Here is a 1,153,433-nt window from a genome sequence, read left to right as displayed (position 1 = left end):
GCAGGTTGGGACAGAATGGGACAGTGGGAGGACCCGATATGACCTTACAAATAAATAGCTGCTCATTTAGATTTGTTTATTAAAACAATCTGCTTAATGTTTTTTTCCCCTGTCCTGGCTTATGTGCAAAATAAACTCTGATATTCCCCCGGAAAAATGATAAGTAATTTTTATCCTCTCATTTTCTCTCATTTTTGATCTTGTCATAATAAACCCTAATATATTCCCTGAAAAAAATAAAAAAATAAAAAGGTCCCTAAAAATTTCATACATGCATATACATGCTACTTACATGCATGTATGCTGATTATACATGCAGAACGCCCGCATACCTCTTTGAAAATTACCCCCATTAATAATAATATTGCTTATTCATAGTTCAAATGCAAATTTAAGACTATACTGGAACGTCTATACTTATTTGACTCTTTTCTGTCCTTAATGCTGTCTGGTGTTTTAAAATATTCTCATTTATCTCATTGTAGAGTGTAAGAAGAAGAATGCTCTGAACCTTTTATATAACTGTCTGGCTTCCCCTATAAAGTCCTGCTGCTTTGCTGGCATAACGCAAGGTCACACTCTGCTGCTAGTTGTGAGCCGATATTTTTTGTCCTTGTTTGAATTGTCCCACACTAAAGAATGTAAATTATTAATGTAAGGATTTGAATGTGAACGTGACATTCAGCCGTAGAAACTGTATTAGCAGCAGATGAAGCCAGTCAGGCAGATTTGACAGCAAAATAAATATTTACTTTTGGGTTCATCCACTTTTCTTTCTAAAAAGAATACTTGCTGGAGACCTTTATAAATCTATGAGAGAAAGAATAAAAAAAAGCAGAAAGAACAGCCTAGAGGGGAAAACACGAGAAATCTTCCATTCATGCATAAAAAGAATGTATGTAAAGATTCTAAACCTTTACAATGCATGTTCGTTTGTGTGCAGGTTGTGAGATCATTTATCAGATCAATATGAAAATCAGGCAGAGGTCATATATGTGAGCCTTGGAGTCCATAGTGATGATTTTTCGGGGGTTTGTGCATAAGCTTTGTGGGGTGGAAAGAGGTTCCTTTCAGACCTGCATTCCAATTATTGAGGCTAGTTGACATTGAGAAGCTCTGTCAGTTGGCATGGTTAGAATTTAAAAAAGACCAAACAGCTCGTTTCTACCTTTTCAATGTCATCATTGATGCATGACCAATTTATCACATCTTGTGCTTGTTTTTTACACTTCACAATTCCTAAGTGACCCTCATCGATCTTCTGAAGCATGGAAATTTGTAGACTCCTTGGTATCACCACCTTGCAGCCCTTGAAAATCTTCTTGTCTATCACTAAGAATTCCTACCTGCAGTTCCATTACTTTCTTATGTTCCTACCACTATTTTCAGATAGCAAGTGCTCATTATTTTCAAAAATGAAAAAAAAAAGAAAGCCCCCACCCATTAAATGAAATTTGACCAAAAGACAGGCCAAAAATAAATGGAATGAACCCAACCAAAAATATTTTGCCTGCAGATTCCTGAAACTAAAGAAATACCAAATGGAAATCTCAGAAATCTATACCTTCCAATGGATGGTAAATATACATAATTTTGAGATTTCTTCTGTCAACATTAGTTACTAGGGATATACATGTGTTTAAAACAAAAGTGTAAAACACAATCAATGAGGCCATATTTATTTCATTAGTGGTCTCTCAAAATGAATGCAGAGATACCACTAATGAAATGAAAAATATTTTCATTTCATTAGTTTCCCATTCAAATCTATGGCTGTGCTGTGTGTAAATAAGAACATTTATAGCAAACAATGCTTGGCTATGTGACCTCACAGCCTTGTTATAGATGAGACAGGACAAGTTGGAAAGAAAACCACAAAGAGGTCAAATCACAGTGCAACATCTTTTTTAAATAGTCTATAACTGTTATCTGGATTATGTGACACTGACCCACAACCACTGTAAAATCTGAGCATGTGAAAAAAGCAGTCTGCATTTCCTCTCTAGCTGATAGCTGAGAAAGATGTGTTTGTAGAAGCTCTCACATAGTTTAAAAAAGCTTAAAACCTTTTTAATTTGGCATTTGTAAATGGCTGTTTCTGATGATCTTTCTGCTACAGCGATCTCATGGTAGCATAAAGGCAAGCAGAGCACTGCTTCTGATTTTGATTATTCACATCACTGGGGGAGGGTCAGGTTAAGAGGCAATGTGGAGATTGTAGCAGTCCTAATAATATTTTGGTCTCTGGCCCATAATATAAGCACAGCATACTGATAGACTGAAGAGAAGAAGTGTTTTACCAGGTACTCAGCATTTTTGTTTTTGTTTAACTAATAGGACATAGAGGGGTGCAGAAAAATAGCAGGTCATTTCTTTCAAAGCATGAAGGGATGACAGATTCTCTGTGAAAAGCAGGAAAAATTTGAGATGCCTCTCAAGCATCTGATTCAAGATAAGACCTGACTACTAAGTCCCACAAAATATTAAACCTTGGGGACTTCAACTTCCATGCAGTGAAACCTCCCAGTGGCATCACAGCTTTCTTCCAATACAACATGGTTGATCTGGGTCTTAGCCAATTAATCAAGGTGCCCACCCACAAACACAGTCATTCTCTAGACCTAATATATTATTCAGCAAACATTAATATTGACATAACCACTATATAAGTGGTCCCTATCTCATGATCTGACCACTACCTGTTCTGGACTACTTTATCATTCCATACAGTAACTCACCTGCTTCCCCCACTTATGCCTCTCACCCTCTCATCCATCACAAATGAAAACATAATACGACACCTCAACATCCCTGAAACCACATCTCCTCTGGACCCACCTGAGTCCTTGGTCAAATGCTGGAATGACCAATTTGCTATAGTCATCAATAATCTTACTCCATTCAAAACTAACCCCTGAAATACGCCAGGAACTCACCATGGTTCCACAAGGTGATCCTCCCCCTCAAGCAACAATCTCAGCAGCTTGAATGTGCATGGAGACACCAATCTTCAAAACTGCAAGGAGCAGGTAAACATATATACGGTAGAACAGCCATTTGACCAAACAACTGAAGCTATCAATGAACCACCCTGTATGAGCTACGCTAGTTCAGAAGCTCTCTAAACTCACTTCATATGCAATTTCTACCCTCACTGAAGACCTCACTGCTGAAAACTTGGCAAAATTATTCTCCAAAGGAATCTTAGCATTCCACTCAAGCTTTCTTTTCCCTCTTTCCTCCACACCTTCACCAGAGCCTCCTACCCCCAGTCCTGCAGGAAAACTGCAACTCCCTCAAGACAGCTGTACTCTAGCTGCCTTCAGAACCATCACCCCTAAAAAGGTGGAAGACATTCTTCAGTGTATCAGTCAGTGTCCCAGCCCACTTGACCCAAATCCTGCCTAGATTCATCTGCATCTTAAAACATATCCTGGCCTCTTGGCTATCCAGTATAATAAATAGCATCCTATTCCATGGTTCCCTTTTGGAGATGATTAAAGAGGCAGTAATCAAATCTATCATGAAAAAAACCTGGGTCCTGACCCCAATATCTTGCACTACTACAGTCCAGTCTTAAGCCTGCCCTTCTTATCTAAGTTAGTAGAAAAAATAGTTCACCACCAATTCTCAGACTTCCTTGAAGCGGGGAACATCTTTCAGCCCCAACAATATGGACCAAAACAAGCCATCATAAAACCCATCCTCAAAAAACCCTCCCTCGACCCAAACGATCCTGCCAACTTCTGCCCCATCTCCAATCTCCCCTTTCTGTCTAAAATCCTCGAGAAAACTATCAATACTCAACTCACAGAAATCCTAGAGGATAATCACATCCTCTTTCCCTCCCAATTTGGATTATGGAAGCAACAGAGCACCGAATCCTTCCTTCTCTCCCTTTCTGACCACATTCTAAATGCCCTAAACAAAGGACAATCTTATATCCTAGCTTTATTGGATATTTCGGCGGCCTTCGACACTGTTAACCATAACATCCTAATACATTGCCTATAAGAAATCGGCATTTCTGGCATCCCTCTACGCTGGTTCCAATCATGATGTTACTAAACGAATGTCGGTATATAAAGAACCTCAAATAAATAAATAAATTCCTCTATAATAGACAGTACAGAGTAAAAATTGGTAACAGTGAATCTAAACTCTTCAACCTGACACATGGTGTCCCTCAAGGCTCCTCCCTCTCGTCCACTCTGTTCAATATATATCTCTTACCCCTCTGCCACCTCCTATCAGATCTCACTCCCGCATTTTATATATGCCGACGACGTACAGATTTTCATATCTATCACTGACATGCTAGCTAACGCCATGAAAACCTGGAAATCTGCCCTTGACTCAATCAGCTCCCTACTCTCTGACAATTATCTGGCACTTAACTCTGCCAAAATGGAGCTCTTAGTCTTTTTATCCAGCAATACCATTATAAACCCCCCCTTGCCCACCATCACATTCACACCGCACGCTCGGAGCCTTGGTGTCATACTAGACAACCAACTTAACCTTAATAAATGCCACCCTGAAAGACTGTTACTTCAAACTGCATACCCTAAAAAGACTCAAACCCTTGCTGCATCTCAATGAATTCCGCACTATTCTACAAGCTATTATCCTGTCCAAAGTGGACTATTGTATTTCCCTACTACTAGGCCTCCCCAAAAATGCTATCCAACCACTACAGATGCTCCAGAACTCGGCTGCCTGTATTCTCACTAATGCCCATAGGAATGACCACATCATGCCTGTACTCAAGCCACTTGCCCTGGCTACCAATATCTTCCAGAATACTCTAAAAGTCCCTAAATATCATCCACAAATCCCTCCACAACAAAAACTTATCCTGGTTTAATGAGCACGTTCAACTTTGCACTTCCAGCACACCCACCAGAAACCAGCTTCTGGCAACTTTTCACATTCCCTCACACAAAGCTACAAAGCTTAAACGCACCTCTGACCATGCTTTCTCCCTAGCTGGTCCTACTCTTTGGAATAAAATGCCCCCCAATCTCTGCCAGGAACATTGCCCTAAGAAATTCAAGCAGAACCTCAAGACCTGGCTCTTCACATGATCATTTCCTTATACCCCCTGGTCCTTCCCTTTTATGTCCCCCTTAGCCCTCCCCCTTCCCCCACCCCCTCCCCATACATTATTCCATCCCGCTAGCCGTTACCTCCCCATCCCTTCCCCTCGCTACTCCCCCCATCCCACTTACCCTCTTTTCCTCTCTACCTATAACTGTAAATACTTCTCAAGTTTCCACCCCTCTACCCACAACTGTAAATATGTTTCAATGCTGCTGAATCTGTATTAATCCATTAATTATGTTGACTCAATGTTACATGTTTAATGTAAAGCCTGTTGCTGCATTACTTTATCTGTAAACCGATAAGATGTTCAAAACGATTGTCGGTATATAAAAAAACATCAATCAAATAAATAAATAAACAAATAAATAAATAAATGAATAAATGGCTTTAGGAATGTACATGGAAATGAAACCATCCTCCTAGACATCAAAAAAGGAATTCATCTTAATGCTGACCAAGGGGGAGACATAGCATTATCCTACTTGATCTTACTGTAGCTTTTGATACAGTAAACCAAATGTCCTCATCACTTACTAGGAAACATTGGCATTGCATGTTGCGTCAGAGGTGGACCCTTGAGCCGAGTTGGGATTGACGCAACCCATAAGTGAGAAACTACGGGTCTCCACTGTCAGCAGGTGGAGTAGGCTGAAGGTAGAGGCCGCTGGAGCTTCACCTATACCATCCCTCATTCCCTGCGGGTTGAGCCTTTGGGTGCCGGGGCCGGCAGGACAGGTGGGCCATGAGGTTAGTTTGTAAGAGTAGTTGGTTCAGCCCAGAGACAGCAGTCGATAGATGGCATAGTCCTACCCTGGACTGGGTACAGTACTGGAACTCGGGCGCCAATGGAACAGAGAGTAACTAGAGGCGCTTGAGAAAAAATAGGCCGGAGCCTGGTAAGTCCATGTTCTGGGAATAGGTTAGAAGAGGTGTCAAGGACAGGCTTGGATCTGAGCCAGCGGCAAGCAGAGGTTGTGGCAAGCAATGAAGAATTCTGAATATGAAGAACTCTATAGAGTAGTCAATCAAGACGATGGTCTGATCACGGCATAGTCAGGCGTAGCAGAAGTCTGGGTCTGGAGATAAGCAATAGAGTAGTCAGACATAGCAGAGTCTGGGTCTGGAGATAGGCTGTAGAACAGTCAGGCTTAATGGAGGTCTGGGTCTGGAGATAGACAGTAGAGTTGTCAGGTGTAGTGGAGGTCTGGGTCTGGAGATAGGCAGTAGAGTAGTCAGGCATAGTAGGAAGTCTGGGTCTGGAGATAGGCAGTAGAGTAGTCAGGCGTAGCGGAGGTCTGGGTATGGAGATAGGCAATAGAGTAGTCAGTTGTTACAGAGGTCCGGGTCTGGAGATAGGCTGTAGCATACTCCAACAAAGCAAAGTCGATGTCCATAGAGTCAGTCCAAAACATAGACAGAACAGGAACGATGAAGACAGGATCTGGGAACATGAAGATCAGGAACAAGGTATAGAGAGGATTCTCTATCAGCAATGAGTACGAGGAGAATGAGGAGATCTGTTGCAAAGGGAATGCTATGGAGTGAGGCCTGAGCTTAAATACACTGGAGAGAGGAGGACGAGAGACAGAGACTTTGCTCAGGAGATACACAGACTTTCCGAGGGTGAAATTTCCCTGGAAACTTGCTTTGAGTGCCGGTGAGGGGTGAAGCGCTGAGCCCCCCACACGGAAAAGAGGCATGCCTTGTGATGTCAGCACAGTGACTGAGGCAGGCCAAAAAAAGCGGCCCCCAGACAAACCCTTTGAGGAGGACGAGAGACATTGCTCAGGAGCTACATAGACTTTCCGAGGGTGAAATTTGCCTGGAAACTTGCTTTGAGTGCCAGTGAGGGGTGAAGCGCTGAGCCCAGCCCCACCCGAAAAAGAGGCATGCCTTGTGACATCAGCACAGCAACTGAGGCAGCCCAAAAAAAGCGGCCCATGGAGAAACCCTTTGAGGTGGACGAGAGACAGACTGCTCAGGAGTTACACAGACTTTCTGAGGGTGAAATTTGCCTGGAAACTTGCTTTGAGTGCCAGTGAGGGGTGAAGCGCTGAGCCCGGCCCCACCCGGAAAAGAGGTGCGCCTTGTGACAGTCAGCACAGCGACTGAGGCAGTCCAAGCCACACACTCCGAAGGGACATGCAGCTTTGTTTTTGAAATTTTGTCCTAAAGGAATTTATGAACTCGCCTCTTCGTCAGGTAGGATAATTTTCTTTGGACATTGATATGTAATAGTTATTGCGGGGCTCTTATACTCTCCTCCTTCAGAGTTATGGATCCTAATAATCATAGTTAGACTTAGTGAGCGTCCATTATATTTGCCAGTGTTAATTAATTGATGCCGCATTCGGGCCAAAAAAGAAGCACGCGGGAGAGCGGTATGATCGAAACCCCACCTGCGTTATCGATAGTTGGCCCGATGGACGCCCATGTGGTCATTGGGCTTACCCAACTGGGAAGACAATCGCTGGAGGATATCCAGGAAGGCACGAGAACAGCTGATATCCTCCAAGATTCAATTACATCATTATCCCCGGTACTGAGAACACCCCCAGGGAATCTAGCGTTGGTGAGAGGTGACCATCCAGAGAGTTCTCCACTGTGATCTGTAAATCTTGCCATTTCAAGTAGTTTAGGAGAGGAAATTATAAAAGAAAAAGCAGTGGAGATAGAGAAATCTTGTGAAACTGAGGGGATTACAGTGGGAGGAGAGTAGACAGAGGTCGAATCAACAATGGGAAAAATTAGAGATTTACTTGTTACTAAGACAACTCTGATGGTAAGACCGATAAGTTTTACCCATAAAACTATTTGGGAATCATTAGTATTACTTAATGAAAATATTACTAAACAGTTAACCCCATTGATAAACAAAGTTGTGGAAAATGAAGTAAATATAAAGAAAATACAGGAGGAAAATTTAAAGAAAGATCAGGTATTACAAGTAATACAAAATTCTGTAAGGAATCTGAATGATCAATACTTATCTATTATTAAAGAAAATCAATTTTTGGAAAGGAAAGTGGAGAGTTTAGAAAATCAAATGCGTGGAAAGAACTTAAGATTAATACATTTCCCAAAAATTCCAATGGTCCCGGCTAGGGACATGTGGACTAGATATTAGAGATGTGAATCGGAACCGGAATCGGTTCGGATTCCGGTTCCGATTCACATGTGGTTTTTTTTCCATCGGGCCCAATCGTGGTTTATCTGCACCCGAGCAGATAAACAAAAAACCCATCCTGACCCTTTAAAACTAATCCCTTTGCTTCCCCCACCCTCCCGACCCTCAAAAAATCATTTTACAGGTACTTGGTGGTCCAGTGGGGGTCCCGGGAGCAATCTCCCGCTCTCGGGCCATCGGCTGCCACTAATAAAAATGGCGCCGATGGCCTTTGCTCTTACCATGTGACAGGGTATCCGTGCCATTGGCCCACGCCCGCGCCATTTTTAAAGATGGTGCCGGCCATCCAGTGCTCCCTCTATATGACAGGGGCCGGCCAATGGCACGGACACCCTGTCACATGGTAAGGGCAAAGGCCATCGGCGCCATTTTTATTAGTGGCAGTCGACGGCCCAGGAGTGGGAGATCGCTCCCGGAACCCCCACTGGACCATCAGGTACCTGTAAAATGTTTTTGAGGGGGTCGGGAGGGTGGGGGAAGCAAAGGGATTAGTTTTAAAGGGTCGGGTGGGTTTAGGGTTTATTTTTGTGTGCCGTTTTTCCCACCCTCCCCCAAAACGATAAGAGAAACCCCACGATCAATATCGTGGGGTTTTCCTATCATTTCGGGGGAGCCCCCGATTTCTGACGATTTTGAAAATAGCCCGATTCACATCCCTACTAGATATGCAGTAGAGATTCTGAAATTTACACCTAATACTCTTCCACCTTTAACTAAAATCTATTATATACCATCATTGAAGTTAAAAGATTCTGAAAAACAGGATTATCAATCTTTTACACCCTTAAATGTGTCAGAGATTTTGGAAATTTCTGACACAGAAATAGCTCAACCATCTACATTGATTATATCATTTTTGCTACTTTCTGATAAAGGTTTAGTTATGTAAAAGTACTTCCGTACAAAATAATTATTTCTTCGATTGAAAGTTCAGATATTCCATGATGTGGCAAGGGATACTCAAAAGAGAAGGCACCAGTTCTGGTTAATGAGACCTCAGTTATTACAGATGGGAGCAACTTATAAATTGAAATTTCCATGCAAGTGTTGTATCGCCTACAGAGGGGTTAATTATATATTTTTTTGTCTATCACAACTATCAAAGTTTATAACAGATACAATGTCTTCTGTTCCTATCGAAGATAGATCGGAAACTACTACACCTCAGTAATACTGTAATAGTTCTCTAATTTGAATTAGATAAGGTCCTTAACTATGGCTCTTTGAATATTTTGTATTGATTATTGCCTTCATTTGCTTGTTGGATCCATAACTTTTGTAGACTTGATTAATGGCCATTGATAGGGAGGGAGGGAGAGAGAAGAGTAGAGAACCGCAGCGGCGCAGCTTCTTTTTTTTCTATCTTCAGCTGGCCCTGAGGCAGGACTGTTCGTGCCAGCTGGGTTGCCTCGTGACGTCGGCTGCTGAGAGGGGCGGACCTGGAAGCGGCATAAAAACTGCCGCTCTGCTCTCCGGATTGAGGGAGAGAGAGAGGAGAGTAGAGAACTGCAGCGGCGCGGCTTGGCTTCTTTTTTTTCTATCTTCAGCTGGCCCCGAGGCAGGACTGTTCGCGCCAGCTGGGTTGCCTCGTGACATTGGCTGCTGAGAGGGGCGGACCCGGAAGCAGCATAAAAACTGCCGCTCTGCGGCGCGCTGCAGAGCCGGCGCGCCGCTGAAGCCGCGCGCACTTAAGGGGCGCGCGTGCAGTTAGCGGACTTTGCAGGACTTCGCCGGATTCGCCTAAAAGTAAGAACTAATTTAACTCCTACTCCTCTCTCCCGGGGTCAACATATTCCTGTAAAAATTAGCATAAGAGGGAAAGTTGGGGCCTTTCTTGTTTTTATTTTCCTTTTAATTATAGTTATGCCTCCTAAACGTAAAGGCAGGGTAAGAGTGTTTCCTACTCTCCCAATGCCATCTTTGACTCAACAAGAAATAACCAGCTTTATGGCCTCACCTATTCTATTAGATAGAGATGCCAAGGACTTTGATGTACCAAGGGGTCAGGGAGGACCCCTTGTGTCTGCAGAAGAGGCCTCTCTTAGCCCAAACACCAGGCTACCGCCAGTACAAAGGGAGAAGGGAAATGCTCCTGAATTAACTGTAGAGGAAAAAGAAGATCCTGGACTTATTGTGGGAAATTTCCAATCCTGCATTCAATGAAAAAAAAGACACTTCAGCTACCCCTCCACTTGTTGTAGGGGGAAATTAAAGTTTGTCTCTGGCTACTCCTGGAATGGGAGAAAAAGAATCTATGCCAAATATCCAGTTATCAGGAACTTTAACCCGCCCAGCACTGGTGACATTAGAAACTCTGTGGGATATGATGGCAGGCATGACAACTAATATTAAAAATTTGGAAAGGAAAATGGATTTATTAAATGGGAAATATGAACAGGGATATTTAGAGATTCAAAAACAGGTTAAAGAAACCAACGAGAAAGTTAAACACATGGAAGATCAGGGAAAGAAGTCATTAGAGTTTAATGCAGCTGTGGTGAAAGATAGGGAAGTTATAAGTAGGAGAATAGAAATGCTGGAAAATAACACAAAAAGGTTCAACTTAAGATTTTTAAATTTCCCAAAAATAGTTGGGGAAGAACCATTAATTTCTCTAAAAATATTTTTTGTTGAACAGTTAGTGTTTACATTAGAGCGTTCTCCTACTGTTAACAATTGCTATTTCCTCCCCATTAGAAATGAATTACCTAGGTTAGAAATGTTTCAGGGAGATCTCTCCAATTTTTTGGAAGACTCTACAGCTAATGTAATAAGTTGGGGAACTTTATTAGTTACCTTTTACTCTACTGCAGATATTAATGCTATAATGAAAAAATATTTTAGTAAATACCCAATTACTTATTTTGAAAATCCTATAAAAATTTTCCCTGACCTGGCTCCATCTACCCAATTGCGACGTAAGGCCTTTTTGGCATTTCGCCAAGACGTGATCTCGTTAGGCTATTCCTTTGTGCTACGCTATCCGTGTAAGTGTATTCTACAAAGACAAGAAGATACATATATATTTTTTGTTCCAAACCAATTAGAAATGTTTCTGCAACAAACTAGATTGCCTACCTCAACCCCAGTTTCTAGTTAAGACAAAGAAAGAAGTATAGGATATGCTAAAATCTGTTCTTAAAAGGTTTTTCTTTTGTAAAATTCTCCCAAGTGTAGGAATATTAACTCTCCAGGCTGATTGATAAACTAATGTGGTGGTTAATAATTGTGTTTAAATTTCTTTCTAACTGTTAATATATTGCATTAATCATGCATTGTTATTTCAAATTATGCAATGAGTTATGAATATTGTATAGTGGAAACTGACAAATAAAGAATTAAAAAAAAAATGGCCATTGATAGTATAATGATAAATGTTGGATAAATGTATCTTAATAACTTAACAAATTACTTTAATGGTCATTGTAAATTTCCTAGTTAATAAGTATTTGCTTGTTATGATGTATTTAAAAAATTTGCAATAAATAAAAATTTAAAAAAAAATACACTAGAAAGTCTGACGTCAACATTCGGGGCCGCAGCCAAGTTCCCACTGCGGGCCCTTTAAAAGGAATAGTGATGCGTGCGCACGCGCCTAGGGAGGGGCACAGCACAGGTAGTGGCGTCTCTCTGTGGACCTCATGGGGAGGCCCGATGAACAATGGCATCTTGACTGGCAACACTGGGGACCATGGAAGAGCCAGAGGCACCGGGGGCGGCCCGAGGTCGGAGCCGGTGGCTCACCGCCACCAGTGAGGATGAACCAGGAGCTGGAGTCCATGCAAGAATGTGAGGGGGCCATGCAGCGGGTCTGCCATGGATGGCACTCGTAACATTGCAGGTACTGCCCTCAGATGGTTTGAGTCATTCTTGTCTAATAGAACTCAGTCTGTTTTGTGGACCAACATATCCTCAACCCCCATAACTCTCACTTGTGGAATCCCCCAGGGCTCTATCCTTTCTCCAGTTCTCTTCAATACCTATGTTCATTCAATATGTCATCTTATCCATACATTTAACATCACCTGTTCACTGATGATATCCAACTTTGCATTAGCATTAGAGCTGACCAAAATTCTCCAAATCTCAACAATTGCCTCCCAGCAATAGGCCAATGACTCAGCAGGCATAAACTCAGACTCAGTTCCTCCAAATTGGAACTCCTCTGGCTGAGCCAACGGGGTCACTCTCTATACTCCTTATCATCCCTAGCAGGCACCCTTCTCCAGCCAAACAAATCAGTTCAGAGCCTGGGAGTCTAACTTGATCAACTCTATCGATGATGACCCATATTACAAATGTAGTGAGAACCTCCATGAACCTCCACCAGATCAGACAACTACACCACTACCTCAATCGCAGTAACTTAGCTTCAGTCATTCATGCTATAATCATCCGTCATCTAGATTATTGCAATACCCTACTAAATGGTATCTCCAAGACCAACATGGGACATTACAGTTCCTGCAAAACATAGCAGCCAGACACTTGAGCAGACAATCGCATATATTACTTGTTGGGATGTACAATCAAACCACCTTGGAGTAACAAAGGGATTATATAAAAATGGATGAGAGAATTGAAATAACTGAAGAACATGAGGACAGACAGAGCATTGGCTGTGCACATAAGTATATTGAGCAATAAACTGTGTGGGTGTGTTTGGTATTTGCATTGTAGAGGAGGACAGCCATTGTCTTAAATGTGTTAGCATCCATGAGTTTTCTATAAATTTTATAGCTTCAAGGATAGTAGATGAATAATCAAATTGGACAGTGAACTATAAATTAATATCTAAGGTATTCAACCATTCACTAAATATATGAAACAGTTCAACTGGCTTGGACCAGATAAAAAAAAAAATATCGTCTATGAAATATTTCTAGCTGATGATATAGGTCCAGAACCGAGACTTGCATAAGATTTAATGTTCAAAATTATCAACATATAGACATGCCACCGATGGAGCCACAGATGGCCTCATTGCTATGTCTTTTATTTGATAGAAAAATGTTGGCTAGGAATGTGCATTAGTTTGCGACGAAATAGGAAATAGAGATGATATTTCCTATTTCGGCGCATTCTGGGGGGCGATGAACCAATAAGAAAACCCACAAAATTTCATGTGGTTTTCTTATCATTTTTCAGGAGGGGCGAAAGATCACATTAAAAAAAAAAAAAAAAACCCAAACCTACCCCAACCCTTCAAATGTAATTAACTGCAACCCCCCACCCCCCCAAGATTGCCTGACCCCCCCAAGACTTACCAAAAGTCCCTGGTAGTCCAATGAGGTCCCAAGAGTGATCTCCCCCCCCCCCTCTTGGGTCATCGGCTGCCACTAATCAAAATGGCACCGATGGCCCTTTGCCCTTACCATGTGACAGGGGCTATTGGTGCCATTGGTTGGCCCCTGTCACATGATAGGAGCAATGGATGTCCTATGCCAATTTTAAGATAGCACCAGCCATCCATTGCTCCTACCATGGGACAGAGGCTGGCCAATGGCTCCAATAGCCTTGTCACATGGTAAGGGCAAAGGGCCATTGGTGCCATTTTGAAGTGGCAGTCGATGGCCCGAGAGGAAGAGATTGCTCCCGGGACACCACTGGACTACCAGGGACTTTTGATAAGTCTTGGGGGGGGGGGGGTTGGGCAAGTCTTTGGGGGGTTGGGAGGGTGGGGGGTTGCAATTAATTAAATTTGAAGGGTTAGGGTGGGTTTGGGGTTTTTTTGTTTTTTTTTAATCTGAAGGGTTGGGGCGGGGTTCGGGCATCATTTCAGGGGACTGACGAAATAAAATCGGTCCAAACTGTGGAAAAATAAAATTTCTCGCGGCGGGCCGATAATGAAGGCCAAACTGAAAGGTTCTGCCGAATCACATCTCTAATGTTGGCCAAGATAAAAATAGTTATTGGTTAATACCAATGAGGCTAACTAGTGAATAAATGGGATAGTGGTGTAAACAAGCCTTGTTTATATAACACATGTTCAATGATGGAAAGAGATGATGCTTGAGAGATATTGATATACAATGCAGTAACATCTGCTGTCACCAGTATCCAAATGGTTGAAGAACTTCAATCTGTTGCAATAAAGAAATAAATTGGAAGGAATCTTGATCATAAGATTTAATCTAGAGAACTGCAGGTTGAAAATAAGAATCTATAAACTTGGATAATGGTTCAAGTAAATATCACATTCCAGATACCATAGTTCATCCAGGTAGATTGGACAATGATTTCTGAATCTTAGGACCTAATTTAATGAGCCATTCTCAGTTGGACTAGCTGTATGGCTGTGCATAGCTTGATCTTTACATTTTAACAGAATCATATGCTAGTCTACTGGTAGGATCAATTACATTCCTCCAGCTACATCAAGTATCCCTCACTCTGGCTGTCTTCAAACTTCTAGCCAAATTCCCTTCCCTTATAGTATTTATTGTCTCTTGGGATTTCCCTGGCCATCCATGGCTTTGCATGTGTGCTGCACAACTCCTCAGACTGTTCATACAATTTTTACTCCACTTCAACTCTTGAGGTATACCTTGGGGGTTTTGTGGCTACTATTCTTGCTGCCTTGTTCTGCTTCTACTATTTCACTTTTTCATCATCTCCAGTGCCACTACTTCTACCACTGCTCTAAGTCAGTCTTGATACCCTAGGATGCTTCCTCCACTGCTCCAGCTGTCTTATTGATGCCTACCAAATCCCCTTCTCCTATGTTACTTGCCAACTCTTGCTCTTACCTTGACCATCCAATTCTTTACATAGATCGTTTGTAACATCCTTTACATCCTAGCACCTCTGGTATAATGTCCCAAATTGTGCTGCATTCAAGGGTCCTGTCTCGACTTCCCTGTACTCCTGCGCCCTTTTTATATGTCCTGCAGCTGGGACTTTCCATGGCACTGGCTGATGACATCATGTCCTGAGAAGGTATAAAAGAAAACCCTTTTCAATCAACCAGAGCCTCAGCAACAGGTTGTCCAGTATTCTCAGTTGGTGCTACATAGCTACTGTTCTTGCTTTACCCAGCCTTGCCTTCCTGTGTTTCTGTTTTGTCCAACCTTGCCTCACCTTACTTCTCCTCTGCCCTGCCTCACCTTGTCTTTCCATCCTGCCTTGTTCTCTTGCCCTGCTTCACCTTGCCTTGCCTCCCAATCAGCCTTTCCTTGGACTGTTCTTCTGTTGCTGACTCAGACTGCTCCTTGACTCTGCTTGATCTCCATCATCCCTGAGCTTTGCCTGCTCCTCAACTCTGCTTTTTCCATTATTGAACATGTGTTATATAAACAAGGCTTGTTTATACCACTGATCCCATATATTCAACAGTTAGCCTCATTGGTAAGAACATAAGAACATGCCATACTGGGTCAGACCAAAGGTTCATCAAGCCCAGCATCTTGTTTCCAACAGTGGCCAATCCAGGCCATAAGAACCTGGCAAGTACCCAAAAACTAAGTCTATTCCATGCTACTGTTGCTAGTAATAGCAGTGCCTAATTCTAAGTCAACTTAATTAATAGCAGGTAATGGACTTCTCTTCCAAGAATTTATCCAATCCTTTTTTAAACACAGCTATACTAACTGCACTAACCACATCCTCTGGCAACAAATTCCAGAGTTTAATTGTGCATTGAGTGAAAAAGAACTTTCTTCGATTAGTTTTAAATGTGCCACATGATAACTTCAAAGAGTGCCCCCTAGTCTTTCTATTATCTGAAAGAGTAAATAACTGATTCACATTAACCCGTTCTAGACCTCTCATGATTTTAAACACCTCTATCATATCCCCCCTCAGCCGTCTTTTCTCCAAGCTGAAAAGTCCTAACCTCTTTAGTCTTTCCTCATAGGGAAGCTGTTCCATTCCCTTTATCCTTTTGGTTGCCCTTCTCTGTACCTTCTCCATCACAACTATATCTTTTTTGAGATGCAGTGACCAGAATTGCAATGGAGAAGGTACAGAGAAGGGCTAGCAAAAGGATAAAGGGAATGGAACAGCTCCCCTATGAGGAAAGACTAAAGAGGTTAGGACTTTTCAGCTTGGAGAAGAGACGGCTGAGGGGGGATATGATAGAGATGTTTAAAATCATGAGAGGTCTAGAATGGGTAGATGTGAATCAGTTATTTACACTTTCGGATAGTAGAAAGACTAGGGGGCACTCCATGAAGTTAGCATGGGGCACATTTAAAAATAATTGGAGAAAGTTCTTTTTTACTCAACGCACAAATAAACTCTGGAATTTGTTGCCAGAGGATGTGGTTAGTCCAGTTAGTATAGCTGTGTTTAAAAAAGGATTGGATAAGTTCTTGGAGGAGAAGTCCATTACCTGCTATTAAGTTCACTTAGAGAATAGCCACTGCCATTAGCAATGGTAACATGGAATAGACTTAGTTTTTGGGTACTTGCCAGGTTCTTATGGCCTGGATTGACCACTGTTGGAAACAGGATGCTGGGCTTGATGGACCCTTGGTCTGACCCAGTATGGCATTTTCTTATGTTCTTATGTTCTTATTCAAGGTACGGTCTCACCATGGAGTGATACAGAGGCATTATGTCATTTTCCATTTTATTCACCATTCCCTTTCTAATAATTCCCAACATTCTGTTTGATTTTTTGACTGCCACAGCACACTGAACCGATGATTTTGATGTGTTATCCAGTATGATGCCTAGATCTCTTTCTTGGATGGTAGCTCCTAATGTGGAACCTAACATTGTGTAACTATAACATGGGTTATTTTTCCCTATATGCATCACCTTGTACTTATCCACATTAAACTTCATCAGCCATTTGGATGCCCAATTTTCCAGTCTCAGAAGGTCTTCCTGCAATTTATCACAATCTGCTTATGATTTAACTACGCTGAACAATTTCATATCATCTGCAGATTTGATTAACTTACTTGTCATATTTCTTTCCAGATCATTTATAAATATATTGAAAAGTACGGGTCCCAATACAGATCCCTGAGGCACTCCACTGCCCACTCTCTTCCACTGAGAAAATTGTCCATTTAATCCTACTCTTGGTATTAACCAATAACTATTTTTGCCTGTGGGATGTCAGCTGCCACCTACTAAGCCTTAGATATTTTCTTCAAAATCCATTTCCTTATAATTCTTGTAATTATTGGACTCATCTGTTATTTAATCTTTGGTGGATTATACCACATCAAAAGGCAAGTGCTGCAGAAGTATAGCACCAAGAACCACCAGGATCATGCACCTCAGTAATTACTGCTTTTGAGGTAATGGAAACAGTATTTTCAAAAACTGCTTCAGAAGAAGAATCATGTCCTAGATTCCATGTATCACTTGATATTAATCAGCTAGCAACTAAAGAGAATTTGGTGCCTCTAATCAACAGCATCTAAGCCTCAAGTGAAGACCAACTCCAAGCCTGAATAGACAGTTTCTTCGTAAATGAGATTTCTTCAGTCTTTTCCCTATCTAGGGATTTTACCAATTTGTTTGGTGCCTTTTCCCCCTCATATGGAACCCTGAGGTATTCTTGCCACTATGAGTAGCTGTTTCACATCTTTCATGATGATTTGAGGTCCCCATTAGGGATGTGAATTGTTTTTTGACAATTTAAAATATCGTCCAATATTTTTTAAATCGTCAAAAATCGTTACAGAGTTTGATACAATAGAAATTCCCTGATTTATCGTGAAAAATCGTTAATCGGGTTTGTGTCCACTAACGGGAGATATTTGGGGGGAGGGCAGGAAAGCCGGCATACCAAAACAACCCCTAAACCCACCCCGACCCTTTAAAACTAATCCCTTACCTTCCCCCACCCTCCCAAACCCCCCCAAAATGTTTTAAAATCACCTGATGGTCCAGTGGAAGCCCCAGGACCGATCGCCCGCTCTCGGGCCGTCAGCTGCCACTAATAAAAATGGCGCCGATGGCCCAATAAAAAACAAAACCCACCCTGACCCTTTAAAACTGACCCCCTTAGCCTCCCCCACCCTCCTGACCCCCCCAAAAACGTTTTAAAATTACCTGGTGGTCCAGTGGGGGCGCCGGGAGCGATCTCCCCCTCTCGGGCAGTCGGCTGGCACTAATAAAAATGGCGCCATTTTTAAAGATGGCGCCAGCCATCCAGTGCTCTTACCATGTGACAGGGGCCGGCCAATGGCATGGTTACCCTGTCACATGGTAAGGGCAAAGGGCCATCGGCGCCATTTTTATTAGTGGCAGCCGACTGCCCGAGAGCGGGAGATCGCTCCTGGCGCCCCCACTGGACCACCAGCTAATTTTAAAACATTTGGGGGGGGGGAGGCTAAGGGGTCAGTTTTAAAGGGTCAGGGTGGGTTTTTTGTTTATCGGATCGGGCGCAGCCGAGAAACAAAAAAACCAATCAGGCCGGACGATAAAAATTATAAGATTTGAATCTGAATCGGAACCGAACCGATTCCGGTTCCGATTCACATGCTACTCTTTCATTGTTTTTACCCTCTGTTATTGCCTTGGGAGATTTTATGACATTTTGGTGCTGTGATTCCCCTTTATGGTACCTTGAGCAATTCATGAAACACCTAGTGCTGCTTTGTCCCTCTTGTACAGCCTTGAAGGTTCATGTCATAGTTGTTGATGTCCTTTGCCCAACTTATGCAGCCTTGGAGTGATCTGGCCAATCTTGCTGCTGTATTGTTCCTCTGATGGTGCCTTGCACAACTCCTGCCACTGCTGGTACCATGTTTCCCCATTGTGGGTCCTTGGGCTCTTCATGCCATTTTTGGTGCCTGTTCTATGATATAGTCTTAATGCATTGGCATACCTTCTCCTTTCTGGTGATGTCTAAACACCAGTTTCATTAGAAATTATTTAAAAAAAAAAAAATTTTGGAGTCCAAAATTGGCTGCATTTCTTCTCCACATTATAAAAGTAAACAAATGAATTTAAAAAATGAACAAATGTAATTTATTTTTGTTTGAAAGTAATGAAACAAATGGAAGTTCCATACAAAATTAATGAATGAACCAAAATGAATATTTTTATTCTTCACATCCCTATTAGCTGCTAAAATCCCAATAAGGCATCCAAGTTATTAAGAAACATGTATTTGGAAACAGTCATAATTTTCTTTCTTGTCTGGCGGGTTTGTAATGTTCTATTTTAATAGCTTTGTTAAGTTCTCTTGGATCTAAATATATAAGCAATTTTCCCTTGCATTTTTTCCACAGTAACTAAGGAGCTCACCCATTCTCTGGATTCCTGAACTATCTGTATAATTTTTATTGCAATGTGGTCCATAACTTCCCAAATGAAAGAGAGCCACCTATTTAATCTACTCCTGAAATGCACACTCTTGGTTAGAGTTTAATCTAGTGCCTATAATATGACCGTCATGCTAGGCATCATCAGAATAAATGTGTGCAAAACATTTTTGTGTCTTCTGCCTTATTCTTAATCATTGATCATTTTTGTGCATTAGGCAATTTTGTAATTTTTTTTAGAATTTTTCATTGCATTTAAAAGCAAGTGGCAACATTTCTGAATTTAAATGAAATTCAACAAGAGCACTTATCTGAAAAGTCCAATATAGGAATGATGGCTCAGGGACAATTGCACGAATGCCTAGATGTTCCCGACATGGGACCATGTTTCAAATGGTTGTTCTTTGTCAGGGTAGTACTTGGTCAATTAGCATGATGGCAAGGTAACAATGTATACCAGAAATAGCTGCATCCATTTTTTCAATTTGACTTGCACCCCACTGCTAATAGAGCAGTGCTGTAGTGGAAAGAGACTGAGAGATGTGAGTACACAATAAGATTTGCATTCAGAGTCCCAACTAGAAATAGGAGAGCTCCGAGACAGGAAGAGCAGGCTCTCGAGGAGCGAGAACCTGATCCCTTAGAGCAGAGAGACTCTGTAGCGTTGTACTCACTAGCAGTAGCAGAGATTCCACTAGATGAGAGGTCTGGCACCGGAGCAGAGGGCAGGCCCTCGAGGAGCGAGTACCTGATTCCGGCAAAGCAGTACTGTAGAGAGAGATGTTATCTGTACTCACTGATGGTGACTGTAAGTTAGTTCTTCCAAGTAGAAGGGTAGAAGTAGCAGGCAGCGACACAGGGAACATGGTCCCTCAAGGTGCGAGTACCGGTTTCCTGATAGCACCTGAAAGAAGCAGAGAGGCCCCTGAGGAGCGGGTACCCCGTTAGTGACCCCAAAGGGTAGTAAGAGTTCCAGGTAGAGCTGGAGTGCAGAATAGCTTAGGAAGGGAGAGCGAATCTCATCCGTAAAAATCCTGTTGCTAACTCAACGAGCTAGCAAATACTGTATTTATTTATTTATTTAACACTTTTTTATACCGACCTTCATAGTAATAACCATATCGGATCGGTTTACATTTAACAAGGGTAAAACTGTAGCGTAACTAAAGAAAATTAAACAAAAGAAGGGAATAAGGCAAAGTTACATTCAACAAGGAGAAAGAACTTGGAAGCTTATGTAGCTGGAAGGAAGTAAAGGTGGTAATAATTAAGAAATACAATAGAGGATACGGGTTAAAGCTTAAAAGTGCTTTAACCTAGAGGTGCCATAGTTCATCGTTCATGAAGATCAAAGGCCATCGTCCAAGTAAGAGAAGGGCAACTAGTGATTGTCTGGGGGATCCCCGAAAGCTTGGTGAAAGAGCCACGTTTTGAGTTTTTTTCTAAAAGTTAAAAGGCAGGGTTCCAATCTGAGGTCTGAAGGGATATTATTCCATATAGATGGGCCTGCGATCGAAAACGCTCGGTCTTTGGTCGAGGAGAGGCGTGTGGCTTTAGTCGGGGGAAATTTCAGAGTTCCTTTGTGAATATCTCTAGTTGGTCTGTTGGAGGAGTGTAGATTGAAAGGGAATTCAAGATCGAGTTGAAGTTGATGGTGGATGAATTTGTGAATTAGGGTGATTGATTTGTATAATATTCTAAAATTCACTGGTAACCAATGTAGGTTTCTGAGAATGGGAGAGATGTGTTCACCACGGCTGGTGTTGGTCAGCAATCTCGCTGCGGCATTTTGTATCATCCGCAGTGGTTTGGTGGTAGATTTGGGGAGGCCTAGGAAGAGGGCACTGCAGTAGTCGATCTTAGCGAATAGCAACGCTTGGAGGACTGTCCTGAACTCATAGAAAAATAGGAGTGGTTTGAGACGTTTTAGAACCTGTAGTCTGTAGAAGCAGTCTTTGGATGTCGTGTTGACCATTTTCTTTAGGTTTAGTCGATTATCTAGAATTACCCCAAGGTCTCTGACATGAGTATGGGTGATGTGGGCGTTGTGTGGGGATGGAAGGGGGAAGTTTTCTTCGTTTGAAGAGATGAGGAGGAACTCTGTTTTTGAGTCATTGAGGACCAAGTTTAGGCTGTTGAGAAGAATGGTGATAGATAGGAGGCAGTTATTCCAATGAGAGAGAGCTTTTGAGATAGAACCTGTTATAGGGATTAGAATCTGTACGTCGTCTGAATACAGATAATGAATTAGATTGAGATCGGTTAGTAATTGGCAAAGGGGGAGGAGGTAGATGTTAAAGAGGGTTGGGGATAAGGAGGATCCTTGTGGTACACCAAGAGTGGACTTCGTTAAATGTGACTATTATTGATTTTGACTTTAAAGGTTCTATTGCTGAGGAAGGACTTGAACCAACTGTGGGCTGATCCAGAGATACCGATATCTGTTAGGCGATCCAGAAGGATGGAATGGGTGACGGTGTCAAATGCCGCCGAGATGTCTACCAGATATACCCTGGAGTCATGACATCAGAACAGGGGGACGCCCCTGAGGTTCGCGCCAACATGAAGATAAAGCTGAGGGCGGTGTGTGCGTGCGCGCCCTAGAGGTAGCTTGAAGGAGAATGGTGGGAGGCAGCACCAAAGCAGGTCCGGGGACGCCGGAGAGAACGGCAAACTGACACCGCAGTGGCCATCAGTCCAAGGTGAGAGGGAGGAGCCACAAGTAGAGAGAGGTAGGCGGGGCAAAGCCATCGAAGACCGACGGCTTCGCCCCGCCTACCTTTAAGAAGGAATTTTAAGGTAAGCCACATACTTTTGTGTGCTGTTATGTGCACCAGTTACATAGATTTTCATAGCAAGCTTATGGGGTACCCCCCGAAAACCTACCCCAAACCCCCCCTGTGCGCGCCGAGCCTATTTTGCATGGAGTGCGAACAAAAGTACGCGTGTGCGCAGATTTATCAAATCTGCCTCTATGTGTGTAAGTTTGTTTTGAAAATTATCCTGGCAAAATTACACACACACAATTATACCTTCTATTTGGTGTGTATACTTTTCAAAATCAAAAAGTATGTGCAGCATTCCCAATTCCTCCCAGGCTCCACCCACTGGAACGCCTCTCTCATATACATATAAAATTATATGCATATTGGTCACACAGTTTTCTGTAGGGCCATTTCAGTGATTAAATCAGTACTTTACCTGCAGACTTCCTTTGAAAAGTCTCCTCCCTGTGTGCACATTAACAAGGTTGACCCCTTTTTCAGCACTTGCATGATCTGCATATCATTATTTAGTAAACAGAATGCCAACTGTGATTTTAGCATTCATACTTTAAAAAGTACAGTTTGTATGCTAGAAAAAGTTTCCACATGAACTTTAATGAATCTACCCCGTTCATATAGTGATGTTGCTTCATAAATTAATAATAATTGTTATAATAAAAATAACAATTCTGGGGAAGCATAGCCCTGGAAAAGGTTTGCATCAAGTCATTTTCTTATTTATTTTCCACTCAGTGATTCTTCTTGAAGAATCCTTCTCCTACAGAGGTGTGCAAAATGTTGCTGTGACTCATCGGGTTTTCTTGAGCATTCTGAAAATATCTGCAGAACTTCACTGAATTCGTAAAAGCCTTTAAGAGGGCATAATATCTCCCCATGTATTCATATTTAGCTAATTTATCATCAGCTCTGGCAGATCATAACTCAGAGCAGACAAGAACAGGTGCTAAACTGGTTATGCTGGCACAAGTTCCCTCTGCAAAACAAACAAATTGGATGAGAACATGAGAAAAAAAAAAGTAACTGTCACTGTGTTTCCTCCTAAATTCCGCTTTTCTCACCATTTTAACTTGTAGAGTAAGTTTAGCTTTTGTAAAACTTTTCTTCTCAGAATTTAAAGTAATGCAAAAAAAAGAAAGATCATGCTTAAGGTAATATCCGGGTCCAGTGCCAGCATCATACTGACCTCTAGCTTTGTTGCAAAAATCTGGTAGTCGATTAATAATCAAGGCTTAGGTAAATTAGATACATTGGAATCCTTTCCCCTGAGCCCTAATTGAGAAAATGAAATGGCAAAGTCAGTCAGCCATCATGAGATAGGAATAGTATTGGACACACCATTAAAGTGCGATTAACGTCAAATATTGCACAATGATTTGATCTCCTCATCACACCAGGTCAGAAGGTCTCTGGCTTGCTGTTCCTGGAGAAGAGGATCCGAGATTCTCTGACCTAGTGGTTCCAGGTTACAATCTTTCTGGCCTGGGATCCCTGGACAAAGCCTCTCTGCCTCTAGGGTCCTGTAGCAATCTTTGGCTCAGAGTTCCCAGGCCAGAATTTCTCTGGCTTAGGGTCAAGGGGCAGAGGCTCGCTTGTTCAGATCAGAGAGGCTTTGTGGTTTGGAGGCTCAGGCTTCGAGGCTCTCTAGCCCAGAAGTCCTGAATCAGAACTCTCTGGCTTGAGAATCCTGTGTCAGAGATTCTCTGGCTCAGCAGATCCTAGGTCAGTAGTTCTCTGACCTTGCATCCATGGACCTGAGGCTCTAGGGACCCAAGACACTGTTGGAAGAAATTACTTTTGTTTTCCACTATGTCCATTTTTAGTGCATCTTAGATTTTTGGAGTACATTTTTAAATTATCTGGCTCTTTGCATGTAATTAACTTACTGCATCGCTAGTAAAACTAATTATTAGCGTGGTAGTTAAAAAATACCTAGTAAAACCTAACGCACAAATTTTTGCTGCTGGCTTATTCCATTGGTCCCACTGAATAAAGCAATGGCAGCTTTTTCACTTTCCAGTCTTGTATTATTAGCTGTGTAAGTTTGCTTACTTTTGCAAGCACAAAACTTTTGCGATACTCCCTTTCCTTGCAAATATTTGGGCTTTATAACGAATACAGGATGACGAGTGTTATAAGCCTCTTCAGTGATTAGAAAAGGCAATTAGCAGTTGTAAACACATTTCTCCATTGCGTTGCAGATTATTTTAAACTTTACAGTTCCGTTTGTTTATTGAACTTCGATGCCACAGCACTTCTCTAACCGCAGCAGAGTGCCTACCAGAAAAAGCAAATGAACACACTATGAATAATTGAAGATCTGCAGAATACCAACCTTTGTTTCCATAGTTTCTCTCAGGTAATTATGCAGCATAAAAATCACTCCAGTGGGATGTTGTTATTGACAAACCTGGAAGACGTTTTGCACTGGAGCGTGGAAATGAAGGTCAATCAACAAAGCAATAGAAAGCCGTGAATCTTTATAGGACTAAAACAATTTCGGGTTTGATTTTCAAAGTGACTTACATGCTTAAAAGCCTGTTGTATGCGCGGAAGTGACACTTTGAATATCAATCAGGGGCCCATGCACGTAAAAAGGGGGCACATATACTCCAGTTTCACGCATACTTTTACGTTCACTGAAGAGGGAAGTTGTGGGGGGCTGAGTTGCTTCTTACGTGCACACTTTTTGATTTTAACAGTATCTGCATAAGTTACCGCACTCATGTGATGCCTTGCTGGGAGCAGGACCAACTTTCTGTGAGAGGTAATTTGTGCACATACTCGGCCATTAGCCTGAGAATTTTCAAAGCTTATTTATGGTCTTACGTTTGAGAATACTTGGTAAAGTCTGGGTGTACAATGCCTTATTTATTTTATTTATTTATTTAACAGCTTTTAATAGGGATGTGAATCGTTTTTTGACAATTTAAAATATCGTCCGATACATTTTAAATCGTCAAAAATCGTTAGAGGCGATATTTAATAGGAATTCCCCCGATTTATCGTCAAAAATCGTAAATCGGGGGAAGGGGGAGGGGAAGGGAGAGGGCGGGAAAACCGGCACACTAAAACAACCCTAAAACCCACCCCGACCCTTTAAAATAAATCCCCCACCCTCCCGAAACCCCCCCAAATGCCTTAAATTACCTGGGGTCCAGTAGGGGGGGGTCCCGGTCTCCGGGACCCCCCCCTACTGGACCCCAGGTAATTTACCCCAGGTAGCGCCGGCCCCAGGTAATGGCGCCGGCGCTACCTTTGCCCTGTCATATGACAGGGCAAAGGTAGCGCCGGCGCCATTTTGTTTTTTTGTCCCCCGACGTCAGGAGCGTAGGAGATCGCTTCCGGACCCCCGCTGGACTTTTGGCAAGTCTTGTGGGGGTCAGGAGGCCCCCCCAAGCTGGCCAAAAGTCCCTGGGGGTCCAGCAGGGGTCAGGGAGCGATCTCCTATGCTCCTGACTTTGTTTTGCCGTACAAAATGGCGCCGGCCATACACTGTATGGCCGGCGCCATTTTGTATGGCAAAACGATTCGAGTGCAGGAGGTCGCTCCCGGACCCCCGCTGGACTTTTGGCAAGTCTTGTGGGGGTCAGGAGGCCCCCCCAAGCTGGCCAAAAGTCCCTGGGGGTCCAGCGGGGGTCCGGGAGCGATCTCCTACGCTCCTGACGTCGGGGGACAAAAAACAAAATGACGCCGGTGCTACCTTTGCCCTGTCATATGACAGGGCAAAGGTAGCACCGGCGCCATTTCTACAACGCACCGGAGGCCCGAGAATAAAAGATCACACCGGGACCCCCCCTCTGGACCCCAGGTAATTTAAGGAGCACGGAGCAGGAGAGGGACCTTGGGGTGATAGTGTCTAATGATATGAAGTCTGCGAAACAATGCGACAAGGCGATAGCAAAAGCCAGAAGAATGCTGGGCTGCATAGAGAGAGGAATATCGAGTAAGAAAAGGGAAGTGATTATTCCCTTGTACAGGTCCTTGGTGAGGCCTCACCTGGAGTACTGTGTTCAGTTCTGGAGACCGTATCTACAAAAAGACAAAGACAAGATGGAAGCGGTACAGAGAAGGGCGACCAGGAAGGTGGAGGATCTTCATCGGATGACGTACGAGGAGAGATTGAAGAATCTAAATATGTACACCCTGGAGGAAAGGAGGAGCAGAGGTGATATGATACAGACTTTCAGATACTTGAAAGGTTTTAATGATCCAAAGGCAACGACAAACCTTTACCATAAGAAAAAAATCAGCAGAACCAGGGGTCACGATTTGAAGCTCCAGGGAGGAAGATTCAGAACCAATGTCAGGAAGTATTTCTTCACGGAGAGGGTGGTGGATGCCTGGAATGCTCTTCCGGAGGAAGTGGTGAAGACCAGAACTGTGAAGGACTTCAAAGGGGCGTGGGATAAACACTGTGGATCCATAAAGTCAAGAGGCCGCCAATGAAGTGTGGGAGACTCGCCAGAATGATGGCTACTGCCTGGAGACAATACCTTTATTCAAAAAACATACACATGGTTACTGTGACTCCAACATCGCTCTAAGCTTCAACAGCAAGAGGAAATGTGGAAAAAAGGATTTGCACTCACAAAGACGGGAGTAGCTGGCTTGTTACGGCGGTTACTACCCCAAACCAAATAAGCCTGATACTTCACTTTCAATGCATATCCAGCATAGTTCTCTGCTTCAATGGCAGGGGAGAAGAAAAACTGATACTTCACACATCCAGCAGAGCTCTCCGCTTCAACGGCAGGGGAGAAGAAAAAAAAGGGTTCGCACTCACAAAGCGGGGAGTAGCTGGCTTGTTACGGCGGTTACTACCCCAAACCAAATGTGCCTGATACTTCACTTTCGATGCATATCCAGCATAGCTCTCTGCTTCAACGGCAGGGGAGAAGAAAACAACCAATAAGGGCTGTATAACATAGTCTGGGAAAAAACAGATGAGCATGGGTGTAGCTTGCTTATTGCGGCGGTTACTACCCCTACTACCCCTAACTAATCAAGCTAGATATTTCACTTGGATGCAGCTCCATCACTGCTCTCTACATTAATGGTGGGGGAGGAAGGGAAATAGAACCAAGAGCTAAGAGAAATAGATAAGTATGAGAGAAAAAATGTGTGAAGCTTGCTGGGCAGACTGGATGGGCCATTTGGTCTTCTTCTGCCGTCATTTCTATGTTTCTATGTTTCTAAGGCATTTTGGGGGGGTTCGGGAGGGTGGAGGATTTATTTTAAAGGGTCGGGATGGGTTTTAGGGATGTTTTAGTGTGCTGGTTTTCCCGCCCTCCCCCGATTTACGATTTACACGATATTTAAAAAAACAAAACCACGACGATCCGATTCCCTCCCCCCCCAGCCGAAATCGATCGTTAAAACGATCGATCACCCGATTCACATCTCTAGCTGTTAATATACCGGTGTTCGTGCGGGCACATCACGCCGGTTTACAATAAAACTTGAGAAAGGAGGAAAATTACAAAAAACAGCGAGCGGATGAGGGAGCAGGTGAGAATGGGGGGGGGGGGGGGGGCGGGAGTAAGGGGGATAGATAGAGGAGGAAGGGATAGCAACTAACAAAGTAGAGGAGAGTAACTGTAAAGCCTTATAAAGTTGTCCAATCCCTTTATCACATTAAAACAAAATCAGCAGCTCTGAGCAAAAGATGACTGTGCCAGAACATGCAAGCGGATCTCAGATTACATTTCAGTGGTGGAGGTGGGAAGGGAGGTGGAGGTGGAATTGAAAGAGTGCTAAGAAGGTGACAGAGCCGCAGCAAAATTATTCATGGTAGTGAAGACAAAGAATATCTCTCTTCAGTCCTTTTCTGTTGTTTCCGAAGTGCTTGATCATTTTCATTTCAAATGTCTTATCTTCTTGGATAATTCTAAATTTACCTTCAATCACAAGGTCATTTTCTGCAATTGCTTTTGTTTCTCTAAGCAAGCACCCATTTTTACCCCCTAATCATCTAGAGGTCCAACTGAGTCCCTCACAGCATCTTGTGATGTGTGATCTTTTGTCTAAGCAAATGTTTTCTTGTCTTTTTAACTTCTGGTCTGTTTCACCAATCTAGCTTCCCTCTGTAGTGGAGCAAAACTAAAGTAAGAAGATTAATAAATACCTACTCCCCCACCCTTTACCCCCATAGCTTAACTAGTCCAAATTTCCTGATTAAAGTTTAAAGCAATACAACTATTCAACTATTAGGACAAAATATAGTGATTGGTGATCCTATGGGAAGCAATGATAGAAAGAAGCCATTAAAACATTTCTCACATACATAGGAATGACAGCATAAAAGGATCAGATGGCCCATTCAGACTGCCCAGCAAGCCTCTTACGGTAGTATCTGCCACTCCATGCAATTTCTCTCAAGGGCAGTATCTGCCGCTCCATGCAGTTACCCCCAGTCCTTATGATAAGTTGCATTCCTTTTGCAAAGTCTTCAAAAGTTACAATCCCTTTATCACATTAAAATAACATGAGCAGCTCAGGGCAAAAGATGACTTTATTTGAAACAATATTTTGTATAAATCATTTTTAGTACATTTTTAAAGAAAAATATTATGCAAAGCAATCTTCAAGAAATGAATTGATTGCATGGCTTATAATTTGCCTATAAAAATGAACAACAATGCAATTTTATTCACTGAAAAGCACCTATTAATATACTGCTAAAATATATATTTGTGCAGTAAAGTATCGTTTAAAAACATCAAGTTTGTAGTTCCATGGGCTAAACCGAATCGTTTTTCAAGGGTGAAAATGATGCTTTATAGCTCAATGACTGTAGTAAACTGTCTAAATATGCAGAGCTACTTCCCCAAAAAAACTTACCACTAAATTATTGACATCTCCTTAGCAAATACCTCAAAATAGCAAAGCCAGATAATTTTAAAGTGTGGAAAATTAAGGGCAGGCATTAATTTTTGTAATTTATCTGGTTTGTTGATCTAAGTAGGAGCACAGGTTAAATCTATGTGGGCAAATTTTTATCCTTCAACATCAGGACAAAGTTCATGGATACTTTTAACCTGTGTACTTTGCATCAAATTTCAAAGGGAACATAAGAATGGACTTTTGCTCTAAAACTTGCATTAGGTAGCAAGTACCTATGGACACTCGTGCCTATTTTTTGTGCTGGTACTTTTTTTTGTGTAAAATAACTCACATAGATTTGAAAATACAATTTAAACATGCAATTTTCTTCTTCTGACCTAGATACCTCCCACCTATACCAATTTTCCTCTAATGCAGCTGAATGTACACACATTATGGAACAATGCCCCACTTTTAGCTGCATTGAGGGAGGTCGATTTTCAAACAGCTGATTTATGTGTGCAGTTTGCTATTTACCCACATAAATGACTTGAAAAATTGCTCTCTACATAGAAGTGAAAATAAAGTAGCAGAATCTAGTAATAACCCCTGGGCAGATAGTCCTGGATAAAGGCCCCTAAAGGTCCACAACTCAAACAAATTCCCTGGGTCAAATCTTCCTTTGTTAACTTATCTGAGCATCCATAAGACGATAAGATAAGAACATGCCACACTTGGTCAGACCAAGGGTCCATCAAACCCAGCATCCTGTTTCCAACAGAGGCCAATCCAGGCCATAAGAACCTGACAAGTACCCAAAAACTAAGTCTATTCCATGTTACTGTTGCTAGTAATAGCAGTGGCTATTTTCTAAGTCAACTTAATTAATAGCAGGTAATGAACTTCTCCAAGAACTTATACAATCCTTTCTTAAACACAACTACACTAACTGTACTAACCACTACAAATTCCAGAGTTTAATTGTGTGTTGAGTGAAAAAGAACTTTCTCCGATTAATTTTAAATGTGCCACATGCTAATTTCATGGAGAGCCTCCCAGTCTTTCTATTATCTGAAAGAGTAAATAACCGATTCACATCTACCTGTTCTAGACTTCTCATGATTTTAAACACCTCTGTCATATCCCCCAAGCTGAAAAGTCCTAACCTCTTTAGTCTTTCCTCATAGGGGAGCTGTTCCATTCTCCTTATCATTTTGGTTACCCTTCTCTGTACCTTCTCCATCATAACTATATCTTTTTTGAGATGCGGTGACCAGAATTGTACACAGTATTCAAGGTGCGGTCTCACCATGGAGCGATAAAGAGGCATTATGACATTTTCCATTTTATTCACCATTCCTTTTCTAATAATTCCCAACATTCTGTGTGCTTTTTTGACTGCTGCAGCACACTGAACCGACGATTTCAATGTGTTATCCACTATGACACCTAGATCTCTTTCTTGGGTGGTAGCACCTAATATGGAATCTAACATGTGTAACTATAGCATGGATATTTTTCCCTTTATGCATCACCTTGCACTTATCCACATTAAATTTCATCTGCCATTTTGATGCCCAATTTTCCAGTCTCACAAGGTCTTCCTGCAATTTATCACAATCTGCTTGTGATTTAACTACTCTGAATAATTTTGTATCATTTGCAAATTTGATTACCTCACTTGTCATATTTCTTTCCAGATCATTTATAAATATATTGAAAAGTACGGGTCACAATACAGATCCCTGAAGCACTCCACTGCCCACTCCATTCCACTGAGAAAATTGTCCACTTAATCCTACTCTCTGTTTCCTGTCTTTTAGCCAGTTTGCAATCCATGAAAGGACATCGCCACCTATCCCATGACTTTTTACTTTTCCTAGAAGCCTCTCATGAGGAACTTTGTCAAACGCCTTCTGAAAATCCAAGTACACTACATCTACCGGTTCACCTTTATGCACATGTTTATTAACTCCTTCAAAAAAGTTAAGCAGATTTGTGAGGCAAGACTTGCCCTGGGTAAAGCCATGCTGACTTTGTTCCATTAAACCATGTCTTTCTATATGTTCTGTGATTTTCCTGGCACTGAAGTCAGGCTAACCAGTCTGTAGTTTCCTGGATCACCCCTGGAGCCCTTTTTAAATATTGGGGTTACATTAGCTATCCTCCAGTCCTCAGGTACAATGGATGATTTTAATGATAGTTTACAAATTTTTACTAATAGGTCGGAAATTTCATTTTTTTAGTTCCTTCAGAACTCTGGGGTGTATACCATCTGGTCCAGGTGATTTACTACTCTTCAGTTTGTCAATCAGGACTACCACATCTTCTAGATTCAGCGTGATTTGGTTTAGTCCATCTGAATCATTACCCATGAAAACCTTCTCCAGTACGGGTACCTCCCCAACATCCTCTTCAGAAAACACCGAAGCAAAAAAATCATTAAATCTTTCCGCGATGGCCTAATCTTTAAGTGCCCTTTAACCCCTCGATCATCTAACGATTCAACTGATTCCCACAGGCTTTCTGCTTCAAATATATTTTAAAAAGTTTTTACTGTGAGTTTTTGTCTCTACGGCCAACTTCTTTTCAAATTCTCTCTTAGCCTGTCTTATCAATGTCTTACATTTAACTTAACTATAACTTAACTATAAGTTAACTATAGCCGCAAGCACGTAGAACACGATACTAAGATGGCTGACTTGGCGTCTTGAATTTCCATGGTGATAATAGACGTCTGCTGACATCACTACGCTATTTAAGTCTAGGTACGAGTTTAAAGCGGTCTCTAGCCTGGCGTTCTGCAAGTGAACACTGAAGGAGACTCGGTTCCCGATGAAGTAGGTGGCTGCACCGTCTCAAGTTAAGTAAAAACCAATTTTATTACTATAATTAATAGACATTTCATTTCATTTTCTCTTATAGTCTACAATATATTGATGACTCCTGATGAAGCAGCGATACGTCTGCGAAACAGGGCCGCTGTCGGGTCACAAGTTTAAATTATAGATTCACAAACATATCAAATAGATTTACAACAAAATCAATGAAAGAACGTGGTATAGAGGACTATAAGAGTAAATAGTCAACTTACATGTTTGATCGAAACCGCCGGATGGTGGACCTAAAAAACTAATAAAACAACGGATCGCAAGTGATAGATATGACCGGACGGCTTGGTTGCACCGAACACGTCGTCAAGAGGCTTGCTGATGCGATCCCGTTGTTTTATAAAATATTTTCTACAATACATTTCTATATATTGAAGGTGAAAGCCTTTATTTATTTAAAAATTTTTGTGGCGATACCTTTTGTATTTTTACATTTAACTTGCCAATGCTTATGCATTATCCAATTTTCTTCTGTTGGATCCTTCTTCCAATTTTTGAATGAAGATCTTTTGGCTAAAATAGCTTCTTTCACCTCCCCTTTTAACCATGCCGGTAATTGTTTTGCCTTCTTTCCACCTTTCTTAATGTGTGGAATACATCTGGACTGTGCTTCTAGGATGTTATTTTTAAACAATGACCACACTTCTTGCACACTTTTTACCTTTGTAGCTGCTCCTTTCAGTTTTTTTCTATTTTTCTCATTTTATCAAAGTTTCCCTGTTGAAAGTTTAGCACGAGAGCCGTGGATTTGCTTACTGTCCACCTTCCCGTCATCAATTCAAATATGATATTATGACCACTATTGCCAAGCGGCCCCACCACCGTTACCTCTCTCACCAAATAGTGTGCTCCACTGAGAATTAGATCTAAAATTGCTCCCTCTCTTGTCTGTTCCTGAACCAATTGCTCCATAAAAATGTCATTTATTTCATCCAGGAACTTTATATCTCTAGCATGTACCAATGATACATTTACCCAGTCAATATTGGGGTAATTGAAATCTCCCATTATTACCGCACTACCATTTGGTTAGCTTCCCTAATTTCTCTTAGCATATCACTGTCCATCTCACCATCTTGACCAGGTGGATGATAGTATACTCCTATCACTATAGTCTTCCCCAACACACAAGGGATTTCCACCCATAAAGATTCAATTGTGTATTTAGTCTCATGCAGGATGTTTATCCTGTTGGACTCTATGACATCCCAGACATAAAGTGCTACACTGCCTCACAGGTGTTCCTCTCTGTTATTGTGATATAATTTGTACCCTGGTGTTATGGAGTCTCAGTTTAGTGGACCCTTAGGCCGACCTGCAGGAGACTGGGAAAGGTGGTCAATGTCTCTAGTATGTGGCAGGCTGGGAGGCAGATGTTCAAGCAGGACGTAGAGGTGCTCTTCACCCTGGAAGCTGATACTCCCCCGGGAGGAGCCCGTAGGAGCCCAACCGCTGGGACTTAGGTGGCTTCACCCTTGGAGGCTGAAGCCCCACCGGGTGGAGCCCATAGGGGCCCAGCCGCTGGGACTTAGGCGGGTTGTTGATCAGGACTGAGAACTGGAACCAGACTAGGACAGTAGATAAATACTGTAACAGGGCTCGGATTCTGGAACCAGGCAGGAACTGTAGCAGGGCTCAGGTACTGGAACCAGGCAGGAACTGTAGCAAGACTCGGGTACTGGAACCAGGCAGGAACTGTAGCTGGGGTGATCGCAGGAACCAAGCAGATACTGTAGCAGGCAAGCAGGAACCAGGCAGGTACTGTAGCTGGCAAGCAGGAATGGAGCGAGTAGCAAGGCAACTCACTCCGGGGCACGACGCAACAGGGAACCAGGAGGTAAGCCCATTGCAAGGCAAAGACTGAGTGTCCGCGGCCGGCTTATCAAGGCCGCGGCGTCTGATATCAGGAACTGGGCGGAGTCACCACTGGTGGGAAACGGCCTAGAAAAGCGTCCAAGTGGTGTGCCTAGAAGCAGAGCGTCCATGGGAAGCTTCCTGGCGGCGCTGCCCCCATGGGGACGCCACCGAACAGGGCACAATCCAGGCCTCCAGAAGCGGGAGTAGGTCCAGAAGCACGGAGGTAAGGGTCTGGTTGCGGCGCTCGCGGCCAGAACCGCAACACCCCGGTATAGCACTGTCCCATTGGTTGTCCTCCTTCCACCATGTCTCTGAGATGCCAATTAAGTCTATGTCATCATTCATTGCTATACATTCTAATTCTCCCATCTTACTTCTTAGACTCCCTGATTCCATGATTCACTGAAAAGAGGGAAGACGGATCTTCTAGGCCCTTTGCGATGTTCTGCCAACAGCATGAATGATGAGGACCCTAAAATGTACATGGCAGCAATAATTATGCTGGAAGCTATGATGGTTTCCCACCTAATCTTTAGTGAAACTAGATTAAATGACTGCAACTGTCTTTACTTAATCCAGATGTCATATTTTCAGATCCAAATAAATTTGTGACTTCTCTTCTATTGTCAAGTAGGGCTGTGCAGGGTTAAAAAATTAATTTTTGTTTTTTGGTTCATTTTCGGGAGGTTTCTATCCAAACAAATTTCGGTTCATGGAATGTTTGATTCATTTAATTTGTGTAAAAAAAACCCCAAATCAAACATTTAGAAAAAAACATCCCCACCACTCAACTTTCCTACCCAGTAAAATGCTGGGGTCAGAATCCCACACAACCCCCACTTACCCAGTCTAGTGGGAATCTGCCCTTGAGTGGAAATCTGCCCTTGAGTCCAAGGCCCAGAATGAAGCCTCGGCCTTGCTTAGACCGAAGCAGGGATAGGTCAATGCAACCTTGATCTTGACCTAATCCAGGCTGATGTCAAAGTCTGGATCCAGGCCTGAAGCTGTGTCCTGGCCCAGAGGCCAGGTCCTGAAGCCAGAGTCTTGGTCTGGACCAAGGCCCGACACTGGGATCCTTCCCGGAGTCTAGGTCCTAATGCTTGGGCCTCAGCATAGACCAGAGCCCGGGCCCAGGTCCAATGCTACAGCCCCACCTGGAGGCCCGGTCCTGAAACCAGGGCCTCAACCTGGACCCAGGCCTCACCTTGCAGCCCGGCTGGGATGTCAGGTCCTGATGCCTGTGCCTCAGTCCAATGCTGAGGCCTGGACTAGAGGCCAGGTCCCAAAGCTAGAGCCTCAGCCCAGACCCCAGCCTGATGATGGGGTCCAGCCTTGCAGCTCCATCAATGCCATCCTCTTCTTTCTTCTTTAAACTGATGCCATATGCTGGGGTTGCACTGAAGTTAATTAACTCTGGCACATTCACCCCTATGGTTAGCACCATTTAAATGTATGACAATGCCGTAGAATGCCATATATCAAAATGGCACCATCGCTGGGATGAATGCATAGGAGTTAATTTGGGTGCAACCCCATCGCATGGTGCCAGTTTAGAAAAGAAAGAAGAGGACGGCATCAATGGAGTTGGGAGGCTTGAACTCTAGTCCTGGGCCTTACCCTAGGCCGAGGCCCAGGCATTGGAACCTAGACTCTAGGCCCAGCTCCAGTATCGGGACCTGTCTTTCGGCCAGGACACAGGATCGGGCTGGGCCCTGGCCCCACCCTAGGCCAAGGGCCAGGCATCAGGACCTGTCCTCTGGGCCAGGCCCTGACATCAGGCCTGGGTTTGGGACAAGGCTTCAGCACTGGAACCCAATCTCTCGGCTGGGCTGAAATATCAGGCCTGGGCTCAGACTGTGGTCTAGACCAAGGCCAAGGCATTGTAACCCAGCTTCTAGGCTGAACCATGGCATTGAGCCTAGGTCCAGACTCTGGACTAGGCCAAGGTCCAGGTATCAGGATCAACCTGGTCCTCAGATACCCGCTAGATCAGATAAGTGTTGATTGGGGGCTCAGGCAGCAGCCAAAGCCCCAGCATGGACCTGGGATGAGACCCCAGCATCACACTCAAGGTTTAGGCCTTGGCCTGTGCTCTAGTTGAGGCCCTGGCCTTGGGCCTAGGCCTAGGTCCAATGTATCTATTTTAAATGAATACAATGAATAAGTTTCATTTCATTCAGGGGGTCCCTCATTTTGTTTTGGGACCCCCGAATGAAGCAAATTGACCTTATTCATTGCATTTTTTAAATTCATCTAAAATGAATGCAGAATGCAGATCCATATTGTCAAGTTATCCAATCACTTTAGCCAACTGATCAATTCTAAATGTGATTCTTTTTCCTTCCTGCATGGTGTAGAGCAAGACTTAAACTTCCATCCCATGTAGGTGGTATTTTGACGGTATGATTCATTATGATTGTATCCAATGAAAGTCTTTTGACTCGTACTTCAGCAATAGAATTTCTCCCTATCATAGTTCTTGGATAGTACTGAATACCTCCTCCTGTTACCTTCAGCAGATTTATGTGAACCCTACTGGGGATCCATGCAGACTCCTCTATCCTCCTCTCTCCTTCTTCCCCCGTCTAGACAATAGTAAGTTATCCCTCCTTAAGGACACTGATGGACCCTGATCCCTTTGCAGTGCAGAGAACACCTCCTTTGGATGTCAAGGTAAAACAAAAGCCTGAGCGTCTAGTTGATGATGATCTCAGTAAACACAAAGCATACTGATAAAAAAAAACCCCTCAAAAATAGGAGAGAGGGAGTGTGGAGAAAAACTGCCATCTCCAAAACCCAAGGGGCTTCCATAGGTCTTTAACAAAAGGAAGGGTCTCTGATACCATCTTCCCTCCAGGACATACTTCTTGAGACCCCAGAGGCTTTACCCCTTGAAAATAAACCAAAACAGGAGACAGCCTTGGTATGTTGATCTGGGGAAGGGTAACAGAAAAATTCACATGTGAAATGTTAGTCTGGATTTATTTACCAAAGAAATGCATCATTTCCCATCTTTCAAATAGGGGAGCTAGCCACCATTCTGTTCTTCTCCAAAACAAATTTTGGACCAGCCTGAACTGGTAGAGAACCAAGAGGTCTCTACCCTTATGATGGATTTTATATGCTTCGGATATATTTGGAACCATTTTATTCTAAAAAATAATTGTAATATATGGGTAGTTTAAAAAATAATAATTTTGATTTTAAAATATATATATAGTCTGCATATTTCACTTCATCTTTTATCAGGAAAATTGAAAGATATGCTTACTATAACTGGAGATTAGTTTGAGCCACAGAGATAATTCGGAAGTTATGTTTTTGGGAAGATTTTTTTAAATTCATTTTTTGGGGGGAATTGTTGGTTTTTTGGGTTTTTTTTGCCAGAAACAACAAATGTTTCTTGCCAGAAACAACAAATGTTTGAGTTATGTTTTTGGGAAGATTTTTTTAAATTCATTTTTTGGGGGGAATTGTTGGTTTTTTGGGGTTTTTTTTGCCAGAAACAACAAATGTTTGAGTTTTTTAATGTTTTGTGTGATAAGATGTCCCTTAAGTATTAAAGTTTATCTCCTCAGGCATCCCAAGGAACATATAACTCTGCATGCTAAAATATGTTGAAAATCTGGCAACCCTTGGGAATTCCATACACTGTTACTTCAACATTATTTGGCATGTTTATGTTTTGTGTTGTGTAAGGTTTTATTATACTTTACTGTTTATGTTGACTGTAATCCACTCAGATTGTTGAATCAGAAGAATAGAAATTGTGGAAATAAATAACACACAAGCAACCCCATAGAAATCAATGACGCCTTAACAGAAATCCATGACTGACCATGGCAAAGGCATGGAAAGGGAAAGGGTTCTATCCTTAGCAGGACCTATAATATGGAATACCATGCCGTTAGAAATCAGATTGCAAAGAGACATTAAAACATTCAGAAAAGTTTAAAAACATGGCTATTTAAGCAAGTGTATCACAAAGAACATGGAGAGTAGAATCCAGTCAGTAGGACACCCACACATATCACCCTGCTCAATATGTGTATATTTTATTTTATCTTCTTGTTTCAACACCAAAGGTAAGATTTAACTATTAATTTAGTCTATAGCTGATAAAGATAGAAATGGACATGTTTTGTGATAGCTGCTGTGATGTAGGGTTTCATTGCCATGTCTCCTGTAAGTCAGAGCCTTGGAGGGAGGGAGGGAGGGAGGGGGAGGGGGAGGGGGGGGGAGAGAGAGAGAGAGAGAGAGAGAGAGAGAGAGAGAGAGAGAGAGAGCGCACCTGGCCATAATATCATGGCCCATAGGCAGGTATTTGTATCCCTATGGTAGGCCAACCTAGTAACTCGAGGTGGGGATTAGGTAAGAGTGTAGGGGGTTAGGGGCCACTTTGACATTCTACGTGACACCTACGAACAGAACAGTGGTCTCTTGTGAAGATTTGCTGGCCTTCGGAGTGAGGCAACTCACTCCAAGATGAGATTTGGGCAAGGTTCTCTCAACCTAGCTACCTGGGTAACATCAAGCGAGAATGAATGGAAGCTTGCCTGTGTGTGTGTGTGTGAAAATGAATGTGTGCATGCCGGGGGGGGGGGGGGGGGGGGGGAGTGGTGTGAGAATGAATGGAAGCCTGCCTGGGTATGTTTGTGTGTGTGTGTGTGTGTGTGAGGGAGCCAGTGATAATAAGAGTATGTGTGTGTAGGAGAGAATCCAAGGGAGTAAGAGCTTGTGTGTGCGGGGTGGGGGAGAGAGAGGGTCTTAGAGCCTGAGAGCATTTCAGTGTCTGTGAGAGAGAGAGAGAGAGGTTGTGGGTGTGCATAAGAGTACATTTGTGTATGTGACAGAGTACGCGTGAGAGAGAATGGACATGCAAGTATGTGTGAGAGAGAGAGGATAAAGTTTGTGCACCCCCTAACCTCCTAATCCTTGACAATCTCAGGATGACTCGATATCAAGATTTCCCAGGTTTGGACAGCAGGGGCATTTTTTAAATCCTTATTAGTTTTAATTATTGGTTGTTATTTGATATGTGTGCTGACAAATATTTTATGGTGCTTGGAAAATTTTTAAAAAATGTATATGATTTTAATTAATATAAGTTATTCTATTTGTCAGTAGTTTTAAAATATTCTTTTATTAGTATGGTTTTACTATTAGAATTGATTCTTGTTTATATTTCTTTTATGAGGAATTCTGGTTCTGTTTTTCCATTGTTACACACACAGTCTGACTTCTTGGGGGTTTTCATTTCAGTTTTTGTCTGCATATTGCTGGTTCTAATTTGTGATCGTTTATTCTGTATTTGGTGATAGTCTGTCTGTTCTGTGCGTGTGATCAAGGGAAGAGATTCTGCTAGCGTGTAGGGTCTGCGTAGGGATCTATAGAAATTTTGTTTCCCCAGTAGGTGGTGTATTGGTATTCTGGGACCAGTGTAATATTTACCTCTGCTTTTTCACAGGTAGGCTTCTTGTTGTTTGAGTCCTTGGTGATACTACTTTTATGTTATGATAGGTTTGCTGTATAGATTTGTGTTTTGTGCTAGTTTAAGTCAGGCAGTGGAAGGTGTTTATGCTGCTATTACTGTGAGATGACACCAGATTTTGAAAATATTTTTTTGTATGATAAGCTGTAAGGGAAACATCAAGCTCCATTATTGGGAGAATTTCTGTGGATGCACAGAACTGGAAGTACAGGATTTATATTGAAACTCTTTCTCTTCCTATATACATTCCAGACTTAACTTTAATAGCCATATAGAATTAGTTGAATGAAGCTATCAAATAATTTTAATAGTAGTTTTACTAGAAGTGTGAAATTAGCCAGATTTTTTAAATTACTTAGAAGTCCCTTTGGATTTTCTTATTAAGGCTTTTTAATAGACAATTTTAAAGAAGGGGGGCCATGCTATGGAGGTGGGTATGATATGAGGAAATGTCATTTTGGCTTCCCCCCCCCCCCCCCCGCCCAAATTCTTCTGTCTAGAGAAGCCACTGATTTTCTGTGACCTTAAGCATTAGTACAAGAAGAATGGGGAGGCACTGGAGAGGCACACAAATTCAATGGCCCCCCAGGCACTGGAGAACCTTGGTAAACCAATGGGAGGAGCACAGCGGCAGGGGTCAGCGGCATCCAGCCCTGAGAGAAGTTGGTGGCATATTGCCGCAAAGATGAGCGGCATCCTGCCATGAAGAGTGCCGAAGATCTGTCACCGCATTTGGGGACATGGCCGGAAAGGTGAAGGCAGCAGTTTGTGGGGTTAGCCTTTGACCACCAAATGCAACAGTAGCCCCCCTTTTAAGCCCCTCCCTGACGCTCTGGGCGTCCTTCGTTTTCGTTGATGGAAGTCTGTCAGAAGATTGCTGTACAAGATTTTGGAGGCTGGCTCCCAGGAATTTTCTTCTGGACCGTAGTTCTTCCATGAAATGAGGTATTCAATTCTTTTGCCCCTACGATAAGAATCTAAGACCTCTTCAACTTTGTATACCATATCTCCATCAATGGTCATATCCTGTGGTTCGGCTGATGTCCTAGAGATCCATGAAAGTACAAGTGGTTTGAGTAGTGATACATGAAATACACTGTGTATCTTCAATTAGTAATTTTAATTAATACATGATGGGTCTCAGGTGCCAGAGAATGGGGAAAGGTCCAACATAACTTGGAGCCAGACACTTGGAAGGGACCTGCAGGTGTAAGTTCGTGTGTTCAGCCACACTTTCTCTCCAACCTTAAACTGAGGAGCTGGTCTTCTATGGGCATCCGTGATTTTCTTGGCTTTACCAGCAGCTTTCTGAATCAGGTGATTAGTCTGTTCCCATAGTTCATACAATTCCCATTACTGAAGACACTGTCACGGTGTTAGAATCTAGCAGCCTTCACAGACTCCTCAGCAACGGATGTTCATCATGTGGCAGGGAACTGCCATTGCACGCTCTGACGCGAGTGATACTAGGATCTGGCAAAGAGATATTTAGGGTGTGCTAGCTCATGGTGGGAGAGTCGGGTACCCACCCCAATGATGATGTCATATGTTCAAGACTACTTAGGCTGCCTGGACTTGGATTCATTGCTTCAGCAAAAAGGTCTCCTGATTCCTGCTCCTTCTGGTTCCAGTCTCAAGCCCAGCATCCTGTTTCCAACAGAGGCTGTGAAGATGGAACCAGCCCTATAGCCTGGTTCCATCTTCACAGCCTTCAGCTTTGCTTCAATCTTCACCTATGGTTCCACTACAGATTTCAGCTCCACTTCAGCCTCCGACTTGTTTCAAGCCATCGACTTGTCTCAAGTCATAAGCCTTGCCTCAAGTCATCAGCCGTGTTTCAAGCTATCAGTCTTGTTCTTGCCTGGCTTCTGCCACAGCCTGGTCTTTGTAATAACTTTTGGACTCAATCATAGTCTGGCCTATGCCAAGTCTCACTCACCCGCTACTGGTGTGGGTCTTGGAAGCCTACCTACGAGGCTGCATCATGGCAAGAGGGGTTCACGCATACACAGTTCCTTACACAGTTAGTGGCAGATGAGGCAGAGGTTGTTTTCCATAGATCAGTTGGAAGGGGGAAGATCTGGTGGCTGCATTGACATGGATGATATGAGAGAACTCAGCCCAGGGTAAAAGAATGGCTCAGTAGTCCTGGCGCTCATTGACGTATGAGCAGGGGAAGGTCTTAAAAGTACGATTGGTGCACTCTGCTTGTTCATTTCCTTGCGGGTGATGTGGTAGTATAGTCTTGCAGTGAATGATACTCCTCTATCTGACAATATGTGTTTTGGTAGCCATGCAGACAGAAAACATGGAGTGTGAAAAGGCACTCCAATTCTGGTGCTGAAGGAAGATAGACACAGATGAAGCCAAGGCCCAGCTGGAGCTTTGCCTATACTAGCCCTTGTTCCCCTCTGGTTTAGCCTTTGGGTGGCAGGATTCAAGGACATTTCCCACCGCAGGCACTTTGCCTATACTAGCCCTTGTTCCCCTCTGGTTTAGCCTTTGGGTGGCAGGATTCAAGGACATTTCCCACCGCAGGCACTTTAAATGCTGCAGTGTCGGCCGTGCGCACTCCTAAGGAGGAACACTGCAGAAGGGAATCAGTGACATCTGCAAAGAAGAGTGGTGTCCTGCCATGAAGAGTGCTGGACATATGTCATCACATCAGAGGGCCCGGCCAGAGAGGTGAGGGCGGTGGTTCGCGGAGTTAGCCTGCGGACCACCAAATGCAATATTGTGATTCATAAGTGCAAGCACAGAATCAGATGTATCTCAGATATATTTTAATGCAATATTTTTAAGCTTTTGATGTTCCACTTCTTTTTATAGAATTGTGCTATGAGTGCTGAATAGTTGGATGTGAGCATTCTATCAAGTTCCATCTGTAAATGATGATAGAAGCCTCCATTAAATCTGTACCAAATAAAATGACACCTGTGTTGACATGACTCAGATGTTAAAATTGGCTATGTTCACCATGCAATGTGATCCCCAGCATGGATTTAATGATGTACACACAGTATATTGATCATCTGTTCTCACTTTTATAACTAAAAACATTTTTTTTTCCTTTATTTCTTTGCATCATTTAAAAATATATGTTGCTTAGTGACACTAGAATTGCAAAAAGAGTTGCTGAGTAAAATGAAAAAATAAAGAACACTAGGTGATATATTTTGTAAGCTAAAAAATGAAGAATGAGAGACAAATTTGCTGTATTTATTATTTATTACAAAGATTTATTACTCACAGTCGCTCACCTACAGGACTGCTCAGAGCAAGGTACAGGATTACCAAGTAATTACATACATAATACATAATAGATAAACATAATACATAGCATCTAAGCATAGTATTAATTCATTCATAAATAATAGAATTTAAATAAACATAATACATATTTCCTAAAAAAAAAAAAGGAATACAAACGTATTAATCATGAGATAGAAAACTGGAATGGGACTGAAGTGAATGAGGTGAGGGAGGAAGGGATATGAGGTAGAAAGTTTGGTATATTAGGATGGTCATGGTTCTGATAGCAGTGTTGCTGCTTAAGAGGAGAAGGCTGGGTGGAAGAGATAGCTCTTTACCTTACAGTGGAATGTCAATATGTCAGTGCTAGTTTGGCCTCTGTCGGGAGAGGATTCTAGAGTTTGGGGTTGGATATGAAGAAGGCACATTTATGGGGTATGGCCAGTCTTGAGTTTTAATTAGCAGGAAGTTGTAGTAAACTACGATCATAAACTGCAAGAGCGTTTGAAGGGAGACAGGCGATTCATCAGATTGAGCCCTGGTTGTTTAGTGACTTGCGGGCTGTACATTAGGCTTTGAATTGGGCCTGGTAGGGGATAGGTAATCACTTTGTAGGTGTCGGAGGACTGGGCAGTCATATAACATTCCTGCTACAGTTCTGCAATTACAGTGGATCTCTGAGGAGTTTTTGAGGGAAAACTGTGTATAGTGCATTACAATAATCTAGTCAGGATAGGACCAAAGCAAGTTTCAGGGTGGTCAGATTGTTCTTTTCATACATGGCTTCACCTGCAATAATTGCTGAAGTTGGTTGAAATAGTTCTTTAAATCTGAGCTGATTTGAGTTTCTGTGTTTACTCTGGTATTCAGGAAAATGCCCAGGTTTCACACTTCAGACTTCATTGAAAAATGGGTATCATTCACTAGAAGTTTTAACTCTGCAAGGGGTGTGAAAGATGCATTTAGTATTAATATCTCCATTTTGTTGGGATTGAGCTTAAGCAAATAGTTTAATGTTCACACTAAAATGCTACTCAATGAGTGATGCAATAAGATTTAGCATGATCTGGTACAAAAAATGTCAACAATAGTATGTTCACATTATTATCATGCATGGGGACCCAACAAAGTATTAGATAAGGAGGGTGAGCATGTTATTTATGGAGGGGAACTGAACTGAATAATCATGCAAAACTGAGCATACCCGTTTTACTTGTCCATTTAGAAATTCCTGCTTGCTTTGAAAGGATATACAAGTATACCTGGCACATGGGGATTGTTTATCAGTGCAGAAGGAAGATGTGGGAAAGCAACTACACTCCAGGAGAAAATGTGAAAGGAGATAAGAGTTTCTGGAGAACATGAAACTGACATGACTGCATGCTTAGCATCATCTGATCTATAGTTAGATCAGATATAAGGAGGTCCATATTCAAAGGCATTTAACTAGATATTATCCAGCCAAGGAATTTAACCAGAAATTATCCAGCTAAAGATTATTTGGGCACTTATCCACCCAAATGTTATCTGGATATCTTATTATCAGGTTAAAAATGACTGGATAATTTAGGGTGCATAACTGGGAGTAGCAGTGTTAGCTGGCTAAGTTAACCAGCTGACTCCAATATTCAGGTCATCCCATAGACCTGTCCTAAATCTATCTGGCTAAATTTAGGAGATTCAGTAGCATGCCTGCGCCACGGAATATATAGGCTAAGTTAGCCAGATAGGTTTATCCAGCTAACTTGCTACACTACACAGTGGCTGAATATGGACCTCATGGTATTTTATTTTTTATTTTATAGAAACATATAGAAACATAGAAATGACGGCAGAAGAAGACCAATCGGCCCATCCAGTCTGCCCAGCAAGCTTCACACTTCTTTCCTTTCATACTTATCTGTTTCTCTTGGCTCTTAGCAACCCTTGGTTCTATTTCCCTTTCACCCCCACCATTAATGCAGAGAGCAGTGATGGAACTGCATCCAAGTGAAATATCAAGCTTGATTAGTTAGTGGTAGTAACCGCCGCAACAAGCAAGCTACACCCATACTTATTTGTTTGACCAGACTATGTTATTCAGCCCTTATTGGTTGTTTTTCTTCTCCCCTGCCGTTGAAGCAGAGAGCTATGCTGGATATGCGTGAAGTATTAGTTTTTCTTCTCCCCTGCCATTGAAGCAGAGAGCTATTGCTGGATATGTGTGAAGTATTAGTTTTTCTTCTCCCTTGCCTTTGAAGTAGAGAGCTATGCTGGATATACATTGAAAGTGAAGTATTCATTGAAAGCCACATTAACTATAAATAAATATTGAATAAGCCTAATAATTGGTAATACCTACAGCTTATGAACTCTGTTAATTTTACATACTCTTACCCACCCATGTTTTTTTTTAAATTTAATTTGGAGATGGTAGCCCTCCATCCTTCCGCTCCGTGAAGGTGGAACACCAACCACTGGCCACTGGCATCCCGCTCCGTGAATGCCTTTGTGGCTACTGCCACTCCGTGCAGTGTTTTGCTGCCTCCTCTTTATACACGTCCTCTAGACCTGATGGATCCACAATGTTTATCCCACGCCCCTTTGAAGTCCTTCACAGTTTTGGACTTCACCAATTCCTCCGGAAGGGCATTCCAGGCATCCACCACTCTCTCTGTGAAGAAATACTTCCTGACATTGGTTCTTAGTCTTCCACCCTGGAGCCTCAGCTCGTGACCCCTGGTTCTGCTGATTTTTTTCTGGCGGAAAAGGTTTGTCGTTGTCTTTGGATCGTTAAAGTTTTTCAAGTATCTGAAGGTCTGAATCATATCACCCCTGCTCCTCCTTTCCTCCAGGGTGTACATATTCAGATTCTTCAATCTCTCCTCGTATGACATCCGATGAAGACCCTCCACCTTTCTGGTCACCCTTCTCTGTACCGCTTCCATCTTGTCCTTGTCTCTTTGTCTCCAGAACTGAACACAGTACTCCAGGTGAGGCCTCACCAAGGACCTGTACAAGGGGATAATCACTTCCTTTTTCTTACTCGATATTCCTCTCTCTATGCAGCCCAGCATTCTTCTGGCTTTTGCTATCGCCTTGTCGCATTGTTTCGCAAACTTCATATCATTAGACACTATAACCCCTAGGTCTCTCTCCTGCTCTGTGCACATCAGCCTTTCCTGCCCCCCATCGAATACAGTTCATTTGGATTTCCATTCCCCATACGCATTACTTTGCACTTCTTGGCATTGAAACTGCACTCCTCTCCTACACCTCCAACCACTAACACACCCTCAAAGGGGAAGGTGCAGGAAGTGTGCTTTTATACTGGAAACATTATTGGGCAACACGATGATATTTTCGCGGAACGCAATGACGTTTCGCCAAACGCGACAACATTTCGCTAATTGTGAAGTGACTTCGCTGCTGGCGAAGTCACTTCGCACATTGCGATACGTTCCGCGACATGCAAAACTTTTCTTTGCAAAGCAGTACAGGCCTTCATTACCATACATACGCCCATTTTTTTATCGCATGCGTTATTTCTGCGATATTTACTGCTTTTTGATAAATCCAAGCCTTATATGGCTTCAAGCCCTGAAGAACACACCATTTATAAAAAAGCACTTGAGGCAACAACTTTTTCTTGTCCTTTTAGTGACAGAATCAATTCTAGCTGAACCACCAAGCTCCTAACTGACATTGGAGTAAAACAAAATGTATTTAGTGAACACTTATTCAGAATGGGGTAGATTTTAAAAGGTGCGCGCGGGAGTAGATTTGTTCGTGCAACCCAGCGCGAACAAATCTACTCCTGTTTTTATAACATGCAGGTGCTGCTGGGCGCATGTTATAAAATACAGGGTCGGCGTGTGCAAGTCTGCGCAAAATCGGCAACCTGCGCGCGCCGAGCCATGCAGTCATCCTCCTCTCCCTCTGAGGCTGCTGTGAAATCGGTGTGGCCTTGGAGGGAACTTTCCTTCCGGCCACCCCACCTTCCCCTCCTTTCCCCTATCTAACCCACCCCCCAGCCCTAACTAATTCCCCCCACCTTTATTTTACAAGTTATGCCTGCCCGAGGCAGGTGTTACTTGCGAGCGCCGGCCAGCTGCCGGCGCACCATGTTACGGTCCGGGGGCTGGTCCAGAAGCCACGGCCACGACCCCGGAACACCCCAGGCTGGAACCATGCCCAAGGCCCTGCCCCCAGAACGCCCCCGATGATGCACTGGCCGTGACACGCCCCCCCCCCCCCAGGATAGCCCCGGGACATACGCGCATCCTGGGGCTTGCACAGGGGTTGGAAGGGGCAGCTTTTTGGGGGTTACGCGCATATCTTACGGGCGTAACCCTTTGAAAATCTGCCCCTTTAGGTACCTGGCAGAGCACTGCGCTCAGCAGGGAAAAATGTATTGATAGAACCACCATTGCATCCTGCTAAACTGTAGTCCACTCTTGATCGTATGTTTTCCTATGCTGCTCCTGTGCTATGGAACAGTCTACCCATAGATGTATGTGAAGAAAAAGATATCAAAGTTTTTAGAAAAAAAAACTTAACACTTTATTTTTTTAATGAAGCATTTTTATGAAGTTTGCCAATTGAAACTGTTGGATGTTTTTATGTCTGTGATATGTATCTCCTGAATTATGAATGGCTTAAAAATTGTAATCCATTTTGAACAAATATTTGGAGATACGGAATAAAAGCTTGGATAGAAATTAAAATACATAAATAAATACTGATTTCCTCATTACCAAATTGGATGGATCATTGAGGGGAAATCTACTCAAAATTGTCATCTTAGACTTCCCAGTGTTAATAGCCAAGCCATTAGATCTCATTCAATCTTGAACAGCAAGGAGACATCTTCCAACTTGATTCAATGCATCACCAATGTAAGATGTAACAGAAAAAAAAAATGAATATCATCTGCATGCAATCTGTAGCCCATTCCCATGTTTGTGAGACTACAGATTGGATGCAGATATAAATTAAACAGATAAAGCACAGATAATGTTGAGCACTGCAGGAATCCTGCCCAAATATGGTACCAGCTTGAGGCACAATTGTTCACTTGTACTTGTTGCAATCAGCTTAAAAGAAAATATTTGAACAATTTCAATGCATTTCCAGTGATCCCTATATTTTCCAATTGAGCTAAAAAAATGTGATGATTGTTGTGTCAAATGCACTTGAGGCATCCTACAATATTAATACGTAGTTTGTGGACATCTCAAATCCACACCTGAACTGATCTAAACAAGTTAATTGGAGTTTCTGTGCTATAACGTAGGCGGAAACCAAATTGGTAAAGTCCAGTAAATCAAGTTTGTCTAGAAATGATTGAAGCTGCATCAAGACACATTTTTCAATGACTTTAGTGAGGAAGAACAGAAATGAAATGGGACATTTTTAAGAATCCTGACAGTTTAGCTTAGGACAGGGCTTCCTAAACCTGTCCAAGGACCCCACAGACAGTTTTCAGGATATCCACAATGAATATTCATGAGATAAGTTTGCATACAATGGAGACTCAGTATGTACAGGACAGAAGACCTGGCTGTTAGAAAATGTTATTGCTGTTTTGAGTTGTTGGTATTTATGTGAGTAATTTGTGTTTGAATAAGCAATGTGGCCTTTTAGGTTTGGTTTTTGGTGGTGCTGGTTGCTACCTTTAATGATGTCTTATTCTATTTCTGTGGTTGTAGGTAGAAGAAGATATGCAGGGCTAAGGACGATATGATTGGCATCTCTAAACCTCATTCCTTTGTAAAACTGGTATAGATAGGATATCTCAATGCTTGTTCCGTGAGAGACAAGGAGATATATTTTAATGATTTACTTTAGCAGCATTGTCTAATTTGATGTTCGTCACTGAATCCTGGCATCATGATTTGGATGGTATTCGCTTACAGCAGCTGTACCCTCCTGGTTTTAATTACTTCCAGGATGCCCATTTACAGAATCAGGCAGGAAGGGTTTTATTCCGTAAGGAATGGGCTGTACAAATGTTAAACTGGGATTATTTTTCACCTGTTGAATTCCTGATTATAAAATTAGACTCTTGGGGGGGGGGGGGGGGCAGATATTAAAAAAAAAAAAAAGCTGAGCTCCTAAATATAGACCGATAAATTAGGATTCATAAGTTTTCAGCTGAAAATTCTCATAAATTTAGGGGCCTAAAACGTAAGATCATAAATTTAGGATTCCTATTTATTTGCCTAGATTTAGGATTCTTAAATTAAGAACCTAGTTCTGAAAATCAGTGCTAAACTCCTAACTTTGTTTCCCCCGCCCTAATTCTACCCCCATAGCCACCCACTTTTTAGGTTCCTAAATTTAGGGTCCTGATGAAACTAGGAATCTAAATTTAGGCACTCAGTTCTAGTAAATTTTCAAAAGGGATAATTTAGGAGCCTATGCTCCAAACATTAGGATCCTAAACTCTGAAAATTGGCCCCTTAGGATTTTAGCCTTATATTCTGGCCATCTGGAATGGTAATGTCAGATGTATTACATAATGGCTGAATTGATGATTGCTTTACAGCTTGAACATGATAAGTTATTATTTTTAGGGAACTTTAACATACGCATAGTTGATAGTTCTTCTATCTATGCACTAGAACCGTTAGTTGCTATGTCTTCCATTAATGTTGGGCAACTAGTGCAAGGCCCTACTCATAAATATGGGCACTTACTGGATCCTATATTCTGTCATGAAACAGTGTCTACTCATGTTTTCATTAATAAAGCCCTTAAGACGCCATGGTCATATAGTTATTTTATTTTCTTTAAGATGGATATTTCTAATGTTCAAAAAGTATGGAAAGGTAGACTTGAAAAGAAAGTTAGCCAAACCATGAAATTAGATCGTTTTAAGGAGATGGTTCCCTCAGATGAAACAATTTAGTTTAGCCCAAAATAATGATATTAGTTTGGCTGACCTCATCAAGTTGTGGAATTCTACATTAGAATCCACATATTATCTTGCACCTTGTTAGATAAATAACTGTGCTTTGTATTTATAAACAAGCTGTGTGGTTGACCAAAGAGCTGAGCATCAATATTTAGAAAGGTTACATGCATATAAAAAATGTTGCTTAGAAAGAAAGTATGATTATATCATTTCGAAAATTGAAAACTCTTTCTATAAATGATGTGAACTATTTTTGGTGGTTAGAAACTTGATGTGAAAACTGATCTCTTCTGATTTTTTAACTTGCTAAGCATTTTCATAATAAAGTTAAATCCACAGTGTTTATCCCACGCCCTTTTGAAGTGCTTCACAGTTTTGGACTTCACCACTTCCTCCGGAAGGGCATTCCAGGCATCCACCACTCTCTCCGTGAAGAAATACTTCCTGACATTGGTTCTTAGTCTTCCTCCTTGGAGCCTCAGCTCGTGACCTCTGGTTCTGCTGATTTTTTTCTAACGGAAAAGGTTTGTCATTTTCTTTGGATCGTTAAAGTTTTTCAAGTATCTGAAAGTCTGAATCATATCACCCCTGCTCCTCCTTTCCTCCAGGTTGTACATATTTAGATTCTTCAATCTCTCCTCGTATGACATCCGATGAAGACCCTCCACCTTTCTGGTCGCCCTTCTCTGTACCGCTTCAATCTTGTCTCTGTCTCTTTGAAGATATGGTCTCCAGAACTGAACACAGTACTCCAGGTGAGGTCTCACCAAGGTCCTGTACAAGGGGATAATCACTTCCCTTTTCTTACTCGATATGCCTCTCTCTATGCAGCCCAGCATTCTTCTGGCTTTTGCTATCACCTTGTCGCATTGTTTCGCACACTTCATATCATTAGACACCATCACCCCAAGGTCTCTCTCCTGCTCCGTGCAGATCAGCCTTCCCCCCCCCCCCCCCATCGAATACAGTTCATTCGGATTTCCACTCCCCATATGCATGACTTTGCACTTCTTGGCATTGAATCTCAGCTGCCATATCTTCGACCACTCTTCCAGTTTCCTTAAATCCCATCTCATTCTCTCCACTCCTTCCGGCGTGTCCACTCTGTTGCAGATCTTAGTGTCGTCTGCAAAAAGACAAACCTTACCTTCTATCCCGTCTGCAATGTCGCTCACAAAGATATTGAACAGGACCGGTCCCATCACCGATCCTTGCGGTACACCACTTAAAACCGCTCTCTCTTCAGAGAAAGTTCCATTTACCATCACACATTGTCTTCTGTCCGTCAACCAGTTTGCAATCCAGGTCACCAACTTGGCACTCACTCCTAAGCTTCTCATTTTATTCACCAGTCTCCTATGTGGAACCGTATCAAAAGCTTTGCTGAAATCTAAGTAGATGACATCGAGCACTCTTCCTCGATACAATTCCTTGGTTACCCAGTCAAAAAAGTCAATCAGATTTGTCTGACAGGATCTTCCCCTGGTGAATCCATGCTGCCTCTGGTCCATCAGTTCTCCGGACTGTAGATAGTTCACTATTCTCTCTTTCAACAGTGACTCCATTACTTTTCCCACCACCGAAGTGAGGCTAACCTCACTTCGGTGAGGTTACCAGCTTCCTCTCTGTTCCCACTCTTGTGAAGCTGAACCACCACCGCTCTTCTCCAATCACTCAGCACCACTCCCGTTTCTAGGGATCTATTGAACAGGTCACACATCGGACCTGTCAGCACATCTCTGAGCTCCCTCAGTATCCTTGAGTGAATCCCATCAGGCCCCATGGCTTTGTCCACTTTCAGATTCTTTAGCTCTTCCCATACATTTTCTACTGTAAAAGGGTTTTCGCCTGTTCCACTTCCTTCCAGTTTCCTGTTGTGTAGAGATGGTCCTTCTCCAGGGTCTTCTTTAGGGAACACAGAGCTGAAGTATTTGTTTAATATATCTGCCATTTTTTCGTCTTTCTCCACGCAATGATCATTTCCACCTTTCAATTTCACTATACCACTTTGAACTTTTCTCTTTTCACTGATGTATCTGAAAAATGTTTTGTTACCATTCTTTATCTCCTTGGCAATCCTCTCTTCCGCTTGACTTTTTTCCGACTTGATTAATTTCTTTGTCTCCCTCAGTTGAATCAAATATTGTTCTTTGTGCTCCTCCCTTTGGGATCTTTTATAATTCTTGAATGCTATTCTTTTAGCCTTAATTTTGTACTCAAGTTGTTTCTGCAGGTTACCATAAGCATAATTAAATAATAACAAATGCGATATATGAACTGAAATTGTAAGTAAATTAGACTTTCAGCATCCTTTTGTGCATGAATTAAAATGATAATATTTAATGCAAATATAGTGTGTGTTATCCTTAAGCACGAACTGTAAATGTTTTAAATATTTTCAGTTGCTGGAGAATGATATTTCTTTGGCTAGAAAGATTTCTCAGATCCAGAAGTAGGAGATTCTACAGAGCAGTGAATTATATGGAGCAAATGTGAAACGTGGTTAAAATGCTTTTCTGTGCGGGCTCTTTTCTAGCCTTGAAAAGTTCATCTTTGTTGAAATGGCAGGGAAAACTCATAAATAAAACACTCTTTCCAGGAGAAAAGGCTAGCTGAAAAAGGTCACAGAATGCTTCCCTGCAGGAGTGAGAAATCACTGAAAAGCTTAATCTGGTATGATTGGACAACTTGTCAGTTTGAGAGCAGCTGATTCAAACTCATATAAGGAAATAAAAGCCAAAAGTCATAGGTTTTGTTTCCTGTTTTGTACTTTTTAGGGAAAACCTAATCACAGATGTTTAAAACTGCTAAAAGTAAGTTAGACTTGCAAAGAAAGTAAGGGGGACAGTTTTGAATGGGCTGCAGCAGAGAAAAAAAAAACAACTTACATGCACATTAGTGGCCCCCTACCCCTCTCCAAACTTGGGTTGAACCAGATCCTCTAAATATAACATCCAAACAATATAATATAAACTCTTTAACTTACTTTAGTTTATTAAGTTTTCTTGATCGCCTTTCTTGCCAAAAATCAAAGCGATTAGCACTTAAAATGGGTAACTGCTGCCCTGACGAAACCCGCAGTTGAGTGGGCAGGTGCTGTTGATACAGGACAGCAGCAGGTGCAGGCCTCTCGATCCCCCTCTTTTACCTGCGGTGGCACCACAGCTCCCCCCCCCCTCTACATTACATGTGCAACTTGGTGGGGGACTGGTGGGGACTGGTTAGCTTACTGGGTGAGTCCATGCTGGGGGGTAAGGAATGTGAGCAGTGGCACCCAGATGTCTCTTTGGGTGGGGAGGGTGATATAGTTGGGATTGAAGGTAACAGGCTTCCTCCATCTGTTATTGATCATGCCGCCAGGGGGGCGGAGTTAGCAATCTGTTGATCATCACGCCGCCAGGGGGGCGGAGTTAGCAATCTGTTATGGATCACCTCCTCCTCCTTGTTTCATAATCTTTAGCAGTGTGCAGGTCAAAACATGTCATTTAATTTCATTTTGATGGAGGGAGGTTTCCAATCTAATTACATTTCATTGGGGAGCTTTTTAAAATTTGTATTTTTGTCAAATCATGCACACTCTTTGTTAAAATTTAGAAAAATGAAAAAAAATATCTGAGTTTTGGTAGGATTACGGTATATTTTTCATCTCATTCAAAAAGGAAACAAAATAGAACAATGTGTTTCATTGCATTTCCATATTTTTTTTCAAACAAATGAACATTTGGATTTTCAGAAGGTGTTTGACAAAATCCCCATGAGAGGCTTCTAAGAAAATGAAAAAGTCATGGGATAGGAGGCAATGTACTTTTGTGGATTGCAAATTGGTTAAAAGACAGGAAACTGTTGCGCTGGTAGGAAGCCTTGGGCCGAGGTGGGGTTGATGCTACTCGTAGGGCAAGCCCCAAGGGTCCCCATCGTCGGGAGGAGGAGCAGACTAGGAGACAGGGGCCGACTGGAGCTTTGCCATTACCAGCCCCCGTTCCCCGCAGGTTGAGCCCTTGGGTGCCAGGGCTGGCTGGTCTTAGGCGGGCCTCTGTGAGACGACTGCCAGTAGATGGTATAGCAGGTAGCCAGGAAACAGCAGAGGTATCAGATGGACCGTGGCAGGTCCGGACGAGGCAGAAATCCAGAGGCCCGGGTGCTAAAGGAGGGCCAGACACGAGAGCAGGTGACACCCGGACAGCAGAAGGCTGGAGCCTGAGAGGGCCAAGTCCAAAGAGATACCGAAGACATAGCCAAAAACAGGTTGGAGTTGAAAAGAGCAGCAGAGCTAGTCGAGGTGCAGTGGAGCAAGAGCCAAGGACGGAAATCAGTCCTGAGCGTAGTTCCAAAGAAGCGAGGGTCAAAGCCAGTAATCAGTCCTGAGCATGGTCCAAACATAGCAGGGGTCAAAGCCAGAAGTCAGTCCAAGCGTGGTTCAGATGTAGCAGGGGTCAAAGCCAGATGTCAGTCTAAGCAAGACTAGGGAGGAACCAGGAACGGAATCAGGAACTGGGACCAGGAACAAGGTCAGGAATAGGAACCAGGAACTAAGTCAGAAGAGGAACCAGGAACGAAGTCGGGAACTTAGAAAATAGCCACTGCTATTACTAGCAATGGTAACATGAAATAGACTTAGTTTTTAGGTACTTGCCAGGTTCTTATGGCCTGGATTGGCTACTGTTGGAAACAGGATGCTGGGCTTGATGGACCCTTGGTCTGACCAAGTATGGCATGTTCTTATGTTCTTAGGACGAGCAATGAGGACACAACAAGCGTGGAGACCTGTTGCCAAGGCAAGGAACGAGTGGTGGGCCCTGCCTTAAGTAACAGGGCTGCGAGTAGGATTCCCACCGTGGCTCCGTGAAAAGAGGAAGAAGCACACGCGCGTGCGCCTAGGAGGAAGCTGGCTGCTGGATGGTAGTGTCTCACCATGGCACACATTGGGAGACCTGCCGGGAACTAGAGGAGTCTATGGAAGAAGAGGGAGAGCCTGAGGAGCCCACAGAGGTACCGAGGGAGGCCGAAGAGGCAGTGGGGGTGCGTGGAGCACAAGCAGCTAGCCACCACCACCAGGGAGGATGGGTCGGGTCCAGGGGCCAGGTGCCAGAGATGAGTAGGCCTGATTGCAGGCCTGTCACGATGGGGACATGCAACAGAAACAGAGAGAGTAGGATTAAATGGTTAGTTTTCTCACTGGAGAGAGGTAAACAATGGAGTACCTCAGAGATTTGTACTTGGACTGGTGCTTTAGGATGTGCATTTGTGCTGATTAGGGGTGTGCATTCGGTCCCTACGTATTGGCAATCCACAACGGATGTGCCAATATTCGTTGTATTCTTGGAGAAGCGAAACATATCACGATTCCCCACGAATACAACGAATTTTCACCGAATTATTCGGCCGCCAATTTAAACAAACCCCCCCCCCCCCACCCTCCTGACCTCCCCAAGACTTACCAAAACTCCCTGGTGGTCCAGCAGGGGGTCCGGGACCCATCCCCTGCACTCTCACACCCTCAATACCACTTCAAAATGGCACTGGATAGCCTTTGACCTACTATGTCACAAGGGCTACCGGTGCCATTGGTCAGCCCCTGTCACATGGCCATCGGCGCCATCTTGTGCTCATACCATGTGACAGGGGCTGACTAATGGCACCGGTAGCCCCTGTGACATAGTAAGGGCAAGGCTATCGGCGCCATTTTGATTCCTGGCACCCGACGGCATGAGTGCAGGAGATCACTCCCGGACCCCCGCTGGACCCCAAGGGACTTTTGGCCAGCTTGGGGGGGCCTCCTGACCCCCACAAGACTTGCCAAAAGTCCAGCGGGAGTCCGGGAGTGACCTCCTGCATTCAGGAATTTTTGCCAGTATTGAAAATGGTGCCGGCGCTACCTTTGCCCTCACTATGTCACAGGGGCCGACGGCAGCCGCTAGCCTTTGCCCTCACTATGTCATCGACCGTCAGCCCCTGTGACATAGTTCGGAGAAATGTATCCTTGAAGGATACTAATGAAACAGGAGATTTAGGGTATCCCAACAGAGAGGTTCCATTAAAAGCAAACATAGTCCATGTGCCTATATGTAAAAAATCACAGAAGTTAATGATTTCCGAATTATACCTAACAACTGAAAAGCAGGTTGTTAATACAAACAAAAAACACACTTTGAAATGTCTGTATGCCAATGCCAGAAGTCTAAGAAGTAAGATGGGAGAGTTATCGAGTATATAGCAGCAAATGATGAGATTGACATAATTGGCATCACAGAAACTTGGTGGAAGGAGGATAACCAATGGGACAGTGCTATATCAGGGTACAAATTATATGCTTCATGGAGCAATTGATTCAGGAACCAACAAGAGAGGGAGCTATTTTAGATTTAATTCTTAGTGGAACGCTGGATTTGGTGAGAGAGGTAATGGTTGTGGGGCCACTTGGCAACAGTGATCATAACATGATTAAATTTAAACTAATAACTGGAAGGGGGCAATAAGTAAATCTGCAGCTGTACACTAAACTTTTAAAAGGGAAACTTTGATAAAATGAGGAAAATAGAAAAAAACTGAAAGGTGCAGCTGCAAAGGTTAAAAGTGTTCAAAAGGCATGGACATTTTTTAAAAATACAATCCTAGAGGCGCAGTCCATATGTATTCCACACATTAATAAAAGTGGAAGGAAGGCAAAATGATTACCATCATGGTAAAAAGGTGAGGTGAAAGAGGATATTTTAACCAAAAAAAACATCATTCAAAAATTGGAAGAAGGATCCATCTGAAGAAAATAGGATAAAACATAAGCATTGTCAAGTTAAATGTAAAACATTGATAAGACAGACGAAGAGAGAATTTGAAATGAAGTTGGCCATAGAGGCAAAAACTCATAATAAAAACTTTAAAAAATATATCTGAAGCAAGAAACCTGTGAGGGAGTCGGTTGGACCAGCAGATGACCGAGGGGTTAAAGGGACTCTTTGGGAAGATAAGGCCATTGCAGAAAGACTAAATGAATTCTTTGCTTCCGTGTTTACTAATGAGGATATTGGGGAGATATCAGTTCCGGAGATGGTTTTCAAGGGTGATGAGTCAGACGATTTGAAGGAAATCACTGTGAACCTGGAAGATGTAGTAGGCCAGATTGACAAACTAAAGAGTAGCAAATCACCTGGACCAGAAGGTATGCATCCTACGGTACTGAAGGAACTAAAAAATGAAATATCTGATTTATTAGTTAAAATTTGTAACCTATCATTAAAATCATCCATTGTACCTGAAGACTGGAGGGTGGCCAATGTAACCCCAATATTTAAAAAGGGCTCCAGGGGCGATCCAGGTAACTATAGACCAATGAGCCTGATTTCAGTGCTGGGAAAAATAGTGGAAACTATTCTCAAGATCAAAATCGTAGAGCATATAGAAAGACATGATTTAATGGAACACAGTCAATATGGAATTACCCAAGGGAAGTCTTGCCTAACAAATCTGCTTCATTTTTTTGAAGGGGTTAATAAACATATGAATTTAGGGGAACCGGTAGATGTAGCGTATTTGGATTTTCAGAAGGCGTTTGACAAAGTCCCTCATGAGAGGCTTCTAAGAAAACTAGAAAGTCAGGCGATGTCCTTTTGTGGATTACAAACTGGTTAAAAGACAGGAAACAGAGAGTAGGATTAAATGGTTAATTTTCTCAGTGGAAAAGGGTATACAGTGGAGTGCCTCAGGGATTTGTACTTGGACCGGTGCTTTTCAATATATGTATATAAATGATCTGGAAAGGAATATGATGAGTGAGGTTATCAAATTTGCGGATGATAGAAAATTATTCAGAGTAGTTAAATCACATACTGATTGTGATACATTACAGGAGGACGTTGCAAGACTGGAAGATTGAGCATCCAAATGGCAGATGAAATTTAATGTGGGCAAGTGCAAGGTGTTGCATATAGGGAAAAATAACCCTTGCTGTAGTTACATGATGTTAGGTTCCATATTAGGAGCTACCACCCAGGAAATAGATCTAGGCATCATAGTGGATAATACTTTAAAATTGTTGCTCAGTGTGCTGCAGCAGTTAAAAAAGCAAACAGAATGTTAGGAATTATTAGGAAGGGAATGGTTAATAAAACGGAAAATGTCATAATGGCTCTATATCACTCCATGGTGAGACCACACCTTGAATACTGTGTATAATTCTGGTTGCCACATCTCAAAAAAGATATAGTTGCGATAGAGAAGGTACAGAGAACGGCAACCAAATGATAAAAGGGATGGAACAGCTCCCCTATGAGGAAAGGCTGAAGAGGTTAGGGCTGTTCAGCTTGGAGAAGAGATGGCTGAGGGGAGATATGATAGAGGTCTTTAAGATCATGAGAGGTCTTGAATGAGTAGATGTGAATCAGTTATTTACACTTTCGAATAATAGAAGGAATAGGAGGCAATCCATGAAGCTAGCAAGTAGCACATTTAAGACTAATTGGAGAAAATTATTTTTCATTCAACATACAATAAAGCTCTGGAATTTGTTGCCAGAGCATATGGCTAGTGCAGCTCGTGTAGCTAGGTTCAAAAAAGGTTTGGATAAGTTCTCGGAGGATAAGTTCTCGGAGGAGAAGTCCATTAACGGCTATTAATCATGTTTACTTAGGGAACAGCTACTGCTATTAATTGCATCAGTAGAATGGGATCTTCTTGGTGTTTGGGTAATTGCCAGGTTCTTGTGGTCTGGTTTGGCCTCTGTTAGAAACAGGATGCTGGGTTTGATGGACCCTTGTTCTGACCCAGCATGGCAATTTCTTATGCTCTTATGTTCTTATTTGCCATGCACATGTATCCTGGATTTGTCATTGTTGGAAACAGGATTCTGGGCTTGATGATCCCTCGTCAAGCCCAATATGGCAATTTCTTATGGTCTTACCTCTAATAATCATGTGAGTAATCCTTCTGCATTACCTTCTGAGTTCCCAAAGAGGAAACCAATGCTTATTGCTTAACCAATTTCTGTATTGGATCCGAGGGAGTGTCAATTAGTCATGACAGAGTATTGTATTAGCCAACTAACGGTACCCGGCCACGCGTTGCAGTGGCAGAGTCAGGTTCTTTAACCTCCCACCCCCTTCACCTTGCTCATTTACCTCAGTCACTCATCCTCCTCCCCCTTGGTCACTCATCCCCCCCTTCCCTCCCCTGTCCCCACTCCAACCCTCTCCCCTCACACTCACCTCTCCCCTCATTCTCCCTCCCCTGAAATGTATGCTTTCTTAGGTAAGAGGACCCAGACTGTAAGAAGCAGCTAGGATGCCGATTGAGAAAAAAACACCGAAATAGAAACTGGTGGTGGTAAACGTGGTCCGTCAGTGGGAGGTTGTGCATGTTCTGTATCAAAATAGGGGTGTGCCTAACCAAGTTAGCACTCTATTTAGTTAATTGTTTTGTAGAGGGCTAATTTGGTGCCTTTCCGAGATCAGGGATGTTTTGTGTTTGTGTTTGTGTGTGCCCTCCGTCTTTCCACCCCAAAAGAACCCCACCATAAATGCAGTGTTAAATACGCACCCCACAACCCACCCTCCCGCCCCCCGCAAGAGTTGCAGAATGACCGAAACACCCCCTCCCACCCCCTGAACATGCACGCAAGAAAATAACTATGCCCCCCCCCACCGTGCAGCCCCCTGGATACCTGTGCAAACAGTCAGTCGGTGGAGCGGGTGTTCGGTTCGGGATCGAAGTCTTGGGTTTGGGCCATTGGCTGCTAGCTATGAAAATGGCTCCGACGGCCCTTTGACCTGACTATGTCACTGTGGAGGAGTAATGGGAGCGCTAGGTTCCCTGACATAGTAAGGGCAAAGGTCCACTGGCTGCCAGTCCTGAAAATGGCGTCGACGGGCCCTCGCCCTTACTATGTCACATGGGCTACTGCCGCCATTGTTGTCTCCGAGTGGCATAGTAAGGGAAATGGCTGTCAGCGCCATTTTGATTGCTGGCAGCCGACGGCCGTAGTGTACGTGATGTGTCCCGGACCGTTCTTGGCCCCCCACTGGAGCAGCGCCGACCTGTTTCCGTTTTTGTGTGTGTTCGGAGGGTGTGGGCAGTAAGTAGAACAGGCATGTGCATGGGGGGTGTGAGGAGGGTGTTTTTGTGTGAGTTCGGAGGGTGTGGGAATTGCCAACATGTGATATGTGCGTGGCCCCCCCCGGTTTAGCAGCCTGGAATTTGGTACGTTTTGGGAGGGTGTGTGAAGTAAGTCCAATTGTCAAGTGTGTGGGGGGGGGGGTGTGAGGAGTGTGGATTTCTGTGTGTTCGGAGGGTGTGTGAATTAAATACATTTGTCATGTGTGTGGGGTGTGTGAGTGTTTGTGAAAGGTGCAAGAGGTTGCGCTGACGTCCGACGTCCACCAGATGTCGCTGTTTTGTGCTACCAATTTTTAAACCTTTTTTACCTGTCACAGGTGTGACATATATATAATGTAAATACAGAAGAACCTTCCCGTATGCGAAAGGAAGGTTGTGTCCAAATTTGAAAGCAATCGGTGCAGTGGTTTCTGAGATTAGCGATTTTGTACAAACTATTTAACATTTTTATTTATATATATAAAAGAGGTATCACCTTATATCATGGAGGTAATTTTTAAAAGGATTTACATATGTAAATATAACTACTATTGTAGCAATTTTCAAAATATATGGGTAAATCATATGAACAATTCAATGTCATATATTGTAGCAATTTTCAAAAGCCCACTTTCTCGAGTAAAGTGCATTTGCATTTATAAAACCCATTTTTAAGCGTGTAAATGCTTTGAAAATCAGGCCTTATTTGTTTATTTTTTAACCTTAATTTCTGTGACATTTTCATAGAGCTCATGCACCTATTGCATCTTCTCTAACTTGACTAGAGCATGACTCCCTAAAGAGAACAAATATATCCACATATGTCTTATTTAATGCAGAAGTTTAAGATATTTATGGCAATTCATTCTGAGATCTTCCTTCTAAATTATCTTGCCAAATGTAAAATGTATATGCAGGCTGAGAATATATATTTTGTGATGCACAGTGATTAGCAATTTTTCTATCTTTTAAATCACCACAGTAGAGCTCTGAGCAGCAAGCACTGAGTGAAGTTAGTTCCCGCAAAATTGAGGAAGAGTAGTTTGGTGGGAGAATTGAGAATTTTATACTATTTTTATTCTGATATGGAATTGCCCAATTTGTAGCATGGTGCAGTGTATTTGATTTAGAGTGGAATTTGTAAAGTTTTGGTAAATGGGGGCTTACCCATGGAAACATGTATTTTGAAATTGCTCTGTCTTAGCAGATAAAAGTATGCATGCTGTTCACAGCATGTACTTTTAGCTCCCTAAAAAACACATTGAAGATGGGGTGGAGGGAGGTTGGAAAGGAGAGGAATGTGCTTGGCTTTCATTTTGAAAGCCTAAAGCATACTTTCGCTGCATATATTTGTACCAGCAGGAAAGTAGGTGCAAATGTATGCCTTGAATCAGCAGACCTCTTTGACATGTTAAAGTATGGCCGGCACCATTTTTCAAAATTTTGCAAAATGGCGCCGGCCATATGGCCATATTGCCGTACGGCAAAATGGCGCCCGCCATATGGCCGGCGCCATTTTTCATTACAGCAACACGATTCGAGTGCACGAGGTCATTCCCGGACCCCCGCTGGACTTTTGGCAAGTCTTGTGGGGGTCAGGAGGCTTCCCCAAGCTGGCCAAAAGTCCCTGGGGGTCCAGCGGGGGTCCGGGAGCGATCTTCTACGCTCGTGACATCAGGGACAGGAACCAAAATGGCGCCGGCGCCATTTTCTATCAACGCACTCGTGGCCCGAGAGTGGAAGATCACAACGGGACCCCCCCACTGGACCCCAGGTAATTTAAGACATTTTGGGGGGGTTCGGGAGGGTGGGGGATTTATTTTAAAGGGTCAGGGTGGGTTTTAGGGATGTTTTAGTGTGCCGGTTTTCCCACCCTCCCCCTCCCCTCCCCCTTCCCCCGATTTACGATTTTTGATGATAAATCGGGGGAATTCCTATTAAATATCGCCTCTAACGATTTTTGACGATTTAAAATATATCGGACGATATTTTAAATCGTCAAAAAACGATTCACATCCCTAGTAAATAACCGATTTACATCTACTCGTTCAAGACCTGTCATGATTTTAAAGACCTCTATCATATCCCGCCTCAGCCATCTCTTCTCCAAGCTGAACAGCTCTAACCTCTTCAGCCTTTCCTCATAGGGGAGCTGTTCCATCCTGTTCTGTTCTGTCTTAGTTCTGAGTTCCAGTTATTTCTTACCTGCTCACAGCACCAGTGTGTTCCTGAGTTCCAGTTCTCTCTTACCTGCACACAGTTCAAATCTGTTCCTGAGTTCCAGCATTGTCTGCCTTGCTCCAGCCTTACTGGGTTGCCCAAGTCTAGCCCTAGCCTCATCATGCCATCCTGTGCTACTTTGGAGGTAGGGGTGTGCATTCGTTTACTACGTATTGGGAATCCGCAATGTATAGGGCCATATCTGTTGTATTCATGGGGAAGTGAAATGTATCGCGATTCCCCACGAATACAACAAATCTTCGCTGAATTATTCGGCCGTCTAAAGGAGCAAATTTAAACAAATCACCCACCCACCTGACCCCCCCCCCCAAGACTTACCAAAACTCCCTGGTGGTCCAGCGGGGGGTCCAGGAGCCATCTCCTGCACTCACACCCTCGGCTGCCGGTATTCAAAATGGCACCGATAGCCTTTGACCTTACTATGTCACAGGAGCTACCGGTGCCATTGGTCAGCCCCTGTCTCATGGTAGGAGCAATGGATGGCCAGCGATAAGTCTTTGGGGGGGGGGGAGTCAGGAGGGTGGGGGGTTGTACTTAATTCAATTTTAGCCGGGGAACGAATAAGAATTAACGCATGAACGTATCGGGGGCCCCCCTTGCCGAATGCAACGTGTCTGCCCTCCGATGAATACAAATCCCAAATTCAACGTATGGTGTCCCTCTGCACCTCCCTATTTGGAGCTGGTGTCCACCATGCTCCTCCAGCACCAGAGCCACAACACAGTGGCTCTAGGCCGCAATGAAAGTGAAAGTGGCTGTCAGCCGTGATGGTCCGGAAGCTCCCTGGGAAGTACTCTGGCACTTCTCACGCCAATAACTTTATTAAAATTGGAATGGTTGGGAAGCTTCCCAGGGAAGTTTAGATTTGGCCCAGAACAGATGCAGTCTCCTGCTGCCAGCGGCACTGAGCCGCGATCTAAAAGTGAAAGCAGCGGGTGAGCCGCAACAGAAGGTGACCAACCGCATATTGGAGTATCCCATGCTGCAAGCAGCTGATAGGCCATCAGCACTACTCAGGGGATTCCCCTCATGCAACGGTCGGCTGAGAGACTAGCAGGAGGAGCTGCAATAGAAAGGAGGGGCCATGGGAGACTGGGGAGCTCCCAGCAGCCTGAAGAAAGGCAGTGCCTGGGCCGCAGAAGCCTGGGGAGTTCCCGGCGGCCTGAAGGGAGGCCTGAGTGCTGTGATAAGTATTTTTTTTAAACCTAATTAAGTGTTGTTTCACTGTGGCAGGGGCCAGAGTGCAGCGGCAGCACTGGGGCCACTGCTATTACAGTACTTAAGGGGCAGACAGCATCAGGGCTGTAATCAAAGCTCCGGTGCATTACTGGTGCAGGTCCAAGGTCTAATTGACAATGGCAATGACATCAGCGGGAGGCTGCCCGGGAGTGCCTGAAGACAGATTAAAGTTTAATAAATTAAATCAATGAATATAGACCTCCAGGACAAATAAACAGGACAAGTAATGCAGTCATGTAGAAGCAACCTGATGTTGGTTGGCACTGTGGCAGATTAGGTGGACATCTCAGTTCTGAAGGCTTTTATTCATTTTCAGTTGAAATTTGATATTCACCACCTTAAAGCAAGTTTCCAATTGGCTAGAGATTGGGAGTGATTGGGAGATGCTGAACAGACTATCTCTGTATGCCTTCTCTGTGAGTGGATTTGCTGTCATGTGGGGTGGATGGGATTAAATTCCTTATGATAGGGGTCCTAGCTTCTGGTCAACCCATCAGGCAGGCAGTTGTTGATAGCATTACTGTGTGCCATTTTCTCTCAAATGATTGTCTGTGCTGTGTAAATTTGAGTGTGTCCATACTTCTAGGTATCAGTGTATTATTGAGACTAAAAGCCCCTAGCTTGCTCCCATGCCACTCACTGTAAACCCTGGGTTGTTGATGGCTGCTACACTTCATGAGGAATTGTTCCACATCTTCTATTTGTGGTTTGACTGCCAAGGCTCCTGCTGCTCCAAGCCTCTCTGGGTGCCTTTTGACGATGGGTGTTTCTGCTTCTGCTGTTCCCAAAGGTCTTTTCAAGTTATCTTATGGCACTTACCATCAATATTGCCCTGCCGATCTGATTCTCGACACACTTGCTGTACTCTCATGGTCCCCTGCGAGACGTGTACATTTCTTGGTGCATTGGGGTCTTTATACTATTGTTGTTTGTGCCTTTTGCCCCTCTCTTAGAGCCTTAGGGTATTCTTGCTATTCTTGGAGCATCTTTATTTCTCTCAAGGTGCCTTGGGTATTGATGATGCCTCTGTATGGGCTGCTTAGCCCTGTCACGGTGCCTTGGGCTGTCCATGCCACTCTTTGCGCCACTTTGCTCTACTCTTGGTATCTTAGAGTACTCTTCCCTCTGCTGTTGATATCTGCTTGCAAATTTTATTTTACTTGAAACCCCCCCCCCACCCCCCTCTGTTTTGAAGCACAAATTAGGATGCATTAATTTGCTCATTGACTTTAATAAGAAAAGAATCAATGAATGACACAAATATATAAAAATTATTATGGAAGCAAGCAAACTAAATTAATGAATAAAATAGAAATCGTTTTCTGCACGCATCCTTAGACTGTAATTTTTGTGGGTTAAATTATGCACTTGCTTTATAAAATAAAACGGTATGCTCCTAAGGTCCAACTCCCCCGCTAGAATGCCTCTCTGCAGTTTGCGTAAATTCATGCATGTAATTGCATTACACTTGTACTTTTTAAACATATGTCACAGATCTATTTTGTAAGGGCCATTATGCACATAAAGCTGAGTTTTAAGCACATAAATTGCATTGAAAATCAACCCCACAAAATCAAAATTTATGCACATAAAAAATGTGCATGCACAAAGCCCCAAAATGAATGCAACACATGTACATCCCTAGAGGACTGTAAAGATATGCCAGAAGTTCAGTGCAGTGTGGATAAATTGCACTGTGATAATAATCATTTATAACCTTGTGCAGTCCTATCTCTGTAGGAATGGGAGTAACACATGGATGTTTGCTGTAAACATTTTCATTGTTACAAATGTCTTCAGAACTCTTCACTAAAGAGATTGTTCTTCTTTGGCAACCACAAAAATTCAACGTGTTGCAAATGATTTGGATAGAAAAACAGCTAAAATATTAGGTTTGCTGTTTTCAACTTTACAAAAGAGCCTAACAGAGCTTCATTCTTTCTGAACTCCACTACAAAGAACTCTGTATTGTAAATGTTTTCTTATTTTGTGTGATTGATTGAACTGTATGGTTACAAAAATAACAAGAGATTCAGAGTGAATGCAAATGAGTGACTGCAGTGGAAATGGCTATGTATAAGAAAAAAGAAGCAGAAAAATATTTAAGTGTAAATGATGATCCCGTGGCGATCATTAATGGAACTCTGTGGAGAATGTAGAGGTCATTAAAAGTTGAACGTTAAAAAGTTTATACTTGGATTAGAATTCATGAATGAGAAAATTTCACAGAGAAGTCACAGTGAGATATTTAAAATGAAATTAAAACTGCTCATATATGACATGTTGGTTAATAACCAAACTATAGAGATATGGGAAAATATAAACAAGTGCATGATTATTTTTGCAAAAACATTGGAAAGTAAAACACAATTAATTTTATTTCCAATGAGAAAAGAGAGTATGATAAAACTATTCCAGAGAGGCAAGACATTAGTGGGCTGAAAGGCTGGCTAAAGTAAAGCATAAATGGTTATATTTAAAAAGCATCATGTACAATGGAAACATAAGGATGGTAAAATAATTCAGGGACCTGTACTGGGACCCATGCTTTTCAATATATTTATAAATGATCTAGAAAGGAATACGACGAGTGAGATAATCAAATTTGCAGATGATACAAAATTATTCAGAGTAGTTAAATCACAAGTGGATTGTGATAAATTGCAGGAGGACCTTGTGAGACTGGAAAATTGAACATCCAAATGGTAGATGAAATTTAATGTGGATAAATGCAAGGTGATGCATATAGGGAAAAATAACCCCTGCTATAGTTACATAATGTTAGGTTCCATATTAGGAGCTAACACCCAGGAAAGTGATCTAGGTGTCACAGTGGATAACACATTGAAATCGTCAGCTCAGTGTGCTGCGGCAATCAAAAAAAGCAAACAGAATGTTAGGAATTATTAGAAAGGGAATGGTGACTGGTGAATAGAATGGAAAATGTCTCTGTTTCACTCCATGTCAGACCGCACCTTGAATACTGTGACAGGCCCCATTTGACTTGATGGGGACAAGTCAGGAAGAGTCAGGATGGGGTGGTGAGGCCCTCGATTTAGCATCTCGGGGCTGGGTGGCAGCAGCATTGTGAGTTCAGATGTGAGACTCAACTTATGGTGTTGAGGACACAGCAGGACTCAACATTGCATATGTTCTAGCCCTAAAACTGTCACCTCAGGCCTGGAAGAGAGCATCAGTGTGATTACTGATGTGTGACCCAACTGACGGTGTTGCGGACACAGCAGGACACAGCTTTCAGGGTGGCGCGGCCTTTGATCTGGCATCTTGGGCTTGGGAAGCAGCAGCAGTGTGATTTTGGATGTATAGACCAAGTAACAGTGTTGGGGATACAGTTGGACTCAGCATTTGGATGTGCTCCAGCCCTTGGACTGCCACCTTAGGCCTGAAAGACAGCAGCAATGTGATAGCGGATGTGTGACACAACTGACGTTGTTGGGGATGCAGCAGGACTCAGTTTTTGGGGTGGTGCGGTCCTCGATCTGACATCTCAGGCCTGGGTGGTGGCAGCAGCAGTGTGATTGCAGAAGTGTGACTCAACTGACAGTGTTGGGAAACATCAGACAGATTCAGTCACTGGATGTGGAGTTGCTGTTGCGCTGGAGGTGGTCCCTTGGCCTGCTGCAGGATTGGTACGGTCCTCTGGTCGGACCCAGAGAGAGCCTGCCACCAGGAGGTGGAGCACAAGAGGAGATAGAGGCTAGCTGGAGCTTCTCCAATAACAGTCTGGGGTTTCCATAGGTTGAGCCCTTGGGTACCCGGACCGCCTGGACTTAGGTGGGCCTCAGAGGGTCTCCCGGAGAGGTATCAGAGAGGTGTGCCCACCACGAGAAAGGGTGCATGGCTGATGCAGAGAGGATGGACCAGACCCGAACTGGAGACTCCGGAGACCTCAGGGAGGTAACAGTTTGGGCAGGTTCTCTGGGTGGAACAAGCAGCGCTTGTGGGTCTAGTCAGATGAAGGCCGCAGGAAGAGTCCAAGCAGGTTGGTCGGATGGTCACAGAAGCCCAGAAGAGAGTGTCTGAGTGAAGCGCAAGGGACAAAGCCAGAGTATCCGTCCAGATGTGGTCAGCCAAAGCAAGGGTCAGTACCAAGGTTAGTCTGAGCATAGTCAAAGCAAACGAAGGTCAGTTCCAGGCAGCAGTCAATGTGGTCAGGCAGGCAGAGATCAGTTCTAGGCAGGGGTCAAACATGGTCAGGCAAGCAGAGGTCAGTTCCAGGCATCAGTCAAATGTGGTCAGACAAGCAGAGGTCAGGTTCACGCAGCAGTCAAACGTAGTCAGGCAAGCAAGGGTCAGTACCAAAGAATCAATCCGAGAAGGTACTACCAAGGAGGAACATGGAAAAGGAGACAGGACAGATGCTGGGACACTGGAGACCTCAGGAACACAGGAACAACACTGGAACACGGGAACACAGGAGCACTGGATCAAGACAAGAACACTGGAACGCAGGAACACAGGAACAAGCAGGAACACCAGAAAAGACAGGAACAAGGCAGGCAGGAACACAGGAACAGAGGATGGCAACTAGCTACACTGAGGTGTCGACCCATTTGCTAAGGCGAGGTCCTGGGGACAGGGCCCCGCTTTAAGTATGGCTAGGGAGTGACGTCATTGGAATGCATCTGAGCTGAGTTTCCTGCGCTTGGCCCTTTAAAGGTAGCGAAGTCGGCCGCGCGCTCGCCTAGGGGTGTGGCTGAGGAGACCTGACAGGAGCTCCGCTGAGAGGCCTGCAGCATGGAAGAGGCAGAGGATACCTGGAGGGAGTGTCGGGGATGTCGTAAGCTGGCAGCCGCAGCAAGGCTGGAGCTAGTGGAGGGCAGCGCAAGGTGAGCAGGCCCGGTCACGGCACCAATGCAGCCAGGACACGCAACAGTACCCCCTTCTAGGCCTCCCCCTTACTGGTCTGGGTTTTTCAGGGTGCAGACGATGCAACTCCTGGAGTAGGCTCTTGTCAAGGATGTGGTGAGAGGGCTCCCAAGAATTCTCCTCCAGGCCGAAGCCCTCCCACGAAAGGTGGTATTCCCAGTGGCCTCTAAGGCGTCTGACATCCAGGACTTTGTTCACCTGAAGGGTGTTTTCGGGTTCTGCGGAATGCTGTGTTGGTGGGGGAGGTCTTTGGGAAGATCAAATCAAGATCAAGGATTTGAATAGCAACACGTGGAATGAGTTATGAATCCCCATGGAAGCTGGTAGTCTTAGCTGGTAAGTAACTGCTCCTACCCGTCGTAAAATGGGAAATGGGCCCTCATATTTGGGAGCTAGCTGTTGAGAAGGCAACCTTAGCCGGATGTGCTTAGTGCTAAGCCACACTTTTTGTCCCGTAGGAAGGTGCGTGTGGCACAACGATTGGTATCCATGACGCGCTTGGCCCGGTCAGCTGCTTGATGGAGTCAGTCCCTTACTTGGTCCCAGAGCCAGTGACTGGTTTGTGCTGTAGATTAGGCTGCAAGTGAAAGCACACTGAGTGGAACCAGCAATGGTAAGCAAGGTTGACGGCCAAAAACTACCGAGAAAGGGGACACTTCTGTGGCAGAGGTGATATGGGTGTTATGGGACAGGTCTGCCCATGGGAGGAGGTCAGCCCAGTTATCTTGCTGGTTGTTGACATATGATCACAGGAAAGTTTTCAAAGACTGATTAGTTCTCTTGGCCTGGCTATTTGCTTGTGGGTGGTATGCTGACGTTAACGTGATATTGAACTTCTTACAAAGGGACCTCAAATATTTAGCGGCAAATTGAGGGCCACGATCGGAGACTATTTCTTGAGGTAGTCCATGAAGGCAAAATACGTGGGTCAAGAAAAGTCGAGCTAGTTCTGGAGCCGATGGGAGTCCAGGTAAAGGGACAAAGTGGGCCATTTTTGAGGAGGAATAGCCTAGTGGTTAGGGCAGTGGGCTATAAATCGGGAGACCAGGATTCAAGTCCCGCTGTCGCTCCTTGTGACCCCCGGCAAGTCACTTTACCCTCCATTGCCTCATGTACAAACTTAGATTGTAAGCGCTCTGGGGATAGAGAAATACCTACAGTACCTGAATGTCAACCAATGTGATAGGTCAGATCAAAGGTTGGTATATAAAATAAATAAATAAATAAATTATGACCCAGATTACAGTAAGTCATTTTGAAGGAGGCAGATCCACTATGAAGTCTGTGGAAAGACTAGTCCAAGGCTTGGTAGGTGCAGGAAGTGGTTGGAGAAGCCCCCACGGGCAGCCAGTCAGGGGTTTTTGCTGTGTGCAAACCGGACAAGAGTCCACATAATATCAGGAGTCCTTGGTCATACCAGGCCACCAATAGTGCCTTCAGAGCAACTCGAGAGTTCGGACTCGGCCGGGATGACAGGCCAGTTTGGAGTCATGAGCCCAACGAAGTACACATTCACGGAGACGGCAGGGGACCACCGTCTTCCCGGCTGGTACCATGGTGGTGACTGAAATTGAGAAGCAGGCTGGTTCAATAATATGCATGGGGGTCTCAGGTGTGTCTTCTGGCTCGACAGAGCGAGAGAGCGCATCTGCACAAAGATTCATCGCTGCTGGACGATATCGAAGCTCTAAATTGAAGCGTGCAAAGAATCTGGCCCAGCAGGCTTGTCTCGGGTTGAATAACTGGGCATCTCTTAGCTGCTCCAGGTTTTTATGATCGGTATATATCGTGAACCTGTGTTGCACCCCTTCAAGCCAGGAGCGCCATTCCTGGAGAGCGAGTTTCATGGCCAAGAGTTCACGGTCCCCTATGGTATAATTTTGTTCTGTGGGAGAGAATTTATGTGAATAGAAGGAACAAGGAACTCAGGACCGCTCCTGCTCCAATAGCAGATGCATCGACTTCGACTTTGAAGTGGCGGTTTGGATCCAGGTGGCATAGACATGGGCCAGTGCAGACGGCCTCTTTCAAGGCATGGAACGCAGATTGGGCCTTGGGGCTCCACACTCGAAGGTCACATCCTTTCTTGTCATAGCGGTGAGTGGAGCAGCCAGTGTGGGATAATTGGCGATGAAATTTCGATAGTAATTTGTAAACCCAAGGAATCTTTGTAGGACTCAGAGACCCACTAACTGAGGCCAATCTCAAATACTCTAGAGTTTGTCAGGGTCCATGGTGAAACCTTGGTTAGAGATGATGTAGCCCAGGAATAGAAGGCTGGGTTGCTAAAAAAGACACTTCTCCAATTTAGCATAAAGATGATGGCCTCTGAGACACTAGAGGACTGTTTGAACGTGGGAATGGTGAGACTTCAGATCCTTGGAGAAGATTAGTATATCGTCCAGATATACCATGACAAATGAATACAAAAGATCCTGGAAAATCTCATTCATTAACCGCTGAAAGACTGCGGGAGCATTGCATACCTGAAGGGCATTACTATGTACTTGTAGTGTCCATCTCTTGTGTTGAAGGTGGTCTTCCAGATGTCTTCTGGTTGAATCCATACTAGGTTATATGCCCCACATAGGTCTAGTTTAGTAAAGATTTGTGTGCCCTGCAGGAGGTCAAAGAGTTCACTAATAAGTGGCAGTGGGAACTGGTCCTTATGGGTTACTGTGTTCAAACCTCTGTAGTCTATGCATGGTCTCAAACTGCCATCTTTTTTCTTTATGAAGAAGAACCCGGCACTTGCCAGGGAAGTAGAGGGTCTTATGAACCCTTTGGCTAAATTTTCTTTGATGTATGCCGAAATCTCTTGAGTCTCGGGGAGTGACAGAGGGTAGGTTCTGCTCTTGGGAGGTGTGGCATCGGGTAAGAATTCTATAGAGCAGTTCAACTTCTGGAGCAAAGGTAGGATATTGGTGTTCTGTTTGGAGAACATGTCTTTAAATTCTATGTACGGAGCAGGTACGCCAGGAAAGGTTGTAGAACTTAAGACCGATATAGATGGAGATAATCACCATAAGCACTGGGTTTGGCATTGAGGGCCCCACTGGGTAAGTTGCAGGGATTGCCAATGGAAGTGGGGTGCATGTAACTGAAGCCAAGGGAGTCCAAGGACTTTGGGGTGTATTGATCGCTTCAGGATCAGGAGGAAGATCTCCTCGTCATGAAGAGTCCCAATGGTCAAGCAGATGAGTGAGGTACGGTGAGTGATTCGATCAGGGAGAGGTTCTCCCTGAATTGATGCAATGTGTAGTGGTACTTCCAGTGGTTGAACTGGTATCTGAAGGAGTGAGACAATCTCTTCCAGAATGAAATTTCCACTCACCCCAGTGTCCACGAGGATGGTGGTGGTGAATTTACATGTCTCCCTAAGGAGGGAAGCAGGCAGCAACTGTTGAGGGCCAGAAACTGTAGCGCCCAAGCTTGGGACCCCTGCTGGGCTCAGTCTTTAAAGTTTCCCAGGTGCACAGGACAAGTCTGGAGAAGGTGTCCTGAGCCACCACAATAAAGGCAGAGGCCAGATTTTCTGCATTGGAGACATTCTTCCGGAGTCAGGTGGCCACAATTGATTTGCATTGGTTCCTTGGGAGGTTGAGGGGCCACTGGTAAGGCCTTCAACTGGGGACTCATTGAACTGGGTGGCCGTAGGGCAGGAGATTGAGGAATTCTTACCTCCTGGTGCTGCTGCCGAAGACGGTAGTCAATTCTACCGACCAGGGAGATCAGGTCTTCCAGAGATACGGGGATCTCGCGAGTGGCTAGTTCGTCCTTAAGGGCAGGAAATAGTCCCTCAAGGTAGAATGCCCGCAGGCAGTCCTCTTGCCAACCCAACTCAGTTGCGAGAGTTCTAAACTCCACTGTGTATTCAGCGAGCAAGTGCGAATCTTGACGGAGGTGGAGTAGGTGGTGGCCAGCGACCACCTGTCATCTTGGGTCCTCGAAGGTGAGTCGGAAGACAGAGATGAACTGAGGGAGCTGGTGAAGAATTGCGTCAGAACGCTCCCAGAGCAGGAAAGCCCATGCCAGGGCCTTCCCCTCAATACGCGAGAGGATAAACATAATCTTTGTCATTTCATCGGGGAAAGCGAGGATTGCAGTGAAAACTCCATATAACATTGATTTATAAAGCCTCGGCAGAGGCGAGGATCCCCATTGAAATGGAGTGGAGCTGGGAGGGCTAGTGGTGCCTGTGAAGGCAAGGTATGGGCAAGAGTCCCATGGTTGGCCATGGCAGATTCCTCCAATAGCTAGCACATCACTGTCTAGCGCTAGCTGCCTACCTGGCACAGCTGCTAGTTCACTGCAATAAGTCCAAACTTAAATCAATCACTGCACTGCAGCCTTCAACCTCTTCAACCAGCCTTCAACCTCTCCCCCACAGGGGAGAAAAAGCTTGACACACAAACCTTCCTTTTCACTGGCAGTGACGGTGAGATGTTACAGTAAATAAAATAAAAAATCTGTACAGATGAACACACACAGCAGCCAAAAGAATTGGAATGGAATGTTTCTGATATTGAACAAGAGCACACTGTTGATTTAAAACAATGTGGAGTATGGAACAACACAGATCACAAAACATCTAGCAATGCTTCTTCCTCAAGAGAAAGATTCAAATGCACTTTCAGATAGTCTGCATATACTATAAGAAGAATAGAACAGTGATTTTGCTGATTTAAAAAAAAAAATGCTTCACTATGATATATTCCCTTACATTGTCAGTCTGGTTTCCTTGCCAGCAGGTCCCGGTTACTCTATGACATCACATATGAGTCATAGGCACAAAGGCTGATTGCTATGGAAATTCCCACTTGACGTGCCTCAGACAGAATCTATTCTTCACAATGCACTTAAATGCAGCCAGTGCTTTTCTATGGGAAACATAAATGAATGAAATGAGTGACATATGTTTAATTCATGGGAAATGTCCATTCTTGCTCATGGCCTCATAAATGAAACAAATTAGAGTAATTCATCATTCATTTTAAACGAATGCATATCCCTATGAATCATCACCCTTAAAAACTGACTCTGGAATGCATATCTCCCCAATATCTTCATTAGTAAACACCAAATCAAAGAATTCATTTACTCATTCCATGATGGCCTTATCTTCCCTAAGCGCCCCTTTAACCCCTTCATCATCTAATGGTCCAACCAACTCCCCTGCAGATTTCCTGCTTTGGATATATTTTAAAAAGTGTTTATTATGCGTTTTTGCCTCTACGGTGAACTTCTTTTCAAGTTCTCCCTTAGCCTGTCTTATCAGTGTTTTATACTTAACTTGTTAATGTATATGCATTTTTTCCTATTTTCTTCATTTGGATCCTATTCCCAATTTTTGAAAGAAGATTTTTCTTGGCTAAAATAGCCTCTTTCACTTTATCTTTTAACCAAGCCAGCAGGCATTTGCCCTACATTTCACCTTTCTTAATGTGTGGAATACATCTGGACTGCACTTAAAAGATACCATTTTTAAACAATGTCCACTTCCTTTGAACAATCTTAATCTTTGTAGCTGCAGCTTTCTTATTTTTTCTATCTTCCTTATTTAATCAAAATCTCCTTTTTGAAAGTTTAGTGCTAGAGCTGCAGGTTTACTTATTGACCCTTCCAGTCATTAATTCAAATTGGATCATGTTAATGATCATCTTTGCCAAGTGGCCCCACCACTACTACCTGTCTCACCAAATCCTGCATTCCACTAAGAAAGCTCTAAAATAGCTCCCTCTCTCATCAGTTCCTGAACCAATTGCTCCGTGAAGCAATCATTTATTCTATCCAGGAACTTTAAATGCCATGAAAACAAGTTCAGCACATAGCTTTCTCAATTTCTTCTCTGATACAATTCAGAGGATACTATTTAATACATCTTCCTCTTTTAATGAAACACCAACCTTTATTTAAAGATAGCGTGGGATGAACAATTATCTGGCTTTTATGGTTATATAGAAGAAACCTATAGCTCAGGTGTAATAAAATTATTATTATTATTATTTAGTTAGACCACCAAAGTTCATTCATTCAGCCTTTCTTTCACCCAGCTGTTTTATTAAGCTGATAAAATCCTGCAAATAATCTATATTTAATTTTAAGCTGACTAAATATTTTTCTCTTACCTTTAGCAAGTTCTACTGACCAGAAAACATATTCCTTTCTTACACAATTACAGCTCCTAGTATATCCTGTTTTTCACATAAATCAGGCCTCTGTGACAGAAACTAGTGACATAGTTCTCCCCTGTCACCCCAGCGCAGTACTGATAATTCAAAATAAATGTGAAAAAGCCCAATAAAATAAAGCTTAAAAATCCCATTCAAAAGTCTGAGATCAATCCAAATCACTTCATCCTCACCTAGACATCATCCTCAAGTGTCCTGTGTTCTCAATCACCCACAAAAACCAGTACAAACTCCTTTAGGTACACCCATTCTCATGTTTTGAAAATTAAAATAATATAATCCAAACTAATGGTTAAGCGAGGATTCCCATAGTCTCCTCAGATAACATTTTCCTGAGGTGTTTTCAGTCCCAGGGTCCCCCTATAAAAAATGGGTCTAATTTCTCCTAAATTAAACCTTTTTAACCCCAAATTCTGGTGTTGTCCAGGTTATTGAAGGATCACCACCATCAAATTACCGAAATTTGTGGTTTTTTAAACATGTTTTTTTAATTAATTTAGTGCCAGGTCCGCTGATGTTCTTCCAGGGACTTTAAACATAGTGGGGACGGAGCCTCTCTACATGCTTCCCACCTAAATCGCATTGGTTATAACATTTTATCTTAATTTATTTTTGTTTTATTTAATTTTAAAAAGAGCCTTGTGGCTGCCTGCTGACATCAACGCTGACATCAGCGTGGCCCGGGCCTTCACTTATTTGCCATTCTGGGGGCTTACCTAAGGCCCTCAGATCCTTAGCATGCTCACAGTCCTGCAGCAGCAGCTACCCCAAGGTTACTGCTACTCGTCTGGCTTGAGTCCCTCCACTCTGCTAAAAAGAAACCTCACTGCCATTGGCCTAGTCACAGTGGGATTCCTGGAGCGGCAGCGGCAGTGAGACTCACTGCTTGCTCTGGCTCCCGACCCATGTGGCTCTCCTCTTCCCTACATCTGGGAATCCTCTACACCCCCACAGCACTCAAACATCAATGCGGTCGATAGCCACTTTCATTTTTTTCAATGCAGCCACAGCTGTTTTAAAGCAACCACATGCTGCTCCTCTGGGGTCTGCCAAATTAAAAAAAAACAAACAAAAATCTCATGCCGCATGCTCCTCGGGTCTTTGTGTCCAGCCAGTCACTTTCAGGCTACTTGGGACTCCAGGCCCCAGCACAACACTGTACCAGACCCCTGTTAGAACCAACAATCCCCGGGGATTCCTTGGAAGGCATCACACACCAGGACAGGACAAGTATTAAGAACATCAGAAATTGCAATGCTAGGTCAGACCAAAGGCCCGTCAAGCCCAGCATCCTGTTTCCAATAGAGGCCAAACCAAGCCACAAGAACCTGGCAATTACACTGAGCAGAAGATTTCCAGATATTTTCAATAAAGACACAGAGGATCCTTTTCCTGAGTGGTGACTCCTAATGTGGAACCTTGAATTATGTAGCTATAATTTGGGTTACTCTTCCCTAAGTATGTTAATTTGCACTTGTCCACATTAAATTTCATTTGCCATTTGCATGCCCAGTCTTCCAGTTTTACGATGTCCTTTTGCAATTTCTCACAATCCTCTTGTGATTTAACAAGAGAACTGAGTGAAAGGCTGCACAAAACTACTTGTCCAAAGTTGTTGTCTCTTCAGGTCATGTCACCCTGACATAAAGGTGAACTGACAACCAAGTAGCAGCTTTGTAAAATGTCTTAAATAGAAGTGGTCCTTAGATGAGCAACTGAAATCATCATGGTTTTCACTTGATGAGCCTTGACAGAGTCTGCAATCTGTAAAGCCAGCCAGAGTGTAACAGAGCGTGATACAGTCCACTAGCCAGTTAGAGTTCTTTTGGCAACTGCATGTCCAAATAGGATCAAAGGACAAGAACAGCTGAGAAATTTGACAGTAAGGTTGACTCCTTCTGAAAGTAATACCTTAGGGTTCTCTTGCAGTCCAAGGAGTAAAACACCAGTTCTCCTCTGTGTGCATGCAGTCTCAGAAAGAAAGTAAGCAGCACAAATAGTTTGGTTAATGTGGAAAGCAGATACCACCCATGGAAAGAGTGTAGGGTGAATGCATAGAAAATAAATAGCCTGTTGTGAAAGAAGTCCACGTATGGTGAATTTGCAGACTCTTCATGCCAAAGTGACATCAACAAGAAACTTTCCAGGTAAACTTCAAATCAACCAATTTGAGAGGTTCAAAGGGAGGTTTTATGAGTTAAACAAGGACTATGTTGAAATCCCAAGGCAAAACTAATCAGTGGAAGAAGATTGGGGCTCCATCCACCTGCTGGCAGTACACCAAAATGCCACCAAGATGAATTTTAACTGAAGATATGCTAAGGTTGGAGGAGAGGAAAATACAGATGAAGCAAGTCTCCTGAGCCCCAGGAAAAGGGATCCAACTGGCTGGTCCCACACCACATAAAGAACATCTAATTGAAACTATAGGATCAAGGACCATGTGACCCAAGATGGCAGCATAACGAGTCATTTGGACGTCTGGTTTCTTTACCATTTTATTTTATTTATTTTTTAACCTTCTTCACATTATATATTAGTCATCACATAGATCACAGTATGTAAATAGGTGCACATTAACTTTCTAAAATATCCTTGTGTCAGAGTGTTTCTTTCCTCTATCGTCTGCTCTTGACTCATGCGATATATCTCCTGAAATTCCTCCTAACTCAGTTTCTCTTACTCCTCCTCTTTCTCCTCTTCATCTGAATCTTCTTTTCACAGACCTTAGGTAGGTCATAGAGAAGACATTCCTAGATCTGTCAATACAGCAGAAGCATGTTTTGAGAAGGCCCAAATCTCTCACAATTACTGTCCTGGTCTGCCAGTGGGTCCTGTTATAGTGACACTCTGCAGCAGTCTGTAGGTTAACCAGCAGGATAAGGAGCCAAGTTTCCAGTGGATATCCTCTTTCACCTGTAGGGGAGAAGACAGGAAAGAGCAGAGTTATATATGCCTTAGAATTGGCAGCAGGGCAGTACACAGGACACGGTTAGAGTGGTCCTCCTGGCTCAATGCTGACAGTCCACCTAGATATGAGAGAGACAATAATAGAACATAAGAACATGCCATACTGGGTCAGACCAAGGGTCCATCAAGCCCAGCATCCTCTTTCCATCAGTGGATAATCCAGGCTATAAGTACCTGGCAAGTACCCAAAAACTAAGTCTATCCCATGCTTTGAGTCTGCTTTGAGCTTCAAGGAGACACCAGATTCTTGTGAAAAGCTAAGAAAAAAGTTTAATTTATCCTTATTTTAGAGGGCTTCTTGGTTATATTTTTCAGTTTTTTGTGTAGTGCTAGCCTTATAATTTCTATATTTTCCTAGATATTGATATAGCTGCATTAAATTGCTGTCTGTTTAAGAAAAAAAAAAGGGATTGGGCTATTCAGCTTTGGGCAGGTGACTCATAGTGCATTGCAGGGGGCAATCAAGTCTTCAGTCTCCTTTGAACTTCAAGGAGACAGCCATAACTGCAGATTCTTGTGATGAGCTAAGTAAAAAGCTTAACTTAGCTAGCCAATCTGGGGGAGGGTCTGTTCAAAATCAATAGCAGATATAGTGTCCAGTGAACAGCCCTGTCCAAGTGTTAACTGTTTAACTCCCTCCCACCCTGCCTCTCTATCCACCCACTCCTGAGTTTGTTTTTCTGATATATTCTGCCTGAATACATAATTGATGACAAGATAATTTGGAATTTGGTAATTCCTTAGCTGTTATCCATCAAATAAATTTACCAATATGAGAACTATCCAAAGTAACTATTGTGGAGCCTTTATTCTGAGGGAAATCATATGGAAAGTTAGGGCTTGCCCCATTTGTTCAGAACTCTCTCCCCTGAAAAAGGAGCTGACTGAAGTGAAAGCTGAATTAGCTGCAATAAAGAAAGTTTCACCCCCTTTACAGTATTCAGGAATTAATTCCCCATTACCACAGGAAAAAAAAGGAAAAAGGGGTTTACAGATAGGATAAGACCTGTGACCCACAGACACCCAGTCTGTGGGTCACAGGCCCACACGTCTACCCCCCCTCCCCCCCCTCACACACACACACACACACTCACACTGGGCATTAAGGAACGCAAAAAACAATGGGATTACAGTGGGCTGTGGTAGAGTAAGACCTGTGATGCAGAGACTCGCTCTTCCAAGTGACACAAGTACAAAACGCCTTCTCTGCATTATATAATGAAGAAGCCCTTGCTGTAGTTACACGGTTAGGTGCCATATTAGGAGCTACCACCCAGGAAAAAGATCTAGGCATCATAGTGGATAATACTTTAAAATCATCGGCTCAGTGTGCTGCGGCAGTCAAAAAAGCAAACAGAATGTTAGGAATTATTAGGAAGGGAATGGTTAATAAATCATAAAATGTCATAATGCCTCTATATCGCTCCATAGTGAAACCGCACCTTGAATTCTGTGTACAATTCTGGTCGCTGCATCTCAAAAAAGATATAGTTGCGATGGAGAAGATACAGAGAAGGGCAACCAAAATGATAAAGGGGATGGAACAACTCCCCTATGAGGAAAGGCTGAAGATGTTAGGGCTATTCAGCTTGGAGAAGAGATGGCTGATGGGGGATATGATAGAGGTCTTTAAGATCATGAGAGGTCTTGAACGAGTAGATGTGAATCAGTTATTTTCACTTTCAAATAATAGAAGGACTAGGGGGCATTCCATGAAGTTAGCAAGTAGCACATTTAAGACTAATCGGAGAAAATTCTTTTTCACTCAATGCACAATATGTTGTGAAACTGCCCGCGATGAGCGCGAATATGTCCCCTACCTTCACGGCCAATCAGGCCGCTGACACTTCCTCTCGCTGCTCCTCGAATGCGGCAGTCAGAAGCCGTCCTCCGCGGTCCAGAGGCTGCGGCAGTCTCCTGCTCTCCCCGATGTGGCATGGAAGCCGCGTTCTTCTCTTGCCCTGTGCGGCAGGGCTGAGTGCTGGGAGCCGCTCAGCGTGGCTGTGGCCACCACTCCTGGGGTCCTCACCCAGCAGGGAGGCCTTCCCTGCCGGTGCCTGCAGCCTGCCTGCGTTTCCTCTTCGTTCTTTACGGCTGGAGCCACTTCTGCTGCCTACCTTGCTTGTCCTGGGCCCTCCACGTGGCTGGGGATACCACCAACGACGCTGCCTCTTCTCTCCTGAATTCCCCTAGGCACGGGCGTACACCTCTCCTTGACCTTTAAAGGGACAGCGGCAGGAAAAGGTCCCGTGGCCCTCATCTCTGATGACTCCCATCTGATTGGCTTCAGCCCTATATAAGGGCCCTGTTTCAGTCCAGCTTTGCCTTCGCAAGGAGTTAGATGCTCCTGGATGTTCCTGTCCTTTGCTCCTGGAGTCCTCGCTGTTCCATCACTTCTTCAAGGTCCTGTGTTCTTTGTTGGAGCTCCTTGTCTTATCCTGATGTCCATGATCCAGTCCAGATGTTCATCTTCCATTCCTGATGTCCATGATCCAGTCCAGATGTCCTGAACCTCTGGTTCCTTGTCGCCACCTTTCCTGGCATACCATATTTGGTTCACGACAAGCCCCACAGGCGGGCTGAGTAGGGCGCCTCATGGTACAAGGCCTTCATTACAGCTGTAGCGCAAGCCTCCGTGAGACTCTCGCCTGAAGCCTTGTTCCTGGTCTACGGAGTTCCTTGCGTCTGCACCGTCCATGTTTCAGTCTCTGCTTGCACCTGTGCCGCTTCAGCGTGGTCCGCGACCAGCCAGGCGGCTGTGTAGGGCGCACTCCGGTGCAGGCCTCTACAGTTCCTGGGACATGTTTCTCTCACTCGCTCCATTACCTCATCTGGAGTCTGCTTCGAGTCCAGCATGGTCTGTGACCAGCCCCATGGGTGGATGTGTAGGGTACGCTGCGTCGCAGTCTCAATCCAGCACTTTGATCCTGAATCCTCATCTTCAGTGCCTTGCTCCTGTCCAACCCATGCTCAGGCATGCCTCGCCTGCCTCAGCACCTCTTCAGAGTACCTCTGTGGTTGAGCCGTGGTCCAAGAACACACAATCCCCTGGAAAGCAGAACCGCTCTCCTAGTGCTTACTAACAGTTTGCAAAGGCCATGTGTTCGGCGTTCATGTCCTTGTGATGGGCCCATGCTGAGTTCCGAAGTTTCTATTCCAAGAAATGTTTCTTAAAACTTTTTGTTCAAGTTTTCCTCTGAGTATTCTTCGACCTGCTGGAGGCGCCAGCTCATTTTGAATTTTTTGTTTTTTCCCTACACCACTAGAGGCTTATCATCTGCTACCACTGGAAACCTTCTTGAAAGCTCGTATCGCCTGGGTACATTTTTGTACGACTTGCAGGACGCGCCTGCACTTAGGTTCACCAACATCCTCCAAGCTGCAAGCTTCTGGTTCATGTTCTCCGCTTCCATCTTGTCCAGAAATTTTTTTTTCTCTAAGGACATTGTTGTTCTATCAGCAGGAGTCGCCTGCTCCATCGAGCTTATCTTGCTGGAAATCCTGAGCATCTCATCCATCAAGTTCACCATCCTGCAAGAGATGTTTTCAACTAGCTAGCTTTATGGTACTTCTCCCCAGACGACCTGCATTAGACGCCTACACCCCATCTGATGTCATCTTTCGAATGGCGCCTGGATCTTCCTTCATCTCTTTAATGAGTTGAACCAGCAAATTTCCTTGCTCTTCCCACTCAGCTTCATCAGTCTGTTGACTTAGACCTTCAGTTCGAGTAAGTCTAATTAACTATGTGTATCTGCTGTATGGAATCCAATTACCAACAAGAGGACTTCACCCTTCGGATCTAATTCCATTTTGTATCTGCCAGCAGCTGACCTATACAACTACCTGCTACCTTCAATTACTGTATGCTAGGAACTCTCGCTTGCTTCAACAGCCCAGTATACTAGAGACTGCTTAGTCACTCAGTCACAAGAAATCCCTAAGTTCTGGCTCTCAAACCATTGGTTTGTATCCAATACTTAGTGCTCCACCATACTTCGAATCCAAACTTGAACAACTTTGGAATGTCTTCAATCTTCTAGTGATACCAAGACTACTCCTTGATGCAGCCTGAGTTGCTACCTCGACTCCTTGCTTTCAGTTTCTTCCACTTAGAACTACTGGAGTGCTACTCTTCTGGGACCTTCAACTTAGCGTCAACTCTACCCTTTGTTACTTCATCCTCCATAACAGCTTCAGCCTTGAAGAATTAAATAAGGACTTCCGTCTGTATCCAGCTTTTACAAGTCTAGATGGGGCCTAAACCTCTACCACTGTTGATTATAGAACCAAGATGCCATCTTGTGGTTCTGCAACCCCGCACCTTCCTGACCCGTGCCTTCAGCATTCTATGTTCTGTATACGCCTTGTATGGACCTTGACCACTTCTATCCTGTCTTCTTCTCGCTACAATTCCTCGCCAAGAAGTTCCAGCTTCTGCCCTTGGATCCTTGATTGCCCCTGATGGTGTGTAGGATACCTTCTTCTCTCCAAGCTGTTGATAAGAGGCTTGGGGAGGGGGTCTTTGAGGAGGGGGTACTGTTGTGAACCTGCCCATGATGAGTATGGGCAGGTCCTCTACCTTCATGGCCAGTCGGGCCACTGACACTTCCTCTCACTGCTCCTCGAATGCGGCAGTCCGCTACTGTCCTATGCAGTCTAGAGGCTGCGGCAGTCTCCTGCTCTTCCTGACGCGGCACGGAAGCTGCGTTCTTCTCCTGCCCTGCGCATCACGGCTGAGTGCCGGAAGCCTCTCAGCACGGCTGTGGCCGCCGCTCCTGGGGTCCTCACCTGGCAGGGAGGCTGTCCCTGCTGGTGCCTGCAGCCTGTCTGCATTTCCTCTTTGTTCTTCGCAGCTGGAACCGCTTCTGCTGCCTACCTTGCTTGTCCTGGGCCCTCCACGTGCCTGGGGATGCCACCAATGACTCTGCCTCTTCTCTCCTGTATTCCCCTAGGTGCGGGCGCATGCCTCTCCTTGACTTTTAAAGGGCCAGTGGCGGGAAAAGGTCCTGTGGCCCTCATCTCTGACCTTGCTAGAAACAGCCAATCAGGTGGGAACCTGATTGGCTTCAGCCCTATAAAAGGGGCCCTGTTTCTGTCCAGCTTTGCCTTCACAAGGAGTTAAACGTTCCTGGATGTTCCTGTCCTTCGCTCCAGTAGTCCTCACTGTTCCATCGCTTCTTCAAGGTCCTGTGTTCTTCATTGGAGCTCCTTTTCTTGTCCTGATGTCCATGATCCAGTCCAGATGTCCATCTTTCGTTCCTGATGACCATGATCCAGTCCAGATGTTTGTCTTCCGTTCCTGATGTCCGTTATCCAGTCCAGGTGTCCATCTTTCGTTCCTGATGTCTGTGATCCAGTCCAGATGTCCTGAACCCTGGTTCCTCGTCGCCATCTTTCATGGCATGCCATGTCATTGTCCGAAACCAGCTTCAGGGGTGGGCTGAGTAGGGCGCTTCGTGGTAAAAATCCTTCCTCACAGCTGCAGCGCAAGCCTCCGGGAGACTCCCAGGAGACTTCCTGGTCTATGGAGTTCCTTGTGTCTGCTCCGTCCATGTTTCAGTCTCTGTTGAAACTGTGCCGCTCCAGCGTGGTCCATGACCAGCCAGGCGGCTGTGTAAGGCGCGATCCGGTGCAGGCCTCTACAGTTCCTGGGACATGTTCCTCTCACTCACTCCATTACCTCATCTGGAGTCTGCTTTGAGTCCTGCGTGGTCCGAGACCAGCCCTGCGGGCGGGCAGGCTTTGTAGGGCATGCTGCGTTGCAGTCTCAACCCAGCATCCTGAATCCTCATCTTCAGTGCCTTACTTCTGTCCAGCCCATGCTCAGGCATGCCTCGCCTGCCTCTGCATCTCTTCAGAGTTCATCTGGGGTCGAGCCGTGGTCTAAGAACACACAATCCCCTGGAAAGTGGAACCACTCTCCTAGCGCTTCCTAACACAATAAAGCTCTGGAATTTGTTGCCAGAGGATGTGGTTAGTGCAGTTGGTGTAGCTGGGTTCAAAAAAGGTTTGGATAAGTTCTTGGAGGAGAAGTCCATTAACTGCTCTTAATCAAGTTTACTTAGGGAATAGCCACTGCTTTTAATTGCATCAGTAGCATGGGTTCTTCTTAGTGTTTGGGTAATTGCCAGGTTCTTGTGGCCTGGTTTGGATTCTGTTGGAAACAGGATGCTGGGCTTGATGGGCCCTTGGTCTGACCCAGTATAGCAATTTTTTATGTTCTTATGTTCTTACTGAAGTGGTATCTGAAAAGAAAGAAGAAACCCAATGCATACAGAAATTCTATAATACAATACAAATTCTATAATACAATACAAAGGAAAAAGCTCATTGTGCTGGGTGACTCTGTTACCAGAGGCACTAATTTGGGAACTCTTTTTGAGGGAAACACTACAGTTAAATCCTTCCAGGATCATCGGCCAGCAGAAATGCTATTCAGATAGTCAAAGTGAGAAAAGAAGAAAGCAAAGACTCTAAAGTTGATTAATAATCCATCTGGGAACCAACAACCTTGCTAGAAACAGCATCCAAGTGACACAGTCATTGGCAGGTGGACAGGGGTGATGCGGAGACCCTACTAGACCTTCACCACTACCAGCCCTTGTTCCCCACGGGTTGAGCCTTTGGGTGCTGGGACTGACTGGATAGGCACAGGTCTAGGCAAAGGTTCTAGGTGACCACTGGACGAAAGCAGAGTCAGAAAGGCCAGAGTCAGGGCAGGCAGCGAGCAAAGGAATCCAAGAGACTAGCCAAAGTCAGGTCAGGCAGCAGACAGGAGAATCCAGGAGAGAAGCTGAAGTCAAGTCAGGCAGCAGACAGGTGAATCCAGGAGACAAGCCAAAGTCAGGTCAGGTAGCAAACAGGAGAATCCAGGAGACAAGCTGAAGTCAAGCCAGAAGAGCTGTTTGAGGAGCAGAAGGGGAGCAGGAGCAGAAGCTGGATCAAGAACTGAAGCGGGAGCCGAATCAGGAACTGAAGTGGATTGAAGCAGGAACTGAAGCAAAGCCAGGTCAGGAACTGAAGCAGGAGCAACACACTACCCATGCGGAACTGAGCCATTGCTGAGGCGATTCTGGGATGGCTGAGCTGCTTTTATATAGGGCCTTCTGCTGATGTAATCAGATGGGGGCCGTGGGGAGTTTCCCGCCATGGCCCCTTTAAAGGTTGGGGTGAGCCGCGCACGTGTGCCTAAGGGATCCCGTGGCGGAAGGCGCATCAGTGTCGGCATCAGATTGCTGCAGTGGAGGGCAGTGGTGGCAGCCTCCTCAGGCCATGTCCGTGGGGGCGAGGTACACGGCCTTGTTGGGGGGTGAGTAGGGCTGGCCACAGAGCGTGGTGGCCAGGCGACGCAACATTATGATCACTATTGCCAAGCAGTCCCACCACCGTAATCTCTCTCACCAAATCCTGCACTCCACCGAGAATTAGATCTAAAATTGCTCCCTCTCTGTCAGTTCCTGAACCAATTGCTCCATAAAACGGTCATTTATTCCATCCAAGAGCTTTATCTCTCTAGCATGTTCTGATGTTTCATTTACCCAGCCAATATTGGGGTAAATGAAATCTCAAATATATTATCAAGGAAAGTCAACACAGTAACCCACATAGTAAACTGTAGACAATCAGGGAAACCTCACTCATATATTCAAAATAGCCTAAGAGAAGGTGTCAGCAAGCCTGATGTTTTATATTCTAAGGCGAACCCAACTGGTCTTTTAATCATTCACCTTCACTGTCAAAAATGTTTAATTTTTATTAATTAAAAAGCCATGAAAAATGTTTTTGTATCATTTTAGTATTTTTCATAAAAATATATATGATCATTTGTCTTTAACTCCGATCCATCGAGAATATTTAGGCAGCAGTCTCTTTATATGCGATGATGCTTCATCAGGGACATATAAAAATAATATAGCAAGAGTCTTTGCCTAGAAATAATGTCAAAAAGCATACCTTCAGTTGGATATTCTCGATAATGAAAGTAAAAAGTACTTATCTTGACACCAAGGCTACCGTCTCAAAATGGACTCAGCGTCTCTACTGACTTCTTCTCAGGAACAGAGGAAATGAGGCCAACGTAAACATCTCATTAAATACCCAAAGTAGCATGATGTCAGACTGTGATGTCAGTAGAATGCAAATTATATGTAAGCACATTACAAATCAAGCAAACATACTGTGATAGGATAACAAACATAGAGGAAACCATTCATATAAGAAAGAACTTCATCCTAAAAACATATGTAAATCCAGTTCTGTATTGAGACCCTTAGGAATAATAGTACCCAATCTGTATATCCATTGTTGCTCAGATTTTAAAAGCAGTAATTCCCGATCACCGCCGCACTAGTGTTCAGGGATATGGTCAGTTGCACAGAATGAAATATCTTCAAAATGATGTCCCAATAAAATACAGTGTGATACCAGAGGTTTGTCAGCCCAAGAATGTTTGATGTTACATCGGTGCTAATCCAAGTCTTCAAAAGACGCTTGGTCTTTCCAATGTATATAAGATCACAAGAGCAGCGAATCAAATAGATGACCATTGAAGACAGACAAGAGGTTATGTATTTCAAATAAATAGTATAGCCTGTCTTGAGAACAATCTTATCTTTGACTGACATGGAGGCTGTGCATACAGAACAGTTATTATAGGGTTGATGAGATCCACGGACACGGATGTCTTGATCTGAAGAACTGGAAAAATCAGAGTGAACCAAAGCATTTCTCAAATTAGAAGCCCTAGAAAATATGATACGTGGAGGAGTCTGGAAAACCTCTTGCATCTGTAAAACATGCCAATTCTTGAGAATAGATTGACGGATTATATGGGCTTCAGATGAATATGGAAGAATATATGTTTAATGTGATGAATCTTCGGTGGAACGAGGAAGAAACAGCCATTCGCGATGAGCAAATTTTGCTCATACATATGCTTTGCGGACACATGAGCGTGAATATCCACGATGTAAAAAGCACTCAGAAAGACTCTTAGATTGAATCTCAAAATTAGCAAGTGTGGTACATAGGCGTCTTAAGCGAATGAATTGGCTTACAGGAAAGTTAGCCTTAAAGGTCCAAGGATGAGCACTCTCAAAGTGCAATTATGTATTTGAACATACAGATTTCTGAAAAATAGAAATGATGAATCCCACATCAGTCACAGTGATTTGAATATCCAAAAAGGATATCGATTGTACATTGAATCTCAGCTGTGAATTTTAAATTGAAATTGCATGTGTTTAGCCAATCTAGAAACATCTCAAAACTTTCTTTAGTGCCTCTCCACAAGACGAAAACATCATCAATGTAGCAATTCCAGACCATTAGTTGATTTTGAAACGGATGATGGATCAACCATTGTTCCTCAAAGATGCTCATGTACAGGTTTGCCAGGTTGGGGGTGATGGTGGCCCCCATGGCAGAGCCTCGAATCTGTTGAAAGAATTTTTGATTAAACGCAAAAAAGTTTTCTTTCAATGCAATCTATAGTAATTGTAGTAGAAAGTCACTAGGGATGCGATGAGGTCAGGGTCTTCTTTCAAAATACATATTTGCAATTTCAATGGTCTCATCGTGGGGAATCGTAGTACAGAGTGCCTCCACATCCAAGGTGACCAATTTCAAATTGGTGGTATCAATCTTCAGTTATTCTAAAAACATATCCATATCTGAAGAATCTCTGATAAAAGAAGACATCTGCGGAATGAAGGGTGCCAAGAAATGATCAATGAATCGTGACAGAGGTTCTAATAGGGATCCACAGCTAGAAACTATCGGGCAGCCAGGAGGATGCTGTAAATTCTTGTGTATTTTTGGTAATGTGTAAAAAACAGGGACAAGTGGATGGGATTTAACCAAAAACTTAGCTTCTTTGGCAGTCAAAAACCTAACATGGTACCACTATCAACAAGTTTGATGATGGTCTTCTGTAAAATAGTGGTAGGATCCAGGTCAAGCAGTTCATAAAAACAAGTGTCCTCTAATTGACTAATTATTTCCTGTTCATAAATGGCATGGTTCTGTAAGACAATTTTTCACCTTTGTCCACAGGTTTTATTATCAGATTCTTAGCTGAACATAGTTCCTGCAAAGCTGTTTACCTCTAGTATCAACTGTATTTTATTGGGACATCATTTTGAAGATCTTTCATTCTGTGCCATTGACCAATGACCATATCCCTGAACAATAGTGTGGCGGCGATCGGGAATTACTGCTTTTAAAATCTGAGCAACGATGGATATACAGATTGGGTATTGTTATTCCTAAGGGTCTCAATACAGAACTGGATTTACATATGTTTTTAGGATGAAGTTCTTTCTTATATGTACAGTTTTCTCTATGTTTGTTATCCTCTCAGAGTATGTTTGCTTGAATTGTAATGCGCTTACGTATAATTTGCACTCTAGTGACATCACAGTCTGACATCACACTACTTTGGGTATTTAACGAGATGTTTACATTGGCCTCGTTTCCTCTGTTCCTGAGAAGAAGACAGTAGAGATGCTGAGGCCCGGCGGCGCGCTTAAAGCCCCGATGCATGTAAGTCCTGGGCCTTGAAAAAATGGGCGGTCCAGGGGTGGGGCAGGGATGTGGCCAGAGGCCTCTGCAAGGCTGCCTGGCTGGGGGATCGCACACCGGCAGTCAGGTGTAACTTGTGAGATAAAGGTACGGGGGGGGGGGGGGTTCGGGCTGGGGGTGGGACAGGTAGGGGAAGGGAGGGGAAGGTGGGGAGGAGGAAGGAAAATTCCCTTCGAGGGCCGCTCTAATTTTGGAACAGCCTCGGAGGGAATGGGGAAAGCCAGCTGGTCTCCCCGAGGGCTCGGCGCGCACAAGGTGCACTAGTGTGCACCCCCTTGCATGCGCCGACCCCTGATTTTATAACATGCACGTGGCTGCGTGTGCATGTTATAAAATCGGGCGTACATTTGTACGCACTGGGTTGCGCGCACAAATGTACGCCACGTGCGTACCTTTTAAAATCTGCCCCTTAATGTATAACCCATTGAAAAATATCCCCTTAGTAAAAAGAATTTAGTTAAAAGATAAGCAATAGTCTTGATTTATATTTAGATTTTTATTTGTGTAATGGCCTATAATGTAGCAGAAGAGCCAATAACTATTCAAGCTTTTGTGAATTAAGTGAATGGTTAGTTTGCTATATTGCTGGTCAAGTGAAAATAAATGAATGTTTTAAAAAGTTGAGAACTATAAGTATATTTTACTTTTTAAAGTGAGGGGGAGGTTGTCTCCTGGTTCAATATAAATTAATCAAAGGAAAAAGTGAATACAATGAATTCATTAGAAAAAATTGTATCACTCTGTAGAATAATTCAAACCAGAGGGTTGCAATGATTTTCAACAGTAAATCCCTCTTTGTTCCTTAAATATTAAAAGACGATCTTAATCTCCTCCTCTCAGGTCCAAAATTAATTACTCAATCACAAAATATCTCAGATCTTGAAAAGGATGAATACATTGTAAACAATGATCAATAATGACAGCTTCAATTTTTTTTATATTTAAGCAAATTTTGTGCTCAGCCAAACATGTTTTGATCATTCTACTTGTTTTTCCAACATGAAGGAATTGAATTGGACTTCTAATAACATATATTACAATGGTGGATTAAGAGTTGGAAATATGATGCAATTTAATCAGTCACTTAAGGGTACATATTCAAGAGCCATTTAGATGGATAAGTCACAAGTTTTCCATCTAAATTTATTTATTTATTTTTTTAAAAACTTTTCTATACCGTCGTTAAGTTGGCTAACCATCACAACGGTTTACATAAGGGCACAACAATGAACATATGGGTGATATAGATTACAACTTGGTTAAGTGCCATCATTGTACGGTAACAATTCATAATTATAAACTAAGTGTGTATGTTAAGCTTGATTGTTGGGAACATTTAGGCGGTTTGGTTTTACCATTACAATGCATTGTTAGTTTAAAATAACAGCTTCTGACTTTGGTGTGCCTTTATTCCTCATCTGTTTTTCTCCTTCTCTTTGTCTTTATAGAGCGCTTGTTTGAATAGCCAGGTTTTCAGATTTGTTTTGAAAATTTTCAAGTTACTCTGCAGTCTTTTTTCTAGTGGCATGGTGTTCCATAGTACGGGACCAGCCAGTGACAGTGCTCTTTCCCGTACTTGCGTGAGACGTGCTGATTTGACAGAGGAAATGGTTAGAAGAGCCTTATTGGCAGATCTCAGGTTTCTCTGTGGAACATGGATGCGTAGTGCTGTGTTAAGCCAGTCGGCTTTTTCATCTTGGATTAGTTTATGGATTATACATAATGCCTTATATTGTATTCTTTGTTCTATTGGAAGCCAATGAAGTTCAGCAAGTGTTCCTGTAATGTGGTCATTTCTTTTTTTGCCAGTCAAAATTCTAGCAGCAAAATTTTGCAGTATTTGCAGTGGCCGTATTGGAGATTGAGGTAGTCCTAATAGCAGGGAGTTACAGTAATCTGTGCTTGCGAATATCATTGCTTGTAGAACAGTGCAAAAATTGTTTGTCGTTAAAAGAGGTTTTAGTCTCCTCAGGATCATAAGTTTTGCGTATCCTTCCTTTATTTTCTGTGAGATGTGTTGTTTCATGTTTAGTTCAGGGTCAACTATTACTCCTAGGTTTCTTGTTTTTATTGCAAACTCAATGTCTTGAATTTTATTGGTTATGAATGTTATGAGTGTTATGAGTGTTATGAGTGTTTATTGGTTATGAGGCCCAACCCAATCTATTTGAATATGAGTGTTGGTTGTATATGGTGAGTGTTTTTTCGTTCAAGGTGTAAGAACTCGGTTTTGTCGACTAATGCAGTACATTCAGCCACTTATCCAGCTAAATTATAGCTGGATAACTACATATCCAGCTATAATTTAGCTGCATAATAAAGGGGAGTTTCAGAGGTGTTCCATGGAGGGGCTCAGATATCCGGCTAACCTAGCCAAATATCGTGTATATCCAGCTAGGTTAGCCGAATAAATTTAGACCTGCTTGTGTAGCGCTGTCAGAAGCAATCCTCCCAAAATCAAATAATAGGGTAAGTGATCCAATCCTTTCCCTCTCTCCTCCCAAAGGCCCTGTCGGGCCATGCAAATGTCAGCTCCAAACTTACTGAAATTGTTCACAAATTAGCAGGGCCTCCTGTCCTGGTTCTCAAAAACTTACAGCATTGGCTCATCCCCCCCCCCCCCCCACCTCCCTTCCCTCCCATCCACATGTCCATAAAGATGATGTTGTGCCCCCCCCCCCCCTTCTCCCTGTCCCTTCACATCCCCCATGATACCTTATTTTTGCCTCGCTCCTGGACCCTCCAGTGCTGATCTGAAGAGGCAGAACTGGAAGCATAAGCTTAATGTAAACTTCTGCTTCCAGAACTGCTTCTGTCATCCTATACCTTACCTGATGTGGACACATACTTCTTTAGAATTCTGATTATGATTTTTTGTGTCGTCTCTACCTGTCCTGACGATTGTGGGTGATATGTTATGTGGAGCATACTTTTCACCCCCGAACAGTTTCCACATATGCTTAATTATCTGTCCAGTAAAATATGGGCCTTGGTCAGAATCTACTCTCATGCGCAGACCCCAGCGGCTGAAAATATGATGCAAGAGTAGAGTGGTTGTGGTCTCAGCAGTGTTGTTAGGGGCAGGAATGTACTCTAGCCATTTGGTAAACATGCATGTCACAGTGAGCATATGCTTGTTACTGCTAGACGATTGGACAACAGGCCCAACCCAATCTATTTGAATATCAGACCATGGCCTGGTAAATCCTCAGTTCTGCAAAGGTGTTCTGTGTATGGGAGAAGTGGAATGGAACCTGCAGCAAATGAGACAACCTTTTGTATAAGATTTTATATCCTGGTACATATGAGGCCATTTTGCTATTTGTTTCAGCACTTCATAAGTGATCTGGTCATCTCTGTGTCCTGAACAGACTTATCATGTGCATGCTGTAGCATGATCTATTTTATGTATTTATTTATTTCTCATTTCTTATATACTGCACATTAGTTACCAGACCTGTCCAGAGCGGTTCACAATTAAAACACAGGTAAAATACAATCAATGTAAATATACACATAATTAAATAAAAACACAATAAAAAATGACTTGATACCTTGATAACCATGAAGTAAAAGCTGTCAGCCCATTCTGTGTGCCCAGGCTAAGATGGAAAAATCCAAGCCTTTACCTTTTTTCCTAAAATTAAGGTAATTCTGTTCCACCCTCACCTCCAATGGAGCTGAATTCCATAACTCTGGGCCACTAACTGAGAACATCCTTTTCCTGTTTGATACCTTACAAATGATTTGTCTAGATGGAGTCAACAACACCAAGGCAGCTGATTTTGAGTATAGATTATGAATGAGGACATAACTCTTAATCTTTTCTTGTAGATAATCCATGCCCCCTCCATTTAATGTCTTGTACATCAAGATCATTCATTTGAAATTAGCCTGCTCTACAATAGGTAACCAATGAAGGCATCTTAATAAAGGTGTCACACTCACCCTACATGGGAGACCAAAAATCAAATGCGCCGCCATGTTTTGTACAACCTGTAAATGTTGCAAACATTTTTTGGGAGACCAAGTAGTTCTACGTTACAATAGTCTAGTACTAGACAAACTAACGCCTGTACCACCAATCTGAAAACAGGTAACTCTAAAAAAATCTGAGTCTCCTCAGCTGTCTAAGTAGAAACCATACTCTCTGAACCACTGAGGAAATATGAAAATCCATAGACAGGGCAGTTCTAGGGAAATTCCTCACTTTCTGATTTCTCTCAATAGCCTCATCTCCTATCGTTAGATTAACTAATTCCTTAGGGATCCCCCTCTTCCCTGTACACATCCATTCTGCATTGTCAACATTCACTGAAAGCTTTTGAGAATCAAACCACTCCAAAAAAATGTAACCCCCCCTGATTTTGATCAGTGAATCTGACAATTCTCCTATAGGAGGGCAGGACTACCCACTGGTGTAATTTCATTCTTGTCCATCTGTATCAGTAAATCCTTTCTTTCTTTTATTAGATGTAATGATTCTGGAAGAGAGTTCCACAGCTTGGGGCCTGCAATGGAAAACATTTGATCTCTTATTTCTGTTAGGTGTGTGTTTTGTGTTATAGGCACTTTTAGAAGTCCTTTGTTTTGTGATCTTAGGAGTCTCTATGATGTGTATGGATGACGTGTCACTCCAGTTAAGCATGGGTTAATGTTGTTGATGATGATGATATTAAAAATTAGAGTTAATACTTTATAATGAATTCTGTATTGTACAGGAAGCCATTGCAGGGCTATCAGTGGCGGGGTGATATGGTCAAATTTCCTTGTCCCTATTAAGAGTCTGGCGGAGGCATTTTGTAATAATTGTAATGGTTTTAATACTCCTGTGGGTAGGCCTCATAATAATGAGTTCAGTAGTCTAAGTTTGAGAATATTAGTGTTTGTAGAACAGTGCGGATGTCTTGGGTTGATAGTAAAGTTTCCAGCTTGGAGTATCCTGTTTTAATTCATTTGCTTATATGCTTTTTCATTGTTAAGTTCTCATCAAGCTGTATTCCTAGGTCCCATACTTGATCTGAGGGAGTAATGTTAAAGATTCCCAGGTCTAGGGATGGAGATTTGATTATCATTGAATTTCTCTGAAACCACACAATTTCAGGTTTTTTCGGGTTTAGTGTTAATTTAAATTATGAGCGTTTACGTTGTACTTGTTGCGGCCCCGGTTGCAAGACTTGCAACCGGGCCCTTACCCCTTGTCCTCTGGCGACCGCAGCAGGCAGTTCGGGGTGGCTCAGGTCTCCTGGGACCCCACAGCATGAGCCGCGTCTTGCCGGCCCGGTTTGGGCCTTCTCGCGGCGGCGTCTCCACGAGAGAGACGCTGCCGAAGCTCAGAAGCCAGCCCCTCCTCCTCTAGGTGCCCGTGCGTAGGGAAGCCCAATTTAAAGGGCTTTTCCCGCCAGACCGCGGCCCGCCCACTTTAGTGACGTCAGATGCCGGCTGACGTCACTAAAGTGGGCGGGCTGCTTCCTTTCCCTGCCTTGCATCGAGGTTCCTCTTCTGAGTGCTAGTTGCTTTGTGTTCCTGCTCCTGCTCCTGCTTCTGATCCTGATCCTGTTCTGGCTCCTGACGTCCCAGTTCTGCTCCTGCTTCGGATCCTGGTTCTTGGTTCCAGCTCCAGCTCCTGACGTTCCAGTCCTGCTACTGCTTCTGATCCTGACTCTGATCCTGCTCTAGCTCCAGACGTTCCAGTCCTGCTTCGGTTCCCGGTACACCAGCTCCAGCTCCTACCTTCCGTGCCTTCATTCCCCCTGCTTGATTCTCCTGGCTTTGACTCCGGCTTGCTCTTGATTCCGCTTCCACCACCTGCCTCGACCTCAGACTGTATCTTCTTCCTCTGTGTTCTGGTCCTCCTAAGTCCCAGTGGTCCGGGACCTCACGAGCTCCTCTCGGGGGGTCCATGGGCTTCCAGGGCGAAGCTTCTGCATGGGTCCTCCGCTTCTCCTGTCCCAGCGGTCTGGGACCTCACAAGCTCCTCTCGGGGGGTCCGCAGGCTTCCAGGGTGAAGACTTCGGATCTTTGTGTGACCTGACTCCGCCTACCGGTCTTCTCCATCTCCATCTCCGCAGAGTGCTGTCCTCTTCCTCCATTTCACTCTGCCAGGCCGGCACACGGGTCCACTACTCCGCTCACAACAGTACTGCCTTCATGTATGTTGACAGAGTCGACACCATTTTTTTCAAGTGTTTTGTCAAAAGGGATGTAGAATTGAATCTCGTCTGCATATAGGAAGAAGTTGATTCCTAGATTTGCTACGGTAGTAACATACATAGAAATAGCAGATAAATGTTGAATAGAGCAGTTGAGAGTGTTGTGGAACACCAGTATCAATTGTGAAGGTGTCAGAAATATGATTGCCCAATTTGACTTGAAAAGTCCTATTTTCTAGGAAGGAAAAGAACTATTTGTTAACATTTCCATTTTTCTCAGTTGATGGCATAGAAGGGAATGTCAACTGTGTCAAAGGTTGCTGTTAGATCGATTAGTACCAGGATATATAAGGTTCATTGTTGTCAAACCCTTATAGTATATAGTCAGTTAAGGACATGAGTAGGGTTTCTGTTGAGTGATTTTTTTCAGAATACGAATTGGTTTTGATATAGTATATTATTGTCTTCTAGGTGGCTCTCTAATTGTGATAATACTGCTTTTTCTAGGATTTTAGCAATGAAAGGTAGGTTGGATATTGGTGGATAATTGTCCCAATCATCAATTTTGCCTGTTTTATTTTTTATGATTGGTTTAATCACAGCTTATTTAGCTCTGGCGGGGACCCATCCTTCTGCTAGTGAGTGTTTTATTATGGTTGTGGCAGTTGGAGTGATTATGCTATGTACTTATTTCAGGGTACTTGCAGGGTTTGGGTCCAGTGGGTGAATTGCAAGCTTGAGTTTTGTAATGATTTGGTTTATTTCGAGTTTAGCTATGGGGTCAAATGTGTTCCATTTTGCTTGCCCTGATTTTACTTCAGGCTCTTTTGTTTGCAAGCAGATGGAAAATTGTTTTTAATACATTGATTTTATTTAATAGAGCAGTGGCATATTCATTGCAGGACTTCTTTGAAAATTCATTGATATTTGATGTTAAGGATGATAGGTCCTTGATTATGTTTTTAACAGTTTCAAAGAGTAATTTGGAATTAAATATAACACCATGAATCTGTTTTGTGTAGAAGTCATTTTTTGCTTTTCCTCAGGTTCTGTTTAGTGTGTATTAGCTCTTCGCTATACCAAGGTATCTTTTCTTTAGCTGTATTGCCTTCATTCTGGAACACTTTTTTCTGAATTTTGCTTAAAGTATTAGCTATTTCATTGATGATTTTATCCCAGGCATCAAAAGATGAGGAGGCATTATTATGCTCAAAATCAATTATTTTATTTGTAATTGTTTCTTCAAGTAATTTTGGTTCTATACTTTTTTCTATAGGTGAAAGATTGATATTTGAGATTGTTTGCTGTGTGTTGAGGAGGGTTATTTCTGTTTTTATTAGTTGGTGATCAGACCAGGATGATATGTTGTGAGAGGAATTGATAACACAGTTATTCTGATTGATGAAGATTAAGTTAAGGATGTGTCCTGCTTTATGAGTGCGGTGTTTTACAAATTGTGACCAACCTATTGCTTCCATAGTATCTAAAAAGATTTCACATGTTGTGGATTTAGGCATGCCGTCTACATGTAGGTTAAAGTCCCCAACAATTAGGGTTGATTCAAGAGCTGGAAATGCTTTAGTGAAAATTTTGATTAGTGGTGATCAATATTTTTGGACAATATACCAAACCAATATTTGTTTGTGTTGATTTTAGTATTGCCACTTCATGAGGAGGGTTAATTTCAATTTTATAGGGTGTAAGTTTAAGTTCTGTTTTACAGATTATTTTTACACGTATCTCTGGTTCCTCCTCGCTGGCGGTGGTGGGCTGCCAGCTCCGTCCTCAGGCCTCCCCCGGTACCTCCGGCCCTGCCACAGTCCCCTGCCTTCCAGGTACTGATGCCACTGCTCGTCGGGCCTCTCCGCGGAGAGACGCCACCACTCGCACCACACCCCTCCCTAGGCGCGCTCGCATCGCTGATCCTTATGTAGGGACTGCGGCGGGAACCTAGCCATGGCCCCGGATGATGACATCAAATTATTTATAGTATTTAAGCTCAGGCTCCACTTCATAGCGTTGACTTTGCAACAGGTCTCCCTGCTGGTCGAGAACTCGTTGCTACTAAGAGATTCGTCTCTTCCCTGCATTCCTGTTCCTTGTTATTCCTGGTTCCTGTTTCCTTGTTCCTGTCCTGCTTATGCTTCAGATTGACTACACGGATTTTGACTTTGCTTCACCTGACCACGGTTCAGCCTACCTCCAGACCCAGACTTCCGCTTTGCCTGATCACGCTACAACCTATCTCCAGACCCAGCCCTCTGCTTTACCTGACCATGCTACAGCCTATCTCCAGACCCAGACCTCTGCTTTGCCTGACTACGTTCCAGCCTGCTTTGTCTGACTACGATACAGCCTATCTCCATCCCAGACCTTTGCTTGTCCGACTATGCTATTGACTATCTCCGTGATCAGACCTCAGCTTTGCTTGACTATGCTATTGACTATCTCCGTGATCATATTTAAGCAATCGTTCATTCAAGGTTAAAATTAGAACCTGTGAATCAGACCAAGTTGAGTTAACTAATAAAGTCCCTCAGGGATCATCTTTATCGGCTTCACTTTTTAATATCTATATGTTGCCACTGTGTAGATTTTTGGCTGGATTGGGAATAACTCATTAGAGTGTGGACGATGTCCAAATCTTGTTTCCCATTACTAATTCTATTGAGAATACGCTTAAGCTTTGGGAAATATATTTAGGATCCATAGTACAACTTTTGTCTCATATGAGACTATCATTAAACAATTCAAAATCAGAGATTTTACTAGTTTGAAATAAATTGAACTACAGTTTTTTCCGGGAAATTGAATCCGTTAAGCCTAGATAAAATATTATATCAAGTAAGAGATCTTGGAGTCATTTTAGATAGTGAAGTAAGTTGTACAAATTTTATTAATACTATTTAAAAAAAAAATTTAAGGTACATATGTAAAAAAAATTGAAGCCATTACTTCACGCTAATGATTTTAGAATTGTTTTACAGGCCTTGGTTTTATCTAAACTAGATTATTGCAGTGCTCTGTTTTTGGGTCTTCTCGTCCACTACAGTTATTTCAAAATTCTGCAGCTAGGCTATTAACAAATGCGAAAAGATATGATCACATAACACCAATTCTGAAAGATTTGCATTGGTTGCCCGTTTCATTTAGGATAAAATATAAGGTTTTAATGTTAATTCACAAGACAATCTATAATGAGAATATTGAATGGTTTAATGCTGCTTTACGCCTACACACTCGTCAGCGTAATTTACGTTCTGCAGGAAAAGGTCTACTAACAATACCATCACCGAGAACTGCACATTTGAAATTAGTAAAAGATAGAGCGTTATCCCTGGCAGGGCCTGATGTATGGAACAAATTACCATCTGAGTTACGGCTGGAAAAAAATATGCAATTTTTTAAAAAGAACCTTAAAACCTGGTTATTTTTGCAGGCTTTTACTTGATGTTTTAAAGAAGGTTCCAGGCTTTTATTTCATTTTATTTTGTTTTAATTTTATTTGTTATTGATGGAAAAATGTTCTATTGTATTATTGTTTTCTTTTATTTTGGGTATATTTATTAGGAATTTTAGTATTTTTAGAAGTTTTAAGATATGTATTATGTATGTATTTTATTTTTTGCTATTATCTATTGTACACCGGTGTGAAGCTACCACGAACGTCGGTATAGAAAAATTAATAAATAATAAAAATAAGTAAATCAGACCTTAGCCTTGCTTGCCACTGCCTCTGGATTGCCGCCAGCCCTGACTGGAGCCTACCATTGGACGCCTCTTCTGTCTACTCCCTGGATGTGGATTCATCAGGCTCCAGCCTACCTTTGCCCAGCGCCCTCTGCCTTTGTTCCATTGGCACCCGGGTTTCTAGGACATTATCCATGCCAAAGTAGAACTGTACCATCTCTCACCTGATGACTCTGGGCTGAACCAACTTCTCCTGCAACTATACACAGAGACCCACCTAAGTCCTGCCGGCCCCGGCATCCAAAGCCTCAACCCATGGGGAACGAGGGCTGGTACAGGTGAAGCTCCAGCAGCCTCTGCCTTTCAGCCCATTCCACCTGCCGATGGTGGGGACCTGTAGGTCCTTACCTACAGGTTGCATCAATGTGGATAAGTGCAAGGTGATGCATATAGGGAAAAATAACCCATGCTATAGTTACACAATGTTAGGTTTTTTCACTGTCCACGCTGTCTTCAAGGCGTCCACCCCGACCCTTCCTCTTCTGGGGCAGACGCCGCCCTGACTTCGCCCCTTTTTAGCTAACGCACGCAAAAAGGGACTTTTGCGTGTGCTAGCTTTAAAAAATGACCCCCTTAATTTGTTGCAATGCCTCTTCTGGGATATCCCTTTTTATTGCCCGTTTATATCTTTTTCCAGCTCCTGAATTCTTTCTATATATTCTGGTAATTTATAGAGATGTGCAGAGGGACTGCATATGTTTCATTCAGTATTTGTATTCATGGGGGGGGGGGGCAGATACTTTGCATTTGGCAAGGGAGGCCCCCGATCCGTTCATGCTTTTCATTCTTATTTATTTCCTGGCTAATATTTAATTAACTACAACCCCCACCCTCCTGACCCCCCCCCCCCCAAAACTTGCAAAAACTCCCTGGTGGTCCAGCAGGGGTCTGGGAGCCATCTACTGCACACGCTGTCAGCTGCCGGTATTCAAAATGGCGCCAATAGCCTTTGCCCTTACTATGTCACAGGGGTTACCAGTGCTATTGGTCGGCCCCTGTCACATGGTAGGAGCAATGGAAGGCCGTCGCCATCTTGTGCTCCTACCATGTGACAGGGGCCGACCAATAGCACCGGTAGCCCATGTGACATAGTAAGGGCAAAGGTTATCGGCGCCATTTCGAATACCGGCAGCCGACGGCGTGAGTGCAGTAGATGGCTCCCGGACCCCCAGTGGAGCACCAGGGAGTTTTGGCAAGCCTTGGGGGGGGGTCAGGATGGTGGGGGTTTTGTTTAAATTTGCTCCTTTAGATGGCCGAATAATTCGGTGAAGATTCATTGTATTCGTGGGAAATCGTGATACGTTTTGCGACGCAACAAATACAACGAATATGGCCCTATATGTTGCGGATTGCCAATATGTTACAAATGAATGCACACCCCTAGTAATTTATATGTCTCCCTCGGGTGCCCTTCAGAGATCTGCCTTTCCATATCTCTGATTTGCTTTTGAATATCTGAAAACTGTCCTTCTATTCATTTTCATGATCAGATTCAGATTTTCATCCACTAACTGCTTCCTATCTCTCTCCTGATGGATACAAGTGTTACGGTCCCGGGCTGTGCCCCGGGACCTCGACTTACCACACGGCCAGCCCGGCCACAAGGACGCCTTCCCGGTGGCCTCCAAGGCCGAAGACGCGGCCCTCCGCGGCATTCTCCCTGCAGGGGAGATGCCGGCGCTGATTCCTGGCTGGCCCCACCCCCTAGGCGTGTGTGCGCGCATGCTAGGGTTCCCTCTTAAAGGGGCCAGTGCGGGAAAACACAGGAACAGCCCCTGATGATGTCAGACACTGCCGAGCCATTTAAACCCGGCAGCTGCAGCAGTTCAGGGCCTTGCAACAAGGTTCCACAGTCTTCTGTGTCTTTAGTTGCTGTTTGGACTTCGGTTTGCCTCTGCTGACCTTTGACTCCTGGCTTCTGACCCTGCTTCGTCTCCTGACCACGTCTCTGGCTTCCGCTCCTGGTTTGGTTCGTTCTCTGACTTCTGGCTTTGACCCGGCTCCGTCCACGACTCCGTCTTTGGCTGACGTCCCTGGCTTTGTTTTGGATATCGGACGTCTGGCTTCTGACCCGGCTTTGCTCTTGGACTCCGACTTCGGCTTCTTCCATCATCTCAGGTATCTGGTACTTGCTGGCTTAGAGGATTCTCCTGTCCCAGCGGCTCGGGCTCTCACGGGCTCCTCCCGGGGGAGCCGCGGGTTTCTGAGGGTGAAGACTCTTCACTACCTGGGCCCAGCCATCCTTCATCTATCTCTTCGGCTGCTGTCCGGACCCTTGGTCACATAGGGTCCCACCTAAGTCCAAGAGGTCCAGGTCCCTATGGGCTCCTGGGGGGACCGCAGACTTCCAGTGGTGAAGCCTCTTCCAAGTCTCTTCAGTGCCGCCCCCCCGGTTGAGACACTCGCTGTGGGCCTCCGCAGCTTACCATCCACTGTTTCAGCCGGCCCAAGGGTCCACAATCATAACACAAATATTTAGCACACCTTCTACTTTACCTCTCAGTTGGGTAATATCTTTCTACAGTATCCGATTCAGCGATGCTAGGTGTGAATTATCATTTGGTTATAACTCTCTTAACTAATACAAAATTGTGGTATACTCAGCCAGCGTCTTAATAGTTAATTTAGATTCACTAACCAAGAATTTCAGGATAGATGTATAAAAGTTAGCAACTGTCCCTTATTGTAGGTATGTGTTGTATTGCTTTGGTTTTTTTTAATTCTCATGTACCCTAGAGATTTGCTGCTGAACATCCTCTTTCTTGGTGTAAACCTGAGTAATTCTCACTAATGCTTGTCTTCTAATTCTGGTAAATCTGATTACACATCTGATGTCATCTCTGAAAATGGGTGGGGCTTTAATCTGTCATGCTGGAACCTCCAGTTTTGTAAGCAATATAAGGGTGCTCTGTAACCTGAGTGGTACTACCCGCTTCCTGTCCCCCTCACCTGTACGAATGGGTGGTGCTACAAACAGTTACCACTTGTTACCTCCTATGCGTGCAATCTGAGCAGCTGAGAAACAAACACTATTTTCCTCAGAATCAGTTTTATTGATCATAGATGTCAGGCTTACCAGTTAAAATTAGACAGACAACTCATGCTTCTACAGTCCTTAATTCAGCACAGAAAATGTTGCATCAATATTGAACTCAGGGCAACATATCAGATAACTTGACTTTCTTAGGATATGTTAATAAATGTAGCTAGCTATCTCCACCATAATTTTTAGGAGATTACCTTCAGTTTCACTCTGGAGCAGCTCTCTAGAACAGCTTTGTATCTGCTGGAAGGAGCAGGTGTTCTTGGCCCCGGTAGCTTGCTGGGCTAAGGAGGCTTGTCTGAGCCCTGGAGAAGAAGACAGGTTGGGCATGAGCAGCTGGTTAACAGCAGGACTTTCTTATGTGCGGCCTTCCAGGATACCGGAGCTCATCTGCTTCATCATATTGAGGGGTGGGTGTGATGGCTGGGCATTGTTTTCAGTTTTTAAAGGTTCTACTTCCACCATCCATTTCTCAAGCTCTTGCCCCTGCTACTTTTAACAGGCAGGACATGCATCTGCAAGATGGCCCGCGCCATCTTTAAAAATGGTGCGGGCCATCCAGTGCTCCTACCATGTGACAGGGGCCGGCCAATGGCACGGATACCCTGTCACATGGTAAGGGCAAAGGGCCATCGGCGCCATTTTGATTAGTGGCAGCCGACGGCCCAGGAGAGGGAGATCGCTCCCGGGACCCCCACTAGACCACCAAGTACTTGTAAAATGTTTTTTGGGGGGTCGGGAGGGTGGGGGAAGCAAAGGGATTAATTTTAAAGGGTCAGGGTGGGTTTAGGGTTATTTTTGTGTGCCATTTTTCCCACCCTCCCCCAAAACGATAAGAGAACCCTCTCGAACAATATCGTGGGGTTTTCCTATCGTTTTGGGGGAGCCCCCAATTTCAGACGATTTTGAAAATATCGACGATATTTTCAATCGTCCAAAGCCCGATTCACATCCCTATAAGGGAGAAGATTAGACACGTGTAAAATGCCGCCCCTGTGGAATGGGAATCGCTATCATCATCTAGATAGGTGTTGAAAGTGTAGTCATCTGAACAGGGCAGCAAGCTCTCTGATGTTGCCCACAGGAGCGTGCAGTTCAATGCCTTCCTCCCTTCTGGGTCTTCCAAAGGGATTGGGGTATGTATGGATTGGGGTACTACCACCACCCACCCAGTAAATCTCTTGGAGGTAAAGAAGGGAGGCAAGAATAGTAAGAATAATACTTCACTTGATATATGTATAAACTTATTAGATGTTTTATTGTTAAACACATTTGTTTTTTGGTTTTTTTTTAATTCTCTTTCTCAGTTAACACTGTGCACATTGAACTGAAATTGTCCCAATAAACCTTAACATATATATTTCTGTTCTTTCTCTTAAAGAAATTACAACATAAAACTAAACAAGAAATTACAGAAACACTATTTTACTGCTTCATCTTCTGCTACTTATCAGAGAAGTCCTTCTCTTTAGTTTCCCTTTGTCACTATATTGTAGTTAATATTCAATACCTTAAACTATTAAGAATTTATTCTTTGTGTTTTCTTTTCTCTCTTTTTTCTTAGGAACAGGTACTTCTACTTCTTCCCTTGGTGTTCAGGTAAGTAAAGTTGTATTCTTTCAATATAGTCTTTTCTTTCACTGTCTTTCCTTGTATGTTATCTTTAATAACTCAGAGCTGGTGAATGAGAATGCTCAGGCCTGGCTTTAATGTTAAATGTCTTTTTGGTATAAAAACGTATCTGTTTCTTCTTCTGTGGTACTGGCCAGTTATCTTTTCTTTTCTTCTTCTCCTTTTTTCTACTAACTTATTCTTTAACAAAATCAACAAAAGAAAATTCCTCCCTGAAACCACTCCAGGTCTTCCATAAACTAATCAGTGTGTTCCCTCAATGTAAGTGTTGTGATCCTGCCCGCAAGGAGCGTGGGCAGGCTCTTACCTTCACAGCCATGCGGTCTGCTTCTCTGCTACTGTTCCTGCCTTTCCCCGATGTGCTGCTGCGATCCCGGGACCTTTAGCCAGCAGCGAGACCATCTCTCCCAGTGCCTGCTTCAGCCCGGGTCCTTGCCTGGCAGGGAACCGTCCCGGCCGGTGCCCGCAGCTCTCTGTTCTCTCTCACAGTTCCCTGCAGCCAGCACTTCTCTCTTCAGCCTTGCAGCGTGGAGCAGTGCCTGCAGCTTGCTACAGCTTTCCACTCTGCCTGCAGTCTTACCTCTCCTCCTGGGGCTGTCCTCACGGCATGGAGCCGTTCCTGCAGTCAGCCCTTCCCCCGCTTCCTCTGCAGCCAGCCTTGCCTCTCTCTGCTTCTGTCCGTGCAGCTGGGAGCTGCTCCACTGACCTGCCTTTACCCAGATCCAGTCCAGGGTTGCTCCGCGGCTTCCTTGGGTCCTCCACGTGGCTGAGGACGCCATCAGCTTCCAGCTCTTCTCTCCAGCCTCCTAGGGCGCGAGCGCGCGCCTCTCTGCTCCTCTTAAAGGGCCAGCCAGGTGTGGCCCCCTGCTGACCCCTCCCTGGGCGTTGTCCACCTCAGCCCTACTAAAGGGCTCAGCTTTCAGTGTGTCTTTGCCTTCGCAAGGAGTTGGTCACTCCTGAGATCCTTCGCTCACAGGAAGTCGTCCGTGTTCCAGCCTTCTGCAAGGTCCTGTGTTTTTTGTTACCTGTCGGAGCTCCTCGTCCAGTCCTGATGTCTGCCTGCCGTTCCAGTCCCAAGGTCTGTCTCTTGATCCAGTCCTGATGTTCCTGCTGTTCCTGATGTCCATGTTCCAGCCCTGAGGTGTGTCTCCTGTTCCAGTATCTGTGTTCCAGTCCTGATGTTCCTGCTGTTCCTGATGTCCATGTTCCAGCCCTGAGGTGTGTCTCCTGTTCCAGTATCTGTGTTTCAGTCCTGATGTTCCTGCTGTTCCAGATATCCTTGTTCCTGATCCTGATGCCTAACCTGCCTTGTGCTGCCAGGAGAGCAGCGTATTCTTGCCTTGTGCTGCCAGGAGTGCAGCGAACCTTCTTCTTCTTTCCTGTGCTCTCCCGCTCTCTGCGTGGTCCGCGACCAGCCTTCCAGGGCTGAGTAGGGCGCGCATGGGACAGGGTGGTCCGTGACTCAGTCCCGCGGGTGGTCTGAGTAGGGCGCCCTGAGGAACGGTGCCCATGTCTTCCTTCAACCCTCATTCCTGACTCCACCTCTGTGCATCCTGCACCTCGTCCTGAGTCCACGTCTGTGCCTGTCCACGTCTATGCATCCTGCACCTCGTCCTGAGTCCACGTCTGTGCCTGAGTCCACGTCTATGCATCCTACACCTCATTCCTGAGTCCACGTCTTTGCCTGAGTCCACGTCTAAGGATCCTGCATCTATGCCCGAGTCCACGTCTATGGATCCTGCACCTTGTCCCGAGTCCACGTCTATGCCTGAGTCTACGTCGTTCCTGAGTCTCGTCTGAATCCATGTTCCAGTCTTCGCTGCCCTGGCCTCCATCCGGCCTGCCGCTTCGTGCCGTACCCTGCGGCAGGTCCGAAAGGGCTGGGAACGGTCGGAGGACTGTTCACAAGACCAACATTGCGTGGTTGGGTCTTCCGAAGCGTGCAGGTCCAGAGGAGGGCCAGTCTTTCATGTCACTCCAGCCCTGCTTCCGTCCAGCCCATGCTCGGGCATGCCACGCCTCCCGCGGCACCTCTTCAGAGCCCTCTGGGGTCGAGCCGTGGCCCAAGGACACACATCACCCAGGAGTGGGATCGCTCTCCTAGCGCTCCACAACAGTAAGTGTCTGATAGCTTATTGTTCCTGAATATCTAACAATGATACATCAAAAGATAATCGAAATGACCCTATTTACTGTTGCTAATAATAGTTTCTTTGTCATCCGACAGTATGTCTAACCACTTTTCAGCATAGAGTGTCTCTCCCATGTGATCACTTCCTTTAACGAACCACTCTGAATTCTTAATTTTTCAGCGTTCATCAATAATATGGATCATGATCAATCACACTCCAATATTGATTCTTCTAATTGCTGTGCTAATACACAGTACAGCAATAAACTTTATATTTAAACTTACCTTTAGCAGGAACCCACAATCACTATTTCATTCATCCATTCATTCACTCATTCTTCCCTATTAGTGTGAATGTTCTTTCATTGCTTATATGGGTTTATTATACTTTATATAGGCCTTGAAGTCAGAGGACCTTGACCGCATTTCTGCTCAGACTTCAGGCTCACAACTGTTGGCTCTATAAGTGCTTTTTCTTTTTCTGAGCTCAGCAGATCCCTGCTTTTGCTGATGTCATAATATCAAATAGTACTCTGCACTGTCTATTAGTTGTTTCTACTTTGTATTATTGAGAAAATTTCTATCTGGGTTTACTATTTTTAGCTTTAGAAAAAATTTGGTTCATCTTTTATTAATCAGACTGTCTTTTATTTTTCATTTTAATCCTGCACTGCAGCTTAGAATAGTATACCTGCACTCACCTCATCACTGGTCCCTAGAGAAGCCATTGTCAAGGCTCCATGGTTACCAACTCCTTGCATCTTCCGGTTGTCATAGAGATTCTTATTTTTTTTAGATGTTGTGGGATGTACCATCCCAATTAGGGATGTAGGGGACCATACCAATTGACTTTTTAATTAATCTCTTTACCATTTATAGACTTCCAAATCCTTTCTGAATGTATTAAAAATATTTCTTATATTTATTTTTAACCTTTCCTATATTTTTTTCTCATACACTCATACAGTCTACACAATTACCACAAACATGTCTCCCAGTCAAACTACAAACCCCAAACTATTTCTAATAATAAAACTGAAGCCCTAAAACTTTAGTAAACCTTTCCTTGTATTTTTAAACATTATTGTTTTAGTTTTACAGGTTATTTTATCTCTAAATTATCAGAGCTCTCATCAAGACATTTTACATATTTTAAACAAGTTTTTGAGATTGAAGAATTGGTCTCAGTCAGGTAGTCAGGGTCACTTTACTTGACCACCACTGTTGTTTTATTTTAAAATTACTTATTTTCTTTTATTTTACTAAAAATTGATAGCCCCCCCCCCCACACACACACACACACACACACTTGAAATCAGGCTCTCTCTGATGCATTGATGATGTCGGTATAACTGACCGCACCCTATGCATCATCTACATTGGGACATCCCAGTCCTCCGATTCCAACCGCAACATTTTTAATTTTAAATTTCCTTTTATTTTCCATTTACTTTCTCTCTTTCTCCGAGCCAGAACTCACCAGCAGTTCCGGTAGTCTTCCTGATACCACCTCCAAGACGCTATGCACAGAAAAGGAAGGCTGCCGGCAGCGGTCGCAATCTCCAGCTCAGTTGACCATGGCCGTTCAGCTGATTTCTCCCGCACTGGTTTCTCTCCTCTCGCTCTGATGTCGAGGTCTCCTCTCAGCACAGCTTGCTTCCTTGTCGCCAGGCCTCTGGCCGTCCAGCACCGCCCGACGTAACACAGCTCCTCCTGCATCTGCCTCAACCTCCCTCACTTCGCCATCGCTCTCCCGATCACGGCCCACCTCCAAATCATGTCCTCAGCACTAGGGCCGATCCTCAGTGCATTGCCTCCGAATCACGGCGGCACCCCAAGACAGCGGTAGCAAACAACAACAAAAAAAAAAACCTAACAAAGTTGCCAGCACTCACAGCACCCCCTTAACCCAGGTAACATTATTGTTATTACAATTTTTACTTTATTTACACATGCCATAGATTATTGCCTTTTCAGAAGTATTATCTGTTCATGGAAAGGGAAAGGAAAGGTTATACCATAATTTCAATGTCTGGCTCAAAACCTGGTGGAAGTAAAATGGTTTTGGATACATTGGAGGCTGGGACCGTTTATGGAGCAATAAAAGATTATATGGTAAGGATGGCCTACATTTGTCAGTCACAGGAAAGAGGATGCTAAGAGAAGAATTCAGATCATACATTAACAGGCATTTAAACTAGGGAGTGGGGGTGGCAGGAATTGACCAATGAAATTGGAAAGTCACCCCAAGCAAAACAGGAAGTGGGAGATGAAAGTAACAAAATCAATCAGTTCAAAAAAACTGAAAAGGCAATTAGGAAGAACAGCTGGAAAGCTATGACCACAAATGCTCATAGTTTGAGCAATAAAATCCCAGACCTGCAAGCAATAATGACAGGAAGCGGAACTGGACATTTTTGCTGTTACAGAGACAAGTGCAAGGTGTTGCACGATGTTAGGTTCCAAATTAGGAGTTACCACCCAGGAAAAAGATCTAGGCATAATAGTGGATAATATGTTGAAATCATCGGCTCAGTCTGCTACAGCAGTCAAAAAAGCAAACAGAATGGTAAGAATCATTAGGAAGGGAATGGTGAATAAAATGGAAAATATCATAATGTCTCTATATCACTCCATGGTGAGACCGCACTTTGAATACTGTGTACAATTCTGGTCACCACATTTCAAAAACGATATAGTTGCACTGGAGAAGGTACAGAGAAGGGCAACCAAAATGACAAAGGGGATGGAACGGTTCCCCTATGAGGAAAGGCTGAAGAGGTTCAGCTTGGAGAAGAGATGGTTGAGGGGGGATATGATAGATGTCTTTAAAATCATGAGAGGTCTAGAATGGGTAGACGTGAGTTGGTTATGTACTCTTTCGGATAATAGAAAGACTAGGGGGCACTCCATGAAGTTAGCATGTGGCACATTAAAACAAATCTGAGAAAGTTCCTTTTCACTCAACACACAATTAAGCTCTGGTATTTGTTGCCAGAAGATGTGATTAGTGCAGTTAGTGTAGTTGGGTTTAAAAAAGGTTTGGATAAGTTCTTGAAGGAGAAGTCCATTAACTGCTATTACTGATGTGATAGCTATGGCTGCATGTCGGTTTACAAAAATAAGCAAATAAGCAAATAAATAAATAAATAAATAAATAAATAAATAAATAAATAAAGGCTTCAGTAGCATGGGGTCTACTTAGTATTTGGGTACTTGCTAGGTACTTGTAGGCTGGATTGGCCACTTTAGGAAACAGGATGCTGGGCTTATGTTCTTATGACAACATAATTTTAATGTTTTTCCTATAGTAAGTAGTAAAGGGAAAACCTTCCAGTTCAGCCCAGCCAGCCATTTAAGAGATTACCCTCAACCAATGTAATATGAATATCTTTTAGTTGATAAATTTAGTTATTTCTTGGGAACTTAATTTTTTGCAGTGTATTTCCAAAATCTACAGAACACATATTCATCAGGCATAGTGACCTAATTTTTTAAACATATATTTTGCAAAACAAAGTTTGATATTTAAAAGTATAATGGCCAGTTAGGTGATTTTACAGGATTGTTCTGGGAAGGGTTGTAGTGGAAACTTAATTATAATTGAGTTTAATTATAAAAACTCAGAGGGAGCCTATGAACCTGAAATTTAATTAAGGAGGGTGTACAAGGCTGAAAGGGCTAAGGAAGTGGTTCCCAAATCTGTTCTGGTGGACTCCCAACCACTTATGTCATAGCGCTATAGAAATGTTAAGTAGTAGTAGTAGTAGTAGTAGTAGTAGTAGTAGTAGTAGGATTCTGCAATGAATAAGCTTTTGTAGGAGAAATGTAGGGGCTACCTCATGGCTCACTGGCCCTGTGTTGGTTTTAAATTTCTTCACCTATTGCTGCTGCCTCTGCAGAAAGATAGACAGCATTGTGGCCCGAGGAGCATAGGAGGGAGGAGAGACAGAAAAAGGGAGAGGGCAGCCACTTGGCAGGGATAAATAGGAGAGTCAAAAAAGGGACTGGTGCTGTGCAGTAGGGTGGGGGAGGGGAAGAGATGGGGCTGTTGCTATTGGGCAGGGGGTGGCTGAGACAAGTAGTGGGGGAGGGGAAAAGGAGGGAAATCTGGGAGAAGTAGTGGGAGGGGGGAAGAAATAAGAAAACCTAGGACAGGTAGTGGGTGATGTAGTGCAAGGAGTGGGGGAATAAAGAGGGGCATCAGGGCACATAATGGATTAGGGGATGCAGGGCAAGAAGTGGGGTGAAATAGGAGCATTGAAGGCACAGAGTGGAATGGGGGAGAGGGGGATACAGGGGAAGGAGTGGGGAGAGAAAGATTGTTGAACATGAAGGAAGAGAAAGAGGGGGATTCTGGATGGGAGAGGATAGAGAGAGAGAAGTGCTTTGCTGAAGCTGTGAACATTATAAGGACCGCTGTGCTTTTACCGCTAAAGGAGAATGTGCTGTGACCGAGCAGTCACTGGTAAGTGAAAGGGGGGCATAATGCTGTATATCTGCCTCAGGTGCAGAAAAAGCTGGTTCTTGTTCTAATAATGGAGATCTAGTATAGGAAAGAGTGGGCACCTCAGAGAAGAGGCCAAGCAGAAGCAGCATCCTGTCAGATACTACTCCCTCCCCGACCTCAGTACATCAAAGACAAGTTGGCCACAAAGAACCATCTCTCCTGAAATAGGACATAGCTAAAGAAACTGGCAAGATTGACCCTCACCCCACCTTAGTAAAGGAGACTGTAACAGAAATTTCTATGACACACTGTCTCACAGAGCCCATCAAGTATATGGACAAAGATGTGCTGGCATATTAGTTACACATGTCTGCAATCTGGCCAGACCTATCTAAGGTGGCTCAGTATTGTTTTTACTACCCATCAACAAGTGTGTCAATTGAACATGTCTCATCAATCAAGGACATTGTGAACCCTCATCACTCAAGGTTGGTGCCAGAGATGATAGAAAAGCAGGTCTTTTTGAAAATCAATCTGTCTTTACTTGTGTTTTTAGAATTTCCATGCAAGTGGCAAAATGAATGAAAGCACCTTGAAGGCCTTGTTACCTACCATGCTCCAGGCGTTCCACCTTAGGGGTCTTTCTGCTTGGTGCTACTTGACATGTCCCTTGTGTACCATCTTAAGGGTCTTGCTGCTACCACTCTCACCTTAGGGGTCATGCTGGTAATAGGCTTAATTGACATGGCTATTATCACCAGCATGGGAGTTTGGGTTCCTCATTGTTGTTTGCTGTTACAGTCTCAGCCCAGTTCTCACAGTAGGGTTGTTCTGATCCCAGAAAAATATTTGAAAAAAGAAAAAAACATGTTTCTCCTCCCATCCCATCCCACCTCTTTTTTTCTTTGTTTTGTTGTACCCCCTCTACCATTCCAGCCTAGTTCTCCTAACCTGTTTCTTTGTTGTTATACTCAAGTACTTTGTCCCCATAAAAGAAATTTGAAAAAAGAAAAACAAACACAAGTTTCTCCTCCTATCCCATTTCTTTTCTGGTTCTCTACCATATTGTTTAACTGTACATCTCAAGGAACCCAGCCTAGATCTCCCACTATTTTTATTTCTTGATTATACTGGAGTGTGTTGTCCTCAACAACCCTCAGTCAGAATAAAGAAATGCAGCCACAAGAGAAAACATGCACAAGAGAGACCCTTTACATGTTCTGAATTTTGTAGGAAGAGAAAACTAATGCAACACCAGAAACAAAGAGAAGAGCCTGTGTTCAGCTCCATAATATTAGAAAAACTTTATTAAGAAAGCAAACCTCATTAATTTCCAGGAAAACCACACTGAAGAGAGACCATTTACATGTTCTGATTGTGACAAAAATTTCAATCGTAAACAAATTGCATAAGAAACCCAAAATTCCAATCAGTAACAAATTCAATTTCAAATAGGGAATATAATAAAAACTTATTTGGCACGTGATAATGACAGATCATACTCTTTTTACTAAATCTGACAAGTGGCATGGCACTCTATCTGCTTTATCCCTTATCCTACACCGTTTGGATCTTTCTTCTAGTCAGCTTTGCTACCTTACCTAGACTTTGCACCCTGAGGATTTTGCTATCACTCTGCCGCCATGCTATCATACCTCAGACTCTATACCTTATGGTGTTCTTGCCACCATGGGGTACTACCTTGCTTACTTTATGATGCCTTGGTGTGTTGATGCCACTCTTTGTGCTTCTCTGTCATTGTCTTAGGGATTTTACTGCCACCTTTTCTACTTCGTTCCCCCTTCATGGTGCCTTAGAGTGTTCTTGTCACTCTTGGTGCTGCTTTGCCTCTTCTGCTGTATTTGAGGGATGATACCTCTGTTGTTGGTTCCATCTTTTCAAATCTTGGCATGTTCTTCCCACTCTTGCTGCTTCTTTGTTCCTCTGATGGTGCCTTGGAGAACTCTTGCCTTGGCTAATACCGCTTTGCCCTTTTTCAGTGTTTTAGGCTATTCATTTTGCTTTTGCTGTCACATTGACAGTCTTGATTTGTTGATATGTGTTCATCCTTCTGATGATGACTAGCTACCAGGTTTTTTTTAGAAATAATTAGAAAAGCTCAATTTGTAAGCCCAAAATAGACTGTTTCTTCCCTCATCGACCTGAATGGGAAATGGAAAACAATTGTATCTAATAAAATAAATGTTTTTTATGTTTGAAATTAATGAAATGAAACTAGATGCTGTATGAAACAAATGAATAAACCAAACATACATTTTTTTTCTTCCCATCCCTATTACCTTTACCTTTGTCTTCAGGTTTTATGACAAAGGAACAATCTGTAGATAATTTTTCAAGAGCTGTAAGTTGTTATTACCTGTACCTGTTATTAAATGACTTTAGGATGACATTTCTCTAATAATTATGTATGTATTTATTTATGTTTAGTGTAGCCTATAAGGCTACAATGTGATTTACAAAAGAAATAAACAATAATAAAAGCCAGACTTTTACGAACACAGTACAGACTAAATATAATAAATTTAATAAAAATAATCAGTTAAACCCTTCATTGCATCATTTTTGAAAGGCAGCCAGATCTTCAATTATTTTAAGTTATTGAGGCATAGAATTCCATAGAGAGGGCCACAAACAAACAAAAGCTGTTTTTTCTTGTTGTTATTAACTTAACGTTCTCTGGGACTTGTTGAGATTAGCAAAGTGGAGAATATAATGAAATATGATCAGAAAAATAACTAGACGCAGAGTTGTAAAGAATGTGAAATACTAAAAATAATGAGACAACTAATTCTTTAATAGTAGTACAGATAGTATCTAATGACTAGGTGGACAATAATTATATTTCTAGAAAACTCTTGAATGAGGGGACTCATACATAGTATGGGGAAGATCTCCGGGGAGCAGAGACGTCTGTTGGCAGATACGAGGGCTCCCGGGGTCCAGCAGCATCTCAGTTCATCTTAACCGAATGTCCTGGTTTGGTCTAGCCCTGCTCTGAAAAGGAAAACTGGTTTGGTCTAGCCCTGCTCTGAAAAGGAAAACAAAACAAGAAGTGGAAGGAAAGGGAAATTAAACCCGAAGGCTAAACTGGCTTCTGTGCAGTCATTGCATTGCTCAGCCCCATATATAAGGAGGGATAGTCTTGTTCCTCTCCCACTTACAAGGAAGAATTTGTCCAATTCACAAAACACACCACCGAAACACCGGGCAGATCAAAAATACCTGATTCAGGATCACCTTGTGAATTCCCAGCTACTACTACTGGGAAGGTACCCAGAGCAACTCTCTCCCTGCTCTCCCCCATGAGTTTTTATAACCATCCAGAGGCTGTATAACCACTTTTCCTCAATCCTAGTGTAACAAGAAGGAAAATGAAAACAGAATCTTAAACACAAAATGTGCGGATTCATGTCTGGGGTTATATAACAACTTGCCTTGGGATTACTCTAATTTCCCACATAGCCAAGTTTATCAAAGACCAATCTTAGTCAATATCCATCTCATAGCTTTCCTCCGTGTGGGTCTTTACTAGTATCGGGTCGACCTCCATCTCTTCCATAGAGAGCTCAGCCTCCAGCTGAAGGGGTTTATAAGCCTCGGTTTCAGGGAAGGGCTCATCATTGGGCCCTAATTCCCTGCCTGCTGCTGCAGGTGGGTTGCCTAGGTGATTAAGTCCTCTACCCTCAGCTTGCTCCTGACCTAGATACAGCCTCAGTGCCTAAGACTCCACTGGTCTCTTATGTTGGAGCCCCACCCTGGGTTCCCTTTTCTTAAGTCTGGCCCTATATTTCTGAGTGTCTTGCTGTATTATGGGTTTGGAAAGGACCCCCTCATGCCACAAGAGAAAATCATTTTTATTTGTTTATTCATTTAAAAGACTTTTAATTCACTCTATCATAGCTCCAAGGTGGGTTTCATCTTGAGATCCATAAAAACAAAATAAAACAGATTGAAAAAACAATTTCAATTGCAGAAATCAGACGACACAATCCATGTCTAAGTGGCTAACTAATGCTCACCTCTATATGCTGTCCAGTGGAATTGGTGTACAAAGGTTTGGCTAGGTGCAGTAAATATGTCTTCACTCTATTGGGACCAATAGGTTAGGTAGCTATGCAAAGGTCATAGTATAGCTCTTAATAAACCATTGGTTTATAAATGTAAGTTATAAATAAATGAACTGCTTTGTTTTATTTCTTTTTTGAATGGTGTGGCTAACTTAATTTGACCTTATAAAGGTCACTAACCAGTTGCCTCATCCTGCACAACAGACCCAGTGAAGGTCTAGAACTATGGCAATTGAATGCTTGGAAATGTAAGTAACTCTATTTTTTTAATTAAAATATAAAAATAATCAAATGTTGGAGAGCATAAGGTTGCTTCACTAGTTTGTTCCCTGAAGTTTTAATGGCTTATGAGATATTCCCTACAATTTTATTACAACAGATCCTGGATGACTGTCAAATACAGCAATGGTGCTGCATTTTATTCTGACAGCAGTCAGCAAATAAGCATATTAAAAACATTTGCCTTTATACTATATAGTGCATCTCTAATCAAGCCCTCAACAATGCACAGAACTCAGATGTTGCAAAGACTCATGGTTTCTAAAGGTCAGTAGGCATGTAGCTATTTTTCGAGGTTCATTGAACAGGTATCATTTTGGAAAATATGTGCGAGTCACACACTGTATAGTTCAGCAAGAAGAGATAATAAAAAGATGGAGGAATTCCAGCATGGTGCTAAAAGCAAGGCTCAGGGACTAGAATGCACAATGACCATTGCCACAATAGATCAATAAACTATGACAGATTTCATCAAAAGAATACTATTGCAAATAAAAGGAGTTGTGTACTGAATTCAATTCCTATGAAAAGAAACAGAAAGCCGAACTCATTTACCATTAGCTTTTTCTATGCATTAAGGACTAGATTCATCAAATCATGGTAAATATAGCATAAATACGGTGTGTTAGGGTTCCATGATAAAAAGATGGGCATGATAAGAGTAATTAACAACATATTGCACCACGTATCTAAGTACTGCGTCATGCAATGCACTACCGTATTGCATGTCATTTACTGCCTCGCAAGTCATTTTACATCTGGTGTGTTATTTTCTTTTTTTATATATACCGGTTTCCTGCAGAAGAAGAGGAGGTGAGCTGGGGGTTAGTGGTTAGTTGGAGTTTAGGAGCTTTTCCTACTGATTTCCAGAGTGAGTTGACCTGTTTAGTGTTCTAATCTGTTTTCCTTTACTTTTGTCTTTTGTCTTTATCTTTGTGAGGAAGTTTTTGTAAGTTTGCCTTCTTTGTCTGTTTGTTCCTTTGAGTGGAGGAGAGGAGTGGTGTTAAAAGGAATGATGGAAGTGTGGAGAGAATGGTGGAGCTATGGAGAGGATAAGAGTGGTGGAGGAACAGTGTAGAGAGGTGTAGTCAGGAGAGGTGTGGCCAGGAGCAAGAGAGGATAGCACAAGGAAGACATGGTTAGAGAGGAGAGGAGAGGAGGAGGGCATGAGGGAGGAAAGAGGAGGGAGGAGGAGGGCAGGAATGGTAGAAGGCAGAGGAGGAGGGACAGAAGGAGTAGGGATAGGGAGAAGGGAAAGGATAGGAGGAGGCAGGAGGGGGAAGGGGCTAGGCAAGTGAGTTTGGTGGGAGGACAACTGCAGAGTAAGGCTATACAGAGAGGGTGAAGGGGGAGTTGTCAGGGCAGGTGCAGGAGCGAGGAGGAAGGGAGGGAGATGGTAGTGGGAGTGAGAATGAGGATAGTGACACCTCTCCAGAAGCAGACATGGCAACTTGTTCCTCGAGCAGCCAGACAGCAGCTCGGCCACACCTATGCACCTATAAATTCAGCATGGAGGACAATGAGCAGCTCATCACTAGCATCCTTCAGAATGACCATCTTCTGTTTGGCAACCGGGCTATGAAGACCTCCAGGGCTTCCAAGGGCCAGATATGGCAGACCATTGCGCAGGCCATATCGTGATGCAGTGGCATCATGAAAACTGGAGAGCAGGTGGTCCACTGGTACAGGGATGTGAAGTTAAAGAATAAGGTGGCAAGCAGGAATTAATACATGCACTGGACAGGAGGAGGAGCCCTTTGCCCAATCGTCCTGGTGCTGATGAAGGAGCCGCTGATTGAATGGCTGGGACCGGATGTGTTTGAGGGAATAGACGAGGCCCTGGATACGATGCGAGCTGGGGACAATCACATCACCTGTAAATGTCAAATCTGCTGTAGATATCCACATGTTTTTGCAGAGGATGCTCACATTGAATATTGCAAAGGGCACATCTTATGCAAAATAGGTCATGTGCACTTCTTAGCTTCATACTTATATCTTCTTTTTTTTTCCATAGCTCTCGCTCAGGAAACCCCCAGTCCCAGTGTGAAGCCCCAGGTCTTAGCGGCCCATTTCAATTGGATGCGGAGATGCAGTGGAGTAAGGAAGAGGAGGAGGAGGAGGAGCAGCAGCCACAGTAGCAGCAGATGCTACTTCAACCCCTTGGCTTGCCCCTACCCCTTGATGCCAGCCTAAATCTCTCTGGCTTTATGGAGGGAAGTGCCTTGCCATGGGAGGAAGCAGCCCAGTCGGCACCTGCCTCCAGCATGCCATGTGACCAGCAGGATGTAGAAGACAGCCAGCCAGCTCATTCCATGACCCCCATGATGCCAGCATTGGAACCATAGTCAGCACCTCAGCGACCACCAACCTCAATACCTGCAGCACCAGCAGTGGATCTTACAGTACTGGCCGCACTAGACTGCATTGATAGGAGGCATGGGCTGCAACCTCACCATATATGGGCAGAGATGGCTTGCATGAGGAGGGCTCAGGTCACCCACACTCAGAACAGGCAGCAGCAGACAGCAGCCCTTACACCAGGCTTAACCACCGTGCCAACCTTCATTAATAATTTAACAACAGCCATCATTCAACTCATTCAGCGTTTACCAGAGCCTGCACCTGGGCCATCACCATCCTCACAGGAGTCCACTCTGAGAAGCTGTCCCCAGTCCTCAGGGTGGCCTAGGGATAAGCCTCCTAAACAAAGCTCCGAGGAGGAAAAGGCCATGTAGCCGACTGGTGCCAACCAACTCTTACAAATTCAACTGAAAGATGACAGTTCCAACAAACCAGGCTTGTCCTCTGTACAATGTTCCTGTGCTGGCTAGCTGGAAGAAGCCTGCTGGGCCCTTCCCGTCTACAATGTTCCTGTGCCAGCTTGTTGAGGTGGCTGGTTTATTGTCTGCCAGTATTGTCCTCCTGCTTCCTTCTTATGCCGTCTGTGAGGGAGTTCATAAGAAACTCCCAAAAAACCACCTTTGAGGACCAGCTACAGGTATCTGGCCCAGTCCATACCGCAAGGGATTCTGGTCCAGGGGTGTTCCCTTTAGTTAGGTGTTAAGTTGGCAGGCTGACGAGAGTTAGGAGGGCCGAGGCAACAGAGAGAGAGAGAGTTAATTGTTATATGGATGTCCCAAGATTAAGTATCTCTCACCTTACCTGAAGTAAGGCGAGAGATACTGTTTTTGATACCTGAAGTGAAGGCATGCTGTCAGATTGCTAATTCCACTGTAAATAAAATTCACTAAGCAACAGCCAGAGCATATCTGTTTTCTCTGGCTGTTGCCAACCACTTGCCGCTTGAGTTATCACATGTGGTGTCGTGCATGGGATTTTTTTCTCTAAACCGGGTAAAGAGAAAAATCCAAAGCCTCCAGAAGGAAGAAGCCAGATGTTTGAAGCCAAGCAGTGCTGTGGGGTGAACCAGAGCACAGGAGTTTAACGTATAGGCAGAGGCCTGCAAGAAGAAGAGGAAGAAAAAACAACATCTACAGAGTTTCCTTTCCTGGGCCTCAGTTCCAACCCCAACTTTGCACACAGTCCAAGGGGACTATCCCAACCTGTTTAGTCAGTAGTCAAGGAGTGAATAAGACCCAGACAGGTCAGCAGGTTTTTTTTGTTTTCTCCATGCTCTCCTATCCCCAGAGAGATATGGAATTGGAAAACACCTCAGTAAGTAAGGAAGATGGAGCAGGTGATTCAAATCCTTACCGCGGTCAGCAACAGTTGCAAAATGCCCTGCAAGCCCAGATTGACCAGCAGCAGGAACTTCAAGTGCAAATGATGCAGCAAAGCACAGTACTTCTTTAGATAGCAAAGGATGTACAGATTGCTCTGGACAGGATGTTGCAGGCAACCGCAATTCTGCACATCCTGTTTAAAATGAAGGCTGGCGAAGAACCTGAGGGCTTCCTAAAAAACATTGAAAGGATGGCCCAGATGTTAGCTTGGCCCAAAACAATCTGGACAACCTACCTGGCAAACTTGCTCACGGGCTGGAGTCAAGCAGCTTTCCAAGCAGCCAATCTGGATGGGAGGGCCACCTATGCAGAGGTCAAGGCTGCTATCCTGGAGAGAGCTGGGTATAACTCAGAAACATACCAGCAACAGTTCCAGCAGGATGCTCTGCAGCTCAGGAAGAGCCTCTGAAATCTATTTCACTGCCTAAAAGATGCCGGCTTGAAATGCTTGCAGCTGGAAGCAAAGACCGGACTAGAAGTAGCCCAACAGGTGCTTCCGGAGCAGTTCCTGGTTGGGCTTGACCACCCAAGGCAGAACCGGGTCTGCTATCATATAGGTCTCACATTGGAAAGAGTCCTAGAAGTGGTGTAAACCTTCTTTCAGGTGCAATTAATGCCCGATGGTCTAAGGAGGCTAGAAAGGCAACCTGTACAAACCCCCTGGAGAAGCACAGAGAATGAAGATCCCCAGCAGCATTCATCCAAGACAGCAAGTTCTACTTCAGGGCCCAGAATCCAGGCTGCAGCCCCTTTCACATGCTTTAACTGTGGTTGGAGACATCACTTGGCAAGTGACTGTCTTTATGAGGGGAGCAGAGTTAAGGATGTCAGCCTAGTGACTCAGCCGATGGTAGAAGGTGAAATACACATGGAAAAAAGTAAAACTCCTAAACAGGGGTGTTCCTCAAGTCAAAGGAAAAAGGGAATTGTAGAGAGGCTGGAACAACCGGGCTGGGGGTGGGAATGCCTTTGCTTTTTGTGCCCTCTGCATGGAGAATGGACATGTTGAAGAGCATTGCCCATATTGACAGCTTGGAGGGAATGGACAGTGTGGGAGGACAACCTGCCACACTATCTTCCTTGTTTTGTTTGGCAGAGGGCAATAAAGAGGAGGAATGTTCCTGGCATAAAGATATAAAAGGGGAAAGTAATGTAGTGGAGCAACATAAAAGGAAACCAGAGGCAGGGCTAGAGCCCAGAATGAAAATGATGATTGGGCATGGAATGGTACCACACTTTGTCAAAGCTCAAAAGCTGCAACTTTGTGGACACTCCACATTCAAAACTCAAGGACTTTATAATTCAAGTTGAATTGGATGGTGTACCCACCCAAGTGCTGGTCGATTCAGGGTGCAGCAAGATTCTCATTCGTGAGGACTTGCTTCAGGAGGAATGTATCAACCACAAGAAGGATACATGGAAATAAACAGAAATGTCCAAACAGTCAAGTCCTATTAACCTCTTCAGCAGGACAGGCCATGATGGAAGTGGGTGTCTTTCCTGAACTTCCATATCCAATAATCCTGGGATGAGATTGTCCCGTTTTTAACCCTGTGGGATCAGCTCACAGATAATTGGGGTTATCCACCCCGAAGTGGGGTGCCCTACAGACTGAGCCAGGAATTCACCCAAAAAAAGCCAAGCTGAAGGGGAGTATATGTGATGGGGTTCATAAGAATGTCCTCAAACCACCTTAAAGGACAGGCCACAGGTATCTAGCCCGGTCCACCTTATAGGTCAATATTGCAAGGGATTCTGGTCCAGAGGAGTTCCCTTTAGTTAGGAGTTAATTTGGCAGGGCTGGAGAGAGCTGGGAGGGCCCAGGAAGTAGTGAAAGAGAGAGAGCTACCTGTAACAAGGAGGGTGGCCACATATAGGATAAGAACTGTAATATTAGCAATCAGAAAAAAAATATGTCTGCATATTTTTTATGTACCTACATAAAGTAGGTACATAGAGAATGAGTAACCATGAGCTGCACCCTGACGTCTCTATAGTTTCCAGTGACTATTTGTGACATGTCAGGGTTGGTTTAGAGCTTCTAAAATGGCTTTGCCTTGGGTTCAATGAGATAAACCTTTTGTTATGTCACATGTGGGTGCTGCTGTCAACACAAAATAAACTCTGACCTGTCCATTTCAGAAGTAACCTTCTACACCTTGAGAAGGCATAACATATTCCTATTCCCAGGTAGAGAGTCCATCAAGCTAGGTTGAGAGAACATTGCACAAATCTCATCTTTGGGTGAGTTTCTTCACTCCGAAGTTCATCAAATCTTCACAAGAGAGCACTGTTCTGTTTGTATGTCTCACTTTGAAAGTCAAAGTGGCCCCTAACTCCTACACTAATACCTAAACCTCACCACGAGTTTCTAGGTGGGCCTTCCATAGAGATATAAATACCTATCTAGTGTGAGGGCTTTATGGCTAGTCTCTCTCTCTCTCCCTCCTATATAGCTACCAAGAAAGAGTGCACCATAAGGCTACAAGGGATGTTTTAGATAATTTTTTAACTACAGTCACAAATGTGTCTCTCGCTGAAGCCTTTCCACATCTAAACTTGCTAAAGTAAAACCCATTTTGAAGATACTATCCTTAGATGTTATCTTAGTTGATACCTATAGGCCTGTGTCAAATCAACCATTCCTGATAGAGTTGACTGAAAGGGTATAGCTGGCTTGACTTTCAGAGTTTGACTAAGATTAATTTTCTAGATCCAAGTCTGTCTGGTTTCTGCACTGATTATAGTGCAGAAACATAATTATGCTTGTGCTCACAGATGATTTAAGACTGAATATTGATAAAGGGTAATCTTCTATCCATTGGATTTGAAAGCTGCCTTTGACAAAGTTGACCACAAGACATTATTATCGGGGTTGAATTGCATCGGTGTCAAGGGCAGCATGGCACAGTGGTTTCGCTCATTTTTTTTATCCAATTAGGCATAGTGGATTGAATGGAAAGGAAACTTCTCTCAAGTTGACTAGTGGCTTGCCCTTGAAATTCACTCTCTAGTTTGAATTCCTAGGCAATCAGCTAAATCTTGTCTTCTCAACTTCCAAACATCAAAGACTCAGTTCTTAACGCCAAACAGTTCAACACTCACAGTGACTTGAAAGGCAAGAAGAGTAGCCATACAGACAGCAGCCTGGTTAACTATTATGAGCTCTGGAGCTCAGCAATCAGACTTCTACCATTTCAGTTTCTGGTACAAGTTGTAGCTATCAGCAATTAAGGCAGATTAGCAGCGTATGGGAAATAAATGTAGAAGGTAAAAAGTGAAAAGATGAAGGCTTTCTAGCAGCTTGAGGAGGATGAAGGAGAGCTGTTAGCTTGTGAGAGCCTGCAGCTCATTGAAACCTCAGCAGGAAATTAGATAACCCCAGACTGCTTAGAGTCAAGGGACCAATAGGAAGAGGAAAGAGAGCACAGGCATATATAGAGGGCAAAAAAGTACATATCCAATAAGCATTCAGCAACATTCAAAAAATATCCAATAAGGAGAGCTCCACAACATGCAGAGGATCTAAGCTGTACAATTATCATAAGATAATATAGGGTGGCAGCATAATAAATATACCCTGAACAAAATCTTGTTTAAATTTACAGTACAGAACAGCACAAATGCACAAGTCGGCATCTCGTGTATAGAGCTGGATTTCCCACCAAGAGCTGAGTTTATATATTAGGCACAATAGCTCAGCGCACAGTCTGTAAACCGATTAACATCTCAGCTCTATACACTTCCAGACAAATACAGTAGACTTCCTGTTTGCTGAGATGTTAATCGGTTTACAGACTGTGCGCTGAGCTATTGTGCCTAAGCTAATGTCTGTAGCTGCACTACTAGTTACTGTGAAGGAATTAACATTATTTGAATGGTCATCTTTTTCACGTTGCTATTATGTATATATATATATATATATGTATATAGCCTCTGAAGCAGCCCACATTGTATGGGCAAAACTCGGCCCAAGTTGGGCACTGGTTTTTACTTTTAATTAAAGCGTTTCCTGACACTGATCTAATTTTGTTCTGGTTGCATTGCTGCTACATTGGATCAGCTTCCATGTGTTTTCTGAGAGAATAATAAATATATCCATTTTGCGCCTAATTTTAAAAATCATTTACATGCTTAAAACTGTTTTTTTACACATGGAAATGTACTTTATTTATGTAAATGGGATTTGGAAAATTGCTACTGTTACGGGGTCTCAATACATCACTAAGATTTTTCCCTAAAGTGTATTTGCCCTATAGCACTTTTTCCAGTGTAGGGGTAGTAGGAGGAGTTAGAGATTTTTTGGACGACTCCCATGGCTTTAACCCCTACCTTTTTGGGGAAGAAGCTATCCTTGGGAGTTTATAACCCCAGGGAGCATGCTCAGTGATCAGAGGGTTAGGTGCAACTGAAGGAGACCTCCCAGGCTCTCAACAGAGTGGGTAAGTTGGTTGCAGAAGAAAGAAGGAGAGAGATTCCTCTTGAGCGTTAACTATAGAGAAGAATTTGGTTTTGAAGATTTCTGGACTTTTTAGTCTGAAGAGAAGGGTTACCTTCACCCTCTCCGCCCCCTGAGAATTGAGATTTGCACATCTTTTTGCCCGAGTGACCAGTCAAGCGAGGATGGAAGCGTAAGAGTTAAGGACTTTGGACTAGAAGAACACAGACTTTCAACTCTGGACAAGTTGGATTTACAGTTGAAGTTTTGGGGAAATTTGGTAGCCCAATTGAACCTTTTCTTGGACTTGGGGATATATCATATTCATTGCCATCATATTTCTGATGCTTTTTTTGATTTTTGGTATTGTAGCTTGGATCATCCTTTTCTAAGTTACAGTAAAGACTATTTTTATTTGAACACCAAACCTGGACTCCTTTGGATTTCTTTGTTTTCCCTTCCTAAATGTGCAAGGGGTGAATGGACCCTGATGTGATGCAAAGGATTTTGCTTATAGTGTTGATTTTCCCCTTCTGGCACCTTCAAGAGATTTTGAGGCTAGAGTGTGAAGCTGCTGTGGTCGATGGCACCTAGTACACTGGAAGTTAATCTTCCCCCCATCTGGACTTGAACCCAGACCCGTACCAACCTTCGTGAAGAATAAATCACCAAAACGGGGAACTGCTTACACTACAATATATGCCATTGAATTCTCCATAGGATATTCACGTGAAAGTGCACTTTACACGTGTAAATAACTTTCTTAAATTGCTGCGATAGTATGTTATATTTACACGTGTAACTCCTTTTAAAATTCACCTGACACTGTGGAGGCAGAACCACTAGACTTAGGGCATTCAGCTGCTATGCCCCCAAGATCTGGAACAAACTTCTACTACTCATCCACCTGGAGCCAAGCTACCTTACCTTCAAGAAGAAATATAAAAGGAAAGTCGTACAATCAGACTTTCTCTCAGTTTGCTCAAAAGCAAAGAATGAAGTTTCCTTAACCCTAGACTTTTGCCATTAAAATGGCACTTATTGTTAGTTATTGTTTGGTACTGTAATTGCTTATTCATTAAAATTGCTTGAAATCTGGTTTGAGACCACTTGTGGCAAAAAGTGGAAAATCAAATGTTTGTAAATAAATAACTGTAGTATAACAGTGGCTTCACCTTTGTTCCTTTTTACCATCTTGGTTTTCCATGTTATGTGAGGTTTTGCATTTTTTGGGCCTCTCCCTGCTTTGGGTCCACCCTTAATGGGGATGGGCTTTAGCCTTCCTATAAAAAGGGTTGGCAAAACTGCTGCAGAGAGAGAAGGAGATTTTTTTAGGGGTTGGAGGCCAGACTTGGACAAACAGGGCCTGAGTTAGCTGTATTTTGGTAGGCCTCAAGGTCCACCAAAAAGGAGATCATTTTTTAAATCTGCAGGAGTTTTTGGAGTCTGATTGGTCTCAACCTGAAGGATATATTGCAACTTCCAGGAGAGAATGTATTCCAACTTGTTTGATGCTTTATGCTCAGTCAACAGTAGAAAAAGATATATTGGGAACGAGGTTGTTTTTTCTTTCCTCTATTTCTGGTGGCTCATGATAAAGAAAGAGGCAGAGCTGCCCACCCTTCAAAAGGGATGCTCCCAAGGACGCTTATTCAACTGAAAGAAGGAAGGCAAGAAGAAAGACTACTATGGATAAAAATATTTCTGTCCTTTAAGTTGTCAATCTCATGTTCCTTTTCACAATTTTTGCCATTTTGGCCTGGATCTTATTTTTCAAGCTGCAATAAACCGGTTTTAAGGTTAACAACATGCAGAGACTCTGCTAGTACTTTTTCTTGGCCTAATTGGCTTTCTTTACCATCCTTTCACAGTGAGTATTCTGTGAATTATTTGAAAGAGTCGTGGAGAGGGAGATTTTTGTTGGTCTATTCCCTTGTTCTATTGAGGGCCCCAGAAGTTATACCTTCTCCCTGCCAGTGATACCCTGATGCTCAGAGGTTTGTTGGTTCTGCATATTGAAAAGAAGGAAGATAAAAGATAAAGACTTGGGATATTTGTTACAGTGCTAGGAAACATAGTAGCCATTTATTCAATCTCATAAGCAAGAGGGGGTTGCAATAGTAATTTTTTGTTGGTAAGTCTTCCCCAATGTAGTTGTTGTAATCCGCAGATTATCCAGAATGTTGCTGCAAGGCTGATCTCTGGTTGCTTAGTTCAGAAACATATTTCTTTATTATTGTTGAGTCTTTAGTAGGTTTGTGTGTTTTTAGATCCAAATTTAAGATATTTTGCCTCATAGGTCTGGAGCTATGCCCCACAAATATGTGCCACAAATTGAGGTCTGCTAGTGAATATCTATTATCTTTTCCTTGAGGTCTGCTAGTGATTATTTGTTATATATTGCTTCAGTTGGCACAGCAGATAAGATTCAATTTCAAAAAGTGCAGAGACATCCATTTGTGGTGTAGAAATCAATTGGAGTGATATGGAGTAGGTCATGGATGCAGATACGGAGCTGCTCTCTAAATTGGTGGTAGGGTGGAGGAGAATTAGGGCTGGAGGGTACTGGAAGCCAATAGTAACAGGTGGGAGAGAGAAAAAGGGAAAAAAATGGATAAAGTGCGTAGCTTGCTGGGCAGACTTGATGGGCCATTTGGTCTTCTTCTGCCGTCATTTCTATGTTTCTATGTTTCTATTTATTTATTTAACACTTTTCTATACCGACCTTCATGGTTAGATGACCATATCAGATTAGTTTACATCGAACAGGGGAACTGTGACATAAACAGTAAAAAACAGTAAAAAAAAAAAAAAAAATTCATGTGTGTATGGGCTTGCAAAAATCTAGGCGTGAGCAAGATGGCCGCCAAGTAAGATGCCACGGTGGAGCTCTCTCTGCCGGGTTTTTCCTTCTGTTAAACTCTTCAAGGAAATTTCATGCCTCATACCAAAAGGAAGGGGGAATTAAGGAGAGTGAGTGTTGACTGACCCCATTTGGATCCCCTTCAACCCCACATTGAGGGGTTCTTCATGAGTGCCACAACTTCTTCTCCAGAGGGCTTGGTCGCTGGAGGGATGACTCTGGAGTTGCACCATCCCCTTTGACCCTTGACACCATCTTGAGCCCGGAGGCGCCAAGCAGGCCTGCTCACTCCAGTCAGATGGAGGAGCCCTCCATGATGCCGGCAATGGTGGGATCCTCCCTGGGTTTGGTACAGGGTGAGGTGACATTTGAGCAACAGAGGGAGAGCCAGGAGAACATCATGGGATCTTGGGGAGAGCCATAGCTGATTGCTACTACAGATTTGGATACAGGACTGGTCTCTTCAAAGGAGGAACAACAATTAGTGGCATTGATTTCATTACAAGGTATGGGTGTGAGTTCAGGCATGAAAGTGGAAATGGGAGGTGCGCAAATAGAGGTTGGGACTTTGGGGCAAAAATTACTTCAGTCTGAGAAAATGTCTTTACAGGGGATTCGGACAGTTTTAAAATCCATAGAATCTTCTATAATTTCTCTATCACAAACAATTATGGAGACAAAGAATCAGACTGTGGTCAATGCAAATCTGATATCTACTTTTAAAGAGAAGGTGGATAATCTGGAAAATAAGATCTCTAATATGGACAAAATACAATTGAAGCTTGTCCAGTCGCATTTACTAAGTAATAGGAGAATAAAGAATATTGAGAATGCTCTGAGGTCTCACAACTTTAGAGTGCTGAATTTTCCAGTTATTAATATGATCTTCCCTTTGTAATTACTTAAACAATATATTCAGCAAATTTTGAAAATCCCCGAGTCAGCGATGACAGTAATCACTAAGGCCTATTACCTCCAGCAAGCAGAACGGGCGGAAGGAGAAGCTACTAGACAAATATCAGTGTTGGACATTTCACAGAGATGTCACAAGAAATGGAAATAAATCAAAGAAGATCACTTTTGGTTTCATTCGCATTTTTTGTCCAACCTTAATAATGTTTTGAAATTTTCTTTAGAAACTGACAAATCCCCTTTTACAGCCGGCAGATCTGGATGTATCCAGATGTGACTAAATTAACACAAATGCTTAGAAAATGTTTTCTTGCTATGCATGCTGAGGCACTCCAATTAGGAGCTAGATTTATTTTGAGATATCCTTGCAAATGTTGTATAAGATTTTAAAATACTAATTATGTATTTTTTGAGCCCGATCAGCTTAAAGTCTTCCTCACTGCGCATACCCGTATAGATTCCACCAGGGCATCGACATACATAAAAGTTTGGCACTACTCGACGTAACCATTACTATATACTATGTTAATTTTGTCTGTATAATGCTTCTATTTACTGCCCCCTTCATATCTTATAATTTTTGTGCATGTATAATTCATAAGGAATGGTTTTCCTGTTTAGTATAAGTTCTGATAAGCACAACTTTTCTAATGTAAGTGTATTCTTGTGTAAAATATATAAATTTTGGAAAAGAAATCTAGATGTGTATTTGATAACCTGCACATATATGATCTAAAGCACGTAAATGTACCCTGTAACATGTGCATGCATGTAAAAAGAAATATGCAAATACATGCTGCATTTATCCAGACAAATTTCAGTTTATCTAGTTCCTCATGAGAGGCTTCTAGGAAAAGTAAAACGTCATGGGATAGGTGGCAATGTCCTTTCGTGGATTACAAACTGGCTAAAAGACAGGATTAAATGGATAAAATGGATAATTTTCCCAGTGGAAGGAAGTGGGCAGTGGAGTGCATTAGGGACCTGTATTGGGGCTCTTACTTTTCAATATATTTATAAATGATCTGGAAAGAAATACTACGAGTGAGGTAATCAAATTTGCAGATGATACAAAATTGTTCAGAGTAGTTAAATCACAAGCAGACTGTGATAAATTGCAGGAAGACCTTGTGAGACTGGAAAATTGGGCATCAAAATGGCAGATGAAATTTAATGTGGATAAGTGCAAGGTGATGCACATAGGGAAAAATAACCAATGCTATAGTTACACAATGTTAGGTTCCATATTAGGAACTACCACCCAAGAAAGAGATCTAGGTGTCATAGTGGATAACACATTGAAATCATTGGTTCAGTGTGCTGCGGCAGTCAAAAAAAGCAAACTGAATGTTGGGAATTATTAGAAAGGGAATGGTGAATAACACAGAAAATGTAATAATGCCTCTGTATCGCTCCATGGTGAGACCGCACCTTGAATACTGTGTACAATTCTGGTCGCCGCATCTCAAAAAAGATATAATTGCAATTGAGAAGGTACAGAGAAAGGCGACCAAAATGATAAGGGGAATGGAACAGCTCCCCTATGAGGAAAGACTAAAGAGGTTAGGACTTTTCAGCTTGGAGAGGAGATGGCTGAGGGGGGATATGATAGAGGTCTAGAACGGGTAAATGTGAATCGGTTATTTACTGTTTCGGATAAAAGAAAGACTAGGGGCACTCCATGAAGTTAGCATGTGGCACATTTAAAACTAATCAGAGAAAGTTCTTTTTCACTCAACGCACAATTAAACTCTGGAATTTGTTGCCAGAGGATGTGATTAGTAGAGATGTGAATCAGAACCGGAATCGGTTCGGTTCCGGTTCCGATTCAAATCGTGCATTTTTTTTTCGTCCGGCCTGATCGATTTTCTTTTATTGGCTGCGACCGATCCGATAAACAAAAAACCCACCCCAACCGTTTAAAACCACTCCCTTAGCCTCCACCACCCTCCCGACCCACCCAAAAACATTTTAAAATTACCTGGTGGTCCAGCGGGGGTTCTGGGAGCATTCTCTCGCTCGGGCTGTCGGCCGATAAACAAAAAACCCACCCCGATCCTTTAAAACTGCTCCCTTAGCCTCCACCACCCTCCCAACTCCCCCAAAAATGTTTTAAAATTACCTGGTGGTCCAGTGGACCCCGGGAGCGATCTCCCGCTCTCGGGCCATCGACTGCCACTATTAAAAATGGCGCCGATGGCCCTTTGCCCTTACCATGTCACAGGGTAACCGTGCCATTGGCCGGCCCTTGTCACATGGTAGGAGAACTGGACGGCTTGCGCCATATGGCGCCAGCCGTCCCGTTTTTAGGTTGTGTCCTAACTCCTGTTAGTGTGCACTAACCCGATTAACGATTTTTTCATGATAAATTGGTGGAATTTCTATTGTATCGCTCTCTTTAACGATTAATGACGATTTAAAAAATATTAGACGATATTTTAAATCATCAAAAAACGATTCACATCCCTAGTGATTAGTGCAGTTAGTGTAGCTATGTTTAAAAAAGGATTGGATACGTTCATGGAGGAGAAGTCCATTACCTGCTATTAATTAAGTTGATTTAGAAAGTAGCCACAGCTATTACTAGCAACAGTAACATGGAACAGGCTTAGTTTTTGGGTACTTGCCAGGTTCTTGTGGCCTGCATTAGCCACTGTTGGAAACAGGATGCTGGGCTTCATGGACCCTTGGTCTGACTCAGTATGGCATGTTCTTGTGTTCTTATGTATGTAGCGGCATGTTTCCGGGTAAATTTCAATTTATCTGTCTAGAAGCAGTAAAGCTGCTATTTAGCCAGATAGTCTTAAATGTCTACTTATCTGGCTAAGTCAGATAGCCAGATAAGTTTGAAAAGTGCTATTTATCCAGATAAGATAGATGAATATATCTTAAATAGAACTATTTATCAAAGTAAGATAGAAGGATACAACTGCTACATATATAAGTCTATTCAAGATTTATCCATCTATCTTACTTATCTGAATAAGTAGCAGTCAGACTTATCCGGCTATCTGATATAGCCAGATAAGTAAACTTTTAAAACTTATCTGGCTAAATAGCAACTGATAATCCCCCACCAGTCAATATTTTACTTTTAAGATGTTTACTATCACAAACTCCAGAAATAGAGAGGAGCAGTCAGGAGGAGGTGTGGCGCTTTATGTCCGGGATGGCATAGAGTCCAACAGGATAAACATCCTGCATGAGACTAAATACAAAATTGAATCTTTATGGGTAGAAATCCCTTGTGTATCAGGGAAGACTACAGTGATAGGGGTATACTACCGTCCACCTGGTCAAGATGGTGAGATGGACAGTGAAATGCTAAGAGAAATTAGGGAAGCTAACCAAATTGGTAGTGCAGTAATAATGGGAGACTTCAATTACCGCAATATAGACTGGGTAAATGTATCATCGGGTCACGCTAGAGAGATAACGTTCCTGGATGGAATAAATGATAGCTTTATGGAGCAATTGGTTCAGGAACCGACGAGAGAGGGAGCAATTTTAGATCTAATTCTCAGTGGAGCACAGGACTTGGTGAGAGAGGTAACGGTGGTGGGGCCGCTTGGCAATAGTGATCATAATATGATCAAATTTGATTTAATGACTGGAAAAGGAACAGTGCAAATCCAAGGCTCTCGTGCTAAACTTTCAAAAGGGAAACTTTGATAAAATGAGAAAAATTGTTAGAAAAAAACTGAAAGGAGCAGCTACAAAAGTAAAAAATGTCCAAGAGGCGTGGTCATTGTTAAAAAATACCATTCTAGAAGCACGGTCCAGATGTATGCCACACATTAAGAAAGGTGGAAAGAAGGCAAAACGATTACCGGCATGGTTAAAAGGGGAGGTGAAAGAAGCTATTTTAGCCAAAAGATCTTCATTCAAAAATTGGAAGAAGGATCCAACATAAGAAAATAGGATAAAGCATAAACATTGGCAAGTTAAATATAAGACATTGATAAGACAGGCTAAGAGAGAATTTGAAAAGAAGTTGGCTGTAGAAGCAAAAACTCACAGTAAAAACTTTTTAAAATATATCCGAAGCAGAAAGCCTGTGAGGGAGTCAGTTGGACCGTTAGATGATCGAGGGGTTAAAGGGGCACTTAGAGAAGATAAGGCCATCGCGGAAAGATTAAATGATTTCTTTGCTTCGGTGTTTCCTGAAGAGGATGTTGGGGAGGTACCCGTACTGGAGAAGGTTTTCATGGGTAATGATTCAGATGGACTGAATCAAATCACGGTGAACCTAGAAGATGTGGTAGGCCTGATTGACGAACTGAAGAGTAGTAAATCACCTGGACCGGATGGTATACACCCCAGAGTTCTGAAGGAACAAAAAATGAAATTTCAGACCTATTAGTAAAAATTTGTAACTTATCATTAAAATCATCCATTGTACCTGAAGACTGGAGGATAGCAAATGTAACCCCAATATTTAAAAAGGGCTCCAGGGGCGATCCGGGAAACTGCAGACCGGTTAGCCTGACTTCAGTGCCAGGAAAAATAGTGGAAAGTGTTCTAAACATCAAAATCACAGAACATATAGAAAGACATGGTTTAATGGAACAAAGTCAGCATGGCTTTACCCAGGGCAAGTCTTGCCTCACAAATCTGCTTCACTTTTTTGAAGGAGTTAATAAATAGGGGTGTGCATTCGTATTGACCGCATATGTAAAACGCTACGCATATTTTGTTTTTAACTTAAAAAAGTGATGTGACATAAACGATCGGATTTCCCACATATCCAACATAGCTATGTTGGATATGTTGGAAATCGCGATTGTTGAGCCAAAATAAAAATTTAAACCCCCTCACCCTCCTTAATCCCCCCCCCCCAGACTTACCACAACTCCCTGGTGATCGAGCGAGGAGTGAGGACGCCATTTCTGCAATCCTTGGCTAGAAGTCACTCGACGTGGCGCCGACGTCACATGCTTCTAGCCAAGGATTGCAGAAATGGCGTCCTCACTCCTCGCTCGATCACCAGGGAGTTGTGGTAAGTCTGGGGGGGGGGGATTAAGGAGGGTGAGGGGGTTTAAATTTTTTTTTTTTGCACATATGGACATATACCCAACTCATTTAATTTTTTTTATGTCCATATTGACCGCAAATGGGACCCCCTTTGGACATATTGACATATGGACATAAACTTTTGCTCTGCACATCCCTATTAATAAACACGTGGATAAAGGTGAACCGGTAGATATAGTATACTTGGATTTTCAGAAGGCGTTTGACAAAGTTCCTCATGAGAGGCTTCTAGGAAAAGTAAAAAGTCATGGGATAGGTGGCGATGTCCTTTTGTGGATTGCAAACTGGCTAAAAGACAGGAAACAGAGAGTAGGATTAAATATGCAGTTTTCTCAGTGGAAGGAAATGGACAGTGGAGTGCCTCAGGGATCTGTATTGGGACCCTTACTTTTCAATATATTTATAAATGATCTGGAAAGAAATACGACGAGTGAGATAATCAAATTTGCAGATGACACAAAATTGTTTAGAGTAGTTAAATCACAAGCAGATTGTGATAAATTGCAGGAAGACCTTGTGAGTCTGGAAAATTGGGCATCCAAATGGCAGATGAAATTTAATGTGTATAAGTGCAAGATGATGCATATAGGGAAAAATAACCCATGCTATAATTACACGATGTTGGGTTCCATATTAGGTGCTACAACCGAAGAAAGAGATCTAGGTGTCATAGTGGATAACATATTGAAATCGTCAGTTCAGTGTGCTGCGGCAGTCAAAAAAGCAAACAGAATGTTGGGAATTATTAGAAAAGGAATGATGAATAAAACGGAAAATGTCATAATGCCTCTGTATCGCTCCATGGTGAGACCGCACCTTGAATACTGTGTACAATTCTGGTCGCCGCATCTCAAAAAAGATATAATTGCGATGGAGAAGGTACAGAGAAGGGCTACCAAAATGATAAGGGGAATGGAACAACTCCCCTATGAGGAAAGACTAAAGAGGTTAGGACTTTTCAGCTTGGAGAAGAGACGACTGAGGGGGGATATGATAGAGGTGTTTAAAATCATGAGAGGTCTAGAACGGGTAGATGTGAATCGGTTATTTACTCTTTCGGATAGTAGAAAGACTAGGGGACACTTCATGAAGTTAGCATGGGGCACATTTAAAACTAATCGGAGAAAGTTCTTTTTTACTCAACGCACAATTAAACTCTGGAATTTGTTGCCAGAGAATGTGGTTCGTGCAGTTAGTATAGCTGTGTTTAAAAAAGGATTGGATAAGTTCTTGGAGGAGAAGTCCATTACCTGCTATTAAGTTCACTTAGAGAATAGCCACTGCCATTAGCAATGGTTACATGGAATAGACTTAGTTTTTGGGTACTTGCCAGGTTCTTATGGCCTGGATTGGCCACTGTTGGAAACAGGATGCTGGGCTTGATGGACCCTTGGTCTGACCCAGTATGGCATTTTCTTATGTTCTTATGTTCTTAGGTGTAAATATATACAAATGAGCTGCCAAATTTACATGTGAAAATTGCATATAAAATAATTTACATGCATACATGTTCACCCTGCCCGGAATACCCCTGGCCCACCCCTATTTTACACAGGCAAATTTACTCGCATAACTCTTACTTACTCATGTGTTTTGAGATTTTGTATAATATAGTATGTATGTGAGTATATTCTATTTTCATGCATATGTGCTGATTTTTATGTGTGCAACTCTAAAACTTCACCTGCAAGTTTACTTGACACAATCTTGTAATATGAGTTTCCTTATATTTGTCATCTATTTTTTATGTTTCAGTGCCTAGATTGTGTTTTCTTATGGTTTAACTTGTAAATCTTAATAATGTTGAGGAATTAAAAAAATGCCTGCTATGAAGCCAAAGAGGACTCATGGGCTTCAGCACTAAATGACATTGATAGATTCAGTGAAAAATCATACGGCTGTTTCCCTATTCTTCATAGCAATGGAAATTCCTGACACTGAGCATGCAGTGCAATGAACAAAGGATCCATTGTAATTTGTTGAGAGGAAATAGTTGGTGAGAGCTCTGGAGAAATGATGGTTCCCAATAAGTGAAAATAAAATGAATGTAAGAAAAAACATATGATACAATATTCAAGCAGTGCCACAAAATGTCAGGAAGTAAGTACCATCTTGGATTCCCTCTGTGATTTTGCATAATATTTTTAGATAGGCTATTCCACCATTGTCTACATTTGCGTGACCATGAAAATCCCTGCTAAGTTAATTTGTTCTCACATGTATTTGCGCTTTATATTTACAAATGTCATACTTGTGGCTAAGTAATCTTATTAACTCCCGTAAATACTACAGCATTGTACTTGACTGCAAACTTTTGACTGCTAGCAGTTCTCATCAACCTCAATTCTTTGCTGAAGTATTTCCCATTTCAGCATAATACATTTCCAATTTCCTTTCATATTCAAAAAAAGATACTCATTGCGTGAACAACATTAATCAATGAATTAGGTATTGCTAATACTATTTCTATGGCAGTCATATTGCACTTAGATTTTCTTGAAGCAACATAATCTTGAGGTATAATTATGTTTGATATCATGTTAATTGCCTGTTAGCAATCAAATGTGCTATTCATCAAAGAACATCACATAACCATGCTCCATCTTCTTGTAGATAATGACATTTGCATGTCATCCACCCACTTTTTCTCCTACATACAGTATGTCATTATAGGACTAAAATTAGAAGTTATAAAATTGCTACTTGAAGACATATCAAACAGATTCCAGAAATAAACCTTTCTGCAGTCCATGAAATACACATTTGGTTATAATAATAAAAACAAGGAAGGGTTGTGATCAGAGCTAGAGTAATGTAGACTCGTATAGCTGGATGAACTGGGTGAGCTCAACAGTCCTTATCTGCCAGCATCTACTATGTTACTATCAGGGATAAACAACTCCAGTCCTGGTGTGCCACAAACAAGACTGAGGTATATTTGTATACAATGGAAGCAAGGTATGCAAATATACCTTAGGCATATGTTATGGGAGTCTCTGTTTAGTGGACCCTTGGGCCGACCTGCTGGAGACTGGGAAAGGTGGACAATGTCTCTAAAGAATAGCAGGTCGGGAGGCAGATGTTCAGGGAGGATGTAGATGCTCTTCACCCTGGAAGCTGGTACTCCCCCGGGAGGAACCCATAGGAGCCCAACCGCTGGGACTTGGGTGGCTTCACCCTTGGAAGCCGAAGCCCTCCCGGGAGGAGCCCGTAAGGGCCCAGCCGCTGGGACTTAGGCGGGTTGTGGATCAGGACAGGTAACTGGAACCAGACTAGGACAGTAGCAATACTGTAACTGGGCTCGGGTTCTGGAACCAGGCAGGAACTGTAGCAACTCGGGTACTGGAACCAGGCAGGAACTGTAGCAGGATTCGGGTACTGGAACCAGGCAAGAACTGAAGCAGGATGCGGGTACTGGAACCAGGCAGGAATTGTAGCAGGATTCGGGTACTGGAACCAGGCAGGAACTAAGCAGGTACTGTAGCAGGCAGGCAGGAACCAAGCAGGTACTGTAGCAGGCAGGCAGGAACCAGGCAGGTACTGTAGCAGGAACAGAGCAATGAAGCAAGGCGAGTCACTCCGGGGCACAGCGCAACAGGAAACCGGGAGGCTAACCCATTGCAAGGCAAAGACTGGATGGCCGCGGCCGGCTTATGAAGGCCGCGGCGTCTGACGTCAGGAGTTGGGCGGAGTCACCACTGGCGGGAAACGGCCTAGAAAAGCGGCCTAGTGGCACGCGCATGCGCGCCTAGGAGCCAGGTGTCCAAGGGAGACCTCACAGCGGCGCAGTCCCAGCGGGGACGCCACCAAACAGGCCGCAACCCAGGCCTCTGGAAGCGGGGGCAGGCCCGGGAGCCTGGAGGTAAGGGCCTGGCCACGGTGCTCGCGGCCAGAACCGCAACAGGCATATTCAATGTGCAGATCCTGAAAACCAGACCTCTTTTTGACACTCCAGGACCAGATTTATCTACCCCTACTTATATAGAATATTTTTCAGTTGTGTTTACACAGAGAAGTAGAAACAAAACAGTGTTGGTGCATGTATGTATCATGGTTTTCAGTGATAATAAATATGTTGCTGTTTTTTAATAATGGGCCAGATTTTAATATATTTTTTTCTTTGAGTACAACCTTGTTTTGGATAGTCATGCTTTAGATTGAATAAATCAAATAGTCAAAATGATGCTTAATCACTTTAATTAACTTTGCATGTTCAAATTATGTTTTTTTGTTTTGCATATTATCCTATATAGTATGTTAAACCACATATTAGCATTTAATAATACTATTTCTCCATCTCCCCCATTCCCCCTGCACTCTTACCAGTCAATGGTGCTTAAACAGGTCCTTGGAGCAGCAAGTTAGGCTGGTTTTCAAGATATTACTATGGTGTATGTATGAGGTACGCTTTTATACATTGAGTATAAAAGGAAAATGGCATTTGAATTTTTACATACTGTGATCATTAGTCTTTGTAGAGATTGCAAACAGCAGATCTGTATGCTGTTTTTTTAAATTTATTTCTAAGCCTTGAGATCACCCTTCTTACAGTCACTTTCTCTGCTTTTTTTCTAACAGTGCCAGGATATATCGCAGAATGCATCTCTCTCACTGACATTTGAGTTCTTAACTGTTTATCAGTGTTCCTCCCCCCCATAAACCTCTCCTGCCACCATGTCATAATCACTTCTTCCCCATAATTCTGCTCACATAATATTTACCTACTCCTCTTACCCTCAGTTCAATTTTTTCTACCTTCAGCAGCTGTCCCTCAGGGTACCTTCCTTCACCTCTAGCTGTCACTTTTATATCAGGCATCTTGGTACCCCTGATTTCTGATTGTCATTGCAACTGTTATCACACCATGGATGGTGATCTCCAGTTGCTACTTATGAAGTCTTCAGTCACCACTGCCTTCACTTCTCATGCCCTCCCTAGCCAACTGCCACTGCTACTTCAGAAAAAGAGATAAATGTTATTTGCAGTCTTCTTTAGCTGCTGCTACTGCTACCTCAAATCTTTGAAACTATAGGAGCTGACCCATGTTACCTGTCTCATTCCTATTATCGTCCTCTCCTGTTAGAGGTTTCTCTGATGCAGCCTAAATGCAAACATATGCAGAAACTCCCCACAACATTGTTGTACCACTTTTACCAAACAACAAGTCTTGTGGCAAAAAACACAAAGAAACTCTGATGGTAATGCACAGGGAGAAACAGAAAATGGCTTCAAAATCATCTTATTTGACCTGATACTAGCAAATCAAAAATACAAAAAGTGAATAAAGATGGATATCTGCTAACAGAATATTACATTTTTAAAACAAATTTTGATGGCACTTTCCCTTTAAAAAAATAAGGTTATTGTGTGCATATTATTTTGGCATATCCTAAGAAAAAAAGAAATCAGATCAGTTGGGGGGGTCCAGTGACCAGTGTAAGCAACACTGCTTCAAGCTAATCACGTATAGCATAAAGGACCTATTTCATTTTATAAGAATCCACAGTTTATAGTTTGACTTTTATGGTAGTTACTGTAAAGAACCATCTGGGGGCACTCGAGAAGTTTCCTTTGTCTTAATAAATGAATATTCATGTGTTTAAAACATAACATGGTTACTTAGTAAGACTTGCATAAGTATCATTACCAGAAGGTTCTAAATGGTGATACTCTGCCGAGATTGAGGAGTCAAGACATATGTGAGGAAGAAGTGTGAAAAAATGATGTTGCTATATCTGAAAAAAAATCCCACTTCTTTGAAGGAATGCCAGAACAGACATTGAACAGTAGCTGAGCAAAAGAAAAGTCAGTAATCATAACAAAGAACTGAATTTTCAATCTCCAGGAAGTTTGCCTTTAGCAGAGCTTATACAAAGATAATGTATTATTTAGAAATGTATATCCACTCAATCCTTTGCTCTTAGAAAGATACAAATAAAAATTCCAAAAGACGGAGGGCCCTATTAACAAAGCCTTTTTCCTAGGGAGACAAAATAGGGGATCACCAATAAAGGTAGAATCCATGTGAATGAGGTGCGTGGAAACTAGTTGATCTGCACTTTTCAGTAACTTAGTATATGTAAGGAGATAAGAACCATTTTGCCTACATAGTCTGCCTAGTTACCTTGATTACACTACTCTAAGGATATTTCTAAGCTGTCAGCCATACACACGTGACTGCTTACCCTGTTCTAGGACACATCAGCACCCTCCTTTGCCCTTAGCACTCCCCATTATGCTAAGTCATGCAAGCTAAAATGTCTTCTGAAGATCATTCCTTCTCTATTTTTGCCAGTAATTGGAAAGTGTAGCCAAGTTAACCTGCAGTTCATACTATTCAACCTGACACTTAACTCCAATACCTGAGATGTATCAAATTCCTGACACACTTGTGTGCTGGTTAAGAGAGCTCTGTTCCCTTTTTTTGAGTAGTGTGAGACTGGCCAGTTGTTGGTAGGAGTAATAGGGGTTATGTGCAACAGGCTTTATCTTTTTTTTTTTAATCTTTTTAATCTTTTTTTTTAGGTTTATATTTATTTATGTTATTTTCTTGATTTATTTGTCTTATGGAATGGTATTTTTTTTTTATTTTAATTATGTGCATTCCCCCACCCCCTCACAAGATACAGAGGTTTGAACATGCTACCATTTAAGTGAACTGCAGCAGAGAAAAATAGGAGGACATGAGCTACCAGCCCAGGAAACACATGAGCTACCAGCCCAGGAAACACAGAATGAAATTGAAAAGATCATCAGACCACTTAGTATGAAGGTACTTAACTGACCATTGAATACATTAGTCAGATATTTAGGTAGGGGATTTGCATATCACAGCCCTCTGGACTACTGTTGCTAATTTTGCAATAAAATATCACAACAAATCAGAGGATTCAAACTCTTAAATTACAGAACTATGACTGGGAAAGAGATTTATGAGAGAAATGTACTGGAAAACAGTCCTAGGAAGCAAACAGATTTTCATCCTGACTAACAAGGGCATTCAGATACTTGGGCATGAAGTTCCCAGACAATTGTGGGGGATGCCCATGCAGGATAGAGAAGCATGCATATGGTCTCTTTTTGTGGTGTCACCTGGGTCTTGGCTTTCGGCTGAGAGGTAACCCATACAGGGTTAGGAAACAGAAAAAGCAAAAGCCACGTTGGATAACAGTGAATGGATGACTATGAGCTTAGTGGAGCTAAAATCACTGAATGCTGAGACAGAATGCTAAAACAGCTATGAGCCTAGTGGAGCTATAAAACCCAAGCCAGGGAAAACCCTCCTACTAGGGGAAGAGAATTGAAGGACCATGGCAGATCCAGAGATAGGGCAATCTCTCCTTGAGAAAGGGGACCCCAGTGGCAGATCTGGAGGTGAAGCGGTCTCCCCTTGAGCAAGGGGACCACAGTGGCAAATCTGGGAGGTAGAGTCAGGTTCCCTAGGAGGGTGTGGACCACAGCGAAAGTCTAGGAGGAATAGTTGGGTCCCCCAGGAGGCCGTGCACCCCAGAAGCAGTCCAGGAGGTAGTTTTGGGTCTCCTAGGATGGCATGGACCCCAGCAGCATTCCAGGAGGCAGAGTTGGGTCCCCAGGAGAGCATGGACCCCAGAGGCAGTCCAGGAGGTGGAGTCAGGTCCCCAAGGAAGGCATGGACCCCAGTGTTTGTGACATTTTAGTGGAGCAGTGGAGAAGCAGACGGTTTAGATACCTTGGACCCTCCCCCAGGCCAACACTGCCCAACAGCCCAGTTGCATCTTTTTCACGTGGCTGAGACTTGGAAGAAAAAGAATGGTGGAGAACAATAATAATGCTTGAGTAAGGGGGAATGCAAGAGGTCCCTTCTATTCTATATGGTGGTATACTGTTGGAGGCCAACAACCCCAAATTGCCAAATATTAAATGTTCTTACTACCTTGTATATAGTTGTGTATACTGAAACTACTAAACATGAGTAGATAAGTGTGCTGTTTGACATCCTATTAGCTATGTACATTGTCATGTAGACATGTATATGCTTGTATAGTCTAATAAACCTGTATATATTTGTACATACTGCGAGCCTTCTTCACAGTCCATTTGTTTTTCCTGTGGTGAAGCGAGGGAAATCCCACCCACTAACACTTTTTTCCCTTGATGGAGGCACCAGATGCCAAGAACGTGAGGACTGATTGGGTCTGCTCTAGGGGGCTCCTGCCAAGTCAGTCCTTGACCCAGGAATGCCCCACAAGGTTAGTGGTCAAGGAGACATTACATAAATGTTTGGAGGCATACCTTTGGGATCAATTAGATGAATTTTGATTTTTTTTATACTGGGAACAGGACTGGCAGATTGGGGAAAAATGGATGCTAAGGATGTATTGGTGTTGAAAAATTGGTGAAGAGGTTAACTTGTCACAGGCTATATTGGTGAAAGGTATCCCTGAAGACATGGAGTCAGCTGCCATTGATTAGGCCCTAGGAGATCTCCAGGTGTTGGGGTGAGTAAAGGTTAGGGGGAGATTTTATGATCATGCACAAGAGAATGTGAAAGTTTTCTGTTCTTGCTCTATGGATTTAGATCCCAACAAATCATCCCGTACAGTTTTGCTAGGAAAAGGGGTATCTGTTCCCTTAGTCATTATGGGGAGTAAAGTGTCTGTTCCCCTTAGCTCCAGTGGGAAGGTGGATGTTCTATTCCAGCCTCCTTGTAGTTTGCAAGAAAAATTACAGGCCCTATTAAGAAGTTAAGGTAAAACTCTGCAGGATGTAACAGGGATTCTGCCTCAGGCGGGACAGCAAGCCTATTCCCCTGAAACACTGATCAGTATCATGGGGAAGGTGTTAGAGAAGTGCCTGCAGTCCCATTATGATACCAGCCCATACAACAGGTTGAGAGTATTCCCATGAGCTGAGCCCACCCCATCAGGAGAGGAGGAATTTGACCACTGGATAACTTGGCCCTTCAGATGCTACAAGAATGGCAATGCACTGAGTTGGAGAAAAAGAAGAGGGTGGTAGAGAGTTTGCTTGCCCCTGCCCTTGATGCAGTGATGTGTCTGACCCTTTACAAGCCTGATGCTACTGCCCGGGATTGCTTGGACATTTTTGCACAAATGAAAAGTTGCAAAAAAGGGGTGGGGTGTAGGTGTGATCTATGCAGGGCATGGGCATATCTGAATTTCAACTTCAAATTAGCATGTAAATTAGGGATGTGAATCGTTTTCCATATCGTCTTAACGATAGAAATCGTGTGGCAGGGCAAGAAAATCGTCTTAGGCACGATTTTTTAGTTAAAAAATCGTTAAAAATCGTTTTTTCCGATTAGTGCGCACTAACTCGAGTTAGTGCGCACTAACGGGAGTTAGTGCGCACTAACTGGGAGTTAGTGCGCACTAACTGAAAATGATACAATTTGACACTTTTCAGGTCAGTTAAGGTCAGTTTAGGAATGAATATGTATTCCTATTGGCTGCCCTCTTATTTATTCATGTTACCAAGTTTCCTACTGACAGTATATGGGGGATGGGAAATGGAAACAGTTGGTAGCTTGACAAAACAAGTAATGTGATCAGTCAATGTGACTAGAACTTGTGCCCTAACCCTGATACCAGGGGTATTGTGATCTTCCTGCACACAGTGACCTATCCCTATTAATACCAGGAGTGTTGTGATCTTCCTGCACACAGTGCCCTATCCCTAATACCAGGGGTGTTGTGATCTTCCTGCACACAGTGCCCTATTCCTGATACTGGGGGTGTTGTGATCTTCCTGCACACAGTGCCCTATTCCTGATACCGGGGGTGTTGTGATCTTCTTGCACACATCCCGATATCAGGGATAGGGCACTGCATGCAGGAAGATCACAACACTCCTGGTATTAATAGGGATAGGGCACTGCATGCAGGAAGATCACAACACTCCTGGTATTAATAGGGATAGGGCACTGCATGCAGGAAGATCACAACACCCCTGGTATCAGGGATAGGGCACTGTGTGCAGGAAGATCACAATACCCCGGAGGAGTGAGGGTCAGGCAGCTCCCCCCTGTCTGTGAAGCCAGCCTCTCACTAGTAATGCAGGGAGGGAGCTGTCTCAGACTTCACCATCCTCCCCCCCCCCCCTACCCACACACCATTCACTAGCTGGGACATGGGGGAAGTCAGGAGTGAGGGTCAGGCAGCTCCCCCCTGTCTGTGAAGCCAGCCTCTCACTAGTAATGCAGGGAGGGAGCTGTCTCAGACTTAACCATCCACCCCCCCCCCTCACCCACACACCATTCACTAGCTGGGACATGGGGGAAGTCAGGAGTGAGGGACAGGCAGCTCCCCCCTGTCTGTGAAGCCAGCCTCTCACTAGTAATGCAGGGAGGGAGCTGTCTCAGACTTCACCATCCTCCCCCCCCCCCTCACCCACACACCATTCACTAGCTGGGACATGGGGGAAGTCAGGAGTGAGGGTCAGGCAGCTCCCCCCTGTCTGTGAAGCCAGCCTCTCACTAGTAATGCAGGGAGGGAGCTGTCTCAGACTTCACCATCCTCCCCCCCCCCCTCACCCACACACCATTCACTAGCTGGGACATGGGGGAAGTCAGGAGTGAGGGTCAGGCAGCTCCCCCCTGTCTGTGAAGCCAGCCTCTCACTAGTAATGCAGGGAGGGAGCTGTCTCAGACTTCACCATCCTCCCCCCCCCCCCCTCACCCACACACCATTCACTAGCTGGGACATGGGGGAAGTCAGGAGTGAGGGTCAGGCAGCTCCCCCCTGTCTGTGAAGCCAGCCTCTCACTAGTAATGCAGGGAGGGAGCTGTCTCAGACTTCACCATCCTCCCCCCCCCCCTCACCCACACACCATTCACTAGCTGGGACATGGGGTAAGTCAGGAGTGAGGGTCAGGCAGCTCCCCCCTGTCTGCGAAGCCAGCCTCTCACTAGTAATGCAGGGAGGGAGCTGTCTCAGACTTCACCATCCTCCCCCCCCCCCCCTCACCCACACACCATTCACTAGCTGGGACATGGGGGAAGTCAGGAGTGAGGGTCAGGCAGCTCCCCCCTGTCTGTGAAGCCAGCCTCTCACTAGTAATGCAGGGAGGGAGCTGTCTCAGACTTCACCATCCACCCCCCCCCCCCCTCACCCACACACCATTCACTAGCTGGGACATGGGGGAAGTCAGGAGTGAGGGACAGGCAGCTCCCCCCTGTCTGTGAAAGCCAGCCTCTCACTAGTAATGCAGGGAGGGAGCTGTCTCAGACTTCACCATCCTCCCCCCCCCCCCCCCCCCGTCACCCACACACCATTCACTAGCTGGGACATGGGGGAAGTCAGGAGTGAGGGTCAGGCAGCTCCCCCCTGTCTGTGAAGCCAGCCTCTCACTAGTAATGCAGGGAGGGAGCTGTCTCAGACTTCACCATCCTCCCCCCCCCCCCCTCACCCACACACCATTCACTAGCTGGGACATGGGGGAAGTCAGGAGTGAGGGTCAGGCAGCTCCCCCCTGTCTGCGAAGCCAGCCTCTCACTAGTAATGCAGGGAGGGAGCTGTCTCAGACTTCACCATCCTCCCCCCCCCCCTCACCCACACACCATTCACTAGCTGGGACATGGGGGAAGTCAGGAGTGAGGGTCAGGCAGCTCCCCCCTGTCTGTGAAGCCAGCCTCTCACTAGTAATGCAGGGAGGGAGCTGTCTCAGACTTCACCATCCACCCCCCCCCCCCTCACCCACACACCATTCACTAGCTGGGACATGGGGGAAGTCAGGAGTGAGGGACAGGCAGCTCCCCCCTGTCTGTGAAGCCAGCCTCTCACTAGTAATGCAGGGAGGGAGCTGTCTCAGACTTCACCATCCTCCCCCCCCCCCTCACCCACACACCATTCACTAGCTGGGACATGGGGGAAGTCAGGAGTGAGGGACAGGCAGCTCCCCCCTGTCTGTGAAGCCAGCCTCTCACTAGTAATGCAGGGAGGGAGCTGTCTCAGACTTCACCATCCTCCCCCCCCCCTCACCCACACACCATTCACTAGCTGGGACATGGGGGAAGTCAGGAGTGAGGGTCAGGCAGCTCCCCCCTGTCTGTGAAGCCAGCCTCTCACTAGTAATGCAGGGAGGGAGCTGTCTCAGACTTCACCATCCTCCCCCCCCCCCTCACCCACACACCATTCACTAGCTGGGACATGGGGGAAGTCAGGAGTGAGGGTCAGGCAGCTCCCCCCTGTCTGCGAAGCCAGCCTCTCACTAGTAATGCAGGGAGGGAGCTGTCTCAGACTTCACCATCCTCCCCCCCCCCCCTCACCCACACACCATTCACTAGCTGGGACATGGGGGAAGTCAGGAGTGAGGGTCAGGCAGCTCCCCCCTGTCTGTGAAGCCAGCCTCTCACTAGTAATGCAGGGAGGGAGCTGTCTCAGACTTCACCATCCACCCCCCCCCCCCTCACCCACACACCATTCACTAGCTGGGACATGGGGGAAGTCAGGAGTGAGGGTCAGGCAGCTCCCCCCTGTCTGTGAAGCCAGCCTCTCACTAGTAATGCAGGGAGGGAGCTGTCTCAGACTTCACCATCCTCCCCCCCCCCCTCACCCACACACCATTCACTAGCTGGGACATGGGGGAAGTCAGGAGTGAGGGTCAGGCAGCTCCCCCCTGTCTGTGAAGCCAGCCTCTCACTAGTAATGCAGGGAGGGAGCTGTCTCAGACTTCACCATCCTCCCCCCCCCCCCTCACCCACACACCATTCACTAGCTGGGACATGGGGAAGTCAGGAGTGAGGGACAGGCAGCTCCCCCCTGTCTGTGAAGCCAGCCTCTCACTAGTAATGCAGGGAGGGAGCTGTCTCAGACTTCACCATCCTCCCCCCCCCCCCTCACCCACACACCATTCACTAGCTGGGACATGGGGGAAGTCAGGAGTGAGGGTCAGGCAGCTCCCCCCTGTCTGTGAAGCCAGCCTCTCACTAGTAATGCAGGGAGGGAGCTGTCTCAGACTTCACCATCCTCCCCCCCCCCCTCACCCACACACCATTCACTAGCTGGGACATGGGGGAAGTCAGGAGTGAGGGTCAGGCAGCTCCCCCCTGTCTGCGAAGCCAGCCTCTCACTAGTAATGCAGGGAGGGAGCTGTCTCAGACTTCACCATCCTCCCCCCCCCCCCTCACCCACACACCATTCACTAGCTGGGACATGGGGGAAGTCAGGAGTGAGGGTCAGGCAGCTCCCCCCTGTCTGTGAAGCCAGCCTCTCACTAGTAATGCAGGGAGGGAGCTGTCTCAGACTTCACCATCCACCCCCCCCCCCCCTCACCCACACACCATTCACTAGCTGGGACATGGGGGAAGTCAGGAGTGAGGGTCAGGCAGCTCCCCCCTGTCTGTGAAGCCAGCCTCTCACTAGTAATGCAGGGAGGGAGCTGTCTCAGACTTCACCATCCTCCCCCCCCCCCCTCACCCACACACCATTCACTAGCTGGGACATGGGGGAAGTCAGGAGTGAGGGTCAGGCAGCTCCCCCCTGTCTGTGAAGCCAGCCTCTCACTAGTAATGCAGGGAGGGAGCTGTCTCAGACTTCACCATCCTCCCCCCCCCCCCTCACCCACACACCATTCACTAGCTGGGACATGGGGGAAGTCAGGAGTGAGGGTCAGGCAGCTCCCCCCTGTCTGTGAAGCCAGCCTCTCACTAGTAATGCAGGGAGGGAGCTGTCTCAGACTTCACCATCCTCCCCCCCCCCCCCCGCACCCACACACCATTCACTAGCTGGGACATGGGGGAAGTCAGGAGTGAGGGTCAGGCAGCTCCCCCCTGTCTGCAAAGCCAGCCTCTCACTAGTAATGCAGGGAGGGAGCTGTCTCAGACTTCACCATCCTCCCCCCCCCCCTCACCCACACACCATTCACTAGCTGGGACATGGGGGAAGTCAGGAGTGAGGGTCAGGCAGCTCCCCCCTGTCTGTGAAGCCAGCCTCTCACTAGTAATGCAGGGAGGGAGCTGTCTCAGACTTCACCATCCACCCCCCCCCCTCACCCACACACCATTCACTAGCTGGGACATGGGGGAAGTCAGGAGTGAGGGACAGGCAGCTCCCCCCTGTCTGTGAAGCCAGCCTCTCACTAGTAATGCAGGGAGGGAGCTGTCTCAGACTTCACCATCCTCCCCCCCCCCCCTCACCCACACACCATTCACTAGCTGGGACATGGGGGAAGTCAGGAGTGAGGGTCAGGCAGCTCCCCCCTGTCTGTGAAGCCAGCCTCTCACTAGTAATGCAGGGAGGGAGCTGTCTCAGACTTCACCATCCTCCCCCCCCCCCCCCCTCACCCACACACCATTCACTAGCTGGGACATGGGGGAAGTCAGGAGTGAGGGTCAGGCAGCTCCCCCCTGTCTGCGAAGCCAGCCTCTCACTAGTAATGCAGGGAGGGAGCTGTCTCAGACTTCACCATCCTCCCCCCCCCCTCACCCACACACCATTCACTAGCTGGGACATGGGGGAAGTCAGGAGTGAGGGTCAGGCAGCTCCCCCCTGTCTGTGAAGCCAGCCTCTCACTTGTAATGCAGGGAGGGAGCTGTCTCAGACTTCACCATCCCCCCCCCCCTCCTCACCCACACACCATTCACTAGCTGGGACATGGGGGAAGTCAGGAGTGAGGGTCAGGCAGCTCCCCCCTGTCTGTGAAGCCAGCCTCTCACTAGTAATGCAGGGAGGGAGCTGTCTCAGACTTCACCATCCTCCCCCCCCCCCCTCACCCACACACCATTCACTAGCTGGGACATGGGGGAAGTCAGGAGTGAGGGTCAGGCAGCTCCCCCCTGTCTGTGAAGCCAGCCTCTCACTAGTAATGCAGGGAGGGAGCTGTCTCAGACTGGTATCAGGGTTAGGGCACTGTGTGCAGGAAGATCACAACACTCCTGGTATTAATAGGGATAGGGCACTGTAAGAGATGACTGTAGTAGATTGAATAAAGATCTGATGTTTCTGCTCTCCTCACACCAAACAAAAACAACACACAAGCAGAGAAGCCCTTCTTACAAAGCTGAGCTAGTGAGTTAAGTAGGAGGAAAAGTAAACATACTGGTGCCAGTGTGGCTACTTAAAAAATACATTTACCAACAATCAATTACATATATTTGAACTGTGTACAGTTCCAGCCAGGACCACCTTTCTAAAATGCACAGTGATTGGCAAATTCAACATGCACTAGCATTTCAGGTGCCTGCTAACAAAAATAATAAACAAACAAGTTCTAGTCACGTGAGTGCTGATCATTACATTACTTTTTTTGTCAAGCTTCCAACTGTTTCCATTTCACATCCCCCCAACCATATTGGTAACATCAATAGATAAGAGCACAGCCAGCCAATAGGAATACATACATACATATTCATTCCTAAGTGACCTTTACTGACCTGGGAAGTGTGAACACTTTGTTTCATTTTCTGTTGGTGTTCGTTAGTTTCCAGTTCCATTTCCCATCCCCCCAACCATCACCTCAGTGGTAACCTTGGTAATATCAATAGATAAGAGGGCAGCCAGCCAATAGGAACTCATATTCATTCCTAACTGACCTTCAGTGACCTGGAAAGTGTTTATTTGTATCATTTTCAGTTAGTGCGCACTAAATCGAGTTAGTGCGCACTAACACGATTTAACGATTTTTAACGATAAATCGTTAGAATTTCTATTGTATCGTGTTCTATAACGATTTAAGACGATATAAACATTATCGGACGATAATTTTAATCGTTGAAAAACGATTCACATCCCTAATGTAAATAGTTATGCACATAGGTGCATGCTGGGTCCCCTGCCGCATAACTTTACTTCTGCTATGGAGGATGTGTAAGTAATAAAATAAAGATAAATAGTTTGGTGGGGTTTTAAAGGTCGTGGCTAAAAGTGAAGAAGGAAGACTTTTAAACTAGGGTGGTTTGGAAGTGCTGTCCCTTACCTGGGTGAACTGTGAACAAACTGGGAAAACTGGTAATGGCGTTGGTGTGCATGTCTATTAAAATCCCCCAACTTACGTGCACTCATTCAGACTATTTTATAACATGCACGTATATACGTTCATATGTTATAAAATGGCCATATCCCTGGGTGTGGGCTGATAAACGCGCTCACATGTATGCCCACGTACCTGTTTAAAAGTTACCTCATAGAGTATCCAACTATCAACTCTATGGTAGACAGGTAGATTTTTTATGGACAATGGCAGATCTTAAAACACAAGTGGTTTCCATAGCATCATTTTCGAACTTTGCTGGTTGGTTTACTCACTCACAACTATGCACGCACCTTTCAGATTAGGTTCCCTATTAAACATTTTAATTTATCCTACAACATATGATTTTTCCCTGGTTTTCTCCATTTTTAACTCCCTATGAACATATAACTCACCAAGTCTTCATTTTGTTTTCTTAAAAAGAATCAATATAACCTGGTAGTTGTCAGGATCCTCAAATGTTGACAATTTTTTCTTAGAATACATAATTGGAAATGACAGCAATTTTCTTCCAAGGTTTACTGATTTTGGCTTATTCCTCAGAAAGCAGATCTCTTGCATATATACCTTGCAGAAAGCTCTCTAGTACCCCAACTTCCTCTATTTCTAAAATTCATTATGACAAAGGTGCTTTTAAAGGGCCAATGACACTTTTCCTGATTGACAACAGTGTTCACCTTTTGAAAATCAACTTTTGCCTTTCTTAATGAATATTAAAACAATTCCACCAAGGACATCAACATTAATGCATTAAAGCACATTTAATTATTATTGAGGATCAACTGGGCTCAAAGCTTCCATTTGCAATATTACAATTCACATTTCAACAAGAAGTCACCTTGGAGTGATTTTTTAAGTGAAAGCCTTAAGCCCGGTTGATCCTCAAGTGTGAATAAATATGTTTTAATGCCTTAATCTTGGTGTCTTCAGTGTGCCAGACCTGTTAGTATGGGATTATTTCTTTAGAGATGTATTTTGTAGGGAATCTGCACATCATGTTAAAGAAGAGCTCATCATGTTAGCAATAAGAACTGGTATTTTCTTATATTGTCCCAAATTATGGAATTCTCTGACCTTCTCTATCCGTGACATACACGACTTATGTTTTGAAAATTATCTTCATTTATCACTTTTTGTTATTTTATTAGGTTAACCATTTTATTAAAATCAGTTATTTTAAATCAGTTATTTTATATAAAGTGCTATTTGGGTATTTCTTTGTTTTTATTAGGAGAATTTGAGGTTAGTCTGTAGTGAGGCAAGTAATATGGAATGGAATAATATGCTAAAATGCTGTAAACTGTCTATGCTTCTCTATTTTTAATGCTAGCTTAAGGTTAGATGGTTGACCAATTATTTTAATTTTGTTTGCTATAGTTTAGGGTTTTTTTCTGGGGACATGTTTTCCCTGAAAAACCATGCGAGCAGTTATTTTTTTAATATATATAATTTAATCTTTATTTTATTTCCATTTATATAAAATGAAAAAAATAAGGTGTTCATAAATTATTTAACTTGTAATATATCCAGATGTAATAAGGAATAAACAGAAATTTCAATAAGTCATGCACTAGTCCACACAAAAAAAATCCAAAAGAAATTAGGGGGAAGAAAAATAATACAAAGGTAACAACAAAGGAAAAGAAGGAAGAGCTAAAAAAAAATTAGTTGAACTTCATCATTACCACTAAGTCCTGAGAAGACTAAACTACAAACAGTTACTTCAACTACCCTCACTCGTATCTATAATAAATTTCTCTAGATGGAAAGGTTCATAAAAAAGAAACTTTTTTATGAACCATGGTGTACAAAATTGTGTACACCATGTACACAATTTTGAAAATGGAAAACTATGTGCATTATTGCCGAATTTCTCCAACCAAATCCCACTTCTGAGGTCTCCTACTTTATCTACCAGTATAAGGATATGCATTAGAGTGGAGGAGTAGCCTAGTGGTTACTGCAGTGTGCTGAGTATCAGGAAGCCAGGGTTCACATCCCACTGCCATTCCTTGTGACCTTGGACAAGTCACTTCACCCTCCATTGCCTTAGGTATAAACCGTCAGAATCATTTATAGTAATGATGGCAGAAAAAGACCAAAATGGGGCATTTGATCAGCTCCCCAGTCTGTCGATTTCTTTCCTTTGAGAATCATGCCTCATACAAGGAGGAAGGGTAGGGTTCAAATGGAAACCTCTACACTTATTGAACCTATCCCCTCCCAACCTACAATTGAGGGGGTTTCATGCCGACAAGCGTCTCTACCCCAGGAAGGGAGTCCGCGGAGGTGCTGGCTCTAGGACATGGCCTGGCCCTCATGGGTGAACATGCATCATTAAGCCCGGGAGCACACGAGAAGCCCTCACCACCGCACCAAAGCATACCTCAGAACCAGAATCGAGAGCCGTGGCAGCTGTTAGCCAAAAAGGGATCGATGTTGGAGGCTGGCCCTGGAGTATTGGCGGCGGTTGCATCACCTGCACCTGTGAGAGCATTAGCGGGCAGCATGGATGCCGTGACTGCTGGAGAGGCAGGAAAGACCATGCCGGGCTCGAGCGCAGATTTTAACAACCAGGAGAGGAGAGAGGATATGGAAGAAGAGTCTTCACGGATAGAAGAGATCTGCCGGCAGAGTGGGGTAAGACAGAGCCTCACTATGCCAAAATTACTGAGACCAAGTGTGGTCACTCTGGACTCTATTTGGAATGCCCTGGTTGCGCTAGAAAAATCTGTGTCTTCTCTAGTTACTGTGGTGAATAATACACAGAACTCGGTTCAGTTTATGGAACCTTTAATAAAAGAGCAAAATAAAAAGATGAAAGATATGACTGACCAAATTACTATCATTACATCAAGTCAAACATCAATAATACTCAAAGACAACCAGAAAATTGAACTAGCAGAAAAAGTACATAACCTGGGAATAATAATAGACCCTGAAATCAATCTGAAACAACACATATCACTAAAAGTAAAGGAAGGTTATGCAAAACTCATAGTACTCAGAAAACTTAAACCACTGTTAACTCAAAATGACTTCCGAACAATACTACAGGCACTAATCTTCTCCAGCACAGATTACTGCAATGCCCTTATGTTAGGACTACCTAATACAACATTAAGACCACTGCAAATACTTCAGAACACAGCAGCTAGAATACTAACTGGAAAAAGAAGGAGGGATCATATAACTGAAACCCTAGCAGAGTTACATTGGCTACCAATTGAACACCGAATTAAATACAAAACCCTATGGGGCGGATTTTCAGAGCCCTGCTCACCTAAATCCACCCAAAACCGGGCGGATTTAGGTGAGCAGGGCCCTGCGCGCCGGTGAGCCTATTTTACATAGGCCTACCGGCGCGCGCAGAGCCCCGGGACTCACGTAAGTCCCGGGGTTCTCCAAGGGGGGCGTGTCGGGGGCGTGTCGGGGGCGGGCCCGGTCATCCCGGCGTTTCGGGGGCGTGTCGGCAGCGTTTTGGGGGCGGGTACGGGGGCGTGGCTACGGCCCGGGGCGGTCCAGGGGCGTGGCCGCGCCCTCCGTACCCGCCCCCAGGTTGCGGCCCGGCGCGCAGGAGGCCCGCTGGCACGCAGGGATTTACTTCTCCCTCCGGGAGGCGTAAATTCCCGGAGAAAGGTAAGGGGGGGTGTAGATAGGGCCGGGCGGGTGGGTTAGATAGAGGAAGGGAGGGGAAGATGAGGGGAGGGCATTAGAGGATTCCCTCCAAGGCCGCTCCGATTTCGGAGCGGCCTTGGAGGGAATGGGGGTAGGCAGCGCGGCTCGGCGCGCGCCGGCTATACAGAATTCATAGCCTTGCACGCGCCGATCCAGGATTTTAGTGGATACGCGCGGCTCTGCGCGTATCTACTAAAATCCAGCGTACTTTTGCTTGCGCCTGATGCGCCAGCAAAAGTACGCCTATTCGTGTTTTTTGAAAATCTACCCCTAAGTATCATTCACAAACTAATTTATGATGAGAAATCAGACTGGTTGAACACAGCATTACGGGTACACACTCCACACAGGAACCTCCGCTCAGCAAATAAAGTACTCCTAACCATTCCATCAGTTAAAACAGCAAGACTGACACAAGTGAGAAAAAGAGCCCTATCACTAGCAGGACCCATAATCTGGAACACAATGCCTCCAGAGATTAGGCTACAAAGTGATCTCAAGACATTCAAGAAAAACATAAAAACATGGCTTTTTAAACAAGCATTTTACAAAGAGACAGGAGAACAGCGAGAAATATTTCAGGAAAAGACAGAAAGGCAGCGACATACAGTCCTTAGGACTATACAGTAGATTAGTCTATGAACTCTACACCACAATAAAACATAACTATAATACTCTGTGTAATAAAACTACCGGTGTAAGTACCTTGGTACAATTGGTCATGAACTACTTTGCTAAATGACTATGTCTAATGATATATTGTAACTGAACCTTTGACGGCACCTGTTAGAATGTACTATAGTACACTTTTACTTACATTAAATATGTGCCTACATGTAAACCGTTGCGACGGTATTTAACTTAGCAACGGTATAGAAAAGTTTTTAAATAAAAAATAAATCATTAAGGAAGAACAAACAAAATTGATTTAAGGTGAAGATATTGCTTCAAAAAGAATTGAAAACTTGGAGAATAAATCAAGGTACTTGAATTTAAGGATTCTAAATTTTCCCTCTATTAAGTTGGTCCCGATAAAGGACTAATTTAAAAAATACCTAATTGAAATTCTCTCAGTGCCTATAGAGGCGATATCACCAGTCTTTAAAATATTTTTTGCTACTTCACCAAGAAATTCGAGTGAACTACCACCATCAGAGCAACCTCAGGATGTGGGAATCAATTTTACTGCTTTCCTGGAAATTTCTTTGGAAGAGCAAATAGAGTTTTGTGGAATCCTATTGGTCTCTTTTATGTTTCCCACAGACAGAGATACGATATTAAGATTATTTCTATGGAATAGGAACAAGTTATAGTTGGACAAAAAGTCTGGATTTATCCAGACTTGACCAGAGCAACTCAGATTAGGAGAAAAATCTTTTTGGGCATGTGTCAAGAAGTCAGACAAATAGGAGGTCAACTTGATATCAGATATCCATGTAAATGTATATTATAATTAGAAAATAATAAATATATTTTCTTTGAACCAGCACAATTAAATAATTTTTAGATAGTCGCATAGTGGAGGCTGGTTCTACCTAACTCACAGATGCTATAAGAAGGATAGATTGCTTTTCCTCCCTATTTCCTCTTAAAAATCTTTTTTTTTCTTCTTAAGTATTTGTCCTAATAAAATCTTGGATCTCCATATTACCTTATGACATTATCAAATAGAAAAAGTATATAGAATATGGGGTAGATTTTAAAACCCCTACGCGCGTAAATCCTCCTGGATTTACACGCGCAGGGCACTCGCGCGCCGGCGCACCTATTTTGCATAGGCCGCCGGCACGCGCAAAGCCCCGGGGCTTCCTAAAAGGGGCGGGAGGGGCGTGTCCAGGGGGCGTGTCCGGGGGCAGGGTCGGTCCGAGGTGGGTCCGGGGGCATGGCGATGGTTCAGGGGCGGGCCGGGAGGGCGGTCCCGAGTCCCCCAGCACTGTGGCCTGGGGGGCGCGCAAGTTACGCCTGCTTCAAGCAGGCGTAACTTGCCCAACAAAGGTAGGGGGAGGGGATTTAGGTAGGGCTGGGGGTGGGGTATATAGGGGAAGGGAGGGGAAGGTGGGGGGACACGGAAGGAAAGTTCCCTCCAAGGCTGCTCCGATTTCGGAGCGGCCTTGGAGGGAACGGAGGCAGGCTGCGCAGCTCGGCACACGCAGGCTGCCGATTTTGCGCAGCCTTGTGCGCGCCGACCTCGGATTTTATAAGATACGCGTGGCTACGTGCATATCTTATAAAATCTGGTGTACTTTTGTTCGCGCCAGTGGCGCGAACAACAGTACGCGCGCACGTATTTTTTGAAGATCTACCTCTATGTGTATTGTGGTAAAAGATTTTGTAAAAAACTTTTTTTTTTCATTTACTTGGTAATATTTACCTCAATTTAAAAGTGATGTGAGTTAACATGCTTTATGATACTTTCTTGTTTTTTAAAGATTTGGAAAATTCAATAAATAAAGAATAAAAAAAAAAGACCAAAATGGTCCATCCAGCCTGCCCAGCAAGCTTCCCATGGTATAAATGCCATTCTGTTCAGGTTACTCCATGTTTCTGTTAAGGGTAGTAACTGCCACTCCGTACAGGTTACCCCCATGATTCTGTTAAGGGTAGTAACTGCCGCTCTGTGCAGGTTACCCCCATGATTCTGTTAAGGGTAGTAACTGCCACTCCGTGCAGGTTACCCCCCAAGCCTTTTTGTTCATTCCCATTCTCTAGCCTTTAGGGATCTACCGTGGTTAGGACTTGTGGCGTGATAAAAGGAGTCTAACACGCGATCTTTATCACGTTGTATGTTTGCACGCATATAATAATGAGTATGCAAAATTTAGAAAATTATGCAAATGAGGGACTTCTATCACACTTTGCAGAAATGTCAGATTTAACTACACCTTTTTTATGCGGTAGGAGAAAAAACAGTTTATAACACCCAGCTATAATCACGAGTGATAAAACAAGAGCTTTCCTGACACAAATCTATATTGTCATGGGGCCAAAAAAAAAAACCTTTTTTACCTACCCTGTTTTTCTAAATCTTTGATGTTAGGGGAAAGGGAAAATATACGAAGCAGCTGCTTCATTAGCTGACTTACGTGATGGAAGTAGGATTTGCACACACATGTGCATGTCCTTTTCAAATTGGGCCCACATGTATACCCTTTCAGCCAATGTTATACCATGCATGCATGCATATACACGCCTATGTTATAAAGGTCGCAGCCATGTACTACACACTTGTGTATATGTGCGCATGATATACTAGACTGGATGCACGTACTATTTGAAATGAGCATGCTTCCATGACGTAAGTGGGATTATTTTAAGGATGGTATAAGGGTTCATGTGGATGTGTTCCTGGCTGCAAGGGGGGGGAGGGGGGATCTGAGAAGAAATGAGAAGGTGATAATTGCAAATGTTTGATTGTTTTTTTGAATAGCCTTTGGGGTGCATAAAAGACACTGCACTCTGAAGTTTTGTATATGCGGTTACTTTGGTTAATTTAAAGTTTTAAACTAGAAAGGGACATGTGCCAATGCCATTGACAGTTTCACCAGTTTGTCCCAGTTTGCCCAGGTGAGGGACAGGATTTTCTAAGCCATCAGTTTATATTTCTTCCTTTCCCCTTGTTATCCCCAACGTGTAATAGCCTGCTGTCTATCCTAGATTTTTTTCTTTTATGGCTTACATGCCATCCATAGCAGTAGTAAAGTATTGAGACACGGAGTATGCCTGTGCACATATATGCACACATCTATTGGCCTCTGCCCCCTTTTTCTATACTTTCTCACACGTGCGCATAGCGGGAAACATGCGCATACTTGGTGCGTGCCGGCCATAGTTTTTTTGCGCGTATCACCCAGTTTCGACGCGCAATAAGCTGATGCGTTGCGTACTTTGTACTGCAATGCAAGATTTTATAATGGGTTACAAAATTTACCTACACGATGATGTATTTAAGACACTTTCCTAACCACACCCCTTTTTTATTGCAGCTGCTAATGTGCCATATTTCCACGGAATTTATAGCAATTTGATGAATCTAGGCCTCAGATTGAGAGCCCTCTGGGGACAGGGAAAATACATATTGTATCTGGATGTAACTGACCTTGAGCTACAATGAAAGGGTGTGAGGTAAATACACTAAATAAAATAAATAATGGTAATCTCCACATACGCCTTTACCTGTGCACAGGATGGTCAATCTTCAGCCAGACTATTTACCAGGGTCAAAAGGTTTTGAAAGTTATCCTTAACATACACATTGAGCACTCATCTTACTCAATAACTCTGCTAGAAATAAGCATTTTTCCTGTGGAAAGGAAGCGGTTACAAGGCACCAACCCATGTCTTTTCTGTAAAGGGTGGATTTGTGGGGGGTGAAAGTCCATTCCTGAGCAAGGGAAAAGATTTGCTTCTAGGACCTTGGGGTTTATAACCTTGGACTCTGAGAAATCCTCCTTCAGGCTTGAAAGTGGTGTTCCAACAATCCTAAATATATAATTTGCTAGGGTTCTGGTTCCTGTCACTCTGACAGTCACACTTAAAAAAGTTGCCTTTCTCTAACATTTGTGTAGTTTCTGGTGGCTCCTCCCTCCTCCTTGGATTCACCTTACCTTATCCCAGCAATATTTTTTTTTTTTCAGAAAAGTATAGTTTTTACAAAAAAAATCAATCAAAATCATCACTGGCTTTCCACTGAGCAATCAGGCATGCTCCCACGTGCATGAGCATCAGTGGCATCATTCAGTGCCCTAATGCAACCGCTCTCTATGCTGCTCCTCCCTTGCCACGCTTTTGACATCCTTGATCCTGTCTTCCGGCTCTGCCCTGTTGCTGCTGAATGCAAACACGACCGTCGGGCAAGTGACAAGCAGCCGGGATGCACGGCAGGACACTGGCACATGGCAGGGATGCACACATGCCTCACATACAGGAATCAGGAAAGAAGCAGTGGCATACCACCCACGAGTGGCTTTAAAAGCCACGTGTGATTGGGACCAATGCGAAAGCCCTATGAAGATCATCGGAAAAAAGCATTAAAAGGCCATCAGGAAGATTTAAAGCGAGTTGGGACAACTGAGCAGGCACAGGAGGACCACACTGAAGCAACAAGAGAAAGTTGCTCAGGTTTGGCTAGGGAGGTAGGAGGAAGAAAGTGCTGGATTTGAACAGGGAAGGGGAGGAAGTGAGTACTGGGGTAGGACTGAGAAGAGGGGGGGGGATTTTCAAGGTTAGCATCAGGCTGGGTTGACAGTAAGAAAGAGCGCCGAGGTCACACTGGGGAGATGAGGACGTGTGCTGGGGTCAGGCTGCAGGGAAGGGTAGAGAGTGATAGGGTTGGGCTCAGGTTGGGGGGGGGGGGGGGTTATTGCTGGGGGAAGTCTTTTTTACCCATCATTTTTTAACAGGCAATTCCTCTAGTACAAAATTCATTTACATTAAGGTGAATCTGCGTCTTCTGTTTACACGGTCACAAGCCACAATGTCAGGATTCCCTTGCTTTTTCATTTGCAGGCTCACCTTCTGGATAGGCTCTGAGATTCCCTGTACCTTTTGTGATACCCCTTGGTACCTGAAATCCAAAGACAGTGCAGCCCTTAGCAAGATAATATTTCCCGATTCATGAAAGTATGTACAGAGATTCGGAAATGAAAATTCACTGTTTCTTTTACTCCGTGAATTTTTCTAAATAAATAAAGGTGCCCACAATACAAAGGAGTGAAGGGCAAGTTATTTGCAGCAATGCAAACTCCCAACCTTATTTCTACCACTGTCATTGAATGTGACATAAGACAAGGCCCTTTAGAGCCACCCAGTCCACTCCACCTCACTCTCTGAGGAATTCCACAGTCCCCAAGCCAAGCCCTGCCTCTCCGCCACCTGCTTGCCACCTTGCCTACTTATCCCATGTTTTCTTGTGCAGTTCTGGTCTCTCCATCTCAAAAAAAGACATAGCAGACATAGAAAAACTGGAGAGCAAGGTAATAAAAGGATAAAGGGGATAGAAAAGCTCCCTTATGAGGAATGGCTAAACAGATTAGGACTCTTTAGCTTGGAGAAGAGAAGACTGAAATGGGATATGACTGAGATTAATAAAATCATGAGTGGGGTAGAACAGGTAAATAGATAACAGTTATTTACCCATTCTGTCAGTTCTAAGGCTAAAGCATACTCTATAAAACTAGCTATGTGCAGATGTTTTTTTAAACATCTTTATTTAGAAGTATCATTAAATGCAAGCAGAATAATACAATTGCTTTTTTCTCCCATTTGCTCCTGAAACCATTAACAATCATTCTAAATAGCAAAACATAACATTTGAGGTGATGTCCCCAACCTTGAACAGTAGAGCAAACATTTTCCGGGAATGTGGCCGGATACGTTGTTGCATTGCATCAGACCACAACAATCATTAAAGGATTACCAGGCCATCATTACCATTTAAAATGATAATTGACTTCCACATCTTGGTCTAGAGTCTTTACAAAGGGCTCACGGATTCCACAAAATTGTTGCTTAGCTTTCCCTTTCTTAAAGGACTCGGACTTAAAATTTATTTATTTATTTATTTTTAATTTTTATATACCGGAATTCCTGTATACAAAAAATCCATTAGCAGCATCTCTAACATATGCATTCTCCATATTACCAGATCCAGTGGATCTTCATTTAACCATTTAAGCAATATACATCTCTTAGCAATCATGCATGCTTTCATCAAAAAGGATTTGAGCTATTTACTCATAAACATTCCATCTGCCAATAACACAATTAAACAAATCTTAGAGGTCATAAGAATAAGTTTAAGCATCATCCCAGCCACAGCCTTGAAAGGCTGTTCCGAAACCCCAAAATCAAAGGACAATCCCATAAACAATGTATTAACAAGTGAATTTTAAAAAGAGTTAAGGGGCGGATTTTAAGAGCCCTGCTCGCGTAAATCCGCCCGGATTTACGCGAGCAGGGCCTTGCGCACCGGTGCGCCTATTTTACATAGGCCTACCGGCGCGCGCAGAGCCCCGGGACTCGCGTAAGTCCCGGGGTTTTTCGAGGGGGGGCGGGTCAGGGGCGTGTCGGGGGGGGGGGGGCGATCGGCGCGGCGTTTTCGGGGCGGGACGCGGCGTTTCGGGGGCGGGCCCGGGGGCATGGCATGGTCCCATCTCGGCGCGCTAGAGGCCCGCTGGCGCACGGGGATTTACGAAATCGGCAGCCTTGCACGCGCCGATCCAGGATTTTAGCGGATACGCGCGGCTACGCTAAAATCCAGCATACTTTTGTTTGCGCCTGATGCGTATAAATGGCTTTTGAAAATTGCTATGATAGTATGTTACATTTATATGCTTAGGGGTAGATTTTCAAAAAGGGCGCCCTCGCGTACTTTTGTAGGCGCATCAGGCGCAAACAAAAGTACGCTGGATTTTAGCAGATACACGCGTATCTGCTAAAATCCTGGATCGGCGCGCGCAAGGCTGCCGATTTCGTGTAGCCGGCGCGCACCGAGCTGCGCAGCCTGCTGGGTCAATTAAACTATTTTTTTATTTATTTATTTATTCGAGTGTTTTATATCCCTTCATTCCATGTGAGAATCACTAGATCACATGGAATGAAGGGATATAAAACACTCGAATAAATAAATAAATAAATAAATAAATAGTTTAATTGACCCAGCAGGCTTCTTCCATCAGACTGGCAAAGGAAATCTGTAGTCAGGCTGGGCCCAGCAGGCTTCATCCATCTAGCCAGCACAGGAACTCTGTAGTGAGGATGAGCTAAGCAGGCTTCATCCATCTAGTCAGCACAGGAACTCTGTAGTCAGGAATGGCCCAGCAGGCTTCATCCATCTAGCTGGCACAGGAACTATGTACAGAGGCCCGTTCCGGCTTGTTTCCAGAAGTCTTGTTAGCCACAGCATGACTTGCCACTTGGGGGCAGCATCTCTTTGGGGGGGGGGGGGCTACTCCTTGATCAACTCTCGGGCTGTTCTGCTGTGGCATGGAGTCCTAGGATGCTGAGGAAGGCCCAAGTGGAGACTCTGATATTCATTAGAAAATGTGGGTTAAGACAATGTGGTGAGAGCTTGCATGTGGACTGCCATCTGGTCTTGCAGGACCTGGAATTGTCTGCTGACAGCCCTCCTCAGGTGCACTACATCTGCCCGTATGCGGTGGAGGCATACCCCATGCCTCCTTTCTAGTCGGTCCATCTGCTCATGCATCAAGGGCTATGTTGATGTTGGTGCTGGTGCTGTGCTGAGTGAGGTCAGAGCTGCTGTTTGGGCCTCCAAACGTCGCATGATGGGTCTGGTTGGTTGCTCTGGCTCAGTGTCTGCTGCCTCCTGCTGTAATGTGGTATGCTGGAGATGGCTTGTGCTGGATCTACTACCTCTCACTGCAGGTTCAGGTCTTCCATGAAGCCTGATGTTAAGGCTTAAATTGAGCAGGCTTGCTGAGCCAAGGGGTGTTAGCATCTGATATGCTCTGGAGGCTGGTGCTGCTCCTCCTCCTCCTCACTGAACTGAATATGTGCAGTGCTTCTGGTCCCTGGGACTTCATTGCTGGTCCCTGGAGCTTCATAGCTAGGGCTGGTGGAGTCCTGGGTGAGAGCTGTGAAAACAAAGAAGATGACAAAAGTACCAGTGCTAAGAAGTACATATGTACCATTAGGCATCAGATACACACTGCATCAATCAATGTGAGCATCTTATACCAAATTATATGGATAATTGTAGCAGTCTTGCCATTTACAGGTGAGATGAACTTACCAACTCTGGCTCATGTGGTGTTCAGCCGCTCATCCATGTCCTCAAAGACATCCGGTCCCAGCTGTTGGACAAGGCATTCTTCCATTTGTTTCAGTACAATCGGACAAGGGGATCCTCCTCCGGTCTACCGTATCTACTTGTTGCTGTTAGCCACCTTGCTTTTTAGTAGGGCCTTGATGTTGCGATACCTGTGGGTCACCTACTCTGCACTCCATTTCACGCCTCTGTGCCTGGATATAGCCTGGACGATCATGTGCCAGATCTGGCCCTTGGATACCCTCAATGTCTTGGCTGCATTGTTGCCAAAGAGCATTGCTTAGTGCTCAAGGACCCCTGCAATGATCATTTCATTGTCCTCCATGCTGAACTTCAAAGCCCTCAGATAAGCATTCCCTGCTGCCTGGCTGCCAGAACGGAGTGCCACTTCTACTCCCTTTCCTCATGCTTGCTTCCACTCCCTTATCCCCTTCCTTCCTCCCCCCTGCACTGCCCTACTTTCCACTCTCCCTGTTTATACCTAGCCTGCCGTCCTCCTCCCTCCATAATCGCTTGCCTATACCCTTCCCCCTCCCACCTCCTCCTATCCCTTCCCTCCTGCATATCTTCTGTCCCTGTCCCTGTCCTAGTCCCAACTCCTCCACCAAGCACTACTGCCCTCATCCTCCCCTCTCTCCCCACACCTCTCATGCTCCATCCTCTCCACACCTCACTCCTCAACCCCACCACGCCTCACCACGTTTTTGCCACCTCACCACCATGCCTCACCACTCCTCCTCCACCTCACACCACTGATATAAACATAGACAAACTGACAAAACGTTTGTTCACACAAAGACAAAAGACCAAGGGAAAGGGAAACAGATGACCACAGAAGACAAGACAACGCAGTCAGGAAATCGAAATCTAAAAGTTCCTACTCCCACTAATTCACTCTCCAACTCTCCTCTCTCCTACGCCTGACACATCCTCAAAGAGGCAGATGCAGGAAGCCCGTATATATAAACCAAAAAATAAAAACCATGGACTACATCGATCAATGCGTGCCACATGAAACAATGCGCTGACACAATGCACAGTGCGATAACGTACTGCGCTTTGCAAAAATTATCTAAATGATGTGGTAGACAGGAAATTATCCTAACCATGCCCATCTTTTTATCGCGGGTGCTTTTTCTGCTATTTTTATAGCAATTTGATGAATCTAGGTCTAAGTTAGGTGAAACCTAAAGCTGAAAATAGGCCCAGAGATGTTGAAATTTAATGCCACTTTGCTGGATAAGTTCAGAATTATTTGGCTAAGTGATGCTATTTGAATATTCATCTGCATTTTGGCTAATTGGTGGATGGAATGGGGGCTTTCTGTTGTGTTTCCCGGCTGTGGCAGGCCTGCGTCTAGCCCTACTCATCCCCGGCGCCCAGGTCCCAGACCTGGCCCTTCCTCTCTAGCAGCGGTAGGCAGCCGCCTCCGCACCCGCGCTCCTACCTCTTCCCCAGGTTCCTCCAGCTGCTCTACAGCCTCCTCTGGTCCCAGTCGGGTCTCCCCACATGCGCGTGGGAGAGACGCCACCACCTCATAATCCCAGTCATTTTCTTAGGCGCATGCATGTGCCTCTTCTGACTTTAAAGGGGCTGTGGCGGGAAACCTTCCCGCAGCCCCGGATGATAACATCACGGGCCCTGCTATTTAAGGCTGGCCCTGCCACTTGGTCCTTGCCTTGGCAACAGGTCTCCACATTTGTTGAGTGCTTAGTTGCTACTCCTTCATACCTGGTTCCTGGTTCCGGTTTCTGAGTTCCAGTACCAGTTACCTGTTCCTGATTACCTTGGACGGATTCCAGGATTTGACCCTTGCTTCTCCTGACTACACTTTTGGACTGATTCCTGGCTTTGACCATTGCTCGCCCTTGACCACGCTTTGGACGGATTCCCCGGCTCTGACCTATGCTCGTACCTTGACCTTGTCTCCAGCTGCCTGCCCTGAATTCAGCCTGTACTCGACTTCGTCTCCAGCCGCCTGCCATGATTTCAGCCTGTACTTGATTTCATCTCCAGCTGCTTGCCCTGATTTCAGCCTGTACTTGACTTCGTCTCCAGCCGCCTGCCCTGATTTCAGCCTGTACTTGACTTCATCTCCAGCCGCCTGCCCTGACTTCAGCCTGTACTCGACTTCATCTCCAGCCTCCTGCCCTGACTTCAGTCTGCACTTGACTTCTTCTCCAGCTGCCTGTCCTGACTCCAGCCTGAACCTCACTCTGCCTCCAGCTGATTACGTGGACTTGGCCTCTTTTAGGCTTCCGCCTACTTACAAGCCCCGTCTTAACTTGTTCCTGTTCTTTAGCCTGCCTCAGCCTGTCCAGGCTGCTGGATCCAGGCCCTGTCTTGAACTCAGCTCCTTCAGACCCTGTGTCCCTGCTGCTGCCTAGTTCCCTGTTCTGAACACCTTCCTCGCGATCAACCACGCAGGGCTCAACCTGCGGGGAACGAGGGCTGGTACTGGCGAAGCTCCAGTCGGCCTCCGCCTCCCGGTCTGCTCCGCTTCCCAAAGGTGGGGACCCATGGGGGTTTCCCCATGGGTAGCATCAACTCCACCTTGGGCCAAGGGTCCACCTCCGCAACACTTTCTAGGTTGTGGCTACTTATCCAGCCAACGTGACTGGAAAATGGCACTATTTAGACATATCTGTTTAAGGGGGGTCATTTATCAAAGTGCTATATGGCATTTTTGCATGCGAAAAGCACCTTTAACACATGCAAAAACACAATAATGCATGGTGCGATGCAAATTAGGAAAAGGGGAAGCATTTGGGGCAGGATTTATGACCAAGTGGGCTTGCTTTGCGAAGCCATATCACACAGTTTTTACTACACCTTTTTCATTTGCGTTAAGCCATGCAATATGGCTTTTTTGCACTTTGCGATATTTTCACAAATAGCATTTTCAGGAGAGAGAGAGAACATAAGAACATAAGAAGAACATAAGAAAATGCCATACTGGGTCAGACCAAGGGTCCATCAAGCCCAGCATCCTGTTTCCAACAGTGGCCAATCCAGGCCATAAGAACCTGGCAAGTACCCAAAAACTAAGTCTATTCCTTGTAACCATTGCTAATGGCAGTGGCTATTCTCTAAGTGAACTTAATAGAGAGAGACTAGCTATGAGGCCCTCATAGGCGTCCCACCTAGCTACTCAAGGTGAGTTTTAGGTATTAGTGTAGGGGTTAGGGGTCACTTTGACATGCAGAGTGCAACGTAGAAACAGAACAGTGCACTCTTGTGAAGATTTGATGACCTTTGGAGTGAGGAAACTCACCCAAAGATGAGATTTGTGTAATGTTCTCTCAACCTAGCTTGATGCACTTGAAAGCCTGTAGCCTTCGCACCACAGCGGTATGATTTTGGAGGCCGTGGTGCGCCGGCTGCCAGTTTCACACCGAATAACGCCACCATGAAAGGTGGTGCTATTCGGCGCACTACTGCCGACGATAATGTTTGTAACATTATCGCCGGCAGTGAAGCCACTGCTGACTCCTCCCCTCCCTGCCCCAACTCCTCCCCTCTCCCTAATTTGCATGATATCGCATTCGAAAATGGCCGTATCACTTTTGAACAAGAACTGCAGATTGTTCTGCTTAGTATTTTCATTAGATAAATGCCTCCTAAACGAAAAGGGAAGGTGAGGGTTTTCCCCTCACTCCCATTGCCTTCACCGATACAGCAGGAAATCAGCAGATTTTTGTTCTCACCTGCTTTAAAAGAAGTGGAAACCAAGGAATCTGATGTGCCACTCAGTCAGGGAGGACTGCGTGAGCCGGCAGACGAGGCTTCCCTAAGCCCGAACATCAGAGTACCACCTGCTCAAAGACTGGTGGAGATAGGTCCTGAGGGAGCTTCAGCTGGGGTCATCGGATCTAGCCCTAAAGCGGGAAATTCAATATCCCGCAATAACGGCCTAGTTGGAGATGGAGCATCTGATACCATGGGTGTAACTCCAGGTAGTGGAGAAGGGGACCTGGAGTTAATAACTCCCTCTGTTGGGAATAATGACCAACCAACCCATGGTATAAATCCAGGATTACCCACCCGTCCAGCAGTGGTTACACTTGACATATTGTGGGAAATGATGGCGGGAATGTTGTCAAATATCAAGGGGTTAGAAGGGAAAGTAGATGTGTTAACTGCTGGGAATCAACAAGATGTATTACATATTCAGAAACAAATTAAGGACTCAGTAGACAGGATAAAAAATCAGGAATTTCAAGCAGTTGTTGCTAAAGATAGAGAAATAATTACTAGAAGATTGGAATCTCTAGAGAACAGTGCCAAATGCTATAATTTAAGATTTTTAAATTTTCCTAGAGTGATTGGGGAACTACCCTCAACCACTCTAAAAAAATTTCTATTGGATATACTTGGCATTTCCTCCGGGGAATCCTTAATGGTAGTTAACTGCTATTTTTTGCCTAAATCTAGAAATGCAAATAATAGATCAGACCTGATGTTTCAAGGAGACCACACCAATTTTCTAGAGTCTAGTGCTCAGATCATTGATTGGGGAACCTTGTTGGTTAATTTTTCCTCAATTAAAGATATTAATTTAATAATGAAGAACTACTTTCAAAAATATCCTATAAACTACATGGGAAAACCAATTAAGATTTTCCCAGACTTGGCGTTTTCTACACAATTAAGGAGGAAAGCCTTCTTGGCTTTACGCCAAGAAGTAATCACATTGGGTTTTTCCTTTACATTACGATTTCCTTGTAAGTGTATGATAAGAAAACAAAATGATATTTTTATTTTCTTTATACCCGAACAATTAAAGGAGTTTGTAGAACAGAGGAAACTCCCATCCTCATCCCCTATGTCGAGTCAATAAGAATAGTATAGTAGCAGGTTCTATGAGGAATGCCCTTATAAATTTGAAAATTTACGATTTTTATTCCCCTTTGTTTTCCTACTATAGTGTAACACGCTCTCAATTATGTTTAATACTAAATGGTATTGGGTTTTCATCTGCAGATTTCGTGTAGTTGGTTTTCCAAAAAATTTGATTTTCTATGATTTAAAGTTGTATACTAATCCATGTATTTCTAATGCAAACTTGATTCATATGTTTGTATGATTGAAAATGAGAAAGAAAAAAAAAAGAAAATAACCCCGTTAGCTGGTTATGTTTATTTGGCTAACTTTCTCAGAATAGTGGCTGAATATGGACCTCATAAAGCTAAGCAGACTTGCCAAGTTTCCCAGTTCTAGGAGGAAGATTTCAGGTTAGTTCTGGATTTTTGCCAACCCTATCCTGATCCATTATATACATGCAGTGTTGATTTCAATGGGGAGATTCAGGAACTACAAATATCACACTGCATTGGAATGTAAGTTCAAACCAGGACGGGCAAAATAGTCTTCCTTCTGGAATTGGGTTATAGGCAGCTCTGTACTTAGTTAAAATAAGATCCCAAATGTAGGTGTTTAGCAAAGGGTGATTTTAATTTAAGAAGATCTAGGCACATAACTTCTTTGGACAAGTGCTCAGATCTTTTGAATATCAGCCCACAGAACCTTGTGGTTCTGTTAAATACAAAGGTGAGTAGAAAACTATGTACAAAACTACTGGTAAGTCTCTATGGGACCAAAAACAAATATCTTCCAATCTGGCCTGAAAAAAAAGCATATGTTTTGTTTGTTTTGCATCATGAAAAAAATATGCTAAAGGCTAAATCTGGCTAAATGTTTTACGTATATGCAGCTCAGTGATTTTGTAAAATAGAGACCCCCAGGCTCTCAATCCTACTGGAAATCTCATTTTCAACATTCTGCTCTTAAGAATTAATCTAGGGAAATATAAATGGATGCCTTTATACATTCCAGTTAAATGCCTGCACTAATTACAAGTAGAACTATTTCTAAATGTAAACCATTAAATCCTATTGTATGTGTGGTGTGTTAGAGGTGGGTGGAAGATGTGTGTATTTTGCAAGATGCATTCAATTGCAATGCTAAATTATTTACAATGGAATATGGCATTCGGATATTACAGTGGTAGTTTAGCACCCTCAGTTAAGATTAGGATTCATTTTTTATGTGCTTTTGTTTATAATGATTAGTTGCAATATCTATAATTTTCAGAGACAAACTCTCTCTCTCTCTCTCTCTCTCTCTCTTTCTGTCTTTCCTTTACTAGTGCAAAAAAGTATCGTTCAAAAAAAAATCATCTTCCCCATTATGGAGACAAAAGAACAGAATGAAAAAATGTCTTACTTGAATATGGTCCTCATTATTTTAGAAGGGTAATTTGCATCCCCATCACTGGCTTCTTTACTTACTGCAGCTATTGAGGAAGCAGACACTGCAGATAAAGTTAACTTATCTCTGTCATTAGTGGCATTCATGGATTATCCCATCCATACAGCTACAGTTACTGTAGCTCAAGCACTGTGCTACTGAACTCAACACAACGTTAAACAGGTCCTTAAACTTTTTAAAGGTAATCATGTTTAACTGAATGTGAAATGAGTCAGTTTCTCTGAATTATTTTGTTAGACTGTATGTAGCATGGGGAGAATTCATTATAATGCACCGACAAAATTTTATAGATTTTTTTTCTTTAGATAATTACCTATTATTTCCTTGCCAGTCATTAGTCTGATGTGATTGGCAAGTATTATTCTATTTATGTTTCCTTAGCCTCAAAAATCCTGGTCTGTTTGCAGTTTCAGTAGCCATATTCTTACGACTCAGATAAGTGCAAAAAGTGATATTCTAATCTTTTATAGAGTGATAGTAAACATCAAAGAACAGATGTTTTCTTATCCCCAATAGTTTTGTTCCTAAGCTGAATTTTCAACATCTAAGAAATACTGTTCAGTGTGTGAAGATTCCTGAATGATGTATTCAGTTCTTTATGCAGTCAAGATTATATTACAGTTATTGGGTCATATTCCAGCACCATATGATTGGGTCCTATGAAAAAAGGTCCTCTTTCAAATTATTTATTTTACTCTCTGTATCTCTTCAATTCAGTTTTAAATATACAAAAATAATATATTAGGCAGAATAATTATTTTAATCAGTCAAACAAGGGTAAAGCTATCACCCTAAACCTGATTTGAAGCATTGGGCATATCAATCTCTCTTTCCAGTGTCACATATTGGGACCTGATCTGAGTCTCCTAGGAAAAGCAAAATATCCAGTGCAAATAAGTAAATAGATGAGGGATCACTGCAAAAGAATGGGGCCCATTCAACTGGAGCAGGATCTGGAAGGGCACCTGGAACTAGAAGAGTGACTATACTAGGTACTCCACCACTTACTTGGATGCATGTAGTCTTGGAGGTGTGATTTTGTGCTATGTAGAGTGGGTGCTCTTTGGATGACATTGCTGCTGTATCCATCTCATATGCTCAACTCCAGTTTTATGATGAGAAGTTGAACACCAACTGTCAATTTCTATGTCATCCATGTTATGGGCTGAAGGTTGCTTCTTTACTAGACAGTTATATTTTGTGGCACTTTATTTCCTTGTAAACCTAACTCAGAACAGCATGTGAAAATATACTTGATTTTTCTACTGTGCCTACCACCAATTGTTGATGTTACTAGTTAAAACTAATGGCCTTTTATTTATCAGCAGTTGCTAGATATTTTATCTATTCATTCATATATTTATTAGGAAGGCAATTTTCAAAATCAGTTTAACTAATATGGTTTTTAATTAATGAGGGGTACCTTTCTTCTGTTACATTTTAGATTTATTATGAATTATAATGAGTAAAGTATATTTTACTTACAAGTGTATACTATTGTGTATTGATTGTTATGAACATTATTGTATATTTATGCCTTGTTTTATTTATTTTTCTACTTGTTTTATTTATTTTTCTACTTTGTTATAATATAATTTTTTTATGCCTTGTTTTATTTATTTTTCTACTTTGTTATAATATAATTTTTTTTTTTATTTATAGTTTATTAGAGTTTTTCACAAATCATATAAAATGCAAAAAATCAAAGAACAAATAGTGAGTATCATAATTATTTCAGGTAACATTTCAACAGTCTTTAAATATACCACAATTTATAGTCCACCAAATGGGTGTATTTTTAATGTGATTTATTGTAACTTTGCCTTGAGCCTGTATGATGGGTGGATGATGAATCAAACAATTTTTTTATTTATTTATTTGTGCTTTTCTATACCGGCATTCACGGCAGTTCGTATCATGTCGGTTTACATAAAACAAGGGGGTGAGCAATACATTATAACGTACATAGCTAAAACGTAAGAGTATACATTACAAAAGTATAACAAGTGCGTAGAAGAAAAAGTTACAATAAAACAGGGGTTATTCTAACTGGGATTAGAGTTAGAGGAGAGATAAAAAGTTTAACAAGAAGTAAAACATTGTAGTGATTGGTTGGTATTGTCTGTTTCAGTTTAATAGAATCAATCAATACAATACAATCAATCAAAATACAGTAAAATACAGTTTAATAGAATACACATTCTATACACAGAATAGAATACACATTCTATACACAGAATACACAGAATATACAGTAAAATACAGTTTAATAGAATCAATCAATACAATACAATCAATTAATCAAACTATGTAAATGCCTCTATATCTAGCTAAAATAGCTTTCTGAAAACTGACTATCCTGTAGGCGAGTAAAAGCCTGGAGTCCAACAACATGCATAATTTTACCCATAGGAAAACTATGTGGGATCAGGTAGGGCAAGGTGAGTAATGCACATTCATTTTAAAATGATGTGAAAAATGCAACAAAACACTCCTTGTGTCCTTTCAAAATGAAATGAAATGAAAACCCCAGTGAAATGTATTGGGTTTTTCATTTTCTTTCATAAAGGAGCCTGGGCCTTCTTCTGTCTCCCACACTCCATAGATACATCTTACCCCATCCGTGGGTCACAGGAAGTTGGAATGAGGCAGAAAGGATCCATAGTCTCTCCTGCCCTACCACATCCTTTTTTTCAAAATGGCACCAGCCACAGCTGACACTTGCCCCTTTATCTTGTGCAGCAGTATATTGTATGGCCACACAACAAAATAAAGCAGGCCTCAGAGCCTAGAGGTCGGTGCCATTTCTCATCATTCGATACAAAATATAATTGTACAGCAGAACGGTGCCGGCCTCGGGGCTGGCCAGTGCTCTTTTCAGAAAAGGACCCAGCAGGGCCTCATTTTGACGTCTTGTGACCCACAGATGGGGTAAGGTGGGGTATTTGGAAAGGCCCAGGGAGGAGGAATCAGGATTCTTTTTTTTTTTTTTTAAACTTGGTAGCGTGGGCTGCTGGTGCTGGTGGGAATCTTGTTCATGGGAGGAGGAGAAACCAGTCACTTTGTTTCCTTTTTGTTCGTTTCTTTTCCTATTTCTTCACTTTGGTATTTATTATGTTTAAGGTAAATGAACTGAACCAAAACAAATAGCGAATGGAATGAAAAATGATTTGAAATAAAAACAAAACTAATAAACAAAATGACAGTGATTTTTTTCCTTGCACACCCTCAAGTTAGGCTGAGGATGCAAAAATTAGGGGTGTGCATTCGGATTGACCGCATTAGTAAAACGCAACTCATATTTTTTTTTTACTTAAAAAATTGATTCGACATAAACGATCGGATTTCCCACATATCGAACATAGATATGTTCGATATGTGGGAAATCGCGATTGTTGAGCCAAAATAAAATATAAACCCCCTCACCCTCCTTAATCCCCCCCCCCCCGACTTACCACAACTCCCTGGTGATGGAGCGAGGAGTGAGGACGCCATTTCTCTGCAATCCTTGGCGAGAAAGCATGTGACGTCGGCGGCACGTCGAGTGACGCCGGCGTCACGTGATTCCCGGCTCGTTCGCGCCGGACGGCTCGTTCGGCCCAAAAGAACTTTTGGGCCAGCTTGGGGGGGCCTCCTGACCCCCCCAAGCTGGCCAAAAGTTCTTTTTGGGCCGAACGAGCCGTCCGGCGCGAACGAGCCGGGAATCACGTGGCGCCGCGTCACTCAGACGCGACGTCACGTGATTCCCGTCAAGTTCGCGCCGGACGGCTCGTTCGGCGCGAACAAGCCGGGAATCACGTGACGCCGACGTCACGTGATTCCCGGCAAGTTCGCGCCAGACGGCTCGTTCGGCCCAAAAAGAACTTTTGGCCAGCTTGGGGGGGTCAGGAGGCCCCCCCAAGCTGGCCAAAAGTTCTTTTTGGGCCGAACGAGCCGTCCGGCGCGAACGAGCCGGGAATCACGTGGCGCCGCGTCACTCAGACGCGACGTCACGTGATTCCCGGCAAGTTCGCGCCGGACGGCTCGTTCGGCCCAAAAAGAACTTTTGGCCAGCTTGGGGGGGGTCAGGAGGCCCCCCAAGCTGGCCAAAAGTTCTTTTTGGGCCGAACGAGCCGTCCGGCGCGAACGAGCCGGGAATCACGTGACGCCGCGTCACTCGACGTGCCACCGACGTCACATGCTTCTCGCCAAGGATTGCAGAAATGACGTCCTCACTCCTCGCTCGATCACCAGGGAGTTGTGGTAAGTCTGGGGGGGGGATTAAGGAGGGTGAGGGGGTTTAATTTTTTTTTTTGCACATATGTACATATACCCAACTCATTGGATTTTTTTTATGTCCATATTGGCCGCAAGTGGGACCCCCTTTCGGACATAAAAAATATGAACATAAAATTTTGCTCTGCACATCCCTAGCAAAAATGCATGGAATTTTGCATTTTTCAAAACTATGTGCATTTTCTAGGTACATAAATACGTACATATACCTGCACCACATAACTGTGTTTTGCTTTCAGCAATATCTAGTATCTCTTACAGTCCTGGTGCGATCTGTTACCACCCTTAAAGCACCTAGGCTGAGCACTCCTGCACCAAACTTGCTTACAGATAGTTCCATTTTCAATGCCACTCCACACGTTCCTGTGGTTTAATGGTTGCAGGCCCTTGCTGATCCACATGCCTGTCACGACATGTGGGGAATCAGGAAGAGCTGCTGTCCTCTACGCTGTGCCTCATGTGGTGTAAGTCACTTTTACAGTCAGTGGAGAGCAGGGCAGGTGTGCCCCTACACTGTCAATGATTTGATTTGTGTAAAGCATTAAGGCTAGAAAAACTGTTGTCAGCTGATTACTTCATGAGCCTATAAGCTGCCTCCATAGTACACGGCAGAGTGCTGAATGTATAGGCCTACTGCTCCCAGAGGTCTCATGTGGTTGGCATGATGGCCGATGGTCTTTCTGTGTTGTTCTCTTGCCAGACACGCATTTAGTGTCACCTAAGGCCCTGAGGGGTCCATGTTAGTACCTAGGACAAAGTGCATGTCATATATGCCTCTGAAAGATGTGTTTATGTGGCCAGGTATACATAATCATTATTGAGGAAGGACAAGCATACCTGATTAGCAGTTATGGACATACTCCCATACACATCAATTTTATTTGATAACAAACATTCCAGGAACATACACATTGCCCATGTGTAGGTGCACAAAGTGCTGCAGGTAGTCCATGCTAAAAAGATAACTGTGTCAGTGTACAACTCCGTGAGTGATGTGCTGTGTTACCCTCTGGCAATCTCTGTCTCTGGGGGTGCTGTTGCACTAGGAGGTCCCTCCCTAACCACAGCAATCCATACCTCAGAGCAGGCAGTGTGTGTGCATTCATTTTGTACACACTGCTTTGGAACAGCAGAGATCAAGTGCTTCCACTCTTGAAAAGGGGCATCTGAGAGTTTACCATTTGGGCTGCAGTATGCATGGATTCAGGCTTTGTACTCTACAATTTCCCCTAGTTTGCTCACTGTTTATACCAAGCATTGAGAGAGGGGCAGACGTATGAAACTTGACAGTGTCACACATCAAATATACAGTCTTAAAAGTGTGCGTATTAGTTGACATATGCCTGTAATGCACACCGTCCAGCCCACCACCCCGGAGGCTTTTCCACCTAGTACTTGAAGTGGGCCTAATAGTGCAGTTATTTAGTACAAGGCTACCCAGAGCTTAAGATGTCACTGAGGCTTGCCATTTTAGGGAGGGAGGACGTGGATGTTAAGAAGCTGGGATGGCAGGAATGTGGAGTGGCAAGGGCCACCTAATGGCATCAATGTTGACCTGATTCAGATGAATGGTTTGGATGAAGGTTTAGTGGCAGCATGTAGTGAGATACCTGGTGCAGGGGGTTGTGTGTGTGTGGGGAGGTTGGTTTGGTTGGCGGGTGCCTGTGGCCTGGCAGCAGTGCTATTTGAGAGTCTCTTTTTCTAGTCACTGGTCTTCTTAGCCTCCTCTTTGTTGATCATATCATGCACAGTAGACAATGAAGCTGCCACCCCAGGCCACATCATTGGCAGGGTAGGGCTACCTTCTTTCTACCATATGTAGGTCAACAGCTTTCCTGTGCATACATAGAGGTGGTGCGGCCATATCTGCTGTAGAATCAAGGAGACAGGTCTTGCTTAGCACTTTCGGTGCTTCACTTGTACACTAAACAACCTTTCCCATTGACACTGCTGAGTACTTGGTGACTGTTGGAACAGAGTGTTATTTGCTGTGTGATAACTAGGGAGGATGAATGAGGGAGTAGTGTCTTGTTGAGAATGTCCACAAGCGAAGAGCAGAGGGCCTAGAGGGCTCATTCTGCTTGGATCCAGGCAGCCTTCCACAGACTGACCACCATCCCTGTAGTGGGCTACCTTTGGGAACTGAATCCTACCTGTAAGGTCATTCTTAACTTACATGTATTAAACAGATTCCCAAGCCATGCCAGTTCAGGGGTGCTAGCCAGTCTATGGAAGGCTGCCTGGTTCCAAGCAGCATGAGCCCTCTAGGCCCCTGATGTTGGCCAGTGGACATTCTCAACTCGACAATACTCCCTCATTCCTCCTCCTTGGTTGCCTCACAGAGCTGACACTCTGTTCCAACTATCAGCAAGTAAACATCATATTTGGTTTACTATGAAAGGTAAAAATGGTTGGGTAAAGATTGCCTTTGAGACATGGCGCAAGTAAGGGAGCTAAAGATCAAGTATTGTGTGATGATGACTCTAACTTCCCCTTAATACAACACAAGCTCTACATGAACACAGTATGCTGTGATGGCAGCTAGCTACTGTCCATCTTACATACAGGCCCATAAAAGCAGGAGTTAGCTAAGAGAATGCAATGTGAAGAAGGTAACAAGAGGCAATACTGAAGGCCCCCAGTAATAAACTTCTTCTTTAGTTCTTGCAATCTTCCTTTGAAGTATGCAACTGAGTATTCAGTTGTATGGCCTAGCCCATATGATACTGCCTGCTAGATAAGTAGCTACTTGGAATGTACACGGGCATTCTAGCATGCAAGGTCATGTGGGGGGGGGGGGGGGGGGGGACTTTGTACCTAGTGAACCCTTTACACAAAAAAACACGCAATGAAAGGAGCCAGTGACAACTTTATTAGGGAAGACATGTAGGCCACTGCTTGAAATCAAGTCAAAGTCTTAGGTAATCACAATCTGCAAGGACAAATAGCACAAAACATTACAAATTATATGCACAGCACATTCTATGTAGACCTTTACGTACATTGTTTGAAATGGCATCATTACATATATAGGCTTAGCATCTTATCCTTTTGGCACAATCATGAATTCAACAAAGAACATAGAAAGTGGAAGTGGTACTGCCAATATCTACAGTAAGCTCTAATATTGGAGCAGATAGCAGCCTTGTCATGTGATAGCTAGTTGAAAAAGTGGACTCAAGGGGACAGCCTAAGGGTCAAGACAGCAGAGTTCAAGTGAAGGCCCCAGACAGTCCATGTTGAAAAGTGCATTCAAGGGGACAGCCTAAGGGCCAAGACAGCAGAACTCATGTGAAGGCAGCAGGACCAGGACCAAAGAACACAGCATGGAGGCAGCAGGACCAGGAGAGATACAGCAGCATGGAGGCAGTAGGACCAGGAGAAGACACAGCAGTATAGAGGTAGGAGGCCCAGGAGAAGACATAGCAGCATGGAGGCAGCAGAGCATGAACTGAGATGAAATGAGGTACCAGCATCTAAGGAATTAGATGAGAGATGATGAGAAGAGGCAGAAGCTGGACCATGACTGGAGGCCACATCAAGAAGGATGGAATACCAGTAGAGCATCAAGGAGGGCTTTAGAGTTAGGCTGCTTTAGAGTTAGGCTGACAGTAGACCATCCCTTCTGCATGCTGGCACAGGAATTCTGTTGTGAGGACGGGCCCAGTAGATTTCTTCCATCTAGCCAGCACACAAAATCTGTAGTGAGGACGGCCCAGTAGACTTCTTTCCATCTAGCTAGCACAGGAACCTGTAGTGAGGACGGGCCCAGCAGGCTTCTTTCATCTACCTGGCACAGGAACTCTGTAGTGAGGATGGGCCCAGCAGGCTTCTTCTATCTAGCCAGCACAAAAACTTTGTAGAGGGACCCTCCCAGGATTGTTGTACAACTTTTCCTATTTGGCATTTGATGCCACAACCTTTGGTCCTTTATGACTCCCTTGCCATGTCGTGGTTTGCCACTTTGTGGGGGAAGGGACATCTCTTTTGGGGGCCTACCCCTCAGGTGTCTGTCAGCCCAGGAACTGCTGTGTGGGATGGAATCCTGCAATGCCGGAGTCCATACCCATACTACTCGGCACCATTGTAGGATCTGTGTCAGCACGTTCATCATAATATTGACTGCTGTGGCCAATGTCATCACATTCTGCGTGTTTGCGGCAGTCTGATCTCACAGGATCTGGTTCTGCCTGTTGACAACCCTCTTGAGGCACACTAGCTCTGCCTGTATGTGTCAGAGGTGTACCCCATTTCTCCTTTTTCAGCTGGTCCAGCTGTTTGTGCATTGACTCCTCTGTTGGTGGTAGGAATGTTGTTGGTGCAGATGATGGGCCTGGTGCCGGTGCTGGTGCCGGTGCTGTGATGATGGTGTGGAGTGCAGGAATTTGGGCATCCAAATGTGTATGATGGGGCTTCTGTACTGCTTCTGCCTTGGAATTGGTGGTTTAGGCTGACACTGTGGTGTACTGGCTCAAGGTTGTCATGATTCTATAGGCTCCCACTCAAAAGCTCTATTCCTTCATGAAGCCATAGAGGTTGAGGGACACATTAAGTTGGCTGGGTGAACCCAGGCGTTGCAGCATCTGCCATGGCTCCTAAGGTTGTGGCTACTGCTGTTCCTCCTCCTCCTCGCTCATCTTGGTCTGGGCATCCATCAAGAAGGGCCTGTGAAAAAGAGTTACTGCGCTACTGATCCCTGCGGCTTCCTGCCTGGGACCAGCTGCTTTGTGGGTGAGAGCTGTGGAATCAAAACATAAGACATAAGTACCAATGGCAGCAAGTATACATTTTCATTTGGCATCAGATTTGCACTTTGCTTCTTAGCATTGTGAACAGCTTGTGCCATATGATGTGCACACCAGTTGCTGCCTGTCCATTTACAGGTGAGGTGAACTTACTGGCTTTGGCTTGTGTGGTGTCCAGCCACTCAGCTATGCCCTCAAAGACATCTGATCCCAGCCTTTGCATGATGCACTCCTCCATGGGGTGAGGAAGATGGGACAAAAGACTCCTCTGATCCACCATATATATTTATTTCTGGCCGCTGCCTTGGCTTTCAGCTGTGCCTTGATGTCCCAGTACCTGTGAACTTCCTGCTCCCTGCTTCATTGGACTGCGCTGTGCCTTGAGATGCCCTGGGCTATGTTGTGCCAGATCCGGCCTTTGGATGCCTTTGAGGTCTTGGCCGCCCAATTGCCAAACAACATGGCATAATGCTCCAGGACCCCTCCAAAGACTATCTCATTATCCTGGATGCTAAACTTGATAGCCCTGAGAGTAGGATGTCCTGCTGCCTGGCTGCCATAAGGGGGTGCCACTTCTGCTTTCAGAGAAGTGTCCTCTCTTTCCTTACTCTCCCTCCCACTCCCATCTCCCCTCCCTTCCTTTCCCCTCCTGCCTTTGCCCTGCCAATTCCCTTCTCCTCTGCCCTCTCTGTCTATCCCTAGCCTGATGTCCTCAACCCTCTATCCTTGCCTGCCTATCCCCTTCCCCCTACCTCCTACCTACTCCTATTCCTTCCCTTCTGCCTACCTCTACTCCTGTCCCTTTCCCTACTCCTACTCCTCCTTACCCTAGAACTCCTGCCCATGACCTCCTGCATCTTCTCTTCCATCCTCTCCTCCATCCTCCCCTTCTCTCCTCCCACCTCTCCTCTCCTTTCTCCCCATGTCTCACTCCTCCTCATCACAAACACCATTCATCCACCAACACTCCTCCACTCCTCTTCACTCCTCCACAAAACTCCTCTCCTCCTCCACATTCTTCCCCTTCTCTTCACTTCTCCACACTACTCCACCACACTCCTCCACTTCTCACTCCTCCACACTCCTACACCACCTCTCCTCCACTCCTCCACCATTTCTCCATACCAAAAAACAGACAGACAAACTGGACTAACAAACAGAAATGTTCACTCCAACAAAGAAGACAAAAGACCCAGGTAACAATGTGATGAATCTAGGTCAATATTTTAAGATTGGGATTTAAGAAAGGGTTTAGGGATAGCAGAACACATTGGAGATTTTTGTTTGCCCATATTTGATACATTCCTTCTCATGAAGGTAAAAGAGGAAGGAGGCCAGGATATTGGAGAATAACAGCCATGGCAGAAACAAATCAGAAGAGCCCCTTCTATTCAATCCCTCCAACAACCCCCCATCATTCACTTAACTCACATAAAGCAAACTAAAAAAAAACATATCTTATTCTTATAATTAAAAATTCTTACTTTTTTAGTTACTGTAGTTTGTGATTTTTTTGCTTTAATGAAGCTTGTCGTGAGCAGTGTGAAAGTTGCCATGTGATTGATGGCTGTTAAATTATGAGTGTCATAAATAGCATGGATAAAATAGTAATTTACATTGTTCCAGAAAGCTTACTGAGTGCTGTTTATGAGAAAGGCGTGCATTGATATTTTTGGTGTATCATGATTGTTAATTGACAGTAGATGGAGTAGAAAGTCATGGAAAGAAAAATAAAAGCTATAATTCTTCCTATGATAAATCTTGTTTTTATCAATGAGCGACAGATGTCATGGTAATAAGAAGCTTTGTGCACCTAGAAAACACAGTCAGTTAAAATGTAAAGATAAAAGGCATGTGTTAAAAAGCTCAATGACAGCAATTTCTATTTTTAAAGTAAACTAGAGGACATGATGCAAAGGTGGGAAGACAAGACATATACAGGGGCATAAATAATGGAGAAATAATCACAAACCTATTTATTTATTTATTTATTTATTTATTTATTTATTTACGATTTTTATATACCGATGTTCATTTCAAAAAGAGGTATCACATCGGTTTACAATAAAGTACAATAGGTAATTCACTATCCCCTAAAAGGGCTTACAATCTAAAATTTTTGTACCTGAGGCTAAGAGATTACAAAAATAAAATCATCAAAATCAAAGTTCTTAACAATTAAGCAAAAGGTATAACAAGGAGCATATTAAACAAATAACCAAAGGGGTGCACAAAGGGGAGTGCCCCCTTTGTCGCACCCCTTTGGTGCGCGGCACCTGCTGGGTTGGCACCTTTCAAACTGCCCGGATCCGTTTGCGATGATGTCAGGGGAGGGGGCGGGTCTCAGAATCATGGCTTTCCCCACAGAAATCTCTCCTCAGTTTCAAAGGCAGTTTTTTCAATTTTTTTTTGTCTTTTACCTGGATGTAGCTGTTTACAAGGTGATTAGCACTGGTGGGTAGCCCTCCCCATCACAAGCGCCTGCTGGCTTGGCGCCTTTCAAACTGCCCGGATCCATTTGCGATGATGTCAGGGGAGGGGGCGGGTCTCAGATCATGGCTTTCCCACAGAAATCTCTCCTCAGTTTCAAAGGCAAGTTTTTTTCAATTTTTTTTGTCTTTTTACCTTGGATGTTAGCTGTTACAAGGTGATTAGCACTGGTGGGTAGCCTTCCCCATCACAAGCGCCTGCTGGCTTGGCGCCTTTCAAACTCTTTACAGAGGAGGAAGCATTTAAAGTACTTAAACCTATGAGAGGAGCTAAAGCAATGAAACCTGATGAACTGCAACCCAGGATAATATAAAAACTTAACAAAAGTGCTGACTGTAGCCCTCTGAGGTTTGTTTATCTTGTCTTTAGAAACAGGGGAGGTTCTGAAACACTGGAGAAGAACAGATATAGTCCTAATTCATAAAAGAAACAATGGGTCGTATTTACTAAGCACATTTTCCATAGACACAGAATGGGAGAAAAGCTTTAGTAATTTAGGCCCTGTGTCTGACAGATACAAAATTGTGCTTTCTCCCTCTGTGCTCACCATTATTGGAAACACCTATCTGAGATAAGCCAATCTGCAACTGAATATTTAAGATTTAGATCCCTAATGAAAAATGTACTGTTCATTTCAATTTCTAGTCTATAATGTTAATATTTTTTGATTGGAGTTTCTTACCCCTAGCTTCATCAAAATGCTATAACATAGAGATACAAAAACTTGCGCTCATCTTGTGGTCCATTTCCCCCCAATAAACACTCAACACAGTTAACTGGTATTAAATAGGTCGCAGTTTATTAACTCATAAACTAACCAGAACCCTTACAATTTGAACATATTAAACACAACCAACTTTGCCCCTCCTCCATTTCTTCCCTCCCCCTTTTCTACACCACCTTGCCCCCCAGTGGTGAAGATCAAACCCTCCCCCTACTCCACCTACTCTGCCTCAAACCAGCAAGAGCAAGCTCAAACTGGAAACTTTAGCCCCGTAGTTCTCCGGCCCTCCCGTGTAGCATCCCCCCAAACTATACGAGGCTCACCCCCCCCCACCACCAGTAATTCCCCGCAGCATTCCAAAACCACATGGGCTTGGGTTTACTGTCACAAACAAGCCGACCTACGTCAACTTGTTCCCCCACTGCGGCCTAAATACCATTTCATAATTTCACTCTCAAGCCCTTCCTGTAAAGAGTTATTGAACAAGTCCATCCCTATTTTTGACAGGTGGACCCCATCCCCACTGAACAAGCCCGCCTCCACCTCTCATGACCAGGGATGCCTAACCCAAAATCCCCCTTCCCACCCCATCCATTTTCCCATCTGTCTGTTTAATATTTTAACCCCGGAATGCCAAATTATCTCATCCATATTCCGTAATCTGACTATGATATCAGACCAACCTATGTGCATCCTTGGCCATCGGATCATCACTTGGGACAGGTCATTCTTCATACATGTAAGGAGATCCTTGCATGATTTGGATCCAATATCATTACCCCCAAGGTGTATAAGTCGGATGTTGGGCTCACCCCACATGTCCATTTTCCCCCACTGGAAGGGCAAGAGATCATCCCAACCCATACCCCTTTTGCTAAACCATGCCAAACGCCAACCTGAGCGCTCGAGGTCTAGATGTCCCCGTATGGGACGCTTCAGCACTCTTCTCTGTGCCCGATGAATATATGAATGGCCCACGATCCAGGCAACATTCCTTCAAAATGCCATACCCCCCAAAATGCTCTGAAATGCAAAGTAGATAATGTTAGCAGTTACCCTTCCCCCCCCCCCCCCCCCGCTCCCTTGCCATTGCTTCTCAATCTCAATACCTTATGTACGACCTGTATGCATTGGACTTCCAATGCCCGATACCTTTTATCCCCTCTGCCGATATACTGGCTTCTGCTGCAGATGTTGCCACTCCGATATGAAAGGAATGGGAGCTGTAAAACCGCGCATCGCCACCATCTTCACAAATAGTCAGACGCAACACTCTAGCAAACTAAAACTGGGTCAAAGGGGTACCGTCCTCATAAACTAAGAAGGAACCTGCTGCTTCCGGATGCTTCACCACGTAATCCTGTGCCAGCCGGACAGGACACACTAAAACACTCTCGGCCAGCCATAAATTGATATAGTAACCTCTCCCTGTCTGATCCGTTTTAGACTTAGGGATAAACAACTTCACCATCGAATCGTACACTTGAACGCACTGGACTGTTAACCCCAACTCCTGAACACTGCGATGTGATTTATCAACCAATTCACTGATCCTCATGGCTCTGAAGAAAGCCCACGAAAATGCTACCCTGAACAATGCCTCCTCATACTTGGACCAACTCTGCTGCCACTCGCATCAAATCCTCATAAGATAGGCCATCCAAATCCCTTCTTTTGCCTAAACTTCGCTGCCATCCTCCAAGGACCCGACAAACTCGAAAGCTACTCAAGGGATCCCCCCACCCTTGCAGTTTTTGAAAAAAGGCGAACCCAGCCAATTGAGACCAAACTGTGGCCACCGAATAACCTTTAAGCTTTGCCCATGTGATGAATGTGACCAACAAATGCTCCGGCACTGATCCCTCGCTCCAACCATACTGATATAGGAAACCTGATACTGCGTTGTTTCCTTGTACGTAAGCCGTCCAAGTTGCCTGCGCCACCGAACTCTAGATCAGCACTAATTCCTCTTCAGCCCCATGTGCCATGAAGACTCCGGAGTCTACCTCTCCATGCATCTGTCTCCTAAGGTGCTCTGCCGAAGCACCTTTAAAATGGGACAATGTGTCAACCCCTATTTAGGTAACTGGATGAACCCTCTGGCTGACTTCTTGCGGCTATCGGCAAACCTGTTAGGAAACCACATCATGTAAGTCCTTTTTTTTTTTTGCTCCTGCTCACCTTCATCACATATGACTAACGACTACAGTCCGGTACCGCATCTAGCATTGAAATAGAGTCCTCGAATCCCAGACTCTAGTATACTCTCTCTTATCCATCTTTTTTTTTTTTTTTACCTGGATCGCTTCTGTCATACATCTCATGACACGAGGAAAGTATGCCAGTGGAAGCTATGTACCATCCCCCTCCTGACCGGTTCCCCAAGTCTCCAAACCTCACTCTGTGTCTAGCCTTTGGTGGTCATCCCGCCCCCCTGGATGTCCCATCCCACCCCTTGAACACCTATGCCCCTTGTAGGTGGTTCAGAGAAGGGTGACCAAAATGGTGGGTGGTCTCCATCGAATGACTTATGAGTAGAGGTTGAAGAACCTGAATATGTATTAGGGATGTGAATCGTTTTTATACGATTTTAAAAAAATCGTCAGATATTTTTTAAATTGTCAAAAATCATTAGAGTCGCAATACAATACAAATTCTCCCGATTTATTGTCAAAAATCGTTAAATCAGGCACAGGAATTATTTGGGGGGAGGGTGGGAAAACCTGCACACCAAAACAACCCCTAAACCCACCCCGACCCTTTAAAACCAATCCCTTACCCTCCCGAACCCCCCCAAAATGTTACAATACCTGGTGGTCCAGTGGGGAGGGGGGGTTCCCGGCGCGATCTCCCGCTCTCGGGCCATCGGCGCCATTTTGGCTGCCACTAATATAAATGGCGCCGATGGCCCGATAAAAAAAAAACCCACCTGACCCTTTAAACCGACCCCCTTAGCCTCTCCCACCCTCCCGACCTCCCCCCCCCCCAAAACCTTTTAAAATTACCTGGTGGTCAGGGGGGGCACGGGGAAGCGATCTCCCGCTCTCAGGCCATTGGCTGCCACTCATAAAGATGGTGCCGATGGCCCTTACCATGTGACAGGGTATCCGTGCCATTGGCCGGCCCCTGTCACATGGTAGGCGCACCGGATGGATGTATTGTCAATATTCAAAATGGCGCCGGCACTACCTTTGCCCTCACTATGTCATAGGGGCCGACGGTCAGCCGACGGTCAGCCCCTGTGACAGGAGGTCGCTCCCGGACCCCCACTGGATATTTGGCAAGTCTTGTGGGGGTCAGGAGGCCCCCCCAAGCTGGCCAAAAGTCCCTGGGGTCCAGTGGGGGTCCGGGAGCGACCTCCTGCACTCAGGCCATATTGCCAGTAGTGAAAATGGTGCCGGTGCTACTTTGCCCTCACTATGTCATCGGCGCCATTTTGAATACCGGCAGCTAAGGGTGTGAGTTGCAGGAGATGGCTCCCAGACTCCCCACTGGACCACCAGGGAGTCTTGGGGGGGGTCAGGAGAGTGGGGGGTTTGTTTAAATTGGCTCCTTTAGATGGCTGAATAATTCTGCGAAGATTCGTTGTATTCATGGGAATCGCGATACATTTCGCTTCCCCAAGAATACAATGAATATGGCTCTATACGTTGTGGATTACAAATACGTAGGAAACGAATGCACACTCCTATCGTCAACACACCTTTTCTATTGGAAACAATTTAGTAGAACTAGAGGTCACAATTTGAAACTCCAGGGAGGAAGACTTAGAAACAATGTCAGAAAATATTTCTTCACTGAGAGGGTGGTGGATGCCTGGAATGCCCTTCTGGAAGAAGTGGTGAAGACTAAAACTGTTAAGGATTTCAAAGGGGCATGGGATAAACACTGTGGATCCCTAAAAGGCTAGAGGATGGGAATAAATAAAAAAGCTGAACTGGCACGGAGCAGCAGTTACTGCCCTTAAAAGAAACATTGGGTAACCTGCAATATTGACACTAGTCATGGATATAACAAATAATTTGTATATAATATATTGTTCTATGCATGAAACACTGTTGAAATCCTTTTGTTGAAAATGGTACAGAATAATTTACTTGCTCTCCTAGCATCCTTTCATTTAGCAGAAAAACTGTACTTGAATAGCACAATAGGTATTATCCAAATGATATCTATACTCATGTCAAACATTCATATTATAAATATAATTTCTGCTTTTGGCAGAGTCCGTTTGACTATTGATATTGTAATGCAAAATAGAAATATAGCGTCATTTTCAAAAGAAGCCTGTTTTGACACAAAAAGCAAGCAGAAAAAAGTATGAGCTAGTGCTTAAAATTAAGCCTAGATGTAAAAATTCCTTGGTTTCAGATCTTAGCTCATTCACTTAGGGCCAGATCTTAAAAGCTACGCGCGGGCATAGATTTGTTAACCTGATTTTATAACATGCATGCGCTACCGTGCACATGTTCATAAACATGCACGTGCATAAATAACATAAACATAAATGTGCACGTGCACATAAAGCAGCAGCCTTTCGAACGCTGCTGCTGCTTGCTGTTACAGCCTGCGCGATCGGCGCCGAGCCCCACCGGGGGAAGGCTTGGAAAATTACCCTCCTCACCCAGGAGGCCCAGCGCAGACAGCGAGGCAAAAGATAAGTACAAACAGAGACTTTAACATCTCTGCCCTCGCCAAAAATTGCCGCGATCAGAAGCCCCGCCCGCCGAAGCCAGCCTCCAATAGGAGCCAGCCCAGAGGGGCTTTAAATCAGAGGCAGACCGGCGCCGCGCACCGTGCGTCGCGCGACAAAGGGGCCTGCCCCTTTGTCTCGCCCCTTCGTTTCAGCCCCGAGGAGGCCCCGAGCCATACCTGAGGAAGAGTCTTAATCTACAACAAAGGTAGCAGCTAGCAAAGGTACGGAGCTAACCGATTCAGCCGTCTGGAATAAAAGTACCACTCAACCAACCTCATCCATTCCAGTCTCTACAGCGTCCAATCAAGTCTCGTTAACAAACAACTACAATAAGACTCTCCACCCCTTCAGGACGCCAGCCAGGTTGTACACTCGCTGTGCGCTCACGTACAACCTCTCTACCTATGCACCCGGACCTCGATCCATCCCCCCTTCCCACCAGCATTTTTCCAGCACTCATCCAGCCTCACCAGCAAGCTTCCAGCATTCATCCAGCCTCACCTGCAAGCCGCTAGCATTCATCCAGCCTCACCTGCAAGCTTCCAGCATTCATCCAGCCTCACCTGCAAGCCGCTAGCATTCATCCAACCTCACATGCAAGCTAAAAGCACTCATCCAGCCTCACCTGCAAGCTTCCAGCATTCATCCAGCCTCACCTTCAAGCTTCCAGCATTCATCCAGCCTCACCTGCAAGATTCCAGCAGTCATCCAGCCTCACCTGCAAGATTCCAGCAATCATCCATCCTCACCTGCAAGCTCCTAGCACTCTTCATGACCCACCTGCAAGCTTCAAGCACTCATACAGCCTCTCCTGCAAGCCTCTAGCATTCATCAAACCTGCACCTACAAGCCTCCAACATTCACATAGCCCCTCTATCATAATCTTTCTAATCTTGCAACATAGTTCCTACAAATGGCCCCATTTTTCACAATTCCAATTCTCCAACATAATACACCACCTAAAAGAATTTCTTTCCGACATGTCCAACAACACAACCTCAAATCCCTCTCTTCAATTATGATCACTCCTACCACGCAACTTCTAGGCCTCACCCTTTTCTCTTTAAGCCTTTTCAATGCTCAATCTCTAACGAAAAAGTCTGTAATCCTAAACGACTACCTCATCGACGTGAAACCGGAGATATGCGCAATCACTGAAACGTGGTTAAAACCATCAGACACAGCAATAATTAATCAATTACCTACAGAGGCTTACGACTTCTTCTCGCTTCCTCGTCATAAAAAAAAGGGAGGAGGTATTCTTTTAGCAACTAAAAAGGACCTCAGTTTCTCTCTACATCAATCCAATTCCAATTCAAAACTTGAATTCGGCTTTTTCACCTCAGACAAGCTCCAAATCCTTCTCGTATATGCTCCCCCAGGACTCCTGGAATCAGATGCTTCACCCCTGGTCGAATTAGCCTCTTCCCTCATCAACTTTGACTCGCCAGCTATCATTCTAGGTGATTTCAACATGCACGTTGATAACCCTACCCCATCACCCAACTGTGAAACACTACTCACAGCCTTCTCAGCGCTAGGCTTCACTCAATTAGTTAACAAACCTACCCACAAAGCCGGCCACACGTTAGACCTGATCTTCGTTAACGCTGCAATCAAGCCCGTATCTATCCCAAATTGCACAAAGGTCCCGTGGTCAGATCACTACCTCATAACAACTTCATTCTCTATTAAAAGATACGAGTCCGGCTTGCACTCCTTCGCCCTCCTTCACATACAGGAAAACTTGCTCCCCAGTAGACCTCAATAATCACCTATCACCACAACTCCACCATCTGGACCTTACAGATCCGAACTCAGCACTTTGATCATGGAATACAATCACCGAAACTATAGCTAACAAGCTATGCCCTCCAATTACAAAAAAACCACACCAGAATTCCTCCAAAAGACAGCCCTGGTTCTCCTCAGAACTAAGAAAGCTCAAACTCCAACTAAGACAAAATGAGGCTAAATGGCACAAAAACCCAGGAACCAACACCCTTTCAATCTACAAATCATCTCTGCATCAATACAAAGCAAGTACCTTAAGATCCAAGAGGGACTACTACGCCTTGAAGATACACGACCTTGTATTCGATGCCAAAGCCCTCTTCAGCTATGTAGCCAACCTCACACAATTAAACCAATCAGAGATTGCACATGACCAAGCTCAATCGAAAGCGGAAGAATTAGCACTATTCTTCAGCAACAAAATCAACACTCTTCTATCTCAGCTCCCCACTAACCCCACTGTTCCACTAACCACTCCTCAACCCTCAATCAACAACACTCGGTTAGAAGAACTTGACACAACTTCATCCATTGAGATCCAAGGAATTCTAAGGAAAATGAAACCTTCCTCTCACCCTTCAGATCATATCCCAGCTAAACTACTACTATCAATTCCAGATTCTATCTCAAAAACCCTGGCAGACATCATAAATTGCTCCCTCACACAAGGATTCTACCCTGACAACCTCAAACTAGCCTCACTCAAACCCCTTCTCAAAAAACCAAATCTTGACCCAAACGATCCTAACAACTTTAGACCGATAGCTAACTTCCCCTTCATAGCCAAGATAATGGAAAAATTGGTAAACTCACGACTCTCAAACTACATTGAAGACAATAACCTACTATTCCCATCACAATACGGATTCCGTAAAACCTTAAGCACGGAAACCCTCCTCATCTCTATGACTGACCACATCATCCTAGGCTTAGACAAAGGACAAGCCTTCCTTTTGATCCTACTTGACCTTTCGTCTGCATTTGACACGGTCAATCACTCCCTTCTCATCAACCAACTAACAGCCATAGGTATCTCAGGCACTGCCCTATCATGGTTCAGAACCTTCCTCAGCAATAGAGGATATAAGGTTAAGATTCATAATAAAGAATCCTCACTTCACCCCACGTCAGTAGGAGTCCCTCAGGGCTCATCCCTGTCTCCTACCCTGTTTAACATTTATCTGTTACCCTTATGTAAACTTCTCACTGACCTCAATCTCAAACACTTCCTGTACACTGACGATATTCAGGTCCTGATCCCCATCAAGGAGTCGCTCGCGAAAACACTGTCTCACTGGGAAACCTGCCTCCAAAATATCAAACAGCTTCTCACAAGCCTCCACTGGCTGCCCATCCACTTCAGAATAATCTACAAGGCCATTCTCCCCATTTTCAAAAACATCCATCAATTAGCCCCAATTGATCTCCATATCCCCCTCCGATTACACAACTCAACAAGACCGACAAGAGATGCTTACAAAGGATCACTTCAAGTACCTCCAGCCAAAACTACCAGACACATTACACTTAGAGATCGGGCCTTCTCCACAGCCGGTCCAACTTTATGGAACTCCATTCCCCCTGATCTTAGAATGGAACCCAGCATCTCAACATTCAAGAAAAGACTTAAGACGTGGCTGTTCACGCAGGCCTTTCCTAACTCCAACAGTATTTAACTCCCATCAATCAACACACTTCGCTAGTAATAGCATTAATAGCCACCTCTTACAATGTTATTATATATATATAATTATCTGATCTTCATTTTCCTTCTTACTCCAAGTTATTTATTTCCTTGTTACATGTAACTGCTTCTCTGCACTATTGTTCAAATTGTAAAGTTTATTATAATTGCACCCCTGTTTCTTGTGAACCAGCATGATGGGACTACCGTCTTGAATGTTGGTATATAAAAAAACTTAAATAAATAAATAAATAAATAAATAAATAAATGTTATAAAATCCGGGCTCGGAGCATGCAAGAGGGTGCACACATGTGCACCTTGCGTGTGCCGAGCCCGAGGGGAGCCCCAATGGCTTTCCCCATTCCCTCCAAGGCCGCTCCGAAATCGGAGCGGCCTCGGAGGGAACTTTCCTTCTGCCAGCCCCACTTTCCCCTTCCTTCCCCTACCTAACCTGCCCCCCAGCCCTACCTAAACCCTCATCCTGACCTTTGTTGCAGAAGTTACGCCTGCCTCCGGGCAGGTGTAACTTGTGCGTTCCGGCCGGCTGCCAGCGCACCATTCCCCGGCACAGGCGCAACGAAGGAGGCCTCGGTCCCGCCCCGGACCTAGGCCACGCCCCCGGACCCGCCCCCTTCTCGCCCCTTTTTCGAAGCCCCAGGACATACGCGCATCCCGGGGCTTGCGTGCACTGCTGAGCCTATGCAAGATAGGCTCGTCCCGCACAGGGGCAGCTTGGGGCAGCTTTTCGGGGGTTACGCGCGTATGTTACCCACATAACCCTTTGAAAATCTGCCCCATTATATATTACAAAAAGCAATTGCATACAAAATATATTAGCCACTATCATCCTAATACAGAAGTACATAAACATAAGGATCTTTTTTTATATGTATATAATAAAATCAGTTAACGTATGGCAAGACTTGACAATAAATTTCAATGTAATTGTCTACATAGGCTGAAGGGCATATGACAGATATAGGATAATTATGGCTTAAAAAATGCCAAAGCACATTGTTCCAAGTTCCCACTAAATCAAAATTCTAAAAAGTTGTATTTAAATAATTAGATGCCTCAACTGAAAAAAAGTATAGAGTTGAGTATCCTGACAAAAGGCCTTCCAATTTGTCGTTATCCAACTAACTTTAGAACAGGTTAGTTGCATGACCAGAGTTAGCCGTGTAAATTAACCAGCTATCTCCGAATATTGGAGTTAGTTGGTTAACTTATGCGGCTAACTCCACTCCTCCCTGAAACGCCTCTCACCTGCCCCCGGGGAAGATATCAGTTTCTGTTAGCTCATTATTAAAGATATAGGGCTAGATTTTCCTGTCTCAAGGCTCCCTGAATTGCGCGCTAATGGGAGGTGGGAAGGCGAAGTGGGGGGCGGGCCTGCGAAAGCCAGCAGCGATCGCACCTCTGCGGTGCGATCGCTGATGGCTTTCACACCCTATAGCGCCATCATAAAAGGTGGTGCTATTGGGCAAGAAATAGGCAGCCAAAAGGGTTCTTACCTTTTCGCTGTCCGCGATGTCCTCGGGAGGTCCACCCCGGTGCCGCCCCGACTCCTCTTATTCCGGTTTTGACGCCGCCCCCATTTAGTGATCGCTTTGGAAATATCCCCCATAGAAGCCTTCAATGGCATTAAGATCTGTTGATTAAGATGTTCCTTCAATATTCTGCAACTGCCTAGAAGACACTCAGATTACGGCTTTTACTGTCACAGAACATTGGTTATGGAACTCACTCCCTGATGATATTAGAACCACCATAGACAAACAGTCAGACTTTTAGGAAAAAATAAAATCTTTTTTGCTGTTGCCAGACTTAGGGGGCTATGTTCCAAAGCGATCATAAACGAAAAGGGACTTTTCGCGTGTGATCTCTAAATGGGGGCGATGTCAAGACCAGAACAGGAGGAGTCGGGGCGGCACCGGGGCGGACGTCGCGAGGACATCGCGGACAGTGAAAAGGTAAGAACCCTTTTCGCTGCCTATTTCGTGCCCATTAGCACCACCTTTTATGATGGTGCTAATGGGTGCGAAAGCCGGCAGCGATCGCATTGAAAAGGGAAAAACCAGAATTCAGTAATGACATAGAATGATAAATTATAAGAGAAAACAGGAAAATAAACACATCCAATTCAAATCAAGCCTTCAAAGAATAGATCCAATACTAATCATCAAAAGAAATCTTACAAAGAAATAACAAAGCTGTCAGAGAGATCATAGATCTGATACAGAAACAAATTCCCTGCTATATCAAAAAAGAGAGAAAGAACAATTCAAGAAGCAATAGACTCAAGAGAAAGATCATCCTGCGAATGCTTATCAGTAAGAATAAGAAAATGAGTTAGTTGAGAAGGCTGAAAAATGATATGAAACATCTTTATATTTTACAAGGCATTTGTAAGGATATTTTAGTACAACTCTGGGCTGCATAATAAGGAATTGTTTCTTCTTTTTCTATGTTTGCCTTGACACATCTGGAAAGACCTTAACTGTACAGTCTAAGAAGTTCTTGGTGCAATGTTGGAAAAACATCCTCAATACCCTATTTCTATCCGGCTCAAGTTAAAAGTAGATAAAAATGTTTTGGAGTTTGCTAATTCAGAGTCCGATGCCTCAAGAAGTGTGGGAAATATTCAAGTTATTTAAATCAGTAGGTATAGGAGCTTGAGTTCCCATATCCACATGATCATTTTTCTAAAAGCTGATAAATAATATATTTTGGAAACTGGAGGAACAGCTTGCTCAGGTACCTTTAATACCTCTAAAAAGTATCTTTTAAACAGATCCATAGGTGATGTTAATGGCAACATGGGAAAACTAATAAATGTGAGATTCCTCCCCTTCAAAGAGTTCTCAAGTTTTTCCAGTTTATTAGCTAACATCAAATTTTCCTTTATTAAGGATTCCTCTAATGATGTAATATAATCCATCTCTTGCTTCAACTTCACAATCTGTTGGCTCATATTATTTTTTGAAACCTCCAGCATTTGCTTACAGTTTCCAAGTTTAAAGATTTTACAACCATAGGGCCGGATTTTAAGAATTATGCATGGGCGTAGATTTGTGTGCGCAACCCGGCGCACACAAATCTATGCCCGATTTTATAACATACGTGCGCCGAGCCCTAGGGGAGCCCCGAAGGCTTTTCCCGTTCCCTCCGAGGCCGCTCCGAAATCGGAGCGGCCTCGGAGGGAACTTTCTTTCCACCCCCCCCCACCTTCCCCTCCCTTCCCCTATCTAACCCGCCCCCCAGCCCTACCTAAATCCCCCCATCTTTATTTTTTTATTTACGCCTGCCTCTGGGCAGGCGTAGGTTGTGCGCACCGGCCAAGTGCCGGTGCACTATCGCCAGGCACGCGATCCCCCAGCACGGTCACTGTGCCAGAGGCCTCGGTCCCGCCCCACCCTGCCCCCAGACTGCCCCGCCCACTTCCTGCCCCTTTTTTCAAGTCCCGGGACATACGCGCATCTCGGGGCTTGCGCGTATAGCCGGGCCTATGCAAAATAAGTTCGGCACACGCAGGAGAGGGTTCTAAAGGGTTACGCGCGTATATTACCCGCGTAACCCTTTTAAAATCCGCCTCATAGGATTCAACTGTGCTGTAATAGAATGCTCAAGACTTTCTATGGCTTCCCATATGAATTCAAGCGTGAATTGAGCAGGCCTTACCAAGGAGATATGTTCTGAAGTAGTCTCAACTTCAGGCTCTGAGGAAGAAGAAACTTCTGCTGCTGTTCTCTGTTTTTGAGAAGCAGGAACAACCCCGAATCACTAGTGATATTTTCCCGGAGCAGCACAGACACTCCGCATGACCCATTCTTCTCTGCCTGGAAAACTGGTGCATCGGTGTTATCTGTCAGCGACATATCCAGAGGCTGGGTTAGTTCCCAGGCTGTGGCTGCATTAATGGGGAAAGATCTGACAATTGGGGAAATTGATGTTGCTAAGTCTGGGGAGGAGGCGAGCAAGTCTCCTTCTTACACACCTCCCAGCTACTTCTCTCATGATTCTGCAATCCCCTTGGGCGACCATTGGACCAGTAGGTAGAAGCTTGGTAGTATCTGCAAAGATTGCCCTCTCCCTGGCTCTCCTCTTCCAACCAGCATGCGGTATAACAAGGAAAGAAGACAAAAAACAATTTTAAAGAACAGGAAACTGCTTCATGCTGGTGAACAGCTCCGGTGCCATCTTGGATTCTGCTGCCAACTTTTTTATGTGTAGCTGGACATTTGTGCAGGAAGAAGATGGTTCAAAAAATGCCACAAAACAGAATTTTAAACTATTAACATATGGCGTTGGGAAGATGTTAACAACATTTGCAGAAACAATTTTAATGGAGAATTAATTGTGCAAGATATATAAGATCGTGTGAGATCTGTACAATGCCATACCTCATAGTAGCTAATATGGTGTATGCTGTTATCGGGTACATTTTTTGTTTGTATCATTTTATTTTTAAACCACCTAGAAATGTAGACAGTGCTGTCAAGAAATTATTTTAAATAAATAAATAAGATTTAAATAAATAAATAGATAAGATTTATTACCCCAGATGTTGGGATGCACGGCACCAATCTTGCACACAAGGCTATTTTGGTCATATTCCATCTATCTTACAGTATCTGCCTCCCTATTCCTGTGTTTAAAACTGTGGACGACTTCAAAGGGGCGTGGGATAAACACTGTGGATTCATCAAGTCTAGAGGGCGTGAATAAAGTGGAGGCAGCAAAACACTGCACGGAGCGGCAGTAGCCACAGAGGCATTCACGGAGCGGGATGCCAGTGGCCAGTAGTTGGTGTTCCACCTTCACGGAGCGGAAGGATGGAGGGCTGCTATCTCCAAAAAAATAAAATAAAATAAAATAAAACAAACAAAAAAATAAAAACAGGGGTGGGTAAGAGTATGGGGCAAGGGGGTGGCCTGCTTGTTACAGCAGTTGCTACCCCTAATTGAGCTGGATGTCACTTGAATGCAGATACGGAGCTGCTCTCTAAATTGGTGGTAGGGTGGAGGGGAATTAGGGCTGAAGGGTACTGGAAGCCAATAGTAACAGGTGGGAGAGAGAAAACGGGAAAAAAAATGGATAAAGTGCGTAGCTTGCTGGGCAGACTTGATGGGCCGTTTGGTCTTCTTCTGCTGTCATTTCTATGTTTCTATGTTTAAATCATTTTTAAACCACTTTTCAGCTTTTTGCTGATTTTCAGGTTAGATCACATTTTTAGCATGTTTTTTCCCATTTAGCTTGCATTTTTTTTGCTCCTTCTCTATTTGCATCCCATTAGCTAACTGCAGCCCGTGGTAGCATGGGTTTCTACAACAAGAGTAAAGTAAAACCCACACTAAAAATTAAAATGGGTTGTAGCACAGTTTTTATTACATTGGCCCGAAATGGTATTGCAGGAATTAAAATAAACTGGAGACAGGGGATTCCCTATAATACTACTGTGGATTCCACTAACCACAATCCCTTATTTCATTATGTCACCCATTTGAATTACGGAGCATTTGTCAAATCTGACGTCCAATAATTACAAAGTCAAAAAGATCAAACAATTATGATACCATTAAAAAATAACTTAAAAGTAAATTAGGAAAGTAAAAAGTATTAGACAGCTCTGCATCCCAGCATGTCCTGTACAACAGTTTCATTAGCATTAGAATGGAAGAAAAGGAAGTGACCTTCTGGTCAGTGAGAAAATGACTTTAATTAATTTGACAGCCAGGCAAAATCTTGAATTAATGCAGGGTCAGTCTCTGAGGGACCCTTTACTGTACAGGAAGAAACAGTTTGAAGAGTCTAATCATTGTCATATCAGCCTGAGAAAGGCAAATCCAGTATTTATATATATGGTTCGTAGCTTTACTGTACATGTGAAGGAACAGCTCTTGTGGGATTAAAACAGAAAAATAAAAATTTACAGATACAATGGAATTGAACAGTTGGCTGGGAATGCCAAAATCCCTTTGGGCTGGATGGACTATAGATGAATTGAACCTAGGATTTGAGAAGTGTGAAGATGAGAATTATATCTGGACAATGGAGGGACTCAGCCAGGGGTTAATCAACATAAGCAGCCAGCAGGGTAAGACTAACCCAGGGGTAAAATGTACTACTGTAAAAGAAAAGCTTGGAAGCAGGCAAAGAGAGTGTCTGATTGAAGGAGGGAGGGACATTGGGGCAACCAAAATCTCCCACCACCACTGCACTACCAGCTTGGTTAGCGTCTCCAATTTCTCCCAGCATTTTTCTGTTTTAATCCCACAAGAGCTGTTCCATCACATGTACAGTAAAGCTACAGTCCATAAATATAAATACTGGATTTGTCTTTCTCCGGCTGATTTGACTTAATGATTAGACTCTTCAAACTGTTTCTTCCTATACAGTAAAGGGTCCCTCAGAGAGTGACCTTTCATTAATTCAAGATTTTGGCCAGGCAGATGGTAGTACACTCCCAGCACCACATCCTCCACAACACACAAGGGAACTCTACCCACAAAGTCCCAACCACACATTTATTCTCATGCAGGACACTATTATCCGGAAGTGTAAATAACCGATTCACATCCACTCATTCAAGACCTCTCATGATTTTAAAGACCTCTATCATGTCCCCCCTCAGCAGTCTCTTCTCCAAGCTGAACAGCCCTAACCTCTTCAACCTTTCCTCACAGGCTCATTTTGGTTGCCCTTCTCTGTACCTTCTCCATTGCAACTCTATCTTTTTTGAGATGCAGTGACCAGAATTGTCACACAGAATTGTACACAGAATTCAAGGTGTGGTCTCACTAGATGCATGGTTGGGATCCCCTGGTGATGGTTTGATGGGTCACAGCCAACATGGATTTACCCGGGGGAAGTCAAACCTCACAAATCTCCTATATTTTTTTGAAGGGGTGAATGAACATGTGAACTGGGCTGGTCTGGTGGTTGTGGAGTATTTGGATTTTCAGAGGGAGTTTGATGGGAGGCTTCTGGGAAAGCTGGAGAGTAATGGGATAGAAGGCGATATCCTTTTGTGGATTGCAAGCTGGTTAAAAGACAGGAAACAAAGAGTAGGAGATAAACATAGCAAAGAAGACATTTTATGCCAATAAAATTAATCAGGCCAACAAAAACCCTCATATATTATTTAACATTGTTAACCGTCCCCCCCCGAGTTCAGAAGTAACTGAAGTTGATGAGGATACCTGTGAGAAAATAGCTTCATTTTTTCAGTCGAAAACTAAAAATATTATAGATGAATTTAAGAATTTACCTTATCCAACTTACGCAGACCAAACTCCAGTTTACAACTGGAGTTCCTTTGATAAAGCTTCAATTGATATAGTTCAAAAAATTATAAATAAACAAAAGCTATCCAATTCTCCGTTAAATCCGTGTTCTGGTGTCATCTTTAAAGAATTAGGTGACTACTGTCCTGAAGTGATTTGCTCTATCATAAATCAATCATTGGAAACTGGTATTTTTCCACACCAACTGAAGCTAGCCTCTGTTATTCCAATTCAAAAAAATAAATCATCCTCATTATTAGATCTGGCAAATTTTAGACCAATTGCTACCCTTACCTCTTTGTCAAAAACTATTGAATCACTTGTGCTTTTTCAATTGAGAGATTATCTATCAGATCATGACATTTTACATCCAGATCAGCATGGTTTTAGAAAGGGCTATTCTACTGAAACCCTTCTGCTCTCCTCCTTTGATACGTATGTAAGAGGATTCGATTCAAACACTGATTTTCTTTTGATCTTATTGGATATATCAGCCGCGTTTGATACGCTTGATCACAAGATTTTATTATCCAGACTGCAAGCGATCGGTATACAAGCCACGGTATTAAATTGGTTCAGTAGCTATCTCGTTAATCGCCGTTGTTAAATAAACTTTAAAGGCAAATCCTCACGAATTTACACTCAAACCAATGGGGTCCCACAAGGATCTTCTTAGTCACCAGTTTTGTTCAATATTTATCTACTTCCATTGTGTCATATTTTAGCTACATTGAGGGGCGGATTTTCAGAGCCCTGCTCGCCTAAATCTGCCCAAAACCGGGCGGATTTAGGCGAGCAGGGCCCTGCGCGCCGGTAAGCCTATTTTACATAGGCCTACCGGCGCGCGCAGAGCCCCGGGACTCGCGTAAGTCCCGGGGTTTTCGGAGGGGGCGTGTCGGGGGGGCGTGTCGGGGGCGGGCCCGAACCGCGCGGCGTTTTCGGGGCGTGTAGGGAGCGTTCCCGGGGCGGGTCCGGGGCATGGCTACGGCCCGGGGCGGCCCGGGGGCATGGCCGCGCCCTCCGGACCCACCCCCAGGTCGCGTCCCGGCGCGCAGGAGGCCCGCTGACGCGCGGGGATTTACGCCTCCCTCTGGGAGGCGTAAATCCCCCAACAAAGGTAAGGGGGGGGCTTAGACAGGGCCGAGTGGGTGGGTTAGGTAGGGGAAGGGAGGGGAGGGGAAGGTGAGGGGAGGGCAAAAGGAAGTTCCCTCCGAAACCGCTCCGATTTCGGAGCGGCCTCGGAGGGAACGGGGGTAGGCTGCGCGGCTCGGCGCGCGCCGGCTATACAAAATCGATAGCCTTGCGCGCGCCGATCCAGGTTTTTAGCAGATACGCGCAGCTCCACGCGTATCTACTAAAATCCAGCGTACTTTTGTTTGCGCCTGGAGCGCAAACAAAAGTAGGCCTATTCGCGGAGTATGAAAATCCGCCCCCAAATGTCCAATTTAAGATCTATGCGGATGACATTCAAATCTATGTCCCATATAAATCTTCCTGGGTCGAGACTATATCACTGTGCAATCTTTATGTAAGGACTATCGAACAATGGTTAAGCCACAGTCGGCTCAAACTTAATGCAAAAAAAACAGAATTGCTCCTTCTGCGTGTGTTAGACAACCCCACAAACTGTCCACCGCTATCGGTTACATTAGGTAGCGAGGTAATTCAAGTTAAAAAAGTTGCCCGCAACTTAGGAATACAAGTTGATACGAATCTATCCTTAACACAGCATGTTTCCCTTTTAGTAAAGAATTCCTTTTTTAAGTTACATACTTTAAAAAGATTGAAACCATTACTTTTCAAAACTGACTTTCAAACAGTCCTTCAATCACTTCTTTTTGCTGGTTTAGATTATTGTAATAGCTTATTCTTGGGTCTTCCTGAATCCACCTTAAAACCGTTGCAACAGATACAGAATTTGGCCGCCCGATTGTTAACAGATTCGCCCATGAGACATCACATTTCCCCCATTTTGTCCAAGTTACATTGGCTTCCGATTAAATTTCGGGTAAAATATAAAGTTCTTTCACTGATTCATTCTTTAATACATGACCCAGACTCAACTTGGCTCTGTACATCCCTACGATTATACAAACCGACTAGGCATCTTAGATCTGCTAATAAATATCTACTTGATGTTCCTACAGTTAGACTGGCGAGACTGAACATGACCAGAGAAAGAGCCTTTTCAGTGGCAGGACCTTTGTTGTGGAACTCACTTCCCAACTCTTTAAGGCAAATTCCTAGCCATAAAGAGTTTAAGAAGGCAGTAAAATCTTATCTGTTCAAGATAGCTTTTGGAGACCCTGTCAGTTTGAATACCTAACCCTAATAGGTATATACCACCTACTCATATTGAAAGTTTTATTACTTGTTCCTTAGGGTTCCGGTTTCTATGAGACATAGTCCCTAGGATATCTAATTTTTATCTTTTCTGGCTTTCTACTTGTTTTTGTAAAAATAGTATGGTTATGTTTAAAAGAGTAGGGTTTATAAAGATATATTGTATTTTTTTTCCTCCTATTATTTTACTTTATTTGTTATTTTTTGTTTTGTTTTTTTATTTTTATTGTTTCTTAGTTAAAAATAATTTTTAGTTACTTATTTTTTGATGCAATTTTTAATTTAATGTTGTAAACCGTTTTGGTCAAACTTTGATTGAAAAGACGGTATAGAAATATTTTTAAATAAATAAATTAAATAAATAAATGATCGGTTTTCATAGTGGAGGAGGGTAGGCAGTGGAGTGCCTATGGGATCTGTACTTTGACCAATGCTTTTTAATATATTTGTAGGTGATCTGGAGGGGGTGTGGAACGAGTGGCATGGTAGGGTTTTCAGATGACATAGAATTGTGCAGGGTTGTTGGGTCTCAGATGGATTGTGATGAATTGCAGGAGAACCATACAAGATTGGGTGATTGGGCTTCCAAATGGCAGATGGGATTTGACATGGATGGGTGCAGGTTGATGCATATAGGGAAGGATAACCATTGCTGTGGTTACACAGTGTTGGGTTATATCATGGGAGTCGCCACCCAGGAAAGAAATCTAGGTGTCATGGTGGATAATACATTGAAGTCATCAGCTCAGTGTGCTGTGGCATTCAATAAAGCAAACAGAATGTTAGGAATTATTGGGGGAGAGTTGCAAATGGAACAGGGATGTCATGGTGCCTCTGTGTCACTTCATGGTGGGATCATGCCTTGAGTGCTGTTTCCAATTCTGGTCACCACATCTCAAAGAGGATATGGCTGCACTGGAAAAAGTGCAGTGAAGGGTGATCAAAATGATAAGGGGCATGGAGCCCTATGAGGTAAGGCTAAAGAAGTTAGGGCTGTTCAGTTTGGAGAGGAGACAACTGAGAGAGGATGTGATGGATGTCTACGAAATCATGAAGGGACTTTAATAGGTTGGTGTGGATCAGTTGTTTGCTCTCTCAGATAATAGAAGGACCGAGGAGCACTCCATGAAGTTGGCAGGTGACTCGTTTGGAACAGGTTGAGGAAGACTGGTGTGTACTTGGGCTCTGGAATTCATTGCCAGAGGATATCATTACTGCAGTTGGTGTAGCTGGGTTTGGAAAAGGTTTGAATAAGTTCCTAGAGGAAAAATCCATAAACTGCTATTGCGGTAATTAATAAGCTTGTGATTTATCTAATGTTTGGATACTTGCCAGGTACTTGTGACTGGATTGACCACTAGGGATGTGAATCGTTTTAGGATGATTAAAATTATCGTCCGATAATTTTAATATCGTCTTAAACCGTTATGGAACACAATACAATACAGATTCTAACGATTTATCGTTATAAATCGTTAGAATCGTGAGCCGGCACACTAAAACCCCCTAAAACCCACCCCCGACCCTTTAAATTAAATCCCCCACCCTCCCGAACCCCCCCCCCCCCAATAACTTAAATAACCTGCGGGTCCAGCGGCAGTCCGGAACGGCAGCGGTCCGGAACGGGCTCCTGCTCCTGAATCTTGTCGTCTTCAGCCGGCGCCATTTTCCAAAATGGCGCCGAAAAATGGCGGCGGCCATAGACGAAAAAGATTGGACGGCAGGAGGTCCTTCCGGACCCCCGCTGGACTTTTGGCAAGTCTCGTGGGGGTCAGGAGGCCCCCCACAAGCTGGCCAAAAGTTCCTGGAGGTCCAGCGGGGGTCAGGGAGCGATTTCCCGCCGCGAATCGTTTTTCCGTATGGAAAAACCAAAGGTAGCGCCGGCGCCATTTCTACAAGCACCGGAGGTCCGAGAGTAAAAGATCACACTGGGACCCTTCCTCTGGACCCCAGGTAATTTAAGGCATTTTGGGGGGGTTCGGGAGGGTGGGGGATTTATTTTAAAGGGTCGGGGTGGGTTTTAGGGTTGTTTTAGTGTGCAGGTTTTCCCGCCCTCCTCCTTCCCCTCCCCCTTCCCCCGATTTACAATTTTTTGACGATATTTTAAATCGTCAAAAAACAATTCACATCCCTAATCTGGACTATTATTGTCTTTGCTGTCTGCCACTTGCCCTGGCCTATGCTCAGCCTTGGACTACCCTAGGGACCCACCTAAGACCTGCCGGCCACCAGAGCCCAAGGGCTCAACCTGTGGGGCGCATACATTATAAAATCCCATGGCCGCGCACACATGTGCACTGGATTTTATAATCCGTGCGCGCATGTGCGGGTGGTGGCGCAGGGCGGCCCAATTTTATTTATATTTATTTATTTATTTAAGGTTTTTCTATACCGGCATTCATGAAAGCATTCACATCATGCTGGTTTACATGAAACAGGGGTGTGAAGAAACAACCAAGTACATAAATAAACGTGAAGAAGAGATGCAGTTACAGTTAACAGGGGCTGATAACTGGGAGGGGGAAAATAGAAAGAGAAAGAGGAGGTTAATTATATACAATAGTACAGTATATATACACAATCCGAAATATACATTTGATGAGTGGAGTCTTTAATGGTGGGCGTGTTAAGTGGATTTCGGGAAGGCTTGCCTAAACAGCCATGTCTTAAGTCTTTTCCTAAAAGTTAGGAGGCATGGCTCATTTCTGAGATCTGGTGGGATGGTGTTCCATAATTGTGGGCCTGCTGTGGAGAAGGCACGGTGTCTTAAGGTACTGTGGTTAGTGGTTTTGGTAGGTGGAACAATGAGGCATCCTTTGTAAGCTTCTCTGGTCGGTCTTGTGGATATGTGTGAACGTATAGGAATTTGTAGGTCAATTTTCTAAGATTACGCATGGCAACACAATCGGGCATCCCCAAGTTCCCTTCCAGTCTGCTCCAATTAAGGAATGGACTGGGAGGGAACTTCCCTACCACCCTACCCATACTCTCTCCCTCTTCTCCTCTCCTCCCTACCCCCTAAACCCTTTCACCTACCTTTCTTTTTTTTGTTTTATTGCTTTCTGCTCCGTTGGAGTAGAAGCAACTTGCGTGCACCGGCCGACTGCTGTCCACGCTTCCCCGGCATAGCGGCAAATGGCCATTGTACCAGCCGCCTCCAGCCCCATCCCGCCCTGCCCCCCAGACTGCCCCTTTCTCTGGGCCTGGCACTTTTACGCGTAATGGGGGTTATGCACGTGGCTGGGCCCCTTTGAAAATGCACATAATCCCTGTTTTTTATGCACGTGGCTGTTTTAAAATTCGACTTATAGTGGATATATAATAAGTATTAGACAATATCTTGAATTGATATTAATCTCAAATTAATATGACTACATCTGTACTGAAGTTTAAGAATTTGTTGCCAGTCTTTGTAATAGTCTTCTCAGACTATGGGGTAGATTTTAAAAGGGTTACGCGCATAAGTTATGCGCGTAACCCTTTAAACCCCCCCTGCGCACGCCGAGCCTATTTTGCATAGGCTCGGGGGCGCGCGCAACCCCCGGGACGAGCGTAAATCCTGGGACTTTCCAGGGGGCGTGCTGGGGCCAACGCGACATTCGGGGCGTGTTGGGGGCATGTCAGGGGCGTGGTGCCAGCCCGGGGGCATTTCGGGGGAGTGGCCGAGGCCTCTGATGCCTCGGCCACTCCCCCGAAATGCCCCCAAAGGTGCCCCCCCCACAAGATGCCCCCCCCCCACAAGATCCCAGGAAAGCTACGCCTGCTTCTGGCAGGCGTAACTTTCAAAACACAGGTGGAGGGGTTTAGATAGGGCCGGGGGGGGGGGGGTTTAGATAGGAGAAGGGAGGGGAAGGTGCGGAGGCTGGAAGGAAAGTTCCCTCCAAGGCCGCTCCGATTTCGGAGTGGCCTCAGAGGGAGCAGGCAGCGCGCGCAGGGCTCGGCGCACGTAAGTTGCACAAATGTGCACCCCCTTGCGCACACCGACCCCGGATTTTATAAGATACGCGTGGCTATGCGCGTATCTTATAAAATCTGGCGTACTTTTGTTCGCGCCTGGTGCGTGAACAAAAGTACGCGCGGGCGCACTTTTAGAAAATCTACCCCTCTATGTCTTCTCTTATTTTTGGTTTCTTTGACTTTAACAGTCTGATGAAATTCATGGAAACACTGTACTGTTTTACCTGCAGTCATGTTGTTTTATATTTTTGTTACTTTATCTTTTCAATAAAGAGTTGCAAAATTAAAAAACTAAAATCTTAAACAATTACTATATCAGAGAACATCTTTCTAATTCCTCATTTAGACCTACAGGATGTTCTGTTTTTTTAGATGAAAAATCCAATATTGTTCACAAAAATTTAAAAGGGCCTGAAAATTCTCACCTCACGCAAAAGGGACAACTTGTTCTAAAATGGTCCATTTTAAATCCGCAAAAGAATGGCAATATGCAAAGCAATGAAAAACCATGAGAGCCTGAGCATTTTGAGGGTTCAGACAATATTTTTCACTAGACAATCTGTACTGTCACACAAGCAATATTGCTAGTTAGCTACTGGGTGTTTCCATTTAGTTCCCATGAGAGCTTGATGAGGAAAGGAACAGGAATTGCAAATGCAATGACCTGCATATAGCAAAGAATCTATATCGCCAATTTATCATAAACCGACTGAACACACCAACCCCTTGCGAAATGAAAGCTGTCATCCAAGAAAATTGAAAACCTCTCTCTATCTGTTAGCCAGTTTTTGAGATTAGAGTACAGATCTGTTAAATTTTAAGTTGCATGTACAAAACATGGCTGAGGACTTTGTATTTGTATCGTTTACTACTATCTTACCAACCAGATTCTTTGCATCCATCAGTAGTTTGTCTTCTTCAGCAGTCTAACAAATCATCAATAATAGCGCAGCCATTTAGAAATATTGGCATGCCCTGTCACTGCATTCAGTATTTAACCATCCTCTGCATATAGCTTAGGCACATGGATGTAATAACGTCAGAGACATGGTGGTTAAATCGGCATTTCTTTCAAATGATGTTGCATTTGCAGTTTCTGTTCCTTTTATCATCAAGTTATAAGGGAACATCATGGATATAGCCAGTGACCATCCAGCAATGTTGCCTGCATGGCAGCACAGATTGTCTATTGATAAATGTTGTGTACCTAATTATTTGCCTCGTGGGAAAATTTATGTTGGAAGTACTAAAGGTCTAGTAGTTATCTGAACTCTCACAAATCTCAGATCCCCATGGTTTCTCATTGTCTTGCATATCACAGTTCCTCTGTGGATTTAAAATGGACAGTGTTAGAACAAGTTTCCCCATCAGTGAGAGTTTGGGATTTTATGACCTATTTAAATTTTCATGAACAATATTGGATTTTTCATCTAAAAACCAGTACACCTTACAGATCTCAATGAGAAATTAGAATGGTATTCTGTTATAAAAATGTTTTAAGAAATATGATTTTTATTTTTTTTTTAATCTTTTGAATGATGTCAGCTTTAATAGTTACCTGATCATGATTTTTTAAAGTTCATTGGTTGCTTGACATTTAAAATATACATTGTTTTTGTGTCCTTAGAAATATTATCCATAGAAGTAGTGAACTATATGTCCCACTAGCCATTTGTAGAATACTCCCTGATGCAGCTTTCAGTGAAACATGGCCGCATATCAGGTTTGGACTCTTAATTGATCCCTGTACCAGCTAAGTACTTGGATTTTTTATACATAAGTTGACTCATATGTTGACTCTATACATGCAAGTTTAAACCTTATATACATCATTTTATATACTTTACACAAAATATTTAAAGAATCAGCTTCAGTTTGTGATCTGGACTATGATTATATCCTGGACTTTAGTGGCAGCCTAGAAGCTAATACACTAATAAGATAACTTCAAAATGTGCACATACGTACACAAAACTGCTCTGGTATTTTATAATCTGCATATATACAATGAATGCAGGTTATAAAATATGCATAAATGATTCATGGAACATGCATGCACTTGTAAAATATTGCATTAATATATTTTTTGCCCTTATCTGGCTAAGTAGCAGAACTTATCCGATAAATACCAAGTTATCTGGCTAAGTATTTGCAACTTTAGAAGAGTATATTCATAGGATGTTTATTCTGCTGAACATAAGGGTAAGCTTATCTAGCAAACTTTAACTGGATAATTTGTCCATTCGCTGGTTTACAGACTAGGGAGCTCTTGGAGGATGGGAACCACGAGGAAAGCAGGAGTCATAGGGGTTGGCAACTTTGTACAGAGCACTTCCACAATCACCATTTTCAGGGAGGACTGCATACTCAGAAGGATATCAAAGTATCCAAGCCCTTATAGAAAGCATACCCAGCACTTGAATCCATCTGTCACTGTATAGGCTGGTTGACTTGTCACCCTGTTAAACCTCATACAACATGGCAGGACCAATCTTTTAAAGGTTTTTCAACAGCACACTGTACCCTTCTCATAGCCACCACTTTCTTCTCAGTTGTCTCCAAGCCAAACCTCCCTCATACAAGGTATCTTCAGCCTTGGCTCCCCAGACAGAGTAGCATCTTCTTCTTTGCAACAGGCTCATCTGTAGTTCTGGCTGACAATCAAGGATGGCCTGTGAGATATCAGCAGAGGGAGGACAGAGCTTACGGTGGCAGGGGATTGCCGTGACATGTTGATGGCCTGAAGAACGGCAGTGTTGAGATTATTCATGGTGAGTGTGAGATTGTTTAAACCTTGGGAGAGGGCCACAGTCTGTTGTTACATAGCTTGAATGTGGAGGTGCAAGCCACAGGGTATCCAAACTGTCTCCACGTGAACATTCCCCAATTCATGGTGCGGTGTGCTGTTCTGTTCCCATAATTCTTTCTGAAAATAATTCTTATTATTGTTTGCTTTGACCCATCAATTTCCTTTGCTTTTGAGCATCCAGCTTACTCTGGAACCATGAGCCTTTATTTTCTATGTACTTAGTCCAGTCATTATAGTCCTTGGCCAGAAGCCATGTTCCTTTGCAGCCCTGAAATCGTGAGTCTAAATCTGGTCACTAGGTATGCCATTGTATAATGACAATGACCATGACTCCCTCCCTCACCACCCCTACAGTCTATGAATGCTGTCTCTGTAGCCTCCTTATCCCTAAGTGACCCAGGAGTGAAAATTGTAAATGCATATACCTGATCTTTATATTCTACTTTTCGGCACTTCAAAGCAGATTATATTCAGCTACTGTAGATATTTCTCTATAACCAGAGAGCTCATAATCTAAGTTTGTACCTGAGGCAATGGAGAGTAAATAACTTGCCTGAGGTCACAAGGAGCAGCAGTGGAATGTGAACCCTGGCCTCCCTGGTCCATAAAGTGATAATGTAATATTTAAAGTGTTTTAATAAAGTATATCCCTACACAATGAGTGGTATTGGTTTTATGTTAATGTCTACAAATCATTTATCTAGATAATAATTATGGAGTCAGAGAAAGGTTTCATATATCGTGTAGGTGCTCAGCACCACAACTCAGTGGTGTTATAATCATCAACCTTCCTCCTCCTCCTTGTGAACTTTTTTTGGTTTTTGGAGAATTATAACTTTGTGTTGTCCCCAAAAAAACCTGTGGACTCTTCCGTGGCAATGTAGTGTTATTAAATGCGTATTCTGCAGTGAAAATTCTATGAGACTCCAAAATGATGTAAATAAAGAGTAAAAAATCAGACTTCCCCGGTAATAGTTGGTGTGTCCGTCTTTTCAAGAATGGTCCCGACATGAACGTTGCATGTTTCAGACGTTGAAGCCTTTCCTCAGGGGCTTAGGTGACTGCTCAAACCAACCTCACGGAGTCCGAAACTCTTTTGTCAGCAATTCATGCTGTCCTGGTTGTCTCTGCCACGAGGCGATCTTCCTCTCTGGATCGCGATCCAGAGAGGAAGATCGCCTCGTGGCAGAGACAACCAGAGACGAGGAAGATCGCCTCGTGGCAGAGACAACCAGGACAGCATGAATTGCTGACAAAAGAGTTTCGGACTCCGTGAGGTTGGTTTGAGCAGTCACCTAAGCCCCTGAGGAAAGGCTTCAACGTCTGAAACATGCAACGTTCATGTCGGGACCATTCTTGAAAAGACGGACACACCAACTATTACCGGGGAAGTCTGATTTTTTACTCTTTATTTACATCATTTTGGAGTCTCATAGAATTTTCACTACAGAATACGCATTTAATAACACTACATTGCCACGGAAGAGTCCACAGGTTTTTTTGGGGACAACACAAAGTTATAATTCTCCAAAAACCAAAAAAAGTTCACAAGGAGGAGGAGGAAGGTTGATGATTATAACACCACTGAGTTGTGGTGCTGGGCACCTACACGATATATGAAACCTTTCTCTGACTCCATAATTATTATCTAGATAAATGATTTGTAGACATTAACATAAAACCAATACCACTCATTGTGTAGGGATATACTTTATTAAAACACTTTAAATATTACATTATCACTTTATAAGTTTAGTATTGACAGCGACAGAGCATTTTTTGCTCTAGATTGTTTAGGTTGAGTTGGATCAGTTCGCTGTATTGAGTGGTGTGTTTTAGATAGATTTTGGTTTCTCCCTGGTCCATAGCCTGCTGCTCTAACCACTAGGCTACTCCTCCAAAAGCATGGCACCAAGCCACCGGGATGGCCCAATGTTTTTTGTTTATAGCCAATAACAGCTTAAAGTTCTTCCATCCTGGAAATTCATAAATAAAGAATTTAAAAAAAAAAAAAGTTTTTCCATCCATATAACAATGTCTAGGAACATTCTTAGGATATGGAAAACAAGATTTGGGTGGATACAGTGCATTGCATTAGCAGTGGTAGAAAGAGCTAAGAGAACCTCTGTTAGGCAGACTCCAGCATTTCTTGTTATTAATCAGATGACTTCTCTCTGCTGCAATTCAAATTAATCCTCACAGCTTGAGCCTCTCAACTGTGTACTTTGATGACTGAGGACACAAAGGACCTCCGACTATTCAGTGGAAAGTGCCCTATTTAAATTTAAAAACATGTTAACAAAAGTGAAAATATCAAATATTGTAATGACATGAGACTCTCTGGGATTCTGCAATAGCCTGTTTTGTGTTAACCCAAATCTTCTGCAATCCTATGGATTTCAACTAATCTGTGGAACTAACAACATACTTGCCAGCTTTGTAACTTTGAGGCCAATATTCAGTAGGTAATTTAGTGGACAAGTTGTCTGGGTAAAATTAGCCGGATAACTTGCCCTGTATATTCAGCAGGATACACGTCCCGCTGAATATACTTGCTTAAAGTTATCCGGCTACAAGAAGGTTTACCATATCATGGCGCCCCCACCCCTTTCCCCTCCCCGACACCTTAAATGTTTGTAAACCACTTAGATCTTATACTATTGTATAGGCGGTATAGAAATCATTTTAAATAAATAAAATAAAATAAATTAGATTCCTGGGAGCAAGGGACCCTTTGCCCCGCTCCTGGTGCCTCCGCGCTGCTCTAAGAGAAACTGCGCCAAAAGCTAAGTTTATGCTTACAGCACTGGCTCTAGATCCTGATATTTGGCTAGGTTAGCCGGATAACTCAACCCCTCCCTGGAACACCCCTGAAATGCCCCTTCTTTTTATCTGGTTAAATTATAGCTGGATAACTACTTATGTGGCTATAATTTAGCAAGATAAGTGCCATTTAGACAGATAACTTGTGAAAATACATCTAAATGGCTTTTGAATATTGACCTCACCTTGTCCAGTCAGGTGCAATACAGAATAATAAACATGATGCAACCTTTGGTGACTATGGGCATACATTATCACTTCCATAGCACTACTCAATTTAGGCTGCACTGTACAAAAATATATAAGACTTCTTAGTAAAGCTTACAATCTAATTAACATACAGAATAAAGTAAACTTTGGGAATTCCATTTATTAAGAAAATGGTTAAAATCATTAAGGCTGTAAGGGCCTCATTTTCTAAAGTATCGCAGGCCTGCGATACTTTAGAAAATTGCGCTAATGGGGGGCGGGGAGTCGACTAGGGGGGGGCAGTCCTGCGCTAGCCGGCAGCGATCGCACAACCGTGGTGCGATCGCTGCCGGTTTCGCACCAAATAGCGCCACCATAGAAGGTGCAGCTATTGGACGCGAAATAAGACGCAAAAAGGCCCTTACCTTTTCACTGGCGGCGCTGTCTTCGCGGAGTTGGCCCCGGTGACGCCCTGACTCCTCCTCTTCCGGGGTCGGCCCCGCCCCGATTTAGGTAGCGCAGGCGTGCGCTACCTTCGCAGGCTATCGCAGGCTTGTGCTAACAGCACAAGCCTGCGATAGCCTTGGTAAATAAGGCCCTAAATGGGATAATCATGGGTTAAGATTTAAAAGCTTAACCAGTCTAAAACCACCCCCAACCAATCTAAAACCCCAACCCTAAAAAGTTGGGGTTTTAGACTGGTTTTGAATAAGGCAAGAGAGGGAGCATGATGCATCAACTCAGGAAGTCTATTACAAGCATATGGTGCAACCAGGTAGAACGCATAGAGTCAGGAGTTGGCAGCAGAGGAGACGCGCATGGATAGTAGTGACTTGCCTGATAAATGGAGTTCATGAAAAGGGATGTAGGGAGAGATAATAAAAGAGAGGTAGTGAGGAGCTGCAGAGGTGAGTAAGAGGAGGTTGAACTGAATGAGGAAACAGATAGAGAGCCAACGAGGGGCTACATAGGTTATAGGTTATAAGAGGGGTTACACAGGTGTAGTGACTTTGGTGAAAGATAAGTTATACAATTGAATTTTGGATAAATTGTAATATAGCGAGAAGGTTCAATGGGAGACTTGTGAGGAGTAGATTGCAGTGGTCTAAGTTGCAGTAGTCTAAGTGAGAAGTGTTGAGAGAATAGATAAGGATTCTGATAGTGTGTTCAGAAATGAAAGGATAGAGTTTGGTGATGTCATCTACCTTATAAATGGGCTCTGACCAGCCCACAAATACGCAGTAGAGAGCAGCTCTACTGTGCATGCACGGAGCAGAGCTCTGCCCGACATGCCGTGCATGTACGAGCGACAGAGCACGCCAGTCACAGCGGGGACGGGGGAGGAGCAGCGATAGACGCAGCGTTTTGCGGCAGGGAGGAGCAGCGACGGGCAGTATCCGAGTGGCGGGTGGGCCAGCAATGACAGAGACCCCCGGAGAGCATGTCTGGCCGACAACTTGAGCCCGTCCGTCCGTTGCCGGGGAAGGGGGGAGGGAGGGAGGGCCAGCAGTGAAAACGGGCCGACAACTTGAGCCCGTCCCTCCGACGCCAGGGAAGGGGGAGGGAGCTGGGAAGGGGGGAGGGACAGCAGTGAAAAGTTGGGCTGACAACAGCCTGAGCCCGTCCCTCCGCCGCTGCCGTGGAAAGGGTTAGGGAGGACCAGCATGCAAAGGGACAGCAGTGAGAAGCCACAGTACACAGGGAGGTAGGTATGGAGAAAGGGACAACAGCCGGCCCTGTAGAAGAGATCAAGAGGGAGTGGGAGAGGGCTGAGGGAGAGGGAAGGGGTTGAGGATGAGGTGAGAGGGGAATGAAAGGGAAAATGAAGGGATGGAAGGAAAAGGTAAGAGGATACAAGTGCATAAGTGGGAAGGGTAAGAAGTTGTGGAGAAGAGAAAGAGGTAGTGAAGGAGGGCTGAGGGAGAGGGAAGGGGTTGTGGATGAGGTGAGAGGGGAAGGAAAGAGAAGATGAGAGGGGATGGACAGAAAAGGTAAGAGGATATGAGTGCATAAGTGGGAAAGGTAAGACGTTCTGGAGAAGAGAAAAACAGAGTGGAGGAGGGCTGAGGGACAGGATAGGGGTTGTGGATGAGGTGAGAGGGGAAGGAAAAAGAAGATGAGAGGGGATGGATGGAAAAGGGAAGAGGATATCAGTGAGTAAGTGGGGAAGGGTAAGAAGTTTTGGAGAACAGAGCGGCTCTGATGGACCTGCCAGTCTGATTGATGGAATCTCGCCCATTTTAACGGGCTTAACGGCTTGTAGAGATATAAATGAGTGTTTTGGATATATGTAGAGAAGAAGATAGAGGAGTTGAAGATGACCCCTGGTTATGGGCTGAGGGGACTGGGAAGATGACAGTGTTGTCCACAGAAATAGAGAAATGGGAAGGAAGGTAAGTGGGTTTGGGAAGAAAGATAAGGAGTTCTATATTGGTCATGTTGAATTTCCAGTGGTGATAGGACATCCAGGCATCAATGTCACACAAGCAGGCTGAGATTTGGGGCTGGATTGTTGATGAAATCTCTGGTGTAGAGAGGTAAATCTTGATATTATCAGCATAAAGATGAAATTGAAAGCCATGAGAAGAGATCAAAGCACCAAAGGAATTGTTAGGATTTTGTCTTTTTCACAGGCTCATCCTGCCCTGAGTCTGCCTACTTTGATACCTAGTCACCAGCAGAGGTATCCCCTGAGCTCCATTCAATGGCATCCTAACTCAGCCTACGGTGCAGCCTCCATTCCATCAGGAACCCTCAATGAGCTTCTTTTCTAGCCTTGCCAAGCTCCTCCTCTCTGCATGCACCACACCCAAGCTCCACCTCTCTGCATGCACCACACCCAAGCTCCAGCCCCTTATCATGGAATCACTCCTGGTACTATGGCTTGGCTGCTGTTACCCTGTCTTATGCCTTGAGACCTTGGACCTTCTGACTCCTTGCCTTGCCTTGTGGCTTATGGGTCTTCCTGCTCCTTACCTTGTCTTGTAACCTATGGACCTTCTTGCTCCTAGTACCTTGCTCTGTGGCCTATTCAGGCCTTACCTTGCCTTGTAGCCAAACTAGGCTTTACCCTGCTCTTGCTCTGTGGCCTACTCTAGGCCTACTCTTCCCTTGTAGCCTTCGTGCCTTTCCTTTCCTTTTATCTTGCCCTGTGACCTATCCAGACCTCTTTCTGTATCTAGTGGCCTACGAGCCTTTAGCCTTGCTGCCTTCAGGCATCTAAGTTCCTTGTTCTGTGTTGTCTTGTCTTTTCCTTGCCTGGTCCTGTCTTCGCCTGTTGTGTCCAGTGTTGTCACTCCTTGCCTTGTTCCTGTATATCTGCAGCCCCAGTTCTTGTGCTGTGTTCAGATCCAGTGTTCAGTCCAACCATGTAAAACCCACCTCCCAAGGGAGATGGAGGTTAAAGAGCATGCTACCAATTAAATGAACTGCAGCAGAGAAAAAAAAGAGGGCAATGCAGCTATGTAACATGAATCACCAGTCCAGGAAACCCAGAATGAGATTGAAAAGTTTGCCAGACCCCTTACTGTGAAGGTGCTTAAATGACCATTGAAAAGATGAGTCAGAGACTCAGGTAGGGGATTTGCATGTCACAGCCTCCTGGACCACTGTTGGTAACTTGCAGTGAAATATCACTTAAATCAAAGGATCACAAAATCCTTAATTAAAGAATTATGACTAGAAAAGTCATACATTGAAGAAATGAATGAGAGAGGGATTTATGAGAGAAATGTACTGCAAAACAGTCCTAGGAAGCAAACAAATTCTCACCCTGACTAACAAAGGGAGTCAAACCCTTGTGTACCCAGTTCTCAGATTATAGAAAAATAAAAGGCCAAACAGGATGGAAGAGTGTGCACACATTTTCTTTCCATGGTCCTGCCTGGGTCTTGGCCTTTTGCTGAGAAAAGGTGACCCATCCAGGCTGAGTAACAGTGAATTATTGGCCATGAGTGGAGCTAAAATCACTGAAAGCTGAGACTGCAGAGGGTCTGAATTGCTGAATGCTGAACAATCCATGAGCCTAATAGATCTGTAAACCCAAGCCAGAGAAAATCCTTCTACCAAGGGAGAAGAGCTGAAGGACGATGGCAGATTGAGCAGTACTCCAGGAGGAAGGGGACCAAAGTGGCATATCGTGAAGTGACCCTGGGTCCCTCTTAAGGAAGGGGACCCCAGCAGAAGATTGAGTGGTTCCCTAGAAGGGTGTGGACCCCAGCAGCCAATCAAGCAGTCCCCCAGGAGAAAGATTACCCCAGCAGCCAATTGAGCTGTCCTCCAGGAGAATGTGGACCCCAGTGGTAGATTAAGCAATCCCCTGGAGGGTATGGACCCCAGCAGCAAATCAGAAGATAAAAACCTTGGTCCCCCTTAATCAAGGGGACCCCAGCAGCAGATTGATCAAACCTCCTGGAGGGTGTGGACCCCAGAGGAAGATTAAGTGGTCCCCTAGATGGACGTGAATGCCAGAGGCAGATTGAGTGGTCCCCTAGGAGGGTTTGGGGTTCAGACCCTCCCAGGGGACCGCATGTATCTTATAAAATCCCGGGTCGGCGCGTGCAAGGCTGCGCAAAATCAGCAGCCTGCATGCACCGAGCCGCGCAGGCTGCCTCCGTTCCCTCCAAGGCCACTCCAAAATCGTAGCGGCCTCAGAGGGAACTTTCCTTCCGTGTCCCCCCACCTTCCCCTCCCTTCCCCTATCTACCCCACCCCCCAGCCCTACCTAAATCCCCCCCTACCTTTGTTTGGCAAGTTACGCCTGCTTGAAGCAGGCGTAACTTGCGTGCGCCGCCCCGACATCACCCGGCACAGGCCGCAGTGCCAGGGGACTCGGGACCGCCCTCCCGGCCCGCCCCCAAACCGTCACCATGCTCCCGGACCCACCTCGGACCACCCCCTGCCCCCGGACATGCCCCTCGGGCACACCCCCTCCCACCCCTTTTACGAAGCCCTGGGACTTACGCGCGTCCTGGGGCTTTGCGCGCACCGGCGGCCTATGCAAAATAGGCGCGCCGGCGCGCGAATGCCCTGCGCACGTAAATCCATGAGGATTTACGTGTGCAGGGGTTTTAAAATCTACCCCATTGTGCGTATTAAATTTATTGTTAAATCTACTGTAATATATGGTGTGACGATATAAGTTTATGATGATGGGTAATATGTAATATTGCTATATAATTGTGTATTTAAAACATTGTATGTATTTATAGGTTTCCAGTTTTTTCACCACGTTAGGGTCTTCTTTATTTAGAGGTTCAAACAGCATTCTCAAAAATAATGTTGTGATTTTTTTTAGTAAATTTTTAAATTTAGAATAAAAAAGGAGATACTTTTCCCATTTAGACAAAGCCTAAAAAATCACAACATTATTTCTGAGAATGCTGTTTGAACCTCTAAATAAAGAAAACCCTAATACTGTGAAATAACTGGAAACCTATAAAAGTGGTCCCAGTATCCGCAGAGGGTAGTATGATGGTCCGTATAAGGAATGTTTAAGCATTATCTGTAGATTTCCTCTCTGAATATTAATGACTTAAACCACATTGCAGTTATGTTTTTGCTTTAACTATATTGAATATCATCTGTATGTATTAACTGTCTATGGTGTGATCTACAAGTTAAATGTAAAACATTGATAAGACAGGCTAAGACAGAATTTGAAATGAAATTGGCCATAGAGGAAAATCTCACAATAAAAACTTTTAAAAATATATCCAAAGCAGAAAGCCTGTGAGGGAGTTGGTTGGACTGTTAGATGATTGAGGGGTTAAAAGGGCACTTAGGGAAGATAAAGCCATGATACAAAAGATTAAACAATTTCTTTGCTTCGGTGTTTACTGAAGAGTATGTTGGGGAGATACCCGTTCCGGAGATGGTTTTCAAGGGTGATGATTCAGATGAACTGAGCCAAATCACTGTGATGCTGGAAGATGTGGTAGACCAGATTAACAAACTGAAGAATAGTAAATCACCTGGACTGGATGGCATATACTCTAGGGTTCTGAAAGAACTAAAAAATGAAATTTCAGACCTTTTTCAATTAATTTGTAACCTATCATTAAAATCATCTTTTGTACCCGAAGATTGGAAAATGGCCAATGTAACCCCAATATTTAAAGAGGCTCCAGGGGTGATCCAAGAAACTGCAGACCATTAAGCCTGACTTTAGTGCTGGGAAAAATCATGGAAACTTTATAAAGAATAAAATCACACAACATTTGGATAGACATGGTTTAATGGGACACAGCCAGCATGGATTTACCCAAGGGAAGTCTTGCCTCACAAACCTCCTACATTTTCATGAAGGGGTGAATAAACATGTAGACAAAGGTAAACCAACAGATGTGGTGTATTTGGATTTTCAGAAAACATTCGATAAAGTCCTGCAGAAGAAACGTCTAAGAAAACTAAAATGTCATGGGATAGGAGACGATATCCTTTTATGGATTGCAAGCTGGTTAAAAGACAGGAAACAAAGAGTAGGATTAAAAGATCTGAGTGTTTTCACAGTTGGAAAAGGTAACAGTGGAGTGTCTCAGGGATCTTTACTTGGACCAGTGCTTTTTAATATATTTATAAATGATCTGGAAAGGGGTATGACAAGTGATGTAATCAAATTTGCGAAAGACACAAATTTATGCAGATAATTTAAATCTCATGCGGATTATGATAAATTGCAGGAGGACCTTGCAAGACTGGAAGATTAGGTTTCCAAATGGCAGATGAAATTTAATGTGGATAAGTGCAAAGTGATGCATATAGGGAAAAATAACCCTTACTGTAGTTATATAATGTCTAGAAACATAGTAACATAGAAACATGATGGCAGAAGAAGACCGTATGGCCCATTCATCCAATTAGTTTAGCATTATAATTCTCATCACTTCTTTAGAGATTCCTTATATTTACCGCATGCTTTCTTGGATTCAGAAACTGTTTTTGTCTCCACCACTTCCACTGAGAGGCTGTTGTACACATCCCCCAGCCTCTCTGTAAAGAAATATTTTCTAAGATTACTCCTGAATTTATTTCACCCTCATCTCATGACCCCTTGTTCTAAAGCCTCCTTTCCATTGAAAAAGGCTTACCTCCTGTGTATGGAAACCTTTGAGATATTTGAATTCCTCTATGATATCTACCCTATCTCAGTTTTCCTCTAGGGTATACATGTTTAGATCTTTAAGTCTATCTTCATATGCTTTAGTGGTCACCCTCTGGACTGGCTCCATCCTGTTTATATCCTTTTAAAGATGTGGTCTCCAGAGCTGCACACAGTATTCCAAGTGAAGTTTCACCAGGTGCCTATACAGTGGCAATATCACCTTCCTTTTTCTGCTGATCATCCCTCTCCCTATACAGCCAACCATCTTTCTGGCTTTTACTGTTTCTTTATCCACTTCTTTGGCCACCTTACGATCATCAGATACAATTACCCCCAGATCCCACTCTTCCTTTATGCTTAGAATTTCACCTCCAGCCATTACTTTGGATTTTTGCATCCAAATGCATTACTCTGCATTTTTTAGTATTAAATCGTAGCTGCTAGACCTTAGAAGATTCCTCAAGCTTTGCTAGATCTCTTCGCTAGATCTCTTCTCATGTTCTCAATCTCCACTCCTTCCTGGCTGTCCATCCTGTTACAGATTTTGGTATCATCAGTAAAAAGACAAAACCTTTCCCGACAGCCCTTTTGTTATGTCTCTCACAAAAATGTTGAAAAGAACCAGTCCATGGACCGATCTCTGAGGCACACCATTAGTAACAACCTCATTCCTCAGAAAAATCTCCATTTACCTCTACTGTTTTTTGCCTCCTAGTCAGCCAGTTTCTAACCCATTCAGTCACTCTAGAATCTATACCAAGGGTGCACAATTTATTTATAAGTCTTCTGTGTAAAACCGTGTCAAAGGACTTGCTGAAATCCATGTACACTCTGTCTTGCACTCTCCCTTGATCTAACTCTCTGGTCACCCATCAAAGAAATTGATCAGATTCATCTGACAAGATTTACCTCTGGTAAAATCATGCAGCCTCAGGTCTTGCAATCCATTGGATTCCAAAAATTGCACTATCCTCTGTTTTAGCAGCAATTCCATTAGTTTACTAACCACAGATGTCAGACTAACTAGCTTGTAGTTCCCAGTCTCCTCCTTACTTCCATTTTTATGAAGGGAACCACATCTGCCCTTTTCCAGTCCTCCAGAACTATTTCAGATTCTAAGAAAGCATTGAAAAGGTCAGCCAGTGGAGCTGCCAGGATACATCCGAGGGTACAAAAGGATAAATCCCATCTGGCCCCATTGCCTTATCTACTTTCAGTTTAGTGAGTTCCTTATGAACAAACTGTTCTGAAAACCGATTGAGGTTTACATCACTTCCAATCTTATTTGTGTTTATTTTATGTGGTCCTGCTCCAGGTCCTTCCACAGTGAACACTGAACAGAAATATTTGTTAAGCAATTTTGCTTTCTCCTCATCAGACTCTATATATTCCTCCCCTTCATCTTTGAGTCTCACAATGCCACTTTTGCACTTCCTTCTATCAATAACATATCTAAAAAAAAATGTCTTGTCCCCCTGTTTTACTGTATTTGATATTTTTCTTCTATTTGAATTTTCGTATTTTTGAATACTTTCCTAGCTTCTCTTAATTTTTCAGATATTGTCTATGTCTATGGGAGGTATGTGTGTATTTGTGTGTGGGGATGGGGGGGGGGAGTATACATGTGCATAGAGGGAGCAGGGTTTTTTAGGGTAAGAATTTCTCCAAAAGCACCGATCTTGCTACGGGACCGGTCCGTGCCCCGGTCCCTCCACCTACCTCGGGGCCGGCCCGGCCCGCGCGACAGTTCCTTCAACCCCCGGGGCCTAGTTCATAGCCTGCTGCGGCCTCTCCGTGGCGAGAGAGACGCAGCCGACTCCCGTCGCTGGCCCTGCCCCCCAGGCGCACGCGCGGGCTTGACTCTTAAAGAGGCCAGCGTGGGAACCTCAGGACTGCTGGAGGATGATGTCAGACGCCCTCAGGGTATAAGAACCCTGCACCTAGATTACTCCAGTGCCTTGCAATGAGGTTCCTCAGGTTTCCTGATCACTAGTTGCTGCGTTCCCTTGGATTGCTCTCTGTTCTCGACCCGGCTTGACTTCTGACTCGTTCTCCGTCTTCGTCCCTTGGCTCTGGTATCTGCTTCTGACCTTTGGTTCTGACCCGGCTTCGTCCACGACTTCACCTTCAGCTTCCGTCCCTGGCTTGGCTCGCTCTGACCTCTAGCTCCGACCTGGCTTCATCCACGACTTCACCTTCAGCTTCCATCCCTGGCTTGGCTCGCTCTGACCTCTGGCTCCGACCCGGCTCCGTCTTCTGTCTCATCCCTGGCTTGGTTTCTCCTCTGACTCCCGGCTTCCGACTCGGCTTCCTTCCTGGTCCTCGCTGGCCCAGAAGATTCGCCTAAGTCCCAGCGCTGGGCCCCTATGGGCGCCTCCTGGGGGGGCTCCGGCTTCCAGGGTGAATCTCCAAAAGTCCCAGCGGCTGGTCTCCTATGGGCTCCTCCTGGGGGAGTACTGGCTTCCAGGGTGAAGACTCTTCAGTCACCGGGGCCCAACGTCGTCCGTCCTCTCAGCCATTGCTGAGTCCTTGGTCGCATAGGACTCCACCTTGTCCCAGTGCCGAAGCCTTCCCTGAGTCCTCCAAGCCACCTCCCGGTTGGGACGCTTGCCGTGGTCCTCCACAGTGCACCATCTTCTGTCCCAACCGGCCCAAGGGTCCACAACCATAACAGTTTGCAAGGCCATGGATCCGGCAGACCTTGCGGGCTTGAAGGCCATTCCAGGTATAGCCCAGAGGCTACAACAACAGCAAGCGTGCCTCGACACCCTGACGGCAACGGTACAAGCCTTAGCCGACCGCGTCGGTGGAGCCACGGCTGCCAGTTCCACGGCACCCGGAGCTGGGGCTCCTCCTGCAGCTTCAGTTCCTATCCAGATGCCGGCACCTTCGCACTATTCAGGAGACGCGAAGCTCTGCTGAGGATTCCTGAACCAGTGCTATATTCGGTTCGACATTCTCCCACTTCAGTTTTCAACCGACCGGGTCAAGACCAGTTTTATTATTTCCCTACTGGATGGGAAACCTTTGGCCTGGGCCTCCAACCTTTTGGATCACCAGGATCCTTGCCTGAACAACCTGGTCCACTTTGTTTCCACATTTAGGCAGGTCTTTGACGAGGCCGCTCGCAAACGGACCGCTGCCTCCGAGTTGCTCCAATCAACTGGGAGCGAAGCAAAACCAGGAACAGAGAAGACAGGAACTGGAGCAGACCTTTGCCTAAATAGTAATCCGGAAGATGGAGTTCACAGGAAGGAGCCACGACCATTTCCTGTCGCACCCCTTTTAAATGAATAGTCACTGCTGCACACGCGGCTCTAGGGAGATCAGAGGGGGAGGAGTCAGCCCGACAGAGAGAGAGCACCAGCAGCTGGGCCCAGCAGCGACAGTGGACGTGAAGGCATCAGAACAGAGGCCTGCCTGCCTCTGTGGGGTTCCCGGAGGCGGCACGACGCCTCGGGTGAGTCTTTGGCCCCGGTTGCGGACTGCCGCGGCCGGCGGCCATAACAAATAGCTATTGCTCTTATGTCCTGTATCTCATGTGATTTTTTATTCATTGCTTGAACGAATTAGAAGATGGCACCAGTAGGGTCAGTCAGATTCATTGACTGCTGTCCATGGCTGTCCTTCTATCTGCAGCAGGTATTTGGGATTGAGCATTGGGACCAACAGAATATTGCATGGAGGATCATCTGCTTGGGTCTCCTCTTCTCCCAAAATGGTTGTGTCCTTCTTATGCAAAGGTGAATTGTTAATGTGGGATTCTTTAAAGTGCAATAAAATGTACATCAGCATCATATTTTCACTCCACTTATACTACTGTAGCTAAGATTGAAGCATTGGCAACTGACACTTCTATTCGCATGACTCAAAGTTGTGCTAATTCAACTTTCCCATTGTATGCATTGTCATGTGTCCAATATATGCAGATATATTTTTCTTGGAAATACATTTTCAGAAATTCCTCTTACCTTAATCTCTTATGACTTCCTTTTAGCAGACTGCTTTCAGTTTCCTTGGCAGGTCTCCAAATTGAAGAGTCATAAAAAAAAAACCAGCCTTACTAAATTATAGTCCTGCTCTGTGAAGCAATGATTCTGAACAATATATTGTACACTTTGTTTTTAATTAATAGAAATGAAACCCTTTTCATAGTGTAGTTTTATAACCAATATAACATTGTATTAATCCAACCCTGACATTAAGAGGAACTGTTCAGCGACAAAAACTAATATTTTCATGGTTTATCCATCTGCATTTACTTTGTTATCCATATTTTAGTCTTGATAGACTTCTGCTCTCTCTCTCTCTCCATAAGCAGGAGGATTAGAAAATAGGACAATGAATTACTCTTTCTGTATTATTTTTTTAATCCAAAGCAATTTAAAGCTAAAAAGGTATTTTTAAACCTTAACCCAATTTTAGATATTTTTGGAAACAAGGTTAGGATAGTAGTGATTAAACCATCAAAGGCCTCATTCAAAAATGACATTTTCCTATTCTGTGTCTAAGAAAAAAACCAAACCCTTCTATTTAATTATTTATTTAAAACTATTTATTACTTGCCTATCCACAGGTGCTAGGCAAGGTGACAAAAGCAGATAAAAACAAAAAGGCCCCAAGTTTTAATAGTATATAAAGAGGATTCTAGGGAGTTGGTTTATTAAAAGGTCATACCATTTTTGATGTGATTTAAAACTTGCTACAGAAATATCACTGAAATGAATCTCTTATTTTAAATAAGGAAAACCTTGACCCAATTTTTCTATTGAAGAAAAATTGTCACAGTCCTTTATTAAATAATCTCCTAAGTGTTCTGATATTTGCATTTTTCTGTCCTTTCCCTGCATTCTTTTTATGCATCATATTAGATTTTCATGCGATGTGAGTGAGACACACAGCACAGAACTTCTTTCAACTATTTCCATGGCTTGTCCTCACTGACCACTAAGAACAGAATTTGATTTAGCTTTGCTCCAAGAACTTTCAGGACCAGTTTATCAGTATTGCCAACCTGGTCAGCCACATGCCTGAACTCAAAAATTGAAGTCAAGGTTTTTTTGGGTTTTGTTTTGTTTTGGTTTTTTTTTTGGGGGGGGAGGGGTTGCTGCTGGTAAAATTGTTTCCCCTGCAGAGAAAAGGGATGCAGCCAAGTTTGGAGATAGGGCACAATAGGTGAAGTATGTGAAGGGATTTATATTTGGAAATCCCTGAGCATTCTGTACCCAGCCTGTTGCATTGGAGGTGGACCTTTGGGCCAAGGTGGGGTTGACGCAACTAGAGATGTGAATTGTGTCCTCGATCGTCTTAACGATCGATTTTGGCTGGGAGGGGGAGGGAATCGTATTGTTGCCGTTTGGGTGTGTAAACTATCGTGAAAATCGTTAAAATCGTGAGCCGACACACTAAAACCCCCTAAAACCCACCCCCGACCCTTTAAATTAAATCCCCCACCCTCCCGAACCCCCCCCCCCCCCAAATGCTTTAAATAACCTGGGGATCCAGCGGTGGTCCAGAACGGCGGCGGTCCAGAACGGCCCCCTCAATTGAATCCTGTTGTCTTCAGCCGGCGCCATTTTGCAAAATGGCCGCCGCAAAATGGCGGCGGCCATAGACAAAAATGATTCGACGCAGGAGGTCGTTCAGCGGCGGAACCCCCGCTGAACGACCTCCTGCAGTCGATCTCCTGCCGGTGCCATTTTCCGTACGGAAAACGATTCGCGGCAAGAAATCGCTTCCTGAACCCCGCTGGACTCCCAGGAACTTTTGGCCAGCTTGGGGGGGCCTCCTGACCCCCACAAGACTTGCCAAAAGTCCAGCGGGGGTCCGGAACGACCTCCTGCGTCGAATCATTTTTGTCTATGGCCGCCGCCATTTTGCGGCGGCCATTTTGCAAAATGGCGCCGGCTGAAGACAACAGGATTCAATTGAGGGGGCCGTTCCGGACCGCCGCCGTTTTGGACCACCGCTGGATCCCCAGGTAATTTAAAGCATTTGGGGGGGGGGTTCGGGAGGGTGGGGGATTTAATTTAAAGGGTCGGGGGTGGGTTTTAGGGGGTTTTAGTGTGCCGGTTTTCCTGCCCTCCCCCTTCCCGCGATTTACGATTTTTTAACGATAAATCGGGGGAATTGGTATTGTATCGTGGCCCTAACGATTTTTGATGATTTAAAATATATCGGACGATATTTTAAATCGTCAAAAAACGATTCACATCCCTAGACGCAACCCTTAGGTAAGGACCTATGAGTCCCCACTGTCAGCAGGTGGAGTGGGCTGAAGCTTGAGGCTGCTGGAGCTTCACCTATACCAGCCCTCATTCCCCTCGGGTTGAGCCTTTGGGTGCTGGGGCTGGCAGGACTTAGGTGGGCCTCGAGGTTAGTTAGTAACGAGAAGTGGTTCAGCCCAGAGACAGCAGCCAGTAGATGGCATAGTCCTACCCTGGACTAGATTCGGCACAGAAACTCAGGCGCCAAAGGAACAAGTAACTGGAGGCACTCAAGCAATGGAAGGCCTAAGCCTTGTAAGTCCACGTCCAGAGGATAGGCAAGAGGAGGCGTCACTGACAGGCTAGATCAGAGCCGGCGGCAAGTGGGAGTCGTGGCAAGCAGCATAGAATGCTAGACACAGAAAGGTATATAGCGTAGTCGATCAAGGCAGTGGTCAGGGCACAGAGAAGGCAGGCGTAGTCAATCAAGGCAAGGGTCAGGGCACGGAGAAGGCAGATGTAGTCAATCAAGGCAAGGGTCAGGGCATGGAGAAGGCAGGCATAGTCAAGCGTAGCTGAGGTCCGGGGTTGGAGATAGGCTGTAGCAGAGGTCTGGGGCTGGAGATGTGCTGAAGAGTAGTCAAACAGTAGCAGAGGTCCGGGAATGGAGATAGGCTAAAGCAGGGGTCAGGAACCTATGGCTTGGGAGCCAGATATGGCTCTTTTGATGGCTGCATCTGGCTCGCAGACAAATCTTTAATAAAAAAGTAATAATCTAACAAAATCCCCCACCCTCCTGATGCCCCTCAAGACCTCCAAAATTAATTTACTACAACCCCCACCCTCCTGCCCCCCCCCCAAAAGACCTGCCAAAAGTCCCTGGTGGTCCAGCGGGGGTCCAAGAGTGGTCTGGGAGCGATCTCCTGGACTTGGGCTGTCGGCTGCCAGTAGTCAAAATGGCGCCGACGGCCCTTTGCCCTCACTATGTCACTGGGGTTGACCAATGGCAGCGGTAGCCCCTGTAAGGGCAAAGGGCCGTCGGCTGCCAGTAATCAAAATGGCGTCGACGGCCCTTTGCCCTTACTATGTCACATGGGCTACTGCCGCCATTGGTCGACCCCAGTGACATAGTGAGGGCAAAGGGCCGTCGGCGCCATTTTGACTACTGGCAGCCAACAGCCCAAGTCCAGGAGATCGCTCCCGGACCCCTGCTGGACCACCAGGGACTTTTGGCAGGTCTTGGGGGGGGGTGTGGGGGGGTCAGGAGGGTGGGGGGTTGTAGTAAATTAATTTTGGAGGGGGGGGGGCGTCAGGAGGGTGGGGGGTTTTGTTAGATTTTAGTATATTAAAAAGTACTAGTCCAAATAAAGGTCTCTGAGGCACTCCACTATTTAACATTTTCCACTGAGAAAACTGACCATTTAATCCTACATTCTGTTTCCTGTCTTTTAACCAGAATTGTAATCCACAGAAGGACATCGCCTCCTATCCCTTGACTTTTCAGTTTTCTTAGAAGCTTTTCATTAAGGACTTTGTCAAATACCTTCTGAAAATCCAAATACACTATATCTACCAGTTCACATTTACCCATGTGTTTATTAACCCCTTCAAAAATGTTTTGCAGATTTGTGAGGCAAGACATCCCTTAGGTAAATCTATACTGGCTCTGTCCTATTAAATCATGTCTATCTATATGTTCTGTTTTTTTTATCTTTAAAATAATTTCTAGTAATAGGATGAAATTTCATTTTTATAGTTCTTTTAGAACCTTCTGATGTATACCATCTGGTCCAGGTGATTTGCTGCTCTACAGTTTGTCACTATGGCCTACTATATCTTCCAGGTTCACCGTGATTTGATTCTGTTTATCTGAATCATTACCCCTGAAATCCATCTCTGGGACGGGTATTCCCCCCCCCCCCCCCCCCCCAACATCCTCATTAGTAAACACGTAAGCAAAGAATTCATTTAGTCTTTTTGCAATGGTCTTATCTTCCCTAAGAGCCCCTTTAACCTCTCTATCATCTAACATTCTAACTGACTTCCTTGCAGGCTTCTTGCTTTGGATATATTTTTAAAAGTTTTTATTATGGGTTTTTGCCTCTACTGTCAATCTCTTTTTAAATTCTCTCTTAGCCTGTTTTATCAGTGCTTTATATTTAACTTGCCAGTGCTTATGCTTTTTCTTTTTTTCTTCAAATGGATCCTTCTTCCAATTTTTGAAGGAAGTTCTTTTGGCTAAATTAGCTTTTTTCACCTCGCCTTATAACCAAGCTGGCAGTTATGTGGCCTTCCTTACACCTTTCTTAATGCATGGAATACATCTAGACTGTACTTCTAAGATGGTATTTTTAAACAATCCATGCCTGTTGTGTACTCTGTACCTCAATAGTTGCACCTTTCAGTTTTTTCTATTTTACCAGTTTCCCTTTTAAAAGTTTAGTGCTAGAATTATAGGTTTACTTATTGTCACCTTCTAGCCATTAATTTAAATTTGATCATGTTTTGATCACTGTTGCCAAAGTGGCCCCACCATTGTTACCTACCCCACCAAATCCTGCATTCCAGTAAGAATTAGATGTAAAATAGTTCTCTCTCTCTCTCTCTCTCTCTCTCTCGTTTGTTCCTGAACCAGTGTTCCATGAAGCAGTTATTTATTCCATCCAGGAACTTTATCACTTTAGCATGTCCTAAAGTTACATTTACCCAGTCAATATTGGAGTGATTGTAATCTCCCAATATTACTGCACTGCCAAATTGTTTAGCTTCCTTAATTGCTCTTAACATTTCATCATCTGTCTTGTTATTTTGGCCAGGTTACCTGTAATATACTCTTTCCCAACACACATGGAATTTCTACCAATAAATATTCTACAGTGCATTTAGTCTCTTGCAGGATCTTTATCCTATTGTAATCTATGTCATCCCAGGCTTAAAGTGCTACCCCAACCCAGCCTGCCCCCCCCCCTCCCCCGGTGCTCCTCCCTATCATTGCAATATAATTTGTATCCTGTTATTTCTAAACGAATGAGTGCTTTGAAAAGTACACTTAATATAGTGCACCTGTCCTATGCATAGCACAACTATTAATAGATAGATTATGAACCACTACAAAATAAAACCATTCCTGCCACCCCCCAATCCGCTGATCCAACAATAAATCAACTCTCCCACTCATTTGTTACATCAGTAAAGCAACCCCTTCCCTTGATCCCCCCCTTCTCACTCCTATCCAAAATAAAATAATCCCCAGGTCCCTTGGAGTTTAGCATTTGTCTTAATTTGAACATACTTTTTGTATATAGACCCTCATGTTGCTTAAAATCATTAACCCTAAACACAAATTACCTTAAGGCCTTTTTGCCTTAATTTTACTAACCTTGTTACTCTAGCTTGGGGTATTGATATGACCCTGTCACCTTCTATGCCGGGATGAGAAGAGATCTTGGTGATATCATAGTATCTCGGAGAGTTTCCAGAGACCTCCACCTGGAATAACAATGCCTGAGGAATCGAGAAGGAGCTCAGAGAGCCTGAAACCCCCTCCACCCTGTTTTTCCAACAGGACCCTTAAACAGGAACTGTAAATCGGAGGCATCTGAGCATTGGTATACCTAGGGTAACAATATATACATGTATAACTGGCTTCTCCTTGCTGTTTTCCCTTGACAGAGATTCATCCCTTCCACATGCATACATATTCCTGCTACTGGATCTCTCCCTTTCTAGCATACAGTTATTTATTGATTTATTTAAAATTTTTATATACCGTGCAAATAAGGCAGGTATCTGCCCGTCTAGGCGGTTTACAGTATAATACTCATAAAATAGGACAATACAATCACATTAAATACAGTAAATATCTCTGATCCAGTAAATGATTCAGCAGATTGGGTTACTGAATGTTAAATGCTTTAGTGAAGAGATAAGTTTTCATTTTTTTCTTAAATTCATTATGATTAACTGTCAGTCTAATATAATCAGGTAAAGCATTCCACTGGGTTGGACCAGCCACTGAGAAAGCATGCTTTCGAGTTAAAGCGAGGGTTGCTAGTTTGATTGAAGGAATTTCTAAAATGCATTTATCCATCGAACGGAGTTGTCGTGAAGGTTTATAGATACGTAATAGTGAATAAAGCCAGACAGTATTTATATTGCAAATCAGGTTATGGATCATAGTTAAAACCTTATAGGTGATGTGTTGGGTAATCGGAAGCCAGTGTAATTGTTGTAATATTGGTGTTATATGTTTTGATCTCGGTAAATTGAAAATGGTTCTAGCATTTGCGTTCTGAACAAGCTGGAGTGGGTGTAGTTTTGACAGGGGTAGACCTAAGTATAGAGAGTTAGAGTAATCAAGTTTGGTTAAGATAAGTGCTTGTGTTATAGATCGAAAATCAGTTGTCGTTAGTAAAGGTTTAAGTTTTTTAAGCATAAGTAGTTTAAAGAAATATTTTTTGACTGTATCCGATATGTTATTTGCCATGGATAACTTTGAATCTATAATCATACCTAAGTTTTTTTGCGTGGTTGTTTATGGGAATGACCTGATTTTCAAACAGAAAGGATTTCCTCAGTACCAACTGTGTTTTAAAGGGATTTAATTCAAGTCATCTAGAATGAAACAATTACAGGCAATAACAATTTCTTACATAAGAACATGCCATACTGGGTCAGACCAAGGGTCCATCAAGCCCAGCATCCTGTTTCCAGCAGTGGCCAATTCAGGCCATAAGAACCTAGCAAGTAACCAAAAACTAAGTCTATTCCATGCTACCAATGCTAGTAATAGCAGTGGCTATTTTCTAAGTCAACTTAATTAATTGCAGGTAATGGACTTCTCCTCCAAGAACTTATCCAATCCTTTTTAAAACCCATCTACACTAACTGCACTAACCATATCCCCTGGCAACAAATTCCAGAGTTTAATTGTGCATTGAGTGAAAAATAACTTTCTCCGATTAGTTTTAAAAGTACCACATGCTAACTTCATGGAGTGCCCCCTAGACCTTCTATTATCCGAAAGAGTAAATAATCAATTCACATTTACCCATTCTAGACCAATCATGATTTTAAACACCTCTATCATGTCCCCCCTTCAGCTATCTCTTCTTCAAGCTGAACAGTCCTAACCTCTTTCGTCTTTCCTCATAGAGGAGCTATTCCATCCCCTTTATCATTTTGATCACCCTTCTCTGTACATCTCCATCGCAACCATATCTTTTTTGAGATGCAGCAACCAGAATTTAACACCGTATTCAAGGTGTGGTCTCATCATGGAGCGATACAGAGGCATTATGACATTTTTTGTTTTATTCATCATTTCCTTTCTAATAATTCCCAGCATTCTGCTTTTTTGACTGCCGCAGCACACTGAACCGACGATTTCAATGTGTTAACCACTATGACGCCTAGATCTCTTTCTTGGGTAGTAGCTCCTAATATGGAACCTAACATTGTGTAACTATAGCATGGGTTATTTTTCCCTATATGCAATGCCTTGCACTTATCCACATTAAATTTCATCTGCCATTTCGATGCCCATTTTTCCAGTCTCACAAGGTCTTCCTGCAATTCATCACAATCCGCATGCGATTCAACTACTCTGAATAATTTTGAATCATCTGCAAACTTGATTACCTCACTCGTCGTTTTCCTTTCCAGATCATTTATAAATATATTGAAAAGCATGGGTCCCAGTACAGATCCCTGAGGCACTCTACTGCCCACTCCCCTCCACTGAGAAAATTGTCCATTTAATCCTACTCTCTGTTTTCTGTCTTTTAGACAGTTTGTAATCCATGAAAGGACATCACCACCTATCCCATGACTTTTTACTTTTCCTAGAAGCCTCTCATTTATTTTTTTTTATTTAACTTTTTTATATACCAACATTCAAGACGGTGGTCCCATCATGCTGGTTCACAAGAAACAGGGGTGTAATTATAATAAACTTTACCATTTAAACAATAGTGCAGAAAAGCAGTTACAAATAACAAGGAAAACAATAACTTGGAATGAGAAGGGATGAGAGAAATTCCTCTCATGAGGAACTTTGTCACGTGCCTTCTGAAAATCAAAATACACTACATTTACTTGATCACCTTTATCTACATGTTTATTAACCCCTTCAAAAACGTAAAGCAGATTTGTGAGGCAAGACTTGCCCTGGGCAAAGCCATGCAGATTCTATTCCACTAAACCATGTCTTTCCATATGCTCTGTGATTTTGATATTTAGAACACTTTCCACTATTTTTTCTAGCACTAACATCAGGCTAACTGGTCTGCAGTTTACCAGATTGCCCTTGGAGCCCCCTTTAAATATTGGGGCTACATAGCCACCCTCCGTTCTTCAGGTACAATGGATGACTTCAATGATAGGCTACAAATCTTTACCAATAGATCTGAATTTTCATCTTTGAGTTCCCTCAGAACCCTGGTGTGTATTCCATCCAGTCCAGGTGATTTACTATTCTTCAGTCTGTCAATTAGGCCTACCACATATTCAAGGTTCACCGTGATTTGGTTCTGTCCATCTAAATCATTATCCATGAAAACCTTCTCCGGAATGGTTATCTCCCCAACATCCTCTTCAGTAAACACCGAAGCAAAGAAATCATTTAATCTTTCCGCGATGGCCTTATCTTCTCTAAGTGCCCCTTTAACCCCTCGATCATCTAACGGTCCAACTGACTCCCTCACAAGCTTTCTGCTTTGGATATATTTTAAAAGGTTTTTACTGTGAGTTTTTGCCTCTATGGCCAACTTCTTTCTAAATTTTCTCTTGGCCTGTCTTATCAATGTCTTACATTCAACTTGCCAACGCTTATGCTTTATCCTATTTTCTTCTGTTGGATCCTTCTTCCAATTTTTGAATGAAGATCTTTTGGCTAAAATATTCTCTTTCACCTCACCTTTTAACCATGCTGGTAATCTATTTTTCTCATTTTAGCAAAGTTTCCCTTTTGAAAATTTAGCACTAGAGCCATGGATTTCCTTACTGTCCCCCTTCCAGTCATTAATTCAAATTTGATCATATTGTGATCACTATTGCCAAGCGGCCCCACCACCATTACCTCTCTCACCAAATTCTGTGCTCCACTGAGAATTAGATCTAAAATTGCTCCCTCTCTTGTCGGTTCCTGAACCAATTGCTCCATAAAACTGTCATTTATTCCATCCAGGAACATTATCTCTGTATTATGTCCCAATGATACATTAACCCAGTCAATATTGGGGTAATTGAAATCTCCCATTATTACTGCACTACCAATTTGGTTAGTTTCCCTAATTTCTCTTAGCATTTCACTGTCTTTGTCACCATCCTGGCCAGGCGGACAGTAGTATACTCCTATCACTATAGTCTTCCCCAACACACAAGTGATTTCTACCCATAAAGATTCAATTTTGCATTTAGTCTCATGCAGGATGTTTATCCTGTTGGACTCTATGCCATCCCGGACATAAAGCTCCACACCGCCTCCCGGGTGCTCCTCTCTGTCATTTCAATATAATTTGTACCCCAGTATAGCACTGTCCTATTGGTTATCCTCCTTCCACCTTGTTGACTGGGTCTCCTCCTGGCACTCAACAGTATGGACAAAAAAAAAAGGAAGTCCTTTTCTAGTGGTTAATATATTTCTCCTAACATATAATAGAAATCACTTTTCAGTTCAGAGTTCAACATATTAGAACAGATTTAACTTTTATCCAAAATTATGATGATAAAGAAAGCTCTATAGTACCTGGAATTAAACAGTTGCAGAGAATAACAATTTCTTGTTAACCAATGCCCCCTCCTAGCATACAGCAGGCTGGACAAAAAGGAGGAAGTCCCCTGAGCAGAGAGCACGGTGGTGAAATTATCAATTTCACTGTTATATTTCCAGACAATTTCTTGTAGAGATGTGAATCAGAACTGGAATCGGTTCCGATTCTGGTTCCAATTCACATCGTTAATTTTTTTTTGTGCGGCCCAGTTCTTCATTTATCCTCTGTTCCTGGTTTTGTATATTTTATTTTCATGTTATCTGTCAAGCGCCTCCCAAGCTTAGTTTCATGTTTAAATGTAAACCGATGTGATATCCCCAATGAACTTCAGTATATAAAACCGTTAAATAAATACATAATAAATCTATATAAATAAAAATGTAAATGTTCGTTTGTTCAAAATCTTAAATCTCCAAAAGTTCTTCACCGATTGCTTTGAAATTTTGACACAACGTTGCATTCAAATACGCGCATGTTTTTATGCACCTATATTATATAGATGTCACACCTGTGACAGGTAAAAACATGCTTTTTTGGAAAAACAGCGCCATCTGTTAGACGTAAAAGCAACATACGCTATCTACAATATAAATGGTCTCTGAAAAGCGGACCGCAAATGCGCAGTAGAGAGCAGCTCTACCGCGTATGTGCGGACCATAGAGCTCTGCGCTACGTGCTGGGTATCACAGAGGGGAGGAGGAAAGGGCAAATGAGTCGCCACTCCGAGAAATGGCTCAGCCCGTTCCTCCGCTGCTGGGGAAGAGGGGAGGGAGTAGGGACTGCCGGACAGTTACACACAGGAGGAGGAAAGGGTAGAAGAGTCGCCGAGCCAGTCCGTCCACAGGGAGGGAGTTGGGATGGCCAGAGCAGAGCAAATGCGGTAGAAAGCGGCTGTGAAGAGATCACAAGCAGTTGCAGCCTGCAGCAGCCAAAGCGCAAAGAGCTGAACAGAGAACAGCTCGCCCTCCTCCCCCGCCCCCTGAGTCCCGCAGATAAGGAGAAGCCAAGTAAATATCCCACAACTGTGGGGGGGAGGGGGAAGGCAGTGCTATCAAGCCGCCCGAGGGTCTCAGATACCAAGGGAAGAGTTTACATGGGCATCGCTCCACCCAGCAAAGTACCGTCACAAAAGTGAAAGCCAGAGCACTGCTCCCTCCTCCCTTTCAAGCCCTTGATCAGATTTCTTAAAGGCACAGGTCTCCCAGAAAGAGCAAAGTAAACAAGGCAACGTGTCCCAAATCTGTTGCAGTGCCTGTCGCCTGCCCTTTGCGAGGGGGGGGGGATGGAGTGTTTTCCTCACTCTCCCAGACAGAACAGGCGTGGGAACTTTGCAAGCTCTTGCGAGTGCAGAGCAAAGACTTAGGTGGAGAGGGGACAAAAATATCACCCGTTTTAACTGTGTGAGAGAGAAGTGTGTTAATGTGCGCTGAAGGCAAGTATGAGTGCCAGAGAGAGAGGATTGTGTATGTGTGTGAGAGGGATTGGGCGTGCGTGTGTGAGGGACAGAGGGAGAGTGTATGTGCAAGAGAGAGAGAGAGGAAGCCTATGTAGGGGGCTGTATGAGAGAGCGAGTCTCTACCCCCCCCCCCAGCTCTCCACTTATAGGTTACAGTGGAAGGGGTTGAGTGTAGAGGGGAATGGGAGAGCAAAGGAGTTGGGGCCTGTAAGGATAGAGTGAAAGGGGTCTGAACCTGTCCCTCCGCCACCGGGGAAGGGGGGAAGGAGTTGGGTTAGCAGGATCATTATGCCTCACGAGATCCCCCTCGGCCACCGCTGTGGCTCCTACCACCACCGCCGCCTCTGGCCCTTCATGGTGCTGAGGGGGGGAGGAGCAGAGCAGAGCAAAGACGTAGGAGGAGAGGGAACAAAAATCTCGCCCGTTTTAACAGGCTTAACGGCTTGTACTAAATATTTTACGATTCCATTTCAATGTTTCCGATTGCATTGTTAAATTGAATTTTCATAGATTTCGATTTATTTTCATTTTGATTTAATTATTTCATGTGACATTGCGTTGGAATTGAGTTGTGTCATTTACCATACCATTCATTTACTGAGTATAGTTTATTTTTTTTCTTTTTTCATTCTTTTTCATTTCTAGAATTATGCGGTTTACATCTAGACACGGATTGCTTCTCACATGGACAATTATATGTTGTGTGTTCTAGAGTCGGCAAACCAGACAATTTCTATATCTGCACAGACAATGGAACAACAAAAAATATTGTATACCCACAAGCATTGTGAAATTAAACATATTAGAAATGTGTGCATTCTCTTTTCTTTCTTTTCCATTTAACCAGACTGAGCCACAGCAACGCGTGGCCAGGTACAGCTAGTAAATAAATAAATATAATGAAAACTAATACTTCACTCAGTTGATTGGCTATCTGGGTAATAATTGTGATATGACAATGCTGTTGTATTGCAGCAAGTTCAAATGGAGTGGAAGTCAGTCTGAGAAGGGAATTTTTCTTTGCCAGGAGGATTAAACCAAATTCCCTACTGCAACTAACCCCAGTGTCCACATTCCCAAGAAAGGAATCCCCTCCCCTAAACATAAACTCCAAGTGGGGTTTGAAAACTATTAATAAAACCCTGCCTGCCGTGCAGCTTTCTGTCTCTCATTTTTTGTCATCTTTATAACCACATTCAAACATAGGTAATTAACACAGAATTAATTGTATGTCACAAGAAAAAATTCAAATGCAGTTCTAATTGCAGAAACAGGAAAGAAATGTCTCTGTAAAGTCACAAGAATAAAAGTCACTCTGGCACATTTAGAAATGTGCAAACAGGAACGTGAGCATTGCTAGGACATCTGACTCACTGCGAGATTCTCCAGGACAGGCGGCATAGCCGAGTCATCCTGCTGCACTTTTGATCTGAGTCATGTAACCACTATGACCTGCTTCACCTTTCTGTCTTCCCCCTAAGAGATAATCACCTCTTCCATGTGCACATAAGCTCCTGCAAGCGGACCTCTCACTTTCTGCATTTAACAGGCTTCCTCAGTTCTTTTAAAAACTGCCTGAAACAAGGAACGTGTGGAGGAAAAATTTTCATTTTGGTTTATTCATTCATTTCATAAGGCACTTCCATTCAGTTTCTTAGACTCAAACGAAAAAGCAATTGTGTTTATCTTATTTGTTCATTCATTTATCTTTAAAGCCAAGGGGGGAGAGCTGCAGCCTATTTCGTGCTCCAAAATTGGAGTTTTCTCATCAATTCTAACAACATCAATAACACTGGGGAGTATACATCATCAGAAGGATGACGGCATGCTAATGCATCAAGATTATGTCAACGTGGGGGATGCCAGCTGAGGAGAAGAGGAAGTGGCCACTGTGAGAACTGCTGGAGCATTGCCAGTATTGCCTTCCCTTCCTTCTTCTCTTGAGTGCCTGTGATGTCATCAATGGGGACCCTGTAACATCATAAAAGTGGCGGGCCTAGGGTGGAGAGTGAGACGCCAGCTGAGGAGAGGAGGAGATGGCTGCTGTGAGAACTGCTGGAGCATTGCAAGTATTGCCTGCCCTTTGAGTGCCTGTGATGTCATCAAAGGGGGCCCTATAACATCATAAAAGTACAGGCCTGCAGTAGAGAGTGGGACACCAGCTGAGGAGAGGCGAAGGTGGCTTCTGTGAAAACTATTGGTGCATTGCAGGTGTTGCCTGCCCTTACCCCCTCCCTTGTGCCTATGATGTGATCAAAGGGGATCCTGTAACATCGTAAAAGTGGTGGGCCTGTGGTACGCTGCTGCTTGGGCACGCAGCTTAGGAAGTAATTTCCAGGAGATCTTGGTTTGCTGCTCATGGAAGAAAAAGGAAGGGTAAGACTTCAGCTTTCTTAGTTACAGCTAGCAGTCCTATGGATCGCCATGTGGTGCGGCATTCAGTATCAGCCAATTTGGGAGGATAGAGAGAGCTGCATTTCATCAGGAGCCTCTCTTAGCCCAGGCTGTAATTTAGCTACCATACAGTCATCAGTTTTACAAGATGACTTAAACCCCTACCCCCCCCCCCCCAACCCCGGAGCAGAGAGTGGGGTGTGGATCGCTTTTTCTACTCCCAGGGAGGAGCTTCCTGAGTTTTAGCCTTAGATTATAGAGGGTTTGGATATAAATCTCCAGATAATGGATTAATATCAAAGGACCTGCTTAAAGGGGTCCCAGATAGTGGGATGATGCCTGGACCTGGTTGCTTACCCTCCCTAGCCCACATTTATCTGGCTGTATGATGGAGATGCCTGAGCCCAATATATTTCATTGTTGGATATCTGGAAGATAATGATGAAGATGGAAAAAATGCTAGCACAATCAACACTACAGATGAATAGACTGGCTGAAGATACTAAGCCAAAATTTATTAATTATGATATTCAGGTGGGGGTCTGTTCAGAAGGATGTAAATTAAGAACTCAGCTGAACAAGCTTTAAGATCAGCTTATAGCAATGATAGCTTGCTTATGTATAATCGCCTGGAGAATATAAAGAACACTCAACATGGGAAAAATTTACACGTTCAATATTTAACAGCCATTTAGATGGCATATTAAGCCATGTATCTGGATAAATTATAGCCAGATAAGTAGTCATCCGGCTATAAGTTAGCCAGACGAAATAGGGTCATTTCAGGGACATTCTGGGGTGAGGTTGAGTTATCCGGCTAACCTAGCTGAATATTGGGTATATCCGGCTGGGTTAGCTGGATAATCCTTAGAGCTGCTTCTGAGCAAGCCTAAGGTTATCTGGCCTTGTGTGAGCCATCCCTTCCTCCCCTCCAAAATATCTTGTAAAGGCCAAATCAAGCCATGCTCTCTTCATCCACCAAGTCCTTAAAATATTAACAAAACACCACCCTCAATCCCAGTGTCTTGTAAATTATATCAGGCTCCCCCCCCCCCCTCCCTTTCAATCCACCCACTCACCTGCAAGGATTTACACTGGGGTTAGAGCAACGTGAAGGCACCTGGAATGGGGAGAAGGGACCCTTGACCCCAGCAATCTAATTAAGGTATTGGGGGGAGGATCTGGAGGGTTAGGGGAAGAGGGTGGCGGTGCTGTGATATGGTAAACCCTTTTGGGTGGGTGGGTAGGTGGGAGGGAAAGGAGGGGGGTAGCCTTATTTTATAATTGATGATACACTAGGACAGGGGGAGGGGATCTGGGCCTTTATAAGATATTTTTGGAGGGAGGGAGGGGATGGCCTGCTGTATTTATGTAGTTGTTTGTTTGTTTTTTTTGACAGCTCTATTTAGCCAGATATTTTTTAAGTTATCTGGTGAAGTAGCAAGTTATCCGGCCACACGAGGCAGGATAACTTTAGAACCTAACAGTCTATATTCAAATATAGCCGGTTAGTTTTTAAAGTTATCGGGCTACATGTAGCCAGAGAGCTTTAAACAGGTGTATTAAGCAGGACGTTTATCCTGATGAATAAACAAGACAAGTTACCTGGATAACTTGTCCACTAAATGGCTACTGAATATTGGCCTCTATGTTTTTTTAAATTTTCCCATGACCTGTCCATGACCTTATCAAATGCTTAAAAATATTTATGTGATATTTTGGACTTTTCAAGTGATAAAATACCTTTGATGTCTAATAAAATACCTTTGATGTCTAACATATATTATGTTCCAAAAAGTAAGAAAAATGTTTATGTGGTAGAAGGGAATCTGGATCGTTTATCATCTAATGAGCCCAGTCTCTCTTCTTTTCTTGAGTCCTCCCTGGATGATATTCCCCTAAGAGCCATTCTTTTGGTGTCTTTCTGTTTAGAGAGAGATAAAGAGGAGATTTTTGCAAGTATTTTTCTAATAAGGGCTTCCAATCCTGTGAGCAGAAAATATGGGTTTTTCCAGATGTGACTATGCCACTCAATCTTGTAGGAAACAATTTATTTTGATGAAACAGAGAGTAATCTCGTTCAGTGATACCTTTAAAAAAAACCAAAAAAAAACTCCTGTAAATATATGGTCACGTATCAAAAAAAATTTTTTTTTCTGATCCTATGCTTTGGAAGCCTTTTTGAATGATAAAGTAAATAGCTAAAATTTGTGTTAACTGTTGAGATACGGGGTATTGTGTAATAGTAGATTTAATTAAAGGGTTGAGGTATCTGTATTAATTTTCCTGTCATATTACTTATGGATATCTGTCCCCTTTTGTGGGCTAGAAATATGTAAATTCTACTAGTTTAATTTATGTAATTTACCTTAATTTCATGCTGCATTCCCATGCTTGTAACAGTTGCAAAGGCCATGAGCTCTGTGAGCGTGTTCCTGCAATGGACCCAAGTTTCCTGGACTTTTGATATCTTGTTCCTAGCCAGGAATTTTTTCATGTTGTGTCTGAATTTTTTTGACGACCCACAGGAGGCGCCTGCACCTAGTTCTTGTTGGGAAACCTGGCCGCGGACAGCCGGGACCTGGCTCCCCTTCAATTACCCGCAACACCGGGAGCTCGCCGGCGACTTCTCTTTCCCATGCTGGGCCGCAACGGGGCCTCCCTACGGTGTTCTCCCCACAAGGGAGACGCCGCTGAGTTCTGCCTCTGACTCCGCCCCTCTGAGCACGTGCGCGCCGAAGACCGGAATTTAAAGGGGCCGTGGCCCAGTCCCCAATATGATGTCACCAGCACAGGTCTATAAATAGGCCCATTCTAACTCTTACCCTTTGCCTTAGCAACAGGTCTCACTCTTGGTGTACTAGTTGCTGTTCGTGTTCCTAATCCTGCTTGTTTCTGCCATCGTGTTCCTGATCCTGGTCTTGTTTGTTCCTGCCTTGGTGTTCCTGTTCCTGCTCCACTCCAGTCCTTGTCTTCCTGCTCCTGCTTCCTCCTTGGCTTATCTTCCTGGTTTCTGACTTCAACTTGGCTTTTGGTATCTCTTTCCTGCTGCCCGTCCTGATCCTTGGCTTGCCTCTGGTTCCTGCTGGTCTGCTGCCTGCCCCGACTGCTGGTTTGTATCCTCGTCTTGCACTGCTGCACCCTGCCACAACCACTGGACTACTCCCGGTTCTGCTTCACTTCCGCCTGCCTCAACCCGGACCTCTCTTGTTCTTTGCTTCACCAGGAGACCACACCTAAGTCCAAGTGGACTGGGTCCCCAAGGGCTCCTCCCGGGGGGGACCTTGGGCTTCCAGTTGTGAAGTTCCAGTTGGTCTCCTGGTCTTGGTCTACCTCCTGGCTACGGACTCCGCTGTGGGCATTCCCCCAGCGGCTCCTCAACGTCTCTTAGCTGGCCCAAGGGTCCTGCGACCCTTGGGCCAGCGGACCTTGCCAGTCTCCAGGCCGGCGGACCTTGCTGGTATTGCCCAGCTTCTGCAGCAACAGCAACACTGCTTGGATGTCCTAGCAGCAACGGTAAAAATACTGGCAAACTGGTTGGAATCCAATCCTCCGGTAGCGCCTCCCGCTCTGGTCTCGGTTCCAAGTCCTGGCCCGGCGGCTTCTATGCATCTACCAGCTCCGCCCCGGTACTCAGGCGAACCTAAGCAATGCCGTAGGTTCCTTAACCAATGCTATATTTACACTACTGCCGACACAATTCCCATCAGATATGGTGAAGACCAACTACATCGTATTGTTGCTGGATGGGAGGGCCCTGGCTTGGGCTTCCCCACTATGGGAATGCAACGATCCAATTCTGGGAAACCTCCAACAGTTTGTAACCATGTTTAAACAGGTGTTCGATGAGCCAGCTCGAAAATCCACGGTGGCTGCTGAATTGCTACGCTTGATCCAGGGCTCCCGGCCAACTGAGATCAAGGCTCTGCAGTGCTTCCTTGGCTATGTGAACTTTTATCGTCATTTTATACCGCATTACTCTGCTATTGTAGCATCCCTTACTAAGGGAGCTAATGCCAGGGACTGGTCACCAGAGGCTGTCCAAGCCTTTGAAGTGTTGAAACAAGCCTTTCTTCACAATACGTGCCTCCGACATCCCGATCCTTCCCAACCCTTCATAGTGGAAGTAGATGCCTTCAACTTAGCAGTGGGTGCATCCTTAGTCAAAATTCCAATAATGGTACCCTCCTTCCTTGATCCTACTTCTCACGGAAGTTCTCCCCTGCGGAGAGGAACTATGGCATAGGAGATAAGGAGCCCTTAGCCATTAAGATGGCTTTCGAGGAATGGCGACAGTGGCTGGAGGGGGCTCAACACCCCATAGTGGTATATGCCGACCACAAAAATTTGGAATACTTGTGTAAATCTCAACACCTGAATCCTCGACAGGTATGCTGGTCACTGTTTTTCAGCCACTAATTTTACACTCCGATATTGTCCAGTGTCCAAGAACATTAGAGTGGATGACCTCTCTCGGACCACAGAGCTCAAGGATACACCGACAACTCCACAATATATTCTGGACCCAGCTAAGGTCTTGTTGTCCGCTGCCGACCTTGTTCCTGCAGGCAAAACAATTGTTCCTTTTCGCCATCACAGGAAGGTACTCGTTTGGGCACATGACTCACTAACAGCCGGTCATCCAGGGAAAGTCAGATCACTGGAACTCCTTACTCGCCACTACTGGTGGCCCCAAGTGTCGCAGGACGTTCAGGCGTACGTCAGTTCCTGCCCCACGTGTGCCCGGCAGAAACCTTTACCCGGTTGTCCTTGGGGACTTTTTCAGCCCTCGCCAGTCTCAACGGAACCATGGACTCATATTTCTATGGACTTTGTAGTGGACTTGCCTTTATCCGAGGGCAAGCGGGTCATTTGGGTTATCGTGGATAGATTCTCTAAGATGGCACATTCCGTAGCCCTGTCCAAACTTCCTACAGCACCATACCTCGCCAAGCTCTTCACGCAGCATATCTTCCAATTACATGACCTACCTCAGCACATTGCCTCAGACCAAGGCCCACAGTGCACCACAAAGTATTGGAGGGCTCTTTGCAAGAAGTTCAGTGTCCACCTAGACTTCACTTCAGCCTTTCAGCCACAAGGCAACGGCCAAGCTGAACATTCCTTAAAGACGTTCCTCCGTACCTTTGTGAGTGAGAAACAAGATGATTGGGTGGCCTTATTGCTGTGGGACGAATTCTCCTACAACCATTACATCCATTCAGCAACAAAGGCCTCTCCTTTCCAAGTGGTATTTGGTAAACAACCCAAACCACCGTTGTCACTTCCTCTGAAAGTGCCGTCACCTACTGTCCAACTCTCCACCTAACAGCTCCACATGCTCTGGGAATCCATGCAAATCTTAAGCTCTGTCTTTATAAGGATCCTTTATTCCATCAATTGCACATGAGATCTACTTGGGAATCTTCTCAATTAAGAAATAAGATCAGTAATCTTTTTATGATAGTGGAAGAGAATGGGATATTTCCACCAGAAATGCACAAAGAAAACCTTTCTTCCCTATTGAAGAGCCTTGCTTGGCAGATGGGAATTTAAAGCCAATAGAGATTCAGCAAATATATTACTGGTTTAGATTTCCCTTTTCTGCGTTTGGAAAACAATTAGATCTAAGTCCATATGAACATATTTATGAAAGGTAAGAAAGGGACTATATCTACCTTCTATCCACCTACTATCAGGCTTTCAAAGAAAGGCAAAGCCCATTACAGCATGTGGGTCACTATAACATGTGGATTGTCAACCGAAGAATCTAATTTCCATCTCACCCTTTATCAAAACAGGTTATTTTTCATCTATCTATGCTGCTAAGCCTGCTGTTGGTAACCCTAAGTTCCACTCTACTTGTCAATCTCAAGTCCATGCATTTTACCATCAATGGATACCATGATGTTTACTCCAAGATCAGCTTTACCATTATCTGAGTATTGTCCATTGCAGTTCCTAGATACATAGCCTTGTTTCCAGAACCAATGGCTGTCCAAGAGCTAATCTGTTTGTAATCTGTAAGTTCTGGCTACTCATTTTCCTGGTACAGCACTTCCAGCACTAAAAGAATCTAGCAGTGATGCTAGAATTAACTACCTCTGTCATTGCTAATAGCAAGAAGACAACAAAGCTAACGTGTTCCACACTTCTGTTACAATCAAGTGAGAACCTAAAGAATCGGACTAATACTCCAAGTTGTTAACATTCCATCTGTGCCTTCAGTAAATCCGGGCCTTGCCTTTGCCTGGTCTTAATTGTGTTTGTGTCCAGTTTCAGTATGTTCCAAATGTTTCCTTGCTGGTGTCTGGCGTAATCCTCCGGCCACTCGATAGCCCTTTCAGACCTGCTGATTGCATCTTCGCGGCAGGGACGCCACTGATGCAGCCACTCCTGCCTTATTTTGGCCTCCTGCATAGTTACATGTGCACGCCTCTGCTTCAGATTTAAAGGGCCCATGGCGGGAAAAGCCCCATGGACCATATGGATAATGTCATCACCTTGTCTGTGTTCAGCCCTATAAAAGGACTCTCCATCAGTTCCTCGGGGCCGTCGCAAGGAGTTCATGGTCGCCCGTGGTGTATTTTCCTTCAAGGTCTTCCAGGGTCTTCTCCTATTTAGATGGTCTCCATGTTCTTCATTGGATGATCCTTTTTCTTTTATTCCTGTTCCAGTCCTGGTTCCTAGTTTCTTTGTTCCTGTTGGTTCTGTCTTCTGAATCTTCATCTCATCTGAGTCTTCAATCAAGTTCATGATGTTCTGGTCTTCATTCCAAGGTCAGCTTTATGGATTTTCCCTTGTCTTTCCTCCAGGCGTGCCCGCGTCATGGACCATGATCAGCCACGGGCAGCTGTGAAGGGCGCTTCCTGGCATAGGGCCTGTTTCCAAGTCTGTCTTTGCTGGATCAAGTCCTCAGTCCATCCTTGTTTTTAGAGTTCCAAGTTCCAAGTAAAGTCTTGAGTTCCTGTTCATGTTCCAAGTTCCGGGCTCGTGGAGCTTGTCCAGCCAACAGATCTCCATGTTTCTTATTCCAAGCCTCATTTCTGGCTCCAAGTAATGTCCTGACTCCTGTCCTCATCTGAATCTTAGTCCTGAGCCTGTCCCGCTCTCCACATGGTCCACAACCAACCTATGGCAGGTTGTGCAGGGTGCACAGTGGGACAGTGTGGTTCATGACCAGCCCACAGGGGGCTGTGTAGGGCGTGCTGAGGTGCAGTTTCCTGGGAAGCTAGACTCCTCCTGTTCCTGACTCTCTGTCTCTAGTTCCAAGTCTCCAGAGTCTCCGCCTCTAGTTCCAAGCCTCATTCCTCATTTCAAGCCTCATTCCAAATGATGTTATAACTCCTGTCCTCCTCAGAGTCGTAGTCCTGATCCTGTCCTGCCCCCTATGTGGTCTGTGACCAACCTGTGGCAGGTTGTGTAGGGCACACAATGGGACAGCGTGGTCCATGACCAGCTCATGGGGGGCTGTGTAGGGCATGCTGAGGTGCAGTGCCCCAGGAAACTGGACTCCTCCTGTACCTAACTCTCCATCTCAAGTTCCTAGTCTTCCTGAGACTCCGTCTCCTGTGTCTCCCAAGTCTTCGTCCGGGTTCCAACATAAGAACATAAGAAATTGCCATGCTGGGTCAGACCAAGGGTCCATCAAGCCCAGCATCCTGTTTGCAATAGAGGCCAAAACCAGGCCACAAGAACCTGGCAATTACCCAAATACTAAGAAGATCCCATGCTACTGATGCAATTAATAGCAGTGGCTATTCCCTAAGTAAAATTGATTAATAGCCATTAATGAACTTCTCCTCCAAGAACTTATCCAAACCTTTTTTTAACCCAGCTACACTAACAGCACTAACCACATCCTCTGGCAACAAATTCCAGAGCTTTATTGTGCGTTGAGTGAAAAAGAATTTTTTCCGATTAGTCTTAAATGTGTTACTTGCTAACTTCATGAATGCCCCCTAGTCCTTCTATTATTCAAAAGTGTAAATAACCGAGTCACATCTACTCGTTCAAGACTTCTCATGATCTTAAAGACCTCTATCATATCCCCCCTCAGCCATCTCTTCTCCAAGCTGAACAGCCCTAACCTCTTCAGCCTTTCCTCATAGGGGAGCTGTTCCATCCCCTTTATCATTTTGGTTGCCCTTCTCTGTACCTTTTCCATCGCAACTATATCTTTTTTGAGATGCGGCGACCAGAATTGTACACAGTATTCAAGGTGCAGTCTCACCATGGAGCGAATCAGAGGCATTATGACATTTTTGGTTCTTTTAACCATTCCCTTCCTAATAATTCTTAACATTCTATTTGCTTTTTTGACTGCTGCAGCACACTGAGCCGCCGGCTTTAAAGTATTATCCACTATGATGCCTAGATCTTTTTCCTGGGTGGTAGCTCCTAATATGGAACCTAACATTATGTAACTACAGCAAGGGTTATTTTTCCCTATATGCAAGACCTTGCACTTGTCCACATTAAATTTCATCTGCCATTTGGATGCCCAATCTTCCAGTCTTGCAAGGTCCTCCTGTAATGTATCACAGTCTGCTTGTGATTTAACTACTCTGAATAATTTTGTGTCATCCACAAATTTGATAACCTCACTCCTCATATTCCTTTCCAGATCATTTATATATATATATTTAAAAGCACCAGTCCAAGTACAGATCCCTGAGGCACTCCACTGTTTACCCTTTTCCACTGAGAAAATTGACCATTTAATCCTACTCTCTGTTTCCTGTCTTTTAACCAGTTTGTAATCCACAAAAGGACATCGCCTCCTATCCCAAATCATGCCATATCCTGTCTTTGGCCTTTCTCTGTCCTGATGCACAAGTCTTTCACAAGCAGCAGGTCTGAAAGGACTATCGAGTGGCTGGAGGGCTATCCCAAAGACCAGCATTGCATTGTCAGGTCTCACTCTCTGCATACAGGCTCAGCAGAGCTTGTCCAGCCTGCATACAGGCTCAGTTGAGGTCTGAGGGTACTAAGTTCCAAGTTCCAAGCTACTTTTCAACTTCCTAGCTATATTCCAAGTTCCAAGACCAGCCTGTGCCAGATTCACTTGCCCCTCACTGTGCCTTCCTTGGAGACTCGCCTGAGGTTGCACTGAGGTTCAAGAGCTCACTCTTCTCGAGCATTCCCCATGCTCGTAATACAGGGGTTCTCATAAGGCACAGTGAGATGAGCAAATTGGTAAGAATACCCCAAGCCTTCAAAAAGGGGCACCAACAGTGGCATGAGCCCTTGAAGACAGAATAAGAGGCAAAGTGGCACCAAGAGTGGCATCAACGTATTGTACTATAGCACCGTGAAAGGGGAACAAATCAGAAAAGTTGTCAGGAAAAATCTCAAGACACTGAGAAATAGACAAAGCAGCACAAAGAATGGCATCAATACACAAAGGCACCATTATAGATTCAAATCAGCTGCACCCCCCCCCCCCCCCCATAGCAAAAACACTCAAGATGTAGAATCTGTGGTATAACAGCAGGGCAGAGATACTCAAGGTGCAAATTCTGGGTACAGCAGCAATGCTAAGTGGAAGAAAGACCGCTAAGGTGTAGGATAAGGGTATAGCAGCAAGGCAAAGTGGCATGGGAGATGTCTGTCTTACCACTTGTCAGATGTAGTACAAAAGAATGATCTGTCATTAGTATTATTTTGTGACATAAGGTTTTATCACATTCCCTACAGGAAATTAATCTTGCTGTTGAGTGGAATTTTGGGTTTCTTGTGACAATGGTCTCTCAACAGTTTAGCTTTCCTGATAATTTGTGTAGTTTGTTTCATTTACAAAGCTTTTCACAAATTGTGTAGCTGTCTCTTTCCATTGCTGATTTTCTGGTGTTGCATAATTTTTCTTTTCCTACTGAAACCTTTGCCACATTTAGATCTTTTTTGTTGTGCCTGCATTTCTTCCTTCTGACTGAGGGTTTCTGGGGACAATACATCCCAGTATAACCAAGAAAGAGCTGTGTAGCAGGACCCCTAAGGTATTACTCCTGGGGCATGGCAGATAGGGGAATAAGTGGACACAAGACCTTTAAGGTGTTACATCTGGGGCATGGCAGGTAGGCATAGAGGCAGCAAGGCCTCCATGATGCTTTCAGTCATTTTGCCACTTGTATGGAAAATATGGAAACCCAAGCAAAGACAGATTGTTTTTCTAAAAGACCAACTTTTCCATCAACTCTGGCACTAGCTTTGAGCAATTATGGTTTCAGGATGTGCCCTGTCATTGAAAAGACATGTTCACTGGATACATAATTGGTGGGTAGGAAAGATAGTGAGTGTTGAGCCAACTTGGCTAGGTCTGCAGCCTAGTGTGCCCAATATGCCAGTACATATATGTGCATGTCCTCAATGGGTTTTGCAAGATAGCATGTCACAGAAATTGTGCTGGGGTCTCCTTTGACAAACTGAAGCTCAGATCTATCTTGTCAGCTGCTTTGGCTTTGGCCTGTGTCGAGAGAGATGGTTCTTTGTGGGCAACTTGGCTTTGGCATATAGAGGTAGAGAAAGAAGTGGTAGCTGACAGGGTGCTGTGGCTGCTTGCACTAATATCTGAGATGGCCACTCTTTCCTGTGCTACATCACTCAATGCCTCTGCTTCTGGTGCTGCTCTTCATACACCATAGCTACCTATATTTCCTTCATTAGGACTGAAAAGAAAGACTCCTTTTCACCCATGGATCACAAAATGTAGCAAGCTTGTATGTATTGCTTTATGTGAGAGGTTTTAGTCTCTCTTATACCTGCTGTTGCAATGAGCTCAGAAACTGCAACACCTTTACTTCCATTCTATCTTGCTCAAGGAAACATTTTACATTTCCCTACAGAAAAGGGTGATGCTTCTAGAACTCAGATCCTCCATGGCATCCTTGAAATTTCTTCAGGATTTGTACCTGCTGCCTCATTACTACCCAATCTTGATGGTCTGGGGACAATGCATACCTATATCTGTTTCTAGAGACAGATCATGAAGGAGTGTCTGCAGCTTCATTAACCTTTACAATATCATAAGCTGAATTTCAGTAGGTGTCAACATCTTGAATCAGATGCTTTTGAGATCCCAAATTCTTCCTGTTTCTCATGGATAAGTTGACTTATCTTCATGCTTGTATGGAAATACTGTGCTATTTTCCTGTACCTCTCTATAAGGTTCTTCAGGAATCAATTCTTGTCATCCTTGGACCCCAGCCTAAGGTCAAAATTCATTGCAGAGAGGGTGCAATGCAATGAAAACCCTGAAATCTCCCATCTTCTATTGCAATTACCATATTTGTACCACAATCTGTTAAAAAGAAACCTGCCTGAAGACTCCTGCTTCTGGGGTCTAGCTGCCACCCCTCCAACATCTTTTCTATGGCTGATATAGTATTGCATGAGGTATGGTGGTTATTCTTCAACTGGGTGTGCAGCAAAGTCCACGTGTACTCTGATGTTTTATCCCCATTAAAGATGCTGCCAGTCCCTGCCTTAGCCAGATTCTACCAGTGTGCCATCAGGGGGATGTAAGAGTGATTAGCATCTGTGCTGATCCAGATATACTTCCCTCTGCTTTAGCCAGCTGCACTTGCATGTTGGTTGTACAGAGTGGGGATGACTGTATAACTTTATCTGGCTAACTTTAGCACAGATCTTTAGCATGATCAGACTTAGCCAGATAAGTTATCCAGCTAATGTAACTCCTCCCTGAAACATCCCCTCAATGCCCTAAGTCATCAGATAACTTCTTAGTAATTAAGCTAAATGCATCTGAATATAGACCTCTTAGCAACTATACCCCCACTCACAATACCACTCACTGCATGTGACACACACAGACTCAAACTCAGATACATATAGTGTGTACACTAGTGCGGACTCCACAAAAAAAAAAAAAAATTAAACATTAACAGATAAAAAGCATGGCAGCCTAATAAGACTCTTCTCTTCAGTATCTGAGTTTTCACTGCTCATTTCACTGTTGTCCAGACAGAGAGGGACAACAGCAATCTCCACACTGTCTCCCACCCTGATCTTCCCCCAGTGAAGTGAAAAATCAAAATCAATACCATTGCACTGCCTCTCTTTCTGGCACAGTGAATGTGTGAGACCACTGCAGAACAAAGAAGAACAGAAGCAACCCTATACAATTGCCAAATCCCAAAGTGTTTAAGCTTTTTAAAAATTCTATGAGTGTCTAGTAGCATATCCTGCTCCACCATGAGCTAGAGAGGAACTACAGACCTTCTTGAACATGCTCAGATTTTACAATGGGAGTGAATCAGCATCATTTAATCCAGATAACCTCTATAGGCTAGTTAAAAAGATGCTGCACTGTGATTTGTCTTCCTGCCAACTTTACCTGCCTCGACTCTGACAAGGTAGTGAGCTCACATAGGCAAGAGCTGGTTGCTATAGTTAGTTACCAGTTGGGTTTTTTCCAGTTACACAGTCATTGACTTCAGTTGGCCAAAGAAATCAATGGTAAACACAAATGAATAGGGCAAAGATTATTCCTTTCATTCATGGGACCCCTTAATTAAATTTGAGGGCCACAAATGAAATTAATATGGGCACTTTTGTTATGTTTATTTGTTTCAAATGAGCTCACATAGGCAAATGAATTCACATTCCTAATACCAACTCTTTGTTTTTAGAGGCATTTTATTTAAGTCATCTGGAATGAAATAATAATAGGGAATAACAAAGTACTATTGAATGGGCCCCTCCTAATATACAGCAATCAGGATAAAATAAGGGAAGGACTTTTCTAGTGGGTCATATATTTTGAATAACATCACATAATCGAAATACCTTTTCAATTCAGAGTTCAAAACATTAGAACAAAGTTAACTTTTATAGAACATTATGATAAAGAATACTCTACAGCCTGGAATGAAAAAATTACAGGAAATAACAATTTTTTGTTGATTCAGCCCTCTCACATCATACAGCTGTCTGTACAAAAACGAGGAAGGATTTAGGTACCAGTAAAATTAGAAGCTTCACTGAAAGCAGGGTACCCTGATGAAATTACCAAATTTGGAAAAACTGCTTTTAAACATTAAATATTAATTAATATAACATACAAGGACTTTGTTTTAATCATGTTACATTTGCTCTTGCAAGACAAGAGAGGTGGCTCACAAATTTTGGCATGATGGATAGACATTAATTCACTTCTGAGTCTATCTTTGTGGGCTGAGCACAGATGGAGTCTTTTCTGTCCTAAATAAAAAGTTTTCCTTTGTGGCCTTAAAAACTCAATTAGGCACTCCGATTAAGCAGCCAGCACTTTATTTCTAAGGAGATGGGAGACCGAAGACATCTATTTATTCAACTATTTTTCAGCGAAACCGTAACATTTCTTCTTTCAAAATAAAACTGAACTAAATTTCTAGGGCAACAAAAAATGCAGTAGGTCACGTCTGCACGGCAGAAGTGAGTTCCTTATTATAATACAGATTTCATGTCATTTTGACTGATATACTACATTAGCATGATCGTGCAATCTGAAATAAGCTTCACAAGCCTCAACAGCAACTATTCTTTCAAGTCACAAACACTTGGTGGACAGCTTGCTGAATATTCTCCAAGGGGAATGTCAATGGAATTCAAAACAGCACAGAAGGTAATGCAGATTCCTTGCACTGAGTCCTTTAATCACCCTTGGGCAAATTCCATACAGTGTTTTACAGTACATTGATTCAGTCAAGAATACAATGTAATTTAGGATAGCATTCAAAAGTACAGTACCTCCCTCACGGTTCAGTGAACTGACAAGGGGATAAAGGACCTTTTTACATCCAGGTCACTGATTCAAATACAATTCAGTTTGGTAGCAATAGAAAATTTAAGAACATAGATAACATAGAAATTGATCACAAATGATGATTATCAGGCTTTATCTACTCTGCCCATTTCTCCACCTTCTTAAAAACCACAAACTCTACTTAATATTCAGGATTATTCTTGTTTTCCCATCACTAAAAAATCTCCATGTCTATGCCATACATTCTTTAAAATCTTCGTGCAGTTTTAAATCCCCATCGCCTCCATTAGAACATGCTTCAACATCCCCTAGCCTGTAACTGAACAGCCCTTCCCAGTAAGCTGTTAGTGGCGGGATCTTAACGTGTCTTCCTTCCCATACAAGCAACATGACATAAAGGCACAATCTATGCTCTTTATTCTCACTTAAAAGTCCACAATTCATTATGAAATTCAGAGGCTTAACTCAACAGACATGCCAATCAGACAGGTACAAGTATAAACACAAGATAACCTAGTGTTGCACTCATTGCCCGCAGAACCCCCATGCTGGCTCCTTCCACTTGGCTACACCTCCAGGCCATGCCTGGAACATCGACTGCCTCAGCCTGCATCTCCGGTCCCTCTTCGCTCACACCCGCCGAAGCCGGGGCCTCCCCAGCCTCACCAGCACATGAGAAGCAGCACCAGCGGCACCAGTAGCTATTTAAAGGGCCTTCGGTGGGAAACCTGGGACCACCCCGGAGGATGACGTCATCAGCGCAGGACTATTTAAGGCTCCCTCGAGCTATACCCAGACGGCTTGGCAACTGGTCTCCTGCGTTGCTTCTCTCGGGATACTGCACGTCTCCTTGAAGGACTTCTGTTCTAGTACCTAACTCCTATTCCAGGACCTCACCCCTGTTCCATGCCTGTCTCCCACTCCAAGACCTGGCCTTGTGCCCTTCTTCCTGGAGTCTCTTCGGACGGATCTCCTGGCTCTGAACCTTGGACTGGACCTCACTCTGCATGTCTACCACCTGCCTCTGAACTTCGGACAGGACTTCACTCTGCTTGTCAGCTGCCTGCCTCTGGACCATGGACAGGACCTTACTCTACTCATATGCCACCTGCCTCTGAACCCTGGACCAGACCTCATTCTGCTTGTCTACCGCCTACCTCTGAACCTCGGACTAGACTTCACTCTACTCATCTGCCGCCTGTCTCTGAACCTTGGACTGGACCTTACTCTGCTCGTCTGCCACCTGCCTTGGAACCTTGCACCAGACTTCACTTTGCTCGTCTTCCCTGCGGCAGGATCGGGGCTCTTGGCCATCCCTGTCCAGCCTACCCTCTGACTCTAGGCAAGCACCCTCCTCCTTCTCCTGCTGCTGTGTCTGTCTTATATGGATGTGCAGAAGGAAAACATTCATTTCGATTCGGTTTTTGTTTTGCCAGGACCTAAATTTGTTGCATTAGTTTCATAGGGGGGAAAACCAATGGGGTAGATTTTATAAATGTACGCACGGACGTACTTTTGTTTGTGCACCAGGCGCGAACAAAAGTATGCTGGATTTTACAAGATATGTGCATAGCCGCACGTATCTTATAAAATCCGGGGTTGGCGCACGCAAGGGGGTGCACATTTGTGCAACCTGCGAGCGCCGAGCCCAGCGCGCGCTGCCTGTTCCCTCCGAGGCCGCTCTGAAATCAGAGCAGCCTCAGAGGGAACTTTCCTTCCACCTCCCCTCACCTTCCCCTCCCTTCCCCTACCTAACCCACTCCCCCGGCCCTATCTAAACCCCCCCTACCTTTGTTGTCAGATTTATGCCTGCAGAAAGCAGACGTAAATCTGCGCGCACCAGCGGGCTGCTGGCGCGCCATCACCTGACCCGGGGGCTGGTCTGGAGGCCTCGACCATGCCCCCGGGCCGGCGCCATGCCCCCGGGCCCGCCCCCGAAACACTGCATCACTCGCGGCACGCCCCCCGACACGCCCCCGACATGCCCCTCCATGCAAGCCCCGGAACTCCGTGCAAGCCCCAGGACTCCATGCAAGAGCCGTGACCCTCGGGGGCCCTGCCAGTGGAAGGCAAGGACTCCAGGCGTGAGGATAGCCATTCCACCATGGCTGCCAAATTGTCAATGCAGTTCTGGTGCTGTAGCATCTGCAGGGCCATGCCGGAAAGATCCGAGGGAGCGGGTGCATCCACCGAGTCCATGGCCTTGCAATCTGTTGTGGGAGTCTCAGTTTAGTGGCCCCTTGGGCCAACCTGCTGGAGACTAGGAAGAGATGGACAATGTCTCTGATGAACAGCGGGCCGGGAGGCAGATGTACAGGCGGGACGTAGATGCTCTTCACCCTGGAAGCTGGTGCTCCCCCAGGAGGAGCCTGTAGGAGCCCAACCGCTGGGACTTAGGTGGCTTCACCCTTGGAAGCCGAAGCCCCCCCCCCCGGGAGGAGCCCATAGGGGCCCGGCCACTGGGACTTAGGCGGGTAGTGGATCAGGACAGGTAACTGGAACCAGACTAGGACAGTAGCAATACTGTAACTGGGCTCGGGTTCTGGAACCAGGCAGGAACTGTAGCAGGCAGGCAGGAACCAAGCAGGTACTGTAGCAAGCAGCAGGAAAGGAGTGACTTAGCCAAGCGGGTCACTCCGGGGCGCAACGCAACAGGAAACCAGAATGCTAACCCGTTGCAAGGCAAGGGCTGGATGGCCGCGGCCAGCTTATCAAGGCCGCAGCGTGTGACATCATGAATTGGGCAGAGTCTGTACTGGTGGGAAACGGGCTACAAAGGCGCCCAAGTGGCGTGCACGTGCGCCTAGGAACAGGGCATCCACCGGAACCTTCACGGCAGCGCTGCCCCAGCGGGGACGCCACCAAGCAGGCCGCAAGCCAGGACTCCGGAGGCGGGAGCAGGTCCGGGAATCAAGAGGTAAGGGCCTGGCCGCGGTGCTCGCGGCCAGGACCGCAACATGCTGTCCCAATATATGTGAGTCTGCAAAACTGCCCACTGACGCCCAGCGCACTGCCTTCTTGGTTTAAAAGAGCACAGAGACAGTCTGAGTTCAATAAAAAAAATGCAGTTAAAAAAAAAGCCTGGCTTGGCACAGCAGCAAAAACGAAGAAATATCTTTTTAAATGGAAAATTTATTTATTTATTTATTTATTTAAGGGTTTTTGTATACCGGAATATGTTGGGAACATCATCTCGGTTCACAGATAATTAAACATAGCAACAGACTTTATAAGAACGAGTTACAAGGTGAATGTTAATAAAGGTAACCATGATAAACTTGAGCAAGTAAAACAATAGGCTATATAGAGAACTATAATAGGCTATATAGAGAACTAATTACAAAGTGAGCGTTGATATAAGGCAGTAATGCATGATTAGATTAATGACAGTTTAAGTTTTACAGAGAATAAAATTGCGACGTGAGTTAATAGTGGGTAACAATGTATGATAGCGACAAGTAATATAAATGGGGGCTTAAGCAGAGAGAGGGAGGCAAAGTGCACTGGAGTGCACATGGAATAAATGGTGGCTGGTAATAAAGTGTGGGGGTGGGAAGGGCAGGGGGAAGGGGATAGGAGGAGGTGAACTAGCTGGGGCATATTGAATAATGCAATAATATTTCAAAGGAGCGAAGATGAGGTAATAATGAAATTATGCAGGGGGGTTAGGTAAAAGCCTGTTTGAAGAGCCAGGTCTTGAGGTTCTGCTTGAATCTTTTATGACAAGATTCTAAGCAAAGGGTAGGAGGCATTTTGTTCCAGAGGGCGGGTCCGGCTAGGGAGAGGGCACGTGCCCTGGTGGATTTGAGTTTGGACAGCTTAGGAGAGGGAGTGTGCATTGTGGCAAGGTGTTGCGCCCTGGTGGGTCTGTTGTGATTGCAGATTCGGAGGTGATCTTTGAACCAGGACATGTCGTGATTGTAGGTGGTTTTGTGGATGAGTGTAAGTGTTTTGTAAATGATCCTGGAGTTGATAGGCAGCCAATGAAGGTGCTTGAGGACGGGGGTGATGCGGTCTTCTCGGTGGGTATTGGTGAGTATGCGCGCTGCTGAGTTTTGGAGCATCTGCAAGGGCCGGAGGGCGTTTTTTGGGAGGCTGAGGAGGATGGCATTGCAGTAGTCGAGCTTGGCAAGAATGGTGGCTTGCAGGACTGTGCGGAAATCATTGATGTGAAGCAGGGGTTTCAGTTTTTTGAGTGTGTGGAGCTTGAAGAAACCCTCTTTCAAAGTGGAGTTAATTAATTTCTTCAAGTTGTAGTGATTATCAAGGACGACACCAAGGCTTCGCACTTGTTGAGTGAAGGTGGAGGGGGGAAGAGGAGGGTGGAGGGTGGAATATTGGTTGCTGTGGGGGGGGTGAGATGAGGAGGAGCTCCTTTTTGGAGGGATTGAGGGCTAAATAATTGTTGGCGAGCAGGGTGCTGATTGTTGCGAGGGCAGTTTCCCAAGTTTTTAGGGCCATGGGTATGGTATCAGTTACAGGAATCAGGATCTGAACATCATCGGCATATATGAAATGCGGGAGGCCGAAACTTGAAAGCAGTTGGCAGAGGGGTAAGAGGTATATATTGAACAGGGTGGAGGAGAGGGCGGAGCCTTGGGGGACACCTTGTGACAGATTGATAGGTTTCGATTGGCAAGGTCCGCTTTTTACTTGGTATTGCCTGTTGGATAGGTATGATTTGAACCAGGAGAGAGCGGTGTCAGTTATACCTATTTCTCTTAGTCGCTCAATTAGTAGGGTGTGATGGACCATGTCAAAGGCTGCGGAGATATCCAGAAAGTTCATAATAACACTGTCTAGAGAATCACATGGCTTTTTCTATAGCTTCCAGTTGTAACACCCAGAGATCTGCCCTGCATGTTTCTAAAGCCTGAGAGAGGCAATATGAACATGTACATTTATGTGTACATTCTAGATAACCTATTTTCTGCTGCAAAAACTGTTCATGCCGGAGTCTTTCCTTCTTGTGGTGCAAAGTAAAACTGATAATCTGACTCCTCAGCATTGTTTTCAAGGTTTCCCATAACAATACTGAAAAATATTCAGCCAAATTATGAATCTTGAAAAACTCTGCCACTGCCTGTCTAATCATGTTGCAAAAGCACTTATGAAGCAGTAGGGAAGCGTTTAGCCTCCAACCTTTACCCTGAGAAGACCGCAGAATCAGCCGGATTGGCAGCCAAAGGAATCCGAAAGGACCCGAGGTAAGATATTGCCAGAACCACTTTACTCATTAACACTCAAGAACATAGGAAGAAATCTATGCGACTATGTTGAAACTGAGAAGAAAAATTGGTGAAATCTTTGCCAGTCGAGTTTTGCTCCCTCCAAACATCTAACAGCCCTAAGTACCTCACCATTTCTTGCTATGTGTCATCCAGCATCACCCATCTGGTCAACCGATGACCTATCTGCTTTGGGATCAAGGCAAACATTCCAATACCCACCCATCACTATTGGATAAGTCGAAAAGGCTTCTATCACCTTACCCAATTTAGAATAGAACTCCTGTTGTCGGACATTCAGGCCGTAGACATTAGCTATCACAAAATGTTACCCTTGTAAAGAACATTCCATTAGCTGCACATATCTACCCTCCCTGCCTGACTGAACCTTATGCACCCTAAATAGAAAAGATCTGTTTATGAGAATGCAAATACCACAACCCACCCAGTCCCTTACTAATTTAGAGTGCTCCAGATTATTCAAATGTGTCTCTTGAAGAAGGGCCATATGTGCCCCCTTTTCTTTCTTTCTTTCTTTCTTTATTTATTTATTTATTTAATGAGTTTTATAAACCATCATTCGGAAACTTCAAAATAATGCCATCATAACGGTTTTTGTTTTAAATAATCCAGAATATGACTTCTTTCGACTGGTGACCCAATTCCCCAAACATTAAGGGAGACTATATTAAGGGGAAAACTAGCCATGCTCATATATCAAAATTAACAGATTACCCCAAAGCAAAGGTAAGAGAAATCCAATGCCTGTAACCTACATTTTTATTACCCGTACCCGTACCCTAACAAGAAATACCGTAAATCCCCAATCTGCCCACAGTTTACCCCCTCCCCCATCCACAATTCAACCCAACCCCAACAAACTCTATATCCAGGCACCCTCATTGGGAAAACTCCTAGGGACCCAACCAAGAACTGCCTCCATGAATTACCTCCCATCCAACAAATGAGAACCAGGAGAGGTGGGGGATACCCTGAGACCAGTCCTCTTCTCTCCAGGTCACCTCTAAACTTTGCTCTCCCAGCCTCGACCCTTTCACCCATCCCAAACCGTTCAATACAACAGTCTGAGAGTTCAACAATCCCGCATTCAGTCCTGTGAAAAAGGCTTGGATAGTAGAAAAAGCATATTGCTTGAAGGTCTCTACTTCTGGATGTCTGCAACTCTCACAAGTACAGTATTAGCAGGCATATCCTGGTCCAACCTGTCTGATTGAGCAACCACTGTGCTGCACGAGCCCACTGACATCCATGATCCAGAGTTGTAAGTCACTGGAACAGTATGAGTCAGAAAAAAAGACATGAACCACATACCTTTCCAACCCATTTCTCTACCTAGACCCTGTACCATCCCAACAACATTCCTCATTACAACCTAAGCCCTCTTCAATCCACCAGTTCCCTGGCCCCATAGTGTTACAAGATGCAATAGAGAGAAGAAAAAACAGCCAAATCTCTATCTAAAAAAGAAAAGAAAAAAGAGAAGGACTAGTAGGACTGGGGAAGCTATGAATATAAGCTCCCATCCCCAGGAAAGCTCACAGCAGAAAGAAAGAAATAAAAAAATAGAGGAGAGAAAGCAAACTCCATTCCACTCTATTTAGTAAAGGATGTCACATAGCAAACAGCTCTACTTCGCGGCATTAGGGTCATTGTCGTCCGCCTTGTTCAGCTCCTGCAAAAGGGTCTGCGCTGCTTGTACAGATTCACAGATCACTGGTTTGCTGCCTCAAATCACTTTCAGACACTCTGGGTAGAGCATGGCGTACTTCAGGCCCCTGTTCCTTAATTCCCTCTTTAATTCTACAAATGCCTTACTGCATTTTTGCACCACTTCAGAAAAGTCCTGGAATAAGAACATACACTCTCCCTGATAGTGCAATTCTTTCTGATGCCATTCGGCATCCAGAAGCCGGCATTTGTCCATATAGTTGTGTACACGAACAATGATCACCCTGGGCCTCTCATTTGTTTTGGTCATCGGTGCAAGTGCAGATGTGCACAATCCAGCTTAATTCTGTTCCCTTTAAAATCAGCTTTGACCAACGCTGGCAGCCAGTTAGAAACAAAGATTACCGCACCATTCCCTTCCACCTTGTCAAGCACACCTATGATACTGAGATTATTGCGGTGATTCCTGTTTTCCAAATCATCCTGCTTTTCTGCTGTTCTGCCATGTGCATGCTCTAAGGCCTCCAACCGCTGCTGCGTGACCATCAGGATCAATTCCATTTCCTCCCACTCTTTCGGTAATATTGTCTAACCGCGTCATGGCTTCCTCCACTGTTGACACCACCCGCGACATGCGATCGACCACTGATTCAAGTTTGGAATCGAGGCTGGCATGAATCTTGTTGCCAAGCTAATTTATGGCGGTCTTTACCACTTCCACGATGTCCACCGGAAGTCGTACTGACAGCCAGGCTGTCTTCATCAGAAACAGCCAACCTCACTACAGCTCGCTTTTTCCATCGCTGATTTCCTGCACCACCTGGGCCCCCACAACATTGGAAGGGACTTCTTATCTGTTTTCTCTGCCATCGCTGGTTTGGGAAGCCCGCAAAAAATAAGAGATTTGACCAGTTTGAAGAGAACGGGGCCGGGAACTAGAGGAATCAGCATCTGCTCAGCAGCCCTGCATCACTGGAAGTTCATTGATCAAACTTTTTGACACGATCTTCTTCCAATAAAACCATATTGCCTTGGATCCTGCAACCTGTATATTCAAAATTCTTCACTATACTTTCTTTAAATAGTGACTCCATTAATTTAGTTACACTGTGGCCAAACAAACTGACCTAAAGTTACCAATCTCCTCGCTATTACCACTTGTATGAGGAGGTACCAGTCCCCTGGACCCACGTCCGTCTCCAAAGAATGAATGAATGGTCAATGGACTTGCCAGAACCTCTCTACTGTACATCCCTTTAATGGCCTGGAATGTATCTCATCTGGCCCCATAACTTTGTCTTCTTTCAGTTTTCCTAGTGTAGCCCACTATTTTTATATAATGTGTAAATACCCTTTGGGCTTACTAGTCTAAAGAGTGGTATATTGCACTATAACATGTCCACCCCTGTGGGCGTAGAGCAAGTGTGTTCTGCCAACGAGTGAGAATGCAGAGACCCCATATGGAAGTGAGAGAAATTCTTCTTCAGGAGTAAAGAGATGAAGAGAGGGGGAATCCAGAGAGAGGATGTTTGAGCCTTGTCCCTGTAGAAGGCATTCCTAGTTCCACATTTCCCCCTAATAAATAAAAAAAAAAAAAAGCAGTTGGATTTTTCTCCTGTGTAAATTAGATAAAGAAGATGCTGAGAAAAGTTTGTGGAAAGGAAGGTGTCTGATCCTGTCCATTATAAAGGAGGAGAAAGAGATCTGCCCCTATAAAAAGGCGAGACAAATTTCAGTTTAGAACTTATCTCAGTCTGGCATAAGTGAAAGAGAAAAATATTGTGTCACATGACAGAAGAAGTCGGCCTGTAATTTTCTTACATTGTGGGCACCGATTACTATCCAAAGTTGGGAAAAGGTATACAGACGCTAGAGTATTCTTAAAGAAGTCACCCATTGGGCTGGAAGATGCTGGAAAATAACTTCAAGAAAAGAAATTAGCGTTTCCTTCAAGCAATAATGTGTTAGTGTATATCCTACCCTCTAACATGGATGGGCTGTTTTTCTTTTCATAAATAAACAGGTTTTTTTTTCCTTTTGAAAATATGAATCTACCTTTCATCTTAAATATAGAGGAAAAAAAACACCTTTGGGAACCCGAATGTGTGTTATATTGAGCTATTTGTGAACAACCTGAGTTACCACTCAGGTTGTTCACAAATAGCTCAATATAACACACAAATAGCTCAATATAACCCCAAAGGGTCCCATATATTAAATGATTTTAGGGATAATTCCTCCCCCACCCAGTGGGCAAGAACATCTGTGCCCATAGCCTGGCAAACAGTAAGCCAGCACTATGAATTGCACTGCCCAGTACTCCTCATTGTTCATTCGGAATATTGGTGCAATCTATCACCTAGCTCAGAAACTTCTAGTCAAAGAGTGTCTGAGTGTGTTTGTGAAGGAGAAGAGGCAAGATATAACCCAGGAGTAATTCAGGAGAGGGATCTTCATTCCCTCCCCCTCCCAAACAAAACCACACTTCATGTTTTATGACAGGGTTTCCCAACCCTTTCCTGGAGGCACACCTAAGTAGTCAAGTTTTCAGGATACCCGCAATTAATATGTATGAGAGACATTTGCATACAATAAAGACCCAGTCTATGCAAAACTATCTCTTTCACATTTATTGCGATGATCCTGAAAACCTAACTGGATAGGTGTGCATCCAGGCAGGATTGGGAAGCATTGACGTACAGAGTAAGATTTTGGAAGCAAGATAAAGCTGAAAATGAGAATTTCCTTCTAGGCCCAAAATTCCTGGAACACAGTTTATGGGGAGGTAAAAAAGCCGCCAAGAAAAACCCTTTCTGGCATCATCACAGCTTCTGACCATTAAAGCTCCTCAGTACTTGTCTTTTATCTCCCTATACGCTTCCTTATGAACTCTGTTCACTGAGCAAATTGCTCTTATTTTTGCCTTTCTTCCCACCAACTCCCAACTCTGTGCTTTCCCCCTTGCTGTGCCATGTGCCTGGAATAGACTTCCCAAGTCAGTGTGTCATGCTCCCTCTTGGCTGTATTCAAAGCCGGTTTCAAATACTCCACCTTAGGAAGATGCTTTTAAAACCTAACCACTTCTTTACAATAAATGTAGGTCCTATAGACTCATGGGTCATGCATGTTTGTCTTGAGCAGACTGGACCTTCCATGGAACAGGGGCTGTCGCTATGGCTGCGTACGCCTAGCAGTGATTTGGTTTTGGCCCTACATATATTAGTATGGTCCAAGTTCTGCACAATAACTGCTCAGCTAGCTAATGCTAACTTATTCCATTCCACTACAAAGCTGCTCTCTTTAGCTACTACTTTTTAACTTAGCTTTAGACTCACTGGCTATTGCTATATACCCAAAAAACTCAAACATATGGTATCTCCTTTGGTAGTTTTACTGCCAAACTTTCTACTTTTTTTGCTGATAATATTTTGCTGTATTTAACAACTCGCCCCCGCTCTGTTCCATCTTTGTTACATCTTATTGAAAAATGTGCTGGGTTTTCAGCATATAAAATTAAATGGTTATTTAATATCGTTCAGGAATGTCCTTTCAATGGAAACTGAATGGCATAATACCTTTGGATCTGGTTTAAGGGTGATCTTGATACTTTTGTTACTTTACATTCAGATAACCTGGTATCCAATAACAATAATTCATTTCTTCGCTGGTCTGTTTTGGTGGGGCAGGTGAGAGGCTATCAAAATGTCCATTGCTCCCCAGGTATTGCATGTGATAACAAGTTCTCTATGCTTTTTCTCTCAATCTTCTATAATAAAATTGAGTAATTTATGACATGATTTTTATGTGTCTTTTTGATTTTTGAAAAAAAAAATTGTTAACTTTCTTGATCTTTTTCTTTAATAGAAACATAGAAATGACAGTAGAAAAGGACCGATGCTCCATCCAGTCTGTCCAGCAAGCTTCCCATGGTAGTATCTGCTGCACCGTGCAGGTTACCCCCATGTATCAGTCAGTTTTGCTTGACGTGCATTGCTTATGGACTTAGCCGTAAAAGCAGTCCTGTGTTTTTTTCCTTAATGTCTGAGCATCAGAACCTGAGACTGTAAAAAAAATCTCATGGCTTGTGCTGGTTGTCCCTAAATCCAAATTTCTCTTTCCTTTCAGCTCCCCCACCCCTCCTTTGAAGCAAAGAGCAATGTTGCAGTTGCTTAAAAAACATCAAGGCTTATTGGTTAAGGGTAGTAATAATCTACTTCTTCCATTAAGGGGAGTATCCCCATGCTCATGAGTTCCACAGGCTGTAAAAGTCAGGGTCCTTGATGATTGCAGTCTAAATCCAATTCCCCTTTTCCCCTGACGTTGAAGCAGAGAGCAATGTTGGAGTTGCATCAGAAAGTAGGGATGTGAATCGTGTCCTCGATCGTCTTAACGATCGATTTCGGCTGGGAGGGGGAGGGAATCGTATTGTTGCCGTTTGGGGGGGTAAAATATCGTGAAAAATCGTGAAAAATCGTGAAAAATCTAAAAATCGCAAAACCGGCACATTAAAACCCCCTAAAACCCACCCCCGACCCTTTAAATTAAATCCCCCACCCTCCCGAACCCCCCCCCCAAATGAGTTAAATAACCTGCGGGTCCAGCGGCGGTCCGGAACGGCAGCGGTCCGGAACGGGCTCCTGCTCCTGAATCTTGTTGTCTTCAGCCGGCGCCATTTTCCAAAATGGCGCCGAAAAATTGCGGCGGCCATAGACGAACACGATTGGACGGCAGGAGGTCCTTCCGGACCCCCGCTGGACTTTTGGCAAGTCTCGTGGGGGTCAGGAGGCCCCCCACAAGCTGGCCAAAAGTTCCTGGAGGTCCAGCGGGGGTCAGGGAGCGATTTCCCGCCGCGAATCGTTTTCGTACGGAAAATGGCGCCGGCAGGAGATCGACTGCAGGAGGTCGTTCAGCGAGGGTTCCGGCGCCTCGCTGAACAACCTCCTGCAGTCGATCTCCTGCCGGCGCCATTTTCCGTATGGAAAATGGCGCCGGCCATACGCGTATGGCAGGCGCCATTTTCCGTACGAAAACGATTCGCGGCGGGAAATCGCTCCCTGACCCCCACTGGACCTCCAGGAACTTTTGGCCAGCTTGTGGGGGGCCTCCTGACCCCCACGAGACTTGCCAAAAGTCCAGCGGGGGTCCGGAAGGACCTCCTGCCGTCCAATCATGTTCGTCTATGGCCGCCGCCATTTTTCGGTGCCATTTTGGAAAATGGCGCCGGCTGAAGACAACAAGATTCAGGAGCAGGAGCCCATTCCGGACCGCTGCCGTTCCGGACCGCCGCTGGACCCGCAGGTTATTTAACTCATTTGGGGGGGGTTCGGGAGGGTGGGGGATTTAATTTAAAGGGTCGGGGGTGGGTTTTAGGGGGTTTTAGTGTGCCGGCTCATGATTCTAACGATTTATAACGATAAATCATTAGAATCTCTATTGTATTGTGTTCCATAACGGTTTAAGACGATATTAAAATTATCGGACGATAATTTTAATCGTCCTAAAACGATTCACATCCCTATCAGAAAGTATCAAGGTTTATCTGGCTAAGGGAAGTTACCCCCATGCACGCGTTCTTCGTTTCCTTTAGGACTTGGCCATAGAAGCAGTTCTGTGTTTTTTCCCTTATGTCCACGTAACAGTATCCCAGACCATGGAAGTCGGGACCCTCAGTTGTCGTGTGAATCAAATTCTTCTTATCCCCCTGCTGTTTAAGCGGGGAACAATGTTGCAGTTGCATTAAAAGCATCAAAGCTTATTGGGTTAAAAAAAATGTTTCTTCCCCACTTTGCTAAGACCTCGAAGGTTTGGTAAGTCAACTTTTGGATTGGTGATATAATCAGTACCCAAGTCCATCATCCGTGGTCCATTGCTGCTAATACAAGCACAACAACGCAGGAATGAGGAAAGCCAGGATTTCACCAGAGCTGGTCGTGGCAGCCCTGAGCATATCTTTCCCTTTAAAGCTGAACCTATTGTCTACTTCTAGATCTCCAACGGTATGCAATACTGTGCCTCCAGCAAACCTTTCAATGCCTTTTTTGACAAAGGAAAATCTGAGAACTTTATGATTTCATTAATGTTGATCTCAGAGTACCTTTGCACCAGGTGACTGATGTTCTCACTCTCCACTTGCCAATCCGGCTTCTTCTTTTGTTTTTTCTGCCACTTAAACGTCCCTTTCTCCTTGGTATATTCCTTCCTCCACCTATCAAAGCTCTGTACTGGGTTCATGCAGTACTCCGGCAACCCCATACCTACTCCAAGTGCAAATCGCACACCCAGTAGTTGCTCAGCACACCGCAATTTTGTTGAAATTGTCTAATTCATCCCAGACTAATGTACATCTGTAATATATATATCTATATATGCATAGATATAGATATATTTCTCTGTATATATCTATATCAATCTCAATCTCAATCTCTCTCTCTCTCTCTCTCTCTCTCTCTCTCTCTCTCTCTATATATATATATATATATATATATATATATAAGAGAGATATGTATGTCTTGCCTAAGTATACATGAAAGTAGAATATGTTATAGTGGTTTAAACATTTTATTGCACTGAAACAGAAATATGATGGCAGAAAAAGACCATAGGGCCTATCTGCCGTTCCACACAACTGCTCAGTTCTAAAATCCCTACCACTCCCTCAAAGATCCCCTATCCTCGACCCATGCTTTCTTGAATTCAGATACTGTCTTCTCCCTACCACCTCCACTGGGAGTCTGTTGTTCCATGCATCCACCACCATTCTGGAAGAAATACTTTCTTAGGTCAGGGGTGCTCAAAACGGTCCTACGGCTCCACCCCGACACCCCCAGCCAGTCGGGTTTTCAGAATATCTCTAATGAATATGAATGAAATGTATTTGCGTGCACTAGCTCCTGTGGACCCTTCAATTCAGAGTCACCTTTTAAATGAAAGAGACCCACCTCCTGTGCACTGATCCCTCTGATGTATTTAAATGTCTTTATCATATCTCCCCTGTCTTGTCCTTCCTCTACGATATACATGTTTAGGTCTTGTCTTCATATGCTTTACAAAGATCACTGACCATTTTAGTATCCTCACCTCCTTTTCTCTGCCAACCATTCCTGCTGTCCACTGCAAAAAAAAACAACCCAAAAAACCTACAAGCCTCCTTCAGTCGTGGAGGTTGCATATACCTTGGCAGTGAAACAATTAACCTGCTATAGAACCTGAAAGTGCATGGTGACCCTTTGCGTGTGGGAAAGTGGCTTAGATTTCTTTAAAGGAATACCTTCCTTTTAAGTGTTCCTTCAGTCATGATTTGTACAATGTGTCCTTAAGTGAAATATCAATCTAAACACAGCAGAAACTATCAGCTACATTTTCCTCCTGAAAAACAAAAACTGATTATGTCCCATATCACAGAATCTTCTTATCAACAAATCCAAATCTGCTCCTTAATAGCAGCATGTTGCTATGGGAACCTGAAAGATTAACACCTTTTCTTCACATGGGTTTTCAGTGTAATCTTATTTTCCCAGCAAGAACTAAATTAACAATTACTCATCTGACAATACTAAGGAAGGGGACGAAGCAGATAACACTGCATAAATCATTTGAGGTGTCATTGAAATTAGTTCCAAATAATGTTTTGCCTATGGAAAATGGTCCAACTGCAAATATCCAAGAATAAAAGTTTAAGGGGTTATTGAGCAGTTCAAAATGACAAGCGAGCAGTTTACACATGCTTATTTGACTACGATCTTTTAGCACAGGCTTTCGTGGCTTGAAGGTCCTTCAACTTTGTATGAGTTTCCATGATTTCCTCAGTACAAGCCCAGATATATAAAGCTACTCCTGCATTATCTTTTAATATGACTTTGTGCATCAAAGGGACCAAATACTTTGAGGGATATGTACTAAACAGTGGGTTTCAGCATGCAGTATCACAAATTTCATGTGCAAGTTTTCAACCTATGCAAATGAGCCGGTTAGAAAAATTGCATGCAAAATTTTGGAGCATAAAATTTCACAAAAAAGGATAACTACCCCTCATTGAGGTTCAGTTATCTTAATTTTCAAAAACCTTTCCCGCTAAGACCTTTTCAGACACAGGCTTGTGCCATAATCATAGTTAATGGACTACTTTGCTTTCTATTGCAGCAGCTCATGAGTTTGAAAAATATTTTGGGTGCAGTGAACTTGGGAATATGGAAAACTTTGCAAATGGCACTTTGTGTGCTAACAGCTAAAATGGGGGTTAATTATCACTATTAACAGGCACCGTTTCAGGATTCTGCACATGAAACTCTGCAGAGTTTTCTTTCTTTATTTTGTTTTAGCTTATACCCTCTCATTGGCAGCTCAAGGTGAGTTATGTTCAGGTAAAGTAGGCATTTTCCCTGTCTCCAGAGGGCTTACAACCACAACATTTTCCCTAGAGGGGGAAAATACCACAGGATTTACTAAACTGCAGTACAGAGTACTGGTTAGTTTCCCCCAAAAATGCTGCCAACAGCCAATGACCTCCATCTTCCTGAAGGGCCTTACAGCCCAAATAACTCCCCCAATAGAGCCAAAACTCCCAGTGATCTCTCAAGATCCCCTTCCCATCCCCCCACCACCTTATGAGGTGGCCAAAGTATGTAAAAAAAAAAAAAAAAAAAAGCCTTTGGCTCTAGTCCAGCACTTCAATTTGACTGGCTGAGAGAGAGAGAACCTCTTTATACTGCTCTCCTTCCTATAAGTAAACTATTTATACCACTGTAAGAGGGGCAACTAGCAACTTGGAGTGAGGTGTTGGTGGTGGCCTAGGTTTTGAGGGGCAGTTTTACATGCACAACCAGAGGTATGAACAGCCCAGTAGACATTAGAAAGGATTTTATGTGATTTGGAGTGCTAGCAGCTGCTATAAAGCTAGGTTGAGAGTACAATGTGCAAATCTTATCTTTGTGTACCTTTCATCACTCCAAATCACATAAAATCTTCAATGATGTCTATTGTGCTGTTCGTACCTCTTTTGCCTCAGGTACAAACTTATCAAACTCATCAAATTGCAGTTACTATCAAGCTAGGTTGAGAGTACAATGCACAAATCTCATCTTTGTGTACCTTTCATCACTCCAAATCATATAAAAACTTCAATGATGTCTACTGTGCTGTTCATAACCTCTGAACTTTGCATGTAAAACTGCCCCCCAAAACCTAGCTTACCACCAAAACTTCACCCTGAGCTCAGAATGGGCCCCTCTTACAGTGGTATAAAAAGTTGACTAATGTGTGTGCCTCCCCAGCAGTGCTCTCTCTCTCTCTCTCTCTCTCTCTCTCTCTCTCTCTCTCTCTCTCTCTCTCACACCCTCACCCTCACCCTCACCCTCACCCTCACCCTCACCTTCTCTCTCTCTGAAACAGGATTTGTGATATTTATTGTGAATCCTGTTTTGGGCATAACACCAGGAAAACAAGGTGTACTTAAATCCAGAGATAGTGGGCTGGATTTTCAAAGGGTTACGCGTGTAAATCCGGATAAAGCCGGGTAGCGCACACACGTGTACGCCTGCGCATACTTTTGAAAATCTACCCCAGTATGTATTATGCTATCATGTGTAATTTATTTATTTATTTATTTGTTGTGTTTTATATACCATTATTCGGTGAAGCCATCACAACGGTTTACAAGATTCAAAAGATATTCTCTTAACATATGTGAATTAAGGGTATAATCAGATACATATTATAAACGTAAAGTTATTCTTTTTATAGTCCGATATAAAATCATTTTTGAATGAGAAGGGTTTGCTTGGTGCTAGTTGATGACTTGTTTTTGTGTGGTTTCGGTTGGTAATTCTGTTGGGTGTTTGGATGTTGTGATACTTGGTTGTCAATATAGACTTTGTAAAACAGCCACGTTTTTAGATCCTTTTTCAATGTTTTGAGGTTAGGTTGGGTTCTCAAATCTTTTGGGAGGGAGTTCCATATTTTAGAGCAGGCGATGGAAAATGTTCTTTCTCTGGTTGCTGTCAAGTGAGCATCTCTGATGGGGGGGACTGTTAAGCAACCTGTGTTGTTTGAAAGTAAGTTTCTTTGGGGATTCTGGGGGGTTATGTTTAAACCAGTTTGACCTTGATGTTTATTGTGTAGTAATTTGTGTATGATGGTCATGGATTTGTGTTCAATTCAGGAATTAATTGGAAACCAGTGTAGTGAAATCAGTAATGGCATTATGTGGTCATTCCTCTTTGTTCCAGTCAGAATTCTGGCTGCTGAGTTTCGCAGAATCTGGAGAGGCTTGATGTTGGAGAATGGTATTCCAATCAGTAGGGAGTTGCAGTAGTCGATGGTTGAGAATATGAGTAGCTGTAGTACAGTTATGAAGTCATAAGGGTTAAGAAATGGTTGCAGACGTCTTAGGGTTAGTAGTTTGTGATATCCTTCTTTGATTTTGTTTGATATATGGTTCTTGTATGAAAGTTCTTTGTCAATAATTATTCATAGGTTTCTGGTATGGGTGACAGAGTATTGGGTTCATTTGATTGCCAAGTATGAGTTGGAGTGGTGGTGTTGGATTGGGTTTTCTATCCATGAGGATTATTTCAGTTTTGTCGATGTTGATTATGAGTTTCAGGGATGTTAGAAGATATTTAATTGAGACAAGTAGAGCAGATGTTTCTTTGTACGTTTCTTCAATTGAGTTTTGGATGGGAATTAGAAGTTGAATGTGGTCAGCATAGAGGAAGAGGGTGATTCCACTATCTTTTAGTAGTTGGCATATAGGAAGAAGATATATGTTAAATTGAGTGGCTGATAGCACTGAGCCTTGGGGAACTCCAGTGTTGAGGCTAATTTTTTTGGATGGGTAGTTGTTAATTGATACTTGGTAGGTTCTGTCGGATAGATAGGATGAGAACCATTGTAAGGTAGTGTCAGTTAAACCAATTTCAGTCAGCCGTTCTAGGAGTATATTGTGGTTTACTGTGTTGAAGGCAGCTGAGAGGTCAAGGAGTATGAGTAGGTATTTTTTGCCTTTGTCGAATCCTCTTAGTATCGTGTCATTCAATGAGAGTAGGAAAGTTTCAGTGCTTAGGTTCTTTCTGAATTCGTATTGGGTTAGTGATAGGATGTTGTTTGTTTCAGGGTTATCATCAATTGGGAGTGTATGACTTTTTCGATGATCTTGGCTATGAAGGATAGGTTTTAAATAGGGTGGTAGTTAGCTAGGATTTCAGGATCCAAGTTGTTCTTTTTTAGTATCGGTTTTATTACTGCAGATTTGAGGCATTTGGGGTAATTACTTTCAGTCAGGGATAAATTCAGTTAAATAACAGTTCAGTTCTTTGTAAACCGGTGTGATATGTATTCTATACAGGAACACCGGTATATAAAAATTAAACATAAATAAATAAATAAATAAATAAATTGACGATCTTGGTGAGAGTTTTAGATATGGTGGGTTCGATTGCTTTCAGAGTTGTTATGGGGATGCTGTCTAAGGGGTGGTTGGCAGGGTTCATTTTTTTTATGATTGATTGAATTTCAAGAGTGGAGGCGGTGTCAAAATGTTTTTATGTTGAGATTACCTTAATGTTCAATCTGATGTTTTGGCTGTTGTCGATTAGGTTGGTTTGTATTAGGTTTGATATTTTCTTGTTGAAGAATTCTGCAAAATCATTACTTCCGTGTTTGCTGCATGTAGTTTCCTGGGCAGTTTTAGTGAGGTTTTGTACTATGGAGACTAATATTCTGGGGTTGTGATGAAATTTGGTGATTTTGTTGGAGAAGAATTCTTTTTTTGCATTGTTGATGGTGTTTTTATATTGTGCTAGGCAGCTCCGATATGTATTTAGTGTGGCTGCAGTTTTGTTCCTTCTCCATTCTTTTTTTTTTCCAGAGTATACATTTGGCTGCTCTGATGTTATCATTATACCATTGGTAGATGTGTTTTGATTGCTTTATTGTTTTTGTAACAGTGGGGTTGATGCTGTCAGCTATTTTTTTTTGTGATGTTTAGCCATGATGCTGTGCAATAGTCTGAGTTTGATAAATCTATATTAGTTAGTTCTGTTTGAAGAGTTTTCTGTAGAAGTTCAGTGTTGAATGGAGGACAGTATGATATTTTACTTAGTGTGTTTTGAGGTGATTTGAGGTTAAAGTTGATAGTTAAGTTGGCTTGGATTAGGTGGTGATCAGACCAAGGTATATCTGTGGTGTGGATTGTGTTTATTTGCCAATCTTCAGTGTTGATGAGTATGAGGTCAATGGTGTGACCTGCTTTGTGAGTTGGAGTTTCAATTATTTGTTTTAGATGTAGTGTTGATAGGGCATCAATGATGGTTTGGCAGGTTTTTGAGTGGGCGAGTGAGTCAAAGTGTATGTTGATGTCACCTAGGATGTTGAGTGATATATTATTCATGATGTATTCAATTAGGGGGGAGCAATTTTTGTCGAGTGATCCTGGTGGACAGTAGACGAGGCAAACTTGTAGTTTTGGAGAATCAAATAATGCGACTTCAAGGAGTGCAGATATGTTTGTTGGATGAACTGTGAATTGTAGGTTTTTTTTGGAGATTAACATTAGACCGCCTCCTTTTTTTTCTTTCTGGGAATTGAGAAAGTGTTGTATTCTTGGTTGTTTAGTTGATTAATTAGTACAGAATTGGTGTTTTTGAGCCAGGTTTCAGTTATTGCGATGAAATCTGGTTTAGTGTCTATAAGTAGGTCGTTGATTAAAGGTATTTTCTTTATTATTGATCATGCGTTGACTAGTATGAATGAGAGTAGAATATAGTTTGAGTATTGGACGTATGTGTTGTTTGTGATGTTGGTTGCTTTTGTTTGTTTTGAGGTTTAGAGGGTGTGTGCTTCATTTATGCTGAGTGGTTTTTTGAGAGCATGGGTCTTTTGTTTCGAGTTGGGAGTTCATTTGTCATTTTCAAGTCTTCGGTTTGAAGTTCCATTTGTTTGTAAGTCTATTGTGAGCGTTGTTTGTAAGATGAGTTCTAAGAGGGAATTTAGTGGTTGTATGTGTTGTGAAGGTGGTTTGTCAGAGTTAACATAGGTAAGGGGAAAGTGTCAAGTTGAGGAGATTAGAAGCAGCACTGAGTGGGCTGCATGAAGGGGTGCGCAAAGGGGCCTGCTCCTAGTGTATGTGAGCAATGTTAAGTAACTCTCATTTTCATAAACTCCCTCCTTTTGACTAAATTTTTAAAATTTGCATATGCATCTCTCTATGCATTATTTATCGCATGCGTTATGGCCTGCAATAAGGCCCTAATACGATTTGATAAATGACCCCCTAAGTTTGTGCCTGAGGCTAAAGAGGATAAAGTGACTTGCACATGTTTACAAAGAGCATCAGTGGGATTTAAACCTTGGCTTAGCTCATGCGCAACTTGCTGCTCTAAGCACTAGACTACTCCTCTGCACGTTTGTGCATCTCCCTGAATGTATGAAGGATACTGTAGCTGCAGAATTTATTATCCCAAGCCTTTTCTTTGGTAATTCAAGGTGAGTTACATTCAGGTACAGTAAGCATAAATGTATGCAGTTTTTTTATACCGCTTTCCCTGTACACAATGTAAAATTGCTATGACTGATGATAACAATATCCAATTTGCTTTGATATTGCATTAGAATAGTCCAAATTTCCTGCCTGATTTATGTGCGAGAGATCTGTTTCTGAGGAACAAGCTAAAAATCAGTAAACCCAGCAAGTAAAATTGCTATCATTTCCAAATACTTATCCTGTAAGATAACTGTGTTGTGGAAGGCTTTGTTAAAAACAGAATTACTGAACATATGGATAATTATGGCTTAATGGAGAAAAGCCAGCATGGGTATAGCAAAGGGAAGTCATGCCTAACTAATTTATTAGAATCCTTTGATGTTATAAATGAACAAATGAAGAAGGTGAACCCATTGATTTGGAGGTCCATAATCAAAAACCCACTGAACGGGGAAATTTCCTGGACCATTTTACCCAGGGGAAATTTATCCCTGAATATCAATGCTGCCCAATGCCTATAACAAACTTAAAACTTGTTCTTAAAAGGCCCAGTGCTGCCTCATTTTATCCAGGTAAATGTTTGTGCAGGCAAACACTACCTTCCACTCCCTGATAGTAACACAGTGTAAACACATGGAGGACAATTTTCAAACACACAATTAATGGTGTGGATAATCAGGCTGTGCCACGTATGTTACTTTTTTGAATCGATGTTACAAAAGATGTACTAAAGATTAGAATATGATATGCCCTTTTACGCCATACTCCGTCTAAACCGATAGGGTTGTTCCTGCACTTGTTCCTCCTGGGTTGATGCACCCCGGCAAAACACAATCCTGTGTCGGGGGTCTACACACTGCCTGAACTTCTGTGTCAGAGTTTGTCTTCCCTTGAATAAATATTTCAACATTTATACCTGGTATCTTGGAAACAGCTTGGGTTTTCTGGCTACAAACAATTTTCAAAGCCATTTACCCAGATAAATAGCTCCTGGTAAATTGGCTGTCTGAAAATTACCGTCACTCAATCCAGGCTACAGGATTTTATATCGTGTCTGCTGTTAGCCAGATTGATAGGAGATGTTACCAAGAGCCTGTTTTGGGTGGGATCTGGAAAACAGTAGGGATGTGAATCGTTTTTGAACGATTAAAATTATCGTCCGATAATTTTAAAATCGTTCTAAACCGTTAGAGTACACGATACAATACAAATGCCCACGATTTATCGTCAGGAGCATTTATATTGTATCGTTAAATAGGGCACGGGAATTATTTGGGGGAGGGTGGGAAAACCGGCACACCAACACAACCTCTAAACCCACCCCGACCTTTTAAAACAAATTCCTTACACTCCCCCACCCTCCCGAACCCGCCCAAAATGTTAAATTACCTGGTGGTCCAGTGGGGGGGGGGTCCCCGGCGCGATCTCCCGCTCTCGGGCCATCGGCGCCATTTTGGCTACCACTGATAAAAAGGCGCCGATGGCCCGAAAACAAAACCCCACCCCGACCCTTTTCAAACTACCCCTTTGCTTCTCCCACCCTCCCGACCCCCCCAAAAACCTTTTAGATGTACCTGGTGGTCTAGCGGGGGGTCCAGGAGCCATCCCTTCAATCGTGCCGGTGCCGGTGCTGGAGGTTTCAAAATGGCGCCGATCGCCTTTGCCCTTAACTTGTCACAGGGAGCGACCGTCGCTCCCTGTGACAAGGTAAGGGCAAAGGCACCGGCACCGGCACGATTGAAGGGATGGCTCCTGGACCCCCCGCTAGACCACCAGGTACATCTAAAAGGTTTTGGGGGGGGGTCGGGAGGGTGGGAGAAGCAAAGGGGTAATTTGAAAAGGGTCGGGGTGGGTTTTTTTTTTCGGGCCATCGGCGCCTTTTTATCAGTGGTAGCCAAAATGGCGCCGATGGCCCGAGAGCGGGAGATCGCACCGGGGCCCCCCCCCCCCCCCCCCCCCATTGGACCACCAGGTAATTTTAAAAAAAAAAATTTTGGGGGGGGGGGGGTCGGTGGGGTTTTGTTTATCTGCTCAGGCCTCACTAAAAATTTAACAATGTGAATTGGAATCGGAACGATTCCAATTCACATTGTTAGAGATTGTGAATTGGAATCGGAATGATTCCAATTCACAATCTCTAACGATCCGATTTTTCCCTCCCACCATCCGAACCTGATCGTTAAGACGATCGGGCACACGATTCACATCTCTAGAAAACAGCAAGTGCTGATTCTGTTTCCAAGTCTATGCAATTTATTTGCACAAGCTCTAATGCAACCCCTTTTTTCCCCCCTTGCTCTCAGTTGAATGCTTTTCCAGCTGGTCTCTCACTACTCACTGCAAAGATGATGGTCAGCATTCTGGGGCATGCGTCTACCATACTCACTTCCATTTAAAGGCACTGACCACACACTCGTGCAGCGATTTGCTACTGCTGCTCCCACATGCACCCCTTCATGCAGCCACTTTGGGCAGCTACCTCTTGCCCACAACATCCTTTCCAGGAAACATCCAGCTGTACCCTTTTCGTCCCCCCCCCCCAATCCACTCTAGCACTCCTCTCTCCACCAGGCACCTGTAGAAACTCCTCTACATCATCCACCCACCCCCACACTCAAACTCCACCCACCCTCCCAATATGCTAACCTATCCCATTCCCACACTTAACCTTATGCCAAACCATCTCAAAAAACCCTTCCCTTCTCTCCTCCCTCCAACCTCAAATCCCTAGTGCCAATCATGATTTCCCCTGTAACGCAATTTCTCTGCCTTACCTCACTAACAATCATACTCTTCAACTCCCAGTCCCTAACCAAAAAAAACCCCATTCTGAATGACCTCCTGCTAGACAACCAGCCAGATATCTGCGCTATTTCAGAAACATGGCTCAAACAAACAGACTTAGTAATTCTGAACCAACTCCCCACACACCTTTATGATATCTTCTCCCTGCCCAGACACAAAAAAACAGGGGGAGGTCTCTTATTGGCCTCTAAGAAAGATCTTAAATTAACCTCTCAGACAGTTAACACCACCCCCAAGTTTGAAATTGGCTTTTTCAAATCTTCACAATTACAAATCTGCCTGGTTTACACCACCCCTGGCCCCCTCAACCACAACGCCTCCCCACTCATCGATACCATCTCCCTACCCCCTGCCTGCGATGCCCTCCTATCCTCCATCTCAGTCCTGGGCTTTAAACAAATCATCTCCAGCCCTACACACAAAGCTGGACACACCTTGGATTTGATTTTCACAAACTCCCACTTCCCACACACAGTCCCACCCTCATGCACCCCAGTCTCCTGGTCAGACCATTCACTCATAAAAACCAAGCTCTCCCTAAACAAAGCACAGACCCCCAACCAAAATCAAAATAACTCCATACAATACAGAAAACCCTGCACTAAGGAAGAGCTAACCCTTGCCCTCTCTAACAACCTAGACAAACTAGACCTCACCAAGGTGGAGTCTTCTCGTAACTCATGGAATAAGATAACCAATAACATTGCAGACAATATCTGCCCTCTCATCTCTAAAGACCTAAACCCAAATAACACAAAAAAAACCATGGTACATGGCTGAACTAAAGGCCCTCAAGCTAGAATTAAGGACCAAAGAAAAGAAATGGCACAAGGATCCCTCACCCACCCTATTAGCTGCTTATAAACACACTCTCCACTCCTACAGAAACACAATCCTTAAAACCAAAAAAGACTACTACGCCCAAAACATCCACAGCTACCAATTTATTGCAAAAGTCCTTTTCGCTTATGTCTCAGACCTCACTAAAACAACATCACCCCCTATCGTAGAGAACAATGCTAAAACCAGATGTAATGAACTAGCACATTTCTTCCACAACAAAGTGGACAAGCTTATGTCTCGATTCCTCCTTCCACCTCCTTCCACCTCCCTACCCCACCCCACCCAAAATAACATGAGCAACTCATTCAACTCTTTCGAACCTACATCCACCTCAAAGATAGTAGCACTCCTAAAGAAAATGAAACCTTCCACACACCCGGATGATGCCATCCCGACTAAATCTCTTCTCACCATCCCAGACACCATTGCCAAGTGATTATCAGACATCATCAACTGCTCTCTATCTCTTGGACAAGTTCCCACCACCTGGAAACAAGCCACCCTCAAACCCATCTTAAAGAAACCTAACTTAGACCCATCCGACCCTTCAAACTTCCGACCCATCTGTAACCTCCCATTCCTTGCTAAGCTTACAGAAAGGGTGGTCAGTCTACAACTCACTGATCACTTGGAAAAACACAACACTCTATTCACATTACAACTCAGCTTCCATAAATTCTTCAATACGGAAACCCTCCTAAATGCCCTCTCTGACACCCTACTCAGGGGTCTAGACAAAGGCCAGTCCTACATCCTCGCAATGCTATACATCTCTGCCGCATTCGACACGGTCAACCACATCATACTAATTGATCGCCTTGCTGAAATAGGCTTTTCCGGAACTGCCCTCAGCTGGTTTAAATCCTTCCTTAGTAACAGGCTTTATAAGGTAAAAAATGGCTGCCAAGAATCTAACCCCATCAACCTAACCCAGGGGGGTGCCCCAAGGTTCCTCCCTCTCCCCCACTCTCTTTAATGTCTACTTACTAGGGATGTGAATCATTTTTCTGACGATTGAAAATATCGTATGATTGAAAATATCGTATGATATGAAATATCATATGATATGATTGAAAATATTGTATGATATGATTGAAAATATCGTATGATATTTTCAAACTCATCAGAAATCGGGGGCTTCCCGAAACCGATAGAAAACCCCACAAAATTGTTCGTGTGGTTCTCTTATCATTTTGGGGGAGGGCGGGAAAAATGGCACACAAAAACAACCCCTAAACCCATCCCGACCCTTTAAAACATATCCTTTAGCTTCCCCCACCCTCCTGACCCCCCCCCCCAAAATGTTTTAAAAGTACCTGGTGGTCCAGTGGGGGTCCCGGGAGTGATCTCCCACTCTCATGCCGTTGGCTACCACTAATCAAAATGGCGCCGATGGCCCTTTGCCCTTACCATGTGACAGGGTATCCGTGCCATTGGCCGGCCCTTGTCACATGGTAGGAGTAATGGAGTACCACCAGGTACTTTTATAAAGTTTTGGGGGGGGGGGTCGGGAGGGTGGGGGAAGCTAAAGGATGTGTTTTAAAGGGTTGGGGTGGATTTTTTGTTTATCGGCTCAGGCGCAGCCGCTAAAGAAAAAAACCGATCGGATCGCACGAAAAAAATTTCATGATAGTCCCCAAACCCGGAATCGGAATCGATTCCAGTTCCGATTCACATCTCTACTACTTACTACTCCTTTGCCATCTCCTTGCTGACCTCGGTCTAGCACACTATATGTATGCGGATGACGTCCAAATACTCATCCCCATCCCCGAAACCCTTCCAAAAGCCCTCAAGACCTGGGTCAACTGCCTTACCTCCATCAACCGCCTCCTAACTAACCTTAACCTCGCCCTAAACACTACAAAAACAGAGCTACCTCTCATCTCCCCCAGCCACCATAAACCCCTCCCCTCTAATCAACTCTCCCCTTTTCCACAGCACATCAGAGATCTAGGGGTCATTCTTGACAGCCATCTGAACTTAAAAAAAAATATCAATAACACCATCAAGGACTGCTTCTACAAATTGCAGATCCTTAAAAAACTAAGAACCCCCCCCCCCCCCCCATCACTATGATTTCCGGACTGTCCTACAAGCCACCTTATTTAGCAGAATTGACTACTGCAACACACTCCTCTTAGGCCTCCCTGCCATTTCCATCAAACCTCTCCAAATGCTGCAAAATGCAGCCGCTAGAATCCTCACCAATTCTCGCAGAACAGATCACATTATACCAATCCTCAGAGATCTACAATGGCTCCCGATACCCTCCAGAATACTCCACAAAACCCTTTAAACTATCCACAAAACACTACACAATCAGAATAAACATTTACTCAATGACTCCTTGCAGTACCTTACTTCCAACAGACCCACCAGAGCTGCCAATAAAGGATTCCTGTTCACTCCCTCCCACAAACTCACCCACCTCATCTCCACCAAGGAACGTGCCTTTTCCATAGCAGGACCAACTCTATGCCATCCGATCTTTGCCAAGAACACTGTACAAAAACCTTTAAAAAAACCCCTGAAAACCTGGCTATTAAAGTCAGCCTATACATAAATATCGCTCTCACCCCTTGCTTTCCCAGCAGTCCTATTCTCACCCATCCCCCCCCCCCCCACCAAAGATTCTAGAAACCTAAGCTATTTATATTGGTTATACTCAACTGTACATAGTTTTCGTTTACTCCAATCTCTTTCTTAACTGCATTCTTTAACCTCTTCCTAGCTCCTCTTCACATGCTTTTAGGGTTTAGGCCCACTGAATGGGGCTTTTTCTTGTTCTCCTTGGCATGCTTATTTTCACACACATCACAATAGTGGGAAAAGTGGCCATCTCACATGCACCACCAGCATAGGAAAAAGTCAGTCCAATTCCCTTTCATGGACATCATATTAAATGTAAATGCAGAAGTCAGTCAGAAATATTTGAAAAGACAAAAACAGTCCCCAAATTGTTCAGTTTCCACCTAGTCCCTTTTCAAACACCAATGTATGTAACTGTTTGCTCTGGGGCTCAATTCCTAAGAGTTTTTTTTAAAGGAGTGGTTGATCAGATGGTACAGTGCACCGTGGATGAAAGTTCTCCCAAAACAAGAGGTGACTAAATCCTCCCCATGGTGCTCTGATGTATGTTATTAAGTGCCTGAAATGACTTTAGACAAGTCCAATATTTATTTGTATTCCCTTTTTCAGGCACTGTAGGTATTTTCCTGACCTCAGAGGGCTCACAATCTAAATTTCTACCTGAGGCAATGAAGGGTGTGGTGACTTGCCCAAGGCCACAAGGAGCGGAGCAGAATTTGAGCTCTTTGTTTGCAGTTACTGCTCTAACCACTAGGCTGCTCCTCTACTCCAACAGATGTGATTCCGCCAGGTTGGGCTTTTGTTTTAGGCAAAGTGTTTACCAGCTACGTCACAGGCACGATCTGAGTGTGCACGGTTCTTAGACAGATGGGCCATTCCATTTCACAGTTCACAGATTTCAACAAATCCCTCCTCCTTGATATGGGTTTAACATGGAGCTTTGGGATCACATCTTGCTAAAACATAGATATGATACTCAGAATAAAGATCCTGAAAACATGTGGCTTCTAGGGATGTGCAGAGCAAAATTTTATGTTCATATTTTTTATGTCCGAAAGGGGGTCCCACTTGCGGCCAATATGGACATAAAAAAAATCCAATGAGTTGGGTATATGTACATATGTGCAAAAAAAAAAATTAAACCCCCTCACCCTCCTTAATCCCCCCCCCCAGACTTACCACAACTCCCTGGTGATCGAGCGAGGAGTGAGGACGTCATTTCTGCAATCCTTGGCGAGAAGCATGTGACGTCGGTGGCACGTTGAGTGACGCGGCGTCACGTGATTCCCGGCTCGTTCGCGCCGGACGGCTCGTTCGGCCCAAAAAGAACTTTTGGCCAGCTTGGGGGGGCCTCCTGACCCCCCCAAGCTGGCCAAAAGTTCTTTTTGGGCCGAACGAGCCTTCCGGCGCGAACGAGCCGGGAATCACGTGGCGCCGCGTCACTCAGACGCGACGTCACGTGATTCCCGGCAAGTTCGCGCCGGACGGCTCGTTCGGCCCAAAAAGAACTTTTGGCCAGCTTGGGGGGGCCTCCTGACCCCCTCAAGCTGGCCAAAAGTTCTTTTTGGGCCGAACGAGCCGTCCGGCGCGAACTTGCCGGGAATCACGTGACGTCGGCGTCACGTGATTCCCGGCTTGTTCGCGCCGAACGAGCAGTCCGGCGCGAACTTGCCGGGAATCACGTGACGTCGCGTCTGAGTGACGCGGCGCCACGTGATTCCCGGCTCGTTCGCGCCGGACGGCTCGTTCGGCCCAAAAAGAACTTTTGGCCAGCTTGGGGGGGTCAGGAGGCCCCCCCAAGCTGGCCAAAAGTTCTTTTTGGGCCGAACGAGCCGTCCGGCGCGAACGAGCCGGGAATCACGTGACGCCGGCGTCACTCGACGTGCCGCCGACGTCACATGCTTCTCGCCAAGGATTGCAGAAATGGCGTCCTCACTCCTCGCTCCATCACCAGGGAGTTGTGGTAAGTCGGGGGGGGGGGATTAAGGAGGGTGAGGGGGTTTATATTTTTATTTTGGCTCAACAATCGCGATTTCCCACATATCGAACATATCTATGTTCGATATGTGGGAAATCCGATCGTTTATGTCGAATCAATTTTTTAAGTAAAAAAAAAATATGAGTTGCGTTTTACTAATGCGGTCAATCCGAATGCACACCCCTAGTGGCTTCTCCCCAGAATGAGTCAGAAGAAAGGATCTTCTGACTCATTATCTTCTGAATGCTTCCCTTTCTTTGAAGGCAACGCCCCGTGACTCCTGTTTCAGACGAGCCACATTCTCCTTAGAATGAATGTGTGTGCATGTTTACTCTCAAAGGTGGGGTTCCATACTCCTTCCAGGAGCTCAGAGTTTCACTAGATAGAAGATTGATGTTCTCGCTCCAGTTGTTCCTCCTGGAGATCCTCTGTCTTTCAGCACCATCCACTGCAGCTTCTCACGCAGACTACCAGTGCTTATTATCACATCAAAACTCCAGTTTCAAGACACTCCCTCTAGAGCATGTGTAACCCTTGAAGTTCAATTTTCTTTATGACTCCTTGTGTCTGAAACCTGCACTTTGATTCCCAACCCAGTATCAGAAATGAATCCACACGCTCTTTAGTGAGTAACAGTTTTATCTTTACTGGAATGAATGACTGAAATAAATCTGTTCACTTCCTAAGCATCTGCATTTGTCATATAAAAACATGTATATAGTACAAGAGAAAACTCAACTTTGTCATAAACTCATGTTAAGTATTTCAACCAGAATCAGCATGTGATATAGCACCCGACCTTAAGCAGTCTCTGAACAAGCAAAGTCCCAGATTGTACCCTACTGTGTGTCCATTTGAATTTAGAGCTGAAGAGGGCGTCATTACTGCTGCTTCAACTGCCAAATCCACAATACAGCAGCCTCTATCCGAAAGAAGAGCTTCAAATCCTGACAGGGCACAGTTCAACTACTCCCAAGTCGTCCACAGCAGGGTTCCAGAAAAGAGAACCTTAATCAGCACAGATAATATTTATTAGTTCAGAGCAGGGCAGGAACTCTGTTCAAGCTGAGCAGTGATCTGTTCGCACACGCTCAATACAATCAAATTTTTATAAATCTCTTTAGGTAAAGTAAAAAAACAACTTCAATACATCTCAAAACAATGTTAACTAACATAAATACATTACACATGAATACAATTATAGAGGGCTGCTCACCTTAATCAGCACAGATAATATTTATTAGTTCAGAGCAGGGCAGGAACTCTGTTCAAGCTGAGCAGTGATCTGTTCGCACACGCTCAATACAATCAAATTTTGAATCTCCTTTCCCCCCCCTCAGCTCTTAAAGAGACAGCACTCTATTGTCAGTCTTTTCATGTCACAATGATGATTCAACATTTCTCTGCCCTAGTTCCTAGAGGTATGTTACACATGCTCACAAAATCTCTTAGGCACTACCATTAGGGCTCTGAAGTGCTGTACTGTAAACACTCAAAATTTGTCAATCAGGTCCTTTTGCACCCAGTCCACTCAGCCATGGCACCTGTCTACTTTCCCACTTGCACACACCCTTCTCTAGGACTATGGGAAAAAAAATGCACAAATTCTTTCTAGGGGAAAAGAGTCACTACTAGCCCTTTTCCCCATAAAGACTACTCCTCTTAGAGATGAAAAGACACAATTTACATAATTCTGCATGTCTATCTTACATGGGAGATACGGCTGGCATATTTACCAAATTCCACTTTCACCTGAGCAAATGAAGGAAAGAATCCAGAATACATATGGGCTGGGTACATACAGGCTACATTTTACTCTGTACCTGCAACCTGCCAGGAAGACCACCTGCTAGTTTGGTTCTATCATCACAGCAGGATTGTGCAACCTGCCTTCCTGCTTGTTACTCCTGCAAATGGGCCGGGAGGTCTGCATGGGTCAGGAGCTGTTATTATAAACCTCTTAACACTTGCAACCTCAACATTAATAGTGTAATTTGCCCTTGTCAGCTGGATATTAATTGGGTCTTTCCCTGCATTCTGCTGTTAGGTAGATTGCCCACTGGCACTGATATAGAATATTTGTCTTACAGTTATTTTCTGGTGAGTCTTGCCTATGGCTGTGCACCTTTGTACTGCGTATAACATCGGTGTTTTCACAGCTTCATTTAGAGATCAACTGCTTATTGTCTAAGATCTAAGTTTTTTGACATTGTGGCCTCTACAGCACTCCTGTTTTTAGTATCGCAAGCAGTGGTGTCGTCATGAGCAAAATATAAAAACCAAACAAAACTGTTATCTAGATTAGGCAATTTCTGTAATTTTTATGTAGTGTAATTTTTAAGTGTAAAAAATGTAGTACCCCCCCCCCCCCCCTTGGGTTTTAAAATGTAAAGTGCCTCAAGGGTCTGTTTTATATCCTGTTTAATTCAAATTCTGGTAGATTTTTAAAGCCCCACATGTGAAATCGTAGTGATACACACAAATGTATTCCAGGCGCACAGGGACAGTTTTTTATATATTCAGCATTTGTGTATGTATGTAGCCAGGCATGCCCACTCTGCATGCATAAAAAATGTGCATTGGCACAAATGACGTATATTTTAAGAGATGTGCGCCTATGAGGTGGCGCATTTAGGTGCATACACGTACATATATTTGCTACTGTCTATTTATGTGAGGTAGTGCAATGTTCATTTTTGCTCGTGTGCTTTCCTTGGCTGGGCTGGTCTCCCTGGATGAGTGGACACAGAAGCAGCTCAGGGGATGGGAAGGAATGGGTCAGGGACAGACTGGAACCTTCTGAGGGAGACAGAGAGAGGTATATAGGGACATTACACCTGGCTTGCAGGTATTGACTCATGGATTAAAAGGGTAATGCTGATGTTATCAGACATTCTGGTGTAGACTGGGGCTTACAGAAATAGATAGGGACGAGACAAGAACAGGGTGGTTTACAATGGAGGCTAGGAGAATGTTGTACCTACAGCTATTGAGGGGGGATACTCATTCTTGGGAGTCCCTTTCCAAGATAATGATTATAATAGCTGCATGGGTGCTCAGATTAATATGCCTGAGCAGAGAAAGAGAGAGGAGGAGAAGAATGCGCAGGAGGGGGAGGAGCTGCCCCTTACACAGAGCTTACAGGACTCGGACAGAGTTTCTGGATCTCTCCGAGGAGGAAGTCATGTGCAGGTTCAGATTCAAAAGGAAACCATACAGTATCTATGCCACTGTTAGAGCAGGACTTGCATCCCACCACCCAAAGGGGCCATGCCTTGCCAGTAGTGATATAAAGGTCTCTACTGCCCTGGCCTTTGTTGCTACCGGTACCTTTCGGACACCTCTATGGGTCTCATCTGGAATCACTCAGTCTGTCATGTCTAGGTGTATAGAGCAGGTCCTGGCTGCCTTGAGCAGGAAGACTCAACCCTTTATATCCTTCCCTTGCAGAAGACAGGAGCCAGCATGTCCATCTCACCTGGTAGGAAGTTGGGCTTCCTGCTCAATTCTCCACGTTCCTGAGACATGGTGTAAGTAGGATAAAAAATGGCCAAAATCTACTTTTGTAGGTTGGATAATTTGTGCAAGTATTCGCATATTATGCACAAAGATGGGGTCAATGTGAGCAAACAAGTGTTGTGCGCATATGCAATTAAAGTTCATGCAGAACATGTGCGTACATGCTGATTAGTATGTGTATCATGAGAAGCTCACGGGGATTTGTATGCATACAATTTAAAATACTCAAACCTACACGCGGCAATTAGGCAGATGGTTTCTATTAGCGATCCTCCACCCACTCATCAGGACTCACCTAGGACCACTTCCTAATGAGATCCATAGTGATATGCCTGAACATCATTAAGTAATCAAGGGAAGCCTGTTCCTGCTTATGCAGAATCATTGTGGATAACATCAACACCTGACTTGCTTAGAGTGTGGAGGAGTGGGTTGATTATCACAGGTGCATGTGACCTTGCAATCTAGATCCTGTGTTCTTCCTAAGGCTTGCTATGTGAGCAATACCTGGAGTAGACTTGTACATGCAGCTGCTATTGCCCCAGCAAAAGGAAGTTCAGAGAACTAAAATTACAATACAATAATATAAGAGGTCTGAAAGATTAGGCCTAGAGGATTTGTCTATTCTAGCCATCTGTTCATGGGCATAAATATTAGAGATGAGCTTCGTTTTTTTCTACCGGGTCATTTTTTGAGTCGGACACTTCGGGGTAAAGTTCGTTTTTCCTCGGTTCGTTTTTTGGAAAAACGAACAAAAACTAAACGGGGAAAAACGAAACAGGCCCAAAAAACAACGTGGAAAAACGAAGCTCAAAAAAATCCACCCCAAGCATTAAAATGTACTATAATACATTAAATACAAGCCCCCCCCCACCCCACCATCCCGATCCCTCCCCAAGACTTACTAACATCTCTGGTGGTCCAGCGGGGTCCCGCGAGCGATTTCTCCCTCCATGCCGTCGGGCTGTCTGGCCTGCCTCAATCAAAATGGCGCCGATAGCCTTTGACCTACTATGTCACAGGGGCTACTGGTGTCATTGGTCAGCCCCTGTCACATGGTAGGAGCAATGGATAGCCGGCACTGGCTGAAAGTTAGGGATGCTGGCTGAAAGTTAGGGATGTGTAAGAGTCTTGTTTGGATAGCTAGCTATTGCAACTCAATTGTTTGTGTTTTGTGATATCTGAAGTCCATGGGATTGAAATAAATCTTTAATCTTAAACTTTGTACCCTAACATATTCTTCACATTCTGTATATACTGCATGAGCACAGGTACCTAAAGGATTACTGCATACTGGACATGCAGACTCACAGTAGAAAATGTAGAGAGCTGATAGGGACTCTGGGGTTCTCTCCCTACAAACCCCTCTTTTCTTTGCTAAGAGCCAACTCCTTGATTACAATGTGTATACTCTGTTCCCCCTTAATCCTATGTATTACCTCTCTACCCCTGGTAAATCTGGAGTAGTTCCTCTTCCAGCCACATAACTCTGTACATTAGTTTCATTAGAAAGTTTGGGGGAACCAACCCAGAGTTGCTTTCTGGGACCCAAGGAAGTGTAGTTGACCCAGCAGTGAACACTAGTTCTGCCTCTCCCCTAGAAATTAAGCTAAGACGGGGATGGCAATTTGTTCCTACTTTCCTGCACAAACAGAGCAGAACGCTGATCAGTTTTGACTGTCCAGGGAAGGCACAGCAGAGCTGTGTGTGTTGGAGCTGCTTACCTCGAGACAGGATAGCCATCTGAGTCAGACTAGGGTGTTCTGTGTTGTGACAGTTGATAAGGTCATGAAGTGTAATGGCCAAGACTGAAGAAACATAAGCTCATTGGCTTCCCACAATCCCCCCACCACCTCTGGTGACCATACTAAGGTAGGGGGGAAGGTGCAAGAGAGTAAAGGAAGGGATGGTCAGGGCAAGCAGGACCATATAAAAAAAGATTGATGGACATAAGTATAATACTGGGGGGTGGGGGGTAGGGGAGGGATCTTACTCCCAGAGTTGAAAGAGCAGTGGGCCTTTTCCATTTTGTAGTTGCCTTCAGGTACCAGCCTGTGTTGCCTATGCACACATCTGTCCTAGGGGGGAAGTGAATGAAGGTTTCAGAGGGAAGCAAAGTGAGGTTGAGGAGAAGACCAAGAAAGGTATTGTGGTGGGAGGTAGGGGACCTTGCTATGGAGGACTAGGATCACCAGAGCAAAAAGAGAAGGGAGGCTAGAGAGGGGGAGTTTAATTCTATCTACCCTCCTTCTTACCTGGGTGATACTACATCTGCAGCCTCCAGCAACTCGCAGTTTGCCTTTGCCCTCCAGTGCTTATTGCGCTCTGCTAGAATTAAAATGGCTGAGGGTTGAGCACTGCAGGAGGCTGGAGGTAAGCAGAAAAGTGTTTTGGCATCTATGTTGTGTATGAGTATGTGCATTTAGGAGAGACTTCATTCCCTGCCCTTGCCCCAGCTACAAAGTTGCACTTCCTTAGGGGCTACAAAGGCCCACATCTAATTTTCTTCTCTCCTTCCTTAAACATTCAAGTACAGGTCTCCTCATCATGTCACTTCCCTCTGCTTTGGAGAGCAGAAAGTTACTGGTGTGCTTGGTGTTTTCATTGGTCTCCTTGGATATGGACGTGTAACCTGGTAATGTACTGCATGATCTTCTCTTGTCCTCCTTTGGTATGGAATGAAGGCATCTACAGCTAATGTTGTATGAATTCCTCTCTCTCTACCCACCACATCAAATCTCTCAGCTGCCCTCCTTTTTCCCCTTTAAATAGTTAACTGTAAGACTGCCACACTATCCTGGGACTTGGGCACCACCTGCCTGCAGTCCCTGGGCAAAGGTTGGGAACAGAATTTCTATCCCAGGTTATTTGGGGATTCCTGTGATTTCTCATGGTTTGAAGCTTGTAAGACCACTGGGCATTTCTTGGGGAGAGGGCATTGGGGGGGGGGGATCACCAGAGGGAAGTCCTGCCTAGGAAATAGAGGAATGGTGGGGAGCCACTGCAGCATCTTTTTATTTGTCTGATATGTTTTTGGAAAGACAGTTTGGTTAGAAGACCTGGGAGTAAGACTTTGGATGCCCCTTCTTCCTTCCCTGGCAGAGGTACATCAACAGCTGTGTGTTCCAGGGGATCTCAAAGCCAACCTGGGATAAGAGAGAGAGAGATTGCAAGATGTATTGGAAAACTGTCAATAAGATGTACATTTCTTTACCTGCAAGGACCCCCACTTGCAGGCCTATGCAGAAAGACACACTCAGCTGATCATACTTTTCTGCATGCACTTTAACACACATTCTCTGTCAGCCAAAGTTAAGGGCGATGCAGCAAGGATTTTTGCATGCAGAAATTTTCAAACAGCACTACTGTTTAGCACCCTCGCAAGGAAATTCCATGCTAATGAGAACATTAATCGTTACTCCATGATGCAGAGAGACTACAAATTATTTATTTATATATTTATTTATTTATAGGCTTTTTCTATACTGATATTAGTGGGTACATCAAATGGGCAGCAGATTTTATTTTGTGCTTTAAAGTTAACCCCTGGTTACAACTGAAGTTAAGGAAAAACGATTACCGGCATGGTTAAAAGGTGAGGTGAAAGAGACTATTAGTATTTTAGCAAAAATAAATCCTTCAAAAATTGGAAGCAGGATCCATCTGAAGATAATAGGCAAAAGCATAAGCATTGTCAAATTAAGTATAAAACATTAGTAAGACATGCAAAGAGAGAATTTGAAATTATGTTGGCCATAGAGGCAAAAACTCATAAAATCTTTTTTTAGGTATATCTGAAGCATGAAACCTGTGAGGGAGTCGGTTGGACCGTTAGATGACCGAGGAGTTATTGGGGTTCTTAGGGAACATAAGACCATTGCAGAAAGACTAAATGAATTCTTTGCTTCTTTGATTACTAATGAGGATGTTGGAGAGATACCAGATCTGGAGATGATTTTCAAGGGTGATAAGTCAGATGAACTGAACCAAATCACTGTGAACCTGAAAGATGTAGTAGGCCAGATCAACAAACTCAAGAGTAGCAAATCACCTGGACCAGATGGTATGCATCCCAAGGTTCTGAAGAAACTAAAAAACGAAATTTAAGATCTATTAGTTAAAATGTGTAACCTATCATTGAAGACTGGAGGGTGGCCAATGTAACCCCAATATTTAAAAAGGGCTCCAGGGGTGATCCGGGAAACTATAGAACAGTGAGCCTGACTTCAGTGTCGGGAAAAATAGTGGAAACTCTTCTAAAGATCAAAATCATGGAGCATATAGAAAGACATGGTTTAATGGAGCACAGTCAATATGGATTTACCCAAAGGAAGTCTTGCTTCACAAATCCATTTCATTTCATTGAAGGGGTTATTAAACTTGTGGATAAAGGTGAACCAGTAGATGTAGTGTACTTTGATTTTCAGAAGGCATTTGACAAAGTCCCTCATGAGAGGCTTCTAAGAAAAATAAAAAGTCATGGGATAGGAGACGATGTCCTTTCGTGGATTATAAACTGGTTAAAGGACAGGAAACAGGGAGTAGGATTAAAAGGTCAATTTTTTCAGTGGCAAAGGAAAAACATGGGAGTGCCTCAGGGATCTGTACTTGGACCGGTGCTTTTCAATATGTTTATAAATGATCTGGAAAGGAATATGATGAGTGAGATCATCAAATTTGCAGATGATACAAAATTATTCAGAGTAGTTAAATCACAAGCGGGTTGTGATAAATTGCAGGAGGACCTTGTGAGACTGCAAAATTGGGCATCCAAATGGCAGATGAAGTTTAATATGGACAAGTGCAAGGTGTTGTATATAGGGAAAAATAACCCATGCAGTAGTTACACGATGTTAGGTTCCATATTAGGAGCTACCACCCAAGATATAAATCTAGGCATCATAGTGGATAATAGATTGAAATCGTCAGCTCAGTGTGCTGCAGCAGTCAAAAAAGCAAACAGAAAGTTAGGAATTATTAGGAAAGGAATGGTGAATAAAACGGAAAATGGCATGCCTCTGTATCGCCTCTGTGATGAGACCACACCTTGAGCACTGTCTATAGTTCTGGTCACCGCATATCAAAAAAGATATAGTTCACTGGAAAAGGTACAGAGAAGGGTGACTAAAATGATAAAGGGGATGGAAGAGCTTCCCTATGAGAAAGACTAAAGAGGTTAGGACTTTTCAGCTTCGAGAAGAGACAGCTGAGGGAGGATATGATAAATGTCTTTAAAATCTTGATAGGTCTAGAACGGGTAGATGTGAATTGGTTATTTACACTTTCAGATAATAGAAGGATTAGGGGGTATTTCATGAAGTTAGCAAATAGCACATTTAAAACTAATTGGAGAAAATTCTTTTTCACTCAATATGCAGTTAAGCTCTGTAAATTGTTGCCAGAGGATGTGGTTAGTGCAGTTAGTGTAGCTGGGTTTAAAAAAGGTTTGGATACGTTCTTGGAGGAGAAGTCCATTAACTCCTATTACTGGCATCAATAGCCTGGGATCTTCTTAGTATTTGAGTACTTGCCAGGTACTTGTGACTTGGATTGGCCACTGTTGAAAACAGGATGCTGGGTTTGATGGACCCTTGGTCTGACCCAGTATAGAAATTTCTTATGTTCTTAAGTTTGCAGCACTATTCCTATAAGAGTCAAAAAAGTAACAGAAACATGAAAATGTAAGAATGGCCATTGCACCTTTGCCAAACACTCAGAGCTTACCCTAATTAATACTGGCTTTACAAAATGTGCAGTGAAAACCTGTGCTCTTTTTATTAGCGCCAAGATTATTGCATCAGCCTGTTGGGAGACTAGACCCCTGGGAAAGACCAAGGAATTGAGACTCTCAGTGCAGAGGTACTGTTAGCATTGGAAGTGTATTTTTAGAACAAACCAGATAAACCCTGGCAACCTGTGAAACACTATTGTCAAAGGCCTACCAAAGAAAGGAGAGACACATACAGTTGCCAATATAAAACCATTGTTTAAAAAAACTTGTTAAAAACTATTTAAAATATAAAAGAAAAAAAATGAAATAAATAGGATAGGGGTGCGAAAAACTAAGGACCAAAACTTTTTACAAAAATTGAAAAAGGGGCCATGGCAATAGGGAGGCCAGAAACCACACATTTAGAGGCCTCGCCGAAAAAAGCCCATGCAGCAAGCCAAGGCTAGCAGAATCATGGAATGATGCTCCTGGACCTCAGCTTGGTACTGGACTTCTTGGGCGAGACCCCCAAGGGCAATTTCATCATCCTCAGCCGTTCCTCTATCAGCCGCGTGGCCTGAACAAACTGCTTCTGAGAAAAAGGTTCAGTGCCTTAAGTGGGTGCGCCAGGTGCTGAACCTGGTTCTCCAGCCAGGCCAGCATCTGATGGAAGAAGAAGCGGAGAGTGAAGGGGACCTCCCTCGGCCAGCAAAGGATGGTCAGTCTGGATCGATGCATTCCCTGCTACTCCAGTCCAAAAGGGGAGGAGGCCCTATTTGGAGCGGGTGAGGGAGCTGTGGCCCAGGGTGTACCTCTGCGAGGGGTTGGACCACTACTGCTGGCACCTCTCCTGCTGGTGGTTTTGTTGGTGGCAGCTGCATTAGTGGAGATGGGGCTGAGTCGTCTCCGGCGACCTTCTCCTCAACAGCTTCCTATTTCACTTGCTCCTCCTCCTCCAGTGACATTTTGACATCTGTGAAGAGAACAGCAATAGTGTGTCATGTGCTTACAGTCTGTTAGAAGGTATTGCTGTAGTTGGAAAGTTGCAGGGGCAAAGGAAAAGCTAATAGGTAGGAGGCTATGACCTATATGTGGTGCCCAACTGAGAGATACATCTTTGGACATTGAGAATACCTATTTCAGCTGGCTGTTTGACGCTGCCTTGCATGTACAATGGGTTGTGTGTTAGACTTTGTGACAGGGTTTGAATCGATGGGTAGTGGTCTAAATACCAAGGCATCTGGGGCCATCAGGCTATATATACCAGTTGTGTTGGATAGGGCTCATATAATTTGCATGCAATGAAATGTTTGAGTGTTTGTGAAGAACCAGACAGTATTCCAGCTAGTCCAGAGTGTACTTTTCAATGAACACCTCATGATAGCACTGCCTGTGACCCTAAGAGCGTGCGTGCGTGTGTGTGTGTGTGCGTGTGTGTGTGTGTGTGTGTGTGTGTGTGTGTGTATTTTGGGAAGCTGAAAGCAGAGGCAGGGCCATGCAGAGAGTGGGCCCATGTGTGTGTGCTGATAGAAGCAGGACCTATATAGACCATATGAATATAGCTAGAGAGAAACTTACCTCCAGCCCCAGCCAGCAGAGCATGTAGTCAGTCCAACCACCTCCACTTGTGTAGGTGCAGCCACCAAGCCTTCTTCTTCAGATCCTCGATTTATAGGAAGGAATAGGATGAAAAAGATGAGTGTGCACTATAACTGTAACAAGGACTACTGATGTCTGAAGTTGGTAGCATGGTTCTTTGCACTCCATTACTGTACATAGAATGCAATACATATGCAATACATATGAATGCAAATAGTTGTAACTCTGCTTGCTGACTCTCCTCTCCTGTACCTTTGTATATCATCCAGTTAACCCCCCTCCCCCGTTCATTGTAATTTCCTTTCTCAGTTACTTGTAAACCGACATGATGTGTCCTACGAATGCCAGTATAAAAAAGTGTTAAATAAATAAATAAAAATAAATAAGTGATGTAATGGCACCAGCCCAGGCAGCCTGCATGAAGGGTCCTAATGCCCTAGGTTACCATTAAGGTAGCTGTGCAGTGCAGGCAGTGAGCATATCTTTTCCCTTAGAGGGAACATCCTTGTGGCGTACAAAGAACCAAGCAACAGGTCCTAATATACCACCTGAGTAAATATGTTTGCCTATATAATGTAATATATATATATATATATATATATATATATATATATATATATATATATAAATGCTTTTTAACATATGTTACATTTTACTGGAAAACATATATTTACTCAGGTGCTATATTTTAGACAATTCTGACACCATAATACACCCCACATGCACACCCCTACCCACCCCTTGCCCCTACTGGCCTCCCTACATGCACCACCTACCCACCTCCAGCCCCTACTGGCCCACCTCATGCACCACTTCCGCCACATGAGTAGGAAGCTCTTCTATTAAATACAGCTTTCAGGTCTTCCCAGACCTGCCTACTTCTCTGGAGTTTGCACCTCTCACCAGAGCGTGGAAAAGTCTTTTTTCATTGGCTACCACCAGAGACACCAAGCGGGTGATGACCCTGGTCGTAAAATTGGGCTGGCATGCTGGAGGAGCATCTTGTGTCTCAGGAGACCCAGAAAGTACAGGAAGTTCCACCCTCGTGGAAGTGTGCATGCGTGAGCTTGAGCGCATATGCACACAGATGTGCATATACTTGTGTGCGAGGATACATATGTGCACACGTGCGTGAACAATCGACCACGTCCATGTGCGCACCTTTTACAAAGTGTTTGCACACTTGCGCACACATTACAAAATGCCTTCTTTTGTGCATGCACATGCGTTCAACGGAGCAATCATGCATATTTTAAAGTTACCGCCTATATATATTGAGCCTTTAGAGAGTATTATAAGAGGTATGGGCTTTAATTTTCAGTCTCATGCAGATGATTTCCATATTTATGTGGAATTGGGTATGCATCATTCTAACTTATTGAAAGATCTACCAAATTTCTTAGAAACTATTGCTTTATGGATGGACCATAATAAGCTCTTGTTATATTCCCAGAATACAGAGGTACTCTGGGTAAGGAAGTCAACAATGAAATGTGAGTCCCTAAGGTTGTGTTTTCAGGAGTACATCTACCAATTAAATCAGAGATTAAAATACTTGTGGTCATTTTTTATTCTCAGTTGAGTTTTTAGTTATATAACAGGTTGGTTAGACATTGTTTATTACAGTTGCACATTCTTCATAATCTTCAACTCTATCTATGGCAGGAGTATCTTGCTACTGTTGTTCATGCGCTGATAAGCAGGTACCTGTATTATTGGAATTGTTTTGTACATGGTTGCTCATAAAAAGCAATTATGTAAATTAGAGCATGCTCAGAACATAGATTAAGGCTACATAAGTATATTATACCCCCTCCCCCCTTCTTAGAATAGAATTTATTACATTTAAACAGGAAAATAACTTCTCTTGACAGGCAATTAATCTTCACAGCATCATGCAAGTTATACAGTGAAAAATAAAAATTAAAAAGGAAAACCAACTTGTCAGCCAGATAGAAATTCAAGTCGACAAAGTAAGGGAGAAGATTCATTAATAGAAAAAAAAAGAAGTCATAAAGCTGGCAGGCAGACAAAAAATAATTTTACTCAATCTCCCACTAACTGATCTATGTTCTATAAATCTCCAAAGCTGTGTAGTGTCTTAAAAAACATAAGAAGCCCCCTGATACTTGATTAAGCACTTAGCAGGAAATTTCAAAAAGAATTTAGAACCCACCTCATGAATAACTTGTCTAAATCGCAGAGGTTTTATGCTTTTCCTGAGTCTGTTTACTAAGGTCCAGAAAAATGCTGACTTTAGCATCAAAGAAATTAACATCCCCATTCTAGAAGGCAGTCTTCAAGCTTATCCAAGATCAAATTTTGTTCTCTAAATTATTTCCAACTTGGAGTCCTCTTCCTACCAGACAAGAGATAATAGACCTGAGCAACAAGTGGAAAAATCTCTAAAGGGTATTTCAGAACTTCAAAAACAGAAATTACGGCAGACAGAAAAATTTGTAAACGCAAATCCTTCTCATAGCTTGATTTTCCAATGTCTGAAAAGAACATAAGAATTGCCTTGCTGGTTAGACTTAGGTCCATCGAGGCCTGCATCTTGTCTCTGACATTGGCCAATCCAGATCACAAGTACCTGGCAGATCCCATAAAAAATTCTAATTCCTCTTATTCACTCCCGGGGCTAGCAATAGCTATCTTTAGTCTACCTGGCAAATATTAAGTTATGAACTTTTCCTCCAGGAACTTGTCCTAACCTCTTTTAAACGCTGCTTTGCTAGTTAATCACATCCTCCAACTTATTATGCCAAAGCTGGTTATCTTGATTGAATACAGATTTTGTATCCAAAAGAGTTACAACACTCTTCATTTTCACACGTCAAAGGCCTTCACCCTGTTTAAGCAAAAGTCTATCCTGAGAGGAAATTTTTTTTAGAGTTTTCTTCTGTGAACTCACAAAGTTGAGAAACACAACCAGTAAGGGAAGTCTCCATATGAGAAACCATAGCCCAATCCTGCGCTAGGTATCTATCCAAATTCTTGATGCTGTCTGTACTGGAGCATCATCAACGCATGACGATGTTCCTGGAACATCCCCCTTCTCATCCACTGCTGCCACAGTGGATGAGAAGGGGGAGATCCCCATCAGAGCTCAAAGGTGCTTCAGGGGAGGCCAAAACACTCTCCATTTCTTCCAACTACCTTCCAACTGAGGCTGTAGGCTGTTGGCAAAGGCGATGAAGGAATCAATGGAGGCAACCTTTGGAGATGAAGTGTCTGGGTAGGTTCTTTGTTTCCGTATCCTTTTCACCATCTCTGAATATTGCAATCTGGTTTCTCTTGCCTGGAGCTCCTGCTCACAGTTACGTCTGTCTGCCATCTTTACTCCTCCCACAATTACACCCATGTTATATAAATTGCATTAACTTCCAGAGAATGCATGGATCTAATTTGAGGTCCTTTCCTTAGTTTATAAAACGCTTGTTGGACTAGGTCCCAAATATCTTAAGAATAGGCTAACTGATAAGCCATCAAGAGCTTTATATTCTTCATAAGAGGTTCCCTTGTGTGTTCTGGCACTTTCAAGTATCCGTGATGTACTAACTAAACCAACACAATAACAAACACAAATATACAAACAATAACAATATTGCACAGGCTGATTTTCTATCCAGCATATCCTAATATCCAAAGAGGCTGACCTTTTCTATAACAAAGGAAAGCCTCTTTGGATATTAGGATATGCTGGATAGAAAATCAGCCTGTGCACTATTGTTATTGTTTGTATATTTGTGTTTGTTATTGTGTTGGTTTAGTTAGTATAAGATTTTCATTTTTGTGTTATTTTATGCTGCATTTTATATATGTAATTATAATGATAATAATAAAATATATTGTCCCCATTCTGCATCTCCATTTCCTAACCCTTCATCACACCTTACTATCACTCATCCTTCATATCCCCCCTTTCACCTTCTGACTCCTTTTCTCACAACTTTTTTTATTTTCTTTAAAATATTTCTATCTTTTTATTTAAAATATTTCTAGCTCACACCTTTAATCCTAGGTAAGGAGCAAAATAGGCAAATATTGTTTTAAATAATCTACATTAAAACATTTATAAACGACAAAAGCTGCTACCTAGCTCCTCTACTCCACTATAAATGTATGTTCTAGTTAAGTCAAGTCACGGCTTAACCTTCAAAGACCTTTCTAAATACATATCCATTCCTTTATCCTAAATGTCTTTATGCATACTTAAGATCGTAATTCATCCAGTAATGAATTCCAAATTGTTGGACCTGCCACTGCAACATTTATTCTCTTGGTTCACACAAATGCAAGTGCCTGAATGATAGACCTTCCAGGAAATTTTCTCCTTGCAATATTAGAGAATAACTTTCAAAGCTGCATCCGAGTATATGGGTGTGCGTAAATCTCCTACGATTTGCATAGCTGGAGAAATTGGAACTTGTATAGATAAGTCAAATTTAGCTGGATAAGTGAGCACAAATGATATACAACAAATGTATCTTTACTTTCAAATTTAAAGGGATAAGTGAATAGATTATATATGCAGAATTTAGAAATTTACCCCCCACCCAAACACTCACCATAAATTGGTTTTTATACTCGTAGAATAGAGGATTTTCTAGTATGCACATAGGGCCTCATTTTCCAAGCACTTTACCGCGTGCGAATGCAAATTAGTCATTTCGTATTCAGGGGGCGGCGTGGCTAATAACTACAACTCCAACCTCGCGTTATGGGCCTGAAAAGGATTACCGCCGAGAGAGAGAGAGAGAGAGAGAGAGAGAGAGAGAGAGAGAGAGAGAGAGAGAGAGAGAGAGAGAGAGAGAGAGAGAGAGACTTACTATAGTGCCTATGCCCTACATAGGTATTTTAACCCCTATGGGAGGGCCACCTACTAACTCGGGGTGGGGATTAGGTATGAGCGTCGGGGGTTGGGGGCCACTTTCGCATTCCACATGAGACCTACGGACTGAACAGTGGTCTCTAGTGCAGATTTGCTGGCCGTCGGAGTGAGGACGCTCACTCCAAGCGGAGATTTGGCCAACATTCTCTCCACCTAGCATGTTGTTGCCCAGGTAGAGTGTCCATCAAGCTAGGTAGAGAGAACGTTGCCCATACCACTTCTTGGAGTGAGCGTCCTCACTCCGACAGCCAGCAAATCTGCACTAGAGACCACTGTTCTGTCCGTAGGTCTCATGTGGAATGCGAAAGTGGCCCCCAACCCCCGACGCTCATACCTAATCCCCACCCCGAGTTAGTAGGTGGCCCTCCCATAGGGGTTAAAATACCTATGTAGGGCATAGGCACTATAGTAAGGTTCTCTCTTTCTCTCTCTCTCTCTCTCTCTCTCTCTCTCTCTCTCTCTCTCTCTCTCTGCAATAAACAACTGAAAGAATCATTGTGCACTGGGAAAACATCGCTGCACGTGATTTTTCCCCACTGCACGAAAGAAGCCTCATTTGCATTGGTAACGCCCCCTAATGCGTTACCAATGCGATATTGGAAAATAAGGCCCATAGCAATGAAATAACCAGTTTCATCAATTAGTCTACTAGTTTTCCACATCAGCCTGAAGTCTTCTCATTTCACCCAGACCCCCCACTCAGTCATTTATTGAGCAGGAGTAAATATATGCAAAAAAGGTGTCATAAAATAGCAACTTGGCCCCTCCACGGAAGGTCCCTCACTTGTCCCTTTTTTTACATGTGCAAATTTACTCGAGGATCCTGATTTTTGTGTGTATGTTCAGGATTTTAAATTAGCATATACACGCATATATGCTATTTTATATGCATATGTATGATTTTTTATGTGCATGATTTTTAAAAATTCACTTTTTAGTGAGCAAATAGGTATGTATATAAATCTTTTAAACTGTAATAATGCAAAGTGAAAATTTTGCCATGCAACACCATAAAAATGAGCAATAAGAGAGTTCAAGATAAGGGTCACATGCCCCCACCAATATTTGTGTTGCCATATTTTAGGTTTTCTGCAGCACCTGCAATTTGTCCTTTGCATTTGGCAATCCGTGGGCTCTTCCAGTGAACCGCCGCACTCTTCGATCGGGCTCAACCCCCTCAGTGCCTTCCTGATGCCACCTGGCTTCTCTTTCCTCCAGCGAGATTGGACACCACTCTCCGGCATGGCAGGATGCCGCCAATAGTCTTTGCAACGAGACGCAACAAATGCACTTCACAGGCCATGGCTTTGGCAATCCCGTTGCCTCCTCTGCCTGCACTGCCACTACCCTTGCCACCCAGCCACCCTATACCAAATTTTCCAACTCCACCTCAGTATGTGGAGGACCCTGAGTGATGCTTTCGGTTCCTAAACCAGTACTACTTGCACTTCACATTACAGGCACTGTATTCCTGAATTACTTGGCTAAGACTGCATATATTGTCTCCTTTCTGGACAGCAAGGCACTGGCTTGGGTTTCTCCCCTCTAGGTGCATTTAGAATCTTTATGTTGCAGGTGTGGACCCTTGGTCTGGGGTGGAATTGGTGCAACCTGCAGGGAGAAGCCCTGCAGGTCCCCACTGTCTGCTGGCATACCTGACTGTGGCAGAGGACCAACTGGAGTTTAGCCTATACCAGCCCTCATTCCTCTTAAGTTGAGCCCTTGGATGGTGGCAGGACTTAGGTACAGGTCTCTGCAGATGAGGTAAAGATCCATTGAGGAGGTAAAGTCACAGGCCAGAGTCTGGGGCAAGTTGAATATAGGCAGATTCAGAGTCAGGTAGCAGTCAGGGCAGGCGGCATTCAATCAGAGTCAAGAATCAGGCAGAGTTCAATCAGAGTCGAGTCAGGCAGTGATCGGTAGCAGGTGAACTTCAATCAGAGTTGAGAGTGAAGTCAAAATCAAAACCAGAGATCCGTTTGAGGGGACATGGGATGGAGAGACAAGTAAGAAGGCAGGGAAGAGCACAGGCAGGCAAATGAAGACACTGAAGACTGAAAGTTTGAAGATGAGTAACTGAAGACTGACAACTGGATGACGATGAAGAACTGAAGACTGACCACAGGATAAAGTTAAGGAACTGCCAGGACAAAAGACCAGGAGCACAGGACAAAGACCAGGAATGCAGGAACAAAGATCAGGTACATAGGAATGAAGATCAAGAACATGCTGAGGCAACTTGCTCTACCAGGAGGTAGTCAACCTATTACTGAGGCATGGGTTGTAGGGAGCTGGGCCCTTTAAAGGGCTGAAGGCAGTGATGTCAGAAATGGTCGCTGTGGGGTATTTCCCGCTGTGATCCCTTTAATCTCTGTGGTGTATGCCTAGAAGGAGCTTGAGTATGGTTGGTGGCATCCTGCTGCAGGCCAGTCAGACCTGCAGGAGCATGGTGGTCGACCGTGTTGCTATTCAGGGGATCTGTCACTGCATCAGGGCTTGAGGTAAGCATGGCAGTCCTTGGCCTTGCCCCACAGTCCACCAAACGCAACATTTTACTACATGACCTGCAGGAATTTACAGCTATTTTTAAGGTCTTAAAGGAACCAGACTGATTGGCCACCATGAGCTCAGATCTTCTCCACCTCCACTAGGTGCCAGAACATTAGCAGAATATGCTATTGGATTCCAGACCCTGTCAACAGAGCTTAATTGGTGAGAGGTCTGTCTTCTCAACATATTCCTGGAAGGCGTGTGCCCCAGGATTAAAGGCCTGAGACCTTCCTACATCTCTGGAAAGACTTATTGAGCTGATGGGCAAAATTGACTGCTGCCTCCAGCAATGGGAAAGAGAGGCTCGACCATCTCATAAAGCCATTATGCTGGCACCCTGATTCCAGTGTCCACTTTTGCCTGCAGCTCCTCCTCCTCATACCATCGGTTCTTCTGAAGAACCCATGCAGCTGGGATATAGCCATTTGGCCCCTGAGGAGAGTCTCTGCTGTAGGCAGCTAGGTTTGTACCTATATTGTTCAGGTAAGGGCTACCTACTAGTTTAATGTCCATTAAAGCCAGCAAACTTCAGTGCCTAGGGTCCAGTGGGGAGATGACCTTAGGCCTTACCATTCCTGCTCCCCAACGTCTACTCCCTGAAAACTTATAAGTGAGTCTCCTAAGCTTTAACACCCAGGCTTTTGTGGACTCTGGTTCTGGTGGGAACTTCATCATGAAGGAACTTATGGATCAAATACTTATTCCCACATATGAAAGACTTTGCCCCTGATAATTTAATCTATGGAGATGTCCTTCCTGGCCAGGTCACTTTGACAACCACACCTCTGACACTACGTACTGGTCTTCATCAGGAGGAGATTAGTTTCCATGTAATTCTGAATCCATCCATCCTGTTGTCCTGGGTTGCCTGTTTCCAGCGACATTGTTCTCTATTTGATTGGGCCGCCCTACAGCTCACCCATTGGGGAAAAGAGGGTCAGAACACGTGTCTGGAACATGAGGAAATTCCTTTTCCCTTTCAGGACTCCCTTTTACTTGTCATGGCTGAGTGGTTAAAGCGATAGACTAAAACACCCATTGGGGTTTCCCTGCAAAGGTTTGAATCCTGCCCATGAGTGATTCTATTTTTACATTCAATGTGCTGTGACAATCAAAAAAGCAAACAGAATGTTAGGAATTATAAGCTGGGAATGGCAAATAAAACAGTGGATGTCATAATGCCTCTGTATCATTCCATGGTGACACTGTACCTTGAATACTGTGTGCAATTCTGGTCGCCACATCTCAAAAAACATATAGTTGCACTGGAGAAAGTGCAGAGAAGGATGATCAAAATGATAAAGGGCATGGTCAATGTCTCCCTATGAGGAAAGGCAAAGAAGTTAGGGTTGTTCAGTTTGGAGACGAGATGACTGAGAGGGGATATGATAGAGGTCTACAAAATCATAAAAGGACTTCAACAGGTTAATTTAAATCAGTTATTTACTCTCTCAGATAACAGAAGAACTAGGGGGGCACTCCATGAAGTTAGCAAGTAGCTCATTTAAAACAAAACAACGAAAATTCTTTTTCACTCGGTGTATATTTAAGACTCGGAATTCATTGCCAGAGGATGTGGTTAAGGCAGTTATGTAAGTGGGTTTAAAAAAGGTTTGGATAAGTTCCTAGAAGAAAAATTCATAAACTGCTATTAATTAATAAGCAATAGTAACTTGAGATCTATTTAATGTTTGGGGACTGGCCAGGAACTTGTGGCTTGGAATGGCCATTATTGGAAACAGGATGCTAGGCTTGATGGAACCTTGGTCTGACCCACTATGGCATATCTTATGTTCTTATGTTCCTTTCTCAGAATGCCAACTTTGAAGATGTTTTCTCAAAGAAGAAGGCCAAAACCCTACCTCCTCATCAATCATATGACAGAATTAAACGTCTCCTGGATATCAAGCCCCCACAGGGAAGGGTCTATCCTCTTACGCTTGCCACCTGCGGCAGCCCCGCGGTGCGGCCCTCTCACCTCTCTATTCAAGCTTCAGGTTCCAGCTCCTCATCGCTGGCACTGGTGGGCCGCCAGTCTCGACCTCAGACTTCCACCAGCTCTTCTGGCCCTACTTCACTTCCTGGGACCTCCAGCCAGGATGCCTCCATCCGTCGGCCTCTCCGCGGGGTTCGCGGAGAGACACCGCCATCAGCACTGCATACCCAATTCCACATAAATATGGAAATCATCTGCATGAGACTGAAAATTAAAGCCCATTCCTCTTACAATACTCTCTAAAGGCTCAACATATAGGCAGTAACTTTAAAATATGCATGATTGCTCCGTTGAACGCATGCACAAAAGTCATCAGTGCCCCATGATGACCTCACAAAGGAAGGCCTATAAAAGGCCACTGATTCATCTCCTTCTTGTCTCGGCAACAGGTCTCCTACATCTTACAGCATTCCCAGCCTGTGTTCTTTAGTTCCTATGTTCATGTCTTCAGTTTTTGGCCTTCGTTCCTGTCTTCAGTTCCTGGTCTTCATTCCTCTCTTCAGTTACTGGTCTTTAGGGATGTGCAGAGGGATGCCATACGTTGCATTCGTGATTCGGATTCGTCGGGGAGCAGATACGTTGCATTCGGCCGTATGGCGCCCCGATGCGTTAATACGGCGATTTCTATTTGTATCCCAGCTAAAATTAAAATTAACTACAACCCCCCACCCTCCTGACCCCCCCAAGACTTACCAAAACTCCCTGGTGGTCCAGCGGGGAGTCCAGAAACCATCCCCTGCACTCTCACACCCTCGGTACCGGTTTCATCATGGCACCAATAGCCTTTGTCACAGGGGCTACCGGTGCCATTGGTCAGCCACTGTCACATGGTCATCGGCGCCATCTTGTGCTCCTACCATGTGACAGGGGCTGACCAATGGCACCGGTAGCCCCTGTGACATAGTATGGGCAAAGGCTATCGGCGCCATTTTGAATACTGGCATCGGACGGCCGGAATGCAGGAGGTCGCTCCGAAACCCCTGTTGGACCCCCAGGGACTTTTGGCCAGCTTGGGGGGGCCTCCTGACCCCCACAAGACTTGCCAAAAGTCCAGCGGGGGTCCGGGAGCGACCTCCTGCACGCTGTCCGTCCGATGCCAGTACTCAAAATGCCAGTACTCAAAATGGCGCCGATCGCCTTTGCCCTCATATGTCACAGGTACCGACGGTCGGCCCCTGTGACATGGTGAGGGCAAAGGTGATCTGCTGCCAGAGACTAGGTCTCTGTGATGAAATCTGGCCTCAAACCAGCCTTAGGGATGGGCATGCCTTGGTGCAGGCCCTGGTGCAAGCTCTAAGCTTTGGTGATGGGACCAAACTTTAGTCTAGGCCCTGATTCTGGGCCTATGCCTAGACCTCAGTGATGGGACCAGACCTTGAGTCAGGCATCAGCGATAGGATCGGGCCTCAGGCTGGGCCTAGCACAGGTTCTAAGCCTCAGTGATGGGACTAGCCTCATGCCTAGGCCTCAGCGACATGACCAGGCCTTGTGATGGGCTCTGGCACCAGGCCTAGACCTTGGTGATGGAACCAAGCCTCAGCCAAGGCCTAGGACTCAGCAATAAAACTAGGCTGAGACCTGCTCCCACTAGAGGCCCAATTTTATTTTTAAATGTACAAATACAGAATAAACCAAAAATGCCTCATTTGTTGTACTTTATGCATTAACTTTAAACAAATGCACATTCCTATAGTAAATGACATCTCAGTCAATAATGTCATCACAATAGAGCAGCCATATTTGGATTAAAATACTGATCAGCAAAAAAAAAAAAAGTTCTGAACATTTTGTCAGTGCGACAAACCTTTAGTGCTTCAGAGCATTGGTGCTTAAGCAAAGAAAAAATATTCCTTGTTTCTCTTGTCTGTTATTCAGAGTGAAGGCTGAATGATTATTTTGGGGTAATATGTTTTTCGCTCAAATTAAATTTTTTTTGTCTTATTGTTATGTTTTACAGTTTTGATTATATCGTATTGTAATTTGATGTTTTAATCCTGTGCATTGCTCTGGTTGATTTAAAAAAATCTGTAAAGGGATTAATAACAAATATTTTAAAATAAATAAATACTCTTCCTTTTTGGTCTACCTACTCCATGTTCCTCTTTAATTTTATTATCTTCCAATTCCATAGCCATTACAATTCGTTTCTCATCCCTATTGTCCCATGCTTTCTCCTTCTGCTTCACATTTCTAATGCCATGCTCACTGCTATCCATCCCTTTCCACATCCATGTCGCCACCCAACTAGGATTCAGGATGGTAGTGCGAGTGAGTGCACGTCATTGTTTCCTCAGTTGCTGTACTTTCTCCTTTGGACTCAAAGTGGTTTTTCATTATTTCCTTGCACTTCTGCTACTCATTTGTTTCTGCTACTCATTTGTTTCTCTGACATCCTGTGACTTTTGGATGACTTTACAGTTGAGAAGCAAGCAGATCACCTGAGGATGTGCTTTAATACAACCAGAAAATGAGAGATGTCGCTGGGGCTATATGGAATAATTTTCAAACTGAATTTGTAAAATGTCTATGCCTGCTTTTTACCCGTGGACTATGCATCAATTTTCAAAGAGAGAGTATGCACATACTTTTAGTCTGAAAATTACCATGAAAGCAAAGTACCTGCAGACATTTTCACAAACCAGTTTGAATGCATAAATTGCAACTTACCCAGGTAAATAACTTTGAAAAATGTCCTCAAAAATGGTAAATTTCAAACGTGCATGTGGGCACTCTTTGGTGTGTATGTGCCCAGATATGCGGCCATTTTATAACTTGCACATATAAATGCATGCATGTTATAAAATAACCTGACTGCACACACATGGACTTGATATGCGTATTTCTGATATTGTTCAAATTGTTTTTTATTGTTGCACAACTGTTAAGAAAATGTATAACGGTCACATTGTTTTTTCTGTTACACAACTGCTAAGAAAAATGTATATTTTTGTAAACCGTTATGATGGCTCTACCGAATGACGGTATATAAAACTCAACAAATAAATAAACAAATAAACATGTGTGCCCAATTTTATATGAGTGTATGCCTATGCGTGCAATTCCTGCTTCTACTGCATAAGTCAGGGAATTTTAGAAGGGGGTGCGCGTCCATGCCATTGCCAGTTTCACTAGGTCATCCACCAGTTTGCCCATTTAATAGCTAGGTCCTCCAAATTCCCATGGTTTGATAGTCTGCATTCCCACTAGTTACCCCAGACCCTTTAAACTCCGGAGAAATGATTCTATTTTCTTTTTAACTTACACCTTGTCCCTAGAAGAAGTAAATGTATGCACCACTGGACCTGGGCATGCGCCCATATCTTGACCATGCCCCAAAACATCCATGCCCCACCTGGACCACAACCAAACCCTGCCTCTTTTTGAAAGCCTTTGACATGTGCACTCAGAGAGTGGTACACATGTATCTGGGCAGCTTTCAAAATTTCATTGGCACAAGCCAGCCCGACCTGTGCATGCTTCCTCCAATTGATGAGCACGCTGGGCTTTTAAAATTCTTCTCAAACTGAGCTCAGCATGATATTACATAATAACATCAAGTGAGCAGTTGAGCAAACATCCTATGAACTGAAAGAATAGAACAGAGAGTGATTCTGTTTTGCATACAAAAGTGCAAGGAGAGTCACTAAAATGCACAACTTATCAGAATGATGTAATATAATCTAGATCCTTGAGAAATCAGTTAGGATCTGATATTTACAACAAGGCAGAACAGAGGAAAATAAGAAATGCCATGCTGGGTCAGACCAGGATCCATTGAACCCAGCATACTGTTCCCGACAGAATAGGGACCTGGCAGATCCAATAAAGTAGATCTACGTCTTGTCCCTCACTCCCAGGGATAGCAATCATTTTCACTAATTTGCATGGCTAACAATGTCTGGTGGATGTTTCCTACAGGAACCCCTTCAAATGAAGCAGGAATAGAACTGAGGAGTTGCAGACCGAAATCAGGGGGAGAAACAACAAGAACACAAATGAGAAGCCTAGGAGAGGAAACTGTGGGACAGACCAATGTGCAGGCTTGTTTGGCACCCAAGGAAAAGCACATATCGAAAAGAGAGGAATCAAAGGTGCGAAATAAAAGAGTTCAAACATGCCAATGTGAGTAAGAATTTAAAAGGAGATACAATGAAAAGAAAGGAAAGAAATAATAAATCCAATCCTCTATAGTTAGCTTTATGACCCATAAAGTCGGAGATTTCAAAAGGCAGGAGAAATGGCAGATCAAAATGAGAGAAAAATAGAACAAAGTTATGTTTAATTCCATACTGTTATTATCAATAAGATAAAAATAGAATCCAGGTTATGTATTGATTAATGTCCTTGATTACTTAACCATATTATATCTCATTGTCTCTCTGGAAAAGAATAAACATGTATAATAATAATATGAAATGTCTGTTAAAACAGGCCATTTTTTTCCTTCTATGCAAATCAGGACACACCTTTGACTACTGCAGCTATCCTCAGGATTTATTAGTGACATATATACTAGGTTGTAGGTGTTTGTGGTGCGCTAAATCTCTATTTCTAGAGCATAATGTGCATCTCACCCACCAGTTTTGCCACATTGTCCTCCCAACAACAAACATCCTTTATAACAGCTTCATATCTGCCTCTGGCAAAACAGCAGCTTTGCTCCAGAAGTGTGTTCCCACCTCGCCCACATCATGAGACAAGTTCTAAAAGTCTAAAGTTACGCTGTAACGTCACATTATCAAGCTGAGCAAGATAATCAAGTTTTGAGCAAAGTAAGTTTCACTAGCGTCCAAGGCATTGTGAAAATATTGTACAGCAATAAGGTATATTATTACCAGTACTGTAAGCAAGATAGTAAAAAACACCTAAAGTTAATTCAGGTTACCCCTTTTCTTTATATCCAGCAATTAGGGATCTTCTGTGCTTATCCAATGCCCTTTTGAATTCAATTATTCTCCTTGTCCTTACCACTTCTTGGTAGAGAAAACCTAATGAGTATCTACACCTGCATGCTTATATAAACTGATCCAATGCTAAGTTTTATTTAAGCAGTAACCATTGACAAGAGAATTATTCAAAAATGGCCACATTTTTACAACATAATCATATGTCACTAAAACCAAAACAATTCTAAGCACATACAGTGGTGCAATTGTGCTCTCCAACCCCACTATTTTATGCAGGCCCAGTAAAGCGTAAAAATGCAATCTTGGGCCAGTGTTATATTCTCACTGCGCCCGCAGCAGCTAGAAATCCCCCAGTGCTAATCATGCCTTTTGCGTTTGGCTAGTTAGCAGCAGATGAAGGTCCCATCCTGATTGCCCCCGCTCCTCACTGAGGATCATCAGCCATCCCCTGCATTGGGGGAAGCTCCCCTTTCCCAGAGGCACAGCAGCACCCCTCCCCCATCATCCTCTTTTATGTTGCATCCACCACCGCCCTTCCCCCCCACCCCTGGTAACCTCCCCACCATGGAATTCCTAAGAAATCCACTATTGCATAGAATCCTCCCTAGGCATTCTCTCTCCCCCGCAAAGCCCACTCCCACCCATCCTTTCCAGACTCGGGTCTTAACAGTCTGGAGTGGTGGGGTCCTTAAGGGCAGGAGAGATGTCAGAGCCCTTCAACCTGCCCAGCAACTGACAATGAATAACACTTCTAGGAGACAATTCACCATAATCAGTACTTCTAAGAGAGTGTAAAAGAAATGTGATGATTACTATGCAGTGTCGCATCAATTTCTTGTAACTTTTGGTAGGTTATTTTCAATTGCAATTCCTTTGATGTCACATTGGCAGCACATCACTGCTGAAGAAACTGTCCAGGACCTAGAAGCATGATTCCATCCTGAATTGAGGATTATCTATTGTCCAATGTGTTTCTTGTACTCTACTAAGAGCCACAGTGGCTCTGCTGTTATATGTTGCATGGGGAGGCATATTAGATATATTTAATACCAAATAATAAATGTGTAGTAAATGGCCAGAACATAGGCATGACCGGTGTTCAGTTATCCAAGCCTAGGTAAGGGGACATGGACACAGAATTACATAGATCACACCTTTTGTAGTGCAATCAGAAGAGTGCTCCAAGGGATAGAGCTTGCCAGTACTAGGATCAAACTGAGTAATCAATAGTGATAGTGATGAACAAGTGGAACACCATCGGCAGGGGTGAATGCCCACATTGGGAGGGGAAAACATTGAAGAAGGCAGAGGCAATTCAGAGGGGACCATTCTGTTTTCTTTCTCACTGTATATTCTGATTCTTTATCTTGGTACTTTGTTTTGTTCAGAGAATCATAAGTCTTGGAATAGCATGACTGTTTATTCTTTGTTTCTGTATAGATGTTCTCAACTGTATGGGAATTTGTTTCCCGTGGGGCCTTCCCAATGCAGGCTCTATGGTGAAAAATGGCTCATGTCAGGGGACTTTTGGGAGTGGGTTCCAGGAGGGAGCTGGAAAGTTGTTCCAAGTGGGTTACTAGTCCTAGCGTAGTGGACTAAGAAGCTCCTCCAGAAGAAAGTTCCTACCAACAAGGTATATAAGAATCTTGATCCAAGCGGAAGGTATCCAAGGGAAATACAACCTTTCAGAAGCCAAGAAAAGTCTCAGTTTTACTGCTACGCTTTATGCAAAGTGCATGAGGATTTTATTTTGAGCTAGTGGACTGTTTAAAAGCTCTGTTTTTCCTATTTTTTTAATCCGCTACTTTGGGAAAATGCTCCTTCTTGTAGTTTACTTATTTTGTACTGATGAATGATTCTTGTTTTGGAACACAACACTTGGTGTTTGGACTTTCATTTTGGAATGACTGAGTGTGACCCCCTGGGTTTTACAGGTCAGGCTTTTCCCCACAGCAGAATCTAATTTTCCAGAGCTGCACCAATGTTCACAGAAAGTCTTCAAACTAATTTGTTCTGCATCCACTGCAAGTACTTGCACATCAGTGGAAAAGGCCCATGAGTGCAGTGAAAACTAGTACAGTATTTGCTGCTGAATTGTTTCCCCTAGCTTGTAGATATATCATTATACCCAGCAATATTTTTTTCCTCTATAAACTTATCCAATTTACTTTTGAATTGTTGCTGCCACAACTACATCTGCAGGCAAAATGTTCCATATTTTCACCACTAGTTGGGTAAAAAAATCTTTTTTCTTTGAACCTGTTGACATTTTTTATCCCTTAACTTTAGAGGATGCCCTTTTTATTAGTGTATAGCTTCTTTGATGCACACAAAAAAAATCCCTCTCTATAAAATTTCTGTAGGATTCAATGAGCCATTTATTCAGTATTGCCTAGATGTGCAGGGGAAAAAAAACTTAGTTTTTGTTTTTCAGTTCATTTTCGGGAGGATTTTATTCCCACGAATTTCAGTACATTAAACCACCCACCTAAAAGGGCCAAAGAAACTAAAATGGCAACTACTAAGACCTCCCACCCACCTGCAAAAATGCCAGGGTCAGGATTGCACCGTCCCCCTCTACCCGGTCTGGTGGGGATCTGCTAGAGAGATCTATGTCTACTCTGCCCGGACCCAATCCCAAAACTGGGACCTGGCCTGGACTCTGGTTGAGTCCCAACATCAGGGATTCAGCCTAGGCCAGAGCCTGGTCCCAGGTCTGATTCTGAGGCCCGTCCCAGAGGCCCAGAGGTCCCGATGGTAGGGGATTTACCTAGACCCAGGCCAAATACTTGGGCCTCAGTTAAGGATCAGGCTCAGGCCTAGATCCCAGGCCTTACAGCTTCACAGTGATCATCTTTTTCATCTTCTTTCTTCTGATATTGGCCTGGAATCACACCAGGTTACATAGGGTCGCACAATGCCATACCTTAAAATGGTGCCATCTGCTAGGGAGAATGCACTGCAATAAATTAACTCCAGTTCAACCCCAGCACACAGTATCAGGCCCAGGGCCTGACTATAGGCTGACTCCCAGGTGTCGGGATTTGGCCTCCAAGCCAGACCCTGGCATCCGGTGTCAGGACTCTGTCTTTGGGCTGGATCTTAGCTTCGGTCCTGGGTCCAGGTAAAGGCCTAGGCCAAGGCTAGGCATTGGGACCCAGCCTCTGGCCCAGGATCCAATTTCAGGCCTGAGTCTGGGCCGAGGCCCTGGGATTGGGACCCAGCCACCGAGTCAGGCTGCAGCATTGGGCCTGGCCCAAGGCCCAGGCTTCAGGACCTGGCTTCTGGCCTGGGTCTGGTGTTGGTCCTAGGTCCACATCAAGGTCTTGGTGTTGAGTCATGGCCTCTGGGTCAGATCACGGCATCAGGCCTGAGCCCAGGCCCTGGCCTAGGCCAAGGCCTAGGTGTTGGGACCTGGCCTCGAGCCTGGGTCTGGGTGGAGGCTCTCACACAGGAACCCAGTCCCCAGGTCCAGCCACAGTGTTGGACCTTGGCTGAGGCCCAGACTTTCCATCAGATACTTGATGGATCAGGTAGGAACCTATTCGGGAGTTTGGGTCTCAGTCAAGGCCTCGGCATCTGCCCGGGTCTAGGATGAGGCATCGCACTTGGTCACAGTCCCTGTTTTGGGCCTCGGCCTATTCCCTAGGTGAGGCCCCAGCCTTGGGCCTAGGCCTAGGTCAGATGCATTCATTTGAAATGAATGCAATGAATATGTTTTGCTTCATTCAGGGGGCTCCCTGATGTTTTGTGGCCCCAAATTAAATGAATTCCCCTTATTCGTTGTGTTTTTTAAATTCATTTCAAACACATACCCATCCCTATTGTGTAGTAGTAAGAGTAATGGGCTGTAAACCAGGTAAATCAGGGTTCAAATCCCACTGGTACTCCTTGCGACCTTGGGTAAGTCCCTTCAACCTCCATTGCCTCAGGTAAGCCCTCTGGGGGCAAAGAAATACCTGCAGTACCTGAAAATAATCTGCTTTGAAGTGCCTGAAAAAACAGAATATAAATAAATAGTATAATTAAACTTGATAGCCAATCTACCAGTGTTTCATGATATATATAAGACCCCTGTATCCTTTATTATCACAATGGCTTTTCTATCTCTCTTTCCTAACATTTGAACATCCCTTTCGAGTATAAATGCTCAAAACATAATCTTGTGCTCCAAATATGGTCTGACAAAAGTTCATATGGTGGAGGAATAATATCCTCATTCTTTGCATTCATCTCCTGTTTGATGGCAAATTGAAAACGAGACAGACTTGACACCTTAGATTGTTGATATTTTATTCGCACAATATTGCAATAGTGCATACAATGAGCCATACTGAAGATAAAATCTGCGGTGATGACTCAATACTGATTTTATTCACTGACCAGTTGCTGCTTCCAAAAACAACTATCGAGTGAAAAAAAATAATTAGAAGCTTTTGATTCTTGATAAGCCCCTGGCGCAGCCTTTGTGCGAAACTTGGCCAGAGTTGGGCTCTTTTAACTATTGCAATATTGTGCAATTAAAATATCTATAATCCAAGGTGACAGGTCTGTCTCATTTTCAGTTTTTCTTCTGACAAATTATCCACCTAGTTTGGCAGATAGGCGGGCTATAAATTTGTTTTAAATAAATAACCTTACACTATCAACATACAAAGACAAATGCTTAAAGGCTTAGTCCAGATCTATGCACATACAATAGTCAGAATCAACAGTGGCCCTCCTCAAGAAGATTCTAGGTCTCCATCTTACTTCCCTAATTCCAGAGGTTCATTCTCTGTATGACCACCTTCTTGCTGACACAGCTGACCTGCACTAAATGATACTGCCTGTTGCTGGGTAATATATCATTCAGCACAAGTCATTACTGCCAGAAGAAGGAATATTGTGTTTCTCCTGCTCTCAAAGGGAAAATCCTTCCAGGATAAGAAGGTGAGAGTCTGAAGGGGTGGAGAGGTCTGGGATCCTCTTGGGGAGGTGGAGGCCAAATGATCATTTTACAGTATGGAGGGGAAAAGGGGATAAATGCACCTTGTGGGGGAGATTGTATGGTTAAGGTATCAGGGATAGCAAGATCATAGCCTCTGGGCAGGCGCAAGTTGCGTACGCAGGCAAGCTGCTGCACGCAATCCCTCGACACAGTGGCAATGGCCACTGTGTTGCGGGCCTCTGGCCCCACCCATACCCCGCCCACATCCCTCCCCTCCGCCCCTTTTGTAAAGGAACGGGATTTACACGTGTCCCAGGGATATACGAGCGTAACCTTTTGAAAATCCGGCCCTTAGATTTTAAAGTTATCCAGCCTTGTGTGGCTGGATAACTAGCTACTTAACCGAATATCTTCAAAGATATTCAGTTAAGTAGAGATCTGTAAAAGGCCTGTTTCTTTTCATCCCTTGTCCAAATTATAAATGAGGTCCTGGAGGCCTTACATCTGACACAGTTCAAACCCAATAAACATATTTAATGTCCCTGGCCTGTCAACCTTGTTAGCAATTTAAACAAATAGTAGATCTTATCTGTCCTGCCTCCAGACTCCCTGACCCACCAATGGTTTAAGATGTGACTGGTCCACACACACACACACACACACACACACACACACACACGCATACACATACACACTGATCCCCCGGGATCCCTCCTCCATCATCCCTGAGTCTTCTCAGTCCATGCTGGGAGCGGGGTATTACTTCTCCCTTTCCCAGCGCTCCAACATTCAGCCTGTCAGTTTAAGTTACATACTATTTACACTGAATATGCCATATTTTCCATTTAGATGGATAGTTTATAAGTTATTCATCTAAATGGCTTTTGAATATTGACCTCCAAATGCTCGTCTGTAAAATCTGAGAATCCTATTGTCTTCTTTTTACAGTTTGATAGTTCTGTATCTTCTGCAAATATTGCAATAGTGCTGTTTATTTCTTCCTATTGATCACTGAAAAGTTAATAGACAGTTGTCCTTGCACATTTCTTTCTGGAACCTTAATTGTCATTGATTTCAATTAGAATGTGTGCCATTAATCATGACCTTCCATAGTCTTGTTCCTGATGGTAGCTTATAATTTCAGAGGCAAAATGTGGGAGAGCCATTACAGCTAGTATACTTCAGGTGAGGAGGTCAAAGGAAGGCAGAAAACTGACATGAGTACATAATCAGAAACATATGTCTTTTGAGTCTGAAAAGAGTTTCATAAGAGTGGTATGAAAAGACATGATTGGTCACAGAAAGGAGAATGCGATTAGTCAGTTGCTAAAAGCTTCTGAGGCTTAGACTGCTCTTTAACTTCAAGTCTCTGAATGACTACAGTTATCATTGACTACAATAATTTTGGCAATGACAACAAAGATCTATAACCTCTAGGAACTCATTGCTTAGAAATACACATCTTATAAAAGGAAAGGTGGATCTAAGTAGTATAAAGAGGTAGAGTGCTAGTTAAACTTTGTTTTCACAGGTGAGTGACAGGCAGCTCAGCCAATAAGCATTCACGTCTGGGCTAAGTTCCACCCATTGGCCTCTCCTTTCAGTCAATCAGAATTCATCCCTGGACCAACCCCTACTCCTGTACTGACCCTTGCCCCAGCTTGGCCCCACCCCTTTGTTCACATGCATCCTAGCCTTACCCATACCATGCCCCTTTTTGCTCCTTGGAAATATGTTTTTCATAATGGTGGCAGTTACCCTGGGGACAGCCATCTTGGATGTCCTGGGTACAATACTTGTCAAACTTTGTTTTGACAGGTGAATGACAAGCCCAGGTTAAGCCCCACCCTCTGACCCTCCTCTCAGCTAATCAGTGTTCATCCCTGCCCATTGCAAAGCTCCTTTCCCCACTTTGGCCTTACCCTTTTGTTAATATTCAGCCTTCTCTTCCCAAGAGTTCTTGCCTGATTTGCTAAAGTCAAAAATCTTTTACGTCTTTTTGAGTAGATTTAGAAACATCTGGGTATATCCAATTTTTTTGTCCCTTTTTGCCCCTTGGAAATACATTTTTCAAGGTGGCGGCAGGTACCCTGGGGGTGAACATCTTAGATGACAGCACTGGAAATGACATCCAAGCTAAAAGGGGTTGACAGCTCTTTTACTTGTTTACAGAGATTGGGGCAAGGAAGGTAGCCATGTTTGAATTAATGAGCATGCTCAGTAAGCAGTCAGGTTTTTGAACAATTAGTTGGCAGAAGAAGAGAACCGGAAAGCTCATCTACATACTGCTCCCAGCATCCCCCAAGAGAGGACTCCAGAGGTCACAGAAAGCGATCCAGGTTTCAAACTCCATAGCCCCAGCTTCCAAAGGCCCCGCACCCTTTGCAGTAGAGGACTAGAAGGCTCATCTGCATACTTCTCCTAGCATTCCCCGTGATAGGACTCCAGAGGTCACACAAGCGATCCATGTTTCGAACTCCACAGCCCCAGCTTCTAGAGGCCCCACACTCTTTGCAGTAGAAGAGGACCAGAAGCACACGTTGCTAGGCACGTGAATCTCAAACCTCTCAATCCATTCAGTGAAGATCAAATTAATGGTGGTGGAAGAGGATTGGTAAGTATAGTTTTGGAAATTCTTGGACTTAAAATGTTTGGAGAGAGGTTTAATAGTGGGATATATTCTTTAGAGTTTGTGTGTTTTTGAGATAATAAGCAAGCCAGAGGAAATTAATTCTAGTGTCTGCCTTTCCCTCCCATCCACCCCTAGCTCAACTCTTGATTTTTAAGCAAGATACACTTTCTCACTAAAAATCAATTAGTCTCTTTTCTAAATCATACTATTGCACCAGCCCTTATTGAGAGTTTAATCATCCCCTTGTAGGTCACTAGCAGATTAATTAGTGAATACTCCTATAAATTTAAAGTACTCTAATTCCAACTCCCTTAGTAACCTAAACTTAACTAGGAATTCAACAAAATTATCATGAAGGCAGCAGACCAGCACCAAGAGGGGGCCTTTTCATTCTTTTCCAACGAGTGTCACATGTCTGATTTTTTACATGCCAGTAAGAGATCGTATGTATGCACCTGGTGCAAAGAGCTCCTTGTTCTCAGAGAACGAGTCCAATCTCTGGAGGCTAGAGTGGCAGACCTGGAGGAGCTGAGGCAGAGAGGTACATTGATGAGACCTTCAGGGACAAAGTAGCCAAGTCTCAAATTCAGTCTGGCAGCCCCGGTGCTGCCTTGGATCAGAAAGGTCTCCCAATTGGAGAGCATTTCCCTGGAGTAGCAAGAAGTGATCCTGTAACAAGGACCTGCTCTCCAGGTGATGCATTGTCCTCTCACACTGAGGACAAGTCTCCTAGGGCTACTGCCAAGGAGGGAAGGGTTAGGTTGGCCATCATAGTTGATGATTTGATTATTAGAAATGTAGATAGCTGGGTGGCTGGGGCATGTGAAGACCACCTGGTAATCTGCCTGCCTGGTGCGAAAGTTGTGAACCTCATGTGTCACCAAGATAGGACTATAGAGAGCGCTGGGGAGGAGCCGGCTGTCATGATGCATGTGGGTACCAACATAGGAAAATGTGGGAGAGAGGGTCTGTAAGCCAAATTTAGGATTTTAGGTAGAAAACTGAAGTCCAGAACTTCCAGGGTAGCATTCTCTGAAATGTTCCCTGTTTCACATGCAGGTCCCCAGAGGCAGGAAGAGCTCCGGAGTTTCAATGTGTGGATGAGATGATGGTGCAGGGAAGAGGGATTCAGTTTTGTAAGGAACTGGACTACCTTTTGGGGAAGGGGGAGACTTTTCTGAAAGAACAAGCTCCACCTTAACCAAAATGGAACCAGGCTGCTGGCGCTAACTTTCAAAAAGGAGATAGAGCAGCTTTTAAACTAGAACAACCGCTATATCGAGGGTTTCTTGCTTGGCGTCGCTGAGAATGATGCCGCATATGAAAAGGAAGGGTCGAGTCAGAGAGGGAGCCTCGACCCCACCCAAACACTGGCTCTAATTTAGAGGACGATAGCAGGCTTTTACCCACCCACAGAATCATTAGCTCCGGAGGTTCCCACAAGAGTGGATAGTGGTGAGCAAACAACTTCGCTCCTGGGAGAAGTTACTCTCAGTCCTGGAGCTCCCTTACCACCCACGAGCGCTGCAACTGCTGGCCTGGACTCGCCTCATAGACGGATGGCGTCATTTGAGGGGAGTTACCTCAAGGAAGGAATAGCAGGGGCCATCGCAAAGCCATCCAGGGCAGGAGAACCGTCAGAATCCACCCTGCAGATGGAAGGCCAACTCGAATTGGTTCTAGATAGAACCGGCAAACAGGACGCTGAGACAGCAAGTGCGACGGTCCAGTTTCTGAGGATTGGGGATTCACAAGTGTCTTCATTTCCTCAAACGGTAACATTTCCTCCTCAAATAATATTGGAAAAGCCAAAAGTTGTTACATTGGATTCGCTATGGCAGGCAATTTCCGCCTTGCAAAATTTCATAGCGAATCTTACAGTGACTATAAAAGAAACGCAAACTGTGTTCAGTAACATTAATCCTATGCTGAATCAACACACTGAAAAAATGGAAAAATTGGATACAGATATAACAGAAATAAAAAAAGTGCAAAGTTCTTTGATACAGGGAGAGTGGTTGTTGAGTAAAAAGGTTGAGAATTTAGAAAATTCAGTGAGATATGCTAACTTAAGAAATTTGAATTTTCCCAATTGTAAAATGATTTCATCAAGAGAACAGTTTAAAAACTATCTTCAAGAAATCTTACAAATACCTATTGATGCGTTGTCACCTCTATCAAAAGTCTATTTTCTACCTGATATAAAAAATGGAGCACCTAAAAATCAAATATCTGAAGTAGAACCGTTAAATGTTTCAGAGTTGCTGGAAACATCTTATAAATCCCAGATTGAAATGAGGGGCTCCTTGATGGTTAAATTCATATTGTCTTCAGATAGAGACAATATATTAAAACTTTCTTCGTAAAAGATCCTCTCTTTATCTGGGACAAAAAAATTGGATATACCCAGATGTTTCTAAATCTACTCAACAAAGACGTAAAAGATTTTTGACTTTAGCAAATCAGGCAAGAACTCTTGGGGCCCAAATACTAATTAGGTTCCCATGCAAATGTATTGGTTAATGGGGTGAGATATATTTTTTTTTATCCAGAACAACTGGAAATATACTTAGAATTTCATCAGATCAAAGGAACTGAACCTATTATACCATTGCTGGAAGAAGTTGATTAATTTTAAAGGAAAGCTGTAACTTCTCATTCTTTATTTGGAAATATTGGCCTGGATTTATCAAATATTGCATGCAATAGGCAGTTTATCACAAAGTGCACTAATACCTATGTGAAATGCTTCATACTTTGGAAATGCCTCCTGCATACAACCACCTTTAGTAGTTTTGAAGCTTGATGGACTCTCTACCTGGGTAACATCAAGCTAGGTGGAGAGAACATTGCCCAAATCTCATCTTGGAGTGAGTTTCCTCACTCCAAAGGTCATCAAATCTTCACAAGAGACCACTATTCTGTTCGTACATCTCACTTTGAATGTCAAAGTGGCCCCTAACCCTCTACACTAATACCTAAACCACACCTTGAGTTACTAGGTAGGCCTACCTTAGGGATACAAATACCTATCTAGGGAAATGCCATTATGGCCAGTCTCTCTCTCTCTCACTCTTTCTCACTCTCTCCCTCCCCTTCCTGAGGCTCTGGGAGCTTCAATTCACCTAAAATTGGCTTCCCATTAATCTACATTCCCATTAATCTACATTGGCTTCCCATTAATTTCAGAATCCTCTACAAATCCCTCACCATCATACACAAATCCATCCACAATCAATCCTCCCTACAGCTAAACATCCCATTCCAGGTTCATACCTCTTCCAGACCAATTAGAACTGCCTACAAAGCAACCCTCCTCACCCCTTCAGCCAAGGCTACGCTCCACCCCTCATTAAGGGGTAGATTTACAAAAACTGCACGTTCGCATACTTTTGTTGGCGCACCAGTCGCAAACAAAAGTACGCTGGATTTTAGTAGATACGCGCGTAGCCGCGCGTATCTGCTAAAATCCAGGATCGGCGCGCGCAAGGCTGCCGATTTTGTGCAGCCGATGCGCGCCGAGCCGCGCAGTCTGCCTCCGTTCCCTCCAAGGCCGCTCCGAAATTGGAGCGGCCTCGGAGGAACTCGCTTTCGCCCTCCCCTCACCTTCCCCTCCCTTCCTCTATCTAACCCACCCCCCTGGCCCTATCTAACCCCCCCCTACCTTTGTCCGGGGATTTACGCCTCCCGGATGGAGAAGTAAATCCCCGCGCACCAGCGGGCCACTAGCACACCGAGACGCGACCCGGGGGCGGTTCCGGAGGGCGCAGCCATGCCCCCGGACCGCCCCGGGCCGAAACCACGCCCCCGGGCCCGCCCCCAAAACGCTGCATCGATCGGCCCCGCCCCCGACACGCCCCCGACAAAAAACCCCGGGACTTAAGCGAGTCCCGGGGCTCTGCGCGCGCCGGCAGGCCTATGGAAAATAGGCGCGCCGGTGCGCAAGGCCCTGCTTGCATAAATCCGGGCGGATTTACGCGAGCAGGGCTTTTAAAATCCGCCCCTAAGAAAACATGCCTTCTCTACCGCCAGACCTACGCACTGGAACGCTTTACCCACAGAACTTCACCATGAACAATGTCCGCTCACCTTTAGAAAGAAATTGAAGACCTGGTTATTCAGACAAGCCTTTCCTTAACATCCCGCAACACTAACACGGACTCCTACTTCAGTTAACGTACAATGATTGTTACTATGACTGCAAATTCTTTCCCTTCCTGACCCCACTGGCCTCGCCCTCCCCGTCCCCCCCCCTTGCTACTCTGCCCCTACTCATGATCCGCACCACGTGCGGAGATAGCCTGTAATCTAGTTGTTTCTTCTACTTTAATGTTAATCAGCCCTTGTTATGTTATGTCATGTCATCCCCCTTGTTAATCATCTTTCTCTCATCTATATTTTAAATTTATTGATTTTATATATATTGATTTGAAGATACTTGTTATTTGTAACTTTTCCATATTTGGTTCGATGTAAACCAGCGTGATAAAAATTTTCGTCTTGAACGTCGGTATAGTAAAAAGATCTAAATAAATAAATAAATAAATAAATAAATAAAATAGGCCTTGTGGGGCACCTCACAAAAGGCAATAAAACCTTACCACCCAGTCACAGCAGCCATCACACAGCTTAACACCATCCAAAAAGGTGTAGTTAAAATCCGCATTAAGGCTGTGCAATAGCTCTTCACAGACAGGCTAACCCAGCCCACTCCCCACCCCTAACCCCTCCTATTTTCCAAATTTGCATCGCACCATACAATATGCTGCTATCACATGCGTTAAACATGTTTTCGCATGCGGTAAGGGCCTATCACATGCGATAAGCCCTTAACGCATGCGAAACAGCCTTAGCGCATTTTGATAAATGACCCCCTTGGTTAGAGAGCTAATGGTGGTGGGGTCACTTGGCAATTGTGATCATAACATGATCAAATTTGAACTAATGACTGGAAGGGGGACAATATGTAAATCTACAGCTCTAACACAAAATTTTCAAAAGGGAAACTTTGATAAAATGAGGAAAATAGAAAAATACTGAAAGGTGCAACTGCAAAGATTAAAAGTATACAACAGGCATGGATATTGTTTAAAAATAGAATCGTAGAAGCACAGTCTAGATGTATTCCATGCATTAAGAAAAGTAGGAGGAAGGCAAAACGATTACCAGCATGGTTAAAAGGTGATATTGGTCCTTTCCTCTTCAAGCTTTCTGTAGGGCTGTATTGCTTCCACAACTGCCGCTATGGGGCTGCACATTACTGCTGTTCATCCATGTGAATGCAAGCTCCTTAGTATGTGAAACCTTTTCCCTGGCTTCAGTGCAAAACCACATGCTTTAGTGCTAAAGTCTGGATATTGTTCATTTGGCTTTTGCACATGTATCCTGTTTGCCCTCACTTTAATTTTTGTCCTCACTCCTAGTTCCCTCGAGGCACTTAAACTGCTGCTGCAGGCTCTGCCTGGTTCATGGGCTGGGCATTGTAGTAGACGCTGTCTCATGGGGAACAGCAGGTTCTCATTTTTCATTGTGCAGCAGAGTGAATATAAGACAAGGTCAAAGGGTTTTGAAATATGGAATGTATGTGGTGAGAGGTATGTGAGAATTGTGTTCGAGTGAGTGTGTGGTTTATAAGGGGTGGGTTAGTGTGTGGTTTATAAGGGGTGGGTTTGTGATAAAAATTATGCACTTTAATATATCAATGTTTAAACATTTGAATGAGTGTTTTAAATAATATAATTGAGATGGTACATTTTTCAATAAGAAAAGAATAAAGCATTTGTGAAAATTTAAGTAGTTGATGTTGTGGACTGTTGATTGATTCTCATTTTTCATTACCAGGGAGGCTAGCATGGTCCCATCTCTGGCAGAGAAGTTTGGAATAAGCCCACCCCAGCAAAATCAGAAGTATGTGCAAGCATAAGAGTACACATATAGTAAACATCCAAAGTATGTGCTATATGGTGTCCAAATTGAACAGTACCTTGCATACTTTGGCGGGGGAGGCAGAGATAAGTGAATTTTAAAACCTGCACGATGGCTGCACACAGCTTCTAAAATGCTTGAACAAATATGCGTGAATCCATATATATGCATATATGGCACTGCGTGGATATGTTTGAAAGTTAGGCTCCCTGATTTTAAAATATTCACATGCAAGTTAACCTGCACAAGTGATACTCTTTGAAGGGGAGGTTTAATTTTGGGCAAATTATTCCATATACATTCGTGGCCAATAACCAGTGAACTTTTAAAACAAATGTATGTGCATAAGTTTGCTTTGAAAATGTAGGATAAAGTCTGCATGTAAAAGATTTGCACAGACTTTTTGCAACCTCATACAGTTATAAAATTGCCTTCATATCTCAGTTTTAGGGGGATTTTGCATAGTCTGACTTTGTTTAAAGTATATCGTATTGCTTATGTTTTTAATTTAATTTAAATTTAATCCAGTGAACTATATTGTACCCCTACCCAATGTAGTTGGGAAGAGGCAGGCAATCCAGTTTAAGTAAATAAATAAATAATTAAGTAAGTACCCAGAAGTCCTGTCATGCTGCATCTTTGCAGCCCAAACTCCACGCCTGGGGAATCTAAGAAGTCCTTTCACAAGAAATTCAGCAAATTTATGATCTATTTTCTTCTTCAAATAAAAAAAAAACAAAACCCAACATGCAACAGGAAAGGTAACTCCCCATGGGAATGCAAGCTGATTTTCAAAGGAAAATTTCTAATAGTGTTTTCCTTTGGGAATCCTGCCAGTCTGCACGACACAGGTACAAAGTACTTAAATTATTTCTGCCTTCATTGAAACATGTGCCAGAAATTATATGTGCAGGCTTAAAAATGCAACCGAGTTTCCTCCTCAGACTTATCCAGGACCACCTTTCCCTGTGGCTTAAAGTATGTACCCTGTGAACAGCACAAGTACACAAATCGTGTTTTGCACAGGTAAACATGCATTTGCCTGAATAAAAGAAGCCTAGTTATTGTTCCCTAGATGTTCTACAACATTAATAATTACTTTTTCTCCAGCAGTTTTGACTTGTTTACAGAGACCCCCTCAGTGGCTAACTATAGCTCTGTATTGACTTAACAGACAACACATTTGGTTTTGATTCAGAAAAGAATTCATTCTAACCCCAATAGAGTTCTATTTTGATTAAACATCCCATTATTAATTTCTGTTTTCCACTGAGCATCCTGTGGATAAATACATGCTTATTACTTAATTAGTTTTCTAAACAAAGAAAACATGAAATCTGTTTAAAAATAAAAAAAAGTTCCAGTGAATTGGAGGCAAGCCAGTGTTATATCAGTCTTTAAAAATGACCTGGAGAGGATCCATGGAATTGGAAAATAAACTTCAGATGAGATAGAACTCTCTAGTTTGTAAATAGTAATAATAATAATAATAATTACATACATCCATACAGAGCCTTTCATCCAACATCAGAAACAGGTCTGACTCTGGATAAAATGGCACCCTAGGCGAAAAGAGCCCCTCACCCCCAGGCTTCACTTCAGCCAAGGCAGGATGGGATCCACTGTTGTCACGCCAGGCTTCTCTTTGCCATAGCGAGATGGGTTTCACCATGGTATGCCAGGCCTCTCTTCAGCCACAGCAGGATAGGATCTGCTACGGGATGCTGGTAGCAACCAGGAAACCCCCCCATCTCACAGTGCTCCAGGCAACAGCCCAGCTCACCTGTCTCAAAATCCAGCCCTGATCATAAAATATTTCTTTGGTGACAGGATCATGGATGGAACGATCCCTGTGGAAACAGCAGAGACATAGTACATAATGAAACTCAAGAACACATGGGATGAGCACAGATCACCCCTAGTGGTTAGAATGTGAAGGTATAGCCAGAGGTCAATTGTGGTATATAACATTGTACCATGATTGAAATTGGACAGGCTAAATAGGCATAATGATCCTTATCTGCTATCATGCTCTATGATAATGGAAGGAACAGGATTGAGAGGTTGCAGTATTGTACCTAAGCCCCAATTCAGGGTGATGACTGAAAGATAACGGGGCCATAAAATAACTTATATGGTATATCTTGGGGCTAACGCCAATTGTCAGATTCACAAATCTTCTTGTCCCATGGGGTGGGTTCTTTTCTACTTGGGGGAAGGATAACCTTCAAGGCCCAGGCAGTTTAGTGGAATCACCTTCTTCATTTGTGTTGCCATGGCTTCTCACTCATGGTGCTGCAGGGACCAGATAGGACACAGTTTGGCTGTTCATAATTAAAGTTTATTCTTCAGAATAAATACATTTCAATCAATTAGAAATAGCTGGTCCAAAGTATATCTGTGCTCAGACTGGTTTCTCTTACTGAACTCCTCGCACCTCTCTATCTCTGTGTATGTGTCCTCAAAACAGGCTCCTGGGCTACAGCTTAACTTACCTCCTGGAGTAAGTGGGTAAGGGGTCCAAGTTAAGCAGGGAAATCCTAGGTGTAAGGAGGATCTCCTTAGTCCTGAAAAACCATACCTGAGGTCCACAGAATCCAGTTCTTCCAAACTCAGCCTGTGTCCCAAAAGGTAGAGATTCCAGGTATACATTTCCAAAGATCTTGTCTCATCTCTCTGTGCTACGTACTCCAGACTCTTCCTGATGTGACCTCTCTTGCTGGAAGAAACCAGGCTATTACAGCCCAGCTCCAGTGTAATGAAGGATGGTACTAACTTCCTTCAAAAGCAAAAAAGGGAAAACATTTTCAAAGTCCATACTTCCTCTGAGGTAATGGGTCACAGCTGCTCCCTCATTGGCAATGAGAGGGGCCCAGGAGATTGACTTTCTCCTGGCCACAAAATCCAAGGGTGTCCTTACTCCATAAGCCAGGTGCTGATCTCAGAATAAAAATCCAAAAATCTCGAAAATTCACAAAAGTCTCTTTACCAAAAACTTGGAAGCAGATCCTGACAGGCCAAGGGTGCACTAAAATAAATCTTACTTCCAATACAGCAATTCAGGCCAGGAAACCCTAACTCAAATGAGAGTTAACAATAGCAGCTCCTTACTCTCCAAAATCCAATCCAAAATGATCATGCTCTCTACTCTCCTAGCCCCCACTTGTAAAACTGGGAACTAACCACCTCAGCCATTCTCTAGGGGAGGTGCTGTTGGAATGATTTGTCCCTCTAAAGCTGACTAACCCAAGGACTGGAATCTAGGGCCATCTAGTGGAGACCCTTCATTCCCTCAAGAGCGAGGCATACAGTAGAGGAGAGATGATACAGATTTTTAAACACCCGAAAGATAATACTCAATGGAAAGGAAGATCTAGAACTAGGGGAAATGATATCAAGCTCTAAGGGGATAGACTCAAGACCAATGTCAAAAAATATTTTTCCATGGAAAGGGTGGTGAATGCCTGGAGGTGGTGGAGACAAAAATGGTACCAGAATTCAAAAAGACATGGAATAAAAACAACGAATAACTAGGATATTAATAAGAAAACTGTTTTAACCTCCAAAAAGCAGAATGGATGGACGATTTGTGTCTTTTTCGGTCATCATTTACTATGGACAAAGCAAAAGGCAGAAAAAAGGAGTTCAATCTAGTGATATTGCAGGCCATTGGATAATCAGGTTGGTACCAGCAAGTAATAACTCCCCAGAAATCAACCAAAAGTACAAATATGATATTATCTTAAAACAACTGAGTGATGTTGCAAAAAGAGGCAAAGAAAGGGTAAGGGGAGACAGAGGAGAGGCATGAAGAGATGCCAGAACTGTCAGAGCAGCCAGAGTGACTGGAAGAGGTAACTTAGGCTATGATCATAATCAGTGAGACCCTGACTGATGTAAATGGTACAGAACACGAGGAGGAGATCAGCCTAGAAAAGATTCAAACTAGTGTTTAATTCTCTCAAAGTGCTGGTACAGAAGTAATTTGCAGGGGTCATTGCTTACAATGCATCCAGTTTGGAGGGATTTGCTTTTTTTGCAAAACCTAAATTTGGTTCTAAAAGCTAATGCTCCCTTTGAGCTCCTCAAGTGAGCGTCTCTGAAAAATGTAATCTTGAAGGCATTGTTTCTGGTCATGATAGGTTTGGAAAGGAGGATCTAAGAACTTCAGGCTCTCTCTCCTTTAGGGAGACCTTTTGGATCCTTGATGAGGTGGTTGCAATCCACACAGTTCTGTCCTTTTCTTTTTTTCCTAAAGTGCTTTCACAATTTCATCTTAATCGGATGGTTTTTCTTCCCTCTTTTAGGAAGGGTAGTGAAGATCTTCACCAGTTTGGATGTTCATAGAAGTCTTCTGCAATATTTGAAGGTAACTAATTTCTTTAGTATTTGGTCATCCTCTTTAGTGGACAAAATAAAGGAGAAGCTGCTTCTCTTTGTTGACTCATTAGATCAAGGATACATTCAAGATTTGTCACCTCTTAGTGATATTAAAGCCCATTTGATCAGAGCCCAGGCATCTTTGGGGTTGGAACTGCACTTAGTTTCCTTTTTGGAGACGTGCAGGGCATCATTTCATTTGTAACCCCACCTGAGGGGGCACATATAATGTGAGAGGTGCCTAATGATGCTTTAGTCGCTAAGCGCCAGTCTCGTGAAAGGGTTTGCAAATAAATAAAAGGTCAAGTATAAGGTGCAGTGGGTCATTTCCAGAGGCAGGAATGGTGATGCAGGGAACAGGGAAAAATTCACAACATAGATACTTCCCTTGTAGCCCTCTTCTAACTGCTTCCCTTCTTCTTTCACCTTTGTACCGGTTCTTTTACCAAACCTCCATCTTTCATGAAGTAGGGACTCACACCATGAAGTTCCTTCGGACAAACAAATTCTTATTACTGGGCTTTGCCAGCAGTCGAAATCAGGGCTCATTGATGACCACAGCCACACTGCAGCATTAATAACAGTCCAAAACACATTAATAAATGGTTTTCATGATCACTATATATTTCTTCACCTGTTAGGAAAAATAACCCAAAAGTACTCCATTAGCTCGTGTTACCCACAGTCTTCTTATAGTTAATTTCACTTCATCTACATTTACTCTTCCTCCAGTGGACTATGTTAATTACAATCTCTCTTCATTAGCATTAAATTCAGTTACATAAGTAACTGAACTCATTAGACACAAAGTAATGCTCTTCATTACCATAGGAAACAGTTTATCCTTTCCATACCACTTCCTGAGTTCTCCAAGCATCTCAAGCACTCATCCCTCTGAGACCTCTTCACTTCAAGGTCTTCCACCAACTATGGGATGCAGGCTGGGTATCCTGGTCATTTTTCTATGGGAAGAAACACTTCTTCAGCCTTTGTCTTTTTTCCTTGAGGGTGAAAACACCTGCAGATCCCTCTCTTCTCCTTGAGGAGAGGCTTCAGGTGCCATACTCTCCTGATGGGCTTCTTCCAACTCCTCTCATCAAACTCTGAACACAGAATTTTATGCTCTAAAAATACTACCTCAATAGGATCTCTTCCTCACTAAACACTCTATCCATAGCTTCCATTAGTTAGCATACCCCATATACAATTGAAATAAGTTCTGCAATCTAGTGGATCCATAATGGTTGACCTTTCTCATACATCTCCAGAAATCATTCAGTTGCATATGAAGGGAAACAGTCATGGATCTCCCCCAACCTGACCTCTTCCTCCACAATATATTCAAATAGCCTAGGGCCCTGTTTGGGGTGGGGTGGGGGGGGGGGAATCACATTTTCATTCATGAAATATTGTCATTGGGTTGTTTGAGTAAGAGAAGTTGCCACCTTTTGACCAGGCTTTTGGAGAACAGACCTAGTGATATCCCACCCAGATTGAGGGATGGCTTTGTTTCATCCCACTTGCTTATTAGGGATGGGCAGGGTCAAAAAATGTGGTTTGGTTGGTTCATTCATTTCATACCTTTTGATGGCTGTACATCAAATTGGAACCATCCACTCAGGAAGAAGATGCTCTCATTCTTCATTCTGTGTTCCTTTTTGGGAGTGATTTCTTCTCCCCACCCACCACCCCCATGTCTTGTTGAGGATATTGGCATGCATATATAATGTTTTACCTTCCATTTGGGAGCCCTGATAGGCTTCTTGTTAGATCATTTCCCAAAGCCATCACTGCTGTTTCTCTCCCTGCAAAGGAGGGGCAATGGAGAAGAGTTGTTACAGAGAATAATGGGTAAGGCTGAGGTAAGCAAGGGTCCTTGTAGAGGATGTCATCAGCAAATTATTGCTTTTTGCTGGTAGGTGAGCAATGCATAGTCAGCATTACTTTCAATATTGTTTCCTTTTTTATTAAAATTAAGCTTCACATGTAGGGATTGATTACTGAAAAACTAAAGTAGGAAGGGAAGAGTGAGAAACCTTGAAGTGGAGTGGGGAGGAGCAACATGAAGAAATATTCATCCCAGATGGCTATCAGTGTGAGATTCATATTCAGATAACTTTATTGGCATGACAATTTATACAAGGATCAGATTAAAAAAAGAAGACAAATACTATAAGAGAAGGGAAAAAAATTAAAGAGAGCTCCTAAAGTATATATACCTTATCTTTACCAATGTTGCTTATTTAAACTAAATTATGTATGATCTCAAAACTATGTGATAACACTGGTACTGTAAAAATATTCATACAATGTTTCAATTACTGGTCAGTCCATATGGTACCTCTAAACATCAAATATTCTTAATATTCTTCTTACTTTTTTAAATGATTTTTTATGGAATTAAAAACTTCATTGAAACTATGCTTATATTCTGTTATAACAAATATCCACATGTATTTTTCAGTTTTATAATGTAATTCAAAGGCACTGGTCAGTTGTAATATTCCATCAATCAATCCACAATCCAAACACAGACTCTGTTTTGACGTTAAAGTAAACATCTATATCAGGGCAACTTCTAATAGTGCATTCAATCAATCTCCATACGGACTGCTCGCTATCTTTTCACAGCAGTCTGAAATATATGTACTGTATATATTATTCTTTTTAATATTAAGTATATTTGTGATAAAGAAATAAATAAATAGAAAAAAGAAAATATTAATTAACATAGCAAAGGAAAGAAAACAAGCTTTTCCGCCCAACTCTTTTTATTGACAGCAGACCTCAGACAGAGAATTTCAGAAACCCTGTGGGTAAAATTGTTACAAGATAGGAAAATACTCATTTTCACAACATTTCATCAATAGTCCAAACCCACAGATTGTGATTCTTCATTCATCTCTCTCCAAATCATTTTAACTCATTATAGCTTGTGCTATGAAAACTGTCCTTATATACAGAAAATAATGGGGCGATTTGTCCTGCTCCACCTCCAACGCTGCAGTCTTGCTCCAGTGTTCCTGTTTTACATCCAGTTCCCCTCTGGATGCAGAACCAAAATATGATCCTTCAGTGGTCCTATCCCAAGAAGATTCCAGGTCTCCACCTCCTCCAGAATCTCACTTCCTAATTCCAGATGATCTTCCTCTTTGTGGAGAGAAGGATCATGACTTCCCTCCTGCTGATGCAGCTAACCTGTGCTGAATGGCAAGGCCTGTTGAAGGTAACATCAGTCAGTGCAAGGCAGGGGTGCTGGCTGAAGGGAAATCACGCTCCTCCTGCCCACAAAGAGGAAGACCCTCCAGAAAGAGAAGGTGAGACTGAAGTTGTTGAGGAGTCTTGGATCTTCTTTGGGAGGTGGCTGCCACCTCCCAAAGAGGGGGGGGGGAGGGGAAGAGAGAGAGAGAAATGCACCATGGAGGGGGAAGGAAAGGCTTTAAGGTAACAGAGATAGGGGGATCATAGCACTGGGAGAGGATATCATGGCTTGGAGATAGGGATCGTGGCATGGGAGGAATTTGGAATATGGCAAAAGTAGGCAGCTATTTTCAGCCAAGACTTGTGTCCTAATTCCTTAGTGGCCAAAATTTTGACTGCATACATTTAAGCAAATTTTCAATCGAAGGTATAGGCATCTAAGTTCAGCTAAAAATCCTCCTGCCAGCCTACAAGCTGATTTTCAAATGGAAACTCCCCACACAGATTCCCTTTGAAAATCCAACCAGCACACACATCATGGGTACAAAGCATCTGCGCACTTTATGCCTACATTTTAACAGGTGCAAAGTATGCACCTCACCGAACCCCGTGCCCTTTTGCCTGCACCGAGCAAAGCAATTTTCAGGATGAAATTTGTATGTGGGAAAACATGTGTTTTACCTGTGTAAAGAAAAAAAATAAACTTTGAAAATTGTCCTCATTAATTTTTAATGGGCACACAAAACCTGGTCTGAATATGATAGGACAAGGCTGAACACAGAGGGGGATGGTTTCTCAATCAGCTGCCCTAGGTGCAAAAATTCGTAGCTACCTAATTACCAAGGGTGCACATGCATTTCCTTTGAGATCTGCTAGGGATACAAAGCACCCAAGGGCTTTTTGTCCCTGCTTTATGCGTGGGTAAAATTTCTCCAGGAAAATTAGCACACGTACATTTTCAAAATACAATTTATTTTATTAAACAAGATTTGCAACCCACTCATTTCAAAGATTGTGGCAGGGGTGAAATACAACATACATTAAAATGTTAGCACTCTGAGCTAGAAGGTGGACCCTTGGGCCGGCCGGGCAGAGCAGCGGCTCCGAGATGGGCTGGGGCCAGGAGGCAGCACACAGCAGACGGACGTAGAGCTTCACCCGGCGGAGACGGAAACCCCCCAGGAGGAGCCCGTAGGGATCCGGACCACCGGGACTGGGTACGTGGCAGAGAAGAGGCGTCTGGGCGGACAAGCAGTCGGGACAGGCAGCGAGCAGAAGAGTCAGAGGCGAGCCGAGGTCTGGAGCCAGGAAGACAGTCAACAGGATCTGGAGCAGGGTTGGAACCACGAGGACAACAGGAACAAGAGCAGGAGCCTGACTGGACCCATGAAGACAGCAGGATCAGGAGCAGGAGCAGGACTGGAACCACGAAGACAGCAGGAACAGGAGCAGCAGCAGGACTGGAACCACGAAGACAGCAGGAACAGGAGCAGGAGCAGGACTGGAACCACAAAGACAGCAGGAACAGGAGCAGGAGCAGGACTGGAACCACGAAGACAGCTGGAACAGCAACTAGCACTTCCACAAGGAAGAGACCTCGTTGCAAGGCAAAGTATCAGGAGCAGACGCCGGCTTAAATATCCTGCCGGCGTCTGACGTCAGTCGGGAGGAGTTTCAGCACTTCTGGGTGTTGGACCTTTAAGAGCTTGGTCCTTGCGCACGCGCGTAGCCCCAGAGGGGGAGGAGCCAGGATCGGGCCTCGATGGCGTCTCCACGAGGGAGAGGCTGCAGCCATGCCGTCAAGTAGGCCCCGGCGTCCGCGGGTCCCAACATGGCACGGGGCGCAGCGAGGCAGGTAAGGACCCGGTCGCTAGCTTAGCGACCGGGACTGCAACAGTACCCCCTCCTTTAGGCCCCCTCTTCAAAGGGCCCGGCTTGTCTGGGTGATCCAAGTGGAACTGCTGCAACAGAGACTTATCGAGGATATTGCGGGCAGGTTCCCAGGTATTCTCTTCATCACCACAACCCTCCCAGGCCAGTAAGTACTCCCATCGTCTGTTGCAGAAGCGGATATCGAGCACCTCGCGTACTTGGAACGTGGGATCCTCGGCCGTAGAGGTAGCAGAACCCTCTGGTGGCTGTCGATGGAATTTGGAGACGAGCACTGGCTTCAGGAGGGATACGTGAAAGATTTTATGGATGCGTAACTTGGTGGGCAGCCGCAATCGATAGGAGACCAGCCCGATCCATTCAGCTACCCGGAAGGGACCACAGTACTTGGGCACGAGTTTCTTAGAGGGTAGCCTCAGGTAGATGTTCTTAGTGCTGAGCCAGACTCGGTCTCCCGGCTGGAATATGGGTGCTGGTCTGCGATGACGATCGGTGTGTTTCTTTGTGAGGAAGGCAGCCTTCAAGAGTCTTTGTTGTACCGATGTCCAGAGTTTTTGCAGACGCTGAGCGGTCAAATGAGCTGCGGGTGAGGTCATTGGCACTGGTACCGGTAGGGGCGGTTTAAGCTGTTTCCCATAAACAACTTGAAAAGGGGTGCTCCCCGTAGCTACGTGTACCTGGTTATTATAAGCGAATTCCGCCCAGGGCAATAGATCCGCCCAATCATTCTGTTTGTCATTGGTGAAAGTTCTCAGGAACGCCTTAAGAGAGCGATTCATTCGCTCCGTTTGCCCATTGCTTTGGGGGTGGAAGGCGGTAGAGAAGCTGAGTTGGACGTTAAATTCCTTACATAAAGCTCTCCAGTACCAAGCCGTAAATTGCAGGCCTCGGTCGGAGATTATGTCCTGAGGGAGTCCATGGATTCGGAATATGTGCTGGGTGAATAGCAAGGCCAATTCTGGAGCAGAGGGTAGTTTGGCCAGAGGCTCGAAGTGGGCCATTTAGAAAAGCGGTCCACGGTGACCCAAACTACCGTTTTACATTGGGAAGGTGGCAGATCTACCACAAAATCCGTGGCTATGTGTGTCCAGGGCTCCGTAGGGATGGGTAGGGGTTGTAACAAACCCCTCGGAGGACCCACTAGTGGTTTCATCCTAGCGCATGTTGGACAAGAGTTCACGTACAGAGTCACATCCCGTCTGATGCCTGGCCACCAGTAGAAGCGTGTTACTAAGTCAAGGGTTCTTTCTCTTCCAGCATGTCCCCCGGACATCGAGTCGTGGGCCCAGGTCAGACCCTTTTTGCGGTGCCTCCTAGGCACTACTGTTCTGGATGTGAGGTCCAGCATTGTGGCTTCCAAACAGACACGTGCTGGGTCCACAATGTGTTGTAGTCCCTCCTCCTCCTCTACTTGTGAGGTACGGGACAAGGTGTCGGCTCGGAAATTCTTTGCTGTGGGGCGGTACTTGAGAGTGAAATTGAAGCGACTGAAGAACAGGGACCATCTGGCTTGTCGGGGGTTCAACCGTTGTGCTTGAGCCAGGAATTCCAAATTTTTATGGTCCGTATATACAGTGATGGGAAAGATGGCTCCCTCGAGCCACTGTCTCCATTCTTCAAAAGCTAATTTTATTGCAAGGAGCTCCTTGTCCCCGATGCTGTAATTGCATTCAGTCGGGGAGAACTTCTTGGAGAAGTAGGAGTAGGGCATGAGCTTGCCGGAGGGTGAGTGTTGACTAAGAACGGCACCGACAGCGATGTTGGAGGCGTCCACCTCCATGACGAAAGGGCGCTGCGGATCAGGGTGGTACAAACATGAGTCCTCTAAGAACGCCTGCTTAAGTTCTAGGAATGCTTGAGAGGCCGCCTCAGGCCAATTTTTGGTGTCGGCCCCTTTACGCATCAAGGCTGTGAGCGGTGCCACCTGTTGTGAATACTGAGGAATGAAGTGCCTGTAGAAGTTGGCAAATCCCAAGAAGCGTTGCAGGGCTTTCAACCCCGTGGGTCGAGGCCAGTTAGTGATTGCCGAAACCTTCTCAGGGTCCATCCAGAAGCCAGTAGAGGACACAATGTATCCTAGAAACGGGAGCGACTCACACTCGAATTGGCACTTTTCGAGTTTGGCGTACAGGTGGTTGTCTTATAATGCTTGCAATACGCGTCTGATGTGCTGGCGATGCGTGTTCAAATCTCATGAGTAGATTAAGACGTCATCTAGATATACGATGACAGATGAATGCAGCATCTCTCTGAGGACCTCATTCATTAAGTTCTGGAAGACGGCTGGAGCGTTAGACAATCTGAACGGCATTACTAAGTATTCATAGTGTCCGTCCCGAGTGTTGAAGGCCGTCTTCCATTCGTCTCCCGGGCGGATACGGACCAGGTTGTATGCTCCTCGGAGATCGAGTTTCGTAAAAACTTTGGCCCCTTGCAGTCTGTCTAATAGTTCTGGTATCAAGGGAAGCGGATACCGGTCCTTCTTAGTGATAGCATTCAACCCTCTGTAATCGATACAGGGTCTAAGAGTGCCGTCCTTTTTCGCTACAAAGAAAAACCCTGCACCAGCAGGCGAGCGGGAGGGGTGAATGAAGCCTTTGGCGAGGTTCTCCGCAATGTAGTCTGACATTGCGCGGTTCTCCGGTAGTGACAAGGGATAAACCCTGCCACGCGGAGGGGTGGAGCCAGGCAGTAGCTCGAAGGCGCAGTCAAAGGGTTGGTGGCACGGTAGGATGTCTGCCTTTTGCTTGGAGAAGACTTCAGCGTAGTCTAAGTATGGCGTGGGGAGAGAGAGGGCTGTGCTGCACACCGCCAGTTTAGGCAAACGAGGTAACTCTAGACAGTTCTGGAAAAAGAAAGGGCTCCAGCGAGCAATCTGAAGCGAGTCCCAATGGATAATTGGAGCATGACGCTGTAGCCAGGGTAGGTCTAGGACTACTGGGTGCACTGTTTTCTCTAAGAGCAAGAAGGAAATCCGCTCGGAGTGAAGTATCCCAGTGCGTAAGATCAGGATTTCGGTGCACTCGGTGATGCTGCCTGGTAAGGTCGTTCCTTGAATGGAGGTAATCCGTATGGGAGGTTCCCTGGGTACCGTAGGGAGACCCAGCTGTAGTACGAGATCCTTCAGGATGAAGTTCCCTCCAGCCCCCGAGTCTAGGAACGCGACCGTCTGGAAGGAGCCTCCTGGATACTCCAGCGTGATAGGTACAGTACATTGAGGAGCAGCGTTAATGCAGCCTAGGGGGGGCTCCTCCCTCCACCCTAGACTCTGGCGTTTTCCGGTCGCTCCGGGCATTTGGCCAAGAAGTGGCCCTTGTTACCGCAGTACAAACAGAGGCCCTGGCTGCGGCGTCTGCGTCTCTCCTCATCAGTCAGGGGTGTCCTCCCGATTTGCATCGGCTCTTCCGAGGATGAGCTGCTGGGAGTAGTTCCCTGACCAGTGGTGTTTGCCTAGGGTCTGGAGGACGCGGAAGTCAGGGAGACTGGGCGGCAAGGAAGGCGTCCCTCTCGGGACCGCTGCTGCAATCGGCGGTCGATCCTACCGGCCAGGTCTATGACTCCGTCCAGGGTCTCGGGGAGGTCTCGAGCAGTCAGCTCATCCTTGATACGACCCGCAAGTCCTTCGAGGATGATGCCCCGCAAGCAGTCATCCTGCCATCCCAATTCCATGGCGAGGGTGCAGAATTCAATAGCGTAATCCACCAAGGACCGAGATCCCTGGCGCAGCTGAAGCATTTCAGAAGTTGCTGTGGACTGGCGAGTGGGCTCGTCGAAGGTTTGCTTAAACTGGAGGATGAACTGCTGTAGGTCCTATAGCAATGGATCCTGTCACTCCCACATGGGAGATGCCCACAGCAGGGCCTTCCCATCTAATAAGGACAGGATATATGCCACCTTCACTGGATCAGACGGAAACTGTCCAGGCAGCAGCGAGAAGCGGATGTAGAACTGATTAAAAAAACCTCTGCATGCCTTGGCATCTCCGGCATAGCGAGTGGGCGCCGGAAGTTGGATAGGCGGGGAGAAGGACAGGGCTAGCGCCAGCAGCGGAGGAGGTGCAACCTCAGATGGATTGGCATCCAGACGATTGGCCAGGCGTTCAACAGTGGCCGTCAACACCTCGAGGCAGTGTTGTTGTTGGATCCTCTGTGACATTCCGGGAATGGCCTGTAGGCCTGCCATGTCTGTCGGGTCCATGGCCTTGCAAACCTTTAGCACTCTGAGCTAGAAGGTGGACCCTTGGGCCGGCCGTGCGGAGCGGCGGCTCCGAGATGGACTGGGGCCAGGAGGCAGCACACAGCAGACGGACGTAGAGCTTCACCCGGCGGAGACGGAAACCCCCCAGGAGGAGCCCGTAGGGATCTGGACCACCGGGACTGGGTACGTGGCAGAGAAGAGGTGTCTGGGCGGACAAGTTGTCGGGACTGGCAGCGAGCAGAAGAGTCAGAGGTGAGCCGAGGTCTGGAGCCAGGAAGACAGTCAACAGGATCTGGAGCAGGGCTGGAACCACGAGGACAACAGGAACAAGAGCAGGAGCCGGACTGGACCCACTAAGAGTAGGAGCAGGAGCAGGACTGGAACCACGAAGACAGCAGGAACAGGAGCAGGAGCAGGACTGGAACCACGAAGACAGTTGGAACAGCAACTAGCACTTCCGCAAGGAAGAGACCTCATTGCAAGGCAAAGTATCAGGAGCAGACGCCAGCTTAAATATCCTGCCGGCGTCTGACGTGAGTCGGGAGGAGTCTCAGCACTTCTGGGTGCTGGACCTTTAAGAGCTTGGTCCTCGCGCGCATGCATAGCCCTGTAGGGGGAGGAGCCAGGATCGGGCCTCGATGGCGTCTCCACGAGGGAGAGGCCGCAGCCATGCTGTCAAGTAGGCCCCGGCGTCTGCAGGTCCCGACGCGGCACGGGGCGCAGCGAGGCAGGTAAGGACCCGGTCGCTAGCTTAGCGACCGGGACTGCAACATTAAAATACACATAATACAATTGACATGAGAGAAAAAAATGACAAGGATGCCATCTATGAGTTTTATATTCTGATCCTGTCCAAAATACAGCCCCTTCCCCATCCCTGCGCTCCACACATATACAAATACCTCCCCTAAATGTGGCTAAAAGTATGTACATTGTGAAACAGCATGTTTACCTTTAGCTACATTTTTTTTTCAGTAGGAGATAATTTTCAATCAGGGTTGGTGCGAGCAATAGACGGGACTGCCTGGTTGCTTAGAGTGCCAGACGTGGGCAGGGTGCCATCAGTTGTCAAGAGGGTGCCATTTTTGAAACACGCAAAGGTATGAGAGAGGTTGCTGTGTTGAGGTAGATAGATATGGTGGTGTGAGATGCAAGATTTTGGGGGGCTTCAGAGAGAGAGAGAGAATGCCTTCTGACACCAAGATGTCACTACCTAGGGCGACTGAAGACCCTCGCACCGGTGCTGTTTTCAATACTGGAATTTTACCACTTTTAACTCACATAAATTCCTTTGAAAATAGTGCTCATAAAACATAGGAACCTTGGCATGTGGGGATCCAAAATGGGGTCTGTCTCTCTCCATCAAATTCACACATATCTACAGCAATGGACTATGTGGATAAAGATTAAGAGAGACCCTGTAGACATGGAGGCCTTAGTGCACTGCACGGCTTCCACTCAATGTGGCATCAGGACTAAGCATGGGGAGAATTAAAAAGTTAATCTGGCACTCGAGTGTGACGTTAAGGGGGTCATTTTCAAAAGCATGTACACTTAAAACCCGAATTTATGTGCGTGAGTAGCTCTTCAAAAGTTGCCCTGCTTGGTGTATGCAAAAAAGTATACACAGAACGCAACTTCATCTGTACTTTTATGAGAATATTAAATAGGTATTCTGGGGGGGGGAGGATGGAGTTGAGGGCAGGAATGGGATTTCCATTCATGCTTATGATTTTGGAAAGTATTTGTGTGCAAACCTGCACACACAAAGTGTTGGCTGCCTGGGTGCTGGGGTGGGGGGTGGTGGGGGACGACTGAAATTTGCACAAACCCACAAATTATCAAACCAGATCTATGCGCATAAATCAGCTTTGAAAATTCTGGCCAACGTCTGCGAGTAGAACATACCCATAGATTTTAGCCAAAGCTGGCTGTTTGAAGATTACCCTTTAAATTGGTAGCTAGTAAAAAAATGCTTTTCTTTCTCATGCATTGTATAAGAACTACAGAGGCTACAGAAGATGAAGTGGAAAATCGCAGGTCATTTTTACCGCCGAAAGTAATTTACATCATCCTATAAAATTCTATAATTTCATGGTTTTCTAATTTTGTAATGAGGAACTCTCAATTCCAGCCTGTGTTCTCTTGCTATCGTAACCACATTCTAATACCTTTTCAGATTTTGCCGCAGTGCCGTCTGAATAACCCCTTCCTGCCTGTGGGTCCTGGTCTGTTCAACTGCATAACTCATTTGTCACAAGCACAACAGAGCAATTCATTCAGAGAAATAGAAAGTGTTCATTGCTGATTACAATTTTATCGTATTATGGCCATGGTAGCAAAATGCACCATTGCTCACAGTTTAAAGAAAACATATTTGAAAAATATTCTTAAACAAATTGAGCTAGGAGTTCAAAATATTCCACCATTACATTATGGTGCATTCCAGTTGGTTCAGCTGCATTAAGAGAGAGGGTCTAGAAGATTTACTATTAAAGCCTCTTTTGAACCTGAGATTTATTTTCAGTTGTCATTATTTATAAGCTCCATTGAATTACATTTTAACTTGTCGACAGCTATAAAACAATCCTTTCATTATTACTTCTAACTATAATAAAAAAAAAATAAACATGCTTCTATGGGCCTAGGTTCCCTTTCAAAATTAGCTACAAAGTGCATGCAAGGGGCCGACGTAATAAAGGGCACACGGCACAACGCACAGGTTTACTCGCAGCTGTGGGCACGTTGTTTTGTGGGCAAAGTTTACTGCCGATGTGCGTACAGGTTAGTACCACCCCGGAAGTAAATCTGATGGTAAAGAAGGCATTCGTTATTATTACCTGCTCCAGTGCAGAGGGGTGAGCTGACTTAACTCGTGTTTTCTTAGCGCTGGAATTTTAGCTCTTAGTTAAGAGTTCAGCCTAGTTCAGTCTATGGGCAGAAGCAGGGGTTCTGGTGCTGGGGGTCTGTACTTCTGCCCCACCCCCTTCTCTCTCTCTCTCTCTCCCCTGCCCAACCACACCCCCTTTCTCTCCTCACAGTCTTCGTATACCGCCCCCCCTACCTCCGCTGTCTCCTGTCACTCACCTCTCTTTCTTTCTCTCTCTCTGTCCCCATCCCCTAACCTTCTCCTCCACTCTCTCTCTGTGTCTGCTCCATTCCTCTCTTTCTTTCTCCCTTACTATGCCCAAAATGCTCAGCAGCAGCTGCCCGCATCCTCCAAAACAGATTTAATTGAATCTGATGTATGTACAAAATAGAGCGAAACATTCATCTACCTTATTAACATATAAAATGTAGCAAACCATAGTTCACAAAACTAATAGTTTATCATACTACTCATAATGGAGAGCATAGAAACCAAAGTACGGATTATGTAGAAATGGAAAGCAAAACATGATCTGAATCAATATGGAAAGCAAAACATGATCTGAATCAATATGATTAATACAGAATGAAAATAAAAGTTGAAAGGACATATAATACCTCAATAGATAAAGCAAAGGCTGTATGACAATTAATAAGATACCTGCATAATTCCTAACTTGTAATTTCAAATAACTTTTATTATGTACGATGAGCATAAATTAATAAAACTCTCCCAGACAAATCATCTTCATTTTTGCACCCTTGATTACCTGGTGCAGAATTAGAAGATGAGGAGGCACATTTTTCAAAGACATTTCCGTAAGTAAACAAGAGAAAACAGGAACAACAGAATCAATTCCAACAGAAAGCTCCTGCTATTCATTCTCTATGCAATATAAGCTTCATTTATATATGGAGAAAGGACCTCAGCACTGAATGGAAGTGTTAACTATCTGAATCCATATTCAGAAAATTCAATCATGGGTCCATATATTCTTTTTTGAATTTTTTGATTTTTTGAAAATGAAACTTGTGCAAACAATGCCGTGTTTTGTGCCTGTAATTTCCAATGTTGTGCTTTTGCTTCAAACAATATTTAAAAGTCCAAATTATCTTAATGTGAGCTTTCTTTTGCTTCACTCATGAAATTATTGTTATTTATCTGCCCAATGAGGTAGACAGGACGAAACCATTGAAGACCGACGGTCCCAACATGTATGCAGTGGTACGTCATTTCATTCAGCGGTACATCAATGCACTTAGCGCTACATCGCTGCATCGTGCATTGCATCATCATGCGGCGCATTATTTTTGCAGGTTATATACATAGCCTTCCTGTAGCTGCCTCTTTGAGGGTGTGTCAAGTCGTAGTTTAGAGGAGAGGAGGGTAGTTGTGGTATTTGGAGATTAGTTCATATTGCGCATTCTGAGTACGTTGTCATGTTCTTCACTGTTCTTCGTTTTGTTAATCTTTACCATTGTCTTTAGTCTCCCTGTGTGTGTGAAAGTTTGTGTAAAGTTTGTCCATTTGTCTTTGTCTGTAGTGGAGTGAGGAGGTGTGTGAAGGAGTGGAGTGTGGAGGACTGGTGTGAGAGGAGTGTAGGGGGTGGAGAGCATGAGAGGGGTGGGGAGAGAGGAGAAGCATGAGGAGAGGAGGGGAAGGAGGGAAGAGAGGAGGTGGGAGGATGAGGGCAGGAGTGTAGGGGAAAGAGAAGTAGGAGTCAGGATAGGGACAGAGACAGAGACAGGAGCAGAGAGAGGCAACCTGGAAGGGATATGTGGAAGTGAGTGGGAGAAGGGGATAGGCAGGCAAACATGGAGGGAGGAGTAAGCCAGGCTATGGTTAGACAAAGAGGGCAGAGGAGAAAGAGTTTGTAAGGCAGGGCCAGGAGGAGGAAGGGAGGAGAGAGTTGAGCAGGATGGAGAGTGAGGTCAGGAAGGACACATCTCCAGGAGAGGAAGTGGCACCCCCATCTGGTAGCAAGCCATCAGGGCGCGTTCGTCTCCATGCCATTATGTTCAGCATCATGGAGCACAAAATGGTAATTGCACTGGTCCTGCAAAACTAGGGCAGCAAAAACATCAAAGATAGCCAAGGCCCAGATCTGGAGAAACCTAGCCCAGGCCATCACTCGACGCAGCGGCATACCAAGAAGTGGGGAGCAGGTCACCCACTGGTCCAGGGATATAAAGACCCAGCGTAAAGCCAAGGTGGCAGCCCAAAACAAACACCGACAGATGACAGAAGGAGGAGCCCCATGTCCCATAGTCATCACTGAAAGGGAGAGTCGACTAATCCAAAGGCTGGGAAGAGATGTATTTGGGGGAACGGATGAGTGGCTGGACACCACAAGAGCCGCAGCTGGTAAGTTAATCTCAGCTATAAAAGGGCAAGCAGCTAGGGGTGTACACATCATTTGGCATAAGATGCTCACAATGCAAAGAAGCAAAGTGCACCTCTGATGCCAAAAGAAAAAAGGGTACTTAATCCCATTGGTACTTATGTCTTATATTTTGTTTCCACAGCTCTCACCCACCAAGCTACTAGTCCCAGCCAGGATGCCCCAGGAATCAGCCAGCAAGGGCCATGGACCAGCCAGGCATGAGATGCTGCCAGCTTCCGGCCTCACCCGGGGTTCCCCCAGGCGCGCGTGGTGTGGCACCATCAGCTATTTAAAGGGTCTTCAGTGGGATACCTGGGACCGCCCCGGAGGATGACTTCATCAGCACAGGACTATATAAGGCTCCCTCGGGCATACCCATACGGCTTGGCAATGAGTCTCCTGCATTGCTTCTCTCAGGATCCTGCGCTTCTCCTAGAAGGACTTCAGTTCCAGTACCTGACTCATGTTCCATTACCTGACTCCCGCTCCAGGACCAGGTCATGTGCCCTTCTTCCCGGAGTCTCTTTAAGATGGATCTCCTGGCTCTGAACCTTGGACTGGACCTCATTCTGCTCATCTGACACCTGCCTCTGAACTTCGGACTGGATCTCACTCTACTCATCTACCACCTGCCTCTGAACCCCAGACTGGCCTTCTCCATCCTTGTCTACCGCCTGCCTCTGAACCCCAGACTGGCCTTCTCCATCCTTGTCTGACGCCTGCCTCTGAACCTTGGACTGGACTTTGCTCGGCTCATTAGTCCTTCAGCGGGTTCGTGACCATTGGCCATCCCTGGCCAGCCTCCCATCAGCCTTCTGACTCTAGGCAGGCACCCGCCTCTTTCTCCTGCTGCTGGCGCCTGAACTCTGCCTGTCTAGTCCCACCTGCCAGCCACCTGATTCCATTCTCATTTCTGCTCCAGCTCCAGACCCGGCACCAATACCACACCTCAGGGGCCCTCCTAAGTCCAGCGGTTCCGGCACCCAAGGAACATGCAGGGAACATGGACTGGTATTGGCGAAGCTCCAGCTGGCCCCTGTCTTCCTCCTGCCTTGCCTCCTGACGTTGGGGACCTGTGGGGGTTTACCCTCTCAGGTAGCGTCAATCCCAACCCAACTCAGGTTAGGGGTCCACAGAACATGCTGTGGTTGCTTCTGTCTTTCATGTAATGTTTACTTTCACAACTGTATTTCAAGTACAGTGTGCTGGTGCTTTATCAATATGAATCCAGAGTATCCATACCTGCTTTATGCAACATGGTGAGCTACACAGTCAAGCAGTGAGAGAAAGAAAAGGGCTGGCAAGGAGAGAAGCAGCTAACAGGCTGCAGGCAGCCTTCCCCTGAAAGAGGAAGTGTTAGGTGAGGTGTATCAGGCAAAGTGTCTATGTATTAGGTTTTGCTGAATCTGGCTGCCACTGTGTGGACTCCTGGGCTCGTGCAGGGAGACATGGGGGATCCTGGGGGAGGGCCATTGGTACTCTATAGCATAGAGCCAGAATATGGAATATGCAGCACAGCAACACAATCTTTGCAAATTTGGGTGGGGCAAACATTAAAGCTCCACCTGTCTTGTCCAAACAGTGAAAATGACTTTTCAGAAGGCCGAAATGTGTTCTATGACACAGTGGATAGCACATAAGGACTTGCTGTACCTCATCTCTTGTGGCAACTGTACCCTGAATCTCCTGCAGCACAGAAGAAATACATGAATGATTGCATTGTCACTTGCAGATGTGATTGGCAAACCACAGCATATGGGAAGACTGTATGTTAGCGTGTACCTTTCTGAGCCTTAAAGGGTGATTAGTGTCACCTAAATGCCTTTCACATTCTTGTTGCCCACTATATGTTGCAGGTTAGCTGTAGGATAACGGAGCTCATCTGTTCATGACTACTAAATCAGATTTGGCTATTAGAAGTATTGCCTGACAGGCCCTCCCAAACCAGCAAAGGCTACTGGTGTGTAGCTGCCTGCCAACCTTGAGGAGATACATAAGAGGTGACATTCCTGTGGTCGTAGCGAAAGCTGTACTTCATGCTGTGCATGTGAATGACTGTGGCAGCTCTGCAGTCTGTCCTCCATAGAAACCTATTAGCGAGCCCACACACAGAAAATATGGCAGGCCACCAATATGCACAGGATAGTGGTTGTGCTACTGGTGTGTCAGGCTGTACAGAAACTATGGATCACAATATTTATGATGCCTCAGTAACAGCCCACACGTGATGGTGCTGTGGCGGTGGTGTGGACAGGTCAAGCTTGAGATTCCCCTATGATATTGTAAGAGCTCCCAAGAAGGGGATAGGAACAGGGTATTTTTGCTAATGTAGACATGCAAAGTGTAAAATGGTTCCTCACTCAGCAACCATTAGGTCCCATGCATTGTTTGCCCTCACTCATTTTTCTGGCCTGTGAAACATGGGAGACAAAAAGCTCTGGCCTGCATACGTTACTGCACAAGGCACTTGACATACTACCGATCGTGTCCTCCCCCACAGCCACCTCCCATTTGGGTGCCATTAGCCAGATACACATAGGCAGACATGGAATTGACAAACATAAGTGTGTCTTACCTAGAAGCCAAAAGTCACCATACAGGCCAGCCTCAAAATTGTCAAAAAACCCTGATTGCCTAAGGATAAAGAAATCATGCACAGCTCCCGGATACCTTGCCACCACGTCCAGGATACACATTCCAGCATCACAGACACTTGGATGTTGGTATATAAAAACTCTAAATAAATAAATAAATAAATAAATAAATAAATAAATAAATGTTCAGGAAGTGAAAGAGCTTTCTGTTGCAATACATCTCCTCTCTCTGACAGGGCGGAATGATGGCAATATGAGTGCAGTCGATAGCTCCAACAGCATTGGGAAAGAGTGCAAAGGCATAGAAACCTCTCTTCAAGTCCATCAACTCCTGCTGGTTGCGAGGAAATGTGATATAGCAATTAATGTGGTCAGTGACTGCTTAGATGACCTGGTCAAGACAGCATGAGAAAGTGGTTTGGGCCATTCGCTCCCCCATGACCCCTACTGTGGTTTAGAAGGATCCACTTGCTGTGAAATGCAAAGCGGCCAAGAGTTTGGTGAGGCTGGGGATGGTGTAGGACCTTTGATTGACAGGATCCAGATCCCCTTGGATGTCTTCATATAATTTCTGAATTGCCTGAGAGCTGAGGCAATACCTGCTAACCACAAACTCCTCTGGCATGCCCAGCAAGGAGATGCGTGGAGGAAATATACACTCCCTGTATCTCCAGTGCTGTTGTCACCTGCATGCTGGATGCTGGAATGGGGCCAGAGCCGGTGGCACCAGAGCCTCTGCCTGCACTGCTGGTACTTTCCTCGGAGGTCTAGGAAGAGGCCTTGGCTGTTCTTCAGGTTATTCTTCTTCCACATGTTGTTCATCTGCAGTGAGGCTGGCAAGGCATCAAGTACAACTGTACAAGTAAGCTTCACACAAACCAAATGGCTTTAGGAAAGTTGACTGGGTAAAACCAGACATTTTTATTGGTCCATTGTTTCATTTGTTTGCCTTTAAAGTCAATGGGGGGAGCAATGCAGCTTATTTTGATCATCAAAAATAGTTTTTTTCTAATAAGGTCTAAGGAAACTTGTGGGTAGAAAAGATCATAATGGGGAAGAGAACTCCAAGATTGTGGCAAAGTGACACCAAAAATGGCATGAATAGCATAAGATACAATAAAGGGGTAAAAGGGTACTAGCAGTGGCATTAGCTCTCCAAGGTACCATCAGAGGAGTAAAGCAGCAGCAAGAATGTCAAGAAAATGCCAAGACTTCACAAGGGGGGGGGAGGGGGGGCACGACACTGTGCCATAAACTCCCAAAGTTAGCATAAGAAGGGAAAAGTGGAACAAAGAGAGGCCTGAACATCCTAAGGCACCATGAACAGGAGACAAATCAGCAAATGTAGCAGAAAAAAAACCAGGCCCTGATAGAGGGACAAAGCAGCACAAAGGCTAGCATGAAGACTCCAAGATACCATGAGAGGTGCAAAGCAGACACCTACAGTGGCAAGAAGACCCCAATATGTAGAGTCTGAGGTATGACAGCAAGGCAGAGTAGCAGCAAGAAGTACAAGGTATAAAGGGAGAATTGTCGAGTGGCAGAAAGACCCCCCCCCCCCCCCGCCCCAAGGTATAGCCTGAAAAACAAGAACAACAAGGGAGGTGATCAGATTAGAAGGCCACACAAAATTATTCTGCATTATTAAAACACAAGCAGATTGTGATAAATTGCAGGAGGACCTTGCAAGACTGGAAGACTGGGCATCTAAATGGCAGATGCAATTTAATATGGACAAGTGCAAGGTGATGCACATGGAGGAACGTAACCCATACTGTAGCTACACAATGTTAGGTTCCTTATTAGAAGTTGCCATTCAGGAAAAGGATCTGTATATCATACTGGACAATACTTTGGAATCCTTGACTTCATGGGTGGCATCTGTCAAAAAAAAGTCTGTTTAAGATTAGGCTGGGGAGTGCATGGAAATATTCAAATCTTGGATTTTGTCTAAGTAACACTATAAGTTACCTGGACAAAACTTTTAATTTAAATTTGTTTAATTTCATCATTTATATTCCACATTTTACAAGAAAAATCCTGAACAAAAGGAATCACATTTCACCTTCTCCTACTCAATTAAAATTGTTGCATTACAACATACAATATGAAAAGAAATTAACAGAAGTAATCATATAGTAAACCATGTAAACAAAATTACAACATGAGGCACAATTACATGAGCCAAAATTAAAACATTAAAAATGACTTTACTTTCACCAACCGACATCCCAACTTCTTCTCCTACACCAGCACCCATAAAATTATTTTTCCCAAGTCAACCCCAAAAAGTTCTCTTCTCAAACACTTAGCTGAGCCATCATTTAAAAAAATGGCTAAAACCCGCATTTTCAAGGCTCTGCAAAACAGCAAATAATCTTCAGTCCCCTTAGTATTAAGGGGCAGCTGGTTCCACAATAATGGAACCATACAAGTCAGTGACGAGATTAGAGCCCCAGATAATCTGACTAGAAGGGATAATCAACCTTTTGTCTTGCATAGTATGCAAGGGACTTAAGGGGTATATCACCATAACTTGCAGGCCAGATAAGAGGGGCCCACCAGTTTCAAAGCTTTGAAAGCCAGAATTAACAGCTTTAAATGTATTATACTATTATACTATTTTGTATATAACCTCTGTACATATCATTTGTTCCTCGAACCCCTGTACTTAGCTTTTCCTTATGTATCCTCTCTCACCCTCCCCCCGCCCCCTCCTGTGTCTCGCCTACCCCTACCCCTCCCTCCCTTACTTATTTATCTAGTTAATTGCCTTATTACTGCGTTTTTTGTTACACACTGTTCCTTGTAAAGGCTTTGCCTATATATTCTTTGGTTGTAAGTTCTTTGTAAACCGGCACGATGTGCAAACGGTTGCCGGTATATAAAATAAAATAAATAAATAAATTATAAGCCAATGAAGAGAAATAAGCAAGGGGGTGCTCTCTCTCACTGACCCCTGCAGGGATTCTTACTGCAGAATTCTGCACAATCTGAAACTTCTTTATTAATTTAACTTGGAGCCCCACACAGACAGAATTATTGTAATCAGGATCACTCATATAACCCCGGGTGGGATAAAACCTGGATACTGAACACAGGGGCACACAAAGATTAGACCATTTTTGCAACCGTTCTCCATGGACAGCTTAACTTATGAGAGGTCCAGGACTCCCTGTGGGGGAAGCATAGCTTCAAGACCTTTTGCTTTTGATAAAATACAGCCCCCCTTTTTTTTCAGTTCTGCAAACAGCACTGATAATCTTCATAGTCTATAGCAGCAATAATCACATTGAGAAGCAATGTGGTTTCCAACTGCTTTACTAATAGTTGATTAAATGGATGAAAAGATGTTGTTTACAACTCTTTTGATGTTAACTCTAATTTTATAGATTGGAAGAAAATAATAAATGTGTGACCTTACTTTGCCAGTAAAAGTCTGAATTTGAAGAATCTAATTCCTTCATAATTTATCTCCTTCTCCTTTTCAATTATTCCAATTGAAGAAAGTGTAGTCTTCCTTCCAAATGCCAAATTATCTTAATCTTCTCCCCATTGTAGAATGGTTATAATTTAGTCTCAATTACTTATCAAAATATAAGTCCCAGTTCTCTTACCTCTCCTGCAGTCTTTCTAAATTTCTTATGGAGGAATATGCTAAACAAGTGATTCCTTCTGGAATCACTTGTTTAGCATATTCCTCCCAACTGCAGGCCAATTGAGTTTGGCAGAAAAACACTCAAATAATAACTTCATCTCCTCCTCTCAAGTTATGGATAGGAATTATTACCTGATGCCACACTACTCTTCAGATTCTTTCTGGATGAAAGACATCACTCCTATGGATAACCCAGGGCCTTTGGGCTCTCAGATGATTAAGACTCAAACCAAAAATATTACTCAAAAAGGTAAACTTAATAGGAGAGAGGGATGGAAAAACTTCCTTCTCACTATCTAATATTTTCAAAAAATGTGGACCAAACATATGGGTAAGGCACTCTGCTCCAAATCTCTTTAACCAAGTTTCTGTGAAGAATGCCTTCAGAGTCTTTATCTCTAGAAAAGTAATTAAACAGAGGGACTGCACAATAAGGCTGTCCCCTCAGCAAGTCAACACAAGAATCTAACTCAAAATCCACAACTAAGATCTACACCCTAAGATCAGGGCAGCGGCTTATAAAGGCTCAGGAACATACCATCTCTTTCTCCTACATGGGGAACATCAGAACCTAACCTCTATTCACTAATCTCTCTCTTCCTCCCTAACAACTTGGTTCACTCCTTTTGGTAAAGAAACCAAGGGTTCCTAACAAATGATTACATAATTTCTCTCAAATCCAACAAAGTCAACAGCGGCTGAAGTTGTCTAACAAGCCACAATTTTGCCAATGCCTTTCTGACAACATGTCCTAACGGCCTTTGAAAAGTAAGGACAGAATTCAGTATTGATCCCAAACTTTTGATCTGTGTTATGTTCATACTAAGTGTCTGCAACTACAAAATGTGAACAGCTAATCTGGCCAAGAATGTGGACCAAATCATATAACCTCGTTTTTTGATTTATTCAATTTTTCCCTTCCTGCACTGCCTTAATGCATCTTCCATAAAGCTCCAAAGTCTCCTCTCAAGACTGTCTTTGGGGATGAAGATATGGATGTCATGGACATAAATGTATGCCCTTACCTCCAAAGCCTAAATAATGGGTTTCGAGTGAGGGGGGCCAAGGTACATATTAAAGAGTAGAGGTGACAGTAGGGAGCTCTGCAGAACTCCACACACCAAAGGCCAAGGGCTTGAGGAAGAAATCCCCATATCAACCAACTATGACCTCTCTGATAAAAAAAAAGATTCAAGCCATCTTACAACCAACCTGTGTACCTCAATCTCTGTTAACACTAAAACAGAAACCCATGATATGTCAAATCAAAGGCTGCTAAGAGATTGAGGAGGTACAACCACAGCAGCCTCATGCCATCAATCAGGGCAAGCCTAAAGCCAGAGTGAACCCAATCTAGTGCATGAACTTCTTCAAAAAAAAAGTCCTACAGTTGACTTGTAACCAACACTTTCATAACTTTTGCCACCAAGGGCAGATTTGAGATGGAATAAATCTCTACTTCCTTCACCAACTTCTTTAACAAAGGCCTGATAACTGATCTCTTCAATGTGGAAGAGGAGAACCCTTGCTTAAAGGAAGCATTTTAATCAGCGCCAAATGCTCCGGCACAGCTGCTGGCAGGGTTTTTATCAGACAGCCAGGGCAAGATCTAAAGGATGAACATCATTCCCTATTTGAGCAAGGCACCTTTGCACCTCATCAATAGAAATCACCTCAAATTCTATCTGAACTTCTGTTACTACCATAGCAACACTCTCCAGATCCTCCCTTTGAACTCCAGAAACTGTGAGAGAAGCATCCTTCATCCCTCCATTACAAACTCTTGGGCCCAGAGAATGCTGAATATCCTGAAACTTCCTCTGAAGGAATGCCACAAAATCCTAACAAAAGGGAATATTTCTTAAAGCTGGTTACAACATGGATACTTCAGCTATCTCTTTTAATATAAAAAAAATGTTCCTTTATTGAGCTCCTGGCTCTCATAACATGATCTTTGAAGGCCTTTTTCTTAGCTAAAGAAACGGCTGATCTTTAGTTCTTAAACTGGGCCATCTATCACCAGAACTTCTCCAGCATCTTTCAAAGTGCCATTTTGGATATACATATACCACTGACAGGTGACCTCCCCCCTAACTTCTTAATCTTCAATGGAACTACTGTTTCAAACTTCTAGTTCCACACTAGAATTAATTTCACTACCTGATCCACACCCTCACCCTCCTCCCTCCTCTACATACTTGATCATCTCCCCCCATTTGAATATTGAATATATTTTTAAGCACACATTTCTTAGAACTGGCTTAGTATGTAGGGCCCATTGTCCAACAATGCTGCTTGTGTGGCTGAAAATATGCTTTCATAGGGCCACTTTGTCTATAAGGTAAACTGGTGTGACAGGTTCTCTGCTGTGATGTTTTATTTCTACATGCCACTGGTCATTTCCTTTTTTAGACAGCAGAGATGGAAGGGGCTATACCTTGCTCACTTTGAACATTTGCAAGTTGTCCCAAGATGTAACATTTGAAAGTTGCTCCCAAATTGTAACTTTGTGCATATAGATTTACATGCATACTTTTAAAAATACAAAATTGACAATCTAATCGTGTTATGGCATTTTCATTGCGATAAGCACCCTAACGCATGGTGAAATGCAGATTTTTAAAAGGGGAGGGATTGGGGAGGAGTCGGGGACAGGATTTCCGAAAAAGTGAGCTGGTTTCGCAAAGTGTGAAGTCATAATGCACAGTTTTAATGCCAAAAGTAACTACAACTTTGTCAATTGCATCAAGCTGTGTCCAGAATACAATTTGTGAATTTTAGGCTGGGGGAGGGCCTGAGAGGAGGAGGAGGAGGAGAGAGAGAGAGAGAGAGAGCCTCTTGGGGTGGCACCCTAGTAAGCAGCTATTTATGCTACTATAGGAGGCCTTCCTAGAAACTCGAGGCGAGATTTAGATAGTAGTGTAGGGGTTAGGGGCCACTTTTGCATGCAGAGTGAAATGTACAAACAGAACAGTACACTCGTGAAGATTTGATGTCCTTCGGAGAGAGGAAACTCACACAAAGATGAGATTTGTACAATGTTCTCTCACCCTAGCTTGATGTACAATGTTCTCTCAACCTAGCTTGATGTTACCCAGGTAGCGAGTCCATAAACTATGGTAAGAGAGCACTGTAAAAATCTCATCTTTGTGTGAGTTTCATCACTCTGTAGGATGTCAAATCTTCACAAGCCATATAATTTTATCTGGCTAACTTTGTAATGCAGCCAGTAAATGAATATGGGCCTCTTAGCTTACTCTATACTAATTTACACTTAAACAAACACACTGCAGAAAATGTTAAAACCCACCAGTCCCAACTAATCATCTGAAAAGGGAATGACTGTGATCTCAAAGCTTATGGACTTCAAAATACCTTGATTATTCCTATTTTGGACCAGTAAAAGGTTTCATAGCTTACAAAGACAAAAATCAAACACATCTACTCTTAACACTTTGACTTCTATAGTACTGTCTCCATTCCTCCTCACTTCTTATAGTAACTTTGTGCATGGAGATTTACATGCATACTTTTGAAAATTAAAAATTGACAATCTACTCAGTTTATGTTATCTGAAGAAGGAGGTTGTGGAGTATATGTCAATCTGGCATGAAATTAACATAAATCTCCAGCTTCATCTCTACATATCCAGAAATAAGGGAAATGAAAACGTACACTTTAATGTGCACTCTCCTGCCACCCACACACAATTTTCCCTACAACTCCATGCCTTCAAAGAAATTTATTTACCTACCTTTGTCCATGTTAACACTTTCCTTCATGAGCTCAGTTGAAGTCCTGTCTGAGTTAAGCACATGAAATCTCCTGGATACAGCCTCACCAGAAGCAAAAGATGCAGAGAGGCAATAAATGAGCTCTCATTTTCCCTGCCTCCATTTCACCTCCGCCCCCCACCCCCAAAAAAAAAAAATGTAGGCATGATATTTTATTGCTGAATGTGATTTATTTAAAATTATATGCCGGTGTGATTGCAAATGACACAAATGATTGAGGATGATTTGTCAGTATGGATGCGAAAGAGTGTTTACTGAAAATAAGCAGATGTTGGTAAATGAAAGGCGAGAGGCTGTAGCTAAGAGGTGCACATGGTGCAGTAGAGTGTAGTTCATCTTTAAGAAGTGTATATAGAAATTCACCAAATTTGGTGAATTCACCATGCATTATGGAGACCTTCAGACCTGAGAGCTTCTTGTTACTCAACACTGTGATTATTTAGCACTGTTATATAATCATTGCTCTCAATGTGCTCTGGTCTCTAATATGACTAAATAGTCAATTTTTGTAAGTTTTCCTTTTTGCACATAAAATGTATATTCAGTAAGTCCAAAACGGTACTTATCTCATGGTTTCCACATAAATGGTATGAATTTCCTCCACAGCACAGCTTCACCCAACACAGGACCTGTGATTTGCAAACTTCTTTAGGGGATTGAAAATATGGGTCAGCATACTTTGTATGCTCAGATTAGAATGGATCACTAGAACAAATGGCAGCCATTTTATATACCCACAATTATCAAGGACCCACTTCCTTATTCCAATACGATTTTGACCTTCATACTAGGCATCATAGTGTGGTAAATTCTTACCCATATCACTCTGCCTTCTTTATAATCATCGGTCAGTCCATTTCATTTTTATAATTTTCTTGATGCAATTAAAACACCCGGTGATGATAAAACTATTTTTCTTTGTAAATTAATAACCAACTTATCTGTATATCACCGTGTTCAGTTCGTGGTATATCGCCGTGTTCAGTTCGTACTTTTTTCTTTTTTCTTTTCCCGTGTCAAGCTCAGATGCCCTTAGTTAAATCAGCAATACATCCATTATTCATATTGCTGAAATTTGCCCGACATTGCACAATGTTTCGGACCCATGTTCAGTCCTTCTTCAAGGGCGAAATTCTAGGTCGCAGAAAACACATTATCAATATTTCACATTGTCATATTACCAGAAGAAGGCAGAGTGATATGGGTAAGAATTTACCACACTATGATGCCTAGTATGAAGGTCAAAATCGTATTGGAATAAGGAAGTGGGTCCTTGATAATTGTGGGTGTTTGCTAAGGGACGAGTTTTCCTATCATCAAACAGATAGGCTGATTTGAAGACAATTTAAGTGTTTAGCCATTTTATATACACCATATGGTACTGAAATGCACCAATTCTGATGAAGGAGACAATGAATATCCTAATATATTAAATAAAAACTAAGGGGTAGATTTTAAAAGCTCTACATGTGCCAAATCAGAGAGATTCGAGCAACCCTTGGGCCGCTGCGTGGCGTGCATATTTTAAGAAGCATCCATGGATGCGCGTATCTCCCGGCACGTGCACAAAAGAAAAAGTCCAAAAAAGGAGCGGGGAATGGGCATGGTCTGGGCAGGGCTTGGGCATTCTGGGAATTTAAATGGAAACCAGCACGTAAGTATTTACGCGCACAAGTATGCACCGGGGTCCCCTACCGCATATCTTTACTTCTGCTATAGATGGTGTGTAAGTTATAAAACAAAAAAAAGCTAGGCTAGTCAGTGGAGCTTTAAGGTTGAGGCAGGTAGGATAAAAGAGAGTTTAGTTAGCTAGGGGGGGTTAGGAAGACCTATCCTGTAACTGGGCAAAGTGGGAATGAGCTGGTTTAACTGACAATTGATTCAGCGCACATGTATATTAAAAGCCCCTCACTCACACAGAAGTGGCACATGCGCACATCCATATAAACTGGCGTGCACATTTATGAGTGTCCAGCTGATTTTATAAGATGTACGGACATACGTGCACATGTTATAAAATGGCCACATCCATAGGTGCGAGCCGGAATAGGCATGTTCATGTTCGCCCACACAGCTGTTTTAAAGTTATCATCTAAATCAACATAAACCAGTCTAAGCATTCATTCATGCTATGTGGATATATAGAATTTAACTGGAAAATCTACAGCTGATCTCCATAATTTGAAAGAGCAATAAAATCACCATCCCCGTCTGGTTTCACCATGTGCTCAATAATAGACCACCTCAGATCTTCAAAGTTATTTTATAATGATTTTTAGTAAACAATTAAAAATAGGGTAAATGTAATTGCTTGCTTGGTTGATAGTGGTGCAAGATCTATATGTGTATGTGTGTGGGGGGGGGGGTGGGGGGGTGTGGGTGTGTATGTGTGAGAGCTCCCTGTAGCATCAGGAAGTCAGGCTGTGCAGGCAAAAAATTTAAAAATTAAAATGAGTTGAGGTAGCTGAAGGAAGGAGGCCCTCAGCAACTAACTGTTTAAGCTGTCGCTGCTGCTCAGAGCCTCCCGAATGCTGGGCCATGGAGGTGATTTTTGAGATCAGATGAGGCATTGGCAGCCTTGGAGAAGTAGCTGCTGCATGAATGAGGCAGACCGAGGCATCGGGGTGCCTTAGGTAAGCCCCCTGTGCAATGCGTAGGTGAAGGCTGGGACCCTACTGACATAACTGATGACTTCAGTGGACCCTATGGCGCTGCCTCAGGCCAGTTTTAAAAGTTAAACAAAAGGCCAGGTTCCTGGGTACCTGCCAGGTTCCTGGGTAATTGCCAGGTTCTTGTGGCCTGGATTGGCCTCTGTTGGAAACAGGATGCTGGGCTTGATGGACCCTTGGTCTGACCCAGTATGGCAAACTCTTATGTTCTTAAATTTAAATTTCTAAAAATGGTGCAGCTCGGAATGGGATTCCTAGGGGAGGCTCCCTACTGAATTGCAAGTATCGGGAAGTACCTTGGCAAACCCAGAGCCATTGGGGAGAAAAAATGCATTAAAAATCTAAAATTTAATACATTTAAATATCATGCTGCTGGTGGTCATGAAAGGAGAGCATGGGGATCTGAACAAAACAACCAGCTGGTCTCAAAAATCTTAAAGTATAAATTTGACCCGATTTCCATAAAACACAGTTGGGGCTGAAATTTGCATTAAAAACCTCAGGAAATTTTAGAAAATGATAAGGAACATCCTAGTAGGTAATGGAGATCCTTGGCTAATTAATATTTTGGATGGAAATATTTCTATTTTTACACTGAGTGAATGGATGTCATTGGGGCTCTCCAGCCAGGTTTGTGGGTGTTTGAGTGATAGCAGGGCATTCTTGGATGGTGTCTGGTTGGAGATAATGAGTTTGGACCAGTTTGGGAGATGAACTGAAATCGATATTTGTTTTGTTTTGGTGGTTTTATTCATATTTATTCTGAGTTTTTGATGCTGGACCTAGTAAAAAAAAAAAAAAAAAAAAAAGATGTCTGTCAGCTGGGAGGGCAGGGAAACCTCAAAATTCAGAAGCTGTTACCATGGAAACACTGGGAATAGAATGTTTATCTGACGCTAAGATGTTAAGATGTTAGTGCAATTATACATCTTTTAGGGAAAGCACGATCATTTTTAATTCTTTAACTAGATTAGAGGACAATTTTGACATTTCCAAAATTATTTTTATCATTTCTGTACATGGGCTGGAGGGTTTTAATTTGGATTCATGGAGTCATATAGAAAATAAAGGCCGGACAATCACTATTTAGCCAATGACATCTTTGAAGGCAGGAATCTCACTGACAGTAAGGCAATGATAGTTTAGAAGACAAAGGAAGACATGTGCTGCAATTCAAAGACAGAGGAACTGTATTGCCTCTTTCCTCACTAAGGCCTCGACAATTGCCCCCAAAACACAAAAAGTTAGTGAGAAATGTTATATGCTAATGAGAAACCTGAAAAGGTAAACTGAGATCAGTGGAGAGCTGAAAATAAATGGAAGGTCCAATAAAACAAATCGGAAGGCGGTCCCACGTAGCCAACGCAAAAAACAACAAAGGGACTACCTTACACCATGGAAGATTTTATTAGAGGTGCCCGACTCGAAATGAGTTTCGCCAACAAGGCTGCATCAGGGGCTAAAAAGTTAAAAAACAATAAATATTTTTATATAAAAAGATTTTTTAAAACACTTCTGGTAACCCAAAATCTCTATCATAAAAAACATTTTTATACAATATATCAAAAGCATAGAGAGATACTTATTTCTATATTAAATGTTCATCATAAAGATGTAATAAATCCATTCAAACAAACTTTTCAGCGTTCTGTGCGATGTTTTTAGAAGTTTTTTGTGTGTAGTGACATTTGTCCCTTTCTAACTCTATAAAGTAGCTTCTATACCATCGATATTGGACATAGCTAGATCGCTAAGGTCTTCTAAATAATGGTTGCAGCATTTTTAAATATCCTGTCTTTTCAATTTTTAAAGCTTTGTATTTTACTAATTGATTTGACTGCATAGTTGACATATCCATCTGACAGACATATCATTATTCTTTATCTCTATTTTGGTCTGAATGATTATATAAGAGTGGAAGGGGTTCGGTAACGTTCTAATCGCAGTATTTAGTTCAAGATTAGTAAGGTTTGTTTTTTTTATATACTCTTTATCACTCTGCTGTCATTTAATCATCAAACTTCCCAGCGTTTGGCGTGATGCTTTTTGAAGCTTTTTTGTGTGTAGTGACATTTGTCCCTTTCTAACTCTATAAAGTAGTTTCTACACCATCGATATTGGACATAGCTAGATCGCTAAGGTTTTTTAACTAATGGTTGCAGCATTTTTAAATATCATGTCTTTTCAATTTTTAAAGCTTTGTATTTAACTAATTGATTTGACTGCATAGTTGACATATCCATCTGACAGACATATTATCATTCTTTCTCTATTTTGGTCTGAATGATTATATAAATAAACACATAGCGAATGATTCCACCTAGTCGCAGTACTAGTTAGTTTTTAACAGATGGCTGTATTGACTGTATTTCACTAGAATGAATGTTAAGAGTTAGAGGGGTCTTGTTGTTTTGTGAAGTACTCTTTTGTGGTTTCCAAATATCTTGAGATCAGCAATATATGTGTATATTAAAAAAAAATGTTATAAAGAATTTTTTATTAATAACTTTATTAATCTGTTATCAATTTGAACAAAAAGAAAAGATGTCATGTTCAGTATAAATTGTAATGAAAATCCCCCCCCCCCCCTTTTTTTTGGTACAAGAAGGTAGTGTCCTTTTTCCATACCCTCCTCTAGAGTGATGAGCATACATTATTAGTCTCATGAGGCCATACACTGTCATAATATAAATATTTGTATATTTTTTAATATTATTTATTTTTTAAGAACATGATTACATTTGTATAAACAACTTTCAATTGTGTTTTTGTCTAGTTTATTGCAACAATCAATTCACAGATTGGTATACTGACTCTTACTGTGGTGAGAGTATGCTTACAACATAAAGGTAATTATCTCCGTTCTCTACATATATATATGTGTCGCTGCATCGCATAAGTATGAGAAATTGATAAGTATATCTCTAAGATTCTGTTATACAATATAAAATGTTAGGATATGTATGTCATGAATGGATTTATTACATCTTTATGATGAACATTTAATATAGAAATAAGTATCTCTCTATGCTTTTGATATATTGTATAAAAATGTTTTTATGATAGAGATTTTGGGTTACCAGAAATGTTTTAAAAAATCTTTTTATATAAAAATATTTATTGTTTTTTAACTTTTTAGCCCCTGATGCAGCCTTGTTGGCGAAACTCAGTTCGAGTCGGGCACCTCTAATAAAATCTTCCATGGTGTAAGGTAGTCCCTTTGTTGTTTTTTGAGCTGAAAATAAATGTCAGCTGATTCACATTTTTTGGTAGCATGTTTAACTAATTGAATGAAAGAAAACTGGACAAAAGGGTATTAATCAGAGGTGTTAAAACTAAGAACCTCAGATTTTATGAATTAGAGGCATAAGATTAGTGTCAATAAGCCTTTCCCCACAATACGCTTTTTATAATAAATCCATATTTTATAAATAAAAAATCTTATTTGCTGCATAAACTGAAATTTGGACTTAAAAAAGTCAATGTTGGCATACCCAAAACAATTGCTCAAGAGTACTAATTGAATGACAAACAGGATTAGTCTTCATTTAAATTGCCTTATAAAACCAGCAGCTATATAATTTCATACCACAGGGCCAGATTCATTAAAGCTTTTCTCCCATTTGTGTCAATGGGAAAATCTCGGGGACGGTAACTTTTAAACAGCTGCGTGGATGCACTTGCACGTGCATATGTCGGCTCATGCCAAAGAATGCAGCCATTATATAACATACATGTGCAAGGCTGGCAGGTAGAGTAGGTGTACTAGGTGATCGCCTAGGGCACCGGAAGCGGGAGGGCTCAGGAAAGGAAGGAGAGGATGGCGTTTTTAAATGCAGAGAAGCAGCATGAAGGTTTGCAATCATGGCATGCATGGTAGATGATCAGGATGCTCTCTCTATACAAAAAAAGTAGCCTTTTATTTTGTTTGTGTCTGTTGTGAACATGTAAGAACATAAGAACATAAGAAAATGCCATACTGGGTCAGACCAAGGGTCCATCAAGCCCAGCATCCTGTCTCCAACAGTGGCCAATCCAGGCCATAAGAATCTGGCAAGTACCCAGAAACTAAGTCTATTCCATGTAACCATTGCTAATGGCAGTGGCTATTCTCTAAGTGAACTTAATAGCAAGTAATGGACTTCTCCTCCAAGAACTTATCCAATCCTTTTTTAAACACAGCTATACTAACTGCACTAACCACATCCTCTGGCAACAAATTCCAGAGTTTAACTGTGCGTTGAGTAAAAAAGAACTTTCTCCGATTAGTTTTAAATGTGCCCCATGCTAACTTCATGGAGTGCCCCCTAGTCTTTCTATTATCCGAAAGAGCATTGGGACCCTTACTTTTCAATATATTTATAAATGATCTGGAAAGAAATACGACGAGTGAGATAATCAAATTTTCAGATGACACAAAATTGTTCAGAGTAGTTAAATCAGAAGCAGATTGTGATAAATTGCAGGAAGACCTTGTGAGACTGGAAAATTGGGCATCCAAATGGCAGATGAAATTTAATGTGGATAAGTGCAAGGTGATGCATATAGGGAAAAATAACCCATGCTATAATTACACAATGTTGGGTTCCATATTAGGTGCTACAACCCAAGAAAGAGATCTAGGCTTCATAGTGGATAACACATTGAAATTGTTGGTTCAGTGTGCTGCGGCAGTCAAAAAAGCAAACAAAATGTTGGGAATTATTAGAAAGGGAATGGTGAATAAAACGGAAAATGTCATAATGCCTCTGTATCGCTCCATGGTGAGACCGCACCTTGAATACTGTGTACAATTCTGGTCACTGCATCTCAAAAAAGATATAATTGTGATGGAGAAGGTACAGAGAAGGGCTACCAAAATGATAAGGGGAATGGAACAGCTCCCCTATGAGGAAAGACTAAAGAGGTTAGGACTTTTCAGCTTGGAGAAGAGACGGCTGAGGGGGGATATGATAGAGATGTTTAAAATTATGAGAGGTCTAGAACGGGTAGATGTGAATCGGTTATTTACTCTTTCGGATAGTAGAAAGACTAGGGTGCACTCCATGAAGTTAGCATTGGGCACATTTAAAACTAATCGGAGAAAGTTCTTTTTTACTCAACGCACAATTAAACTCTGGAATTTGTTGCCAGAGGATGTGGTTAGTGCAGTTAGTATAGCCGTGTTTAAAAAAGGATTGGATACGTTCTTGGAGGAGATGTCCATTACCTGCTATTAGGTTCACTTAGAGAATAGCCACTGCCATTAGCAATGGTAACATGGAATGGACTTAGCTTTTGGGTAGTTGCAAGGTTCTTATGGCCTGGATTGGCCACTGTTCTATGTGATTGAATTCAAGACTCTGAACATTTTTTCTCATAGACGGCCACTAATAGTATCGCTGTAGAGTAGCCAGGATACGGGCTTGTCCTGGGTGGCCTGCTAACTTAGAGTCATGGGCCCAATTCAACAGCTTCTTCCTTAGAGACATTAGAACCACTGTTTTTCCTGTGGGAACCGAATGGATAGCGGCCAGCATTCACTTTTCAGGGTCAATGATGTGACTTGGTTCGTCTGGGACCTATTCTTCAAACACTAGCTTGATGGCAAGCAGTTCCTTATCGCTGATACCGTAATTCCTCTCTGCTGGAGAGAAGCGTCTTGAGAAGAATGAGCAGGGATGTAGAATGAGAGTATCACTGTGCTGGCTAAGTACAGCCCCAACACTGATGTCTGAGGCGTCCACCGTGACAATGAATGGCTTGTGAGGATCAGGGTGGCATAAACAGGGTTTCTGGAGGAAGGCCCTTTTGAGTAGTTGGAATGTAGAGATGGCCTCTGGAGACCAGTTTGAAGGGTTAGCCCCTTTTTTCGTCATAGCGGTGAGGGGAGCGGTCAAGGTAGAGTAGTCCTTGATAAAGGAGCGATAATAATTTGTAAAGCCAAGAAAGCGGCGTAGAGCCTTGATACCGGTGGGTTGAGGCCAGTCTTGTATGCTTCTTGTGTTCTGGGGATCCATCTGAAATCCCTTACTGGACACGATATACCCATCGAATGGAACAGCCTCTTGATGAAAGGCACACTTTTCAAGCTTGGCGTACAGGCAGTTATCCCAAAGCCGCTGTAGAACAGTCTTGACATCAGTTTGGTGAGTTTGCACATCACGGGAAAAAATGAGGATGTCATTTAGATAAATGACTACACATTGGTACAGTAGGTCATACAAAATGTCATTTATTATATTTTGAAATACGGCCAGGGCATTACAGAGGCCAAAAGGCATTTCCAAATATTCGAAGTGGCCATCTCAAGTATTAAAGGCCATTTTCCCCTCATCACCACGATGGATACGAACGAGATTGTAGGCGCCTTTTAGATCCAATTTTGTGATAATCTTCGCCCCCTGGAGCTGGTCAAATAATTCTGAAATTAACAGTAAGGGATACCGATCTTTGATGGTGATCTCATTCAGACCTCTGTAGTCAATGCAAGGGCGAAGGGATCCATCCTTCTTGCCAACAAAAAAGAATCCAGCTCCTGCCGGAGATTTGGAGGGTCTAATAAACCCTTTCTGCAGATTTTCTTGGTTATAAGCCGACATGGCCTCAGTTTCAGATAGGGAGAGTGGATAAACCCTTCCTCTGGGTGGTTCGGAATTGGGCTTTAAATTGATTGCATAGTCAAAGGGTCTGTGCGGTGGAAGCATATCTGCAGCTTGCTTTGAGAATACATCTTGAAAGGAAGCATATTGTGGTGGAAGACGAGGAGGAGCGGACGTAGTAGCCATATATGGCAGTGGAGTTATTTTTTTTAGACATCTGTTATCGCAATCAGGACCCCATTGAGATAGCTCCATAGATGACCAATTAAAATGAGGAGAGTGCTCTTGTAGCCAGGGTATGCCATGCACTATAGGATGGATGGCCTTTTCGAGAACCAGGAACGTGATGGTCTCTGTGTGCTAAGATCCCATGTGGAGGCAAACAGGCTGGGTCGTGTTCGTAACTTCTCCAAGCAAGGGTTCGCCGTGAATGGATGAGAGGAGGAGCAGTGTGGGTACTGGTTCAGTAGGAAGTCATAGGTGTTCAACCCATCTTTTGAGAATAAAGTTCCCACCTGCACCCGAGTCAACCAGGGCTTGATTGGTGAATTTGAGAGGCCCAGAGATGATGGAAACAGTGGAGGAGATGGAGCAGTTAGACCTAGGAAGAGTCCTCCAGCGGATCCTAGGTCAGCGTGTTTCCCGGACAGATACGGCAGGTTTGAACTGCATGGATGGTCTTTCCGCAATACATGAACAGACCCATCTTTTTATGAAAGCGCCTCTCTTTGGCAGTCAGATGACTACAGCCTAATTGCATAGGTTCATCTTCTTCTTCAGGGCTAGGTGCAGCTTGGACCAGAGTGGGCGGTAGACTCTGAACAGATACCACTGGATACAGGTTTCTTCAGAGGTTTTACCTCAGTTGAGCATTCGTGAATGCACCCAGCAATATCCATAAGTGAGCTTAACGTATCAGGTAACTCCCAGGCGGCCAGTTCATCTTTTATGCGGGAATTAAATCATCATAGAAATATAGCTCTTAGGCAACCTGAATCCCATAGGAGATTGGAAGACAGGGTCTTGAATTCAATCACGTAGTCTGGGAGTAGTTTAGTTCCCTGTTGTAGATCCAAGAGTGCCGAACCAGCAATAGACTGGGGAGCGGGGTCATCAAAAACTGACTTAAAGAGAGCCAGAAACCCAGGCAAGTCATTTAGGATTGGGTCATTGCATTCCCAAAGGGGTGAAGCCCAAGCCAGGGCTTTCCCATCCAACAGGGACAAAATGTAAGTAATCTTGCTAGTAGCAGTAGGAAAATAAGCTGGTTGTAGAGCAAAATGCATACAGCATTGATTGAGAAAGCCCCTACATAGCAGGGAGTCTCCTGTGAAATGCGTGGGAGCTGGTAGAGGACCTGTAGTTCGCCCAGTAACCACTGGGGGTGGTGCATTCTCACTGGAAATAGAAGAATCCTTCAGTCTGGAATTCAGCTGGTTAAAGGCGGTAGCCAAGGTGTCGAGAGATCTCTGTTGCTCAGTGATCTGTTGGCCAGGCCAGGGATGGCCTGCAAGGCTGAGAGCTGAGCCGGGTCTAACGAGTTAGCAATCTGTTATGTTCTGTGTGCCTTGAACTAGAAATGGGCTCCGCCCCTCCCCTCCTGACCAAGACTATGCCCCCCGGCTCGCCCCTTTTTCAGGGCCCGGCACTTTTGCACGTATTGGGCTTTACGCCCATGGCCAGGCCCTTTTGAAAATGTGCACTGTGGGGCGGATTTTAAAACGAGCGCGAATAGCCTACTTTTGTTTGCGCTCCAGGCGCAAACAAAAGTACGCTGGATTTTAGTAGATACGCGCGGAGCCGCGCGTATCCGCTAAAATCCTGGATCGGCGTGCGCAAGGCTATCGATTTCGTATAGCCGGCGCGCGCCGAGCCGCGCTGACTACCCCCGTTCCCTCCAAGGCCGCTCCGAAATCGGAGCGGCCTCGGAGGGAACTTTCCTTTGCCCTCCCCTCACCTTCCCCTCCCTTCCCCTACCTAACCCACCCGCCCGGCCTTGTCTAAACCCCCCCCTTACCTTTGTCGGGGGATTTACGCCTCCCGGAGGGAGGCGTAAATCCCCGCGCGCGAGCGGGCCTCCTGCGCGCCGGGCCGCGACCTGGGGGCGGGTACGGAGGGCGCGGCCACGCCCCCGGACCGCCCCGGGCCGTAGCCATGCCCCCGTACCCGCCCCCAAAACGCTGCCGACACGCCCCCGAAACGCCGCGACGACCGGGCCCGCCCCCCGACACGCCCCCCTCGGAGAACCCCGGGGCTTACGCGAGTCCCGGGGCTCTGCGCGCGCCGGGAGGCCTATGTAAAATAGGCCTCCCGGCGCGCAGGGCCCTGCTCGCGTAAATCCGCCCGGTTTTGGGCGGATTTACGCGAGCAGGGCTCTGAAAATCCGCCCCTGTGCGTGTAAGGCACGGCCATGGGCGTAATGTCCAATTTTTGTGAACAACGGCCTTTTAAAATCTGGCCTTTATCTCATAAAGTTTTTCTAAAATATTTATCTCTTTCATTCACTGACACTAATTCACCATGAGTCAGCTGCCATTACACTTAAAGTTAACTACTCTAAACCTTACCTTTGCTGTTTTTTTTATAACTAATCACTATTCATTCACATCCCCATTCATTCCTGAGAATGTACAATTGTTTCTGCCAGGTTTTAAAGTGTTTTGATAAACTTTTTCACTTTCAGAGAAACACTAGTGTAGCACTTCTACTCCATGTCACTTCAGCTCATCTCTCTCTCAGATTCTAAAAGTGCCACTGCCTTTCCCAGCTTCTCTACATTCGTACTCCATAACATCATCTTGTCTCAATTTTCCTTGTATTGGATGGCATTCCATTAGTAAGCATTAGCTAATGATGCTACACCTGCCACTTCATCAGTTGCTAGCAAAGCTGTTGCTATGCAACCCTTGGATATGGCTTCCGAATTGCCCTGGTTACCATGGTGATGCCTAAGGATGGATCATTGACTTTAGGGGTGGATGAATGCTACAGTCTTCTTGAAAAATGTTAATTTTCTCATTTATTTGACTCAAAAAGTATTTTTCCTAGCAGCAAAAATATTTCTCTGGTCAATCTAGTTTCCCTTATGCTACTAAAAGCCTTAAAAGGGGGCATAAGAAACGTATTGACGCTAACATTTCTCTTTTAAAAACTATTATTCTGACAATTCTTTCAATAGCTGGGTCAGGGTTCTTAGGCTATTGCAGTTCTCCTCTCACTGCCCAACTCCAGCTAGCATTCTCTCTCAGAGCCCCCACCATGATTGATACCCCAGGGCCACTACCACTAGTGATTCTTCTCTCACAGGCCATGGCTCTGCAACTCAGAACCCAAGTAATCAAATTTTTTTTATTAATTTATTTATTTATTTAGGGGTATCCTATTACATCAGTACTGAGGGATCCAGATGGGAAGAAGGCATTTCTACATGGGGGTGAATCAGTTCGATGAGGCAAATCTATGGGTGGAGTTGAGGATGTTAATGGAGTTTATATGGTGCTTACTCCTCCTACGTGATCTGACTTTATTTTTTTTTCAAGGCAAATACCTTATAACGACAGTTGATATTCCGCCAAAAAAAAATATAAATCTCCTGGAATGCATCTTCATCAGGCCAAAAACATCTGGGGTGAAATGTGACTTAAGAGATTCTCAGAAGCCAGGTTCTCAGAACAGTGGCTCTAAAATATCCCATAAACTGTTTTTGATATTCAATAAAATGGTTTTACGCTCCTCTGTTGTCATTCTCTAGAGCCAGTTTCTGGGATGTTTCCAAGCCGTGCCTGCAGCTGGTGCCCTATCTACTGTATTTGATAATCTTAGATTATGTGAGCTTCTATTGTTGAGCTATAATTCTTTTGCCCTCTGGCCTCAGCTTCTGTAAGCTGATTCTCTTGTGGTGTTTGTTATCTAAACCTTATCAGGTATTAATCAGTAATTTTCCAGATTTTACACAGTTTTTATATTTTGGCTAAAGAAATGACATGTTAGTAATGTCAACAGTAAACTTTACCTCGCTATGTCTTTTCTGACCTTTCATTTTCAGAAATAAAGGTCAACCAACGCCAACAAATAAAGGTCAGATGACATATTTTTATTGGACTACCCAATATACTTGTAACTATTTTTCCAGTGTTACACTTTCTTTGTTGGGACAGTGTAAAATGAAGCAATGAGATGTTGATTCCTGGGCACCAGTGGCTAACTCTTTGTAGCTTGGTTTAAATAACTAGATATGCCATTCTTATATAGCTATCAACGCAGTGGCAGATATAAAAATAATATGAGAAACATTTCTCCCTGTGATTGTATTCTGCTGGACTTTTTCCTTTTCTATTAGTGAATGAATTTTCGTTGGGTGCACTTTTGTTCTGTGCTGAGCCCTTCCAATGTGCAATCTGCAGGGGAGTTAGATTGTAGTGGCCTTTTATTTCCAGGAACAACCAAAAGTATTTACTCCTTTTTGTACAGTTCTATTTCAAAATATGAAGGTTGTAATACTCATATTATTTTGATATTTTGAGCATGAGTAGGTTGTTAGGGAATTGCCTTTTCCCCTCTGGTTGTCCCTCCTCTTTCTCTCTCCCCTCCTCAAGCTGCCCCATTCAGAGCGTATTAAGTAAGTTCCTTCTGATTTCTGATCAGGTAAGGTATGTTAATGACCTCCTCTTTCTTAAGCATAAAGATCACTGGAAATTGAGTTTTTATTCAATCTGCCCAAGTCTGGCTTATCTTTAGTTCTAACGAGAAACAAATATGGTGCCCCAATACCATTATAATCTGCCGTCTCTTGCCTGCAATAGGCATCAAATTGCATCAGCAAACAGCTTAAGAGATCAAATAATTTTACCAGAACTCCTCTAGAAAATGCCAGGTGTCAGAAAAAATGTTAACAAATATACTTCAAATCTTATCTGGGAATCGTTCAGCCATGCTCATAGGAAAATGCTCCCATTTACAACAACCCAGCATGGCCAATGCTTTGGCAAAACCCTTGCCTTCATCAGGAGCTACTTCAGTACATCTCTACAAAAAAATAAAACATACAATTTAGAAAACACTCAAAAAACACCACTAAACCAGCTCACACATCAATCTAATGCTTACCCCTCTCTCTATACATAACACTAGAACTCCAAGGCTTCAAAAATGGTGGTGCACTTAAAGAACACCAAAAGTTCAATTTCCCTTTAAAATCACATTCACCAATCAGTGCCCACTAAATAATCACTCAGCCAATCAAAAACTGGTAGCTATAACCTCAAAGTCTTAAAAGAAAATGAGGCCAATCAACCTCTTTATTCAGGCTACAGGATTGAACGGTGTCAAAATAATGAATCAACTTCTATTTATTTATGTAAGTCTTTTATATACCGTCATTCGTATGCACATCGTGCCGGTTTACATATAACATTTCTCCAATGTTACATATAACATTGGAGAAAAGGAGTTACATGGAGCTGGTTCAGGAACTTAAAACATTCAAGAGAAGAGAAACCGTAATATAAACTCCAAGAGAAAGAGCAATAAAGTAAAATTATATAAGAGATTGGCTATGGGGAAGTATTGTGGGGGTGGAACAATTTGTGAGAAAGCAAAAGGCAATGTAGCAGGCGTGACCAAGCGAGGGGGTGAAGGAGGAGCCAATTGCTGGGTTGTAAAGGTGATGGACTATGCTAGAGTAGGGGAGGGGCGTGGTGGATGAATGGGTGCAAAGGATTGGGCTGAAAAGAAAAACTTTTAGTGAAGTGGAAGGAGTTAGGGGTAAACATGTTTGAAGAGCCATTTAAGTTTTTTTTTTTAGTACATTGCACTTGTCTGAGGTCAGGAGGCATGGTATTCCAGGTTGATGGACCTGCAATCGATAGAGCACGTTCCTTAGTGCAACAAAGTAAACATAAATCAAAATCACCACCATGAGATCATTGATGTAAATGACCAAAACCAAAAATCTAAGGTATTGGAATGTATGGCACAAACTCAAGCAATATTCTACTAAAGGACCTTCCATTCTGTCCCACATAATAGAATTGCAGTGTTTGATTATTCTTATATGTGGTGCCCATTTCATTTTACCTATAAGCAACAACTGACAAGGACACCATATCACATAAATAACACTGGTGGCACACTATGAGGTAAATTTTCAAAAGTCCAACTCATGCATCATTTGGGGGAAGAGCAAAGAAGTTGGGCTTGGGAGCACAAACGTTTTTTAAAAGCACCCAGATAAGTGTGTGAATGTTGCAGGGTGCACATCTCAAACGTTTTCAGAAAGGGCTAGGGTGTGGGCATGGTATGGATAGGGCATGGGCTTTTCGGGGAGTGAACCTGGGATGTGCATGTAAATACTTATGCAACCCGGCACGCGCTGAGGTCCCCTGCCACATAACTTTACTTCTGCTATAGATGCCATGTAAGTTAAAATTTAAAGAAATCTAGGCAGATCTTTGGGGTTTTAAGGGTCGGGGCAACCTGGAGAGTTGGAGGACCTCTCTCTCAACTGGGCGAACTGGGGATAAACTGGTAAAACTGGGATTGGTATCGGCACATGCCCCTTTTAAAATCCTCTGATGTATGCAGGTAGAAGTGGGATTTGGTACACACATGTGCGTACCCACTTAAAATTTGGCACACATGCATGCAGCCAGGCTATTTTGTAACATGCGCACATATGCACATGTATGTTATAAAATAGCCATGCCCCTAGGTGCGGGCCGATTTATGTGCGCAAATATGCACAAGCGCGCTGTTAGAAACTTACTGTTCCACTGTGTGATTGCAAAACAAAATCACTTAAATAAAAAAGGAATAAACTACTGCCAGAAAAAGACTGATCATAGACTAACCACAGGGATAATGTCCTATTGTCTCTGATTCACTGATGTAGGCTGTACACATCATCACGAAACTCAGAGTGTACGATTCAGTCTCTCATATTTTGGTCTCTATGCAAAGCAAATTGCAGTCCAGAGTCAAAGACACTGTTGAACTGTAACACTCACTAATGTTTTAGGATACTTTGCTGTATCAGAAAAAAATGTGGAGAATATGAAAGCACACAGATCAGTCTGGCTTCTTCAGGACATAGAGAGGCCAGAATATCAACAATAAAATGACACCACAGAATTGTGTGGTAATAGACGGGTATGATGACAATCACACTTGCTCAAACTGGCAAATATATAAGTTGGCCTCATCAGGGGCCATTGTGGCACCCATGGCACCGCCCCTTAATCTGGTGGTAATCTGTGCCATGAAACATAAAAAAATTATCTTTGAGTGCCAAGGATGCCAATTCACAAATAAATGTTGACAGAATACGTCCCTCCCATAACCTGTGCCGTCAGGTAATGGAAAGAGCTGCATCTCGTGGCACATTAGTGTACAAACACATCACATCAATTGTGGCTATAGATAGATTACCAAGGGGGGACTGGTAAAACTTCTAGAGTCTGTATAACATCTGCTGAATCTCTCATATATGAGGGTAACTGTGGAATCACTGGAGCCAAAAATGTGTCCACAAAAACCAATAATGAGTCTAATAAAGAGCCACGTGTGGAGCCGATTAGTCAGCCTGGAGGTTTCTGCATTGTCTTGTGGACCTTCAGTAAAGGTTAAAGCACAGGCATGATAGGATGCTCTACCTTTAGAAAACTATACTCGTTCATTGTGATCCATGATTGTCGTAAAGCATTATCTAAAATAGCATCAATTCACAGTGTCAGCAGCAGTGTAGGATCTTCCGTTAGTGATAGATAAAAGGACACATCTGCTAGTTATCGAAGGATGGGGAAATAGCTCAGGGAGCTCAGGATGCAGTACTTTAGCAGGCTGCATGGCTGAATTCCTGTAGCTTGATTAGCAGGGTAAATGTTTTGCTCTTTCTTCCCCTTTGCTGTGCTTTATTACTTTGCATGTTTTAAAAAGTCCAGTATATGATCACTCACTGTGCTTTCCTGTGTAATCTGATGTTAGCTATTAAGAAGTTCCTTCTGACTTTTGATGAGATAACCAGCTAATAAAATCCTTCTGACTGTTGCTAAAGATTGACCTGTTGTTTGTGTGCTGTGCATGTGAAAAGTGCTGCTGGCTGAGCTGCATGAAACCATCTTTTGCACTGATCTGATAAAGTTAAAATATAAGAAGATTTGATAACAAAGATTTATTCGAAGCTAAGACCTTCCCATATTTCTAACAAAAACACAGAGAACAAAAAGCTGCAGCAGCATGCAAAGACACCTAACCACCTGATCTCAGCTAGAATACACTTGGAGGTCAATATTCAAAAAAAGCAAATACATACATTTAGGCACCTATTTTTGGCTGAATTTTTAAGTTTTCAAAGGGTTTCTCTGGTAAGTGTATTGGTGTTTTCCTCCTTAATAAATAATACAGTGTGATGGGAGTTATTCAGTCCTACAGGCCATTTTTGAGGGTTCAGGAAGTGGGGATTTGGCCAATAACTTTTTTGAAGTTAGGGAATAGAGGATTAGACACCTGCAGTGCTCAGTATGCTAGGCTTTTTTTTTCTAATATTCAAAAGCAAAGTGGGTGGCAGAGTTACCCAGATAATCTTATCTGAGTAAATAAAGCTGAATATATTTAGTGGGAGACTTACTTAGTTAAGTAGTGAATGTAATGGCAATTTTTAAATCAAGGGATCCAATGTGATCCTGGAAACTACAGACCAGTGAGCTTGACATCAGTGCTGGACAAAATGATGGAATGAGTGATTGTGAAGAACAGAATTATTAGGTAAATGGATAAGCCTGGCTGCAAATTCCCTAATACACGGACCGATACAATAAGGTGCGGTAGAAAGAGGTGCGTTAGTGCCGGACGCACCCGCGTTTACCGCTCGATACTGTATTTAAATGGCATGCAAATGCAAGCTGCGTCCAACGCGCGTCCATGAAGCGCAATCCATTTTACTGTATAGGCGCTATACAGCGCCTAAACAGTATCCTGGGTGCGCTGGTACCTGTCATTTCAAATGTCATTTCAAATGACATTTGAAATGACAGGTACCAGGAAGTGGATCCCAACTTTAAGCAAAAGAAAACCTAAAAACCTAAAATCCAACGAACCGGAAAAGCCACTCTTCAGATAGCGACTAATCCCATCCCCCAGCCCCCGCTTACCTGCCCTGGTCGCGTCCATGGGTGCCGGTCTCCGGGACAGCCCCAGTCCTCTCTCCCCACCTCCCAAAGCAAGGCACAGGGCGAAAAGTGACTCGACATGCTATTAAAGTATTGGGAATAAAGTGTAACAAAAGTTAACTTACTTTTTCTTACAGTACTCTCTGCCCTCCTCCGGAGGCGCGCACCGCGGCTCCCCTGCCTCCCGGGGGCAGCCGGCAGCGAAAGCGGCCCCCGCCGGCGGAGATGGATGAACGCACGCCCGTAGTGCAATTTGGGTGCTCAAGCCAGCAAAGGCGCATGAACGGGCGTGCGTGACATCACGGCGTTAGTTCATATGCTTTCGGTGCCTTGAGCGCCCGTCCCAAATTGACGGGCGCTCAAGCCAGCAAAGGCGCATGAACGGACGTGAGGGACGTCCCGGCGTTTGTTCATACGCTTTCGATGCCTTGAGCGCCCGTCCCAAATTTTACAGTAGCTGCATGTCATAACATTGCCTGTTCCCATTCTTGTATAGATGCACATTTTCATCTTTTCAATAATGGAGAATTAACCTTTTTGCCAAGGGTTTTAAAAATAAGGATGGGGTGTGGTCTGGGCAGAGCATGGGCATTTCGTGGCGTGAAGCTGCTATGTGCATGTAAATAGTAACGTGATCTGGCATGCACTGAGGCTCCCTGCCACGTAACTTTACTTCTGCTATGGGTGATGTATAAAATTAAAAAAATAAAGATAAAAAGACAGATTAGCAGAATTTTAAGGGTCTGAGATAACTGAGGGTAGTGAAGGTTATTAAAACAGGGGGGTTGGAAGTTTCTATATAACAGAACATGCAAACTCTCATAGAATCCTGTTCACCTTTTTACCATTTTGTTTCCTTTGTTAATTCCTCAGTCATATGGCAAAAGACACACATCAAACAAACTCACACCAATCACCGCTTATCAGCCACACCAGTGCCAATTTAAGCCCATATAGCTCAGTGATAGCAGTATCTCAGTACAATTCAGCCTTATTTGTCTCAATATCAATCATTATCACAATGTTGTAGACACTTTTTCCCACAAATGAAAATAACCCCTCAGTTTAATAAAGGAGTTGAAATTAGAAATATCTTTACTCCGCAATTTTACAGCAGCTGCATGTCAATACGTTGCCTGTTTGCATTCTTGTATAGATGCACATTTTCATCTTTTCAATAATGGAGAATTAACCTTTTTGCCAAGATTATAGAAACAGCAAGACATCTCTGCCCCCCAGCAGGTAATATAACATCTTTATCTAACAAGTGAAAATAGAGTAGTTTATCATTCCAAACTACAGGAACATCAAGCAAGCTCTCAAGAATCTTTACAACTGAGCTCCAAAAGGCCTGTAATTTATCACATTGCAGAAACATATGGCAAAGAAAGCCAGGCCAGTGCTTGAACTTCAGGCAAACATCTGAACTCCAAAGTTGCATTTGAACACCTTTTGTTTTGGTAATTTAGATGAATCTCCCATAAATTAGTTGGCAATAGAAGCCTATAAATTGCAGTAAATGTAGCAATAACTTCATCCTCCTCTACTAGGAATCCAAAATCTACACTCCATTAAGTCGAGCAGAAAATGTTTTCTAAGAGATACTGTTTCCATAAAGGTTTCTTCATCATCCTTGTGACAGAGTGCCCTATAGAAACCCTCAGTACACCTTAATAGACCGGTCCCAGATATCTGAGTCCAGTCCACCTCAATACAGAGCATTCTGGGAGTACGGTATCTCCTCTAAGCACGGATAAAGTGTAGGCTCAGAGGAGAGCAAGTCAGGCCCTGGGGAGAAGGAGAAGGCACCTCCTTAATCATAACTGACCTGCTGAGGTTCTTTTGCTGCCATACTGCAAGGAAAGCAGAATTGTATTCCATTTGGTGTGTAAAGAATAAACATGCAAGAATGAAAACTGGAGTCCAGCCATAGACTTCTTGTGCTCTGCGATATATTGTGTCAGGTCAGAGATTTTCTGCACTAAGCGATTACACAGGCAGAAATCCAAGCCGCCTAGAAATGTCTGAAAATAGAAGTTGAAAGGTCTGCACTGGCAGGAACTCCACTTCCCTAAAGAGAGAGGGGGAATTTTTTTGGACAAAGTATTTTCTCTAAGTATCACACAAAGAAACACTTGCATAAAGTTTACATAAAAGGAGAAAAAAACTGCAGCAGTATTTTTCCTTTCCTGGGGCCTCACGCAACCACATCCATTTTGGCAACAAGCCAAGGGGGCCTGAACATTCAGGAGTCAAGCAGTGTGTATCAGCTAGAAAGGCCAGCAGGTTTTTTTTTGTTTTCCTATCCCTGGTGAGATATGTACAGGGGTTCATTTCCTGGGGAAAAAGAAAGAGAAGCCAGAGGGCTTTAGTAAAGTTCACAGTTATGGAGTATGATGACTTAGAAGTACTCCAGGCCTAAGAGGAAGTGCTGAGAGAAAGTGTGAAGCCACTCCTAGATGTCATAGATGCTCAGAGAGAGAATTGGCTGAGTCAGGAATGGCTAACTATAGAGAACTGGAGTTAAGAATGGACACAGATGGTAGCTGAAATATGGGGGTTGTCTGCAGATTTGGTTCAAGAGCTAAATGAGGTATTGTAGTGCGCTATTGAGGAACCAAGGAGCACTGTTGCAGTTGGAGACACTGCCGTAATCCAAGAACCAGGGACTGTGGAAAGCCTGGAGAGATAGCCTGAGGAGCCCAGCTTGGTCAAGGATGACCTGGGAATTCTCAGAGACTGGTCTGAAGATGGTACTGTCACAGAGGTTGGCAAAGCATCAAGAGAGCCAGAGATGACCAACACTGACCAGGACCAACCCAACAAATCTGGAGAAGCCCAAAGGGCCAACTCCAGTCTGGAAAGTTCAGGAAGTCCTGGAAACTGTGGGGATGGTCCCCAGTTTGGAAATGGTGGCAGCTAGGTATATGGAGAATGAGCAGTGGTGGATGAGCAAAATTCATTTCCCCACTGCAATACTGATAAATTAGAAAAGAAAGAACACCCATGGGGCTTGGACCTACAGGTTTGTGTGTATTACAGAGAGAGTCCAGAGACTACTCTACTGGAATGGGTAGCAGAGTAGAACCCAGAAGGCCAGGAGCAGGACCTCTGGAGAACAAAAGGAGAATACAGAATATCTGTGAATAGACTCATGGTGAGCCAGACAGTAAGGATTTCCTTTGAAGAATGGGAGTCCCATGCAATGTTGCAAAAAGGAGAGCAGCACCTTTCTAGTATGACTATCTCATTCACCAAGAGAACAGTGGCACAGGAAGCTGATTGGATAAAGATAGAAGATAGAGGATATGGTTAGTGCAGTTAGTATAGCTGTGTTTAAAAAAGGATTGCTTAAGTTCTTGGAGGAGAAGTCCATTACCTGCTATTAAGTTCACTTAGAGAATAGCCACTGCCATTAGCAATGGTAACATGGAATAGACTTTGCTTTTGGGTTCTTGCCAGGTTCTTATGGCCTGGATTGGCCACTGTTGGAAACAGGATGCTGGGCTTGATGGACCCAGTATGGCATGTTCTTATGTTCTTATGTTCTTAGGTTAATACTGAGACACTAGTGGAGGTCGGGAATCCAGAGGCCCAGCAGATGGAGAAGAAGCCAGACCAGTTTTTGGAAAAATGGCCCGCTACCTGCCAGTGAGAGGAAGAGACATAGAAAGCCAGGACTGGTAGAGAAATGGAGTTCTGGGAAATCTAGCCCAGAGAGGTGAAGAAGCCAGTTGAGACTGGTAAAATGGACATTCTGGGAAACTGGATTCTGGGGTGAACCAGGATGGGTCACCCAGAAAATCAAGCAGGTTTGAGGGGTGGTAAGGTAGCTTCATGAAGGTTGGGGGAGGAGTACCTCGATAGAGGAGGAAGTTACTTTTTCAAAGAGAATCCCCAGCAGGTAAAGTGTGGGATACTCTATGATTTATAACCCGGTATCCTAGAGCAGGCAGGGCTGAGAATTGGAAAGAAGTTGTCCTGGGTTGAGAGAAGATCCAAGACTAAGCATACTGGGGTCCTATGAAGGATCTTAGCCCTAGTAGGAGCAGTCACTCAATTGGGTAACACTGAACTGAGGGAAAGTGTATGTGACAATATGCCTATATACCTTCTGGGAGCAGGGGGTCTCCTCTAAGCATGGATAAAGCATAGGTAAGTCAGACCCTCTAGAGAAGGAGAAGGCAGCTCCTTAAACATAACTGGCCTATTGAACTTCTTTTGTTGACATATTGCAAGGTAAGCAGTCTTGTATTCTGTATGGCAGCGCCTGGAAGAGGAAGTGATGTTTACCGGGCACGCCGGAAGAAGAAAAGGCCATACATGCATGCTGCTACTGCAGAAATTGCATCCCAAGGCTCTCCCCGCCCTGCTACACTCAGCAGTTTGCCTGTGCGGCTACCATCGCGGCACAGAGCAGTCAGCTGAGAATGTGGCCGCCGGGATTTCCTGCCACGCGGCTGTTGGGGAAAGCCGTCCATCAGCTGCCTGAACACAGAGCTGAAGATCGATGCTGGCTGGTCACTTTGCCAGGGGTGGCAGGAGTATGGTGCCGCTGCCCCTCCCCCCGGGCCTGGCTCTGACCTCCCCGCAATACCAGCAAGAAAACCAAAATAATAATAAAATGCAAAAAAATAAAAGGCTGGGGTGGGGAGAAGAAAAAGCATAGAATTACATTCTAGGCTGACTGCTCTGTGCCCTGATAGCAGCACAAGCAATCAGCTGAGTGCTGCCTTCTTACTACTGCGGGGCGGGGAAGTCATTCCTGCTGCAGTTTCTAGCCTGTCAGGACTCTGCTTTTAATAGCAGCATACCGGCTACCTTGTGCTATAGCTGCCATGTGTGCTGTGGGTGGGGGTGGGGGTGAGTGAGTGAGACAGAGAGAGAGAGAGAGCCAGCATGTGTGTAAGTGATTGAGAGAATGTGTGTGTGTGTGTGTGTGTGTGTGTGTGTGTGTGTGTGTGTGTGTGTGTGTGTGTGTGTGTGTGACCTCTGCATACCCATCTAACAAGTCTAGAACCTTGAGGTAACTAAGAATTGCCACCAGGCTATAACCCCAGTTCCCTCCTCCTCCAGAAGGGAAGAAAACATATCCAACCATACTTATAGAAATACCAGTGTGGCAGCATAGTTGTATATTTGAAAGTCTTGAAAATCCTTCTTCTAATGTCTTGGACTTTAACAACCCACCCCACAGCCACACTATAGCCCCCATGCAGCAAACCATCTTAAACTGTTTTATTTGTGTACCCATATTTTATAATTTTTAAAACTTGAACTTTTTATATCCCCATTATTCCCTTCTCTTAACCAAAAACTATTTCCTTTCCCTAAACTTGTCACAACATTACCTAGAATGCCTGTAGCACATATCCATAACAGTTCTAGGACAAGGCCTATACATCCAGCCCTCTCCCCCAAATACCTCCCAGCAACTCAATTCAAACCTTTAAACCATGGTATAAAACATTGCAGTAATAAAAAGTGGAAAAGGAAAAGCTCAGTTAGATACTCTAAATATCATATGATGTATAACATGCACATGGAGGCAGTCCACTGGGGAAGATTACTGCTAGCCCAGGAAAACCTCCATATTCCTGTGCATAATGTCAGAAACAAAAAAATGTAAAAACAATAAACTTAAGTGGCCAGTTATTACGTCTCCATCATGACCTTCAAACAGTACAATTTCACCTGTGCCAAACCACCCTGCTGTGTCTCAACCATCTCAACAATCTGGCTCCAAGCCCCAAATTAAGGGCCTGATATACTAAAGCTTTTCTCACATTTTATGTCTATGGGAAAAATGCATAGTTAATGAGGTCCTAAATTTCTTCCAATAGGATGCTGGGCTGACCCATAAAGAGTCTCAACTATGTTGTCAAGAATGCAGAAGCCATCAAGCAAATTTCAATTGGGTTGGCTCTCGCAAAACATAACAATTTATAACCTCTTGCAACTATATTCAGATAATCCAAAAACTCTTTGAAAAGAGCTCCAGAACCTGCAAAAATGCATTATCAAATGTAGAAACCAACAAAAATCTTTAAAACAGCAGAAAACATTAACTGGGTCATGAATACTCTTCTATAACGCCCACCAACGTCCGATCAGTCTTACAAGCCTTAATCTTTTCCAGTACCGACTATTGTAATGCCCTCCTACTGGGCCTGCCATACACCACAATAAGACCATTACAGATTCTACAAAATACAGCGGCAAGAATTTTAACTGGGAAAAGTAAAAGAGACCATATCACTGAAACCTTAATAGAATTACACTGGTTACCCATTGAACAAAGAAACAAACCATTGGTGTCATCATTGATAACCAACTCTCTTTCAAACCCTTTATCAACGCTATCATCAGAGACTGCTATTTCAAACTACAAACAATTAAAAAACTCAGACCACTACTACACTTCTCTGATTTTCGCACTGTTCTACAGTCTATTATCTTTTCTAAAATAGACTACTGTAATGCCCTCCTCCTTGGACTCCCTTCAACACATACCAAACCTTTACAACTCTTACAAAACACTGCTGCACGTATCCTCACCAACTCCAAAAAAAGGGACCACATCACACCGACACTTATTGATCTCCACGCTCCCTATACAATCACGTATATTGTACAAAGCCCTCTCCCTGATACATAAAAGGCTGACTAATGAAAACCTCATCTGGATCACCCCTCCCCTACATCGGCGCACCTCCATCAGGCCCACCCACCCTGCCCTCCAAGGAACCCTCCGCACTCCGACTATCAAAACTATCAAACTTACCTCTACCATGAACAGAGCTTTTTCTCTTGCTGGCCCTACCCTATGGAACTCCCTACCCCCTGATATACGCACTGAGACCTCAACTCCTAAATTTTAAAAAAAAACTAAAAACCTGGTTGTTTATACAGGCCTACCCACATGCTCCCCCATCACAATGAAGAATACCCTTCAACAGGATACCCCAATGAAGAAGACCCTACAACAGGATATCGTTAGGATATCCATACATCTGACTCTCACCCTCCTTAGCGTTTTCTGCTACTCCCTTAACCTCTGGCCACCTCCTTTGTAACTCATGACCCACCCCTCTCTCCCACCCTCTGTACGCCCTCCTTTGTATTTTCCCTCACCCTCCTCTTCTCTCCCACACCCTTCTACCTACGCTAGGCTGTTTCCTCACTGACCCACCTTTTTGAATATCTGAATTTCTCAGCTCAACACGGCTGTTTTACACTTTCTCAGGATAACCTTTAGTTTAAGGTTATTGTTTTTTGCTAGTATCATGTCCCCTACATCATAATTGCTCTCTTTAAGATATATTTATTATTATAGTTGTCTAAGAAACCCTCTTTCATACTCCGATATTATATACTTATATATCCCTTGTATATTGTTTCATAGAGCTTGTTACGTAGACCTTGTTACATAGACCTTTGTATATTGTTTCCTAGAGCTTTTAATTTCACATATACCTCTTGTATATTTGTTTTCCACTTTACTTTTACTGTTCGATGTAAGGGCTATGCCCACAAGTTATTAGTTGTATGTAAACCGATACGATGTGCAAACGGCTATCGGTATATAAGAAACTCCAAATAAATAAATAAATAAAATACAAAACTTTATGCACCATTCATAAATTAATACACGACGAAAAAGCAGAGTGGCTGAACACAGCCCTCCGCGTGCATACCCCCCACAGAAATCTAAGATCAGCAAACAAAGCACTGCTAACTATTCCGTCAGTCAAGATGGCCAGATTAACACAAGTAAGGGACAGAGCCCTATCCCTAGCAGGATCTATAATATAGAACACCATGCCGGTAGAAATCAGATTGGAAAGAGACATCAAAACAGTCAAAAAAAATCTAAAAACATGGCTATTTAAGCAAGCATACCACAAAGAGAACTGAGAGTAGAACTCAGGGAAATATTAGTTGCGGTCAGGCAAACTCCCATACACACACACACCTTTCTTCTTAAAGTGTGTCTTCTCTCCTATATTCTACATTCTTCTTTTTATTTTAAACAACAAAGAACTAGAGTTAAGCAACACCAATCTTATAGCGGAGTAAGAAAAACTGGACATGACATAACACTCATCAAATAGTAGTTATTATGAAATTATGTTACAGTATTTTTGATGGCACCTGTTTAAGAGTTAGAATTCTAGACACTTTAGACAACATAGTTTTTGTGCCCTATTGTGAACTGTTGTGATGGCACCCGCTTAACGACGGTATAGAAAAGATTTTAATTAAACAAATAAATAAATAACTAAATTTATTAATTAATTAATATGACAAGAGTCTAATCACCTTGCTTTCCCTACCTGTCATCTCTCACCAGGCCAGGCTAACTGCTACAGATAAGAAGCCAGAAACTCTGGTAGCTGTCTCTGGTACCCAGTCACTGCTGGTGCAATCTCTACCTGTGCCTCCAATTGCTTTTTTTTTTTCATTCAAGCACAGTAGGATTCTTTGTGTTTTCCACATGGGAAATCTCGGTAACTCTTAATCTAGTCTGATAAATCATGGTATATGGAAGACCATGCTTTTTCAGTGATTTTTTAACTATGTAGAGAAACTTGTTCTTTTATTCTGCATAGCCTGTGATGTCTTGAAACACAAGAATACAATGTTTGTAATGGATCTCATTTATCAATATTGTCTTGTCCAATGCCTGCACATTATCCTCGTAGTTATGAAATTGCATAATGACTTACAAGGCTGGCAAATGTGAGCTGGTAGGGGAATTAGACCCAATACATCTGTCCATTTTTACTCATCAGCCTATCATCTCCAGAACAGGTGCCTCTAGAATTCATTTTGTATAAAAAGCAACCAGATCCATTCTTTCCTCATGTAAGCAATTTAGGAGTGCAGGGATCTGTCTACTACAAGACACTGCCTGCTGCCCTTCCACCTTACTTGTGACCCTAAGTCAGGAAAAGACAACATGTATTTTCCTCAGAAATAGGCTTTTATTTATCAGATCTGACAGAGTTTAGCATTTAGAAATTCCTGTCTCTAACATCCTGGCCACTAAGCACCAGTTTTTTCTAAAGAAAGTTCTATATCATGGGTGATTTTCACATATGCCATAAATCTTAGCCTACTTATATAAATACTTATGGCTAACTTACTTACCCTTGGTCCCAGCTTCAGGTGATACCTCTCTGTTTACCTCTGAAGCAGATTCTAGCTAGAAGTCTGGAGAATGTGGGCAGAGGAGAAGCTTGCTTCCTGGGCTTGGTACTGGCAGAGTGAGCAGGCGGTCCTGGAAGGAGATGGGCTTCTGGCTCTGGTACTTGTTAGGCTGCATGGGGCTGGCTCTTGCCGCTCACCATTTCAGACTCCATGTTACTCTCTGCACCTGAGCAGGGGTCTCCTCTCTCCAGTCCTACCCCATTCTCTTGGCCACACCTGGTCTTCTTCCTCTCAACAGCAAGGAGTGCTGGCTCTTTTGCTTGCAGGGATGCTTCACCACAGGTTCTCACTTTCTCAGCCTTCAGGGGGTCCTTCACTTGCAGGGTCACCCTCACGGTTTTTTCTTAACTCCTTCTTCTTCTTTGCCTCCCTGTCTTATACTTTCCAGCTGATAAATATGCATAAGCTCATGCACAATCATGTGGTGGGTGGAGGGTCTTTTGCCGCATTGCAGGTCTTTTCCCCTCCCCATTTCTTTGGGGGGAAAACTGCCATGTCTGTATGCCAAACTGTGTGCCACAGTGTTTTTCTCTGTCAGACTGCCCCCTCTTACTTCCAAGAGTGGGAGGTCTTTGTGACCTCTGGCTGCTTGGCCCATCCATGACTTCTGCTTATGAGCTAAAGTTGTTGCTTTGCTCCTACTGACATAAGAACATGGAAACAGGCACATCTTGATAATGTATCCTTCAGTGTTTCAGGGCAAGGTCTTCATTTTCCATTGAGACAATGTTGTTTTAAATTTCACCTGGGTAAATTCTCTCACTTGCTGTGACAATTTCTGGAGCCTGTAAACTTCTTTGGCTTTTATAATTCATTTTTGGTGATGCAGTGGTAAAACATGAAATATCTCCCTACACACTCTCTCTTCTAACCCCACTACTCTTGTTTTTATGATGACTGCAATTCCTCAGGTTGACTCTTTTTTCCAGTCATTGCAGCTAGCCATCTTTCCTGGAAATCCACCTTTCTCCATGCTCTGATTAACAAAATGTCCAGTTCCTCCAAGTGTCAAACAGCTTCAGTGATCCAAGTCACATTTTCTTGAATCTATGGCACCAATTGAGCTACTTTATCCACTACCACTCCAAATTTAATATTTATACTAGAGGTTAGTCTCCTTGAAAAGGGCTCAAACATTTTCAAGAGGATTTTAATCATGTCACTTGGCATTAATGGTAATGGCCATTCCTCCTCTGAGGCCAAATCTTCAAAGGATTTACATTTTTCCAATACAGCTTTATATTAACTCTCTGTGATTTTGCAGTGTTGCCAGTGCTCATTACAGGCAATTGCTTTTATAAGATCTCCTTTAGAGTTGTCATCTCTCTAATTGCTTGGTGAATAGGACTTTAAATGGGATTTCATATATCATTTTAGGAGAACTCACTCACTCCTGCGTCTTTCTGCTGGCAGCTCATTGCCTGACCAAGCGGTACCATTTTGAAATATAAATATATGCACCTACTTTCCAACCGTGTCCTCGAAATGCCCCTTATAAAGTTTTTTTTTTTTTAAATGTGGCTTTTTAATCTATGTTGTGAATGAACATGTGTCTCTTAGACAAGTGAGAATCCATTTATGCAGATTCAGTCAATCTATCCATGGATTTCCTTGTACTGTGTGTGTATAGATCAGGATTAAGCCTTTGAAACTTTCTGCAGCCTCTCCAAAGGGCACCATGTAGGACTGGCACCAGTGGATGTATCCATGTTTGCATGCATTCCCTAAGGTTTGCTCTGAAGGGGAAGAGATTCTTCCTATCACAGGTATGTGCTGCCTTTTTTCCTGCTTTGCATCTTCTGCTTTCTGCATTGTCTGAGGGCTATTTGCTCTGTCTTTCTTTCAGTCAGTCTTGCCCTGATATACTGCAGCTCCACCTTTGGAATCAACAGCTGGGGGAAGAGAAGGAGGATTCCTCCTCTCCCCCGCTTTTCTAAAAAGAAGGGTAATGAAGTGCAGTGATGATTATGCTGTTATCTTTTTAAACGTGATGAAAAATGGCTCCCAAAACGGGACTTTTTCTTTACTCATTCCTAACACATTCTTTAAAGTCCATTTCTATGGAATCATATATGGCAAAAGGAAAGAGGATGATGACATTAGCAGTTCCTATAATTTTCCATGTAAAAAGAGAAAATTAAAAATTAACATTTTACATATTTAGCTGATTGATTATTTTTTTGTTTTACCTGTCTTTTCAAAATAGATCACAGTAAAAACATAAAAACAATCTTGTAAAAACAATAATTAAAGCACATAAATAACACATAAACAGTACAAGACTATAGACAAGAAAACAGTCTCATGAAGGTCAATATTCAGTAATGCAGCAAACAAATTTATCCAAGGAAAGTTACATGAATAACTTGTCCTGGTTATTCAATAGGACTTACATACACAAGTCTCCCACTGAATATACTCAGATATAAAATAAGGTGCATAACCTTATTCAGGTTGTCAGGTCTGATTGCACTTAAATTGGTGACTTAGAACCAGGGTGCTTGACCAGCAGGTCACAACACACCCAGATGCAGGCTAAGAAGGATCAGTAATTTAGTCTGCAGTTCCAAAAGAAAAGGAAAGGATCCTCTTAGTCCAATGAGGGAGCTACCCCTGATTGGCTAGAGTATTTAAAGTCTATACTTCTCTAGCTATCATGCTAATGGAACCAGATTTCCTGGGACTTCCTTTCTGATTCCTGTACTTGTGATAAGCTGCCTAGAAGCTTTCACCTGGAGTTCTGCCTAGATGCCTTCACTTGGACTCTAGCCTAGAATCACTCACCTGGACTCCAGCCTAGATATACTTGCCAGAATCCCAGGCCTACCTTCCAACCTGTTCAGTACCAGGCTCTCTCTATGCTCCTGCCTTGTGGACTCCAACCCAGCCTATCTCTTGGAAGAGCTTGCTGGCTCTAAGGCATCAGGACCTTCGGACCAGCATTCCCCAGACATTTGCAGGTACTGATGCTACCTAATCTTGTCAGTCATCTATGCATCTGACCATTTCTGAGGAGGGGAGTCTAGATGACCCGGAGAAGAATGGGGCAAATTAGTAAACTGATTAGTTTCAGTTATTCATGATTATTTTAAAATATGCCAATTTACACAAATAAGTCCTGCTTTATTTTTGCACTTAAAATGTATGTACATATATGTTTTAAATAGGTAGGAAAAATATGCATGTTCAATGCATTGAAATACTTGCTTTTAATACATTGCATACATAAGCACATGTACTACACTCTACTCTCTTTCCTTAGCTTGAGTGCTTATGCAGTCAGTTAAACCTTATTCCTTGCTTCAAATACCAGAGAAAACTCAGTCCTTGAATACCAAACAACATTTATTTAAATTATGAACAGTGCAACACTCACAGAATGAGAAGGCATCAAGAATAGTCGCTGAGAGAGACTGTCACAGATGTAATAAGTTTTGTATGGAAGTCTGAGAAGTCCGAAGAAGGCAACTAGAGATGAGATAGAAGTTGTAGAATGTGAATGGTGAAAAGCAATGCTTCTACGTAGCTTGAAACAGGAGTCAGGAAGAGCTGCTAGCCTGTAGAGAAACAATTTCCAACTGAAAGAAATCACAGGAAGCTAGCTGTCCCAGGCATTCCAAGCAGCAAAGGACCAATATGAGCAGTCAAGAGAAAATAGACAGACAAAGCTAAACATGACAGATTCAATATGGAGCTCATAATCATTGAAAAGATAACCAATCAGAAAAGAGAGCTCTACAACAAGTAGATAACCCAAGCTGTGCAATATCAATAAGATGACATAGAGTGACAGCAAAACAAGGAAACATATATACGGTACATGTTTTCAAATATACTGCAAAGGCAGAACAGCACATATGTTGCAGGATAGAGATACACATATTTTAATATACAAGTTTTTTAAAACTATCATAGATCTATGCACTGCTATATATGTACGTATATGCTGCTGGGTATACTTGTTTGAAAGTTATCTTCAGAAAGCAGTGGCTAGGGTTGTTGAACCTTCCCCAGATCCTATTGATATCAATGGGATGAGAAGGCCATTACCCACCTAAAAGGGGTAGAAGACGATGAGAGGGCATCCTGCCTATACTGCAAACAGTCAGGCCCTCTGTGAGCATGTTGGTCAGACTCAAAAGACAGTCCATGACCTCAGCAGGGAATGAGAAGACCCACCCATTTGAGGGCATAGGAATGGGTTATGAACAGGCCTGCCACTTCAGGATTCAAGGAGCAGATGGACAAAAAACCCTCACGCATATTATTTATTTTATTTACTTATTTAGGTTTTTTATATAACGGCATTCATGATAAGATCACATCATGCCGGTTTACATTTGAACAAGGAGTGCAGGATAACATAAAACTGAAAACTCGTGCAATGGAAATGAAGTTACAATGAACAAAGGTAATGGAACTAGGAGAAGAGAGAGAAAGGCATGAGTAGGTTAACATCATAGTTAATTATTTACAGTGCCGGAGTGTAAACATTCTTTGAGTAGATGAGGTGAGATTTAAGAGTGTTCTGGGAAGGCTTGTTTAAATAGCCAGGTTTTAAGTCTTTTTCGGAATGTAAGGAGGCAAGGTTCATGGCGGAGATTCGTGGGAATGGAGCTCCAGAGAGAGGGTCCAGCTGTTGAAAAGGCCCATTCTCTCAGGGTTATGTGCCACGTGATTTTCGTATTGGGTACCTGGAGGGTTCCTCTGTATGCTTCTCTGGTCGGTCTTTTGGTGTTATGTTGGCTGAGAGGGTGTTGAAGGTCGAGTGATGTAAGGAGGTGGATGGTTTTGTATATGATAGTGATGGACTTATATATAATTCTGAAATGGATGGGGAGCCAATGAAGGTTTTTTAATATGGGGGAGATGTGGTCCCTTCTTCTGGTATTGGTAAGGATTCTTGCCGCCGCATTTTGGACCATCTGTAGTGGTTTAGTATACGACAAAGGGAGACCTAGTAGGATAGCGTTATGTTTATAATTTCTGTACTTATGGCCAGGGCAACAAGAACACTTCGACTCAGCAAGAGGTTTAAAATTTAGTTTATTTGGCTTTTTAAAGAAGAGTCAAAGACAAGTGTTCCTGGGAGATGCTATATGCCCTCTATCTGTAATAACTAGCATCTCAATGAATATATGACATGCCCTGACTTATATAATCAAAATACAGCACTACCGAAGTTTCCAGAATCATGTAACTGCCCACAACCTCATTTACAAAAACACATGATGCTGTTGTCATGACAATCTATCATGTATAGAAAATGCTTGTGAGGACATCCTCCATTCATTTGTAAAAATCATACTCTCCACCTGTCTTCCCTGACACACCCTCCCACCATAAAAAGTTCCTTTATCAATCTGGCTTTGATGCACTTTGTTCCTCCTGATATCCTGTTGTTCTTCTTTGTTGTGTAAACAGATAGCAAGTCTGTGGCTTGAATAGGAGATAGGCCTGAATTCCGTTTGTTGGCACCAGGATTTAATTAAAACTGTAACCTCAAAGGATCTTCTTTTCACCTGGTTTCTGTCCGTTGAGATATACATTTGTAAGACAAAAGCTTACATCCTGGTTTCATGCGAACCCAGCTTCATTGTATTATGAAGTAAATGTTGCCATTGAATATGTTGGTGCCAGTAGGTCTACCTCAGGGACATTCTGCAAGTCATGCTCAGAAAGGCACTCAGAGTTCATTCACCTCTGACAGGCCACAGTACAGCAGAGGCGTCTGGGTATTTTTCCTTCCTAATATTGTGTATCTGATCAATCATATTCTTCAGTTACAGTAATCTAATTTTGCAAAAATAATTGCTTGAAGAATTGTTCTAAAGTCATGGAAATGGAAAAGTGGTTTAATCCTTTTCAGCACTTGGAGTTTGTGGAAGCAGTCCTTGGTGGTACGATTGACAAATGATTTCATGTTCATCTTGTTGTCAATTAAAGCTCCTAGGTTTCTGATTTGGGAGGAGAGTGAGTTGATTGGAGGGGTGTTGGCATTATGGATCATTTCTGGAGAGATTAGCATGAGTTCTGTTTTGGTGGTGTTAAGTACAAGGTTTAGGCTGGTGAGCAGGTCATTAATTTTTACAAAGCAGGATTCCCAATATTCGAGAGTTTTGCCAAGTGTATCTTTAAGAGGGATCACTATCTGGACATATTAATTTCCATTTAACTCTCCTGGAATGAATGATAGTGTTCCCATAGTAAATGCAATATATGGCCTAAAGTATTAATATTGTAGATTTATGTGCTTTTATTTTTCCTTTTCTTTTGGAAAAGCTAGAACTAGTAGCAGAGAAGTGATACCGAGCTTCAAGATCATTCACTCTCTGAGGCCAGGGATGAAGATATGGGGATAAGTTCAATTCACTCATATTGTTTTATTTTATGTGCAAAAGAAAATGACAAAAAGTGTACTCTAATGGACAGTAAAATGAGCCAATAATTATAAATAGGGCTTATTAGCAGGCTTTGAAACATATAGCCTAGCATGCCCAATATGAAGGTCCTTATGGAAACACCTTAAAGCACTGCTTTTTCAAGAAGCTTTCAAATAACTGTCACAGGTGATGCACAGAATAGTTAAAAGCAATTAAGGTTATTGTTTTATTTTATTAAGATATTTTATTGTTTTATGATTTTATTTTATTAATGTATTATTTTAGTTGATTTCTTGTTCTTTGCCTACTATGATTTTGTTATAGGTGTATGATAAATATTTTATAAATAAATAAATATGAAATGTATCAATTTTCTCCCATAGAACATGATCTGCAGGAAAAAGTGGGAATGGATTCTCTGAGCAGGCATCAATCTGTTTAAGAAAGAAGCCTCTTGGAACAGATTAAAAGGCACATGTAACCCTTTGGTGGACAGAATAGAGGCAAAGCGTAGCTCTTGTGCACTCTGAATATTTATTGGTCAAGCCCTATTGAATAACATTTTGAATGTTTCACAATACACTATACAATGGCAGTAGATGTTCACGACAACCCAATATTCAACCACCATTAAGCAAATACCTACAGTACCTGAATGTAATCCACTTTGAAGTGCCGAAAAGCAGAATATAAATAAATAGATAAGTGGAAGACTAAACATCTTGTTGATTTATAGTGTTTCTCCTCCCACATAAGATGTGTCCTAGAATCTACACAGCTCATTTTCTTCTTACAAGAAGACTTAGATTTGAATAAGGTTTAAAGCTCAGGCATTCAAAAGGCTTTCAGATCACAAATGCTTCCATTGTGTCTATACTTTGTTTCCCTGTTCCTGCTCTTGTTACTGATGGCATTTATAACACAAGAAACTTGTCTAACCAGACTTTATGTGACTGGCTGCCTTTAGTGTTTTGCTTGGCTGATTTGTAAACCAGAGAAAAGTAAGAAAACTTAAATAAATTACATATCCCAGGATTCCATAGAATTCCAAGTCACAAGCACTTGCCAGATACTTGTGACTTGGATTGACCACTGTTGGAAACAGGATGCTGGGCTTGATGGTCTGACCCAGTATGGCATGTCTTATGTTCTTAAGAATATCCAGCACTTCAAAAACAGGGATAGCAGCTTGGATGCAGGACTGTGCCTAGGTCAGCAAAAATCTCTGTGTGTGTGTGTGTGTGTGTGTGTGTGTTTGTTGAGGGGTGGGGGAGGGGTCAGCAGGCATGCTCAAGATTTACTATCTTCTAGCTGAGCTGAATGAATCTCACTCATTGGAGAACAGCCTTCTGCTTCTTGCTCCAGCCTCTCTCTCCCAGGTGCAGGAAACATAATGGGGTGGGGGTGGAGGGGGGGGGGGAGGAGGTTGAGCCTGGCACAAAGCAGATCCAAAAAGAGCAATTCAGCCCCTCCCCTCCTGTCATTTAGGGACAGGGGAGCCTGGAGGCAGATAGAGCAAAGGGGTAATTATTTTGGGGAAGTTAGGAAGAGATGAGGAGTGGGCCTGGTGGATGAGAGGTGATTGACTGGTGGGGGGGTATGTCTGCGTGGAAGAGAGGGCAACATGATGGGGGACAGTGTTTGCATATGAGAGAAAGAAAAGATTGGTGCTGGGTATGAGTACATCAGGTTGGGTGGGAGGTTAGAGAAGGGATGGGGATGTAAAAGGAAGCAGATCTGGAACACTAAAGGGTATTTGCCTTCGTTAGTTCCCCCTACCACAGTTCAGATTCTTCTTCTTCTGATCTTGTAAAGGTCAGTAGGGATCACTTTTAAATATTTTATATAGAAATAGAATAATGGACTTTTACAATAGATTTAAACAGTTTCTCTCTCTCTCTCTCTCTGCATTTTATTGCATCTTTGGGACCACAGGCTTCCTGTTCCATCTGGTACAGCCATCTTGCAGAAACTTACTAAAGCCACAAATAAGGCAGGGGGAGGGGGTGGAATACAAGACCAGGAAGATTGCAACAGCTAACAGGAAGTGCTGAGAACCAAAGAGGATCCCAGCAGCACAGAGGCACGCCCTTCAATTGGCCAAATACTTCTGAAGCAACTAAACTTCAGGCGATATACATTTTACATGGGGGAGGTGTTGGGCGCGCAGGGGTGCATTGCTTGCTCTAGAGGGACTGTGAGCCCTTGGGGCACAGTGCAGATCAGGAAGGAGCCCCAAGACACATACCATGGGAGGTGAGAGTGTTCAAGCATGGGGTGGAGCTGGAACAAGGCTGGACCAGGATCAAGACTTGGAACATCATGGAACTGGAGCAAGGCAGGCTCAGACCTCCAATGGACCTACACGCACAGGTGAGACCCAGCAACACAATGCTGGTCTTAAGAGTAGCTCTCCGGCCACTCGGTAGCCCTTCAGGACTCGCCGCTTGGGAATGACGAGTGCATGAGGCCAGACGGAGGCTGAGGGCAGGAACAAGATGAGACATAGAACTCAGGAACTTGGAAGACTCAGATGAAGAGGAACTTGGAAGACTCAGATGAGGATTCAGGATTCAGGCACTAGTTGTTATGACTTTCGCTGCCCGACATCTCCACTCTGCCCACCTTACCTTTTTTACGACTCCTCCCGTGGTTGATGGACATCTGGCTGCCACGGCGTCTGCCTGTAGTCCTCTCCGGCGTCCCCGGTTCGGCTTGGGTGCTGCATCCCGCCATGTTGTCCAGGTACCATAGGGCGTGGCCCTGCTTCTTATTTTCTCTTTGGCGCGAACCTCAGCAACGTCCCCCTGTGATGACATCACGCATCCCGGATACAAAAGCCTACACTTTTTGCTAGCTAATCGAGTTAGCAAGGGATCTCTTTACGGATGGGATTCACTCTCTGTACCTAGTTACTCTGCCTCTCCAACTTTTGGACTTTATCCTAACGGGTTACCCACTCCTTGGAGGCCTCTCTCATTTCTTTCAGGTAGCAATCAGGAACCGGTACTTGCTCTTCGAGGGCCCATGTTCCCTGACTCGCTGCCTGAGCTTATCTCTTCTGCTTGGAAGAAACCGCTGCCTACATCATCAGTGAGTTACCAACTTTATTTCCTCAGACCTGTTCCCTGGAACCAGGTACTCGCTCCTCGAGGGCCTGCCTCTATTCCAGCTTCTGTGTTACCTTCCAGGAGAAACCGCTGTGTGAGTAACTTTACCAATGAGGCTCTATACCAGAACTCTGTGTATGCTCCACTGTACTCACTATCTCAGTTTTCTCGACTACAGCACAGCCATAGAGGGAATCGCTGTTCCAGTATCCTGAAGAACCCAAGCCCAGCTGGGCTTCATCTCTACTCACTACTGCCACCTCTGGTGGCTTTTCAACTCTGTCTAATAAAAGATATAACTGTGTTGTGTGTCCCAAAGCTGAGCTTGACCTGTGGCCCCTCACAGGAATTCCCCCCATGAGTGGGTCAGCTGCCACAGTGTCCAAGGGTTCACCCAAAACCTTACAAACAATAACACTAGTACAGGGTGAGTACTGCACCGTAGGGCACCCTACACAGCCGCCCATGGCTGGTCGTGGACCATGCCGGAAGAGAAACAGACTCCAGACAAGAAGATGAGGACTTGGAACTGGTAATATGGCAAAGATTCAGGAGAGGCTTGCACCGAGGTGCTCCCTACACAGCTGCCTATGGCTGGTCACGGACCACACTGAAGCAGAGCAGGTTCTGGCTTGAGTCTAGGGCATGCACAGAAGAAGAAACAAGGAATTCTGAAGACTGGGAACAGGATTCAAGACTCAGGATACAAGACTCAGGATTCAAGGATTCAGAACTAGGATTCAGGAACGGCATTAAAAGCAAGGGTCTTCCGGAGACTTGCACTGCAGATTTGAAGACAGGCCTTGTGCCACAAAGCACCCTACACAGCCACGATGGTGGCACGCCAGGAAAGGTGGACGAGCAGGAAACCTGGATGAGGAGCCAGAGACGGGAAATCAGGACCAGGACTGGAACAGGACCAGGACTGGAACACCAGGAACAAGGAACATCAGGAACATGGAACAGGTGACGAAGGAGCTCTGATGAGGAACAAGACAAGGAACATCAGACGAAGGAGACCAGGAACATCAGGAACATCCAGTGAAGGAGACTAGGAACACCAGGAACATCTAACGAAGAGCCATCTAGACACAAGAAGACCATGGAGGACCTTGACCAGAGAGAGACCACAGGAAATTGTAAAGATCCGGTGTGAAGGCCCTGAGGAGAACAAGCTGAGTCCTTTTATAGGGCTGGACAAGGCACAGGAAGATGAGGTCATCTGTTGGGGCCGAGGGCTTTTCCCACCGCTGGCCCTTTAAATACTGAGGAGAGGGGTGCATATGCGCCTATGCAGGGCCTGAAGCAGGAGTGAGGCAATGGCATTGGCGGCATCCCTGCTTCGTCAAGATGGAGGGAAGAGCGGCTTCCCTGCCACTCAGGTAGCAGTGATGATGGCAGTGTAGCTGCCATCGTGACTGGAGGCAATGGCAGTGGCACCAGGGCCGCAAAGAAGAGTGGTGGCAGTGGCTTCCTAGCCGCATGAAAAGGCATCCTGGTAGCAGCTCCATGCCACGAAGAGGAGGAGCCCACAGTGGGGCAGGCCTGCTGGGAAATGCAGCAGTGGCGCGGTACTCCGGGCCTCACGGGAAACAAGGTCAAGCAGTGGTTCCTCAGCTGCAAAGGTGGGAGAGGTCTGCCCCGGCATCGGGCCAGGAAGATAGTCGGGCGCCACCAGAGTGGGAGGTGAGAGGCTGTTCGCCTCTCGCTTCCTATTGTGTCCTAGTCAGTTTTTAATTAATGAAAAATCCAGGGGTGGGAGAAGTGTTATAAAAGTGGATTTGTTTCAGTTTACAATTTCAGATTTTATCCCCCAGATTCTGCATCCTTTCTTCCTTCCTGCCTTTCCCTTCTCCCCAGATTCTGGAACCTTTCTTCCTTCCTGCCTTTCCCTTCTCCCCAGATTCTGGAACTACACTCCCATAGCCTCCCTCTCACTTCCCCCTTCCCAGACTCCTGATTCTTTTTCTCTTACCTTCCACATCTTCCTCAATCTTTTGATGCTCCCCTTTCTCAGTCCTCTCTCCTCACTCTCCTCCTTCCATCTATAGCCCTCTCTCCTACTACCATCCCAAGTCATCTTACCTTCTCATCATCCCATTCCTGGTCCTCCTCTTCTTCTCATCCCCGAGTTCTGTTTTCTGTAGATATTTGAGATCCCTTTTCCAGGCACAAACAAGGCTGGAAAACTACTTTAATTTTATAACACAATACATGCAAAGATTTCCAATGTGAAGAAAGCACATACTTTCTCAACCATTTATATAAACATATGTGCAAAAAAAAAAACAAACAACTTTATATATGAAGACAGGTATATTTGAAATATGTGCCCCTCCATGAAATCACCAGTTTGCGGATACCTCCTCAGTTCACCCAGTCTCTTTCTAGTACTCCCAGACCTCCTAGTACTTCTCTCTGAACTCCTCCCAATTCACCCAGACCTTCCACCCATAGATATCAGACAACAGACAAGTTCAATTTCACTTACCCACATCAATTGGCAGGTGTAAAAGTGAATGAATAAGCTGGCTAATGAATTCATGTAAATCTCTTAGAAAATAGCAACTTTTGTGTGTACCTTTGACCCCACCCCAGAACACCCCTAAGGCCACCCCTTTTTTGCACCAGTAAATGTGCGCATGAAACCAAAAATACACCGCAAGTTTCATCTGTATAAAATCGCATTTACAATTTTCTGTGTGTTAGCACCTTTGAAAAGGTACTTAAATATGATGAGAAACGCTGAGAACATATATTTTAATATAATATGAACATCAACTCAAGTTGCTAAGTGGAAAATCTTCCCCCTACTGACAGCTAAGCACCACTTCCCATAATCGTAAGGTTGTGTGGAGGTTTCTGTACAGCCCAAAATTCAGTCGGTGCTTGTACTGCACTAGTTTGATATTCAGCGGCTACAGAGAAACCAGAGATAACTCGCTAACTTTACAATGATCTTTGTCCGGATATTTTTATTCAGTTGGACTTAAAAGTGCAGTTGAATATCTGACCACACACAATTTGTGTGGTCAGATTTAGAGCATTTTCATGTATAGACAAATTTTGCCAGTAAGCACCGAATATCTCACTAGCTAGATAAAAAGATTTTTTAAAACCTCCGTCCAAAGCACACCCAACCCGATACCTTTCTTTTATCCAGCTAAATCTGTACACACGGACATTTTTGTGCACACAGATTTTAGCCAAACAGCTGGGGAGGGGAGAGTCATTTTTAACTAGTTATATTTACATACTTAAAAATTGATTTTAACCACATAAATCCATTTTGAATATCAATGCCTATATGAGCAACATGAAATAAGTTACTGAGCTGATTCTGAGGAAGACACATGCTCCCTTTATCCCCTTAATGTGATGGCCTTACAATTGTGAAATTCCCTTTTTAAAAATAAGGTTGATCAAGTCTGTGCTCATTGTGGGGCTTAGCTGGAGATCTAAGGAAAGGGAGAAACTGAGGATTTAGATTAGAAGATGACCCTTTCTGGGAATCTTAGAACTCCATTTCTAGGCCAGCTCAACAGAGTGATACACACTGGAACAATTATAGTTTAGATCAGCTTAAAAGTTGTCTACTAAATATTACAGCTCAGCTTAGCTTTTTTGCTGTTTACTGCATGTTTCTAAAGTATTAGGATTTGATTGGAAAATATATTGTCTGAAATCAAGGGTTATTTTAGTTGTGCACCTGGAGTTTGAGACATAACGAAATGACAATGCTTCCTCCTCTGGAGAAGAACAACATGGTTTTCTGATGAGATTAAGATAGGTGTTTTATCTAAAATGGAGGCACAGAGGGTACAATGGCCTAAGATGGCACATAAGAAGACGTGCTTTTGCATTATGATGTAAAATCGCATAATATTATAAGATTGAGTTGAGATTGGTGGACATGATCTGTGATTGGAACAGAGCATAGCAAATGAAATCAAGGGAAATGTGTAATCAAATTGTAAACAACTTACTGCTTCTGTATACATTCAATGCTAATGGAAGATGATATTAATAACTGTGAACAGAACAGTGTTTAGTTTTGCCACTTGATTTTTTATTCTTTCACCAATTTTTTTATTCTTTCTAAAAAAAAAGAGGATGTCCTAATCTTTTGTGAAACATTTCTTTTTACTGTTGTGAAACAGTTCTTTTTACCTAAGTTATTCTTATAAGAATAAGTTGTTCTCCGGAAGGGAGCTTTCCAGGGGCCTGAGCCTATTTTTTCTTAACTTTTTCTTATTCATTTTAAAACAATTCAAATATATACATATTTGAAAGAAAGAGAGGCATTATGCATAACAAATCATAATTAAAAAGAGGAAAAATGTAGATACAAATACAAATGTTATTCCATAATATAAGCCAACATTCAACCCAAAATAAGGGAGGAAACAGTAAATAGCCTTGGGGCAAAGGCTTAAGAAAAATAAGAAATAACAATTGAAAAAAATGAAATCTTCAGAGCAGAACACCACCCACATCTTATAATACTCATGCTAACAGAGGCAGGCTACAATATTAAGCTATGTCTGTTATTTATAAATTCTCGTAACTGTGTCGGGTAAAAAAAAAAGGACCTTGTAACATCTAAAGTTACAACACATTTACAAGGATGGCTGCTAAGGACATTACTTCAGATTGCATGGCTAGAAACTTCCTCCTATGTTCCTGCATGACTCTAGACAGGGAACATCCAATTGTTCTGTCCTTTAAATAGAACATCTTTCTGACGAAAGTATAAATGAAAAATATTGTTATAAGCCTGCAAAGAGACAAAAGTCACAAGCAGAGTAGCTCAACCTGTCACATTTTCCTTGCTAGAGTTCTCCAAAAAGCTTGATAAATCAGCTTTGACCTCCATCGAAGCAAAACCAGTGGTTTTCTTAGAAACAGGCAAATAGTAGAACTTCTCATTAGGAGGTATGCAGCCTCTGGAATTAGCAAAACTTCCTTCAAACAGAAGGTAAAGAGCTCATATAGAGAAATCAAAGGGATCTGAGGAAAATTAAGGACTCTCAAATTCAAAGATGTGAGAGAGATCTCAATAGTTTCAAATCTTTGGGAAGAGAAAGTTAAATCTTTGGTCATATTAGTCTGTACCTCTCGAGCTTGCACTAAAGAAGACTCTTATCTCAGATAACTTCTTTTCACAAGCTGAAATTTGTGAAATTTAGATGAGTGAATGGGAATGAAATTTAGAGAGCAAGTCTGTAGTTAGAACAACAAGAGATGAAACCGATTTTTCAAAGGCCATCATCACAGTGCACAAACTTTCCACGGTTATCTCCACAGGTTTTTCAAGGGGAATCTTAGAATGAAGATCAGAAATGAGAGCCAAAGATTGAGATGAAAGAAAAGTTGGACATATCAGATGTTCCAGCTAACATAGAAGAATATGCAGCCACTGCCTCTGCATTTTCCAGTGACTGCCAGGGTTCTTGTCCTACTCCCAAAAACTCATCTGCGAGACTTGTATCGACTAAAAGATGCTTCCAGATGATGCTGCTGGAACCTCAGAGCTTTCACTGCATTCCGATGATACATCTGCAAAGAAGGCAATGCTACTGGGAGGCCATGGTGTGGTTCGGCAGTCGAGCCTGAGTGAGATTTCAGCTGCCGACACTCAGGGCCTATTTTTAAAAAAGGGAATTTCACACAACTATACTATTCAAGCTCATGAATTTCACACAACTATACTATTCAAGCTCATGCAGTCTCATGAGGTACCTTTATGTCTAATATTTATTTATTTATTTATTTATTTATTTATTTCGGATTTTTATATACCGACATTCTCAATACAAGTATCGAATCAGGTCGGTTTACATAGAACAATAACTGTCGCAATAAAGGCGTTACATTAAACAGCGTTTCTTAACATATGAGTAACATATAACATATAACATATAAATATAAATATAAATAATACAACTTAAATATTACATAGACAATAATAATAATAATAATAACTCGTCAACAGGACGAGGATCAATGTAAGGAATGTTTAAAGCGTGAATAAATATCTTGAATAATTAGAGGGGTAGTCTAAATTGTGATGTGTGGGTACATAGACCTTGTTGAAGTGCAAAAATCCGAGTTATGCATGAATTAAAGAAGACTGATGAATCAGAGAAGGAGTCTTAAACAGGTGAGTTGTTCAGATCTGGCGTGGTTGGTTCTTGAGGGGAATATTCGACTGACTTAAATTTAGGTTTACTAAGACCCAATAAGGATATAATGCATGAAAAACAGTGTTTATCATGAGCAAAATTCTGTTTATTGTGTGATATACCCATATTGTGGTGATAATGCATGATGTTCATGATAACGTGACATATTATTGCCACAAATCTGCCCCCTATTGAAATTAGCTGTTTTGCCTACATTTGCATGTATAACATTTATAAATGCATGCAAAACAGCTAAAGCATATGTAATCCTATGCTAATAAAATAATATGGCTTCCCCAAAATAAGGGAAGCCACATTATTTTAATGAAAATTGAGGAAGCATAGATATCTTTCGTGGGATCATCTGGATGTTAGTACATGTTACAGTACTCCTGCAGTAATATTTAAAGGACCACAAGGCCCAAAATTATCCTTCCCCAAACTGAAAAAAATCTCTCCTGCCCAACACTTCTAGAGGCGGTCCAGCAGGGGCAAAAGTCAAAAAGATAAATATAAAGTCATGATGTGATGCTCTACCCCTTCCCTTTCTAGAAAAATCACCCTGCTCAAAAACTGCCCCAGTTCCAACACACACCCCCCCCCCCCCCGCAAGGCATCCAAAACCACACCCTCTGTACCCCTTCCATTTCCAAAAATTAAATCCCTGGTTTCTAGTGCCCTTCCAGCTTACATAGAAACCTTTCTTCATTCAGGGAGCTGCAGTTACCAAAGTTTGTTCAGCGAGAGGCAAAGATACACTTCCAGGGCCCTAGATATAGTTGAGGAAAACTCCACTTTTCTAAGTGCTAATAAGTTGCAGGAGAAATCACAAAAACCACAGCAAAACTAAAACACAAAAACCCAGGTGCCAGAATCCAGTAGCTCCTCCACTCATGGTCCATTTACTACTCGTAGCAGGGAGGAAAAGAAGAAGGCAGAATCAAAGTTGGTGTTCAAAAACACAGTTTAGCTCAAGTGAAAAAAAAAAAGTATCAAATAGAAGTATCATGAAAATCCGAAACAGAATCAAAATATAAGAGTCGGAAAAATAGTGGCTTCCTTGCCCAGGTTGTTCCTTCTAGTTGGTCTCATCCCTGCATCACCACCATTCAGGCTTAACAATCCCTTCCCGTTGGGGGCAGGGTACTGGGAAATCCCCAAATCCAAACATAGAATCTAGTATCCCCACTGGTCTAAATAAAATTCCAGAATAAGTCCAAAAGTTTGACAGTGTCTCAAATTCTCTTCACCCATGCCTTAAGCCTTTGACTTTCAGGTTGGGCAAAAATATCACTTGGCTTTCCAAAGTCTGCCTGGCTTATGACTTTTCATGGACTTTACCTTCAGAAACATGTCCAACCCTCTGTGTTAATTGCCTTGACCATGTCCTCTGGCATTAGAAAAATACTTCCTACAATTTGTTTTAATTCTACCAGTTGCTAGTTTCATGGAGTGTCCCCTAGTCCTAGTGTAACTTGAAGGGATAAATAACCGTCCCCTATTTACCCATTCCACCCCATTCATGATTTTATAAACTCAATCATGTCCTCTCTCAGCAGAGCCAGGACCAGCTTTTTCTGCGCCCTGGACAAATATTCGGAATTACCCCCCACTCCCACCCCGCATACACACACACACACCTTTTGAGTGTTTTAGTTGTAAACAATGTGGTTTATCATGCATTCCACATGACAGTGAGCCTGTAATACTGATATAACTGGTATAATTTCAAGCAATAAGTTATTACAAAAGGAAAATGTTACTAGGGAGAAGTAGAAAAACAGTAGTCACACTCTGCCCAGCCTCTCTTCTCTCTACAATCTACCCAGGCCCTCTCTTTCCCCACCACTTCGCAGACTAGATCTTTTTCTGCTGTCCTGTTTCTATGTCTTTCCCCTACCTCCCACACTCTGTCCAGTCTCTGTCTTTTCATACTCTCCCCAGCTTCTCTTATACTCTGCCCCACTACCATCTCTGCCCAGTGTCTCTCTCCTACCTACACACTTTACCAATTCTCTCTCTCTCCACATTCTGGCCAGCCCCTCCACCCTCTTCCCAGCCTCTCTCTACACTCTGCGAAGCCTCTCTCTCTCTTTCCCCTAATTTCACTCTGAGTCTCCACATTCTGCCCAGCCTCTTCTCCCCCAACCCCAAAGGCTACCCAGGCTTTCTTTCTCTCCTCCCCCCACTTTGCCCAGCCTCTCTCTCCACACTCTGCTTATTTATTTATTTATTTTATTTAAAGGTTTTTTATATACCGCGGCACGTTCCAAACATCACCTCGGTTTACAATGAACAATAATTTAGCAACAGGCTTTACAATCAATTTAGAAAGAACAAGCAAGCATATATCAATGAGGTCAAAGAACAAAGCAATAGATCAACATATTGTACAATTGAATCCCGCCTAATCTCCTGGGAGAAACTATGTATAACTAATATGTATATTAGTCTCTCACACTGGCTCTCCACAATCTGCGAGGCTTCTCTTAGTCTTTTCTTCTTTCAGCAGTTTCTCAAAACTTCCCTGCCCCCCCCCCCCCCCCCCCCCCCATGCTATGTCTTATCCTGCCCTGGCCTCTTCCTTCAAACTCCTGTGACTGGCAGTACAATTAAAAATGATTGTTTTATTCTCTTTACTCACTTCTTAGAGGAAGCTAGTGCCCCTTTTATTCTGGGTGTCTCATTGAGCTGGTGCAGGCTTATGGCACCCTGATGTTTTGTTTTGTTTTCTTTTTTTTTACTCTGAGCACCCAGGCAGATACTTCCACAATGGTGGAAACGAGAGAGACACTCAGCTTCCCACCTCCGAGGGACAGGGCAAGCAGCGAGAACACTTCCGATGGGTTCCCCCTGTGGTTGGAGAAGTCCCCAAAGAGCCGCACGGTATCCCACGGCAAACCCGAAAGGGGGCGCTGCAGTCGTCTGTTCCGGGCAGGCAGGAGTGAGAGAGAAAGAGGTAGCAAACAGTGGCTCAAGGCAGCTAGCAGGGCTTCGGGGTCTGCTGCGCTTTGTGCCCCTTCAGTAGTTTTTGCAACTTTGAACTTAATTTTTTATAGCTGCGATCCAAGGTGCAATGCTCAGCAGATTCAAAGGGGGCGCTACAGTTCCAGGCCCAGCAGCAGCGGTGGCAGCCCCTTGCAAGCCCTAGCGATAGTTCAGTCGGCAACATGCATACCAGAAGCAAAAAGAGCCTACAGGTGCTCTAGGCCCTTCTTTTTTTTTTTAATTTGTTTGCAGCGGAAGTTACGTCTTTAAGATGCTCAGGCTCCCAGGCTCACAAGGTTCTTCTGCAGTTCCTCACAATCTGCTGTGTTTTTTTTTTTTTTATCAACTTAAAACAATTTTGTGTCATCTGCAGATGTGGTTACCTTACTAGTTGTTCCTTTCTCCAGTTCATTTTATGAACATGCTAAATAGTACAGGTTCCAGTACAGACCTCTGGGGCACTCCACTAATGATCTTTCTCCATTTAGAAAATTGACCATTTAGTCCTACCCTCTATTTCCTATTCGTTATCTAGTTACCAATCCACAATAGGATGCTGCCTCCGATCCCTTGACCTCACAATTTCCTGAGGAGTCTCTCATGAAGGACTTTGTCAAAGGCTTTCTGCTAATCTAAATACACTGTATCAACTGTATCTGCATATTTATTTATACCTTCAAAAATTCAAGGTAATTGGTAAGACAAGACTTTCCTTTGCAAAATCTCTCCCCCATTAAACCATGTCTATCTATGTGGTCAGCGATTTTGTTTTTAAGAATAGCTGCTTCTACCATTTAACTCAGCCTCAATCTCAGAATTGCTGGTCTATAGTTTTCTGGATCACCCGGGAGTCCTTTTTAAAAATTGGCGTCACATTGTCCACCTTCCAGTTTTCTGGTATTGTGGTTGTTTTAAATGATAGGTTGCAAATCACCAGGAATAGGTCTGCAATGTCATGTGTAAGTTCCTTCAGAACCAACTCCAGTCCAAGTGATTTGCTAATCTTTAGTCCATCAATCAGATGTATTTATTTATTTAAAAATCTTGTAGCCTGCTATCACCTATAAATAGTTCATGGTGGATAATACTTTACCATACATACATTTAAATCACACATACTGCATTCAGTAAACTTAAAATACACTAAAAATTGCATCAGTAATTACATCTCAATTAGGAATATGCTTTCTGAAAAAGGAACGTTTTTAAAGTTTCCTAGTTTTATCAGTTCTTTCTCTAATCATAGAAACTTAGAGCTGCACAAGTTATGGCCCGCCTCCATAGAAAATCTGATCCATACTCCAAATGTGAGGGCACTGTCAATTGAGCTACCCCTCATATCGTAATGTACCTCCGGGCTCATACCACTGGAATCGATTTTTCATCGAGCAAGGTTTATGATGATAATCACCAATTTAAAATGTGAGTGACTCCTAATCGTGAGCCAATGCATTTCCTTTAAAACTGGGGTTATATGGGTCACCACTAATTAATCTGGCAGCAGTATGCTGCACAAATTACAGTGCCCAAAGTAATTTATCCATTAGACCATGCCAGAAACTATTACAATAGTCTAGTTGTCCTATAATTAAAGTCTGGACTTCTGTATGAAAAAGTTGTAAGGGTAAAAGTGATTTCAGTTGTTTAATTTAAAAAATGCAGTCTTTGCCTCTAATCTAATGTGGGAGGGAAGAGTAAGACCAGAGTCTTATACTATGGCTGCTTTTGGCTTCTGTTTGAACTAACAAATCCGTTCCTTTGTAGACAATTCACAAATTATTTGGTGAAGCTCTTTTTCTAAACCACAGAATTTTAGTCTTAGCAACATTAAGGGACAAACCACGGATCCTGGCCATTCTCTATTCTTTCCCAAGCAGTCATAATATTGAGATACAAATTGAATCATTGATGTCATTAGTAAAATACAATTGTACATCATCAGCATATATGAAATACAATATTCCCACATTCATCAGAAAAGGTCCACGTGGAGTCAAAAAGATGTTAAACAGCACCGATGACAGGGCTGAACTCTGTGGTACCCCCAACTGCAGTACCTTCCAGGCAGAGTAATTCATACCCAACTGAACCCTACATTTTCTTCTGATCAAGAAAGACTCAAACTACCTCTATACCTACCTGGAACAATTGCTTCAACATCAGATTTTGGTCAATAGTGTCGAAGGCCATGGACACATCTAACTGGACTAATAGTCCAGCGCCTTCTTTATCAACCTAGCTACAGAGCAAATCTAATAATGATGTTAACAGATGGTCTGTGTTATATCCCTTCCTGAACCCATATTGGTTTTTATTCAGAATTGCTGTTCCCTGAACGTGTATGCATTTTTCAATTATTTAGGCCAAGGTAGGCAAATTTGATAATAGGCAGTAATTAGTCAGATCATCAAATGGAATATTCACATCCTTCAGGACAGGTCACACTGTTGCAGACTTTAAGCATTTGAGTACTATTCTCTCACGTAACGATTTATTTACTATCATTTTAATTATTGGTTAAAAGTGTTATTTCATGCTATATATATAACAAAAAGGCATAGTCTATTGAATTAGTAATACGTAACTTACTAATTACCAAATCTATGTCTAATAAATACATTTGTTTAAACTTAAACCATATGGGATCAACCTCATCAATCTTGAGGTCACACATTGATGCTGTAGTAGATAAAAATAGATGACATTGTAAATGCACAATTTTTTCTTCAAAATAATGAGACCATTTTTTACTGCTTGGATACGTATCATAATCAATTGTTTTTTTTTAATGATCTTACTATATGAACCAGCTCAAATGGTTGATTTAGAGAGGTTTGAAGATGATTTACATACTGGCTTCCCCTTGCATTGAGACAACTAGCTCTATAGTATCTCAATATTTCCAGATAGTGTTCCTTCCCTGCATTAGTTCCGTTCTTTCTCCAAGTCTTTTCTGCTCTTCTTAATGTTATTCATCGGGGCAACCTCACCATAAATTGTTTTTATTTTCAGATTCCAATTATTAACCAGTTCCACTACTGAACTATTCTCTTCCCCTTCAATAAACGGGTGAGCCATGTGGGCTTTTGGAAGTCCTCTGGTGTGGCTCGTGCAGAAGCCCATTTTTTTGAGCCATGTAGTCTGCTGCTTGTGGCATATTCCCTGCAACCTGAATATTATCAAACAGTGATCTGAACACAATATCTTACATATTTTAATAACTGATATCATATATATCCAATCAGAAGGGTAAATTAATAGTCCAATATGTGACCCCCTAAATGAGTAGGTCAATCAATCACTTGCTCATAGTATGAGGTTCAAAGCACTTGTAAAAAATACCTTATTTTAGCTGAATTTTTATCGTCCACATGAATGTTAAAATCTCCCATAAATAACGTTTTGGGAGACTTAACTTGCAAGTCTCCCAAAAATTCCATCAGCTGATTAGCATTGTTAGAGGTCATACTAGGGGTGCAATATAATAAACCAAAGCCACTAATACTCGGATTGGGAGGAATATCCATTCTTGAAATATTGCATGTGCATGTTATAAAATCAGGGGTCGGCACGTGCAAGGGGGTGCACAATGATGCACCTTGTGCACCGAGCCGCGCTGCCTTCCCCTGTTCCCTTCCCCCTAACCTGACCTTCCCACCCCTTCCCCTAACCTTTCCTCCCCCTAGCCCTACTCTAACCCCCCCAAAATTTTTAATTTACCTTTTGTGCCTGCCTCTGGGCAGGTGCAAGTTGCGCAAGCCGGCCAACTGCCGGCACGTGGACCCAAGCACAGTAGCAAATGGCCACTGTGCCTGGAGCCTCTGACCCCGCTCCGCCCCCGGACCACCCTGCCCCGCCCTCTTCCCGCCCCTTTAGTACTTACATGTGTCCTGGGGCTTTATGCACATCCTGGGGTTTTATGCGCGTCGCTGGGCTTTTTGAAAATTGGCCCGGCGCGTGTAAGCCCTCCGGATTTACGTGCGGGACCTTTTTAAATCCTGCCCTCTGTCTGTGTCTTCCTTTAGCGCCATACATGCTACCTCTCCAGTCTTATTTTTCAGACATCTGGCATACACATACAAACATTTTAAAGTAGGTTTATTTGTTTTTCTATTTTTATTTGTACCCACAACTAGCTTTTTCTCAGATGACACAGGCAGTTTGGAGTCATTTTTATTTGCATGCTCTGATTTAAATACACCTGGGCTTTTTCAGCTTTTACAATCATCTTTCTAGAGGGATATTCTTTTTTTTTTTTTAATTTTTTTTTTCAACTTTTTAACAAATATACAACAAAAAACATTTGTATTGGAAATACAGAGATATTATACTCACATAATCTAAGGGTTAAACTAGCCCTTTTAAATCTCAAAATTCAATCATCTCTATATCAGATCTCTTGTTATATAGGAAAATGGAGAGAGAAAAGTAACCTAACAAGGAGTATATAACAAAAAGTATTTCACAGTAGGTGCCCTAACCACCACCTTTATTTTAATTTCCTCTTTATTCCTCGGGGGGGCCTCCTGCCAGCTAAGAAACCCCTCAACTGGTCTGGTAAAAAGAAAACATAAGTATTTCTGGCCAGTTGAATGATACATTTACAGGGGTAGCGTAGTTTAAAGCTTCCCCCTAATGCTATGGTCTCAGCTCTCATGGATAGAAAATCTTTTCTACGCTGCTGCGTAGACTTAGCTAAATCTGGATATATACGGATAAGACCCCCATGAAACAAAACATTTATATTTTTGAAATAATTCTTCATGATCAATGACACAGCCATTTCATCAAAAATTGAAACAAAAAGCACTGCACGATCCATTATTTCATCACTTGAGTTTTCTAAATAATCAGTCAGATTCTGTAGATCTGGTCAAGAAGGAAATGCTAACGGCGTGCTGCTTCTTTTAGGGAGAAAGAAAAGTTTTTTAATAGCTGGTATCTCTTCACATGGGATCTTTAATACCTCCATAACATACTTTTTAAAAGACAACAAGGGTATTTCCCCTGATATAATAGGGAAATTCAAGAGTCTTAGATTGAGATGTCTCATATAATTTTCAATAGACTCCAGCCTTCTCAAAGATGAAATTCTTTCCAAGACCATTGTATTATTAGCGTTTTGGAGGCTTTTTATCTCTTCATTAATCTTCTTTATTGAATTATTTTGCTCTTTAAATCTATGACTTGTGTCCTTTTCCAGTACTCCAACCTTAGCTGCTGTTTCATCCAGCTTAAGAGTTTTGATTGTCTAGCTTAGAAGACATTCCTGCTATAAGTTCCCAGATGTTATCTAGGGTTATTACCGCCGGTTTGTTTAATTGCTGGGAGAGGTTTCTTACCCCAAATCTGGCGATTTTGCCTTGTTCTCCCATTGTTCTGGGGATAACCACAGCTGTTTCTCCTCCTTCTCCCAGCGTCTCTGTCTCTCGGTGTTCCGGAGTAATTCCCTACTCTCCACCCACTCGGTCGGCGTCTGGTCCACCCGGCAAGTTTCGTCCGATGATGTCATCGGACTGCGACTCATCTCCTCGGTCGGCTGTTAGGGGCAAAGTTCTTACCAGCGTTCTGAGGTCAGGAGGGGTCAGTGAAAGTTCCCCTGGAGAATATGGCTCTCCTCTCACCTGTTGTCCTGCGGGGACTGACTCCCTCAATTGTGGTGGTTGGAGGGCGAAGTCGGTTATTAATCGCTGTCCGGCGGCAGAGTTCGGGTCGGGTGGAAAGACTCGAACTTTACCTTTCCTCTTGTGGGGCATGAGAAAAGGTATCCGCGGCTCTCACGGCCGCAATGAAAAACTTCAAAGGAAATCTGGAACCGGAGCAAACAAAGGTACGTCCTCTCAGGGCGCCATCTTGTTTTCTCTCTTACTAGAGGGATATTCTAACTTAACTTGGGAGTTAACTCCCTTGAAGATACCTCCCTCCGAACAATGCACTGCTGAGTGACTGTCAGTTTTCCCCCGTGTTCTAGTTTAAAAACTGCTCTGTCTCCTTTTTAAAATGTAATGCCAGCAACCTGATTCCAATCTATTTAAGGTGGAGCCCATTTATTTATTTATTTATTTATTGATAGACATTTGATATTCTTTTACCAATTATTGGTCACAAGCAAAGTGAAGCAAAATTTGTCATAATTGCAATTTGGATCTTGTTTACAATATAGAATTTGTACAGAATTAACACCCGAGAGTGTAGTAGTCAGGTACACTGTTCATGGAAGATTGGCATATGTGTGTGTGTGTGTGTCCAAGGAGATTGGCTCATAGATGGGTTGAACCAGATTGGTATATGTGGTAATGTAGATGTCTGGAAGAGGGAGCATAGTATATAAATAAAGGCTTGAATAAAGGCCCTTGGGGAAAGAAGGGTCTTTGATGATAGCCAAAGAGGAAGTCTCTTTCATAAGGACTGTGTGAAGGCCTGGGTGAAATGCCATTGGAATAGGCTTCCCCTTACACAAACTGTTTCCCAGTTCCTAAAAAATCTAAAACCCTCTCCCTGCATCATCATCTTATCTACACATTGAGACTCTGGCGCTCAGGCTGACTCTGTTGTCCAGAATGTGGAATGGGGAGCATTTCTGAGGCATGGGATAAACACTGTGGATCCCTAAAGGCTAGAGATGGAAATGAAGAAATGAGTGCAAGGGGGAAACTTGCTGGTGTGGCGGTTACTAACCTTAACCAATAAGCCATCATACTGTTGATGCAACTCCATCATTGCTCTCTGCTTCAATGGCAGCAGGCAGGCAAGTTACCAAGCGAACCTCATGCCCATTAGCCACCCAGCTATCTACCTTCCTAAAGATGGAATCACCCACTATAATGGCTGTCCTAGCCCTTCATTCCTGGGCATGGAGCCCTGGAGGCACACCCTCAGTGCAGGAGCATAAAGCATCACCTGGAAGGCAGATCCATATACAGAATCTCTTTCTGCCACACCAAGATGATGGTTTCCTGTTAGGTGAGAGTAGGATTAAATGTTAGGTGAGAGTAGGATTAAATGGACAATTTTCTCAGTGGAAGGGAGAGGGCAGTGGAGTGCCTCAGGGATCTGTATTGGGACCCTTACTTTTCAATATATTTATAAATGATCTGGAAAGAAATACGACGAGTGAGATAATCAAATTTGCAGATGGCACAAAATTGTTCAGAGTAGTTAAATCACAAGCAGATTGTGATAAATTGCAGGAAGACCTTGTGAGACTGGAAAATTGGGGATCCAAATGGCAGATGAAATTTAATGTGGATAAGTGCAAGTTGATGCATATAGGGAAAAATAACCCATGCTATAATTATACAATGTTGGGTTCCATATTAGGTGCTACAACCCAAAAAAGAGATCTAGACGTCATAGTGGATATACATTGAAATCATCGGTAGAGTGTGCTGCGGCAGTCAAAAAAGCAAACAGAATGTTGGGAATTATTAGAAAGGGAATGGTGAATAAAATGGAAAATGTCGCTCCATGGTGAGACCGCACCTTGAATACTGTGTACAATTCTGGTCGCCGCATCTCAAAAAAGATATAATTGCGATGGAGAAGGTACAGAGAAGGGCTACAAAATGATAAGCGGAATGGAACAGCTCTCCTATGAGGAAAGACTAAAGAGGTTAGGACTTTTCAGCTTGGAGAAGAGACGGCTGAGGGGGGATATGATAGAGGTGTTTAAAATTATGAGAGGTCTAGAACGGGTAGATGTGAATCAGTTAATTACTCTTTCGGATAGTAGAAAGACTAGGGGGCACTCCATGAAGTTAGCATGGGGCACATTTAAAACTAATCAGAGAAAGTTCTTTTTTACTCAACGCACAATTAAACTCTGGAATTTGTTGACAGAGGATGTGGTTAGTGCAGTTAGTATAGCAGTGTTTAAAAAAAGGATTGGATAAGTTCTTGGAGGAGAAGTCCATTACCTGCTATTAATTAAGTTGACTTAGAAAATAGCCACTGCTATTACTAGCAACGGTAACATGGAATAGATTTAGTTTTTGGGTACTTGCCAGGTTCTTAAGGCCTGGATTGGCCACTATTGGAAACAGGATGCTGGGCTTGATGGAGCCTTGGTCTGACCCAGTATGGCATGTTCTTATGTTCTTATGACTGCTTCTCCAATTCAACACAAGGGTTGCTAGACTGGAGTTGGAACTGCTTTACTTTGTCTCTGATGTTCTCCTCTCTGTCTGCCTCAACTCCACTAGGTCTGCTGCTCTGGCCTCCAGAGACTGGACTTGTTCTCTGAGAACCAATAACTCTTTGCACCAGGTGCACATATACTACTCTTCACCAACAGGTAAGATAATCATACATGTGAGACTTTGTGCAAAAGACTGGATAACCCCCATTTTGCTGCTGGACTTTTGTTTGCATCTTAATTTGTTGAATTGCTAAAGTCTTAACAGCTGATTAAGGAGTTGATATCTAAATTTAAGGGCTATTTAGGGTTTTTAAATGTATTTATTAAGTATCTTTTAAATATTTGGTTTATAAATTAGATTACTATTTAACTGTTATTTTTTTAATGAACAGTAACAGGACTAAAATTAGTAAATAACTAAAATTAGGGTTAATTGAAAGTTATTCTAAATCACTGTTTAGAGAAGATTATTTTTCAGTTCAACTCCATCCTGCAAAGCTAAACTAGGGTATTGATTTCAAATATTTTCTTAGTTATTGTTTATCATTGCTATAAAATGGTAAAAAGTAATAATTTATTAGGAATTGTTTTTGCAGAAAGACAGGTACAACAAATAAGATGTAGATATTGTTTTACTGGATTAACATATTTTAGCCCAGATTTTCAAAGGCTCGCGTGCGTAAAAACTGGGGCTTACGCATGTGGCTGGGCCTTGCGCTTGCTGTGTGCATTTTAAAACAGGCCCGGCCACACGCGTTTACCCCGGTACGTGCACAAATGCTGGGCCCTGAAAAGGGGGAGGGGCAGGGAGGGGCAGGGCAGGGCAGGATGGAAGCCGGCCAGGAAAGCTGCCATTAGCCGCTGTCCTGGGGACATGCACACCGGAGGAGAAGAAAGTAGTGAAATAAAATAATGTGGGGTAGGTAGGTAGGGGTTGGGGTAGAGAGGGGGAACGGAAGGAAGGTTAGGCGGGTGGGGGGGGGGGTAGGGAAGTTCCCTTCCAGTCCGCTTCATTGGGTTCATAATGCCTGAATGAAGATAGGAAAAAGCAGCAACAGAGAGGAGGAAAGGGAAGAGGAAAGCAAAGAGGGAGAAAAATCAGCAGAAAGGAGAAATCTAGGAAAGGGGAAGAGGAGGTGGAGAAGTAGAGGGGAGGGAGAGTTGCAGAGGAGAGAATGGGGAAGAGGGCATAACCTAGAGGGGACTGAGTGATACTGGGGGGAAGGGAAGGCACTATTTTTTATGGTGTGGGCAGAAGCAGTCCCCTCTCCTAACTGGCCCTTTCACGCTGGGATTTACCAGCAGCTAACATGGACGCTGCACTTTTCTATTAATTAATTACCTTGTTTAAACTGAGGCCGCGCTGCTAAGAGAGGTTTTGCCTGCCCTCAGTAAATATATTGCATAGTCTATCCTTTTTAGCACACATAGTAACCGTTTTCTGGGTTGCATTTTTAGCACAATGCCTAAGCCCCAATTTGTATCAACTTTGCATCGCATAAAATTGCTGTGCCATTGAAGTTGCTTGAATCAGAGTTAAAATCTGACATGCCAAACCAAATCCATGGCATGATCCTCAACCTCCAAGTATCAGTAATTTAAAAAAAGTGGACAGTTATTGGGCACGTGAGGTGAAAGTTGATTAGATTCTTACCGCCATTAGCAGCAGAGGTCATGCTATTGACTGATATTCTCGTCCTATAAAGGTTTGCAAAAACAGACTTCTACAGAGCAAACAATTCTCATTCAAGAACAAAATCTTACCTATTAAATAGTTATAGCCAGTTTCTGTTGATGCATTTATTCGTCACAACAAAGGATGCCCTTGTGAACTATGAAGCCTATTAGGAAACACGTCTTCCTATGCCAGGGCTCAGTATAATTAAGGATAAACAGTAGAAGCATAAACAGTCTGAGATTTGATCAAAAAGAAAAGGCTCCTCAGTGCTGCATGAGGGCAAAAGATCACTCTGCTTTTATAATCTGCAATCCAGAATTCATAAGCAATGGAGCAGAACAGCAAAAAGGAAAGTGGAATTCGCCAGCTCCTGGCTCTTGCAGGTTGTGAAAAGCCCTGTGCAAAAGGGGCTCTAGGAGAACTATTTGCATCCATCAGTACAAGAGTCCTCTGTAAGTAGAGGATTTCTAAAGGATTGTAGTCAAATGACAGCACTCAAGTCCATTCAATGGTAATTTTCTAAATAAAAAAAAATGGTGCTGGTTCGGAGCCAGCGGCAGCCTCCACCTTCCATTGTTTCCCTAATGAGGAAAAAGGAAGCACGTTCAAAAAAGGTTCCAGGTTGGTGACCTGGAATGACCTTCAGAAAATCTCCCCTGAATCCATTTCTCTACCATTTGACAATTTAAACTTTTACTCGTGAGGAAGATTCTTCTGAGATGTGTTTATAATAGTACAACAGCCTTCTCTTCTCTAAAAGCCAATTCATAAAGGATCTTACAGGGATAGATTTTAGCCTCTTGGCAGTTTCCAGATCATAAACTAGGTTTTTAGACTGCTTTTGCCTTCCCTTATCAGATAAAGTTCCAGCGGCTGGTTTCAGTCAGCTACAGGCTATGAACTAAGCTCGAGTAAAACAAGATTTATAGACATCTCCAACTAGAATGATTGAAAAACTGGGACAGGATTACAGGTAATGGGGGACAAGAGTATTCTCTAGTAACAATCTTATCTTTTTTACAAGATGTATCAATAAGCCATTATGAATGCTGCCATCTACTGACTGTTGAAGACAGCACATGTCAAGTTATTTGTTAAGTTCTTTATCTTATTGTTCAATTTAAAATTCTTCAGTGGCAAGACTTCCTCATTAAACATGGTGTTGGAGTGCAGAGCAAAGTTTATAGGCCCAGCATTATTCACTATGCAAACTGTGCAATTGCACTGGGTGGCACACATGGGGGGGGGGGGGGGGGGGGAGGTATTTGATGCAGTGGCAGCGAAGAGAGAGAAGCCTGGTAGAGCTGCCCCAGTGGGGCCACTGGCAGGGCCCATCCCACCACTGGAAGTAATTAGAAAAATAAGAGAAAAGCCCCAGGGCTGCCGAAGTTCAATTATCTTTGTGAGTGATATTGAAGAAGGGATAGAAGGTAAAATTTGTCTAATTGTGGATGATACTAAGATCTGCCACAGAGTGGACATGCCTGAAGGAGTAGAGAAAATGAAAAGTGATTTAAGAAAGCTTGAAGAGTGGTTGAAGTTTCGGCAGCTGGGATTCAATGCCAAGAAGTGCGGAGTCATGCATCTGAGGTGTGGTAATCCAAAAGAACTGTATGTGATAGGAAGTGAAACACTGATGTGCACAGACTAAGAGATAGACCTTGGGGTAATAGAATCTGGTGATCCAAAGATGGTGAACCAATGTGAAAGCCAGAAGAATGCTGGGCTGCATAGAGAGAGAGCAATAACCAGCAGGAGATTATAATACCTTTGTACATGTCCTTGGTGAGGCCTCACCTGGAGTACTGTGTTCAGTTCTGGAGACCATATCTAAAAAAGGATAGAGGCAGAATGGAGACAGTCCAGAGAAGGGCGACCAAAATGGTGTGGGGTCTGTATCAGAAGACTTATGAGGAGAGGTTGAAGGATCTAAATGTGTATACCCTGGAAGAGAGGTGGTGCAGGGGAGATATGGTACAGACCTTCAGAAAGCTGAAAAGTTTTAATGATGTACAGTAAAACTAGGGGTCATGTAATGAAACTTCAGGGGGGACGACTCAAAACCAACATCAGGAATTATTTCTTCACAGAGAGGGTGGTGTATGTTTGCAATGCCCTTCCGGAGGAGGTGGTGAAGAAGAAAACAGTCAATGAATTCAAAGGGCATGGGACAAACACTGTGGATCCCTAAAGACTAGGAGATATAAATGGGTACATGGGGGTATCATGCATGGAGTGGCAGTTACTACTCTTAACAGAAGGCATGGGGATTACTGCCCTCAATCAACAGCCTTGATGTTTTGACACAACTGCTCCCAACTTTGATGGTGGGAGGGGGGAAAAGGGGAATGGATACAGATAACACCAACATGAGTCCTGATTTTTACAGTCTGGGGTACTGACATGCAGGTCTAAGGGAAAAAGCACAAGATGGCTTCTACTGCCAAGTCCCAAAGCAAAGAATGTCAAGCATCATTGTCTAAATAATCAAAAAAGTTCCACACCCAGTAAAAATGTTGCTAGCAGTAATTTGTTATATGTTTGACAATTGCCTGGTTTTGATTGTAAATATTACTACCTTAACATAAAGCTTTGGGGGTAACCTCACAGAGTGGCAGATACTACCCTTGAAAGAAACATGGATGTATCCTATATGAAGCAGCAAATACTACCAACAGAAGCATCATCTGGTCCTTTTTTGCCTTCATTACTATGTTACTATCCTCCAGTAGCTGAAGAAACAAAGGTGAGAGAGAGAAGTCCCAGAAGGGCCACCAGTAGAGCCCACTCTTCCAGCATCCAAGGAGAGAGACTCAGGGCTTCCAGAGGCAGAAAAAAAGAAGAATGAGAGAGAGGACCTGAAGCCACTGGTGGCTGAAGAAAGAAGAATCAGAGAGAGCCCTGGAGCTGCCAGCAGAGCCCAACATGTTAGTGCTCAAATGAAGAAGCGTGAGAGAGAGGCTCTGGTGTTATCAGCAGCTGAAGAAAAAAAGAGTAAGAGAGAGGCCCTGGCATGAGTGAGTCAGTGTATGCGAGTGAATGAGAGAGTCAGTATGTTTGTGTGTGTGTGTGTATATGTAAGTGTGTGTGTGTGAGAGAGAGAGAAAGCATGTATAAGTGAAAAAGGGAGTGTGTGTGAGTGAGAGGGAATGTGTGAGGGAGAGGGAGAATGCATGTATGTGAATAAGAGCATATCTCAGTGAAAGAGAGGGAGTATGTGAGTTAGAGTGAGAGTGAGCTAGTAAGTACCTAAATATGAGAGAAAGAGGGAGTAAGTATCTGTGAGAGAATGCGTGTTAGAGAGTGTGCATATATAGCGTATGTTAGAGAAAAAAGAGAAAGTTTGTGCACCTTCTCATCCTTCCCTCAAGCTATAACAATCTTAGGGTGAGCAGAAATCAAATGTTCCCAGGTATGGAGAATGCAGAAATTTTAAAAACCCTTATTAGTTTAAATTATTGAGTGTTATTAAATTTATCTGCTGTTTTGAAATATTTTATTGGTGTTTGAGACATTTTTAAAAAATGTTAGTTTTAAATTATTGGATGGTTTTACTATTATGATATCTTAAATTTCTTGCTTTTATTATTTAATGTTTTATGAGGAATGATAATATTTCTGTTTTTCCACTTTTGCACTGCATACAGAGTCTGACTTGTTGCAGTTTCCATTTCAAGTTTTGTCTGCACATTTCTCTTTGGAATTGATGGTTACTTTTTTCTATATTTGGTAAGACTCTGCTTGAGTTCTGAGGTGAGATATTTTGCAACTATGTAGTTTCTGTATAGGATTCTATAGCAGCCTGGCTTATTCTGAGTCCCTAATAGTAGGTATATTGCTCTTTTAGGGCCTGCTTTAATAATTGCACTGTGTGTTGACTTTTTATAGGTAGGGTTGTTTTGGTATGGGAGATTTACTATATTATAATTGTAATTCAGTTTACTTGGCTTTCTGAAGGCTGAGCCCAAACCCAATACGTGTAACAACAGGCTTAATGCCATATGAGTTCCAAGTGTCTTTTTTTTGCAGGGTTTTCTGGTTGGCACCATGGCACTGCATGTAAATGTAATATACATGTTGCTGTAAGTGATATTTTTACCACAGCAATTAGTGGATCGGTGCACGGAATACACATGAATAATGAAACCAAAAAAAATATTTATGTGTGCTGTGTTAATGTTCAACGTGGTTGCATATAATCAAAGGGTCTTCAATCATTCCAGAAAGATAAACACATCTCAACATAAATAAATGTAAGATTTCTTTTAATCAGAGATCCTGGTTAAAGCACAACATAAAAAGTAATTTAGGAATGTAGTCCCCCAGAAATAAACTGCTTGGATAATTGCTCAAAGGTACGTTTACATATGAATGTTCAGTCCCCCGACACGGGACCATGTTTCACAAGGCTGCATCAGGAAGGACAAATTCAGACTGAGAGAATGTCAGGAATCTCTGAAAAGAAATAAAACACAGTGGCATTGGAATGCAAACCAACAAAAGTAGGCACAAGCAAGAGGTATAAGGAAATGATATATACCCGAACCAAAGAAATAGTAAAGAACACCAGCTTACAATATATAACTGTGATTTTAAAAAAAAACAACTTTTGACAGCAGGCTTCCAATGCACCCTTGTGAAACACGGTCCCGACTGAAGATCCTTTGATTATATGCAACCACGTTGAACGTTAATGCAGCACACATTTACATGTTTTTATTTTTAAATGATATTTTTACCACAGAAGACTGTACCTAAAATGTCATTTTTCATGCAAAATGTGTTATTATAAATGCATACATTTAAATTGTGTGTGGAGAGAGCTGTGGAAAGAGTGGGTTAGATGCCTTAGGGCACCTAACGTCCTTGCACTGCCTTCGATTGGGAAAACAATAAAAATTAAGTGTTAAAAAAAAAAAACAGAACAAAGAAGAAAAGCGCAGGGCAGCAAAAATGTTAGCAATGGCCCTGATAGATTTGCGTTTATTTTAGCCACTAAATTGCATTCTGCTGGTCATATCACTATCAGTATAAAGTCTATGCTTCCAGAGCAGTAACTAGGCAAAACCAAGCTGGATGGAGAAAGGAGGAAAAGAGGAATAGTAGCTACAAGCAACTGTAAAGGATACCTGGTTGTGAACTGGGCCTTTCTTGGATCACGGTGGAAAGATTAAGTTGCAGCTGAAATGGATGATAAAGATGTCAAGATATGGACCGCGTCCTTCTGCTTCAGAAAGATAAGTGGAATTTAACACCGTTATCAACAAGTGCAGAATTTACGGCAGAGATATCTTTAACCATAGCCCATATTTCTACCCAAAATGTATACAGAATAGGGCAATGGTTCAGTATGTGACCTAGGGGCAGCTATACTAAAAAAAAAAAGTGTTAGTGTTAACGCACAGGAAAAATGCGCAAGCTTCTTTAAGACAGAGCAGACTGTTGCTTTTTTTTTTTTTTTTCTTTCAGAGGAATCACACACACTCTCCCAGAGACATATTAATGATATTAGGCCACGTGTTTGCAAATTTGTCCTTTAGACCCCGGTCAATACAAAAAGGGCATCGATTAAGTATGGATGTGGCAGATTCCAACTGGTATAGCAAGACAGATACATCGGTAGGTTGTAACATGGTAGAATTCACTCCAGACAGTGCAGTGGGGGCACTTAGGTCTGCAGAGACTTTAGAATCAGTGCAGCGAAACGGGCCTGTTTAGCACTATCACATCACCCTCTGTGCAAGCTCAACCGAGTCAGGTACTCCTCTATGATCTCATGTTGACGGTTTTTTCTGCCAGCGGCGCTCCAGCTACCTCCTTGCAGATCTTCTGGAGGCTTTCTCCTGGGTCTACCCACAGGGCTCAATGCCGAGATGTAAGCAGTAAAACCGTTCTCACGGGCGCAACGATATCTAGAATCCGAGTGAGGTCTTGGTTCCAGGATTCTACAACTGATGAGGCAATCCCAGCAGTCAAGTTCCCCTTGCCTGGCCAAAATGAAATTATGCTGCAAGGCCATTAGTGTAAAAAAATTATCTCGGCGCTGAAACATCTCTGGTCAGTGTGGCATTTAATTCGTATTCCCTAAAAGTGTTTTAAAGTGTTTTAGGCTTTAAATTGCATGTTCTTGGAGGTTCTAATTTATTTTATTTTTATTTATTTTGCATTTTTTATATACCGACAACCGTTTACACATCATATCGGTTTACAAATAATTTGGAACTTATAGGCTAGGCCTTTACATGGAACAGTAAACTATCATAACAGAGAAACAAGAAACCAAATTACAAAAAATAGAAGTTAATTTACAAAATTATAAAGATAATCAGAGTCAATAATACAGGTGTTCCAGATAACAATCATATGGTGGGAGTAGAGGATTTACGATTATCAGTGGGAGGAACTTGCGGGAAAGGCTTGTAAATACAGCCAGGTTTTGAGTTTTTTTTTAATTTAGGGGTAGAGGTTTCTGTGCGTAGTTCAAGGGGCATGGAGTTCCATAGTTTATTTTATTTATTTATTTTATTTATTTAATGGATTTTATATACCGACGAACGTTGGGAACATCTCATCGGTTTACAGATAACAGAAATTTAGCAACAGGCTTTACAATTATCGCATGATTATATGAGGAACAGTTAAACCATTAGTTTTTATATATAACAAACTCGTTTTTACAAGTAACAAATAACTAAGGAGGTTATGTAATTAAGGTTAGCTAAACATGGAGGAGCAGAAAAATTTTGAAAAATGGGAGGGAAATCTACATTTAGAGGAGGTAAATATGCACGTGTTTGAGATTATAATGTCCTTATATACATTTATAATGTCCATATATACAATTAGAGGAATATATGGGGAAGAGGGAAAGTGTTAAGTAAAATGGAAAGGAAGTGGAGAGGAAATGGAGGGAAGGGGGGGTGGGGTGGTGGAGGAAGGAGGTAGGGAATAGGAGAGAGATTGCGGGTGAATGGGTGTAGGTTAGGTGTATGAGTGCTTGAAGAACCAGGTCTTGAGGTTTTGCCTGAATATTTTTGGGCAGGCTTCTTGGCGGAGGGAGGTGGGTAGTTTGTTCCAGAGGAAAGGACCTGCTAGGGAGAGGGCCCTTTCGTTTGTGGTGCGGAGCTTAGTAAGCTTGGGTGAGGGGGTATGTAGTGTGGCCATGTATTGTTTTCTAGTGGGTCTATTATTGTTGTGAAAGGAGAAATGTTCTTTGTACCAGTGCATGTTCTGGTTGTGAAGAGATTTGTGTATTAGAGTGAGGGCTTTGAAGGTAATTCTGGATGCTACGGGTAACCAATGCAGATGTTTGAGTACCGGGGTTATGTGATCATTTTTGTGGGTGTTGGTGAGTATCCGGGCAGCTGCATTTTGGACGAGTTTGGACTAGCCAAGCCTAGGAGCAAGGAGTTGCAGTAATCTATTTTCGATAATATGAGGGCTTGTAGTATGGTACGGAAGTCGTTGAAATGTAATAGAGGTTTGAGTCTTTTTAGGGTGTGCAATTTGAAGAAGCAGTCTTTGAGGGTGTTGTTGATGAATTTTTTGCAGTTGAGGTGACTGTCAAGGGATACGCCGAGGCTTCGTACATGAGTAGGGAAGGTGATGTTAGTGGAAGGATCATTGTTATGTGTGAGTGAGGGGGTCATAAGAAAAGTGGGGGAGATGTTAGGGGGTGATATGAGGATGAGTTCCGTTTTAGCAGCGTTGAGGGCAAGAAAGTTGTTGGATAGAAGGCTGCTGATCTCAGAGAGGGCGGATTTCCACGTTTCAATGGCTTTGTGTATTGAGTCTTTGACCGGAATAAGTATCTGCACATCATCAGCATATATGAAGTGCGGAAGGCCAAGTTTAGCAAGGAGATGGCAGAGGGGGAGGAGATATATATTGAAAAGTGTAGAGGAAAGAGATGAACCTTGTGGTACTCCTTGATCGAGGGTGTGGGGTTTGGAGGTGGAGTTTCCAATTTGTACGCTGAATTGTCTATCAGCCAGGTATGAGTGGAACCATTGTAGAGCCGTGCCTGAGATACCAATGCTGCTCAGACGTTGTAGTAGGATGTGATGTTTAATGGTGTCAAATGCAGCGGAGATGTCAAGGAGCATGAGGATGTGTGAGAGACCTTTGTCGAGACCTTTCAAGATGTGGTCGGAGAGTGAAATGAGCAAGGTCTCAGTACTATGGTGCTTGCGAAAGCCAAATTGTGAGGGGGATATTGTGATAGGATAGGATAGTGTGGGGCCTGCGAGGGAGATAGCTCTTTTTGTTGTGGTAGTGAGTCTGGTGGATTTGATTGAGGGAGGGCGGAGCGTTCCTTGAAGAGTGGACCGAATTGGTCTTGTGGATGTATATGAAATGAATGGAGGGTTGATCCAGTGGAGGTTTTCATTTAGAATACTTTTGTGGATGAGGGATAAGGTTTTGTTTAGGATTCTTGATTTTATTGGTAGCTAATAATGTGGTTGCTGTCACTTCCAGTTTATATAATAAGGTAGTTACCATTTTGCAGCAAAAGTGTATAAAACCTGCACTGCGAGAGGTAAAATGGCAGATTCATGAGGCCATACAGCTAATTAGGTTATGTAATCATCATCTTAGAACGAGCAAAATGGAGAGGCTATGTAAGATAAAGACGTGGAAGCAGCAGAGGAAGATTTCTCTGGTAATAGAAGAAATTGGAAGCACTGAGAGACACTTGTATTATACAGAGATCATCTGTGGAGCTGGTTCTTGGCCAGACCAGCATACTGTGAAATAAATCTATTCCAATCATAACAGAGTAACTTATAGTACTCTTTAACTGCAGGGAATGGATTGGGGGAAAAATGCTGGTCAGTGAAGAAAGGTGCTGTTTCATACAGTATATATAACATACACATAGATACATTTTCTTAGCTCCAAGAGGTGTTTCTGACTGAACCTGAGGGGCAAAAAAAGAGGAAGAGCAGAGGGTCACAGAGCCACACAGAGAAAGAGGGGACATAACATCTCAAACCTCCACAATAATCCACCTTAGTCTGTAACCTAGAGGAGTAAAGAAGATGGGTAACTGTTGCTGTGGCCTGCCAGATGATGGCTCCTTTCTCACTTCACTCATAATTCTAAGTCCATTGACTTCTACCTTGATGTTCATCTAACTGAATGAAAAGCCTATGGCTTGCCTGAAGGATCTTAGCATGGAGGTGGGCTGAATTGTTAGCAGCATTAAGTACTTGTAAAAAGACATGTTCACCTTCTCACAATGAGGCTGATGTACTAACATGAGAAAAAGACATCCACAAAGTCCACTTGGCATGGAAAAATGTTCTATACTGTGCTTGAGTTGCAACTGCACGTACCATTTTGCCTTTCAGCGCAGACTTTGTAAAGTTTTTCCAACTTCGTAAATAGAGTTAGCGCATTGATGCAATGCAAAATTATGCAAAACTCTGTCAACCGGTGTTCCTCAAGGTTCCATTTCATCCGCTATTCTCTTTAATATCTCTATTAGTCCAATATGCAAACTTCTGGCTGGCCTTGTTCTATATTACCAATTATATGCTGATGATATACAGCTTTTTCTATCATGTTATCACAGTGTCTAATGCTTTAGCAAGTTTTTTTTTTCTGAAAATTAATTGTTGGATAAGAAAGAAAGTTATCCCTAAACATGTGAAAACTGAAATAATTGTTCTGAGTTGGATCCATCTATGCCAATCTTCCTTTGAGATTTCAGTTTGATGACAACTCCATTCCTATAGTTAAAGAGGTCAAAACTCTGGGAGCTATGTATGAGTCTAACCTTTCTTTTCACACTCAAATCAAATCTCTTATAAAAATCACTTATTTCAAGTTTAGAAAACCACACCTTTACTTTGCTAGTTTTTGTACAATTGTACAAAATCTTGTTTTATCAAAACTTGATTTCTGTAACTCTATCTTTAGATATGAATGGTGTTGTCATCAAATTGAAAACTCAAAGGAATATTGGCATAGATGGATCCTACTCAGAATAATTATTATTTTCACATGTTTAGGGATAATGTGTTCTTCTTTAACCAACAATTAATTTTCAGATTAATAGATAAAGATGCTAAATCATTAGATAGTGATAACATGATAGAAAAAGCTGTATATCATTAGCATACAATTGGTAATATAGAACACGGCCAACCAGAAGTTTGCGTATTGGACTGTTAGAGATGTAAAGAGAACAGCAGATGAAATGGAACCTTGAGGAACACTGGTTGACAGAGTTTTGCATAATTTTGCATTGCATCAATGCGCTAACTCTAAATGTCACTAAAAGTTTGCTAGTGTACAAGTGCATGCCAAATATTACTATTTACGAAGTTGGGACAACTTCACTAAGGGGCGGATTTTCAGAGCCCTGCTCGCGTAAATCCGCCCAAAACCGGGCGGATTTACGCGAGCAGGGCCCTGCGTGCCGGTGAGCCTATTTTACATAGGCTCACCGGCGCGCGCAGAACCCCGGGACTCGCGTAAGTCCCGGGGTTTTCGGAGTGGGCGTGTCGGGAGGTGTGTCGGGGGCGGGGCCGGAGCGTGCGGCGTTGCGGGGGCGTGTCGGCAGCGTTTTGGGGGCGGGTACGGGGGCGTGGCTACGGCCCGGGGGCGTGGCCGCGCCCTCCGTACCCGCCCCCAGGTCGCGGCCCGGCGCGCAGGAGGCCCGCTGGCGCGCGGGGATTTACGCCTCCCTCCGGGAGGCGTAAATCCCCCGACAAAGGTAGGATGGGGGTTTAGACAGGGCCGGGCGGGTGGGTTAGGTAGGGGAAGGGAGGGGAAGGTGAGGGGAGGGCAAAGGAAAGTTCCCTTCTAGGCCGCTCCGATTTCGGAGCGGCCTAGGAGGGAACGGGGGTAGGCTGCGCGGCTCGGCGCGCGCAGGCTATACGAAATCGATAGCCTTGCGCGCGCCGATCCAGGATTTTAGCCGATACGCGCGTATCTACTAAAATCCAGCGTACTTTTGTTTGCGCCTGGAGCGCAAACAAAAGTAGGTTGTTCGCGCTCGTCTGAAAATCTACCCCTAAGGCAATTCAGAACTTGGCTGCTAGGATTCAGACTGGTTCTGCTTGCAATGGTCATATTATACCTATCCTACAGTCTCTCCATTGACAACCAGGACAGCACAGAATAAAGTTTAAAATTCTGACTTAGATTCATAACACACTCAATAAAGACACTCCTTCTTGCATCAGCTCGCTCTTGAAAATATATAAGCCAGCCAGATGATTTAGATATTCCATTAAAACAGACAATCCGGCCTATACAGAGAGAATACATTTTAGTCTCTGCTATGCAACTAGGGAACTCCTTGCTCAAACAGCTCAGGTAAGAACCAACTTTACTGTTATAAAAACAGCTTAAAACATTCCTCTTTAAGAAAGCATTCAGTTTTTAATTCTGGCTGCACCACAGCATTCAACTTTTAATGCTGGCTGTATGCTGATATTTTGTTAGTGCAATATTGAACTTCTCACCAGGTCTGACTGTGTATTATGATTTTGTGTTCTGCATAGTTTTACTGTAAGCCATCTAGGACACTGGATAGTGCAGCCTATACATATTTTAATAAATAAATACAAATAATTTTTTCTTTTAGTAGTATTTGCTATATTTATTATAGTTATATAAGCTGAAATCAGAAAAGAAGGTATTTTTTTTAGCTCCTTGTATATGCACAGTCTTATTTCAAGAGATTGAGTTTTCTGTCTAGAAAAGAAATGTATTTTTTGTTGGTGTGGCCAGTTAATATCTGCCAGCTGCTGCAGGTGGCTGCTTTGTATACCCCAGTTATGTCATTCATTTGTTTTACGAAATGCATAATTTAAAAAACCTAATGAATCCATTAATTAAAGATATGGCCTCTGTAATAAACTGTAATTAAACATAAATGCAAGCATACATATTTCAAGAGCTGCAGGTATCTTTCTAGACTTTATGACTGACATATCTACTGTATTTACCGAGGCATTTCACTAGGTTTGTACCCTCCTTTGGCTCTCAACATCCATCAGACTTTACTCAATTTGTCTAACTGTGCCACGCAGAAACCTGGGTAGTTGTATTGTTTGCTTTTTATGAATGTTTTATTGCCCTGAACTTTGGAGGGGCAGCTAACAAGTGCTTTTAAATACATAAACAAACAAATAAGTAAATAAATAAATAAATATGTCTAGTGACATATTCACTAGAAATTAAATTTCAGGACGAATTCCCTCCAGTTACAGCATTATCTTCCTAGTCAATGATTACTAGCTAATACAGCTATCGAAACCTGGAAATCCGCCCTCATGGTCATCAGCACCTTGCTATCTAACAATTTTTTCGCTCTCAACACTGCTAAAACAGAACTCATCCTCATTTCACCCCCCCCAACATCAAACTTCCTCTACCAGCGATCAATGCTTCCCACTTCACGTACGCAGCCTCGGAGTCACCCTAGACAATCATTTTAACTTCAAAAAATTTGTCAATGCTACTCTTAAAGACTGCTTCTTCAAATTGTGCACACTGAAAAAACTCAAACCCCTTTTACATTTACATTTTCGTACTATACTACAAGCCTTCATCTTATCAAAAATCGATTACTGCAATTCTATGCTTCTGGGCTTACCTAAAAGCACCATCCAACCTCTACAACTACTCGAAAACGCAGCAGCCCATTATCCTCAACAACACCCACAAAAGTGACCACATAACCCCTGTACTCAAACATCTGCATTGGTTACCCGTATCATCTAGAATTACATACAAATCTCTCACTCTAACACACAAATCCCTTCACAACCAAAACATGCACTGGTTTAAAGAACATTTCACCTTTCATATCAATGATAGACCCACTAGAAAACAGTACCTGGCTACACTGCATACCCCTTCACCCAAATTTACTAAGCTTCGCTCCACCAAAGAAAGGGCCTTCTCCCTTGCAGAACCTTCCCTTTGGAACAAGTTACCATCCTCACTCTGCCAAGAAACTTGTCCAAAAATATTCAAGCAGAACCTTAAGACTTGGCTCTTCAAGCAAGCTTATACCTAATTGCTTGCCCTTTCTATTGCCATCCCTGACACCACCTTCCAATTCCCACTGCCTTTCCCTTCACTGCAACCCCCTTCCAGTTATAAAACCTTCTGCGTTGCATTCTACTCACCACCTTTTTTAATATCTTTGCCTTTATTTCAGCCCTAAGTTGCAATATGTCAGTCTAACCTCAGTAGCCTATAATAATGCAATTTGTCCTAACTCCCTTGCTAGCTAATATCTGTATATAATATGTATATAATTTGTATATAACTTGTACTTAGTGCTTCCTTCTATGTATCTAAGTATGTGATGATAAATATAATCTAACACTTCTCCCTATCCCTTATTCCTTACCTCCTCTCCCTCCCCTCCATTCTCCCCCCCGCCCGCCTGCCACCCCCTCCTAGCCCTACCTTCTCCCTTGCCCCCCCTAAATTTCCTTAGTTCTATTGTTTCCTAAGATTACTTTTTCCTAAGATTACATTTTCCTTCAGTTCTTTGTTCCCTGTAAAGCCTGTTGCTAATTTTTGTTCCTTGTAAACCAACGAGGGGCTGATGAGTAAAGATGGCCGGCGCCATCTTTAAAGATGGTGCTGGCCATCCAGTGCTCCTACCATGTGACAGGGGCCAGCCAATGGCACGGATACCCTGTCACATGGTAAGGGCAAAGGGGCATCGGCGCCATTTTTTTTTTTTTAGAACAGCTGATGCCTGGGAACGGGAAATCTCTCCCAGAGGCCCCACTGGATCTCTCCTCTCCCCGAGGCCACCCTGGATCTCTCCCCAAGGCCCCCTGAGGCCCCCCTGGACCACCAGGTAATTTTAAAAGGTTTTGGGGGGGTCAGGTGGGGTCGATTTAAAGGGTCGAGTGGTTTGCTTTTTTTTTTTATCGGGCCATCGGCGCCATTTTAATTAGTGGCAGCCAAAATGGCGCCGATGGCCCAAGAGCGGGAGATTGCGCCGGGACCCCCCCCCCCCCCCCCCCACTGGACCACCAGGTAATTTAACATTTTGGGGGGGTTCGGGAGAGTGGGGGAGGGTAAGGAATTGGTTTTAAAGGGTCGGGGTGGGTTTAGGGGTTGTTTTGGTGTGCCGGTTTTCCCGCCCTCCCCCAAATAATTCCCGTGCCCTATTTAACGATACAATACAAATGCCCCTAGTCTGAGTTCCTTACAATTCCTTGCAGGGAAGAAGGGATGTAGGTAGAGCGGTAGCCACGGTTAGGGGTCGAGATGGCCTTAAGGGTTCTATACAGGTCTCCGAACACCATGGCTCCCACTGAATTCGGTCTGGCGAAGACCAGTTGAAATGTGGCTGATGTTTCTGCAGCCATGGTAGTCTCAGAATTACCGGACTCACGGCCTTAGGAAGGATGTAAAATGAAATGGTCTCGGAATGATCAGGTCCACCCTCAAAGACAGAGGTCGTGTGGCTCATGTAACCTCCCCGGGAAGGGAGTTCCCGTGTATCAAAGACAGAACCACAGGAGGAGTCACCGGAGACGTGGGATGTTCATACTTATCCATGAGGTCTTGCTGAATAAAGTTTCCCTTGGAGCCGGAGTCTACTAGGGCTTGAGTAGAAACGGAAGTTGATGGTAGTTCCAGGGAGGCGGGCAACGGGAACAAGGGCAAAATTGAAGTATGGCCGAGAGTTATGGTCTCTGCCGTCTCCCGACGCAAAGGCATCTCCTTCTTTGCAGAGCACTGAGGCAAAATGGGTGCGGCATCCCCACAAGGTCCCAAGCGGAGGAAAGGTGTGCTCATGGCTGCCGTGAGCCTGACCCGATTGCATCGGTTCCTCAGGAGAGAGAAGAGGATCGCCGCTAGGAAGAGAGGGTCCCTGAAATGTCTTCGTCGAGTGGTGTAGTTCTCCCAGGCCCACTCTTGGAGTCTTCGGTCGATCTTCCCAGTGAAGTTGATGAATCCCTCGAGGGAGCAAGGAGCTCCCGTGACACTAATTTGTCCTTGATTTGGGGGTCTAAACCCTCCAGGAATATGGCATTCAGACTATTCCCCTGCCAATTCAATTCCTTAGCCAGGGTACAAAATTCTATGGCGTACTCATACAGAGGATAAGACCCTTTTCGAAGGTAAAGAAGATCCGAGCCCATGGCAGGTATCCTGCCTGGTTCCTCGAAAACTTGTTTGAAGGCCGAGACAAAATGTGGCAGGTTAGAGAGCAAGGGGTCAGAGTACTCCCAGAAGGGAGAGGCCCAAGCCAAGGCCTTGCCATACAAGAGAGAAAGGATAAAGGTCTTTTGACCAAGTTGTTTGGAAACAACACCAGTTGAAGAGATAAATGCATGTGGCATTGGTTTAAAAATCCTCGGCACCGCTTCGGGTCTCCTGATTAGCGCAGTGGAGTTGGCAGCAGAATCACTGCCCGACCGGGGTCCAAAGCCAACGGCAAAGCCACTGGAGGCAAAGGTAACGCATTGAGTCGAGCCAAGAGATCCTGACGGATGGTCAGATGGTTAAAATCTGCCACTACCGTCTCCAAAATTGACTACAGAGCCTGGGATTTTTGGAGGATACTGGGAATGGATTTGAGTGCCGCAAACTCTCCTGATTTGGAGTCCAGACGAGCATTTAGGCAGTCAATGGAGGTCAACAGTGCCTCTAAGAATCACTGTTGCTCTTGGCTCTTCCAGGCCAGGCCAGGGATGGCCTGAATAGCTGAGATCTGTGCCGGGTCCATGAAGTTAGAAATCTGTTATGTTTCTGTATGGATGTGAACCCTGGGCAGAGGTGAGTGGTGTCTCTGCCCACAGAGAGGAGCCCTGTGAGCTTCGCCATCAGTAGGCGTAGTCTCAGCAGCACAGGACACAGCTGAAAAGTAGAAACTTTATTATGTGGGAAGGAAGGCAGAACCCGCAGAGAGGGGAATGCAATTAAATGGTTCAGAGCTATAGGGTATACCCAGATAGAAGCCAGAGATGAGAAGGTCCAGAGTGACCCATGGAACGGGGTACATCAGGAAGTCTCTGTAGATGAATAGAGGTTACTTCAGAGGTGCAGATCCGGTAGTGGCCCGCAGAGCAGGGTATGCCAGGAAGAGTCTGTAGATGAATAGAGATTACGTCAGAAGTGCAGATCCGGTAGTGGCCTGCAGAGCAGGCTACGCCAGGATGTCTGTCATTATGGTAGTGAGGTAGTCAGAGATGCAGATTCTGGAAGTGGTCTTCGCAGCTGGAATGGCACTTCCCTGTAGCTCAGAGTATGCTGAAAACAGTAGAGCAGAAGAGAGGACGGTAGTGGCCCAAGGCATGGGGTACGCAGTAGGTTAGCTTCAGCAAAGCTGGAATCGGTACTCACAAGAGAAGGTCCCAGGAGAATGTCCCGAGCAGTGAGACAAAGAGAGTTCAAGGCAGGAAGGCCCTCCAAGGAGCAGATAGCCAGGATGCGGAAGAGTCCCCGAGAAGCGGGTACCCAGAGCGTTCACACGCCGAGAAGGAATCTGGAACAGAAGTTCAAGACTGGAGTGGATTCAGCAATGAGGGAACTCCAAGGAGAGGAATTAAGCAGGAAGGAAGTCCTTGCTAACTTGAAGAGTAGGGAGCAGGAAGGAGTTTAAATATCCCTCCCCGAAGTGACGTCATCAACGGGGCTGGCCCAGGGTTCCTGCCCTAGGCCCTTTAAATAGCATCCCGGAGGTGCACGTGCGCGCCTATGGAGGTCCAAGGGTCAGAGCTTAGCAGGGCAGCAGTGTCCCTGCTGTGAGTTGAGGCCTCTCGTCCGTGGGGTAGGACCCGAAGAGGAGCAGCACACTGCAGACAGTTCCAGTGGCCTGCAGCGAGACTGGAAGATGGTCCAGAGAGCAGGTGAGCGTGGTTGGTTGCGGTGTCCGCAACTGACCGGCATAACACTGTGGATCCATAAAGACTAGAGAATGGGAATGAATAGAAGAGCCATAGGGGTGGCTTGCTGGAATGGTGGCTACTACCTGTTGATTACTACCCTTACTCAATAAGCCTTCACATGATTAATGTAACTCCAACATTGCTCTCTCCTACAATGGCAAGGGGAAATGTGGAAAAGAGGATTTGCATTCAGACAACAACCAACAAGGATTGAACTACACAGTCTGGGTAAACAAATAAGCGTGGGGGATAGCTTGCTTATTGCGGCGCTTACTACCCTAAACCAATTAAGCCTGATACTTCACTTTGAATGCATATACAGCATTGCTTTCTGTTTCAATGGCAGGGGGAAATGTGGAAAAGAGGATTGCATTCAGACAACCAACAAGGACTGAACTACATAGTCTGGGTAAACAAATAAGCGTGAGGCTAGCTTGTTTATTGCGGCGGTTATTACACTAAACCAATTAAGCCTGATTCTTCACTTGGAATGCATATTCAGCGTTGCTCTCTGCTTCAACGGCAGGGAGAAATGTGGAAAAGAGGATTTACATTCAGACAGCATCCAACAAGGCATTGATCAGTGCAATTTGGGTAAACAAGCATTGAGGTACCTTGCTTGATGCGGTGGTTACTACCCTTAACCATTAAGCCTTATGCTCACCTTTGATGCAACTCCAACATTACTCTCTGCATCAATGACAGGGGGTGGCAGGAAGTTTGACTCAAACAGTTACCAACAAGGGCCCTGAACTTGGTGGTCAGTGAAACAGATAAGTATAAGAAAATAAGTGTGGGAGCTTGCTGGGCAGACTGGATGGGCCAATTGGTCTTTTTCTGCCGTCATTTCTATGTTTCTATGTTTCTATGTACCGGGCACCTCTAGCCCCGCCCCTGGCACTTAATAGGGGTCCTGGGGTTTATGCGCGTGGCCGGGCCTGTTTGAAAATTGGCCCAGCGTGCGTAAGGCCCAGCCACGTGCATAAACCCTGGGATTTACATGCGCTGGGAATTTAAAATCCGGCCTTTAGTACTAAGGCTCCAAATCAGACTCTGCATCACTATCCTCTCTGTTATCCTCACGTACAAGTATATCTCATTGGGTAGCCATGTTATAGAGAGCAAAGCAGGCTGTGAAAATGTGACAGCCTGCTGCATATAGTAACATCCTCCATTCTTATTGAGACTTCTAAGTGACTCTTCAAAATGCCAAAGATATGCTCTGTGACTAATCTAGTTTGCTGTAGAGGCTTGCTGGATGTCCAATGGATGTTAAAAGCCAGGTGTCAATGGGAAGGCCCTATAACTTGTGGGAAGGAGAAAGAGGGTGGGGGAGGGAAAGACACAGACACATAATTTACCTTGAAAGCAGCTATGCTATACCTAAGTCTCCCTTCTGCTTAGCACTTCAATCTCCCACTATTCCATTGATAGGCTTAGTATATAAGGCTCCAGATCAGACTCTGCATCACTATCCTCTCTGTTATACTCAATGGTATGGTGGGAGATTGAATTGCTACTAGCCTAGGTACTGAGAAGAGATTTCTAATGCTAGTAGAGTGTGATCTGATGGCTCACAGTCCCTAATAATATGACCACTAATCATGCATTGTGAACCTGGAAGATGTGGCAGGCCAATTTGATGAACTAGAGTAGTAAATCACCTCGACCAGATGGTATACACCCCAGGGTTCTGAAAAAACTAAAAAATGAAATTTCAAACCTATTTCAATTAATTTGTAACCTATCATTAAAATCATCTGTTGAACCTGAAGATTGGAAGATAGCCAATGCAACCTCAACATTTAAAAAGGGTTCTAGAAGTGATCTGGGAAACTATAGACTGGTGAGCTTGACTTCAATGCTGGGAAAAATCAAGGAAACTGTTATAAAGAATAAAATCACAAAACATTTAGATAGACATGGTTTAATGGGACACAGCCAGCATGGATTTACCCAAGGGAAGTCTTGCCTCACAAATCTCTTACATTATTTTGAAAGATTGGACACAAGTGAACAGGTAGAAGTGATGTATTTGGATTTTCAGAAGTGTTTGACAAAGTCACTCATGAGGCTTCTAAGAAAACTAAAAAGTCATGAGATAGGAGGCGATGTCCTTTTGTGGATTGCAAACTGGTTAAGACAGGAAACAGAGAGTAGGATTAAATGATCTGTTTTCACAGTGAAAAAAGATAAACAATGGAGTGCCTCAGGGATCTGTATTTGGACCGGTGCTTTTTAATATATATATAAATGATCTAGAAAGGGGAACAACGAATGAAGTGATCCAATTTACGATGACACAAAATTATGCAGAGTTGTTAAATCTCAAGCCGGATTGTGCTACATTTCAGGAGGACCTTATGAAACTGGAAGATTGCACTTCCAAATGGCAGATGAAATTTAATGTGGACAAGTGCAAGCTGATGCATATAGGGAAAAACCTATATGCATATAGGGAAAAACCTATATTCAACCTTGCGTTATATGTAAACCGGTGCGATATGTCTTTTCATGAGCATCGGTATATAAAAGTTCATAAATAAATAAATAACCCTTGCTAAGGTTTCACAATGTTAGGTTTTATCTTAGAAGTTACCACCCAGGAAAGAGATCTAGGCATCATACATTGATATCATCATCTCAGTGTACTGTGATGGTCAAAAAAGCAAACAGAATCTTAGGAATTATTAGGAAGGGAATGGCAAATAAAACAATGGATGTCATAATGCCTATATATCACTCCATGGTGAGACCGCTTCTTGAATATTGTGTGCAATTCTGGTCGCCACATCTCAAAAAAGATATAGTTGCACTGGAGAAAGTACAGAGAAGGGCGACCAAAATGATAAGGGGCATGGAACAGCTCCTCTATGAGGAAAGGCTAAAGAAGATAGAGCTGTTCACTTTGGAGAAGAGACGACTGAGGGGGGAATAAAATAGAGGTCTACAAAATTATGAAAGGACTTGAATATGTTAATGGAAATCGGTTATTTACACTCTCAAATAATAGAAGGATTAGGGGACACTCCATGAAGTTAGCAAGTAGCTCATATAAAACAAATTGAAGAAAATTATTTTTCACTCAACGCATAATTAAGCTCTGGAATTCATTGCCAGAGGATGTGGTTATGGCACTTAGTGTAACTGGATTTTTAAAAAGTTTGGATAAGTTCCTAGAGGAAAAATCCATAAACTGCTATTAATTAATAAGCAGTAATAGCTTGAGATCTATTTAATGTTTGGGTACTTGCTGGGTACTTGTGACTTGAATTGGCCACTGTTGGAAACAGGATGCTGGGTAGGGATGTGAATCGTTTTCCATATCGTCTTAACGATAGAAATCGTGTGACAGGGCAAGAAAATCGTCTTAGGCACGATTTTTTAGTTAAAAAATCGTTAAAAATCGTTTTTTCCGATTAGTGCGCACTAACTCGAGTTAGTGCGCACTAACGGGAGTTAGTGCGCACTAACTGGGAGTTAGTGCGCACTAACTGAAAATGATACAATTTGACACTTTTCAGGTCAGTTAAGGTCAGTTTAGGAATGAATATGTATTCCTATTGGCTGCCCTCTTATTTATTCATGTTACCAAGTTTCCTACTGACAGTATATGGGGGATGGGAAATGGAAACAGTTGGTAGCTTGACAAAACAAGTAATGTGATCAGTCAATGTGACTAGAACTTGTGCCCTAACCCTGATACCAGGGGTATTGTGATCTTCCTGCACACAGTGCCCTATCCCTATTAATACCAGGAGTGTTGTGATCTTCCTGCACACAGTGCCCTATCCCTAATACCAGGGGTGTTGTGATCTTCCTGCACACAGTGCCCTATTCCTGATACTGGGGGTGTTGTGATCTTCCTGCACACAGTGCCCTATTCCTGATACCGGGGGTGTTGTGATCTTCTTGCACACATCCCGGTATCAGGGATAGGGCACTGCATGCAGGAAGATCACAACACTCCTGGTATTAATAGGGATAGGGCACTGCATGCAGGAAGATCACAACACTCCTGGTATTAATAGGGATAGGGCACTGCATGCAGGAAGATCACAACACCCCTGGTATCAGGGATAGGGCACTGTGTGCAGGAAGATCACAATACCCCGGAGGAGTGAGGGTCAGGCAGCTCCCCCCTGTCTGTGAAGCCAGCCTCTCACTAGTAATGCAGGGAGGGAGCTGTCTCAGACTTCACCATCCTCCTCCCCCCCCCTCACCCACACACCATTCACTAGCTGGGACATGGGGGAAGTCAGGAGTGAGGGTCAGGCAGCTCCCCCCTGTCTGTGAAGCCAGCCTCTCACTAGTAATGCAGGGAGGGAGCTGTCTCAGACTGGTATCAGGGTTAGGGCACTGTGTGCAGGAAGATCACAACACTCCTGGTATTAATAGGGATAGGGCACTGTAAGAGATGACTGTAGTAGATTGAATAAAGATCTGATGTTTCTGCTCTCCTCACACCAAACAAAAACAACACACAAGCAGAGAAGCCCTTCTTACAAAGCTGAGCTAGTGAGTTAAGTAGGAGGAAAAGTAAACATACTGGTGCCAGTGTGGCTACTTAAAAAATACACTTACCAACAATCAATTACATATATTTGAACTGTGTACAGTTCCAGCCAGGACCACCTTTCTAAAATGCACAGTGATTGGCAAATTCAACATGCACTAGCATTTCAGGTGCCTGCAAACAAAAATAATAAACAAACAAGTTCTAGTCAGGTGAGTGCTGATCATTACATTACTTTTTTTGTCAAGCTTCCAACTGTTTCCATTTCACATCCCCCCAACCATATTGGTAACATCAATAGATAAGAGCACAGCCAGCCAATAGGAATATATACATACATATTCATTCCTAAGTGACCTTTACTGACCTGGGAAGTGTGAACACTTTGTTTCATTTTCTGTTGGTGTTCGTTAGTTTCCAGTTCCATTTCCCATCCCCCCAACCATCACCTCAGTGGTAACCTTGGTAACATCAATAGATAAGAGGGCAGCCAGCCAATAGGAACACATATTCATTCCTAACTGACCTTCAGTGACCTGGAAAGTGTTTATTTGTATCATTTTCAGTTAGTGCGCACTAAATCGAGTTAGTGCGCACTAATGGGGAGTTAGTGCGCACTAACTCGAGTTAGTGCGCACTAACACGATTTAACGATTTTTAACGATAAATCGTTAGAATTTCTATTGTATCGTGTTCTATAACGATTTAAGACGATATAAACATTATCGGACGATAATTTTAATCGTTGAAAAACGATTCACATCCCTAATGCTGGGCTTGATGGACTCTTAGTCTGACCCAGTATGGCATCTCTTATGTTCTTATGTATTTTATGTTCTGTACCTCTTGGCATTGAATCCCAGCTGCCAAATCTTTGACCAAGCTTTCTTAAATCACCTTTCATTCTCTCTACTCTTTCAGGCATGTCTTCTATGTTGAAGATTTTAGTTTCATCCATAAAAGAGCAAACTTTTCCTTCTATCCCCTCTGCAATGTCACTCACAAAGATATTGAATGGAATCAAACTGATCCTTAAGGCACGACAATTATCACTGTTCTATCTTCAGAGTAAGTCCATTTACCATTACACATTGTCTCTGGTCAGTCAACTAATTTCTAAGCCGTTCCAGGCACCCACTCCCAGAGGTGACATCCTTTTTTCTGCATTCATCTCTGCAGCTCAAATTCACTAGGCAAGTTGACCACCTCCTCGGTGAGGGCAGCAGTGGCTCCACAAAGCTCCTCCAATTCACCCACTAGGGGGGTGCAGATGTTGGGGAAGGCTTGCATTTGATAGGCCAGCCTGTCATGTGGTCCAGGAACAGGTGGTAGCACTGGGGGACATGCTGGAGCCCAGAGTCAGTGGGCATTGAGCTGGAGGAACCGCCTAGGGATGAGGTTGTCCTCTTGGTTTGTGGCTTCCCTCCTCCTTATACCCTTTTTCTTTTCCTCCTCCTCAGCACTTTCTTCCCAGCAACACTTTCTTCCAGTGCAACTATATCTTCCCAGCTGTCCTCAGTGGCCTTTTCCTTTCTGCCCTGCTCATTGCTGTCTTCCTTGCTGCCCTCTTCCTCACATTTATTTACACTGTTTATTTACAATAAATTATATTCCGCATCATTACCAAAACAGTTTTGTTCAAAACCGATTGCAACAATATTAAATACAGAAAGAATAAACAAACCAATTAAATATTAAACAGTAAATAAAAGAGGACATCTCAATTGAAAGGAAGCCTAAACAGATGTGCCTTCAGGGCTTTCCTAAAACATCTGTAATCTGTGATGTCACGCAACTCCAACGGAAGAGCATTCCAGAGTGAAAGAGTGGCAAACATGAAAGCACAAGGTCTGGTCTATTGCAACTGAGATGCTTTGGCTGAAGAAGGAGTCACCAATAACAGCTGGTTCTCAGAACGCTGCCTTCTTCCTGCTCTTCTGCCTCTTCCTCATCCTCACCCCTTCGAAACAAAGCATTTCCTCCACCTCCACCTCCTCCTCAGTCTCATGTGAACAGTGGGAAGAATGATGGGAAAAAACCCAAAGAGAACCTTGATTGGAGAAAGGTCCATGCATGAAAGTGACTGGGTAACCCACGGCAGAGCTCCAGTCCTTTAGACATGCCCACAATGATGCAACATGCAGCAACCTCAGTTCTCCCCAGGTTTTCATAGTATGCTGAAAAGAGATGGTAGCTTCCATACCAACCCTGTAAAAACCACCAATATAGCATTCAAAAATCACAAAAAATTCTTCTACCAAACTGCAGTAACTTTTAAATACACCTCAATCGCCTTGTACTGTGAAAAACACCATCCTAATACTGGTGTCAGGCTAACAAAATTTCAGCCTTATAGAAATTGTAAGCTTCCAGCCTTATATTGCTAGCAACAGTATAATCATTGCTCCATACTTTGTCTTATTAAATGGTCATTTTCATGTTAGTTTATAATTTTTTCAAACGCAGTTGCTACTGTAAGAAAATGGTCATTTTCATGTTAGTTTATAATTTTTTCAAAAACAGTTGCTACTGTAAGAAAATAACATAAAAATTGGCATTAGACTGAGGGTCCATCAAGCCCAGTATTCTGTTTTCAACAGTGGACAATCCAGGTCACAAGTACTTGACAAGTTCCTAAATAGATTCCATGCTTCTATCGTGAAGTGGTAAGTAGTGACTATTCCCTAAGGGATCGACTTTAAAAGGCGTGCGAACGCGTCCATGTGCACACGGTTCCTGGTGCACTCACATGTATGCGCCAATTTTATAACATGTGCACGTCGGCATGCACACGTTATAAAATACAGTTCCCATGTGCATGTGCAGGCAGGTCAGCCCTCGCACACGCAAGGGGGGAATTTTCTAAACCAACGCGCGGACCAATTAAGGAGCGGACTGGAGGGAACTTTCCTTTACCCCTATCTGCCCTTCCTCCCTTTTCCTCTCTCCTCCCCGACCCCTAAACTAATCCTAACTAGCTTTTTTTTGTTTGTTTGTTTGTTTTTTAACTTACCTGCTCCTTCGGAGCAGAAGCAAGTTGTGCACGCCTGGATTTCCCTCCCCTGCCCTTTCTTCATAAGAGCATGATGAATATGAAGTGCTTACTTGTGGTTTAGATATCACAAAAGAATTTATTGATACTGTAATAATACTCAAGGTACCATGGTAGTGTGTGCAGAAGTGTTTGTCTCATACTCATGAGCCCACACACACACGTTTACACGGTCCTATGGGTTCACCGCTGACTGATTCCTTTTACATATTTAAAGAAAAAAACCTGTTAGAAACAGAACCAAGAAGGCTAGCTTTTCTTCATTTCAATCTGTCTGCTGAATTCGCTGCAATGTGTTGTGCTATGTCAGACAGAGACAAAAATCACTGGCGCTGCTTCAATCTCCACTCCACTTCCTTGAACTCAGACACCAGTGCCAATGCCTCTGTCTTTCTTCCATCCCAGTGAATGAGAGAGACCAGACCACTCACTGCAACAGAGAAGAGCAGAAGAAGCCTTTTACCAATACCAAAGCCTGATATTTTAAAGCTTTTTTTTTTTTTTCTAATTCTGAGACAGCATCTGGAAAGATATGCTTCTCTGCAAAGTACCAGAGAGCAAATAGAGAGTTTCCTGCACATGCTCAGATCTTTCAGTGGAAGGAAATCAGCATCACTTGATCCAGGTGGCTAGCTAAAAAGATGCTATACCACGATTGTTGGCTTTTTTTCCCTGGCAATTATCCCCTGCACGTTTGGGTTTCCAGCTCAGTCAGAACTGTCTTCTCTTTTACTATGGCACCTTCAGCCTTCATTCACAGCAATCCACTTTTTTTTTTTTCTTATTTTATATCTCTTCCTTCCAGCTCAGCTCAGCCATTGCCATGACAGTTCTTATTCAGAAGCCCACACGCTGTAAATCATTCCAGAACTCAGTTAACATGCACATTAAGTCTGGCCTTTACAGGTCGGCATTCAGCGAAGACTGAGAATCTCCATCCTGCCACCATTACCCCTCTGGGGTTGCAAATGCTGCCTTTGCACAATCTCCAGACCTGGTCCATCCAAGGACCAGGGGCCAGGCCTAGAATGCATCCCAGGATTCTGCAAGGCAGTGCACAGCACTACCACTGAGCCCACCCTTGCTGGATGCCTTTTAAATTTTAAAAAGTTAAACTTTCCTTTGTCTCCTAGCATGTAAAAATGTCCAAAAGATCCTCAGGACTGTTTCTTTATCAACTGACTATTCTTTTATTACAACAAACTACTCATTAATGCAAGCAGCAGTTTTTTGTAAGTCATTTTTAACTCTTTCACTGAGTCATTGCCATCTTAATGCAAGTTAATGAAAAGAGTATCAGTAATGAAGACCTGATTTATTTCCCTGGACATTAAATCCTTTTATTACAGTATTTCTAAAATCAGAGCATTATTGATTTTGACAGATATTGCAAATAGGAAATCTCATCACCCATAACTACATACAGAATTTATTGAGTTTAGCAGTTGTTAACTTAATTATTTTTTGCTAGAAGATACATTTTTATTAGCAAATTGAGGGTACACTTATAGATTTAAAAAATCTTTATATGTGATTGATTAAAAAATGTATTTCTTCAGAATTACAGTTATAAAATTACTTGGACAAAGTAGTTTGCTTGCCATGTTAATGCAACTGAAAACACAGAAACAAATAAAAACAAAAAAAAATGTACATATTGAACTAGCAATAAACTGACTTGCTGCCACGATTCCTAACTTGTTAGCCCAATAAAAAGGTATCACCTTATATATACATTATTTTACTCTTATTTGTTAACATTTATGACTGTGCATAAAATTACATAACATGTTGAGGATCAGATACATTGCTATTGTATGTTGTGGGAAGGCCTCAGGAGATTTTCATTGAGTTTATATTATTACCGAACATTTGTGATTAAAAAAAAATAAAATCTACAGTGGCATTTGATACATGAAGTTTCTTTTCCAGAAATACATGTAATAAATATAGGGCTAGCTGACTTCTAGGATTTATTAAAATATATATCTTCAGCTCTCTCTATCTCTTTCTCTCTGTATATATATGACAGATATAAATAGTTTTTTGGAGTTTAATAATTTTTATTTGCATTCTTTATATATCAAGTTTTCAGTAATTCAGTTCTTGAGGTTACAGTACATCTATGGAAAAATACAGGATTGTATAGTATTATCTGTTTTGGCATCTGATAGATTGTTAGCTCTGGGCTATTCTAAGAACTCTGTGAGACAAGTAAGCAGGAAGTATTATATTCTAATAAGAAAACTCTATTGATGGCACAGTTTAAGTTGCATTCCCATAAATCTATGTTCACTATGCAGTTTTCTCTTTGTGGTAATCAAATTTATCTTAGGCGATACAAAAATCGGAGGTATTTATTTATTTATTTATTTGCAAGTATTTGTATAATTTATTATTTGTATAAGTTATTAGATCAACAATCATATCCAAAACAGCTACACAACCTATATTTATTTATTTATTTATTTTAATTTTTTATATACCGGAATTCCTGTATGCAATACAAATCAATCCGGTTTACAAGTAACGAAAAGGTTGCCCTGGTCTAGGGGTTAGACCGGGGTTTTTTACATAGAACATTGAACAATAACAATCAACCCTAAAACATTATTACAAGGAACATTGAAGTAAAAATAATGATATTTAACAAAAAGCAATTCACATTATTCGTGTTTTGAAACAGTATGTGTGTGTTCAACTTTTTACAAGGAACTTTAGAAGCGTATATAGTCTGCAAGTAAACGGTTATATAGATTGTGAATAATGACTGTTGAATAAACATTGCTAAAAGAACAGCATTCAAGAAATATAAAAGATCCCAAAGGAAGGAGCACAAAGAAGAATATTTGTATCAACTGAGGGAGACAAAGAAATTAATCAAGTTGGCAAAAAGTCAAGCAGAAGAGAGGATTGCCAAGGAGATAAAAAATGGTGACAAAACATTTTTCAGATACATCAGCGAAAAGAGAAAGGTCCAAAGTGGTATAGTGAAATTGAAAGGTGGTAATGATCAATGTGTGGAGAGAGACGAAGAAATGGCAGAAATATTAAATGAATACTTCAGCTCTGTGTTCACTAAAGAAGACCCTGGAGAAGGACCATCTCTACACAACAAGAAACTGGAGGGAAGTGGAATGGATGAAATCCTTTTACAGTAGAAAATGTGTGGGAAGAGCTAAAGAACCTGAAAGTGGACAAAGCCATGGGGCCTGATAGGATTCATCCAAGGATATTGAGGGAGCTCAGAGATGTTCTGGCGGCTCCGCTGTGTGACCTGTTCAATAGATCCCTAGAAACGGGAGTGGTGCCGAGTGATTGGAGAAGAGCGGTGGTGGTCCCGCTTCACAAGAGTGGGAACAGGGAGGAGGCTGGCAACTACAGACCGGTTAGCTTCACTTCGGTGGTGGGAAAAGTAATGGAGTCACTGCTGAAAGAGAGAATAGTGAACTATCTACAGTCCGGAGAATTGATGGACCAGAGGCAACATGGATTCACCAGGGGAAGATCCTGTCAGACAAATCTGATTAACTTTTTTGACTGGGTAACCAAGGAATTGGATCGAGGAAGACCGCTTGATATCATATACTTGGATTTCAGCAAAGCTTTTGATACGGTTCCGCACAGGAGACTGGTGAATAAAACGAGAAGCTTAGGAGTGAGGGCCGAGGTGGTGACCTGGATTGCAAATTGGCTGACGGACAGAAGACAATGTGTGATGGTAAATGGAACCTTCTCTGAAGAGAGAGCGGTTTTAAGTGGTGTACCGCAAGGATCGGTGTTGGGACCGGTCCTGTTCAATATCTTTGTGAGCAACATTGCGGACAGGATAGAAGGTAAGGTTTGTCTTTTTGCGGATGACACGAAGATCAGCAACAGAGTGGACATGCCGGAAGGAGTGGAGAGAATGAGACGGGATCTAAGGAAACTGGAAGAGTGGTCGAAGATATGGCAGCTCAGATTCAATGCCAAGAAGTGCAAAGTCATGCATATGGGGAGTGGAAATCCGAATGAACTGTATTCGATGGGGGGGGGAAAAGCTGATGTGCACGGAGCAGGAGAGAGACCTTGGGGTGATAGTGTCTAATGATATGAAGTCTGCAAAACAATGCGACAAGGCAATAGCAAAAGCCAGAAGAATGCTGGGCTGCATAGAGAGAGGAATATCGAGTAAGAAAAGGGAAGTGATTATTCCCTTGTACAGGTCTTTGGTGAGGCCTCACCTGGAGTACTGTGTTCAGTTCTGGAGACCGTATCTACAAAAAGACAAAGACAAGATGGAAGCGGTACAGAGAAGGGCGACCACGAAGGTGGAGGATCTTCATCGGATGACGTACGAGGAGAGATTGAAGAATCTAAATATGTACACCCTGGAGGAAAGGAGGAGCAGAGGTGATATGATACAGACTTTCAGATACTTGAAAGGTTTTAATGATCCAAAGACAACGACAAACCTGTTCCGTAGGAAAAAAATCAGCAGAACCAGGGGTCACGATTTGAAGCTCCAGGGAGGAAGATTCAGAACCAATGTCAGGAAGTATTTCTTCACGGAGAGGGTGGTGGACGCCTGGAATGCCCTTCCGGAGGATGTGGTGAAGACCAGAACTGTGAAGGACTTCAAAGGGGCGTGGGATAAACACTGTGGATCCATAAAGTCAAGAGGCCGCCAATGAAGAGTGGGTGACTCGCCAGAACGACGGCTACTGCATGGAGACAATACCCTTATTCAATAAACATACACATGCTTACTGTGACTCCAGCATCGCTCTAAGCTTCAACAGCAAGAGGAAATGTGGAAAAATGGATTTACACTCACAAAGAGGGGAGTAGCTGGCTTGTTACGGCGGTTACTACCCCAAACCAAATAAGCCTGATGCTTCACTTTCAATGCATATACAGCATAGTTCTCTGCTTCAACGGCAGGGGAGAAGAAAAAAGGGTTCGCACTCACAAAGCGGGGAGTAGCTGGCTTGTTACGGCGGTTACTACCCCAAACCAATTGTGTCCGATACTTCACTTTCGATGCATATCCAGCATGGCTCTCTGCTTCAACGGCATGGGAGAAGACTGATACATCACGCATTTCCAGCATAGCTCCCTGCTTCAACAGCAGGGGAGAAGAAAAACAACCAATAAGGACTGTATAACATAGTCTGGGTAAAACAAATAAGCATGGGTGTAGCTTGCTTATTGCGGCGGTTACTACCCCTTCTACCCCTAACTAATCAAGCTAGATATTTCAATGGTGGGGGTGGAAGGTAAATAGAACCAAGAGCTAAGAGAAACAGATAAGTATGAGAGAAAAAAACGTGTGAAGCTTGCTGGGCAGACTGGATGGGCCGTTTGGTCTTCTTCTGCGTCATTTCTATGTTTCTATGTTTCTATGTAATTAAGTGTCACGGTGTTAGTGCCACCCTGCAATGGTTGGATCTGAAAGTCCGGAGGAGGTGCCTAGTTACACTCTGGGAATTGGAATGCTTGCCTGAAGAGCCAGGTTTTTAACCTTTTTTTGAACTCTGGTAGACTGGGTTCGAGTCGCAGGTCTGGAGGGAGCGCATTCCATTGGTGTGGTCCCGCAGTTGAGAGTGCTCTTTTTATATGTTGTGATCCTACCCGCGAGGAGCGCGGGCAGGCTCCCTTACCTTGCAGCGGCCAGTCAGACCGCTGACGCTGTCTACCTCGTGGCAAGCCCGCCGCTAACGCCATCCTCTGCGGCACAGAGGCCACGTTCTTTCTTGCCCTGCGTGGCAGGGCTGACCCATCGCGAGTTCTCCCTCGCAGCTGGGACCTTCTTTGCCGCTCCTGCTCTTCCCGACGCACTTCAGCCACTCCCGGGTTCCTCGGGACGACGGGGAGTCATCCTCGTCGTTGCCGGGGTCTTCAACCAGCAGGGAGGCCATCCCTGCCGATGCCTGCTTCAGCCCGGGTCCTTCCCCGGCAGGGAGGCTGTTCCTGCCGGTGCCTGCAGCTTCCTTCAGCCTTCCTGCTTCAGTCTTCACGGCTGGAAGCCGCTCCTGCAGCCTGCCATTTCTCCAGCTTCTGTGCAGGGCTGCTCCGCTACCTGCCATGCTTCCTCAGGCCTTCCACGTGGCTGAGGACGCCACCAGCTTCCAGCTCTCTCTTCTCCAGCTCTCCTTAGGCGCTGGCACGCGCCTCTCTCCTGTTTTTCAAGGGCCAGCCAGGTGTGGCCCTCTGCTGACCCCTCCCTGGGTGTTGTCCTCTTCAGCCCTACAAAAGGGCTCAGCGTTCATTCCACCTTTGCCTTTCCAAGGAGTTAGACACTCCTGGGATCCTGCTGTCCTTCGCTCCAGGAGTCGTCCTTGTTCCAGCTCTTCTTCAAGGTCCAGTGTTTCCTGTTCTTCGTTGGAGCTCCTCGTCTTGTCCTGATGTCCACATTCCAGTCCAGATGTCCGCCTGATGTCCATGAACCACTCCTGAGGTCTGTCTCCTGATCCTGTATTCTATGTTCCTGTCCAGATGTTTAGTCTCCATACCTGATGTCCGTGATCCAATCCAGATGTTGTTTCTCCTGATCCTGATGTCCATGATCCTGTCCAGCTGTCCTGAGCCCCTGGTTCCTTGTGCCACTCTTCCTGGCGTGCCATGTTGTGGTCAGCGACCAGCCCCAAGGGCGGGCTGTGTAGGGCGCTTCATAGTGCAATGCCTGCCTCACTTCTGCAGCACTAGCCTCCGGGAGACTTCCGCTTCTGTACTTGTCCCTGGTCTACGGAGTCCCTTGTGCTTGCTCCGTCTGTGCCAAAGACTCTGCCAGAACCTGTACAATCAGCGTGGTCCGCTGAGTAGGGTGAGCCTCAGTGCAGGCCTCTACAGCTTCTGAGTCATGCTCCATTCATTGCTCCATATCTCGTCTAGAGGCTCTTCAAGTCCAGCGTGGTCAGTGACCAGTCCCGCGGGTGGACTGTGTAGGGCACACTGCGTCGCAGTCTCATCCCAGTGCTTTGCCTGAGTCTTCTGATTACCTTGAACCTTGCCTAAGTCTATGTCTTCTGTACCTTGTTCCTTCCTGCGCTGGTCCCACTCCCGCAGATGTAGAACAGGATGGTCCGTGATCAGACCAGTGGTACTGGCTGTGTAGGGCGCCCTGACGGACCGTGCCACTGTCCGTATACCTGAGTCTCATCTGTGCTTCAAAGTACCTCGCTCCTGAGTCTCGTCTGTGCATCCACGTACCTCGCTTCTCTGTGCATCCAAGTACCTCGTTCCTGAGTCTCTTCTGTGCATCCAAGTACCTCGTCCCTGAGTCTCGTTTGAATCTCCATGTTCCGGTCTTCGCTGCCTGGCCTCCATCCGGCCTGCCACTTCTTGCCGTACTCTGCGGCAGGTCCAAAAGGGCTTGGAACGGTCGGAGGACTGTTCATAAGACCACCATTGCGTTGTTGGTCTTCCGAAGCGTGCAGGTCCGGAGGAGGGTCAGATCTCCAGTCATCTGTCTTCAGTCTAGCCTCGTTCCTGTCCAGCCCATGCTCGGGCATGCCTCACCTATCGCGGCACCTCTTCGGAGTTCCTTTGGGGTCGAGTCGTGGCCCAAGAACACACATCTCCTGGTAAGCGGACCGCTCTCCTAGCGCTCCGTAACACTAAAGGACAATACAATTAAGTACATTGGGGTCAAGTCATATAACTTGATTCTGAAAAGGCAGCCAAAGTTAATAGCTGCGTGATAGGGCTGGCCAAATATTTTAATTGCTAAACTGTGTTGGAAAAATCCATTCATGGGAACTCGAAAAACAGTGAATCTATATAAATAAAAATGTAAATGTTCGTTTGTTCAAAATCTTAAATCTCCGAAAGTTCTTCACCGATTGCTTTGAAATTTTGATACAACGTTGCATTTGATTTCGCGCGTGTTTTTATGCACCTATATTATATAGATGTCACACCTGTGATAGGTAAAAACATGCTTTTTGGGAAAAACAGCGCCATCTGTTGGACGTAAAAGCAACACACGCTATCTACAATATAAATGGGCTCTGACCGACGGACCGCAAATGCGCAGTAGAGAGCAGCTATACCACGCATGTGCAGACCATACAGCTCTGCGCTATGTACTGGGTGTCACAGAGGGGAGGAGAAAAGGCAGACAAGTTGCCGCTCCAAGAAACGGCTCAGCCCATTCCTCCGCCGCTGGGGAAGGGGGGGGGGAGTAGGGACTGCCGGACACTTACATACAGGAAGAGGAAAGGATAAAAGAGTCGCCGAGCCAGTCCGTCCACCGCCGGGGAAGGCGGGGAGAGAGTTGGGATGGCCGGAGCAGAGCTAATGCGCATTGTGAAATTAAACCAGACTGAGCCACGGCAACGCGTGGCCAGGTACAGCTAGTAAGCTAATAAAGAGAGTATAATAAGGTATTTTTGACCAGCCCGAGTCACAGAATGCATTATTATCTATATTAGAATTAAGACTAATTATTTCTCTTTTAGACATGCAGTATCACTCTAATGTATTGGGAGGAAGCATACCAAGCATGCTTGATAAATTACTTCGGAACAAAATAAATGCATAAAGCCAAAATAGCAAGCCCTCATTTTGGTCACCACTACCTCTGTACACATATTCTCAAAAATGCACTTGGCCAGATGTGCTGGAGTATGTCCATTTTAATAAATGACCACTCCTCCAATAAGAAGTCAGAGTTTATTTGTAGGAATTCAGGATTCATATTCGTCGGGGGGCAGATACGTTACATTTGGCAAGGGGGCCCCCCGATACGTTTATACATCAATTCTTATTCGTTTCCCAGCTAAAATTAAATTAACTACCACCCCCCACCCTCCTGACCCCCCCCAAGACTTACCAAAACTCCCTGGTGGTCCAGCGGGGGGGGGGGTCCGGGAGCCATCTCCTGCACTCAGGCCTCTGCTGCCAGTATTCAAAATGACACTGATAACCTTTGACCTACTATGTCACAGGGGCTACCGGTGCCATTGGTCAGCTCCTGTCACATGGTAGGAGCAATGGATGGCCGGTGCCATCTTGTGCTCCTACCATGTGACAGGGGCTGACCAATAGCACCGGTAGACCCTATGACATAGTGAGGGCAAAGGCTATCGGCGCCATTTTGATTACTGGCAGCCGACGGCCCAAGTGCAGGAGGTCGCTTCCGGACCCCCGCTGGACCACCAGGGACTTTTGGCAAGTCTTGTGGGGGTCAGGAGGGTAAGGCACCAGAGTAGGAAGAGCAGGCCATCGAGGAGCGAGTACCCGATGTCCCAGATTGGTACCTATAAGAGAGCATAAGGACCCCCGAGGAGCGGGTACAAAGGTTAGCAATGAATTACCCCGAAGGGCAGAGAGAAGGCTTCCTGCGGCAGCTAGGAAGCAGCAGAGCAGCTTAGACCGGAGGTATTCCAAACCTTGCTAACTCAGATTGTTAGCAAACGAAGGGCAGGCTAAATACCCGGATGTCGTGATGTCACTCAGAGGGGACGCCCCCGAGGTTCCCGCCATGATGTGGATAAAGACATGGGTGGCGTGCGCGCGCACACCCTAGGAGGCCCTCAGGAAATCCATGGCGAACACCGTCACCGTTGCCATTCCGGGGATGCCGCTGAGAGCGGCATGAAGATGCAGCAGCAGCCATCTTCCCAAGGCTTGAGGAGAGAGAAGGAAGAAAGGTGAGGCACAGAGGTCGAAGCCGTCTGAGACCGGATGCAACAGGGTGAGGGAGCGTTCAAACTTTCTCTTCTCCCATACGCATGCTGGCACACACACATACAAACTCCCTTGTACCCACTGACACTCTCACTGACACACACCCACTCCCACTGACATATACATATACACACACTCCCTCATACCCACTGACATATACATATACACACACTCCCTCATACCCACTGACAGATATACTCATACCTCAGTCATGCCCACTGGTTCAAATAGACACACACACACGTGCTCAGTCATGCATGTTGACACACATACACTGCCTTGTGCCCACTGACACATATGTACACATGCATGCTCCCTCGCACACTCCCACTCTCTCTCTTTTCTCCTGTGTCCTCTAAATATATATTATATATATATATATATATATATATATATATATAATTTACTTACGCTGGTGGGCAGGAGGAATTCAGGCAGAGACACTAGCTGATGGCCTTGCTGTGGGAAGAGATAGGTAGAAAGGCCCGATGCAGCAGGAAGGAATTATGTTTTGCCTCGGCCCCAACATAAAGGGGGCCATCAGCAGAAATGAGTCAAAGGCCATCAGGCAAAGTCTGAGGCCTTCAGCCATGATGAGGCAGCAGTGGGAGGTCTGCTAGCTGCCTTGCCTTGCCTTGCACCTAGAGAAGAGATGGCTGAGGGGGGATACGATAGAGGTGTTTAAAATCATGAGAGGAAGTTTAACACTTCACACATATCCAGCATAGCTCTCTGCTTCAACAGCAGGGGAGGAAATTTGACAATTCACGCATATTCAGCATAGCCCTCTGCTTCAACGGCAGGGGAGCAAGACTGATACTTCACTTTCAATACATAGCCAGCATGGCTCTCTGTTTCAACGACAGGGGAGAATGAAGAAAGGTTGATCTATATTCAGGCAACAATCAACAAGGACTGAATTACACAGTCTGAATAAACAGATAAGCATGGGTGTAGCTTGCTTATTGCGGTGGTTAATACCCCTAACTAAATTAAGCTATTTCACTTAGATGCAGTTCCAACACTGCTCTCTACATTAATGGTGGGGGTGGAAGGGAAATAGAATAAAAAAAGGTTACTAAGAGCCAAGAGAAACAGATAAGTATGTGAGAGAAAAAAAAAAGTGCGAAAGCTTGCTGGGCAGACTGGATGGGCCGTTTGGTCTTCTTCTGCCGTCATTTCTATGTTTCTATGTTTCTATGTCTAGAACGGGTAGATGTGAATTGGTTGTTTACTCTTTCGGATAATAGAAGACTAGGGTGCACTACATGAAGTTAGCATGTGGCACATTTAAAACTAATCGGAGAAAGTTCTTTTTCACTCAACGCACAATTAAACTCTGGAATTTGTTGCCAGAGGATGTGGTTAGTGCAGTTAGTATAGCTGTATTTAAAAAAGGATTGGATAAGTTCTTGGAGGAGAAGTCCATTACCTGCAATTAATTAAGTTGACTTAGATAATAACCACCGCTATTACTAGTAATGGTAACATGGAATAGACTTAGTTTTTGGGTACTTGCCAGGTTCTTATAGCTTGGATTGGGCACTTTTGGAAACAGGATGCTGGGCTTGATGGACCCTTGGTCTGACCCAGTATGGCATGTTCTTATGTTCAAAACAAAGCGATGGGGTGGTGTGAGGGAAGGCCTCGGAATGTTTTCTGCCACCGCAGTAACGGGGAAGGGGCAGGGAGTGATCCCACAGAGCTCAGTAACGTCATAGAAAAGAAAATAAACAAAAATGCAGACCCATAGAACCACGCTGCAGCCGTGAAGACAACAAATGAAAGATAAGCCATGGAATTGTGGCTGCAGCCGTGGGAAAAGAAAAAAATAAAACAAAAATAGAAATGAGCCGAGAGCCTTGGTGGAAGCTCCCACTCTGGGAGAAAAGCTGCTGCAGACCAGGTTTAATTGCAGCGGCCCCGTGGGCATGGACAGCTGCAGTCATCACTAGTGTCATGTGACTGGCCTGACTGGCCCACCAGGGCATGCCTGAAGCCCTAATAGGTCTATCTGCCACTGTTCATGTATGTGAGACACTCAGATTCCAGGGCAACATCCCCTTTTGTCTAAGGATCAAGTAGTGTAACAAGCTTATATATATATATTTATCTGTCAGAGATATCAGCCTTTCATATACTTGATGCTGCAACCAATCCACAATCTGCAAAACCTCTGCTTTCTTTCTGATGTCCTACTAGTAGCCCTCTATCTTTTCCTTCAGATAAAGTGGCATTTCTAGAACTCATATTCTCTGTCACAAACATGAAGGTCTTCAGGATAACTACCAGCTGCCTCATCATTACCCAATCATGATGCCCCATGAAGCAATTCATACATATTCCTATCTCCTAAGTCAGATTATTAATGGGTGTCTGATGCTCCACTAACCGCTCCAATATTAGGTATGTTGAGTTCCAACAGGTGCCAATATCTACAATGAGGCACTTAAGAGACATTCCGATTTCCTCTTGCAGCTCTTCAAACAACTCTCCACTCTGCCTTCAGTCACAACAATGGAAAAAAAAAACCAACAAGCAACACAAATCTGCTCTGAGACACTCAGATTGTGACACAGTGCTGTCTCTCTTCTTTCCTATATTGTGTGATTGGCACAGAAGCAGTAATAAATGGGAAAAAATAGTTTGGTATATTTTTACTTGAAACTCAGAGAGCTCAAATAGCATAAGTCTTCACAGACAATGTCTTCAGAAGGAATGCACAGTAAATCTCCGACATGCTCAGTCTTCAAGATCAGCAACACTGTATCCACTGCCCAGCAATAGGACAGATTGTCAAATTGCTTCCTTGTGATACATCATCTCTCTTGCTTCCTTGACATGTCCCTCCTACGCATGTCTGCTATCTACTTTGTTCACTGTACCAATTCTTAACTGTACACCTGTTGTTTTCTGATGATTTCTATGAACCCATTGACTGTAATGGCTTATGGAAAGCATCCTGTTGCAAACAAATGAAACAAATAGGATTCATTTAATTTAGGGGCCCTCTCAATTCATTTTGGGGTCCCACAAAAGAAATCAACTGGTTCCTATTTGTTTCATTTTTCCAATTTGTTTTAAACTAATGTACAAGCCTAGTACTAAATTTGTCTTGCTAAATGTATAAGGAATACAAATTTAGTCAAGCAAACAGGGGTAGTCCAGAGACCATCCCTAAAAGCGGGATATAGACCCAGCATGGCACATCTTATATTCTTATGTTTTTTATTTTGTTTTTAATTTAATTTTTATTGCATTTTAAACAACAATTTACAAGACATTTCTTGCTAGTAACAAAGAGTTTGTATCTAGAAATCTTTCAGGAAATAAATATAATCCTTTTTTAACATAATAGTAATAACTAACTCTTTACAAATAAGCAAAGATTGGGAGACGTGTCACATTTTGAGTGAATACTTATAGGTAATAATAAAATTATTAGTCACTAACACCCCCCCCCCCCCCCCCCCCCATTATTCAATCAATAACCGGAATTTCATGTTGCAATCCCCAGAAGACCTTTAAGATGTTCCGGGTCAGTAAAAACATAATTCTGATTGTTGTACTTCACCGCACATCTACATGGGTATTTTAACAGGAATCTACCACCCTTATCTAACACCATTTGTCTAAGATTTAGACATTTTTTCCGCCATATTTGAGTATTGGGTATACCCAGACTCTCTGCCCATAGAACATAAATAAGCGTGAGCGGAAAAAGGATCTTAATACATTCTCCTTGTCAGTTACAAAGGCAAAGTTAACTGTATTCTTATGTTTAATATGAAACATACTTCCTTTTTCACCTAAAGGCCATATGTAGTAAGTATTTTCCTCCAGATACAAAATGAGAAAATATCCTTGGTACATCTGTTCCTTGAGAGTTTTCTATAATCTATCAGTGACAGCAGGTTGGATTTCTTTTTTTTCAGACTATCTCCAAGTGATGGTTTCTAGGAATGTCGCCAAGTAAGTTATAAAGTACATATCATTCAGGACATTGTTATGGAGGACTGGATGGCTCAAGGAAATCATCACGCTATTAAAGGGACTTTCACCTGTAAGTCACCACATCAAATCCAATTCAGGTCAGTAGAGACTAAACATATGACCTGTGCAAAATGAGTTGATCATCTCAGTCCAGTTCCCCTGTCCATAGCAGAAGCTTTCACATCACAGCTCCTATCATTTTCCTAAAAAGTGAGAATTCTGTTGCACAGCTTGTCACTGATTTATGACAAGGACACAATGAGGACACTGTTATGGTATTGTACATTTCTTCCAACAAATTGCATTGCAATATATTTGGCAAGTCAGAATTAATTGTTGCCTAGCATCCTTCAAAAATCAAATGGGAAAGTTTGAATGTGCTGCTTTTTTTTTTTTAAAGTGTTTGAAACAGAAAAGAACCTTTGCATGTGTATATAGACAGATAATATGTCTTGAGAACAGGAACAAAAATTGCTCTCCCTATTAACAAAGAACATCTAAACAGCAGATACAATGAACAATATTTCTCTGTGGAAAGAATCCTGCTGGGGAACTTGTGTGTCGGCAACTAATTTGTGCGAAACTGGTCATAGCAGGTTGTCAGCCCAGATTTGCTAACAAGTCACAGTGAAGAAAAAATTGACAAACAAAATGCCACAGAATTTGAAAATAAGAGTTTATTAACTCAGTTATCAAGCTGTATTTCTGGAATAATATGTTTTTCATTTGAAAAATAAATTGTTGAATAGGATAATCAAAGACAGTAACTTTCAAAGCAGTTTGTGGGTGCACATTGCACGCATTTGTTGGCCCACACCCAGGGACACGGCCATTTTATAACATATGCGCATATATGTGTGCTGTGCATGTTATAAAATAGCCTGTCCTTGTGCACAATTTTAAGTGGACACATGCCTATGTGCACATGGCTTCTTCTACTACGTAAATGGGAGGGTTTTGAAAGACACAGTGCCGATGCCTTTGCCAGTTTTCCCTGTTTGTTGCCAGTTAAGGGATAGGACTGCAACACCCCCTCCGCACCCCCCCCCCAACTAGTATAATAGCCTTCCTTCCTCCCGTTAGACCCAACCCTTAAAACTCTAATGATCTGTCTAGAATTTTTTAAGTTACACGTCACCCATAGCAGAAGTAAAGTTACGCAACAGGGGATCCCGACGCGCACCAGTGCACATAAGTATTTATGCGCTAATTTCAAGTTTCCGTCCAGGAATGCGCCCAAACCACACACATCCCCAGCCCCTTTTTTTTCAACTTTTCATTTGGGTGCACAGCAGCAAGTATGTGCATATCCTGGTGGCTTTCGAAATCTGTTTGTCGCGAACTAGCAAACATAGTCGCGGGTCCCCTAATTTTGATGCACATTGGGCTTTTAAAATTCACCTTTAATATTGCAGGCATGGACCCTTGGACCGCGGTAGGGTTGGTGCGACCTGCAGGGAGGTGCCCCACAGGTCCTTATTGTGGGCAAGCATACTTGGACAAGGCAGAGTCACAACTGGAGATTCTCCTTTTACCAGCCCTTGTTCTCCTCAGGTTGAGCCTTTGGGTACTGGGGCCGGCAGGTCTTAGGAGGGGGACTCTGCAGATGATGGGGATTCTTCAATGTAGCAGGGTTGGAGCAGACTGGGATCAGGTGTATCTTGAGATCAGTGAGGGTTGATGGCAGGCGGCATTCAAGGAGAGTCCAGAGTCAGGCAGAGGTAGATTACCATGGGAAAAGTAGGACAGAAAGGCAGGGCAGGAGGAACAACGAGCAAGATAGGAGGCAAGACACACTGATGAACTGAAGACTGACCTCAGGGACTAAAGATAAAGACAGGAACTGGAACTGAAGATCCAAGCTGGAACTGGAAATGAAGACATGCTGGAACTGGAGGCAAGATGCAGGCACCTCATACCACCAAACAAAGTTGCTGAGGCACTGGAATCATGTCAGGGGAGAGTTTTTATTGGCCTCAGTGGCAGACTTCATCTGTGGGGGCCACGGGGATTTCCTGCTGCAGTCCCTTTAAATTGTGAGGAGGGACGCGCATGCGCCTAAGGCAGCGCATTGTGCAGGAAGTGCAGTAGCATCCAGCTGCATTGAGATGCCCCAGCCTGGGGTAGAGGTTTCTGGTAGCATCTTCCATGTGTCAGTGGCATCCCACCATATTCCAGAGTGGTGGCTCATGGGCAACCCATGAGCCACTGATTGTAACAGATCCCTGGCATAGTGGGGTGGACCCAGTAACTGAGGTATTGGTCAATTGGTTACTAGTCTGCAGGGCGGACAGGTTCACCAGATCAATGGCCTCAGCAATCTGCTGTGGGCATGAGCCCTTGAACCAAGGTAGAGTTGACGTAACTTGCAGGGAGGATCCCCGCAAGTCCCTACCATCAGCAGGTGTAATTGGACAATGCAGAGGCCCAACTGGAGCTTTGTCTTTACCAACCCTCTTTCCCCTCAGGTTGAGAGGTTGAACCTTCAGATGCCATGGCCAGCAAGTCTTAGGAGGGGTCCTCTGTGACATTGGGTATTATTTGACACAGCAGGGATGGAGCAGGCTGGGATCAGGTGTATCTTGAGACAGGCAAGGGTCAGTGGCAGGCGACGTTCAAGGAGAGTCCAGAGTCAGGCAGAGGTCGATTATTGGATATTCATCCAATGAAAAAGCAGGAAGGAGAGGCAGGTAAGGAGAAACAAAGAGCAAGACAGGAGGCAAGACACACTGAAGAACTGAAGACTGACCATAGAGACTGGAGATAAACACAGGAACTGGAAATGGAGGCAAAGAGAAGCTAGAACTGGAGACGAAGACAAGCTGGAACTGGAGATGAAACACAGGCACCTCACACCACCAAACAAAGCAGGCTGACTTGTTACCAAGATACTGGAATCATGTCAGGAGAGGGCTTTTATAAGCCTCAGTGGCAGACAACATCAGTGAGGGCCGCGGGGATTTCCAGCTGCAGTCCTTCTAAATTCTGAGGGATGTGGGCGCGACTAAGGCAGTGTGCACAAAGCAGGAAGTCAGCAGTGGCATCCAGCTGCATTGAGGAGAAATGGCATGGCATAGGACAGGAATTGGTGGTGGCATCTTCCATGTGTCGGTGGCATCCTGCCATATTACAGAGAAGTTGGGACTGGGGACAAGGTAGGAGAGCAGTCAGTGGGGCAACCCACGGGCCACAGATTATAACATTTAATTGTCAAACTACGGTTCTGCCCATGCTTGCTTCCTGACAGTAACAGTGTTGAATATCTATTTATCTATATAATTGATTTATATTACACTTTTCAGGCACTTCAAATCAGATTACATTTAGGTATTGTAGGTATTTTTACATCTATTTATATCTGTCTATTTCTCTCTCTCTCTCTCTCGCTCTGTGTGTGTGCTGGGATGCTGGAATATCAATATAAACTGCTGGGATGCTAGAAAAAAGTGGAGTGACAGCGGCAGCCCTTGTGTGCTTAGGGGTAGATTTTCAAACTATGCGAATAGGCCTACTTTTGCTGGCGCATCAGGCGCAAGCAAAAGTACGCTGGATTTTAGTAGATACGCGCGGAGCCGCACGTATCCACTAAAATCCTGGATCGGCGCGCGCAAGGCTATCAATTCTGTATAGCCGGCGCGCGCCGAGCCGCGCAGCCTACCCCCGTTCCCTCCGAGGCCGCTCCGAAATCGGAGCGGCCTCGGAGGGAACTTCCTTTTGCCCTCCCCTCACCTTCCCCTCCCTTCCCCTACCTAACCCACCCACCCGGCCCTGTCTAAGCCCCCCCCCCCTTACCTTTGTCGGGGGATTTAGGCGTAAATCCTCGCGCGTCAGCGGGCCTCCTGCGCGCCAGGACGCGACCTGGGGGCGGGTCCGGAGGGCGCGGCCACGCCCCCGGGCCGCCCCGGGCCGTAACCACGCCTCCGGGCCCGCCCCCGAAACGCTCCCGGCATGCCCCCTAAACGCCGCGCGGTTCGGGCCCGCCCCCGACACGCCCCCGACACGCCCCCCTCGGAGAACCCCGGGACTTACGCGAGTCCCGGGGTCTGCGCGCGCCGGTGAGCCTATGTAAAATAGGCTCACCAGCGCGCAGGGCCCTGCTCGCCTAAATCTGCCCGGATTTGGGCGGATTTAGGCGAGCAGGGCTCTGAAAATCCGCCCCTTAGGGTATAATGGACAGATCTGCTAAAGAAAATGAAAATGGAATTTCAGGATATGGTAGTAGGGTATAACGAAGAACATAGTGAATAGGAAGAGCATGAAGTTAAAATCGGCTTGTGAAATGGTTTGCGACGCACCCGATCCACCCAGAGACCCGACCGACCGTCTGACTTTGTGGCCCGCCCCACACCGCGCCCCCAGGATCTCCTAGGCCCATCGGAGGCCAGGCGCAGCTAAGACAACATCAGTCGGCGACGGACTGCAAGCCCTTTAAATCAGGGCCCTCACCTGCGGCGCTGCACACTGGGCGTCGCACGCACGAAGGAGCACGACCAAAGGGGCCTGCCCCTTTGTGCGACCCTTCATGCAGCCACCTAAGTGCGCCTCTACCCAACCTCCCCTCCCTACCTACTGTCTCCCAGTGCCTTCTCCTAATCCACTCCCAACCGCCACCCCTTCCTCACCCACTTTCCATTCCAGTCACACTACAACCAAATGAAGATGCAAACCTTCCCCATCCCCATTATCAATCATCTCTATTGCAACCTGAGAAAACCAACTACCCCTACACATCTCCACCAAACGAGATCCCTTATACCCATCATGACCTCCCCCCTTACACAATTCCATGGACTCTCACTCTTCTCTCTAACACTCTTCAATGCCCAATCGCTTACAAAAAAAACTCACATTCTCAATCACTACCTACTAGACTCGAAGCCAGACATTTGTGCAATTACGGAAACCTGGCTTAAACACACTGACATAGCTTTAACCAACCAATTACCACTACAGCTTTACGATATATTCTCACTACCCAGACAAAAAAAAAAAAGAGGCAGTGGCCTACTATTAGCAGCAAAAAAAGAACTAAGACTAATTCCTCAGACTGTGAAGACAGTCTCTAAACTCAAAATCGGCCTCTTCAAATCAAACCAACTACAAATCTGTCTAATCTACTCACCCCCAGTTCTACTAGACTCGGATGCCTCTCCCCTTATTGAATTCATTGCCAAACACATCAACACTGAGTCCCCAGCTATCATCATGGGGGACTTTAACCTCCATGTCGACGCGACTCCACTTTCCCCCAACTGCGAAGCTTTTCTGACTTCCTTCAAGGCCATGGGTTTTAAGCAAATCATTAACCACCCTACCCATAAAGCTGACCATACCCTAGATCTTATCTTCATAAACTCCTGCCTCACACACACCACTTCACCCATCTGAACCCCAGTCCCATGGTCTGATCATTCTATGATCACCATCAACCTCACTATAAAGGAAAAACTGACCCTCCCTCTCCCCAAAACCACTATATACTTCAGGAAATCCTACTCCATGGATGACCTCAGTTCCCACCTCTCTAATGAACTACACAACCTATACAACTCTAACGCAGACTCTGCCCTCTCCTCCTGGTTCAACACTATGAACTCCGTGGCTAATAAAATATGCCCCTTGACAGCTAAAGAAATAAACCCTGCCCTTAAGAACAAAAAACCCTGGTTCTCGCCCGAACTAAAGAAACTTAAACAAGAGCTATGACACAAAGAACATAAATGGTGTAAGGACCCCTCCCACATCTCACTGACTGCTTACAAATCCTCCATGCACAGCTACAGGGCTACCATACTCCGTATAAAGATAGATTTCTATACCCGCAAAATCCACAACTTTCTCTATGACATGAAGACCTTGTTCTCATGCGTTTCAGAACTTACAAAATCCTCCCCTCCCTCCATCCCCCAATGAACAAGCCCAAACAAAGTCAACGAACTCGCAACCTTCTTCCAGAAAACAGTCTCCAACCTCCTAGCCCTGCTCATCTCCTCTAATTACTCGCCCCCACCCCTCTACTCCTCCTCTATCAACGTGAAAGCCAACTTCAAGTCCTTCGAACTCACCTCATCCCTTGAAATTGAATCCATCCTCAAAAACATGAAACCCTCCTCTCATCCCTCCGACCCCATCCCTACAAAATTACTGCTCAGCCTTCCAAACACCATCCCCAAGCCCCTGGCTGAAATTATAAACTGCTCTCTGTCCCAAGGAACAGTACCTGACACTCTGAAACTCACCACCCTTAAACCTTTACTAAAGAAACCCAACCTTGATCCAGGTGAGCCCTCTAACTTCCGTCCCATCACCAACCTGCCATTTATCGCTAAACTCATGGAGAAACTAGTCAACACACAACTCTCTGACTATCTAGACAATCACAAGATACTCCACCCTGCTCAGTTTGGCTTCCATAAATCTTTAAACACAGAATCCCTCCTAATTTCTCTCACGGACAACATCCTCATGGGCTTAGACAAAGGACAACCATACCTACTGGCACTGCTTGACATTTCTGCGGTATTTGACACCGTGAATCACTCCATCCTCATTAACTGCCTTTCAGACATAGGTATTTCTGGAACAGTCCTCAGATGGTTTGAGTCCTTCCTCAGCAACAGAAACTATAAGGTCAGAATAAGCAACAAAGAATCCCCTTCCATCAGCTCGACACTTGGAGCACCCCAAGGTTCATCCCTCTCCACTTTCGAATAATAGAAGGACTAGGGGGCATTCCATGAAGTTAGCAAGTAACACATTTAAGACTAATCGGAGAAAATTCTTTTTCACTCAACGCACAATAAAGCTCTGGAATTTGTTGCCAGAGAAGGTAGTTAGTGCAGTTAGTGTAGCTGGGTTCAAAAAAAGTTTGGATAAGTTCTTGGAGGAGAAGTCCATTAATGGCTATTAATCAATTATACTTAGGGAATAGCCACTGCTATTAATTGCATCAGTAGCATGGGTTCTTCTTAGTGTTTGGGTAATTGCCAGGTTCTTGTGGCCTGGTTTTTGGCCTCTGTTGGAAACAGGATGCTGGGCTTGATGGACCCTTGGTCTGTCCCAGCATGCCAATTTCTTATGTTCTTATGTTCTCCCCTACCCTCTTTAACATCTATCTCCTACCCCTCTGCCAGCTCTTCGCAAATCTAAAACTAACACATTTCATATACGCCGATGACGTGCAGATACTGATTCCCATAACAGAATCCCTCTCCAAAACCCTCAATTTCTGGAACAGCTGCTTGCACTCCATCAACCTCCTCCTCTCCAGTCTCAACCTAGTACTCAACACAGCCAAAACTGAACTCCTCCTCATCTCTCCGGACCACAATAACCTTTCCCTCCCCAGTCCCTCAACTGCCACAGCGGCCCAAGTGAGAGACCTTGGCGTTATACTGGACAACCAACTGAACTTAAAAAAATGTGTTAACAACACAACAAAAGAATGCTTCTATAAATTACAAATTCTGAAAAAGCTTAGACCTTTCCTCCACCTATACGACTTCCAGACTTCCATCCAAGCTACCCTATTCTCAAAAATCGACCACTGCAACTCCCTCCTCCTCGGCCTCTCCGCAACTGCCACTAAACCCCTGCAGATGCTCCAGAATGCTACCACCAGGATCCTAACCAACTCTAGCCGAGGAGACCACATCATGCCCATCCTCAAGAATCTCCATTGGCGCCCCATAAGCTTCAGAATCCTTCATAAGTCTCTCACTATTATTCACAAGACCATCCATAATCAGCACTCGCTTGAGCTAAAAATCCCGCTTCGACTCCACTCCTCAAATAAACCAGTTAGAGCCGCCTATAAAGAAACCCTCCACTCTCCCCCCACCAAATCCACTCTTCACACATCCACTAGGAAACGCACCTTCTCCGCAGCTGGACCATCTCAGTGGCACGCCTTGCGTCCAGACTTACGCCAGGAACACTGCCCTCTGACCTTTAAGAAAAAACTTAAGACCTGGCTGTTCAAACAAGCCTATCCTTAAAATGTTGTGTTACATTCAGTAATTCAAAATGCTGTTATCATATAAGTATATTATTGCTGTAATTTATTTATTTATTTATTTATTTAACAGTTTTATATACCGAAATTCTTGTAAAAGTTACAAATCAATTTGGTTTACATTGAAACAGTAACAGTGCTTCAGAAGAGAGCAATTACATTGAACTAGGGATTACAATAAAAATGAAACAGTTAACATTGTAACAGCAACAGTGTCTCGGAGAGAGCAAATATATTGAACACGGGATAGCATCAGCTCAGATCTTGAACTGAAAAAAAAGAGAAAACCAGGGATTGCAGACAACAAAGGATTGCAAAAACTAGGATCATGGAACTGCGGAACATATCCAGGGTGTAACTCTATAATATAATAAGAGGCTAGTGGGGTTATGATTAGGTTTGAGACCGTAGTAATGGCAAAAATCTTAGTAATGGAGCTAAAGCTGGACATGTAGTTTTAGACTAAAGCGATAGAAATGATGGGGAGAGTCAAAAGGACTACTAATGATCGGGCTGATTTTAATTCAGAAGATTATCTGGATAGGCAAAGGCCTGATTGAACAACCAGGTTTTGAGTCTTTTCTTAAACGTGACTGAGCAGTGTTCAAGCCGGAGGTCTGGAGGAAGAGAGTTCCAGTGTGTAGGACCAGACGCTGAGAGGGCTCTCTTTCTTAAAGTTGTTTTTAGAGAGGGAACCTGGAGGGTGTCTTTATATGCTGCTCTTACCGGCCTGGATGGTAAGCACAGTCTAAAAGGGATCTTGAGTTCCAGAGGGGTGATGTTGAATATCGCTTTGTGGGTGATGGTTAGAGATTTTTACAGGATTCTGTATTTGATTGGGAGCCAGTATAGGTTCATCAGGATGGGAGTGATGTGGTCCCCCTTTTTTGGATCTGGTTAGAATTCTGGCTGCGGCATTTTGCAACATCTGTAATGGTTTGATAATATTTGCAGGTAGGCCGATCAGAAGAGAGTTGCAATAGTCTATTTTTGAGAAGATGATTGCCTGAAGCACTGTACGGAAGTCATGGAAGTGGAGGAGAGGTCTCAGTCGTTTTAAAACGGAGTTTGAAAAAGCAGTCCTTGGTTGTGTTGTTGATGAAGCTTTTGAAGTTAAGTTGTTTATCCATGAAGACTCCCAAATTTCTGACTTGGGAGGAGAAGGTAGGAAGGGTTGCAGGATGGGGGTTGGGCAGAGTGAAATTACCGTCGTGCGAGAGTAATCATTATCATTCATATGTTCCTTCCTTTCACTCCATACCTTTCCTTTATCTTCCTAGCTCTATTAACCCTCTTTCACAGTAGTTACCATATAAGTATATCATTATTATAATCATTATCTTTTATATGCTCTTTCCTTTCACTCCCTACCTTTCTTTTATCTTCCTAGCTCTAGTTACCCATTTCCAATGTTAATTACCTCCCTTCTTAAATGATTAAGTTAATGTTATTACACCCTTGTTCGATGTAATTCACCCTTGTTCGATGTAAACCGATGTGATATGACTTTGTCATGAACATCGGTATAGAAAAGAATTAAAAAATAAATAAATAAATCTATAAAAATAAAAATGTTAAATAGTTTGGACAAAATCGCTAATCTCACAAACCACTGAACCGATTGCTTTCAAATTTGGACACAACCTTCATTTCGCATACAGGAAGGTTCTTCTGTACTTACATTACAGATATGTCACACCTGTGACAGGTAAAATAGGTTTAAAAAAATTTTCGAGAAAACAGTGACATCTGCTGGATGTAAGCGCCATCTGTTACACCTTACACCTACACACACGCTACACTAATCATTTCGCCAGTCCAGGTTCATGTTTCACTTCCATTTTAACACATTCGTGCACTTTTTTCTCCGGAAGATAACTATTTCCTTTACAGATAAAATACACCCACCACCCTCTTCACACACACCCCCCACACACACACATGCCAAATTGATTTACTTCCCACAGCCTCCCAACACACACAAAACCACCCTCCTCACACCCCCCACACACATGCCAAATTTATTTACTTCCCAGGGCCTCACACACACACAAAACCTGACAGAAGTCCGGGAGGCTCTAGCGGGGGGCCAGGACCGGTCCGGGACACATCTCCTGCACTATGGCCGTCGGCTGCCAGCAATCAACATGGCGTCGATGGCCCTTTCCCTTACTATGCCACTCGGGGACACCAATGGCGGCAGTAGCCCATGTGACATAGTAAGGGCGAGGGCCCCTCGGCGCCATTTTCAGGACTGGCAGCCGGCGGACCTTTGCCCTTACTATGTCAGAGGACCTACCGCTGCCATTGCTCCACCCCACTGACATAGTAAGGGCAAAGGGCCATCGGAACCCATTTCAGTGCTCGCTGCCAACGGACCAATGCCAATACATCGCTCCCGGACCGCTCTTGAACGCCCACTCCACCGACTGACATTTTTATCAGGTCTCGGGGGGTCTGGAAGGTGTGGGGTGGTAATGAATTTATTGGGAACATCTTGGGGAGGGGTCACGAGGGGGGGCAGGTTTCATTCATTCAGCAACTCTGGGGGGGCAGGAGGGTGGGCTACTGTTTTTCGCAGGGCTGGGGGAGGGGGGGCAAGAGAGTGTGGGGTGGTTAGTTTAAGAGAACTTTTCTCATAGGGTTGTTTTTTGGGGGAAGGGGGAGGTTCACACACAAATACATACACTAAACTTGCACGATCTTGGGAACGCACCAAAATAGCCCTCCCCAGACCACAAAACAAATTTGGAAGGGCAAATTTGGTTAGGCACTCTCCTATTTGGCTACATAATGCGCACAGACGCCCAAGGACAGACCACATGTAGCACCAACAATTTTAATTTCCCAGGTCTTGGGAGGGGGAAGAAGGGTGGGGGGTTATTATTTGATTTAAAAGATTGGGATTGGGGGTTTTTTTGGGGGGTGGGGGGTTCCCACAGAAATAGAAAGACAAATGTTTTTTGATCTGAAGGGTAGGCAGTAGGAGGTGACAGTGAGGGGAGGGAGAATGAGGGGGGAGGTGAGTGTGAGGGGAGAGAGTTGGAGTGAGGACAGGGGAGGGAAGGGGGGGTGAGTGACCAAGGGGGAGGAGGATGAGTGACTGAGGTAAATGAGCAAGGGGAAAGGGGGAGGGAGGGTAAAGAACCTGACTCTGCCACTGCAACGCGTGACCGGGTACCGCTAGTAAATAAATAAAATATTTTTTACATCTATTTATATCTGTCTATTTCTCTCTCTCGCTGTCTATATACATATATATATATATATATATATATATATAATATCACAATATATATATATAAGGCTGATAATATCACTATATATATATATATATATATCACTATTGTAAGAACCCAGAAAAACATTTTTAATTATTTATTTTTATTATATATAACACAATATTCAAGCGTAATAAGAACATGTCTTTCCATAAAAAATACATTAAAAAAGTTTTCAAATTTTTAAACACCCATTTTCTATTGATTAATATCCAAGAAAGGAAAGCCCTCCGAGGAGCGGATAGCCAGAGATGAAGAAGGGCCCCCGAGGAGCAGGTACCCAGAGTGTCTCACACCATGTGTAGAGTCTGGAACCATCGAGGTTCCCGCCATGACGTATAGAAAGGTGGCCTGTGCGCGCGCCCGGCTAGGTAATTCCTGAAACAAGATGGCGGTCGGCAGCACCCACGCCGTCCCGGTAACGCCAAGCTGGTCGGCGGTGGTTGGCAGAGACCGCCAATCTTCCAAGAGATGACAAGGCAACAAAGAAAGAGGTGAGCATTAGTGGTCGCAGCCGTTTGCGACCGACGGGCGTAACAAAAATATTTAAACAACCAGTCCCCACCCACTACACATATAATATCACTAATGTAGGAACCCAGAAAAACCTTTTTAATTATCTTTTCTTTTTATTATATATAATAGAATATTCAAGCGTAATAAGAACACATCTTTCCATAAAAAATGCATTAAAAATGTTTATCAAATTTTTAAATACCCATTTTCTATGGATTAATATCCAAGAAATAACCCATTCTTCTGCTTACAATATTTTTTAAACAAATAACTCTTTTACTAAGGTATAAATTCTCCAAATAAATTCAATCACAGAGGCTGATAATATCACAACTTCTTCAAGTATATAGTATCCCAGAGTCTCTTGACAACAACATTTTTCAAAGTTTTCAAGAAAAACGGTCTTCTAAGGCTGTCTTCTACCTCACTGTTGTCATTACATAGATCTTCTACCACAACCACCCCATCGTGTAGGCCTAGATGTTTCACCGCACAAGCAGCTTCATCAGGGGGAGCGCAACCACTTAATCAGCGTCTAGCAAAAAACATGAAAAATTATATCTCACATTTACCCCAAGACCATTTTATACCCACTCATATTTAGGACAGAACATTACATACTCACAGCCTACCCGTGTATTCATCAAACATTTAGATTAGAAGCATACATTTCTGGAAAACTAAATGTTCATGCAGAAATTCATTAAAATATACTCCTTAAAATATAAATCATCATACTCTTTTCATAGACATCACAAAAATATATATAACAAACATTTATCCGCACAGAGCTTACCCAAAGCCTTCCTTCACTGTTTGTAGGCAAGTCCTTCTCTCTCAAAACGGAGGCTAACTGTCGCCGTTAAGCAATTGGATTTAAATACCCCACACCAGCCGGGTGTTTTACCAAATTCAAAAAGCCTAGGATTAGTCTCCTTAAAGGGGAGGAGATTTAAAAAAAAAGCCTCCCATTCAATAGCCATGTTTAAACCATATGGCTGACAAGTTTTCCAATTATCTATGAATTCCTGTTCCCTACGTCTTAGCACTAAAGAGATATCACCCCCACGAGGAAGCTTTATCTGTAGAATTAGAAAAAGGTGTACATCATCCACTGTATGATTTTTTAACAACCAGTGCTTCACCAATGGAGACTCAAGGTGTTTATTTCTAATACAGCTCTATTGTTGAATAATTCTTGTCTTAATCGCCAGTTTTGTTGCACTGGGAGGTGGATCCTTGGCCTAGTGCAGGATTAGTAGGCTCCCTGGTCAGACCCAGAGAGCGCCTGCCACCAGGAGGCAGAACACAGGAGGAGACAGAGGCTAGCTGGAGCTTCACCACTAGCATCCCAGGGTTCCCTCAGGTTGAGCCCTTGGTTACCCGGGCCGCCTGGTTTTAGATGGGCCTCACAGGATCTCCTTGAGTGAAAGTTCAGAGGTGTGCCCACCACAATCAAAGGTGCGCGGTCGATGTTCAGGCTAGAAGTCCGGGGTATCAGATAAGGCCATAAAAGAGTCTCAGAATGAATGGCAAGAATCAAGGCCAGAGTCAAGGCAGTGTAGTCAGCCAAAGCAGAGGTCAATACCAGTGGTCAGTCCGTGGATAGTCAGCCAAAGCAGGGGTCAGGTTCCAGTGGTCAGTCCGTGGGTAGTCAGGCAAAGTAGAGGTCAGGTTTCCAGGCAGCAGTCAGACGTGGTCAGAGGTCAGGCAGAGTTCGGTTCCAGGCAGTGTGCAGATGTGGTCGAGGAAACAGGCAAAGGTCAAATCCAGGTGGTGATCAACATAGTCAAGAACAGGCAGAGGTCAGTACAGAGAAGACAGTCTGAGAGGTACTACCTGGGGAGACGAAGGAACAGGAGAACACAGGAACCGAAGAACGCTGGAACCGAAGAACGCTGGAACAGAAGGATGCTGGAACAGGACTGGATCGAAACTGGAGCAGGACTGGAGCAAGGCTGGAATGACACTGGAATAAATACTGGATATGTAGGCAAACTAGAAATCACAGGCGTGATCGATCCCATTGCCAAGGCATGGACGTGCAGGCAGACACTTCCTCTAATACAGCGTTCACTCAGGGCGCGCCGCGGAGCTGGGATCCATTCCTGGCTCTTTAAGGAGCCAGGCGGTCCGTGTGCGTGCACCTAGGGGTGGGGCCGACACCACAGAGGATGCCGAGCCCCGCTGTGAGGCCTGGCTGGAGGTAGAAGGTCCGGCGACCGCTGCCACAGGACGCCGAGGCCTGACTGTGCTCGCTACTGCAGCTGGGGAGGACGACCCAAGACCCGTGGAAGACTTAGTGAGGTAAGCAGGCCTGGACACGAGCCAAGCGCGGGTGGGACGCTCAACAAGTTTAGTATGTCTAATATTTAGTTTTGAGCAAGGGCAAATGATTGCATATATAAGCCCATAGAGTGTATTTAATGTAGGGATCATGGGCTTATATATGCAAATGATTGCATATATAAGCCCATAGAGAGTATTTAAAGTAGGGATGAGAATGATAAAAAGTTTGAATTTGCAAAACATTCTGACAAATTGTGCAGTGACCACATTGAAACTGGCCACAAATGTCCCTTGCTTTCCTTCTTTGCCATGGCATCGTTGACACAAGTTTATCTCACAAATTACTATTTCTTGTACATGCGAATGTTGGAGGAGAGCTAAATACTGTATGCATTTGCAAAACATGCCAATAACCTTTAATAATTTGCTGTATTGAATCTGAAAATTTAGAAAAAGGAAGAGTGCAAACCATACATGAGTATTCATGCCTTTGCTGATTCATTAACAAAAGATCACGATTCGCAAATAGACCTCTTATATGCACGTTGGATGATTTTACGTGGATACCCCGTGCAAAAAATCTTTCAGTCATATGTTTAGATTTAGAAATATAATCTTGAGTAGTACTACAAATATGTCTCAATTGTAAAAATTGACCAGTTGGTATATTATTTCTTTGACTCAGAACCAATGTCAGGTAGGGATGTGAATCGTTTTAGGACGATTAAAATTATCATCCGATAATTTTAATATCGTCTTAAACCGTTATGGAACACAATACAATACAGATTCTAACGATTTATCGTTATAAATCGTTAGAATCGTGAGCCGGCACACTAAAACCCCGTAAAACCCACCCCCGACCCTTTAAATTAAATCCCCCACCCTCCCGAACCCCCCCCAAATAACTTAAATAACCTGCGGGTCCAGCGGCGGTCCGGAACGGCAGCGGTCCGGAACGGGCTCCTGCTCCTGCATCTTGTCGTCTTCGGCCGGCGCCATTTTCCAAAATGGCGCTGAAAAATGGCGGCGGCCATAGACGAAAAAGATTGGACGGCAGGAGGTCCTTCCGGACCCCCGCTGGACTTTTGGCAAGTCTCGTGGGGGTCAGGAGGCCCCCCACAAGCTGGCCAAAAGTTCCTGGAGGTCCAGCGGGGGTCAGGGAGCGATTTCCCGCCGCGAATCGTTTTCGTACGGAAAATGGCGCCGGCAGGAGATCGACTGCAGGAGGTCGTTCAGCGAGGCGCCGGAAACCCTCGCTGAACGACCTCCTGCAGTCGATCTCCTGCCGGCGCCATTTTCCGTACGGAAAATGGCGCCGGCCATACGCGTATGGCCGGCGCCATTTTCCGTACGAAAACGATTCGCGGCGGGAAATCGCTCCCTGACCCCCGCTGGACCTCCAGGAACTTTTGGCCAGCTTGTGGGGGGCCTCCTGACCCCCACGAGACTTGCCAAAAGTCCAGCGGGGGTCCGGAAGGACCTCCTGCCGTCCAATCTTTTTCGTCTATGGCCGCCGCCATTTTTCGGCGCCATTTTGGAAAATGGCGCCGGCCGAAGACGACAAGATGCAGGAGCAGGAGCCCGTTCCGGACCGCTGCCGTTCCGGACCGCCGCTGGACCCGCAGGTTATTTAAGTTATTTGGGGGTGGGGGATTTAATTTAAAGGGTCGGGGGTGGGTTTTAGGGGGTTTTAATGTGCCGGTTTTTCGATTTTTTGATTTTTTCGATTTTTTAACGATTTTCACGATTTTTTCACGATATTTTACCCCCCCAAACGGCAACAATACGATTCCCTCCCCCTCCCAGCCGAAATCGATCGTTAAGACGATCGAGGACACGATTCACATCCCTAATGTCAGGAAGTATTTCTTCACGGAGAGGGTGGTGGATGCCTAGAATGCCCTTCCGGAGGAAGTGGTGAAGACAAACTGTGAAGGATTTCAAAGGGGCATAGGATGAACACTGTGGATCCATAAAGGCTATAGGATGGGAATGAAGTGAAGAGCCATGGGGGTGGATTACTGGAGTGGAGGCTACTACATGGTGATTACTACCCTTAATAATCCTTCGCAAGTTTAATGCAACTCTAACATTGCTCTCTGCTTCTACGGCAATGAGAAATGTGGAAAAGAGGATTTGCATTCAGACAACAATCAACAAGGACTGAACTTCACAATCTGGTTAAACAAATAAGCATGGGGGTAGCTTGCTTATTATGGCAGTTACTACCCTAAACCAATTAAGCCTGCTACATCGCATTGAATGCATATACAGCATTGCTCTCAGCTTCAACAGCAGGGGGAAATGTGGAAAAGAGGATTTGCATTCAGACAGCAAGCAACAAGGACTGAACTTCATAATCTGGGTAAACAAATAAGCGTGGGGGTAGCTTGCTTAATATAGCAGTTACCACCCTAAACCAAATAGCCTGATATATCACTTTGAATGCATATATAGCGTTGCTCTTTGCTTCAATGGCAGGGGGAAAGGGGGAAATGTGGAAAACAAGATTTACATTCAGACAACATCTAACAAGGCAGTCTGTGCAGTCTGGGTAAACAAGCATCGGGGTAACTTGCTTGATGCAGCGGTTACTACCCTTAACCATTAAGCCTCATGCTCACCTTTGATGCAACTCCCATATTACTATCTGCATCAATGGCAGGGGATAGCAGGAAACTTGAATCAAACAGTTACCAACAAGGGCCCTGAAACTGGTGGTTGGTGAAACAGATACGTATGGGAAAATAAGTGTGGGAGCTTGCTGGGCAGACTGGATGGGCCGATTGGTCTTTTTCTGCAGTCATTTCTATGTTTCTATGTATAATTGGAAAACTTGTCAGCCGTATGGTTTAAACATGGCTATTGAACGTTGAACGGGAGGCTTTTTTTTTTTTTTTTTTTTTTTTTAAATCTCTTCCCCTTTAAGGAGACTAATCCTGGCTTTTTGAATTTGGTAAAACACCCAGATGGTGGGGGTATTTAAATCCAATTGCTTAATGGCGGCAGCTAGATCCATTTTGAGAGAGAAGGACTTGCCTACAAACAGTGAAGGAAGGCTTTGGGTAAGCTCTGTGCAGATAAATGTTTGTTATATATATTTTTTGTGATGTCTATGAAAAGAGCATGATGATTTATATTTTAAGGAGTATATTTTAATGAATTTCTGCATGAACATTTTGTTTTCCAGAAATGTATGCTAATCTAAATGTTTGATGAATACATGGGTAGGCTGTGAGTATGTAATGTTCTGTCTAAAGAAGTTGTGATATTATTAGCCTCTGTGATTGAATTTATTTGGAGAATTTATACCTTAGTAAAAGAGTTATTTGTTTCAAAAATATTGTAAGCAGAAGAGTGGGTTATTTCTTGGATATTAATCCATGGAAAATGGGTATTTAAAATTTGAAAAAAAATGTAAATGTATTTTTTATGGAAAGAAGTGTTCTTATTACGCTTGAATATTGGGTTTTATATAATAAAAAGAAAAGATAATTAAAAACGTTTTTCTGGGTTCCTGTTACCAATCTGTTACTAAAGCTCTGTTGTTAAAGCTGGGAATTAGCAATCTATTATTAGAGCTCTGTTGTTGTGGGTGGATCCTTGGACCAGTGGCAGGTGACCACGCCCTCGGGGGAAATCCCGAGAGGGACCACTGGTCAGGCTTAGTGTAGGAGACAGACACACACTAGTTCTTTTATTAGACAATATATTAAACACCAGAGGTGGCAGTAGTGAGCTGGAAGCGCCCGGCTGGGCTGTAGTCCCTCAGGTACTGGAACAGCAATCCCAAGGTGGCTGAGCTGTAGAGAATCTAAGAAAGTGAGTAGATAGGATATGCAGAGTTCTGGAACAAGTCCTTGATAATAACACTCACACCATAGTCTCTTGAGGCAGCCCAGGAGTTGGAATGCAGTAGGCCTTCGAGGAGCGAGTATCTGGTCTCAGGGAAAGTTCTGAGAGATAGATGGAAACTCACTAATGATGTAAGCAATGATGACTTCTTAGTAGAAGCGGTATTCAGGAGCTGGTCCAGGACGTAGGCCCTCGTGGAGCGAGTACCGGTTCCGAACTGCGACCTGAAAAGAAAAAGAGAAAGCGAGGCCCCCTAGGAGCGGTACCTCGAGTGAAGTCTGAGGAGGCAGAGTAGCTAGGTTTGCGGAGAGCGAATCCCATCCGCAGTGACCTGGAGGAAGCTAGGTAAAACTATCCCTTGCTAACTTGTCTTGTTAGCGAAACTGAGACCTTAAATATCTGGAGCTGATGATGTCATCTCAGGGGGATGCCCCTGAGGTTCACACCAACGCCGGTACATCAGTCGGGCCACACATGCGCCCTTAGGCATCTGGTCAACATGGCGGCTTGCAGTGTCGAGCCGGTCCGGGGATGTCGGAGGAGGACGACATGGAGATGCCACAGCAGCTAGCCTTCCATCAACCCCGGAGGGAGTCACCAACGAGGTAAGTTGGGAGTAGTGGAGACATCAGGCAGCAGTGGACACAACAGTACCCCCCTTCAAAGGGCGATCTCCTCTTCGGGTACCAGGCTTGGGTTTTGAAGGATGTGCGAGATGGAATCGACGAAGCATCACTTTATCCAAGATATTGGTCTGAGGCTCCCAAGAGTTTTCTTCGGGGCCAAAACCTTCCCATTTTAGAAGGTATTCTAAAGTTTTGCCTCTTCTACGAACATCAGAACCTCTTCAATTTTGTATTCTAAGTCGTCTTCTGCATAGATAACAGGTGGATCTTGATATATGGAAGAAAATTCACTAATTATGAGTGGTTTCAGAAGTGAAACGTGGAACGAGTTATGGATGTTACCAGGTGGTAGCTTCAGACAGTAGGTGACATTGCCAATACGTTGAAGGACTGGGAAGGGTCCCATGTAGTGAGGAGCTAACCAAGAGGAGGGTAGTTTGAGTCTGAGGTGCTTGGTTGACAACCAGACCTTGTCTCCTGGCTTGAAGACTGGGACTTGTGCATGGTGAGCATCGTATTACGTCTTAGCACGGTCACTCACTTTAATTAGCATGTCCTTAGTCTGAACCACAGTCTATGGATATCATCAGCAGTGGTTTGAGCTGCTGGGGACGCCACAGAAAGCTTCAGTGGAAGTGGTGGTGTTGGAGAACGTCCAAAAACCACTTCAAATGGTGACAATCCGGTAGATGTTGCTGGATGGGAGTTGATGGCGAATTCAGTCTATGGAAGCAATTCGACCCAGTTATTCTGTCGAGAGGTAATATAGGCTCGAATAAATAGCTTCATAGTTTGATTCATCCGTTCTGTCTGGCCATTTGACTGCGGATGGTAGGCTGAAGTGTAGTCTAGTGTGATGTCAAACAACTTGCTCAAGGCCCTCCAAAATTGTGCCGTGAATTGAGACCCACGGTCAAATACGATGTGCGAAGGAAAGCCATGGAGGTAGAATATGTGCTGTATAAAGAGCTTTGCAAGCACCAAAGCTGAAGGTATGCCTGGAAGCGTCACTAAGTGTGCCATCTTGCTAAATCGATCCACTGTCACCCAAATGGTATTTATTCCTTCGGAAGTTGGTAAATCGACTACAAAGTCTGAAGCTATGTGCGACCAGGGCCGATCCGGAACTGGCAAAGGTTGCATCTGACCCCTTGGTTGTCCAGAAGTAGGTTTGTTCTTAGCACAATTTGAGCAGGATGCCACGTAGGAATAGGTATCCTTTTTGATGGTAGACCACCAATACAGCTCCTGTATTTTAAGCAGAGTACGATGTGGGCCAGGATGGCCAGCCAGCTTTGAATCATGCGCCCAAAAGAGCACTTTCTTCCTGAGTTTCTTAGGGACGATGGTTTTACCAGCGTGTACGGACTGAGTGGTTGCCACGAGTATCATCTTCGGGTCTATTATGTATTGGGGCTCATCAGGCACATCTTCCAACATCTCTTTCTTCTCAAGATCTGACAAAGGATATCCCCGACCTTCTGGTAGTTCAGCATTGGTCCCCAGTCCCATGGCACCATCACAAGGCCCATGTGGAGGAAGGACCCCAGCTTTCTCTTTGGAGAAAACATCCCCGAAGGATGCGCCTTGGGGCGGCAGTCCTAGCCTCACTGGAGTAGTAGGCATGCAGGTAACAGGCGAGATTTCCTTAAAGCATCACCCATGGCACTCTGGGCCCCAGCGGGAAAAATCCAGGGAGTCCCAGTCAAATTGGAATTGGTGCACTTGCAGCCAGGGTAACCCCAGGATGATAGGATGTATAGCCTTTTCCAGTACAAAGAAGGAGATTGATTCTGTATGGAGCGCTCCCGTAACTGGTACGGTTTTGCAAATCACATTACCCGGTAAGGTTTCTCCATGAATGGAAGATAACAATAGTGGATCTTTCAATTTTATGAGGGGAATCTTCAAGTATTCCACTAAACTTCTGAGAATAAAGTTGCCTCCTGCCCCCGAGTCCACCAGGGCAGGCGTCCGAAATGATATCGGTCCATAGGTCAAGGAGACTGGGAGAGAAAGCGGAGGAGAGAACGCGGTAAGGCCTAAGAACAGTCCTCCTGCAGGACTTAGACCCATCCATTTTCCGGATGAATGGAACATGTAGAAACATTATGACCAGGCTGACTACAGGACATGCAAAGACCGCGCTTTTTCCAAAATCTTCTCTCTTTAGAAGTCAAATGTCCATGACCAGAAGTCAAATGTCCAGGCAGTGTGCAGACATGGTCGAGGAAACAGGCAAAGGTCAAATCCAGGTGGTGATCAACGAAGTCAAGAACAGGCAGAGGTCAGTACAGAGAAGACAGTCTGAGAGGTACTACCTGGGGAGACGAAGGAACAGGAGAACACAGGAAACGAAGGACGCTGGAACCAAAGAACGCTGGAACAGAAGGATGCTGGAACAGGACTGGATCGAAACTGGAACAGGACTGGAACAAAACTGGAACGAGACTGGAATAAATACTGGATACGTAGGCAAACTAGAAATCACAGGTGTGATCGATCCCATTGCCAAGGCATGGAAGTGCAGGCAGGCACTTCCTCTTATACAGCGTTCACTCAGGGCGCGCTGCGGTGCTGGGATCCATTCCTGGCTCTTTAAGGAGCCAGGCGGTCCGTGTGCATGCACCTAGGGGCGGGGCCGACACCACAGAGGATGCTGAGCCCCGCCGTGAGGCCTGGCTGGAGGTTGAAGGCACGGCAACCGCCGCCGCAGGACGCTGAGGCCTGACTGTGCTTGCTGCTGCAGCTGGGGAGGACGACCCAAGCCCCATGGAGGACTTAGTGAGGTAAGCAGGCCTGGATGCGGGCCAAGCTCAGGCGGGACGCTCAACAAGTTTAGTATGTCCAATATTTAGTTTTGAGCAAGGGCAAATGATTGCATATATAAGCCCATAGAGAGTATTTAATGTAGGGATCAGAATGATAAAAAGTTTGAATTTGCAAAATATTGTGACAAATTGTGCAGTGACCACATTGAAACTGGCCACAAATGCCCCTTGCTTTCCTTCTTTGCCATGGCATCGTTGACACAAGTTTATCTCACAAATTACTATTTCTTGTACATGCGAATGTTGGAGGAGAGCTAAATACTGTATGCATTTGCAAAACATACCAATAACCTTTAATAATAATTTGCTATATTGAATCTGAAAATTTAGAAAAAGGAAAAGTGCAAACCATACATGAGTATTCATGCCTTTGCTGATTCATTAACAAAAGATCACGATTCGCAAATAGACCTCGGTTCATCTTTATCAGCAGCAGAAATTACTGGAACCTTTCGAGGTGCAGGTATAGAGCTAGCCTGGTTCAACCCAGATAACATCTTAGGCCGGAGTTCCTTCACCTTGTCCTGGAGCCAGTGATCAATCCGAGTGGCCAAGGCTACTAATTCGTCCAGCGAGTCAGGTGTTTCGCGAGCAACAGCTCGTCTTTTAAACAGGTATCCCGGCCTCTGCAAAAGAGAGTCTTGAGACATTTGGGGTCCCAGCAGAGTTCTGCTGCAAGAGTTTTAAATTCTATGGCAAATTCAGCCAACGATCTATTGCCTTGCTTCAATTCCACCAAAGCAGAACCGGCTACAGAAGTTCGAGCAGGGTCATCGAAAATGGATTTAAATAAGTCCATAAATCCTTCTATGTCCTGCAAAATAGAGTCCTTGTGTTCCCACAAGGTAGATGCCCAAGACAAGGCCTACCATCCAAGTAGGAAAAGATGTAGATAGTCTTGGAGAATAGAAGTAGGAAATAAAGATGGTTGTAAGGTAAAGTGCATGCAGCACTAATTTAGAAAGCCCCGGGTCTTCTGTATTTCTCTGAAGAAGCAGATCGGAGCTGCCAGTAGTACAGCAGTCTTTACAGTTACCTCCAGTAACTGACCTTCATGGTTAGAAGCAGTGCTTTGAACTTTCTCTGTATGTAGCTGATGAAAAGCTGAAGTAAGTTTTTCCAAGGCGTCCTGTTGTTCTGCAATGCGCTGGGCCAGGCCCGGTATAGCCTGTAAAGCATTGAGTTGTGCTGGATCCATGTAGTTCACCGGAACCATGGAGACAAGTAGGGATGTGAATCGTTTTAGGACGATTAAAATTATCGTCCGATAATTTTAATATCGTCTTAAACCGTTATGGAACACAATACAATACAGATTCTAACGATTTATCGTTATAAATCGTTAGAATCGTGAGCCGGCACACTAAAACCCCCTAAAACCCACCCCCGACCCTTTAAATTAAATCCCCCACCCTCCCGAACCCCCCCCCAAATAACTTAAATAACCTGCGGGTCCAGCGGCGGTCCGGAACGGCAGCGGTCCGGAACGGGCTCCTGCTCTGAATCTTGTTGTCTTCAGCTGGCGCCATTTTCCAAAATGGCGCCGAAAAATGGCGGCGGCCATAGACGAAAAAGATTGGACGGCAGGAGGTCCTTCCGGACCCCCGCTGGACTTTTGGCAAGTCTCGTGGGGGTCAGGAGGCCCCCCACAAGCTGGCCAAAAGTTCCTGGAGGTCCAGCGGGGGTCAGGGAGCGATTTCCCGCCGCGAATCGTTTTCGTACGGAAAATGGCGCCGGCAGGAGATCGACTGCAGGAGGTCGTTCAGCGAGACTTGCCAAAAGTCCATACGCGTATGGCCGGCGCCATTTTCCGTACGAAAACGATTCGCGGCGGGAAATCGCTCCCTGACCCCCGCTGGACCTCCAGGAACTTTTGGCCAGCTTGTGGCCAATCGTGTTCGTCTATGGCCGCCGCCATTTTTCGGCGCCATTTTGGAAAATGGCGCCGGCTGAAGACAACAAGATTCAGGAACAGGAGCCCGTTCCGGACCGCTGCCGTTCCGGACCGCCGCTGGACCCGCAGGTTATTTAACTCATTTGGGGGGGGTTCGGGAGGGTGGGGGATTTAATTTAAAGGGTCGGGGGTGGGTTTTAGGGGGTTTTAGTGTGCCGGCTCACGATTCTAACGATTTATAACGATAAATCGTTAGAATCTCTATTGTATTGTGTTCCATAACGGTTTAAGACGATATTAAAATTATCGGACGATAATTTTAATCGTCCTAAAACGATTCACATCCCTAGCAATTAGTACATGGGTATATGGCACACCAACAGGTCCACAAATATACTGACCCCAATGAATGTAGGAACTTGAAAGTTTCAGTTAAGTTTTAGAAATTAATTTGATGACCAAATTGTAACTAGTGGAATGAGTATAAAATGGATGTAATGTGATATCTCAGTCTTGCCTGCATCACCAATCTATTCACAGTATTCTATATTAGCTGCAAAAACCCTGTACTCTAACCTAACCCCTGTACATCTTTTAATACTATAGAAATGACTAATAATAGAGGAGAATAATTGGGTGCTGGCAAAGAACAAATTTAATGCAAGCATATATTTGGCAACTCTTCAGCTGAATAATAAAATATTCATCACTGCTCAGAAAAAGATATTCAGAACACATAGTACACTCAACGGCCTCTACCCATAGATATATTTACAAACACCCATTCAGCCAAATGTATTTGTGCTTTTTTTTTTAATAATAGTGAGAACTCTCACAAATGAATACTCTTCCTCTTGTTCCAGTCTGGTATAAGTTCATTGGAGCTCAGCTGCAGCATTATTCTGACTTGATCATCAGAGAGTATTGAATAATAAAAGACCAATGAACGGAAGGGCCACTCACAAATCAGGGTCCTGGACTACAAGAGAACTCACTTTATTAATCTTTATGCTGGTAGGATGTTGATATGGTATGAAAATTTATGTATAATAGAAAAATGGTGAATACATTAAAAGAAGCTATCATGGTCTGACATACCAGATATGGCTATTTCTCCGGTTGGAGCGGTAGAGGGCTCTGTGGCAAAGCAGGACAGGGTCTTCTGCCTGGCCAGTCACCTCCCCCTTGGTTTGAGCCTGTAGGTTCTAGCAGCCAGCAGGACTTTTCTGTCCAGGTGCATGGGGGGCTCTGGTCAGGGCAGGCAGTGTTCAAGCAAGGTTGGAGTCCAGGCAGAGGTAGAGGCAGGTGGAGATCAAACGGGGTCGGAATCCAGGCAGAAGACAAGGCAGGCGGAGAACAGCAAAGCAAGGGCAGAAGTCAGTCTGGGTCAGCAACTGATAATCAGTTCAAGGAAGGCTGACTGGGAGGCAAGGCTAAGCTGGACAGGGAAAACAAGGCTGGACAGAGAGGCAAGGCTGGGCAGAGCAGGAGCACAGAGAGACAGGTCAGGAACAGGATAAAACATGAAGACAGGAACAAAATTTTATTTATTTATTTATTTACGATTTTTATATACCGATGTTCATTTCAAAAAGAGATATCACATCGGTTTACAATAAGATACAATAGGTAATTCACTATCCCCTAAAAGGGCTTACAATCTAAAATTTTTGTACCTGAGGCTAAGAGATTACAAAAATAAAACCATCAAAATCAAAGTTCTTAACAATTAAGCAAAAGGTATAACAAGGAGCATATTAAAGAAATAACACAAAGGGTTGCATGAAGGGGTGCTTGCTTGGTGCCTTTCAAACTGCCTGGCTCTGTTTGCGATGATGTCAGGGGAGGGGGCGGGTCTCAGAATCATGGTTTTCCCCACAGAAATCTCTTCTCAGTTTTAAAGACAGTTTTTTCAATTTTTTTGTCTTTTTACCTTGGATGTTAGCTGTTACAAGGTGATCAGCACTGGTGGGTAGCCCTCCCCATCACAAGCGCCTGCTGCCTTGGCGCCTTTCAAACTGCCCGGCTCTGTTTGCGATGATGTCAGGGGAGGGGGCGGGTCTCAGAACCATGGTTTTCCCCACAGAAATCTCTTCTCAGTTTCAAAGACAGTTTTTTCAATTTTTTTGTCTTTTTACCTTAGATGTTAGCTGTTACAAACACTGAAGGTAAACTGGACCAACAGGGCAAGGCAAGGTACAGACAGGGAACAGAAGGGCCACAGGGAGGCCCAGACAGGACAAGACAAGGACAGGACAGGAACACAAGAACAGGGCAAGGTATACACAGACACAGGCAAACAGTAACCAATGGCAAGACAACGAGGACCACCGAGAGGCCCTGACAAGCACTAGGGAAGTAAATAAATAAACAAGGACAAAACAGGTCCAGACTAGAAGATCTAAGTAGGCCACAAGGCAAGGCTAGAAGGCCTCTAAGACCACACAGAAAGAAAAACAATGCAAGGTTGACCAGAGCAAAGAGCCAAGGTAACTTGATGATGAGGCAACAATGAATCAGGGAAGGAAGTTCTTATAGGGCTGGCCTTGCTGTGTCATGCAGCCTTCAAGGTGGCAGCTAGAGGAGGGCAGAGCGAGGCCTAGTGAGGGCTACTGCTAGCAGGGAGGGAGGCTGCTTAGCAGCCAAAATCATAAAAATGTTATCTTAAGGACTATAAGGTTTGTCTTTTTGTGGATAATACCAACTTCTGCAACAGAGTAAACACCCAGGAAAGTGTGCAAACCATGAAGAGGGGTCTAGAGAAGCTTGAGTAATGATCTAGAACCTCAAAGTTAAAATGTAATGCACTTGGGCTGCAAAAAGCCAAGGGAGAAATACAGTGTAGGGGTTATAATTGTTCTAGGCCCAATACAAGAGTGGGATCTGGGGGGTGATCTAATGATACATGATGATCTAAAGGTGGCCAAACAGGTGGATAAGGTAACAGCAAAAGCCATAAAGATGCTTGGTTACATAGGGAGAAGAATGGTCAGCAGAAAAAAGGAGATTATATTGCCGCTCTACAAGTCCCTGATAAGATGGTGTTTAGAGTACTCAGTTCAAATTTAAAGATCATACCTTCAAAAGAATACAAACTGATGGAGTCGATCAAGATGGTGGCTTCTAAAATATTCATTGGTCTTCATTTTACAACATATGGGGACAGACTTAAAGATCTAAACATGAGTACTCTAGAGGAAAGGCAGAATAGGAGAGATATGATAGAAACATTTAAATACCTCAGAGGTTTCAATGCATAGGAGATGGGGGAACAAGAAATGGAGGTAAAAGAGGTAGAATCGGGAGTATTCTAAGAAAATATTTCTTTACAGAGAGAGTGGTAGATGCACGGAACAGCCTTCCAGTACAAGTGGTAGAGACAAGGACAGTATCTGAATTCATAAAGCATGGGATAAGCATAGTGGATCTCTGAGGGAATGATAGGGATTGAAGAGCTGAGTAGTTTGCGTGGTTTGGCAGACTAGGTGGGCCATATGTTCTTTTTCTGCCATCACATTTCTATGTTTTTATGTAGATCTTTATAGAGAAATCACTTGATAAATGGAAAAGATTTAGTTCAGTTTTTATTTAATTCTTGATTTACCACAAAATCAAAAAAATTCAGTGCAGCAAACATAAGATTAATAAATAATCAATTAAAAGAATACACAAGGAAATAAATGACATACAACAATATATTGCTAAAAATGCAAACTCAATATAAAAATGTTACCATAAATTAATCAAATATACAAAACAACTAGACCAATAGCATTTAAAACATAGAACAATAAATTAAACCTAACTAAATAAATAGAAAAACCAAACTAAGATAAGCCATCATCATGTCATAAATATAAACTAATGGGTAAATTTTAAAAGTCCTACAAGCACCAAAGTCGGGAAATACGTGTGTGAATTGGCCTAGTGCACACCATGCAGATTTTAAGAGGCAGCTGGTTACAAGCGTATCTCCCAGTATGCGAATAAAACTTTGTTTTCATAAAAGGGGCAGGGGCATGGGCATGGTCTGGGTGGGGCATGGGCAATCCAGGAAATATGAATAAAACCAGCGCATAAGTATTTATGCACGCCAGCGCTCACCAGGGTCCCTAACCATATAACTTTACTTCTGCTATGCCCAGCATGTTAAGTCATGAAACAAAACAAATTAGGCTAGTCAGCGGGGTTTTAAGGATCGGGGCTAACAGGGTAAAAAGGAGACAAGTTAGCTAGGGGTTTAGGAATTCCTTCCTTTTACAGGGGTGAACTGTGAACAAACTAGGCAATTGTGTCGGCGCACATAAAATCCCATCCCACACAACTTGCATAATTGAGGCGGCATTTGCCCGCGCTTGTATGCGTCAATGTAAAATCGTGTGCATGTACATATGCATGTATAGCCGATTTTTATAACAAGCATGCATATACGCGCGTATGTTATAAAATCAGCACGTCCATGTATGTGAGCTGGCAAATGCATGCACATGTGCTTCCGCGTGCAGGTCTTAAAATTTACCTTTATATTTAGAATAAAGAACACTAAAATGCTAAAAAATTAAGAACTTCTAAACATGAAAGGTTTGAATAGAAAGCTAGAACTTCATTTCCTTCCTAAATTTAAGAAAACGCTTTTCTATAAGATCAGTTGGCAAAGTGTTCTAAAATAGTAGTGTCAAATAACTATCATGCTAAACACCGTATAGACTCCAACCTAACCTTAGAAGGACAAGGAACACCAAGGAGGCCCAATAGGGTGGTATGAAACCAGTAAATCTGCTAAATGCAATTATTTTCTATGCATTGCAGTTCTGTATAATCAAAACCAATTTTACCATTGACTCCATTTATAAACCTGGAGATGCATTCCTATAAAATAAAAAAAAATAGTCACAACCAAGAACAAAAAACAAACATTTTTTATTTTTCTTTTAGAAATGTAGTTAATTGTATCATTTCCTCATCTGTGGATAACATGTGTTCACTGTCTCCTCCTTATGATCATCTGCCTCTACTCTTGGATCATCCTCTTGTCTCATCCTTTGAATCGTTTGCCTCTTTCTGTGGATCACGGTTATCATCCTGTGGATAAGTTGCATCATCTGTTGGATCATTTGCTTCATCTTGTTGATCATCCTCAACATCTTGTTCTGGAGTAGAAAAATGTATTCTGCTGCTTTCCTTAATAAAAAATGCACCAAACACTGCTGCTTTAAGAACATAAGAACATAAGAAAATGCCATACTGGGTCAGACCAAGGGTCCATCAAGCCCAGCATCCTGTTTCCAACAGTGGCCAATCCAGGCCATAAGAACCTGGCAAGTCCTCTTTACAGTTCCCCATAGCAATTGAGCTTATCGTGGGTACATTTAAGACTGCCTGCATAAGTGAAATGTGAAAGCATATGCATACATTCACTTTGAAAATCAGTCCACACATTTACACCAATTAACTTGTGTAAGTAATTTTCCTGAAAAATGTTACACACATACTTATGAGCAAAGAATTATGGTGGTTGCCATACTTGGATATGTAGAATTAAGGGTCAACAACTATGTTGTAGGTGATACCTTTCTTATAGCACTAATAATACATCTGTGACATGCTTTCAAGGATTATCCTTTCTTTATCAGTTCAGTAAAGAAACAGTGCAGTTACACTGAGTTTAAATAGTAGAGTAATCAAAGTCTTAGGTTGCCTGCATATACCATTCCAAATCATTAAAGGAAGGGGATGGGCAGGATGACAGAGGTGATGAGACATAAAATTTTGCATTTGAAAGGACCTATATCTGATAATGGATGAAAAACCCAATATCCTTACTGAGTCCATTTCCTTTTTTGTATAATCCTAAAAACCTTTTAAGTACCCTGATTGTGAGATAGTTAAGGAAATGATCTTCCTTTGAGAAGTGTTGTTTACCTATTGAGCTATTTTTCTCTGTAATGTTTTACATTGTCTATGAAGATGGATTCTTGGCTTGTTTCACCAATGCAGCATCCTTCTTCCCATAATATGCATTGGCTCTTATACACAGTATTCCTAGAAAAGCATGAATGTGAACCTCTTCTTTTGAATCCCTTTCTCATGTGCAAAGCTGTAGGGTCCAGTAATATGTTCAGACACAACTTGCATCATGACGTCTTGCAGAGTTTTGAAGCAAGGTGTGTGATTGGCAAGTGATGCTGTTCAAGGTTGATGGAGAGACACTCTTGCAAATCTTCAGTAAAGGCATTTGTTTTTAAGCTTCAAACAACAGTTTCATGTAGACATACAGTCCCCCAATATGGGACTCACAAACTCAATTTCACACTTGTATAAAAGAGCAAAATTATTGTCACAACAACGGCAAAACAGCATCGAGGAAATAAAGGTCTTATTTTCAGAAATTGGCAATTCATACACATGGTGGGGGTGAAACGGGGGGGGGGGGCGGTCCTGCACTAGCCGGCAGTAATCGCACAGCCACAGTGCGTTCGCTGCCAGCAACGAGCCAAATTATTCGGCACAAAATAGGCAGCAAAAAGGCGCCGTACCTTTTTTCTGTCTGTGCCGTCTTCGTGGAGTCAGCCCCGGTGACGCCCCGACTCCTCCTCTTCCGGGGCCGTCTCCGCCCCGATGTCCCCTTCGCAGGCGTGCGCTACGATTTTTAGCTATCGTGCACTTGCGCTGGTAGCGCAAGCGTGTGATAGCCTTAGAAAATAAGGTCCAAAGTATCTTTTAATTTAGTATGTGTATTATTGTCAAGGCATCCTAGAAAACTAAATGAAATATGTCAATATACAGAATTTCAAAGTTCAAACATAACAATAATCAGGTCTAGAAGAAGATAAACATATACACCAGAAAACTAAATGTCAAAGAGCTCAAAAATGAAAGTTACATGCAGTTAGAAAGAATGTTTACAAAGAAAAGGAGAGAAGGCATTTAAAAGGACTTTCAAAGAAGAAGGGTGACAAAGTTGATAGCCAATCCAGTAGGTCACATGGTTAGGGTGGACCAATAGGAGTTTGGAAGGAAACAACTAATCAGAATTGTTTAATACAATAATGGCAAAGATGCAGAGAACTATTGATCTGAAAACCTAAAAGAAGAAAGGCCATCCGATGTCTCTATTTAGACCAGAAGGGATTAGAGACCGAATCTGAAGATCCATCTTTGTTCTCTTCCAGTCAGATGTGCTGAAAAATGACCACCTCTGCTGGAAGGAGGACACTGGCCATTTACAAAAAACTTGAGATCTGAGATGGCTTTAGAATTTAGAATTTTTATTTTTTTATTTTCTAGACTGACAGACCATCTTTTTATCTAAGCCAGCAGCAAACGTTTTAAATAAATATGAATAAACCCATTAAAATAAAACTCAAATCCCAATCTAAAATACAAAACTTGTTCAAATCCACCACACTCAACCAAACATCACTCACAGGTGTCCTCCATCCTCAAACACCTATAAAACCCTTCAGAGACACCCCAAAAAAATCCATGCCCAAACGTTTTAAAATTAAAAAATCCTAACTCCAAGTAAAGGTCCCATGGGGACCCCTATTATCTCCTTAGGTATTTAAAACCAACTTCCCATTTTCCTAAAGTGTTCAATCCATTTTTGAACCCTAAATTTGCACCATGGAAAATGGATCAAATTTTGTCCTAAAAATGCATTTTTAATGTTAAGCAGTGGTCTGGATCAAGTCCCCAGCCCATCCTTATGTGACTCCCAACCAGAATTTTATTTAAATTTGTGATTATTTTTTAATGTGTTTTTCCTATCTATGGTGCCAGGTTTGCCAAGGTGCTTCCCTGGATGTGAAAATCAGTACAGGGCCTCCTCTAGGCCTCCCCACCTAAATTGCACCATTTTTTTATTTTTCTAATTATTATTTGGTCCTCTTTTAATCTTTCAAAATTATCCTCAAACCAAGACCTCGCGTGACCCAGCTGATATTAGTATTGCGGACTGCACTGCTGAAACACACTGGGGGCTTTCCCAAGGCCCACGATGCCAGAGATTGCTCAAATATCTTAGTTTCTCCAAGGCTGCCGTGGCTCTGTCTGCCCTTCGCACGTTGGCACCAAACGTCAGCAAGAAAGTGTAACAGCAGCTGCAGCATAATCAGCTGTCCACTCCAGGTCTCCTCTCTCTGGCTGCCCCAAAAACCACCACGGGGAGTCCTCACACTCCCAAGGCTCACTTCTTTATCACGGCACCTAGCCACTAAAAAATACAGGACTCTAAGATGCCTCCTCTGCTGTAGAGAGCCCCAGCTTGGCTCCTGTGGTTTTTCCTTATGGCAGCTGATAGCCGCCACTAGCAGCCACATGCTTCTTCCTTCTGTGGCCATGCATCCCAGGCCTCCCAAGCCTCACCAAGGAATCAGGTCTCCATCCTTCCAGGCCTGCACCTACTGGGGCAGGTAATGTATTTATTTATTTATTCCCAATTTACATACATACATACATACATACATACATACATAAATAAATGTCTTATTATGAACTGGTAACTAGTTAAATGATAGGAAAAAGAGAATAGTCTTGAATGGTCATTTCTCTCAGTGGAGAAAAGTAAATAGCTGAGTGTCCTGGGGATCATTTAAAAATGATCTGCAAAAGGGAATGATGAGTAAGGTGATCAAATTTGTAAATGACACAAAATTGTTCAGTCATCAGATCACTAGCCAATTGTAAGATGAAACTGTGAGACTGGGGCATTGGGTGTCTACATGGCAGATGGTAACTACAATACCTTGATGTAATCCACTTTGAAGTGCCAAAAAGTGGAATATAAATTTTAAAAAAAGATGAAATTTAATGTGGACAAGAGTAAAATGATGTATATAGAGAAGAATAAGTTCAATCTCTTGGAGAAAAAGTCCTAAATCATGACTAGTCATGTAGACTTGGAAAAGCCATTGCTTATCTCTGATTATGAGCAAAAAGGATTGCTCAGGTAGAGCGTCCATCAAGCTAGGTTGAGAGAACCTTGCACAAATATCATCACTCCGAAGGTCATCAAATCTTCAAGAGAGACCACTGTTCTGTTAGTACGTCTCACGTTGAATGTCAAAGTGGCCCCTAACCCCCTACACTAATACCTAAACCTCACCTCGAGTTATTAGGTGGGCCTCCCATAGGGATACAAATACCTGTCTAGGGAGAGGATACTATGGCTAGTCTCTCTCTCTCTCTCTCTCTCTCTCTCTCTTCCCCTTCCCCTTCCCCCCCCCCCCCACCCCCAGTGGTTATATGCAGGAAATACAACAGGTCTGAAATGTCATCACAATTTGTGTTAACTTAGCTCTTCACATAGATAATTAGCACAAATTGCAATAAACTGTATATTAGCATAAAACACACCCCTTTTGCTATCCCATGCGATACTTATCGAATTTTGATAAATTCAGGCCTAAATAGTTTACCTGGCTGTATTCAATTTTTATCCAGCTAAATTATAGCTGGCTAAGGAGTTAGGCAGCTAGAATATAGCTGTATAAGTTAGGGGCCATCCAGGGGCAAAACTGGGAGGAGTTGACTTAGCTGGCTAAGTTAACCAGCTAACTCCAATATTCAAAGTTTGTCGGGTGACTTAGGTGGTCATTTTCTAAGCCTATCGCACACAAAAAGGGACTTTTTCGCACGCAATAGCAAGGGAGGGGCAGAGTTAGTGCAGAGTCGCGGCGGCTACGGGAGAGTCAGGGCGGTGAGAAGGCGGACTCTGCGCTGTCTTCGCTGGTGGCGATAAGGTAAGCCATGTTATCACCACCAGTAGCTCGCCCAATAGCGCAACCTTTCACGGTGGCGCTATTGGGTACTGGGTAGAGATGTGAATCGGGTGCCGGAATTGGTTACAGTTTTGGTATCGTGGACCTGCGGGAAATTCCGTTTTGCGAGGTCCGGATGGGTTTTTTTCCGGCTGTCCTGAGCCAAATAAAAAAAAAATCCACCCCGACCCTTTAAATCTAATTATTTACAATCACCCACACTCCCAACCCCCCCAAAACTTTCCTAAAGTACTTGGTGGTCCAGCAGGGTTCCGGGAGCGATCTCCTGCTCTCAAGCCATCGGCTGCCAGTAAACAAAATGGCACCGGTGGCCCTTTGCCCTTACCATGTGACAGGGGCCATTGGTGCCATTGGCTGGCCCCTGTCACATGGTAGGAGCAATGGACGGCCAGTGTCATCTTAAAAAATGGCACAGGACATCCATTGCTCCTACCATGTGATAGGGGCCAGCCAATGGCACTGATAGCCCCTGTCGCATGGTAAGGGCAAAGGGCCATTGGCGCCATTTTGATTAGTGGCAGCCGTCGGCCTGAGAGTGGGAGATCATTCCTGGGACCCCTACTGGACCACCAGGTACTTTAGGAAAGTTTTTGGGGGGGGTCGGAAGGTTGGGGGATTGTAAATAATTAGATCTAAAAAGTAGGGGTGGGTTTGGGGGTTTTTTTTCTGTGTGCCCTTTCTCCCCCCCCCCCCCCTCCAAAACAATAAGAAAACCACACAAAAATTTCGTGGGGTTTTCCTATCATTTTCGGGGACCCCCGATACATGACGGATTAGAAAATATTGTACGATATTTTCATCCGTCAAAAAAACGATGCACATCCCTACTATTGGGTGCGAAAGCCGGCAGCGATAACACCGCAGTGTTGCGATCGCTGCCGACTTTCGCAGGCCTGCCCCCCATTACCGCTGGATTCACCATTCTCTGCGAGAATGGAAACTCTAGGCCTTAGTCAGCTAAGTCTGTTCGAGTCAAAGTGCTAACCTAATTAAGATAGCTGGCTATATTCAATATATACATACATGGAATAGACTTAGTTTTTGGGTACTTGCCAGGATCTTATGGCCTGGATTGGCCACTGTTGGAAACAGGATGCTGGGCTTGATGGACCCTTGGTCTGACCCAGTATGGCATGTTCTTATGTTCTTAATAGTGTGGTTGCACTGTTGAATATGCCTCCAAAGTTAGCTGGATAAGTTTTCTATATGGACTGTGTGTGAATATAGACCTCTATACTTTTTTGAAAGAGTACTTAATCGCGTTTACTCGTTCCAATCCACATTATTTTAGAGACCTCTGTCATATCTATCTCAGCCGTCTTTTCTCCAAACTGAAGAGTCCTAACCTCTTTAGCCTTTCATCTTAGGAGAATTGTTATTTCTCCTTTATCTTTTTGGTCATCCTTCTGTATATCCTTTCTAATTCCCCTATATCTTTATTGAGATATGATGAACTACACTCAGTATTCAAGGTGTGATCTTACCATGGAGCGATACAGAGGCATTATGATATTCTCTGTTTTATTCTCCAATCCTTTCCTAAAAATTCTTAGCTTTCTATTTGCTTTCTTGGCACATTGGACAGTGGTCCTAAAGATAGCCAGATAAACTTACCTGGTTAACTTCCTGATAAGCAGATATAATCAGTGAGCAGCACAGTATAAATTAGCCAGAATTTATCCGGCTAACTTATGTACTTCCTGCCTTGCTGAATATACAGTTTATTATAGATATAGATGCACACACACCACTCCATATCTTTTACACATATTTTATATTTGTCTCTTTATATAAAGCATATGTGCATTTATTATATAGATAGATATATTCTGTTAAGAGATTGATATGTACAATTTAGGATTTTGTGAAGCAAATGCTCATTCGAGACCTGAGGATTCATTAGTATGGTTCGATTTTTCTTTTACACCCTATCTCACATTATTATTTTTGTTTCAGTTATGGGTCGGTCATTTAGCCAACCATGACCAAACTATAATTACTGACAAAAGATAGTGCTATTGGTTATGGTTACCTTTATTGATGCTGAAGGAATTGTGGGTTTAAAGTGCATTTTCAGCAACAGATTTCTCACAGTATTAGCATTCCTGTTTCTTGTAGCCTCTCTTTGGTATTAGTCTCTGAATTTTAAAAAGAGCTATTTATTTCCCCTTAGGATATTATGACACCTGAAAGTGTTGGCCTTTAATAGATTAGTTGCTCCTACTGACTTTTTCTAAGAGAAACCAGTTTCTAAGCAACTAAGGTATACTGTATAATATTTCCAACACATAAAAAACTTTTCGGTACTTATCATTAATATTCTCAATTGGCAGGTTCATCTATCTATTCAGCTTTGAAGTGCATTAAACTATGCCAGCCAATTTAACCCAGCCATTTTCCCTTCCTGCTGGGGTACTGCAGACCTTGCTTAATCTCTGATTTTATCCTCGCTTTCCCGCAGCTAAGGATCCTCTGTGCCTATCTGATATTGTTTTTGCTCCCGTAGGAGTCTGTTCCATGCATCAGTCACCCTTCCGGTGAAGACTATTTTTTTTAAAGTCACTACCGAATGTCTTCCTTTGAGTCTCATGCTATAACCTCTGTTCCCTGCTTTTATGAAGAAATATTTCCTTCTGCTGTTTCTGTTTTGACCCCATTTCAGGCTCATACCGTGACTTCTTGTATTAGACTATCCTTTTACAGTACACATTTTGGATTATAGGATTAGATGACAAAATCCCTTGAGACAATCACTTAAACCCTCTATTGTGAACAATATCCCAAAGGGTGGAAGAGGGGGGGCTAAAACAGGTCTCACAATAACGGAAAAGATTGTGAAAAAGAGAGAAGCGTGAGTGAGAAAGGTACTTGTAGTTACAGAGAAAGAGAGATAGGGAAGAGAATAAAAAATTCAAGATGCACTGGAGAGTAAGGATTAATGCTGTCTTGAAACTTTGAATAGTATTTATTTAGCAAATACAAATCTGTGAAGCCAAGAAATAGCCTCCTTGTTAACTGAGTTGAAAGTTATTATTAATCCACCTCTTAGGGGGGTCAATGTACTAAAGCATAGTTAATGCTTGCAAATGTTAACGTGTTAAACGCTTTCACAAACATAGGGCCATGCAACAAAATGGAACGACCAGCAGCATTTTTAAAACTAGATTTGGTGGGTGAGGAGCGACTGGGGATAGCTTCTGCTTCATTTTTATTTTGCAGACCCCACAGAAGGAATAAGAGATATACTGGGAGACTGAGGAGATGGGAAAGTCCCAGTGGGGAAGGTAGAAATCAATATTTAAATGTTGGTGGTGCTAAGATTTTTTTTGGCAAAGGTCAAGGGTCCTTCCTTCCCTTTTGTTTTTCTTTTTTTTTTTTCTTTTCTCTTTGGTATTTATTTTGTTTCTAATAAATTAAAATAATTGTAATAAATAAACACAATTTAAAACTAATTTAAAACCTGAAAAAAAATGAAACAATGATTTTATTTTCTGTGCACTCACCCCTATATCCTAATACATATTCCCAGAGATCTAACTTCTTGATATAAGGCCAAATTCCTTCTCATTCCTTCCAGGGTTTCTCAAGAGACAAGTTGATGAGGTCTTTCCTAGCACACAGAAACATGATAAAGGGGATTAGAGGTGTGGATTTTTCAAATTCCAAATTCAAAGAATCACCTGAAGTATCCAAATGTGAATGTGCGGTAGCTAAACTTTCACTGGGTGCTTGGGCTTTCATGAGCAAATAATATGCTCTTGAGAAACGTGGAAGGGTCTTGCCAGGGACTTTTAAAAACTCAGTCAAGTACTTTTTGCAAAGATTTAATTTCAAACTATTTACCACCTTTGGAAAATTCACTAACCGTAGAGGGTAACTTTCAAGCAACTATGCACAATGGCATATACCTGCATATATGGCCACAATTAGGTCCACAATAGTATTTTTAACCTGCACATATCATATGATTGAGCATTATGAAATATGCATATCTTTACTCTGGAACATATGCATGTATGTATGCTCATGTGTGAATACACACAATACATTGAAAGTGAGTATTTCAATGCATATACTTTTCCTACCTGTTTTAAATTCTATGCGTATAGTGGGGCGGATTTTCAAAGGGTAATGCGCATAAGTTATGTGCGTAACCCCGAGAATCCGCTCCTGCACGTGCCGAGCCTATTTTGCATAGGCCCGGCGACGCGCACAAGCCCCGGGATGCGCTTATGTCCTGGGGCTAGAAAAAGGGGGCAGGGGTATGGACAGAGGCCTCCGAAGGCCTGCTAGGCTGGGAAATCGTGCGCAACCTACACCTGCCCAGAGGCAAGCACAACTTAAGTAATAAAGGTAGGGGGGGGGATTTAGGTAGGGCTGGGGGGCAGGTTAGACAGAGGAAGGTGCGGGGGGGGGGGCGAAAGGAAAGTTCCCTCCGAGGCCGCTCCGACTTCAAAGCGGCCTCGGAGGGAACGGGGAAAGCCATCGGGGCTCCCCTAGGGCTCGGCGCGCGCAAGGTGCACGTGTGCACCCCCATGCGTGCCCCGACCCCGGATTTTATAACATGCACAAAAATATTTTACACACAAAAATAAAGCAGGACTTATGTAAAACATGATTTACATGCATAAAGCAGCGTTTTTCGAAACATACATGCATAAATGAAATTAACCAGTTTACCAATTACTCCGCCAGGTTGCCCAGTCCTCCAGATCATCGAGACCCTCCTGTTTCATTAACCTGAACTCTCACATTTCACCCAGACAATCATACACAACCACAAATCAAATATCAGCTATGCCACATAATTAGTAGGTGTAATATTATGCAAGTAAGTTGCTAAATGTACAAAATAAATAGCATATCCACGAGCATTTGCTATTTTAAAAATTGTAGCATATGCACCTAAATCAGGGATCACAAATAATGCATACAAAAATGTATATGTATATGGCTATACATTTTGCACAGTGGCAGGCTTCAGAAAGAGGCTTGTTTTGGTTCATGAGGTCATCAGCTGACAACACCTTCTCTTTCTTTAAGCCTATATACAGAGCTGATTATTGAGAGTCTACCAGCATACCTGCTTTGGTCTCGGTATCCACAAAGTCTAAAATGCACAAACATCACAGGAGACACATTCTACAGGACAGTAACTCTGCTATGTTGGCCTCAAGTCATGGCAGCCATGTGGAAAAGCAAAGGCCTCAAACCTGAATATACCTGAAAGCTCACACCTCTGCTTGGAAGATGACAATTCTGAAAGCATATCTTCCCTGGAGTCATCAGTCTATGGGGCAAATTTTCAAAGGCGTGCGCGCATAAGATACGCGCATACCCCCCAAAAACCTGCCCCAAGCTCCCCCTGCGCATGACGAGCCTATGTTGCTTAGGCTGCCGGTGCATGCAAAGCCCCAGGACACGCGTAAGTCCTGGGGCTTTCCTGGGGGGGGCGGGTCGCGGCCAGCGCATCATCGGGGGCATTCCGGGGGCAGGGCCACAGGCGTGGTTCCAGCCCTGGGGCGTGGCCACGGCCTACGGACCAGCCCCTGGACTGGAACATGGCGGCCGGCTCGGCATGCGCAAGTTACGCCTGCCCAAGGATAAAAGTAGGGGGGGGAATTAGGGCCGGGGGGTGGGTTAGGTAGGGGAAGGGAGGGGAAGGTGGGGGGAGGCGTAAGGAAAGTTCCCTCCGAGGCCGCTCTGATTTCGAAGCGGTCTCAGAGGGAACGGAGGCAGGCTGCGCGGCTCGGCGCACGCAGGCTGCCAATTTTGTGCAGCCTTGCGCGTGCCGACCCCGGATTTTAAAAGATACACGCAGATCAAAGGTGTAGCTAAGGCTAGCAAGAGGACACTAGCTATGCCAAACTTTGCACATTGTTTTGGCATTCCTACATGACCGCTATGGCAAGACATGACTCTTTTTGACTGACAATCATTATGAATACATTAGGGCAGCCACATGTTTTTGTTGTTAGGTTTATTTAGTCTCTACTTTGTCTACTACTGTCAATTTCAGCTAATGATTTGTTTTGCCTAACTAGGCCTAAGTGGTTTCTGTTATACACTGATCCAGACAGAGAACCAGTGAGTAAAAGAAAGATACAGATGTGAGAAGCAAGAACTACTCTACTGAGCTCTCTTCCATGCAATGGAAGAGTCTAGATGATGAATAACAGGCAAAGTAACATTGAATAATACTTTACCAAGGCTGGTTGCCAGTCCATATGGTCTCCCCAGCTTCTGCTGAGGGACAAGGGGGCATCCTGAGATAGTTCTGGAACAATATCAACTGGTATGCCATAACTTAGTCAATAAACAATTGAACGGGGAATTAATTTAGTGTAATGTGTTCTGGTAGCACTCGTGAATTTGATAACCATACAGTGGTTATAACAATTTTACTAGTATATACCGTCTTTAATTTCAAAGTTTTTTTAAAAAATTGTTTTTATTTTTGTATTTAATTGTAATCCTTCATCATTGACTTATGTAATACTTAACCATGTTCACTCTCCTTGTCGATCAACCCAACTCACTCATATGAAATTTTCAAAGTATCACTGTACTTATCTTAGTAGAATATAGTGGACCACTGTCCCTCTTGCTGTATTGGACTTTTCAGTGTGAGTCGGGGCCATGTGCCCGACATCGGCCGTATTTCAACAGTGTTGTCGAGATGGAATTTTTGACTCTCTTCAAAGTTCTCCTAAGTCCCTGGAGCAGACAACTTTTGTCGAAACACGGCCGTTGTCTGGCAGACGGCCCCGACTCACGCTGAAAAGTCCAATACAGCAAGAAGGACAGTGGTCCACTATATTCTACTAAGATAAGTACAGTGAGTCGGGTTGATAGGAGTGCCTATATTGGCCATTGGCTAGCTATGGCTCTGGGTGTTGTGAATGAAGGGAGAAGACATGGGTTTTATTACCTGCCTTCCTGAATCCAAGCAGCTATAATAAGTTATAGGAAGTTTTTCCTTGCATCAAACAACTTACAGTCTATGGGTCTGATTCACTAAGGCATTTCTCCCATTCTGTGTCTATGGGAAAATGCCTTGACGTAAGAGACCCTAAGATGGTAACTTTCAAACAGGCACATGGGCCTATATGTGCATGTGTTTGTTGGCCTGCACCCAGGGCTGCAGCTATTTTATAACAAATGGGTGTACATTTGCGCATGTTATAAAATATCCTGGTTGCATGTACAAGTTCACCCAATTTTAAATGGTTCAAACCTGTGCACGCAAAAGCCAGTTCTACCATGTAAGTCAGGAGATTTTAAAAGGGAGGCGCAACAACTGATTTGCCAGTTTTACCAGTTTGTTCCCAGTTCACCCATTTAACTGATAGATCCTCCAACCCGCCTGGTTTTATAGCTTGTACACCCCCCCCCCCCCCCCCCCAGTTTCCACAGACCCTTTAAATCCCTCTGAAATGGCTTCTTATATTTTTTTTTTGGGGGGGGGGACACTTGTCATGCAGCAGGGAGCGTCAGTGTACACATGATCACATAAGTATTTATGTGCAAATTTCTGGTTAAAGTCCCAAAACGCTCATGTACCAGCCAAGTCCCATCCAACCCATGCCTACTCCCCGCCCCTTTTTGAGAAGTTGCGATATGTGCACATAGTGGCATTTCCATGCGAATCCGGGCAGCTTTTAAAATCCACTCATTATGCACGAGCCCAATATCTGCACACATCAGGTTTCTAAAATTCACCTTTAGGTGCAATAGTAAAGTTTCCCTATTTGTTCATTTCCATTCTCTAGCTAGCAGGGATCCTCTGTTTTTGTCTCATGACGTTTTGAATTCCATTACTGTTTTTGTAACCACCTCTTCTGGGAAGGCATTCCATGCTAGATGAACCATACAGTACCTGCAAAATTTCTGGCTTGGGCTGGTGGTGACAGAGATTACCAGGGATGGGGGAAAAGCAGCAACAGATAGCAGTGATGGGGAATTTCAAATATCAGGTTCCCTAATGTGCACTCTCCTCAAAAAGCAGGCACATGTGGCAGCCATACAAAGTATAGACTTACTGTGTCAAATTTTTGGCGACCTACTTCCCACCTCTTAGTGACACACCAATGGTTGAGAATCGCTGCTCTAATGGTATGGCAGGCTTGCCATAAAGCTTCTGAGTATCTTTTTTCAGGTTTTCATGTTATTTCACAAAGGGGCAGATTTTAAATACCTGCGTGCGGGCGCAGATTTGTTCGCGCAACCCGGCGCAAACAAATCTACGCCCGATTTTATAACATGCGCGCGCAGCCTTGCGCATGTTATAAAACCCAGGGTCGGCGCATGCAAGGGGGTGTACAATTGTGCAACTTGTGCGCGCTGAGCCGCGCAGCCTGCCTCCATTCCCTCCGAGGCCGCTCTGAAATCGAAGTGGCCTCGGAAGGAACTTTCCTTCCACCCCTGCACCTTCCCCTCCCTTCCCCTACCTAACCCGCCCCCCAGCCCTACCTAGAACCCCCCCTTACCTTTGTTGAAGAAGTTACACGCGCCTGCCAACAGCCAGCCCGTGATCCCGGGCACAGCGGCAAATGGCCGCTGTGCCTGAAGGCTCAGGCCACGCCACGCCTCGCCCCCGGACCGCCCCGGACCACCCAGCCCCGCCCCTTTTTGCAAGCCCCGAGACATACACGCATCCCAGGGCTTGTGCGTGCCACCGAGCCTATGCAAAATAGGCTTGGCGCACGCAGGGGTTTTTTTTAAGGGTTGCGCGCGTAACTTACCCTCGAAACCCTTTTAAAATCCACCCCAGGGGGGCGCTGTTGCCAGCCGATGCAGACAGACGTGTGGTAGCTGGGCTCCGCGCTCCTCGACCCCAATAACTCACGGTATTTAGCCTGAAATTTGGTACGATCCTACTGCTACAGCATTTCACTACTGGGCACTCGATTTGCTGCATAAAATATGACATCGAAGCGGAAACCTACAGATTTAAAACAGTTTTCCTACGGGAAGGCTTCACCAGAACCAGGTCAAGATGGCGGCGAAAATCCTAACTCGGCCGCGGAGGAGGTGGTGCAACCTGAGGTATTACCGGGACCATTGGAGGCTTCTAACACTCAGGCTATTGCGTCTCTATTAACTAGGGACGAAGCCCGACAATGGTTCGTCGAGCTGCGGGAGGATTTACAGCAGCATAAGACTGAGCTTATGGCATCGATGGCTGACCTCCGGGGCGATTTAGCAGCGCTTGGATCCAGGGTGGATGAGAACGAGGTGCGCATAGATGCCCATGGGGAAGCGATAAATACCCTCCAGTGCAGGCAAGACTCCACTGTGGTTGAGTTACAGGCGCTCCACTCTAAAGTGGAAGATTTAGAAAATCGGAGTCGCAGGAACAATCTCCGAATCAGAGGGGTCCCTGAGTCGCCGGAATTCGGAGAGGTGCCGGAGGTCGCCAAGCAAATTTGCCTCTACCTACTAAACCGGGGCACCGACCATGAGGAGGAAACGGGCTCTATGACGCAGGAGATTCACTTTGAGAGGGCGCACCGAGCCATAGGACCCAGGCGGGATCAAAGGTCGCGGGATATCGTTCTCTGTTTTCAGAGCTTCCCCCTGAAAGAGCGAGTTTACTCTGCAGCGCGCCGGATGACTGAGATCACATGGCGAAATCAAAAGATCTCCATTTTCCAGGATCTGTCCGCGGTTACCCTCAAGAAGCGGTTTGACTTTAAAGCAGTGACTGCGATTTTGCGGGAGAAGGACATCAAGTACAAATGGACATACCCGTTTGGCCTCTCATTCCAAGCTCAAGGCGTCACACATCGGGTTACTACTCTAGAGGAGGCCGCGGAGGCCTTTACCAAAGCGCGGCTCCCGATTACTTTTTCCCATGATAAAATGGCGCCGACCACGCAGCCGCTGGACCCTGCTCCTCGATGGCAGAGAGCAGGAAAGGGAGGCAAACGCCTCCGCCGGCAAACTGATACTAATCGCTTGCAACCATCGGAGCAGGGGTGAGGTGCAGACCATAAGACTGTGGACTATTGCTTAACATTTTCGATCTCCATATACCGCATAGCATTTACTTTTTGCTTCGGGTTATTGGGAGCTTGGTTTATTGTTGTTCCTGTTTACTGCTGTTTCTCTGCCCTGTGCCCAAGGGTGGGGAGGATTGTGCTAAGTTTAGTGTGTGAGTTTGGAGGGGTGGGTTATCACTGTATACTGTAAAATTGGGGTTTTGCTTGCGTGGGGTCGGGGGGGCGGGGTGCGCTATCCTGAGGAGGGATGTCTGACTTGCGGGGGCAGCGGTGTTCTCTCTGGAGAGAGGTATCCCAAGCTAGGTTTAAGGGATACAATAGGAAACAAGGGGGCATCACAGGGCGGATGGGGTTTTTTCTTTCTAAGTTGCATTTTTTCTACTATTCCCTGCGGGGTGAGTGTGGCGGTGGAGGGCGTGGGAGCGTGGGGAGCTGTCTTTCGATGACATGGCTGGTTGGCCACAGGGGGTGGGGTTGGGAGCCCTGGGGAGCTTTCTAATATGTGATGGCGACTAAGCTTATATCATTAAATGTTAAAGGATTAAACACCCCCAGGAAAAGGTTGTTATTAAAAAGGGAACTGCAGAGGCAACAGGCTGTTATAGCCTTTATTCAAGAAACTCATGTGCGCAAACATCATGAGCGTTTACTGGCGTTCCCAGCCTATTCTTCTTCATATTGGGCTGCCAGCTCCAAGTCTCACAGGTACACTGGGGTGGGTATTCTCATCTCATCTGCACTGGTCCACGAACTTATCACGCATGTTGCTGATCCCTTAGGTAGATATGTCTTAGTGAAGATTAGGATGGGAAAGCAAATAGTCACGTTACTCAATGTATATTTCCCGAACTCTCATCAGGCTTCTTTTATTGCCACACTTCACGGGTTATTACAAGACCACTCAGAGGGAGATCTCATTATAGGTGGAGATTTTAATTTTGTGCAGAATCCCTCCATAGACTCTAGTTCGGGAAAGATAGCCTCAGTGCCGACTCGTCGACTATGGCATACTTTCATGAGTGATTGGGGTCTGGTCGACATATGGAGGGATAGATATCCGCACTCGCGTTCCTATACCTTTTACTCTAGACCGCACGATACCTACACGAGGATTGATTGTTTTTTTCTATCTTCCTCCTTTCAAAACAAGGTTCAGAAGGTGGAGCTTGATAGTATTACTTGGTCTGATCATGCTCCGATATGGATGACATGTTTTCTGGGGGATTCAGGTAAGGGGTATCGCCAGTGGCGTCTTAATGACACTCTACTTAAAGACACTCAATTTGTCAAGCAGGTGGGGGAACGCTTAAAGGAGTACTTTCAGGAAAATCAGACAGCAGGCATCTCTCCCATGACGGTGTGGGAATGCTCTAAAGCTGTACTCCGGGGCACGTTCATTGCTCGGTCGGCCCATTGTAACAGGTTGCGGGAGGAACAAAGACAGTCATGGATGCATGACTTGGCTCGCTTGACCCAGTCCCACAGTAGTACTAAGTCGGAAGTGACTTACCTGAAGTTGCTGAAGGTTAAGGACCAATTACGCTCCCTAGAAGATACGGCGATTAGTCACCATCTTCTGCTGTTGAAACAACAGTTCTTCGAGGGGGGTAATAAGGCGGGCAAATATTTGGCTCGACGGCTGCGAGCCTCTCAGGCCCACACAGTGGTTGCAAAAACATATAATGCCGGGGGGGAACTGGTAACCAGCTCCGAGGGAATACGAGACTCCTTTACCGATTTCTATTCCCGGCTTTACACCGCAGATAGTTCCATTTTGGAGGGGGCTATAGATGAGTATTTGACTTCAGTGCATCTCCCGGAGCTACTCCCCAGCCAGAAAGACTTCTTGGATAAACCTATCGAACAGGATGAGGTACTCTCGGCTATTAAGAAACTAAAGCCGGGAAAAGCGCCGGGGTTAGATGGATATACAGGGGTCTATTACCGTAAGTTTGCTGAGCAGCTGGTGGGACCTTTGACTGATGCCTTTAATTCTCTATTGGATGGGGCTACTATGACTCAAGACGCCAACACTGCTGGCATCACAGTGTTGGCTAAGCCAGGGCGGGACCCCACTAGGTGTAGTTCGTACCGCCCAATATCTCTCATAAATATTGATCTGAAACTTTTAGCCCGGGTATTGGCGGCTCGGCTCAATGGAGTTCTTCCGGGGTTGATACATAGTGATCAGGTGGGATTTGTGCCTGGGAGGCTCGCGGCGGATAATGTGCGTCGGATCATAGATATCATGGATTTGGTGCATAGGGATCAGACTCCTGCGGTTCTTCTAGCGTTGGACGCGGAAAAAGCCTTTGACCTTGTCCATTGGGAGTTTTTGTTTCGAACTTTGGTCAGCATGGGCTTTGGGGACACCTTTATTACCTGGTTGCGGAAGTTATATCACTGCCCCTTCGCTCGAGTCAAGGTTAATGGGGGTTACGGGGCGCCTTTTGCTATAAATCGGGGAACTAGACAGGGTTGTCCCTTATCGCCCTTACTCTTCGCCCTGTTTTTAGAACCTTTTGCCATTAGAATCCGGGGGGCACGGTCCGTTGTGGGGATCTCCCAGGGGGACACTCAATTTAAAATATCGTTATTTGCTGATGACGTGCTGCTTACCCTCACTAAGCCAGAATCCTCGCTACAGGGGGTAATGGTGGAACTCGGTCAATTCATGGCAGTTTCTGGTATGAAGGTTAATTACGAGAAGTCTGAAATCCTGAATTTAACTTTGTCCACAGCCGAGGCTGGAGCTCTGAGTCATCGCTTCCCGTTTAAGTGGGCTACCAAATCTATTAAATATTTGGGGGTCCGATTGGGCTCTCACCCTAAATACTTATATGAGCTTAATTATGGCCCCCTGGTGGCATCTATTCAACGGGACCTAGATAAATGGATGTCGGATACCCATTCCTGGCTTGGGCGTCTGGCAATACTCAAGATGAATATTTTGCCCAGGTTTTTATACTTTTTCACCACCATACCCATATTTCTTCCCCCGCAACTGTTGAAACAATGGCAACAAATATTATGCCGGTTTATCTGGCGGCGAAGACCTCCGAGGGTTGCTCGAACTTTGCTGTACCAGCCCAGATCCAGGGGGGGCATTCAGTTACCCAACTTGGCTTGGTACTATGTTGCTGCTCAACTCCGAGCCTTGGTGACCATGCATCGGGTCACGGACTTGCCTCAGTGGGTGAGGCTGGAGCAGGCCCTGTTGGGGCAAATGCCAATTTCTGCACTGCCCTGGCAACCTCCATCTACCTGGGGTTTACGTGCCCCTTTGCCTTACGCCCTTGGGACCACAATGCGTATCTGGGGGCACTGGAGAGCGGTACTTGTGGGTCCCGAACAATATTCTATGCTTTCTCATTTATTCACCAATACGGTGGGGCTGGGGGACGTAGAGGCTGGGTCAGCTAGGTGGTGGGCACAGGAGGGGCTTTATCTTTTGGGCCACGTGTGTCAGCAGGGTAAATTACTGTCGAGGGAACAGCTAGAGGTCTTGCATCCCAAGCCTGCTTTAGATTTTCTTCTCTATGCCAAAATCTATTACTTCGTTCATAAGGAAACGAGGAGGGGAACACTGCGGGTTAAGGGCACTTTGTTTGAAAACTACTGTAAACATGCTTTGGCCATAAGGGGCTCTATTTCCAAAATATATGCTCTGCTCAACGGGAAACTGAGTGGTTACCCAAAATTTCGCTCTAGCTGGGAATTGGATTTCCACTCTGCTCTGGAAGATCAGGAGTGGGATAACATTTATACGATGGCGCACAAATGCTCCCTCTCAGCGGGGTTGCAGGAAAATTGCTATAAGATGCTTTATAGATGGCATTATACGCCCGCTAGGCTCCATAGGTTTTTCCCATCTATATCTGCCCTATGTTGGAGGGGGTGTGGGACTATTGGCACCTACTATCATGTGTGGTGGACTTGCCCTATAATTGTTCAGGTTTGGCAGGGGGTGTTTGATTGGCTCGCCTCGGTGCTGCATATGCCGGTTACTCCTCAACCCTGGCATGCTTTATTGGGGCTCCCACTAACGGACAGTAGCAAAGCTATGCATAAATTCATATTGCAGGTGTTTATTGCCACACGGGCTGAAATAGCCATGCACTGGAAACAATCTGTGGCTCCCTCTTTGGCGAGTATACTACTCCGCCTTCGTTCTTATTACCAGCTGGGGAGACTTACCGCCACACATCAGGATAAACTGGCGGCCTTTAACAAATCTTGGGCTCCCTATCAAGCTTGGGTTCTTAGTCAAACCACTCCAGCTACTACACTTTAGCTGACAGTACGTGGTGCTACCATGTCCCCCAGTAATTAGCCAGTCCCGGAAATCTGGCTGCTGGGTGTGTCCAGTATCTCAAGAATGCTATGTTTCGGTGGGGCTATACCGGCTTCATATCCTAATGAAGGGAGATGCTGCTACTGGTCTGGGGGCATTCCCGCTTATTCATCCTGCCATTATTCAGCTTTTTGTTGTTGCATATTGCAGCTTAGTGTTATTGCATTATTATTTTCTGTACTAACTTTCAAGTTGTGCGTAGTCTTTATGTTTTCGCTCTGTGGTGTCGGGTGGGAGGGGGGAGGGAGGGGATGGAAGGGAGGGGATGAAGTTCATAATAATGGGCAGTTAAAAATGGCCACAATTTGTTCTTTATCTTGGTATGTATTTTGGGATGGCTGTGTTTTTGTGAACTGTTCTTTCTGTATTGATACTGAATGTTGCCAATAAAAAATGATTACATACAAAAAAAAAAAAATCCACCCCAAAGTGTCTGTCAGGGGAAGGATTTTGAATCACTGTGTCTGAGGGGATTCCAGAATTTGAATACATTTTTTAGATGGCAAATTGAAAGGGGAAAAATCAATACTCGTTCACCCGAGAAGATCACCTCACAATTACAAACAAATAGCTCTTTTCATGTATATATAAAATATACCTCTGTTAAAATGCTTTGACGAATTAGCTGGGGCATTTTGCACATTCTTTTTTTTCTCTGCCTTTTTCTCTATAGCTTTTTAAGAAATAATATAAAAAGGGGACATGAGTATAAGAGCAGCAACCAAACCAGGGCTGCTATCTTCATGGCTGTCATTCCTAGTAGTCGCCCAATGATAATGAAACTGATATATTTCTTGAGCACGTTCTAATGACTGTTTCTATTTTCTTCACAAGTCTTCTCTTTTTATAGCACTATTTCCTTTCCTAACAATGGGACACAAAAAAAAAAAACCAGGCAAAGGCAAAGAAACCTCAAGAAAATAGGAATATATTGATGCAAAAGTGCAGAATGCACTTAAAACACTCAAGAAAAAGAGAATGTCTACTAGGCATGAGCCAGCAAGTGCCCTATGGTGGTATTAGGGGTATGGCAGGTAGGCTTGAGGCAGCAAGTCCTCTATGGTGGAATAAGGGATATGGTAGATAGGCATGATGCAGTAAATCCTTTATGATTGTTTTAGAAGTATGGCAGGCAAATCCCTATTGTGGTATTGTTGCGTTCGTGCCTGTTCTCGCCCTCGCTCCACCCTCTCTACCTTTGTGGCGACTCCCTTCAGGTCTGACGGACAGATGCTGCCTTGGCTTCTCCTTGCCTCTTCTCCCCGGAATCTCCGGGCTGGCTTGACGCTGCAGATCCGCCATGTTCCTGATGATGAAAGGGCGCGCACGTGCTCCAGACTTTGTTCTAGCAAGAGCGCGAACCTCGGGGGTATCCCCCCATAGTGACATCATCCGCTTCCAACTTAAAAGGTCTTTGCTTGCAACTACGAATTGAGTTAGCAAGGGGAAATATTTCTCTGCTGCTCTGCCCCTACAAACTTACCTAGGGGTACCCGCTCCTCGGGGGCCCCGCTTTCTCTCTTCTTGATTTCATATTGCTAAGACGGAATCCGGTATTTGCTCCTCGAGGGCCTACATCCCTGAATGCTCAGAAGACTCCTCACTGCCTGGAAGCGATCGCAGACATAAACACTGTGAGTTCTATTGCAGATAGGAATCGGTACTCGTTCCACGAGGGCCTATGTTCCTAATTTCTGAAGACTCCCTTCTGTCTAAGACGTTATCGCAGGTATGGAGATCGTGAGTTATTATTGCAGATAGGAACTGGTACTCGCTACACGAGGGCCTATGTTCCTAAATCTCTCCAAGACTCTCTTCTATTCCAGAAGCCATCCCATACATAGCTATTGTGAGTTCTTATTTCAGATTGTCTACAGGAATCAGTACTCGCCTACGGCTCCTATTCCTGAATATACTGAAGAATCTCTGTTGCATAAGAGGCCATTATAGATATCTACAATTGTGAGTGTATCATCTTCTACTGGTTATGTATTCAGCATACCATGTCTACTCACTACCTATAGTCTCTCTCTACAGCTCAGCAACCCAGAGATCGTAATTCCAGTATCTGAAGAACTTCAGCCCTGCCGGGCACATCAGCTCACTACTGCCACCTCTGGTGGTTCAACTTCCAGTCTAATAAAGAACTATCTGTGTTTGTCTCATACTCCAGCCTAGCCGGTGGCCCCTCTCAGGATCTCCTCCTGGGGGCGCTGTCATCTGCCATCGGCCCAGGGATTCATCATTTCTACTAAGTGTTTATTCCTTACACTACTAGAGCAGGTATTGTATCGACTGCCACTCTGTGGGAGCCATCCCACATTAGATCACTAACTACACCTACGGAGTATTACATATCGCTAGCTCCTCTCCTTGGGGAAACAGCATTCTACAGAAGACTAACTCCATCTCCCTGGTGGTCACATCACTAACAGATTGCTATCCTTCTCTTCTCAAGGAGTGATTTACAACAGATTGCTATCGTCTTCCCTCTGAAGGAGCGAAGCCATATGTATTGCTAACTTCTCCCTCCTGGCGGGATGAGCACAAACAGATTACTATTCCTCCTGGCAGGGTTATCCATAACAGAGGATAGCTCCTCCTTCTACAGGAGTATTCAGCAGCCAGATCGATACCAGATTGCTAACTCCTCACCTCTGGAGAGCAGATCCATAACAGATTGCTAACTCCGCCCTCCTGGCAGGGTGAGCGACAACAGATTGCTAACTCCGCCCTCCTGGCGGGGTGATTCATATTAACAGGTATTAGGGTATGGCAGGTAGAGTGCCAGCAAGTTCCATATAGTGGTATTAGGGGTGAGGCAGGTAGGCATGAGACAGAATGAGATCATCATATAGGAAATTCTGGCCTGTGAGTTCAGAACATGATCACAAGGCCAGCCCAAAGAGGTAGGAGCAGTGGCACAGGCTTCAGTGCAGGAAGTCCCATGAGCGCAGATGGGTGAAGAGGATGCTGGGAATTTGCCATCACTCTTTGCTATTTCTCTCCACTCTCCTGATGCCATGATTCAGTTTTACTTCCAGGTTTATGGTGAGCTACCAAAAGAGCTATTTCATTCCAGAGATTTCTATGTGGCTAACAGCAATGGCATAAAACAACAACGTTTCCTCAGTACTGTTTATATTGCACAGTCCCCTCCTTTTTTTGGATCTATAGTGGCTGCTAAACAGCAGCAGTGTACATAAGAATATAAGAAATGCCATGCTGGATCAGACCAAGATCCAGCCAAAAAGCACCCCTCTTCCTATTATTTCGTCTGATCCAAATATAATATTACATGCCTTTAACACCCCATCTCTTCCCCCTTTCTTTTCCCTCTGTTTCTTTTCCAATCTCTCCCCTCCCCTTTCCCCACTTTACTTCTTTTCAATTGCCACACAAACCATTTTCCAAAGTAGAGTACTTTTTTTCTAAGCATTCATCAAATAACTACCATGCAAATATATTATTTTAATGTATGCAAACCACCTATTATCTATTTATGCTACATCAGTTTTACTTTAAATGCTTAACCAAAGTTTTTTGATGTTTTTGATGTTTATCTGTTGCTTTTCTCTTCTGTGTTTCATATAAAGGACATGCCTCCGCAGCAGCCCTCTTTTCTGTTATATGTAAACTGGTACGATGTGTAAACAGCTTTCGGTATATACAAATGTTAAATAAATAAATAAGATCCATTGAGCCTAGCTTCCTGTAACAGTGGCCCCGCTAGGTCACAAGTACCTGTAGGATCCGCAATAGTTGATCTATTTCTTGAATCTCACTCCCAGGGATAAGTGCTGGCTTTGCAAGTCCACCTACCTAATAATGCTTTATGGACGTTTCCTTCAGAAACTTGTTCAGCTCTCTTTTGAAACCCACTGTGTGAGTCACCTTCACCACATTTTCTGACACCAGATTCCATAGTTTTATTCTGCGCTGAGTGAAAAATACTTTCTACTATTTGTTCGTAAATCTGCCAGTTGCTAGTTTCTAGGGATGTGAATCATTTATAGCATTCGGGACGGGCTCCGGGTTGGGTGCTCCACGGAAAATATCATTGTCTTACGGCTCGGTTTTTTTTTTGGCATTTTTTCGATGAAGTGTGTTAGTGAGCACTAATGGGCCTTACTGCGTACTAACAACCAGTTAGTGCGCACTATCTCAGAATTAGTGCGTGCAATGCATTGCCTGAGATAGTGCGCACTAGTTAGATGTTAATGCATATAAAGGCTCATTAGTTTGCACTATCATGTTAGTTAGTGCGCACGAACAGGTTAGTGTACCCTAATTGAACTTACGGCGCACTAAGTATATAGTAGTGCGCTGTAACTAATGTTAGTGTGCACTAAAAAACTGCAACTTAAAAATCAAAAAGTATCAATTCAGAGGAGTTTGTTAGCTAGAAAGACAGTGCGCACTAACAGATATGTAGTGCGCAGTAACTCCATTAGTGTGCACTAACACAAAATACGAATTGTTGCTGAATTTTCGTCAAAATGCGCTTCAGTTTTCGGGGCTAACAAACAATCACGAATTAGGCAATATCATTGATATTTTCTAAATCGTGAAAAGCAAATGCACATCCCTACTAGTTTCATGACCCTAATCCTAGTGTTGTTTGGAAGGGTAAATAACTGTTCCCTATTTACCCATTCCACCCTACTCATGATTTTGTAAATCTCAATCATATCCACTTTCAGTTGTCTCTTTTCTAAGTTAAAGATCACTGAATCTCAATCATGTCCCATCTCAGTTGTCTCTTTTACAAACTAAAGAGCCCAGTGCTTCTGCCTGAACCCAAGGTTGCTTCTGATCTCTCCCTCTGCCTTGGACCCAGGACACAAAAAATAAATCAGGACAGCTCACCCCATGAAATCAGTGTTTACCAGCTCTGCACCCTTGGGCCACCCCCAATACATAGATAAGGAGAACATCTTTTTTTACTTTCGTTTACACTGGGTATGGGCAAGAAGGCAAAAGCTGAGGGAGTGGAGAACAGAGAGGGGAAGAAATGCCAAGGGGTTCAGGGGAAGGAGGGTGTCCCTCATTTCTTGCCTCTCTCTAGAACCCAGGATAAAAATAAACTTTTGACCAATCAGACCTTGCACCACAGCTTGCAGGATCTTAAAAAGCCACCATCCATAACATGGTTTGCATTTTATTAGCAGCCAGCACAGGCTGAAGGGAGGAAGAGGTGGATTTGTCAACAGCCCAAAGGAGGAGAGCTGCTGTCTGCAGACACATTACACCTACTCTCATATCCTTGCACTGGCTCCCAATTAAATACAGAATAGAATGCAAAGTTTTATCAATCCTCCACAAATTAATCACAGGATAACAAAACTATTGGCTAACTGAACACATTGAACTACATGCTTCAAAAAGGAACCATCGCTCAATGAATAAAGGCCTCCTTAAAATTCCTCACACAAAAATCACGCATCTAGTATCAACCCGAGAGAGAGCTATATCCACCGCCAGCCCATCTCTATGGAACTCTTTACCCCTCAATCTACGAACTCAATTTGAAACCAAAACATTCAAAAAAGACTTAAAAACCTGGCTTTTTACCAGAGCCTTCTTAGATGATCTTAACCACCAACACCAACAGACTCCCAACCAGACAACTCCAAAGAAAACTGAGGCACCACCCTATCAACCCATGAAGGATCAATAAAACCATGAACTCTACATTAGACATCTAAGAACATTTTCCTTTATAAAACTAACCCCTCTATTACCTCCCTAATGTTACCCACCTTTATCTTTGAAATTCTTTGTTAAAACTCTGTTACTCTCCTAATATTTCTTGTCCTGTAAACCGTTATGATGGCAAAACCGAATATACGGTATACAAAACATGTTAAAATAAATAAATAAGAAAGACACTTGGTGGGAGAGAGGGATGAGGGAGATACTGCTGTGGACAGAGTGGGGGATTCAACTAGAGAGAGATACTGGTGGGGATAGAGACAGAGCGAGACTGGTGAGGAGTTAGGGACAGAGTAGGAAGAGAGGGAAAGAATGGTGGGGACAGGGAGGGGATTGAGAATGAGGAGAGGGTTGAGAAAGTTGGCTCTTTCTTTTTGGGGGGAGTTGGAACAAAGGGGACTCACCTTACCATCTCCTCAAAGATCCATCTCTGATATTGTGTATTCTGGTTTTGTGGCTCTTTGTGTGTGAAAGATTGGCCATCTCTGATCTAGATCAGGGGTGCTCAAACAGGTCCTGAGGCCTCCCCCTCCCCCTCAGCCAGTCAGGTTTTCAGGATATCATTAATGAATATGCATGAGAATTATTTGCATACATATAGCACATGCAACTATATCTCATGCATATTCATTGGAGTCATCATGAAAACCTTACTGGGGGAGGGGCCCAAGGACCAGTTTGAGCATCCCTGATCTAGACCAATAATTTTATGAAAATCACAGTGAGTTCCCCAACATTTCTTGTAATATCATTCTCACACTCTCCCCAATCTCCTCACTTTCCAACCTCAAAACTCTTCAGTCTCAACTTATAACCTTTTTTCCTTCTCTAGTACTGTAGTGCTGCGAGCCTTGTGGAAGAGAAAGGAAATAACAAGGTCGTGTTATGAGTTTTTCCCTTTCAAATTAGTGGAAGCTTCCAAATAAGATCCCACTGTACTTTACAGAGTTAGCACTTCACAAACATACATTTTCTTCACAGACGGATGTCACAGCAGCTTTTTCTTAGCATCAAGACTGCACAATAGTTTATGAAGGCGAGATGGAACAACGCAGTTATTGTTATTATGATTACCGCTAGCCAATTACAGTCAACCAAGCTGAGGAAAGGAAGTCAAAGTGACACAGAACACCAGTAGCATGTTAATGCAGTTTGTGCCAGAATAATGTGCTATAGATCACATTAAGTTGCCACTGCTGTGGTTACCGTTCCAACATTTTTATCGCATGGGGGTTCACGCTGCTTCTGAGAAACACAAACATAATGAAAAAAATTAGCTTGTCTCAAAAATTAAACTAAAGAGAGCGAGAGAGAATACAGCAAATAAATGGAGTGCTCAGTGAGCACATTTTATATTCTGTCCTTTTTAGCAGGAAGAGTGCTCATTTAAGACACAGAGCCTGCTCTGGATTTTACTTTCTCTTTTGTCTTTGTCCTGTAGGGAGGCGAGCAGGAAGAATGGCAAAGAAGTGAGCTTATTAGTACCTGGATTGGCTCATGGTTCCCATTTCACATTTATTTGGCAGATCTGAGATTAGTAAGCGAGGTGATTTATATCTGTAAAGAAATTCAATAAAACTGAGCCAACAATTGGGAGTTTTCTAATATAATATAACAGTAATCCCAACCTCTATCCCTGAAAGTTTAGGAAGGAGGGGGTAAAAGATTTTTGAAAACATGTTAATTCTTTTTTTAAATGTTTTATATAGATGGCAATTTATAGTTTTAATTTTAATGGTTTATCTTTTATTATGTTTGTCTTTTTGTAATATGCACAGATGAATTTGTCTAATGTGGAATATAAGTGCAACAAACAAACAAAGAAGCAAATAAATAAATAAGAAACACACATTGAGAATACCATGAAAGGTTGTACTTTTACTGCCTTTCATTTTCCACTCTTAAGTAAAACTATCCACTACATGTTTTAATAAGTAGTCATAGACTTTCACAGATTTTAAATTATAGTTCTACAAGAAGTCATAAAGATTTTTCTGTTTAAAGGTTGATGTTCAAAAGAGTTTGTCTGGGTAACTTTGTGAGCTACCCGGACATATCTTGAATTTAAATTTCCCATCCTGACAAGCAGATAAATTTTAGTCAGGTAAGTTATTATCCAAGTAAAATTTACCTGGATAAAGAGAGGCAGGGTGAATGGTGTTCCAGGACCATGGCTACAAGTTGTCAGGATAACATTGATTAGGGATGTGATTTCAGAAAAAAATAAATAAATAAAAAGATACATGGTACACCCTTGTTTTGTTTCATTTCATTTTCAAACAACAAAATGAAACAAAATGTAATTTGGAAATGAAACAAAATTTGGACAAAGATCTCCCCCTAATGAAGCAAACTGAAATGTTTGGCCTGCACACTCCTAGTACCAATATTCAATGATATCACTGATAAACTTAGCTGGATAAGTCTTGCTGGGGAAAACACTAACCAAAAGTTACAGAGTTAACTTTAGTAACTACTGAAGAGGGCTTTAAACTAGGATCATCAGGGGTGGGTGAACAAAGCCCCAACTAAAGTGAAAGTGATCAGGTAAGTAAAACATTAAACACTTGTACAGAATTGGAAAAAAGGTTAACATCTGGAAAGGAATGTATACTAATGTTCATAGTAGGGAAAATAAAGTCCTGGAAGAAGTAGATTTGAATATTGTGGCTCTCATAGAGATGAGGTGCATGGAAAGCCATGATAGGGATATAGTTAAACTGGACTACAATCTGTTCAGGAAGGACTGAGTAGAAAGAAAAGGAAAAAGGGGACTATATATTAAAAAATAATATTAAAGCAACTGAATTTCAGGGATTATGAGATAAGGAGAATGCACTGTTGGTTAATTTGGAAAGAGGAAATGGAACATCTAAGAACATAAGATTTTCCATACTGGGTCCATCAAGCCCAGTATCCTGTTTCCAACAGTTGCCAATGCAGGTCACAACTATCTGGCAGTTCCCAATCCACAATAGGATATTGCCTTTTATCCCATGACTTTTAATTTCTTTAGAAGTCTCTCATGAAGTACACTTTGACATACACTTATTGAAATCCAGATACACTATATTAACTGGCTCACCTTTATTCCCGGGTTTATTTACGCCTTCAAAAAATGTAGCAGACTGGTGAGGCAAGACTTTCCTTGGTTCAATCCAAACTATCACTATGTTCAATAATTTTGTTCTTTACAATAGTTTCTACCATGTTTGCTACCTCTAAGTTATCTGCATTCTAAGTTATCTTGTATTCCTCTCCCTCTTATATGTAACTTTCTCAAGTTTCGCATTTTTCCCCGTATTCAATGTAAACGGGTGTGATATGACTATTTGTCCTGAACATTGGTAGAGTAAAAAGAAGTATATAAATAAATAAATACATTTTGCCTGGCACTAATGTCAGTCTCACGGGTCTGCAGTTTCCTGGATCAACCTTGGTGTATTATACAAACTCCCTGATGACCTCCATGTCTTTGTGATTGAGGTTTGCTCACCTTCTGCCCATGGTGGTGATTGCTCATGCTACCAATTATAGCATGAGCAAAAGTGGATACACCATTTGATACCCCCCACCATGGATTAAATTTGGAAGTTAACAGGTCTCTTTTCCTCTAAATGTATCCCAATGTGTCTGTTATTCTTCCCTTAGTCAAGCTGTAATGTTTTTGTTTATAGGAAAAAAAAACTTTCCCTCTTCCTTTCCTCTCTCCTTCCCCCATATCTTCATTCTATAGATTATGTTCTATTTTACAGTTTGCTTTACTGTTGACTTGGTAATTTATTTGACTCTGCATTTTGCTTTGTTTCATTATTGCTTTAATGTTTAATTGATTTGGCTCTGCATTTTCTTGAACAAAAGCTAATGATAACATCTTTACGTTTCTTCTGTTTACAGTTCTTGATCATGTGATCTCTGAACTCATGCACTTTTTCAAAAACTATTTAATTCTGGTCTACAGAAGTCATATTCATTTTGTCATATTTCATATTTTCATATTTCATATTCATTTTGTCATATTTCATTTTGCTAAATTTAGCCTCTCTGTGCTTCCTTTTGTATTTATCAGTTGCCCCATTCCCCCTTTCCCTGTTTATTGTAATTTTCCACCTTTTTTACGTTAAAATGTAAACCGATATGATGTGTATTTTAATGTCGGTATAGAAAAGCCGTTAAATAAATAAATAAAATAAATAAATATTCCTAAAGCAGTTCAATCTATTCTTGTTCCATTGTTATTGAGGTGAAGTCTCCTTGAGTTCTATTAATGTTTTCAAATACTGTTTTATATCTGTTTTTGCCATTTTGTGTCCATACTGACTGATAGCCTTTTCTGGTTGATTTTGTCCTTCCCATTGCAATCTACAAAACATGGTCTGTGTCAGGGGACCATAAATTCAATTAAAATCTGAAACTGGTATCTTGATGAAAATATTAAAAGCTCTATCGATGAACAGCTCTAAAATGTTTGAACTCTGAAGTTTTTGCCAAAATTTATCTTGTATGCATAATATACAGACCCCGCCATCAGAAATAGAAGAAATAGAGATTTAAAGGAGGATATTCACAAAATTGTTAAGAAAGAGATGTGCTATTGCTAGGGAATTTCATTCTGCCAGATGTTGAATGGGACATCCCAACTGCAGTTTCTTCTAGAGGCAGGGAGATCCTGAAATCACTGCATGGAAGACTGTTCTATCAATTGGTAAAGGAACCCACATGGAAGGGGGGCATTGCTGGATAGAGATGTGCTGCCATTTGCAATGAAATAGGAAATAAAGACAATATTTCTTATTTTGTTGCATTTCAGGAAGTAAAAAAAATGATATGAAAACCCACAAAATTTCATTTGGTTTTCCTAGCATTTTTTTTGGGGGGGGGGGAGGGGGAGTGTACACTTGGAAAAAACCCACCCCAAATCCCACCCCAACTCTTCAAATTTAATTAAATATAAAGCCTTCCACTTTCCTGACCACTCCCCCAAAACTCGCCCAAAGTCCCTTGTGGTCCCAGGATGGTGACTGCCAGCAATCAAAATGGTGCCAGTGGTTCTTTGCCCTTACCATGTGACAGGGGCTACCTGTGCCATTGGCCAGCCCCTGTTCCATGGTAGGGGCAATGGATGAATCTAGGGGTTAATTTAATATTTGAAATTGCTCTGTAATTTTGTGAGACAGTTATTTCCTTTATTAGTATATAACTACACATCTATGTTCATATTTATGCTCTTATTATTCATTGTATGGATTTTCTTCTAGTTGCAACAAAAGGATTAGAACTGAAAATAATCCCATTACAAAATTCATTATAAATGACCTCACCATAGGTGTGATTTTCTCCATAAAACCTTAGTAAATCAGGCCTGTGAGTAATTATTATGTATCTTTTCTTCTACTTTGATAGTCAAACAGGAAATGTATTTAAATACCACCTGAATCTATATCTGTTTGTGCCTGTATAAAGCAATTTCTCCATGAACAACCAATACAGAACAACCCATACAGTAACAGAATCTTGGTTAGAGTGACAGCTAACAATGGACAGAGCAGAGGGCTTATCCTGTTTCTCTTTCATAGAAACTGATGTGACACCTAAACCTCAGAGGGAATGATAACACATATATATGATTGTATGAATGAGAGTCCGAATGTTAATTATTTAGCTTTTATTGTCTTTTTTATAAAGAAAGTAAAAGGTAGGACTCAGAGTAGTCTTAGATAAGGTAAAATCAGCTGAAACGTGGGGTCTTTATTCAACTTAATGAGGAAATTTGAAGTTAAAGAGGGGGAAGTCTAGAAAAACATGTTCTAAGACACAGTTAATATGCTGCAGAGCCCAAACTCTATTTGGTTCTCTCTTTCATGCATATTCAGCAGTTATTAATTGAGCAAAGATGTGCTGAAGTATTATCACAAATTTACAGTTGAATAAGAATAATTATACAGAGAGTTCACTTGTCATCATAAAACTCTGTACATAAACTAAATTGATAATATAATAAAATTTGGTATTATTATCTTCAGGGAAGAACAAATTATTTCCCCTACAAGAAGTTATTCACCATAGAGAAGAAAAGTGAGAGTAAAGAAAGACTACACCAGCTGAACAGAATATAATATTACCTTGAAGTTGTTAATCTGAGAGATGTTAGAGCATAATAGCTATTGTCATGAACATTTGTTAGTGATACCAATGTGGAATTTTTGGGCCTGCTGTGGCTTCAGTAATAGCTCAGGAACACAGTAAGACAGCATCAACTTAATTCTGCTGTAAGTATTTATTTATTGTGCTTCAAACATACAGAAACCAAAATAATAGCTCACCTTACGACAGGCACAATTATCAGGTAAACATACTCCATCTAGGTATATCATGAGGTCCTACCAGCTCCCCGGGGCCTCCCCAAGATTTCTAGACCTGGATTGTTATGGTAGGGTGAAGGGAGGTTCCCTTCACCCAGAATCCCTTGTAGCATTCTGCCTTAAGGATGACTGGCTTAAAACCCTGAGCCAGGCCTCTTAAGGTAGAATGAGAGAGGTAAAGGTACACTACGTCACAAGCAATAAGGCACTTCAAGCATCAGAAAATAATAAAATGTAGGAGAGAGAGAGAGTGAATGGGTGGAATATTTCTCTCACACATGGGCTTAGCATCCATAGTGCACAGTGGTGCACAGGCACCACCAGCTTTACCATGCACCACCAACCACGTGCACACCAGGAGAGCAGAGGTGTGAAGAAGAAGAGGCCCGGGAGACTGCCAGTGGACCCCATCTTGCCAGGGACCGAGAGAGAAAGAGGTCCACAAGACCACCAATGGACCCCATCTTGCTGGCAGCTGAGAACAGGAAGAAGCCTGGGAGGCTGCTGGCAGACCCCATATCGCTGGCGGCCGAAGAAAGAAAAGGTCCAGGAGGTTGCCACCAGCCAAGAAATGTAGCAGGTCATGGAAGCCACCAGCAGCCGAGAAGAGGAAGAAGCCCATTCTCCCACTTCTCCGGGGGTGTTGCTGTGATAGTGGGGCCCCTCCCCAAAAATGCATCTCGGCTGTATGGCAAGTTCATTTGTGTCATGGCCAAATACTGCGACCCAAAATAATGCTGCAAGCAGCTCTTTAACACAATGGCAGTCTCAATCTCACAGGACCACCACTGCATTAAAGGTCACTGGTCCCCCCTTCCCTCCAAAAAAATCAACCAAATGGGGAAATTGAGCAGGTCAACCAAGGGCCACTGGTTAAGATGGCCCTGACTCCCCAAAAATGAAAAATAAGTACAAATATGATTAGGGCAGCCCCCCCCCCATGTTTAACCCTCATCTCCAACCCCCTGAAGGATCCAGTCAAACATCACCTTTGATTGCAATCAAAACTTTCTTGCAATCAACACCAACAAGACTGAACTACTCATCACAACGCCACAAAAGAACACCATTTCAAACACTCATCAATCTCCTTCTTCAAATATAGATCATACTAAACTAAAATATGTCCGCAGCCTTGGGGTCATGATTGATAATCATTTGACATTGAAGAATTTCATCTCGACCACAATTAAGAGTGGCTTCTTCAAGTTACATACCATGAAAAGAATTAAGCCGTTATTACATTCTCACGATTTCCGGACTGTATTACAAGCTACAATTCTACCAAAAATTGACTATTGTAATGCACTACTACTGGGCCTTCCGAAAAGCACAATTCAACCATTACAGATGTTGCAGAATGCTGCTGCTCGTTTAATTACTAATACAAGACGTCATGAACATATTACTCCAGCACTCATGTTCCTACATTGGCTACCAGTATCCTACAGAATTACTTCCAAAGTTCTTTCACTAATCCACAAATCAATTCACAACCAAGAGATGCAATGGTTTTCTGATCAGTTCATTTTTCGCACATCCAACAGACCTATTAGAAGTATTCACCAAGCAAAATTATCTGTCCATCCTCAAAAACACATCAAACTCGTATCCACCAGAGACCGCTCATTCTCCATTGCTGGTATCAATATCTGGAATAAAATGCCGCTGGACCTGCGTACTGAAACATGTCACAAAACATTCAAACAATACCTTAAAACATGGTTGTTTCAACAAGCATTCACACTTTGAATCTTTTTCATACTGCTAAACAATACCCCCCCCCCCCCCTCTTTCTTTCAATCCTACATTTTGACCTGAATGGAACTTTGGTTTTTGCCTATGACAGTTAATTGCTCCCGCATAATACTTAAATATTAATATTTTATGGTTGTTCATAGTTAATGAAGTTAGCATTTTTTGTAAAGACTTTTCTGTTAAATGTTTTACTGTTTTCAAACTGTTATATGTAAAGCTGGTTGCTAAATTATTGTTTCACTGTAAACCGAGGTGATGTATAGCTATACGTACCTCGGTATAAAAGAATCTATAAATAAATAAATAAATAAATAAATCATCTGCCCCCCCCCCCCCCAGCTCCCAGAAGGCTCAAGCCCCCTGATCCCCCTAAAGGCTCCAGTCAAACCTGCCATCCCCCCTGGACCCTCTGGTCCAACCCCCTTTTCCCTCCCAGCCCTCTGAAGTGTCAAGCCCCATCCTCCCACCCTATCCCCCAAAAGATAAGCCCCCCACTCCCGGACCTCTCCAGAGCCCTTCATACCTTATCCTGGATGACGCGTTGGGGATGGACACACCTTTGCACCTGTCCCTAGTTGGCACTATTTTCCAAAATGGTGCCAGCCTGACCTTGCCCCAGCCATGTGACTGAGCTGAGATCTGGGGATTGGACCCAGGCCATGTGCACCGACCGGAATGGGTGCAAGGGTGCATCTGTCCCCAAAACAGGATACAGGATAAGGTAAAGGGGGGCTCTGGATGAAGATATGGTGGGGAAGCTTGAGCCTTTGTGGGAGCCAGGGTAATGGGGGGTATTTGGATGGATTCTTCTGGGGGGCTGGAGGTGGGGGGCTTGACACTTCGGGGGGGGGGGGCCAGAGGGGCAGATGGTTAGATTTCGGGGATAGCCACCACTGCCGTGCACACATATTTGCACTTATTTTTCATTTTTGGAGAGTTAGGACTGCCTAACTCCTGTTCAACCTCCACATTTGGCCATGGTTTATTTATTTATTTTATGGTTGCTTTAAATGTGTGGCAGGAGCCTAAGGACCTGCATTAGGATCCCGGTCCTTCTGTCGCACATCTAATGCTTCCCTAGGAGGTGTTGCTATTTTATCACAGCTGACCACTTTCTTGGTTGGCCACAATAAAATATTAGCATCAAATTGCTTAATAATAATCTTCTTTGGATGCATTTGCATTATTCATACATTGTAGTAGGGGATAGTATCTGGTCAGGAAGATGTAAATTATCATGTATATTGCATGATATACACAATGTAACATACGTTAGAGCCCTAACGCAGCTTGATGAATGACCCAGCAAGTTAGCTGGCTAGCATTTAAATTCTGCATTAGCCAGGTAACTTTTAGTCTTCACAAAAACTTTGCGCCCATGGCAATTTTTTTGGAGTGGCTGAATTTAGCTGTCTTGTGAATTTAGCCGCAGATTGGGGTTGGGAGGATTTCTAAAAGCAAAACTTTAGGCAGATAACTTCCCAAATTAGTAGGCTAAACTACTACAGAATGCTGACTGGTAAAAATAAAAGAGACCACATCACTGAAACCCTAATAGAATTACACTGGTTACCCATCGAGCAAAGAATACATTACAAAACCCTATGACTAGGGATGTGAATCGTTTTTTGACGATTTAAAATATCGTCCGATATATTTTAAATCGTCAAAAAATCGTTAGGGCCACGATACAATACCAATTCCCCCGATTTATCGTTAAAAAATCGTAAATCGGGGGAAGGGGGAGGGCAGGAAAACCGGCACACTAAAACCCCCTAAAACCCACCCCCGACCCTTTAAATTAAATCCCCCACCCTCCCGAACCCTCCCCCCCAATGCTTTAAATTACCTGGGGATCCGGCGGTGGTCCAGAACGGCGGCGGTCTGGAACGGCCCCCTCAATAGAATCGTGTTGTCTTCAGCCGGCGCCATTTTTCAAAATGGCCGCCGCAAAATGGCGGTCAGGAGGCCCCCCCAAGCTGGCCAAAAGTTTCCTGGGAGTCCAGCGGGGTTCCGGGAGCGATTTCTTGCCGCGAATCGTTTTCGTACGGAAAATGGCGCCGGCAGGAGATCGACTGCAGGAGGTCGTTCAGCGGGGGTTCCGGACCGCCGCTGAACGACCTCCTGCACTGTATTGCAATGGCCTCAATAATAGCCAGCATTGGCTTAGATACCATTTCTGATGAAGATAACAGAAACAGCAAGACTTCTTTCCATTCTGAAATCTTTTGCCTCTCACTATCCCTCCTTAATGGCAACAACTGGATGAAAATTATTTTCATTTTCATTGCTTTACTTGGCTATGGAGATTGAGTTTCTTCAGAGCTTAAGTGCCGGTATGTAATGTACCATACATCAAACTGACAAAAGCATGACAGTGCTCCAATTGCTGTGGTAATTACAGCTCTAAGTCAGGTCACTGAATACATGCTGGATTATGACAAATAGTTTGTGGCACTCACAGAAGGTACTGTACAAGGCTAAGCAACATCAGAAACTGTGAAGTGGGTCACTGGAGACAAAAGTGATTGTAAAAATGAGACTTCCGTGTTGCCTATTTGAGAAATATCATCTGCTCAATGTTGTTAATAAAAATACATTGACAAAATAATCATTTTTAAAAATATATTCAGTTACAGATGCATCCTTTAGGATCAGACATATGTGCACATGGGCCATTCCCCTGTCTAATGTCATATCCTGAAAGAACAGCCTGTGCTTTGCATCCAATCATAGTTACCATTTCAATAAAGGGCCACTTAAAGGCAAGAAAATGTATCATTTTCTACTACAGAGCTCATCTTCCTTTGGATACAGCTAGTTTCATGTAGCTGCTAGTCAAGCAGAATTTGGCTATATGTTGCAATGTTTCTTCACTTAAATTTCTTTTTACTGAAATTTAATCAAGCAGAAGGGTCTACTCAGCAAACCAATAACCATTGAATGAAACTGTGAAGCCTAGCTGGTGCTAAAAAAATTGGAAGTATTTTGTCTAATTCATTAAAGGGTTGACTCATCCTTTTTAGGGTCAGAAAGGCTGAGATTACTCAGGTAGTTTGGCAAATAAAAATAATCCCTATTCAAAACTGGAGCAGAGGCTATATGGGAGGTTAAATTAAGGTGAATATGGGTGGATATTGAGACAGTTTGTATCTCTTCTATTGCTAGTTATGGAAAGCTGCCTTATTTCCTTCACCTTGCGCACTTCCTGCAGAAAAGTGGGTTAAAAATCTAAAACAATAAACAGTAATAAACAACTTCCCTAACCATGAGCCTCGTTAGCTATTTTCAGACTTTATAAGTTACACAGGTGACATTTTTCCACCTCTGGAAGAAGCGGGGAAACCACAATGAGCATTTTGGGCTTTAATGCCATTGCAATCTATGGGCACAGATGAAAAAGATACCTACCCACATGTCTATTTCTAGTCTGTATCATTTGCATAATATTTAAAACATTTTATTATCCCACCTCCAGAGGAATCTATGAGAAAAATCCAGTATACATCAATATAATCTATCTATAAAAGACACACAAACACACACACACACACAAGTCACTTATTACACTCAGAAAACAAGCTGCCAATGTCTAGGCAGGAGGAATCCATGAAAGCAAAAGAGGAAAATTTACTTCACCTAGTGCCCAACCAAATGGGAAAGCTGCCCAGGTCTTTTCTCTCTCGTTCTCTCCTTCTCTCTCCTGAATTCGGCTCCTCATCCTTGCCTCTAGCTCTTGGGTTCTTCTCCAGCTGGCATAAAGAAAGCACTGCTTCACTCTGCATCAGCATCTTCTTTTCCAGGGTTACGGTTTTCCAGCTTGAACCATACCGGGCTCCATAGCTCTTGCAGGATCGGCCGGCAACATAAATTTCAAAGCCTGAGAATAGACCTACATGACACAAAATGCTGAAGTTGGTATGACATGATATTGTCTTTTTCTCAGTTGGTGGGGGCAATCAAAGATCAGGAAGGCAGAGGACACAGGACCAGAAATCAGAAGAGGGACATGAAGAAGAAAAGAGGATTTGGGATTACAAAGGTGGGAATTGACAGGGAAAGAAGTTCTAGGATTCTGGGTGTTGGATGGGAATGGGTGGAAGAAAGTAACAAGATCAGGGATCACAGAAAGAATGAATAACTGAGTGGGGTGGAGAGAGGGAGAGAGAATCAGAGAGTTGGAGGGAGGAAAGGGGGAAAAGAGGGAAGGAGAAAAGACTGAGGCTTGAGCTGGAGCAGAGGAAGGGAGAGATCCAATTTGTCTTTTCTAAACTAATTCCCCTGCCCTAATAAGTGGTTGCCCCATATTACTTTCACATTGCAACTAGACCTGAAAGGGACCGCAGACATGCAAGGCCAGCATACGTCTAAAGATATATCATAGGATAACGATGTAACATCCAATGTATTAAAAACAAAATATCTAATAATGAAGCTGGCACTCACTATAAAGAGTTGTTCACACTATATCTTCAAAAACAATTCAGAAAGGGAAGAGTCCCCTATAAAAGTTTATGTTCGTAATGTCCTCAAGAGACCCTTGGAGCTGCCTTGCTTGATGACCTTAAATAATGTCCCTAAACAGATTCAACAAAGTCCTTTGTTTCACCCAGTGGTGGGCTTCTTCAGGGGATTTTTTTCCATCGAATATGGATGCCCTTGCAAAAAGGAAAGTCTTCTGAAGACAATTGAAAAGGACACATTACATTCACCTCCAAAATGGTTGTGATTATTGTGAATGCCAGTAATAAGGCTTATGTCTCAGTATACCATAATCTTAAAGGTGTTATTGTGCTTTCCTGCTCATTTGTTAAATCTCATATTGCCACTGCTACTGAATACGGTTTTCTCTAAAAAAAAAAAAAAAAAAAAGACTGAAAAAGTAGACTTCCGGGTGAAGTGCCAAAACAGCCATTTTAAAATGGCTGCCCTACTTATCCAACTAAATAGCTTTATAGTTGAAACTATAGTGGCAAAACCCAAATCAAAAGCGAGTAGCATAGTATGAAGAATAACAACAGAAATGCTCCCTAAATACCTAAAAAATTTTTTTACAAAATGTCTTTAACATTAAATGGCTTATGAAGGAAATAATTCAAATATTAATGTGGGGGAAAAGCCAGTTCATAACCAAGCCCGGCGCAACCATATGTGCAAACCGTGCAATTACACGGAGCAGCACACCTGGGGAGGTGGCGGGCCGGCCGCTTGGTGGGTCGGCGGCGATGCAGGACGGAAAGAGCGTCGTCGCTGGAAGAGGATATGAGCTCATATCCATTTCCGGCAGCCGAAGAAACAGAGGGCCACCTGTTCCGCCTCCGGAAGGGGGCGGCGTGGGGGCAATGGCGGGGACTCTATGCACAGGGTGGTGTAGAAGCTAGCGCCGGCCCTTTTCACAATTACCACCAAAGTAGCAAGCCAACTTGTCAAACTGTTGCATAATGTGCTGACAGGCTTCTAGCTTTTGTAATCATTACTGACAAAAAAACTCCACTTAGAATTATTGTATAAACATTTTTTTAAAAGTTTACATTTTGCTGCTTTCCAATGTGCAAAAAAAGGTTTTATATACATATTTTTTTCTTTTTTTCAAAAAAATAGTCTAGTCTTGAATTCCAAAATATAATGATTAAACCATAAAGCAACATTTATAGGCTGCACTTTATATAGTAGCTGCTAATCTGATATTTCATCTCCCTGTAGATAAATCATTAACGGCCCAATTTTAAATGGCCGGGGTGCATAAAAAAGGGGGTTATGCACATGGCCGGGCCTTGCGCACACCGTGCACGTTTTAAAAGGGGCCCAGCCACGCACGTAACCCTTGTTTCACGCACAAGAGCCGGGCTGAAGAAAAGGGGAGGTCCGAGGGCAGGGCGGGGCAGAACTGGAGACGGCCGGTACAGTGGCCATTTGCTGCTGTGCCGGGGGATTGCGCACCGGCAGCCGGCCAGTGCGCGCATCTTACGCCAGCTCAGGAGCTGGCGTAAGTTCTAAAACAAAGAAAAAAAAAAGTAAGGCTATTTAAGGGGTCGGGGAAGACAGGAGAAGAGGGAGGAAGTATGGGCAGGGGAGTAGGGAAGTTCCCTCCCAGTCCGCTCCTTAATTGGCGTGGATTGGGAGGGAACTGGGGAAGGCCACGATGCGTCACCGCATGAAAATTCCATTTTTCAACCCCCCCTTGCGCGCACCACCCTGGATTTTATAACATGCACGTGCCGGCAGGCACATGTTATAATATCACATGTCCATGTGCCCACTGGTGTGCTCATGTTTTAAAATTGCGCATCCATGTGTGCCCGCTGGGTGGCACACACACATGGACACGCAAGCGTGTGTTTTTTAAAATCTACCCCCTAAATGTACCCAACTGAAGGCCCTCGTTTCACCTTCCAAAGATGGCTTCTTCAGGGGGATCTAGGAAAGCAAAACACATTGGCTATCTGAAATAGGAATGGATGAGCAAAAGTCAATTGCATAGAGTCTTAAATATATGGTGCTATGAAGTTGCCAACCTACGGCTAGTACTTACTCAAAATGGTGGTACTTAAACCAGGCAAGCCCTGAGAATGCAAAAGCAAAAATTGTGTAACATTTCATTAAAGCCAATTATATAAAATGTCAAAAGTAATGTTATTGCATTTACTTCTATATGTCTTATATGCAACACTTTAATGCAAGATTCTTAAAGCATTTTGATTTTAGAGCTCAGATTGTCTCTTAATGTTGTATAACAGCCAGTGCTGGTGAGCCGTTATATAGGCTGAATCACATGTATGAAGAACATTAATACAAAACAAAAGGAGAGGGAAATTTAAATCTCCCAAACAGTTATTTATTCAAATAAACACTCTTATTTTGCAAAAAAAACATCAAATGAGCAGAGACGATAACAGAACTAAAGTGCCTCTGTTTTAATCCACTGTCTCTCGCTCGCAATGGGCCTCAGGCAGTATCAGCCTCAGCGGCACTGTAATTGTAATCATCTGCCGTCACACTCATAAAATATTATTTTATATATGATTTATACCTTTGAATATTTTTTACAAGAAAACAGCAAAATGTATTGAACGCCGGATTATATGAGCTAAGGGGTAGATTTTAAAAGGGTGTGCATGGGCGTACATGTGCGCGCGCTACCCAGTAGTTAGGAAGGGTTAAGGAGTTGGGGAGGAGAGGGGAAAGGGTAGGAAGGTTAGGCAGGGGTATAGGAAAGTTCCCTCCCAGTCCACTCCTTAGTTGCAGCGGACTGGGAAGGAATGGGAAGTGCTATCCCGGCATGGGAAGTGCTATCCCGGAATGGGAAGTGCTTCCCGGCATGCACACCCATGTGTGCATGCCGGGAAGCACACGCCCATGGACGTGCGTGCAAACCTTTTAAAATCTACCCCTTAATGTTTGGGTACTTGCCAGGTACTTGTGATTTGGTTGGCCACTGTTGTACACAGGATGCTGGACTTGATGGACCCTTGGGCTGACCCAGTATGGCATATCTTATGTTCTTATGATCATTTACACCATGATTCTGGCACTGGGATGCAGTGGAGCGGGAGGTCATGACCTGAGGATCCACCACCCTCCTTTTATTACTTCTGGTGGCTGGGGGATTGGCAGGCTCCAGCACAGAGGAGAAAAGAAGGCATTGTTGGGGGGAGAATGAGAAAAGTGAGCTTTGGCCCTTTGCCTCTGGATTCCTGTGATTCTGGAGGGACCTTGCAATTCAATGGCAGAGTCCTGATAGTGGCACAGAAGCACTGGAAGCTTGAGGCTCTGGCTACATTATGCTTTCATCTCTTTTTATTCACCACCACATTAATCAGCACCCCCCTTGTAGGCTTAGGCCCTGATTCACTAAGCTTTATTATCATAGACACTGAACAGGAGCAAACCATAGTGAATCCAGCCCTTACTCGCTCCTCTTACATTTTCTATTTCATTAACACCTCCTTTACTTTCACACTTGCTAATCAATCTGAAGCAATCTTTCCATATGTTCTTCATACACAAAAGTAGGGCATTTATGATAAATCAAACTATTGCTAATTAAGTTTATATCTTTTGGACTTCATTTTCAAAGCATGCAACATGCATAAAACTTTCTTTTATGTGTGTAAGTCGCATGTTAAAAATCAATGAAAGCCCAATGCATGTAAAAGTATTTTTGTAAGTCATTTTCATGGGTTCTGAGGTATTCTGGGGGAGAGGGGTAGCGCAGAGAATAGAATTTAGTAGAGGTATGCAAGTCAAAAAATCTGTGTTTTGTTTATGGGCCAATTTCTGTGTTGTTTCTTCAATGTTTTTTCTTCTGAAAAAAGTGCATGCTATTTGCAAATGCGCTATTTCCCAATACCTAAAAAAGAGGCCAGCTAAAAGAAGCAGCTATATATCTGGCAACAATCAGCAGTCACCACTTAGCTGGATAAGTACTTTACCAGCTAAATCTTGGATAAGTAGGGGGCAGATCGGTGAGGAGCTACTTTTCAGGTTTAGCTGAATAAGTGCCAGTATTTGGACTTACCTGGTTAAGTTAACTGGATAAGTTAGACCTGCTCAACTGCAGGTATAAAGTTGGCCAGATAAGGTTTATCCAGCTAACTAGCCGTGCTGCTGAATATCTCTTTTAAGTTAGCTGGATAAGTTTCTTTTAAGTTAGCTGGATAAGTCTTATCCGGTGAGCTTACCTTAAAAAAAATGACAAAAAAACAATCGCTCCAATAAACATCTCACTCCAAATGTCTCAGATCCTGGAGAAACCTCAGATACAGGTCTGTCTCCAATCCCCGATCTCTCCCCTTTGTTAAGAAATAGTCCCCCTGGGAGCCAGCTCCCCGATCTCCAACCCTAGCTCAACCTTCCAACCCCCGCAACTTACCATCTCTACCCTGGTGATCTAGGAGGGCCTGGAGTAACCCCTATGCTCCTATCCTGATGGCCACCATTTTCCAAAATGGCACCGGCAGCCCCTGTAACTTGATAGGGACAAAGATCTGACTGGTGCCATTTTGAAAAATGATGGCCGCAGGATCCAAGTGTAGAGCTCACTCTGGGCCCACACTAGACCACCAGGGCAGATTTGGTAAGCCTGAGGGAAGTCAGGATTGTGGCCTAGGGTGAGGCAGCTCCCAGGGATCTATTTTTTAACAATGGTGAAGGTTTGGGGGAGGGATCTGTGACCAGTGATTCTCACACTATAAGCATTTCTGGGAGAACTTTGGCTGCCTCCAGGGGTGGTAGTGCCTGGAGTTCCCCAGTTTGGAGTGTTTGTTGGGGGAACCTGAGTGCACTATTTGCAAATAGTGTGCATGAAAACACTAGAAAATAAAACACATAAAAAATACATAAAACATATAAAAAACACATAAAACACAAAAACAAATAAAAAATAAAAGGAACTATGCATGTAAATGTACTATCATACCAATTTTCAAAAGCCATTTACCCACATTAAGGGGCCGATTTTAAATCCTACGCATGCGGGGTAGCGCGCACAAATGTACACCCAATTTTATAACATGCGCGCGCTACCGCACGCATGTTATAAAATCTATCATCGGCACACGCAAGGGGGTGCACACTTGTGCATCTTGCGTGCACCAGGCCCAAGGGGAGCCCCGATGGCTTTCCCCGTTCCCTCTAAGGCCGCTCCAAAATCGGAGCGGCCTTAGAGGGAACGGGGAAATGTCGAAATCGGAGCGGCCTTGGAGGGAACTTTTTTTAGCTCCCCCCACCTTCCATCCCCTATCTAACCCACCCCCAGCCCTACCTAAATCCCCCCCCTACCTTTTTTCGGTGAGTTACGCCTGCCTCTGACAGGCATAATTTGCGCGCGCCGGCCAGCTGCCAGTGCACAAACCTCTAGCACACATCCACCCCCGGACCCGCCCCATGACCGCCCATTTTTGAAAGCCCCGGGACATATGCGAGTCCCAGGGCTTGCGTGTGCCACAGAGCCTATGCAAAATAGGCTCGGCGTGAGCAGGGGTAGGTCTGTCTAGAAGGGAAGTCAGAAGGTATCGATGAGAGCTGTTTTACGGTCTCATGATGGTCCTTTAATTCAGCCACTATTTGCTGAATCTGTTCACCGAACAGATTATCTCCTATGCAAGGCAGGTCAGAGAGTCTGTCTTGTACTTCTGGGCGAAGGTCAGAAGACTTGAGCCAGGCCCAGCGTCTTGCCGAAATGGCAGTTGCAGACACTCTAGTGGAGGTGTCGAAGATATTGTAAGCTGTTCTTATCTCATGCTTTCCTGCTTCAAGCCCCTTGTGAACAAGGGTTTGAAGATGTTCTTGAAATTGGTCAGGCAGGGTTTCAGGATTGCTTCTTACAGCTGGTAAGAAGCAATCCTGGAGATAAGCATGGCCCCTTGGAACACTTGATGACCAATATTGTCGAGGAACTTGTGTTCTTTGACAGGAGGGGTAGAAGAGTGTGGTTTTGTCCTTTTTGCTTTCTCTTGAGCTGATTCCACCACAACTGAGTGGTGGTCAAGCTGAGATTTTTGAAAGCCAGGGGCTGACTGTACCAGATAAATAGTGTCAGCCTTTCTGTGTACTGGGGCAATGGATCCAGGATTTTCCCAGTTCTTTTTGAGGAGGTCAAGAAGAACTTGATGAATGGGAATAGAAGTGATCACCTTAGGGGCATCCAGGAATTGGAGAAGCTCCATCATCTGGTGCCTATCATCTTGTCCGTTTGAAGCTGGAAAGGGACCAATTCTGACATTTCCTTTACAAAATTTATGAAAGAGAGGTTCTCTGGAGGAGAACGCTTTCTACTTTCAGTAGGAGAGGGAGGAGAAGGTAAGTCATCTGTGTCTGAGGAAGTATCATCACCCCAGGCGTCATAAGGATCAGTAGGCTGACCTGTAGGACGAGAAGGGGGTTGGATACCCGAAGGCCCCAGCTGAGGCTCCGAGAAAATCGAAGGAATAGCCGGGGGCACTGTGGATGGCCTGGACGGCATCGGTGCCGGTATCGAAGGCATCGATGGAGCCGATGTGCGTATCGCTCCCGATGAATGAATCGGTGGCGAGGGACGACATGGCATCGATGGCTGAGGCAGAACTCCCGAAGGAGGGATGCGAAATGGTGTTTCTCCTCCCGATGAGGCTGTCATTGGGGAGCACACCGGGGCCATCGGAGACCCGGGAATCACCAGTGGAAGGGCAGTCATGAGCGTCTCCATCCAGATAGCAGCAGTGCCAGCGCTGCTGGAATCGGGTCAGTGACTGGTTCCACTCTCGGTACCGATGTCGGTGCCAGAGGGACCTGGAGCTGTTGCATCGCCTTGTCGATGGCCTCCTGGACCAGCCAGTCCAGTTCTTCCCGGAGACCTAGGGCAATCAGCTCCGGCTCCGAGACGGAAGAGGGAGGCTGAGGCACAGTTGGAGGGACCACCTTTACAGGCGGAATCGCGACTCCCAGACCCCGATCAGGTGAGGTTGCCTTGATGTCCCGGTCGCAGGAGTGGTCGGTGCCGTTCCTGGACGGGGCTTCTTCGATGGTGGCTTGGACGGTTGTGAGGTCGATGATTTCGCTCCCTCAACGGTCCGAGACTTACGATGCCAATGGCGATGTTTCTCCCTTCGATCCCCTCAATCTTGAGGGGGAGAAACAGGAGTCGATGGCCGTGAAGACATCGATGGCGGGCGGTCACCGGACGGTTGTCGATGTTGGTGCGACTTCGACGGTGCTGGTTCCGATGACGTCGATGCGATGGACGGCATCGGGGTGTGAGCACGGAAGAGGAGTCCCATCTTCTCCATTCTGGCTTTGCGACTTTTTGGTGTCATGAGGGCACATTTGGTGCAAGTCAGGACATCATGCTCACGGCCTAAGCACATTACACAGACTCTATGAGGGTCTGTGATCGACATGGTGCGAGTACAATCCAGGCACCGACGAAACCCCAACGCCATGGCCATAGAAAAAAATCGAGCCAAACTCGACAATAATCGACGAAAATGGCGAATAAACTTACCGGAGTACCACGGCCAGAGAAAGTTAGAGGGGGGACCCCTGTGGGGCAAAATTATTTTAAATAAGTCCGTGAGGAAAAATTCCTGTCAGGAATGTGTTCAGAGCTCCTAAACCGTGAGGCTACTGCTGCGTGGAAAAAAGAAGACTGAAGGGGGACCCCTGCTGGCTGCAGGGTTAGTGCCATGCTGGGCATGCCCAGTAGGGGCCAGTCAAATTCTGGAAACTTTGACAGAAGTTTTCCATGATTGGGCTCCATCCTGATGATGTCACCCATATGTGAGGACTACCATCCTGCTTGTCCTGTGAGAAAGACAATTTCATTATCCTACCTCATATTATAGCCATATGCCTGAAAGTAAGCCAAATTAAAAATATATGTCAGAAACCCTCACTACCCACTGATTCTTAAGAAACTGCACATCACACTCTGTTTTTTAAACAGGTTATAAAAGATATACATTTAGTATGAAATGTGATCATCGTGTTCTTTCTCTTTGGTGACACCAGAGTTTAAGCCTATCTGTGGTTTTTATTCCCTCTTTATAAAGTCATCAGGAAAGGAAATGGATAAAGATGGGAAGAGACACTTAAGTGAAGAGGATAATGTATGCCACACACACACACACCATCCTTGCCTCTGTTCTCAGTCCTCCACCCTTGTCCCCACTGCAGAATGTTTTAAAGTCAGGACATAACTATTTTAATTCTTTCAATATGGCAAATACCTTTCTGCCTTCATTGTTTTTCAAACCCACAATTTTAGGGTGCGTCAGACCCAAGTGGGATTCTTTTCAATGGAGTTTTTTTGACTCAAGCAAACCAAATTGTGATTGTTTTCCTTCCCATGAAAGTTAAATGTAAAATTTTAATAAAGTCTTGGCTTATTCAAACCCACTTGTCTTGCTCTCCAATTTCCTAAATTAAGAGCCTTTAGCTGTTGATTGTACATTGGGTATGTAAATGCCTTGTGAGTATAAAGTTGTTAAATACCGCAGGTGGCAAATTCACAAGCAGATGCTCAGTTTTCCAAATATAGTTACATTTAATGGCAGTGTTTCTGGCTCCCTATCACATCTTCTCACTTCGGCTTAGTCTGATTTTAATTTTACAAGCAAAATGATTTGCTTTCTACTCCTGAGAAGAATTTTTATATATTTCTCTTAAATGCATATATTTTTTTAATGTAACATTCTCTCAAACAGCTTAATTCAGACAATCTAAGATAGCTCTATCCCTATATAGTTTAAATGTACAGTATTTCTATCCAGGGCATGTCTATGAGTAATAAAACAAAAAGATTAGTGAATTGGGAATCTAATGAACTAAAAAAAAAAAAGGCATAGAGGTTGATAGATCACAAGCCAGGCTTTTTTCCCCCTTATCTTTGTTTTTCTATGCTTTGACATTAGCAAATAAAACATTTTCTCCCAGCTTTAGATATCATAAATGAGTATGCTTTCAACCAATCAAATGTCCCTTTTATATGTAATAAACTAAGCTCCAATGTGTTCCCCAAAAGTCTCTTTACTAATGAAAAATGTATTTGGTTGAAACCTTTATGCTTCTCTGTAGTTCTTATTTTTGAAAGACAGATTTGAACAATAGGGTTATCTGAATTAAATTGCTATTCTGACAAAGCTACTTAAGTATGAGAAAGGCCCCGTGCCCAATCAAACTTTCTTCTGCAACTGATACATTTGTGAACACGTGTTTTATATCTACAGTCAAACTGGTGGACACAGCCTTTTCTAATAAATAAATGACTGCTATGTGGTTCCACAGAAGACCCTCTCAAAGCTGGTTTGAATAGGTCCATCAATGTTTTTCCTCTGCAGGAGGGCATTGGAATAAGCAGAACTGGAAATGCAAACACTTTGCGACAAGTAATTCTTAATTATTATGTACCTGTCATTAACCCTTCAGAAGCAGAATAATGTAGCCAGCAGTGAGGTTTCCCTTCCTTTTGCAATCTTAATCTCTGCAGTACATATTTACTACAATTTTCCAGAGACACTATTGCATCTTTTATTACATTTCTAGTTAATTTTGCTTTTGAGGAGGGATATATACCACCAGCCCTAAAGCAGGCCTCAGTCCGTCTTTGGCTTAAAAAAGCTGGCTTATGAATTATGAATTACAGCCCTATCTCTTCTCTCCCTGTTGTGGTCAAGATAATAGAAGCTTTGGCACTATCGCAGCTTAATGGCTTCACTGAAGAGCAGCAGGTGGTAATCACTTCCCATTTGGATTTCAGTAATCATGCAGTACTGAGCTTCTTTTACTCTCTACCTTGGATACTATTAGGAGAGATCTTGATTGTGGACATGAATATGTTTTGATGCTGCTCGATAATAGTGCAGTCTTTGGCACTATTGATCACCAGGTCTTTTTACTTCAACTTAGGGAAGCAGCAATCTCTGGATCTGTTCTCAATTTGTTAAGATCTTACCTTTCTGGAAGATCTCAGCAGGTTTGTTTACAAACTCAATGTTCACGTTGGCACGATATTACCTCTGGAGTGCCGCAAGGATCTGCATTGTTGACCTTGTTATTCAATATGTATTTAGCACCCATTTGCAAAGTGTTATCTGGCATTTGTGATGGGTATAGATTGTATGCTACAACATCCAGTTTTTCATTAAAATGTCTTCATACTGTGCCAAAACTTGTGAACCGGTTTCAATTTACATTAACTTTATTAAACCCTGGATGTCTCATAACAAGTTGGCACTCAATGGTCTAAAACAGAATTGATTGTACTAACTAGAAAATCAACTATTTCATACCCTTTGTGACCTGCACTTTACTCCCAATAGCCCAATGTGTGAAAAATTTGGGAGTTTTCATTGATTCTAAATGATCTTTTCAACCACAAATCAAGGCTATTGTGCACAGTGAGTTTTAATTAAAACTCTTACAGGCAGGGCTGGCGCATCCATTAGGCGAACTTCGGCAATCGCCTAGGGTGCCAAGCCGTAGGGGGCACCGAAGAGCAGCCATGTGGTGCCGCAAGCGGGGCTTATCCCGCTTGTGGCAAACAGAAATAGAGACTGCTCATGGCCCTGAGAAGTACACAGTGTTGCGCCCCCACCCCCCCCCACAACTGTTTCGGCGCCGACTGTTTCCATTTCTATTTGTCGCGAGCGGGATAGGCCCCCCACTTGCGGCACCTCGTGGCTGCTCTTCGGTGCCCCCTATGGCTCGGCGCCCTGAGAAGCACACAGTTGGCGCCGAAATAGGTGGGGGGGGGGATGTGACTGGGGAGGGGGGATGGCAGTGCAAGGGTCGCCTAGGGCGCCCAATACCCTTGCACTGGCCCTGTTTACAGGGCCTTAAACTGCCTTTAGAGCCTTCAGATTTTAGCACAGTGGTACTGGCTTTCATCTTACTTTTATTGAATTACTGTAATTCTTTATTTATTGGCCTGCCAGATTTTATATTAAAGTCTCTAGAAACCCTACAGAAGGCCACCTCTAGACTAATCAGTGGGAGTAATATTTGGGAAAGATTTCTCCAATACTGACAGGCCTTCATTGGCTTCCCATTGCATATCGTGTAAAATATGATTGTCATTTTAGTTCACAAGTTGATTTCATTTGATTCATTACCCTGGGCTAATACCATTCTTCGCTTCTATAATCCAACTGCTGCATTATGGTCATATCAGTGGGGGGTTACTGGTCGTGCCTTCTATACGCTGTGAACTTCTGTCAGAGTCATGAGAGAGAGCATTTTCGACAGCTGCTCCAGTTTTCTGGGACATGCTACCTGCTGAAACTGCTCTAAAACATTTAAGTCCTTGCTGAAAACATTTTTGTTTCATTTAGCCTTTGCCTCTACCTCATTTTATTTATTAATTTCAGTGATTACCTGAATGTTATTAATAGTGTTTTATCTGTTTTTAGCATTTTATTTTATTCCATGGTTTTTTTTTATGGTTTATATAACTGTTGAATTATATGATTATTTTATTATTTTATGGATTATGTGTATAATCTTGTAAGTCACCTAGATTTCATCACAAGGCAGCTAATAAATAATAATAATTAAAATAGTGTAAATCCATATTATCTATAGTTCCTATTCAGAGCAAAGAGTTTTGGAATTCACAGTGTATACAAATGAAACAGATATATCATGGATTTGTGTCTCTGACATATATATATATATACAGGTCCATAAAAGCTTATAGCCATAACCAAACAGGCACCAAAAGGCTTTAGAGGAGACCACCCAGAGATCGGAATTCTTAGGAAAACACCACTTGCAAATGATCCACTGATGGTCAATTTGAGACTATTTTCAATCTGTCCCTCCAGTAATGTAATCTGAAAGAAAAACAATTGTCTATATTAATTTCTTTTGAGAGAGCTATTCCACCTTACAAAATGTTAACATAAAAATAGCACACCAGTGATTCATAGTCCTAGAATATTTACTGATGCAGTCTACACTTAAAAACAAGTGACATTTAAATTTTAAAATAGAAAAGAAACAAATTAAAATCATCAATATCATAAATAAGCAAGTGCTTCCTTCAAATCCAATGTACATTTATTCCAAGAGTGTTCAACTCCAGTGCTCAAAGATTATCTTGAAAACCAGTTTTTCAGAATAATCCTATCAAATGTGCATGAGATAAATTTGCATCTATGCTTCCTTAATTGTTTAAAATCTGCTATCTGTATCAAGTAGCACTGACCGACTCCTATTGTAAAGTCTAGGCATGTCCAAAAAGTTCTGTATTTCCTCTCCAGCTCTTTATGGAGAAGGACGTACTACTAGAAGCTCTCATTGAGTTTTAAAAAAGCTTGAAAACTTTGAGATGTGGCTCTAGTAAAAGGGCTGCTTCTGTTCTTCTCTGTGCTGACGTGGACTCACACACTCACTGTGCCAAAAAGAGAGGCCATGCACTGCGGCTGATTTTGATTTTTCTCTTCACTGGGTGATGATCAGGTTGAGAGACACTAGACAATGTGAAGATCACAGTTGCAAAAGTGCAGGCACAGATTTAGGATTTTGCTGCCCCTGGGCACTTTTGGTGCTTTTGCCCCCCTCCTCCCCTCCCCCCCCCCCATAAGGGTTTGTTGCAGGGTAGTAGTGGGCTGTTCTCTGTTGAATGAGATTCAACAGAGTTGGAAAAGAGCAAATCTTAATTACCATGCTGCCCCTAAATGTTTGCAGATATAATAGGTGCCTAATTGACAAATCCAGGACTGCAGAAGTTCTAGTGATTTTTTTTGCCTCTGTCCGGACACCAGCGAGGTAAGTAGTGTACACTCAGGGGTAGCTATTCAAAGATAAACATTTAAGCAAGATAGTCAGATAGAGCTATGTTGCTGAATATCCTTGAATAAGTCTTATCTGGCTAACATTAGACCTGTTCGATAGCAAGCAAGTTACCATCCAACAGCCATTCATCTATCGACCTTCCTATAATCGAATCACCAGCTACAATGGCCATCCTAACCCTTCCCTTCTGGACATGTGCCCCTGGAGATATATCCTTGGTGAGAGAGGATACTACATCACCTTGAGTACATGTTCTAGCTATAGGATTGCTTCCTACCTCACCAAGATAATGCTTTACTTCTAAGTGACCTTTCTTCTCCAAGGCAACACAGGGGCTGCCAGATTGGATGTGGTTTGCTCTACTATGTCCATGAAGGTCTCCTCTATATTCCTCTCTGTCTCCCTGCTTCTGAACATGTCTAAAGGTATCTGGCTAACCTAGCTGGATAATCTCGATATTCAACTAGGTTAGCCAATATCTCAGCCCCTCCCTGAAACACCCCAAGACGTCCCTTTGTTATCTGTCTAAATTATAGCCAGCTTACCCGGCTATAATTTAGGTGGATAAGTAGCTGAGTATGCCACATTTGTCATTTTGATGGATGACTTGTGAGTTATCCATCTAAATAGCTTTTGAATATTGACCTCTTGGTTTTTTCTTGCTAACTCCAGCTTGTATGGATGTTCAAAAGTTGATCATCCTTAGATTTCTGCTGATTTATTTAATATGACTAGGTTTTTGCAGAATTCAAAACATGAGGTGATTGAACATTATACTTTACTTGTCTTTTTGTTGTAGAATCAGATATTAGTAAGATAATGAGATCCTATTTTAGATATTTAAATTCTCTGTTCTATGGTCAAAATATGAGAATATTTCCTGGTATTTCTAAAATAACCCAAGAGAGAGGAAGTTTCCTTTCTTTAAGACAAGATACCAATTGTTAGGGTTTGTGGGTTAGTGGGCCCTTGGCCCGAGGTGAGAGATGGAACCGCCAATGGGGTGGAGCCCCACTGGGCCTCACCGGCGGAAGGCGAGGTCTGAGCTGCTGAAGACGCAACCCAGCAGCAACTGGAGATAGTAGAGAGAGAGAGAAAAAGCAGGCAAGTCAGGAAGGAGCTGGTGTAGATGACCCCAGGAGGCAGAGCCACGGGGAACATCAGCGCAGGACAGCTGACGTCAGCGATTCCAGCTCGGAACACTGGCACTGGCCTGTGGAGCGGGGCAGGGCGGGAAAGTCACACAAAGTGGTACAGGAGTGGTCCGCAGAGCGGGGGCACCGATGAAGGTCTCCACAATGGAAATAGCTCGGCAATGGTCTGCAGAGCGGGGCACACCAATGAGGGTCTCTACAATGGAAGTAGCACAGCAATGATCCACAGAGCGGGGCACACCGATGAGGGTCTCTACAATGGAAGTAGCATGGCAATGGTCTGCAGAGCGAATACACTGCAGAGGGTCTCCACACTGTAGAGGAGTTATGGCAATGGTCTGCAGAGCGGGTTCACCGATGAGGGTACTCACTGTAGAGGTAGTTCCGGAAGTAGCCCCAAGGAGTGGGGAAGCAACAGTCCGAGGTGCAGGGCCCTCCAAGGAGCGGATAGCCAGAGACGAGGAAGGGGCCCCCAAGGAGTGGGTACCCAAGCGAGTCTCATGTCAAGGAAGCAGGAATTGGAAGAAGAGAAGTCCATAGCGAGAGCAGCGGATTTCAGCAATGAGGGAACTCATTGCCAAGTCATTGAGAGTCGGGACCAGCCGGCTTAAGAGTCCAGGGTAAGTGACGTCATCCAGGGGGAACGACCCCGAGGTTCCCGCCATGACATGCTTAAGACTGGCCTGGGGGCACGCACACACACTAAGGAACTCCAAGGGTAAGATGGTATTAGCCCCTCTTTTAGTAAGCATGGTGATAGGAGCAATAAGAGTAGATTAATGGTGGATGAACTGCCTGTAATAATTAGTGAATCCTAGAAAGTGCTGGATCACTTTGAGACCCATTGGCTGGGGCCAATCCGTAATTGCTGATAGCATGGAGGGGTCCATTCAAAGGCCCTGCACAGAGATAATATAACCCAGGAATGGAAATTTCAGTTGTTCAAGAAAGCACTTTTACAACTTGGCATATATATAATGACTTCTTAGCCGCTGGAGCATGGCCTTAATATGAGAACTGTGTGGCTGAAGGTTGGACGACAAGATCAGAATGTCATCTAGATATACGATACAGGTATAGAACAATGGGTAGATTTTATAATTTTGCGCGAGTGCGTACTTTTGTTCGCGCATCAGGCGCGAACAAAAGTACGCTGGATTTTATAAGATACGCGCGTAGCCGCGCATATCTTATAAAATCCGGGGTTGGCGCGCGCAAGGGGGTGCACATTTGTGCAACCTGCACGAGCCAAGCCCAGCGCGTGCTGCCTGTTCCCTCCGAGGCCGCTCCGATTTCGGAGCGGCCTCGGAGGGAACTTTCCTTCGCCCTCCCCCCCACCTTCCCCTCCCTTCCCCTACCTAACCCACCCCCCCGGCCCTATCTAACCCCCCCCCCTTACCTTTGTTGGCAGATTTATGCCTGCTCAAAGCAGACGTAAATCTGCGCGCGCCAGCGGGCTGCTGGCACGCCATCACCCGACCCAGGGGCTGGTCCGGAGGCCTTGACCAAGCCCCCGGACCGGTGCCACGCCCCTGGGTCCGCCCCCGAAATGCCGCGTCACACCCCCAAAACGCCACGTCATTCAGGGAACGCCCCCGACACGCCCCTTTTACGAAGCCCCGGGACTTATGCGCGTCCCGGGGGTCTGCGCGCGCCGGCGGCCTATGCAAAATAGGCGCGCCGGCACGCAGGGCATTTAAAATCCGGCCACAAGTTTCTAAATGGAGCGAAACCACCAGACGCCCGCACAAAAAAAAAACCCACCCACCACCAAGGCGCCCTGCAACACCTGAAAAGGAAAAAATAAAAGACAGGAGCCTGAGGAATAAAAAGGGAAGAGAAGACCACAGTCGGGAGACCCGCCCCCACGACATCATTGCCAGCAGCGCCGGATCGTTAAATGGAGCAAAACTACCAGGCATTGCGCGCCGAAGGGGCGCGACAAAGGGGCACTCCCCTTTGTTCACCCCTTAGTGCAATCCGTAGTGCTAGCACTAATTATACACTTAAACAAATAATCTTTGCAAACTGATGTCTCTATGTTTACATTCATTTGAACCTGTTTGGAAACCTTGTTAACCATCATAATTTTGTAAACCATTGTATTTTTGTAAACCATTGTAATGGCGAAACCGAATGACAGTATATAAAACTCGATAAATAAATAAATAAACATGTCATTGAAAAAATTCTGGAAGGCCACTGGGGCATTGCACAAGCTGGAAAACATCATTAAATACTCATAGTGGCCATCTCAAGTATTAAAGGCAGTTTTCCATTCATCGCCTTCTCATATCCATATGAGATTAGATGCTCCCCTGAAGATCCAACTTGGTGAAGATTAAAGCTCCTTGAAGCTGGTCAGACAATTCAGATATCTCCAGCAAGGAGTATTTGTTTTTTATGGTAATGGCATTCAAATCCCAGTAAATGATATATGGGCTTAAAGAACCATCTTTCTTGCTAAAGAATAAGAATCCTACTCCAGCAGGCAAAGTGGACAGCCTGATAAAATCTCTTTTGAGATTTTTCTGGATGTACTCAGACATTGCTTCAGACTTGCGGATGTATAGTGGGTTCACTCTACCCAAAGGTCAGGCATTAAGTCTATGGCACAATTATATGGGCAATGAAGTGGGAGAGTCTTGGCCCATTTTTTGATAAAGATATCTGCAAATGATGCGTAAGGCAAATGCAAACCTGGAAGAACTGGGAAAGCCAATGAGAAGAGTTGCATAGGAAAATATTCAGGAAGCAGACAATTCTGAAAAGAATAGATAAGAATAGATAATCCAGGGGACGATAATTCCATTTCACCAGTTCACCAGTTCACTGTAACAAGGGTAGAACCTTTGTGCCACCTTTTTTGTTTTTCAACTTCTATGTTTTCTTTTACTTCTTCTTCTTGTTAACCTTTCTCTTTTCTTAGTTGTTATCCCTTGTTAACAATTTTCTTGTTATTAATGTTTCAATGTATTTGACAAAGGTAACATTTTTCCTGCATCTTCTGTTTTAATGTAAACCGGCATGATTTGTATTTTATACAAGAATGTCGGTATATAAAAATTAAAAATAAATAAATAAATAAAATTCTGAAAAGAATAGATAAGAATAAATAATCCAGGGGACGATAACTCCATTTCACCAGTTCACCAGTTCACTGTAACAAGGGTAGATCAAGCAGAATGGAGTTGACCACATTATGAAGCATAAAAAATTAGATGCTTTCTTCATGCAGGAATCCCACTTGCAGCATCATTAGGTCCTGTAGTGTAATGAATGGTTCCTGGCAATAGTGCTCTGTAGACTGAAGAAATACAGGCAAGATTCTTCAATAGTACCAATGCAATTTTTCCTACAGGACTTCACTGATGAAGTTGCCGGCAGCACCAGAGTCCAAAAAGGCTTCGGAGAAGAATTCCTTACTTCTGAAGTCCAACTGAACAGTCAATACAATTAGATGTAGGTGGAGAGGTTGGGTAATGCTTAGGATTGCCTTTCCCATCAAGCCTAGGCAAGGGAGTTTCCCAACTTCTCTGGATAGGAGGAGACGTAATGAGCCTTGCCACTTGGAAGCGGATATATCCGTCTTCAGGCACAGCAAAATAAGGTCATCTAAATTTGCAGGAGTCTTATCGCCAGCCAGCTTGTCTTTTATTTTATCTAATAAGCATTGCAAGAAATCAGTGGTCTGTGCCTCTTCATTCCAATGGAACTCAGAAGCAAGGGTGTGAAATTGGACAGCATAAATCATTATCCAGTTATCATTTAGTTGTATAAAAGAGAGGCATACCAGGGGCATTTCTGGGAGGGGTTTCATTATCAGGCAAACAACTGAATTTCAGTTATATTTGGCTAAGTTAGCTAGAAAACTTTAGACCTGTTTCAGAGGAGGAATAAAATGATCCAACCTTGCATTGTTGGATAAATTGCCACTTAACCTGATATCTTCAAAAGATATATGGGTAAGAAGTGCTTTGGCATTTAAAAAAGTAAGTAAAGGGGGTCTGTGGACCAATCTCATCTTTCCTCCTCATCAAATTTCATTAATGGCCCTGTCAGGTTGTGCAGCCTCCACCCAACCTGCCCTCCTAAATGTAAAATATGCTCTGGGGTCTGCAGATCAGGTCCCCTTCCCACCCACCATTGGTCCATTCTCTTTTTGGATAAATCAGAAATTCAGAGTTATCTGGCTGTCTGGTCATCCCATGGACCTGTCCTAAAATTAGCCAGATAGACTTATCTGGCTGACTTTAGAATACTTAGGTGTATCCATGGGCTACCCTCAGCTGAATACAGAGGCTAAGTTAGCTAAATAGGTTTATAGGGCTAACTAGCTGAGCTGCAAGGTGGCTGAATATGGACCTCAAGGTCTATTAGGAATGAAAGAGTTTGAGAAAAGGAATTTCGAATAGATTTGGATCCTAACTGTTAAACCATATTCTGGGATATATCTCTACATGTGTCATTATCTGCTGTCATTATTCAGTCCCTCTTTTTTTGTAGCACACAGGGCCAAAGTTGCTAAAATAACAAAGTCTACAGACGGCAAGTGTTGATCTTGTGTTCCATCGCGGAAAGATTAAATGATTTCTTTGCTTCGGTGTTTACTGAAGAGGATGTTGGGGAGGTACCCGTAATGGAGAAGGTTTTCATGGGTAATGATTCAGATGGACTGAATCAAATCACGGTGAACCTAGAAGATGTGGTAGGCCTGATTGACAAACTGAAGAGTAGTAAATCACCTGGACCGGATGGTATACACCCCAGAGTTCTGAAGGAACTAAAAAATGAAATTTCAGACCTATTAGTAAAAATTTGTAACTTATCATTAAAATCATCCATTGTACCTGAAGACTGGAGGATAGCAAATGTAACCCCAATATTTAAAAAGGGCTCCAGGGGTGATCCGGGAAACTACAGACCGGTTAGCCTGACTTCAGTGCCAGGAAAAATAGTGGAAAGTGTTCTAAACATCAAAATCACAGAACATATAGAAAGACATGGTTTAATGGAACAAAGTCAGCATGGCTTTACCCAGGGCAAGTCTTGCCTCACAAATCTGCTTCACTTTTTTGAAGGAGTTAATAAACATGTGGATAAAGGTGAACCGGTAGATATAGTATACCTGGATTTTCAGAAGGCGTTTGACAAAGTTCCTCATGAGAGGCTTCTAGGAAAAAATAAAAAGTCATGGGATAGGTGGCGATGTCCTTTCGTGGATTGCAAACTGGCTAAAAGACAGGAAACAGAGAGTAGGATTAAATGGGCAATTTTCTCAGTGGAAGGGAGTGGACAGTGGAGTGCCTCAGGGATCTGTATTGGGACCCTTACTGTTCAATATATTTATAAATGATCTGGAAAGAAATACGACGAGTGAGATAATCAAATTTGCAGATGACACAAAATTGTTCAGAGTAGTTAAATCACAAGCAGATTGTGATAAATTGCAGGAAGACCTTGTGAGACTGGAAAATTGGGCATCCAAATGGCAGATTAAATTTAATGTGGATAAGTGCAAGGTGATGCATATAGGAAAAGATAACCCATGCTATAATTACACGATGTTGGGTTCCATATTAGGTGCTACAACCCAAGAAAGAGATCTAGGTGTCATAGTGGATAACACATTGAAATCGTCGGTTCAGTGTGCTGCGGCAGTCAAAAAAGCAAACAGAATGTTGGGAATTATTAGAAAAGGAATGATGAATAAAACGGAAAATGTCATAATGCCTCTGTATCGCTCCATGGTGAGACCGCACCTTGAATACTGTGTACAATTCTGGTCGCCGCATCTCAAAAAAGATATAATTGCGATGGAGAAGGTACAGAGAAGGGCTACCAAAATGATAAGGGGAATGGAACAACTCCCCTATGAGGAAAGACTAAAGAGGTTAGGACTTTTCAGCTTGGAGAAGAGACGACTGAGGGGGGATATGATAGAGGTGTTTAAAATCATGAGAGGTCTAGAATGGGTAGATGTGAATCGGTTATTTACTCTTTCGGATAGTAGAAAGACTAAGGGACACTCCATGAAGTTAGCATGGGGCACATTTAAAACTAATCGGAGAAAGTTCTTTTTTACTCAACGCACAATTAAACTCTGGAATTTGTTGCCAGAGAATGTGGTTCGTGCAGTTAGTATAGCTGTGTTTAAAAAAGGATTGGATAAGTTCTTGGAGGAGAAGTCCATTACCTGCTATTAAGTTCACTTAGAGAATAGCCACTGCCATTAGCAATGGTTACATGGAATAGACTTAGTTTTTGGGTACTTGCCAGGTTCTTATGGCCTGGATTGGCCACTGTTGGAAACAGGATGCTGGGCTTGATGGACCCTTGGTCTGACCCAGTATGGCATTTTCTTATGTTCTTAAGGAAGTGGACATTTTTTTTTACATTGCTTATTTGTATTCTGGTTTACAGAGTTTGGGGGATAAGATTTGGGAGTGGATTTGCACTATCTTCTAATGCTATTTTTATTTGAAATCTTTAGCCTTGAATTTGCAATTATCACTCAGAGAACAGAAATTGCTAGATTTCATGTTTTCCGCAGTAATAATGATAATGCTAAATTGTTGGAAAGATAACTCTGTACTGCATATTAATGTGGTGGTATTTCCTGTGTAATTATTTCAAATATGAAATGATTGCTGCTGAAAGAAATGGTCATCTATTTGAATGCAAAAAAAAAAAAAAAAATATGGGAACCTGAACAATGTTTTATATCTTGATATGCTCATCATTTTGCTGAGTCACAGCTATATTGTTCACTGACAGTATACATGTGGCCTTTTTATGTATTGTATAATTGTATTCTGATATTCTGCTATTATTCTTTATTGGAAAATAAAAAGTTTTAAACTAAAAAAAAGAAGCTCCATCCAGATCTTAAGAAGCCCCCCTTCTAGGAGGCATATGTCCATGGTCTGTGCATAAACATGTAGCCCAGGGCTTCTCAAACTGTGGGTCAGGACCACATACGAAATCACGAAACCTTCAGCTGTGGTCACAATTGCCTCAAACTCTTCAGGCACTTGCAGCAACAGCATTAGTAGAGGAGTCAGCCTGGGGCCTACAAGCCAGCACAATTACTCACGGGTTCTACTGTGGTAACAGGAAGCCCTGCGTGAGAAGAAATTGGAGCAGCTGCAAGGCCTGAGAGTTTCCATTAGTTCATAGGCCCCATGTTGACTTTCATTAATAATGCCACTCCTGCTTGCAGGTCACTATCAGGCTCGGGAATAGCCATGGAGAGAGAAGAAAGCTGAGTGTACATGGGCCGGTGGAGGTTGCCATTGCTCCTCTCTCCTCATCTCTCCTCTGTCCTCACCCAAGAGAAAAATGCTGTCCCTGTGATCAACCTGCCCTGCCTTCCTACTAGCTGACATCCACCTTTGACCCTGGCCCCAAAAGAAAATGTCGTTGCTTGGAGGATGAGCTGTTTGAAAGATCAGATGCAGAAGGGGTTTGAGGGTTGGATCAGGTGGTGAGGGATTGGCTGTGGAGGATGAGCGAAAGGAAATGCCAAATGAACAACTGGGGGATGTAATAGAGGAGCTAGGGGGGAGAGTGAGGAATGAATGGGGAGTGGGGTGAGAGGGAGGGAATGACAGAGGATCAGTTAAAGATTAAGGAAGAATTTGGAGGTGAGGGAGAATCAGCTTGGGGAATGCACAAAAGGTGGAGAGGGTGGGAGCGGGGCTGGGGAGGTGAGAAATGTTGGGGGCTGTAAAAGGAGATCAGCTGGAGGGGAGAAGTTTAAGAAAGGAGATCCTCCGGAAGGAGTGGAGGTTAAGAGAAAAAATCAGCTCGAGAAGATGGAGGTTGAGAGAAGGGACCGGCTGGATTGATTGCCGCTCTTTGTTTTGGTCGTTCTCTGGGGTCCATGTGAATTTTCAAGTGCTAAAATGAGGTCACATTGGTTGAAAGTTTGGGAAGCTCTGGTGTAGCCAGAAAAAAATGACCCCTGTCAGAGTCCTGATGTTCCCTGGATATGTTCTGAAATTTAGTGTGGCTAGGACACCAAACAAAAATGTTAATGGCAGGAGGGGTCACAAAGTCATTGCAATCTGGTAAGTTTCTTTCCCTTAAGCTAGTAGACTAAAAATAAATGACTTCTGAGAGTAATATAGAAAGTTTTTGATGTGCAGCTAATATGCATAGCTGTGAAAGGTTACCGCATGATTTGTTCCAGTCTCAATGTTGTGACTGATTTCTGAGCTGATTTTGTGGATGCTTTACATCTTTCTTTGTAATTGTGAGAACAGCGTGTTCCTACAATGAATAAATAAATATTAGGAGATGTTCCTTGATTTAAGATGTGAATAGCACCTGCTTTTTTGGACACAGTGAAGTACTTCTATACCTAAAGCAAACACCCTGTGCCTGACAGGAGGAAGTATTTACATCTCTGCAGGAAGTGCCACCATACTGAAGGTGTGAGACTCAAAGTAGTATCAGGAAATATTTATTTACTAAAAAGGGCAGCAGATGCATGGAATGCCCTCCCGCTGGAGACAAAACTGGTAACGGAATTCAAGAAAGCATGGTCTAAACACAGGGGATCCTTAAGCTGCGAAGAAGTATGACTTCATGCAGCAAAAACTGAGGAAAAGTGCAGCAAATCGACTTAATGTCTTCAAAGTATGAAGGATAATAACCATTAGAGATGTGCAGCAGAAAGTTTTGTTTCTTTATTTGTTTTCACGTTGCGGGGTAGGGGGGTTGGGGATTTATGTAGTTTAATGTTTATTTTTGTTCAGTATGCTTGCCAGATGAAAATAAACATAAATTTGTTTTGAGAAAAATAAATAAATAAAATGCTACTTCTCCATAGCCCTCCTGGCTCCTACACACCCCCACTGTGGACTTTCAAAGGTAGAAAGTGGCAGGAACAAATCCCAGTACTCCTGTCCCACAGACTGTGCTTTAAAAATGGCACCAGTCTTGGGGGCCACCTGGGGCCTAGTTATTTTTCAGCCATAAAACTACATGGCTGTGAAGCAAAACTTATTTATGGTTGTATTGCTTTATGACCGTAAAACAACTAGGCCCTGGCTGGCCTTGATAATGACACTATTTTTAATGTGCTGCCAGCAGCTCAGGAGGACCTGCTCCTCATGCCTTAAATGCTCTGATAAGGCAAGTAGAGGCCAGGTGTGCCAGTAAATAGTGCATGCTGTTTGCTACCATGCGTTATTTTCCAAAACAGAAAACAAAAACAGAATAACATTCAGATTTTTCAGATTGAGGCTATTTTCATCTTTTGTCCATTTGACAAAAAACTGAAAATAGAAACACGGCATCAGAAAAAGACCACATAGCCCATCCAGTCTGCCAATCCATCCAATTATTTTAGCATTATAATTCTCATCACTTCCCTAGAGATCCCTTGTGTTTACCCCATGCTTTCTTGAATTCAGATAAAGTTTTTGTTTCCACCACTTCCACTAGGAGGCTGATCCACACATCCACTACCCTCTCTGTAAAGAAATATTTCCTGTGATTACTCTTGAGTCCATCCTTTTTCAACCTCATCTCATGACCCTTCGTTCTAGAGGCTCCTTTCCATTGAAAAAGGCTCACCTCCTGTGCATGGAACCCTTTGAGATATTTGAATATTTCTATCATATCTCCCCTTTCTTCTAGAGGTACATGTTTAGATCTTTAGGTCTATCTCCATATGCTTTAGAACGAAGATCAATGATGGCTACCTTCTAGACCAACTCCATCCGGTTATATCCTTTTAAAGGAGCGGTCTTCAGTATTCCAAGTGAGGTCTCACCAGGGATTTATACAGGGGCAATATCACTTCCCTTTCTCTGCTGCCCTTTCCTCTCCCTATGCAGCCAAGCATCTTTCTGGATTTTACTGTCGCTTTATCCACCTGTTTGGCCTCCTTAAGGACATCAGATTCAATTACCCCCAGATCCCACTATTCCTTTATGCTTAGAAGAATTTAATCTCCAATACTGTATCTTTCCTTTGGGATTTTGTATCCTAAATATATTATTCTACATGTTTTAGCATTATATCTTAGCTGCCAGACCTTAGACCGTTCCTTGAGCTTTGCTAGATCCCTCCCCATGTTTTCCACTCCTTCCTGACTGTCCATCTTGTTACAGAGTTTGGTATCACTGGCTAAAAGACAAACCTTCTGTTATGCCACTCACAAAAATGTTGAAAAGAACACAAAAATGTTGAAAAGAACTGGTCCAAGGACCAATCTCTGAAATACAGCCTCCTCCTCAGAGAAAACTCTACCCTTTGTCACTACTCAGCCAGTTTTTAACTGAATCAGTCACTCTAGGATCCATACCAAGAGTGCACAATTTATTTATAATTCTTCTGTGCAGAACAGTGTCAAAGACCTTGCTGAAATCCAAGTACATTACATCTAGCATGCTCCCTTGATCCAACTCTCTGGTCACCCAATCAAAGAAATTGATTAGATTTGTTTGACAAGAATTACCTCTAGTAAATCCAATCCATTGGATTCCTGAAATTGCACTATGCTTTGTTTTAGCAGCAATTCCATTAATTTGCTCCCTTAGTACCCTCAGATGTATCCCATTTGGCTCCATTGCCTTATCTAAGTTTAGTTACATCCTCACAAACACACTGAGGTTTACCTCTCTTCCAATCTTATTTGTGTTTGTTTATGTGGTCCTCCTCCAGGCTCTTCTACAGAGAACATAAATATCAGTTAAGCAATTTTGCTGTGTCCTCATCAGCCGCTACATATTCCTCCTCTTCACATTTGTGTCTCACAATACCACTTTTGCATTTCCTTATATCACTAACATATCTAAAAAAATGTCTTGTCCCCACGCTTTACCGTATTTGCTATTTTTCTTGTGTTTGAATTTTCACATTCCTGACTACTTTCCCAGCTTCTCTTAAGTTCTCTAGATATTGTCACAACGTCAACCACACCACAGTAGCAAGAGTTCACTCCCATTACAAGATGTTAATGATCCACAGACATTGCTCCTATTGTTTGTAGATGATTTGAAGCTTTATGGCTCCTGTGATCTTCTTATGTTTATGTTTATTAATCATTTATGAGTGGCTCGTACCAAGACCCTGGATGGCATATTAATAAACAATCATAATAAAATATATATAAAACATAAAATATCAAACACAGCTCAAATATAAAATAAATGTTAAAAAAGTAGGTAAAAACAAATCAACAAACAAAAATAAAACTACCAGTTAAAAATGTCCAGCAACAATCACATCCCAGTGCCAATCATTGCATTATCCAAAAGCTTGCTGAAATAGAAAGGTCTTTGGCATGACTTTAAATATCTTTGTACAAGTTGTCAGGCAAGGAGTTCCATAATGCTGGGGATGCAACAAAAAAGGTTCTTTCTCACATTTCAGCATGACACACTTGCTGCACTGATGGCATGACCAGCAGACCACATTGAGAAGAGCATATAGAAACATCAGATTGTCAGTTCTAAGCATAGCATTTGCCCATGAACAGCATTGCAGAATCAGCAATTTATGAACAAGGAGGGTGATTTTAAATTTAACAGGCCACTGTACCAGCAACCAATGCAAGTTGTATAAAACAGGAGTGTTGTGTTCCCTTAGTCTCATTTAGCAGAACAACTCAGAGTAGTGACACATTTCTCAAATGATATCAGGATGACGTTTGGCCTGAACAAACATGCTAAGGCAACATTCCATAAAGGAAAATAAAGTATAATAGAATATATCTATAAAAGTGTACTATAAAAGAACTTGACCAAATATCTAGAGATGGATGAAGGTGCACCAGTTCAGCACACGTTATTGAGAGAAAAGACCAGTGAAAAATACTATAGGAGACTGAAATTCATTTTGCAAAGTGCTTTAACAACATGAAATAAGACACAAGCTACCAATCTATTTGCAATTCCAGCACTCTCCTATAGTTTTAGAATAGTAGACTGGCCTATTAAAGACCGTAAACAGTTGGATGCATGAACAGTACCATTTCTTCCTGCTCATTATGTACTCTGTAAGAATCAGTTTTGCCAAGCTTGTACATTCCAAGAGCTGAAAGTGGTATAGGACGTATGAAAATAGATTACACATATAAAACTGAAATTATAGGCCTTCAATCAAACCTAACAGAATTAACAGATCCTAATATTCAAAAAGGGCTGAAGTACGAAGAAAAATGGCCAATAACGGTTTTTCCATCTTTAAGCTTGAATGATTGTTTTGACAAGTGGAAGGAATGAATGAGAATTTACCAGCACACACTGGGAAAGAGGAAATGGAATTTGAAAAATAAGAGGGGGAAAAAAAACTCTTTAAAGTCTCTGACCAGCAGGCAAGGAAAAGCAATTAGCAAAAGCACATATATTTATTTATTTAACAGTTTTATATACCGAAATTCTTGTAAGGGGTTACAAATCAGTTCGGTTTACATTTACATATATATTTACATTTACATATATAGTGGGAAATACAGAGAGTGTTACTTCAGAAACCCCATATGGATCAAGATCAGACTCAGGAATGATTAAGGAGAGGTGAGCTTAGATTTGAAGATGAGAAATTGATCATTGCAGCATAGAATATTGGATTACTGACGAGGCAGTTTACAGCCAGCATAGAAAAAAAGGTTAAAACATAAAAGTAAATAAATGCAGATTCTGTAAAACAGAACTAGAAATTGTTTCATTCCTCATTGCTGGATGTCCTGTGTTAACGTCAGAAGACCTGTATAAAGAAAAACATAATAAGGTGGCACATCTAATCCACTGGAAATTGTGTAAATATTATAGCATCCTGTATCAGAAAAGCACTAGGAACATGAACCTGAGAGACTTGCAGAGAATGAAGAAGTTATGATCACCCAGGACATCCCCATGCCAACATGAAAACAATATATACATCTGGCTTGTGTAAGGCTGGATGATTTAGCTAAAAAGAAAAAAAAAATCTCCAATAGACAGTGTTTTATTTCTGCGGTTTATTATCTTGGGTGTTGCTGGAATCTTACACTTGCTTTCTAGGTGGAATTATAATTGTTATTTATTATTTTAATTTCCCAGGCTGTTATTTAAGAGAAAAACCCAGGGCACTAGTATCTACTAGGTATTTGGAGGTGGTTTGAAACCATTGCACACAGCTAGAAGCGGAATTTCAAAGCACATGGTAACCTGGTTGAGAGGCTGAGCATGTTACCTGAGTCTTGCTTCTGCTAAGTTTAAAAGTCTAAATTTCTAGGGGGAGACTCAGACATCAGAGGAACCAATTTGGGAGCACATTTTGATGGTGGTACAACAGCTAAATGCCTTCCAGGATCCTCAGTTAATAGAAATTCAAACCAGATAGTCCAAGTCATTGAAGAAGAAAGTAGTAACTTTGATATCAGTGCTATCATCCATCCGGGATCAATGACCTCAATAGAAGTACAAAAAGATTTCTAAAATCTAGGAAAGATGATAAGATATACTGCAAAGACTATTGCCTTTTCATAAGTATTACCTGATCATGGAAAAGGATATGAGAAACTCTGCCATACAGATAATTTCAATTCCTGGCTCAAAAACTGGTGTACAGAAAGTGGTTTTGGATACATTGGAGGCTGAGGTCGTGTATGGAGCAGTAAGGATGGCCTACATTTGTCTGTGCAGGAAGGAGGACGCTAAATGAGAAATTTAGATCATATATTTCCAGACATTTAAACTAAAGAATGGGGGTGGCAGGAGATGGCCAATGAAAGTGATATGTTATCCCCAAGCAATAAAAGATGTGGGAGGAAACAACCAAATCAATCAGCTCAAAATAGCAGAATAGATGTCTAGGAAATACAACAAATCAAGGGAGAACAATTGGAAAGCTACGACTACAAATGCTTGTAGTTTGGGCAATAAAGTCGCAGGCCCTAATGGTGGAGGCGGACTTGGACATTGTTGGTTTCAAGGAGACATGGTTCACGGAGACACATGATTGGGATGAAGCCATCATGGGCAATAACTTGTTAAGGAAGACAGAGAGAACAGAAAAGGGGGAGGAGTAGCTCTTCTATGTCAAAAACAATATAGATCGAAGTCCTTAAAAAACAGGATTCTTTATTAATACTGTTAAAACTTTCCTGACTCTGGCCGAGTTTCACCCATATACATTGGGCTGCTTCAGGAGCTGCATTATTGAATGTAGAGCATTTGGTAAATAGTCAACCTGAATATTTATTTCATATACTCAGGTCCTTTCACAATGGTTCAGTGTTTTATGACTACCCATCAATCAAAATAAGAACCGCCTTGCAGGACCTAAGTACATGAGCTTGTTAATGACTACAATCAGTCAAAACAAGCATCTCCTTGCCGTTGTGAAAGGCCCTGAGTACATGAAATAAATATTCAGATTGACTATTTACCAAATTATTCACATTCAATAACACAGCCCCTGAAGCTCAGCCAGATTCGGGCAAGTTTTAACAGTATTAATAAAGAATCCATTTTTAAGGACTTCCGATCTATCTTCTTTTTGTTTATCTTATGGCTATGGTAGATCACCTTCTGTGTTGCTTTTTGTATCAAAAATAATATACAAGCAACTGAATTGCAAGGGGTGTAGGGTAAAGAAGAAGCTTTATAGACCGTCCTAAAAAGTGATGATGGTGCTTCCATTTTCACTGGTGTGGTCTACAGGCCTCTAACCCAAACAGATGAACTGGACAGAGACCTGATGGAAGACATCCAAAAGTAAGGAAAGAAGGGAGAAGTGTTGCTTGTTGGAGATTTTAATCTGCAAGATGTGGATTGGAGCATCCCTTCTGCAGAATCTACAAGGTGCTTTCAAGGTACTTTGCTCAAACAAATGGTAATGGAACCCATGAAGTAGGGTGCGATCCTCAATCTAGTGCTCACTAGTGGGGATAATGTCTCTGATGTTTGGATAGAGACTCACCTGTGCAGTAGTGATCATCAGACAGAATGGTTCAATATGGGAAATAGGATACAGAGATTTGAATTTCACAAATACGGACTTTGTCAAAATGGAGATGTACATGGATGAAGAATTGGAAGACTGGGAGAAAATGGGTAAGGTAGAACAACAGTGGGCCAAATTAAAATGAGCTATTACAAAGGCAACAAATCTATATTAGGAAAGTAAAGAAGAGTAAGAGGAAAAAAACCGATTTGGTTCTCTAAGGAGCTGGCTGAAAAAATTAAGGCTAAAATAAAATTATTCGAGAAGTATAAAGGATCCCAAAAAAAGGAACACAAGGAAGAATATCTGTTAAAAATGAGGGAGACAAAGAAAGAAATCAGGAAAGCAAAAAGTCAAGTGGAAGAAAGAATTGCCAAAGAAGTAAAGAAAGGGGACAAAACATTTTTCTCATATATCAGAGAAAGAAGGGAGGCCCAAAGTGGTATAGAGAGATTGAAAAGTGACAAGGAGTATTGTGTGGAAAGAGATGAAGAAATGGCAGAAATATTAAACAAATACTTCAGTTCGGTGTTCACTAAAGAAGACCCTGGAGAAGGACTGTTGAGAAGGTTGAGAAGGTTGAGAAGACTGTAGATGGCGATGGGGCAGAAGAAACTCTATTTACACAAAAGAATGTATGGGAAGAGCTAGGTAAACTGAAAGTGGACCAGGCCATGGGGCTGGTTGAGGTTCATCCCAGGATACTGAGAAAGCTCAGAGATGTGACCTGTTCAATAGATGCCTGGAAATGGGAGTGGTGCTGAGTGATTGGAGAAGAGTGGTCTTGTTCTAAAAGAGTGGTAGCAGAGAGGAAGCTGGAACCTATAGGCTGGTTAATTTCACCTCAATGGTAGAAAAATTAATGGAGACTCTGCTGAAGGAAAGCATAGTGAATTATCTACAGTCAGGAGGACTGCTAGACCCGAGGCAACATGGATTCACAAATCTTGTCAGACAAAACTGATTGATTATTTTGATTAGGTGATTAAAGAATTGTATCGAGAAAGAGCACTCAATGACATCTACTAGGATTTCAGCAAAACGTTTGATATGGTCCCACATAGGAGGCTTGTGAATAAAATGAGAAGCTTGGGAGTAGGCACAAAGGTGGAGGTATGGATTACAAAGTGGTTGATGGATAGAAGACAGTGTGTGATGGTAAATGGATCTTCTCTGAAAAGAAAACAGTGTTTTGAGGAGTGCCACAAAAATTGATGTTGGGATCGGTTCTGTTCAATATCTTTGTGAGCGACATTGCAGAAGGCATAGAAGGTAAAGTTTGTCTCTTTGTGGATGATACTAAGATCTGCAACAGAGTAGACACACCAGAAGGAATAGAGAGAATGAGATGTGATTTAAGAAAGTTTGAATGGTGGTCAAAGATATGGCAGCTGGGATTCAATGCCAAGAAGTATAGAGACATGCATCTGGGGTGCAGTATTCTAAAAGAGCTGTATGTGATGGGGGGTGAAGGGCTGTAGTATATGGAGCAAGAGGCAGACCTTGGGGTGAAGCAATGTGACAAGACAATAGATAAATCCAGAAGAATGCTGGTCTGCATAGACAAAGGAATAACCAGTAAGAAAAAGGAGATGATAATCCTCTTGTACAGGTCCTTAGTACGGCCTCACCTGAAGTACTGTGTTGGGTTCTGGAGACCGTATCTCAAAAGGGACAGAGACAGGACGGAGAAGGTCCAGAGAAGGGTGACCAAAATGGTGGGTGGTCTCCATCAAATGATTTATGAGGAGAAATTGAAGGACCTAAATATGTATATCCTGGAGGAGAGGAGGTACAGGGGAGATATTATACAGACCTTCAGATACCTGAAAGGTTTTAATGATACACAATCAACAACAAACCTTTTTCCATTGGAAAGAAATCAGTAGAACTATGGGTCACAAAATGAAACTCCAGGAAGGATGACTCAGAACCAATATCAGGAAATATTTCTTCACGGAGAGGGTAGTTGTTGCGAGCGTGGGGTGTGGTCACTTTGCTTAAGAGAAAGTGAGCCCTTGAACCATGTCACAACCTCAGATCAAGGCTCCAAGGAATGCACCATGGGAGACAAGCGAATCCCAGCATGGGCTGGACTTGGAATGTAGCTTGGACTAAGAGCATAGCTTGGACTAGGAGCAAGCTTACTCAGATCTCCGCTGAACCTGTACGCAAAGGGTGAGACCCAAAAACACTCTGCTTGTCTCAGGGGAAGCCCGCTGGCCACTCAGTAGCCCTTTTGGACCTGCTGCTTGAGATGGCGAGTACATCAGGACAGACGAAGGCTGAGGACAAGACATGGCATGATGTGGAACTTGGAGGAAGGCTCTGGAGATGAGGAACATGGACAAAGGCTTGGCTTCAGGTTAGAGTTCAGCTTACCAGGGCACTGCACCTCAGCATACCTTACATAGCCCACTGTGGGCTGGTCATGGAACATGCTATCCCACTGCACATCCTACACAACCTGCTACAGTTTGATCGCAGACCATGCCAGGAGCAAGTCAGGTTCAGGACTGAGACTCGGATGAGGATGGGAGGCAGGACATGGCTTGTAATGAAGAACACAGCTTGGAATGATTTATTTATTTTATTTATTTAATTCTTTTTTTATACCGACATTCATGACAAGTCATATCACATCGGTTTACATCGAACATTAGAAGAAAAGAAGAGAAGAAATTACATTTAACAGGGAGTAATAACTTGGCTGGAGTACAGGAGATTGCTTATTTGAAAGCAGCCTAAAGCTGAACTACCTTGCAGAGGGAGGAGCTGAGAACTGAGCTAGGTTGACAAGAGAATGAGAGTGAAGATTAAACCCAAACAACTTATATCTAATGTTACTTATTCTATGGTATTAGGGGTGAGGGAGGGAGGGATGTAGGGAGGGATGGGAAAGGAATAGCCACAAGGAGAAACTTGGGCACAAGTTGATAAACAGATAAACAGAGATATGCTGGCTGGACAAACTCCATGAGACCTAGAACTAGGAACATGACTAGGAACGAGACTTGACCTGGAACTCTAAAAACAAGGATGGACTCAGAGGACTTGATCCAGCAAAGATGGATTTGGACACAGGCCTTGTGACAGGAAATGCCCTATACAGCCCCCCATGGGATTTGTCTGTCCTAATGCACATCTGGAGGAGGGACAAGAGAAGATCTAGAAGGAAGACCTTGGGACGAAGACAGGAACATCAGGAACTTGAATGAAGATTCAAAAGACTTGGTGAGAACTCAGGAGACTTGGATGAGGCACTGACAAAAAAAACGAGAAACATGGAAAGTAGAGCATGAAGGAGCTCCCACAAAGAACAAGAAGACCAGGAACATGAAGAACATGAAGATCAGGAACATCCAATGAAGAACATGAAGACCATCAAGACAGGAAGACCACAGAAGACCTTGCAGGACAAGAGCCATGGGCGACCATGAGGATCCCTTACGAAGGCCCTGAGGAGCTGACAGAGAGCCCTTTTATGGGGCTGCTGAACAGATGAGGTGATGATATCATCAAATGTGGCCATGGGGCTTTTCCCACTGCAAGCCCTTTAAATTGAATGCAGATGTGCATGCATACTTACAGGACGCATGGGAGAGCTGGAAGAAGTCAGTAGCATCCCAACTGCACTGAGGGATGTGCATTGGCGGTATCGCTGCTGCGAAGATCATCAGCAGTGGCTCCCAGCCGAAAGACAGAAAACAGTGTTGGCGGCATTGCCACCGTGAAGATGGCAAAGTTGGAGGCACCTTCATTGTGCAGCAGCATGAGATGGCAGCCTCATGCCAACAAGTAGAGGACTAATACACACAGGGAGTATTCTGATTTTTCAACATTTATTTATAACAAACTTTTTATTATCATCAATTCTATCTAGACGAATAAAAACTCACTACCACATTCAACACATCCACACACACACCTAAAAACATGTTAAAAACATTTACAATACATTGTGATTGCGAAAATACTTTTAACAATTTCTATGAATTTCAATATATCATAGCACCATTTATTATATTAACAAATCTTTATTCGCCGTTCACAATGTTCATTTCCATCAAAATGTATCCTCAATGTTAATCGCAGTATGTCCGACAAAAGATCTTTGTTTCTCCCCTCATGGGGCTTCCTCAGGGACTTATGTTCCACTTAAGAGTAATTCACTTTTCAAATAACGATTACCATTGTTCATTTCTGAAATCGAAACACACATATATCCTTCAACCCAATAAAAATACTATCTACTGACGTATAATTTCCATCCCCCCATTTCTCTAGATAGATACATACCGTAAACCTTCAAAGTAACTTGTACCACAATCTTCTCCTCAAATTCATCATTTCTGCGTTTTCCAAAAAATTTTTTAATTCATAATTTCTGTGTAGGGTATGCCACTATGGTGGAGATATCTCGGGGAAATTACGTAGGACCGAACAACGTTTGATTTTCCAATGGAGAACTATGAGCCCCTGTGGTCTGAACGGACCTATTGAATGGCAAGCTTTTTATAAATAAAAATTTTGCAATTAGAGGGATGAGTAATAGTTTGGTGTTAATTAAGGATATGGGTGGTATAAAGCTTGGGAAGGTAGAGTACCCCGTCACCACGTTGGAACATGTGATTGATGTTACATTGCGTATGCGCCGGTTCGACGTATGTGAGTAGTAAAGATGGTGGTGTTTTGGGCGTCTTTAAGATAAGGTAAATTTGTTGTAAAAAATTTGGTTTATGTGGCTTGTTGTGTGTGTTGTTTTCTAGGGTTGTATGCGGTGGCATACCCTACACAGAAATTATGAATTAAAAAATTTTTTGGAAAACGCAAAAATGATGAATTTGAGGAGAAGATTGTGGTACAAGTTACTTTGAAGGTTTACGGTATGTATCTATCTAGAGAAATGGGGGGATGGAAATTATACGTCAGTAGATAGTATTTTTATTGGGTTGAAGGATATATGTGTGTTTCGATTTCAGAAATGAACAATGGTAATCGTTATTTGAAAAGTGAATTACTCTTAAGTGGAACATAAGTCCCTGAGGAAGCCCCATGAGGGGAGAAACAAAGATCTTTTGTCGGACATACTGCGATTAACATTGAGGATACATTTTGATGGAAATGAACATTGTGAACGGCGAATAAAGATTTGTTAATATAATAAATGGTGCTATGATATATTGAAATTCATAGAAATTGTTAAAAGTATTTTCGCAATCACAATGTATTGTAAATGTTTTTAACATGTTTTTAGGTGTGTGTGTGGATGTGTTGAATGTGGTAGTGAGTTTTTATTTGTCTAGATAGAATTGATGATAATAAAAAGTTTGTTATAAATAAATGTTGAAAAATCAGAATACTCCCTGTGTGTATTAGTTATCAAAGTAACGGGAGAGATCTTGAGATTATTTACCCAGAGTATACGTTTAACAAGTAGAGGACAGCATCAATGGCCTCCTCAGGCCACAGAGGTGGAATTGAGCTGGTGTCCATCTGCAGGAGGTGAATGAGGCTGCTTGCAGTCGGGCCCATGAATGGCAGAGCGCAACAGTGGTGGATACCTAGAATGCCCTTGTGGAAGAGGTGGTGAAGACAATAACAATGAAAGAATTCAAAGGGGTATGGGATAAACAATGTGGATCCCTAAAGGCTAGAGGATGGAAATGAAAAGAGTACATGGGGGTAACTTGCTGGTATGGCGGTTACTATCCTTAACCAATAAGCCTTTATATCATTGATGCAACTCCATCATTGCTCTCTAGGGGTGTGCATTCATTTGCAACATATTGGCAATCCGCAACATATAGGGCCATATTCATTGTATTCGTGGGAAAGTGAAACGTATCGTGATTCCCACGAATACAACGAATCTTCACCGAATTATTCGGCCATCTAAAGGAGCGAATTTAAACAAAACCCCCACCCTCCTGACCCCCACTAAGACTTACCAAAACTCCCTGGTGGTCCAGCGGGGATCTGGGAGCCATCTACTGCACTCAGACCATCGGCTGCTGGTATTCAAAATGGCACCGATAGCCCCTGTGACATAGTAAGGGCAAAGGCTATTGGCGCCATTTTGATTACCGGCAGCCGATGGCCCGAGTGCAGGAGATCGCTCCTGGACCCCGCTAGACCACCAGAGACTTTAGGCAAGTCTTGGGGGGCCCTCCTGACCCCCACAAGACTTGCCAAAAGTCCCTGGTGGTCCAGTGGGTGTCCAGGAGCGATCTCCTGCACTCGGGCCATCGGCTGCCAGTATTCAAAATGGCGCCAATAGCCTTTGCCCTTACTATGTCACAGGGGCTACCGGTGCCATTGGTCAGCCCCTGTCACATGGTAAGGGCAAAGGCTATTGGCACCATTTTGAATACTGGCAGCTGACGGCCCGAGTGCAGGAGATGGCTCCAGGACCCCGCCCCCCCCCCCCCCCCCCAAGACTTGCCAAAAGTCCCTGGTGGTCCAGCGGGGGTCCAGGAGCCATCTCCTGCACTCGGGCCGTCGGCTGCCAGTATTCAAAATGGCACGGATAGCCTTTGCCCTTACTATGTCACAGAGGCTGACCAATGGCACCGGTAGCCCCTGTGACATAGTAAGGGCAAAGGCTATCAGCGCCATTTTGAATACTGGCAGCCGACGGCCCGAGTGCAGGAGATGGCTCCAGGACCCCAGCTCCCCCAGGACTTGCCAAAAGTCCCTGGTGGTCCAGCAGGGGTCCTGGAGGCATATATTTAAAAGGAGAAAAGCATAAGATCAGCTTTGCTGATAGAAGTGTCCGTATCAAGTGACTAATCCGTGGATCAAAAAGATCCTCAAGAATAAAATGATGCGGTCAGAGAAAATGTGGCAGAAAGATCCAGAAATAGTCCAAATTGTATTGGGTGCCACTGGCATGACTAAAAAGAATTTCCAGGCAGATCTAGACATGTTGCCTGTACATATAACACCTTATGAACTCCTAAAGGAAGCTCTCTGGCACAATGCAAGTATGGAGAAGAGCATTAGCAGTGAACATTGTAAATAACCCTATATGATGTTAAATTCCTACAGTACCTCTCTATTCTCCCAGTTCGATCATCCTTCTTCATTGTAACTGCTCTCTTCCTTTGCACAGGTTCCAGTTTTAATTTTTTGCACCCCCCTTGTTCAACTGTCAACCAGCATGATGTGAGTATATCATGAATGCCGGTATATAAAAACCTTAAATAAATACATAGAATAAATAAATAAACAAATAAACATGAGAGATAGAAATCAGACTCAACAATGTTCTGGCATACAAGTTGGTTCCTGACCTGTGTGCAAAATCAGCCCATTACCTCATGACACCTACTGGCCAGACTTAGAATACCAGGAGCCACAGTCTGTGGTACCTGGCCAAGGACTCTCACTGGGCTAGACGAGGTGAAGGGGGTTTGAAAAGATGGCCCATAGGTCAGTACAAGCCGGTTCCTATTAAACTGAAAGATCAAAAGGGAGAGAGGAAACGGCTGGGCCAAAATATAAAAGCAGCAAACAGCTTCCAGACTATTTGTTTTGTTTCCTTTTAAAAGAAAGTCTCCGTCCACAAATCAGCTATTCATTTGTGTGTGCTGCACTTGTAGGGATTTGTTTTCAAGGGTATGCACCTTTTACATGGGGGTAAAAAGAAAGTTAACATTGCCTAGGCCAGCCATGTGCAACAAGGAGGACTTTCAGCTGCCTGTGCAGACTTACCTAAATGCATAAACTTTGAGCTGCATGGACAAGAAACATTCTGGGGAAGGGGAAAGTGTTTCATTTTCACATGTGTGGTAGGCATACCATTAAAATGTGCCCTTTACGCTATCATGTTAAAATGTATAAGGATGCACTGTGCACTTTTAGTGTCTTGGGTTTGAAAACTTAGCTGGGTATGCACAGACTTAAAAAGTATTGTGCAGACTTCTGCTGCTAAGCCCCCCTATTGGAAATGTACTCTATGCGCTTACCAAGAGTTCGGATAAGGGTCAGCACGGCAGCACCTGGATTTTCTTAGTGGTACCATAAGTAGCAATTATCTAAGCTGGATACACTTTTCAGAGCCTCCTCATGTTGACTCCTCGTGACTTAAATAGGCTGAAGAATGAAAAGCTGAGATTCTGTTTGATTTAACAACTAAAAGTATTCATTCAAGAAAGAAAGCTGTACTGCTGCTTTAAAGGATTTGAATACTGAGAAAGGAAAACATGCATTCTCTCATGGCTGATATATTTTTGAAGAATCTGTGAGCTTGGTTAATGCGTATGAGTATGTGTGAAATATGCAGTGACTATCAGGTCCTTTTGGCATGCAATCTCTTTGTTGAAAGTAATATAACAATATCAGCAAAGTCACACTTAGCTAAATGCTTCTGTTAATGCTTCCTATATGCAGGCTTATTTTTCCAAACAGTGAAAAAGAGACTCTCAAGGTAGAAATTGTATATAAAGATGAATTTCCAAGGCTTTAATCACAGGTCCTAACTTCTCTAAGTTTGTTGTTTTTGGTTTTTGGGTTTTTTTACAGTTTGTAGTTTAAATGCCTCAGTGCTTTAAGTAGCAAAGTTTCTTTACAAAATATAATTCAATTCAAAAAAGCATTTTAAAGCATGTTCTCAACTTTTTTCCCCATTGTGACACACCTGATAGACAATGCTCATATGTGCGACACATTGCTCATTACAATCCAAAACATAAATTTTAAAAAAGCCTAAATATTACTTTTTTTGTTAAGAATGAAACAAGGAAAATTACTTAAACAGTAAACTTCCCATACCAGAACTGTTGTGTGTCCCAACCGCGGCAGGCCCTACTCACCCCCGGCGCCCAGGTCCCGGACCTGGCCCTTCCCCTCTAGCAGCTGTAGGCAGCCACCTATGCTCCTGCGCTCCTCTGGTCCCAGTCGGGTCTGCACAATTGTGCGTAGGGGAGACGCCACCACCTCGTAATCTCAGCCATTTGCCTTAGGCGCGCGCGTGCTTTTCTCGATTTTAAAGGGGCCATGGCGGGAAACCTTCCTGTGGCCCCGGATGATGACGTTGTCAGGCACTGCTATTTAAGGCAGGCCCCGCCACTTGGTCCTTGCCTTGGCATCAGGTCTCCACATTTGTCATGTACTTAGTTGCTACTCCTTTGTTCCTGTGCTCGTTTGTTCCAGTCCTGCATTCCTGTTTCCAGTTCCCGAGTTCCAGTACTTGTTACCTGTTCCTGATTACCTTGGATGGATTCCTAGCTTTGACCTTTGCTACTCTTGAGTACGCTTTTGGACAGATCCCTGGCTTTGACCTTTGCTACTCCTGACTACGCTTTTGGACGGATCCCTGGCTTTGACCCTTGCTATTCTTGGCTACTCTTTTGGACAGATCCCTGGCTTTGACCCTTGCTACTCTTGACTAGGCTTTTGGACAGATTCCTGGCTTTGACCTTTGCTACTCCTGACTATGCTTTTGGACGGGTCCCTGGCTTTGACCCTTGCTACTCCTGACTATGCTTTTGGGTGGATCTCTGGCTTTGACCCTTGCTACTCTTGACCACACTTTGGATGGATTCCCGGCTCTGACTTGTGCTCATACCTTGACCTTATCTCCAGCCGCTTGCCCTGACTTCAGCCTATACTCAACTTTATCTGCAGCCACCTGACCTGACTTCAGCATGTACTCGACTTTTTCTCCAGCCGCCTGCCCTAACTTCAGTCAGCACCTGACTTTGCCTCCAGCTGCCTGTCCTGACTCCAGCTTGGACCTGATTCTGCCTCCAGCAGATTATGTGGACTTGGCCTCTTTTAGGCTTCTGCCTACTTACAAGCCCAGACAACTCGATCCTGTCCACTAGCCTGCCTCAGTCTGTCCGGGTTTTTGGATCCAGGCCTTGTCTCAAACTCAGCTCCTTTGGACCTTGTTTCTCAGCTGCTTCCTGGCTCCCTGTTCGGAACACCTTCCTCGGGATCAACCATGCAGAGACCCGCCGAAGACCAGCCGGCCCCAGTACCCAAGGGCTCAACCTGCGGGGAATGAGGGCTGGTACTGGTGAAGCTCCAGTCGGCCTCTGTTTCCCGGTCTGCTCCACTTCCCAACGGTGGGGACCCATGGAGGTTTCCCCACAGGTAGCGTCAACTCCACCTCGGGCCAAAGGTCCACCTCTGCAACAAGAACAGCAGTAACTGCCAGCACTCAAAAGTAACAACCCTACCTATGAAATGGCAACACTGCAAATATTACACCAGATCCTAAATAAAAGGCTTTTGAAAATTGATACAAAGAATGCTATTGAATTGTCAATAGCTTTTACCCAAGGTAAGGGCAATTAACGTGGGTATTGGGTAAATGGGCTTTCGAAAATTGTTACAGTAGTATGCTTCATTTAACCTGTTTGCTATACACATTCATGATTGGACAGCACAGATCAAATTGCAAACTTACTCTGTCTCTTTTCACTGAATATGTCATAACTGCATATTAACAAAGTTAACATAAAAGTTATTTTTCAAGTAGAAGCTCTTTGTTTCATGGAACCTTACTATTGTTTTTTTATTATTTTTTTGCCAGGTTTCAGACACATATTGGAGAGTAATACTACACTCTCTTTCCAAACTGAATTTCCAAATGAAGCAAGGTTTTAAAAAAAAAAAAAAGGAGTTGACTATATTGTAGGAAATAGCCATGCTCTCCAAAGAAATAGGGATGACATGATCACAAATCCTGGCATTTATACTGTACTTCCAAGGGATGCACCGAGGTATGGATGATGTTCTTTAGAAAGGTAGTAGCCTGGGGACTTACTAGGATAATGCCAATAAGGGGAATTTGTAAAGAATTTAGCCTGCTAGCTTAGGGAGTGAATTGCCTACATTTCTGCTTTTTTAAATTTCTCCCCACTCCAATCTGCAACTAAACTGGTGGAAAAGTAGCCCATGGTCTTGGATGATGACATCATTGAGCCTCTGTATATAAGGCAGGGCCCAGCCACTTGTTCCCTGCCTTGGCAACAGGTCTCCATGCTTGTCATGTACTCGTTGCTTGTTCCTGATCCTATCTATTTTCCTGGTTCCTGATCCTGTCTACGTTCCCGGTTCCTGTTCCTGTTCCGTACCCGGTCCTAGCCTCTCCTTGTTCGGACTGACTTCTGGCTTGACCCCTGTTACGCTTGATCACATTTGGATTGACTTCTGGCTTGACCCCTGCTACACTTGACAAGATCTGGACTGACTTCTGGCTTGACCCCTGCTATACTTGACCACATTTGGACTGACTTCTGGCTTGACCCCGCTGTGCTTGACCATGACTGGACTGACTTCTAGCTTGACCCCTGCTACGCCTAACCATGTTTGGATTGATTTCTGGCTTGACCCTCGCTCGTCTGACTGCCTGTCCTTGTCTGCCACCTGTCCCGACTACAGCCTGTTCTCCACCTCTGCTTCTGGTAATGCCCTGGACTTGGTCTCACAGGCTTCAGCCTTCTTTACTCAGGCACCTCCTGTCCCTGCCTCTGATTCTTCATTGGCGCTTGGGTCTCTGGATCTCTGCCTCATCTTCATTTCAGTAGGTTTATTAATTTTGTAATGCATCTCTATTTGGTTCATTAATTTAATATACAACATTGTATTTATTTTATTCATTTACCATTAAAGTCTATGGGAAAGTACTGCAGCCTACTTTGGGCTCGAAAACTAGAGCTTGACAGGTACATACCAGATCAAGACTATTTCAACATGGCACAAAAAATGGCACCGTAAAGGAGCAAAGAAGTATCATCAGAAGAACAAAGCAACAGCAAGAGGGCTTCAAAAGAGGGCACCAACAGTAGCAAGAACCCTCGAAGTAAGCATGAGAAACAAAGTGGCACCAAGAGTGGCATCAACAACCTAAAGTATCTTGAAGAGGGAATGAAGGAGAAAAGGTGACAGGAAACACCCAAGGCACTGAGAAAAGGACAAAGCAGAAAAAAGAGTGGCATCAACACACCATGGAACAATGAGAGGTACGAAGCAGCACCCCACAGTGGCAAGAAAACCCCAGGTGCAAAGTCTGGATATGGCAGCAAGGCTGAATGGCAGAAAGACCCCAAGGTGCAGCATGAGGGGAATAGCAGCAAGGAAAAGTGACATGGAAGATGTCTGTCTTCCTGTTAAAGCACTTGCCACTTGTCAGACAGAGTACATGAAAACATGTCATCAGTATCACTTTTGTATCATTAGCTTTTATTACATTCCCTACTTGAAATTTTTTATATTTCCTCTTAGTTGGAATTTTGTGTTTCTTGTGAAATTTGCTTTCTGAGTGAAACTTTTGTCACAATCAGAATATCTCATCAGTGTGGCTTTCCTGGTAGCTTGTGAAGTTTGATTTATTAAGAAAGTTTTTCCCATATTATGTAGCTGAATAGTCTTTTCCTTGTATTGATTTTCTTGTTTTGCATTAGTTCTCTCTTCCTACTGAAACCTGTACTATATTCAGAGCATATAAAAGGAATCTTTTGTGCATCTTTTCTCTTGTGCCTGCATTTCTACCTTTTGACTAAGTGTTATGGGGGCCAACACAAGAAAGAAGAAATCAAGAAAGAAGAAGGGTGGGAGAACTAAGCTGGGATTCTAGCGATCTTCAACAAAACAGTAAGCTACAAAACCAGAAAAGGGATGAGGTGGTAGAAGAAACATTTTTTTCAAAATCTTTTCTGGGGACAAAACATCCTAGTATAATCAACAAAGAAATAGAGTGGGCAAACTAGGTTAGGATTGTAGAGGGGTACAACAAAATGAAGAATCAGAAAAAAGGTAGAGAGAAAGGTGTAGAGATTAGGTTGTTTGTTAATTGCAGCTTTAAGAAAATACTACCTCATGTTAACATTAAAGATGTTAACTTTATTAACATGTTAACTTTAAAGATGGTGCCGGCCATCCAGTGCTCCTACCATGTGACAGGGGCCGGCCAATGGCACGGATACCCTGTCACATGGTAAGGGCAAAGGGCTATCGGCGCCATCTTTATGAGTGGCAGCCGACGGCCTGAGAACAGGAGATCGCTCCCGGGACCCCCACTAGACCACCAGGTAATTTTAAAATGTTTTGGGGGATCGGGAGGGTAGGGGAAGCTAAGGGGTCATTTTTAAAGGGTCGGGTGGGTTGTTTTTTTTTTATCGGTGGTGATGTGAATCGGAACAGATTCCGATTCACATCACCACCGATCAGATTTTTTTCTCCCTCTAGCCGAACCCGATCGTTAAGACGATCGGGCACACGATTCACATCCCTAGTATTTTATGTGTGCTGAGTCCATGGGTTCAAATGGGGAAAGCATGAGCTGTTCCAGAACTATGTTGAGGTTCCATGGAACTGGAGGTTTAGATACTGGAGTACAAATGTGAGTTAAGCCCTTGATGAAACGAGACAGTAATGGGTGATTGGATATAGGAATATTGTTAACTGATCTATGATAGGCGCCTATGGCACTGAGATGAACTCTGATGGATGATGTTGCTAGACCAGCTACATATAGTGTATGAAGATAGTCCATGAGTAACTCAGGTGAGCAGTCCAATGGTGGTACACCTTTGGAGGTGCACCAGGTAGAGTAACGTTTCCATTTATAACTGTAATTTTTCCTTGTGGAATGTTTCCTGGATTCCAACAAAATGAATTGTGCTGAAGTGGAAACTCTTGTTCAGTTAGAAGGAGCCACTGAATCTCCACGCTGTCAAGTGGAGAGATGAGTGTAGCAGGTGTAGAAGTGTCCCTTGATCTTGGCAGAGAAGATCCTGGCGATTCGGTAGCCGAATTGGGTCTATGATGGATAGCCGGAGAAGGAAACTGTACCATGGTTGCCTCGGCCAGGCCGGGGCTATGAGTATCAGTTGAGCTTTGTCTGCTATGCACTTCTGAATTGTCCTTGTTATGAGTGGTATGGGAGGAAAGGCGTACAGGAGGCCTGTCGTTCATGGGATGAGGAAGGCATCTTGAGCGATCCTGAATTGGCTTGGTCTTATCGAGCAGAATTTGGGAACTTGAGCATTGATCTCCGTTGCAAAGAGATCTATTGATGGTGTCCCCCACTGCGTGAATATGTGCTGGGCTATTTCTGTATTGAGTACCCATTCGTGAGGATGAAAGATGTGACTTAGCCTGTCCGTTCTTGTGTTTGCAACTCATGGTAGATAAGTTGCTTGGAGATGTATGCAATTTCGGTGAGCATGCGCGAAGATTGTCAGGGTCTCCTTGCAAAGGGACCATGAACCGGACCCTCCTTGTTTGTTGATGTAAAACATTGCGACTTGATTGTCCGTGTAGATCATGACCCTGTGTCCTTTCAGGTGGTCTTGGAACACCTGTAATGTATTGCGAATTGCTCTGAGTTCCAATAAATTTATTTGCAGGTTCTGCTCCGAGATTGTCCATAACCCTTGTGTTTCGTAAATCTCGAGGTGTGCACCCCAGCCCTTGCGAGACACATCTGTGGCTAGGACTGCATTGTGAGGAGGGGGACTGAACAATGCTCCTTTGGACAGGGTGGAGTCTAGAAGCCACCATGTTATATCTTTTTTCATTTCGGCGGTCATCGATACCTTCTGCGTCAATGGTTGTGAATGTTGTTTCCTGGTGTTGGGAACCGTGAAAACTGCCGCCGCCATGTGGCCCAGGACTACCAAGACCTGTCTCGTTGACAGTCTCTGAGTATGGTTCAAGGTATGTAGAAGGTGACGGAAGTGTGATATTCTGTCACCTGGTAGGTATGCCCTGTTGCACATAGTGTCCAGGCATGCACCTATGAACTGTAACTGTTGTGTCGGTTGTAGGTGTGATTTCTGGAAATTGATCACTAATCCTAATTCCTGTAAGCACTGTATCACCTGATGGAGGTGACCTAGTAAGATGTTGGGTGTTGAGGCAAGTATGAGCCAATTGTCCAGATATGGAAAGATGGTTATACCTTGTTGTCTGAGATGAGCCACCACCACTACCATGCATTTGGAGAACACCCTGGGTGCAGCCGATAGTCCACAGGGGAGAACTTTGTACTGGTAGTGTTGATGTCTGTAGCGAAAGCATAGGTAACGCCACGAGGATGGATGGATTGGAATGTGTGTATAAGCATCCTTCAGGACAATAGAACACATCCAATCATTGGTTTGAATGAGAGGAAGGATTGACTTCAACGATACCATTTTGAATTTCTCCTTGGTGAGAAATTTGTTCAATTCCCTTAGGTCTAGTATGGGGCGAAGGCCCCCCAACTTCTTGGGTATGAGGAAGTACGGGGAATAAAATGCTGCTGATTTGGAGCCTGGGTGAATTTGTTGAATTGCTTGTTGTTTGCGAAGCAAAGCAATTTCCTCCCACAGTTGTGGTTGGGGTTTGTGAATCTTGAGTGTGGAAAGATGAGGCTATATGGGTTTTGTGGTAAACTGGAGTTGGTGACGTACTATCTCCAAAACCCATTGCTCGGATGTTATTCTTTCCCAGGCTTCCAGGCAAGAATGAATTCTGCCTGGTGGAGCTTGATGTTGTAGTGGTGGCTGAGTAACTAAAAAGATGAAGCCGCTTTTGCTGCAGAAGTAGGTTGTTGTGCTTGTTGTCTCTAGTTACGTGGTTTTCCTCTACGTGGGTTTGAGGTATTCTGTTGTGGAGCAGTACGCTGATAGGAAGGGTATGTTTGTGTACGAGACTGATAAGATCTATAGGGTCTTCTGGCATATGACTGCCTTCGAGTAGATCCAATAAAACGACGTGTGGTCGAATAATTAGGATGTGATGTTAATGATTGTACTGCTAAAGCTTCTTCTTTCCGTTTACCTACTGCATCTTGGAATCTTTCTCCAAACAGATTATCTCCTGTACATGGGAGGTTTGTTAGTTTCTCGTGCAAATCTTCACGTATTGAACTTGAACGTAACCATGCTAGTCTGCGGGCTGCAATGGCTGTTGCTGATGCCCTAGATGATGTTTCAAGTGCTTCGTAGATTGACCTCAAAAGGTGTCAAGAACACTCTTCCATGTCATGAAGAGACGGAGGTATCTGATCCGCCGTAGAGGAAAGCATACCCTTCATAGCTTGCATGCACTCATATAGGTATTGTACCATTGATGGTGCATAATTTGTACCATTGATGGTATTGTACCATTGATGGTGCATAATTTGGGTAGTCAACATCGAGTTATGATATATTTTCCTGCCAAACTCATCTAAATATTTGTTGTCTTTTCCTGGTGGGAATGAGGAATGAGATTTTGTTTTCTTAAATCTTTGCATCACCGATTCCACCACTATCGAGGTATGAGGTAATTGTGGTAGAGTATACGGTGATGTTTTCCTCATACGAAATTTTATGTCTGTTTTCCTGGAAATGGCTGCAATTCTATAAGGCACATCTCAGGATTTCTGTAAGACTGAATGCAGGAGTACTTGTGGTGGAAGAGATGTTGGTTCCCCTGGAGTATAAAAAATCTTTAGGAGACCCAGGGTTTCTGCCCTAGGGTCTGTTTCTTTTTGGACCTCTAGATGCAGAATTGTACCCAATATTTCTAGGAATTTTGGGTATGTGAGGTCTTCCGGAGGGGAGTACGGTTCCTGAGGTTGTTCTTGGGGATCCGATGGGAATCCCGTAAATGATGATGGGGATGTTTGCATTGAAGGAGAATCAAAGGATCTATCCTGAGTATGAGTTGGCGAGGTTGGTCGATTTGTTATGGGAGATGTTGGCAGTTCCACCGACAGTTCTCTAGTAAGTTGTGCTTTGTGTTCCGGAGAACTGTCTTCAGCAATATTAGTCATTTTGAATGATGACTGAAGAGTTTCATAAAAACCTGGTAAGGATTGAGACAATTGATAAAATGCCTCTCTAGTATGAGGGGGCATTGTTGTATAATGATCTGGTTTTCCTGAGACACCTGCTTTAGGGTGCATTGGAGTATTTTGAGGTGAAGTGTCAGATACCTTTTTGTCGTTTTGTATTTTATTGCCCGTTATGTTCCTCGAATCTTCTGAATCTGTAGAAGTGTCAGAGGAAACCACCTGTATTATCTCTCTATCAGGTCGATACAGTAACGTTGAGTTAAAGATTCCCGGTCTGTAACGTGCTGGGAGCGCACAATACAGACGAGTAAGGCCATCCAGCGATACAGTCTCCAGTTTCACGTGTCCTTAGTGCTTCCTAAACCCTTTCCTAAACCCTTTCCGCACCCAGCATGTATATGAACGAAAAAGCTGTATAATGAAGGAATTAGCTATTCCCCTGCGATACTGTAATGGGCGCTGATATTATCTCCTCCGTAACCCGCTGTTCTGCCGCGGCCTTAACCTGCTAGTTTACCGCCTCCCCCTAGTAGGAGTTAGTGTAGTGTAGTGTAGTGTAAAAACATTGCTTACCCGCCCTGGTCCCGTCCGGTCTCCTGCAGCCCCGTCCGGTCCCCTCCTCCCGAAGCAAAAAAAAAAACAAACAAAAAAGTAGCAAGGCTCGGGCCTGCTATGGTAAGTGTAAAAAGTGTAAAAAGTGTTAAAAACAAAAAACCTGTGTGTTATATAAAAAAATAAAACAATTTTAAATACCTGTCGGAGGGCCGTGGGTCCAGGCGGCCGGTGGGCGGCGGGCAGCCATCAGCGGCATCCGGTAGTCCCTTCTCCCTTCCTCCCTCCCTCCCCTGGCTGGATCCGGGAGCGGCGGGTAGGCAGCAGCGGGGTCCGGGGGGGCAGCGGCAGCAGGATCCAGGGGCGGCAGCGAGATCCGGGGAGCGAGTAGTGGCAGCGTGTTCGATCGGGCAGGCAGGTAGGTGGCAAAATAAAGATGGCCGCCTGCACGGGAAAATCGTGCAATTGGCCGCTGAAGACGTGACATCACGACGTTTGGCGTCACGGGGTGTGAGGGAGGGAGGAAGGGAGAAGGGACTACCGGATGCCGCTGATGGCTGCCCGCCGCCCACCGGCCGCCTGGACCCACGGCCCTCCGACAGGTATTTAAAATTGTTTTATTTTTTTATATAACACACAGGTTTTTTGTTTTTTACACTTTTTTACACTTCCTGGTGCCTGTCATTTCAAATGTCATTTGAAATGACAGGTACCAGCGCACCCAGGTTACTGTATAGGCGCTGTTACAGCGCCTATACAGTAAAATGGGTTGCGCGGGCATAACCCTTCCCTAACGCTTCACAGCCGCGGCATGCATTTGCATGCGATTAGAGGAGAGTATCGGGGAGTTAGTGAAGAGAACTGTGCGTGCGGGGAGGAAGGGTGCGCCTGACACTGCTGCACTGTTTTTACCGCGGCCTTACTGTATCGAGCCGTATGTAAGATGGTATTGGAAGGTGGTATATGAGATGATTTAGAAGTCGAAGGGCTTATTTCCCATGTAGCACTCCTCTTTGCCAATTTTTTATGGTGAGAGTGTCGTGAGTGCTTATGATAATAGTGAGACGAGTCTGTATGACTTCTACGTGAAGCAGGTGATCGTTTCCTACATTTTATCGTAACTTCTTTGGTGTCAGCGCTCACAGAAAAGGAGATATCTGAACGAGGTGAAGTTATTGGTGAAGAAGCTGAAGAAGAGCTTCGTGAAGGGTAACGTTGTCATTTCAACTCCTTCTGTAGCATCTGAGATGCGTGAATGTCTCTTATGCGCAGATTTAGATTTAAGCGCGGATTTAGAACTATGCGCGGATTTAGATTTATGTGCGGAGATAGATTTATGCGCTGATGGAGATTTGTGCACGGATCTAGATTTATGCGCGGAAGTAGAGTTGCGCGTGTATCTTTCTGTTTTCATGTGCGCAAGGGTTATCGGCGCCGATGTGTTCGGCGCCGCGCACATAGATTCCAACGGAGTTGAGCGTGTACGTGATGTCGGTGCCGTACGTGCAGATGTCGATGGCGCCGTGCACGCATTTGCTCTGCGCGCAGCATTCTTCTGCGCCGTGTGCGCCAGGTTCTTCGGCGTTGTACGCGGAAGTGTCGTCGGTGCCGTGCGCATAAAAGAATTGTGCGCCGATCCATCTGTAGGCGCTGAAGTATTATGCGCCAATACTTGTTTGTGCGCATATGGCGCCGTAGGTGCAGAAGATTTAGGCGCGGAGTTTTCTGGTGCCAATAAGTCCCATTGCAGGGCTTCAGGCTCTGTGGATTTTCTAGAATCCATTGGCCTTTGTCGTTTTGAGCTCTCCTTACCTCCAAGAGTGGAGGATTGAGGATCTGACGAAGATTTTCTCTTTTTTGAAGGAGCTGATGAAGTCGGTGGGCCAGGCAATGAATGAGCCTCTGATGGTTCCGTTGAGGCAAAAAGCTCCTGAAGCCTGTAGGCCCTTTGTTTTAATGCTCTAGGAGACATCCTGGAGCAAAATTCACAATCTTCCCGATTGTGATCTGGTCCTAGGCATCGGTAACATCGGTCATGGCCGTCCGTGACCGACATTACTTTGCCGCAATGACAGGGTTTAAACCCCGATTTTGACATTGTTTTACTTTTAGACTTTGAGGAGAAGGACAGCTCCGCGTGCGATCCCGCTCACGGAAAAAACAGACTGAGGAGATTCCGTTACTTTCCTGCGCGGGAACACACGTGCAGCTGCAGAGAGCAAAGCTCTGTTCTCTGCTTTGACAAGCTCCGCCTCCCGGGCCTGATTGACAGATCCCATGACAGCATGGCTAATTCAGCCCTGCTATCGACAGGAAATAAATGCTATAGGGATGTGATGAATGATGAGTAAGAGAATTTAAGGTGTTTCTTTTGTGTTTGATAGGGATGTGAATCGCTTTTTGACGATTTAAAATATCGTCCGATATATTTTAAATCGTCAAAAAATCATTAGGGTCACGATACAATACCAATTCCTCCGATTTATCGTTAAAAAATCGTAAATCGGGGGAAGGGGGAGGGCAGGAAAACCGGCACACTAAAACCCCCTAAAACCCACCCCCGACCCTTTAAATTAAATCCCCCACCCTCCCGAACCCCCCCCAATGCTTTAAATTACCTGGGGATCTGGCGGTGGTCCAGAATGGCGGCGGTCCGGAACGGCCCCCTCAATAGAATCGTGTTGTCTTCAGCCGGCGCCATTTTTCAAAATGGCCGCCGCAAAATGGCGGCGGCCATAGACAAAAACGATTCGACGGAGGAGGTCGTTCCGGACCCCCGCTGGACTTTTGGCAAGTCTTGTGGGGGTCAGGAGGCCCCCCCAAGCTGGCCAAAAGTTTCCTGGGAGTCCAGCGGGGTTCCGAGAGCGATTTCTCGCCGCAAATCGTTTTCGTACGGAAAATGGCGCCGGCAGGAGATCGAGTGCAGGAGGTCGTTCAGCGGCGGTCCGGAACCCCCCCCGTACAAAAACGATTCGCGGCGAGAAATCGCTCCCGGAACCCCGCTGGACTCCCAGGAAACTTTTGGCCAGCTTGGGGGGGCCTCCTGACCCCCACAAGACTTGCCAAAAGTCCAGCGGGGGTCCGGAACGACCTCCTCCGTCAAATCGTTTTTGTCTATGGCCGCCGCCATTTTGCGGCGGCCATTTTGAAAAATGGCGCCGGCTGAAGACAACACGATTCTATTGAGGGGGCCGTTCCGGACCGCCGCCATTCTGGACCACCGCCGGATCCCCAGGTAATTTAAAGCATTTGGGGGGGGGGGTTCGGGAGGGTGGGGGATTTAATTTAAAGGGTCGGGGTGGGTTTTAGGGGGGTTTAGTGTGCCGGCTCACGATTTTAACGATTTTTCACGATAGTTTACACACCCAAACGGCAACAATACGATTCCCTCCCCCTCCCAGCCGAAATCGATCGTTAAGATGATCAAGGACACGATTCACATCTCTAGTGTTTGAGAGGGAAAACATATTTGATTTGAGAAAATTGATTTAATTCTATTTTAAATTCATCCAAATGACGTTAAATCTTCACCAAGGTGTACTGTGCTATTTGTACGTCTCACTCTACATGCAAAACTGGCCCCTAAACCCTACACCACCACCAACACCTCACCTCGACCTATTAGATGGTCCTCCTATAGCGATATACTTAAATACTAAGAGGACCTTGTAGATAGTCTCTCTCTGTCTCTGTGTAACTAGGGATTATCACAATGTATGCTCAGTTTACTGCACCACGTGATACTACCGTGTACTGTGGTAATTGTAAAATTTGCGTAAAGATGCCCCTTTTTCTTAAAGCGGGCTTTATCAATGCGTTATTAACATTTTTTGATGAATCTAGGGGGTATTTTGTTGAGTTATAAAAAAAAATAGAAGATTATCAAAAATGTTTCTAGATCTAATATTCATAACCTGGTTGGTCAAAATTTAAATATATGTTCTCATTTGAATGAAATAGATAGGGAACATACTATTTTATCCCATGACTTCATCAGGATTAGGAATTCTCTGTAAAATACAGTTACAATTTAGAATATTGTAGGAGTCCTGAGCTGATCTTCAGAGATAGAGAGGTCCTGCACTGTATCCGTCAGCGCAGAGGCCTAGTGAAACCACCATACTTTGAGAAATAGCTAGGGAACACTGGTGAATGAATGTATGCATGAAAGTGACCCTAGTAATTCATTTTAGGGACAGGAAAAAGGTAGGAAAGAGTGCTTGGCAAATTAAACTAATTTTTAATTAAGCTGACCTGTGAGATGAAATGAATGAAAGCTAAGTGAGAAATTGATAGAGAACTTACAAAAAGTTTAGTATTTATGAAAATACTATTTGATGAATAAGACGATATATCTGATGTATATAAATCAGTTCCTTAACATATAAGGGAATAAATCTGGTGTACATAAACCATTTTATGTGATTTGGAAATTTAGACAATCTATGCCCAAAGAATAATTAATTATTAAAATAAGGTAAAAAATACTATTGACTTTGGTTAATAGGGCATACCCTCAGTGTGCACATGAGTGAAAAAAAAAATTCTGAGAGAGATCTGATATACTTCTTCTGTATGGCCTATTGTTAATTAAATCTTCAAGCAAGATTTTACACTAAGGGACTGTAAGTAAGTTTAGGGGTGCAGGGACCTGTCTGCTAAAGGACACTTCCAGTTCCCCTCCCACTTCACTTCATGATCCTAAGTTAAAAAAAAACCAATGTGTTCTCCTCAGAATTAGACTTTTATTTATCAGATTTACATAGTAAAGACGGCAGAAAAAGACCAAAATGGTCCATCCAGTCTGCCCAGCAAGCTTCCCAAGGTAGTAACTGCCACTCCATGCAGGTTACCCCCATGTTTCTCTTAAGAGTAGTAACTGCTGCTCCCTGACAGTTAAGCTTTTTTATTTATTCCCATCCTCTAGCCTTTTAGGGATCCACAGTGTTTATCCCATGCCCCTTTGAAATCCTTCACAGTTTTAGTCTTCACCACTTCCTCCAGTAGGGCATTCCAGACATACACCACCCTCTCAGTGTAGAACTATTTCCTGACATTGGTTCTAAGTCTTCCTCCCTGGAGTTTCAAATTGTGACTCCTAGTTCTACTAAATTGTTTCCAATGGAAAAGGTTTGTTGACGATCATGGATCATTAAAACCTTTCAAGTATCTGAAGGTCTTTATCCCATCACCCTTGCTCCTCCTCTCCTCCAGGATATACATATTCAGGTTCTTCAACCTCTCCTCATAAGTCATTCGATGGAGACCATTCATTTTGGTCGCCCTTCTCTGGACCGCCTCCATCCTGTCTGTCTCCTTTGAGACAGAGACCAGGGACCTGTACAAGCGGATTATCACTTCCCTTTTCTGACTAGATATTCCTCTCTCTATGCAGCCCAGCATTCTTCTGGCTTTGGCTATCACAATGTCACACTGCTTTCTCGACTTCAGGTCGTTAAGACACTATCACCCCAAGGTCTCTCTCCTGCTCCATGCACATCAGCCCTTCACCCCCAATGCATATAGTTCTTTCGGATTACCATACCCCAGATGCATGACTCTGCATTTCTTGGCATTGAATCCCAGCTGCCATATTTTCAACCACTCTTCCAGCTTCCTTAAATTGTCTCATTCTCTGTACTCCTTCTGGCATGTCCACTCTGTTGCAGATCTTAGTATCATCCACAAATAGACAAACTTTACCTTCTATCCTTTCCACAATGTCGCTCATGAAGATGTTGAACACAACCGGTCCCAACACATCCCTGTGGCACTCCACTTAACACCATTCTCTCTTCAGAGTAGGTTCCATTTACCATCACCTGTTGGCTTCTATCCGTCAACCAGTTTGTAATCCACGCCAACACCTTGGAGCTGACTCCCAAGCTTCTCATTTTGTTGATGAGTCTTCTGTGTGGGACCGTATCAAAAGCTTTACCATAATCCAAGTAAATTCCATTGAGTGCTCTTCCCTGATCCAAATACACTATGAGGTAGATCTTCAAAACATACACGCGCGCGAACAGAAGTACACCAGATTTTATAAGATCCGCGCGTATCTTATAAAATCCGGGGTTGGCGCGTGCAAGGCTGCGCAAAATCGGCAGCCTGCGCGCGCCCAGCCTGCCTCCGTTCTCTCTGAGGCCGCGCCGAAATCGGAGCAGCCTCGGAGGGAACTTTCCTTCCGCGTCCCCCCACCTTCCCCTATCTACCCCACCCCCCAGCCCTACCTAAATCCCCCCCCCCCCCACCTTTGTTGGGCAAGTTACGCCTGCTTCAAGCAGGCGTAACTTGCGCGCGCCGCCCGGGCATAGGCCACAGTGCCGGGGGACTCGGGGCCACCCTCCCGGCGTGCCCCTGAACCGTCGCCATGCCCCAGACCCGCCCCCTGCCCCACCCCTCAGGCACGCCCCCTCCCGCCCCTTTTACGAAGCCCCGGGACTTACGTGCATCCCGGGGCTTTGTGCACGCCGGCGGCCTATGCCGCCGGCACGCGCAAAAAAAAATCCGGGAGGATTTACGTGCGCAGGGGTTTTAAAATCTACCCCTACATCTACTATCTCATCTCTGTCCACATGTTTATTGATCTCTTCAAAAAAATGAAGATTTGTGAGGCAAGACTTGCCTTGGGTAAATCCATGCTGTGCTCCATTAAATCATGTCTTTCTATATGTTTTGTAATTTTGATCTTTAGAATAGTTTCCCAGCACTGAAGTTAGTCACACTGGTCTATAGTTCCTGGATTGCCCCTCGAGCCCTTTTGAAATATTGGGGTTACATTAGCCACCCTCCAGTCTTCAGATACAATGGATGATTTTAATGATAAGTTACACATTTTAACTAATAGATCTGAAATTTCATTTTTTAGTTCCTTCAGAACCCTGGGGTGCATACCATCTGGTCCAGCTGATTTGCTATGCTTTTGGCCTTCTACATGTTATTGTGGCTGGATCATTTCAGATTTGTATTCAACAACTAATAAAGAATATGGAAACTAGACACAGCTTCTCACTCTGTAGCTAATCTCAGAACTCCAGCAGGGTGAAGGTAGAATGAGCTAAACACATCCATTAATTCTGCCAATGAGCAGACATTTGAAGTATTAAAAAAGTTTATTGAGGTTATCTTGATAAATTTGAGGTTCTATTACAATACTTGGCTGTGAAAGCAGTGGAATTAGTGTTGACTTGTTGCATTTTATATAATATTATACTGAGCAGGTTCCTCTATGACCTGTCTGATCATATTACATAGTTCAGATATGCTAGCTGCAGGCTGCTGGTTGTTTTGATGCTTACCTCCAACTATCTGTGAAAGGAAAACGTTCTGCTGCTTCGGCATCCTCCTATATTCATTCATGTTTCTCCCCACTGTGAATGCCCTGTTGTATGATGCACCATGGATGCACTGTAGAAATGTCTCTCTACAAACTCTCTTCCTGAGGATGATGTGATTGAACGATTGGTTCGGTTTGTGGGATTGAACTCTGCTCTATGAGTGGTTGGGTTTTAGATTTATGGTTACTAAAGTTGCTAATTGCTGAGATGGTGTCACAAATATATGTACTGCTTCCTCTTCCATTCTTTGGTCCTCTTCAGTGGTTTCCTGAACCTCTGGAAAGGCTGCAGATAAATTTCACTATTAAAAATGTCATTAGAAAAATATTGAAGTAATGATATTTCCTAGATTATGCTTTATACTTGCATGTTTCTTTGGGCATATGTGTATGCATAGATAATTCTAATTAAAAATGATGAAAACCTCAAATATGTATCACATCTTAAAATTTCGCAATATCACATGACCTGGTGTGAAATGTATCACAATTTAGAGGATAATTTTCAAAATGAATTACATGATTAAACAGGTATTTACCTGGATGAAAAGGGCCTTTGAATCCCTCCCCCCTCCCTCTTATTATGGGGGAAAAGGGGTGGGATAGTACATAACGGCATTTAAATTTGAAATCCCGATACACAATTTCATGTGGGTTCTTTGCACCTGCTTCAAAGCAGCTGCAACGTACAGGGGTTCACTTTCCCCTGTCAGCCTGAATTTTCAAAGGAAAACTCCGTGGAGCTTTTCCCTTTAAAAATTACCTTGCAAGTCCCATGGGTATAATGAATACAACCCTTATGCTTGAGGCAGGCATAAAAATATTAAATATTAATTTTGAATTTCTTGGAGGCAGGCACAGAGATGGATTGCATGGTTGGGCCCTTCCTTTCATCTGATGGGATCCTGCAACTTCAGGAATTTCATGTGAGGCAGCAAAAGAACATAATAAATAATCAATGAAAGAAAAAAATGTGCTTAAATCCTTCTCTAAAACCTATGCAGCAAACAAGAATAGCATTTTAATCACAGTGGGGTCAATATTCAGTAGACCACCCAGCAACCAGATTTATTAAATCTAGCCAGCTGCAAAATAGCAACTAAACTGAAAATGTCCCTAAATTCAGCCAGTTTTAAATTATTCAGCTATAATAAAGCCAGCTATCTTTGCACTTAAAGATAGGCAAAGAGTCATCTAACATGAAAATTCATGCTAATTAGCTAAGTGCCTTGAACCCCCCCCCCCCCCCCCCCCCAACTTAATCACTGACCCGGGGACATCTACATTTATAGTGGATATTTATTTATTTATATTATGAATTTTTACTCCGCACAATCTGGCGTACTTGGCGAGTTATAGGAAACATACATAATAGATTAAAACAACACAATAAATAGCTTACTAAACATAACAGAATCAAAATCATTAACAAAAAAAAAAACAAATAGTTTCCTATTTTAAAAGACAACTGTATTTATCTACTCCAAGAGCTAAAGTTTTCAAATTCTTGGGTCTAGCTGGCCAGCTTCCAAAGGTAGATGGCTAGAACCTTTAAAAGTGTTCTTCAGGGCTTACAGAAATGGATATAAAGCAGATAGAAGCAGTAAATAGTAACAATAAAAAAGAATGAACAATCAAAATAAAATCTGACAAAAGTAAAATACCATGACTAAAGACATCTACTTGTATACCGAGGAAGGAAAGGAAAGCAAGAGAACATGTGAATGCACAACACCAACCACCACAAAATAGCACCCACACAAATATATACACACAGTGAAATATAGCATACATGCACAGAACTAGCCAAACTCACCACTATATGCCTGCCACATGGACAGCATATGAAGACAGTCTATTTCATCACGATAAAATTCAGTCTGAACCATACACATATGAAAGAGCTAACATCTATGTAATTGCATGTTATGGTTGAGTGGTGTTTGGGTGGATCCTTGGATACTGTGGCAGATGACCACCCCCACAGGGAGGAGTCCTGTGAGGAGCCACAGTACTAGGCTAGACTCAGAACGCACAAACACAGTTAGCTCTTTATTATGCAGCTTGAAGAGTACCACCAGAGGTGGCAGTAGTGAGACAGTCTGGTAGTTGCAGTCTCAGGGACCTCAGAAGAGGGAGCCTTTTCACCCCGTTGGTATTGGAAGGTTCCGAAGCAGGTTTCCCAGCAAGGAAGTACTGTGGAAGAGATAGACTGAGAGTTAGAGTACTCACTAGGTGTTTGCTGTAGGTATGCGATTCCACCAGATTGTAGAAGAAAGTACAGGCACTGAGGCAGGGAGAGTAGGTCCCCAAGGAGCGGGTACCCAAGTTAGCAGTTATCCCGTAGGGCAGAGAGAGAGCTTCCAGCGGCAGCACGGAAGCAGCAAAGTAGTGTAGACAGGAACGGATTTGAGTCCAGATTCAAGTCCTTGCTAACTCAACGAGCTAGCAAATTAGAGTAGGTTATATACCCGGATGGCGTGACGTCAGCAAGGGGGAATGCCCCGAGGTTCGCGCCAAGGTTGGAATAAAGAGGGTGACGTGCGCACGCGCCCTAGTAGGTACCTGGGAGGAGCATGGCGGGAGGCTGCACCATAGCTGTTCCAGGGACGCTGGAGAGGTCGGCTTGTAGATGCGGCAGTAGCCATCTTTCCTAAGTAAGCGGGAGGAGCCATGAATAAAGTGAGGCAAACGGGGTGCAGCTGTCTAGCACTGATGGACGCAACATTGCACAAGCATGTGCAACAATCAGGCAGCCTGTGAGACAGCACTTGCCCATCATATTCCCCTGTACAGCCATGAAAACATTTAAAATCATATTAAGGTCTATTTCCACCGTCTACCTGAATAGTACCACCATAACTTCCATCATTCTGAGGTCCCTACTTCAAGAACAAGATACAAGGTGCCTTGTTTATTGTCTTGGAAAAGCATGCCTCCTGCACCCTCATCAGATAGGTGTGGAGGAGTCCCAGATGCTCTTCAGAAGTTTCTCAAGTAATTAATGGCAGAACCCATTCGAGAGAAGACTACATTGGATCTGCTACTGATAAATGGAGATGGTGTCGCTGATACTGACCAACCACTGACTTCATGGTATAGTGGCATGTCATTCCATATATTTTGTAAATAATTTGTTAATAATTTTCTAACATACTGTTAAGTCTCTTTGACTGCTATCAAATATTCGGCTAATGCTTCTAAAGAACTATCCACAATGCCTCCAAGATCTGCTTCCGGAGTTGTAGTGGCCAAACAGGAGTCTGTTGTTTTCTATGAGATATTTGGACTGTTCTTCCTGTTTATCACTGCACATTAATCTATGTTAAGCTCATTTTCCACTTCCTTGCCCACTACTACTAAACATTTCTATCGTGCCCTAAGCATACACATATACTAGGTTGTGAATGTATTCAAATATATTTCATGCATATTAATTATGGCTCCCCAAAAAAACAGATCTGTTCGATGTGCCTCCAGGACTGGGATAGAAACTATTATGCAAGTAATATATAATGATGGAATGTGTGAAGAAAATAAATAGTGAACAAGTATTTACTGACACCTGTAAACTAAAATTGGTGCTAAAAATATTTAAATTTGTGCATGATGTTGTTAAAAAAAATGTTGCATACATGGTGGAATGCCCCTTAACATGCAATGCTCTAGTTTTTCATGCATACCTTAAAAACAACCAGAAAACTGCACACATGCTATTATCTTACACACTAACAAAAAATCAGAGGTGGAGCAGTGTTATCCTGCTTAGTTAGCAGCATAATGTCAATTTCCAGCATTATCTGGCTAATGCAGCCAGATACATTTAGAACAGCTGGAGTATTCCTAAAGTTAGCAAAATAAACTTAACTAACTTTAAGATAGCTGGGTATATTCAGCACCTCTGAATATCTCACCTAATATAGAGATTTACTAAGCTGTGATAGTTTATTGTGGGAGGGACTAAATATTGCAGAGTGGTGTTCTTGTTATATTTGGCCTTTCTTTGACAAACTATTGCGGAAGTACCACAGTGCAATTTTTTTTATTGCATCATAAACCTGTAACAAAAAGATTGCATCGTGATACAGGGCCATTGCTTAAAGGGCCCAAGGTCCAAAAATTCCTGCCATCTCCTCCCCAATTTGGCCAAAATCACTCTGGGGGGGGGGGGGTGTCTTTAGAGACTACTGCCCGCACCCAACTGCCACATTCCAAGGCGGCATTGGCCCCCTGAAAAAAAAGTTGATGTAAATCATGTTGGGATGACCCACTCCCTTCCCCTCCCCTGAATATGAAAAAATGGGCCCTTTATCCTTGCGCCCCATCCTTCCCCATATTCAAATAAAGTAAAATCCCTGGGATCTAGTGGTTCCCTTCCTCAACCCAAAACAGTAGCTACGTGGTCGGGGATGGGGGAAACCGGACTCCCACCCCTACTCCCCAAAGTAATCCATACCTCTAAAAAAGTAACTGGGACTCAGTGGGAGCTCAGAGCACCCTCTAGCTCAAAATGGTGTAGACCCAACTTACAGCTCCCTCCCTTATTTCTAAGTCAGCCACGTTATTTTATTAACATAGGATTGCCTATGCATAAGCTGCATGTATTAGGACATTTTATGCATGCAAAGCAGCTTATTTCCATAAGGGGAGAAAATCTTGTGTTATATCATGTGATAGTGCCACAATATGGCGATATTGCACAAGAAACATCATTTAACATGCGTTACATGCTGTTTAACTCATAATATTGCTTTATCTCGGTTTAGTAAATCTAGCTCTTAGTTAGCCAGATTAACTGCCTGAATATGGATCTCAGAGCCTCCTGAGTGCTGAATAGTGAGTAGCCATGACTGAAAATTGTGCTTATGCACTAAATAGAGCATGTTCAATCCTGTTTTATCACTGGTACATCTTCTTGCTTGAAAATTGTAAAACATAAAGCAGAACACATTCAGTTTTATGTCATTGCTGGAAGAGCAACTGGACCCCAGGAGAAGAGTTTTATGTACAAGCATGAGTTGCAAGAGAAAAAAATAAAATGTCTACATGTTTTGTGTTGTGTCTTGTACTCCTTTGTGTTTTGTCCTTTGCCCAATGTTTCAGATCTGTGGGTAACAGCGTGAGAGAATGAGTGAGTATTTCAGTCCATTGGTCTTCCAATGGACTGAAACATGGAACATGGCAAGGGTCTGTGCATGGTTGGCATGGGTATAGAAATGTGCATAAGAGTGGAAAGCATGAGTGGGCATTGCTCAGAGGGGAGGAACAGGGCTGGAAGTGTCAGAAGGAGCATGCAGGCTATGGGAAGGCCGACTACAATGCAGAGAGGTCAATGCAATAAGATGTGCCCAGCCTAGGACATGGGTTTACTCTCATTTGGGTGCCCGTTTTGGGTGTGCTAGATTTAACACCTGATACAGTAAGGAGATTAGCGTGCCCAAGACACGCACCCTAACAAATGCGTACCTGATAGCACTTAGCACATGTAAATTCGATATAGATATGGAAATTAGCTATTACTGCCCAATATAGGAAAGCCTTGGGTGCCCAACGCACACATTTTAATGTGGAGAATTTAACTCCCGCTCCAGTCAAGGGCTGATGAGAAACATAAAAAAGTATTTACCCCCTGGAATAGTTCTATGCTAAATCTGGTTAAATTCTGAAGTGAAAGCAGCAGTCAGTGCTAACTGCTAATGAAAATGATTTCATCCAGCACAAAAAAAAAATTTACAAATGCACGTACATAGCCAAAATACTTTGTAAGTCATGGAAAAAATAAACCAGAGTTCTGCAAGGCATAACTGCCAAGACCACTACAATTTCCCTATTATCAAGATTTTCTACCATGGTGAACAGGACATTACAAATATTCCAGTGAGTCACTATGGTGCAGGGAATTAAGAAATCAAATAGTTTGTGGATAAAGGCTTGCAATATGCATGCTGTTAGATGGTTGATCAATTGTAAACCGACATCTCAGGGAGATCAGTGATAAAAGGACTGCGGTAATTGATGCTGAAGGGCACACAGCAAAATACTAATTAACATTTCAAGGTTTCTTTTTTACAGCTTAAGATAGGTTTCCTTCTAATATGCTGTAGTTCAGATGGTATGATATGATATGCATGTGCATTAGAGAAAGGCTACCAACAGGTGCAGGGTCATCACCAAACGTCATACGAGATGAGACTTGGGATATGATAGACATATTCAAAAACGTTGCTCTTCTTCTGTTATCCATCCACCAGTCACATTTTATTTCCACTGATGAGCATATTCCAGTGCTCGTAAGCTGACATTAATAAAATCCAGTACTGTGCGGGGGGGGGGGGGGGGGGGGGGCATTCTCAAGCAATAGGCAGAACAAAATGTGCTGAATGGTCTGCCTTTAACTATAATGATAGGTCTTGGGTCAGGTACAGTATAGAGCACACAAAAATAGAGAGAGAACTTGAAGAAATTGAATAAGGGAAATCATACTTATAGAAACATAGAAACATAGAAATGACGGCAGAAGAAGACCAAATGGCCCATCCAGTCTGCCCAGCAAGCTTCACACATTTTTTTCTCATACTTATCTGTTTCTCTTAGCTCTTTGGTTCTATTTCCCTTCCACCCCCACCATTAATGTAGAGAGCAGTGATGGAGCTGCATCCAAGTGAAATATCAAGCTTGATTAGTTAGGGGTAGTAAGGGAAGTAACCGCCGCAATAAGCAAGCTACACCCATGCTTATTTGTTTTACCCAGACTATGTTATTCAGCCCTTATTGGTTGTTTTTCTTCTCCCCTGCCGTTGAAGCAGAGAGCTATGCTGGATATGCGTGAAGTATCAGTTTTTCTTCTCCCCTGCCGTTGAAGCAGAGAGCTATGCTGGATATGCATTGAAAGTGAAGTATCAGGCTTATTTGGTTTGGAGTAGTAACCGCCGTAACAAGCCAGCTACTCTCTTTGTGAGTGTGAATCCTTTTTTCTTCTCCCCTGCCGTTGAAGCAGAGAGCTATGCTGGATATGCGTGAAGTATCAGTTTTTCTTCTCCCCTGCCGTTGAAGCAGGGAGCTATGCTGGATATGCGGGAAGTATCAGTTTTTCTTCTCCCCTGCCGTTGAAGCAGGGAGCTATGCTGGATATGCGTGAAGTATCAGTTTTTCTTCTCCCCTGCCGTTGAAGCAGAGAGCTATGCTTGATATGCGTGACATATCAGTTTTTCTTCTCCCCTGCCGTTGAAGCAGAGAGCTATGCTGGATATGCGTGAAGTATCAGTTTTTCTTCTCCCCTGCCGTTGAAGCAGAGAGCTATGCTGGATATGCGTGAAGTATCAGTTTTTCTTCTCCCCTGCCGTTGAAGCAGAGAGCTATGCTGGATATGCATTGAAAGTGAAGTATCAGGCTTATTTGGTTTGGGGTAGTAACCGCCGTAACAAGCCAGCTACTCCCCGCTTTGTGAGTGCGAATCCTTTTTTCCACATTTCCTCTTGCTGTTGTAGCTTAGAGCGATGTTGGAGTCACAGTAACCATGTGTATGTTTATTGAATAAGGGTATTATATCCAGGCAGTAGCCGTCATTCTGGCGAGCCACCCACTCTTTATTGACGGCCTCTTGATTTTATGGATCCACAGTGTTTATCCCACGCCCCTTTGAAGTCCTTCGCAGTTCTGGTCTTCACCACTTCCTTCGGAAGGGCATTCCAGGCATCCACCACCCTCTCCGTGAAGAAATACTTCCTGACATTGGTTCTGAATCTTCCTCCCTGGAGCTTCAAATCGTGACCCCTAGTTCTGCTGATTTTTTTCCTACGGAAAAGGTTTGTCGTTGTCTTTGTATCATTAAAACCTTTCAAGTATCTGAAAGTCTGTATATCATATCACCTCTGCTCCTCCTTTCCTCCAGGGTGTACATATTTAGATTCTTCAATCTCTCCTCATAAGTCATTTGATGAAGACCTTCCACCTTTTTGGTCGCCCTTCTCTGGACCGCCTCCATCTTGTCTCTGTCTCTTCGGAGATACGGTCTCCAGAACTGAACACAATACTCCAGGTGAGGTCTCACCAAGGACCTGTACAAGGGGATAATCACTTCCCTTTTCTTACTCGATATTCCTCTCTCTATGCAGCCCAGCATTCTTCTGGCTTTAGCTATCACCTTGTCACATTGTTTCGCCGACTTCAGATCATTAGACACCATCACCCCAAGGTCTCTCTCCTGCTCCGTGCACGTCAGCCTTTCTCCCCCCATCAAATACAGTTCATTCGGATTTCCACTCCCCATATGCATGACTCTGCACTTCTTGGCATTGAATGTCAGCTGCCATATCTTCGACCACTCTTCCATCTTCCTTAAATCCCGTCTCATTCTCTCCACTCCTTCCGGCGTGTCCACTCTGTTGCAGATCTTAGTGTCATCCGCAAAAAGACATACCTTACCTTCTATCCCTTCTGCAATGTTGCTCACAAAGATATTGAAAAGGACCGGTCCCAACACTGATCCCTGCGGTACACCGCTTAAAACTGCTCTCTCTTCAGAGAGAGTTCCATTTACCATCACACATTGTCTTCTGTCCGTCAACCAGTTTGCAATCCAGGACACCACCTCGGCACTCACTCCTAAGCTTCTCATTTTATTCACCAGTCTCCTGTGCGGGACAGTGTCAAAAGCTTTGCTGAAATCCAAGTAGATGACATCGAGTGCTCTTCCTTGATCCAATTCCTTGGTTACCCAGTCAAAAAAGTCAATCAGATTTGTCTGACAGGATCTTCCAATGGTGAATCCATGCTGCCTCTGGTCCAGCAATTCTCCCGACTGTAGATAGTTCACTATTCTCTCTTTCAACAGTGACTCCATTACTTTTCCCACCACCAAAGTGAGGCTAACCGGTCTGTAGTTACCAGCCTCTTCTCTGTTCCCACTCTTGTGAAGCGGGACCACCACTGCTCTCCTCCAATCATTCGGCACCACTCCCGTTTCTAGGGATCTATTGAACAGGTCACACAGCGGACCCGCCAGCACATCTCTGAGCTCCCTCAGTATTCTGGGATGAACTTCATCAGGCCCCATGGCTTTGTCCACTTTCAGTTTCACCAGCTCTTCCCATACATTTTCTACTGTAAATGGAGTTACATCTACTCCATTCCCCTCCAGTTTCTTGTTAACTTCTTAAGCACTACCGGTCCGAAAACTTTCATTGCTTTTTACATAATCACGGTCCAAATGTTCAGATACATTTTGGGTATTTTATATGTAACCAGTGACATCATGGATATTTTTCAACTAGCCAATAGGAAGTCTCATCTAAATAATAATTTGCTAAGTTAACCCCTAAGTTTGATGTAAACCGGCCTGATATGACGCTTGTCATGAAGTTCGGTATAGAAAAATGTTAAATAAATAAATAAAATAAATAACGGATGAAGACAAATTCTGGAGTACTTCTGGGTCAGGATAGAACCCATGGATTTGTTGAACCAATAAGAATGGTGTGACTGCCATGTTTCTTGTTGTGGTATTAGCTAGTATTTAGTTCCAATGCTCTCTTTTTATTTCAGTATTGGTGTGGCATCTGATACTCTGCTTCAAGTGATTCTTACCTCGAAACACGGCGCTTGTCGGGATGGATGGGATTTTCATACCAAAGACAAAAAGAAGGACAAAGTAAGTGCTTGTTCACTTTCATTTTATTTGCATATAAAATACCCAAAAAGTATCTGAACTTTTAGACCAATGATTATTTAAAAAGCAATGAAGGTTTTCGGACTGGTAGTGCTTAGTATGATGGTCCTTATTCAATTTCTTTTCTTTTTTTTTTAGTTTCTGAAACACTGTCTGTGATTAGAACATAACACCAAACAGTAGCAGACATTGCCACCTCCCCAACCTAACCCCCCGCCACCCCTTCCACACCCCTTAAGAAAGAGAAATGTATTGTCCAAATGTTCCAATGTAGATCCGTCACTGTGTCCAATATCCAGCGCTGCAGCTATGAGTTCACTCAATGCCACTCATTTAATATCAAACTACTAGAACGATGTGGGAGGGATTGCAGGTATGGGTCCCATATAGCCAGGAACAGTTTCTGATGTCTGGGGAATTGTCGCATGGTCCCGGCCTCCAGTAGCATCATACGATGTAGATTGTTGTGCCACATCCAATAGGATGGAGGGGGGTCATTTCGCCACTGCAATAAAATGACCTTTTTGGCCACTAAACAAGCTTTACAAATTAGCAACCGAGATCCAAAAACTCACACTCGTAATGGAGAAATGCAGCCAAAAAGTGCCCACAGGGGAGAGAGTGGGATACGTACCCCCAATAAGGTTCCTAAATACCATATCACCTTAACCCAAAGGCTCTGAATAGGGGGGCATTCCCAAAAAGCATGGGACAGAGTGCCGAGTAAGTATCCACAGTGCCTGCAAGATGCGGAGGACGCTATTCTGAGCTGGAAGGCACCTTGGGCTAAAATGTAGCTTCGACAAATAAATTTGTATTGCACTTCTCTATATTTTATATTCACCAAGATTTGGGACACTCGTTTGAAACAGGCTCGAATTATGAACTCCGTAATCGTAAACACCCCATCTTGATTCTACCACTCGACTAGCACAGAGCAAGTATTAATGACAGTTACATTTTTAAGGAGCTTATAACAAATTGAGAGCAAAGGCACTTTGGGCTTCTCAAAGGAGAAAAAATTATCCAGGGATTGAAAAGTCAAGGCCTGTCGGAAAACAGAAGGCAATGCCCAATATAATGCTGAAGTTGTACGTACGGAAACACCTCTGCCACAGAGATAGCATAGACCTCCCTAAACTCCGGGAAGGATATAATCCCACCCCCTGACTTTAAGGCGTGCCCCAACAGTGTTATTCCCTTGTCCCCCCAGCAGAGGAAAGCCTTTGGGAACCCGGAATAAAATCTGGGTTCCCATGAATGGGCAGGAGATATGCACAGATGCGGTCTGTCTTCAGCAGTCTTGTGAGTCTAAGCCAAGTCAGGCGAATGGGTCGGATGAGAACATGTTGGATAAGGAACGTGGAAAGTTGACTAGACTTGGATTGCAAGACAAATTTTAGGGACACAGGGCCAGTTAATTCCTGATCTGCGGAGACATTGATAAAGGTAGATGTGTCCAACAGCCAATCCCTAACCAACCGGAGATTGCTAGCCAAATTATAAAGGGCCAGGTCAGGGACCCCTAAGCCCCCCCCATCCCCACCTCTCCCGCAACCAGGTCAGAGGGATTTGAGCCTTCCCGCCATGCCAAAAAATTTCCGTTGAGCCCTGTCTAGCAGCTTCAAATCCACTCGTCGCATCTGAAAAGGTAAATTCTGAAATAAATACAACCACTTAGGGAGATTAGTCATTTTAAAAAGGTTGACCCGTCCCCCCAAGGACAATGGCAAAGAGGCCCAGGCAAGCAATTTTTCCTGAGTGGCCTTAAGCAATGGGTAAACATTGAGTTTATAAAGGTGTGCAAGCGTACAGGGAATAACAATCCCGAGGTAAGTGAATGAGTCGTTTGGCCATTGAAGTGAAAATCATCTGCCCATGTCCTCTGAAAGTCTTCTGGTTAGGCCAAGGCTAGGGATTTATTCATGTTCAGCCGAAGTCCCGGGAAGACCCCAAAGGTCCAGAATAATTGGAGAAGGGGATGAAGGGAACCATGTGGATAGACTAGAATGTCATCTGCAAAGGCAGCATATTTAAAGGTTACAGACTGAAACTGCAAACTCTTGATCCCCTTAGCCAACTGGATTGAGCGGAGTAGGGGCTCAAGCTGTAGGACAAACAATAATAGTGACAATCGGCAGCCCTGATGGGTGCCTCTGGGAATTGGGAAAGCGTCTGATTTGGAGCCATTAGCTATGATATCAGCCTCCGGGGCCTGATATTTATTTATTTATTATTTCAGGATTTTTATATACCACGGCACGTTCTGGACACCACCTCGGTTTACAATGAACTACAAAGCAGCAACAGGCTTTACAATAAACTAATTAAAAAACAATCATTGAAAAAAGCGGCAACAGGTATTACAATACAATAATTAACCAAAAACCATTGAAATACATAAGTTAATGACATTCATTGCATTACATGCACAATAAGAGCACAGCATTTGGGGAAGAAGTGAAATTTTTATAAAAGGTAGTATGTTCTAGTAGGACACATAATGTAGAAAGAGAGAAGGAGCAATGGAAGGAAATTCTAATGGGACTGTGAAGGCTCACCGCCCGTGCTGCCCTGGGTGCCGCTCCACTGCCTCCGGTTCAGGCCCCTCGCGAGTCCTGGATATCCTCAGTCTCACAGGACTCCCTGGGTTCAGGTCTCCGCCGGCCCTGGTTTTGCTGGGCTTCTGGGTTCTCTTTGTATGGCGTGGGGTTGAAGCAGTCCCCCAACCCCCAAAGATAACACAGAGAGAGAGAGAGGTTCCTCAAAGCATTTTTATAAAGGAGAGTAGCTGAATCTGTTACATTGGCTCCGTCCCCTCAGGAGCTGAACAAATGACCCTGCCCCCGCTCTCCAGCAATCTAACCCCTTACCACATGTGCTGGAGCAAAGGTACTGTTTGAGCCCCCCCTCAGCTCTCCAGTTCACCAGCAAACACCCCTTAACACACGTGCTGGATCAAAGGTACTGTTTGAGCCCCCCTGGCTCTCCAGTTCACCAGCAAACACCCCTTAACACACGTGCTGGATCAAAGGTACTGTTTGAGCCCCCCTGGCTCTCCAGTTCACCAGCAAACACCCCTTAACACAGGTGCTGGAGCAAAGGCACTGTTTGAGCCCCCCCCCCCGGCTCTCCAGTTCACCAGCAAACCCCCTTAACACATGTGCTGGATTAAAGGTACTGTTTGAGCCCCCCGGCTCTCCAGTTCACCCGCAAACACACCTGCCCTAACTTCCCTTAGGGTACAGGTTCTCTGTTTCCCTTTTCAGGCTAGGCTGTGCCCCTGAGACAGCTGGAGGATTCCTCTCCCCTGGAACCTACCTCCGTTTCCTTCCTCCCTTTGCTTCCTGGCACTGGCTTTTTCTGGCCACTGCTGCTACCTAGGCACGCCCTCTTCCTCTAGCTCCCTAGGCTCACCTGTGTGACTCATTAGTCCAAGTCTGCCACCTGCTCTCCTCCAGGCTCTCCCTACAGGTCAGGTGGTGGTTCTAGGAACCTGGGATTTGTAGTTTCCACCTTCACCTGCCCCCCTGCTGGCTGGCACTTTCGTACGGTCTGAAACAGGCCCTGCTGGCTGGACAGCTGCGTCACATCTTTGTGATTTTGTTCAGGCCTTTCTTCTGTGTTCCCTGCGGGATGCAGGGCACAGTTATTTGACTATTTCGGTGGGAGAGTGGGCTGGTGCCCCTCTCCCGGGCATTTTTCTGTACGGTCTGAAATAGGCCCTGCTGGCTGGCACTTTCGTACGGTCTGAAACAGGCCCTGCTGGCTGGACAGCTGCGTCACATCTTTCTGATTTTGTTCAGGCCTTTCTTCTGTGTTCCCTGCGGGATGCAGGGCACAGTTATTTGACTATTTCGGTGGGAGAGTGGGCTGGTGCCCCTCTCCCGGGCATTTTTCTGTACGGTCTGAAATAGGCCCCCTGCTGGCTGGAGCGGGCTGGTGCCCCTCTCCCGGGCACTTTCGTACGGTCTGAAATAGGCCCTGCTGGCTGGCACTTTCGTACGGTCTGAAACAGGCCCTGCTGGCTGGCTCTAGTATTACTAGCTGCCTTATGGTATCTTATCCATTCCTGCCCCCGGCAGCGCTGCACTCCATCACAGGGACACATATTGGAGAGAGGAGGCCAGAGTATGGAAATCTTTGGGGGAGGGGGGGGGAAGAGGAGAGTGAGAGGGAGCACATTTGAGGGTCAAGTCAGTTCTGGGAATGCTTGTTTGAACAGCCAGGTTTTAAGGTTTTGTTTCGCAGGACCATTACTATGTTTGTTTGGCAGGACCATTTTGTTTGGCAGGACCATTACTATGGAACACATTACCACTGGAATTAAGACTAATGAAGGAATTAAAACTCTTCAAAAAAGGCTTAGAAACATGGCTCTTCAAAAAAGCATTTCACAATGAGGTAGCGGAATAACAACACATACACAAAGCAGAAAGTCACCAAGAAAAAGCAGAACTGCTTATTTATTATCTCCTAACAATTAAGTATTAAATGAGAGACAGTTATTCGTAAATGGTAACCACACCCATTCCCCAATTAGATTATATTATTGAACTATGTAACCGTATAATAATGGCACCCCATGGATAATTTAGAAACCACATATTTGTGCCTAACTGTAAACCGCTGTGATGGTGCACAACTAAACGACGGTATAGAAAAGCTTTAAATAAAATATAAATACATTTCTTATGGCAGGGTTCTTGGCGCAATGTAGTAGGCATTTTATTCCATAAAGTGATTCCAGCTATGGTAATTAAGCGTTCCCTTGTGGATACATGTTTGGTAAGCTTGGGAGCTGATGTCCGGAGTTTGGCCAGGTGCTGAGTTCTTGTTGGTCGGTTTGCCTTTTGGAATGTAAAAAGGTCAGAGAACCATTGCATATTTTGGTTATGTATGGACTTATGTATTAGTGTAAGAGATTTATAGATAATTCTAGAAGCAATTGGTAGCCAGTGTAGAGATCGGAGCACTGGTGTAATGTGATCATGGCGGTGTGTGTTGGTGAGTTGATATTGATATAGAAGACGGATCGCATTAAAGAACCCATCTGACGCAGAATGCAGAAAAGGTAGTCCCATTCCACCCAGTCAAATGCTTTCTCAGCATCGAAACTTATAGCAAGGAATGGGACTTCCATCTGCTGGCACATCATCATGGCAGCTAACACTTTACGGATGTTCGTGAGGGTGTAACGCCTCCTGATAAATCCCATCTGATCCCACCCAATGAGTGAGGGAAGTATTTCCGCCAAACGGTCCACCAAAATTTTGGCAAATATCTTTTGATCAAAATTGAGTAATGATATTGGGCGATAGGATCTAGGCAACAAGGGGTCCTTACCGGATTTAGGAATAAGGGTAATGTATGCAGTATTCGTATGATCCAGGAAGGAATCTTGCCGCAACAGCTCCGAGAAAGCCTCAACCAAGGGGCTACCACCAAATCCGCCATGCCCTTATAAAACTCTGCCCCATACCCGTCCTGTCCGGGAGCTTTGAGGCACTTGGCACCCCGAATAACCGTAAGTACTTCTTCCAGGGTAATGGGCATATTTAATCTGGATTTTTGTTTGAGTGTGAGCGATGGGAGATGTAATTGAGAGCAAAACTGAGCACAGGCCTCACTATCCCAACCCTCTGATGAGTATAAATTTTGATAGAATTCCCTAAAGCCCCGCAGAATGGCAGTGGTCTCCGTGAGAGTCTGACCCAAAGGAGTGCCCAGTGCTGGTATATGATGGGAGCCATGAGCAGCTCGCACTAAATTGGCCAACAACTTGCCAGATTTATTGCTGTGTTGGTAGAGCTTCCTGTTTTATCGCTCTGGTATATCAACGTATTCAGCTCTCCCTGGATGGTCAAAACTTGTGTACGTATTGCCCAAGTATTAGCACTATTCAGGGCGGCCTTCGCTCTAATTAATTGGGTTGTCAGGGTCAGAATTTTATGGTCAATAGCCCTGTTCCTATGAGCCATGTACGAAATAATGTCGCCCCAAAGCACTGCTTTTGCAGTATACCAAAAAAGCGCCGGGGAAATCCCAGGCTGCGTATTAAACTCTGCATATTCTGTTCATTTGGCTCGTATATACTCCTGGAACTTCACGTCCTTTGCCAAGTAGAACGGAAAATGCCAATGAAAGGAGGCTGGGCGAGTCGTGTCTAAGATTAACTCTAAGCACACCGGGGCATGATCGGAAATGATGTTGTCATCTATAATAGCTGCCCGCACCTTGGACATACCCCGCACACTAATCAAAAAATAGTCTAATCGGGATAGGGTACCATGGGCTCTCGAGAGGTGCGTGAAGTCCCGTTCACTCTGGTGTAATACTCGCCATACATCTATCAATTGGAGGGAGCGCTCCAGAAAGGAAGGCCCTTTACCATAACCAGAATGCTGGTCAGGGGGAGGTGACTTGTCTAATTGAGCATCCCGGATGGTGTTAAAATCTCTTCCCACTATGAGAAAATCTTCTTGATAGGGCAGTAGGGCGTGGTAGAGCTCCCGAAAGAAACTGGGCCTGTGATTATTGGGAGCATAGAGATTACATAGAATGAGTTTGGTCTGAGACATTTCCACTACAAGATAATATACTGTCCCATTGAGTTTTAATTTCAGTGTGAATTTGAAGAGTCAAATTTTTGTTAATCAAAATAGTCACTCCGGCTGACCTTGAGGTGGCAGACGCATAATACACCTCCCCTCCCCAATACCTCCGCATTTTCTCATGTTCAGCATCACTAAGATGAGTTTCTTGTAAAAAGGCTACATTTACATGTTCCGTTTCAAAAGACTCTACCACACAAATAGAGAGACAACACATTTACAATATGTGTAATATTTATTGAATACATTCACATGTTCACCTATATAAACACTTTAAAAACTGAACTAGCACACACACACATTCATGCATCCCATTAAAAACAACAGATGTCTGTTCAATATTTAAATCCAGATAGCATATATAATCTTTTCAATGTAGAAATACCTTCTTAAATAAGAATATATGAGACTGAATTTTTTACAGACACTTTTTTTAAATTCACAATCTTTTACAAGTGTATTTCTCAATTCATAAATTCAAACTGAAAACTTGATTTCATTGTATTATAAATCGATATCATGACAAAAAGTATTCTTTGCTTGTAACCACCAGATCATATTCTTTGATTTTAACCGTTTGTCCGATAAAAGATATCTTCGTTTCATCCCTAATAAACAGGGCTTCCTCTGTTAATTCATTTTCCTCCACTAATATGGAGACTAAGTAACCAAAAGCTACCCTTCCAAGTTCAAACCATTACTTTAATCGATGAAGTGAAATCAATTTCTGACCGCATCAATCAGAATAGTATCAAGTTCGCATTAAGCGCGTTTAAATCATTGTACGAAAGCCAAATTGCACTTCATTCCGCTAAACAATGACAATAAAAATGTAGTTTTACAGTGCCGCACCTCAGTGTGAAGGCGCCGGTTCACATACTCAAAGGAACATTTCTGTATCACCGGAAATGACGCAACCCTCCGACGTTATATATGCTATCTGGATTTAAATATTGAACGGACATCTGTTGTTTTTAATGGGATGCATGAATGTGTGTGTGTGCTAGTTCAGTTTTTAAAGTGTTTATATAGGTGAACATGTGAATATATTCAATAAATATTACACATATTGTAAATGTGTTGTCTCCCTATTTGTGTGGTAGAGTCAATGATAGAGCTATAGGGAGTTATATTTAAAAATATTACCCTCTGTATTATTATTCTGTTTCAAAAGAGACAGGATCTTAGATCTCTTAATAGGCGAGTTTATCCCACATACATTCCAAGTAGTCAAGCCGGTGACAATTCTTTCTTACAGGTTACGGAGGGGGAAAAGGGGGGAGTAGGTGGGTGGAGGGGGGGTTGGGATGTTTGGAGTCTGCTAACCTATGTGTTCGACCGTCATAGATCACACCATATGCTGTGTCCTCATTTTGTGGGGGGGGGGGGGGGGGGGGGGGGGGGGGGGGGGGGGGTGGGGGGTGGGGGGGGGGGGGGGGGGGAAGGTCTGCCAGCATGGTGGTGTTGTCCGATAAGAACTGACTAATAGAAAAGGCTTCAAGCAAAGAGTAGTGATTCCAACCGCAGCAAAGGCCGTCCCGGCATGGACCTTCTGCTGCATAACATTCGCTCCTATTAAGGGCAGATCAAAATGAGGACACAACATATGGTGTGATCTATGACGGTCGAACACATAGGTTAGCAGACCCCAAACATCCCAACCCCCCTCCACCCACCTACTCCCCCCTTTTCCCCCTCCATAACCTGTAAGAATTTCGGACAACACCACCATGCTGGCAGACCTCCCCCCCCCCCCCCCATCCCGACCCCACCGGCACCTTGCCACACCCAGTCTGAATTTGACAGCATTGTAGTGAGAATAATTGTGAAAGAGGGACTGAACTCTAGGATGGAAAGAAAACCCACCCTGTGAACAAGCCCAAGAGAGTAACAAAAGCTTGGCAAACAAGGGTATCCAAAAGAGGGGTAATATAAACAATTATAACACCCACAACACCCCGCCATGAAGTCAATCGTGCACTAAAAAGATAGGTGTCCAGCTGGAGCGAGGAGAGACATCGGCCACGTGGGGACTGGACAAAAATTTTAAAAAAAGACCTGAGTCTCCATGATGAATACTCGAAGTGGGCACTCTATTAGCCGGGAAATGAGATACTGTCCAGATAAAGGGATCCCGCTGAGGTGTATAAGCCCCGAGCCCTCAAGCTGGGCTGCGAAAACCAGGCAGAGAGTTCCCCTTTATTGGTGAGGCTGAGATACAATGAATCTCAGAGCCCAGGGTGAAAACGCCAAATAACCGCGCTGCCATGCACTCGGTGAACTGAGGCAATGTAGTATCGGCTACCGACGTGACTTCAAGCAAAGGCCAAGAGTCCAGCAGGTTAACAGAGAGATCATCCTCAAACCTTGGGCAGGCACGTAACTATTAGAGAAAGTCATAAGTGTGTTGGGCAAGGCAACCGATAGCAATCGCAGAACTATAGAGTCCAGGGCTCCAAAAAGAGATAACTTGTAGATCCGAAGAGTGATTAGCCATGAGCAGTGATCGGACTACCCAGGAGCTGAACTCACCACTTCTGGTTCCGCTGCCTTTAATAGTGTTTTCGCTTCCTCCGCCGTATTGTACCAGGAGACTCCGGTGTCTGTTGCGACCCGCAACCGGGCTAGATAGCGTAGGGAAGCCCGAACACCCTGCGCCAGCAGCTGCGAACAAATAGGCGCCATTGCACGCTGCTGGGCCGCCACCGCCACAGAGAAATCCTGGAAAATGAGCACTTGTGAGTTGTCATAGCACAGTGCTTTCCCAACCTGGACCACTTGCAGTATCGCTTGCGTATGAGCAAAATTAGAAATCTTTGCTACCACCACGAGCGGTCGGGCAGCATTTGGCTTGCGAGGGCCTAGACGGTGGACTCTCTCAATACTCAGCCTCCCATGTGCATGAGATAGATCCAGCTCCTTTGCCAGCCAGGACTCGAGCGTAGTCGGTAAGGTGCGATCATCCAAAGACTCAGGCAGCCTACGAACCGGAGATTCGATCTGCGAGAATGATTCTCCAGGTCCTCGATTTTGGCTGCGTTTTTCGCCACTGAAGCCTGCAGGGCCACGATGTCTAGCTGTGCTGTCTGGAGGCCATCTTGAGCCTCAGACACCCGATTCTCGAGCTCGGTAAAGCGGACCTCAATTTTATTTAAATTCGCCGAAATTTCTGCAACCGTGGTGGAAATGGTCTAAAGATCAGGCCCTAAAGCCTCCAGCACAGCAGTTTTGATGTCAGCAAGCACAAGCACAGATATCGGCTTGAAGCAGGGGAGGGCTGGAGACGATCCTTCCCTTTTTCTTTGTCCTTTTTAACGGCGCGTGCGGACATTCCCAGCTAGAGTCGTGCCCGAGCAGATTAGCTATCGTGCCCGATGATATTAGCCTGACTTATCTGTAGGCATCAGTGCAGATGGGTCGCGATGGGGAAGGCCAGGCACCAAGAGAAATATATTACATCCTCCTCCCTCACTGCATCACGTGATCTCTCCTTCTATTCAATTTCTTTAAGTACGTTCTCTCATTATTTTTGTGTGGTCTAGCAGTGGTTTTTAGGTGATTTCTAGTATTAATTAATCTTGTACAATATACTCATTTCGCCATTTTGGCTACTGATCCGCCAACTTGGGAAAAGAGGCGATTTAGAGTCCTCCAGGTACTTGTTTATCCTCTGCCCCTGTAGGAAGCTGCTCAGGCACTCTGATAACTATGCTAAACCCTCATGGACAGTCACAGATGTGTTTATTAGTTCTGTTGTCAAAGTAACATAGTAATGGCAGCAGAAAAAGACCAAATGGTCCATCCAGTCTACCCAGCAAGCTTCCCTAGGTAGCAACCGTGAAGGCTACTCCCATGTTTCTCTTAAGGGTAGTAACTGCCACTCCGTGCAGTTATGCCAAGCTTTATGAAAACCCATAAAAGTTTCAGCTAGCAACATTTTTTACTGGGTTAAGAGTTTTCTTGAAAATTCAGTTGATGCTGCTTGATGTGCTTTGCTTATAGACTTTGCCACAGAAGTAGTGGAGGATAGCTAACGTAACCCCCATATTTAAAAAGGGCTCCAGGGGAGATCCGGGAAATTACAGACCGGTTAGCCTGACTTCAGTGCTAGGAAAAATAGTGGAAAGTGTTCTAAACATCAAAATCACAGAACATATAGAAAGACATGGTTTAATGGAACAAAGTCAGCATGGCTTTACCCAAGGCAAGTCTTGCCTCACAAATCTGCTTCACTTTTTTGAAGGAGTTAATAAACGTGTGGATAAAGGTGAACCGGTAGATGTAGTGTACTTGACCTCATTTTCACTAACTCTGCCATCAATACTTTCAACTCCCCATCATGTCTTTCTGTACCATGGTCTGACCACTCCATCATCAAAACCACCCTTGCTCTGCAACTGTCTACCCCCTCCCTCCCACCTCAAGCACACTTCTTCGAATACTGTAAAACTTGTCCTTTAGATATTCTCACAACAGCATGCTCAAACATACCCAACCAAATTGACCTCTCTTCAGCTGACAGCGCCATCTCCACTTGGTTTGATGTTACCCTTAACATCGCGAACCAAACCTGCCCTATTGCTTCGTAATCTATTAAACCTGCCCAACTAAACAAAAAACCATGGTACTCACCTGAACTCAAGAATCTCAAAACCCTCCTCAGAACCTCAGAAAGACACTGGCTTAAACACCCCTCCCCAGCAGCAAAAACCTCCTACTATCAACGCATGCACAACTATAGGAAAGCCATTCTTCAAACCAAACGAGAATATTATGCAAAAGCAATTCACAACCTCCAATACAACCCAAGGCTCTCTTCACCGTGATCTCTAACCTTACCAGTTCCACTCTTACACAACCACAAGAACCTACATCTAAAAAACGGTTCAATGAATTAGCATACTTCTTTCAAAACAAAGTCACCTCACTCGCTGCTCAGTTTTCCCTCAACACTGACAATGTAATTCTTCCCACTATCAATCAGCCAGCTACACTCTCAACCTTTGAATCCTCCTCCTCCCTGGAAATAGAAAACATCTTAAAAAAGATGAAACCTTCCTCACACCCTGCTGAAACAATTCCTACCAAACTCCTCCTATCTATTCCCAAAACTATTGCTAAACCTCTTTCCAACATACTCAACCGTTCCTTGGAACAAGGTACCGTCCCTAACATTCTAAAACAAGCTGTGGTTAAACCCATCCTTAAAAAGCACAATCTCGATCCCTCTATTTTATCTAATTTCAGACCTATCTCCAATCTCCCATTCCTCTCCAAAATCCTAGAAAAACTAGTCAATTCTCGACTATCTGAATATCTTGACCAACATAATATTCTCTCTTCCACACAATATGGTTTCCGGAGGCACCTCAGTACGGAAACTTTGCTTCTTTCCCTAACTGACACTATAATCAAAGGAATGGACAGTGGTAACTCCTATCTTTTAGCCATGCTGGACATAGCCGCAGCTTTTGACACTGTTAATCACAATATCCTTATTAATATCTTCATTAAGTATTGGTATCACTGGAACCGCACTTTCCTGGACAAAGTCCTACCTACAAAATCGACACTACTCAGTCACCATTGATAACAACGAATCCGACCCGATTAGCCTTGACCGAGGTGTCCCCCAAGGCTCCTCTCTTTCCTCAACACTATTTAACTTATACATGCTCCCTCTTACAAATCTCCTCACCAACCTAGGTATCAAACACTTCATCTACGCAGATGATGTTCAAATTCTCCTCCCCTTTACAGACTCCCTTCAAACCGCTGTCCAAAACTGGGAATCCTGCCTTACCTCTATTAACCAACTACTCACTGACATGCACCTGGCTCTCAATCCATAGAAAACTGAACTCCTCATCATCTCCTCTAAACGTCCTTTACCCCCCATTCCCCCATCCTACTCTTCCACTACCTTCCCCTCGCATACTCGAAGCCTGGGTGTAATGATTGATGACCAGCTCACCCTAAAGCCCTTTATAAAATCTATCCTCAGACTGCTACTTCAAGCTACAAATGATTAAAAAACTCAGACCACTGCTATACTTCACAGACTTTCGCACCGTTTTACAGTCTATTATTTTTTTCCAAAATAGACTATTGTGATGCCCTACTCCTTGGCCTCCCTGCCACCCACACCAAACCGTTACAGCTCTTACAGAATGCCATAGCAGGCATCCTGACAAATTCTAAAAAGAGAGACCATATTACACTAACACTTATAGAGCTACATTGGCTACCAAGTAAATCAAGAATCCTATTCAAAACCTTATCCCTCATTCATAAAAGCATCATAAATGAGAACACTCACTGGATCAACCCCCCACTCACACCACGTACCTCCACAAGACCAACCCGTTCCACCCATCAAGGAACACTCTGCCTCCCTTCGATCAAATCCACCAAACTCACCTCCACAACAAAAAGAGCCTTTTCACTGGCTGGCCCCACCCTATGGAACTCCATGCCCCCAGGCTTACGCACTGAAACCTCCACCCCTAAATTAAAAAAAAAAAACTAAAAACTTGGCTGTTTCTACAGGCCTTTCCCTCAAATACCTCGCATTACTGAACTACCTGACAATGTGAATGAAAGCTGAGTGTTGTCCTATACTATATTGATACAAGATACTTTCGAATTTTAATGTAAATATTTACCTTTATACCAGTTTTTTACTTGAATTGTTTTCTAGCTTGTTGTTAACTTAATAACTGAACTTTCCCCTTTAACCCTCTTAATCTCTTTCCCGAGATATCCCTTCATAAACATTTAATCTGTACTGCAATAATAGTGTACCGCGTTAACCTGTTTTCAGCCTCTTGCTACAGTTTTTGGTTCCCTGTAAAGGCTATGCCTGTCGTCACGGGACACTGTTCATGTTTTTATGTAAACCGATACGATGTGCAAATGGATGTCGGTATATAAAAATGTTAAATAAATAAAATAAATAAATAAATAAATACTTGGATTTACAGAAGGCATTTGACAAAGTTCCTCATGAGAGAATTCTAGGAAAAATAAAAAGTCATGGGATCGGTGGCGATGTCCTTTCGTGGATTACAAACTGGCTAAAAGACAGGAAACAGAGAGTAGGATTAAATGGACAATTTTCTCAGTGGACGGGAGTGGGCAGTGAAGTGCCTCAGGGATCTGTTTTTGGGATCCTTACTTAAATCATCTGGAAAGAAATACGATGAGTGAGATAATCAAATTTGCAGATGCAGTGGAGTGCCTCAGGGATCTATACTGGGACCCTTACTTTTTAAATATATTTATAAATGATCTGGAAAGAAAAACGACGAGTGAGGTAATCAGATCTGCAGATGAAACAAAATTGTTCAGAGTAGTTAAATCACAAGCAGATTGTGATAAATTGCAGGAAGACCTTTGAGGCTGGAAAAGTGGGCATCAAAATGGCAGATGAAATTTAATGTGGACAAGTGCAAGGTGATGCATAATGCATATAGGGAAAAATGCATATAGAGAAAAATAACTCATGCTATAGTTACACAATGTTAGGTTCCATATTAGGTGCTACAACCCAAGAAAGAGATCTAGGCGTCATAGTGGATAATACTTTTAAATTGTTGGCTCAATGTGCTGCAGCAGTCAAAAAAGCAAACAGAATGTTGGGAATTATTAGAAAGGGAATGGTGAATAAAACGGAAAATGTCATAATGTCATAATGCCTCTGTATCACTCCATGGTGAGACCGCACCTTGAATACTGTGTACAATTCTGGTCGCCGCATCTCAAAAAGATATAATTGCGATGGAGAAGGTACAGAGAAGGACTACAAAAATGATAAGGGGAATGGAACAGCTCCCCTATGAGGAAAGACTAAAGAGGTTAGGACTTTTCAGCTTGGAGAAGAGACGGCTGAGGGGGGATATGATAGAGGTGTTTAAAATCATGAGAGGTCTAGAGGTCTAGAACGGGTAGATGTGAATCGGTTGTTTACTCTTTCGGATAATAGAAAGACTAGAAAGACTAGGGGGCACTCCATGAAGTTAGCATTTAAAACTAATCGGAGAAAGTTCTTTTTCACTCAACACACAATTAAACTCTGGAATTTGTTGCCAGAAGATGTGGTTAGTGCAGTTAGTATAGCTGTGTTTAAAAAAGGATTGGATAAGTTCTTGGACGAGAAGTCCATTACCTGTTATTAATTAAGTTGACTTATATAATAACCACCGCTATTTCTAGCAACAGTAACATGGAATAGACTTAGTTTTTGGGTACTTGCCAGGTTCTTATGGCCTGGATTGGCCACTGTTGGAAACAGGATGCTGGGCTTGATGGACCCTTGGTCTGACCCAGTATGGCATGTTCTTATGTTTTTCCTGAATTAGGCAATTTCAACAAAATTGCATAATTCGGAATGGTTCAGGAGAACCGAAAAATGATTTAATTTTTTCCAAAATTTCGGGAAAAAATTCATTTTCCAGTTACTGTGTGCTAACGGGAGTTAGTGCGCGCTAACCCCCAAAAAAAACCCAAACCGCGGGAAAAAAAACGAAATTCCTGCGGGGGGCTCCCGAAACGAAGCCCGACATGAAATATTTACCCAAAGCACATCTCTAATACTACTACAGTGCATGGGCAAGGGAACTCTACTCAAAATATTTAAAGTTCTGCATCTGGAAGTAATAACTTTTCTTTATTACATTTTAAATTAATTACTTGAAGACTGAGTTGTATATTGTGTTATTTTGTCCAATTAAAAATATGCAGAATTTTGTAGCGTTTTACATTTTTCTGAACAGAATTTTAAAACTTTATGCTCAGTGTTCCTCCAGGAGTATGTATGCAGTTGCAACATTACCATTCCTCATAAAACAAAGGATAAAATCAAGAAATATAAAAATTCAATCATATTCATAATAGTAAAACAATACAAATAAAACATGATTTTCAGTCACCCTGAGATTGTTGTGGATTGAGGAGTTGGGGAGGATGCACAACTTTATCCTTTCACACACACATGTTCATTCTTGCACACATATATACATAGACTCTCTCTCCTGCACAAACACCCACATAGGTGCACACATACACAGGCTCCTACTCACACAGTGTCTCTCTCTCTCATGCACATATATAGCCTTTCAAACATTCTCTCTCACACACACAGATTTTAAAACACACCCTCTCACACACAAGCAGACTTTCAAACACTCTTTCACACACATCATCTTGCTTTCTCACAGTCACATACACACTATAAATGGCCCCTCTTGCTAACAGTGTAATGCACATGCACAAAGGCTCTCATACGCACATCCTCTTGTTCTCTCTCATACACGCACACACATATGCATGCAGGTTCTAACACACATCCTCTTTGCTGTCTCACAGTGCAGACAGGCTCTCACACACACATGCTCTCACGTTCTCTCATACACACACACACATATGCATGCATGTTCTTACACACACATGCTCTCACGTTCTCTCATACACACACACACACACACACACATGCATGTTCTTACACACACATGCTCTCCCGTTCTCTCATACACACACACACACACACATGCATGTTCTTACACACACATGCTCTCCCGTTCTCTCATACATACACACACACACACACACACACACATATGCATGCAGGTTCTAACACACATCCTCTTTGCTGCCTCACAGTGCAGACAGGCTCTCACACACACATGCTCTTGCATTCTCTCATACACACACACACACATATGCATGCAAGTTCTAACACACATCCTCTTTGCTGCCTCACAGTGCAGACAGGCTCTCACACACACATGCTCTCATGTTCTCTCATACACACACACATATGCATGCATGTTCTTACACACACATGCTCTCACGTTCTCTCATACACACACACACATATATGCATGTTCTTACACACACATGCTCTCCCGTTCTCTCATACACACACACATATATATGCATGCAGGTTCTAACACACATCCTCTTTGCTCCCTCACAGTGGACAGGCTCCAACACACACACACATGTACTGGCTCCCGCACCCATTTCCTTACCGTTGCACACACGCACACCGGCTCTCGCACACAAAGTTCTCCAGGCGCTCCCTCCCATTCTCTTTCACAAGCTCTAAAACATTCCTTCTACCTGGCTCGCAAGCAAGCCCACATGCGTACAGGCTCCCGCGCCTACGGGGGTCTTTCTCCGCCACACTCTCACGGAGCCAGGCGCTGCCGCTTTCTCTCTCGCACCACCTTTCGGGGCTTCCTCCTTGCATGCCTCCCCCTGGGCGGCGGGCGTGAAATGCGCGGGAGAACCTCTTCCCCGGCCGGCCGGACGTAATCGAAGCCGGTGCGGAGCGACGAAGCGAAGCAGCCACCACATTAATAGTCAGCGCCGTGTGCGCAGAGCCCACGAGGCCCCGGCTTGCCAACCCCGCCCCCTGCGCCGCGAGCGGCCGGGCAGGCAGCCTATGCCCGCCGACGCCGGCAGAGCTGCTGTAACGCTGGAGGCGGGGCGGAGTCGGCGAGCATCAGAGCTGAGCGCTGGACTCAGAAGGTTAAAAATCCCGGACAATTCGCGGACATTTCGAGCTTCCGGACGTCAACCCTAAAATCGGGCCGGGAGGGGGAGAAAAAAAAAAAGATCCGGGGCGGCTGGTGGCGGCGATGAGCGGGTTTCTGCTCCGCTTTTCGGACTACGTTAGGAAAAAATGTTGACACCAGTGTCCATGTGCAGCGCCAAACTTTTGCATCGCCGGCTCCGATTGCCAGCAGGCACCTGCCCGTAGCCCCCCGCCCTCCCCCCCCACCCCCGGTCAGAGGGCTACAAAAAAAAAAAAAATGGCAACTGATGTCTTTCGGTAAAAGGGCAAAGCGACGACTGTACGGCTCAGCCATGGAACTGTCCGAGGTGAGGTGTTCCAGCGACAGCGAGGAGCTCTACACCATCAACCGGACCCCGACCGGCAACAGCGGCACCCGACCCAAGCGGCTCCTGTGGCAGACGGCGGTCAGGCACATCACCGAGCAGCGCTTCATCAGCGAGCACAAGCCGGCCGCCGGGGACGCCTACCCCCACAACGGCGGCAGGCAGCCCCCCGGCAAGGCCCCCGGCGGCGGCGGCGACCGCCACAACAACGGCGGCACCAAGGTCTTCCCCGAGGGGACCGGCGGCGACCTGGGCTTCCTGCACCTGGACTGCGCGCCCAGCAATTCGGATTTCTTCCTGAACTGGGGCTACGCCTACCGGGGGGTCATCTTCCCCACCCTGAGGAACTCCTTCAAGTCCCGGGACCTGGAGAGGCTCTACCAGCGCTACTTCCTGGGCCAGCGGCGCAAGTCCGAAGTGGTCATGAACATCCTGGACGTCCTGACCAAGCTGACCTTGCTCGTCCTGCACCTCACGCTGGCTTCCGCGCCCATGGACCCCATCAAAGGCATCCTGTTGGGATTTTTCACCGGGATCGAAGTGGTGATCTGTGCCTTAGTAGTTGTTAGGAAGGACACGACCTCGTACACCTATTTGCAGTACAGCGGGGTGGTGACTTGGGTGGCCATGGCCACCCAGATCCTCGCGGCGGGGCTTGGCTATGGCCTCCTCGGGGACGGCATTGGCTATGTGCTCTTTACTCTCTTTGCCACCTACAGCATGCTTCCATTGCCCCTCACCTGGGCTATCCTAGCTGGATTGGTAACCTCCCTTCTCCAAATCGTGATGCAGCTGGTCATCCCCAGACTCGCGGTGACTTCCATCAACCAGGTACGGGTCCTTTCCTAAACTTTCGCCTTCGGGGGGGGGGGGGGGGGGGGAGAAGCTGCACGACTTAGCGCGCTCGTACTGTCTTGGCGATGAAAGGGCGGTGATGGTGGTGGTGGTCAAATTTCCCGTTGCTGCTGTGCCTATGCTGTGGTTCTCACGGTACCCTTCCCTAGGAAGTCATGGCTTACAAAAAAAAAAAAAAAAAGCTCAGCAAATGACGGGGAAGCGTTTATGGTAGCAGTGGAACCAGGCTCAGTTGGTTTTAATGGTAACTCTTCCGACTGGATGTGCGTGCTCGCCCTGACTTCTCTCTACTTCACTGCGCCTTCTCGGGCTTCTCTGAATGAAAGGAGCTTGCACCCTTTGTAACAGCCGCACAGATTTTTTTTTATCTCTAGCGATTTTCAAGTTTTGCTTCTTCAATGTAAAATCGGCTCCCGATTTTAGAGGGCGCATACGACCGGTTTTGTGACTTCAGCCTTGTTTGGTTTGTTCTTTTAGTTTTGTATTTTATTTTTCCAGGAACTTGCATATTATCATGACAAATCGTATTCACACTTATTCATGCTGCTGCAAAAAAATATTCCACCTCAAATCTTCTTTCCTAAGATTTCAGAAAGGTTAAGATAATATTACACCTTTCAATAATTCTTTCCGGTTTTTTTTTTTCTTTCTTTCTGGTCACTGTATTCAGTAGCCTGGCACTTAGCGAATACGAGTACAATTACACACACTGACACTGTGTGTCATTTACATCAAGACACCAGATAACAAGCTATCGAGGGAGCGCCTCTGCTCCTTTCCACTCTTGAGCCTACCCGGTGGAAGCCGAGCTAACTGGCGGGGTTAGATGAAGAGTTAGGTCTAGTCGTATGCGTTTCATTCAGTTCAACGCATGCATTTTTATCAATGAACTGCTTAAAACGCGTGCCTTGCTGTAAGGATGGCGGATCAATGAGCGGCGCCTGACTTCCTCGCCTGCGCCTTTTTATGGGCTAGCTAGGGCATTCTTTCTGATTTCCTTTATCCCGGGGAAATACCAGTTTGCTTTTACATTTTGTGTTGGTTTGGAGTGTTCCCGCCCCGGTGGATGAAAGGCTTTCAATTTACTGCAAGGAAACTGCATCACCCAGGGATTTTAAACCTGTCTTGTAGATCTCAGTATTATTCAACAGGGAGTTAGTTACAAGCGCAGGGAGGGGGGGTGATCTATAGAAAGAAAAAAGAAAGGAAGAGCTGGGGACAGTTTTGCCCATTCCCATGGCGCTAAATATATATATTTTTTCCTTTAGCCTTTTTGACTTTGCAGAATATTAATTTGGCTCCCTCTAGTGGTTTAATGATCCTTCCGCTTGCCTCTTTATCTCCGATTCCAAATGTATTGGGTACTTGGCCATTTTTTTTTTCCAAACTGTCTTCTGAATTTAACCTTCCTCTCTCGGTGTAGGAGAGAGTTTATACAGTATGGTGGCATATCCTAAAATTGCCACCAATTTCCTTCTTGACTTGGGAGTGCAAACTGCTCTGTGAATAGGAACCCTCGTGCTTGCCGAGGAGCCATAACAAAAGAGGGCTGGCTCCTTTGAAAGACAGCTACTTAATGCGAAAGCTGCCCGCCTTAGCCGTAGAAAAGTATGAATGATGCTTGCAGTACACCGACCAATTTCCTGAATGGCTGCTTAAGGTAAAATGGTCAGGGCGAGATAAAACTGAATAACCGTGCGCTGAGCACAGCAGGCGATTCTGTACCTGACCGCAGCACTGCATTCCCTTGCCCAATATGTTTGCACCATTTCTCTCCGGATCCGCTGAATTTTTATAACACTGAAGAATATTATTATTATTATTTTTGCATGTTGAAGCCATATACCTAATAGTCTTTAAAGCCTAGGAGCAGAAATCAAAATGACCATTTTCGCCTTTATCTCTGAGACACATGTGAGGCAATTGTAATCTGTTTTCTCAAAATAAAAGACCTTTCTTTCTGGTATGTGCCTCGGACAGAACGTATTTAAATAAAGAAGAAGACAATGAATAGTATCCCTGTGTCTCAAGGGAAGAATGTGGGTGATTTGTATTTTGAGAATTTTTTTTTTGGGGGGGAGGAGGAGGAAGTGGAGGGAGGTTTACAGAAAATAGTTCTGTATGCCCATTACATAAATGCTGCCCCCCCCAATATTATTTTAATGTTTTCCTTTGGCTGATGAATGCTGTGAGTGCGTGGAAGGAAAAGCTTATAGTGCTTAGAGATATCCTTTTTTGAAAATGCAAATCTTTGTCATCCTCAGGCTGTGAAATACATTTCCTATAGGCAAGAGGTCACCTTGGTGACCTACAGAAACAGCAAGACATGTTTTATAGGTAATGATGATGAAGGCAATAGGCAATTTAATGCCTTCAAGGGTAAGACCCTCCTTTTGTTTATACTGTAACTCTGGTGAAAGGCTAGAGATTGCAGTGCTTTCATTTTTTAAAAAATAGCACAAAAAAATTCTAATGACTTTAGTGCTCATGACACTGATTGGCACTTGGCAGCACTGGAAACTGAAGTCATCCCTTTATCCTCAGAGCAGGTGTTGCATGGGCAGTAACATAACAAACTTCCCCCACACTGGTGTGCTGATGTGCCACTGGAGAGATCACAAGAGGGGATTCGTTCTTCATGCTTGTGCAATTCTTGACCTCTCTACTGAGACTGACAATAATCATGCCAAACCGTGACAGTGGTTTTAATGATCTCGATGCCTGTCTACTGGAGACTGGCATGAAACCACTCTCATTCATTTCACATAGGCTGATCTAATAGCTTTCCAAGATGAATGGCTTTCAGTCCAACCTGAGGTAGATTTGAAGTGGTGATGAAGAGGTGAAAGGCTTCATAATCCCATGCTGCTTCCTGTGAATCATCCAGTCCCCCTGCAGTACTCTCACAGAAAACACAAATATGCACACTTAATTCAGTTAACAGTTCTGGTATTAAAGCATTTGCCTGAGCCTGCCCTTATAAAAAAAAGAAGAATCTCTGTGGGACTCCTATTGTAAAATGAGCTAAATATATAGTGAAATTAATGATGCAGTTAACATTACTGAAAATGTACTCTACAACAATAAAACAGAACTTTTGCATCCAGTATTAGTTTTGTGATGTGTACCTTTTCAGAGCTTATGTGATTCTGTAGTATATAGATGTGTGCAACAATTTTGCTAGCTTAACAGCGACTGAAGTAACATGTAAGATGAAAAGTTAATTGTCTTAACACCTTTAGATACTGTATCATTTTCCATGATAAAACATGGCAGGTTGGAGCATATACTAACTAAAATATATCAGTCTATGCAGCTATTTTCTTTATCCCTAAAATTTAGAATAGAAAACAGTCAAAGAACAAAGCAAGACATTAAGTGCAAATTCAGAGTAAAAAAAATTAGGCATCAAAACTGAAAACTTTTTCATTGAAACGTTTTAGCTATCCATGCTAGCTATAGTGGATTTGTTTGCTATATTTTATAAGTACATGAGCAATGTATTCATCTATTTATTATAGGTAGGTATAGATGTAGACATAAAAAGCTATGAGTAGAGGAGTATTCTGCTGGCTAGAATAGCAAGCTGAGAACTAGGACAGCCAGTGTTTGAATCTCCCAGTGCTGCTCCTTGTGACCTTGGGCAAAGTCACTTCACTCTCCCTTGTTTCATGTACAAATGTGTAAGCCCTTCTGGGCAGAGACCTACCAAGCGTCTTTGAATTGGTCATATCAGGATTTGGAAAGACAAAGTAGTTACATCGAAATTCCAGATATGCCTGTATCTAGTCTCACTGTGTGCATGCTGAAAATGTTCATCTTCGGGGGGTTTGTTCTTGTTTATGTTGATCATTTTAAAAAATTTGGTTCAATTTATTTATTCTCGGTGCACACTTCGAGCATGTTAATGCACCGTTTTGACATGCTGTGTCTGTAAATGTTGCATGTTAACACGTTTTAGTATGCGCTAGTTGTAAATAACACATGCTAAAATGATGCAAGCAAAATTGTGTGTGTGTGGGGGGGGGGGTGGATTTTGTTGTTTTTATTTGAAATAATAGACATAAGATATGTCATCATTTTAATTATCAGACTTCATCCTCTCTCACCTTTGTTCCTTACCATTACCCTCTTTATCTGTCCGAAGCAAACTTGAATTCCAACATTATTTTGGTTGCTACCTTCTCTCCTGGCATTATGTACTGTCTCTCTAAAGCAGCATTTCCTTACATTTCCTCTCAACTACTCTACTTCCATCTTCATAATATGACCTTATGTCCTTGATCTTCTTTTGCTACAGAAAATGCTATCTGCCTGTTGTACTATTGGCTAATATTCCCCCTTCCTTTCATTTTTTTTCTCACGTGGATGAGGCAGGAGTGCCCTCCCGTGACTTGCTGCACTGTCAAGTACCACTAGAGGTTGCCATGTGGCAGTGTGCCACGGTGCCAGGAAGAGGTTGATGCTGTCCCTCCTGGTGGAGAGGATTTTGACACCAAGGATCATAAGGATTGCTCTTCTCTGGAGGAGGGGGGTCCTTCTTCAGAAAGGGGGTGGTATCTACCTGAAGGAAATGCGTTTTAGTGGCAGTGGGGAGGGGGGAGGAAGAAGGGAAAGGAACTGAGACTTTTTGAAAGTCTTTATTGGGAGAGGGGGGTGGGGGAGGAAACTGAGGATCTTCCTCCTATTAGTCCCACCTTGCATTTTGGGCTGGCTTGCCCGGTGGATATAAAAATGCAAAGCATGCCTATGGTAAAAGGCCCATACTCAATTTGGCTTGGGCCTTTTATCATGCATACGGTGTGCATCTCTTTAACATAGGGACTAGTCTGCTAATGCCAGTTTTAATCTGCACACTGAAAGAAATGTTCATACCAATTAGTGATTGGGCCCTATATACCTTTATTCTTATTGGCCATAATATTACCAAGATGAAATCTCCACATTGTACCTGGGGTGACTCTTAAGCTGATTGCATGGTGGTGGCAGGTAGGGTTCAGATCTGATGGTCAATGTGATGACCTTGCCACATCATCGGACCTGTATCAGTGGGTCAGGGCAGAATTAGATTAGAATGGGGGCCATATTTTTCCCTGGAACAGTGTCAGCCATGTTGAACTAAAGCAACAAGAGCAGACTCTTGATCCTATTTAGAACCTGATGACTGATCGAGTTGTGAAAGCACCTCAGAATGAATGGTCTCCGGCCTGCAGGACTAAACAAGGCGTCAGTCTGGAGAACTGAACTTATGTTGCTTTGCAGTTTTGACGAGAAACCCCATTTTCTTTTCGGTCTGTGAGTGTGCAGCCCCATTCCTTTTAGGTCAGAACAGCATTTCACCTGATCATTGTCCGTTGGAACATGGCAGGCAAGATTATCCTGGCTACACATATCAGAAGTGCCAGTATTGTTGCAAGCACTGTGTGATCATCCATTTCATGCATTCATTATGTGGCATCATTCCTTTTAAATGTTGATAGTAAATGTCTGGCGCAAGCAATGAGTTCAGTCTGGAAGCAGCACTCAGACAAACAAACAAAAAGTCATCTTTTTTTATGTTGTTTGATTTATTTCTATCAGACACAGGAATTGATTCTCATGTACGCTCTGTTAACATGATGTACCTCAGACTGACGTGCAACTTTAAAAAACAGATTGGCAAGATTTATTAGATATTAATCCATCATCATTTTGTGCGCAATCACGTTTCTTTGATCTCCTTCATTTATGAGAAAATAGCCCAAGAAGTCTGATCACTAAAAGGCCATTTTCTGCACCAGCTTCCCTTACTGCCAGCTTTCACACTATATCGGCCCTGAAGGATGGAAAAAAAAAGGTCATTTAGAGAAGATTAATTAAGTATTGCAGCAAACAGCATTCTGATTCCAGACTGCAGCAGAGCCATGCCTGAACATCCATTTTATCAGCTCGGGCCAGCTGCACTCAGTTGGAATGAACTGGTGTGTTTGTACTTTTGATTGTAAAAGAATGCATGAAGGCCCTTCCTTAAGTGAACACTGCATTTCGATATTAACGATACGCTAGCCCTCATAACTTGATCTTCAGAGTTTCTGTGATCCCTTTTATTCTTCTTATTTAGGTGCCCTCATTATTTTGTGAGTTCAGCCAGGAAGGTTAAATGTGTTCATTCCGAATGGTGCAGGGGTCTAATTGTGCAGTGATCCTGGAAGCCGAATGCTTCTGAGTTCTCCAGCTCAGGATGGATACCAATAATTATTTTTATACTGATGCACCTGCAGTAAATGATCATCCTTGGAGACTCCTGATAAGTTTTACAATGGCACTTCTCTCCTGCTCTTCATCTTCCCCCCCTTCCCCCCCCCCCCCACACTATTTCCCTGTTAAGATCCACTGCTTTATAACAGAGACTGATCACATTCTGGAACAATTTAATACCTTAGAAATGTACATTAGGCTTCTAATCTGTGACAGTGCTTCTAATTTTGTTACCTACAGCAACATCTCAAACTCGAATATTGCCTTGTATAAAAAAAAACATAAAAATCATGTTTGATGTTAATATAAACCATAAATAAGCTTATTAATTATGTCCATCTGTTCAAAAAGCTATTAAACACTGAAAATCTCACAGTTCAGAACAATATGTACATCCACCTTGGTAGCTTCCCATATCCAGCTTTGGAGCCTATGTATAGAATGTGTTTGTGCACCTAATTAATATTTCTTCTTAAATGCGTTCTTGCATGTTCGGATCTCACGTGCTGCATTCGGCCTGCAATACAGTGCCGAGGCATTGCTTGAAGGGTGTGAACTTTTGCTTCACTGAAGTGCTCCTGAGAAATATGATTACCGAATGCTATGTAAAATAAGCCTCATACATTTGATCAAGAACTTAGATATCCAACACCGTGCGCCCTACGGTGCTATAAATGATTTATTTTCACACCCTCTGGTTGGCTGCTCTTGAACAAAACCAGCCACTGACACTGCTAGGCAAGAGCAAGATGTAACACCTCATGGAAAGAGAGGCTTTCTTTATTTCATTTCTAGAGATTGAGGCTGCAGAACGTCAGTAGGGTGGTGCCCTCTTTTCGGCTGGGCAAGAGACAGCTTTAGGCAACATTCTTGTTGAAAGTATTGGAGTCAGAAGAAAAGTTTATTTTCTGCTCATGGAGGGGGGTTTTTTCCCCTCTACTTTTACTGTCATTAATTTAAGTACTCATAGCTTCCATAGTAAATAAAAGAATAATTTTACCAAACAGGGACAGGAAACATGATGCGTTACTTCTTGCCTTTGTTTATTTATTAATATAGCTATTCATTTATTTAGCCTGGCAGTTTTCTTGTACTGCTTCTTCGGACTTTTAGCTCAATCAGAACCTGCTCCAACAATTGCCACAATGCCATGCGCTTTCATTCGCAGCTACCTGGAGCCTTCCTGCCAATTTTATTCACTAACTCTCATCCCTCTGTTTGTTTGTTTACATTTTATTCCCTGCCATTCCTTACAACCTTCAAGGAGGATTACAATGAAAAATAAACCCACAATCAATGGCATAAGATATGAACATGGCGTAAGAAGGTTAACAGTATAATACGAGCAATGAAATGCTGACAGTCCCTTAGCAACCTCTTCAAATGCAAACGGTAACACCCTGCTTCCACAATGGCCACATAGCTGCTCATACAGCAATGTTTCCTACTTTTTTCTGGAAGATAACATCTCCTACCGTCTGAGTAGAGGGAGTCAAAGACTGCAGCTTCCCTTGAAACCAGTTTAGGTGATCCCTGCATCCCACCTGGAGCTATCGCTGGTTTGTGTCAGCTGAGATTCCCTCCCCAGGAGGTCTGCAGCATCCCCAGTCCCTGCTGATTAAAGAGCAGAAGCCAGGTTTAGGCCTTCCCGCGTGGCAGCATGGACCCCTGCCGCTAGACCCATCTGATCAGCTTCCATGTGCCTTAATGCCAGGGGGAAGAGATGGAATGACTTCTTCGTTCACAGATGGCGGTGGAACATGCTGAGGACGTGATGGGATGCAGGTGGGGAGGTGCGGTTGGTTTAGATTTCAGCGTTATTTTTCTAACTTTAGAATTTGCTTTTGCCCTTTTGTGAACTGTATGCATGTTGTAATGCATTGTTCTTTTCTTTTCAAATTGCAGCTCGCTTCAAGCCCTGCATTGCTGGAGGAAGCGAGGCATACAGTTTAATAAACAAATAAATAAACCATATATATTTAGCCCTGCCAATACCAACACTAGCCCCTCTTTTCACTGCATCTATCCTATCCTGAACGATTCTACCAGTTGTTCATGCAGAAGCCAACTGAGCAGTAAGCACTGCAGTGGAGAATGCCCATATCTAGTTGTGCCATGGAGCATTCATTCACAGCTTAGGGATTCTTCTTCCTCATAAGAGTCTTGGGAAGAGAAAGCCTTCCAAAAACTATCTCTGAAGCAGCTAAACCCCGAACCAAAAGATGCACAAGAATGGCAGCTGGCCCAGACTATCCATACCCCACAATGTAATTTACGTTCTGCCAATAAAGGTCTCCTTGTTGTTCCCTCTGTGGAAAGTGCCAAACTTACCTCGGTCAGGGAAAGAGCTGTCTCGTTAGCGGGCCTAAAATTATGGAACACCATGCCTCCCGAATTGTGACTTCAAAAAGATCTGAAACTGTTTAAGAAGGCGTTAAAAACATGGCTTTTTAACCAAGTATATAATATTGACTCAAGCCAGTGATTTAGATTTAGATTTTATTTTGATTTTATTTAGCTTAATGTGTTTTTTTTATAGTTTTAAGTTTTGTTTCTTTCAGCGAGCTATTTTTATTTGTATTTTATTAAGTATTTAATTGTAATTTTTATAGTTTATAAGTCAATTTTATTTAAATTATGTTGTTTGTATGCTGTACTACATGTTCTTTTATTTTTATACAATTGTAAACCATTGTGAAGATCCAAAAAACGGAACATCGGCATATAAAACTGACAAAATAAACAAATAAATAAATAAATAAATAATAGTGGAAATGTGCTTGAGCCAGCATGGGGTGGAGCGGCACATGCAGGGCAGCACTGGCAGAATAGAAGAAAGACAGGAGTGTGGTCTGCCCCAATCAGAGCCTGCATGACCCCTGCCCGAGGGAGATCACGAGACACAGTCAGCCTGAAAGAGAGGCAGAGGGTGCAAGATATGGATCGCAAAGCAGAGGGGTTGGCGCCAGTAGTACCAGCACTTACAAAATGCAGCCAGTTGGCGCCAGTAGTACCAGCCTCTTACAAAATGCAGGGAGCAGCAGCATGGCGGAGCCTGCACTGGCTTCCTGAGTGGGTGAAGTGGCAGCCACACACAGGATGAGGGGGGGTCTTCTTTTCTCCCCTGAGACAGGCTCTTGGGGGAGGTGCTGGGCGGCCGGCAGAGCCAATAAGCAGAATGGATGGGACAGCTGGTGAAGCCCATCCTGCCAACCACTAAATAGGAGAAGCAGTGGGCTTGGGGCAGCCAGATGATCCCATCCCATGGTGCTGGCTACTAAAGAGTGTCTGAATGGGCCAGCATTGAACAAGTATCTTTAAAACTAAGGGCCAGCTATTCTAATCTTATGGTGCATGAGATTAGCATATGGGGACCCAAGTTTTAATGAAACTTGCTCAGAGCCAGCCTGAGCCAGCCAGCAACTGGCATCCAGGATTGGCTGTGCCAGGGATGTTTCTTCTTATTGCTTGTTCAGCCTGTCTGAACAAAAGACTCCTCCATTGACTATGTGCCCCATATTCCCAGACCTGCTGCAAACTGGACCATATACCATGGTAATCTTCTGCAACCAAAAGAGAATGATTCAGTCCCCTCTGGGCATAAACTGCATTAAATCAAGAACACTGAGATGACCCTGGGTGTTTGAGGGTCCTGTGATGCAAAGTGACTTGCTTAAGTATGTAGGGCCGGATTTTAAAAGGGTTACGCGCATAAGGTATGCACGTAACCCTTTTAAAACCCCCCTGCACGCGCCGAGCCTATATTGCATAGGCTTCTGGCGCGCGCAAAGCCCTGGGACGCGCGTAAGTCCCGGGGCTTTCTTGGGGTGGGCGTGTCGGGAGGCATGACACGGACGTCTAGTCACCTGGGGGCGTGTCAGGGGCGTGACGCGGGCGGCGCATCATCCAGGGGCGGTGCCGCGGGTGTGGTTTTGGCCCGGGGCGTTCCGGGGGCGTGGCCGCAGCCTCCGAACCAGCCCCCGGACCGGAACACGGCGCTCAGCAGCCGGCCCGGTGCGCGCAAAGTTACGCCTGCTTTGAGCAGGCGTAACTTCTGCAACAGAGGTAGGGGGGTTTAGATAGGGCCGGGTGATGGGTTAGGTAGGGGAAGGGAGGGGAAGAAGTGGGGAGGCGGAAGGAAAGTTCCCTCCGAGGCCAATTTCGGAGTGGCCTCGGAGGGAATGGGCAGCACGCGCAGGGCTCGGCGCGCACAAGTTGCACAAATGTGCACCCCCTTGCGCGCGCCGACCCTGGATTTTATAAGATACGCACGGCTACACGCGTATCTTATAAAATCCAGCGTACTTTTGTTCACGCGCATGTAGAATTATAAAATCTACCCCGTAGGGTATATCAGTGGCTCAGTCAGGATTTGAATTGCAGTGTTTCTGTTACCTGGTCGCTAAGTCACTTCCACTCCTTCGCACTGTTTTGGCTTGTGGAAGCAGTAGCCTGAGAACCAGGGTTAAAATTGCATTTCCCCCTTCAGAAATTCACTTTGTCTGCCACTGCCTAATGTACCTACAGGGCCGATAACTTTTAAACAGGTGCACGGGCGCACATGTGTGCGTGTTTGTTGGTCCGCGCCCAGGGATGCGGCCTTTTCATAACATACATACGTATATGGATGCACGTTATAAAATAGCCTGACCGTGCGCACAGATGCGCTCAATTTTAAGTGGGCGCACGCCTGTGCACGTAAAAGCCGCCTCTACCGCCCAAGAGTGGTGATTTTAATAGATGCACGCGCTGACACCATTACCAGTCTTCCCAGTTCATTCCCAGTTTGCTCAGGAAGGGATAGGGCATCCAACCCCCCCCCCCCACAGTTTACTAGCCTCCCTTCACCCATGTGAGTTCGGCTGGGATTTAAGGGTCGGGGCTATCTAGTTAACTTTATTTTATTGCACGTGATCAATAGCAGAACTAAAGCAACGCAGCAGGAGATCTCTGGCGTGCGCCTGTGCATGTAAGTATTTACGCACTCCTTTGAAAACGAAATCCAGGAACGCTCATGCCCTGCCCATTCCCCTACCCCGTCATTTGTGCGTGCAGCGGGAGATACGTGTGTACTTAGGGCGGCTTTTAAAATCTCGGCATGCTCCGGCTCAACCTATTCACGTATCTCCTGGTTTTGGCACGTGCCGGGCTTTATAAATTCATCTTTCAGCTTATAAGCTCTTTGGGGGAAAAACATTTTGTACCTGAATTCTAAAAAAAATGATACAAGCTGCCTTAAGCAATAATTGGCTAGAAATAAAATAAACTCATATATAAGTAGTACTTTTTTATTTGTTATTGAACAGTAAAGTTTCAGTTTGCTACATACCTTATGATTGGAATAAAAGGTCTGTGATACATTTCTGTTGCTTTTTGCAATAGATATAGCTCGCTGTGTTGTGCTGTTGGTACCTTTTTCGTTGCAGGCATTTGATATCTATATGCCACAATATGCAAACAGTAAAACAAGTGACTCTTAAAATAGATTATAGCCTTGAAAGCATTCTAAATCCAAGTATTGGCAACAGACCAGTCGTTTCATCCTCACGTCATTAGTGGCAGTGCTGCAAATAATGTGATTTACATTATCAGTTTCCTTGAGGACTGCAAAGAAAGCCCTCTTTCCTTTGAAGGCATATTTAGACTTGCATTGTGACACTGGAAAATATTGATCCTTGAATATTAATGTGCATAAGGGACCTGCATGGGATTCTGAGAGATCCTTGGAAAAATATTTTAAAAAAACGATAACTGTCTCACCAAGTGGTGTAGAATAGGGGAAGGCACCTTGATAAGAAATCCGCAGCCTATCAGTGGCCTCCAGGGATGGCGTTGTTATTGATGGAAGATTATATTTATTTAGGTAAATATTGCTTCTAGGTGTGGCAAAGGGGCTAAAATATCAGAAGCAGTTTTACAAATCTAAAGCTATAATCATGAGCGGAGTATTGGATAGGGATGGACCTATGGGCTTAAAAAAGAAAATGCTGGTGAATTTAGTGTTGGGAAAGAGCCAGACTGACAGCTTCATTTATCCATCAGCCATGGGCAGTGGCGATTCAGGCTTCCCTTGCCCTTCTGCCTTAACCCTGCTCTGGAGGAACTGCCTTTAGGGATGAAAGGACATTTGATCTCACTGTTTGCACAATCTTTGGCCTCTCTGCTGAGACTTCCAAAAAGGGTGTCTGTTAGTGATGTGGTGGGTTAGGATTTTTAGTGATGTTAGGAGCTGGATTAAGATCATTTTCTTGTAGCACAGCAAACAATTTTTGTATGGTAAGTATGCTTGGCCACTCATAACCTGATGTAATTTTGAATACAAATTTGGTGACCTGGCGATGAAAAACTCTGAAAATCTGTGTCCATCCACTGAACCATTCAATCCAAAAGGATCCATGCTCTTTTTCACAATTAACTAAGTAACCACTCAATAAATATTTACTTTAATGCTACAAAAATGGACACACAACTTAATAAACCATGGGGAAATAAGGACAAATAGGGTCTGTTGTATTGCAGCAACTTGGTCAGAATAAATTGGCCTTGAAATACTTTTCTGCTGTTGGATTCTGAATATTTCCATAAATAAAGTACTGGGAACCGTTAGAGACTCATTCTTTACCTGCCACCTTAGGAAGAAGCTTTCTTTCTCCTGCACAGTATTCCTGAGTCTCCTGCTCATAGATATCATATGTAATGGTGTGGGAGGGAGGAGGCAGCGCTGCCCCTATGAGCATGGAACCCTGTGCAGCCACACAGATCACACACCCCAAAAGCCGGCCCTTTGCAGGCTTTCAATACATATGCACTTTCAGCTCAGAAGCAGGGATATGCTGGATTAACTGCAGGGAGAACAGTTCTATCAGCTTGTCACGGAGGGGGTGATAATGGACTTGGAACTTTCCAATGGAGACAATGTTTCTGATGTCATAGGGTATAATCACCTGAGATCCAGTGATCATTGGATACTGTGGTTCAGTAGCAGAGTGCAGGTAGTGATGGTAAATTCTAAAGTAAGGGTCCTAGACTTCAAGAAAACCTATTTTGTTAAAATGTTGGAATGCTTTAAGGAGTCATTAGCTGGAGGGGAAAATCTAGGGAAAGTAGAAGAGCAGTGGGCAAAAGTATTTATTGTAAAAGTAGCTTACAATTTTATTCGAAAGGTAAATAAATGTAATGCTATGATTTTCTAAAGTAGCTGAAAAAGTAAGAAGATTAGCATTTATAAACTACATGGGATCACAGAAAGAAGACAGGCAGCAATATCTAGAAAAGGTAAGAGAAACTGGGAGGGTAAGCCGGATAGCATAGATGCCAATGGAAGAAAAAAATAGCAAATATGTAAAAATGAGGGAAAAGACCATTTATATATATATATATATATATGATAGGAGGAAGTGCAAAAGTGACTTTTTTTATTTACCTTATACCTTTTCACTGTTAGCTCAAGGTGAGTTATGGTACAGGAGGTATTTTCCCTGTCAGAGAGCTCACAATCAAAGTATATACTTGGCAAAGGAGGATAAAGTGAATTGCCCAAGGTCCAAAGGAGTAGCAATGGGATTTGAACGCTAGATTCCTGATTCTTAGCCCACTGCTCTAACCACTGTTGCGGGAGCGCTAGGGAGCGATCCCACTTTTGGGGAGAGTGGTGTGCCCTTGGACTACAACGCGACTGCAGAAAGGAGCTCCGTGGAAGCGCCGAGGCAGGTGAGATGTTTCCCAGCATAGGTGGACAGGCAGAAGACCAGGGACTCGCACCTCTGCCGAACCTGATGCATCTGGCCACTCGATTGTCCTTTCGGACCTGCCGTACGGGAACGGCAAATCCACCAGGATGGACAGAGGTCAAGGGCAGATGATGGAACTGGAACAAGATGAGACTTGAAGACAAGACGATCAGATGATACTTGAAGATGAGGATCAGACGAGGACGAAGAAAAGGTCAGACAATACTGGATAAGGATGAGGCAAGCTTGAAGAGAAGAACAACAAGGACATTGATGAAGACACTTGCTAAGTGGAATGATGACAGAAGAGTTAAAACTCAGTATGAAGGTATCTGGCCATGACTCGTAGCAGCATCCATCCTGAACTGAGACTATGGGGACCTGGCGTAATCGGCGAGGCCAACCTGAAGAAGCGGCGGCTTCAGACCCAACGCGAAAAACGAATCAGAAGGTCAACCGAAGTTGAAGAGGACAGTCCACTAGGAGGTTAAATCTGGAACCAGGATATCCGAGAGGAAGGCTACCCTGACGAGGGTGCCAAAAAGTCTGAAGGCTTCCTTGACGAAGGAGCCAAAAGGGTCTGAATGCTTGGCAGCGAAGAGGACTGAAGATGAGGACGTCAAAAGGATTCTGAAGACGAAGACGTCTGGCATGTCAGGACATCTGGACTTTAACCCCCAGGACAATCAGTCAAGAGCATCAACCACTATACTATTCCTCCATTCTAGTGGGAGACTCAGAGGAGAAGAGGAGGAATATGAAGAGGCTGACAAGGAAAAACATGGACTTGTTTAAAACACTTTTTTTGTTCCGTGATAAGGGGCAGGCGCAGGATCACAGAAAATGGATATAAATAAGATTGGAAGTGAGGTAAACTTCAAACAGTTTTCTGAAACGTGTGTTTGTGAGGAACAAGCTAAACTTAAAGTTGATAAATCAATGAAACCAGATGGGAAACCTAGAGAAGTTCTGGCAGCTCCACTGGCTGACCTTTTCAATGCTTTTCTAGAGTCGGGAATAGTTCCGGAAGATTGGAGACAGGTAGATATGGTTCCTCTTCACAAAATGGAAATAAGGAGGAGACTGGGAACTATAGGTTGGATCTCTCTAAGTTCTCATCTCGCCCACATCACCTCTTTCACTTTGGGCTCAATATTGAAAGATATTTGATTACCTACGTTGTCTGGATATAATTTGTATGGATAACTTAGAAGGGATATTCAAGCTGCATGGCTATGCTGCTGAATATAACTGGCCAACAGTGGCCAATCCACATACTTGTTTCCTGGATTGGCCACTGTTGGAAACAGGATGCTGGGCTTGATGGACCCTTGGTCTGACCCAGTATGGTAATTTCTTATGTTCTTATGTTATCTGGATAAGTTATATTCTGATAACTTTAGATCTGCTATTGAGCAGGTCTAACTTAACTGGATAAGGCTGAATATAGGCAGATAAGTAGTTTGCCCCAATTCACCCATTCACAGTCCATTGACTATCTGGTTATCTATTTAGCCTGATTAGTAACTTATCCAGTTAAGTGGTGGCCACTGAATATAGCCAGATATTCAGCAGCTGTCACTTAGCTGGATAAGTCTCTATTTATCTTGCTGAGTAACGCTACATTTATTTTATGTATTTAAAACATTTATTACCCACCCCCTTTCTACAATCAGAATGGGGTACAATATGAACATACACAGTCAATTGAACAGAGGAAAACAGGACATTATTACATCAGGAAGGGGGAGGTGACATGATCATACTGTTTTGAAAATCAATTCAGGTTTACCTTGCTTCCAATCTTATTTGTGTTTGTTATATCTGACCCTGCTTCAGACCCTTTCACAGTGAACACTGAACAGAAATATTTGTTAAGCAATTTTGCTTTTTCCTGATCAGCCTCTATATATTCCTTCCATTCATCTCTGAGTCTCACAATGCCACTTTTGCCCTTCCTTCTATCACTAAAATATCTAAAATAAATCTTGCCTCCCTGTTTTACTATGTTTGCCATTTTCCTTCTATTGGAGTTTTTCATTCCTGACTTCTTTCCCAGCTTCTATTCATTTTTCCAAGATATTATTTTGTGAATATCCTTTCAGTGGTTTCTTCTAGTTTCAGAATGCTAACCTTTTCTGTCTTACCCTTTTCAGTTATTTCTTTAGAAAACCATAGTAGACTTTTTTTTTCCTCTTTCCATCATTTACTTTCCTAGCAAAAAGGTTAGTTGCCCTTATGATATTTCCTTTTAGTTTTGCCTACTGCTCTTCTGCTTTCTCTAGATTTTCCCATCCAGCTCAGAGATCCTCTCTCATTTTAAGAAAGTTAGATTTCCTAAAGTCTAGAATCCTTGCCTTTGAATGAACCTACATCTCTTGTGCCCTAAAACTGACCACACTATCTGATGGATCCCTGATGATCATCCACTGAAACATCAGAAGTACTGTCCCCGTTGGTAAGCATCGGGTCCTATAGCGCCCCCTCCCCTAGCAATAGCACCTCCCCTTTCATAGCAATTTTGTGAATATCCTCCATTAAATCTCTATTTCTTGTCCGGGTAGGAGGTCTGTATATTACACCACTATAAATAGATGTTCCATTCTCTCTTTACAGATTAACCTACAGTGCCTCCTCCTTACCTCATAAGCCCAGCAACAGGTGTTGCTTTAATAGTATTTATATATATATATATATATATATATATATATTGACATGCCTCCTCCCTTCCTTCCTGAATAGACTCTAGCTCGGTATAACTATATCCCAGTCATAGTTTTCTGCGTACCAGGTTTCCATGACAGCTAGTATATCTAAATCAGCTTCTAGATCCAGGACTGTATTTCCCATTCTATGAGCTTTCCAAATATTGCCCTTTTCACCCCAATTCTCCCATTTCTATACAAATATTTAATGTTTTACTTACCTTAGGGTTTTGTTCACCTATTCCCAATGATTCTCTTCAAGGAGCTAAGTCTGGTCGGGCCAAGGAACTGTCCTAAAATTAGCCAGATAACATTAGTTTATCCGGCGTAGGCCTAGATTCATCATTTTGCTATAAATTTTGCGAGAATAGCGCCCGCAAAAAAAAAAAAAAGCATGGTAAGAATAATTTTCCAGATACTGCAATACATGCTTTTTTTTTTACCACATTGGTATTTTAGTGCAAAGTGTGTTGAATATATAATGGGTGTGATAAATTTATCATCACAAGAGAGAGAGAGACTCTTTATAAGACTCTCATATGAGTAAACTATACCGCTATAAGAGGGGTAACTAATAACTTGGGGTGAGGTTTTGCTGGTGACCTAAGTTTTGGGGGGCAGTTTTACATGCACAGTCAGAGGTACGAACAGCATTGTAGATATCAATGAAGAGTTGATGTGGTAACAGGTACACAAAGATGAGATTTGTACATTGTACTTTTGACCTAGTTTGATAGCAGCTATGTAGAGCGTGCATCAAACTAGGCCGTTTATGAACCCTATTCCTCCCAACTGGTCAGTTTTGGAAATCAATGGGATAGAATTCCTTACCATAATGAAGCGATATCCATGTCATATGTTTAATTATGATTCCCCTGAAGATATAATTTGTCTTTAAGTCTTATCAGCTTGTGTTTGTAATAAGCTACATTTATCTTCCTCCAGGTTTCTAGCTACAGCTACCCTTTCCGCCTTTCATTCTCATCAATTGATTAAAAATCTAGTTTCAGCACCAGTCCCTGACATACTGTGCCACTGTCTCTTTCCACTCCAAGCTGCTTGTCTTCTGTCATAACCCTGTATAAAGGAACAAGTCACAAAGTTTCATTTTTGTCATCAACAGACAATGAGAAAAAACCCTTAGTATATCTCGCCCAAAGAGCCTGATATTAAAAAAAGATTTATACAGAAAATCAATGTACACATCTCACTTGATTAAATGGAATACTTGTTCTATAACCTTCTATGTTCAGCCCTGTGTTGAAATTGATCCTGTTACATATCTCCAGTAACAAAACAGAGACACCAGGGGTAGACCAAAGGAGTATGCAGCCTTAAAATCACAGTGCAACCTGCAGTATCCAAAATATTAATTAACTTATCTGGTTTCCATTCTTTTCCTCATTGATCTATTTTCTTTTTGCATACATTTTTAAGTAATTTATATTTATTTAGAATAGAATTTGTACAGCTGTTATCATTAGAGATGTGCATTCGTTTTTTCCAAATTGGAAAATTTCAATGAAATTGTCCAATTCGGCATGTTTCGGGGACCCCGAAAAATGATTGGGATTTTCCCATTTTTTCACGAAAATTCATTTTTTGGATTAGTGCACACTAACTGGAGTTAGTGCGCACTATCTCCCCGTTAATGCGCGCTAACTCCCGTTAGCGCGCGCTAACAAAAATTGACAAAAAATAACAAAATCTAACGGTTTTTGTTAGCGCGCGCTAATGGGGAGTTAGCACGCACTAATGGGGAGTTAGCACGCACTAATGGGGAGTTAGCGCGCACTAACTCAAAAAACGATTTTTCGTGAACCCCTCCCCCCCCCCGAACTGCATAAAAATGACATTTTCAGCTGTGGCTGAAAAACGAAGAACGACACGAACACAAAAAACGATTCACATCTCTGGTTATCATGCATATTGTCATTCCTCCATTGCAAGTGTTGTTTTCATACTTTGCATGTGTTACTACATGTTATACTTTGAATCATCAGATCCATACCTTGATTCAACCTGACCTGGAGTAGTGTGTGTGACTGCAGTCTGGTTGTTATCTAAGATTCCACCAAAAGAGCCCTGGGGAAGGTTAAACAAGACATGTTCTGTGAACATAATCATTGACAGCAGATAAAAACCAAATGCTCTATCAAGTCTGCCCAGCAAGTTGTCTATGATAATAACTGCTGCTCCATGCAGTTACCCACCATGCCTTCTGTTAAGGATAGTAACTGCCACTCTGTGCTTCTTATCCCCATGTCTTCTGCTAAGGGTCGCAACTGCCGCTCTGTGTAGGTTGCTCATCCCCCCATGCAGAAATGTTACACCTTCATTCCTATCCTCTAGGGTTTATCCTATCCCCTTTTGAATTCCAAGAACTGTAAATATTTATGTTTTCTTAGCAGTGAAATTACAAACAGCAGAAATCCTAGTGGTTTGGGGGTCATATATGATAAAGGATTTCTTCCTTTCTGGGCCCAATATTCAGTAAGATGTAACTGGCTATCTAGTGGCTGCCGAATATTCAGTTATGTTCAGCGGCCACTAGATAGCTGGATAAGTCACTTATCTGGCTAGCTGATAACTTGGGGGTGGGCATTGGGCAGATCATGGTGGCACTATTTAAGACTTAGCCAGATAAGATTTCCGTCTAACAGGGTTATTTATCAGATTGTGTTAGGTAGAGAATACATTGCACAAATCAACTCTTCTTTTACCTTTCATCATTCCAAATTACATCAAATCTTCACTTATATCAACTGTGCTGTTCGTACCTCTGACTGTGTGTGTAAAACTGCCCCCTAAAACCTACCCCAACCCCCAAACCTCATCCTGAGATAATAGTCTACTTATAAGTGAGCCTCCACAGAGGTGCTCTCTCTCTCACCGGCATTTGCGAAAAAAATCGTTTCAGCTGGCAATGCACAGCTTATACAGGAAAAAGATGTAGTTAGTTGCTGTGTGTTAGCCTATAACAGACTCTCATTTCCATTTACTCCACCCAAACTCCTCCCACTCGAGTACTAATTTTAAATTTGAATATGCATTTTGCGATGCGGTATTTATCACACACATTACAGCATTATTGCCCATGTTAGGGCTCTAACGGAATTTGATAAATGACCCTGTTAGACAGATACAACTGATCCGGCTAAGTAGCAACTTCTGTGTGGATATTCAGTGGCATAGCTGTGCCGCTGAATATCCATGTAAATTATCTGGTTTTAATATCTACCCCTTTGTGTTTAGTGGAACCTGTTCAATGTCTAGGCTCTTTGTGCTACCTTCGATCTGTATTAAATGTTTTCTTATGATATTATTGGTATTTATGTTTAATGGAAGATGCATGAAAGTCTAAAAAAACTATAGATGCTGATATAAAAAAAAATAAAAATTGAGCACCTAAATGTTGGCACCTAAATTAGATCCATAAGTTAGACCTATTTTCAGCCGACTTCAGCAGCTTAAATTTACAGCTGAAAATTAAATTTAGGGGTTCTAAAATTTAGGGAGCTAAATTGAGGATTGCTGTTCATTTGCTTAGATTTAAGCCCCTAAGATAAGTGCCTAGTGCTGAAAATCAGTGCAATGCAACTTTGTTTCCCCCTTCCTAATTCCACCATTGTAGCCACCTACTTTTCAGAGTCCTACATTTAGGTACTCAGCACGAATACATTTTCAATGGGGCCAATTTAGGAGTATAACTCTCAAATTTTGGAGCCTAAACCCTTTGAAAATTAGTCCTATACCTAATAAATATTAGCATGAACTGAATTTACAGATATAGCCTCTCAAACTCCTATATAATGACTATGCATACACCTTTTATACTACGAGTATACAATGAAAGGCTGAGATTAGAAAAATAAATCCTGCAAGACTGGAGACTTATGAATTAAAGTGGGAAAGGAGGAAGTTAGTTACAGTTTAGGGTGGTTTGAAGAAGAAGTCATGTTTATTGAGCTGAATATCAGGTGTGATTCTTTATGCAAATATAAAAAGTGCAATACTTATTATAGCAAAAATCAGGATACTAGATGACTTAAATACAGAGATAGGACTTTGGCACCCTGTAGATTAGTAAAAAACTGGGTGTAGGGAAAGATAAGTATGGAGGATTGCTTTGGGGTCTAGGAGATAGACTAGAGAGGTTTGAAAGATAGTGGAAAAACCCCAAGGCACCAAGAAAGGGACAAAGCAGCACAAAGAATGGCATGAATATACTAACGGCCAAATTTTTAAATGGCCATGCGTGTGCCGCGCGTGTTTTCAAAGGGCCTGGCCACGTGCATAACTCTCGTTACGCACAGAAGTGCCGGGCCAAAGGAAAGTGGCGGTCTGGGGGGCAGGGAGGGGTGGGTGCTGGAGGAGGCCGGTACTGCGGCCATTTGCCGCTGTGCCAGGAAAGTGTGTGCCGGCAGTCAGCTGGCGCATGCAAGATGCTTCCCTCTCTATTGGAGCAGTAAGTAACAAAACAAAACAAAAGGAAGGACAACGGGTTTAGGGGGCGGGGAAGAGGGAGGGAGTATGGGTAGAGGGAACTGGGAGAGGTCTGATCTCGTCACCGCGCATGTTTTTTTAAAAATTAGGCCCCCTTGTGTGCAGCGCCCGAAGATGCTTGCACGGATTATAAAATCCGCGGATTTTATAACATGCACATGCCAGCAAGCGCATATTAAAAAATTAGCGTGTCCATGTGTGCGCTCCGGGAAGCGTGCACACATGGACATGTGCACACTTCTTTTAAAATCTACCCCTAAGGAACCATGAGTGGTGCAAAGCAGACACAGAGTGGCAAGAACATCCCAATTTGTAGAGTTTGGGGTATGACAGCAAGACCCTCAAGGTACAATATCTGTGTATAACAGCAATGCTTTGTGGAAGAAAGTCTCCTAAAGTTTAAGAAAAGAATTATAGCAGCAAGGCAGAGTGGCATGGGAGATGCCTGTCTTCCTGTTGAAGCACTTTTCACTTGTCAGATTTAGTAGGAGAGAATGATCTATCATCAGTATAATTTTTGTGACATAAGCTTTGATTACATTACCTACCTGAAATTGATCTTACTGCTGGGTAAAATGTTGGGGTCTTGTAAAATTTCCCTTCTCATTTAATCTTTTGTCACAATCAGAGCATAACAATGGTCTCTCCACGGTGCTGGTTTTCTGGTAATTTGTGAGGTTCCTTTATTTAAAAAGTGTTTCCCATATTCTGTAGTTGAACACAGTTTTTTTCCTTTGTTGATTTTCTAGTGATGCATTAGTTCTCTCTTCCTACTGAAAACTTTCTCATATTCAGAACATGCAAAAGGTCTTGTCTATGCATTTTTTTTATTGTGTCTGCATTTCTTCATTCTAACTGTGGATTTTGCTATAATCGCCATATATGTATATTGTCTGCCTTCAGTATCAGTTCTCTCAAAGGCTGGTGCCCTGCTGATGAGACCACAGAATGTTTTGAAATGAGGCAGCTTCAAACCATTTGTTAACACAGAACATGGCCACGTCGCCAAGGATCCAGTCGGTCCTCTGGAGGCTTAAAAGAGGTTGCTGGGAATGGCCCATTGTTAGGCAACTACATGGCTGATGGCTGTAGGATGGAGCAGGAACCTCAAAGGTAGTACAACTGGGGCAGGGCAGCTAGGCAGAGTGGCGTACTGTGCGTGGAATAGCAAATAGCAAAAAGACCTAGACAGGCCTTGACAGCAAGATAGAAAACCATAAAAGAGTTGGGGCGGGAGAAGAAACTTGTATATATTTTTTCTTTTTTCACATTTTTTTCAGAGGACAAAACACCCCAGTAAACCACAACAAATAAACAGGGCGGGAGAACTAGCCTGAGATCCAAACAACAAACAAAACGGAGCATCAAAACTCCCATGCTGTTATATCATAGGCATTACAGGTAGGCAAATTAAGAGCACGAAGCCCAAAGTAACATGTTGGGACTTGTCACGCAGGGAGAGTGGTAGCAACAAGCCTGCTAAGGTGGTATTTCAGGAGTATGAAGGTAAGCATGTAGCAGCAACCCTAAGGTGGTACATGTAGGGTATGGAAGGTAGACAGAGCAGTAGCAACAAGACCCCTGAGGTGGTACATCTGTTGCATGGAAGGTAGTCTTGTGGCAGAAAGACAGCTAAAGTGGTACATCTGAGGCATGACAGATAGGCAGGGTGGCTACAAGACCTCCAAGGTGCTTTCACTCATCCTGCCATTTGAATCGAAAATCTGGAAACCAAAGCAAAGGTAGCTTGATTTTCAAAAAAAACAGTTTTCTATCAACTCTGGTACCAGCCTTGAGCAATGAGGGTTCATGATGCCCTCTGCCATTGAAAAGACATGTTCACCGGGCACACTGGTTGGTGATTAGTAAAGATAGTGATGAGTTACCTTGTGTCCAATATGCCAGCACATCTGTGTCCATGTCCTCGATGAGCTTTGTGTGTTTCATAGACATTTCTGCTGTGGTCTCCTTTTCTATGAGGGCTAAGTGTCTCTATTGCCAGCTTTTTTGAGCTATGGCCTGTGTCAGGAGAGATGGTTGTTTGTAGGCAACATGATTTTGGTGTATTGAGGTGGAGGAGGAAGTGATTGCTAATAGGATGCTACTCCTGCTTGCACTACTATCTGAGGTGGACTCTTTCCTGTGCTACATTGCCACTGTGCCTCTGCAGCTCCTTTTTACACACCCTAGTTACCTGCATCTCCTGCATGAATGTGAGACCCTGGGACTGGAGGGCAAGACACCCTTCCAACAATGCATTACAGAGTATAGCAAGTATTTATATATTGTTTTTTCTGAGATGTTTCAGTCTCTCTCCACCTGTTGTTGCAAGGAGTCCACAAATTGCAACACATCTCCTTCCATTCCCTCTTCACTTTTCCTCCAAAATATTTACTATAGGGATGACCCCAGCCAGGGTGGTAGTTCTGGAACTCAGATCCTCCATGGCTGCCTCATTATTACTCAGTCATGATGCCCTAGGGTGCAATGCACAGTTTCCTTAACCTAGATTCATCAAAAAGACTTAATAACAAAAAGGGGCATGTTTGGGGAAATTTTGGAGCTACCACACAGTAATGTACCACTTTGCATCAGTATTATTGCACTGCGCGGTAAGTTTACAACCTGAGAGAGAGATAGAGACTATCTGCAAGGCCCTCCTAGTAGTTAAAGCTCTATAGGAGGGCTGCTAATAGGTTGAGGTGAGGTGTTAGGGGTGGTTTTGTGTTAGGGGCCAGTTTCATATGTGAGAGAGACTTACGAACAGCACAGTACACCTTGCGATGCAGTTCTCACCCAGTACTTTCGCCTGAGTCCTGAATCCTTGCCTGAGAGTGAGCCCTCCAAGTAACCTGAATCCTTGTTTGAGTCTTCTGAGTAACCTGAATCCTTGTCCAAGTCTTCTGAATATCCTGAGTCTTGTCCGAGTCTTTTGAGTATCCTGGAGTCCTTGTCTGAGTCCTCTGAGTCTTCTGAGTATCCAAGTCTTTGTCTGAGTCTCCCGAGTATTCAAATCTACGTCTGAAGCCTCCGAGTATCCTGAGTCTTCGTCTGAGTCTTGTTCCTGCCATCAGCCTCCGTCTGGCCTCACGCACTCGTCATTCCCAAGTGGCAGGTCCGGAAGGGCTACTGAGTGGCAGGAGGGCTACTCTCGAGACCAGCATTGCGTTGCTGAGGGCTGAGCCTGCCTGCTCCGGTCATGCTTGTACCTACTCACCTCTTGCAGTGTGTCTTGGGGCTCCTCCCTGAGCCGCGCCGTGATCCAAGGGCTCACATCCTTCCTTGAGATGGGACTGTGCCTCCGCGCTCCTAACAGGGCCTGAAGGCCGCGCTCCCAACATTGGCCAAACCAGGATACAAGTACTCAAACATTAAATAAATCCCATGCTACTAATGCTGGTAGTAAGCAGCGACCATTCCAAAAGCCAGCTTGATTAATAGCAGTTTATGGATTTCTCCTCTCTGTCCAAATTGTTTTAAACCCAGCTATGCTAACTGCCTTTGGCAATGAATTCCTGAGCTTAATTGTGCATTGAGTGAAAAAGAATTATCTCCAATTTGTTTTAAATGTGCTACATGCAAATTTCATGGAGTGTGCTTTAGTCCGTGTATTATCTGCCAGAGTAAAAAACAGATTCGCATTTACCTGTTCTAGACCTTTATCATATTCCCCCTCAGCCGACTCTTCTCTAAGCTGAACAGCGCTAACTTCTTTAGTCTTTCCTCATAGGGGAGCTGTCCATCCCCTTTATCATTTTGGTCGCTATTCTCTGTACTTTGTATTGTGCAACTACATCTTTTTTGAGATGCAGAATTGTACACAGTATTCAAGGTGCGGTCTCACCATGGAGTGAATCAGAGGCATTATGACATTCACTGTTTTATTCACCATTCCTTTCCTAATAATTCCTAACATTCTGTTTGTTTTATAGTCTGCCACTGCACTCTGAGTTGATGATTTCAATCTATTGTCCACTATGATGCCCAGATCTTTTTCCTGGGCACTAACTTGTAATATGGAATCACGGATTTTTGTTCCTGTATACTTCACTTTGCACTTCTCCACATTAAATTTCATCTGCCATGTAATGCCTTCCAGTCCTTCGAGGTCCTCCTGCAGTTTATCACAATCCGCATGTGGTTTATCTACTCTGAATAATTTTGTGTCATCTGCAACATTTGATCACCCTACTTGTTGTTCCCTTTTCCAGATCATTTATAAATATATTAAAAAGTGCCAGTCCAATGGCTGACCAGTTGAATTATATGACTTCAGTTGGAACAAGCACAAACTTCCTCTATGCCTCTCTCTCAACTTCATTCCTTTTGCCTCTTTTCTGTCCTTGTTCTCTGTACATAAGTCAAATCATACGGTCTATAGAGAGACTGAATGATGTCTTACTCTGTTATATACTCCTCTGAAACTTTCCTCTTATATTTTTTTATGGCTAAATCCTTTATTTAAAATTGGAGGCTTCGTTATAAACTGGAATTTGTGGCAGAAGACTGGAATCTGGACTGTTGGCCAGCTTTTGGTAGTTGGGAAGTTTATGTCGCATCTGATTTTTTTTTTTTTAACATAGCCAGTTTCCTCCTCTCATGGTTTTAGATGGCTACAATTACGTCATTATTTCCAAATGTCCTTTCCAGATCTAAGTTGTTTTACTTTAGAACCCCAGATACTTATGCTGTTGACTTTGGTGGCCTCTCATTCTCATACAGAAACAAAGCTTTAAAACATATTAAAGGATCCTAAATTCCCATGTTGCCAGAAGTTAGTAAAATTCTGGGAGCATGAGCTCACACTTAAGAATTCAGTTCTCTGGAATTATTATTGACAATCCTCAATCCATTTTTCATTAGCTTCTCATATTACTCAGTCACTTTACTTTTTGGCCCACCATGCATAATGGACTTCTTGGCAGTTGCAGAGAGCAGGTTTAATGACTTCTCATAATTGTTGGTTCTGTGCTTCCTTACAAGTTACATTATCTCATCTGCTTTTTTTCTGTTCTCTATTAATCTGTTTCGGCAAGAGGTTTGGACAAAAATACCTCTTATTTATTGGTCATATTGAGATCTATGGATTTACCTATCTCAGTATCATATTCTCACTGTCAGATATATTTTTTAATCGCTATTGCACTTAAATTTGTATTATCCAATTGGAAATCAGCAGTGGCTCGCCATGTACATTTATGGTGGAATACTGTCTGTTTGTATCATAAGTATGAAAAAATATCTGCAGTGCAATATAATAGACTTGTAAGCTGTCTATGAATGGGGAAACTTGTAGAAATCTATTTTAATGTTTGATTTCATAATAACAGATATGGTGTTTTGTATAGAGTGTTGTAGATGAATCTTTCTTTCTTATTTTCATCTCAAATAAATGTGACCAAATGGTTCTTGTTGCCTGTTCTGTTGTATGTAATTTCTTATATTTTAAAACATATCAAAACATTTGAACTAAAAAAAAAAAGCACCAGTCCAAATACAGATCCCTGAGGCATTCCACTGTTTACCTTTCTACATTTACATTTATTAAATTTATAGACTGCCTAACACAAAAAAAGGTCTAGGTGGTTAACAAATAAAACATGCATAAAATAGATTAAATGATTAAAAATAAAAAACACATACAATTACAATGAATAGTAAATAAAATGATAAAATAAAATAATATTTCAAATCATAAAACTCAAAAATATGCATATTTAAACAAAAATTTTTTAAGGAGCCTTTTAAACTTTTTGCTGGATTCACATTTTCGTATTTCAAGAGGGAGGAAATTCCAGAACATAGGTCTGGCAATGGAGAAGGAACATTCACGTGTAATATAGAGATGTGTTAATTTTGGCAAGGGTACTTCTAGAAGGATATGTTGTGATGAGTGTAGAGAGTGAGTAGGTTGATAGAATTTAAGTAGTGAACTGGCCCATGGACAGGAATCATCTATTAAGAGTTTGTATATAATCTTGCCCAATTTGTATATAATGTGTTCGGATATGGATAGCTAGTGTAGATGAATAAGAGTAGGTGTGATATGCTCTGAAAATTTTGTATTAGATAGGAGTTGTGCAGCCAAGTTAATAAGGAGTTGGATGGGTCATAGAGTAGTGACAGGAAGGTCAACATACAGAACATTACAATAATCAATAACTGGAAATAAAGAGGCTTGAAGAAAAGTGCAAAATTCAGCAGAAAAGACAAGTTTTTTTTAAGCTAGCCAGTAAGCAAAGTCTGAAAAAGCCCTGTTTGATGACATACTTTGAGGTTTGAAGGACAGAGTGCTATCTAGAAAAATGCCTAAACTTTTGATTTGTTTTCTGATGGTGAATGATAAAGTATTGATGGAGATGGTGGTTTACGATATTTGGGAATGAGGACTGGAGAGTGCCAAGAATTCTGTTTTTGATATGTTTAGCGATAATTTATTATGTTCTAACCAAGATTTTATTGAGGAAAAGCAAATATTAAGGTAATTTATAGTATCATTCCAGGATGAATGAATACGGATGAGAAATTAGATATCGTCTGCATAGAGTTTATAAACATCAGTCACATTGAAAGAATCTTGCATATGGATGCTAGATAGATATTGAAAAGCAATGAAGAACCTTGTGGAACACCAGTTTTGATTTGAGAAATGTCTGAAAAGGAAGAGGCAATTTTTACTTGTTGAGAATGATTGGAGAGGTAGGAATGAAACCAGTTGAGTAATGTACCAGATAGTCCAATTTCTTGCAGGCGAAACAATAAACTGTTGTGGTCTTTAGCAGTGGTTCTCAACCTTTTTTTGGCCAGGACACACCTGACAGATGGTTTATTTTATTTAATTTATTTAAAGGCTTTTATATACCGGAGTTCATGCACTTGTGCATACCACTTCGGTTTACACAGAACAAGGAACAGAAAATTACATCAAACAGATTGAACAATTAAACAAATATACAAATATGTGAGATGGTTCTCACATGTGTGACACACTGAACATGTGACCGTCACGGGGCAAAATGTAAACATGCACTCTGCATCCACAGGAAACACCTCAACCCCCAGCAGTGAGTGCAGAGCAGATCTAGGGCATTAACCAGTACAACTCACCATACAAAAAAGATATTCTGGTTCTGATGACATCCCAGTAAAAGAAACAAACTCCTTTTACTACCAAGCACAATAGCCTTCCTTATGAAAAGACAGTAATTTACCACTAATGCATATCCTATTGAGAAAACACAACAAATAAGATTGATACAAATGCCTACATGCTAGTAAAATACCTCACCTCGGTCACACACATTTCACCAAGTATAGAAAAACCACAAATTATAAATATGGAGACAAACTGGAATGGAAAACCAAAAAAAGCCACTCTGCATGCAGTGCGAACCAGGAGAAATGGAAAGAGAAATATAGCACCTAACACAGTCCCAGGATCTACAATAATGCACACAAACTAACTCGCACAAAGGGCCTTATTTTCTACACGTATCGCACGCGGTAAGGGACGTTTCGCACGCGATACCAAAATGGGGGTGAAGTCGGCCCCGGAAGAGGAGGAGTCGGGGCGTCACCGGGGCCGACTCCGTGAAGCCGCTGCGGACGACGGAAAGGTAAGGACCTTTTCACTTCCTATTTCGCTCCCAATAGCTGCACCTCCTATGGTGGTGCTATTGGGTGCGAAACTGGCAGTGATTGCACCGCGACGGTGCGATTGCTGCCGGCTAGCACAGGCCCGCCCCCCCGTTTCGGCCCCCCGCCCCTCATTTCCTAAAGTATCGCAGGCCTGCATTAAATGGCAGATGAAATCTAATGTGGACAAGTGCAAAGTGGTGTATACAGGAAAAAAACCCCATACTGTAACGTGTTCTGTGATTTTGTTCTTTACAATAGTTTCCACGATTTTTCCAAGCACCTAAGTCTATAGTTTCCGGGATTAACCCTGGAATCCACTAACCTCTGTAGCATCATATAGGTGGACTTCCAGTGGGTACCAACATTTGGAATCAGATGCTCTGGAATTCATTGCCAGAGGATGTGGTTAAGGAAGTTTAATGTAGCCGGGATTAAAAAAGATTTAGATAAGTTCCTGGAGTAGAAGTCCATAAACTGCTGTTAATGAACAGGGAATTGCCACTGCTTGTTGTCAGCATTAGCAGCATGGATCTGTTTAACGTTTGGATACTTATAACTTGTATTAGCTGCTGTTGGAGACAGGATGATGGACTTGATGGACTAATATGGCTTATCTTATGTTCTTATGGTTGTGAAGCATCCCAATTTCTTCCTGCTTCTAATGGAGAATCTTCAAGGTTTGATGGGAATGCACCGCTGTTTTCCTTAATCTCTCTACTAGATTCTTCAGGAATATATCCTGGTCATTGTTGGGCCGCAGACCCAGGGTAACCCTCATTGCCAGGTGCAGCAAGTGGGCAAGCAACTGATACCCTGTAAACCTCCATTTCTAATGCCTTTACCATATTTGCACCATAGCCTGTCACAAATAAACCTGCCTGAATACCCCTGCCTGTCAGGTCTGGCTGCCAATACTTCAACATCTAATAGAATATTGTATAAGGTACGGCAACTATCCATCACCTGAGTCTTCATCACAGCCCACCTGCATCCTGATGCTTAGTCCCCACTTGAGCTGCTGCCAGACCCTGTATCAGTGAAGTTCCACCAATGTGCCATCAGGGAGAAATAAACATGTAGCTTATTCATACTGATGAAGATATAACTTGTAAAATGTATGCTACTCACTTCTGCCTTAGCCAGCTGCATCTGAATGTGACTACAGCACTGGTTATACAGGGAGGGGTTGACCTTCCTACTAAATGCTGTCCTGAGGGTGCTATGTAATTGGGGGTTAACACATGCAGCAGACGCTTAAAGACCATAGTCCTCACTATCTGCAGGGGCAGGTCATCAAGGACATTCATTTCCCCAATACTCTTTGTTACTATTTTATATGCTTCCTGCCTCTCATGCTGGGACAGAGCTATGAAGCAAATCCCATTTCCTCTATGGTGGGTTGCCTATTTGGACGCATGGCTGGGTATTTCTGGCCTGCCACCTAACTGGTGGAAAAGGCTGTGGGATTGACTTGGGGAAAAGTCTTCTCCTTTTCATCTCCTTTACTCTGGCCTTTACTTGGAGTGGCAAAAAGGCGGTGTCCCCAGACTAATGCTGCCACCCTCTCCTGATGCTAATGCTAGGGGGTGTTGATTCTGCAAGTTATACTGAATACCAGCATTTGTGAGATGCCCCACTTGCTTCCCTCTATTGATCTCCTTCCTGTATTGAATATACTGAGCAAAACACAGGTCTCTCTTACTTTAAAGTGCCTTCAGATCAGAGATTTCTACTGCAATCCCTTCTCTACATCCTTAGAAGCTGATGCTGGCACTGGAGTTGAGATAGAGGGTGGTGCCTTAGGAAAAATGCCAGGGGCATTGTTCACACTTTCTGTCTGTGCTGTTTGCTTTTCCTAGGGGTTGATCTCAACATCCTCAGTGTAATCTCTCTCTATCTCTCTCATCACTGAACTGAAGGCTAAAACACATCTGACTAAATTTTGCTAATTCTCTTTAGCTATTAACTGTACAATATTTTCTCATTCAGAGAATTCCAGACAAGATTATTCTTCAGAATCTGTTGGTGAAAATAGTGCTGTGCCATCAAATTTTCAGAAACAGTAACCAAAGAGGAGTATACTGTTGATTTTGGACATTGTACTTCTGCTACCCCTGTCCTGTTAATAACAGTCTTGTATGGCTCTCACATCTTTTCCCTCTGCTCCAAAACAAGAGGGAGAGGAACAGTCAGTTGTGGCACATGCTCTCCAATTTCTAAGTAGATCTGTATTGCGATGCCTTTCTCTCCTGCCATTCTGGTCCTAAAAAAGTCCCTCTTCAATTTTGGGGCAGGACTGCTTTTTTAATTGCTGTCCCTGCCAAAGCTACCAACCTTGTGAACATTCCATATTCTCTCTTTTCCTGACATGATAGAATTTGTTATTGTACACTGCCTACTGAGGATTTGGATGCTACAAATGAATTTATTTAGAGATACTGTAACTATATCCCCATTCACAGTACCACTCACTGTATAGAGAACTGTCTTTCATGCACACATACACACACACACACACATACAGTGTATGTGTGCTGTGTTTTTTTTTTCATTAGACCTGACTGACTTCACACATAAAAAAATCTGTTAAACACTAACATAGAAAAAAGACTGGCAGCCTGGTAAGACTTTTTCTTCTTTGAGTGGGCATTGCTCACCTCACTGGTGTCTAGACAGAGAGAGGCAAAGAAAATCATTTGCACTGCTACAATTGCAACCTCCATACGATCTACCATCCTGACCCTCCCCCAGTGAAGAGAAAAATGAAAATCTGCAGCAGTGAAGTGCCTCTCTTTCTGGCATAAGCGAGTATATGAAACTACAGCAGCACACAGAAGAGCAGAAGCAGCCCTTTGTCAGTGCCAGATCCAAACATTTCTAAACTGTTTTAAAACTTTCAGAGAGCTTCTAAGCACACACCCTTCTCAGCCAAGAGCAAGAGAAGAAATACCGAACTTTGCACATGCTTAGAGTTTACAGTGGGAGGAAACCAGCATCACTTGAGATAGCAACAATAGGCTAGTTAGAAAGATACTGCATTGTAACTTGTCTTCTGTGTGGTTTCCTTACCAACTTGTCCTGCCTTTGCTCTGGCAAGACTATGACAAGGCTGTGAGATCCTACAGGTAACAGTTAGTTGCTATTGTTACCAGTTGTTTTTTTTTCTCTGCAGTACATACCCATAGACTTCAATGGACCATGGACTTGAATAGGAAACATAAACAAATGAGATAAAGATTATTTATTTTATTGTGGGAGTCCTCCATTTGTTTTATGGTCAACGAATGAAATGAATATAGGCTCATTCATCATGTTTTGCCCATGTTTTTTCAAATGAATGCACATCCTATTATGGAAGCAGTAAAAAGTTAAATACCTGGAAAGAGGTAAGTGGAAGAAAAGAAGTAGGTCGATAGGCCACATGTGAGGAAAGCTCTGAGGAAGACTAATATTTATTTAGAAATGGGACTTTAATATTGAAGGATCTCAGATCTATTTACTATACATGGTTAAAAGAACTGTTGGAACTAATCTGAAAGCATGTAGAAGATGAAGAAATGGATAGGAAGACAGAGATGCACAATATCATTTTTTTTTAAATGTGATCCCCACCTATTGCCAAAGACCCAAGACAATTTACAAGAAAATCTACAAAATAAAATAACATTAAAAATAGAAAATAAACAATAAGATTAGGACCATGACCCTCACCCCTTTGATATCCTCATTAAACATTTGATTTTTTCTTGCTCTGATTACTTGTCCATCCCCTATGATCACAAAAATCGAATTCCTCTTCTATCTGTGATTCTGTGCTCCACTACCATCCCCAAATGCTTATGTGAAAAGCCATGATTCAGCTTCCTTTCTGAATCACAAGTAATTCAGCTCCTCAGGGAGGTCTTTAGGGACTGTATTCTGGCTGGCTGGCAGTGTGTGAAAGTCAGCCTCATCACTTTCAAAGGTGACATCAGCAGCAGCTCTTGTTGAAATGACCTTAGGGTCAGCTTGGTTCATATCTGCTTAAGCACTCTGCAGATAACTCAGAATACCTCTATGTAGGCATTTAAAGATCTGACAGGGTATCTTAAATTTTGATCTTATTTCCACTGGCAGCCAGTGAAGAGCATGCAGTCTTGAAAAATAGGTTTATAGTTTTGTTCTAAGACCAAGGGGATAGTAATAGCAGTGTCAGTAATGATGATGAGACTGCTAGTGTGATTCATCTTTATGGCTGTCTTGCTGATGACATGACATTCTTCTAATTCCTAAGTAGCTGTATGCGATGGGGGTGAAAGACTGATGTGCATGGAACAGGAGAGGGACCTTGAGTGATAGTGTCTGGCAATCTGAAGGCAGTGAAGCAAAGTGACAAGGTGATAGCTAAAGCCAGAAATTGTATTACTGGGTCAGACCAAGGGTCCATCAAACCCAGCATCCTATTTCCAACAGTGACCAATCCAGGCTACAAGTACTTGGCAAGTACCCAAAACCTAAGTATATCCCATGCTACTGATGCTAGTAATAGCAGTGGCTATTTTCTAAGTCAACTTGATTAATAGCAGGTAATGGACTTCTCCTTCAAGAACTTATCCAAACCTTTTTTAAACCCAGCTACACTAACTGCACTAACCACATTCCCTGGCAACAAATTCCAGTTTAATTGTGCGTTGAGTGAAAAATAATTTTATCCGATTAGTTTTAAATGTGCTACATGCTAACTTCATGGAGTGCCCCCTAGACCTTCTATTATCTGAAAGAGTAAATAACCGATTCACATTTACCCATTCTAGACCTCTCCTGATTTTAAAGACCTCTATCAAATCCCCCCTCAGCTGTAAGAAAGAAAGAGATCATTATGCCCTTGTACAGGTCCTTGGTGAGACCTCATCTGTTTATTTCTAGAGACCACATTTCAAAAAGGATAGACAGGATGAGAATGGTGACCAAAATGGTGTGAGGTCTGTATTGGAAGACTCAGTGAGGAGTGGCTGAAGGATTTAAATATGTATACCGTGGAAGAAAGGAGGTGGAGGGGAGATATAATACAGACCTTCAGATACTTGAAAGGTTTTAATGATGCAGAAACTTCAAATTTTTCCATTAGAAAGGAAATTGTAGAACTAGGGGTCAGGAAATGAAACTCCAGGGAATACAACTCACAGAGAACATGGCGAATGCCTTGAATACCCTCTCAGAAGAGGTGGTAAGGATGAAAACAGTACATTAATTCAAAAGAGCATGGGATAAACACTGTGAATGCCTAGAAGCTAAAGGTTAGAAATGAAGAAAAGTGTCTATGACGGAGCAGCAGTTACTAACCTAACAAAAGGCATGTGGGTTACTACCACTAACAAAAGGAATGAGGGTAATCTGCATGGAGTGGCAGATACTATCCTTAACAGAATGCATGGGGGCAACATGCGCAGAGTGGCAGTTACTACCCTTAACGGATTGGGAGCAGCATGGAACAGCAGTTAATATTATAAGCAGTTTGCTGGGCAGACTGGATGGACCATTTAGTCTTTATCTGCCATCATTACTATGTTACTATGCTATGTTATGATAGTGATAAAAGGAAGTGCAAAAGTAGCATTATGAGATTTAAAGGTGAAGGGGAGGACTATGTAAAAAGCTGATGAGGAAAAAGCAAAATTTCTTAACAAATATTTTTGTTCATTGTTCACTTTGGAAGAGCCTGGGGCAGGACCACATAAAACAAACACAAATAAGATTGGAAGTGAGGTTAATCTCAATTGATTTTCAGAGCAGTGTGTTCATGAGGAGCTAACGAAACATAAAGTAGATAAGGCGATGTGGCTAGATGGGATACATCCAAGTGTATTAAGATAATTTAACGATTACCCTCATTCCTGTTCTCCACTGAGAATTAGATCTAAAATTGCTCCCTCTTTTTTTGAAGGAGTTAATAATCATGTGGATAAAGGTGAACCTGTTGATGTAGTGTACTTGGATTTTCAGAAGGCATTTGACAAATTTCCTCATGAGAGGCTTCTAGGAAAAATAAAAAGTCATGGGATAGGTGGCGATGTTCTTTCGTGGATTACAAACTGGCTAAAAGACAGGAAACAGAGAGTAGGATTAAATGGACAATTTTCTCAGTGGAAGGGTGTGGGCAGTGGAGTGCCTCAGGGATCTGTATTGGGACCCTTACTTTTCAATATATTTATAAATGATCTGGAAAGAAATACGACAAGTGAGGTAATCAGATTTGCAGATGATACAAAATTGTTCAGAGTAGTTAAATCACAAGCAGATTGTGATAAATTGTAGGAAGACCTTGTGAGGCTGAAAAATTGGGTATCAAAATGGCAGATGAAATTTAATGTGGAGAAGTGCAAGGTGATGCATATAGAGAAAAATAACCCATGCTATAGTTACACAATGTTAGGTTCCATATTAGGAGCTACTACCCAAGAAAGAGATCTAGGCGTCATAGTGGATAACACATTGAAATCGTCGTTTCAGTGTGCTGCGACAGTCAAAAAAGCAAACAGAATGTTGGGAATTGTTAGAAAGGGAATGGTGAATAAAATGGAAAATGTCTTAATGCTTCTGTATCGCTCCATGGTGAGACCCCACCTTGAATACTGTGTACAATTCTGGTTGCCGTATCTCAAAAAAAGATATAATTGCGATGGAGAAGGTACAGAGAAGGGCGACCAAAATGATAAAGGGAATGGAACAGCTCCCCTATGAGGAAAGACTAAAGAGGTTAGGACTTTTCAGCTTGGAGAGGAGACAGCTGAGGGGGGATATGATAGAGGTGTTTAAAATCATGAGAGGTCTAGAACGGGTAGATGTGAATCGGTTTTTTACTCTTTCGAATAATTGAAAGACTAGGGGGCACTCCATGAAGTTAGCATGTGGAACATTTAAAACTAATCGGAGAAAGTTCTTTTTCACTCAATGCACAATTAAACTCTGGAATTTGTTGCCAGAAAATGTGGTTAGTGCAGTTAGTATAGCTGTGTTTAAAAAAGGATTGGATAAGTTCTTGGAGAAGAAATCCATTACCTGCTATTAATTAAGTTGACTTAGATAATAACCACTGCTATTACTAGCAACGGTAACATGGAATAGACTTAGATTTTGGGCACTTGCCAGGTTCTTATGGCCTGGATTGGCCACTGTTGGAAACAGGATGCTGGGCTTGATGGACCCTTGGTCTGACCCAGTATGGCATGTTCTTATGTTCTTATGATGTCCTGGCAGCTCTGCTGGTTGACCTTTACAATGCTTATCTAGAGTCTGGAGTAGTTCTGGAGTACTGGAAAAAGGCAGATGTGGAAAGGAGGAGGCTGGGAACTACAAACCAGTTAGTCTGACCTCTGTGGTGAGCAAACTAATGGATTCGCCGCTAAAACAGAATATAGTGCAATTTTTGGAAACCAATAGATTGCAAGATCTGAGGAGGTGAGCTGAGGATACTAAAATTTGTAACAGGGTGGACAGCCAAGAAGGCATGGAAAAAATGAGGTGGGATCTAATGAAGCTTGAGAAATGGTCTAAGGTCTGACAGCTAAGATTTAATTCTAAAAAATGCAGAGTAATACATTTAGGATGCAAAAACCCAAGGGAAAGGTACAGTATTGGAGTTAAAATTCTTCTAAGCACAAAGGAAGAGTGGAATCTGGGGGTTACCAAACAAGTGGATAAAGCAACAGTAAAAGCCAGAAAGATGCTTGGCTGCATAGGGAGAAGAATGGGCAGCAGAAAAAGGGCCAATCCAGGCCCTGTATTAGTCTCTGGTGAGACCTCCCTTGGAATAATGTGTCAGTATTCAAAACTGACTAAGTAACTTACAAAACAACAGAGCCAACAAGGTTACCCATAAAGCAGTCAAAGATTAACAATACAGGGAAAACCAATATACCATCAATCAAATAAAGAGGGCTTAATCTTGATTTTAATTATAATTTTAAGGTGTCAGCAAGCCAGACAGCGAGTTCAACTGCAACTGAACCGCCCGGTCTTTTCTATCATCCACCTTGTGTATCTCGTGCTCAAATAAATCAAAAACTTGTAAAAACAAAATCAAATTCTTTCAAAGTCCTGATGATGAAATTTTGAACAAAGCCCAACATGGCCGATGTTTCGCTTTCAAAAAAGCTTCATCAGGGGGTCACGTTCAAAATTCTAAGAAATCAAACACAAAAGTTGAATTTGTTAAAACAGTAAATGAAAAACAGTTTTTAAATAAATACTTACCTGTGTAGCCCCACAATGAGAAATACCATAAATTGGACCAAACTGATCTTGGCGTCTTTCAAAATGAGAATGAAACCGGAAGGAAGTTGTCAATTGCTTAAATATATTCATGATGTAATGATGACTCAGGACGTAGCGGAACCTGAAAGAGAACTTATACCCTATTCTTCCAGGATTTAATGACGACGTGACCGAAGACCTGCAGAATCAAACAGATGTTAATTAAAAAAGATATAGATGTTAATTCCATCCTGGGCAGTAGCCCTGGAAGACACATCCTCGGTATGAGAGGACAATGCATCACTGGAAACCAGACCCTTGCTATAGGATCATTTCCTGCTGTACCAGGTTGATGCTGTCAGACCAGGAGAACTTCCTCCTCCAAGACAGCACCAGGGCTGCAAGACTGGAGTTGGAACTTGGCTACTATGTCCCTGAAGGTTTCATCTATACCTCTGTGTCTGCCTCAGCTCCTCCAAGTCTACCACTCTAGCATCCAGAGATTGGACTCATTCTCTGAAAGACAGGAGCTCTTTGCACCGGTTGTACCCATGCAACCTCTCACCAGCGGGGAGAAAATCATACATGTATCACTGGATGCAAACGACTGGAAAGCTCCCCCCCCCCCCTTGCTGCTGGACTGTTGCCTTCATGTTAAGTTTGTTCAGTTCCTAGTTAAGTTTAGGTTGCTGTGGCAGTAGGGATGTGTGCAATTTGAGTCCTTTAAATTTATTAGTGTATTCATTATTTATCTGGCACTGACTGCAAGGGGATGATTATACTCCTGATAAGGCCTGGACAATTCTCTGTTTAAGTTATAAGCCTGATTATTTATTTTTTTTATTTATGTGAAAGTGTCCCCTACCTATAAATCAAAGGATGAATTGGGGTGGGTGGGAGGGAGGGAAATCAAAACACCCAAACTCCTGGCTTCTGACTGCCTTGTGACTAGTTATTTAATACAGACACCCAGACTCCTGGCTTCTGCCTGCCTTCTGACTAGCTTTTTAATACAGACACACAAACACACTGAAGAATATGCCCCAATAGTTTACTTCTCCCCAAAACTTTTTAAGTTTTAAAATTTCTCAAAGCAGAACTCTCCTCTCAGTTCTCCCACAAGAACTAATATGATGCTACCAATCAGTTCACAAGAAATGTACTTAATTTGTTCTATTTGCAGAAAACATAGAATAAGAACATGAGCTAATTCACTTATTCTCACTACTTTTTCTGATACCAATGTATTTCTCTCTCTTATCCTGTAAATTAATTACCTGAAATATCTGTGGTATTACTAATTAATCTCCTTCTTAAAACTACTTGATTCCACAGTAATTAAATTTATCTAAATTACTTCCTTGTGAGTCTATAAAGTTAGAAGTGAAGGTACCGTTGGGGGGACTTGGGGGTGGGGGGAGAGGGTGCTCCTTCCTTCTACTCTTTCTTTCTAAAACTAAATAGAAAAAAAAATACCTAAGAAACAAAAAAAGCAATGCAAAATATCCCTTTTTCAAAAATTAAAAGAACTAAAAGTTATTAATAAAAATTATCCCGCTTCAAAATAAGGTCTCTGCAGTTGAATTCAGCCAGAAAAACTTACCTATTATACTTTAGCTCCTCCAGTAAAGGCATTAGCTCCTCCAAGCTTCTCATTTTATTCACAGACCTCCTATGCAGGACTATATCAAAAGCTTTGTTGAACTCCAAGTAGCTCACATCGAGTGCTCTTCCTTGATCTAAAATCTATTATACTTTTCTGACAGCACCTTCCCCTGGTGAATCCATGCTGCCTTGGGTCCTGCAATCTTCCTGATTGTAGATAGTTCACTAGGTTTTCCTTCAGCAGAATCTCCATTAATGTTTCCACCACTGAGGTGAAGCTAAGAGGCCTGTACTTTCCAGCATCCTCTCTGCTACTGCTCTTGTAAAGTGGGACCACCACTGCTCTACTCCAGTCATGTGCAGCCACTCCCATTTCCAGGGATTTATTGACAGGCCATTTAGTGGACCTGCCAGCACATCTCTGATCTTGTTCAGTATCCTGGGATGAACCTCATTTGGATCCATGGCCTTGTCCACGTTCAGTTTTCCTAGCTGTTCCCATACATTCTCTTCTGTACATGGAGTTTCGTCTACCCTCTCCCTATCTACAGTCTTGTCAACAAGCAACTGTTCTCCAGGGTCATCTTTATTGAACACCGAACTAAAGTATTTGTTGAATATTTCCATAATTTCTTCATCTTTCTCCACACAGTGCTCCTCGTCATCTTTCAATTTCACTTTACCACTTCTGGCCTCCCTTCTTTCTCTGATATATCTGAAAAATGTTTTGTCACCTTGCTTTACCTCTTTGGCAATCCTTTCTTTTGCTTGACCTTTTGGTTTCCTGATTGTTTTCTTCGTCTCCCTCAATTTTAACAGATATTCTTCCTTGTGTACTTTTTTTTAGGATCCTTTATACTTCTTGAATGCATTCTTTTTGCCTTAATTTTTTCAGCCATCTCCTTAGATTACCAGATTGGTTTCTTTTTCCTCTTACTCTTGTTTACTTTTCTAAATTATTTATTTGTTGCCTTCATAATAGCTCCTGTTAATTTGGCTCACTGTTGTTCTACTTCACCCATTTTCTTCCAGTCTTCCAGTTCTTCCTCCAGGTATGTTCCCATTTTGACAAAGTCTGTATTTGTGAAATTCAAAACTCGGGCTCTGTGTGACTTCTCTGTATCCTATCTACTCAAACCATTCTGTCTGATGATTACTGGTGCTCAGGTGAGTTCCTACCCGAACATCAGAGATATTATCCCCATTAGTGAGCAGTAGATCAATTATCAAACACTCCCCCATGGGTTCCATTGCCATTTGTTTGAGCAGAATCCCTATCTCTCTACTTTTTGTACATTCTGCAGTAGGGATGCTCCAAGTCACATCTGGCAGATTAAAATCTCCAATGAGCAACACTTTTCCCTTCTTCCCACCTTTTGGATGTCCTCGATCAGATTTCTGTCCAGTTCTTCTGTTTGAGTCTGAGGCCTATAGATCACTCCAGTAAAACTAGTTGCACCATCTTCTTTTTTTTTTTTTTTTTTAGGACACTCCATAATGCTTCTTCTTTACCCCTCATCCCTTGTATTTCAGATGCTTGGATATTGTTTTTGACATAAAGAGCTACTTGTCCCCCTTTTCTGATCTCGCTGTCCTTCCTTAACAAGTAATTGCCCAGGATTGCCATATCCAATCATAAGACTTATTGAACCTTGCCTCCATAACAGCAACAATGTCCAATTCTGCCTCCACGGTTAGGGTCTGCAAGTTTGGGATTTTATTGCTCAGTCATAGCTTTCCAGCTTCTCTTCCTAGTCCCCTTTTTGTTTTTTTTAGAACTGATTGATTTTATTACTTTTTCTTCCCACTTCCTGTGTTGCTTGGGGGTTACATGCCAATTTCACTGGCCACCTTCTGCCACCCCCCTCTTCCTAGTTTAAATGCCTGATAATGTATGATCTGAATTTTTCACTTAGCATCCCCTTTCCTCTCACAGACAAATGTAGGCCATCCTTACCATATAACCTTTTATTGCTCCATACATGTATCCAAAACTACTTTCCTTTCACCAGGTTTTGAGCCAGGAATTGAAATTAACTATATGACATAGCCTTTCCTTTTTGTTTCCATGAACAGGTGATACTGTGTCTAATCCTCTTCCCTAGACTTTGGAAGTCTTTCTGTGCCACAATGATACCATTTCTAGTAAGGTCATTGGTCCACAGATGGATGATAGGATTGATATTGAGTCTCTACTTTCTTCTGCAATTGAATTGACTATCTGGTTGGTAGTTATACTTGCTGAGGTTCCTGGAAGATATTTAATAGTTGTGTCCCTATCAAAATGGTTTCCTAAATTGGTTCCTCTGATGACTGAGTCTCCCAAGAGGAGATTCCTCTTATGGCATATCTTATGTTCTTATGATGGCAAAATGGCCCTACATAAGATCATTATTATTAAGATTCATTGAGAGATACAGAGATAGAGCAATACAAAAAATTGAGCAATACAAAAAATATACAAAAATATGAACTGGTGTGTTGGAGGTAAACGATGATGACATGGTAGCACCAGAAAATATTGTGAGGTGGTAGCCTGTTTGTGAGTAATTCCTCCTGTCTTTTAAAAACAAATTTCACTTGGTCATTCTCTAAGTGATTTGTTATATTTATCTTATGTAGGCCCATTTTGCTATCATAAGAACATAAGATATGCCATACTAGGTTAGACCATAGGTCCATCAAGCCCAGCATCCTGTTTCCAATAGTGGCCAATCTAGATACCAAGTACCTGGCAGGATCTCAAAAGGTTGATAGATTCCATGAAAAAATAAAATGGACTTTCTTAGGATAATAGGGTCTGAGATCACAGATCCTGAATCACAAAAAGTGAACCAAATCCTCAGGTAGACAAATTCTCAGCCCCTAGGAAACCCTTGCACTCAGATTTTGAGGATATTCCTAATGAATATACATGAGATGGATCTGAATGCAAAGTTATCTCATACACATTCATTTGATATATCATGAATACCTGAGTGGATTAGTGTTCATGGGGACTAGAGTTTTCCTACCCCTGCCCAGGTCTTCTCTATATTCTTTTGTGTGTCTTTCTTCTCAGACTGCAAGAGGGTAATTAGGAAATACTATTTCTTGGCGAGGATAGTGGATGCCTTAAATAGCTTGTCAGGAGAGGTACCAAGACAGTGGCAGAACTCAAGAAAGAGATACAAAGGGCAGTAGTAGGGTAAGTAGGTGGAGATGATTGGAGAGCAGATAGGGTCTATATTGACACTATAAGCAGGGGCAACTAAGCAGTGTAGCACGGGAGGATCTTTATCTGCCGACTACATTCATGCAATATGTCACTAATGCAAACTTGAAACTGAGAAAAGAGAAAGAGTAAGACAAGTTACAGTTAAAATAATTTGTAAATAAAGCAATACTAAGGATGGAGAAAGAGTATCAGAAATGGGGAGGACTGGACATTTTCCTGCAGACTAGAGTAGCATTTTTTATTTAAAAAACAAAAAAGAAACAAAATATTATTGATTAAAACTTTTAATTCAGTAGGACAAGTTATCAGCTAAGTTTAATCTGGCTAACGGTAGCCTGATAACTTTAAACATAACTAGAAGCGCTGGGCCCGGATCACGATAGGACGCTGCCACGATACCTTCTGTTTCAGGTACAAGGGGTGAAAGGGATAGGCTTGGGCTAGGAGGGGGTGCTGACACTTGAAAAAGCCCATTTAAAAGAAATTAAAATGGGAACCGGGAGGGGGAGGGGATGAATTGCGACTCCTGGCCGTATTGTTTTGGCTATTTCTGATGCCGCCGATCTGAGGTGTGGGAGGGTAGCAGACTCAGGCTTGGAAGCTCAAAACACCAATAAAATATCCAATAATTAAATAATGTTCTAATATTAAAAAATTATATTTAAAAACAAAGAAACATGAAATTACACCCAATAATGATGACCATTTTCTAAAATTATCCCTTTTTCCCTACCCTTTTATTTAACTCTGACAATATAATACTTTAGCAACACATATACATTAGTCATTAATGTAATATAAATCAGATTCCAGCATCCATATATGCCCATTGCCTCTTGCCCTGTCACTCCACCTCACAACCCTCCCCAAATCTCCTTCACATGCCTCCAAACCAACCCTAAACTCCCCCCTCCCCTACTCCCATCCTCTACCTCCACCCACCTTCCTAGTTTCCCCAATATACTAAACATGTAACCGTCACGGGGCAAAATGTAAATATACATTCTGCATCCTCAGGAACCCCCTCGACCCCCAAAAATGGGTGCAGAGCAGAACTAGGGCATTACCCGTACAGCTCACCATACAAAAAAAGATATTCTGGATCTGATGACATCTCAGTAAAAGCAAAGCAAACTCTCTTTACTGGCAGGCACAATACCCCTCCTTATGAAAAGACAGTAATTTACCACTACAAATATTTAACAAGGCCCTAAACACTAATCATTATAATCTTGTTTTATGTATTACGTTACTATATTCATAGCTATTTTTATTAGTTCATATTTATACTACCTTGTTCTATGTACAACGCTTGACGTTTTGTTTTTTGTTCACTGTAAACCGACGCGATATCCTTGGATGAACGCCGGTATATAAAAACTATTAAATAAATAAAAAAAAAAAAAATAAACCTCCTATTAGGAAAACAGAGCAAGCCAAGCTGCTATAGATAGATACCCACTTAGAAATAATTGTAAAACTATACTAATAAATGTTACAAAACAGCTGATGAACAGAATAACATCCAACAATTAAAAACTCATAAAATTTTTTAAAAATTGTCCAAATATCAAAATATTTCAAAACAGCAGACATCACATAATACCCAATAATGAAAATGGCAGTCAATCAAGAAAAATAAACTTAAAAAGCTGCCTTTACTTACCCTCTCCAGCAACTCTCTTACTCCTTTCCATTGCAGGCCAATAGCACTCACCAGAAGCAGCAGAGCTGCTGAAGCTCTGTCCTCACAGTCGTCTTCCTTAGGTCCCACAACCGGTCACAACCAGTCTCTCACACAGACCAGTAACTTCCCTAACTAGTATATCTTCCTCACACACACACCAATCACCTTCCTGACCAGTCTCTGTCTCTCTCTCACACACACACACACCAGTCACCGCCCTGACCAGTCTCTGTCTCTCTCTCTCTCACACACACACATACACACACACACACACACACACACACACACACCAGTCACCTCTGTTTATTCTAAAGGAAAACACAGCTGCAATAGTTAACTTTGAGACTTTATTAGGGAAAGACAGAGACAAAGAAATGTACTGCACTTATCTAGAATCAACACTCTGAGTAGGTTCTGATTGGTCAGTATGAAGATATAAAAGCTTATACACAGTACTGGAACTTCGGGGTGGATTGGTGATTGTACAGTTGTATGGACCTATTGCCCCCCAGAACAAACTATGTCTTTGTGCTTTGTTCTGTTTCCTCTCCCTATTCCCTTTGTCTCTGTCTTTCCCTAATAAAGTCTCAAAGTTAACTATTGCAGCTGTGTTTTCCTTTAGAATAAACACCTCCCTGACCAGTCTCTGTCTCTCTCTCACACACACACACACACACACCAGTCACCTCCCTGACTGTCTGTCCCACACACACACCAGTCACCTCCCTGACCAGTCTCTGTCTCTCACACACACACACACACCAGTCACCTCCCTGACCAGTCTCTGTCTCTCACACACACACACATCACCTCCCTGATCAGTCTGTCTCTCTCACTCAGACACACACACACACACCAGTCACCTCCCTGACCAGTCTCTGTCTCTCACACACACACATCACCTCCCTGATCAGTCTGTCTCTCTCACACACACACACACACACACACACACGTAACCTCCCTGATCAGTCTGTCTCTCTCTCTCATACACACACACACAAGTAACCTCCCCTGTCCAGCCTCTGTCTCTCTCACACAGACACCAGTCACCTCGCTGATCACTCTCTCTTACATACACACACCAGTCACCTCCCTGACCAGTCTCTGTCTCACACACAAACACCAGTCACCTCCCTAACCAGTCTCTGTCTCTCTCTCTCTCTCTCACACACACACAGACACACACACACCAGTTATCTCCCTGACCAGTCTCTGTCTCTCACATACACCAGTCACCTCCCTGACTAGTCTCTGTGTCTCACACACATACACCAGTCACCTCCCTGACCAGTGTCTGTCTCTCTCACACATACACACACACCGGTCACCTCTGTGACCATTCTCTGTCTCTCACACACACAACCCAGTTACCTCCCTGACTGTCTCTCACACACAAACACCAGTCACCTCCCTGACCAGTCTCTGTCTCTCTCACACACACACACACACACCAGTCACCTCGGTGACCATTCTCTGTCTATCACACACACAACCCAGTCACCTCCCTGACCAGTTTCTGTCTCTCACACACACACCAGTCACCTCCCTGCCCAGTCTCGCTCAATCACACACATGCTCTGTCACTTACATACAAGCTCACACATACTCTGTCACTTACAACCACACACACACACTGCCACTCATGCACCCATTGTACCACACCACACACACACACACACACACACACACACACACACACACACACACACACACACACACACAAACTCTCACTCATGCACCCAGGCACGCATTCTACCACACACACACAAGCTCACATGGAGCCTCTTCTCATTGTTTGGCCCAATAAACCTGACCTCCGCTTCTCAGCTGCTTCTAGCCTGACCTCCGGCGGCGTGCAAATTCTCTCCAGCCACTTCCCGCGGTGTGCAGGGTCTCTCCGCTCTTCGGCCCCGCCAGCCTGGCCTCTGGCAGCGGTGCACAGGTCTCTCCACTCTTCAGCTGCTGGCGGCAGCGTGCAGCGTCTCACCATTCTTCGGCCCTGCCGGCGGCGGCACACAGGTCTCTCTACTCTTCGGCCCTGCCGGCCTGGCCTCCAGCAGTGGTGCACAGTGTCTCTCCTTTCTTCGGTCCCGCCGGCAGCACACAGATATTTCCACTCTTCAGTCGCCGACGGCAGCGCACAGTGCCTCAACATTCTTCGGCCCCGCCGATGGCAGCACACAGGTCTCTCTACGGCCCTGCCGGCCTGGCCTCCATCAGTGGTGCGCAGTGTCTCTCCTTTCTTCGGCCCCACCGGTGGCGGCACTCAGGTCTCTCTTCTCTTCGGCCCAGCCGGCCTGGCCTCCAGCGGTGGCGCGCAGCATCTCTCCATTCTTCAGCCCCGCCCGTAGCGGGGAAGCACAAGCGGGGCAGTGGAACACCGGGAGCCGCGACACACCTGCCGGTGCTTGGCGACACACTGGTGTGTCGCGACACACCGGTTGAGAACCGCTGCTTTAAAGTATACGTGTAGGTTGTAAAATAACCTTCAGCAATGAAAATTCTAACAAAAGGAGTTGATTTGTACACTGCAGTCTCTGCTGCATTGTATAAATCAACTCCTTTTCAGCACTATAATGATGTCAGTTTTTCAATGAATACTTCTGAATGTGTCTGTAACAACACCCCCCCAACCCCAACCCACCTCCTGAAAACTCATCCCGAACCAAAGTGCCCCTTACAATGGTCCATATATAGAATATCAGACTGAGCCTCATAAAGAGTCTTTCTCTCTCTCTCCTCCCCCAGTGTTAACTGGGCTCTTATGCATAAATACTGAGGAGCTGTAGCAAATGACACACACTGGCTGAGGAAAATTAGGAGCTACGTGCGTCTGTGCTGGCCCTGCCCCTTTTCTGTCTACTTTTTCTGGGCGCAAGTGCATTCATAAATGAGCCCCCTTCCCGGCTATTTAAAATTTGCGTAGCTTCTGCGCGGCCCCCTTTCACGCATATGGTGCCGTTTTTGCATGCAAGGCTTTTAAAATCTACCTCTTAAAGGATAGCCACTGCTATTACTTGCCAGGTACTTGTAGCCTGGATTGGCCACTGTTGGAAACAGGATGCTGGGCTTGATGGACCCTCGGTCTGACCCAGTATGGCAACATTTTATGTTCTTAGGGCATTCATAGCGGCAGCAAATGTTCTGGTGCACCGCCAACTTCAGCAGTCACCCTACGCCCGTGCCCTGGTAGATGGTACATTTTTATTGGACTTCTAGCTAGCTTTCAAGAGCTTTACTCCTTTCCTCAGATCAGGGCAAAATGAGACAAATATATTACAATGAAAAGGAATCTCCTGGCACTTGGTTGTGGACCTGTAGATTAGGAAAGATTAGTCAGCATGAAGTTGAGAACCTGTGTTAGTCCCTCCCAGAGGTCTCTGTGTGCTCTGACTCCAAAGTGACTGTCACGAGTGCTGATCTCCTGTAATCGTAAAACAGTAACAGGGAATACCAGACCACTGACATAGTGTATTACTTTTATTTTTTTCTTCAGAAATCAATAAAAGCTATAAATCTCTTATACTGCAACTTAGAACAAAGAGTGAAACCAAGGGAAGAAAGAGTGCAGTGTCTCTTTCCATTATGAATGTGGTTAGCTTTTTATTGGTGCTAGGATAGAAAGTGAAACCTACAGTTTAGCCGAGGTTGGCTTTCTTTTAATATCCAGGGACCTTCATTTTCGGGGTGTTTTTTTGCGCCAATAATTTACCAGGGTCTATTATGACAAGAACAAAAAGCAGGAGAAAGTCAGTGGAAAAAGTGACTCATTTTCTTTTTTGTGTGTAAATATCGGAGTTTATTCTGGTTGACAGAGGACAGGAAAATAAAACAGTATTTAGCAGATTCTCCCATTCACACGCTCAGCAGCATCCCTATCTCTGCTTCTGTCCCCTGTCTAGAATGTTCCTATCCCTTCCCAGAGTTACAAATATCTTCCTCTTCATCCTTCTGCAGCATTTGCACTTCTGCTTTTGTGCGAGGCCAGGGAGCCTGCTGGGAAGTGCTTTTGGTCAGCGTGGCCCGCTTGAAACGCTGCATTGGCAGCACCAAGCAGCAGGCGCCTTGGCTGCTTGAGGAGAGGAGGAGGTGGGACTCAGTGGGGGGGGGGGGGCAGGATTTGATACACTGCAGGTGCTTTGGCCCAAGCTGGCTTCCAGCTATTACTGGAGGCCTTGAGACACTGCATCTGCAGCTTTGGAGCTGTTCTTTAATCAGCCTAAAATTAGGGTGAAAATCGGTTTAAACCCATTGTCACGTTTGGAAAAATCCATGAATGTTTGGGTGAAAATTGGTTTAAACTGATTTTGCACCAATGTTGTAATAGTGTTAAAATGAGGGCTGTGATCCCTCACAATAATAATAATTATTATTTTTATTTATATTCCACCTTTAAGATGTGGACACTAGTGGATTTTGCTGATTGGTGCTCTGGTGCTGAAAGATTTCATCCACCATGTTCTCTTGTACCGTGTGATGTAGAAAGTAACTTTTCAAAGCAATGACATGGTTCTGTCATTTCTGATAGCAGGAAAATGGCAAAAATGTATTTTCCCTCTTCCTCCTTGACCTGACTGACTTCTGTGTCTAACCGTGTACCAGTCCTCTCTCAGTAGCTCATTAATATTTGAAAAGTTTCCACCAGGATTTTAGAGACTAGCCAGTGTGGATCCCATGTTTAGTCTACTTGAATGCTTGGAAATAAAGGTCAATCAACAAATCTAAAACAATACAAGCAAGAGGTATCAACCAGAAATAATGGAGCCTACTTTCTGGCCAATCGCACACATCCATGCATATGGCGGGTCTAGGTGAACTGGCAGAGGTATTGTTATTGGAAACCAGTGATTTCAAGTATGCAAGCTAGTAAATATTTTCAGAACGGTATATGCATTTCCAGTTCACCTAGACCCTCTGGCATTTCACCCTGAGCCCCCCCCCCACCCATTCACCCAGTCCTCCCACCCACAAACTGCAGAAGGCAGACAAGAGAGATTCCATTAGCGTCAGTCAATTAAGTTCGGTAATGTTATTATGTATATATATATATATCTCTTACAAAAGAGCGGCCATCGCACGTGCTTCTGAACCCCACCTCAGAATGCCCTAGCCTGCCCCGTGAAATGGAAAATACACGTTTACTTGATGTCGATAAAATAGCATATGCACGAGTTCATGCTACTTGCGTGCGTATATGATATTATCACTTGCAAAACCCCTTTGCAAATGTACTCTCTAACTTTTAACCTCGTGGAGAGGAGGTGTCCCGGGGATGTGTTTAGGACGGGGGAGGAGATTTTTGCTCATACTTTTTTGCCAGAATTCCACCCACAGGAGAATCAGGCGCAAGTAACTGTGTGTCTTCAGTCCCCTCCGAAAGGTTCAGTGTGAAAACCGAGGCACACTTTTTGCGTTGAAAAATCTGTTGCTAAGCCAACATGTGGTCTTTGACCCAGGGTGAATAGTTTGAAAATTACCTCCTTAATGACTCCTGAAATTATAAAGGGGGGACCATGAGCATTGGTCAGACTGACTGTGGCACATTTCTGATCCTAGCTTGGATCCCTTGGCTTACAACTGAATTGCCTAAATGAATATTTTGGAGTGGGAGGATAAGCTCAGCTCGACATCGATTTGCTTTATGTTGTGCACCACTAAACATTCACTCTAAATATGATATGTGTGTACATATAATATGCATATGTAATAAAGTTAATAGGGTCATGATTATAGTCTCTGTACAGTATGGTATTTCAGCTCCCAGACAGCCCCACTCTTTTTACCTTTTCCACCTTTCTTAAATGAATTTGTATTGCTTTCCTGCTGTGACTGTAAAGAATTCTGGAATACATTTCCATGAAAGTCACCTTTATACAATTATATTGTATAAAACACATTATTATGCCCTGAGGCCTTTTACCCTAGATGATTATTACCATGGTGCTGATTATAATTATTAGCAGGGAGTATTCAGCTAATTGGATTACTGGACTTCATCTGGGGATCACCGCAGGGCCATACTGTCTCAGCAAGAAAATTATACTCTTCCATTATGAACTGGATACACAGAATTGTGAGCGATAAACAGCCGTGGAGGTAATGTTAGCAGCTTAAGGAAGGCGTTCAAAGTGAAACAGGCTTTGTTTTGTCTTACTTGGGGTTACAAGTACATAAAATGGGTACCCTGGTAGCTTCTCTTTGAAGACTCTCTACGGTAAAGCGCCCATGCCTAAGAGCACCTGTATACCTTGCACCTGCTTTTTTTGTGCTGGTGGTGGAAGGGTTAATGGGGCAGGCATTCTTTTGAAAATGCCAAGCACGTGCGTGCGGGCACTGTTTTTCTCTCCAGGCCTTGACACATTACCGCCTTCCCCATCAGCTCCTCTTTTCAACTCAGGTCAAATTACGTACTCTGCAGAAACACCGCAGATTGGGGTTCATTTTCAAAAGGATTCGCATGCTTAGAACTGAGATTTTACATGTGCGCACTTTACACACGTAAGGGGGATTTTGAAAATTGCTACAATATATGCCATTGAATTATCCATAGGTTTGGCACGAGGCAGCGCCCTTTCAGGTGAATTTTAAAAGCCCGACTCACGCCAAAACAAGGAGATACCCGAATGTCAGGCCGGCGCACGCTGAGCGGATGTCCAAAGCTGCCCGAGTAGGGGCGTATTTCCTGCTGTGCACACAAATGAAAAGTTCCCAGAAAGGAGTGGGGTGTGGGCATGATCAACTTCAAATTAACACTTAAATCCTTACACACCCAGGTGAGTGCCGGGGTCCCCTGCCTCGTAACTTGACTTCTGCTATGTCAGACGAGTCGGTAATAAAATTAAAATGAATGGATAGCGGGGTTTCTAGGGGTTGGGGCTAGCAGGGCAGAAGGGAGGCTATTAAACTAGGGGTGTTTGGAAGTCCTATCCCTTACCTGGGTGACCTGGGAAAACTGGTAATGGCGTTGGCGTGCGTCTATTAAAATCCATCCACTTATATGGTAGAAGCGGCCTTCGCGTGCTTAGGATTGCATCCACTGATAATTGCGCGCGCACGTGTGTGTGTTCGGGCTGTTTTATCGCATGCACGCATATATGCGTGCATGTTATAAAATGGCCACATCCCTGGGTGCGGGCCGATGAATGCACGCACATGTAGGTCCGCATGCCTGTTTAGAAGTTACCATCCACGAGTGCATAAATGGGCTTTTGAAAAATGCTACGAGCTATGCTACTTTTACGTGTGTAAATCCTTTTGAAAATGACCTGCATTTATTTTAACTTGGCGGAGGAAGAGACTCTTCAGACAGGCCAATTTACCTGGGTATAGAGCTTGGAAATTGTCTTCCAAATGTTTGCATTCAAGAATTCAGTGTCATTGTGTTCTCTAGCGGGGCAAATTTTCAAATTCCAAACAGATATGGCTCTAAATCTCTTGAATGGAATTCATAAATTATTCTAGTCCATACAACTAAAATATCTGCATGATACTATATAGAGCTAAAAGAGGGTGAATTAAAATATTATCCTTACAAAGGAGAGATTTTGTAAAGGAATATCTTTGCATATACTAGGGACCCAACGTATACAAATCTATCTCAAGCATATTGTTTCTGACAATTTTTAATGCTGACTGGCTATGTGTTCCTCTAGGAGAACAGTGGGAAAAGCTGAAACAGATGAAAAAAGAGACAAATTAGTTTATTGAAGAATATGAATAGTGCTATCCCACACTGCTTCATATTTTCAGATATTATCATTGTTTGCTCATTAGAATTCTGACCTGAAGGAGACAGTTTTAGCTCCTGAAAACTAGTCATAAGACGGGGCCGAATCGCGGCATGCGGGGAGGGCCCCCCCCTTAACATGGCGCTTGCCAAGGGGAGGGCCCCCCCTTTTTTTCTGGCTTACTTACCCCCCAGGTCGGTGGGCAGCGCGGCGGCGAGGAGGGCTGCCCGGGGTCAGGGGAGGGGCGCGATGACGCGCGCGGCACGGCGAAGCCGCCGCGTCATCAAGCGTTGACGTCAGTCTCGCGAATATCGCGAGGCTGAGGTCCTTAAAACGGCAGCGAGCGCTGGGTCCGGCATTTTACCCGGCCAGCGCTCGCAATCTTCCCCAAGATTCAGCACACTGAACCGACGATTTCAATGTGTTATCCACTATGACGCCTTGATCTCTTTCTTGGGTAGTAGCACCTAATAAGGAACCTAACATTGTGTAACTATAGCATGGGTTATTTTTCCCTATATGCATCACCTTGCACTTGTCCACATTAAATTTCATCTGCCATTTAGATGCCCAATTTTCCAGCCTCACAAGGTCTTCCTGCAATTTATCACAATCTGCTTGTGATTTAACTACTCTGAACAATTTTGTATCATCTGCAAATTTGATTACCTCACTCATCTTATTTCTTTCCAGATCATTTATAAATATATTGAAAAGTAAGGGTCCCAGTACAGATTCCTGAGGCACTCCATGGCCCACTCCCTTCCACTAAGAAAATTGCCCATTTAATCCTACTCTCTGTTTCCTGTCTTTTAGCCAGTTTGTAATCCACGAAAGGACATCGCCGTCTATCCCATGATGTTTTACTTTTCCTAGAAGCCTCTCATGAGGAACTTTGTCAAATGCCTTCTGAAAATCCAAGTACACTACATCTACCGGTTCACCTTTATCCACATGTTTATTAATGCCTTCAAAAAAGTGAAGCAGATTTGAGAGGCAAGACTTGCCCTGGGTAAAGCCATGCTGACTTTGTTCCATTAAACCATGTCTTTCTATATGTTCTGTGATTTTGATGTTTAGAACATTTTCCACTATTTTTCCTGGCACTGAAGTCAGGCTAACCGGTCTGTAATTTCCTGGATCTCCCCTGGAGCCCTTTTTAAATATGGGGGTTACGTTAGCTATCCTAGAGTCTTCAGGTACAATGGATGATTTTAATGATAGGTTACAAATTTTTACTAATAGGTCTGAAATTTCATTTTTTAGTTCCTTCAGAACTCTGGGGTGTATACCATCTGGTCCAGGTGATTTACTACTCTTCAGTTTATCAATCAGGTCTACCACATCTTCTAGGTTCACCGTGATTTGGTTCAGTCCATCTGAATCATTACCCATGAAAACCTTCTCCAGTACGGGTACCTCCCCAACATCCTCTTCAGTAAACACTGAAGAAAAGAAATCATTTAATCTTTCCGCAATGGCCTTATCTTCTCTAAGTGCCCCTTTAACCCCTCGATCATCTAACAGTCCAACTGACTCCCTCACAGGCTTTCTGCTTCGGATATATTTAGAAAAGGTTTACTGTTAGTTTTTGCCTCTACGGCCAACTTCTTTTCAAATTCTCTCTTAGCCTGTCTTATCACTGTCTTACATTTAACTTGCCAACGTTTATGCATTATCCTATTTTCTTCTGTTGGATCCTTCTTCCAATTTTTGAATGAAGATCGTTTGGCTAAAATAGTTTCTTTCACCTCCCCTTTTAACCATGTCGGTAATCGTTTTGCCTACTTTCCACCTTTCTGAATGTGTGGAATACATCTGGATTGTGCTTCTAGGATGGTATTTTTTAACAATGACCATGCCTCTTGCACACCTTTTACTTTTGTAGCTGCTCCTTTCAATTTTTTTCTAACTATTTTTCTCATTTTATCAAAGTTTCCCTTTTGAAAGTTCAGCATGAGAGCCGTGGATTTGTTTACTGTCCCCCTTCAAGTCATTAATTCTAATTTAATCATATTATGATCACTATTGCTAAGCGGCCCCACCACTGTTACCTCTCTCACCAAATCCTGTGCTCCAATGAGAATTAGATCTAAAATTGCTCCCTCTCTCGTCGGTTCCTGAACCAATTGCTCCATAAAGCTATCATTTATTCCATCCAGGAACTTCATCTCTGTAGCGTGTTCCGATGATACATTTAGCCAGTCAATATTGGGGTAATTGAAGTCTCGTTGAAAAGACGTCGGGTAATTTTATTTTCTTATATTTCAATGTGCAAGAATCAGACGGCGACAAGGTTGGGTGAGTTTATTCACTGTGCTCACTTCAGTTCTACCCAGGTATGTGCCTATTCCTTTACTCGTACATGTGCCATTTAGTTTTTAAATAATAGATGTTTGTTCTTACAGAAGGCTAGAAGCAAGCCAAAAAACAATTGAGTAACGGGGCAACTCCTCTCCGTTGATAATAACAAAAGCGGAGAATCTGTGTTTCGGTCCCTGATGAAGCAGTGCGAAACGCGCGTCAGACTGGGCTCTAAACTTCCTTGATACTCTGAGTTACTTTCAAGGAATACATTTACCCCGATACAGAATTTTACAAAAACAAAAATTAACAAAAACAAGTTGAAGAATAAAGGACTTGAGCCAATGATTAAATATGACCTGAAGTGGCAAAACCTTCAAGCTAAATATGCTGGTATGCCTGCAGGTGTTATGATGGCTCTATAAACAACAGCAATGCACATTGAAATATAAGAAAATAAAATTACCCGACGTCTTTTCAACGAGATTTGCATTCGTTGTGGTTTAACATAACTGTTTATAGTCTGTGGTAATTGAAGTCTCCCATTATTACCGCACTACCAATTTGGTTAGCTTCCCTAATTTCTCTTAGCATTTCACTGTCCGTCTCATCATCTTGACCAGGTGGACGGTAATATACTATTACTATAGTCTTCCCCGACACACAAGGGATTTCTACCCATAAAGATTCAGTTGTGCATTTATTCTCATGCAGGATGTTTATCCTGTTGGACTCTATGCCATCCCGGACATAAAGCGTTACACCACCTCCTGGGTGCTCCTCTCTGTCATTGCAATATAATTTGTACCCCGGTATAGCACTGTCCCATTGGTTGTCCTCCTTCCACCATGTGTCTGAGATGCCAATTAAGTCTGTCATCATTCACTGCTATACATTCTAATTCTCCCATCTTACTTCTTAGACTTCTGGCATTAGCATACAAACATTTCAAAGTTTGTTTTTTGTTTGTATTTTCATTCTGCTTTTTAATTGATAGGGATAAGTTAGAATTTTTTAGCTCAGGTGAGTTTTTAGTTACAGGCACTTGGACTACTTTTCTTATTATTGGAACCTCACTGTCAGGATACCCTAATTCTAATGCATCAGTAGTATCCTTTGAAGATACCTCTCTCCGAACCATGCGCTGCTGAGCGACTGTCGGCTTTCCCCATTGTTCTAGTTTAAAAGCTGCTACAACCAGCTTGAGGGGGGAAGGGTGGGGAGAAGGTGGCCAATAGGCCTTCTTGGCTGATTTAACATTAAGTCAGGAGCCAGTGAGAAGGGTAGAAGCAGCACATTTGCCGGAGGAGGACGAGGAAGCAATTCTCCCACCACCCCACGGCACTACAGGGCAGGGGCTGTGGGCGGTACTTTGTCACAGCCTTAAGCTAAGAGCGGCAGGACCCTCCCCGGCTCATAGAGGGATGCTTTAGTGTTTTGGGGGAGGGGGAAAGGTCCAAAGATTATACATAGGGGGAAGCTTGTGGTGGTGGTGGTGGGGGGGGGGGGGGCGGCGCAAGGAGCAGGGTGTTATTGGTCAGCCTATTGATAAATGGGGGGCGATGGACCTATGCAACGGATGGCGCAGAGCGAGATGGTGGCCAGACTAGGGGTAGTAAATGGAGGACTGGCGTAAATAAATAAGGCGTGGCCTGCCGGGATGGCCAAGGGGTTTGTGAGGCAGCAGCACGAAGCGGAAGTGGCCATGGCGGCCTTCACAGAGCAGTACGCCAGTGGGTATCACATCCACGGAACGGAAGTTGGAAGGCTGATGCCTCACCGGGATAGCGGCAGCAAGCGGAGGATAACAGCATGAAGTCTTTGCTGGTTGGGGTGTAGGCCAGTCTCTTATATAAGGTTAATGTTAAGGTTGCATAAAGTATTTCTGCATTGTTGGGATAAGTTCATGCTTGTATGGCAGTAGTCGTTTTTATCCACGCAATAAAGATCATTCTGGAAATGTTATTGTTGGGAATGGGGGCAGGGACGGGGGTGGGGAGGGGGAGTCCAGGAAGCTACAGGACGCCCAAGTTACATGCCTGTGTATTTGGCTGAATGGGTTTTGTGAGTATCTGTCTGGATAGAGCGAAGGGCATAATGGTGCTTTCTATGGTGTTTCCTCCTCCTGCATGCTTCACATGGTTATTTTCGAGCTGTGGCAAATATTTTCCTCGTTTCTCAAATTTTTTTTCAAACTCTTCTGAATGTCAGTTTCTGTGACACTTGATATTTGAGTTCTCCCTTCACAAAAGACCTAAAGGAATGAGCAGATGAAGCCCTAAATGAATGAATCAAATAATTATGCTATTACCTCATAATGCAATATCAGTCTGTTAAAAATACCATACCACATCAAAGAATCATGCGTTGTAACCTTCTTTTCTGGTTGTTAATCAGAAATGCTCATTAACAAAGAGAAAGCAAGCTGGCGGTGGATGAGCTAGCTACCTCCTCTTGCTCTTTTGATGGATTTTTCAAATGCTTTCATCTGCCCTGCTTATTTGTGACTTAGATGAACATACAGTAAGAGTTTGCCTTGCACAAAGGTCCTATTCAGAAAGCACTCGTCCTTAATTACATGTTTGTTGTGTGTCATACGCCCGCCCACTAATTTCCAAAACAAACTGGTTACCTTGAAAGAAACACAACCTACTGGACTCAAAAACTGGCCTAGCTTGAAATATTACGTCAGGATGGGAAGAAATAGAATATACAGCCTCAGAAGATAAAAACATTATTTATTTGAAAATGCTTTTTTCACCATAGGCTTTTGAGGTCTACTCAGAACATTCCACCACTCTGCAGAGTCAATCAGGGCGCCATCAGGGAATGGTGCTCTCCCATAGTGGATTCTTGGGAGCCTTAGCAGGGACTTAGCCACTGCAAGTGCCCGCTATCCAGAAGCAAACCCCATAATTAGTGAAACAAAAGAAAATCATCTCATAGTGCACCAAGGTAATCCTTGCCCCTATGAACCATTCCACTGATTAAGGGCTGCAAAAATGCCTGTTGTTAGTAATTATAAATGCTAATTTGGTGTTATTGTTTAAAAATAATAATGATAATAATATGTATCTGCTCTGAATTGGGTACAGACAGGTGTCTGCGAGCAGCGAACAGAAATGATAACGCTAAATCTAAAAAATACCAAAGAGCTGAGTCAATGTGTTTTGCTTTTGTTTGCTTAAGATGCACAATCTTATTTTCTCCTTCTCATTTAGTTCCTATGACAGTTCTTTAATTTCCCACAGAAAAAAGAATGACAAATTACTCAGCCAGCTGGCACAAGCACCCTGTAGTTGTTGTTATCTGTCATAATTTCAGAGGCAAAGAACTGGCACAGCATTGTCCCTGAAGCACTGCTGTATTCGGCTGTTGCCCTGGCTTCTCACCACATCAGAATATCCACTGGAGCTAACGGGGGACTCGTCTTAGGCTTAAATTGTAACTGTTGAAATGAAATTGAACTACAACACCTGAAGGTGAGGTGAGGATCGGTGAATTTAAATATCACAAGCGACACAACTTTGGAGATGATAAACTACCAGAAAACTGTTATCTAGCTGTGTTAGCTAGGGAGGGTAGTGAAACTCACGGGGGGCTGGCATATGTGAAGATAGAGTGAAAAAGTCAAAGCAGTGACAGGACAGGACTATGACCCCTGGGTACTGTGTACATCAAGTAGCCCTTATCAACACGATAAGTACTGGAGCAGTTTCAGTGGTAGTACTGTGCTCAAAGTTTATGGCCGTGGCCACTGCTGCTGTGGTCATTATTTCTCTGTTTATTTTTACTTATTTTAAAAATTTCTAGTCTGCCTTTTCAGGCTTTTCTGGCTGTCCAAAGCCATGCACAATAATATATGAAAAATACATATAATATATGTATTATATGTATAAAATACAGAATGCATAATAGTTGAGCATAAATATAAAATAAAATAAAATGGAAGACATACATAATATAACAATAAACACATAGCATGCTAAAATCACTAAGAGGTCACTTTTCAAAAGACATTTAGATAGATGGTTAACTCAAAAGCTATCATTGTAAGTGGCACACATGGCATATTCAGCCACTTATCCAGCTAAATTATAGCCAGATAAAAAGGGGGTGATACTGGGATGTTCCGGGGAGGAGTTCAGTTATCCGGCTAACTAAGCCGAATATCACGTATATCTTCCTAAGTTACCTGGATAGCTTTAGACCTGCTCCAAGAATTAAAGGGGCCTATAGTCTGATTTGGTGTCTCCTCAATTTAATATAAAAATAGCCCTATTGGGCTTTATATTCCCCCCCACCCTACAACTTTAAATTTAATGAACATTTTGCACACTGCCCCGCCCCTCCCCCGTCAAATGCCTTAATCAGACCAACCTGTGTGGCCAGGCTCTTCTGCCTTTTACCCCCTTCCCCCTCACCAATCTCATTTACCACCCTGCCGCACCCCTCAACCCCACCCGGTCCTTCCCCCCACTTCCCGAACTCAAAGCTCCCCACCGGGGAATGGAGTCGGCATTTAGCCGCTCCCAGCGAGGTCTAGCGCATGTTCCGTCAATCCCCGGTGGGGATTTTTTAAGTCAGGAATTGGGGGAACGGGCCAGGAGGGTGGTTTGGGGTGCGGCAAGGTGGTGATTGAGATTGCTGAGGTGGGGAAGGGCCTGGTCTCAAGGGGTTTGTCGGGGTGGGGGTGATGGCTTCATTAAATTTTAAAATGTAGGGTGGGAGATATAAAGCCCGATAGGGCTATTTTTATATTAGATGGAAGGGACCCCAAATCGAGCCATAGGTAGGCTTGTGCAGCAGGAAAACATTTGTTTCATTTTATAATTCTCCACACCGTTCAATGTAAGTCAATGACATTATTACTGCTTTCTCCCAAGTTATGTTTTATCCAGGTTTCTCCACCTTGTTTCAATGTAAGACAAAACTATGTCATTGTTGTCGTTTGCTGGTTGTAATGTAAACCGAAGTGATAATTAATTCTGTTAATTGAACCTCGGTATATAAAAGTTATAAATAAATAAATAAATAATTCATTTCGTGGCACCCCTAATCCATTTCTTTAGTTTCAAAATTAAAAAACAAAATTTATTTTTTTAGTTTGATTCATTTTCATTTACCACTATAGTCAATGGGGAAAGCATTACAGGTAATTTTCAGCCTCTGTCATGTTCCAGAATAGGGTTTTTTTAAAAAACTTGTTGGAATAAATCAACAGAACTGGGAAAGAACTCCAAAGTACCTAGAAAGACTAAGGAGACTGGAAAGTGCCACCAAAAATAGCATGTTCAGCCAACTTCCCATATCTTGAACCTGGATTCTGGCTGTTGCACTTCCTCATTTATTGGTTTTGCATGCGTTCCTCTTACTACTTTAACCTTTTATGCATTCATTTAGGTAAATGGTTTCTCTTGAGCATCTTTTGTCTTGTAGCAGCCATTCTTCCACTGAATGAAGGCTTTTTGGGACAAACCACCCCAGTTTAATCAAACATACAACAGAATGGGAAAAGCAGGCTGAGACTATTGGAGGAAAGAAAGAACAATAGAACAGGTTTTGGGCTCTGGTAATGAAAACGCTGCCTTTTTTTTTTTTTTTACTTCTTTCAAATGTTTGTTTTGGGGACGAAACACCCCAGTATAACAAACCGAGAACAAGTGTTGGAAAAACACTCCAAGGCTCCAAAAGAGGTAACTTGCATAGTGCGATGAACTGTTTATGGCATCTCAAGTGGCAAACTGGCTCTGAAAGTGACATTAGCATTGTAAGGCAGCTTGAAGGAGGAACAAAGCAGAAAAGGTGGCCAGTAAAATCTCCAAGGTAGGCACTAGTCAAGGGGCCAAGCGGCACAAAGAGTGGCTTCAAGGTTCCAGAGCCCCATGAGAGGTGCAAAGCAGCTCCCCCAGACTGGCAAGTTGATAGCTCTGGGATACGACAGCAAGACACAGTGGCAAACGGAACTCCAAGGTGTAAGGTCTGGGCATGGAAGCAAGGCTGAGTGGCAAGAAAGACCCCCAAGGTGCAGAGTGGAATTTAGATTTTCCTGTAGAATGGGTTTGCCAAGTGTAAAGGTTATTGTCACAATTAGTACATCACAAAGGCTTCTATAATGATTGTGGTGTGGTTTACTAGGAAAGTAGTGAGGACTGCTTTATTTAGAGACCATTTTCCACATCAGTGAGCTGCCCTCAGCCTGCATGGCAGCCCAGTCTGCTGCAGCTTCCACACCAGCATCCGTAATATGGCCTACTACTCCCACACTTCACCTGCCTCCTCCCCCGAGGTATGATGGAGATCCACTGAAATGTAGAGGCTTTCTAAATCAGTGTCGGATGCAGTTCAGATTGTAGGCAGCCACATTTCTGACAGCTCGAGTCAAGATGACATATTCTCTCATTGTTGGGCAGTTGCACCTGGCCTGGGCCTCATCCCTTTGGGAAATGATTGATCCTCTCTTGGAGAACCTGACACACTTTCTGCAAGAATTCCAGCAAATTTTTGATGAGCTCAGTCGCACGGCTTCCAAGGCGTTGGAATTCCCACAGATTAGACAAGGCTGGGGGCAGTACGCAGTGCACTTCCGCAACCTGGCCTCCAAACGTCAATGGAGCAGTGACAGCCTGGTTGCATTCTTCAGGCAAGGACTCTCGGAGTGTATTAAGATGAGCTGGCTACCCCAGACCTGCCGGATACCTTGGTGGGCTTAATTAGCCTAATCATATGGCTAGACCTGAAGTTCATGGAAAGGGCCAGAGAGAGAGGCTCACCATCCCATTTGCCTTGCCCCAAATTTCGAGCGCCCAGTAACCTCTCACTCTCCCTCAGAATTGGGACCAGCACTAGTAGAGGCCATGCAAATGGACTGCCTCAAGCTGTTAGCCGAGGAGAAGCAGAGGCATTGTAACCTAAATCGATGCTTATATTGTGCCGCTTCTGGGCTTTTCACAGGTCACTGCCCTAATAAGACAGGAAACTCAAGTATTTAGGGCTGGTGGGAGAGGCCACCATAGGTCACCTCTGCATCTCCCCACAACTGCTAGTATCAGTGCATCTCTCTCTTAGGAACATTCTTATTGATGTTCTTGCCTTCTGAGATACTGGCACTGGTGGCAGCTTCATCCATGACGCTTTGGTCCTTCACTACTAGATACCCACAGTTCCCTTGGCTAATTCTCACTCGATCTCATCCTTATATGGAGAACCCCTGCCTGGGCAGGTTACAAGAGCCACTGTACCACTTTTCTTACAAACAGGGATTCTGCATGGAGAGCAAATCCTTCTCTATGAAGTCTATATTCAGACACAGTCCGGATAGCAAAGTTAGCCGAATAAACTTATCCAGATAACTTTGGAGGCATATTCAACAGTGTAGCCACACTATTGAATATAGCAGGCTATCTTAATTAGTTAGCTGGCTAACTTTAGGACAGCTCTTTAACTCGATCATACTTAGCCTGCTAAGTCATTCAGCTAACTCTAAATATTGGAGTTAGCTGTTCACTTAGCCAGCTAATTCAACTGCTCCCAGTTATGCCCCTGGACTGCCCCTAATTTATCCAGATAAATTCTAGCCTCCTAACTTATTAGCCAGCTAGGATTTAGCTGGATAAAAGCTGAATATAGCTGGGTAAGCCATTTAAAAGGATAACTATTTAATTATTCATCTAAATGGCTTTTGAATATGGACCTCCATATGCTGCCTACAGCAGTCAGTGTAGGCAGTGTGGGCCTGCCAAAGTTGAGGCTTCATCAATCCCACATTGATTGGGTCATGTTACAATTTGATGAATGGGGCCCTAGCTATCATGAGCAATACCTCACCAAAGTTTCATCTGTGGTACCCTTGCCTTCGTCAGCTAGTTCAGAACTCCCAGGACTGCCGTTCTAATATACCGAGTTTTCAGATATGTTCAGTTACAGCAGGTGGATGTCCTGCCACCTTATTGCTCCTATGATTGTGCCATAGACTTAGTCCCCAGCAAGGTTCTGTCCAGAGGCAGAGTTTACCCACTCTCTGCCCCAGAAATAGAGACTATGACTGAAAGTATTAAAGAGAGTTTGGACAAAGGCTTCATCCGCCCCTCTTCATCTCCTGCCAAGGCTGGATTCTTCTTTGTAGGAAGAAATATGGATCATTACATCCCTGTGTTGACTATCCATTTCCAAGAAGAACCGCTGTCCTCTTCTCTTTATCTTCAAGATCTTTGACCGACTTTGGGGCATTCAGATATTTACCAAGCTGGACCTTAGGGGAGCATACAATCTGATCAGAATTCAAGAAGGCAATGGATGGAAGACCCCTTTTAATTTATGTGACTATGAATACCTAGTGATGCCCTTTGGGTTATGCAATGCCCCAACAGTCTTCCAATTTATGGTCCATGAGATCTTCTCGGATTTTCTCTAGGGCCTTATCTAGGATATTATTCAAGTAATCTAACCATATGTTAGTTTATCTGGATGATATGCTAGTCTACTCTAATTCCTTGACAAAGCATTGATGTCATGTGAAGCAAGTGCTCCAGAGACTCTGGGGTAGATTTTATAAATTTACGCATGCGCGTACTTTTGTTCGTGCACCAGGCGCGAACAAAACTACGCTGGATTTTATAAGATACACGCGTAGCTACGCGTATCTTATAAAATCCAGGGTCGGCGCGCGCAAGAGGTGCACATTTGTGCAACCTGCGCCGCCGAGCCCGGCGCGCGCTGCCTGTTCCCTCCATGGCCGCTCCGAAATCGGAGTGGCCTCGGAGGGAACTTTCCTTCCGCCTCCCCTCACCTTCCCCTCCCTTCCCCTACCCACCCCCCCGGCCCTATCTAAACCCCCCCCCTCCCTTTGTTGGCAGATTTACGCCTGCTGGAAGCAGGCGTAAATCTGCGCACGCCAGCGGGCTGCTGGCGCGCCATCACCCAACCCGGGGGCTGGTTTGGAGGCCTCGACCACGCCCCCGGGCTGGCGCCTCGCCCCCGGTCCTGCCCCGAACCGCCCCCTGACCCCCGGACACGCCCTGGAAACGCCCCCTCCCGCCCCTTTTACGAAGCCCCGGGGCTATGCGCGCGCCGGCGGCCTATGCAAAATAGGCTCGCTGGCTCGCGAGTGCCCTGTGCGTGTAAATCCGGCCGGATTTACGCGTGCATGGCTTTTAAAATCCAGCCCTCTGTGAAAATCATCTCTATGCCAGGTTAGAGAAGTACATTTGAACAGGAAGAGCTTCCCTTCTTGGGATATATTATTTGTTGCCAAGGTCTATATATGGACCCAGATAAATTAAAGGCCATATTGAAGTGGCCCTTGCCCAAGGGCTTTAAGGCACTACAGCACTTCCTGGGGTTTGCAAATTACTATAGGTAATTTATTCATGATTATTCCTCCTTGACAGCTCCGCTAATAGCTCTAACTAAAAACTGGAACAGGGGCGCTATCCAAGTATTCAAGCATCTCAAAGAGGAGTTACTCTTGATCTATGCTTATGTTGGTTAAAAGACAGGAAACAGAGAGTAGGATTAAATGCCCTCTCACATTCCTTTGATACTGAGGTTTCTCTGGAGTTTGGCATATCATCGACCCAGTGAGGTTTGTGGTTGCTGTCACATTCACAGTTCCCCCTGTGAAGATGGTGGTTCCCCAGTGTCTATGGCAAAAGGTTCTTCAGTGGGCTCATAAACCCTGCTTGGCAGGCCACCCTACCCAAACCTTGTAATTGACTGTCTGAATCTTTTGGTGGCCACAGATGAAGACTGATGTAAAGTGTTATGTGGTCTCCTACCCCACATTTGACTTGAATAAGAGTGTATGAGCATGACCTTGGAGGTTGTATCAGCCACTGCCAGCTCCCAAGGAACCCTGGACCCATTTGGCCACTGACTTCATCACTGACCTTCCTCTCTCTGGTGGCAACACCACCATATGGATGGTAGTGGATAGATTTTCCAAGATGGCTCATTTCACATCGTTCCTGGGCCTCCCATCCATGCCTGAGCTGGCTAAACTCTTTGCCTAACATATTTTCCATCTGCTTGGGCTCCCTCTTTATATTTTCTCAGATGGGGGAGTTAAGTTCATGGCTCGAAACTGGAAAAGCTTGTGCAGGAAATTTGGGATTATGTTTGATTTCACCTCAACCTACCATCCTCATAGCAAATAACAAGCTGAGCAAGTAAATCAGAGACTATGAGCCTATGTGAACCAATGGCAGGATAACTACGTATCTAACCTCCCATGGGCCAAATTCTGCCATAAAAACCACGTGAACATTTCCACAAAGCCATCACCCTTTTACATAGTGTTTGGGTGCCATCCCTGTACACCAAGACCTGTTCCAATCTCTGTCCCTTGCCCAGCAGCTAACCTGACTGGACAGGATCTCTGAGAAATTTGGCAGAAGACACAATGTCTTCTAGAGCAAGTGGTAGAGCATTTTAAAAAAGACACAGACAAAAAAAGTTGCCCAATGCCTCAACTCTGCCCAGAAGACCTGGTTTGTCGCAGCACTCAAAATCTATATTTGAAGATGCTGTTCTTAAAGTTTGCAATGTGATTCATGGGCCCATTTCCCATTGAGTGACAATTGGGTCCTATGACTTTCAAGCTCAAATTTCCAGCATCTTTATGGATTCATCATGCTTTCCATGTCGCTTTGTTGCAACCAGCAATTTTCTGTTGGTTAGGTAGACCCCCTCTTCAGACCACCAAAATTGCTATGAAGGAAGGCACTCAATTTGAGATCCAGCAGATTTTAGATTCCTGAAGAGTCCAAAACCAGCTACAGGATCTTATTTCTTGCAAAATCTATGGAACTGAGGAGAATTCTTGGGAGCTTATCTCCAATCTACAAGCCCCCCAACTCATATCTGAATTCCACAAGAGATTCCCCCATAAGCCCAAGCCCAGATGAGCGGACTTTGGAGGGGGTAATGTCACAATCAGCGGCTTGTGGGATGGCACTGCGTGCCATCTCGGAGGGGGGCGTGTCGGGGGCGTGTACGGGGGCGTGGCTATGGCCCGGGGGCGTGGCCGCGCCCTCCGTACCCGCCCCAGGTCGCGGCCCGGCGCGAGGAGGCCCGCTGGCGCGCGGGGATTTACGCCTCCCTCTGGGAGGCGTAAATCCCCCGACAAAGGTAAGGGGGGGGTTTAGACAGGGCCGGGCGGGTGGGTTAGGTAGGGGAAGGGAGGGGAAGGTGAGGGGAGGGCAAAGGAAAGTTCCCTCCGAGGCCGCTCCGATTTCGGAGCGGCCTTGGAGGGAAGGGGGTAGGCTGTGCGGCTCGGCGCTCGCCGGCTATACAAAATTCATAGCCTTGCGCGTGCCGATCCAGGATTTTAGTGGATACGCGGGCTCCGCGCGTATCTACTAAAATCCAGCGTACTTTGTTTGCGCCTGGAGCGCAAACAAAAGTAGGCTATTCGCGCGCCTTTGAAAATCCGCCCCTTAGAGAATAGCCACTGCATTAGCAATGGCTCACTCATCTCCCCATGCAGCACCATCTCCTCCATGGCCAGGATTCTGCCTCCTGGACTGGGACCGCTTCACACGGCTCACACATTGACACTGCGGTTGGATACTGCTATCTTCCAGCTCCTAAGGGGTCCTTCCCTTAGGAACTCATACGATATGCACATATATTTAAAGGGCCTTTGGTGGGAAAGGCACTACATCACCTGGTGATGATGTCAGCAGGACTTGCCTACTTAAGCTCAGCCTGCGTTCCCTGTCATTACTTCAGCAACGAGTCTTCTGCCTAGTAGCAGTGTGTGTTGCCACAGCGTTCCAGTGTTTCTGATTCCTTGTCTCTCCAGTCTTGCCTTGTCCATCTTTGCTTCTCCAGCCTTGCCTTATCCATCTTTGCTTCTCCAGCCTTGCCTCATCCAGCCTTGGTTTTCTAATCCAGCTTGTGTCCCAGCCTCACCTTGTTCAGCCTTGTCTTCTCTAGCCTTCCTCATCCAGTCTAGTCCTGTCTGTCTTGTCTACTGTCTTATGTATGTCTTCATCCACCCTTGGCCTGACTCACTGGATCTCGACTTCTTGCTTGGACCTGATCACGATTGCCTGCCGCCTGGATCTGATCTCTTGCCTAGACTTGACCAACCATGTTAGCCGCCTGCCCCAACCTTGGCCTGTCTCCAACTCCATTAGTCTGCTGCCTGCCGTTACCCCGGTGTGCCTTTCAACTTTGACTCTTCACCACCCTAGGGACCTGCCTAAGTCCTGCAGGCCGCCAGAACCAAAGGGATCAGCCTGTGGAAAAGGTGGTTGGTATAGGTGAAGCTCCAGAATGTCCTGCTACATGGCACATTCACCAACTGCCAGCGTATGCCTGGTAGGTTTGCCTACAAGGCAGTGTCAACTATGCTGTAGCACAAAGGGCTCTCAACCCCGCTACCCATCACAAGCCGCATTTGCATGCAAATGTACCAAGGCTCCCAGGGTCTTCAGTTAAAGGTGCTAACCAGCCACAGAATCCCTCTTCCCCCTCTCTCCAAGCATTTTATTTATTTATTTATTTATTTATTTATTTACCTACTTACAATTATTTGTATACTGCTTATACAATGGGTGGTAGATCTAAGTTGTTTAAATGTTAAAAACATACATAATTAATTACAATGTGGAGGGGAAAACAAAATCAGACAGTTGAAAAAGTTCTTAATAACATTAATGTAAAGGAATTAAACAAACATAAAAAGTACTTAAAAAGTTAATAGGTATAAAAAGCTATGTTAGAATTGGTAAATGCAACAGTAGACAGGTAAGTTTTAAGAGCTTTTTTAAAGTCTTTGCTAGAGGAGATGAGACTGAGATTGTGGGGAAGTGAATTCTATAAAGTTGGACCTGATACTGAAAAGGCTCAGTTGCAAGTGATGTCTAGTCTAGCTGCTCTGATTGTGGGGACTTCGAGGAGACAACTGTTAGCAGAACATAAGTGTTGGGAAGTAAAACATCCCCAACTCCCCTCACACCCACACCCTCGCATGGCAAAAAGTTTAAAAGAAAATATGTCCCCAGCCCTTCTCTGCTCTGCCAGTAAGCAAGTCCATTTTTCTTGCATTCAAAACAACTGCTTTGAGTATCACATGGCTGTTGAAAGTAATCTAGAACAACAATCAGAACCTGAGAGGTTAGTAATGTCAGAGTATTTGTTCAAGTGTGGAATTATCACATGACTAATTGAAGGCCCAAAGAATTACTGTAAATTACACTAAATAAATAAATAAGACTCAATTAACTCTTTGGGTCTTAACAACGACTTTAAAAAAAAAAAAGAAGTAATGAATCATTTGAAATGGTACCCCAAATTTTGCATATGCCATATTCACTTTTCTATTATTTCCTGTCTGTTAAAATCAGCAAATAAATAATAATTTTGTATTCAAAATTGCACGAAGTTACTAAGTTAATTTTGTACAGTATGAACATCGTGCCAGATTCTCTTCACTAAGGGGTACATTTTTAAAAGACCGTGTGGGCGTCCATGTACATGCCGATTTTATAACATCACATGTTAGAATATCCGATATCCACACACACATGCACACCTGATTTTATATCGGCGCATGCATGTGCGCGCGGGTGCCCACTTACGTGTCGGGGGGGGGATTTTTTAAAACACGCGTGGTGATGTGATCGGGCCTTTGCACAGTTCCCTATCCCCATACCTAACCTTTCTCCCTTTTCCCCTCTCCACCCCAACCCCTAAATGCACCCTAACTAATCTTTTTTTTTTGTTTGTTTCACAATTTACCTGCTCCACTGAGCAGAAGTAAGTTGTGAACGCTGGCCAGCTGCCAAATGGTGCAAAATGGCGCTGTCCTGGCCGGCCCCTGCCTCACCCTGACCCCACTCCTGGCCCGCCCCTTTTGATTCAAGCTGGTCTTTGGCACGTACACGGAGATACGCACGTGGCCGAAGCTCTTTAAAATTCCCCATGGCGCACACATGTATCTCCGTGTTTTTACACGCGCTGGCATTTTAAAATGTAGCTATTACAAATGTATTGAAGCATACAATTAGACTTTTTCACATAACTGTAGAAACATAGGATATGATAGACTGTAAGGTCCATCTAGTCTGCCCAACTTCATTTCTGATGTAATAGTTTATTAACCCCAGAAGATCTCTGACTTTCTCCTTATGTCTTCGCTTCTAAGGACACCTATCCCCAGTCCAAAAACAGAGACACTCATCAGAATGTACCTTTTACAATTCAATCCATAACAAAATTATTTATATTTTTATGTACTTATTTAAAGGAACCAAAAAGACTTCATATGCCTAATAGCTCAGCCTGTGCTAGTTTAGGAACTTTACTTTTGGTATAATCATAGGTGCGGCTTACAAAGTAATTTTTATGTGTACGAGTCCACCAAACACATTGTGGGGCAATATTTGCTCAGTGTACATTAAGAAAAGTGATGTGCTTCTTTTTGATCACAGCTTGGTACACTCGTACACATAAAAATTACTTTGGAACCAGGACCTATGATTTTACTGAAAGTAAGGTTCCTAAGCTAGAACGGACTGAGCTATCAGGCGTGACCCCCAGTCCTTTAAAACAGAATTAGATCTTTTCATAAACAAATTTTGTTAAGGGTTGACTTGGAAAGAGGTTTGTTTCTAAGAATCCACAGTGCTTATTCCAGGCTTTTTAATATTTTTAAAGTACATACATTTTTTCTAACAGGAAAATACATATAAGCCTTAAAAAAAAACAAACATACATCCCTGTAATGTTATGCTGTGCTTGCATTCAAAATATCTACTCGTAGAAAGATTTCACCAAACAGTAAATTTGCAGAAGTTCACTCAGCATGATGAAGAATGTTTCCATTTAAAATCAGACATCAAAATCATCCAACTGAAAATGCAAAACTATCCCTTTTCAACAAAAGCAGTCCCAGCATGCAATGTATTTCCAATTAGTTCATTTAAATTGAGTTAGATCCATTTTAGCAGTAAATGTACTGCAGTACTTGAGAAAGGGGCGTTGATTTACTGCACTGTAATCTGAAGTTTAAGAGCGTTTGAAAGCTCTTAAAGAGTCACTTGTGTGATAAAAGTGCCTTTTTTGAAAATGAGATGCTTGGGTTACAGATACTTGACTGCTCCAAATTATACCTTAGCTTTCTGACTAGAATCACTTTGCCAAAGTGGCAATTTTATGCAGAAGCAAGCCTGGAGCTTCCTTTTCTCCAACCTTTGTTAAATACACGAATTCTGAATGGACAGTTACTTACTAAGGGGCCAATGCAATATGGTGCGCTGCAGTTGGACGTGGGTAGAATAGGTGCTAATCAATCCCCTAATGCAATGAGGGTATTAGCGCCTATTCAATGCGCGTCTAACGTGGAGTGAATGCAGTAGCGCTCTTCACATGCAAATGCATGTGAATGAGGCTATTAGGCATTCACTCCCGATGCAAAAAGAAAAAAATGTGCATCTCTGACGCACATTTAGGGGCAGATTTTAAAAGCCCTACGTGTGTAAATCCAGCTGGATTTACGCGTGCAGAGGGGTTACGCACGCTGAGCGTATTTTGCATAGGCTTGGCGACGCGTGCAAGCCCCAGGACGCGCGTATGTCCCGGGGCCTGAAAAAAGGGGCGGGGCATGGGTGGTCCGGGGCAGGGCAGGGGTGTGGCCAGAGGCAGGTGCAACTTGAAAAATAAAGGTCGGGAGGGTTTAGGTAAGGTTGAGGGCGGGTTAGGTAGGGGAAGGGAGTGGAAAGTGTGGGGGAGGGGGGCAGAAGGATTTCGGAGCGGCCTCGGAGGGAACAGGGAAAGCCATCGGGGCTCCCCTAGGGCTTGGCGTGCGCAAGGTGCACCCGGATTTTATCTTAAAAAATGGTGCGGGCCATCCATTGCTCCAACCTTGTGATAGGTGTTGGCCAATGGCACCAATAGCCCCGTCATATGGTAAGGGCAAAGGGCCTTTGGCGCCATTTTGATTAGTAGCAGCCGATGGCCCGAGAGCGGGAGATCGATACCGGGACCCCCGCTGGACCACCAGGTACTTTAGAAATTTTTTTGGGGGGTCGGGAGGGTGAGGGATGCTAAATAATTAGATTTAAAGGGTCGGGGTGGATTTGGGGATTGTTTTTCAGTGTGCCCTTTTTTCCCACCCCCACCCCAAAACGATAAGAAAACCACATGAAAATTTTGTGGGGTTTTCCTTTCGGTTTTGGGGACCCCCGATACCTGACGGATGAGAAAATATCATACAATATTTTCATCCTTCAGAAAAACGATTCACATCCCTACTTCTCTGTACCTTCTCCATCGCAACTATATCTTTTTTGAGATGCGGCGACCAGAATTGTACACAGTATTCAAGGTGCGGTCTCACCATGGAGCGATACAGAGGTATTATGACATTTTCTGTTTTATTAACCATTCCCTTCCTAATAATTCCTAACATTCTATTTGCTTTTTTGACTGCTGCAGAACATTGAGCTGACGATTTTAAAGTATTATCCACTATGATGCCTAGATCTTTTTCCTGGGTGGTAGCTCCTAATATGGAACCTAACATCATGTAACTACAGCAAGGGTTATTTTTCCCTATATGCAAGACCTTGCACTTGTCCACATTAAATTTCATCTGCCATTTGGATGCCCAATCTTCCAGTCTTGCAAGGTCCTACTGTAATGTATCACAATCCACTTGTGATTTAACTACTCTGAATAATTTTGTATCATCTGCAAATTTGATAATCTCACTCATCATATTCCTTACCAGATCATTTATAAATATATTGAAAAGCATCAGTCCAAGTACAGATCCCTGAGGCCCTCCCTCCTGTTTACCCTTTTCCACTGAGAAAATTGACCATTTAATCCTACTCTCTGTTTCCTGTCTTTTAACCAGTTTGTAATCCACGAAAGGACATCGCCTCCTATCCCATGGCTTTTTAATTTTCTTAGAAGCCTCATATGAGGGACTTTGTCAAACGCCTTCTGAAAATCCAAATACTCTAAATCTACTGGTTCACCTTTATCCACATGTTTATTAACCCCTTAAAAAAAATGAAGCAGATTTGTTAGGCAAGACTTCCCTTGAGTAAATCCATGTTGACTGTGTTCCAGTCTCATTTTGTTTATATTCCAAACTTGTGACTTTTACTATAAAACTAACTGGGTCATTCATCAAGCTGCATTAGGGCTTAATGCATGTTATATCATATATATCGCACAATATATATGCAATATTTTGCATCTTCCCACCCAGATACCCTCCCCTATTATGATGATCTTCTTTGCATGATATTTGCATTCATGAATAATGCAAATTCATGCAAAGAAGGTTATTAATAAGAAATGTGATGCTAATATTTTATCACAGCTCATCAAGATGGAGGTCAGCTGCAATAAAATAACAACACCTCCTAGGTAAGCATTAGAAATGCAGCGGGAGGCATGGGACCCTAATGTGGGTCCCGAGGCTCCTGCTGCACATTTAAAGTGACTGTAAAAATAACAAAAGAAAAAACCATGGCCAAATGGGGAGGTTGAGCAGGAGTCAGTGCTGACCCATGTTTCAAACTGGGGCCACCGGGAAAGATGGCCCTGACTCCCCCCAAATAAAAAAAAGTGAGATGATGTTTATGAATAAAGCATGCAGCAGCAGCGCCCCCCCCCCCAAAGTCCAAACCCCCGTTCCATGAAATCACTCTAAGCCCCACCCCCAAACCCCGACCCCCACCAAGGTCAAACCCAGCCACAACCCAGTGGTCACCTTAAAATCACTCCAAGCCCAATCTCCTCCACCTCCCAGAAGATCATTCCAAGCCCAGCTCCCACCCCCCTGGCCCCCCCAGATTCATTCCAAGTCACAACCCTCATCTCCTGGTCCCCTGAAATTCACTGCAAGCCCCACACACCACCCTTGAATCCTCCCCAACCATGACTCAGGCTGGGCCCAATCCCCGGACCTTATCCCAGTCACATGGCTGGGGCAAGATCAAGTGTTTAAGATTGTCTTATTCTATTGTTGAAAATGATTTATGAGAATATTCTGTGGGACACGAACACACTACAAGAAGCTTGTTTTATATCCTGAATTTAAAGATTCTCATTAAACATTAGACAAAGCAACTCTAGTTTGGTTTGGAAGTGGGACACCTTTAAATAGGAAAGCATTCAAGGACCAACAAGTCCTCTTTTTTTAAGAAACGGACACATTCTGGTAGGAACAGATTTAAGTGCATCCAGATTAAAGCATTTCCTACCTTCAGCTTTAACATTTGTTAGCTACGTTAGGATACATGCTGTTCATTTGTTTTACACATTGTCTCACTGGTTGAGAAGTGAGATGATGTTTAATAAAGTGTGAATGATACATTGTTTTCTATGATATCTATGGTTTATGGTAACTGGAATATATGAGTTGTTTGAAACATTAGTTAGATAGGATTTTTCTGTGTGTGAATGTGTATGAATGTATACAAGTAATGTTTTTACAGATGTTATTATGATTAATATTGATAACATGCTAATTACATGCAGTTTCATTGTATTTTGATCATTTGAAAGTATGGGATATTTTTAAATTTATTTATTTATTTATTTATTTATTTATTTAAAGTCTTTTTTATACCGAAGTATAGCAAAAAATGCCTTCACTCCGGTTTACAGAATAACAACTTGATACATACAACGAGTTTGATACATATAACTAACAATATGAAAGAGAATCCAAATAAAACAAGCAATGTCTTTGTTCATCCAAATAAAACAAGCAATTGTCTTTGTTCATCGATTAAAGATATTTGTAATATGACTATAATGGTTATGATTCCTTCATGTTAAAGATAGTAGAGTTTTGGAATCAATTTGTTCCAGCTTTTGGTTGTTTGTACCTTTGTAAGATCAGGTCAGCGCCATTTTGGAAAATGGTGCAGACTGGGACAGGCATGAGGTTGTATCTGTCTCTGATGTAGGATCCAGGTTAAGATAAAGTGGACTCTGGAGATTCAGGGGGATAGGGGGTGGAGGGGTTTACATGCTGAGTGGGTGGGAGTTTTGTACACCAGGGGGGTAGGGGGACCAGAGGGCAGGGGTGGGACACTTTGGGGGGGGGGGGGGAGGGTGGCGGGAGGGAGGCTTGGAGTCATGTCAGGGTCCAGATTTGGGTTGGGGCTTGGAGTGACTTCAAGGGAAGGGCCAGGGGGTGGGGAGTAATGTCAGGGGACCAGAGGGTGAGAGTGGGGCTTGGAGTGACTTCGGGGAGCTGAAGGTTGGGGGCTTGGACTTCAGGGGGATAACCATCACCATCGCTACAAAATGTAAACGTTTTCGGGGGATTTGGGGCCACCTCAACCACACTGATCCCAACTCAATCTCCCCATTTGGCTGCAGATTTTTTGTCAGTCCCATGAGGTTGGGGGTCACCATTGCATTAAAGGGCTGCTCACCGCATTCTTTTGTGTTGCAGTGTTTGGCTGTAACACAAAACAACATACCATATAGCTGTGATGTGTTTTTGAGGAGGGGCCGCACGATAGTGCAACCCCTCCTACGATAACACATCGCAGCTTGATTAATCTAGGTTTAAGTTGCTTACCTATAACCAGTGGTGTAGCCACAGGTAGGCCCACTCACTTTGGGATCTAGCCCACCCAGTCAAGGTTACTCGATAGTGAAAAAAAGGCCCTGTAGCATGGCTGCTGTGGATCTATCCCATGTCAGCTAAAGAGGCCTGCAGAATAGTCACCATGTAGTCCATCTTGCAGCAACCAAAGGAGAGGGCCACCACACAGTACAGGTCATTAGGTAGGGTGAACTGGGTGCTGTGAGCTGAGGCACCGCCAGCATCACTGACAGTGGAGGAGAGACCCGGCAAAGTTGTGGCAGACTCATCACAGTCCAAATACAAGCCGCTTCTGTCTGAAGAGAGGCCATGGCGGGGCCACAGCAGACACCATCCCGCCATGGCCTGAAGAGAGGGGGTGGTGCTGAATGTATGTGTGGGTGTATGTGTGTGACTCTGTGTGCACGTTTGTTTTTTGTGAGCCTGTGTGCATGTGTATGAGCCTGTATGTATGTATGTGTGGATGAGAGCCTGTGTGCATGTTTGTGTGTGAGAGAGAGTGTGTGACTGAGAGCCTGTGGGCCAGATTTTCAAAAGCATTTACTCGAGCAAAACTGGTTTTTGCTCGAGTAAATACACTTTACTCAAGTAAGTGGGCTTTTCAAAATTGCTACAATATATGCCATTTAATTGTCCATAGGATTTACTCAAGTAAGTGCACTTTACTCGAGTAAATAGCTTTTGAAAATTGCTACGATAGTATGTCACATTTACATGTGTAACTCCTTTGAAAATGACCCCCTGTGTGTATGTGTATATTTGAGTCTGTGCGTGTGTGTGTGTGTGAGAGAGAGAGAAAGAGAGAGAGTATGTGTGAGAGCCTGTTTGTACATGTATGTATGTGTGTGTGTGAAAGAGAGAGATAGGGAGAGCCTGTATGTGAGAGAAGAGAGCATATGTGAGAGTGAGAGCCTGTGTGTGAGCCTGTGAGAGCAAGAGCCTGTGAGAGAGAAAGTGAGTGCATTTGAGAAACTGTGTATATGTGTGTGTGTATGTATGTGTATGTGTGTGAGGTAGCAAGGGAGAGAAAGCATGAGTCTGTGTGTGAGGGAGCCTGTGTGAGAGAGAAAGCATGTAAGAGTGACAGATTGTGTATGTATGAGAGAGGAAGGAAAGAAAATAGGAGAAAAGAAACAGAAAGAAAAAAGAGATTCTGAAAAAAAGGATTAGGAAAAAACAACAAGGGGAAAGTGAAATAAAGATAACAAGGCCCACCAATTAGAAAATGAAAAGAAGACAACAAAGGGTTTAAAAAAATTATTTTGAGTTTTTAGTGATTGGAATGTGACATTTTTGGGATTGTGTATTTGTTATATTTTTGTATATTGCTCTTTCTTTAGAGTTCCATTGTTCAGAGTCTGGTTTCTCGGGCTTTCCATTTCAGTTTTGTCTGCATGTTTCTCTTTCTAATTTGTAGTTCCTTATTTCTGTATTAGGTAAGGGTCAGTTTGTGTTCTGCATGTGTGACTAAGATGCAGAATGTATGCTATCGTGTAGTTCCTCTATAGGGATTTGTAGCAGGAGGCTTGTTCTGTTTCTCCAGTAGGTGGGATATTGGTGTTCTAGGCCCTGGTGTAATATTTGAATCACTTTTTTTCATAGATAAGATTGCTGTTTGAGTCCTGAGAGTTATTGCTGTTATTGTACAGTATGACAAAGTTCTAGGTATCTTTTGTTTTTGGTTTTTTTTTTTTGCAGGGGTTGTCTTAGTTCATTAAAAGGTACATTTTAAAATGCTTGGTGCGCACATTAATTTGGAGATGTGCGAATAAGTCAGGCTTGTGGGTGCCACTGCCGAGTAGATTTTAAAAGCCACCTGTATTCGCGTCTGTCTCTTGCAGCGTGCATATCTCCAAAGATTTCAGAAAGAGACAGAGTGTGGGTGTAATCTGGGCAAGGCATGGGCGTTTGGGGGCATGAACCAGAGATGTGTGTGCAAATACTTACGCACCCCGTCATGCATCGAGGTCCCCTGCCATGTGACGTGTAAGTTAAAAAAAGAAAAGGATCGAGCCATTTCTGAGGGGATTAAAGGATCTGGGGTAACTGTAGGGGGAGTGTAGCTATCAAGCCATGGGGGGAGTTAGAGCACCTATCTGTTAATTGGGCAAACTGGTGGATGAACTGGAATAGCATGGGTGTGCGTCTATTTTAAAATCCCACAGTTTACATGGTAGAAGCTGGATTTGTGTGCACATGCATGCGCCCACTTAAAATTTGGCGAACATATGTGTGTGCGGCCAGACTATTTAACATGCATGTATATGTGTGCGTATTTTATAAAATGCCTATGGCCCTGGGCACGGGCCGATGTGTGCGTCCCCGTGTGCCGGTTTGAAAGTTATCATCGAAGTGTTTAGCGGTGGAGGGATTTCGTTTTACTGAGATGAGACCAGAATTTAAATATAGTTTTTTTGCACATCGGGTTGTAATGCGAACGATCCTAGTTCTGCTAGGCGACCGTTCTTATGATTATATGATTATCTGCCTTTCTGGAAAGAGGATTCATAAAAGAATTCATTGATACTTGTTTATTACATGATTGGTTGGATCTGATGTTTGCTTGTTACATGATATTATTTTTGTGTATTTATAAACTGTAATAAATATAAATTAAATTAATACAGATTAATAAAGCATGTTTAATGTTGGTAAGTGCTTAAATAATAGAATAAAAATATTTTAAAGCGTCACTCTTGATGCACGATAGCTGTTGCAGATTTTTGAGAAATTCATTGTGGTGTGCTCTGTTACAGGTAGCTTTTAAAAGCGTTGCTCAGTTGGCGCATTTTAAAACATACATGTATACATATACGTGCACACATGATTAAAAATCTTAGCGTATTCTCAGTTGCGCACCGATGAGTGCGTATATGGGTACAGGCTCGCTCGTTTTAAAGTCGGCCTACAGGAGCGAGGGTGCATTCAAATTTTTAATCGTGTGCGCACCTACAAGCGTGTGTTTTAAAATGCACCAACTGCGCTCCTAATAATAATAAGAGGCTACTCGAGCACAGTTAGCACGCATTGTGGCTTCAATAGGACCATGTCGGCTTTTATAAGCGAAGGTCAGCGAATTTTAAAATATGCTCGCGCGGGGCACATTCCCAGTATTCCAGTTAGTCCACCAGTTTGTCCAGTTAATGGCGAGGTCTTTCAGGCCCCTCTGGTTCATCCTGCATGCTGCCCCATTGACCCGGACTCCTCACTCTAGGCTATAAGCCCTAAAACTTGAAATCTACAGCCATGCTCCTCATCAGGAGCAGCAGTAAAGTTACAATAATGGGATGTAAATATGTGGATTGAAGTCCACATTGCAGTCTTACAGATTTCTTCAACAGAAGCAGATCTTAGATAGGCAACGAATGCAACTATGGCTCTGACACTGTAAGCCTTGACATGCCCAGCCAGTATTAGACCTACGTGGGCATAACAGTAGCAGATGCAATTTGCTATCTGATTGGAAAGGGTTTGTTTACCTAGAGCAAATCCAGGTCCATTTGGGTAAAAAGAAACAAAAGCTGAATAGATTTTCTAAGCACTTTAGTCCATTCCAGATAGAAGACAAAGATTATGTGTGAGCATCTGGCCTGGGAAAAAAATGTTGGTAAGAACATAAAAACATGCCATACTGGATCAGACCAAGGGTCCATCAAGCCCAGCATCCTGTCTCCAACAGTGGCCAATCCAGGCCATAAGAATCTGGCAAGTACCCAAAAACTAAGTCTATTCCATGTTACCGTTGCTAGTAATAACAGTGGCTATTTTCTAAGTCAACTTAATTAACCTTTTAGATCCCAACGTTCCACAAGTGGAACATTTTTTTAAATGATTTTAATTACTCCAAACCTAAAGAAAATCAAATTTTCAACCATTTAGCTTGAGAGTATAGAACTTGAACAGTCTAAATCCAAAAATGTGATGTTCCTAGATGAATACTCTTAAAGATATGAATATGCAAAGTAGGTCAAAAACTGAAGTTTTGACATAGTTTGACCTTTTCACCTTTTGGTATGATACTGCGTGTCAATAAAGGACTTGTGTGATATATTCAAGTTCCCAAGGGTTTTCTGATCATGTTGGCATAAATCTTTCTTTTGTAGGTAAGATACAAATTGATCAGCACCAATTTATGTTTGCATGTTCCACATGTGGAACGTTGGGATCTTTGTGGTTCAAAATATACACATTTTTGAAAAATGAATAAAATGCAAAAAACGGTTCACAAATATTTTAAAAAATGGTAAATTACATATAATCCCATGCTCTCTCTCATGCATAAACATACACACAGACTTCTCATTCTCATGCTGTCTCTCAAGCACATACACAGGCTTCACTCCCATGCTCTCTCTCTCTCTCAAACATACATACACACAGGCTTATCACTCCCATACACCATATGAGGAATCTTACTGTCTCCTGGGCCTCCATCTCAGGATGCAAGGACTGAGCAAGGTCCTCTTCTCGGGCCGCGGGAGACTAGCTCCGCGACAGCGTCTTCTTCTCGGGCCCCGCGAGACTAGCTCCGCACGAGCGAGACTAGCTCCGAGACGCCGTCCTCTTCTCGGGCCCCGCGAGACTAGCTCCGCACGAGCGAGACTAGCTCCGAGACGCCGTCCTCTTCTCGGGCCCCGCGAGACTAGCTCCGCACGAGCGAGACTAGCTCCGAGACGCCGTCCTCTTCTCGGGCCGCGCGAGACTAGCTCCGCACGAGCGAGACTAGCTCCGAGACGCCGTCCTCTTTTCGGGCCGCGCGAGCGAGACTAGCTCCGCGACGGTCCTGTTCATTTTCTAATTTGGAATACAATGAAAACTCAGAAGTACTTGACTGTTGAAGAAGCAGTTGAACAAGTTTTGGGCGATTCTGAAGCTACAGAAGCTGATATTGTGATTTTACCACCATCAGATAATTTAGAAGACTCAGATATCGAAGATATCAATGACGAAGACCTAGCACCAGAAGTACCAGCAGATGTGTGTGGTGAAGTGGAAGTTGCAGTTGAGTCACGCGATGAGGAAGTGGATGAGGATGACAAATTGCTATCAACCTATTGTCAAGAATCAGGAGATACCAAAAGAAAACGAAACTCAGAGAAGCCAAAGCCAAGATGGATCAAGACAGATGATTTCACGACCACAATGGAAGAGCATGCCCCAACAAAGTTGGCTGATATTCGTCCAGATCTTCTTCAAAACACACCATTTGAACTTTTCATAGAAATTATGGGTGAAGATTATTTAGAAGAATTAGCATACATGACAAATATATATGCCAGGCAGAAATTGGCAAGCATTGACACAAATGCTGACGAAATCACTCGTTTCTTCGGAATACTCTTGCACAGTGGCTATCACCATGTTCCAAAAGAAAAGCATTACTGGTCAACTGCAGAAGATTTGAGCAACCAAATTGTGCCAAAAACCATGTCAAGAAAACGCTTTGAGGACCTGAAAATCTATTTTCATATTGTTGACAATTTGCAACTACCACCTGGAAAAGCTGCAAAAGTTGAGCCATTTTATACCCATTTATCTGCTCAGTTTTTGAAGATTGGAGGTGTTTTTAGTGAAAGCCTGAGCATTGACGAATCAATGGTACCATATTATGGTCATCATAGCTGCAAAATGTTCATTCGAGGAAAACCAATTCGATTTGGATACAAAATATGGATGATGTGCAGTCCAGATGGTTTTCCATTTTCAATGCAGATTTATACAGGTGCCAAATATCAGCCAGAAGAATCAGGCACTGATAAAACTGAAAAAGTTCCACTTGGTACAAGAGTAATTTCGGATTTGATTTCAGTCATTCAAGAGCCAAGAAATCATTGCCTTTTCTTTGATAATTTCTTCACATCACACAACTTGATGGTGGAACTGAAAGAAAAGGGATTTCGAGCAATTGGCACTGTCAGAGAAAACAGAACTGGGAAATGTCCCCTAATGGCACCTAAAGAACTGCGCAAGAAAGATTGTGGGGAATTTGATTATCGTGGTGATGGAGACATCATCTGTGTCCGCTGGAATGACAGCAGTGTGGTCACAGTCATGTCCAACTGGATGAAGCCATTTCCACTTCAAAAAGCCAGCCGCTATTCTCTCAAAGAAAAGAAAAAAGTTCTAATAAAGCAACCAAAAATAATTGGTGCTTACAATCAAGGCATGGGTGGTGTTGATCTACTTGACCGGCTTTTATCAGCTTACCGCCCAACACTTCGCTCCAAAAAGTGGTGGTGGAATTTATTTTCAAATGGCTTGAACATGGCTGTTGTGGCAGCTTGGAAAATTCACTGCCATCTGCTTGGAAAAGAAGCAATGAGCCACTTGGACTTCCTACGTGAAGTATCTACCGTAGCAATGAAATGTGGCCTTTCAAGCTACCGCATCCGGAAAGGAGGTCCTACAGCATCCATAAGTGCTGATGTAAAGGCATCACAGCCTCACTTCTTGTCCACAACTTCCCAAGGCCGATGTGCTGTCTGCTCCAAAAATACTAAAAAGTGGTGTAAATTTTGTGGTAAACGTTTACATGAAAAATGTTTTCCAGATTATCATGCTTGATTTTTTTGACTAATTTTCATTCTTATGTATGATATCAGCTGTAGTATTGCAGTATGTTACAAGAATTACCTAAAATAAAGAAATGTTACAAGAATTACCTAAAATAAAGAATTTTTGAAAAAGTACTTTTTGACTCCTGAAGATCCCAACGTTCCACTAGTGGACATGCGTTTTTCTCAAAAACCCATAGTCCGATTTCCTTGAAAATTGTTTTATACCATATTTGGGTCTAGTTAACTAAGATATGTAAAAAGGGGCATCAGGAAATAAGTCCTTCAATGAGCGGGATCTAAAAGGTTAATAGCAGGTAATGGTCTTCTCCTCCGAGAACTTAGCCAATCCTTTTTTAAACCCAGCTACACTAACTGCAATAACCACATCCCCTGGCAACAAATTCCACAGTTAAATTGTGCGTTGAGTGAAAAAGAACTTTCTCAAATTAGTTTTAAATGTGCCCCATGCTAACTTCATGGAGTGCCCCCTAGTCCTTCTATTATCCGAAAGAGTAAATTACCAATTCATATTTACCCGTTCTAGACCTCTCATGATCTTAAAGACCTCTATCATATCCCCCCTCAGCTGTCTCTTCTCCAAATTGAACAGTCCTAACTTCTTTATTCTTTCCTCATAGGGGAGATGTTCCATCAACTTTATCATTTTGGTCGCTCTACTCTGTACCTTCTCCATCGCGACTATATCTTTTTTGAGATGTGGCTGCGGCGACCAGAATTGTACACAGTAGTTATTTATTTATTTTTATTTAAAAATGATTGTATACCGCTTTTACAATTGGAAATTAATCAAAATGGTTAACAAAAATTAAAACATACATAATCTAATTTTAAAAAACAATAAAATTAAAAGTCATGACAATATCAGTTCAAAATTCTGAAAAATTAGTAGAACAAGAAAAGGATATTAAGGAACTAGATAAGAGAATATCACAGGTAGAGAAAATACAGAGCCATCAAATAACTGTAGAAACTGAGGTAAACAGACGGATGGAAGGAATGGAAAATTCGATTAGATCATTAAATCTCAGGATAAATAATTTTCCTATTATTAGGAAATTAAATCCAGTAGAGCTTTTTAGAAATTACCTGATGCAAATTTTAGAGATTCCTGAAAAATGCCTCCCAGTAATTGTAAAAGCTTACTATGTTGGTATAAAGAGGGAGAATATAAGGCAAGAACAACAATTGGAAGAAAAAATACAAATTGATACATCCCCTGTGAAAATAGTGGATAAGGATAGTTCCTTAGATCTGTCAGACTTAATTCAAAAGTCTCAGGAAGAAATTGAAATAAAATCAAGAGGCACACTATTAGTCCAATGTGCTTTTATCACTGATAAAGACACAATAATGAAATTCTTCTTTCGCAATCGATTAAAACAGTTCTACGGACAAAAGATCTGGATTTATCCAGACTGTGCAAGATCAACTCAATTGCGAAGGAGAAAATTTCTTTTGTTAAGGAAGGAGTTAGTGGAAAAGGGAGGATCTCTCACATTAAGATATCCTTGTCGATGTTATGTTAAATTTGATGGAAAGAATTATATATTTACAGAACCTGAGGAACTCAGAAACCTTCTCGTTGTATAGTATCAGGTTTTATGGTTAAGAAGGGTTTAACTCAATCCAAACATTCTTTAAATTGAATGCCTTTTCTTTCTTAGTATTGAATTCAAGCCGCTTAAAGATAGTAGACTATCACTATGATTTACCTTTTTATAAAATAATAGACAGGTTTCTAGTTAGTTAATATTACCTTTATATCAAAGATGATGTCAGATCTTATGATATCAAGAACCTGTCATTATTATTGTTTGCTTGTAAGTATATTTTATTTGTTGTGTTTATGTTTTAAAACAATAAATAAAGAATTTAAAAAAAAAAAAAGTCATGACATTATAAAACAGACACAAAATTCAAAATGCAACATTCAAATTACAAACATAGGGCCTTCAGGATGTGAGGTGAAGGAGAAATGAGTAAAAAGGAGGATGAATGAGTAAATGGTGAGGATACTGAGAAAGGATGATTCAAGTATTCAAGGTGCAGTCTCACCATGGAGCGATACAGAGGCTTTATGACATTTTGGGGCAGATTTTAAAGGCCTACGTGCATAAATCCAGATGATCTACTTGTGTAGGGGGGCCTTGTGTATGTCGGGCCTATTGTAAAAAGGCCCGGTGACGTGCATAAAGCCCCGAGATGCGTGTAAGTCCCGGGGCTTGCAAATCGGGGTGGGGCATGGGTGGTCTGAAGTGGGGCAGGGGCGGGGTCAGGCTCCCAGCACAGCAGCTATATTAGCCGCTGTGCTGGGGATCGCGTGCCGGCAGTCGGCCGGTGCGTGCAACTTGCAGGTGCAAAAGGAAGACAAAGGTCGAAGGGGTAGAATAGGGCCGGGGGGGGGGGGGGGAAAGGTTAGAGGAAGGGGTGGGAAGGTTAGGTTAGGGGGGAGGGAACGAGGGAAGGCCGCGCGGCTCGGTGCACGCAAGGTGCACAATTGTGCACCCCCTTGCGCGCACCGACCCCTGATTTTATAGCCTGTGCGTGTAAGTTATAAAATCGGGTGTACATGTGCCCACGCACATGTACGCCCGCGCGCATGTTGTAAAATCTACCCCTTTTATGAGCTAAGGTCAGCGAATTTTAAAACATGCTCGTGCGGGGCACATTCCCAGTATTCCAGTTAGTTCACCAGTTTGTCCAGTTAATAGCGAGGTCTTTCAGGCCTCTCTGGTTCATCCTGCATGCTGGACTCCTCACGCTAGGCTATAAGCCCAAAAACTTGAAATCTACAGCCGTGCTCCTCATCAGGAGCAGCAGTAAAGTTACACGGGATATCTAGCGTACGCGTGCTGGGGATTTCATTTTTAAATTTCGGAGTTAAGTGCACAAGTCTTGGCCCTGCCCTGGAGCACCCATACCCCGCCCCTTTTCCTCCTCCTTATTCCTCAGGCGCGCACGGGTACATACGCACGTATTTTGCGGCTTTTGAAAATCCACATTGCTGGCACGCGACCCACATATGTGAGCTTTTTTGTGTGAGCAACGTTTTTAAAATTGACCTGTAAGGCATAATTTCTTGGTAAGAGTACATTTAAAAGAGATGAGTCCTGTATACCTACTTTCCACCCATGTTAATATTGGGCCCCTCCCTTCAAGTAAATCAATTCTGGCTATGCCACTGCCTTTTACACTTTAGAGCAGGCCTGAGAAAAATACATTTTAACCTGTTTATGGGAGTCTTATAAACCAGCGACTCTCTCGGTGCTTAATTCCATAGACAAGGGCACAAAGGTCCCAATTTAAAATATCCAGATTTATGTGGAGACCTGATCTGAAATGTCAGTCTAAAATCAGGATTCTACCAAAATAAACCAGATTCAGATACAGGAGGGTTTATACGAAAAAACCCAAAATAAACCTAAAAGCAATCCTAGTACATATCTCTCCTCACAGGGATTAGCATAATAACACACTGGCCCTTGGTTTCATAACTCCTGCACATACAGGCTGATACAGAAAAACGCGCGGGAGAACCGGCGAGCGCCCGCTGTCCTGGCGTGCACACCGGCCACTCTCCTGGACGCGCGATTCAGGAGGGTGGCCTATACAAATTCAGGCCCGCGGTAAAAAGAGGCGCTAGGAACACTAGCGCGTCCCTAGCACCTCTTTTTTGACAGGAGCGGCTGCTGTCAGCGAGTTTGACAGCCGATGCTCAATTTTGCCGACGTTGGTCCTCAAACCCGCTGACAGCCACGGGTTCGGAAAACGGATGCCGGCATAATTGAGTGCCCGTCTCCGACCCGTGGGCCGTGGGCCGATTTAAATTTTTTTTTTTAAATTTAAAATTTTTTTATTTTTGGGGCCTCGACTTAATATCGCTATGATACTTAGTCGGAGGGTGTACAGAAAAGCAGTTTTTTCTGCTTTTCTGTACACTTCCCCGGCGCCGGCAGAAATTAACGCCAGCCTTTGGCAGGCATTAATTTCTGAAAGTAAAATGTGCGGCTTGGCTGCACATTTTGATTTCTGGATCACGCGGGAATAACTAATAGGGCCATCAACATGCATTTGCATGTTGCGGGTGCTATTAGTTTTGGGGGGGGGGGGGGTTGGACGCGCGTTTTTGATGCGCTATTACCCCTTACTGTCGGGCTGATACAGTACAGTGCGCTCCGGTGGAGCTCCGGTAGAGCGCACTGTTAGCCCGTGTTTGGACGCGCGTTTTCCATGCGCTAGCTTTACCCCTTATACAGTGAGGGTAATAGTGTGTTGAAAACGCGCGTCCAACCCCCCCCCCCCCCCCCCCCAAAATTAATAGTGCCCGCAACATGCAAATGCATGTTGATGGCCCTATTAGTTATTCCCGTGCGATCCAGAAAGCTGCACATTTTACTTTCAGAAATTAACGCCTGCGCTATGATATTAAGCCTCCGACTTAATATCATAGCGATATCATAGCGATATTAAGTCGGAGGCCCCATAATTAAAAAAAAAAAATTAAAATCGGCCCGCGGGTCGGAAGATGGACACTCAATTATGCCGGTGTCCGTTTTCAGAACCCATGGCTGTCAGCGGGTTTGAGGACTAACGCCGGCAAAATTGAGCATCAGCTGTCAAACTCGCTGACAGCTGCCGCTCCCACCAAAAAAAGAGGCGCTAGGGACGCGCTAGTGTCCCTAACGCCTCTTTTTACTGTGAGCCCTAATTTGCATAGGCCACCCTCCTGAATTGCGCGCCCAGGAGAGTGGCCTGTGCACGCGCCGGGAGAGTGGGCGCTCGCCGGCTCTCCCTCATGTTTTTCTGTATCGGCCTGTGTATAAGGGGTAAAGCTAGTGCATCGAAAACGCGTGTCCAAACGCGGGCTAACAGTGCACTCCACCGGAGCGCACAGTACTGTATCGGCCCGATAGTGTGAAGGCTTTTCGTTGGGGCAAACAGAAGCCAAGGCATTATCCTGCAGCAGAGAATGTCAATTTTACGTCTTGGCAAGCCTCTTGTAATCCTGTGAACTGTGGCATGCAGGAGGATTTATTGCATCATGTTAAAAAAAATATAAAAGTTTCAGAAAAGAAACTATAGATTTATTGTGATTATGATTATGTACGTGGTATTCTGGAGTAGAAGCTCTTCTTACTTTTTCAGACAATAATATGAAGGCAATTTTTCATGCAAGGGGCAGTTTGTTATTGTATTAATCCCTCTGAGGAGAGACATATACCAGGACAGTCTTTTGGCTTTTTATTGACAATCTGGCCAATAATCACTCCTAGATCATGTTTCTTCAAGTAGAGGAAAAGATTACCAACTAATCTGAATCTGAAAGGATTCAAAGGGCCTCAGTCCATGAATTATCCAGCAGACCTCGGTCTTATTCAGATTCATAGCCAATTTATTACAAGACAGCTAATGTTGGATTGACTCCATACAGGCTGTCAGTCACGACAGGGATGTAAGATAGTCCAGACCAACAGGGATAGAAAGCTGAATGTCATCTGTATAAATATGATAGTTTACTCCAAAAGAGAATATAGTAAGACTGTTCTATTAATTCAAACTGAGACAATCTTTCAGTCATGATCACATAGAAAAGCATGTCACAAGAGGAGGATAAGAATCACATACTGACAATGTTGTAGCGAATCATCTGACAGTGCTGTAGTGGAGATACCGCGCTTAAAAATCTTACAGACTAAGCATGCATGGATATTCCTGTGCAGCCACTGCTATGCGAGCTCCTTCAGTATTATATCTAAGCTAAACCAACTCCAACATGGGAGGCAGGAGGGTATGTGCGACTCATTATCCTGCTGTATATGGAGAATATCCATTATGAACTTAGTTTTTTCCATTAACAAGCAAGATAATGAGCCACACATGTTGGAATTCCTAGCTAAGGGTTACCTTCCAACAATAAAAGGGTGAAAATAATCAAACTGCTGGCAACATATTCACAACAGCCAATGCTGGACCCTGAATTTTACAGTCCGGGCTACGGATACACAGATTAAGAAAAAAGCTCAGAACTGCTTATACAGCTAAGTCCTAAAGCAAAGCACATACAAGCAGGATTGTCTGAATTATCAAGAAGGCTGCTCACCCTGTAACAGTGTTGCTAGCAGTAATTTTGTTATGGGTTTGACAGTTGCTTGGTTTTGATTATAAATGTTACTACTCTTAATATAAGGCTTGGGGGTAACCTGCATTGAGCAGGAGTTACTATCATGAGAAACTTGCTGGGCAGACTAGATGGTCTTTTTCTGTCACCATTATATTTACAGTGTTATTGTGTTATATTTTTATGGGGTCAAGCACCTTTTCATTTTTAGTTTCTTTTTTAAGAAAGACAGCCTAAAGAAGAATAGAAATGGAAGGGATGGACTTGGAGTCTAACCCTGAAAGAACATACTGGCCAAAAATACAGCTGTGTTGGGTGTCAACATATAGACAATAATGGGATGTAAATATGTGATTGGCCCACATTGCAGTCTTGCAGATTTCTTCAACAGAAGCAGATCTTAGATAGGCAACTAATGCAACTATGGCTCTGACTGGGGCAGGGGCGGGGTCAGGCTCCCAGCACAGCAGCCGTGTTAGCCGCTGTGCTGGGGATCGCGTGCCGGCAGTCGGCTGGTGCGTGCAACTTGCTCCTGTCCGGAGGCAGGTGCAAAAGGTAAGACAAAGGTCGGGGAGGGTGGGGGGTAGAATAGGGCTAGGGGGAAAGATTAGGGGAAGGGTTGGGAAGTTAGTTTAGGGGGGAGAGAATGGGGAAAGGCCATGTGGCTCGATGCGCGCGGGGTGCACAATTGATAGCTATACATTCTAATTCTCCCATCTTACTTCTTAGACTTCTGGCATTAGCATACAAACATTTCAAAGTTTGTTTTTTGTTTGTATTTTCATTCTGCTTTTTAATTGATAGGGATAAGTTAGAATTTTTTAGCTCAGTTGAGTTTTTAGTTACAGGCACTTGGACTACTTTTCTTATTATTGGAACCTCACTGTCGGGATGCCCTAATTCTAATGCATCATTAGTATCCTTTGAAGATACCTCTCTCTGAACCATGTGCTGCTGGGCGACTGTCGGTTTTCCCCTTTGTTCTAGTTTATCTCTTTTTTAAAGGTTAGTGCCAGCAGTCTGGTTCCACCCTGGTTAAGGTGGAGCCCATCCCTTCAGAAGAGACTCCCCCTTCCCCAAAAGGTTCCCCAGTTCCTAACAAAACTGAATCCCTCTTCCTTGCACCATCGTCTCATCCACGCATTGAAACTCCGGAGCTCTGCCTGCCTCTGGTGACCTGCGAGTGGAACAGGGAGCATTTCAGAGAATGCTACGCTGGAGGTTCTGGATTTAAGCTTTCTACCTAAGAGCCTAAATTTGGCTTCCAGAACCTCCCTCCCACATTTTCCTATGTCGTTAGTGCCCACATGTACCACGACAGCCGGCTCCTCTCCAGCACTGTCTAAAATCCTATCTAGGTGACGCGTGAGGTCCGCCACCTTCGCACCAAGTAGGCATGTTACCAGGCGATCCTCATGCCCACCAGCCACCCAGCTATCTACATTCCTAATAATCGAATCACCAACTATTATGGCCGACCTAACCCTTCCCTTCTGGGCAGTAGGCCTTGGGGAGATATCCTCAGTGCGAAAGGACAATGCATCACCTGGAGAGCAGGTCCTTGCTATAGGATCCTTTCCTGCTACACCCGGATTATGATCTCCAATCATGAGACCTTCTTCCTCCATGGCAGCACCAGCGCTGCCAGTCTGAAGTTGGGAGTTGGCTACTATGTCCCTGAAGGTCTCATCTATATACCTCTCTGTCTGCCTCAGCTCCTCCAGGTCTGCACTCTAGCCTCCAGAGATCGAACTCGTTCTCTGAGAACCAGGAGCTCTTTGCATCGCATGCACTTGTACAACTTCTCACCGGTGGGTAAAAAATCATATATTTGACACTCTATGCTAAAGACTGGGAAGCACCCCCTCTTGCTGCTGGACGGCTGCCTTCATCCCAATTTTGATCAGTCCCTAGTTAAGTTTTAGGTTGCTATGGGAGTAGGAATGTTTCTAACGTCCTTTAAATGTATTAGTGAATTCACTATATGTCTGGTAGTGGCCTACTGGGGTCTGATCAAACTCTCAATAAAGTTTTTGTTGTTGTTGTTTTTTTTTTTTTTTTTGTGAAAGTGGCACCTGCTTATAAATTGAAGGATGAACTAGGGTTGGGAAATACAAACAGTCTAACTTCAGTTAGTCAGCCAGAGTGACTCACTGCTCTCTTGATTAACAAATGATGGTACCTATTCAAACCAAATCACACTACCTCAACACCTTTCCAAGGTGAGTAACTGAGCTGAACTTTTCAACCTTTTTTCTTAGGTATACACAGCTCCTAGCTTATTTCTAGCTTCTGGCTACTTTTTGTGTTGTTTTTTTTTTTGTGTGTGTTTTTTTTTAAATACAAACACTCAGTTCTGCTTTCTAGCTGCCTTACAGACTTTAAAAAATAAACACACTACCTACTGTTTACTAGCTGCCTTATTGACTGACTATTTAAAAATACAAACAGTTTAACTTGTTTATTCACTGCCTTACTGACTATTAAAAGCACAAACACACAAGCACACTAAATAATATTCCCAAATAGTTAACTTTGCCCCAATACTTTTAAAAAAGACAATGTCCCAAGCAAAAACGTACTGATTCCTTTCAGCCACCAGCAAGGTGATCCTCTCCTCTCAGTGCTCCCACTGGAATGTGGGAGCACTGCTGTCAACAGGCATACACTGAGCGTTCAGTTATATGGCCTAGCCCATATGGTCTTGCCTGCTAGATAAGTGGCTACTTGGAATGTGCCAGGGCAATCTAGCATGCAAGGTCATGTGGAGGGCAAACCCTTTACACAAAAATGACACAATGAAAGGAGCCAACCAGGAAGTGTATTTTTCAAATCAGTGACCACTTTATTAGGAACAACATGTAGGCTACTGTTTGAAATCAAGTCAAAGTCTTAGGTAATCACAATCTGCAAGAACAAGAGAGCAAATAGCACAAAACATTGTGCATTATATGCACAGCACATTCTGTGTAGATCTGTACATACATTGTTTGAAATGGCATCATTACATATACAGGCTTAATATCTTATCCTTTTGGCACAATCATGATTACAACGAAGACCATAGAAAGTGGAAGTTGTCCGTCCCCCCCCCCCCCCCCCCCCCCCCCAATAGCTACAGTACAGCTCTAATGTTGAGCTGATAGCAGCCCTGCTATGTGATGGCTAGGAAGAGGCCCCATATGGTGTTGAAAGAGTGCACTCAGGGAGACAGCCTAAGGGGCAAGGCAGCAGAGTTCAAGTGAAGGCCCCAGACAGTCCATGTTGAAAGTGCACGCAAGGGGGCATAAGGCAGCAGAGTTCAAGTGAAACAAAGAGCGCAGCGTGGAAGCAGGAGGCCCAGGAGAAGACTCAGCAGTATGGAGGCAATGGCAGCATAAGCTGAGATGAGATAAGGCACCAGCATCCGGAGCAGGAGATGAGACATAATCAGAAGAGGCAGCAGCTGGTCCTTGACTGAAGGCTACATCAAGGAGGATGGAATATGAGCAGAGGAGGACATTAGAGTTAGGCTGCTGGACCACAATAGCTGACAATAGACCATCCCTTCTGCGTGCTGGCATAGGAGCTCTGCAGTGAGGATGGGCCCAGCAAGCTTCTTTCATTTAGCCAGCACAGGTACTCTGTAGAGGGGCCCGCCCAGGATTGTTGGTACAACTCTTAATTTGGCATTCAGTGCCACCACCTTTGATCCCTTATGGGCCCCTTGCCATGTCGTGGATTGCCAATTTGGGGGGGGGGGGGCATCTCTTTTGGGGACCTACAATTTGGGCATCTGCCAGCCCAGGGACTGCTGCAGGTTTTGGACTCCAATGATGCTGGAAAAGTCTCAGATGGCTGCTCGGGCATCCTTTGCAGGATCTGCGTCAGCACGTTCGTCATCATATTGACTGCAGCGGCCAGCGTTGTTACATGCTGCGTGTTTGCGGCTGTCTTATCTCACAGGATCTGGTTCTGCCTGTTGACAGTCCTCCTGAGACGCACTAGCTCTACCCGTATGTGTCGAAGGTGTACCCCATGCCTCCTTTCCAGCTGGTCCAGATGCTCATGCATGGACTCCTCTGTTGGTGGCAGGGATGTTGTTGGTGCTAGTGCCAGGCCTGGTGCCAGCGCCAGTGGCAGTGCTGGTGGTGGTGTTGTGATGGTGGTGTGGAGTGTAGGACTTTGGGCCTCCAAATGTGGCATGATGGGGCTTTGGGACTGCTCCTGCCGAGGGCATGGTGCTTCAGGCTGGCACTGTGGGGTGCTGACTCGAGGTTGAGATGATTCTATAGGCTCCCACTCAAGGCTCTTTTCCTCCATGAAGCCAGAAAGGTTGAGGGACACATTGAGTGAGCTGGGTGAACCCAGGGGTTGCAGCATCTGCAGTGGCTTCTGAGCCTGTGGCTACTGCTGCTTCTCCTCCTCGCTCACCTGGATCTCGGCATCCATCAGGAAGGGCCTTGCAAAAGGGCTGCTGCAGTGCTGGTCCCTGTGGCTTGCTGTCTGGTTCGTGGGCCTTGCTGACTAGTCCCTGTGATTTCCTGGCTGGTCCCTGTGACTTCTTGGCTGGGACCGCCTGCTTTGTGGGCAAGAGCTATGGAAACAAAACATACATACCAATGGCAGCAAGTATCCTTTTTTATTTGGCATCAGAGGTGCACTTTGCTTCTTAGCATTGTGAGCATCTTATGCTAAATGATGTGTTCACCCGTTGCTGCCTGCCAATCTATTTATTTATTTATTTTATTTATTTATTTAAGAATTTTTTTTACCGGTATTAGTCGAAACATCATATCGGTTTACAGTGGAACAATGAACAAGGGGGACGGGAGGGGGTACACAGAACCAATAGAAAGCATGGAAGGAGCAAAACAGGCGCAAAGCAACTTGGAGCCAAATGCATTGCAATTAAAACATAACTATGTACAAGGATTGGGTAATGTCTGGAGGCATGGGGGCGCGATTAGGCGGGGGAGCTCTTAATTGTTCGGTGGGTAGGCTTGTTTGAATAATCAAGTCTTTAGTTGGAATCTGAATTTCAAGGGGCATGACTGTAGCCTGAGGTTGAACGGGAGTGCGTTCCACTCCCATGACCCCTGCAATGGCCATCTCATTATCATGGATGCTGAACTTGATAGCCCTGAGACAACGGTATCCTGCTCCCCTTCTGCCAGAAGGGGGTGCCGCTTCCACTTCCGGAGAGGTTTCCTCCCTTTCCTCAATCTCCCTCCCACTTCCGTCTCCCCTCCTTCCCTTCCCCCCTCCTGCCCCTGCCCTGCCAACTCCCTTCCCCTCTGCCCTCTCTGTCTATCCCTAGCCTGACGACCTCCACCCTCTGCCCTCCCCTACCTATCCTCTTCCCCCTTCCACCTCCTATCCCTTCCCTCCAGCATATCTCTACTCCTGTCCCTACTCCTACTCCTCCTACCCTTAGCACTCCTGCCCTTGTCCTCTCGCATCCTCTCCTCTCTCCCTCCATGCCTCTCATGCTCCATCCTCCTGACTCCTCCTCACCACAAACACCACTTGTCCACCAACATTCCTCCTCCACTTCACTCCTCCACACTCCACCACCACCACCACTTCTCCACACCAAAAGATAGACAAACTGGAATAACAAACAAAACTTTCACTCCAACAAAGAATACAAAAGATCAAGGCAAAGGGAAACACCCACTCAGTAATCACTATAAAGAACCTCCAACTGGCCACCAACAACATCTACTTACCTCCTCTCTCTAAACTCCTGACACACCCTCAAAGAAGCAGCTGCAGGAAGCCGGGATATATAAACTGAAAAAATAACCACACACTAATTTAAGCTAGCCGTGTAAATGATGTGCCATATGCTGACGCAACGCGTGATGTTGTGCAAAATCTGTGATCTCTTTTAATTTATGAATGCTAACCTTTTCATCCTTACCTTTTCAGCTACTTTAGAAAACTTCCCTCTTTTCTTTATTTGCTTTCCTAACAAAAAGGTTAAAGAATTATAGATCTTATAAGTGATGAAAAGTGTTACAAGAGGAGTTGATTTGTACACTGCAGTGCTAGCTGCAGTGTACAAATCTACTCCTTTTCATCACTTATAAGGGCTATAATTCTTTACTGATGTTAATTTTATTGTGAATACCTCTGAATATGTCTGTAACAACACCCTCCCCCCCCAACTCACCTCCAAAAGACCCACCCCGATTCAAAGTGCCCCTAGCGTGGTATCTATATATATATATATGAGTATCAGACTAATCCTATAAAGAAGTGCTCTCTGTCTCTCTCAAAGATACTTATTTGGAGGCAGTAGACAGTATTTTAAATGCTATGTGCGCACTTTATAAAATGAGAAGTTTTGCTCGCGCTGCAATACGTGTATTTATGGGCGCATGCGCATTCCTTTTAAAATTTACCCGAGAATATATAGAAAGACATGGTTTAATGGACACAGCCTACATGGATTTATACAAGGAAAGTCTTGCCTCACCAATTCGCTACATTTTTTTCAAGGGGTTAATAAACATATTGTTGCGCTGGAAGTGGACCCTTGGCTTGGCGCAGGATTGGTACGGTCCTCTGAGGGATCCCAAAGGGTGCCTGCTGCCAGGAGGCGGAGCACACAAGGAGACAGAGGCTGACAGGAACTTCACTAATAACAGTCTGGGAGTTCCACAGGTTGAGCCCTTGGTTTCCCAGATTGCCTGGTCTTAGGTGGGCCTCTGGGGGTCTCCCGGAGAGATGACGGAAAGGTGTGCCCACCAAGAGCAGAGGTGTGGGGCTGTCACGAACAGGCGAGCTAGACCAGAACCGAGAGTACCGGAGACCACTAGAACAAGACAGGAACTGAAGGTCCTCCGGGTAGGATAGGGAGCGCCTAGTGGTCCAGCTCGAAGGAGGCCGCGGGTGGAGTCGAGGCAGGCAGGCCTGGTGATCACAGGAGGAGCAAGGAGAGTGTCCGAATGGAGCGCAAGGGTCAGAGCCAGGGTATCCGTCTGAGAATGGTCAGCCTAGGCAAGGGTCAGTTCCAGGTATCAGTCCGAGCATGGTCAAAGGTGATCAGAGGTCAGTTCCAGGTGTCAGTCCGAGTGTAGTCAAAGGCAAGCAGAGATCAGTTCCAAGAATCAGTCTGGGCATGGTCACAGAGGTCAGTTCCAAGGGTCAGTCCGAGCGTGGTCAAGACAAGCCAAGGTCAGTAACGGGTATCAGTCCGAGAAGGTACTACCTAGGTAGCAAGATGAGGAACAGGACTCAGGAACACAGGAAGGACCACGGGAACACAGGAACAAGGCAGGAACACTGGAACAGGCACAGGAACAAGGAACACAGACAAATCGTTGCCTCCCCCACCCACCAAGCTGGACACTCCCTGGACCTCATTTTCATCAACCACTGCTTCCTACCTTCCCACCCCCCCACCTGCTCCCCGGTACCCTGGTCGGACCACTTCCTCATAGAAGCCTTGCTTACCCTTAACTTCCCTACCACCCCTACCCTCACAAACAACACAACCATTACCTTTAGAAAACCCTGCTCAGGAGATGAACTAGCTCTTGCTATCTCCAACGCCTCTACTATCCTTGACTGCTTCACTCCAGAAACTGCCATCACATCCTGGTTCAGCACAACCCTTGAAATCGCTGACAAACTATGTCCCATCTCCAGACGTAACCTACCCCAATCCACAAAAAACCATCAACCATGGTACACGACTGAATTAAGATCCTTAAAACATACCCTTAGGCAGCGAGAGAGAATCTGGCGTAAAGCCCCCTCACCCCAACTCGCCTCAAGCTACAAATCCGCCCTTCACCATTATAGAATAACCACCCTCAAAACTAAACGAGATTTCTATGCCTCCAAGATCCACCAGTACATGTACAACCCGAAAGCCCTCTTCAATTATGTTGCCAACCTCACCAAGTCCTCCCAGCCCGCTATCCCTGAAAATGAAGCCACCGCCAAGAGCGAAGAAATCGCCCAATATTTCCTCGCAAAAATTACTAACATCCTCCGCAGATTTCAACTCCCATCTCCTTCAACCCCCCTTTCCCCTCCCCTCCAACCTTCCCCCACTACACCCACCCTCCAAACCCTCGAACTGACTTCCTCCAAAGAAGTGGAATCTATCCTCAGAAAACTCAAACCCGCATCCCACCCTTCAGACACCATCCCCACAAAATCCCTCCTCTCCATCCCAAATTCTATCTCCAAACCCATTGCAGACATTATAAACTCCTCCCTCTCTTCAGGCTCTGTCCCTGATGCCCTCAAACAAGCAATTGTTAAGCCCCTCCTAAAAAAACCAGCATTAGACCCCAAAGACCCCGCCAACTTTCGCCCTATCTCTAACCTGCCCTTCCTCTCCAAAATTATGGAAAAGATTGTGAACATCCAACTTACAGAATATCTAGAAAACAACAATATACTACACCCAGCCCAATACGGTTTCCGTAAGTACCTCAACACCGAAACACTCCTGCTTTCCCTCACTGACCACTTGCTCATAGGCATGGACCAAGGCAACTGTTACCTCCTCGCCCTCCTCGATATCTCAGCTGCCTTTGACACCATCAATCACAACCTCCTCATCAACCATTTGACCGAAATAGGCATCTCAGGCCTAGCCCTGCTATGGTTTAAATCCTATTTATCTAACAGAAAGTTTTCTGTCAAGATAGGAAACGCCAATTCCACACTCTACCCCCTGGCTCAAGGTGTTCCCCAAGGCTCCTCCCTCTCCTCTACCCTTTTCAATATTTATCTCACACCTCTATGCCAGCTCCTCACAGAACTCGGCCTCAAATTCTACCTCTATGCAGATGACGTGCAAATCATCATTCCCATCCACAACTCTCTCTCAGACGCCCTCGCATTCTGGAACACATGTCTTGCCAACATAAACGATTTCCTCACCAACATCCACCTCGCCCTAAACTCTGCTAAAACAGAGCTGCTCCTTATCTCTCCCCACCTTCCCCCCAAACCCCTGATCTCTAATGACCCAGCTTTCAATACTATAACGTCCCAACCTACTGTAAGAGACCTTGGGGTAATTCTTGATCAACAACTCAATCTAAAAAAACAGATCAACTCCATCCTCAAAGAAGGTTTCTTCAAGCTCAGTATTCTGAAGAAGCTCAGACCCCTCCTCCACTATCATGATTTCCGTACTGTCGTCCAAGCTACCCTTTCCTCAAAGCTTGACTACTGTAATGCCCTCCTCCTCGGTCTACCCTCCTCCACTACCAAACCCTTACAATTGTTCCAAAATGCAATTGCCAGGGTTATCACCAACTCTCGGAAAGCCGATCATATCACCCCCATACTCAAAGAACTCCACTGGCTCCCCATCGCATCTCGCATTCTCTTTAAAGTCTTAACTATATTACACAAATCTATCCACTCTCACAACTCTAACTGGCTGGATGAACCCCTCTGTCCTATACGCTCTGACCGACCCATTCGTTCTGTCAACAAAGGTACCCTCTCCATTCCCCCTTTGAAAAAAGCCCACCTCTCCTCTACCAGAGATCGCGCACTATCCATTGCAGGTCCTAAACAATGGAACGCCCTCCCTACCACGCTCAGGCTTGAGCCATGTTACTCCAAGTTCAGAAAAAAACTTAAAACATGGCTCTTCCAACAAGCCTACCCAGTCTAATCTTCACCCCCCTCCCCCCCTTCAGCCCATTCCTTCATTTAACCTTTTGTATATAGACCCTTGGGCCCTTGTAAGTATATAGACCCTGTAAGTAACCCGTTTAAGCCTGTATATACAGACCTGTAAATAGCCTGTTACAGTTTTAATGCTTCTATTTCATTGTCCTCTGCTCTATGTATATTCCTCCCTGTTTCCCCTCCCCATTGATTGTAATTTCAGCCTTTCAGTTACAATGTGAACCAGTATGATGTATGCTTACTAATGCCGGTATATAAAAGTTTTAAATAAATAAATAAACAAATAAATAAATAAATAAATAAACACAGGAACAAGGAATGCAGGAAATTTGGAACAAGCGGAGGAACAAGGAACGAGGACCGCAAACTAGCTCACATAGAGGTGATGACCTGATTGCCAAGACGAGGGACTGAGGAGCAGGACCTCGCTTAAAACTGCAAAAGCTGAAGGTCAGCGGTTCTCAATCAGTGTTTCGCGACACACCAGTGTGTCGCCAAGCACCAGCAGGTGTGTCGTGGCTCCCGGTGTCCCTGTTGAACAGGCCGAAGAATGGAGAGACGCTGCGCGCCAACGCTGTTGGTAGCTGAAGATTGGAGAGACACTGCGCGCCGCCGCCGGAGGCCAGGCCGGCGGGGCCAAAGAATGGAGAGACCTGTGCGCCACCGCCAGAGGCCAGGCTGGCGGGGCCGAAGAGTGCAGAGACCTGTGCTCCGCTGCCGGCTGAAGAGTGGACAGACCTGTGCACCGGTGCTGGAGGCCAGGCCGGCGGGGCCGAAGAGCAGAGAGACCCTGCGCACCACCGGAAGTCACACCAGCAGCGGCTGATAATTAAGCGGAGGCTAGGCTTATTGGGCCAAACAATGAGAAGAGGCTCCATGTGAGCTAATGTGTGGTAGAATGGGTGCCTGGGTGTATGAGTGGCAGCTTTGTGTGTGTGTGGTAGAATGGGTGCCTGGGTGCATGAATGGCAGCTTCGTGTGTGTGGTAGAATGGGTGCCTGGGTGCATGAGTGGCAGCTTTGTGTGTGTGTGGTAGAATGGGTGCCTGGGTGCATGAGTGGCAGCTTTGTGTGTGTGTGGTAGAATGGGTGCCTGGGTGGTGAGTAGCAGTTTCGTGTGTGTGTGAGAATGGGTGCGTGAGCGCATGAGTGAGAGCTTGTGTGTGAGTGTGTGGTACAATAGGTGCATGAGTTGCAGCTTTGTGTGTATGTGTGGTAGAATGAATGCCTGGGTGCGTGAGTGGCAGCTTTGTGTGTGTGTAGTAGAATGGGTGCCTGGGTGCGTGAGTGGCAGCTTTGTGTGTGTGTAGTAGAATGGGTGCCTGGGTGCGTGAGTGGCAGCTTTGTGTGTGTGTAGTAGAATGGGTGCCTGGGTGCGTGAGTGGCAGCTTTGTGTGTGTGTAGTAGAATGGGTGCCTGGGTGTGGGAGTAGCAGCTTTGTGTGTGTGTAGTAGAATGGGTGCGTGAGTGGCAGCGTTGTGTGTGTGTAGTAGAATGGGTGCCTGGGTGCGTGAGTGGCAGCTTTGTGTGTGTGTAGTAGAATGGGTGCCTGGGTGCGTGAGTGGCAGCTTTGTGGGATGTGGTAGAATGGGAACAAGAGCATTTGTGTGTGATTGAGAGAGAGACTGGTCAGAGGTGAAAATGACAAACCTTTTTCATTGGAAGAAGATCAGCAGAGCCAAGGGTCACGATTTGGAACTCCAGGGAGGACTCGGAACCAGGGTCAGGGGATATTTCTTCACGGAGGGGGTGGGGTATGCCTGGAATGACCTTCCGGAGGAGGTGATGAAGACCAAAGCTTTGGGGGACTTCGGTGGGGGGGACGTGGGATGGGCACTGTGGATCCATGGAGTCTAGAGGATGTGAATGAAGAGTGGGTGGCTCACGGGAACGACGGCTACTACCTGGTGATAATACCCTTGTTCAGTGAACATGCACACAGTTGATGTGACTCCAACGTTGCTCTGGGCTTCAGCGGCAATGAGGAAATGTGGAAAAAAGGATTTGCATTCACAAAAAAGCAGGGAGTGGCTTGCTTGTTGCGGCGGTTTCTGCCCCAAACCAAATGGGCCTGATACTTCACTTTCAATGCATTTAAAGCATAGCTCTCTGCTTCAACGGCAGGGGAGAAAGTCTGACACTTCACGCATATCCAGCATAGCTCTCTGCTTCAAAGGCAGGAGAGCAAGACTGATACTTCACTTTCAATGCATAACCAGCATGGCTCTCTGCTTCAACGGCAGGGGGGAATGAAGAAAAGTGGATCTAATTTCAGGCAACAACCAACAAGGACTGAGTTGCATAGTCTGGATAAACAGATAAGCATGGGTGTAGCTTGCTTATTGCGGTGGTTAATACCCCTAACTAATTAAGCTATTTCACTTAGATGCAGTTCCAACACTGCTCTCTGCATTAATGGCGGGGGTGGAAGGGAAATAGAATAAAAAAGGTTACTAAGAGCCAAGAGTAACAGATAAGTATGAGAGAAAAGAAAGAAGTACGAGGGGGAATTAGGGCTGGAGGGTACTGGAAGCCAATAGTAACAGGTGGGAGAGAGAAAAAGATAAATAAAAAAAAAAGATAAAGTGCGTAGTTTGCTGGGCAGACTGGATGGGCTGTTTGGTCTTCTTCTGCCGTCATATCTATGTTTCTATGCTTCTATGTAAATACTGAGACTAGGTAATGTCATCGGGATGCGTCGCGGAGGAGTTTCCCGCCCTTGGCCCTTTAAAGGGCCATGCAATTCGCGCGCGCGCCTAGGGGCAGAGTCAACGCAGCGGAGGACGCCGAGCCCCTGCGTGGGGCGAGGAGCGAGGCCTGGGATGCTGAAGTGAAGAGGCAGCCGGGGACGCCGCTGCCCTGAGCCGGGGGTGCAGCCGACTGGCTGCGGCAGCGAGGGAGGAAGGCCCGGGACCCGCGGAGCTGGGAACAAAATGAACAGGCCTGGGCGCAGCCTTAGCGGACTGGGACGTACAGCACATATGGTTAATGCTAAGCTGGTGGATTTAGTGTGTTTGGATTTACAGAAAGTATTTGACAAAGTCTCCTATGAGAGACTCTTAAGAAAATTAAAAGTCCTGGGACAGAAGGCATAAGGCAATGCCCTATTATGGATTATAAACTGGTTAAAAAATTGGAAACAGAAAGAAGAACTACATGGTCAGTTTTCTCAGCGGAGAAAGGCAAACAGTGGAGTGCCTCAGGGACAGTGCTTTTCAATATATTTATAAATTCTCTGGAAAGGGGAATGACAAGTGCATTGATCAGATTTACAGGTGACACAAAATTGTTAAATCATAAGTAGATTGCGATAAATTGCAGGAGAACTTTGTGATACGGAAGACTGAGCATTCAGATGCAGATGAAATTTAATGAGGATGTGTGCAAACTGACGCACATAGGGAAAAATAATCCATATTGTGGTTATACAATGTTGGGTTCCATATTAGGAGTTACCACTTAGAAAAAGGATCTGGGCGTCATGGTGGACAAATCTTTATACTCCTCAGCTCAGTGTGCAGTGGTTAAAAAAAAGCAACCAGAATGTTAGGCATTATTAGGAAAGGAATTTTGAATAAAAGAGGGAATGTCATAATCCCTCTATATTGCTCCATGGTGAGGCCACACCTAGATAACTATGTACAATTCTGGTCACCATATCACAAAAAAGATACAGTTTGCATTGGAAAAGGTACAGAGAAGAGCAACCAAAGTGATAAAGGGGATGGAACAGCTCCTGTGTGAGAAAAGGCTAAAAGGTTACAGCTGTTTTGCTTGGAGAAAAGAAAGTTGAGAGGGGATATGATAGAGCTCTATAAAATCTTGAGAGGACTAGAACAGGCAAATGTGAATCAGTTATTTACTCTTTCAGAAAATGAAAAGACTAGGGGACACACCATGGGGTAGATTTTCAAAAAACGCGAATAGGCGTACTTTTGCTGGCGCATCAGGCGCCAGCAAAAGTACGCTGGATTTTAGTAGATACGCGCGTATCCGCTAAAATCCTGGATCGGCGCGCGCAAGGCTATGAATTCTGTATAGCCGGCGCGCGCCGAGCCGCGCAGCCTACCCCCGTTCCCTCCGAGGCCGCTCCGAAATCGGAGCGGCCTTGGAGGGAACTTCCTTTTGCCCTCCCCTCACCTTCCCCTCCCTTCCCCTACCTAACCCACCCACCCGGCCCTGTCTAAGCCCCCCCCTTACCTTTGTCGGGGGATTTACGCCTCCCGGAGGGAGGCGTAAATCCACGCGCGCCAGCGGGCCGCTAGCGCGCCGGTATGCGACCTGGGGGCGGGTCCGGAGGGCGCGGCCACGCCCCCGGGCCGCCCCGGGCTGTAACCACGCCCCCGGGCCCGCCCCCGAAATGCCGCGACGACCGGGCCCGCCCCCGACACGCCCCCCTCGGAGAACCCCGGGACTTACGCGAGTCCCGGGGTCTGCGCGCGCCGGTGAGCCTATGTAAAATAGGCTCACCGGCGCGCAGGGCCCTGCTCGCCTAAATCCGCCCGGTTTTGGGCGGATTTAGGCGAGCAGGGCTCTTAAAATCCGCCCCCATAAAGTTATCAAGTAGGCAAAAGTTATTTTTCTTTCAATGCACAATTAAGCTCTGGAATTAATTGCTGGAGGATATGGTTAAGACAGTGAGCTTAGCTGTGTTTAAAAAAGGTTTGGATAAATTCCTGGAGAAGTCCATAAATTGACTTGGGGAAAGCCATTACTTATTACTGAGCATTAGCAGTAATATTTACTGTTGGGATTTTGCAAGTTCTTGTTATCTGGATTGGCCACTGTTGGAAACAGGATGCTGGGCTTAATGGACCCTTGGTCTGACCCAGTATGGCAATTTCTTATGTTCTTATGTACTTCCTCTAGATTTTCCTTACAGCTAAGGATTCCTTGAGATACTCCTCCATTTTAACAAAGTTATTTTTCCTTAAGTCTAGGACCCTCGCCTTTGAATTAACCATCACCACCTGCACTCTAATGGGTCTTCAGATATAGCATAAGTGGGGGTTAGGATTAGGAAGTTTGCAAGTTTAATTTAGGCAATTCTTGACAGCATATAATGAAATATCCCTAACATAAACAGTATGTAAAAGTTTGTGAATTCTCTGATTGTAAATTTGATAAGACTGAAGACAGGCACGGTTTTCTAAATTGACTTTATGTGGCTTCCTCTAACATAATAATATATAATAATAATTATACCCGTATTACATAGTCCCCCATCCTTAACATTTCTGATGTTTACTGTTTCATTCTCTTTTATGCAATTATCTGTTCTATGTAAGGGCCATGCCCAAAAGTTATTTGTTATTTGTAAACCGATACGATGTAGTTTCACTCAGTATGGAAGGCACTAAGGCAGGTTAATGCCAGCAAATTCCAAAACCAAAAGTGTCTGCTCCTGCAGAACTTGCTAATTCAAAAAGAAACTCCTCAGCTGGGTTAAACAATTCTCTTCTAGTGCTGGTTTTTATAGGAAGTCACCCAGGAATTCTTGCCTTTTCCCTCTCTCTCTCCTTCTAGCATACGAGGCCCCCGATCTCTCCTAGAGCCTCCTGTTGAACATGGCCCCTTTCTGTATATCAGATTCAATAATTATTGCCACCTGTATCTGGGTTTGGAGCCCCACCCAAAGCCTCTTCCTAGGGCAGCAACAATCACTTGTATTCCTCGAGGGAAGCAAATGGATCAAGTTTTCAAGATATCATTAATGAATGTGCATGAGATAGATTTGTATGCCAACTGCTTCCACTGAATGCAAATCTATCTCATACATATTCATTAGCAATATCCTGAAAACCTGACCTGTTTGTGGCCATTGAGCAACTGGAAATAAATACCACTGGCTTAGGGCTTTTCCCCAATTAATCTTTTACAACACTGATTGATTTCATAGCAACCAAGCCCTGGATTAATTATTTCCATTCTCTTTCTCTAGGGGATTTCTAGCCTGCAGCCTTTGGCTGCCATCTCCAGCTTCTTTTAGACCTGTTCCCCTAGTTTCAGTATAAAGGTGAATAGTGGCTGCTGAAACTAAAACAATGTTATATATCACTAGTTTTAATGATACATAACGCACTTTAAGCATGCCTGTTACCAAAATTTTTAACCAAACATTGTATATATCCACAATTATGTTCGCTCTGCATATAACGTTATGCACCTTTCTCTAGTTTCAATGATATATACCGCACTCTAAATATGCCTTGTTACCTAGCTTGATGGATTCTCTACCTGGGTAACATCAAGCTAGGCTGAGAGAACATTGCACACATCTCATCTTTGGGTGAGTTTCCTCACTACAAAGGTCATCAAATCTTCACAAAAGAGCACGTTCTTTTCGTACGACTCACTTTGAATGTCAAAGTGGCCCCTAACCCCTACACTAATACCTAAACCTCACCTCGAGTGACTAGGTGGGCTTCCCATAGAGATATAAATACCTATCTAGTGTGAGGGCATCATGGCTTCTCTCTCTCTCTCTCTCTCTCACAATTCTGGCACTTATCGCAAAGTGTGAAAATATTATTGCAATTTGTGCTAAGATAGTGCTTTGCGTAGGTATTAGCGCAAATTCCGATAAACTGCCTATTACCATAAAACACACCCCTTTTCCTATCACATGCGATTTTTAGTGCACTTTGATAAATCCAGGCCTAACTTTGCTTTCTGGACAGTGACTGAATATGGACCTCTCTAAATTTATGCTGGGATGATGTCTGTCTAAATTACAAATGGTATCTCTGAATTTCAATGGAATGAATCAAAGAAGATACAAAGAAGAACATTTTATATTATATCAATAATAACCCTGAAGTAGCTATGGTACAATATAGCCAGGTGTTTCTAAATAATCTGGATGCTACCTTGTAATCAAACCTCTATGTTTTTAAGCCCTTGCTTGTCATCTTGAGAAAATCATTGTTTTCTGAGGGTTTGTGGTATAGAATTTTGTTTCTGGAACAGTCTGCTGGGGAAAGCTGAAGAGTCAGCACCTGTAATGCTTTTGATTTCAGCATGGACATTTCCAGTTTACCTCTTTGCTCCTAGGCTAGGCCAGCTACAATGTCCCTATGAGGATTATGTAGATCAGTGGTTCCCAAACCCTTCCTGGGGAACCTCCTGCCAGTCAGGTTTAAATGATATCCACAATGAATATGCAAGTAAGTAAATTGCATGCACTGCTTTTGCATGCAAGTTTATCTCATGCGTAATCATTGCAGATGTCCTGGACAAGTTTTGGAACCACTATTGTAGACAATTTTCTAAAAGATCTTCCTTCTGGGAGTTTCACCATTTACATCACACGAAGTGTAAATGTTCACACAAACATTTAGGAACGTCTTTATTTATTTATTTATTTTAAATTCTTATATACCGACATTCCTGTAAGGTATATAGATCACACCGGTTTACAGTACAACAGAACCGTCGCGTGGGAGCGATACAAGGAACATTTGAAAATTTGAAAACAAGGAACATATACAACCCATAGAGTACAAAAACGTCAAAAACTTCAATACAGAATAAATAGTATATAAATAACATAACATAACATATGAAATAGGGGGTGCATTCCAGTAAAGACGGGGAGACTAGGGGGGGCTGAAGAGAAAAGGCAGAGGACTCACTCCATTGATGCGCTGGTTAGGGGAGCAGCCGTTGGATACCAAATCAGAACGAGATGAGATTACCGGTTACCTGTTATTATATATAGGATAAAAAAAACTGATTGCGAGTTACAGGTTACTTGGTTAGGTAAGCTAATGCTTAGGTCAGTGGGTCTGAGATGAATAATAATGGAAAGCTGAACGGGGAGAGGCAGGGCATGGGGAGGCAGGAGCACTAGGAAGGGAAAGAGCGAAAGAAATAACGAAGGAAGAAGGGCTCCAGATAATGCCTGGGAGGAACTGGGTTGAGAGTGCGGTGTGCCCCATGTCCGCGAGCCCTAGTCCTTGTCCATGGAGCGGCATCAGTGTGTGCTTAAGTCTCCTGAAAAAGCTTGACTAAAAAGCCAAGTTTTAAGGTTTTTCTTGAAAGTCTGAGGGCATAGTTCTTGACGGAGATCCGGGGGAAGCGTATTCCATGGAGTGGACCCTGCTGTTGATAACGCTCGCTTTCTTAGGGAGGTTTTTGCAGGGGGGGCATACAGTGAGCCTTTGTATGCTCTTCTGACCGGTCTGTCTGAAGTGTGCGGACGCAGTTGGCTGCTTAGCTTGAGAGGGGAGATGTTATGGATGTCCTTGTGGATCATCATGAGAACTTTGAAAGAAATCCTAAATTTGATGGGTAACCAGTGAAGTGACTGAAGGATGGGAGTGAAGTAAAGTACATGCAAAATCGTTTCCATGCATTACCTTACCACATACAACCCTTGGTGTAATTTTCTAAAAGCCCATTTGCATGTGTAAATGCTTTCGAAAATTCATCCCGTCATGCATAGTCTGAAGATTGCCTGCACAGATCCCTGAATTTCTATTTTGTTTTCTGATAAAGAAAGCTTATATCCTTTTCTGTTTATCAGAATCCTTAAATACTTTCAGGTCGATTTTTAAAAGCATTGCTCGCGCAAAAAAATGCCCACATCTCCACGAGATGACCTTATCTTAAGTACAGGTCACCTTTAGCAGCAGCCACCCTTTGACCCGGCTTCCTAAAGGTGCAGAGGCAGTCACTGTTTTTACCACAGTGCCCCTAAGCTTGAGCTTACATGGCCTCGTGGGAAATCTAGACCTGCACATTGCCAGAAACATCTTTTTTTTTCTGTGCTGCGACTTTAAGTTCATGAGCATCAAAGATTTCTTTCTAAAGTACAAGTACCTGTACCTTGACTTTTTTTTGAGGATTTTAAATAATTGAGAGTATCTTGTAGTTGAAATCACCATTGATCTTGGGTAGTTTCTGTTGCTGATATTATGGAAAGGCAATCTGTGAACTCTTTCAATATCAATATCCTTCAAAAACGGATTTTTCAGTAGCTTTGTCAGAAATATTTCCTTAAATTTCATAGGTTCATCGCCTTCTATTCCTTCTGGAATTTCATAAATTTTCATATTGTTTTTCCAGCTTCTATTATTTTCATTATTCTGCCCTCACTGCATGTGACATGGTAGATTTATCCAGATAGCTAATCTCTAACACAACTTGATATACGAAGAAAGCCTTGATTCTTAACTTCCAAAACATTTGTTGAAAACGACTGGAAAACTCAGAACTTGCAGTTTGATGAAATGGAAATTAGAGTAACTGTCCCAGAGTCTCTGAATTGGACAGCTGTAATGAGTCCTTTTACAATTCAGTAGGTAAACAGTAATTCCTTCTGCAGTTTCTGGAGATTCAGTCAGATGAGCCTGTGGATTTAGGCTTTTTTTGAGAGCTGCTCACACAAAATGGAGGGTCCTCGCACACTGAAGCAAATCTCCCAGAACACCCTGCGTCCTGCCCAGTCAGAAAGCAGCTTACACATTACTTGTTAGGAAAAACATAGCAAATGTCAATGCAGTTGTCCTCAGCAGTCAGCAGGTGTCAGCATAACATGTATACAGAACTTCGAAAATACACATTGCCTAATAATCAACGTGAAGAAAAAATGCATCTGCAAAGTCCTTTTCAATTCAGTAATGATTCTGACTTTGTTCTGTTGGAGTGTAACAATATCTGCTAATAAAGAAGTCTGTTCATCCAGTTCTTCCACTCTCTTTTGAAATAAATAGCGTGCTGTCAGGGAAGCCACCTCTGTTTTAATTTCCTTAGTTGCACAGTGATTCTTTATCAATTGCAGCTTTAGGGATTACAGTTGCTTCATGGTCCATGGTAAGGGAGGCTTCAGTTTCACTTTCCTTGCCAGCAATCAATCTTTGTGGGGATGGAGGATCCTGTTTAAATCTTTAAATTGCTATGAACGCTGCTTCTATGTTGCCATATTCACACTAGCCATGAAATGTATATCTTAGCACAGTGGCTACCAAACCTGTCCTGGGGAATTCCCACCCCCCTCCCCCCAAACCAGTTGGGTTTTTGGGATATCCTCGGTGAATACACATGAGATAAATTAGTACGCATTGTCGCTATTGCATGTACATTTATTTCATGCATATTCATTGCATATATCCTCAAAAACCTGACTTGATTGCTGTGGGTCCCCCAGGACAGATTTGGGAACCACTGTCTTTAGATAAGTATTTGGAAGGGACAACATTTTTAACATTTTTGTCATGTTTATTAGAGATCAGATCTCTTGAACATCCATCTGGCCGCAAACCTTCTAAGGTCACCCTTCCCCAAGCTCCCTAGCATTCCTCACCCGTTACAGTGAGTTTTTGCTAAACTGGGACTTTTAGGGGCAGTGGGAATCAGGCTCAAACTCTGGGCTGTGGAGTTTGGAAATCTCAGTGTCCCTCTTCCTATGGGAGTGAGGGACAGAAGGGGAGATGTCCTGGGCAAGGGGGGGGCGGGTAGTGAATTATACTCACTCTGAGGTTGGAGCAGTCACTGTTTTCTATGGTAGGTGCTGAGAAGTTGATGGGAGGCCGAGGGCAAGTTTGAATGGATGATAAAAATGCAAATTACCCTACAAGTTATTACTATTAGAATTACAAATTACCCTCTCACATTTGCTTTTTGTCACCCTGGTGAAGGTTTTCATTGGTTTTTAAGAAGACATTGCTAAAATATAGCATATAATGCTTTCTGATTAGTCTATATTAGCAGCGATGGCACAGATTGAATCAGATGCTTAAATTCTGCTTTCTCTCCCTTCTCCCCTGCCATTGCTATGTATGCTGCTGTGAAGAAGTGAATGCAAGTGATCCCCAGAATACCTTAAAGGATTGGCTCCAGTTACCTATCCAGTCCAACTTAAGAAACACCTGGGAGGGAAGCCAAGACAAAGGGTTGTTCTCTGGAGAGAGACAGAAAAGCCAGACCTGGGAGCAAGGGGAGAGAGGCCTAGGAGGAGAACAGTAAGAAAGACCAGACAGTATATACATGTCTGGAAGCCCTGCGTTGTGACAGGGTGAAACTGCTGAGGTAAACAGACAGCATGCTGCAGTAAATAGTAAAAGTACTTCTGCTTGACAGAAGACTTGAGTCCAGCTGCTTTTGTCTTCCAGCACGGTTCACTCCTTGAAGCCAAGGCTGCTCATGTTTTTAGAGCTGTCTCATTTCCTTTCCGAATTTGTTATTGCATTAAGGGGCAATTTTCAGAGGGATTCTATATGGATCAACAAGTATATATCAATGGAGAGACTTCCTTTGAAAATTGCCTTCAGCCCTGCTGTGAGTGTAAGAATGTAGGCTGCTGACAGCGAAAAAGAGGTAGAACAGCGGGTGGAGCCAGGGCGAACTGGAAACACTGAGCCTGGGGATTTGGGTCTGCTTTCCACTGGTTTTACTCCATGTACTTTGCACCTGCAAAGCAGGCAGCCTAAAGACTACCCACCAGCATCAGCTCTCTGTGAATTTTCAAAGCAAAACTTCTTGGGGAGTTTTGCTTTCAAAATTGGCTTTCAGGCCCATAAGAACATAAGAAATTGCCATGCTGGGTCAGACCAAGGGTCCATCAAGCCCAGCATCCTGTTTCCAACAGAGGCCAAACCAGGCCACAAGAACCTGGCAGTTATCCAAACAACAACAAAAGTATTTGCAGGTCTGCGTGTATCACAGGAAAGCTAAAATTGTCCTCTAAAGGGGTAGGGATGGTTTTCATGAAGTGTGCACATATTAGGGATGGTCATTCAGGAGAAAAGAAATAGGAAATGAGTCAAAACTTCCTATTTGTTTCAGATTGTTTTCAAAATGGAATGAGTTAAATTCTGACAAAATGTCTTTGGAATCTCATTTTGTCTTGAAAACCTTTTTTTTTTTAAAAGTCATTGGTCGGGCCTAGTCTTAGGCCCGAAGCTGGAGCCTTGAGTAGGCCATGACCCAAAGCAGAGGTCTTGCCTATGCCCAAGCGTGATTCTGTCACATTAGCCTAGGCCTATGCCCAGACCCAAAGCCTGGGCCTTGCCTAGGCATAGGCCGCAACTTGAGGAGTAGGAAGCCGGGAGTCTCAGTCTAGTCCCTGACTTGATGCCCGGTCTAGACTGAAACCCAAGTAAAGGCCCAGGCCTAGCCTCAGGAAATTTCCCAATGCCTCCCTCATATTTACCAAATCCGATACCACATCCTGGCCTGATCTCAACACTGGGTCTTCAACCTGGACTCAGACCTAACGCCATGGCCTGGCCTGGAGGCCAGACCTTGACACTGGGGTTTCAGCTCGGTTCCAGGACCAATACTGGTGACTGGCCCAGAGGCCAGGTTCTGACAGTGGAGCCTCTTCCTAGGCTAGGGCTCAGACCCAGGCCTAATTCTGCGGCCCATCCTGGAGGCTGGGTCCTAATGCTGGGACCTTGGCCCAGACCCAAGCTCGATGCCAGGGTCTATACCTCATGTATGGGTAAGTGGGGGTCAGGGAGGATCCTGGCCCTGGCATTTTTCTGGGTGAGAGGAATGGGAGGGGGGTACAGGAGGCCCTGGGAGTCCCCATTTCCTTTTCGGTGTTTGGGCTTTTTTTTCAATGTTTATTTCATTTTTTTTAATTCAAGAAATGAATTAAACATTACATGAAATGATATTCATTAGGAAAAAGCCCCATAAAAACAAAATGAAAAACAAAACAAAATTTTTCCCCATCCCACCCCTAGTGCATATGTGCTTTTGTTTTCAGTGAGTGGTGGCCCTTAGCCTGCCCCTCTCACTGGCATGAATGCTTTATTCTCCCTGCCTGTGCAGAACCGTGAAGATCAGCAGAGGCACCTGCCTCCCATTCTTCATCCATGCCATGGTGTTATACAAAGCTAGGGATGGAAGCTGGAGGGAAGATATTTCTATATCAGAAAGCGGTCTGTGATAGGGTTCGGTTCACAGTACCCATTCTCATCTCTGTCTGTGCAGGGCTAGCTTTAGGGCAAATAGCATTCTCCCCCTTCTCCTTCCCTCCAGACATTCTATCCCTTTTCTCCCCCTCCCTCCAACTACTTTCTCCCCTCTTTCTCCCTCCAGGCATTCTCTCTCTCTCTCTCTCTGTCCTCACCCTCCTCTTCCTCCAGGTATTCTCTTTTCCCTTTCCTCTAAGCATTTCCTCTCTCCTCCAAATATTCCATACCTCCTCCTTCCTTCTCCCTCTATGAAATCTATCTCCCTTCCCCATCTCTTGACCCAACCTCAAGGCACTTTATCTCTCCCTTCCACCACCTCCCCTCTCCTCCAGGCATCATCTAAATATACATAGTATCCAAATTCTGGATTCTCCTCAGTGAAAGCAACACCCACTCTCCATTACCAGGCATTTTGGAAAGAGCATAAAACCCAATAAAAAAATGTTCCAAAACAATATAGCAAATATGCCATATCAAAAAACACTAATTCCCAGGACTCAAACAGCAAAACTCCTACCTATGAAAGGCAGCACTGCAAATATTACATTGGACTCTAGGTCACCAATAGACTTCCATCTGAGAAAGCAGAATAAGTCAGACTTCTGGAGATCCCTACACAGAAAGTAAACACTATTAGAATAGCTCATCTCTGTCATACATGCAGAGCACAGACACTTAGTTAATATAGAATAAGTGACCACAAATTAGAAATAGAAAAATTCGACAAAAACTGAACTGGCTAGCATGTTTTTTCTTGCTCATTACCATGAGATAGTTGATATATCAGAACCTGCCATATCAGGTGATAAATATGCTACTTTTTTCATCAATAAAATTTCGGGGATCTGTAATCTCTTTGAATCGGCCACAGTTTTACCCCTGATTTCCCAGCCTGGAGAGGACGAGTTCAAGTGGGAACATTTTTCCACTGTCTCTCGTTCCGAGGTCATCCAAATTATTAATATGATGAATAATTCTTTGTGCCCTATGTTTATTTATTTATTTTATTTATTTTTAGTTTTTATATACCGATCTTCTTGCATTAGATGCAAATCAAACCGGTTTACAATGAACAAAAACTTGCCTGTAGGCGGTATGTGCCACTGTCTTACTAAAGGCAGGGAAGACATAGGGGTCCATGTCACTAAAGTTGCCAGTTCTTTAAAATGGGCCTCACTCAGTGCACCTAATGCTAAAAAAATCAACTGCTGAACCATCAGGTCTTGTCAAACTACCATCCAATTTCTTCCCTTCTTTTCCGCTCAAAGACTGAATGTCTCTGTTTAACCAACTGGCAGACTTCACTGATGATGGTAATTGATCACCAGCAATTTAGTTTTCATAAATACTTTAGTACTGAAACATTGCTATTATCCAGTTTGAGTACAATCAGGTGGTGATTTGACAGTGGCATAAGGTATATAATGGTGTTATTGGCTTTCTCAGCCGCATTTGACAACTTGAATCTTCTCCTTATCTCTAGGCTAAGAGATATTGGGATAGATAGAACAGTTCTGCATTGGTTTGGCTCCTACTTGAATGGCTGTACATAGTAGGTCACAACTGTCTCTGGGGTTACCTCATGGTATTCTATCTCCACAGGGATTCTTCATCCACTGTGTTATTCAATCTTCAGAAGGATAGTAGAGTTAGTCTGGTGTAGCAAAAATGACAGGAGTTGGGTGGCACCTTTCTAGACTAACCAATTTATTAAAGCATGAGCTTTCAGAGTCCAGTTTGTCAGTCTATAAGGTGCACCCGAATACTGTCTTTTTTTGTCGTGTTCAATATCTATGTGTTGTTCAATACTTTATACGTTCACCATGTTATAATCACCCTGTTTAAAATCACCCTGTTTTTATCCTGTTAAAATCACCCTGTTTGATGTATTTTCCAATCTTGAGTTATATGTAAACCGATGTGATATGTTTTTCATGAACGTCGGTATATAAAAGCTTATAAATAAAATTTTTCTGACCCCCCTCAGTATGTTTCTTGCAGGATTAGGGGTAAATTATAAAATATACTTATCTTATATCTTGATTTGCTACTTTTTAATTTGTTTCAGTATGTCTGTCCACTATTACATGCTGGTTTTGCTCTAGCAAACTAGTGCTGAATGTGAACAAAACAGAAATAATAATTCTATAGATCTATAGATTACATATGCTTCACCAAATGATTAGCTTTATCCTCTGATTTTACATCCCTTCCATGGCACTGAGATCTGCATATCAGGAAAAATTGGAGGTACCCCCCTTTGCATCTTGCGTACTTCAGTGAGATACGTAACTGGGCATTTTCATTTGCTGCTTGATACCCAGGAACTTTCATCTGAAACATCTCCATTTAACATCAGACTCAAAAGCATTTAAGAAAACTTTGAAAACTATTCTTTTTAAAGACACCTTTTATAGAGCAGATTAGCATTACAGTCTTGGGTCACACTCCAGAAAACTGTTTGGTTTTTGTGATATGTGTCATATTGTATGATTTAATATATGTCTAATTGTCCCCCATCCCAAACATTGGAGGGAGCAGGATATAATTATTTTAAATAAAATAAATGCATTGCAACATTGCAAAAGAGAAACAGAAATACACTTCCTCCTGTACTGTGCACATTTCCCAGAACGGACATATTCCGTACGGCACAAAATAAAATGCTTTCTACCTTATTTGATTGAGCATTTTATTATTTTTTTTAATTATTTGGATCATTTATCAACTCTCACTATGGCGAGTCCATCAAGCTAGAATGAGAGGACATTGTATAAATCTCATCATTGTGTGAGTTTCTTCACTCCGAAGGTCATTATATCTTCACAAGAGTGTACTGTTCTGTTCGTACTTCTCACTCTGCATGTCAAAGTGGCCCGTAACCCCTACACTATTTTTATTTATTTATTTATTTAGCAGTTTTTTATACCGACCTTCATAGTAGATAACCATATCGGATCGGTTTACATTTTAACAAAGGGTAAAACTGAGGTAACAATTCTGGTAAATAATAGATAACAGGAAAAGGAATAAGTCAAAGTTACAATCAACAAGGTATGAAAAACTTGGAGGCTTAAAGACAAGCTGGAAGGAAGATAGAGGCAGGTAGAATAAATATAACATGATACGAATAATTTAACGGGTTAGAGCATATGCTTTAACCAGGAAATGCCAGTGTCCACTACTACCTAAACCTCACCTCGACTTGCCTCCCATAGAGGTATAAATACCTAACTACTAGAAGGGCCTTATAGCTAGTATCTCTCTCTCTCACAGTGGTGAAATGAGCACTTTGAAGCATGATTGTGGTATTACCGCAAAGTGAAAAGTTAACACAATTTGCAGTAATACCTATGCGAAGTGCTAAGATAACGCACGTTGCAATAAATAGACTTATTACCATAAAACACACCCTTTTTAATATCGCATGCGGTATTTACTGCTTTTTGATAAATCTAGGCCTATGTTTGTCCTGGCTTTGATTTTTGATTTCATTGCCTTCCTCTTCTCCATTTTGTTTTTCCAGAGTCTTCGAGGGCCTTTCCATTTTCTGATTCTTCTCTCTTTTCCTGTTTGCTTCAATTTGTCCCCTGATCTTTTTCCTTTCATCTCATTTCTCTGCCTCTGTTCACTTATAACCAGAGTTCTTCTTGTTCTTCCCTCTTGTTCTTACTGCCCCAGTGTTTCACCTCCCTAATTCTCCCTTCCATTTCCCATCTGAATCCTCCATCTCCCCTTCATTGATTTCCAGATATTAGGTTCTGTTTATTTTAATTTATTTAAACATTTTTATATTTTACATCTTCTAATAAATATTCAATATGGAGGCCAAAATAACAATCATAAAATAAATTACATTAAAACATCAGAATCAACCAACTTAAAAATAAACTATAATGCTATTAGAGAAAGTAAAATACATCAATTATTGTCAGTTTTAACATTTTGTCTATAGCTAAAAATCCTAGTCATGTGCCTCTTTAAAACATTTTGCTTTTAATTTCTTTCTAAAAACCTTATAGTCCTTCCTGACATGCAAATCTGCTGGTAATGCATTCCATAATATTGTGGTAATTATAGAAAATGCTTGCATTCGCATATACAGCATAGTTCTCTGCTTCAACGACAGGGGAGAAGAAAAAAGGGTTCGCACTCACAAAGCGGGGAGTAGCTGGCTTGTTACGGCGGTTACTACCCCAAACCAAATGTTTCTGATACTTCACTTTCGATGCATATCCAGCATGGCTCTCTGCTTCAACGGCATGGGAGAAGACTGATACATCACGCATTTCCAGCATAACTCCCTGCTTCAACAGCAGGGGAGAAGAAAAACAACCAATAAGGACTGTATAACATAGTCTGGGTAAAACAAATAAGCATGGGTGTAGCTTGCTTATTGCGGCGGTTACTACCCCTACTACCCCTAACTAATCAAGCTAGATATTTCAATGGTGGGGGGTGGAAGGTAAATAGAACCAAGAGCTAAGAGAAACAGATAAGTATGAGAGAAAAATGTGTGAAGCTTGCTGGGCAGACTGGATGGGCCGTTTGGTCTTCTTCTGCCGTCATTTCTATGTTTCTATGTTTCTATATCCATGTGCTGGGGGACAACTTGTACCTCTTCTGACTCCCTCAACCTCCCACCATTTCCAAGCTGACTCTCTCTCTCCAGCCATACCCATTCATGATCTCCTGTTCCCTTCTTTACCTCTCTGTCCTTGACTTTTCGCCACATATTTTGTTTTGCACCTGTCCTCCCCTCTCCACATTCTTCCTCTCTATGTCTTATCCTGCTTTTCATCTCATGCCTACCTATCAGTGTTCTGTCTCCCATTCTCATCCCCTCCTAGCTCTTCATCCCCTCTTTATCATCTCCACCTTCCTCTATTCTCACTCCTTCCTCAAGCTCCTGCTTCACCCTCTATTTCACCTACTCCCTAGTCTACTGTTTTCATTCTCTGTACCCACCCCATCCTAAGTCCTCATCTACTTTCTTCTGCCATCTCAGATCCTCATCTCCTCTTCATCTTGCCATTCCTAATCCCCTCACCATCCAGTCCCTCTGCCCCCTTTATCTCCATATTTTGTCTGCCCTACCCCCAGTTCCCTATACCCTCTCAATCTTCACTCCACCCAAATGTGGTCTTCTCTTCCTCGGTCCTATTCCTCTATCTTGGATCCTCTCTCCCACATCATGACCCTCTCTTGATCCTTCCTCCCTCTCCCTATTCCTCCTACCACATTTGCAGTTTCCCTCTCCCTGCCTCCAGACTACCATTCTATGTTAGTTTCCCTTTCCCTGTTCCCACCCCCAACCTATATAGGTCTCTCTCTTCATGTACCATCAATTCATAGAGGTCGTCCTGTTCCCCACACCTCAGCCATTGTATGTACAGTCTCCCTCTCACTGCTTCCACCACCCCATATGATGTAGGTCTCCAGCTCCATGTCTTCAATTTCCAGTTCTTCCAATTTTCTTTCCCTCCCCTGTGGAATCCCCAGGTCTTTTTTTGGCCCCCTATGGCCAACAGGAGTGGCATTTAATAGCACATCAGCTTCCTTTGATGCAAAAAGTGGTTCAAGCTGCAAGATCCCATAATCTGATGGTTCATACTGAGACTGGCCCAGTGTAGTAGAGGAAGCTGATGCACTATTAAGTATTACTTTTCTTGCTAGTCACATGATTTGCAGGTGTGGCATGAAGCCAGACCTGGTGCACCAAGCTTTGGGGAGGCTTAGTCTCCTCAGGCTAGTCTTATATCTGGAGCCCATGATCACCACTGCGTCCTGGGTGACCAGCTGATCAGCTTAATGGATGATGCTAGCACTGCCCAAGGTACCCCTTTTTTTTATGGCACCCCAGATGACTACCCAGCTCACCGTACCCAAAGGCCATCCCGGTGTCTGTGCTGGCCTTAGTCTGCCACTGTCACTATGTAGGAAAGCGGTGGAGGAAGGAATCTGATGGGTTGAACTTGATTCCCAGGCTGAAAATTGTTTCCCCTGAGCAGCTCAATATAGACAGAGGTCAATATTCATGTGATCCTGTTATCCATCCTGAGCTTCCACCATGATGGGAGTTGTAACTTTGACAGGAAGCCAACCTGGGCTTTTGGGTAGTGCTTTAGACTTGTTTTACTGAGCCTGGGTGGGTGGGTGGTGCCTGCTGCTAACTGCCCTTGGCACTAGGGAAAGAATCGAGGAGTTTAAAAGAAAAATAAAACTGGAGCTAAAACAGTTGTTTATTTCCTTGAACCTGCAGAACCCACCACTAAAGGGTTAATAGCTTACAGAGATGAACTGTGAGGAGAGGAGAGAAAGTTGCTCAGAGGACAAGGAGTCAGCTGATTCTCTAGGAACCCATGGGAGCTTTAGTATTTCGGCACCAGCTAGAAGAAGAAGAGCCTGCATTTTTTGTGTTTGAATCTCCTGGGCAGGCTGAGAGAGAGAGATCCAGCCCTAGTGTGGGACACGGTCTGGAGCAACTTCCTGCCTTTGAATGTGTTGAAGGAGCAGCTCACGTGCAGCTCCAAAGTGTGTGATCTGACGGGATTTTCCTGATTTTACCAGCACCTCAACTGGACAGAGAATCCGATTACTGAATTTTGTTCTTTCCCCCTGGAAACTCACAGCTATAAAGAATTTGCTTTTAATCTCTTTCTAAAAACCTTAGAATCCTTCCTGTCATGCAAATCTGCTGGTAATGCATTCCATAATGTTGTGGCAATTACAGAAAATGCTCACATTCGCATAGACTGAAGTGAACTGAGTTTTCTAATGGGGTATACCATTAGAAATTAGCCTGGTGCCTGTCCTAAAGCCTATTTGTTGGAGGCACACATAAATAGAAACTAACATACTTTGCCATGGGTTATCAGCAATTCTGACTTAACTGTATTACTACATTGGGTGGTGCTGCCTCTGGAATCTGCACCCAAGAGCTGGGGGTCACATAGGAAATACACAATCTGGGCTTAGAATCAGAGAACCGTGAGCTGGGTGAGGATTATTATATAAAATGGGAGAAAATAAAGCCACCACAGACCTCCAGCAATGGGCCCCAAAGGAGTCTTCCTATTTGCACATTTATAGATACTGGACATTCTTAGGGTATTCAATATTGCTATACTTATGCTAAGTGTCTACCATTAAAATTGTTCCATCAAGTAATCAACCAGTTGATCTAGGTGACGGATACATACTGCATGTTTGACAGTTTTTATACAGTGTGTCATTGAATTGGCGTTTTGTTTCCTATTTTTGTATTGCTGCCGGTGGGTTTCAGCTCCAGTGTTATTGCTACTGTCTTCTTTTGATTTGTTTACACTAAAAAATCTTTCACTCCTGTCGTCTTTGTGTTTAGCTCTTTTGAACTGAGTGGAAATATTACTGTTCAGAAAATCTGGGTGGTGTTGGGATTTCTGATATGCTATCTTAACCCTTCTAGGTGAGTGAACCCGCAGGAATATATTATAGTGTTTTCTTCTATGATTAACTGCTTCTCCCTATGTTCAGAAAACTTAAACTACCTTAGAAGGGGTTTATATTCATATAAGAGGCGAGTAGACAAGTTATCTGGCTAGAGATAGTTGGATAACATGTCACAGACATTCAGCAGGACAAGTTTTCTGCTGAATGTATGCGCCTTAAGTTATCTAGATAACTTTCAATCCTAAGTAGCTGTGTTTAAATATAACCGTTATTTTTAAAGTTATCCAGATACATAAACCCAGACAACTTTAGCCTTAACCAGGAAAAACAAAAATGTAAACAAATTGCTTGCAGTCCTGCAGGTCCAAGCCTTCATCCCAACCCCCACTCCCAGCCCCCCTAAATCACTCAGTCTCATATCAGACCTAGAAATCGAAATCTCCTCCTTCCAAGCCCCCGAAAAGTTTTTTGAAAAGCAGTGGGCCTATTGGCCCAAGAAGCTTCCTTCTCTCCCACACCCCACATTCTTAATATATCTCTGTAGGGGGACCCCACTAACATTTTGTGTCCCATTCTGGTTTAGTAGCACAAGATATTCTGGTTTTATCTAAACCTGTGTCAAATGTTTGACTCTGCAGTTCTGCTGAGTGCCCACTGGATGGCAGTTGGTGTGAGGTGGTTCATCTGATATTTTAATGTTGTTATTGAGGGGTTTGGTGAGTCAGTCCCCTTAAGAGTTTGGGCTAATGTGATTGATGGGAGATATATCCTGGAAAGGTATAATTTCTAATTCATTTGGCTCACTTTTCTAGTTTGGAGTCTGATGGAGAGAGGGACCTCCAGGATGTAGGGAGTCTGGAGTAGCCAGCCATGGACTAGTGGGACCCGGGAACCCCTCCAGTATGGAATGGGCCCTTCAGAGGCTTTTCCCCTCAAAGGAAAAGGCCCAAGGCCATGGCATAGAAGGAAGAATTTCCTCCTTCAGAGAAAATAGTCAAGGAGGAGTGCACAAGGCAATTAATCTCCCCAAGGAAAAGGCCGGAGGAGATAGAATAGAGGTTGATCCAAACTGAGGAGGGCTCCAGTGGAGTTCCAGAGAATGGAGGAGACCAGGGAATCCTATAAGCTGCTGGAAAGATGGAATTAGGAGGACAGACGTGAACGGCGAGAGGTCCATGCAGGTGTGAGTAAATGGATGGAGTGTGGAAAGAGAGGCTGTTGGTATAATGCCTGATTAATAATTCATATATATATATGACAATACCTTTAAAATTTGTCCAAGTTTTTCAGAAAATAAACCATACTGTTTATCTTAGATAATGGAAATTGTATTAGGAACTTTTTTTAGAGCTAACAGAATGATCTTACTGCTATAACTGATTACTTATCAGAAGTTACAAGGTCAAAAATTGAGAAAAAAATACAAATAGAAAAATACCTTGTGGTTGCATAACCAATAAAGCACTAGCATATCATACCAACTGTTATTTGCATCTTAAGGCACAGCTAGGAGACAATTGTAATCCAGTGAGATGAAATGCAAAAGTTCCAATCCTAAGGCAGAGGGGCCCTGTCAGAGGTTGGCTCAAAAAAGATCAGTGGAATGTGACCTATAGGTAACTCAGTAATGCAAGTTTCCTGAGGACCTCCAGACTAGCACACAAATTCAGTGGTTTAGTTTTCCAGAAAAGACAGAGAGCTTAACAAAAAAAAAAAGTGCAGCCAAAATGCTTAACAAATCCTAAATATATTCACAATTTATAGAGCTAAGTCAGTGGTTCAATTTCCAGGGGCCTAATTGGCTCTGACCTGTAACACCAAAATACTTCACATTTTCAATCTCTGTCTAATTATGATCTGCAATGTTATGAGAAGTTGGTAAAGAGCGAATCGTAGTGAGGGGATGGAAGCTTTTTGTTCTGTTCAAGTAAAGACTGAAAGACTGGTGCTCTTAACTCTTTAGGTGCCAGATAAAGCATTATCAGTGATGTTACTAAGAGTGTGTATCCCTTGAACCCTGAGCAGTCTGCACTGAAATACTGAAGTGTTCATTGTGACTGGATGGAAAATCATAAATAAAATTGACAGATTTGGTTTTACCTGAGTGTCGTGATGCTGATTTTTGAGGCTTTATTTTGCCAGCACTAATGGAATGATATAGGAACTGGGTTAATTGATTGGAGAGGGGTGATGCGCTCCCTGACTCATCAATGGAAAGTGATTGAGCTACACTTGCTGTTTCTCTTAGGTTCCACTTCTGAAGAAACTATAATTTGGAACCTTTTAAATAAATCTGAGGGCCTCTCTTCTCTCAAACAAAGATTTCACACTGGAGGAAGAGCTACATCTGTGTTATCAGACAGCAACCCTGGTAGCTTACACTTCCAGCATTACTGTCAAAACAATGCTGGACCCATCCAGGAGCAATATGATTATACCATGCTCCAAGCGGCCATGGGATTTGGGGTGGGAGGGATTGGGATTGCAGGAGTGAAGGGAGGGCAGGGATAAGGAGGGGATGAGGAAGACACTAATAGCCTCAAAATATTTAAAATAAATTTGAGGACTTCCTTGTGGAGAAATTTGCTGACTGGCCCTAGTCTTTAACTATTCTTAGTATTTTGTATTTGTTAAACTTAGTTTATTAGATTGTAGATGAATGTTAACTTTATGCTATGTATATAGAACTATGATATGCATCTTGTTTCTGTACCAATTATTAAACAGAGTAGTGACCATACTATTAAGCAATCATACTTTATACAAAAAACATTTGTTACCACAACCCAGGCTCTTCTTTCAAGGGACTCATATTCAGTATCAGGGCAGAGTCCCTGATTCCCTCTCGCAAAACCCCAGTGTAGATTCTTCATTAGAGAGAAAAATAAACTTTCAAAATGCAAGATGTTATGTTCTTATCTAAGTGCAAATAATTAGTCAGGGCTCCATAGTGGTGGTGCAACATTTACGAAAATATTTGTTCACCATGAAAAATATGACATTTGTACAGTTTTCTCTTGGTAGCCTCCAGAATGCACCTTATAACAATATAATTGTGAATATCTGTTCCCTTAATTTCTCCCTCATGGTCCCTGCCTTTTCTTTTCTTGGAATGTGAATATGCCTTTCGGTAAACTTGGAAAGAGTCTTTCTATCCCATAAGGATTCCCCTCCATACCTGTGACCCACATTATTGAACTTTACAATCCACTTCTCTCCTTCCCTATTGTACTTGGTAGGCAACTATTTTGCTGTCGCCACAGGAATAGCACTAGATTGGTGGCTCTTCTCCTTCAATTTCCCCCCATGTATGTTCTGGATAGTAGGAGTGGGAAGAAGTAAGAATTTTGTTTCATGTTTTGTTTCATTTTTTGGGGGGTTATTTCTCAACTAACTTCATTTTGTTTAATCTTTATTTTATTTTATTTAAAAAAATGAATAAACATTAAAATAAATCCAAAACGGGGAAAAAGAAAAAAGAAACGGGGCCTCTCGAGGCCTCCCATCCCCACCACCCATCGCTCCCGCCCAAAAAAATACCAGAGCCAGGACCTCCCCTGCCCCTACTTACCCTGTTTGGGGGGGGGGGGATCTGACAATGAATAAAGAAAGAAATTAGTCCTAGGCCCAGGCCTTGCATAGGGTTAGGTCACAGTAGGTTACCGTATTCTCAGCTTAGACCCTATGTAAGGCCCAGGATTAGAGACCGGGTCCTGTAGCCTGAGCCATGGCCCAGCTCCAGACCCAATGCCAGGGCCGAGCCTGGAGTCCGGGTCCTGACACCTTGGCTTCTGTCTAGGCCAAGTCCCGGGCCCAGGTACAATGCCAGGGTCCAGTGCAGAGGTAGATTCCCTTGGCCTAGGCCAGGGCCTAAGCCCAATGCCATTGGGTCCTAAAAGGCAGTTAATTCAACTGCTATACAACAAAATGATGCCCTCTGCTGAGGAGAATGTACCATATTTAATTTACTCCGGCACATCTTCAGCGGATGGTGCCATTTCAAGAAACAAGCTGAAGAAAGCAGACCTTCTGGACCTGAGCTTGGGTGGCCAGACCTGGCCCTGACCCTGGACTAGTCACATAATTGGGCCTGGGTTGGGCTGGGGCCCAGACATTGGGATCTGTCTTTTGGACCAGGCCCTGATTTCAGGCCAAGGTCTTGGCCAATGCCAGGGCCCAGCCTGAAGGCTGGATCCCAACCCCTGAGCCTTGGCCAAGACCTTGGCCTGAAATCAGGGCCTGGTCCAAAAGACAGATCCCAATGTCTGGGCCCCAGCCCAACCCAGGCCCAATTATGTGACTAGTCCAGGGTCAGGGCCAGGTCTGGCCACCCAAGCTCAGGTCCAGAAGGTCTGCTTTCTTCAGCTTGAGCCACGACCCAGGCTTTGGGAACAGGCCTGGACATGGCATCGGATTCCCAACAGATAAGGTAAGTGGGGGTTGGGAAATTTCCTGGGCCTGGGCCTTTGCTCGGATCTTGGCCAAGGCCCCAGCATCAGGCAAGGACCTAGACCAAGACTCCGGAGTCGTGTTTAGGCATAGGCCAGGATCAATACATTGGGCCGAGACCTATGCCTAGGTAAGGCCCCGGCTTCAGGCAGAGGCCAAGGTACCTAATTTGCACTTGGGCATAGGCTGGGCCCATGCTTTGGGTCTCATCCTATTCCCTATGAGAGGCCCAACTGGTGACTTTTTTTTCCTCGATTTTCAAAACAGGATGAAATTCCATTAACATTTCATTGGAATTTAAATTGTTCCATTTTGAAAATGACCCATGACGAAATAGAAAATATCTCTTCCTAATTTCATTTCTCCCGCATGCCCATCCCTATGGAAGAGTATCCACCACTTCTGTTGGGTTGGGAACTGAGTCTCTCAGGCTGAGGGACACAGGAGGGTGACTGAAAAGTTCCAAACAATCTAAAAGAAACCCCCAGCTACAAAAATAAATCTCCCTGCTAACAAATAACACTCCAAATCCTTGTCCTTCAAGGAACCAGAATCCCAGAGGATCACAGGCTTTCATCAAAGGACTAGGCAACTTCTCTCCTTGACAGGAAGAATGGAAAAAAAAGTTATATCTGAAATAAAATCACTTGCCACTGGGTGTGAACTAGAAGCTAATCTCCTCACCAAGGATTTGGATTTACAATTCAAAACAGAGGAGCAGGAGGTTAAAAGATCCTCTATTCTCAAAATTCAGCTCAAAAATCAATACAGACATTAGGGGTCAAATATGAAAGCAGGAATAAACCATTGCAGCAATCTCCCCTGAGGGTGCTGTGACAAAAATGGCACATTTCTCTAATCAACTTATAAAAAAAACTACTTTAAAAACCATTAATTGCATGCTTTATACAGACCAAAAGTTAGTCCAAATGTTTTTTAAATTTGTTATTTTTATATACAGTTAAGTGTCAAACATTCTTCAGACAGGCCATGTTTCGATGCACAGAACCGGATCTGCATCAGAGGTATTAATGCTAGTAACATAGAAACATAGAAATGATGGCAGAAGAAGACCAAAGGGCCCATCCAGTCTGCCCAGCAAGCTTTCACACTTTTTTTTTCTTTCATATACTTATCTGTTTCTCTTGGCTCTTAGTAACCTTTTTTTATTCTATTTCCCTTCCACCCCCGCCATTAATATAGAGAGCAGTGTTGGAACTGCATCTAAGTGAAATAGCTTAATTTAGTTAGGGGTATTAACCACCGCAATAAGCAAGCTTCACCCATGCTTATCTGTTTATTCAGACTATGTAATTCAGTCCTTGTTGATTGTTGCCTAAATATAGATCCACCTTTCTTCATTCCCCCCTGCCGTTGAAGCAGAGAGCCATGCTGGCTATGCATTGAAAGTGAAGTATCAGTCTTGCTCCCCTGCCGTTGAAGCAGAGGGCTATGCTATATGCGTGAAGTGACAAACTTCCTCCCCTGCCGTTGAAGCAGAGAGCTATGCTGGCTTTGCATTGAAAGTGAAATATCAGACTTGCTCCCCTGCTGTTGAAGTAGAGGGCTATGCTGGATATGCATAAATTGTCAAAATTTCCTCCCCTGCCGTTGAAGCAGAGAGCTAAGCTGGATATGTGTGAAGTGTCAAACTTCCTCCCCTGCCGTTGAAGCAGAGAGCTTTACTGGATATGTGTGAAGTGTCAAACTTCCTCCCCTGCCGTTGAAGCAGAGAGTTATGCTGGATTTACATTGAAAGTGAAGTATCAGGTATTTTTGGTTTGGGGTAGTAACCGCCGTAACAAGCAAGCTACTCCCCTGCTTTTATGCGGTTGCAAATCCTTTTTTCCACATTTCCTCTTGCCGTTGTAGAGCAATGTTGGAGTCGCATTATTGAATAAGGATATTCATCTCCAGGTAGTAGCCATCATTCCCTCAAGCCACCCCCATGCCTCTTCTCTTCATTCACATCCTCTAGACTTTATGGATCCACAGTATTTATCCCACGCCCCTTTGAAATTCTTCACAGTTTTGGTCTTCCTCCGGAAGGGCCTTCCGGGTATCCACCACCCTCTCCGTGAAGAAATACTTCCTGACATTGGTTCTGAGTGTTCCTCCCTGGTTCTGCTGATTTTTTTTGCAACAGAAAAGGTTTGTCGTTGTCTTTGGATCATTAAAACCTTTCAAGTATCTGAAAGTCTGTATCATATCACCCCTACTCCTCCTTTCCTCCAGGGTGTACAAATTTAGATTCTTCAATCTCTCCTCATAAGTCATTTGATGAAGACCCTCCACCTTTTTGGTCTCCCTTCTCTGGACCGCCTCCATCCTGTCTCTGTCCCTTCAGAGATACGGTCTCCAGAACTGAACACAGTACTCTAGTTGAGGCCTCACCAAGGACCTGTACAAGGGGATAATCACTTCCCTTTTCTTACTCGATATTCCTCTCTCTATGCAGCCCAGCATTCTTCTGGCTTTAGCTATCGCCTTGTCACATTGTTTCGCCGACTTCAGATCATTAGACACTATCACCCCAAGGTCTCTCTCCTGCTCCGTGCACATCAGCCTGTCTCCCCCCATCGAATACAGTTCTTCCGGATTTCCACACCCCATATGCATGACTCTGCACTTCTTGGCATGCAATCTCAGCTGCCATATCTTCGACCACTCTTCCAGTTTCCTTAAATCCCATCTCATTCTCTCCACTCCTTCCGGCATGTCCACTCTGTTGCAGATCTTAGTGTCCTCCGCAAAAAGACAAACCTTACCTTCTATCCCAACCGCAATGACACTCACAAAGATATTGAACAGGACTGGTCCCAACACCGACCCTTGCGGCACTCCGCTCAACACCGCTCTCTGTTCAGAGTAAGTTCCATTTACCATCACACATTGTCTTCTGTCCGTCAACCAGTTTGCAATCCAGGTCACCACCTTGGCACTCACTCCTAAGCTTTTTATTTTATTCACCAGTCTCCTGTGCGGAACCGTATCAAAAGCTTTGCTGAAGTCCAAGTAGATGACATCGAGCGTTCTTCCTTGATCCAATTCCTTGGTTACCCAGTCAAAAAATTCTATCAGATTTGTCTGACAGGATCTTCCCCTGGTGAATCCATCGAAACACAGCCTGTGCTGGATTTATGTTATTTCTTCATAGAGGATATGGATCATCTGATGAGACGAGTATTGTGTTTTGCTTAAATAAAATATAATGACATAAGACAACATTTGTTTTAATGCAAGCACAAATGGTATGAAATATGTGGATTTTATCTGAAGAAAGTTGGACACTTTTAGTAGCATATACAAATAACTAATTGAAAAATATTTTTTGGACTAATTTTTGGTGATTAAAAGATTGAGTGGTTTGACTGCAATACAAGTTCTTACCATACATTGAAAAGGTGTCCGTACAGAGCATGCAATTCATGATTTTTATAGGACATTTTTTAATCATTTTATCTTCTGCTACTTTTTTGATCGATATAGAGGTTGGTTGACATTTCTCTTATCTACACTGCACAGCATGGCCTTTTTACTAAGTCACACTCCTTAGGGATCCCAGTGGGATCCTACACAATTATTAAAAATAAGAACATAAGACGTGCCTTATTGGGTCAGATCAAAAGTCCATCAAGCCCAGTATCCTGTTACCAACAGTAAGTAGCCAATCCAGGTCACAAGTACTTGGCAGGATCCCAAGGGGTAGATAGATTCCAAGATGCTTATCCCATGAATAAGCAGTGGATTTCGGCAAATCTGCCTTACCTTTCCTCCAGAAAATTGTCCTAACATTTTTTTTAAATGCAGCTACACTAATAGCTTTCAGTACATTCTCTGGCAATGAGTTCCAGAACTTAATTATGCGTTGTGTAAACAATAATTTCTCTTATTAGTTTTAAATGCATTACCTAGTAACTTCATTGTATGTCCATGGTCTTTGTACTTTTCTAAAGAGTAAACAACTGTAACATTTACATGTTCCATTCTACTCATTATTTTATAGACCTCTATCATATCTCCCCTCAGCCGTCTCTTCTCCAGACTGAAGAATCTAAACCTCTTTAGTTTGTCTTCATCATTTTGGTTGCCCTTCTCTGTACCTTTTCTAATTCTACTATATCGTTCTTGAGATGTGGTGACCAGAACTGCACACAATACTCAAGATGAGGTCGCACCATGGAGCGATACAGAGGCATTCTGATATTCTCTGTTTATTCTCCATCCCTTTCCTAATAATCCTGAGCATTCTATTTGCTTTCTTGCCTGCTGCTGCACACTGAGCAGAAGATTTCAACGTATTTTCAACAATGACACAGATCCTTTTCCTGAATTGTGACTCCTAATGGTCAACCTTGCATTGTGTAGCCATTGTTTGTATGACTTTTCCCTAATGCATCACTTTGCACTTGTCCACATTAAATTTAATTTGTCATTTGCATGCCCAGTCTCGCAGTTTTGCAAGGTCCTCTTGCAATTTCTCACAATCCTCTTGTGGTTTAACAACTTTGAATAATTTAGTGTCTATGACAAATTTGATCACCTCACTTGTTGCTCTCATTTCCAGGTCATTTATAAATATATTAAAAAGCAGTGGTCCCAGAAAAATTGATATTACTGTGTGTTCATGGAGGTCATTATTAGGATACTATTATTAGGATTTATATATGTAAGATATGTATTTGCCCAAGGGATATTAGCTTTTTTGATAAATAGATATATAAAATGTTTTTCTAAAACATGTTTTTTTAAACTATTTTGAATAGTAGTTTGGTCACTGTTCCTTTTGATAACTTGTGAAATTTCTGTAGGATCATAGAGATAGGTCTCATTAAGGCATCTCATTTCTGTACTGACATGAGTCCTTTCATCCCATAAGAGTCAATATTTTAGAAACAGCTTTTTCGAAGCTCAGCAAGAAATGTTTTCAATATTATTAGCTACAGTACGCTAACACTTAAGTTATATTTTCCCTTAGGCATTAAATTGTAGAAAATCTATCTTATTTAAAGTTGGCACTCTGTATCTTTCCTTTTGGACCTTTGGCACCTGTAAGTAGACATTGTGCAAATGGTTGAGATGAGTACTTGAGAGTTGGGTGGGAGCTATAAAGTGAACCCTTTTAGAGTAAATAGTGCTGTCTTATATTGCAGCACATCAGACAGGCTTCAAAATAGATTGGTATAATTCCTTTCCAAGAGGACACAGTTTAAGTGATAATGGGATTTCTCTATTGCTTACTTGGTCCCATTTCTGTAAAGGGCACATGCTCAAAACACTTTCCTATAACATGTAGACAATTGGCTTCATGTACCCATTTCTGATCTGCTTACAGATGAAACCTTTTCCATTATCTGATGTAGGATTAATTACCTCTTGTTGTAAATGAACACTAGATAATTTGATAGCTGAATTTCACAACCAGTTCTGTTTCTTTTTTTTTTTATTCTAAAATGACTGAGTCACCATGAATTATTAATATGCATGTTTTGCATTATTGGATGCACTTCCATGCACAGAGCGGCATTTTCATTATGCTCTGTGTGCCTCAGCATGGCATGGGACCCATTGGGACATACTATCCAGAAGTGGCAAGCTGCCCATAAGGTTACCAACTGGCTCCAGATTACTCTATGTGAGGGCCAGGAGAGGACCAAGGGCTTCAGCAAGGAAATATTAATGTGTTATGGATGCCCATGGCACGCGGCAGTTGGAGCTGATATGATACTGTTCCCACTCTTCGAAACACTGGAAACGGGCCAATGTATTTGGGAGCCAAACGATGCAAGGGAAGTCTCAATCTTATGTGTCGGGCGCTCAGCCACACCTTCTGGCCAGGACGGAAGAGTGGAGCGGGAAGTCTATGGGCATCAGAAGTATGCTTGGAAAGTTCAGCGGCCTTGGTAAGGCGTTCTTTAACTTGGTTCCACACCTGACGAATGGTGTGGGCCATGGATTGCGCAGCTGGAGAAGAAACAGTCAGAGGAACTGGAAGTGGCAGTCGATGTTGTCGTCCAAACACCACGGAGAATGGAGATACGTCGCTGGCAGCAGCAACGTGGGTATTGTGCGGACGGGGCGCGCAACATTTGCTACTCTTTGGTTTATCAATTTGCCCTATTACATCTTCTAGGTTCACTGAGATTTGTTTCAATTCCTCTGAATCATCACCTTTAACTATCACTTCTGGCATGGGTATTTGCCTTACAACTTTCCGGGTGAAGACCAAAACAAATAATTCATTTACGGGCGGATTTTAAAAGCCCTGCTCGCGTAAATCCGGGCGGATTTACGCGAGCAGGGCCTTGCGCGCCTATTTTCCATAGGCCGCCGGCGCGTGCAGAACCCTGGGACGCGCGTAGGTCCCGGGGTTTTTGGAACGGGGCATGTCGGGGGCGGGGCCGAACGACGCGGCGTTTTGGGGGCGGGCCCGGGGGCGTGGTTTCGGGACGGGGTGTTCCGGGGGCGTGGCCGTGCCCTCCGGAACCGCCCCCGGGTCGGGTCTCGGCGCGCCAGCAGCCCGCTGGCGCGCGTGGATTTACATCTCCCTCCGGGAGGCGTAAATCCATGGATAAAGGTAGGGGGGGGTTTAGATAGGGCTGGGGGGGTGGGTTAGGTAGGGGAAGGGAGGGGATGGTGAGGGGAGGGTGAAAGAGAGTTCCCTCTGAGGCCGCTCCGATTTCGGAGCGGCCTCGGAGGGAACGGAGGCAGGCTGCGTGGCTCGGCGCGCGCCAGCTGCCCAAAATCGGCAGCCTTGCGCGCGCCGATCCAGGATTTTAGAGGATACGCGCGGCTATGCGCCTATCTTATAAAATCCTGTGTACTTTTGTTTGCGCCTGCTGCGCAAATAAAAGTACGCGATCGCGCTTTTTAAAAAAATCTACCCCTTAGTCTCTCTGCTATGGCCTTATCATCCTTAAGTGCACCTTTTACCCCTTGATCATCTAATGGTCCAGATGACTCCCTTACAGAGTTTTTACTTCAAATGTACATGAAAAAAGTTTTATTATGAGGTTTTGCTTCCACAGAAAGCTTCTTTTTAAATTCCATCTTTGCATTCTTTATCAGTGCTTTGCATCTAATTTGCCAGTGCTTATGCTGTTTCCTGTTTTCTTCATTCAGATCCCTTTTCCATTTCTTGAAAGATGTTCCTTTAGCTATTTTAGCCTCTCTCACCTAACCATGCTGTAGTCATTTAGCATTCCTTCTGTCTTTTCTAATGTGTGGAATACATCTGTTCTAGGCTTCCAAGATGGTAATTTTAAACAGATCTAAGCCTGATCTTAAACTTTTCAACTGAGCCTTTGAGATTTTTCTTAATGATTTTCCTCATTTTATCATAGTCACCTTTTTGAAATTTCAATGATGTCACAGTAGATTTTGTTAGTCCTCTCTTTAGTGATTAAGTCAAATTTATTCATGTTGTGATCACTATTACCAAATGGTTCCAACACTATTATCTCTCGCACCAAATCCTATGTTCCACTAAGGACTACGTAAAAAATATGTTCCTCTCTTGTTGGTTTTTGAACCAGTTTCTCCATACTGTAATCATTTATTTCATCTAGGAACTTTACTGCTCTAGCATGTCCTGATGTGACATTCACCGAGTCAATACCGGGGTAGTTGAAATCACTCATTATTACTATGCTACAGATTTTGTTAGCTTCTCTAATGTCTGTTTGTTTATTCTGTCCAGATGGATGGTAATACACCCCCACTGCTATTTTATTCCCCTTGTCACCTGGAATTTCTATCCATAAAGATTCTACGTTGCATTTTGTTTCCTGCAGAACTTTTATCCTTTTTAACTCAATACTCTCTTTAATATATAATGCCACCCCTCCACCAATTTGATACATCTTATCATTTTGATATAATTTGAACCCTGGTATCACAGTGTTCCATCGGTTATCCTCCTTCCACCAGGTCTCTTCTTCATTCAGTGCCATACACTCTAACTCTCCCATCTTATTTTTTAGACTTCTAGCATTTGTATACAGACATTTCAAAGTACATTTTTTATTTATATTAACAACCTGCTTATCAGTTTTACTCTGCCTGCTCTTTATTTAAAGGCACCTAGTCCACTTTAGCATTTATTGCAACCTCTCTACTGGGATATCCTAACTTCCCAGTTCTGTTAGTATTCTTCAAAAATACATCATTCCAAACCATGCGCTCCTGAGCGACTGTTGGCTTTCTCCCATTATCTAGTTTAAAAGCTGTGCTATATTGCTTAATGGATATAAAACTTGTTTATTATGTACTAATGGCCGAGTGGGAAGTCTGGGTGAACTGAGCAAATTCAAGCTGAAAAACCAGGAGGATCTCGATGACCTAGAGAAGGACTGGGCAAACTGGTGTTTGAATCAGAAAACTGGTAATTTCAATTAAGTGTAGATTTTTAAAGTTTATTGACTTACATGTATAAATTGGGTTTTACACAAGCAAATCCTGCTTTATTATTGCATGTACAATGTACGCATGCATATTTTAAAATTTGGTAGGAAAAGTACACACCTTCAATGCATTGAAATACATGCTTTTAATGTATTGCATGTATTTACACATAAGCATACATACATGCATATTTTACGGGGCTGACATATGCATATTTTAGAAGATACTTACTGGTTATAAAATGCTAGCATACATCTTTGTGTAGCCATACACATGTGTATTTGTGGTTGTGCAGAGTTGTTTGAAAGTTACTTTCAGAGGACCTGAATTTCAAAAGTATTTACACGCTTAAAACTGGATTTTACATGTGCAAATGCACTTTAGCCACATTAAGTGGCTTTTGAAAATTGCTGCAATATATGCTATTGAATTGTCCATAGGATCATCTGAATTAAGTGCACTTAGTGCAGGTAAATGGCCTTTGAAAATTGCTATGATTGTATATTACATTTACTAGCGGACCTCCTTTAAAAATTCACCTGTGTGTGTAGGTGTACCTGCATAAGTTATGCCCTCCGAAAAGAAGGTATCTTTTACATGAGTGAAGTTTACATGAGTCTGTGTATACTTGGCCAATTACCTGAAGCAAACTTAGGGGGTCATTTATGAAAGTGCTATATGACGTTTTCGCATGCGTTAAGGCATTTTTGCATGCAAAAACGCCATTAACACATGTGAAAGCACCATAACGTTTGGTGCAATGCAAATGAGAAAAAGGGGAGGATATTTTGGCCAAGGGGGCTGGGCTCACAGTTTTGTGAAGCTGTATCGCACGACTAACACAAACTTTAACTACACCTTTTTCATTTGCGTAAAGCCGTGTAATAGGGCTTTATTGCGGTTGCGATGTTTTTTCCACATGCTGTTTTAAGCTCCTGGAGAGCCAGCCAAGCTATCAGGACCCTGGGGGGGGGGAGGGAGAGAGAGAGAGAGAGAGTGAAACCATAATGCCTTCACACTAGATTGGTAATTATATTTCTATGGGAGGCTCACCTAGTAACTAGAGATGAGATTTAGGGGCGGATTTTAAAAGCCCTGCGAGCAGGGCCTTGCGCGCCGGCGCGCCTATTTTCCATAGGCCTACCGGCGCGCGCAGAGCCCCGGGACTCGCGTAAGTCCCGGGGTTTTTTGTCGGGGGCGTGTTGGGGGCAGGGCCGATCGACGCGGCATTTTGGGGGCGGGACGTGGTGTTTTGGGGGCGGGCCCGGGGGCGTGGTTTCGGCCCGGAGTGGTCCGGGAGCGTGGCCGCGCCCTCCGGAACCGCCCCCGGGTTGCGTCTCGGCGCGCCAGCGGCCTGCTGGCGCGCGTGGATTTACTTCTCCCTCCGGGAGGCATAAATCCGTCGACAAAGGTAGGGGGGGTTTAGATAGGGCTGGGGGGGTGGGTTAGGTAGAGGAAGGGAGGGGAAGGTAAGGGGAGGGCGAAAGAGAGTTCCCTCCGAGTCCGCTCCGATTTTGGAGCGGCCTCGGAGGGAACGGAGGCAGGCTGCGCGTCTTGGCGCGCGCCGGCTGCCCAAAATTGGCAGCCTTGTGCGCGCCGATCCTGGATTTTAGCAGATACGCGCAGCTACGCGCGTATCTGCTAAAATCCAGCGTACTTTTGTTTGTGACTGGTGCGCCAACAAAAGTACGCGAACGCGCATTTTTTGAAAATCTACCCCTTAGGTATTAGTGTAGGGGTTAGGGGCCACTTTGACATTCAAAGTGAGATGTACGAAAAGAACAGTGCTCTCTTGTGAAGATTTGATGACCTTCGGAGTGAGTAAACTCACCCAAAGATGAGATTTGTGCAGTGTTCTCTCAACCTAGCTTGATGTTACCCAGGTGGAGAGTCCATCAAACTAGTTTGAGAGAACATTGCACAAATCTCATCTTTGGGTGAGTTTCCTCACTACATCAAATCTTCACAAGAGAGCACTGTTTTGTTCGTACGTTTTACTTTGAATGTCAAAGTGGCCCCTAACCCCTACACTAATACCTAAACCTCACCTCAAGTGACTAGGTGGGCCTCCCATAGAGATATAAATACCTATCTAGTGTGAGGGCATTACAGCTAGGTTTTCTCTCTCTCTCTCTCCCTCCATCTTTCTCTCTCTTCCCCGCTAGGGCCCTGATAGCTTGGCTGGTTCTCCAGGAGCTTAGAACTACTAAACATGGTGTGTGTCCCCCCCCCCCCCCCCAGTGGTTGTATGTTGGAAGTACAACAATCCTGGCACTAATCACAAAGTGTGAAAAAGTTATCACAATTTGCACTAAGATAGTGCTTTGCATAGGTATTAGTACAAATTGCAATAAGCTGCCTATTACAATAAAACACATCTCTTTTCCTATTGCATGCGATGTTTAGCGCATTTTGATAAATCCAGGCCTTAGACTTTACCACTCTGTGGGCTGTTCGAAAATTACTCTCCCTCTGCTTATCCCAAGGGTTGAAGAGAACATGGGAAGCAGGTGCACAGTACCTGAAAGTATCTAAAGAAACATGAAAATGAAATTTCCTAGTGTAATTTCATGCCTCTGTACCTTTTTTCATGCATTTAAAAGTATGGGGGGGTTGGGAAGCAATTTTCAAAACATTTTTATGTAGGTAAACCTGCATTTATCTGAATAAAAACTTTGATTATTGCCCTCAATGCTCATCCCTCCACAGGGATCAACCAAGCCCCCTTCCTTGAGAAATAGCATTCCATACATGTACAGCAAGCTTTTATATTTTGTTAGAAGCGTTTTTTGGAAATTGTGTATAATAAGATACCAGGGACTTTTGAACTCTTATTCAGACTCTTATTATTAGACCTGTGGATTTCTGCAGTGTTTTATTGTTAGGTTGCCATGCTCTTCAATTTAAATCTTTACAGTTGGTTGAAATGTGGCCGCTCGTTTGATAACTGGTACACTCCTCAGAGATCATATTACTCCAATACTTAGTGATTTACATTGGCTTCTTGTTGAATATAGGATTACCTTTAAGATACTTACACTGGTCTATAAAGCATTGAATGGCCTAGGCCACAATGTTTTAATACTATGTTAAAAATATATTGTCCCAACAGGTTATTGCGCTACTGTGGATGGAGTTTCCTCGATGTTCCATCAGCAAAGATGGTATGTTTAGGAGGATTCCAGGAGCACTTGTTTGGGGTTGCTGGGCCAGAAACCTGGAATTCTTTACCATAGGAGATTAAAGTGGAATTTTCCTGATTGGTTTTAGGAAGACACTAAATGTTTTTTTTATTTATACAGCCTTATTCTAAATAAAGTCATTTGTAAATTCAATTGATGCTGAGGAGCAGAAAGTATTTAAAGCACCTTTTATGGCCTGTGTGGGTGTAGATTTGATGTTTGTATTATATAATTTTTTGTTTTATTGATATGCTTGTTTTAGGATGTATGTAACTTTGATTTTTGTTTTTATTAATTTGCATGTCTTATTTTTTGGTTGTTATTGTTTAATTTTGTGAAAGATTTTAATAGTTCTTAAGCTTTTAATTTGTTGTTCTTATTTATGCATAGTATTTTGTAAACTGCCTAGAATTGTGAATAGGTGGATTTTAACATGTAAATAATTAAATATCTACTGGCTGTAATAAAAGTCCATGCAACAACCTAAAACTCACTTTACTTCTAAATACCACTTTCTAAGCCTGCTGCAAGCCATAGGGTCTCCAAGCTCCCTCAAGGACTCTACCCTACTGGAATGTTAGATCCAAGCTCATCATGGTTCTCCTCCCTGGCTGGTCTGCCTCTCTGGTAGACTCCTGCCCCTGCAGTTCCTTAATTGTCTGTACATCGGCTGCCCTGTTTCCAGCTTTTCCTAGAGGCTTTTCTTTCTGCTTAAACCACACACTAATTGACTACACCTGTCTTTGTGCCTTCCATTTTCTTCAAGCTACATCATGTAATAGCTTTCTGCCTATAGTAACATCACTTCCTCTTTCCCTTTCATATTCCACTTTACTGCATTCTCTGCTTACCTGGCAGGCTAGCTGCACCTTATCCTTGGTCTATTAACTATGTGAAGTCTTAAATCTCTTATAGATTACAACTCCTACAGCCCTCTTCTTTAAAGTTATATTCTTGTTATAATGTACTTTGTGAATTACAGTTTATTCACTCTGTATCTCTAGGCTTCCTCCAAATATATGGAACCTTTGTTCTATCACACCATCACACACTGATTGTTCCACATCTTCTCTTACAACTGACTTCACTCCAGAACTCCTTTTCTAGCTTGTCTATGACTTTCATTGTGTTGCCCATTTTGTGCATTCAATTCTGTGCTTTAGAAAGCATGTCACTGTTTAAAAATAGCACCAATGTTTCATTTTATGAATTTGCTCTAGAATTTCCATTTTGTCTCATTTTTATTACGTAGATAATTACTATAAAATGAAAGCAGAATCCAAGATAAAGATGTGTACTTTCTGTAGCTTATGTAATCATACATTATGAGTGCTCTTTTGAAACTCCTGAGAAAATGACTATTTTTAGTCTCTAATAGATCAATATATTTCAATGCCCATGTCCTTGTTTATTGTATGTTTCTAAAAGTATGCTTAAGAACTAACACAGATATGTTGGAGCCTGAGCATTCTGGTAGGGAGATTTGCTGACCGTGGTTTACAGTCCAATAAGTAAACCAGGATAAATATCAGGAAAAGGACCTTACATTTAAACACTAAATCACTGTGAAGCAGTGGTTGAAAAAGCAAATAGAATGTTAGGATTTATTTGGAAAGGAATAGAAAACTAAATTTTTGAATATCAAAATGCCTCTGGATGGATCCTTGGAGCAATCACACTTTGAAAATCGTGTGCTGTTCTCATCACCCTATATTATAAAAGATATAGCAGAACTAGAAAAAGGTACAAAAGGGCACAAAAAATAATGAAGGGGCTGGAATGGCTCCCTTATGAGAAAGGCTTGACAATTTAGGGCTCTTCAGTTTGGAGAAGAGATGACTAAGAGGTTTATAAAATCATAAGTGATTTGGAACAAGTTAATACGGAATGGTTATTTATCCTTTCAAACTGTATTAGCACTAGGAGACACACAATATGAACAACTGGTAGTAGATTGAAAACAAAATCAAGAAAGTGTATTTTCAGTCAATGGCTGATTAAGCTGAGAAATTTGTTGCCAGAGGTCCACTGACAGTTATTAGCCAGGTAGACTTGGAGATTATCACCTCCTCTTCTTTTTTTTTTTTTTTTGTTCAAAACTTTTTATTAAGCAACAACGTACATCTACAACAACTCCAGAAGAGTATTTTACATAATTCAATGTAATAATGTTTAATAAAACTAAAATTCGAGAAAAATATAAAGAAAAAAAATGAGAGGGGAAGGAGGGGAAGAAGAAAGAAGGAATTTCCAAGCAGAATCAAAATCAGAATCATATAGAGGCAATCCAAAGTGATTAGATAACAACCTATCCAGTGTATCAATACAATCAATATCCATGCCTTTAAAGTCATGGTCCACTGATCTCCACATGGCTACCCAACTGTGGGTCCACTGATATCATCTGGCTGCTTCTTTTTCATAGCGATAGTAAAGACACACAGTGTGCCACCAGAATGTAACATTTAGACTAGCTGAGTTTTTCCAATTTAACTATACTAATTTAACAGCTATAGACATCAAAAAGTCTACTAGTTTCCTTTTAGAAGGTAGAGTGACTGAATTGCAAGGGATTTAAGGACGATAAGTTTATAAGAAAGCGGGCAAGTCAAATGCAACATTATAGAAATCATGGTCCAGACAGCATGCCAGAAATTGTTGGTGTCTGGACAATGAAATAGAAGATGTGAGAGGGCTGCTTTTGGGGCTTTATATAACCAACAATGATTAGTTGTAGAAAGACCTGCCTTAAATTTGGTCCAGAGTGTCCAAACTGCAGGATGAGCTAGGAAGTACATGGATTGAGTTAGGTGGGAAGAGAAAGAAACTCAAATGGATTTGTTCCAGAGCAAGGTTCATGGGAAGGCAGTCATGAGAGGTCATGGGCCTAAACCTTTTCTAAACGGTGGAAAGGTATGGAGTTTAAAGTATTTGTAGATATATGAGATGCACTATGAGTATTTACTGTCAACATATGGAGTACAGTAATCGCCTGAGGGACTTGACTAAGCAGATGTTTATTTAAGGTAACCTTGGAAACTAAGGAGATTAACTGGGCCCACCAAAGGAACTGAGAAACAGGTAAATGAAATTAGCCTGCAAATGCAAAAATTGGAGAGAGCAGTTGCAGTGATATAACTGATTGGGGGACCATATACCAGCATTTTGCCAGAGAGGCCAATTTATAGGCTTTTGAGCAATTTGGAATTTAGCCATAACGGTACCAAATTATGGGTCGGCATTCTCAAAGGTATAAAAGGCAGTATAAGTAGCTAAAAGAATGGGATGTGAGCGAAAATGAGTCATTGTTGCCAATCCTGGTATTGTGGAAAAGGTAAGCAGGTGTACTATAGCTTGTTCCAATGAAAGTCACATTGGGGAGAAGGAGAATGAACATGTTCCAAAATCCATGCGAGACCCTGCTGTAATATAGAGGAAAGATGATAGCATTGAATATCATGAAAATTAACCCCTCCTGACTGCCAAGGCAGCTTAAACATGCGGAACGAGCTATGAGGGCTTGCCGGCCCATAAAAATTGAGACAGCATGCCATCGAGCTTACAATAAAATTGTAAGAAAACAGCATTGACAACATACTAAGCATAAAATTAATCTGGAGGGCAAGCACCATTTTAATCGTGTCAAGGCAGCACCAATCAGAAAAGGTATAGGGGCGACCATTTATTCACACTATTAGTTATGAGGGAAAGTATTCGGTCTCTAACCTTGGATAAAGTGATAGGTAAAGAGGAATAAAAATATATATCAAGGCATTTCAGACCATCTAGAAGCCAGTGAAACTAGGAAAGTTGGGATGCTAACCCAATGGCATGTCATAGATGGGCATCAGCTCAGACATGCTCCAGTTAACATGATAACCAGAAATACATGAGAAGGAAGAAATATGTTCCAATATTTTTGGAATGGTATCAAGGGGCTGGCTGATGAATAGGAGCACATCGTTTGCGAATACGGCAAGTTTAAATTTCTGGCTTCGAAAAGAAATGCCTGTTATTGCAGGGTCTTACCACAGGGATCTCAGAAGAGGTTCTAAGGATATATTGAACAAATATAGAGAGAAGGGACAACCTTGGTGTGTCCCCTTCTGTAATAAAACCTGTTAACAGAGAATGCCATTAATAGAAAGGAAGGAAATCGGGGATTGATAGAGCAACTTGGTTAGAGAAAGGAAGGAGTAACCTCACCCGAACCAGTGCAAAACTTCAAAAAGTTAATCCCACTCTACATGGTCTAAGGCCTTTTCAGCATTGAGTGACATTGTGACCAATAGTTCTGTGATACCCTTAGGAAGGTGCAGGAGATTCAGGAATAGTCTCGTATTATCAGTAATAAGTTGCCCCCTTCTTAAAACCAGATTGGGAAATATGAAACAATTTACCAACTACACAGCTAAATCTCAAACGGGGTTATTTTCTAAAGGCTTATTGCACGCGATATGGCCGTATCGCGTGCAGTAAGCCTCTATCACACGCGAAAAGGCCCTTTTCGCATGTGATAGCATGCATATTTGAGTCGATGTGGAGTTGTGCTGGGGGGAGGGAAGAGTCAGTGGTGTCTTCGCTGCCGGCGATAAAGTTACCAATGTTATCGTCGGCATTAGCATGCCGAATAGCGCACCACCTTTCATGGTGGCGCTATTTGGTGCGAAAGCCAGCAGCGAAGACACCGCGGTGGTGCGAAGGCTGCAGGCTGCAGGCCAAAGTTAGCAATTTAGTAATCTTGTAATTGACATTAAGTAGAGAGGTCGGCCTGTAATTAGAAACCAGAAGGGAATCTCTACTCAGTTTAGGGAAAGCCACAATTTTAACTTCATTAAAACGAAGAGCTGTTGATCCAGAGATCTGCATGTAAGTGTAGAATGACTCCAGGTGGGGAAGAAGTGGGGAGGCAAAGAATTTATAAAATTCTACCGATATCCCATCCAACCTGGGTGCTTTCCCAGACTGGAGTGAGGTAATGGCAAGCTTAACATCGGCCTGGATGATCAACCTATCTAGAATTTCCCTATCTGGTGTGAGAGTGGGATGATCCAAATTAGAGAGGAAGTTAGAGAAAAGAGAGGGATCATTGTGAGATTTAGAAGTATGCAAAGATGAATAAAAATGACAAAACTCTTGGAGGATTCCATCTTGCATAGAAATGATTGTACCATTCTTTGACTTAATAGCAGCTATCTTATAACACTCTTTAAGTGAACCTAAATAGGTGGCCAATAACCTTCCAGATTTATTTTATTAGAATAGTATCTAGATTTCTGTAAGAATATAGCTTTACCAGCTTGGTTGTTTAATAAAGTATTGTATTGATATTTTAGTTTGTAGAGTTGCTGCAGAAGGTAATTATTCAAAGAATTGATGAGAGCCAATTCTAAGGTAGAGATCTGACACTCTAAATCTTTAAGTTGTACCCTATAGGTCTTGAGGACATGTACAGAATAGTTTATTTCACCCTGCAGTGCAGCCGTAAAGGCTTCCCAGTTTTCTGAGAGACTGCACCAGAGTTAATAGAGAAATTAATTCTTCAATAAAGGGTACTATTTTAGTCTGAAAGGCAGCATCATCCAGCAAGGCTGCATTAAATTTCCAGCCAGAAGCACCTGGCGGAGGAAGATTCCAATGAATAGATAAAGAGACCAGAGCCTGATCAGAGAACGCAACAGGGGAAATTGTAGAAGAAAAGATGGAGTACAGTAAAGAGTTGGAAATTGAAAAATAATACGAGAGTAAGAGTGGTGGGGAAAGGAAACAAAGGTGTAATCTTTGTCGACTGGGTGGAGATGCCACCAGGGGTCTACAAGATGATACGGTATGTAGAAATGAGGTTGATAACAGCTATATGAGATGCCGAGGCCATCCATTGCTCCTACCATGTGACAGGGGCTGGCCAATGGCACTGATAGCCCCTGTCACATGGTAAGGACAAAGGGTCATCGGCTCCATTTTGATTAGTGGCAGCCAAAAAAATGATGCACATCCCTAGATAGGGATATCATGTATACATTATAAGGTAGAAATATTAGTTTAAAAATTAGAAACATTCATATTAGGAGCATAAACATTCATCAATAGTAACTGAATGTTATGAATAGAAACCACTGGAGCAACCCATCGCCCATCCAGGGCTGACTCTTGCTGTACAAGTTGCAAAGGTAATGCTTTAAAAACCAAAATGGCCACCCCATGTTTTTTATGAACCGCTGGAGCAAAAATGATCTGGCCAACCCAACCCTGTTGCACATTTAAGTGATTCAATGGAAGACAAATGGGTTTCTTGCAAAAAGACTATATCCTGGTGTAATGATTTGAAATAAATCAGGACTTTCTTGTGTTTGATGCAGTGGTTCAGTCCATTAACATTAAAGATAAAAAGTTTAAAATCACTAGCAATGACAAACTTTGTGAGCCAGGGTGTTACTGCGAGTAAGCCAGCAGAAATAGAGCCCAGACACAAATGCAATCAGGAAATCCATAGTAAGAAAATCACAAGGAAGCTCCATAAAATGAAGGGGGTATAGCATAGACAGAAAAAAGGAGAAGAAAAGTAAAAAGTGCACAAGAAGGCAAAGTGCTATAATTGTCCCCAAGTGAAGAGGATAATGGCTAGATGGAGGTGGTGGGGCAAGGAAAGAAAAAAAAGAAAGCTTTAAAGTTGCTACCCTGTGCTCATAAGGAAAAATCACTCCAAATGGAAAGATAAAGGGGCAGATTTTCAAAAGGTTACGTGCGTAAATCTGTAGGAGCGGACTGGAAGGGAACTTTCCTAACACTAACCCTATCCCTCTTCCCCTCTCCGGCCCCTGAACCTACCCTATCTATCCCCAATTTTTTTATTTTTGTACTGCATTCTCCTCTGGAACAGAAGTAATTTCTGCGCGCTGGCAGCCCGCCGGCGCGCGCTTCCCCAGGACAGCGTTGAATGGCGCTGTCCCAGCCTGCCCAGACCATGCCCCCCCCCCCCCCCCCCAGCCTGCCACTTTCTATGGTCCCAGCACTTTGGCGCGTAACGGGGATTGTGCGCGTGGTCGGGCCCTTTGTAAAATGTGCGCGGCGCATGCAAGGCCCGGCCATGTGCGGAACTCCCCAATCTTACGTGCGCGGCCCTTTTAAAATTTACTTGATAGTGGATGAACTTATGCAGTAAATAAAAATGAAACATAAACCCCACCTGATCAGAGAAAAAAATCATTGTTGTTGTGGAAAATATTGCTTGATTGATAAATTACAAAAATATGGCATGGTGATCAGTGGTTGTTTCATACTTTCATTTTCAAAGGTACCATCTCAGTTAGCCAATGTTTAATTTTTTTATAATCATTAACCACCAACCACCTTATTTCTTTAATGAATGCAGTACCACAAGAATATGATCAAATTTCCCCAAATCATTTTTTTTTGTTTTGCTCATGAAATTGACTAAAAAAGTCTTTAATATTATTTTTAATACGCTGGTTGTTATATCGCCGCTCAAACAATATAGTGCCGGATGTTATGTTAACACTGAAACCATTACTTTGCAGAATGATTATTTAAGCCATACATTGTTATAAAAGATGGATCAATTCTCTTGATAAACATCTACAATTCACATACCAATGTGACAGAAATTCAATAGCTTATTTAGATGTGGTGGTTTAGATATAGGGACAAACTATAACAACCACTGTAAATCGAAAACCGACTGATAAAAAACTTTATCCTTTAAGAGAGGACTCTCGGTCAGTCAGTTTTTTCACATCTGCTGTAAATGTTCTACTTTGGAGGAATTTGAAATACAGGCTAAATTATTAGCTGACAGATTTAAAAATAGGGGGCATCTGTCATGGATTGTGAATCATCTAATGTTGTTTATATGATAGTTTGCCCTTGGCCAAAGGTATATGTAGGACACACCAGTCGTCCAGTGAAGGTTTGTTTGATGGAACATCACTCTAGACTTAATACTTCCACAATGACAGTGCTGTTAGTAGCTCATGGTGTTTAAAGACAACATACATTTGAACAATTACAGTGGAGTAATTGAAAAAATTGCTTGTACTGTACATGAAGGTAATTATCAAATGTGATTTAATTACTGGGAACAATATTGGATCTTCACTTTAAAAACTGTGTATCCTACTGGCTTTAATGAAGAATTGGATTGCCCATCTTTGTTATGATGTACTTATCTTCCATTAGTTGTTTCTGTCCCGTGGTTGTTTATTTAAATTGAATAGTGAGTAGGATGTTGCTTCAGCCATTTTGACGCTGTTCACCGTATGAAACAGATGTTACATTTTTGTCCAGTGAGTGATCCCCTGTTGAAGGATTAATTCCGAAACCTGGCCATGTTGGGAGCACATGTTTTGAGCTAAGTATTTTGTGAGATATTCAAAGAAAATGTATAAACCTTAGGGTTGTTTATAACAATGTATGGCTTAAATAATCAGTCGCCAATAGGACGTGGTGATGATGAGCGGTGTACGTCAGTGGTAATTAACCATAAGTAGAAATGGTACAGTGCTGAAAGATCATGGGTCCTTGTGGTGAGTTAATCAAAAAATGAATATGCAGACTGAAAGCAAACATTTCCATCTTTGATTCAAAGATACTTAGAAGTTTCAGTCCCCTGACACGGGCTGTGTTTCGCCACCTGGGCTGCGTCAGGAGGGATAGGAGCCTAGAGGATACTGTCAGGAAAATCCAAAAGGAATAATTACATAAACAAGACAATGAACAAGAAGCTGTAAATAAAACTAAGGATCCACATGACAGAAAAAGACACCATATAGCAGACAATTCTAATTAGAAACTTAATAAAAACGTAATAAATATAACAATAACTTAAAAGGACCAAGACACAGCATCTATTGGAAAAAGATCAGAGAACATAAAAAAACATACAAATGTGTGTGTTTTTACATGTAAACAAACGTAAAACATTGTATATACCAGGGGAACGACGGAGAGGGGGAGGGAAAGGGAAGGAGAAAGGGGAGGAAGGAAGATCGGAAACCAGGAGTGAAAGGGAGGATGGATGGGGTGGGGGGGGGGGGAAAGTAATGTAATGTTTTCGGGGTTAACATAACATCCAGCACTATAGTGTTTGAGCGGTGATATAACAAACAATGTATTAAAAATAATATTGAAGACATTTTTAGTCAATTTCATTAGCATAGCAAACAAAATATTTCAAAAAAAATATTCTTGTGGTACTGTATTCATTAAAGAAATAAGGTGGTCAATGGTTAGTTAATGATTACAAAAAAAATTAAACATTGGGTGACCTGGATGGTACCTTTGAAAATAAAAGTATGAAACAATCACTGTCCATCATTCCATATTTTTTGAGTTTTTGTAATTTATCAATCAAGCAGTTTTTTCTACAACAACATTGATTATTTTTTTTGGTCAGGCGGGGTTTATTTCTCATTTTTTAATCTAACCTCCAGCAAGCAGCCATACAAGGATCAGAAGCTGGAGAGAAAAAACACAGGAAACAAAAACAGAAATGCAAAACAGGAGAACATGGATGAGTCCAATTCACAAAGGAGACGAAAATCTCGATGTCGCTTCTCCACGCTAACAAAGTTGTGATGCAGATGTAGATTGTGCAGTATAAGGAAGAAGGAGAGAAAATGGCACCCCCAGTCAGTGCTCAAGTAACCATCGGGGAGGTCAGTTCCAGACCATCGAGGTAGGCAGACAGGTCATCATATGAACGGGTACAGTTACTGTGAGTTACCCTTATTCTAACGGGGTAAAGTAAGCCATATTGGGCTCCGACTTCCCGCAGCCATGGTTGTAGGCCTAAAAAGGCTTTCCTGTGGGCGTTGATAGTCTTTCCTAAATCCAGAACATAGAGGAGGCACATGTTGTCGAAGGTAATTGGTGACTTGGTGTTGGCAGATGCCAAGATCATCAGGACTTGCTGGTATCTCAGTATTTTTAATATAATAGGCTGTTGTTGTGGGGCTTGAGCCATCGGTCGCGAGGGAATCCAATGAGCGATTTCGATTTCCAGTGGGAGTTCAGATTGCTCATACCAGACTGGCAGGTATGAGCTGCCGGAGAATGGTAGTATGTCAGATTCCTGGCCTTCAGGCACACCAAGGATGCAGATGTTATTGCAGCTGTTGCAGTTAGGAAGATCCTCAAAGTCTTATTGTAAGGAGGATATTTTCTGTGAGATGATCTGGAGGTCAGCAACTGCCGCCTCACAGAAATCTAGTCAAATGTTCTACGGTATCCAAATGTGGTGTTAGGGCTGCAACATTAGCTGTTAAATCCAACAGCTCCAGTTTAATAGGACAGGTAGTCTCCATATTATGTCGCAGCATTTCCTTTAACTCCTACAGTTCTCTGTAAATGGGATCCTGTGTCGATACTGTATGCCCAACCAGCACCTTTTTCGGAAAGGGTGGATCATGTTTGGTTCTTTTTGTCTCTCAGGCTACAGCGAAAGCTGCTTCAATCTTCCCAGACTTAGTGGCAGATATCTTATGGGATTGCACTGAAGTCACAAATGAATAATAGTTGAAAAAAGGCAACAGTAATTGAAAAAAAGTAGGGAGATCTGAGTAGCTGAAGGATTAAGCATCCATCTTCCTTGATGCTCACCAGAGCTCCCCATTACCTCCTCTTCCGAGACTGAGTGACATGGAATAGATCTCCCCATTTAGATCTGTTTGGTACTTCCAAGTCACCTTGATTGATCACTTTTGGAAACAGGACCCTAGCATGGCACTTCTTATAACCTTAATTTATTCCTCTATTGGATTAAGTAAATAATGAAAGTAGCCAATATATTGCATTCATGATTCATTCTGGGAACCTTTGGTGCCCTTTGCTTCCATTCCTGCTGCCTTAACACACTCTTCACAATGGGGTAGATTCTCAAAGCGTTATGCGCGGACCGGCCTTACTTGCGTCGGGCCAGTTTTCAAAGGCCCAGTCATGCGCGTAAATCCCCGGGACGGACATAAGTACTGGGACCTTAGGAAAGGGGTGGGGGGGCGGGGCTAGAGGCCGCTGTGCCAGGGGATCACGTGCCGGCAGGGTCCTGGCGAATGCATCCTGCGCCTGCCCCGAGGCAGAAGCAAAAGGTAAAATAAAGGTTTGGGGGTGCTAGGTTAGGGCTAGGGGTGGGTAGGATAGGGGAAGGGGAAGGGAAGTTAGTGTAGGGGGTTGGGAAGTTCCCTCCCAGTCCGCTCCGAAATTGGAACGGACTGAGAGGGAATTGAGGAAGGCCATGGGCGTCGGCATGCACAGGATGCACAACTCTGCACCATCTTGCGCGCTCTGACCCCCGATTTTATAACATGCACGCACCTGCGCGCGCATGTTATTAAATCGGGAGTCCATGTGTGCGCGCCGGGTAGTGCGCGCATCTTTGAAAATCTACCCCAATATTTCTAACACCTTCAATATCTTAAGCTTCAGCTATTGATGCCTTTTATTTTAGAAAAGTGTAGAATGATAAAATGCATGACAACTGTTTCTGGAAATACACAAAGAGCATGGCATTTCATCCATCATATAAATGGCAGTTATGCTATGCCCTTTGATATAGGGCCCTATGGCTCCATGATTACAAACCTGAAGAAATGTTATTTTTGTATTAAACATGAATTCATGTAAAATAATTAGGCATTGCCATACAACTTTTACAAGTTACTTTGTGAATCCCAAAAATAAATTTGATTATTGCCCTCTAAATTATTTTAAGAAAACTGCCTTCATTGGTACAAACTCTGAGGGTAGTTTATACTTATGGAGCTTGCAAAGCAAAAATATGCTGATAGTTTTGTTTTGATTATTCCCCTGGAAAACGTACTCGCAGGGATTTGCACTTGCTTTTTCTACAGGTCCACCTCACATACTTTTAAAAGTCCAGACTGTGCACACTGTTGCTTCCCCCGACCTAACTCTCAGGCCGATTCAGTAAAAGGTGCGGGAGAGCGGGCGAGCGCCCGCTCTCCTGTGCGCGCAATTCAGGGGGGAAGAATATACTAATGAGGGCCCGCGGTAAAAAGAGGCGCTAGGGACGCTAGCACCTCCCTAGCACCTCCTTTTTGACAGGAGCGGCGGCTGTCAGCGGGTTTGACAGCCGACGCTCAATTTTGCCGGCGTCGGTTCTCGAGCCCGCTGACAGCTACGGGTTCGGAAAACGGACGCCAGTTAAATTGAGCGTCCGACTTCCGACCAGCAGGCCGCTGGCCGCCGGCCGATTTAAATTTTTATTATTATTATTTTTTTTTTTTTTTTTAATTTTGAGGCCTCCGACTTAATATTGCTATGATCTTAAGTCGGAGGGTGAACAGAAAAGCAGTTTTTTCTGCTTTTCTGTACACTTCCCTGGTGTGGGCCGAAATTAATGCCAGCCAATTTCAGAAAATAAAATGTGCGGCTTGGCTGCACATTTTACTTTCTGAATCGCGTGGGAATAACTAATAGGGCCATCAACATGCATTTGCATTTTGCGGGCGCTATTAGGTTTGGGGGGGTTGGATGCACATTTTCGATGCGGTATTACTCCTTACTGTTTAAGGGGTGAAGCTAGCGCGTCGAAATCGCGTGTCCAAACCCGGGCTAACAGGGCGCTCCAGTGGAGCGCGCTGTACTGTATGGGCCCATCTGTGAACATCTGCAGAGTATGCATGTGTAAAAGTGCACAGATAAATTAGGGAGGGCAAGATGGTGGCAGCACACCGATCTCTTATGTGCTAGATCCCTTTTCCTCTTTGTTTCTTTTTCTTTCTTCATATTATTATGAGCAAGCGAAAAAGGGAGGGTGAGAGCTTACCCGACGGAGCCCTCAGATACTCCTGTTCCAGGACCAACTGAGCACGTCATCGTTCGGGAGAGTGCCCAGCCCAGTGCCTCCGTGCGTTTGCCTTGCAGTGAGAAGAAAGGAAGGTTTTGCTACCGTCCCCTGTGGCCCCGGATATCTCTGTGCGTCCGAAGGAGAGAAGCGCTCCGACGTTTCTGAGTGGAGGAAGTTTGTTGTCCCCAGCCGATGGCATCACTCAGGAGGACATGTCAAGGAGGACCCGGATGGAAACCACTGTCCTGTGGTGCTGAGGAGATGACAGTCGGGCCACTGGAGAATTCCCATTTGGGGGCTCAAGATATGGCTGCTTTGCAAGAAAGAGCAAAACTGTAAAATGCCTCAGGTTAGATTTCGGAGAATGCATCTTCTTTACCTAAACCTCAAAGTGTTTTATCTAAAAAGGCGATTTGGCTGGTGATTGAGGGCCATGGGAGAACTTTCTCGGTGTACGCTGGCAGTCTAACTGCTTTTTTGGAAGACTCTGGTGAGGGTCAGGTTAATGTCTCTACACCGGCAGTCAGTTTAGATTATGAAACTGTTTTTCAATTACAAGGATGAATTGTTCTGTCATTGTAAAATTTGCATTTTGCCGGATGTGCCTCATGCCACTCAATTGAGACAGAGACAGTTTCTTTGTTAAAACCTCAAATATCCCAGATAGGTGCAATGTTCTATTTAAAATATCCAGCCAAATATTTAGTTAAATATCATAATGTTAATTGGTTGTTGTTTTTTAACCCAGCCAAGTGTTTTTCCTTCTGGTAAGGCTCCCTTCTTTAATGCTCTTGGGCTAACTTTGGGTAACAGTCTCTAAATGATTATAGGCTGGTAATGAAGTGACCTCCCCCCATTTTATTTCTTGCTTTTTCTTTTGAATGTCTTCTGAATGGTGGCCCTCCCCTTCTGAATATTGTAGACTTTTGTGTATTTCCTTATTTGTTCTTATGCAGAACATCCGGTGTTATTTACTTGTAGTGTACACTTTGGGGTAGATCTTAAAAAAGTACGCACACGTACTTTTGTTCGCACAACCGGCTTTTCTTATAAAATCCAGGGTCGGCACGCGCAAGGCTGCGCAAAATTAGCAGCCTGCGTGCGCCGAGCCACGCAGCCTGCCTCTGTTCCCTCCCGCGTCCCCCCACCTTCCCCTCCCTTCCCCTATCTAACCCACCCCCCCAGCCCTACCTAAACCCCCCCTACCTTTGTTGTGCAAGTTACGCCTGCTTGAGGCAGGTGTAACTTGCGCGCGCCGCCTCGCCATTCCCCGGCACAGGCCGCAGTGCCGGGGGACTCGGGACCGCCCTCCCGGCCCGCCCCCGAACTGTCACCACGCCCCTGGACCCGCCTCAGACCGCCCCCTGACCCCGGATCCACCCCTGGACACGCCCCCTCCCACCCCTTTTATGAAGCCCCGGGACTTACGCACGTCCTGGGGCTTTGCGCGCGCCGGCGGCCTATGTAAAATAGGCGAGCCGGCGCGCAGGGCTTTTAAAATCTACTCCTTTTTGTTACAATCAGGAGTGTGCACGAAATACATTTTAGTTTTAGTTTTTTTACTGTAGGGAGGCTTTTGCTGTGGATTTCATTTATTTGAAATGAAATAAACATCAAAAAGAAGAAGAAAAGAACCTGGGAAAAAATAAAGGCGGCTAAAGAGCAGGTTCCCTTCTCCTTCCCTCTCACAGGGGGAGGGGGGCAAGGAGAAGGGAATGTGGCCGCTTACCTTCCCCTTAATTTTTTTTCCAGGTCCTTTTCCTGTTCTTTTTGATGTTTATTTCATTTAAAATAAATGAAAACCCTAGCAAACCCCTCCCGCCCCCCCCCCCCCCCAAAAAAAACAAAACTCAAATTTCTTTATTGCACATCCCTGATTGCAACTTTAGTGAGTGTTTAGAAAAGTGCGAGAGTTTCTAACGCCAAATAAATTGGGAACATTTAAAAACTGAACCCCCTTCCCCCCACAGATCTTCCTCTATGGCAGCCAAGCCCCTCCACGCCCCCTCCCCAGATGCTCTTACCCCTTCCATGGGGGTCTCTGAAGTGCAATTGGGGCAGAAGGCACTCCTGCCCTGCCGAGTCTAGATTGGAAACTGGCACCGGCTGGCCCTGAGGCTGCCACCAAAATGATGCAGACCTCGGGGCCGGCCATTGCCAGTGTGGGAAAAGTAATTGGGGATTGTTTCTGCCCCAATTAGATTCGGGAGACCCCATCAAAGGGACTAAGAATATCTGGGAGCATAGAGGAAGATTTGTGGGGTGCACAGTTTTTTTCAGAAGGAGACCAGACCTGGGTGGGTGTCTTCTATTTTTCAAATGAATCAAGAACCCTAATGAATTTCATTGAGGGTTTTGTTTCATTTCATTTTGAAATGGCACATTTTTTATTTTATTTATTTTAAGTTTTTCTATACCGGCATTCACGATAAATCGCATCATGTCGACATAACAAAACAGGCTGCTTTGCTGCATTTTTCAGTTTGTTTTACAACAAATGAATACACCCTTTAATACTATTCAGCAACAGTTGATAAGTCTTTGCCCCAGGGAGTACTTATAAGTACCCGAGGCAATGGAGGGCAAAGTGACTTACCCAGGGTAACAAGGGATGTCGGTGGGAAAAGCAGGATTTGAACACTGGCTTCTCCGGTTCTCTGCCAACTCCTCTAACCACTAAGAGGTCAATATTCAAAAGCATTTAGCTGGATAACGTAGAAGTTAGCTGGTTAGATGAAGATTTGGACACTGTGCCCTAAATTAATCAAAAGCTATAAATATAGCGAAAAAAAAAAAAGCCCATGGTTAGGCCAATTTGCAGGCTCCCGCATCACATAGGGAGAGAGGGAAGGAGTGTTGTCGAGAATGTCCGTAGACATAGAGCTGAGGGCCGCTGCTGCTGCTTGGGACAAGGCAGCCTTGTACTGGCATGGCTTGGGGATCTGTATAATTGTATTTTATTTTATTTAAATATTTATTTAAAAAAAAAATATATATACCGTTTTACCAATGCAAAAATCGATCAAAGTGGGTTACAGTAGTGAAGAATTAAAATTAAAAGTAATACTAACTAATAATAATGAAATAAAATGCTAATAAGAAATAAACACAGTTGGGAAAAAAAATACAATCCAAATCATGATCAGTATAAAAATCATAAAATTTAAAACTGTCATAAATAAAAAACTGTAGATTAATTACCATTATTTTAACAAAACTAGGACAGATGAAAAATAAGATGTGCAATCCTGTCAGTCAGGCTAATAAGGATGATCCTGACATTTAAGATAACCCTCATTTATGATTTGATAGTTATTGTGAGGGGCCATTATTACTGAATGCTTCCTTAAAGAATAATATGTGTAAGATAAGGATGACCTTACAGGTAGCATCCAAATCCCGAAGGCAGCCCAGTACAGGGCTGGCAGTCAATCTGTGGAAGGCTACCTGTTCCCAAACAGCTAGGCCCTCAGCTCTTTGTCTGTGGACATTCTCGACAAGACACTACTCCTTCATTCCTCCTCCCTAGTTGTCTCACAGCAGCTGACACTCTGTTCCAACAGTCGCGAAGTACACAGCAGTGTCGAAGGAAAAGATTGTTTAATCTACAAGTGAAGCACCGAAAGTGCTAAGCAAACCCTGTCCCCTAGAATCTACAGCAGATATGGGCCGCACCACCTCTGTGTATGCACAGGAAAGCTGTTGACCTACATATGACAGAAAGAAGGTAGCCCTACCCTGCCAGTATATACAGAGGGCAGAGTGAGTGTCAAATGATGCGGCCTGGGGTGGCAGCCTTTATGTCTACTGTGCATGATATGATCAACAGAGAAGAGGCTAAGGAGACCAGTGACTGGAGACTCTCAAATAGGCCTCGGGCACCTGCCAAGCAAACCAACCCCCCCTCCCCCCCACACACACATAAACACACCCTTGCACTGGCTATCTCACTACATGCTGCCATTAAACCCTCATCCAACCCATTCATCTGAATCAGTCCAACATTGATGGCATTAGGTGGTCGTTGCCACTCCACGTTCCTGCCATCCAGCATCCCCACATTCAGCGGAGAGCTTCTTAACACCCACTTCCTCCCTCCCAAAAGTGGTAGCTTAAGCTCTGGGTAGGCTGCACACCTCCAAATAACTGGACTAGGTGGAGAAACCTCTGTGACGGTGTCCATTACAGGCAAATGTCAACTAATACGCATACTTGTAAGACTGCATATTTGATGTGTCACGCTGTCAAGTTTCACACCTCTGCCCCTCTCTCAATGCTAGGTATAAACAGTGAATGGACTAGGGGAAATTTTAGAGTAAAAGGCCTGACGCCATGCATACTGCAGCCCATATGGTCTATGGGCACCCCTTCTCAAGAGTCGAAGCACGCGATCACTGCTGTCCAAAAGCAATTTGTGCAAAATGAATGCATACATGCTGCCAGCTCTGAGGTATGGATTGCTGTGGTAAGGGAGGAACCTCCGATTGCAACAACACCCCTGAGACAGAGACTGAGAGAACGTTACTCACAGAGTCACACACTGACACACTTATCTTTTGAGCATAGACTACCTGCAGCACTTTGTGCACCTACTCATGGGCTAAGCATATGTTCCTGGAATGTTTGTCATCAAACTACATTGATGTCTGTGTCTGCTTGTCCATAACTGATAATGAAATAGTCTGATAATAATTATCTATACCTGGCAACATAAAACTCTGTCAGAGGCATACCTCAAGGCCTTAGGTGACACTAAATGCGTGTCTGGCAAGAAAACACCACAGAAAGGCATCAGCCATCATGCCAACCACATGAGTCCTCTGGGAGCAGTAGGCCTATACATTCAGCACTGTGTCCTGTGTTTTATGGAGGCAGCTTGTAGGCTCATGAAGTCATCAGCTAATAACAGTTTCTCTAGCCTTAATGCTATACACAGAGCAGATCATTGAGAGTGTTGGAGCATACTTGCCCTGCTCACTAATTACTGTAAAAGTTACTTACACCAAATGAGGCACAGCATAGAAGACAGCAGCTCCTCCTGATTCCCCACAAGTCGTGACAGGCATGTGGATCAGCAAGGGTCTGCAATCATTAAACCACGGAAACATTTGGAGTGATGGAAACAGAACTCTCTGCAAACTTGTTGGCGCTGGAGTGCTCATCCTATGTGCTTTAAGGATTGTAACGTATTACACCAGGACTGTAAAAGATACTGGTAGCTATTGCTCAAAGCAAAACACTCTGCACATTTTCTGGGTACATACTGCTGCACCACATGACTATCAGTGAGCCATAATGGCCAAGCGCCTTGCAGCACCCTGACATCTCAGTATCTCTGTAAAGCTAGTTGTGACGGCTGATTTGAAGGCAGGAGGTTCAAACACAACTAACTGGTGGCTTCTAGGATGTCAACCTTTGCTCAGAAGAGATGTGTGTGCTCTTAGAGTCATTAGAAACTATATGGTGTGTGTTGGAAATGGCAACAGGGGTGAGAAGGCTGGTCCTGCAACCATACCCAGAATCTCCTGCAGCAATGAAAGATTTAAGCCATCAGTCACAGCATTGTCGATTGCAGATCTGGATGGCAAACCACTGCATTCTATATGACTGTATAAGGCAGCCTATACCTTTCCCTGAGCCTTTTAGGCTGATTTGCCTAGCCTAAGTGCATATCACATTGTTCTGGGCCAGTATATGTGCAGGATAGCAGCAGCCAAAAGTAGTTCAGCTCTACCGGACTACTAAATAGCATCTAGGTATTCCAATAATTGCATGCCAGGCCCTCGCAACCGAGCTAAGGCTACTGGTGTGTAGCAGTCTGCCAACCCTGAAGCAATACATAAGAGCTGCCACACCTGCGTTAGTTGAAAAAACAGTAACTCATGGTGTGATTGTGAATGTCCCTGCCTGCTCTGCAGTATATCCTCCATAGAAACCCATTTGTGAGCACATAGGGAATATGCCAGGCCACCAACATGCACGGGACACTGCTTCTGGTTCAGCTGTGTGAGGGTCAAGACAAACTATGGCCGGCAATCTGGATAACTCATCACTAACTGGCCACAGATGATCGTACAGTACCAGCTGTGTAGACACATTTATTTATTTTATTTTTATTTTAAATCTTTTCTATACAGTCGTTAAGATGGATACGGTCACAACGGTTTACAGTAAGGCACATAAAATAATGATGCTAAAATATATCAATTTACACAGGTGCCATAATGGTTCAGTAACATAGTTTGTAAACAATAATAATTGGTATGTGATAAATAATGTCCAAATCTTTGTATCAGATTTGAATGCAAGACTAGCTTTATAATTGTAACTTTATCCTTTAGTGATGATTGAAAAAAATAAAAATAAAAACTACACACATATTGATTACAGTGGTGTGATTATGGTGGTGGTTTGTTTAAAGAGCCAAGTTTTTAAGCTTTTTCTAAAGGTTTTGCTGTCTCTTTGTAATCTTAACTCCAAGGGCATGGTGTTCCATAGTATGGGTCCTGCCAAGGATAACGCCCTTTCTCTTACTCGTGCTAGTCTTGCTGTTTTGATTGATGGAATAGGAGTGCTTTGTTTGCTGATCTCAGGTTTCTGTTAGAGATGTGTATGCAAAGGGCTGTGTTCAGCCATTCTTCTTTTTTGTTATGCATTAATTTATGTATGGTGCATAGTATTTTGTACTGTATTCTTTGCTCAATGGGTAGCCAGTGTAACTCAGCTAGGGTTTCGGTGATGTGGTCTCTTTTTTACTTTTACCGGTCAAAATTCTTGCAGCTGTGTTTTGTAAAATTTGTAGTGGTCTGAGTGATGTGTATGGTAGACCTAGTAGAAGGGTGTTACAATAATCAGTGCTTGCAAAAATCAACGCTTGTAGTACTGATCGAAAGTTGGCAGTTGTTAGAAGTGGTTTGAGTCTTCTGAGAACCATGAGTTTGGCGTATCCTTCTTTAACTTTTAAAGATATATGTTGTTTTAAGCTTAGTTCTGTGTCAATTATTACTCCTAGGTTCCGTACTTTCTCTGCGAATTCTATTTTTTGGTTGTTTTTGAGTGTGATTGGGCTTTGAATGATCTCAATATTTTTGCGTTCTAAATGTAGGAATTCTGTTTTCTCTATATTAATTACTATCTCCATTTGGTTTAGTAGCTGTTTGATGATATCAAGATACATGTTAACTATGTTTAATGTTTTTTCAATTGTGTCGTCGATGGGTAGTATTAATTGAATATCGTCAGCGTATATATAATGTGTGATGCCCAGACCAGCCAGCAGGTGACATAACGGTAACAGGTATATGTTGAAGAGTGTAGCAGATAGGGCTGTTTCCTGTGGTACTCCTGTTTGAAGGTTTATTTTTTCTGACATTATGTCTTTGATTTATACTTGGAAATATCTGTTACTTAGATATGATCTAAACCGTTTGATAGTTTTGTTACTTAATCCTATTTCTTCTAGTCTATTTAAAAGTATGTCATGATTTATGCTATCAAAGGCTGCTGACAGGTCTAGCATCACTAGAATATAATGTTTACCACTATCGAAACCTCTCATGATGTTGTCTGTTAGCACAAGCAAGCAGTAATGTCTCTGCTATAGTGTTTTCGAAAGCCATGCTGTGATGGATACAGGATATTATTGCTATCTAAGTGTTCCGCTAGTTGCTTTTATATAGTTTTTTCAATTAATTTTGCAATTAGGGGTAGGTTTGATATTGGTCTGTAATTGCTTAGGTTAAGCGGGTCGCTGTTTTTCTTCTTTAAAATTGGTTTTACAATTGCCCCTTTTAGTTTATCTGGCATGATCCCTTCCTCTAAAGATAGATTAAAGATCTTTGCTAATGTCGGGGATACTGTGTTGGCTACTTTTTTTATGTCCATGGTTGGTATTGTGTCATATGCTTGTGGGACGGGATTTAGTTTTTTTTAGCATAGATTCAATTTCCGGTTCCGATATCTCATTGAATATCGTCCATTGTTTAACATCTCTTTTTTTTCATTTTAATTTTTTGTTTCATTGTATTTAGAATATTTGTCTTTAGGTTCTTAATTTTGTCATTGTATTTAACCAGTGAGATTTAAATAGCTCCCAATGGGAGGACAGGAACAGGACCATTTTGAAAATGAAGACGTTGAGTGTATAGTGCCTGCTCACACACCAAGCTTTAGGGCAGGTGCCTTGTTTGCCCTCAAAAGATTAGCAGGCCTCTGCAGCATGGGGAGTTAGGTCTGGAGCAATGGCCTATAGACTTAACTGTACTTGTCATGGCAGCGATGCTGTTACCTCCTTCCCAGCCAACCCCCATGTCCGAGCCATTTGCCACAAACATATAGTTTACATATATATATGTAACGAAGTTAGCATATTTCCTTTGAAACACGTTTTTATTGTAAAGCCTGTCGCTGTTAAATGTTCTAATGTTTATACTGTTATCTGTAAAGCCTGTTGCTAATTTATTGTTTTACTGTAAACCGAGGTGATGTATAACGATACGTACCACGGTATAAAAGAATCTATAAATAAATAAATAAATAAACAAATAGTCAGAAATGGAATATAGAAAGAAGTGTCTCTCTTACCTATGAGTGAACTGTCATCGTACAGGCCGACCTCAAAATTTTCACACAGGCCCGATACCTTAAGTATAAAGGAATTGTGCACAGCTGCCGGGTACCTGGCCACCATGTCGAGGATGCGCTTTCGAGCATCACAGACCATTTGAACGTTGATGGAATGGAAGAGCTTTCTGTTGCGGTTCATCTCCTGCCTGTCACGGGGTGGAATGATGGTCACGTGAATTCAGTCGATAGCGCCCAGAATATTGGGAAAGTTTGCATAGGCACAAAAGCTTCTTTTCAAGTCCATCAAGTCCTGCCTGTCCCAAGGAAATGTTATGGAGTGATTAATGTGGTCAGAGACTTGTGATGACCTGGTCCAGACAGCAGGAAAAAGTGCTTTAGGACATTCCACCCATGACCCCTATTGTCGTTTGGAAGGAGCCAGTGGCTATGAAATGCAGGGTGGCCAACAGTTTGGTGAGGCTAGCCAATAATTAAACTCACCACAAACATTATGGCTTTAGGAAAAACAGGTGTTTTTATTGGGGGAGGAAGGCCTAGTAAGTGTGTCCCTTATAATTCCTCTTTTTAATCACGCGCATAATACCCATGATCGGCGATATCGGCTGCAGGAGCTCAATAAATAGGTTTTTCACCGTACTGCAAAAAAAATAAATGGTGTAGTTATTTCTGGCGTAAATCCCGCAATAGTTTGCGTTACGCTATCACACTCCACGCTAGCAGAACCTCATTTCCATTTACTCTGCCCAAACTCCTCCCACTCAAATACTCAATTTTTAATTTGCATATGCATTTTGCGATGCAATGTTTATCACGTGTGTTACGGCATTATCATGTGCGTTACAGCATTATCACCCTCGATAAACCCTAACACAAAATAATAAATAACCCAGCTATTTGGCTAAATTCTAGCCAGTAAATAAGTTATCTGGCTAAAATGTAGCTGGTAAATAGCCGGATATATTCAGAGGCATGACTACAACGCTGAATATATTAGCTAAATTAGCCAGATAAGTTTATCCAGCTAACTAGCCGAGATGCTCAGCGGCTGACTATGGACCTCAATGTTACTCCTATGTATATCTTAAATGTGCTTTTATATGTTTTTGTTTTATTTCTCACGTTTTAGGGGCTAAAGTTGAGGATGTCACTTTTCAAAGCGATTGGCGTAACTTAATTGACCATCTGACAATTTCCGTCCCTCAATGTGCCTAAAAGCCCACACATTGTTCCAAAATGCACATCCTTATAGCTGCCCTGATAGGAAGAGTTCCCGGGGATGGATGGAAGGAAAACTGCTCATGTAAAAAATAAAAATAATATATGAACAACAAACAAATTGGCTCAGTGCATCCATAAAACTCCACTCACCAAACCAAAATCTCCGCTCAGCGAACAAAGGTCTATTAAAAATCCCACCAACCCTTCAGAAACTCACCACAACTCGGAAGAGAGCCATATCCCTAGGAAGCCCTGAACTTTGGAACTCCCTCCCAACAGACCTGAGAACACAACAAAATTAAAAAACCTTCAAAAAAGAACTAAAAACTTGGATGTTTTCGAAAGCCTACCAAAACACCTAATGAAACTATACTAAAACGACTATACCAGAATGACTCTATATTAGAATATATACCAGAACGCCTAAAACATGTTAACAAACGTATGAATGTAGAACGATTAAGACAAAATAACAAGCGAACACATTTTTGAACACTCTGTTAAACATCGATCTTTTGTAAACCGTTGTGATGGCGAAACCGAACAATGGTCTATAAAACTCGATAAATAAATAAATAAATGAATACATTTAAATGTAGGTCACATCTTCAAATCTTCTCGAATACTTTTCCATTCAAAAAGCACCCGCAGGAAAAGTAGGAGCAGGTAACAGCGGGTACTTTGCTCCCATGGCAAATTTTGAAGCCCTGGTACAAGCATGCCATCACTTTGTAAATTGGGGCAAAGGCTGCGAATAAAAAGCATACACTATCTTTGTCCCACTTGAATAATTTGAAAATAGATCAAAACACTCCCTGTCCTCATGCGCAAGGAACTGAAGTGGCACACTTATTGATGTCTCTTTTGAATTTCAAAAAATTAGATGCTTTCATAGCTAAAAGCTTATCCAGTTGTCATAATAAATGTACACTAGAGCCCATTGAACACGAGCTATTCTTTTTGAAGTAGAACTCATATATTGCTTGTATTTATTCACTTTCTCTAAGTTTTAATGGTTATTGCTTACCACCTGTCTTCTTAGGGCCCTATTTACTAACCGGTATTAAAATGGTGCCTTCATGTTATTCAGAATGACACCAGTGACGCAAAGCTGGCCTCTCTTGTGCAGGACAAAGAGGAACCATGGATCCGCTGGTGCCATTCTGAATTTCTATATTGGCGGGTCAGGCGTGATTGGGCATTGCATCTATCTCAGGGCAACAACATTGAGGTTATATATAATAAGAAGAGGGTGCAGGGGAGGGGGACTATAGGTGTGTATGTGGGGGGGTCTTTTTATCTCTATTTGGGTGGGAGCAGTTTTTGGAGACAGGGGCGGGGTTATTGACCCAACCTCTGCTGAGGCAAAAATGGGATCTCTGGGCATAGGCTTTGCAAGGGGGGAGGGGGGGGGGCGAGAGGATTGGCAAATGAAGAGGTATCATCTTTTGGGGCAGGGTGTGAAATGTGCTGGAGTAATCTTCACGCAGGGTTAGTGCCCTTTTAGAAATCCCAGGGACGGGGATCATGAGCTTTGACACACCCAAGAGCATAGTGATGTTCTTCGGGAAAGTTAAGTAAACATAGAAAGGTCCTGTTAATTTTCCTGGGATTTTCACAGATCACATGGTTTATCATGATCTGTGCTTTGCCTTTTTAATATTAATGAACTGACGTGCATGCATTTGCATGCAAAACAGCTCATTAATATTTTTCTAGCATTGATCCAAATATTTTTGTTTGTATGATTTTTTTGATGATCTTGGCAAGCACTCGCAGTAGCTCAGCTTAGTAATTAATGTGAGGACTTTAATATCATGGGCAAAGTTAATGCTTTTTTTAAAATTATTTTTCCTGTTTGCTGTTTTACAGCTCTGACAAAGACCATTTCTATTTGTCTGTTTCAGATAGTGGCTCAAGCAGTGTTGTTTCTGTGTATGAATACCGCAGGAATCTTCATTAGCTACCTGTCAGACAGAGCTCAGCGACAAGCATTCCTGGAAACCAGAAGATGTGTCGAAGCAAGGCTGAGGCTAGAAACGGAAAACCAGCGACAGGTATCCAAATAAAAGCAATTATTTTTAAGCATTAATTGGCAGTCATTCAGTTATGCTGCCTGGCATACATGATTTGAAGCGCATGTCTTCTGCTTTCAGTCTAAAGTAGTGTGGTTGCTGGGTTAATGCACTTGGATCTGGTGAAAATAAATAACAAGGGTGCAACACTTTTTTTTTTGTTTTGGATAATGAGATTCCTCGGTAGGTTTTCACATCGGGTAAGTCTCAGTTTCTCATGGAATTTGGGAATCTAAGAAAAATATATTTTAAATTGGTGTCTCTTACGATTAGTAAGAGAACAAAAGTACGCGATCACGTATTTTTTAAAGATCTACCCCTTAGAGAATAGCCACTGCCATTAGCAATGGTAACATGGAATAGACTTAGTTTTTGGGTATTTGCCAGGTTCTTATGGCCTGGATTGGCCACTGTTGGAAACAGGATGCTGGGCTTGATGGACCCTTGGTCTGACCCAGTATGGCATTTTCTTATGTTCTTATGTTCATACATAAAACACTGAGTCCCCATCCCATATTTTACCATGAGCATTGTAATAATTCAAATTGCCACCAAACTAATGAAGTTGTTCTACATGTCCAAAAAAAGAGGGAGGTAAGAAAAGCTCTCAGATATACTGAGAAATATTAAAATGCGGCACTAGTGGGTTACAGGATCTGAAGCAGCATGGTTTTACCAAAGGTAGATCATGTCAAATGAATCAGTTAGATTGTGTTTGATTGTGTGATTGGAGAGCTGGATGCAGTTTATTTGGATTTCAGCAAATCTTTTGATACTTTCCTGCATAGGACGCTCATGAATAAAAATTAACAGCCTAGAAGAGAATCCTAAGGTGGTGACCTGGATTAGAAATGAGTTGACGGATAGATCATGGAGGATAGTGGTAAATGGAATTAATGGAGAGGAGGGAGAGATGATTAGAGGGTTGCCTCATGGATCCGCTTCAGGATTGGTTCTGTTCAATATATTTGTGAGTGATATTATGAACAGAGTAGAAAGAAAAGTTTGTCTATTTGGGGATGATACTAAAATCTGTGACAGAGTGGTCATCTCTGAAGGAGCATACAGAATGAGAAGTCATCAAAGAAATCTTGAGGAGTGGTCAAATGCTTGGTAGTTATTTAAGATTCAACGTTAAAGAAGGGCAGAGTCATGCATTTGGGGGTGCAGAAATCCAAAGAAGTTGTAAGTTAAGTGGAAGGGGGATATGGGGTGAGACATTGATGTCTCGGGGTGATAGTATCTTATGATCTGTAGCTAATAAAACAGTGTGACAAAGCAGTGACTAGGGACAAAGGAATGCTAGGCTAGATAGAGAGAGGCATAAACAGCAGGAAAAAAAGAGATGATAATGTACCTGTAAAAATCACTGGTGAGGTTTCTCCTGAAGTACTGTGTTGAATTTTGGAGACCATCTCTCAGTAAAAATAGAGTTGAAGTGGTCCATAAAAAGGCAGTCAAAATGTTATGTGGTCTGAGACATATGATTTGTGTTGCTAGAGAAAAGGAGAGACCGAGGGATGTGATTTAGATTTTTAAATACCTGAAAAGAATTAAAAAATGCACCAGAAATACAGGTTTTCCCAGTGGAATAGAAACTGTAGAACTATGAACTGCAGGGGGTACACCCAGGAACAATGGCAGGAAGTATTTTTTTTCACTGAAAGGGTGGTGGATGCCTGGAATGCTCACCCAGAAAAGGTGGTGAAGACAGAATTCAAAAGAATATTGGATAAACACAGAGGATTCCTAGTGGCGATGATGTAAATAAAGGTAGTGGTAACCTGTGGTAATTTTTCTGTATGAGGATAGCCTGCATAAAGTGGAAATAATCTCCTAGTGCATGCTTTTTTTGCTAATCATTTAGATTACTGAGAATGCAACAGTCTTATTGAAATGATTGTAATTTGTACAAAATACTGCAACAAAACAGCTTTTTTATACAAAGAAATATGATCATGCAGTATTGTTACTGTAGGAGTTGCACTGGCTGCCTGTTGTCCATAGAACTAGGATTAAACTTTTAAGTATTGTTTTTAAGTGCTTACATATTTGGCAGATTTGCTGATTTTATATCAACCAACACAGATGAACAAAGAGCAGTATTCCGAACCTGTATGTTCTGAACATCAAAAATCACAAAAGGTATCGCCAAGTTTTCTTTGCAGTATGCTATTCACAATTAGCCAAACAAATGATATAAAGAAAATTTTTTGTGGAGAAACGGGACTGCATCAGCAAGCCTTTGACGATGTGCTCAGTAAACCTCACCGAGCCGTCCGGTCTTTTCAATCATTTGCAGCCCGTCAAGAATAATTTTACCGAAATACTACACCATCCGGTGTTCGAATAAATATTTGTATAATTAATAAGCGTCATTTTTCAATTACCATAAGATTTTTGATAGGGCAATCAATACCATTGATACAAATATTTATTCGAACACCGGATGGTGTAGTATTTCAGAGTAGTTAAATCACAAGCAGATTGTGATAAATTGCAGGAAGACCTTGTGAAACTGGAAAATTGGGCATCAAAATGGCAGATGAAATTTAATGTGGATAAGTGCAAGGTGATGCATCATCTAGGCATCATAGTGTATAACACATTGAAATTGTCGGTTCAGTGGGCTGCGGCAGACAAAAAAGCAAACAGAATGTTGGGAATTATTAGAAAGGGAATGGTGAATAAAACGTAAAATGTCATTATGCCTCTGTATCGTTCCATGGTAAGACCGCATCTTGAATACTGTGTACAATTCTGGTCGCTGCATCTCAAAAAAGATATAATTGCGATGGAGAAGGTACAGAGAAGGGCTACCAAAATGATAAGGGAAATGGAACAGCTCCCCAATGAGGAAAGACTAAAGAGGTTAGGACTTTTCAGCTTGGAGAAGAGACAGCTGAGGGGGGATATGATAGAGGTGTTTAAAATCGTGAGAGGTCTAGAATGGGTATTCTTTCGGATAATAGAAAGACTAGGGGGCAGTCCATGAAGTTAGCATGTGGCACATTTAAAACTAATCGGAGAAAGTTCCTCTTCACTCAATGCACAATTAAACTCTGGAATTTGTTGCCAGAGGATGTGTTTAGTGCAGTTAGAATAGCTGTGTTTAAAAAAGGATTGGATACGTTCTTGGAGGAGAAGTCCATTACCTGCTATTAATTAAGTTGACTTAGAAAATAACCACTGCTATTACTAGCAACGGTAACATGGAATAGACTTAGTTTTGGGTACTTGCCAGGTTCTTATGGCTTGGATTGGCCACTGTTGGAAACAGGATGCTGGGCTTGATGGACCCTTGGTCTGACCCAGTATGGCATGTTCTTATGTTCTAAAATATCTTGTACTACTAAACAAGATATCTTGTACTACTAAACTACTAAACCAACCTCAAACCCTCTCTCACTAATTCCTGCTGAATATTTAAAATATCTTGTACTACTAAACAAAATATCTTGTACTACTAAACTACTAAACCAACCTCAAACCCTCTCTCACTAATTCCTGCTGAATATTTATCATACTATTACCTTTCACAACTGTGTCATATTTATTCATTTGATTACCTATGTACCGTTTCATAGTCTTATTTTTTCACTTGCTATTCTAATGTATCAATAGGCTGAAATGTAAATATTGTGCTGTTCAATTTCTCCCCTTCCATCCCAAGTTTATTTTCCTTGTTTTTTGTAACTTTCCCTCTCCCTTTTTCTGATTCACTGTATTTAAAGTTCAAGGTTCTTATTGAAAATATTGTTTTTTACGTTACGTTATGCTTTACACTCCTTGTTATTTGTAAACCGGGTTGATGTGATGCCTATCATGAAACTCGGTATAACAAAAACAATAAATAAATAAGAATGGGGCACAATTGAGGGATTTCCCCATATATCCTTCGTAAATGGATGTAAACAATCCTTCTTCTCCCAGGCCCATGCTCAGTCACCACTGTACCCCCAAACACCTTCACTGCATCAGTCTTTCTACCATGAATTAAATTCTTTGTGAGGGCAATTTCTTCTGTCCTCCTGTTGTAGGTGGATAGCATTTCTGAGAAGGTAACAGATACAGCTATCTGTCCAATACCCCTTCCTCAACTCCATTAACTACTTTTGAATCTTATTTTTTATCTAGGCCATTTGTATCTACGTGTACAATGTTATTCAGATTACTTTCCTTCTGCATTTCTCCAGCTTAATGCTGCCTATTCCCACAAGCTAAGCCACTGGAAGGTAAAATACATCTCTTTCCCCATGATTGATTCCCAACTCTGTACCTTTCACTATGGAGTTCCTTATAAGAATGTATTTTTTTCCTTTGGGTTCCACTGCCGTCTTTTTAAGTGCTTAGTATGGTAGACTCCATCATCAATTTTAATTCCTATTCCAAGTGCTACCAGAGTTTACTTATTGTACTACAAATATATGGTTACATTTTTGTAGAGGGGCAGGGCAGAGCACATCCTGTGATCTATGGTCTGTGCTCTCTTTGAGCATGCAGTATAATGGACTCCTTTTAAGAGGCTTCAAAGGCAATGGTACTGGTAATGGTGGTCTCAGAGTTATTTTATGTTTACACCTCAGCCCTAAGTCTGATAGTTTCTCTGTTTAAGCCAGACGGCTAACTCAGAAATGAGAACTCTAAAACTTCCTTAAGGTTTTTCCCCCTTCTTTCATTTACTTATATGTTAGTTATAACAAAAAATACCAGGGTCTGATTTGACTAACTGAGCAGGTCAGCTTGAATTTCCCACCAGCACTGCTGGTTAAGGATCAGTCATGATATAAGAAGCAGCAGCCAGGTGGGCGTTATCATGTGATTATAGGGATCTTTGTAAGCTTCAGATGGAGGCCCCCCTGCAGAGCTAGTAAAACAGTTGATCAGCTTTCAGCTTAGAAAGCAAGCAGTTACCCAAATGCTAGGTGATTTCTCTAAAAAATGAGAAGAAAATCTCAAACCTCCTCCCAGAAAGCAAGAGAGAATTAAGTCCAGGTACCACAGGAAAACCTATCATCCTGAATTAGGGACAATTATGTAAGGTCAACTGGAATAATCTTTAAAATGCTTAGCCAAGACTGAAGTTTTTGATCTCTTTTGGAAGGCCAGAGACAATGAGAGCTGATTAGCTTGCAGCTCAAACCTATATGACTTTTCAAAACTTATCTTTGCAACTTGCCCATTGAAATAAATGGTGCTGCATGGCTGCAGCAACCCCTTGAAACTGAGGTTGCGCCTGCCTGAGGCAGGGGAAAGCCAGTTGGGGGTTTGAGAGCTCTGAAAGGTGCATGGTAAGCATGTATGCATTTGTATTAATCAGTATTTGTGGGCAGGTTTATGGTTAAAATAACAGGCCTTAGTAGAAGGTCTTTGAAGGCCTCTTCCTTCTCCATGACCCAAATTACCTTTTTCAGTCTTTGCCGAATATTTGTTTGGCTGAATATCTCCTTCTATTACAGCTAATTTATGACAATATCCCTCTGTACTCCTTCCAGAAGCCAGTTATATTTCAATGAATCAAGCCCATTGAGGCTGGAAATGTGATTAACTTAGGTTACAAAGAACCTTTATGAATCTTTCCTAGTATTTTGCAAATCTTGGAGAAGATTCAACAAATGTTTACTGCTGGATATTGCAAGATAAGGATAATTCAGTAACCCTCTTTGTATTGGTTAATTATTTATCAATAATTCTAAAGTATAATTTGCCAAAATCTTATTTTATTATGGCCTACATTCGTTTCCTCACTGGCATGATATGTATTGACTTCATTCTTGGGAAAAATGTTGCCCTTCTGTTTGCTTGCTTTCTTCTACTTCCCTGTTTATTTATGTCTTCCCATAGAGCAAGTATCTGGTGGAATAACTTTTTTTCACACAGTACTTTTGGAACTACAGCATCCAAACAGTTGAAAAAAATCTTAAAGTAAATGAGATCTAAAAATGGCATATTTTACTCTCAGTTTTAATGTGAAGCAGTAGACATTAGGGATGGACAGAAGAAAAACAAATTGTTTTGTTTGGATAATTCATTTATGTGAGACCTGAATTTGCTTTATTAGTTTTAAAAAAAAAATGTTTATTCGATTAATTTGTTTTTTCGTTTGCCATTAAAGTCAATGGGATGAGGCTTTCTCATCAATTCTCATGAAACTTGTGGGAAAAAAGTCATCAGAAGGGGGAAAGAACTCCAAAGTACCTAGACTGTGGCAAAGTGGCACCAAAAGTGGCATGAGTAGCGTAAGACTCCATAAAGGGGCAAAGGTGCACCAACAGTACCATGAGGGAAGCATGTAATTTCTGAATTTGATAAAAGTTTCATTCGAAAAACTTATCACCAGAAACCCATAATTCCACCCAGCAGCTAAATCAATTTCAAGTAGGAAATCTCTAATCAGTGTGGTTTTCCTGGTAAGTTATGAGGTTTACTTTAATAAGAAAGCTTTTCCCACAATCTGTAGCTGAACCAGGCTCTTCTGTTTTTCGGATGTGTAGGTCTCACTGCTGAAACTTTTACCATCTGAACATCAAAATGGTTTATCTTCAGGATCTTTTTTTGTGCCTCTATTTCTTCCTTTTTACTGAAAGTTTTTGTGGGCTTTTCCCATATTCAGTAGCTGAAATCAGGCTATTACATTTCTTGATTTTATGCTTTTTTTGATTTTCTAGGATATGGCAGGTAGGCATGTGGCAGCAAATCCTCTATTGTGGAATAAGGGCCATGGAAGGTAGGCATATATCAGTAAGTCCGTATGGTGGAATTAGGGATATAGCAGATAGGCATGTTAGAGCAAGTCCCTAATGGTAGAATAAAGGTCATGTCAGGTAGGCATGTGCCAGAAAGTCCCCTATGGTGGAATAAAGGGTATGTCAGTTAGCCATGTGTCAGCAAGTCCCCTATGGTAGAATAAGGGGCTTGGAAGGTAGGAATGTATCAACAAGTCCATTATGGTGGAATTAGGGGTATTAAAAGTAATCTTAAGAGTGAAAATGTCATCAAATGCTTGCAATCAAAATCTTACTCCTGACATGATGACCCAGGCAGTCATCTGTTTTCCCATGCCTTGTGACAGCGCTATGTTCCCAGAAGACAAGGATATAAATAGATATTAGAAAGCATGGGGGCTGGATCATTAAATACTATGGGATTGATATTCAGCCATGGGGATTCCAGCTAAGGGGGTCATTTTCCAAAGGTATCGCACGCAAAAAGGGATGGGGTGGGTTCTGGGCAGTGTCCGCACCGGAAGGGGAGTAGTCGGGGCGGCACTGGAGACATCGCTGACGGCGAAAAGGTAAGGAGCCTTATCACTGTCAGTAACGCAGCCAATAGCACCACCTTTCTCGGTGCCGGCTTTCACAGGTCCGCCTCCCCACTTCACCCCCCCCCCATTACCGCCGGATTTTCTAAGTTCTGCGAACTTAGAAAATCCAGGCCTAAGTTAGCGAGATAAAATTATCTGGCTAACATCTACTAGATATTCAGTGGCGAGAGTGCACTGCTAAATTTACCTGGCTATCTAAAATTTAGTCAAATAATTTTATCTAGCTATCTTTAGGACTGCTATGAGGCAGTCCTAAAGTTAGCTGTCTAACATAGCCAAATAATACTGAATATTGGTGTTTTCTGAGTAAGTAAGCTGGATAACTTTGCTGTACCCCAAAATGTCTCCGTGGAGCACCTGACTTACCCAGCTGGAAAGATACATTTCAAACAACTCCTCGTGGCTCAATATACATGTATATATGGCCAAACAGAGATCTACAGAAATTTTTTATAACCCATACATATCAGATGTGAGCATATTATAAAATATGCAAATGTGTGTTTATGCATGAATGCATGCTATCCATTGAAAGTGAGTATTTCAATGCATTGAACGTGCATACTTTTCCTTCAAGTTAAAAAATATTGATGCATATATTTTACATGTGAAAAAAAGGAATACCAGATTTATGCGTAGAAGTAAGTATATTTTAAAAAGTGCATATAATTGAAATTACTGGTTTTCCAATTCCTCCACCAGTTTGCTCATTTCTTCTCCAGGTCATCAAGACCATTCTGGTTCTTCAGCCTGAACTCCCCCCTGTTCACCCAGACCTCCCACCCAGCCAATAGTACACAATAAACAAGTCTGATAACAGTTTGCAAGATAATTAGCAGGTGTCAAATTACGCAAATAAGTTGCCAAATATATGTGCCTAAGTATCTTACAAAATAGTAAATTATGTGTGTAACTGTGGCTTCTGTCCTGGACTATCCCTAGACCTTCTAGGACATTCTGGGTCCCTATATCTTTTTTTCATCAAATGTAAAATATACATGTACTTTTGATGTTTATAAAATACCTTTTACACGAGTACAAGCTACTTACATCCATTGTGCAAATGTTATGCATGTAAGTACTTTGAAAATTCACTCCTATGTTTTTAGCTAGCTAACTATTTAGATGCTGTGGAACCAGCAGGATTTTCATAACCCACAGTGTATCCTGCTAAATCCATAACTTAGCTGGCGAAGCTGTTTAAATATAGACCTCTAGGAGAGAGGTGTGTTTAGCTGATTGGAAAACATCTACAGACAAAAGATCTTGAAAAATATGGCTTTAGATTTGCGATATACATATATCAAGCACTTATTCTACATTATCCTTTGTGGGGTCACTTTTTATCGTGGCATCTGACTCTACACTGGAGTGTTCGTTTGTTCATTTCCTCTCCTGTATTTAACATAGTCAGTTTCACTGGGCTCTAAAGTAATTTTAAGCAATTTTAAAGAATCTTGGTTTTCAGCTATATCTTTATTGTTTTCCACAGATTTAATATTGCATCATTGTTGAAGATCATATTGGTTTCTTTTTCTGTCCCTCGTAATGCAGCCAGTGCAATACACGGCCTGTGTTGGGGGACCTATAGTGCTGTGATTTATGAATTGATTTCAAAGCCTTAACTTATGTAAGACCAGTCTGCTTGAAAAATGAATTGGTATAATAAACTTTCTTCACATTTTTCAAGACTTCTTTTGTCAGTAGATATTTTCCAATCAGCTGAACACACCTCTCTCCTAGTGGATTTATTCCTTAGTGTGCTTCTGTCCTCCATTTGTTTGTTGGTAAATATGGACCTCTACATAGGCACATAGATGAGCTAAGATTTAGGTCTGCTGGATGGTAATAATAACTCTAATGCCACTGTTCGAGACAGAATGTTGGACTGATTGGACCACTGATGATGCAGCTTAGCTCTTCTTCATCATTATCATCATAATAGGGATCACATCACTCCAATCCTTTACAACCTCCACTGGCTCCCCATCAAATATAGAATCATCTACAAAGAGCTTACCATCACGCACAAAAACCTACACAGTCTTGCCCCACTAGATCTTACTTTCCAAATTCGCCCTAACTATTCCACCAGACCCTTGAGAAAAGCATACCTAGGGACACTCTTCATCCCTCAAGCTAAAACATCTCTAAGAAAAAGGGCCTTTTCTACTGCAGGTCCTTCTAACTGGAACACTCTCCCTCCAGACCTCCGACAAGAGACTTGCCCAATCTCGTTTAAGAAAAAACTTAAAACTTGGTTATTCAAGCTTGCTTTTCCAGAACCCTCTTGTTAATTTATAGCATTCCCTCCTTCTCTCGCTACACCTCTCTGTTTATTTCTCTCACCTATTTGGTTTGATATGTTTTTAGTCTCTCACATTTACTCAGGTTCCCTTTTGAAGAGTCCCTCAGTCACTTTTTTGACTTTTCCTTTATTTTATTTTTATTTTTTTTATTATTTATTCATTTATTTATTTCTACTTATCTTCTTTCCTTATCCCTAACTAAGCTTAACATAAGGACAACAAATGTTTACCGTGATTACTATGTAATTCAAATTGTATACTTGGTTTTTTTCTTCTCTTGACAATGTTATTTAAAGTTGCATAAATGTTCATTGTTTCATGTAATGCCATCAGGCAAGTTTCTTTTTGTTCTATGTAAACCGGTTTGATTTGCATCTAATGTAGGAAGATCGGTATATAAAAACTAAAAATAAATAAATAAATAAATAAATAATCATCAACAACATCATTTTTTTTATTTAAAACTGCCTTCTCATTTTATCTATGCTCAAGGCAAGCTTGCAACAGAAATAAATAAAATAAAAATAGCAAGCAATAAATTAAGGTATTATAAAAATAACATAAAAAATCAAATCATTAAATTCAAATAATCAAAGCATACAATTCAAGGATTAATTAGGTAGGGGGGATTTAGGTAGTGCTGGGGGCCGGGTTAGATAGGGGATGGTGGTGAAGGAAAGTTCGCTTTGAGGCCGCTCCGATTTCGGAGTGGAGGGACAGGGAAAGCCATCGGGGTTCCCCTAGGGCTCGGCATGCGCACAAATATAGGCCGCGCACGTAGGTTTAAAAATCTGCCCCTATAGGTGTATATTGCACTAACTGGTCTTTCAAATAAGGTGGAGTTTTTATGCTCCAAATTTGAAAAGCTAAAGATAAAATCATAAACAGGGAGTTAAATGTTAATGGCAGCTAGTTTAGTGATTTCACAATTGGTGTAATTCTCTGATATAATCTTGATTTAGTTACAAGCCAGGGCTGGTGGATATTGAACTAATCATAATTTATGCAAATTTTTCTTAGGCAACCCTACAAAGAGAGAATTACAATAATCCAATTGAGATTGTACCAGTGTGTAAATGACTGCTGCAAGTGCATCTTTTTCCAAAAAGGGACATAAACATTTAACCGAAGAGGTGGACTATGACTTGCAAAGGCTGATAGTGATAGGAAATGGTTGAGACAAGTGAGGGGAAGAAAGAGTCAGCTTGGGGAGGATGGGAGGTGATGGAAGATGGGGGCGGGGGCATGAGAGCTCGAAAAGGAGGCAGATATTTGGGGGAAGGAAAAGGGCTCCAGATCCTGTAGCTAGAGACTGGTGAGGGAAGCAACCAGTGGGAGGGAAACGGAGGGCCGAAGCGGGGCAATGGAAGGGAGAATTGGGTAGGTGAAGGGTTGGGATTGGGAGAACTGGAGAGGGGGGAAGAAGGAATAAAGATATTTTACGGCAAATGTTTTATTGATTTCAGTTAGTACAAAATGGAAACTGGAAATTGTTATTGCTGTGCTTGTTCTAACTGCCAGAGGAGTAGGTTAAGCATCATTTTACCAGTAATGCATCTTTAAAACATTGTTCAGATGAAAATCGCTATATAAATGGCTGTTATTAATGCTGGTATTTTACAAACTGGGCTGCGAGAGCTGAGAAATATATAAAATACCGCATATTTTTACTCTGAAAGTACACATACGTATGTTTCAGCATGTGTGAATATTTCCAATACAGGAAAAAACATAATTTCTCTACCCATTTTATGAACATTCGCATATATATATATATATATATATATATATATATATATATATGTATATATATAACTTGTATAGCTTAGCCGCATCTCCTGTAGTCCCTAGTCTTTTAGTTTTATCCCTGTACATAATTAAACACTTGTACATATTTTAACCCCTTACCATCCCATTATATATGTTGTACATATCGTTATTCACCATTTCTTGATATCATACGATCTTGTTTGTTGTTTCGCCTTATTTCTCACTTTCTTTTGGTTCGATTCCCCTTACCCCACCCCTGTTCATTGTATTTTCTACCTGTCAGTTCAATTGTAAACCGGTATGATGTGGTTCACTAATGTTGGCATATAAACATTTTAAATAAATAAATAAATAAATAGATAAATAGATAAATAACTAACTAACTATTGTATGTGCGAAATAACTGTGACACTGCAGAAATAGACACCCAGAATTAATTGTGCAGGCAGATATATTTTAGAGTATTGCTTGAGTACTTGGAATCACCAGTTCACCAATACCTCCATTAGTTCTCCCAGCACGTCCCCTTGAAACCCCAGCACTTTACCCACACTTCCCAACTAAAAACTGCAGATAAGTGGTGCCAGGCAATTAGCAAGTGTAAAAGTGTCTTAAATTTATTGCGTAGCAACGTTTTTGCACATTCCTTAGTTTTGGCGATATTAAGTCGGAGGTCCCGAAAGTTGGCGATATTAAGTCGGAGGTCCCGAAAGTTACAAAAATCTGCCCTTATAGTTTCTGAACCCGTAGCTGTCAGCGGGTTTGAGAACCGACGCAGGCAAAATTGAGCGACGGCTGTCAAACCCGCTGACAGCCGCCTCTCCTGTCCAAAAAGAGGCACTAGGGACGCACTAGTGTCCCTAGCGCCTCTTTTTACCGCCGGGCCTAATTTGAATACTGAATCGCGCGCACAGGAGAGTGGCCTGTGCGCGCGCCGGTTCGCCCACTCTCCCGTGGACTTTACTGTATCGGTCCGAAAATAACAGCTTCCTTGTGTATTACTTAACCCCACTCTGGAATACCCCTAGACCACCGCTTTGTATCCATAATAAAATGTACATGCAAAACCAAATATATGCGCATAGTCTCCATGATTATAAAATAGCATGCAGGAGCATATATATATGCTATTTACGGGCATATATGTTATTTTCACTTGAAATCCTTTGAATATTCATTCCATTGTGTCAGGAATGAATATTGGAATGAATATTTGTAATAACTGCTTTAGCTATCTATGTTTTATCATGATAGTACAAGATATATATATATATTTTTTTTTTTTTTATTTAGTGTATTTAGCTCATTCCTTTTACTTCTGTGAGCATTAGTGAAGAGATATTGGAAACTTACAAAGTTCTATAATATTGACATTAGATTGAATGTGAATGTATTCTAAATATAAGGTTGTCAAAAAAAGAAAAGCCTTAATTATCACGTGCCTAAACTAATCATGACATAATTCCCAGGCACTTTTATTAGTATGAAAAAGGAAGTAAAATTATTGAAATGGAAACTGTGAATTTGTTCCATGCATAATTATGATGAAGGGATTTACAATGGCATCTACAGTCTTATTATATTGATAGAAATGACTTTAACCCTTTGGTGTTTTAATTTTCATGAGGTCAATGTGCAGTAGCATTAGTAACAGACACTTAGAATTTGAAGAGGTCTAAGAGAAAAAGGGGAACTCAAACTTCTAATAAACCTACAGTTCTTGCAGACTAGTTACCGTAAGTCTGCCTTCTAAAAAGAATCAACTCCAGTGTGACAGTTATTTCAAAGGTAAAATATATTTGTGTAAATTTATAAAATGGGTAGAGAAAGTATACACTAACTCACTCATCAATGTCATCCACACCCCCACATGCCTCCCGGTTCCCTGGTCTGACCACTCCATCATCAGTACAACCCTCTCTCTACCACCCCCTCCCACCCCCTCTCCTCCTCAACCCAAATCCTTCCAACTTCGTAGAACCTGCCCCATAGACACTCTTGAAATGGAGTGCTCCAACATTCCAAATCACATTGACCTGGAGACAGCAGATAGTGCTATATCCTCCTGGGCAGAAACCACCCAAAACATAGCCAACAACTTATGCCCTATCATCCAAAAAACAATCACACAAACCACCTCATCCAAAAAACCCTGGTACACCCAAACACTCAAAACCCAAAAAATCCAACTTAGAGCAGCTGAAAGACACTGGCGTAAACACCCCTCCCCTGCCACAAAGACCGTTTACTACCAACTCATGCATGCATATAGAAACGCCATTCAAACAACCAAAAAAGAATACTATGCCAAGAAAATTCACCACCTCCAATTCAACCCGAAAGCACTATTCACCCTAGTCTCAAACCTGACCAAACCCAACGTGTCTTCACCCCAAGTCCCCATCACACAGACCCGATGTAATGAAATCGCCCTCTTCTTTAAAAACAAAATATCCAACATCACTGCCAAGTTTACCCCCAATACCAAAAATCCCCACAACACCAACAACATAATCCCTCCCACCCCACCTACACACACCCTCCTCTCTTCCTTTGAACCCTCCTCATCTCTAGAAATAGAGAACATTTTAAAAAAGATGAGACCTTCCTCCCACCCCTCGGAAACCATACCTACTAAACTACTACTCGCTATCCCTAAAACAATAGCCACTCCACTCTCCAAAATCGTGAACTGTTCCCTGGAACATGGCCTGGTCCCGAACTCCCTCAAACAAGCTGTGGTCAAACCCATTCTAAAAAAACCCTCCCTTGATCCCTCCAACCTATCCAACCTCCGTCCTATCTCCAATCTCCCTTTCCTCTCCAAAGTCATGGAGAAATTAGTAAACCACCGTCTCTCTGACCACCTAGAACAATCCAACATTCTCCCACCCACACAATATGGATTTCGAAAACACCTCAGTACTGAATCCCTACTTCTCTCCCTTACTGATACCCTCATCAAAGGAATGGATGCCGGCAACTCCTATCTCATTGCCATGCTGGACATCTCCGCTGCCTTTGACACCGTAAATCATAACATCCTCATCAACACCCTCATTAGTATAGGAATCTCAGGTACTGCTCTTTCTTGGATTAAGTCCTTCCTCCAAAACCGTACCTACACAGTCCTCACTGACAAGTTTACATCCCCACCTGTCAATCTCGACTGTGGCGTTCCTCAAGGTTCCTCCCTTTCCTCCACCTTATTTAACATTTACATGCTCCCCCTTACAAACCTCCTCTCCAACCTTGGTATTACACACTTCATCTACGCGGATGATGTGCAAATCCTCATCCCCTTCACAAACTCTGTACTCATCGCAATCCAAAAATGGAACACTATTCTCACCTCCATAAACCAGCTCCTCACTGACATGCACCTAGCCCTCAACCCACAAAAAACCGAACTCCTCCTCATCTCCTCTAAACATGCATCCATACCCATTCCCTCCACTCTTCATTCCCCCAATTTGCTGTCTAACACAAGAAACCTTGGTATTATACTTGATAACCAACTTACCTTCAAACCATACATCAAATCCATCCTTAGCAGTTGCTATTTCAAACTTCAAACCCTCAAAAAACTCAAACCCCTTCTCTACTTCTCTGACTTCCGTACAGTACTCCAATCCTTAATTTTCTCTAAAATTGACTACTGTAACTCTCTCCTTCTTGGACTCCCTGCCACCCACATCAAACCTCTCCAACTCCTTCAAAACGCTACCGCTCGCATCCTCACTAATGTAAGAAAAAAAGACCACATTACCCCCACCCTCATTGATCTCCACTGGCTTCCCATTCACTCACGAATTATTTACAAGACGCTTACCCTCATCCACAAAAGTATCACCAATGAGCATTACAACTGGCTAAACCCACCTTTCCTTCCTCGTACCTCCACTAGACCTACCCGTTCATCACTCCAAGGAACCCTTATTGCTCCTTCCATAAAATCCACAAGACTCATTTCCACCACCAATAGAGCCCTTTCCCTCGCAGGCCCCTCCCTTTGGAATTCAATGCCTCTTCACCTACGCACAGAATCCTCCACTCCCACTTTCAAAAAGAATCTCAAAACCTGGCTCTTCCTCCAAGCATACCCCCAATCCTTTTCACCACCTACTAACACTCTCACCCAACCTTCATCTCTCACCAATACCCCCCTAAAATCCTTTAATCCCCCCCAGGAACCACACCCTACACTTAACCCCCTTTCCCTCTAAGAACCTCAAACACTTCATTCAACCCTTACTTTAAAATAATGTGTCTGTTTTTATCTGCACTTATACAATTCCATATATAACCAGTGTACATACCATCTGCTCCTCAAATCCATGTATATATCTTATCCTTATGTATCTGTTCTCACCCTCCCCCACCCCCCCTCTTGTCTCTATCCCTCCTTCCCCAAGTTTTTTAGTTATCTGCTTTGTTACTGTGTTACATATTGTTCTTTGTAAAGGCCTCGCCTATATATTCCTTGTTTATAAGTTACTTGTAAACCGGCACGATGTGCAAACGGTTGCCGGTATATAAAATAAAATAAATAAAATAAATAAATAAATATACATTTTCTTGCATTAGTAATTTGTAACATACACGTGAATTTTCAAAGGAGTTACTAATGTAAATGAAACATACTGTCGTAGCAATTTTCAAAAGCCATTTACACACAAAAAGTGCACGTAAATCCTATGTATAATTCAATGGCATATATTGTAGCAATTTTCAAAAACTCACTTACACAAGTAAAGTGCACTTACATGTGTAAAATCCATTTTTAAGTACATAAATGCTTTTGAAAATCAGGCCCATAGTGCCTACTTTTGGAGCAGAAATATGTGTTATTTTATAAATTGTGCAGCGCCCACTGTGCAATTCATGGATGTTGGATCGCGGATAGGTTTTAAAGTTAAGGTTCTTAAAAGAGAATTTCAAAAGCTTGGCATGCGCCAAGATCAGGAGATGCACGAGCATGTAGGGCTTACACGTGCCTGCCATATTTTAAAAGCTACCTATATGTGTGCATATCTCCCGCTGCACACGCATCTCACTCAGAATCAATAAGGGATGTGGTATGGGTGGGAAATGGGCATTGCATACGATGAGATGCATCACATTTTGTCTGCTATGGATGGCATGTAAATTCATATAGAAAAAGAGTGAGTCATTTCAGAGAGATTTAAAGGGTCTGGGGTAACTGGGGGGGAGTACAGGACATCAAACCAGAGGAGTCTGGAGGACCTAGCTATTAACAGGGCGAACGATCTGGCAATGGTGTTGGTACGTGCCTCTTTGAAAATCTCCCAACTTATGCAATAGAAGCAGGATTTGCGTGCCCATGCATGTGCCCACTTGAAATATGGCACACATGAGCACAGGCAGGCTATTTTATAACATGCACGCAAATCCTGCACATGTTATTATTATTATATACCAACATTTGATCTCAATCGAGATATCACACTGGTTTACATTCAGGTACTGTAGGTATTTCTCTATCCCCAGAGGGCTTACAATCTAAGTTTGTACCTGAGGCAATGGAGAATAAAGTGACTTACCCAAGGTCACAAGGAGCAACAGCAGGACTCAAACCCTGGTCTCCTGGTGCATAGTCCACTGCTCTAGTCACTAGGCTATTCCTCCTCCCACATGTGTGCACAGAATGGCTATTTTATAGCATGCACGCATATACACTTCAAGTTATAAAATGGCTATATCCCTGGTCCCGGGCCGACGTTTGCGCACCAGTCTGCTCCCACATGCCGATTTGAAAGTTACCATCACACAGGTCAATTTGAAAAGCATTGCTTGGGCAAAAATGCCCACGTGTGCGCGTAGGTGGGCCACGCCCAAGCAACACGGATTTTAAAAAACAGAAAAATACATGTGTATGTACCCATGCGTGCATGAGGAATAAGGGCGGGGCATGCAATTCTGGGGTGGGGACAAGAATTATGCGCTGTTACTTGCAAAAATAGCCACGCTGTGCAAGCAGTAAGAATTCACCCCAGCTAAAAGCTGTCTCCTCTACATTGGCTCACTTCACCTCATTGTCAAGACAAGAATTACGTAGGGTGGCAGCGTGGTCATCGGTAAACACATTTACAAAACACTATTGTTTGGACCCGGAGTCACATTCTGATGCTGAATTTGGACAATGTGTATTAGCCAATATTTTGCATTGACTCCACAACATCCCACATTTAAATTCCAGGGTGCAAAAAATACCATAAACACAAAGAGGTACATATTAAGAGCTGCGCACACGTGCGCCCAATTGCCGGTGCGCACACATGGATGCAGCGATTTTAAAACATGCGCATGTATATACGCATATAAACGCATGTGTTTTAAAATTGACTATTCACGCATACATGTGCACACGATTTCATCCTGACATGCGCATGGGCGTTCGAAAATGCCGACTTGCTCGCGTAAGTGGGGGAGGGGGTTTACAAGTCACGTGCATAGATGCTAAAACCCATTTTCCCAGTTTGTTGCCAGTTGGCCTTCATACCTCTCTTATTACTTTGCCTACCTTTTACCCTATTAGGCCAGAGCCCTTAAATCTCTCTAACTAGCCTATTTTTTTTGTATTTTATGACTTACATGATATCCATAGTAAAAATAAAGTTACGCAGTAGGGGACCCCGGCATGCACTTGTGCACATAAATAGGGACGTGCAGAAATCATGCCTCAGCCCCGGCCCACCCATGCTCCGTCAGGACCACGCTAATGCCTTTTGTCAAAAATTATTTTTGTGCGTGTATTGGGAGATACACGAGTACCCATATGGGTTTTTAAAGCCATGCGGCGTGCACCTTGCAGAATCACTTGTGTATCTCCAGGCTTCAGTGCGCATAGTGGTAGATTTTTAAAGCCACGTATTTTAAGAAGCTGGGAAGGACACGCTTACATGCGCCCAGAATAAGGAGGTAGAAAAGGAGCAGGTCTTTTCAGAGGTGGGTGCAAGACTGACACGCGTAACAAAAGAGAGAGAGACAGACAGACAGACAGACAGAGAGACTCTGTATAAGGTCAGTCTGACAATCTATATATATGTACCACTCTAGAGTGGCACTTTGAATCGAGTTGGGTTTTCAGAAGGTAGGTTATAGTTGGGGGGGTTGGAAAAATATTTTTGCCTATAACATCTAGCAATTGGTGACTTATGATTATATATAAGGCAGAGTCTTAAAGCGTCAAGATATTTCGATGAAGCTTATTATGATGGTCACTCACTGCTAAGTTAAAAATTGTTTCATCTTATTATTAGCATCAGGATAGGTTGTAAGTGGGGATGTATGTTGGAGTATGTGAAAGGTAACAGTTAATACCAACCATCCATTATAAAAATTGTTGTCATTCTCTGGCTCATATTTAGTTGGGGGGATAATAATACACACATATTCAGAGGTATTCATAGTAAAATTGAGACCATTAAAGAATTATAGCCCTTATAAGTGATGAAAAGTCTAACAAGATGAGTTGATTTGTACACTGCAGTAATGCGTGTTGCGGTCATGCGAATGCATACAGCCATTTTATAGCATATTCGTGTATATGAACGTATGATATAAAATCAGCTATATGCATGCGTGCAATTTTGTATGGACACGTGCTTGTACCAGCTCTACCACATAAGTGGGGGGATTTTATCAGATTAGCGCCAATGTAACTACCAGCTTCCCCAGTCCATTCCCAGTTCCCCAGATAAAGGTTCCTGTTTTCCTAACCCCCCTATTTAACCATCCTCCCTTTTACCCTATTAGCCTTGACCCTTCAGACCCCACTGAATGTCCCTGATTTTTTTATTTTAAAATTTACATGCCATCCACAGCAAAAGTAAAGTTACGCGGTAGGGGACCCCAGTGCGCACTTGTGCATGTAAATACTTACGTGCATACTTCAGTTTACAGACTCGGTACGCCCATGTCCAGTTCCCCGCCCACACCTTGCCCCTTTTTTGACTTCCTAATTTGTATGCGTACAGGAGATACGCACATACTCGCGGACCTTTTAAAATCCAAGCGACACGTGCACGGGTACAACTTCTGCGCATATCTTCCAGCTGTGGCATGCATAGGGCTTTAAAAATCTACCTGAAAACTACTGCATTGTAACCTTAAGCTGGGGAGTCCCATCTTGTGTGGCTATATGTGATGCTTGTCCTTGGAGACAGCAAAGTTGCTTCACTTAACAGGTGTTCTCTGTGGCCAGCAGAATATGCAGCCACACAATCCCTTCCTCCTCCCCGGGAAGTTGAACTCATGGTGTTGTTGTTGTAACCAGTGTTCAACCAAGGGCTCATTCTCCCTCCTATTCTTTATGTTAGATCTATGCTCTATTATGCGGGTTTTTATCATGCTATCGTTAGATCGCTTTTTTCAAGCTACCCTCCGATTCACATATCGAAGGGGTAAAAATCTGAAGGATATGCTGGTCCATACAGTACAGTATCCTGTGATTTCTGACAATATTAGTGGCCATAAACCATGTGGTCACTGTACAGTATGTCCTCTGACGATGACCATATCTGAGTTTATTCATCCTTTCACATCCAAGGTTTTCTTCCTCCGAGGTACATCTGACTGCACAACCACTGGGGTTGTATATATAATCTATTGTCCATGTAAGAAATTATATGTGGGAAAGACAAAACGCATGATAAAAACCCGCATAATAGAGCATAGATCTAACATAAAGAATAGGAGGGAGAATGAGCCCTTGGTTGAACCCTAGTTACAACAACAACACCAAATTACAGATCTAAAATTTTTTGTCCTGGATGTGGTCCGTCCCCCACCACGGGGCAGAAATTTTTCTGAACTACGTATCCAAAGGGAACAAAGATGGATTTATCTCCTCGACACAGTGACCCCTGGTGGCCTAAATAGCGAATTAGAGTGGAGTTTTTTCACCTAATAGCTACCAACTTACCTGCCGTGATCTGATTGGCTTTCCATCTCTGCATTTCGATTGGCTCTTGACATTCACGCCAAAATGTGGTTTGGCGTTTAAAAGGCCAGCCCAATGATATTGTATTTGCACTCCCTGTTGACCGATTGCTGAAATTATTGAAGGTATGTTTAATTTTAAAACTTAGTCTATACACATTTCTTTCGGTCTGTACCCTTCTTGCGTTTTAGGATCCATGTTAAATATTTAAAATTTAATTTTCAGATTGTGCGTTTTCATGGTGTTGTCCCTCCCGACGCAGCCAGTGGGCGAAACACGGGGTCCGTGTCGGGGGACCCCTACTTGTGCTTGGAATTATACGCAAAAAACTGACAGTGGAGTTGCCATATGAACTGTTACAATATTAATAAAATTTGGATCCGATAAGTTTTTCTGCACTTGTTGTGTTTTTGGATTATGGACTAAGAGTGCAGATCCAGCCCGTGTGGTGTTTGGATTTCTCCAGATTTCAATTACCCCAATATTGACTGGGTAAATGTATCATCGGGACATGCTAGAAAAGTAAAGTTCCTGGATGGAATAAATGACAGCTTTATGGAGCAATTGGTTCATGAACCGACGAGAGAGGGAGCCATTTTAGATCTAATTCTCAGTGGAGCACAGCATTTGGTAAGAGAGGTAATGGTGGTGAGGCCGCTTGGCAATAGTGATCATAATATGATCAAATTTGAATTAATGACTGGAAGGGGGACAGTAAGCAATCCACGGCTCTCGTGCTAAACTTTCAAAAGGGAAACTTTGATAAAATGAGAAAAATAGTTAGAAAAAACTGAAAGGAGCAGCTACAAGGGTAAAATGTGTGCAAGAGGTGTGGTCTTTGTTAAAAAATATCATCCTAGAAGCACAGTCCACATGTGCTTCTAAAGTTGGAAAGAAGACAAAACGATCACCGGCATGGTTAAAAGGGGAGGTGAAAGAAGCTATTTTAGCCAAAAGATCTTCATTCAAAAATTGGAAGGATCCAACAGAAGAAAATAGGATAATGCATAAGCATTGGCAAATTAAATGTAAGACATTGATAAAACAGGCTAAGAGAGAATTTGAAAAGAAATTGGCCGTAGGGGCAAAAACTCACAGTAAAAACTTTTTAAAATATATCAGAAGCATAAAGCCTGTGAGGGAGTCAGTTGGACCGTTAGATGATCAAGGCCATCGCGGAAAGATTAAATTATTTTTTTGATTCAGTGTTTACTGAAGAGGATGTTGGGGAGATACCCGTATCAGAAAAGGTTTTCATGGATGATCATTCAGATGGACTGAACCAAATCACAGTGAACCTAGAAGATGTGGTAGGCTTGATTGACAAACTGAAGAGTAGTAAATCACCTGGACCGGATAGTATATACCCCAGGGTTCTTAAGGAACTAAAAAATGAAATTTCAGACCTATTAGTAAATATTTATAACCTATCATTAAAATCATCCATTGTATCTGAAGACTGGAGGGTGGCTAATGTAACCCCAGTATTTAAAAAGGGCTCCAGGGGTGATCCAGGAAACTACAAACCAGTTAGTCTGACTTCGGTGCCAGGAAAAATAGTGGAAAGTGTTCTAAATATCAAAATCACAGAACATAGAGAAAGACATGGTTTAATGGAACAAAGTCAGTATGGCATTACCCAGGGCAAGTCTTGTCTCACAAATCTGCTTCACTTTTTTGAAGGAGTTAATAAACATGTAGAGAAAGGTGAACTGGTAGATGTAGTATATTTGGATTTTCAGAAGATATTTGACAAAGTTCCTCATGAGAGGCTTCTAGGAAAAGTAAAAAGTCATGGGATAGGTGGCGATGTCCTTTCATGGATTACAAACTCACTAAAAGACAGGAAACAAAGAGTAGGATTAAATGGACAATTTTCTCAGTGGAAGGGAGTGGGCAGAGGAGTGCCTCAGGGATCTGTATTGGAACCTTTACTTTTCAATATATTTATAAATGATCTTGAAAGAAATACAACAAGTGAGGTAATCAAATTTGCAGATGATACAAAATTGTTCAGAGTAGTTAAATCACAAGCAGATTGTGATAAATTGCAGGAAGACCTTCTGAAACTGGAAAATTGGGTATCCAAATGGCAGATGAAATGTAATGTGGATAAGTGCAAGGTGATGCATATAGGGAAAAATAGCCGATGCTATAGTTACACAATGTTAGGTTCCATATTAGGAGCTACCACCCAAGAAAGAGAGCTAGGTGTCATAGTGGATAACACATTGAAATCGTCGGTTCAGTGTGCTGCGGCAGTCAAAAAAGCAAACAGAATGTTGGGAATTATTAGAAAGGGAACGGTGAATAAAACGGAAAATGTCATAATGCCTCTGTATCATTCCATGTTGAGACCGCACCTTGAATACTGTGTACAATTCTGGTCGAGGTATCTCAAAAAAGATATAATTGCAATGGAGAAGGTACAGAGAAGGGCTACCAAAATGATAAGGGGAATGGAACAAATCCCCTATGAGGAAAGACTAAAGAGGTTAGGACTTTTCAGCTTGGAGAAGAGACGACTGAGGGGTGATATGATAGAGGTGTTTAAAATCATGAGAGGTCTAGATGTGAATCGGTTATTTACTCTTTCGGATAGTAGAAAGACTAGGGGGCACTCCATGAAGTTAGCATGGGGCACATTTAAAACTAATTGGAGAAAGTTCTTTTTTACTCAACGCACAATTAAACTCTGGAATTTGTTGCCAGAGGATGTGGTTAGTGCAGTTAGTATAGCTGTGTTTAAAAAAGGATTGGATAAGTTCTTGGAGGAGAAGTCCATTACCTGCTATTAAGTTCACCTAGAGAATAGCCACTGCCATTAGCAATGGTAACATGGAATAGACTTAGTTTTTGGGTACTTGCCAGGTTCTTGTGGCCTGGATTGGCCACTGTTGGAAGCAGGATGCTGGGTTTGATGGACCCTTGGTCTGACCCAGTATGGCATTTTCTTATGTTCTTATGTTCTTAGGTTAGGACTTTTCAGCTTGGAGAAGAGACGGCTGAGAGGGGATATGATAGAGGTGTTTAAAATCGTGAGAGGTCTAGAACGGGTAATGTGAATCAGTTATTAACTATTTCGGATAATAGAAAGACTAGGGAGCACTCCTCGAAGTTAGCATGTGGCACATTTAAAACTAATCGGAAAAAGTTATTTTTCATGTAACGCACAATTAAACTCTGGAATTTGTTGCCAGAGGATGTGGTTAGTGCAGTTAGTGTAGCTGTGTTTAAAAAAGGATTGAATAAGTTGTTGGAGGAGATGTCCATTACCTGCTATTCATTAAGTTGACTTAGGGGCGGATTTTCAAAGGCCTGCGCGCGCCGGCGCGCCTATTTTGCATAAACCGCCGGCGCGCGTAAGTCCCGGGGCTTTTGTAAGGGGGCGTGTCGGGGGCGGGGCCTACTGACGCGGCGTTTGGGGGCGGGCTGTGGCGTTTCGGGGGCGGGCCCGGGGGCATGGTGCCGGCCCGGGGGCGTGGTCGAGACCTCCGGACCAGCCCCCGGGACCGGAGGATGGAGTGGGGCTACCGGCCGACGCGCGCAAAGTTACGCCTGCTTCCAGCAGGCGTAACTTTGCCGACAAAGGTAAGGGGGGGGGGGTTAGATAGGGCCGGGGGGTGGGTTAGGGAGGGGAAGATGCGGGGAGGGCGAAGGAAAGTTCTCTCCAAGGCCGCTCCGAAATCGGAGCGGCCTTGGAGGGAACGGAGGCAGGCTGCGCAGCTCGGCGCACGCAGGCTGCTGATTTGGCGCAGCCTTGCGCGCGCCGACCCCAGATTTTATAAGATACGCGCGGCTACGCACGTATCTTATAAAATCAGGCGTACTTTTGTTCTCGCTTGCTGCGCGAACAAAAGTACGTGCTCGCGCAACTTTTTAAAATCTGCCCCTTAGAGAATAGCCACTGCTATTATTAGCAACAGTAGCATGGAATAGACTTAGTTTTTGGGTACTTGCCAAGTTCTTATGGCCTGGATTGGCTACTGTTGGAAACAGGCTGCTGGGCTTGATGGACCCTTGGTCTGACCCAGTATGGCATGTTCTTATGTAAATTAAGGTCTCCTACTACATTCTGCGATAGATTAACACACAATAACGTGGGATTTTATGTCAGAAATAATTATACATTTTTTTTCGTTAGGGGAAAAAAAGTTTTTATCTCGGGACCGTGGCCATTATCGCAGATTGTTGTCACATAGCAGCTAATACGGTTTTAGAGTGGCCTGCAAGTAGAAGACTTTGTGTTTAGTGTGAAACCTAAAAAGGGTTTGGTACAGATTGCCTTTTAAGTGGAGTGAGGAGCCAAATAAGTGGCCCAATGTTTAGTCTTGTGGCGTGATTAGTGTGACTTCCCCTTTAAATCTGTATGATGTACATTCTGACTCTGGCACCTGCAGCTGCACATTTATGCTCCCTAGAGATAAAACACACCTAGGGCTTTATATACTTTTCAAGTAGCCCTCTAACTAAAGACTTATGTCATGATAGCATTCAGAGCCAGAGAAAAGGTCTATTGTTTGGTCAGAGGTGATATATCTTTACAATGGAAGAGGCCAATAATTTGTAATAGTTGCACTATGACCTTGGCATAGCTATACAATCTATTTGTCCCCATCAGAGTGAAGACATAGCCAAGTATTTATATACCTATTCCACTGGACTACATATGGAGGTCAACACGAGCTAGCTAGTGCCCATCTCACATACAGACCCATGTATCCAAGAGTTTGCTAAGAGTTAGGCAACTGGAGCCAATAGTGAAGCTCCACAATAAGGAGCTTCCTGTTTAGGTCTTGCCCTCTTCTTTGGGAGAATACAGTGAGCTTTTGGTTGTAGGCCCTAGGCCATATGGTCTTACCTACCAGAAAAGTACCTAGTTGGAATGGCCTCTGGCACTCTAGCATGTAAGGTCATGTGGCTTCCAAGCCTTTGACCTAGTTAACCCTTAAGACAAAAAGCACACAATGAAAAAAGACAACCGGAAAGAATTTTTTTCCAACCTGTTACTACTTTATTACACAACAAATGTCATCTACAGGTTGAAAGCAAGTCAACATCTTTGGTAATCACATTCTGCAAAGACAAGACGTTGTAATTGAAATGAACAGCACATTGAGTGTAGACCTGTACATACATTGTTACAAATGGTAATATTATATATATATATATCTCCTTTTGTAAATCATCTTATCCTTTTGCAAATCATTATATCAAAGAACATAGAACGTGGAAGTGGCACCCCAATAGGTATAGTGTAACTCTAATGTTAGAGCTGATAGCAGAACAACTTTGTGATAGCATGTTGAAAGAGTACACCGAAGGGGACAGCCTATGGGCCAAGGTAGCAGAGTTCAAGAAGAAGGCCCCAGACAGTCCATGTTGAAAGAGTATGCTCAAGGGGACAGCCTCAGGGCCAAGGCAGCAGAGTTCAACAAGAGGGCAACAGGACCAGGAACAAAGAATGCAGCATTTTATTTATTTAAAGGCTTTTATATACCGGTATTTGTAGGGACATCATACCGGTTTATTTTTGAACAGCAGGTTTGAAGGTACATATTAACAGGGATGGTGAGCACCAGGAGAAGATATAGCAGCATGGAGGCAAAAGCCCCAGGAGAAGACACAGCACGATGGAGGCAGCAGCAGGATGACTTGAGATGAGATGAGACACCAGCATGGAGGAGGCAGCAGGATGAGCTGAGATGAGATGAGAGGAAACACCAGTATGGAGGCAGCAGAAACATTAGCTGAGATGATATGAGATGAGACACCAGCTTGGAGGCAGCAGCAGGATGAGCCGAGATAAGACATCAGCTTGGAGGCAGCATCAGGATGATAAAGGGAATGGAATAGCTCCCCTATGAGGAAAGTCTGAAGAAATTGGGGCTGTTCAGCTTGGAGAAGAGAGGGCTGAGGGGGGATATGATAGAGTCTTTAAGATCATGAGAGGTCTTGAATGAGTAGATGTGAATCGGTTATTTATACTTTCAGATAATAGAAGGACCAGGGGGTATTCCATGAAATTAGCAAGTAGCACATATAAGACTAATTGGAGAAAATTCATTTTCATTCAATGCACAATTAATCTCTGGAATTTGTTGCCAGAGGATGTGGTTAGTGCAGTTACTGTTGCTGGGTTCAAAAAATGTTTGGATACGTTCTTACAGGAGAAGTCCATTAACTGCTATTAATCAACTTTACTTAGCTAATAGCCACAGCTATTAATTGCATCAGTAGCATGGGATCTTCTTGGTGTTTGGGTACTTGCCAGGTTCTTGTGACCTGGTTTGGACTCTGTTGGAAACAGGATGCTGGGCTTGATGGACCCTTGGTCTGACCCAGCATGGCAATTTCTTATGTTCTTAGCCGAGATGAGATGAGACAAGACACCAGCATGGAAGCAGTAGCAGGATGAGATGAGATGAGATGAGATAAGACACCACCATAGAGGCAGCAGCAGAATGAGCTGAGATGAGACAGACACCAGCATCAGGAGATGAGACATGATGAGTAAAGACAGCAGCTGTAATGTGACTGGAAACTGCATCAAGGAGGCTGGAGTATGAACAGAGCATTGAGGAGGGATTTAGAAGTAGACAGCAGGACAACACTGGCAAACAGTAGACCATCCCCATCAGCAAGACAACACAGGAGCTCTGTCATCAGGATGGGCCCAGCAGGCTTCTTCCAACTAGCCAGCACTGGAACTCTGTACAGAGGCCCGACCTGGCTTCTTTGTACGTCTTGTTAGTTGGCATAAAATGTCTACAGTTCTACTGCTTCATGGCCCTTCGCCATGTTGTGGCTTGCTACTTGAGGGTGGCATGACGTGGGAAGTACCCTTGAGTCATCTCTTGGGCAGGGACTGCTGCATGGTGTGGAGTCCTGGGATGCTGAGGAAGCCACAGGTGGAGGCTTTGGCATGCGTTGTTAGATCTGAATCAACACACTGGTCATGTTGCTGAATGATGTTGCCACCATTGTCAGAGCTTGTAAGTGTACTGCCGTCTGATCATGCAAGTCCTGGGTTTGATTGTTGACAGGCTTCCTCAGGCGCACTAGCTCTGCCCATATGTGGTGGTGGTTTACCCATGCTAGTCCAACTGCTCATGCAATGGCTGTCCTGGTGCTGGTTCTGATGCCAGTGGCAGTGCTGGTACCAGTGCCAGTAGTATGCTGTTCAATGCACAAGCTGATGGTTCAGCCTTCAAAAGTGGCATGAAAGGGCTGGTGGGCTATTCCTGCTGAGTACCTACTGCCGCATGCTGGCGACATGGTTGCACTAGCTCAACTGGCTTCCACTGCAGGCTGAGTTCCTCCATGAAGGCTGATATGTTTAAGCTCACACTGAATGGGCTTACTGAGCTAAGGGGGTCTAGCATGTGTCTGTGCTCAGGAGGCTAGTGCTAATGCTCCTCCTCCTCACTGAACTGTGTCTGGGTGTCCTTCAGCAAGGGGGCATGGAAAAGTGCTGCTGTGCTGCCCTCATCCTCTCCCAATGCCTGTCCTCTCCTGTCTCCCCACATCTCTCATGCTCCATCTTCTCCATTCCTCAACACCACCACCACACCTTCTCCTTCACACTTCTTCTCTGCTTCACTAATATGCCTCACCACTCCACCTCATCACCACGCCTCACCACTCCTCCTCTACCTCACCACCATACCTCACCATTCCTCCTTCACCTCCCCACCACGCCTTCTCCAAACACAAAGACAAACAAGACAAACTAACAAAAACTTTCACTCCAATAAAGACAAAAGACTAAGAGAAAGGGATACAGAGAACAACAGAAGAAAAGACAACTCACTCAGGTAATCAGAAAAAAGCTACTCCCACTAAACCACTCACCTACTCTCCTCTCTCCAAACGCCTGACACATATGCATGAATATTTGCTATTTACATAGAAACATAGAAACATAGAAATGATGGCAGAAGAAGACCAAACGGCCCATCCAGTCTGCCCAGCAAGTTTCACACTTTTTCTTTCTCATACTTATCACACTTATCTGTTACTCTTGGCTCTTAGTAACCTTTTGGTTCTATTTCCCTTCCACCCCCACTATTATAGAGAGCAGTGATGGAGCTGCATCTAAGTGAAATATCTAGCTTAATTAGTTAGGGGTAGTAACCGCCGCAATAAGCAAGCTACACTCATGCTTATTTGTTTACCTAGACTATGTAATTCAGTCCTTGTTGGTTGTTCTTCATTCCCCCTGCCGTTGAAGCAGAGAGTTATACTGGATATGCATTGAAAGTGAAGTATCAGACTTTCTCCCCTGCCGTTGAAGCAGAGAGCTATGCTGGATATGCATGAAGTATCAGTCTTTCTCCCCTGCTGTTGAAGCAGAGAGCTATGCTGGATATGCATTGAAAATAAAGTAACAGGCTTATTTGGTTTGGGGTAGTAACCACCGTAACAAGCAAGCTACTCCCCGCTATTTTGTGAATGTAAATCCTTTTTTCCACAATTCCTCTTGCCGTTGAAGCTTAGAGCACTGTTGGAGTCTTAGCGCAATGTTGGAGTCGCATTAACCGTGTGTATGTTTATTGAGTAAGGGTATTATCTCCAGGTAGTAGCCGTCATTCCCGCTAGCCACCCATTCTTCCTTCACGTCCTCTTGACTTTATGGATCCACAGTGTTTATCCCACGCCCCTTTGAAATCCTTCACAGTTCTGTTCTTCACCACTTCCTCCGGAAGGGCATTCCAGGCATCCACCACCCTCTCCATGAAGAAATACTTCCTGACATTGGTTCTGAGTCTTCCTCCCTGCAGCTTCAAATCATGACCCCTGGTTCTGCTGATTTTTTTCTGACGGAAAAGGTTTGTCGTTGTCTTTGGATCATTAAAACCTTTCAAGTATCTGAAAGTCTGTATCATATCACCTCTTCTCCTCCTTTCCTCCAGGGTGTACATATTTAGATTCTTCAATCTCTCCTCATAAGTCATTCGATGAAGACCTTCCACCGTTTTAGTCGCCCTTCTCTGAACCGCCTCCATCTTGTCTCTGTCTCTTCGGAGATACGGTCTCCAGAACTGAACACAGTTCTTCAGGTGAGGCCTCACCAAGGACCTGTACAAGGGGTTAATCACTTCCCTTTTCTTACTCGATATTCCTCTCTCTATGCAGCCCAGCATTCTTCTGGCTTTAGCTATCGCCTTGTCACATTGTTTGCCGACTTCAAATCATTAGACACTATCACCCCAAGGTCTCTCTCCTGCTCCGTGCACATCAGCCTTTCTCCCCCCATCGAATACAGTTCATTCGGATTTCCACTCCCCATATGCATGACTCTGCACTTCTTGGCATTGAATCTCAGCTGCCATATCTTCAACCACTCTTCCAGCTTCCTTAAATCCCGTCTCATTCTCACCACTCCTTCCAGAGTGTCCACTCTGTTGCAGATCTTAGTGTCATCCGCAAAAAGACAAACCTTACAATTGTATGTATTAATTTTTATGTGTGGAACTCTTTGAAAATTCATATTTAAACTAGTAATATGAAGGCCAGCTGCAGTACACATGTAAGTGGTGTTAAATTTAATAAATTATGAGTGAATTCTAATGATAAGTAACTTTTTAACTTTTTAAAGAATGATATTCAAAGATAGTTTTCAAAATTATCTAGCTACATTACAACTGGATATCTTTATTTGAGTATATTCAGAGGGATGTGTATAGCTTATTTGTGTAACTAGAGCTGGATAAGTTATCTGTTTTAGCTGTTTTTGAAAACTGATCTCATTAAGTTTAAACATAATATTTGTAATGGATTTCATTTTCTTTAAATGCAGCAAACCTTGAAAAATGCTTTGAGCTTTCATGACTCAGCAGTAATGTTGATATCGATTTCCATGGTGAGATTCTATGTCTGTGAACATCAACATGCAGAACTTTATAAAATTTTGCCAGTAATTTGGGAATCAGAAATGCTCTTATTTATTTATTCATTTATTTATTAATTATTATTTCTTTTAAATAATCTTTATTCTCCATCTGCACAATTGATTTTTATCCCACTTCATTGCTACATAATGTGCTCCGAGCGGTTTACAGCAGAGTTCAGCTATTGCATTTAAAATCACAACTATCTTATCTTCGGTTAGTATGCTGTGAAGTTACGGATTTCCATAGTAATATTGTATTGCTATTAAAGATTGTACTGACAATGAGATAGGTAACTCTGTAATGTTACTGAATTGCATTGAATCCATACATATCAATATGGCCATCCAGCTATTGAGGAAAGGCCAGGATATATACTGTTGGTATCCTGCATGGAATAATTAAATGCCCTTGGCTTCATCCGAGTCTTTCTGTTTCTTTAGTCAATAGGTTTTACCTTCATTAATTGCACTTAATGCAGGTAAATAGGCTTTTGCTACAAAATTTGCTACATTTATGTTTTTCTTAGAAAATTACCCTGTATATGTTCTGAATGTAACTGAGTTTATATAGAAAATATCTAGATAATGAGAAACTGCTTGAAAAAAGGTGATTAATAAATATTTCCTCCATATATACCTTACCTATATATAACTTTGCACTGTGTGTGAATTAATAGCTGAGTAGAATATTCATTATACATAAACAATTTCAAATTCCCTTATGTCCACAATCTACTGCACCATATTGGTTCTGTCATATGGTTCAATTAGGCTTATCCACTGACTCCATGTCAAATGACGCGTTCTTTCTCCACTCTTATCTATGAGCATACATTTCCAATTTTCCTAAAAATAATATAGGAACTCAGGCCCATAGTTTTCTGTCATTGCCATATGGAGTCTGTTGATGACCATAGACTCCGTATAGCCTATATTTATGTGCAAGGGAAGACAATTCCAAAAATGCAGTAAACTTATCAGTTTTCAAAGTGTTGCATCGAAATGGGAACACAATATTCATGAGATAACTTTGTACAAAGGAGATATGGGTAGAGATCAAATTATTGTTTGATGTGATTTACCTTAAACCCTGACTGGGTGTCCAACACAGAGTTTCCTGACCCTTCTTGTAACATTACAATGCAGCTATGGGGTAGGTGATAATCCTAATGCCGAAATGTATTTTATTTCAGGAACGGCTGGTACTTTCTGTATTGCCTCGATTTGTTGTACTTGAAATGATTAATGACATGACAAATGTAGAGGACGAACACTTGCAGCATCAGTTTCACAAGATATATATTCATCGCTATGAGAATGTCAGGTAAGGGAATAGGAAAATGCTAGTTTGCTGTTTTGCAAATATCTTTATTATAAAAAAGTGTACCTTGTGAATTTTTTTATAATTTTATGTGGTTTGTCATTGTTTTGATACTGAGTTGATGATTTAAGGCCTGATTTACTGGGAGCAAAATTTTTTTTATCATAGACACAAATTAGGACAAAATCCTTAATGGATCAGTCTTTTAATGCCTGTTCAGTCTCGAAGGAGGTTTTAATTCAGACTTTAGAATACTTTCATCACCAGCAAAAGCCAAAAGACATTTCAGTTAGTTCATTAATAAAATATTCCAGAATTTCATTAAAATCGAAGCTGCAGCAGTACATGCAATACATATTATGAAAAATATTTATATAACATGTACATTGCTTTTATGACTTTGTTCACATCTCTTCTATTTTAGGGACCTTGGTTTTCAATTTTTATTTTATTTTCCCAGGGAAAAAAAATAAAATAAAAACTGAAAAGGAAGGTCCCTATCTGTAATACATTTTCCCATGTTCCAAATTAATTTCTTTTCTATCATTTCTTTCTTGTCTATGCCTGTGCGCCCTGTTAGCTTAGATCATTTCTTCTGTCTGTTCCATAACTGTCTTTCTAAAAACCCTGTTTTCCTGCAAAATTTACTGCTACCATATAGCACAGACCATAAAAACGATCTAGAGTTATGTGGAAATCAAGTCCTGTGTTAAGCAATCCAGTGTCCTGTGGACACAATGCAGAACTTTTTAATGGTCTACACTGCAGTAATGTCTTGAAAGAGTAATTTCAAGCACTCATTTACCTGAAAGGAAGATCTGTATATGCTACCAATTATGTCCATGTGCTGTACCTTCTCTCTCTGGTGATATCCTTTTCTTTTCAGGAGTGTGCACCCATGAATCAAATTCTGTAAACAGCGAGGCATACAGTTTCACTGTTGATATGGTAACTGCTTGATTTAAACTTAAGGAGAAGGCTAGGAATAAAGAGAATTCACATTATGGAATGTCTCCAATTTGTACAAAAAATATCTATCACATTTTCAAAGTAATTATTGTGTTGCTATGCAAGCTATATTCTGCGGATCCTATTTATAAAAGATGTGTAAATTCTTTTTAAACATTAAATTTGGTGCTTACTGTGCATTAAATTCATGTTAATGTGGTTTTTTTTCAGTGATGCCTGCTTAAGCATTACTGATAATGCAAAAAAATTGTTGTAATGTGGGCTAAATGTTATTGACTTGCATTGCATTTTGCAGCCTGTTGTACAGTGTCCGGTTACAAAGGACACTGTGAAACCTGGTCAGGCATGGTTAGGGTCCGATCAGTGGCGGCAGCCTGGCAGCGCTCCGGTCGCCTGCCTGTTTTCGGGGCTTGGTTGACTCTCCTCTTCCTCCTTTGCCTCTCCCACAGCTGTGCGGCACTTGTGGCTACTTCACGCTGTCGTCTTGGGAGTCGCAAAGGAAGAGGAGAGTCGAATTGAGCCCCAAAGACAGGCAGGAGGAATCTGCCTAGGAGAAATCCGCCAAGTGTACGGTCCTGCTCCATGGAAAAGTTGGAAACCCTGACTGCACGCCAGTGTTTGCCAGGTGCCCTTTGTCTTCACCACCTCCAACCCTGTGCTGTTCGCCTCTGGTTCATTTTATGGGAGCTAACAGCCTATCGGTGAGCCGAGGGAGCCTCCCTCTGACTCAGCCCCTTTTTTTTGTTGCACCATCTCTCTCTTTCAAACTAGGTGACTGAAATCCTGGGATTTGTAGTCCTGCTTAGTGTAAACATCTTTCACCCCATCTTCAAGCTGTTGCTGCCTTTTTGCACAGAGATCACTACACACACACACCTAAGTCATCACATCTTGTTAAGGGGAGGCACTCCTGACACCTTCAGCCCTTGGGTGGCTAAGACTGAATTTGCACCCCCCCCCCCCCCCGATTCACATGGATGCAGGACTTTTATTCAAATTCAAAACCACTCCCAGTGGGAAGTGGCTCACCTCCTTAAAAAACCTGCACTGACCTACACAAACAAAGGCAGTGTCTGTTGAAACCACAATGACTAACTTATCGGCACGCCAGGTCTGTTGAGACCACTGTGGCCATTAAAGTTAACATAAAAAAAAATCCTCTAGTGAAGGGGCAGAGTTGTGATCTTTCTTACATAAATGTAACAGTAGTTCCTAGCAGATCTGAAGGTCCCAGAGTGCATTGCATGGATTCAGTCTCTGGTTGGCCTCATTTTCACTGGTCAAGTCTTCCCTTCGCTTCTGGTATTGTGAACACGGCCTGTGCAAAAACACCAGTTCCTACTGACCTGAGGAGCCAAAGAAGATGCTTGGGAATCCTACCAAAGTCTCCCTGGTGGCAGTGTTGTCACTGAATCATCAGACCAGACCCATTGATACTTTAACCTCAAAGATGGAGGCACTGAGGTCCATATAGTGTGAGCAGATGAGCGGGAAGGTTAATGGAATACAGTTACTTGGATAAATTTCGGTCGATATTAAGCAGAACTCACCCAGCGATCCACTGAATATATCTGGAGAAGGGTATCTGGATAACTTTAGGACACGTGTTTTCCCCTACCAGCCTAAGATTATTTTGTCCAGGCAGCTGCTGAATATCTGCTAAAGTGAAACTGCTCCCCGGGAACACCCCCAGTTCTGCTTCTTTTTATCTGAGCATATTTTGTGCCGACAACAAGTTGTCTGGCCAAACCTTTGTTGAGAAGGGGGAAATATTCACATCTTGGATATTTCCTAACTGCGAAGTTTAGCCAGATCGACCTTTTAACATCAATCTCACACCACAGAGGTCATTTTCAAAAGGTTTTATGCACGCAAGTGGACTTTGCGCACATAACTGGGCATTTGAAAATTGCAAATTTTACATGCGTGCTTCTTTTGAAAATGCAATCCAAAGTTTTTGCGCACGTAAATGGACTTTTTACATGTAAATGGCCTTTTGAAAATTGCTACGATATGTGGTTCTTTTACATGGGTAACTCCTGTGAAAATTCACTCCTGGGTTCAGTTTTCACAGCCAATACTAAGCAATAACCAAATGCATTGTTGTGCTTTCTCACTATATATCTATATCTATTTACCTCTGTCTGTCTTTCTCTGTTTATATATATATATATATATAAATATCTTTCTCTATATATGTATATATATATGGCAAACAGCTTAAAAACATTAAATCATTCTTACTAATTTTAAATATAATTTTAAATTCAGTTTTCAAATAGCTCTAGTATCTGTATCTGCTGGCATTATCAGATAATTGCATTCGGTATATCATTTTGTGACATCTGATTATCATGAGAATGCCCACTGCTCTGGGTACTGTCACTTCAAAATGAATCTATTTTAAAGGATTTGCTTTAGATTTTTATTTAGTCATATTTAGTTTGTTTTTTTTTAACAGAAACATTTAAAAAGAAACTTTTAAGTGCATCTTAAATGGAAATGTCTGTGTGAATCGGTTCCAGAGCAGGCATTGTAAATACAATACTGTACTCCTTCTAAATGGGTGCATTCTGTACTGTCTTCAAATGTTGATATTTTGGTCCTGGTTAATTATTTAGAAAATCAATAACTATATTTATTGAGCTGATTAACCTGCTGAAATGGAATAAAATATTAATATGCTATTTCCATATTTTATTTAGCATTCTTTTTGCAGACGTTAAAGGGTTCACCAACCTTTCCACTACCCTATCAGCACAAGAACTGGTCCGAATGCTGAATGAACTCTTTGCAAGATTTGATCGACTAGCACACGTGAGTTGAATTTAATACTCATTTTCAGTCTTCAGAAGGAGTGTGGGGGTTGTAAATGTGTGAGGAGAGGAGCATGGTTTCTTTAAAAAAAAATAAAATAAAATGCTTCAAAAATGATCCTTTGCTTTAATGTGATAAAATTGATCCATAATTTGTTGCTTCAGGAACTGGTCATCGCAGGTAATATAGTAATCCTCGCTGATCTGATAGTCATAGTTGGATTTTTCAGGCTGTAACTTGCTTTTATAATATTTATTTTGTACTATAAATTGCTAAATATACCTAATGGGGCCAGATCACTAAATGACTTGCTTAAATATTTTTTCTTGTGTGGAAAAATTGAGATTAGTGACCTGGTCATTGAGCTAATGATTAGAGATGTGCATTCGTTTTAAATGAATTAGACAATTTCAATGACATTTCAAATTGTCTAATTTGTCATGGTTCGGGAGTGCTCGAAAATAAAAGGAATTTTTATGAAATTTCAGAAAAATTAATATTTCGTGTTAGTGCACACTAACTTTAAAATGTAGGTGCGCACTAACAATGGTTAGTGCACACAAAAAGGAGTCAGAGCGGCGCACTAACTCCCTTTAGTGCGCACTACCACGAAATTCAGGAACCATGAAAAGAAAAATGCCGAATCGCAGAAAAACTAAATTTCCCATGGGGGACCTTAACCGAACCACGAACTGAAAAAACAAAATGATACACAACTCTAAGCAGAGCAATGTTGGCCCTGAGCTGTAGGGGCACCATGATCTTAAAGGGCCCGGCTGGGATGAATACCAATCCCCAAAGTGTGCCAAAACCCTGAGGATCTAAGGAGACCTGCCTTCTCAACCCCTCCCCCTCCCCCACCCCCACCGATCAGCCCTGGAGGCGGCCAAGGTAAAAAAAAAACATTTTTTATTACTTTGGAGTCCTCGGGATACAGGCTGTGCTCCATTCTCCAAATCTTCTCCTTTTTCAAAAAATTCTTCCCACCTCCTGACCTCCCCGAGCTTTACATCCCTGGTGGTCCAATGGGGGCTTGGAGGGCTCCTTAGGTATCTGGACCCAGAACTGCCAGTTTTCACAATGGCATCAGTCAACCACAATCCTGCCTTTGCCATTTGAATGAAATAACATGGCTTGAATTTTTGAGGCAAGCTCCTTTATTTGTTATTAATGTTTTAGGCTAAAAATGAGCTGATTAGTGGTATTTCAAATACTGTGCTTTATCACTGCATTAGCCTATTTTCCATGCAGTAAATGCCTAATACAGCTTAGTAAATACACTACTTTGTATAGAAGTTTTTTCTGAAGCAGCTTGTATAGCATTTAGTTTTGTATTCCCAAAATGCTCACCAAAGTAATGAGAATTTATAGGAAGATTATAATTTCATGGATAGCCCTACAGGTATATATCAAATTTTGCACTTAGGGGATGGTTCATCTTATTTAATAGAAAAAATTGTGGTAGAAAGATATCCATTAATTTAAGTTAATAAAAGTAATTGTATCCTGTGTTAAAAAAGGCTCTGATGACTTCATATAGATTTGTAGACTGACCCCTGCTCCCAGATGTGAAGAATATTATTTTACACTGTGCATGGCCTTCAGGATCCCTTTTTGATATGCAAAGACATTGTCTTAACATCATCAACATCTGGAATCGGGCAGAGGAACCATACTGAGCATGCTCATTCTGTGATGTCAGCTTGAGCAAGTAGCAAGAAACTAAACATTCTCATTGTCAGTCAACACTCTGTCTCATTTAAATAGCCTATGAAACACTTATCACACCATAGAAAACAATATTGAGAAATGAAAAATATTCATGGAGAAACATGATTCCACCTTTATGAAAATGTAGTACTGGGTGTAAGAAACTTAAACAGAATGCTAATCTTGGCAGGCTTACATGCTTTTAAAAATGCAAAAATGGAAAGGGCCCAATTTTCAAAGAGTTTAGGTTCCTAATTAGCCCTTTTGACAATTTACTAGGGCTGAGTCCCTAAATTTAGACTCCTAGTTTTATTAGGAGGACTCTAAAAAGTGGGTGACTACAGGGGCACAATTAGGGTGGGGAAACACTGATTTTCAGAATTAGGCACCTAATTTAGGAGCATAACTCTAGGCCAGTGGTGCACTGCCTCCATAACATGCAAATTTTCTCTCACGCATATTCATTGTGGGTATCCTGAAAACCCGACTGGCTGGGGGGGTCCCCAGGACAGGGTTGAGAACCACTGCTCTAGGCAGATAAAAGGCATACCTAAATTTAGGTGCCTAACCGTTAGCTCCCTAAATGTATGTGAATTTTCAGCTGAAAACTTAGGCACCTAATTTAGAGGCCTATATTTAGGCGCTCATCTGTTTTTGAATATCTGCTCCTAAATGTGTTATTTCGTTTCTACTTTTTTTTTCTTTTACTCATTTCATGACCCACTGCTCTGCACATCAAAGAGGAACAAATCTTTCTCAAAGAATATATGCCATTTCTCTCCTGCAATGAAGAATATCCACGCTACCTTTTCAATGATAGGGGTATCTTTGTACTGAAAAGGTAGGGACTTGGGTAAAGGGAAGCTCATCTGTCCTAAACTTTTATGTTTCAACACTCCCAACACCTAGGAGAAGCACGCTATATGCAGAGCGTGCACATGTTAAAATGGTCATGCTAAATGTAATGCAGTCCCTTAATGGTTATGCCCTACATCCTGAGATCCCTCTGCACTAACTGGGCCAAAGTGCAATGGCCAGTAAGCATCTCATATACCATTAGTCTCATTTCCATTCAAAACAATTTCCACCTAACTACTGGAACTTAGGTGAAGTTTGAAAGGTGTCTGAGAGATGCCTCTGATGCTACCTCCTCTTACTCTTACCTCTTCAATAGTCAGTTTATCTGATCAAAGCAAATAGAGCTCCGTTTTCGGCCAGTGATAAACATATCTGGCAAAATGTGTTAGGATTCAGTGATGTGTCAGCTGATTTTACCCTAACTTTAAGACTGCTCTATGTCATGACCAGAGATAACTGGATAAGTTAGCCAGATAACTGTTCTGGCCAACTTCATTCCACCCCAAAATTTCTCCAGAATGCCTCCAAGTTTTAGTTTTATCTGGCTAGCTATTTAGCCAGATAAATCAGAGGCGGTCAGCCAGCAAGGATCTTTAAATCCTGCCATTTGTCCAGCTAAGTCCAAACTTAGCTGGACAAGTGTGCTGAATATTAGCCTCGTTGAACTCAACATACATTTTGCGGAGCATGCAAAAAAACCATACACACTGGCCATGCTTTTGCTAATGCTGTAGGCAGAAAGCTTCAGGACACTGATGGGCACTATTGTACCACTCTGAGCAACCTTATGGGTTTTGAAATACAATTAACAGTGTTTATTACCTACAAAAGAATAACAAAAAGGAAATAATAGTCTTTAAGGTGCCACCCGACTCCTGTCATTTTTTTTTTTTGCTACACCAGACTAACACGGCTATCCCTCTAAAGTATCTCTTATAGGACTCACTTTGCCACTGCCTCAGAAAGCTACATGAAAGAATCAACTAAATGGTCAGACGGCATGAACTAATTCTATTGGCATCAACTTTGCTTCTAATGACTTCCACATTTACCCAGCTTGGGGAGAAATTAATCCCAAAAATCCGGAACATAGAGGTGACTCTGTCTTAATATATGAGCATCATGACAGGTCCCAGGAAATATGGGCACAGCGTCTGTCTCCAGCATGTGATGGGCACAGCACATTTGTATTTTCAAATTATGATAGTGATTATGTTAGTTTCAAATTCTGTGGAATTGATTCCTCCAAATTTCAGGGAAGGCTGTAGCAAGTCAAATTATTCACCAGAACTTCTCCAGTATCCAGTCAGCTCCCTGCTTCATGAGATGGAGGGAGCTGAAGAGGTGTCAATCACCCTGCATAGGACCAAGGGACTATATGTTGTCAAGATCCCTATAAATAGAATAGTTATGCTAGAACTTAGAAAAGGCTCTCATCATGTGACTGTAATCCTTACCTGGCAAAAGGAAAGTCAGCATTTGTCCTTGACTGACCAACAAGATGCCTAGATTTTTTTCAACTGATCCTCTAAGATGAATACTGGGACATCCAAGAGATGGTTCATCCTCTCTGTTCAGGTAAGTAATTGTATATTTGCCATTGGCAATATTGCACATGGCTATTGCATGTACAGTAGGTGTGTCTTAAATATCCAAATGGTTTGCACTGTTTTAGCATAATTGTACTGGGGATATATTAGGTAAGTATACATAACTTTCGTTTGTCTATAATGTAATATAAGCTTTCTCTTTTCTGTTTTACAGGAAGATGAAGCATTTTCTCTTCTGCAATGGTACTTAGGGCATTTTCCCTCCCAACCTCTACAGAAGGAATAGGTTGATGAGAGGGTGCCTCATCACTTGGAAGAGAGCCCAAAGGGATACCATGGGCTGGAGAGTCAGTTGTGGGTGTGTCTACACAAATATGGGAAGTATGTTTTACAGGCTTGAGGGTTTGCATCTGTGTGAATGGCAGGACGTCACATTTCTCATGCTTTGTCTTTATGATGCATACACCTGTAGAGCAATAGCTGCCTCTGTGTTACAAACTTCAGTACAAACATCTTTTAAGAAAATAAGAATTTGCCATACTGCTTCAGACCGAGGGTCCATCAAACCCAATATCCTGTTTTCAACAATAGCCAAACCAGGTCACAAGTACTTGGCAAGATCCCAAAGAATAAATAGATCCCATGCTGCTATCACACAGTGATGAGTAGTGGCTATTCTTTGGATAATTATGAACTATTCCTTCAGGTACACTAAGGGCCTCATTTTCCATCCGGATCTCACGCGATAAGAGATGTTTCACATGCGAAAAGTCCCTTATCTCGTGCGATACCAAAATGGGGGCGGAGTCGGCCCCAGGAGGAGTCGGGGCATCACCGGGGCCGACTCCGCAAAGATGCCGCGGACGACGAAAAGGTAAGGCCCTTTTCGCGTCCGAGTTCGCGCCCAATAGCTACACTTTCTATGGTGGCGCTATTGGGTGCGAAACCGGCAGCAATTGCACCACGACAGTGCGATCGCTGCCGGCTAGCGCAGGCCCGCCCCCCCGTTTCAGCCCCTCGCCCCTCATTCCCTAAAGTATCGCAGGCCTGCGATACTTTAGAAAATGAGACCCTAATTGCCTTATCCACATCCTCCAGCAATGAATTTCACAGCTTAATTGTGAGTTGAGTGAAAAAGAATTATCTCTGATTCTCTGATTTGTTTTGAATGTGCTACTTACTAACTTCATGAAGTGTCCCCATATCTGTGTGTTTTTTGAAAGAGTAAACAATTTAGATTTACCCATTCTAGTTCACACATGATTTTATAGACCTCTATCATTAGCCCTGTCAGCCTTCTCTTCTCCAAGCTGTACAGCCCTAACCTTTTAACCTTTCCTCATAGGGGAGCCATTCCATCCCCATTTTGGTCACCTTCTCTGTACCTTTTCCAATGCAACTATATCTTTTTTGAGATGCAGCGACCAGAACTGCAGGTGCGGCCTCACCACGGAGGTATTATGGTATTCTCTGTTTTATTCTCCATTCCTTCCCTAAAAATTGCTAATATTCTGTTTGCTTTATTGCCCACCACTGCACACTGAAGCAAGGATTTTAAAGTATTTCTACTGTGATGCCCAGGTTCTTTTCCTGGGTGATAACTCAAAATATGGAGCTTAATTCTTTGTAACTATTGTGTGGGTTATTTTTCCCTATGTGCATCACTTTGCACTTGTCCAAATTAAATTTCATCTGCCATTCAAATGCTCAGTCTTCCAGTCTCGCAAGATCCTCCTGTAATTTTTCACAATCTGCTTGTGATTTAACAACTTGGAATACTTTTATGTTGTCTGCAAATCCGATCACCTCACTCATCGTTCCCCTTTCCTGATCAATTATAAATATATTAAAACGCACCAGTTTCAATACAGTTCCCTGAGGCACTCCAATGTTTACTTGTGTAAATCCATACTGGTTGTGTCCCATTAAACCATATCTTTCTATATGTTCTGTGATTTTATTCTTTAGAATAGTGTCCATGATTTTTCCCAGCACTGAAGTTAGACTCACCGATCTATAGTTTCCTGGATCACCTCTGGAGCATTTTTTAAATGTTATTTATTTATTTATTTATTTATTTACAAATTTTTGTATACCGACTTTCCTCAAAAAGAAATCAAGACGGTTAACAGAGTAAAATGTCAATACAGATCTAAACGATCGTAAAGACGCACATTTTTGTCAATCTTCAGGCACGATGGACTATCCCAGTGAAAGGTTACAAAATAATAAAATTACCAGTAAGAAATCTGCAGTTTCATTTTTGAGTTCATTCAGAACTCTGGGGTGAATACCATCTTATTCGGGCAATTTGCTACTCTTTAGTTTATGAATCTGCCTTATTACATCTTCCAACTTCACCATGGTTTGTATCAGTTCTTCTGAATTATCACCATTGAATACAGTTTCCGGCTCAGATATCTTTCCAACATTTTCTTCAGAACGCAACAAAGCAAAGAATACATTCAAGCTTTCTGCGATGGCCTTATCTTACTTAAGTGCCCCTTTGACCCATCAATCTTCTAACTGTCCAACTGACTCACTCACAGACTTCCTGTTTCCAATATAGTTTTTATTACAAGTTTTTGCCTCTTAGGTGAGCTTCTTTTCAAATTCTCTTATCAATGTTTTAAATCTAATTTGCTTTTTCCTATTTTCCTCAGATGGATCTTTTTCCAATTTTTGAAAGTAGTTCTTTTGGCTAAAATATCCTCTTTAAACTTACTTTTTAACCATGCTGGCAGTCATTTGGCCTTCCCTCCATTTTTTTTTTAATGAGTGGAATACATCTGGACTTGGCTTCCAGGATAGTATGTTTAAACAGTGACCACTCCTGGTGTAAATTAATGGGCCTGATTTTAAAAACAGTTACACACTTAAAATTAGATTCTACACTTATAAATGCATTTTATCCATGTAAGTGGGTTTTTGAAAATTGTTACAGTATATATTTTTGAGTTATCCATAGGATTTACCCGCATAAGTGCACTTTATGCGGGTAAATGGCTTTTGAAAATTGCTACAATAGTAGTTATATTTATACATGTAAATCCTTTTGAAAATTACCCCCTTACAGGTGTATTTTCAAAATGGTTTACACATGTAAATGTAATCTCCATTGTAGCAATTTTCAAAAGACATTTAGGTGTGTAACATGTCCTTATGTGAGCAAATCTTATAGACAATTCAATGGCATATATTGTAGCAATTTTCAGAAGCTCACTTATTCAAGTAAAGTGCATTTACTCGAGTAAAACCCAGTTTTATACATATAAATACTTTTCAAAATCAGGCCCATAATGTTTATGTAGATTTTTTTCACTCAACGCACAATTAAGCTCTGGAATTTGTTGCTAGAGGATGTGGTTAGTGCAGTTAGTGTAGCTGGGTTCAAAAAAGGTTTGGATAAGTTCTTGAAGGAGAAGTCCATTAATGGCTATTAATCAAGTTTACTTAGGGAATAGCCACTGCTATTAATTGCATCAGTAGCATGGGATCTTCTTAGTGTTTGGGTACTTGCCAGGTTCTTGTGGCCTGGTTTGGCCTCTGTTGGAAACAGGATGCTGGGCTTGATGGACCCTTGGTCTGACTCAGCATGGCAATTTCATATGTTCTTATATACCATCCTCGGGCCCTAGGCCCTAATTTTATCAAAATCTCCCTTTTGAAAGTTTAATGTTAGTGCTGTAGATTTACTTAGTTTCCTTCTAGACATTAAGTCAAACTTGATTGCACTATGATCACTGTATCGAGCATCCCCACCACCATTACCTCTCACACCAAATCCTGTATTCCATTAAGAATTAGGTCTAAAATGGCTCCTCCACTCATCAATTCCTGGACCAACTGCTCCATCTAGCAGTCATTTATTTTATCTAGAAACATTACTTTCATCAGGACTCATGTCCTGATGTGACATTTATCCAGTCAATATTGGAGTAGTTTAAATCTCCCATTACTACTGTGCTGCCCAATTTTTGTTAGGTTCCCTAATCTCTATTAGCATTTCATCATCCGTCTGTTAATTTTGGCCAGATGGACATTAGTATACCCTCTATTACAACTCTTCCCCATCACACATGCAATTTCCACCCATAATGATTCTAGTGTGCATTTATTTATTTATTTTAAAAAGTTTATATACTGCTTTTCAAACAATTAGTTCATCAAAACGGTTTATATAGTATACATACATAATAAAAATTCACATAAAAACTAATTTAAAACATATATAAAAAAGGCTTTAGGAAAAGGTGGGATTACTAGATTGGGGGGGATGCTTAAGGGGGGGGAGGTAAGATTAGAAGGTAACGTGCCCATAAGTAACCTATTGGGTGGTAGGAGAAGAACTGAATGCCATAGAAAATAGGTACGTTTTTAAGCTACATTTAAATTCCTTGCTGGAAGATAACTTTCTTAAATGTTCTGGGATAGAATTCCAGAGTGTGGGTCCTGCTACTGAAAAGGCGCGTCTTCTGTTGATATCTAGCCGCGCCAAGTGCACTGACGGAATTTCAGTAACGTTGATTATAATCTTTCTCTCGTCTAGAATACATGACTGTACTGTTGATTGTACGTCGTTGGGCGAATGCCTACCATCTCTTGCTTATTGAGAGAAATCTCTTTGTCATTTCTCGCAATGCTTACATGTTATGCATTCTATGTATCACTTTCATGACCCTCATTTCTACTGAGGTGGTTCAAGGGTTAGCCTTCGATTCCTAGTCCATATGCATCTGGATTTCAGCTTCCCTCTAGGTGAATAAACAGTCCCAGATATTACTTGTCTCCAATGGAAGACCTCAGAGTCTGAGGTCTGGACATCTACAAGAAATGCAGATTGTCAAACCAGAATAGCACTTTTTGGTCTTTGAGCTTTGATTTAACCCCGAATCAACAATGCCACCACTAGTGGGAAGAATTCCAAGAATATTGTATTATGCGTCACTCCTAAGTCCTCTCCAAACCTTACTGACCCAGTCACTTCTGAAAATAACTCTGCAACTCTACTGGTTATCAAATCAGATAACATGACTGATGCAGCATTGTAAAATGGGATTCCAGATCCCATGGTCTTCCATAATCCAATTTGTTAGGCAGATTTAATTATGAATTCTATGGATGCCTGCTATAGCAGCTGCCAAACCCTCTTCAAGCCCTATTGGGATCACTTAGCAGGCAAAGTTAGTGACCTAATCAAGGACCACACAAGTTTCAATGTTAACTTCTGAGCACATCCCCTTATCCACTGCTAATTTGCTACCATGCTCTCTGAGTCTAGTTTAATACCTAAAAAAGTTAGTCATATAATAGGGCCCTCCATCTTTCCATGAGCTATTGGAATCCCAAACTCCTTTGCCACTAAAATGAAAGCCCCAGAAACTCCTGACATAATTTTGTATGAACACGTCACACAGAAAGAAAGTCATCAAGATAATACACTATGTTTTCTATCGACTCTCTGGATCCCCACTCAATGCACAAAATAATTGAACTTCTTAAAATGTGTGTACAACTATGCATGTACAAACTATGCATGTAATATTACCCCTCGAAAGAAAAGCTTAGCGGAGAAAAACAGTTGGAGTGAATTGCAACAGACAAAAGCTGATTCAATATCAGCCTTGGCTATGAGAGCCCCTTTGCCTTCCTCTTCTGCTAGTCACCACGGAGACAAAAAATGCATGCAACACAGAGCAGAATTCCTTCGGAACAAAATCATTCACCGATGAAGCTATTGGAATGGACAGTTGAGCATGAGGCTAAATTTGCCTTGCCCCTTCTTAGGCAAACTGCCAGTGGGGAGGTAAGCATTTTCTCAAATGGAGGGCAAGGAAAGGAACCTACTATCTCTCCCTACTCAATTTACCTGCTAACTTTTCTTTAACCAGAACTTTCATTCTCCCCCCTTCCCCCCAAAGTTCACATCCAAACCCTTGGGTAAAACTACTGCCACCTTCCTGTGTATTGCTCCTGCCAGGCCAGTATACTATCAAGTCATACTGGAGTCAGAGCCTGGGCTCTGAGTCACTCCTGCCTCTGATCCTAGCTCTTCCAGGCCTGGACCCCTAAGCTGAGGTCCTGTTCCTCCTAAGATGTCCCTGCCTAAGGTGGTTCACCCCTGTACCTATCTCATCCCCTGGAGAAATGCCCTCTCGCTGCCCACCCATGTTTCTCAGTGGGGTTGCTTGCCCATGCTATTATGGGGAAGGCGATATCCTGGGCTGAATGTCAGTTGGTGTTCCTGCAGAAGATCTGCAGAGCGGAAATCTGGTTCTTACCTGCTAATTTTTGTTCCTGGAATACCAGAACCCCATGTTTGTGGAAAAGACTGCTCTCTTCTATGTGTAGATAAGAAAACATAGCTCTTCAGTTGGGAGCTTTCAGGCTCCCTTGTGGACAGTTGAGCTGTGCTGTTCTGTCTCTTTACTTTTATGCTGACTGGCAGGAAGTGTATTTACCAAAGTCCTTCCTCTTAGTTCAAATGACCTCTTCCACCTCCTGATATCTCCAGACCCATTCAAGACCAACCCCATTATTGTCTCTCCCCCCCCCTCCCCAGATAGCCCTTCACTGATGACAACCTTCTCAGTCATTCTCTGCAACTCCCCTGGAGTTCACATTTCATCCTTCAAGCCCTCCACACCACCATCTCCACTGTCCCTAACCTGCTAAGCCACTCCACCTGCTGAGTTCATGCTTCTTCAGTGTGTGGCACCACTTGGACCACAATGTTGGGAGCTGGAGTTGTGTGAAGAGGCCATCTATGCATTTAAAGAGGTAGTTTGCTCACCCACCTCCTGAGGACCCATAGAGACCTGGCTGCCATTTGGTTCAAACCATTGCACAAGGATCCCTGGAAGGAGAATAAACTTCCTCTATCATTCCTTGGTCATCTCCCATTTTTCTCTCCATCTCTCCTCCACCAGGAACCCCAGATGACTAAAAGGATGACACCACCAATGGTGGGAGGAAGAGGGACAAAGAGAAGGAGCTGGAAGGAATAAGACGGAAGGCACATGGGAGGAATTGGCTGGCCCAATGCCATCATGTTAATGGTCGTAGATTCAAGACACTCTCCAATTCACCTATCTATAGGGAAAATAAAACTCACAGATATGTTGGCATAGTGCTATGCCTCATTAACAGGTAGGACATATTCAAGCTGACTCAATATACTGTAGCACTATTCAGTTTCATGTACAATTATGTTTCAGTCATACAAGCTAAGATAAACATGCATATAAAGCAAACCTCTCCCTCACACCGCACATTCCACCAGATGTCCAAATTTTCTTAGTTCTGCTCTGATGCCCAGAATTAAGACAGAGGTCCTTGTATGAGACCATGCATGGTCTTGTTCATCAGGCTAGAGTTCGGCTGGGTAGGTGTAGAAGAAAATTAGTCCTTATGCTAAGTGAATATTATAAATGATATTATGACTTTCTTATTGTGTGTTTATAGGTAATAATGGGTATTCCTTCCCCACTGGATGTTGAGTGGGTTTCTACATTCATCTGCTAGCTCAGAAGAATGCTACCCTAGTGGGCATTGGCTCACCAGATTGACTCTTTAAGGTACATTTGGTCTCCTGAAAAACTGCTTTTGCTGTATAAAGCAAACTACAGGTTTTCTGCTGCTGTCTTCCAGCAAAGTATGAAAATTGCATCAACTTCAACATACCAAGATCCTACCCCAACTCTTGTATAATAACCTTATTTGTTATGTCCTTATAAATATAAAAGTGGGGATTTTTTGCACAATAAAAAAGAGCTTTCTATTTTTCATGTATTTAACCTTTTTCTCTTTTGTTTTCTTATGATCTGCATACGTGATTTTCAGCATATTTAGATGAGGAAGTGTGATGGCTAGCATGTGAACAAGTCCTTTTAGCCTTCTGTCCATACGTTTGAGCTGATATTATTATAGGACAATTGGTTCTTACCTGCTAATTTTCATTCCTGGAATACCATAGTTCAGTCCAGATATGTGAGTGACATCTAATCCCAGTGGAGTTGCTTGCTCATTCTACTATGGGGAAGGCAGCGCCCTGGGCTGAATGTCAGTTTGTGTTCCCACAGAAGATCTACAGAGCAGAAGTCTGGTCTTCTGTACGCACTTTCACAAAGCATTGCCGACTGGATGTTCGGGCACCTGAAATGGCTCATTTTGGAGAAGGTGTGTTGTGAGTGGGTCTTTCGAGTTCCTGCGCAGTTTAGGGAAGGTTGAGTACATCCCATGCATCTGGACTTTTCTGAACAGAAAAAGAAAATTGGTTCTTACCTGCTATTTTTCATTCCTTTTCCTCTGTTCAGGTTGAGCGAGGGAGTTGTTTATTGGTTAATCTAATCTTGTCTTAGGTATAGGTCATACTGAGGGACTGCAGGTGGCATGCTAACCTAAGTAGTGCAGTGTCCGTAAAGCTTTTCTTTTCTGCCTCCATCTGCTGGTAGGGAAGCAACAACTCCCTCACTCAACATGAGCAGGGGAAAAGGTGGCCCGCCAACAAGGCCCTTCAATCCACAAGGGAGCCTGAAAGCTCCCAACTGAAGAGCTACGTCTTCTTATCTACACTACAGAAGAGAGCGGTCTTTTCCACAAAAGTGGGGCTCTGGTATTCCAGGAACAAAACTTAGCAGGTAAGAACCAGATTTCCGCTCTGCAGATCTTGTGCAGGAACACCAACTGACATTTAGCCTAGGATGCCACCTTCCCTGTAATAGAATGGGCAAGCAGCCTCACTGAGACTGGAAGTCAGCCATGTATCTGGACTGAGGAACTGAGAATTCTCAAAATACTTCCTCTGCCCAACTCCAGGTGTTGGTGACATCAGGAAAGAGAATACATATCAGGAAATAGATAACGTGGCTTATATATACTATAATGAAGCTGATAAAGTACTATTAAATGTAGAGCTGGGGATCATCTAAAAACCCATGTAAAGGGGGTTATATTCATGTTTTAGGGTTACAGAGTCTATGACTTGCATTTTTATAACAAAAGATATTCATTATTTGTTGCCCAAAATCGACAAATATATGCTGAGCCCACTAATATTCACTTGATTCACCCCTGGTTCCAAGAAATGTCTTAGTTAATCTTATTTGTATTTTATTTTGTTATTTTCAAGAATATTTATTGTTCCCCTAATTTGAAGTGGAGCTTGAATTGTCTTTCTGCTTGATTATTAGAGTCATTTTCAAACTGTCAAGTAATATAGACAAATGACGTGCTTGATTTCCCTATTTTATTTTCCTCAAGCAGTGCTGATTGATTTTCCTCCATTAATGTTTTTTTTCCCCTATATCTCACAATAGACACAAGTAAATATCTTGTTTATGCTCTAATAAGATCAACTGTTCCTAAGCTGATTTCAAGGCCATCTTAACATCTGGCTAATTTAAGAGATACCCATTAGCTTTCTAAATTATGAGTTCTTTTCCGAGGTGCCTAGACCCATAGGAGCTTGATCTGGGATGGAGATAGGCTTGGTTTCAATGTTGGTCGCAGGTGCTTTTCTGAATTTCTTTAATTAAGAATTTGTGATTGCAAGAATATTTGTCTTCTCTGCTTTCCAAGTCCCCCCTCCCCCCCCAATACATGGTATCATCTCTCCTTTCAGTGTTTCAGTCTCTCTCAGTATCTAGCAGCTTGAATTCCTTTATCCATTCCTTAAAGTCTCTGCCCTCTGAATGCTACTTTAATATGTACCCATCAATCTGATTAACAAAGGGCCGAATGCATATCTCCAACAATAGTTCTCTTTGCAACTGCCCCAATCTAAATGATGAGATTTATAAGAAGATATTTGGGCTGATGAGGACATAAAGATTCTTCTCTCCCTTTGTTATAATCTAGCTATAGTCCAGACCTTCTCCCCTTGGCTTCACACCATCAGCTATGAGGGGCAGAATTGGTTAACAGAGTGGCTACCACATATTTGTTTAGAATTACATGAAAGAAGAAAATGTAATCGCATCAAGCGTTACTTAATTCTAAGTGTTCCTTATGTGTGTGTGAGGGGGCAATATTCAAAGCCATTTTCACGGATAAAGCATTGCCTGCAAAATTTTCACTGCCGCAGGTACGGCAATCATTGCCTTCTAAGTTTCGTGTAGGCAATCTGTTTTCTCTGATATATGTGTTTTCATCTCCCGTAAGGCATTAAGGCAAGGTGACAAATTTTCTTTAAAGATATGTTAGCACATATGAAATTCTAGAAATGTGCATTTGTTGAGTTTTATTTCGGTGTATTATGTGTGTAAACGTTTTACGTACATAAAATTGTTTTACGTGCATAATTCACAAAACCAAATTAAAGAAAAAGGACCTGAATACAAATTTTTCCTTTGTAATCCCCTACTAGTGATTTAGCACAAGTTTGAAACTTGTGAGCAGTGGCACCAGTCCTCAAGCTTTTAACTATAACTACATTTCATTTGTAAATCTTTCATAAATAATCAGTCACCTTGAAAAACAAATTCTAATGCAGGGATTTAAAAAACAAACAAACAAACAAAAAAAAACAACTTTATGACTAAATTAGGTACCTAAATTAGGCCCCTAAGTTAGGGGCCTATCTTCAGCTACATTTAGAACCCTAGGGAGCCAATTTTCAAAGAGCTTCAGGGTCCTAAAAAGTGGATGGCTACAGGAACAGTTAGGGTAGGAAATATAGGAGCTTAGCACTGATTTTCAAAACTAGACATCTAAATTAGGAGCCTAAATATAAGCAAATGACTAGCAAACCTAAATTTAGGATCATAAATTTATGTGAATTTTCAGTTGAAACGTTCAGCTGAAAATAGGCTCCAAACTTACCCCTAGATTTATCATTTTGCTATAATTATACCGATATGATCGCCCGAGGAAAAAAAGGGGCGGGGCAAAACTGTGCAGCCGGCCATATCGCCGCCGTGCGTTTTTGCCCGCCACGGTTGCGTGCACGTTGACACGTTTCGTCCTCGTACCACCAGTGGGAAAGCTGTGGCTATTTCCGGCAGCGATAATGTGTAAAACATTATCTCCTACAGCGCTACCGGGCCCTGAATGTTTTAAACCCTGCCCTAACCCCACCCAAACCCCCAAGCCTTTCTCTTGTTTAAATTTTAACATCGCGATGCATTGGTTATTGCGTGCGGCCCATCGCGGTTTGAAAAATGATCTTGTTAGGACCTAACTTATCCTAAATGTAGGGGCTCGGGTTTTTTTTTTAATGTTGGCCCATAAGAGGTCCATATTAAGTCACTGACCGGTTTGCAAAGTTAACTGGATAAACTTATGCGGCTGACTTTGCAGAGATATTCAGTAGTGCAGCCAAACTATTGTATATAGACAGCTGTCTTTGGGCCTGATTCAGACACAGAATGGGAGAAAAGCCTTAGTGAATCAGGCAGTTAAGCGAGATAAGTTTATCCAGCTAACTTAAGGGCAGCTGACCAGCGTGACCAGAGTTAGCTGACTCTGGTCACGCTGGTCTAACTCCTCCCAGAAACACCACCGGAGCGCTCCTAAGTTATCCGGCTAAATTTTAGCTGGATAAGTGGGGGAAATGTTTATCCAGATAACTTGTGAGTTACCTGGCTACATGCCTCTGAATATGAATCGCTGAAAATTCATCCAACTTTAGGGTCCTGAAAAATAAGTTACCTAAATTTGGACCTCTTCTTCATTTGTCTACATTTAGTCTCTAAATTTAGATACCTAGTGCGGAAATCAGTGCTAAGCACCTAAGATGTTTCTGCCCTAACTCCACCCCCCATAGCCACCCGCTTTTTAGGCTCCTAAATGTAGGCACCTGGTGAAACCTGGTCCCTACATTTAGGAACTCAGAATCTGTGAATTTTCAAACAGGTTAATTTAGGGGGCCTAAATTTCAGCATTAGTCACCTAAACCCTTTGAAAGCTGAGCTCCCTGTATTCACTATCGACATGAGCAGAGGTTGAGGTCTGGAAAGGCTAGCGCTAGGTTTTTAAAGACTATATAGGATTATTTAAATAACAACAGGAAAGGTGATAGCCCCAATGGGGAGGGAATGAGGGCAGGAGGTGCAGGTATAGGGTAAAGTATGTTAGGGTGGAGTTAGGGCAGAAGCATCTTAGGTGCTTAACACTGATTTCCACACGAGGTACCTAAATTTAGAGCATAAATGCAAGAAAATTGATTTAGACAAAGGAGCTAAACACAAAAATATGGGGGAAATCATGCATTGCCGCTGATCCTCCTATGATTCTAATATATTTTTCCAACAAAAATGGGGAAAACCTGACTCATTTTGTACAGTTGTCCAATGTAGTTAAAGTGCATTTCAGAAAGCTCGCAGCAAAGTGAAGTCCTTCACAAAAAAACAGGGGACCCGCTTCCTTGGTTCTGCACAGAAAGTATCTTTGGTAAATGTTCAAAATATGCCAAACTGTAATTACATAGAAAAAGTATGTGTGCAAATATTGGACATAGTAGGCTCTGATACTGTAAATCTCTTGCAGACATTTTTTTTAATGTGCACTTGTTAAAAATGTAAGTGTCTGCCCAAAAATAACTCTAAATAGGTGGTGCACAAAATGTTTTAGCAAATAGGCTAAAAAAAATACCCTCTATGATGCTGCCACATGATTAGCATACACACTAACTAAAAAAAATCATCCGCATGATAAGTAGCCTGCACACAAAATAACACATACTCACTAAACCGAGCACACTCTAGGGCCAATGCAATAAATTTGCGTAGAAAGCAGCGCTGAAAAGTCAGCGCTTGCTTTATTAATGAGCCCCTCACTCTGCGTAGGACACGCAAAATTTAAATTATGGGGGTCGCGTTGGTAAGGAGGCGCTAGGGTTGCTTCTGCGCCCCTAGCGCTTCCTTGCTAACGCAAACCTGATCACTGTCGGCGATCTACCGGTTAGGAAAATTGACGCTGAGTTTATGGGCTTCGGTTTTCCTAAATACCCCAGAGCCGCACAGCCAGGGGGGTTCAGGAAACAGACGCTTGACATTCGAGTGTCTGTTTCCTGCACCCAACTGCCAGTGGGTTTTTTTTTTTCCTCTATTTCTAAACTTTATTTAGTTTCACTTTTCTTCCTACTTAATGTCGCAGCAGTATTCAGTAGGAGGCAGTACAGAAAAGCAGTTTTTTTCTGCGTTTCTGTACTGGTTTAAGGAGCGCTCAGCAATTAACGCCTGCTCCAGGCAGGCGTTAATTACTGAGTGCTAGATGTGAGTCCTAGATGAACATTTTTTTTTTTGCATCTGGAGTGAATGCTAATAGCCTCAATCACATGCATTTGCATATGATTAGCACTATTAGACTCACTCTGCGTAGGACACGCATTGAATAGGTGCTAATCCCCTTATTGCATTAGGGGATTCATTAGCGCCTATTCCACCCGCGTCTGACTGCAGGTTATACAGTGCACTCGGCTTAGCGCACTGTATTGCATCGGCCCCCTCTGTTCTTTTCCTTTTGACTGTGCCTCCTTGCTTCAGAGCTATATAAAGGTTAACTTGACAATTGTGGTCATTTGTCAGTGCTGAGCAGAAAAAGCAGGTGAGCTGCCGGACCACGGGAGAGGAGGTGAAAGAGAAACAGAAAAGAAGAACCAGCTCAGTTGAAATCACTTCCTATCCCCAAGAGCAGCAGGAAAAGAAGGAGGATGAGGAGCTTTCCTGAAGGAGGAGGAAGAGGAAAGGGCTGAGAGGAACTACAGGAGGGACCGGAGCTGGAGGCCTGACAAAGGCAGGACCATGCCAACCAACCTTTTGCTCCACTCAACAAGAGAACAGCAAGATCCTGGAACTGATATTAAAACAAACAAACCAAAAAAAAACCAAAACCCTGTGCTTGTCGTTTGGTAGAGAATAGTAGCCAAGGAAAAAAATAGCATGAGATGTCTGCAAACCCAGAGTCACTCACTAGCACTCTAAGCTGCACAGGCTGCCACTCGCCACTTACAATCCCTTCCTCTCATACATGCATGGACTTCCTTCCCCCATGTACAAGAGGAGAGAAGCTGCGCCCAGCACTACAGTCAGCATTAACATTTCGGTGGCTGGCAACCAGCGTGGTGGCCTCTCAGGACCTGGCAAGATAGCTGTAGGAGCCTTTCCCCCACAGCTGCAGGCTCTCTGCTCTATGCCGTTTGGCTGACACCGTGATTGGGTTGAAAACTCGGGTCGGGCCAGTCCTCTATGCTGATCTCGCCATGCATGGCTGTGAGTTTTCAGTATGATGGCGGTGTCAGCTGGCCTAGACAGAACAGAGAGGCTGCAGCTGTGAGAAAGACTCCTGCAGTAATAATTGCCGCTCCGTATCCAGGGCGCTGGTCTGCCGTGATCCTCCTGCATCCCTGTGCCCCCAACAGCTCATTAGGCCAGATGGGCCTAAAAGTAACCTCCATTCTGGAGAGCTCATCCTGCTTCTGCACTGCCTTAGGCCTGCAATTTTAAGGGGCTGCCTGCCAGGTAACAAAATAAATAAATAATGTGGGCCACTGGCTCATGTATGTAGACCAAGGAGTGGCAGGGAGAAGAGGCAGAAGCCAAGGAGATCCAGCAGGCTAATGCTGGGGATGGAAGAGGGTGGGGGAGAAACAAAGGGAGAGGCGGGGAGCAGATGTTGGGGACAGGGGTAAGAAGCAGATGCTGGGAGAAGGAGGCAGGGGAAAGGAGGCCGCTATAGGGGGCCAGGAGGGAAAGAGAGCAGACATTTCAAAACAAAAGTTCCAAGACTGCTCCAAACCCAAGAAAAACCCTGCCGGGCAGGTTGGGTGCTGGGCCAGGTATCTGCCTCAGAACCTCTCTCATGTATCTGACTGTGGAACCTGAAGTGGGAGTCACTCAACTGACTCTGCCCTTCCTCAAGACTCAACCAAAAAATGCCACACTACACTAAACAGGTGGGATACAGTATCCTCAGCAATGTTTGGGGGTGGAACTGCTTGGGGATAGTTTGCTCCCCTCCTCACTCCCTACCCAGAGCCTGAACAGAGGTCTGTAACAGCCTGACTTCTTCTGTTTTCCCAATAGGAGGTGTTTTGATGTTTTAGGGCCTGGTTTAATGTTTGCAGTGCTGCTTTTTCATAGGTAGGGTTGTTACTGTTTGAATGCTGGCAGTTAGTGTTATTTTGGAAGGGAAGGTTTAACTTTTGTAAATATAATTCATTTTATGCATGACTTTCTAAGGGCCAAGCCCACAGCCAACATGCATTGCAGTAGGCCTAATACTATATAGGTTCCAAATGTTGTTTTTGCTTTTTTTTTTTTTTGCAGGGTTTTCTGGTTGGCATCACAACTGTGCATGTAGATGTAATGTACATGAGGTTGTAAATTAAATGTTTACCTCAGAAAACTGTTTTTTTAATGTCCTTTTTCTGTGTGGTGGGGTGTGCGAGTCTGTAAAGTTCACTTGGGGGCACTTTGTACTATTGCGCCATCTCTGGTCACCCACTCAGCCCTCTCTCTCATACCCATGTTACCCCATCTGCAGATCCACTTTATGGGATCAGTCACTGTCAAACACAGAATGCTGGGCTCATTGGAACCTTGGTCTGACTCAAAATGGCACTTCTTATTTTCAAAATGCATAAATGGGTATGAGCATTCCCCAAGTGCTCCTGCCCCATCTACTGGTATGTAAAAATAGCCCTGGCTGGCTCTGTCTGTATGGAAGTACTTCTGTACATCAAAATGACCCCACCCCCAGGGCCAGCCAGTACCATTTTTACACACAGTACCTACAAGCATCACAGGAGTGCCTGGGGTTCATTCCTGCCCCATTTAAGGAGTCTGGAACTGCAGAAGGGATGATGGGTTTTTTATAGCAAGGAAGGGGTTCCAAGAAAAAGAATGAGACAGGCATAAATAGCTGCTTATTATGGTGCCACCCCCAGAGGCTCTCTCTCCCTCTCTCCCCTCAGGCCCTTCCCCCACTTTCCTCCCAGCCTAAAAATGTCCAAAATGCATATTGCGTTATGGGCATAATGCATGATATTGCACAGCCTAACGCAATTGAAAATGGAGTAGTTATATTTGGCATTAAAACTGTGTGTTATGGCTTCGTGAAGCCAGCCCACATTTTTGGAAATCCTGCCCCCGATTCCTCCCCAATCCCTCCTCCTTTAAAATTTGCATCGCACCATGCATTATGGTGCTTATCGCGTGCGTTAAGGCATTTTTGCATGTGTTAAGGTGTTTTTCGCATGTGAAAACGCCTTAATGCATGCAAAAACGCCATAATGCGATTTGATAAATGACCCTTTAAGTTTCCTATCTGGATTGTGACTGAATATGGACCTCTTTAGTTTTAGGGAAAAGAAAGCAACACATTTTATCTCAGCCTTCAAATGATTATAAGGCTTTCTATTTATTTATTTATTTATTTATTTATTTATTTATGAATATTATATACCGTCATTCCACAATAAGATCACAATGCTTTACAAAATCAGCATTCAAATTCTGGGTCAACATTCCCATTCTGGGTTAACGTTAATATTCTAGCGCAAGGCAGTAAATACATATTCTAGGACATATTCATACATAATCTAATTCAACATAACAGCAATTACTAGGTCAACACATCAATATCTATTACAAGTTAACTGGGGTGAACTGATGGTGGGTTGTAATCCATAATTTCCATTTCATTATTCTTCACGTAATACTCAGTATGTTGTCCTTATTTATTTATATATTTATTTAAGTTCTTTTAATATACCGATGCTCAAGACCAGGTCTTATCGTACCGGTTTACAGTAAACTAGGGGGTAAACCAGTTAACACAGAAAGCAAAAGTTACATTACAACAGGGAATGTAGAACAAGGCCGTTAGAAGAAAAGGGATAGAATTAACAATTTCTAACTAGAGAGCAGTGCAGGTAAGCAGAGAGCAATTGCTTACATGGTAAAAATTATATACAGTTTACATAGTGGAGTCGATTTGACAAGTTATATGAGAGAGCAGTTCTAGCATAACAGTTCCTTTGTGAAGCGAAAAGAGGACGCAACCGAGGGGTGTTGGTCCGTGTGGGTTGCCATAAGGCTTCTTCATGGATATGCTTGGGCGAACAGCCATTTTTTCAATTTTTTCCTGAAGGTGAGATGACAATGTTCCTGGCATAGGGGCGGATTTTCAGAGCCCTGCTCGCCTAAATCCGCCCAAATCCGGGCGGATTTAGGCGAGCAGGGCCCTGTGCGCCGGTGAGCCTATTTTGCATAGGCCTACCGGCGCGCGCAGAGCCCCGGGACTCGCGTAAGTCCCGGGGTTTTCGGAGGGGGGCGTGTCGGGGGCGTGTCGGGGCGGGACCGAGCGCAGCGGCGTTTTCGGGGCATGTCGGCAGCGTTTTGGGGGCGGGTACGGGGGCGTGGCTACGGCCCGGGGCGGTCCGGGGGCGTGGCCGCGCCCTCCGTACTCGCCCCCAGGTCGCGTCCCGGTGCGCAAGAGGCCCGCTGGCGCGCGGGGATTTACGCCTCCCAGAGGGAGGCGTAAATCCCCCGACAAAGGTAAAGGGGGGGCTTAGACAGGACCGGGTGGGTGGGTTAGGTAGGGGAAGGGAGGGGAAGGTGAGGGGAGGGCAAAAGGAAGTTCCCTCCGAGGCCGCTCCGATTTCGGAGCGGCCTCGGAGGGAACGGGGGTAGGCTGCGCGGCTCGGCGCACGCCGGCTATACAAAATCAATAGCCTTGCGCGCACCGATCCAGGTTTATAGCAGATACGCGCGGCTCCGCGCGTATCTACTAAAATCCAGCTTACTTTTGCTTGCGCCTGATGCGCCAGCAAAAGTAGGCCAATTCGCGCTATTTGAAAATCTACCCCATAGATCTGGCGGGAGAGAATTCCAGTGATGCGGTCCAGCAGTTGATAGCGCTCGTTTTTCAATGGAGTTATGTATAGCGGATTTGCTTGGGGGAACCTGGAGGGAGCATCTGTATGCAGATCTGGTTGGTCTTGCTGAGGAGTGTAGTTCGAGGGGTATGGTAAGTTGGAGAGAGGATTGCCGATATATGGTTTTGTGAATGATGGTCAGTGTCTTGAAGAGAATTCTGTAGTGGATGGGTAGCTAGTGTAGTATTTTTAGAATCGGTGTGATGTGGTCCATACGGCGAGAGTTTGTGAGGATCCTGGGTGCAGCGTTTTGCAGCATCTGAAGAGGTTTGGTAGAAGAGGCCGGGAGACCAAGCAAAAGAGCATTGCAATAATCAATCTTTGAGAATAGTTTGGCTTGAAGGACAGAGCGGTAGTCATGGAAGTGTAGGAGAGGACTTAACTGTTTTAGGACCTGTAGTTTATAAAAGCCTTCTTTAGTGGTGGTGTTAATGAATTTTTTAAGGTTCATTCTGGAGTCTAGGGTAGCTCCAAGGTCTCTCACTTGATTTACTAATGCTATATTTATGGTGTTGGCTAGTGGGTTATTATCATTGGGGGAGATGACCAGAAGTTCGGTTTTGGACATATTGAGAACCAGGCTGAGGCTCGTGAGAAGGAGATTGATAGCGTGAAGGCAGCTGTTCCAATAGTTTAGAGTGTTGGAGATGGGATCCTTGATGGGGATTAGGATCTGCACGTCATCCGCATAAATAAAGTAGGTGAGGTTGAGGTTATTGAGTAGTTGGCATAGGGGGAGAAGATGGATGTTGAATAGGGTCGGGGAGAGCGAGGAACCCTGAGGAACTCCTTGCTTGGACGCTACGGGGGGAGACTCTTTGTTGATTATTTTTACTTTGTAATACCTGTTGCTTAGAAAGGATTTTAACCAGAGGAGTGTAGAGCCTGAGATGCCTATTTCCATCAGACGGTTGATGAGGATTGTGTGGTTAATTGTGTCGAACGCTGCAGAGATGTTTAGCAGAGCTAGCAGATAGGATTGACCTTTGTCGAGGCCCATCAGGATGTTGTCAGTTAATGAGAGTAGGAGAGATTCTGTGTTTCTGCGTTTCCTGAATCTGAATTGTGATGGGTATAGAATGTCGTGGGAGTCGAGGTAGTCTGTGAGTCGAGTGTTGACCAGTTTTTCCATTAGCTTGGCTATGAAAGGTAGGTTGGCAATGGGGTGGAAATTTATGAGGTTGGATGGGTCCAAGTTAGGTTTTTTAGTAATGGTTTCAGAGAGGCTGTTTTTAAAGCGTCCAGGACTGTTCCGTGAGTGAGGGAACAGTTTATGATGTCAGCCAGAGGTTTGGCGATGGTGTTCGGGATTGTGAGAAGGAGTTTGGTCGGAATTTGGTCTATTGGGTGCGATGAGGGCTTCATTTTCTTGATGATAGATTCGATTTCCAAGGATGATGTAAGATCAAAAGATTCTAGAGATTGTGTATCGTTGGGGAGTGGTTTTGACTAGGTGGAGACTGGGAGTTTAGAGTAGAGTTGGAAGATGTCAGCGGAATAAGTAGATTTTTTATTTTGTTGTCAAAGAAAACTGCCAGCTCAGTGGATTTGTTTTGTGCCTCTTCTTCTGGGATGATTGGAGGAATAGGGGTGGTGAGTGCTGCAACATATGAGAATAGTGTTTTTGGGTCGTATAGGAAGCCGTGTATTTTTTTGGCGTAGAAATCCCTTTTGGTACGAAGAATGGTGGCCCTATAATAGATCATTGCGGTTTTGTAGGAGGTCAGTGTGGTAGTGGAGGGATCCTTCCGCCAGCGTTGTTCTTTATGTTGTAGATCTTGTTTGAGTTTTTTTAATTCTGTTGAGAACCAGGGTTTTTTGTTAGTGCGGGCAGGATTGATATCTTTGGATGTCAAGGGGCATATTTTATCAGCTGCTGAGCGGGTGATAGTTAGCCAAGAGTTCAAGACAGTGTCTGCATTTGTGAGGTCCAAGTTAGTTAGGTCCTTAGTGAGAGTGTTGCTGAGGGCTTCCATGGAACATGGTTTTCTGAATTGGATCGAGGATTTAGGGATGTTGGTGGTCGGTTTTTTCTTTATGGATAGTTCAGTTTCTATCATTGAGTGATCTGACCAAGGGATGGGGTTACAAGAAGGAGGAGAAGTGGGCAAGATTGGATCGTTTGTAAATATTAAGTCTAACGTGTGTCCTGTTTTGTGCGTGGGTTTGTTAATAATTTGTTTGAAACCCATGGCCAGGAAGGAAGAAAGGAGGGCTTCACAATTGGCGGATGGAGAAGGGGAGTCAACATGAATGTTGAAGTCTCCTAGCAGGATAGCTGGTGAGTTAGTATTGATGTGTTTAGCTACAATTTCTATGAGAGGCGATTGGTCGGATTCTAGGAGCCCAGGCGGGGCGTAGATAAGACAGATTTGGAGCTGGGTGGATTTGAATAGTCCGATTTCAAGTTTGGTCGAAGTTTTAATTGCGTGCTGGGCTAGTCTCAGTTCTTTTTTTGCGGCTAGCAGTAATCCTCCCCCTCTTTTTTTAGTTCTGGGGATAGAGAAAAAGTCATATAGTTGTGTCAGTAATTGGTTGATTAGGGGTATATCCGTGTTTTTCAACCAGGTTTCAGTGATTGCACAAAGGTCCGGTTGGGTGTCCAGGAGGTAGTCGTTGAGCAAGTGAGATTTTTTTGACAGGGATTGGGAGTTGAGGAGGGTTAGTGTGATTAAAGATAGGCCTAGGAATTGGGTTAGAGGGGAAATCATGATGGGAATCAATGATCTCTTAGATCGTTGTAGATTGAATATGGGTGAATTAACTCTGTTGAGGGATGAGTGTGGGATAATAGGGATAGGGAAGGTTTGTATTATGTTGATTATTGTAAGGGTTGGGATGATAGTTTGAGCCAACGGGGAGAGGAGTGGTTACTGGAGGCTAGAAGAATTGTATGGTTGCTGTGCGAGGATAGGTGCTGGGAGGTGGGTTGGTGGTGGTAGTGGTGAGAGGAGGGACTGCCGATGATATAAATTGGGTAGGCTTCCGTCACACTGTTTGTTGGGTTGCGTGGTGTTATCTCCAAAGGCTGAGAGAGAGCCGGTGGAAAGGTGGATTGCGGTTTCTCTCTTCTCCCTTCTCTCAGTGGCTGCATGAAGGGGCGCACAAAGGGACCTACCCCTTTGACGCGCACCTTCGGCGCGTAGTAAATTTATGTTAACATAATCTCATCTCTTATCTGGTGTTGGTAGAGCACACTCCAACCTTCTTAGGATGACTCTCGTCTCGACTGACTTGAAACCAATGGGAATAGAGACCATCTTACCGTCTGCTCTTCTCTTTTTAAGTTGACAGTGGGCGGTAAGATGGTCTCTGTTCCCGTTGATTTCAAGTCAGTCGAGACAAGAGTCGTCCTAAGAAGGTTGGAGTGTGCTCTACCAACACCAGATAAGAGATGAGATTGTGTTAACATAAATTTACTAAGGCTTTGTGTTTGTATAGGATGCTGAAAAGCGAAAATTGAATGTAAACGGGAATTTTTGAAGTGAAGTGCCCTTTAAATATTGGCGGGAAAGGTTGAACATCAACAGCTTCTGAAGAAGCTGTAATAGCGAAACATCAGCCGGGTGTTGAGCGGATACCTTTTCTATTTTGAAAGATTGGGACTGCAGAGAGTTGAAAAAAATATACATATATATAAAAATTGAAAAAAATTTAATTTGAAAAAGAAAAGAAAAATAATATACACATTGAAATGGACTTGCACCGCAGATGATTAAAAGACCGGATGGCTTCCCTTTATAAACAAGCAGGGAAGCACGTCGTCAGGCTTGCTGATGAGGTATAGAAACATCCTGTGATATTGTGTGTGGTTTCGAGTGGTGCCGAGCGAGAGGGATTTTTTGCGTTTTTTTCCTTTTTGGTATACATTTCATTTTGCTTGCCCATGGTTTTTCTTCAGATTCTTTTGTTGGTAAGCAGGTAGAGAATTGTGTTTTTAACCCATTGATTTTCAGGCTGATTTTAAGACACCCCCCCCCACACACACACACCTAAAAAATGGGGGTTACTTGTGTGGCCGGGCCTTGCGCGAAGTGTGCGCATTTTAGAAGAGGCCCCTGTTATGCGCACAAAAGCCAGGCCTCTATCAAGGGGTGGTCCCAGGGGCGGGGAGGGGTGGTCCAGGGGGGCGGGGCAGGAGGGAGCAGGAGGTCGCCAGTACAGTGGCCATTTGCCGCTGAAGTACCTTGACGCCAGTACAGGGCCGGCAGCCCTATACTGGCGTCAAGGTACTTCAGGGCTGCATCAAGGTACTTCAGGGCTGCGTCAAGGCCGGCAGCCCTGAAGTACCTTGACGGAAAATAGGTAAACAAAAAAAATAGGGATTTAGAGGATGGGGAGGAGAGGTGGAAGGGGAAGGGAGGTTAAAGTAGGGGGTAGGAAATCTCCCTCCCAGTCCACTCCTAAATTGAAGTGGACTGGGAGGGAACTGGGGGAGCTCTGATCTCATCGTCGCGCGAATGTGCATAATTTTACCCCCCCCCCGCGCACACGTCGCCTGCACATACACGCGCAGATTATAAAATCCGGCGCGTATGTGCGCAGGCCCACGTATTTTATAACCTGCGTGCGCTGGTGCGCGTATGTTATAAAATCGGCACATGGACGCGTTTTGTCTACCCTTTTGTCTAACAAGGAAGTGGCATATTCATTGCAGGAGTTCTTAGAGAAGTCGTGGTTATTCGAGATAGAGGAAGATGGGTCCTTGATTAAGTTTTAAACTGTTTCAAAGAGTAATTTGGAATTAAATATTACACCATGAATATGTTTAGCATAATAGTCTTTTTTTGCTGTATTGATTTGTTCATGGTATCTTGTTAATAGGGATTTGTATTTTCCTAGGGATTCCATAGATTTGCATTTCCCCCATTGCTTTTCAGATTTTTCTCAGGGTTTTTTTTTAGTGTGTTTTAGCTCTTCGCTATTCCAAGGTTTCTTTTTTAGAAGTATTGCATTCTTTTTGGAACTATTTTTTCTGGACTGGGCAGTGGTTATCTACTATTTCATTTATGATTTTATCCCAGGAGTCAAAAGCTGAGTCATGTTTAAAATCAATTGTCTTATTTTTAATAGTTTCTTCTAGTATTTTTGACTCTATCTTTTTTCTTTATGTGAATGATTGATTAATATATGATATTGTTTGTGTGTTGAGGAGGGTTATTTCTGCTTTTATTAGCCTATGATCAGACCAGGGTAGGATGTTATGAGATGAATTGAGTATGCAGTTATTGTGTTTGGCGAATATTAAGTCCAGGATGTGTCCTGCTTTATGAGTGGGGTTGGTTATAAATTGTGACCAACCCATTGCTTCCATAGTATCTAGAAAGAGTTCATATGCTGTAGTTTTAGGTAGGCTGTCTACATGTAGATTAAAGTCCCCTACGATTAGAGTGGGTTTGGGTGATGGAAATGCTTTAGTGAAAATTTCAATCAGAGGTGAGCAGTGTTTTAGAGTATTCTTTGTGGGCAATATACCATATCTATATTTAGTTGTGTTGATTTTAGTATTGCCACCTCATAGGGAGGGTTAAGCTCTAGTTTGTAGGGTTTAAGTTCTTTTTTACTGATTATTAATAGACCCTCACCTTTACATTTGTGTCTGGGAAAGCAAAAGATATAGTTGGGGTGATCCATTTGATTTAAGAGAACATTATCTTTGTCTTTCAGCCATCTTTTGGCAATGCAGAAGATAGTTTTAGTTCTAGCTGATCATTTATCAATGATTGAGCATTTAGTAATAGGAGAATAAAGATTAGGCAGGAAGAAATTGCAGGAGATTTTTACTTATGGTGGGGTAGATCAGCTTTACGTTCTTTCTTTGCTTGTGTTGTGATGGTTTCAGTGAGTGGTGGGTTGGCTCCATTATAATAGCTGTTTGGTGAGGGCAGTATTTAAATATTTACTTCAGGCATCACTTCACGCAAGCACGAAGGAGGGCACATGCCACACAGCGCAAGCACCTTTGGTGTTGCTGCCGCGGCTCTGTAGATGTTGGTGGGCGTGGTGGGTGGACTATTTGGGGGTGGGATAGTCGCGTCAGTACCGGTACTGATTGCACACCTTCTCCTTCCGGGGGGGGGGGGGGGGCGCATAGCGCTCCTTACTTGCCATATTGGGACAGACTAAAGGTCCATCAAGCCCAGTTTCCGGTTTACAACAGTGGCCAATCCAGGTCAGAAGTACATGGCAGAATCCCAAGGTTTATGGACTTTTTCCCCCAGGAACTTGTCCAAACCATTTTTAAATGCAACTCCACTAATAGCTTTAACCACATCCTCTGGCAATAAATTCCAGAGCTTAATTATGCGTTGAGTAAAAAACTATTTTCTCTTATTGGTTTTAAGTGTATTACCTAGTAACTTCATTGTGTGTATCCCATCTCATGGGTCATTCATTTTATAATGAATTTTAGATGAATGTATAATGTATGTTTTGTTTGTGGATCTTTTGCTGTTATCCTCATTGAATAATTATATTAGATTTTGTGAAATTCAAGAACAAGTAAACATAAGCATATGCCAGGATTTATGCTTGTAATTATTTTGAAAATTAGCCTCAAAATATACAAAAACATTTCACCAAAATTACTTGTTTCCTCTTCCTGAACTCTCACCCCATCCAACTAGTTTTCTCCTTTCTCACATACACCAGACACATTCTCTCTCATTCTCTTATAGTTTCTACAGTGATATTTTAATTCATGAAAGATTTATCTGTTTGGCATGAATACAGTCAGCATGAACTAATTATGTTCCAATTGATCTGAAGACAAAAGTTCTGCCATGAAAGAGATCACAAATGCAAAACCAAAGATAAGTATAGCACCAGAGATCAAAAGGAGGATTTGTGAGTTAAAAATTCAATATTGTGCATTGACTAGTGCACTATCTTCATTTCCAATGCTTTATTTAACACTAAATCCAGAGACAGAGTTAATTGGAATCCTAGCGTACACAAGAATGACATTTAGATAAGGTTTTCATTTGCCACAGTGTAAATTTACCATGACAATTTAATGTAGACCTTATAAAAGCCTTGTACTTTTGTATCTAATTGAGTATTCTTAAAGGTCATAAAAGATGAGCATCTTTGTTTTTGTCCAATATTTCTGTGCCGTGATCACATCTAATTAAGTCACTTAAATGGCTTATTTTATGAGCACCATTATCTTCATAATTTTGGTGTTATGTGATATTGATGTCATGCAATGCCACCATAGTATTAGATTTGTCTGATAGTTATGTATTTGGATAAGAGGATAACTTTAGGTTCTGACTTTGGATGGTACTATTATCCAGGCACTAGCCTCCTAGCTGTTAGACTCAGAGTTGCTGCTTTCCCCCACCTCTAAATAGCAGTGGCACTCAAATATGAATATCAGAGGTCAAATTTAGCAACGATCCAAGTCCCTGGGTCAGGACGCAGTAGGTTTTGTTGGCCTGGTTGTCCAGCAGGACTTTTTCCATTCTTGTCTAGCTTCCCACATAATGTTGCCAACCATAAATTAATGCAAGCATGAAAACAAGAAGTATGGAAGCTTAATGTGATTCCACCCCACTTGTGCTATCACTGGACACCGGCCCTCCCCTCTTTACCAGGAGATCTGCTGCACAACACTATAATCCTGCAGTACTCTGTCATTTCACTTAGGAGTGGCAACTGGCTGCAGGTTTTAAGGACAGCCCAAGCCAGTCCTAGTTTTACCCCACTGCCTGTATGGACTTGTAATATTTCCTTTTCTAGGAAAACCAATAAAGACACCAGGTCTACAAACCCATTTAAAAAGTGAGTAAAACCAGGACTGGATTAACCTGCATCGAAAATCTGTAGCAAGTTGGCAAGCAGAGATTCCATGAGTATTTCCTCTTACTTAAAGAAAGCTCAAAGTATCCATTTGGTGATGAAAGCCATGCTTCCAAAATGAGATTTTCTGGTTATCAGTGCCTGTCTGCCCTTTGATGTTTAACTAACTGGTTGGTTGGTTAAATTTTTTTTTTATATGAGCTCAGTTATTACTCAGAGAAATGAGAAATAAACTCAGCATCTGTAATTCCTCCTTGATTCTCAGAGTAGAAGAGCTAGTGTCTATGGCAGCCATCTCACATCAGCATCAGAGAGAATAAATCTTAGTAGTTATCTTAGGTTAGGAGTTTCATATGCTCTTCCATGAAACAAATGGAGTTTGGTTTTTCTTTTTGGGTTTAGTGGGCGCCTTGCCTATGTGATGTCTCATTCCTAGAATTTACATACCCATGACATAGAGGTAAAAAAAATAATTTTCTCCAGAATGTAATTGTAGAGGCTAAATTTAAATCTAGTACATGTAATAATTATAATAGTTATGTCGAGATGACAAGGACCATAGTCAGCCACCATGCGGCTGTGCTATGTAGCCAGTTATACTAACCCGATATGTATATTCAGCAATGCAGCTGTGCTGCTGAGTAAACCTGGCTATCTTAAAGTTATCCAGTTATGTATAACTGGCTAACTTTAGGACCACCCTTTGTTTTGATAACTCTAAATATCAAGTTAGCCAGTTAATTTATCTGGCCAACTCCCAGATCTGCCCATTCCCCACCTTTGACTTGTCCAGCTAAAAACTTAAGCCAGCTAAGCAACTTAGGTGAATAACTGGCACCTGCTGATCGTAGCCTGATATTCAGTGACATCACTTAGCCGGTGAAGTGGTGTTTAGCTAGCTAAATGTCGTTTTGAATATCAGGCTTGCTTGACACATTTTAATAGGGATTTAGCCAGGTAGCTAAGCAGTTACCCATCTGCCTTTCCTCAGGTGAAAATTGTCCCTGTCATGGCGGTTAAAGGTACAACCTACCTTTAACCGAATTAAAAAGAGGTGTTCCAGAAGGCGCGTTTAGGTGTACACAATTGCATTTTCAAATCTATGCATGGCATTTTGCCCCTGTTCCGTCAGCCATGATAAAGCAAGTACAAAGCACATAGGGCCTGATTTTTAAAAGCATTTACTTGAGTAAAACTGGGCTTTATTCGAGTAAATGCATTTTACTCGAGTAAGTGGGTTTTTGAAAATTGCTACAATATATGCCATTGAATTGTCCATAGGATTTACTCACATAAATGCACTTTACGTGAGTAAATAGCGTTTGAAAATTGCTAAAATAGTAGTTACATTTATGCGCATAACTCCTTTTGAAAATTACCCCCATAAGCTCTTTTGTGCCCATGTACCCAGTGGGCATTTTCAAAGAGAAAGTACCTTTATAGTTTCCTTTTGAAAACTGGCTGCAGGACCTGCAGGTACACAAATGACGACATACGTTGTGACAACGTGAGCTGCTTGAAAATTGTCCCTCAAAGTCTTTTGTGCCAGACATGACTTTACAATTATAGGGCCTCATTTACTAAGCATTTTTTCCCAAAGACACAGAGCGGGAGAAAACCTTGAGTAACTGGGCCTCATAGCCCTTTAATATGCTGGCTGCGGCCCTCTTGATGGGTGCTGAAAGAAAGAGGAGATAGCACGAATAAGGAGTGGGAGTGCAGAGATGTCATAATCACACTCTGACTTCAGATCGTTTCAGGTCCATAGCAACTTATCCATCACTGGTGAGACCATGAGCAAGATGAGCATACAGAATAGCTCTATGTAAGCAGAAAGAATTCTATTCTGTGTAATACTGGTATATAAAAGTTTCTAAATAAAATAAATAAATAAATAAATAACTTCTCCCATATTTCAACCAGTGTAGGATGAACTGCACAGGATCTGAATCAGGGATGAACGCCTAGTTACAGCTTCTTGTGGAGAAAGCACATTCAGAGACTGAATACTTTTTACTAATTTAATATGTTGCTATATCCTCTCGTTGTCTCTGATTGGGAGGATTAAATTGGACTTTTGGTGTATTAGCCCCTCCAAACTGAACAGTCATCATTATGATTTTTTTTTTCCAGTTGGTTTTTTGGTCGTCATGAGAATAGTTAATGAATATGAGGTCAATGCACACATTTTGAGGCCAAAAAGGAGACTCAGGTGAATGAGGAATAAAAATATGTGCTATCCAAAACTATAGCAGAGGCTGTGCAGAGGAGCCAGGGCTAGGTGATTATGGTCATTTACGAGCCTCTGCACGAAAGCTTAGCATACGTGCAGAATAGCTTGCTATGTACTAACTAGAAGGATTTTCCAGCTAACTTCATGCTTTTTCAGTTTCCTCCCAAATGCCCAGTTAATTTTTATCGGGGGAAACCATAGCCTGCACAAAATTGAACCAAGCAAAGAGGTAGCCATGGGGGCATTCTGGAGGCAGGGTTAATCTTGGGATGGCCAGCTGAGATTTAGCACTGGCCAGGCAAAGTGATCCAGTTAACTATGGATGTCCAAATGCTAATCCTAAAATAAATTGGGGAAACCCTTAACTGCCTGAATTTAGTTTAAAAAAAAAAAAGAAAGTTTCCTGGGGGCCCAAGCACCTTTCCTGCTTAATTCCTGTGGACAATCTTCAAAAAAATCAAAAAGCCACTCCCCACCTAAGTGTCAGTGCCTCCTCCTTCCAGCAGATGATCTTGATGGGACCCAGACCCAGCTCTCTGTGGTTATTTTATCTGTATATTTCCTACTTAATCTTTCCCGCTTAACCTCTACCATTATAATCTATAGGTAGTTGGTTCTTCAGTACAGGGTGTACAGCTCTGTAAATGTTTTAAAAAAGCTGACCAGCAGAGAGAAGTCTCCATCCCTCCATTCGCCAGCAAAAGTGCCTCCCATCCTGCCCTATCTCACTTATGACCAGAAAGGGATCGTGCCAACTGGGAGATTCCTCTCTCTGCTCCTGCCCCCCCCCCCCCCCCCCATCTATAAAAGCTAAACTCCTTAAGTAACCTGCATAGGGCAGTGGTTGCAACCCAAAGCAACAATAGTGTGACTGTATCGGGCTTACAAGAGGGTACTAGACTATCCTACACTGAATCGCAGTTACAACTCTTAGGGGTGTGCAGAAAAAAAAAATATTTTGGTTCATTCATTTGTTTTGTGGGGACTTCAATTCATTTAATTTGTTTTAAACAAAAATAAATGTTTATTTGGTTTTTTTATTTGATAGGCAGTCAGAGAAGGGATAGCCAGACCCCTGAGGTGGTAAAAGAGGCATGGCAGGCGGACAAAGAAGATATGGTCAGACCCCTGTGGTGTTATATCTAGGGCATGGCAGGCAGGCAGATCAATGTCCAGGCCCCTGTGGTGGCGTACAGGGCATGGCAGGCAGGGGAAAGAGGTTATGATGATGCCCTTCTGATGCTATACCTGGGGCATGGCATGCAGAGTGGTTACAGTCAGGCCCCTGTGGTGGTAGAAAAGGGGCATGGCAGACAGGCAGAGAGGTTATACTCAGGCTCCTGTGGTGGTATAAGGGGCTTGACAGACATGCAAAGAGATATGGTCAGGTCCCTGTGGTGGTATATCTGGGGCATGGCAGGCTGGCAGAGAGGTGTCAGTCAGGCCCCTGAGGTAGTATAAAGGGCATGATGGCAAGCAGAGTGGCAACAAGTCCTTCTAAATGCTTTCATTGATCTTGCCACTTACATGGAAAATCGGGAAACACAAGCAAAGGCAGATGCATTCCTGAAAATCAAAGCTGTTCCATCAACTGTGGTGTCAGCCTTGAGTGGTCAGGGCTCATGGTATCCCCGTCATCAAAAAGACATGTTCACTGGGCATGTGATTGGTTGGACAGGATAGATGGCACTAAGCCAGTTTTGGCTAAGACTCGTCCTTATAGTGGACTTGTGTGCCCAATAGGCATGTATCCATGTCTGATGGACTCTATGAGATAGCAGGTTGACAGTTATTTCAGCTGGGCTGTTTTACTTGGGTGGGGCAAAAGATTTTATTATGAGCTGCTTTCACTATAGACTGCAGAAGGGATGCATTTTTACAGACAATATAGCTTTGGCGTATTGAGGTGTAGGAAGAAATACCAGCTGTTCCATCCTATGCTACATGTCTCCTCTGCCTCTGCCACTCCTCTTGAAGGACCTTATCTACCAGCCTCTTCTTCATCAGTGTCAGAGAATGGGACGGGAAAGTGAATCTCCCTTTCACACAGGGATCACAGAATGTAGCAAGATTTGTGGTTAGAGGTTGTAGTCTCTCTTGTATCTGCTGCTGCCGCAAGAAGTCCATATATTGCAGCGGCTCTGCTCTCATTCCCTCTTCTTGGTTACCGCTTTTGGTCCTCAGCTCCTCTGGGGCATCCTTGCGGGGTTTCATAGCTTGTACAAGCTGACCTATGACTTCCCAGTCATGACGCCTTAGGCTGCAATACACATCTATCGCTATTTCCCGAAATAGAGGAAAAGGTTTGTGCTGCTCCACTAACCTCTGCAGCATCGTATAGGTGGAATTCCAGCGGGTGCCAGTACCTTGATGGAGAAGCTGCGCTACCGTCACGCTTCTGGAGACATGCCCTTTTATCTTCCTGAACTTTTCTAGTAACTCCTGCAGGTATTCATTCTCTTGATCCTTGGACCCAGCCCCAGGACGCCTTCACTTTCAGATGCAGAGTGCGAGCAAAACTTCAGACATCCTGAAAGCCCCCATCGGATGTTACCTTAACCATGTTTGAATCATTGTCTGTCACAAAGAAAGCTTTCGACTCCTGTCGACTCCTGTCTCTCTGGTCCAGCTGCCTGCACTCCAGCATTTCTCTAATGGCTGATAAAATGTTGGCTGAGATAAGGGCCTCATCTATCAGTGGTGTGTGCAGCAAAGCCCACCCGCACCCTGATACTCAGTCCCCTCTAGAGCCATGCCCCTGCCTCAGCCATGTCCCAGCAGTGTGCTGTCAGTGATAGGGAAAGCGTATGAAGCTTTCGAGGTGATCCAGATATTGCTGATGGCACTTTTATACTACTCCCCTCTGCCTTTGCAAGCAGAGCCTTTCTACGAAACATGATTCTGGAGGGAGCTTTGTAATTTGGAGCTAGCACCTGCAGCAAATGCTCGAAACCCACATTCTCCACATCCTTCAAGGGCTGGTCATCGAGGGCAATCGTTTCCTCGATGCTCCTGCTTACAAGGTTTGATGCTGCCCACTTCTTACCCTGGGACAGTGCTACCGAACACCACCCTGTTTTCTCCATGATGGGCTGTCACTGCATAAAAATGGCAGGGGTCTGCTGGCCTGCCACCTGAATGCTGGAAGGGGCCAAGGGCATAGGATACCATTGGAGAACACCCTTCCCCTGTTCAACCACTTTTCTCTAACTGGAAGAAGAGGTCCCAGATGCCAGTACTGTTGGATGCTGCCTCTGCAGGTGATACAGCGTACCAGTATTGCTAAGACGCCCCACGTGCTTGCTTCAGCTCATATCCTTGGCACAGTAAATTACATTGAGTGAAATGCGGATCCTCCCTTTCTTTGTGGTGCTTCTAGATCACGGATTTCTTTCGTGATCCCTTTGTATCCTTCGGTATGTATGCTGGCGCAAGATTTGAGGAAGAGAGTGGACCCTCAGAAACAATGCCAGGGGCATCAGTCACACTCTCCGCCTGTGCTGACTGCTTTTCCTCACCATTATCACCAGTTTCCTCCCTCCCCTCCATCAATGAGGTGGAGGCTAAGGCACCACTAACTAATCCTCCAAACCTTCTTCAGCTAGTCGTTCTTCATTTTCTGATGCAAACAGGGACCGTGTTACCTCAACAACAGTAACTAAAAAGAGTTTTAGGTCTTTTAGGTCTCACTCTTCTCCTTCCTCTAATGTCCTGCCTGCCTTGGGTGGCTCTGCCACCCATTCCTTTGCTCTTAAAAGAACAGGGAGGGAAACAGATAACATTTCTATTTTTTCAGGCAGGAGCTGCCTGCCTCTCCTGAAATGTCTGATTTTAAAAGGTCCCTTTTTAATGTTATTGTGAGACTTCCCTGGTTTTGTGCCTCCTCTGCCAGTGCCAATAACATGTTTCCCTCGACCTCTGCCTTTCTCTGACATCATGGAATTTACTTTGTCACTGCCTACTAGGGATTTGGATAATAAGGATTTTTTTCTTTATTGGTTGTATGTAACTGTGTGTACACCGCTGACTGTACCACTCTGTGTGTTAGTGTGGAAAACTGCACACACACACACACACACACACACAATGCAGTGTTGTGCTGTATACTAGTGTAGAGCTGAGAATACTCTGCATGCTCACAGGCTCCTCCAAAAAAAAAAAAAAAAGGAACTGGCAGCCTGCCTATTCTGCTGTTTGGTGTAGTCTCTCTGTTCCCTCAGTGCAGAGCTCACACTCAGCACACCTCACTGAAGTGCTGCTGCTGCAGTGCCCAGCCAGACAGAGAAAAAAAAAACAAGTCCCCCACTCTCTCCCACCCACACCGCCCAGATCCTGCCTGCACCCTACCCAGGAGAGATGAAAATGTTTGGGGACAGGGGTTCAGAAAGATTGGAATATGCATGTAGAATGCACCGAAACTCATGAGTTAGAAAGTATATTTGCAAGGCTACAGATATTAAAGGATGTAGGCTTTTAGGTCTAACAGTCCCTTCTTGGGCCGTGCAGTGTAATAGATAAACTACACTAGGTATAAATTTCAGTGCAAAAGTGTGTATGGGGAGAAATTGTACATTCTTATGACCAAACTACTGTCCATTCTGAAGGGGGGAGAGGCTTATATTTCACATGAAGTTGAAGTGCCATTTATTTCGGCTAGCCTTTGGCTAAATATTGTACATTAATGTTTAACATATATTGTGTGTTGGTTTTCTGTGTGGCGATAAAGCTCAGAAATATTTAGCTACAATAAGCAGGTCATAACAAATGTAAATTATGGATGTCTGCTCTCTTTTTTTTTTTTTTTTTCCCCAAGACTTTCAAACCAAACATTTTTACTAGAACTTGCATGGAAGGTGGTTACATTGTGGTTCCTTACAGTCCGCGATTTTTAGTCTTATTTGGCTCATGCCCTCTTATTGGTAGCTAAAGTTGTTACATTCAGGTATCTACAGTTGAGATTGGCCTATCACTGTATCCTGTAAGTGCCTCAGGTGTTGACCAGACTACATTTTCTTCACACATTGCACAGCAAGGATCCACTTAAATTTAAAAAAAAATTAAAATTGTTGTACAAGCTCTACTTGGCTCGTCTGGTCCAAACTTGGGCCTTTGTGGGATGTAGGTCTCCCTCTTGGGCTTTTGTCCTTCCCCTCACAGCCCTTTGTGGTGAAACACTGTCCGTGTCGGGGGGACTGAAAGATTTGTCTGCAAGCAACCTTTAAGAATTAAATCAACATATCCTTCATCTATTTAAGTCTCAATTATTGAGTTGTTCAAGATAAGATTCCATGAACTCTTATAGCACTATACTATCTTTTGTGGTTCATACCTATTTGCATACCACTCATAGTCTCCACTTCTTATTAGCTTTGGCCTCCCAAACATGCCAAGACACTAGTTTTTAGGTTGCTGTAGAGTATATTGACTCTTCCTTTTAGTCCTCCCAGACCAGTCCAGATACTTAAGCTGTTGCTTACCAGCAAAGAACAGCTAGTTTGCTGATGTTGCCCCTATAATAGGGTGGCTATACCAATATACTAACAACCTGAGATTTTGCAATTGATATATTTCTTGCTTATATACCAGGTTCCACAATATACAGACTTATGTGGATTTATTTATTTAGGACTCTTATATACCGATATTCTTGTAACATGTTACAAATCACTTCGGTTTACATTATAACAAAAAACCTGTGCAAAAGAATGCATTACATTAAAACAAGGATGAGCAAACTTGGATCAAGTAACATGGTTTAACATGGGGATAACTGGACATCTCAAAGTATAATCATTGGTCACAGTTCTTTCTAGTGATAGCAAGTGAAAACCAAAATACTGTAATCATGAGACATTCAAAGTCCAATGTTTGAGATCTGTTCTACATCTGGGTAGAGTACAGCTCTGAAGCTCAGCAGGGTTTAAAGTAGCTGATCAGCTCAGTTTCTATGCATGAAGGAAACAACTTTTTGTTAAATATTTAGTCTGCCTATAATGGTACATGCTATCTTTGGTACAAATTTCATGCCTTTATAGGCCAAGACAGGATTCCAAAAGTATGCATTAAGCTAACCTACCATCTGCTGGAGACACATACTGGCAGATTGTCATGGGACTCTATATAGGGAGAGTTAACCTCCGTTGCCAGGTTTGAGGAAGACTATATATCCCTCCTGGGTTTCAGAAAATCATTACCTGGAGCAGATATAACCTAAGATTAACATATTATCTCTATGCAGAAGATGTGCAGATTTTAATCCCCATAAAAGAATCACTATCAAAGACCCTCCTATACTGGGAAAATTGCCTTCAATCCATTAACCAACTCTCCTCAACAATTTGAATTTAGTCCTAAATACGTCCAAAACTGAACTGCTCATTATTTCAACCGACCATCATGACTCCTCGCTACAGCCCAAATTTCTCATGCTAGAGACCTCGGAGTAATCCTTGACAATCGCTTAAATTTAAAGAAATACATTAACACAACAAAGGAAGGATTCTACAAACTGCAAGTCCTAAAAAGGCTTAAACCCCTACTATTTTTCCATGACTTCAGGACTGTCCTCCAAGCCACGCTCTTTGCCAAGATTGACTACTACAACACTCTTCTTCTGGGGCTTCCACTCTCATCCACAAAACCATTACAGATGCTCCAGAATGCAGCAGCTAGAGTCTTGTCCAATACAAACCACAGAGATCACATCTCCCCCATCTTAAAGAACCTACATTGGCTGCCAATAAATTATCGAATCTTACACAAATCCCTTACCATAATCCACAAAACGATCCACAAGCAACAACCGTTGGACCTCCAATTCCCCCTCAAACTTCATTCCTCATCCAGGCCCATCAGAGAATCATATAAAGGATCTCTCCATGTACCTCCTAACAAAACTTCACGCCACACCGCAACCAAAGAAAGAGCATTCTCTATAGCGGGACCCACTATTTGGAACAATTTACCTCCAGACCTCAGACAGGAACCCTGCCTACAAACATTTCGAAAAAGACTTAAAACCTGGCTATTTAGCCAAGCTTTCCCTTAATCTATTCAATTTCAGAACTCCACATCTCAAGCCTACTGGACAACTTACTTAGCGATACCCTTTTATCACAATGGTTATCCCTCTGTCCTTCTCTTTCTTCTTTTCCCAAGTTCGATCTCCTTGTTATATGTAACTTTATTACTTCCTCTGATTATTTTACTGTTAAATGGTTGATAAGAATGTTTACCCCCTTGTTACATGTAAACCGATTTGATATGACACCTGTCATGAAGGTCGGTATATAAAAGAATTAAATTAAATAAATATATTGACTAATCCTTTCAAAGTACAGCTGACAACACAAGTAAATCACAAGTAAATCACAAGTAAACACAAGTAAACACAAGTAAGTCACCAATGAAGAGTGGGTGACTCGCCAGAATGATGGCTATTGACACAATACCCTTATTAAATAAACATACACATGCTTACTGTGACTCCTACATCGCTCTAAGCTTCAACAGCAAGAGGTAATGGAAAAAAGGATTTGCACTCACAAAGAGGGGAGTAGCTGGCTTGTTACGGCGGTTACTACCCCAAACCAAATATGCCTGATACTTCACTTTCAATGCATATACAGCATAGCTCTCTGCTTCAATGACAGGGGAGAAGAATAACTGATACTTCACACATCCAGCAGAGCTCTCTGCTACAACGGCAAAGGAGAAGAAAAAGGGTTCGCACTCAAAACGCGGGGAGTAGCTGGCTTGTTACGGCAGTTACTACCCCAAACCAAATGTGCCTGATACTTCACTTTCCATGCATATCCAGCATGGTTCTCTGCTGCATCGGCATGGGAGAAAGACTGATACATCACGCATTTCCAGCATAGCTCTCTGCTTCAACGGCAGGGGAAAAAAAACAAAAACAAAAACAAAAAACTGATGCTTCACGCATATCCTGCATAGCTTCAATGACAGGGGTGAAGAAAAAAAAGGATTCGCAATCACAAAGCGAGGAGTAGCTGGCTTGTTACGGCGGTTACTACCCCAACCAAATGTGCCTGATACTTCACTTTCAATGCATATCCAGCATGGCTCTCTGCTTCTACAGCAGGGGAGAAGAAAAAAAAAACCAACAAGAGCTGTACAACATAGTCTAGGTAAAACAAATAAGCATGGGTGTAGCTTGCTTATCGCGGCGGTTACTGCCCCTACTACCCCTAACTAATCAAGCTAGATATTTCACTTGCATGCAGCTCCATCACTGCTCTCTACATTAATGGTGGGGGTGGAAGGGGAATAGAACAAGGAGCTAAGAGTAACAGATAAGAATGAGAGAAAAAATGTGTGAGGCTTGCTGGGCAGACTGGATGGGCCATTCGGTCTTCTTCTGCCGTCATTTCTATGTTTCTATGTTTCTATGAAAAGTCACCAGCAAATTGCCACTGTCAGCAGCCTGGCACTGCTTTCCTTTGTCAGTGGGTGAGACAGAGACAGTGCAAGCGTTTTTCAAAAGTCTGATTTTTAAAACGTTTTGAGACCTCAGTCCAGCAACCTCCTCAGACAAAATCTAAGAGGAAATGGACAGTACTCCTCCCGCCTGCTCAAACTCCAAAATCAGTGTCACTGGATCCAGAGAGCAGCAGTAGGCTGAATTAGAAAAATGCTTTGATCAGATATGTTAGCTCTGTGGTCGCCTTGCCAACATGTCCTGCCCATTCTGTGAAAAGGTTGTGAGGACTCACATGCTCTCTTCCTAGGATTGTCAGACTCTTCACTATACCCCCTTCAACTGATCCAAAACTCTGCAGCCCGGATACTAACCAGAACATCTTTACGTCATCATATCAACCCTATTCTACAATCATTACACTGGTTACCCATAAAGTTCAGAATAAAATACAAAATTCTCTCTATTATCCATAGTTTAATTCATAACCATAATCATACTTCTACCTGGCTTTGTTCAATACTGCGCATATACAAACCGACGCGACACTTAAGATCACTTAACCAAAATTTACTAGATATCCCTTCTCCTAAACAAGCCAGATTAGACCTCACTAGAAAAAGAGCCTTTTCAATAGCCGGTCCAACACTTTGGAACACTTTACCAAACCATCTTCGCTCGATATCCAACCCTGCACATTTCAAAAAATCTCTCAAAACATATCTTTTTCAACTTGCATTCAACACGTCTTCTAATTAAACTTAATCATCAATACCGAAATTACCCTCTTAAACATAGTTACACCCATTACAATCCCATTTATACTACACATAACTACAACATACCTGCTCATTCACACGTTTCCAACTATCATACCCTTCTCCCTTCTTCCCTTTATCTCATATAATTTTTACGCTCTATTTCTCCCACTTCCCCTTCCTCCTCCCGTTCCCCTTCCCCCCCTTTTTCCCCTTTTCCCCCAAAACAATAAGCCCATGGTTCCAAACTTTTTATATTTTTAATAACCTTATATACTAGCATTCTGTCTAGTTATTACCAATTTTTATGTAAGTTTAAAAATTCCATTTTATTTTGATTATTTTATTTTTGGTTTTAAATCTGTGAACCGTTTTTGATAAAATTTCTTTTTTAAAAAACGGTATATAAATACTTTTTAAATAAATAAATAAATAAATGTCTCCCATTGAGTCCTATGGCCCACAGAGTTTAATGGTCCGTAGGAATTAATGGAGGCTAAATGAAAGAAACAATTAGGATATGTTCCATTTTGGGACCCCACAAATTAAATGAATAGAGATCCATTTGTTTCAGATATCATATTCATTTTAAATGCATACACTTCCCTAAAAATCCTAAACAGCAATGCTATGGCTGCATCAGGCTTCCAAAATAAGTGTTTGGGTAGGCTGCACGGAGCTGTGATTGCAATCCAAACATAAGTGATACAACATCATCAGGTTTCTAAGAAGTCTGAAGTAGCCTGCAAGGATGGACCATGGTTAAAACCCAAACTTCAGTGAGCATGGGCAACATTTTTGAACAACAGCTTCACTAATTTTGGCGGCTGTGGGGATTATTATAAAATTTGGTAACACATAAGAGACCTGGATGTTAGATTAAGTATTGATTTTATAAGAATCAAAGTTAAAGATGAGGGACATGTTCTCAATTCACTTAAACCATCATCACTCTGGGGGCTGGCACTGACTTCATGAGATGCTCCTTGTTCTTCTCTGTTAGCTAAGTCTTCTTTTTGGGTAGTTTTTTCCTAATTCTGGGGAAGAGGTAAGGTTGACTGCAAGTTTTTCCTCCTGCTTCTCCTTGCTCCTCACAGAGAACCATGCTCTATGGACCTCATCCTTGGAGGGACCAGCAGTTTAGTTATTGAAGACATCTGGCAGCCTATTATGACTCTTGAGAGAACTATGAGTGAAAGGCTTGATGATTTTGCTTGCTTGTCGGAGTCTTTAAAGTGTCATTTGCTGTTGAAACTATTGCCTTGAGCTATGATGGATCTGGAGTTTCAGAATTGGGCATTTCATGAATTCAGAGCTGTTATGGCTAAGAATAGTTTAGTCATACAGAGAAGATTAGAAATCTCTGAGAACAAGGTTATCAACCTCCAAATTCTTAATTTTCCAAGATCTCCTTTAACTGGGCTTAAAGAACTTGTCAAGAAATACATGAAGGAAGTACTGTGTATTTCAAAACATTAATTGCTCCCCCTTCCCCCAAAAAAAGGTATTTTATTTATCTTATAAAAAAACGGAAGAGAGAGTGTTGGCCACTTCTGAAAGAAGACTTAACTAGTTTTCCTTAGCAGTCAACTGATGATGTCAAAGATCATGCTACTTTATTGATTTCACATGTTTCTGAGGCAGATAAAAATCTTATAATGAAATTATTTTTTAGCAGTAGACACCTCTTTTATTGGTCAGAAGATCTGGGTTTTTCCAGGTGATTGTAAACAAGCTCGGAATATAAGGAGGTCTTGCCTACAGTTGTGTGAAATCATGTTAGCTTTTGGGGGGGGGGGGGTTCTTAAGATATCCTGCTAAATGTTCAAGATATCTGGTAGTAGGTATAACATTTTTGAACCTAGCCATTTGAAATCCTTTGATGCATCTCCAACATTACTCTCTGCATCAATGACAGGAGATGGCAGGAAATTTGAATCAAACAGTTACCAACAAAAGCCCTGAAGTTGGTGGTTGGTGAAACAAATAAGTATGGGAAAATAAGAGTCAAAGCTTGCTGGGAAGACTAGATGGGCCGATTGGTCTTTTTCTGCCGTCATTTCTATGTTTCTATGATAGTAGGATTGCTGTGGTTCCTGCTTCTACTCCAAAGCATGTTTAATGTTTGGTTATGATAGTGGCTTTGTATTAGTTATTTCTCTCTTAGTCAGTGGTTTTTCTTTGTAGGGCATAATTTTGATCAGCATAATATCCTTCTTTTTTTCTATCATGATCCCCCTTTTATTGAGAACTTGGTAGAGGGTTTTATCTTTTCCATTTTTCTCTTATTACCTTGTTTGTATGCATTTTTTCATATGTAATACTCTGCTTTTCTGTCAAGTGGTTTTCTGTTTGTTATTTGTAAATTTAAAATGCATAAAGAGTTAAAAAAAAAAGTTAAAGATGAGAAGGCCTAAAAAGGCCTACCATCAGACGTGGCGGAAGACAGCACTTTTAGCAAATTTTGAGCAATGGTCAGAAGAAGGCTGAGTGGTCAGATAAAAGACAAGCTTGTATAGAGAGTTGGGTTGCATATGGGAATATACATATTCATCTATCCAAAGTGGAAGAATTTAAGTTTGGCAGATTAGATGGATCAATTTGGTCTTTCTCTGCCATCATCTATTATGTTTCTATGCAATCTAGATGAGTGAGTAAATATTTGGGGTGGAAGTGGATGTGAGAGGGAGCCTGATAATAGAAACTTTAGGCAGACTTCATTTCCAGCTTGCTTTGAATATCTTCCTTTTAAAAACGAACCTACCAACTTATAGGGTCATTCACTAAAGCTTTATTGCATGCGTTAGGGCCCTAACGCATGCGATAAGGCCATATCGCATGCGAAATGGGACTTTTCGCATGTGATATAATGCTAATTATGAGGAGGGGAGGAGTTAGGGCGGATGAAGGGAGGAGTCGGTCGTGTCTACGCAGCTGGCGAAAATGTTACCAACGTTTTCATTGGCAGTAGCGCGCCGAATAGCACCACCTTTCATGGTGGCGCTATTCAGTGCGAAAGCCGGCAGCGAAGACACCGCAGTGGTGCAAAGGCTGTGGGCTTTCGCAGGTTACATCATTCAGTGATGAATGATGAATCCAGACCCTAGTGATATAGAATAATTACATTCAAATGAGAACATTTTGAATGGGTTTGATTTGTGATGTTGGATACAGCTTTTTTTTGAGAATATACTACTGATAAGTAGATTTTTAAATGCAAAATGAGAAAAACATTTAAAAAAATCTGGGCTATTTTATTTTGAGACCGATGATTATTGTCATTATGAGCATGATAAAAAACAGCAAGATCAGAAAATGAACTGGTTAATACTAATGCAATGCCACAGTTTAGTATGAAGGTCTCTGTTAACAAATCAGTTTCTGTGAGTTTATAGTGATTGTGAGTGACTGAGTTTGAAAACACAGCAAATAATGGCTGATTATTGCCTTTTATCAATGTACATATTCAAGAAAGCATGATGGTTGGCTGTTCTTCATCTCATGGAGTATATTAGTTTCATGCTGTTTGTGCAAAGCTTTGCTGTCCACTGCCTCCTACCTAATCATCTTGAAAAAAGTGACAGCATGCGTGCAGTTTGGCATACCTACTGTCTTCATTTCAAAATGCCTTTTTTTTTTTATCACAAACAAGATAAGATCCATAGCACATCCTCAGCTCTCAAACTTCCCACCTAGTCCATATGAAGCTCTAGTTTTTGCCAGCTATAGAATGAGTCAGCTGTTGCCAGCTCTATCTGATTGCATATCAGACCTATGCGCCTTCATCTTACAGATCTTTCTCATACCAACTGGTTAGCACTCTGTGTTCAAAGATGACTGATTAAATCTGTGTTTCTTCTATCCCACTTTTCTGACATCCAGGTGATAATACAGTCTGTACGACAATGTGTTTGCAGGCAACAAGGTGACTAATGCTTCTTCATATATTATTACTTTCTCTGCATTTTTTTCCAGATCGTAATTGTTCTCCACAAATAAATATTTCAGTGAAGTCACACTATTATTCTTCCAACTGTCTTTGCTTCAGTGAAAACTAGCAGAATCTTGGTAGCTTGAGTTCATATTTAGCAACGTTCATTTTTGGAAAAAAAAAATATTTTCTGTCTGATCTCCCAAAACAGACCACATTTAAAAATACATAAAATCTTCCTGATTATTTTTGTCTTGGGTATATACACTTTTGATGGATTCATTAAATGTATCCCCAAACATTCCTTTGGCATGCACATTAATTTTTAATGAATTTCTAACTGCCATAATAGATTGGTTTTATGATTGTAAGTAGAGGTTGCCTGATTCACTTTTGGAGTCTGTGATCAAAACTCATGGTATGAGAGTCCAGTGGAATTTTCTTTTCTTTTGCTCAATATAGCTCTTGGATTGCAATTGACTTTGAAGAAGACAGAACTTGTCTAAAATGACTAAACAAAAAAAAAATGTGCAAAATATACCCATAACTTAATAAAGCATTGCAAAAAAAATAGTGGGATAAAATACAAATTATTCATAAAAAAATTTTTATTTGGAAATAGATGACCAAATAATAAGATTTAACCCCTTTTAATAGACAAAGAAAAATAAATTAAAGAATATATACTTGCAGAAGAGGACATTTAAAAAATACCCATCACCACATGCCTATGCTTCAAAAGCACCCAAAATATGACAAGATTAATTGCATTTCTATGTTTCCACCACTGGAGTCACCTTCAGTTTACTTTCTCTACAAAATGGAGTTATTATAATCGGTGGTTAAAATACTAAACTATAAAAGAACTATTACATTTGTTTTATTATGTGACTTTACTGTATCTTTAAGACAGGGATATAAGTTCTCAGGCTGTGATTTAGCAGCTGTAGTTTTTTCAGGAGGATGTAGGGGAACATCAGAAACAGTCAGCTGGCCTCACAGTAAAATGGGTGCCTTTGGAACCAAGACTAAGTTTTACTTTGTAGCATAACACACAACGCTCTGAGGAAAGCAGCTGAATAAAGTTGTTGTAGGAAGTGTATTCAGTGTACCAGAGAAAAAAAAGTGACATCAGAGCCCAAAGGAAATAAAAGCATGGGGTATTTTTTGTGGGCAGTTTTGTAGAGGTTTTGGAATCGGATATATGAGACAGCAGCAGATAACCTTTATGAGTCCAGCTGAGAAAAGGAATCTGGTAAATATAGAAAAATGTTGAGAATATTTGTGTACAGGAAATAAAGAACAAGTAAATGTGTCAGAATGGTGCCAAGGAACATGCGTCCTGAATCAGAACTATTAAAAAAAAGAGGTCTATAAACATAAAGCAGGGTAAACAGGCTGAGAAAAGGGAAAGAGTAAAGAGACTGCCAAGCCTGTGAAAATGTGATAAGGAGAAACAGTTTTGATGCTGAATTAAGAAGATCTTGGGAAGAGAAATTGTTTCAAAGAAGTAAAGTTCCTGATTCAGAGGAGTCTAAAGGGTATCTTGAACAAAAAAATCACAAAAGTGTTGAATAAGCTAAGGAAAGCATTGGCGTAGATTTGTACGCACAACCTGGTGTGCACAAATCTATGCCCTATTTTATAACATGCGTGCGCAAGGGGGTGCCTTCTCCCGTTCCCTACACCCCACCTTCCCTTCCTTTACCTCTCCTGCCCTTTCCCCGCTATCTTTATCTTCTTTTTACTTTTGTTGGGGCTGAAGTAAGTTGCGCGATCCCGGCACGGCGGCAAATGCCTCTGACCCTTCTTCCAGACCTCCCCGCCCCTTTTTGCAAGCCCCAGGACTTACACTTTGCAGCTCAATCTTCTGACTACTTTAGCTACTCTTACTTACTTTTCCCTCCTCTGACCTTATGTTTCTGGCATAATTACAGAAGTTTGCCAAAAACTTGTTTCTCTAAATGCAGAGTTCAGGCAACCTCTGCATGGCACAAAGTTAAATACTAAACCAAAAAAGTGTGCAAAATATACTCGTAACTCAATAAAACATTGCAAAAAAAAAAAATAGTGGAATAAAATACATAATTATTCACAAACTTCTTTTATTATATGTATATGTAATGGATGAGAACTCTCAGCATTCAATGAGTCAACACCAAGGAATATAATCATACACCTTAAAGCATTAGCAAAATTACTTACGAATGTTTAAATCAAAAAGACTTATCTGTGTGTGATCTAGCATGAGTGATCAAGGTGAGCAGCCGCCAAAATTATGATTCTCTTTATCATAAGATTTCTAAAACATGGAGTATCCGGTTCCAAGACCTTGAATTGAAATGTTGATCTGATGCTAACAAAAACGTTAACCCCACTGACCGATTCCAAAGGTGCTGGAACACCTTCATGTAACCCCATCCCAGTGTGCCGGTCTAGCACAGGTGAGGCCATAAAGTTATTTATACTCTTTGGGGCAGGGACCCTGACTTGCTCTTGCACCTCCTTTACTTCCCAAGGTGTAGGCTTGTTGAACTGGGGGAAGGAAAGAGTCCTTTCAGGTTCCGATGTGAAAGGGGTGGTTTCCTTACACATTCCTTTGTGTTTCCCCTGGGGAGGATGTTGGTCCCATATGTGGGTGCAGAAATAAACATTCTGAAGCCATTTAGTTAGTGCCCAAAATAAAAAGTCTTTACTGTTAAGCACTGATGGTGAATGTCACAACTCAAACTGCAGCTCCACAGAAGTCTCTCTTCAATTCCTTTACAGTCTCTTCCCTCTATCTGTGCAGGACTCCCTTATATCAAGGCAAGGGAACCATCCAAACTCTTGGATTAAGGTAAAGTGGAGTTCCCTGATGAGCAGGGTCTTTAGGATGGTCAAAGCCCCTTCCAAGCTGATGAAAATAGCAAAGTCTGTGGCACAGAGAGTAAATCCTCTCTTTCTCTCCCCAGGGTGTCCCCAATGATGTTCTTTTCTTTGCTCACGGTTAGCAGATCTTCAGGAACTCCTGGATCTTACCCAGTCTCTTTAGTTCTCTCTCTGGCTCCTTGATGTAAGGGACCCCCTTTGAAATAAGCAGTTCTAGCAGGAAGGAAGGGGCAGCCAAAAGTCTTCCTCTTGGATCTTCTAAGGTGTTCTTTACCCAGAAAGGAACAGAAACTAACAGCAGAGTCCCCTCCTCATAGCAGGTCACCACCATGTCAAGGGTGTATCTTCCCTATCCCTGAGTGGTTCACACGCAGGGTTCCCCAGTCCCTGCGTGCAAGACAAGCCCAGGTGTCCAGTGAGGCTCCTAATAAAAATCTCAAAAAACCCTTAACTCAGACCCAGAGGAATATCCCAACCAGTTAGTGAGTAGACTAGAAAGAAGACTCTCCAGACCCTGGTCAGGACCAACAGCCTGGGTTAGCCTGCCTTGATTGACTGCATCTGTAAAACAACAAAAGGTAAACTCCTAACACCTCTGCACTGTGCCAATTTAAAGGGTCTGCCTGCCAAGCTCACTGTGGAGAGCCTCTAAATAGACTTAGAGGACTCCACAGAAAGAGAAGCTGCATCCAAATGGCACCTAAAAAAACTTAAATAAATAAATAAATAAATAAATAAATAAATAAATAAACTAAGGTCTTAATGGTGACATGACCGTAGGGTCCGTCATATTCAATTCAAAATGTTTCAATTGCTATTCTATTGCAAACATTAGCTGCTGAAAATCAAAAGTCCCAATACTTGCACATAATAAAGAATAATAATAATAATAAAGAATGAAGTCAATATATCAAATACAAAATGGTTCTTATACAAATTGAAAATTAAGTTCCCAAAAAATGTAAAACAAAACATAAATGCGCAGAGGTCAATATTCAAATAAGTTTATCTGGATAACATTTTGAGTTACCCAGACAAAACATGGATACATTTTAGCCAGAAAGTCATTGCACAGCTAAAACTTAACCAGATAAAGCAGATGGTTTTGGAGGAACTGTTGATATTAAGGCAAAATCTGGAAAACCACAAAAAATCTCGGCTAGAACGGCCCAAAAGTAGTCAGATCTGAAAAATAGAAGCCACAAATCTCTGTGGAAAAGCATCAGGGGCCTACAGTCCCAAACCTTTCCCCTGCCTCCCTGCTACCCAACCTCCAAAAGGACCTCTGGGACCTAACCTACTGGCCTCTGCCCCATCGCTAAGTTTAATAAAAACTATTAGTGCCTCAAGTCATTGCAATTTCATCCCCCCTCCCCCACCCTCTGCTTCTGGTTCCTGGGTGGGGTTTTTTTTTGGGGGGGAGGTTCAAAAATGTCATACTCTGCAGATGCCTTCTCCCCTGATGCCCACCTCTATCCTTTCCCATCCATTTCTTCAGCCCGGACCACCTACCATGTTTTTATTTATTTTTATTTATTTAAAAACATTTTATATACCGGCATTCGTTGTGGACATCATGTCGGTTTACAGTCAACAAGTTAAGTTTGGAAAATTACATTTTAACAGGGAAGTTCAAACTGGGAGAGGGGGTAACGATAGGCAGCTAAGAAAAGACAGGGTAAACAAAACAAGGATCCTCGCGGTGAGGAGATGGATTATAACAAAACATAGTTCCTCAATATGAGAAAAGGGAGTAGACGAATTGCGGTCTACATTGGCACGGGTTGATGACTTTTTATTCTGGGTATGCTTGGTTGAACAACCATGTTTTCAATTTCTTTTTGAAGTTGTTCATACAGGGGGTCATTTTCAAAGGAGTTACGCATGTAAATGTGACATACTATCGTAGCAATTTTCAAAAGCTATTTACTCGAGTAAAGTGCACTTACTTGAGTAAATCCTATGGACAATTCAATGGCATATATTGTAGCAATTTTGAAAAGCCCACTTACTTGAGTAAAGTGTATTTACTTGAGAAAAAAACCAGTTTTGCTCGAGTAAATGCTTTTTAAAATCTACCCCACAGGGTTCAAGGCGTATGTCAGCCGGTAGTGTGTTCCAGTGGGTGGGACCTGCAATCGAGAGAGCACGGTCGCGTGTGGAGGAGAGATGGGCTGTTTTCAAGGAGGGCACAAGTAGGGTGCCTGCTTTTGCCGTTCTGGTGGGTCGACTGGACTTAGGAGTTGTAAAAGGGAGGTCTAACCAGTTGGAGTTGTGCGTGTGGATTGCTTTGTGGATTATGGTGAGTGTTTTGTAGATAATGCGAGATGTAATGGGGAGCCAGTGTAAGTCTCTGGCCCCGGAGTTCTGCTGTTGCTAGCTATGTACCAATAGCCTAGCAATGGTAGAAGTGTCAGGCCTGGATTACAGTAGGATGCTACTGCAGTGGCTTATATATGAGATCACAACTGACCTGCTGTATTAAAATAAATACATAAATGTGCCATAGATGTTTGAAAATTCACATTCAAAAATCGGGACTCTGGTTTTGACATTTTATGTAGCTGTCGTTTTCTTGCTGTGGGGACCATAATTTTCATAGGTTTACTCTGACGCTGAGGCCGTGTAAATTATTTGCTCGGAAAGCTACTATTTGTTGCACCTCGAAAGCTGCTCGTTAATACTAGCAAGGTCTATGTAGGGACTTATGCAGGGGATGGATGACTGACTCTCTTGGAGGCCCAGAATCACACAACAGGAAGAGCAGGGAAGTTGGTGGCGAATAAAGATGTAGGGAATATTTACCATCAAACTCAAGCCAGGAAAACTTTTTGTCCGATTAGAGTTCGACTGATTTTCACATATTTTTGCCCAGTTCAGATCTGGACTGGCAAACCTGGCTAAAAAATACTACAATGCGGATTCGACAAAATCTGCACTAGGTTTCCATCATATCCGGTGCAAAGTTCAATGAACCCATCAGAAATCGAGAGCTTTTCAGTTTGTCAAAATCTATAGTTGATTTCTGCCTGAAAAGTTCACTGAAACCAATTTGGAGAGCCTGCGGCATCTCTACTGGTGAATACTCACCTTTATGCAGTCGCATGGAGATAGCAGTATAGGAATTAAATTCTGGGAGAATATCAAGGTGATGGTCCCACTGTGGCTTGGTTGGATGTCATCTGATGGTGAGAGCTGGTCTTTGTACCCATTTCCTGAACATATGTGGTCTTCTTATTTATCACTACTGCAGTTGCTCAGATCAAGGCGAAGTAAAAATCTGAGTGCAGCCTGTTTTTTTTCCCCAGTGTGTTTTAAGTGGTATGTTAAATAATAAAGCCTTTCTCAAAACTCAATTACTCACTGGTTCTAGGAGGAGAGAGCATTTTGTTCACTATATTTTTTTGTTTCAACTCAATATCAGCACCAATATTCTTTTATCAAGCTGAAGAAAACAAAAGCATTGTAAAACAACTGAATATATATTTCAACAAATTAAGAAGTGAGATCTCTTTCATACAATCGTGGTGGCACACTTATTAGAATTACCTTCTACTGCCCTAAGGAAGAGCTTAATACTACAAGGCTTGTTCATAGGATGAGCCGTAAGGAAATAAAAAAAAAAAAAGAAATGGGATAATTGGACATGATTTAAGCAAGAGACTAATAACCAGTGGTTAGGATATTGCTTCAGGTTTTAAATATGTCCTTACTGCTTCTAACAGTGGGTCCATGCATTTATAATAATGACCAAAATGGGCTAAAGAAAATAAAGGAATCTGACATAAAAGAATGACTTGATTTAGATAGAAGACGGTCCAGCTTATTCGAGAGATGTATATTTGTTATTCATTTCTTCATATAATGTTTATTCTTGGACTGAATTGAAAGGGGAGAGGGTTAATGTTCACTGAACAAGATAGAGGTCAATATTCAGAAGGCATTTAGCTAAACAATTCTAAGGGGGAAAATGCTTAATAAATGAGCCCCTAAATGCTGAATTTTGAATATTTCAGTCACATAACTATCTAAAATTTAGTCAGATGGCATGGGGTATCTTTTGGAATATTTATTGGCTAACTTAGCCAGTTTTTAACTACATTTACTAAGCAAACATTTACTAAGCAGCGATATGGCGATATCTCGTGTTAAACACTGTTTATTGTGTGACATTACCATATCACACAATTTATTTAGTGTATCCCTCCTCTATGGAAATAAACTGTTTTGCATGCATTTGCATGCATATAATTGCCTAATACATGCAAAGCAGCTTATGAATAGGCAATTTGATGTGATAAAATAACGTGGCTGACTTACAAAAAAACATCAGCTGCCTTATTTTAATGAATGTGAGGGAGGTGTAGTTATTGTCGCAGGGGAGCATTGGGATGCTAGTGCTGGTCTCTGATGGTCCTGTGAGAAACGTAAAGAGCGAGATCACTGAAAACCAATGAGACATTTTAGAGGTATGGGGGGGGTTCAGGAGGTAGGAGTGGAGGTGGGGGTCCTGCTGCCCAACTAGACAATCAGGGCCTTTTTTCTGGATGGGGGATGGGATTGGGGGACCACTAGACCACAGGGATATGTTTATATTTGGACCAGGGGGGAAGGAGTGCCGAATTGACTTAATGCAGGGCAGGGGCTTTGAATGAGGGCCATTTGTCTCGGGTGCTGGGGTGCATTGGATACCTTTGCAAGGAGGTTGGGAAGGGGGTGGGGCATCGTTGCATGTTTACAAAACCCTGGGGGCTTTTATGCACATTTTTGGGCTTCAGGCTCTTTAGGCCACAGTGGCCTTGTCCGTGGTGGGCCGCCATTGTGCGCTTCGGGCAGTTTTTGTGGTGCGATATTTTATTGTGCATTTCTCCCATGATAAAAAAAAAATCACACTGCACGAATGCCACAACATTTTGTTGGGGGGGGGGGACGACTATCGTGGGATTTTCTCCTTTTGCAATAAAATATCGCTGCTTGATAAATCTCCTTATATGTTAGTTAGGTGCCTGAAAGCAGGTCTTTAGTTATCCAGCCTTGTGAGGCCGATAACCTGCCATGTAACCGGATATTTTCAAAAGATATCCCGTTAAGAGGCACTCTTCTGTTTTTTCTTTTTTTTTTGTTTTTTAAGTTTGCTCGCGGGTATCCTGACCTGATTCCCACCCACCCCCAGTATACATTTTTAACACCCTGGCTGACCGAGCCGCCCATAAAATCCCTCTGAAGGAAAAAGGTAAAGAAATTCTCGGCGCCAGCTCTCCCCCTACCTCCTCTCCCCCCCCCCCCCCCCCCCCAGTAAATAGAATAAAAAAATATGACTTCTTTGCCCTACCCCCACACCCCCGATGCTCCCTACCCTCCTCCCAGTATCTGATCGGGGCCCTCTTTGGCAGCTCCGGGATTGCAATATGCAGCGATCTCAGGTGCTTCCAGCATTGCTTTTGTAGCAGCACTGGAAATGGAAGCTTCTCAGCAGAACTGTCCAGCCCAGCTGCTTTCGGACATCTCAGTACAGCCCCGTATTTGCAGGTATATGGATCAGTGCAGAATTGACAGGGTGTTTTAGAACCTGGGCAGAGCCATCTGCGCGGGTTTTAATTTACATAGTTCTCCGCTCCCTAAAATACGAGAGTACTTTAGAGAACACGAGGTATTATGTGCACACTCGGGGAAGTTTCATCTGCTTGTACTTCCGCTTTTGCTGGGGGTGGGCTCATTCCAATATGTGTCCCCCCCCTCCACTTGACAAGACAGCTGAATATCTCCACTTGGGACGCGGCCAGGCTTGCCTTCCTGGTGGTGGGGTCCGCACGAATGTGTGGGCAGTACAGGAGGCCTGACTGTGCCTGTGCAGAGAATTTCATCGCAGAGTCTCCTACCCTCATGGGGGTCAGTATCTCAAGGGAAACAGGGGAGGTGGTGGGGTATAGAGATGGGGTGGCATTGGTGGGGAGGATGGGTGTGGGGTGTTGGAAAGTTCGGGGGATGGGGATGAGGAGGCTGGGTGGTGGTGGAGGAGGGGGGGGGGAGAGGGGAGAAGGTTGAGTGACAGCCTAACAGCACATATTGATGCCAGAAGGGGCAGCAAAGAGCCACTCGGGGGTTAACTGGAATAAAAGGAAATATGCCATTGAGGAGGTCACAGAACCTGCAACATTTAACTAAGAGCATTTTATTGGGGACCTCAAGAAGAAGGCCTGGGAGCTGCACTGCCTGGAGGGGGACTAATTGCAGCAGCTGCATGCCAGGCAGGAGGAGGCCAGTGGTAAGTTCCCTGATTGCCCATCAGGGAAATAGCAACATAGTCTGTCTATTTGCTGTTTCACAGGGCCCGCCTATTGCCCTGCAACTCAACAATACCCTGTCTCAGCAAATAACCGGAAGAATCTCTCATGTAAAGCTTCTTCCTTCTAGAGGCCATAGGCCATCGGTGGTATGGTGGACATGGTTCAACTCCTGGGGTCATGGCCTGTCAAGTCATGAAGCACTACTTTTAATGCATTTACAGGCCAACTAAAGAAGTAAGTAGGGTGTTAGAACTTACTCCAAATATATTTTCCAGGGAATCTCTAGGACTGCCTTCCGACAAGGACCCTTTGTCTTGTGACAACGTCACAGCCATTGGTGGGTTGGAATTCAAGGCACATGCTATCCAGCCACTGGGGCTACCTCACAACCTGTCAGGTTGGTGGCCCCTATGGCACACTCACACGAGTATTGTGTGTCAGTACTGGTTTATTTAATAATGGTAACAAAATAATACTCCCACACTTATGCACTGCAGGTAAACTTAACAGGAAATTCATAGTTTGGATGAAGCTCACTTCCAGTCCAGGTCATTTCACAGTAGATTCTCTTCATAGACGGCACACATACACAATTGGAGACAAGACTCCTACTTACAGATGTTGTACAAACCTTCCAGGCTTAACATCAAATTATAATAATAATACACACGAAGAGAAGAGATCATGGGTCTCAAACCTTCCTTTGGCCTCCTAGCTGTCTAAATGATGGGTGTGCCAGAACGTCCACTCCGTTTGAATCCACTGAGAACGAGTCCGGATCCAGGGCAGGGCCATACAGCAGGCTATCTGCCATCTGAAGCTGAGCAAGCCTGTGGCTCCATGCATGATACCAGCCCCCAATCAGGCAGACAAGGCCACCATAACACCTTTTTCCTTAACGGAGCCCTTTTCACTAGGTAGGCACAATGCTGTAAAGGAGCTATGCATGGCCTTGATGCCCCTTATAGGAGATGGGTGTCCCACAGCGAGGATTACATCCCATTGCCTCCACCTCTCCACTTAATGGAGTGCACTCTTACAATTTGGATGGTGCTGCACATTAAGTTCCCAGTGCACACCAACTGATGGCTTGACGCACACTTTTTTCTCTGTTCACAGACACCACCAGCTCTGGGGAGAAGGAGGCCAGAGCACCAGGCTTTTCCTGCTGGTGCAGCTGCGGTGTATGATATAGCTGGCTAGGAGCCACCACCACCACCCCAATCTGCAGAACACAGCAGCCAGCCCCTCCCCCCATCTGGCAATCCTGCGCCAGAACTGCTCCCATTCTCACCCCCACTTTCACCACAGTGATTCCACCACATTTTCCTCAGGGACTTCAGGAAGCAGGTCCTGATGGTTTCCAGCCATTGACTGGGAGAGGGAGTTGAGCTTCTCACTGAAACATCCTCTCCTTGCATCTGACCAGCATCCCATCACTGCAGAGGCTGGCTCTCCATCTGGAGCTGTGGCTCCATGCCAAGAGGCCCAGGATCTGGCAGCTGTGGCTGTAGCTCTCTGGATGATTTGGGAAGATGTCTGTGAAATGGGTGTGAACCTCAGGAGGCTGGCAGATGTGGTGGTGTGGTTCAAGCAGGCATGAGATGTCAACCATAGCCCCCCTGCCCCTTAGGCATATTACGACCAGTCCTTCTGAGGTTCTTTCGACCTTTTATTTATGTGTTTAGTTATTTCTCTAGTGTTTACTATCCTTGCCCCCTTTAAAAAAATGTTTGTTAAATAATAATATTTTAATATAAAAGTATTTTATTATTTTCCTTTAGTGTGTGGCTTCTTCTTTTGATTGCTATGTACCATTTCATCCCGAGTCCCTTTCATCACAGCCTACTGCATTCGCTCTCACACCCATACACTGGCCTGCATGTATATAGGCATGCAGCCATTTCCTAAAACCTTTATCCTCTATTCATCTTCTCTTACAGCTGCCTCAGTTTAGTTCTTGCTTAATTAAGTAATCATCTTATATCTAGCTCCAGAGCTTTAAGTCATCACTTAAGTCTGACCTCTTCAAAGTGCCAGAGATGTGAATGAGGCTAAACCATATACAGTGGTTAGAGCCTACAGGGGAAACATCTTGTCTGCTTCACCACTATACACATCACACAACGGGGAGACAAGGAGCTATGCAGATAGGAGCTCTTTTATTTATTTTATTTATTTATTTATTTAAGGGTTTTAAATACCGCGGCACGTTGGGAAACATCACCTCGGTTTACAGAGAACATTAAATTAGCAACAAGCTTTACAATCCACATCAGTTTACAATGAACATTAAATTAGCAACAATCAAGCTCTAATCATCCACCTCTAGCTCCCTAAAGCTGGTTATGTCAATGAAAGTAATAAGGCACAAATTCAGTCTTACCCTATGATGATGAAGGCCAACCTGGAGTTCAACAGATGGCTGATGAAACTACATGCCCAATCCTCACCATCTCTTTACTTTCACTGACTCTACTCCCATGTAGGGCCCAGCTAATCACCAAAATGTTCTTACAGCCGGAAATTCTTTCATAGCCATTCCAAAACTAACATCTCTGGAAGCCCTCCCATGCCAATGGAGGTCAGCCTATTAGTACAGAGGTTCCCCCTGAACTATGTCATGGGAAGCTTGCTGGGCAGACTGGATGGACCATGTATGTTATGTTATGTTATTTAACCCACATGTAGGCAAAAGGCATATTTGAATGCATCTCATTAAAGCTTCCAGCTGTGAACTATCAAGGGGTCCTAGATGTTACCATTACCTCATCCCCTCACGCTACTGCAGCCTTTATAATGGAGAATGACCCAGACAAAGAACCCTTCAGAACATGAAGGAAATCACCCAAAACAAGGTCAAAACTGTCTGCTCACTCAGCTGCTTCCCATCTAGACATAAATTACCCTACATGGCATATATAAGGTAGATACAGTAAAGAAAATACATAGAACCCATAAAGTAACAAAGAAGTGTATTTTGTTTTGTGGTAATTAATCAATCTCTCTGATTAAATACCAGCTATAGAGGGGAAAAGCTAAGGCCAGCAAAAGATAGGAAAAGGTTTATGCTAATTAGTTAATCATTAACACATGCCATAGATTCCTTACACCCAATATTTTGCATATTAACCAATGCTACACAAATATATAAGAAAATAATATGCATATATCACATCTAAAAAAGGCATTGTATGCAGGTCCACAGTATAAATGTACATGTGTACAGGTTCCATGCTAAGTAATTCTATTTTATGAAAACTACATGTGTAAATTTCATGTGTGTACAACCTGCTCCCTTATATTAATAATAACATATTATATAATTATAATGCAGATATATAAGGACAGGTCTCATTACCTATCTTCCTAACTGCGTCATACCTGGAGGAAAAGGAACCCTGCTTAGGAAGCCTACTTCCACCCATAGGAGGTGGACCTTCTTGTCAGGGAGGTCATGAAAATCCAGAACATTCTGTATGGGAAGGAGTACAGGAAGGTGGCATCCTACAGAAAAGAGAAGACCTGGGAGAAAATTCACCATAAAGTGAATGCTATCTTCCACAGTAACAGAAGTGTGCAAAACTACAGTCAAAGGTGGCGAGACCTTAGACACAAGGTCAAGGAAAAACAGGCCAGAATGTACCCATCAGCCTGGAAGCCTTCACCCAAGCAGAAAGGATGATCCTGAGAATCATTTCAGAGACTTAAGTGAGAGGGGTGGGTGAGCTAGATTCTTCATACTCTCAAGGGTCTCAAGTTAACAGTTTTTGTACGAAAGACATATAAGTTCTTGTATATAGTACCTACAATAAAATTTCTAACTAAATATATATGTCTTTCGTATACATGGATATAGATATGTAGCACAAAAATGGAAGTAAATATTGGAAAATGTGCACCCCTCAAAAAAACACTCAAACCATTTTCATAAATATATCAAAGCTTTTTAAAATAAATATATAAATGTCTTTTATTAACAATGGGTAATTTTTTAATAGTTAATTATTAAATTTGGATGAAAAAAAAACAGTTTCTAACGCTACCACTGCAGCTGTCATGCAAACATAACACTTTCTAGTATTGCTACAAAGGCAGACTACAAATTCTAGTCATCACTGGCAAAAAACATCTTTGTGAAAAATCATGTGACACTAAATTCAACTGTGATTAAAGGCATCAAAATAACTGTTTATATACAATACCTGAATGTAATCCACTTCGAAATGTCAGAAAAATAGGAAATAAATAAGTTTGTGTGTATAAATAAATAAATAAATAAACAAATATATCCAAAATAGACAAAAAAAATATTTAAACAGCCAGTCCCCACTCACTACACATATAATATCACTATTGTAGGAACCCAGAAAAACTTTTTAAATTATCTTTTCTTTTTATTATATATAACACAATATTCAAGCATAATAAGAACACGTCTTTCCATAAAAAATACATTAAAAATGTTTTTCAAATTTTTAAATACCCATTTTTTATGGATTAATATCCAAGAAATAATCCACTCTTCTGCTTACAATATTTTTGAAACAAATAACTCTTTTACTAAGGTATAAATTCTCCAAATAAATTCAATCACAGAGGCTAATAATATCACATCTTCTTCAGGTATATAGTGTCCCAGAGTCTCATGACAACAACATTTTTCAAAGTTTTCAAAAAACACGGTCTTAAGGCTGTCTTGTACCTCATAGGTGTATATATATATATATATATATATATATATAGAGAGAGAGAGAGAGAGATACACACTGATATCCCATTGTATGCCCTCCTTTGTTTCTCTCTCCTACACCCTCTTATACCTCCGTTATGCTGTTATTTTCTCTGACCCATCCTTTTTAGGATATCTGACTTACTCAGCTCCACACGGCTGTTTACCCTCTCTCATGACAACGTTGTATAGCTTAAGGTTTATTGTTGTGCTAGCATTATGACCCCCCCCATCATAATTGCTCTCTTTAAGATATTTTTTATTAATTTAGTTGTCTAAAATACCCTGTTTATTCTCCCTGTTCTTATATACATCTATACCCATGGTTTTTGTTGCTTAGATCTATTAATTATACGTATATCTCATGTATTTTTGTTTTCATATTTTGTCTATTGTTCTCTGTAAGGGCGATGCCCACAAGTTATTAGTTGTATGTAAACCGATACGATGTGCAAACGGCTATCGGTATATAAAAGACCCCAAATAAATAAAATAAATAAAAAATAAGGTGAGGGGAGGGCGAAAGAAAGTTCCCTCCGAGGCCGCTCCGATTTCGGAGCGGCCTCGGAGGGAATGGAGACAGGCTGCGCGGCTCGGTGCGCGCAGGCTGCCCAAAATTGGCAGCCTTTCGCACGCCGATCCCGGATTTTAATGGATATGTGCGGCTACGCACGTATCTATTGAAATCCCGCGTACTCTTGTTCGCGCCTGGTGCGCGAACAAAAGTACGCGTTCGCGCTAAATTATAAAATCTACCCCAGCATACCCAAATATATCAAATAGTGGCTATTTGAATGGTTTGAAAGATATACCAGTAAACCAATTGAGCTATGCTTGTGTGATCACTAAGGTTTTCTGGAATACATTGAGTGTATTTTGGGCAGATTTTGTGATTAATAACTATCTTTGCAACACACAAAGCGAGCCATTTGTAGTCACATAATAGACCAAAATTTGAAAGCATTCCTCACTCTAAAAAGCCCATGTACGTGAGCATATGGTCCACATGCAAGCGATGCGCATTTTAAAAGCTGGAAGATACGCACGTATACATGAGTGCGTGAGTAACAAAAACGATTTGGGAAAGGGGCGGAGCTGGGGGTGGGGCATGGGCATTCAGGGGCAGGACCAACAGTTAAGCACGTAACTCCGTATTTTAAAACCGGAGACTGCAGTGTGTGGCAGCTTGTTAGCCGCATACCTTTACTTCTGCTCCTGGTGAAGAGCAAGTCTGCAGAAATCGCATTTTAGGGCTTCCATGACAGGGTGAGGGGTCTGTGCTTGGCACATTTTAAATTTTATGTGCGTTCATGGTTGTACAGTTTAAAATTCCAGCGTATGTTCGTTCTTGTGCTCATGCACGCATGTATGGGTGCACGTGCAGTCATTTTAAAATTAGCCTGTATGAGTTTTCAAGACTCCAAAATAAAATTTGATCAGATATTTTCATGTAAAAGTGGTAGCAAAGCACAAGGAAAGGAATTTTTATTTTTCAGCATCAGCATGCTCAAAATAAGGTCATGCTTTGAAAATAAGTTCAGTAAATACCAAAATGATCAATGCTTCTGAACCCTCTACCTGTGCCTCCTACAAAGACAGTCACTTCCATAGTTCGAATTTTGGAGCCATTTACCTGGATAAATATCAATGTATGCATGCAAACTGGCTGACTGATAATTGCCTTCCCTCATGCATTGCTCTGCAAAGCTTGTACTTTTAGCTGCATTTACAGGAGGCGTTCCTGGGGAGCGGTGGGTACGCTGCTTGTTTAGGTTCGAGGAGGAAAGTAACACATGTAGATTGCATTTTCAACTCTGGAAAATACCCACACGAACAGGAGAAACAATAGGTTTGAATTTTCCCTTTGAGAACTGGTAAAAAGTCTGGGGGTTAAAAGTAGCCTCAAAGTTTGTCCTAGTGAGAATTTCCTTACCCGTCTCGCCCAAAACCAAATTCAGTTCTCGTCACTTTGCCATCAAGAAGCTTTTTTAAAGTCAGTTGCTGCATTCTAGCAGCCTTCTCCTTTGAGCTTTTGTCTGCTGCGGTAGCTCAGATGGTAAAGGCAATTAGAGTGCTGTGCTAGTTCCCTGGAGGTGCTGACGCGGTGTTCAGCACCATTTAGTGAGCAGTTTTCAAAGGTATTTCTGTGGATGAAAAGGGTTTATTTACCCGTGTAAATTGGCTGCATGTGGGTGCGTAGCTCCTCACAGCCCATGTGCTTTTTAGCTGCATTGTAGTGGAGGCGTTTCCAGGATAAGGAAAAGTCAGGAAGAAAATCTCACACATAGTTTTTGGATTTTCAAAACTGTGCATGTGGTTTTGGTCAGAAAATATTATCTGCAGAAAAAGGAGGCACAAAGCTCTGCTGGTCCTTCTTCCTTGGACAGCTTTCGAAAGTAGAAGTATGCACAAGCTTTTCCTTTCAAAACTGATGCAAAAACAAAGACCATGCAGGAAAAGTACTTTGCAGCAGTGCAGGCAGTTTGGAACTTGCCCCCCAGAGTGTTTTTTTCTCTCAGTTAATTTCTTTTGGACCAGCTGATCCCCAATGCCGCTATACGTCTATGCATGGTCAACTGTACCACTTACTTGTTCTCCGATAATTTCCATAACCTTTGTTTTAAATTTCATCTACATTTAAAGCATCAGAGCCTTCTGTGGGTGGCCAAAAAAAAAAAATCATTCTCTGTGACTCCAAAAGTATAATTTATTGGAAGAAAACAAAATAGCTGTCGAGCCTTTGGTCTCCTTCTTCATGCTTTTCATATTCTCATCGTGCTCATATCCGCCAGTTCTAAACTGGTAGCCAGAGGCATGTCAAACACAAGAAGAGTGCAGAAAAGGAGGCCAAGGACCCAGTGATCACTCACTTGACTCCACGTTAGTTATATTTCATTTGAATTCTTTAGAAAACATTTCGAAATTAACTTTTGTTATGACATAGGATGTATTGCTGTTGAAACAAAACAAATCTAACATTTTATCGGAAGTGCGGAATATAAATAAGTATTGGTGGGTTAACTGACAAGGTGCAGGAGCTATGCCAGCAAAGTTGGGGGAGAATGTGACTGCCTACGCATATTGATCTGGTAGCTTTACTGGTTGAAGGAAGAAAGATAGAAAAGCTATAGAGTGGGTAGCCTCTTTCTTTCACTACACGCAGTTCTTTTTCTCAGCGTTTCCTTGCAAATCTTAAGAACATGGATGCACTGTCAGAAATCATCCTTCTCTCTTGATGCATTTAATTTAGGAACATCACTGCCTTAGAATAAAGATCCTGGGGGACTGTTATTACTGTGTGTCTGGGCTCCCTGAACCTCGCCAAGACCATGCACACTGCTGTGTTGAGATGGGTCTCAGCATGATCAAGACCATCAGGTAAATATTTGCTTTGTTCTCTTTGTGTATCTTTTGTCCGCCTCCCATACTTTCTTATTTTTGTCTCTGGTTGGAAAACCGGCATGTTACTTTGTAGATGTATAAGCTTGATAAGAGTATAGGATACCACGGTATTTCTCAACCCTGACTACTGTTCCACTGAAAGCTTTTTTTGTTTCTGTTTTAACACTTTAACATCCTAAATTCCTCCAACACATGTTTTCGAGTCCACTTACTGAGCCTACGGATTTTCCTCTTTCTTCCTGTCAGTGGCAAGGGCCAAATTCCTCTGGAAGTAGTTTCCTGGTGGCAAGCTCAGATGGTTCCCTCCTTGAAGCATTTCACAGAAAAACAAAGGATCAATAAGTCATTAATGGGGCTTTGCCAGTGTGTACTCCAGCAGGCAGTTTCTATCGCCTGATACAAGAATGTGCACGTAGGGCAGTGGCTGTGCTTCTAGCCCTTCCTGGGAGAGATTCTTGCTCCTTTCGTGTAATTTTGTGAACCAAAATTCTAGGCACATGCAGGCAACATAAGCGCTGCAACAAAGGTTTTGCCAGCACTCTGGCCATGCAAGGCAGTGCTTCTGATTATGAGGATGCCAGAGACATTTAGGGGGCCAATAGCCCACGTAGTTCCAAAGTACGGGGGTGCCTTCGGCATGCGTGCCTTACTCTAATTTTCAGAGATACTACCTGCGGTGCCCGGCTGGCCTCACATTTTCAAAGCACACTCGGAGGCCGATGCAGGTAGCTGAGTATTAAAACATCGTGCACTTGATTTCAGCGCACAGTTTTGACGCTCAGCTTAAAAAAATCTCTTAACTCCCGGTGCATTGAGCTAATGCTGTGCAAATGCTTTGAGAGTGAAAAAAACTCTCTTAAACTTTAAAACGGGCATTTGGCACAGGCTGAATGTACATTTTAACTCAAGAAGAGGGGGAAGGCATCCCTGACAGGCCATTATCTGGGTAAGTGGCCATAGCCACTGCCACCAATTAGGTAGATAACTGCTGATTTATCCGGCTATCTGGCAGCAGGAAGCAGCTGCCAGATAGCCAGATAAGTCAGTACTTATCTAGCTATTTGGCATGGGTCACCACTACTTATTCAGCTAAGGTACTATAGCTCGATAAGTACTGACTTATAGCTGGATATATGAATATTATCTGACTAAGTGGCATTGACGGCTGCTGCGACGTACCCAGATAAATCAGTGCTTAACCGATTAAATGGCGGCAGGTGTTCCTCACTTATTGTTTTGCTGTTTTTTACCTTTATTTTTTCATTGTTTTTGTAATGCTGGAACTCTGACCCAGAAGTTAAAGTTCCAGCACTAAAAAAGGTGCGCTGGCCAAACACAGTTTCTCTGCCTCGGAGAGTACTGCTTAATGCCCTCATTTGCATGGCATTTCCATGTGAAGGCACTAAGCAGCGCTCCCATTTAGGGAATGTAAAATTCCTTGCACCATCTGCAGAAAGCTTTGTGCACCTTTCTGTGTCAGCCTGACATTTTTTACTGCCAGAAGGGATATGGGAAAATTACCCTCAGTCTTCTAGGGGAGAGCTCACCAGTCACCTGTGGAGAGGCATCATCACGTCCTCTTGTTTTGCGCTCTAGCGTCCTTCTGGCTTTGGCCACTGTCTTATCGCAGGGTTTCACCGCCTTGAATCAGTCACGATCACTCTGAGTTCTTTGCCCTTAATCAGTGAATATCAGTTCCCTCCCCTCCCCTCTTGTTTGGATTTCTGCATCCTAAATGCATGACACTGCACTTTTTTCATTGACTCTTAACTGCCAAGCATTCATGCATTCCTCAAGCCTTCTTAGATCACTCCTCCTTCTGCCTGCTCCCTTAGCAAACTTTAGTGTCATCTAGTAAGAAAGCAAACTTTTCCTTCTGTTGCCTCTGTAATATTGCTTACAAAGATGTTGAATTGAACCAGCCCCAGGACAAATGCTCGAGGCACTCTACTAATCATCTTTCTTTCCTCAGGGTGAATTTCTTTTACCATTTCTCTCCGTGGTGTATCCTTTAGACTATTTTTAAACTATTACCATATTTTCTCTCCCTCTACTTCTTCTGCAGCTTGGTGCTCTCTCCCTCTCTTTTATCTCTGCTATTCCTTAAGTTACTGGGACATGGATGTGGGAGCTGCTACCAATCTCTTAGGTCTTGTCAGCCACTGATATAATCTCTTGGGTCTGCACAGATCCACAGAGCGTCTGGTGAGGAGAAATCCCCACATCCTCTCACTCTATTCCCTGAGACAGCTGAGCAAGTTCAAGTCTGGAGGAGGCTACAAAATTTAGCATTTTATGAAAATAAAGAATACTCGAATCATTAAGGGGAAAACCAACATGTTCTATCCTCCCAGCCTCAGACATTCCGTAGACAGGGTTGATGCAAGACATTAGGAACCTTAGGGGATCTATATAGCCTTGGGCCCCTCCTCCTCGGCCCCCACCCTCCCTACACACAATTAAAAATTATTTGTTTACAATAAGACTTTATATGAAAAAGGACAAAGTACAGTCTTCTGAGATAAAAAAAATATCACTTATAGCAACATATATGCTATATTTGTACGCACTGCTATAGTGCCAACTAGAAAACCCTGCAAGAAAAGCAAAAAAATCCACTTGGAATCCAGATGGTATTAGGCCTATTGTAATGCTTCTTGGGCGTGGGCTTAGCGCTCAGAAAGCTATCGTTATCGGAATTACAATTACAATATAGTAACTCCCATACCATGCCTAGCACTCAAACTGTAACAATCCTATCTATGAAAAGGCAGCACAGAAAAAGGCCATAAAACACCAGTACACCTGGGCATCCCCAGCGATTATGGGGATGGAAATGATTTTAAATTCTATGAACAATTCAACATCCCAAATTGATCCATTACCTTCTACTTTGATAAAAAAAAAAAAAAGAAAGTACTTAAGACTTGCTGTACCTCTCATATCTATAGTTAATAGCACTCTCACGGAGGGCTCCATCTTTCCACTACCGAAGCAATCCTCAGTTCGTCCCATTCTAAAATAGAAGTCTTTGAATCCCCCGGAACTCAAGAGCTATCGTCCCATCTCTAATCCGCTATTTGCGTCTAAAATAATAGAACCGGCGATTTTTCTTCAACTAAGTAATTTTGTGGAAAAAGTTAATGCTCTCCATCCCAAGCAATTGGGTTTTTGTACAGGCTTTATACAGGGACAGCTTTATTAGCCCTGATTAATGAGGTTAGAATTAATATTGACTGTGTTAAAACTGTTCTACTTGTGCCTATAGATATGAGTTCTTCTTTTGATGCAGTAGATCATAGTCTTCTTCCAGATACAAAAGCTTGGAATTGCTGATATAGTTGAAAATTGGTTTAGGTCATTACTAGAAAATCGTCATTTCTTTTTCAATTGGGAACATGAAATTGAATCTGAAAACAGTTACCTGTGGGCTACCTCAAGGTCTGATTTCATCCCTTTTACTTTTTAATTTGTTTTTTTCACTCCATTACCTGAATTAATTCAGGGACCAGGTTGTATGTGCTGTATATACACAGATGATATTCAAGTGTTAGCAGCTTTTAACTCAGAATCTACTCCAGACCTGGAAAAGTTAATTGCCTGTCATGATAAAATTGCAAAATGCTTGTATGATTATAAACTCGTAGTGAATCCTCAAAAATCTGAAGCTATTTGGTTTGGAAGACATAATTCTTACATAAAACTAGTCCCTTGTATACAAAATACTTTTATTCCTCTTGTCAAAGTCATCAAAATATTGGGAATGAACCTAGATAATGGTGCTGTTAATGCCAAACAAATCTCTTTGCTGTCTAGATCAGTGTTGTATAATTTACGTATGATTCACAGAACTGTTCCTTTATTAACATGAAATGTTCTGAAATGTTTGTCCAGCTCTTTGAAACTTTCCAAAATCAACTACTGTAATTCTATGTTGGTATTATAGAAGTAAATCTTAGGCAAATTCAACTGTTACAAAATACCACAGCCAGAATCATCTTCAGAAAATTTGATTATGTATCCCCTTTGCTATTTGAATTACACTGGCTTCCAGTACATTACAGAATTATTTTTAAAATTCTTTGTCTTACCTATAAGGCTATAACTTGGGGCAAACCAAACTGCTTGGCTAATTTATTACTCCCTTATAGGCAACAAGAGTCTTAAGATTTGCTCAGAAGCAATTGTTAAGAATTCGCTTGCCCTGTGAAATCAGGTTAGAAGAAACTAGAGAAAGGACTTTTCAGTTTCAGGTGCCAACTATCTGGAATAATTTACCTCTTGACTTACGTACTGAAAATGATTATCTGAAATTTAGGAAGTTAGTTAAACTTGGATTTTTCAATCATTTTTGAAAAATAATTTGTTTACCTTATTGATATTATGTTTTTTAGCTTTTTCTCTGCGTTAATACTCTGTAGTCTTGCCCTGTCTGATGTTATCAGCTGTTTGTGCTGTAATTATGTTTAGCATTGTTTGTTCTATATGTTTTTATATTTTTGGGTGGAAGTTGTTCTATATGTTTTACTTGTAATTTCATGTAATTTATTGTTACTTTTATTGTAAACTGTTTTGAATTTTATAGCAAATCAGTATCAAAAATTAAATATACCATAACCTCCGATTAGGAAAACAGAATAAGCCTGGATGTTACAGATCCCTACACAGGAGCAACATGCTAGCATGCAAGTGCAGCTGACCAAGGTAGAAAGGGGTAGAATCCATTTCGTCAGTGGCATCTGGAGCAGCCAGAATACTTCTCACTTACCACAGTCAGACATGCAGAACATAGATAGATTCTCATCAAATACAGAATAAAGAAACAATAAAATATAAATAGAAACATGCAGACAGAAACTGAACTGGATACCACAACAAGCCAGACTGTGATGTAAATTTTAAGACGTGCACAGGTGCACATATGCATGCATTTGCCGGCACGCGCACATGGATGCGGCAATTTTATAACATTCACGTGTATATGCGCGTGTATGCACAAGTGATATAGCATCGCCTTACGCGCGTATATGTGCGCACGATTCTATATTGACACTCGCATTTGCAGGCAAATGCTGCCTTGTGCACGTAAGTGGGGGGAGTTTTAATAGCTATGCGCACTGACGCAATAGCCCTTTTTCCCAGTTCACTCCTAGTTCGCCCCAGTAAAGGAGAGCACATCCTAATCCACCTAGCTAACTTGTCTCCCTTTTACCATATTACCCCTGATCCTTAAAGCCCTGCTGACTAGCATATTTTTTTTTTTCACATGACTAACAAACCATCCATAGCAGAAGTAAAGTTATGTGGTAGGGGATCCTGGCGTGCTTGTGCACATAACTACTTACGCACTGGATTCATGCTACAGACCCGCCCTGCCCATGTCCCGCCCATTCCCCGGACAGTCTATGTCCACGCACCACTCCTCTTTGGCAAAAATATTTTTGTGCACATAACAGGAGATATGTGTGTGGCAGCGGGCCTTTTAAAATCCGCGTGGCATGCTTAGGTCCGAGTCACACGCATATCTCCCAGCTTTGGCACATACAAGGCTTTTAAAATCAACCAGTGTGTGTGCAGTGCAACAATGGAAAAACAAAACAGCACTATTCCTCATAAAACATCAAACAATTAAATCAGGAAATAAAAATCATCATTTATAATAGTAAAATAATACTTATAAAAAAAAATAAACATTTACAAACAACTGATAAATAGAATAACATCCAATAATTACAATAATTAAAAACGCATAGAAATAATTTTAAAACATTTTCCAAACACTAATAAAATATTTCATATCAGCACATATCAAACAACATTCAATAATTTAAAAAAATATGAATAAGAAAAATCTCCCGCTCTCCATACCTGGGAATCCTGAGATTGTCATGGATTAGTGGGATAGGGATCAGAGGGGGATTTTGCACACTCACCCACACATGCTGTCTCACTCACACATACTCCCCTTTTGTGTAAGCACAAGCAAAGATGAGCAGCTGCCTCCTCCTCCAGCACACAGGAATCCTCTTTCTTCAGGCGTCAGGGCCAATTCTGGTCTGCCTCCTGGTCCTCCTCCTCCTTTTAGTGTGTTCACGGTCCCTGCTGCCTCCTGCTCCTTCCAGCATAGCAGCGATAACATCTCCTTCTTCCCACCCATCCAGCATCACATCCTCTTTTGGGCCTGGGCAGGTGGGAAGAAAGAGATGTCATCACCGCACTGCCTCCAGGACCATAGCGTTCTAGGTGGCCACCTTATACACCTAGTGCTTCCACTGGCCCTGAAGTTAGGGAACAGTTCTTAGTAGGAAAATTCTGTACTGTACTACCAGCTGCTTCAATTGAAATAAAACTGATCACGAAAAAGAGGACAGCTGAAAGTGGAAATCTGGTCAGTAATGGGAGAAACTAGTGCCCAAGTTAATCTAGCATGGAAAGTTTAAGATTCATTCTTCAGCACTAGCTGGAGTTAGGCAGCAAAGCTCAGTAATTAATAGAATGGTCCTTTGAAAGAGTGACCTGAGCTGGTAACCTTTGAAGCCTTACCAAGAATTCTCTCAATGCATGTGATGTACTGTTAGGATTAGTTATGTACTTCAGTTGTCCATGCTATGTCAGATATCCCAGTTGTACGATCTTTGTATCCTAAAAGAAAACTACTATTCAAGCCACTATTCAAACTTTGAAATAGAAACTTAAAATATAGAATAGTCTCAAATTCCAAGATAAGATCAAGGAAATTGAGCATGATGATTACTTGTGGCTAACATTCAGACACATTTGTGGCTAACATTCAGGCACATTTGTGCTATCTTTTTTTAATGGATAATTGTTTCAGGTCTATCAAGGCCTCACTGTTTTCAGTGTAGAGCTTCTATGAGCTTCTGGGATTCGATTAATCATATCACAAGAATTTTTCCTATCACTTTATTATGAAAAAAGAAAATCTAGCAGAAAATGAAGGGTGTGTTGGCACCAGAATCTGTGTATTGAATCTAAATACCAAACAGCTTGCAATTTAATGGTGACCCACTGTGTATCAAATTAGCAATACTGGGAAAAGTGAAAATCCCTCATTCTGAGCTATTTAGTGGTTCCAATTACAGTTGTGCTGGAGAAGGGAATATGAAGCCAGAGTTAAGATAGAAAATAGGTCCTTAATCTGCCAAACGAGGGAGGTAATTTGAATAATAAAAAATGAAATAGCGGATTTTTTAAACATTTAAAACAAAAAAATGAAAAGTGCTCCCAAAAGTAATGAACATTCTCTTTTGTATTCATTTTTTAATCCAGTTCGAGTCTATGGGGCAAGCAAAACTTCAGCTTTTTTTTTTTTTTGTCTAATGAAAGCTTGCCACTAAAGCCAGACAGAACAGTGCCAAGTGGAAAGAGACAAGGAAGAAGCAGGAGCAATCAAGGTCATTTTTTAAACCAGCCTATCCCCACTGGCTCCTGTATAATTTGACAATGAATTCCTCATTTTTTTTTAACCTGTAACTGTGAGCAGTCGCCATTTTGTGTTCAGACATTTCTTTGCCGGATTTCAGACAAAGAGGTTGTGTTTCTGAAGCTCTTTCTCAGAGCCAAAGAAACTTAAAGCAAGTTAGGCTGATCTGTTGCCTGTTTCCACAGTGTCACTGTGCGAGAGGAGATGCTGCAATTTAATCTGGCTGTCCCCTGTTCACTATATCATTGAACAGAGAGAAATAAGTGTGTCTCTCTCTGTGTACACTTGAAGCACAGAGATCTGTATTTATTTAACAACTGCAGTGTCTGTGACCAGTAACCACTGCACTGATCTGGTAGAAAACAAACTTTCTTTTCTTTGTTCTTTCTAAATTTCTGCATGTTAAAATAGGAGTCAATATACTGTGACTACAGTATGTATATGTGTGTATGTGTGTGTGTGTGAGACTGTCTGTATACAACCTATGTCATTTCTTAGTAGAAATCTAGATAGTAGGGATCTGCATTTATTGGAAACAAATGAGTAAAATACAACTAATGAGTCAATTTTTGTTTCATTTATGGACCCCCAAAATGAATGGAGGAGTTCCACATATTTAAGAAAAAATGTTGTCTCATTCATTTATGTTTCCCATTCAATTCTATGGCTGTGCCGAACAAGTAAGCAACAGGTGTAGGGTCTACCTGAACTGTAGCAACCAACTCTTGCCTGTGTGACATCGTAGTCTCCTGGGAGCTGAAGCAGGGCAAATTGGAAAAGAGAACACATGGAGGATGAAGCATCTTTTTAACTAAACTACAGCTGCTATCTAGATCAAGTGATGCTGACGTCCTCCCACTGAAAGGTCTCAGCATGTCCAACAAATTCTCTGTTTCTTCCATAGCAGTTGGTAGAGAAGGATCTCTTGTGAGAAGCTCTCTCACAGATCAAAAGCAGCTTTAAATAATTAATTTTGGCACTGGTAAAGGGGCTTATTCTGATCTTTTAGCTGCAGTGGTGCTATTGATTTTGATAGAAAGACAGAGTCAGTAGCCCTGCACTTTCTCTGTTTACTTTGGAGGATAGGTGTTACACGTGCCAGCTGCGGCAGACCCGCGGCTGAGCCCCCTTACCTCTCTCAAGTGAATCCAGTGCATGGTCCCTCGTCCCTGGTAGCGGTAGGCCGCCGCCTCCATCCTCGGGCCACCCCTGGTGCCTCTGGCTCAGCTTCGGATCCTGGTGCTCCGCGTCAGGACTCTCCGCGTGGCCCGCAGAGAGACGCCACCTCTCAGCGCCACATCCCTCCCTAGGCGTGCGCGAGAGCATCTCTAAGGCTTAAGTAGGGCCTGCGGCGGGAACCGAACCACGGCCCCGGATGATGACATCAGCAGAGCTCCGGTATTTAAGCCCAGACTCTGCTTCCTAAGATTGCCTTTGCAACAGGTTTCCTCGCTGGTCAAGTACTCGTTGCCTCCTTGTGATTCTCCATATTCCTAGTTCCTGGTCCTCATTGACTTCTGTTCCTGATTCCCTCATTCCTGCGTTCCTGATCTTCAACCCTTCCTCGGATTGCCTTCACGGACTTTTGACTGCTTTGCTTGACCATGCCGGTGACTCTTTCCAAGCCCGGACCTCTGCTTTGCCTGACCACGCCATTAACTCTCTCCAAGCCCGGACCTCTGCTTTGACTGACCACGCCGTTGACTCTCTCCAAGCCCGGACCTCTGCTTTGCCTGACCACACCGTTGCCTCTCTCCAGACCCAGAGCTTTACATTGCCTGACTTCGCTCTTGACTCTCTCCTCATCTAGATATCAGCCTTGCTTGCTACCGCTTCCAGATTGCCGCCAGCCCTGACTCCAGCTTGCCCTACGACACTTCTTCAGTCTACGTCCTAGACCTGGCCTATTCAGGCTTCGGCCTGTTCTTGCTCGGGCGCCCCCTGTCTGACTTTGGTTCTGTTGGCACCCAGGTCCCCGGGACTCCGCCTCGTGTAGTACAATCTGTCACTCTCTCCTGTTGCTGCCTCTGGGCTGACCTTGATCCTTCCATCGACGATGACTGACGGAGGCCCACCTAAGTCCAGCTGGCCCCAGCACCCAAAGACTCAACCCACAGGGCTCAACCCACGGGGAACGAGGGCTGGTATTGGTGAAGCACCAGCTGGCCTCCATCTATCAGCCCTCTTCGCCTGCCGACAGTGGGGAACCGTAGGAGCCCTCCTACGGGTTGTGTCAACCCCACCTCGGCCTAAGGGTCCACCTCCGGCGCAACAATAAGAGTGTGGAGAATGAAGGAGTTCTTTTGACTCTCTGTCTTTTTGATTACTGTCTAGTACAATGGAGTGAGGTTAGCACACTGACAGGTGAAGGTTAAGAAGAATCTTGCCAGCCTGCCAGCTTTATTCATTCTGTTTAAATTTCTAGTTTCTAACAGGTTTTTTTGTGTGTGGAAAAAGAGTCAATCAGCAGTGTACAGCACACATACACTGTTTATGTGTGTGTGTGTGTGTGTGTGTGTGTGAGACACATATTTCTGCACAAAGTAGAATGGTACTGTGAATTGTGGTATGGTATCAATAAATACATTCCTGTCTGATATCCAAACCACAGTAGCCACTTCAAATTCCATAATGCCTTGGAGAGGATACAAGAACATGCCATACTGGGTCAGACCATCAAGCCCAGCATCCTGTCTCCAACAGGCAAGTACCCAACAGGCAAGTACCCAAAAACTACGTCTATCTCATATTCCTGTTGCTACTAATAGCAGTGGCTATTTTCTAAGTCAACTTAATTAATAGCAGGTAATGGACTTCTCCTCCAAGAACTTATCCAATCCTTTTTTAAAACCAGCTACACTAACTGCACTAACCACATCCCCTGGCAACAAATTCCAGAGTTTAATTGTGCGTTGAGTGATAAAGAACTTTCTCCGATTAGTTTTAAATGTGCCCCATGCTAACTTCATGGAGTGCCCCCTAATCCTTCTATTAACCGAAAGAGTAAATAACCAATTCACATTTACCCGCACTAGACCTCTCATGATTTTAAACACCTCTATCATATCCCCCCTCAGCCGTCTCTTCTCCAAGCTGAAAAGTCCTAACCTCTTTCGTTTTTCCTCATAGGAGAGCTGTTCCATCCCATTTATCATTTTGGTCGCCCTTCTCTGTACCTTCTCCATCGCAACTATATCTTTTTTGAGATGCGGCAACAAGAACTGTACACAGTATTCAAGGTGAGGTCTCACCATGGAGCGATACAGAGGCATTATGACATTTTCGTTTTATTCACTATTCCCTTTCTACAACATTCTGTTTGCTTTTTTGACTGCCGTAGCACACTGAACCGACGATTTCAACGTGTTATCCACTATGATGCCTAGATCTCTTTCTTGGGTGGTAGCTCCTAATATGGAACCTAACATTGTGTAACTATAGCATGAGTTATTTTTCCCTATATGCATCACCTTGCACTTATCCACATTCAATTTCATCTGCCATTTGGATACCCAATTTTCCAGTTTCACAAGGTCTTCCTGCAATTTATCACAATCCGCTTGTGATTTAACTACTCTGAGTTTTGTATCATCTGCAAATTTGATTACATCGCTTGTCGTATTTCTTTCCTGATCGTTTGTAAATATATTGAAAAATACGGGTCCCAGTACAGATCCCTGAGGCACTCCACTGCCCACTCCCTTCCACTGAGAAAATTGACCATTTAATCCTAATCTCTGTTTCCTGTCTTTTAACCAATTTGTAATCCACAAAATGACATTGCCTCCTATCCCATGACATTTTAGTTTTCTTAGAAGCCTCTCATAAGGAACTTTGTCAAACACCTTCTGAAAATCCAAATACATTTCATCTACTGGTTAGAAACTGACTGAGTGGGAGGCAAAAAAGGGTAGTTGTAAATGTAGTTCTCTCTGAGGAGCGAGTTGTTACTAGTGTTGTGTCTCAGGGATAGGTCCTTGGACCAGTTCTTTTCAACATTTTTGTGAGCGATCTAACAGAAGGTTTGTTGGGAAAGATTTGTCTTTTTGCCAATGGCACCAAAATCTGTAACAAGGTGGACAGCCAGGAAGGAGTACAAAACAGGAGGAGGGATCTAGCAAAGCTCAAGGAAAGGTCTAAGGTCTAGCAGCTAAGATTGAATGTTAAAAAATGCAGAGTAATGTATTTAGGATGCAAAAATCCAAGGGAAAAAGCAGTATTGGAGGTGAATTTCTTCTCAGCAACAAAAGAAGAGTGGGATCTAGGGGTAATTGTATTTGATGATCTTAAGGTAGCCAAACAGGTGGATAAAGCTATGGTAAAATGCAGGAAGATGCTTGGCTGCATAGGGAGAGAATGGTTAGCAGGGAAAGGGAGGTGACATTGCCCTTGTATAGGTCCCTGGTGAGACCTCATTTGGAATATGGTGCACAGTTCTGGAGACCGCACCTTCAAAAGGATATAAACACACACACACACCAGTCACCTCCCTGACAAATCTCTTGGTCTTTCTTCTAAAGCAGCGTTTCTCAACCGGTGTGTCACCAAGCACCGGCAAGTGTGTCGCGCACTGCCTGGTCTCCCGCTCTTCCCTTCCTCTCCTCACCTCAGCGAGACGCACACAGGTCTTCAACGAACACTGCTGCTGTTCCTGCCCATGCTATCAGCACTTTCAAGGCCAGAGTGGAAGAGCAGCAGTGCTTGTGTAAACCAGAAGAGGAAGTGATGTTTACCAGGCACGCGGGAAGAAGAAAGGGCCATGCTGCTGCTGCAGCTGCAGAAATCATGTCCCAAGGCTCCCAAGATTCCCCCCCCCCCCCCCAGCCCCTCAGTGGTAAGAAGGCAGCAATCAGCTGTTTTCTGTGCTGCGATCAGTACATACAGCTGAGAATGTGGCCGTGGCAATTTTCTGCCGCACAGCAGATTGAGAAATCCGTCGATTAGCTGCCTTGGGTCTGCGGCGTTTAACTTTTTTTTTTATGGCCCCTGCTTCAGACCTACGGGTCCCGCTGATAGCAGGATTGTGGCCTAAATTGTAAGGCCCCCCCCCCCCCCAATGCCTTCTGCAGCTCCCCTCTCTCCTTGTGGTGGCACTAGGCTCAGACACATGTCAGCTCCAGCCCTTCCCCTCAGGAACACTTCCTGCCTCTCCTCAGCCTGTGAGCAACTGACTCCTACCGATCAAAACGCAGCCTCTTCATACTGTGGGGAGCCTGTCATTGGCTTCCCGAGGTTCTGCACATCCACAGCCTACAGCCGCTATTCTCAGCCCCTCCTTCCTGCACCCTCTGTATAACGGGAAACTTCCCCTGGCTCCTGCAGCTAGATCGTGGCCTTTCTGCTCTTGGCCACTCACCCGTGCAACCAACAATTTCCCACAGAGAGAGATGGTCACTGACTTCCGCAGCTCTTGCACATCTTGGCTACTTGATGGATTTCCCAAACAGCCACATGGCAGGAAATCCCCGCGGACACATTCTCAGCTGACTATTCTGTGCTGCAGCTGTGCTGCCTTCTTACTGCTGCGGGGCTGAGGAAGTCACTCCTGCTGCAGTTCTCAGCCTGTCATGACTGCTTTAATAGCAGAATAATGGCTGCCTTGTGCTATAGCTGCCATGTATAATATTTTTATTTATGTTATATTTATCAACTTTTTTTTGATAATACATTTTTTGTATTTTATAATTATTTTGTAATTTTTTGGTTTCTTTTGGTTTTAATGCAATTAATCTTTTAATTTTTTAGAATTGCTTTTTATGTAAACCGTTTTGATTAAACATAGTTTGTAAAAGCGGTATACAAACATTTTTAAATAAATAAATGTGGGGTGGGGGTGAGTGAGTGAGACAGAGTGAGCCAGCATGTGTGTAAGTATGTGAGAGAATGTGTGTGACTGAGACTGTGTGTGTAAGAGAGAGAAAAAATGTGTGAAAGCAAGAGACTGGTCAGGGAGGTGACTGGTGTGTGTGAGATAAAGAAATCGGTCAGGGGTGTGACTGGTATGTGTGTAAGAGAAAGAGAGATTTGTCAGGGAGGTGATGTGTGTGTGTGTGAGAGAGAGAGAGAGAGAGAGAGAGAGAAAGATTGGTCAGGGAGGTGATTGGTGTGTGTGTGTGAGAGAGAGAGAGAAAGATTGGTCAGGGAGGTGACGGGTGTGTGTGAGAGAGAAAGATTAGTCAGGGAGGTGACTTTGTGTATGGTTGTGACAGAAAGATGACTGTTATGTGAGTGACAGAAAGTGTGTGTGTGTGTGTGTGTGTGTGTGTGTGTGTGTGTGTGTTTGAGACAGACTAGTCATGGACCCTAAGGAAGAGGAGCGCCAGAACAGAGCTTCAGCAGCCATTGCTGCTTCTGGTGTGTGCTAAGGCCTACAAGGGAAAGGAGTAGGAGAGTTGCCAGAGAGGGTAAGTAAAGGTGGCTTTTTAAGTTTATCTTTCTTGATTGACTGCCATTTTAATTATTGGGTATTATGTAATGTGTCTGCTGTTTGAAATATTTTATTGGTGTTTAGGGAATTTTTAATAATTTTGTAAGTTTTTAATGATCGGATGTTATTCTATTTATCAGCTGTTTTATATTTATTATTCTAGGTTTAGAATTATTATTTTATATACTTGAGAAATATGAAATAGAAATGTGGAGACAAAAACAACTGGAAACAGCAAGAAGCCAGACTGAGTGTATGCTGTGCAACAATGGGAAAACCAAAATCATTAACTTGATGGTCACTTTATTCTGTATTTGGTGAGGGTCTATCTGTGTTTTGCATGTGTGACCCAGGTAAAGGTATTCTGCAAGCTTGTAGTTTCTGTGTAGGGATCTATAGCAGCTTGGCTTGTTCTGTTTCCTCATAGGAGATGTATTGGTGTTTAGGGCCTGGTTAAATATTTGTAGTGTTGCCTTTTCATTGGTAGGGTTGTTACTGTTTGAATGAGTTCCATAATGCAGGTGTAACTTTGTGCACATTAGTTTGTGCACATTATTGCAGATCCTGGGAGTCTATTAGATGCTATATTTCTGTTTCCATTTCTTCAGTTTTGCACTGCATGCAGTGGCTTTTTTGGATCTCCATTCCAGTTTGTCTCCATATTTATAATTTGCGGTCTTTCTGTACTTGGTGAAGGTCGATTCTATGTATGTGACCGATGTGAAGTATTTTTTTTAGCATGTAGGCATTTGTATCAATATTATTTGTTGTGCTTTCTCAATAGGACATGTATTGGTGGTAAATTACTGTTTTTTCATAAGGAGGGCTATAGCGCATAAAAACTGTTTATGTTGCTCTTACTGAGATGACACCAGAAATATCTTTTTTTGCATGGTAAATTGAAAGGGGAATGTCCTAGTTCTGTTCTGCACCCATTGTTGGGGGGGGTCAGGGTGGATCCTGTAGATACAGAGTGTGGGGTAGATTTTTAAAGTTATGCGCGGGCATAGATTTGTTCATGCAACCCAGCGAGAACAAATCTACACCCGATTTTATAACATGTGCGTGCTGCCGCACGCATGTTATAAAATCCAGGGTCGGCATGCGCAGGGGGGGTGCACAATTGTGCAACCTGCACACGCTGAGCCGAGCAGCCTGCCTCCGTTCTCTCCGAGGCCGCTCCGAAGGGAACTTTTTTTCTGGCCCCCCCCCCCCACCCTCTCCTCCCTTCCCCTACCTAACCCATCCTGCAGCCCTAACTAAATCCACCCCCCTACCTTTGTTAAGAAAGTTATGCCTGCTCAAGGCAGGCGTAACTTGCGCGCACCGGCAGGCTGCCAGCGCGCCATTCCCCAGCCCAGGGGCTGGTTCGGAGGCCTTGACCACACCCCTGGAACGCCCCCGGGCCAGCTTCACCCCCACGGCCCTGCCCCGGAACATCCCCGAATGCCGCACCGCCCTGACACGCCCCCAAGCAAAGCCCCGGGACTTACGCGCATCCCGGGGCTTTGTGCGCGCCGGTGGCCTATGCTACGTAGGCGCGCCGGCGCGCAATTCCCCTGCGTGCATAAATCTGGCTGGTTTTATGCATGCAGGGCTTTTAAAATCTGCCCCTGAATGTTTACATTTAGCCCCGTGATGGACATGTGTTCAATGTGCCACACATGTGAGAACCATCTGTCAGGTGTGTCCCGAAAGAAAACATGTTGAGAGCCACTGTTCTAAAGCATATGGGGATAGACTTAAAGATCTAAACATGTATCACCTAGAGGAAAGGTGAGATAGGGGAGATATAATAGAGATATTCAAATATCTCTAAAGGTTTCAATGAGCCTTTTTCAATGGAAAGGAGGATGTAGAACGTGAGAGTCATAAGATAAGGGTGAAAAGAGTAATCTTAGGAAATATTTCTTTACAGGGAGGGTGGTAGATGCTCGGAACAGTTTTGATAGAGACAAAAACTGTATCTGAATTCAAGAAAGCATACGATAAATATAAGGAATCTCTAAGGAAGTGATGCTAAATTAATTGGGTAAGCTGGATGGGCCTTACAGTCTTTTTCTGCTGTCATGTTTCTATGTATATGTTGCGGGGTAGGGATACACATATTTTTAAAATGCACATATATCATATGCGTATGTTATAAAATACTTGCATAGATATGCTCACAGCCATATACAAGTATATATGCCACTGTGCTCATTTGTTTTAAAACTATCGTCTACTGTTTTAAACAAAAAAAAAGTAAGCCTTCTTGTCCTGCATGGACTCATTTTTCCACCATTTACAAAACATAAACTTATTTTACCCTCAAGACAGTCAGGAGAAAACCTGAGAGCCCTCTCTGTCCTAACATTCTTAAAAGTTTCAGATGGGGAGACTGCGTCAGAAACTTGGGTAATGAACATGTTCCAGGACCTATTCATAATTGACAGTATAGCAAAGTCTATAATCTCAACTGTATGCCTCCAAATATCCAAAATTTTAGATGAATCAATAGGCCCTTTTTTTGGCTGAGGCCAAACATGAGTTCTAATCTCAAGATCTCTATCGCACTGTAAAACAAAACTGAATTAAAAAATAGTCACCAACAGATTGGCCAAATCTAGGGTATATGACATGAGTGGGAGCATTTACTATTAGCTAGCAATCCCTGGAAAACAATACAGATTAAAAAAAAAATCCTTCACAGCAGGGAGCATTTAACTTAAGTACTACTAATAAAAATTATCTCCAAGTTCCCACAGTAAAATCCGCCAGACTAGACCTAACTCGCAATCTCGCTTTTTCCATTGTGGGTCCCAATTATGGAATTCCTTACCTAACCATCTCTGCCAACTCACTACTAAACACGATTTCAAAAAAGCAGTAAAAACGTATTTATTTTCAAAAGGCTTCTCTAACCCTCAATGTTAACCATTATATAAATTTGTTTCCACACTCTATGTCCTGAGATTTTTAGTTATTTGACTTTCTCAATCTTTGTGTTATTTTTTTTTCTTTTACCTTGTTTTTATTAACTAACTAACTCCAGCAGATCAAGATGTGGAGAACTTAGGTCATCCTGGTTAACACAATAGTTTCAACTCATTAAGCCATTAACACATCAGTTTGTGACAAAACTAACAAACTTCTAAAAAGAATCAGTAACCACCCGCTTTTTCATCTTTCCTAGGCTGAAATTCTACCCTGTAACCTGGGGAACACAGCTGGTTCAAAATGACCACATCTGTATCCATTAGCCAGGGTTCTGAAATACTGAAAATATTAAGGGGCAGATATTAAAAGCTACGCGCGGGCATAGATTTGTGCGTGCAACCTGGCGCGCACAAATCTATGCCTGATTTTATAACATGCTCACGCAGCTGCGCGCATGTTATAAAATCCAGGGTCAGCGCGCGCAAGGGGGTGCACACTTCTTCACCTTGCGTGTGCCGAGCCGCGCAGCCTTCCTCTGTTCCCTCCGCCCTCCCCCACCTTCCCCCACCTTCCCCTCCCTTCCCCTACCTAACCTGCCCCCAGCCCTACCTAACCCCCCCTTACCTTTAACTTAGACGTTGCGCCTGCCTCCGGGCAGGTGTAGGTTGCGAGCGCCGGCCGACAGCCAGCCCGCAATCCCGGACACAACAGCAAATGGCCACTGTGCCTGGAGGTTCCGGCCCCGCCCCTGCCCCACCCCTACCCCCAGACCGTCCCACCCCACCCACACCCTGCCCCCTTTTTCAAGCCCCAGGACATACGCGCGTCCTGGGGCTTGCGCACGTCGCCGGGGCCTATGCAAAATAGGCTTGGTGCGCACAGGAGGGTTTTTAAAGGGTTACGCGCGTATATTAAGCGCATAATCCTTTTAAAATCTGCCCCTAAATGAGTGCTATAGCAATAAGTCTAGGCACCTTATTACATACAGAGCATTAATTAATAAGGCAAACTACCAATTTGCATTGAGAAGATTCATTCTTTATTGATCTTGCTCTACAAGAAGCAGTCATGGGAACCCTAAGAGGCATAGTTAAAATAGAATCCTCTCTTTGTCCTTATTTATGTGACTGGGGGAGTTCAGGCCATTATTGATGCTGCTTTGCCTCTCTCACATTCCATGGGTTATTTGGGCTTCTTTGCTCCCATTGTTGTCTTGGCAAACCTTGGGATGTTCCATGCCATAATTATTACCGTGTTGCCCTTCTTTTGGTACCTAGGTTTACATTTGCTACTGTTATTAGTGTCCTTGGCGCCTCCTTGAATGCCTTGGTACGTTCTTGCCACTGTTCATCTTACTTTTCTACTCTTTTGATGCCTTGGACTGTTCATGCCTCTTTTTGGATTGCTTTGCCCCCTCACAATGCTGATGCCATTCTTCTGGCTGTGTTGCTCTGTGCCTGGGCTCTTCGGGCCACTCTTGATTCCATTTGCCTCCCTTTTGATTATTTATTCCACTGTTTGTAATGGTATGACCCTCTCATGGTGACTTAGGGTGTTCCTGCCACATTTGATGCTGTTTTCCCCGTCTCGTGTTGCCTTAGGGTATTCTTACCACAGTTGATGGTGCTATTTTCCCCATCACAATGCCTTACAGTGTTGATGCCACTCTGCTCATTGCCATACCATTCACGTTATGGTTTGTTGGGGTGTTTATGTTTTATGCTTGCTGCCTTACTCTGCACCTGTACTATAGGGTTTTAAAGCCAGTGTCCCTGCATTAATCGGACTAATCGGAGAAAATTCACTCAACGCACAATAAAGCTCTGGAATTTGTTGCCAGAGGATGTGGTTAGTGCTGTTAGTGTAGCTGGGTTCAAAAAAGGTTTGGATAAGTTCTTGAAGGAGAAGTCCATTAACAGCCTTTAATCAAATTTACTTAAGGAATAGCCACTGCTATTAATTGCATCAGTAGCATGGGATCTTCTTAGTGTTTGGGAAATTGCCAGGTTCTTGTGGCCTGGTTTGTTGGAAGCAGGATGCTGGGCTTGATAGACCCTTGGTCTGATCCAGCATGGCAATTTCTTGTGTTCTTATGTTCTTATTTATTTTATTTGTTTACAAAAATTTGTATTCCTCATCTTACCAAATACATTGTTTGAAGCAGATTACAGCAAGGTACAACAAATCAAACACAATTCATAAAATACAAATAAACAGATCACATATTAAAAAGCAGTTTTAAACAAATGTGTTTTTACAGCTTTCCTAAAAGCTCTAAAATCAGTAATTTCATGTACTTCAAGTGGCGAAGAATTCTATAATACAGTGGCAGCTAGCTAAAACGCATGATGGCTAGTTGCTTGTAGCCGGGCAGCTTGAGCTGTAGGAATCATCAATAATTGTTGGCTAACCGAAAATAGGATTCATTGAGGACAGTATAGCCTCAATAAATTCTTCATGTATAATGGACTCTCCCCATGTAGCACTCAATAAATTATAGTTTGAGTCTTAAATTTAACTCGTGTTTCCACTGGGAGCCAATGTACCTCTTCTATTACTGGAGAAACATGAGCGTATACATAGAATGCTGCCGCAGTCATAAAAAATTGGAGGGCTTTCAAATGTGACTGAGGTAAACCTATATAAATCACATTACAATAATCTATAACAAAATAAAAGACAGGAGTCCAGTGGCACCTAATAGACTAACTAATTTATTAAAGAATTAGCTTTTGAGGTCAGAGTCCACTTTGTCTTTTTTACTACACTAGACTAACTGAAGATTAATCTGTAATTGATAAAACAATTGCATGCATAAGGATCTTTTTCTTGTCTAAAGAACAGTACACTTTAATTGTGATCCGCCTAGCACGATTCATTACTATAGGCAGAATGTAAAAATTTTCAAATAAATAAATAACTGACAAAGTTTCCTATGTTTAAAGAACCCTCTTTTTAGTATTCCATGTAGCTGGTGTTGTATATTAAAAGATGAGTCTATTTATTTATTTATTTATCTATTTATTTAGTGATTTTTTTATATACCGCGGCACGTTAATAACATCACCTCGGTTTACAATAAACAATAATTAGCAACAAGCTTTACAGACAATATTAACTAATGTGAACAATATTGTTCACATTTAGCAGTATTCCTAGACTGTAAAATTCCAGTCTAGGAATACTGCTAAATCTCTAGCAACCTCCACAGAACTCACATTAATATCGCCAATTCAAACAGACAAGGACAAGTGGGGTTAACAGCTCGAGAAATAGGTAATGACTCTGTTTTTTCAACATTTTGTAATAAACCATTTTGCCTCATCCACCTCCTAATACTCTCAAGAGACTGTGAAATAACAGGAAGTATCACATCCAGTGAGCCTAACACTGGAAACAAGAACTGCAAGCCATCTGCATACATTCTAAACATTTTATTCTCCTCCTCTAATAAAGTACAGAGAGGACATAAATATATGTTAAAAAGTATGGTAGATAGGCAAGATCCCTGAGGCAACCCAATCTGACATACCCACCTGCACCCACTGAACCCTATCAGATAAAAATGATTAAAACCATTTACTCACTATCCCACCAATCCCAATATCTAAGAGATGCTGCAATAGTATAGTATGAGACAAAGAATCAAAAGCAGTGGAAATCCACCTGTTATGCGTGCCGCCCCACGGCGTGGCCCTCTCACCTCTTCAGATGGACTCCAGCTGCTGGCTCCTCGTCGCTGGCGGCAGTGGGCTGCCAGCTCCAACCTCGGGTTCCCTCCGGTGCCTCTGACCCTGCCACATTGCCCAGTGTTGCTGGCCAGGATGTCCCTGCTCATCAGACCTCTCCGCATGGCCTACAGAGAGACGCCGCCACCAGCGCTGTGCCCCTTCATAGGCGTGCTGGTGCATCAGTAATTCTTTTAAAGGGCCCGTGGCGGGAACCTGCCCATGGACCTGGATGCTGACGTCAGACTCTTCAGCGTATAAAACCTCAGGCCTCGTTCCAAAGTGTTGCCTTGGCAACAGGTCTCCTCGTACTCCTCATTCATTGCTATTCCTGAATCGTCTCATCGTGTGTTCCTGTTTTCCTGTGGTTCCCGGTTCCTGTTCTCCTAGTTTCCTGTTCATCTATGTGTTGGATTATTCCCTGGACTTGACTTCCGCTATGCCTGATTACTCTTCAGCTTCTCTCCAGCTCCGGACCTCCGCTATACTTTACTACTCTTCAGCTACTCTCCAGCCCTGGACCTCTGCATTGCCTGACCACGCCTGCCTTCTTCATGCCCTGACCTCTGCTTTGCCTGACCATGCCTGCCTTCTCCGCGCCCTGACCACTGCCTTGCCTGACCACGTCTGCCTGCTACATATCGTTACTACTGCTTGGACTGACTATACCTGCCTTCTCCGTGCCCTGACCCTCGCTTTGCTCAACTTCGCTACAGACACTCCTTCATCCAGAGTTCTTCGATGCTTGCCACAACTACCATTCACAGCCGGCTTAGAATCCAGCCTGTCAGTGACGCCTCTCCTCGCCTATCCTTTGGACCTGGACTTTCAAGGCTTAGGCCATCCTTTGCTCGGGTGCCTTCAGTTCCCTATTGTTCCACTCCACCTGCTGACTGTGGGGACCCATAGGTCCTCACCTTCGGGTTGCATCAACCCCACCTCAGCCCAAGGGTCCACCTCCGATGCAACACCGCCACCACCAAAAGATTCTGAACCAATTCTCTGAGAATAAAATCTAATACTGAGAGTAAAACCAATTCAGTTCTATGGCCATAGGGAAAACTGCTCTGAAATTCACTGAGGATCTTATTATCATCAAAATACAGTGGACCCTTGACTTATGAACTCAATTCATTCGCGAGGGCTGGTTGTAACTCAAGTTGGTTGTACGTCAAGACTATTTTTCCCATAAGAAATAATGGAAATACCCATAATGCATTCTGAACCTCCCAAAGCACCCCTTACCTAACGTTTTCATAATAAAAAAGGGTTTAACAATATGTCTAATTTACCAGACACACCAATAATTTTCATAGTGTACTCACCAAAAAGATGTAAAATGTGCCTAGCCTACCAGAAACAACAATTTCATACCTTACTCACCATTCAAGTTGACATCTTTGGCTTGCAGGAAGGGAGGAGGGGGAGGATCCCCCCCCCCCCCCCAGAGCACATCTCTGGCCCTCAAACACTCATTTCCCCATCCCAGCAGTGGCCCCATCTCCTTTCCTCCCTCCATCCTTGAAAATATGCCCCTCTCTTTTCCTCTATCCTTCCAAAAAAGAAAATATTTGTCCACAGTCTATGGTGTCATTTCTTCCCTCCTTCCACCAATTTAAGAATGAAAAACTTGCATTCTAATAAAGACACTGTTGACTGCTGTTATCTAGTTTACATAGATTTGATTTTATGTTGTGTTTTTTTATTTCATTTTATCTTTTAGTGTTATTTTTATTCATGTTATTGCAGATATTTTATTATGTAATGTTATTTTATTTTATTGTTTTTGTAAACCTGCCTAGAGTTATGTGTGAAAGGACAGTAAATAAATCCTTTAGGACAGTAGTTCTCAACACAGTCTGTAGGGACCACTTGTCCAGTCAAGGTATCCACAATAAATACGCATGAAAAATATTTGTATGCACTATTTCCATAGCTCTAGGGTAGAGGTGCGTGTCTGGTCCTCGAGGGACACAAACAAGTCTTATTTTCAGAATATTCACAATGAATATTTATCAGGCATATTTGCATCATTTGATCAGAGGGCCTGATTAATTTTTCATAATGTGTGAACTTGGAAAAGCAGACTTGGTGTTGACTTTGGAGGGCAGGGATTATACACATCTCTGCTATAACGAGATAGCCAACAAAAAGTTCTGAATAGCAGCATATTGTGTTGCATTTGTATTTTGTATTGTGACTCTCCTGTATGCACATCTTAATCATTTTTCAACTATGACATCATAGACAAATGCTGATTTATATTTCCCTGAATGGTGTGTGATTCTTTCTATGGATATTAGTTTTCTTGAATCTGAGGCTCTGTTTAAGATTTCCAGAAGTGATTCTTAATGCAGCTTGCCTGGCTTGCTGCTTTAAATCATTTCCTATCTTTCCAGCATTGCATGTCTTCCCAAATCTAGTTTCCTTATGATGTAGGGTTTCCTTATGATGTAGGGTAGGGGTGGGGGTAGACAGTTTCATTTCTGGTTTGCCACAATCCTTAAATAAATTACCACGCAATAAGTTTAGCAGGCTCAATTTTCTTATGTACTGTTAAACCCAAAGCTTCGCCCATGCCTTATCCAAGGACTGGATTTGCTCACCACTCAAAATGTATTCTGTTTATTTTTAATTGCATAGGACTGAACTGATTCTATTTTATGTTTAGAAAAGCAGCAGGATTTTGTTTCATTTTGTTTGAGGTCCTAGTTAGAAAGATCCAGTGCATTCCATATACTTTCCACTAGTACCAGATGAGGAGGGGCTGTAGTGATTAGAGCAATGGGCTGAGAACCAGGGAAGTTAGGGTTCAAATACTGCTTCTCCAAGTGAGGATTCTTGTGACCTTGGCAATTCACTTCACTCTCTATTGCCTCAGGTATAAACTTTGGAGTGAATTTTCAAAATGGCTTCAAGCATAAAAATAGCATATAGGCACATAAGTAACCAGTACTTCTATTTCATAAATGTTGAGAGCCCGCTCATATTTTCATATGTACATTTTACCAGGGAAAAAAGGGCTTTCTAGGGGCGTTCGGAAGTACACACAGTAGTTGCTAGTTTATAAGAGGAATACAAACTTATTCGTACACTTTTACACCTGCAAATTGACTCATACAAGTGAAATAAGACTTGTCTGTTGTTTGAAGTTTTGGGGTAGGAGATGTGAGAACTGGTGGGGGTTCAGGATGAAGTGCTAGAGGGTGTAGATCAGCTGGAGAAGAAACGGGTGACCTGGTGGAAGTATCGGGAAAACTTGTGATTCCAAAAATGCAAGCAAGTATTTTCAAAATGGTATCCACAAATACTTTAGAAAACCCCTGCCTCCTGTTTAATTCTGGATGCTTAATCTCACAGGGGTAGATTTTCCACATAAGCGTGTGCATCCATGTGCGCGCACATGGACGCACCAATTTTCTACCATGCACGTGCTGGCGCGCGTACGGTGGAAACTCCGTGGGCCATGCGCACATGCAAGCCAGATTTTATAATTCACGTGCTTATGTGGGGCAGCGTGCAAGGGGAGGGATTTTTGCAATTTCTGCACGGCAATGCTCCCCAGTTTCCTCCCAGTCCGCTCCAATTATGGAGCAGACTGGGAGGGAACTTCCTTACCTCCCTACCTAATCTCCCTTCCCCTTCCCCTTGCCTCCCCACCCCCGAAACGCTTCCTTTTTTTTTTCCTTCTTTTTTTGCAACTTACTCCCAAGCTGAAGTAAGTTGTGAGTGCTGGCAGCTGGCTGGCGTGTGAGGTTCTGGGACAGCGAACAATGGCGCTGTCCTGGCCCACCCCCTGCCCCTCCCTGCCAAGAACACCCCCCCCCCCTCCCCAGGCCCGCCCCTTGCAGGAAGCCCGGAACTTGTGTGTATACCGGCCTTTACGCGTGTGGCTGGACCTTGGCTCGAATCGCACAAGGCACCGCCACGCGCATAAAGGCCGGAATTTATGTGCGCAGCCAGTGGAACATCTATCAGACAGTGTCACAATTATTTTGTGCAAAATAATTATTTTGTGCAAAAATATACATGCGTATGTTTTAAACTGGGTAAAGAATGCATGCATTTTCTTGCATTGAATGTATATACATGTACTGAAACAAAAGTACATAGAACCTAACTTTCAAACCTATTTGCGGTACTGGATTTACACGTGTAAATGGATGCATGGAGATTTCTCCTGGTATTTAATAAACAGTGCAGCGGGTTGCAGCATAGTTCTGTTCTGAAAGCATGCGCGAAAATTTGCAATGCAATGAAAGCGATTACTTTCTTTACCTGTCATAAATGTACACTTGTATATTTTACATACAAAAATAATAAAACATGCACATGTAAAATCCCTAATTTATATATGGGGGCAGTATATTTTAAAGTATGGATGTATACCATTTTGAAAATATTTACTTTCATGCGTACTTGAAATAACCATTTAGCTGAATCCTCCGCCAGTTCACCCAGACTGTCTCCAGTTAACCTAGACCCTCTAACACTTCATTCTGAACTCCTCCCAGTTTGCCCAGTCTTCCCACCCAAAAATTGCAGAAAACAGTCAAGTCCGATTTCTCTTGCTGTAGTCAGCATGTGTAAAATTATATGAATAAATTGGCTAATGTATATGAATAAATCTCTTATAAAATTCAAACTTCCTTTTGAGTTCAGCCAGCTTGCCATGAAGTACTCCCGGGTCATGTACAATAAGCATTTACCATTCATGATGTTGACACTTTGCCAACTGTGGGAGGGGCTGACTTGGGGAATGTAATCTTCCAGACTGGAGGAGTAGATGAATCAGATGTATGTTCTCAACCTACACCTTCGGCTTCCGTTGTTGGAGACAAGTTGAGAAGTGGTGCTGTGGAGACGATATGAGGAATTCAAGGTTCAAGACAGAAACACCTTATGGAGATAAGACTGAAGCTGGTGGTCACATTAGAGGCTATTTGGACTGCTCTGATGATGTTGGAATGGATACAACTGTATTAGCATGTGCTTCAAATATGAGTTTTGTGACCATTTCATCTCAGAGGCAAGATACCAGTGTTTTGGAATATAGTGAAAATTTGAGAGTATTGAAAAGGAGATTCAAGAACTAAAATCTGTGGGTGCAGCTTTGATACAAGATAAAAAGTTGCTGCATTGGGAACTTGAGCAAATGCGAAATTAACTGAGATATCTTAATCTCGATCTCTTGAATTTCCCTAGAGTCCCAGGAACATCATAGAGGGATACTCTCCACAAATATTTATGGGAGGTTCTGGCTTTTACTCCAGTGCTTTCATGGGATTCCTGGCTGGGTTAGGATACACTGAAGGGCTAGACAAGGGCTGGTCTGCTGCCTAGCCGTCCCCTGTCCCAGCAGATTGATCCCTTGGGTTCTGGGGGCCAGTAAGGCTTGGCAGCAGAACATCATGGCTGGTCACGGCTGGAAGCTGGACTAGTCTTCTGCCTAGCCAGCCACCTCCCCCGCAAGTTGACTCCTTGGGTTCTGGGGACTGGTAGGGCTTAGCTGAATGAGGCTGGTTAAGGTGGGACAGACTGGATAAAGCAGGGCCGGAACAAGCTGGAACTGAGGTCTGGCACAGGCTGGACATTGTGGAAAAGACAGACTGGAGTCAGAGGTCTGGATGTGGAACAGACAGGGAGTTGAGGATTGGATACTGGAACAGGCTGGACAAGACTGGACAGGATAGTAAGCAGGGAAGAGGAGTGGATACAGACACAGGCTTGGACAGGACACAGAGCAGGGACTGGGACTGGGACTGAATATGGACACAGGCTTGGTCAGGATACCAAGTAGAGATTGGGAGTGAATACAGATTGGGGCAAGGCAAGGCAATAGGAAGGTAGGGAATGAATACTAAGAACTGGACTGGGTAGGGCAGGACAAGACCAGACAAGGGCTGAGCGGAATAGACTGATCCACCAGCTGCTCCAAATAAGACACTGTTGTCCCCCAAAAAGTATGGATAAGTGGATATTCCCAAAAAACATGAGACGGATGGTTTACATTGCTATTAAGTAAGCCCGACTTATTCACACAAATACCTGCACATCTGAAAGGTTTCCAGAAAGGGGTGGGGTGCGGGCATGGTCTGGGCAGGGCAAGGGTGTTTCAGGGCCTGCCCAAGAGATATGCGTGCAGATAATTACACGCCCTGGCACACTTCTGCTATTGAGGAGGTGTGAGTAAATAAATAAAATGATTGAACCATTTCTGAGGGGTTTAAAGGGTCTGGGGGTAGCTGGGGGAAGTGTAGGCTATCAAACCATGGGAGTTTAGGACCTAGCTGTTAATTGGGCGAACTGGTGGACGAACTGGTTAAACTGGCAGTGGCATGGATGTGCACCTCTTTTAAATTCCTCAGCTTATGCGGTAGAAGCAGAATTCCCATGCCTATACGTCTGCTTAAAATTTGGCGTGCCTGTGAGTGCAGCCAGGTTATTTTATGATAAGCGCACATATGATATGCGCCCGCACACCAGTTTGAAAGTTACCGTCCTAGTGTGCAGGAAATGTATCTTGGTTTTTGTCCTGCTAACTCCAATAATTAGCCAGGCGTAATTAGCCGGTATGGCATATCTTATGTTCTTATGCAAAGCCGTCGGATATTTTCCTCCATATATGATGTTGTGATTTGAACAGCAGAACAGAAATTGAAATGAAATCCAACTAAACTAAAGCATCAATTCATTTGCATCTGTTCTACACAAGCTTCAATTTCTCAAAGGTAATAAAACATAATGCAAAATACCATATTAAAGTTCCTGAATTACTTATTATCAGCACTGTAATATATAACATGACTACAGCCAAAAAAGACACTCACTAACGGGCTCATTTATTAAAGATTTGTGACAGTTATGCTCTGATTAAAAAAGAAAAATGCATCAGATTACTCCATTAAAATGGCCCATTATTTGCTGAGGAAAACACTGGCACAAATTTTTAATAATTGAGCCCCTGAGAGTAAAAGTAAATGCTGGAGCAAATTCCCAAAATATAAAATTAATTTGACCGTGGCGTCTAGCAAGTTATAGCAGAGACAGGCAGAACAGAGGGGGATTTTGACTGCCCTATGGCAATTACATGGAAGTGATGAATTTCTCGGCTGTGACTTGCCTTTGCCCAGTTCTCGGTGCCCTTTCTGATCCCAGCCACCTCTGTGACACCATTTCACTCATTAAAATGTTAGGATCTTTCTGCTTTTGGCAGGTGCTCCATTCATTACTTAGCAGCAACTGTGAATGTTTTTAGACTTTATTTTGTGTTTCTGCTTTTGAGTTCATAATTCTGCTGCGCTTGCTTGTTTGCTCCATATGTAATTCTTTTATATGTGCATGCTCTGGAAGGTTCCTGTCATGGTTAGCAAGGATGTGCATTTGTTTAAAATGAATAAATAATCAGAAAAGAAACAGGGCGTTTTTATTTTCATACATTATTGGATCCATATGGAGCAAGCAAAACTGCCGGCGGGGGGGGGGGGGGGTGGTTGTTGTTCTACTCAAGGCAAGCCATTCAAGCCACTGAAAATAGATTCATCGGGGCAGGGCTGAAAATGGATAAGGAAGAAGCAGGACAAGCAATTTTTTAACCTGTCTATCCTAGTTGGCATCATGCATGGATTGACAATGTGTTCCTTGTTTTTTGTTTGTTTTTTTCAACTCAAACAGAAAGCAACCCACAACTTTGAGCAGTCAGCATTTTTTCTCATTTCTCTGTTGGATTTCAGACAGAGAAGTTATGTTTTTGAAGTTCTGTCAAAGCCAAAGAAAAAATAGAAAAACAGGAATAAGAAAAGAAAGGAAGTAGAACCTTAAAGTTAATTGATCTATGCTGTTTCCTCTTGTCATACAATGCACTATGGGGCAGATTTTCAAAGGCTACGCACATAACCTGAGAAAATCTGCCCCTGCGTGCGCCGAGCTTATTTTGCATAGGCTCTGCGGTGGGCGCAAGCCCCGCGCCGCGCCTATTTCCCGTGGCTTTGAAAAAGGGGCGGTAAGGGGATGGGTCCAGGGGCGTGGTGGCAGTCCGGGGGCAGGTCCAGGGGTCAGGGGGCGGTTCGGGGGTGGGTTCGGAGGTGTGGCGGCAGTCCGGGGGCAGGTCCAGGGACGGTCACGAGGCCTCCTTCGTGTGGTAAGGCAGTGTGAGATGCCTATATTAAGTGAAGCATGTGAATAGATCTGCCAAATCTCATAGGGTTGGGTCTGGAGCATTGTAATAAGAATTAATAATAATCATTATATGTAATGTGAGGTTTCAGGAACCACAGGAACTCCCAAAGAAATTATAGCTATATCAGCAAACACAGTGGGATTGAAATGCTCACTAGAAGCTGAAACATTCCTGGGCTAGAAAGGAAATTAACCACAAGACAGCGCCAATGTTGAGCAAGCTACATTGAATACTGTATACAATTCTGGTCGCCGCATCTCAAAAAAGATATAATTGCGATGGAGAAGGTACAGAGAAGGGCTACCAAAATGATAAGGGGAATGGAACAACTCCCCTATGAGGAAAGACTAAAGAGGTTAGGACTTTTCAGCTTGGAGAAGAGACGACTGAGGGGGGATATGATAGAGGTGTTTAAAATCATGAGAGGTCTAGAACGGGTAGAATCGGTTATTTATTCTTTCGGATAGTAGAAAGACTAGGGGGCACTCCATGAAGTTAGCATGGGGCACATTTAAAACTAATCGGAGAAAGTTCTTTTTTACTCAACACACAATTAAACTCTGGAATTTGTAGCCAGAGGACGTGGTTAGTGCAGTCAGTATAGCTGTGTTTAAAAAAGGATTGGATAAGTTCTTGGAGGAGAAGTCCATTACCTGCTATTAAGTTCACTTAGAGAATAGCCACTGCCATTAGCAATGGTAACATGGAATAGACTTAGTTTTTGCCAGATGGCGTGGATTGGCCACTGTTGGAAACAGGATGCTGGGCTTGATGGACCCTTGGTCTGACCCAGTATGGCATTTTCTTATGTTCTTAAGCTATGATGTTGCCTTGTTTCAATTCAAAGAATTGTCCTGCCTTAAAATTTGCCACCATTAGCTTAGATAACAGTTCATGGAAGAGTAACTGGGGTCCATCCCAGAATACACCCTCATAGTCTCTTGAACAGGTAGAACGCAAAAACACCTGGCAAAAACACCTGGCAGGCTAGTACTTTACTGTCCTCATCCATAGGAATACCTGCACAAAACTAACGCTCTAGAGGATGCAGCAATCTTCTTAGAGGGTATGATAGGCAATGTAGCCGATCAAACTCTATGGCACTGCAAACGGAAATTGTATGGGCCCTTGAAGGAGCAATGCCTCAGGTATGATAAATAACTTACAGCCCAAAAGCTGACAGTGACATCAGAACATCATCGGTGCATTGGGACCCGCCATGTGCATGCTATCTGAGGCCGAGGAACAGGTGCCACTTGCCAAAGGGTTTTTGAAGGTGGCGAGGAACCGAATGCCTTGACCGAATGCCTTGACCTTCTAAAGGAAGAGAAAAGGACGCCACTCATGAAAGGCTGACATGCAAGTGCTAGCGTAATGCAGCTGACTGCTACCTTCCCAAGTGTTTGAATCAGGACCTTCAGAATTATGAGGCTGACTGCTGTGCTAAGGCGGTTCTGGGCCCCCTTAAAAAGAAGTCCAATACTGATTGATCATTATCTGTGCCAGCCAAGACAAATATGCAAAGAATTGATCGAAGAACAGTCAATGTTTTAACAAGTCGATCACTGTTAACTGACATGTGAGAGTAGGAAAATTGGGTTCACTGACCTCTGGTGCCTGAGTAAATGCCTGATAAGGCACACTTGAGCAGACTTAATGCAGAGTGATGAGGAGTATTTAACTGCAGAGCCTGCAGGTAAAATCCACCGCAATAGCTTAAATACCAGGCCTGCAGAAAGAAGGACTCCAAACTGCCTGTACCGTCTGATAATAAGCAATGCAAAGAATGCGTATAAATTAGAAAGACAACTAGTAAACAAACTTAAAATGTCTGCATGCCCATGTCAGATGTCTAAAATAAGACAACATATAAATGTAGTTGAAGGGCGGGGGTGTCAGTCGAGCAGGCAGCTGGTTCAGCTCTGGCTGCCAGAACGCAAAGCTCCAAGTGAGTCACTTTCTAGGCTCCCTGTCCCCTTTTCACCTGCGTACACGAAACAAGCTGAAAATCTCAAAGCACAAACTAAAGAGGGGAAGATGAGGAGGTGCTCTGCACATTGTATAAGCTACAAAAAAAGGGAGCTAGCTCTCTGGACCTATATGCAACCCATTAATTACCACAGTGCAGGCTCATGCTGTAGCTAGGAACAAAGGCAATCAATGATTTCAGAATGCCCTAAGAATAGAAGTCCTACATGTCTTGGAGCCACTACTAGTGATTCTGAATTGTAAGGCCAGGGCGCTGGCCTGCACCTGAGCATCGATCAGTGGTTTTATTTTCCATGGCAGTTATGCCATGGTGAATCTCCCCAAAGATGATCGGGCTTCTTGATATTGCAACCTGCATGGGTAACATGCGTGGAACAGCAGTTACTATCCTTAATAGAAAGCATGGGATAACCTGCACAAAGCAGCAGATACGACTCTTCACGGAAGGCGTGAGGTAGCCTTCAAGGAGCGGTAGCTATTAACAGTAAGCATGGGAATAACCATTACTACTGCGGGACAGACCAGGTGGACCGGACTTTTTACTTATTTATTTGTTTGTTGAATCTAAGCTATTTGTGCCTCCATGCAACCCGTTAATTACCACACTCCCGGGCCCGTGCTGTTGGTTTACACATGTTCTCAGAAAGGAGCCCCTACATGTTTTAGAGCCACTGCCGATGACTCTGGCCTGCACCTGAGCGTCAGTCAGTGGTGACGCTCCCTGGCACATTTGATAAGGTCTGAAGGCACACCAACAAGCTGTGACAAACTGGATGGGAGACGCTGCCTCAGAGGATAACCTGGGCCAGTGCACCATAAGATAAACATGCTCTCAGAATATGACCCATTTCAGCCCCAGGCAGTTCTTGGCAGCCATCCCCAGGGGCAGAGGTCCCATTACCCATAGCCAATACATACAAATGCATTCTGACTTGACCCCAGTAGGCCCTAATGTCCTGCTATAACCAAAGAATCGGCACTACCATCCACTAATACGCTGGCCTCAACTCATCCTCAGTATGGCTGCTGCCATTCCGTCTGGTCGTACCACTTAAAAGTGGCTGCTGGTCTCAATTCTGCCTGGGCAATGCTGCCCTGTACCTATGGTGGCTGACATTAATTGGCTTATGCCATCCCCATACTCCCACCTTAAAATGGCCGCTTCAACCATAAATCTCTCCAGAGTTGGAGGAGGAGTATGATGGGACTGATAAAGTATGTAGCTGAACGAACGTATAACAGTGTATGAGTCTCACCAGTTGCGTTCTGCTCAGCCTGCTGCCACAGGCCAGCCCCCAAGCATACTTATTTATTTATTTATTTATTTATTTTCATCGGAAGCATGCACCCTAGAAAATACCGGCAGCGCAAGCCTGCAGCAAAGCTTGTGCACCACAACAGGAGGGACTTGATCGGTGTCCTTATGGCTCAACTTTGGCCCTGAGCTTTGCTATGCACCCACAATGTGGAGGGGTGGGAAAGCGGCACTGTCAAATACCTGCCACCCCTGGGTCACACTCACTCAGTGGTACTATAATGACAAAGGGGGCACCGTCCCCTAATATTAGCAAAAGATGCCAGCCGCAGTCCTTGAGCCACTGACTCCCTCCTAAACAGCTTCATAGCCACACAGTGGAGAGACTGGCTAGAAGAAAGACCAGACCCTCGCCAATATCCAACTAGACCATCCACCCCGTGCCTCCGCCGAGCTCAACCTGCAGTTCCCTACTTCCCCAACTACTGCCGCCGTTCCCCCACTGAATGGCCCCCAAGTCAAAAGGGAAGCACTGCAGGAATTCCCCAGCTATGTTTGCTGCCACCACCTGAACATTGCTGGCCACCGATGAAAGGCCTGAATCCTGCCCCTTGCTTCCTTCAGCAAGACCTGCTGCTAGCCTTGCTCTGATACTTCACTTGTGCCACTGAAATCCAAGGGCCCCGAATCAGAAGGAAAGCTATGTGGCATGGGTCACCCTCTGTCCACATGGAGCCCTTAATTGCATGCTCTGCATGTTCTCAGCTCTGTATCTTTTGTAATTTTTTTTTTTTTTTTAGAAATAGGCACTGGAGCAGCTGCTAGCAGTGGGGCCATGGAGCAGAAGAAGGCAAGAGAGTGAAAAGAAACCAGTTGCCCGGACTGTTGCTGGTCCAGGCCACATGGCCCTCAATGCCATTTCTAAGCCATTTCCCTCCTGACTGCTACCCGACTGCTCCAACTCACCCGCATGGTGAGGAGCACATAGGCTGCCACAATCCCTGGTTTCCATCCTCATCCCTTTGGTGTACTCCCCTTTCTGTACCTAGTATTGGAGGAATGTCTTGGTACAGCCACCAGAGAAGAAGGGACATAAGAACATAAGAACATGCCATACTGGGTCAGACCAAGGGTCCATCAAGCCCAGCATCTTGTTTCCAACAGTGGCCAATCCAGGCCATAAGAACCTGGCAAGTACCCAAAAACTAAGTCTATTCCATGTTACCGTTGCTAGTAATAGCAGTGGCTATTTTCTAAGTCAACTTAATTAATAGCAGGTAATGGACTTCTCCTCCAAGAACTTATCCAATCCTTTTTTAAACACAGCTATACTAACTGCACTAACCACATCATCTGGCAACAAATTCCAGAGTTTAATTGTGCGTTGAATAAAAAAGAACTTTCTCCGATTAGTTTTAAATGTGCCATATGCTAACTTCATGGAGTGCCCCCTAGTCTTTCTATTATCCGAAAGAGTAAATAACCGATTCACATCTACCCGTTCTAGACCTCTCATGATTTTAAACACCTCTATCATATCCCCCCTCAGTCGTCTCTTCTCCAAGCTGAAAAGTCCTAACCTCTTTAGTCTTTCCTTATAGGGGATCTGTTCCATTCCCCCTATCATTTTGGTAGCCCTTATCTGTACCTTCTCCATCGCAATTATATCTTTTTTGAGATGTGCGACCAGAATTGTACACAGTATTCAAGGTGCGCTCTCACCATGGAGCGATACAGAGGCATTATGACATAAGAACATAAGAAATTGCCATGCTGGGTCAGACCAAGGGTCCATCAAGCCCAGCATCCTGTTTCCAACAGAGGCCAAAACCAGGCCACAAGAACCTGGCAATTACCCAAACACTAAGAAGATCCCATGCTACTGATGCAATTAATAGCAGTGGCTATTCCCTAAGTAAAATTGATTAATAGCCATTAATGGACTTCTCCTTCAAGAACTTATCCAAACCTTTTTTGAACCCAGCTACACTAACTGCACCAACCACATCCTCTGGCAACAAATTCCAGAGCTTTATTGTGCGTTGAGTGAAAAAGAATTTTCTCCGATTAGTCTTAAATGTGCTACTTGCTAACTTCATGGAATGCCCCCTAGTCCTTCTATTATTCGAAAGTGAAAACAACCGAGTCACATCTACTCGTTCAAGACCTCTCATGATCTTAAAGACCTCTATCATATCCCCCCTCAGCCGTCTCTTCTTCAAGCTGAACAGCCCTAACCTCTTCAGCCTTTCCTCATAGGGAAGCTGTTCCATCCCATTTATCATTTTGGTTGCCCTTCTCTGTACCTTCTCCATCACAACTATATCTTTTTTTAGATGCGGCGACCAGAATTGTACACAGTATTCAAGGTGTGGTCTCACCATAGAGCGATATAGAGGCATTATGACATTTTCGGTTCTATTAACCATTCCTTTCCTAATAATTCCTAACATTCTATTTGCTTTTTTGACTGCTGCAGCACACTGAGCTGACGATTTTAAAGTATTATCCACTATGATGCCTAGATCTTTTTCCTGGATGGTAGCTCCTAATATGGAACCTAACATCGTGTAACTACAGCAACGGTTATTTTTCCCTATATGCAACACCTTGCACTTGTCCACATTAAATTTCATCTGCCATTTGGATGCCCAATCTTCAAGTCTTGCAAGGTCCTCCTGCAATGTATCACAGTCTGCTTGTGATTTAACTACTCTGAATAATTTTGTATCATCTGCAAATTTGATAACCTCACTCATCGTATTCCTTTCCAGATCATTTATATATATATTGAAAAGCACCGGTCCAAGTACAGATCCCTGAGGCACTCCACTGTTTACCCTTTTCCACTGAGAAAATTGACCATTTAATCCTACTCTCTGTTTCCTGTCTTTTAACCAGCTTGAAATCCACAAAAGGACATCACCTCCTATCCCATGACTTTTTAGTTTTCGTAGAAGCCTCTCATGAGGGACTTTGTCAAACGCCTTCTGAAAATCCAAATACACTACATCTACCGGTTCACCTTTATCCACATGTTTATTAACCCCTTCAAAAAATTTTCTGTTTTATTCACCATTCCCTTTCTAATAATTCCCAACATTCTGTTTGCTTTTTTGACTGCTGCAGCAGACTGAACCGATTTCAATGTATTATCCACTATGATGCCTAGATTTCTTTCTTGGGTTGTAGCACCTAATATGGAACCTAACATTGTGTAAGTATAGCATGGGTTATTTTTCCCTATATGCTTCACCTTGCACTTAATCCACATTAAATTTCATCTGCCATTTTGATGCCCAATTTTCCAGTCTCACAAGGTCTTCCTGCAATTTATCACAATCTGCTTGTGATTTAACTACTCTGAACAATTTTGTATCACCTGCAAATATGATTATCTCACTCGTCGTATTTCTTTCCAGATCATTTATAAATATATTGAAAAGTAAGGGTCCCAATACAGATCCCTGAGGCACTCTACTGCCCACTCCCTTCCATTTAATCCTACTCTCTGTTTCCTGTCTTTTAGCCAGTTTGCAATCCACGAAAGGACATCGCCACGTATCCCATGACATTTTACTTTTCCTAGAAGCCTCTCATGAGGAACTTTGTCAAATGCCTTCTGAAAATCCAAGTATACTACATCTACCGGCTTACCTTTATCCACATGTTTATTAACTCCTTCAAAAAAGTGAAGCAGATTTGTGAGGCAAAACTTGCCTTGGGTAAAGCCATGCTGACTTTGTTCCATTAGACCATGTCTTTCTATATGTTCTGTGATTTTGATGTTTAGAACACTTTCCATTATTTTCCTGGCACTGAAGTCAGGCTAACCAGTCTGTAGTTTCCCGGATCGCCCCTGAAGCCCTTTTTAAATATTGGGGTTACATTAGCTATCCTCTAGTCTTCAGGTTGAATGGATGATTTTAATGATAGGTTACAAATTTTTACTAATAGGTCTGAAATTTCATTTTTTAGTTCCTTCAGAACTCTGGGGTGTATACCATCCAGTCCAGGTGATTTACTACTCTTCTACTCAATCAGGTCTACCACATCTTCTAGATTCACCGTGATTTGATTAAGTCCATCTGAATCATTACCCATGAAAACCTTCTCCAGTACGGGTACCTCCCCAACATCCTCTTCAGTAAACACTGAAGCAAAGAAATCATTTAATCTTTCTGCGATGGCCTTATCTTCTCTAAGGGCCCCTTTAACCCCTTGATCATCTAACGGTCCAACTGATTCCCTCATCTAATGGTCCAACTTACTCCCTCACAGGCTTTCTGCTTCGGATATATTTTAAAAAGTTTTTACTGTGAGTTTTTGCCTCTACGGCCAACTTCTTTTCAAATTCTCTCTTAGCCTGTCTTATCAATGTCTTTTGTTTGTATGTGTCTGTGTTTGTATGTGTCTGTGTTTGCTTCTGGCACCGGACTGCTGCCACAAAAGGAGGGGGCTTTTAGTCCTTCCCTAATACCATCAACTGAGACCATGCCACACCCTTGAAGGTGAACCCTAAGGGCCCCACTCCAGCCTCATACACCCACCAGATGCTCGCTCTGCTGCTGCTTGCCGAAACAAACCCCTCTCTGCATTAGCGATTAAACACCTAGCCTCCCTAACTACCACTGCCACCAATAACAGCCATCAACTGGGCACCCCAGCAGTCTGTGCATTCAAGGAAGGGTGAGGGAGACCACACACAGACACCCACCACATCTTCAAACTACGGACTGCTCTGCACCCTTGGATTATGACCTTTCATGCCAGCCTCTTTCGGCAAGGCTTCCCAAAGCCACATTCCTCGAGTTGGTAACCAGGTAGGCCACAAAGTGTGTACATGCATGGGGGTGGGCAGGGAGAAGAGAATGCAGGGAAAGAGACCTTACTATAAAAAAAAATGCCAAAAGAAGAAGCTGGTGGGAGGACCATTCCTGGCTTAAGTTGAGTCTACTACTGGCCCTCCAGCCTCTGTTCCCCTCCCCAGAGGCGGAGCACCTCCACTATTGTGGTCTTCCCCCTTAACCTGGGATGGGGGTCGGCTCCTTTATTTGGAAGCCCTGACTAAATGTATTCCATGCATTAAAAATGTCTAAGGTAGACCAAATTACTAGCCAGCATGTTTTAATGGTAAGTTGAACGAATCATTTAAAGTCAAAAGGATATTGTTCAAAAAATGGAAAGCAAACCCTAATGAAGAACATAGGCAAGAGCATAAGCACTGGCATGTTATATGTAAAACAGTAGTAAGATAGGAAAAGAGAAAATTTAAGAAGAAACTTGCCTGGGAGGCAAAAACTAATAATAAAACCTTTTTCAAGCATATTCTAAGCAAAAAGCCTGTGGGAGATTCATTTGAGCCACTAGATGGTAAAAAGGGAGCCAGGGAGGATAAAGATGTTGGGAAAATACCCAGACCTGAAACATTATTTAATGGTGATGATTCTGAGCAACTAAAACACATCTATTCTGATAACGAAGGTTTTAATAGATCAAACAGACAAACTAAAGAATAATAAATCACTAATACCTGATAGTATCCATCCCAGAGTCCTAAAAGAACTCAAACATGAAATTGCAAAACTGTTACTAGTATACCCGAAGACTGTAGAGTGACCATTGTGGAGCCAGTTTTTAAAAAGCTCTCAGGGATGATCCAGGAAACTAGACTAGTGAGTTTAAGGTTGCATGGACCTTTGTTGCTGATATACCCTTTCCCCCCGCCACACCCCTTCCTCTATTCCCTATTCCCCCTCCTCAAAACCCGATCCAATTTTCCTTAAGTATATGCCTCTAATTGTAAATTCTCGATTTCCTTATATATCTACTTCTAATTGCAAATTCAAGATTCTTAAATCCTTAAATATTTACCTCTAATTGTAAATTCACTATTCTGTTACTCTACTCTTCTTTCTATCCTTCTTACACCCAAGATCCAGTTCTCCCTTGTTCCATGTAACTTTCTAATTCATTTTCCAAAAGTTAACTGTTTCCCCTGTTCAATGTAAACCGATGTGATATTCCTATGAATGTCGGTATAGAAAAGTTTTAAATAAGTAAATAAATAAATATACACGGTGTTGTATAAACTGTGCAGCTCGCACCATGCAGTTTATAGAATACTAGCAAAAATCTCCTCGGGCCCACTTATGAACGCAAATGATGTACCGCAGACAGTTTTAAAAGTTGGGCTCTGTAAGTTTTCTTTTGCAAGAGTGAAAAAAAAAAATCCTTCATGCACTTCTAATTAGCAGCTTGGATCGTTGTTGCCAGCGCCAAGTAAAGCAGTGAGTATGTGCTTATGATGGAACAAAATGAAATACTTTGTATTTAACTGTATCATCATAATATGATTATATTATTTTCCAAATATGTTTAAAGTGTAAGTAAGGATCTCAGACATTCTGTAATACTCAGTAGTGGAAAAAGGCATGTTTAGGGCATCTTTTTGTGCTGAATGTCTGTAGTCAAACAGAACATTATATGTAGCTCATGCTTTGCATATGATTGACTGGTTACATTGCACAGCACACCCAGTTGCAGGCAGAATAAAAAATAGTTCTTCAATTATTTTAATATGCTGAAATGGGTTATCTATATATTGCCTGCTCAGAGTTTCCTTGCCCTGCTTCTGTGTAGAATGGCATCTTTAAATTTTGGTGATATTTAGCTTTTATGCCAGTTCAAACAAGTGCTCCTGGCAAGTTAAAATGGCCATATGCAGTGTGGGCTGTCTTTGCATGTTAAAGTCTCGAAATAAAATGAATGTGTGAATTCCAGCTCTTAGAAAACTGCCTGGCTCTTTCTCACTACCCTTTATATCAAGTCCGCATTTAAAATCTTCACAGATGGAATTTGATATTTTTCTTCGCTAAAAGTCACCCAGAGCTTGCTATTCTCACATACTCCCCTGGGCAAGGTGATAACAGAAATGTCACATTTTGATATTAATTTAGAATGCAACTTTAAATAGAATGTGAAAATCCCATCACAGTAATGATATCATTTCTCATCAACACAGTTTTGTCTTCCTGAAGTTGTTGCACGCGATTCAACTGACAGTTGGTCAAAGTGGCAAAACAAATGTTCATTACATATTATTATCCACTTGTAGAGAAAAGATGCTTTTCATTTCATTCTAAATGTATGTACTATTTCTTTTCTATTAAAATTGTTAAGGGTTCTTCTGCTGAAACATGACCCCCTCTCTTTGCCTTCCAAAGAAACAGACAAGGAGGTGGTAGAGAATGTAGGCACAAGGAGCACAGACTTGGGTTACAAATTTATTTTAAGTGTCGTGTTTTAAAGAGATACCACATCTCCCCCTCTTGTTTGCAAAGAGCAGTTATCTTGCCAAACAGCCCCCTAGCATTATAAGGTAAGATGGAGGTCCTATGGGGAAAACTGATCCAGAATGCAGCAAGGTTGACCTGTTTTGGAGTCGTTTCACTGCTCTGCCGCTTGCTGGCAATCAAACTGGTAGCAAAAGCAGGGAAAGAAACCCAGCTGCTTTTTCAACCATTAAAAATTTGCCTTGCTGTGTTCCCTAGCTTAAGTTTTCAAGATTTGGAAGGAAGGTGAAGAGAGCTTGTCACAGCAGAGGGATGTTTTCAAATGTATACGAAAAACCATAATGTCATTTGTTTCGTGTAGTTCCTTCCCTTTCTGAGAATGTTATTTGTACTCTAAATGTCAAGTTAGCAAGATTTGGTGAAAATGGATTTTTTTTTTTACAGCTCAGGTTTGTATATGTTACTGTTTTGCAGTAAAGAATAACCTTTTGGGTTGGTTTCACCATTTATTTTTGCTTAATTCTTCTATGATAGGTATGTTAGATCTAGAACAAAGCACGATGTTGACATGCGGATAGGAATACATTCTGGCTCCGTGCTGTGTGGTGTATTAGGCCTGCGAAAGTGGCAGTTCGACGTTTGGTCTTGGGATGTGGATATTGCAAACAAATTGGAATCAGGTGGAATCCCTGGGTAAGCCAATGCATGATCATTTTGACTAGGGATGGGCAAAGCCAACCGAGATCTATATTAGATTGAATGAATTTTCAAAAGAAACTTCAGACGCCAAAAATTTCTATATCTGAAACTTGCCCAGTGGTAAAGGGGTAAATATTCAAAGGTACGCGCGGGCGTCCATGTGCGCGCGCTACCCAGCGTGCACACGTGGACTCCCTATTTTATAACATGTGCTCGCATGTTCTAAAATCAGGGGTCGGCGCGTGCAAGGAGGTGCACACTAGTGCATCTTGCACGCGCCGACGCCCACAGCCTTCCCCCGTTCCCTCCCAGGCCGCTCTGAAATTGGAGCGGCTTAGGAGGGAACTTCCTAACAACCTAACCTAACCTTCCTTCCCCTTCCCTAACCCTCCCACCCCCTAGCCCTATCCTAAACCCCCCCCCCCCCCCCCCCCCCCCCCCCCCATTTCTTTAACTTACCTTTTGCATCTGCTCCGGACAAGTGCAAGTTGCACGCGTTGGCAGCCTGCCGGCACACGATCCTCCAACACAGCAGCAAATGGCCGCTGTGCCGAGCCCTCTGGCCCCGCCCCCTCCCCTTTTTCGAAGCCCCAGGACTTAGCATCCCGAGACTTTACACGCGTCGCCTGGCCTTTATAAAATAGGCCAATGCATGATCATTTCGACTAGGGATGGGCAAAACCAACTGAGATCTATATTAGATTGAAAGAGGCCCGGCGCGCGTAACCTCTCCTACGCGCGTAAATCCTATGAATTTACGCGCGTAGGGCTTTGAAAATCCGGCCCAAAGTGTTGCTGAAGTTCTATGGATTACCAGTGGGAGAATTTCCCAAAACCTAGAACATAAACCTAAATTCAAATTTAAATGATGCATACATTTGGTGTGATAAAATTTAACATAATGATAAGGTTGGACCAATATACTTCCCAAAGGATTTGGTAGAAATTTATAAAGATATTCCTTTTAGTGGATCTAGTCAACCTCACACCTGAAAAATATCAAAAGTAATTCATATATTGGCTCTAAACCAAGTGCCTAAGCTTCATTTCAGTCTAAAAATAGTTGAAATACTTATGTGCTAAAAATGAACTAAAAATGTGCTAAACTCAGTGGAGTAAATTTTCAAAGGAGTTAGTGCATAAAAGTAGTATATATCTTATCAATTTTCCAAAGGTCATTTATGCACATAAAACCTTTTGAAAATTCAGCTTTATGGAGTGAATTTTCAAAGGAGTTATGCACGAAAAAGTAGCAATTCTCAACAGAAAGCGCCTTTACGAGTGAAAAGTCCATTTACATGCATAAATCCTTTAGAAGATTATCTGCAAAGCATCTGGAAGAAGAAAACAGTCCTACCACCTATTGCCTCCAGCACTGGGCCCCAAATGACACTGACTGGCAGTGTTGGAGAATATGAACTACATTCAGGTCATTCTCTCTACAGCATCAAATCCAAAATGGCAACTCAGTCCTGGATATTCTGTGCACCAACACTACTTTTTCACCCCCAACTTCTTCCTCAGCTTTACCCCCAACTGATCCAGGTTAGGTTTTGCATGCATTGTATACATGGTGAAAAAACTTACATACAAATTAAGAATAATGTATTTTTCTATACTTTTAAGCCAATTAGAATTTTACAGCTTTTCAGTTCTAGTACTTCTGAGACACACTGTAAGGGTTGTGTCGTTATGTTGTTGTTCCATGTGTGTAAAAATTAACAAAGACCATAAAGAGATACGTTTCATTATTTTATTGTTAATTCAAACATAACTCAACAAACAGCTACACATACCTCTTCCAGCTCAGCCTAAACGTTTGGCACCAAGTTCAGTTCTGACCTCCAGAAGTGCCCACATTACTCATTTAATATATTCTTGATAAAACAGATGATATCATCACCAATTGCAAATTTTGTTAAAATGACATCAGATGTATCTATGTGGCATGCGATCTAAATTCATGAGTACACTGTAACAGCTAAAACGTGGATGATTCCAGCTACTGGACATGTGTACATCGAGCAATGTTGCTTATGTGCTCTTATGTCCATGTCGATTGCTGTGCATAGGAAGAACGAAGCAAATGTTAAGAACCTGCATAAAAGAACCCATCAGTTTGTCAACAAAAAGACATTAAATACACCTATAATTCAAAACTGTGTTGTATCTTCTCACACTTTTACTGATCTATAATGGTGGGCAATCAAGCAGATAAAACCTCCTTCAGAGGTCCTGATTGTCAAACAATGCATAGGTTCCGAGAACAATTTTGGATCTTCAGACTAATCTCTGTCTCCCCCTATGGACTAAATGCAGAAATTGAACTGCATGCTACATAGATACTTCTGATCTTATTTTGCAATTGGTAATGATGATATCTACTTTTACCAAAAATATTTTAAATGAGTAAGTAATGTAAGCAGTTTTGGAGGTCAGAATTGAACTTGATGCCAAACCTTTAGGCTAAGATGGAGGAGGCATGTGGAGCTATGTTTGAATTATAAACATTTATATGCATATGGTGAAACACTTAAACAGTGTAGAAGTACTGATGAATAGTAATATTAAATTCCCAACACCAGCTATTTGTGATACTTAAAACTATTTGCCTAAACAATCTTACACTGTTAAAGTGTTTCATGTTTCACAACTTAATTATTAATTATAATGCCAAAACAATAGCTTAGACTGTGGTCCTATTATTCTGCTCATGAACAGTATTTTTGTTGTAATTATATTTGAGGGGGCTGCCTGATGGCTAGAAGCAGCACTATACATGTTGCCATTGGTAGACCTGGCTTCAATTCTTGGACCCAGCTTCCACTCAATGGGCCAGCAAAAACTGGGATTGCTGTGGTGGCAGTGTTCAAGGCCCATGGGGTAAGAAATCTCAGTCGTCATACAGTGACTGGGTTATAGAAGGAAGTGGATGGAATCTAATCAGGGCAGCAAAGAAAAAACATCTGGTGGCCATGAAAGATGGCCTGTTGGTTCTCATCTTTGAACCCCTTTCTTTCCACTACAGTCACAAGTGACAGTGACTGAGCTGAGGATGAAATAAGGCCCTTGTTGAAGCGTTGCACATTGCTTTGAGGATATAGGCATATAAAATTGCTTATTATATATAATTATTTTTTTTTTTGGAGTACCAGAGCTTGTGAATTTGTGACTGTAGATGCATGTTTAGCAGCTTTCCAGCTGCTGTCAAAACTTCCCATTATTGCATGCACTCTGGATTAGAAGTGCATGCTTATTTTGACCTGTTTCAATTTAGAAATTGTGAATGTAGGCTGAGATAAGTGTGCAATTGAGTCAATTGCTCAAGAATTTCTTTTGTAGACTTTTGAAATAGAGCTCAGAAAATGAAAGTCACAGAGTAGCTATACATTAATACAAAAGTCTTTTTTTTTTTTTTTTGAATGGTTTTTTAGAATATAAAAATTTATATGTCTGATACAATGTTTGACCACTTACTGCATTTCTTTTTTTCATTCCGGTTTCATTCAAACAGAAGGATTCACATCTCAAAAGCAACTCTGGACTGTCTCAATGGAGATTATAACGTTGAAGAAGGGCATGGTAAAGAGCGTAATGAATTCCTGCGAAAACACAATATAGAGACCTATTTAATTAAACAGCCAGAGGAAAGTCTGCTGACGTTGCCGGAGGACATCGTAAAAGAGGCTGTGAGTTCATCAGATAGGAGAAACAGTGGGGCGACTTTTACAGAAGGATCATGGAGCCCTGAACTTCCCTTTGATAACATTGTGGGAAAACAGAATGTAAGTCAAATTTTCCTTAAAGTCAGCAACTATAAAAGCATGCTTGACTGCAACTTGCTAATGGAAGCCTCAGAGGGAACAGATTCAGCTTTAACCTTTTCTTTAACATGTAACTGCAAATGATTAAACAGTCCTCCTCGGGATAGAATTAACCTCTCTATCACTTTGGGGAAATGCCAGCTTTTTTCTCCAATGAAACACCATAAACAATTTGATTTACGCCTGTCCCAATTTAAAAAGCCCGATTATTAATCTTCATAGAAGAGAAGCCCAAACCACAGGCTGTGACCTTGAAATGCTTAACACAGGATGCTTTGCTATCTTCTCCTCATTCACAAAGCCAAGAGATACAGGTGTGTGTTACGCTGGATATGCAAACTTCTAGCATGGACTGATGCATGATGAGGCAAAGATTAGAAATGTGGTTGAATGTGCACCTCAGAAAACATTATCACTTTGCATCCTACTCTTACCCCGGGGGCCGGATTTACCAAGGCTTTTTATCCCATTCTGTGTCTATGGGGAAAGTGCTTAGTAAATGAATCCCATAGTTTGAAAAAAAAATCTAAGGAATAATTTCTGAAAAAAAAAACCCAAAACAAAACAGGTTCTGCTGTGAGATAATTGCAGCCGAACTGAATGAAGTCAAAGACATTGATGCAAGCTAAGGGTGAAGGGTTCTTTCCATTTAGCAAATAGAATTCAAAAAACAAAAGAAGTTAAACAGTTTTTTTTTGTTTTGTTTTTTTTTTTACTTATTTTAGAAACTACAAGTTTCACCAGGCAATTTCCCTCAGACTTTGGTGTTGATTGACTGGTGGGAACATTTGTTTTCCTAAAGTTAGTTACACTACAAATGGCTCTCTCCATTCATAATATAGTACAAATAGAAAATAGTACCAGCAAATGAAAAAAAAAAACAAAAACATAAGAAAAAAGGAATTATTATAGTTTCGGCTGTTTAGATGACTCCTTGAACACTGAAAACGTTTTGTTAATTGAGTCCCCATGCCAAAGGAGCCTCTTATTTGTTGTGGAGGAATTAGAATAGTGTACTCCAGGACATTCAGGAAATGCTAGCAAAAATAATAGAACTAAACAGACCAAGTCTGCTTTGAATTTGTAAGCCTTACAGCCTAAGAGGAAAATCCTGGGACTGACCCTCTCATACTATCGAGGGCCTGCTTATGTAAATTAAAGGCTGAAAAGGTTGCAGTGCTCAAGGCCACCCCTCTTTCTTCTGCATCTGAAAGATTGAAGGGTCATTGTGAAACAAGGTCAGCTTCAGATGCCTTCCATTTCTTTCCATAAGAGAACTGTAATGACCTGGCCTATCTTTCTTTTGCTGCATGCACGTAGCCTGTTGGTCTGCAAACTGTCCATCATGCTTTAAGCACAGCTCGGCTTTGCAGAGATCCTTCCTCTGTCAGTGTTGCTTGCTTCTTCTGAATGCGCTCTACAGCGATAAGCTGCACAAGTGCTTTAGTTCTTTGTCATTTCTGAAATTAACACGGCGCATGGGCATGGTTTGTCTTGTACAAAGCGTCTGCTTTAAATGTATGTACTTGAAGAGTATTTGCATCTGGGAAAGCTTGAGAACATGAAAAAAAAAAAGATGCTTGGACATTCTCCGTGCATTTTGTTTTCTTTTCTGTATTTCAATTATATTTGAAAGAGAAATCAGCACGCGTATTGCACTGAATAATTTCGGTAAAATGTTTTCCTCTCTGTACCTTTCCCAGTATGTGTGCGCAAGAACATCAGTGTGTCTGTTTTCAGGAAAATAGCCATTTGCTCAGGCTGTCACAATGTGCACAGTGTAAGTGACAGCAGTAAAACGGCCCTGTCGGTGTATCTCTACCTTGTTCTAGAGCAGCTACCTCTCATGGCCCGACAGCGATTTAGATTTAATGCCCAGTCAGACCCTGGTCATTTTGTTGAGACTTCCAACAAGAATGCCAAATTGGCACCAGTTGTCATGGCAAGTTATTAAAGTGATACGGACCCCTGCCTGCTAAGGACTGGGGCCTTCAGCGCATTTCTGATAGACTGTTAAACAGTTTCCAAATAGTACTAACTTTGGGTTCAGTGCAAGCCAGATCCAGAATTGTGTTGATAATCTAGGATTCCGCTTTCTGCCGCAGTTTGGCTAGCAGGATACGCGTATTCAGCTAACTTTGTTGGGATAGTCCGAGGAGTGGCTGTACTGCTAAATATCCCTGACAGTTTAAAAAAAGAGATGGATGCGTTTCTCTGGCTAGCTTTAATATTGCAGTTCAGCAGCACTAACATTATTCGGCTATGTTAATTAGGAAAATCGGCGTTGCTCGGGGGTGGGGGCAGAGCAGAATAACTGTCTCTTCCCCCACCCCCGAGCCAGCCAGATAATATTTTAGCTGGGTAATTTCTCAGGGTCGGTCAGCACGGTGGGATTTTCAGATCCTGCCGGCTGTCCAGCTAAGGCCAAGCTTAGCCAAGTAAATTGCACTGAATATTGGCCTCCTAGTGACTCCCTGACAGATCAGCACGTTGACAAAGTGGTATTTTACTTACTTTTTTGCTCTTTCATGTTGTTTCTTCTGATTTGTCAGTAAAAATTGTAAGGTGATTAAGAAGAAGGAAGTTAAGCTTGTACTACTCTTGTAAAGAGCGAGTAAAATTGGAAGCTGTCAATAACACTAATAGTCAACAAAATGTCGGCGATGGCTTTGATTATTAACAGAAATGAGATGAGAAATGGTGAGCTTGGATCATGATCCTAAATCCTTTCCATTATTGAGGTTTAGGTTTCCATCTGGCAGGGTTTACTTGTTTGTATATGAGATCTGATTAAAAGAAAGATCAAAATATACTAAATGGATACAGGTTTTGTTTCTGAATTCTTCTGGATCATTTTAATCAGCCCTTTGCTAGTAAACCAATACATCCAGCCAGAAGGCAGAATACAAATAACCATAATAATAATAGGTAGGGTTTGGGATTGAATTCAGGATCCATATTTTTTTTTTTTACTGTCACTAAGAATTAATATCATTTAAATTACTAAAACTAAAAGAGAGGTTTAACGTCACTGCACAGCTATGCCATACATACATTAGTGCAACCTAAAAAAAAAAAAAATGGCTATTCTCCTTTGAAAGCAGAATGCTTGCAAGAGGCCTTCTAAGGAAGAAGACAGACAATTATGTGTTTTTAACAATCGTAATAGATAACCTCTAAAGCTATGAAGCAGTGAGGTTAGAGATTAGCACATTGCCATTCTGGGAGAATTCCGCTTTCACCGCACTGGGGTACTTGCCATTAAAAGAGCAGTAAAGAAAGACCCAGTAAGAAGGGTGGAGGTTTCACAATTATCTGTGAAACATATTTAATTGCACCTGGAAAATGACAGCAGAAGGATTGAAAGGGCACCCCTCCTCCCTCCCTATTTCTAATGCAGCGCCACAGAGTGGTGCATCTGGTTCTCCCATTGTCATGATCATTTCAAATGATAAACATGAGATTTAAAAACAAAAAAACAAACAAAAAAAAAACCTACTGGACCAGTACACAAAGCATCAAACTTTAAATTCCAGTGTCCAGATTTTCGTGTTAATGCTAAATTCTAATCTGTTCTGAAAAATATAGTATCGGGTTGTACATTCAAAGAGTGGTTTCAGTTGCCATGCATATTAATTGATGATGCTCTTAAACAAGAACTGGTGATCAGCTAGGGAAAAAAAACAAAACAAAAAAAAACTATGCGAGCTGATGTGCAGGCAATTCCCACAGTTACTTAAATGACAATTGTGGTTAAAAAAAAACAAAAAAACAGGAGCAAATAACACCATCCCTCAAGAGCCGTAAACAAGTCTGAGCTTCAGGATGCCAAAACTGAATATTCTTCAGCTGTATTTGTATGCAAGGGTTCTAAAAGTCTGGATAACTTGCTTATTTCGGGGATACTTGAAAACTGCACCTGCACGGGACTCTTAAACCCTCCTGCACCCCTCCTCCAAGTAGGCTAGTATATGTATTTTCCTCTTTCTCTCTCTTTTGATTTCTTCCTTCTATTTCCCAAGCCCAGAAGACATTAGAGACATTAGGCATGTCTCCACTGATTCTACCTCTCGGTACAACCTGACAGTCGGTAGGGTTTGCTGCCGCAGTGGCAGCAGCCGTCATTCCTTCCTGCCTTGGTCTTCACTTCAGCACATTGGCTCTGCAGCACATCCGATCCCTGCAGTATAGGAAATGTAGAACTTGGGTCTGCCGTACCCCTGTACTCAGCCCTGCTGCTTGAGCCCCCCCCCCCCCCCCCCCCCGTCTATACCTTCTTTTTGGAGGCTATGCATTTTTCATATAGGTCACAGATCCACCATAATAATTTAATCAATCAGATTTTCAAAAATATATTTGCTATAGGCCTTATTTTAAAAAAAAACAAACCCATTTACACACTTAAAATTGAGTTTTACACATATAAAGACACTTTACTTGTGGAGGTGGGTCTTTTGAAAATTGCTATGATAGTATGTTACATTTGCACATGTAACTCCTTTTAAAATAACCTCCATTGTGTTTCTTGTCGTATTAAATTTCTGTTATGGGTGCTTCTCACCGTCAGCATAGTGTAGAATTTTAAATGGTTTCTTTATGACAAATAAATATGCAAGTAAATTGGAAAACCCAATTAAGCTGGGACATGCAGAATAATATCCTTCTCCCTTAGAAATCAATTATTGACTTTACCTTCAAAAATCACAGGCAAACCTTTTGTGGCCTCTTTTGTGACCATTCACTTTTCTATATTATTTGTGTCATTTCTCTACCCTTGGATTTTAAGTTGTATAATTTTTGTTTGTCGGGTTCTTCATACCCTGTATCGCCAAGCCAACCTCATTCAACAGCAAAGACTGTGTCTCTTTTTTTTTTTTTTATTAGATTTGACAAGAAAAAAAGAGAAAAATAAATAATGATCCTTTCTATTTATAAAATACATGCCATGGAAGAGCCATTATCATGTAACCTGAAAACTGTATAATCAATGGACTGCTCTGAAGCCCTATAACAATATGGGACGAGGGCCAGTTTGTTATATAGCAATTATATCTAAAAGCAAATACCATTGAAATTCCACAGGCAGTGTTACAGTGGAGCCTTTTTTTGCCTCCTGTAGTTCTTGTAGAACTTGATTCACGGCACAACCAGTTTCCCTATTAACCTGCTGGAAACAGGAGAAAAGCACAGAAGATGCTTTCTGCATGGAATAAAAAAAAAATTGTTCACAGGTATCTGTATTTCTATCCCTCCCGTTTCATTTTGCCTTGGTACAATTATGAATTAGGTTCTGCTAGTATTCTTAATTAGACATTGGAACAGTTAAAAGGACTTAATGTAAATTCCATTAAATGGCCATTACATTTATTTAAAAAAAAAAAAAAAACTGTATCCAAAATGGGTTTTCATTTGAGCAGGGATTTCATTTACAGCAGTTGAGCAGGAGATTTGCTCCCCTGGAATAGATGGGTAGGAAATATTCAGTGTAGCAGAAAATTTGCAAGAGTTTGTTGTGCATGAAAATTCTCTTAGGACAAATCATAGATGAAATGTAGGTTAAAAATAGTGCTTTAAAATGCTTCCTCAGTTCCCCCCCCCCCCCCCCCAAAAAAAAAAAACAAACCAACCAAATTCTGCTTATCTGCAGTTTAGGCTTTCCTTACCTTATCACAGTATTTCTCAACTTTTGTTCTCATGGTCCCCAAGCAGTTTGGGATTTCAAGATCCCCACAGTGAATATGCATGAGGTATATTTTGATGTGCGTGTTGTATGAACTAGATTGATTTTCATACTTTGGTTGCCCTAAAGCCCAAATCTGTTTGAGGCCATGAGGATTTGAGCTGAGAGGCACTGTCTTATCGTTTTTATTGTGGAATATAAAGCTTAAGTTATTAGCGTGGAAGGTTATTAGACATCCTCAAAGAGACCAACACATTTTCTGGATATGTTAGGAAGCATCAGTATTTAAAATGATAGGGAACTTAGTTCCCCCCGTTGTCCTAAAGTGTTCAGAAATACCACTAACTCTTCCAAAGAGCACTATGTTCACAGAAGGTTTAATTCTTTTGTTTTCAGAACAATTGTAATGTTTTCATAACCCCAGTAGGGTCACACCCTCCTTTCCCTTAAAAGACCAAGAAAGGACCATTCCCAGTTCAGGTCTCAGACCAAGGAGGGAATGTACTACTTAAATAGGACCCCCAAAGCTTTCTTTCTAAACAAAATAAACTCTATTGATAAACAATATTAATTTCACAGGCAACTATCATTAATAAGGCCTCAGATATGCTGCAATAAGAAGCTCACATATAAAATTGTTAAGCAAATTCAATAGCTGGGCCAGTCTGCTGGCTCAGTGGCAAGTGCAGTACACTGCCCTAGAGAAGAAGTAGGATTATCTGGGGATGCCAGAAGTCGCTCTACGGTAGAACCTAAAGGCCAGACTGTGGGTCCACATTAGAGAGAGTTGGAGGATTATCATCGTGATGGCTGGACTGAGTCGGGAAGTGGATATAAAAGTGTATGTGTGGAGGGTGGCAGAAGCTGCAAACGAAAGCTTTTGGCACGATTGCCCAGAGGAGGCCAGTTCCAAAGGAGCAGGAAGCAATTCCTTAGCCATTACCCTCTGCCCCCCACCCCACATGAAAGAAAAGCACCTGCATAGCTGCTGGGGCCTAGCCAACACCAAACAAAGGGGCCAGTGTTATGAATAATGTGGGGTTAGCGTGTGTTAACACTATGCTACCCTTCGTGCACTTGGGTGTTACTTAATGTTAATGTGGAATTAGCATGGCCACGGCAGGTAGAAATATTAGCGAGCTGCATCACATGCAAATTCAGTTGAGCAGCTCATTAATATTAAAATAGGATTAATGACAACATGATCTGAATTAACTCAGATCTAAGACAAAAACGTAACTACAGTTGTCTGTCTCAAGTATTTGGTATAAATGATCTCAAGACTTTATTAGATTTTTAATATTTAGCAAAACAAAATATTAATGTTAAGAGTAGAGGTGTGACGACAATTCAAAATCCAGCTCAGCTTCTAACTAGGAGAATATCAACCAGATTCAAGTTGAAAAGCATGTTGGATCTTTTCCAGCTCTGCTGAGGTAAAAGAATTTATTTTCTTCAGCAGATCTAGGGAGAATCCAAAGCAAGTTAAAGAAAAAAAATATGAAGCAAAGCTGTGACATACACTCTGGCTCTTCTGGAAATCCAGAACAGATCTGCCAATGTCCACTTTGGATTTTTTGATAATAAGGTTTGGCAAACCAATCCAATGAACCTTTGAAAAACTGTTAAGGCTCGAAGAATTGTTTGGCAAACACTTCAGTGGTGCATTCCTAATTAGGATTCCATTTAAGTATTATTTGTAAATTTCCCTCAGGTTTCTGGTCTAGCAGGAAGTGACTGAGCTGGTCCTGTTGCTATAAGGTTTAACTTTGACATGATAAGAACATAAGAAATTGCCATACTGGGTCAGACCAAAGGTCCATCAAGCCCAGCATCCTGTTTCCAACAGAGGCCAAACCAGACTACAAGTACCAGGCAATTACCCAAACACTAAGAAGATCCCATGCTACTGATGCAATTAATAGCAGTGGCCATTCCCTAAGTCAATTTGATTAATATGATAACAGACATGGAGATCCAACAAGTCCCAAATTGTTGTGGGCTTAATGCCCTGTGTTTGATGGATAGTATCTGATGAAGGAATGGGGATGTGTTTGCTGTAAATTGACTTTTATTTACGTTATTCAAATAGCAATGAACCAAGAGCTGAAAACTAAAATAAACTTATTACTAGATAAACGTAAATCACATAAAACCAAGCTAAAACTTAAACAACTGGTTGTATCAATGTTTCCATGGGTGGAGGGAGGGAACATCTATTTATTTATTCTTAGATTTAGTATTCCACCTTTCCCCTAAGGCATGAGGTGGGTTACAAACATAAAACAATAAATAAAACATTGTAATAAATGAATATAAATAAACTACAGTCATCAGCCAATTTATAACATCATGAAAAAGGCAAGATTTAAAAGCATGTTGCCAAAGTATCTTAACTAAAATAAATTCAAATCAATCAAATCAAAATAAAATCAATGTAAAACAATATAGATTGTAAAATAACTAAACCTAGGCTGGCCTGGTGGCTCAAGGGGCAAGTGCTGTGCAGTCACATGAAAAATAGTCTAAATCAATACAGATGCACACACCACTTATAAACAAAAACATCTGATGAGAATTTTTTTTTTTTACTTCTATGCCATTACTTCTGTGCCATTGGTGTCACTCCACTGCATTAACCAAAAGCATAAATCTTTACTGTGGGACCTTCATAACATCTTGCGAGTACTTTATTTTAACATTTTCACCTGATTTTATACTTTTTTAATTTTCTTTTTCTTATAAAAATTAAAGGGATCAATTGCTTCCCGCAAACATGCTCATTATCCTCGGCCTGACATGCTGCTGGGTTTCGAAACCTCTGCTTCGGTGGCTTCCTTTTACAGCACCAGTTTTTCAAATTTTGTTACTTGCGCAATCCTGGCTCTGAGTCACGCGACTGGACTGACTGTGAGTTCACATGATTGTTAACATGCACATTAACATTAGCAAGCAAGTATGTATTAACTGCCAGTTTTGATGCTCATTAGGAAAGAGACTCCCATAATTTGCAGCAGTGCAACTGTTTAGTTCACGTCTAAAGTTTCATTATGTTTGGATATAGAACAAAACTAACAGAAAATGTGTTTACACAGTCCTTAATTCACCCCAGAAAATATGCCTTCCGATTGTATATTGGACACTTGGTAGAGGACACCCCAAGGTACTGAATTAGCACAAGTATGAAACTTGTGAGTAGTAGTGCCAGTTATCAGGACTTCACCCCAACTTACTGACTAATCTCGCACCATTCGTAAGCATTCCAAACTCAATCAGTTTAAAAAAAACCCCAAGAAAAACTAAATCTACCAAAGTAAAAGCAAATCTTGCATTCATTACAGTGACTTCATGCTTGGGTCACTAAGAGCAGCCAGTCAGGGCTCTGGCCCTGAGAGTTTGAAGTGGCGTATGAGAGCCCGGGAGTTTGGCTGTGGCAGCGCCTGAGAGACCCATTTGGGTCACCTACAGTAAAACACCAAGCAATGCATCAGCCTTTCTCAGAGAACGTGGTGGACTTTGTTTCAGTGGATGAAGTTCAGTGAAGTGCTATAGAAAAAGAGGCGAGAGAGAGAGAGAGTGGAGAGAAAAAGATGATGTGCTAAAATATGTCCAATATGATTTCATATTCCCGCAAAATCAGTCTGTTCTAATTAACATCCTCTGAGATTAAATCTGTAATCTGGTCACAGCTATGTCACACAAGCCTCTGTGATAAATGTGATTTTTACTGCAGGCTTTTTTTTTTTCCTAACTGAGCAAAATGATGTTCTCTTACTGAACTGAATGAAGGTCTTTTTTTTTTTTTCATTTTTCTCTACAATTACTCTCCAGAAAGAAAGATCAGGACCTTACGGCTTTTCCTTATTTCCCACCAGGCTATTGCAGTTCTGTTTAATTCCAAATGGAGCAAAACACCTCAGCCTTTGCTGTTCCCCTGCTGGGCTTTTTGACATGGCACAGTGGTTGTGGACAATACCTTGGCTTGATTCCTATCAGATCTGAAACTTAAATTGACCGTCGGTGCCTTAGAGTGTATAATGTACTGCAGACCGATGTGAAAATTTGACTCCTTAGGTCCCCACTAAATGGATCTTAATCAGTGGCATAAAATAAATGTAACTGCTATATGCCATAAGACTTCAGTCCTGAACTCCCCTAAACTATTTTTTTTTTAATGTTAAGGGACATTAACACCAGACGTTCCTCCAAAAACAGTTAATGGTCACTTTTTTTTTTCTGTCTGCAGAAAATAAAAACAGTTTTGTCCAAAGGAAGAGAGCTTTCCTGTGAGGGTTCAGCCTCTGTCCTCAGAGGCCCATCCTGGGTAGGAGATCAGTACACAAAATAAATGTTAACTTGTTTTCAAATGAAGTCAGTGTGTGCAGATTTATGGCCTACCTTTCAATTTTGGAACTAATGCACCTTGACTGGTCTGTACCACTGGAGAACTATGTAAGAATAATGATAATAGTAATAAAGTTGTATCGCACATGCTAGATGTATGTAGCACTGCATAGAGGCGCATCATAGACTGGCCCTAGAAGATGGCTAGACAAGACACATAGCAAAAAGCAAATAAAAGGCTTTCAGCAAGGCCATGGCTGGGAAGAATTAAAGTAGGGGTAGTTATAAGTGGGATTAATTGAGGAAAGGGTAAATTTAATTGAGTAAAGGTGTGAAGAGTAAAACCTTTAAGAAACAGTCAAGCTAGAGGAGCTAAAGAGGTTCTCTGTATAAATACACAGTTATATATAAGGTCTATATAGCGCATGGTAGTTACTGCACCCATCCAACCACTCTGAGAGCACAAGTACACGTTTATTTGTTATATTCACATTTCTTCCATATAACCATCTGTGCCCCGTATATGCTCTTACATACTTACATTTATTTTATGCCATGAGTTCCCTCCGTGTTCACCACTAGGGGTAATCTTATAACTGCCTGCATTTTGTGTAAAGTCCATGGGTACATTTTACCTAAAGACTTCACCCAAATTGAAAATTATCTCCCCCCCTCCCCCAAAAAAAAAATATATATACACGCATATTTGCTCCTGCCTTTTTAAAATTCCCCTCTAGATGGACGCCTTAGTACCTGCCCATAAGCTGTTAGACCAGTACCTCCCATTCAGCCACTATGATTCCACCAGCAAGCTTGAGTTAAAACCGTAGACTCCGGTGTTCCGGATTTGTAACGTGAACTGCTCTGCCTTCACTAATCCTCTCATAGCTCGAGAAAAACTTCTGCACTAATTCTGTTCACATAATTGCTGCAGTGAATACCCAGGTTAAAGCTCAGGGCATACGTAGGTTCATTTTCTGTTTTCTGTCTTCCTTTCTTTGCATGGCATGATCCGCAGCTCTGTTTTCTGTGCCAGGTCTACATTTGCTGTCATTCCTTCCATGGCAGGACAAGCAACAGGTACACACTGATCTCCCAGGGCCACAGTTATACTTTGGAAGTGAAAAATGTCCATGTGCGCAGTTATCCTTGCTATAATCTTTGGGCCATTCTGGATGGTTGTTTTTTTTTTTTTTCCTTACCTCATATAGATGCAGTACATGAAATTAATGCTTTTAAAACAAGATCACTCCTAGAAGATTGGTGTCACTCAGTTTTATGCTGATGAAACACTTACATCAGCAAGTGATTAAAAAAAAAGTACCCTACTGCCGGCCACAAACCAATGTGTTTTTTATAAAAAAAAAAAAAAAATTTTGAGAAAAAGAAAAAGATCATGCTTTGGATGTCTCAAAGGAAGAATAAATAGGATGCAAGACTCTTTTAGCTTCCATGTTATTTCTTTATTGAATAAATTACGGTAGTCACAAAATGTGTTGTCTATCAAATATCTTAATTGATCCAGAATATTATGATTATACGAATAGAGAAGTAATTGTTGTATGCCAGTCTCCATTGTTTTATTAAACTGCAGAGCACTTCTTCCTTTTTAACTTCTTATCATAATATCAGAATGTCAAATCAAGCAGAGTTTAGATCATTTACTCCCACTAATAATAACTTTTAGTGGTATTATTATAATTCTTGCAGTAATGACCTTGACTAATGAAATGCCAAACAAAAGGGCACAGAAAAGACAGCCCTGCCGCATACATGCCATAAAAGTAGCCGGCTATGTGTTTTCCATCGAAATAAACTCATTTATGTTGATCTTACGTTATCTTGTAGGTCCACTGAATGAATTGCATGGAATGCTGTTACGATTTGCAATGCAACATTGATCTAGAAACCTTGCATTTTAACACCAGGGGGACTAGCAGGTTTATTCTGTTTGCATGTGCTTTCCCCTAGACTCTGGCTGCTCTAACAAGAAATTCAATAAATCTGCTTCCAAACCATCTTGCCCAAGCTTTGCATGTCCAGTCTGGGCCTGAGGAAATTAACAAGCGAATAGAGCACACCATCGACTTACGGAGTGGCGATAAATTGAGACGAGAGCATATCAAGCCTTTCTCTTTGATGTTTAAAGACTCCAGCCTGGAGCATAAGGTAGCTGAGCCTTGATAGCTGCTTTTTTTTTTTTTTTTTTTCCAAATCAAATTGTCTGAGAATGTCCACTGAATTTAGAGGAGAGTTAGAGGAGACAGATTCTCATCATTTTTTTTAAAATGTGAGTGAGCTGAAAAAAAAATGTCTCGGCAAACTTATTAACTCAATTCACAGCATCTGCAAAATGGTGTGCAGATGGATGGGAAGAATCCCAAATCCTTTGATCATACAACACCATTCACCAAGCTCCAGAATTTACAAAGTTGAGGGCAAACAAGAGCTTCCTCAGTACGAACAGTTGTAAAAGAAAAAACAAACAAAAAAAAAAAACCCAGGAGAAAAGAAAACACACATTGCAATTGATTTTATTCCATAAAATATCAGCACCGGGTCTGTTTATCAGGTGCAATAGTCATGCACCATAGTTCAAATAATCTTCCTCTCCAAGTAACAAATGCAGTTGTACATGTGAGATCTTTATGTAACAACCTTTCTGTTTTTGTTTCTTGAGGCTGCATTTTGAAATCTCGCTCAAATACACAGTTTGCACTGCTTGATCAAGGCTTGCAGGATGCCGTAAGCATGGCACACAACATGCGCTCTGAAAGGAGGAACATCTTCATGGATGATGCAATCTCACTTAGAATCTATAAGTAAAATAATTGTTGGCTAGTATGAATAATGACTATATTTTCTCTCGTCTATTTGGTCTGTTTCCAGTCTACACTAAAACATACTTATCTCCATTGCAGGTGGAGTTCCTCTTGTTCCCAGGTTTTCTTGGGGGAACTGTGTCCCCAATAATATGGTCATTGAGCAGAAGAAGCATTGTATTAGTGCAGATGGGAGTAATTATTCATAGCACTGACTGTGGCATAGGGAAAAAAAAAACCTTTTACAAGATTACAGTAGTTTTTCAGCTTTGCAGGTTGTTTCCAATTTTGAGTCTTTCCTGTTATTGATTATTACAGCAAAAAAAAATAGCATCTTCAGCACCTTCTTCCAACTCTATGCAGAGTGCAATGTATCAGGGAACCTTGAGCTACTGTGGCTATTCTCCTGTCCCCATTTCATTTCTCTTTAAATATCTGCAGTATCTGTTAAACAAATGTACTGTCGCATGTTAACTATTGATCATGTTATTATGCAGTGTGGCCATGAAGTTAAAAGATAATCAAATAAGGGCTAATTTTAAAAGCCCTGCGCTCATGAAATCCAGGAGATACGCGCGTGCCTGGGCCACGTGCGGGCCGCGCGAATATTCGTAGGCCCGCAGCGTAACTCCAGGTATGTGCAGCAGAACGGGTTTGGGAAAAATGGCGGGGTGGAGGCGGGGTCTGAGCAGGCTCTGAGCAGGGACAGCACCATTAGGCACTGTTCCCGCTGAAGCACGCACCGGGAGCTGACCGACCCAGGCAAGTTGCTGCTGCTCCGGTGAGCAGGTAAGAAGAGTAAAAAATCTAGGGAAGTTAGTGGGGTTTTAGGGGTCGGGATTAGTAGGGGAAAAGGGAGGCAGGTTACGGAGCGGACTGGGAGGAACAGGGAATAGGACCTATTGCGTCGCCGCGCGCATCTAATGAAATCCCCCCCACAACCACCACTTACTCGTGCGATTCGGCACTCGCTCACACGTGCGCGCGCCAATATAAAACTGTGCGTGCACGTGAGCGTGGGTAGCAGATTTTATAACACGCGCACATCGACACACGCAGGTTATAAAACTGCTGCCTCCATGCGCACGTGCCAGGAACCGCACGCACGTGGACGCCGCACCCGGGTCTTAAAATGTACCTTACAGTTACTTGCATACTGCCTACTAAAATCCTACGATGGTAAGCACTGATGGAACTGTAGGGTTTACAGCGTCCAACTCCTGCAACTGTGCTAGAAACCACTCTTGAAAACTATAGTTGGGAATGGGGCCAATTTACTTTGCCACAATCAATTGTAAAGCCATGTTGTTTTAAGGAGCAATGAGCTAAAATGTTACAGCCTCTAAAAATAACTTTCCTCAGAGGAGAAAAAAAAAAAACAGAGACAGGAAAATCACAGCAGGCTGACACCTTAGATGAACCAAGTTATTTGGAGGTCACATACCTTGTCATTTCTTCTCTGCTCCCATTTGGCAGTTCATGTTTTTTTCATGAAGAAAATATAGTGTTATTGCATTTACCAGGCTGCTTTCACATATTGGGAAGCTTCATCCTAGATTGGTTTGTGCCCAAATTGTGCTCTTTTTTTTTTTGCACGATTTGAAATCTCAGTGATGTGACTCTGAGGCCAGGATTCGGCATTCCGGGCGGAATGATGACCCCTGCACTACAGGGGGGTGGTCGGGAGATAGCCTACAGCGGCCGCCCCATGGCGGTGCGGTTTCGCCTGCCACGGTGCGGCCAGCTGCAGGCTATTGCGGGCATAGCGCCACCGTAAAAGGTGGTGCTATTCCCCGTGCTACTGCCGGCGATGTTTCAAAACATTCCCTTCCTAACTCCGCCCCAACTCCTCCCCTCCCCCTAACTTAAATCTTACTGCCGCGATAAGGGCCTATCGAAGCTTGGAAAATAACCCCCTGAGTCTGCTAATTCCTCTAAAACAAGAGGGAGCAGAGGGGCAATGGGCAAGGATTCTGGATCATCATCATCGATTATATATTTCATGCTTTTCCAGCTAGAGAGCTCCAACCGTGTTACAGCCCATTTAACATTTCTGTTCTCATGTAATCATTAGATACAGTGATGCTCACCGGATGTTGTCTGTGTCTCAGTATCAGTTTGCACAACTCTGCCTCACCAGCACCTGACAGATCCGGCCAGCTCGGCTCCTTCCTTCCTTCCTTCATGGACTGCTCGGTATATATAACTGGAGAGGTGCGCATGCAGCAGCTGCACAGGCCCCAGACATCGGAGATCCAGCCGGCGCTTGCACCGGGGACAGCAGTGGCTCACAGCATCCTGGCCAGTGGAGAGAGAAGCTGGTGCCACCACTGGGGCTGGCTGCCGTGGTTCTGAGAGAGCCTAACGCCTGCAGCCCACCACTTTTGCAAGTCCCGGTGAGCAGCACTGTGGCTGCCAGGGGCATCAGCTCCTGCTGACCAACAAAAAAAACAGAACTGCCAGTGGTGGGGACTGTGACATAAAGAGGGAGATACCACTCCCAGCTTTCCACACACACCCACTCATGCACTCAAACAGCTACCTACTCTCTGGATCCCACCTAACCCCAGCTAGCCACACACACATGCATGCAAGCCACGCACACACTCAAGCCTGCCCCCAAACATCCATACCAAACCCATTGACTCCCCGCTCATACCTTTTCACAGCTTCCTAGCCCTCCATACCCCCCAGCCATATACACTCAGACTGCCACAGTCAATGATGCATATCGACCAGCACCCCTCCTGCCACCAACCTACACTCCACCTCAGCCACACATGCACACCTCGCAGCCACATACCCCACTATCAGCCACAAACACACACCCTCCTCTCTCTCCCAACAGCCACTAATACACAGACATAAAACCCTGTTTCCCTTTCCCTCCAACAGACATGCACATGCCCCCCCACACACACACACATATTTAGATTCAGATAACTTTATTTGCATGACCATTTTGCATGTGTTGCCAAAGTAGTATACAGGTGATTAAGGATGTGCACAGAAAAAAACATCATTTAGATTTTTTATGTTGTTTTATTTGGGTATTTTGGGGGTTTTTTTTAAGTTTCTTTTTTTGGATTTAGTTTCAGAAAATAGTGTGTACTATTTGCAAATAGTGCTTACTATTTGAAATAGCACACATGATTTTCTAAAACCAAAAAGAAGGTTTGTGGGGTCTCCAGATACTCCTTGTCCCACTCCCAGTCACAGGCCACACCCCTTACCTCCCAGCCCTTACCTTTGTTAAAAATATACCCTCTCCCCCCCAGAACTGGTAACTACATGGTCTCCCCTAGTCCACCCTTCTGATCCTTCCAGACTCACCAAATTCTCCCTGGTGCTAGTGGGGACTCAGGAATGACCTGTCCACTCCTGGACCAGGCAGCCACCATTTTCCAAAATGGCACAGGCTGCCCTTTGCCCCATCATGTGACAGGAGCTACCCAATGGCATTGGTTGCCCCTATCATGTGACAGATAATACCTAATGGTACCATTAGTCCCTATCACATGATAGAATCAAAGGACAGCCAGCACCATTTGAAAAATGGTCCAGGAGCAGAGGGGTCACTCACAGGCTTCCCTAGACCACCAGGGAAAATTTGTTGAGTGTGGTTTGGATCAGGAGGGTGGGCTGTTGGGTCTGGTTCTTGCAGGAGTATTTTTTTAACAAAGGAGAAGGGCTGGGGCATGGGAGCAGGGCCTGTGACTGGGGGTTTATTTTACAAAATATTATTTTTGGGGGGGAATGGCTACCTCCAATGGTGGTGTGGGATAGGAGGTCTCTGGAGAGACAAGATCATTGGCAGGGATTGTGCTGTTTGTTTTGGTAACCTGTGTGAACTATTTGCAAATAGTGGCACAAAGGACAATAGGGGAAAAAAACCCCCACAAAACTTTGTGTTTTCACTATAGATGTATTTCAGAAATGAAATGAAGCAATATAGTCAATGTTGTTGATATTGCCTATATCATTTCAAACAAGTGCACATCCCTAGTAAAAAAGCAGGACAAGAAAGGAGAAAAATGACAAAAGAATAGTAACCCCCACAACTCCCCAGCTAATGACACAAACTCCAAACTGCCCCAGTCATCCACACTAACCCTATCTATCCCCTCATGTTAATCCACAGCCCCCAGACCCCGCACCTCACACACCCAGACCCCCATAACTAGTGATGCACACTGACCTACACCCCGCTCCAGTCACACCCACATACCCCTCTCAACCACAAGCAGACACACACACACTTCTGCTTCCCCCCCCCCTTCAACAGTCTCCATACACAGCCCCCACCCTACCGCATCCAGCAGGGCTGCTGGCCAGCCACGCAAGTGGAATGAAGTTGCAGCTGGGAGTCCCAAAGCGTGCCATCTGTTGGGTGCTGCTCATGGAGGAGAGAAGCGTAAAGAACAGATTTCCAAAGGGGTTTCAAACATAAAAATAGCATGCATGCACATAACTGGCAAGTACTCGTTTATACAAAGTGCTATTGTATAAATGTAGAGAATATGTGCGTATTTTCCATTTCGTGTGTACATTTTAACAAATGAAAAAAAGAGGGGCGTACTAGCAGCATGGTTCATAAAAATGCACAGTAGTTGGTAGAGCGCCACTGCAGCCTAACTGAACATGAATGAGAGGAAATACTTTATGCTATGTACCTATCTTGTTTATTAAATGTAAACCACTCTGAGCAGATGTATTCTGGTGGATGTGGTATTTAAAAAAAAAAAAAAATAAATGAAATGATCAAACTTATTTGGACACTTTTACACCTCTTTGACTGGCAACAGACAATTGGACTGGCAGGTTTTGGCTGGGGGGTCTGGATGAACTGGTGGGGGTTCAGGGTGAAGTGCTAAAGGGTCTATGTGAACTGGAGATGGACTGGATAAACTGGCAGAGGTATCAGCAAACTGGTGACTACAACTGCATGCACAAGCCCATATTTTCAAAACGATATACGCACATAGTTTATTTTTTTTGTTGTTCAAATTATTTGTTGAAGAATTATACACAACAAGAACATAAGAACAAAACAAAATGACAAGCAGTAAACACAACAATAATGTACACCAGTATATTACAGAGAGAAAGGGACCGAGTAATAACCGTCCCCTTAGGGAACTATGTCTAAAGGAGATCCAAGGAATATTAAGATTAATTCAAAGTGAGAGAGTTCCACATCTTCTTCCTGAGGAGACCAGGAGTGCTCTTCTCAGCCGCCGCTATTTCAAACCTAGAATAAAAACACAAAACATTCCACTACAGAAATCATGGACAGTGATGAGTTATCCTTCCAGTGATTACAGCCAGAAGCACAAAGTCTAAAAGCATCTGCTTAGAGCGAGATAGCAAAATATCTAAAGCGAAAGACTTACTCACATATTTATAAAATACCAGCCTCCATGTTTAAATTGTGGTTAATTCGCCCACATGTTATATTTTTTAAACCTAGAATATATGCACATATGTTTATAAAATGGGTAGTGAAAATGTCTTCTTGCATTGGAAATATTTGCGCATGCTGAAACATGCACATACGGTCGGAGCAGAAGTACTCAGTATTTTATAAAATACTAGTATACATCTCTGCATGTAAATGCTCTACTACCAATAGGTCTGAAAGTTAGGCTCCCTGTGTTAGATTTTCTGTCATTCAATAACAGGTTATTCTCCTATCAGCAACCAGTATCAGTGTGATACAGAGCAGTCAGGACTACCCAGAGAACAGACTCCAGGCTGGACTCTGGAAAAATCTTTACAAGCATCTTTATTGGTGAACAATAATAAACAAAACAATTCAGCTGGTTTGTGCAGATCGACAAACATTTTTAACTTCCAGTTTGTTATCTCAAGGCCTCCATTTCTCCCTTGGGCCCTGGCCTCTTTTCCCTGCTTGAGTGATCCACCCTAGTCCAGAATGCTTTGCTGGGTTGGGAGTTAAGGAAGACAAGTACAGATAGCTGTAGCTGGTCCTTTAAGGTGTTCTGAGGGAGTTTCTTATATGCTCTCTCACAATCATACCATGTCATCATCATTATCATCAATATATATATATATATATATATATATATATATAGTAACAGTAAAGATATACTGTACAACCCCAATAAAATGTTTTACTACTTTAAAATTAATTTTCCAATGAAAATGCTTTTGTTAAATTCCTTATAACTATACTGCACATGCTATTAGACCATCACCCTTATTAAAAACCATTCATACTTCTGTCATACCAATCATACTGCATCCCGCTTTTTCTTCTTCCAGTGTGCATGGGCTCACTAGATAGTGTTTGTCTCTCAGGGACTGATGGATGAGTATATGCACATCTACATGCATGTGCACCCCTCCAGTCACTGACCAGCAAAGTGTGTACCTCAGAATGTCCACAGACATATTCTAAGGTATGCATGCAGTGTATGCATACATATTCTAAGTGGTCAACGGAGGGTTGCTTACCCTGCTGAGGACTTTCATCCCCTGCTTCATACTGGATGCCTTTGGACTGGAAGGAGAAGAGAAGGCAGGAAACTTACAAACGTGATAAGGGCCTCCCTGGAATTTCAATGGGTTTCAGCAAGTCTGAGATGTCAGAACAGGGATATATGTACACCAAAATAAATCAATCAGTAGGGTGCATTTGTACTTTCAAGCTTGGAAATAGTGCACAAAATACATAAAATACAAGATAAACTCAGGATGCTGGAAACAGTTATGTCCAAAGAAGAAGAAATTCAACTCCCATTCTCTTATATGCCTGTTGCCAAGATTACAATCTGACATGCAATGGAGGTAACATAATATAGAACAGATCAGCAGAGAAAGACCAATTGGCCCAGTCAGTCTGCCTGGTTATTCCTGCCTATACCACTCCAACGTTGACTGCATGCAGGATATCTCTCTTTAGTCAGTTATCTTGTTATCCCTATGTGATTCTCTACCATTCTGGATAGCTAAGCATATAAGTTCCCATCTTTATATGAAAACCCAGACCACCCTTACCCTCCATCTCTTACCCTGTATATCTGTGTCAAACTTATATTCAGTCACCAAATAAATAAAAAGTATTGGTTCCCACCGCATCTGCTGTAGGTTATTCCAGGTATCAGCTATCTCGCAGTAAAGTATTTCTATGTATTCCCTCTGAGCTTCCCTCCCTCCAGCTTCATATCATGGCCCCCAGTCCTGGGATTTCTTTTTCTATGTAAAATTGAACCTTTCTGTACTTTATTGAAGCTTGCTAAATGGATGTTTCTATCCTAGTCATCTTTCTTTCTTTCTTTCCTCCAGTGATTATGTTTTGTGTGTTATAAACCTATTCGTGTAGGGCAGGGGTGGGCAATTCCAGTCCTCGAGGGCCGAGAACCAGTCGGGTTTTCAGGATATCCCTAATGAATATGCATGAAATAGATCTGCATACACCTGAGGTAGAGTGCATGCAAATCTCGCTCATGCATATTCATTAGGGATATCCTGAAAACCCGACTGGTTTGCAGCCCTCGAGGACTGGAATTGCCCACCCCTGGTGTAGGGTTTGAGTTTCATGCACTGAACTGCTTCCATTCATTCAATGTCCTTATGAAGTTATGGCCTCCTGAACTGAATACAGTATTCAGAATGGGTCTCACTGGTCTATACAAAGGCAATAGTACAATATCTTTCTTGTTATCGATATTTCTACTTAAACACCTGCGTATACTGTTAGCTTTCACTAGGCTTTCTTACTTTGGCTACCTTCAGATAGCAAGTTCTTTTCTTCCTAACTGATGACTAATGGATTCTCAGGCATGATTTAACACTTTGTCATCATTATTATTACTATTATTATTATTTTGCATTGAGGAACAGCTACAAAATCTTTGCTAATTTCAACAGTTTTTTAAATATCCCTTATAGTAGTTTCTACCTCTCCTGGTCTTTCTACGCTGTTAATGATTATTGTATCAATGGCAAACAGACAATTTTTCTGCTAGTCCCTCAGCAATGTTGCTAATAAAGATATTGAAAAGAATTGGCACTAGTACAGAGCCCTGATGTCCCTCACAGGTCATTCTGAGGTTGATATTCAAAGAGTTTGGCCGAGTAAATTTTGAAGTCATCCAAAATTCAAATCCTGAAATTTGAATTTCCTACCCCTTTTACCAGTTTGTTGCCTAAATAAAATGTGGATAAAAAGAGGCTGGGGAAGGAAGGGGGGGGGGGGTCCAGTTAGAATTGACACGCAGCATAAAGAGCTGCCGAGAGACGGAACATCTGGGTGTAAACATCTGGAGAACAGGACATCTGGATACATCAGGACATCGGGATACAAGGACATCTGGATACAGATCTGGATAGATCAGGACATCTGGTCTTCAGACCCCCAGGACACACAATCAAGGGCATCAAGGAGGCACCGAGAGATGAAAACATCTGGCATCGACATCTGGGGAACAACATCTGGAACATCAAAACAAGACATCAGGAACTGATGAGATGGAGACACGGAATCCGAAGAGAGACCAGGAACATAGAAAAAGACAATGAAGAGCAAATTCCCATAGAACGGAATGCCTTGAAGAAGCTGGCAATGTAGAGGTCCAGGAGTGGACTGGCTCCTTGCAAAGGCAACGAAGAACTGACAAAGGACCCTCTTTATAGGGCTGAAGAAGAACACCCAGAATGACATCATCAGGAGGGGCTGCAGGACTACTCCCACCGTGGGCCCTTTAAAAACCAGAGAGAGGCGTGGCCTCATGCCTAGGGGCAGGACCATGGAGAGCGGCATCCCGCCACGAAGAAGGAAGTTGGAGGCGCAACTAGGCCGCAAGTCCAGACCCAGCATTAGCATTTCAACTCACATCCCAGGCTCCTGAGGCTAAGGCCCCAGAGGAGCCCATGCAGTTGAGCCACAGTCACCTACCTTCTGAGGAGAAACAGCACCACAGACAAATGAGCCTATACATATATTGTGCAGGTCATAGACACCTTGTTGCCAATTGTCCCGGGAAACAGATAAACATCCATGCCTAGGGTTACCTGGGGAGCCAACCCTAGGCCGGACATCTTCCACTCCCCAAATCATCGTTTTCATCTCCATAACTATGCGTCAAAACCACTTCTTCTCTTAAGCTTTCCTGGACTCTGGCACAGGGGGAATCTTCATTGACCAGGCCTTAGTTCTACATCATGCCATACCCACCATAACTCTGAACCAAACTCTCACCATCTTCTCTGTCTATGGAGACCCCCTGCCAGGGCAGCTCAAGGAAAGTACAGTTCCTCTGACCCTCCATACAGGTCTTGCACTCTGAGATTATTATCTTCTTTTTTATTCCTTGAGCAGTCAACCCTATAATTCTGGGACTCCCATGGCTTCAAAAGCACCAGCCCACGCAGAGAGGCCCTGCCTGTTCTTCTACTTGACTCACATCTGTCACACCTGCAGCTCATCTGATTATTCAGTCACTCAGATGGGACTGTCTCCTCAATATGCAGAAGATCACAATGTATTTTCCAACCAGAAGTCTGAAACATTATCTCCTCACCGTTCTTATGATTGTGGGATCAAGCTCATCCCTGGCAAGGAACCTCCTCGAGGGAGAGTGTACCCTTCTTGGAGCCTGAGACCAAGGCCATGATGACTATATCCAAGAAAATCTTGCTAGAAGCTTTTATGTCCATCCTCTTCTCCCGCTGGAGCGGGTTTTTGTGGGTGGCAAAAAGAAACGGAACCCTCCGAACCTGTGTAGGGGCCTTAATGCCATTACAAAAAAGGATTGCTATCCTCTACCACTGATATCCGAGCTATTTGATCAATTGCAAGGAGTACAGGTATTCACAAAACTGGAACTCAGAGGATCTTCATCTGTATTAAACAAAGAGAATAGTAGACGACCACCTTTAATACTAGAGATGGGCACTACAAGTACTTAATAATGGCCATTGGTCTGTGCAATACCCCGGCAGGCATCCATATCTTTTCCAGTCCCTGACTACTCATAGATCCCATGTGAAAATGTATTCTACCGTCTACACAAACAACATCTCTTAGCCTTGTTGGAAAAATGTCTCTTCAAGCAAGAAAAACTACCCTTCCTGGGTCGTCTCCAGTACCGACCTACACATGGACCCTGAAAACAGAAGGCTGTCTTAGATTGGCACGAGCTCATTGGTTTCTGAGCACTGCAAAGATTTTTGGGCTTTGCCAGTTAATGTCAGGAATTCATCCGATACTCCATTCTCGCAGCCCCATTCACTGCCCTAAACTGGCACTGACACCAGAAACTAAATCTTGGAAATGGTTGAAACATTCCAGATGCTTAAACAAACTTACTGAAGGGTCATGTCTACATCTGGACCCCACTCATCCTTTCATTCTCAAGGTAGATGCCTCTTCCCTTGAGGTTGGGGTTGTTCTCAGTCAACATAGCACAGAATGAATGCTTCGCCCAAGTTCATTCTTCTCCAGGAAATTCTCCCCAGAAAGATAAGAATTACACAATCAAAGTCAGAGCTCCTAGCAGTTAAGCTAGCTCTTGAGGAGTGGTGACACCTCCTAGTAGGATCCCCATAGATGATTACCATTCATACAGTTCGTAAAAACTTTAGTACCTGCCACAGGCCCAGAGACTTAATCCCAGATAGGATCACTGGTTTCTTATCTTTGCTTTTCCCAATTTGATTTTGAATTCTGCTACTGACTGGCAGAGAGGAATCTGCGTGCAGATACTCTGTCCTGATCCTTCCTAACTGAAGATATAATAGAAAACCCACAACATATCATCAATCCTGCAAGGATAATCCTTGCCTTAGTTACTTCTGCCCCTGCAGGGAAGATGGTCATCCCAAAGAAAATCCAGGAAAAAATTGTTGAAATGGGTGCATGACTCTCGCGTGGCAGGACACCTTGGAGTGGCCCGAACATTCAACCTCCTTCAGCGCCACTGTTAGTGGCCACATTTTAAGAAAGATGTGAAGGACTACATAAGTTCCTGTCCATCTTGCGCCTAGAATAAAAATAATTGTGCCTGACCCTGGAGGTTGTTACAGCCGTTACCAGCCCCCAGGGAATCCTGGACCCATATACCCACAGACTTCATTGCAGACCTCCCTTTCTCATACACTCCACTGTGATATGAGTCATAGTGGATAGATTTTTAAAAATAGCTCACTTTGTAACTCCCGCTGGGCTACCCTCAGCTCCTGACCTAGCCCACCTCATCATCCAACATGTTTTCCGATTGCACGGCCTACCATCCCATATTCTGTCCAACAGATGCATTCAATTTACAGCCCGCTATTGGAAGACTTTCTGCCGCAAATTTGGCATCTCTCTGGAATTCATTATGGCCTACCATCCCCAGGGCAATGGCAGACCCAAAGGATCAACCAGGTCCTCTGCACCTTCCTCAGGTTGTATGTCAACAGAAGACAAGATGACTGGGCCTTCCTACTGCCATTGTCAGAATTTTCCCATAACAACCACATAAGTAGTGTCACTAGCTCCTCTCTCTTTCAGATTGTGTATGGAAAACATCCATGGGTACTGCTCCCACTACCTCTCACTGTGGACTACCCAATAGCCAGCCTCATGACTGAATAGCTCCAAAATCTCTGAACTCAGTCCACCCAACTAATATCACAGGCAGCTTCCCAAGCCAAGACAATTGCAGACACCAAATGCCAACCATAGGTCAAGGCGGAGGCATCTATGTCTCCAGAAACCCTCACTTCACCTAGTTCCATGATTCGTTGGACCCTATCCCGTCCAATGTCAAGTGGGTCCCATTACTTATCAATTGAAGCTTCCCATAACACTAAGGATCAATAACATATTCCATGCCTCCTTATTGAAACCATTGATCCTTTCCTGGTCCACCAGAAAGCCTCCTGCACCATCAGATATGATGGAAGAAGATACTACTTTGAAGTTAAAGTGATCTTGGATTCTCATAGAAGGTGGAACAGACTAGACTATCTCATGGCCTAGAAGAACTTTGGCCCAGAGGAAAACTCTTGGGAACTCGCCACCAACCTTATTAGCACTATGTCTAATAAGGGATATCCACAGGCAGGTTCCCTCTAACACAGTGGTTCTCAACCCTGTCCTGGTGACCCCCCCCAGCCAGTCGGGTTTTCAGGATATCCACAATGAATATGCATGAGAGAAAATTTGCATGTTATGGAGGCAGTGTATGCAAATTTTCTCTCATGCATATTCATTGTGGCTAACCTGAAAACCCGACTGGCTGGGGGGGTCCCCAGGACAGGGTTGTGAACCACTGCTCTAACAAGAAGCCTCAGACCAGCCCAGCACTGCCACTCCAAGCAGCCAAGGAGACTGCCTCTCCACACAGCTGGGAACGCCATCACACTCCATATCAAGGCTGCCTCCTAGGCATGCACGCACGGTGTGCAACGACACATAAAAACTCTGTGGCAGGAACTCAGTCCACCGGCATTCTCTGATGACATTACATGGCTAGGAATTTAAACCCTGGTTGTGTAATATTACGATGCTTCAGCAACGGGTCATCTATCTTTAGATAGTGTGAGTTGCTGTTTCAGCCTGCCCAACCCTGCCTTCATCTCTTCAGCCTGTCCAGCCTTCCATTCATCTTTTCAGACTGCCCAGCCTTACCTTCATTTCTTCAGCTTTCCCAGCCTTGTCTTCATCTGTTTAGTTTGCCCAAACTTGCTTTCATCTCTTCAGCTTGCCCTGTCTTGTCTTTGTCTCTTCAGCCTGTCCAGCCTTGCCTTCGTCCCTCTGGCTTTGCCTAGCTACCTCTTCCCTGCCCTTGTACAGATTACCGCTAATTGATCTTAGTCTGGATTCTTGATATCTCTGCCTGCTGCCTGCCTTCAACCCCTGCTTGGCCCCAGATCTTCTCTACCAGCTTCACAAAGACTCCCACATAAGACTTGTTGGCCCCCGGAACCTAAAGGTTCTACCCAAGAGGAAAGGGGTTGGTACAGGTGAAACTCCAGCTCAGTCTCTGCTGTTGGTAGTGAGGACCTACAATGCCTACTTTCTAGGTTGTTTCAACCTCACCCCAACACAAGGATCCAGAATCCTAACAAATGCTTTACATCTAAATTGCCAGTGTTTATATTTTCTTATTTCTTCATTTGGATCCACTTTTCAGTTTTTGAACGATGTCCTTTTGGCTTTAATAGCCTCTTTTGCCTCACCATTTAACCATGCTGGCAGTCATTTGGTCTTCTTTCTACCTATTTTAATGCATGGTATACATTTAGTCTGGGCTTCAAAGATGTTGCTTTTAAATAGTTTCCTTGCCACATGCAAACTTTTATTTTTTGAAACTGCTCCTTGTAGTTTTGTTCTAATTTACTCATTTTATCATAGTCTCCCATTTTAAAGATAAATGCTACTGATGTAGTTTCCCTTAATGGTCTGCCTACAGTGATTTTGTTAAATTTGATTATTATCGCTATTGCAAAGTGGACCTTTCACCGTTACCACTCATATAAGATCCTGCTGTTGAGGGAGTCTCAGTTTAGTGGACCCTTGGGCCGACCTGCTGGAGAATGGGAGTAGATGGTCAATGTCTCTAATGAATAGCAGGCCGGGAGGCAGATGTTCATGCTCTTCACCCTGGAAGCAGTTACTTCCCCCGGGAGGAGCCCGTAGGAGCCCAACCGCTGGGACTTAGGTGGCTTCACCCTTGGAAGCCGAAGCCCCCCCGGGAGGAGCCCATAGGGGCCCGGCCGCTGGGACTTAGGCGGGTCGTGGATCAGGTCAGGTAACTGGAACCAGACTAGGACAGTAGCAGTACTGTAACTGGGTTCGGGTTCTGGAACCAGGCAGGAACTGTAGCAGGACTCAGGTACTGGAACCAGGCAGGAACTGTAGCAAGACTCGGGTACTGGAACCAGGCAGGAACTGAAGCAGGTAAACAGGAACCAAGCAGGTACCGTAGCTGGCAGGCAGGAACCAAGCAGGTACTGTAGCAGGAACGGAGCGACGAGACCAAGCGAGGCACTCCGGGGCACAGCGCAACAGGAAACCGGGAAGCTAACCCTTTGCAAGGCAAGGACTGGATGGCCGCGGCCGGCTTATCAAGGCCACGGCGTCTGACGTCAGGTACTGGGAGGAGTCACCACTGGCGGGAAACAGGCTAGAAAGGTGCCCAAGTGGCGCGCACGTACGCCTAGGAGCAGGGCGTCCTCAGGCACCTTCGCGGTGGCGCAGCCCCAACGGGGACGCCGCCAAACAGGCCGCAAGCCAGGGCTCCGAAGGTGGGAGCAGGTCCAGGAACAAGGAGGTAAAGGCCTGGTCGCGGTGCTCGCGGCCAGGACCGCAACACCTGCATCACAGTGAGGATTAGATCTAGAATCGCACCATTTCTTTTTTTTTTAATTCTTTATTTATCATTTTCAGTTTTACAATTAGAATATCCTTTTCCACAGCAGATTATACTATACATTAAATTCTAAATTAAATTTTATAACATTTAACAATTTCCACTCTTGCATATATAATCTGTAGTAACAATCTCCAGAAATCAATCATAATACTAAGGATATTTAAATAAATCCTTAAAGAAAGCATGAGGAGGGCAAACAAATTATTATAACCAGGAGTAAAGAAAATAAAGAATATTTACTTAGGTATGAGCTAAGCATAGATTCTCAGTGGTATATCTCTATATATATTCCTTCTATCTCTTAAGGATTGAGAGATGATGATACAGGTTTACGGGCTTCTATAAATTGCTGTAACTGGTCAGTTTGAAATAAAACAAATATTTCCCCCCCTTCTTTAAAATACATTTACAGGGGTATTGTAATGAGAAAGAGAACCCCAAAAGAGGTAACATTTTGTCTATATGACAAAAATTCTTTTCTCCTGAGTTGCGTAATTGGAGCCATGTCAGGATACATTCTAACTTCCTGATCATAAAACTTCACAGGGAATTTTCTGAAATAATTACGCATTACATTGTTCACGTCTTGGGTTGCTATAAATGAAACTAATAAAACTTTTCTCTCAATGATATCTATATTGGAAGTCTCAAGGAAACTAGTCAGATTAGTTGGTATTTCTACATTAGCATTATCATTTCTAACAGTTGCCCTACTAGACAGAAATCTACATAAATTTATGGAGGGAATATTCTGATCAGAAAAACCAAGAGCTCCTGTTAGAAATCTTTTTAAAGTAGTATATGGAGTTTCTCCAAAAATTTTGGGGAAATTTAAAATTCTCACATTTAACTGTCAGACCATTTTCTAATATTTCCAAATGCCTTGAAGAGGACAATTGTTCTTTTATAATCACAGTATTCACTGTATAATTTTTTTTTTTTAATTCTTTATTTTCAAAATTTTTTAAATTAACCCAAGACAATTCTTGTACAGAAAAATAGTTGTTAGGTCACAACAATATCTTAAGAGGAAAATTAAACAGCACTTACAATCATTTTCAATGATCACCAACATCAAAATTATAAGAAAATAAGAGAGAGGTGGAAAGGAGCATCAAATATGAGCATAAACATCTCAAAAATATATTAGGCCGCTAACCCAATAGTGCAACAGCTTAAATTCTGTCACGTAGCCGAGACAGTACTGGAGGTTCCTTGGGATAATGACCGTAGAAAAGCCCTGAGCTGGTCTGGTTCTTGGTAGACATATTGAACATTACGATAATGAATACAACATTTTGATGGATATTTTAACACAAAACTTGCTCCTAACTGTAAGACCTCAGATCTCATTAAAAGAAATTCTTTACGTCTCGTCTGTGTTACTTTTATTACATCTGGATAAATCCAAATTGGATGGCCAAAGAAAGATACCTGCCTATTTCTTAAGAATAGTCTCAATCTATGATTTCTTCAGAAAGAAAAGCAAATGATATAAGTATAGATTTTCTTTGGATAATCTCTGAATCCAATGACGTTTCCAAAAAATTAGTTAAGTCCAAATTTACAGATTGAGGCCCGGCTGGTGCTTGTTCTGTTACTTGATCTTTCTGCTGAAGATAGTAGGCTTTTACAGTAACTTCCAAATCTTCCACTTTTTTATTAAATGATTTTACCAGATTATTATTTGATATCGTCTGTTCTCTGGTGTCTAATGTTATTTGAGATAGCATTTTTAGAGATTGTTCTATTGATCTCAGAGCTGACCAAATACCTTCAAGTGTACCTGTATTTACAATTGAAGTTCCAGTACCTTCAATCATGGTTCTAAGACAGTTTTCTCCCTCCTCCATAGTACCTTTCCCGCACTGCACAGATCCTTGCAGGGTAGATATTTCTGAGGCTTGTTGTTCTTGTTGCAGGGTCCTCCAAAGTTGTTCCCTTGTCAGCATTTCCTCCTCGCGCTCCTCCTGGGTATCCTTCTCGGACAATTGCTCCCGCTCCACTCAGGTACACCGCCTGAGGAGCCTCCATCTCTGACGAGTCACCTGCTACTGTGTCGATGTTAGGAAGGAGTGCGGGCCGTTTCGGATCTCCGGGGCTCAAAGAGGTGTCAGGGGTCAGGGGTGAGGATGCGCGCTCCAGCGTCTCTCTCCCAGTGACCTGGCTCACCGGCGTAGAGGTTGTTGCTCCTCCGAAGAAACCATCGATACGAGGCTGAGAGGGCTCCTGTGGGGGTAAGTTATCGCTCACCCCTCTCAGTCTCCCCTTTCTTTTAGTATGGGGCATTTTAAAGCGTAGCAAACAGCAAAAAGAAAACAGCCTTCCACCGACGGTCCTTACAGGTCCTGTTAGGCGGTGGCCATCTTGCCTCTAAATTTATAGAGGGAATATTCTGATCAGAAAAACCAAGAGCTCCTGTTAGAAATCTTTTTAAAGTAGTATATGGAGTTTCTCAAAAAAATTGGGGAAATTTAAAATTCTCACATTTAACTGTCTCAGACCATTTTCTAATATTTCCAAATGCCTTGAAGAGGACAATTGTTCTTTTATAATCACAGTATTCACTGTAGAATTTGAACCTTTTTTCCCACTTCAATTAGCCTATTTGTCAAGACAGTTTCTTGTTCCTGGATTCCCAATATCTTCTCTTGGTTATAATTTAGGGAATCAACTTTCTTCTCCAGGTGAGTCAAAGAAAGCCCATGACTTGCAACAAGGTCCCAAATAGCCTCAAGAGTCACGGCCACCGGCCTCGTTGGCACCAACCCGGAGCACCCTACAATACGATATCCTCTCCAGACCCGGGGTCTTCTACCTCTTCCAACACCAAGGGTTCCCCTGATGTACCAGGCTCCTCTCGACCAACTCTGAAAACCGCACTTGTAGATCCCGGCTCCTCTCCCAGTGCTCCTCCAGGGTATGCCCCCTCCGACTCTGGTGCTCCAGACGCATCATCCAGCAGCGACTGAGTGGCTCCCCTGGTGTAGTTGCGTTGCGCTGGGGGCGCACGAAAGTCAGGACTGAGGGATGCCTCCTCCAGCGACGCAACCTGCTCTCCTGTCATAGTGCTCGGAACGGTTTCCTCGGTTCCCTCTAAAACCGCTGCTTGGGCCAGGAAACGCTTGATGTCCAGCTGACTGGGTCCCGGTAAGGGCTCTGGAGAGAAAACCCTCACCTTCCCCTTCCTCTTTGATGGCTTTTCCAGAAAAAGAAAGTCATTTTTTAGAAAGCTTAGAGGCAGCTGGCGTTCCACTGACTCTCTATGCCGCCATCTTGTTTGCCAACTTATAGGGCTTGTTTGCAACTTATAGGGCCATTTCTCATCATTTCAAGGACTAGCTGCTCCATGAAGCTTTCATATATGACACCTAGAAACTTTACCTTTCTAGAATGTCCCAATGAGACATTTATCTATTCAGAATACCACCACAACTATACTCTTCCCCATCACATATGTAATTTCTATCCATAGATTTTCATCTTTAAACTTTCTCTCCTGCATGGCTTTTATCCTGCTTGACATTATGCCATTCTTAACATAGACTGCCACCCTCTACCAATTTAACATGACCTGTCATTTTGATATAATTTGTATCCTGGTGTCATGGTGACTCATTGTTTATCATCCTTCTACCAAGTCCCTGAGATGTCTATTATATCTACATCTTCATTTAGTGCCATGCATTATGACTCTCCAGTCTTAATTTTTAGACTTCTGGCATTCAGATACACATAATTCAAAGTAAATATAGCCTTTTGTTTGACTAGCTTTGATTTATTTTCTTGTTTATGTTTTAGGTAAACCACTTGGCATGGTTTTTCCATTATAAGAAGTATATCAATAATAATAAAATAATAAATGTTTTTTAGTTGTAATCACAACCAGCCAAAGAGCCAAAATGGGTAATTTGGAATCAAATCTTAATTTAAATGCCTCTATAACAAGCTGTCTATTGGGATATTCTAACTTCTCCATTGTTACGAGCGCATCCACCACGCCGCTGACGGACCGAGAGTTTGGAGGCCTTCGGGTTCTGTTGCAGGCGCGAGGAGCACGGTCGCCTCTAGAGCAGGTGGTGAGCCCTTGGGCCACGGCAAGACTCAGGGAGGAGCCCCAAGCCACACCGTGGGAGGTGAGCCGATGCAAGCATGGAGAGTCAGGCAGGTACTGAAGCAGGAATGAGGAACAGAGTCTGACCCTCAGCCGGACCTGCACGCCCATGGCAACCAACAACGCAATGTTGATTGATGAACGGTCCTCCGACTGTTCCAAGCCCTTTCAGACCTGCCACTGGGTAACGGCAATGGGCAGCAGGCCGGACAGAGGACGAGGGCAGACAGAGTCCTTAGTACACAGAAGACATCATAGACGAGGGCTGAAGCGAAGACATCATAGAAGAGGGCTGGAAAGGAAGACATGGCCACTGTCCCTCAGGGCTCCCTACTCAGCCCACCCGCGGGACTGAGTCACGGACCACCCCATCCCATAACACACCCTACACAGCCCAGGAAGGCTGGTCGCGGACCACGCTGAGAACGGGAGAGCGCAGGGAAGAAGAAGCGGTGGATTACTGCACTCTGGCAGGTTGCTGCACTCCTGGCAGCCTAAAGCAAGCAGGAACATCTGGAACTGGATCAGAAACTACATCAGGAACAAACATCAAGGCAACAGGCAGAGACACAGGACAGGGAGCCATCGAAGCAAAGACGACCACGGAGGACCTGGATCAAGGAAGAGGCACAGACGACTGTGAGACTCAATCCAAAGGCCGACATCAGGACTGGGAACAAGGAACATGAAAAGCCATCAAAGCAAGGAAGACCACGGAGGACCTGGATCGAGGAAGAAAGCACAGACGACTATGAAACTCAATCCAAAGGCCAACAGGAACTGAAGAGAAAGTCCTTTTATACTGCTGCATGCAAGCAACTCCCTGGGAGGAGTTCACCTGGACCGCCCCTCGCTGGCCCTATAACTGAGGTGGAGTGCCACGGGCCGGCCCCTAGGGAGAAGGGTGTGGCCGAACCAGGAAGTCCAAGCGGAGCCAAGCAAGCCACAGGCAGGCCTCAGAAACAGCTAGGCCTCCCAGGCCCTGGAGCAAATCCTGGATGGTACACAGGCGAGGCCCTGGCTTTGGAGCGGCCTCCAGAGGAAAGGTGAGATACCTCCTGTAGGGCAGCAAAAGGGTGGATCGTAACACTCCATTATGCCAGTATCCTTTGAAAATACCTTACCCTGGACCATGAGCGACTTTCCCCCATGATTTAATTTAAAAGCTGCTCCACCTTTTTTAACATTAGTCCCAGCAGCCGGATTCCACCCTGGTTAAGGTGGAGACCATTCTTTCCAAATATGCTCCCTCTTCCCCAAAGGTTGGCAGTTCCTAACAAATCTAAAGCCCTCTTTCTTGTATTATCGCCTCTTCCACACGTTGAGAATCTGAAGCTCTGCTTGCTTCTGGGTTCCTATGTATGGAGCAGGTGGCAATGTTGAGAATTCTACCCCGAAGGCTCTGAATTTCTGCTTTCTACATCTGATGAAGTGGACTCTATTCTCAAGCCACATACTCCTTGTGACCCTCATTGCCTTAGGTACAAATAAACAAGTTTGTAAGCTCTCTGGCGATAGGGAAATATGCTTTGAAGATTCAAAAAACATAATAAGAATAATAGTAATAATAATAAATCTGTAAGGTACCATCCACTTCTTGTCATTTTAACTTTCTAAATTTGGTTTCCAGAATCTCCCTATCATACCTTCCTATGTCATTAGTGCCCACATGTACCACAACAGCCATCTTCTCCCATCACTGACTAAAATCCTATCTTGGTGGCATGTGAGGTCCACCACCTTTGCACTAGGCAGAAGAGTTACCAAGTGATCTTCATGCCCCCCAGCCACCTAGCTATTTGCGTTCCTAAAGATTGAATCACCATCTACAACAGCTGTCCTAATCCTTCCGTCTTGAACACAAACCCCCTAGAGACAAATCCTCAGTGAAAGAGGATCCTGCATCAATATGGAAAGCATGGTCAACTCCTGGCTAATTTCCTTACACACGCGGTTGATGCTGTCCTTCCAGGTAACCTTGGTCCTCCAAGGCAGCACAGGGGCTGCATGACTGGAAGTGGGACTGTTGTATTATATCCCTGAAGGTCTCCTCTATATAGCTCTCTGTCTACCTTGGCCCTTCCAGGTCTGCCACTCTAGCCTTCAGAGATCTGACTCCTTTACTGAAAGCCAGAAGCTTTTTGTGTACATGTATCACCCCACCAATTAGTAGATGCTTGGTGCAAAACATTGGATGGCCCTCATCTCTCTGATGGACTGTGGTCTACATCTCAATTTTATTGAGTTAGTTATTTGTAGCTAAGAGTAAGGATGCTTAATTTAATGTAATGTCCTTTACATTTATCTGGTATATTATATATTAGTTGTCAATAACCAGCAAGGTGGCAGTAGTTAATTACTTGATAAGCTCAAAATTAATCCTTGTTTTATCTAAATCCCTAATTTGCACTTGTTGTGAAAATGTCCCTCTTATCCTTTTAATTGGGATAACAGTCAAATTAGAAAATGTGCTAGATGTGGGTGGGAGATGGGGAGAGATTGTGGACAAGAAGAAGGGATAAGCTTTGTCTTTCTAAATTCTAGGGCAAAGACACAGGAATAAGTTAATTGTTTCAATGTGTTGCACTGTGTTTTCCTTTACTGGTATTTCCATAGCTTTGGCTATTAAGAAAGTTATTCTGATGGGTCTGTAGCTGTCTGCCTCTTCTTTGTTTCACCCATGCTGGAGTGAGAATACATCTGCTCACCTCCGATCTCCTTTGTTCTCCAGAGACAAGTTTAACAGAGCCATAAGGAGTACAGTTAGCAATGTCTTGAACTCTTTCAAGATATATGCCCTGGGGCCTATGGCCTTATTTATTCTCATTTATGTAAGTATTTGAAGTACTTTTTCTTCTAAATAGGAGTTTTGATAATTTCCAAATTATTTATAACCTCGCTTCCTGGCTTTGGTATGTTACCTTGCCATTTCTCTATAAATACTGAGTTAAGAACTTGTGTATGATTTCTGCCTTCTGTTGATCATCCTCTTGCTAATTCCAGTCTCCCCCTTTATCTTAATTATTCCCCCATTATTTTTTCTCTCTTTCTTATCTTTCTAAAGAAAGTTTTATCTTTTTTTTTTTTTTTTTGGTTTGGGCAATTTTCTCCTCTGCTCGAACTGTCATTACTGTCTCATTTGTTTCACCTGATAATTCTAAATATCATCCTCTGCTTGTGCTTTTGCTAATTTTTTCTGAATGCTAATTTATTTTCCCTTACCCTTTCAGCTACCTGCTTAGAGAATCACATTGATCTCTTTCCTCTTCCCTTACTTAATCTGCTTTTCCCCGAGGTTCTCTTGTGTCCCTGCCATACCCACCAAATCCTGGATTTCTCACAGGTTGTCCTCAACATTATCCCTCATCCTCTTGAAGTCAGTTCTCCTAGAGTCCACGACCTTAGTCTTGCTAGATTAGAGCTTAATCTTGCTGTAGTTGAGTTTAATATTGAACAATGCAGTAAAGTGGCCACTAGAGTTTGCATGTGCCCTTACCGTAGATTCTTGTTTGTCATGAATGTTTGTCCTAACAGGATAGTAAGCTCCATGGCGCACAGACTCTTTTTTTATGGGTATCTGTACAGCACTGTGTATGTCTAGTAGTATTTTAGAAATAATAAATAGTAATGGTAGTGGTAGTAAAATGATATAGAGTACAGTACAGGGCGCTATCAAAATGAGGCAGAGTCTGTAGCATAAGCTTTATGAAGTGAGATTTATGGAACTAAATATGTATGCTCTAAATGAAGGAAGAGAAGGGATATGATAGAGACATTCAAATATCTCAAAAGTATAAATCATCCACAAGAGGCAAGCATTTTTCTATAGAAAAGATGTTCAGGAGCAATAGAGTATAACAATGAACAAAGGGGATAGACTTCTACATAGATTGGTAAATCTACCCAGTGAAGGTAGTGGAGGCAAATAAACAGTATTAGAATTCCAGAATGCACAGGGTTAAACTCAAGGGATCTATATTTGCATGGAAATAAGGGTAAAATTAGAGATGAACCAAGATCTTTGCTATAGCAACAAGAAGGAAAAATAAGCAGACTAGATGGGCCTTCTTGTCATTATCTGTTATCATAGTTGATAATTTTAGGGTCACACCTCAGACACTTATACAAGCATATATACTTGTTATCGTCTTTATCACCTAGCACATTTCCATTTATAAATTCTTAGGATTGTTGGGATAACAGAAGACGCAGACACCAATATCATAGTGCAAAGCTATGTTAACAAGTAAGATTCACTCACACTGATTATTTATAGCAATCCATAAAGGACTGATTGGTTGTATTAGTATTATAATACAAGTTCATGTTTATACTCCCAGTCCTGCTTCACAACACACACAAACTTTCCTAGTGATAATTGTGGAGGTCAACTTTCCCCTGGTTCTTTTATATATTGTCCCTACATTAAACAAACCCTTCCTTCCCAACTCCCCCCCCCCCCCTCCCCGATATGAGCAAATGTGTGGTAATCCAAAGATGGGTTTCTGGTGAGAGGTTTGGGAGTGAATGAGTTGTTTATAATATGTCTGAAGTGAATCTTGCAAAAGATACTATGTCCTTTCCATGTGTCTGGTTGATAATGGTTATTCTTCCTTAGCCTGTTAACTCCATTCTTGTGCCATTTGCTGACTTAGAAAAGTACCTCAGTAGTGACCCTCAGTAAAACAGGGCAGTTATTGAGCTCCTAAAAACTGACTTTTAAATTATTACCATACTGTAAACTTTCTGACTCTTCCTGCTGCACAGTTCATTAAAGACTGTGTAGTTCTGTTCTGAAAATACATGCATATATTTTGGTATGTGCAAATATTTCCAATGCATGAAAGCACTTACTTTCTCTACCTATTTTATAAACACACGAGTTTAATTTAGGAATGAAAAAAATATGATATAGGACCTGGTGAAGAGATGCTTAGGGCATGCATGTGCATTGGTGCGCACGATTCGGTGCATGTTGGTAGGAGAGTTGACTACCTGTCCCGATGATGATGTCACACGCTCAAGCCTGCTTAGCCGGCCTGGACTTGGATTTGTTCCCTCAGTAAGAAGGTCTCCTGGTTTCTACTCCTCCAGACTTGCTCAAGTCCTCCAGCTGGGTTCCTCCCTTCAGCTTTGTTTCAATCTTTACCTGTGGCTCTGCTGCAGTCTTCAGCTCCCCTTCGGTCCTCAGCCTTGTTCCAAGCCATAAGCCTTGCCTGAAGTCATCAGTTTTATCCTTGCCTGGCTTCCACCACAAGCCTGGTATTTGAATAGACTTTTGGACTCAGTCATAATCTGGCCCATGCCAAGACTCGCTCACCCACCTTTGGTGTGGGTCTCAGGACTCTACCTATGAGACTGCGCCATGGCAAGAGGGGCTTACACAAGCGCAGTTCCTTACAGTTTCCTGAGGCTATGAGCTCAGTAAATGCATCCCCACGACGGGTCATCACTACCTTGATCATCCAGATGCAAGAGCACAAAACAGAATTGATTGGTCTCCTGCACCAGTTCATGCAACAGGCCCAACAGCTACTCAATCAAGTAAAAGACTCATTATAGATCTTGTCACAGCATTTAGATGTAATACAAGTTCAACATCCAGCTTCAGTTCCAGTTCTGGCGAACCCTGCACCGCCACCAATCATGGTGAGTCAATGATTCAACTACTGCCACCTCCTCCAAGGTATTTGGGTGATCCTAAATCATGGAGAGGATTCTTTAAGATGTGCAAGATGCAATTTGAATTACAGCCAGCTCACTTTTTTCTCTGGCCGTGTCAAGATCACGTATAAATTCTGGATTTGCTTCTCAGGAATTTAGACAGTTTCATTCAGCAATTTCATCTGATCTTTGATTAACCTGGGAGTGTCACATCCGCTGCCACGAAGCTCCTTCATATTCATCAGGTGAATTGTTCTGTTGGCGAACATGAGGTAGAATTCGGTACCTTAGCTTCTGAACTCGGTTGGAGTGAAGATAGCCAAACCACCACTTTTTGGCAGGGATTATCTAAGAGAACAAAAGATATACTTACAGTCCAAGACCTTCCTCCATCCCTCGATGCACTAATTACCTTGGCTATTCGTATTGACCTGAGATTCCAGGAACATGCTCATGAAAAGAAGAACTCTCAGTGGACCTCGCTCATGGTTACAAGACCTCCAAATCTTTCACAACCCAACCTGAAACCACCGAGGGTTGCTGCCTTCGAAGAACCCATGCAATTGGGTAATACCCAACTTTCGCTTGATGATTGCAAAATCTTTGTCTCTACTGGCTTCTGAGACTGGAAAACTCTGTAAAGAGAAGTCTTGTCAGGAAGGCAGCCTTGCACCATCCTGCTTCCTCTCTGCTACTGACGGTTCTGCTGTTTCTTACGTATGGAAAACACTTGGTTCAGGCCGAATAAGTAGATTCTGGAGCCGGGGACAACTTTATTCAATTATCAATGCTATGTCAATGTGGTTGCCCTTCTACTAGCTAAACAACCCCATGTGTCATTTTGTCCATCTATGGAGAACCCCTACCTGGTCATGTGACTATACTTTCCTTGCCAATCACAATGCAGATTGGGTCTCACCAAGAGAATATTCAATTCTATGTACTATCTAAAGCATCCAGCCCTCTTGTTCTCGGACTACCCTAGCTGGTCTTCATCAACATCTATTGACTGGAATTCCTTACAGATTGACCAGTGGAATCCATCCTGCTGAGAACATTGTATTGTTTCATCTTTGTCTCCAGCTTCTTCACTTTGAAGTGTCTCCAGCTTCTTCACATCTGAAGTGCCAGTTTTGCAGCTTCAATGTAGTTTCTATTCCTATGTGAATTCTGAACTGCCATAGAACCTTTGATATTGACCAGGACCAGTCTCAATTCTTTTCCAAGTTTTCAGCCTTTTCTTCAGTTAAATCTTCTGCTTTGAATGATTTTTCAGTCCAGTCTCGAAACCAAAGAATCTCTGGATCCTGTGTTTGGACCCTGAAAAATAGTACTGTCATCTCCTCAGAAGCTGAAGAGAAGAAGCTTGAGGAGGGGGTACTGTTAGAGTCCAGCTGCCTTCCCAGACTCCTCATTGGTGAATGTTCACCATGCATCAGGGAGCCACCATTGGACCCTCTGCCACGTGTGATACTGGGACCCAAAGAAGAGACACTTAGGGCATGAGTGCGCATCAGTTCACTCTATTCAGCGCACATTGGCGGGAGAGTTGGGTACCTGCCCCGATGATGATGCTCAAGACTACTTAGCCTGCCTGGACTTGGATTTATTGCATCCTCAAGAATATCTCCTGGTTCCTGCTCCTCCTGGTTCCTTGCTCAAGCCCTCCATGTTGGTTCCTACCTTCAGCTTCAGTCTGGTTCCTGCCTTCATTGTCAGTCTGGTTTCTGCCTTCTGTGTAAGCATAGTTCCTGCCTTCAGTTTCTGCCTAGTTTTTTCTTCTCAGCCTTCAATCTTGCTTCAGTTTTCACGTGGGTCTCCACAGAAGTCTTCAGCTCTGCTTCAGCCCTCAGCCTTGTCTCAAGCGATAAGGCTTTGCTCATGCCATCAACCTTGTCCTTGCCTGGCTTCAGCCACAAGCCTGGTCTTTGTATAGACTTTTGGACTCAGTCATAGTCTGGCCTGTGCCAAGAGTCACTCACCCACCATTGGCGTGGGTCTCAGGACCTTATATCTGATTTATACACGGAGGCAAGTATTTTATAAAGTATGCACATATACTATTTTGCACATATACTTGAAATTACTAGTTTGCCAGTACCAGTTCTCCTAGTACACCCTTTAGGACTTTACCCAGAACCTCCACCAGTTCCCTCAGGCCCCGCATCCAATAAATACAGATAACAGAGAAATCCAATTTCACTTGCACTAGTTAATTAATGGTGTAAAATTGTATAAATAAGTTTGATCATTTATATGCATATATTTCTTATAAAATGTAATTATTGTATGTACTTCTTGACCACACCTTGGAGCTGTTGCGTCCGTCGGTCTCAGACGGCTTCGACCTCAGTGCCTCACCTCTTTCCTCAAGCCTTGGGAAGATGGCTGCTGCCGCATTTTCATACCGCTCTCTCCGGCATCCCTGGTGTTCGCCATGGATTTCCTGAGGGCCTCCTAGGGTGTGCGCTCGCATGCCAGCTAAGTCTTTATTCACGTCACGTCATGGCGAATCTACATCCGGGATTCTCTCTTCTACCCCGCGCTGCCTCTACGTGGGACTTGTCTCCTCTCCTGAGGACCCCTGGCCTACTCTACTGGGTTACCTCACTGCTGCCATCCCTGGGCAGTACCACCAAGCTGTATAATAAATATGAATTCTCTGTGTCTGCGTGTATTGAGTCTAGCCCAGCACTGCAGTTCCCCATGGGGCTCCTCCCCGTGGGAGTGGCCATCACCGCAGTGCCCAAAAATCCAGTCCAACATCTCAAAACCCTAACAGGGCATGCCCTTTTTTTTTTTGCATCAGTAAAATATGTGTGTGAAACCGAAAATACTTGCATACTTTTGATGTTTATAAAATAACATGTAGAAAAATACATGCTACTTACACATGTATGCACTAACCAACCCCCCAGCCCTACCTAAATCCCCCCCCCCACCTTTGTTTCAGGAGTTACGCCTCAGGCGTAACTTGCGTGCGCCGGCCAGCTGCTGGCGCGCCATCCCCCGGCACGGCCTCTGTGCCGGAGGCCTCGGTCCTGCCCCCGGACCGCTCCCAGACCGCTGCCATGCCCCCTTCCCGCCCATTTTTCAAAGCCCTGGGACATACACACGTTCCGGGGCGTGCATGCGCCACCGAGCCTATGCAAAATAGGCTTGGCACGCATAGGGGGGGTTTAAAGGGTTATGCGCATATATTACGCAGGTGACCCTTTGAAAATCTACCCCTAACTTTTCACTCAGAACTCCTTTGAACATTTACTCAAATATGTGCAGTGTTTGAAGTGTGCTACTAGTTCTATAGTATGCGTTTGACATCAATTGTCTTGACCTGTAGAAGCTACATTAGAGAATTAGAGACTGAAGAAAGTGAAAGCTTCAGAATCAGTGGTTACATCTCAGAAAGACTGGATCATGAGTCAATATTTCAGCTGAGGTTTAACAGGAAGGCATAAAGTTGAACAGTATATTTGTTTTTCTTAGCTGGTTTGGGTGTGAAATTGATTTTGCATGGTGTTCTAGCTGTGCAATTTGAAGTGCAATTCTGCAGTGTGTGTTTTGGATCATAGAATATTCAAGGCTAAGTATGGCTCCATTGTTTGAAGTAGAAGAATATGCCAATCCTATTTCTCCTACCCTTCCTGTACTAGGTTGATTTGTACAGTGCATATTAGAGCTGTCTGGACATCTTATCCTAGGAGGGGTGGAATAGAGAATCAAGCCTTATAGTAGTAAAAAAAAGAGGTATGTGTTGAAGGTGTAGTAATTGCTCCACTTTAATGTACACTGCTGCTTGTAAGGCAATGAGAAACAGGCAAATTATGTAACTGGGTTAAGACATTGTTTCATTGTTTTTGCTTTCTGTATGTATGTATTTATATATATATATATATATATATATATATATATATATATATATATATATATATATATATGAGTCTTCCTTGAAATGTCTTTAACTTCAAACTGGTTATATAATGGATGCATGTTCGAATCATTCCTCTGTCCAATCTGATCTACTAGTGATGACAGGAAAATTATTTGGTGTATTAGGAAAGGGTTAATGAGCTATATCTTGAAGAAGCTTATTCTTTTTAAATGGTGGTTTGGTTTTCATTGAAGAAGACATCAGTGTTAGCGATTGACTCCTTTATAAGTTTTTAAGTCCTTAGAATTCCCTTTTTTAGCCTAGTTTCCTACTGGAAACCTTGCTTATACAATCATCATGTCTATGTATCTCTCACTCTCTGTAAGTTAATTCCCCTCCTCCCAACTTTTCAACCTGTCATCCAATGTCATTAACATTGCTTCCATAGCTCAAGGCTGGATACAAGTAAATCACCCATAAAAAACACATAAACACAAAGACGCATGTAAACACAAAGAATAAAAAATGGGATAGCAGTACCATTTATCCCAGCTTAAAAAGCCAATAAAAATAGGCAATAGAGGGAAAAGAAGGTAAAAGTTTTAAAGGTAAATTCTAAAAGCCTGGCATTTGCCAGAATTGGAAGATATGCGTACCAGTTGGGCTGGTGTGCGCCCTTCATATTTTAAAAGCCACCTAAATGTGCACGTATGTCCTGTGCGCTCACATTTCACTCCAAATCCAAAACGGGCATGTGTGAGCATGGTTTGGCTGGGGCATTGGCGTTTCAGGATGGGGCATGGGCATGGCCAAGAGATGTGTGCGCACCTTGATGCATGCCCAGGTCCAGTGCCACGTAAGTTTTCTTCTGCTGGGACGAGGAGTAAGCATCTGGGGTAACTGGGAGAAGTGTAAGCTATTCAACCAGGGGTGTTTGGAGGACCTAGTTTGATGATGAAGAACTCCAGTCCTTGAGTGCCACAAACAGGCCTTGTTTTCAGGATATCCACAATGAATATGCATGAGATAGATTTCCATACAATGGAGGCAGTACATGCAAATCTTTCTCCTGCATATTCATTGTGGATATCTTGAAAAACTGGCCTGTTTGTGGTGAACTGTTGGATGAACTCATGAAACTGGCAATAGCGTGGGTACGTGCCCCTTTTAAAATCTCTCAGCTTATGCAGTAGAAGCAGGATTTGCATGCCCTAATGCATGCCTATATAAAATTAGGTGTACATGAACGCGTTAAGTATGATAGCCAGATAAGTAAAAGAAAAGTGCTACTCAGCCAGATAATTAGTATTTTTTGAGCCTTTTCTTTCTAAATGGTGGCTTGCCGCCACTTAGCCAGATAAATTAAAACTTATCTGGCTTGTTGAAAATACATGCTGAGTATCTTTTAGAAATCCAGACATGTTAGGTAGATGTAAGCATTTATTATATAGTGTGTGCGCAATTGTGTTTGTTTTAAAGTTATCCTCCCTGGTTGCTATTTAATAAGAGATTTCCATGAATACATTAAGCAACTTAGATGTGCAGTTTTACACCTCCCAGATAAGTAAGACAGCTTGATAATTAGTGTTTGAAGACTTATCCAGTTGTCTTACTTAACTGGCTAAGTGGTGACTTTTTAAAAATATATCTGGTAGGTGGCTGCAAAGCTGCCACTTAGCTGGATAAGTAAAAAATATCCAGATACGTAGTGCACATATTTGTTCTAATTTTAATCATGTACACAAGTAAATTTAACTTGTGTATATTTCTTAGCAGCTATTGGCTTTTATGCATGCAAATCATCAAATTTTGTAACATGTGTGCATGAAGGAAATTGCCAGTTTTACCAAAAGGGGAAAGAAAGTGTAACTCAAATATCCAATGTTGCTCACGACGAAGGAAGTGAGAAGGCAAAAAAACAGAATATGTAGGTGCGGGTCTAAAAGGCATCATATGGGACAGTAGATATGAAAGAGAGCCCACCTTTAGAACTGTGACTCATGGAAAGTAAGGAGTCTGTCAGTTAAGTTAAACACTGGGAAAGTTGAGATATTATTGTTTATTGCCAAGGATTCACCAGTCGTTGTGAACAGGATGCTCTGGGCTGCATTGACGGGTGTGGCCACAAGGCTGAAGGAAGTGTTGCAGGGCTATAGATGGCTGTTGATCTAAAAAAACATTGCAAAGTCCAAAGTAGAGGAAGATGTAGGGACTGAAGGATATTATTCTTCACCCGAGGAGTCATCCGAGGAGGATTGGTCAAAAGTAAACTGTTTACGTTTAGAGTGTTGAGAAGGGGACATCCAAGGGTAAATGGATCCTTTTGTATAATCTCTGGCAACCCTTTGAAACTTCCTATATTTGTTGGCTTTAAGACTGAATGGAACTTTTTTAGATTTTTCAAAAATCAGCCAACTGAATAGAAAAAGAATTTAATGGTAAGGTGTTCCTTAGGCTTTCCATTTGTGTAGTGGTTTGTTCCTACAATGACACAGCCAGGGTCTTCGTAGTTTTAATAATCAGTAACATTAACTTGAAGCTACTTTTATTTAAGTTTAGATCCCACTTAGTTAAAAAGTGCATGTTATCAGTACCACTGATTTGTTATCAGTACCACTGATTTGGTACCACTTGATTTGGTAATGGTACCAAATCAAGTGGGAGAAGGTCCTGATGCTGTAGTCTCCAAGATAAAAGGAACTTCTGATAAGTCTGTCATAGTCATCCTCTGAATATCTAAAGATGTCTTCAGGTGCTGAAGTAGCCATACACAATCTCCACGTAAGACGGGCAAAATGCAATAAATATAAATAATGTTGGAGTAAAAGAATCGCAAACCAAACGAAAAACTAAAGAGATGGATGTGTGAAATATAGTGAAACCTATTTATCCCTTAAAGATTAAATAAGGAAAGTTACAACTTTCAAAGTCCAAGCTGAGAGTTTTAATTATAATCAGAGTACAGTTCAATACAGTCCCCTGACATTATACAGTCTCCAAACACAGCCATGTTTCACCGATGGGGCTTCGTTGGGAGGGACCCACAATAACATCTAGAAACAAAATACACAGAGTGAATCTATGAACAGGAACAAGGATTGTTTGGCTGCAATGTATTAATTACTGTGCAGTGTTTAATCAACAAAAATTATTACTACTCACATGAAGATCCTAAAGAATAAGAGAAAATGTAATGACTGAAAACACAGAATTACATATAAAAATATGTATAAAGTAAACAGAAAAAAATGAATATACATAATAATACATAATAAATGACATACAGTTAATGATTACAGTACAGAGAGTAACATGGTTTAGCAAGGCATAAAAAGGAGATCAATCGATTTCTGAGGAAACTGTCACAGAAAATGCCACACCCGCAGGAGACAACACATAAAAATCACAGCGATAACACAAAATAAGTTGAAACTACAAAGCCTCAGGGATCAAGACGGGAAGAATTCACAAAAAAATCTCTAAATTTATAACTCAAAGTTTTGCTTTATGAGAGTGAGAAATAAACACAAGGGAAGGAGAACAGGGTAGGCCATGAGAGCATGGAAAAGTGCATATATATACACACACACACACACACACATATATATATATAGATGGTGGATGGAAAAAGGAGGCTTAAGGGAATTATTTAAGGATTATAGATGGAGACCCAAGTGGTGTCCAAAGTAGCACAGAACACAATTTTTTTTTTATTTTTGATTTCTTTATTTTTTACCTACCTCAGGCCTGGATTTATCAAAATGGGGTAAGTACCACATGCGATAGCAAAAGGGGTGTGGTTTATGCAAAAATTTAGTTTATTGCAATTTGTGCTAATTAGCTATGTGAAGAGCTAAGTTAGTGCACATTGTGATAACATTATCTGAATTTGCGATAGGTGTCAGACCTATTGTATTTATTTATTTATTTATTTATTTATTTAATTAACTTTTATTTACCGACATTCGTGAAACACATCATGCCGGTTTACAATGAACTCAAAGGAGGAAAATTACAATAAAACAAAATAAAAACAATACAACAATAGAACAATAAAACAAGGGCGGGGAATGGGAAGGAGGATAAGAAGGGGTGGGAGAGGGGGGGATAAGGAGGAGATGGGAAAAGCAGATCTGATAGAATAAGTGAGAAAACAAAAATAGAGGAAATTATATACAGTTGACAGTATGTACAGTTACAATCAACTTATGTAGAGCTAAGGAGGTCTTGAAAGACCTCCTTAGCTCTACATATTTCCTGCATATGACCACTGTGTGGACCATTTTTGAGAGAGTGAGTGAGAGAGAGAGAGTGAGAGTGTGCCTGGCCGTAATGTCATCCCCATAGGTAGGTATTTGTATCCCTATGGTAGGCCCACCTAGTAACTCAAGGTGGGGTTTAGGTATGAGTGTAGGGGGTTAGGGGCCACTTTGACATTCTATGTGACACATACGAACAGAACAGTGGTCTCTTGTGAAGATTTGATGCCCTTCGGAGTGAGGAAACTCACTCCAAGATGAGATTTGTGCAGTGTTCTCTCAACCTAGCTTGATGGACTCTCTACCTGGGTGGAGTTAAAATTGGCGTTACGGCTGTGCGATAGCTCTTCGCAGACAGGCTAACCCAGCCCACTCTCCGCCCCTAACTCCTCCTATTTTCTGAATTTGCATCGCACCATACGATATGGTGCTATCGCATGCATTAACGGGGCTTTTCGCATGCAATAAGCCCTTAACGCATGCGAAAACACCTTATCGCATTTTGATAAATGACCCCCTCAGTTAGGAGCTGAGGTAGGTAAAAAATAAACATGTTATTTATAAAATAACATGTTCATAAAAACAGGCTACTTTCATGCACATATACTAATTTTACGCACCTAACGTCTTTGAAAATAAATTTGATATTTTGGGGTTTTTGCTTATTCTCTTTTTCTACTGGGTCTTCCATGCAAATCAATACAGCAGAAACATTTTGCACTAAATTTTGCAGTAAACTTTAACTCATCGAGATGCATTTAAAGGTTTTTTTGCAAAATTTGGTTTGTGAATCTATTTTTGTACAGTTTTAGGATGTGCTATGTTTTGTAGTCATTCAGCTAGGAATTTCAATTTTGCATGTAGTTTTCTACATGCAGAAGAATATCTATTTGTGATGCCAATGGTTAAATTGTGCACACATGGGGTGAATTTTAAAAGCATTGCTTGCATTAAAAGGTCCATATACTCAAGTAGGTAGGCTGCGAGTGAGCTTAAAAGCCACAAATTATGTGTATATATATATATATACACACGCTACCCGGCGCGCACACATGTACGCCTGATTTTATAGCAGGTGCGCGCATGTTATAAAATCCAGGGTCGGCGCACAAGGGGGTACACAATTATGCACCTTGCGCGTGCCGAGTCCTCTCCAAGCCGTGCTGCTTTCTCCCGTTCCCTACCCCCCCCCCCCCCCCGCCTTCCCTTCTCTTTCCCTACCTCCCCCCTACCTTTTTTTTCTTCTTTTATTTATCTGGAAACTTACTTCAGCCCTGGGGCTGAAGTAAGTTGTGCGCACTGGCCAGCTGCCGGCGCGTGATCCCCAGCACAGTTGCAAATATGGCCAATGTGCCGGGAGCCTGCCCCCGCCCCCGGACCTCCCCGCCCACGCCCCGCCCCATCCCCTCCCCCTTTTGCAAGCCCCGGGACTTACACGCGTCCCAGGGTTTTATGCGCGTCGCTGAGCCTTTTTAAAATATGCCCGGTGCGCGTAACCCTTTTAAAATCCGGCCCTATATCCGTACTTTGCACATGATATAAAATTCTAATGTATGAGTACTTGGATGCCTATATGAGCTTGTATATGGATGTGTGAAAATATACTCTTATGTTTTATAACCTGTGTGTTTATGACCATCACAGGTCATAAAGTATACACATAAATGCTCCCTGCAACATATGTGCACATGTATAAAAAATGCACAAATACATATTACACCTACCTGGATAAATTCCAATTTATCCAGCTAAGTAGCAGTACTTAGCAGTACTTAGCAAGATAAGTTCTGATTTATCCATCTAAGTAGAGGCAGGCAAAGCACAGGATAAGTACTGCTTTTTAGACTTAACTTATCTGGATAAGTAGAAACTTTTCCGCTACTTAAACTACTAAGAGCTGGATTTTCTAACACCGCAGGGATTTGTGAAACAGGGGCAGTCCTGCGAAAGCCGGCAGCGATTGCACCACCACAGTGTATCGCTGCCGGCTTTCGCACCCAATAGCGCCACCGTGAAAGGTGGCGCTATTGGGCGCGCTACTGGCGGCGATAACGTGGCCTCGGCGCCAGCAAAGTCGTCGCTGAGTCCGCCCCGACGCCGCCCTGACTCCTCCTCTTCCGGTGCAGACTGCACCCCGACTCCGCCCCTAGTAAGTTATCGCACGCGAAAAGGGACTTTTCGTGTGCAAAAAGTCCCTTTTTGCGTGCGATCCCATTAGAAAATGACTCCCTAAGTCAGATCTTGTCCATATAAGTTCCACTTTCAAGATTTCCCCAGACAAAATCATAATTTATCCGGATAAGTAGTGCACAACTAATATACTCACATATTTGTATATCTAACTTTAAAAACATACACGCTGAGATTGTATCTGCTTAATTTACATGCATTCCCCTCTCCCCCATAAGTCGGTTTTTACATGTGTTAAGTGGGGAAATTCTCTAGCATGTGCCAGGCAATGAAATTACCAATTTTATCAACCAGTTCACCCAGTCATCTGCAGGTCATCAAGTTTCAGCTCCCCCCATTACACCCAGAGCCCCCATCCAGTCAGTATTTCATTTCTAAGATGTTTATGATCACTTATGCCTGATTTACAGCAGGTGTAACTATACGCAAGTAAGTTGCCAAAGTTACATGCATAAATTGCTTATAAAATTGCAGAAATGTTGGCCCCCACCCCAGAATGCATCTGGCCTGCCTCTTTTTTACTTGTGCAAATGTTCTCCCATACCCTTACTTCCATGTGTATTCTTACAAAATAACATATACGCGAATGTATGCATATATACTGATTTTTATGCACACGACTTTTGAAAATTCACCTTTAAAATGGCAAATAATGCATATTATTCTATTTAATATTTGCCCTTTTACCTTGAGAAGCAGGCTTTGCTCACTTTTGTGCTAATTAATAATTGGCCTCTAAGAATTCAGACAGAGTATTATTAACTGAGTTTTCTGATTGAACACAATATTAGTCAGTATTGTAGGAGACTACTGCATGGACAGTGGCAAGCAGAAGAAACTACTGACCTATTTCATCTTTTCATTTTTGGCAAAGGTGATCAAGAAGATTGTTTTAAAACAATTGCAACAGTTTCTTGATGAGAATGATGTTCCTTACCAGTTGGGATTCCATCTTAGACACAATACAGGCATTCTTTTACTTAGTAGCCTGATTTTCTTTAAACAGGGTTTTGAAATGTCTACTAATTATTACTAATTCTGTTGGATATTTCTGCTGCATTCAAAACAGTGAATCTCCAAATATTGTTATCTCATTTAAGGAACATAGGAATTTCAGGAACAGTGTTGAAATGGTTCACTTCTTTTTTTATCAAATCATGCACATCAAGCGAGAGTGAAAAATCAAACATCAGACTGGCATCCGATGGAAACTCTTGTTCTGCAAGGATCAGCCTTATCTGCTGTTAGATAACCATTTTCTATTTGCATACAAATAGGCTGGCACTCAACAGTGGCACAATGGAGTTGATGATATTGAGTAGATTCCCACTGAATAATCTTCCCATTTCTTTTCAGTTTGATCAATGGGTAATTCCCATCTCCCAACAGGTGATGAACACAGGAATTCAATTGAGCCACAACTGGATTGCACGAGCTAAACATCTTTTAAATTAAATTAAATTAAATTAAATTAAATTACTTAAAGCAGCAGGAAGAGGAATATGTTTTAATACAGGTGTTAGGCAACACAAACACATTTATTTAGATGCCACTGTTTTTGTTGTAGCTTCTATGTCATTTCAGAGGAGATAATAATGTTCAATAAACCCGAAGACTTATTCTGCTGGGGTACTCCTCTCATTATGCTGCTGCTGCTATGCAAGAATATTATGATTTCATGAAAATCCATTATCTAGCAGAAAATGAGCACAATGTGCTGAAAAGCAAACTAGTAAAGAACCTTTGCTTCTGGATGATCTCATCCAGGTGAGCTTGTTTTGCTGAAAGTCCTCAGGATGAAAGATTCCAATATTCTTGCATAAAATGATCACATTTTTTCTTAATCTCCCTTTCTCCAAGGAGAACTGCTAGCTTGGAAGAAGATTCTAGTCACAGGCTAAATTCTCCATCCTCTTTATTTATTTAGTGGCCATTTTTTTTAAATTTCCCAGGTTCCTGATATCATTCTTATAGAGAGTCCAAAGCTGTACTGATTGATCTTATGTCCTTTTAAATGATGACTTTATTGGGGAAAGTTTCAAATAACTCACCTAAGTTCAAGCTATTGGACCTCGAACCTAATTTTTAAAAGGGAAAGTGCACACTTTCCCTCTGAAAACTTTTTATGAATACAAAGGTCCAATGGCTCCCAATCCCAGGGCCTCGGCCCAGATCCAAGCCCGATTCCACAACCTGGCCAGGAGGCCAGGTCCAACACATGGCCCTCAGCCTAGGCCAGCATCCAGACCCAGGCCCGTGCCACAACCTGGCCCAGAGACTGGGTCCCGATACCAGTGCCTGGCCTGGAGGCTGGGTCCCGACACCGGGGCCTGGCCTGGAGGCCAAGTCCCAAGCCAGGGCCTCAGCCCAGGCCCAGTCTTGGAGCCCAGGCCTCGCAGCTGCACCCTCATTGTCCTCTTCTCTTCTGACGCTGTTCGCTGAGGTTGTACTAGAGTTAATTAATTCCAGGGCATTCATCCCAGCGGGCGGCACCATTTTGACATATGGCAATGCTGTACCCAAGCTTGTATCTCCTGCACGTATCGTGGAATCTACATTAATCATCATCCTTAACTTTAGTGAAAGTCAGGACCTAGCTTCTGGGTCAGATCGTGGCGATTGGCCTGGCTCCAGGCTTTGGCCTAGCCCCAGTTATCAGGACCTGGCCTCCGGGCCGGGTCTAATTATCAAGTCTGGGTCTGGGCTCTGGCCTAGGCTGAGGCCCCAGTGTCAGGACCCAGTCTCCGGGTCGGATCACAGCGACAGGCCTGGCTCCAGGCCAGTGCCCCAGCATCAGGTCCAGGCCTCCGTGAAATGAATCAAACAATACATGAATCAAATAATACACAAACCGAAATTCATAGGGAAAAGAAACCTCCTGAAAACAAACCAAAAATGAAAATGAGCTTTTAGCCCCTGCATAACCCTATTGATGCTGTCAATTCACTGCAGTCGGAACAATTAAAACAACATAACACAATAAAAAAAAATTAACTTGGGAACCAAAACAAATGAAACAAATTTAAATAGCAAACCAAACAATGTAATTACTGAACACAAATGTTATCCATGCACATCCCTAGTTGAAAGAAGTTCTGCTTCGTTTCTATGCATTGCATTTGGAATAGTTCTACATAAAAAAAAAAAAAAAATTCAACATTAACTCAATAAATCAGTTTAAACTAATTTGATTTTCAAAAAGCTCACAAAATGATAAATTTATACTGTATCTTGGTAAAGACCAATAAACTTATATTTAGTCATGAAGAACAACTTTCATTAAAGTTAAGGATGATGATAAATGCAGATTCCAAGATACATGCAGGAGATACAAGCTTGTGCAAGAGAGGGAACTGTCATCCAAAACAGAAAAGGACAACATTTATTCTGATCTATTCCCATTTTAAATAGGACAACTGAAAAGACTATTGTGAATGAAGCAATAGCAGCAGCTTACATTCCAAAAGTATGTTTCTAATAGATTCTAATTTGTATTTTGATCCAGGCACTGATTATATCATATACTGTAGTAGCGTTTATATGGGCCTGACGGTTTAATCCATTCATAGATTACAATTAATCATGAATTCTGCAGCCAGAATTTTATCTGACTCTAGAGTTGGGGATGAGCCTTCATTGGCTACCAAATTTCTGGCAAATGCAATTTAAAAAAGTATTGTTAGCTTTTGAGGCATTGCACAATCAAGGCCCGATCTATATTGCAGAAATTATTGTTTCATTATTCACCTTCATGAGCTTTATTATTGTAACAAATAGGTTTTCTTTCTCCTAAGGCAGTGGGTTCATACCCATCAGCAAATGTACTTTTGCTTTATATATCACCTCTCTCCAATGTGTTGCCTGCTGAAGCCCATTTTAGTAACAATTTCACTTAATTTAAGTGTTTAATGAAAACCTCGATTTTAAGAAGGCTTGTGAAGTCTACTTTTGATTCTGTCACTAAATCCAGCTTACTGCATAATGAAATGAGGTTTTATCAGGTTTTTCAGTTTATGTTCTAACATGCTTGTTCTATAATTATGATTTATGTTATAGTTTTTATTAACAATGAATGTTTTAATATACTGTTATGATTTGTTGGTTTAAATGAGAATTACGATATTTATTAGTAAGAGGATTGTATTCAAAGAGATCTAACTGGCTAAGTAAAGACTTAGGCCTAGATTCACTAATACCGGCAGGCTCTTTAAATCGCGCGGTACGGGGGGGAAGGGGTGGGGGGGCGAAGCAGGGGGAGCGGGCTTGCAAAAGCCGGCAGCGATCGCACCTCTGCGGTGCAGTCGCTGCCGGCTTTCGCACCCAATAGCGCCAATATAAAAGGTGGTGCTCTTGGGCATGAAATTGGCAGCGAAAAAGGACTTTTCACTTGCGATCGCTTTGGAAAATGACCCCCCTTAGCCTGCTGGATGAAAGCCTTTGAAAACCCCTCCTCTTCACCAGATGGCTAACTTTAACCAGCCAAACTATGGGCAGGCCTGGCAGGAGGAAGGTAGAGGGAGAAAGTTAGATGGCTGTTGCTCATTTTCGGCACTAGCTTCCTAACTTGGCTGGCCAAATCTAGGCAGCCCTAAATCTAGCCAGCCGCCCTCTCTCCTGACATCAAAAAGAAACAATGCACAGACATTCAGTAATTGGTTCCTTCGCATCAGTGACATGCTAAATGAATATTTAGGGTGGGTAGGATGAAGCAGACACAGTCAGCTCTTTAGATGCATGCTGGATGCCAAGGTGGGACGCTGGAAGCCCAGAGCCTCCTACTGTTTAGCGTGGAGAAATCCTTAAGGGGTTCGGGAGTGGGGGATAGTCGGTGGATTGAGCACCCCACCTCGTTCTTTTTACCCTGCAGCCCCCCAGCTCTGCAGCTGGGCAAGCTTCCTTTTTTTAATGCTGAAAAAGGAATCAGGAGGAGGGCATTGGGGAGCTGCCAAGGGACAAGACTCTTTGTCAAAAAGCTAAAAAGGAGATTAGGAGGGGATAGGGGACACCACCATGGAGAAAGCTTTTCTATATTAAAAAAAATGCCGTAAAAAGAATTGTAAGAGAGGGGGGATAGAGATGGATGCATTCAGCTCTTTTTATAGATCGAGAGGGTAGGGCTTTTAGGGGTGGGGGCGCCCACAATTATTTTGTAAATGCAATGATGGAGAGTGAAGTACAGTCCTAATATTTGGGTTATTTTTAAACTCAGTTATCATTGACTTTCAGCGCTAACCAGTTAGATTTGTAAATCTAGTCAGTCTGATTTTTTCCAGCTAAATTTAGGAAAATATTCAGCTGAAAACCTAAAGTTAGTCAGTTTTCCTACCTGTTCTGCAGGTCTTTCAATATCTGCTCAAACTATTTTTTTAATGTTGCATTTTAGCATGTTTTGTTGTTTTAAATTAGCTCAGATACATTTTTTTTAATTCTTTTATCGTACCTTGATGTGTATTTGTTTCAAATGTATGTTCTGGACTGCATTTACTACTTGTATGATGTTCAATACTTGTCTGTAGCTTCACACTTCAAGCTATTTGAGGAAGCGTAATAAAAATTGGTAACTGATAATTAAAGAAACCAAAATGCAGAATGTTGATAGATTGACATATGAATGTCAATTTTATTTAAAACTTCAACGTGTGTTTTCTATTCTTCTTTAATAATGAACTTGTTTAAAATAAGACACAAATATTTTGCGTACAATGGTTGGAAATTTTATTTGAGGTTAGCTCGCTTGCTGAGGCTCAATTTTGGTGGACATTTTATAAGAAAAAACACCACGCGTTAAAAGTTGCCATATTTATTGGATATACTTGACTGTACCCTAAGTACCTCTGAAAAGGCGGACGTTTGCCAAAGATACGATTTAAGCTGCAATCAGTTCATTCTTGTTTGTTTTTTATTACAGTACTCTCAAATGAGGGACGAAGTGTTCAAGTCAAACTTGGTCTGTGCATTTATTGTTCTTGTATTTATCACGGCAATCCAAAGTTTGCTTCCTTCTGCAAGGTAAATAAAAAAGATTGACTTATATAGTATTATGCCTTCATTTTCAGTAAATATTTCCTCTGTGAAAGTGCTGACTGCAATAGTGTCAAGTACAAAGAAAGGCGTCGGCGTGTAAGGAATTCATATGTGTCCCATTCTTGCTGTAAGTTGTTTCAAGATGTCCCATGAATTTGATGAATAGAGTGAAATCCTGAAGATGAAGTTCTATAGAAAAGTACATTTGAAGGTGCCCTCCTTCAAATTCCGTGCAGCCATTTTACAGAAACATCATCTTTTTTTCCCCCTAGATACAGTTTTGATTGCAAATTTGAGAATAGACCTTTATCCAGCTATTATCTCCAAATGCAGAACAAACTGTTATATAACTATAGGTTGAATACGGAGGCCAGAATGAAAATTAGCACAGACAGCAAATTAACATCATCAGTGAGACAGTCTATTGTAGTAATGGCATCCATTTTCCTTCTGGGCTGCATTTTCAGTGGCTTTCTACGCACCTACAATATTTAGCTCCTGGCACAGTTGGTTAAGGAACGTGGCAGGACTTTGTTATGCCATTTTGGTTGCTTCCACAACATAGGGGGTGATTTTCAAAAGCAATTTGCACATGGAAATTGGCTTTCTGAAGATTACTTCCTGTGTTGTCCGCACAAAGTTACACACAAAAGTGATTTCATGCATACTTTTATGCATTCTGCAAAGAGGCATTCCTAGGGGCAGAGTTGGGTTGGGCAAATAATTTACTTGTGTGCTTTCACATTAATGTGCATTTACCCCTGGCTGTCTATTAAGTGTAAATGCGTATGCCTTCACCACTTGTGGGCTTCGGCCCTCCATGGGCTTTATAAATTAGGCTCCTAATTTGGATAGGATGCCAGCTGAAGAGGCAGTTACACATCAGACTCTATGAAGGACAGCTGCCAGCTAACACAGAAAAATAATCCTGGGGGAGGATTTCCAGCACTGGGCATAGCTGACCTTCTGGGCCTTTTGCCCAGAGGGTGCTGTATTGACCAGAAAGGCACCCTGGCCTCCTTAATGTCTATTTCCTGTTAGCCGGGATGCAGGGTCCTTCTCTCTGATGCTGAGATCAGGTGGAGCCATTTCACAGAATCTGGGTAGATCTGACAAATATCCGAACAAAAGAAGGCATTCTTTAATGGACTGAGTCCCACTTATACAAAACAAAGAGATTATCTAGAGAAAAGATTCAGTCCCATTCAAACAGCATATATCGGATCCATCAACAACACATGCACACCCTGCCCTTCTTACACAGAAAGACTGGACATAAGCTTTGCCAGACTTACCATAGGTTTTCCCCAACATCGGTTCTGAAGGACGAGCAGCAAGGATATGGCAGGCAGTAGCTGGGAATGGCAGAAGTGCTGCTCCTGGATGCCACATTTGGTTCTAGTGTTATTGTCTAAATAAAGCTGGAAGTGTACGCCGGGATTGCTTAGCACAGCAATCCCGGCAGGTCAAGAGGGGCGATTTGCAAGGTAACAGGGTGGGTGGGTGGGAGGGGACGGTGAGTGGATGTTTAAGGGAGGGTAGAAGGGATAACATTTTTTAGTGGGGAGGGCGGAGGTGCGATTGTAGGCCCAGGTCAGCGGCGCTCAAGTTATTGCACTTTAGTGAGCTTTTTAAAGATTGGGGCACATTGTTTGGTAAGCGGGGGATGGGTTAAGATAGGGGGTGGGGAGTGGGCATCTTGCCGGGAGGCCTGTGACTTGGTGCCTTTCTTTTTTTTTTTAAGGTGTGATACTTACCCGGATATCTCTGAAGATATCCGGGTAAGTAGCTATTTATCCGGCCGCACGAGGCCAGATAACTTTAGACCTGCTTCCGAGGATGTCTAAAGTTAAGCGGCTTATTTAGCCAGATATACCCAATTTTTGGCTAACTTACCACTAGATTCATCATTCCACTATAAATGTAGCGGAATCTTCGCCTATGGTAAAAAAAAAAGGGGCGGGGAAAAAGTGTGCAGCCAGCCACATCGCGGCGGTGCAATATCGCACGCCGCGGTTGTGGCTGCACTGAACACTCTTGCCCCCTTAGCACCAGTAGAAAAGCTGTAGATGTTTCCTGCGCTACTGCCAGCGATAAGGTGTGAAATATTAACGCCCCAAGTGCTACCGGCCCTTCAATATTCTAAACCTCTCACAAACTCCTCCCTTTTTTATTTTAATTTCAGATTTAAATTTTCAAAGCGTAATGCGGTAATTATCGCGTAGGTTTCCGCAGCAACACACGCAATAAGGCCCTATCGCAATTTGACAAACGACCCCCTTAGCCAGATAACGGGACCCCTTCCTGGAATGCCCCTTTTTTATCTGGCTAAATTATAACCAGATAACAACATACTCTGCTATAATTTAGACAGATAAGAGGCTGAATATGCTGTAGGAGCCATTTAGATAAATAACTTGAAAGTTATCCATCTAAATGGCTTTTGAATATCTACCCCATTATTTTTATTTGATGGTTGGCACTTATATTTCTCTCCCGATGTAGCCCCTGACGAAACACGTCTTGTATAGGAAGACTGAACTTTTATCACTAATGTAAACTGTACTATCTGCCTAGAAGTTCTTGACATATCTGAACTCATTAAAGTTATTTGATATGTATTAAAAGCAATTTGGTCTCTCAGTTTTAAGACGAGCCAGATCTGTTCTTTTGGATATGTATTTACCATGATTATCAAATTGGTATATTCAGTTCATCATCTTCTTGGTTTTTATTTGGTGATCAGAAGATAATTTAAGCTGAGCAATGGGGGAGTGTATGTGAGCTGCTGTGGAGGGAAGAAAGGAAAGCAGCAGAGCATACGTACAGAGAAAGAAGCCTACTTGAATAAGTCTGCGGAGATCTGTGAAGTGGTTTTAGAAAGCTTTAACTGAGTGGACTCAACAGAATACTCTTTAGTCGAGCACTACTAACAGCTAAGGAGGACCATGTGTTAAACCAATGGATTTCCTGCGCCATTTGGAAAATCAATACATGCAAATCAAACCCTAAAGAGTGAAAAAAACACTAATTCTGAGATGCCACATAATATATTCCTAATTGAGTCTGTCAGTCCCTAAGATAAGTGGTTTGTCTACTTCTACTTTGCTTTACCTCTATGAAGATTGATTTCTGAAAAAGTTAACATTTAATTTGCATTTTGAAAAACTTTTCCTAAAAAATAGTTGGATGGCATTTGGAGGGATTACACTTAATTCAGACCAATGATTATAAATTATAAGGCACAACACATGCTTATATGAATATATAAGGCACCAGGAAAACAAGGTGCAGATTTGGTGCCCCTGTTTATGAGGTCTGTTTCATGCAAAGAAAATCGATTGATATATCTTTAGGAGTTTATTGTTTGGCAGAGTGAGATTTTATTCTCACCATTTAGAAGATCTGACTAATGGACTATGAGTGAGTACTCTGGGCTTCGTTATCAGCATCATACATTAGAGATGAGATTCAGAGTTACTGCAACTGGAGGATAAATACTAATGAAGAGGAAACATAGTTGTCCAGAATTGATCCAAAAAGATGTATTTATTTATTTGTTTGTTTAAAGGTTTTTCCAGCCCACCAATGTACAAATATTTTCTCAGGATAGTCTGTATTTGACCACATCATCATCAGTGTTTATTTATGGCATGCTTTTCCAGCACCAAGAGTTTAAAGCGAGTTTCATCAAAACACAATTAGATCCTAATCTAAACACTGTTAAGAAAGACAGATAATCCAATTGAATAAATAACTCAACAGATATATTTTATTTATTCAACAAAAAGATTCACCAAAACAGGTGAATTTTCAAAAGGTTAGGAAAATTTGCTTATATGTGTATAAATGAATCTACTTCCATAAATGCTATTTTATAAACATCAATCATACACACCTAAATAATCTCAAAAAAGTTATAGTTGCGCTGGAGAAGGTATAGAGAAGGGTGACCAAAATGGTAAAGAGGATAGCATGGCTCCCCTATGAGGAAAGGCTAAAAAGGTTAGGGCTGTTCAGCTTGGAGAAGAAAAGGCATGAAAAAGGGCATGACGTGGGCATGCTCTGGGCAGGGCATGGGCAGGCTGGGACTGCACCATGCAGTTAGTTATGTGCACGCGCCAGGATCCTGCAACTGCGTAACTTCTCCTCTGGGCTGTGTGTAAGTATTTATTTATTTATTAAAGGCTTTTCTATACCGAATTTCTTGATACAAATCAAATCAGCTCGGTTTACATCAAACAATTAGGAACTATAACCAACCAAACAGTAAATACAATTTGAAGGAGAGTAAAGTTACATTATAACAAGGATGTATAACTTGGAGGAGGAAAAATAAGAGGGGGACGAGAGATTAAGATATACATTGGGGTATGCGAAGGTGCAGGTAGAATAAGTAGCTAAATTAAAAATAAAAGGGTAGTTAGCGAGGCTTTAAGGGTCGGGGTTAGTAGGTTATAAGGGAGGCTAGATAGGTAGGGGGTTTAGGAAATCCTTTCTTTTACTGGGTCGAACTGGGAAATAGGCCTTATGCGTCACCGCGTGCATTTGCTAAAATCCTTCCCACTTATGCACTCAAGATGGTATTCGTAAAACACATGTGCGCGTCAATATAAAATGCACGGATTGTGGATTTTATAATGTGCAAATAAATGTAAACAACTTGAGAAGCAAATCGATTGTGAAAAATGTGCAAGTTTTTATGAAACAAAGACTACTGACTTGCTCGGCGGATTGGAGCAATCCATTGTTTTATCTGCCGGCTCCGATTCACTGCTCAAGTTGATTGACTGGAAAAGAAATGATTTAACATCAGTTTTGGAAATAGAGCAATTTCTGTGGCAATTAGGATGCTCATATTGTGCAATTGATCCATGACTTGTCGGAGCATTAATCAAAGTTAAAAGGTCTTTTTGGATTATAATTCAGGAAATAATTAAACTTTCTGTACAAAGCAGAATGTTTCCCTTAGCTTTTAAAAGAGCAACTGAGCATCCAATCTAAAGTATGGCAATCTCCCTATAGATTCTTATTCAAGTTATAGACCAATTTCGAATCTCCTAACAATGTCCAAAATTTAGAAAAAAAAAAGTTTTAAAGCAATTAGTAATGTATTTGGATGAACACACTATTTTAAGTCCTCACCAATGTGGCGTCATACAAAAACATAGTATTGAAACGCTTTTAATTTTTGTATTGATTTGGGGTATTCAAGGAAATAAAGCAGTCATCACTATTTTCCTATATATTAGTGCAGCATTTGACATAATAAATCATGAATGTTTATTGCTTAGACTAAAAAATATTGATTTATCAGATAAGGTTTTCAATTGGCTTTCTTCTTATTTTTTGTCTCGTGAGTTTATGGTTGTAAGTTTTCAACAGCAGTCATTCTGGCATCCATTGAAGACAGGGTTCCCTAAAGGATCCATTTTATCCATCAATTTAATATTTATTTAGTGCCTTTAACTTTAATCCTTGACAAACATGTTCTGTTTTATAAGATATTTGTGGATAACATTCAGTTATTTTTTAAGGTTCAGAATGACTTTGGTACCACTCTTCATCTAATATCTGATTGTTTTTATCGGATCAGAACTTGGATGTCATCTAATCAAATGGTGTTAAATATAAAAAAAAACAGAAGCCATGTGCATCTCCCACCTGCCACCTCTGCCCACTTTATCAGGTCTGACAATTGATGGAACATCAATATTGTCCGTAATTTTTGGTTTTATTTTGATCTCTTTCTTGTATTCTGCATATTCAGACATTGTTGAGAGCAGGATTTTATAAACTATGGCTTTTAAAAATGTTTTGGCACTTTCTTCCTCAAAATGATTTTAGAATTTTAATTCAATCCTTTTTATTAATAACTAATGATTATAGGAATTCTTTATTAATTGCTTTACCAAATTGTCATCTAGGCTCAATTCAATTGCTGCAAAATACTGCGGCCCGCTTAATTATGTAAACTTTATGAGATGGACATATATTTACCATCTTGTCATGGCTATACTGGCTACCTGTAGAGTAACGGTAAAATGTGAGATTTTAGTCCTTATATATAAGATAGTCACTGGAGTTGCTCCTTTATATGTAACATTTTTCTTTACACTATATCTGTCTTCTAGAAATTTACGATTGGTAGATGATTTTCTATTGTCTGTTCCTTCATTACAACAAAGCCGACTGGTAAGAACCTGGTCTCATGCATTCTCAATTATTGGACTAATTATGTATTTATTTATTTATTTACTTACTTTTATATACCGGTGTTCGATTTTACATATCACATCGGTTTACATTTAAACAAAATTTGCAGGAACTTATGCGTTACCTTTGTCAAATACATTAAACATTTAAATATGGGGATTGTTAACAAGGGATATAAAAGAACATGGGGAATGGCTAACACTACGGGATGCATGAAGGGGAGTGCCCCTTCAGCGCGTGACGCCTGGTGTTATGGCGCCGTTTAACGTCCGTCACAGTCCTCAGTGACATCAGAGGGGGCGAGTCTCCCAATCAAGGATCACACACCGCTCCTCCCCTCTCAGTTCCAGATGGATTCTTTCACCTTTTTTTCTTTCTTTCTGTCTTTATCATCACTATTATCATTATGTGGAATTACCTAAAGAGTTACGCTTAATTGAAGATATAAAAATATATCGGAGCCGAATAAATCTCAAAAAGTGCTACTTCTCCAAATAAGTAATGCTTTTTGATAGTTATCTGGAGAAGTAGCGCTTTTTGAGGCTTATCTAGCTATCTTACTTATGGGGTCACTCAAGCCGCTTTAGGGCCTTATAGCATGATAAATGTCTATTGTGCGATAGACACCAGCGATCAATATTCAAAACTAAACATTTGAATGGATAACTTAGAGTTAGATGGATAATTTGGAGTTAGATGGATAACTTAGATAATTTATGAGTTAGATGGACTTAGATGGATAACTTGCCATTTGGATAACTTGTGAGTTATCCATCTAATGTAGAATAACGGGATTTAATGTGGGAAATAACATCTTTTTCTTTTTGCGTGGGGGTGAAAGGTTTTTATCACGCGATGGCGGCTGTTATTGCAGATTGTGGCTATTATTGCGGCCAGTATCACATGCGATAATAAATGGCTTTCTCTCAGACATACCTACACAACTCTACTGACCCATAAAAACATCTTTTCTTACCTGTCCTGTCTTCCTAAAGTTAAAATGTTAGGGTGAAGTGTACTAGTAGTGGGATACTGGCTGCTTAGGTCTGCTTAACAACAACAACTACTGCTGCTGCTACTACTACAACAGGAAAGGGGGTTCAAATGCCTTCTAGGGAGGTACCCGGAGCAGAGTCAGAGCCGTGAGCCCCACCAGTGGATAACCCTAACCCGCTGTAGGAGGGCACGTAGGGTTTGGGGGGTGGGGGCTCATATCTTTCATCTCTAAAACACATTGCTGGGGATGCCAGAGGAACACATGGTTACTAGGTATCACAAAAACATAGTATTGAAACGCTTTTAATTTTTGTATTGATTATCTTATTTGGGGTATTGAAGGAAATAAAGCAGTCATCGCTATTTTCCTATGTATTAGTGCAGCATTTGACATAATAAATCATGAATGTTTATTGCTTAGACTAAAAAATATTGGTTTATCAGATAAGGTTTTCAATTGGCTTTCTTCTTATTTTTTGTCTCGTGAGTTTATGGTTGTAAGTTTTCAACAGCAGTCCATCTGGCATCCATTGAAGACAGGGTTCCCTAAAGGATCCATTTTATCCGTCAATTTAATATCTATTTAGTGCCTTTAACTTTAAACCTAGACAAACATGTTCTGTTTTATAATATATTTGTGGATAACATTCAGTTATTATCCACTCCATGACTTCCATTCCATGGAATTCAGAGGAGATCCGGATCCGTTCATGGAAAGGCCCCACGCTATAACAGGTCTCACCAAACTATTGTGCATCCTGCATTTTATGAAATCTGCCTCCTTCCAAACAACAGTCAGAGTCATCGGGGGAATGTCCTAAATGTCTTTTTCTCGCTGTCTGGGCCAGGTCATAACAGCAGTATGTGACCGCATTCATTGTTACATAAGATTCCCTCATGAAAGTCAAGACTTGCTGGCCCTGAAGAGAGGTTTTTATAACATTGCCAACTTTCCTAATACTCTGGGAGCTATGGACTGCACTTACATAGCCTTCATCCCACTCTGTGGCAGGGAGGAGATCTAACACAACAGAAAGCTCTTCCACTCCATCAATGTGCAAGTGGTCTGTGATGCTTGACTGCGCATCCTTGACGTGATCACCAGGTACCAGGAGCTACTCATGATACCTTTGTACCTAGGCAATGTGGCTTGTTTGAAAATGTTGAAGGTGGCCTCTATGGTAACAGTTGGCTCGCAGGTAAGAGCGCTGCTGCTTTCTATACTCCCTCTCCAGCTATGTGCTTACAGCAAACACCACTGACACAAGAGGCTGTTGGCAATGTGACTACATGGGTAACATAACAAGTGGCTTGCACAGTTAGGCCTACAAGCCAGAGTACCATGGCCCAGCTTTCTCTCTCCATGCCTGAGAGGCCTGCTAATGTTGCGTGTCAAAGCAATGCACTTGCTGCAAAGCTCTGGGTGTGCCCAAGCACTACAGACTTTCAACTTGCGAACTTTAAGCAAATGGAGTTGTTGAAATGTCACTTGGCAACCAAAATCTTTTTGTGTGCCCTGTTAGTGCTCTGTCAGCCAGGATGTCAGCCACAGTTTGTCTTGACAATCCCAGGGGTACTTGGGTTCAATTTAAGCTGAGTGCTGTGAATTTTGGCCCAATCCTAGTCACTATGTTATGTCAGAGAAATATGTATCTCTGGAGGACATACTGCAGAACAGCCAGGGACATGCACAATTTTTATTTTATTTATTTAGAAACTTTTATATACCGGTATTTGTGGGGACATCATACCGGTTCACATAATAACTGCAAGGTTGGAAAGTACATTTCAACAGGGATAGTAACTGGGCGCGGGGATAACCAATAGGCAGAATGAAGGATAGAAAACAAGAAGGTCATAACGAGAGAATAACAATTAACAATTTACAATTTACATTGAATATCTCCTTAATATAAGGAGAGGGCGGTCACCTAGAGGGGGGGGGGGCTGCGGAGGGGGAGGGAAAGCTATTCTGCGGAGGGGGAGGGAAAGCTATTCTGTGTAGGCATGGTTGAACAGAAGTGTTTTTAGTTTCTTTTTGAATTTGATTGCACAGGGTTCAAGGCGCATGTGGACAGGTAGGGAGTTCCAGAGGGCTGGACCGGCAATTGAGATGGCACGGTCGCGGGTGGAGGAGAGATGAGCTGTTTTCAAGGATTGAACATGTAGGGTGCCTTTGTTGGTGGATCTGGTGGCTCGGGTGGAAAAGGAGGCGGTGAATGGGAGGTCGAGCCAGTTTGAGTTGTGGGTGTGGATGGATTTGTGTATTATGGTCAAAGTTTTGTAGTGTATGCGGGACAGGATGGGGAGCCAATGTAAGTCCTTAAGGATGGGGGTAATATGGTCGTGTTTGCGTGTGTTCGTGATGAGTCTTGCAGTAGCATTTTGCAATAGTTGGAGGGGTTTTATCGAAGATAGGGGGAGCCCTAAGAGGAGGGCATTACAGTAATCAAGTTTGGAGGTGAGGGTGGCTTGAATCACTGTACGGAGGTCATGGGTGTAGAGCAGGGGTCTGAGTTTCTTTAGAACATTGAGTTTGAAGAAACCGGCTTTGAGGATGGAATTGATGTGAGGTTTCATACTGAGATTGGGATCGAGGAGGACTCCGAGGTCCCTAACGGAGGGTTGAGCAGTAAGGAGGTTAAGTTTAGGGTCGTTAGGCGGGAGGTCAGGGGGATGCGAGGAGATGTGGAGGAGTTCTGTTTTATTTGTGTTGAGTGCAAGCTGAAGGTTGGTGAGGAGGGCGTTGATAGCTGCTAGGCAATTTTCCCAGTGTTCCAGGGCATCAGATATAGAGTTGTGAATGGGAATGATGATCTGTACATCATCAGCATAGAGGTAGAATTTGAGTTTAAGGTCTGAGAGGAGGTGGCAGAGAGGTGTGAGGTAAACATTGAAGAGGGTCGAAGAAAGTGATGAGCCTTGCGGGACTCCTTGTTGTAGGGGGTATGAGGCAGATAGGTTGTTTCCAATTTTGACAGAGAACTTTCTGTTAGAGAGGTAGGATTTGAACCAGGTGAGGGCTATTCCTGAGATGCCGATGCTTTCTAGCCGTGTCAGGATGTGGTGGTGGCTGATGGTGTCGAAGGCCGCTGAAATATCGAGAAGAGCGAGGAGGTAGCTGTGGCCTTGTCCCAGACCTCTGAGGAGATGGTCAGTAAGGGAAAGGAGTAAGGATTCAGTTTTAAAGTGTTTCCTGAATCCGAATTGGGAAACATGGAGGATATCATGGTTTTCAAGGTAGTCCATGAGTTGAGAATTAACCACTTTTTCCATTAGTTTGGAGATAAAAGGGAGGTTGGAAATGGGGCGGAAGTTGGCGGGGTCTTTTGGGTCTAGGGAGGGTTTCTTGAGGAGGGGTTTAACAACAGCGTGTTTGAGGGGGTCTGGGACTGTCCCATGGGTGAAGGAGCAGTTGATAATGTCTGCTATAGTGCTGGCTATGCATTCGGGGATGGCTATTAGAGCTTTGGTGGGGATGGTGTCGTTGGGGTGAGAGGCTGGCTTAAGTTTACGAAGGAGGCTTATGATTTCTTTAGAGGAGGTAAGGTCAATTGTGGCCATTGAAGGTTGGGTAGGAGAGGGAAACGAGGGTGGGTTAGTGGGGGGACAGGGATTGGTGGGGGGAAATCTGGAGAGCAAGTTGGAGATTTTACTTTGGAAGTAATTTGCCAGTTCTTCACATTTAGCCGCAGCCTCAGAGTCTGGAATGGTAGGAGAGATAGGGGTGGTGAGGCTAGTGACATAGGAGAAAAGAACTTTAGGGTTGAATTTATATTCATGGATTTTTTTGCCATAGAAGTCACGCTTGTGTTTGAGGGTGGACAGTCTGTATATATGTAAGGCTGTTTTGTAGCTGGAGGAGTGTTGCGGGGTTGGGTCCTTGCGCCATTTTCTCTCTTTTTGTCTGAGATTACATTTTAGGGTTTTTAGCTCTTGGGTGTACCAGGGCTTGGAGGGTTTCGCTGCGGTGTTTATAGTACGTTCGGAGAGTGGGCAAAGCTTGTTGGCAATGTCTTCAGTGAGGCTATGCCAGGAAGCTAAGGCTGTGTCTGGGTCTAAGCAGGTTAGTCTAGGTAGGGAAGAGGCTAATGCGTCAGATAATTCGTCGCTGGGGCAGGTTTTTCTGGATTTGATGGTGGTGTGAGTGGGATGGTTACTTGGGAGGGATTTCTTCATGGCGAGTCGGCTTTCAATGAGATAGTGGTCGGACCAGGGCACTGGGGTGCAGATGGGTGAGTCGGTGGTCTGGAGACTGGAGTTAATAAACATTAGGTCCAGTGTGTGACCAGCTTTGTGGGTTGGAGATGTTATAATTTGACGGAAGCCTATGGCAAGAAGTGATTGAGTGAAGGTTTCGCATGATGCAGTGGGGGGGAGTGAGTCAACATGAAGATTAAAATCTCCAAGGATGATGGAAGGGGTATCTGTTTTCATCCATTCTACAACAAATTCAATTAGGGGGGAGGGGTTGGACTCAAGGATGGTGGGGGGGGCATAAACAAGGCAGATTTGCAGGGTAGCTGTCTTAAAGAGACCTATTTCAAGTTTGGGTGGGGCGGGTATGCTGATGGGTTTCAGGTTAAGGTGTTTCTTAGCTGCTAGGAGAAGTCCTCCTCCTCTTTTTTTAGGTCGGTGGATGGGGAATATGTCATAGAGGGAGGATGGGAGTTGATTTATGAGGATGGTATCTGATTCTTTGAGCCATGTTTCTGTGACTGCACAAATGTCTGGAGTGCAGTCCGTAAGTAGGTCATTGAGGATTAGTGTCTTTTTGGATATGGATTGCGCATTCATGAGTAAAATGGAGAGGGTGGTGAGACCAAGGAATTGGGTTAGGGGTGAGGTAAGGATGGGGATGAGGGATCTGCGGCGGGGGGAGGGGTGGTGGGGAAGGAGGGGGGGGAGGTAGTCTGGAGAGAGGGTGATGGACATGATGGACATGATGGACATTGTGGACATGAGCCTTAAAAGGCTTACCACAAGGCTGAGGTCTTTCTGAAATGACATGTGTGGCAGCTGTGATGTACAGCTTCACTGTTAGAGGAGTGCTAGAAATGAGAAGCAATAGTTGGGTTGTGTGATAGGGAAACATTGTATAGGAACCCCGGGTGCTGTTTTCCTTTCAGGAAGATCTTACACAGCATAATCAAGTGCTAAAGCATATATAAAGTGTCACCTTAAAAAGCAGCATGGAATTTAGGTTTGGAAATAGCCTTTTAAGGCTCATGTCAAGCTATAGCTTGCTTCAAGTGGGTAAGGGTTGGCAGTGATATCACAAAGTCACGGTGGTGATGCAGTCGTTCTCTCTTTGCCGCAGGAGATTCAGGATATGGTTGCAGGACCTGCTTCTCATGCCCAATGCTATTCCCAACACACCCGTGGAGACAAGGTACAACGAGGCCTTATGTTCTACCCACTGTGTCATAGAATGCACCTTCAGAGTTCTCAAAAGTAGATTTCGCTGTTTGGATAAAATGGGGGTAGCTTTAATGTATGCCCCACCCAGTTGCTGACATAGTACTGCTCTGCTGTTTATTCCATAATCTGACTCCATGATATGGTATCCCAGTAGACCTCGTTCCAGATCTACCTGAGGATCCCCAATGTCCCCCTGCAAAAGCCAAGGGAACCAAACCGACTGGTAGCCAACTTTGGCAAAGCTTCATACAATGCTACTTTGCCTGTTAGTCCTCATCTAGTCCTTCCCCCTTCCATGGAAGTGTCCAACAGAATGGTGCTAGCTGGTCTCATCTCTATCTTTCTTTTAATCACAGGTCCTCTGTCTCGGTTAATGTGTAACAACAACCACTTAGGCCTAGTTAGGGAACATCGTGATAATGGAGCATTATCTGCAATAGACAGTAGTAGACACTAAATAAACCTAACACCAAAGAGATGTGGCTGGCCTAATGTATTCATGGGGATTGTCAGTCCATAAGAGTTACGTCCCGCCATACCATTCGAGTACAACTGCTAACACAGTGTTCATTGCTTGCCATAGCCTTCGCCTTCTTGTTTGCCTGGGCTATGCCTTGGATCCTGTCCTAGCCCGCTCATGCTGGTGAGGTAGTCACATAGGTATGACGGAACTCCAGCAGTGCCTACAACATGGAGCCTAGCGGTCATAGAAATCACAAGTGGCTCAGCTACTTAAAGGCACAATTACAGTCAACAATCACAGACTCGACATGTTACAGCCAGATTCTGAATATATTTACATGTACATAGGATATATAGTGTCAAAAGAGAATGCAAAAGTACAGGTGTCAAGACTGCCTTAGTTGTTTCTGAGGCAGTGCTGACATTGGAGTGCTCATATAGCAGGCCTTCACTTACAGCCTTTTGGGAAAAACATGTCATATATTGTGGCAATCTCAAACTTCTCACAAGTCTAGCAGATCTCATCGAGGTTGCACTTGACCATGCACAGCTGGGCCCTGCTACACCTAGATAAGTAAACAATTAACTCTCATGTATAGATGGTGAGACCCTTAGCCCTTGGGCTATCATGTTCATTACGTTAACTGCCTGGGGAGGCAAGACAAGGATGCTGGTCTGACTATCAGAAGGCTGCATTGGGAAAAGGATGGTGTCATTATCTCACTCGTCGTATTTCTTTACAGATCATTTATAAATATATTGAAAAGTAAGGGTCCCAGTACAGATCCCTGAGGCACTCCACTGCCCACTCCCTTCCACTGAGAAAATTGTCCATTTAATCCTACTCTCTCTTTCCTTTCTTTTAACCAGTTTGTAATCCACGAAAAAACATCGCCTCCTATCCCATGACTTTTTACTGTTCCTAGAAGCCTCTCATGAGGAACTTTGTCAAAACCTTCTGAAAATCCAAGAACACTACATCTACTGGTTCACCTTTATCCACATGTTTATTAACTCCTTCAAAAACGTGAAGCAGATTTGTGAGGCAAGACTTGCTTTGGGTAAAAGTGTGCGCTCCTTCGCAAATCGACCCCATTATGCGTAACTCCCTCAGTAACTTTACCTTGAGACGGAGTCAAAACCCTTGCCCAAACCTATTGACTATTTTGGAGGAGCGCTACAGTTAGGCTATCATGGCTTAATCCTAATGATTAAGCCAAGCCATCATACTGTCCAATTTGATCAGAGTTGGAGCCCTCAAGTAAGCGCGAAACTCATTTTGCTTTAGCAGAACTCCCCACAGTGAGCTTTTTGTTACACCTGGCAGGAGAGTGGGACGTAAAACAAATGTAACTTGTGCTTGAACTTGCAATCCTAGAAACTACAAGTGGACTTGTTAAAACACCAGCATACTTTGTTATTTACCTGAATGGGGGCAAACGAAGAACCTGTGGGATTGTTGGACCTCTGCGCTGCCTACCCCCTTGCCCCTGCATCGCTTGCCTTGTTCATCATTTGTTTCAGCCATAACCCCATGTCCTGAGTACCCCATGACATGGACCAATTTTCTTCCATTTTGTCCTGAAAGCGTTCATCATAGTTCAGCCATGCCCTCCCCCCCATGATCTTTATAGCCTCAAGGATGGTGTCAGCATAAATTAGCCTAGGCCCGTACTGCCCAGCTATGCTAATCATTTGAGGAAATGCCCTAGTCCAGTTAACTGTGTTCCTGGGCACCTTCTTCTGTGAGCTCCTGGCCTCATCCCTACCCTTTTTCTTGTTCTTCTCCCTTTTCTTTCTCCTCCCCTCTATGATGGCAAAAATATCAATACACATGCACTTGTTAATTTTCTTGCACAGAGCCCTGGGCACACTCTCCCTCAACTGTGACAGAGTGGTTAACACAAGAGGCCCTTATTTGCTTCCGCTGAATCGGCAGTAGGCCTAGGGATGCTCTCATCTAAGAATAGTCTGAATATGATGAACTGTTGGAACTAGAATCTGACTATGCAGTCTGCTTCCTTTTATGCTTATTTTTGTCTTTTGGGTTAAAGCTACAGCATTAGATGTACAACTCTGACCCCCAATAATGACACCACTATAATCTCCATTTGACTCACTATTGCCCGCCCCATTACTGTGGGCTACCATACCGGATGAGAATGTGCCTGGTACTGCTACTGCCGAGGTCTCAGCACAGCCTTTATCATGGGAGTCGACTGTCCCCTGTTGCTCAGGCCTGGATCCCAAGGCTCCTATCAGTGCTACAGCACCCACGGTTGGTGGAGGCTCAACGAACGTGGTCATGGCATTGATGCCAGCCGTGTTCTGGAAAGTGCCTTCGTGCTGCTGGAAGGAGCTCTGGAGCCTGGATCTCAACTGCTAGTGATGCTTGTTCCAGGTACATCCGCAGGGCCGCTACTCGGAGGCACTGGCAAGGGGGCCATAAATGGTGCCCAAAAAAGGTGGGATGCATGAATAAGCCCCAGGATAATTCAGGTATCCAGCCAGATTCCATTGGACTGCAATAGCATTGGCACACTGCGTACTATTCCAAGGTGTCCAAGCTTGCACTTGCTGTATGCTCTGCCATATACCCAATCCTGGCTAATTATTCATATATCACAAACCAATTACAGCTAATACATATATTTATTTTATTTATTTATTTATTATTTTTGTTATACCGAGTTTCATGACAGATATCACATCAACCCGGTTTACAATTAACAATGTGTGTAAAGCATGGCGTAACGTAATAAACAATATTCCCAATAAACTGTGAAACTTTAAATACAGTGAATCAATACAGTGTGTGAGGAAGTTACAATAAAACAGGGAAAATTAACTTGGAGCTGGAAGAGGGGGAAAATTGAACAATGCAATATATACATACACTATACACGTATAGTGTATACACGTATATATTGTGACATCAATCCAATTCAATAATCTTTATTGGTGAAAAATTCATGAAAAATATTCACAATTAATCCATAATACCCCACACAATAGATATAATATCTTTATAAAAACAATAGACAAAATTCACACACCACCCATACTACACATATACACATACATTCTACATTCAACTTCTCATAAAAATCATTTCCAATTTTCTAAACATTCAAATATAAGCATTAAATATAAATCTTCACATAGCATATCATCAGATGTTAATACATTTCACTTCGTAAGCAGAAAGAGTTCTATTGCACTTTAATTCTTGCGTTACAAGAACGTCAATCCTTTTATTCTCCTTTTGTTCTCTCTACATGTTTCGCCTTTCCTCAGGCTTCTTCAGGAGAGTTCTTTCAAACAATCTCCCACTGCTCATGTACAACATCTATCCATAGGGTCTTCTAAAAACATTCATACAAAAAAATGTTTTTGAATATTCAATTAATACATTTTGTATGTAAACTTGATTCTTTATAAAGTACTTCAAAAAAACTCCCATACCTGCACGTCCCAAAAGGCTTGCCCAGACGCACAAATCAGCACATCCCCAACTCTTGTTTCAAAGCATTTCAATTGTTCAAATTATGCTCTAAACACATCTCTCAAAAGTATTCAAACTAGAAGAAAACAGATCAAAATGACTTCAAATAGAAAATCATTCCCTTAAGAGTTCACCAGTGTGCAAGACAACCAAGGATTCTTACCTTTCTTATCTTAGGCAGAAAAACCACCTTCACCTTATTTCAAAGAGACGCCTCCATCGAGTGAAAAAACGGAAGTGAATCAAACTCTTCTCTTCCATCCTTTTAAACCACACTGCCCCAATCAGAGCTCAACTCAAAACTATCCCCGCCCCTTAAAGCATATAATGTCTAAACCAATTTGCAATGCCACTAAACCAAACAGTTGCCACTCCCAAGCACGCCAGATTCAAACCAATCACCGAAGAAAACAAATGAAAAAACTTTGCAGCCAGAGTACAAGTTCTAAAAACATGTTACCCACTCGATCTTATCATTCAATCCTTTTGGCCACAAAGTCTGTAAATTGAAAATCCATCGCTGTTCCTTCTGCAGTAATATTTTATTTATATTACCTCCCCGTCTAGCAGAAACCTTCTGAAGTACAAAAAAACGAAGTTCTTCTACCTTATGATTGTACTCACGCCAATGTTTCACTAGGGGAGCTGTCTCCACCACATTTCTAATTCTGCTACAATGCTCTAGGATTCGAAGTCTCACCATCCTCGATGTTTTTCCTACATATAGTAGCCCACATGGGCATTGTACAACATACACCACTGAACTTGTTTGACATGTTGTAAAATGCTTTAAGAAAATTTTTTTCCCGGAAACAGGATGTGAAAAATCTTTCATTGATAAACACAGTTTGCACACACTACACTTAGTGCAAGGGTAATGCCCACCAGCTGTATCTTTCCAGTGTTCACTACCTCCCAAATCTGAGTGAACTAAAATATCCCTCAAATTTCTAGATCTCCTAAAAGAGAACATAGGGGGATCCTGCATACCCATAAAGCCACTCACAAGATGCCAATGATTTTTAACAACCTCTATGAGGTCCCCGACTCGATTTGAATAAGGTAAAACACACACTAAAGCTGGTGCATTCTGTTTTGGCTTCGGATGTAACAATAAATCTCTATTAATATATCGAGCTCTTTTATAAGCTTGCTTCACTATACGTGTGGGATAACCCCTTGCATTAAATCTTTCTTGTAAATCTTGGGCATGAGTCTTAAAGGACGATACATCAGAACAGAGTCTTCTTACCCTAAAGAACTGTCCTACGGGGATATTTTCCCTAACATGCTTGGGATGAAAACTGTTGAAATGTAACAATCCATTTCTATCAATTGGTTTCCGATATAACTCAGTGACAATTTTTCCACCCTTCTTTCCAACCTTCATATCCAGAAATGGAACCCATTGATTCTGAACATCACTAGTAAACTTAAGGTTAATATCTTGTGTATTTAGATAATGAAAAAATTCTTGAAATTCACATTGTGTACCAGACCAGATAACCAGGACATCATCAATGTAACGGCGCCATAACCTCACATGCTTGTACCAAAATGATGGATAGACAAATTTTTCTTCAAAAGCTGACACGTACAAGCATGCGAGGTCAGGTGCCATCGTTGCGCCCATAGCTGTTCCATGTACTTGCTGGTAAAAATAATTTTGAAACAAGAAATAATTTTGAGTGAGCGCTATTGTAGCCAATTCTACCAAAAAGTGTGTTGGAACCTTCTTATCTAACCTGGTATCCAAAATCTCCTGCACTAAATCTATTGTAGCTCTCTGAGGGATATTTGAATAAAGTGATTCAATATCCATTGTAATTAGCAAGGTAGATTCTGGTACATCAGGTAAAATTTGTAAAACTGTTATCAAATGCGATGAGTCCCTTATAAATGATCTGGCCAACGGAACAAAAGGTCTCAAAAAATGATCGATATAGATAGACAAAGGTTCTAAAACCGACCCTATACCGGCAACTATTGGTCTTCCAGGTGGAGACTCTAAGGATTTATGCACCTTTGGAAGTACATAAAAAACAGGTATCTGAGGATTTTAGTTCATCAGAAAAGCCGCTTCTTTAATGGTTACCCAACCTACACTCAAAGCTTCTGTAATTACCCCACCAATCTGCGCAGATAACAGTGCAGTCGGATCTCCTTCCAGTTTTTTATAAAATCTGCCATCTCCCAATTGTCGATTCACCTCCTTTATATAATCATCTTTATTCAAAATTACCAGGGATCCCCCCTTATCAGCAGGTTTAAAAACCAATTTTTCGTCACCACTTAGATGTTCCAATGCCATAAATTCTTCCTTACTCAAATTCCAAAAAGGAAACCGATCCTCTGCCTCTTTAATCTTTAAATCCCGCTCAACCACTTCTTCAAAGGCAGCCATTAAAGGATGTATAGGGCCCGGTGGCATCCAACTAGAGGGGTTTTTAACCACTGAACTATCAACACTCACATTTTCATTACCTTGAAAAAAGATTTTTAATTTCATTAATCTAAAAAATTTTTGCAAGGCTACACGGATTTCAAAAGAATCATATTTCGGAGTAGGTGAGAAAGAAAGACCACGATTTAAAACCTGCAACTCAACTGTAGTGAGTGGACGAGAAGATAAATTTATAACCAATTCATTCATGACTGATGATTGCGGTCCCGCAATCGGACAGGACTGCGATTTCTTGGCGGACGACTTCCTCGTCCACCTCGCCGTTCCGTCCCTTGTTTGGATCTTACTCCCTGACGTGCAGGTATGGGAGTTTTTTTGAAGTACTTTATAAAGAATCAAGTTTACATACAAAATGTATTAATTGAATATTCAAAAACATTTTTTTGTATGAATGTTTTTAGAAGACCCTATGGATAGATGTTGTACATGAGCAGTGGGAGATTGTTTGAAAGAACTCTCCTGAAGAAGCCTGAGGAAAGGCGAAACATGTAGAGAGAACAAAAGGAGAATAAAAGGATTGACGTTCTTGTAACGCAAGAATTAAAGTGCAATAGAACTCTTTCTGCTTACGAAGTGAAATGTATTAACATCTGATGATATGCTATGTGAAGATTTATATTTAATGCTTATATTTGAATGTTTAGAAAATTGGAAATGATTTTTATGAGAAGTTGAATGTAGAATGTATGTGTATATATGTAGTATGTATGCTCTGCCATGGCATTCCGGGGTTTCCCCCAATCTTACACTGAAAGGAGGCTGGAAACCTGAAGCAATCCCCACCCAGAAATACCCACATGCCTATACCATGAGGCCTGAGCCGGCCCAGGTGTCTTCTCAGAATCCTCCCTGCATTGAGACACAGTCTGTGCTTTTGAGGCCCACACCTATGCATTCCCTGGAAGTGATACTGCCTGGGGGTTGAGGCTGCTGACAGCTGACCTCCTTTTAACTAGGCTGCACTGCTGCAGCTTCGGCAATGACAGGTGCCCCACTGACCAGGACATCTGCAATCTCACTGCTGCACTATCCACACTGCCTGTGCTGGCTTCTTGCTGATAAACCGCCTCTAGTTGACCTATCCTTTCAGTGGGTCGGTGTCTCGCTCACTCTACTCTGCCTTGAGCAACCATCTGCGATGTACCAGAGCACAAATGACGCTGCTGGCTGTCCTCCTCCATTGTCTCGCTAGCCACAACCCTTGTGCATAGTAGCCACGGGGGTCCTTAATGTTCTTGTGGGCAAATCGATGACCCTTCCATCACACTAACCTCCATAGACTTCCCCGCCATGAAACACAGAGCAGTGCCACCAAGCTGCCATGGTGGAATTGCCACTCTGTAGTGAGGTTGATCAAAAGGAATCTGCTAGTCTGAACGTAAACCATGGCCTACTGCATGCAGACACCAAGCTGGCGAAAGATGCAACGACCAAAGCTCAAGACACTGATAATATGGCACCCTGGGTCAGTGCCACTGCTTTTTAAATCCTGGCCCTTGTTATCACTGTGTGCCAACCCCCACATCTCCCCCCCCCCCCCCCCCCAACATCTCGCACGTGTGCGGCCAAAGCGACACTCACCGATCCTGGCACATTCGTAGGACAAACACTGGCATTGGAGGAACAAAGGAGGTGAGTGGGCTAGATGAAAGATGGACTCCCAACCTCCCACCAATCCCAAGTAAGGAGGAAGGGGGAGAGGTGGGAGCAGGGGCGAGAAGGGGTGGCCCACCTGGTGCAAAGCTATTTAATGCACTGGGCAGTAGCCTAGACCTTCGTATTTATTAGAAGTTTTAAGCTAGTAAAATAAACTATAAATAATATATCTAAACAGGAAGAATAGGCATACAGCCAGCCAAACATAAACAGAAGAAAATAAGCCTTATAAATTCTAGAGTCTATAAGCCTGTCTATAAATTTCTGAGTGTCTATAATCCATTGTCTAAATTTTTGAGTATCTCTGTGTGTAAGTCAGTGTCTATAAATCCTTGTTTATAAATTCGTGAGTCTATAAATCAGTTTATATATTTATGAGTCTATGAATTTTTGCTTATAACTTATAGTGTATATAAAACTTTGTCTATAAATCAGAGTCTAAAAATTAATAAACAAGTATAAAAAATATAAATATGATGAGCATTGTGAACTTGGGGCTGCAGTCTTTTTCCAACTCTGCTGCAACAGGGAGTAACAGTCTGAGATGTGACATTAACCTGTATAGGTAAGTTAACCATTTGTTTTCTTTCTGTATCCATTTTAGAAAAGACTTGATAAATGTACTAATATATAATACATAAGCATATTTTTTACTTAATATTCTTTTGTCTGATGATTGAGCTCTGTCTTTATAAAATAATTATTGCTCTCAAACTCCTAGCAGCAATGATGTGTTATACTTATATGGCATGGGGTCCTGGAGAGAGAAAGAGTGACCTAAAAACTCCTTTAATAATGATTCCCTCCTCCAGCACTTCCTGACATAGTGACATGAGACACCATGACCCCTATTTGGTATATAAAAACCATAAATAAATAAATAAATAAATAAATAAATATGCTCATTTTCTAGACAAAGGCCTGTTTACCCACTTATCTGTAGAATATATCCTGCTAACTAGACAGTGAGCCAGCCACACAAGACTGCATCACTTTAGGCTTCCTCTACCATATGTACATGCTGACAGGTTAGGCCTACAGAGATTCTGCCTTATGTGCTCCATACGTTTTGTTTGAATAGATAGGTGGCACTTTACCCCTGCTGATTACAGGGGACAGGTTCTGCTGCAAACTGGAGACATATCACTTGTCCACTACCTAGCCTAATGATTATGCACCTCTGTCTACTTGCAGCCTACTAGAACATCATGTCAGCTATTGTGTGACAACTGTGGAAGAGTCATGGAGGGGTGGACGATAGAGATTCTTCATTGCCCAAGAGCAGACAGTGATGAGGCCTGCTGTAGCTTAATACCAGGCTGGCTTCACCGGACTGGCTCTCAGCCCTACTCTGCCTTGGGTTGCTGATCTGTACATACCTCTTTGCTAAGGATGATCTCTGTGTGCAATTACACACTAGGAGCTAAGCTGTAGCTTGACATGATCCTTAAAAGGTTATTTCCATGCCTCCTTTTACTATGACACTATATGTACACTATAGCACTTACTTACGCTGTATCAAATCTTCCTGAATGGAAAACTGCATGTGAGATTCCTACACAATGTGTCCATGTCACTCACAACCAAGCTATCTCTACCCATTTCTAGCACTCCTCTAACACTGAAACTGTACATCACAGCTGCCACACATGTCATTGCAGAAAGACATCAATTTCTTGGTTTGTTGTGCATATCCCTGGCTGTTCTGCATTATGTCCTTCAGAGATATACATTTGTCTGACATGACACAGTGACTATGATAGTGCCAAAATTCACAGCCCCCAGCTTCAATTGAACCCTTGTACTCCTGTGATGATGTAGACAAACTGTAGCTGACACCATGGCTGACAGAGCTCTAACAGGCCAAACCTCACCTGGGAGTCTCTGCACTGTGAGCACAAAAAGGTTTGGATTGCCAAGTGACTTTTCAACAGCTTTAAGAGGAAGGATTTAAACAGCCACTTCCTTAAAATTAACAGTTCAAAGTCTGTAGTGCTCGGTCACACCCAGAGCTTTGTGGCAAGTGCATTTTTTGGGCATGCAACATTAGCAGGCCTCTCTGGCATGGAGAGACAAAGCTGGGCCATGGCACTAAAGCTTGAAGACTTAACTGTGCAAACCATTTGTCATGTAACCGATACAGTCACATTCCTAACAGCCCCTCATGTCAGTGTGTTTGCTGTAAACACAAAGTTGGAGAGGGAGTATAAAAAGAAGCAGCGCTCTTACCTACGAGCCAACTATTAATGTAGAGGCCGCCTTCAACATGATCATAACTGAGAGAGAGAGAGAGAGAGAGACTAGCTATAATGTACTCATACTAGGTAGGTATTTATACCACCTATCTACTTGAGGTGAGGTTTAGGTATTAGTGTAGGGGTTAGGGGCCACTTTGGCATGCAGAGTGCGACATATGAACAGAACAATGCACTCTTGTGAAGATTTGATGACCTTCGGAGTGAGGAAACTCACCCAAAGATGAGATTTGTGCAATGTTTTCTCAACCTAGCATGATGGACTCTCTACTCTCTCTCTCTCTCTCTCTTCCACCCCCCCCTCCCCAGTGGTTGTAGGTAGGAATTGCAACAACTGTAGTATTCACCGCAAAGTGTAAAAATGTTATCGCAGTCTGAGGTAATACCTATGCGAAGCGCTAAGATAGTGCACTTTGCGATAAACAGCCTATTACCATAAAACACTCCTCTTTTCCTATCACATGTGATATTTAGGTCATTTTGATAAATACAGGCCTTAGATTGTAAGCCCTCTGGGGATAGGGAAATACCCATAGTACCTGATTGTAATCCATTTTGAAGTGCTGAAACAAATGTGAAAAACGGAATATAAATCTAAATAAAAATACAGCTTTATGACCTGGCTTAGACAGTGGGAAAAAGATGTTTGGGATATTCCCCTGACAACCCTGACTGTTGTTTGGAAGGAACCATATGCCATAAAATCCAGGGCACACAATAGTTTGGTGAGAGGAACCTTTCCTTGCTGGATCCAGAGCCCCTATGCCTGAGAGCTGAGGCGATACCTGGTAACCACATTTTCCTCTGGCCCCGCCCAGAATGACACGCCCTTTCTTACATGTGCTGTTACTTGTGGACTCCAAAGTTGCAGTTTGAAAATAGCATGTATTTGCATATGTATTATTTTATGTGCGCAATTGCTCATTTTTATGTGCGCAACATTTGAAAATTCATCTGATACCTTTCAATTTTCAAATTATGCATGTAAATTTCCCTGAAAAATTTCTCTGCACAAAATAGCAGGTATAATTTTGTGAAGCTAATTTTTGAGGGATAATTTTCTAAGTGAAATTACATGCAAATTTAGGTGTGAAAATTTATGCAGGCTGTTATAAAATTTCATCAAAGTTGAGAGTCCCTACTCTCTGGAACTTACAGTTTATTCAAGACAGAATAGCAAAGCATGGTAACAGAAGCCAATAGGCTTTGAGTTAAACAGTGAAAACATAATTGGGAAGAACTAAACTATGTGGGTAATAAATGAGGTTAATTGAGGGATTAATTGAGGAAGGAACAACTACCCATTCTCATTCAGGATGTAACAAGCTAGCAAGCTAGCTTCAAGCTAGGTTGAGAGAACATTGCCCAAATCTCATCTTGGAGTGAGTTTCCTCACTCCGAAGGCCAGCAAATCTTCACAAGAGACTACTGTTCTTTTCGTAGGTGTCACGTAGAATGTCAAAGTGGTCCCTAACCCCCTACACTCTTAACTAATCCCCACCTCGAGTTACTAGGTGGGCCTACCATAGGGATACAAATACCTACCTATGGGCCATGACATTATGGCCAGGCTCTCTCTCTCTCTTCTCTCTCTCACCCACCTGTCAATTCAGCTGAAATAGGACTTATGGGAGACATCATAAATGGCAATTAAACCTTACCGCAGGGTCACAGCAGCTATCGCACAGCCTAATGCAATCCAAAGAGGTGTTGTTAAAATCAGTGTTATGGCTGTGTGATAGCTCTTCACAGACAGGCTAACCCAGCCCACTCTCTGCCCCTATTTTTGGAATTTGCATCGCACCATATGATATGGTGAGATCGCATGTGGTAAGGGCCTATCGCATGCGAAAACGCCTTATTGCATTTTGAAAAATGACCCCCTGAGTGACTTCCTTTTCAGAGATATCCATGACCCAGGAGCTCATGGCTGGATCACCCTCCTAAGAGATTGAGTTAAGTAATCTAAGCTTTGCACAGAGAATATCTTAGCAGAGGAGGAAGAAGGTTTATTTCCTTGCCTTTTGTCACAAATTCAGTATCTCATCTTAACTTCTTCAGCCTTTCAGCCAACGTCAAACATAAACCCTTACTGGTAGGTATTGGGAAAGAAAAACTGGTGGAACATGGTCTTTCTGTAAGAGACTGAAACCAGGCCCGCTTTTTGTTTAGTACCAAGTAAACCATTTGTGGAAGCTCCCTAGGAGAGAAACACCTTTCGCACACTTCAGTGCTCATCTATTTGGGTTTCATCTAGCCAGCTCCGCCATCAAGAGGGACTTCTTCATTTTCTTGATTATTTTTTTTCCACACAATTCTGTGTTTGGGACAGGATGCACCCTTTACAAATTGGTGATATTGAGGTGGATCTGTTTCCCCCATCCACTTTTTGAGTACTCAGGAGTAAAGGCAACTTATTATTATTATTTATTTATGTAATTTCCAATACATTTTCAAGAAACAATCTTGAGCAGAAAAGGAAAAGAAGAAAAGGTGATCATAAGAATATATAAATAGGATAAAAAGAAATAAGAAATACATTCAGTCTTCAGTTCCATAAGTCCACATACAGGGGATCCAATATCACAATTTCAAGAAAAACCCCAAAAGGGAGAATAAAAAAAGGGTAAAAAGCAGTACTGTTACAATGGGTTATACAATTTTAAGGATACTCATCCTTTTAAGGAGGAGCTCGCTGAACTAGCTGAATTTCCCCAGACTGCAAGACTGGTTTACCTATAAGAAAGGAAGCTAATTGTGAAGGTGAAAAGAAAACATAGGAACGACCCTTGTATTTTTACAAACATTTACAGGGAAACTTTAGGACCAAAAGAGCCCCAATCTGTATAACTCTGGCTCGCATCAATAGAAATTGTTGCCTCCTCTTTTACATTTGTCTAGAGACAGCAGGAATACCCTAATTCTAAAGTGCAGAAAAAATTCAGAAAGGTGCCTAAGGGGGAAAAGACAGTTTTTAAAAGTTGTGTACGTCACTGCCTTTCCCACCCCACCTTTCTCTGCTAGCGTTCCATCCAGATGAGTATGCTGGTTGCCCTGGTAAACAGCCATACTCAGTGTTATTTTTGCATTGCTTGATATAAAATAATTGGAAATTTATACTATACCTCACTACTCGACTTTTCCAATTTAATGTTCTGGTTGGATTTACAGTCTCCTTACGCAGTATTAGTAAAAGGGTTAATTACTGTTTTATTCTGGTGCCAATTACTGTTTTATTCTGGTGTCAAGATTTTATCTGGTCTGTGGTGCCACAAGTGAGAGGTTTTATTCTGGTGTCGAGATTTTATCTGGTCTGTGGTGCCACAAGTGAGAAGTTTTATTCTGGTGTCAAGATTTTATCTGGTCTGTGGTGCCACAAGTGAGAGGTTTTATTCTGGTGTCAAGATTTTATCTGGTCTGTGGTGCCACAAGTGAGAGGTTGTTTGGGGAAGGGCACAGAATTTTGGTGTCGGAGTGATGGGAACCTGTTTCATCCCCCATGCAGGTTACGAACCTGAAAGATGATAATATTAGGAAATATAATTTCTCACGTGGTACTCCCTATCCCAAGCAAACCAAGGGGGGGAGGGGGCAGAAGGATATTCAGCATGGTTATCAATTTTAGGTGTTCCTATATGAAGAAGAGCAAGAAAGCCTTATGAGAAGTCTGCGTCCGCCATTTGTTATTGACCTGTGTTAGAATGGTGAATTCAGGCCCGAGATGGTTATTCCTTTTGTATTTGGTTCCTATTCTGCTTTCCAGGCTCTCTTCCTTCCTCATGTTTAGTCGGTTACCACACCCTGTGCATCCTTCCTCCTCATTCTCAGACGTCTTTCCTCGCCAACTCCCCCCTCTCTGCTCCTAGTGCACTCCTCAGTTTTCTCATTCTCTTTTCATACTTCTCTGTGCTGGTGCTGGCTCCCCTCTCCTATGCTCCACGTCTTCTCGCAGTATTTTTGGCGCTATCAAAAGGAGCAAGATAAGAAAAACAAACCTGTTCAATTTTGTTTTCCCCAGTGTTTAGGCTCTAGCTTCACGGTCTGTTATTTTTCAGGTAATGAATCTGGCTGTACACCTATGCTGCTTTTCTTTTTGATTGAATTGTTGACTTGTATGTAATATTTGGATAGGATGTGATATCCAGATGTGATATCCATAAATACATTGAGTAAACATGACATGACATGACACAAAGATAATTTGTGCAATACCATAATCTCTTTTTTAGGTACTAACTTATCTATATTTAATTTGGAAAATGCTGGGGTTTTTTTTTCTTTTCTCTCATTTCAGTGTAAAATGGGCAGATTAAAAAATGTAATTCTTGGATTTATTTACTTGAGTAGTACAAAAGAGAAGTGTAAACATTCTTGCTGTCCCTTTCCTTCACTTCATCCCTTACTCTTCTCCTCACCACTACAATCACCAAAACACTCACCAATTTGCACGCCACTGGTAAAAAAAAAATCAAGTATAACATTTATAAAACTGTAAAACCTTCCAGTGTTGGTTAATGCATGACAGAAAACGTCCAGTCCTAGCTGATGCAGGGTGTTGGGAAAGAATTACAAATACATACACTTAAATATTTTAAATCCAAAGTAATAGCAGTTCTGAATCTCCAACTGTAAAGGAATAATTGGAAACAAACTCAATAGAATGGACTTTATGAAGTTAAAAGAAAGACAATCAGAACCTTCTTTGAATTTAGCTATTCGTATTGTGCAGTGTTAATACCTTATTTTATTTATTTATTTATTTATTTATTTATTTGATGTATAGACTGCACATTCCATACAACTGTAGCGGTCATGGGTCATGGATCCCTGGGCCGAGGGAAAGTTGGTTCACCTGTGGAGAGGAGCCCCATGGGTCCCCACCGTTGACAGGCGAGGCTGGGAGAGGCCTGAGACCCCGCTGGGGCTTCACCACTACCAGCTCTCATTCCCCTTAGGTTGAGCCCTTGGGTACCGGGTCCGGTTGGACTTATGTGGGGTCTCAGAAGTCAAGCAGGGGAACACCATACAGAAGGGTCCGGGTGCCGGCAGGAGTTCTCATAGGTCCGGTGCAGGCAGGAGTCTTGGCAGGCGGCGAATCTCATAGGCCAGGTACAGGCAGGGCTCTTGGCAGGCGGCGAGTCTCGGAGGTCAGGCACAAGCAGAGGTCTAGGTTCACAAGCCGGTCACGTGCAGAAACGCAGGAATGGAACTTCCCAGGACGAAAGCAGGAGCCAAGTAGCCAAGGCTAGGCCAGGGAGGCAGGCCTTGCCTTAAATAGTTCAGGGTCAGGAGGGAAGGACCGCAGCACCTCCCAAAGTGAGCCCTTTAAATAGGGTCATCTGACATGCACACGTGCACGCGAAGGACGCCGGGGAGGAGCAGGAAGGCCCGAGCGGGGCCCAGCCGCACCCCGGCCGAGAAGGAGCATCGGCATGGGAGGTCTGGTGGGGAGAGAGCATGGCGGGACACTCTGTAATGGCTTCCTGCTGCCGCGAGGCTACCGGCGCCGGCGAACAAGGGAGGGCCGCGCTGGTAGGTGGAGGGAACTGCTCGCGGGCCTCTGCGGCCGCTTCCCACAACAAGCGGGTTACAGCATAACATACAGAACATTACAAGGAAAAATAGGCATAATTAAACCCACAATATAAAATCAAAACAAAACAGATTTGCTTGCAACTAAATGAAAATGCATAGAGGGACAAGTAGTTTGAACACAGACTGGACAATTCAGTATTTTAACAGTTCTCAAATGCTAAGTTTTAAGTTGGGTTGTTTTTTTTTTTAATTGCTTAGCTCAAGAAATGAGCCCAAGTTGCTCAGGGGAAAAGTTCCATAAAATGGGCTCTGGTAATGACCATGCTCGATACTTGGTGTCTCCAAGCCGAGCTAATCATAGTGAAAGGACTTCAAATAGACCCTGATCTGCAAATCACAAGGACCTGGAGGGATGGTATCTACCATAGGGAAAGGATTGACCCAAGGAAAAAGATAATTAGGAAACAAAGTATCTCAGGGTTTAGAAATCTGTTTTGCTCAGTGCTAGTGCAAGGGTGCCCACATCACATTATCACATGATCTCTCTCTCTCTCTCTCTGTGTGTGACACAAATCATACACCACAGCAGGCCCAGCTCCTCCAATAAATACATACCCAAAAAGGAAAATGACCGCCAGCTTTATGCCTCACCTCGTCTCATCCTTCCTGCTCACCTTTGAAAACTTCCGCACTTACTGTTTCTCTGCCACCCCGCTTATCTCTGGAGCATTAGACCACCCACCTATCCTGCCTAATGCTTCCACCAGTCCTGATTTTACTTTTTCATTGTACAGTGCAGATGTTACACTGTCATTGTCAATGTCTGTCACAATAATACCCATATTATTGCATTTAAACCCAAAGATACACCTAGAATGGAATAATTGGAAAAAAAAAACTGAATGGACTTTATGATGTCAAAAGATAAGATAATTCAGGACAGTTGTCAATTATCATTCTTCAGGTACAAACCTAGATTATAAGCCCTCAAAGAACAGGGAAAATAACTACTGTACCTGAATGTAATTCGTTTTGATCTACCAATTAGGGGTGGGAAAAAGAAAAAATGTTGTTTCATTTTCATTTTTTGGGGGGGGGGGGGGGTTCCCATGAATTTTTTTTTGCATAATGTTTACTTTCTTTCATTTGTTTAAAAAAAAAGCATGAAATAAACCGAAAATGAGGAAAGACTAAAAACGTTAGGGATGTTCATTTGGAGAAGAGACAACTGAAGGGGGATATGATAGAAGTCTACAACATAATGAAAGGACATGAACAAGTTAATGTAAATCGGTTATTTACTCTCTCAGATAGAGAGACCGGGGGGGGGGGGTGTCACTCCATGAATTTAGCAAGTAGCTCATTTAAAACAAATCAAAGAAAATTCTTTTTCACTCAGCGCATAGTTAAGCTCTAGAATTCATTGCCAGAGGATGTGGTTACAGCAAGTGTTACTGGGTTTAAAAAGGGTTTGGATAAGTTCCTAGATTAAAAATCCATTAACTGCTATTACAGTAATTAATAAGCAATAGTAGCTTGTGATTTATCTAATGTTTGGGTATTTGCCAGGTACTTGTGACTTGGATTGGCCACTGTTGGAAACATGATACTGGGCTTGATGGACCCTTGTCTGACCCAGTATGACATATCTTATATTCCTATGTTCTTATGTAACACTATTGCTCTCTTTACAAACAAACCCTTACACACACACACAGTCAAACAGAGGCACCGCTCATGGCCCACAGAGACTCTTCTTCTCTAATCCATGAGCAGGATGGGTGCTGCTCACAGCCCACTGTGTCTACTTTTCTCGGCTGCAAGCTGGATGGGCACTGCTCTTGGCCCGCCTAGTGTCTGCTTTCTTGTGGCCGCGAGTAGGATGGGTACTGCTTGCAGCCCACCGAGTGTTTGCATTTCTCTGCCATGAGCAGGATTGGTCTGCTCGCAGCCTGCCGAGTCTCTGCCATTCGTGGCCCACCCACTCTCTACTCCTCTCGTTCATGAGCAGGATAAGCTCCACTTGTGGGCCGCTGAGTCTCTACTCCTCTCGGCTGTACATGGGATGGGTTCCGCTTGTGACCCCACATGGCTGCTTTTTGCTGCCCCCTAATGGCTGGTTCCTTGGTGACTACCTAGCTCACCTAATGGGCACGCCGGCCCTGCAGCCTTGCCGCAAGGCATCCAGAGGCAGTACCACTATAAAACATAAAGACCCTGACGGTGGGGACCACCCTATTGAAAGTTTTTTATGACTTGGGCTGCCCAAGGAGATCTTGATGGATCAGGAGACCCCATTCATGTCAAAGGTAAGAAAGAAACTCTGCACCTTGGTTAAGGTAAAGACTCTGCGCACCTTGGTATATCACCTGCAGACCGATGGCCTCATTGAGTGCTTCAACCAAACACGCAAGCAAATGTTGAAGAAATGTATGGATGAATATGGCAAAAACTGGGACTCCCTTCTTCCCTATGTGCTGTTCGCAATCCATGAAGTACTGCAGAGCTAGATAGGGTTTTCCGCTTTTGAACTACTGTATGGGATGAGGCCAAGAGGAATTTTGGACATAGCTCAAGAAACTTTTGAAGATTAAGGAAACCCTGGGCAGACCCTCATGGACTAAGTTCTCTGAATGTAGGATCACCTAAAAAAAGCTGGAGAGGTGACCCACCTTTGGCTAGAGAAGGCTTAGGCTACCCAAGCCTGAGCTTATAATCACCCCATGGTCCATAGAGTACTCCAGCCAGGGGACCGCATCCTTGTCCTCCTCCCCTCTTCAGTAAGCAAGCTCTTAGTCTGAAGGCAAGGACTTTAAGAAGTTTTAGAGAAAACATCCCCATGAATTACAAAATAGTTCAGCCTGATAAATGAAAGAAAACTCTGATCTACCATGTAAACCTTCTGAAGAAGTGGGTTCCACAGGTCTGTGGAGTGGTACAAGAAGAAGAGTTTTGTCCAGAGGTCAAACATGAAGTGGACCAAACACAGATTCCTTTTGGAAAGCAGTTGGCCACTGCACAGGCAGCTAGTGAAGCAAAGCAAGAATATCTTTCAAAGCTACTGTGTCATAAACACCGGGTGCAGCATGACATCATTATGCCTCCTTGAGTTGTTGTACAGCAACAACCCTATCAGATTTCCGAGGCCAGATGCTGCATCATTGTGACTGAAGTGAAGGAGATGCTTCGACTCGGTGATATAGAGAAGTCTAATAATGATTGATCCTCACCCATAGTGTTGGTGACAAAGCCAGATGGCAGCATAATGTTCTGCACTGACTTTAAGAAGGTCAATGAGATCTCAACTTGATGCATACCCGATCAGGCCATCTCTACCCAGGACCTTACAAAAGTGTATTGGCAGATGTCTCTCATGGCAGTGGCAAAGGAGAATACTGTGTCTTTGATGCCTGAGGGACTTTACAAGTTCCTTTGGACTTCATGGTACCTCTGCAATGTTTCAGCACTTGGTTGACTATCTGCTCCATCCACATCAAGAGTATGCAGCCGCCTATTTGGATGACATGGTGATCTAGGAGTCATACTAGACGACCATATGACACTCAAAAAAATTATTAATGCAATACTGAAAGAATGTTTTTTCAAGATCCACACACTTAAAAAATTAAAACCACTACTACATTTTTCTGATTTCCGAGCTGTATTACAAGCCATGGTCTTTTCTAAAATTGACTACTGTAATACACTGCTATTAGGACTACCCAAAAATGCTATACACCCGTTACAAATTCTGCAGAACACTGCCGCTCGTATCCTCACCAACACTACTTCAAAGGAGCACATTACCCCCATTCTTAAGGGATTACACTGGCTCCCCATTCACTTTCGCATACAATATAAGGCATTATCCCTCATCCACAAAGCCCTTTACAATCCAGAAATGAAATGGTTCTCTAACTCCTTACAATTTCACACCTCTAACAGGCCGACCAGAAATCCATACATAGCCACCTTGCAAACCCCCTCACCAAAACTCTTTAAATATACCTCCACTAAGGCCCGCGCTCTTTCCCTAGCTGGTCCTATGTTATGGAACTCTATGCCTACCGAATTACATCTTGAACAGTCCCCAAAGATTTTCAAACAAAAACTCAAGACATGGTTATTTACCCAAGCCTACACATGATCCCTCCCTGCTCCTCTTCAACCACCTTCTACCCTTCCCTACAGTCATAATAGACACTATCCTTATTGTATCGCCTCCCCCCTCCTCTTTTGTTTTTCTCCCATGGTAACCCTATATATGCTTGTATATAATTGCTACCCACCTCTTATAATGCCTTCTACGCCACTTTAGTTCCTCTTCTAAGATGCAACGCCCTTCAAAGCCTTGCATTCCCAGTCTTTTCTTCCTCCCCTCCTGCCCCACCCCCCCTAAATTCCCCTCTATTTTAATCTATAACTGGACCCTCTATAAGTTTTGCCTTTTAAGTACGTTTTTGTTACTTCTGTTAGTTGCTTATGTATTAGTTCTCAACTTTTATTAACTTGTTCTATGCTCCCCTCCTTTCCCTCCCCCACCTCTCTCCTTTTACCCCCCCCCCCCATCTCATTTCAAATTCTGCCCAATTTTATATTTTATGTTATCTCTTCATAATGTACATAATGTATATATTTGCAAATCTTGTTTATAATATTTAGTGCTATTCTCCCCCTTATATCTCCCCCCTCAACTACTCTCGTGTTAACATGTTATAATTGTTCGATGTAAAACGCTCCCCAGGCGTCTGTTTGCGTTACACTGTGAACCGATGTGATATCATTGATGAATGTCGGTATATAAAAATTTCAAATAAATAAATAAATACAACGCTACGGCGTATTTGTTTTTGTTATCTGTACACCGACGCGATATCTTTGATGAGCGGCGGTATATAAAAACCAATAAATAAATAAATAACATCATGGTATATAGCTAAGATTGGAAGACATACCTAGGCCACCTCCAGACCATACTAACCAGTTTGAGAACAGCATAACTAAGAGCCAACACTAAGAAGGGATTCCTAGGGGCAAGAAGTCCAATATCTTTGCTACACCCTGTGGAAGGGCAAGGTTCATCCTGCAAGTTCTTTTGTCCTCCTGGATCCACATCAGTCTTTCCTTTCTTTTGAAGTCCTTTGTGATGTTTGTAATTATAGAGGCTGCAGTCTTGAACAGCTGTTTCCAAATGTTGATGTCAAAGTCGAGATCATCAAGATCTTTTTTGTAGATGTCCTTCAATTGTGTGAATGAATCGCTGATTGGCCTTTTGCCATAGCAAGTGTTCCATATAGAATATCTTTAGGAAATTGCCGCCATCTATACAGTAGGCATGCTGTTTGAGCTGGATGAAGATAGTTAGAATGTAAGGCTGCTTTAGAATTTGGGAGATATTAAGAATGTGCCACAATCAGAAAATGTGGAAGCTGTTTAGCTTATGCTCTTAATTTGAGTATAGCACAATTATATGACCCAAAAGACAGCTGAAAATAAGACTAAATCACAAAGGAAAAAATGATTCAGCTGTAACAGGAACTCAGTGAAAAGAGCTGTCTAGCAACCGTCATATATTGCCACAGAGACTTATTGGCTTATATGGTCAAGCCCGTGAAGCACTGGGCTTGATACTCTCCAAACAGGGCTGTATCACATGTGCAGGCACTGTGTAAAACAAAGCAGCAAATGCATGCACTTATCTTAATTTTAGTCCACCAGTAAACAGATAGTATGTTTAATCCTGAAGTACATCCTCCTACACGGTGGTGTTTCAGAGTATCCGACTCCTTCTTCAGGGAGCTCCTGGTGGTGACATGCTGTCAAAATCGTTTAAGTTGCTGAATATGGTCAGTCCATCTGCTAGTGTCAGCGTCTACTAGAACGATGCACAATCGGAGTGCCGCCTGGTAGAAACTTATGCCGTGACTGACGGTTGCTAGACAGCCCTTTTCACTGAGTTCCTATTACAGCTGAATCATTTTTTCCTTTGTGATTTAGTCTTAATTTGAGTATAGCATCTATATCTCACTGCCAAAGGATAGCTAGCAATACCATAGGCTTTGTAGATGCTGATTTGGTATGCTCTTGACTATTACCTCTACCTAAACATGAACTGGTATTACACTAGGAAAGCAGATTATCTATTCCCTTGTCTGCTTCAGCTTTTTTTTCTCATGAATTAAGACTTTCCTTTTAGACCCTTTGTGAAAGAAATGAAGTGATAACATTATTTCCTTTGATTTTAAAAGCTTGGATTTTTTATTTCATTGGCAGTATCAATTGAAGAGCAGAAAGTGAAACAGAGGCAGAAGACTGGTGGAGGATCTCCAGTCTTTTTTTTTAATGTGAAATTCTTTGCTTTGTATATTCATAATGAGTAGTAGAAATGATCTGAATTAAACCTGTTTACTTATTGTATTGTAATTATATATAACTCCACATAAAAAAGGACAAACATAAATATTATACATTTAAGCTTAGATTTTCACACAGTATTACTTATCATCCTACTTTGCTTTCACTCTCTAAGCATATTTTTGCAGGCTTTCTTTGTACTTAGTATATTTAACGTTATATGTAGCAATTATGTATATCTTTTGCGTACTTCACCTTGAAATCTTTTTAAATAAATGCATTTCAACATTAAATTACTTTAAGTGTAACAAAATTAGCTCAAATATTTAGGTTTTAAATTTTAGCAGGAAATAATGCTGCGGCCCATGAACTTTTAATTGCCATATGGATTTCTTTGATCTGTGTGCTATATGCTAAAAACATATTTTAAAAACACATGTTAAATGCTAAACACAGTGGGGCCGATTTTAAATTTTGCGGGTGCGGGGTACATTTGTGCGCGCTACCTGGCGCGCACAAATGTACACCCGATTTTATAACATGCGCGCGCTGCCGCGCACATGTTATAAAATCTGGGGTTGGCACGTGCAAGGGGGTGCACACTTATGCACCTTGCACGCGTTGAGCCCTAGGGGAGGCCCGATGGCTTTCCCCGTTCCCTCCAAGGCCGCTCCGAAATCGGAGCGGCCTTGGAGGGAACTTTTTTTTAGGTCTCCCCCACCTTTCCCCACCTTTCCCTCCTTTCCCCTATCTAACCAACCCCCCAGCCCTACCTAAATCCCCCCTCCCTACCTTGTTTCGTAGAGCTGGCTCACTGCCGGCGCGCCAGGCCCTGACACAGGCCGCTGTGTCAGGGCACTCGGCCACACCCTGGGAACGCCCCCGGACCGCCGCCATGCCCCCAGACAAGCCCCCGGACCGCAGCCCCGCCCACGGCCCTGACCCCGGACCTCCCATTTTTTGAAACCCCGGGACATACGCGCGTCCCAGGGCTCACGCGTGCTGCCGAGCCTATGCAAAATAGGCTCGGCGCGCGCAGGGGTAGGTTTTCGGGGGTTACGTGCGTATCTTACGCGTATAACCCTTTGAAAATCTACCCCAGTTTCTTCTGCATTAAACATAAACAAAATTCGTCCTCATGGCCATTTTGGAGTTTGCTGTAGTTTCTGCCTACAGAGCAGTTGAGAATATAATTTATGTGATAGGCATTGCATTAAAATACATTTCTTACTGACTATTCAGACCTACAAAAGGTAAAGGACTGTAAAGTTATTGGATATAAATGTACACTTGTTCTATCATATGCTGCATGTGGGTCTGGTGAGGACACAAGAACACAAAGAGCCCAGACTCCACAGACTGCCTTTCAGAGATAGGATCCAGTATACTAGACACGCACACACTATATGCACATATTCACACTTCAATGCAGCACAGCAGTAGATCCCAGGACAATTTTCATTTATTATATGTCGTAGGTCATGAGAATAATGCATGAAAATGTTATATATATAACTAGTAGGTATAAAGATAATAGTAATGCAGAGTAACATATCCCTGGCATAGAGCTGTCCAGTGTGTGGAAGAGCTCAGGGTTGCAGCGTGTCTCTCAGTCCTTTTGTCTTCTTTATTCTCTTGTTTGTGTCAGTCTGCTTATTACTCTATGTAGCCTCCAGGGGGAATGGGGAGGGGGCAGGTAGTATACCAAATGCTTTTTGTCATGAGGCTTTTCCTGGAGACACATCACAAGCTATTGTTAACTGTGTCTTCATGTCTGTCTGCAAACAGAAGGCAGCTATTGTTTGGGGATAAATTTACCTTGGTGTCAGGGACAGTTTCCTTGCAACCCTGTAAGCTGTAATTCATCTTGGCCTGTTCAGAGCTGGCCCCAGACCAGACCCCTTACATTCCAACCACCCCAGGGTCCAGAGAAGCATTACTGACACACGTCAGTAAAAGACTTCCTGCTTAAGAGACACATTAGTGTCAGTAGGTCATAAGAAAATATGAAGAATCGCTAGGTGCAGTTCCATTTCTGGGTGAACACATAGCCCCATGAAGGTCAGCACGTTATCACAGAGAAGGTTTTTCCCTCCCTTCAGTCTGATGCATGTAATTGTTGGCATGGATGGAGTGATAAGCTGTCATGGGATTTGGTGAGGGTTCTGGATTCAGCTAAGTTCCTTTAGGGGAATAGGTCCAGTAGTAGGCGAAGGGATTTTGCCCATGCAACTTCAGGTATGCATTGGTGAAAAGAAATGCGGTTAGTAGGTTCAGCATATCCACGATGAAAACTGCAAGCACATTCTCTGCTGTTCTTGCAAAGCAAAAGAACAGGATTAATAGACATCTAACAATTTGACTCCCTCTTAGTACACCTTTCAGCATATATGACAATAGGACTAGTGCATCCCTCTAAAATTACTACCAGGGTCTTTGGGCAATGATGTCTGCCTTTGCCTGAGGGCCACTGTTAGGCACTGTGACACGGATCTTCTTTCCTGATTGTAACCCGCTGGGATCAAATTGGTGGGTGGGATTTCAGAAATATGGGCAATCAGGACTTGCACTCAAATCAGTTGTACAGTTTGTTTTTTTTCTGTTTAACTTTGAAGTCTATATCAGATTGATTGCACAGCAGGCCCTTATTTCTGCTTGGTAATCGGTATTTATAACCCCTTGTAATGCCTCTATACCTCTCAGACTCCGCCCAGCACGTGAAGCAGGTGGTTTAACTCCTAGATATGTTCAAACTGGCTTCTGGGTCTGAGGGATGATGTACAGTGGATCTAGATTGTGCAAGCCTACTCTCACAATGCATGGACTTAATCAATGAGGATGTATGGCATGAGGATACATTTTCCAAATGTCTTTCACCTTTGCCTGTAGGGTTACAGATCATAATATCATCTTTTCTAAGGAGTGGTGTTGCCTTCCATTGGAATGCTATTTCTTTAACTCTTGCAAGGCTAATGAAAGATTGCACATCCCCTTTTATGTAACCTGCATTTTGCTCTCAGCTCTCTCTTTTATTTCAGCCACCTGCAGGTAATCGGGAATGTGTGTGAGCCAGTAGATATGGTTTTCTTTAGCAGAGGATTGTACCTGAATGACAAATGAAATTAGATCCATTGTCTGATTGAATCTCATCTGGTATGCCATAATGTGAGATAATAATCCCCATAGCTTTTAGAGTATTCTGCTGAGTTGCTCATTTACACAGGTAAGCATATAAGCAATCAGAATAGGTGTCCACCAGAATTTGTGCATATTGACTCCCCTGTAATAATGGCATGGTGCCTATATAATCCATCTACCAGATCTGTGCTGTTTTATATCTCTTGATGTGCCCTAATACGATCACTGGAGGCCTGTCTCTATTTTATTTGTTGGCAAATCTATCACTGTCTTGCACTGAGCTCAAGTTAATGGCACTCCTTCCTGTAATGTCCACTGCTAGATAGTTTCTGCTCCTAAATTAAAGTGAAATGATGTAAACCGATATGACGGTTCTACCAAATACCAGAATAGAAATTTCAATAAATAAATAAATGTCCTGCCTATTCATGGATCCATTTAATTAACTCCTCAGGTGATTCTGTTAAATTTACTGAGGAATTTTTGGGCAGCTGCATCTGCAGCTTGATTATATACCAGGCCTCTGCAGTATCATTGTGAGTGTAAGCATCTACTTGATAAATAGTAGTGGAAACTGTCTGTACTAATCTCCATATCTCCTCCCACAACTCTTTTCCCAATACTATTTTGCTTCTGATTTTCCAGTCATGTTTATGCCATCGAGGCGTCCAAACAGCTCTTCAGAATAGCTAAAACTACAGCTTGCAATTCTGTATCTACAGCTGTCCAGCACCATTTCCTACTTAGGTACTAGCAGAACCATCTGTGAAACATGCACCTACCCTTTCTTCATCTTGTATTTTGTCATACGGGATTCCCCAGGACACTGGAGAACTCATTAGTGAAATGGGTGAGCCCTTTTCAGGCATGGGCTGGTCCTGGGGATCTCCAACTGAAGGGAACTCGGCTACCTGTTCATGCAGGACTACCACCCCTTGCTGTCTTGGTTTTGCCCACTCCATAATATACCATTTCCACTTGATAATGCTGCTTTGCTGAGTGTGCCTACTCTGTTGGTCTTTGGAGTTCTCTGTACCCATTGCATACTTAGGAACTTTTGATTTCCAGTCATCCTGAGATTGTTGCAGATTAGTGGGGTGGGGCAGAGCAGGGTAAGAGCACTGTGCACTCCGGGTAGCAACAGGCACACAAACTTTCTCACATATATACACAAATTAGCACACTTGCATGTTCACGCTCATACTCTATTTAACACATACATATATATTCATTCTCAAACACGTTGCGCCTCCCGGCCGCGTACGCTCCGCAACCGGGCCTGCTCACCTCTCTCAGCCATCCACGAGCTCAGGCCTCACTGCCACTGTCGGTCCCGGCCGTCCCCATTGCCCTCACTGCCACTGTCGGTCCCGGCCGTCCCCACTGCCCTCAGTGCAAGACTCTGGCGTCATTGCAGGCCTCACAGCGGAGCTCCTGCCGGGGCTCCACGTCCAGCGTCTCCTCGGCTCCGCCCCTAGGTGCACGCGCGGCCAACCTCCTGCCATTTAAAGGGCCAAGGGCAGGAAACCCAGCCGAGTCGCTCCCTGATGACATCATGACTCCATAGTATATAAGGCAAGGCCTGTTCCCTGGAACGATGCCTTGGCAATTGGGTAGATTACGTTGTGATAGCAAGTTTGCCTTCCTGTTCCTGTGCCAGTTTCCTCTTCCAGTTTCCTCTTCCAGTGTCTTGTTCCAGTCTTCTGTTCCAGAGTCCTCCTGTTCCAGCGTCCTCCTGTGCCTTCGTCTCCCCAGGTAGTACCATTCAGACTTTCTTCTCGGTACTGACCTCTGCCGCCGCTTGGATTTGACCTTTGCCTGTTTCCTCGACCAAGTCTGAATGCTGCCTGGAACTGACCTCTGACTGTCCACTGACCACGTCTGACTGCTGCCTGGAACCTGACCTTTGCCTGATTGACTATCCACGGACTGACCGCTGGTATTGACCCCTACTTTGGCTGACTACACTATCCTTGACTGGCCTTGATCCTTGCTCTCCATTCAGAGACTCTGTTCTGGCCTTCTCTGGCTTCTGAGCTCCCTGACCTGACCATCAACCGCGCACCCTTGTTCGTGGTGGGCACACCCCTGAACTTTCTCTCTCGGAGACCCTGTGAGGCCCACCTAAGACCAGGCGGCTCGGGTAACCAAGGGCTCAACCTGAGGGAACCCCTGGTTGCTATTGGTGAAGCTCCAGCTAGCCTCTGTCTCCTCCTGTGCTCTGCCTCCTGGTGGCAGGTGCTCTCTGGGTCCGACCAGGGAGCCTACCAATCATGCACCAGGCCAACGGTCCACCTCCCGGCGCTACAAAACACACACATTCACTCACAGGCAGGGCCAGTGCAAAGGTATTAGGCACCCTCCCTCCAGCGTCCACACACAATTAACTTTAGAAAAATTAACATTGTGCATTAGAATGAAAAAGAAGCCTGCATGTATAACAACTAATTTATTTGACATGAAAAGATCAGTATGATAAGAATGTATAATAACTGTTACATTAACTTAATTTTCCACCTAACCAGTCTAGATTGAGGCAGGATACTTTACATATTCAACAAAATACAGTGGGTGAACATAAAGCAAGGACTAAATAAAATATAAAATATTCAATCCAAATGTAAACAATTTGTGCTACATTTTATACAACAGGTTCTGCATTAGAAAGACAGCACATTCGAATTTTACTTTCCTTGCATTCAGTTTAGCAAATTTAGAAGCAAGATTCTTCAGATCAAGGTTTTGTGCAATTTTGTTTTCTGGTGACAAGGTGACCAGCCGATCAAATCTTTCTTGCATTATTGAGGAATGAATATATGTTTTAATCAACTTTAGCTTGGAAAAGCTTCACTCACCACGGGCCACAGAAACAAAAATTTGTCTCAAAATTGATTAACACATATTGGCTTCTAAACATCTTTAATGTAGGAGCACTATCTTTGGATCTAATTATTTTGCACTTGTATTCCCTTATTTGTTGATTACATATTACTAGGTTAAAGAAAGCCATTGCTTCCAAGGAACATTTAGCAGCATCCCTAATAACCAAATTTCAAGGAATGTGCATTGTAAGGAACTTATAGATTAACATCCAAAATTCTGCTTTGCACACCCTTTCATATTGCTTTCATTATCATAGCCTTGACCATGTAAGATTTCAATGGGCAATGACATATCTTCTAACTGGCGAAGGACAGTGTCTGTCATTCCAGTACTAGTAATCTCCTGGAGTGGCACAAATCCCAAGAAATATTCCTTTATGCTTACAGGTTGAGAATAATCAGGGTCTGAATCAATGACCACAAAGCAAAGGATCATGGTCATTTGTTCAACGTGGCCTGCATCTGGTGTACAATCTAAAATAATTGAGAAGTAGTTGGCATCATGAGTAGATATTAGGATTTCCTCTTTGATAGCATTGAATCAGTTCATTTTGTATATCTTTGCCAAGGTAGTGGATATTGTCTCAGCATTTCTTAAGAACATGAGAAATTGCCATGCTGGGTCAGACCAAAGGTCCATCAAGCCCAGCATTCTGTTTCCAACAGAGGCCAAACCAGGCCACAAGAACCTGGCAATTACCCAAACACTAAGAAGATCCCATGCTACTGATGCAATTAATACACCAACTTGAAGATACAAGGGAATGTTTGCTTGGTGGTAATCTTGTACGGAGGTTATTGAATGAGGGTAACCGATTTGCAGTTATCCTCTCTTTAACCTCCGTCTATTATTCTTTTATTAAATTGAACAATATCTCTCACGAATCTCTTTTTTAATTTTTCAATTTTTCTAAAAATCCCTTCTCCCCTGCTGCTTTTCCGTCCCACTGTTATCTTATTTCATACTTATCAGGGTCGTCGCCTCTGTAATGTCTTATGGGTACGGAGCTGCTTGTCCGACACGGGCCATGTTTCGGCACGGTGTGCCTGCTTCAGGGACTACGCAAGAATGTGCTGTGTCCTATACTGGGTTCACAGCATACAGTAAACCTTCAATATATAAAAATATTAATCTTAAACAGAAAAAACTTCTACAAACCTTCTTTCACATTTATTAATAATGCTTAAGATTATTACAAGATTACCACCAAGCAAACATTCCCTTGTATCTTCAAGTTGGTGTATTTTTGAAAAGGGAAAGAGGTTGGTTAGCGACTACTGATGCAATTAATAGCAGTGGCTATTACCTAAGTCAATTTGATTAATAGCAGTTAATGGATTTCTCTCCAAGAACTTATCCAAACCTTTTTTGAACCCAGCTACACTAACTGCACTAACCACATCCATGTGGATTAAACAAAGCTAGATATTCTAGAAATTTCAGGAAATTTCCATTACCAGGTGTATGCAGTCTTTCATGTTATCCCCGAAAGGCCAGATTTTGCATACTAAGAACTCTCACCAAAGCAATCAGTCATTCCAAGATTTGTTGCCAATACTTTTCTTGTTGTTTAATGAGGCGCAAACTTTCTTCATCAATTGTTTTCTTGTTTTTCAATCACAGTTCAAGTTCCTTCCACTTTTGAAAGTTATCCAAGTGTCCACTACCTCTCTTGTACATTGCTAGAATTGCAGACATGTTATTCCAATCTTTATCAGTAAGAGACGATACACCAGCCTTGCAGACATGTTGTTCCAGTCTTTATCAGTAAGAGACGATACACCAGCCTTGTTACTGGTAAACAACATGCAACAAAAGCAAACACAGAGTCCTTTGACACGGAGCATCACAGACAGGGAATTTCTTCCCATTGGCAATTCTCCTTTTGTAATGAATTGTTGAGAATTTTCTTTGATTACCATCTTTAGGAAATTCAAATTGTAGAACTTATTCTGGACCATGTTGCGCCCAGATTTTTCACATGTGATCATCGCTTTTGGGTAGCAAATTGACCCAAGTAGCAGGCTCACCATAGATCAACATCCTTTCAAATCTTGATCCTTCTAGACCTCACATGCCAGGTCATTCATCAAAATACGTAATGGCATTAATGCATGCATTAACGCCATAACACATACCACTAGCACATGGCGCGAATGCAAATTTTTGGTAAGGGTGGAATCAGGGAGGAGTGAGATTTAGTAAATGAGGGGCAATATCGCACGGTTTTAACACTGGAAATAACTACACCTTTTTTCCATATACACTCTTAAGAAACCTCTACTCACATAGGGGCAGATTTTAAAAGGGTTACGCGCGTAATATACGCACGTAACCCTTTTAAACCCGGTCCTGCGCGCGCCGAGCCTATTTTACATTGACCCGGCGATGCGCACAAGCCCCGGGACGCATGTGTGTCCCGGGGCTTGAAAAAGGGAGTGGGGCATGGGCGGGGCCTCCAAGCACAGCGGCCATTTGCTGCTGTGCCCGGGATTGTGGGCCGGCTGTTGGCCGGCACGCACAACCTACACATGCCCGGAGGCAGGTGCAACTTCTAAGTTAAAGGTAAAGAGAAGGTTTAGGTACGGCTGGGGGGTGGGTTAGGTAGGGGAAGGAGGGGGGCGGAAGGAAAGTTCCCTCTGAGGCCGGTCAGATTTTGGAGCTGCCTTGGAGAGAATGGAGGAAAGCTGCACAGCTCGGCATGCACAAGTTGCACAATTGTACACCCCCTTGCGAGCGCTGACCCTGGAATTTATTACATGCGCACAGCTGCACGTGCATGTTATAAAATTGGGCGTACATTTGTGCGTACCGGGTTACGTGCACAAATGTACGCCCACGCGTACCTCTTAAAATCCAGCCCATATTCTATATTTTATAAAGTCACAAATAAACGTGTATTTTCACTTGTATGCACATATATGCACATAAAAATGGGATGGTCTAAGGGCATTTTGGAGTGAAGCCAACACTTATGTGTGTAAGTTGCCATTTTAAAAGAAACGTGTGTGTAAATTTGCCAACCTACTCGCATATTTTTACACCTGTTTAATTATAGAAACATATAGAAGCATAGAAATAACGGCAGAAGAAGGCCAAACGGCCCATCCAGTCTGCCCAGCAAGCTTTCGCACTTGTTTTTTTTCTAACACTTATCTGATACTCTTGGCCCTTAGTAACCTTTTGGTTCTATTTCCCTTCCACCCCCGCCATTAATATAGAGAGCAGTGTTGGAACTGCATCTAAGTGAAATATCTAGCTTAATTAGTTAGGGGTAGTAACTGCCGCAGTAAGCAAGCTACTCCCATGCGTATTTGTTTACCCAGCCTGTGCAATTCAGTCCTTGTTGTTTGTCTGAATATAAATCCACTTTTCTTCATTCCACCCTGCTGTTTAAGCAGTGAACTGTGCTGCATATGTATTTCAAGTGAAGTATCAAGCTTAATTGATTCGGGGTGGTAACCGCTGTAACAAGCAAGCTACACCCATGCTTATTTGTTTACCCAGACTATGTAATTCAGTCCTTGTTGGTTGTTGTCTGTATATAGATCCACTGTCTTAAGTGATATTAAATGTGTTTATTGTGTAGTGCCGACTGGGTGGGAGATCTGGGTGAACTGGGGGGAGTTTAGGCTGAAGAACTAGGAAGGTCTTGATTATCTAAAGAATGACTAGATAGACTGGTGAACTATTTGGTAAAGAGGTTAATTTCCTTGACACATGCATGTTTTAAAATTGTACGACTTGTATGCATAAATCAGGATTTATGCAAGTAAGTTCTACTTCACTTTCTTTCACCTGTCATATATGCACACACATAGTTTTAAAATAGGTAAGAAAAGTTAAATTCATTGATATAGGTGGTTTCAATGCATACAGAAGCAAACATACACATATAAAATTATGCATATTTTATAATATGCACATATATGATGATATGCACGGGTTATAAAATACAATTGTAGATCTATATGCAGCCATATAGACTCATATATGCGGCTTCACATGGTTGTTTGAAAGTTATCCTCATTGTTGTGGGCACTTGTACCTGTGGGCTTTGCTCCGGTTTTCAAAGGGAAAGTAGAAGTATTCTTTCCCTTTGAAAATTGGCAAAGGAAAAAGTGCCCGCAGAGTTTTCCTTTCCTTTTTTTCTAAAGGTATATGTTCCCTTCAAAATAATGCATGCCGTTTTGGAAATACAAAACTACACTCGTCGTAATCTCCCCTGACCTAATCTCACCCCTTGAACACCTTTGCGTGGTGTGTACAAAAATGGAACAACCCACGTTTAGCAGCATGGAGATGGGCAAAGAGCCCTTTTATCCAGGTCACTCGGTATTTAGCCAGGTGCATGGCTTCTGAAAACTGCCCTTATTCCCAGTGCTGAAGGTTCAAGGACTTATTGTCTCCTGAAGACTTCATTTTACTGTAGTCTGGCAAGGAGGATTCTGGATCAGTTTCACTCTTTGTTGTATGGAGTTGGTAGAAACCCGTGCACACTCTTTAGTAGTGCTGGGCTTACTTAAAGGGAAGGGGCACCAGAATGAACACATGAAAAACAAAGTCAAAGCTCAGTGCTCTTGGGAAAGGGACTTGAATTTGTAGTTCCTTTCACCTTCTGTTTGCAGAAACTTTGTAAAGGGCTGTTTGTTATGTAACCCCTGGGCAGGACAGATCCTTTACTTGGCACCCAGGGGCACATAGAAAGAAAAGGGAAGATGGATCCTTTCTGCACAGCTACTCTCAATCTCTATAGAACTCCTTCTCCCTACTCTCTGAGGTCCAAGAGTTCCAAGATGTGGGGACGAATAATAGCTCTTATGCCCTGCTTCTTTGCAATTAAGCCCTGTTTCTATCCTTACATCACAACTGCCATAATTATACAGTCTCAGCATCCAACCATACTTCTTTACTGATAGTTTGGTTAGATGATTGAATAATATTCATATTTCCCTCATTCAATTGATTAGAATGCAGATAGAATAAACATGTAACTCCACTTATTCTAGGTAATCTCTCTAATTCTAGTGGAAACTCTCTATTTACACAGAATTACTTCTTGCTTTCAAATCCTTACTTTCCTCAGTTGTCCAGATTAAAGTTAGTTTAATCCTCTTTTACCTCCCAGTTTATTTCTCTTGCCTCTTCTCACTGTATCTGGATTTCCAGAAAGCATTTGACACAGTTCCTCATGAGACACTTCTTAGGAAATTAAAAAGTCATTGGATAGAAGGCGGTGTCCTATTGTGGATTGCCAACTAGTTAAAAGATAGAAAACAGAGAGTAGGGCTAAATGTAAATGGTAAATTTTCCCAGTGGAAAAAGGTGAATAGTGGAGTGCACAGGGATCTCTTCTGGGACCAGTGCTTTTTAATATATTTATAAATGACCTGGAAATGGGATCAATAAGTGAAGTGATCAGATTAGCCGATGACATAAAATTATTCAAAGTTGTTAAATTGTGAGAAATTGCAAGAGGACTTTGCAAAACTGGGAGACTGGTTATGAAAATGGCAAATTAAATTAATATGGACAAGTGCAAAGTGATGCACTTAGGGAAGAGTAAACCAAATTATAGCTACACAATGCAAGGTTCCACATTAGGAGTCACCATTCAGAAAAAGGATCTAAGTATCATTGTTGATAATACATTGAAATCTTTTGCTCAATGTGAAGCAGCAGCCAAGAAAGCAAATAGAATGTCAAGGATTATTAGGAAAGGAATGGAGAATAAAACAAAGAATATCATAATTCCTCTGTATCACTCCATGGTACGACCTCTGCTTGAATATTGTGTGCAGTTTTGATCACAATATCCCAAAAAAGATACAGAAGAATTCTAAAAGGTACAGAGAAGGGCAGCCAAAATGATAGAGGGGATGGAACAATTCCCCTGTAAGAAAAGGAGGCGAACCGGGCATGTCCCGGGGTCGCCGAAAATAACACAGGGTCGGGCAGAGGCAAGGCAGCCGGAAAAGGGGGGGGGGTGGGTAGAGAGGGGGGACTGGGGACCAATGGCAGCTGGCAGTTTGAAAAGCCGCGCTGCCATTGGATAAGGGGGTTAGGAAGGGAGCGGGGCTAGCAGGGAACGGTCATTGAGGCATTCGGCAGCAAGGAAAGCGGAGGCAATACTGAATGGAATGGAATGAGTAACATTAATCAATTGTTCACTCTTTCAAAAAGTAAACTGACTAGGAGACACACAATGAAGTTACTAGGAAATACATTTACGTTCTGTGAGTATTTTTTTAAAAAAGTAATTAAAAAATACTTAAACATAAAACTAAAAGAGAAAATGTTTTTTTTACTCAATGCATAATTAAGCTCTGGAATTCATTGCCAGAGGATTTCGTGAAAGCTATGGGGCGGATTTTCAGAGCCCTGCTCGCGTAAATCCGCCCAAAACCGGGCGGATTTACGCGAGCAGGGCCCTGCGCGCCGGTAAGCCTATTTTACATAGGCCTACTGGCGCGCGCAGAGCCCCGGGACTCGCGTAAGTCCCGGGGTTTTCGGAGGGGGCGTGTCGGGGGGCGTGTCGGGGGCGGTCCCGGTCGTCGTGGCGTTTTCGGGGCGTGTCGGCAGCGTTTTGGGGGCGGGTACGGGGGCGTGGCTACGGCCCGGGGCGGTCCGGGGGCGTGGCCGCGCCCTCCGTACCCGCCCCCAGGTCGCGGCCCGGCGCGCAGGAGGCCCGCTGGCGCACGGGGATTTACGCCTCCCTCCGGGAGGCGTAAATCCCCCAACAAAGGTAAGGGGGGGGGTATAGACAGGGCCGGGCGGGTGGGTTAGGTAGAGGAAGGGAGGGGAAGGTGAGGGGAGGGTGTTAGAGGATTCCCTCCGAGGCCGCTCCGATTTCGGAGCGGCCTTGGAGGGAACGGGGGTAGGCTGCGCGGCTCGGCGCGCGCCGGCTATACAAAATCCATAGCTTTGCGCGCCGATCCAGGTTTTTAGCAGATACGCGCGGCTCCGCGCGTATCTACTAAAATCCAGCGTACTTTTGTTTGCGCCTGGAGCGCAAACAAAAGTAGGCTATTCGCGCTCCTTTTAAAATCCGCCCCTATTAGTTTAGCTGTGTTTAAAAATGGTCTGGACAAGTTCCTGGAGGAAAAGTCCACAAACCATTATTAAGGTGGAGTTTCAGATATCCACTGTTTATTCTTGGGATAAGCAGCTTAGAATCTATCTACTCCTTGGGATCCTGCTAGGTATTTGTGACCTGGCTTGGCTTGATGGACCCTTGGTCTGACCCAGTATGGCAAGTCTTATGTAAGGTGGTTAGAACACACATTCAGTCCCAAAATTTAATCAGAACTCAGTCCCAGATTTAATATTCTTCAGAAATCCTCTGTGAAAAATTCTAACTCCTTATGCTGCTCATGGAGGGTACTTTACTCTCCCTTGTTTCTTCCTGAATTCTTTCCACTCCTTAGGCAGTGCTGGGTAGGCACTTCTCAAACATTTAAGCAACCTTTCCCCAATAGCAACAAAGTTCTTGTTAGCTTTATGTTGTATCTTCTTTGCTTCAGTGCACTTTAGTGGGATCCCTTGCTTTAGATGGAAATTGTAACACAGGGACGCCTCAATCCACTGTAACAAGGGAGATGGTTTCTCACAGAAACATCTCAAAAATTGGCTTAAAAGAGTCCAAACAATCTTCAGAGGGAGGTAGATGGGTCAACAGGAGGCCAACCCCTAAATGGGAACTTCTTTACTCCTTTCCCGTAAATTGGAAGGAAAAATTAGAAGACAGGAAACAATTCCAAACTAAAATCCATGAGGATAGTAGGTGCTTTAGGATGATAAGCAGCGAAGATGCACCATTCCTTGTGCCCACATGGGGGAACAAAACCCAAACCTCTCTCACTTATGACTACACTACCCAAACCTCTCTCACTTATGACTACACTACTAAAGCCTCCCCAGCTTTAGTAAGAGGAAACCAAAGGGACAGGCATTCTTTAACCGTAACTACCTTTTACCATTGCTAGAAAATTAAATGAATACAAAGTGGCAGTACTGTGCAATGCACTGTGGGAAGGTCCCTAGTTTCATCCTTGAGTCCGGTCTTTCATTCCCAAGGTCAGCTGGGACTGGGCTTGCTGTGAAGGTCATTTGTATCCGCAGCAAAATTGTGCGAGAAACCTTTTATACTTTTCCAGAACTGGGAGTTTTGCACATTCCTGGCCATAACAATGTGCAAAGATTATTCGGGCTGCTGGCGCCAGATCGCTTGGCCCACATGAGGCTCCCCTTCCCTCCCCCCAAAAGCTGACAGAACTTGTCAATAGGCCCCTCCCCCCCAAAAGCTGACAAATGTTCCTGTCAGGCAGGAACTCTGAGCCCCTTGGAAAGCAGGGGGCAAAACAATATGGAACCGGTAGGGATGTTAGAAGCCCTGCGCTCTTTTGACCTTTTAAAATAAGCAACGGGGACCAAATCTGGTTTCCCCCATGTCCTCCTCCCATGCATCCCTCTCCCAGGACCCCTCTCCAAACTTTCCTTTTATGAGGGGTCTTCCTGGGGCAGGAGCAGACTATTCACACCTGCCTCTTCAGCCACCGTTTTAAAAATGATGCTGGCCAACCAACTGACTCTATTCATTCCCCTGCATCTTTGAGGTGTAGCTACTTTTCTTGTGAAAATGGGCCTACAAAGCCTGCTTCCCTCTCCTGTTTTCACAAAAGGGCGTTTCAAGGAGCTGATAAGCTGATGCTATTGCCTCACATCAGCTTATCACTGTTCCAGTTCAAAAAACTTTTGTATATAGTGAACTACACGTGAAAGTTTACTATAACGAATGCCACTCAGTGAGAAATTTTTGCAGAAGGGGTTTTCACAAAAACATTTCATGCAACATACGCATACTTTTGTGGTTTTGCACGTTTGTGGACATTCTGCAAAATGTTTTACATGAAAAACCTTTTCCCTTAAAAAAAAAGTTTCACATCTTATATATCAACCTGCTAGCAGCCAGATTCAGGGCCCATGACTACAAGTGGCCAGAAGGAGCCCTGGTCATGGTTCCTGATCTAGAACCGTCACTACAATAACCTGATTAGGTACGTTAGGAGGATATCAAATAGGGGAGGGGGTTAAATCCCCCCTGGTGCAGTTGTGAATGAGAATTGATGACTGCAGATCCCAACCCTAGTTCCAGTTCACCTGGAAGAAAAAGGAGCAGAAAAAGCTGCCAAGTGCAAAAACAATCCCCAAAAAGCCCGAAGACTTCATTCTGCTTTTCAGAATATATGTACGCATGTCATAACTTTAGTACTGCGTCTCTGCCTCAGAAATGTTATTGGGTACTTAAAAAATTGGGGGTTTGGTCCCAAAGACACGCTGTCACTGCCAGCCTCATTTCCTATCCTACACACAAACATTCATTCATACACAGTGCATCTCTTCTACTCTCCTCCTAAACAATGTACAAATTGGGGTAGATTTTCAAAACAGCGTGCGAGCCTACATGTGCGCGCGCTACTGCAATTTTATAACTTGCAGGTGCGCCAAACAGCACTGCCTTCACCCGTTCCCTCCCAGTCCGCTCCGAAAATGGAGCGGCCTCAGAGGGAACTTCCCTTCCCCTACCTCCCCGCCCTGTCCCCCTACCTTTTCCTTTATTTTATTTACAAATTTACTTCAGCCCTGGAGCAGAAGTAAGTTGCGCACGCCAGCCAACGGCCGGTGCGCGATCCCCGGCACAGCAGGAAATGGCCGCTGTGCCGGGAACCTCTGGCCATGCCCCCTTTTGAAAATAGGCCCGGAGCGCGTATCACCGGTCATGCACATAAATTCTCTGGATTTACGCACGTAACCTTTTGAAAATCCAGCCCATAGTTTCCAACCTTTGTTATCTCTGGCTTGATTCTGTGGTTCAGCATATCTCTCTTTTTCTCATCCTTTAGTCATGTTTCTAATTCTTTTTAATTTCTCTCTCCTTGCTGTCCTCTTTCCTTTCTGTTTCAGATTTGTTTCTTCCTCTTTCTTTGTCTCCCATTCTTTCAGCACTTTATTTTTCATTACTCTTTTCTTCCTTGCCTCTTTCTACCAGTCCCCTAACTCTTATTCCAGCTTCTTATTCTATTTATTTATTTTATTTCTCTTTTTTCTATACCGCCTATCATCAGTCTGGGCGGCTTACAAATGTTGCAAACCTAAAATTTTAAAATAAAGAAAATACAATTCTAATACAAAGAGTATAAAACATATAACATGAATAAGCGGCTCTTGACCTTCCCCTCTAAACCCTCTCACTGCTTAAGTCTTCAGCCTTGTCTCTTTACCTTTAGATATCATTATAAGCCTCCTTAAAAAGCCAGGCTTTTAGCATTCCCTAAATAGCTTTTGCTCTCTCATTAGCTGTAACTCCTCCAGCATTGATTTCTAGAGTACTGGGCTTGCTACTGTAATCGCTCGTTCACGCACCATGTTCAAGCTAGCTGCCTTCACTGAGGCAGTCACTAAAAGACCTTTATTCACAGACCGTAATTTCCTTTGCGACCGATACCACTGTAATCTGGATCTCAAGCATCCAGATTACAGTTTATAGAGTACATTATGTATTATTACTAACACATTAAAATGGATTCTAAAAGATACTGGCAACCAGTGAAGTTCCTTAAGTACCTGTATTTTCATACCTCCCCACTCCACACAGTACTGATTTCTATGTTTCCTGTTCTCTCTTTTCTCCCTATTCCCTCTCTATCTCCATCTTCCTCCTTTACACTTTCTCTCTTTAAACAGTGTTCTCTTTCTTTTGCTCTCTCCTCTTCTCAGTCTTCCTCCAGTGCTCTTTTACCAATCTTTTTCCTCTCCCCTTCATCTTGTGATATTTTCTAACACCTTGTCCCCTTATTCCTGTGCTTTCTCACCCTTTCCCCTTCCTCCTGCACTCTTGGTAGTTCACTTGCATCCTGTGCTCTTTTATCCTGTCTACCTCTTTCAATCTTGGTCCCTGGCACTCTTCTCCCCTCCTCATTCCTTCTGATATCTTGCTCTTATCCTTCTTCCATCTGAGCCTTATCACCTCTTCCCCTTCCTCGTGTACTCTCTCTTTCATTTATGCTATTCTTTTCTTCCTCATCTCTTCCTTCTGCATTCTCTCAGCTTTCTTTTCCTCCAATCAATTACACCTTTTTTTTTCCCAAGATGGAGCTATCTATTTTGATTATTGCTATAGTGACCAGTAGGTTCAACTACTATAACTCCTTATGTCATGTCTTGTATCAGTTATTACAAAACACAGCTTGAATGATCCTTATGAAAGCTCATGCAAATGTAATCCCACCCTGGGGAGCTTACTGTACTCCGGTGGGGCCATAAAAAAAATGTAGTTTCTCTTCAGGGCTGGAATCACTCCTGGCTCGCGCTAGCATGTCTCTTCTCTCTTCCCCAGGGCTAGGATCCTTTGTTGGAGGGGGGAGTTTTCTTTCAAGGTTCATAGTGCTAAGGGGCACCCTTTGCAATTGGTCTTTCTCCTTGGGGGAGGGGCACTGTTTTCTTGATGTGTATGCTGTATGCGCCAATAATCATACGGGAGTTACGTGGTTAGTGTCCAAAATTAAACTTCTTTACTGTTGCAAAAAGTTAGATGAGAATTGTAAAATTAAACTTAATTCAGGCAAGCAACAGTGTCATACACAGTTTAGGGGGATTACTGGAGTCAAATAACAAAGACCCGCATACACATAACTATTACCTTCATAATAGGTACTACCGGCTCAAACTTAAATGGCCTTTGTTTGCCTTATGCTTAATCATATGTCTTGTCCATTATTATTTTTTTAAATGATTGCAAATAGGAACAACTTATCTTTTAATATCTCAAGAAGTCATTTGTAGAAAGATGTCAACATAGTGTGTCCAAAGACAATTACAGACATTTCTGTTTCGGCGTAAACAGAGGTAAGTATACCATTACTACCCCGACACTCATATGCTCATAGAAGGGTTGGCCAAATGCCACTGTCTTTCAGACTCAGGGCTGACAGATTTCTCCCCCCCCCCCCCCCCCCCCCCCCACAGTGTCAATAGGAGGTATGTGCCAAGGCTGGCTGAAGTTTGAGGTCCATATTTGGTTGGGCCAAAAAGATGTTCTAAAGTTAAACTTATCCAACTAACTAGCACTGTATATTCAGTGGCGCAACAGCGCCTCCCCAGAACATCAGTGGCCCGCCCCTTTTTTACACATGCAAATTTGCTCGCAGACCCTGATTTATACCTGTATGTTGAGGTTTTTAAAATAGCATATTCTTGAGTTTATGCTATCTTACTTGTGCAGGTGCTATTTTTTACACATGCAACTTTTGAAAATTCCCCTTTAAAGAAATAAATCTGCTCAGTAATGGATAAGGTTAATGCTTTAGGGGGTAATTTTAAAAGGAGTTACGCATGTAAATATAATATACTACTGTAGCAAATTAAAAAAGAAAAGGACAAGGAATTGCATTTACACGTGAATACCTTACAGACAATTCAATGGCACATATTCTAGTAATTTTCAAAAGCCCACTTCACACAAGTAAAATGCATTTTCATGTGTAAAATCCAATTTTAAGCATTTAAATGCTTTTTAAATTCAGGCCTTTATTGCACCTTATTCACCGTAGGTGTGGCTTTTTGTCAGCCAAGAGGAGTTTATTACGTCTGTCTCTGGGGAATAAACATTTTCTTTTTGTGTCAGTAGTTTGAAACTGGATAGTGCAACCCCCTTAATCCCGCAGCCCAACTAGAAACTGAGCACAGATACTTACCAACATGGAGGAACATCCCCCATGTACATCAGTGCACTACACATAACAGCAACTTTTGAAAGAAAGGCAGGGGTTTGAGTCTATGCCCCTTTGCCATTTATGCTGCTGGATTTTTCTACCTCTGCAAATGCACACAAAAGCCCTGGAGGAGGGATAATTTAAAAAAAATGTAAGGGAGGATAAAATGGGCAATTGGAAAGACATTTTTAAACACATACAATTTCAGTGCTGGGTTCCCCGTTGTGCGATAAGGTGACAATTCTTGCCCTTTCAAAATTGCCAGCAAGAAAATCGTAAAACTCCACAAGCCTCTTCTTCAAGCCAACAAATTGATGGCAGTTTTAAATGGCTAGCCCCATGGGCTATGATAATACTATTGTTCAACAGGATCACTTCAGGACTGCTGAAGAATTGCATTGTATTTCGACATCCTAGTGAATGCCATAATTGTAAAGAAAAAACAGATCCAGTTTGTAGAGTGTATTCTTGCTTCTTCTTTTCCTTCATGAATTAACAATAAACACTGTTTCAACATGCACATTATTAATTTTCCTAAAGTAGTTTCTATGTCTGCTTTGGATTTGTTAGGAGAATGGATCTGCCAGTCCCATCAGTTGGCCATGAGGTTTCAGCTGTTGGGTATCATTTGCCTATCCCAGTTTCTAGGTCTCAAGGAGTTTTTCATTTGAATGCAGCATTGTTGATTGCCTGTGTTATGGGGGATTACTACCCTTAAACAATAAAGGGTCAATTTTAAAAGCCCTACTCATGCCAAATCAGGGAGATATGCGCATTTCTCAGGCTGGTGATGGCGCAAGCATTTTAAGAAGTGTCTGTGGATGCGCATATCTCCTGGTACACCCACAAAAGAAAAAGTCCAAAAAAGGGACGGGGCATGGTCTGGGCAGGGCCATGGCATTTCGGGAATTTAAATGGAAACCAGCGTGTAAATATTTATGAGCTCAAGCGTGCTCTGGGATCCCCTACCGCGTAACTTTACTTCTGCTATAGATGGCATGTAAGTTATAAAACAAAAGAAACTAGGCTAGTCAGTAGGATGTAAGTGGGGTAGGTAGGGTAAAAGAGAGGTTAGTTAGCTAGAGGGGTTAGGAAGTTCTATCCTGTAACTGTACAAAGTGGGAATGAACTGGTTTAACTGATCAGGCACATGAATATTAACCCCCCCCCACTTACGCGGTAGAAACGGCACATGCATGCATCCATATAAAATGGCGCGCACATTTACATGCATTCAGCTGATTTTGTAGGATGTGCTCGTGTTATAAAATGGCTGCATCCATGGATGTGAGCCAGCATACGCATGTTCAAGTACGCTCGTGCGGCTGTTTTAAAGTTACCATCTAAGCTTTGAAGCTTTGATGCAACTGCAACATTGCTCTGCATTCAACAGCAGGGGGGAAAGGGGAATTGGACTTAGACAACAATCAACAAGGGCCCTGATATCTAGACTGGAGAAATGATAAGCATGGTGGTAAACTGCATGGAGAAGCAGTTACTACCCACATCAGAAAGCATGGGATTACTACCCTTAACTAATAAACCTTGGAGCCTTTGATACAAATGCAATATTGCTCTCCACTTTGACAGCAGGGGTGGGGGAGAGGAATTGAATTCAGACGACAACCAACAAGAGCCCTGACTTTTACAGTCTGGGGTACTGATATGCAGACATAAGGGAAAAAGCACAGGACTGCTTCTAAGGCCAAGTCCATTTTCAAAACATCACGCAGTAAAAATGTTGCTAGCATTACATTTTTTTATGGGGATAACTACAAGGAGCGGCAGTTGCTACCCTTAAGAGAAATATGGGGGTCACAGCAAGGCAGATACTACCATAAGAAGCTTGCTGGGCAAATTGGATGGACCATTTGATCCTTTTCTGCCATCATGAGGGATAGACCTCATTTTAAGGTTACCTTGTATATTATAATATAAAGAATGGACACTTAAAACTTTCTTTTCAGAAAAAGAGTGTCCATGGCTGCCATCTGGCTATATTTCCTGATGTGTTAAGGACCAGCCAACAGAGTAGGAAGCTTTTTCTTCGGTATACACAGAGGATTCTTGTATCGAGAGCTAGCTTTCTTCTCAAGTTCCTTTGCAGGTGTTATGTTAAGATAAATTATGTTAAATTTCTTTTTTATGGTTTAACAATTGTTAATGGCTTAATAAACAACACATAGCATAGTATCATTAACCTCTTCAAATAACACAACAACCAAACCAGTAATGAAGGATATAGCCCACTAAAGCAGTAAGTTGTGAGAAAGAATATTGTGTACATGAAAATCAAAACAATCAGCTTCACACCTTGGCTTAACCTATAATTTAAAAAGCAGCAGCAGATGGCATTTTAAATCATCGTGGTAAGTCTTCTGGAAATTGCTGTGTAAATATAGTATGATCGAGTGGAGGCAATGCAAGATTCCAAATAGACCATGCCCATCATTCTAGCTGCACAGTCAGACAAAGAAGGGGGTGTAGTTTTTAACTAACTGTAAAATATGGATTCCTTAGCCAGTGGAAAGGTTTTCATCAAGAATAACTTGAGAAGCCTCCCCTCCAGATTTGCAGGTCCAAGTATCCCAATATACAAAACTTGTCTGAAAAGTTAATTCTCTTGGAAGTTATGCACCCCAAAAACCCAATTACATTTGATCAAATGATTTGAATAGTTGTGCTTGTTCATAATAATGATACAGAATGCCTCGAGACTGACATTTCACACAAGCGACCAATTCGCCCTTTTCGCGTGCAATAGCATGCTGGGGGCGGAGTCAGGGTGGCGAGGGGAGGAGTGGGGGCAGTGAGGGGACGGACTCGGTGATGTCTTCGCTGGCAGCAATAAAGTTAGTAACCTTATCGTCGTCAGTAGAGCGCCGAATAGCACCACCTTTTACGGTGGCGCTATTCGGTGCGAAAGCCAGCAGCAAAGACACCGCAGTGGTGTGAAGGATGCCGGCTTTCACAGGCCCGCCCCCCTTTGCCCGCCGTTTTCACAGGATTCATCATTCTGTGATAGAATGATGAATCCAGGCCTTCATTTGTTAAGTTCAAGTAGGTGTGATGATTAACCTATAGAAAATGTGATAGTGAAATTCACGGAGATCCACATGGAGAGAAACGGTTTGAATTCATTTAGTACATAATATCTTGGGGTAAATACTCGGCCACTGAGTTAGCCAGATACACATATTCATCTACCTTAACTGGGATATTCAGTGGTGCAGCCGCATCACTGAATATACCTGAATAAGTTAGAGTTAGCCCTATGGCGCGTCTAGAGTTAGCCAGATAAGTTAACTGGATAACTCCGCTCCTCTTCGGAACACCTATCTCCCACCCCAGGAACGCCCCCAACTTACCCAGCTAAATTCTAGCCGGATAATTCAGTATCCAGCTAGAATTTAATCAGATAAGCCTTTTAAATATGTGGCTAAGCAATTTAGACAGATAACTTTCCCATTATATGTCTAAATGGCTTTTGAATATGTATCCCCATATGTTTAGCTGTGAATGGAAAACTGCAGTCCCTTCCCCACACATCGGCAAGCACTGTCAGTCCTGAACAATTGGAGAGGTTTCTTCAAAACAGGTTAACCAGTCCACTATTTGATTTTAAAGCTATGTAATAGGGTGGATGATTTTTCTGATATACTTTTTCTTCTTTATGTTTCTTCTTTGATTACTCTCTATTAATGGTCTGTATATTGATGATTATATATTTAATTAAGTTGTACCTTTTTATTTGTTTCTTTCATATTATCACTATGTATGATTCTGAATCAAGACCTCTTGAATTATGTAATTTTGGAAATATTAATAAAAATTATGCATACCGCATTAAAAAAATATATTGTGGGTCTTCATACCAGAGTTCAACCAGTTTTATCTCTGTGGTCTATCCCACATTTGTCATCATGAGACCCACAAGTTATGTACACCCAGAATGGAATCACCATAGAACAAGCAGTCATCGAAATACTTATCTTCCAAGATGGCCATGTTTTGAATCAAATCTTTATCAGGGGACCCTCTCTTAGAACTTGTCATTCATTTCATAGTACTTTATGCCATTGGCGTAGGAATGGAAACATTCACCACAGAGATGTAAACTGAACAAGTGCAAACGGAGACTTCCCTGATGAAGATCTAATTTGAAACATGGCTATGTTGGGAGATAAATAAATTCCTCCGTTTTGCTGACATCTTATTCTATGCTTGTTCCTTTTTGAGGGGATAACCTGAGTAGTTATGTTATATACAAAAAGGAAAAATGCTATAAAAGGAACAATACTTGTGATTCCCATGATGGCAAATGTGGGATAGACCACAGAGATAAAATTAGTTGAACCCTGGTATGAGGACCCCCATAATATTTAATATTTATCTTTGCCCACAGTGTTTCATAAAAGTCTATTGCCAATACGTGAAGGAAAGGTAAAAGCAGCAGATTGTATTTTTGTAACAGTAACATGCCAGCCAGTATCATATCATTTTCTAAAATTGATTACTATAAATATATACCATGTCATATTTCCTACATTTTACATTAAAGAGTCTTCCTACTGTACCTTCAGGAAAGCTGTGCACTGTCTTAGCTTACTATGATAAATATTAATGTGAACCTCACTAAAACAAAAATAAGTTTGAAAACAGAAAACATGGCTTTTATTTTTATGAAAATCTCACTGTGTACTAAATTGTTCTTTTATTTTCACAGGATGATGCCAATGATCATTCAGTTTTCTATTCTGATTATGCTGCATGCCGCTCTTGTGCTAATAACCACTGCGGAGGATTATAAATGTTTACCCTTAGTGCTCCGGAAAACTTGCTGCTGGATTAATGAGACTTACTTGGCCAGGAACGTCATCATCTTTGCATCAATAATGATTAATTTCCTTGGAGCTGTGATAAATATTGTAAGCATCCAAAACAAAATTAATGATGTATACTTGAAATATAAATAGAGCATCAAACCATTATGCTTATTTGATCCTACAAACATGTTTTTGTCTTTTTTTTTTAAAGTATAAATATCAAAAGCTTTAAGTCTTGTGTATCACATCTACTGTTTAAAAACAGAGCATCCAGACTGACTAATTATCTCTTTCTTCTGAGAATTATCCGCTATAAAAGCACTTCCGTTGCTCTGCTCTTTTCATGCTTATTGAGCCAATAGAGTTGAATTACAATAGCTGTTTCTCAGGAGCTGCCAATCCACATGGGATTTGGCACAGGTAAATGGTATCACGTTCTTTTGGAACACTGCATTATTTGCAATCAATTCAACAAGGCAAAAATGTCAGCAAAAACTCCAAATACAATTATATAGAGCATCAAATGAAAGCATTTTTTGATCAACAATATAAATAAAATCCTTGTAGAACCCCTTTTGAGAGCTTAGATGCAAATTATTCCATTGTTCTCAAATTAATTAACATAGAAGTTCCATGTATTAAATATTTCATTGTGTTATATAACTGTCTTGTAAATATTGTCAGACCTGTTATTTATGAGATGCAAAGACATTGCAAGTTGAAAAGTAATATTTAGTGATGTGTAAATCTTTCAAAAACAGGTGCAACAAAAAATCCACGAATAGTCCATAAAATATACAAAATTTTATATTTTTCAGATTTTGCAATTAACTCTCATGAGTTCAAATGGATTTCAGAATCGCTAGTAGGCTCACAATTTTTGTGTCAAATCTTCAGAAATTCACTTCTGATCTTTAGAAAATCCAAAGGGAATTTTATTAGAATTGTCAGTTTGCCTTCAGATTTTGGGCACTTTTGTGTATTTGCTTCAGATTTTTCACAGAAATCTTTCTGGGTCCAGTTTCAACCCAAATTATTAGCACATCTCTAGTGATATTGACTTAATTAAGAAATGTGAAAGAAAATGTACAACCACAGTGAGGTATTGCTTCAATCGCTCAAATTCATAATTTAGAAAAATTTCTGAACATTATCTATTGAGTTTGACAAATGAAAATCATGTTATCTGATTTTAAAAACATTACTCAGAGGCCTTGTGTATCATGAGAAAAGCACATCAAGTCTCTATAGATGGGATTTTAAGACTGACTTCTGCTTGGAATCTTAAAATTTGTTATAAGATTCTGTATAATATATTGTTATAATATGTATGACTCTCATTTTCCATTTTTGGATATGCAGAGTTGCTCTCCTGACATCGCCAACATCTGGAATTCAGTGGAGGAAAGTCAATGAGCATTTTCAGACTATGATGTCAGCTTAAGGGCCAGAAGTCAATAACACTGTTCTAAACTTAATCACCACATTGACTGATTTAAATATGTTCAAAAGGCGTACCTTCTGTATGTAGCAGTCAATGAGAAAAAGTAAAAGAAAGTAGAAATCTTTCATTCCTAATGAAAAAATAAATCATATAATTAGAAGTAAAAGAGAATGCAGTTTTGGAGTTAAGGAAGGCTTCTTATGTATGCAGAAATCCAAAAATAGGAAAGGAAAATTTTATTCTTTTTTTATGCTTTGCACTCACTGCAGCATCACACATTAAGGAGGAATAATCCCTTCACAAATAACTTGTCTCCTTTTTTACTACTTTTGATCATTCTCTTTTGAACCCTTCCTAGGATATAATGCCTTTCGAAAGCAAACGAGAACCAGGAAAGGGAAAGGGATATTCATCTGCCTCACACAACAACACAGGCATCCTCAACCTTCAACAGTCCAGAACCTGAAACATAGCCAACAACACAGGTCTGCTGCATTGCATCCCATTTCACTCCCGAACCAACCTGCCATGGACTCTAAATCCAAATAGCACAACTTCACAGCTACGCTTTTGGATCTGTGTTGGGGAATAGGAGTGTGGCAGTTGCCTCCTGCTCTTTGGGGCTTCCAGCTCAATTAGAACCAAGCATTGAGGCTCAGCTGAATTACCGGTTGGTTCACAATCCAATATCTTTGAGATGCTGGCATAGCACCCGAAGATTCCACCTCATCTTCTGCCTCCTTTGAATTCCACAATTTAGACTCCACAGACTCTTCCTCAGACCATGGCAGATGATGACAAACACCCACACAACTGTGGCGCATATAGCATGCCAAAAAATCACTTTGCACATTTGCCCAAAATCAGAGCAAGAAAACTTCCAGTGTGGTCCAAAAAGTAAAAACTGTTTTTTTAGAAGGTCAATTGTATGATTGGTAACTGCCTCGGTGAACCAGTTGGGACTGTCGTGGCACTCTTCTGAGTAAGCAGATGAATGTAGAATGAAATGAATAGCCATAACAAAAGGAAATACCATTTATTACCCACAAAAAAAATGTAGCAAGAAGGATACAATATTACACCACTAACACAAGGACTCATTTACTTAGAGCATATAGAAACATGACGGCAGAAAAAGACTGTATGGCCCATCCAGTCTGCCCATCCATCTAATTAATTTAGCATTATTATTCTCATCACTTCCTTAGCGATCCCCTTTGTTTACCCCAAGCTTTCTTGAATTCTGATACTGCTTTTGTCTCCACCACTTCCATCGAGAGGCTGTTCCATTCATCCACCATCCTCTCTGTAAAGAAATATTTCCTAAGATTACCTCTGAGTCTTTCCTCTTTCAATATGTCCACATCTAGCCAGCAGATTCTCCATCTCAAAAATCTCAGCTCATATACCCACATTTCATATACTGCACCTTAAATGTATTTTATGGCAGGATTCAAGGAACATGGCTACCACATTCATCACCAGCAAGCAACGATCATATCTGCATGTATATCTGCATGTTCAGGCTGTGATAATGTTCACCTTTCAGTAAATATCTTCCTGGAACTTATAAAGAGCCAAACCTATTTGAGTTTTATACACAGTCCCAATCACACTGAAAAAGAAAGATGTTGTATCTTCTGCTAACTACATGGATACTGGATGTAGTCACACAAGTAGTTAACCATGGCCACTATCCAGAATGATAAGGAAGAATTTGGGGTTATTTTTAAGGTCTTAGACCCCCATTGCCAACAGAAAGGAATAATTATAGGATGGAAAGATGAACCTTCTTAAATTTAACAGGGCAACCAGTATGAGTAACTTCATCATTATGCAGTAATGAGAGCAGATGCTACAGGAAACCAAGAGGGAAGATGCATTGTTTTGCATATAAGATATGCTGTTGGTGCGCACTTTATCCTGATGAAGGTTCATTTTTGAACTGAAAAAATTGGAATTGGGTATGTAATTTAAGATATAGTCTGTTTTTCTTTTCTTAAAAGAGGAGGGTCGCTCACAGAACTAAATTTTCTAACTTCTGTATCTGCTTCATTTCTCTGACACTCTTGTAGGCCTAAGTCACACTACCTGTATCCAACTGCTTTCCCTGCAGGTGCAGTTAAGATGAGTGATGTCTTTAGATAGACAGGGTTTAAGGAAGTGCTCAGAAGCTTATTTCTTATATTGTTTTACTTCTTTTACAGCACCGTCGTGACCTGCTCATCCTATGGCTAGGAGAGCAGCTGGAGGAGTTGAGGAAGACCTCTTGACACTCCTGGTAGCAGCAGCCATGGGACAAGTCCAGCCATTCTCCTCCCTATGACCCAAATGTACAGTTTGTGCTAAGAAGCCAGGAACTTTTGTTTAGTTTAGCTCATATTTAATTTGTGTAAATAAACTTTTTACAGTACATTTCTTGTATATGAAGAGTTCTTTATTGCTATATGTGGGAAAGAAAATAAGAGTACTAAGCTGTCAGTGGTTTTACTTTGTATGTGGTTTGAATAGAGGATGTGAGGATGTGTTCAGCACATTTTGTACTAGATAAGTTACTATACGTAGCAGTGATAATTAGTGCTATAAACACCCAGTGCAACGAAGTCATTCTTGCTAATGTAGCTGTGCAGTGTGCCAGTAGTATGAAGCTAACTTTGATTGATAGACCCTTAAATTGGTCTTTTTGAAAATTTGCTAGGGCTGCGTGCCTACAGTTAGACTCACTTGATGTCTGTATTTAGGATCCTAAAAAGTGGGTGGCTATGGGGGTGGTTAGGGAGGGGAAAAATAGTTGTGCTTTGAATTTTGAGCACTAGGCACCTAACTTAAGCCTGGATTCACCATTCTATGGTGAATCCTGCGAAAACGGGGGGGGGGGGGCGGGTCTGGGAAAGCCGGCAGCCTTCGCACCACCGTGGTGTCTTCGCTGCCGGCTTTTGCACCGAATAGCGCCACCGTGAAAGGTGGTGCTTTGGTGCGCTACTGGCGACGATAATATTACTAACCTTATCGCCGCCAGTGAAGACATTGCCGACTCCTCCCTCCTCGCAGCCCCGACTCCGCCCCCAGCACGCGATAAGCCTTTGAAAATGACCCCCTTAGGCCCCTAAATCTAGTCAGATGAATAGCTGGCCTATATTGAGTGCCTAAATTTAGGTGCTCAGCTCATTTTGAATATCGGGCTCTATGTGCCTTTTGATCTCCCTATAGTCCTTGAAATCCATAGCATTCTGGAGGTGTGCTCTTGACCTAACAGAGAGATATATGGATGTTGGAAAATGCTTGCATGCAAGTGAACAAGATTGTGTGTGTGAGGAAAAAAAAAGTCTACATTAGGATAAGAGGGATATGTAATTGTTGATAGGTTTGGATATGTCAAAGCAGTTTTTAAAAGATGAGTGCTACCTCCCTGTTAACATTTAAAAACAGTTAACATTTAAAAATAGTTAAAAGCTATAAAAAAAAAATAAAAAAAGGTAGAGCTGTTGTCTGACAGAGAAAAATGAGAGGGTTTATCCAAGTTAGGTTTTGTATTTTATTGCAAAAATAAAAGTTTGCAATATGTTGTGACAAATCACCCCTTTCACTTCCATCAAGACCTAGTTCTTCATGTCTTGCACACCTCTATAAATTACAATCCTGTATTTTTCCACAGAAGGATCGGTTTCTTAATCTTCCAATAACTGGACACTGGTCTTTTAAGGGAAAGATTAAAAAAAAACCCCAAAAAACCTCAAAAGCACATGGTGACTAGTGAAGGTAGTCTTTTGTTCCCATGTCTTTTCATTTCTGCAGCTGAGAAACTGCAAGGAATCTTTAAAGGTCATGGACAACTGGGCTTACTGGGCATCTACGGGGGTAACTGCTGTTAATTTTTGACTATAGCCATTCTCCATGCCGCTTGTATTTTCGTTCACATACGTTGCTGCAAGGCGGTTTCTCAGATTGCCAGGGTAGCAAGTCGGTCTCAAAACTACACCGTGCCTAAGCTGCCTGCTCCCCTGCTGCTTTTCCACTAGAAGGAAGACTATTGCCTTGGCTGCCTGCACAGGAAGAGCTTGAGACACAAATCCTGGTAATGTGCTGTGGCTCCCTCTCTCCAGGGTGGTTCAGCTGGGAGAGAGATTAAGAGCTGCTTGGCAGAAAGCACTTAACACAATCCTAGACTGCAAGGGGTGAATGGGAATGAGGATATCGTTTGGAGATTGAAGGTTAGAGAGGGGACATATCCCCTTGCTACACTCCCCCATTATCACTACACACACACACACTTTTCCCCAAAATGTTTTGCTTACCCAGTTTAATATCTCATCAGCAGTCACTTCCCAAAAGAAATCATTGCCTTCATATTGAGCCTGTTATGAGCCGGGGGGTAGACATATTGGGATCCACGGTAGAAACTAAGGAGTGGGGGCTCCCTAGGTTTGCCAACTCTGAGAAAGAAACCCCACCATCACCTCGATGGAAACCTCCACCCCCCCAAATGCTGGCCGATTCACCACTAAACACCATTTACCCTCCCTCGTTTCTGCCATCTCCAGCTACAGCAGCGAAAGATGCAGGGGGTTGCAGTCTGCCTGTGTGGGGGTCAAGAGATGGCGTGAGCTCATAATCCCCAGAGTGATTTCTCCTCTGTGATCTCCCTGTTCCAAACAGAAACCCTCGTCGCAGAGGAGAGGCCTCTGCTCGGCCAGATTGCTGCTAAGGTGGAGTGAGGGTGAAAGGTAGAGTGATGGCGTGCAATGTGTTCCAAGGTGTCCAAAATTCCTTAAACTAAGTGTTCAAATCCCTTTAGCATTATTAGCAAGCATGAATATGGGAAAAATAGCACCGTATTAATCTGGTGGGTCAGACATCTCAGCTTATGATGAATGCTGTACAGTACAACACCAAACAAACCCAACAATGTAATGCCACATTACTGCAGGCTAAAACAATTTAAAACTCTAAAGTCACATAAACCCACAGATAGAATGCAAATAAAATGCCTCTTCTACATGTTTTCCGTTACTTTTCCTCATCTCTAACCTTGTCTGTCTTGTCCTCATTTCTTTCCAATCAACGGGCCTGATGTCCACGGGGGAAATGCTTAGCATATACGATTCTGGGTGCCACTTCTCCTTTCTTTCTACCGCTCCTTTCCTTCCTTCTGTCTGACATCTCTCTTTTTCAGGTCACTTCTATCCATCTCCCCCCTTCTCTGCTTCTCTTTGCTCCTCCATTACCACCTCAGCAATTCATTGATTCTCACAATCTTTATATTTTGCTTTATTTATTTATTTAAAACATTTTATGTTCCGCAATTCCACGTTGTTCAATGCGGATTACACAGAACACATTGAATTAAATAATAGAAATTAAAACACTTAATACTCTAAACCACAGTGCATTTATATAAAACTAAATATGTATAGCACTTTATTACCACATCTCTCTGCCTCATATTTTGCTACCTCCCTTCCAGCTTCCTTCCTTATCTCTCCATCTCCCTAGCACCCCCAATAAGTCTTCCCCCTCCCACTTCCTCTGTCGTTTTTGTAGACCTCTGTCTCCTAGCTTCTCTCCTCTTGCTCCTGCATGCTACCTCCTCTTCCCCTTCTTCCTACACTCTGTTCTCCTCCCTCTCTCTTGCATTTCTTTTATCCCCTTCAATTCTGTACTTGTTCACTTTGTCCTCCTGTCAGTTTCCCCTCTCTGCCTTCCTCATGCTGTGTTTTTCTTCTTCCCTACTCCTGATGGATCTCATCCCCCTTCTCTCCCCTCCTTATTTCTGTCTATCTTTTCCAAGCCTACTGTTGTTTTTCTCCTACTGTCAGTGTTTATAAAATGTACGTAGCACATGACCAGGATGGACCCATCCCCAGGGAAAACTGTGCCTGGTCACCTGCTCTATACCGGTACACTTTTTTAAACACCAACAGCCATGCTGCCAGTTTTTGGTAGAGGATACCGTAGAAACGTAGTAATATGATGCCAGAAAAAGACCAAATGCCTATCTGTTTAATTTATCTAGCCCTTCCAATTCCATCACTCCCGCAGAGATCTCCTGCATTTAGCCTACTGTTTTTGCTTCCACTGGGAGGCTGTTCCACACATCCACCACCCTCTCTGTAAAAAAATATTTCCTAAGACTACTCCTGTGTCTACCCCCTTTCACCCTTATCCCATGACCCCTTGTTCTTGAGCCTACTCTCTGTTGAAAGAGGCTAGCCTCTTGTGCATGAAAACCTTTGACATATTTAAATGCCTCTGTCATATCTCCCCTATCTAGGGTATGCATACATAAGGTAACATTAAGTCTATCCCCATAAGCTTTAGAACTAAGACTACTGATCATTTTAGTAGCCACCCTCTGGACAGACTCCAACTGGTTTATATCCTTTTGAAGGTGCGGTCTCCAGAATTGTGCACAGTATTCCAAGTGAGAACTCACTAGAGACCTATACAGGGACAATATCACTTCCCTTTTTCTGCTGACCATTCCGCTTCCTATGTAGCCAAGCATCTTTCTGGCTTATGCTAACGCTTTATCCACCTTTTTGGCCACCTTCAAATCATCAGATATAATTAATCACACTCAGATCTTGCTCCTCTTTTATGCTTAGAAGAGTTTCACCTCCAACACTGTACCTCTCCCTTGGAGTTATGATCCTAAATGAATTATGCTGCATTTTCTAGAATTAAATCTTAGCTGACAGTCTCTAGACCATTCCTCAAGCTTCGTTAGATCCCTCCTCGTGTTTTCTACACCTTCCTAGCTGTCTACTCTGTTGTAGATTTTGCTAACAACCGCAAAATGACAAACCTTTCCCAACAATTTTTCCACTATGTTGCTCATGAAAATGTTGAAAAGAACCAGTCTCAGGACTGATCCCGGAGGCATACCGCTAGTATCACCCACGCCCCCTCCTCAAGAGTAAACTCCATTTACTACTACCCTTTGTCACCTCCCACTCAGCCAGTTTCTAACCTAGTCAGTCACTCTAGGTTCCATTCCAAAGATACTCCATTTAATTATGTCTCCTGTGCAGAACTGTTATGTCTTACTGAAATCCAAGCACACTACGTCTGGCGCCCTCCCTTGATCCAATTCTCTGGTTACTCAATCAAAGAAATTTATCAGATTCATCTAGCACAATTTACCTCTAGTAAAACCTTTGGATTCCATAAACTGCCCTTTCCTCTGTTTTAGCAGTGATTCCATTAATCTGTTCACCACAGAGGTCAGTCCAACCGGCCTATAGTTCCTAGCCTCCTCCTTATTTCCAATTTTAGGAATAGGAACCACATCTGCCCTTCTTCAGTCCTTCAGAACTAATCCTGACTCTAAAGAAGCAGTGAAAAGGTCAGCCAGTGGAGCTGCCAGGACTCAATACCCTTGGATATATCCCATCCTTCCCCAAATATTAATAGTTGGCAGCCTTCTCTCCTGCCCCCATATGAACCTGTCCCTCACCACTCACACTTTCCACCTGCAGCACTATTCTCTCCCTATTTCATCTCCCACCCCAGTATTCACCACTTTCTCACCCACCATACTGTCAGCGTTTACCTCCTCTCCCTTCCCCCACATCACTCAGATTGATTGACTGGTACTAGATGGTGGCTCTCTCCTCTCCTCCTGCTTCTCCTCTATTTGCTGGCAGTGTGGGGTCCCAGGACCAGAGAGAGAGAGAGAGAACAACTATGGTATCTGCTTCAGCCCCACCCCCCTCCTGTCTTCATGGTGATAAGCAGAACATGCAGGGGTTAGAAAGGGGAGGAGAAGCTTCTAAGAGCAGAGGGGATCTGCTGGGTTGGCTCGCACTTCTTTTCCATTGACAGCATGCCTGGAGGGAGGGTTTAGGAGAATTTTGCACCACAGGAAAAATAAGGGTAGAGAGTATCACAGCTTAGGGAGGATGACCCTGCTTATTACGAGCTTTTATATTGCTAGTTCTGAATTTGTGCCAGCATGCAGCCTGGTCAGATAAAAATTGGATAGACCAGCTAAATATTGGCCAGTTGGAAACCTTAACTCAATCCCAGGTCTTATCTCACACATCTCGTTTTGATCACTGGTCATATCTTCCTGCTTCTTGCCCACCCCTTGCCAAACTACAGACCTATTTTTCCTCCATCCCTGCTGATCCCATCTCCCTTTCCATTCCAGGTCCTCCCTCTCATTCTCTTTTTTAATATAAGAACATAAGAAATTGCCATGCTGGGTCAGACCAAGGGTCCATCAAGCCCAGCGTCCTGTTTCCAACAGAGGCCAAACCAGGCCACAGGAATCTGGCAAGTACCCAAATACCAAGAAGATCCCATACTACTGATGCCAGTAATAGCAGAGGCCATTCCCTAAGTCAACTTGATTAATAGCTGTTAATGGACTTCTCCTCCAAGAATTTACCCAAACCTATTTTAAACCCAGCTACACTAACTGCACTAACCACATCCTCTGGCAACAAATTCCAGAGCTTAATTGTCCGTTGATTGAAAAATAATTTTCTCCGATTAGTCTTAAATGTGCTGCTTGCTAACTTCATGGAGTGCCTTCTAGTCCTTCTATTATCAGAAAGTGTAAATAACTGATTCACATCTACTCATTCAAGACCTCTCATGATTTTAAAGACTATCATATCCCCCCTCAGCCGTCTCTTCTCCAAGCTGAACAGCCCTAACCTCTTCAGCCTTTCCTCATAGGGGAGCTGTTCCATCCCCTTTATCATTTTGATTGCCCTTCTCTATACCTCCTCCATCGCAACTATATCTTTTTTGAGATGCGGGGAACAGAATTGGACATAGTATTCAAGGTGCAGTCTCACCATGGAGTGATGCAGAGGCATTATGACATTTTCCATTTTATTAACCATTCCCTTCCTAATAATTCCTAACATTCTGTTTCCTTTTTTAACTGCTGCAGGACACTGAGCTGATGATTTCAAAGTATTAACAACTATGATGCCTAGATCTTTTCCTGGGTGGTAGCTCCCCAACTTGTGGGCATCCCTCCTGACGCAGCCGCTGGCGAAACACGGGTCCGTGTCGGGGGACCCCGTGTGCATGAAAGACTGTGCATTATAACAATGGAGTTGCCAATTTTTGAATAAAAGAAACTATGCATTTATACACCTAATTAAAGTGTTGGGACTGTCTCTCTCTATTCCAGCATTCGTGTTGGGTTTCTACATAAGTTGTTTGAATGCTGGCCGCAGCTCGGTTGCTTGTGGTTTGTTCAGCAAAAATAGAGAAATGTTCAGCAGTAAAGGATCATTAGGTCCACCTCGTTTGCCTCTTTGTGCTTTCTCACTGTGCTGTCACAGGCAATGCCGGTGCAAGGGTCTAAAGCCGCCCTAGGCAGTGATGATGTAACAGCATCATGTGATCTCTCTCTCTCTCTCACTCCTCCACTCCAACCCAAGCACCACCATATATTGCACACCCCACCACCATCCTCCATTATACCTCACCCACATCTCCACCAGCTACTGCTCCATTCCAAAATGCCACCCTGACCTCCAACTCTGCCGTGCCACCCCCTTCTGATGCCTTAGGCAACCGCCTAGTCCGCCTAATGCTCCCGCTGGCCCTGGTCACAGGCCTTCTCACAATATTTGGCCGTGATATGTGAATTGTCCATAATGGCTTCTCCTTCACTACAAACAATTTTGTTCAGACCATATCTAATATTTTCTTTTTTTTTTCTCCAAAGATATCTGAATACTTGCTTTTACAAAAGTTGATATTTAGAGGGGTTTTTTTTTCCTATTTCGCTCCAAACGCCAGCAAAATGTAGTCCTAAAAGAATAAAGCCACATCAGGTAAACAGCTCACAGGTTTCACTTGAATTACAGATGTGAAAGCTGGTTAGCCATACACATTACAAAATAGTTCAGCAATACCAAGCATTGGACCCTATTTACTAAGCATGTTTTCCATATACACAAAAATGGAAGGAAACTGTTTAGGGAATAGGCCTCATTATGATTTAGCAGACACTATTATGTACTGTATGTCAAAATCCTTTAGAGGACAATTTTCAGCTAAGCTATTTACCTGGGTGAAAAGTGGTCAATATTCAAAGCTAGCCGTTTAAGTAAAGTATAGGGTCATTCATCAAAATATGTTATGACGTTAACGCCCTCGATAACGCCATAATGCATGTGATAGTAATGCTATTGCATTGCGTGAATGTGCATTTTTCATAGGGGTGGGATCGAGGAGAGTTTTGGGTAAACATTGAAATGAAGGGGGCTATTGCACAGTTTTAATGTGATAAAGATTGCAAATTACATTTCTGGGCTTGGAGGGGGAGGAAAAGAGAAAGGGGGAGAGAGCCTCTCTGGAGGCCTTCACAGTATTCAACTATTTATATCACTATAGGAGGGCCAGCTAATAACTCAAGGTGAGGTGTTTGTGGTGATTATAGGATTTTGGGGCCAGTTCTACATGCAGAGTGAGATGTACGAACAGCACAGTACACCTCGGTGAAGATTTGACATCATTTGGATTGAAGAAAGTCTCCCAAAGATGAAATTTCTACAATGTTCTCTTACCCAAGCTTGATAATACCCTGTTATTAAGTCCATCAAGCTAGGTTTAAACTTGGCAAGTTATAACTTATATGGCTATAGCTGGCTGTTACTTAAATGGCCAGCTCTGAATATTGACCTCTTTTCTTTCTTTTGACGGGTAAATCACTTTTCACCCAGGTAAATAGCTTAGCTGAAAATTGTCCTCTAAAGGATTTAGAGGACATGCCCGCAAACTATATGGCTAACTTTTTAGCATAATAAGTAACTTATGTGGCTAAGTGGCAGCCACTGAATGTAGGTGCATATTCAGCAGCTGCAACTTAGCTGCATAAGTTACTTATCCGGCTAAATAGCACTGAACGCGCTTTGAATATTGACCTTTCTTTCTCTCTCTCTCTCACTCCTCCACTCCAACCCAAGCACCACCGTATATTGCACACCCCACCACCGTCCTCCATTATACCTCACCCACATCTCCACCAGCCGTTGCTCCATTCCAAAATGCCACCCTGACCTCCGACTCTGCCGTCCCGCCCCCTTCCGGTGCCTTAGGCAACCGCCTAGTCCGCCTAATGCTCCCGCTGGCCCTGGTCACAGGTCTCACTTCATATTTGGCCTTGATCTGTGAAGTGTCCATAATGGCTTCTCCTTCACTACAAATACTTTTGTTTAGACCATATCTAATATTTTCTTTTTTTTTTTTTCTCCAAATATATCTGAATAAGTATATCTGAAACAGGGAGTGAAATACAGCACACACTTTGCATTTTCAAATGCCCATATTGCTAGTATACCCCCATCCCCCTTCTCAGCTGCCTGCACAAATACTTGCTTTAAAGCGTTTAGGCACATTTAGCACTCTGACTTTCCCAATCCCTTTGATTAAAGACTAAAAAGTGACCACATGCATTGCAAGTAGCCCAGGCTATTCAGAATTGTCCCCTTAATGCACAGTCAGTTCATGAGATAGCACTAACCATGGACAAGACAGCTTCAGCATTACTTTCTAATATTACAGTATGTTCTGCATCCAGAGAAAATGAACTGAGTTGGGTAAGCAGAGAGTAAGACAGGATTAAACGTTAACATGTTCTATTTTAAAAGCACAACTCTGGAGTAGTGGCTGGATATGCTACAAGAATACATTTCAAGTTATGCCTGAAAGGATTCTGATACACCTTCCAAGTCACTCATCCTTTGGCCCTGGTGCCTCACAAAGCACCTACGGTGTGCATTAAAATCTCATTCTCACTCTGTAGTGCATTACAGCCTTCAAAGCACTCTCTTGATTTAAGTACAGTGTAGTGCATAATAAGCTGAAACTGGAAGGGCAGCATTTATATTCAACCCTTCCCTATATGATCTCTGGTTCAGGTTTCTTGGAATAGTAAATGAGAAGAGACGAGAGGAAATTGCATTGCAGATATATGGATATCATTCATTATTTGTGTTGGGTTTTGCAAATTCAAAGCAATGAAGCAAAATGCTGATGTGAATCAAATACTTTAAGATATAAAGTGAGCTTTTTCATCTTATATTGGATAGTTTAATTGTGCTAAGAAACTAAAAAGATTATGCTTATCAGAGACGGGCTTGTTTAAAAATCATTCAAGATTAAAAATCAGTTATGGACCGCCACTGTAGCATTCTCATCTTACAAGCTTTCAGGCTTGATTTCTACGGAATCCCTTGTAAATGCAATCAGCCCCTAAAATACAACTTTATTTACTACTAAACACCATATTACAAATTTAAGGCATTTCCCTCTTTCCCTCCTTTCTCTGTCCCTCATCGATCTTTGAATCTGCTTCTCATAGTGGCCCCATAAGGTATAAGGTAATTATCGATGACTTCAAGGTCAGTTTTGTTGAATTATGCCCATTGAGAGTATCATCATTATCATAAATATGCTTAACACTGTGTCTGTCTGTCAGCAGTGGTGGAGCCCACATGTGGCACCCATACACTATAATGGCACCAGTCTCAGATTCCCTGGCAGCCATTTTGCACAGCCAAAACAGTGTCCTGGAACAGCTGTGGACTCATGAGTGTATAAGGGCTGGGGTGGGAGGAGGTCAGGAGGGTTCCTGGGGGCATTTCCTTCAGCAAGTTTGGTGGGTGGGGGGGGTACTTTTGTGTCGCTTGGTTTTTCAAGGGTTTTTGTGAAGTTTATTTTGTTTAGAGTAATGGGAGGGGAGTCAAACGGGATAGGAGCTTGGAGTGTCTGGAATCGGCTGGTGGGGTAGGGTTGGGCATGTATTGAGGTTGACTTAAGGAGGAAGATTGGGAGCGTGCTGTTGCTGAGCAGGTGAGAAGGAGTGATGGGATTGGGCGGATGCAGAGGGAAGGTGTGCTGGGGATGAGAGAAAGGAATGCTGGGGTTGCCCTGGAGCAGTGGGTCAAGGTGTATTGGCTCAGGCTGGAGGTTAAGGTGTCCTGGGGACAGACTGGGGCAAGTGACCAGGGTTTTACTGGGGTTGAGATGAGGAAGGGGATCAGGATTTGCTGGAGTCAGGCTGCGGGGGGGGGGGGGGGGAGGGTCAGAGTCTGGTGAGGCTGAGCTGGTGAAAGGGGAAGGGAGTCCTGTGGTCAGTCTGGTGAAGAGGGTGAGGGTGTGCTGGGGGCTGGGCTAGTGAGGCAGCAACGGGGGAAGGGACTGCTGGGTTAGGGCTAGGGAAGGGCATCAGGGTGTGTTGGGGACAGGCTGAGGAAAAAGGAGAGTTGTGAATGCTGGCATCGGACTGGGAAGGAAGTTGGGTTGGACTTCATCTTTCAGCAGTACCTCACAGCCTCTTGTAGAGTCAGAAACAGCAAAGAGCATAGCACCCAAAATAACCCACAACATTTCAGAGGAAATATCTTTATTTTGTCAATTTATTTGTGTCTGCACAATGAGAAAAATGATTGCTGTTAGATTAATAGGGATACCAGGGGTGCCTTTAAAGATGAAAGAGAGAAAAGAATCACCCAGCATGGGAATGGTACTTTTCAAAGGGTCTTCTGTGATGTTTTATGTACAGAAAAGCCCTTTCACAAAAGTGTCTGCCCGATATGATGGTAAGCTCACGTGCCTATGTAATGTCTGTGCGTTAGTTTACCCAGATTGAGCAAAAGCATTCTCGGGGCGAGAGTTGGGAAGGATGTTGGGCCTATTTGCATATGTTTGGATGTTCACAAAAATATCTGCAGATGATTTAGCAGGTATTACTTGTGCAAGGAGATTTGGTGGGATAATTTTCAAAGCAAAAGTACACATAAGTCCCTTTTGAAAACTGGTGTAACTTATGCCCGCATTTGCTGACTCTTTTATGTGCAGTGTTAAAAAAATTAACCCCATAGAGAACTCAGAAATATATAAATGTATTTACTGGGAAAAGGCATTAACAAAGCATGCCATAACATAAAAGCCAATGGAATAGAACAATGGTGGATACCAGATACAAATTCATTGCATCTAAATTAATAAGTAACCGGCCCTTGACAACTTAAATTGCATGTCATGTTATTGTGAGTTATTGTTTTGTTTTTATTAATCTGTCATGCGCCCATTTTTCCTTTTGTGGAGCATGTGATATATATATTTTTTTTTTTAAATAATTCACTTTTGATGTATTTAAATATTGATGAATAAATATAATTTTTTTGAAAGGTACAAGGCTTAGATGGTATTCATTCCAGAGTTTTTAAGGGATTGCAGGATTTTTCATTTTCAAGCACTATTCTAGCATTGGGAAAGTGCTAGGACTCTAGGTTAACGAGGTACTTATGAGGCAGAAGGGTTCTAGCAATTTAGCTAGACAACTATAGACCAGTAAGATTGACTTGTACTTTGGGAAAATAATGGAAGCACTTCAGCTTATTATTTGTTGAAAGGCCTTTTTAATAGAAAATCAAAGTGGTGGACAATATAAACACATACATAATTAGCATTAAAATTAAGCTGAAGTCATAAAACAGGACAAATAGTGTTGAAATCAAAAACAGTTATACTGTCAATTTATTTTTACTGTATATTTTGTAATTTTAGCCTCTTTTTGGCTGGATCATATGGTTTTTTTTTCTGTTCTATGACAATAAAATGACTGTATAAATTAACATGGCACAGAATAATTCTGTAGGCTGCATCTCAATTTCTAATCTGGGCAATTACAAAGCAACAATGAGCTCCTTAGAGCATTTAGAAATGCAATGATTTTAAATTGCGCAGAACTAGCCAAAAAGAGATGATTAAGCATCTTAAAAGTCAGGAAGAATTATTATCAACATGAAGTCAGATAAAACTCATCAGTTTCTTTAGCAACATAAGTAGATTCCTAAATATAAGGCCTCTTTGAACTTTAATAAGGTGGCTTTACACTGAACCACAAAAAAAGGTGGTGCACAGGGTATGGAAATCAGCGATTTGAGATTCCATTTGTCTTTGGATCACAAACCGGCGACAGAGCAATGCAAATTACTCCAGGATGTGATAGAATGGTTGAAAAGAGGTCGGCTTTCTTTTTTTTCCTTTGCAGAAGTCTTGCGGAGTTAATTCACAGCAATATAGCCATTTTAACTGATATTACATTATTTTATGTAGTATTCATCAGGATACAGCCCCCCTTGAATCTGGACATCCTAGGAGAATGACCAAATTGGAGCGGGTCAGGGTTTCATAGGGATTTGCATTTTTTTTTAGAACAATGCATCCAATACAATCAATGAGGCCATTTTTGTTTCATTCCAGTGTTAAAAAAAAAAAAAAGAAAGAAAGAAACTGCCTCCGAAAGCCCAGGAATCACCTTCCCACCCTGACGCAATTTAACCTAGGGCCCAGGCCTAGTCAGACACTGCCACAAATCTAACCATCCTAGACCCATCCAGGACCTCCCCGTGACCCTTCCACACCCCTTTGCCCCCGCTAAATCCTGCTGGGACCAGGGAGCTCACTCTCCAGCCCCCAGTAGTCCTAGCAAAATACTTAGGGGCAGGAGTGAAGTCCACTTCCTCCTGCCCTGGATCTAGGTACTTTAAAAATCGTGCCATCGGACAGCACTGAAATGATGCCACTTCTGCGCCTGCCTCCAGTGCGTTCGGCGCCATTTTGCCATACCACCGTATGCTTAATGGGCCACACCCAATATGTATTTACCCAAGACAAGTCTTGCCTCGCCATTTTTTTTTAAAGGGGTTAATAAACATGTGGATAATAGTGAGTCAGTTGTTATAGTGCATTTGGATTTTCAGAAGGCGTTTGACAAAGTCCCTCATAAGAGACTCCTCAGGAAATCAAAAAATCATGGGATAGGAAGCAATGTCCTATTGTGGATTGCGAACTGGTTAAAAGATAGGAAACAGAAAGTAGATCTAAATAGTCTGTTGTCTCAGAGGAGAAAGGTAAATAGTGGGGTGCCCCAGGAATCTGTACTGGGACCGGTGTTTTTTTAACTTATTTATAAATGACCTAGAAAAGGGAAAGGTGAGGGGCAAGATCAAATTTGCAGACCACTCAGTTATTCAAAGCTGTTAAATCACAAGCGTATTGCGAAAAATTGCAGGAAGATCTTGCGAGTCTGGGAAACTGAGCATCCAAAAGACATATGAGGCCAATATTCAGCCACTAAGCGGCTTGCATAGGGGGTTATTTATCCAAGCCGCGATAGGCCCTTATCGCGGCGGTAAGATTTAAATTAGGGGGAGGGGAGGAGTCGGGGCGGAGTTAGGGAAGGAATTCTGGTAATTGGTGGCGATAATGTTTCGAAAATTATCGCTAGCAGTAGCGCAGGGAACAGCACCACCTTTTATGGTGGCTCTATGCCCGTGATAGGCTGCAGCCGGCCGTACCACAGCAGGTGAAACTGCACCGCTGTGCTACGGCCAGCTGCAGGCTATCGCCCGACCGCCCCCTGCTTCACCCCGCCCCCCTGTAGCGCAGGGTTCATCATTCCGCATGGAATGATGAATCCTGGCCATAGTTCACTCATTTTATATATGCTGATGACGTCCAGATTCTGCTGCCAATCACGGAATCTTTATCCAGCACCATCAACTTCTGGAACAAGTGCCAACAGTCCATAAACTCCCTCCTCACTAGCCTCAACTTAGTTCTAAATACTTCAAAAACGGAACTTATGCTGATCAATTTCGATGACAACTTTCAGGCCGCCAGCAATCTAATCACACCATCTTGGATCCCACCCACACATGTCAGAGACCTTGGCGTCACCATCGACAATAAGCTGAATCTCAAACAATTTGTCAAAAACACAACTAAAGAATGCTTTCACAAACTACACGTATTGAAAAAGCTGAAACCTCTCCTTCATTTTCAGGACTTTAGAACAGTCCTCCAAACAATTCTGTTCTCAAAAATCGATTACTGCAACTCTCTGCTAATTGGCCTACCAGCTATCACAACCAAACCACTACAAATGTTGCAGAACTCAGCTGCCAGGATTCTTACTAACTCTAGAAGAGGTGAACACATCACACCTATTTTAAAAAACCTTCACTGGCTCCCTATTAAATATAGAATCATTTTTAAAGTACTAACCATAACCCACAAGACCATTCATTCCCAAACTTCGTTAGATCTAAGCGACCCACTTCGTCCCCACGCATCACTAAGACCTATCAGATCCAGCTACTTAGGCACTTTATATGTACCTCCAGCCAAGGCACTTCTTAAGAAACGAGCTTTCTCAACTGCTAGCTCTATGGAACACCCTCCCCACGGACCTTCGTCTAGAAACCTGTGGTCGAATGTTCAGAAAGAAGCTAAAAACTTGGCTTTTTACAAAAGTCTTCACTTAAAGGTCTCTCCCTAGGGTTGATTCACTCATTTCATACCCCATCACGTTAGAACTACGACGCCGTAGCCCTTAATTCTCCTGTCTGGCTCCACTTACTTCAATCTTCACCCACGTTTATTAAGTCGGTTGTAATTCCGACTTTGTTGATTGTTGTTTATTTATTTATTATTTGTAATAATAATGTTAATTTTAATCCTAAATCGTCTTCAGCTCTATAAGTTCTCAGCATAAGCTGTAATTTCTCTTGATGTTAGACCTGTTATTTGTACCCTCTTGTTTGATATAATGTTCGATTGTTCAATGTAATTTCCAACTTTGGTTCTATGTAAACCGACGTGATATGTACCAGTACATGAACATCGGTATATAAAAGCTTTTAAATAAATAGTTAGCTAGATGGGCATATCTGGATAACTAGCAGGGAATCTTAAAGTTTATTGAACTAACTTTAGGACAGCCCTATAGTGCGATCCAGAGTTAGCTGCATAGGTTAAGCGGCTAACTCCAAATATCAGAAACGCCTACTGCCTGCCCCCAGAATGACTCCAACTTATGCGGCTAAATTCTATTTGCTTAAGTCATTATGCAATTAGAATTTAGCCGCATATGGTTTTCAATATAGCCGGGTAGCCATTTAGACAGATAACTTTTCAGTTATCTGTCTAAATGGCTTTCGAATATTGTCCTTGTGAAATTTAATGTGAACAAGTACAAAGTGATACACGTAGAGGAAAATAATGCAAACTGTCTTTACACAATGTTAAGTTCTATATTAGGGGTCGCCATCCAGGAAACAATACATTGAAATCCTCAGTTGAATTTGCAGTGGCAGTCAAAAAAGCTAACACTAAGTAAAATAAGTTGGAGAAAATATTTTGTCACTCAATACACAATTAAGCTCTAGAATTCATTAAGTCCCTCACCTTAACCTTCTCATTCGTCGTCAAACTATGCTACTGCTCTGACTCACTACCATGGCCACTGCCTTCATCTAGGTTCTTATTCCAGCTGCACTCTCATAGGCTTCTCCATCTCTGTTTTTCTGTTCTCTGACAATATCTGATAACTTTCACACTTAACCACCCTCCCCCGCAGTCTTGTCCAAACAAAAACAATATCTTTAGGAATATCCAAGCAATGGAGCCCTGCATCCTCACCAGTATTGTCTCATCTCTCCTCTCCTCTCCCCTGCTAAACTCTTAGGGCCGGATTTTAAGAGGTACGCGCGGGCGTACATTTGTGCGCGCAACCTGGCGCACACAGATGTACGCCCGATTTTATAACATGTGCACGCATGTTATAAAATCTGGGGTCGGCACGCGTAAGGGGGAGCACACTTGTGCACCTTGCGCGCGCTGAGCCCTAGGGGAGCCCCGATGGCTTTCCCCATTCCCTCCACCCCCCTACACCATCCCCTCCCTTCCCCTACCTAACCCACCCCCCCAGCCCTACCTAAACCCACCCTCACCTTTATTTTTCAAGTTGCGCCTGCATCTGGGCAGGCGTAGGTTGCCGGCACGCGATCCCCCAGCCTAGAGGCCCTACAGAGACCTCTGGCCACGCTCCCGCCCCGGACCGCCCACACCCCGCCCCTTTTTTCAAGCCCTGGGACATGCGCGCATCCCGGGGCTTGCTCACATCGCCTATGCAAAATAGGCTCGGTGCGCGTAAATCCTCTGCTTTGGAAACTTAATCTACCCCTCCCCTATGTTGTAAGGTATGCCAAATCCCAATCTGGACCTGCTCTGTAGAGTGTCTCTGGCTGAAGTCCCATACCCATGCTGACTTCACACATTTCCAATTCATGCAATTTTATGTCCTTCTGACCACCTTTGCCTCCAACCCTGCCATCTCTATGCAACACTCGCCTTCCTCAAACTGTCTGTGCCTCCCATTCCCCCTTCACTCTCCACCCACACAATGACTGACTTCTTCCATGAAAAGATTGACAAGATTAATCATGAATTCTCCACCAGACCACTGCCTCCAACCCCACTTTATTTGCCTTCTCTTCCTTTGGCCCCCTACTACTCTTTCTTCCTTTTCTGAAATCACATGGGCAGAAACTGCTCCCCTTTTCTCCTCTTCATAACCCATTCCTTGTTCCTCTGACCCCATTCCAACCCATCTCCTCATTTCAATGTCCCCTGAGTTGGTCCCCTTTGGCACTTGATCTTTTGCTACAGAAACAAGCTCTGTATATACCACTCCTCAAAAAAAAACCCTCATTAGACTCTGTCGGCCCTGTTAAATATTGTCCCACCCACTTCTTCACGATCACCAAACTGCTCGAATGTGCCATTCACATTGGCTGTCATGACTTTCATCTCCAACCATTCTGGATCCTCTCCAGGCTGGCTTTCACCAGTTACATTCCATAGGAACTGCTCGTACCAAAATCTCCAGTGACCTCTTCATGCCTGCTTCTCTGATTTTGCTGCCTGGATATCCTGCCACCACCTTAAAATTTACATGGCCAGAATGGAATTTCTTATCGTTGACCCCCAGACTTGCTTCCTCTCATCCCTCATTTTCTTTCTCTGTGGATGAAACTATCATCCTTCAGTTGCCCTTGGCCCATAAGCTTGGGGTTAACTTTGATGACTCGCTTTTCTTACATATGTCCAAAACTCTGCTAAAGCATGTTGTTTCTTCTAGAACACTGCTAAAATCCATCCTTTCTAAGCATTCTACCAAAATGCTCATCCATACTCTTATTACCTCCTGTTTAAGCTATTTCAACTTGCTTTTTACGGGCCTCTTATTGAACTATCTTCCTCCACCTAAATAAAAAATCACTTGCTTGACATTTTTCTTCATTATCTCTAGGACTATACTATCCCCTCACCTCAGGTCACTACATTGGCTCCCCATTCACAGTTCAAGCTGCTTTCCCTATAAAAAGCATTCACTCTGCTGTGTCCCTATCTTCTCTCACTACATCCTTTTCATTAACTTTGTTCCTTGGGCAAGTTGTTCTTTTTTTTTGCCTTTCTCCTCCACCGCCAATTTCCAACTCCTTGTTTTCCACTTTTTAGCACCACATGCATGAAATAGACTTCAGGCTTTGGTGCACTTTATTCAAATCTATGCTAAAATCTCACCTTTTTTAGGCTGCTTTTAGATCCTAAACACCTCTACTTCCCACAGATTCTTGTTCATATTTTATGTTTATTTTGACTAGATTGTAAGCTCCATGGAGTAGGAACAGTCTTTTATATTTATTTGTACAGTGCTGCATATGTCTAGTAGCATTTAAAAATCAGAAGTGGTGGTAAAAGTAGTATAATATGTTTGATTGAAGACAGAGGTGTTGATAATCTTTTCCACAGCTTTATAGTTTGGTCTGACAGTTTCTTCCTGCTCTTAAGAAATTCCAGTTCAGTCAGAACTGGTGTCTACTGGTCTATGTTGTCCCACCGCCTTCCCCCTGCCCTACCCAAATTTCTGCCGAGCCCTCACAAAAGCAGTCTCCAGAGAGGGGCTACAAGTCATAGCTGTCTCTGGAAGCCAGCTAATGTAGTCTCTAAGTCTGGCCTTTAGGTGTCACTGTTGAGAGATGACTGGGACTCTCTCACTTCAGGACTGATCCAGGAAGCATAATACAGGCCAGGTAATAGAAACCAGGTCTCTCTCATGGTTATGTACAGCACTATTACTGAGTACTAATGCAGTAAATCAGTATTCAAGTGATCAATTATCATAGATAATATTCTATTACAAAAAGAGTATGGTACAGTTATTAAAGAAACAAATGAGTTACAAGTTCACACCTCATTAGAATAATGTAATGAGAGAGTTGCTCTTACCTGCTGTTTAAATTATTTCATTCTGTTTCCAGGAATGACAGGGGATTCAGATTATCTGTCAGATGGTTGAAACATTTAGTCCCATTAATCTAAAACCGATGAATCTTTGTGTCAAGGGACCTCTAAAATTAATTTACCAAGAATTTGAAAGTATCATGATGATTTTATCTCTATTACAGCTCAATATCTAATTTCAGAATATGGTATAATTGTCTCACATAAACATTTGATTGAGAATCATATTAAATCAGTTATGGCAAAAGGTTAAATATTGGCTAAAGATACACTTTACTGAATGAAAATAAAAAAATAATTCAGTAGTCCATCAAAATACTATAAGCACTGCCTGCTCAAATAATTGTATACTTTGCCATGTTTAGGTTTTCCTATTCTGTACCTATTAGGTTGAATTTTCAAAAGCATTTATGTGCCTAAAACCTGGTTTAAAGTTCGCAAATTGGCTTTTGAGAATTTTTTGGTGGTTTATGAGCATGAAAGTATTCACAGAAGAGATTCAGCCTACTGCAAAGAAGCATGGGGGGAGGGAGCAGGGAATCCCTTTATTTGCACGCTTTTGATTTTCAGAAGTGTAATCACATTTCTGTGCACGTCTGAGGGCTAGGGTATGCACATATCTGCTAAATTTCAAAGCAGAATGACAGATGTAAGTCCAGTTTGGAAATTCAGCTAAAGCCCACATGACCTTTACACCTGCAAACTTTAGCCCTGATCGGCCTCTTATAAAATTTGCCTCTCTAGATTCATTGAGTTGTAAGAGCATAACTTGACTGGGATCCCCATACCAAAAAAAATTCAACTGTTAACCTTTAAAACATTTGAATAATCTTGATTTCGTATTTAGTGCAATATCCCAAAACAACTTTTCATATCGCTTATTGGTTAAAAATAAAACACAAGGACGCACAAAAAAATGGGAAAGGGAATGAACACAAGAACATAAGAAATTGCCATGCTGGGACAGACCAAGGGTCCATCAAGCCCAGCATCCTGTTTCCAACAGAGGCCAAAACCAGGCCACAAGAACCTGGCAATTACCCAAACACTAAGAAGATCCCATGCTACTGATGCAATTAATAGCAGTGGCTATTCCCTAAGTAAAATTGATTAACAGCCATTAATGGACTTCTCCTCCAAGAACTTATCCAAACCTTTTTTGAACCCATATTTACAGTAATTTTGAAAATACAGAAGGACTATGATGCAGGAAACTCCCTGTAACCCATGTGCTGGAAACGTTTGCTCTGCATCGCCTCTATGGGCCTTAGTCAATAAAGAATATTTTCCCCCAATGACACAGTATGGGAAATAATCTTTTCTGAATAAGTCCCTATGTAAGGTTGAACCAGTCACTTTACAATTCCTTAGCTTTAGATTATTAAAATTTATGACATCAAAGCACTGAAAGGAGACATTTTACTTTTGGTAAAATGGGAATGATTGTTATTTTCTTTTACACCTGTAGTCCAGAAGCAAAGGTATGCCAGTTGATATAATGGATGCTCTGCTACTGTTCCCTAAGAAGGGTGCCAGTCATGGATGGCTCTCCAACTTTTGTAGTGCTGAAAGAGGAACCGGATGTTCTAGAGCAGGGGTGGCCAGCTCCAATCCTCAAGAGCCACAGTCAGACCTGGTTTTCAGGTTATCCAAAATAAATATGCATGAGTGAGATTTGCATGCACTGCCTCCATTGTATGGACATCTCTTTCATGCATGTTCCATATGGATATCCAGAAAACCAAGCCTGTTTGTGGCTTTTGAGGCCCGGAGTTGGCCACCTGTGCTCCAGTGGCATGAAATAAACTTTTCTTTCCGTTAACAACATGCATAGAATTTTAATTTAATTTGCTGAAAACTGATTAAGATTTAAGTGTATTTTGAATATATTTTCTAGGAACTGTTACTACATTTGTGCATGCAATTTCACCTTCCTTTGTGGCACAGCAGCAAAGATATGCAAATGGGAGTACCAGAATTGGCTGATCCCACAGAGCACTGCTAATACTCTAGAAATGCAAACAAATGTCAGCTAATTCCACATGGCATACAATGCCTTCAACTTTATAAGCATCTTAAAGCTAAAAACTATAGAAGACATCACTGAAACAAGAAAAAATATATATCAGAACACCAAAATCTTTCATTTCTCTTTGCCAAAATACCAACCCTGATGGTGTCCCCTTTAGTGCCACACAACTCATCAGGGTTGTCATTTGTATTGCACTGCTCTTTAACCCAGGTAATTATTGTCTTTGGAGATCAGTATATTATCAAATGCAAATGATTAGAAGTAACAATAACTGTGTATCTGTGATCACTTTGCTAGTAATGCTAACATTTTGAGCAAGCTAATTTCATTATATCTTATATTTGCTGGTAGTTCTGATGCCTGTTGCATTGAACAAGCTGATGTGCAATTTATGTGTTATACTAAACTCCTTGCATTCTACCATATGCAATTCATACATTTCTTACCAGCAGTCATGTGTTTTTTTTTCCCCACAGCTATGGTGTGATTTTGATAAATCAATAGCTTTAAAGAACCAGACCTTCAATTCATCAGCCTTGTTCACTGATATCTGCTTCTATCCTGAGGTACAGTATTTTTTAAACCCTTTTCTTGTAAACTACATATCAGAGTCAGTGCTCACAGATGGTATCCAGAATTTTATTGAACAAACAGGTTAAGATGAAAGATTGAAGTAAGGTATTCTGTCACAAATAAGTGATTGCACCCAGAAAATGTTATACAGAATGAGAAAAACATGAAAGAACCACATACCTTGTGGCAATCACATTTTTTCTTAAGATGTGTTGAGGATTGTGAAGGAGTGTATGTTAGACCCTCCTTAAAAGACTGGAATCAAGGATTTAACCTGGACCACCTTAAGCCTCAGACAGGAAGAAAGTTCCAATCTGAGGGCATTCTCCTAGGAAAAGGATAGGAAGCGAGGTCCAGAGAAAACATGAGGGCCCCAGGGAAGACAAGGAGTCTAGGGAAGGCCGGTTCTGCTGTCTTTTGTTTGAGAATTGCTAAAGTAAGCAGAGTTGGTTTTGTTACATTTTCCTGTGAGTAATAAAAAGCTTAAGAGAAGACAGCCAGAGTCCAGCCTGAGACCGCTCACAGTGTCACATTGATGTAATATGCTTTGTTGGGTTACCAACCGACTTCTTGTTTTCAGGACAGGTTGATCCAGTCCTAGTTTTTCTCCATTGCCTGCATGGACTGGTAGGGTTCTATCTTCATGCATTGATTGGAGGGAAAACAAAAAACTGAATCAGCCTATCCTGAGAGCAAATGAGGGCTCAGTAAATATAGGAGCATCAGTGAAAATGAGATTTTGGAAGAGGCAAGACAAGTCATCATTCAAAATGTGTTGTGTTCTCAGAGAACCCAGAATGTGACACAGAGTTGTACAGGTACATGTATTTATTTGCATTCGTACATTTGTTTCCTATAATTACAATATTACAAGAGATTGTGTGCTGATGATTAGGAAAACTTTCAGGAACAAGTGACAATGCACGTGGTGATATGGTAGGATCTGCTCTTTCACTGTTCTGACAGGGTCTTAATCTGCTTGTGCTCACTCACAGCAGTCCAAGGGATACCTGGAGCCATATTAGAGAGTCACTCTGAAATATAAACCTGCTCCATTTGTAACCATGAAATGGTGGATTTTTTTTTGTTGGAGCTTTAGAGCTCCAAAACTAGATTTTATTGCAGGCTTGCAGGAGAGGACCTTGGCTGACAGGATTTTAGGGGTGAAGGAGTTAGTTTAACAGTCCTTTGGATGGTCGCATAGCATAGGACCAAGATGGCATTCAAATCCAACTCCATATTTCATAGCCTGTGCATTAACCATCAGGTTACAGTGAACTTATGGGGTAATTTTGCCCTTGAAAATTCCCCGTACCGTAAACATTGGAAATAGAGATCTGTTTTAGGAGATTGTGCCATAGTGTTAGTTAATTATAGCCCAGCACTGACTCATAGATTCTTGCAATGTAAGCCTGCGCCTTTATTTCCAGCCGTGTAGCATATCATAGAAAAAGCAAGCAGCATAGTGAGTCATTATCGTTCTTGATAAGGAAGATGGCCAACAAGACTTATTGGAATAAAGTAAGAAATCTGGCAGAAAGAATAGTCTTGCCAGACTCTGGAGAATAAGTAATTTTCTCATCTGCACCATGCTCCCCCCCTCCCCTTCCCCAGACTATGAATATCCCATGTAATTTGTAAGTAAAGGTTACTTCATTAGTTTTATCTTAGTTCATCATGTAAAATTATTTGTTCTTTTAAACTGTATCAAGTGGCAGAATGACACTCATAGACATACATACATACATACATACATACATACATACTCATTGATATACAGGACAAGAGTCTATTTCCTCAAGTGCTGGAATATCTCTTTATTCAGTAGTCATGAGATAATAATGAAGACTGATTCCATAAGTTATATTTAAAATATTGTACTTTTTATCTGAAGTTTTCAGCAGTTACAAGGCAATCGACTCCATAAACAATATTGTATGATAGTTGGGTTGTTCTAACTTTCTAATGTTCATGAAAACATGAACTAAAAATACAGGTCATTGTTATAATTTATTTACTGTCTCTTAAAAATACTGCAACTTTTATTTATGTTTTCTCTTGAGCTGTGTGACGGACTTATTTTAGAATATACAGACAAGCTGGATCACAGTGCATTTACAGTAGATAGTGACATTAACAAATAATCATGAACCAGTTTGGCTGAGAGATTTTATGAATCTTTCTTGGCTAACGTTAGCAGAAAAATATTATAGGGGGTCAACATAGGCAGCATATTGTAGAAGGCAACATTATTGCATGCTCTAAGGGAAGGAGAAGGACCAAAGTGAAATGGGATGTGCCACAGAAGTCAAAATATTGTCTCTGTGTAGTATCAAATAGCAGTGCATCACGTCCTGGGAACAGAGCACGCCAAGCTTTAGCTGGAACTACTCCTGCAGCATTCAACACTCAATTATAGGGGCAATTTTCTTAATGGTTTGACATAAAGAGTAGAAAAAGGTTTGTATCCTTAGACCAAAAAACATGACAGGTGCCACACAGTCAATTAGCAAGGAATCGGATGTTTTCTCCCATTTTGTGTCTGTATGAAACTGCTTAGAATATCTGGCCCTAGATGCAGTTGATGGCCCATCCCTGCAAGGGACATGATGTGCAGTTCTGCAGAATAACTCTCCATGTGACTTCTGCGTTTGACCACTGCTGTTCCTTCTACAGTATTTTGTCTTCACTGGCGTGCTTGCAATGGTTACCTGCGCTGTCTTTCTACGCCTCAACTCAGTCCTGAAGTTAGCTGTGCTGCTCATTATGATTGCAATCTATTCACTGCTCACCGAGACCATGTACACCTCTCTCTTCCTGCGATATGACAGCTTTCATCATAATGGAAAGTAAGTGCTAACAATTACCTCTGAAAACAATATTTTTGCATGTTCTTTAGCACTAAATGCTACCAGAGTAAAACTCTTAATGTATGTACGATGCAGCCTCACAGTGATTTGTTAATTATGCTGAAGGCCTAAATTTTCTTGCAGTGCATACATGAGAGCTGTACATTGTAGAGTGCTGTACATGCATTGTAAATGAAGATTAATGCTATAGGTCATACATGTATTATCTGAATCCCTCCAAAGTCTTTATAGCTCTTGCCTGAGTTTCTAGAAATTTAGTTCTGTTTTCTTTTTTTTTTTCCCTTTAGAGATGACAATAAGAGCTAATTACATGGGTAAAGTCTAGGTAAAAATAAGTCCAGCAATTTCAAACTAGTGTTTGAGCAATTTTTGTTTCAGATGGGTCAATATGGAGGAGGAAGGTTTTGCAGACCATTTAAATTACAATTTGCTATAAGATGCAGAACCTTCTTTTGATTTGTTTTAGTTTTGCTTGTCCTTTCAGTACATAATTAGTGTGTCTTTTATTGTAAGCTAAATGAATCACAGTGCACTTATGCACATTAAACTTCAACTGGCGATTTTCCTAATGTGTCTACCCTTTTGTGCTAAAAGTGTGTCCTCCACTATATTTACAGCCCACTCAGTTTTGCATCACCGTCTTTTGTTCTATTTCTAAATAATTTATAAACAGATTAAAAAGCAATAGACTAAGCACTGAACCTTTTGATACCCCACTATTTATACCTTATAATTCAGAAATTCAACCTCCTAGGCCAATTTTTCTAATTATATGGAGTAGTCTTTCCCGTGACACTATATCCAGTGCCTTTGCAAAGTTCAGTTAGTTACATAAACCTTATTACTTGTCATGTCAATATTTAAAAGCCTTTCAGGCAAATTTTCAAACGTTCTGCATGTAAAAATTAGCATTTGCGGGCATAAAGAAGCACAGAAGCGAATACATGCTATTTTCAAAACTGCAACTTGCGCATGTAAATTGAGGTCGGCGACTAACTTTGCCTGTGAATGAACGGGCGTGCCAGGGGAGTTCTGGGGCAGGGCCAACATTTACGCAAATAAGTTGCTATTTTAAAACCTGCCAAAGAGATGCAAGTATGTCTTTTACTTGCGTATATTTACTTCTGCTCAATATCTGGTGTAGATGATATCCTTAAAGTGAAAAAATGACTGAGTAGAGCTGGGTGGGTGCAATGAGGGGACTTCAGGCTCAAAAGCCAGGAGGGTCTTCATGAGCTTCAGATGGACTGGGTGAACTGGTAGACTAAATAGTAAAAGTGGTTATTTAATTGCCGCACACATGTTATAAAATCCCCTAACTTAACGCATGTAAAAGCCGACTTACGGGGTGCTAAAAGCATCAAATTAACGTGATAAAAATCTATACATATATCCTTGTAAAATTAAAAGCACAAATATGCGGGTATATGAGTTGTGCACACTTATCCGGCTAATGTCCAACTTACTTGACTAAGTAGCACATTTTCAGCTACTTAAAGAAACAAATTTGAACTTATTCAGATAAGTAGCAGTACTTATCTGACTGTATTCTGATTTTTCCAGCTACGTAGCAGCAGGCAAACATAGCTGGATAAGACTGAAAAGGGCTACTTGACCATCTAAGTAGTGCTTTTTAGACTTATCTGGCTACGTGCCGTTACTTAGCTAGATAAATTGGCATTTATATGGATAGATTCAAACTTGCACAATTCATGGTTTTTACATGCATGAGCATATGTGCTCGTATTTTATAAAACTTTCTGCGCTGGTTATAAAATATAGTAGCAACTTTGCTTAGACCCGTATGCATACATAAATGGGCACTCACCCAGTTTTGAAATGTACCCACTTAGTGTGTGTAACTTTTTGAGTTATGTGCACAAAAACAAGCTTTCAGTATTCCCACCCATAAAATCATAAATTTTGTGCACATAGTTATTTGTGCACACAAAATTTACCCACACAGCCCAGGTGGCCTTCTAAGTGTGTCCAGGGCTAGAACAAGGATTATGCACTTCCATAGGCACATGGATCCCCACTAGGTGATCTCGGTTGATGCCTAGTCAAGCATTGGGTTATGTACTTTGAGCCAGGGTAATCCCAATATAATGGGATTCACTGATTTCAGCAGGATGAAGAAGGATATTTACTCCTGGTGTAATGCTCCTGTCTGAAAAATCAAAGGGACAGTGACTGTCTGCAGATTCCCTGGTACTAATTCCCCATATACCGATGAGATCATGACAGTGGGGCCAGTCAGACCACCAGAAGGTTATACTTACACACCAAGTTTTCTTCATTAAAGTTTCCAGCCGCATCTGAACCTAGAAAAACCTTGATAGGGATCTCCAATGTACCAATCCTTAGTACCACAGGGACCAACATCTGCATGAAGGAAGGAGAATGCAAAGGACCTAGAGCTGCCTCCTCAACCAGCCCCAGGTTCAGGAGTTTCCTAACTTCTCTGGACACTGTGTCACATAGTGCCCTGATCTAGTGTAGTAAAGGCACAGTTTGAGGTGTTTGCATCTCTATTTCTCCTCTTCAGAGAGTTTGGCTCTTCCAAGACGATTAGGCTCTTCCACAAATGTGCATCACTTTTTTGAAGGAGTTATTAAACATGTAGATAAAGGTGAACCGGTAGATGTAGTATATTTGGATTTTCAGAAGGCGTTTGACAAAGTTCCTCATGAGAGGTTTCTAGGAAAAGTAAAAGGTCATGGGATAGGTGGCAATGTCCATTCGTGGATTAGAAACTGGCTAAAAGACAGGAAATAGAGAGTATAATTAAATGGAAAATTTTCTCAGTGGAAGGGAGTGGGCAGTAGAGTGCCTCAGGGATCTGTATTGGGACCCGTACTTTTCAATATATTTATAAATGATCTGGAAAGAAATATGACAAGTGAGGTAATCAAATTTGCAGATGATACAAAATTGTTCAGAGTAGTTAAATCACAAGCAGATTGTGATAAATTGCAGGAAGACCTTCTGAGACTGGAAAATTGGGCATCCAAATGGCAGATGACATTTAATGTGGATAAGTGCAAGGTGATGCATATAGGGAAAAATAACCCATGCTATAGTTACACAATGTTAGGTTCCATATTAGGAGCTCCCACCCAAGAAAGAGATCTAGGCGTCATAGTGGATATCACATTGAAATCATCGGTTCAGTGTGCTGCGGTAGTCAAAAAAATCAAACAGAATGTTGGGAATTATTAGAAAGGGAATGGTGAACAAAACGGAGAATGTCATAATACCTCTGTATCGCTCCATGGAGAGACTGCATCTTGAATACTGTGTACAATTCTGGTCGCCGCATCTCAAAAAAGATATAGTTGCGATGGAGAAGGTACAGAGAAGGGCGACCAGATTGATAAAGGGAATGGAACAGCTCCCTGTTGAATCCGTCGGTCTCAGATGGCTTCGATCTCTGTGCCTCATCTTTCTTCCTTCTCTCTCCTCAAACCTTGGGATGATGGCTGCTGCCGCGTCTTCATGCCGCTCTCTCCAGCATCCCTGAATCGGCAACGGCGACGGTGTTCGCCAAGATTTCCTGAGGGCCTCCTAGGAAATGGCGGGAACCTCGGGGGCGTCCCCTCCGAGTGACGTCATCACATCCTGGTATTTAGCCTGCCCTTCGTTTGCCAACAAACTGAGTTAGCAAGGGTTGGAATGCCTCTGGTCTAAGCTGCTCTGCCGCTTCCAGCTGTTGCAGGAAGCTCTCTCTGCCCTTCGGGGTATTCTTCACTAAACTGGGTACTCGCTCCTCGGGGGCCCTTTTGCTCTATTTCAGGTACCTATCCTGGGATACCGGGTACTTGCTCCTCAAGGGCCTGCTCTCCCTAATCTGGTGCCTACCTCTGAACAACTTCTGCCTGCCAGGACCTTCTACAATACAGCTTCAGCTCAGTGAGTACTACTTCAGTATGTCTCACCTTCAGCTTCAGCGCTCAGGGTTTACATCCGGGACCTGTCCCTGCTATGCTGTGCTGCATATCACCTACTCGAATGTGAGACTGGTCTCCTCTGCTGAGGACCCCTGGACTATTTCTCTGGACTACCTTCACTGCTGCCTGCCCCGGGTAGAACCATCAGGCTGTACAATAAATACTACTTCTCTGTGTCTGCACGTATAGAGTCTAGTCTAGTACTGCGGTTTCTCACGGGGCTCTTCCCCGTGGGAGTGGCCATCACCGCAGTACCCAAGAATCCCCTTCAACACCTCATAACCATAACACTCCCCTATGAGGAAAGACTAAAGAGGTTAGGACTTTTCAGCTTGGAGACGAGACAGCTGAGGAGGGATATGTTAGAGGTGTTTAAAATCATGAGAGGTCTAGAACGGGTTAATGTGAATCAGTTATTTACGCTTTCAGATAATAGAAAGTCTAGGGGGCACACTATGAAGTTAGCATGTGGCACATTTAAAACTAATAGGAGAAAGTTCTTTTTTACTCAACGCACAATTAAACTCTGGAATTTGTTGCCAGAGGATGTGGTTAGTGCAGTTAGTATAACAGTGTTTAAAAAAGGATTGGATAAGTTCTTGGAGAACTCCATTACCTGCTATTAATTAAGTTGACTTAGAAAATAGCCACTGCTATTACTAGCAACAGTAGCATGGAATAGACTTAGTTTTTGGGTACTTGCCAGGCTCTTATGGCCTGGATTGGCCACTGTTGGAAACAGGATGCTGAGCTTGATGGACCCTTGGTTTGACCCAGTATGGCATATTCTTATGTTGTTATGACTGGGGAGATATAGTCTCCCCAGGAGGAGTCATGTATGATCTTGGAAACCGAGGAGCCAGTCTCAAGTATCTACGATGGGAGTCCCTCTCCTGGGCTTGTTTCTGAAATCTCACGTTGATTTTGATAGAGAGGACGATGAGAACATCCATTCCAGTGGGTACATCCCTTCCAGCCAACTCATATTTAATGCTGTTGGTAAGACCCTGCCAGAAAATGCCCACCAGGCTTTCTGGATTCTACCAGAGCTCAGAAGGAAGGGTTCTGAGCTGGATGACATAATTGCATACGGTCTTACTGCCCTGTCGAATGTGAAGTAGGTTCACGTCTGTGAAGGAAAATTGTCCAGGTTCATCAAATACCCATGAGGGGCTCATTCCTCTCCCATAAGGGGGAAGCCTAGTCCAGGGCTGGTTCTGAGAGCAGCAACAGAATAAAGGTTACCTTGGTCCAGTCATTAGGAAACAGGCCACTTGCCGTTCAAAATGCATCAAGCTCTGATTAAGGAAACCACGGCATGCCTTGTGGTCACCACTGTACCTGAGCAGGGATGCAAGATATGGAACAGAGGTTGACATATGTACTAGCACTGGAGATGGCTGTTACAGTATCCAGGCAGTGGATTGAGGTAGGCTGAAATCAGGTGATGTGAGTATCCAGGCAAGGGGTCGAGACAGGTGGAAAACAGGCAGCATCAGTATCCAGGCATGGACAGGCAACAAGGAATCAGACAGAGTGGCCAGGAAAACAGAGACAAGTACTAGAGAGGACTGGAATGAAGCAAGGACTAGGCAGGCAGGTACTGGAACAAGGCAGACAGGGACAGGAACAAGGCAGGAAGCGTCAGGATCGAGGTGGGCAGGTACTGGGATGAGGCAGGCCCGAGTGTTCAAAACCCACACCGGAAAGCAAGAGGACTGACAAGCAAGGAGTCTGGCGAAATGACATCAGCAAGAGGCATCCTCCAGACTTTCTCATTGGTTGCCCTTTAAATAAAAGAAGAGTGTGCATGCCTAGCAGCCAGCTTGCTGTTGCAGGATGTCAGCATTGGCATGGTGGAGTGTTGGACTTGGGCCTTGCTCAGAGGTGAGGTGTGCTGATTACGGGATAGGAACTGTGGTCAGTGCAGCATTACAGGTCCAAGCCTTCAGTTTTCTGTTCAATAGTATAAACAGTCCATCTCTTTCTCTTAAGGGATTCATTTTGTGGTCTCTAATTTAGGGGCGACCTCAAGAGTGGATACTTGTTCCTCTGCCTCTGTGATAATCTGAATTCATTGCAGAATCTAACAGTCATCTGATAGAAGCAGCTGATTTAGGGAGTGTGGCTTTACTTGATGAACCACAATGGTCAACTAAGCTGCTTATTCTACTTGTTTTCAAGTGTGCATTAATCTATGCATGTCCATGTATGTAAGTAAATGCTGTCCAGTGGATAGGTTTGAAAGATGGACACAGTATTTTCTTGAAAACTTCAAGAGTGGACAATTTAACATAAGGAGACATGTTTTAAATTCATACATAGCAACAAAGTAATGATGGCAGAAAAAGATCAATTGGTCCATCCAGTCTGCCCAGTAAGCTTCTAATGTAATATCTACCATGCTGAGTAGGTCAACCCAGGTTTCGCTTAAGGGTAGGCTGTGCAGTTACCCTCAATCTTTATGATAAGGGTTGAAATATTTACAATCAAAAACCAAGCAACTGTCAAACCCATAAAAAATTACGCTAGCAACATTTTTACCAGCTGAGGAGCCTTCCAGAAAATTCTGGCAATGCTGATTTGCTTTGCTTTTGGATTTGGCCATAGAAGCAGTCCTGTGCTTTTTTCCCCTTATGTCTGCATATCAGTACCCCCAGACCGTAAAGGTCTGGGCCCGTTTTGGTTGATGTCTAAATTAAATTCTCCTTTTCCCTCCCCGCTGTTGTGTCAAAAGTATCAATGTTTATCAGTTGAGGGTAGTAATCCACGTGCTTCTGATAAGAGTAGTAACTGTCACACCGAGCGGGTTACCCCCATGCACTCATTTCTTCATTTCTGCCCTCTAGCCTTTAGGGATCCACAGTGTTTATATCATGTCCCTTTGAATTCTTTGACTGTTTTTGTCTTCACCACCTCCTCCAGATGGGGATTCCAGGCATCCACCAACCTCTCTAGGAAGAAATATTTCCTGATGTTGGTTCTCAGTCATCCCCCTTGAATTTTCATTCCATGACCCCGTAGTTCTCCTGTTTCCTTTCCAATGGAAAAGGTTCAAAGATTGTACATCATTAAAATATTTCAGGTATTTGAAGGTCTGTATCATATCTCCTCCGCACATCCTCTCTTCCAGGATATACATATTTAGTTCCATCAGCTCTCCTCATAAGTCATTTGATGGAGACCCCATACCATTTTGGTCGCACTTCTCTAGACCTCATTCATCCTGACTATCACTTTTGAGATACAGTCTCCAGAACTGAACGCACTACTCCAGGTGAGGCCGTACCAGGGACCTGTACAAGGGGATTATCACCTCCTTTTTCTTATTGGTTATTCTTCTCTCTATGCATCCCAGCATTCTTCTGGATTTAGCTATTGCCTTGTCACATTGCATCACTGTCTTCAGATCGCTAGTCAAGGTCCCTCTCTTGGTCCATGCACAGCAGTCTTTTACCCTCCATCACTTACAGCTTTTTTTGATTACTGCACCCCAGATGCTTGACTCTGCACTTCTTGCCATTGAATCCCAGCTGCTAATTCTTCAAGCACTGCTCAAGCTTTTGTTATGTATATTATTCTGCATCTGGCACTATCAAACTTACATGTTCCATGAAGTTCTCACTCAAGGTTTGCCAAACCAAAATTTTAGGATGCAATTAATGGGAAATTCCTCTTGTTTGGACCAGTATTGTTATCTGATCAGAATGTCCTTGGATAACAGGACACAGGCATGTCTCTTATATAGGTTGCAGAATGCATGAGAATACATAGAATAAGTTGTGGGTGGAGCGAGTTAGCCATACAACGTATGCAACTAACTGCTGATATTCAGACTTAGCCACATAAGTTGTACAGCTAAGCTAGATGTGCAATAAAGCAGGTCTAAACTTAGCCGATTAGACTTATACGGCTAAGCGCTCAGTTATACACATATATTTGGTGGCATAGCCATGTCACCGAATATACATCATAACTTAGCCGGATTAGTTCTAATTGACTAATTCAGTGGTCCCCAACCCTGTCATGGGGGCCCACCAGCCAGTCAGGTTTTCAGGATATCCACAATGAATATGCATGAGAGAAAATTTGCATATTATGGAGGCAGTGCATGCAAATTTTCTCTCATGCATATTCATTGTGGATATCTTGAAAACCCGACTGGCTGATGGGCCCCAGGACAGGGTTGGGGACCACTGGACTAATTGACTTAAGTTACTTAACTGGCCAGTTTTGAATATTGACCTCTTTAAGTTTAGTTAGCTCCTCACAAACACACTTCTGAAAATCAATTGATGTTTACTTCATTTCCAGTCTTATTTGTGTTCGTTTTATGTTGTCCTGCTCCAGGCCCTTCCACAGTGAACACTGAACAGAAATATTTATTAAGTAATTTTGCTTTTTCCCCATCAGACTTTACATATTCCTTTGAATCCCAGATCTCGGCCTGTTTCTCTGACATCGCTGCCTAGATATCCCACTGCTACCTTAAACTCAACATGACCAAGACAGAGATCCTTATCTTTTTTCCAAAACCTGCTTCCGCTCTTCCTCCTTTCTCTATTTTTATAACACAGTCATCTTCCCAGTCCTCTCAGCCTGTAATCTAGGAGACATTTTTTATTTCTCTCTCTCCTTCTCTATGCATATCCAAAACTCTGCTAAAACGTGCTGCTTCTTTTTCTATAACATCACCAACTCTTATCTACTCTTTCATCTTTTCCAGCTTAGACTATTGCAACCTGCTGCTAATAAGTCTCCCGGCAAGCCATCTCTCTCCTCTGCAATCTGTCCTAAATTCAGCTTCGGAACTTATCTCTCACCAAAGTCGCTACACTCACATAACCCCTCTTCTGAAGTCACTGCATTGGCTCCCTATCTGCTCCCAAATACAATTCAAGCTCCTCTTTCTCACCTACAAATGCCTTCACTCTGCAGCACCTCACTACCAAGTCACTCCTATCTATGACCTTCTCTAATTCCCAACTCTGTGCTCTCCACCTAACTGCGCCCTGTGCTTGGAATAGTCCTCCTGAACTCATGTGTCATGCTCACTCTCTCACCATGTTTAAAGACCTACAATCTTAGGCCTATTTATTTGCTTTTAGCCTCATTAACTTTCTTTATCTTTTTCTTTTCTTTTTTAATTATTGTCTTACTTTATGAAATATCCCAAGTCTCTTGTCCTATCTTATTAGATCGTAAACTCTACCAAGCAGGGACTGTCTTTTTTGTGGATTGAGGATTTATGATTGGCCCTTAGGAAAAGAGACATGGGAGGATGAGGTAAGAAACAGAGAGGACCCAGGGGGTAGATGAAGAGGGCAAAATAGTGAGAGGAGGGTGAGAAATGTTACATTAGGGCCCCCGAACATCATCATTGTTCTTTCCTGTATATGTTTGTTGGGGCGAGGTCTTATGTTGGGGCCACCATCATCATCTGTTTGTGGTTGGGGCAGAGGAATTATGTTGAAGCTGCTGAGTCCTCATCATTACTGTGAGGGGGTTCTTATGTTAAGGGTCCAAACTATCTAGAAAACAAAGGAAGAAAAATAGCCTTTTCCTTTTGGTTTAGTGATTTGAATATGTCAGCTTTGGGAATGGGAATGTGCAGCATCTCTGACATCTTTATATTTTGCACAGTACAGCAGGACATGCTTTTCTGTTTCTATTTCTCCAGTATTGCACTGCGTGCGGCATCTGGCTTCTTGAGATTTCCAGCTGTTTTTGTTTGCATATTTCTAGAATAATTTATGGTCACTTTGTCTGTATTTGGTGAGGGTCTATCCATGTTCTGTCTGTGAGATATTCTGCAAATATATAATTTCTGTGCAGTGATCTGTAGCAGTCTAGCTTATTCTGGTTTCCCAATAGGAGATGTATTGGTGTTCTAGGGTCAGATGTAATATTTGCAATACTGTCATAGGCTGTGCGGCCAGCTGCAGGGGGTGGAGCCCTGGGTGGTTGCCCCTTCTCATCCCACCCTCAAAGAGGGGGCATATTTTTATTTTATGCACTGAATGTTGAACCAAGAATTGATGATCTTAAAATGTGATCCCAAAGCCCCTTTTAGACAGTGACCCAAAAACAAATGACTCAGGCAACACCTTTTTCCCCCATAAAATTGTGATCTGAGCAACCTAAAATTCAGACCACCTGCCCTAGACTTCATGTGGTATCAGTTCAACATTTTATATTTTCATCATTAATTTTGGAGTGGATATGCATTAGGTACCGTATGTTGGAAAGTTAATCTAAAACTTATTTGTTAAGTCTTTTTGGGGGGAAGGGGATTTAAATTGTAAATTAATTAATTGGCTAAAAACACTGAACAAAAGCAAAGTAAATATGCATGAAAACCAGATATGTCCATATTTGTTGTGGGTGTAAATGTAATCGATGTTCTTAGTCAAGGACAGCAGAATATATAATTAATTCTATTTATACACCTTGTAATGACAGACATACCGTTTTCACATAAAACAGACTTGTGAGTGAAGGTGCAGTGGTTGAAACTGAACAATAATTCGACTTTTCGCCCAAAACGTTCAAGATGGCGTTAGTTAAAATGTTTCTGTTACGTTTTGCCTTTTGTCTGCACTTTTCTAAATTTGGCACCAGTTGTAGTCAACAAAAAAGGAAGGGGAGGAAACAAAAATATGAGAGTCAAAATTCTGAAAAAGTATAGGGGGGGTTGATATCCTGAGGGGTCTTCTGGTGAGATTCTTGCTGGGGATAGAGAGGGTTTTTGCCGGGGAGGGGGGTCTTCAGGGGCGAGTTCTCTCAGGGTTCTTCTCAGGGATAGGCCCTCCCCGGGAGGGACTCTATCTAGGGGTGGAGGGGCCCTGTCTTTGGGGCATCCGTCCTTGAAGAGGCCTTGCTTTGGGAGGTGGATCCATTCTTGTGGGAGTCCTGCGTGGGAATGTCCATCCTCAGAAGGTCCATCCTTCAGGAGGGCTCAGCCTCAAGAGAGCTTCATACTTTGGGAATCCAAACCACAAATAAGGGCCTTGCCTTGGTGGGGGGGGGGGGGGGGAGACTGGACTATTGGCCCCATATCTTTGCTATCAGAAGGTGGGAAATAGCCCCCACAAGACATGTATATAACAAAGTAATATAGTATTGATGGCAGAAAAAGACCAAATGGACCATCTAGTCTGCCAAGCAAGTTTCCTGTGGCAGCAGCTGCCACACCCCGCAGGTTCCTCCCATGTTTCTGTTAAGGGTAGTAACTGCTGCTCCATGCAGTTTACCCCCAAGCCTTATATATTAACAAAGCAACATTTTTACTCAGGGCTGGTGCCAACTTTTTTGCTGCCCTGGCTTCCCCCCCCCCCCTCCCCCCGCGCAGTTCGTTCATTCTCTGTCTCAGGCCCACCCAAAAAATGCTCATCTCCCTTTAGTGAGACAAACTTTAAAAACTGACAGCATCCCCCCCCCTCCCCGAACCCATGGCTGGTGCAAGGGTATTAGGTGCTGTAGGCGAACCTTATAGCCTTGTACAATACCCCCCGCTCCATTCCACACACACACACAGTTAAGAATTATGCATTTATATTATAAGTGAAAAATATCAAAGTGCATATTCTGAGGTAAAAATATCACTTACATTATATTTACATGCACTCCCCCCCCCCCCCCCCCCCCCAATTCCTTCTTGTACTAACGCTTAAGGTCACAGATAATCAGTGGCCTCTCTAGACAGAAACATTTTTTTTTGGGGGGGAGGGAGCCAAAAATGACATTTCCTCATATCACCCCCACCTCCATAGCATGGCCCCCTGCTTTAAAATTGGCTATAAAAAAAAGTCTTAATAAGAAAGTCCAAAGGATCTTCTGCGTAATTTTAAAAAGCTGGCCAGTTTCACACTTCTAATAAAACCTCTATTAAAATTATTTGATTGTCTCATTCAACTAATTCTATATGGCTGTGAAAGTGAACTCTGGAATGTAAATAGGAAGGGACAGAATGTCAATATAAATCCTGCACCTCCAGTTCTGTAACTCTGTGCATCCACTGAAATTCCCCCAAACAATTTAGCTTGGATGTTTCCCTTACAGCTCATCATACTAAAAGATATTTTCAAATTCTGGTGTCACCTCACAGTAACAGCAGCACAAACACCTTCCACTGCCAGCCACATTGTGAACTAACACAAAACCCCGCAAAAGAGACACTCAAAATCTATACTGCAAACCAATCACAACACCAAGGACTCAAACAAGAGCCCTACCTGTGAAAAAGCACTGATATATTACACTGGGTCCCAGAATACCAATACATCACCTACTGGGGAAACCAAACAAACCCGATTGCTATAGATCCCTACAGACCCTACACGCTAGCAGAATCTCTCCCCTTGGTCACACGCACAGAACAGACAGACTCTCACCAAATACAGAATAAAGGATCACAAATTAGAACCAGCAATATGCAGACAAAAACTGAAATGGAAACCCCAAGAAGCCAGACTCTCTGTATTAACAATGGAAAAACAGAACCACCATTCCTTATAAAACAAATAAAATCAAGAAACATAAAGCATCAATTATAATAGTAAAACCATTCTAATAAAAGAATATTTTAAAACTACTGACAAATAGAATAACTTCTATTAATTAAAATCATATACATTTTTTTTAATTTCCCAAGCACCAATACAATATTTCAAAACAGAACACATATCAAATAACAACCAATAATTAAAACTAATAAGGATTTTTTTAAAAAGCCGCTACTGTCCAAACCTGGGAAATCTTGATATCCAGTCATCCTGAGATTGTCAAGGGTTAGGGGAGTGCACAAATTTTATCCTCTCTCTCTCACACATACTCGCATATCCATTCTCTCTCACACATACACTGTCAGGAGGGCTCAGCCTCAAGAGAGCTTCATGCTCTCCCAAGCACCAATACAATATTGTCAAGGGTTAGGGGGGTGCACAAACTTTATCCTCTCTCTCACACATACTCGCATGTCCATTCTCTCTCACACATACACTGTCACATACACCCACAACCTCTCTCTCTCACAGACACTGACACACTCTCAGGCTCTCTCTCTCTCTCCCCCAACCCCCCACCCCCCACACATAATCTCTTACTCCTCCGGATTCTCTCATACACACATGTGCTCTCACTGGCTTCCTCACATACACACACACAGACACCCAGGAAAGCTCCCAGTCATTCTCACACATACACACACACACAGACCCCCAGGCAGGCTCCCTTTCATTCTCACACTGCCCCCCCCCCCACCCTCTAGACATGTACACATTAATTCTTACTCATACACAGATCCCTAGGCAGGCACCAGTTCATTCTCTCACACACACACATACACACACACAACCAGTCAGGCACCTATTCATTCACACACACACACACACACCCCCCCAGGGAGACTCCTATTCATACACATGCACATGTCTCTTTCTTTTGACAGCAACCTCCGAGCCTCTCTCATTCCTCTGCTGTTGCTGCCACTGATGCCACATGGCTATTGGGGAGGTGCTGATTGCTGCTGCTGGCACTGAAGCCTGTTCTGCTGCCTCCTCTATGCAGGTCTCGCGGTATAAAAAATTTGCGGAGCTTCCACTTCCTCCATGCTGATCTCTTACATCGCGAGATCAGCATAGAGAAAGTGCTACTCTTGCACATTCCCAAAGATAACATATGCCAATCACTAAAAATTAAAAAATGATTTGTTTTTATCTTTGCTGTCTGATCTTAGTTTTCTAATCAGTTAGTCACAGATGAGGACAGGGCCTCCCTGTCGGCCATCAGCGCCCACCTATAGCCCCTGCCCCCTCGGTATGCCACTTCCTCCTGCTTTTTCTGCAGCCAGTAGACCCGATCCGAGCAGATCCGTGAGCACATCTCTGAGTTCCTCCTGGGATGTACCTTTTCTGGTCCCATGGCCTTGTCCACTTTCAGTTTTCCTAGCTCTTCCCATACATTCTCTTCTGTAACGGAGTCGTATCTACTCCATCCCCAACCACAGTCTTCTTAATAGCGACAGTCCTTCTCCATGGTTTTCTTTAGCGAACACCAAACTGAAATATTTGTTTAATATTTCTCCATTTCTTTGTCTCTCTCCACACATTGATCTTTGCCTTCAGAATAAATTGCTTTAAATGCCCAGTTTACTAAAGGCTTTACATCCTTTGGTATGAGGGGAGTTTAATTCAATGCTATTGTGTGTGTTAAAATTGGCACATCAACACTCTGTTTTTTTGAAGCAGCTTAGTAGAACCCATAATGAAGCAATAAAATTGGGTCATAACAAGACTGACACAAATTGTGCAACAGGACGCACTAAAATACATACATTCATCCATCACTTAGCACACTTGCATAATCTGTCTCCCATTTGAAGGCACGTGTTGCGATCCCGGGTCGTGCCCTGGGATCTCCACTCACCACCCGGTCCGCTCTGTCTGTGGGAGCCCCCGCCGGCCCGCCGAACCCAGGACGTGGCCGCCCAGGCCTGAGACGCGGCCTACTGCGACGTCCCCCCCTGCGAGGAATACGCTGCCGGCGATCCGCTGCTGGCCCCGCCCCCTAAGCACGCGCAGGGGCTCTCTATTTAAAGGGGCCAGCACGGGAAAACAGAGGACGCCTCCCTGCTGACGTCAGACGCTGCCGAGTTATTTAAACCCGGCAGCCACAGCTAGCTAGTGCCTTGCAACGAGGTTGACTCTTCGGAGTAGCTAGTTGTGCTTCCTGCTTCCCGGTTCCTGCTTGGTCCTGATGTCTGATTCCTGGCTCCTGACCTTGCTTTGTTCTTCGACTCCGGCTTCTGCTTCCATCCCTGGTTTTGACATCCGATATCTGACTTATGGCTCCCGACCTTGGCTTATTCCTGGACTTCGGTTTCGTCTCTTCCCACTGCCGCAGGTACTTGTTCATCCCCGCCCGGAGGGTTCTCCTAAGCCCCAGCGGCTCGGGTCCTCACGGGCTCCTCCCAGGGGGACCGCAGGCTTCCAAGGGTGAAGTCTCTCCTGACCTCCTGGGCGCCATCTCATCATTGGATTACCTCGGCAGGCTGCTCTTCTGATCCTTGGTCACATAGGATCCACCTAAGACCAAGAGGCCTGGGTCTCTACGGGCTCCTCCTGGGGGGGACCTCGGGCTTCCAGTGGTGAAGCCATCTTCGAAGTCTCTCCTCAGCACTGCCTCCCAGCTGCGACGCCCACTGTGGATATCCACAGCACGACACCTGCAGTCTCAGCCGGCCCAAGTGTCCACGAACATATCAGCACATTTCATCAGAGATGTATCCAATAGGCAAGTTAAAATGGAAGACTATTGAATCCAAATTTTGGTGCTCAGTCATGACTGATAAAAATAAATGCAACAAAACAACATTGCATGCTCAATTAAACATTATAAAATAAATAGAAACTGAGCAATAATTAATGGCATCATATGCTGAAATCCTTCAGTGCAGGATTCATGCCTCCTCATATTTTCAATATTATTACAAAACTAGGGAACACCTCATCTTGATTTTCTGCCTAATTTCTATATTTATAATCCCTCTTATCTGGAGATATATATATATATAATTGTATGTGCCCCTAGCAGAGGTATCTCTCTCTCACTCTCTCTCTCTGTGTATATATATATATACATGATTTTGCATTGCTTTGAAATGTTTAACAATACATAGATTGAACACAGAGTTACAGGTGTGTTAATAGCCTTAAAATAATAATTTGGAACTCTCAAACAATCTAAATGCAATTATATTGCATTAAATATGTTTAGTCTCATTTTAACATTTACAGGGTAAAGGCATGTGCATTCTGTCAGCTAAACATAGCCATGATGGTAGAAAAGGACCTAATGGCCCATCCAGTCTGCCCAGCAAGCTCCCATGGTTTTCAGTTTCCAAAATTATCAGTAACTCAGACCACCAAGGTCAGGGCTCTTGTTGGTTTCTGTTTGAGTCCAATTTCCTTTCACCCCCTGCCTTTGAAGCAGAGATCAATGTTGGAGTTGCATCAGAAGGGTAGTATCAGGCTTTTTGGTTACGGGTAGTAACCGCTGCATCAAGCAAGTTACCCCCAGGCTCTTGTTGGTTACTGTTTGGGTTCAATTTCCTTTTCCCCCTGCCTTTGAAGCAGAGATCAATGTTGGAGTTGCATCAGAAGTGTCGTATCAGGCTATTTGGTTAAGGCCTGTGACCTAGGAAAACAGCCAAGAGAAATAAGGAGGTAGATTTTGGCTGTTCCTTAGGTGAAGTTTATTTACAGAGAGAAAATCAAAATCAAAACAGTGCAGCTCACCTTAACTTCAGGTAACACACTGTCCTTAAATGAAGCAGGTCTTAGCATAGAGTGGGTCTCTACCTGCTCCTCGGGCACTGTTTAACCCTTCCTATCAACGAACGTATCAAATACAAACTTGGAATGCTTGTACACAAATTTCTTAACGATCAAACTTGTCACTGTGCCAATGCAATTTTGAAATTCTATCAACCAACTTGCTATTGAACTCTTCACAAAGAGGCTTACTGGAAATTCCATCTCCCAAATTAGCCAGGCTTCACATCACCCGTGAGTGCGCTTTCTATATTGCACCACCAACCTTATGGAATTCACTTCCTATAGAAATTAGATAATGTGATTCACTTAACCAATTCAGAAAACAAATCAAGACATTTTTATTTAATTTAACCTATGGTTAATTTTACCTTTGTGCTCTTTTGCTTAAAACTCTTTTGTTTATTATGTGTTTTAACTTATTATTTCTCGTAATTTTAACAAGTTAATTTTTAACTTATTTTACCTCATTTTTGGTTGATTATTTTATGTTGTTTTATTTATGTTTGTGTTATCACACTATGGGCTAGATTTTAGTACCTATGCGCGGGTGTAGATTTGTGCGCGCCCGATTTTATAACTTACGGCGCAGTCGCGGGCATGTTGTAAAATCTGGGGTTGGCACGAGCAAAGGGGTGCACACTTGTGCACCTTGCGCACGCTGAGCCCTAGGAGAGCCCCGATGGCTTTCCCTGTTCCCTCCGAGGCCGCTCCGAAATCAGAGTGGCCTCGGAGGGAACTTTCCTTCCACCTTCCCCTCCCTAAACCTCTCCCCAGCCCTACCTAAACCCCCCCCCCCCCCAATACCTTTGTTATGCAAGTTGCGCCTACCTCTGGGCAGCGTAGGTTGCGCGCACCGGCCAAGTGCTGGCACACGATCCCCCGGCCTAGAGGCCCTATGGAGGCCTCTGGCCATGCCCCGCCCCAGACCGCTCATGCCCCACTCCTTTTTTTAAGCCCCGGGACATACGCGTGTCCCGGGGCTTGCGCGCATCGCCGGGCCTATGCAAAATAAGCTCGGCACACGTAACCCCCCTGGATTTACGCGCGTAAGGCTTTAAAAATCTGCCCCTATGTAAGTAATTTTGCTCACCGCCTAGGCCTAACAGTGTTAGGCGGTCTATAAATTCAAATAAATGTAAATGTAAATTCTGGCTGTCTGTGGATCTGGATTTTAAGGAGGACCAGGAAGACATCTGTTTCCAGTCCTTTAAGGTAATCTGAGGGAGTTTTCCATATATTCCCTTACATACAAATAAATAAATAAATACCCTCCTCCTTAGCTCAGCTTTGTTGGGATGAGCACTTGCTTGTACAAGGGAAACCTCTTTAGACAGGAAATTCGCATTGACATTTTCCTTCCTGCGCTATATCATATTTGATAGTTGAAGGGCTGTAGGGCCAGGAACCACCTCATCACCCTCGCATTGACTTCCTTATTTCTATTTATCCATAAGAGCAGTTGCTAGTCCATTATGAGCGTGAACTGCCATCCCAGCAGAGAGTAGCATAAGACCTCTAATGCCCATTTGACTGCCAAGGCCTCTTTCTCAACTATTGAGTAACTCCTTTCCTGTGGCATCAACTTCTGGCTAATGTATGCCACAACATGTTCTTGGCCATCCTTCTCTTGGAGCAAGACAGTTCAGAGGCATTGTTCTGCACCGTGAAGGTTTGTTGAATTCCAAGCTTATCAGGACCAGTTTAGAGTACATTGCCTCTTTCAGAGCCCTGAAGACCTTCTCTGCTTCAGCTGACCACTGGACCTTCTCTGGTGCTTTCTTCAACAACATCCTTGTGAGAGACCCCGCCTTCTCCGGGTAATTGGGCATAAACCTTCTGTAATATCCCGTAAGGTCTAGGAATGCTCTCACTTTTGCATTTGTTTGCGGGACTGGCACCAGATCGATCGCCTCAGTCTTCCTCGTCTGTGGATGGACCTTGCCCTTCCCCAGGGTGTAGCCAAGACACTGGACTTCTTGCCCTCCCAGCAAGGACTTCTTGGAGTTAGCCACTAGACCTGCTTTCTTCAGACCTGCTTTCCTCAGCACAGTCTGGAGTTGGCTTAGATGTGTCTTCCAATCTGAGCTGTACACCACAATGTCATCTAAGTAGGTGGCTGCATACCTGTGATGTGGGCAGTGCAGGCAGTTGACCAAGTGATGATATGTTGTGGGGGCACCATAGAGTCCAAAAGGGAGGATGGTGAATTGGTAAAGTCTACCTAGTGTCAAGAACGCAATCTTCTCCTTCACTGTTGGTGTGAGAGGCACCTACCCTTTTGTAAGATCCAAGATAGAGATGAATTGGGATGATCCCAGATGCTCAATTATTTTATCCACTCATGGCACTGAGTACACATCAAGTTTTGAGACCTTGTTGACCTTTTTTAAAGTCAATGCAGAACCTTATGCTCCCATCTGGCTTTTGCATGACTACTATGGATGAGAACCAATCACTTTTAGACTCCTCTATAACCCTGAGCCTGAGAGTCTCCTTTACTTCTGTCTCAGTGATGTGGCACCTGGCCTCAGGAATCCGATAGGGTCATTACCATACCACGACTCTACGAGGCATAATGATGTCATGCTGCACCAGGTGGGTATGACAGGGCAGGTTTGAGAAAATCTCCTTGGTTTGCTCTACCAGCTGCTTTAAGTCAGCTGTCTGTGGCGTGAACAGCTGCTTTCCAAAAGGAACTTGGGCTTTGTCTACTACAGGTCCGACCTCTGGGCAAAATTCTCCTACTTGTACCAGTCTGAATTCCTGTACAACCCACTTCTTCAAGAGGTTTACATGTCTTTAGGTCAGGAGCGTGAAACCATGGATGTACATAGAGATTTTCCAAAACATGGCATTATTTTATGTGCCCTCCCCACCAGCCTGCACAAATATCAGGTACAGGTGTGCAGGCACTGTAAGCACACTTAATGCTCCCCAGGTCATTTCTCTTTTTACAAAATTAGCTGCAAGGTGATGCTGTAAAAGTGCCTGTGCATTTTGAAACTGCTTGAGCTATTTGACAATTGAGCAGTACAAGCATTGAAAGGATTTTTGCTTGTTTCACAATTTAAAACTGATGGAACGCATTTTAAAAGAAGCTGAAATTGTAGAAAATGGAGATGATTTCAAAGTCAGTATATAATGATTTTTAGTTTGAAAAAGAAAACCATGAGAAAGTGTAACATTCTAGATAGCCTCAGTTGCATTTGCATGCAATCTCAGCAATGGATGTAAAAAGGTACTGTCAAAGTCATATTTGAAGCTTTGGGCATGTAACCAGTTTCTAAATGTGTTCTGGAATACAAAACAGCATAGTCAATCATTCTATGAAAACAACATATCCCTTTAAATTTCTGCTCATTTTCACACATTCAAATTCCACTGAACATCCACTGTGCACGGTCAGTACTAATCAAGCTTAGGGCTACTGATAATTACAAACAGAAGTGCAAGGAGAGATAACGAGAACAATTTTATAAGAAATGATAAACATGCTGAAATGATAGTGATTGAAGTTGTCTCCCATGCATTTCTTATGGGGAAATTTCTGAAACTGCATCTTTCTGCACCTTCCGCCCAAAATCACTTTCAAAACTGCCTCCTTCTGCTCTCCTCCCTAAGTGCTTTTAACTTTCTAAAAGCACAAAATTCAGATGAGACATGATAAGGGCAAATGCCAGGTGGCGCCATTTTGGAAAATGGCTGTCGCCTGGGCCCAGAGCCTAGAGGGAATTCTGGGCTCCCACTGCACCAGGAGGGGTCGGACAGCCACTAGACTACCAGGGAGCTTTTTTTCTGTGTAAAGAGGAGTAGGGGTGAGGCATTCACTGGACTACCTGGGCAATTTTTTACAAAAGAGATGGGTCCAAAGGGGTGAACTAGGAATGGCAGAGGGGTCCTGGCCTCACCGGACTGGAATTTTTTCAGTGAAGGGATGGATTTGGGTGGGGGGAGGCAGTGTTTTGGCCTTTCACTACTACGGGCTGCATATGGGTTTGGTGGGAGAGGTGGTCTAAGTAGAAAGCCAGAGAGTTTTACACTCACTGGGGGGGGGGGGGGGGGGGGGGGGGGGTTGGGGCCACGTGAAGTGAAGTGGAACACATGTTAATGTCCCAATACACCCACGGAAAATTAGCTACAATTGAAATAGTGAATTTCTCAGCAAGCCACATTTTTTAATTTGCATAGTTTAGGGTATCAGTGAGCTCATTATCATAAGTTTGCATGCTAATGAGCCACCTTTAAATTCATGCTGTGCCAGAATTCAGATAATGTTTTCGCACAGTAAATGGCCTAACATGGCTTAGTGAATGAGACTCAAAGTTTCTTATTCCCTATGTCCAGATAGTCCGTGAGGTAAATTTGCCCCACATTCATTTCTTATGGGAAAATTGTCCAGTGTACGCTTTCTTGCACCCTTGGAGCCAGACCTGTGGTTATGATATTGGTTTTACAAAAGAAAAATTGGGGTGGTCAGGAGAACTAACCACCCATCCCAAAATAATTTAAACCATAGTGGGGAAAAGCACCTGCCCTTTCCCAGTCCCTCAAAATAAAATACAAAAAATTGTGGGCCACCCTCCCCCTCAATATCATAATCACAGGTCTGGCTCCAAGGGTATAAGAAAGGAGTTACATGGTGAAGCCAGTTAAGATTAATTTTAAAGTTATCCAGGTACATGGATAACTGGGATTGCTCTTGGACATGACCAGGCTAACCTGGATAAATCTGAATTTCAGAGGTATCCAGTCAAATTATATGGATAACTTTGCCCCACGCCCCAGATTATCCTCAGAAAACCTGCATATGTATCTGGCTAAATTATACCCAGGTAGTAACTTATCCAGGGAAAATGTAGTTGGTTAGAGGAGCAGGGTATTTAAACCTCCAGGTTGGTACAGGTAACTAACTCAAAAGTTACCTGGACAAACCCCTTGGAATATGGACTTCATAGTAATTTACTGCAGCTCCGCTTTACTTCAGAAGACCGTGGAATTACAAAGGCCATCTGTTCTCATCACAAGCTCCTGTAAAGACAATGGATCTGACCACTGACTAGAAGGTGTCACTAAATTGAGTTTGGCCTGGAATGGGAAAAATGCAAGCTTCAGCTACCGAAGTCTATTATGTTCCGTTCTATAATTGTAATACAGAGTTCAAGAAAATTGAGTAGTCCTGAAGAAAACTGCATTCTCTTTTGATTGTTATACCATCTGTGGGACCAACATAAGAGTTATCCAAAGATTGTTATACCTGTGCTGTCAAGGCCCACATAGCCCCCTCTTTAGACATGAGTTACATATATTTTTGTTCCCTTGCTCGTAGACATTTTAGCACTTTAATTTTCAAAAGAGCTGATGATTCCTCCTTTCAGTCTCTGAAATTTTACGGGTTGGATGGTAAGTGCCTTTTAATGGAAACAACCGTGGCAGGCCAAAAAAAAAATCTATCCCGCCAGATCGATAAACAATGCTCTGTCTTTTTTTTTTTTTTTTCAGCACAGACTTCCTGGGGACAAAAGAGGCCTCCTTGCTGCTGATGGCAATGTTTCTATTAGCTGTTTTTTATCACGGACAGCAGGTAATGCAAACATTCAATAACATCACTGGCCTTACCGTCAGGCATTCCCATGAGATTAGTTTCAAAAATGTCAGCTGCCACTTGCATCATGTAAAGTTTTTGGGTTTTTTTCTCCTCTGCTGTGGTATTTTCCTGTAATAATTTAGTATCGAACATGGCATAAGTCCAGACCAAAGAATGAAAGCAGACATTTGTGAACGGTAGCTCCTGCATTATAAAGAAAATGGAATATTGATTCATAGGGTCTAATAGATTGCGGCTGCAAGGCTAGTGCAGATTTTGCCTGCTCTTCTTAGGCTAAGGGTATACTGGAGTTAAATAAGACTTGATCTTATCTATTGAGTTCATACACAGTGAAAACAATAAAAGAATCCTGAATCTGCATCCTGCATTGATAAGTGCTGACTTCTTACCACACTCACAAATGCAAATCTTAAAAATGCTCTCCCTGGATTGGAGCTCGGTGCCGCTTTCTTCTCTTATCCAAAGACATTTGTTTATAGCTGTGGTGCAGCCGCAAAGGACTTCACACTGACGCCAACAGAGACCTCAGAAAATCTTAACTCTTGCTGCCTTAATTTGCATATGTTTGGTGCGGCACCACAGAGGAAAACAAAAGACAGGAATCAAGCCCGAGCCTGAAGAATGCATTCAGTATTTTTATTAGAATGTGCAAAAGAAAGTAACATAATTTGCATAAAAATTGAATTATATTTAATTTGCAATGGGAAGGGACATTTTCAAAAGCCAACTGCTATTTCCCCCAGGAAAAATGCTTTCTCAAGACTGTCCCTCGCTGTGTGTAGGTGAAAGCCTGCATTTTTGCCTGGATTGTGATGGTGGCATTCCTCGGGTGGGGTGAGGATGGAAGAGAAAACAAAAAAGTCCATCTCCAGTCACTATCCGGACAGCAAAGTTAGCCGGAAAAGGTTATCTGGCTAACTTTGGAGGTATATGTAGCCACCCTATTGAATATAGCTGGCTAACTTTTGGACAGCTCTTTGGCCCAACCAGATTTACCATCCAAGGGGGTCATTTTCCAACGTGCGTTATGGCGTTTTCACATGCGTTAAGGCGTTTTCACATGTGATAAACACCATAACATATGGTGCAATGCTAATTTTTAAAAGGGGAGGGATTTTTGTAAAAGTGAGCTGGCTTCGCGAAGCTATAACGCATGCTATAGCATAATTTTAACGCCAAAAATAACTACACCTTTTTCATTGGCGTTAAACTGTGTGATATGCCCATAACACAAATTGTGATTTTTCTCACTATTGTGTTTTGGGCATTTTTGGCTGGGGACAGATCTGGGTGGGTGGGTGGGAGTGGGTGAGAGAGAGAGAAAGACTCTGGGGGTGGCACCATAGCAAGCAGCTATTTATGCTACTATAGGAGGCCCACCTAGTAACTCGAGGTGAGGTTTAGGTAGTAGTGTAGGGGTTAGGGGCCACTTTTACATGCAGAGTGAGACGTACAAACAGAACAATACACTCTTGTGAAGATTTGATGTCCTTTGGAGTGAGGAAACTCACACTACGATGAGATTTGTACAATGTTCTCTCAACCTAGCTTGAGGCTACCCAGGTAGAGAGTCCATCAAGCTAGGTTGAGAGAACATTGTACAATCTCATCGTTGTGTGAGTTTCCTCACTCCGAAGGACATCAAATCTTCACAAGAGTGTATTGTTCTGTTTGAACGTCTCACTTTGAATGTCAAAGTGGCCCCTAACCCCTACACTAATACCTAAACCTCACCTCGAGTTACTAGGTGGGCCTCCTATAGTAGCATAAATAGCTAATTACTGGAAGGGCCTTATAAATAGTCTCTCTCTCAGTCTCTCCCCAGTGGTACTAGGTAATACCTGTGTACATTGTGATAAATAGGTTATTACCATAAAACTTGTCCCTCTTATTATCACATGCAACATTTTGATGAATCTAGCTCTAAGTTATGTGGCTAACTTGGAATATTGGAGTTAGCTGGCTAACTTAACTTCACCCGAAATGCCCCTGGAGCACCCCAAAGTTATCCAGATAAAGTTTTACCAAATAGCAGTCTAAAATATAGCTGGCTAAGTGCCCAAATATTTATTTAGCCAGATAATTTCTAAGTTATCTATCAAAATGCTTCTTAACATGGTCCTCAAAGTGCATTGTTTGGGTTGCAAAATGTATCTGGAGAAAAAGGAAGGGCAGTTTTCAGAGAGGAAAATACACACATACTTCCCCTGTAATAACAAGTGCAAAATCTTTGGGTAAAAGCACTTGCATCCTTTTCTCCTGCCCATCCCATTTGAAAAATTACCCCACAAAGGCCAGGATTCATCATTCTCTGCAGAATGATGAATCCTGCAAAAACAGGGTGGGTGGCTTTCGCACCGAATAGCGCCTCTGTGAAAGGTGGTGCTTTTTGGCACACTACTGCTGACGATAATGTTAGTAACATTATCGCCGGCAGCGAAGACACCACCAACTCTGCCCCCTCTCCGCCCCAACTCCTCCCCTCCCCGCCCCAACTCCTCCCCTCCTCCTAATTTGCATGATATCACATGCGAAAAGTCCCTTTTCGCATGCGATAGAGGCTTATCGCACGCGATACGGCCGTATCGCATGCGATAAGCCTTTGATAAATGACCCCCATAGATTTTGCAGTGAGTGGATCACTTTTGAGAGTTTCTGCAAATTCATCATCACTGTTCTATTCTGGATTATGATCTGGTTAAAAGACAGAAAACAGAGATTAGGGCTAAATTGTAAATTTCCTCAATGCAGAAAGGTGACTAGGGGATTGCCCCAGGGATCTGTTCTGGGACCACAATATATTTATAAATGATCTGGAAATGGGAACATTGAGCGAGGTGATCAAATTTGCCAAAATTATTCAGAGTTGTTAACTGACAAGAGGATTGTGAAAAATTGCAAGAAGATCTTGCAAAACTGGGAGACTGGGCATGCAAATAGCAAATTAAATTTAATGTAGACAAGTGCAAAGTGATGCACTTAGATAAGAGCAACCCAAATTATAGACAATGCAATGTTTCACATTGGAAGTCACCATTCAGGAAAAGGATCTAGGCATCATCATTGATAATACATTGAAATCTTCTGTTCAGTGTGCAGCAACAGCCAAGAAAGCAAATAGAATGCTAGGCATTATTAGGAAAGGAATGGAGCATAAAACAGAGAATATCATAATGCCTCTGTATCACTCCATGGTAGGACCTCATCTTGAGTACTGTGTGCAATTCTGGTCATCACGTTTCAAAAAAGATATAGCAGAATTAGAAAAGGTACAAAGAAGGACAACCAAATTGATAGAGGGGATGGAACAATTCCCCTATGAGGAAAGGCTAAAGAGGTTAGGGCTTTTCAGCTTGGAGAAAAGATGGCTCAGGGGAAATGTGATAGAAGTTTATAAAATAATGACTGGCGTGGAGTGGGTAATCAGTTGTTTACTCTTTCAAAAAGTACAAAGACTAGGGGACACACAATGAAGTTACTAGATGATATATTTAAAACTAATAAAAGAAAATGTTTTTTTACTCAGCGTATGATTAAGCTCTAGAATTCATTGCCAGAGGATATGGTGAAAGCTATTAGGGGAGCTGCACTAAAAAACATTTGGACAAGTTCCTGAAGGAAAAGTCCATAAACCACTAATAAGGAGGAGCTGCAAAAATCCACTGCTTATCCCTGGGATCCTGCCAGATACCTTTGACCTGGATTGGCCACTGTTGGAAACAAAATGCTGGGCTTGATGGAATTTTTGTCTAACCCAGTATGGCAAGTCTTATGTTCTTATATTCTTCATATATTTGGGAATAAATTGCATTCATTGCAATGTGGCTGCTCAAGACTAATGCCTTTAATTGTATAGCAAAAATGTAAAAAAACAAAAACAAAAAAAACCCACCTATAAAAAAAAATCAGGGAATCAGCACATTGGTATGAGGAAATTAATATGCTTCCATTTGTTTATTTCAAAAAACAATTCACTACAAGAATATAGACTTGAATTAAAGAAATATGATGACCATCATATAAAAGGATACTGTTAGCACTTACTTCAAGAGTGTATCTGTTCAAAAGGTAGACCATGGGGGTCATTTTCCAAGGAGTTAAGTTCACAAATTGCACTAACAGCCATTAATGCAATTTGTTAATTCAGGGGGCAGAGTATATGTAAAGTTATTGTGTGCAGTGAAACCAATAGCTACAACCCTTTCATTCACAATATGTTGTGCACTAGAGGTTTATTGTGGTTCACAACAGCCTGTTTCAGTTTCAGTATCAGAGAGAGAGAGAGAGAGAGAGAGAGAGAGAGAGAGAGAGAGAGAGAGAGAGAGAGAGAGAGAGAGAGAGAGAGAGAGAGAGAGGAGAGAGAGAGAGAGAGACTGACTGCTATAATGTCTACTCCCTAGACAGGTATTTGTATCCCTATGGGAGGCCCACCTAGTAACTCGAGGTGGGGATTAGGTATGAGTGTAGGGGGTTGGGGCCACTTTCACATTCAACATGAGACGTACGAACAGAACAGTGGTCTCTTGTGAAGATTTGATGGCCTTCGGAGTAAGGAAACTCACTCCAAGATGAGATTTGGGCAATGTTCTCTCCACCTAGCTAGGTGGGCCTCTCCACCTAGCTAGTGGGCTTCCATAGGGATACAAATACCTGTCTAGAGAGTAGACATTATAGCAAGTTTCTCTCTCTCTCTCTATCTCCAGGATACTGAAACAGGCTGTCTGTGAACCACGATAAAACCTTTCATGAAACAGCCTGTTTCGTGCAGTGCGATGATTCTTTGGTTGTTTATCGTGCACCGTGAAGATGTTTTCGCGAAAACATCGCGGCACGCGAAGTTTCCCCACTGCACGAAAAAAGCCTCATTTGCATGGGAAACGCCCCTTCATGCGTTACCAATGCGATATTGGAAAATGAGGCCCCATGTCTCTTCTGCTATAATCATTGATCACCAACTAAGTCCTTATTTTTATCAGTTTTTCTTATTTGCACATAAAATGTTATTTATCTCATGGTAGAATTCTTGGTTTACAGTTCTTCAATTGAATACTCCTGCTGCCCAACACTGCTTCAGTGTTTCAGTAAATTTGCATCAGAGGCATGAAAATCAAATAAATTACAAAACAGTCTCCATTCATCTAAAAAAGAGAGAGAGCGCGGCAGTATCAAACTAAAACATTTTCAAAGAACGGAACCACACAACCTGATTTTAAAAGAGCCGAGTGCATAAATAACGGGGGTTACGTACATGGCCGGGCCTTGCGCGCACTGCATGCATTTTCGGAATGGCGCAGCCACGGGCGTAACTCCTGTTACACGCCGAAGTGCCGGGCTTCTCCAAAGGGAAGGGCCGGGGGCAGGGTCTAGGTAGGGCTGGGGGCAGGCCAGGACAATGCCGTTAGCCACTGTCCCGGGGAAATGCGTGCCGACAGCAGAAGTATGAAAATGAAAGGGGTTACGTAGGGATAGTTAAGGAGGAGAGGAGAAGAGGGAGGAAGGATAGGGTTAGGGAAGTTCCCTCCCAGTCTGCTCCTTAACAGACTGGGAGGGAACTGGGAAAGGCCTAACTGTATCACCGCATGTATTTTTTTAAGATTCCCTCCCATTGCACGTGTGATAAATATCCACCCGCATATGTGCACTGATTATAAAATCGGGCGCGGATATCATATTTTATAGCAAGCACGTGCATGTTATAAAATAGCTGTGTCCATGTGCGTGCGCCAAGAACTGTGTGCACATGGAGACCCGCACATTTTTTTTAATATCAACCGCACAATATATTACATTGGAACCTAAGTAGAAATATATCCAAGTATATATTGTTATAATGATCAAGGTCAAGGATATTACAGACTATAAAACCTTACGCGTCCATTGATAACAGCCAGTCTGACAGCATTCTCGATTGTGTGCAGCCAGAAAGAGTCATGTTGCTGATTTTAAATCCCAAAGCGCAGGAGCGGGGAGAGCTCAAAAAATGGGATCCCAGTGTGATCATAATGTCACTGTGATGACTCATAATATGGTGTGCTAATCAATCTCTTCATTAAGACCATGGGGTGCAATAGTGTTCAAATCAAAAATGAGTTTTTGCTCTTAATAATTCAAAATAAAAGCAATATCTCCTCGTCTCTTAGGCAAGGAAATATTGCAGTCCACTGCAGATTGGAAAATAAGTGATGATGCTCTACACAGGGTTTTACCAAAAGAGCACTCATAGTTTTAGTATTTATCCAACTCCTATGTTTAGGCATCCAAACCAACACCTTCCTGCTTGTGCAACCAATGTACATCAGATGACACAGGCATTGGGTTGCGTAAACCACATTAATAGTACAACAATCTGAAAATCCTCTTCGGATGATCTTTTTAGAGGAAGTGGGGATGAACCCAAACACAACCTGTAATCGTGTTAGCATATCACAGGACTGGCACTGATAGTGACCCACAGGCACCTATACTAGTATCCACACAAAGTCTTCAAGGAATATTGCTGTCACAATTTTATCTTTCAAATTATGTCCATGCTGAAAAGAAAATCTGGGTGGTTGTTACAGGGAAGGCTGTAAAGTCAAAACTTGCCAATGTTGACTTATTATTGAAATCACTTGATGTGCACGAGTAGTATGTTTAAGCATACATGTCAACAGAGTTGTAGTCTGTCTCGATGATTTGTATTCAAGTAACTGTGAGTAGTCTGACTATTTTGTGCGTAAGTATGCTTGCTGAATCGCTTTTCTAGGATATCCTCTCTCAGGGAAGCAGCGAGTCAAATCTTGGGATTGATGCTTATATCTTGTCAGGTCTGAGCATATCCGATGTGTTCCCAGGAACTGCCTTACCGGTAAATTCTATTTGAACATTCTAGGGCGATGATTTGGAAAAGTGAGTAGATTGTTACGCTCCAAGGGCTTCTGATACAAATCAGTATGTAGACAATCTTCTTGTTTGTTTGTTTATTTATTTATTTAACAGCTTTTCTATACTGACATTAAAATACACATCATATCGGTTTACATTTTAACGTAAAAAAGGTGGAAAATTACAATAAACAGGGAAAGGGGGAATGGAGCAACTGATAAATTCGAAAGGAAGCACAGCGAGGCGAAATTTAGCAAAAATGAAAACTAAAGAGAATACAGTATGCAAAATGTAAAACATATCTACAAATATACAAGCAGTAGTATATTCTGTTTGTTGATAATAATATCCAAAAGTGATATTGATATTATGCTGTATTGAATGGAAAATTTAAAATTATCATCAAGTTTGGTCAACCATGAATAAAAAAATTGTGAGATCACTTTCATGTCCTTCCCAGATAAAAAATATATCATTGATATATCTAATCTATACAGGTACCAAGTTGAACATGCTAGATTGGTATATGTGCATTTCTTCAAACATGGATACATATATGTTGGCGATTTCAGGGGCTGCCTTGATCTTGATCGTTATAACAATCAAGGATGATGCACACAATCAAGGGCACTGTCAGACTTAGCAGTTATCAATGAAAGCGAAAGATTTTATAGTTGTAATATCCTTAATTTTGATCATTATAACAATATATACTTGGATGTGTTTTTACTTAGGTTCCTATGTAATACATTGTAGTTCTGTTCTTTGAAAACTTTTTAGCATGACACTGCCACTCTCTCTCTTTTTTAGATGAATGGAGACTATTTCTTAATTTGTTTGATTTTCATGCCCCTGATGCAGATTTACCAAAACACTGAAACAGTGTTGGGCAGCAGGAGTATTGAAATGACGAATTATACACCAAGAATTCAACCATGAGATAAGTAATATTTTATATGCAAATAATAAAAACTGATAAAAATAAGAACTCTATTGGTGACCAATAATTATAGTGACACGGTCTACCTTTTGACCAGAATTCCAACAGCATAGTTGGTTATCATAGTTCTTAAATTCAAGTCTTCTGTATTCTTGTGGTGAATTGTTGTTTGATATATTATTATATATACCGGAATGGGTTCTTCTTTTTGTCCTTTTGTTTATTACCAAACAAACATATTTGGGTCAAGTAATGAGAGATAACTCTAGACATATTCTATATAAATCTTTATCAGAATTTACGGTAATTCCATTCAGCTGGGTTTTCCGGTATCTTTGCTCTATATTTAATGTGGACAAATGCAAAGTGATGTGGTTAGGGAAGGCTTAAGCACCTGGCAAAGACTATAATATTTTCAGAAGTATTACCTGGTAAGGAAAAGGAAAAGCTGTTTCATATCACCAACTTCAAAGAAGCTCAAAACCTGATACAAAAAAGAAGGTTTAGATATTTCGGGGGCTGGGGCCATCTATAACATAATGATGAACTACATATTTCTGTGAGAGGAAAATGATCATAAGTGATAAATTCATATCATATATTGACAGGTTTTTAAATTAGAGGAGAGGGTAGTAGATGAAAATCAATTGATTCAGGTTGTCATTCCCAATGACCACATGATGATTGTGGCGAAAAACTCAACAGTGAGGTGTTCACAAGGCTACTCTTGAGAAACAGGGTTGATGAAAGGAGTGACTGAGTGATATGGAATGTAGATAAGGCAAGAAAAAATAGCTGCAAGTCTATTACCCCAAATGCTCATAGCCTAAGCAATAAAATTCCACATCTGCAAGCCCTAATGGTAGAGGCAAGCCCAGACATTGCTATTATGAGAAGACTTTGTCAGAAAAGAGGAAGGTGTGTCTATTTATGTAAAAAATAATAAAGAAGCTAAATGGGAATGGGGAAAGGAGGAGTTTGGTTTACCGACCTCCAACATAGGCAGAAGAACTTGACAGAGAACTGGTGAAGACAGTTAAAAGGTGGTAATGAAAAGGTAGGAAAATGTAACCTGATGAATGAGGGTTGGAGTACTCCGAATGTAGAGATTCTGGGTTCCCTTCAAGGAGCAGTCCTCAGACAAATAGCGGTGAAACTCATGGAGGAAAGGGGCAATACTGCATATGGTACTTAAAATGGAGAAAGCAGTTCTAATTTCCAGGTAGAAGCCTGACGAGCATGATATGGTTTGAGATTACAGTCACTGCAGAGAGCAGTAACAAAAATATGTTGAGTCCTAGATTTGAAAAATACCAACATTAGGAAAATAAGGAATTACATTCATGAGGTACTGGCAGGGTGGAATGAGGTAGGTGAAATGGAGGAACACAGAGCACAACTAAAAGGAAGTATAGAAAGCAACAAATCTTGATGTTAAGAAAGTAAACAAAAATAAGAAAAAAGACTGATATGGTTTTTAAGAGGAGTAGTTGAAAAAATAAAGGCAAAGAAGTAAGCAATCAAAACACGCAAGGGCTCTGCAAAAGAGGAGCATGGGAAAGAAAACTGTAAGAGGCAGGGAAAGTAGTCAGGATAGTAAAGGGACAAATGGAAGAAAAGTAAGCTAAACATAGAAACATAGAAACATAGAAATGACGGCAGAAGAAGACCGAATGGCCCATCCAGTCTGCCCAGCAAGCAGACTGGGCAGACATAAAGGGGCCAATTTACAAACTCATGGGTTAGCAGCCCATTTTCATGAAAGTTTGCTATTACTATTGTGAGAAATTTAACTACAGGGCCCAGTCAAAAAAGACCTTTGAGGGGATGAGAAAAAAACAGAAATGGTAAACAAATATTTCTGTTCATTTTTCACTAAAGAAGGGATTGGAATGGAATGCTGACTATTGTGGGGGGGATGTACGATAGGGGGATGGAGGCCACGCCATTTACGGAAAACTGAAAGTAAACAAAGCCATGCAACTTGTATACACCAAGGGTATTAACAAGTTAACTAGACATGTTTATTCTCTATAACCTCTCTAAGTTCCTTTTATGCCCCTTTAAGTTATCTGTTATTTGTTCAATGTAAACCGCTCTACGAGGCGTCAGTTTTATTTCCTTGTAAACCGGTGTGATATGTATATTATACAGGAACATCGGTATATAAAAACTAAAAATAAATAAATAAATATTAAGGGAGCTCAAAGAGGTTCTGGTGGATCAGTTGAAGCATCTGTTCAATAAATCTTTGTTCAAAGGTGTGGTTGTGTGGACTAGAGAAGGACAAATATTGTCCTTCTTTATAAAAGTGTTAATAGGGAGGAAGTTGCAAATTACAGGCTGGTTAGTCTAACTCATTGTTTCCCAGTCCTCTCCTGGAGGCACACCTAACCAGTCTGGTTTTCAGGATATCAGTAATGAATATGCATGAGAGAAATATGCATACATTGGGTCTCCATTGCTAGCAAATCTATCTCATGCATATACATTGTGGCAATCCTGAAAACCTGACTGGATAGATGTACTTCTAGTACAGGGCTGGAAAACATGGGTCTTACTTCAGTGGTAGGAAAGTCAGTGGAAAATCAATGGCAACTCTTGAAGCATCTTGAATCTGGTGAGATGTGGTTTTTTTACCAGAAAGAAATCATATCACATGACCTTAAACAATGTCTATGATTATGTGACCAGAAAATTAGATCAAGGGAAAGTGGTGTACTTAGAATTCAGCAACCCTTTCAATACTATCCCGTATAGGAAGCTCAAAACTCAGTGGTCTAGAGGTTGGACCATAGGTCATGGATTGGATTAGAAATTGGTTGATGGATAGACAGCAGAGCACGGTGATAAATGGCATTCACTCTGAAGAAAGAAATGTAATGAGTCTCAAGGATCAGCCCTGGTGTCTGTTCTGTTCAATATTTCTTTTTCCAATATTGTGGAGGAGTTAGGAGGAAAATTTTGTCATTTTGCTGATGATACTAACATTTACAATAGAGTGGAGAAACATGAAAGAGTATATGGTATGAGAAGTGATCTAAGAAAACTTAAGATTAGGTAAGATTTGATTCTAAAATATACAAAGTTAAAATTTTGGGGGTCAGAAATTTGATGGAGCATTGGGGGGATGAGATACTGATGATTATACTTATTTATTTATCTATTTATGATGTCCCCAAAACAGGAAAGAAACCTTGAAGTGACTATATCCAGTGATTGCAAGATCACAAAAATTGCAGCAAGATAGTGGCCAAACCTGAAGGTATGCTAGGGTGATTTAGGAGAGGAATAACTAGTAAAAAAAAAAAAAAAAAGGCATGTGATTATGCATTTTTACAGGTAGTGACCTGATCTGGAGTGTTGTATTCAGTTCTCGAGGCCATAACTCTGGAAGAATAGAGTCAAAGTAGGCGGTCCAGAGAATGACTTCAAATATAGTGTGAGGTCTGCAGAGAAGCCCTAGGAGACTTGGGGATCTAAAGATGTTTATCTTATCAGGGAGGCAAGAAGGGGCAACATAACAGAAGCATTCAAATGCCTAAAAGATTTAGTGTTATGCAAGAAGCACACTTTTTTTCAGAGGAAAGGAAGTTCTAAAACAAGGGGGCATAATATGAGGCTCTGAGGAGGCAGACTCAGGAGCAATGTAAGGAAATGTGTATATATATATATATATATTTTATTTTTTTTTATTTTTTTGTGGAAAAGATGGTGGATGTGAGGAATGCCTTCCTAAAATGAACGATTGATGTTAAAACAGTAACAGATTGCAAGAAGGCATGAGATAATACAGCATATCCTTAGTTGCAAAAATCAAGTGAAAAGATAGCTGGAAAATGAATTACCAGCTAGATCTTTCTAACAAGCTGCTAGTACAATAAAAGCTAAGACTCCTAGCAGAAGCACAAATGATCACATAGCTTAGTTTGCCTGGTAGGCTATGTGGTCCTTGTGGGATCATATTGATGTAGGAGGTTGGTGGGGTGGTGGGGAGCAGTGAGTAAAGGCCATAGGGACCAAAGAAGCCGGATGTTTAGGTAACAACTGTGCTAGTGTTGGTGGCTGTTTATTGTGGGGCCTTGTATGTGGAGATGGTAGGAGAGGAGTGCCAGATGTGAACTAAAATATAATTTTATCTCCTTAGCTACTCAGGAGGGTAGAGTACAATGGAGAAATGTGACAAAAACAGTATTGGATAATGAATGATATCCTAAAGGCAGTCATGCTTTATGGTTGGCATTTGGGATATATCCTTGGCAGTGTGGACAGGAATAACTGTGTAGACTGGACGGACCATTTGGTCTTTTTCTGCCGTCATCTACTGTTTATTTTTATAAGAATCGTTAGGAGCCTCCCTAGCTCACCCCACACTTCTCTCTCACTTTTATCTTGTATGATGCCAGCACAGAAATCCTACAAATAATTTAAAAAATGAAACCCTCCTCTCATCCTTCGTCACCCTATTCCTTTGCTCTTCTCAAAGCTATTAAGGAAGACAACATAGCTTTTCTGATTGCTAATAACGTTAATTCATCTCTCTATGTTGGTGCCCTTCCAGACTCTTCAAAAATTTCCACTGTTACTCCGATCCTTAAGAAACCTACTACCCATCCAGACTTCTCTGATTTCCGTCCCATTTCCTCTCTGCCATTCTTATCCAAAATTATTGAATCAATTGTGTTAAAACAGCTCACAACCTTTTAAGATGAGCAGTCTCTGTTAGACCAATATCAGTTCGGCTTCAGGCCCAACCACAGCATAGAAATGCTTTTATCTTCTAGCACCGACATTATTCATTGAGATTTGATGCAGATACTTCATCATTTTTCTAGACTTCTCTGCCGCCTTAATATTCTACTCTCTAGTTCTTTCCAATATAGGCATCTCTGGTACAGTTCAGTCCTGGTTCCGCTCATATCTTTCAAATAGATTCCAACAAATCTTTATAAACCTAGCTCATCTCTATTTCCACTAAAAAAAAGGAGTCCCTCAAAGCTCTGCTCTTTCAGCTGCTTTTCAATATTTATCTCACCCCCATCTGCCAACTTCTCTCAACTCTTGGTGTTTCCTACCACTTGTACGCTGACGATATACAATTCTATTTTCCGACTTGGCATGATTGGAAATCTGCTTTACAATTCATTCAACTCTGTCTGTCCTCAGTCAAAACATGGTTATCTCACAATAAACTTAGTTTAAATTTGACAACAACAGAAATAATGATCTTAGGACATCCCCAATTTGAAAACATTCCCAACTCTATTCTTTTTGACAATAAGTCTATCAACATTTCTAAACAGGTTCGCAATCACGGTATTATATTAGACCCCAAACTGAACATGTCAATTCATATCAAATCCATTGTCAAAGCCTCATTTTACAAACTTCGACTGCTCAAACATATCAAGCCACTACTCGATTCTATTCCTTTTCATACAGTACTTCAGTCCTTGATACTCACAGGACTGGGCTACTGTAACTCTCTTTATCTAGGTCTATCTCAATCAGCATTACATCCACTCTAGCTAGTACAAAATGCAGCAGCCCGTTTACTATCCAACCTCAGATTACACAATCATATTTCTCCAGTTCATTTTGAGCTACATTGGTTACCAACTAAATGGTGAATCCATGACAAAACCCTGGTTATTATACACAACCTTATCCACAATAACAATAATTAATGGTTATCTGCCAGTTTTCATCTTTATACTCCTTGCTGAAATCTTAGGTCAAAAATTCAACTCCTTCTACAGGTCCCATCTCCAAAATCCACCAGATTAGTCATGACCCAATCTTACAGAATGCACTGCCCCCCTCTCTCAGACTTCTAAGCAATAATAAGGATTTTTAAAAGCTTTAAAACAGCATCTTTTCAAGCAAGCCTTTCCAGATCTATGTGAGACTCAATCTTATTAATCCTAACTTATATTTTCTCATTTCTCTTTACCATTGACCGTTTTACAATTTGTTGATTTTTAAGTTATGTAATGTAAATATTTATTGTATTCTTTTATTTTAGTTTTATTATTTTATGTCTGTCTATTTAATTATGAATGTTCTTTGTAACCCACCCCAACCATTGGAGGGCACGGGCAAAAATACTTTTAAATACATACATACATACATACATAAATAAATAAATAAATGTCATAGCAAAAACAAAGAAAAGCAAATGGTCCATCCAGTCTGCCCAGCAAGCTTCTTATGGTGGTATCTGCCGTGCTGTGCAGGCTATCCCCATGTTTCTCTTAAAGGTAGCACCTGCCAAGACGTGCAGTTATCCCAAGCCTTATGATAACCCATAAAAAATCTACTGCTAGCAGCATTTTACTGAGTGATGAGCTTTCTTGAAAATTCAGACAGTGCTGCTTGACCTGCTTTGCTATTGAACTTGGCCTTAGAAGCAGTCCTGTGCTTTTTTGCTTGTGCCTCAGTATCAGTATCCCAGACCATAGAAGTCAGGGCTCTTGTTGGTTGTCGCCGGAATCCAATTCCTTTTCCACACCGCTCTCTCACCCACCCTTCCTCATTGCATCACCTCCAGAATGATTCTCTCTCACCCCTGCTTATTTCTTCAGACTGCTTTCCATACAGAGCTCACCAGAACTAACCATCAGTAACAATGTTATTCTCCATGCTTGGCCCTTCTTTCATCGCCAATAGCCCACACTCCTCGTATCTGCCTCTCTCTCCACATGCAATCAACATAAACATTATTCTTTGTGTGTCACTCAAACCACCTCATCCACATTTCCATCGTTCACCATTGCCTCTTGCACCTGCCTGCGCTTGGTCTCCTGCTGACCATCCTCCCCTCCCCCCTGCAAATCCACTTGTACCTTCCTCTTCCTCTTTCTTCTTCATTCCTGTGTTCTGTTCTGCGACTCATTATGGGACAAGACTTCATTTTTCATAGGGATTCCTTTTTCTTTGAAAAGAAATACATAGCCTCATGTCCTAATAGACATTCTTTAAAAATGTTTTATATCAGTAGCCACTGTTCCTAGCTAATTACTCCTCATTGACTACTAACATAGGGAAGCAGGACCTGCAGCTCGCTCCCTCCAAACCCCCCCTCTCCCCCCACCCCCCACATACACACACATACAAAAAACACCAAAACATCTGCATGGATTTAAAACAAGGCCGCGGTTTATTATGTAACATAACCCGAGCCCCTCAACATATTATATATGAGTGCCAAAGCATATGCCCCCTCCCCCCCTTTTCACTTACCACCACGTCCCAGTGGTAAGACTCCATCGCCGTTCCTCCATCTCTTACCCCGCCGCAGCCCCAGCGAGGGTAAGTGCACGGCCTGAGCATCGCGGCCCCCCCCCCCCCTTCCTAGTAGACCTTCCCGTGCAGGAGCCCCAAACTAAACGAGATTTCCCCCCACCCAATGTCTTTTCCAATACAATACAACACATTACCACTAAAGGCTCGGGTTTCTACCGCAAACAAATACAACCTACGGTTGTCTTTGTTTTCCCACTGCAGCCCTAAACATACCGAATTTGTTGCTCAAATCCTTCCTGGCTTGCAGTCTTTTGGTGCAGCACATTTTCCTACAACGCATTGTTAAAGTCAATGCCAATGTCAGATAGATGGACCCCAACCCTCCTGAAGAATCCACCCAGCACTTCCCACGACCAATCATGCCTTACCCAAAAACCACCTTGTTTTATCAGCCATTTACTGATTTGGCGGTTTACTTTTTGACACCCCTGGCCACAATGATGCCTAATTCGAACTATAATGTCCGACCAACCCACCCGTGTACCTGGCATCACATGCATAACACTTGCCAAATCTTTCCGCATGCACGCTACCAATTCCCGACAGGACAACTTTCCAATATCGTTGCCACCCAAATGAATAAGCAGGAGCCTTGGTACACCCCATATCTCCATAAGCTCTTGCAGGAAAGATAGCAACTGCCCCCACAACATGCCCCGCCTGCTGAACCAGCAAATTTTCCATTGTCAGGTATCCAAGTTCAAATTCTCTCTGTACGAACGTTGTGCCGCCCTTCGCTGAGCCCAATGGATGAAGAAATGGCCCACGATCCAAGCACATTCCCATTTGCATGGAACCCTTTTCGTTTCTGCAAGAAAAGAACCAAATTAGCCTCCAACAACCTACCCCTCCCCCACCCCCAAAGAGCCCCTTGAACTCCTCACTTCTGCACATACGACCTATACACATCCGACTTCCATCACCCAATTGATTGAATCACCCATACGGGCAACCCTAACTCCGCCACCGTAGTTGCCGCTCCGATGCGGAAAGAATGCGGTGTAAAGTACTCGGCTTCCCAATCTAGTCCCTTCACCATCCATTTCAAAACCTTTGAGAATTGAAATATGGTCAAAGGCGTACCATCTTCATGGACCAAAAACGAGTCCGAGACATTTGGTCTCACCTGTACGAAAGCTTGTGTGCTGCGTACCGGGCACGCCACCGCATCGCAAGCTTGCACCAATGAAATCCAATGCCCCTTGCCCCTTTGATCCGTCTTCGATTTGAGAATACACAGGGTCACCCTCTGCTCGTATACCCATACATGTTGAGCCAACAATCCAGCCCCCGATGTCTGTGCCGCATGGCTCCAAAAAACGCCAGTGAAAATGCTGCTCTAAACAGCAATACTTCGTACCGAGACCAGAAAACCTCTGCCACGGCTATGCGCACCAAATCCGCATATCTGATGGATTGCGTTTGTCCCCTTCCATCTCCCTTCCCCTCTTCCATCCACCCAAAACGCGCTGCACCAAAAAACTGCAAGTCAGATGACCCCAATCTCCCAATTTTTAAAAAAAGGCAAAACCTGCCAATTGCAAACGCACTGACACCAGCGAATAACCAGTTTGCCTAGCACATAAAATACTGGATCATATTGCATTCCTGAACGACCCCCCCCCCCCCCCCCCCCCTTCCATCCCAAGCCCTGCAAAAAATGAGACACTACTCCTCTGCCCTCCAAATACGATTTCCAAGTGGCCGGTGCCATGGATTGCTGAATCAGTCTTCACGTGTCCACCTGCCAAGATGCTTCGGGAAAGGCTCTCCCTTCAAACTCACCTGTGGCACCAACACCCTGAAGACGTGCCACTTGAAACGAGAAAGAGCATCAGCAATCAGATTCAGGCTACCAGAGACATGCCTAGCCTTGATAGTTACGTTCCACTTCAAACACAGTAATACCAAGACACATGGGCATCTAGCCGACTGCTTGCTGATCACTTGAACAACTCCCTTTTCTGTTCTGGAGTCTATTCCCTCATATGGTTAACGCTACCACTATCGGGAACAACTCTAAAAAAGTAATATTCCTGGTGATCCCTTCTTCCTCCCAACCCGTAGGCCACTGCCTTGCGCACCACTGCCCCTTAAAATATACCCCAAAACCAAGTGCCCCAGCCGCTTCCGAATACAACTTCAGCTCCTGGTTGGACATCTCCGCCTCTTATATTATGCACACTCCATTGAACGAGTCTAAAAATCCCTCCCATACCCCCAGCTCATCCTTCACTGCTATTGTCACCCTGATAAAATGATGTCCCGCCTTGACGCCTACTGTTCTCAAGGAAAGCCGATGAATGAAAGCACAGGAATCACTCGGCACGCAAAGTTAAGTAACCCATCAGAGACTGCATTTGCTTTAATGTCACCTTCACTGACCCTCTAACCATCTTTACCAATTCCTTCAGCCTAACAACTTTGTCAAACGGCAATCGCGACACCATGCTGACTGAATCCAATTCAATTCCTAAGAATGTCAACCTAGTAACTGGGCCCTCAGTCTTGTCCCATGTGATCGGCACCCCTAATGAACTAGTTACTGCCAGGAAACCAGCTAACTGATCCTGACACACGCTTGTGTGACTAGCTCCTACAAACAAAAAGTCATCTAAATAATGCAACACCGCATCACACCCTGTATGCTGCATAGTAGCCCATTGTATGAAGGTACTAAACACCTCGAAGAATGAGCAAGAGATCGCACAACCCATGGGTAAACACGATCCATGAAATAGCCCCCTTCGAAGACGAAATCTAACAATGGAAAGCTCCTTGGATGAATAGGTAACAACCAAAACACTGACTCAATGTATGCCTTGGCTAATAAAGCCCCTGGTCCCGCACCTCACACTAAAGCAACAGCTTCATCAAAAAAGTGTATTTCACCGTACACTCCCGTTGCGGAATAAAATCATTGACGGACATCCCCTCTGGATAAGAAAGATTCAGAATCAACCTGAACTTTCCCAACGCCTTCTTTGGTATAACTGCCAATGGAGACAAATGCATCTTAGTGAACGGATCTGGATCTCCGAACTCAACTTTTCCCTGGCCACTTCAGCCAGTCGGTAAGCCGACCTTGCATTTCGTGCCCGACCACCACAACCTGGCCCCTTGTAGGGGATGATAAAGCCTATACTAAAACCAACACTCAAAAAACTAGCAACCACCACATCAGGATAACATAGCAACCACTCCTTTAACAAGGAGGCAACGACTGGTGAATCCGCCTTTTGTTCTAAAACTTTTTAACTTTCCGCCTTTATTAATGGCGTTAGTCTGTCCCTGTGGACACTTTGTTGCGGGATGCGCTCTACCACATGAGGCGCAAGTGTGCCTGAATTTACACTCGGGAAAGAAACATGTGAGCTTGTTAAAGTGCCAGCAAATGTCAGAAGGATGGGCTTGGCTCAACTATGACGAAAAGTTTTGTGACAAAATGGCGGGGAATAGGTTTATGTCCTTGGGGACTCAGGACATTCATCTGTGGTTAACCCAGATGACGAATAAGGGGGTCAACTCAGCAAAAAGTGTAGGGATGGGGGGAGGGGCAAATGGTACCCAAGGCAGCAACCCAGCGGGGTATGGGACCAGCGGGGGTAGGGGTGGTTCCTTTGTGGGCCGGGGGGGGGGCGTTAGGAAACCTCCCCCTGCTGCAAGACAGCAGGGGGAGGTTTCCTAACGCCCCCCCCCCCGGCCCATTTGCCCCTCCCCTACACTTTTTGCTGAGTTGACCCCCTTATTCGTCATCTGGGTTAACCACAGATGAATGTCCTGAGTCCCCAAGGACATAAACCTATTCCCCACCATTTTGTCACAAAACTTTTCGTCATAGTTGAGCCAAGCCCATCCTTCATAGTCCTTGAATGAGCCCAGAATGCTGTCCGCATAGGACAGCAATGCACCATATTGTGTTGGGTCAAAGTGCCCTACAACACTGGCCAATCTCAAGAAACCCCTCACCCAATTGACAATATTTTTGGAAATCTTAGGTCCAGAGCCCTCCCTTTTATTCTTTTCTTTGTTTTCTTCTTGTCCTTTCTATCCCCTCTTCTGCCCTCTAATAATTTGAAAATATTCACAAATTTACATTTGCAAATTCTCCTAACTAATCGATTCTGCACCTCCTCTCATAATTCAGTTAATGATGCCAATGCAGGATGCCCCATATCTTGTTTCGGACCCTCTGCTAACATCGCCCACTGCAATGGCCCTGCCTCCTCTGAGCTAGAAGACGAAGAACTAGAAGGACTATTTACCCTCGTCCTCTTTTCCTCCTAGGTGCCCCCGAGACTCTGACTCCTCGCTACCCGCTATCTTATCTGTCCCTGCTACTGCAGCATGTTCCGAAATTTCCGCTGGCTGCACCTTGCACTCTCCATCCTCCACCGTCTCTGGAAAATAAGCTGCCTCCCACTCGGCACCCCTACCACTCTCATAACCTTTTCCACTAGTCCCCTTATCCCTCCCACCTGAGACTGGAAGTGAGCCTTCCTTACCCCTCGCCCAAACCCCCTCTCTCTGCCCCACCGAATCCCGTCCACCTGCCACACAAACTCCTTCCCCCTTCCCGCCCCTGCACTCTAAAGGCCAACCCCCTACCCTGCCCCTAGCCCACCGATCCTCGTCCCCCGCTGTCTGCATGCTTAACCCCAAGCGGGAACCCACATAATGCCCCAAAATCTCAGCTATCAATTCCGCTGTCTGCCCACCCATATCCCCAAACCTTCCCATTGCTGGGGCATCCCCTCCCCAGTGAGGCCGGCCACAGGCACTCTCAGTCAGGCCTCTGGACTTCCTCGCCACCATTGCTGGTCCCCTAGTGGTCCGCTTACCCCTTCCCCCTTCCCTGTTGGCTCTCTGATGTCTTTTCTGGACCCCCCTGGGGGTACAGGCATATGGCCAGGAACCCCGCCATATAAGGGTGCCTCTCCACCCCTTTTTACCCTGCCTTGCCCACCAGGCATTCGGGCCTTCCCCTTGCCTGCCTCAACCCTGGCTGCCGCTTTTGTTCCGGGCACTGCAGGAGCCCCCCGAGACGCTTTCCTCTCACCGCCGGATCTGAGGTTAGGGGCTCACCAAGGTAATCAAGGAGCATCGGGGTTGCGGGCACGGCAGCGGGTCCAGAAGAGGGAGTGGGCGGGAGCAAAAATTAATCTCCGGAGGCATCCAACGAAATTTCAGCCGCTGAGCCCGCCGGAGAGGAGGTAGGGGAAGGTGGACCTGGGGAAGGTGCAGGGCAAAAACCGGAGCATCAGCCGACTCCGGGCCGCACTTCCCGAGTCAGATGAAAGCAGAGGGGGGCGCAGATGCAAGGACGGGAGGGGGTGGGACATCGAAGGGGCCATCATTGGAGAGGCCCCCAAACGGGATCCACTTACCGAGAGCAGCCTGACTGGGAGAGCCGCAGTCGATCCCCCTGAGGCCTCGCCGCCGGCTGCCGGAGGTCGGCCAGCTACAGCTTTGGAATGGGTAGAAGCAGGGCGGACTTTAGCGTGCTTCATCGCAAAAACCGAATCGCTGTGCCGACAAAAAAAACACCCTGAAAAAAACGCCAAAACCCGACAAGCTGCGGAGCAAAAGCAGAAAATCTTTTCTGCTTTTGGCGCGGTGCTGACTGAATTTGGTGCTGACTGAATTTGGCGCGGTGCTGACTGAAGCCAGCACCGCGCCAAATTCCCCTTTACCTCGAGACAACCAATGACGAGACAGCAATTCAAATTGTTGCCATCGGTTACCCTCGACTCCCCCCTCCCCCAACACTTTTAACCGCTCCCTGCTGCTTGTACCATGTTATCTGCGGCGGCGCAAGACAAGCTCGCGCCGCCTTCCCTTATGTATCTATAACTGATTGTGAAGGCATTACCACAAATTTCTCCTTTCAATGGCCCCTGTCACTGTAAACCAACTGATTATAGCTGAAAAGCCACGGGTCTCATTGAAGCTATAGGCGAGAGGAGGGATGTGGTTGCCCACTCTAGTAGCAGTGCCTTAAAGGAAGTGGTCACATGCGTGGAAAACTACTGACTAGATAACTAAGCAAAATGAGATCTAACTGTAATGTGCAACAGTGTTGGAGTAGATATAGCCAACCCATACCATAAGGTAACATTTACCGGATCCTGAGTTTGATTTCATGAGGTGCCCTCAGCACTCTGATGGGGATGATTTAGTAACAGCCAACAAAAATTTGCGGGCTGAATGTGCAAAGTACACCAGCTTTCAAATTAAGCTTGCGCAGGTAGATAGACTTTCCAAGTTATCCCAGCCAAACTCTTTGCCCAAGTTACACTCGCTAATTTGCACGCTTACCTGAGAACGTTTATGCACATACATTTCAAAATCATAAAGTGGGCGCACAAATGCCTTTCCGCTATGAAATACATTTTCAAAGGGATGCACCCCGTAGAATCGGCATTGGCGCCTGTAAGTAGCAAGCCCTTGTGCAGATGCTACTTTATAAATGTCGAGAGTATGGGCGCACTTTCTATTTCATGCGTACATTTTACTGAATGAACAAAAAGGGTGGACTGGGGCATTCTCAGGGCAGGGTTCAGAAATATGCATATTAGTTGCTATTTTGGGTACATTACCTCGTATACATTACCAAACGTACGTGCACTTTTACCGCTGCTAATTGACTCGTGCAAGTGAAATCAGACTTGACTGTTGTCTACAATTGTAGGGTGGGAAATCTGAGTGAAATGCTGGGGGTTCAGGGTGAAGGGCTAGAGGGTCTAGGTGAACTGGAGTTGGACTGGGTGAATTGGTGGAGATATCTGCGAACTGGTGCTTTCAAGTATATTCTAGGGATGTGAATCGTTTTTTGACGATTTAAAAAAATCGTCAGATAATTTTTAAATCGTCAAAAATCATTAGAGTCGCGATACAATAGAAATTTCCCCGATTTATCGTGAAAAATCGTAAATCGGGGGAGGGGTGGAGGGCGGGAAAACCGGCACACCAGAACAACCCCTAAACCCACCCCGACCCTTTAAAACAAATCCCCCACCCTCCCGTACCCCCCCCAAAATGTTTTAAATTACCTGGTGGTCCAGTGGGGGGAGTCCTGGCGCGATCTCCCGCTCTCAGGCCATCGGCGCCATTTTGGCTGCCACTAATATAAATGGCACCGATGGCCCGATAAAAAAAAAACCCCACCCGACCCTTTAAAATGACCCCCTTAGCCTCCCCCCTCCCAACCCCCCCCAAAACCTTTTAAAATTACCTGGTGGGCCAGCGGGGGCGCGGGGAGCGATCTCCCGCTCTCGGGCCATCGGCTGCCACTCATAAAGATGGCGCCGATGGCCCTTTGCCCTTACCATGTGACAGGGTATCCGTGCTATTGGCCGGCCCCTGTCACATGGTAGGAGCACTGGATGGCCGGCGGCCATCTTTAAAGATGGCCAGCGCTCCTACCATGTGACAGGGGCCGGCCAATGGCACAGATACCCTGTCACATGGTAAGGGCAAAGGGCCATCGGCGCCATCTTTATGAGTGGCAGCTGACGGCCCGAGAATGGGAGATCGCTCCCGGGACCACCACTGGACCACCAGGTAATTTTAAAATGTTTTTGGGGGATCGGGAGGGTGGGGAAAGCTAAGGGGTCATTTTTAAAGGGTCGGGTGGGTTGTTTTTTTTATCGGGCCATCGGCGCCATTTTTGAGTGGCAGCCAAAATGGCGCCAATGGCCCGAGAGCGTGAGATCGGTCCCCACGCCCCCACTGGACCACCAGGTATACGTAAAAAGTTTTTGGGGGGGGGGGGGTTCGGGAGGGTGGGGGAAGGTAAGGGGTCAATTTTAAAGGGTCGGGCTTCACTAAAAAAAATTAACGATGTGAATCGGAACCGATTCCGATTCACATCGCCACTGATCAGATTTTTTTGTCCCTCCAGCCGAACCTGATCGTTAAGACGATCGGGCACACGATTCACATACCCGCAAGTATTTTCAAAAAAGTATAGACGGGTACTTTACAAAATACCTGCCTCCGCACATAAATCAGGGTTATTATGCCCACATTATTTTTTTACGCACTTAAAATATACGCTTGTAGGTTTATAAACAGGTAGAGAAAAGATGTGTTTTCTTGCATTGGAAATACTTCCATGAACTGAAACATACACATGCACTTTTGGAACTGAGCCGCGTGGTGTTTTATAAACTGTGCAGCTCCCGCTGCCTCTATAAAATGCTGTACCGAGATAGTTTTGAAATGTAGGGGCCCTGTGCGTAAACTTTCGTTATGTACAGGCGGATGCTTTTCAAAAGGGTCCTTTCTGCAGCCTGTAAGGCACTGTTTTGACTTGCAGATAGATGTCCCTTTGAAAAATGCCCTTTCTATGTCTCTTCTGAAGTAGCTATGTGACTTTTTTACGATGGTATAAAATGCTGCTCATAGTTTCCAAATGTTAAACAAAATCCGAATCTTAACTCTTTTAGGACATTGACATGGACCTGAACATGGAGAATTAGACAGGCACATGGGGATGTTGCAGTTTGTCTGTGTATGTTTTTAATGTATCGTGCTAGCGGCTTCCAGTTTCAAGTGAGCAAACAGTGTACAGCTTGGCAGAGCACCAGAATTGTCCTTTAAGAGTTCAACAGGCAAAAAAGGAGGGAAAAGGTGTAGCCTTTATTTATTGTTCCTCCTTAGTGCCCTCCACTTTACATTGGTCTGTGAAAAACAAGCATCTGTTAAACCTAATTGATAGAAGGGTAGCTGCTATCTTCTTTTTTTTTTTTTTTTTTAATACAGCTCACTCCTATAATCCAGTCAGTTTAAATTTAAAAATAGAACAAAGAAAAATTTGAGAAAACGAGACAGAAATTAGCAGGATACTATATCCTGTTTGTCCTGCTTCATTGCATTGATGTTAGTAAAATATAATTTAAAATTAATTTCAGTCAAGTAACACAGCAAGTGGAAGCATCACTAGGTATAGCAGTAGCCAAAACCTCCAAAATGGCTGCTGGTGAAAGATGTGAATGCACTTGCTGCTGATCACTAGAACATGGTTTAATTAGCAGAGATTTAACGATTAGATAAAGTACCCTCTGATGAAATTTCTGTTAGTGGGTAGAGTTAAAAGGGTTAATGCTCATCCTAACACAGATGTCCAAGGTTTCTTTCCTGTCCAGTGTAATATCAAAGCTAAGTTTTACAAGTGTCTAGTGGCTAGCCAGGACAAGGGCAGATGAAAGCAAGGTACTGGACTGTAACAGCTGTCGATAGTCCAAATTTGTACCATGAGATATGCCCAAATAATCAGGAAACCAGCTTGTAAGCAGAAGAGTGATCATGGGCCAGGTCAAGGTCTGTGTACCTAGGAGTCGGTCTGAAGGGAGTGATGTAGAGCAGCTGGGATGATAGCAGGCTGAAGATAGGAGCAAGCCGGCGCAAACTAGAAAGCAGGAGCAGGACCTTGGACCCAGGAACCGAGCGACTACTAGTCTCTCTGAACTGTAGAAGCAACAAGGTACTGGCAAGTATCTGATTCATCAGAGAATCAGGGCTGCTCTCAGTGAGGGTACAGCTTTCCTAGCCGCAACAACTTGTTTTTAGAGTGATAAAAGGTATTCAATGATAGCAAAAGCTCTATGCTGAAACATCCCAGGGCTTCAGTTCAAGCCTGGGACCTCCTGACAGGTAGTAAGCAAGGTAGGATATTCTAACAAACAATCAAGATTCTGAAAACAAATGAAATCTCGTTCTTTTTCCTGTCACTTTGTTTTCCAAAGCAGCCGCCCCTCCCCCCATGAAAAAGACAGCACCAGTACCACAAAACGTTAAAGTGTAAAGCGGCCACCCCTCCCCCATGAAAAAGACAGCACCAGTACCAGAAAACGTTAAAGCGTAAAGCAGCCACCCCTCCCCCATGAAAAAGACAGCACCAGTACCAGAAAACGTTAAAGCGTAAAGCAGCCACCCCTCCCCCATGAGAAAGACAGCACCAGTACCAGAAAACGTTAAAGCGTAAAGCAGCCACGCCTCCCCCATGAAAAAGACAGCACCAGTACCACAAAACGTTAAAGCGTAAAGCGGCCACACCTCCCCCATGAGAAAGACAGCACCAGTACCACAAAACGTTAAAGCGTAAAGCGGCCACACCTCCCCCATGAGAAAGACAGCACCAGTACCACAAAAAGTTAAAGCGTAAAGCGGCCACACCTCCCCCATGAAAAAGACAGCACCAGTACCACAAAAAGTTAAAGCGTAAAGCGGCCCCCTCTCTCCCCTGAGCCTGCCTGCACCCTCCCCAGACCTTTCCTGCTCCCGCCCCAGCTTCAGGGCCGCCCACTGGAAGCCTGAACAAAGGCCCGGCTCAGGATCACTTCTGGCCATTTGGATTCCTTAAAACTCACAGATGGGGGAAGCAGGGTCTTGGGGGGGGGAGGGGGGCTTTATTTTTCAAACGTTGGCAGCACCAGCACTGTTTTGGTTTCGATGAGATAGGAGCAGACCCTGGCCCCTTCATTTTGTTTCGTACTTCATTAGTTTTTAGTTTATTTCATTTCAAATAAACAAAAAAAACCACGAATGAAGCAAACAAACAAACAAAAAAAGAAAAGAAAAGAAAATGAAAGAAAACAATGTAAGCATACACTTCTAACCGACATGGAGAACTCAGATTCTTCTGAGGCACTTTTCAAGCTGCCTTTATGGAGACAAAGGTTGTGGGTGCTTTTTGCCAGTGGATTTTGACCCCGTTTCATAAAGAAAGTACCCACGTACTTTTGCTTTGAAGCTTTTGCAGCAGCTTTCTGTGTGGGTACTTTTTTATTTATAGAAAATAATGTGCCGAGATCTGAAAATGCTGTCTGTGCATGCTATATTTCTCCCTCCTGCCTGAACATCCCTTTAAATGTGGCTAAAAGTGGACGAGTCGTGGAACGACGCTCCAGGTTTTCCTCATTTGGGCTGGAAGGAAATTTTCAGCCTGCCAATTTACACATGTAAATCACTCTTTACACAGGTAACTGACTTTGCAAATTGTCCTCCCGAAGCGTACTCCAAAATTAAGTATCTCTATTTGAATCAAAAGATTGTAGAATTGCCCCCAGGGCAAGTCCTGCTATTTCTATAGTCGCATATGGCTGTACCCCTCAATTATATTTGCTAGAAATGTCCAAATCAACCAACCGAATCACCAATTTGTCTCTTTCCAGCAAATATGTCAATTTAAACAATTCTGCTTCTTTGAAAACTATGGGAGCATGAAGATATCATTTATTACAACATAACTATCTAATCTCCCTGACATTGAGAGAGCCATTATTTAACAGTAATGTCTTTGATGGCACACATTATGTCTCATTCAAGGACAAGCTCACTGCAATAGCATCTGTTTTATATTTATGCTCTCTCATGCTTCCACTTAGATAGGTAATTTTGCCACAGAAAAGAGAAAAAAAAAAGCAAAATTGTACTATTTACATGGATGGCATAAAGTGAGTCATGATTTACAGGACTGTATGTCCTCCTAGTAAATGAGCACTTTTTCTCTCTCTCGCTGATGCCTTCTATACTAACATTCAATAGAAACATTTGATAAATAAGAAAATATTCTTTTTGCATAGATTTCTTGTTACTTAGCTTCTACAGAGCACTTCTAAGGTGAAGGCAGTGTTTGATGACTAAACTTGGCCATGCGCCAAATCAGATGGGCATGTGAGTCGTATCGAGTAAACATAATAATATTTAATTTAATTATTTATTACAAAGATTAGTTACTCTCATTCCTACTGGAATACTCAGAGCGAGGTATAGAATCGATATGCACAATACAGAAAATGTAAACCTACTCCACAGTACCTAAGCGTAGCATATATGCGTACATAAATAATCCAAAATAAACATAATGCATATCTAGACAATGCAGAGATATATAACTGGAAATGAGGTAGTATTTAGGCGTACTAGGATGAGCATGGGGATGTTCTGATAGGTGAGAAGGAGGCCAGTTTGGTGTCTGAGGAAGCTCTTACCTTCCGTGAAACGTCAGTGGTGATCCTGGCCTCTGACAAGAGAGAATTCCAGATTCGGGGAATGAATGAGATAAAGGTGCACATTTACTTAGATTTATATTCTGCTTTTTTTCAGCACAGATTACATTCAAGTACTGGAGATATTTCCCTATCCCCAGAGGGCTTATAATCTAACAGGCCAATACAGTGCAGTGTGCTCCAGTGGAGCACACCCAGGAGAGTGGCCAGCTCTCTCCACACATTTTTCTGTATCAGCCTGTAAGTTGGTACCTGAGGCAGTGGAGGGTAAAGTGACTTGCCCAAGGTCACAAGGAGCAACAGTGGGACTTGAACTCTGGTCTCCTGCTTTATAGCCCACTCCTCTAACCACTAAGCTACTCCTCCATGCCACAGCAGTGAGTTTTCATTGTGCCTCTGTTTGTTTGTTTTTTTTTGATTGGAGACTGAGAGAGGGTTGTAGAGGGACAGCTAGTCCCTCAGATAGGTTGGCCCCTGGTCTTTCAGAGACTTGAAGGCAATGCAGAGAGCTTTGCATTGGGCTGTGCAGGGGATTAGTAGCCAGCACTGAGTTCAGAGGATTAGGTTACCATGCTCTCCATAGCTGCTTCAGCAGTAACTGTGGGTGTTTTAGGAATATTGCAGTAGTCTAGTCAGGATAGGAAATGCCTATATCAGAGCGGCCACGTTGTCCCCATCCATGTAAGGTTTTGTTGCTGAAGGTGGTAGAAGGAGGTTTTTTTGCAGCTGAGGTGATTTCAGTTTCTATGTCTTAGCCCATGCTTCGAACCTTTGTTTTCATTGAGAGAGGGGTGTCATTCAGGTCTTTGAGGGGTGCAAGATATGTATTTAGCATTAATACTCTGTTTTGCTGGGATTTGAGTTTGATTGTTTTTAGTGGTGCTGTGTTTTCAGATCTCTGCAACACAGCTGTTTATCTTTTGCCTGGCTATGTCTATGTCAGATCCCAGTGACATAAGGACCCGTAGCAATGTGTTAAAATCTTAATTATTTGTTAAAGATTTTTAAAAAGCACTGTAAATGACTGGAAAAAAAAAAGTCTGGCAAAATGTTATTGTCCATAAAATGAAACGTGAACGAAGGCAAAGACAGAGACAAGATGGCAGCAAGATATTGATTGTATTGTTAACATTGGGTAATGGGGAAGCAGCTACAAGATTCCTGGTTTATAACTACCTCCAATTACTATCCATTTCTGCAGGTAAAATAATGACAGGATAGATTGCCTTGTCCCAGGATAAATTTATCAGTGGCTGATGTCAGGATAATCTCATTAGGAGATGGTCTGGTTATCCTCTTCACGAGATAATCCCCTCAATGGCTTCATGAGGATTTTGCCTCTGTTAGATCAGGATGTGAAATGATCCCATGCAGATGCTGTGTGTTCATCTCCATACATCTGCTGCAGTGATTACACTCCCTCTGAATGTGTCTGCTCACCCATGCAATAGAGACATTGCTCTGAAGATGTGCCAAGCTGCAAAGTCCTTCCAGAGGCATGGTTCATTTTTCTGGCAGCTGCCGTGCATGACTTGTTTTCAGAATGAGGAGGAATACTTAATCTCAGTCAGTTTGTTTTCATTTAACAGCGGAGAAACTCTGCTTCACGATCTCATTTCCTGTGAAAAGCCTTTTATTTCTCTCTCTTTCTCTCTCTCAGTAGTGTCTAAAAAATGGTTCCCTAAAGTTATATACATAATAGAAATATGTTGTATGTTAAGTTGCATTTTTCCTAGTTTTCTTTAGTTAAGACATATGTATTTGGAACTTTAAAAACCCAAATTCATATAAACAAAGTGGGACTGGAGACTGGGACACTAAACCTGCACATATTGGAAGAAATTGAGTCACCGTTGGGAGGATAAGTTTGAAAGCCATTTAATGGGCTTTTTGAAAATTGCTCTCCCTGTGTGCCGGCAAGCTTACACGTGCATTCCCACTATGGGGCTGATGCAACAAGACGCCCTGAAAACGGGCACTCGTATTGCACATGCATTCACATTCCCTGGGCGTCTGAAGCAGTCTTTAAATCAAGGGCTGCGTAAAAAAAAAAAAAAAAGGCACGCTAGGGGAAAACTGTGAATCCATAGCGCTCAAATGCATTGGGTGCCACAATTGCAACAGGTGCTGAATATAAGCATCCGTTGTTGTCCCGCGTCTTCAGGTCAATTTCTTTCTGCTCATATCTAAGCACCTCTTACTATGGGCATCCAAACTGTGCAGCCATAAAAATTATTATTATTTTTTTTTATCAAGCCAATATACATCTATGTTTCAACACCACAAGCAGTAAATGTAAGGATCACAGTGATACTAAGTAGAAGGACACATAGGAGAGCATGTTTTTATTTATTTCTCATCAGCCCTCGACTCGCGAATTGACTTTATTCCACCTCCAGGGCAGGAATTAAATTTGCCGTGTTAAGCTATTGCCCCCTGCCTCGGGGGTAATAGCTTATAATCTCATCTTCATGTGATTTACATGCGATGGGCGCTATCTGCTACGCATGTGTTTGGGCGTGCATTTTGGATGCGCTAATCTCCTTATTGTATCAGATGCTACTCTAGAACAGTGGTCCCCAGTCCTGCATTGGGAGGCCCACCAGCCAGTCGGGTTTTCAGGATATCCACAATGAATATGCATGAGAGAAAATGTGCATGTTATGGAGGTATATGCACATTTTCTCTCATGCATATTCATTGTGGATATCCTGAAAACCCGACTGGCTGGTGGGCCCCCAGGATAGTGTTGGGGACCACTGCTCTAGAGCATCCAAAACGCACGCCCAACCATACTTAGACCCATGCGCACATACTTTCACTTTGAAAATTGGGATGATGTCTGTGGGTAGAAAGTACTCACAGACTTCGCACCAATGCAGACAGCTAGAAAATGACTCCCTAAATGCTAAATGACCCCGCTATTTTTTATGTTCCACACATAAAGTCAAAATTTGTGAAGGATGTGCCACAGTTCCTTTCAGGTGAGTGCTTGGAAAACATCCTCTAAAGACAATGTAATCCAGTTATTCCAGTTTGAAGTTTTGTTTTTTTTTTTGCAAGGCAGGTCCATTTCCTTCTAGAGAATAAGAGGTTCTAGGGCTGATTCTAATCTCTTTGACAGCATTTGTTTGTTTGGTTAATTGTTGCAGCTGGAATACACAGCCAGACTTGACTTTTTGTGGCGAGTCCAGGCCAAAGAAGAAATCAATGAAATGAAGGAGTTAAGGGAACACAATGAAAACATGCTCCGGAACATTCTACCCAGTCACGTAGCTCGTCACTTCCTGGAGAAGGATCGAGATAACGAGGTGTGCATTAGTAAACGTTTTTCTTTAAATGCTTGTAAACTCTTGTATCTGTGCCTTGGAGACAGAAAGATGTTACTTTCCTTTTTGTGTTTAAATACTGATCGTTTTTCTTCTTTGAGAATTCTGCCATGAATTTTAGCAAATACAGAAACTCTGTGAAAGTTGCACAGAGTTGGACTATTAGAGCTAATTCATGGTTTTTGCCTGGTTATTGCCCATTCAGTCACCTTTCATCAACATTAAAGGATTCATTAAACTGCAATAGAAGGTATTTGGTTAGTAAATTGACGAAAACTGTAGCTGTACATTTATTATGCCAAAAGTAGTGAAGATGTTTGATTTGTATATGCTGTATCTTGTCATGTCATAGAGATGAGAAAACATGTATATAAATCATTTTGAATTAAGTATATAAAAGATAAGAACATAACATAAGCTTTGCCAATCTGGGTCTCCAGGGGTAACCAGTCAGAGTTATTTGGAGAAACCCAGCAGATCCCAAATAGAAAAATCAATTCGATGCTGATCCCTCCCAGAAGACATCTAAGGTTATCCGGCTAAATAATCATCAATGACCTGTCCTCTAGAAACATGTATGTTAATTAGCTAGACTATAGCACAAAATATAAATGGAATTTTAATACAGTACTTCCCAACTTTTTCAAGCCCAAGGCACACCTGCATTAAGAAAAAGCTTGTGAGGTATATCAACCTCCACCAGGCAGTAATGCGTTCATGGACTCATGGCCAAAAGAGTAGCACTGAATGTTAACAGACTGTATTCCTTAACATTTCTTGATTATGCAAAATAATGTTTTGTCACTGGGACAGTGCTATACCAGAGTACAAATTATATCACAATGACAGAGAGGAGCATGTCTGGGATGGCATAGAATCCAACAGGATAAAGATCCTGCATGAGACTAAATGCACAATTGTATCTTTATGGGTAGAACTCCCTTGTGTGTTGTGAAGTGATAGGAGTATACTACCATCCACCTGGCCAAGATGGTGAGATGGACACTGAAATGCTAAGAGAAATTAGGGAAGCTAACCAAGGGGGTCATTTATCAAAATGCGTTAAGGTGTTTTTGCATGCGTTAAGGGCTTATCACATGCGAAAAGCCCCGTTAATGCATGCGAAAATGTCTTTAACGCATGCAATAGCACCATATTGTATGGTACAATGCAAATTTGAAAAAGAGGAGGAGTTTGTGAAGTGCTATTGCACATACAGAGTGGTAGGGAAAGGCCTGTTGTAGTACATTTGAAGCTCCTGCCTAGCTGAGAGAGTGAGAGAGACTAGCCATAATGTCCTCTCCCTAGATAGGTATTTCTATCCCTATGGGGGGCCCACCTAGTAACTCGAGGTGAGGTTTAGGTATTAGTGTAGGGAGTTAGGGGCCACTTTGACATTCAACGTGAGACGTATGAACAAAACAGTGGTCTCTTGTGAAGATTTGATGACCTACAGAGAGGAACTCACCCAAAGATGAGATTTGGGCAATGTTCTCTCCACCTAGCTTGATGTTACCCCGGTAGAGAGTCCATCAAGCTAGGTTGAGAGAACCTTGCACAAATATCATCTTGGAGTGAGTTTCCTCACTCTCTCCTAGTGAGTTTCCTCACTCTCTCCCAGTGGTTGAATGCAGGAAATACAACAGGTTTGGCACTTATCACAAAGTCTGAAAATTTGTTTACAATTTGTGCTAACTTAGCTCTTCACATAGATAATTACAATTTGTGCTAACTTAGCTCTTCACAATTTGTGCTAACTTAGCTCTTCACATAGATAATTTGTGCAAGTTGCAATAAACTGTATATTAGCATAAAACATGCCCCTTTTACTATCGCATGCAATACTTATTGCATTTTGATAAATCCAGACCCAAATTTATAGCAATAATGGGAGATTTCAATTACCCCAATACTGACTTTGTAAATGTTACATCAGGACATGCTAGAAAGATGAAGTTCCTGGAAGGAATAAATGACAGTTTTATGGAGTAATTGGTTTAGGAACAGACATGAGAGGGACCAATTTTAGATCTAATTCTCAGTGGAGCACAGGGCTTAGTGAGAGAGGTAACGGTGATGGGGCCACTTGGCAATAATGATCATAATATGATCAAATTTGAATTAATGACTGGAAGGGAGACAGTAAGCAAATCCATGGCTCTAGTGCAAAACTTTCAAAAGGGAACTTTGATAAAATGAGAAAAATAGAATTATTTATTTATTTAACGTTTTTTTATATACCGATAACCGTTTGCACATCGTATCGGTGTACATTTAACTCAAAATAAGTATTAACTCAAAATAAGAATAAAACTGAAAGGAGCAGCTACAAAGGTAAAAAGTGTGCAAGAGGCATAGACATTGTTAAAAAATGCCATCCTAGAAGCACAGTCCAGATGTATTCCATACATTAAGAAAGGTGGAAGGAAGGCAAAACGATTACCGGCATGGTTAAAAGGTGAAGTGAAAGAGGCTATTTTAGCCAAAAGATCTTTATTCAAAAATTGGAAGAAGGATTCAACAAAAGAAAATAGGATAAAGCATAAGGGGTAGAATTTAAGAGGTAAGCGCACCCGGCGCGCATACATGTACGTCCGATTTAATAACATGCGCACGCAAGCGTGCGCATGTTATAAAATCAGGGGTCGGCGCACGCAAAGGGGTGCACAATTGTGTACCTTGCACGCGCCGAGCCCGCGCTGAGCCACGCTGCCTTCCCCCATTCCCTACCCCCCACCCCACCTTCCCTTCCCCTACCTCCCCCACCCTTTCCTCCCTACCTTTTTCTTTGTTGTTGTTGTTGTTGTTGTAAAACTTACTTCAGCCCCGGGGCTGAAGTAAGTTGTGCGTGTCGGCCAACTGCCGGTGTGCAATCCCCGGCACAGCGGCAAATGGCCACTGTGCCGGGAGCCTCTGACACCGCCTCGCCTCCTGGACCGCCTCGCCCCTTTTTGCAAGCCCCGGGACTTACACGCGTCCAGGGGCTTTACGCACGTCATCGGGCCTTTTGAAAATAGGCCCAGCGCGCGTAAAACCGGTTACGTGCGTATTTCCGGAGGAGTTACGCAGGTAACCTTTTGAAAATCTGGCCTTAAGCATTGGCATTTATTTACTTATTTATTTATTTGTTTATTTATTTATTTAATGACTTTTATATACCGATAGCCGTTTGCAAATCCTATCGGTTCACAATTAACATTGCACCAGTAAAATATGGCATAACAAATTAAATGTAAGACATTGATAAGACAGACTAAGAGAGAATTTGAAAAGAAGTTGTCCATAGAGGCAAAAACTCACAGTAAAAACTTTTAAAAATATATCTGAAGCAGAAAGTCTGTGAGGGAGTTAAAGGGGCACTTAGAGAAGATAAGGCCATCGCGGAAAGATTAAACAATTTCTTTGCTTCGGTGTTTACTGAAGAGGATGTCGGGGAGATACTCATTCCAGAGAAGGTTTTCATTGGTAATGATTCAGATGTCTGAACGAAATCACGGTGAACTTAGAAGATGTGGTAGGCCTGATTGGCAAATGGAAGAGTAGTAAATCATCTGGTTGGTATACACCCCAGGGTTCTGAAGGAACGCAAAAATGAAATTTCAGATCTATTAGTTAAACTTTATAACCTATCATTAAAATCATCCATTGTACCTGAAGACTGGTGGCTAATGTAACCCCAATAATTAAAAAGTGCTCCAGGAGCGATCTGGGAAACTACAGAGCAGTTAGCCTGACTTCAGTGCCAGGAAAAATAGTGGAAAGTGTTCTAAAGATCAAAATCACAGAACATATAGAAAGACATGGTTTAATGGAACAAAGTCAGCATGGCTTTACCCAGGGCAAGTCTTGCCTCACAGATCTGCTTCACTCTTTTGAAGGGGTTAATAAACGTAGATAAAGATGAACCGGTAGCTGTAGTGTATTTGGATTTTCAGAAGGCATTTGACAAACTTCCTCATGAGAGGCTTCTAAGTAAAGTAAAAAGTCATGGAATAGGTGGCGATGTCCTTTCGTGGATTATAAACTGGTTAAAAGACAGGAACAGAGAGTAGGATTAAATGGACAATTTTCTCAGTGAAGAGGGGTGAGCAGTAGAGTGCCTTAGGGATCTGTACTGGGACCCTTACTTTTCAATTTATTTATAAATTATCTGGAAAGGAATATGACGAGTGAGGTAATCAGATTTCCATATGATACAAAATTATTCAGAGTAGTTAAATCACAAGCAGATTGTGATAAATTGCAGGAGGACCTTGGATCCTGCAAAATTGGGCATCCAAATGGCAGATGAAATTAATGTGGATAAGTGCAAGATGATGCATCTAGGGAAAAATAACCCATGCTATAGTTACTCGATGTTAGGTTCCATATTAGGAGCTACCACCCAGGAAATAGATCTAGGTGTCATAGTGGATAATACATTGAAATCGTTGGCTCAGTGTGCTGTGGCAGCCAAAAAAGCAAACAGAATGGTGAATAAAACGGAAAATTTCATAATGCCTCTGCATCACTCCATGGTGAGACTGCACCTTGAATACTGTGTACAATTCTGGTCACCGCATCTCAAAAAAGATATAATTGCGATGGAGAAGGTACAGAGGATGGCAACCAAAATGGTAAAGGGGACGGTACAGCTCCCCTTTGAGGAAAGACTAAAGAGGTTAGGGCTGTTCAGCTTGGAGAAGAGACTGCTGAGCGGGGATATGTTAGAGGTGTTTAAAAACATGAGAGTTCTAGAACAGGTAAATCTGAATCGGTTATTTACTCTTTCAGATAATAGAAGAATTAGGGGGCACTCCATGAAGTTAGCATGTAGCACATTTAAAACTAATCGGAGAACGTTCTTGTTCACTCAACGCACAATTATACTCTGGAATTTGTTGCCAGAGGATGTGGTTAGTGTAGCTGGGTTTAATAAAGGTTTGGATAAGTTCTTGGAGGAGAAGTCCATTACCTGCTATTAATCAAGTTGGCTTAGAGAATAGCCACTGCTATTACTAGCATCAGTAGCATGGGATATACTTAGTTTTTGGGTACTTGCCAGGTATTTGTAACCAGAATTGGCCACTGTTGGAAACAAGATGCTGGACTTGATGGACCCTTGGTCTGACCCAGTATGGTAATTTCTTAGGTTCTTATGCTGCTAATTTTAGTTTGTTCCGATAAGACTGTTTGCATTGGGTAATGTGTAACTTGAGTTCAGGCCTTGCTCGGCAGTCTGCAATCAAGTGCCCACAGCCATCGTGAAAATGTGTCATATTTTGTACTATTTTTGAAACTCTGTTTTATCAATTGATGCATTTGGGTTAACAACTCCTATGATTTTAATATGTTAAAATCAAGAATAAGTATACACACATATACATGTAACCTATATTAGAATAAGTATACACACATATACATGTAACCTATATTTCAGGTATATAAAGTGATGGGAGGGATTTCTGTATTTGTAGAAGGGTCCTTCTCCCAAATTTATTTGGTGGGTTCTCATAAATGGGTCATACAGATGGTGAAGTGGACTGTTATGGAGACAGCAGGGGCAGGACCCTAATTCTGAACTGCTCAGGGAGAGCATCAATTTCTTCTGTCCATGAACTCCCACTCATTGCCTGGTGGCCTGTGACATGGCATTAACCAGAGTCAAATAAACAGAATGGCTAAACGTCCCCACAATGTGCAATGAATTAAATCACCGTGTGTTACGGATTTTTTCTCTCCTTTGATGGGCCTCCTATGTGGGCATAGGTATCAGTGCATATTAGCAGAGACTCTTAATGCCGGTAATATAATCATAGGACCAAAATGATTTTTTTAATATGCTCGTGAATTCGCCATCCATTTGTGATATGCTGTTCAAAAATTGTTTCTCATGATTTGACATTAAATAGATGTTACTTAGCTGAGTTGTGCAAAGAAACACTTTTTTTATCCAGAGTCAAGAGGCTAGAGGTGTAAAAGCCCGACATGGACCATGTTTCGGCGTCCGCCTTCTTCAAGGGGCCGAATTCATGTTTCAAGGTATCAGCGGCATTTCTTCCAGCAGTTAAAAAAAACCCTCAAATGCCTAAATTTGGGCCTTATTTACTAAGCGTTTTTCTCATAGGTGCAAAATGAGGGAAAAGCCTTGGTAAAGCAGGCCCTTTATTTCTGGTTTACAGCCACTATTTCCTGGCAAAGGATGAGGTAGACTAATAAATATTGAAACAACAAGAGTTGATGGTTTACAAACAGTCAGAGTAAAATTAATTTGCAATTTTCTCATTGAGGTGCCAGCAACTCACCAATACCTTTCTCTTTACTTTCTCATTTACCATATCCACATTTCCACCTTCTCACAAGACATCTAGGGGGATTTAATAAGTACGTTCCTTTTATATTCATTTCCCTCTTTAAGTCCCTACCCCATGCTCCTTCGGTTCACATCATCCATATCATAATTCACATCCAAGGAGGACATTGAATTCCTTTCATGATCTTGAGCCTTTCACAAAGCGCTCTATTGTGCCTTTCTTCTAGCAATTTGCAGGTTTGCTCGGCATTCCTTCACACCCTGGTCCTCAGGGGCAACCCTCATCTTAAGATGATCCTTTTCCATTCTCTTGGCCTTTCTGGACCACAGGTGCCAGTTATTTCCTCAGAAGGAGGATCGCCTCTCCACGTCATGGCCTCAGGCCTTTCTTTTGAGGGGAAGATCCACTTCAGGCCACTACATCCTGGAAGTCCATTCCTCCACCAGCTCCATCCTTTAACAGGCAAGGCAGGAACAAAAACTCCCACTTTCATACCTCTCGCTGAACCTCGTTCAACTAATCACATAACCCTGCACTCGTAAGGGGACCTACACACCACCTATTTACCACAGTAGGAACATGGTCAACTTACTCATCTCTTACCCTTGCCATCTAGTGATCATTCACTAGAACTCCATTCAAGGGTTAACAATTTTCCCAAACAAGTCAAACAGGACAGATCCCAGATCTCCTCTACCCAAAATATTTTGCGCAATTAGATACCAAACTAGGCTCAATATTTTGGGAGTCTCCCCATCACAAAAAATCTGCAAATGCTTATCAGATTTTAATGAATAGCCCCATATAAGAGAATGCAAATGAAAAACTTAATAGCTAATGCTTATCAAATAAGGTAGTAATGTCTGTGGTTTTTTTTTAGCACAACATAACCTTTTTTCACTGTTACTCAATTTCATGAGCTGTTTAGTAAAGTTCATGAAACAAAAAAACCCTTAAGTCTCCTACTCAATGCAGCAACAAGGTCAGAACTTTAAGATGATTTTTTTAGGGGGGGTAATTTTTGAAAGGACATATGTACATAAATTCCACTTGAAATTCTTTTTGGGGTGCATAAAAGTATGCATGAAACACGATTTTGTATGTACTTTTACGTGCATAGTTAATTGGCCTTCCAGGGTGGGGCGGAAAAGGATCTATGCGCATACTTTTGATTTTTCAAATGTATGCAGGTCAGAGGTCAATCCACCACACAGATTTGTACCTTCTCTCGAGAAAATGCAAATTTGTGCATGCATGCTGCAGGGATTACACTCCCACATGGACATTTTCAAAGCATATGTACGTGCAGAAATGCACTTTGAAAATGTTGGTTAAAATTTAGATTTAGCCTATGCGGGCTGATTGACAGTTATCCTCTGTGTTGTTAACAAAGATCAAATGTCTGCTAATCCTACCTCCCTTGTTTCATATATGTTGGTATATGTCTAACAGAGGTGTTTTTTGTGCTGGTTTTATCAAAAGCAGGAAAGCAGTATAGCTGACACTATCATTATTTGCAATCCTATCTTTGCCCCAAAGATATAATTTACTGTGATTTAGAGATCAGCTGGCTTGGATTCCAAACTGAAGCAGTCATTTAGGTCTTTTATAAAGCAGAGTGTGCATGTTAGGGTCCTAACTGGCTTTGCTTTTCTCAGGGGAGGCCCAATCCAGTTATGGTTTCCCCCCCTCACATGGCATGCGTGGGACTTGTAGCCCGGCTTTGGGGGGGCGGGGTAAAACCAGGACTGAATAACCTAGCCTGACAAATAGAAAGCCAGTTGGGCAACCCTTGTGCTATTAGGAGCTCTTTGATTGGGTAAAGCAAGAAGGTTAACATCTGTCACATTCGTTGTGTTCTGGGTACCAGGGGTTGAATTTTCACTCTCCTAATGTGTCTCAGCTCATGAAATCTTTAATCCTGATCACTCAAACATTGTATATGGAGGGAGGGGATTATGTTACCTTTTAAGAGGGTAAATTTCAGCAGCCCGCACAAGTTAAAGTTTATGTGTGTGCAGACTTTAGCCGGATTTTGAAAGCAGACTTATGCGCATAAGACCGCTTTGTAAATGAGAGAGTGCATATACATTTACATCGGCTTGTTTAGCGGGTGCAAATGTGAGCACGTAGATTTATGCTCATACTTTGGAAAATTGAAAGCATGCATGTAAACGGTATTCCCAGCCCGACTCCAACCCCAGAACCCCTCTTTCTAGTACACGTAAAAGTATGTCCGAAATCACTTCTCCGCATACTTTTCCATGCACAACACCCCTCCCCCCCGGGAGCAGTTTTCAAAAGCCTATTTATGCCAGGTAACCGTGGTTTATACGTGTAAATCCTTTTGATGATCAGGGTCTAAAAATGAAAAAAAAAATATAGTAAAGTGCCTCCAAGTAGGTTGAAAAAGCATTTGGTTACTCGGTGAGGCTTTGTTTTAAAGGTGACCCTGTTATATCAGGTAGGACGCAGGGCGAGGACAAAGGACACTTTATTCTACACTGCAGAATTTTCACGGCAGCAAAAACAGTAAAGCAGAAGCCTAAGCTTACCAGACACTGACTTTGCCTCAAGCCTTTGCTGCCCAACTCTGTTGCTCTACCTGGAATCAAGCTTTAACAAATGTCCCTTTCGCTGCCCTTAAAAGCTGAAGGAAAATGCCAATCCCGGGATTTCCGCACCAGGAGCTAAAAGAAAACAACCCCTTCTACACAGAAGCTCCTGGCATCTGCTTAAACAATGGGAGGCGTCAACATGAATTCATCTTTTATTAAGGGAGATACACAATGCCAAACCACGTCAAACGGCAAGTTTCTCTTTTCTTTCCGGAGAAGGTGGTAAAACCTACTTAGGGTCCCGATTCATGAAAGCTTTTCTCCCATTCTGTGCCTAACGGCAAAAAAAAAAAAAACAAACTTTGAGGGCAATTTTAAAGCCATATACTTGGGTGAATTAGCCTGGCTTGTTTATGTCAGGGGATTAAAACAGTATGCCTGTATTCTTTCCTGAAAGGGACGTGCTCTATTTTAACCCCCATCGACCACCTGCACAAATAAAACAGAGACAAAGTATGCAGGTGCTTTCAGTGCACATACTTAATGCTCTGTAATTATCAGAGAGAAATTACACAGATAGCTCCTCTTTCACAATTAGCTGCAAAGCACGTGTGTTAAAATGTGTTCATGTACTTTGCAACTATGCAGGTTATCGAAAAATTGCTCCCTTTCTGAATTGGGCCCTTCATTTTTCTCGGTTCACGCACAATGAATAGACCCAGAATTCACGTTTGGAGGTGAAAGTGTGGGCGGAGCACTGATCTGAACGTAAGAGTGTGCTGTGGTGGTCCCGGCACCACCCTGCTCTTAAGCAGGCCCATTCTCCAGCATGATAATTAATACCCCGGCAGGATTAAAGACTGAGCTGCATTGCCCGTCTGGTAAAGGTTACTAACAACGGGACTGCACTCATTCTGCTGACTTTAAAAATGTTGACTTTGAAACATATCATCATTTTTAATGGGATCACCATCAAATAGTTTGGAATTTCCCACATAAAATAACAATACTTTTAACATTTATAAGTAACTAACATGCCAATGTACAAACCTGTAGATAATTAACGCAAATGGGTCAACACAAGCAAAAACCCCCAAATTTTGGGGATTTCATAGGTTTTTGCACACAAAGCCCCATTTACAAAAATGTTTGCAGAGTTTGCAATTTGCAGAAGTAAAATTTTGTGTGTAGTCAGGAACATGATACATTTTATTCAAATTTAAAATTAATGAGCTGATGTGATGCAAGATGATGCAAGTCAGCTCATTATTTATGAATTCTATGAAAAATGGTGCGTGGAAATGTCTTCATGGACTGGTTTTCACCAAAAAAGATAACTATCCCTCAAGAATAGTTATCATTTTCTGCTGGGCCCATAGCAAAATTTCCCATGACAGTTTGCTAGCCAGCTCATTTGAATGAGTCGCAAACTTTCACACAAAATAGGTGAAAGGTTAGTACACCGGCCTCTAAGTATGTCAAAACTTTGCTATAGCTCATCTATATTTTATACCCCTAAACAAAAGTGATTGGCTTCTAGGAATTAATGCCCATGTATCCATTTGAAATGCATCAGTTGCACAAGTTCCATGCTAAATGCATTAATATTAGCTCATATCTGATTTAGTACTATAAAGTGCTAAAAGTGTAATCTATTATAAGGTCGATATTCAGAATTCAGATAGCCGGATAAGTAGGATTTATCTGACTATCTAGTTGTTGCTGAATATTCGGTTATATATGGTTAGCCAGATAAGTTGTGGGTGGAGAATGGGGGGATTGGGATAGTGCTACTTATCCAGATAAGTTATCTGGCTATGTAGCAATAGTCATCCTGAGACAGATAACTTATCCAGCTAATTTGCAAAGTCATGCCATGATTTTGCCTGCTTTGCAGCCTTTCCTCCACCAGGGGTCCCCAGTGAGCCTCTCTCCAGCTGCGTAAGTCACCACTTCACTGATCATCTGATGCCTCAGCCTCAAGCCTACTTAACCCAGCCTATCCAGTCCCTCAGTGCCTCTTCATTCAGTCACAGCTTTTTGACCTGGCCACTTCTTTCTCGCTATTCTGTCTTGCCTTGTGGCGTAACCATGCCTCCTGCCTTGCCATGTGACCTATCCAGGTCTTCTACCTTGCCTTTCAACCTACCCAGGCCTCCTGCATTGCCTTGTAACCTATTTAGGCCTTCACCCTTGCCTAGTCTTGCCTTGTGGTCTACTCAGGCGGCCTCTTGCCTTGCTTTGTGGTCTCTTGCCTTGCTCTTTGGCCTCTCTTGGCCTCTAGCCTTTCTCTGTGGCCTATTTTGGCTTCCTGTCCTACGTTTAGCCTTCCAGACTTCCTTGCCTTGCCCTGTGGCCTCCTGGGCCTCTGTCCTGTCTTGTGGCCTCCAGACCTACTAAAGTTTCCTTCCCCAGTCTTGTGACCTGTTGGGCTTTCTTGTTCCCTGTTGCCTATCCAATCCTGTCCTTGTTTAGTCCAGTTTTCATCCAGTCCTGTCCTTGTCTTGCCCTGTCCAGTCCTGTCCCTTGTATGCTTTCCTAGGCTTTGCCCTTGCCTCTGGTCCTGGCCTTACCCTCAACTCCAGCCTTGTCTCCAGCCCAGTCTGTACCTGGTTCCAGGTCTCAGCCAGTATTTGGACTCAGCTGGACTCAGTTCTCAGCCAGTATTTGGAACAGCTTCCAGCCTGTGTCTGACAACAGCTATGATGTTCATCAGGCAACAAGTCCTACTGGCCCCCAGAACTCAAGGACTCCACCTGCAGGGAATGAGATTGGTTAGGCAGAAGACCAGCTCTAGTCCTTCCCTGTGGTCCTGTACCACTTCTTCAGAGCTACTCCCTGACTTCAGCCTGCCAGACCATGACAGACAGATAACAGGGTACCATCAAGCTAGGGTGAGATAACATAATACAAAATTTCATCTTTTTGAGACTTTCCTCACTCCAAATGACATCAAATCTTCACCAAGGTGTACTGTGCTGTTCATACGTCTCACTCTACATGCAAAACTGGCCCCTAAACCACCACCAACACCTCACCTCAACCTATTAGGTGGTCCTCCTATAGAGATATAAATAGGTGCACACAGTGAGGCCCTCGCCAGAGGCTCTCTCTCTCTCTCTCCCTCCCTCTCTTTCTCCACTCCCCTCCATTCCCTCTTTCCCCTCTCCCTTCCCAAGCCCAGAAATGGCCAAAATGCAATTCCAAAAATTTATCGTTAATTGTGTTATGGTCATTTCAGGCATATCGCACAGCTTAACGCCAGGGAAAAAGGTGTAGTTATTTCTGGTGTTAAAACCATGTGATAGCTTGTGTTATGCTATCGCATGGTGCGATATTGCCCCTAATTTAACTAAATCCCACCCAAACTCCTCCCCCAATCCCACCCCATCAAAAATTTGCATTCAGGCCATGCGTTACTATACTTTTTGCATGCATTATGACGTTAATGCATGCGTTAATGTGTTAATGGCCATAATGCATTTTGATGAATGATGCAGTTAGGTAACTGGCTAGGTTCTGAATATTGACCCCTATGTGTTTGAAATGGCTTATTGAAAAATGTTATATTAGTTTTGGGTCTATTAAATAGATATGTGTTTTCAAGAGAGTTATAGCAACTTTTTAATAAACTACACCATTGTAAGCCACTATGGATTTTAGATGTAGCGGTATCATGCTGAATGTGATTAATATGTTTGCTATGTTAGTTCACATAGAAATAAAGATCAACATACAAGCTGATGGATGATAACATAAGTTAGTCCAGTAAACATGTGTAGCCTACAGCTTGTTTGTTGATCTTCATTCATGTACACCAAATGTAAGAGTTTGTCTGTATCCCAGGTTCATTGCCATATCAAGACACAATAAGAAGATAAGAATGTCTCATGATAGGAAAGCTTTATCCACAGAAAAAGAGAGCTTAAGTGAATAAAGTATTGTGCTTGTCATGTCAGTCCAGTTGAATAAGTATTATAGAAATAAGGGTCAACAAACCAGCTGTTAGCAATACATTTTTATTTGACTAATATCGTCTTCACCTTATTTCTTGACTTTCATTTCTATCCATGTATTTATTTCTATGAATCTACCAAGACTAACACAGCAAACACATTAGTTTAGACACGCTTAGTATGATACTGTAGATACAGATAAATTTAGTCAAATAAATAATTCTTGACCCTTATTTCTACAATGTGAATTAGAGACAATAAGCAATGTTACGTTGTCCAGTCAGCAATTCATTTTCGGACATGTACCCTACTATTTTATATCTGCACTCTCTGCTTTCAGCTCTGGCAATTTTAGATTGGCAACGATATTATTCATCAGTGATGATTTCTTTTAATCTGTCACCCTATATAGCTTTGAACATATCATCCAGTCTGTCATATGATTGGTACCTATTCATTAATGCCACATCATCTCTTAAGATATTGAATGTGATTTAGAGTGATGAATGCAATTTTTGTGTGTGCAGTTTGTCAATCACTGACAGAGCACTGACTGCATTCTCTATCTCCATCTCTCCAAGAAGCTTTTATGACCATGATTGCTCCAGTAATCAGATGCACCAGTGGTCAGATATATCTACAGTCACTAAACATTTAAGGATGGCAGGATTTACGTATGTGGAGATACATGAACCACAGAACTAACAATGGACGCTTAGAAAACAGTCTCATGAGAAGGCTGAACACAATGGACTTTTTCAGTCTATGTACCTTGGACTTTATTTATCAACTGTTTTCTGGCAATGGGCATATTCTTTCATAAATCTGACCTTATATTAATAAAGCAGTCTGTCCTAATGTTGTAACACAATTTTTGGCAACTTACCACTCAGCGCATAGAATGAGTGTTTTCATTTTATACACATCCCTGTTTAACCTTTTCTTACAGATTAATCCCAGTGGTGAAATACAACCATCTCCCTTCACCTTGAGTTATATTGTCTTCTGAAGTCTTATCCTACCTATTTAGTCTTTAACAACTGCAAAAGAGTCAGATTTAAATATTTTAACTGGAAAAAATATTTCATCCATACACGATTACTCGTAGCGATACAAACATATCTGTAAAGGCAATGAACTATATTCAACTTGCTTATGCACAGGAGGGCAATGTATTTTTATTTACTTATTTACGAACACTTCTGTTCCGCTGATCCTTGCTCTCAGTGGATTATGGTAGAAAAGCAGAAGAGGGCAATTTTCAAAGCAATTTCTGCAGGTAAATCAGTGCTTTACCAGCTCAAATGGGCTTTTTGAAAAGTGCCCACCCGATATGCAAATAAAAGTACGCACATAATTTTATCATAATTTCTGGGGCAGGGAGGGGCAGTGATCAAAACAACGCTGGTATTTTTTAATTTTCAAAAGGAAATACATAATTTAGAGAGTAATTTTTTCTTCTTACACTATTTTCAAGGGAAAGTTTTCCCATTGAAATCTGGTGCAGAGTTTATGGGTAAAACCCACATACTTTGAATTTCTGTGGGCAGTTTAAAAAATTACCCTCATAAAGCGCCATCATAAATTGCTGCGTGGTGAGTTTTCCTGCTTTCATTCCTACAATGTGTTTTCCCTCTGTGCTTGTAGGAACTGTATTCTCAGTCCTATGATGCAGTCGGTGTGATGTTTGCTTCCATTCCTGGATTTGCGGATTTTTATTCCCAGACTGAAATGAACAATCAAGGAGTAGAATGCCTGCGTTTACTGAATGAAATCATCGCAGACTTTGATGAGGTAATAACTAGATTTGTGTAACATGATGGTAATTCAAATTCAAGTTTATGTCATCATGTTGAGTTCAGACTTTAAAACTATTATACATTTCAAATGCAAAGCTTTACGGTTGATTTTGTGTTTATTTTAACCTACTCTTAATATTATTTATCACTTGCTCTTAAGAAATATCGCATTGCCTCTAAGGAATTCCGCAAATGGTGTGATTTGATTTGATTTATTGATTTTTTTACTTGCTTCTACAAAATAAGATCGAAGCAAGTTACAACATTCATAAAAATGAAACATACAAACAAATCAACAATAATAAAGTAAATGGCCTGAGACCATCTGATAGACAGGGATTAAAGAATTAACATAATCCAGGAATTAACATGCTCAGAAATACAATAACAAAGCAAAGCATGAATGAAGACTGACAATCAGGAGAGATGAAAACAAATAAAGTTCCACTCTTGAACTTTGAACCTCATCTGACTAATTTATATTGAAAGCCTTCTGAAATAAATGAGTTGTTAACATTTGTTGGCCATTTCCCTCTATTTATTTATTTATGAGCATGTGATATTTCACGGTTTCCTTGGTAAATCACAAGGCAGATTACAATAAAAATAAAATAAGAAGATTGTCTATATAGATAATGTGTACATACAGATACAACTTAAAGATCTGAGGTGAATTGTAAGGAGGTATCTTTGGTGTAGCACACATAAATAGATAATAAGAGAGAACCATTAGCTACCATTGGGAAGTAAAAGAAAAAATGGGTGCAGAGAATACGGATTGCAGATAAATTTGCCACATGGTGCAGAAATAGTTAAATACTTATTAAGTAAATGAAGTTTTGAGCTCATGATCAAGAAAGAGTTTGAATAGTCAGGTACTAGAAGGAACAGTCTCTTCAGTGGAGTCTAAGGGAAGGCTTGCTTGAACAGCTAAACTTCAGTTGTCTTCCACAACAAATTTCAAAACATAGGGCTAGTGGTATCTTGTTCTATATTTTGGGGGCAAAGCGGTTGAATGGACGAAGTCTCATGTCCAGCAGAAGCCAATGGAGGAGAGGTTAGAAGGGCCTTATGGGAAGATCGAAGCTCCCTTATTGGAGTGTAGAATAGAAGTTGAGAGAGATATTCAAGGGCCAGTTGTTTCACACATTTAAAGATAAAGCAAAGATTTTTGAATTTTATCCTGCTTTCAACTGAGAGCAAATGTAAGTTTGGATTTGGCTTCTACCAAACGTCTAGATGCCATGCTCTGCAAAAGTTAGAATCATTAGAATTTATATTGTGAGATGTCTGTTAGTGGGCCACAGTCCTACCCTGTAGGCCAGCACTCTTATCTCCAGCCCTGAGCCTGGTAGGGAGATCGCCAATGCCAAGAAAGGCCCCCGAAAGAACACACAGCAATCCACCACGTTCAACCTGCCTGTGCTTCCAGTTACAATGGTCCTCACATACTGCACCACTCCTAGGCACATGTGCAACATCCTGCCAGATTTAAAGGGATCATGGCAAGAAAGCCCCTGCAGCCCCTATGGATTGTGTCGTCGATGCTACCCTATTTAAGGGCAGTTCTCCCACAGAAAGACGCCTTTGCAATAGGTCTTCTATTGGTAGAGCAAGTTGCATTAGCATTCCTGACTATGTTCCTGGTCTTCGACACTTCAGATCCTGGTCTTCATCTCCTCTGTTCCTAGTCTCCTGCGTTCCTTAATCCATTGGTCTTTGTCTTCAACTTGTGGTCAGTCTTCAGCTCTTCAGTGTCGCCTATTGCCTTGTCTACCTGCCTGTGCTGTTCCTCACCTCCCTGCCTGCCTATTCATCCTTCTTTCTCTTAGATGGATCTCTGGTTCTGACTTTGACTTGCCTTGGACTCTGCTTGAATTCCGCCTGCTCTCTGACTAACCTGAACTCTACCTGACACTGACCATGGCCTGCTCTCCAACCATGCCTGAACTCCACCTGCCACTGACCACTACCTGTTCTGTGTCTAAATCTGATCACCACCTGCCCAAGATTCTGGCCTGTAACCCAACCATCTCTACAGATCTCCAGTTCGACAGCCGAGGCCCCTACCTAAGACCTGCTGGTCCTGGCACCCGAGGACTCAATCTAAGGGGAATGAGGGCTAGTATAGGTGAAGCTCCAATTGGGTCTCTGCCTCTCTCAGTTCTGCCAGCAAATGGTGGGGACTTGCAGGGCTCCACCCTACGGATTGCGCCAACTCCACCTCGGTCCAAGGGTCCATGCTAGCAACAGGTTCTCTAAAAAGGGAGTTACAATAGTCTATGTCGTTGGTGAACAGTGAGTGTATCACAGTTACAAGGTTGTGTTTCACAAAATAATTGAGCATTTGGCATATTTGGCACAGATGTATAAAGAAGGTACATACCACAACTGAGATGTGTGTTTCCATTATAAGATTGTGGTTGAGTTGTAACCCCAGACTAAACACTGAGACTTCAGGTTGTAAGGGGATTCCTAACAAGGATGGTAAAGTTAATAGGGAGTGCCCTTGTTGTCTTAGCAAGAGGAGTTTGGATTTGGAGGGGTTGTGTTTGAGCTTGTATTTATTAAGCCATTGAACTCTGCTGAGAGACAATTGTTGAGATTAGAAATGGCTGCAGCTTGGTCCACCCCTATTTTGATGTAGAATTGAATGTGATTGGCAAATAGGTGACATTCAATGTTGAAAAATTAGATGAGATTGCAGATTGGACAAACGTAATTGTTGAAGATAACTGAGGAAAGCATTGAATCTTGGGGCACTTGACAAGTGAGATCTCTAGTTATGGATGATTTATTGGCCCATGAGATAGACTGATTTTTTGGTCAGGAATGATGTAAATCATTGTGCCCCAAGCATTGAATCAGAAGCAGGTGATCAGTCAAATGAAGACAAAAGATCCAGTAGGACTAGGTAGGAGTCATTCCCTTGAGCAGCATACAGGCAGATGCTATTGATCAAGGCTAGCAGGTATATTCCATTCTGTAGGCTTTTGTGATGCCAATTTGGAAAGTATGATAGATGCTGGCCTCCTCTAGGAAGTCTAGGAATTGAAAGTAGACTATTTTTTCCACTAGTTTGGGGCAGAAGGACAGAGTAGAGACTAGACCACAGTGATTGACTAGTTGCAGATCAGAGCCCAATTTCTTCATGATGGGTTTGATTACAACCCTTGTAAATGAGAGAGGCAAGGAGCCTTAAGTTAATATGGCATGTTTTTGGTGTTTATCCAGGGGGCTAGGTCTTGTCTCGGTTTGCAGATAAATTTAGGACTCCCTCTTTGTTTTATAATACAAAGGCAATAGAATGCCTATATTTAATTGGGATTTTTTAGTTGTTTTTTTTGTTTGTTTGTTTTAATATCCTTCATGGACCCTTAGTTCCCTTCTGGCAGTTTGTGTGTAAACCACTAGAAAGGGAGAGACATAAGTTGCTACTAGTTCCATACTTTTCACATCATCTCATCTAGGCCAGGCATTATTCCATTGCATGCTTGAAGATGGATTTCCTTAAGAAAAGCAAGAATTACATCTCCTTGCTTGTAATAGAATAGAACCAAAACTGGATCAGCCTTCCTAGAAAAATGGAGTCTGCTGGTAACTCTAGACCAGAGTGTGTCCCACAGTTAAAGACATAAGAAAAGTAACATTTATTTCAGAACTAGTGCTCATAAAAAAAAAAAAATCACATTTTTTTTCCAGGGTATTCCATAAGAACAACACAAGTGTAGCTACTGTTGTGTGACTCAGGGTGCATGCAGGTACCACTTACTAAGTAAAATGATCATGGGGAAGAATGAACGAACGGAATATTGGAAAAGAGGGGACATGCAGGATTGAGGGGGTCCGTTATTTTCCTCTAGGTGTCCCAGGAATGTAGGTATGACCACAGGGGTTTGAATTGGAGACACAGGCTAGAAGAGAGAGGATTTCAGCACCCTCATTATAAGCATTGTTCCAGCACTCCCTGGGGGACAGGACAGAAAGGATGGAGGGCTGAAGCTTAGGGGCAGATTGTACCAATTTTTCTTACAACTTCAATCCCTAGGAATATCTATTAAGGGCAAAGCAATAAAATAGAAACTGTGGGGATTTTGTAAAGAACCTTGATAAATTAAAACCAAAGTCTCTTATTCAACTTGATAGATCCTATAATATTAAAAACACACGCTAAAATAATATGGTAGCACACATCTGCTATATTGTTTAAAGTGCCCATCAATAAAAAACAGAAATGTGTGACCCAAAGAGAACCTAACAGGATTTGTTCCAACTTTATAGAGTCGTACTTTCTTTCCTCACATTTTTATACCCATTATCCAGTCAAACTTTGAATGGAGTAAGTCTCAAATCTCTTTGAAAACTCTGTCTTCCATTCCACCCTCAATTCTTGTAGCTACTGTTCTGGACATGACATTTTGCACATCTTGTATCTTCAGTTATTTCAATTTGTAAAATAACTTAAAAAAAAAAAAAACATTGACAGACTGATGTAAATTCGTCAGTACAACCAATGGTAAACACATTGTCATATCTGCGATGGCGCTAATCAGTGCCAGGACTGTTTTACTTAGATCACAATCTGCTCTGCCTTATTGAAATTTCAACTCCAGTTTTGCTATAATGAAGAAGTCAATCCAGGTCCCCCCCCGGAGAGTTTCCCATTGAAAACCCTGGGGTATTTTCACTAAGAAATCTGGAACAAAACCTCTGGTGATCTGTCCCATGAATTCTAGTGAGTTAAAATCATTGAATACTAAAAATTTACAACTTGGTGTTCAAAACATTATATGTAGAATAAGTTGTTTTATAATGATTATTTCCTTTAGCACCTATACCTCCTCAAACCTCCTAAAGCAGTACTCTGCAGTGACACTATTCTGAGATTATAGCTAGATCAGGATTTTTAGCTCCTGCACCATTTCAAAGCTTCCCTATGTAGACTAACTTGCCAGGGGACCTGTTTAGAGTGCACACAGGGAGGGCAATTTTAAAAGCCAACTCCACAGATAAAACCATGTTTTACCTGCGGAAATGAGCTTGTAGACAGTTGCCCACCCTATATTTATATGTTAGTAGAATTATGGGGGTAGGTCCACTATATGCATACATGCATAGTTTTACCCTCAGCAGGGCAGGATTTGGAATTATACACATACTTTTGAATTTCCAAAAAATATGCATGCAGTTTTTGCAGAATAAAGTGCCCAAACAAATTAGCAGGTGCAAATGTGTGCACATTCTTTTTCCTTAAATAATTTTCAAAGTGAAAGTATGTGCACTTTGAAACGTAGTGAAAAATTCACAGGTTAAAAATATCCACAGACTGCACTTTGCTGCCAGTCTTAAAATTACCCTGACATTATTGCATAGCATGCTATTTCTTGCAGTATCCTTCTGATTACTAAATAGTGTATAGATGCTATGCAAGTTAGTGTGCAGGTCTCTTTTCTTCATGGCTCAGTCCACGTGCTATAAACCTTTATAACAGTAAGCCTTGCACATGAGGCTGATTATCTGTGCTGAGGATAGAAGTGAGAGAGCATCTGGACCCAGGAAAGGAGGTGAAAAAAGTGAAAAGAGGGACCAAAAGCATGCGCTCCAGATGTCTGCCAAGGAAGTAGAGGATCTTGGGAGGCAAAGAAGGAGGAATGTGTAAAGGAATTGGAGCAGGGAGGTGATGGCATCAGCTTGAGGCCATGGCATAAACATCCAGGATGATTGACCCATACCCTCATTTGACATTCTTCCAGGACAATCTGCAAAGAGGAGAAGGACTGGCAACAGATGTCATCTGGGAGGGAAATCTGCCTGCCCAGAAGGTCCAAAAGGCACCGATTTCTGACCATCTCCCCTCTACAAGTCCCCCCATAGTGTTGGGGACAGAACTAATCTTTGCCCTGGTGGTGCTCTTGTGCGCAGTCTCAAGTTATTCAGGGGCTTGAGGCTGATCCTGCAATAGCAGAAAAGATACAGTCCAGGAGGCAAGGTTGTAGCCACTGATAAGCCTCAAGGGCCTGTGCCCTCTTTCCCAGCAAGCAGCCTTTCCCCCACAGATACCCTCCAGCACCTGCAATCTATCAAACTCTAGCTATAACCAGCGGCCAGTCTGCTCAGGTGCAGAAAGTGGCACCTTCTCAAGAAAGGATGAGCATGCAGTAGGTGGAGATGTTCCACACCACTACCACCAGTAAGATGGGCCCCTGAAAAAGCATTGCAGGTGGGGAGCCTGCATGGGAGCCACCGGCTTCCTGCTTGTAGAAACGACCTGCCACCTGCACACTGGAGCCACATCCCACCACTACCTATGCCACCACCATCTTCACACCAGTGCCAGCTTCCAGCTCTTGCACATGGGAGCTACCAGTAGGAAATTGCTCCCGGGAATGTTAAGAGGGGGCATATAATTGCACCAGATGGTGGAGAGGAAAACAACAGATGAATACCCCAGGAAGCTGGGGTGGGATAGGAAGAAACAGATGACTGTCCCAGGGGTGAAGAAACAGTTGATTGGAATGGGGGAAGGATCAGATGAATGCTCAGGGATGTGGTGGGGGGTGGAATAGATGAATGCCCCGGGGTGGGGGTGGGGGGTCAATGAAGACAGATGAATACCCTAGGGCAACAGTTCTCAGCCGGTGTGTCATGACACACCATTGTGTCGCCACACTTCCCGGTCCCTCTGCTGGTCCAGCTGTCCCTGCCCCAGTGAGATGAGAACTCTTCCCGGGCTTGAAATGCTGATAGCCCAGGCGGAACGCGGCTGGAGAGCTGGAGTCAGTGGCACTTGCAACATGGTCTCTTCTTCCCGCTCCCCTGTGGCCCGGAAGCCGAAGTGGTGTGCCGCGGCTGAGCGTGCAGGAAGAAGAGACCATGCTAGGTACAAATGCTGCAGCATTGACCCGAAGCGGAAGAGCAGCGAGGCCCAGAGCAACATCAGCCCCCACAGCTGATGGGACTCCTTTCCTGAGGCCGCGAGGGTTGGAGGAGGAGGAGGCTGCTGCAGCCACCAGTTGTTCTTTGGTGAGGGGGAAAGAGTGAGCAAGCGAACATAAATGTTTGAGACCCTGTGTGTGGGTGTGTGAGAGACAGCATGAATGTAAATGTGTGATTGAGAGCCTGTGCATGAGAGAGAGAGCACATGTGTGTGTGCTTGAGAACCAGTTTGTGTGAAAGAGAGCATGTGTGTATGATTGAGAACCTGTATGTGTGAGAGAGAGAGAGCATGTGTATGTATGATTAAGAGCCTGTGTGTATAAGAGAGAGAGAGAGAGAGCATATGTGTCTGTGACTGAGAGCAAGCATGTGTGTGTGTGTGTGCCTATGATTGAGAGACACAGCATGTATGTGTGTGATTGAGAGCCTGTATATGTGAGAGAGAGCATGAATGTGATTGAGAGCCTAAGAGGTAGATTTTAAAAGCCTTGTGCACATACTCCAAATTTTCCTCAGCCAGGCACACGTTACATGTGTCATTTTTCTACAAGTCCTTGTTAAGAGAGAGAGATAATGAGAGAGAAAGAGCAAGAGAGACTCTTTGTAAGGCTCACTTTAATACTCTAAATATGGACCATTGTAAGGAGGCCCTTTGAATCGAGGTGAATTTTCCAGAGGTGGGTTGGGGTTAGGGGGTGGTGTTACAGACACATTCAGAGGTATCCATTGTAAAATTGACATCATTAAATAGTTTTTGACCTTATAAGTGATGAAAAGGAGTTGATTTGTAGCTCCTAACCTGCTAGCTCATCTTTTATATGCTTCACCAGGTCCTGCCAAACAATGGCAGTCAAGCTATATTCGCCCCAATGAAGTTGAGAGGCCAGGATGTGAAATTGAATGATGTAATCACCCATGGTTAAACTGCCCTGCCTAATGCAGAACAGCTTCATAGCTATGGATGAGGCCTGACCAGGCTCATCAAAAATCTTCCAAAACTGGTGGAAAAGTTGTCCATCAGTGGGTTGTTTTTTCCCAGAGTGGTGACACCCAGGCTTGGCAGGGCCAGTCAGTAGAGGGCATACAGGTCACTTTGGTACAATCCGAAGGAAAACTGATGGCCTGCAGTTCAAAGTGCAGTCTGCACCGGTTGATGAAATTTCAACTGCCCTTGGAGTCGCCTTCATAGCTGGGTGGCAGCAAGAGATGCGGCATTGGTCCTGGATGCCAAGTCGGAATGGCTAGGAAAGGTTCTAATACAGCTGCAGCGGCATGAATCTGCATGGATTCCATTCAGGTCATCAGGCCTTGAAGAATGTTGGTCATGTTGCTGAGCTGGTCTTGCTGCTGCTGGACCTTAAGAGCCAACCTTGAGATACCCATAGCAAACTGTCATGGATGTGAGCCCTTGGGCATGTTGATGTAGCCTAGTAGGCAAACCAACTAGGCTTATGACAGCAGATAGTGGATATGCCCTTACTGGGACTGGAGCTGGAACTTCACCTTTACCAACCCCGTTCCCTACAGGTTCAGCCCTTGGGTTCCAGAGGCTGGTAGGACTTAAGTGAGGGTCCCATAAGGCGTGGTCAGACAATGTCAGGCGAGTAGGCGAAAGTTGGGGCAGGCAGCGAGAAACAGTATCCGGGTGTGGGTCAAGGTTGGGGCAGGCAGAAGTCCAGAGGAATAGTCATAGTCTGTAGTAGAACCAGGCGGCAGGCAAGAGAGTAGTTGGTATACGTAGAGGAGGTCAGAACCAGGAATCAGGTCAAGATAGACAAGACAAGGTAGAGCGGACAGGGTAAGGAACAGAAAGGCAGGAGCAAGACAAGGAGGCATGACAGGGCAACAGGGCAAGACAGGACAGCAGGACTGGACAGGCCAATGAGGCAAGGCAGGTCAACAGGGCACAGAGAGGTAACAATATGCACTGGAAGGCAGGAGTGTAGGATGATGGGGAGATTATTTCTTTGATTTCCTTATTTGGATTAATATTGTATTTGATACAGTGGGTTTTAACTAGTAAACCAGCTAAAACTTACTAGTGAACCAGAAAGGCTGAAGATTTGCAGTCTCTACATTTTGTTCAGAGATACTGGGCATTGGAAGGTTGGAAGATTGACAACAACTTTTGGATTGAGTTAAAATAGCCTGCATTTGGAGTCTGTCTATCAATCGTGGCTGAAGCCATAGATACAGTCATTGATGTACTCACTGATTGGTTGGTCAGAAATAACCCAGAAGAACAAATGTGCTATATGGTACAGAATAGTTATGCTAATAAGTGATTTTTATTTGGCTGAGACTATTCTGGCACAAAACCATATTTGACAAAGAGAACTTGGTTATTCTGGTACAAAACCATATTTGAGGAAAAGAGCTTCAATTTGTGACCAATCAGAAAAGAACATTTGTCCTTGATTGCATTTGGGAAATTATAAAACAGTGTACAACATTATCATCGCTTTGGAGGCAGAGAGAGAGACTCGCATACCCAGACGACATCATCCTGTATCACAGTGTTAACTTCCCTCCCCACTGTGACTATAAATAGCCTGGCCAGCTACAACTTATATTGTAAGTATTTGATACAATATTAATTAATTATAGGAATCTGGGAATACTCTGCATTTATTTCCTTATTTCTCTGAAAAGATCCCAAGAGAAAGAGATAATAGGATGAGGAATTATATACTTTATTGTATATTCTAAGTCTATATTAAAGAAACATTAAAAAGGAGATAGCAAATCAAGTTTTACCAATTTGCTTATTAAAAATTATTATTAAATTGGTGTCTGTGAATTATTCCTTATCAAACTAAAATAGTAACAGGAGGACCTGTTCCTGAGGCGTTGAATTACTGCACAGCTGTTCCTTAGATCTCATGGCCTGGCTGACACAATAGGAGAGAATCAGAGGAGAGTTCCCACCTTGGGGCCTTTAAGATGCATAATGAGGCGTACATGCGCACCTAGGGAGGCCCGAGACAGGAGCAGCATGGTGATGTCCTAGTTGCATTGGGTCAGAGAAACATGGGATCAGGAAGGAGCCAACAGCATCCCATGGTGAGTGCAGTCGATCGCAGGGCCATCCCAAAGCCGGCCAAATGTTACAGGAGAGGCATGAACTTTGGGGCACCCCAGATCTCAGAAATTGCCATGCTGAGGAGAAATTACCCAATTGAACTTTTTGTTTTCTTCCCTCTAAAAAGGAACCAAACCATTATAGCATAACCCTTCCAAAACCTAACTGCCGCAATTGTTGTAACAATAGGTCATAGAGTCAAATGCAGTGGATAAATCTAGTTGCACTAGTTTACCCAACCCTCCTTGATTCAGCCTACAAAATAACTTTTCTAGTATAGCAAGCATTAACAGCTTAGTGTTATGTTCCTTCCAGAAACCGAACTAACATTGGTCCAGTAAATTCACAGTTTCAAAATAATCATCAAGCTGGGTCATGACACCTGTTTCCAAAAGATTAGCTAGCATTGGAAGGTTCGAGATCAGAGAAACATTTGCAAGATCTTCTAAAGGTAAAACATTTTTGTGCACCGGTCTGACAGTGACCAAATCTAAATCCTCAGGAACAATACCTTTACTCAATGATTTCTTCACTATGACAGTAATTTCCAAACCAGCACACGGGTGCTCTCTAGCGCATGTGCGTTGGAAAGCACCCATATACACAGCCATTTTATAACTTGCACGCATATGTGTGCATGTTATAAAATAGCCTGACCGCATGCCCAATTTTAAATAGATGTGCATCTATGCATGTAAAGCCCGCTTCTACTGCATAAGTTAGGAATTTTAAAGGGGCATGCGTCCATGCCATTGCCAGTTTCAGCATTTCACCCAGTTAATAGCTAGGTCCTTCAGACCCCTCTGGTTTGATAGACTGCACTCCTCCCTGTTACCCCAGAACTTTTAAACCTCTGAGAAATGGTTCTTTCTTTTATTTTTTAACATACACCTCATCCCTAGCAGAAGTAAACTAACGCGGCAAGGGGATCTGGGCACGTGCCCTAAATACTTATGCGCACATCGTTTGGACATGCCCCAAAATGCCCATGTCCCATCCAGGCCATGCCCACTCTCCTGCCCCCTTGTGAAAAATGTGAGATGTGCATGCAGTGAGAGATATGCTGCATCTGGGCAACTTTCAAAATTCAATGAGCATGCGCAAGCCCGAGTTATGCGTGTAATTCCTGATTTTGGCAGACGCCAGGCTTTTAAAATTCACTTCTATATTTGTAACAGTACTCATTGTAGATTCCTTCATCCCTTTAACGTTTCTACATGGGCATGGATCTAGCTAGTTTGTGGAATGTAACATACAAACATAGAAATCACAGCAGACCAAATGGTCCATTGAGTCTGCCCAGCAAGCTTACGGTAGTAACTGCTGGCTAAACAAGCCACCTTTATAATTATCAGTTTCCAAGACTTTCAAAGTCAGGACCCTTGTTGGTTGCTGTTTGAGTCCAATTCCCCATTACCTCTTGCCATTGAAGCAGAGAGCAATGTTAGTTGCCTCAACAGCTTCTTGGTTAAGAGTAGTAACCGCCGTATCAGCAAGTTACTCCCATGCTTATTTGTTTTCTCAGATGTGCAATTCTGTGTCCTTTTTGGTTACTGTCTGAATCTGATTCCCCTTTTTCTCTTTTCCCCTCCCATTAAGGCAGAGAGCAATGATGGAGTTGCATCAACAGCATAAAGGCTTATTGTTTAATGGTAGTAACCACCACACCAGCAAGTTACCCCCAAGCACTCTTTTCTTCACTCCCATCCTCTAGCCTTAAGGGATCCACAGTGTTTATCATATGCCCTTTTGAAATCTTTTACTGTTTTTGTCTTCACCAACTCCTCTGGAAGGGCATTCTGGGAATTGACCACCCTTTCTGTGAAGAAATATTTCCTGACATTGATTATAAATCATCCTTTCCAGAGTTTCATTTCATGACTCCTAGTTCTTCTGATTTCTTTCCAGTGGAAAAGATTTGTCGTTGATTGTGCATCATTAAAACCTTTAAGGTATCTGAAGGCCTGTATCATATCTCCCCTGCACCTCTTCTCCTCCAGGGTATATATATTTAGGACCTTCAACTTCTCCACCTCCATCCTGTCTCTGACTCCTTTGAGATACGATCTCCAGAACTGAACACAGTACTCCAGGTGAGACCTCACCAAGGACTTGCACAAGGGGATTATCACCTCTTTTTTCTTACTGGTTATTCCTCTTTCAATGCAGCCCAGCATTCTTCTGGCTTTTGCTGTCGCCTTGTCACATTGCTTCGCCGTCTTCAGATCACTAGACACTATCACCCCAAGGTCTCTCTCTTGTTCCATGCACAACAGCCCTCCACCCCCCATCACATACAGCTCTTTTGGATTACCACACCACAGATGCATGACTCTGCACTTCTTGGCATTGAATCCCAGCTGCAATATCTTCAACCACTGTTCAAGCTTCCTTAAATCACATCTCATCCTCTCTCTACTCCTTCCAGCAATTCCACTCTGTTGCAAATCTTATTGTCATCCACAAATAAACAAACTTTACATTCTATCTCATCCGCAATTTCGCTTACAAAGTTATTGAACAGAATCTGTCCCAACATCAATCCCTGCTGCTCTCCACTTAACACCGTTTTCTCTTCAGAGCAGGTTCCATTTACCATCACATGCTGTCTTCTGTCAACCAGTTTGTAAACCACGCCACAACCTTGGTGCTCACTCCCAAGCTTCTCATTTTATTCATGAGTCTTCTATGTGGGACCGTATCAAAAGCTTTACTAAAATCTAAGTAAATCACATCGAGCACTCTTCCCTGATCCAATCCTCTAGTCACCCAATCAAAAAAACCAATCAGATTTGTCTGCAGGACCCTCCCCTGATGAATCCATGCTGTCTTGGATCGAGCAACCCACTGGATTGTAGATAGTTCCCTATCCTTTCCTTCAGCAGAGTCTCCATTAATTTTCACACCACTGAGGTGAGGCTAACTGGCCTGTAGTTTCCAGCCTCCTCTTTGCTCCCATTCTTGTGAAGGTGGACCACCACCACTCTTCTCCAATCACTCAGCACCACTCCTGTTTCCAAGGATCTATTGAACATGTCACACAGCGGACCCACCAAGACATCTTTGAGCTCCCTCAGTATCCTGGGATGAACCTCAACAGGCCCCATGTCTTTGTCAACTTTCAGTTTTCCTTGCTCTTCTATCAAATCTTTGGGAAATTGAGTTTTGTCTACTCCACCCCCTTCCACAGTCTTGTTAACTAGTGACGCTTCTTTTCCCAGGTCTTCTTTAGTGAACACCGAACTGAAGTATTTGTTTAATATTTGCACCATTTCTTCATCTCTCTCCATACATTGATCCTGGCCACCTTTCAATTTCAATGAACCTCTTTGGACCGTTCTCCTTTCTCTGATGTATTTGAAGAATGTTTTGTCACTCCGCTTTACCTCTTTGGCAGTCCTTTCTTCTGCCAGACATTTTGCTTTCTTGATTACTTTCTTTGTTTTACTAGATATTCTTCCCTGTGTTCCTCTGTTTGGAATCCTTTATAATTCCTGAATCCTGCTTCTTTTTGTTTTTATTATGTCAGCCACCTCCTTCGAGAACCAGATTGGTTTCTTATTTCTCTTACTTTTGTTTACTTTTCTAACATATAGATTTGTTGCTTTTGTAATTGTTCTCTTTAGTCCACTGTTGTTCCACCTCTCCCATTTCTCCCAGTCTTCTAGTTCTGGAACATAACTGGAGGTATCCAGTTATGTTCCCATTTCGACAAAGTCTGTATTTTTGAAAGTCAAAACTCGGGTCTTCGTGTGACTTATCCTATTTGCAATGTCAAACAATACTGTTTGATGATCACTAATCCATTAACAATCAGTTCAATTTCTAACATTAATACTCACATAAACTCCATCTATTTCAGAGCTGAGAAGCTACATTTTGAAAGTTTACCATTGTCTGGCAGTGATAGAAATGAACAACACTGAATATATTATTGATATTCAAAGAAAGCAGATAATTTATCACAATTTGGAACAAGCTAATATATTTTCCAGGCTTTGCATCTACATAGATTACAATCAAAAATAAGTCAAGAGGGCGGATTAGTAGTGTTTCAAGCTTACCCATATAAAAGTGCTTCAACGTAGTTTGATAGTTTATGCGATAATCTCTCAGTTTTTCTTTAGACTGCTCTAGATTTATTACATTCTTTTCTTTTCTTCATATTCATTCTGCTCTCTGGACTAGCTCATGAGTAAACCAACAGACCTTTTTACTTTAGTCTCTTATCTTAACTTCATGTTTAGGTGCCACCTCGTATGTTCGAGTCAAATTGGTATTCCATTCATTAACTGCTTCATCCAGAGAACAACTATCCCAGTTCACATTTGTAATTCTGGACTGCCACACAGTTTTAAAAAGCTCAAGGTCTACATTTGGTTTACAATTCTTTCTTGTTTTAAAGTCAGACCATATTTATGTTCTTACATTATATCAAATAAGACAAGATGGTGTTCTGACCAAAAGTGTTCAAGTGTCTTTGGTGGGGGTCACCATATTAACTCATTGCATAGAACATAAAAGTAAATGCAATGTGTTACCACTTTTTTTTTACTTTATAAGCATTTATGTTTAACAAATCACAAAAAAGTTTGCATGGAAATATGAATGGAAAATAATAAGAAATACGCATGGATACCAGAATAAACAGCAAAACATCCAAATATAATATTCCATTCTTACCCTAAAAAGAAACATAAGAGAAAGCCAAAAAAAAGGGAACACCACAGGAAATATGATAAAGTAGAAAGGCCTTAACAAGATGAAAAAAACCTTATATTATTATTATATAATATATTATATTAAATCAAGTCTTCTGATTCTGAATGGGAACTGATAAGATGTTGAAGCTCTTCTAGCATCTATAAAGTACTTAAGTTGCTCAGGAGAGAAGAAAATATTATCTGTATGAAATTTAACAAGACATTTAAAGGGGTAATGCAAGATGAATGAGGCGGAGCCTCTTTCTAAGAGAAAGAAAACCTAAGAGCAAGAAATCCTCTCTTCCTCTCCTGGGTGATCCTTGTAAGTTCTGGGTATATTCTCACAGCTTGGCCATGAAAATTAACATTCTTACGTATAAGGATATAATTTTTCTTAATTCTGTGTTAGTCACAAACAAAATAAGCAACATGGCACCTTCAATAATCTCATACCCATACATTTCCAAAAACTGCGATAATTTAATGAAGCAGGATGATCAGGAACATCGTGATTCATTTGAGCATTAGAACAAGGAGAAGATGGCTAAAAAGTTGCCGTATTAATTGAAGGTACGGTCTCTGTGGGCATGTGTAAAATGTCTATGAAATATCTTTTAATCAGGAGTTCCCACATAATCTTGAGGAAATTCAAAAATCAAAGATTAAGACACCTTGAAGCATTTTCTAATGACTCAGCCCTCCTAGAAAGCACATGCCATTCTTGAAGCATAGAAGACTGGACACTGGTGATTTTTTCCAGATCCTGTTTAGGGACAACACATTTATTGTCATGCTCAGATAATTTGAATTCATATTGAGAATCCTTAGGTTCTAGTTTCGAGGCAAAAGAGTCTGGTTTGTTATCAGAAATAGTTAAAACTTTTCCAGTATTAGCCATAACTGAGGGAACACATCCACAAGCAGCTGGCCTGAAGATCCAAAATCGGTAACAGCCGCAGCCATTTCTAATCCAGAAATTGTGGGAGAATGGAAAAATCATATCTGGGGAGCCACATCCGAAAGCTGAAGAGATGGCAGGCAAGATGCCTATATCTCCATAGCCCCCTCCTGTACGGACAGCAGGTAACCATCATCTTCCTGCACCTCTGTGACCAGCTGAGAGGGATTACATTTGAGCACCAGCGGGGGAGCTTGATCAATGGGGCTGAGGAAGACCTCTTCTCCTGGAGAAACCGGCACTCTTCCATCAGAACTCGCAATAGGAATTTCACCACCCATAATTTCAGGAGATGGGATCATGAAAGAGTTAATCAATTGCTGCCTTGTTAGGTTAGATGTGTCGAGGGGATATAACCCTCACCTTGGGAGCCATAAGTCTTGAAATTCAGCAAGAAACCAGAAATATGCACAGTGCTCTCAGCGTCCTACTTCACGTGGCCATCTTGCTCTCACGCCCTTAACAGATAAGCTGTATTACACCTTTAAATGCTGAAGTATGTACAAGCTGTACACAATGTATTGTTTCCATTGCACTTAAAAAGTCCCTGGCTCATGTATATGAGCTGTCATTAACATGCCAATTAAAATATTCTACCACTAACTATTTTATAAACATAAATTTCAATCAGCTAAAAATTCTTTAATTTGGTTCAGTATTACATTTGACATTCCTGGCGGACAATAAACCAAACAAACTGTCCAACTATTCAAAGTGGCCACTAGAACTTTATATTGTAAAAGATCAGGGACCTCTATTCATCTAATATGGAGAGGTTGTTTTTTTTATAAACAATTAATGCTCCTTCACCCCTTCTCATAGAATGGGATTACTCAAGGTAACTAAAACCCTTACGGACAGATTTTAGAAGGCCTGCACGCGTAAATCCCACCTGGACGGACCTTGTGCGTACCGGGCAAATTTTCAAAGGGGAACGGCCATGCGCATAAACCACGGTACGTGCACAAGTGCTGGGCCTCTTCGAAGGGGAGGGCCGGGGGGCATGTTCTGGGTGGGGAGGGGTGGGGAGGGGTGGGGCGAGACGGAGGCTGGCCAGGACCGTGGCCATTAGCCGGCCGGCGTGCGTAAATTCTGCTCCCAATGAGCAGCAAGTAATAAAACAAAACATTGAGCCAAGATAGGTTAGTTTTAGGGGGTGGGGAGGAGAGGGGAAGGGGAAGGAAGGTTAGGCAGAGGTTAGGGAAGTTCCCTCCCAGTCCACTACTTAATTGGAGCGGACTGGGAGGGAACTGGGCAAGGCTCGATAGCATCGCAGTACGGAGTTTGCAAAAGTACACCCCCCCTTGCGCGTGCCGCACGCACGCACATTTTATAAAATCGGCACGGGAATAACATCCAGCTCGAATAGTGGTAACATTGTTTTTTTCCTTTAAAGGCCTTGGAAACCAAAGGTAAACTAGGAAGATAAACAATGTTCATGGTAAATTAGATGTTCTCCTTGGACCTGATAGGCCTGCGTAACAACCCAGATATAAACCTACAGGGATTAAACCAGCCATTAAAATAAAAATGCACTCTTAAATGCATCGTGTTATAACCTTTTAGCAAAGTCACTGTATAACATTTATATCAAACAGTGCTAATAAAATCTTACCTATATAATTGCATTTCTCTAATTAAATAAAATAATTATAGAATCATTACTAAGCAATGCAATTTAGCTCCTCATCTCCTCTGGTACCACGAAGGGGCACACAAAGGGTCAGGCTGCCAGCTGCAGGCTTCTTTTAACAGATTGTTAATGGCCCCAGACAATGGAATCGGCTCTTGGAGGTGGGGCAAACATGGCCCGGATATACTTCAGTTCCTCCAGTTTGTGGTGGTATAAGCAGGGAGAAAATTCAGCAGCGAATAATTATCTTTTTACAAGTAATATTAATGTGTGTACTCAACTTACTCAATGCTCTTTCTCTCTCACACATGCACACATAGATATTGCAGTGCACACAAGCATACACTCTCATGTTCAAAATGATGCCACTCTGCTGCATTATAAGTGACTATCCTAGCAAGTGCCTGCCTATGTCTGGTAGTGGTACATTATTTTTCCTGGAGTGATTACAGTTTATGGCAAATATTATGCAACCATGGTGGAATGCACACTATGAAGCACCTACAAAGCAGCAGAGGTTACTAGCATTAGTGGCATGAGCTCTACAAGGCACATACTGTACAAAAAGTGGCACCAGTAATAGTGACTTGAACAACATAAGACACCTAAAGAGAATGCAAAGGTATCAAGTTAAGTGGTATAAGCGCCACTAAACAACTAGAGATAGAGTGCAGTGTGTAGCACATTGGCATCAAAACCTCCAAGAAGTAAAGTGTGGGGTATGACAAACATCAGAGAGGTATAAAACCCCTGATGATAAGATTGTGGTACCACACAGTGACATAAAAATAAAACCCCAAAACATAGAGATATGGTATGACAAACAGCAGAATGGCAGCAAAATCCCAAGACATAGAGTGTGGAGTATGGCAAACAGCATAGTGATTTCGAAAAAATAAAATAAATAAATAGCCATGAGGTAGAGCGTGGAGTATGGCAAACAGCATAGTGATTTCAAAAAAATAAAATAAATAAATAGCCATGAGGTAGAGCGTGGAGTATGGCAAACAGACGTGTGGCATTAATACTCCCAAGTTTTAAAGCATAGGTTATAGCAAGCAGCCCAGAGACATTAAAAGTCACATAGTGTAGAGTGTGGAATATCATAAATAGCACAGTGACATCAAACCCCTCAAAAGGAAGAGTGTGGGGAATAGCAAACAGCAAAGAGGTATCCATCATAACCCCAGACATAAAATGTAGATATGGCAAACAGCACAGTAGTATCAAAATCCCTAAGAGATAGAGCCTGGATTAAGGAAAATAGCACAGTGGCATCAAAACCTCCAAGGCATAGAGTGTGGGATATGACAAATGCTTTACCTTCCTCTTCCTCTCATTCCTTATAGCATGATGGAAATTTGACAACGTCATTAGGAATGCCCACTGGCCAATGCCTACTGCATATGGAAAGGGATTTGTTTTTTCTTTTACAAGTACTTTTGTATAATGTTACTGGTTGTTCTTCTCTTTTCTCAACTCGCTCACACATTGCCAGTACCTGGTAGTAGTGTTAATGTTTTATTCCACTGTTGAAGAACACAGTTTATGGAAAAACTGCATACAACCACAAACAAAGAGTTTACAATTTTCCACTACAAGATGAGACTCTGAGAAGGAAAACTTCAAGTTAGCTTCTTTACTCTGTTTCCTAGTCAGTATATGTACACTGCAGTGCACTTTTCTAGTTTAAAAATCTCAGTCTGTGTTAGCATTAGTACATTGATTTGAACCCACTACAGAGAGCTCATAGTTCACACTAAGGTGAATTTAAAAGCCCAGCATACACATCAATAAGGGGATGCATGAATATGTCGGGCCGGTGCATAAGCTGCTCAGATACGCAGTAAATGCCACTGCGCACACATCTTGGAACTTCTGAAAAAGGGGTGGGGCATGGGTGTAGTCTGGGCAAGGCAGGGGTGGATCATGGGCATTCCAGGATTTTAACCTGAAATTTGCATGTAAATTCTTATGCACACTAGTGCATCCTGGAGTCCTCTGCTGCGTAACTTTACTTCTGCTATGGATGACATGTAAGTTCTAAACAAAAAAATGTAGGCAAACCAGTGGGATTTTAAGGTTTGAGGATAACGGGGGGGGGGGGGGGGGAGGAAGGCTTTTAAACCAAGGGGTTTCAGAAGACCTATTCCTTAACTGGGTGAACTGTGAAAGAACTGGGAAAACTGTCAATGGCATCGGCGTATATCCCTTTTAAAATTCCCCCACTTACGCAGTAGAAGCGGGATTTGTGCACACATATGCTTGCCCACTTAAAATTCAGCACACGTGCACGTGGTCAGGCTATTTTATAACATGCACATATTCGTGAGTATGTTAGAAAATAGTCGCATCTCTGGGCGTGGGCCGCCGAACACGTGCACATGTGCGCCCACAAGCCAGTATGAAAGTTCGACTAGAAGAAACAGCAGAGCTAGAGCCAATCTCACTTGCTACTTTTAGTTCCACTCTTCTCAATCTTTTGTTTTCTCAATTTTTCTTCACCTAGAACAATTACATAAACACCCACAGCTCACAGACCTGTGAATGGTCGGGCTCTCTTTCACTTTCAGCTTGAAAGAAAAGGAGGAAGTCACAGTCAATCCATGCAGATTCCAGATAGGATAGGCTTATTAAAAAAATGCTTCACTTTGATTGGTCCAGATAAGATAGGCTTATTAAAAAATGCTTCACTTTGATTGGTCCTTCTTCCTGATTTGTGCTTCCTGATTTATTTTATCCTGCCATGGCTCTGGTCAATTTAAGATCAAGTGTGATATTGCTGCTAGGTGCTAAGTTACTGAATGTAACTCATCTTCAGCTACCAATGCAAAGGCATGAGCTAAATCTGAATAAATCTCAATAAATAATAAGCACTGTGCTAGCTGACTTCAGAAGAAAAAAAAATCCCTGCAGTTTTTCTTGCCCCATAGACTTTAATAATTAAAGCAAAGGTAAACAAATGTTTTTGTTGATTTTTGGAGCACTGGTTATTCATATTCATTTTCCAAAATCTAAAACAAATGTGATTTGGTTCAGATTCCTTATTTGTTTTAAACAAATACCGCAAGTGACTGTAGGTAAACTTTTACTGTGTTTCTCTTGTACATGACTTTCATTTTCAGCCACTGTGCTTGCTAGTAGCTAAACCTTTAAAATATCATTGACACTAAAAGGGTAATCCCTGATCTAAGATAGATGTAAAATTTTAGCCTTGATGAGCACATACTAAAGATATCTAGGAAAGTATATCACACTATTTCTCCATGTCCCTATCTGATATTCCTTCCTGTCCTCCTTCTGATCCCCCCTCTCACCCATGTTGTAACCCACTCCTTCTCCCACCTACAGTGATAGTATTGGTAGGGCAACCAAAATGATAATGGGGATGGAACAGCTCCCCTTTGAGGAAAGGCTGAAGAGGTTAGGGCTGTTCAGCTTGGAGAAGAGATGGCTGAGGGGGATATGATAGAGGTCTTTAGAATCATGAGAAGTCTTGAACGAATAGATGTGAATCGGATAGGAGGCGATATCCTTTCGTGGATTACAAACTGGTTAAAAGACAGGAAACAGAGAGAAGGATTAAATGGTCAATTTTCTCAGTGGAAAAGGGTAAACAGTGGAAGGCCTCAGGGATCTGTACTTGGACCGGTGCTTTTCAATATATATATAAATAATCTGGAAAGGAATACGACGAGTGAGGTTATCAAATTTGCAGATGATACAAAATTATTCAGAGTAGTTAAATCACAAGCGGATTGTGATACATTACAGGAGGACCTTGCAAGACTGGAAGATTGGGCATCCAAATGGCAGATGAGATTTAATGTGGACAAGTGCAAGGTGTTGCATATAGGGAAAAATAACCCTTGCTGTAGTTACACGATGTTAGGTTCCATATTAGGAGCTACCACCCAGGAAAAAGATCTAGGCATAATAATGGATAACACTTTCAAATCGTCGGCTCAGTGTGCTGCAGCAGTCAAAAAAGCAAACAGAATGTTAGGAATTATTAGGAAAGGAATAGTTAATAAAACAGAAAATGTCATAATGCCTCTATATCGCTCTATGGTGAGACCGCACCTTGAATACTGTGTACAGTTCTGGTCGCTGCATCTAAAAAAAGATATAGTTGCGATGGAGAAGGTACAGAGAAGGGGAACCAAAATGATAAAGGGGATGGAACAGCTCCCCTATGAGGAAAGGCTGAAGAGGTTAGGGCTGTTCAGCTTGGAGAAGAGACGGCCAAGGGGAGATATGATAGAGGTCTTTAAGATCATGAGAGGTCTTGAACGAGTAGATGTGACTCGGTTATTTACACTTTCGAATAATAGAAGGACTAGGGGGCATTCCATGAAGTTAGCAAGTAGCACATTTAAGACTAATCGAAGAAAATTCTTTTTCACTCAATGCACAATAAAGATCTGGAATTTGTTGCCAGAGGATGTGGTTAGTGCAGTTAGTGTAGCTGGGTTCAAAAAAGGTTTAGATAAGTTCTTGGAGGAGAAGTCCATTAATGGCTATTAATCAAGTTTACTTAAGGGTAGATTTTAAAAAATTGCACGATCGCGTACTTTTGTTTGCGCACCAGGCACAAACAAAAGTATGCTGGATTTTATAAGATACGCGCGTAGCCGCGCGTATCTTATAAAATCCGGGGTCAGCGCGTGCAAGGGGGTGCACATTTGTGCAACCTACGCACGTCGAGCCCAGCGCGCGCTGCCTGTTCCCTTCGAGGCCACTCCGATTTTGGAGCGGCCTCAGAAGGAACTTTCCTTCGCCCTCCCCCCACCTTCCCCTCCCTTCCCCTACCTAACCCACCCCCCCGGCCCTATCTAAACCCCCCCCTTACCTTTATTCCACGATTTACGCCTGCGAAAAGCAGACGTAAATCTGTGCGCGTCAGCCGGCTGCCCCGCTCCGTGTTCCGGTCCCAGGGACTGGTCCGGAGGCCGTGGCCACGCCCCTGGAACGCCCCCGGGCCGAAACCACGCCCGCGTCGCCGCCCCCGAAACGCTGCGTCATTCGGCCATGCCCCTGACATGCCCCCTCCCGCCCCTTTTAAAAAACCCTGGGACTTACGCGCGTCCCGGGGCTCTGCGCGCGCCGGCGACCTATGCAAAATAGGGGCGCGAGGGCCCTGCGCGCATATATCCGCCCGGATTTACGCGCGCAGGGCATTTAAAATCCGCCCCTTAGGGAATAGCCATTGCTATTAATTGCATCAGTAGCATGGGATCTTCTTAGTGTTTGGGTAATTGCCAGGTTCTTGTGGCCTGGTTTGACCTCTGTTGGAAACAGGATGCTGGGCTTGATGGACCCTTGGTCTGACCCAGCATGGCAATTTATGTTCTTAGAGGTGAGATCACCCCACAATCTCCACTTTTACTTGCCTTGTAAAAGAAAGTATCCCTCCCTCTCCCAAATTCCCAAGCCCTCCTCCCTCTCCCCCTTTAAACCTCCCCAGCCAAGCTGGGAGGACACATTTTCAGTATTCTCACCTTGGCATCTATCTAGTGTTGCTAAGGCAGCAACTCACCAGTGTATTTCGGATAAAATACAGGAAAGCAGGCACAGGGACTTCAAACTGAAATTGTTGACTTTACTTCACCTGGCCTGCCCTGCCCCTTTCCCTCAGCACTGCTTCTTTTCCCCCACAGAGGGCCAGGGCAATTTTCAAATGCTTTTCTTCTGTAGGTAAACATGGAAAACCCTTTGAAAAGTATCCTCCTTATGTATTTGCGGTTGTAGATGTTCTTGTTATGTGCTTTTATCGTGTGTTACACCATATGTTATCTATTAACCAGCTAGAATCAGGCAGATTTTTAGCTAAAAATTTAGCAGTTAGTTTTGACTGAAATCAGCTTAATGTAGCCAGCCAAAATATGCTTAAAGACATGATATTTTGAAAATGTACCCCATAAAGTTTTTTTCCAATAACTACTGATAGTAAAGATCTCCTCTATGCATATCGGGGTAGATTTTAAAAACTCTACACACGTAAAACCGGCGCGCGCATGTTATAAAATCACGTCTATGTACGTGCGCCAGGTAGTGCGAGCACATGGACGTGCATAAGTTTTTAAAATCTACCCCATTTTATTTAGTGGCCTATTTATTAGAACATATGAATATGCTTTAAAGCATGTTAATAGCCCAATGTGAATATAGGAGTTATAAATGGACGTTAAGCCCTTAGTAAATCTCACATTTGTGACAGTAATGCACACTGCTGCAGTTGGTAATATGTGCGTTTCCATTGGCGGTAATGTATACGCATTTCTGGAGGTAGGAACATGCAGTTCTGTCTTTATGGCTCTCCATCTTTTCTAAGACAACGGGAGTGAATATTAAGGCCACCTTCCCCCTCTCCCCCAGGGAGCCAATACCTCTCATTCCCTCCAAGGTTTGTAGGTTACGATGCATTTTATTGGGCCAACATGAGAATGATGAGCAGATGCTGTTGTCTAATGAACTTGTAAAGGCACATGAATCCTTTCTCCAGACTTTTCATGAGTATTTATACTAGAGATGTGAATCGGAACTGAAATCCGAACCGATTCTGGCTCCGATTCACATCTAAAGAGATGTGAATCGGAACTGAAATCCGAACCGATTCTGGTTCCGATTCACATCTCTAATTTATACAGCCTTAGTAAAAGCCACATGCAGTTGTTAAACCCTCCTATGGTTAAGACTATCTCAATTAGCCTGCTACCTAATCTGCACTGACTCTATATTTCAGAATGCACTAATACTCTATTACTTTGTAGGCAGTAATGAGACTTCAGCATTTGTCTGACTTTAGACTTCTGGAGGTTTGAATTAGTCTGCCGTAGCATGCATGCTGTACACTAAGCCAATTAGCCTGGAAGAACACGGCAGGCTACAGCTGCATGTGCTCCATGTGAGTGCACACAGTACTAACAAGGATGCATTTACAAATTTTAGATACGTCATTCATATAAATCCAAGTATTTACTTTACCTCTCAACTCCTAGTGCTGAATTATGTGGAAACCAGAACTTGCACCCCCACCTGGCGTATTACAAGGTTCATTAAAATCAAGGAACCTGTTTTTTGTTTGTTTGTTTGTTTTACTCTGAAATTGTTTATTGATTATTTTGCCTGATATTGTAATGCTATTTTGTTATCTGATTGTCACATTTGGAGATTGCATGGTTTGATTTAGCTGGTTCTATATTCACTACTAGTTCAACAATATTTTGATTGACCTGTTGTGTGACAGGACAGTATTTTTGTGGCCTACTGTCCCTTCTTTCTCTGCATTTTGCTTTGTGATCAGAAGTCCTGCACCTGCTATCTTTTTGTCCTTAAAATCAGCGACATAAAGGGAGAAGCTTAGAGACCCACATGTCCTCACATGGGCTACCGGTGGTTAGCAACCATCTCATAATTCCATGCATGGCATTAGATCTTTCTTGACGTTATCAGTAAACTATTTTATTCAAGTCTTGTATACCATTCTGTTTGGTAAAAAAATGGGTTTCATGGAAATTCATGTTTTCTGTTTAGCTGCTAGGTGAAGAGAGATTTCAAGATATTGAAAAAATCAAAACAATTGGAAGCACATACATGGCTGTGTCGGGATTGTCTCCAGAAAAGCAGGTAAGAAGCTGCAGCTGATTATCTGCTGCTAAGCACGTCTGCGGGCATGAGTCACGGCACCCACTGCATGAAACGATAACTTTCTAGGTATTTCTCCCTAATGAACTCTTTTCTGCCCTTCTGCCAGCTAACAATCTTGATGCTGTTCTAAAGCAATGTAATCTCCTTGGCCTTTAAACAAAAAAACTGTATGGCACACTAACACTATAACGCGTTTGTTTGTCCAAGGATAAATGGCATTACTATTTTGGTAGCCTTTTCATTCTTGTTCTATTGTTTCACCGGACAGCAAAAGTGGAGCTGCATGAGATTTGGTGATGGCATTAGGTGCCACATTATGGGGCAGATTTTAAAACCTGCGCGCCGGCGCAGATTTGTTCGCAAAACCCGGCGTGAACAAATCTACGCCCGATTTTATAACATGCACGCGCAACCACGCGCATGTTATAAAATCCAGGGTCGGTGTGCGCAAGGGGGTGCACAATTGTGCAACTTGCGCACGCCGAGCCGCGCAACCTGCCTCCGTTCCCTCTGCTCCCTGCACCTTCCCCTCCCTTTCCCTACCTAACCCGCCCCCCAGCCCTACCTAGAACCCCTCCCCTTACCTTTGTTGAAGAAGTTGTGCCTGCCTCCCAGCAGGTGTAACTTATGCGCGCCTGCCGATGGCCGGCCCGCGATCCCGGGCACAGCGGCAAATGGCCACTGTGCCTGGAGACTCAGGCCACGCTCTGCCCCTGGACCGCCCACGCCCCACCCCTTTTTGCAAGCCCCAGGACATATGCGAGTCCCAGGGCGAGGCAGGGGTAGGTTTTGGGGGGTTGCGCGCGTATCTTACGCGTGCAACCCTTTGAAAATCTACCCCTATATCTTTGTACACCAGCTATCTAAAAACTGCAAATACTAAATTGTAAACATTTACGCAGTCAAACTATATACTTATATATCACAGATTCATCTAGATACACATTTATGGACTGCTCTCGCCCTCCCCCCCCCGTGAAGTATTCACTATCTTCCCCAATCCCCCTCCTTCAGCTCACATTCTCAACATATTCATTCACACACTTTCCTTACAGCCAGCTCAGAGACTCCCTCTCACCCAGTCAGCACATTCAATGTTTCTTTCTGCCTCTCAGCCTGCTTAGTGACGCCCCATGCCTCCTGCATTCACTGTCTGTGTGTCCCATGCACTCAACGTTTTCCCAGCACGGAGGGGGGGGGGAGTGGAAGCATTGTCTCCTGAGAAGGTTGAGCACCCTCCCCAGAAAGGAGGAGGAGCAGCAGGGCGGTGCTATAAATGAGAAAATAATTATCAAGGATTTGTACAATGGAGAGAAAGCAGAGACTAGGGTCAGTGGAAAGCCCTACGGCCACTGGTTTTGTGTTTGCCAAGCATCAGGAGAGCTGTGCATCCCATGGCATTCAGAACTGTACTTTCTGAAGGACGGGGCACATCTTGACAGTAAGTTTCATTCTTCCTCTGCTACCAATTACTTTCTTGTCACTCTTCACAATTAAAATTTTTTTTTTTTTTTAATATAGCTACAGTATTTAAAGTAGATGTCAGGAAATAAAACCAGCACACCTCCAGAAGAGGTTTTTATTTTCAGCTTCATTTCACCAGCGCCTGGATAAACAGATATGCCCAAGCTGGAAACTTTAATGAGTTGTCAGGTTGATTTATGTAACTGTATTAATCATAAGAGAGAGAGACTTCAGAGCACAGCAGACATCTCTTCTTTAGCCATAGCTGGAACTGTTGCCAGTAGACAAGGGAGAGTAAATGTTAGTCTGTGGTAGTTTGCCTGCCCACAGGATGCTACGTGCAGTGTCTGTGTACACCAGACCCAGTCCTGAAGTGGTGGTAGAAGTCCACCCAGCAGCCATAGTTCACAGTCTGTAAGGATGTTTGCTCTTCCAATCATCAATTGAACCCCTGATCACACTAAGAGCAAAGCATGCCAGGACTTTTCTCTGCCTGCATTCTGTAGCTTATGCTCCTTACCATGGGGTATTAATAATTAAGTGACCTATTTTAGGCTTTTAAACTGGTTAAAAACTTCCTAAAATCACCTTAGGGGTGCAAAACACCACTAATAGTGCTAGACAGAGTTTCCATCTTGCCAAAATCAACCCAAATTGCTGATCCAGTCCTGGTTTTTTTTCCATTGCCTGCACAGCATTGTAACTCTGTTTTCCTTAGGAAAAGAATGACAACATCTCCCTACATGCAGTGAGGCAAAACTTGAACTGGATCAGCCCTTTCAGGCTGATTTGGGTTCGATAGGGACCCTTTCCTGGTTAGAAGGAAAGTGGGAGAGATTTCACAGCTTGAGATTTATGGCATGAAACACCACATTTACTGTACACAAAGCTGGCTTAAGCAAAAACAGCCTATTGTGAGGCTTTGGAGCTATTTTTTAGATTTATTTTAAAGACCCTATGCAAGTAACTTGTGCATTCATATTAAGGCCCTGATGTGCATGTTAAAGGATTCTAAACAGACATTAGCATGAGCATGCTAAAATTTTCATGTTCATGCATGCAAATATCATATTGAAATGAAGGATTCCTGCCATAGAGAAAAAAATTCAAGACACAGTGGGACAATAGCAGCTAAAAATGGTTATACAGAACCAATATGCCTAACAGCAGATGCCACAATAATAGTTTACAAAATTAGCACAAGGTGTATAAGCCACTATAACATGGCCTACTCCACTATCTTCTGGAGTATTTAAGATGGCTCCAGGTAAAAACCCAGACGTTTTAGTTAATTTTGAGTGGATCACCCTGCTGTCAGGATGGCTAGAGTTCATGTGGACCACATATCTAGGGAATCTACTGACAGGCAGCAGCCAGGCTGCCTTTCAAGCTGCAAACCCTGATGGAAGGGCAAGCTATGCAGAAGTTAATGCTGCCATACTTGAGAGAATTGGGTGCGTACCAGATGTGTACCAGAAACAGTTCTGACAGGGAGCCCTTTGACCTGGGGAGCTTTTTCTATTGGCTAAAAGATATAGGCTGGAGATGGCTAAGCCTGAGGGATAGACAGGTGCTGAAGTAGCAAACTGATTATATTTGAGCAGTTTGTGAATAGCCTTGACCCACCAATTCAACAATGGATAGGCAAATATCCGAAGATTACCATACAGGTAGCCTTAAAAGCAGCTGATGCTTTCCATCAGGCACATCTGATGTCAGAGTTCCCCAGGCTACCTGAGAGACCACCACCAGAGGGACCAGGATGCTGGTCATTGGATCCAGATCTTCCACTCTGTTTCAGCGTGAATTTCTTCGAACAAGCAGTGACCCTTGAGATGTCACATACTTACAACTTTGTGAACAGTCATGGTTGGGCTTCTCCACCTTTGTGATTCCAGTGGAGCTGGGCACCTCCCCTGGGCAAGCACTGATGGACTCAGGAAGCAAAAAAAAACTCATTCCGAGGGAACTGGTAAATAAAGTGCAAATCAACATTGAGAAGGGCATGACAATACTTCACCAGGAAGATTCTACTGACCACCCCAGTTAAACAACCCATCATAGAATTGGCAGTACTTCCCAGACTCCCATACCCAGTTGTTCCGGGATGTGATTATCAAGAGTTTGAGGCTATCTGGGCCCAACTTATGACTAACTCAACCAGTTCAGTCTATAGTGAGGCATCTCTTCCCATTAGAAGAGCCAAACTTATACATCAGGGAACCTAAGGTGTTTAGACCATGACAGCAATGCAAGAGGAGAAAACTCAATCAGTTCCAGTATTTTGAGACTGCTATGGATAAAGTTCCACCTGGAGTAGAGGAGGTTCCCCAGACACTTCATGATCCCAAAGTTCCACCAGAAGAGGATGGGGAGAGTAATCCAGATAGTTTTAGCAATATCTAAGAAAAAGAGCGTGTGCTCCCGTTAGAAAATGACCCCCTAAGATAGCTAAATAAGTCTTAGATTTATCCAGCTATCTTACTTAGCCAGATAATTAATGCTTTTAAGACTTACTGACTATTTTACTTATCCCGATAAGTAGTGCTTTAAAGACTTATCTGGCTAAATAGTGGCAAAATCAGCACTTAACTGGATAAGTCGGAATTTATCTGGCCTACTTGAATATTCACATGTATTTTTTACAAGTGTGCAAATGTTGCAGGGCAAACTTACTCGTATTATATAACCCATGAGTATATGATACATGCAGGTTATAAAATACTGCAGTAGATCCGTGCAAGGCCATATACATGCTCATAGCTATTTTAAATTTATCCTCATAGAGCCCAATATTCAAAGCTTCTTAGTCAGATAATATCCAGCTACATTCAGCAGTCGCCACTTAGCCAGATAAGTTCACATATCCTGCTAAGTAGTTAACCGGATAACTTAGGGGTAGGGAATGGGCGGATCGGGCGGCACTACGTATGCAGCTAACTTACTGCCTGATTCCCTAAGGCTTTTCTTCCATTCTGTCTATGGTAAAATTCCTTGATGAATCATGCCCTTAGCCCTCCATGAAGTTAGCATGGGGCACATTTAAAACTAATCGGAGAAAGTTCTTTTTTACTCAACGCACAATTAAACTCTGGAATTTGTTGCCAGATGATGTGGTTAGCGCAGTTAGTATAGCGGTGTTTAAAAAAGGATTGGATAAGTTCTTGGAGGAGAAGTCCATTACCTGCTATTAAGTTCACTTAGAGAATAGCCACTGCCATTAGCAATGGTAACATGGAATAGTCTTAGTTTTTGGGTACTTGCCAGGTTCTTATGGCCTGGATTGGCCACTGTTGGAAACAGGATGCTGGGCTTGATGGACCTTTGGTCTGACCCAGTATGGCATTTTCTTATGTTCTTATGTTCTTATCACTCAGAACACTTCCTCACAGTGAATCAGGCAAGAGTAGCTCCAGTTCTGATGATCACATCCATGTCCAGGCAGCGCTAGTCATAGAAACATAGAAACATGATAGCAGAAAAAGACAGTATGGCCCATTCTTCCAATTAACTTAGCATTATAATTCTCATCACTTCCTTAGAGATCCTCTTTATTTATCCCATGCTTTCTTAAATTCAGATACTGTTTTTGTTCCCACCAGTTCCACTGGATGGCTGTTCCACACATCCACCACCCTCTCTGTAAAGAAATGTTTCCCAAGATTACTCTTCATTGTAACCCCTTTCAACTTCATCTCATGATCTAGATTCTAGATTCATGTTTCTAGATCCTCCTTTCCATTGAAAAAGGCTTATCTCCTGTGCATGGAAACCTTTGAGATACTTGAATATCTCTATTGTATTCCCCCTATCTTGCCTTTCCTCTAGAGTATACATGTTTAGATCTTTAAGTCTATTCCCATATGCTTTAGAACAAAGACCACTCCCCATTTTAGTAGCCACCTTCTGGACTGATTCCATCCTGTTTATATCCTTTTGAAGTCGTGGTCTCCAGAATTGTGCACAGTATTCCAAGTGGGGTCTCACCAGGGACCTATAGAGGGCCAATATCACATCCTTTTTTCTGCTGACCATTCCTCTCCCTATGCAGCCAAGCATCTTTATGGATTTTACCATTGTTTTAGTCACCTGTTTGACCACCTTATCCTCCTGTTTGGCCACCAGTTAGTCATTAGAATGGAAACATTTCAATGTTGCTACATTATTTCCCAGATTTTTCATCCTACCACTCTCTTGAAAACATTTTAAAAAATGGAATGTGTTCTTTCTTGGAAGTCATAAATATAAGAACATAAAGAAATACTATGTTATGTCAGATCAAGGTCTATCAAATCCAGCATACAGTCTCTGACAGTGGCCAGGCAAGGTCACAATACCAGGCAGATCCCCAATAGTTGAGTGATATCTTGAATGTCACTCCCACATAAAAGCGTTGTCTTTCCCAAGTCCACCTGGCTAATAACTGTTTATGATACAAAATTATTGAACATTTTTAAAACACAAGCAAATGGTGAGGAACTGCAGAAGGACCTTGTGAGACTGGAGGGAGTAGTTATCTAAATGTCAGATGAAGTGATGCATCTGGATAAAAATAATCATAACTACAGTATAGATGTATAATGCTGAGTTTTCTATTAGGTGTCACAACCCAGGATAAGCATGGATTCACTATAAGCCAGTGATAGACAAGTTATCAGGCTATATTTAGTAGGATAAATGTCCCACTGAATATCCCTGATTAAAGTTAGCCAGCTAACCAGCTGGCTAACTTGAAACCTAACGGGTCAGGTGTGAATGTGACCAGTTAGGTCAAAAGTTATTTGGCCATCTTCAAAAGATATCCAGTTAACACAGGCCTTCTGGCTCAATTCCCACCTCCCCATCACTACACCTAATCCTTCAAATTCCTGCTGTCAGAGCCCTTCCCCAAAACCTCCAACATGAAAAGACCCTTAATAATGCTGATAGCCCTCTCCTGCTCCCCCCACCCCCCAGAAATATTTTTTTAAAATGGTCTCCACGTTCCCCACCCCACCCGCCCACGTTACTTACCCCCTCCTTCCCCCAAGCCTTCCCCCTACCCACCCACCCACCCAGTACCTCAGTCGGGGCACCGTTTGCAGGCCCAGGATCACAGTTGGATGCGATCCCGGGCGATCCCAGCATAGCTCTGAACAGCCGCGCTGGAAGCGTAAAATATCAGCATAACTGTTCAGCAGCTAGACTTCCAGCTCAGCTTAAAAGGGGTTTGGACAAGTTCCTACAGGGAAAGTTCCTACAGGGAAAGTCTATAAACCTTTATTTTTCAGGTAGGCGTTTATCCCTGGATCTGCTGGGAACTTGTGACCTGGATTGGCCACTGCGGGAGCACAGGATGCTGGGCTCAATGGACCTTTGGTCTGACTCAGCGTGGCGCATCTTTTATTCCTATGTTCTTATACAGTACCAGTATACACAGTCATTAGACCAATACACAAAATTTAATGATCTTATTCTATAGCAGCACTCTCAGTTTCTCTTTAAATAATTCAAACGAGGAACCAGTGTCAGACGTGCACCGTCAGAGCACCCACAGAAATGGAATAATCAGAGAAATGCCATCTGAACTCAATCGGGGTGGGCAGCTGCTTAGGAGGAGCACAATCTTAAGGTCAAGGGTGGAAAAAAGAAGGGAAGGAAATCCCTTATATAGCAGACCTGCTGGACATCTAATGGGTACCTTCTAGATATAAAATAAGGGAAATGACTTTCTTTCCTTTATGAAGCTTTTCAGCTATTTACTGGTCACATCATCTCTGTTAAAAGTGCTTTTTTTAACATGTTTAGTTCGTGAACAGTAAAATGCATTCAGATTTTTTTTCGGGAGCTGCCATCTTTAGACCATGATCAGCCCCTGGTGATAGCAACTCAAGAAAGAATCTTCCAGAGCTTTTGCATTTGGTGGCAGATTACTTATGTGACCAGGTTGCTGCATTAACTCCACTTTCTGCTATACTGCACTTCGCTCTTAGATTCTGTTTTACCAACGCAGGTTGAAAACCAAAACACCTGGCTTTGCTTTTTTTCTCTTTGTTTTGGCAATGAATAATATTTTGGACTTCAGCATAAATATGTTATCACGCTACACAAATCATCTCGGTACAAATGCATTCAGCTGGAATCCATTAATCATTATCTCTCCATTAGCAGCACACTGCTGGGTGTTAATGAGACCTGAGATTTCTATGCATGAATGAATACTTCACATATTCATCTTCCGCAAAAAAAAAAAAGCATAAATTTGAAATAATTGCAGCAAATATCACACAATGAGAGGGAAAAAGACAGGTAAATGGCCATCTTATTTATTGTATTCTATTGGAATTTTTTCTTTAGCAATGTGAGGATAAATGGGGGCATTTGTGCGCTGTGGCCGACTTCTCTCTAGCACTGAATGAAAGTATTCAAGAGATCAACAAGCATTCATTTAACAACTTTGAACTGCGGATTGGTAAGTAAAGTCCAATGACGGGCACAATAAATGATTTTAATGAGACCCCCATGAGATCTGTTCTCAGTTAGCAGAGCTTCTGTTAATTTTGAGAAATTTGTAAGTTCTCTGAGCTCATGTAGAAATAAGATTCCGCCCCCTCAGCCTCCTTTCACCATGAATAATTATTATGATCCATGTGATATGGGGGATGTATTAAAATATGTCGATGTTGTCACCAGCCAAAGAGTGGCATTGACAGTGATGGTACTGTGCGAATAACTATACATATTTTTATAGTGCTGATAGTTCTCCTAAATATATCAGTGGAGAGCAGAAGGCACATCTCTCCATGAAACAGTTTTAATCTAACCACACAATGCACAGACCTAAATACATACTGTCATCACCATATTTTCTAGGGGCTGTATCTACTGCTTAGATAAAACTGGTATGGTAACATGAGTTATCTGAATGCCAGTGGTACAACAGGCTTTAACACCCAACTCATGGGATGTGAAACATGGTAGCATGACCATGGCCACATTAAAGACATTGAGGTCTTGCGCACTCCGGCACATTCAGCAGCTTAGGTTTCACCACACTAGCTGGATGAAAGTGAAATGATCAGTTAGCACAGGAAACTACCATCATCGTCACTACTAGCGCCACTGTCCCCACCCCAATCCCTCTGACTCTGGGGCTCCAGACCCTCCATTTGAAGCCCCCCCCCCCCCCCATGAAGAAATCAGAGCATTTCTTCACTCTCACCCCATCCCTGAAGGCAAATGCAGTCCTTCAGGTGCCCCTAGCACCACTACCCCGCATGAAGAAGAAATCTGAGCCTCCAGGCACCACAGCCAGGAAGATAGACACCAGCTCACTCCTGTTAGTGAAGACTTTGCAGGGTTTTTTGGATATTGAGTGGATTAGAAGGTAGGTCTGGAGCTCAGATGGGAGGGGACGTTTGGGAGATGGGTTTGGAAACTCAGATTTTTTTTTTTTCAGGGGTTGGGGGAAGTTGGGGAGATGCAGTGGCTCAGAATTTTTTGGAGGGGATGGGGATCCATGTTTGAGACCAGAAGCATGCATTAAGGCAAACCACTGGCAAGAAAATTAATTTATTCTCCATAGGTGTACTTAAATTTCCTGCGTAGGAAAGGTAATGTTTTAACAACATGGGTAACTTATACGGCAGCTATGCGCATATATTTTACCAATTTTCAAAGTAAACTTAGGCACATAAATGTATGTGCAAAAACAAGCCATTCGCATACATAAACCAGTGTCTTATGCATGAAAATTATACCCGAAGTGGCCCGTGTTAACCATTTTAGGTATTAATGCTGAATGATAATCCAGCATTGCTACCTAATGATCCCATCAAAATAATTGTTTCACCATTTGCATGTATGTTTATTTTACGATTGGGGAACCAATGCAACACTAGCATGTATGTCATTAGTATGTATTACTGTACTTTAAACATGGGTGTTACATTTTTTTATTACCGTTTATTTACACAAATTTCAAGAATTCTTGAGAAGCTAAAATATGGTCAAAACTCCAAGTAATTAATAAACATAAAACTGACGAATCCCTAGCATTCACCCTAAGTTTTTGCCATCATTAAAATCTACCATATATACAGTTTATTTGAGAATCTCAGCCCAAGAAAATAATTAGCAAAAGCCAACATTTAACAAGCATGTTAACACTAACATCCATTAGTACATAGGCCCTTATATGTGAGTGTTGTGGGCTTCAAGCAGTTAAATTACTATAGCTATGAGGATGACTTTAGGAAGACTGTGCACAGCATAAAATGAATAGGCTTCTTAAATTAAATCCCTTTAATAAACTTTGGGTGGAGATAAAAAAAAAAAAAAATAGGGTAAAATTGTTGGCCTGTAAGTGAAGTAAAAAATTCTCACCATATAGAATTCAACCTGTATGTTACAGAGATTTCTTGGAAAAGAAAAAACAAGGGGGCCAAACACAGCTTAGCTAATGATGACATAGAAAAAAGGTTTTTTTCCCCCCACTTTAAGCTAATAGAAAACAATAAATGTGAAAATTCTTGCAAACCAGTGATAAGATGTCTTAGAAAGAAACTGTTTAGGCTCTTAACTGTAGGAGCCTAGAGAAATTAGGAGCCTAAGTTTAGGGACTCAGCCGTCGTAAATTTTCAAAAAGTATTAAAAAGCCAAACAAAAAAAAAGAAATGGGGCCTCCCCTGGGGCCTTCACACTCTGTTATTATTTGTGATAGTTGTGGGTGGATCCTTGGGCCAGTGGCAGATGACCACGCCCCCGGGGGAAGATCCCGAAAGGGGCCACCAGTCAGGCTCAGACTTGGGAGACAGACACACTCTAGATCTTTTATTAAACTGTATAGTAAACCACCAGAGGTGGGAATAGTGAGCTGGAAGAGCCCGGCTGGGCTGTAGTCCCTCAGGCACTGGATGGCTGAGCTGTAGAGAAACTGAATATAGTAAGTAGGCAGAGTATGCAGAGTTCAGGAACAGAACCTTGATGGTAACACTCACACAAAAGTCTCTTAAAGCAGCCCAGAGGCTGGAATGAGTTAGGCCCTCGAGGAGCGAGTACCTGGTTCCAGGGAAGCTCTGAGAGAGAGATGGTAACTCACTGGTATTGTAGGCAGCAGTGACTTCCTGGCAGAAGTAGTATTCAGTAGCAGGTCCGGGAACGTGGGCCCTCGAGGAGCGAGTACCGGTTCCAGACTGCGACCTGAAAAGCAAGAGAGAGAGCGAGGCTCCCGAGGAGCGGGTACCCCTGGTAAAGTCCGAGGAGGCAGAGTAGCAAGGTATGCGGAGAGCGAATCCCATCCACAGCGATACCTGAAGGAAGCCCTTGCTAACTTGAATAGCTAGCAAAAACGAAGACCTTAAGTACCTGGTGAGGATGACGTCATCTCAGGGGGACGCCCCTGAGGTTCGCGCCACAGCTGGTACTTGAGTCGGGGCCGCGCCCCAGCGCGCCCTTAGGGGCGGATTTTAAAACGAGCGCGAACAGCCTACTTTTGTTTGCGCTCCAGGCGCAAACAAAAGTACACTGGATTTTAGTAGATACGCGCGGAGCCGCGCGTATCCACTAAAATCCTGGATTGGCGCGCGCAAGGCTATGAATTTTGTATAGCCGGCGCGCGCCGAGCCGCGCAGCCTACCCCGTTCCCTCCAAGGCCGCTCCGAAATCAGAGCGGCCTCGGAGGGAACTTTCCTTTGCCCTCCCCTCACCTTCCCCTCCCTTCCCCTACCTAACCCACCCGCCCGGCCCTGTCTAAACCCCCCCCTTACGTTTGTCGGGGGATTTACGCCTCCCAGAGGGAGGCGTAAATCCCCGCGCGCCAGCAGGCCTCCTGCGCGCCGGGCCGCGACCTGGGGGCGGGTACGGAGGGCGCGGCCACGCCCCCGGGCCGTAGCCACGCCCCCGTACCCGCCCCCAAAACGCTGCCGACACGCCCCCGAAACGCCGCGACGACCGGGCCTGCCCCCCGACACGCCCCCCTCCGAGAACCCCGGGACTTACGCGAGTCCCGGGGCTCTGCGCGCGCCGGGAGGCCTATGTAAAATAGGCTTCCCGGCGCGCAGGGCCCTGCTCGCGTAAATCCGCCCGGTTTTGGGCGGATTTACGCGAGCAGGGCTCTGAAAATCCGCCCCTTAGGCTTCAGGAGAACATGGCGGAAGGCAGCGTCTAGCCGGTCCGGGGATGCCGGAGCAGGTCGGCAAATGATGCCATGGCAGCTAAACTTCCATCAACCAAAGAGGGAGTCGCAAAAGAGGTAAGGTGGGCGGAGTGGAGACGTCGGGCAGCGACGGTCGCAACACACTCCCCTCCTGCCCCATCCTCCAGAAAAGGTGCCTGGGTTGTGAATCATCTCAGCCCCCCCCCCCCCCCCCCCCACACACACACACTTACTACATCTGTGGGTGTCCGAGTCAGTAAAAAGAACAAGAAGGATGCCCACGAATGTCCTGCCCCTCAATCAGCCCTTTCAAATGGTGCCGGCACCACGGTGGCATCAAAACGGCGCCGGTCTCAGGGCTAGATGGTGCTATTTTGTTACAGGGCTGTAGGTGACTGGTCTGTGGGTGACTTTAAACAGTCACCACTCGCTTTGAGCACTCGCATTTAAATTATTCAAGGCCCGGCCAGAGAGTACTGCTTATGTACACAAGGAGGAAATGGATGAGACCTCAGCATGCACTGAGAAAAGGGCATGATGGCCACGCTTTGCAGTTAACTTTACCTAAAGATCTAGCTAGACTTTCCTTTGAGAGGCACATAATTTGCTGAATGCTAACATGCTTGGGCTTGTGAGGTCAATTGCCTGAACAAGATATAAAGGCCCCAAGGTCCTTTAGTCTTGACCCTTGAGAAGGTGAGCTTGAAATGTAAGTGTGTTCTAATAACTTTAATTAGACCAACATGAAACGATTTCGCAATACCTGAGGTTTGAAGGCTACATATCACAGATAGGAGAAATTTGCTATTTGATGCATTTCATACAAGACTAGATAAGTTATTGTACCTGAAAAAAAATGATGTAAAGCACCTTCAACTAAAAAATTGAAATTGGTCTAGAAAAATTTAATGATATTATTATCTATATCTGAAGTTGAAATAGATATAAAAATGTTTATTTTATTTGCCCTACATTACCATATCTACATGTATCAAATATAAATACATTTTTTCTCAGCAATATATATTTAAAAGTCTATTGTTCCACTATTATGTAGAACTGATCATGTATGTGGCCTGTATAAGATAGATATTGATACAGAACAGGGTACAATTTTTAGCACAAATGGTACAGACACAGAGTAAAAGCACATTTTTTTTTACAAGTCTGAGGGCCTTATTCAGAAATATTTTTTTTTTCTCATTCTTTGCCTACAGAAAAAAAAAAATACTGACTAAGACCCTGAATGTTTAAAAATCATGAGAATGTGAAATAATATGATGGGATATATTTGATGGATCTCACCACAAACAAATGGTTATTGACTGGGGAGAGAGGATATCAGGCACAGACGTAGCAAGACTATAAAACAGGGCAACTTAAACAAAGAGAAAAGAAAATGAACAACTTAAATCTTTAATGGATAAAAGGAGGGCAGCCTCATCCCTCCAGGAGAAAATCTACCATCTGTGATAATGAGTTCACTCTCAGTTCATAAGGGAGAAGGCTAATCTGTAGAAAAAGAGCGCGAGTGAGCTGTTTCCTGGATTTGGAAGTGGCTAACATACCAAATGAAGGCTCACGGTTTCATTTTTATTTTCTCTGAGGTGAATTGTAAGACCTGCGTGCGGGAGCACGTGAGTGCACGTTTGGCAGCCCACACATCCGTCCATGGCAATTTTTTAACATACGCACATGTATGCGCACCCGGTATAAAATCTACATGCATACATGTGCGCACGATTTTACACTGATACGCACATGTGCATGCCAGTGCCGCCTCAGTCGTGTAAGTCTGAGGGGATTTTGGTGGATACAAATGCCAACGCAATTACCTGCTTCCCCAGTTCGTTCCCGGTTCTTCCCCAGTAAAGGAGAGGATTTCCTAAACCCTCTAGCTAGCTCACCTCCTTTTTAGCCTGACTCTTAAAACCCCACTGACTAGCCTAGTTTTTTTTTTGTTTCATGACTTACTCGCCATCCATAGCAGAAATGAGGTTATGTGGACAAGAACCCCAGTGCGCACTGGAGTGCATAACTGCTTGCACGCTGGTTTCATCCATATTTCCTGGAATGCCCATACTCCGCCCATGCCCCAGACCATCCCCTTTTTAAGAAAAGAAGTTGTACTCGCGTACCCAGGTGCCTCTTAAAATCCACGCGGCGCGTGCTGAAATACATGAGTGTATCTTCCGGCATTGGCGCATTTAGGGCTTTTAAAATTCCCTCGTTTGTGTGTAGTTGTCTTCTGGGATGCACTGAATCAGAAATTTTGATGCACCTTAAGATAAGGGGCCGGATTTTAAAAGGGTTACACGCATAAGGTACGCGCGTAACCCTTTTAAATCCCCCCTGCACACGCTGAGCCTATTTTGCATAGGCTCGGCGGCGGGCGCAAGCCCCGGGACGCGCGTAAGTCCCGGGGCTTGCAAAAAGGGGCGGTCGGGGGCATGGCCAGGGGCGTGGTTTAGGATCGGGGGGGTGTTCGGGGGTGTGTGGGCGGTCCGGGGGCGTGGCCGAGAGCCCCGACAGCGCGCGTAAGTTACTACTGCCCGGAGGCAGTAGTAACTTTTAAGATAAAGATAGGAAGGGGGTTTAGATAGGGCCGAGGGGGTGGGTTAGGGAGGGGAAGGTGTGGGGGGGGTAAATGGAAAGTTCCCTCCGAGGCCGCTCCGATTTGGGAGCGGTCTCAGAGGGAACGGGCAGCGCACGCAGGGCTCGGCGTGCACAAGGTGCACAAATGTGCACCCCCTTGCACGCGCCAACCCCGGATTTTATAGGCTACGCGCGTATCTTATAAAATCCAGCATACTTTTGTTCGCGCCTGGTACGCGAACAAAAGTACGCGAGCGCGCTGTTTCTTAAAATGTACCCCAAGATGTATGACAGCAGTTGGGTAGCAGTAGGTGACTTGGAGTAGGGCACTATTTCCAGAACAGTTTTGTCATGGGCGCAAAAGAGGAAAAAAAAAAAACCTTATGAAAACAGAGCCCGCAATGTAAGTAAATGGAGGCAATCCAGAATATGCTAATAGAAACCCCCAGGATACATTTGCCTGACTGACAAAAGCCACTGGAAAATGCTTTTGAATTTGAAGTGTATTTTTCAGATATTTTTCTTTCATCTTCCCTTTTCTTTGTTCCAGGTATTAGTCATGGCTCAGTTGTAGCAGGAGTTATCGGTGCTAAGAAACCCCAGTATGACATTTGGGGCAAAACAGTTAACTTGGCCAGTCGAATGGACAGCACAGGCGTCAGTGGCAGAATACAAGTGCCTGAAGAAACGTATCTTATCCTGAAGGATCAAGGATTTGCTTTTGAGTACAGGGGAGAGATTTACGTCAAGGGTATCAGCGAACAAGAAGGAAAGATCAAAACATATTTTCTTCTAGGAAGAGTACAGCCAAATCCTTTAATCTTACAACCAAGAAAACTAACTGGACAGTATTCATTAGCTGCTGTTGTGCTCGGACTTGTACAGTCACTTAACAGGCAAAAACAGAAACAAATTCTGAATGAGAACAACAACTCGGGTATCATGAAGGGACATTATAACCGACGGACTTTGCTAACTTCCAGTGGATCTGAAGCAGTGGCCCAGGCAGAAGGCACTGACAAAACTGAATTGCCATAATAAACATTTTCTTTTGTGTTCATTTTTTTGTATTTCTTTTATATATAAAGAACGCAAATAAAAAAGGGTATAATTTTTTTACAATTAGTATGATAATTTTTTGCGCTCCCGGTTCCTAAACTCTGAACTGTAAGTGAATTGTAGAACAGACAGCGGGAGCCACTCTTAGATACCTCGGGCAGTGCCTGGCGCATCATGGCAGCTGGATCGTGTTGGGGGCCAAACTGCTTGCTTCCTGTTTGGTGGTTCACTAGTATTTATTTGTATTTCCACATTTGTGGTGCGGAGTTCAAGTAGCTGTACTGGTTCTGAAGAGAATGGGAGGCTTTCTAGGTTGTGATACCTTGGGTTGCCTATGTGGTCTTGAAAGCTGATAACGCTAAAAACCTTTTCAGTTGACCCTATAAAAGGTATCACAAGCTACAAAGAATCCTTTTTCCACATATCTTATGCATCTATGTAGTGAAAGTAGACACTATGACAAAATGAGGTTCTAGCAGTTGATTTTGAAGTGTGTATACATATATATAGAGAGAGAGAGATATATATATATGTATCGCATGACCTTCCATATTCTACTGCCAGGGCCCTAGATATGATTTCCTCACAAGCCAATATTTTGCCGAACTATGGACTCGTAGATGCCTCAACTGGAATTAATTCTGCCTCTTTCATTTCCTTCCACCCTGCTCTGTTCTTCCTTAAAATGTATATCCTAGGATATCCTTCCTCTTTTTCTCAGTCTCCTATTCATACCTCAAATGTATTTTAAGTTGCTTTTCTGTCTGCCTGATACCTTCTTTTCTCTATGCTTCTGTCTCGTAGTTTTGTTTCTTATGCATATCTCTATAGCCCTGCCTTTCTTTCTCGTGAGTTAACCAACCTTTTTTATAATTTATAAAGGATATATTAATTATTAAAAGATTTCTCTCCCCTGCCAGGGCCCTGCAAAGTTAAGGTACAGGGGAACTGCAGGGGGCACTTCCCATTTTTTTCCATTTAAATAAGCACATTTCATTATGAAAATAAAAAACAAAACTAAACTTGCACTGGCACCTGGTGGCGGGTTTGTTTACAGTCTTCCAGTCAGGAGTAAGAAGTAGGACATAAGGTGCCACATTGCATCACGGGGTGATTTTATAACAAATCTTTCTAATAAAAATTATCCCATGCCCGAATGGTGTCTGTGTCCCAGTAACTGTATCTGACTTTCTTATAAATCATGTAAAAATCTTTATGCTCTGATTCTAAAATGAAGAAGGATTCCTTCTCAAAACATAAAGATCCTCTCCCACAGATCACTAGATAATAGGCAGACTTGGTTATTAGCAAGTAGGTTTAAATTGAGCTAACATCATTATTTGTCTGAAAAGAGAAAACAAATTCTATACTGTGATTCATGCATGGGAAAAATGCTCTAGGAAAACCTTTAATCTTGACCCCAGAATACTCACTCAGCCTTGCACCCATCTGTGACTTCATCTTGGCAAATGCCATGATACAGTTGGAAATCACTGGTGACGTGTTGCACCCAAGCACTCGGAAACTTGTGACAATGTGAATGGGAGCAGAGGAAGGGTATTGTCAATCTGTCAATAAACTTTCTTGAACTGTACAGTGTCCTTTACTCGGTTACCTTGCCAACTGCTAGGCATGCACTTCCCATTGATTTGCAACCAAAACAGAGTACTGTGCATTTTCCTCAAAGAACAGCTGCTAGAGATGGCATTCACTTTGTCAAAATGATACTGCTATGTTGTCTTTGTGAGTCTGCTCTAATACTTGAAGGTCAAACGTGCTCAGCTAGCTGGTTATAAAGCACATCTGTTACACGTTCAGTTACTGCACAGCAAAAATGCATTCAGACTTCAGATGCTTATTTCAGACACTAAAATCATTAAACAATAATCTTCCTATTGTTTAACTGTCCCAGCATCTGAATGAGTTAGGCTGTGGTTTCCATTCCATTCTAGCAAACTTTTCCACTCAAGGACCAATTTTTCCTTTTAAGTTATTCCTTTGTTCATGTTTTACAGACAATGCAGTTGTGCCTCAGGTCATACAGTAGCATTAAACTTGAAGCAATAAGAAATGGGTTTTAAATCCTATGAATTGAAACCACATGCAGCCCCTGCCCATTTTTACTCCATCAGTGATCGCAAATGCCATTTACTTACACTGAGCCTTAAAAATATATATATTAAAAACATAAAGTGTGGTGGAAACCAAAACCAAGTCTCTCCAAAACATGAGAGCCACCCTAGCAGCTCAGTGGCCATGCACTGAGTGTTGTTATGTGGAAGGCTTGGGTTTAAATTTCCCAGGACTCTGCTTCTCGGAGTCAGCGTTCACAGTCCATAAGGGATGGAGTCTGAGCCATTCTCACTGGCAGCATCTATTAGCTAGACTCGGGGGGGGGGGGGGGGGTCTACATTACCTGGATTCCAGTGGGGGGCATTGGCTTGTGGCCCCTTGATGAGAACTGTCATTGAGATGGCTGGGCAGAGGCGGGAGAAGATATAAAATGGCTCATGGCACTGTTGCCCAAAAGAGTTTGGGTTACGATTGAGCTAGAAGCCTAAAGGAAAAGGAGAAAACTGCTAGGCTACAAAAAAAAAAAAGGTATTGTCATATACAAAATATGTAAAGAATTAATTCAAGGTATTAGATCCTTAGGGATTGGATTTAATTTACTGTGGTTGCTCATAGGAAGTTTCTGAGAACTGTGCCATTGAGGAAAAGACAAGGGATGCTGAGGAAGAGATGGAGAGTCAACAGAGAACATGTTTCCATACAGTTTCACCAGCTGTAATGTTTCCTATTATAATACTACCATAATCAATTAAATAGGTATCTCAGTTGCAATATAAATTATACAGATGCTGTACATGCCATTATAACAACAACATGTACTGCATGTCATGCACAGAAGTCATTAGACTGGAAGGTAAGCCAAAATCCGGAATATATTATAACTATATGGTCCTTTCTAAACTCACTTGTGTGTCAAATCTTGGTTAGGAATGAAAGATTTCATTTTATACATATCTCATTCTTCACAAGCTCTTGATTGAAGAAAAATACCAAGCTATCTATGACAGATGTGGGTGACACCTTATAGTCTAACCTACCTCCTGTGCTACGCTTCATGCATCTGATGGACTCTTCCTTCGAAAGCTCACGCCTCAATAAATTGGTTAGTTTATAAGGTGCCACCCGCCTCTTTTTTACTACACCAGATTGACATGGCTAACCTCCGAGGATTTTTAGCAAGTTACTTGTTTACTTAAAACAATATTTAGATGAATACTGAAATCCTTCTCGTAAGGGGAACAAAAAAATCTCTTTGTTTAATACTGTATATAACACCTCATCTGTCAGTTTTCTCCTGCACAAGATACTGTACTGAAAAATGACAGATGAATTCAAATGCAAAATGTAATAGTATGTTCTCTTATTTCTAGATATGGAATAGAGAATTGGGGATGCTTGCCTTGGCGAAGGCTGTGTCATCCATACTGGAGTTATGGAATACATAAACATTCTTACTTATGCTATGCGAGCCAGGCTTTCTGTTAACAATAAGACAGATCATGTTGGAGTCCCCATATTTTTGCCAGGTTATAAATAAGCATTCATGAGCCACGGGGAGGATAGAAAAGATGGTACCGACTTGGATGGAAGACTTTAAGAAGGCCACTGCTGTAGGGACCTAAAAGGGAGGAAGCCAGTAAAGAGCTCTGAGGGTAAGAAATGTATGAACATATTTTGTAGAGTCATTGAAATTTTGAGCAGAAACATCATCAACATGAAACAGACAAATGTGAAAAATTTTAAACTTGATGGTGACCACTGAAAATCTCATCACAATGGTCAAGGAAAGATGATCCAAAGGTGATTATTAATAAAGAGATTTGAAAACTTTTGCCTTAAAAAGTGAGAACTGGTGTATTTGATACTTGCAAATATTTGCAAGGAATATTGCTTTCTGCCGAATGCTTTTTGTGTTGCTTTCACGGATATATAATGAAAAAGTCACCAGTTCTCCATAATCCCGCCGGAACTTTTCTCTTGAAAAATTAGGGTTTATATTTTGATCTGGATTTTGACTCTATGAAAACATTTACTTTAAAATCACAGTGAAAACTTCTGGTAAAAGACAACTCGCTCCAATATATTAAAAAAAAAAAAACAAAAACAAAGGAAGTCATTTTGAACATCACCTCTATGGTTGGGGTTTAAGGAGCCAAATCAATAAACTTTTAAGGGCAAGTGTGGGTATAAACAGCCATTTACAGAAGCACAAATCACTGCACAAGTCACTAAAGCCTTTACGTGTCACTTTTCTACGGTTGCTTATGTTTATGAGAAGTTATGCAAGCACACAATTCACAATAATGCATAAGCAATTTTGTGGGTGCTGTTGCTCTCTAAAAATGCCCTTCGCCTTGGGATTTCACTTCAGAGGGAATAGGCCACATTCTTCTCAGCTACCTGATTGACACTGCTACGAAAGAGAGGAGGCTGCTATCACCTGGTTTTCCATAGCACGGAAGACTTCTGGATACAGAAGGTGAAGCTGGAAGAAGACAGACAGCTGGCCTAGGCTGTAGGGAGACAGATGTGGGCACAGACAGGAGAAGAAAGCATGGACAGGGTAGGCAGCCCACTGGAAAGAGGAAACCATGCATTTACCCAGAAAGGAGGACCTACTGGCACCTGAGCCCTGCAGGAGGCCTTGGTGAACCAAGCACACTAAAGAATACAAAATCTGAATTATATATGAAACAAAATCTTTTTATTGGAATCTCTGAAAGAGCCAGGTTCTTATGGCCTGGATTGGCCACTGTTGGAAACAGGATGCTGGGCTTGATGGACCCGTGGTCTGACCTAGTATGGCATTTTCTTATGTTCTTATCAGTCTTACAATAGGCCAACAGTAGTCAAAATTTGCAAGGCATCAATGATAAATAACCTAAAGGAACCATGTACAGTTTCACGATGTTCTGCTTTTTGGATCATGCCACATAGAAAACACAGAATGTCCCAGCATACAATGGACAAAGGTGATCCAGAAGTCTCTGAATTATAGGCCAAGAACTAGGCCTGTCTCCTTGACAGCCATTTCAGTACAGGTAAGTTGTGCCAGCCTGCAGAATTCTTGTGAGCCAGCGTTGGCTCTGATGCTAGGTGTAGATTCTGTCGTTGTAGACATTGCTGCTTGAAGCCTAAAGGTCTCCATGCTTTGCTGCACCCAGGTAATCTCGGGGTACAGTTCAGGGTGGGCTGCAAACCGGCAGTAAAGTCAAGAATAGGCTGTCAGTTCTGTCCTTTCTTTTTGGGATTGTCATTCAATGGCAACGGAACGGCCCCTCCTGAGGTACAGTTATACCTATAGTCTGAAGTGCAATGAAAACAGTTCAGATCTTGATTTACTCCTTGCAGGCCCCTCCTAAAAAAAGAAAAAAAAAAGCAGATGGGGGCAAAGGCCTAAAAGAATGCAGGAACACCTCCTGTACTACCCTTCATGCATATGACAACACCCCTAAATAAAATGAAAATACAGCAAAACACAATGTCCCAAAACTCAGAGAAACTCTTCTCTGTGCAGTGGCCAAGAGAAAGAAAAGTCACTGCTCTCCACACATCTATAGCCTGGTTTATAAAAATAAAAACAAAAATACTCAGCTGCCCCCCCCCCCCGCCCCCCAATCCCTTATGAGGGAGCAGAGGCACAATCTCACCCTTCATCTACTCAATTGTGCCATAGGCCTCAAATCTTCTGCCCTTGCTTGCAAGAGTGAAAAAAAAAAAAGATAGAAAACCATCAAGGCAAAAATCTGGCACAATCTTTCAGGGCTGATACAGGCCCAAAGGTTCAACCCTTAAAATGGGCCTAACCTCTGTCTCATCTGCCCCAAGATAAAAAGAAGTTGGTTTACAGTACCCTTAATTCAGTTCCATATCTGACAGCTTCTCAGACGCAGCGCATTTCACATCCATCTCCTCCAGAGCCTCTGCAAGGTCTGTGTGTTTTAATCTCCTCACTGCCTGGGTAGTTCTATCTTCTCCACCTTCATTTCTTCCCAGGTGTCTGCTCAGAGATGAGTTTTCCCACTCTCCCTTCCCCAGAGCCCCATTGATCAGAGTTTGTCTCTGGTATCTTGGGAAATGTAGTTTTCTCTTGAAAGCTCTTTGTTCTAGGGATTTTTGCTTGCACTTTACTCTACCTTTAACAGGCTGCTTCTTGCTATCTCACCACACTAGATTAGAGGGGAAGTGAGGAATTTCCTAGTCAAATGCCATTCTGGAATTTGCCAAACTTCTGGTACCAAAATGACTTTAGTTGCATTGATTAATGATTTACTCTTGATCTGGCTGGGGGGTGGATTCTCTGTTGGTGTTTCTTGACCTTAAGCTCTGCATTCATCATAGCAGATCATGATAAACAATAAAACGGAAAGTGTCATAATGCCTCTGTATCGCTCCATGGTGAGACTGCACCTTGAATACTGTGTACAATTCTGGTTGCCGCATCTCAAAAAAGATATAGTTGGGATGGAGAAGGTACAGAGAAGGGCAACCAAATGATAAATAGGATGGAACAGCTCCCCTATGAGGAAAGGCTGAAGAGGTTAGGGCTGTTCAGCTTGGAGAGGAGACGGCTGAGGGGAGATATGATAGAGGTCTTTAAAATCATGAGAGGTCTTGAACGAATAGATGTGAATTGGTTATTTACACTTTCGGATAATAGAAGGACTAGGGGGCATTCCATGAAGTTAGCAAGTAACACATTTAAGACTAATCAGAGAAAATTCTTTTTCACTCAACGCACAATTAAGCTCTGGAATTTGTTGCCAGAGGATGTGGTTAGTGCAGTTAGTGTAGCTGGGTTCAAAAAAGGTTTGGATAAGTTCTTCGAAGAGAAGTCCATTAACTGCTATTAATCATGTTTAGTTAGGGAATAGCCACTGCTATTAATTGCATCAGTAGCATGGGATCTTCTTGGTGTTTGGGTACTTGCCAGGTTCTTGTGGCCTGGTTTGGCCTCTGTTGGAAACAGGATGCTAGGCTTGATGAACCCTTGGTCTGACCCAGCATGGCAATTTCTTATGTTCCTCAGATCACAGGGTAGTTGTCTTAGGGATTCCATAGGGATCTTGCCTGTCTCCAGTTCTCTTCCAGATTTATTTTCATCCATTGTGAAGCTTGATCCTTGGTTTGTGGTGAAGTATTTATTTTATGCTGATAATAATCTGCTGTATAATCCATTAGGGTAAGATAGGGCAGCTGCTTTAGTCAGTCTTTCAGAATGCATTATGGCAGTTCAAACTGAAAAAGACAGATGTTATTCATTTGTCTATATCAGAAATTATTAAATTGGAAACCATTACATTATAGGAGGGATAGCAGGTACCAGTGAAAAAACAGGCATGGAATTTAGGAATTCTAACAGAGGATAAATTAAGCTTAGTGCCTCAGATTTGTATCTATCAGTTTAGAGTTTTCCTTGCTAAATTAGAATTTTATCAATATAACAGATGTTCTAGTGTCTACAAGAGTGGAGGTCTTCAAAAAAAATATCTGCACAATTTATAACTGATGCAGCATGCAGCAGCCCAGATTCTTATGGTTGAGGCAGCAGGGAAAATATAACCCGTGTTTTACACTTATTACTTTGGTTACCCTATTCTACATATAGGATTATTTTAAAAATTCTTTGGCATTTAAGGCTATGATAGAGGGGTGGATACAGAATATTGATTGCATAAATTAAGTTGGTATTTTCCCAGTCAAGATTTGTAATCCTCATAGGCCTCACACTTAGCAGAATTACCTTTGAAGGAAGCAAGATTGGTGACTAAAAGGCAACAAACTTTAAGATGTTTTCTCATATTTGTGGAATAAATTACCCATTGGGGCCAGAGTGACATCAGAGTCTTCACATTTCTAAACGTTAGTGAAAAAAAAAATCTATAGTTTGAAAGACATTTGGTTGCTCATAGGGAGTTTGTATTCAGTCAAATTGATGATTAGCAATTTGTAGTGGTTTGATAATGGGCATAGTTATAAATTGGTGAGGCTGAGTATTGGGATGGGAGAAATAGGCAGTGGACTGATTCTGCTTAGTTTCATTCTGAGGGATTAGAAAGGGGTGTTATATTGTCAGAGGTTTAAGAAATTGTTTTGTGTATTTTAGGTTGTCATGCAAAGTTAGTCTTTATTGTTTTTATGTTAATATTTACACATTTTAACAACTGATGATATAACACTTCACTTAGAATGACTTTAGGGGGTCCATTTTAAAAGCCGTGTGTGGTTCCCGGTACGTACACATGGATGCGATAATTTTATAACATGTGCGCGCGCCGGGAACGTCTATAACATATCCCCCTAACTACCCTTCCTACTTTTCCGCTCTCCTCCTTGACCCCCTAACCTCCTACCTATCTATCCCCAAATGTTTTGTTTTATATCTTACCGATCCTTTGGAGCAGAAGTAACTTTAGTGTGCTGGCCTGCTGCCGGCGCACTTCCCCAGGACTGCATCTAGATGCATCTAATGGCATCTAATAGAAGGACTAGGGGGCATTCCATGAAGTTAGCAAGTAGCACATTTAAGACTAATCGGAGAAAATTCTTTTTCACTCAACGCACAATAAAGCTCTGGAATTTGTTGCCAGAGGAGGTGGTTAGTGCAGTTAGTGAAGCTGGGTTCAAAAAAGGTTTGGATAAGTTCTTGGAGGAGAAGTCCATTAATGGCTATTAATGAATTATACTTAGGGAATAGCCACTGCTATTAATTGCATCAGTAGCATGGGATCTTCTTAGTGTTTGGATATTTGCCAGGTTCTTGTGGCCTGGTTTTGGCCTCTGTTGGAAACAGGATGCGGGGCTTGATGGACCCTTGGTCTGACCCAGCATGGCAATTTCTTATGTTCTTATGTTCACTGTCCGGGCTGGTCCTTTCCCCGCCCCCGACTCTGCCCCCGGCCTGCCCATAACCCACCCCCCTGGCCCACCACTTTTTGATCTGCTAGCATTTCTGCGCGTACCAGCAGATACACGTGTGGCCGGACCGTTTCTAAAATGTGCGTGCCTCCCGGGTTTTAATGGACTTCTCTTCGAAGAACTTATCCAAACCTTTTTTGAACCCAGCTACACTAACTGCACTAACCACATCCTCTGGCAACAAATTCCAGAGCTTAATTGTGCGTTGAGTGAAAAAGAATTTTCACGTGCCGGCATTTGAAAATTCAGGCGTAAGTGAATAATAAGATTAAGTATTAATAATAATAATAATTTGCCATTCCTGAAATAATGTTTTATGTGCTGATCTCAGCAGCAGTGATTCCCCAGACTCTTTTCTTTGCTGACTTACACCTTCTTTTGAATTCCTTGTATGAATAAGGTGAACCAAATGAAAAGAAAAGAGGCTTTAAATAAAACAAATGCAATTACCTAGAGTTGTCTCCTTGGTGCTCCAGGATGGCAAGCAATAGTGGTCTAGTGGGAGAAGCAGTGAAGTGAGGGCTGCCTGCTCATTCTGTAGTGGGTTCTGCAAGAGCCTGGGGCCATGGGAGGCCTGTGCCTGATGGCAACTGGATGCTGCGTCAGCAAAGGTCGGCTGCCCATGCTGGAAGCAGTTTGGGTCCGATTGCATTTGGAGGCAGCCAAGAGGCTACTGTTTCCTTCCCTGGCATTGGAGAGGTTGCTGTTTGGGTGCGGCCTGGCCTCTTCCTCTCTCAGCCTTTTTTTTTTTTTCTTTCTCTCCCCTGCCCTCCAAAAAAAAAAAAAAAAAACCCAATTGGTGCAACTTCCTCTTTTGAAACCCCCCCCCCCCCCCCAACCAAACAAAATCAAAGAAACGAAATAAAAAGGAAACCAGGAACAAAAAAAGAGATCCGAAGGAGGATCCAGCAGCCAGTCCCTGCTCCACTTCTTGGGCCCCTATTTAAGTTATTCTGATCACTTTTGGAGGGATAAAGACAGATAAGGAGAGGAGATCAGGTTTAATATTATTATTATTATTATTATTATTTGGAAGGATTTCTATCCCCCTTCCACATAGATTTCTAATTTTGTGTGGGGGGAATTTTTAGCCAATGCCTTTCTCTTCCTGTTTAACAGTAATTTCTCCCTCAGCCCCCAGATCTGGCCTTTTAGTCCCTCACAAGCCTTAAGATCTTGTTCTGATGGAAGAAAAATTGCATTATTATTTTTTTATTGTGCCCATTCTTTTTTCCCAAAACAATCTCTCCCTCCACCCAAGACTTTTTTTTTTCACCTGCTAAAGGTTGTCAGGATGCTCTGAAGTCTGATCTGGGTAAGTTGAGGACTTTACTGCCCTGTGTTTGTGGGTTTGGAGGTGGGGGTTGTTCTTTACTTGCCTGAAGCTTTTGGTCTCTCTTTGGAGTGAAGGAGGTTCCTCTGCAGGTGCCCCAGAGAAAAAAGATTTTCTTTGCCTTTTCACAGGTTTCTAGCAGAGATATCAGGAGGGAAGTGAATTATTGCAGCTGGTTTTGTTTTTTTTTCTTTTTAATGGTTGCTTAAGTGCAGTCAGTCTTTAACTCATATCAGTATGTGTGTGCGTGTGTATGCGTATAATGTGTGTGACTACTGTATTTACATGAATTTATTTTTATCCACTAAGAGCAGGTATTTTGAAAATAATCTGTGTATGTGTGATTATATTTATGTATATGTGTCAAAAACAAGAAAGCACTCTAAATTTTAAGCTCAAAAAATATCAGCAGTTATTTTTCTTTTTCTTCTACTCAACGCATAATTACGCTCTGGAATTTGTTGCCAGAGGATGTGGTGAAAGCTATTAGTGTAGCTGCGTTTAAAAAAGGTTTGGATAAGTTCTTGGAGGAAAAGTCCAATAACAATTATTAAGGTGGAGTTGCAGAAAACCACTGCTTATTCTTGGGATATGATGCTGCCAGGTACTCGCTGCCTGGCTTGGCCACTGTTGGAAACAGGATACTGGACTTGATGGACCCTTGGACTGACCACGTATGGAAGTCTTATGTTCTTATCTTAAATTACAATGACAGTGGGTTGTACAAGTCTTTTATGTCACTGGTAATACCAAAATGCAGGGAGTGCACAAATTTATCACAGACCCCACAAATAGATATATTTTGCTTATGGGGGAGTTACAGGGTAAACTAGCTATTTTAATTTCAGCTTATGCACCTAATCATTATGACCATAGCTTTTTCTCTAATCTTGTTTCTAAAGTGTTATCTTTAGGATCTTACCCCAATATTTTTTGAGGAGATTTAAACTGCATAGAGGTTTCAGAATTGGATAGGATACCTAGTAGTAATAAGAAGATACTGGGTGCCCCAAAAGGAGTTAAAAATCTTTGTACTCATCTCCATCTGATAGACATTTGGAGAGCCAGAGTACATGCCGCTCGAACCCATATAGATTATATTTTCATGTCTGAAATGCTCCTTGCCAAATTAAGTGGCGTAGACATTCAAGCTCTAGTGATTTCAGACGACTGTCCTGTTATTGGCATTTCTGGAGTTTGGGAATGGTAACGAGAAGTCAGACATAGGAAGAATGCCTGCGTACTTAGTACAGGACAACGTTTTTCCAGCCTTTCTGATGGACAAATGGAAGCTGAATGAATCAACCAATGGTCATCACAGAAATGATCCTATCCTCTTCTGGGAGACCGCAAAGGCGGTTATGAGAGGGGAACTAATAGGATGTGTTGCAAGCTAGAAAAAGGCTTTGCATCTTGAAAAGGAATTACAGTCTGTTAAAAGACAAATGAAAAATACTACCTCAAACCTGTTGAAAGATAAATGTAATCAAATTCGCAAACATTGAATAATCTTTTGCAATGCAGAGCCCAGAACATTTTACAGTCGCTAAAACATAAGAACATAAGAACATAAGAACTTGCCCTGCTGGGTCAGACCAAAGGTCCATCAAGCCCAGCATCCTGTTTCCAACAGAGGCCAAAACCAGGCCACAAGAACCTGGCAATTACCCAAACACTAAGAAGATCCCATGCTACTGATGCAATTAATAGCAGTGCCTATTCCCTAAGTAAATCCCTAATATTTATTTCCAAAGAGATAGAAATTCTGTCTCTTTGGAAATAAATCTGGAAAGCTCTTGCCAAATTTGGCTTGCAGCCAGAGCACCTCTAAATGTATTATTTCCATTAGATAAACGTATGGGGCACAGTGGTAACATTCGAAAGACATTAGCCAAATATTTCAAGATTTTTATGAGAAATTCTTTACGGCAAGAATTGGGGGAGAGGATGTGTTTTGCGCACTTCATACGGGTTTAAATGTATTCACCCTTACTGCAGAAATGTTTTTTGAAATTGGGCAAGCCATAAAAGGTATACTTAATCTTAAATCAGCAGGCCCGGAAGGTTTGGAGTCCTTGTTCTATAACACTTTGAATGATAGCATTCAAGCTGATCCCAAGCAGTTGTTTGATACTGTGCTTCAAATTGATGCCTCCCAACATGTACAAGGCAATAATAATGGCTATACCTAAATGAGGTAGGGCTTCAGTGAATCCTGCATCGTATCGACCAATATCTCTTTTGAATCTGGATATCAAAATGTATGCAAAAGTACAGACTATCTTAGTAGGACAATGTGCTATTGAATACAATTAAGAGAACTGTAATGTAGTTGTCTATAAATGAATCCTCTATGTACTTATGATAGGTAATCTGATTTTCAGTCAGGGTATAAGCATGCCTTTTGTAAATGCAACAAGACAGGTAAGCCTTGGAATATAGCAAACTTCATAGATAAATAGACTCATGCCCTACATAAATACAAAAGTTAGCAGCACTTAGGTTTTGTGGACATTGACTTTCAAGCTCATAGCTACATTAGTCACTTATTGTACAAGACTGATTCACCAATTAATTCACCAGCTTTTAATGCATTACTTAGGCTTTACTCGACACATAAGGGTACTTTATCTCAGATGAATACATTTCTGCACAAACAGACTTCTCACATAAATTTGCAGCACTTTGGCAGTGGTTTGGCAGAGAGATGGATTTAGATGAGGAGCATATGCAAGAATGTACTGCCATGCCATACAAATGGATGGAACATGTGCTATTACAAGAATTGCAATTAAGAGTCCTTCGTAGAGCAATCGTCTCTCCAGTAAGAGCTCAGCCAATGGGTATGTAAGGAACCCTGGGTTTCCTTACAAAAGGTAAGTGCTAACTTGCTGGGAAGGTTCAGAGAAAGATTTAGTAAACAGAGGGTGGATTTTGCTCCCCTATGTGGGATACTAAGATGATGTAGCCTTAGCTTTTTTCACCACCAGGCACCATCTTAGGGTGTGGGATTTTTAGTTAGATTTCCTGGAGGCCTGAGCTCCCTGCCTTCTGTCTGTTAATTTTGTAACTTAATGAAGAGAGAAGTTAGTGTGGGGGTTTTTTTCCCCCTTTGAAGCCAGCCAGCCAGACTGACTTATTTGAAGCTGTGTCCACCCTTTTGATCCAATTTTGGAGATTTTCCTTGTGAGAGCCTTGGTGCTCCTTCACAGTGGATTGCTGTGTCCCTGTGTTAGGTTCGACCAAGGGATAGGGAAGACTCCAGTGTTCTATCATTCCTTCACAGTAATTACCTCTTATTGACTCGCTGTAGAGGAGTTTCATCTTTCAGTTGATTTTTCTTTCAGTAACTTTCTCCTCTTTTTGGGGGGCAAGGACATTTTTCTCCCCTTCCTGTCTCTTGTTTTGTTTTGCTCTATTTTTTGGAGGCAAAGACTATTGTTTTTCCACCTGGAACTGAATGCCCTTAATACCAGGGAATCATTTTCCATCAACTGGGAGAAGAGGCATCTTTCACTTGAGAAGAGCCTGAAGAGAGGAGCTTACATCACAGGAGGATGCCCACTGTTACTGTCATAAAGAAATCTGAGATAAGTGAGAAGTCTTCAGGAAAGGTATAAGAATTGAGACTTTTGTTCTGATAAATATATGGGACTTTATTCTAACCATTCCACAGGAGGGAGAACATTCAAAAAATAACTATGGGAGCTGAAGGAGGATTAAGCTTTCTTCAAAATCTGAATAACTGGAAAGAGAGGATGGGGTCCATTTTCAGCAACTGTGCGGCTTGACTAGTTAGCCAGATAAACATATCCAGCTATTTAACAGGATACATTCAGCGGTACAGTTGTGCCGCTGAATATACCTGGCTGGCTATGTTAAAGTTAGCCGGTTATTCCTAACTGGCTAACTTTAGGACAGCCCTATGGACTGACCAGAGTTAGCCACATAGGTTAACCGCATAACTTATGTGGCCAACACTGCTCCTCCAGGAAATGCCTCCCGCCCACCTCTAGAACACCCCGGACTTATGTGGCTAAATTCTAGCTGCAAAACTCATTATTTATTTAATATATATTTCTATACCAGACTTCACGAATAGAATTCACATCAGGCCGGTTTACATGGAACTTAGGGGATGAACAAGTGTAACCAAAAACGAGAAGGCTGAATCAAGCAAAGTTACATAAAACAAGGGCATTGAACTTGGGGGCTAGAGTAGCCAGGAAGAAAGGTAGAGCGGAAAAGCAACAAATAAATAATATATAACTGGTTATGAGATTGGTAATTATCTCATTATGCCACATACGGCTTTCAATTATCTGACTAAATGACTTTTGAATATCAACCTCCATATTAATTTCTAATGAATTGGCTTCCATTAAAATCCAAAGACTTTGTTACAAAAGTGAGGTCACAAATTTATAAATCCTGTTGCTGTTCTATTATTGATTGACTTTATTTATCTAATTGCTGTAAAGAAAGAATCCTCAGTCATTTCATCAACTATCAGTAAAGAAGTTGGAAACCACATTGCTTCTGGGATGCTGGAGACTGTGAATATTATGAGTGCTGTTTACAAAGACTGAGAGAGAGGGCTGTGAACAGTGACATTGCAAAAGGGTCTTGTACACTTCCCCCCACAGGGAATCGTGAGCCTCATGGAGGACTGGTTGCAGATAGGGTCCAGAACTCTTTCTATGTGCCCCTGGGTTACAGCTGTGGGAGCCATCCCACCCTGAGGTTACAGGCATATCTATTACTAGTCAATGCAAGAAATGTGCAGTTTGTCCTGATGCTCAAATTCATTGCTTACGGGAGTGCCCATTGATGCTAAGATGTGAGGGGTCTGTAATAATGGACTTAGCTATCATGATGAAAAAAAATCATGTCATGTTCCGGTGAGATTGTGGATGGGTGCCACCCATGTTACTGTTGCTTAAAGCTCATCTTAAAGATAAATGATGTATTCTTCTTAAATGACTGGATGAACATCCTCCACATATGGGAATATGGAGAGCACATGGGCTGGATATGTTGTCCATGGAATATTGAACAGCTAATTTGAAGACTCAAAAGCAAAGATTCTTTTACAGGTGCATCTTTTCTTAAGACTCATTCCCTGGAGGCCCAACAGACATACTTTTGCGTGATCCACTATGCCAGATATGGGCATATGTCTTAATGCAATCTGTCTTAGTCATCCAGTGATTTCTTGTCTTGATGTGTATATTTATCTTATATTCTTTGTACATCTGGCCAAGCTGAATGGGGTGAAAGTGATTGTAAAGTTTATTGCTCTGTCCAAGCATTATTTTTTTGAATAAAAATGTTGTTGATAAAAAAGGAAAAAAAAAAAAAGCAAAGGACACCACAGTTTCTAGAATCCAATGGATTGCAAGATCTGAGGCAGCTGGTTTTCTTTTAACAGATCTTGTCAGATGAATCTGATCAATTCCTTTGATTGGGTGACAAGAGAATTGGTTCAAGGGAGAATGATAGATGTAATGTGCTTGGATTTCAGTAAGGCCCTAGACGCAATTCCACATGCAACTTATAAGTGAAATTCAGTGTCCTTGGTCTGGGACTTAGAGTAACCGAATGAGTTAGAAACTGCTGAGTGGGAGACAACAAAGGGTAGTAGTAAATGGAATTTACTTTGAGGAGGAGGGGGTGTTACAAATGGTGGGCCTCAGGGATCAGTCCTTGGACCAGTTCTTTTCAACATTTTTGTGAGTGAAATAGTGGAAGAATTATTGGGAAAGGCTTATCTTTTTGCAAATGATACCAAAATCTGCAATAGGGCAGACAGCCAGGAAGGTGTGGAAAACAGGAGGAGAGATCATGATTTTTATGTAGTTGTCTATTTTATACAACCCTGCCTTATTTATTATTTAATCTACAATTTTTAAACCTGTCCTGATGTCTTTTATATATATGCTACTGTAAACTGCCTAGGTGGATTATTTTAATCTTATTAGCGGTATATAAAAACTTTAAAATAAATAAAATAGTAAAGCTCAAGGAATAGTCTAGGGTATGGCAGCTAAGGTTTAATGCTGAAAAATACAGAGTAATTCATTTAGGGATGCAAAAACCCAAAGGAGAGATACAGTATTGGAGGTGAAATTCTTCTTAGCACAAAAGAAAAGTGGGATCTGGAGTCATCGTATCTGATGATGTTAAGGTGGCCAAACAGGTACATACAAGAATGGCAAAAGCCAGAAAGATGTTTGGTGCTTAGGGAGAGGAATGGTCAGCAGAAAAAGGGAGGTGATATTTCCCCTGTATAGGTCCCTAGTGAGACCTCGTTTGGAATACTGTGTACAATTATGAAGATCACAACTTCAGAAAGATAAAAACTGGTTGCAGGTGGTTCAGAAGGTAGTGTTATGAAAGTGGACCCTTGATTCGAGGTAGATGACTACCGTCAAAAGGCAAGGGATCTATAATATGCTGAATGGGTTCCTCTATATCCTCTGTTAAAAATGATTGGGTCAAGGCGTCGGCTTTGACATTTTTGCTAGCTGGGCGATACCTCAGTTCGAAATGGAAACATGTAAAAAAGAGGGCCCAACGAGCTTGGCACGGGTTCAGCTGTTGAGCCTGTTGAAGGTATACCAAATTCTTATGATCCGTATATACCGTTATACGGTGTTGCGCTCCCTCCAGCCATTGCCGCCACTCCTCAAACGCCAGTTTTATGGCCAGCAATTCCTTGTCCCTGATGGAGTAATTACATTCCGCTGGAGAAAATTTCTTTGAAAAGTAGGAGCAAGGATGGGAGGTCCCCGAAATGTCATTCTGGCTTAAAACAGCTCCTACTCCTACAGTGGAAGCGTCCACCTCCACAATAAATGGCCGATTCGGGCCGGGATGTCGAAGACATGGTTGTTGTAGGAAAGCGTTCTTAAGGGCCTGGAAAGCCTCTTCAGCCTCAACGGACCAAGCTTCGATGTTAGCTCCCTTACGCGTCAAAGCTGTGAGAGGAGCTGTTAATTTAGAAAAGTTCTGAATAAATGGCTGGGGCCATTCTTTAATGCAATTCAGCTTGGCGGGATCCATTTGAAATCCTTGTCTCGAAATAATGTACCCCAGGAAAGGTAAAGATTCTCTTTCAAAAACACATTTCTCAATCTTGGCATACAGTCTGTTTTCTCTTAGGCGTTGTAAAACTTGTATGACATGTTGCCGGTGAGACTGTAGATTGGAAGAAAAAATAAGAATATCGTCCAAGTAAACCACTACACAAACGTAAAGTAGATCCCCAAATTCTTCATTTGCCGCATGAATTTCATTCAGGAAACGCCTGTTTAAGCCCCTGACGAAGAAGTAACTCCGAAACACCAGCGGTGTCGGGCTTTCTTGTGGAGCATTTGATACCTCGGCTCTTATGAGCAGGCAGAATACTGGAACTCCGACTCTCACGAATAAGATAAGTGCTAGATAAATGTCCTTTAGCACTTTTCAATTTGAAATGAAATGAAAAACCAAAGAGAGTAAAAGAGTTTCCTGGACTTGAAGTGTTGTTAAAAAGCAAATACGTTATAAAAAAATATATAAAAAGAAAAAAATATATTCAAAAAAATTCTTTTAAAAATCCAAAAGCAAATAATGAGAAATGAAAAGAAAAATATGAGGAATGAATTAAACTGCTAAAAAACGTGTGGCAGTATATCATGGTTTAAAACAAAATAGAGGTTACCCTATGATTGCAATTAAAATTGGGCAGCCAAATTGGCAGTAGTACATAAAAGTAAAAGACGCCGGTAGGCGGAAGTGTGCACTAGCCCTGGTATGAGGGTATTCCTCAATTTTAAAACCATGAATGTAATGTGACTTTTTATTTTCAATGTTATCATTTAGTCGCATTGTTGCCAGTTTTTTCTAATTTTGAGAAAAAAGAATCATGGCAGACTGGCCTATTGATTCCTGAGTGGCAAGCTGCATGACAAGTCAAAAAAATGACTATAGCATGTAAGATAACGTGTGTCTGGCAGATGGGAAATGAATTTCTGAGATAGGGAAAGGAGAACAACTGCTTAAATATGTTATCATTTCTGGACACTTTCAAATACTCATGAAAGAGTACCGGACCTGAAGATCAGTCTACCGTCAGCCAAGTGAATGATAAGAATTTCATTTTCCTAATTAGCAGAAATGCTCATCATGTGGTACAAGTGTCTGGGGCATATATACCTGGATATAGAATTTACTTACTGAACAAATGACTGTGTATTTAAGGGGGTCATGCTGTGCACGTGATGACTTAAACACGAGGATACACGTGCCTACCGCCCAGGGCAAATTGCATCAGAATACATAAAGAACTATAACAAATTCACCATGATTTGTGTGGATCACAAAGGCAATGATCCCTCTGGAAAGCAGCCAGTTGCAGCATGAAAAATGGATCCACCCACATAAACAATGGTGCAGAATAGAGTGATTTAAGCCAACTTCCAGCCACAAGGAATTGAGCAAAGGACCATGATGTTCTATGCTCCAGTCTATTGCCAAAAGTGTAAACAACGTAGCATCACATGGGTTGTGGCACAACGGTGAACCTCGCAGGGGTCACCGGCGGGCTCATGGCAGCACAGTAAATAGATGGTCCTTATGGCCTCCTCTCCCCATTATTTGTATTAACTATAACTCCTTTGTATTATTTGTATTAACTATAACTCCCCATTATGTGTATTAACTATAACTCCTCCCCCATTATTTGTATTAACTATAATTATCTTGTACGCTATTTATAATTGTATTTAACTATGTTTTCTGTTAACCTATTTGTACAGCTTAACCTTCTTCTCCCACACACCCTAATCCCACCCCCCTCCTCCCCGCCCCCTCCCTCCTCTCCCCCTCCCTAGTTTATCTTATCAGGTTCATTGTAAAGCCCTGTTGGCTAATTATTGTTCTATGGAAACCGATGTGATGTTTTCTTAACGAATGTCGGTATACAAAAACTTTCAAATAAATAAATAAATAAATAAATTAGTCCTTTAGTGAGATGGCTGCCCCGTGCAGTTCAATAGAAGCAGCCCTCCCATTGCCTAGACTTGGATGGGGTGGAGAGACTCCTATCTCCTTTTCTCTCATTCATGGCAGCAGACAAGAGGTAAGAAGACTGATGGGAAGACAGTCAATCAGTTCCCAAGGCCCTCCCACTGATTATGGAGGGCTGCTGTGTTTGGGGCACCAGCACTGCAGATCAAGATTGGCATGGGTAAGATTCGGGTATGTTTGCATCAGCCATGAAGGCCTAAGTCTAGCACTGCCCAATTTCCTTTCCCTTTTTTTTGAGGAACATGGTCTGCATTTGTAGGCGTGTAATTTTAGTACCCTGGGTTCAGAGGGAGTACAAGGCTTCATGGGTCCATTTAGGGATTCCCCAGTAGGCCACTGCCCTGTTTGGGCTGTGGTAGAGGTTCAGGCTTTTGCCTATGCTGCCCTCTCTTCCACCCCCAAAGTGGGGAATCTTCATGTTCACTGTGGATAGCAATAGAATGGTGTACCTTTTTGGGCTGATACCTTTGGTGCTACCATATTCTCATGCCTCGCTGCTTGGTCCAGATTCAGAGTGGATGGAGGATCGTGTCAGATGCTGCTCTCACTTTGAAGTGCACCATGGTGGGGCTTGGTCTTTTCTCCTATTGCAGCTCCTTCAGTAGGCTATCTTCCCAGCAGATCCTTGTTGTTAGGTTTTTCAGATGTTGGAGTGGATTCTTGGGTACTGCGGAGATGGCAATGCCCACAGGGAGGAGCCCCATGAGGAACTGCAGTACTAGTACTCAATACATGGAAATACAATGAATTCATATTTATTATACAGCTTGGTGGTACTGCCCAGGGGTGGCAGCAGTGAGGTAACCCAGTAGGTAGTCCAGGGGTCCTCAGGAGAGGAGTCCAGTTCCATGTTCATGTGGCAGCGCAGAGAGGAAGAAAGAGCCCAGATGAAGACTCCCTGCGCTGAAGCTGTAGATGACACAAGCTGAGAAGTTACTCACTGTAGTAGATAGCTGTATTGATGATATCCTGGCAGGCAGAAGTATTAGAGCTGTAAGCACCAAGGTAGGGAGAGCAGGCCCTCGAGGAGCGAGTACCTGTTATCCCAGATAGGTACCTAAAAGAAAGCACAAGGGCCCCCGAGAAGCGGGTACCCAGGTTAGAGTTGACCCCGAAGGGTAGAGAGCTTCCAGCAGCTGCTGGGAGCGGCAGAGCAGCTTAGACCGGTACGAGACTAGTCCTTGCTAACTCGATTTGTTAGCAAATGAAGGGAAGGCTAAATACCCGGATGGCGTGACATCACTCAGAGGGGACGCCCCCGAGGTTCCCACCATGACGTGGATAAAGACGTGGGTGGCGTGCGCGTGCGCACCCTAGGAGGCCCTCAGGAAATCCATGGCGAACACCGTCGCCTTTGCCGTTCCGGGGATGCCAGAGAGAGTGGCATGAAGGCGTGGCAGCAGCCATCTTCCCAAGGCTTGAGGAGAGAGAATGAAGAAAGGTGAGGCACAGAGGTCGAAGTCATCTGAGACCGATGGATGCAACACTTGTGTGTTTCAATGCATGGACCCTTGGTATTGTGGCTCTCTGTGTGAACTGACCTATTGGTTTGCAGACCTATGGATCCGATTGTTTTCTATACCTCCATGTGTGGCCTGGCGGTTGTTGTGGATTTCTTATTTTTCTGTTTATTCTGGTTCAGATTTAGTTCAGATCTTTTCATTGGTATCTTGGGGCAATGGAGAGGAAAGTGCCTTAACCAGGACCTTGGAAAATTCAGCTGGAAGGGCATAATTGGAACACCCTGGCTTCCTCATTCTCTACCTGCTGTCCTGGCCACTCAGTAGCCACTCCACTTTCCATCCTCCTTACATGAGAGCATACTGTTAATAACAAGCTTCTGAGCCCTATTTTAGTATGGCCACTGTTGTGCTAGCTTCTTGGGGATTGAGTGGCTCAATCACCCTTTGTAGGCATCATCTCAGCCTATTTTGGTAGGAATACCTTTTTTACATGTTGGTGACTACCTACTAAGAGATAGCTGAATCACGATATATAGTGAGGTTGCCTCCTCAAAGCATACACTCTGGGTTACTTGTATTAGTTCAGTAACAAGGATCTGTAGTTTCATGTGCCCTGCCTTGTTGCTATAATCCAACAGCCATACTTTGGTTGCTCCTGTTTTGTGTGCTTCCTTTTCAGGCTTCTATTTACTGTGCTGCCATGAGCCCTCCGGTGACCCCTGCGAGGTTCACCGTTGTGCCACAACCCATGTGATGCTACCTTGTACCACTGAATCTCCCCACACAGTTAGTGCTAGCTGCAACTATTTTTTTTTTTTTTTTTTGCAAATCCACACCACCTGCCATGGCAGAAGCTGCTGCTCTTTCTGCTTGACTTCCAGCCAAGACACTTACAACTGAACTTTGAGGTCAGCAGAAGATCCCCACCCCAGCATCCAATAACTGCCTACCTTCCATTCTCAGGGGCCCCACACCAAGCTCGCTTGTCACAGTACCCCCTTTTTCTTTTAATTTATTTGCCTTACTATGCAGCTGCCGAGAAGGCCCTCTGCTATGGGTGGAATCACTCCACATGCACAGAAACGAGAGTTGGAATTCCAGAGACGGAAGGACTGCTGTGCCCTTTAAGAAAGATGTACCAGTCCCTTATACATGTCTCCAATGCCCTGTCAAGATTGTAAAAGGGGAAGAAAGGGAATGGGGAACCTACCCCCCCCCCCCACACACACACACACACACTGTGGGGGGGGGGTAGGTCACAGCACCATCCCTGTCACCAGCCATCAAATCTTTAATGGCATATGGACTTTTTTTTTTTTTTTTTTAAATTACCGAACGGTTTTCAGGGTGGTTGCCTGCATCAATGAGGGCTCCTTGGAAAATATCGGGAGGACCAGAGCTGGAAAATCAGCATTCTGGCAACAGAAGGATCCTAAAGGCAGGCAAAGAAGAGGGAGCCACAAGAGCTAGCAGTATTCATATCTCATGATGGCTCCGCCCACCCCACTCCAACATCATCATCATCTAGGGCCAGCGGTGGTGGTGGTAGTAAAGGCCAATGACACTGGCATGCCCCAATAGCAACTTTCTCCTGTCCCCCTGCTCCTGATCGTCAGACCCATGAGATGAGTAGCCTCCCAGCAGGTTCACAGGCGTCCTGTTACAGGTGGCACCCATGCATTCACATTAGGGATCTTTCCATTTATACTGGAATCATATCTCTCTATTCAACATCATATAAATAACCTTGTTTAGATTTCAATATGGCAGATAAGGAACAACAGTAATTTACATCCATATTTCCAGAAAAAGGATTTAGCATTAAATATCTGTTGTTTAATTATAGGGAGATTGGATTATTGGAATGCTGTGTTTGCAGGGATTACACAAAAGAAATGAATAGATTACCATGTCCTCAGAATATTGCTGCTGCACATATTCTAGCAGGTCTGAAATGAAATGATCATATATAACTCCCATTTTAGAAGAGATATAGCAGCTCCCAGCGAGTACAAAATATCTTTTAAATTGGTTCTTCTGATGTATAAATCACTCTCTGATAAGGGTCCTTAATATCTGAGAGAAAAAATGGAATATTTATACTCCAGGAAGGTCCTTAAGATTTGCACATGATAAATTGTTAAAGCTCCCTTCTGCTGCTGAGATAAAAAAAAAACAACAAACTGCTTTTCCATGCCTTTATACCTTTCCTTAAGCAGGAATAAATATATGGAACTCTATTCCTTAAGAGGTACATTTTACTTACAGTTATATGACCTTTCATAAAATGTGTAAAACATGGTTGTTTTCTGTTGCTTTTGCCAAATGAGTGTAAAGCACCCCGGGCTCAGGAGTCCCTTATGCTACCGCTGTCACCAGGTGGTCAATAGTTCTTTGAGGTCTGGATTTTTTTTTCCAAGATGCTAAGTATGGCCAGCCTCTCCGCAGATGCTGCAGCCTTAACGTTAGCTTTCAGAAATAACTTTTCTTATGCAATGGGTGCTTTGAGTGATGTCTCCCCAGTCTCGGCCCCCCGAAGGTAGCAGGAAGAAGCAGAGGAAAAAAAAAAATTAAAGAAAATGGTTTATTTCTTAATTTACAATGATTGCAAAGTAAACACACTTTGCTAAAGAAATATAAATGAGAAACTGTAAGAAAATCTCAAAGGAAACAAATATAAAGAAATAGCATACAAATAGTTCCTCATTAATGTGATATCTGTCATGAAACTCAGATATCACATCATGGGTTGATGTGATATCTAAATAAATCAACAAAAAAAGACTGAGATATCTAGTATCAGTTTGTGTACACCTAGTATAGTACAAGTGCTAAAAAAAGCTTTATAGAATTTTTGTGAAACCGCATCAGCAAGCCTGACAACGGCCGTGAAAACACTTGCCGTTCGGACCACTCGTCATTTGCGGTGTTGGTAATCCATGCAAGATGTTTGTTATTCAAAAAATTTTTTTAAACATTATCTGTTCCCCCATCGAGAGTTCATGAGCCCGACAGCGGCCGGTGTTTCGCGATCGGTATCGCTTCTTCAGGAGTCAATTGCAATATCATGGAACAGATGCTATGTAGAAACAGAAATATAGCATGAAAAGAGTGAAATTTTAAGAAGTACTTAACTGAGGTGTCACAGCTCGCAAACCTTTATCCCGGACGATTCCGTCTCTCAAATCAGTAAATTCCAGCGGGACAGAGTAACGCTGAAAAGACCCACCCTTTAAAAAGCCCGCGATTTTGAGCACGTAGTGACGTCAAAGCGTCATTAAAGAATCATTGCCGTGGCAACAAAAACAGCTGTGAGATAGAACTGTGGACAGAAATCAAACGTGATGACGTTATTCAGGATTGACGCGGCAAATTCAAAGATGTTACATTGAAACAGAGGATGTGTTTAAAATGGATCGATAGAGTCAATGTTATTCGTTTATAAGAAGACTTGATATTCTATTGCTGAATTCAAGCCGTGAGGCTCAACTGTGTTCAAACGGTGTATCCAGCGTTGTTCAGCGCGTAGTAGCTGTATATTGAAATCTCCACCACGCCAGCTAGGGGTCAATTGCTCCAATACCACAGATTTTAATTCATCAAAATTATGATGATGTTGAAGACAGTGAGATGTTAATGGGGCAGTCAATTTACCAGTGGTGATACAGGATCGATGTTCTATAAGCCGGGTTTTCAAGGCTCGTTGAGTCTTTCCCACGTACCAAAGATTACATGGGCATTGTATTAAATATATCAGTCCTGAGGAACGGCAAGTTGTGAACTGCCTTAGAACCCAAGTGAAGTCAATTTTAGAAAAGTACAGGGAAGATGTGTCTATCATCATATGGCATACTGTGCATGCTCCACAAGAAGTGTGTGCCCCTATCTGAACCCTGGGTGGAGGGATCATTGTGTCCGAATGAACTAGTAAATCTTTAAAGCTGGAATTTCTCGTAAAGGCAAACCGTGGAATATCTTGAAATTCATCGTGAAGCTGTAGTAGGTGCCAATTTTGAGATATGATGCGTTTCATGACAGAAGTCATTGATGAAAATGGTAAGACGCAAGTAAGCACTTCTGTCTCCTCTGTCTGTTTTGGTAAAAATAGCCAATCCCTGTGGGTAAATTTGGCTCGTGTGTATGCGCGCTTAATACAACGTGAAGGGTACCCTCGTTTCAAAAAGCGGTCTGTCAAAAGCTCAGCCTGGGAGCGGAATTCTTCTGAAGTGGTGCATAATCTCCTGAGCCTGAAAAATTGGCTCACTGGTAAGTTCTCCTTTAGAAATCGCGGATGGGCGCTGGTGAAATGTAAGAAAGTATTGGAAGCTATTTCTTTCCTGTAAATGGTTGTCTCAAAACCAGTGGGTTTCTTCATGATTTTTATATCCAAAAAATTAATTACTCGAGAATCGGTCTCTGATGTAAATCTAAGGTGGGAGTTACATGTGTTGAGCCAACTTATAAATGCCAAAAAGTCAGAAGTAGAGCCAGTCCATAATAGCAGCACGTCATCAATATATCTCTTCCATGTTTTAATATATTGACCAAAAGGATTGTTGTTGTATATCCATTTCTCTTCGAAGACAGCCATGTAGAGATTTGCCAAATCCGGAGCCATGGTTGCCCCCATGGCAGTCCCGCAAATTTGTTGGTAATATGTGCCCTCAAAAGCGAAAATTTTTTTTGTTAGGGCAATGTCTAACAATGTAGACAAAAAACCAGAAGGTATCCTATGAGGACGCGGTCTCTTATCAAAAAATTCTTCAGCAATGAGCAACATTTCATCTTGCGGAATGGATGTGTAGAGCGCTTCGACGTCAAGGGTTGCTAATAGAGGTTGCGTGGTGTCTTCTTGGAAGGATTCCAAAAACTGAATTGTTGATTTGTTTACGGTGACAAGACTGTTGTTGGTTCTTTTTGTTTGTTAGCATTGTCATATTATTTTGAACCAATGGCGGGGCCAGATACCTTGAAAACCCTCAGTTTTTCCACAGCCGAGATAGAATCTATGTTGTTGAGACCATCCATTTTCTCTTCTCTGGCACCTTCACCAGATATAGACCTTTGGTCGGATTACAACAAAGTTAATCACAGGCTGATTAGGACAACATTACACGCAGAAACACTGCTAGAATACTGTCGCCATCAGAGGATTCCACGGGGCCTTCGGATTTTGAAAACTCCACATTTATATAATGAAGATCCCGATTTTTTGTCTAATTGGAATGCTGTCCTTAACAAATGCAGTCTGGACTTAATGGTGTTAATTATAAAGACGGCACAAGCCAAAGAAGTAGAAATTCAAACAGAAATTCAGACCCTACAGGAACAACTATCAAGTTCAATGGAACTAGATAAATACACTGAGAAACTTCAGAGCATGAATGAATTGCTAGACAAATTCAAAGATGATTTAAAAAAGATGAAGTTAGAGAAGCTGCAACGTGACGAGAAAGATTACACACAAGGATACGTCTACCCATGGATGGATGAGAAAAGGAAAAAGAAACCAAAAGTTACTTTTGATTCTGGTAGTGACAATTCATCGGGTGATGATCTTCTTTCAAACGTTGAATCGGCACCGACCAGAGATTCTTCAGGTGATAATCATTTTTTAGGGCAAGGCAGAGGATCCCGACGCCCCCCACGAACGCGAGGCGGTCGTTGGAGAGAAGGACCCAGTCACACCAGACAAACCCGATCCCAGTCACAACAGAATCATTGATCTTGAATCTCTCATCCGTACATCTGACAACATCACAAATCAACACACTAGAGAAAGGGTTGACATTTACACCCACGCCCAAAGCGGACCTTTTTCAACTAGAGGTGGCGTTGTTCAAATTTACCCGAAAGCTCTACATTAAACACTTTTTTGTAGACGTACCACCATCTTGTGACATATCTATTCTCAGGAACAAGTCTAAATGGATTCCTCCGGGACCAGTAGATCCCATCATTTTCACTTTTTTTCAAACAGTCTTACGAGAATTAAGATCAGCATTTACTACTGAACGGTCTTTTTCCAATTTGATGAAAACAG

General features: G+C 43.0%; 1 protein-coding gene across 2 annotated transcripts; it reads left to right on the top strand.

The window, feature by feature from the left end:
* Window positions 1–580,082: 580,082 nt before the first annotated feature.
* Window positions 580,083–1,126,594, top strand: ADCY8 (adenylate cyclase 8). 2 transcript variants are annotated; one of them, XM_029592040.1, is made up of 18 exons: window positions 580,083–581,257; window positions 737,732–737,881; window positions 769,356–769,486; window positions 773,158–773,269; window positions 835,571–835,698; window positions 875,493–875,651; window positions 879,172–879,442; window positions 891,477–891,674; window positions 932,721–932,821; window positions 991,218–991,419; window positions 1,016,402–1,016,491; window positions 1,019,175–1,019,347; window positions 1,041,153–1,041,234; window positions 1,071,534–1,071,692; window positions 1,086,165–1,086,311; window positions 1,111,165–1,111,257; window positions 1,119,079–1,119,193; window positions 1,126,023–1,126,594. In XM_029592040.1, the coding sequence occupies exons 1-18, from the start codon at window positions 580,349–580,351 to the stop codon at window positions 1,126,508–1,126,510; spliced, it is 3,708 nt and encodes a 1,235-aa protein (XP_029447900.1). In that variant the 5' UTR covers window positions 580,083–580,348; the 3' UTR covers window positions 1,126,511–1,126,594. The 2 variants fall into 2 exon arrangements, with proteins under 2 accessions (XP_029447900.1, XP_029447901.1); XM_029592041.1 differs by lacking the exon at window positions 891,477–891,674.
* Window positions 1,126,595–1,153,433: the final 26,839 nt, after the last annotated feature.

The sequence above is a fragment of the Rhinatrema bivittatum genome, chromosome 2 (assembly GCF_901001135.1).
Source record: "Rhinatrema bivittatum chromosome 2, aRhiBiv1.1, whole genome shotgun sequence".
Taxonomy (NCBI): Eukaryota; Metazoa; Chordata; class Amphibia; order Gymnophiona; family Rhinatrematidae; genus Rhinatrema; species Rhinatrema bivittatum.
Note: the sequence above shows the minus strand (reverse complement) of the source record. Positions and strands in the feature narration are given on the sequence as shown.

Coding starts and splice junctions, on each gene's coding strand:
- ADCY8 (XM_029592040.1), top strand. CDS start 580,349: ATGTCTTTCGGTAAAAGGGCAAAGCGACGACTGTACGGCTCAGCCATG. Junction 581,258..737,731: donor CGGTGACTTCCATCAACCAG/GTACGGGTCCTT, acceptor TGTCTGTTTCAG/ATAGTGGCTCAAGCAGTGTT. Junction 932,822..991,217: donor AGTTTGCTTCCTTCTGCAAG/GTAAATAAAAAA, acceptor TTATTTTCACAG/GATGATGCCAATGATCATTC.